Source organism: Sminthopsis crassicaudata, chromosome 4 (assembly GCF_048593235.1).
Source record: "Sminthopsis crassicaudata isolate SCR6 chromosome 4, ASM4859323v1, whole genome shotgun sequence".
Classification (NCBI taxonomy): Eukaryota; Metazoa; Chordata; class Mammalia; order Dasyuromorphia; family Dasyuridae; genus Sminthopsis; species Sminthopsis crassicaudata.
The window spans coordinates 170,391,939-171,535,184 of record NC_133620.1 but is presented as its reverse complement, the minus strand read 5'-3'; the positions used below and the strand labels follow the sequence as shown (position 1 = coordinate 171,535,184).

At 33.5% G+C, this 1,143,246-nt stretch overlaps 2 protein-coding genes and 2 long non-coding RNA genes across 16 annotated transcripts in view; 1 reads left to right on the top strand and 3 right to left on the bottom strand.

Annotated features, from left to right (window-relative positions):
* The window catches only part of THEMIS (thymocyte selection associated), a 251,001-nt gene extending 185,556 nt beyond the window's left edge, over nucleotides 1-65,445 (bottom strand). The window contains exons 1-2 of the mRNA XM_074265312.1: nucleotides 65,282-65,445; nucleotides 8,583-8,741 (exon numbers count right to left, since the gene is read on the bottom strand). Coding sequence (XP_074121413.1) covers nucleotides 8,583-8,741; nucleotides 65,282-65,372 — 250 coding nt within the window. The 5' untranslated portion in view covers nucleotides 65,373-65,445. The remainder of the gene's footprint in view (nucleotides 1-8,582; nucleotides 8,742-65,281) is intronic.
* Nucleotides 65,446-190,824: 125,379 nt separating this feature from the next.
* Nucleotides 190,825-932,842, bottom strand: PTPRK (protein tyrosine phosphatase receptor type K). 13 transcript variants are annotated; one of them, XM_074309877.1, is made up of 33 exons: nucleotides 932,492-932,841; nucleotides 741,535-741,657; nucleotides 640,924-641,195; nucleotides 556,160-556,241; nucleotides 553,784-553,899; nucleotides 525,423-525,597; nucleotides 469,998-470,291; nucleotides 342,326-342,628; nucleotides 334,832-334,941; nucleotides 332,569-332,770; nucleotides 330,985-331,090; nucleotides 314,957-315,230; nucleotides 310,542-310,578; nucleotides 247,728-247,866; nucleotides 240,218-240,378; nucleotides 238,444-238,479; nucleotides 237,216-237,227; nucleotides 235,877-236,061; nucleotides 232,973-233,060; nucleotides 230,517-230,593; nucleotides 230,301-230,318; nucleotides 227,766-227,802; nucleotides 225,859-225,956; nucleotides 224,097-224,213; nucleotides 213,478-213,632; nucleotides 208,835-208,970; nucleotides 208,435-208,589; nucleotides 207,140-207,308; nucleotides 204,052-204,183; nucleotides 203,784-203,909; nucleotides 201,922-202,085; nucleotides 200,993-201,128; nucleotides 190,825-192,319 (listed from the first exon to the last, which is right to left on the bottom strand). In XM_074309877.1, the coding sequence occupies exons 1-33, from the start codon at nucleotides 932,586-932,588 to the stop codon at nucleotides 192,266-192,268; spliced, it is 4,386 nt and encodes a 1,461-aa protein (XP_074165978.1). In that variant the 5' UTR covers nucleotides 932,589-932,841; the 3' UTR covers nucleotides 190,825-192,265. The 13 variants fall into 13 exon arrangements, 11 of the variants coding, with proteins under 11 accessions (XP_074165978.1, XP_074165979.1, XP_074165980.1 ...); XM_074309878.1 differs by lacking the exons at nucleotides 237,216-237,227; nucleotides 238,444-238,479; XR_012489194.1 differs by lacking the exons at nucleotides 230,301-230,318; nucleotides 237,216-237,227; nucleotides 238,444-238,479 and having other exon boundaries at nucleotides 207,140-207,314; nucleotides 208,440-208,589.
* Nucleotides 203,870-220,991, top strand: LOC141565987 (uncharacterized). The gene is made up of 3 exons (XR_012489196.1): nucleotides 203,870-203,944; nucleotides 219,320-219,381; nucleotides 220,917-220,991. It is a non-coding gene; the product is annotated as an uncharacterized LOC141565987 (long non-coding RNA).
* LOC141565985 (uncharacterized) lies at nucleotides 653,426-659,083 on the bottom strand. The gene is made up of 2 exons (XR_012489193.1): nucleotides 656,981-659,083; nucleotides 653,426-656,946 (listed from the first exon to the last, which is right to left on the bottom strand). It is a non-coding gene; the product is annotated as an uncharacterized LOC141565985 (long non-coding RNA).
* Nucleotides 932,843-1,143,246: the final 210,404 nt, after the last annotated feature.

Below are 1,143,246 nucleotides of genomic sequence, written 5' to 3'. Positions count from 1 at the left end.
AACTGCATGTCTTTTCTCAAAGGAAGGAAACAACTTCTCTATTCTGCCAACTCATTTTTTAATTAGACACAGTGTGGAGTCATTATTCTCTCCTCTAATTAGAAGAGTCTTATGCAGATGATCAAGACTTGAAAACCAGGTTACACTTAGCTTAGGCAATTTATATTCATTTTATATCCCAATGTTGACAACAAGTACTATCTTATTTGAGGGAGTAAGATAGATTCATGTACTCCAATCTTCATGTATATAGAGTAGCAAGGGGTTAACTTTTTCTGAGAAGGTGGTAGATTTGAGATTAGGAAGTCTGTAAATTTGTAAAAGGAAAAATATTTTTGCTAATAATTGGTAATATTATGTATTTTGTGAGTGTGTGTATATTTGAAAATATTCTGAGAAGGGCTACAAAGGTTTTATCAAATAACTACAGGGGGGTCTATGGCTCAAAAAAAAAAAGATTAAGAACTTGTAAGCTTGAATAAGGTAAAGAAGTTAACTTGGTGCATATTAGATTATCTGGCTAATGAATATCACTGCAAAAGATATGGAATGCAATTGGGAAATGGTGAAGAAAATTATATGTTTCCCTGATCAAAGTATCAAAAGGAATACTTGTGGTACTGAGACAGTAAGTAAATCTCTATTCATGATAAGCTTTCATTTCCAATGAGACTTTTCAAAGTGCTACATGACTACTAACCATTATTAGGGTTCTTCTGATTCCCCAAAATGATATTTTTCTCCCTTGTTTTTGTTTTCTACTTCTCTAATGCACTTCTCATGTATTTAATTGTGTATTGTGATAATCAGAGTATAGTTCTAACTTCTCTTTTTCTTTAATTGTGTCTGACTTTTTGTGACCTTATTTGGAGGTTTCTTGGCAAACATATTGGAGCAGTTTATCATTTCCTTCTCCACTTCATTTTACAGATGAGGGAATTGAGACAAACAGGATCATGTGATTTAAGCAGGGTGATACAGCTATAAGTGTCTGAGGTAAGATTTGAACTCATGAAGATGAATCATCCTGTTTCCAGGCCCAGCTCTCTATCTGTGTTCTCTTTCTTACTCGAGACTATAAGAGGATAGACACTACATATCTTATCTAAACTTTGTGTCTTCTCTAAACAGCAGGCACTAAATGATATATTCATATGTTGAATTGAATTGGAACTGAAATCTTTCAATTCCAAATAAAACACTTAGGGGAAATTTAAGTATGGTATTCAAGAATATGAGAGATTCTCATAGAAAGAAATGTGGTCAACTGAAACCCATCTTCACAAACAAAAAGAAAGTGAAAATGAATTGAAGTTGTACCATGAAAAATCTATCACAATTATATAGGATTGTCTTCCAGTGGGGAGAATTGTTAAAGATTGAAAGGACAGACTCAGGGAGGCTGTGCAGTTGTAAATCTATCTTCAAAAATAGGTTAGAATCATACCTGTTTGAAATAGTTTAAATTGAATCTGCATATAAGTAAAGAAATAGATTCTAAGCCTAAATCTTTGTGTGTCGTGTCTCTTCCTTCCTTCCTTCCTTCTTTCTTTCCCTACATATTTTGCAAAACCATGATTCAATAATCTCTGAAACCTACACCAAAACATTTTTTAAAATCTCATCTCCTTAATTTATGCATTCTTTAGAAAGTGCAATAACGTGTAGTGTCCGACATACCATGGATATTTAATAAACGGTTTTTATTCGTAAAGATAGCACAAGAAATCTTGCCTTTTCTGCCTAAGGGGCCTGCTTGAATGATAATTTGTCCATGAAACTGTTATATGCAGTAATTTATATTTAAATACCTTTCTCTTCAAAAAAGTAAAGATTAAAAATAAACATAATATTATATGCCTAAAAGTTACTGTAAACTGCAAATTCTAGTGAGGTCATTCTCATTCCCTGTGACTTTTCTCTATATTAAAGTAGAATAGCATTCTTTTACCAGTCTGAAAATTATATCCTTCCTCGTGAAGAAAGGAGGCTTCAAAAGGCTCTAGGGATCCAACAAAGCTGCCAAATGACTTAAATTCTGTAGAAAATGTATACTTTGTTTTCAGACTTTTGTGGTTACCTTCTATTATGAAAACCCAGAAATATCTTGCCAATAAATATTGGTAGAATTTTACATGAGCAGAGCACTTTGTAGCTATTTCATTTGCTTGTTCTTTGGGAATGAATGGAGACAATGTTCCCTTCCTCTTAAAGGTTGATTCAGTCTGTGGAAAGAAAAACACAAACAAACCCAAAGAGGTGGATGTAATTTATTAATTAATTGTGAAAATATTTATCAGTAAGTATCATACATATGTGTGTAGTGTATTTTGATAAAGTGAATCCTAAGTATTCTGTATTGATACTTGTAGAATGACATATATAGATACCATATTCTTTGGCTTAAACTGTACAATGATGAATTCAAGGAAAATATTCTTTTTTTAAGCTGATTTTTTCTTATTGTAAAATATTTTTAATAATGTAAAAGTGAGTCTTACAAATGTTCAATAAAAAGCATGCCTTACAAAAAAGGCTTTAGAGACCTCCTGATATTTTGTATCTCAAAGGAATATCAGAAACCCCCTTAATAGAAAGGGGAATATCTAATGCTGCCCCAAATTGACAATTGGTTTTGAGAATTCCTAAGAGAGAGCACATTAGAACAGCTAACTTCTCTACCTCCCAGCATGCAGAACTATTCCAGGGATCATATTGACAACAGAAGTCCCCTTGAATAATTCAGAATCCATGGAGGAATTTATGTTAGACCAAGCCTACATGACTACATGAATGAGATAAGCTTCCTAGATTCCCATCGCATGCCCCAAAATGAGAGGAGAGGGGGAATGACCCCACCTTTCACTTCTTCTAACCTCCTGCTCCAAGCATTGCTTAAAGTTCACTATTACAATTACATATTTATAAAAAGCAGATTATAGAGCAAAACAAAAAGGTGTCAGGATATTTAAAATGTGAATGTTGATTTACTCAAAGTCTCATTATACTCAGCTGCTACTATACCTTCAAAGAAAAGAAATCACAAAATGCAAAGACACTTCTCAGACCTTCTGTTATTCATGGCTCTGAAAAGGGTTTTTTTGAAACCAATTTAGGGAGGACTCCACACTCCTCTTTATTTAAATGGTCTTAATTTTGCTAATGGAATGTTAGCAGAAAGAGTTGGGGAGCCATGTGGAGCTGATTGCTTTGCTTCAATATGGATGCTGCCTGTGAATTAAACCTACCTAAGTAGCCACCTGTTTATGCTTACGATTATGGAAAGACCCATATGTTTCTCACTGTACACATGGGAGGTAAATATTGAAAAAATTATTCTGGTGTGAAGGGTGAACAGCAGCAATTCTTCTTTCGCTGTCAACATATGCTGTGGTGTTTCCCCCTAATGTGGTGCCTTGCCTGACATATTTGCTGATGTTTACCATGCAGCATTCCCCCCAAAATCTGTTACCCACGGTTATGCAAAACAATTAAAATCCATTCACATTAAATTCAAATTAGAAAACCATACCATTTTCCAACATAAGCAAAATATAGTTTCCCTTTTGAAGCTGAAGTTTTAAATAGATCTTGATTTGAATGCTAAACAAAGACAAACATCTCTACTATTACCATCATCATCAATACACAAAAGCTCCTCTCCATTTTCTTCCTAGGTCTTGAAGTAGTGCATTAAGTTTTACTTACACTTAGTTTGATAAGCCGTACAAGAGAATTGAAACCTAGTGTGATCAGAGTGCTGGGCTTGGAGTAAGGAAAACCTAAGTTCAAATCCTGCCTTTGACACTTATTATACAAGCCTAATTAAGACCTTTTAACTGCTCGGAGCCCCAGAAAATTGGTACTGATGTTCAGTCATTTCAGGTGTGTCTGGTTTTTCATGATCCTTTTTGGGTATTTTCTTAACAAAACTACTGAATGGTTTACCATTTTCTTCTCCAGTTCATTTCACAGAGAACTGAGGAAAACAGGGTAAATTGACTTGTCCAGGATCACACAGCTAGTAAATGTCTAAGGCTAGATTGGATTTCCAGAATCTTTCTTCCTGATTCCAGGTCCTCTATTCACTTCACCACCTAGCTGGTCTCAATTTTCAGTCAACATCAATGTTAAAATAAAACTATCTGCTTTACTGGGTCTAATCTGGAATTCAGGTTGGATAGCTCCCACAGAGCTTTTCAGGGAAGGTTGGACTTGGCAAGCAGACTGGCAGATGCAAAGTAGTTAGAAAGATGGAAAGGCAGAACAAAACAATTAGAGCAAAAGAGGGTACTAGTGGCAGGTTCTAAAAGTGCCACACAAATTGACATCATTTTTTCAGTTTGACTCATAGTGGGAGAATAGAAAGCTAAGAGAAGGAAACTTGCCACTCTCCTGAAAACATCATTTCGAGGGGGTTGATGAAGAGTTTCCCCATCAACTTGATACGTCACAAATTCTTGAGGGTATCTTTGGGACTTTTGATTGTACATAAATTACAAACACACTCATACACACACATACATACGTACACACACAATATGTATCTATACATATCTATGAATGTCTTGGGTTAACCTCTTAACTATAATGGAGAAAGACTTACACACCTATGTAGTCTATCCCAAAGAATGATTTCTCTCCCCCTCTCCTATTGTATAAGATGGGATGTCATAGGAAGAGCCACCCTTTTGTACTGACCTAAAAAAAGGAATTAACAGATCTAGGGTGATGCAACATTTTCTCATCTTTCTTTCTTCCAGGGAGACACAACAAAGATGAGTAAATCTAGCCAAATTCTGCTGGTGGCTGACTTGGCCCAAAAGCTTATTGAGGAATTGGAGGACTAACATGATAGGCCAAGCAGAGAGTTCCTCGATATTTACTTTCTGACCTCAGTCTTGAGGAATCAATGGGATAATCTATCAGTGATATGGTAACTATGAAGAAAGAAACTATATGACCAAGTGGTAAGGGTTCCTAAGGCTTGCTTCTCTATATGCTCTAAGTATGAGAGGACCTGAATTGATTTTCCTAAGCAGAGAAAAGGGATTTCAAAGGCAGTCAATCACAAAATCTAAACTAGGAGCCAAAAAAGGGAGATTTCATGGACCAGTACCAGCCTCAAGGATTGCCTCATTATTAACTCCAAATTTAAAACTTCTGGGATCTAGCTGAGAAAGAGGAATTTTGGTGAACAACAAGCTTCTCAGAGAAAAGAAAAAAAAAAAGGGCACCATGTGTGAGACTTCATATGTTGGGAGCAGCTGCTACGAGGATCCAAATTTACAGTTAAGATGAGCTTTTCAAATGTTGTGGGAAAAAGGTTATTTCTCTGGCATTCACAAAGGGTTTTCCTTCCAGGGGAGTCCAGACCATAGGATAATGCTTCACATTTGGAGAATGAACTACATCTCTGCCAGCCTTGAAATCAAGAAAACTCTAGGCTCCTGTCCTGGACACTTATTAGTTATGAGAGCATAGGCAAGAGATAGTTACCTCTCAAAGTCCCAGGCAACTTTCTAAGATGATAAATAAGTCACTTGCCAATTTGTATCTATTTAGAGTTTTCATAACCTGATGAAATCAAAAATTCAAATTAGAATGAAAAAAAAATCAATTAACAAATGATTGTCTAAATGAAAATATAAAAAAATCAATATTAACTGATTTGTTTTTATTGACTAATACTCTCCTGCCTTCCTCCCCCTCCTCATATGTGTGTGTGTGTGTGTGTGTATAATGCATATGTATATATTTGGATGTGTATTTATATGGAAAAATACACATACATATTTTATGTTATACGGAAGATTCCTTAGATGGCTGCTGTTACTATCAAATTTGGTGGAGAAAAAAACACAAAACAAAACAATAAAATCCCACAAAACAAAATATATATCTATATCTATCCTCAAATATTTATATTTGAGATATTATTTATATTAATTTATGTATGTGTCAAATACAGAAGTTTTATTTTAAGGAAATAAAAATATTTGCAAATTTCTTTTTAAAGTAAATTCAATATTGTTTTCTACATGCAGTTGAGATTCAAGCATTGAGAAGGAAGAGTCAGGCAAAAAAATATTAAGTTAGATTCCTTTTTAACAGTTTAAAGGTCTAACCATAAAGATTAGATTATAAGAGGTAGGTTATAATATAATTAACAATGTTTGAAAATAACATAGAGTGTGTTTTCCATTATTTTTGAAAATTGTAGTGTCATGAATATTATTTGTATAATATCAAAACAGGAAATGTATCTTTCATTTAAATAAATCAATGAGAAAATTCTTTTCTAATTTTTTTTATATTAAACATATACTTATTTTGTGAATGGAGAAAAAGAGTAATTTGTTTAATTGTTTTTTTTTTTTCTTTAGCCAATTCAATGCTTCTCTTAAGATAACAACTCTCTATATTAAAGAGAAAACATCTCTCTTCAATCAAAATAACTGAAATCTTTTAAGGCTTTGTAGAAAATTTATCTGGTAATCATGTAATTCATATAAGAAGTAAAATTTTTATATACATTAATTTCCATGAATCACCTGAAAACCTTATTTCTTGATAATATTAAAGAGTATTACTATTTTATATGGGTTTCTCCAGTGAGCCAAAGCCTGTTAACATTTTACAACCCCCTACTCCTATCAGATGTCTTCAAATGATCATAGGATCATGGATTTTAAAAGGTATAGGGATAAGTCATTTAGTCTAATATTCTGAAAGCTTCTAAGGTAAAGTGACTTGCCCAAAGTCACATAGTGACTAAGGTAAGATTCGACATGATCACATAGCAAAGGCATGCCAGAGACAGCTATTTTCAGGATGTACTTTTGGATCTCAGAAATGGTCAAAGGGCTTAAGCTCTTACTTTGCTATTTGTTAAACTTAATAACAGCAAAAATGTTGATAATGGAAATCATACTTGTAACTATATATGAGTAATTTTTTCCCTTGAAGAATTAGTTTTAAAACATTTACCAGCATGCCCCTGGCACATAAATGTCAGTGTCAGAATTTGAACTCAGGTCTTCTTAACTTCAAGTCCAACAGTCTTTGATTCAGTCTAATTAAATCTATAATATAATTTATTATTGCAAAGAAGAAGAAAAAAATGGCATAATTTCCATCCTCAAAGAGAGCTTTCTCAGTGTTTTTCCTAAAATGTGGTAAACAAAACTTACAATAATATTCCAAATGTGGTCTCATCAGAACAAAGTATCCAGACTAATATATTCTTATGTTCCTAGAACAAAAGACCTCTCTTAAAGCATTTCAAATTCTCTTTGTTGCTACAATATCCAGAACTTGTAGCTCACTAAAATCCCAAGATTTTTTTTCGGACACATTTAACTGTACATACCTATGTTGTACTTTTTACAGGTTGAAAACTTGTGCAAGAATTTACATTTATCCCTGCTGAATTTCATCTTATTAGAGTCAGTCTAACATTCTAGATAGTCAATGTCATTTTAGATCCCAACTCTATTAGCCATGGGATTAATTTTTCACACACACACACACACACACACACACACACACACACACCCTGCAAATTTGATGAGTTGTATCTTTCCAATACTCTTATGGGAAATGAGTCAGATGTAGGCTATAAGTGATTCTCCTCAGAGCCCTAAAGTGAGGAAATAATGATCCAGAGAATTTTAGAAAAGGATCATCATTCTCTTTAGGGGCCTCAGAATTAAACCCAGTATACATGTTCAATCCACAGCTAGAGGACCTTGGAGAGGGAGAGTATGTGCAGTTATATGTTGTTGATAACCATCTTAGTAGGAAGGCATTCTCTGATCCTATATTCATTATTAATATTTTTCTCCATTTAAGTCTGACTATCCCTAACTGCAAATATATCTCAAATAACTTCTCCAAGCCAGCAACCCAAATCATGCAATAATGTAAATAGGAAAACTCAAAGGGATGTCTTGAGCAACAACTGGCCTTATGAAAACATTGGCAAAAAGTTAGCTGCCTTAACTTTAACAGGAAACATCCCTTCTGGTGGGAGGGGAAAAATCTGCACATCTGTTTGAAAACATTGCTAGTTGAAAAGGAAATTGGCCTAAGGTAGAAAGACACAACATAAATCCAACCTCTTACTATTATCATTATCAAATAAAATAGCTTTCATTTGGAAAAATGTCTAACAACATAAATGTGAGCCTGGATGTAAAGGGGGGGGGGGTTGGAGGAGGAATGTTCCTTACAAAAGATAAATCACTCAGACTTTTGAGTAAAGGAAGTTTAAGAGGAAAAAAGAGAAAATTTAAAGCTTAAGAATTTCTATCATTCTTTTCAATTGCTTGAATTGTATGGATTCCAAATCAAAATAAGCCAAGTTAATATTACATTTTAAAATAAAGATTTCTCAAACATATATAAAACAAAGTTATGAATGAGGATGACAAATCATTTTCCCTAGAGTGATTACAATTGTTTCATTCCTGTTAGCTGTATAAATGCATTAAAAAACAACAACAAAAACAAAAACCCACATGTCTGCGTTTTCTCAAATGAAGAGACACAATTTATAATATGACCACAAAATACTGTACCTGGAAAATTTAGAGGCAGTTCAAATTTAGTAGAACATTGGCCATCTTCATTTTCTTTATAAGTATTAGCCATGATCTTCTTTATTTTGAAACTATTTACTTTGATCACTTCTCCTGTTGATAGACAGCATTCATTTCCAAACATTTCATAAACAGAACCTAAAGGAGAAGAAAAAAAACTTAATTGTAAAGTGATTCAGGTTCTACTATCTCTATGAATAAGATTAAGAAGTCAATATCTTGGGTACATAGGGTATCTCAAAAGATGTTATCTACATGAAAATATTTGGAATAACCTATGTCATCATGATAATCAATATCATTTTAGTTCCATTTAGCAATTGATAAAGATGAATTATTAAAGGTTTGTTGATGCTTTTAGTTTTTTATACCACAGTAATTTCTCCTTGGGATGGCCAGGTGGTACAGTGATTAGAGTACTAGGTTTGGAGTTAAGAAGGCTTATGTTCCTTGACTTTAAATCTGATCTCAGACACATTAGCTGGGTGACACTAGTTATTTAACCCTAGTTACTTCGGTCTCATCTATTTGAAATGGAAAAGGAAATAGCAAATATCTTTGCTAAGAAAACTCCAAATGGCATCAAAGGAGAGTCACCCAAGACTGAAAACAACTGAACAACAACAATTTCTCCTTATCTTCACCTCCCTGTAAAATAAACACTTGTACCAAAGGGAAACACTTAAACAAAACAACCTGATTCCATATCAATGATTGCCCACCTCTCTAGTAATAAGGAGAAGGTTTGTTTCATTATAAGTTCTTATGGGCCAGAGCTATTTATAATAAAGTAGACTTCAGCTGATTTATTGTTATTGCTCATATTATTGTATTTATGTATCAGTTGTTTTCTTGATTTTCTTTTCTTTATAATTTATCATTCATGCAACTTCTTTCATGTATATCATATCAACTTTCCATTATTAAAATGAATTTAATCACATTTAATACAAACACATTTATCTAAAACCTTAATTTATTGCTTAGTCTATTTTCCACAGCAGCTGCTTCAAATTTTCTCACCCTTCCTCAAATCTATCATAGCTCTTGACCCTGAATTCTTTTCACTGATGATGTTACTTCAAACTTCATGGGAAAAAAACTGAGACTGTTTTTTTTGTTTTTTTTTTTAATTTTCTCCTCTCATCATCATTTTATATAATTAAGACACCTTCTTCCTTTCCCCTCTTTGTCTTTGATCTCAGATGAAGAGGCAGGCCTCTTCCTTGTCTAAACCACCCTTTCTCTCTACATAGTAATTCCCATATCATCGTTTTATTTTCCCCTATCTCTTATCTTCAATCTTTCCCTATAATCTAGTTCCTTCTCAGTTCCTTACAAATATAATCATGTCTACTCCAAACTTTAAAAAATTCCCACTTGATGCCAGAAACCCTATTTGTTATCATCCTATGTCTTTTCTTCCCAAGGTAGCTGAACTACTTGAAAAAAACTATATACATTATTTATTTCCATTTCTTTTCCTCTCACTCTCTCCTAAACCATAAACAATCCGGCTTCTGACTCCACCATTCAACTGAAACTGTCCTCTCCAAAATCAACAATGATCTTTAAATTTAAAAATATAATTATTTCTTCTTGATCCTGTTCCTTTCCCAGCCTCTTTGTACAATTTAGCAAGTAAGCAGTTATATAGTCATTTAAGTTTTGCAAAGTACTTTTAAATTTAATCTCATTTTATCCTTAAAAACAAAACAAAACAAACCTTGGGGTATAGGTGCTATCGTTACTCCCTTTTTATAGATGAGAAAACTGGGGCAGATCAAAGTAAGGGGAGTTGCCTAATAGTGGCAAGATTTGAACTTGGGTCATCTCAAGTCCAGGTCTAGGACTCTATCTACTAAATCATCAAGCTGCCTAATGCAAACATTATAATACAAACAATAGCAAACTATTGTTGATTACCTTGTCTTTCTGGATACACTCTTAGATCTCCTATCTATCCAAACTGTTCTTTCTCAATCTCTTTTCAAGGTTTTTCATCAACTAGTCTCACTACTTCAAATCTCTTCCCAATTAAATACATCCTCCTTTCAATAGCCAAGGTAATTTTTCTAAAGTTTAGCTCTCATCATATGATCCCATACTCAAAGAACTCCAAAGGTTGCTTACTTCCTCCGTTCAGCATTTAAAGTTTTTTACAATCTTGCTTTTTCTCCAACTTCCTACTTTTCCAGTTTCTTATAATTTTGCTCTATAGGGGTTATATTAGGTACTCAATAAGGACTTGAACTCTTTTCAAGGCTTCTCATCCACCTTTAGTGTTCACCTTTGCCCAACTCTCACCAGTGGCTGCAAGAAGTTATAACATGTTCAGTGGTCACACTGTACTATACATGCTTTTGCCTTGCCAGACAGGCTAACCCAGGTTGAAGATAACCAACAGACCTCAAATCCATTGGTGAGTTGGGGGAATCTCTACCACCAAATATGAAGATTTCCCATGGAGAAAAGGCCTGGTGAGAAATTGTGTTCTTATGATTGTAGAGGGCCAGTATTGAATAAGTCCATAAATAGCAAGAGTCTGTTCCAGGAATGGCAGCTAGTCATTCAAACTGTGGGTTCATGATCTCCCTAACAAGGAATTATAAAGACACACTTGATAAATTTAGGGTAATCTTAATGGAGAATGCATGCCACAGGAACAAGACATTTTAACTATATTATTTACCCTTTAACAATGAATTAAAAGACATACTTGAGGTAGAATACATTAGTATGATAATTTCTGCTATTTACTACTCTGTTTTGACAAGTACTTTGGTATTGATAAAATCACAACTATTGTGTTGTATATTGATGAGCATTACAACTATGCTATTTGCAATTCTGTGTTGATAAGTACCTTACTATTGATAGTTAAAGTGGATACTGAAATGTCAAAGTATGAATTGTGCATTAACCCTGGAAGGTATATGATGTCATCTGAAGGTAGCTAATGATATTGTAACACTAGTCTAAAAGGTATATAAACACTGGCACTCAGATTAACAAATGGAAATTGCAAAGCCTATCTTCTGTTTGGTCTTGGATAATCATTCACACTCTCTGTATTCACTGGAGCTGGACTCCAACATATGATCATGAAGGCAGCTGAAGCAGGCACTGTGGAGAACTTAGAACTTAGTCAGACATTGAAGATACCAAGATCATCCACTGCATCCAAGGCCATTGGGTTTTACCTCTGGACTACACAGACTTCATAAGCTCTCATTTCTGCAGAAGATACTTCCCTTAGTAGAATGCCTCCTATCAACTCAATATCCTTTATCTATCTACCTGTTTACATATTTTTTCTGTCCTTAGGATGTATACTCCTTAAGGGCAAGGACTACCTTTTTTGCCTTTTTTAGGTATTTTGAATTTTTAATTTAGTGGTTTGCATATCTTATGTATTTAATACTATAAGTGCTTGTTGACTTAATTTGACTTGACTGGACCTAAAGGAATAAATCTAGTCAATAAGCAAAGTAAATGCTACTTTTCTACTAAAGCCTTTAGTTTGCTTTCTTCTCGGTACTTTAGCTTGTGATATTGAAATCTGAATAAAAACAAATCATAGATTGTTGGAATTTATGATGAATTTTTGCTACATCAGGCATAAACTAAAAACTAGGAAGGAGGAGAAATCTAAGGACAGAAAGAAAAACAGCAGTCATTTACTAAGAAAGGTAGTTTGATGCAAAATAAAACATACAAGGCTAGAGATCAGAAAACCTATGTACTCTTCTTGGCCTTAGCTATTTAGGATGACTTGGACAAAACCACACTCACTGAGCCTCAATTTCCAAAACTAGAAAACAGGCATAATTTAAAAAAAAATGTCTCATTTATTTATTTTGCTCAGTTTGTGCAATTTTTTGCAGTGATGATCTATCTACTTGCCAAATAAATACCATAGAAAATACCAGGCATAAGAAGAACCATAGAATAAACCAGTAACTCCTTAAACATATTTAAAAAGTGGTCATTATTAAAACTTACAATTTCAGGTGTACATTAAAAAATAACTGAAGTATGAGTGATGATAAGCAAAGTAAAGTAGAAATTCTAATCCACCTTTTTCTAGATTATTACACAAATTTGAAGGTTATGGGAAACATGTAACTCTTGACTGGAATATGGTACCTATAAGAGAGCAAATTTAAAAGAGATGGCAGAGTAGCACTGAATATTAACCAAATGTATTCATAAGTAAAAGACCAAGAGCCAAAGGAGAGGAAGCATCAAAGAGAGCATTTAAATGAGAATTACTGCAGGGGCAAGAGACATTATATTATTATGGAAGCCGACTATACACCACAAGGCAGAAAAAAGAATTATCTGTAGTTCATGAAACAAACATTAAAACTAGCATAAAGACAACTTACATTAACAAGCACTTCAATTATATGGATATTTCCTGGACCCGTGTATGTGTGTGTGTCTGTGTGTGTTTGTGTCTGTATCTATCTGTCTCTATTTGTCTCTGTCTCTTGCTTTCTCTCTGACAATAGCAAATGAGTTAACATATTGTTTACTTGTTTTAATGATAATTTCATTTGTGAAACTGAATAAAGCAAAGGTGAATTATTTTTCTGGAAATGATTCTAACAAGGAAGAATGGATTTCTATGGTAGAAAAGATGGAAATCCATCTTCAAATTCAAAAGAAGGAAAAATACTGGGAAGACATCTGACATGAATGCTAGATTTAAGGAGAAAGGTTTTCAAAAGGTTCAGAGAAAGAATAGATATTAATCCATGACTTAAATTTTTTATAAGGCAGTTTAGTAGAGGAAAGATGGAAAGTTCTTAATACTGAAAATATTATAATGCCCTGAATAAAGTTATTAAGCCTTCCCCCACTTCCTTGCCATTAGGACTGGGAGAATTGAGTCAGGAAAAACCTTGAGGCTCCTACTCCCCTTCACATACCATTGTGTCATAAACTCCAGGTGTATCATCTTGATCCTTGCTGGGATAATTCCCCCTCATCTTGAAGTCTCCTGTCCTCTACCTTCTTATCTTGGCTCCTATCCTGTCAGAATTAAGTTATGATCCTTTCCTGGAATTATGATGTGTCTGTCCTCCCAGAGTCCTGGCTCCCCTTTATCTGCCTTTGTTAAACCCTAGTCAGCAAAAACCCTATATAAGTTCCCGGCCTCAGTTCCTCAGGCAAAATGATTTTGAACATGAGTTCCATTCAGTTGGCTAGACTAAAATGCTCCACATTAAAAGATTAAAAACAATCTCTGTCTTGCCACAGTTTCTCTGGCATTGCAATATAAAGATACAAAGATGCTTTCAATAAAGGGGAAAAGGCCAACTTCTCAGAGATTAGTATAGGAAAACAACATCCTCAATAAACCAAGATTTTTAAAGAGAAAATATAGAAGCCAAGGTCAATCATAGAGATTGAATACAAAATTGTTAGAATACATGGGAGCTGTTGGAATACACGGGAGTCACCTGACAGTGGCTACTGAAAATCCAACCCAAAATGGATCTCCTCTTGTGAGAGGCAGTTGCTGTTCTCTGACCTCTCTGATTGAGAGGCGTTGTCTGACCTCTCTCCTCTTCCCTCTGCCTCCAATTTATCTCATTCCCAGTCCACAATACCTGTATCAGCAAAGGCTGCCTTGTAACTCCTTCAGATGTTATGATCCACAGCTGTGGAGATTCTCAGAGAATTAACCTGTCCCTTAACACAAAATGACCTATTATGAATTTAAATTAAAGTACACTGAGAAGGTTCTGAGTATGATCAATTTATTAGCCTATCAGTAATCCATAAATTGGGTCAATGGTCTCTTGCAATGACGAAAAACTTTCAGTGAGTGTTGTGACACAGTTCCTTTTTATTGTCCTGACTCCATTTCCCTAAATTGTCCTTCCTTGGTTTCCCTGAATTGTTCTGCCTCAGTTCCTAATTGTTCTGCTCAATCCTGCAACACTATCCCTCCTTCCTAATCTTCAGTTTGTTTGATAAGGAGAAAAATCTTCTATCTTATACATCATGACCCCAGCCCTTCCTACTTATCAGAATGTCAGGTGTCTCCCCCCATTCTGACATTGTTCTTCTTGATCCCAACTTATCAGAATGTTTGGTGCCTCCCCTCACCCTGTCAGAACCGGAATGATAGTCTATTCCCTCTCTCATTGCCCCTGCCTCGGTCTGCCCCCTGATAACTTGGAGCCACCTGCATATATATGTCATTGAGAACTCATCTTAGCTGCTGGAAGCTTTGGACATCAGCCCTGGGGGCAGCATGCTCCCAGCACACTTTCTCCCTTTCAAATAAAATATTAAAAACTCTCTTATCTCTATCTTGCCTCAGTTTCTCCAGCATCACATTTTAAACCTAGATGTGGATCCTGATTCCTTCTGATTGACCTAACAGTATATCACTTGGACCTCCCCCGACAAAGGTAAGACAATCCTGTTTGAAAAATAGTTTAATATGGAGGTAAGATGAGAATCACCTTAGCTTTTCCCTGTTCAGAAAAAAGGGAATAGTCCTCAGAAAGTAAGATTGGGTCTCAATTAATTGGAGTAATCTTCAGTAGCTATGAATAAATCAACTAGAATTTGGGTTGAATGGATGATGGGTGAGGGTGTTGTTATTGTAGTCCTTTCTCAAAGAGGACCAATAACATTAGAAGTGGTAAGATTACAAAGATGGACAATACCAGGATGGAGATACAAATTAAAAACCAAAAAGAGTCAAATTGACTACAGGCTCCCTGAGTACAAAGCACAGAACAGCTAGGTGATACAATGGATAGAATGCCAGTCCTGAATTCAGGAAAACTCATTTTCCTGAGTTCAAATCTGACACTTGCTAATTGTGAGACTCCGCAAATTACTTAATTCTGTTTGACTCAGTTACTTATCTATAAAAAAGGAAGTGATAAACCACTTCAGTATTTTTGCCAAGAAAACCCCAAATCGAGTTACAAAAAGTTGGATACCACTGAAATGACTGAACAACAAAAATGCATAGTATTTTAAAGTTTATAAAGTACTTTATTCATATCATCTCAGTGTTATGCCTACAGAGTAAAATAAGCAAAAACAAGAGAACCAATTATTTCTATAATAATAGTGGGAAAGATATACTTTGAAAGATTTAAGAAGTATAATTAGTGCAATGACTACCCACAAATGCAGAGAATCTATGATGAAACATTTTACCAAACTCCCAAAAAGGTGGTCATAGACTCAAGATGCAGAATAAAACCTGTTTTTGGAAATAGCTAATATGGGAATTCTCTTCATTTGACTATATGTATATTTGTTAGAGTGTTTTTTTTTTCTTTTTTTTCTTTTTTTAAAATAGGGAGCAAGAAATGGAAGAGAAAATAAATGCTTGTTAGCTGAAAAAACAAAGAAGAAAAAAAGATAGGGGCTAGATTAAATGGACTATAAAGTACTGTCAGATTTTAACAGTCAATAAAGTAACCCCATATTGGACCTGACTCAATCTATCATTAAAAATGCAAGATTCTTGGTTCACTTTGTTAAATAGAAATTTGTTTACTTGCATTTTGTTTTCTTCCTCATTTTTTTCCTTTCTAATCTGATTTTTCTTGTGCAGCACAATAATTGTGGAAATATGTATAGAATTGCATATGTTTGACATGTATTGAATTGCTTGCCGTCTGAGGGAGAGGTTGAGGAAAAGAAGAGGGAAATTTGGAACACAAGGTTTGGCAAAGGTCGCTGTTAAAAAATTATCCATGTATGTGTTTTGAAAATAAAAAGCTTTAATAAAATAAAATAAGCTTAATTTTGACAATGGAGGATTTTATTCACCCAAAATTAGTCAATCATTTTGTTGCTAAAAATTACTGCTAAAAATAGCTCAGGGAGTTATTAATGTGATCCAAAGCTAACCATACCTGAAATTAATTCAAAACTCTTATCATAAAACCCCTCCTTTAGTTATTAATCTACCTTTATTAACTTCTAGAGTCATTAAAAAAATTGGATCTGAAAGATAATAATAGAAGGCATCCAGTCCAACTCACTTCATTTTACAGATAAGGGGACTGAGGTTCAAGGAAGGTAAATCCTTGTTAAAGGTGGCAGCAAATGAATTCAACTTCTCTGACTCCAAAATCAATGATTGTTTTTAGTTTATTTAGTCATGCGTCATTTAAAAAGGTTTCTGAGTTTTCTTTTCACCAGGAGGCTTGATCCCAGACTGAAGGACATCATCTATTTTTATGATCCCTGAAAAGCCACATGCAATTTAATATGCACAACAGTATTATGGTAGCCAAAATGTGCCTGGAATACATATATATATACATAAACATAAGAATCTTTTTTTTAATGGTTTCCTCTTAACCCCAAGGAATACATCACAGACATGCAAAACCTAAATCTATTAAATCTTTACAGACTGATTCTTTCCAAAGCAAGACATATGTTTGCAGCACAATGCCAAACATCAGAGAAAGCTGGAATAAGGCTACCTATTTTCAGTGATCAAACAATGCCCCTGAAGGCTGTAATTAAAGAGCCATGTGCCTTTGAAATCACCTTTTTGGGATTGATATTTTGCTCAATAAAAACTACATTTGTATCCTTTTAAAAACCCATCTTTAGTTTGAAAATCCACATAAGTTGTACTGAGATCACATCAGAGCAACCAAAAGCCTTTTTATTAATATTTTTTTTTCCATCTCCCCTACCATGTTAAATATGTATGTGGGGACAAAAGCTACTACTGTTTTGATATTCTTCTCTCTGATTTTATTTTCAAACACTGGGAATAATTTTTACTTTACATAAAGAGAAGGGACCCTCAGTACCAATATAATATATAATGGTTATTCAAAGTCAATTAACACAATTAGGGCTTAGTAAATTAAAAGTTCCATTCATGGATTCCATCTCAGTTAAGTCAGTTAGTCTCAAAGAGACCATATTAGTGGTTATCATGAAAATGTATGTCATTGGTCAAGTGTGGATTGTGTAATAAGATAATAATAATAATGCCAAGAAGAACAAGTTCTATCATTTCAATGGCACCAGAATACCTGGGTGAAGAACTGTTACCCAGAAATTTCTTCATTTATAGTCATACAGATTTATTGTGATACGGAAGCCACCTGCCAATGGCTGCTGGAGATCTAACTCAGACCTATAGAATGGATCTCCTCATGAGAGAGGATGATGATGATACAAAGAGATTGAGAGGCAGTTGCTGTTCTCTGACTTCTCCACTGAGAGGCATTTGCGTTATCTGGACTCTCTCCTCTTCCCTCGTGCCTCCAATTTATTTCAATTCCAATCCACAGGAACATCTGTGTTAGTAAAGGCTATTTTGCAACTCCTTCAAATGTTAGGATTCACAGCTGTGGAGGCTCTCAGAGAATTGAACTGCCCCTTCACTTAGGCATGGTCCTTAACACAGATTAGAGCACTAAGACTACATGACTTGTTCATTGAGATGATAAGATTTGTTCGGTCTCATATAGCTGATATATATCAAAGATAGCACTTGAATTCAGTCTTCCCTACTTTGAGACCTCTCCTCTATTCATTCAGTCTTTAATAGTAATAAATAACAATGATAATGATAACTTACATTTATATAGTATTTTAAGCTTTGGAAAGCACTTTGTATATATGATCTCATTTGAATTCTACAACTCATTGAGGTTGTTACTAAATGTATTATGATCTCTGTTTTACACCATATTAAACTGAGACTTAGATTAATGACTTTCTTAGGATCACACAGTTCAAAATTGTCAGAAGCAGTGTTTGAACCCAAGTCCTCTAGATTTCATATTTAGCTCTGTCAATTATCTCATGCTGTTCCCCTTGTCTAATCACATTGTGTAATGATAATTACAAAAATATAAAATTGGCCATTATTTGCCATTCTCCTCTGTGCTCATCTTGAGTCACCACATAAGCTTTTTTAAGGTTAATGATGGCAAGACTTCAGTTTCTTAGGATCACAGACCTAGAGCTGGTAGGAATATGAGAGGTCATCTAGTCCAATCCCTTCATTTCACAGAAATAGCCCAGGAAAGTTAAATAGCTTTCCAAAGGCCATATAGACAATGAACATAAACTGAGATTTGAATTGAAGTCTGCTGTTTTAGAAGCAAAGCTCTTTGTTTCAAGCTGCCTTCACAACTACAATAGAGAGGATAGTTAGTGGGGACTCTTTAACTCTCCTACCCACTGATAGAACGAGACACTTGAATAGATGGGAGTACTTCCTACTTCACAATGGACAGACCCAATTACCAAGAAGGCTCACCTCTGGGCAGAAAGTTCATAAGTGTGAAATTAGATAATCAGTGATCATGTCTCCAGAATTGATGGTTGATAGGGCAGAGAAAAACTATTATAATGGCAATTTCAATTTTCCAGGTGAATTATTGAGAGAGCTTTCCAGGGGAATTGGACAGACCAGTTGAGTCTAATTATGTTGGACAGATTTTTACAGGTTTTTGACCAATCTGAATCTCCTATAGTATAGAATTATTCAGGAATCTGACTAAGGAGGAGATAAATTCCTTGCACATGTGTTTGAAGAATTTACTTAATGCACCTCTAATCTTTCATATTCAAATCTTCTTTCACCCTAGACTATACCTTCTTACCTATCATAGGGACCAGTTTGTAAGAGAATAAGCTTTTATATAGCAGCAACTATGGGCCAATCATTGTGCTAAGTATTTTTGCAAGTATCTTCACTTGATCTTCACAAAACCCCTATGAGTTAGTTAAGCAATCAATTAATTAAGTGCACAATATATGCTAGCCACATGCTAAATTATTGGGATACAAAAAGCAGCAAAAGACAGATCCCAAGAAGCTTACATATAATCAAGAAGACAACCTTCAAACAAATATACACAAAGCAAACTATATAAAGGATAAAAAGGTAGGTATTATTCTCTTCATTTTACACTTGAGGAAAACAGATTAAGTGACTTGCCCAAGATCACATAACTAGTGTGGAAGACCAGATTTGAACTCAGATCTTTCTGACTCTATGCATTCTGCCACTAGCATAGACAAACTGATTTTTCAGCAGTTCCCCTTTCCAGTCCATCCTCCACACAGCTGCCAAATTAATATTTCTACATCACAGATCTGAATATATCAATACTCAAAAGGCCATTGAATGGTGCCTGTTGAAATTAAGACAAAACATGAATACTTTTTCTTAGAAATTAGACTCTTTATAATCCAGTTCCAACCTACCTTTCCAAGATGACTACACATTATTTTTCTTCTATATTCCAAACTGCCTATTTGCTGTTCCCCATACATAAAATTCTATGTCTGGACTCTATAACTGACACATACCTAGAACGGCTTTTCCACATTATTTCTGATTCTTGGGATCCCTAGTTCACTTTAAGGATTAGCTAAAGGACTATTTCCAGATTCCTCTTGTTGTAAATGCCTCTCTCCCAAATCACTTTGTATCTATGTCACATGTATTCTGCATTTACTTATCTATGAACATTTTACATCCCTCATAATAGAATTCAAATTCCTTAAGGGCAGAGAATGAAATAAATATATAAAAAACATCATACCAAAAGTATATAGTATTCATTTTTGTATTTATATTCCCAGCAATCTGGCAGGGTGATTGACTTATAGCATTGTTCAGTGATTTCCATCATGTCCTACAATTTGTGACCTCATTTGAGGTTTTCTTGGCAAAGATGTTTTGCCCTTTCCTTCTACAGTTCATTTTACAGATGAGGAAACTAAGGCAAATAGGGATGTGACATGCCTGGGATCCCACAACTACTAAATGTCCAAAGCCAGATTTTGAACCCAGGAAGATTAATCCTCTATCCAATGGTCGATACGCACTTGATAAATATTCATGATTGAGAATAAATAGAAATGCATTTATGCATATGTATACATAGAAATTTATCTATATTTGTAATATAAGAGCATAGTTTTGGAGTAGAAAACAAAAACCTTAGGGTCTCCATTCATTGTATGGATGAGGAAGAAGGCTCAGTGAGGTAAAAAATGACCCAAGATCACAAATCTACTACCTAACAAACCCAAATCTTCCTGACTCCAAGTCCTACACAATTTATCATGCTGCCCCTTTTAAATTCCCAGTATTTTTCCCTAAGGCAATAGAAAAGGTCACTAAGAATTGTTCTATCATTGATGGCACCCATAAAGTTAAAGTCTTCCCCACTTCGCCCTGCCCAAAGTACATACCTAATAGATATTTGTTGACTTAATAAATATTGGTTGAATGGGCTATAAAATGTTCCTGGAATAATTGTCAAAATGTGGGCTTTTATAAAGCAAATCTTACTTTCTTACTAAAACAATGTTATATTTTAGGGTCATGTTCTGGATCAAATAATCACAGCATGAATGAAAAAGTAATTCTTTAAAAATTTAGCAACTGTAAGTATTTACATTCAAAATACTAAAATAATACAGACACATAAATATATAAAACTTCACTGGTTGTCTATCTAGTTAAATGTCAAATACAAATATCAGCATTCTTCATGGATAATTCATTATAATTAATATAGTAAGCACAGAATTATTTTAGAGACTTTTGTAAGACATATAATCAATTAAAAGATGCTGGATTAATCATCTATATAGGAAAAATGTATATGAAGAAGAATTTAAAGAATTATTTTTTCATTCATGCTGTGATTATTTGATTCAGAAGAAAAGTGGCCTGGATTACATTCAGGTCATTGAATTCATCACAAATTTCTCCAAGAAAGAAAGACCAATTTTCTGAATGACAACATTCTATCAGAGTTTTTATAGGGCTGAGTATCATGAATAGTCATTACAAAATTAAAAGTGAATATCAGAAGATAAAGGAAAAATATATGATAAGTATAAGCAGATAAAAACAAAACAAAAAAAAAAAATAAGGAACTTCATAGAACCAAAGAATGTTATTGGGAAAATTTAAGATTGAAAAGCAACATGGTTATGTGTCAAGAGTTGAGGTAACAGATAGATTGTCCAGGTCATCCACTAACATTCTCATAATATCCAAAAAAAAAAAAAATTGAAGACGGATCCCCTGTGGGAAAGTTATGGTTGAACATAGGCCAGAGTTGCATAGGAAAGGGAGATTTAGCTGGGCTGAGAGTTGTCTCACCAGAGGGAAGAGCCAAATAGATGGAATCATAAAGATGATGATGATGATAAGCCTTGTCATTCACATGGTACTTTAAGATTTGCAAAGCAATTTAGAAACTTTATATTATTTGATTTTCCCAGTAAAGTTGTTATGTAGTTCTAGTGTTGTGCCACAGATCCCTTTTATTGTTCTGCCTCAGTTTCCCTGGTTGCAACCCCCCTTTTCTATTCATTAGAATTGAGATAATTAGGGCTGTGGAGATCTGACATTCCAGAAGATAACACTCCAGATATCCTATCTCAGATACCTATTTGACATTGTTTATAACTCTAAATTTCAGACTTCTTATCTCTATCTGGACACCTCCTTAACTCCCAGTTTGTAAGAATTTATGGTCCTACCCCCAACCTGTCAGAAAACATGCCCCCAGCATGTCTCTCCCTCTCAGAAATCCAAAAAAAAAAAAAAAATTAAAAACTCTCTAATTTATATCTTGCCTCAGTTTCTCCAGCATTACACTAGTACTAACCTATTTTTCAGAAGAAGAAGCTGAGGCCAAGTGAGATTAAAAGAATTGCCATAGTCACATAGCTACTAAATGTCTGAGGCAGGCTTCCTGATTCTAAGTTCAGTGTTCTATGCACTGAGCCACCATGAATTCTTTTGAGGATTTTAATTATATAAAATGGACACCAGGTGATTCTTGTAGGCACAAATGACACTTTTAAAAAGAACATTAAAAATAGTATCACCAATTAGAAAATCTTGAGCTAGAAACTGAAGTTTATAAGGCCCAGTTATATTTTCCTCACTTTCGCCCATTGAACACAAGGGACACAAAAGAAAAATTGATGTGAGTAGTGAAAATAAGCTAAAATTGTGGCAGCTGAGAATGACAGCTAGATTTCTACATCATAGCTACCAATATAGGGTTAATAAATTCCTGGCCATTGATGATGTATACCTTTTTAAAAAGTAGGTAAAAATAGATTTGCCATTAGTTTTCTAAATTTCATCAAAAGGTCTTTAAGCTAAGAGAAAAGGGGAAGAAGACTTTATATATATATATATATATTTATCATCCTCCATCATTTTTTTATGTCTAGATAATAGGCAATAAATAAGTCTAGACAATGAATCAAGATCTTATTTATAGCATTTGGCAATTTCTGAAGTGTAATTTGTAATATTAAAAAATTAAAACAGGGCTTATAAATGATACATTTAAGCTGGCTCCAGCCCATCCTTGCATGGATAGATAGATATAGATATAGATATAGATATAGATATAGATATAGATATAGATATAGATATAGATATAGATATAGATATAGATATAGATAATAGATAGGTATCAATATAGATAGTTTTATACACATACACACATGCCCCCCCACACACACACATACCAAGTTAGATACTAAAGAATGAAATACCTAGAATATTTATGAAATCACAGGAGACAAATCCAAGACTGGAACTGATAATAAAACCCATGTCCTCAAATGTCTATATATAAATGCCTTAAAGTATAGGCAACAAAGAAGAGGAGACAATGGCAATGTCAATACAGTTTATCTAGGTTTTAGCCAGGGTTTTTTTTTTTGTTTTGTTTTGTTTTGTTTTGTTTTTTATGAAATGTTTCATATTATTTTTGTGGTGGAAAAAAAAAAGGATGTGCTTAGATCATCATATAGATGTTCAGAACTAATTAGGTGGACACACTAAAAGAGCAGTTACTAATGGTTCAATATCATGTGGTAGGTCTCTAGTGGGGAGAGTTCAGGAAAATATAGGAAGCCCTGTGCCATTTAGCATTTTTATCAGTGATTTGAATTAAAGCAGATATGATACATTCATTGGATTTTCGGATGACACAAAGCTAGGTATGATGATGAATGACAGAGTCAGTATTCAAAAGGATTCTGACAAGATAGAGTACTGGGCAGAATCTAATAGGATGAAATTCAATAAGGATAAATGGAAGGTCTTGCACTTGGGATCATAAGTATAAAATCCAGGAGATATGGTTAATGTAACAGTAGTTGTTCTGGAAAAAAAAGAAAGATGAGGAACTTATACTAGATTGAAAATTCCTTATGAGTCAGTAATATAATCTGGTAACCAGAAAAAATGTGATTTTTAGATTGCATTAAGCAGAGCCAGAGGGTTTCTGGAATAGGGAAGAAAATAAAGTCCCATTATAATCTATCTTCCTTAGACTCCATTTGGGAAATTGTGTTTCCTTCTGGATATTGCAGTCTAAAAAAGACAATGACAAGCTGCAAGAGTATCTAGGGGAGAGCAACCAGGATGATATAGGGCTTGAGTCCATGACTTATGAAAATCTTCAGAAGAAACTGGGCCTGATTAACCTAGAGAAGAAAAGTCAGAGGAGATATGATGGTTGTCTTCAAATATCTGAAGTACAATTATGTGGAGGACAGAAGAAACTTTTCTTTTTAATTTGACCCTGCTGCTATTGTTCAGTTCTGTCTGACCCATGAACACATTTTGGGGTTTATTTGGCAGATATTAAAAGGTTTTCCCATTTCCTTCTCTAGTTCATTTTTCAGATGAAAAACTTGAAACAAATAGGGTTAAGTGACTTGCACAGAGTTACAAAGCTAGTAAATGTCTGAGGTTAGATTTTAACTCAGGAAAATGAGTTTTCCTGACCCAAAGCTAGACCCCAGACTATTCAATACATCACCTAGTAGAAAGAACAGGAAGAAATGGATAGAAGCTGCATAGGAACAAATTGAATTGTTATCAGGAAATACATACACACACACACACACACACACACACACACACACACACACACACACACACAATTACTCACTCACCCCAATTTTCTAACATTTAGAGTTGTCCCAAAGTGAAATGAGCTACTTAGAAAGATAGCATAGCTTTTCCCTCCTTGGAGGCATTTAAACAGAAACTGGGTTTGTCAGGTTTGCTAGAGTAGGGAATATCTTTTGGGCAATAGATTGGATTAAATGAGTAATGATGTTCTTTCTAAATAATAGTAGTAAATGTTTAGCAATCAACTCTCCAAAAAAAAAGTTTAGCATGAAATATTAACATTTCTTCCATCATTTTCTTAACTCTAGATAATAAATAATAAATCAAAATTTAGCTACAGTATTTACCATTTTCTGTGTTTTTTTTTTAATGTCATGTATAAACCAAAAAAAAGCTGTTGTTACATGTAATTGGGAAAAATAAATTTTTTTTTAAATCCAGTTGGTATCATATCAGACAAATGTTAATCTGGTAAAAAAAAAAATAGCTGAGCAAAATGAGCAGACCAAGGAATACATTGTACACAGTAACAGCAAGATTGTGCAATGGTCCAATTATGAAAGATTTGTTTTTTCTCATTAGTTCAAGTGATCCATACAATCCTAATAAATTTTGGATGGAAAATGTCATCCATATCCAGAGAAGTGTATATGCTAATACAAGTTTGAGCTGGTTCTAGTCCATCCCTGCTTTGTTTTTTAGTGAGAAAATCAGTTATTATTGTCCTCTTATTCCTCCAGCACATTTTCCCTCTAAAATTTTATTTTTGAAACATAATCTTTTCTATTAAAGAAAACATTTGTGGATGGAATCCATACAGTATTATTATTATTTTTAAAAATTACATTAGGTAGCATTCTGGGAAGATGGCAGAATAAGTTTGAAAATTCCAAGCTCTTTAGATTACCCCCATGATGTGATACAGCCCTTAGAACAAATAAAACAAAATTGTACCTGAGGATAAACCTAATCCAGTGAAAAGCAAATAATATGGGAATAGAACAGAGGTTCTATTAGGGTCACCTGATAAATTTTGAAAAAAAACAACAACACAGGATTTGAGTTTAACCCGGGAGAAGTGTAAACGCCTCCAGGCTAGATCCACAGAAACAGCAGGGGGGCTATCCCTGGGGTTAGCTGAGTTTGGAAGGAACCTCAACACAAATCACAGAATCTTTCACTCCCTGGACAGCTATTGGAGTTGGGATTCTGTCCCTTAATTAGGGACACCAGGTCTAATCGTATTATCCAGACATGATCCTGGGTGAGAAAGAACCAGCATATCTGGTAAGTGCAGAAGCAATGAGGCAGGGATAAATGCTCAAAGGCTATAAACAGACCATTTTCAGATGAAGAAATGAAAGCATATTAAAAAATGCTCTAAATCATTTGAGAAATTTGAGAAATGCAAATTAAAACAATTCTTAGGTACTACTTCACACTTCTCAGATTGGCTAAGATGAAAGGAAAAGATGATAAATGTAGGAAATGTAGGGAAAAGGGGACATTAATGTAACATTGGAGGAATTATGAAATGATTTAATCATGCTAGAGGGCAATTTGGAACTATGCCCAAAGGGTTATAAAAGTATATATACCCTTTGATCCAGCACTGGAAATATTGGGTCTGTATCCCAAAAAGCCATGTACTCAATGTGCAAAGATATTTGTTGCAACTCTTTTTATGGTGGCAAAGAATTGGAAAATGAATAGATATCCATCAATTGGAGAATGACTGGATAAGTCATGGTATATAAAATAAAGAAATATTTTTGTTCTCTAAAAAATGATGAACTGATTTTAGAAAGGCCTAGAAAGATTTTCATAAACTGATACTGAGCAAAATGAGCAGAACCAAGAATACATTGTACACAGTAACAGCAAGATTGTGCAATGGTCTAATTATGAAATATTTGTTTTTTCTCATCAGTTCAAGTGATCCAAACAATCCTAATAAACTTTGGATGGAAAATGTCATCCACATCCAGAGAGAGAACTATGGAGACTGAATATAAATCAACACATGCTATGTTCACCGTTTTTTTTTTTTTTTTTTTTAATTCCTTTTAACCTGATTTTTCTCTCCCAACATAATTCATAAGGAAAAAAAAAAAAGCTATTGTTATATGTAATTGGGGAAAATATTTTTTTTAATCCAGTTGGTATATCAAACAAATGTTAATCTGGTAAAAAAAAAAAAAAAAAAAAAAAGTATTACCTAATTATAATATTTTTCATTGGAAAATCATTAAAAATAATTTATCAGATTATTAAAAGGCTCTAATAAAGCTTTTTCATTTTATTTATTTTTTTCATTTTTATGCTTCAACAACATTACATTACATTACATTTTTTATCACAATACATTTGGTTATTCCCCAACTACTAAACACATAAGTTACATATGAGTTTTGAAAACTCATTTAAAAAAATCCTTCCACAAATATTTTTGTACAAATGATTCTTTTTCTTTTCTTCCAATAATATCTTTAGGAAATTAGCATTATGGTTTTTTTTATTATAGTAAATTTATTTTTAATATACATTGCTTTATGAATCATGTTGGGAGATAAAAATCAAAACAAAAGGGAAAAATCATGGGGGAGATTAAAAAAAATTGCAAAAAAAAAAAGTGAACATAGAAGATATGATTTACATTCAGTATCCTTAGTTCTTTTTCTAGATGCAGATGACATTTTCTGTCCAAAAATCTATTGGTATTGCTTTAGATCATTGAACCACTGAGAAGAACAAAGCCTTTCATAGTTAATCATCATACATTCTTGTTGTATATGATGTATTCCTGGTTCTGCTTGTTTCACTCAGCATTAGTTTATATAAATCTTTACAGGCCTTTCTAAAAATCAGCTTGTTCATCATTTTTTATAGAACAATAATATTCTATTACTTTCATATACCAATTTTCCAATTCTTTGCTACAAACATTTTTGACCATGTGGGTCATTTTCCCTCCTTAATGATTTCTTTAGGCTACAGACCCAGTAATGGCACTGTTGGGTCAAAGGGTATGCACAGCTTATAGCACTTTGGACATAGTTCCAGAATGCTCTCCAGAATGGGTGGATCATTTCACAATTCCACCAACAATGCATTGGTGTCCTAGTTTCCCACATCCCCTCCAATATTCATCATTATCTTTTGCTGTCATCTTAGCCAATCTGACAAGTGTGAGATGGTACCTCAGGGTTGTTTTAATTTGCATTTCTCTAATCAATAGTAATTTAGAGCATTTTTTCATATAACTCTAAATGGCTTTAACTTAATCATTTGAAATCTGACTATTTATTAATTTTATATCCTGCAACTTTGCTAAAGCTGTGAATTGTTTCCAATAAGTTTTTGGATGATTTTCTAGGATTTTCTAATTCTTTGCACATCTGCAAAGAATGATAATTTTATTTCCTCACTATCTATTCTAATTTCTTTTTCTTTTCTTATTGCTAAAAATCAATATTTCTAATATAATGTTGAGTAATAGTGCTGATAATGGGCATCCTTATTTCACCCCTGATCTTATTGGAAATGCATCCAGCTTTTCTCCATTACAAATAATGCTTGCTGTAGATTTTAGATACTGCTTATTATTTTAAGGAAAGCTCTCTTTATTTCTTTGCTCTCTAATGTTTTTACTAAAAAAAGATGCTGTATTTTGACCAACAGTTTCAATATTTCTCTTACAATATTGGTAAGAATGATACAATACAACATCATGACTTTTCATTGACTATTTTCTTCTTATTCTTAGGCAACAGAATAGATGACATTAAATGATATTAGCAAGATTAGGAAGACACAGGTTGGAATTATGGACCAAAATTAATAAAGCTTTCCAGAAATATCATTAGATCTGTTGATTGCCTTATCATATTGTTGATTCTAAATACTCCAACATTCCAAAGGCACCAGATTTTTTTTTCAGACTAACTACTGTGTCACTACAGCCATTATCTTGTATTTAGAACAGTTTTTACCTGAGTTCATTTTATATAGAATATATTATGTAATTGATTTTGTGAAATGTGCCTGGTATCTAGTGCTAAATTTATAACAGTATAGTAACTATTTCATGATGAGGCAAATGCTCCCAGACATAGACATTAAAGTAGAAATAAAACTATTCTGGGAAAGCTGGGGTTTTGTTCTTCCTCGTTTCCTAACTAGGAGTATGACCTTGAATAAGTATTGGTATGCATTGTTTCTATAAGTAATGAGATTAAATGAAAGGCAATAAGGTATATTTCTAGTGTTATCTTAAAGATTAAGAACAATTATGGCTAGGTGTTGAATACATTTTTTATTTACCTTATTTATCAGGTCTTTCCTGATCTCCTTGACCATATTTCCCCCCCTTCCTAAAAAAATTAAATAGCTGGTATTTATGTATATGGTATGTTGTACATTTTACATGGTAAATGTTGTTTTAAATTTGTGATAGAGGGGTAATTTTGTGTACTTTAGATTTAGAGCTTGAAGTTCTTAAGTTTAAATCATGCCTCAAGTACAAGATACACATTCAATACCTTAGGGAAGTCATTTAATCTCCATGATGCTCAGTTTCTTTGTAATCATGTAAGTCTATGTCACATGTCCTTTTGAGCTTTAAGTCAATGATCCAATGATTAACAAAACCAGGAGGGATTATCTAAAGACCTTGACACAAAGTACATTAAAAGTGAATTAACTGAATGAAAAGAAAATTATGAGTTTCTGATCAGAGAGGGAAATTTCAGAGTTTTAGATCTTGGAAGTGAAATAATTTGTATCCTGAGTCTAAAATGTGACCAGCCCCTATAGGTAATATAGAATAGTAGTAATAAAGATCATCTAATTTGTTCAGTCACCTGTATTTAACAGTTCATGATCCCATTTAGAATTTTCTTAGCCAACCAACTGGAGTAGTTTTCCAGTTTCTTCTTCAGCTCATTTTACAGATGAGGAAACTGAGGCAAATAGAGCTAAGTTACTTTCTCAGGGCCACATAGTCTGTGGCCAAATTTGAACTCAAGAATATGAATCTTCTTGACTCCAGGCCCAAAACTCTAGCTACTGCACTACTTATCAGTCCATCTGATTTAGGAGATTGATTTAGAAGACAGAAGATTAGAAGGGACATCAAAAACTATATACCAAGTATTGGGGTGAGCCATATGCTAAATTCATCAATGAAGAGGGGAATCTGTGGACACAAATCAATTTCAAAGGTGAAGAATGATAAGTACTGCAAGCAATGAAAAAGGACAAAGCTTTTGAATTTTTTATTGGGGGACTAGGCAGGTTAATAGGAAGGCATGGCTAGAATTAGGGAGATATTCTGAGAAAAATGTTTGTACTTTATTGAGTATTTTTGTATTTCAATTGCTGAAAGGTGAATAGAGTAATAGAAAGTAAAGACCATGCTTGCTTTTGAACTACATTTCAGTGCACTAGAGTCCAAGTGGGCTTCAGGTTATTTATTTTCTTTGATGTGATTAGCAGGTCTATGCTGTTTGCTGTTACTTGCATAGACTTAAAACAAATATGTCCATAATACTATTTAGGGGACATAAAGTCTAAAAATAAACTGCAGTTAACAACATCATGTATTTATGTTACTTAATTCATTCATTTATTTTTCCCAAATCATATCATCTCTCTCAGTTGGGCTTTTTGCCACCACTGCACATCTGTTGTGGATGAGATTTCAATATCCCTCCAACCCCCAAAGTAATAGTCAGAAATGTTATTTTTTTATTATCATAAGATGGAGATTTAGGGAGGAAACATACAATAAAATTGTAAAGGGCTCTATAAATATTTTTCATTCCTGTAGAAATAGATTACTATCTTGATACTCAGATTTCTTCATCTATAGAATGAGAAAGTCCTTTTTCAAAACTGTGAGCCAGTAGGTACGCATCCTAGGAATAGTTTTGAAGGCATGGGATTTTCTCCTTTTGGGTCACTACTGAATGGTTCCTGAATATGGACACTAGAGAAAAGTTATAAGTGGACACAAAAGAGGGGAGAACTTCCTCTTCCAACTTCAATCTTTCAATCTAGTTCAGAAGAGATAGAAGTGAGCTCTGCAATGAAGATATAAATCAACTAAAGCACTAATACCATCTGATTATATGGGCAATGAAGAAAAGAGTGGGGGAGAGGGGAAGGAAGTGGTCAATTATGGAAGATTTCCACAAGGTAGCAAATTTTGACCTGAATTTTCAAAGAAGTAAATGATATTGAATATCCCTTTCCCCCTAAACTATTAGTCAGAAATGTTATGTTTATTATCATAAGATAGAGGTTTAGGGATGAAATATGTAATACAATTGTAAAGGGATGAGTAGAGAAGAAGGAAAAAGATCTTCTAGCTAAAAGAAATGTAACTGCAGAGGCTTAGAGATCAATATGGACAAATTCTGGAGGAAAAGGATGGAGCATTACATGGGCAGGGAAGATTATAAATTTAGAAGTAGAAGGAATCTTAGAGATCATCTCTAGTTTAATCCCTTCATTTTATATGTAGTCTGACTCATAAGCTTCTAGGAAGAAATCTAGTAAATTCCCTGGGGAAAAGGTAGGTTTATGCACTATCAGTAGTTTGAATTTAGAGAGTATGACATCAGATAGCTGGGAGGAATTTGTGGTCCCCATAAAAATAGAGCAGAAAAAGGAATCTGCTTTAAGTAGCTAAAACATACAGCACAAGTAGCTGGGTCACCATAGATCTGATGGCATAACCTAAGAAGTAGACTTACCCTGGCCCTACAGATCCCTCCCTTCCTGTCCCCTCCCTAGACTACCATGATGAATAAGTTCCTACTATTAAGAGCTATTGAAATCTTCTATGGAAGTATGTTAATGGGGATATTTTTGAAATAACTGAGACACTAAGAGGTAAGTTTGAATTGCTGAAGGTCAACATAATTAAGCAATATTGTTTAGTCTTGTCTGACTCTTTATGCCCCTGTGGACCAAAAAGCACATCGATATTGTCCTTAAGGTTTTTTTTTTTTTTTTTTTTTTGGCAAAGATTCAGGAATGGTTTGTCATTTTCCATTTAGGAAGACCTGAGTTCAAATTTGACCTCAGCCACTTAACACACTTTCTAGCTGTATGACTCTCACTTACTCCAAATTGCCTCAGAAAAAAATTTAAAAAGGAAAAAAAAAAGAAGAAAAAAAGAAAAACCCATGGACAATATTGCCATGGTATGATCCAAGGCATCACAAAAGTCAATGAATTCAAGCTTTCTACTGCAGGTAGGAAAGAATCAAATAAAAGTCATCCATCCAATAAATTTGTTTAGCCAGCACAGTGAAACAATATAGAATAAATGATGAAAAGTGGACAATATAGAAGAAAAAGGGATACTGTTGTAAAAGTCATTTGGTCAGTATGAATATAATAGGATTAGGAAGTACAAATAGGAAAACAGTTTTAGAAGATTAAATGTTGCTGTAATTTACCATGAGTATTAAGTCTGATAGCATTAAATAAGCAATTTAATGGAAATGAGTAAGTTAATGACATTAATTGCAGAAGGAATGGATATAACTCCATGATAAAATAGATTCTAGACAAGAAAAAAAAAAATTAAAGAGTACAAAGCTCCAAAACTGAAATTCTTGGGAATGAAAGATGAAAAAACAATGATGTCTCTTGCAATTATTGAGGAAATTATTTTATATTACTGTTATTTAACTCAACAAGTATTGTTTCTATTATGTATTAAGTGCTCTTTTAGACACTCTGAGAACAAAGTCAAAAATGAAATAGTTCTTTTCCTTGAGGGATTTATATTCTACTGGAGTAAAATTGAATGTACATAGAAAAGTAAATTTACAGTTTATTCTAAATGAATGAGGCAGCTAGATAATTCAGTGAATAGAATACTTGGCCTGATGTCAAGAAGACCTGACCTCAAATTGTGTCTCAAACACTCATTAGCTGTTTGAAAGGGTAAATTACTCCAGAATCTTTGCCAAGAAAATTCCTGGGGTGGCTAGATGGTATAGTGGGTAGAGTACAGGCCCTTGAGTGAGGAGAACCTCAAATATGAGGTCAAATCTAACCTCAGACACTTAACACTTACTGTGTGTCTCTGGGCAAGTCACTTAGCCCAAATTGCCTCAAAATATTTTAAAAAGGAGGGGAAAAAAGAAAACCCCATGGACAATATTGACATGATATTGTCTAAGGTATCACAAACAGCTAAACACAACTGAACAACTGAATGGCAACAACTAGATAAATAGAAAATAATGGGGTTAGGGGGAGTGTCACTAGCAGGTAGGGGTATCATAGGATTACACTTTACTGGAAGGACTCTTAGAGATCATCTAGTCCAGAAAAGATTTCTCATAGGAGGGCAGCACTTGTGCCAAACCTCAAAAGGAGCTACAGATTCCAAGATAAAGGATGAGAAGGTGTGAGGATAATCTGTACAAGGCACAAAGATAGAAAATTAAATGTTTTGTACAAGAAATAGCAAGAAGACTAGTTTATTTAGAATATAGTCTGTGAGAGATTTTATATATAGATACATATATATGTATCTATATATACACATGTATCATGTAATATGTAATCAACTTGAAAATCTGAATCATATACACACATGTATTATGTGACATGTAATCAATCTGAAAATATAGAACTACATTATAAAGTCTTTGAATTCCAAGAGGAAGCATTAGTATTTTATCCTAGAGTTAATAGGGAATCTATGAAGCTCCTAGAACAATGGTATAAAACATAGTTAGATCTGTGCATTAGGAATACTAATTAAAGAACTAAGTGGGAATGGGCTGAAAAGGAGAGACATAGATCAAGAAAGTGGTTTTTTCCAGGTGAGAGGTGATGAAGGTCTCAATTAAGATGGTAGACAAGTAAATGAAAAGGAAATTAATGTGAGAGATATTATGGAAATAGAAAGGACAAGACTTGGGAATTGATTTTAAATGCCTCCACATTCAGTGATACGGTATGAGTGAGCATGAAAAGCTACCAATGTAGTTGCGAAGAATGATGGTGTTCTCAGCAGAAAAAGGGAAGTTAAAGGAAGGTCGAGTTTAGGGGAAAAGATAATGAGTTCTGTTTTAGATAGGTTAAGTTTGCCAGACCTAGCAAGCAATTGGAAATATGTGAACTGGAACTCAAAAAAACTAGTAATATATATATATATATATATATTATACATATAACACATAATATGAATAGTACATAGCACAAAATAATATTCTATACACTTATATAGATGAATTAAAGATTCACTTTCTCCATAAATTTTGGCATGGTTTTTTAAGTTCTTGTTAATAACTAGGTGATGTTGCCAATTATTGAGTTTTACAGATCAGTGAGTATGTGATTTTTTAAAAGACAAGATAATGCTATGAATATTTCTACTTTGTTCTTTTGAAAGACATGCATCTGAAAAGCAACTAGAATGAAGTCTGACAGTACCAATACAATACTACATGCCACTTAGCAACTGGATGGTATCTATTAGTAGTTAATATTGCAATAATTTGCAATAACAACTTTTTTTGAATGAGAACTTATAGTTTAGTTATGGTTCATTGCCTCAAACAGGAAAAGAAGGATTTTGTTCTAGATTCAAAATTAATTTTTGCTTTCCTTCAATTAACTTTTATAATAAAAAAAGCTCTAAAGGCTGATATCTATTTTAAACTACTTTCATAGAACAAAGTAAAACTTTATACTGTTTGATAAGAATCAATTTAAAATACTATTTAAAAAAAAAAAAAACATCATTCTACTATGGATGACATAGTTTTTCCTAAGGCATAGATCAAACATTAGAAATTCATCAATATTGGACAGAGGTAGCTACACCCAGAGAAGAAACAATGGGAAGTGAATGTAAATTGTTAGCACTAATATCTGTCTGCCCAGGTTACATGTACCTACGGAATCTAATGCTTATTGTGCAACAAGAAAATGGTATTTACACACATGTATTGTATCTAGGTTATATTGTAACACATGTAAAATGTATGGGATTGCCTGTCATCGGGGGGAGGGAATAAAGGGAGGGGAGGATAATTTGGAAAAATGAATACAAGGGATAATATTATAAAAAAAATATAATAAATTAAAAAAAAGAAATTCATCAATAATATTTATTCATTTTCATAACAACAGCTCATATTTTTATAACATTTTAAGGTTTGCAGATCATTTCAAATTGCTTATATTGCAAGTCACTATTAACATCTGGTCTAACTTCCTTTATTTTATGGATAAGGAAACCAAGGCCCAGGAGAAGGCACATAACATGCCCAAGATCATATAGGCAATGTTGGCATCAGAAGTTAAACACAATCACATATTCCAGGGTATAAATGTTAGCCTTTTTTCCCTTTCTCTTTGGAAAACCTAAAGAACCTTTTGTTTAAACTAATGCAGACAAGATTAGAAGGGAAGCAAGAAATTGGGGGGAAATGTTTATATTTAAGAGTTCTCATAAAGCCCTCATTTCTAAAATATACAGCGAGTTGACTCAAATTTGTAAGAACTTAAGCCATTCTTCAAATGATAAATAGTCAAATGATATGAACAGACAATTTTCAGAAAAAAATCATTTTTAGTCATATGAAAAGGTGCTCTAAATCACTACTGATCAGAGAAATGCAAATTAATACAACTCTGAGATACTACTACATTTCTCAGATTGGTTTAAAAAAACAGGAAAAGATAATGATGATGTTGGAGGGGATGTAGGAAAGCTGGGATACTAATGCATTGTTGGTAGAACTGTGAGTAGATCCAACCATTCTGGAGAGCAATTTGGAACTATGCTCAAAAAGTTATCAAACTGTGCATACTCTTTGACCCAGCAGTGTTTCTACTGGGCCTGTATTCCAAAGAGATCTTAAAGGAGGGAAAGGAACCCACAGGTACAAAAATGTTTCTGGCAGTCCTTTTTGTAGTGGCCAGAAACTGGAAACTGAATGGATGCCCATCAATTGGAGAATGGCTGAATAAATTATGGAATATGAATTATTATGGAATATTATTGTTCTGTAAGAAATGATCAGCAGGATGATTTCAGAGAGGCCTGGAGAGACTTACATGAACTGGTGCTAAATGAATGAGCAGAACCAGGAGATCATTATACATGGCAACAGTAAGGTTAGCGATGATCAATTCTGATAGAAGTGACCCTTTCCAACAATGAGATGATTGAGGCCAGATCTGAGTGGGGATCACAACACATTTCACTCTTTTTGTTGTTGTTTGTTTTCTTTTTGTTTTCTTTTTCATTTTTTCCCTTTTTGATCTGATTTTTCTTATGCAACAAGATTATTGTACAAATATATATATATACATATATATACACATATATTGGATTTAACACGTATTTTAACATGTTTAGCATATATTGGATTATTTGCCAAATAGGGGAGGGGTGGAGGAAGGAAGGGAAAATTTGGAACACAGGGTTTTGCAAAGGTTAATTTTGAAAAGTTATCCATGCATATGTTTGAAAATAAAAAGCTTTATAGGATGATTTCAGGAAGACCTGGAGAGACTTACATGAACTGATGCTATGTGAAATGAGCAGGACCAATGTTATGGGCCAGAACTTGAAACAAGGTGCTAAGTGTTTATGTACTTAATACTTATTAGACTTCACACCTTTAGAGAGCATATATAAGGTGGAAATTCACAAGTCAAGGAGATTCACAAGTCAGGCAGAAATAAGGAAGAAGCTCTCAGGGACAAGCCCACAGAAGCCCACAATCCCACTTTCTGAGGCAGAGAAGATTCATTCCAACTTCCACCTTTGTACTCTTCACATTAGGAGAGAACTCTCGGAACCAAGGAGAGAAATAGACCTCTAAGAAAGCTAACCAGGCCCAGGAAAAGAGACAAGACTTTGAAGGAGAAAATAAAGGATCTGGACTTTAATCCCTGGCTGCATTTGGAGTGATTATTCTGAACTGAAATGAAGGCTGCCTCCAAAATCCCTCCAAGAAACCTGCTCCCAGAGAACATTATATCTTTAGAGAAGAGAACATTATATACCAGGAGATTATTATATACTTCAGCAACAATACTATATGATGATCAATTCTTATGGATGTGGCTCTCTTCAGCAATGAGATGAACCAAATCAGTTCCATTTGTTCAATAATGAATAGAACCAGCTACACCCAGTGAAAGAACTCTGGGAAATGTGTGAACCACTACATACCATTTACAATTCCTCTGTTTTTGTCTGCTTACATTTTTGATTTCCTTCACAGGTTAACTCTATATCATTTCAAAGTTCGATCCTAACTAACTAAAATAACTATGGACATATATACATATATTGTATTTAACATATATTTTAATATATTTAACATGTATTGGTCTACCTGCCATCTGGGGGAGAGGGTAAGGGGAAGGAGGGGAAAAATTGGAACAAAAGGTTTTGCAATTGTCAATACTGAAAAATTACCCATGCATATATCTTGCAAATAAAAAGGTATAATAATAATTTTAAAAAATAAAATAAAAAGCTTTAATAAAAATTTTTCAAAAAAAAAAAAAGGAACCTTTTGAGAAAACCTTGGGTTGTGGATAGGGAAGGTGAGGTACATCTTTTGAGAGCTTTGGCAGTTTGTTGAAAAGACAATGTTTATAAACTAGGCAGAGTTTGGTGAGCAGAATTTAAAGGTTTAGGGTTTGGTGAGGGAATTTAAAGGGATTTCTTTTTTTTTTTTTTAATAAAGCTTTTTATTTTCAAAACACATGAATAGTTTTCAACATTCATCCATGTAAAACCTTGTGTTGCAATTTTTTCTCACTCTCTTCCTCCTACCTCCTCTCCTAGAGGACAAGTAATTTAATATATGTTAAACATGTGCAATTCTTCTATTCATATTTCCACAATATCATATATACATATACATATATATTATTATATATATTTATATGTGTATATAAATATGTATCATGTATATATATTTATATATATGTATATAGAGAAATATACATATTTCCACAATTATCAATTACTGCACAAGAAAAATCCAATGAAAAAGGAAAAAAAATGAGAAAAAAACCCAAACGCAAATAAACAGAAGAACAAAAAATGACAATACTATGTTGTGATTCACATTCAGTCCCCACAATCCTCTCTTTGAGTGCAGACTCCATCACAAAATCACTAAAACTACCATGAATCATCTTGCTATTGAATTGATCATCACATAATCCTGTTGTTGCTGTATACAATGTTCTCTTGGTTCTACTCACTTCACTTAGCCTCAGTTCATGTAAATCTCTCTAGGCCTTTATGAAATCATCCTGCTGATCTTATAGAACAATATTCTATAACATTCATATACCATAAGTTATTCAGCCATTCTCCAATTGATGGGCATCTCCACAGTTTCCAGTTCCTTGACATTACAAAAAGGACTTCTACAAACATTTTTGCCCATGTGGATCCTTTTCCCTAAGGGAATTCTAATTGCAAATAAAACTGAAGTTTCTATAAGAGTCCCTACATTGCTAAGGAGGTTAAACAGGAAAAAGAGGTTTTAAAAGAACATCTTAAAGCCTACAGCTGGAGTTCTTATGACACTGAGTGTCATATGTATGCAATGTATAATATTAAAAAGTATCTTATGACACTTTTTTTACATTGAAAAAAAGTTAAGACCTGGTTTAAAATCCTACCCCAGATACTTAACAGCTGGGTGATCCTCCAGGCAAATAATTTAAAATCTCAGCCTCATTTTTCCTTAATAGTAAAAATAGGTATAATAATAGCATCTACCTATCAGGCTTGTTGTAAGGTTCAGATGGAATATTGTATGCAAACCTTGTACAAATGTCAACTATTGTTATCATAATTATGTTTGGCTCCTGGAATGAAGAACTTCCTTTTAGAGAGAAAATACAATAACCAAGTCCATGAAAACTAATAGGCTCCCCTCATGGGCCAATCAATCAATAAACATTTATTAATTTCCTTTGTAATAAATGTACCATACTTTACACTAAGCCTGGGAACAAGAGAAGTAACAAAAGACAGACCTTTTTGCTCAAAGAGTTTACAATATAATGGGAGGTACAAATTGCAAACAAACATATATAAGTATGTGTTAGATAAAAGATTAATAAGAAACAAAACAAATATGTACAAATGAATTGTATAAAAGATTAATAAGAAATAACATAGGGAAGTAGGATAAAAAGGAGCTGAAGAAGACTTCCATTAAAAGAAGGGATTTTAGTTGGGACTTAAAGGGAGCCAGAGAAGTCAGTAGGTAGAATTGTAGAGAGAGAATATTCCAGGCATGGGATATCCAGAGAAAACACCGGGAGACAAGAGATGAGGTGTCTTAATGGAATAACCCAAAAATCAATTTCACCAGATTAAAGAATATGTGGTGGGGAGTATGATGTAAGAAGAATAGAAAGGTAGGAGGTGGTTAGGTTCTGAAACAGAAAGAACAGAGCATTTTATATCTTGGAGGCAATAGAGAGCCGCTGCTGGGGTGACATGATCTGAAGTTCTGCCTTTTAAGAAAAATACTTTGGTGGCTGAATGAAGGATAAATTAGAATAGGGACAGACTTAAGGAAGGCAGACTCATCATACAGACAGATGATGAGGGCCACATATCTTATTTCTCCTTTGTTCTTCACAAATTAACCAGATGCAAGCTGTCTTCTTTAATTAGTACTTTATTAAAGCATTTTTTAAATTCCTTATCAAGTCTCAAGAGAATTGGGGGCAAAAGAGACTCCTAAGAACTAATATTCTTGAAGGCTCTGGAAGCAGGATGTGAGTTCCAGCAAGTTCTATCAAGTTGGAAAGACACTGAGGCATGGAATATATTACAAACCTTCTTTTAAATTCAGCTAAAAGTATTAAAAAAATAAATATTTCTTCCACTTGACATCTTTTTCAGGCTTTTCCCTTTAGGGAAGTACATAACAAGGCTAAGAACAAAAGCTCAGAAAAATGGATTAAAGGTGTTAACCAAACTTTGAAAGAGAAATACCTCTTATCAAGTTAAGATCATGGCCTTTCCCTTCTCCTGAAGTGAAGGGGGAGTTATGACTTACCTATGGGCAGTATCCAAGTTTTTTTGAACCCTTGAGAGGAGCAGTTAAAGAAAGACCTGAGGAGTTTTAGGAGATTAACTGACTTTTGTTCTATTAAATGGAGTAGTGTGTTAACTCAAAACTGTATTTTTTCATATTGTGACCTTTTCCTTGCTCAAGACACTTATAAACGTTACCACAACTTATCCTGAATTAGTAAGAATCTGAGGGCATGGGAGGGAATAGGGGAAGACAGTCATTGAACATTTGGACCCTTCTCAAACCCCCAAATACTTGGGTTTGGAATTATGTTAAATTAATAACTATCATTTTCAGCAGCAATGTCTAAAACACAGTGCATCATTAATATTTTTCTTTTTTCTTTTCTCAGAGGAAATTAGAGTTGTGTCTTGCCCAGAGTCATACAGCTAGTAGGTATCTGATACCACATTTGAACTTGGGTCCTCCTGACTTCAAGGCTATTTCTCTATCTTAGCTAACCCTAATATTTTTCTTCAAGAGAAGACAAATATATGTCTGATGATCAGCCTAAGTTGGGATAGTTTCAATTCCAAAAGGCTGAATTTTCTTTTTCAGTCAGGGCAGTTCTTGAAGTCTTTTAATAGGTTCAGAGGAATAATGACCTGTATATAGTTTGTATATTCTATGCATGATTACTCTTCCTAAAGAAAACAAGCTACTCCATGGCATGTACTATTTAATTTTTGTTTTTGTATTTTTGGCACCTAGAATAATGTCTGGCACATAACTGATAGTGAATGAATCTTTGTGAGTTTATTGGTGGATGAGTATTTATTTAGTAGATGCTTAATGAATATTAATTGATGAAAAAAATGTGGCTCCTTAAGTAAAACTTCATCAGTCATTTGTTAGAGAGAAGATGAAACTACTAAGGAATCTTTTCTTATCTTTCTCTATCTCTCCCTTTTAAAAAAAAATCACAAATATACTCTCATTGATTTTGAATGAGTGCAATCATTTTACAAATGTAGAAAACCTAGCAAATAAGCAGGTTGTGCCTTGAGCTTAGTATCACAACAATCCTTTGCACTAGATGATGTTAACCACAGAAAAATCCCAGAATTGTGTCTAATCATGAAGCCCTACTATGAATCAAATCTGTTACTTTATTGCTGTGATCTCTCATTGTCAGGGCTATAGCTCACTATGTACCTATTGGTATAAGTATTGAGATCTCCCCCATACTAAACTGGGTCCCCTTCCCCTCAACTAGGGGCAGTGCACCAACACATATACCTTTGTTTGCAATTTATTTCCCTCACTTTGAAATTAAGCTTCTGTTTGATTCTTGACTCTCCCATCTCTAGCCTGCTCTGTTCAGTTCCAGTTAACCACAGGTTAGAGGCAATCCCATGCAGGTGACAAAACAAAATGTTTCAACCTATCAAGATATTAGGAGGTAGTTTGATTTCATTAACTAAGACTAGTGGGCTTTGTCCTGAGCTTGACATAATAGCAATCCTTACCCACAAAAAAAATTCCAGAATTTTGCTGGGAAAGGACAATGTGCTGGGAATTGGGAAATCTAGGATCTAGCCCCCAATTCTGATTCCATTCTAGTTAAACAAGTTATTTCTATTCAACGAGCATCAGTTTTTTCAATATAATATCTATGGCCCTTTCCAGTTCTTACAATGCCTTAGGACAGTGCCTGGCACATTCTATTATTCTAATTAAGATGACTGTGGATTCTTGAGGTAAAGAAATAAAATGTTAAATAATATTAATTGGGCAGCTGAAAGTTGATATTTTTTGTCCCCTCATTGTAAATCATTTAAAAGACATGTGTTGGGGAATCATTTGCTTTGCTAGGATGAGAATGGTGCAGAATTATACACGGTTTGCCCTCAGGGAGTGTGGAATCCAGTAAAATTTGACTTTAGATTTTGTTGCCACATTTTATGGTTGCAAGATGCCTTCCCATCTTGAAGACTCAGTTCCAATAGTCCCTAGGAAGCCTATTTTGCAGCTAAGGAAGCTTCTTCACAGCTGGAGAGTTTTGCCTAAGGTTATACTGCAAATCAGAAGCAGATCAGTAGCAAGACATCTGAAGCTTCTATTGACTTCCATGGGGAAATCTGAACTTAGAAAGGAATGAAAATTTGGTCCATTAGCCATTCAAGAGCAGCAGCTTAATAACTGGCAAGGACCATTTTCATTTACATGTCTCTGTGAAAAGCAAAGCACTCCAAGGAGATAATGGGTGGAAAATACCACTGGGGGAACTGCCATAATTTGATGTGTGTTTTTTCTAAGTGCTCTATATCAACCAGAGTGGTCAGGGACCTGCTGGCATTTACAACTTCTCATTTCCTTCCTAAGAATCACCCCCAGCAGAAACAATATACTATATGCAGTGGATTTGCTCAGGGAATGCCCGTCATTTTAGAAATACCAAGGTTCACATGCCCTTCTTCAATCATTCAAATTTGTTTTTATGAACTTTTAAAACAAGTTTAATCCGATTTTATAATATCATTTGTTTTTATATCACCTTTATTTCTAAATGTGTCTCACTTCCAGTGAGCCTTCTTTTATTTAAAAAAAAAGAAAAAATTTTTTTCTTGTGAAAAAGGAAAAGTCATATCTGCTGAACGTCAACTGAATCTGATGATGCTTATTTAGAATGATTAGCAATTAGTAACTGCTTTTTTACTGACAGTATATGTAATATCCCATACCCATAGTCTATCATCTCTGCAAAGAAGGCAGAGAGCTCCTTTAATTTTATAGATGAGGAAACTGAGACTCTGGGAAGGCAAATGGATTAGTTATGGCAACACAGGTAGATTTAAACATAACACCTCAGACTAGAAATCTAGTACCCTCTTCACTGACTAAAAATCCCTTTCTCCACTAGAGAATGATGTGGCTTGCGCATCATAATAAGGTAATAGTATTAGAGACAATGATGTATGGGTAAATAAGAACTTTGGAGAACAAAAATTGCGACTTCTCTGACTGTGTTCCTTATTACAAGGGCTTCCAACCTAAGTTACAAATAATTCCCACTCCCCATTTACCCTTTTGAGAAATTTGTCAAGGAGGTACAGGGAGGATTAGTAAATATCTGTAATCATGCTACTGAAATTTTTTTTTCCCCCTGAGGCAATTGGGGTTAGATTGAGGGTCAAATTTGAACTCAGGTCTTCCTGAATCCACTGCACCACCTAGCTGCCCTTGCTATTGAAATTTTTAGAAGTTAGCAGCTTCATTGAAAAACAAATGGAAGATTGGATTAAGGCCAGTAAAAAAAATGGGGCACGATGGGACAGAGAGGGAGCATTGTAACGAATTAAGAAAAGTTAAAAGAGAGTCAAAGGAATAATTTAGAACTGACCAAAACACACAAATCAAGTTTGGATGTAAAATCTTTTTCATATGAATTAGAAAAACAATCAGTGACAATGACCCAGTGAAAGACCAACTTCACAATAAACAGAAAGTCATAGTTGATTTCTAATCAATGTGATGACAAAACTTTTGGTGTACTCTTGGAGAACCATTGTCCAATCTTACAGCATATGTTCATATGGCTTTAATTATCTTCATATCAACATGTTTCTGTGAATCAGAATTCTTAGTCCCGTTCTTGATCAAATCCAAAGCAAGAAACAAAATGGTGGCTGCATTATGGTTTATAGGTATCTCTTTCAAAAACTATAGGGAAAGAAAAACTACTAGTTGACTTAAAATATAATAAAGAGTCTCACTAATTTATTGCTTTATTTCTAATAAACATACCAATGTAAAGTTGACTTTATGAAGAACTAATCTATTTTATTTCTTCTAAAAACATATATCTTAAACTTTAGAATTCATTTTCTTCTGAATTCGATGGAAAAACCAACATATATAGAACACAAAAGCCTAGAAACCCCTAATATAATGTAAGCTCAATAAGTGGTTTTAGGAAGATAGACTGTGCTATAATACAAGAATTCATTTGTGGCTTTGTAATTACCACGCGTGTAACATATATCTAATATATACAGTGTGTCCCAAAAATCTTAGTGTAGTTTTCAGCTTCAATGGCTGTAATAGTTATTAAAGCTTAAAACTATACTAACAATTTTGGGACACCTTGTATTTTTTAGATTGAGTTGAAATAAATCTCACCAAAATGTTATCAGTAGACTTATATACTATATTATATGAATATAGTATTTAGATATGCTAATATGTATATGATACAACTAAAGTGTTCAGGGTATTTTATATGCTTTATTTCATTTGATCTTTATAACAATACTGAGGTTAGTACTATACAAATTATTATTGCTATTTTTTTAGAAGAGATACTACACTAACTCACCTGATAAATATATGTAACCCTAGAAATGCAGGGAAAGAAGTAATTTTTTTAAGATTTCAGGGTGAAGATTGGGAGCTGTAGCCTACCCATCAGCCTTCTTTACTAAAGCTCCTATGTAATTTACATCAACCCATTACTAGCAATCATAGTATGAAAAGATTCAAAAGGACATTTATTACTGCAAATAAAATAGAATGTCTGAAGGAGGTATAAATGGGAGAAAACAAAAACAGTTCAAAAGACAGGCTTTACCTAAGTATTTTGTTTGGTAGCTAGGTAAGGCTATAGGTTTGATTCACATTAGAGGAAAAAAAAAAATAACCTTGAGGCCATGGACCTTAAGAGCTGTGATCAATCCTTGAGTTGGGACAGGACAAAAAGCAGCTCCCCTTCAGCAGAAGTCACCAGTTGCTGGCTCAAAGGATATTTTCAATAAATCAAAATGTGGCAGTGCAGAGAAGCAGCAAACAATAGCTTCAGAGTCAAAGCTAGGTTGGAATCCTGAGAAGTTATCTTGGTTACCCGTATTTCCTATGCACGTTCCTTTTCCCAAATATGTCCCACCCATGGCATAAGAATCTTTGGGAATATATACTCCTGTGTTTATAAGGTGATTTTTCTTGGTTTTTACTTTCATTTATCTAATTTTGATTTAGCCTGGTAAAAGAAAGCTATAGTTTTAAGTAGATGCTGCTGAACCAAGTATGCTTCTTCAATCTAGAGTTGTTTTCAGGGGTTCATGAATCAAGGAAATCTAGATATCTAGTTATAGACATCAATCCTTACTTGAAATATAAATCCTTGTCTATAATTGACAAATTGCTGGCTAGCTTTTGCTTGAATACCTTCAGTTGCCAAAACCTCCTTACCTAGGAATAAATTATTCATTCCAATTTTTAAAAGCTCTTAAATTAAGAGAAAAAAAATTTTTTTCCCTTTGTACTTAATTTTAATCTGTCTCATAATTTAGCCCTAGTTCTGCTCACAAGAATCATATATTGTATTCCTTAGCCCTAATTCTGGCTACAGGAATCATACATATTCAGTCTAATTTCTCTTACAGACTCCTCATGCATCTGAAGAAGGGATTAGGTGTTCCCTGTCTTTTTTTCTCTGTTCTAGATATTCCTTATCCTTTCAAGTTTTCTTTAGTTGGAAATTCCATACCACCTTGATCATGCTTCTACAGGCATTCTCCAGTTTGCCAATGTCTCTCTTAATATGTGCCAAGCTAAACTGAACATAATATATTAAATTTGGTACAACCAAGAAAGAATACAATTGGATAATTACCTCCATCATTTTAGACAGTAAGCTTATATTAATAACCTAAAATGAAAACTATATCTTCCTATTGACTTATTTTCTCTCTATTTTTTTTTTTAGTTTAGAAGAAAAAAAGCTCAAGCTCTTTCTAAAATTAGTGGAGTGTCATGATAAAACTCCTATCTAGCTTTTGAAGAAAGAACCGACAGAGTCTGAGTGTACCTCGAAGCATATTTTTTACATTTTTTTTTTTGAGTGAGTGAAGTCTATGTTTTCTTTGACAACATGACTAATATGGAAATATGTTTTGTATGACCCAACACATATAACATATCAAATTGCTTGTCTTCTCAACGAGGGAAGAAGGTAAGAGATGATTTGGAGTTCAAATTTTAAAAATAAATGTTAAAAATTGTTGTTACATGTAATTATTAAAAACTGTCAAATCACTTATTCATGATATATAATAATATCAACAAATGGATTTAAAAAAAAAGAAAGCGTGAAGTTTGAATTCTTTCTTTATTTATTTTTTTTTTTTTTTTTTTTTTAATTTTAGTTATGCTTTTGAACATTATCTCTAGGATCCTGATGAATAGTCAAATATGATTTTAAACATTATTAAAGAGGTTATGTCACTTAGTAGATAGAGCCCTAGATTTGGGGTTAGAAGCATCTGATATAATTCAGACCTCTATTAATTGTAAGGTGCTTAAGTGGTAAATCACTTAACTTCCCTATCCCAACCCAAGATTTCAAGCAGACATGAATAACTACTAAAGGGATATTTTGTACCCTGTTTTCTTTTTGGTGGGAGTTATATGAGTTGGAATAAATGACTTTCTAAATCCATTCCAAGGCTAAGATTCTGTTTCTTTAAAAGTGTCATCTTTGCAGTATGGTCTATGTAACTTAGGACAGTTAAGTGGTGCAGTGGACAAAAATACCAAACCTAGAGTCAAAGACCTGAGTTCAAAATTTAGCCTCTGACATTTACTTACTATGTGATCCTAGGCAAATTGCTTCACTCAGTTTGCCTGTTTCCTCATCCATAAAATGAATTGAAGAAGGAAATGGTAAGCTGTTCCAGTATCATTATCAAGAAAATCTCAAATAGTCATAAAGAGTTGGACATTTTTGAAACAGCTGAACAACAAAAATATATAGGTCAAATGGCATATGTCTCTGACATAGCAATTATTCATTATTCTGAAACAGAAACTTGCTAGTAGAATTGAACAAGGGAAAGCATATAGATCACAGGTCTGAATATAAAGATTTTTCATCACACCAACATTTATATTTCAAGACACCAAAAAAAATATGCAAATTTGTTACTCTCAATACAAGTAGATAAAAGTAGATATATCAATTTCACTAATTAACATCTTTGAGGCACTGGGAAAATCATCAGTGACCAATGAAATTATGAATCATATTTTATTAATCCATATGAATTACTTAAGAGTTTTGCAAAGAGCATTTTGAAAAATAAAAGTAGACAATTATTAAAAATCTTGAATTATTCAAATCATTATGAATAGCTCAATAGGCCATCAATAGTAGAAATGAGCTAGTGTGACAACAATAAAAGTATTTTATTAACTTTTAAAAATCTTTTCCTCTATGGTCCTTATCAAGAAAACCTCACAGATAGTATGGTTCATGACTGATGCAAAAGATATGAGAAACTATTCTACCCTTGAAATCCTAATTAGGGAGAGGAAAACTGAGCCCTCAGTTACTTTTACTAGAAACATAAGAGAAGAAGCAATGGCCTTATAATTTTACTGAAATAAAGAAGTCTGGAAAGAAGGAATTCTCTACCATAATACTTTCTCTGGAGCTAACAATTTTAGAGAATTGCTTAGAGAAATAAAAGGTTAAATAACTTGCCCAACATCATACAGTCAGTATGTGTCAGAAGCAATGATTGAACACAGGCCTTTCTCATTTTGGATATATGATTAAACTTGCATGAAAAAAATAAAATGATCTTTCAGAACCTTTCTAATCTACTAATAAGTTATTTTTATAGAATTTTATACCAAGGCAAAATGAGAGCTAAATGTAATTACACAGGATTTTTTCAAATGCTTTTGCTTCAGTAATCAGCTATTCATTCAAGGAAGGCAGTTGATAACACAAAATATGTAACGGTGACCTATAGGAATTTATGATAGATGGTAAAAACTAGATACAGTTCTGACATGAGGTTGGATTGGAGGATGGATTAAATGACCTCTAAAGTCTTTCTCAGTTCCAAATCTATGATCCTCAGCATTTGAAGGTTGCTAGCTATAGAAAATATTGACTGATAAATTAAAAAAAAAATTCATTAAAAGAAGAGGGTAGGTATTGGGGTAGAGAATGAGATTAGGAATAGCTTCTTGGAAGAAGTTGACCTTAAATTGCAATTTCAAGGAAAATAAAGTTATGATGAATTGACTGAGTAAAAATCTTAAGGGCAAGAGAATGAGGACTATGTGAAAAACTATCTGCTTTAAAAAAAAAAAAAGTAGAAGAATTGAGAATTGAATTAGATAAGGAATCAAGGCTATGTAAAATTTCCATGAGTAAGGCATGAATCTACCATATCTTTATTTTTTTTTATTTCATTAATAGAATAGGAGAAAATAATCAATAGTTTGTGTGTGTGGTTTGAATTCATACTTAGTTAAGTGTGTTCTTTCTTCTACTTGCAAAAAAATACTGTGAATAAACCTAGTCCAGTTAAGGTTGAATTCCCTTTGCTCTAAGATTTTTCCTTAAAATAAGAAATTTGAGCCTTTAATCCAAATATATATATTAGTAGGTGTTACCCTTCCTTTTTCTGGGTAGAGTTTTCATTTCTTCAGGCAAAATCTCCTTGTCAAACAATAAATAATTCATTTCCATTTAAAACAATTTTTCACTTTAAAAAAACCATGATTCATTCAAATAGCTTTCTCAACTTGAAAGTTTATGCCAAAGCCTTGGTTGATAATGTGAATGTCAACCTCATTTTCAGGTTAAAACTTGACACAGAAAGACTTATTCTAAAAAAAAAAAAATTGAGGAGAAAGACACATTTGTATATGGAACAAGTCAGAATTTTAAATGTCAAGAGATGAGAATTTTTGAGCATATAAAAATGCTTCAAAGTTACTTATTTTGCTCTGATTTATTTTCTGGATTTGTTTGTTTTGCCCTATAATCTATTTTAAAGAATGATTTTAGTTATGGTATAGTATAAATTTCATTTATAACATATAACAAACATCAGTAATGGTCCAATTCAGCAATTCAATTTTTATATCATTAAAAACTATAGTGACGGCTGACAGAAATTATACTTACACATTTACTTTTTCTTTCTGTCTCTATTAGAAAGATTTACCATCACACCTTCCCCAGGATAGAGTTTATGAAAGAAAGAACAAGAAAAATTTGTTGTCTATGTTGGTGGAATCATTATGCTGAGGGGTGTGGGGGGAGAGAGCATATAAATTTAGAATTGTTTTAACTGATTCTTGATGTAAGTCCACACTAAACAGCAAATTATCCAGTATGAATGCCCTATAGCAGATCTGAATACTCTATTGTACTTAATTATCCACATCTTTGGCATATCCTCAATTAAGCAAATAATGTAGAAAGTGTATTCCTAGTTGATTTTGTTCTGCCATTGTTAAATATGATACAGCAGTAATTATTTTCATCTTTTCTTGCTTTATTACACACTTGTTTCCTATCACAGTTCTTCATAGCTTAGGAGAAAAAGCTTCTTTCACTTTTATATATAATCCAAGTTTAAAAAAAGTACTAAACTTTTCAGGTTCATTTACATATCTAAGTTTTAAGATTTTGGATCCTTATTTTCTCATTTTTCCCCAGTGACTTTAATTACAATGAAAAGGCAACTCTTTTGCTGACCCGTGTTTTAGTAACCAATATAGTTTTGTCAGCAAAATTATCCTAAAGCTAAAGCATGAGGACTAAGAAAATGAAAAATATTGAGGAAAAAAGTTAAACTTTGCTTAAAACAAGATGACATCTAAAAACATAGATTTGACCCAATGAAAAGAGTTTTGCATTTGGAATAAGATGGCCTGGATTAAATGCATATCTCTGTCATGAGAACGACCCAGAGGAAGGAAGGTAGTATAATAGAGCTGTGCCTTGGAGAAAGCAAAGCCTGATTCCCTAGTTTTGTAACCCTTAGAGACATAATCTCTTTTTGTTTCAGTTTCCTCAATGGTAAAAATGAAGGAAAAAATAGATCCTAACTTACAGGGTTGTGATAATCAAATGAGATATTTATAAAGTATTTAGCATAGTGCCCACTGCATAACAGGTATTTACTAAATGCTTCTTTTATTAATATTATCTATTTGGACAAATTATTCAACATTTCTGGGATTGTTTTCTCATGTATAAAATTATATATAATCTCCAAAGTCCCTTCAAATCCAATCTATGATATGATATAGCCAAATCTGTAGATGTCAAATATCACTAAGTCAGTGAAGACCAAATATGAATTTTTTTTTCAAAGAAATAGCTTTTCAGAATTGATCCTTGTCTGCCTTCTTGGAATCTTATCTCACACTGTTACCTCAGAGGAGTATTTATTAAATCATTACCTATTTCAAATGTGAACAACAAAGAACATTTTTCTTTTATTGAAATATTTAGACATAAATTACTTAAATTCATCATTGGTGGAGGTGAATAGAAGACAGACAAATGAACAAATAGATTCTGATGAAACACTATGACAGTTCCTTCCAACCAAAATCATCACCTAGAAGCATCAAAGAATCATGCTTTCTGCTTGAGAAAATTATTACAGAATAACTACAAATCACACAGAATTGTTTTAATAATTTTACTTCCATTTTCAATACTACTTTAGAGATATTACTTTCCATGAAAAACTACTGCTCTGCATTATTTCCTTTAACAGAAGCTCTTTCAATGAAATATCTTGTATCACTAGAGAGGGCACTATTCCAAAAGAGCTGCTATTTGATTTGGTTCTAGTTGATGTAGCTCAAATCATTGTGGACCATACAAAAGACACACACACACACAATGGTATGGAAGAAAAGTAAAAGTTTTTTTTTCTTTAGTGGAATGTTTTTCTGTGAAATGCTAAAATGAAAAAATAGAAAGCTAGGCTTTTTTTTTCAGAATTGGGATTTGGAACTTTTTGCTGGTCGTGCCTCCAATTAAATTAAACCTGCAAAAATAATCAAGTGCAATTAGCCATAAAATAATTATATTGGCATTAAAACAGAGAAAACATTTGCAATATAAACTCTCAAACCTGCATTAGATCCATAAATGCATGGCCAGTATATATAATATATAAGCCACTAAATATCAATATTTGCACAATTGTTTCAGAGTCTTTTGAGGCAAAGTTTTACTTTCATCTAGTTAATGGCTGCATGTCCCCAATTCAAATAGAGCAACTCTACCTAAAGATGAATATGTGTATCATCCTAATAATTTGTTTCTTTGACTCAGTTACTTTAATAGTTTGGTTTTAGTAAATCTCACAATAACTGCTAATAAATAATAATGAAATGTATTTAAGATTCACTGTTATAAGGATCATGGCAGTTATGGTGTGAAGTGGATAGAACACTGATTCTTGAACCAGGAAGACCTGAGTCCAAATGGATTCTCAGACCTTTAGCAATTGTATGACTCTGAGCAGGTCATTTAATCCTGTTTGCCTTGGTTTCCTGATCTGTAAAATAAACTAGAGAAGAAAATGGCAAACCACTCCAGTACTTTTGCCAAGAAAACCCCAAAAGTAGTTATGAAGAGTCAGACACAATTAATAGGAAAACCATCAGTATGGTTTAGGGGAAAGAACATTGGCTTTAGAATCAGACTTGGATTCAATTTCTGGCTCTAATGCTAACTACCTATGGGATCTTGGAATTAAGATTCTTCTCTAGACTTTCTAATTTTCTCATCTATATGCAAAATAAGATAGTTGGATTACAATAACTCTAAAGTTTTTTGAAACACTTAATTCCTTGCCTCTAAAATAACATTATCTTCAGAATGTCTGGAACAAGTCCTTTTTGAGCATCTGGAAAATATGGACTAAATTCATCATAATATTTGGCCATTGGAAAATATTGGGTGACAGTGGTTTAAATCAAGGATAAAGAGTAATGGAGAATTTTTAGACATAACACTATTCTTTAGATGTCTGTTGATTTTCCTGCAAAAAAAAATTTCACAGTTTTTTTTTTCTTCTTCTTCGGATTATGTAGTGATTTCATGCAGCTGAAATTTTCAGCAGATGGAGGCCCTGTTAGAATAACTGTTCTGGGAGTTTCCTCCCATTACAAAAAAGTACCCTCAATACTTCTAACAGGTGCAACAGTCATGGAAATAAAGATTTGCCCAGTCAAACCCAGGTATGTGGGTGATTTAAAAAGAAATTGTGGATGGGTAGTAAAAAGCTCTTATAGGATATTTCTAAGCCCCCTCACAAAAATCTAAGGTATGGAAAAACTCTTAAGTAATCTTTGGATTTTCTATACCATTCAATTAATGTTGTATTAACAGGAGCAAATTGTAGCAGAAATTATATTGCTATTTTAAGCTTTATCAGTAGAAACTTTATATAGAAACACATCAAATACAGGCAATGATATAGATATAGAAGAAGGCTTCTTTAAGACAGCAAGCCTCTCAATGATGAATTTAAGGTCTAAAACTATACCTATGTTTTTGTCCAAGTATAGATTTTTTTGATTGACTATGCTTGTTATAAAGATTGTGTTTTTCTTTTTATATTAGAAGGAAGATATTGGAGTAAGAGGATAAGGAGTGTTGCCAAAAAAAGAAAAAGAAGGTGAAAAGAAGGATAATTGAAGTACTTTTAAAGATGACATAAAGTTAATACAAACCAGCAAGAAAGCATTGGCATCAATATGTGGAATTTACCACATATTTTTTTTTTTAAAGTGAAGCTGTACTCACTAGAGATGTTTTTTCATATGTAACACTATTTCTATTCTACTTTGTATGTGGGAACATTCCTTCTTTGTGGTGTTTGTTAAAGTAAGAATTAAAGATTAAAAACTAATAGAAAGAGGGGGAAAGGAGAAAGCAACACCTTACTTTACTGAGCATGAAGGCATTTTTCATGCCCTAAAATGAGTAACTAGTTTCTATTTGCATTAGCTTTACAGATGGATTTATCTTGTATTTATTGCATCAATGCAGAAGTTTATCATTGTCTAGCTTGTGGTATCTTTTACTAGTCTTAAAACAAGAGCCAGGGTGGGAAGGGTTTTAAAGAACAAAGACAAAGAAGTATGTGTGAGTTCTCATTTTGAATGTAATGAAAGCCAGTTTCTAATATAGTGTTTATTACTCAAAACAAAAGAAGGAATATTCTAGGTATGACAATGATGAAAGCTAGTAGATCACTTGAGCTTGAAAATTCTGAGCTACAGTAGGACAAAAGCTGATTTGGTTCTCACCAACTAAATTTAGTACCAATATGATGAATCCTCAGGATCTGGGGACCACCATGCTACCTAGATGGGACAAACCAGCCTAGGTCAAAAAAAGGAACAGTTTAAAGTTTCCATGCTAATGAATAATGAGATCAGGTTTTATGAATAACTGCTGCAATTTTAGTTTGGGCAAGATTGTATTAAAAAAGGAAGGAAGGAAGGAAGGAAGGAAGGAAGGAAGGAAGGAAGGAAGGAAGGAAGGAAGGAAGGAAGGAAGGAAGGAAGGAAGGAAGGAAGGAAGGAAGGAAGGAAGGAAGGAAGGAAGGAAGGAGGGAAGGAAGGAAAGGAGGGAAGGAAGGAAAGGAGGGAAGGAAGGAGGGAAGGAAGGAAGGAGGGAAGGAAGGAAAGGAGGAAGAGAGAGGAGAACAAACAAATGAAAGAAGACACAGAGCCTTTCTCTCTTTGCCTCAACAATATTAACATACTAAATTGTAAATAAATAGTAGTTGTCATAAAATTACTAAGTAAAATTATTTAAAGTAAGGAAAGTTATTTAAGTAAAATTATTTAAAAGCCCCTCATGCCAAGGTTAGGCAATGATATTTTCAGGTCCAGCAATGAAAATCTACATTGTTAAAGAACAATTGGGAGATCTAAATGAGGTAAGAGCAAAAGAATAGACAACTCCAAGGAAGGCATTAAATGGCATGTTAAGCATGTTGTGCTTTCACTTGAGTGGGTAGAACTATGAATCAGACCAATATGATGACAGGAGGAAAGAAGTTGCTTCTATTAATAGAGAGAGGGGAATCTAAAAATGGAGAGTACAGAAATGTCTTTGTTGATGAGAGAGATCTTAAGGAAAGAACATGGCAATAATCCCTCATTAAAAGTGGATATATTATATGTGGTTACTAATGTCATAAATCATAAGTAGATATATGAAACAGCAAATGACTTGGGGAGTATGTAGATATTATGAGTATTCAAATACATATACACTAAATTATAGTAATGATACCTGTCATACTAAGGAATAATGTTTTTAAATTTCCTCATATTGTATGTGTATGTACATACGTATACATATATATAAAGACACATATTCTATACATATGTGTATATGTCCACACAAATTATAAAAGTTCTCACACATTCAGTGTAATATACTTTTTTTAAATTGAAGAATTTTATTTTCAAAATATGTACATGGATAATATTCAACCTTCACCCCTACAAAACCTTGTATTCCAATATTTTGCCCTCTTTCCCCCCTACTCCCTCCCCTAGATGACAAATGATCCAATATATGTTAAACATGTGTAATTCTTATACATGTGTAATACACTTCTGATCTTAGCCCCTAAGAGGGAAAGGAAGGAAAGAAGGAAGGAAGAGGGAAGGAAGAAAAGAAAGAAAGGAGGAATAAGGGAAGAAAGGATAGGAAATATGGAAGAAGGAAAGAAAGAAAGGAGGAATGGATATTTTCCTTCCCATCTCTTCTAACATTTCAGTTAAGCTCAGTAATAATGGAATTTTCTTATGGAGTCAGCCATCTACCTGAATGTCCTTTTTACCACAACAGTACTTGGGGAATGCCCAAATATCTACTCATCTTTAAGATTCAAAGTGTGGTTTATTTTATTTTCTCTCTTCCCAATGTGGCTATCTCTATAGCTACAACTCCTACCACTCTCCAACCCTTTCCCTGATGTGCTTTATAAATAAGCAGGCTGTTTCCTCAGCCTTCTAACACAGAAAGAAAAAACAAAAAACAAAACAAAATAAAACAAACAAACAAAAAAACAACTTTATATGACCCATTAGAACAATTCCTGCTAGAACAGGAGAAGCTTTCAGATGAGCAGATCAATATAGAAGGCAAAAAGAAAGTATGTTGGCAACCAGAATTAATTTTTTTTGTGCCAATAATTCGTGAGAGTTAAATCTTCTCAGGCTTTCTGACAGGATTTAACTCATGGAACCTTTTAGATACTCAAATCCATTTGATTTACATTATGAGTATAGGAAAAAAATGCCTTGAACTGAGATGAGAAGATGGAAATTTATCACCTTTTTTCCTAATTTTAAATCTGGTTGTCCTTAAAATTATTTTTAATGATTTTTAAAACTTCATTTTCATAAAATATGTTAGTAACCAGAAGAATCTATAATCTTCATGCCAAAAATGGAATGATAATACTGAGATTATTAACAGTTCTAAACATCTAGTTGTTATAATCAGAAATCATCTCCTGAAGAGCATAAAGGAGAAATAATATAATATAATGGAAAGAATGTTGGTCTGGGGAGTCACAACATCTAAATAATGGTTCTTATCTTGCCACTAACTTATTGTGTGACTCTGGCCAAGATCTAGTGTTTCCCTATGTAAAATGGGGACAGAATTACATGTTTCCTATAAAATAAAAGCATTCCACAAGACTTTGGAGGTCACACAGAAGCATTTTTACTCTTGTCATTCTCCTACAATAACATTCCTGGAAACTTGCCTTTTAACCAATTTAACTTCTAAATTGTTCTGAATCAGCAGAGGATTCAGTATGAAAAGGCAGCATAATGTAAGAGTCCTGGGCAGTGTTGCACATATCAAAAATGGAAGCAATCAACGTTGGAATAGCTATGATAAGACAATCAAACATACACTGTGGATAGAGCTGTGAATTGCCCCATAGTGCATTGTCTTTGACCAATAATCCCACTACTTGCCACATACTCCAAGAGTATGAGAAAGAGAGGCTCAATATATAATGGAAAATTCATAACAGCACCTTTTGTGGAAGCAAAGAAGTGACTGCCCCCTTGGGAATGGCTGAACAAAATGTGTTAATGAATGTAATTGAATATCATCATGCAAAAGGATATGAATAAATTCAAAGAAACAGGACAAGATTTTATGAACTGATAGAGAATAAAATAAGCAGACTCAGAATATGAGCAATACTTACAATAATATAAATGAAATGAATATGAAAAAGAACCAAACACTGCATAACTAAAGTAATATATCACTGCTCTCTTTAGCAGAAATATATGCTTTCAGACACGGTTAGCAATGTTCAGTTCTATTCTCGAGTAATGAGGGGTGGAGTTGGATATATCAAAAAAAATGACTGGTATATGAAAATGTATGATTAACAAAACAAAGAATGAAGCCTTACTTGCCATATAGGAAATCTATGTTTCAACATAGATGCAGTTTCACACAATGCAGTCTTGAATAGGTCATCTAACCCTTTGTGTCTCAGTTTATAAAAAGGAAAAGGAATGCTTACTCTCACAGACATATTCTGAGGAAGGTATTTTGTAAACCATAAGACACTATAAAGATGTGATTTTATTCTGGTAGAAAAAGAAGCAATTTAACATGCTGATGCTTCAAAACTGTTTCCTGTATAGCTTGTTCCTTCAAAAATCACCCTGTTGATATGCTCCATGGTTCTGCATAAGATTTCTTGCTCAGCCATGTCCTCCTAAGGGAACTGCATGACAGAATATGAGCAGGACCAAATCAGAGACACAAAGTTTTCATTCATGCCTAGATACATGGACACTCTATTGGGAATTTCTACCCTGTGAGATCAAACCATTTTGCTTTTATAGATGTGGTCAGATTATGTACTGTAAGGGTTAAAATAAAATCAATACATCCTCATCTTTTAGTTTTTACAAGGTCATATCAGGGGCTTCCCTTTTACCTTTAGCAACTATGTCAATTGTTATCATCTTGAAACAGAAAGAAAAAAAATGTATTTAGGGTTATATCTATATTTTGAAATTAAAAGTTTCTCCAAGAAATTAAATTCAACAAACATTATCAAGCACCTATGATATGTTGGGACCTATATTAGGCAAAATAAAATAAAATAAAATAAAATAAAATAGGTTTTCTTTTCAAAAAGCATGTGTTCAATGTGGAATAGGAATACTACATGAACACAAGTAAATATGAAAATATATAAATGTAATTTCATTAGGGAGAGAAGGCTAATTAATGTCTGTGAGGATCACACAATTAGAGAGTATGAGGTGGCAACTAGTCCATACTTCAAGAAAATTAGGAAACAAAAGGGAAGAAGTAAAATCTGACTCAAGGAATGGGGGAAGGATAACTTGCTCATTGACACAACGTGGAAACAGATACAAAAATGTCAACTTCTGTTGATCCTCTGAAATATGAAATTTAATTTGGGCTAAATAAGGATTTCAAAAACAGAGAATCTGTTAATAAAATAAATGTTCATTTAATATGTATTATATTTCTCAGTTTTCATTGATAAGGGCTATTTTTAATAGATCATAATGGGCTTAGTAACAATTAACTCAGAAATTCTCAAGTATTCTGTATCCATCAGTAGACATTCAATAAAAAATTTGACTTTACTAGTAGAGGAAAGGAAGAGAAGGAGGGAGGGAGGGAGGAGGATAGAGAGACAGAGACAGAGAGGCAGAAAAAGAGACAAAGAGATTCTGACACAGACAGAGGCAGAGAAAGACAGAAATAGCGAGATAGAGGCAGGGAGAGAGATGGGGAGAAGAAGAAAGAGGGAAAGACAGAGAGACAGAGACAGAGAAGGGAGAGGAAGAGAGGATAAGAGAATGAGAGAGAGAGTGTGTGTAAGAGAGAGATTGCTTTAAATCAACCCCCTTCATTTTAGAGTTAAAAGAATTAAAGATACATTTTGTTACAATTCTGTTAATTAAAATTCCCATTCATCACAGTGCCTTTGCTTGTCAATTTCTCATTCATTTCTAATGCGAATTTACTCTAATAAGATGTTTAAAAAAAAGTGTTATATGTGTCTGAGACTATTTTTGAATTCAGGTCTTCCTGATTCCAGCCCACTGTGTTATTCACTGTATCTTCTAGCTTCTCCTAGTACTTAGCCTCATGATCTGGAATTCAAGTTGTTTTAAGTTTATAGCATTCACATATTAGGGACAGGTAAATGACTCAGTAGATAAAGTATCCAGCCCAAAGTCAGAAAGACCTGAGTTCAAACCTATCTTCAGACATCTATTAACTGTGTACTCTGGGCAACTCATTTAACTCTGTTTGGCTCAATTTTTTCATCTATAAAATGAACTAGAAAAGGAAATGCCAAACAAATCCATAATCTTTGCTAAGAAAAGCCCAAATGGGATCATAAAGAATCAAATATGACTAAAAAATGATTGAACAACCACAATTGAATCTGGGTCTCCATTTTTCTTCTCGTAGTTACATGTTCCTTTTGTTCAAGAATTATATATTTTGCTTCTGAGGGCTATAAGTGACCCCATGTCATCCTGCATTTTTGCAAACTTAGCTCAAAAGAAAGAACATTATATTTGGTATTGTTGTCAGTATCAAGCTAGAAGAGACATCACAGACCTTCTGTCTAAAACTCATGTTTACAGATAAAGAAATTCAAGATCAGGAAAGCTAAGACATTTATTCAAGACCACCAAGGTATTAAGCTTTACAGAAAGGATTCAAAAGCAGATTCTCTAACTCTAGAGTTAGTACTCATTTACTGCACCATGCTGAGTAGAACTTGGATATGATCCCCAGCTTTATTGCTTCAAATTCTAGAGTTTTAGCCAAAATTTACTCTGAACCTCAATTTTTAAAATTTTTTTATTTTTATTTTTATTATTATTTTTTAACGAAGGCTAGATTTAAAATGAAGAATTAGATTGTTTTATTTGTATACATGTTATTTCCCCTATTAGAGAACAGGGACTATCTTTCCCTTTTTTTTTGTATCTCCAGAACTTAGCATAGTGTTTGTCACACAGTAGGTACCTAACAAATATTTTAAATTATAGATAGACTACCTCCAAAATTCTGCCCAATAATGTTTATGAACCTATGTGTTCCCCTGAATTAAGAGTATAGTCTGTGATCATGGAATCATCCATTAAAAAAAAATTAAACTCTAATCTAAGAATAAGAGTAAAGCCAATTGGCCCTTTTTGGAACTGGAACTAGGATCCCTCCAGTTACTTAGGGTTGTAGCCTAAAAGTTACTTTTGATCTTTTTTTTAATCAGTACCTTCTTCCTTCAAGCAGTCCTAATATAACTATGTATGTATTATTTTTTGTCTCTAACTTGTCTTCCTTCCCATTACAGTCATCTTAATTCATCCCCTTATTATTTCTCATTTAGATTATCAGAACTTTAATTTAGAATCCTTCTATCTGTGGCAAATTCAGTAGGTGGTGGGAGGAGTAAAAGAAATGCCAGCATGGAATTTAACCATTGGTAAAATCATATCAAGAAAGGGAATAGCCCATCTATTAGAGAATTTTACCTTTCTCCTCCAAGGAGGTTGATGGATGGAGTAGATCTTGGGAGAAGAATTCCATAATAATGAAATCTTGTTACTGATGGCTTGGGGATGCTTATGCCATGTAGCGGTACAGGCCAAAGAGGACCAAAAGTAAAATATGAGGACAGCAGTCTTTGAAGGAGAATATGTGCCTCTCTACCTTGGGGAAAAGCCCTATTGAACTATTATATTAATCTTATAAATGGTATTTCTGTTTTGAGTTGATCCCCACTCCATTTTATTTTCCACATCCAAGTAACTTTCCTATTATGCCAAAATGATTGATTATCAAATCACTTATCTTGAAAATTTTCAGTGATATTTCATTGTATATTAAATTTCTTGATCCTAATGATCAAGGATCTCCACGGGGCTTTGATTTTTTCATCATACTTTTTGTCCCTTATTCTCATAATATACATCTCTTTTTCATATCTTTGCTTATGCAAATTGCCACCTCTCTTGACCCAGCACAAATGTGATAAATTCTCCTTCTTTCTACCATCCCAAGTATTGAACTTCCTTTTTTCTTAAAGTCTGACTTCAATGCCATTTCCTCCAATAAGCCTTTCCTTACCCTTTCCTCTATTACACAAGGAAAGACCTCTTGTCCCTTTCTCTGGAACTTTTTTTTGGGTTCTGCTTTATACTTATCTCTTTCTACCATTCTACTATACCTAGTAGACTATGGGTTTATGTCTATGTATGTGCAAGTATATAAGTGTATGTATTTGTACTCATGCAGTTATACATACAATCTAAAACATTTTTCTTTTCCCCATTTCCTCATTTTCTCAGGCAATTATTTGACTTCAACTCTTTCTTAAAGTGGACCTCTGCTTCCAAATTGGAGAGTGAACTGTCTTAAACTTCAGGGATTTTATATAGCTGTTTTCAGAAATACTTCTAGGGACCTATAAATTTTCAGTTCTTTCAAGATAGTATGATCTACATTATATACTTCAACAACAAAACTATATGATGATCAATTCTGATGGCTCTCTTCCACAATGACAACCAAATCAGTTCCATTTGTTCAATAATGAAGAGAACCAGCTATACCCAGTAAAAGAACTCTGGGAAATGAGTGTGAACCACTACATAGCATTCCCAATCTCTCTAGTTTTGTCTGCCTGCCTTTTTGATTTCCTTCACAGGTTAATTGCACATTATTTCAAAGTCCAATTCTTCTTGTGCAGCAAAATAACTGTATGGATATGTATAAATATATTGTATTTAACATTGCTTTAACATATTTAACATGTATTGGTCTACCTACCATCTGGGGGAGAGGGTGGGGAGGAAGAGGGAAAAAAATTGGAATAAAAGGTTTTGCAATTGCCAATGCTGAAAAATTACCCATGAATATATCTTGTAAATAAAATGCTATAATGAAAAAAAATTTTTTAAAAAATAGTATGATCTAAGGAGAGGTGTTTACTCTGTGCTCTATTCTGTGGCGACAACAAGTACTCTCTTCTGATCTGGAACTGTGAAAAAAGTCCCCATTATATTGTGTTGCTAAGCTCTGGAATGTTAGTGCTCCCCCTCACCCTGGGACTGCCACCCAGGATCCACATGTGGTCAAAGTATCAGAGACCTGTCTCAGTGCTACCAAAGAGACCCCTTGTAATATCCTTGTGACCAATTGTTCAATCCCCTTACTGTTTGTGAGCTGAGAGGTCTGGAAACTATCACTGCTGCCACTGATTCAGTTGCCTTAAGGCTTGTTCCTGGTTTGCTAGGACCAGTCTGCACTGGCTCAGCTTGTGCTAGACTAAGCTCCTCTCTCACCCTGGCATAATAGGTCTTTTTTTTTTTTACTGACCTTCTAAGTTGTCCTGAGATGGGAATTTGTTTTACTCCATCTTTTTTTATGAGATGTCATCCTAAAATCTGTTTGGAGTCATTTTGTAAAAGGAAGAGTTTGGGAGACAGCTCAGACAAGTCCCTCCTCTGTCACCTTGGCTTCCCTTTTGATTATTTAGACTATCAAAAATGCTTTAAAAGCTTTGCTCCTTTCAGATTTTCTGGAATATATGGTTAATATATGTAGTCTTTTGTAAAAAAAAAAAAAAAAACTTAGGCTGTGTAACTTGTGGTTTGCCAATAAAGTTCATCTCACACACACACACACACACACACACACAATGAAGTCAAGATCATAAATTTAATTCAACAAAACATTTAATAAGTATGAGTATTTTGGGGGAAGCCATAGAAGAGCTTAAAAAGGATTTTGAAAACCAAGTGAGAGATGTAGAGGAAAAATTGAGAAAAGATAGTGATGCAAAAATTTTGCATCAACAGCTTGGTAAAAGAGACACATCCAAAATAATAATAATAATAATAATGAAGAAAATAACACTTAAAAAAACCAGAATAGGCTAAATGGTAAAAGAGGTATAAAAAAAGCCAATAAGGAGAAGAATGCTTGAAAAAAACAGAATTGGCCAAATGGAAAGAGAGGCACAAAAACTCATTGAAACAACAACAACAACAACAAAAAAAAAAATCTTCAAAAATAGAATTGGACAAATGAAAAAGGAGGCACAAAATCTCACTGAAAAAAATAATTAAAAATCAGAATTGAAAAAATGGAAGCTAATGACTGTGAGAAATTAAGAAACAATAAAACAAAATCATGAGGGAAAAAAAGACAATGTAAAATATCTCATTGGAAAAACAATTGATCTCCAGATCAATAGATCCAGGAGAGACAATTTTAAAATTATTGTACTACCTGAAATCCATTATAAAAAGAACCTAGATAACATCTCTCAAAATCAATTTGAAACTGTGCCCAAAGGGTTATAAAACTCTGCATATCCTTTAATTCCACAATGCTACTACTAGATCCCAAAGAAATCATTAAAAAAAGAGAAAAGAATCCATATGTATAAAAATGTTTCTAGAAGCTCTTTTGTGGTGGTTAAAAAAAAAAAACCTGAAAACTGAGGGGATGTCTATCAATTAGCTGAACAAGTTGTGTTATATGAATGAATTAGAATTCTATTGTTCTATAAAAAATGATGAGCAGGTAGATTGCAGAAAAATCTGGAAAGACTTACATGCTGAGTGAAGTGAGCAGAGCCAGAAAATATTGTATATAGTAATATTAACATTGTGTGGATGATCAATTTTGATAGACTTAGCTATTCTTAGCAACCCAATGATCTAAGACAATTCCAAAAGAATCATGATGGAAAATCCAGAGAAATAGCATTGGAGTCTGAATGCAGATGGAAGTGTAGTATTTTCTTTTTTTTGTTGTTTGTTTTTTCTTCTTCATAGTTTTTTTCCCTTTTGTTCTGATTCTTCTTTCACATCATGACTAATGTGGAAATAAGTGGAATATGACTGTACATGTATAACCTATAACAGCTTGATTGCTATCTTGGGGAGAGGGAAGGAGAGGAAAAAATTAGAAATCAAAATCTTATGAAAGTAAATGTTGAAAACTATTTTACATGTATACATATAAAATACTACGAGAGAGAAATTAGCAAGAAAAACTGCCCTAATATCCTAAAATCAGAGAGTAAAACATAAATTAAAAGAATTTACTGATCACCTCCTGAAAGAGATCCCAAAATGAAAACTTCCAGGACTTTATAAACAAATTCCATAGCTCCCAGGTTAAGGAGAAAATATTGCATGTAGCTAGAAGGAAGCAATTCAATTATTATGGAGTCACAATCACAATAACACAAGATTTAGCATCTCCTACATAATAGATAAGAGATCTTGGAATATGATATTCCAGAGGGCAAAGAAAATAAGATTACAATCAAGAATCACCTACCCAGCAAAATTAAGTATAATCCTTCATGAGAAAAAAAAAGCATTCAATGAAATAGAGGATTTTCAATCATTCCTGATGAAAATATCAAAATTGAATAGAAAAAAGGAAATCATAAGAGATTTAATAAGTTTAAACATTTTACATTCTTATATGGTGAAATGATACTTGTTACTTAAGAATTTCCTAATTATTAGGGCAGTTAGGAGGATACAGAGGGAGAACAGATAGATGTGAGGTGTAAGTAAAGGGTAATATCTTAAAAAAAAAAAAAAAGCTGTGAAAGAAATATATTGGGAGAAAGGGAAGATTAGAATGGAGTAAATTATCTCACATAAAAAAAAAAAACTTTTAAAGTGGAGAGGAAGATGAGGGAGGTGGAGGGGGGGGAGTAAGTGAACATTACTTTTATCAGAATTGGCTCAAAGGGGGAATAACATACACACTTAATTGGGTATAGGAATCTTCCCCTTTAGAAAAGTAGGAGGAGAAGAAGATGGGGAGGAGGTGGTAGAATGGAGGGCAGATTTTGGGATAGGTAATAAGAAGCAAAAACTTTTGAAGAAGAACAGGATAAAAAGGAGGGTAAAAGGGGGGAGAGAGACACACACAGAGAGAGACTGAGAGACACAGAGAGACAGAGACAGAGACACAAAGAGAAAGAATAAACAGTTTTAGGGGGGAGGGGAAAACAGTTTGCTAGTTTTGACGCAAGTTTCTCTGATAAAGGATTCCTTTCTCAAACATACAGAGAACTGAGTCAATTTAAAAAAAAAAATGAGAATCATGCCCTAATCGATAACTGATCAAAAGATACAGTTTTCATATGAAATAATCTAAGCTATCTATAGTTATCCATGAAAAAATGCTCCGATTGGAGAAATGCCATTTAAAGTAATTTTGAGGTACTACTTCAGATCTATTGAATTGGCTGATAGGACAAAAATGAAAAATGAAATGAAGGAATGTAGGGGAAATTAGACACTAATGTACTGTTGGTGGTATCATGAGCTGATCCAACCATTCTGGAGCAATTTGGAAATATGTCCAAGGGATAATAAAACTGTGCATATACTTTGATCTGGCATCACCACCATTAAGTCTGTATCCCAAAAGAGATAGAAAAAAAGGAAAAGGTCCTATAAAGGTAAAATTATTTATAATAGCTCTTTTCTGGAGGCAAAGAATTGGAAATTGAGGGGATGCCCATCAGTTGAGGAATAGCTGAACAAATTGTGACATGTGACTACAATTGAATATTATTCTGCCATAAGAAATTATGAGCAGAATGCTCTCAGGAAATCTTGGAAAGACTGATGCAAAATGAAATATATTTGTACAAAGTAAGGGTAATATTGTAAGATGATTAGTTGTGAACAACTTTGCTTTTGTCAGCAATACAATGATCTAAGACAACTCTGAAGGACTTAGGATAAAAAATGCTATTCATCATCAGAAAAAGAGCTGATGGTATCTGAATACAGATTGAAGCATACTTTTTTCACTTTATTTTTCTTGAGGGTTTTTCATCTATTTTTTTTGACATGACTATCATGGAAATTTTTGCATGACTACACATGTATAACCTATATCAAATTGCTCTCCTCAATGTGGGGGAATGGAGAGAGTTGAAGGGAGAGAACTGGAACTCAAAGTTTTAAAAGCAAATGTTAAAAATGTATATGGTGAAAAATAAAATTCTGATTTTTTAAAAGAATCTAATAATCTCTCTTGTTGACAATATTTCTAAGAACCCACAATGGAATTCATAATTATCCTTTTTCATTGTTTAAATCTAGATTCTGATTGTAAGAATTTTTTTCATTTTTTAATCATGATTCTGTAGAATGATACTCTGAAATAAAGTTAAGTAAACTTTAACAGAACATTTGCTTGGATGCACCTTTGAATCAAAAGTTTGTCATTATTCCAGATAGGAAGGTTTGGCTCTACATAATAAGACTGCAAATACATTTCAGAAAATGCCAAAGAAACAAAAGTCTTAATAACCTCCAATCACCTATCACAATCCACTAGAATGGGAGATCCTGGAAAGCAAAGAATGTCTTTTTTGCTTCTTTGTATTCCTTGTTTTTAGCAGGCACCTAGTAGACACTTTCTAACCACTTATTTATTGACTGATGACTAGACTTCTTATTCTAAAAATCAATTCTATTTCCTTGATATACTTCCATCACCAAGGTGTACTCCACACAAATTAATATTATCTGGTCCTTTCAGCAGGTACATGGCATCTTCTCTTCCAAGACTGTTGAAACTGTTACTTTAAAGAATTTTCATATGATCCTCTTAATCTTTCCCTTCTGATCCCTTTTTGTTCAAAGTGCAATAATGGTGGTTACATACCTTTTCTCCTTGATACTTTTTTTTTTGTTGTTAGAGGGAAAGTTCAGCTTACCTTGGAAATAGATGCCTGACTGGATCTGAAGGACTCTTGGGAGGGTTTTGGGATTCAGAGAGTGGATGAATTCTTGAAGAGTGGATGTCATTGCTGACCCAGGTTAGTCACTTGGTACCAAACAATCTAGAGCTGCCAAGAGTCACTTCATGGCAGTTAGAATCTGAGCCATCTCTTTACACACACTGAACTATGGGGGTGGGGAACCCATAAAGAAAGGTGCTAAAATTTCTTCATTGTTCTCATTGTGGTCTACATTTCCTTCCAACACTAAAGTAACACAGGATGGGGGCGGGGTGAGGGAGTCTAAACAGCTGCTGCAGAATGAGGATGCCAAGTATGGTTTTCATTGCCTACAGCTTCCCCAGGTGTCTTTTTGCAGCCTAGACAAAACTGTTTGTGGTCAAAGCTGCAGGTGAAAGGATACCTGAACAGAAGGAGAATGTGATCTCTGAACCTAAACTAAGATGTAAAACTGTTATTATGTGGGCCATTTTACAGAGACCTTCTAGCTGATTATTCACTTTGAATTTGAAGCCCTATTTGACTGCATTCTATATGTCTCACTGTATCAACTGATGGTATAAGTAAATAAGGAACTTAACTTCCTTGACCATATGTGAACATGCCATACTAGATGATCTCTAAATCTGTTCATTCTCAATCTTATTTGTGTAACCATTTTCACAAAGACTTTCTTCTGACATGAGACCGGGATAGACTTTAGATTTCTCAATTATTTGTCTCCTTTACTTTCTCACCAAATCACCTGTGAATTTCCTATTTCCTGTCATCTAGTGTGACAGAAACTAACTCACCTTGCAAGAACACAGCTCAAAAAATGAATGAGTTTATTTAAAAGCTAGAGATCACATCAGAGCTCTTTATTAAGTAAAAATGCCTAAGGGTGACAACTCTCACCAAGTAGCCTGGTTTCAGTTTGAAAGAATTACCCTGGATATATCACAAGAACTCCCCCCCCCCCTTAGCACTCTCTTTTACAGTTGCCACCAGCTAACAGCACCATGCCATCCTCCTTGTAGCCCCTTATCTCCTACTGCATCACTATGTACACAGATTATGCTTTCTACAGCTCCTAATATTGCTGCACATCACCACTTCCCACCACTAAATTCCATCATGGTCCTCTTAGTCATAGCACTTTATGAAAGCTTTATGAAATATTTAAAAAATGAGAATCAAAATAAAATGCAAGCAACAATAAAAAGAGTGAAAATGCTATGATGTGAACTACACTCAGTTCCCACTGTCCTCTCTCTGGGTGTAGATGGCTCTCTTCAATACTAAACAACTGGAACTGGTCTGAACTATCTCATTATTGAAGAGAGCCACATCCATCAGAATTGATCATCATATAATCTTGTTGTCGTGTATAATGATCTCCTGGTTCTGCTCATTTCACTTCGCATCAATTCATGTAAGTCTCTCCAGGTCTCTCTGAAATCGTTCTGTTGTTCATTTCTTATAGAATAATAATATTCCATAACTTATTAGCCATTCTTCACTTGATAGGCATCCATTCAGTTTCCAGTTTCTTGACACTACAAAAGGCAAATTCTATTTTTAAGGCAGATTTTCTTCAGTATTTTGTGTACCTTTTTTTTTTATATGTACCTTTTTAAAAATTAAGCTATTAGCTCCCTTTTCATAATTTTCTCATATCCTTATCATTTTCTCTTCTCAATGTTTCTTCTACTTCTTTTATTTGACTTTTAAACGAACTTTTTGAATTTTTCCAAGTATTTGGCATGGTCAGGATGAATCTTTGAATGTAGCCTTTTTGACTTTGTTGTCTTCTTCTGAATTTGTGTTCTGATTTTCCCTGTCACCACAGTAACTTTCTGTGTTCTGATTCTTTTTTTTTTTTTCTTTTGCTCATTTTTCCAGACTATTTCTTAATTATTAACTTTATGCTAAGTTAGGCACTGCTAATGGTTTGGAGAGGATAGTATAGCTCAAAACCAAAACAAAACAAAAAAAACAAAACAAAACAGTATTTTTGTGCAACTGTTTTCAGAGCTAGTTCTGAGTGTCTGTAAGTTTTCAATTATTTCAAGGTGACATAATTTATGTACAGGTTCATTTACTACCTTTACCTAAGATATTACTGGGAGTCACAAAGACTATGTAGGTTTCTAGATGACAAAAAGGGAACTCATAAGAAGAGAAAACAATAATTTTCCTAACTTTCTGGGATACAATTTGAAACCTTTTGTGTGTCTTTTGTTGTGAAGTAAAATTTGTTTTAAATGTTGATTTTGTAAATCAGTAAGAGTAATAAATATGGAAATTGGGTAGGGAGGACTGATGCTGCTTTTGAGGAGTTTAGGATATTAGCATTTCAGTTTTCACTGGAATGAGAGGAAAAGAACCAGAGAAGTTTAGGGGCCCCCAAATTTTATCCAGGATCTTTGTGTTAGGAGGAAGATTGTGTCACAAGGTCATATATTTTCTTCAATCTATGAACCATACATGATTTCAGTCAGTCAGAAAGCATTTATTTAGTGCCTACTATGTGCTATAGCTAAGCTATACCATGCTAAGCTCCAAGATACAAAGAAACAAAATATAGACAGTCTGCCCTCAGAAAACTCATACTCTACCTGGTAAACAATTATGAATAAACTTCTTATAAGAGCCATTTTGAAGATCAAATGAGATGGTATGTTTAAAGTGCCTAACAAAATGGGTACTTAATAAATATTTGCTCCCTTCTATCTGGAGATCTTCTGCCATGATTTTCATCCTTAATGATCTTTTCTTTCCAATAATGTATGGGTTTCATGCAGCTCAGTAACTAACTTCTTATGAGGGTTAAACTATTCATGTCTCCTCTCCAGTCTCATAGAATAGCAGGATCATTTTTGCAGTTCAATTGTTTTCCAGTTGTCTCTGATTGACCCCATTTGGAGTTTGTTTGTTTTTTGCTTATGCAATTGGGGTTAAATGACTTGCCCAGGTTCACACAGTTAGGAAGTATTAAGTGCCTGAGATCAAATTTGAACTCAGGTCCTTCTAACTTCAGGGCCAGTGCTCTATCCTCTGTATCACCTAGCTGCCCCATCTGAAGTTTTCTTGACAAAGAAATTGGATTGTATAAGAAATGATGACCAGGCTAATTTCAGAAAAGCCTTAAAAACTTACATTAACTGATGCCTAATGAGATGAGTAGAACAAAGAAAACATAATCTTGTTGTTGCTGTGCACAATGTTTTCTTGGTTCTTGGAAAGGGCCATATGCATCTAGAGAGAGAACTATGAAGACTGAATATGGATCAAAACATAGTATTTCCACCTTTTTGTTGTTGTAGTTGTTTGCTTTTTTTTTTCTTTCACCTTGCGTTTTTTTTTTTCTTTCACCTTTTGATCTGATTTTTCTTGTGCCCTATTGATGAATATGAAATGTGTTTAGAAAAATTACACATGTTTAGCCTACATTATAGATTAATTGCTGTCTATGGAAGATATTGAGGAGAAAGGAGGGAGAAAAATTTGGAACAAAAGGTTTTGCAAAGGTGAATATTGAAAACTATATTTGCACATATTTGGGAAAAATAAAAAAGTTATTTAAAATGAAATTGAATTGATTCAGTATTTCCATCTCTAATTCTCTTTACAGATAAGAAAACTGAGGCAAATAGGGTTAATGTGACTCACCCAGGGTCACATAGCTACTACATGTCTGAGGCCATATTTGAACTCTCAAGATGAGGCCTGGTGCTCTATTCATTACACCACTTATAGAATGGTAGCATCTCTCAAATATGTTCCCTTCTCTCCTAGGACACTGTCACCACTCCAGTGAATGCCCTCATTACCTAATGACTGGACTATTGCAATGGCCTGTTGGTGAATCTGTCTGTTTCACTGAGGATCATGAGTTCAATGGATTTAATTTGGAAAGGTATTTGAAAGATATCTCCTTTATCCTTCATGTTTTACAGATAAGGAAACTGAGACCAAAGAAGAATAAATGATTGACTACATGGATTATAGAAAGTGGCAATGACTGGATTAAGTCAAAGTTCCATGACTCCCAGCTCAGTAGCCTTTTTAATGTAACAAAATGCTTGTTTCCCTTTTTGAAAAAACAAACAAACAAACAAAAAACAACTGATGTTTTCTATAGACCCTTTTAGTCACAGTCAGGTTGGGATAGTAGAGACATTAGCTTAACATTTAGATTACTTTGGTAAACAGAGGCTTAACCAGACAACTCATAGTCTACTCAACTAAATAAACCAAGTCTGGTAAACACAATAGGAGTTAGTAGGAGATTAAGGGAGAATAGAAGCTTATCTTAGATGGGAAAATAAGAGTTTTTTGCTTTGCTATTTGGCTCTCACTTTTTTTCCCACACACACATCTGCAAGACCAATCTATCTTGCATAATGTTTCCAGAGCCAGCATGGTAGCTGGATACACACATCTTCTAATTCTTTAGTTTTTTTTTTTCTTTCTTTATTCCCTTATCTCTTTTTCTGTCTAGTCTCCTTTTCAGAGGCATAGACTTTTTTCAAAAATTACTAGGAAATTAGGTAAATGGGGAAAAAAAATTAAGATAATAAATGAAATAAAACTATGTACCGAAGCTGATGCCTTCCAATTCTTGTACACCTCCTCACTCTTTCCCCATACTCTCTCATTTTCTCTACTATTGGCTGGCAATAGGATGGTTCTTAGGTCCCCACCCTTCTTCCTACAGGAAGAAGGTGGTCTGTTTGTGGCTGCAATCATTCTTTTCCAGGTCTGGGTTCTTCTGCATGTAGCCTTAGTTACCAGTCCACACAGTGCTTTGTTCAAACCAATCTAGGCTTGCACCTATTCTGGGCCTATTTGACACTACTTATAACCAGCAGTTTATCTCTACCTAAGTTATTCAAGATTCTTCCAAAGATTACATAATGTTAAAATTATGCATTGGATAGTTCTACTTCAGCAAGTTGGGCTGAAAATTGCCCTGATAGAATGTTATTTTCCTTCCCATACATGTCTAATCTGAACAAGCTTCAGGGCTATTAGATTGCTTAGTTTTAGAAATCATTCTCAGTGACATTAGACTTCAATTTAGACCTTGAATGAACATAGAGTTCTATTTTAATACTTTCCTGAAATATGGAGATGACCTTGGGTTTTTCAAGGTTGTGCTAGGCTATGTTCTAGTAGGTGCTATCATAATATAAAGCTTTTAAGTATAGTTTAAGGGATTAAATTTATATCTTTGCAATGGTTGTCACTTATGGTTGGAATACCTTTCCCTTCACGTGTGCCTCCCCACTCCTCTGACCTCCTTCAAGATTTAGCTCAAATCCTACCTTCTGTAAGAAGACTTTCTAGACCTCCTCACCCCTAGTACTTTTACTCTGAGACTACCATTCACTTATGTTCTATACATCTTTTATTTACAATTGTCTTTATTGGCTCAATGAGGGAATGGATTGGAGGATAGCAAGTCATGAGGAAGGCACACTCTGCAACAGGCCATTGCAATAGTCCAGGCATAAGGTAATGAGAACCTTTATTAGTGGTTGAGTCAGAGAAAAAAAGGCAGCATATTTGAGATATGCTACAAAGGTGAAATAGGCAAGGCTTGGCAAAAGCTTGGATATATGGGGTAAGAGAAAGTGTGGAATCCAGGATAGAAGCTAGTACTCTTTTCAGAGCTAATAAAATTCAGCTAGATAACTCAATGAAAGGTAAAAGAACAAATGATCCAACTGTGCTTTGTGTTAATTGATTACAACCCCTCCCAAATATTTGACTCAGTAGAGCAAAACACAATCTTAAAGGTTCTCTTCAAATAACGGATATTTCATTCATAATTTAAGATTATAAAAGATTCCTTGATAAATACAGAGAACATTATTCAATGTTCCTGTGATTATTTAGACTACTGACTGCCTGGAACAAAAGTTAAAATTAGTATTGGGTGAAGATGAGAAAAATTTTATCATTTTCAATCTGGCTTAGTCAAATAAGCCTTGATTTGAAAAAAAAAATGTTAAATATGCAAGACATTGGTCATAATCAATAATGAGTGAGGGTCTTGACATAACTTGGATTTCCGCTTGGATTACCTTTGGAGATGGTACTAAGGAACTAAACTGATCTACATCATCTGAGCCTTCTTCCTGCTAGCCTAAAGGATTAATTTTTATCAACTCCTCTGCTAACTATACCTAACACTGAAGAGCACATCACTAGTGAAAGGTGAAAGAATACAAAGTCTGACTGTGTTTAGTGTTTGCTGATTACAAAAACAAAACAAAATGCCTGAATTGATGAAGTAAAATACAATCTCATAAATTCTCTTCTAACAAATAGTCTTTCATTTATATTTTAACATTAAACAAGATTCCTTGATCTATGTAAATATAGAGAACATCATTCAGTGCTTCTGTAATTGTTATTATTGTTAAGCAAATTATGAAATAGAGAGCTACCACCTGGTCAAAGATGTTTTCCAGTGTCCTAAAGGCTGCTTTGTAAATGGTACAAATAGACAAAAATTTTCCTATAGATGATATCTCCTAAATGTTTTCATTTGTGTATGATACTGCACATCACTTAAAAGAGATCTAACAATCCACCCAGAGTAAACTAAATGAATGAAAATCTTTTAAAATTCTTGGAAGCAGCATAGTATTGGGGAAAGAGATTAGCTAAATGATCCACATGAGAAAAACCAAATGGATGAAAAATGCCTATTGTCCTTGCTTTTGTATTTAGTTATAAGTGGGATAAATGAAGATTATCAGAGATTGTAAAGTAGATCAGATCCTAGGCCTAAGTCATGACCATTAATGAAATCTGCTCTACCACATCAGCACTGCTCCTGCCAAATAAGGAAGCATTGTTGTACATTGGTAAATAGTCTCTTCCATGTTCTTGCCCTTTCTTGCCATTAGGATTGGAAATTTGAGTCTATATAAAAGAGCCCAGGAAAAACTTTGAAATTCTGACCACCTTTATGTAACATTGTGTCATAAACTCCAGGTGCACTATTTCAATTCTTGTTAGTATAATTTCCTCTCCTTTTGAGTATTGCCCCTTGCCTTGTTGTTTCCTGCCTTCAACCTTCTCATCTTGACCCCTATCCTATCAGGATTAAGTTATGATCCTTTCCTGAAATTATGGCTTTTCCATCCTCCCAGCAACCTTGCCCTCCTCATCTGCTTTTGTTTCCCCTATATTGTATACTCGGGTTATATATTCTGTTTGTAAATCTTAGTTAGCTAAAACCCTATATAAGTTCCCTGCCTCAATTAATCTGAACCAAATGCCTTGGACAAGAATCTCATGTGGCTTAAACTCCACATTAAAGATTAAATAATAATCTCTGCTTACCACAGTTTCTCTGGTATTAAATTATACCCTACTAGACTGCCTAGTGAGTATGATAGCCTGCTTCTTGCAAGAACTAAATAAATGCTTTCTGTTTGCCTCTAAGTAGTCACTTTGAGTAAAGGGGGGGGGGGGTACTAGCACTTGTTCCCACACAGTTAAAAGGCCTGAAAAAATGTATGTAATTGGTTTAAGTACTCCAGGTTAACAACTAATTGGCTTCAGAATTGAAAGAGAAGAAAGTAGAATATATTGGATTTGAGAAAATGTGTAATTTTTAATAGTGATCCCAAGCCATTATTCCCTGGGACATGGACCTATTTTGTTAACAAAAAAATTTCTTCCTATAATGATGCATGGTTGCCAATTTTTGAATATCACATGCAAGTAGCGTAGAGATCAATGAAGAGATGTATGTTAGGTTGGGATAGACTACAGCACATTTCTTATGGGCAGCTAGGTGATTCAGTGGAAAGATGCCTTATCTTCATAAGTTCAAATCCAGCCTCGGACACTTATTAGCTAAATGACCATAGACAAGTCACTTAACCTTGTTTACTTCAATTTCCTCATCTGTCAAATGAGCTGTAGAAGGAAATGGCAAATTACTCCAGTACTTCACCACAAAAACCCTAAATGATCACAGAAAGTCACATACAACTAAAATAACTGAATAAATGCACAAGAAATGGCATGTGCTAAAATACACATATGAAAAAGTAGGTAATTAAAAAAAGAAATGAGTCAGTCTTGGTAGCAAAAATAAACAAGTGCATATAGATAACCCAAAGTGCTCCACTAACATCCATTGAATGTAAAACAAAATAAAACAAAAAAGTAGAGGAAAATCCTCTATTTTGTTGGATGTATGGATGCAATATAGTAGATTTTCAAAATTTCAAGGATCACTTGAAATGAACATCTGTTTATCTGTATGGGTTGTGATTCTCATCAACAGAGGAAATATCTATATTGACAGTGTTGAGGGCATAGCCCCCTTAAAGATTTCTTGTACCGACTTCCGACCAAGATGGCGGCGTGGAGGCAGACAGCTGCTTGAGCTCCTCGTTTTCTCTCAGAACTTACTTCATGACAAGCCTCTGACTTAATGCTTGACCCAGAAAGAAATCCACAAATTATCACCAAGAGAAGACATCCTTGAAAGTCGCCAGAAAAGGTCTGTGTTTGCTCGGGGGAGGGTCAATCAGACTGGGCACAGACTGAGGGCAGGCAGCCAGAGCAAGACAGGCAGCTCACACAGCTCAGACCTGAGGGGGAGGGGTACGATCTCTGCCGTTTATGTGAAAGGGCTTTTGCCCCAGTGTGGATGCTCCGTCTTGGCAGCAAGCCAGGAGTGGTGGAGAGGGTGTAAACACCGGAGGTGAAGATTAAAACCCCAGAAAGCCAGCGTCTCTCAGAGCCCGGCCACCCCCAACCCCCACCTGGACTGACTCGGTGCGTTCTCAGAGCCTCAGAGCGCAGACTCAGTACAGTCATTGCTGGTCTGTTAGTGGCTCTCTGCTGCCCTACCCCCAGTCTGTAGAGGAAGCCCATTAATACCATCCAGCCCCATCCCCCGCAAAACAGACCAATTGGTTCTCTTGTCAGTTTGTTTTCTTTGATTCCTACTCTGACAAAATGAACAAAAAATTCAAAAGGGCTCTAACCATTGACAGCTTCTGTGTGGAGAGGGAGCAGACTTCAAATGCTGAGGAGACTAGGAACAGACTGTCCCCAGATGTATCCCCTGGGAGGGATATAAGCTGCTCCTCAATACAAAAGAACCTCATAGACGAAATCAAAAAGGCTCTCACAAGAGAGCTGGAAGAGAAATGGGAAAAGGAAAGGGAAGCTTGGCAAGAGAGCCTGGAGAAGTCATCCCATGCATTCAAAGACAGAGTGGATAAAGAAATCAAATCATTGAGAAACAAGATTAGTGAGCTGGAAAAGGTAAACAACTCCAAGGAAAACAGGATTAGTGAGCTGGAAAAGGTAAACAACTCCAAGGAAAACAGGATTAGTGAGCTGGAAAAAGAAATCAGCTCTCTAAAAAATAAAATGGATAAAATGGAAAAAAATTCCATAGAAGATAAAAACTCAATTGGACAATTACAAAGAGATATAAAAAAAGTGAGTGAAGAAAATACATCATTGAAAATTAGACTGGAACAAGTAGAAATGAATGACTCAAGGAGAAACCAAGAGGGAGTCAAGCAAAACCAGAGAAATGAAACAATTGAAAAGACTGTCAAGTACCTTACCAGAAAGACAACAGACCTGGAAAACAGATCCAGGAGAGACAATTTGAGAATAATCGGACTCCCTGAAAAATGGGAGGAAAAAAAGAGCTTGGACACCATTTTCGAAGAAATTATCAAAGAGAACTGCCCAGACGTTTTGGAAACAGAGGGTAAAATAGACATTGAAAAAATTCATCGATCACCTACTGAAAGGGACCCTAAAATCAAAACGCCAAGAAATATAGTGGCCAAGTTCAAGAACCATCAGACAAAGGAAAAGATATTGGAAGCTGCTAGAAAAAAACAATTCAGATATGGAGGATCCACAATAAGGATAACCCAGGATCTAGCAGGGTCCACATTAAAAGAACGCAGGGCCTGGAACATGATATTCCGAAAGGCTAAGGAACTTGGTATGCAGCCAAGAATAACTTACCCAGCAAGAATGAGCATCGTTTTCCAGGGAAGAAGATGGACATTTAACGAAATAAATGAATTCCATCTATTTTTGATGAAAAAAACAGACCTACATAAAAGGTTTGATCTTCAAATACAGAACTCAAGAGATTTCTAAAAAGGTAAAAAGAAATCTTGAGAACTATACTTCTGTCAAAAAAATATGTAAAGAACATATGTACAATTTGTCTTAGAAACTAGAGGTGGAAAGGAAATTATATCATAAAAAAGGTAAAGTGGTGGTACTACATCTCATGAAGAGGCAAAGGTAACCTATTATATCTGAGAGAAAGAAAGGAGGGAGATGAACATAGCATGTATCAATAGACATATTTGATTTATGGTGAAACTTCTTCCACTTCATTGAAAAGTGAAAGGGAAGGAGTAAGCTAAGGGGAAGGGAATACAGTAATTTCGAGGAAAAGGGTAAAGTAAGGGGAGGATCTTTAAGGTGGGGGAGGGATCCTAAAAAGGGAGGGCTGTGAAAAGCAAGTGGTGTTTACCAGTTTAATACTGGATAGGAGGGTAAAAGGGAAGGAAAGGGGAAAAGCATAAGCAGGGTTAATAGGATGGCAAGCAATATAGAATTAGTCCTTCTAACCATAAATGTGAATGGGGAAAACTGCCTCATAAAGAGGAAGCAGTTAGCAGACTGGATTAAAAATCAGAATCCTACTATATGTTGTTTACAGGAAACACACCTGAAACAGGATGAGACATTCAAACTAAAAGTAAAAGGGTGGAGCAGAATCTATTATGCTTCAGGCAAAACCAAAAAAGCAGGAGTAGCCATCCTCATCTCAGATCAAGCAAAAACAAAAATTGATCTAATTAAAAGAGATAAGGAAGGGCATTATATCCTGCTAAAGGGAAGCATCAATAGTGAAGCAGTATCAATATTAAACATGTATGCACCAAGTGGTGCATCATCTAAATTCTTAAAAGAGAAATTAAGAGAGCTGCAAGAGGAAATAGATAGCAAAACTATAATAGCGGGAGATCTCAACCTTGTACTCTCAGAATTAGATAAATCAAACCACAAAATAAATAAGAAAGAAGTCAAAGAGGTAAATAGAATACTAGAAAAGTTTGATATGATAGATCTTTGGCGAAAGCTAAATGGAGACAGAAAGGAATATACTTTCTTCTCAGCAGTTCATGGAACCTATACAAAAATTGATCATATACTAGGGCATAAAAACCTCAAAATCAAATGCAGTAAGGCAGAAATAGTAAATGCATCCTTTTCAGACCATAATGCAATCAAAATAACATTTAATAAAAAGCCAGGGGAAAATAGACCAAAAAATAATTGGAAACTAAATAATCTTATACTAAAGAATGATTGGGTAAAACAGCAAATCATAGACATAATTAATAACTTCACCCAAGAAAATGACAATAATGAGACTTCATACCAAAATGTGTGGGATACAGCCAAAACAGTAATAAGGGGAAGTTTTATATCTCTACAGGCCTACTTGCATAAAATAGAGAAAGAGAGGGCCAACGAATTGGGCTTACAACTAAAATTGCTAGAAAAGGAACAAATTAAAACCCCCCAGACAAACACAAAACTTGAAATTCAAAAAATAAAAGGTGAGATTAATAAAATTGAAAGTAAAAAAACTATTGAATTAATTAATAAAACTAAGAGTTGGTTTTATGAAAAAACCAACAAAATAGACAAACCCTTAGTAAACCTGATTAAAAAAAGGAAAGAGAAAAAGCAAATTGATAGTCTTGAAAATGAAAAGGGTGAACTCACCACTAATGAAGAGGAAATTAGAACAATAGTTAGGAGCTACTTTGCTCAACTTTATGCCGATAAATTTGATAACTTAAATGAAATGGAAGAATACCTTCAAAAATATAGCTTGCTCAGATTAACAGAGGAAGAAGTAAGTAGTCTAAATAGTCCCAGCTCAGAAAAAGAAATAGACCAAGCTATTAACCAACTTCCTAAGAAAAAGTCCCCAGATCCAGATGGATTTACAGGTGAATTCTACCAAACATTTAAAGAACAACTAACTCCAATGCTATGTAAACTATTTGAAAAAATAGGGATTGAAGGAGTCCTACCAAATTCCTTCTATGACACAGACATGGTACTGATACCTAAACCAGGTAGATCGAAAACTGAGAAAGAAAACTATAGACCAATTTCCTTAATGAATATTGATGCTAAAATCTTAAATAAGATATTAGCAAATAGACTTCAGAAAATCAGCCCCAGGATAATACACTATGACCAAGTGGGATTTATACCAGGAATGCAGGGCTGGTTTAATATTAGGAAAATTATTAGTATAATTGACCATATTAATAATCAAATTAATAAAAACCATATGATCATCTCAATAGATGCAGAAAAGGCATTTGATAAAATCCAACATCCATTCCTACTAAAAACGCTTGAGAGTATAGGAATAAATGGACTATTCCTTAAAATAATAAGGAGCATATATTTAAAACCTTCAGTAAACATCATATGTAATGGTGATAAACTAGAACCTTTCCCTGTAAGATCAGGAGTGAAACAAGGTTGCCCACTATCACCATTACTATTCAATATAGTACTAGAAACTCTAGCCTTGGCAATAAGAGCCGAGAAAGAGATCCAAGGAATTAGAGTAGGAAATGAAGAAATCAAATTGTCACTTTTCGCAGATGACATGATGGTATACTTAGAGAACCCCAAAGACTCTGCTAAAAAGCTATTAGAAATAATTCAGAATTTTAGCAAAGTCGCAGGATACAAAATAAATCCACATAAATCCTCAGTATTTTTATACATTACCAACACAATCCAACAGCAAGAGATACAAAGAGAAATTCCATTCAAAATAACAGTCGATAGTATCAAATATTTGGGAATATATCTACCAAAGGAGAGTCAGGAATTATATGAGCAAAATTACAAAACACTTGCCACAAAAATAAAGTCAGATTTAAATAATTGGAAAGACATTCAGTGTTCTTGGATAGGCCGAGCAAATATAATAAAGATGACAATACTCCCCAAACTAATCTATTTATTTAGTGCTATGCCAATCAGACTCCCAAGAAACTATTTTAATGACCTAGAAAAAATAACAACAAAATTCATATGGAAGAATAAAAGGTTGAGAATTGCAAGGGAACTAATGAAAAAAAAAAGTCAGAGGAAGGTGGTCTAAGTGTACCTGATTTAAAGCTATATTATAAAGCAACAGTCACCAAAACCATTTGGTATTGGCTAAGAAGTAGACTAGTTGATCAGTGGCATAGGTTAGGTTCACAGGGCAAGATAGTGAATAAAAATAGCAATCTAATCTTTGACAAACCCAAAGATCCCAAATTTTGGGATAAGAATTCATTATTTGACAAAAACTGCTGGGAAAACTGGAAATTAGTATGGCAGAAACTAGGCATGGACCCACATTTAACACCACATACTAAGATTAGATCAAAATGGGTCCAAGATTTAGGCATAAAGAACGAAATCATAAATAAATTGGAGGAACATGGGATGGTTTACCTCTCAGACTTGTGGAGGAGGAAGGAGTTTGTGTCCAAGGGAGAACTAGAGACCATTATTGATCACAAAATAGAACATTTTGATTACACCAAATTAAAAAGTTTCTGCACAAACAAAACTAATGCAAACAAGATTAGAAGGGAAGTAACAAATTGGGAAAACATTTTTACAGTTAAAGGTTCTGATAAAGGCCTCATCTCCAAAATATACAGAGAATTGACTTTAATTGATAAGAAATCAAGCCATTCTCCAATTGATAAATGGTCAAAGGATATGAACAGACAATTTTCAGATGATGAAATTAAAACTATTTCCACTCATATGAAAGAGTGTTCCAAATCACTATTGATCAGAGAAATGCAAATTAAGACAACTCTGAGGTATCATTACACACCTGTCAGATTGGCTAAGATGACAGGAACAAATAACGATGAATGTTGGAGGGGCTGTGGGAAAACTGGGACACTGATGCATTGTTGGTGGAGTTGTGAAAGAATCCAACCATTCTGGAGAGCAATCTGGAATTATGCCCAAAAAGTTATCAAAATGTGCATACCCTTTGACCCAGCCATACTACTACTGGGCTTATACCCCAAGGAACTACTAGAGAAGGGAAAGGGTCCTGTATGTGCCAAAATGTTTGTGGCAGCCCTTTTCATAGTGGCTAGAAGCTGGAAGATGAATGGATGTCCATCAATTGGAGAATGGTTGGGTAAACTATGGTATATGAATGTTATGGAATATTATTGTTCTATAAGAAATGACCAACAGGAGAAATACAGAGAGGCTTGGAGAGACTTACATCAACTGATGCTAAGTGAAACGAGCAGAACCAGAAGATCATTATACACTTCAACAATGATACTGTACGAGGATGTATGCTGATGGAAGTGGATTTCTTCAACATAGAGAAGAGCTAATCCAATTCCAATTGATTAATGATGGACAGAACCAGCTACATCCAGAAAAGGAACACTGGGAAATGAATGTAAACTGTTATTTTTACCTTCTGAATCCAATTCTTCCTGTGCAACAAAAAATTCGGTTCTACACACATATATTGTATCTAGAATATACTGTAATATATTTAACATATATAAGACTGCTTGCCATCTGGGGGAGGGGGTTGGGGGAGGAAGGGAAAAAATCTGAATAGAAGTAAGTGCAAGGGATAATGTTGTAAAAAATTACCCATGCATATGTACTGTCAAAAAAATGTTATAATTATAAAATTAAAAAAAAATATTTACAAGATCTGGTTAAAACCCCAAGGGGGGAGATCAGTATCTGAGCCAATTTGGGCTTGTACCCAGCCCCCCACCAGATCTGAGCTGGAGATAAAAAGAGCAAAGCTAGAATCATCTTTGGTCAGAGATTTGAAAGATGCCAGCCAAGATGTTTGCATCAGAGATTCTCTGTCCCCTCCGCAGCTTTTGGCATATATCTTCCTCTATCTAATGCCTTTTACTAATCAGATCTTAACCTTGCTTCCAAACCTAGCAATAAACATCTTTTTACCCATCTAGGTTTTCGGCCTGTAAATTCATTTACAGGGGACTCTTGCCGCCATTAGACCTGATTTAACTTTGTATCCTTGCGCAGAATCCTAAGAAGGTTGCAGGGGAGCTCCATGTGACTCCCTGTAGCCTGAATACTGCCACTAGACCGTAATTAATCCTATTGAGGTATATACCTCATTACTAGGTATTTACTTCATCATGTTACCTCATTATTTGGTTCATAGTTACCTCATCATTTGGTTCCCATTAACCTCATCAATGGTACCACAGATTTACTGACATATTGAAGTTTATGACTTCCAAGTGATGTCATCTCTTCAAAATGCCAATTATTTCATTTTTTTATAAACTCATCTCATGCAGTCACACATCATGAGTGGTAAGAGCAATATTTTAACTCTCACTATAGGCAAGTTAGGTTATTTTTTTCCCCTTAAAAGCAACATAATTGTTCCTGGGACTTGATTAGCTCAGGAAGAAAAGATTCTGTTTGTATTGAAATGGCTTCCTGATCACCTAATGGCATAAGATTTATTCAGATGAAGTCAGGGTCTTTCAGACTCATCAAAAACTCTAAGAGCAAAAGTCCTCACACCTTGCCTTGCCAACAAGATGTGTTTCCACATGGAGGACTGAGGGCCATTTCTTCTCAAGTTAAATGCTAGAATACCCATTCTATGTTAATGAAAGCAATAAATTAATTCTATTAACTATTGAATGATTTTAAGGGTCTCTTTTGTTCCAACATTGAACCAGAACTAATAGGTTGCCAATTAGGGTCAGTGCATTTGACTTTGAGATAAATATATTTCTTTATAATGCTACTCCATTTAAAAAAAAAAAAAAGATTTTTGGACTAGTATTCAAAAAAATTGGATTTTGTTTTAAGTCTACCATATAATAATTGAATAATCTTGGGCAATTTACTCAACTTCAGATCTCAATTTCCTCATCTATAAAATGAGAATAACAACAACAATAACAATAATAAACAATACCATTATTTTCTCTAATCATAGGTTGTCTGTGAGGTTTACATAAAGTAATATATAAGAGTGATTTGTAAACTGAGAAGTATCATGTAAATATAAAATGGTGGGTTTATAATTTCCAACAATGTATATTTAACTAGAGATATTCCCATTATTATATTTTTTCTTTATTATTGTCAACTACTGAGTATTCACATGCAGTTTTTTTTTTTGTATTGCTTTTATTAGGAGACTCCAAGTTTATATGAGAAACATTTCATTTGTATGCTTTTCATAGGATCTTTAAACAACAGATTGTATGTCCAAGAAAACATAGTGACTTGAAATAAATTGAGTTGGTTACTACCACATGCAGAAATTGAGTCATTATGGGTAGGTTAAAAATAGCCACATAGGCTCTTTCCACAAGTATTTCAGAGTTACTACAGTAATATTCCCAAAGGGTGTATATTTCATAAATGTTTTCTTATGGTTTTGGTTTTTTTTGCTTAGAGTCAATTATCTTGGTTAAATCACTATCAATTCATTTTTAACCTATAGCAAAATTACTTTTAATCTTTCAGTGGCTACATGATTTTTTTTCTAATGCCCATTTGCACACTACCATTCCTTTTCCCTTTTGCTCTGATTTTTCTCTCCCAACATGATTCATAAAGCAATGTGTATTAAAAATAAACAAACTTACTACAATTTAAAAAAAAAAAAGAAAGAAAAGTGGGTAGGGAGTCCCTAAACAGAAGAGGATCTATCAGACCAATGCTGAAATTTCAAGGAAAAAATCGTGTACTTGTTAAGTAATATCCAAAAACTAGGAGTGAAATACAGTGGTCTATAAGATTGGAGTGTTACAGAGATAAAACTGAAGCCAAAGTTAGTGATATCACAAGGGTACAAAGTTAAAGTTAGCTAGCACCTTATTGGGGGCCCACTTAAACACTAGGTATTTTGCTAGGGTCCATTCACCCCAACAGTCAGTTTCCCTCCAAACAAATAAGGCTCAAAGTCCTTTGGCATGTAGGGCAATGATCTCATCTTCTGAAATTATTTCCTGGTGGGAATAGACATTCCTAGGTGGTGACTAAAATTAGTTAAACAGTGAATTTTTAGTCAGATCCCTGAAGCTAGTCAATATAGTTTTCAAGTGGTGGTCATTTGAAGGTGATCAAAACCTAGAACAAACCTAAGAAACAGAGGTTAGTAACATTGCAAATAGCAAAGAGGTAACTTGGGTGGCCAAGGTCACAAATGCCAAAATGTTCAAAAGGACTTAGACATAGGGTAGAGAGAATGACAGAGATCAGGCTTTGTCCTAGTCTGACCAAAAGTTCTCCTATCCCAAACTGACAGAAGACCACAGGGTGGGGCAGAGATAGCTGGAGGGAGCACTAAGAGCAGAGCTCTAGTCCCTGGGAAGTGTGTTTAAAAGGAATAGAATCTTCTTTTCTGCCAGACAGAGTGGAGATAATAAATCAATTTTAAGTGCCTTAGCCACAGTTTGGATAACCTGATGTCTAGTCACTCTGTAAAGAGCTGGGCAGGCCAAAACAAAGTGTGATCTCTTTTAGTAGAGAATTGGCTGTTTTTGTGCTGGCCTGGCTGTTTCTCCTGAGGAATTTCCTCTGCATCAGGAGTAGAAACAGGCTTAATTGGAGAAATATGACACCAGCAGAGAAATAAAACTTTGCAGTTTTGACACAACCTGACTTTCTGTTTGGATACAGTAAAGGTGGGGTTTCCAGATCTTCCCATTTAGGATGGGACTTTAATTGGACTTTAAGTTCATTGCTTGGAATACTGAAAAAATAAGAAGGCCGAAGAAGCTGCCTCTTTTGTGGCTGCATCAAGAAAGCAATTTCCAATGACTTAGTCTGTCCATGTCAAATAAGTTATGAAAAATCCTACTTGTGTCACAGACACAGCTATTATTCCCCCTTATTGTAGATAGAATTGACTTTTTACATGGATCTAACAAAAACATTACTTTTTTTTTTTTTTTTAATTGCACTTAAATTCTCTGTCACACTGCATGAGAATAGCAGCTGGGTCTCACAAAGTGTTGCATCAGTAGCTAAATGTTTTTACAATTTGAAAGATTTAAGACCTTATGCAAACATATTTCTAATAAGATATATTTTTATTAACAGGCAGATAACTAGGACAAATATTCACTTATCAATGATGGAAAACAGTCATTTACCTAATGACTACATATTTTCAAATAGAAAACAGGAAGATTTTTATGCCTGCAGTTTTGCTATGGCTTTTAATGGTCATGGTCTGAATATAGAGATTTGCTATAAAAGAAAAAAAAGCAGGGACAGGACAAACTAATCAGCCTTAGCTGTTTCATTTCAGGTATGAAAAACACATCTGAATTCTATCCTCTTGCTAGACTCAGAAATAGGTGGGAAACATTTCTATAGAAAAGGACAGGATTTGGGGGATCAAGTTAGAAGACCCTTCTAACCTCAACTAGAGCTCAAAAGGCCATTCTTTAAACTTCTTTTATTCAGATTAACAAACCTTCACTTACTGAAGTGCTGTGACATTTCTCCAGGATGGGGGGTTTTCTGATTTATTGGGCCTCATCTATATCTGGTTTCAAACTTGAAAAATAATATTAATTTATAGTTCAAAAAAATTCTCTCGTATAAACCAATCCCATATTAGAGCCTTCAGGTCTAAAATAAGACCTACATTAGGCATTCTCATAGCATGCTTTCTTTTTACAAGCAGATGAACTTGAAGATGGGGGATTTCTTTTCTCCAGCACTGTGCAAAGAAAATTTTAAGAAAGCTATAGATCATATTGATTAAACAACAAGACCATGATACACTAAATAAATGCTAAATTCCCTGAATTTATTTTGAAATAATCATTTTCAGACCAAGAATCTTACAAACTTCTCTTAGAAGTGCCTTGCCACATTAAGCAATAGAACCTTGATACAGCATCTTATCTAAGCGTTCTTTAACATTAGAGAAGTGATTTTGCTCTGAAAACAACCACAACAGACTTAAAAAATAAAAACGAATATTCAGTATTAACACTTTGTAAACATAAGCTGAAGAAGGATTCTAAAAGTGTGCCAAGGACCCTTTTCCCCAGGTGGATATCTTGTTAAAAGACTAGCACTAACTTCCACATAAAGGATTGAGAAATGAGCAGCTGTCCTATTGGAGAAATGTTTAAAGTTAAAGAAATTTCATCTAACCAGCAGAGTAGGGCCCAAAGAAAAGCTGAACAGAGTGAGATTCTTTCCACCTCCCCCAATAATCAGTGAAGTGGGATAAGGGTTCAGGCCAGGCTAGGAGCACCCACATCCAGTGAAAGAAGGGTGAACTATGCCTGTAGAGAAACACAGATAGTGGGGAACCCTGAATGAAGTATAAGACCCTTTAGTACAGCAAAAGGAATCCTGCTGACAATGTCTGGATCGGCTCCCCATCTCCCCTAAGGACTCTAGACCTTTCTGAGAAGTCAGGGAGAGGTGACAACCTGTGTGGTGATTGAAGCAGAGTGATACCAGGTGGCAAAAAGTCATCTACATACAATAGCAAGTTGTTTATGTGAGCCCACCTGCACAGTATATAGTTAGCGGCTATAAAGAGAGCTAGTCCGGAAATTACATTTGGTGCCCAATGTGGTGCCTTGGAAATCAGGGCACAAAGAAGCTCGACTGACAAGATCAGAGAATTTGGTTGAGGAATCCCCATGACCCACACAGGATAAGTATAAAGACAGGCAATTAGAAAGATTCAGTAAGGGCTAATCTAGTCACTTTTGTTTTTTAGCCAAAATGCTGCAAGTGGGAACAAAAGAGCCTCCCTCCTGAGGGAAATATGAAGAAGATTTAGGTTAATAAAGAAGCAAGGTTTATTTGTAACTCAGAAAAATAAAGTTTGAGAGGTGTGGTGCTTCTTCATTTCTCAGCCCTTTGCTCTGCCTAAGCCTGAGCATATGCTCTTAGATTTTTCTCAGTCTCTGGATCTTCCTCCCTCAACTCTGCCTTTGTGAAGTGGAGGGGCAGTGACAGTTTTGTCCTCCTGTGTCCTGAGGCAAGGCAAAGAGAAGAGACATTTTATAGCAGTTGGGATTACTATTGAGCACTTTGGCTTTTTAGGGAGGGCTGCTGTGGAAGACCTGCCTGCACTCTCACCTGTTCCAATTCAATGAAAAATTAATACACCAGTATGGATGGAGCAGTGGCCCTTAACCAATGAAAAAATTCAGGCCTTATTAGATATAGTACAGGAACAACTTGACCAAAGATACTTACAACCTTCTCTAAGTCTTTGGAATTCCCCGGTATTTGCTGTAAAAAAAAAAAAAAAAAAAAAAAAAAAAATCTGGAAAATGGAGAATGTTGACTGATTTGAGAAAAGTAAATGAATGGATGGAAACTATGGGAACTCTTCAGCCTGGACTTCCATCTCCTACTCAATTGCCTAGAGAATGGCTTCTTTGGGTTATAGATATTAAGGATTGTTTCTATTCTATCCCTCTAGATAAGGAGGACATGAAAAGATTTGCTTTTTCAGTGCCTAGATTTAACTTAGCTGAACCTTATAAAAGATTTGAAAGGACAGTTTTGCCACAGGGAATGAAAAACAGACCTACTATGTGTCAAATGTATGTTGCTACTGCTCTTACTCCAGTAAGAAAAGCTTTTCCAAAAGTTATGTTATTACATTACATGGATGATATATTGGGATGTGCACCTGAGAAACAAATGTTAGAAGCATGTCTACAAAAAAACCATAGAAACACTAAGGAATTATAAATTGCACATAGCTTCAGAAAAGATTCAAAGGTTGTTTATGTGAGCCCACCTGCACAGTATATAGTTAGCAGCTATAAAGAGAGCTAGTCCGGAAATTACATTTGGTGCCCAATGTGGTGCCTTGGAAATCAGGGCACAAAGCAGCTCGACTGACAAGATCAGAGAATTTGGTTGAGGAATCCCCCTGACCCACACAGGATAAGTATAAAGACAGGCAATTAGAAAGATTCAGTAAGGGCTAATCTAGTCACTTTTGTTTTTTAGCCAAAATGCTGCAAGTGGGAACAAAAGAGCTTTCTTTTCAATATTTAGGATATGAAGTATATTCTAAGGTACTTATAATACAAAACCTTTCTTTAAGAACAGAGAAGTTGAACACCTTAATTGATTTTTAGAAATTGATAGAAGATATCCAATGGATGCCTCCAGTGTTAGGCTTGACTACCTATCAATTGCAAACATTGTATGACATTTTAAGGGGAGACAATGCTTTAACCTCATCATGACAACTTACAAAAGAAGGTCAAGAGGCTCTGAGAGAAGCTGAACTGGTTTTATCCAATGTGGTTGAAAGAGTAACTCAAAAACCTTTGGAAATATCAGTTTTTGCCACAAAAGAGACACCCAGAGCAGTCCTTCATCAAGGAGAAAGTATGATAGAGTGGGTGAACCTCCCAGCACAACCAGAGCAAAGTCTTACTCCTTACCCATTGCTTGTGGCTAGAATTTTATTAAAGGCCATTAAGAGAGTAGTACAATTATCTGGGATAAGACCTGACAAGATATACATGTATTATACCAATGCACAAATTAATGTATGCTGTGAAACCCCCCCAGAGTGGCAAATTTTATTGGTTGCAGCTCCAAATATTACACAAGGGTTCCCCTTAAAGATAATCCGGCTATTACATAATTTGCCACAGATTTTTGAAGAAAAGGTTTCTAAGGTTCCTCTTAAAAGACCAACCATCTTTACAGATGTGTCTAAACATAATATTTGTTCTGTATATACTCTTGTCTTAGCTATAAAAAGAGTAGTCAGAACTTCCTTTCAGTCCCCTCGGCAGCATGAGTTGTATGGAATTATGTTAGCTCTTACTTATTATCCAGAAGATGTAAATATAATATCTGATTCAGCTTATTCAGTAGGTGTGGTACAAAGAATTGCCACAGCCCAACTACAATTTATAGCTTCTAATATATATCAGCTTTTTAAGGAACTTCAGGAGCAAGTGAGAAAACATCCAGGTAAGTATTACCTCTTTCATGTCTACTCTCATATGGGATTTCCAGGTCCTATTTTTTTATGCAAACTCAAAGGAAGATTGCCTTCTCACCATGTTAGCCAACACGCCTCTATTTCAGGCCACTCAAGAATGTCATTCTAAATATGAAATTTGGCAGAGGGATGTAACCTATTATAAATCTTTTGGTCATCTGTCTTTTATCCATGTTGTAGTAGACATCTTTTAAGGATTTACTTTTGCATTATCAGCAGTAAAAGGAACTGCCCAGGTGATCACTGAATTCCTTATACAAGATTTTTCAATTATGGCTGTGCCACAAGCAATAAAAAACAGATAATGGACCTGCATTTACTTCTAAACATTTTCATATTTTTGTGCACAATATCAGATTTCACACATCACTGGCGTACCCATTCAAACTTCAGGGACAGGCAATAGTAGAGAGGAGAAACAGACATCAAGATGCTCCTCCAAAAACAAAAGGGGGAACCACAGATAATCCTAGAAAATTTCTAAACTATTAATTTTTTTTATTTTTGATGAAAATGCATTGGCTCCAGCAGACAGGTTTCATAACCCGCTGGAAGGGAAGTGTCCAGTGCAAGCAACTCCAGTATCTTTAGATAATCACGAGGTAATGTGGAGAGATCTAGAGAGTGGTGAATGTAAGGGACCAGACAGACTAACAGCCTGGGGCAGAGAGGTTTTTTTGTGTCTCTACAGATGGAGAAAGAATTCCATGGATGCTGATGTCCATAGGAGAGAGACAGAAAAATAGAAGACCCTCAAAACAAAGGAGAAGACTCAAGAAACATCAGGGGGCTTCATCTCTGGTCTGCCACTGAAAGAGCATGGCAGTTAACCCTATATGTATGGCAATTGGCTAATGAACATCACCATGACCATAAAAATAATTGTTAATGAGACTAATGCAGGACTTCAAAACCTGTAGGAATCATTGGATTCTCTGAGACATGAAAGTGATGGACAATAGATTGGCTTTGGACTATCTCTCTTGGCTGCTGAAGGAAGTGTATGTGTGGTTGTGAATTGACAGTTATTTTCTACACCTTTCTTCTGGGATTCATAGAAGTCTTTTATAATATCTTGTTTATTCATATTGTTTGTTATATTACAACTTGCCTGTGTGACTCCTCCCATGCTGATGGATTTAACTTCAATTAAAACAAAAGAAAGGGAGGGATGTAAAGGACCACAGAGAGTGGGGAACCCTGGGTGAGGTATAAGATCCTTTAGTCCAGTACAAGGAACCCTGCTGACAGTGTTTGGTTCAACTCCCCATCTCCCCTAAGGGCTCTTGGCCTTCCTGAGAAGTTGGGGGCAGTGACAACCTGTGCTATAATTAAAGTGATACCAAATGGCAAAAAGTCACAGTAGTAAGTTGTGTATGTGGTCCTGCATGCGTAGTATATAATCAGTGCATGTGCAGTGTGCTATAGTTATGTAAGGGTATTAGGGTATATAAAGCTAGAGAATTTGGAATAAATGGACTCCATGTTTGATCATCTATGTGGGTCCCGCCTCTTCACTCCTCTTCTAAGATCAATGACTTAGGCTAATACCAAGATCCTCCAGAGAGTTAGTTTGGACATTACATATGCCTTCATATATAATTATACCAATTGATCTAAAATAAAACTCCAATACAAATTTCAATCCTAAATTTCAGATAACACCTGTATTTTCTTTCTCGTATGGGAATTTCACATTCCATACCAAGCTTATCTTCATTGGCTTATGAACTTGCTAGCTAGAATGGGCTAACAAACCCAAGAATAAAATCCATCTAGATAAAGTCTTCTCTGTATCCTTCTGTTCTAGGCACAATAGGAACTAGTTTTAGATTTTAAAATCATCAATTTTAGATAACTGAAGAGAATAATTTATCCCAGTACTAACTACAACCTCAGAAAGAACCCACAAACACAGTTAATATCTACTGAGAAGATTCAGCTAATAGTTGGTTTTTTGTTTTGTTTTCTGTTAAAGAAGCAAGACAATTCTAAAATTTAGAGCATAGGTGATAACTAAATAATTTTGAGTGAAAACATGTAGGCACATGTCCAGGAAGGCTGGAATTTTAAAACACAGCTCCAATACAATTTAGAAAGCAACATTACACCCTAAACACATTTTATCCAATTAGGAGAAACAAATAGGTGACTCAGTTTTTGCTTACAATCAAATCAAAAACAGATTTAAATTTCCAGTAGTAATTCTTCAGTGTTTGCACACAAATATCTAAACTCTTATACCTGAATAAATAAGTTCATAATTTTAGCAAGCACTAGTTAAAAGTAATTATTTCATACAATTTCAGAAGCAGAATTCCAATTTAAACACACACAGCCCCAAAATTTAAGGTGATAGAAAACTGCCCTTTCAAGTCCATCTATCCAATTCAACCCTTCTGCAGCTAATGTTGAAGAGGAAAAGGGTGCAAGATGACTGAGCCAATGAGCCTTTTAATTACTCAGGGTCCCGAGAGCAGAAAGTTGGGAACACAGGAAGTCCATCAGGTAGGCTCCTCTACATGGAGAAATGATATGTAAAATGGGGGGGATCCCCCTATATTTTGGCAAAGGAGAAGATCAATGAATTTCAAAGCACCAGGTATTTTCTGGGCTTCTGGTCACTCTTCACCTTAGGTGAGGAGCAGGAAAAAATATTGGGGTATTGTTTACCTTTTGTCAAGAAGAAGGCCAAGAGTTCTAGCACCAAATAATGTCATCTATGATATGGGGTTTGTTATGAAATGATGTCAGACACTAAAAGTTGGGGTTCAATTCATAATGGTCATTCTCATTGACAAAAAGTAAATTTATTTAGGGGAATAAGTTAGGGACAAAATGAAGGGATACAATAGACACTGGGAATGGTAAATATGAAATAGAGTTGGGAGAGCATATGAAAGATAAGTTCCTCAGTGAAACTCATGTATGGGACAAAGACCACTGATTCAAATAAATCAAATAAATTAAGGAGATTTCTCAAGTAAAAGCAGAAAGGAATTTTATTATGATCTGTTGAGAAAGCATCTTCTCTCCACAAGCAGTTAGACAAGGAGAGGAGAGGCTCAGTTAACAGACAAGAATTATATAGGGGCCTGGGGTAACACTCAGTCTATACTGAATCTTTGCCCTGATTAGTTAGGACAAATGACCTCACATTCTAAGTCATAAATGAGGGAAAACTTCTAACCTAGCCATATCTTTAGGATTATTAAATTATCTTATTTGGGAGTTTCAGCGCCAATGTGACCCTAACTTAGTCTCACAAAGCAAAGGGATGGTCCCATTCCTTGTAAACCATGTGATTTCTGGAGAAAGAAACCTGGCCCAGAGGCACAGCAGACCTTCCCTCAGTTTTTACAACACTCTCTCCATCTTGTGAGACAGCTTTCCCAGTTCATCCACTATACGGTAGAAAAGAAGCACTCTCTATGGTTGAGGTGTTCCATTAGCTGACAGGCTAAATCCTGAAATGAATTTAATATCCTAAAAGAGACAATTAACTGTAAGGAGGAGAAGGGGTTGAGAAGCATAGTGGAGTTAGGGCAGATACCATGTGGCATAGGGAAGGGAAAAGACAATCACAAGGCAGAGTGCTATGATGGGCTGACCCAAAAGAAGGTAGCAGCCATGGGATAGCCCACAAGTAGGTTTTATATGGAAAATTTAACCTCAAGGGCATGACTGGGGTTTCTACAGAGAGTGGGTTGACATAATTTGGATTTCAAACTGGATCACCTCCCCAGAGGATGGGATCGTGGAACTAAACTGATCTCCATTATCAGAGCCTTCTGCCTATTTGCTTCAAGGAGCAATTTTTACCAATTCCTCTGCTAACCACACCTAATATTGAAGACCTCATCATGAGAAGTAAGACCTCTTACTAAAATAGAAAACCATTATCCAAAAACAAATTTAGCTGTGGTGCATGACAGGTCCTATTCAGGGGCTATACCAGATGGCACATAATATAATGTTCCCAAAAGAGCATTAGAAGTAATAAATTAGAAAACCTGGTTTTGACTCATATGTCTGCCACTCAGTTTTCTATATGGCCCCGTGAAATCTATCTTGACCTCAGTTTCCTCATTTGTAAAATGAAAATACTGGATTAGGTGATCTCTGAAATCCCTTTCAGTTTTAATACTCTATGATTCCTTGAGAATCATGCCCATCTATATATTACCAAGTGACGATTTATATATTCATCACAAAGCATTCATTCAAGAGCTTGATTTTTTTTGTATGTACACAAGGAACAGAAGGCTTCAGCTCTCTTATGTCATAAAAAAGCCTCAGTTTTTGGCAGATAGCAAAGTAGAATTATGTTAGGTAAGAGGCAGGGAAAGGAAAAGGACTTAGGATAATGAGACAACAGAGAGAAAAAGGAGAAAGACAATTCTGTAACTGACTCTTCCCAAAATACGCAACACCTATTTGTCCATATGTCCTTGGGCATACTCACAATCCACAGTATCAACATGTGAGTATGAATGACAAATACAAAACATCTGTAACTCTGATCTGCTGTTTTCCCAGAATGACACTATTTGTGCATGATATTATTCAGAACTCCCTTTTATTCCGTTGGCATTTTGTTTCTTTTTTCCATTTTAAAGGCTCCCCAAATCCATGTAAGGATTAAATTTAATAACCACATGTAAGATGATCAAATAATTTGAACAAAGAAGTTAAAGGAGAGTAGACTCTTACTCCCTTACAGAAGCCCAAGGAATAGCTGGAAGGACAAGAAGTATGAGAAATTAAATCAGCCCACCTAAAATAATAATGAGCATAGATACTTCCATTTGGAAGTTAGATAGACAAAGCACTTATTAAGTGTATGTTTACAATGTTCCAGGCATTGTTCTAAGCACAGAAACTACACATACAAGGTATCAAGACAGTCCCTGAAGTCAGGAACATTGTGTTGTAAGAAAAGACAACACTTAAATATAAGCTGGAAAAGAGGGGTGGGGCAACACTTCTGGAAGAGGAGGAGAGAGTCCATTGCTGGTATCCTTATATGACATGTCAATCAATTTCACCATTTTTTATGGGCATAGGTTGGGATACCCCAAATGATTACAGTAGTACCATAGGAGATTCCCTGACACCAGATCAGTATAACAGAAATATAACTAATAAAAAAGTTTGAATTATTGCAAGGATTACTAAAATGTGACAGAGACACGATATGAGCACACACTGGTGAAAAAAATGGTGTCAGGAGCCTTGCTCAACATAAAGTGCCACAAATCTTCAATTTGTAAAAAACAAACACAAAACTTCAATATTTGTAAAGCACAATAAAATAAGGTGTACTTGTAATTTAATTCAACAAATATTTAATTGTGCAAGGTACCATGTCAGGAGTAGACAACAAAAATATAGTTCCTTCCCTCAAAGAGGTCAGTATGGAGGAAATATGGCATCAACACAAATAAGTATAGCACAACTATAGCACCATTCATCTACTTCATATACTATTTAGCTATAGGAAGCTTGGGCTTTTACGAGCAAATGAAAGTTCTGCATTTTAGATTCTTATATAATTAAACACACACACACACACACACACACACACACACACACACACACACACACACACATACACAGATTTGCTTTATATTTTTCCATGGTGGATGAAGTTTGTTGGCAATGTTTTAATTTTATCCTGTGAGAGACATCATGGATAGAAAACTGAGCTTGGAGCCAGGATATAATAAGTTCAAGTCAGCTTCTACTACCTATGGCTATGTGACCCTAGGCATAATCATTCAGTACTACAGGCAGTACTGATCTCCATTGATATAGGTGTGTTTCACGTTGAACATGGAATATTCCAGTTGATATATTCTACTATAATTCACCAATGAAATCATAGGTTTGATTCAAAGTTTTTAATCTTGTGACTAAATATAGGGAAGAACAACAATAGTTGGGATGAAGGTTATTTTCTGTTCATTTCTTTATGAATTGCATAGTTTTGAATTATTAAGGATTTATTTTGATCCTCATCTACTTCATTGTTTTGAACCTTAAAAAAAAAAAAAAAAAAAAAAAAAGAATCACCTGTAATATCCAAGGAGATAGCAACCTACTCTGCTAATTAGAGCACCAGAGTAGGTTGCTATCTCCTTGGATATTACAGGTGATTTTTTTATTTTAAGGTTGCAAAACTTTTTGTTCCAAATTTTTTCTTCCTTCCCTCCATATTCTCCCCTAGCTTGCAGGTAGTCCAATACATGTTAAATATATTAAAATACATGTTAAATTCAATATAGGTATACATATTTATACATTTACCTTGCTGAACAAGAAAAATCAGATCAAGAAGGAAGAAAAAGAAAAACTGAGAAAGAAAACAAAATGCAAGCAAATAACAACACAGAAAGTGAGAGTGCTATGTTGTGTTCGACACTCTGTTCCCATGGTTGCCTGTCTGGATGTAAATGTTCTCTTCATCACTGAACAAGTGGAACTAGCTTGAATCATCTCATTGTTGAAAAGAGCCATGTCCATCAGAATTGATCATCATACAGTCTTGTTGTTGCCATGTATAATGATCTTCTGGTTCTGCTCATTTCACTTAGCATCAATTCATGTAAGTCTCTCCAAGCCTTTCTGAAATCATCCTGCTGGTCATTTCTTACAGAACAATAATATTCCATAACATTAATAAACTATAATTTATTCAGCCATTCTCCAATTGATGGGTATCCACTCAGTTTCCAGTTTCTTGCCACTACAAAAAGAGCTGCCACAAACATTTCTGCACATGTAGGTACCTTGCCCTCCTTTAAGATCTCTTTGGGATATAAGCCCAGTAGAAACACTGTGGATTAAAGGGTATGTACAGTTTGATAACTTTTTGAGTATAGTTCCAAATTTCTCTCCAGAATGTTTGGATCTGTTCACTACTTCACTAATAATGTATCAGTGTCCCAGTTTTCCCCTCATCCCCTCCAACATTGCTCATTATCATTTCCTGTCATCTTAGCCAATCTGACAGGAGTGTAGTGGTATCTCAGAGTTGTCTTAATTTGCATTTCTCTGATCAATAGTGATTTGGAGCACATTTTCATGTGATTACAAATTGTTTCAATTTCTTCATCTAAAAATTGTCTGTTTATATTCTATTAGAGACTTTCCTTCTGAGAATTGCCATGTTAGCCATTTCAGCTAGTAGGTGGACCCAGGAGATAAAAGAGGGCTTGGCCTCTGAGGCAGGAGGTTGTGTCTTACAGGTGTTTCCTGGAGATGGCGAGGGGTGTGTCCTCTTGCTAGATCTTTTCTTAGGAGGCATCACTAACTCCAGGTGTCTCCCTTTTGTTGATCCACCTATGCAATGCTGAGTGGGCTAGGCACAAGGTAATCCAGAGGAGACTAAATATAATGGCCAGCTTTGCCATAGGCAAGCGAAGGATGCAGAGAGAAGTAGAGAGAGGCAGATATGTAGAAAGATTCAGGGATGGAGAAAGAGAGAGAGAGAGAGAGAGAGAGAGAGAGAGAGAGAGAGAGAGAGAGAGAGAGAGAGAGAATGAGAAGAGATAGAGAGAGTAGAGAGGAGAGAGTGATTTTGCTCTTGCTTCCTACTAACCCCTGCAGAGATTACAATAAAAAAAAAGTTGTCTGGCACTTTAAAATCATCTCATCTCCATGTCTATCAGGGAAGATTGGTATGTAAGGCCCTGGTAATCAGTAGCCTCGGAGTGGGAGAGGTTACAATATCCTTTGACCATTTATCAATTGGAGAATGGCTTGAACTATTATAAATTTGAGTCAATTCTCTTTATAAAATTAGTCCTTTTAATTACATCTTGTAAATAATAGGATTTTGTACCCATATCTTATCACTAGGTGACATTGTGTCTAGGTCCAATCAGGAAGACCTAAATTCAAATATGGCATCAGACACTTTCTACCTATGTGACTCTGGGCAAACCACTTAACTCTGTTTGCTTCAATTTCCTCATCTTCAAAATGAGCAGGAGAAGGAGATGACAAACCACTCCAGTATCTTTGCAAAGAAAACTCCAAATGAAGTCACAAAGGATTGTATGCAACTGAAACAGCTATATAGTTAGGTGTCCATCATGGCAAGTACAAGAGTGAGGAAGATATAAGTCCCTGCCCTCATGGCACCAACAGTTTGGTAATACTAATAATTCACATTCTCATAGAATTTAACCTCATAACAATCAGGCAAGGTACAAATAATATTATCCCTATTTTGTTGATGAAAAAAAAATATTTCAAAGAAATTAATTGATCAGGGTCACACCATTGGTAAATTTCCTATTCAAACACAGATTTCCTAGAAACCAAGGCTTGTATTCTTTCCCTGGACCCCCCAACCTTGAAAGGAGAAAAACACAAATGAATGTAACACACAAAAGAATGGGAAAGTATTCTGTAATCAAAGAGAATACTAAGTGCTAAGAGGTTCATAAAAAGGGGTGATTCCTTTTGGCTAAGATCAGGAAAGCCTTTTTTTGTAGGAAAATTCATGTTATTTAAAAAAGCTTTGAAGGAGATACTATAATGTAAAGAGCACTAGCTTTGATATCGGAAGACCTAACTGTCTTTGAATCTCAGTTTTGAAGATTACTGTCTGTGTAGTGATGAGCAAATCACTTTCCTTTTTTGTTCATTTCTATGAAGTCCAAGAGGTCCTATGACTCTAAGTCATTTCCAGGTTAAAATCACATGGTGAAACTCATTGTTATCATCAATGGTCAACACCATTGTTGACAGGCAGGAATTTGAGGTGTAGAAAATTCAGCAAAGCAAGAGTAACAAACTTTTACAAAGCTCTCCACATTTTGGAAAGCACTTTATTACTTTTGGTAATACACTGTATTACCCCTCTTTTAACAAAGGTATATATTGAATCACATAAGCAATAAGTAGCAAAAGTGTAACTCTAACCAGTTAAAAATTGTGGCAACTCTTCCTACTTTAAGAGCCAATAGAGGAAAAGCTAGGTAACACATTTCCTCTACTGTTTAAACAAACAAATAGCTATCTCCCCAACAGAAGTCAAAGTGCATTTGGCTCTCTTGGCCAACATTCTACCTCACCCTGACTCCATTTACCCACTCCCATTTCTACTCTGCTCTATTATCTTGATTTGTGATACCCATCTTTGTCTTTATCTCCATTTGTCTGTTCCCATCCCAGCCTACAGTGATTGTAGACTGGGATGCTGCCCAGCTGGGAGAGAACTAGAAACACAGGTGCTGCTGCCTAAGAGGGAAACTTCCCATTCTGTCTCTGACAATTTTTGTGAGGGCACCTGGGAAGCATGGTAATGGGAGAGGAAAAGGGGTGATGCTGGTATTTAGAGGGATCAAGAAGCAAGAAAATTCTTAGGGTCCACAGCAAGGGAATAGTTGGAAGCTAGCCTTAGTACTAAGAACACTCTCAGCAAAACCAGGGGTGCATTTTGGGGTGATAGCAATGCATGAGTGCAATCAAAATTAGAAAAGCTACAAGCTTCACACAAGTCACATGTGCCTTTGGGGGAAGGGCAAGCTGATGCATTCTTGACTTGTTTTAACAATGTTTTTATTCTTTAAAAATGCCATAAAGAGAATGCTGTTCTGGACTAGTTTCTCACTATCAAAAAGGAATTGGTGGCTGAGGTAGAAATAATGGAAGCACTGGGGTAGAACCACTCTATCACAGAGTTCATTATAGACAGGAGAGGAAATCCAGATATTGTGACAGAAACCCTAAATTTTGAGGGAAGGGAAAGGAAGGCTATCAAAGGACAGAGAGAAAATAAGTAGGATCTAATGGCCTAAATCTTTATGGGGGAAGTGAGCTTTCAAGAATTATATTCTGAAGTTATTAATAATTCCTTGATTCCAAGGAAGTTGTTTAAAGATTAATAAAATATTTATTAAGCATTATCTGCCATGCACTTTGTTGAGCATTGGGGATTCCAAAAAAAGGCAAGACAGTTCTTGCCCTCCAGGGGCTTATGTTCTAATGAATTAATTTTTAGTTAGAGTTATTAGAAGTAGAAGTGGGGAAGGTTGAGAGAGTGGAAGGAAGCAATATAAACCCAAGAGTAATAGGGCATATAAGCCCAGGGGTACGACAAGAAATCATAGGGAAGTGTTAGGGAAGTGGTATAGAGGCCTGCATAAAATATCTCAAATATAAAAATTTGGAGCCCAAGGAGCAAAATTCAAATCTCCTGTAGGAGTGTAATGCCAGAGAAACTGAGGCAAGATAGAGATTAAAGAGTTTTTAATATTTTATCTGGATTTCTGAGAAGGAGAGATTGTGCTAGGGGCGTATTGCCCTAGGGCTGATGTCTCAAAGCATCCAGCAGGAATGTGAGTTTTCAATGACATATTTATAGCTCTTAGCTCAGGTAGCTAAACAAAGGCAAGAGGTGGAGTCCAAACTCTGGTGAGCAGGAATCTACAGGCAGGGACCATCAATCAGGTTCTGAGGTTGGGGGGTAGGACCATAAATTCTTGATGAGTTATGATGAGTTAGGAGCCAGGAAGTCTGAACTCCCCCTTATCTTGAGTTTACACATTTACAATTTATAACCTTACAGTAACTAGTCCTGAGTTATATCAGTCCTAAGGAACCAGAGTGGGGTTGCATATGCATGGGTAATTTTTCAACATTGACCTTTGCAAAAACTTCTGTTCCAACTTTTCCCCTCCTTTACCTCCTCTCCTAGATGGCAGGTAGTTCCATACATGTTAAATATGTTAAAGCATATGTTAAATACAATATATGTATACATATGTATACAGTTATCTTGTTGCACAGGAAAGATCAGATTTAGAAAGAAGGTAAAAATAACCTGAGAAGAAAAAAAACAAAAATGCAAGCAAACAATAACAGAAAGAGTGAAAATGTTATGTTGTGGTCCATACTCATTTCCCAGTGTTTTTGCTCTGGTTCTGTTCATTACAGATCAATTGGAACTGATTTGGATCCTCTCACTGCTGAAGAGAGCTAAGTCCATCAGAATTTGATCAATAAACTTTGAAGAGTTCATAATTCAAACCTCTCTGCCTGGCCCCAGAATGTTTTCACACCCTTAATTCACTATAAGAGTTGGACCCCAAAAGATAGCTAGGTAAGAAGATATCTAAAAAAGTGAAGTGGGTGCCTCTGCTCTGGCAATATAAGATTAAAAAGCTCACCCAAAGGAGCTAGAGCATTTAGGGGTAAAATCCAAGGGTCAGATAAGAGGGACCTGTGGAAGAAGGCTCCACTCAAAGTATCTTAAATTTTTTTTTATATCATAACTCCATCATAGACAGATGAAGCTTATCTATCCCATCTTAGAATAATTCTAAATGAATAAAATGAAATATATAGAACTACAAAGAAAACCAGTTATATTGAAATAGTCACTAACATATATAAAATAAAACCAAGTTCTTAGACTAGTTTAAATACCCATATAGCTAAAAGAAATACACAGAGACTCTATATTCAGGATCTTAACTCATTCTTGGACATGGAACTGGGGATTTGGAAGTAACTGAAACTCATGAAAGCCAGTACTTTTCCTAATCTCTCTCCAAGTGTCCTGGCACTGGGAGGAACCTTTACTGTTAATGGCCTCAAAAATAGGTACAGGGCATACAGATTTTTGGTAGTCAGACTTGAGTCCTTTTTGGAACCTACCTTTTGATGAAGTTTAGGTTTTGGGGTTCCCTTTTGTCAGGGAACCAAATGATAAAGTCTAGATTTAGGGAACCAAAATGAGATTAGGGTTACTGGTGGTTAGGGAGTTAAATGATGAGGTCTAGTGTCAGGTTTGGGGTTCAGGGAACCAAATGGAAAGGTTTGGCTCCCCTGCACCCCCTTGGGATTTTGGCACAAGGGTAGGGAGTTTTGGGGAGCCCCTTTCTGGTGGTGGAGAGATTCTCTGTAAAGGAATTTACAGACCTGAAAACCTAGATTGATAAAAGAGGTTTATTATAGGCATTGAGAAGTCAAGTTTCTAGTAGAGAAATCCTGACAGAGAGGCATAGTGAAATCCTGATAGGCATAAAGTCTCATTAGGAAATAGGTGAGGATAAAGAGAGGATAGCACTGGAAGAGAATATCATCCCAGCGGGCAGAGGTTTCCTTGGCATAACATGGCATAGCCTAGCATGGTATGTCCGGTCCTCTGCAAAAAGTGAATTTAAAATTGGCCGTTTTATAATAGGAGCTTTGGCTACAAGCTAGGCCTGCTCTATGGGGGCTGGACTGGTGGGTGGAGTTCCAAGTTATCTCTTTTTATTGAGAAAATCTTAGAATTGAATGAGTCTCTTTAATTCAATAGGGGTGGAATTCTTTAGCTCAGGACTAATAGAACCCCACCTAGATAAACCACTTTATCTGATTCCTTGGGGCAGTCTCTCACTGAGGCAAGGTTGAAGGCAATTTTCTCCTTCAAAGAGCTTCAAGTGCTTTACCTCATGTCTCATTTCCAAAGTTAGAGAGAAAGAAAGAGTTTTGGGGTCCCTTCTTCACCTTGACACCTTCTTGGAGCAGTTATATCACTTACGTACTTCTCTTGCTTCTCCACACTCCCTTCCATTACTCACTTCAAGAAGAAGAGCAAACATTATGTGGAAGGCTATTGTAATAGAGATGGGGTTCCGGTGGCAGTCAGAGTTATGAAAATCCCTTTTGGATCAGAGGTACAGGTCCTTAATGAAAGAATTCACGAACCCGAAGAGTTTTAAGTGGCAAAAATGGAAGTTTATTGTTGGATGAGAAGTCAGCTTTGCTAGAAAAACTGACTTCTTCAAGTGGCAAAGTCCTATTAGGGAAATGGAGGCTGGCACTGATAAGAAAATGTCTTCTCAGCTGGCAAGGTCCTGGCAGCTATGCCAAAAGAGGCAAAGCATGCTACTTTGGATATTCTGCAAAGAAGTGAGTTTAGAAATATCCTTTATAGGAAATCTGAGGTTCAGGTTTCAGGTTGAAAAGAAAGCCAAAATCCCCAGGCCTAGATCTCCAATTGAATGGAAATCACCTTTTGAAGGTTTCTGGAATTTATAATTTCCTAAAAAAGGTCTCCATCATTGGGGTGATTTGCTTTAGAAAAGGCCCAGACAGGAAGATATGCTCTACTAGACTCTCTGGAGTCTGGGGGGATTAGGAATCAAAGGGGACAGAATTTCAGAGTGTTAATTTTACAGTTCGAAAGGGAACAAAGTTTCACACCCCCATCAATAGGAATATAGATTTAGGATTGTAAGGGACCTTCAAAGTAATTTAATCCAATAACTTCATTCTATAGTTAAGGAACTTTAATGAAGTGATTATCTCAGTCAATTGAAATAGTTAGGTGGTACAATGAAGAAAGTACAGGACTTGGCATCAGGAATTCATGAATTTGAATAGTGCTTCTATTGTTGTTTGGTCATATCTGACTGTAATATTTGGGGTTTTCTTGGCAAAGATACTGTAGGGGCAGCTAGGTGCCATAAGCAGATAGAGTGCCAAGACTAGATTCAGAAAAACTCAGCTTCCTGAGTTCACATCCTATCTTAAGATATTTTACTAACAGTGCAACTCTAAGCAAGTTACTTAATCCCATTTACCTCATTTTCCTCATTTGTAAAATGATCTAAAGAAGTAAATAAATGGTAAATAATTCCAGTACTTCAGACACTTTAGTGGAGGTCACTTAAGGCAAGGGAAAAAAGGGAATAAGCATTTATGTAATACCTATTATGTTCCAGGCAATATGATATGTGATTTAAAAAACAAAACAAAACAAAACAACTATTTCATTTGGTTCTCACAACAATTCTGTAAAGTAAGTGCTATTATCTTTTTTTTTCTCATTTCAGAAAATTGAGGCAAACAGAACTTAAGTTAAAGGATTTGCCCTGGGAGCATGCAATTACCTATTTGAACTCAGGCCTTGAACTCCAGGCCCAGCCCTCTATTCAGTGCACCATCAGCTGCTTCTAATTTAATCATTTCTTTGTGCCTGTTTCCTCATCCATAAATGGAAGTGATCACATCACTTTTCTCAGGAATTTGTTATGGGAATCAAAGGAGATAACATATGCAAAACCCTTTGAAAATCTTAAATGGTTATATAAACTCTACCTATCATTAGTATCCCAAAATCACTTAGATAGTAAGTTTCAAAGAAGATTGGAATGCAGTTCTTTTGATGACAAATACAATACTATTTCTACTGCATTATATTGTCTCTACAGTTTGGGGGAAAAGCAATTTGATTGCAATTCTACAGATAGAGAGTTATTCAGGAACGTCAGGAAGTTGGTGGATTGCAGGTGTGTATGGCAAGGTGGAAGACAGAAAACAGGTTGGATAATGAGATTATTAGAGTAGAAGCAGAGTAACTGTGCAATCACTTGGCAGGTGGCTCCCTTATGTGATTCTCAAATGCAGTGCCATATAAGGGAAACTCTACTCTCTAGCCTTCTCTTTCATTAGTGTTTAGAGCTTGAATAACTGGACTGGTCTGAGTTATACTTGGCCCAGAATAACATTCCTGGAAACCAGCCCCAACTGCAGGATAATTCTAAAGTGTTAAGATTAGTTCTCTTTTATGAAAAGGAACCTAAAACTTTTTTTATGAACAGATATTTCTGAAAAGAAGTTCAATCTTTCCCTCTCATTTTTAAGCAACATCTCTGTAGAGGCTGGAACAGGAGGATTCTAATCCCTAATATTTTCTTTCTCCCAAGAAATAAGTCAGTAAAAGTTTTCTGCAAACAAACACATCCAAGAGCCCAAAAGCTTGCCAAAATACCACTATCATATCTCAAACCCCAGAGTCTTCTTTAGGCAATGGAATAGGGTTATTCCTTATCATATCCAGGAAGAAGTGAATAATGGGGGGGGGGGGAGAGATGAACATTTTCATGACACTCCCATATGCTAGAAAAATAGAGAAAAGAAAAAAAATTGCTACAATATCATGGCAGAATTGGGATCTAAAATTATGTTGACATTGTGAAAAGTTACACAAACATTTAAATTATAAGAATGTGTATTTATAGCTGGAAAGAACTTCAGAAGAAATTTTTTCCCTCATTTTTCAGATAAAAAAAGTGAGGCCCAATAGTCTAAATGACTTGTCCAAAGTTATACAATTAGGAAGCATTAATTAGAGTGAAGATTTGAACCTAAATCCTTTGACTCCCAGAGCTAATACTTTTCCCATTATATTATGATAAAATTCAACAGGAATAAGTTTCAAGTTATATCTTACATTAAGTTATATCCTATTATATTTATATAAAAATAAATCATTTGAAAAAACCCAGTGATAGATTTAGCTATCCAACAGTTTACATATGAATGCCTGAGGGTTTGTTGGGCTATCAGTTCAGCATGAGTCAACAATGCAAAAATGTACTCAAAAAAGCAGATTCAAAATCTCTCTCTCCCTCTTTCATTTATTTTTATTTTTTTTTTTTATTTAATATCTGTGATTTCTAGGTTAGCCTGCAATAATGGAAATAGAAGGTCCAAAGTGAGGGACATGAGTGCTATGGTCCAGTCTAGCTCCTCTGAAGGGCTCAGAATAAGTCCTTGTTAGAATAAGGAAAGGTCCTGGCCCCACGTGTGGACGCCAATTGTAGCGAGCTGTCGTCTCCAGAAGCTGCTGGATCGCTCTCTGGGAAGAGATCTGCTGTGTCTACTCAAATCTCTCAGACAGATTCTTCTTCCTGTAGTGAACCGTTGTCTCCAGGCAGTTGCTGTTAACTCTTGTCCAGAGAAGTGACTTCCCTTCCTGCAGAGAGCCCCATCAGGCCTGATGTAATGCAGAGACTTCTCCTCTTCCTGGAGTGCTGTCCTCCAGCCCTTGTCCTTCCCCAGGCAGACTGCTTGTCCAAGCCCAATGTTGCCTCTTTTATCCTCCCAGAGAATGGGCATGGGATAATGCAAGGGCTTGTGGGAAGAACCACTTCAACCAATGAGCTTGCTCCTTCTAGGATTCCTAAGGTGTAAACTCCCTTTACAGGTCTGAGCCAGAGAACTGTCAAGTCAACCTGAGTTCTCACCTTGTAATTGTCCAGACAACCTGAGTTCTCACCTAGTAATCCTAACACATGAGAATCCCATTTTATTCACTGGACAGAGGTCTAGACTTGGAGTTAGGAAGACATCAATTCAAATACAGACTCAGATACTGTGACCCTGGGTAAATCATTTAGCACTGTTTGCCTAAATCTCTTCTTCATCTATAAAATGAGCTGGAAAAGGAAATGTCAAATTTCTCTAGTATTATTGCCAAGAAAACCTCAGAACTAGACTGAAGGAATTGAACAACAACAAAAAACAGATTACACCTTAGATAAAAAATCTGGAATTAGGTACTTAATTATCCAGATAAAGAACAAGCCTAGGAAAGAAAAGACTTGAGACAGAACTGAAATTCTGAAATTCAAATTTTTGGAAGTCTGTCATGCAGTTAGGGATGTGTTAACCCAAACCTCGTAAGAGTTGGTTGTTAAATTTTTAGCTTAAACATTTATATCCCATAAATCAAGCTTAATTTATAGGGTTTTGTGGCCTGTCTAGACTTTTAAAAAAGTGATAAAGTAAACTTTTTGTGAAGATCAGGTTGTTGAACATTTATTGACACACCAATGCTCATGTGAAAGATAGATTGATTTTTCTTGAAGGAAATGGGGTGGATGAAAAATGTCAATCACACCCAGAGAGAGAACTATGGAGACTGAATGTCATAGAACCATAAGACTTTCACCTTTTTATTTTTTTGTTGGTTTGTTTGTTTTTCTAGTATTGTTGTCTTTTTTCTTTTTGGTCTGATTTTTCTTGCACAACATGACAAATATGGAAATATATTTTAAAATACTGCACATATTTAATCTATATCAGATTGTTTGCTATCTTGGGGAGGGAGAAGATAAGGGAAGGAGAGAGAAAATTTAAAACACAAAGTTTTACAAAAATGAATGTTGAAAAATGTTTTTAATGTGTATTTGGAAAAGTAAAATATTATTGGAAAAAAAGAAATGGGATGATTGGTAAATATTGGAGAAGAGTAGATTTTGCCCAGATAAGTGAGGAATTACCCCAAGTATCCACTGTCCAAAAATAGAATGAGCTGCCTGAGTTTCCTGTCACTAGAGGCTTTCAGGTTGAAGTGTGATGAACATTTATTGAGGAAGTTGCAGAGGGAATTATTATTTGGGTACTGACTTTTGAGGTCCCTTCTGATTCTGAAATTCTGAGTTTCCTCCCAAAAAAAGGAATTAGGTCTCTCATTTCAAATTTCACTGAATCTTTGTGTTACATGCAATTTATTTATCATATATAAGTTTTCTTAAATCTTTACTTCATAGAATTATAGAAATTTTAGAATTGGAATGGAGCTCAAAGGGCATTAAGTTCACTTGGCACCTAGATAGGAATCATTTACAAATAGTCTTCCAGATTTTTCCTTTTTTTTTTTTTTTACTGCTTTAGTCCAAGTCAGCCTTTTTAAAAATCTTTGCTGAATCCAATAGACATTTATAGGATATTATTAATTGTCAGTCTTTGAAAAATTCATAAAAATCCACATGCCTCAATATATTAAAAAAAAAAATGCTGACCACCTCTAATGACACTTTTGCTGTGTAGTGTAGGAAATTAAAATGGAATAAAAAGTCAAGTCTGAGATGTAGAGGTCAATGATCTCAATGAACAATAGAAAGGTTCATTAAAAAGGAAGAACAAATTTATGACAACTTGAGAGGGAGCTCAGATTTGCCCTTGGGAGATACAAATAAGCATAGAGGTTTAAAGATCAGACAGTTGGCTTGGTAGCTTCACATGTAGTAGATTAGAGTTTCAAGTTATTGAATTCAATGTAGTCAGGAACACAAGATGTAATATATTTCATTTCCATATGACATTGACATATATAGCATAAAAATACATTCACTCAAATTAACATTTTTTCTTTTTTTTTAATTAAAGCTTTATATTTACAAAACATATGCATAGGTTATTTTTCAACATTGACCCTTGCAATACTTTCTGTTCCAAATTTTTCCCTCTTTCCCCCCACCCCCTCCCCTAGATGGCAGGTAGTCCAATACATGTTAAATATGTTAAAATATATCCAATATCCAATATATGTATACATATTTATACAATTATCTTGCTGTGCAAGAAAAATCCAATCTAGGAAGAACAAAAAAAAAAAAACAAAAAAACAAAACAAAACAAAAAAAACCTGAGAAGGAAAACAAAATGCAAGCAAACATCAATAGAAAGCATGAAAATACTATGTTGTGGTCCACACTCAGTTCCCACAGGCCTGTCTCTGGGTGTATATGGCTTTCTTCATCACTGAAAAATTGGAACTGGTTTGAATTATCTCATTGTTGAAGAGAGCTATGTCCATCAGAATTGAGCATTGTATAGTCTTCTTGTTGCCATGTATAATGAACTCCTGATTCTGCTCATTTCACTTAGCATCAGTTCATGTTAAGTCTCTTCAGGCTTCTCTGAAATCATCCTGCTGATTATTTCTTACAGAACAATAATGTTCCATAACATTTATATACCATTCAGCCATTCTCCAATTGATGAGCATCCATTCAGTTTCCAGTTTCTAACCACTACAAAAAAAAAAGTGCCACAAACATTTTTGCACATATGGGTCACTTTCCTTCCTTTAAGATCTCTTTGAAACACTGCTGGATCAAAGGGTATGCACAGTTTGATAACTTTTTGAGCATAGTTCCAAATTGCTCTCCAGAATGGTTAGATCCATTCCTAGGGCCACCAACAATGTATCAGTGTCCCAGCTTTCCCACATCCCTTCCAACATTTGTCATTATCTTTTCCTGTCATCTTAGCCAATCTGACAGGTATGTAGTGGTATCTCAGAGTTGTCTTAATTTGTATTTCTCTGATCAATAGTGATCTGTAACCTTTTCATATGATTAGAAATAATTTCAATTTCTTCATCTGAAAATTATCTGTTCATATCCTTTGACCATTTATCAACTGGAGAATAGCTTGATTTCTTATAAATTTGAGCTAATTCTCTATATATTTTAGAAGTGAGACCTTTATCAGAAGCTTTGAATGTAAAAATGTTTTCCCTGTTTATTGCTTCCCTTCTAATCTTCTCTGCATTAGTTTTGTTTGTACAAAAACTTTTTAACTTAATATAATCAAAATTATCTATTTTATGATCAACAAAGATTTCTAATTTTTCTTTGGTCACAAATTGCTTTCTTCTCCACAGATTTGAGAGGCAAACTGTCCTATATTCTTCTAATTTGTTTATAATATCATTCTTTATGTCTAGATTATGTATTCATTTTGGCCTTATCTTGGTATACAGTTAGGTGTGGGTTAATGCCTAGTTTCTGCCATACTAGTTTCTAATTTTCCCAGCAGTTTTTGTCAAACACTAGATTACTATAGTCATTGACTGTTTTGTCCTGTGAACCTAACCAATTCCACTGATCAACTATGTTTCTTAGCCAGTACCAAATAGTTTTGATGACCGCTGCTTCATAATACACTTTTATATACTTTTAGACCTGGTACAGCTAAGCCACCTTCATTTGCATTTTTTAATTAATTCCTTTGAAATTCTTGACCTTTTATCAAATAGTTTATATAGTATTGGAGTTAATTGTTCTTTAAATGTTTGGTAGAATCCATATGGTTCTGGTTATTTTTTCTTAGGGAGTTGATTAATAGCTTGTTCTATTTCTTTTTCTAAAATGGGATTATTTAAATAATTTATTTCCTCTTCTGTTAATCTGGGCAATCTTATATTTTTGTGGATATTCCTCCATTTCACTTAGGTCATCAAATTTATTGGCACAAAGTTGGGCAAAGTAATGCCTAATTATTGCTCTAATTTCCTCTTCATTGGTGGAGGAATTTTTGAGACTAATTTTGAGACTAAAAATTTTTGATTTTTGAGACTGATTTGATTTTCCTCTTTCCTTTTTCTAATCAAATTAACTAAAGGTTTATCTATTTTTTTTCATAAAACCAACTTTTAGTTTTAGTTATTAATTCACAGGTTGTTTTTGTTTGTTTGTTTGTTTTTTTACTTTCAATTTTATTAATCCTTTTATTTTTAGAATTTCAAGTTTGGTATTTGATTGGAGGTTTTTAATTTGTTCTTTTTCTAGTTTTTTTAGTTGGAAGCTCAACTCATTGATTTTTTTTCTTTCTCTATTTTATGCAGGTAAGCATCTAGAGATATAAAATTCCCCTTTATTACCACTTTGTCTGCATACCACAAATTTTGGTATGTGGTCTCATTATTGTCATTCTCTTGGACGAAATTATTGATTATGTCTATGATTTGAAATGAAATTTGTTTTCATTCTTTAGGATGAGATTATTTAGTTTACATTTATTTTTTGATCTATTTTCTCCTGGCCTTATATTGCATGTTATTTTTATTGTATCATGATCTGAAAAAAATGCATTTACTATTTCTGCCTTTCTACATTTGATTTTGAGATTTTTATGCCCTACCACATAGTTAATTTTTGTATTAGTTCCATGAACCACTGATAAAAAAGTAAACTCCTTTCTGTCTCTATTTAATTTTCTCCAAAAATCTATCATATCTTGTAAAGGGCAGGAACTTTGGAGAAATATACTTAAAGCTCAGTATGATTGATTTAAATAAAGTGTTAACTCAGTGGAATTGATAAGACAATAGTTATCTAATGTGGTTTCTCTAGTTCAGTATAAGTGATTTAATCTTACAACAAATAATGGTTCCCTAGTGATATAATGATTGGTTTATACTCAGTATACTGTAATGATATAAACTGGGGACAAACTCAGCCAGAAAGAGATTTCAAGGCAAAGACCATAGCCCTCTTGTATTTTCTTCACTGAAACAAAGACTTGTTCTGGAGGAGGTCCTCCAGAAAGCTAGCCCGAGTCCCAGGCAAGGAGATTGACCATGAAGGAGACAATAAAGACTTTTGGACTTTATCCCTGGCTATTCTTGTGGTGATTATTCTGCTGAAAGGAAGGCTGGTCCCAAGACCTCTAGAAAGCTAATCAGAACATTACAATATCTAAGTTTTTTACCATTTTGTTTACCTCCTTAACTTCTTTCTTACTTATTTTGTGGTTTGACTTATCTAGTTGTGAGAGAGGAAGGTTGAGATCCCCCACTAGCATAGTTTTGTTGTCTTTCTTCTTACATCTCTCTTAACTTCTCCTCTAAGAATTTCCATGCTATACCACTTGATAACACATATTTATTAATTTAATATTACATATATACAGAGCATGGTGCTAGGTGGTGAAGATTATGCAAGTTTAGCTAAAGTAAAGGTATGGCACCATATGAAACAAAATCTAGCAGGAAATGACATACATAGATATTATAAAATAGTATGTAACTAATTAGAAAATTACAAGGACAATGTTATTTGAGATATATAGAAAGGTACATAGATTTTCGGTGATTGTCAAATAAGAGGAAAACTTTTTTTTGTTTGTTTTAAAGGAGATAATTGATTTGTTTTTCATATTAAAGTTATATTTCTCCTAGGAAATTAGGGAGGACTTCTCTAAGATCACCAAGGTTTTAGAGGAACTTTTCAGGAAAATAAGAGAATTATTGCACTAGGTTTTCAGGAGAGTTCAATTTATTGTAGAAGTTCAGTAGCATTTAGAAAAGGACTTTCACCCAAGTCTCAGAGGACCATATAGAGAGGTGAGAGCAAAAAATCAGGCAAATGCTTATACAGTTTGCAGAGTTGGAGTGGGGAATGGTAGAGGAAAGATGGGGAAGGAAATGGACTGTTAGATATGGAAATTTGGACATTTGGTCACTTAGTGCTTACTTCTTTTTTATATTTTCCTCATACAAAGTTGTGACTATGGTTTCCAGTCTCATCACAGATTTTCATACTTTGTTACTTCATATTAAAAATAAACAATATGGACATTTTGGTGATTTTTGTCTAAGCCTACAAGTTTGTAAAAATATCTATTGAACCCTCAAATATTATTATGATCTCAGAGGAATTACTGGTTACTAACTATAGTATAAGTAATATCCTAAGTTAGGCTAGTTTTTCCATGAAAGGCAACAAAACAGTTTCTGGGACTTGATTGACTCAGGAATTTCTAAGACTCAAGCATTGTGTCCTACCGGGCTCTCAGTCAAGTACTGGCATAAAGCAGATCACTTACATGGAATTGTAGCCTTTTAGTCCTGCTAGATATCCCAGGACTGTGTAAGTTACCACACAATATCCCAATCACTAGACATATGGAGATGGAGATGGGGATTGAGGAAAGGAGAAACTTTATGTCTACACCAGTTAAGTTTTGACGTATTCTTGTTGAATATTTTTTCTATACTATAGTTAAGTAAATTTTTATTTATTTACTGTTGAATGACCCTATTAGTATTTCATTTTCCCTCAACATTGAACTTGAATTAACAGAGAACCAGCCTGGGTTAGACCAACTTCTAACATTTGGCATAGTTGTTAAATGGAGGGAGTAAGATGACAGCTGACTCTCATAATAGTTGAAGGGAAGGGCAATGCAAATATAGAGCATGGGGTAAGCAGATGGATAGTTATAGTACTCTGACATGCTGTGCCAAAGGTCCTTCTAGTGGTGTATAGACTGTCTTCTCAATAAAACGTAATAGGTCCCAACTTAGAAGGAGCACTCAAATGGGTGCTGGAGAAAGCTTCCAGGGAGAGTAAATAAACTTCCAGGTCCATTATTTCCTGGTTATTGTTAACATTCCTATAGAAAGTTGGATTGTCAGAATAATAGCTGAAAATAAATTGGCCCAGGATATCAGTAACTACAGACAGAGCTTTTAACTTTTAAGAGTTATGCAATGAAACCTAGAGTGTAAAATCACAAGGAATAAAAGCTCTACTGATGGAGTTGAACTTCAACAGGAACAGGTAGGGATTCAGTCAGGAAAGATTCACAGTGAATCTTGGAGGAAATTTTCCTCAGAGGAATTCTTCCCCTCAGGGAGCAAGGGTTGGGCAGTCTTTATCCACTAAGAAACTGAAGAGGTTTCAAGAAAAGTTCAAACAACCTGATGAGTCTTAGATTAGTGGCTGATGATGATAATAGAGAGCCTCTCTGAAAAGCAGAGTTTCATAGATTTGGGGAAATCTCAGAGAAGTTACTATTGCAAAACCACTTGAATTAGTTATCCACTCCACATGGAAGATGTCCTTTGTCTCTTTTTCTGTAGCTAAAATGTGGAATTTCATGTGTCTGATAATACAAAAATGAATTCCTCTTGTAGCTCATTCCCCATTGGAGGTCTCCAAGAAAGGAAGTGAAATTCCTAAAGGAAATAGATTTGAGAAATTAGATCTATGCCTATGAGCAGCCATCCTTGAAGCAGTAATCTATTAATTGCCTTCTGGATGGGGCCCTTTTGCATTGGCTTTAGACATTAACTGTGAGTTCCCATGTCACAGAACTACTCAGATGTGGGCTGATCAGTTAATAAAATTTGAACAGGATATTGGAACAGCTAGGGGAGGAGGGGAGAAGGCACAAAGATCACTGGCTGTGGCTTCTGAAATCTGGGATTAATAAAGCAACTGGTAATAATGAGGGAAAGGAAAGGGGGAACCCATTTCTTGGCACATAGATAATCCCATGAGGCACAATGTCCCCTGTAAATGAATTTACAGGACCAAAAACTTAGATTGATAAATAAAAGGTTTATTGTAGAAATTTGGAAGTAAATCTCAGTTAGAAAGACTCCAGGGCCAGAGGTGGCCACTGGGCGGGCAGGAACCATGTATTGGCTGGGAGGGCTCCTGCAAACAGAGCAAACAGATAAACCAACAGGTGTTAGAAATCAGTTTTGTTCTTACAGATCTCTATTAGTTGTCTAGTAGCAGACAGATGACCAGGCTAAATACTTATTTGGCCAAGCATTTAGGATACAATGATTACATATGATCAGGCTAGAAACAGCAAGATATGACATAATTGAATTGCATTAACAATTTCTATTGACTATTGCTCTGATCTTAAAATCAGTTTGTTTTTAAAATACCCAATGCAAATACAATCATATACAGAATGTCTAATTCCACATAAGGGAATTCAAGAAGTTAGCATTTAAACTTTTAGAAATAAATCCTATTGAACTGTGGATGACATTCACAGAAACTCAGGCTAAGTTTGAATATTGTTCTTTCCAAACCTTTTGGCTTCAAAGGAGTTAGCTTTGCTGGGTGTAGAAGCCCTGTCAAGGTGTGTGGAGATAGATTAGTTAATCTGTTCAGTGGAGTTTATTGAGAGGCAATAACCGGACCCCAACTCTATAGCTTTCATTCCTTTTAGGCATCCCTAAGAGAGAGAGATATGACAAAAACTTTTATTTCGCCAGAGCTGTGCCATGATGTCTCAACGAGCAATGCTTGGCTTGAGTGTAGAGCTCCAAACAGCATCAATCAAGTCCCAGGAAATTGAGCTATCCCCACTTTGCTGACAGAGGGTGGGGGTTTGTGTTATCTCATGAACAGGAAAACTGAAATAGAGGCAAGAGCAATAAGAGCAATATTGGAGTAGTTTCTAGAGAGATAACATAATCAGTGGAGACAGCATCTTGATAAGAGATTCCCATAGCTTGGGATGGGAGAGGCATTCTGCTATTCTGAAACATAAGATCTTATCAAGTATTCTGATAAAGAGGCAGGGGGAGGTTTTGCAGAACTAAGAGGCAGGGAAACTGAGGCAGGACTGAGTAAGGATAATTAGGGAAACTGAGTCAGGACAAATAAACAAATAAACCAGACTAAAACTAGACAATGCAAGGACTTGTGGCAAGGACCAGTTTCTCCCCGATAACCCCAGAATTATTAGCATAGAACAGCACTCCTTATTCAAAGAGACACAGGCCTCCCTGTTTGAATCTCTGCAGTTGCGGGGCATCTCAGCCAGAGATGGACAGTCTTTAGGTCTCTGCTCATTTGTGCATTTAACTCAGCCTCTGCTGTGTAGCAGTGCTCAAGGCAGTCCTACTGCCCTAAGAAGGCACCCCAAGTCAGGGGATCCAAGAGAGACAAAAAATGGAGTTTGAGAGCTTCATCTCTCTCTCTCTCTCTAGGGAGGACAGATTTCTGAGTAAATTATGAAATTAGACCAAGACAGGCCACCCCAAACCATTAGAGTCCTGATGTCAAAATGCTGAAATAATAATTAAGGAATTGGGGTAACAGATCAGAGAGGCTGCCAGCCCTTGGACAGGTGTCTGATTTTTGGTTGTTTCCAAAGAATAATCCCAAAGACTGAATAAGGGATTTCAAAGTTAAACAAAACTCGGCAAATCATAGTCTAGTAAAATTTAAGCAAAGAATAAAATAGTTTCCAATTCGGCCTGAACTGAAATAAGATATCAGTTTTTCCCAATTTCCTGACCAGCTGAAATCTGTTTCCTTCCTTCCTTGTTTATAGAAGTTATCAGATTATACATAACAGAGTAGTAAATTTCCTGAAACAGCAATAGTTACAGGTTTATACAGCAAGCTTTTCTCATCCAGAACAATAGTCAAACAGTTTAGTGAGTCCCCCAGTTTTAACAAGTCTTAAAAAAAAAAAAAAAAAAAAAAAAAAAAAGATTAATTTGAAAGCCGGCTTATCTCACTCAGAACCTTCTCTGAGGAAAGTGGGTGTGACGAAATTCCATGCGGCCCCTCCCTACTCTGTTAGAAGAGGCAGAGGGAAGGGAAGGCTGCTAGCATTTACCTTAGGCTAGAGGTACTTAATGCAGAATCAAAGACAAGAGACACTACCCCCCACCCATCTTTTAGTGAGTAGGGTGTGGGGGCGTTTGGAGCATTTAGAAAAGTCAGACTCTAATTGGAGATAAGTGGCTCCTGAAAAGAAAGTTGGGGGTTGGGCGAGTAAAGAGAGATTGGAACTCTACATAGAATTCAGGTGTTAATTTAGCCATTCTCTAAAAGTCAGCTTGAGGGAGAGTCTATTCCTATTCTATATCCCTGGACTTCCTGGACTGAAGCCAGAGAAATTGAGGAAAGAGAGAGACAGTTTAAGGAAACTGAGGCAGTAAACAAGAACTGTCAGAACAGAGAAAGATTCTAGAGGTGCCAAATTAAAAGTAGTTAAGGAGTGCTTTTCAAATAGTTTCAATCTCTTAATTCTCCTCCCACTGCAGTCAGGATGAGGGAAAGATAAAAGAAACTATTTAAACTCTCTTAATAATTAATTTGCCTGGATTCGTAATTTGTTCCCCAGACAAAATTACAAAGATGTCCTTTCTGAAGTGACAGCGTGGCCAAAGCTGCACTTCAGAAAAGAAGCTTTTAATTATTGGCGCAAATGCTTGAGAAATAGAGAGTGCGCTAGGAACTCCTGAGACAGAGAAAAGCTTGGACAGTTTAAATTCTCTGTCTAGGCTTTAGAGAGTAGGTAAGTATTCCCTGAAGCTTAGAAAAAAAATTGGAGGTTTTAAAATCCTATATCCATCCTAGAAAGCATGTTCTAATGCAGGATGACTAATTCAGGAAACTGAATCCCATTTTAAAATGTATGGGACAAGCTAGTTCTGAGAGGACTGGAAGCCTTGGCTCCTTTAAGAGCCAGATAGAAGCTATGGGAGGGGCATTCAGAGTTTCGGCAGAGCATCTTTTAAAAGTGAATGGGAGACTTTTCTAGAGATCTTGAAGAGTCCCCAAATTTCCCCACTGTACCCCAAGAAGAGGACAGGATGGGAGCATTTAAATGGCAGGTTAAGCCACATGGAGAGGTTGGAAAAGAGAGAGGATGGGGGAAGGGAGAGATATTATCTTACCCAGTGCTTCTCCAGTGTTAAAGATGAAGGCTCATGCCAAGGGGTAGAGACACATCTCCAAGTTTGCCCCGATCCATTGACAGTCTCCTTGTGGCTACAGCCTGACTACTTCGGTGGAGAGCGAGAGGAGCTTAAACACAGATTTCTCCCCCAGAAGAGATCAAGGACACTGCTGGCCGGGACCTGAGAGGGTTGGCCACATGGTGGGGGAGGGGTGAAGAAGAGACACTCTCCAGTGTGTCAGAGTTGCAGCCTGAGGGCAGGCTTTTCTGGTGAGATAAAAAGATTAGAAATGTTTTGGAAAAGCAGCCTCTAGAGACAGAGTGAGATGAAAAGGACTTTTGCCTGAAATGAAAGTAGTCTCCACGGGAGACTTTTGCACGCAGCCCAAACCTGGTCTGGGTGCCCTATGTTTTAGAGATAGAGTGAGTTGAGGGTAGGAACACAGATATTCTTCCTGGAAACTGCTCAAAATTGCTAAGGACAAAGATTGGTTCTGAGAGACCTGAAAAGTTTAAGGTTAATTTTCAGGGTAACTATTTTTGGGGTCCCCATACAAGCCACCAACTAATGAGGGAAAGGAAAGGGGGAACCCCATTTCTTGGCACATAGATAATCCCATGAGGCGCAATGTCCCCTGTAAATGAATTTACAGGCCCGAAAACCTAGATTGATAAATAAAAGGTTTATTGTAGAAATTTGGAAGTAAAGCTTAGTTAGAAAGATGCCAGGGCCAGAGGTGGCTGATGGGTGGGCAGGAATCCTTAGATGGTTGGTAGGATACCATGTGTTGGCTGGGAAGGCTCCTGCAAACAGAGCACTCTGGTTCGTTTCTTTTATACCTAGAAGATGATGGGCAGTACCCCTAAATTCTTGGCGGGCTTTTCAGTTAGCTCAGATCAGATGAGGGCTGGGGGAAGCTGAGCTGATGGTGGGGCTGGGCCTGGATATTCAAAGGGTGCCTTTGACCAGGATTTGTGAATCAAGGTCAGCCATGGGTTGGGAAATTAGAAAGGAATCTTAAAGGGACCTCAACCCCCATCAGTAATAGGCTGAGCTTCAGGTGTTGTGCCATGGTGCTCTTTTAAAGTCCTGACCCAGTTTCCTTAATTGTCCTACTCAGTTACTCTGCCTCAGGTTATAACCATTCTCTCTTAATGTTAGGATAAAGGTCATATCTTAGACCTTAGGCTATAGAAATTTCCTCTTAATGTTTGATGGGATAAAAGTCTTCATCCATTTTAGACATCATTACAATATCAGGAGCCTCTCCAGTACCTGCCTCCATTATGTCATCCTCATCCTGGGTTCCTCTCCCCATAGGTCATCCCCATCCAGGTACCTTCCCCCATTATGTCACTCTATAAAATAATGCTTTATCTGGTATTCAGGAATCTCATTCAGCCCTGAGACCAACCATGGATCCATTTGGTCCCAGGAAATCTCTCCATTTAAAAAATTCTGTATTGAATACTCTCTAATCTTTATCCTGCTCAGTTTCTTCGACATTACACTACCACTTAGCATAGTGTCTGAAACATATTAAGTGCTAGTTGCACTTAATTAATTAATTAAATCTTGTTGATTGCATTGTCTTGTATGATTTAGGATTCAAAGTAGGTTCTCAGTTTGTTGAACTAATTGGAAAAACAGAGCTAGAGCTAGTACAGAGTTTCCCCTCAATTCTTCAGCCTCCCTACTTCTTATTACTTTTCTGCTTCCCCCACTGACACCTTTTTTAGAATATAACTAGCTCCCAAATCAGTGTCAGGTTGACCTCTAAAATTAGGGCAGCAAAGGTGACATCACAACAATCACTTTATGGTATTATCTTACCTTGGTATGTCTAATCCTCTGTGAATAAAACAGCAAGTTCAGGTTAGTGCATCCCCAAAGCTTGCTTTTGCAGAATTTGAATCTCCTATCAACAAAACAGAAGCTCTAAATATTTCCCCAGGGCGTGATTTTATAGCTCACACTTTACAATTCAATACCAAATGCTTTATTTTTCACTTGCAAGTATTGAATCAAATAACAATCGAGACAAACCATTTCCTGAAAATTATAGAGTGTGTGTGTGTGTGTGTGTGTGTGTGTGTGTGTGTGTGTGTGTGTGTGTGTGTGTGTTGGGGGAGAGAAGAGTGTTGTGCCACAGTTTCCTTTGATTATTCTAACTCACTTTCCCTAATTGTTCTACCTCAATTTCCCTGCTTGGTTGCAACATCCCCCCCTCCCCCCCCTCCTAATCATCATGATCCAGATAAAGAGAAAGACTTTCTCTTAGATATCATGACCCCAGACCTTCCCTACTTATCAGAATATCCTGTGCCTCCCCCTATCCTGTCATTGTTCTTCTTGATCCCAATTTATCGGAATTTCTGGTGCCTCTCCCCACCCTCAGAACCGGACTGATAGATAGTTTGTTCCCACTCTCAGTGCTCTGACTCCTCCCCTGCTTTGATCTACCCTTTTGTAGCTTGGAGCCAAATGTGTATATATACTTCATAGAAAGCACACATTAGTCTCTGGATGCTTTGGACATCAGCCCTGGGGGTAACATGTCCCCAGCACAATCTCTCCCTTTCAAATAAAATATTAAAAACTCTCTAATCTCTATCTTGCCTCAATTTCTCTGGCATTACAGAGAAGATGGGAAGGGGAGGAATACCTAGATGGGAATGGTTTGATGGGGGTTCACTGAAGTTAGGCTACTTACCTTTGATAATTAAAAAATATTGAAGGTCAAAGTTTGAGTTAGTCTTATCAAAGAAGTTCTTTAAAATTGCTTTTAAAAACCATCAATGATAAAAATACCTTTCATATTCTTTTTGTCAGTCACTTCTGATGGAAAATGTATTTCTAGTCAATTTCTCTAGTCATATATTGCAAAAATTCTAGAATACAAGAGACAAAGATTTCTTAGAACCATCTTGTTTTTTGAAGAGTGGATTGAGGCTCAAACAGATTTAAGAACCTAAAGAACTGGCCTCAAAAAAAGGAACTAGTTTTGGGACCTTCCTGAAAGGACATTTTGCCTTTCAACACATCAACACTGAAGCAATCACTGAAAACATTGTATTTTTGAATGGGATGCAAACCCAATATTTCTAAAATAGAGTTACACTGTCAAAGACGAAAAGAAGTGGAAATTTTTCAGGTGTTCTTAAATTTTTTTTTTTTTGTTTGTTTCATGAACTTTATGGGCCCTGTCTCCAAATAATGCTTTTTTTTTTAAGTGCCTAAAATAAAATATATAGGATGACAAAGGAAAACAATTGAACCATATTGAAATAAGAATTATCAAAATATTATTAAAAAACAATTTCATGCTCCCAAAGGTAAGAATCTCTGATTAATATTCACCATTGGAAGGACTACAGAAAGGGAAACTGATATAGGTTATAGAAAGAATTAGAAATTGATTGGCTATTTAAACAAGAAATTTAAATGCCCTTTTTACTTAGAAATCCCACGGTTAAACATATTCCCCCAAAAGATCAAATGTAGCAAGAAAGTTTTCATACTTCCAAAATATTTATAGCAGCACTTTTATAGTAATAAAAATCTGATAGCAAAGTAGATATTCTTTCTGATTCTCTTCCTCCCTTTTCTCCCTTTCCCCCTTAGAAAGGATGGCTCTTTTAGTAGGGAAGAAGAGATATATTCAGAAATGAAAATAATGGGAATTGTATAGCATCTTAAAAAAAAAAAATTAAGTGACTCGAAAGTAGCACTTTTTGTATGTCCCTGATAAAAATGTACAAATGTGCAAAAATGAAGCAATAGATGCTTCATCTATACAATTATTAATAAACATTTATTAAGCACCTAATATATGCAGATGTTATATTAAATTTTGGTAGAAATGCAAACTTTAGATGATTCAGTCCCTATCTTTGTACACTTGGTGACCTAAAAGAAGATACAACTTCTAGAAACAACTGTGGTACAAAATATCACATGAAAAATATATTAGAGAATTTTTTAAAAGTATCACATGTGCTCCTAATAGAAAACTTGTTACCAGTTCAGGGGAATCAGAGATGGTTTCAAGATAAAGTAACATTGTATTTCAGCTCTAGAAAAAAAAAATAACAAAAATTAACAGGGCAAGAAGGGGAGGGAGGACTTTTCAGTTATAGGAAATCAGGATCCATGACCTATATAGATTGTGTTCAATGGAGAGAGTTGACAATTTCATAAAAAATAAAAAAGTACAGAGAGATTAGTTGCATGAGTATAGAAAAGTAATGAGGTACTTGATTGTGTAGAACCAAGAATGACAAGAAAAGGAATTAGAACTTTACTAGGTAACCAAAAGGGAGCCACGGAAATTTTTTTAAATAAAAGAGTAGTATGTCCAGTTCTCTATGTAACAAAAAAAATTCTAGCAGGAGTATAAAGAGATGATAGAGTGGAGACAGGAATACCTACAAGAGGCTATGACAATCATTTAGGCAGATATCAGTAAATATGATAGGGTGGAAACTATACAAGTAGATAAATGCTAGAGATGTTTCAAAGTTGGCATTTACAGGATTTAGAAATATTTTGCCATAGCAGTTCATCTGGTTATTCACTTATAAAAACCGCCAAAATGAGTGACAGGTGACTGAGGAACTTGCTTCCAAAAAGTATATAGCACAAGTGTATTTTCAGTGACCTGCAGGACATGTACCATGCTTGTGCTCTGCCAGTGATCAGTAACAGCTACATATATACAAAGTATAAGTTATTCTTTCTGCTGGAAAAGAAAATAAACATAGAGCCAAAATGAAGTGCTCCTCAAACAAATGGAAGAAGAACTTCAAGAAAATGTTGGGGAAAAAAGCAATCTGAAGCAGATGAGAGAGTAGTATCTTCTCTCAGAAGTTTGAAGAGCAAAGAATGTGATAGAGATGGAAGAGAAGAAAGACATTGACTATTTGGAGTTATGTAATAAGTATTTTTCTAAAGAGGGGAAAGTTGAACATTTTTAGAAAGATTCATCTTTCTGTGCTATAAGTAAAAATGATGTTTACCAAATACAACATGCAGATCTATTAGTCAACAAACATTTATTTATTAAGCCCCCTACTATGTATACCAGGTGGTGGGGATACAAGAACTAAATAGTCCTCACAAGGAGCTTACTTCCAAGCAGAGAAGACAGTAATGACACACACACACACATATATATATATATATATATATATATATATATATATATATATATATACACACACACACACATATATATATATATATATATACACACACACATATATATATACACACACACACATATATATATAATATAAAGATAATAAATACAAGTGAAAACAAAGTAGCTAAATACAAGTTATTTTAAAAATATTGTCCTCCCACGCTTCTCTGAATTCTTCATATTAATCATTTCTTACAGTGTGTCAATATTCCATTATACTCATTTAGCATTTTTTGTTTAGGTAGAGGAGGAAGTGCATCCCAGTCATGAGGCACAGCCAGTGCAAAGATAGAGGTCATCCAGTAATGGTATGAAGAAGAAAAGATGAATAATGGTGATTAGTGACTTCCTGTCGAGAGATTCCAAGGCAGCTATATATCAAGATGACATGAATAATAGAAAACTTTGCTATCTTCCTAGGGCATGTATCCTGGACGTGACAGAATGCCTCCTGAGACATGTCATAAATGATGACTGCTACTCACTCTTGGAGATTCATGTAGGGATAAATGATACCACCAGAAGGAACATAGAAAGCATTTTTAGAGGTTATGAAATCTTAAGCACAAAACCAAAGGTGGTATTTTCATCACATTTACTGATTGAAAATATAATTTTTAGAACATAAAAACATATTTTGGATATAAAAAGGCAGTTAAAAAGATGATGTCAGAAAATGAGATTTGGATTTTTGGATAATGTCCTAAAATTTTAAATATGGTGGGCTCTTGGCTATATACATGTAAGAAAATAAAAAGATGGAGTGTGAGTGTTCAAGGAGGACTAGCAGCACCTCTGGTGTGAGGGCTTGCAAAGTCCTTTTCAGGGCTATTCATCTACCTTTAGTGTCTATCTGTCATACAGGCTGTAAGAAGCTGTAGCAAGTGTAGCTACTACAACATGATAAGCTGTCTTTGTAGATGGGCTGAACCAGGTTAAGGGTAACCTGTGGGGCAGACACCTGTTTGTAAGTTAGGGGGATGTCTATCCCAAGCATGTGAAACCTTTCCCCTGTAGAAGGATAGATGAGAACAATTTGTTCCAATGGTCACTAAGACAGCCAAAGCAGGTGTTGTGGACCACTTAAAGTTTAGTCAGATGTTGAAAATGCCATAGTCATCCATTGCATCACAAGTTGTTCTGATTTTTGTCTTGTCGTTGCACTTTGATGATTTGGGAAGAGACTTTGTACAACTTTGCCTCACTTACATCCAATTCACTTGCAAGTTAAGACATCACCTTTTCCAAATCATTGGTCTTTTTCAAAAACAAAGGGCAAACAACAATAACAATAATATGTATGGTAGGTAGGTAGGTATGTGCATACATGCATACATGTTTATTTATATCTCAGTATACATACACACACACACACACACATACAGAGATATTTACCTTAAGTCTTGTAAATCTGAAGAGTTTTAAGTTGTAAATGCAAGGAAAGAGAAAACTTCCTACAAACATCTGTCAAGCCATTGCTACAAAGAATAGCAGGTATAAGAAAGAACACTGTGAGCAGAATGTAAATTCTTTGGAGGAAAAGGACTGTTTCATTTTTTTTGGCTATTTATCCCTAACAACAACTTTGCATAGGCACTTATAAATGTTTACTGAATGGAGTAAAGATTAATAATTCACATGAAACAATGTCCAAGAAGAAAACTAGTCACATTGTTCATTACCTTAGATATCTCACATAATTCACAAAGTTTTTAATAAATAAGGTGAATTAAATATGCTAATGCAAGGAAGTAAAAGTGACCTCAGGTATCAATGAAACCTGGTAGAATAATGAAACTCAACACTAGACTATATCTATGAAAAACTATACTTTATTCAAAATGAATTGATACATGATGGAGAACCTAGTATATTAAAATTTTATATTAATTTGTGTTAATAGTAACATTAAGATGAATATTAATGGAAGGAGGAACAGAGGAAATAGTATCAACATGGTATGTTATAGAACATCTGGAGAGAAGTAAAGAAAGATCTGGAGCAGGTGAAGGGACCAAGTATTTATTAAGCTCCTATTATATGCCAAACACTGTGCTTATCTCTTTACAAATATCTCATTTGATTCTCACAGCAACCTCAATAAATAGGTACTATTATTATTCAGATTTTATGGTTGAAGAAACTGAACCAGACAAGAGACTTGCCTAGGATCACCTATTTTATTTTATTTTATTTTTTATTTTGTTTATTTTTTTTAAGAGACAGAATTTTAAAATTAATTTTATATTTATAATTTTTTTTGACAGTACATATGCATGGGTAATTTTTTACAACATTATCCCTTGTACTCAATTCTATTCTGAAATTTTCCCTCTTTCCCTCCACCCCCTCCCCTAGCTGGCAGGCAGTCCCATATATGTTAAATGTGTTATAGTATATCCTAGATAAAATATATGTGAGCAGAACTGAATTTCTAGTTGCACAGGAAGAATTGGATTCAGAAGGTAAAAATAACCTGGGAAGAAAGACAAAAATGCAAACAGTTTACACTCATTTCCCAGTGTTCCTTCTCTGGGTGTAGCTGATTCTGTCCATCATTGATCAATTGAAACTGAATTAGATCTTCTTTTTGTTGAAGATATCCACTTCCATCAGAATACATCCTCATAGTGTATTGTTGTTGAAGTGTATAATGATCTCCTGGTTCTGCTCTTTCACTCAGCATCAGTTCATGTAGGTCTCTCCAACCCTCTCTGTATTTATCCTGCTGGTCATTTCTTACAAAACAATAATATTCCATAACATTCATATACCATAATTTACCCAACCATTCTCCAATTGATGGGCATCCATTCATTTTCCAGTTTCTAGCCACTACAAAAAGGGCTGCCACAAACATTTTGGCACATCCAGGTCCTTTCCCTTCTTAGTATTTCTTTGGGATATAACCCCAATAGTAGCACTGCTGGATTAAAGGGTATGCACAGTTTGATAATTTTTTGAGCATAGTTCCAAATCATTCTCCAGAATGGTAGATGCATTCACAATTCCACCAACAATGTAATAGTGTGGGATCACCTATTTAAAAAAAAAATTCTGAGGCTGGATTTGAACTCAGATTTTCCTTAAGGTTTAGTGCTCATGGCAAACAAAGGGTGGTAAAGAACATTGTACATGAAGAAGATATACTCAATTTTTATTTAGTAGAAGCATTTAGGTAAATATAAATAAAAGAAAAAACAATATTACAGTATAATACAAAGTATCTGGAGAGAAGAAAGCAGTTAATTTTCTTTCTTTTTTTTTTTTTTAATGATATATTTTGGCTTTACATCATCTTCATTTCTAATGATATCCCACCCCGAAAAGACATCCCTTTTTACAAAGAAAGAGATTGATTTGTTAATCAACAAGTAATTTATTAGCATCTATTATATATCTATCAAATATTGTGCCAAGTGCTGGACATACAAATATAATAAATGCCTCCACATGCAGGGAGCTCACTTGCCTTCTTTCCAACAGGGAAGAGTACAAGGACATAAATATAGAATAAATATGAAAAAAAAAAAAACTAAATTGTGAAATACAAGACAGTTTGAAGAGGACAGAATGAAAAAAAATTGAAAAGAAAAAAGGGGAAATGGAGAATCATCACATCAATTGAATGTGACAGTACACTCAATGTTAGACACCCATAATATGCCACCTCTGCAAAAACTTTATTATCATGATAAAATCTGTGGGATGGCCTAATCAAGTACACCATTACCAAGTACATGTTATCCTAAGGCTGACTAAAAATGTTTTAATGGTGATTTGAGTAGTCTTGTTAGCAGTTCTGATTAGGAACTCCAGGCCCTTTGAAAAATTAAGAACAGTAGCCAGAGAGCATAGTGGATAGAGTTGTCATTTGTACTCATCAGGAAGATGAGTACAAATCTAGCTTAACACTTACTAGCTATGTAATCTTGGGTAAGTCAGTTAACCTATAGTTACCTCAGCTTCCTCAACTAAAAGATGGGCATAGTAATCTATGTACCTATGGACACTCTATCTTCTAGGGTTGTTATTCTCAAGTGAGATAATATTTGTAAAATGCTTGGCACAGTACTTGGCACATAATAGGCAAGTATATAAATACTTATTCCCTTCCTTTTCCCTTTTAATAATACCAGTGGGGAATACCTCTGGACACCCTAGTCTACAGTCACCTTAAAGCAGAGCTGTTGAGGTAGGATAAAGAGGTGGTGGTGCTTTTAATTTTTTTTTTCCCCTGAGGCAGAGAGAGAAGGAAGGAAAGGAAGAGAGAGGGAGAAGAAAAGGGGGGGAGGGAAAGAGGGAAAGGGAGAAAGATAGATACAAAGAGGAAGATAGAGAGACAGAGAGGGAGAGGCAGAGAAAGAAATAGACTGAGACAAAGTAGGGTTGCTAGTTTTTGACAAGAAACTAGGGTGAATGGTCCAATTTTTCATTTACTTGTGACCTAATCCAAATGTCAAAGTCAGGCTTTCTAAATGAAAGGTCAGTATTTCCAGTCAGCTGCCAACCCCTTGACTTTCCATAGACACATCAGCAGCAAGCAAATTTATATGTAGCATTTAGTAAAGGTAGTCCCTCTCTGTGCAGAAAGAAGTTTCGCTTTCAGCTTTCTGAATAAGAGATAGGTAGGTGTCTATGAAACATTCACTGCTCTATTCCCACCTCCTCCAGATCTCTTCAGGTGACAGAAAGCATTCTGAGACATGCCTGGAATATCTCAACTGCATTTAAGACACCTGCAGTCCCATAGAACTTTCTGAATTATGATGTTAAACGCGCACACACACACACACACACACACACACACACACACACACACACACACAGCGTCCTCTTTGGCTTGTGGTTCGTTTTTTGTTTTTTTTTTTTCCCCAGCACCATAATTTATTTTTAAGGAGGCAATGTGACTTTTCAGGTGCCATCAAAGACAAGCAAAATAAATGTTTGTACCCAGATGCTATTAAAAGGGAAGGATACTGAATTCATTTTAATACATTTGCAAAAGATTGATTTTCCCAGTGGTGGGCACACATCCTCTTTCTTTAATTATTCTTGAGGTTTTGCCTATCAACTGACAATTTCTACAGGAGGAAAGCAAAATAGCTTGTCTCTCTTGACAGGCAAAGAGCTTTAATGATACCTGAATTAAATTGGGTTTGTCACTTTCCTTAACTTCTCTAATGTTTTAAGTTACAGGGATATCTAACTATTCTGACCCTTCTTCTATTGAATGTAACTCCAGAGTACTTTACAGTAAATAGCACACACACACACACACACACACACACACACACACACACACACACACACAATCCAAAATCCATGTCAGTTTTCTATGATGAGCCTTATAAAAAACCAAACTGATTATTATGATTGCCATTGTTTTAACTGTGACCAATTTACTACATGTTAAGTTATCCAGCAAATAGAATTGGCTTTTCTTTCTTCAATATGACCATTTTATTTAGTACAATTCCTTCACAAAAGGAAGAAATGTGAGACATTCTCCATACTCCTCCAAATCAAAGGCCATCCATTTTTGAATATCATTTCAATTGGGGGAGGGGTCACTTCTTACTGATACAAGTGTTAATTTTTTCAACAGTCAAACATTTATTGTCTACCTTATGTAAGGCTCCAGGCTAGAAACTTAGGGTACAAAAATAAAAAAAATGAATCAATTACTGTCTTCAAGAAGCTTTCATTCTATTTTTGGGAAACAATATAAAAATAGAAAAGTATAAAATATGGAAATATTAAATATAAGAAAGGCTAATATATATTTTGCTGTCTCAATGAGTAAAGGAGGGAGTGGAAGGAGCGATTGTGATGCCATTGGTGATAAGTTGTAGGATGAGTCATAAAACCAGTGAGGGGTGGAAGGCCCCCTAAGGAAAGAAGTGTAAGGAGGAGGATGATGGTTGTTGGCATTGCTTTATTTCATAGGCTGTCAAGGGATTTCACTTTGGTAGTGTTTGAAAGATTGAGGGTTAGCAATGTAGTTAGGGTTGGTATAATATAGATGATAAGGTTGAGGATTGTTACAGTAGTCTTAATGTGAACAATAATTGCTATTCAGCCTATATGGGCAATGGATGAGTAGGCTAGAATTTTTTGTAGATGGGTTTGCTTGAGTCCTCCTCATCCTCCTAAAATAGTTGATAGAATTGCAAAGGTGATGAGAATATTTATGTTTAGGCAGGGGGCGATTTGGTAGAGGATAGATGTTGGGGCAATTTTTTGTCATGTTAGAAGGATTATTCAGGATTATTCCTTGTGTTACTTCAGGCACTCAGAAGTGGAAGGGAGTGTGGCCTAGTTTTATGGAGAGGATTAGGGTTATTGAGATAGAGGCTCATTTGTCAGAGAGTTCAAAGAGTGTTCATTGTTTTGTTGATCATGCATTGTAGACGATAGTAAATATTATTATTATAGAGGTGGTGGCTTGTATGAGGAAATATTTTGTGGCAGCTTCTGTAGCACATGAGTTGTTTGAAAAGGTTATTATAGGGATGATTGCTAGTGTGTTGATTTCTAAGCCTATTCAAGCTGTAAACCAGGAATTACCCCAAGTATCCACTGTCCAAAAATAAAATGAGCTGCCTGAGTTTCCTGTCATTAGAGGCCTTCAGGCTGAGGTGTGATGAACATTTACTGAGGAAGTTGCAGAGGGAATTATTTGGGTACTGACTTTTGAGGTCCCTTCTGATGCTGAAATCCTGAATTTCCTCCCAAAAAAAAGGAATTAGGTCTCTCATTTCAAATTTCACTGAATCTTTGTGTTACATGCAATTTATTTATCATATATAATTTTGGGTGGAAGTTTTCTTAAATCTTTAGTTCATAGAATTATAGAATTTTAGAATTGGAATGGAGCTCAAAGGGCATTAAGTTCACTTGGCACCTAGATAGGAATCCTTTACAAATAGTCTTCCTTTTTTTTTTTTTTTTTTTTTTTTTTATTAACTGCTTTAGTCCAAGTCAGCCTTTTAAAAAATCAAGATCGAAGGCATAGGGAATGGAGATAAATGCCTTCTAGAGGGAAATAGAGACTACAAGTAACAGGCCCGTTGGCTGGATTGTAGAGTGATGTACTGAAAACCTCATAATGTATTATAGAGCTACCATATGAAGAATTTTAAATTCTAAACAGAGGAGTTTATATTTTGTCCTTGAATCAATTGGGAGAAACTGCAGATTCTTAAGAGAAAGAGAAGGGAAACAGAGGGAGCTGTACTTTGGGAATATCAGTTTGGCAGCTATATGAAGGATGGATTAGAGGAGAGACTAGAGGCAAGGATCTCAATTCAAAGAATATGACAACAGTCCAAGCTAGAGGTGATAAGGGTCTAAATATCCAAGTAAAATGAGAGAAAGGGAGGGACATGAGAGGTACTGTGAGGTGAAATCATAAGACTTGGCAAATGAATGGACACATATGGAGACGAAAGAGGGAAGAGTCAAGGATGACTCCAAGTTTGCAAACTTCAGGAACTAGAAGGAACAAAACAGGTTTAAAAAATTGTTGCAAAGCTTGGTTCCATTGCTTATTTGAATATATTAATAAAATAATACAAATTACACAAATCATGTTTATAAGCACATATATGTTATGTCACGGGAGCCATCTGATAGTGGCTGCTGGAGATCCAACCCAGACCTGCAGAATGGATTTCCTTGTGTGAGAGGATGATACAAGGAGACTGAGAGGCAGTTACTGTTCTCTGACCTCTCTGACTTAGAGGCTGTTGTGTTGTCTGACCTCTTTCCTCTTCTCTTTATCTCCAATTTATCTCATTCCCAGTCCTTGAGAGAGACCTGTGTCAGCAAAGGCTACCCTGCAACTCCTTCAGATGCTATGATCCACAGCTGTAGAGGCTCTTGGAGAATTGACCTGTCTCTTAACACACACATATATATGTTGCTCAGTTAGTTCAGTCATGTTGGACTCTTTATGACCCTATTTTTTTTTTTTTTTTTTTTGGCAAAGATACTGGAGTAGTTTGCCATTTCCTTCATCAGCTCCTTTTACAGATGAGGAAACTGAGGCAAACAGTGTTAAGGGCCTTGCCCAGGGTCACTAGTAAGTATCTGAGGTTGGATTTCAATTCAGGTCTTCCTGGCTCCAGGTATAGTGTTCTATTCACTAACAGGGGTTCTCAAACTGCAGCCCACTGAGGATGTTTATGCGGCCTACTGGGTTATAGCAAATGGGCTGAGGGGCGGAGACAGAGTGTGAGTTTTTGTTTTACTATAGTCCGGCTCTGAGGGACAGTGAACTAGCTCCCTGTTTAAAAAGTTTAAGGACCACTGCACTATACCATCGAAGTATCCTTTATGTGTGTGTATATATATATATATATATATATATATATATATATATATATATATATATATATATATATATATATATATATACATATATATATATGTAAACATACACACATACATACAGATGTAGATATAAATGTGTGTGTGGTATGTGTATGTATATTTGTGTATATGGGCATCCATTGATACATACCTATTGTATTGTAAGTCTAATTCAAAGTATTTTCCTCACAATGACAAGGTGAATTAGCTAGGTAGACGCTAAGGCAGATACAAAAAAAGATCCATGCTCCAGTCCCTGCCTCTTGGGATCTTAAAATCATTGCTTGTTTCTTAGTCTGTGTTTCTCCTTCATTCTATCCTATACCTCTGGTTCCTTGGGTGTCCTTCAGAAGCTGCTACCAATAGCTCATTTTATTCAGTCCCTAGTTTCAGTCACTTACACTTTCTGAACCTCTCCATGGCAACTAAACCTACTGGGATGTAGTGGGGGAGGGAGATGATGAAAGATTACAGAATCATAAAGCTAGAGCTACAAGGGACTTGAGAGATCATTTGGGGAAGAACCTCAGTGGACTAACCCAGGTCATATCTCAAAATGAATTTTCATTCCAATACAACTAATAAAGTGTCATCCCAACATGAGTGAACTCATTAGTTACTTCCTAAGCAATTCAATTCTACTTTTCCACAGCTCTAAATATTATTATATTTTTTCCTGATATAAAGCCTAAATTGACTTTCCTGTAAATTACCTCATTAGTCCTGATCCTTCTTTGAACAAGCCTGATCCCTCTTCTCTATAATAGTCCTTGAAACAGTTGATGACAATTATTATATTCTCTCTGAATCTTCTGTTTTTAGTGTTGTGCAGAACCAATTCCTGTGTCATTCATTCAAGAAGTAAGATAAATACAGAGGAGCATGGGAAAATTTAAATGAATTGATACAAAGTAAAGTAAGTAGAGCCAAGGAAATTCACAATGATAACACTGTAAATGGATAAAGCAAAATAAAATGATCAAAAATGAATGTTGCGAAATTGCAAGTTTGCTGGGCCCCCCAAAAGGACTTCTTAGAGGAGTTGGTTCTTAGCGGTAGCAGCTTCTGAAGAGTCATCCCAGGAACTGGAGTGGTATAGAGAAGGAGGCTTACACAGACTAAGAAGCAACCATTGTCTGATCAACTTGATTCTAAAGTCCAAGAGGGACGGGATTGGATCATGGATCTTTTTTTTTTGCATCTGCCTCAGCACTTATCAGCCCATTCACTTCTTGTTATGAGGAAAGAACTTTACAATCATTTAAGTGCTATGTGAATATGTATAATTCATATATTGTCAGATTTTTTCAGGGAATTGATCTATTTTATTGACCTTTTTCTTTCTTTTTTTCTTAAGAAAAGTATTTGTTATATGATATTACACTCTGAGAGTGGCATATGGGAGAGAAATTTAGTTCATGTAAAAAAAAAAGAAAATTTTAATTTAAAAATATTTTTAAAAAGAAATAGCATAGGGCTAAACACAGATCTCTGAGACCTTCTAAATGGGCATTGACTCATTAATTACTTCTCTTTGGGTCTAACCAACTATCTAACTGGACTCCAAAGTGAAATTTCATAAAAAGGCCTTGACTGAATGAACTTTTTGTGTGTCAGCTGTGGTATGGGTTTTTCTAGGGCCAGAAAGAGTGATGCAAATCCTTAAGCAAAGAAGCAGTCAGAGAAAAGAGTCACATCTTATAAGACTATGGAGTCAGAGATCAGATCTGAGGGAAAACAGAGACAACAAAGAGGTGGAACATAGATTGTTAGAGCTAGAAAGGACCTGAAAGCATTCAGTCCAATCTTATGTTAAATGACTTGCTTAAGGTTACAAAATTAGTGGGTGGCAGAGCTGCTTCTAACTCAGATCATTAAATGCCAAGTCTACTGCTCTTCCCATTGCCCCCACAAGAATCTTGAAGAGTTCAAAGATTAAAGAAGGTTACCAATGTCCTTTGTGCTCTTCTTTTACATATGACATATCCTGTCTCCCCCTGCTTTTAGCTTAGGTTAATCCCCTCACCTAGAGGGTACTTCCTCCTCACCCCTGCTTTCAAAGTTCAGCTCAAATTCTGCGTGCTGCATTTGGCCTTACCTCTTCCTCTCTCCCCCACTCTCTGCCCTTCATTAATGCTTCACCCAGGAAATTACCTTGGATTCATTTTACATCCTTAAATGTGTACATATTATCTTGTCTAATAGAATAAAGCCTTCTGAAAGCAGAGATGATTATTGTTGTTATCTATCACCAGCATTATCTATCATACTAGACTTTTAAAATCTTTTTCCAAGCCAAATGCCTTCCTATCTTCCCAGTTTTCTTACTTTTTATTCTCCTTTATGTACTATATAAACATCAGTAGTAACCTTCTTTCTGTTCCTTGTAAAAGACACTCCAATGCTTGTCTCCATGCTAGCATTGATTGTCCCTTCTCCCAGGAATGCTCTCCCTCCTCACTGCTGCCTCCTGGTTTCCCTGGCTTCCTTCAAGATTTGGCTTAAATCTACCAGTTTGACAATCCCTCTTGATGGCATCTTTCATTTGAGTTTATCTTCTTGTATTCTATATAACTTGTATAAAAAATGATTTTGCATGATGTCTTTCATCCATTACAGTGTGAACTCTTTGAGGGAAGCAACTATTTTCTGCTCTTCTCTATACCCCAAACTTAGCAAAGTGCCTGGCACATACATAATGAGCATTTATTAGATGCTTGGTGTTTGAGTGAAAAAACACAAGAAGCTCCTCCCCAATAGAAATGAATGCATTTGGAAGTCTTACATGTCTGATGGAGTCTCCTCCTTCACTTGGTCTTGCTTTTCAGGTTATTCTTTGTATATTAGTGCCCAAAGTCTTCTAAGCAGGGCCTTGATTAAATAGTCTGGAGAAGGTTAGACAGATAAAACCTTTGAACGAGAGGAAATTTTCTTTCCATGGTGCTAAGTTCAATGTCATATGTGGCAAAGAGCTTTTGATATTTTAGTTTTGCTTCAGTGTTGACATTTGCAGTATATATTTACTTTGTAGGTAGATCATGACATAGCAAAAGGAACATTGAATTTGGAATTAGAAGCTATCATCTATCATCCCAGCTCTTCTATTTAATACCTGAATGGTACCGATCCAGGTACTACATTACTTGGGTCTTAGTCTCCACATCTGTAAAATAAATTTCCTTCTAACTGTGAATTCCAAGATCTTATTAGCACTACACTCAGATTCAGAAATAGTTGAAAAACTTGGAAGGATACTTTTAATAGTATTTTTTTTTTTTTGCTTCACTATATGTAAATCTCAATCTTAAGCATTTCCATAGTATTTCATTTAAAATGTTGCAATGTGTATGTAGCTGCTCTGTAGGACCAGGCCTGCTTTTGGAATATAGTTGACATTCTTCTTCTGCACATCATTTACATTTCTTCTAGTAATTCCCTACCTTCTGTGAGGCCAAGATATTATATTGCTTTAGGTCATTTTGCATATTTTGTTGACTTTAACATTTACTAGTATAGTGGGTTTTATTCTCCCCATTAAAATCTAGTTTTATGTCCAAATTCTAAACCCCCTTCTCTACTATTTCTTTGGAAGCAGTAAGGGACTTTAAATAATTTGTGGAATTAATTTACATACATAAGAGAGACAGACTTCTTTGTATGTTGATAGCAAAGGGCAGGAAACAGAAAGAAATGAACATTCAAAGGTCTGGGAAAGGTTATTCTGGAATGATGCTGTCTACCTATGATAGCTGAGAAAGTATCTCTCTCACGATATTTTCTTTCCTGTACCTGTCCAGTTTTAAAAATGAAAGAGAAGGATAAAATTAAGATAACCTCTTGGGCACTTACAACAAAGCAACCTTTTTGACCTAACTTCTCAAGGTATAAGAAAATTGCTCTCCATTTAAAATTTTTTTTCATCTTCCCTGGGGGGAAAATCCTTTATGATAACAATTTGAATACTCAAGAAAAGAGAGCCAAAACATATGTAATAATGGTTAACATGTAAATATCCTCCAGCAGAGATGAACGATGCTATTATATATTTGGAACTCTTTAATCTACTCATAATTTTTGCCTGTGAAGAAGTGTCTATATATGTGTGATATGGAAAAATGGGAAGCATCTTAAATTAGGAAATGGTGAGTGCTGGAAAAGACAGTCAGAAAGGGTCAGGAAGGGTAAAGTAGTAGAACATTTCTACAATTTAAACTTTGTACTTTAATTCTATTTTTTATTAATTCCATAATAATTTTTTTAATCCTGATTAACTTTCTCTATCTAAATAAGAAAAATATTTTTCCATTTGCTAGACAGGGATCAACAGGAATGATAAAGATTTCTTAAGAAAAGGAAGGAATTTGCTTAAAACTAAATTGATGGGAGAGAAAGACAGGCAGACAGAAACAGAGTCAGAGACAGAGAGAGAGAGAGAGAGAGAGAGAGAGAGAGAGAGAGAGAGAGAGAGAGAGAGAGAGAGAGAGAGAGAGAGAGAGAGAGAGAATACAGACAGAGAGGAGAAGAAAAATGTTCAGTCAATATCTTTAGGGGATCAGTGAGGTTGTCATAGCTTTCCACAAGTGTTTCTTCCCCTGCAATGACAAACAATAGCAGAGATAGGATGAGAGATGGAAAAAGTTATAAACAAAACAAAACAAAAATCTCCCCTCATCAGATTGCCCCAAGAGACAATATTCTTCCTTGTGTTTCATAATAACTTAGGTTTATTTAGTTATCAGCTTATCTTAGGTTTTCCAGAAACATACCATTTTCAAATATTCACAGAATCTCAGCGCTAAAAAGAAGCCCAGTGATCACCCCATATTCTGTAATACTATCCCCATATATCACTGGAAAATTCCCAAAAATGAATAGCTAAATAAAGTATAGTTTGCAAATGTAAGAAAATATTACCATGGTGTAAGAAACAATGATTAGGGAGGCATGGGAAGACTCAAATGAACAGAATCAGGAAAATAATATATATGACAACAATATCAATAGAAAGAGAAGCAACAAAAATGGAAATTAAACACTAAGTAATTATAGTGACCAGGCTTTCCTCTGAAGAAGAAATATGAAATTCTACCTTTCTCCCTTCTTTACAGAAGTGCCAGGATTGCCATGGATATAGAAAACAGCATGTATATTAAAAATTGCTGTGTTGATTAGTTTATCTTTTATCTTTTTAATTTTTTAAACAAGAGATAATATTTAAAGGTTCATATTAGAAAATGAAATTGATAGAAAACCAAAAACATATCCATAAAATTATTATTTTTAAATGCCAAAATGACTCCATTTCAGTTAATAATCACTGAGTGAATCAAATCAGGAATCAGTATAACAAAAGGCAGAAATCAGAAAGGTTTGAATAACAAAAAATCCAAAGTTGACAAATGACTATTCCTCATGAAAATAGGCAAATATTACCTATATTATGTATGATATGTTATGAATAATGGTACATGTCTACATGTAGTATATATTGTTGTGTGGTGGAGGTGGTAGGTGGCAAGTAAGGACCAGATAATTCTAGCCTCTTTCCTTTGCTTCTTTTTCATTTTCCTCTTTCTTTTCCCATCTTCCTGCTTACCATCACAATTTGATTTTTGAAAACTAAAACCATTTCATTTTAAATTCATACTTTAACTTTGTAATGGTACTGTGTTTAGCACCTCTCAAATAAAGCTTAGTGATTTTTCATTGACAAGAGAATTGCAGAGTGTGATATATGGTATAAGTCGACACAGAATCTTTCCCTAGCCTTTCCTAAAACTATCATTTTAACAAACTTGTCTTTCAAAACCATTTGACTGAGGGGAAAAAAAGAAAATAACCAAATACTTTTGGAATAACTCTTCAGAGTTTGGGAGTTTTGTTTTTCCATATATTTCTGTTGCTTCCTCTCATATTCATTTGATTGACTTACCATTTCTTTGAACAACTGTGACCCTAAAGCAAAAAGCTCACTCAGTGGGATTCCAAACCTAACCTCCTGGATGAGGTCCAAATGGGAGAGGCTTTTTATTGTTGTCATTCCTCCAGCCAGATCTTGACAAAAATGCAGCTGTTACCATTGGTAAAATGACAGTCTGTGGTGTTCTTCACATTGCTTTCAGAAATAGATGGAGCAGCATGTTTGTGTGCAGCAAAGTGATGTCAACAAATTTTTCCAGATGCTTTTCTGCTGGAGGATGAAATTGTACATCAACCTCAGTGGCTCTCACGTCAAATTCTGTGTTATAGATTAGATGGGCCACCAATGACTGGCTTTGAATCTGCGTAATTGAAATCTATGAACATGAACATGTGAAATTTTTGTTGGGAAGGATGGAAAAATGATGATTTCAGATTGAATTGAACAAACCTTTAATAGTAAGCACCTATTATGAATAAACCACTGGGGATATAAAAGCCAAATCTAAACAGATCCTGAACCAAACTAATTGACATTATCCCATGCTTTATATTAGTAACTTCCTCCATCATAAATGGGTGCCCCAGAATAGCTAAACTAGAATCAGGATACTCCAAGATTGTTTCCATGTGAAACAATATGTCACAAGCCTTGACAAACATGTCTACTTTTTCTTGTCACAAAAGAAACAATTAGTTTACAGCAAAGGCATTTGATGAAATAGCATAAAGCAATTCTCAAAAAGCATTCTCCTTATGAATATAATATGTAGTATCCTACAAATAGGAGCAACTAGGTGGTGCAGTGGGTAGAGCAGGAGGCTTGGAATCAGGAAGATTCATTTTCACAAGTTCAAATCTAACATTAGACACTTACTAGCTATGTGATCCTGGGCAAGTCACTTAACCCTGTTTGTCTTAGTTCCTCACCTGTAAAATTAGGAAATGGAACCCATTCCATGTTTTCTTTGCCAAGAAAAATCCCAAATGTGGTTACACAGAATTAGATACAAATGAAAATGAATGAACAACAACAAAAATCCTACAGATATATACACCATGTATGGGGAGAGTGTGTATAAAATATGTGAGGAATTAAATTATACTTTCCCTGCCTTAGGACTAACCAATGAACTACTCTCATAAGCGTCATCCTTGAAGGGGCCTGGTCCCATCAGGGCTAGCTGCCTTGATGACCTTCAGTGTGCTAAGACAATGGTGTGAAATTCAATTAGAAATTTATCCTTATGAGCTACATATTGATTTAACCCTACTATACATATATACATATATGTACATATATATTATATATATAAACATATATAATTATATATTTAATTAATATATAATTAATTACACATTAATATATTTAAATATATATTATATATAGTGTTTTTATTTATGCTGTCAAACACTACCCAATTATATTTTAATGTGGTTCAGGCTTCATTAAGAAGATTTTACAGATTGTTTGCAACTAAGAACTACAAGTTTGACACCTCTGCTGGGATAGAGTATTTTGAATCATACTCCTGGTAGTATGTCTGAGAGTAATATTAGGTTTTTCCTTTTTGACTGGAGGCACAGAGAACATTAGGGATGTGACTACGCCCACCTAGCTCTTAAGTGTTGGAGGAAGAATTCTCATTTCTATCCAGTTTAGCTCTAACCTTCTCCAGAGGCTAATCTTTTTTATTAACTGTAGCAACTAGAAGCTATTAGGCTATGACAACTAGAAGTCCAGCTCTCCTGAATCTTAGTTCTTTTCTCACATTGTCCATCATTTTTCATTCATAAAAATCTGGCTTTTTGTGAATGGATCTTTATACTTAGCCACTCTTTTCAAGTGTTGATTGCTACTTCTCTCAGGTTACCAATAAATCAGGTGAGGAAGAGGAGTTAATACACTGGGATCCCATGAACAATGAATACAGCAGACCTGAATTCAGGAAAACTTAAATACAAATCTTGCCTCAGGCACTTAGTAAGTTATCATGCCAGGAAAATCACTTAACCTTTGTCAATTTCCTCTTCTGAAAAATGGGGATAATAATACTACTCACCTCTCAGATTTGTGGTGAGTTTCAAAAAGATAATAATTGTAACATTTAGCAGAATACCAGGCACATAGTAAGCACTATTTTAAAATGTTAGCTAACTTTATTATTATTATTATTATCATTTATCACTAAGTACTTTGTCTACCTTCAAATTTCACTCCATCCACCTATATCACCCTGTGCAGACATTTGTTCCCATCATCTATTGACTTCTAAATCCCTTTCTTCCTACTTTCTCAAAAAGTTCAACATCTAACTCATAGTCTTCCTTTCAAACCCACCTGACTCCTCTATCAGTTGATCACTGACATCCAAGTGCACTAACTGTCAAAATTTGCATCTCTTCCTCTCTATATCAGTTGCCCATGCTCTTCCATTTTCAATACTGTGAACTCAGATTTCTTTTTTATCATAAATCTCTGTTCTGTTTATTCTCCTTTTGTTAATCCTTTCAACCTATGTTTAATCATGGCAGCAGCTTCTTGTTTTTTTATATCTTTCTGCATACCTAGTCAATCTTTCCCATTCTGTCTTTACTTTACTTTCTTCACAGTCCTGAACCAGCCACTTCAACAATTTCCCATCTTCCAACCTGTACTGAATCCCTTTTTCCCTGTTCTTTCGTTATACACACCCTGCCAGTCCTTAACCCTGGACTTCCTCTGCCATCTACCTACTTTTTCTATTTTTATACTATTTAATGATGCTGGAAGAAATCATAAAACCAGGTCAACCAGGGAGCAAAACAAATTCATATTACTTAATCTCAACTGGGCCCTCACTGTTGCATAATAATCCTTTTTTTAATATTTCCTGATTAAGTCTCTATAACCCCTTCCAAATCTTCTCTTTCTTAGAGCCCCCAAATGCCACCTGACCCTTCTCTCTCAGCATATCACCTTGACTCCTACTTTAGCACAAAAATTTAAACCATTTCCTATTAGTTTCCTCATCTCCCCTTATTTCGTGCCCTCAACCCCCCTTCAACTTCAATTAAATTATTTTTCATTTACTTAATCTCGGATGAAGAAGTGGCTTTTTTCCTTATTAAAACTGGCTACTTGAATCTTTGGTCCCCCCTTCATTTTTTGAGGATTCTTTACCTTTATTTATTTCCACCTTCCCATGCCTCTCTTGTTCTCCATTTCTCTTTATTCACTGGTTCCTTTTCAACTATTTACAAATATGCTCAGAATTCCTTTTTTTTTTAAAATTGTTATCATCCTTTGTGTCTTATGCTTTAAATTTCTATACTTCTAAAAGATTCATCTGCAGTATAATGTCCTAGTTGCTTCCATTTCATCATCTACTTACTTCTCAATTCTGTGTATTTATCTAGTTTCCATTCGCACCACTCCACTGAAATAAATCCAAAGCTTACCAGTGATTTCTTTTTTTTTTGCTAAATTAAATAATCCTTTCCCCATTCTTCACTCTCATAGATCTTTCAATAACTGATTCCATTAATTTCCCCTTCTTTTTAGATATTACCTTCTCTATTGATGTTAGGGATACTATTCTATTTCTTCTACTTTCTGATTCTTGATGAGTTTTTTGTCTATCACCCATCACACTCTCCATAGACTAAACATGGGTATGTCCCAAGATTCTTTTCTTAGGCCTCTTCTAACTCTAATTACTCTTGCAGATTTTGTTGGGTTCCATGGATTCAATTATTTCCATGCAGCTATAACCTTTTTTCCTAAGGTCCTCATTCCATGCTGGAAATGTGGAATGCTGGAAATCCTACTGGTGTCTCAAATACAACATAAAGGAAATGGAACTTATGGAACTTCCATTTCCCCAAAACACATCCTTTCCAAAACTTTATTTCTCTTGAGAATACACTACTCTTCCAGTCATCTAGGTTCCTAACCTGAAATCATACTGCAATTTTTTTGCATTTTTTATTCTTCATGTACAAACAATTACCAAAGCTTATGCCCATCTATCCTTTCCTCTTTATTCATAGATCCTTAACTGAGCTATAGTTATACTCTCTTAAAAGTTTTATTGATACCTATTATTTTTATGTCATTATGTTTTTCACATATGTCTTCGCTCTTGGCCATCAAATTAGCCCTCCTTTGTAGCAAATAAGATAGGCAAATCCAACTGACAACTGGCCTAATCTGATAATATATGTAACATTACACAAAGTCCCCACTCCCCCTCCCCAATTCTCCCCACATGCCTAAAGGAGAGAGGTGATTCTTTACTGCCCCATTGTCATAGTATTTATCTTATATGTGCTATTATTTGCATGTTGTCTCTTCCTAGAATGTGAACTCTTTGAAGGCAGGGATCATATTCTTACTTTACATAGAATCATTAAGCACCCCTAGCAAATAGTAAATAATTAATAAAAGCTTGTTGATCTAATGAACAAACTGACTTTCTAGAGCTAAGATTAGTCAAAAAATAGTGTTTATTTGATTTTCCTTAGTTATTCTCCTCTCCAATCCATATATAGAGATATCAAAATGCTATTTGAGAGAGAGAGAGAGAGAAGAGAGAGAGAGAGAGAGAGAGAGAGAGAGAGAGAGAGAGAAACAGAGAGAGAGAGAGAGAGAGAGAGAGAGAGAGAGAGAGAGAGAGAGAGAGAGAGGAAAGAGAGAGAAAGAAAGAAAGATCTGACTATATAACTGCCTTACTCAAAAATCTTTAATGGCACGTAGTACATTTTGCATGAAATATCAGCACCTCTGCCTAGCACTTGAGCCATCACAATCTGTCTCCAGTTAACCTTACCATTCTTGTTTCTTCCCTTTGGAAACAGTGAGTTAGGCATCAAATTTGACTAAAAATAATTAGGAGTACTATGAACTTAACATTTGAACTCTGCTTTCTAATTAGCCAGAGCTGGCAAAGTAATAAAATATCAAACAGTGTGCCAAAATCAGGCCAGGTAAGGTTATAGAATACATAGTAATACAATGACTATGGGTAATTTGGGAGGCTGAACCTGACCAATGGGTGTTTATTGTTAAGATTAAGAGTTAGGCAGAGAAACAACATATATCTTATTACTATATTATATTGTACAATAATATAATAATCTTAGGAGTCAGCTAAATGGTTCAATAGGTAGAGGGCTGCATCTGGAATTAGGAAGACCTGAGTTCAAATCCAGCCTCAGATACTTAGCTAGCTGCATAACTCTGGAAAAGTAATTAAAGTGCTACTTTCCTTTTAATTTATCAGAAAAGGAAATAGCAAACCACTCTAATACCCTTACCAAGAAAACACAGACAATATGGTCCATGGGATCACAAAAAGTTGGAACCACTGAACAACTGAGCAAGAATAGGACAATCTTATTTCCATACTTAAAAGTGTGCTATTCAGTTATATAGAGTGGAAGATATATAAACTGAACACATCAGCGGAATAAAACAATGCCTGAAATTAATATATTTGAAGGAAGATATTTTCTTTTCTTTTTTTATTTTATAATTATAAATTTTTTTTTTGACAGTATATATGCATGAGTAATTTTTTTTTATAACATTATCCCTTGTATTCACAGCAAGGCCTTTGTCTGAAAATTCTGTTTAAACTCAGGCTCCCAGAGGCTCTGGGATTTTATCTAGAAGCTATATCTTACTGATCCACTAAGCCACAATCCAGCCTAATGTCTCATAGTACAGTGAGACTAAGGAAAACTTTGTGACTCTCTCCCTAACTAAATTGCCCATACTTTCTCCTGCTCCTCTTAGAGGCTGTGAATGTCAATACATCCTTCTAACTTCTCCTAGAGTTGCTGGGTGGCATTCAACAGAACAGAGCACTCAGTTTGTATGAAGACAGGCACTTAATAAATATCTTTTTAAATTCAATTAAGTTTAATTCATTTTCTTGGGAAAAGAAAGCACATCTAATTGTATAAACAAATAGAAGAATTTTCTCTTTTAAACTAATGATATCTTAGTTATAGGACCTGAATGTTTATGAAATGCTTTTTTTTCAGGACAATCCCATGAATCCAATGGTACAGATATTATTATTACCATTTACAGATGAGGAAATTGAGATTTAGACAGATTGCAACCTTGTACCATGAGCAAGCACTATATATAACTATGATATATAATAAGCAAGACTTACTGATTCCAAGTGTAACATTCTTCCCATTAACACAACTTGCTTCCAAGGAATTCCTAGGCTATTCACAATAGCAGGCACAGATTATGTCACCCAAATAAGACCTCCAAACTGACCTAGTATTTAGGCTGCAACTATGAGACAGTGGGAAAAGCCTAAATAGACAGTTTTTAAGGCCAAGGTATACCACTGTATAACACTGCATACGTTTCTTTACCTGTGACTTCCTGGACAAGTAGAAATATATATGGATTAAACCTGTAATCCTAGGTTTATTTATTTTTTTTTATTATAGCTTTTTATTGACAAAATATATGCATGGGTAATTTTTCAACATTGACCCTTGCACTTACTTCTATTTCAACTTTTCTCTTTCTTCCCTCCATTCCCTCCCCTAAATGGCAAGCTGTCTCATACATTTTAAACATGTTAAAGGATATCTTTTATACAATATATGTGTACATATTTATACAATTCGCTTGTTGCACAAGAAAAATTGGATTTAGAAAGGTAAAAATAATCTGGGAAGAAAAATAAAAATGCAAGCAGTTCACATTCATTTCTCAGTGTTCTTTCTCTGGGTGTAGCTGGTTCTGTTCATCACTGATCAATTAGAACTGATTTGGATCCTCTCATTGCTAAAGATATCCACTTCCAAGAGAATTGATCCTCATATAGTATTGTTGTTGAAGTGTATAATGCTCTCCTAGTTCTGCTCATTTCACTTAGCATCAGTTCATGTATGTCTCTCCAGGCCTTTCTGAAATCATTCTGCTGGTCATTTCTTACCAAACAATAATATTCCATAACATTCATATATCACAATTTACCCAACCATTTTCCAATTGATGGGCATCTATTCAATTTCCAGTTTCTAGTTAATTGGTCTTATTTGATTATTTTCTGTACAAAAATTTCTATTTCCTCCTATTTGGGGTCTAATGCTAAAGCTAAGGAAGGCTGTTGGGCAAGATTTGTTGGGCCTTTGGCATGCATTGTTTAATAAATTGATATGCTTAAAAACACAAACCTTTGTTTCTTCAGTCATTTCATCCTTCAACCATCACATCTCCAGGCATGTTGTCTCTAACTACTTTCTGATATGATACTTCCTTTGAATATAAGACCTTTTGCTTTATTTCTGGGAAATAGGGTTCCAATTTTTTTTGGAAACTGCAATTTGACACTTTTTCTATGAAAGTATTATATAGCACATATATTTATATTTGCATATGAAATATATATGTGTATATATATTATGTATAATCTAATAATATTAATGCCTATACTGGAAGTGTTCTACAGCCAGTTCTAAAGAGAAAACCAATGACTAAAATTTAAGTGTCAGCATTTAAACTTTGGCAATAAATGCTATAAATCAGGATTTTGGATTTTTTGTTGTTATTAATAAAAATGATGGGATAAAATGTCAAGGATTAAATTTTAAAATATGTCCTGAATCATTTTTCCCCCTTTCTGGAGATCCATTTGTTAAAAAAAATTTACTGGCCAATTATTGCCAGATACTTCCTTCCAGCTGCCCTACTGAGAGGTTTCTCTCAAAGGAGACAAAGCTGTTCCTAGGATTCAATTAGCCCAGCTTCCCTAATGCAGATCCACAGTATTAAAAAATCCCATCTAACATGGCTCTTTTCAACAATATGGTGATTCAGGCCAATTCCAATAGACACGTGATGAAGAAAGCCATCTGCATCCAGAAAGAGCACTGTGGGGACTGAATGTGGATCATAACATAGTATTTTTACCTTTTTTGTTGTTGTTTGCTTGCTTTTTTTTTCTTTCTCATTTTTGCCCTTTTTGATCTGATTTTTCTTTTGCAGCATGATAAACATGGAAATTTGTGTAATGTAAAATATTATATAATATACAATATGTTATCATATACAATCATTCTATATTGTATAATTAATATATAATGTGCATATTGCATATTATCATATATAATAAACTATATAAAATTATTTAAATGTGTATAGAAGAATTATACATGTTTAACTTATATTGGATTACTTGCTGTCAGTAGGGCTAGGGGAAGGGAGGAAAAAATTTGAAATGTAAGATTCTGCAAGGGTGAATGTTGAAAACCATTTTTGCATATATTTTGAAAATAAAAGGCTATCATTATAAAATAATAATTAATATTTATGCATTATATTAAAATTACACTGCCCTTTCTATACAATAGCCCTTTGAGGGAGGTAGTGTCATGCTATTATCATCCTCATTTTAAAGATTATGAAACTGAGGAATAGACCCAAGGTCATGCAACTAGTGAGAATTGGAATTGGATTTCAAAGCCATGTTTACTGACTTTAAATTCCAGTACTTTTCCCACTTTTCCCTAACCTCCTATACTAGAGGCAACTTAAGAACTGGAATTTAAAGTTTCATAATTTTCAAAATGAGGATGATAATAGCATGACACTACCTCCTTCAAAGGGCTATTGTATAGAAAGAGCAGTGTAAGTTTAATATTATACATAACTATTAGTTATTATTTTATAATATATTATCATATTTTATAATATAAAATCAATTGCCAGTTTTGGTTTGGTTTTTTCTAGAAAGTTTTTTGATATTCCTTAAGATTCCAGGAGATCTTGTGTAAGTTCATGAAGCTAATGTCAGCAGTGCTATCATATGATTAGAAACCAAACTCTTTTCTAAGACCTAAGAGTTTCTAGTCACTTCTTTTGACTGTGCCACCAACTAATAAATTAACAATTTTTTATTAAATCTTTATTATGGGTCATTGTGAGACTATGGGAATATGAAGATAAAACAGAACAATTCCTATCTTGGATTTCTTAACCTATTCTCAATTTATATTCTCAATCTATCTCCCTGGAAACTTTTTTTTTTTTTTTTGACTTTTTACATTCTTTAATCCTTCTTTGCACTAATATATCCTCAGGTCATAGATTGGGTCTCCTGATTCTATCACAACAACAAAACATTTAGGTAGAATGTCAGGATAGGATTTTGGACTTCATTTGGTGGGAAACGATGAAATAACTAAGGAACCAAAATTATAGCCATAATTTATTTTAAACATATTTTTTTGTGGCTGGGCTGAAATGGAAGCATCAGTTGTGACCAGATTCTGAGAGACAACACTGTTAAGTTTAGCCTGAGAACATTGTTGGTTTCAGATAAGGCTGCAGCTAACAGTTTAATTGATGGTGGGAAATCAAGAGTAAATGTTACAGGAAGCTGGTGGTATAGGGTAGAAGTCTTGGGGTTGGACTATTTGTAAAGAATCATGGGAACTTTCCAACGCAGAAGACAAAAAGAAATCTGAATTAGAAAGTTATACATATTGGTTATATAAAGGAATGATGTAATACCTAAAATATAATGTTCTGGATGTTTTGGATATACCGGTTTGATATATTCCTATGAACCACACATATATACACAAAGAGAGAAAAAGAGAAAGAGAGAGAGAGAGAGAGAGAGAGAGAGAGAGAGAGAGAGAGAGAGAGAGAGATCTATCCAACTCACTAAGTTGATGTACATAAGAATGGAAGTTGGCAGCATTACCCCCTTAATTCAGCTGTGGACAGGACCAGAAGGTGCCAGACATATAAAACTAGAGATGATATATTTCAGATTTGGAACTGGAAGAGAAAAAAATGGTCTGAGAAGAGCCATCCTGAAATGTTTTTATTTTGAGAAGCATTTTTTTTTTTCAGATAAAAGAAGAGATAGACTAAAACTATGGGATCTGTGTCCATGTTTGATGATTAATTTTTATTCTTCTAACCAAATTTGCCTTTAAAGGGTTTCCTCCTCTACATCTGAGGATAACAGCTCTGGAGCAGAAATGTGTTAAGGTTTAATAGCTGCTCCTTGTGTAGCCTCATTGGGAATGATGGTAAGGCCAACACCCCCAGTTCCTAAGAATTCTGGACTTTGAAGGGATCACTGGGCACAAATGTCAGGAAAAGGATTTTAACCCTTTTTACAATTTACTTTTTTTTTTAACAAAGTGAATTTTAAAAAATTATTAAAGCTTTTTATTTTCAAAACATATGCATAGATAATTTTCAACATTCACCCTTGCAAAACTTTATGCTTCAAATTTATCCTCCTTTCTCTCCACCCCCTTCCCTAGACAATAAGTAATCCAATATATGTTACACATGTGCAAAACTTCTGTACATATTTCTATAATTATCATGCTGTAAAAAAAAATTAGATCAAAAAGGAAAAAAATGAGAAAAAATGCAAGCAAACAACAAAAAATGAAAACACTATGTTGTGATCCACATTCAGTCATTACAGTCTTGAGTGCAGATGGCTCTCTTCATCACAAGCCCATTGGAACTGGACTGATTTATCTCATTGTTGAAAAGAGTCATTCATGTCCATTAGAAATTATCATTATATAATCTTGCTTTTGCCATGTACATTGATCTCCTGGTTCTACTCATTTCACTTAACATCAGTTCATTTAAGTCTCTCCAGGGTTCTCTAAAATCATCCTCCTGATCATTTCTTATAAAACAATAATATTATGTAACATTCGTATACCATAACTTACTCAGTCATTTTCCAACTGATGGACATCCACTCAGTTTTCTTTTAGTTCCTGTTTTGTGTACAAACTTGAATCCCTTAGTCATAATATCTGAAGATGATATTGTTCTGCTTTACTATAGGATTTTGGTATTCAGGGTCCAGTTGCAGATTCATTGCCCGTGGTAAGGGTGGTCTTAGTTACTTAGTTCCTTAGTGGGTATGATTTTTCACTTCTTTTACCTAATCCCTCATGGGCCTAATGGCACAGTCAAAATGACTGACTAGGTGCTCTTGGGCCTTAGAAAAGAGTTTGGTTTCTAATCATATCTGTTCACATTAGTTTCATGAACTTATATAAGGTTAATCTTAAGGAATATAAAAAAAAACTTTCTGAAAAAAAACAAACTGACAATTGATTTTAATATTATAAAAATATAATAATATATTATAAAATAATAATTAATATTTATGTAGAATATTAAACTGACACTGCCCTTTCCATACAATAGCCCTTTGAGGGAGTGATGCTATTATCATCCTCATTTTAAAAATTATGAAACTGAGGAATAGACATCTAATATATGGTCATACAACTAGTGAGAATTGGAATTGCTCTCTCTCTGTCTCTCTCTTTGTGTGTGTGTGTGTTTGTGTGTATATGTGTGAACATGGTACATCTTAAGCAGGTGAGTCGTGTAGTCAGCATACAAGGAGGAGTATGATATATAATATGGCTAGAAATGTATATTGGGATCAGGTGTTGAGGTAAAATTAATAAACTGGAAACTAAATGGCTATATGGAGATGTGGGAAAAAAGAGGGAGAAATTGAGCATAATACTAAGGCTGTGAACTTCAGTTTCTAGATGAATGATGTACTCTCAATAGAAATAGTAAAATCAACAAGCACAAAAGGTGAAATGAAAAAAAAATGAACACAGATACGGAACATGATATAGATTAAAAAATAGCAAACGATTCTAAGGAGCAAAAAGAAATCTGATGGGAGGGAAAAAGAGAACCAAAGAGAAACAATGTCATGAAACCCAGGGAGTATAGAATATCTAGGTAGAGTGATAAGTCACAATACTATATGCTGCAGAAAAGTTGAGAAAGATAAAGACTGTGGTAAAAACATTATATATATATATATATATATGTATATATATATATATATATGGCAATTAGTAGATCATTGGTAATTTTGGAGAAAGGAATTTCAATGGAATGATGAAGTTAAATTAAAAAGAGATTAAAAAGGAGTGAGTGGAAAAAGAGAAAATAGAGGTACCTAGTACACTATAGATGGCTTTGATTATTACCACTGACTTCAAAAGTTTAAGCAGTCTAAATTGAATAAGACTAAGACTGAGACTAAGAGAGAAAAAGACCCAGAAACTGGCAAATAGAGAACACACTTGATTTTATTGTTAAACAGATATAGCTAGCATCCAACAGCAACACCAGTTTAGGTAAAAAAAAAAAAAAAAATTAAAAAAAATCATTTGTAAAACACGACTGAAAAGAATGAGGGAAAATTACAAATAGAACTTCTTTCTTTTTGCTTTTTTATTTACAAGATATATGCATGGGTAATTTTTCAGCATTGACAATTGCAAAACTTTTTGTTCCAACTTTTCCCCTCCTTCCCCCCACTTCGTCCCCCAGATGTCAGGTTGACCAATGCTAAAGTATATGTATACATGTCCAAACAGTTGTTTTGCTGTACAAAAAGAATCAGACTTTGAAATAGTGTACAATTAACCTATGAAGGAAATAAAAAATGCAAGTGGACAAAAATAGAGAGATTGGGAATTCTACCTAGTGGTTCATAGTCATCTCCCAGAGTTCTTTCGCTGGGTGCAGCTGGTTCAGTTCATTACTGCTCTGTTGGAACTGATTTGGTTCATCTCATTGTTAAAGGGGGCCACGTCCATCAGAATTGATCATCATATAGTATTGTCGTTGAAGTATATAATGATTTCCTGCTCATTAGAACTGCCTTCTTGGAAAGGGACCTGTATGTGCCAAAATGCTTGTGGCAGCCCTTTTTGAAGTGGCTAGAAACTGGAAAATGAATGGATTGGAGAATGGTTGGGTAAATTATAGTATATGAATATTATTGTTCAGTAAGAGATGACCAGCAGGATGAATACAGAGAGGTTTGGAGAGACTTACATCAACTGATGCTGAGTAAAATGAGCAGAACCAAGAGATCATTATACACTTCAACAACGATACTGTATGAAGATGTATTCTTATGGAAGTGGATATCCTCAACATAGAGAAGATCTAATTCAGTTCCAGTTGATCAATGATGGACAGAATCAGCTACACCCAGAGAAGGAACACTGGGAAATGAGTGTAAACTGTTTGCATTTTTGTCTTTCTTCCCAGGTTATTTTTACCTTCTGAATCCAATTCTTCCTGTGCAACAAGAAATTCAGTTCTGCACACATATATTTTATCTAGGATATACTATAACACATTTAACATGTATGGGACTGCCTGCCATCTAGGGGAGGGGGTAGAGGGAAGGAGGGGAAAATTCGGACAGAAGTGAGTACAAGGGATAATGTTGTAAAAAATTACCCATGCATATGTACTGTCAAAAAATTAAAATTATAAAATTAATTTAAAAAATAAAAAAAGAACTGCCTTCTTAAAAAAAATAAAAAGTTACAAATAGTAAAAACAGAAGTACAGAAATCTTGGATGCAACATAACCTTCCATCATATTCTCACATCTATTTATACCATTCTAAGGTTATTCACAGATGAAATTGAACAAAGGACAAAAAAAGAAAAATTGAGATAGGAAATGAAACAAATTTTTTGGTATTTCTATAATGATCATCACATTGATCATCACAGAATTATAAAACTTTAGAATTGGAAGAGACCAGTACAACACATAATTTTTAAAAGAGCAATCTTCAATATAAAGTTTTGTTGTTCAGTCATATCCAACCATTTTCTTCCTCCATGAGGAAACTGAGATAAACAGTGTTAAGTCACTTGCTCAGTGTCTGAGTTCACATTTGAATTCACATTTTCTTGCATCTAGGCCTGGTGCTCTATGAACTACTATCTAGCTGCCCTCAATGTAATATATACATTAAGTAAATTAGATTGAACACTTTTATCCATTGTTCCTAGCTGTGTCTTTGGAGGAAAAGAAACTAACTTTGATGCTTTTTTTTTTTTTTTTGAAAAAGTTATCTTATCACTAAGTCCTCTTTTCTACAAGATTATCATCCTTACCTCCTTCAACTAATCATTATATAATATGGACTCAAGGCCTTTTAACATCCTTTAACAATAGATTGTATGTTTTTCTTAAAATTGGCATCCCAAAAATGAAAAAAAAAAAAAAACACATTCAAATTCTGGGCTGAAGAAGGCAAACTAGAAAGGGGAATCAACCTACTTATTTATGGAAGCTAAAAATTGCAATATGTTTTTATCTTCCATATATGCCCTCTCCACCAATTTTAACCAACCTATTGTCTAATTATTTCTCTAATCTTATACTTGCAGAATTGTTGTTTGTTTGTTTTTTGTACTCAAATATATGAATTTAGGTTTAACACCACTAACTTTCATTTTCTTAGATTTAGGCAAAAAACTATCAGTGTTTTTGAATCTCAATTTTATTACCTGGTGTGTTAGTTAAGGAATAGCTAAGTGGTTCAGTGGACAGAGCACTGGGCTTGGAATTAAGATTCATCTTCCAGAGTTCAAATCTAGCCTTAGACTTTATGTTACCCCGGACAAGTCATAACCCTCTTTTTCTCAGTTTCCTCATTTAAAAATGAGTTAGAGAAAGAAATGGTAAATCACTTCAATATATTTGCCAAGAAAATTCCAAATGGGGATCACAAAGAGTCAGAGATGACTAAACAATAGTGCTAGTAACTATGTCATCTAAAAATTTGCTAATCATACCAACAATTCATTTATCCAAATCATTGCTAAAAATATTAAACAGCAAAAGGCCAGGCACAGATCCCTGAGTACTCTCAATGAAAATTGCCTGCTATGTTGACATTGAACCATCAACTATTCTTTGAATCCAGCCATTTAACTACTTCTGAATAAATATAATTGTATTATCATTTCATCCATATTGCTTTGCCCTTTCCATAGGAATAATATCAGATAGTTTATAAAATGTATTGTCATAATCCTGGCAATGCTCAAAGGAACTCTGATATTATCTCCACACATGGAGAGGCTAAGCAATTTGCTTCCAAGGAAGTTGTGATAATGTTTTCATAAAAAGTGTCTTGGATAGAATTGAACATATAAAGATGTTTTAAAACTGGTTCAGTCTGATTATGATTAAGAAAAGCTCTCTTTTGTTTTCACTGCTGTAGTGATGGAATCCAGTGAGAAACAATGATGTAAAGGGTGAGACCTTGGAATTTTTGGCTCTCGAAGGCCCCAAGACTCTGTGAAAATGGCCCTAGTTTCTTTGCCTGCTCTGGCATTTCTTCTTTTTTATTTGAGGTGAAAGGATTATATATTTCAAGCTTTTGAATTTCAAAAAGTCAGGCAATTAAATATGTTGATCTCATGGCTTTTAGATGCCCTGGTATCCAGGTACCTCAAGAGTCTGGATTTTATAGCTAGCTTAGCACTGATGCTCTGAGGATCAAGAAGTGAGGCTCAAGAATGACCTGAAAATCTTTTCTGGATCAAATAGCAGAGTGCTTCCTTTAGTCTAGGATTCTTGCCCTGGAAATTCCAATGTTAGAACTGAGACACTTCTCTGTGCCTTAGGTCTAACTGTACACCACTGCTTCTGTTGACTCTTGAATTTTTTCCTTTCTAAAGATACTGTCCAAGGCCTTCCTATTAGGGAACATCTACTCCTCACTCCCACCCCACCATGCATGGGGTCTCTTTCATAGTCTGAACTGGGTTTGTGACTGGAGCTGGACAAGAGGCAACAAGATTACTAGCTGGCACTTGTCCCTATCAGGGTCCCTGAAAAGATTTAGTAGAGACCTGGCATGGGCTTGTGACCTCCTCTTGCACTAGTACTCTTCTAAGATGCTGGAGTGTACAGCATGCAGAGTACCTAGAAAGTACTACATGTTGCTGGCCCAACCTGTCTCCAGTGGCCACAGACCACTCTGTCTTTTTCCCTATGTCTAGTTGAATTGGACAAGTGACTTTGACTTTTCCTTTATTTCTCCATCAGGATTCAGTCAGGATTCAGGTGCAAATTTTAGATCTGTTTGAAGATGTTTTGTAAAGGAGAATTAATTTTTATTTCTTCTTAGCACTCTTCCATCTGAGCTCTGGTTCTCAAGGGGATTCTTTTTTCCCCACTTAATATTTTGAGTTTTCCAATTACATATAAAGATAATTTTCTCAAGGGCATTCTTAATAACAATCAAAGTAGAAAACAGTCTCTTGTTAATTCTTTTAGCAGATCACATCTTTACAGTCATACAATCAACTGAAAAGTGAAGAAAATATAAGCCTATGGTGTTTGTTGATTAACAAACAAAATGTTTAACTCAATTGAGAAAAATATTGTTTTAGATGTTCCACTACTAAAACAAACAAACAAACAAAGGAATCTTTCATGCATATGCTACAGTTATGTAGGAGTCTTTGAAATGAATAAACATAGAGATAATTCTGTTGGGCAACAGTTTAGCTAGGACACTGATTACCAAAAGAAGGCCACAGAGGAGAGCTATCAGGAAAATAATACTTTTAGATCAAGCATTCTGAGAATCATTTTGAAATGCTTACCAAAGAAAACTTGGAAGAAAGAGAAGGCCATGGTTTTTGTCCTTAAACATTTAAAAGGGCCATGTGAGTGAAGGATTAGATTTTTTTTTTCCGGATGGCCATACACATCATATCTAAGACCAATGGGTTGAAATTAAAGTGGTAAATTTAAGCTTAGTGTCAGAAAAAGCTTCCTAGCAACTAGAACTGCCCAAGTCAAATGAGCTGCTTTAGGAAGTGGCATATTCTCCATCTTCAAGAAGAAACTGGATACTTTGGAGAAAGAATACTAGATTTGAAATCAGAGAATCTGTTTTCCAATCATTTTGTCACATTACCTTTGTGGTATTGGGCAAGTTATTTCAATTCTTTTGGCCTCAGTTTCCTCATCTGATAAATTAAAGGATTGGTTGGACTAAATAACCTCTATAAAGGCTTTCTGCTTCTGAATTTATTACCCTATGACCATTTAGTAGAGAACTTCCTCTTTTTCTGTCTTATTTTGTAGTAGTAGAACCTTTAAAAAAGTGTTTTTTGTCAACTGAGTTAAATGTTTTGTTTTGTTAATTAATAAACATTGTAGGCTCATATTTTCTTCATTTTTCAGTTGGTTGTATGACTGTAAAGATGTAGCAATCTATTATCCTATAATCATGTAGTAAAGAAATACTTTTTAAAAAATTAAAGCTTTTTATTTTCCAAATATATATACATGATTAATTTTTGACATTCACCCCCTACAAAAACCTATGTTGTAATTTTTTTCCCTCCCTTCTCCCTCCTTTCTTCCTTCCCATCCCCCACTTGGCAAATGATCCTATATATGTTAAACATACGCAATTCCTCTATACATATTTCTACAAATATCATGCAGCACAAGAAAAACCAAATCAAAAAGAAACAAATGAGAAAGAAAATAAAATGCAAGTAAACAACAACAAAAAAAGTGAAAATACTATATTATAGTGCACATTCAGTTTCCACTGTCCTCTCTCTGAGTGCAGATGGCTTTCTTCATTACTAGATTATTGGAACTTGTCTGGAACACCTCATTGTTGATGAGAGTCATGACCATCAGAATTGATCATCATACAATTTTGCTGTTGCTGTGTATAATGATCTCCTGGTTCTGCTTATTTCACTTAGCATCAGTTCATGTAAGTCTAGCAGAGAAATTCTTAATCAGATATAGTTTAGTTTATGTAGTTCAGAAATTCTTTCTCAAACTGAGATTCTTTAAGTCTTTGTAAAATTGCTTACCATTATTATAGAGCTGTTGTGAGAATCAAATGAAAACCTTTAATGCTTTTTCAATATGCATGCAGCACTATGACCATAAAGAATTTTTATGTGGATTACAACAGAAGAATAGGAAAATAGATTGCAGAAGGGCAGAAAAGGAAGAGGGAGTCAGTTGCACAGAGTATGTCAATCCAGTTAGGAATGCTAGGATAGAGACAGAAAACTTTAGCCTTTGAGGGGGGCAGTACAGAACCTCATTTGATTGGTGTTCAAGAAAACAGCCTCCCTACCTCCAATCCCACTTTTCTAAAAAAAAAGTTTTGTTCTAACTTATTTAGCCTTTAAAAGATTATGGTGACAAAACAGTTATGACAGTGAATGCCTTTTGGCCCAGATATAACACTAGCAGGCCTATACCTCCCCAAGAAGAAGAAATAATAGATCCTTTATTACAAAATTATTTACAATAGTTCTTTTTGTAGTGGCAAAACCCTGAAAACTAAAAGTACATCCATGAATGAAGGCCATGTTGAATAAAATCTATAACATAAATATGATGGAATACAACTGTGTTGTAAAAATGAGCAAATAAGGAGAAAACATAAGCATTTTATAAGCACCTATTATGTGCCAAGCAGTATACTAAGCTTTTTATACAAGTATTATCTTATTTTGAACCTTAAAACAATCCTGCAAGATAGGTGTTATTATAGGATATGTGCTTTATTTAGTGTGCTAAATTTCTTGCATGTCAGCAGATCAACACCTAACAAACTCCTCTCTAATTTATAATATTGGAAAGCTGCCTGGAGTACTAAGAGGTAAAATGATGGAAAAAACAAAATCACAGAATCTGAGCATTGGAACAAATCTCAGCAGTCATTTATTCCAATTCTTTAAAAAAAGGATTTCTTAGTTCTAAAACACAGGAAATCATCTAGCCTCTACTTGACTTGGAGAACTCCAAGGAGAGGGAAATCCGTCACTTCCAGGGCATAGACCTTTCCATTTTTGGCCACCTCTAATGTGGTAGGACATGCCTTTTTAGGAGCTTCCACCTAGTATCCTGATTCTGCCTCTGCTGCCCCAAATCTTCTATTCCCCAGGCAAAACATCACCATTTTCTTAAACTAATCCTCATACAGCATGGACTCAAGTTCCTTTATTATGCTGGCTGCCTTCCTTTAAATACCCAACTTAGCCATGTCCTTCTTAAACTATAGTATCCAACAATGCAGACAGAATGTAGTGGAACTGTTTCTTTCCCATTCCTGGAAACTATGCTCCTTTTAATGCAGCTCAAGATTACATTAGTTTATTTTGCTGGCACTGCACAAGGCTGATTCATTGATCTTTCAGTAAAGCAAATACTGACAGACAAGGAATAGAGCCCACATAAAGCCATCATCCAAGGAAGCTTGGGCAGTGCATTCCTGATTCTGAAACTATTTCTCTTGCTTCTCCTCAAATGATTACAATGGAATAAATTACTACTCTGCCCCCTATTTACTTCATCGAGACTCATTACTTATTACTGCTGTGCTGGGGTTGGGTATAAAGCCCCACTTGTTGGACTCAATCAGTCAAGAATCTGAATCACACATTTCCAGGATTCAGCTTAGGACCAGAAGCTCAGCTATCAGATCTCTTGCCATCACAACCACCTCTTGTCTCAGCCACCTCCCTCTAAAATTTCCATCCATCTATCTTTCCCTTCTATCTGGACCTGGATTCTATTACTAACATATTTTCCTTTATTTTTACTCTTTTTTCCCCTATATTCTGTCATGCACAGAGACATGGCTCCCAATGTCCTTCCATTTACCAAAAGACACTACTCCTTGGTCCCTCTCTAACACTGGATTTACTTACTGGAACAAGAAGAGGAGCAAGTATACCCCTCTTCTATTTCTGGCCCTTCCTTCTAAAAGATCCATCATTTAACCAATTTTCTTCCTTTGAGATTTACAACATTCAGATACATCATTATAAACCAGATTCTGGTGATGGTTTCCCACTTGTTCTCAATTTATTCACTTTCTTTTCTCAAAGTTTGGCTAATGTCAACTTCATACCTTACAATCATACTTGGGGTCATCAGTTGTAGAGGGCCTCAGATAGTAGGGGAACTCTGGGTATAAAACCCTTCATCCCAGAGAGAACCTGCTGACAACATCTGGTTAGGCTCCCCATCTCTCTTTGGTGCCTCTCACCCTTCCTGAGAAGTCAAGGAGGACCACCTGTATTCTACTTGAAGCAAGGGATACTTACAGTAAAGGAAATTACATATCGATAGCAGGATGCTTTATTGTTAGTCCTTGCTGTGGTGAAATAATGTTACTATAGTAAACACTTGGGAAGAGTGCTCCGGTGATATGGTGATGTAATGGATCTATAGTTGGCACATGCTCAGTGTGCTGTAGTGATGTAATTGTACTAAGGTATTTAGGGGCTGAGAAGATTTGAAATAAATAGACTCCATCTTTGAACATCCTCGTGGATCTCCTGCCTCCTTCACTCCTCCACTAGGATCAAGAACTCGGGTTGGTCCAGAGATCCTCCAGAAAGCTAGTCCAGATAGTATATTTAGGCACCTCCATGTGGGGGGCTCTAGAAAGCATAGTACATTTTGGGACTCCAACTTGCGAGCTCTAAAAAGCACACTACATCAGCCACATACAAGGGTGGTCATACTTTTCTTATTACCATCACCCCTATATGTTCTACTTCCATTGTTAAGAACTTGGAAACTTTTGAATTTGATCATAAATTTCTATGCCTACAAGACTATACGATGATCAATTCTGATGGACATGGCTCTCTTCAATAATGAGAGGATTCAAGCCAGTTTCATTTGTTCAGTGATGAAGAGAACCATTTATACCCAGAGAGAGAATTGTGAGGAACAGAGTGTAGAACACAACATGACATTCTTACTCACTTATTATTTGCTTGCATTTTGTTTTCTTTCTCAGTTTTTCTTTTCTTTCTTTCTTGATCTGATTTTTTCTTGTGCAGCAAAATAACTATATAAATATGTGTACACATATTGGATTTAACATGTGTATTAACATATTTAACATGTATTGGACTACCTGCTAACTAGGGGAGAAGCTGAGGGGAAACAGGAAAAAATTTGGAACAGATGGTTTTGTAAAGGTCAGTGTTGGAAAAATCACCCATGCATATGCTTTGTAAATGAATAAATTAATTTTAAAAATTCTATGCCTTCCATATCTCTCTGGGCCTCATTCCTTTTAAAAAGTGTTTTTTTTTTAGACATAACCTTCTTCTGATAAAGGTCTTATTTCCAAAATATATAGAAAACTGACCCTAATTTATAAGAAATCAAACCATTCTCCAATTGATAAATACTCAAAGGATATGAACAGACAATTCTCAGATGATGAAATTGAAATTATATCCACTCATATGAAAGAGTGTTCCAAATCACTACTGATCAGAGAAATGCAAATTAATACAACTCTGAGATACCACTACACACCTGTCAGATTGGCTAAGATGACAGGAACAAATAATGATGAATGTTGGAGGGGATGTGGGAAAACTGGGACACTAATACATTGTTGGTGGAGTTGTGAAAGAATCCAACCATTCTGGAGAGCAATTTGGAACTATGCCCAAAAAGTTATCAAAATGTGCATACCCTTTGATCCCGCATTGCTGCTATTGGGCTTATATCCCAAAGAAATACTAAAGAGGGGAAAGGGACCTGTATGTGCCAAAATGTTTGGGGCAGCCCTTTTTGTAGTGACTAGAAACTGGAAGATGAATGGATGTCCATCAATTGGAGAATGGTTGGGTAAATTATGGTATATGAAGGTTGTGGAATATTATTGCTCTGTAAGAAATGACCAGCAGGATGAATACAGAGAGGCTTGGAGAAACTTACATCAACTGATGCTGAGTGAAATGAGCAGAACCGTTGTATGAAGATGTATTCTGATGGAAGTGGATATCTTCAACATAAAGAAGATCCAACTCACTTCCAGTTGATCAATGATGGACAGAAATAACTACACTCAGAGAAGGAACACTGGGAAGTGAATGTAAATTGTTAGCACTACTGTCTATCTACCCAGGTTACTTATACCTTCAGAATCTAATACTTAACGCACAACAAGAAAATTGGATTTACACACATATATTGTATCTAGGTTATACTGTAACACATGTAAAATGTATGGGATTGGCTGTCATCTAGGGGAGTGAGTGGAGGGAGAGGATAATTTGGAAAAATGAACACAAGGAATAATGTTATAAAAAATTACTCATGCATATATACTGTCAAAAATTTTTATAATTATAAAATAAAATTAAAAAAAATAAAAAAATATAACCTTCACTTTTGAATAATCTGTATACTTCAAAACCAACACTCTGACTCTGACTTCAATTACCATCTTTCCCAATCCAGGCTTTATAGTCAATCATCTTAACTCTACATCATGCTCTGCACTTGAGTTGCTTGTTCCTATGATCTACCACCATCATTTCTTATCCAGGCCATTTACTATTTCTTTATTATTATTATTATTATTATTTAATTATATCTTTTTTATTTACAAAACATATGCGTGTGAACTTTTTTCAACCCTTACAAAATCTTCTGTTCCAAATTTTCCCTTCTTTCCCTCCACTCCCTCCCCTAGAAGGCAGGTAGTCCAATACATGTTAAATATGTTAAATCTGGGGGCAGCTAGGTGGCGCAGTGGATAGAGCACCAGCCTTGAATTCAGGAGGACGTGAGTTCAAATCTGGTCTCAGACACGTAACACTTCCTAGCTGTGTGACTCTGGGCAAGTCACTTAACCCCAGCCTCAGGAAAAAAAAAATGTTAAATCCAATATATGTACACATATTTATACAGTTATCTTGCTGCACCAAATAAAATAAAATACAGTCTAGAAAGAAAAAAAAAGTCTGAGAAGGAAAATAAAAATGCAAGCAAACAATAACAGAAAGAGTGAAAATGTTATGTTGTGTTCCACATTCAATTTCCATAGTCCTCTCTCTGGGTGTAGATGGCTCTCTTCATTACTGGACAATTGATAGTAGTTTGAATCAGCTCATTGTTGAAGAGAGCCGCATCCATAAGAATTGATTTTTGTATAGTCTATTGTTGCTATATATAAGGACCTCCTGATTCTGCTCATTTCACTCAGCAAAAGTTCATGTAAGTCTCTCCTGGCCTCTTTGAGGTCATTTCTTACAGAACAATAATATTCCATAACAATTGACAAGCATCCACTCAGTTTCTAATTTCTTGTCACTACAAAAAAGGCTGCCTCAAACATTTTTGCACATGTGGGTCCCTTTCCCTTCTTTAAGATCTCTTAGGGATATAAGCCCAGGAGTAACACTGCTGGGTCAAAGAGTATACAGCTTGATAACTTTTTGAGCATAGTTCCCAAAGTGCTCTCCAGAATGTTTGGATCCATTCACAGTTCCACCAACAATGTGTCAGTGTCCCAGTTTTCCCATATCCCCTCCAACATTTGTCATTATCTTTTTCCTGTAATCTTAGCCAATCTGAGAAGTGTGTAGTGGTATCTGAGAGTTGTCTTAATTTGCATTTCTCTGATCAATAGTGATTTGGAGCACCTTTCCATATGACTAGAAATAGTTTCTAGAATTAAATACATATGCATTTGACATTTAAACAATATAACTCCAGTTTTTCACAAAACAAAACAAAACAAACACAATCTTTCTCTAGTCCACTTTTCTTTAAAAAAAAAAAAATTCATTTGTTGCTGATTCCTTTCTTTATATAATTATTGCCCTTCTCTTAACTAGGAAGATATTCTTTGTAACAAAGATGTTTAAAGCACAGAAAAACCAATCAACATATCAATCAAATATGACAGCATAAGAAACATTTCACAATAAAAGGAAGTATATTTTTCTCAGAATTAAATTTGGTCACTATAAGTATAGAATATTCAGTTTTTTTTCTTTCCATTTACTTTATTGTAATTATATGTTTTGCTTTCTTGGTTCTGCTTCAGATTATTTCATATATTGTTTGTCATGTGATTCTTATTCCTCATCTTTGTCATTTCTTATGGGTTAGTAATGTAGTATTACATTCCTACACCACAATCTCTTTAGCCCTTTCTCCTCCTTTGAGTACATTCCTAGCAGCCAGAACTGTGGATCAAATGTTATAGATATTTTTTTAAATTAACTCCAAATTTTCTTCCAAAATGGGTAGACAAATCCGTAACTTTGCTATCATTGAATTAACATATTTGTCTTCCCATAGGCCATTCAATATTAACTAGTCCCATCTTTATTTATCTTTGCCAATTTCCCAACTTATCTTTCCAGACTTAATTTGTTCTTTTTCACATATTTTATATTTCAACTAAACTGACATGTCTAATTCAGACTTTCCATCTCCAATGTTTCTGTTTTACACAGTCTGTCCTTTATCCCCATGATGAATCTCTCCTCTCCTTAATCTTCTTTCATGGGTCTGAGGTTCTGTTCTTGAGAGTCTCAATATGATTTTCTGCAACCATTAATATTCTCCTACTCTCCAAAATTGCTTTGTATGCACTTTGCTTATATTCATCTGTGTTAATATTGTTTCTTTCAAATACACTAGTATTTTGGACTAAGAACTATTTTTTTTCTGAATTTGTTCAATAAATTTCTATTGAATAAATATATAGTCACCTAGTTAGCATGGTTTGATTGTTAGACCTATACAGGACTCTAGCAAAGTTCTTTGTGAAGCTAAGGCCAACCCTTTACTTATGCTGTACTATTTTTCAAGAAGGTATTAGCAGAAAAGAACTTTTTATGACTTTTTTGTTTTTAACATTTATTTTATAATATTTAAATTTCCATTTTCCCTCCTTCACTCCTTCCTTTTCTCCCTCCCCAAAATGGCAATCAATCTGATTTATGTTATAATAGACAACCATATTAAACATATTTCCCTTTAGTCACGTTGGGAAAGTAGAATCAGAATAAAAGAGAAAAACCACAAGGAGAAAAAAACAACAAAAAAGTAAAAATAGTTTTCTTTGATCTACATTCAGACTCCATAGCTCTTTCTTTGGATTTTCCATCATGAGTCTTTTTGGAATTGTTTTAGATCATTGTATTGCTGAGAAGTACAACATCCATTAAAGCTGATCATCCATAGAAGATTGCTGTTACTCATACAATGTTCTTCTGGTTCTATTCACTTCACTCAGCACCAGTTGTTCATGAAAGTCTTTCCAGGTGTTTCTGAAATCCACCTAATCATCATTTCTTATAGAAAAAATAGAATTTCATTACATTCACATACCACAATTTGTTCAACCTTTCCCAGTGATGAGTATCCCCTCCATTTCAAAATCTTGAATTTGAAGAGAATTGCTAAAAAGATTTTCATGCATGTGGGTGCTTTAAAAGAGAACATTTAAGATAAAATTTTTGCAAGAATTCTTATGTGAAATTAATTGGTCAGTGATGTTTCTTCTTCATGATCAGATTTGAATTTGAGAAAAAAATTAAGCTTGATGATTAGAGAAGGGACTGCAGAATAATCATTTTCTTATTTTTGAATGCAACCTTGTGATTTAATTAGTCCAGTGAACCCTTCTCAAGGAGACTTGCTATCACTACAGATCAGCAACTATTCTGCAAAATACAAAGTCTTAGAGAGTTTCCTGTGGTCACATGGAAATGATGTGTACCTAATTCTTCCTAATGCCAAAGCCAGTTGTTTATCCATGATTTCATTCTTCCCTCATTTTAGGCTAGAACTATAATATGAAGGTGAAAATGAATCAATTCCACTCTGCTTACTATGCTATAAGTAATTAGATTTATGCACTAAGAGCTCCTCCTTCCATCCCTGGCTGGAGGTGAGGACTGGGAAGGAGAAAATTCATGCTGCTTTTCACCTGCTATAGAAATTACTTTTACATTATCAGTCTGGAGGTGGCCTGTTTTGGCAGGTGCTATTTTGTATCTGTTTTAAAACATCTCCAAGCTAGCCCAAAGCTTGCAAGAGGAGCACTTTCCTTTTGCAGTTCTTAAGTCTACTACCACCAGAAGTTAACTCCCCAGGATCACCTTTTCTGCTTACTAAATTAAGAGCATACCTGCCATATGGAATTCTGAATTTAACTAATCTTAATGTGGAACTATATTCCAATGTATGTAAGACACTCACAGAAAGACTTATACATACATATACACATATGTTGTCTCTGGTTTTTCATTGAAAAATCCATATCGCCCACAATATATCTATGGTAGAAGAATAATTCAAGAAAATATTAGAAGATGGAAATGTTGACAACCATACGAACATGTCAAAAGATGAATATAAGCTAGATGATGACCTTGTGTTCTAGATTTAGCTTTGTGCTTACTCAGATTCATTTACATATATGAGCTAAAACATTTGGAATCATCTCAATATTATAAGGGTCAGATCCATAGGCTTTATGAGGTTTCTTTTGAAAAGAATCTCCTGAAATGGGTCTGGCATTGTATAAGTATAAGCAACATATAAGCAATGAGGTAAATAGATTTTTTGAATTAAAAAAAAACCTTTGATAACGTATTAGGGTTTATTTTTTGTTTGTTTGCTTATTTATTTTGTTTTTGTTTTTGTTGTTGTTGTTGTTTTTTCATTTCTTTGGATGAGCTAGGAAAATATACTACTCACTTATGTGGGGATGTTTTATTGCTTCTTTTTCTGCCATGCTATTTCCTGCTATTTCATTAAATACCTTTGCTTTGGGCTAATTGGGTCCCCTGACTGATATGAAAAAAAAAACATAAACCCAGTGGTTGGGGCTTGTGAGATATTATTTTTGAGTGAATATGAAGCCACAAAAATAATGAACCTGGGGTATCTTTTTCTGGGGAAAGCTCACTATGAATGTGGTGGAGGGTGTCCCGGCTATAAAAGGAAAGATGAAAAGAAACAAAGAATAAATGTGAGATAGAATTCCCATACTTCAAAGGAAACTGTGATAAATATGTTGATTACTGAAATTCATATGTTTCTTAAAATGGATTCAAGATATGAAGATGTTTAAAGTGAAGGTCGTACAAAAGGATAAAATATCAAGTTGAGTGTCAAGGCTACCACATCTACTTTCTTTCCTCTTGTTTGTCTGATTTTGCCCATTAATCTAAGTAATATAGCTCAAAAGAGTAGTCATAGGAAAGCATTCACTGCCATTCCCACAGATTAAAACATATTGGTGAATCATCATTGTTTTACATCTAAAAGGGGAGGGAGCATTAAATTACGAAGTTTGGGTCTATTTCCTATGTTTCTTCAGGACTGTGCCAAACCCATCAACAATAAATCACTACTCTAGTTTCTCCATGAGATTAGGATCATTTAACTCAATACAGGTTATTTCATCCAGTTGGCAAGTACATCAGGAGAGGTGAATGTGTGGTTTTATTTTTTTGTCCCTCATAGGGCAGAATTTCACATTAAAGAAGCTTTTAGATATACTATGGGGAAAAAGAGTTTTCTTTTTCAACACTTAGAAATCTCTTCACTGCTCTCTTTAATGATCTGGCAAATATAATCTCTCTCCTGTGTTCCCTTTTTCTCATGTTAGTATTTCAGTTCACTATGTAGGAAACTAGAGGTGCATTCCTCTAATTTATCTACCACTCCATTTTCTTGATTTTTTTTTTGAGATGACAATTTATATTCTAAGGAGTTCCATGTAGATAAATTAAAATAGATCCCAGAACTTAACTCTTTCTTTTAATTTCAGAGAGATAACCTAATAGTATTTTTTTACCTAATAGTATTTTGCAGACTATATATTCCAGAGCTGTGAATAAATTTAGTGCTAATTTTCCCTTCTCACAAAATCTTTTAGTGCAACTAAGGGGGGTGATTCACAAAATCAAGTACGTAGAATTATTATTCAGGGAATTATGACCATATGTTCTCTATCTTCATTTAGGACAGAATAAAAGGATATGAACATAGAGTGAAACACAAATGGCTTATTCTATATAGCAATAAGACATTCATAATTTAAAAGGAACCCACTAGAGTGGGGTCAAGAAATTTGTATCATTTCTCTGGAAATTAGGAATTAAATTAACTTCAGAAAATATTTATCAATTCACTGACTATTGGACAAAGATCTTACATTTAGTGCATCTGCAATTGAATTGATGAATGTAGGAATCCTAAAACTTTTTTGAACCTTAATACTTATGTTCCCATGTCTACCAACTCATCCATCATAACCATGGCAAGAGAAGGGGATGCACTGGACTGTGGATCATGTTAAAATGGGGAAAAGTTTTTTTGGGGGGAATGTTGCCTTGATTCTCTTCCTTCTTAATTACCTAATGTGTGGTTTACTGTTGGTAAAGTTCTACACATTTACCTAAGTTGTATATTAGAGGGTCTGTGGAATGCAGCATATTGAAGTAGAAAGAATACTATCTTTTGCATTCAAAGGGCATAAATTCAAATCTTGTTTCTGTCACTTGCCATTGTATGAACTTAGATCAGTCAGTTAAGTAGTATAATTAATAGAGTTCTGAATGAGTTAAAATTTCAGTTAAAATCTGGCCTCATAGAAAATGGCTGAATAAGTTATGAATGGTATGGAATATTATTGTTCTATAAGAAATGATCAGCAGGATGATTTCAGAGATACCTGGAGAGATTTACATGAACTGATGCTAAGTGAAGTGAGCAAAACTAGAAGATGATTGTACATGGCAACAATATGATAATCAATTCCGATAGACATGGTTCTTCTTAACAATAAGTTGATTCAGGCCAGTTCCAATGATCTTAAGATAAGAGAGTCATTTGCACTGGGAGAAAGGACTGTGGGAACTGAATATGGAGCACAAACATAGTATTTTTGTTGTTGTTGTTGTTGTTTGCTTGCATTTTGGGTTTTTTCTCACTTTTTCCTTTATGATCTAATATTTATTGTGCAGCACAATAATTGGAAATATGTATAGAAGAATTGCACATATATTGAATTACTTGCCATCTAGGGGAAGAGTTGGGGGGGAGGGAAGGAAAAAGTTGGAACACATGGTTATGCAAGGATAAATGTTGAAAATTATCCATGCATATGTTTTGAAAATAAAAAAGCCTTAAAAAGACTTTAGAAATAAAATCAAATCTGGCCTTAGAAACTTATCAATTATGTGACTTTGAACAAATCATTTAACATCTCTTTGCCTCACCTTCTTCATCTATAAAATGAAGATAATAATAGCACCTACTTCCTAGGATTGTTGCAAGGATGATAACATTTGTAAATTTTTTCTCAACTTTGAAAGCTTTAAGGTGCATTATAAATGCCATTTATTATGAGTAGCCATTTTAATTGACCCCCCTAATTTCTGTTTATTTCATTTGCTAATGTATAACATGAAGGAACTAGACTAGATGACTTCTGAGGTCTCTTCTAGCTCTAAATCCTATGATTCTCCTCAATCCTTATGATTCCTCCTCAATCTTTTTCATTTTTTTTCCTAAAATCTGCTATTGTTTATGTTCTCTGAGCATGGCCTTTAAAGATCCAGGGTCATAAGTATGCACAAAGAAGTATTGGAAGAGGATATCATGATACATCTGTGGAAAAAAAATAACTGAGATTGTTGAAAATAAATCAGAAGCCATAAGAAAAATGAAGTTGAAGAGCAAAGTTCAAAGAGTTTGTTAGGGGTAGGTCTTACTCATATCAGTATTTTATTGGTTCAAGTTTGATGTAGGGATGGCATGAGACAGTCATTCAATCATTAACAAAAGGAGTTTTATTTAGCACATTTAATTGAAAACCAACAAGAATAAAGCCAGAACTTACCTTGAATATGGATGGTCCACCTCATCTCCTCTTCAAAACAAATATGGTAAGTTGGGCCTTGAAACATGTACCAAGTCTGAGGGACCCCAGATCCTCATGAATTGGTCTTTTTTTCTCTTAGGTGACAAGGAAGTCACACTAATATGGTCACAACTACTAGGAAGCTATGCCAGGAGGGAAGTACAGCCTTAGCCTTCTAACTATCAAATCTCTGCAGTAGCTTTGTTGCTTTTTAGGATAAAATCGAACTATCTCATGTTGTTGGGGAGACAAAGAGGTCAACCAGAGAAGACAATGATGATTCAAAGAATACAAAAAGTTTAGTTCATCATGTACTCAAAGAAAACAAGAAACATCATTTCATGGAATATTTGTCATATAACTTTAAGGATCATGATGAGCAGGAGAAAAAAATCATCATTAAAAACTACAACTTTCATGTCTACTGGAAAGAATAAAAGACTAGAAAAATTCCATGGGATATATATTTGGATACTCAGTGATTTCAATGTACAGGTGAGTATAAGGGATAGGGATAAGGACTGATCTGTGATTGCAAAGATATAAGTAGATCTATAACTTCATCCTTCCTGAATAAAGAATACTTCCTTTACCAATGCAGGCTGCCACCTACTATGCAACTTATAATCTTGAAGAATTTCCTAGAGCATTTATGCATGAAATTATTTGTCCAGGGACACAAAGCCAATATGTGTTATAGGTAGGATTTGAATCTAGATCTTCCTCATTTTGTGACTGACTTTCTAGAGTCTACTTCATTCTAATGATGTTAAATAGCATGATTAATGTTTAATAAAATAAAGAGGCTCATGGACTTAATCAAGAATAATTTTTTTTTTCAAGAAGAGAATTAGATCTTGGTAGACATGATGAACATTGAATGACATTACAAAAAGTGAAACTTCTTATGTTTTAATTTATAAGAGAAGCCTATTTGGATGCTATTTCAGAACCAGTCTTCTATGTGTAGTCAGATTATTGACTGATCAAATTAAAGGTCAAAATCAACAACAACAAAAAAAATTAGAAGAAAACATAAAGATCAGAAACAACTAAAATTTTTCTATTCTAATCTGACTTATAGAAACAGATGGTTGAATTTAAAAAGAAAAAAAAAGTAGAAATGAATACAATTAAAGTCATTGACTTTAGCACTATTTATGTAATTATGTTGATGCAAAAGTCACAACAATAAGGAGACCAAAAAAGGCTAGTGTTGCCTTTGCCAGAAAATACTTAATCTCCTTTCCAGGAGGAGAGATGTGTAAGAAAAAATACTACTTTATAGTATAAGCTAATTTGAAAAACATAAGACAGGAGAATAATAGAAATCATAATGAATAATACATACCTTTGATGAAAAATGAAATGAATAGAGAAAGGGGAAAATGACATAAACAATGACTACAGAAATGAATATATAAAGAACACCATACACACACACACACACACACACACATACACACACACACACACACACACACACACACACACACACACACACACAAAATGAAACTGAATATTGCAAAATAATAAAAAACAAGATGTCCAGGTCCACAACATATAAAGTCAGTTTTGTTTCAACCTGTTGATTTGGGGTTTTGTGCATTTTTTTCTTTTTTTCTTTTGTTTGTTTTTTTTTTTTTTTCTTTATTGAACTGAATACAAAATAAGAAAAAAATAGAAAAAGACAGACAGAAAAACAAAACAAAACAAAACATTGTCACGTGCCCACCAAAACATTAGGGAGGATTCAAAATATATAACAATAAATTTCCATTTCAAGAAAGTATATTTAATAATAGAAGAGATTACATTCCTGATTGTCCATTCCTGAGTATCCATCTTTCCTCTGTAGGCAATTCTTTTGTTCTCTCTGATGTTTTTTTCCCCTTTCATGTCCCCCACCTTCTCTAAGCAGGCTATATAGTTAAGTACATATATGGGCGCGCGCACGTGTGTGTGTGTGTGTGTGGTGTTTTTTATATATTCATTTCTGTAGTCATTGTTTATGTCATTTCCCCCATATCTATCCAGGTACCCTAAAACAATATTAGATATTGTCACATAATGTAGTTGTCTCAATTGAATCTTTAAGTTTGACTGTCTAACTAAGATCAATGATTACTAGCCCTACTTTTTTTTCCTAATAAATTCTACTCCTGATCCTTGCTATAGTGTTTGTGTATATATCTTGTTGTGTATATCTCTTATTCCCTATCTAACTCTTCTAGTTTAATTGTACTCCTTAACCTTTCTTAATATTACTTAACCTCTCCTTTATACTATGGATCCCTCCCTTATCTTCTCCTTCCATCCTTTACTCCATCTTCATCCCATTCCCATTAATTCACACACTTTGTTGTATGCCATCCTTACCCCAGTTTTTCTGTTTCCCACTAATTACTCATCTTATCTCACTACCATGATTCTACACACCCTTCTATACTCACTTCATCCTTTATCCCTTGCCCATTAATCTACATACCTTGTCCCACTACCATAAATTTACATATACTTTTATATCCCACTTTATCTTATTGCCACTTCCCTTATTTCTTTATAGATTTTGGAGAGTACTTTACCTTTTATATTTTATATGTAGTACTGTCTATTTAACTTATTCCCAATGTGAGTAGTTTTTCAGAATTAAGAGTCCTCCTCCTACTTTTAATGATTCTGTATCTATTCTTTCTTTGAAACTCATTTGTATAATATAATTACTATTTTTTACCTTTTCCTAGACAGTTTTGCTTTTTAAAATCAGATCATACTCAACTCTGCCCCATTTGATATACCCAATTACTAATGTCAATCTTAAATACATTGTCATAAACAATTTTCCATGTTGGGCTATAAAACTGCATACCCTTTGACCCAGCTGTGCCATTATTGGGTCTGTACCCCAAGGAAATCATAAAGGGGGAGAAAAGATCCACATGTACAAAAACGTTTGTAGCAGCTCTTTTTGTGGTAGCAGAGAATTGGAAAAGGAGTGAATGTCCATCAATTGGGGAATGCTGAAGAAGCTTTGTTTTGTGAAGGTAATGGAATATTTTTGTTCTATAAAAACGATGAACAATCTACTTATAGAAAGGCCTGGAAAGATTTACATGAACTGATGCTGAGCAAAATGAGCAGAAGCAGGAACACATTGTGCACAATAACAGCAAGAATGTGAGTAATCAACTATGAAAGGCTTAGTTCTTCTAAATAATTCAGTGATATAAAACAATCCCAATAGACTTTGGATGGAAAATGCCATCTGCATTCAGAAAAAAAGACCTAAGGAGACTGAATATATCAACCCATGCTTTGTTCACTTTTTTTTCCTGTTTTTTAATCTCTCCTATTGTTTTTCCCTTTTGCTTGATTTTCCCTCCCAACATGATTCATAAAGCAATGTGTAGTAAAAATAATTTATCCATGTTAAGTTCCTTGAAATTAATCTTTGATATTGGCTCTTAAATATTTGGATTTGATTGAGACAAAGTCCTGAAAATCTGAAAATATGCTCTTTTGTTTTTCATTAAGTATTATGGATAATTTTGCTGGATATATTTTTGTCCACAGGCCTATTTTTTTTTGATTGCCAATATATGTAATTCCAGATCCTGTAATCTTTTACAATGGCTGCTGGTGAATACTATTACAATTCTAACTATGACTCCATTATATTTGAATTTTTGTTTGGTTTATTTTGTTTCTTGCAAAACTTGATCTGGGTTTTTCAAAATTTGGCAATAATAGTCCTATATGTTTTCTATATAAGATCTTTTTGAGGTGGTGATACAGTGGATTTTTCCTATGTCTACTTTTCCCCACTTGTTCCACTGCTCCAGGACAATTTTCTTGGATTATTTCTTTCATTACTGTGTCAACATTCTTTTTTTCTTGGTCACAGCTTTTAGGTAGTCCAATTATTGTTTTTCCTGTAAGCTGTTTCCCACTCTGTTCTATTTTTTATTATATATATTAGATATATTTTTTAACTTCTTGATCTCATAACTTCACTTGCTTCCCTTTGCCCAATTCTGGTGTTTCTAATCAGCAGAGGCTCCCTCAGTCTTACTGGATTCAGACCCTGATTTCCACTCTGTTCAGGATGTGAAAGTTTCTATGATTCCAGCTGAGATTCCAGGCAAACCCAGATAGCACCAGGGGTTTTGCTGGCTGTTTCTTTGTAGCTAGTTTAGAGGTGTTTGCATTTCACACTGGTTAATCCCCATCTTGATATCTTTCTTCAGGTCTTCTCAGTAGTCCTGAGAGGACTCCTGTTCTGCCCTAAGTATTTTTTAAGCAGTATATTTTGCCCTGAGGCACATTTTACTGATCTATTCTGTCATCTTCCCAGAATCTTCACTTCTTTCTTTTTTGTTAAAACATCCTTTGCTATGATAAGCAATGGCTTTTTTGAAGGAAAAAGGGAATGAAATAAAGCATGAAAATTAGGTGATGTAAAAATAAAACAAAATGTTGCAAAAACCTTTTTGAGAAGCCAATTAAATCAAGTCTTGGTTTGGCTAGATAACATTTCATTTGGAAAGTTGTAACGTGCTCTCCTGGCAGTTACAATTACTAGTCTGTCCTAGACCCACCAGAGTACCTTTGTCCACTGTCCTTTGCAGTGTGAACTCTACCCGGCTCGCCTCCTCTGAGGCCTTCTAAGGTCTCTGGCCACAATCTCTTGAATCTATAGCTTAATAACCGGTAGCGCACTCAAGAACAACCACGTGTAATCTTAAAAGCCTTTATTATACCTACTCACATAATGCCCTAACTGATGCCCTGACTTGTTGGTTCCCGAGTGAACACCTGGTCAGAAGACCCATGTGTTCACTACCAAAACCCTTACCTCTTTTGGCTACCCATCTTGGCTTGGCCACCCAGGCTGGGGAGCCAGGGTGAACAGCACGAGGTTAAAGAGGGCGGTTGCTGCCTGCAGTGGGCTTACATAGGGCCTGTGAGGTCACACACACAGCCAATCAGCGAGAGAGTCACCCATTACAAAACTATCTCAATATGGCCAGGATCCCGCCCAAGGGCAGTCCTAATATCCACAGAAATTACTTCTGGGCCTCAACTCCCGATGCACTGTGTCCGCCCATTTAAAGGGCCCTTACAGAAAGTGATCTAGGAATTTTAATGGACTTCAAGCTCAATAAAATGAAATTATATTATAGTATATTTAAGTTGTTATTGATGAGTCATTTCACTTGTGTCTGATTCTCCATGTTCCCATTTTGGGTTTTCTTGATAAAGATATTGGAGTTGTTGGCAATTTCTTTCACCATCTCATTTTACAGATGAGGAAACTGAGGCAAACAGGGTTAAATGACTTGCCTAGGGTCATTATTAGTATGTGTCTGAGGACATATTGGAACTCAAGGCCTTTGGACTCCAGGTACCACCTAGCTGCTCCTGTGTAATTATGTTACATATCCTCAACAATTTGTCCTCAACAAAATAAGGAGCAATGAGCAGGTGAGGAAGAGAGTAGGAGCAAGACAGTGAATATTTTAAATAGAGATAAAATAATATGTGTGATTTTGCCTACCATTCTAATCAATAAGCATATTAATAAATAAGAATAAGTGTGAGATGGAAAGATAATAGTGATGTTCCCTCCATTGGTTTTTATTCTCATCTCTATTACTTCAAGAACAAACATCTCAGGACATAATATAATTTTATATGAATGCTTCATTGAATTCACAATCTATTCACTTTCCTTAAGATCCTCAGAACAAATGAGATAGCCAGCTTCATTAAGATTTCTTCATGTTTCTGGTCAGCTAAAAGACCATTGATGCTAGAAGTATGTAACAAATAACATGATCAAATAATCATAAATTGAGAATTTATAAATGTCCATAAGTTCATTGTCCATTAGTCTCATCTTGTGTTGTGTTAGGAAATCCAATGATTCCTGCTGGTTTTAAAGTTCTTTAACAGTCTTCTTATTAGCCATGCTCTTTCAGTGTCAGATGTTTCTTAGATTTTCTCCTTTGTTTTGAGGTCTTTCTCTTTTTCTGTCTCTCTCTGATGGACAAGGTGAATACAACTCGTAGGCACCCATCTGATTCCTTCTCCTTCTGAAGAAATGCAAGCAAACCCTTTCCCCCAGGCAGTTAACCTCTCTGGTTCCTTCCATTCACCACTTTCTGGCGATTATCTAAAGACAGTGGAGCTGCTCGCACTGGACACTGCCCTTCTGATGGGTTATAAAACCTGTCTGCTGGAGCCAGTGCATCTTTGTCAAAAATTAGAAAATTAATGGTATAGAGAACTAAATTTAGAAGTTCTCTAGGGTTATCTGTGGCTCCCCCTTTCTTTTGTTTTTGGAGGATTGTCTTAATGTCTCTATTTCTTCTCTCTATTATTGCCTGACCTTGCGGATTAAAAGGTATTCCAGTGGTGTATAAAATCTTATACTGCACACAAAAGTGTGCAAAATGTTGAGAAGAATATGCAGGTCCATTATCTGTTTTTATTTCTTCTGGCACACCCATAATTGCAAATGCTTGGATAAGGAATTCAGGGACCACTGGGGCTGTCTCTTTTGACGTTGGCACTGCAAAAGTGAATCCTGAAAAGGTATCTACTACCACGTGGATAAAAGACAGATGACCAAAAGATTTATAGTGGGTCACATCCATTTGTCAGATTTCATTGGGTCTCAAACTACAAGGATTCTTCCCTGGAAGAAGTGTTGGAGGATGGAAAGGAAGGCAAGCTGTGCAGCTTTTTACTATGCTCCTAGCTTCCTCTCTTGTTATTCCAAATTGTAAACGTAAAGCTCGAGCATCCTGATGATATTTAGAATGAGATTCTTCTGCTTCCTGAAATAAAGGTGTACTGGCTAACATAGTTAAAAGGATATCTGCCTTTGAATTTCCATCAAAATAGGACCTGGAAATCCACTATGTGAGTGGACATGCAAGATATAAATCTTGCCTGGATGCTTTCTCACTTGCTCTTGAAGTTCCTTAAAGAGCTGATAAATATTAGAGGCTGCAAATTTTATTTGGGCTGTGGCAATTCTTTGTACTACACCTACTGAATAGGCTGAATCAGTAATTATATTTACATCTCCTAGGTAATAAGTAAGAGCTAGCATGATAGCAAACAATTCATTCTGCTGAGTGGACTGAAAAGGAGTCCTGACTACTTTCTTTATGGTTAAATCATGAGAGTATATAGCACAAATATTTTCTTTGGAGGTGTCTGTAAAGATTTTTGGTCCTTTAAGAGGAACCTTAGAAAATTTTTCTTCAAAAATCCATTGTCAATTATGTAGTAGCCGGGTTATCTTTAATGGAGACCCATGTGCAAAATTTGGAGCTGTGGCCAATAAAATTTGCCATTCTGGGATGGTCTCACAGCATATATTAATTTGTGCATTAGTAGAGAATGTGTATATTTTTTCGGGACTTATCTCAGATAATTGTACTACTTTCTTAATGGCCTTTAATAAAATTCTAGCCACAAGCACTGGGTAAGGAGTAAGGCTTTGTTCTGGCTGTGCTGGGAGGTTCACCCACTCAATCACACTGTCTCCTTGATGAAGGACTGCTGTGGGTGCCTCTTTTGTAACAAAAACTGCTATTTCCAAGGTTTTTGAGTGACTCTTTCAACCACATTGGATAAAGCCAGTTCAACTTCTCTCAAAGCCTCTTGTGCTTCTTTTGTAAGCTGGCGTGGTGAATTTAAAGCACTATCTCCCCTTAAAATGTCATATAGAGGTTGCAGTTGATTGGTAGTTAAGCCTAACACTGGATGCATCCATTGTATATCTCCTATTAATTTTTTGAAACCATTTAAGGTGTTCAACTTCTCTGTTCTTAAAGAAAGCTTTTGTACTGTGAGTGTCTTAGGATATACTTCATATTCTAAATATTGAAAAGGAGAATGTCTTTGAATTTTTTTCTGTAGCTATAAGCAGTTTATAGTACTTTAGTGTTTCCATGGTCTTTTGTAGACATGCTTCTAATATTTGTTCCTCAGGTGCACATCCCAAAATATCATCCATATAATGTAACAATATTACTTTTGGAAATGCTTTTCTTACTGGAGCAGAGCAGCAGCAACATACATTTGGCACATAGTAGGGCTGTTTTTCATTCCCTGTGGCAAAACTGTCCATTCATATATTTTATAAGGCTCAGCCAAATTAACACTAGGCACAGAAAAAGCAAAACTTTTCATATCCTCCTTATCTAGAGGGATAGAATAGAAACAATCCTTAATGTCTATAACCCAAAGAGGCCATTCTCTTGGCAACTGAGTAGGAGATGGAAGTCCAGGCTGAAGAGTTCCCATAGTTTCCATCTGTTCATTTACTCTTCTTAGATCAGTTAACATCCTCCGTTTTCCAGATTTCTTTTTCACCACAAATACTGGGGAAGTCCAAGGACTTAGAGAAGGTCGCAAGTGTCCTTGGTCAAGTTGTTTTTGCAGTATGTCTAATAAGGCCTTAAGGGCCACTGTTCTACCCACACTGGTGAATCAGTCTTCCACTGAATAGGAACCGGTGAGAGTACAGGTAGGCCTTCAACAGCAGCCCTGCCTAAAAAGCCAAAGTGCTTATTTGTAATCCCATCTGCTTTAAATTATGTCTACCCCACAGTTTGATTGGGATTTTTTCAATCACAAAAGGAGTAAAAACTGCTGTTTCACCTTCAAATATCCATCTCATAGGCATAGCACTAACTTCTGATGCTATTGATCCTCCTACTCCAGACATGTAGGTGTCTGCCTTAATCTTTGGCCAGTGACTGGGCCTCTAATTGGCACCTCTAATAACTGTACAAACTGTACAATCTGCACCCGTGTCTACCAATCCTTCAAATGGTATTCCATTTATATAAATAGTAAGCATAGGTCGGTCAGCTGTCACAGCTGCTGTCCAATATATTCCTGGATTTTGTTCATTGGAGTCAGAATCTGGGCGACTATCACCAGGTTGCTTATTAGGGGTACATAACAATAAGCGTTATGCTACTACTTCTCCTGGTTGATAAATCACACATTGTCTACCTGTGTTAGTGACTGGGATATTAGCTATACGTTCTCCAGTTTCCCACATCAGTGTATGGATAGACACTGTTTTGTAAGCACTCTCAGAAGGTGAAATGGTCAAGCCTACTATGCCTGGAGGTAAAGGATCCATAGGCTGAATGGGAACAGATTTCACTTGTCTAGGGAGTATCTCAGTAGTCTCTACTACTACATACAACTCTATTTTTCCTAATTTCAATCCCTTTCTTTCATCTGATTGCCTTTTGGCTGATTGTTCATGTCTTAAATTTCTCTGGATGTAACCTCGGCTGCCATCATGCCCCACTTGGGGGGCTGAAGCTGGGCCCCATCTGTCATTTCCCTGGGTCAATCTACATTCGGAGGCCCAGTGGAGACCCTTATGGCATTTTGGACATGGCATTTTAGGTCTTCTCTCATCCTGTCTTCTCACTCTATCTCCATATCTACATTGAGCTCTTAGATGTCCAATTTTTCCACATTGGAAACATTGACAAATTTCTCTAGAAATCCCTTGCCAGGAGGGACCCTGTCTTTCCATGTTCATCATAGTCCGGGTGTAAAAAGCATTTGTTCCCACTGTAGCACATTGTCTTATGATCTCCTCTAAAGGAGCATCTTTGTCTAATCCCCATATAATTTTTTTTGCAAATCTCATTGGCATTTTCCTTAGCCAGATGTCTGATCATTATTTCTGTAGCTGCATTTTCTCCAATAGTTCTTTTGACAGCAGTTTGCAAACATCCCACAAAATCCGCAAAAGGTTCATTGGGACCTTGCTCTATTTTAGTGAAAGCCTTACCCTGATCTTTCTTTCTGGGGAGGGAACCCCAAGCTTTTATTGAAGCCTTAGCAATTTGCTCATACTGCCATGGGATATTTAACCTGTTCTGAATTCTCTCCATAGTGACCTTCACCAGCTAATTGCTCAAAAATGAATTGTGTGTTAACTCCTATTTCCAAATTGCATCTGACTTGGATTTTACATAATTCATGAAACTCCACAAGCCACAAGTTTTGTCCAGGTTCTAGACATGTACTTGCTATGGATTTCCAATCATTCGGAGTTAGGACTTCATAAGACAAACCATCTAGTAACATTTTAACATAAGCTGATGTAGCCCCATAAAGGGTACAACCTTTTTTCAAATCTTTAATTTTATTCAAATCTAAAGGTTTACATCTTCTCCTTTTTTGACCTACAGAGTCAATCTCTTCAATCACAGGATATGCATGTATAAAATCACTGATATCCTATCCTCTCTTAGCCTTAATCAATGCTTTTTCTAATCTTGTCAAAAGCTGATTCACAGGCGATTCTGTTTGTGTTTCTGCCTCTTCCCCTCCTCCTTCTTCCTCCACCCCTGAAGGTGGAGTTGATGTGGGCCCTGTCAATAATCTGCTCTCTAGGTGGGGTTGAAGCTTCTTCAAGAGAATCAGAGTGATCACACTCTAATTCCTCATTTAAATCCCCTTGCCCTTGGGAAGATCTTGATCTTTCTTTTTTTCCTCACACTTCTTCCTCTGTTCATTTTTAAAACTTTTCCTTCTCCTACAACTTTCTCGATAGTTTAAGGCTAATTGAACTAAGTTGTAGATATAAAATACCTCTGCAGAAATTGAATGAGGCCCATTTTTTTGCGTGAAATTCTTTCATTTCAAGTCCCACTAGCTTCTAGTTATCTACATTTAGTTTTTTTCCTCTAAGAACCAAGGGGATGTGCATCTTAATGCACCCAAGAGTTTAACAATCTGTACCCAGGTTACAAGTAAACTCTGCTCCTCAATTATCTTAATTATACTCTCTATAGTACCACTCCTGAGTGGGGCTGGAGCTGAGGCTGCTGCTGGGGCTGGGGCTGAGTTAGCTGAGGTTGAGGGAATGTCTTTAGCTAACATCTGCCCCATTTCAGCTGTAAGAGATTGCTGGTTTAGCCCTTAACAAGGTAAGTTCCTTATTTGTGTATTAGAACACTCACCTAATCTCTTTGTCACTGGAGGACTTCAGTGGAGGTAGGGTATCTGTCCCTGTTCAGGCACCAAATTGCAAAGGTCCCGGCTAGCTCCTCTGAAGGGCTCAGAATAATTCTTTAAATATCAAGGTCTGGGCTAGCTCCTCTGAAGGGCTCAGAATAAGTCCTTGTCAGGATAAGCAAAAGTCCTTGCCCCATGTTGGGCGCCAATTTGTAAAGTTCCTGTTGTCTCCAGAAACTGCCGATCACTCTCTGGGAGAAGATCTGCTGTCTCAACTCCATCTCCCAGCCAGTCTGTCCTATAGTAGACTCACTCCTTGCTCAATGGTGTCTTCTTTTATCTTCCCAGAGAATGGGCGTGTAAGAATGCAAGGGATTGTGGGAAAATTACTTCTACCAATGAACTTGCTCCTTTTAAAAATGTAAGCTCCTCCCCAGAAGTTCAAAGGGGTAAAACTCCCCTTAAAGGCCGGAACCAAAAGGTGTGGACTAGAGAATTGTTAAGTACCGACTTAGCACTTAGTAAGAACCTATCAATGAAGCAAGAATAATGAACAATTATATCTTTATGTATTCTTCCCCTTATATAATCAGAGTTTTGTTGTGAAGACATTTTAGAAATATTTTCCCCAAATCATCAGTTTTTCTGCAAGCTAAATATTTACCTTCTCTTTGAGTAGAATTCCTGGCTCTCTTTTCTCTCTTTATCAATAGCTTACCTGGGAGGAGTGAATAGGATTTTTGTTTAATCTTTTCCATTGAAATTTTTTCAGATTGATTTCCTTGCAGATATAAACTGCCTTCTTCTAAAGGTAACTTTACTTCTCTCTGGCTATAATCACATAAAGATACATTATCATACTTTTTGGAGAATTTAAGAGATTTTCAGGGATAATTTTAACTCTACACAATTTTCATTTTTCATGTTGATTTTAGGATCCAAGAAGTCATTTCAATATTAGATTTCTTTTAGAGGGGCATATAGTGTTTACAAGGGAGATAATAGTTTTATTTTATTCTGCTTAGTTCTGATCATGTCTGAAGTACTGTTCTTGGATGATAATGGAACATATCTTTCTAGACAAGGCATGAAGAGACAGAATGAAGGGTACATTTAGAGAAGTTTTGCCTTGCTGAAGAAATGGGTTACATATTCACTAGAGATGAGTGAAAGAAGAGATAGTTGGAAAGATAGATGATGTCAATGGATTTGAGATGAAGAGAAAGGAATGAGAAAAATCATTATAAATGGTTTTAGTTTGAGGAAACACTTTGGGTGAATCCTGCTTAAAAAGGAGAGGGAGAGGAACATAAAGAGAAGTTTGAGTAAAGAAGAGAAAGTTTAGAACAGTTGTGGGTAGTGAAGTAGAGAATTAATAACAGAAGAACAAAAGAGAATCTTTAAAATTTTTTTTCAACAGTATTTTATTTTTCCAAATACACGTAATGATAGCTTTCAACATTCATTTTTCTAAAATTTTGTGTTCCAAATTTTTCTTCCTCCCTCCATCACCTCCCCCCAAATAAACAAGTAATCTGTTATAGTCTAAATATGTGCAATTCTTTTAAACATATTTCCATTTTCATCATGTTGTGCAAGAAAAACTAGATCAAAAGGGAAAAAAAAAAAACTTGAGAAAGAAAAAAAAAGCAAACAAATAACAAAAAAGATGAAAACACTATACTTCAATCTATATTCAGTCTCCATAGTTCTCTCTCTCTGGATAAGAATGGTATTTTTTATTCCAAGTCTATTAGAATAGCCTTGAATCACTGCTTTGTTGAAAGGAGCCAAATCCACCATATTTAATCATCACATAATCTTGTTGCTGCTGTGTAGTGTTCCTTTGATTGTATTCACTTAATATCATTTCATGTAAATCTTTTCAGGTTTTTCTGAAATCAACCTACTTGTCATTTCTAATAGAGCAATAATATTAAATTACTAGCATAACCCACAATTTATTTAGCCATTCCCTAAATGATGAGCATCCACTCAATTTCCCATTCCCAAAAGGGCTGCCACACATATTTTTGCACATATGGGTCCTTTTCTCTCTTTTATGATCTCTTTGGGGTATAAACCCAGTAGAGACACTGCTTGGTCAAATGATGTGTACAGTTTTATATTTCTTTGGGTATAGTTCTAAATTGCACTCCAGAATGGTTGGATCATTTCACAATTCCACAAACAATGGATTAGTTTCCCAGTTTTCCCACAACCCCTCCAACATTTATCACTCTCTTTTCCTGACATCTTAGCCAATCTGAGAAGTGTGAAGTAGTATTTCAGAGTTGTTTTAATTTGGATTTTTCTAATCAATAGTGATTTAGAACTTTTTTTTTATTTGACTAGAGATGGCTTTAATTTCTTCAAAATAAAAGACAGCCTTGCTGTCTTGAGAGTCCAGTTGAGATTAGATAATAGTGAAACAGTGAATGAGATCGTGTGATTTCCTCCATCTCTATGCATCAATCACTGGTTTTGTTTTGTTTCTTATTGGTGAAAAAATAACATTTGATTTGTTAGAGTAAAATAATCTTTTAAATATTTTCCTTAAAAAAATATGCTTCTCATGAAAATGTTAAGATTGCTTGATAGATGATAAAATTGATCAAGCCTTGGAGTCAGAAGGACCTGAGTTTAAATCTGTCCTCAGACAATTGAAACCTACTATCTGTGACTCTCAGCAAGCCACTTAATCCCAAATGCCTTAAAACCAACAACAAAAGATTACTTAATAGACGCAACCATAGCAATAACTTTGGTTATACTTATCAATTAAACATAAAATAAGAAGCCTTCATTTATCAAAAGAGCATCCAGTTTTGTAGAATATTATTATTATATTACTATTGGTTATGAAGTATCTTCTATTAGGTGAACATTTCCAGATTTCCTGAAGATGGTATTTTGCTGGTTGTATCAAGCTGGTTGTATAGGGCCATCTACATGATACTCAAAAAAGATTGGCCTAGCAATGCACAAAGGAAACCTCAAGTGGATGAAAGATACCCTGCCCAGATTATGGCATTCATCTAAATGAGTAACACATTGGAGTGTCCATCAATATACATGAATTGGATAGGCACCACAGATACTAATGGACTGACCCAGAAATAAATAGGAAGAGCAGAGGGAATGAATTTTATTTTAAAAATTATGTAGAACTTTCAACAACCCCAAACTTCTTCATGAAAAGCCTGTCTTCTCTATATTTATATTATTTAGGTTATATAATATAATTTCAAATTAGAGAATATCATAATAATTGAAGAATCAAAACTAACAGTGATTCAAAGGACAAAGTAAACTGTTAGAAATAAGGTAGTTACTGTATAGTAACAAAAATATTTATATATAAGTAGTGCTATAAAAGATGTCATCTAAGACAAGTATAATCAGTAAAAGAGGTAGGCTGATCATATTGAAAGAGTAAGGTATAACAGACAAAAAGCTGATACTGCACTGGTTCTACAAGCTGTTGAAAGACCTAGGGGAAGACCACTATTGGACTGAATCAATCTTCTGTGTGTCTCTAGACTTCAGTTTTATTACTTATAAATTCAAGGAATTTGTAGTACTGGGAATGTGCCCCCAAGAATGTCAAACACTGAAAAAAAGTTTTAAAAAAGAGCTTATTTTTTGCAGTTGCAAATGATGTGAAACAAAGTGAGTGTCCATCAACTGGGCTCTGGTATGTAGCTATAATGTAACATTACTATACCATATAAAAATGATGAATATAAGGGAGACCAATATAAGGAATTCAGAAAAACATGGAATGTCTTTATGAACTGATGCTGAGTTAAATAAAACCAAGAGAACAACAGAAATATCTGCTATGATGCAAGAGAGAAGAAAAACTTTGAAAGAAAATGAATTCTGAATAATTGTAATAAACACTCATCTGAAGAAGAGACTATGAAATAGTTATACCTTTCTCCTCTTGTGTGATAGCAGGGAGTTAGAGGATGTAGAACACTGCACCTGTTGGCAGACATGATTAGACCATTGGCTATTTTTGTTAAACTATTTTTCTCATTACCAGAAACTGATCATTTATTTTGGAGTAAGGAACCTATATGTAAGAATGATGCAAAAACATCTGTGAGGTAAAAAAAATATGGGGAGGATTCTGGGAAGGTCGTGGAATAGGTCAGAAATTTTCAAACTCCAGATTTTCCCACAAAATTGCACCACAGGATAACATAGACCAGTGTAAAACAAATAAGATTTAAGATATAAAAGTGGTCCTCCTGGGACAATCTGGAAAGACCCAAAGAAAGAACACTGGATTGAGTGTCTGTTGTCACTTCACTGGTGTGAAGTGTAAACATCTCCAGGGTAGCTCCTCCAAAACAGCAAAGTGGGTGCCTAGCTAATTGGGTTCTAGAGGGAGCCTCAATATGAACTGTAGAAACTCATCTCCCAAAAAGTATAGGGAGTCAAGGTCTGAGTCCAGGAGTTCTGAGGGAACCTCTGCTAATTAGGAATGTCAGGCCCAATTGTGCTGTAGAGATACTGCCCTGGGTGAGAAGGTACCAGCACATTTGATGAATGCAGAAGCAGTGGGACAGAGACACTGCTGGCTATCAGTACTTTCAGGCGGATAGAGCTTTTGGTTTAGGGTTCCATGTTAGAGGAAAGAGCTAAAGTGAAGCTAGAGGCATTATTCACCCATCTGAATATTAGAGGTGCTTAAACTAATAATTTCATTTTTAAAAAAATGAACAAGGAAAGAAGAAAGAACCCAACCATAGAAATTTACTATGGGAATAGGAAAGACTGGGGTTAATCTTCAGAGGACAGTGAAGCTTAAAAAAAAGGCTCTTTTACCCTGAAGAATAATGTTAAATGACTATCTGCCCAGAAAAATTTATAGAATTCAAAAAAGACTTCAAAAGTTAAATGAGAGAGATTTAGAAAAAACTAAAAAAAATTAAGAGCCTTCCAAAAAACTCAAGAAGATTATGGGGGGGGGGGGAGTTAACCAACTAGAAAAAGGAGATAAAGTAACTTAAAAAAAGAGTATATTTCTTTAAAAATTAGAATTGAGCAAGGGGGAGCCAATGAAGTTATGAAACTAAAAAATAAGAAAACAAAATATAAAGAATGAACAAACAGAAAAGAATGTGAAACAGCTTAGAAGAAAAACAACAGATTTGGAATACAGATTAATAAGAGAAAATAAAAGAATAATTGAACTACCTAAAAGCTTTGACCAAAAAAAGGATGTTGACATAATAATTAAAGAAATAATCCAAGAAAATTGTCCTGGGGTGATAAAGCAAAAGGGGGAAAATAGAAATAGAAATATTATTGACAAATTTTGAAAAACCCAGATCAAATTTTGCAAGAAGCAAAATAAAAGAAATAGTCAAACAAAATTCAAATATGGTGGAGCTACAATTAGAATTGTACAGTAATTATCAGCAGCAACAGTAAAAGAGTGCAGTTCTTGGAATATATTGGCAATCCAAAGAAGTAGGCCTTTGGCCAAAAAAATCATATCCAGCAAAATCATCCATAATATTGAATGAAAAAAAAGGACATTCAATAAACTCGGATTTTCTGGACCATCAAATGTATAGAACCCGCCAAAATCTATAATAAGGGAATTGGGAATAGGTTAAAGTAGCATGTAGAAAGATGTTTAGATTAATGGGAGTGGAATAAGTTGTATAGATTAATAGGAATGGAATAAAGAGAGAGGCCAAGTATGGGGGAAGAAGATAAGGAAGAGATTTCTGGGTGAGGAGGGAGGTTAAATAATAGCAAAGTTAAGAAGTAAAATTAAAATAGAAGAATTAGCAGGAATGGAAAATAAAATATATATATATAAAACATCACAACAAAGATTAGATGTAGAATTTATTAGAAAAAAAAAAGTAAGCCTAGTAACCATTAATCTCAAATCAAACTTAATCTCAAAGTCAAACTTGATTAAGAGAGAAATCTACATTATATGTCAACCGTATTAACATTTTTTTAAGATGCAAATTTACATAAGTAATTGCCTATTTATATTTATGTATATGTACACATTTAGGCACATTTATATGTGTGTATGTACATGTAAATATGTATATGTATATTTAAATATAATATATATATACACACACAAATTAAAAAAAAAAACATAACTATGTTTAATTATAGCCTACTTGGTAGAAGTGAAGGAGTGATGGGGTGGGGAGAGTAAAGTAAAAATTGCACAGCAGGGAGAACAAAAGAATAACCTATAAGGAAGCAAAGAAAAAATGGACAGACATGAATATATTCTCTTCTATTATTATATATACTTTCTTGAAATTGAAATTTATTGTTACATATTTTGAATCCTTCCCGATGTTTTTTTCTGAACACATGTCAATATTTTGTTTTTTTTTTAATTTTTTAATTTTCCTTTTTTTATCTTTCTTAATTTAAAAAAATTGTATTTAGTTTAATTAAAAAGCCCCAAAATAAATTATATCAATAAAACTTATTAAAATAGACTAAAATAAAATGATATTGTCCAAACAACCAGTTTTCTTCCAAATATAAATCTATAAAACTATTATTTATTGAATGACATGGACAAGAATCACAGAAGAAGACTAACTGTATATGCATAGCAATGTGCACTACTGGAAGGAATAAAATTTATGTGACTGTAGACTGTAGACTGTAGACTCATTCAAGCATCAAGCCTTGCATGGCACCATGCTAAGCAATAGTGATTTGGAGGAAAATGAAAAGAAACAGATTAGTTAACTAACTATCCTTTAAATCTTGCTCTTTTGTATATCTAACTTTCCTTATTTTACCACCATGATCCAGCTTTTCCTCACCTTAGAACATCCCTCAGTGATTATATGTTGTCTCGTTTGCATTTATCATTGTTTGCATGATCTTTCCTTACTTGTCTTATCCCAACACACATCCTCAGAAAGAGAGGCAGATGGACATGGAACAAACATTTGTTGGCAGATACTTTTCATTTCTCCCATTGGTGAATTTCTTATGGGTCCTCTATTTTCTCTATCCCCTTCCCCAACATTTTCAGGTCTCTTTTGTGTAATCTTCTTCCATTTGAATTTAACTTCCTTGTTATTGTCTCTTTCCCCTTACATATGAATTCCCAGGGTTTAGCCCCATGCTTAGTACTGGGAAAGAACTTAAATAATTATTGTGGTCTGCCTGTATACTTTTCTTTTGAGCAGGTATAGAGGGTTAAGATAAGTATGCAATTATGATTTAAGATAGCATAAGGGAAAAGGACAAATCTAGATAACATGTTAAGAAATTTGAGAAAGAGGGGAGGTCACTTTCAGCTGAAGAGATCAGGGGATGATTCATGGAGGAGTTGGTATAGCCTTGGTTGTGAGGGGAAAAAAAGCATATCAACAAATACCAATGCAAAGGAAGTACTTTTCAGCCACAGGTGATGGATGACCTGTGCAAAAGCACTGAAGTATATAAAGGAGGGCAGGATGAGATTGAGTCACTGTTAGTATTCTGTTTTAGCTGAAACAACACAGGGAGGGAAAGTAGTGTATGATAAGACGGGAAAGCTTTTAAAAAAAAGATTTGTTAGATAATGGCAGAACTTAAACTTACAAAACTTGTATATCATGCTAGATTCCCCCAGCATCTTAAACTGTGGTTTGTGATTCCATATAGGGTCTCATAGCTAAATGTGGAGGTGTCTTGAAATTATGATTTATTATTAGTAAATATTTGATTTGTATGCCTATTTGATATACATCTGTTACTGGTGTTATGTAAAGATTTCTTGGGTGAAAAAGAGTCACAAGAGGAAAAAAGTTTAAGAAGTCCTGCTTAGGTAATGGGAAGTCACTCTTGTATTTTGAATAGGAGAGTTACATGGTACATTAGGAAAAATGTTTTTGTAGCTATATGAAACAATAAGAAGCAGAATGGCATATTCAATAGAGTTGACCCCAGATCCAAGAAGATATGGATTTGAACTCTACTTTCGATGCAATACAGACCTTGTGACTCAAGAATTTAAGCAACTCACTGAGACAATATGTTATAGGAAACTTGTTGGTAGCAGTTTCTCACTTAGGCAGTTTCTATGCCAGAGAAATGGAGATTCAGCATCTATCCTTAGTGGTTTAAAGTGGTTCAAGTCTTCAAATATTATATCACTTTTCTAGTCATTGGATAATCAACTGAATGATTCCCAGAATTCTCTGACACTGTCTTTCCACCCCTCTACTATTCAGTCTAGAAACAGAAGAGCTACATAAAATTGAGAGCAAATTTCCAAAGATACGTGTGTACATGAAGTGGTTTAAGGGAGGTTAGAGAGGAAGTTTATGTTCAAAAAAGGATGTGGGGTGGTGTGAGAAAATCTGAAAAGAGAGCCAGTGATAAATAACAATAGACAGTTTAAGTTCTCCAAGGATTAAGTGAAGCAAACCACAAAGCCTGAAGGATGGCTTTTTCCATATAGTATGCCTTCTGGAGGAACAATAGAAGGACATGACTATGAATTACATAGGATAAGAAGCTATGGATCAGTCACAATCTATATCAAAGTAGGTGCTGTAGATAGCTGTAATATTACAGATCCACTGAAGTATTCAAATATGATTTATAACCTGGAGAAGGAAAAGGGTAGAAGCAGGCAGACCAATTACAATTGTATTATAATTGACTATTATGACTATCCACTTAACAAGAGAATGAATGGGAACATACCCGATGTGGTAGGCTTTAAAAGGCTTGACAAATGACTGCATGTTTGGTGTGTGGGAAAGAAGAAAAGCTAATTCAGAATTTGAGTCTAGATGTGTCATCAACAGATAAAGAAATTCAATCAAATCTAACAACATTTATTAAGTACCTGTGACCTGCCAGACCCTGTCTTAAAAGCTGGAGATACAATTAATAGACAGTCTCTAGTCTCAAGATGCTTACAATGTAAAGTGGGAGACAACACACAAGAAGAAACAGGAAAGAAGGATTGATCATAAGGATGAACATGGGAACCAGGAAGCATCTTGTTCCATGAAGCTGAAAACAGAGAGGCCAGCAGAGACAGTGTGGAATGATCTGACAATCTAGTTTTTGCCCTCTATAAAAAAAGGAATTGGGACAAGCTTGATATTTCACCCTCCAATTACAAACAATAAGGGAGAGAGGGCTAAGGGAACTGGTCAGTAAAGGCTCCAGTTGGCAGCATGGTGAGTTTAAAAATGAAGTTATCCTGGGAGGGGCTTCTGTGGAGTTGAAACTAAGCAGGGCAGCAGGTGCAAGGTGGAGTGGTGAGATGATAGACAATCTTTTTTTGGTGGGGTATGAGTGTGGACAATGTGGGTAGGAATTAGGGAAGGGGTGAGATGATGTGTTTAACTTTTGACATTGAATTTGAGAAACAGGGAAGATATTTTGATATAGATGTCCAGTTGGCAATTTGAAATCTGGGACTAGAAATCAGAGGAAAAATTGGTAGCAGATATTTAGATTTTGCAGTTATCCATTAAGCTAAAAGTAGTATTTGACAGTATGGATTAAATGATACTGACAAAGGAGAAATGAGGGGCTAGGGGCCATAGTAAATAGAATGCCAGGCTGGAAAGCAGGAGAACTTATTTTCCTGAATTCAAATCTTACATTAGACATTTTCTGGCCATGTAAGCCTGGCCAATTTATTTAACCCTATTTGCTTCAGCTGCTCATCTGTAAAATGAACTGGGGAAGAAAATGGCAAATCACTCCAGGATCTTTGTCAAGAAAGAAAACCCCAAATCAGGTCATAAAGAGTCAATCATAATTGAAACAACTGAATAACAACATAAATAGAAAAAATGACTGAGGACAGAGCTTTGGTTAACATGGTTCTGAGAATTGGGAGGAGCATAAGGGTGTAGTAAAGAAGCTAGAAAAGAAACAATCAGAAGAAAGAAAGCCAAGATAGTTGTCTTGAAACTTAAGGTAAAGGGAATATAAAAAAGTTGGGGGAAAAGTTGGGTAGGGTCATCATTATTAAATGTGGCAAAAAGTCAACTACTGCATCTTCTTAGGGTCAGGCAACTATTTTATTAGTAAGACATATTTTGTTCATTTTTGAATGAAAAAACATTTAAGTACTTACCAATTGAAAAATAGTATTACTATAGCCAGGGAGTCTCTCTTTTCCCCTTCCCCCAATCAGTTATCAGGCATTCATATTTCTGTTCATTTTACCCTCATCCTAAGTTTTTTTTTTTTTTTTTTTTTTTTTTTTTTTTTTTTTTTTGAAGAGAAAGGGAAAGAACTGTAGAAATCCTTTTTGATGGAGGGCTGGACCCATAGTCAAGGAAGTTTATGTGAGCTCAAATTCATCCTTATACACTTCCTAATCATGTGACCCTATACAAGCCCTTTAACCTCTACCCCAGTTTCCTCATGTATAAAATAGGGATAATAATAATAATATCAACTCTTGAGGGTTATTGTGATAATGAAATGAGTATTTGTAGGATGCTTAATACCATGCTTGGCATATTGTAGGCACTTAACAAATGCTTATTACCTTCCCCTGATAATAGTGAAATAAAGCAAATTCCCATATTGTCCATGCTGAAAAAAAGTATCCTATTCTGCATATAAGTCTTTCTGTCAGGATGTAGGCAACATTCTTCATTATCAGTCCTCTGGAATTGTGTTTGCTAACTGTACTGATCAGAGTTATGTCTTTCAAAAGGATTTGTTTTTTTCAATATTGATGCTATAGTTTAATTTGTTCTCCTGGTCTTGCTGAAAGAATATTTATTTCTACATCCCCTCCCATATTCCACAGCCTTAATCTTAAGTGTGTATTTCAAAATCCAATTCAAATTTCACCTTCTTCAAGAAACTTTTCCTCACTCCCCTTGCATTCAAAGTGATCTCTCTCCTATGCATTCTCACAGCTCTATGTTTCTTATTTCTCTTGATATACTTTCCTTTTTGCACTTTTAATTAAAATTTCATAATAAAAAATTGCCTGTGTGTATCCCATTTATATACTATAAATGACCTCTGGACCAGTCCTGTTCATTTATCAATTTAACAACCTAACCTAATCTAATAAAAAAATTAAAGTGTTTATGAAGTACAAAGACACTATTTTAAGTGTGGGGTATACATAGAAACAAAGTATTGATGACATCAAAAAATTTCAAGTTGGGGAGAGTTAACAACTTTAAACAGATTAATAAAAATTTACGGAGGAAGCTGAGTGTGCCAACAACTATAGATCAGGAAAAGCTTTCTATAGGGGATGGCATGGAACTGAGCTAGAAAGCCTAGAAAGTGTAGTTGGGGAAGAAGGATGTGGCAGGGAGGGGATATAGATTGTGGAAAGGCATGGAGGTAGAATATGGAGTGTCAAGATCAGAGAACAGTTAAGTACATTAATTTGGTTAGAGTTTAGAATGCTGAAAAGGAAAAATGTGAAATAAATATGGAAACATTTTAGAGTCAGATTGTCAGGGGCTTTCAATAATAAGTCAATGCATTTAATTAGAGAGACCATAGAGAGGTGTTGAAGATTCCTGAAAAAGTGGAGCAACATATTCATATAAGGATATTTTGGCCCATAAGTGGAGAATGGATTGAAATGGAAGGAAATCTGAAATAATGAGACCAACTAAGATAAACTGGGCTGCAGAGATGATAGTTTGAATTAGTATAGTAGGATAAAATATATGAGTGGAGAGACATATGAGATGTTCTGGTGGTAGCATCTAAAAAAACTATCTTTGGAAAGGTTAAAAAAAAAACAGAAAAAAGAAATGAACATAGAATATATTGATTTACATTCAGTTACCATAGCTACTTTTTGGGATGCAAATGGCATTTTTTGTCCAAAGTCTATTTGGATTGCTTTGGATCACTGAACCTCTAAAAAGAACCACGCCTTTCATAGCTGATCACCACATATTCTTGCCATTATTGTGTATACTGTATTGCTGGTTTTGCTTGTTTCACTCAGTATCAGTTCATGTAAATCTTTCCAGGCTTTTCTGACATCAACTTGCTTATCATTTTTAATAGAACAATAATATTCTTTCATATTCCACAACTTGTTCAGCCATTCTTCAATTGATGGGCATCTACTCATTTTCCAATGTTTTGCTACCACAAAAAGAGCTGCTACAAACATTTTTGCACATATAGGTCCTCTTCCCTCCTTTGTGATTTCCTTGGGATACAGACCCAGTAATGGCACTTCTGGGTCAAAGGGTATGCACAGTTAGATAGCCCTTTGGGCACAGTTCCAAATTGCTCTCCAGAATAGTTGGATCATTTCACAACTCCATGAACAATACATTAGTATCCCAGTTTCCCACATCCCCTTTAACATTTAGCATTATTTCTTCTGTCATCTTAGTCAATCTGAGAAGTGTAAGGTGGTATACCTCAGAATTGTTCTAATATGCATTTCTCCAATCAATAATGTTTTCATGTAACTATAGATGATTTTAATTTTGTCACCTGAAAATTGTCTGTTCATATATTGTGACCATTTATCAATTGGGGAATGACTTGTATTCTTATAAGACATAGTTCTTTATATATTTTAGGACTGAGATCTTTATCAGAAACACTGGATGTAAAGATTTTTTTCTCAGTTTTATAGTTCCCTTTTAATCTTGTTTCTGTTGGTTTTGTTAATGCAAAAACCTTTTTAATTTAATGTAATCAAAGTTGTCTATTTTGCCTTTCATAATGTTATCCGGTTCTTCTTATTCTCCTAATTTGTTAATGGTATCCATAATGTAACAATTTTGACCTAATTTTGTTATAGGGTATAAGAAGTAGATATATGCAGAATTTCTGACATAATAATTTCTAGCTTTCCCAGCAATTTTTGTCATATAGTTTATTTTATATTCTGTAATTTTGCTAAAGCTGTGAATTGTTTCCAATAAGGTTCTTGGATTTTCTAGGATTCCCTATGTATATCATAATGTTATCTGCAAAGAGTGATAATTATATTTCCTCCTTGCCTATTCTAATTGCTTTAATTTCTTTTTCTTTTCTTTTTGCTAAAGCCAACATTTCTAGTACAATGGTGAATAATGTGGTGATAAGAGGCAATATTTTTCACCTCTGATCTTATTGGGACTGTGTCTATCTTTTTTTCATTACAAATAAGGCTTACTGTTCATTTAGATATATGCTACTTGTTATTTTAAGGAAAGCTCCTGTGTTTTGTGGCATCTAACTAACTATTTAATTATGGGGGAAGGAAAGGGAATAACAGAGGACTTTCCAACTTTGCAAATCTAGCTGACTATAAGAATAGTTGTGAAATTTATAGGGATATTTGCAGGAGAATTATTATTTTGAGAGGTTGGTAAATAGAAGGTGAGTTTTATATATAATGAATTTGAGATGTGCAATGTGTAACTGATGATATGGAACTGTAGCTAAGTAGAGAAGTTGAGCTAAATGTATAGAAATGGAAGTCATATATATAGAGATGACAAATGAATCTCTAAGATCTGGGAGATTACTGAGAGAGGGTACAGATAGAGGAGAACTAAGCAAAAAACAGTCTTGAGAGATGTGTCATGAAGATGCATGGAAAGGGTATCCAAGAGAAGGAAGTGGTCAATGATGTCAGATACTTCAGGGAGATCAAGAAGGATAAATTCTGTGGAAAATTCCTTTGGATTGACCAAAAAGATTATTCATGATCTTAAAGAAAATTGTTTCCAGCAAAAAAGGCTGAGAAGCAAAGATGAGATGGGTAGGAGAACCAGGAAAGTCAAGTTTCACAAAAATCTAGGCTTCCATTTGTAACCAGAGAACTATGAAGACTGAATCAAAGCATATTATTTTCACATTTTCCCTGTTCTTTTCTTTACTGTTACTCTTCCTTTTTTCTGATTTTTTTCTTTTCAACATGACTTATATGGAAATATATTTAAAATGACTACAAATTATATAACCTGTATCAGAATGCTTGTTGTCTTGGGGAGGGAGGAGGTAAGAAAGAGAAGAATAAAAGAAAAATTGGGACTCACAATTTTACAAAAACGAAAGTTGAAAACTATCTTTATATGTGATTGGAAATTTAAAAAAAAACCTACTATATTAAAAAAAAATAGAAAAGGCTTGAAAGGTAGGATGGTACCAGATTGTTGAGAAGCTTAAATGCCAGCCAGAGCAGTCTGACTTAACTCACTAGGCCTGAGGGAACTCATAAAGAATTTTTTGAAATGTGACAAAATTAGATTTATACATAAGTTTATTCTGACAACTACATAAAGTCTAGATTAGAGGATAGATAGAATGGAGGCATTCATCTTTTAGGAAGGCAGATTCAATTCAATAAGCATTAAATACCTACTGTATGCCAGGCATTGTAAAATAGTAGTTAAATAGTTAAATAGAACAAGGATAATAATAAAGGTATCTTCTAGGAAAAGAAAGAAAGGCAGATGGGAGGGGCACTGTGGAATCAAAAGATTTTGACAACTCAATTCAAGTGAGGGAAAGGGAAGAGTTAAAAATAATTCTAATAACAATTGCTAGTATTTATAGAGTGAAAAGATAGTTACATCTATTATTTTATTGATTCTCACAATTAGCCTGGGAGGTATATGGTCTTCTTATTCCCATTTTACAAATGAGAAAACTGAAATTAAGGGAGCTTAAATAATTTGCTTAGGGTTACAGAGCTTTCAAGTGTCAGAAGTAACATTTGAACTCATATTTTTCTCATCTTTTAAGTTCTATACTCCATCCACTGAACTACCTAGTGGTCTAACATATTGAACCCAGAAGGCTGGATTACTATTAATGTTTCTGTGGGAAACAGTGAAGTCAAGGAGAAGTCTTAAAGAGCAAGATTATATATTTTATTCAGAACAGATTTAATTTGGGGTACTAGCTAGGGGAAGTCAGATGAACCTCAGAAGGTCATCTAATCAACCCATACCTGCTTGAGAATCCCTTTTATGCCCTGTAGCTAGTTGGAGATTTAGGCTGGAGTTGTGCCACTGCTCCTGACACAGGATAGTTATTAAATATTATTGATTGAATATTGCAAAGGTAAATAAATGCTACTTATATGTAATATTCTAAAAGGTGACAAAATTTAGAAACACATTAAAGAGGTCCTTATAATCAAAATCCTAACTGACCTGTGACTTGGTTCTATGATTTTGTCAATATTCATTCTCATTCTGTTTTTTCTTTTTTTTATTTAAAGCTTGTTTCATATTCCAAGATTCTCTAACACCCCCTTACCATCTGAATCTAGCTAGAATCAAGGCAATCTCTGCACCTTGATCTCTAGCCTTACTCCCTGTGTGCAGTAGCATAAAGGTAATCAAAAATCATTTTTATTGCTTTCAAATGTTGAAGAATTATTTTATGACACCTCCATTAAAAGCTACTTTTGTTGTTCAGTCATTTCAAAAATCTCTCTGACCCCCTTTTTTGTGGGGGAGATAGTATGAGAGGCAAAGATATTGCTATTTTTTTCCCTTTTCCTGATCCAGCTCATTTATTAGATGAGGAAACTGAGGCAAATATAGTTAACTGACTTGATCTTTGTCACATAAATAGTATGTGATGAAAATGTCAGAGGCCAAATTTGAGCTCAGATCTTTCTAACTACAGGCCCCTGCATTTTTGACCTAGTTGCCTATAGCTTTTTATTAATTTTTTTTTTAAAGACATAGTATATCAGGAAAAGGTATGAACTTCAGCACAACAAGTTTCCACTACACATCTCTTAACCCTGTTTCCTCTTGTCTGGAATGAGAGCTTTAGACTATATAGTTTTAAAACTCAGTTTCCATCCTCTTTTAAAAACACTATGCAGTTTATCTTAGTTACTCTATGTAGAAAATATATTTTAATAGATTTTTACTAATATCTTTTGGTTTTATATTGCCTAGCTTTCCTCTTTTTATCTCTTCTCCTCTAATGCAGAATATCTTGAAATTTGAGTGAAAGGTTGCTCTTGGTCTGACAACGATTCTGGGATAATGTAAATGTCTCTCCTTTTTATGGAAATCATTCTTTCAAGATAAAAAGGGAATTACCAATTAGATTAAACTCTGATATCACAAATGTCCTAATCAACTAGGCAGAAAATGGAAGTTTGAAGATGCCCACTGAGGCAAATCGATTAATGAAGAATAGGAAAAAGAAAAATTAACTTTATCCTTGTTCTTTCATTAGCAAAGAAGCATATAAGTTTTGCACCAACACTGGTTTGCATTCTGTTTTTATAAATCTGCATTGGTGATGTGATAGAAGCAAATATATAAAAAGAAAATAACTACTTTTATGGAAACAAAACACTTGCCAACTTTCTCACTTGCTGTATTCAACTGAAAAAATAAAAAGCCCTAGTTGGACAACACTGCTTTTGAATTTGGATATTCACTTCACAGGTTAGTGGTGAAACAAGGAACTTTCTTTTTAGTGAAAATAATATCCAGATAACACATAAGAATCAAGAAGTGGCAAATAATGTGCAATTGGCAAAATGTTATTATAAAAAAATTTTAATTCACTCTTACTTTACATTAAAATTTTATAAGCACCATGTCATGTACTTCAATCTAAAAAGAGGAGACTGGAATGCTCAAGTCAACAACAAACAGCAGGCATATAATGAGAAGTTACAGCTGTGTGGAACATGTGAACAAGACCACATTTGGAAAAGTCCACTTGGAATCAAATGACAATGCACAAAACTGGAATCTGGCATTGATTTACTCAAACTCTGTTTAGTCAGAGCCCAAAGCTGACAGTTGTGTAAACATCAAAAGAAACACTGTGTTAACTTTACAGTTTGATAAAAACTTGTCTTACCCTGAAAGGATGAATGCTGCCATCTTATTGTCTTGACCTGTGCTTAGCTGGTGGCTCAACAAGACTGGCTGTGTTAAGATTGAAATGGTGCAAAGAGACTACGTTCAACATTGTGCAAGTCATTAGCAAGGCCATCAGAATGTGTACACTTCTATGTAATGATCTGACCAATATTCAACTACTTTAACTGGAAAACTATACATTTTTTAGCAAAATGCTTTAATTTGGTCCCATGTTAAAAGAACTGATAGCCAAGTTGGTTTTATTTTCACATGAAAATTCACAAGCATGTACACAACAAAACTACTACAACAATGTTTTCTGGTCTAGGCATAAAAAGTATGGCTCCTACTAACACTAAAACATACAAAAAATAAACTACAAAAATCGTTTACACTTGATTTCAGAAAAAAAAAAAAGCTTTGTTCAAGAAAAATGATTTTTTTTCCCTTAAGCCATCCAAAAAGGAATGCAAATAATCAATAAATACAGTGTGCTTTCTCCATATAGACATATATACACTTGAATCTTTGGCTTATGTTTATTTTTTTTAAAAAGAATTTTATGTGATCCAGCCATCATTGCACATTAAAACAAAATAAGCCAGTTAAATATATTTATATATTTATATAGATCTGCTACACTTGAAATGTATAAAGAATGGATGTTTTTTACTATCAATTTGCACAGCTTTTTTCTTCTTTTTAAATTTTTAACATCTTTTATCAAAAGAAGGAGAAAAAAATGCCATATAGGAAATATTGATTCATGCAACAGGTGAGCCCAGAGAGAGGCAGCTGCATATCATATCAACTGTACAAACACTGAAAAGTCCCTATTTGCCCCCTAGTTGGCTTAGTCTGGTTCTTATTAAATATAACTTTGTGGCACTAAATTTTGATATTGTTTACAGGCATAGAAATTGATTAAGTCCTCTTATTAACATACACAATTTCATAACAAAAATACTTTTGCATTTAAAATGTAAATGTTCCCCTCCCCCCAACACTTAAATCTCTTCACAGGTTCAACAGGTAAATTAACTGCTGGTTCAACAGCGCAATAGGTTTTAGTTGGATTCACTTTCCATATCCAGTCCAACTATGATGATTCAAGGTACTCCAAAGCCACATCATAGCAGAATCGGTACTGTTCCTAAAAGACACCAAGATAAAATAAAGAATTAGAAAAGAAAAAAATAAATAAAAAGGAATGTTGATAATAAATAACTTTAATTTTCAATTATAGTCCAAGCCACATTTATGATATATTTTAATGACTTTTTGTTTTTATATTTATATTTTGCTTTTATATTTAACTTGCAAACAGAAAATCATCACCTTTGTCTTGGAGTTAATCTAAAGAAACTTTGAAAAAAAAAAAAAAACCAAACTAAAAAAACCCCCCCAAAACCACCTGAACAAGAATTGCATAAATTTATCTTTCATGCGAACTTCATTGATGGCAATAGCTCTACAGTGATTAAAAAAAAAAAAAAAAAACAACTATGGTTTCCATCAAAATAATTTTTAGAAATGGGCAATCATACTTTGGCTCTTTGAGGTTAATCTCAAACCAACACTGCCTCAAAACCACAATAAATAAAAAAATCCTGCCTGCTCATCTCATCAAAGATTTCAAAGAACATTTTTGGACAGTAAAATTTATATTGACCTGCAGTCATTTTTTAAAAAATAGCATTTTCTTAAATTTTGTTCTTGGTCTCAGAACTTGTTCTTAATGGTAACATAATTTATATATTATTATTTATGAAAACCTCAATAAATTAGACTAGTTGAACTTTTCTAATTTTAATTAGAAAACTACCTAAATGAAATTATTTGTAATTTAAAATTTTAACATACATGCAAATAACCAGAAGGTAAGCTAAAAAAAATGTTAACTGATAAAGGATCTTAGGAAACTAAGGGAATAAGAAAAATATAAATCAGAAAGTACAAAGTTTAGTGGGGACATAGAAAGAAATGCTCTTGGGTTTAAGGAAAACTCCTATTCCTTTGGGGAAAAAATTGTTCAAAAATATCCATAAGAATAACCACAGAGCTAAAGAGTAAGATGAATTATTCAGAGGACAATATGAAAACTATAGACCTGGTTTAAAAGAATAAAACTGATGTTTGAAAAGAATTTAGCAGTGGAAAAATTGAACAAAGAGTCTATTGCTTAGAGATGGAAGCCAAGGAACATAGCCTAGTTTGCTTTCAAAGCCACTAGATTCAGATTAAAATTTTTAGATGTGGAGATATTTCTTAAATCTATCTTAAAGGATAGGTGACAACACAAAAGATTTTTAAAAGTTATATAATTATGTGAATTGAAAGATTTTTCATTAACAAAGCTAGTTCTGATGGGATAAGAAAGAGAACCAAGAGTTGGGAAACAAATATTTTCACCAAATATCTCTAATAAAGTCTTATACTGACATTATAAAGGAAATTAACAAAGATATAGAAGTCATTCAGTAACACATAAGAGGTCAAATGACATAGAAAATTTTCAAAAGAAGGATTGCAAGGTATTAAACCAATGTGAAATATTACTCCAAATCACCACAATAAGGGTAATACAAATTGAAACACTCTGAAGAGTAAATAAGGAAAGTTGGCAAAAGACCAAAATTGTTAATATTAGACATTATGGGAAGATAAACATCCTACATGGCTGGTGGAACTCTGAATTGATACGGCTATTTTGGAAACCAATTTGGAATTATGCTTTAAAAAAGGTGAAAAAAATGCCCACATCCTTAGAATCAGAGATTTCATTGCTAGGTATATACTCTAAAGAGATCAAAGAAATAAAGGACCCATTTTTTAAAGTAGCAGTGCTTCTTGAAAATTGTGGAAAAATGAATGTAATGGAATATTTCTGCACTGGAAGAATTCAGAGAAACACATAAAAACATTAAGTGATGTAAAGTGAAGTAACTACAAGCAGGAAAGCAAAACTGACTGCAAAATAAATCCTAAGAGAGATAATTTTAAAAAAAGAAACTGAAAATTATTTTATTACAAAGACCAAGCTTAGCCTGATGAAGAGCTGAAAAATACTCTCTATTCTCTTTGCAGAAGTAAGGGATTATTGATGTATGTATTGCATCACAGATTCTGATCTGGAAAGTGTTTTAGAAGACTACCATGTTCAAACAAATCAATTTGAGGCACCAGGATATTAAATGACTTACTCTGCATAAGTTCTAAAGTGCTTCAGGCACCATGCTGAACTGCTTCTGATATAAACACAATCTATATAAATAAAATTAAGATAAGAATAAAACACAAGAATTTTCTAAATATGGAGCTATGGATTTCATGCTCAAAAGAGCAAGATACCATTTATCTCAGATATAGACATATACATATAGCTCTTTAAAATCTTAAGGGACAGAGATTCTATACCCCTGAACATATAAGACTAATTGAGTAAATATTCTGAGTATGTATTCTACTTTGGCCTAAGAAATTCATTAAAACTGGACCATTAAAGGGAAATAGTTATTATAAGACCTTTACGTCTTGACACATTAAATTAAAAAGACTTCTAAATTTTCCAGAAAATCAGGGAAAGGTTCCTTATTTACCATATTATTTGTAAGTAAAGGATGCTAGTATAAAGCCAAATGCTGGCAAATGATGGCTAATTTACATAAATGGATTAATTATAACATTTTGAATTCACAGTGGGACTAAGTACAATGAACAACCCTATATGCATTTAAACAAAATGAAAGATTTAAATTTCTTGTCATATAGGCTATCCTAAAAGTCTTTGTGTAGCTTTAAGCTATTCAGTTTAATATCTGACAATGTCTGAAACATCATATTATTGTGCTCAATTTCAGGGTAGGGGGAAGGAGAAGGGAAAGGAAAAGAGGAGAGGAAGAGAGAGAGGATGTCAGCAGCCTTTAAAGTGAAAGAATACCAACCCAACACTTCAGATGGCTGTATAACCTCAGTATGCTCCATCCATAAGCAGGAAGTGGTAAGGATTTTTTTAAAGTATTTTTTAATTGAGTCGTTTTCTTTTAGTTATCTGATCATCTTGATATACAGGAGGCAAGAAAGAATGCTGCATTGGTTTTTCTAGTTTGTTTCCTTACTAACAGATGCTCCTGATCAAGCTATATAAAACATACATGCACTAACCACAGAAACAAGTCTTCTAGCAACAAGACAAATTAAAGCTGAAATGTGGTATAGAATGTATATATATATATATATATATACAGACAGACAGACAGACACAGAGAGACACAGATGTATATGTATGCATATTGATAGATTCAATAGAAAATATTAAGTGATTATGAGCAAATATTTGACATGCATTTTTAAAATGAATATAGTTAATTTACATAAACAGGTTTTGCACCCCCCCATGGTAAAATAGAGCATTGTCCTCTTATTATGAATATTAGTACACTCAAGCAGTAATATTTAGAATCTAAACTTCTCAAAAAACTGTGCTTTTGATGACATGAGAACATGCAAACTGATGTTCATGATGTTCAGAGAGTTGCTATAGACCTCAGAGTAAGAGGTAGACTTTATTAATTAGTAAGCTTCTATTAAATACTTACTACATATGGTTACAAAGTAAGAATCCCATATCTCTAGGAGTATACATTCTACTACTTGAATGTAACATTTTCACAGAGAAATAAAAACAGAATAAAAATAAAATATATATGAGTTATTTAATAGTATAGAAGCACTAATAGTAGGAAGAATCATGAAAGGCCTTTTGAAGATATGGCCTTTGAAATGGACCTTGAAGAGCTTCTAGGAGGTAGAGTTGAGCAAAGAGAGCATTCCAGGAATAGGGTAACAGTCTGTTACATGGAGGCAAGAGATGATATGTTATATATGAAGATCCATTAAGTGGTCCCCTTTTACTAAACTGTTATATGTGTCAGGGATAGTCCTGTATACTCAGCCTAGAAATATAGACTGGAGTAAGATGGGGAAGGACTCTAAAACTCTGACAGAGAAATATGTGCCATATTCTAAAAGCAAGGGGGTAAGAAAAATCTCTTGAAGAAAGAAAAGGTATGGTTAGACCCAAGCTAAAAATTAGAAGATCAATTTGACAATCGCATGGAGGATGGGTTAGCAATGAGAGAGACTGAAAGCAGGGAATATAATTAGGCTGTTAGAAGAGTTAGTGCAAAGAACTGGACTAGAATCATTGTGACATGAGTATTACAGGGTACAAATGTGACATATGCTGAGGAGGTAAAAGGAACAAGATGACAAGTGGGGAATATGATAGTAAAGGATTGAGGATACTTCCAAGTGGTTTACTTAGTCAAAAAGAAAAATGGTAAAATATTTGCAGTGGGTTGCTGGGTAGCAAAGTGAATATATTGTCCAACTTAGATTCAGGGAGACTCTTCTTCCTGAGTTTAAGCCTAGCCTGATGGTTACTATCTTTGTACCAGTGGTCAAGTTTCTTAATCCCAACTGCTTCAGTTTCCTCATCTATAAAATGAGCTGGAAATGAAATGGCAAATCATTCCAGTATCTTTGCCCAAAAAACTTCTAATAGAGTTCTGAAGACTTTAGTTCAAATGTGGCTTCAGCCATTTATTGGTTGTGTGACTCTGAGAAATTAACTGGCTCATTTTCCCCAACTGTAAACCCCCCAAGATTGTTATGACAATCAAAAAGAAATAATATTTAAAAAATACTTAGTAGAGTACTTGGTACATAGTAGATGCTATTGGGTTTGGAAGGAAAGATAAATGAACTCAGTTTTGGATATGTTGAATTTGAGATGTGTATGACAAATTCAGGTTGAAATGTCAGGGAAATAGTTGGAAATGCAATTCTGGACAAAGATGAATCCTGCATATGCAGAGTTAGGATTCATTTGCAAATTAATGACTGCTGAATCCATAGAAGCTTATTTGAAGCAGAGATGTGAGATATATATATATACACATATATATATTTAAAGATTGGGGATTCATTTTCAAATTGATTACCATAGCAGGTCATGAGATTAAGAAGAAAGGTAATAGAAAGGAAGAAGAGAAGAGACCACAGAGTAACTCCCTAGACTATATAGAGGAAATAATATGCATGATAACCCTGCAAAGGAAACCTGGAAGGAGCAAGCTGAAGGATAGGAAGGAAACAAAAGACAGTAGCATCATGAATCCCCTGGGAGGCAAAACACAGCAATGAAAATATACAACTTAGTAAAGACAGCATGGAACAATGAAAAGGCTTTGTAGTTAGAGGAATTGGGTTCAAATCCTGCCTTTAATAATCACTATTCATGAAGTCTTGGACAAATCTTGGTCCTTCAAGTTACTCAACTACAAAATAGGGAGACTGAAATATATGCCCTCAGATGTCACTTCCAGCTCTAGATGTATGATTCCAGGATGAGGATTAAAAAAAAAAAAAAAAAAAGAATAAACAATGAGGAGATCACTAGGGATATTAGAGAGAAGATTTTAAGGTCAGTGGAACTGTAAGCCAGATTGTATTGAAAGTGTCCAGGAGGTTACAAAGTGGAACCAATAAGTACAGATATATTTTCCTAAAAGACTAGTGAAAGAAAAGGCTTTTAGAATACCTAAAAAGGCATGGGAAGGGTCAAATCAAGGTTTCTTTAGGGATGAAGGAGATTTGCATTTGCTGATAGTAAGGAAGAAATCAATGGATAAGATGTTGAAAATTAGGCAAAAAAAGGAGAGTGATTAAAGGACAAACTGCTAAGGATGATGGTATAAGAAGTACAAGTAATGGAGCTGGACTTGATATAGAAAGCTCTCTCCCCAACAGAGACTGGAAAAAAGGAGAAAATGCAGAATGATGCAGAAATGATTTAAAATGTAAAAATAAAATGAAATATGTGGCAAAGTGAGGTACTCTGTTCAGAGGAGGAGGGAAATTTGTAGCTCAAACCAACAGAATTTTATGAGAAAGCAACTGCTTTGAGGCATAAAACAGAATTGATCAGAGTGAAAGGTTGGGCAAGCAGAAGTAAGGGTCCAACAGAGATTAAATAACATAAATTTCTAGACCCTTTCAGTCAGGTTGTGTGATCTTCTTCATTAGCATTCAGTTGCATGTAAGTAACAGCTGAGAAACTGTAGGAGTAATCCAGGGTTAGGGTTTGGAAAGGAATAAGCAGTGTTATGACAATAGGGTAAGAGATTCAAAGGATGAAGGCAGTATAAAGTTGAAAGTATAGATACTGAAAGACAGAAAGTGTGGCAGGGAAGGATGGAGTGATTGAAAGCTGTACTGAGGATCTAGCAACATAGCTGAATATCAATCCATTCTGAATACCTAGGGAATTATGATGTTAAGAGAAAAAAATGAGAGTAGGTGGCTAAAATGAAACACTTAACTACATTTCATGAGACAAGAAACTACTCTCAGTAGAAATCAGCATGAATTTTTCTTTCTCTAATTTAAAAAAATGCTAGTTCCTTTTACTATTAGATTCAGTTATCTGTTGACATCATAGTCCACATTTGTATGCTGAGAGACAGCAAAGGAATTTTAGCTAAGAAATGGGGAGAAACTATCTCCTTTCTTTCATTGCCACAGTCATAACAAACACTATCACTATCAACTCAGGTAAGAAAGTTGGATCTGGAGTCAGAAAATCTCAAATCCTACTTTTTGTTGTTCAGTAATTTTTCAATTGAGTCTCATAGTTGTGACCACTTTTGGGTGTTTTCTTTGACAAAGATACTGGACTGTTTTGCCATTCCTTCTCATTTTACAGATGAGAAAACTAAGGGAAATAGTTGGTAAAGTGAGCTAATGAGTATCCAAGGCAAGTTTGAACTAAAAAAAGATGTCTTCCAGCACTCTATCTACTGCATCTCCTAACTACCCCATTTATTATACATATATTCTTTACCTCTCTTGGAATCAGTTTCTAAATGTCTTTAATAAATGACCTCTAAAGCTCCTACCACGTCTAAGTCCATGATGCTATAGTCTCATGTTCCTACTGCTATGATTCTATTCTGTGAACCACATGTGGGCTGCTATCATCTGCATAACATGTTGCTTACATGAACATATTGGTTGTTGAATACTGAAGCCTAGCTCTTCTGGAAACTGAACTGTGTTAAGAAAATCAGTTTGGTGAGGGTGGGAACTTACTTTCTTTTTTTTTTTCTTTGTATATCCAAAGCCTACCACTGTGTTTTTCACTTAATAGCAGGTTCACAAATATTTATTCAATCCTATATATATCAGAGGAGAAACAGGATCAAAGTGGGTGACAAAGCCATGACAATAACCTGTTATAAATCTAAGTCAGTGGTCTCTCCAACCTTCCCTTCCCTAGTAATGGTATTGTTCATATGGACAATGTCTTTTTCAGAAAATTTCATCCACCTGTTTGAAGATAAAGTGCATAAAATGATGCAAGCTTGCTTACATCTAAGAGAACAAAGAGGATAAGAATCTATATAAATATACACACACATCATATATGTTTATGTGTATATATATATATATTCACTCACACACAAATGCAAATTATATAGATGTATGTATGTGTATATGTGTGCATGTATATACATTGATATGTAAAATAGTTTTTTCATAGTTATAAAGAATTAGAAACTAAGGGAGTAAGCAAAAATTGGGAAATGGCTGAACAATTAATATAAAATTTATTGGAATACTATAATGATTTCAGAGCAACTTGGAAAAATTTGTATGAACTGATGCAGAGGGAAATAAGTAGAAATAGAATGATTTATACAGCAATAACATTTTAAAGACAAACAACTTTGAAAATTTTGAGCAGCACTAATGATGATTGCAGAAGACTGATGAAGAAAATGTCATGGACTCAAAAGAGAAGGATGTACATTTGTGTACACGGTCAAGGTGGGGATTTGTTTGGTTTCATTATGTCTATTTGCCAATGGTTTTTCTTTTTCCTTTTTTTCCTCTAAAGATTTTTTCAGGGGGGTTGGGGGAGATGGATCATGGTAGGTGAGAGAGAAAATAAATTAACTGAAAAAAATTAAGAAATTTTAAATGGCAATACAGAGGAGATTAGTAGCTAAGTATGGCCAAAAACTGTCTCTTATGGACAGTTTCATTTGCAAATATTTTCTTTTTCCAACAATAATTTGATCCATTTAATCTGACAGTACTAATCTATATTAAATATTCAAAGAAACTTTCAATATTCTAATTATTAAATCCTAACCTTTCTCTTCAAAGTATTAAGTCATTATTAAAATGTGCTAAGAATGGTTTATGATCTCTACATTTATCTAGAGGTCAGAATGATGCTATCATTTTGCTAGATAGAGGGGAAAAGCTGATAGCTGCTAATTGGAAAGGTAGGATTTAATTTACAAATTAATTTTATAATAAAGATCATAGGTTCATTAATATAGTGAGAATAAGTAAAATAGGCTTCACTCTTCATTGAAAATATTTGTTATCAAAATATTACCAAAACAAAAGGATTTTGAGTTTAATGTTTTGCATTGAATTATGAAAGTTATTAGCACATATTTTGCTAATAAAACAGAATTAAGCCCTCTAATTCTCTCAGGTAAGAGAGAAATGACTCTCTTCATTACTAATGTATGAATAAAATAGATAAGTAAGGATTTTAAGTAGGCATACCATAGAAAATTAATAATAAACTAGGAATTCTTTCTTTGAAGTAAGGACAGTCCAGAGAGATTCATATTAACCCCACTGAAACATTTGGTGTCCCAGTATAATGGTGCAGGAGGTCAAATAAAAAGTCAGAATAGAACTGTTCCTCTAAGCTATAAGTTTCTATGATTTTATGACTCACCGGGGCTTCCACCATGTTTGGCTTGCTATTCCGTAATGTTTTGACCGCATGGAAAACATCAACAACATTCTGTCTTTTCACCATTTCCACAACAATGCCTATGGCACAGAACATTCCACTTCGGCCCCCACCATTCCTGAAAAGAGACAAAGAAGAAAAGACAGAGAAATTAAAACAGCATTAAAAATATTATTTTGGGGGGACCACAACTCAGGCTAACTTATGTATATTCAAAGAAGAAAGCACTAATCAAATCCCTCAGAAATCACTATTTTCTTATTATCTCTCTTCTCTTAAAATTTTTGGGGGATAGGGAGAAGCAATAGTGTTTGAAGGTAGTATGACAATGTAGAGGTACACTGAGATCCAAGAAGATCTGCATGAAAACCTATCTCTAACACCTACTGCCTACATGACTCTCTCTGGGAAAGCCAAAACATCTTTCAAAGTTCTAAGCACCAATCTGAGACTATCATTGCATATAAACTATTGAGCTGCCTAGCAAGAGAAAGTTCTCAGTATCGATAATATCCCTAAACCAACATTTCATGCCTATGATGCTTGAAGAATTGCCAGCTAAGAAAGGGAGAATTGCAATAGCTTTTTGGCATCAAATAAAAAGTGGTAGGTTTTTTAATCTCTTCTTTTCCTTTTTTAAAATAGGCAAAAGGAAATTACAAAGAGAAGAATCTGAGAAAACAACATATAATACAGTGAATGCAAGAGAACATATCTTGACACTCCAATTGGGGCCAGTAGAGAAATGAATTACAAGACTTTAAGAGTGTGTAGAAGGAAAAAAAGAATGAAAGACTGAAAATCAGTTTGTAAAAGAGGGTAGTTGCTAGTGAAAGGTCAAATAGGACTAATCATGAAATAAATGTAAAAGCTGCACAATTTGTTCCAATGTGACCAAAACTCATACTCACAGACAATGAATGATAGTCCGCCCTTCCCCTTCATCACATTCCTCCTGCCATTTTTCAACCTGCAGTATTAGTTTCAGGAATGATCGTTTGGATCCAGGGACTTCTCGATGAGAAGCCCACCCTAAGTATTGAAACTGCTGCACCATTAAATAGCCTTCCTGAGGCTGTGGGAAGAAAAATATTTGTAGAAAAATGAATGGTGAATGGAAATGCTATTAATAGGCAGAATATAAAACCCATTTGATATCATATTATAACTTATGTTTACTATAGGAAAAAATCTCTCTGCTTCAGATATCAATTTACACATGTAAGCAGAGAAATATGTCTAAAAAATATTAAAAATTCCCAAAGCAAGGATCAAGTAACACCATGCAAGAGATTCAAGTGATTGGAGTATGACCTAATCTTTATAAAAACCTATTGCCTAAACACAAAAATCTAAAAATTTTCTTAAACTTAAAAACTGCCATGAAAAAAAAAAAGTAGATTTCAGTTGCAGTTCTGAAAAATTTTCATGGTACACACTTTCTGAACTCTATATTGATAGTTTCTCAATGAAAGTATTTACAAAACAATTGTCCTGACATGTACAAACAAAATCATCTTCCATTTAAATAAGAATTTAAAATGTGTACAAATATTATTATTTTTTTTTTATAAAAGAGAGTACTTTAAAGTTTTCCTTTATGAAAAACAATAGAATTGGATATTTGTGATTATGGCACAGAATCTTTTTATTAGTACTTAAAAAATATTTCTCCACTAAAATCTTATCTCACTGTCTCATCTGGGTACAGAGATGATGGTGGGACCCAGAAAGCCATGGTAATTGAGGAAAAGCTAAGGCAGGCTTACCATGATAGAAAGGCTTTGAGGTATGGATCTAATGATGGACTGTGGGTCTTCTCAGGATCAGACTTATTAAGCTTAGACAACTTTATTACCAAAAAGTTGGATAGAGGTAATGAATGTTTCTGGTCATGGCAACTCAGAAAGCATTTTAAGGTATGTGGGAGGGCTGCAATTTATGTGGGTAGAAGCAGTATCCACATTGATAAAGTCATGAATTCTTTGAAGTAAAAAAAAAAAAAAAAGAAAGTTAACTATATTTAAATATAGCAGCTGCCATTTGTGGAGAATTTTGAAATGATAAATAAACTAAGAGCATTCCCAAGTGCTTTTTACCAATGTAGTTGGGAGAAAAAAAATCATGTTTTTCTTTAATATCTAACTGGAGGTAATATTTTTAATGCTCCTTTTTATGTATTGTTTTTTTGTTGGCTACATTTAAAGATGTAAACATTTTCATTGTGTATATTTGGTGGGAGGGAGAACGTGATAACTTAATTTATTATTTGGGGAAAGCTTAGGAGGAGTTCCAATATAGGCTGCTATGGAAAGTGATTTGAATGCTATTGTTCCAAACAAATCTCAGACATTCTTACTGTGCCTGTAATTCCATAGATGAACATTTCTGCTATTTTATCAAAATAACTTTTTTGAAATTAATGACAATCTTAATGAAATATACCTTTCCAATGTGGTAAACATATGCTCGTGGATCAGGATAAGATTAGTAACCACTAATGGGTTGTGTATTTGAATTGAGATTTCCAGAAGTAATAAGCTTCTGCAAAAATCCACTAAGAGAGCTAGCTTCCAACTGTCACATTTCTGATTATAGGTGCATATTTTACTCTGGCACTAAAGCATGGAATGACTGTTAGCCTTAGCACTGAATAAGTGAAGTTTATTAATTTTTTTCCCATTGTGTCTGAATAGAATTATACTCCACCATTATTATCTCAACTCATGATATCCTGAAGCAGTCCAGTTAGAATGACAGAACAATTGCTTACCCTTGTGAGATTGCATATCCGAAAAATTCTGTTGATTACATCACAATCCATTGCACAGGACATGCATTCTACTTGAATAGGTCCATATCGCAACATGCCCTCTTCAGGCCAGTACTGTGGGCAGCCCTAGAAGATGAGTGTTGTGAAAGGAAATGAAAATGGTGATTAGACTTTTAAATTTTCTTGGTGCCAAGAGAACTGTAGCATTACAGTATGATTTTAGAAAATTAAGTGCATATAATACAACAATCACATTATGGGCATCAACCTGGCTCAAGTCGACTTCATTTAACATCACAATCGAGGTACAGCCATAATCATATACTAATCTCCAGAAATCTTTCACAGTGTTTGGCAGGGGGTACTGTGTGACGATGAAAGCAGCAGGCTGTCTGTAACTCTGTGAAGAAACAGGATGGACAGAGAACATTAGAACTGTAAAATCATGAGCCAAAGCAATACATTTCACCGCTAACATAAATCGGCCAAAATGGTCTGATATCCAAAGCTGCTGCTTAATTAATGGTGTTTTCGTTATGGCTTCTCTAATTCAGTGTAACCATAAGCTTTTGTTTCCAAACAGTATCAGAATTTTCTACCCATGCAGTGAGTAGAGTGAAATTCAACTTTATCCTTTATCTTTATGTTCAGCATATATACTACAATGAGTGGAACACAGGTGCTCAATAAATGCTTATGGAGTGAGAATGAATGCAGAGGGGGAAAAAAGAGCTAAAGAGTTTCTTTAAGACTCCTCTTATGGTCTTCTAGGACCTCTTTAAATGACAGAAAACCATTAAGCATTCTTTTCTCTTTTTTAGGCAATGGTAGAAACATTTATGATTGTATGTTCACTAAGATAGTTGCACCATCTCCTGGAATGCTGACCTAGGTTACTACTGTGTTGCTAACTCATTTGTAACACAATATCTTGAATATTTCAAAATGTTTTAAAAGCACTATAGGAATTAATCTTGTGTTTGCTAAACATGCTTGCACTATAGGAATGTCATTAATTCACTTCCTTTTGAGCTTGATGCATTCCTTAGGATTACTTCTGGATGGTCTTTTGACTATGTAAGAAAGAAAGAGAAAGAACTTGAGAGGAGCAATAAATAGATGTGGCTTAGAGTTGGCCCATGTTTCCAATACTTTTATCATTTTCTATTGTTATTGCCATTTCTCTTTTGATTTGGGAATATACAAAATATTAACAGTGACACTTTTTTTTAGGATATAAATAGAAACAAACTTGGTGTTCAATGACTGGGGAATAAACAAACTGGTATGTAACAAAATGAAATATTATTGTGCAGTAATAGACTGTGAGGATGAGGAAAAAAATACATGATAATTTATTGAACTGGTACTGAATAAAATAAAAAAATCCATATGAATAATCTATGTGATTCATACCATGCAAATGAAAATATCATTAAAAATAGTTGAGCTCTGAGTAATAGAAACCCCATAATAGTTCCCAAGGTCATATCATGAAATATATTTTCCTCTTCTTCATGGCCCAGAATAGATTATAACATATAATGTGTAATGTTATTATTCACTTGGTTACTTTTACTTAATGTTTTCTTTGCTATAAGGGAAGGTTCAATTCCAATGTTGGGAGTAAGATGTTGGCAAGTAGTTTATACAAAAATAAATGAGGTATAAATCAGTACCTCAAGAGAAATTAAATGTGTTTTTAAAATGCTAATGTATTATTGCTACATCACTGCAACCAAAAACCCAAACAAGATGAAATAGTTGAAAATTTATAAAATTACAAACTTAAAATGCTCTTTTCCTCCCTTTTCTTCTTTTTATTTATGTGAAAAATAGAATGGAGGACTGAAAAAAGCCATTTAAATACTACAGTGTTGTCACTACAGAAAGAAAGAGAGAAATAAAAAAAGAAAGAGAGAAAGGAAGGAAGGAAGGAAGGAAGGAAGGAAGGAAGGAAGGAAGGAAGGAAGGAAGGAAGGAAGGAAGGAAGAAATAAAGAAAGGAAAAGAAGGAAGAAATAAAGAAAGAGAGGTAGATAGGTAGATTTAATTATCACTTCAATAATTCCCTATTGCTTTGTGAGTAAATCTTAATTTCTTGGTCTGAAAAACAAAATGCAACATGACAGATACTTTTCAGATTTCTGAAATAATTCTCTGTTCTAGGGTAACCATGTTATACTTGGACTCTAGTTAAATTTCTAGAATTTGGAGAGTTCCAAGTACTTATTTATTTATTTTTGGTTGTAGTGATGTATCAATAATACATTAACATTTTAATGTCAATTACTAACATTTTAATAACACATTTAATGTGTTCACCTGAGGGGATAAAGGAAAAGAGCTGGGAGGGTATAAATCCAAGGCTTAAAATATATTATGAAGAATGAAGAAATATATGAAGGAAATACTAGGCAAACAATTCTATGTGGGTGAGAATTTTCACTAATACTTTTCTTTCTTTCTTTCTTTCTTTCTTTCTTTCTTTCTTTCTTTCTTTCTTTCTTTCTTTCTTTCTTTCTTTCTTTCTCTCTCTCTCTCTTTCTCTCTCTCTCTCTCTCTCTCTCTCTCTCTCTCTCTCTCTCTCTCTCTCTCTCTCTCTCTCTCTCTCTCTCTCTCTCCCTCCCTCCCTCCCTCCCTCCCTCCCTCCCTCCCTCCCTCCCTCCCTCCCTCCCTTCCTCCCTCCCTCCCTTCCTATCTATCCATACACACACATACCACCCCCCCCACGCACACCCATACACTTCCCTCATTTCTTCCTGATCTAGTTTTGCTAATTAATTTGATTTTTAGACTGTATACTTAATCTGTAGTTGTTATGTAAGCACTTATCAAATAATTAGAGTCTAGGTATATGTAGAATTTTAAGTTCCTAATGGTTCAAATCTCTCTGCTATAGTAAACATCTGATCAATTAATAAATGATTTGAGATTATATAATCTTCCCTAATGTGAAGACCCAAAAAATACTTGTTAAATAAATTTTTAGGTCATAAAATATTAGAGATAGAAGATTCTTACTTAACATTAAATTTTTGATGATTTTAGTCAGTTATTTAGTGTATTCAAAAGAGATCTATGTAATGTTTTTTTTTTTTTTCTGGAAAAAAAAAAGAGATGAAAATCATTTCCAAGAAGATACTTAAAGCAGAGAATAGGAGAATTTCCTATTAAGTTATGAATATATTAGTTCCCCAAATACCTTTAAGTGAAAAGTTCCAAAATAATCTTAAGAAAAAGAAATAGTACTTCAAAAATGTTAGGATTAATTTGCTGAAGAAGAAAATGAATGTGTTCTTTCTCATTATGCAGGTTTTTAAGGAGCTCTACATGAACAAAGAAGTAGTTTCTTACATCCATAAGAGCAGCATTGATGTAGTTACTACTCTCCCCATCGATAGTAATTAAGAAAGGCAGACATCTGTCAGGTGGCAGCATATCCATGAAACGATTCTTGTCATGGTTCCTTGGCAGGCAGGCTATGCTGCAATCTTCTGCTTGTAGTCGAGGAGTTACAGAATTTTAAGGTCTAAAGAGAAAGGGTGAGCCAAAGTTACAACATAGTGACCTCCATGCAATGTGGTGCAGACTGCATATTTTAGGTAAAGAATGAAATTAAGATTTGTGTACAATTATGTCATCTACCAGAGTGGCAAGTTGATAGACATTCTAGGTAAGACTAATAAAGACTGAGAATGTGGAAAAATACAGCACATGATGTTAAATATCTGAATGTCCTTGCTATACCCTCACTGAAAAAAAGCAACATGGTAATGTTTAAAAAAAAAAAAAAAAAAAAACTTTTCTGCAAAAGAAAAGTCAAACCAACTAATTCAAGGTGATTAGAATACATTTAAATCAGCAGCTAAAGTATAAACAAAATGAGGAGTGCCATATTTTTAGGAGGCAGCATGCTCTAATTCAGGAGTTCTTAAACTTTTTGTGTTTTTTACAGACTTCTTTAGGAGGATGACAGCCTATGGATCCCTTTTTCAGAATCATGTTTTTGAATGTATAAAATATACAAGATTACAAAGGAACATAAATGTATTCAAATAATTTTTTCCACCACCCAAATTTACAGATCTTCTAAAATCTATCATTGGAATAGGGTCTATGAAACCAATGTTTTAAAAAAAAAAACAAACAAACAAACAAAAAAAACCCTAAATTTGTGGAAAAAAACACTGGATAGGGAGTGAGAATGCCAGGCCTCTGGAATCAGTTCTTCAATTTAGTAAAACCACATATGTTTAGGCATGCTATGATATTAATGAAGAAAAGGATATAACCCATTTTTTGCTATAATTAATGAGCTTGGATTCTACAATATGATGAAGGGCATATAAGGTCAACTTTGTAAAACTACAGGAGAAAGAAGAGGTTGTAAATACACATAAATCGCCAATGTGGTTGATTTTTTTTAATGTTCCTTATTTTACCCACAAATCCTTTGCATTTGAACTTACATGTCCTTCAAAATACAAGAGAGCAGAGCTCATTCATATTAAAATAACTTCATAACATAGATAATGAAAAGAATAAAGTTAAAGGTTGTGAATTTTATATAAAAGATCTCATTCAAAAAATTAAGAGTTTCCAGAACCAATGTTCTCAGTTGCTTACATGAAGAACCCTTAGTAATTGCAAATACCTGAAATTCATCTTTGAGATGTGATGAGTTAGTCTGGGAATCTATTCTAATCATATCAAAATATGCAGCTTTGAATTCACAGACAGGTATGGCAGTTTCTCCACATAAGCAGGCTTCCAGAATGGCATCATGAATAAAAATGTACTGCTCCTATCAAAGAAAGAAAAAAGAGGAAAATATTATGGAATTTTAATAAAACTTTCCTTTATCCAAGGGTAAAGAATATAATGAGCTTTCTTTATGTAACCTTTCTGAAGGACACTAATATTTTTCTATTAACATGGAAGATTGTGATTCCAGGAAAAAAAAAAAAACAAAAACAAAAAACAAAAAACTACCATCTTGATTGATGGATATTAGAAAGCAATATATCCACTAGAGATTCACCAATTTACCTCTGTTTGAACCATGTTGATACGACGTGAACGGAGAGCTTTTACACAGTTGTAAATGTCTACCACACCTTCTCTTTCAGCCATGTCCAGCATGATGTCAATTACTATATAACAACCGGTTCGTCCAGCACCAGCACTAAAAAAAGATCATGCAGTAAGTTTAGTTATCTCTGGTGACATTCAAGGCCTCTTTCATATCCACACTGGCAGGATCATTATAGTTTACCAAAATCCCATTTCTTTTTGAAATTAATCCATTTCTGTATATCATGGGAAAGTACAAATTTAATTGAAAGCACAGAATATCACAACAACTCAACCATACATATATACATACATAAAAATACCATCTGTTCTGGTTTAATAAGTGAAATTGCTATCTATGGAAAATCTCTACAAAATCCATTACAGCATTATTTCATGTATTTAGACAAACCATAGATGAAGCCAAATTATGTAAATTACAACTACATGAAGAAAGAGTGTGAATTAATAGTGATCCTTGGACCTGACTTTTAATCTTGTCCTGACACTAGCATTATCAAATGATGCCAATGTTTATATACTTGATTCCTCCTCTCTTCTCCTGCCAAAAAACAAACAAGAAATCATACAAACTATGGACACAGTGAGCTACAAAAAAAGGGAGGGAAAACTATTATCATGGGGAGAATTCTTTGTCTGATGCCAACACAATGGGATGATTTATTGAATTCAGTGATACAAACCAATCAATTCAGCTGAATGAATTAAAGACCAAATAGATTTAGTTGGATTAATTCAGATAAACACTCAGGTTCATGACTTCATCTTTCATATTCTAATGAGTTCCTGAGTCATAACTTTGGAAATAACTATGTTACAAATGAGTAACATTATGTAGAGCTTACAAATTAAATCAAACTTCTGGAATTTGAGGTAAAAAAAAAAGTAAATAACTTAGTCATCACTATGTTATATAGTGTGTGTATATATATATATATATATATATATATATATATATATATATACATATATATGTATGTATATATATATATATACATATATATGTATGTATGTATGTATATATATATAAAAATATATATATAATTCCTCATTCTGTGCAAAGTAAGGAATAGACTAGGAAAGGGTTTAAAGACTGCGATTGGCTGTAAGCAGAATTAAGTATTTTTGTCAAATTCTACATAAGAAAACATTACAATCTATATCATAAGCAGCTCTTATTTCATTTCAAAGGAACTCAATGTGCATTTTAAGAAAAGAAAAAGAACACAATATTTTAAAAATAAAACAAATCTTCAAAAGTAAGGAAAATTTCAATTTAAATAATGACAGCTATTGACAAATTGTGCATATTGTGATTTCCTTCTATTATGTGCTGAAAATTATAATAAACAAAAGGACCAAGTTCTTAGAGCTTAAAAATGTGAGTGCCTGGAAACCTAAACTGATGGAATTAGAATGTTCTTTGGAAGAGCTGAAGGTAGAAAAAGCATGAAAAGTGCCACAGAGAAGGAAAAAAATGTCATTGTTAGATGGTAACTCCATTTTCCAAAAGGCATGACTAAATGTGTATTGATAAATACTGCCCCTCACTCCCCAAGGGAGTGAGTAATGCATTTTCAGTTTTGTAACAGAAGCTGTTGGAGAAAAAGATAAGTCCCTTTACTTAAATTCACTTTGTCAGTTTGTTTTCTTATAATTCACCTTTTTCTAAAGTTAGACTTGAAAGCAGAACATGATACCTTGGAAAACAAGTTAAATGAGAATCTCAGAGCATTCTTTTGATCATGGAAATCCTAAGATGTGAAACTTTTGTGATAAATCAACATATCCTTCCACTGAAGGACTGTTTTATCTTAGGCTCTAAACTCTTATCTTCATCTCTTTTAACATCATTCCACTGATGCTTGGATTGAAAGAGCATTGTTTCTTCAAAAATTCAAGCAACAGGCTCTTCTTGCTATTGTGAGGTATCTTGTCTTTTTTCCCCCAAAGAGCCTATTTTTTAAAAAACATTTTTATTTAAAGTTTTGAGTTCTAAATTTCATTCTGCTCTCCCTCACTAAGATGGTAAACAATCAGAAATTACACATGTGTAATTACGTAAAACATTTCCATTTTAGTCATTTTGTAAAAAGAAGATTTAAGTAAAAGAAAAAATGAAAGAAAAAGTGAAAAAGAGCATGCTTCAGTTGGTATGTATGTATATAGTATACTTCCTCATAAGTCCTTTGGAACTGTTGTTGAGAATAGCTAAATTATTCATAGCTCTTCACCAAACAATACTGCTGTTTCTGGGTAGAAAGTGCTTCTGGTGCATCCAGTTCATGTAAGTCTTTCCAGGTTTTTTTTTGTTTTGTTTTGTTTTTTTTAAAATCATCTTGCCTGTCATTTCTCTTAGCTCAATAATATTCCATTACAATAACATACCTCAGATTATTTAGTCATTCCCCAATGGGATGGGCATCCATTTAATTACCAGTTCTTACTTACCACAAAAAGAGCTACATTGATATTAGAGTACAAATTGATTCTTTTCCCTATTGGAGGGCATATAGACCTAGTAGCTGTATCAGAGGGTATGTAGAATTTTCTGGCCCTATGGGCATAGTTCCAAATTGCTCTCCAGAATGATTAGATCTGTTCAATGCTCCACCAATAGTGTATTAGTAGCTCAGTTTTCCCACAAACCCTCTAAGAGCCCACATTTTCCTTTTTTGTTATATTTGTCAATCTGTTGCTACCTCAGATTTTTAAAAATGTTCAATTTTCTAATCAACAACAATTTAGAGTTTTTTTTCTCTACAGATAGCTTTGATATCTTTGTCTGAAAACTGCCTCTACATATTCTTTGAACAGTTATCAATTGAAGAATGATATTCCCCATTTGATTTAATTCTCTATATTTGAGAAATGAGACCTTAATCTAAGATACCTGTAAAGTTTTTCCACTTTCTGTTTTCCTTATAATTTTGGTTTGGTTTTATAAATTTAAAATTATTTATGTTACATTTTGTAATGCTTTCTATCTTTGATGTTGTTTTACCCTTATTCATAAATCTAACAAAGAAACTATTTCATGTTCTCTTAATGTACTTATGGTATCACACTTTAGACATAAATCATGTAACCATTTTGAACTTGTTTTGGTATACAGTGTGAAATATTGATCTTATACTTGTTTCTGCCATGCTACTTTTCAGTTTTTCCAGTAATTTTTGTTGCAAAAGTTTTGGATCTTTGTGTGTATCATATAATAGATTACTAGAATAATTTATTGTAATGTAATTTATATCTAATCTATTCCACTGATCCACCATTATATTTCTTAGCTACATCAGACTGTTTTGAAAATTACCACTTTATAATACAGTTTGAGATCTAGTATATCTAGACCATCTTTTTGCATTTTTTCTTTGATTTGCTTGATAACTTTAAGCTTTTGTCCTTCCAAATGAATTTTTATTATTTTTACCTTCTATAAAATAATTTTTGATAGTTTGATATAGCAAATTAATTTAATGTACATAGAATTGTCATTTTTATTCTACTGACTCAGCCTACCATGGGCGATCAATATTTATAGATTTTCACCTCTTTTCTTTTAGCTTGTCTAATTTATTGGCATATTGTTAGGAAAATACTTCCTAACAATTGTCTTAATTCATAATTCAGCTCTCTTAACAACTTAATAATAATTCTCTTTCTTTTTATTACCTGCCATCCTTAGGCTTTCCTTATCATCCATAATCTTTTCCCAGGGTTTGAGACAAGATATGAAATTGTAGCTTCCATCAGATTTCTTTAGGAGTTATTTGATTAATTTTTTAAAGTAGTACTGTTATATGATCTCTCTTCATTATCATTGTTTTATTTCCAGTTTTTACTTTTATTCACTTTTTCTGAGTCTCACTTGAATTCTTTCTAGTTTGCATATATAAGAAGGAAAACAGATAACCACCAAAAAGTTCCCCAGAGTACTTTATGGCATGTGGGAAAAGATCCGCAGAACTTGGGTTTATTTTCTGGCAACATCTCAAAATAAGGCCATGTGATATGTGCTCATGGCTCTTGATGCTTGTTTTAAGCTAAATTTCTAATCAGAAGAAAGTCTGAACATAATGTGCACATTACCCTGGTATATATTGATTGGAATTCATTGATGTTGTTTTCTGGTCCTCTGATGCATTTTTTAAAATAGTTGCTCTGTTGTGCAAATTCCTGCAATCTGTGCCTATTTAGTAACCTTGTGTGTCTCATATTGAGTTTTAAAAGCCTAGCTTCTACTGGGGATTTACTAGATTTTGGAGGAAAAAAACCCTATTACAACAAACCATTTCATCTAGTATGGGATTTGCAAAACTCACAGGAAAATAACACAGATGTTGCTACTGAAAAGCAGTTCCTATTGGCTTCTCTATGAAAAACATGCTCACACCCTGGGATGAATAAATTCACATATTTATCCTCTATCTTATATCTCATGTATAGCTAAGTTTCAAGTCATTACTTTTTAATCTTATCTATGACACCTTTTAAAGAAAATTCAAAAATTTTCTTGCATACTATGAGTTAAATCTTATGAACAATATATAAATATCACTCATTAAGCTGGTAGTGCATCTGTTACCTATACATACCTGCAGTGGACCACAATGGGCCCTGCACTGGGTGGATTAGATACCTTGACCCGGCGTATAAATGATAGCAGACCTGTGGCATGGTATGGCACACCATGATCTGGCCAGCCAGTAAAATGAAACTGTTTAACTTCACGAATTTCATTGTATCCTCTCTGTAAAAAAGATAAAAAGAAAGACTTCAAACATAAAACTATACCAATCTCAAACACAATCTAACATACTAGAATTAATTAAAAGTAACCAAAAATAAATACCATTTTACTAACAAGATTGTACTTAAATTTTGTACTTAAAAAAAGATAATGGCCATGAGGATGTGTCATAGCCTTAAAAGCTTATTCTACCCCCTCTGTGGCCAAAAGATCAGTGGAAGCAGAGATTTCAAAGAGAATAAGATTTAAAAGTTTGTTCTTAATATGGAACTAGCCAAATATTGCTAGATAAGTCATTTAACCTCTCCAAGTCTCAGCTAACTCACCTGAAAAATGGGGATAACAGCTTTGAAATATCTCTTTGTGAATTCTAAAAAGTGCTACATAAATGAGAGTGAGGATTATCATTGGCAGTATTCTTCTCTAACTTAGGTAGTTTGCAGATTGATTTGTGTTAAATATATGCATGCATCCTATTTGTTCCTTAATTTAAATAGCCTTATAAAAATCATTATGGAAAAAACAAATGAGAAAACCTAATACTTCCCTGACCTACCTATTTAGTATTTTGAAGATGAGTTTACAAAGATGATAACTGATGACTTAGAAAATTTTGTTACTTACCAGCTAGATGGTATAGTGGATAGAGTCCAAGTGACTCTATCCAAGGCAGAGATCCTGCAGTCAGGAGGACTTTAGTTCAAATTTGGCCTTATATACTTGACATTTACTATCCATGTGATCTTGAGCAAGTCACTTAACTGTGATTGCTTTGTCTCCCCCCCCCCCATAAAAAATCTGTTAGGCCTACCTACTTAAAATAGCTTTGAGAGACAGTATGAGGCTCGAAACTGATTCGATATGTAAAGAAAAATGAGAAATTGAGAGTTGCAATTGAAGTTGCAAACCTGAGTGGCTGAAAGTAAGGTAGTATCATAGGGAATTAGGACGAGTATTGATAAAATAATAATGAATTCTGTTTTGAACATTGTTGAGTTGTATCTATGAGATATGGGTGGAATTGTTGAATAGGTGAAATAGATGAGATAAAACTTGAACTCAAGAGAAAGACTGTACCTCCATATAGTTATCTGAGAAGAACAGACTCTCATAAAAAGCCTTGTGCTTAAGACAGAATCTTATCCTTTAGCAAATAAAAGGCATTGCTTTAACCAGTCAACAAGTATTTATTAAACGCTTTATCATATGCCAAACTTCATAGATACAGTTTACCCACAGTTAAGGGCTTGGATATAGGTGATCAATTCAAAAGTATTTCTAAGTGTCTACTAGGCACTAGGGATACAAAGGCAATAAATGAAACAATCGATATTCATAAAGAACTTATATTTTAACTGAGATGTTTAAAAAAATAAATCAAAAGTAAGAATAGGTCAAAAAAGATGTCAAGAGTACCAAGGGAGCAAAGTGTCAAGAAGATATAGTAAGGAAAGAAAATTCAGGATGAGTACTATGAAAAGGTGCTAATATCACTAGTAACTTTGGAGAGAATATTTTAATTAAGTGATGATATTAAAATTTAGATTGTAACAACCTGTGATGATACTTTATAACTAGATTACAACCCACCAAACCTAACTTGTTACATATTTTTCCACTTTCCACACTCTATGATTCAGTCAAACTGATCTTCTTGTTCCTTACAAATGAAATTTGATTTCCTATTCAGATTTTTAGGTTGATTTTTTTAAAGGCAGTCTGGGATCTTGAGCCAAGGAATATACTAGGTCTTGATGTGATTATCAAAATACCAACTCCAATACTCTCCATCTTTCATCATCTATAGCAGGAATGGAGAATGCCTATCCTGCAAGCCACATAAGGCTCTGGAAATCATTTGTTAAGGATACCATAGAAGATGATGAGCTGAAAGCTAGGCATAACAATCTCCTATTATTTGATTTCCATAAGTAGATAATTTTGTATGGCCCATGAATGATGTTATAAATATTCAAATAATTCTAAGCAGAAAAAAGGCTCCTAACTCCTAATCTATAGGGTATCCCTTTTCCATTTGAACTCTGAAGAATATATCCTCCAAAAATTAGGATATATATGTGGTAAGCAAATGTTTCCTTTTTAATGTCATACCAGATATTAGTAATCAAATTACTATTGAACAAAATTATATCTGGAGATAAATCTTTCAAGAAATCTTGTATAGTTTTACACCTTATTGGTAGATGACCTTTGTGGCTAAGCTTTTGCTTTATTTTTCATACTCTAACATTTTTCACACTACTCAATCAATGAGTAAACATTTATTAAGTACCTTCTATCTATTAGGCACTGTGCTAAGCACTGAGGATACAAAGAGGTAAAAGTTAAGTTCTGTACTCATGAAGATGAAAATCTATTGGGAAATAGCATGCAAACAACTACATACACAACAAAATGCATACATATAAATATATATATATATATATATATATATATATATATATATATATATATATATATATATATATATATATATATATATATATAGAGAGAGAGAGAGAGAGAGAGAGAGAGAGAGAGAGAGAGAGAGAGAGAGAGAGATACACACATATATAAAGCATAATACATATTTATGATGTATAGGAAATAATTGATGGAAGGCACTAGAACTTTAGGAGGGTTTGGAGATTTTCTGTAAAAGATAGAATTGTATTTATAACTTAAAGGCAACCAGAGAGGTCAGTAGTTGAGTGTGTTCTATGTATGGGGAAGAATCAGAGATTGCTCAGAGCTAAGCAGTCAGTTGGGTACCTGAATATATAGTCTGCTACAAAAACCTTCCTTTCACTGTCTTATATTTCAAGTAGGGATACCCATAATACATGCATGGATAAGTCACAAGAAGATTTTAAAGAGATGAAAAAGTTGGTATTTAAACTGTTGATTATAGGTAACCTCTTGATGACTTTTTAAACAAAATAATATTGCTAATCTTCCCCTAAATGTTATATATTTTCAGTTCTTAAAAACTGAGTTGCCTCCAGCGTGAATTTTTAGTCTATATACATGTTTTGACTTAGATGGCTTCAACTTTAGTGACATTTCCTTTTCCTCTAAAGTGTATCTGAGCTGCTAAGCTCTATTATCACTGATGAAAATTATTTGTTATAGACATATAAATATATCTGTTCTAATATTTTTATTTTTCTCCTTCCAGTTTCATTTGTTAATGCTCTTTGGATGATCTGGCTTGGCTGGACAAGCTTTCTGAAGGTTTTGCAGCAATTCCCTATTTTGTGAGCTTCTAACCTTCTACCATCCTTTTGCATTATGTTGTGCAGAAGAGCTTATGTTCTAAAACTTCTTTACATGAGGCTAATTTAATGCAATCTTTTCTGTACACATGGCTCCCTATTTTCTCTTCTCATTTGCTAAAGCAGCCTGTTGAGACGGTGGCGGCAAAATAGCTGCACAGCTTGCAGAACACAGATGAACCACAGAATCTATTTTTAAAAATTAACATTTGTGTCAAAAATATTATATTCCACTAAACTCCAACCCTACTGTGAACTATTTATAAGAACTCAATTACAACTGCTTGTTCGGAGAACAGCTGAGAATATATTTGCAAATTAATATTTAGTATTGTACATTAACAGTCTGATTAGGCACATATAACACTAATATGCAACATGGGTAACACTACTGAGCCACAACTCTTAGAGAGTAGTCTTTAAAAATAATATTTATTTTTTCATATTTCATAAATATCCCTATGATATTGCCTTTTCTACCTAAATTCCAGAAATCTAAATAATAAACTATTGAACATCATTATATGTACACAGCTGTTATATGAAAAATCTGAATCTCCCTTGTTACAATGGAACACCAGTAAACAGTGACAGCAACCCAAATATAATGACTCTCATAAAGGCCTTGTCTTTATGACGGATTCTTATGCTTTAATAAGTAAAAGGCATTGCTTTAACCAGTCAACAAGTATTTATTAAACACTTTATCATGTGCCAAACACTGTGCTAATAAGCACCAAGAACCTTCATAATATTAAATATAGGATACTAAGCAACAGAGCCAAAACATAACGGCCAAAGGAATACTGGTTGTTTGGAAATTCATACTAAGTCATATGGTGTCAGATTCACTGAAAAAAAAAAGAAGTGAGCTTCAACTCTTAAGTTTTTTGCTTATAAGGCACACTAAGGTTTTCTAATGTATGTTAGGATACAAATTTGGCACTCATCAACAAATTCAATTTCAAATATGGTTCATCTAATATATTGTTCTGATTTCTCAAGCACACCTAGTTGGTATATCAGATAAGGCAAGCACTTTGGCAAAAAAAGGAACAGCTGCGAACAATGACTCTATGGAGGACACTGGACTTCTTATCCAAATGAAGCTGCTTTCAGGGAGAGGTAGATACTCCCATTTTCAGCCTTGAGATGACTCTTTATTCACTATTTAAAGCTAGGAGAAGGAGATAAGGAAGGCCCTTTACCATAGCATGACCATAGAAGTCAGCTATTACTAGGTATTTGCCTTCCACCTTTGTTCCATTAGTAGGGGTAGAAGTAAGGAACTTGTGATTTGAGTGTGTGGTCAGGTTGCTGAGCTGCCTGAGGCAGAGGTTCTAATATTATTCTAGAAGACTTTTTTTGTGATTAAATCATGCTTTGCAGTCAACTCCACCAGTAGGTGAGGTATGTATGAAGAGGCTTAGAAGCCTAATTATCAGGAAGCAAAGTAAAGGATCTGATATTCAGAAACTATTATTCCAGTTATCACTACCGTTCCTGATTGAGGCCTTAAAAGTTTTCAATGAACACAAGATCCCATCTGGCATCTAAATAACAATAAACTTTGTCATACAGAGTAATAGAAATATACATATCTTCAGCAAGTCATTTTTTTCTATACTCCCAAACCAAGATGATTTTTCCCTCTTCCATTTTCGAATTTTAGACCTGTATCACCTGGGAAAGTCTCCACTTATATGGATTCAAATATTTTCTCATTTCAAGATAAGCAAATTATAGGAATTACAAAGTGATGGGGATATGACCAAATTTTTAATTTAAATCTAAAAGGTTGAAGGAAATCTGTTGAGTACAGCTGAAGTTGGAATGATGACTGATTAGATGGGGATGTAGAGATTAAGATTATTGAAGAAGCAAATGAATAATTTAACCTTCAAGGCTCCTTGTCTATTCAGATCTATTTACTACTTGGTATATGACATAGCAATTGGCATACAACAGGGTCGAAGATGTCGTGGGACTGTTTATTGCTAAATGTATATTTTCAATTTTTCTCCCCAGGGAAGGAAAGGTGAAAGAACAGATAAAACAAATGCTTGCTAATAGGGGAAAAAAAAAACTTAATAAAAAGTTGGAAAAAACATTGATAAAATTATTTTAAAAATACATGCATGGCCTAAGTATCTTCCTTTATTCTACTAGAAAAGCACAAAGCTGTCTGTTTTTCTCTCTCATGTAGTCCAGTTACAATATATATCCTGACCATAATAATGACCCTGGATTCTGGATCTTCATGTTAAAGTATTTTCCTCTTTTACTGAGCACATATGCCTTTTAGGAAGAAGGCAAAAGTTCATTTTTTTCTACATATATTACTGAAACTTATGATTTATCGGTCTTGGATAGTTTCTCTGCCAGTATACCTTTAATCATTTTCTTTTGCAGGTCTCAAGGGCATACTCTTATCCACAGGCTGTAAGGGAGATGAAACTGAAGCCACTGTACAGGTAAAATTGTGTGTGTTTCTCATTTTAGAGGCGCACACCCCAGTACTTTTTTTAGTCTTCATCTTCTTTAGCATTAGGAGCAATACAATCTTTCTATCAGAATTTTTGCTCTGCATCTATTCCAAATTCACCTACATTTAGAGTGAAAATACAGCATATACTTGGTATTTCTATTAAAAATAATTTTTCCTTTTTGATATAAAGGGGTGATACAAAGCACTGAAATTAGTTCAGAAAGAAGGTACAGTTCAATTATTTCATACTCTTATTACTGTAGTTTTATAATCTCCCTCATTCTGTTATTTCTTCCCTGGAAACTATTAAAAAATCTTCCTTTTGATAAAAAAAATATATTTTAATGAAAAATTATAATCTGGAGAAGCAGCAGGGTATAAGGATTAGAGTTATGGCCTTGGAGTCAGAACAACCTCAATACTCCTGCTCTAACCCATACTGGTAATGTGATACTGAGCAAATCTTTTAACCTTTTCATTGCTCTAAGCAACTCTCAGACTAAAAGTTGGAGAACAGTTACAGAGCTACACTGTTTTTTCCTACAGCAATGAAAATACATTTCTTATTTAAAAAAAATTTTAACTCTTCTTTCTATTGCAATAATATTTCCAAAGCACATGTTACGAGGTAGGCAACAATGATATTGTGCTGACCCTTTAAAGATGAGTGAAGTGAGCTTCAAAAGGGAAAGGGACTTTTAGCTAGTAAATATCAATGCTCTGATATAAACTCAAACCCCCTGATTTGAATTCTAGTGCTAGTTCCACCTTACAACATTGTCTCTCAAATCGGACTCTCCAATCCGACATAATTAAAAATAAAGCCAAAGAAAGTTATTTGCCTGGTGAATAATTCATAATACTACCACTTGTTTAAAGATAAAAAAAAAGAGTGGATAGAATATTCATATATTTACATAAGGAGTAATGTGTACATAAGAATGGACACATAATCTGGTCTTTATATGCACTCTCTTGCTCTTTCATCTTTGCCTATGCTCAGCAAAGAATATACTCCCTTTCTAACTTCACCACTTCCTTAGGACTCACTTCAATTTTTACCTACTCAATCAAGTATCATCTAATCCATCATTTATTATTTGTTTGAACCCAAAAAACTTTACTTTCCTGAGCCTCTATTTTCTGATCTATACTATGAGAACGCTGAAGTAGACAGCCTCTTAAGTATTTTCCAGTTCTTGATCTATGTAATCCTATAAACTCTTCATTAAAACAGAACAGAAGCTCTATGAGGATATGAGCTTTTCGTAATTATCTTTGTATTTTCCTCAAGGCTTAGTACAGTGTTTTGCATGGAGTAGGCATTTATAATATGGATATTTGCTGAACATAATTGCCAGAAACCAAAGTAGTTATGGAAGAAATCAGAGGAAGCAATATCAATAGAAATGGATTTTTTTTTCTTTACCTTGCCCAGTATCTTAGACATAAGAAGTGCTTTAAAATGTTTTCTAAATTAATTGCAATTGTTCCATCTTTCTGTCCTTGCTGGGAGTTCAGCAATTCAGTGGAAGAAGCACAGAAGTTTGAATCAGAAGACCTGAATTTTATTTCTCATTTTAGCATTTGCTAATGGTAAGACCTTTTCCTTTAAAAAGCTCACATTTTATTTAGCAAGAAAATAAAGACATATATAGATTAAAAGATAAGTAACAACAAAAAAGTGAAATAATAATAAAGTACCACAACATAAGAGATGTCATAAGGCAGTACACAACCTTCTGCCAAGTAAAAGTAGAGATAATGATTCTTGTGAATTCTCAGAAGAGAGAAATCACATTGTGACATGGTTACATGGGAAAGTTTCCTGGAAGAAGGATTTTATTCAATTCCAGGGTTTGGGTAGGAGTTAGATAAAACAAAGAGAAGGGAAGAAGATATTTCAGTTAGGGAAAGGGACCTGGAGCTAAGAAAGTAGGAAACATTTTCATAATAGCAGTTTTATTAGAAGAGACGTTTTCTATACTGAAGTAGTGGGACATAATTCCAGATAGGTAGACTGGAACTAAACAGTTCCTGGCCCTGAACATCATTTGAACTTTGTTCCGTATATAATGTAGAGTCATTGAATGTCTCTGAGTAAGAGATGAAAAGGGATTCTAAATACTACTTTAATTTCTGGCTTTTCATTTCTATTGGTGCTCAGTTTTATCAGGCTCTCTGCACACAACTTCACTTCTATTTTCTTGTTTCCCATTATCTAGCACATCTTAAAAATTATCTTGCTTTCTTTGCTATGCTAGGTCATATTTCTCCCCAACTTGAAAGAACATTTCATCTTTCAGATTTCTTTTTAGAATGTACTTCCTTAACTATGATTTTCCTTAAAGATAATCAGTGTAGTACTGTACAGTGATAAAAAAATCCAGATTTAATGTTTCCTTATTATTTATAACACCAATGTGAAAACTAAGTTCTGTGAGTGGTTTTGTGCATAAATATGTGCATTTTGAGAAACAGATCGAGAATTTTAAAAAACTGGTTTTATTTTAAAGCATATTTAGGCAATAATTCCACTAGGAAAAGAAATAGCTACCTTTTAAATTCTATAGTACTGTCATATATATTTATATCAGGAAGGAGTTCCATTTCTTTTATTTTTGTCTATTCCAGTTGCACAGTATAGTGCTGTAACATAGTATTACTTAATACAAATGTGTTTTAACGAACACAATGTTGAGGATTAATAGGTAGGTCAAACTTTACCATTTTATTCTGTAAGCAACTAGCAAGAAAAGTCATCAAAAAAATCCACAAGTGAAACAAAAATCTTTTTCAAGACAAATTACATAAATTTTACCTCTTGCCCTCATCAATCATTTGAGAAAATGCTATTTTTGTTTGGTTTTGCTTTTTGGTCCAGACCTCTGATTTGTTTGGAGTAAGGAACTCCCTTCCATCTAAAGACTATTAGCAGATCAGCTCTACTGAAGCGTGTTCCTTGGGAGGTTAAGTGCCTTGCCCATTGTCACATAGCTAGTATATGTTAGAAATAAAGATTTTAAATCAGGATATCCTTCTCTTCTTTAGGCTATTTAATGGAATTGTTTTAAAAAGAGAGAAATAGAGTGACTTGAGAGATGCTAATGATTGATGATTCAGGCAAAAATCAGATATTATAAGAGTCCAGACTTCTAGATATTTTCAATATACTTCAATAATCAAGTCAATAAAATTCATGTCATATCACTAAAATTCACATACAACTAAATTTTTTTTAAAAATAAAATTATGCAATTATAAATGAGTTTACAATTTGTCATTTCACAAGGCTTAGATTTCTAATCATCAGATTCTAGGAGATAATAATTTCCTCTTGGGTTCTTTAATTTTACTTAATGATATTTTGACATGTGCTAAATATTCTCATTCTGAACAGCTGAAATTTGTCATATGTCCCCATTCATTTATCCTTTTTATAACTAAGCAAAACTGTATATCCTATTCAGCCATCCCCAATTGATTAAGTTGAGTTTTATTTCCAAATATAAATAGAACCCTAAATATTTATGTGTAGTCATACCCTTAGCAGGATTGTCTTAGCCTTCAGGCCAGCATCTGAAACATTGTCCCTACTGTGCTTGCCTCTCTTAGGCACAAGCAGTCCAATTTATCTTACTTGGCAGTTAAGGCTATTTAAAGGGACATATTTGCTATTCCCTCTGGCTTTTCTGTTCTCATTTCTTGTTTTTTTTAGAGTCACTGAATTGGAAGGGGCCTTAGAGGCAATGTAATCTAACTTTTACCAGAGCCGGAATATTTTCCACAAAATACCCAATAAAACAGGATATTTTGTTTGAAATCCTTCATCTTCAAACACAATAGTCTCTTTGAAGACCTTCAATGATAGCAGTCTGTTACACTTTTGAACAGCTCTAATTGTAAAAATTATGCTAGTGCTTACTGAACTTTTTGGGAGTGAGGGTTTGAGCATGTGGAGAGTGAATTAACTTCTGTCTTATCACAACTTGCTCTTCGTTCTCCTAGTTCCACTTTTTGGAATCAAATCAAATCGAGTTAAGTCCAATATCTCTTTTAAATGTTGCATCTACAGGCTAAATATTGCTAGTAAATGTCACCACAACCTGGATTTTGAATGGCCATTCCATTATCACAAATGGCAGAACAGAATTACTGACGCCTATATTATAAGCTCCAAGAGCCCAGAGATGGAATCTTACATCAAATTTTTATCTTTCTTAATATCTGGCACAGTGTTTTATATGTAAGATGTAGTTAATGAATTTTTTTCTAAATAATTTTGCAAATGAAAGATAACATAATAAATTCTTGAAAAATGTTTTTTCTCTACATTTAAATTGGAAGAAAGCTCATGGAATACACAGTTCTATTTCTCAATTGGAAACTAGCTACAGTACAGCTGCTTAACTTAAATACAATGATCTCCTTAGCAAGGAAACACTAGCTTTTCATAATACACTAATGGTATGGCACTCATAGCAATTTCTGATTGTATATGGAAATATTTTTAAAGAGAACAGAAATAAATATTTTCTGCTACCATTTTAAATACAAAAATATTAACTTTGAGCTCTTAGATCAAGGACTAGTTTTTTGTTTTTCTTTTTATTCTCATTACTTTGTATATGTCTAGAACAAATGCTGGTTGACTGTGACAATGATTTTCCTACAATGATAAAAGGATTTTAAAATACTTACCCTTTCCAAGGTGAATGTCCTGACCACATATTCAGCAAGCGGTTCCATTTCTACACAGGTTACTTTGAAGTCACCATAAACTTCAGTATCATCAGGCCAATATTTATAACATTTAACCTAAATGGCAAATTGAGATAACATGTTAAAGAATGTTAAAAGTAAAGACGTGAAAGATAGTTTATATCAAGTAGGACACTTGAATACATTCTGGAACCTAGGATCTTTGATCTGAGGTTCCATTTCTGATTGTTTCAATAAAAGATGACTAATTAGAAGACTACAAGTCATCTCAAATTACTGTTATCATCACAAACATCAATGAGATTACAATGCCAGTTGTGTACAAGACTGGAAGAGTCGATAAAACAAATGTACGACATTCAACTATTGAAATGCATTACATGAAAATCTCAAAGGTCAAAGAAATGCCTTGGCCACTGGATTTTTAATATGAAGTACCAATTTTAAGAGCACTGCTTATTATTTACAGAACATAATAGCAAAACTTTCTATTATTTATAGCTTTTCTGTTTTTATTTTTAAATAAAATATCATATGGTAAAGATAACAAAATGGTAAATGTCCCAATTTTTCATGTTCCATTTCAAAATTTATCAATGAGTCTATGTTGAAAAATCCACTATCTTTCAGTCTATGCCCCTCTTCAGTTTTAGATACCACATTTTTCTATTTTAACTCCATCTCTCTAATTGTTCCTTTTCACTTTTCTATGATGGCTTTCCTGCCTCTCCCCTACTTCCAAAGCAGAGTATACTCCCCAAGTATCTGTGTGCCTTTCTCCTTTCCTTGTTTAGTCTTTTATTTAATCATATCAACTTCTGTATTCCAACTATTATATCTTAAACATATGACTTCCAGATTGATATTTCCAGACATATATTTCTAAACTGGATGTCCCTCTGAAAAACCTCACACTCAAGAGAGACAAAACAAGAGTTATTATCTTTATCCCTAAATTATCCTTTGACAACTGTTTATGATTATAGAAAATCATTACCTCCATCTCTCATATTTGAAATCTTTGACTTTTCCTTCTAAGGAAATTCCTAATTAAAAAAATATTAAATTTCACCTGACCAAAATCTCTTTCAATAATCTTTATTCTAGCTTCTAATACTATACTTATATAGGATCTTACTACCAAGGACAGAAGATATAACAATCGTCTTCTATTACCTACAGGTCATCCTTCTTTCAGGCCATTCTGTAACCCCTACAAACCATCCTTCATATCAGACTAATATCACTAGGCAATTTAGAGATCTGGAATGTTATTCCTCTTCTCAGAATCTTTTAATGGCTCCTACTTGCCTACTACGTAAATCTGAACACCTATTCCTGATACCTAAGGCTCTCTAATATGTAATTAATATAATAACCATGTAACACCATATAACATATAACTAATGACCATGAAAACTTGTCATCCCCTATACATCCCCCTCTGTGATTCCTGTCTCTTTACCTTTGCTTATACAATTCTATATCCTCTTACATACTCTCTGCCTGCTAAAAATGTTTTAAAGTTCAAATAAAAGGTGATCTACCATATGAAGTGTTTCTCCCTTTGGTCTTCACAAAGTACTTGATTTTGCTTCTTTTTATGTTCTTATATATTATTTTACATGTTATTTATTTATAGAATGCTCTACTAAGTTATAAGAACAATATATAAATATCAAATCTATATTGAATTGAATTGCTAATCAATTAAAAAACTTAAAAAAACCAAATTGCTTACTCGGCCAACTTCAACTAAATTTGTAACCATTACAATGCAGGCCGACTGCTCCTGCCAGATCATCCTCCAGAAATCATAAACTGTTTCGTGGACTGGACCTATAAAAGAAAGTAATCAATCAAATAGCATTTATTAAATATTTAGCATGTGTCAGTCATTATGCTAAGTGCTGAGAATAAATAGAAAAAGTAGACCTTCCTCTCAAAGAGTCTACATTGTAAAGGGGAAAAGAGCACAATATAAAATAGTATACAGAAGATAACAGATATGATGGAAGACAGAGTTAGAGGGAATAGCAGAAGTAGCTTAATGGACTAAAAAAAAAAAAAAAAAGAATTACTGAAAGAAGTTGTGTCTGACCTGATTGAAGGAAGTCAAGAATTCTAAAACGCAGAGATTATGAGTAAGAACACTTTAGGTATGGGAGATAATCAATACAAAGACCTAGAGATGGAAGATGGAGCAATATATGTGACTAATATGTCTGGGCCACAGAGTCCACAGAAGGAAGTAATGTGTCAAAAGTCCAAAAATATGGGAAGGTACAAATTGTGAAGAGTTAAATAGCAAATAAGAGTTTATGTTTCATGATAAAAATAATAAGGAACCATTCAGATTTATAGAGTTAGAATGGGAAAAGATGAGCATACCTATGAAAGATGAAGTAGGACAGAGAGCTAAATTTAAAAGTTACTGCAAGACTCCTGGCTTTGGAATAATTTCTATCCATTCAATATTTTTGCAGTTAATGAAGAGTTTAGATATGAAAAAAGCAGAAAAATACCACATCAAAAGCAATCAAATGTATGCAGCAAATTATAAAAAATGACATTTAAGTTCACTCTGGGTCAGCATCAACTATTAAAGAAAAAAAAAACTGCTACACAACATATTGATATGTATATCTGTTATATGGTAACATTTATAGGCATAGATATTGTTGCTTCCAATGATACTTCTATCATTTCTGCATTAGGTCCATGGGCATTTTCAAATCATCATGAAAAATGTATGGTTTCCACTCCCAATGAACAAAACAGCTCATAATGCTAATTGAATTAATGCCCATTATTCACAAACAATACCCATTTGGGGGCTAATGAAGATGCACTCTTGCTGATAAATGTTCACTCCCTGCAAACACATCGCTATGATGTAGTGCACTTAAAAGAGTAAAACTTGAATGCTTTCCAACTTTAAAATGATTCACAATTAAACTAAATTACTCCTGGAGATATATGGAAATACTTAGGATATGACCTCTGACAAAGCAGTAAACACTAAATTAAAGCCACCTGCTTCTATTTTCCATAAGACAAATGTGCAATTCTTCCATCCCTCCCCTTCAAATACTCAGTGATCAACTTGGATAGAAAATTTAGACTATTCCCTAATTACATTCCAGACATTGCTATTCTTCTTTGCGTGGTAGTAGCAAGATTTTCCTGCCTTTCCCCTTCTCCTCTAGGAACTTAAGTTGCCTTGCCTCTCCTAGGCTCTTTGTCTCCAGTCTTGCCCTGAATAGAAATGTCAAAAAGTTTAATAACTCATTAAAACAGTATTAGTCTTGGGCCACTAAGATTCCGTGCCAACAAACTATGCTTCAAGAAGTAGTAACCTTATTCAAGATGAAACCAGCTTCAGTTCCCTTTACTATTTTTTGCTATTTTTCTTGGCTAGGTCCTCTGTTATGCCAGAACACTGAAGACAATGAGGCAAGTTACTGAGCAACCCCTTGCTCTAATAAACTAATATAAGCTTTCACTTATATATATTCCCCATGGACAAAGGCTATAACATGGCAGCTGTACAAATGACTAAAGAGTAGGTGTTTCTCTGTTAGACTGAAAATGTGTTGCGTCTCTTTACTATCTTATTATAATTAAAGCACAAGGGTTTTAACTTACCTTGGGTTGCAATGTAGTGGCTTGGTCTCTGGTAGCCCTAAAACAGCAAAACAAAGAAGTTATCATTGTGTAATGTTACCAAAAATAAAAGAATGAAGGCATAAGAAGGTATAGAAAATCCCTCATTAAAGTTAAGTAATAAAATGCTCAGAAATGAGTAGTGAACTTGTATGGTTCACCTTTCAAACTACAGATATATTTTATCTGAAAAGCAAATATAAATATCTGATTAGAATAACAGAAAGTAATCACTATGTGCTATTTCATGACCCTAGTACACTTCATTTTATTTCATTAAAATAGTCCTACTGTGGACTTTATATTCCTTTAAGAGTTTTATGACTTCCCATTAGTCTGTGGTCACACATCCAACGATAATGGTGTACAAAGATCTAGGTTTTTATTTTATTAACTCAAAATACATCACAGTGAATTACAAATGGACAAAGACATATTAGAACCATAAAATAATAATTGAACATTTCAATGTTAGAGCTGGACAATGCATGTGTGCATAGAATTAACATTTTAATATATTTTGAAACAACAATTTTTTCTAGAAATGTGATGATAAAATTATACCAACTGTATTTATGCATGTTTATTAGCTTACTTTATACATACACACAATTATAAACATGCACACATATGGAATAAATTTTTTAAAAAACCAACAACCAGAACAAAAACTTTTTGATTGTGCATACACACATTCTCAGGTAAAACATTTGATTTTTCAAAAAAAACATATTGCAATGTTAAAAGATAGTTTGCTAGCTATTTTGACATCAGAGAAATCCTTAAAAACAAATTCAAAATTCATTTAATTATCACTAAGTGTGGTGGTGGTAAGGTTTGAATTTGTTGTGTTTGAAGGACAAACGCCACCTGAGTATGACTTTTTTATGTCTGGATGTGAGTAGCTCCATTTAACTGGCCAGAATGTGTAAACTGGCAAAGGATAAGTTTTCACTGGTCTCCAAATTTTAATAAATATCAATATAAAATATTTACAGAGGAACAATCAATATTTCTTACTTCTTAAAAGCTTTTTGTCCGGAGTGAACTTATCACCCAAATTCTGCCTGTTGTAGTGTACTTATTTTATTTGTAATAAATCAATAAAAAGCAAAATATAATAAAGATGTATGGTAATCACTAGAATTCCATAAGAAGATAACTGTACAGTTCATTATTTGGTACCAAATGTGCTTTTCATCTGGGAAGAATTCTGAATTCAAAGTCCTAGAATGCTCTCCTTAGGATATGTCTCACTTATAAGGTATTCTTAAAGGGTAACTGAAGAAAATGGTATAAAAAGGTTCCAGTATATAAGTTTTGACAAAAGATTAACCTGAAATTAAAATGCTAAATAGGGAAAAATATTAAAACTTTGATTAATTGGGGATATTTAAAATGGTTTATTATGAAAAAAAATCTTTTGTTTGCTAAATGGACTATGATGGGAATTGTAGTTATGTTACAACATTGAGTATCACTGGAACACTTCAAAGAAAGACAAATGTATAATTCATACCCACTATATTTATAAAATTCAATCTTATGATTATTTAGCAATAGGTAATAATAAATGTAATAAACTAAAGAAATTCCAGTTCAAGTAAGTAAAATGATTAGAAGTATAAATATAATTCTAACTAATGATTTTTTGAATCATTCTTTTATGGTTATTGACATTAGTATGGTCATCTTCAGTTGTGATATTTTATTTTAAAATGTATTATATACATATAAATGCACACATATTTAAAGAATATATATAATGTGTGAATCGGGCAAATATATTACTTTCAAAAAGATCATCAGTTATCCCACAATTTTTAGAGTAATATTTATAATCCTATTATCTTTGAAACCAGATTGCAATCATTCAGTTTTCATTTCCTTTCACATTAACTTAGCTACCAAATTTTAGAAAATATTATTTACATATATACTCACTTATAGCTAAAATCTGTAAAAACTAAAATACAGTAAGAAAATCTATGCTATAACTAATTGGTTTAAATACATTTTGAACATATGATCTAAATTTAACTTAATTTGATTGTCAGAAATGTTACAGAAAACCACCACCACACATAAACAATTTCCCCCACCCATATTGTAAAGCAGAAAATATGAAACATGAAGTTTCAGAATTACTACTACACATCATACCATCCAGCTTCTCACATAGAGTTTGGGGAAAGGGGTGGGGGAAAACTAGACACAAAAACCATCAAGAAATAAAACTTAAGTACTTGATCAATTGCAAAGGTGAAACATTTTTACCTTTTTTCACCCACTAGAAATAGCCAGGAAGGGGAAAGTGCTAAACTATCTTTTCTTAAACAAGGAACAGAAGTCACAGACAAAAAAAGAAAGAACAGATATATATTTTATCATAGGATGTTAATTGGGTGAAGCATGCAGAGATAAACTAGTAATAGGCATTAGTAAGAACTGTAATTAAGAGTAGATAAAGTCAATATTTAAAATAGGGTGCTGTTATTTACATATAGTGGTACTTACATCCCTGTACAGCCAAATCTACAGCCCAAACCAAAGTCAGGTGTGAAAGAAAGCACAACAACGTCAGTGAGTACTAGGACGTAGAACAAGGAAAAGTGTACAGTTTGTTCTTTATTTTTTAAAGCTATCAATAAATTTATAGGTAGAACATGCAAAAAAGAGATTCAAATATATAGAAGTCAATAAAGTTGAAATAAGCATCACATGAACACTTACATCGATATAGTTGGCATTAATATAATCAGAAGAAGGATCATCCTCAACAGGCTGCAAAATGACTCTGGAATGGTCATCTGCAAATATAAAATAATAATGGCAAGTGTTAAATTTTTATGATCTCCTAAGACCTTTCAGACTTAAGATTATCAATATGAAATAACAGGCAGAGGGGAATCACATATACTCTTTGGTAAATAAATGTTTTGATGAATGGAATCATAAATCTATGACTAATGTAGATTAGTGAACTGAGAAGTACACTGAACTTATGAATCAAATGACTTGGATCAATAACTTATTAGTGATGCAATCATGGGAAACTCAACCAGTATATATTTTAGTCTTTTCTTCTTGAAAATGAGAGAAATAATAGTTTACTCTCTTTAAAGGGCTGTAGTAAGGATTAAACGAGATAAAATTTTTGTCAAATGTAAAATGCCATATAAATATGAACTGTTGTTTTGGGGGTGTCCCAAAAGTCTTAGTGTCATTTTAAATTCTACATTTTAAAATCTTAAGATTAAGCTTAAAACCTTTGTGATCCAGCTACACCCAGTGAAGAACTCTGGGAGTTGACTATGAACCACTACATAGAATTCCTAATCCCTCTATTTTTTTCCACTTGCATTTTTTATTTCCTTCACAGGCTAATTGTACACTGTTTCAAAGTCCGATTCTTTTTGTACAGCAAAATAACTATTTGGACATGTATACATATGTTGTATTTAACATATTTAACGTATATTGGTCAACCTGTCATCTGGGGGAAGGGGTGGGGCTAAGGAGGGGAAAAGTTGAAACAAAAGGTTTTGCAATTGTCAATGCTGGAAAATTACCTATGCATAAAAATTTTGTAAAAATTAATTCATAAATTAATTTTAAAAATAAAAATAAAATGAGTCATACTTAAAAAAAAAAAAAAAACACATTACCAGTTAGGCTGCTAAGTGGTATAATAGATAAAGTGTTGTAATAGGAGTCAGGAATATTTGAGTTTGAATCCTGCCACAGAAATTTACTATCTAGGTATGTGATCCCAAAACAATTACTCAAGTCTTCTCAGCCTGTTTCATTATCTGTAAATAGGAATAAGATTATCACTGACCTCACAAGGTAGATAACTTGATTTTGTTTTGCAGTCTTAAAATTCAATATAAGTATTGGCAATGATTGTCATTATGAGAAGTCCATGAAAATATATGCAGACTTTAGTTATTTGCATCCTTTCATTATTCATTAGATACTTTTCAAATTTACCTGCAAGGCAGCTAAGTGCCCTAGTGGATAGAGTGTTGGGTCTAAAGTAAGGAATATTTGAGTAATATTCCTTTAGATTGCTAAAAATCTAGTTTAGACACTCACTAGTTATTTGCCTTTGGTAAGTCATTTAATCTCTGTTTGCCTTAATTTGTTGAAGTAAATGACAAATTAAATCAGTATCTTTGCCAAGAAAACCCTAACTGAAGTATTGGTCAACCATGACTGACTTACTGGACAACAAATTATGATGTAGTCTACTTTTAATCTGAATTTGGGGAGAATGTGATTCCAGACTGTCTACATTAATGTCAGTTTCCTGGTATAGTAAATGGAAACCTGTTATGTCATGAATTTATGTATTTTAGATGCAGTTAGCATCTAGGAAGTCACAACATTCATAAATCAGCAGTTGCATCAGTTCCTATGTGGCCACTATAGAAACTTGTAACAAATCTGAAACATGTGCTCTTCACCACAAATAAGCAACAGATCTGAAGAGAGAGCTTCTAATTCTGGCTCATAATCCCATACAAGCATTAAAATAATCTAAAATTCTGAAGTTTATTTTAGCAACATGTTTTGAATTGTTTTAAATTAGTACAGGGTGCTCTAGGTTAATTAACAACTTGTAACATCAATTACTTTTCCTGTAATAGGATTGGTTTCATATGATAATCACTGTATTCTTCCCAAGTTTAAATCCAAGAAATTGAAATTAAACTCAAGGCCTAAGATAAAAGAAAGTCCCTGATACTAACTCTAATCAAACAATTAGGAGTTCAGATACCCAGGCTCCAAGTAGATTGCTAAAGACATGTGGGAAGTACAATACTCTCACCTTTAATATGTTCACTGTATAGTACTATAATTTATGTAATCTATGAGTGTTTTTTAATTACCTTGATATTTCCAGTTGTTTAATAACACCTCTATGCATTTATGGACAAACATGAAATGAAACAGCAGGCTATCTCCACTGTGTAAGAAATTCGAGTTGATATAATTAAATAAGGATGATGACAATCATGGCAACATAGCCAATAGCTAATATTGTTTGAAATTAAATGTCTGACTTTCTAAACAGATGTGTTACTCTCTGGGAGCCTGTTAAACCATACACAGAGAAATGGCAATTAAGAAAATCTGACCTCCATATGAAATATATCTTCAGTGAAAATGGTATGGAAACTTACATGCTATGATGTTTCCATATCGGTTCTTTGTTCTATTTTGATCTTTTTTAGCCACATCCCAAGATGCTGACTGTCCCTCAAAGAAACTCTAGGAAAAAAACAAAACAAAACAAAAAAACAACAGTCAGGAACCAATTTCATTCAATTAAGATCATACATACTAATTAAAATCATAGTATAAGATCATATACATGGTATCAACAAGCAAGATTGATTTTAAAAATGACTAAAAATAGTAAATAGCTTTGAGTTCTCAGGTCTCAATTATTGCTTCCAGTAATAAAGATGATAATCTTTATGTGGATGAACTAAAAGAACTGTAGTGATTATAAACATCTATATAATTGAAACTTCATAATAGAGAAGGAAAGAAAGAACTAAATAAAAATATTTGGAAGAAAATAATATAAAGTCTGAAAATTAATGAAAGAGAAAAAAAAAACAACATCAGAAGCTATTAAAATAGTATGAAATCAACACACTTCATATAGGCTTCCAAAAGAAAAATTAGAAAAAAATAAATTTTTAGACTTTTCCATTTATTTTAAAAGAATTAATACATATAACAAGCCAACTAACACACACATTTTATGTATATACATACATCCATTCGAGTTTGTATAAAAACACACTATCTTCCCCCCCACAAAAAATCTTTGAAGATTATGAGCAATCTTTCACTGATAGTAATTATAATAATATAATAATAATTATTATTATTAATAACAATAATAACTAGCACTTGCATTACATCTACTCTATATCAGACTGCTAAGCACCTTACCAATTTGACTCACACGAAGAACCCTGGAACCTAGATCACACATCTGGTAATTGTCTGAGATAAGATCTGATCAGATCTTCCTAACTTCAGACCCAGAACTCTAATCACTATGTTTCTAATGGAAGGCATGCATGTGAGTTTTCACAACTGTTACCATAGTCAGATATATTGGAATTAGAAAGCTTTTAGATTAGTTTATTCACTATGTGTAGTAATTTAAAATGTGTGGATTTCTACTTGCAGAAAAAGCTAAGCTTCACTTAACATATCAAATGGGGTCTTTGAGGTCGGGTGAACACAAGAATTCATACAAAATGAGAAATATTTCTGGAGAGGCAGTTTACCTTTATACAGTTAGTTGGTTACCATAAGTTATTTCTAGCAGTATTAAACTGCCAATTGAAATACTTTAAAACAAAGACTTAGTTATCTAAGAAATATGTACAAAATGAAGGGTTTTTTTAAGATCTTGACAAAATGAGCTGTAATTTTTTTCATACTGACTTCAGTAGTAGATAGCTTAACTGAAATGTACAGACATTTTTCCTCTTTATTTTTAAATGGAAACTTATTAGACAATTGAGTGAAAAGGAAGATTTTTCTCAACCTCACTATGTGGAGATTACTTGGCTCTATCATTGAAATTAATCCTTAAGCATATACAGTTTTAATATTTTACTTAAGAAAGGAGAATTCCTATATGGAACAGAAGAATAAGAATCTCTCACAGCTCATTGTTGCAAAAATTCCCAAAAAACCAAAAACATAGATCTCCCCTTCAAAAAAACCCTCAAGAAAAAAAAAAAAGTACACATGCCATATAGATTAGTTTTTTAAAAAATCAAATAATATATAATAAAAATGTTTTAAAGTATTTTTAAAATTGTGCTCTTCGTTTAAATAACAATAATAACAATGATCTGGTTATGGGGAATACAGTAGCAATTGCAAATATTTTTCTTGACATTGCCTGTTGCATAGAAAAATGAGAAGAGGCCCTGGGGTAAGTAGAGACCTGATCCTGAATTTCAAGCTCTAACATATATTATCTACAGAACTCTGAGTAAGTCACTTAATTCTCAGTATCCTCTAAAGGGGGATAATCTTGTTTATGTTACTTATTACACAGGGATATAAAAGGAAAAGATCTTTTATATATAAAAAGGAAAAGTGCTAAGAAAGTGACAAATATGAGCTTATTCTGATATTCCAAGGAAAGGATGAAGAAAAGTAAACCTATTTATAAATTATTAACTCTGCAAGCACTTATTTAGTCCCTACTATGTACCAGGCACTGAAGATTAAAAAAAAGAAAAGATTGGTTCTGCAATCAAGGAATTCACATTTCAATGGGATCAGACAGCATGCAAACAATTCTGTACCTCATAGATATATGAAAGATAAATTGGAGGTAGTTTCAGAGGAAGGTACCAGTATTAAAGAGGACTGAGAAAAAAAAGGCTTCTTGTAGAAGGTTAAATTTTACTTTGAGACTTAATACTCTATCATCAAGAAGGCTCATCAGCAAGGAATGTTGTAGTAAAGCATTCTTGTTCACATGAGCTAGATTAAAAAGTTCTTGATATTATCTTTCAATTCTAAGCTTCTGTGTTCAAAGGTATTCCTTTTCCAGATGAGAATTTTGAAACTATACTGATAAACAGGACCCAGAGACCCAAATTAATATCCAAGTTGCTCAAGTAATTTTAGCATTTAAAAAAAAAATTACTGAAGATTTCAGATGTCCATGTTACTTCATACTCATGAGCAATTTCTGTCTCAGTTTTCAGTGCTATTTCAGCATTGTTTTTTTGTTTGTTTGTTTGTTTTGCTTTGTTTTGTTTTTCTTTTGGGGGGCAGGGGGAAGGATGAGAGATAAGAGTATGGAATTGGGGGGATTTTTTTGCAATCCTCGCAGTTGGAATAGCACCTGGCACATAGTGGCAGGTTCTTGATAAAATATTTGTTGACTTGATCTACTATTGATATTAATATTTTAATTTTTCTCTGTATATGGCATGCCTCTATCCTTGGCCTCTTTTGACATATTCTCCATACCTAACTCAGCAGTCTATATATACTAATAAGAATAACTTTGAAATTTACTCTTAGGTTTTCACCTCATATTCCTCTTTGAATCCATAGCTGTCCGATGTCTTCATGAGATTAATATGCTGTAATAAATCTGCCACCCTGATGGCTGGGTGCAACTGTCCCGTCTGATATGGAGACTCAGTTCCCTCACAAAGGTACCGAGGTACATCAAGGAGACGACTAGATTCTGCTGGAGCACTGTGGTTCTCATCTAGCATTTTCACAAGGTAGAGAATTTTAAAAAGAAAACATCATTTAGCAAACATTAAAAAGTGTGAATTCTGGACCCTTCAGATCCCATTAGGAAGTAACTATCTCATAATAGAGGAATGGGGTATCAACTCCACAAAGACAAAACTCTAGGCTTTTTGTTTTAGCTGCAAGTGTGAAGCAAATTCTAAGAAAATATTAGATCTATGTAAAATTTATTAAAATTAGATTTGTATAAGTTCTTAATTTTTTTCTTCTTTTCTGAAGTCATGCAAATGCTGATCATGATTAAGCTCAGCCTTCCCCCCCCCCCCCCCTTGGTAGGTAAGTTTCTATTGTCTTCACTCCTACTCTTCAAGCTTATACCATGCAACTTGAAAGTTACATGTTTCATTGTCTACATCATGTCCCAAGATTTGAGTTAACTGATCTTTTGGAGATGACTCCTGTCTTATCTAGAAATAAGCTTTTCCATGAAATATTTTCTTTGCTATTTTGCTGGTATGCACATAAATATAATTCAATTGTGTCAAAGTATACCAATTAATCCAAATGGTTTAAAAGAATAAATACCAGGATACTTCATACTCAAAACACTGAATGTAAAAAGTCACTTGATTGTACACAATCCCATAACATATAGTTTAGGTCAAAGAGGGGAAAGGAACAACTTCACAGTTCACAGTTGCTTCAAAAGAGCAAAATGGGAAAAAAAAAAAAAAAAAAAAAAAAAAAAAGTAATGGAGTCAGAGAACTATTGGATAGCCATACGTATATATTAACATTGTCTATTGCTGTTGAACATCTAAATATTTCTAATTTTATACAACCTCAAAAGTAATCTAGAATGTACAGTTCATATACTCATTATCACCAATCCTACCCATGGTTCTATCCAACAGGAAATAGACCAGGCTGTTTCTTTTGTAACTAATCTTATACAGTGCAATAAAACAAGCTGTACCAAAATTCCCTAAAACTGTCAACATGAATTCTTAATTTCAATATATTTCAATATGTTTACATTTCAATTAACCATGTAATGCTATAATTGATGTGTATCAACCTTTTTTTGTTACCCATACTTAAGAATACACATTTTAAATATTCTTAAATTTTATATAGTATTTCTGCAGTGCTTTGCAATACACTTACCAGTAATAGGGACTTTAACCCAATGAAGCAGTAAAACACATAAAAACACAAAAATATGAATATTAAAATTCCCATGTTGAATCATTAAATGATTGTCAGTCTTAAGAAATATTTAAAACATTCCTAAAATAACTTTTGAAATACAACATTAAGCATAATGCAACCCTCCCCCCATAAAAATCCCACACATATACACACTTCCAGAAGAAAATGAAATAAGGTCTTAGTGAATATCTATCAAAACAAATTGGTTTTAAAAAGTCACTATTTTAAAAAGCATTTTCAAATAGTATTTCTTTTTAAAATAATTGAAAAAATATGCATAAAAATATTGCTAATACATTCGGTCCTAGTATTAGCTCTTTCTTTAGTTTTGCTTTAGTCTATTCTTTAGGTGGCAATTTGATATACAGAATATTACTCTTATAATACTGACAAATCAGGTAACTAAGTTTTTTGAAAGATGTTTACTCAGTTTTATTTTCTGATTTTCTGATTTTTGACAATTGCAATTTTTTTATTTAAGCTCCTTACTTTTTGTGATTACAGATCTGTTACTAGGGTAATAGGGATAAAGAGGACATGTTCTGATGATACATGATTAAGTACCCAGATTCCTTAGTATTGCTCCTCTTGCCTCCACCTAATAATGTCACACTCACTTCTTTTTTCATTGTGATAATCATCATCACAGGAGTGAAAGAGCAAAAAGAATGGAGGTATGCAATTTCTGCTTATCAATCATTTGGTTAGAAGATATCTATTCTGTACACAGAGGAATAATTATATAAGAATTTCTATGTTGGAATATGGAAAGAAACTTTTTGTATAACCAGATTCAAGTTCAATTGAAATAAATAATGGTTTAGATATGACATGAACTATTCAAAGAATTTGATGTCATGATTAACTTGATCTGGATTAATTCTAGAGGTCTGGTGATGTAAATGTAACATGTATTAAAAACAGTTCGTGGCTTAGCTTCAGTTAAATTAAAATTCAGAATTAAAGAATGGACTGTTCTAACCACTTACTCTAATTTTATTGCCATCCGAGTTCATAAGCAGTGAGTTAACTTTCACTGCACTGTCTGATAAAAATATAGCTATCTATCATCAGAAACAAGTTGCTCCAGGCACTGCATTCAATTAATATGTGGACAGACTTCACAACCATGCAAAGAAGTACAATCCATGCAGGGGTGGGTAATAAGGGACTAGGTCCTCACCTAACACAGCAGTTGGCACAAGTGGATCATTGGGCACTGCAGGAAAACAAAGCTCATGAAAAAAATACATTATCCTCAATTTGTTTTTTTGTCTCTTGTCCCTTCCTTTTTTTCCTGTTCCCTCCCTCCTTTTCTCTTTCTTTTTTAAAGGGATTATAGTCAAAAGAAAAGATAGCTCAATTAAATCTATTTTAATTAACAAGGACTGCAAATTTAAAATTAAAATTTTCAGCTTAAGCATTTTCTAGTAAAAGGAAAGGGGTATCAGTTATTACCATGCATTACACTAGTCACTTAAGAAAAAAAAAAAAAAAAAAAAAAAAAAAAACTATGATTGCTAAGTAAAAGCCGAAAAGCTACAAATTACCATCATAAGGATGCTTTTATTTGCTAAAGAAGCTGGGGACTGAACATATGTAGTTTACAGAATAACTTTCTGATTGTTTTGGAGGAAAGAATTCTAGATTAGGAATCAGATGAACTGGGTGTGAATCTAGCTCTGTAAATTAGCTAACATGACTTTGGATAAATATAAATCTCTTAGACCTTAATTTCCTCATTTGTATAATGGGGAGGGGGGATTGGAGCAGATGACCTTTAAGGTCCATTGTAGTTATAAATTTCTGATTATATAATGAAGGAAAAAAAAAAAATCAAGCTTATAATTCGTGATCTTTTTTTTACTGCTATTGACCTCTCAAGCTGGCACAAGTCATGGGTATTCACATTAGACAATTATTAAATGTCAGTAATGTGCCATTTCCAATCTTTTATCAAGTTTCAAAGAGTTAGGGGGGAGGAGGAAAAAGAGGCTCAAACCGATCAAATTAACAATTATGATCTGCCTATCATTTCAACAAAAATTTTTTTTTAACAATAATAGCATTTTTTTTCTTTATTCTTACAATATAATGAAGAACTAAAGTGAAATGGATCAAAGTGGAATTCTTAAGTTTAACATTAAGTTCTGAAATGAATCATGTAATATTTCTAAGTAATAATTTCAGAGTAGGCGAACATAAGGGAATATAGCAGGGTACAGAAAGGTAAAGTCAGAACTGAAAAAAAATCTGCAAACTAAACATTTCAGAAATAATCTTCTTTCCTCTGAAAGATACAAAGATAAACCTTACAAATACTTTATGCTCACAATGCTACTCTTATGTCATCCTACAAAAGCAGATAAGAGAATTTTACAGTTTCTTTTCTCATATAGGGTGCAATTTCATAAGTAGAGAGAAAGACAAGAGTTTAAACAACAAAATTCCTAAATCACCCCAAATGACCATGCCTTTGGGCTCTGTGCCACACATTAAAGACAAAATATCTATGCTGATCCTGCAACTTAATTTTCTATTTTTGTGACTTTTTTCATAGATCCTTGGTAGGAAGGCATAAAGAAGAATTTACAGGAATGGTGATCCCTACATTGACTCATAAATTTCCCCTTCAATATGTGAAGGGAAGCAAGTCTGCAAAGGGAGTGTAAATGGTAAAATGTGACGATGTGTTTTGTCATTAAAAAACAAATCCTCAGTATGACTACATAATTAAAACTATCCTTCACAAGTTGATGATTTAGCCTGAAAAGATACAATACACCTTGAAACTAAATATTTCATTTTCAGTAAGACCCTAGTCTTGAGACTATGAGAAATATTTGAAAATGCCTTCATCTGTTCTGATAAGAACTACTCTTACCCTAAATATGTAGCACTCAGTGAGGTCAAAAATCATTTTTACAATTCAGTAAAGTTCTTAACCAGGTACTTACATCTTGGGCTAAAATTATGAGAATCCATGAATGTAATGGACAGTGGGTCCTCTGCGTGAAGAGTGCTCTGATCAGCATAGCTCCTATCCATTGCATTTACCATATGTGTCATCTCTTGGCGGGTGTTCCCCATGGCATCCTTGCGTTTTTTAGCAAGCTTGCTGCCAAATCAACATATTAAAAGGAACAAGTTAGTATACTATTTGAAGAGGAAACTGGCAATATGTAACTCAGGACAGCCCGGGAATAAAGAAACTTATAGGATATAAACACTAATGGCAGTGGAAATCACAAAAAAGTGAGGTTGAGATATACACATTAATACTTTTTAGATGTCACAAAAATATTCTATTTATGTTGTACTGAAATCCCAAACAATGTACTGAAATCTCAACATCCATGTCTTCAATGCCTTTAGTCTGTCACATTATTTTCCCTACTCACCCCATTTATGTAATTATAGTGCTAAAAGGATATAACTATATTTTACTAAAAAGAATCATAGAAACTCATGGGACTCCTCAAATTAAATTTAAATTTCACTGTTTTCCTGATGTGTAGTTTATTTCTCTGATCTACTTAAAGGTTTTCCTATAGGGAAGAACTTAATGATTGCTTCTTCAAAATTGTTTAGCAAGAACCCAAAAATATTCATGGAATCACATTTTGACTTTTCATATCAAGTACTTCTATTTTCAGTTAATAAATGTTTTATAAAACTCAACAATTAAATGCTTAGCAACAATTATCTAACAAATAGTCAAAAATTATTTGGGACCAGCAAATATTCAATGTAGTTTAAGTGAGCACCAATTCTTAGATTCAAAGACAATTTTTGCAAAAGTGGCTTCAAAAAGCTTAGGTGAATTCTATACATGTATGGCAAATTCAAAATTATCTATTATAATCTGAGTCCCAGAAATATTAAATAACATGTTTAAGATTATACAAGTTGTAAGTGGATTCAAATTAGGTACTATGAGTCCCCAAACAGTGAACACCCACCACTGCATGATTAAAATTTCCTTTTCAAAAACTATTGATTCAAATACTGGGATGTATTTCAATGGATTCAAACTAGCAGCATTAAAATTTTTAGTATTTGGAAAGTGATGCTTTTATTCTATGTAGCAAGCAAAACAACATAACTAGCCACCTTTGCACATAAGACAAAAATATAAAATGGCAGGGTCACCCTCCCCATCCTAATGATATGACATACTTAGACAAGGAGAAGAATATTTTATATATTTTCTGAATTGTTCAGTTTTGTGTACTTGTGGAAAGTTCTTCATGGGCAAGCCCATTTTACTATTCTGAAAGTAAGGATAAGAAATACTAGGTTTTTTTTTTTTTTATATAAAAGTTCTATGCAAAACATGTCCTAATAAAGATTTATTAAAAAGATTACAAAATATTCAAAAACTACAGATAATTCAAATGTGAGCAAAGGTAATCAAAGAGTCCATTGCTAGGAAGCACCAGATAGCAAAGACTTTGTTTTCTACTTCCTTTCTAAAACCAAGTATGATAATATTTGCAAACTGTAGGAATTTGATATTTGATATTGGTATTTGTTGAATGAATGCTAAATGTCTAAAGATCATTACTGATATCCAGCACTCTGAGGACCTCTATAATTACATGATCCAAAGGGCACTGTATCCTCCCAAAGTTATAACACCAAACCCCATAATCATGTCCTAGAGTGGCCACTACCAGAGCCCATGACATTCAGTGATTATTCTGGAGTTGTTAGCTGCCTAAACTACTTGTGATAGAGAACACCAAAGAAGTTTCTTAATAAGATTATATTACAGTAAATTAGATATGGCTCTTATATGACAGAATAATTGAAGTTGGGTAAATCATGATTTAATACAGTATAATTGCCTATTTTCTGCTTCAGATATAAATATTATTTGCATGATGAAAATATTTTTTATTATTATATCATATCATGGTATTGCTTCTCACTAAAATTCATTGACAGAGATGCAAGAGCAGCAGATTAAAGATATCATCAATGGAAGAGATGGATTATATATGTAAAGTTAGGTTAAAATAAAAAAAAATCTTAGTAATAATTTGAAACACCTCACACATGTAATTCAATTCTCATGTGCCCATTTTTTGTCTGAAAATTTCATGTCATCAAATTTCCAAATTTGTAATTTCAGAAAAAATAAACCTACTGATAAATGTATCACATAAAATAGTCCATGGCGAATGATAACATAGGCAAATAAATGATACAGAACATTAACTATGTCCTCTGAGACATTTATTAATATGTATAGCATAATGGGTTGGCCAAAAACCTATATGGGCTTGAAATCTGGGGTACTTATTTTCAAGAAAGCAATAAAGGACATAACCAGTACTGAATAAATCAAGGGCATAACATTAAAGGATGAAACTTTGCTTGGACACATGAATAATTTATTTGCATTTCTTTATTGATGGATAATAATAAATGATTGGGTCAGTGGGTGACAAAACAATCTGTTTATGGCACAGATCAACACTGATACTTTAGATTCACAAATATGGATTATTTAACAAGCTACATGTGTCACCATAACTTTGTTCTTACACCTTGTTCCTCACAACAACCCTGTGAGGTAGGTTTTTATTTGCCTTATCTTACAATTGGAAGTGGGGGGAAATGGCAGCAAGTTTTAAGTATTCTACTCTAGAAAACAAGTCCCCAAGGTATCTTTGATAACAGCTTGCTATTACATCATACTCCAATTTTCTCTCATTGCCTTTTCTAATTCAATACCAGAATTTTCAAAATACCCTCTCTGATTCATATTTGATTTGCAAGCTTTGTTGCTTTCCTCTGTATATTTGCAGCAGATTTTAACTTTTACTATGTCATCCTTTGCCTAAATTGATGGGGCTAGGAGAAGAAGGATGCCTATAATTGAGTCTTGGTCTCTCAGACTTTAAACACTCACCACTAATGATGATCAGCAACTCATGTATTACTTCTAATAGTAGAGAGTTCCTTGGGTCACTGAAGTTAATAGACTGGCTCATGGTCACATATTGAACCCAAGTATGCCTGACTCTAACTTTTGATATTCTCTCTAACTAAATATCAATAGGCTTAACATTAACCAATTATAGATTTTAGATACATTTAGAACATAGTTGATACTATAATATAATTGACTATTCACAATTATGGTAATATGTTAATAGGCTTTAAAAGTCTTGACACTTATCATAACTAGATGGCTTTCCCATAGAACTCTGCTACAAAATGTTGCTTAATGTAATTGAGCTTTAAATTCTTTTTTATCATTATCAAATTATATTAAATTAGAGGAATAGCTTTAGAGTCACTCTATAAATTTAAGCCATTAAAGCCCACCTAACTGCCTTTAACTTTCAGAAGATCCTTCCATCTAAAGATGACTCAAGCAGGCCTGTGAATCTCTTATAGTTTAAGACCCCATACCTAGAGCTAGAAAAACATAGTTGGCTTTAGAAGACATCTGAGTATAGTGCTTCAAGCCTTTGTTAAAAATATTTATACGAAGGCGTTTGGTACTTAGTTATATACTGCTCCAACCCCAAATTCACTTTATTATGAATTAGTTCACCCTACCCCAAATAACTCATACATTTTGCTGGTTTTTACAATACTATAATTCTGTGTATTTTTACATATACTTCCTGACCCATTCTGGGCCTAGACAAAATGATTACAGTTAATTACACACTTTAACCTCCCTAAATTGCAAAAAATCAGTTTAAATATTCCTACAGACTAAACTTAATTAATAGCATGTAGGTATCCTGAAGAATCAGGAATGATGACTTCATTTTTTAACCTGAAAGTATTAGACAAATATAGGAATTAATGTGCCATATCTATGTTCTCCACTTAATCTGTGAGTTATGCTATGATATTCTGAGGCTAAGGTATAGGTCTGGCATAGTGGATTCTATAAAGCTACTTATGAAAAACTGTAAATAAAAATTCAAAGAAGCTCAACATACGGTAATACAATATCCCTTTAAAAAAAATACTAACAATGTCCAGAAATTCAAAGGAAGGAAAAGATAAACTTTCTGATTTTAGAGTCCAAGAAAAGAGATCACTGTTTGAAACTTTACCAGAATTATAAAGCCCTTTCTTCATTTTTTTGAAAAGGGATACTGCATCTTACACACATGTAAAGAAGAACGTCACCCATTTTCTACTTACAGGTAGTAGGAGTAAGAATAGTAGCTCCTCCTGGCAAGCAAATCACAGACAGTGGAAAAAGAGAAGCAATGGTGAATGAAAAGCGTGACTCTGTCACATTCAATAAAGCAGAAAAATGTGCGTTAAAAAAATAAAATAAAACCAAACTCATGTTTCTTCAGTTAGCAGTTCTGCTTGCTCCATGCATTGATTAGACTTCCTTTGCCATGCAATTAAACACATACAAGCAATACAAAAATGAGTTCTGAAAAGAGATCACTTGAGAAAATAACATGCTGATATTTTATTTACTGCCCCTCCCCATGGAAGAATTAAATGGATTGTGTCTTCTCAACATGCAGTTAAGCATAATATGATCCATTACCATCTAGATGTTATGACAAATGGAACAGCTGTGTATAGAACTTGTGCACTATGGAAGTTTTTACTTTTTAGCTATAAAACCTAAACATCTAAAATTTTGTATTTTGTACACAGAATGAGACCTACATTTATAGAAATAGCTGCTGCTTAATTTTTTTTAATTCCCAAAGGTACACGGGTGTATACATATGTTATATGAACATACATATGCACACATATGTGTACGTATAAACCATACACTATATACACACACACACACACATCCACAAACATTTTTAGAGTAGATGCATGTGAACACATTCACACACACAAATGTTTACTGTATTGAAACATAATTTTAACATGTTGGTGTTTGGAAATGTTAATGTATTCATGCTGAGCATTTTAAAATATCATATATAGAGAGATATATGAACCAATGAAGAAATGGCATAAGTCTGGAAATATTTCAATGGAGATTAAATTAAAAAATGACACTGTTTTTTGAAAGATGCAATATCCCTTTCCTTAGCCTAGCCACTTACTTTATATAACTCCAATTGTACTTTTATTCAACTGAATCTCAATCCATTCTTTAACAAAACAGACAGAAAAACACAACCCCCACCCCTTTCAATATGTGAAGTAAATAAGAGAGAGAGCTGCTTACCCACTCATATTTTTCCCAACAAGGGACAGAGTCATATTTGAGAAAAATTGAGGATTCCATAACATTTCATATGCTAGGAAACTAAATAGATCCATTCTTTCATCATTTTCTTTGGAATGAGTTTTATGGTAAAAAGGGATACTACAATATGTATGAATTTACTGGCAACATATGTTGAAAATGATGAGAATTTTTTTTAAACATTCAATTTCCTTTAAAAAATGTATGATTCCATGTGTGTATGTATACATGTATGGAAGTCATATTTAGAACTATTTTTAAAGTGCCCAAAACAAATTAGCTAACCTTGGCATATACCATTCTATTTTCTGAAGTTTTTATATAATCATCATGAATGTACCTAAAAAACCCTTAAAAAAACACAACTAAATTATCTGGGAGAAGGGAAAAGAAAAGTAAACCCTATCTACCATTCTGCTGAGTAGAAAAACAAATAAATTATAATTATGAAAAATGGTCAAGCATTAGAGACTCATTAAATACGCCAACTCTTCTAACATATTTTAAATATGGACCACAAAAAAACTCATCTGTGGTCTGTGTCATTGGGTAACTGACAAAATATTATGCCTGACATATCACACTGCTTTGAAAGATTAGAGATTTGCCACAAAGAAAAATTGTTGTTATTGAAAGCATGTGTAGTGACAGCATTAACTTACTGCTGTAAGAAATTTTTATTTCAAATAAATTTTTTCTTAAGAGGGAGGGCCCAGGATAAAGAAGGCTAACAATCTAAAATATAAAGGAATATTAAGTGTTTTCAAATTCCACAAAATAGCTTAGTTTACTTAAATCTATCCCAGGTGGAAATGACTAATGATATGTAATTGGAAGCCACTCCAATATGCTCCTTTATCAGACATAAGGTGACTATATGGAGCTTAATGATGAAGCAAGGTTGTAATTAGCTGATGAGCTGGCAACAGTTAGCCTGAACTAGAAATAGCATGATAGTACAAGGGTATAGGTGAAAATCTTATTGGCCTTCATTTCCAAATTTGTGTCACTAAGAGACTAGCCAGTTTTGTTTCTTGTTTCATGTTGAATGTAATTCTCATATACAAAGGTAGACAACAGAGAAAAGGGAGAGCACTATTGGAGAAAGCACATATGTAGCTAACTAACACAAAACACTATAAGCATACCTAATGTTTCTAATGCAGACGCTTCTTCTCCAAGTTATATATCTCCAGGGTGTCATTGTAAAGAGGCAATAAATTAAAAAAACTAATGGAACCATCAAAAACATGTAGCATGACTCTTAGCTACAAACTTCAATGTTTTATTTCACTTATTTAATAATAAAAATACACTATTTTTCAAGTGAACATATGTAACATTTACAACTAGTAGATTTTTCCCACTAAGAAATTCATAAATCAGAAAACACTGCTGCACACAAACACTTTTAAGACAGACAGCTGTGCCTTTTGAAAGACAAACTGGTTGGTGCGGCATATCCCAAATATACAAACTTGGAGATATAGTAGTAGAGATTAATAGAGTACATCAGCTATATTAATTAGAGGATAGTATTGCTTTGAGGTACTGGTAAAATTATTATGGAATTTGACAAGAGATTAACAATTTTCAACCATGGAAAAGTGTGCATCTTGATATAGATATTTTAAAAAGCAGCATTTTTCAAATTAATTTCTTAAACAGTTGTTTAAATTTCAACAATATCTTTTTAAAATTCCAGAAGATGGCGATATTGGTTGATATCTTACAAAGAATCTTGAATGCTGAGAAAAATAGTAATCAAAAAAAGGCCCTGAGTTTCATTTTTTTTTTAATAATGAGGTTTGTACACAGTGAAGATATAATACAGAATTTGACTACATAATAACCAAATTTTCTCTGATCTAGATTTTTAGTCAACGTGAACATATAAAATGCAGTTGGTAAAATGTATTATGGTATAGCAGAAAGCATCAAGAACTTTAAACCAGCACATTAGAAGGTAAATTAAATACATTTTTTAAAATGGATAACATATTTATTGATATCCTAAGCATTCTTTTATTTTAATAACTTGAAAATTTAATTTGGAAAATTCAAAATATAGCAGAGAATATATGCATCTAACAATGAATTGAAGAGAAATAAAGTGAAGAGAGTTCAATAAATTTTGAAAAACTAAGTTATTCTTGATGATGGCCTATACTGAAACACCCTGTAAGGAAAGATGTGTAGAAATTATTGGCATATATAGTAAGATAGTGGGACAAGACACTATTAAAAGGTCTTACCTTTTTTTGACAATTAATATGACAACTAGGAGGAGTAGGATGAATACCAAAATCCCAGCACTGATTCCTGCTATTTTCACTACTCGATCTGTTTGCTTGGCTGGATCTGGAATCACCTCTGGCTCTTCTGTTGCTGCTGCTAAATAATTTTTTTAAGTAAGGAAGTTATTGAAAGCACATTATTATTATTGCAGAAATGAAAATCTTCAGAAACAATTCACCCTCCCCAAAGCAAACTATTTTGTTTACATAAAAATAGAGAAATATAAACATGAATGAGGTCAGAAAGTTGGAAAACTGACAATTCAGGTTACACATAAAGCCAATTATTCCAACAAGAATGATGCTAAACATCAGAAAGGATATCGAGATAAAGTGATAGAATTTATTTCTTGAAACTTTTTTTTTTTTTTCATCTGAAGCTGTTCTGTGATGTCTTGCTTGATTATAAAGGGAAAGGTATAATTTTTGTTTGACAATTTAATGGCAATAAAAGGTATGGTAAATAATTTGTTGGACAGAAGAGACAACAAAAATAAGAACACACTAACAACTGTGTGTAGATGTGATTTGAAAGTACCAATGAGAAACCAACCATACTTCTCATTCCACAAAGTATGAATTGGCTTCCTTTTTTGTGGCTTCAGCCACTTGACCTCAAGTATTTCCTTATGATGAAGTATGGATCATGTTTACTTCAGTGACATCTTCAGCTTGTTATGGTGGGCACAAAGGGAAGACTACTGGTTTGTCAATCAACTTGAATGATCTTAGGCATATCATATTTCCTTTCTGGGTCACAATTTTTTTTTACCTGTAAAAGATTCTTTAAGTCTAATAGTCTATGATTAGAAGGAAAGTTTCTGAGTGCAGAGTCTAAGTCTTATACATCTTGTAGTCCCTCTTAAAAATATGCTCAATATCTTGTTTATTGCAATTGCTCAATAAATACTGGTTGGGGGCAGCGAGGTGGGGCAGTGGATAGAGCACCTGCCCCGAATTCAGGAAGACCCGAGTTCAAATCTGGTCTCAGACACTTAACACTTCCTAGCTGTGTGACCCTGGGAAAGTCACTTAACCCCAGCCTCAAAATAAGAAATAAATAAATAAATAAATACTGGTTGAATGAATTTGTTGAGTTTTGCCAGCACTTCATACTTCTACCACACACACATATGTATACATAATATGCATATGTAGATATGTATATATACACAGACATGTATATAAACATATGTATATACACATTCATACACACACACACACATATATATATATATATATATATATATATATATATATATATATTTTTTTTTTTTTTTTTTTTTTTTTTTTACTTAAAAGTAATCCATCTTCTGAAAAAAAAGTTAAGGTAGCTTATGAAAATATAAAATTAAATAATAAAACAGAAATTAATATTTTTTAAAATTAAGAAGTACAGAAAAGCTCAGATGAATTTTTTTGGTAGTTAAATCCTAAATTTAAGCCCTTTTAGATTATATTAACTTCCTAATAACCATTACAAAAAGGGAAACCTTGTCTCAGAATAACCTAAAATCTGAGCATTTTGTTTTATTTAATTACTGAAGTATTAATTAAGTTCAATGAATTAAAAACTTTTTTTTTTCTTTTAAACTTCCCTATTAATTACTTTTTCCTCTCCTCTAAAACTGGAAACTAGGTCTGGTCTCCTATGTCTCTATCTTCTTGATAAAAATAGTCATCATTCTACTCCTGTATAAGGCACTTCCTTTACTTATTAACACATAAGTCTCAGGCAGAGATATACCTCTTAGCCTAAATATCTAAGGCACATTACAATTCAATGCATATATTATAATTCAATTAAAGATGAAATCGAGTAATTAGAATCATAGTATGTCACAGTTGGAAAGGATCTAAGAAATCACATCTAATTCAATTCTCTCATTAATATATGAATTAATATTTCTAAAACATCCCTAGCAAGTAATTGACCAAGGTGTTTGAAAACCCCCAATACTTGGGAACATATTCTTCATTAGTCCGTCTAATTCCTTTTTGGACAGGCTTGCTTAAGAAGTTTTTCTGTATTTCATGCCAAACTTTTTAACTTTTATTCAACTTTTCTAGTTCTTTCCTCTTCAGAAGAGTGTAGCATAGGGTCAACAATACTGAATGTAAAGTCAAGAGATCTGAATTTGAGTCTTAGCTCACTGTTGTTGTTGTTGTTATAAAGTTGTTTCAGTCATATTCAACTCTCTGAGACCCAATCTGGGGTTTTCTTGGCAAAAATACTGGATGCCCTTTTCTTCTCCAGCTCATGTTACAGATGAGAAAACTGAGGGAAACAGAGTAAAATCACTTGGCCAAGGTCATACAGCTAGTAAATCTCTAAGCCTGAATTTGAACTAAGGACTTCCTAATTTCTGGTTCATCACTCTATGCTGCTACTCAGATGCTAATTAAAATTATATATTCTTCAGTAATATTCACGATAAATCTTGTATTTTAGCATTAAACATTTGGGAAGTAATAGATATAATTTTTTTCTCCAAGGAGATCTCCTGTGGAGAATTATATATATATATATATATATATATATATATATATATATATACCTAGTGGCTCAAAATCTGAAGTTTAAGCAGAAGTAGATGGAATTTACTTTGACCTTTTATGCATGAAGGTAGATACCAAATATTTTCATATGTGTGTATGTACATACACATTATAAAATGTGATTAAATGAGAAGCAATGTACATTATGATTTGGGGGACATGTGGCAACTATAAAATGGGTAGTCAATAAGCCATATTTGTGTGAAATAATGGTAAATTATTTAAAATTCAAAGGAAGAAGAATATACATTTAGAATTTTGTTCAATATATTTAAGAAGCACTTATATCCAAGGCAAAGAAAACACAATTAAGAATAAAATCATAAACATAAGCTGGAATACCACATGGAGACCAGATTAGAGGACAAGACCTGTGAGTTTTCTTGGCACAAGGAAATCTTTAAGTACAATTCAGAAAAAGGGTCTTGGACCCAAGTTTTCTTGAATTGGAGGCTCTCTTTCTTTCTTTCTTTCTTTCTTTCTTTCTTTCTTTCTTTTTCCTTCCTTCCTTCCTTTTCCTTCCTTCCTTCCTTCCTTCCTTCCTTCCTTCCTTCCTTCCTTCCTTCCTTCCTTCCTTCCTTCCTTCCTTCCTTCCTTCCTTCCTTCCTTCCTTCCTTCCTTCCTTCCTTCCTTCCTCTTCTTCTTCTTCTTCTTCTTCTTCTTCTTCTTCTTCTTCTTCTTCTTCTTCTTCTTCTTCTTCTTCTTCTTTTTTTTTCTTCTTGCTGAGGCAATTGGGGTTAAGTGATTTGCCTAGGGTCACACAGCTAGGAAGGGTTAAGTGTCGGAGGCCAGATTTGAACTCAGGTTTTCCTGACTTCAGGGCACTGCACCACTTAGCTGCCCCAGAGGCTGGTTCTTTCTATCTACTCATCCACACTGTCTCTTTGCAGATATCTGATTAATATTGCTTTGAAAGATGTGACTGGCATAATGAGGATGCCTTTCATAAGTTCTGTGTGTGTGTGTTTCTGTGTGCATAAGTAAGAAAAACAGTTAAAGTCTGATTTTCAGTTAAGAGCTAATGTTAAGTGAAATAACAAGTGGATTAATATTATTCTGCATTACTTAACTTTCTGTTTACAAGATAGATTTTCATCTCAAACCCTCAGTCTTCAATTCAACTCTGTAACTTGCTGAGTTTTTCTGTCTGATCTTTCCTGAGTTTTCTCCCCCAGTATGTATTGTACTCATTTAAAGTACTCAGTCTATACCTTATTTACTTGTGTTCCTGTTGTATCTCAGCAGGAAGTAAATTCCTTTAGAAAAGAGACTATATTTTTTTCCCATCTTTGCAATTTAAACTTTGGTATATCTGGTATAATAGGAAATCTAGTACATTTAATGACCTTTTGTAATGTTCTTTGTTGGTTTTCCTGGGGTCTCTGGAAGCAGCCTTCTTTTCAGCTCAGTAATCACCACAAGAGTAGCCAGGGGTTAAAGTTCAAATCCTTTATTATCTCCTTCAAAGAACTGTCTCCTTGCCTGGGGCTTTAGCTAGCTTTCTTAGAAGCTTTCTGGAGTCTTGGTTTCAGTGGAGAAGCTAAGAGGGGGAGCCTGTCACCAAAGTGGTGTGAGATGGGATGAATGAATCTGAGTCCAAGGGCTTGTGCTTCAGCCTCCAGTCTGCTTGTCTCAGCTCTCTCTGAATGAACCTGGTTGAGGCTCCTAGCTTATATGGTTTACACTGAGTATAAACCAATCATTGTATCACTAGGAAACCACACTAGAGAACTATTAATCACCATGCTAAACTAGATAACCATTGTCTCACCAATTCCACTGAATTGTAAGAAACAATCTTTGTTTCAAGTTCAGAATTATGGCCCATAACAGACTTTGAAATGCTAAAATTTGTATTACTGGTTCTTAATATCTGAACAATTACCCTTGGCAATCATAGTATTAGCTTTTGTATTTGTTTCTCAGTCAAATGATCTTATCATTTAAAAATCAAATGATCACCAATCTTTTATTAGGACAAAAATGAAAGAGTCCCTTTGTTCAAGAAGTTTAAATTTCACTGGGAAGGATAACGATACACATATAAAATTACATAATATATGAGGCAATGTGTGTGTGTGTGTGTGTGTGTGTGTGTGTGTGTGTGTGTGTTTGTGTGTGTGTGTGTGGGGAGATGGTAAGTGAATTTAAGTATTAACTGCTGGATGGATGACGAAAATGAGGTCACATCAAGGAGAATGGATCATGTAGTAAAGTGGAAGAATAAATCTTAAGCCATAAGCTAAAAGATTTTAAATGCCTATCAAACAAGTTGGTATTTTATCTTAGAGACAATAGGGAGCCACTGTAGCTTTTTAAGCAGGGAGATAACATGGTAAGACCTATGCTTTACAAATATCACTTTAGGAGGATAGGATAAAAAGAGATTTGAAGCTGAAAGATCATTTAGAAGGATCTTGTGATAATCCAAATAAGAAGTGATAAGAGCTGAACTAAGGTAGTGCCCTTGATAATAGAGAGAAGGTAACACATGTAAGAAATGTTGTAGCAACTGAAGCCACAAGACTTGTGAATATTAGTTAAAGAGCAAATAAAAATATTCCTCAAAAATGCACCTAACACTTGAGGGACAAATGATAATTTTAGATCTTGACATATGTGTATAAATGCATTTTTTGAGTCTTTGTCCACAACAAATCTACTAAAGGGATTAAATTTCTTCCTTATAACATGCCACTTAAATATAGACTTATTAGTGGGAACAAAGGCAATAAGAACAAATATTACTTTTCAGTCTTTCTGATGGGCATAAAATTATTGACAGTGACTATACTCCAGAGCCTTGTACATAACTTATGCACATGTACTAAGACAATGTAGATCTCTCTTTCTACTAATATTTTTCTTTATGCTGTAAATCTTTACCTCCTTATCATCTAAAAAGTATTCTCAAATTCCCCAGTTCTCTAATTTTGCCAAGAGCCATCTCATTGGACAATGAGAAATATCTAAACTAGCATATCATTTTTATTGAGCAAACTTCTGAAAGTTATTTTAATAAAATATTTAAACTTACATCATACATTTTACAATATAGAGGCTTAGGTATATATTTAAAAATATAAATTTTAAATAATATCTAATGTTCTTTAAATTAATTTTATTTTTAGAAGAAATGCAGTACAATTTCATAAAAGTTAAAGCAATATTCAAGAATAATTCATTGAGATTCTTGTATAAATAATGTAATGATCACTTATGGTACCATACCTTTTATTTTTATATTGAAGTCCTATTTTAATGTACCACTGTAATATAAAGGTGACTCCAGCATCTTGAAGGTTTTATGAGGACATCAGAAAACTCTGACTAGTTATAAACATTGAACTAGGAAAGCTTTGCATGATTGTCTAAAAATGGATTCCAACTTTTTCATACAAGTACTAGCCTAAGTATGGGAAGACTTATCACTTAGGTAGTTTGTGTGTGTGTGTGTGTGTGTGTGTGTGTGTGTGTGTGTGTGTGTGTACACACTTTTAGTGTGTTTAACACATACATTTATGAGAAGCTCACTGAATCATCTATGTGAAGGAGTACCCATCTGAATTTACTTCAATTTAACAAGCACTTATTAAACTCCTATAACATTTCAGGATGAAATGAGAGCCGTGGAGAAATAGTAGGTCTGCTTCCAGCTTACCCCAGTAGCCATCTTTGAAAAAGAAAAATCAACAACAGCTATTTTACCATGAGAACTGATGGACAATGAGGCCTTTCTATCTGCTTGCAGTTGAAACCTTATATACATGTTGTGTCCACCATTAAAATAGGAACTTATGAGATCAAGGATTACTTTCTATTTGTATCCCCACTGACAGCTAAATACTATATTAGTAAAAACAAAAGGATTGGAAATCAGGAAGATCTGATCTTCAGATCTAGCCTTAGTAACTAGCTGTGTGATCCCAGGCAAGAAATCACCTAGCTCAGTTCCTTCAATTGTAAAATACCACCTAGCTGCCAGAATCTAGGGTGAGGATCAAATGAGACAACATCTGTAAAGCACTTAGCATAGGGCCTGAAACATAGCTGTTGTTCAATCATTTCAGTTTAGAGATACTGAACTACACAATGTCCTTTGGGGAAACAAAAAGGAATAACAACCCACAAGGAAAGCTCAAAGGAATTGGGAGAATATTATAGATACAAAATTTGCCATAATACAATGGAGAAAGTGGAGAGTCATAACTGTTACAAGGAAGAAGTTTGGGAATTCAAAAGATTTTTCTAGAACAAAGATGAACATGGAAAATATGATGTTCGAACGAGTCCAGGAAAGACTGGCATTATTACTTCACTAAGGAGAAATGGAGTGTCAATGTAGAAAACATCCCAGATAAAGGGAACAATGTGATTTAAAGAGGTGCTAGTTCTTTTCTTTTCAAAATAGATGTTCAAAATTTTTACTTTATATAAAATCCTAATTCATGATGCATCTTTTTATATCAAATGGCAGACACATGGTACAGTGGGTCGATTGTTGGACTTGGAATTAAGAAGATTTGAGTTCAAGTGTGGATCACAGCAATTCCACTCTTTGTTGTTGTTTAATTGAATTTTGTTTTCTTTTTTTTGTCATTCTCTACCAGGTCATTCCCTCTAATCAAGAGTTTCTTGGGGTTACTTTTCTTCTTCCTGTATACTACTTCACTTAGTGATCTCATCAACTTCCTTTGAAATTACCAATTCTATATTAATGTTTTTCAAATCTTCCTACCCCACCCTAGCCTTTCTACTGATCTCCAATCTCACATCTCCAAATGCCATTCATATACCTTGAAGTGGATGTCCAGTAGACATCTTAAATTCAGCATGTTCAAAACAGAACACTTATTTTCCCCTAAACCCTCCCCTATTCCAAACTTCCCTATTACTATAGAGAGTACTATTGTCTTCCTAGTCGCTCAGGCTTAAGACACAGGAGTCATCTTCAACTCTTTACTACCTCTCACCAACCATATCCAATCTGCTGTCACAGCCTGCAGATTTTACCTTTGCAAAATTTCTTGAATGCACCACATTCTACACTTTGACACTCTCTACTCCAGGACAAACCCTCATCACCTAATATCTGAACTGTATATACAATTGTATATAATAAAATATATTTTATTTAATTATTATAACAGCCTGCTGGTGAGAGCTGCTTGTCTCAAATCTCTCCCCAATCCAATCTTTCCTTCATTCATGCTCTAAATTGATTTTCCTAAAGTACAGGTCCAAGCAAATCAATTCTCTACTCAATAAATTCCAGTTGCTTGCTATTGTCTTCAGAATCAAATTCAAAGTGTAATTTGAATTCAAAGCCCTTCAAAATCTAGCTCTCTCCTAGTCTTCTAGTTATTTACATTTTACTTCTCAACATATGTTCTGATCCAGTGAAATGGTCTTCCCTGCTAGTCCACGGAAAAACATCATCTCTCTTGGCTCTTGGCATTTTCTCTCTCTACTTCCCATTCCTGGAATGCTCTTACTCTTCTGCTTTGTCTGTTGACCTTCTGGCTTCCTTAAAGTTCCAACTAAAATTCTACTTGTTATTGGAAGCCTTCCCAAATGCATGTTAATTCCAGTACTTTCCATCTGTTAATTATTTCCTAATTATCTTGTATATAGCTTGCTTTTTTATAAGATTATTTGCATGTTGTCTTCCATTAGATTGTAAGCTACTTGAAGACAAGGACTTTCTTTTGACTCTTTTTATATCCCTATTGCTTAGCACAAAACTTGGCACATAGCAGGCATCTAATAAGTATTGATTGATATATCCTCTTATGGTTTGCTTTGTACATATTTGTCGGAATGTTGTCTCTCCCCTTAGACTATAAGATTCTTGATGCCAGGGAAGGTCTTTTGCCTTTTTTTTTTTAAATCTCCAATACTTAAATATACTCAATAAATGTTTATTGTTTTACTATATGTAATGTTTTACTATATTCAATAAATGTTTCAACTCTGGGGCACATTCAGTGTAAAGTCATAGAGATTAGAGATGAAATGTTTATATGAGAAGTGCAAGTGGCCCAGTATTGCTAGACTGTGGAGTATTTAGAGAGAATAAAGTGTAGACATATTGAAAATGTAGGGAGAAGAAAAACTCCAAAAAACTTGAAAAGTCAGACAGAGGATTTTATATTTGATCCTTGAGGTAATAAAAATAAAAATAATATTATTTACATAGTGCTTAAACATTTGCAAAGTGCTTAATTTCAGTTTATTCTCACAAAATAAAATAAATAAATTAAAATAATAGTGCCTATTATTATTATATTTATTATTACCAGCATTTTACAGATGAGGAAATAGAGGCAGACAAATATTAACTAATCTGTCCTAAGTCATGCAACAAGCAAATACTGGAGTTGAATATGGACTCAATTCTTTTTGATTCTAGGTATAGCATTCTGTCCATCCATAGCGCTAATGAGCAACTTACTATTTCTAATAGGGAGCCACTGAAGTTTATTGAATAAGGAAGTGAAATGGCCAAACCTTTGCTTTAGGGGAAAAAAAAAAAAAACACTTTGGCAGCTAAGTGGATTGGAGTGGAAAGAGACTTGAAGGAGGGAGACCAGAAAGTTGGCTACTACAACAGTTTAAGAATAAGGTTATATATATTTTAACATATTTAACATATATTGTTCTACCTGCCATCTAGGGGAGGGAGTGGGGGAAAGAGGGGAAAAGTTGGAACAGAAGATTTTGCAAGGGTCACTGCTGAATATAACTTGTAAATAAAAAGCTATAATAAAAATATATTTTAAAAAATAAAGTTATGTGCTTATGCATCAAAGTATTAGCTATATGAGAGTAAATAAGGGATAAATATGAGAGATGTTGTAAAAACAGAAATGATTAGAATTAGCAATGGATTGGACATGTAGGATCAATGCCAGTGAAGAGCAGAATACAAATAATATCAGAGTTGCCAGTTTGGATTGCTGAAGGTAAGAATAAGAGAACATACCTACCAGAACTGCCTGCATTAACTACAGCTCATTAACCGGGTCCAGAAAGCATACAAACTCTATCCTATAATCAATTAATACTTTTATTTTACTACTTATATGAATTGTGTGGAATGTCAGGATTATAATCTGTTATAATGGCCACAGGTCTCTTTAGATTCCATTTTTTAGCCCTTCCTCGCCTGTCCCATCATATTATATTCCCATTCAGGTAACACTGCTGTCATCTCATTTTTGTGTATGATTTTTCTTTTGTTCTTTTAAATTGCTTTAAATTCTGCTTATCCTGTGAAAGTTTTCCATGAAAAATGAAAAATTTGAAGATAAGTCCTATACACAAAACACAGGGAAAGGGGAGAGGGAAAGAAGGAAGGAGACAGAGAAGAAGGGAAAGGGGTAGGGAGAGAGAGCAAAGGAAGGAAGAAGGGAAGGAGAGGAGAGAGGGAGGGAAATGTCAATTTCTAATCAAATTTTATCTAAATTGTTTGATCTGCATTTTAACCAGATCTGGGATGAGCTAACCAGACAATTCTCATAATTTAGTCTCTATCTACTCATGTCTCTTTAAAAAAAAAAAAAAAAAAAAAAAAAAAAAAAAAAAAAAAAGATTTAGCTTAATGCTTGAGGTTCAAAGCTACTTAATGATAAAAGTAAAACAAAAGTTGCCTAATCTTTTAATCATGTAATATTCTGACTCATCTGAACCCATTCAAATAATTCTTTAAAAGAATTGTGTAAACATTTGGGCAAATCTTATCCCAGCTCATCACCATGCTTTTTAGCCACCAAAGTCTATTCTAAGTTTAAGACCATACTGTCATTTTCATTTTAACAGATGATGGTACCAATATAGAATTAGTTGCCATGGCACCAGCAAGCCATGATCTTATGTATTTTCTTGTTTACCTGGCAATTTATCAAGAAGAAAATATGAAGAGTGGGCCTCCAATGTATTAAATGTTTTTAGGAAAAATGATTCAAGTTGTACTCTAAGTAAGAATAAATAACCAAATATCGTGATGGGTCCCAGGATTAGAATAAAAATTAAAACAATCTTTGATCTTTCTTATGCAAGCAAAATATTTTCTAATTCATTCACAGGGCTCAGTGAATAAAAAAGATAAAAAGAAGAAATGTAAATGCTGACTTTTCATGCTAAGATACCATATCATACTAATTTGATTTTGCAGTACAATGAGCATAATTCTTGAACACTATGGAATAAACTCAGCATTTCTATACGAATTTGTTAGACCTTTTAAACAACTGTAATTTGATTATCTCAAACTATTTTCCAAATCCCCATCAAATGACAGGAGTTATCATTCTTTGCCTTTTCTATATGCAAACTTGGCTGGCTATAATGATTTACATACAATGTCCTTTCCTTATGAGGCCAAGGTTTGCTTACATTCAGCATTTTTATATATATTCTTAATATATTCATATTCTGGTCTCTGATTTGGACAGACTCTTTGTTCTTAGTTTCAGTATTTCAAAGTTATTTATGCTGTATCTCAATTTTTAAAGAACTTTATTAGCTATGGAACTTGTACTTCCTCTTTGGAGGAAAAATAAATAAATACATTTAAATAAAGACAAAACCCATGAGCTTTGTAGGTGAGAAAATTCTATTACTATCCCTGCATAAAGAAGATAAATATTGTACAGTCAATTCTGTAGGAAAATATCATTAAGGAATCATTCTATTTATGTGCTTACCAACATTTACTTTTAATATTTTCCAAGATTTTACAATAAAAATACACATATACATTGAGACAGCAGGACCAAAAAAGAGGGAAAAGCCTCATATTGTTTTATTATCCTTACAATACAAATATTCCAATTCTACTTCTTTTACTTTATAGAGATTTATTTTTCTATATAATTCTCTTATAGCAATAACTCTTGTGAATCTCATCACCTGGTCACCAACACTATCTTCCATTTATCTAAATGCATAAAACTTTGTGGGTGAATCCTTGCAGCAAAATATTCAGTTATTAGACTACGTCACAGTATGGGACAGACACATAAAGGATGTAAGAGTAACAAAGGTAATGTATAGTACAGAGTCTTGTACTGAACATTGATTGGCTTATCCTCTTCAACAAAAGCAAGCCCCCAAGGCAAGATTGCTACAATAAGAATTAATGTCAACATATTAGATGGCTCCAAACAGGAAGAATTATTACTAAGTTGGAGGGAAAGCTGAGCCAACACATGGCTGGCCACAGTAGAACAGAAAAGGAGTAGAGAATTTTCAGAGATAGTGTAGAGCACTGCAATACTCGTGTGAACATGTAAAAATATCAAGATTGGCTTGATAAAAATGATGGGGAAAATTCAGAAGATACTAAGAAGAGAGAGACCAAGAGCAAGAGAAGGAAAGAGGAAAAGGAAGAATGAGGAAGGAGATAAGGGGAGCAGAGGAGGGAGGGAGAATGAATAATAGGGTTTATCAGCAGAATGGTTCATTTGTTTCTAAAAAGTGTTTAACTCAATTAGAAGAAAAGTGGAATCAAAACTTATTGAAATGCAGCATTCCTGGCTCAGTAAGAAGGCAGATGAAAATTCAGTTTTGTGCAATAGTCATAATTTGACATACTTTTATGATGCCTTGTTGGTTGTCTGCAACCAAAGACTTATAGTGCATTTCAATTGTTCAGTGCTGATGCAACTATATTGATTAGTGATAACGATTATATCCTAGAGACATGGGCTTAACAATTCCATTATATTCTCCTCAGACTGTCATCATTCAATGCTGAAGACTGACTATACACTTCAAATTGGAGTCAATTCCTCTCTACCAGAACCTCCAAATGATGAAGAAGAGGTTTTAAATGCCATTAGTTTCCTTTCACATGACAAAAAGCCTGGTGCTGATTCTATTCCACCTAAGATTTACAAGGCTGAAGGTCTACTGCTCATATGAATTGAAATTTTCCAGGTTAAATGGCAAAAGAAGGTTATCTCCTTCAAGGATGCCTCTAATGTTCATCTTTATAAATATAAAGAAAATAGATTGACCTTTGACAATCATAGGGGAAACATGTATGTGTGGTTCTCTCTCTCTCAGTCATTTCTGACAAAATTCTTGCCAGTCTTCTTTAATAGATTATTTCTTCATCTGGAACATGATCATCCTTCTGAGAGTCAGTGTGGCTTCAAAAAGGGCCGAGGAACAGTCAATATGGTATTTACTACCTGACATCTACAAGAGAAATGCCAGGAACAGAAGTCTAAACAAAAAGTTCATTAATATGTAGTTGGCGGTAAATTATGGCAATTTAGGTGCTTTGGGAAGTTTATCAGTCATTTCATGACAACATGCTTATATAGGCGCTGGATAATAGGCAGCAATGGAATGAAACAGGACTCTGCTTGCTCCCATGATTTTAAGCAAAATGTTTTCAGCAATATTGTCAGATGACTTCAATGAAGATGAAAATGGAATCAAGGTCAGCTACTGCACTGATGGTAAACAATGTAACTTGAAAAGGCTACAAGCCAAGACTAAAGTGGAAGGCTGTCAATAAACACCATACATATTTAGACCCATTCATTACAGCAAATGACCTTGATAATATATATTTTAGGGTAGTACACATAAATAATGTGGTGAACCTTTTTACTACCAGAGCTAGGTCACTGTGTGAGAGGCTCTGAATTAAAGTATGGGACAAAAGAGGGCTAAGACTGAAGAAGGGACCCAAATCTCCTTCCACTCTGCCTCAGTGAGGGACCCCACCAGAGGGAAACAAGACAGTTTCATTCTGTTATCTAGGTGGGGTTGGTTCAGCCTTGAGCTAAAAAGAATTCCAATCCTATTCAATTAAATAAACTCATTCAATTCTATTCAAATTCTGCTCAAGTTGAAACCTAGTTTACTCCTATTATAAAAGAGACGATCTAAAATCCTCTCTTTGCAGAGGTTCTAAACATGCCATGCTATGCCAAGGAGGCTCTGCCCACTGGAATAATATTCTTTTCCAGGGTTACCATCTCTTTTTCCTCACCTATTTCCCTAACGAGACTTTATGCCTCTCTGTTTGGATTTCTACCCTTACTTCCCAATGCCTTTAATAAACCTCTTTTATCAATCTAGGTTTTTGGGTTTGTAAGTTCCTTTACAGAGAATCCCTGCACCGCCAGAAGGGAGTTCCCCAAACTACCTACCCTTGTGCCGAATCCCAAGGAGGTGTAGGGGAGCTTAACCTCTCCATTTGGTTCCCTGAAACCCGAACCTGCCACTTGACTATATCATTTAACTCTGACCACCAGAAACCCTAATCTCATTTTGATTCCCTAAATCTAGACCTCATCATTTTGTTCCCTGAAAGGGATCCCCAAAACCTAAACCTCTTCAAGACTACCAACCAAAGATCTACAAGTTGTTGTGCTGACCTCATTATTATATGCCTGTGAAACTTGAATAGTATACCAGCAACATGACAGGAAATGGAATCTTTTGCATTTGAACTGGCTTAGGATGATTCTGACGATTCCCTGGTATTGTACATTGAAGTCCTTTCTCAAGCGAAAGTGCCAAACAATCACAGTGTACTGCAGAAAGTACAATTCCAATGGACTATCCATGTTGTTTAATTGCATATAGTTTTTTTATTTTTTTTTATTTTTCATGGACTATTCATGGAGAAAGATTATTTCATGGAGAACTCATGCAATTCAAGTGCTCATGTGGAGGTCAGAAGAAGTGATCCAAAGACTCAAAGTCTTTCTAAAGAACTTTGGAAAATATCACATGATGTAGGAGACATTGACAAAGGACTTCCTAGCGGTCTTTTTTTTTTTTTTTTTTTTTTTTTTTTTTTTTTTAGTAACAGCCTTTTCTTTTCAAAATACATGCAAAGATAGTTTTCAATATTTATCCTTGCAAAACCTTATGTTAAAAATTCTCTCTCCATCCCTTTCCCTCACTCCTTCTCCTAGTGTAATGCCAAAGAAACTGAGGCAAAATGATAAAGATTAGAGAGTATTTAATAATTTATTTTAAAAGGGGAGATTTACTGGGACCAAATGGATCCATGGTTTGGTCTCAGAGCTGAATGAGACTATCCTCTCCAAGAATCCAGCCAACAATCAGAGTTCTCAATGACATATACACACATGGCTCACATGCAGGGGATAATTGGAGGCTGGGGTGGAATCAGGGTGATAAGAGTGGGAACAGGATTCTGACAGGGTGGGGGGAAGACTGGAATGACATAATGGGGGGAGGCACTCTGATGATGGGGAGAATTAATCTTGATAAGATAATATCTAATATTCTAAAATATAAGATCTTTTATTCTTATAAAATATTCTGATGATTAAGAGGGAGGGGTGGTTTTGCAGAATTGAGGCAGAACAATTCAGGGACAATTTAGGGAAAGTGAGTCAGGACAATAAGAGAACTGTGGCACAACATTAATAGCAAGCAATGCATTATGTTCAAAATGTACAATTCTTTTACATATATATGTATGTATATATAACACACATATATATACATACATATATATATATGTATGTATTTCCACAATTGTCATGCTACATGAGAAAAATCAGATTAAAAAGGGAAAAAAAAGGAAAAAAGAAAAAAAAGTAAACAAATAACAACAAAAAAGATGAAAATACTATGCTGTGATCCACATTCAGACCCCACAGTCCTCTTTCTGCATGCAGATGACTCTCTCCATCACAAATCTATTGGAATTGACCTGAAACACTTCCTTATTGTTGAAAACAGCCATGTCTATCAGAATTGATCATCACATAATCTTATTGTAGCTGTGTACAATGTTCTCTTGGTTTACATACTTCAAGTACTCAGTTCATGTAAGTCTCTCTAGGCCTTTCTGAAATCACCCTGCTGATAATTTCTTATGGAACAATAATATTTCATAACATTTATATGCTATAACTTATTCAGCCATTTTCCAACTGATAGGCATCCTCTCAGTTTCCACTTCCTTGCCAAAAAGGCTCCAGCAGTCTTTTCACGCATCAAAGAAGACATAGGACTCTAACCAGCAGAAATTAGTGCTATATATATTCAAAGTAAGTCAATCAGGACACAAACAATGACCAAATGGGGCTTGGCCTAATGCCTATTAGTGGCCATTCAATGAGAATCAGAGTGGTTTAGTTTATTTTGATTTCTTTTTTTGACTAAGGGAAAGAAGAGGTCTTTCCCTCAATTACTAACATGCAAAGCTTCCTAAATGAGATTCACAATCACTTATAAGAGTTTGGCTCTAATTGCCTATTACTTGCCAGGAAGAATGTAAACAACCTCTTAATACCTGTTGAAATGAAATGAAAAAAATTAGGCAGACAAAACATTCTGTTCAAATTATGATAAGCAATTACTAGATTGATGATTTATAATTCTAGTTCACCAATCCACATATCTTAGGCAAACAGTAGAAGTGGAAAATGAGTTGGATCTAAAATTGAATAGAAATGTAGGCTGGATTGCCACTGTGGAACTGTATTGTGCATTTAATAAAGTCAAAGTTTTCTATGAAACAAGGCCTATCTTTTTAATATCAGTACTTTCCTGGTTGCTTCACTGAGGTTTCAAGGGAAAACAAACAAACAAACAAACAAACTTTAAGGAATTGAATTTGCTCAAAAATTAGAAGTCAATAAAGAGGCATGATAGAGATGAAATAGGTAGTAACACATTTCACTTGTACAGAAAAAAAAAAAGAACAAAAAAGTAATATCTTCTCAGATAATAAAAATGTTTGTCTCTATCTCCCATGTCTTCTATTCCTAATCCCCTGAAAATAGAGAAATAAATGGGAGGGTGAATAAAAACGCCATGTATTTAAAAGGAGAGAAAACAGAAGTTGCTCCATGTTCATTTATAAAAATGAATTCCATGCATTTTTTGCAGATGAGATATAAAATAAGATAAAGCACTTTGCAAAAACTACAAATTATAAATTTATGATATAATACTATATAAATATGTACTAAGATGATTATATGCAGAGGTGCTATGGAAAACACATTTAATTAAATTCTTTTTAATTTAAATTTTATTGCTGCATTGTTTTTATATTACATATACACATATGCATAAACATATGTTTATATACATATGAGAGAAAGAACAAACATTAATCAAACACTTATTATGAGTAAGACTATGTGTTGGGTACAGGAGATAGGGGAAAAAATGCCTGTCCTCAAGAAGCTTGCATTCTACTGGTGAATATAAGATATACCAAGTAATTAAATTAAGTGTTTGAATAAAGCAAATTCAAGAGGAAAATGTTAACAATTCAGATATAGTGGGGGAAGAAAAGAGAACTAAGAAAAGGATGTGTAGATATAACTTATTTTCTAAATGTTAAATTCATGTTTTGAGTCAGTAATTAAGAGTACCTTTACTGGTGGACACATCTCATATTATATCATGGAATCTTTTTGTTTTCAATTTAGATATTTATGCCATTCACCATTATGTTGCTGTTTATTGTTTCTTCATGACATCAGGGAAGTGATGTCATGACATGCAAGTGAATTGGATTAAAGTGAAGTGAAGAGGGCTATGCAAAGTCAACTCACTTTCTTCTCAAAGCCATTTGGGTCCAGTGGCAAGATGTTTATCAGGACAACTGGAAATAACCCTGGATGCAGTGGGAGATCTTGGATTTTCAAGCTAAAGTATTTCATGGGTCTCAATATTAACATTAGGTAAGAAATGAGACAGAGAATACCCTCTTTTACCTAGTCCAAAAAAAAAAAAAATCAATTTTGGAAGGAAAGATCCTAAGGACTTATAATTGTGTAACACATATAAGGAAGGAATAAGTCTATAGTGCTGCATGCAGTTTTGGCCAAGATGATTAGAAAAGAATGGTATTGAGAAATGAAAGAGAGAAATTATTGTTGAACTTAAATAGTTCTTCTCCCTAAACTGAAAAGCAAATCAGAGAACTTGTCCAGGGGTTGATAATTTCCTTACTTTGCTGAAAAAATATATTCTTTACATTATTATTCAAACTCTCCCCTGCCTCTGGAAAAAAGCAAAACAACAACAAAACCCAAACCAACCAACTCCTGCCTCCCCCCCAAAAAAACAAAACTTGCCTATATAAATCTATTCCCCAATTTCTTGAAAAAGTAATGTTGATTATAAAGCTAGTCCTATATTTTAATTTAGCTCTTTATAATTTAGCTCTTTAATATAGCTCCTACATTTTAATTTTTTAAAAGTATGATCAAAACACAACATTTGATTTACATGGGTACTCTGGGAATCCACTGCTTACTTTCTAGCCATAATGACTATCAAATCTCTAATTAGTTTGGGTAACTAATCTGTTACCATACTTAATTATGATTAATCAATGTATACTGCATATGAGAAAATGCCCCCCCTCCCAACATACACATGCACTCATGCCTGCATGCAAAAAACCCAACTGGAAGAATAATTGACACTTCAAAAAGAATATGAAATATCAAGACAGGAGCAATATTTTTAAAGACTAAAAATCCAGAAAACATAAAAATGTCTTCAACAATTTCCCAGCACAACCAGCTATTGCTCATATTTATCTGCACATCCTGACATTATCTTCAGAAGGTCCTTAAGAGTTTAGTCTTCCATTAGCTGAATATGTCATGTGAGACATGGATATTTCTTAGTTCTTGTTTCTAGCTGTGCTTCTTGAAATTGCTTCTTGGGATTATTTTAATCTTATCAAAGCCTTCATATGTTTTGACTCAAACTGAAAAAGAAGAGGCTCCTTCAACTCCCTAGCTTCCTCTAAGGGAAAAGTCCTACATGGCTGATCAGATAGTAGTTGAATTACTACTGAAAAAGCTGCTTATTCTGTTTATTGAGCACATGCACATCAAGTATTGGTCTTACTTCCTTCAGTCAGAACCAAAATTCAGGAAGAATTTCATACTTTAATATACAAAAATTTTAAAGAAATAGCCAAAAATAGTCTGAAAAGTCATTCAGCATCAGAAGCTGATTCACCCCTTTTTTATCTGAAAATTCTCAGAAGAGAGAGAGAAAGAGAGAGAGAGAGAATATTGTGTGTATGTAGATTCACATTGTATTCACATAACACTGTAATATTTGCAAAGGGACTTAAATATGGTAACTCATTTAAACTTCACAAAAATCTTTAAGGCAAGTACTACAGGGACTGCTAACTATTTTACAAATGAGTAAACAAAGATAGAGTTGATGTTAAGAGTAGTTGAAAATTATATATGGGGGCACAAAGAAATTAAAGGCTAGAGTATAAACTAAAAGACAGGAAGAGATAAAAACAAATACTTCACTCCTTAATGCCACTCCCCCAATTCCCAGATACATAAGAGGAAAAATATTCCAACTCACATTGGAGTGATAAACTAAGCATAACTGTCTATGTTTGAATTTCAACTATATTACACCCATTAGCCTACCCCTAAGAAACTAATTCTCCTTCTTCTGATTATCAGTCATTGGACATTTGCTACATTATCTCATCTTCTTCTTCTGGGACTTCTTATCAAATTATCACCACTTTTGTGAAGAGAAGATCACAGCTATCTTAGATAGCTCTCATTACCATGTTACCACTTAATCTCATTCACCATGTTCTCTGGAATTCTTGTTATATCTAAAAAACAAACAAACAAAAAACTACTCTTCATTGTAAAACCTATGTCTTGCCCATGGAAATAGAGTATATATTTTAATCTACTTACTAAACATGTAGTTTCACCCTTCACTCCAAACAGAATACAAACCCCTTGAGAATAGGGATTTATTTCACTTTTGTCTTTGTATTCTTACAACTTATCCCATGCTCAATAAATGTCAGTGAATTGAATTTAATATCTGGGAAATGGTGAATAAACAATTTTATACAGAATGGAGGGATCATATAGAGGAAAAGTATCAAGTCTGGTGAATTAAAGGCTAGACTGGGAAGGGCTTCAAATGTCAAATTAACAAGGTTATATATTGTCTGTAAGCAAAACTGATAGTTTTTCAGAGAGTCAACATGATAAAAATCATGTTTTAGAAAGATTAAGTTGGTGCTATGGTTTAGGAGTTGATTGGACAAAGGAGAGACTGAAAAGCAGGCAGGACATTTGGGAGATAACTGCAATAGTCTGACAGAAGATAATAAGTTCCTGAACTGGGATGCTTGGAGTGAAGGCATTGCTCTTCTTCATTGGCTAAGAGTGAAAACATAGATATGTGGGCATGCCCAGTAAACCTTTCAATACTGCAATAAATACAAAGATAATCTTTGGTTTATAGCTATAGCTATTCTTTGGTTCTTTTTTTCTCACTCTCTCAGGTTACCTGATAGATTTATAGCTATTATTTTCTGTTCATCCCACAGTTTTCTTCATTGTTCTGGATCCATACTTCACTGCATCCTCATTCTGCATTACTACTAAGTTCTTATTTTAAGCACTCCTACTTAAGTTCATTATGAAGTAGTTACCTGGGAATTCTGCCAATATTTTTTCTATATAGATTCAACCCAAATGAGTCAAGTTAAGTTTTCCCCCAGCAATGAAATTATAAAATCTCTGCTAATAACCCTTCCTTGCCACTTAAAGGAAAGATTATATGTAATGTTAATTAAAGAAATGAAGAATTTTGGAAAATGTCTAAAACATGGAGATAATACCTGTAGTACCTACCCAATAATTGATATAAGAATCAAATGAGATAACACATAGAAATAATTTTGAAAATCTTAAAGCATTCCATAAATATCAATTAGCATGTTTCCCTTAATTAAACAGTGTGAATAGTTGAAGAAAATAATATATGATTTAATGTTTAAGCCTTTTCATTACACAATGGGGAATAAATGTACTTAAAGTCCTAGAATCACAGACCTTATCAGTTAGAAGGAATCACAGTAGCAACCTAATCCCACCTATATCTTAAAAGAATATTTTCTATAATACTCAGTAAGTTGTCACCCAGCCTTTGCTGGAATGAATTTTAGCCCATTCTATTCTTATATAGCTCTAATTGTTAGCAAGTTTTTTGACATGAAAACTAAATTTTCTCTGCAACTTCTACCTACTGCCCCTTAATCTGCTCTCTGGAACCAAGAAGAATAAATCTAGTGCCTTTTCCAGATGGAAGCCCTTCATATATTTGAAGACAACTATAGCATTCCTCAAGGACCCTCTTCCCCTGGATAAATATTCTTAGTAAATTCACTGAATTCTCATATGACGTGTACTCAATGCTTTTCGCTATTCTGATTGCCCTTCCCTGACACTCTGCAACTTAGCAATATCTTTATTAATGGTAATATCTTTAATTATGTAGTAATGAGAAATGATTACCATGTACCAGTTAATATATGATTTAAAGAGGGTAAAGTAGAACTAAGATCTCTTTATTATTAGAAATTATTTATGCCTCTCTTCAAGGAATCTAAGACTGTATTAGCTATTTGAAACTACCATAAGACTCACACTGAGCCTTAAATCCTGTAAAAGCCCTGGTATTTTGCAAATTGTTGTTTAACCATGTTCCTCTATTTCCTTATTTGTGAAATTGATTTTTTTTTGTACTCATGTGTAAGAATTTATATTTTTCCCAGCTGAAATTTATCTTATTAAATTCATCTCAGGGCTCTAATGTCTTTTGGGATCATGTTTTTGTCATCCAAAATTTTAGCTATCATTTCTAGCTTTGTGACATCTGTAACTGTGAAAATTCCATGTATGCTTTTTCTTAAATCTTTGATAAACATGCCAAACAGCATTGTCCTTGACTCAATGGGAGCATGTTGGGTGTGATATAAGATAGGAATGCAATAGAGACAAAGGAAATAGTCCAATATTATTTAAGGAAACTTTAGAAATGAGACAGTACATGTGAAAGAATTAGCCATAAATATGGTTCTCTTCAATAATGACATGATTTAGACCAATTCCAATGATCTTCTGATGAAGAGAGACATCTACATCCAGAGAGAGGACTGTGGGGACTGAGTATGGTTTAAAACAGAATTTTCATTCTTTTTGTTGTAATTTGCATTTTATTTTCTTTCTCATTTTTTCCAGTTTGATTTGATTTTTCTTGTGCAGCAAGACAATCAAATATGTATGCCTACATTGGATTTAACATATATTTCTATCATATTTGACATATATTGGAAATTAGTATGGCAGAAATTAAATATGGACCCACCCTTAACACCATATACCAAGATAAAATATATAGAGAACTGACCCTAATTTATAAGAAATCAAACCATTCTCCAATTGATAAATGGTCAAAGGATATGAACAGACAATTCTCAGACAATGAAATTGAAATTATATCCACTCATATGAAAGTGTTCCAAATCACTACTGATCAGAAAAATGTAAATTAAGACAACTCTGAGATACCACTACACACCTGTCAGATTGGCTAAGATGACAGGAAAAAATAACAATGTATGTTGGAGAGACTGTGGGAAAACTGGGACACTAATGCATCGTTGGTGGAGTTGTGAAAGAATCCGGCTATTCTGGAGAGCAATTTGGAACTATGCCCCAAAAGTTATCAAACTGTGCATACCCTTTGATCCAGCAGTGCTACTACTCTGCTTATATCCCAAAGAAATACTAAAGATGAGAAAGGGACTTGTATGTGCCAAAATGTTTGTGGCAGCTCTTTTTGTAGTGTCTAGCAACTGGAAAATGAATGGATGCCCATCAATTGGAGAATGGTTGAGTAAATTATGGCATATGAATGTTATGGAATATTATTGCTCTGTAAGAAATAACCAGGAGGATGAATACAGATAGGTTTGGAGAGACTTACATGAACTGATGCTGAGTGAAATGAGCAGAACCAGAAGATCACTCTACACTTCAACAACAATACTGTATGAGGATATAATCTGATGGAAGTGGATATCTTCAACATAAAGAAGATCCAACTAACTTCCAGTTGATCAATGATGGACAGAAACAGCTACACCCAGAGAAGGAACACTGGGAATTGAATGTAAACTGTTTACACTACTATCTTTCTACCCAGGTTATTTATACCTTCGGAATCCAATTCTTAACGTGCAACAAGAAAATTGGATTTACACACATATATTGTACCTAGGTTATATTGTAACACATTTAATATTTATGGGATTGCCTGTTATCTAGGGGAGGGAGCAGACGGAGGGAGGGGAAATTTTGGAAAAATGAATACAAGGGATAATGTTATAAAAAAAATCACTCATGCATATGTACTATCAAAAATTTTATAATTATAAAATTAATTTTAAAAAAAGAAAAAAAAGACATATATTGAACTAGCCATTTAGAGGAGGGGATGGGGGAAGAAGAAGAAAATTGGAACATAAGGTTTTGCAAGGGTTAATGTTGAAGAATTATCCATGCATATGTTTTGAAAATAAAAAGCTTAAAAAAAAAAAAAAAAAGAAGAAGAACTAGCTATAAAAGAAAGTAGGATAAAATTTAGCACCAGTCTGCTATAGTATGGCTGGAATGCCAAGCTGTAAAGTTAGAGAAAGAGTTTTCTGCTAATTATTAAAAAAAATGGCAGAAACATGGTCAGATCTGTATATTTGAAAGATTATTTTTCATACTTTATAAAAGGTAGATTAGAGAGAGAAGGGATGAGACCAAGGAGAATTACAACAGCTTAAATAATAGATGATGAGAGTCTGGAAATGCAAATGGAAAAGAGGAAACAGACTCATGAGATAATGAGAGGATAGAATGACTAACTGATTCCACAGGAAAGAAAAGGGAAATGAAAGAGTCAAAGATGACACTGAAATTTAATACTTGATTGATGAAGATGAGATGACATAATTCATAAGAAGATATAAGTTGGAAAAAGGGAAAAGTTTGTATGGAGAATATATTGAGTTTAATTTAAAATGCATTGATTTTGAGGTGCCAATAAAGTATCCAATCAAATGAATGTGACTAAATACAATTCAGGGGAGAGTTTGAAAATATATGTGTAGATTTGGGCAAGCATTATATAGGGATAATGACTGAAATCATAAGAATTGATGGTCCTGCATAAGTATGTAGAGAAAGGAAAAAAAGAGACAGGAATTTGGGTGGAAGGATATTGGGAAATTGTAAAGAGCTGAAACTCTTGAGTTAATGCACTGAGGTGGGAAAACTGAACACTTAAGGCTAACTACCAGGACAATACTCTATTAGAATATGCTTGGAAAAAGGCCCTTCCTATTATTCTGTGCTGGTGTAATAGTTTGGTGTATACAGAGAATTATAGGAGGGATTAGGGGGTGGAGTAAGAGTAGCCAGAGTCACTTCTGGGGGGGAGGGGAGGGTGAAGAGGAGAGGTCACAGAGATCCTGTGTGTCTATTCCCTTCATTTTTATCGCTAAAGACCAAGAATAAAGACCAAGGACTTTATCCTGACTCTGGCTGATTCTAAGGTATCCAAGGTGCTAACACAATCATCACAAGAAATCATAGTGATGATAAACCACTGAAGAAATCAGGAGAAAGTAGTGTTAAAGTTTGGCCAGGAAATTTAGGATTGAATGAGTGATGATGAAGCACATTTGGTGGGCAGCAAGGGTAAATTATTCTTTCTAGAAGTTTAATGGAGAAATTAATTAATCGACAGCTTGTTGTAAGCAATGTGTGTGACAGGTACTGTGTTAAAAATACAAATAAAGAGAGAGAGAGAGAGAGAGAGAGAGAGAGAGAGAGAGAGAGAGAGAGAGAGAGAGAGAGAGAGAGAGAGAGAGAATCCCTGCCCAAAGGTTACAGTCTATTCGAAATTATGAGAAAGGAGAAAAGTGACAAGAAATATAGGATAACTTAATAAGATGGCAAAGTGAATGTGATGGGGGTTGGGGTCCTTTAAGATTCCTTTCTAATTGTCCAACCCATGGCTGACCTTGATTCACAAATCCTGGTCAAAGGCATCCTTTGAATATCCGGTCCCAGCTCCAACTATCAGCTCAGCTTCCACCCAGCCACTCACCTGATCTGAGCTTAACTGAAAAGCCTGCCGAGAACTTAGAGTACTTAACCACATCATTTTCTAGATATAAAAAGGGCCAAGCTGCAGCCCTCTTCACAGGAGCCCTCCCAGCCAACACATGGTATCCTTCCAGCCATGTAAGGGTTTCTGCCCGCCCAGAGGCCACCTCTGGCCCTGGCATCTTTCTAACTGAGCTTTACTTCCAAATTTCTACAATAAACCTTTTTTTTTTAATCAATCTAAGTTTTCAGGCCTGTAAATTCATTTTCCCTCATTAAATGAACCAGATTTTTAAGTCTAGATAGAATAAGTGACTTGTTAAAAAAAAAAAAATCCCAAAACACTGAATAATCTGCTTAATTACACTTCTTTGCTCAGATTAATAATTTGTCTAATCAAGTTTATTTCCAGCTTGCATTTTGTTTTCCTATTCCATAAAAATTGTTTTCTAATGTCAGGATCCATTAGGGATGGCAAACTTCTGAGTGATTCTCAGTAGATTATGCCCCAGAAAGCCACTCATTGTTTTCTTAGTACACATATTTTCTGTCTGGGAATGGCATTGCCTTAGTCATCACTAGTCACTTCTGTGTATTAGCTTCTACATTCTGTGTATTGTCTTCACATTTCCTATAGTCTTTGGCTCCTAAATAGTCATTTTTCTCTAATCTTCTAGTCTATCTACTCTGGGATTATGGATCTTCCTTAGTTTTGAACTATTTGCTGAGGTCAATATTATTCATTTTAGACCTCCATCTTTGATTCCTTGGTGTTAGCTTCTAACAACATATCAAGTGACAACTACCTTGACACTTGGTTTTAAAAATATATAACAAATTTAACATGAGGAAGGTAAGAGAAGGTGGGATTTATTTAATGCCTTGAAGGATTATTACTATAATTTTACAACTTCTTCATTTCATGATGAAATTGCAAGGAACTTCAGTTGAACTCTTCTATCCCTTTAATGATAAAGAACAATTCAAGTAATTTCCAACCAAATTGAAGTTATCATGTCTCATGATCAGAATCATCACTTGATTCTGAGTAAATTAAAAAGTTTTAAGTCCCCAAATAGGAATGGTCAGTTCATTTAAAAGATGAAAATACTCCCTTTCTTTAAGAGTAGTACAAACCAATAATTCTGATTCGCACTGGCTCAAAGTTCTCAGTCCTTGCAGTGACCTACATCTTTTCCTCTAGGCTTTTAAATCAATTCAGAGGAGACTAAACTGTTGTGGGAATTAGCCAACATATCTATCAGAGATCTGTCTATCTGTTCACTCAGAGAGTGCTATTATTGGTGTGAGCTACCATGTGTAAAAGAGAGAACACACTTGAGACAGCTCTGCTTGGACCTGATAACAGATCTTGTTTCTCTGGAATAATAAACTTTTTTTTTTATAAAAAAGATCAATTCTGATTGTCAAGAGATACACCCTAAAAAAGATTGAAGTTACATGATATTCCAAAGAATAAAATAATTTTTCCCTAAATAAATGATGGAAATGGTTGCTGAAGGCAAGAAGAAGAGGTAAAGGAAAATTGGTGAATAAGAGGATTTTTTTTTTTTTTAAGCAACTCTAAATTACTTCCAGTTGTTTTAAATGCCCTCGGGGATAATAAGTCTTAGAAAAACACTGCTGATTGTGGTACACAAGGATAGCACTTGGGGTTTGGCACAGATGTCTAAGTTATGCTTTCAATTTGAGAGTAAATTTGTTTTTAGGAAAATGACTTTGAGGTATTCATACATAATTGGATGAATTGTGGTCAAAGTTTTTGTTGTTGTCAGAGGTTTAGATCATTAAATCCAGCTGACAAATCTATCTTTAAAAAAGGACTTAAGCCTTCATGAGGACTTCAAGCTTCATGAGCCTAGAACTATCTTCTTAGGATTTTAGAATAGCACATACTGGCATTAATATGTCATGGATTTAAATATTAGCTTTAATATTAGAGATTATCAAAACCAACTATTGGGGGCAGCTAGGTGTCGCAGTGGATAGAGCACCAGCCTTGAATTCAGGAGGACCCGAGTTCAAATCTGCTCTCAGACACTTAACACTTCCTAACTGTGTGACCCTGGGCAAGTCACTTAACCCCAGCCTCAGGGAAAAAAGAGAAAAAAAAAAGGAAAAGGAAAAAAACCCTAACAAACAAACAAACAAACAAAAAAAAACAACTATTGGACATTTTCAAATGAATGTTTTACAGATTACTCAAACTCAACAAATCCAAAACAGAAGATGTTATGTCTCCTCTCTTCCTCACTTTACCTTTAATCCAACCACCCTTTGAAAGTTCTCTATTACTGTTGAAGTCAATGAAGTCACCCAAACTTATAAACTCAGTTTTATCCTCAGCTCCTGACTTTCCCTCCAGTGCATCCTCCATATAGCTGGCAAAAGTGATTTTTTACTAGAGTTAGGACTTATGACACATGTATGTGAATAATTGCATACACATACAATCTTTGTCCTGATAAAAGGAAGTCCAGTGCCTCCTAAACTCTGCTATTTGATGTATAAATTTCTTCAAAACCAAGATCTTCAGCTTTCTTACACATTACTCTTCTCCTTGAACTCTGAAATCTAACCAAATTGGTGGTTCAGCTCTTTCCATACAACACCATCTCAAATATTTGTGCCTTTGTTCTAGCTTCTTTGAGATGACAGTATTCTGCCTCCCCAAAGTACCTTATATTCACATTCTGTATGTTATATATATATATATATATATTTTTTTTTTATACATACATAATATTACATATAGATATGTACTTATATTGGTTTATACAGTCTCTCACTAACTGTAAGATTCTTGAGGGTAGGGACTTTTACACTTTTTTTTTTAATATATTCTTGATCCTTATTATAATATCAGGTGCATTGTAAACACTTACTGAATGCTTGTTAGTTGATGGATTAATTTGTTATAAAATGAACTTGATTGGTGGCTTTACATTTACTTAAAGATATAAATGAAATCCATCAAAGTTTTTTTTTTTAATCAAACTTATCAAAGTTGCATGAATAATTCACAAAGAAATATTCTTTAAATTTGCAATATCCAAATTACCTAAAGTAAATGTTACTCAGGTTGAAATAACAGTTTTGAATCTTTCAAGGATCACTTGGCTTTTGGGGTTTGTTTGTTTGTTTGTTTCATTAGAAACCATTCATTTAACTTTTCCCAATTTTTTTTTCAACTTTCTTTTTGGTTTTATCTTTCTCCACCAGAATATAACAATAAGGTCCTTGAAGTCAGGGGCTGTTTTACTTGCTTATATTTATTCCTAGTCCTTGATATAGTCAGGGCTGGCACAGAGTGAAGAGTAAATACATTAATTCCTTTCTTCCATCTTTCCTTATATTCTATGTCACAAATGTTGGTCATCTCTATGCTAATGTCACTACATCTCTAATTAGTTTCATTACCATTTTCTTTTGAAAATTCAAAAAATAATTTTGGAATTAGTAGGAATCATTTTGCTGAATAATAATAATAGACAGATATTAGGTACATGCCACTGGATTTGTTTAGTGTAATCGAAAGTGACTTACTTCCAGACAGAGGCTATGAAATGTTTAAGATTCAAGAATGGACTCAAAAATTTGGAACTATGCTCAAAAAGCTATCAAACTGTGCATATCCTTTGACCCAGCAGCATTACTACTGAACTAATATCCCAAAGAGATCTTAAAGGAGGGAAAGAGACCCATACGTGCAAAAATATTTGTGGCAACCTTTTTTCATAATGGCAAGAAACTGGAAACTGAATGGATGTCCATCAAATGGAGAATGGCTGAGTAAATTATGGTATATGAATGTTATGGAATGTGATTGTTCTGTAAGAAATGACCAACAGGATGATTTCAGAGAGGCCTGAAAGACTTACATGAACTGATGCTAAGTGAAGTGAGCAGAATCAAGAGATCTATGGCAACAATAGGATTATAGGATGATCAATTCTGATGGACATGGCTCTCTTCAACAATGAATTGATTCAGAGTAGTTCTAATTGTTCAGTAATGAAGAGAGCCATCTACACCCAGGAAGAGGACTGTGGAAACTGAGTGTGGACCACAACATAGCATTTTCACTCTTTCTGTTATTGTTTGCTTGCATTTTTGTTTTCCTTCTCAAGTTTTTTTTTTCTTTGTAGAGCTGATTTTTCTTGTGCAGCAAGATAAGTGTATGGATGTGTATACATATGTTGAATTTAACATATATTTTAGCATGTATTGGAATATGAGCTATCTTAGAGTTGGGGGGGAAGAGGGGAAAAGGTGGAACAGAAGGTTCTGTAGGGGTCAGTGTTGAAAAATTACCCATGCATATGTTTTGTAAATAAAAAACTATAATTAAAAAAAGGATAGACTCAAAAAAAAAAAGAAGAATTCAACAAATGGCTGAGTTATGCACATCTGTTTACAGAAATGTAAGTTTATGATGATGGCTTATTCAATTACAAATAGCTATTATTTTATTTGACTGTGTGCTAGTCCCCAGAATGTTTCACACATAATAATGAGAACACTGACTTGTTCTAGAATGATTTCCATCCAAACTCCATGAAAAATAGGAGACTTAGATCATCATTAATAATAGTTAACATTTATATGATCTTTTAAGGTTTACAAATGCTTTCTGTACATTTTCTCATTTAATATTCATAACTGACAATTAAGTATGATAGATAATATTATCTCTATTATCTAGGTAAAGAAACTAAGGATCAGAGTAACTTTTTCAAAATTAAAAGCTTTGTGTAAGAAGGTAGCATTTGATAGAAAAGAGAAATCCATAGAGTGGTAAATGTGGAGACAGAAGAATGATTTTTTTTTTTTTCCCGTGACCTTTACCTCAAAATGCTTTTAGGAAAAAAAAAAAAATGTTGTCCTTAGGAGATAAAAGAATAGTAAAGAAGGAAAACTTGATATTTAAAAATAAAATAAAATAAAATCCAACCAAACTTATAAAACCTTTGGATAAAAAAGTGAGATAATTATTTGTAAAAGGGCTTTGATATTTTAGAAATAGAGGGAGATGGGGGCAGCTAGGTGGCGCAGTGGATAGAGCACCTCAGGAGGACCCGAGTTCAAATCTCAGACACTTAACACTTCCTAGCTATGTGACCCTGGGCAAGTCACTTAACCCCAGCCTCAGAAAAAATTTAAAAAAAAATTTAAAAAAATTTTAAAAAAAGAAATAGAGGGAGATATAAAAAATGGCATAGGGATAAATCAATGATTATTTTTTGTTAACTTTTAATTTAGAGTTTAGGTTAATACAAAAGACAGGTACAATAAGCAAAACTAGAGAGAAGATTAACATGGGATGATATGTATTTCTCCACTTTTTAACACTAGACTAAACTATCACAGAATTAGCTAGAACCTGTTCTATTATGGGCCCTAATTTAAGCATTTTAAGATGTGACATTTAATAGCCTAATGAGCTGTCTCATTTGCTTTTCCAGAGTCCCATATAAGACACAGCGACCCTACATTAATTCTTTGTCAATAAAGAGATCCGTATCAACTCCTTCCATTACAAACAGACTCATAAAATACGAGCTTTATGTAACTCTTTAAGTAGATCAAATGGTGAGAGGCCAGTCTTCATTCATTCAGGGGGAAAAAAAACCCCACAAAAACAATCAATGGCTTTCTAACAACCACAGTCAGCATCATTTGGGAAAATAATTAATTTGCTAATTACATAAGGAGTCTATGAAGTTTACTGGTGCTAGTGGTGAAGATCTGTTCAATTTGGGACAGAAGTCTTTGGAGTCTAAAGAACAGAAACAATATAGAAACCACATGAAGATGGCTCACTAGTATTGCCTCAATTACATTACACTTTAGTAATCACCTCTTTAGATGTAATGTGTAAGTAAGATTTTTAAAACAATGATTGTGCTGCCAGGGAATTAAAAATTTTATTTAAAAAATGTAGTTTTAACACCTATCTCCAAAACCATATGCTCTTTATAAGAAAACAGGATATAAAGCTAGATGTTTCACAGCAAAGTGAAAAAGAGATATCACTAGAATGAATACTGAAAAAAGACTTCTATCAAAACAGCTGGTAAACACAAGTCAGCTTGAACTTAGCTTGTGATATGAACATCTTTGTAATTTTTTTCAACTGGGTTAAATAACTTTGGAGTCAAGTTGCTGTTTTTCCCCCAAGAAAAATACAAAGTACTAATGTGTACTTTTATGTTTGTTATGACATCCATTTTGTTGCCTTTATGCAATATACTGTATGAATTTTTCAAATATCAGCCACCTTCAGCAAGATGTTTTTGAAAACTTGTCATGGGATAACAGTTAAAAATATAATCCAGAGCAGTTTCTGTTATTGACTTAGTTAATAATTAGCAATAGACCAACCAAACACCAAAGAATCACAGAATAGCAGAATTTAAGCACTTGAAGGAACATCAGGAGATATCTGGCACAATGTACTTCAAAGGTTGAAGACTTCTATACATTATCTCCAGAGATATCTCTAATTGTCAAGAAGTTTTTCATAAAATCATAAAATGTCAGAGTTGGAAGGAAACTTGGGGACCATCTTGAACAGAAAGCTCCTCTATAATATAATGGACAAGTGCTCCTATAATCTTTTAAGACTTCCAATGAAGGGAAACCTTTTCCTTATAGTAAATCTCAAAATACCTCTTGACAACTATCCTCTGAAGTCAAACAGAATAAGTCTAGAGACAGGAGTTGCCATCCATCCTCTGACACTTTGTAACCTTGGGCAAGAGGTTTAAGCTGAATCTGTTTCTTCAGCAATAATACAGCAGTTGGGGGAGTGGGAGAAGCAGCATACCTTATTATATAAAGGGCTATAAAGAAAATCAACTGAAAAAAGGCCTATAAAGTAATCTGTAAATCTGAAGACATTAAACAAATGTCAACTATTATTACTATCAAAGAACATCTAGGGTTTGTTACTTTTGAAGTTTTTAAAGTCTGAATTACAGCTTAAAAATGATTTGAACTTTCAAATGCCAAAATGGCACAATGAGGAAAGAACCCTTTGAAACCCTCCCAAATTTGCCTCTAAATAATCAGAAAACCATTTCAGAATTGATCTAGGAGCAGGGAAGCAGGAAAGGTTTGTCTGATTGGGGTGGAAAAGGAATAAAGCCAAATAGCAGCAGCAGTAGCCAGCTTACATCAAGGCTCTAAGCATGGGGAAATCTAGCAGTGAGACCTCCCCCTCCTACAAATCAGTGGTCCCCTAGTAAACAATAATACCAGCAAGACCCCCACCTCAGCAACCCTACCCCCAGTATAAGCAACCAGAGAAGCCTTGACTCCATTGCTGATCAGTAGCAAAGCTCCATTTCAGGACTGACTAACAGTGAGAATATTAGTTGCTTATAAATAGGCTGAGTCAATACAATGTCAATGACAATTCTACCTAGATAAATCTATTTATTCATTGTCATACCAATCAAACTATCAAAATTATTTTATAGCTCTAAAAGAATATAACAAAATTAGCCTAGAGGAACAAAAGTTCAAAAAGGTGGGAATCAGTGAAAAAAAAAAATCAAAAGAAGGTAGTCTAGCCATAGCAGATTTAAAATTGTATTATAAAGCAGTAATTATCAAAACAATTTGATATTGTCTAAGAAACAGAATGGTTGATCAGTAGAAGAGATTTGATACAAATTATATTATAGTAAATGACCAAAGTAATCTAGTATATGATAAGCCCAAAGATTCAAGATTTTGGAATAAAAACTCATTATTTGACAAAAACTGCTGGGAAAACTGGAAAATAGTAATGCAGAAACTAGGTATAGACCAATATCTCACAGAGTATACTAAGATAAGGGCAAAATGTATACATGATTTACATATAAAAGGTGATATAACTAATAAAGCTTGGAATAGTTTACCTTTCAGATTTATAAATAAGGGGAAAATTTAGGACCCAAGGAAGATATAAGAGGATTACAAAGGGCAAAATAGAAAATTTTTATTACATAAATTTTAAAAAAATGCACAAATAAAACCAATGTAATTAAAACTATAAGAGAAGCAAAAAATAACGAAGGAAAAATTGAAAGCGTCATTTCTCAAACATTTTAAGTGCTTTTCTACACTGTATGAGGCAGAATGTAGGATTTAGGAGCAAAGATTTTTGTGCTGAGGGCAAGATGGGATGGCTGGGGCAGGAGAGATAATACAACAGAAATCAATGCAAGGTGTGTACAAAGCAAATACTAGAGAGAGAGAGCTAATAATTTCAGAATGAGGTGTGAGATGACTTTGAAGTTCAGGAAAAACACCTTTCCTGCCATCAGGAGATGACATTCCATAATGGACAATGCAGAAGCTAGTGCTCTCCCAACATGGGAAACCACCAATGAAAAGACATTGGAGGCAGAAGATGTATTGTGTGTGGGTTTTTTGTTGTTGTTGTTGTTTATTTGTTTTTTTTTTTTAAACTATTACACTTTTCCTGGGATACAGCTTTGTCTTTGCATCCCTAGAGACAAAAATCATGCTTGGTATATAGTATCCTTTAATAACTGTTTGTTCAACATAACTGAGACAGAATTGTTTGGGATAAGGTAGGCATGTGGGGAAGTAACTTTGAGGATTTCTATTTTCTTTGGCTATTTTTCATCTTCTTTCTCTTCTATCTTTTCAGTTATTTTATATCTATTCTTTATTTATGCTGCTCTCTTTATTGCTGTTCTCTATTCCTTCTTGTCCCATTTCCTTAACAAAGAAATTTGTAGACACCATCTACACTGCCATCAAAGCAAAGTCATTCTCATATCAATAATACTTTTACAGGTGGTACATACAATAAAAAGGAATAAGAATCTAATGTAACTATTTTTTGTTTGTTTGTTTTTAAAGACTACATAGAGATGATAGCCAGTCAGATGGAGTAAAGGCAACATTTAATTTTAATTTGAAATTGTCATTTTAATGACAAAATTTTCAAATTTTCTTTTTTCTTTTTTGAGGCGGGGGTTAAGTGACTTGCCCAGGGTCACACAGCTAGGAAGTCTTAAGTGTCCGTGACCACATTTGAACTTGGGTCCTCCTGAATTCAGGGCTGATGCTCTATCCACTGCGCCACCTAGCTGCCCCCAAAATTTTCAAATTTTCAATGACATAATATATTTCTGTTCACCACTAGGTAATAGCAGCAGACAAACCAACCAGGCATACAACATTAAAGCAAGTGGGTGATTTTTCACTTACTAATAGAAGAGGCTAAAATGCTATAAATAACAGTTGCAGCCAGAAATAAGGGGATAATTTCTGCATTTGTGCCCCAAGGAAGTCACCATGGGGCTTTCACTTATCAAACTATAGGGTATACTTGTACTAACAAATAGCAGCAATTTAAAGTGAAAATGTACATTTTTATGTTTTAAAAAAACATAAAGCTGTTGTTCCTAAGGAATGGCCTGATCTGGCTATGATTACTTCATTGCTGCCAGTATCATATGTGCAAACACCTGAATTATGTTAACCTTTCTGCTTTTGCATCAAACAATAAACATGAATATGAGCTATAAGTCAATTGATTCTGAAAGATATTTAACTTTTAAAGTAAAAATGATCACCTCTCCTATAATAATGGGACCCTTAAATGTAAAATTCTACTCTCTGGGCAAAGAAGTTTAATCATTCTAAAAAGAGTTAAAACAAAATTCCAAATCTTAAAGCATGGCTAAAGTCTATATCAAGAATTCGAAAAACAGTCTTTACAATATCTAGCTCAATGTCTCGATGAAAATTCAATTTATGTTCATATCATATTAAAGTGTCTCCAACTGCAATGCTGTCCTAACATAGACTTGGTTGTAAAACAAGGAGATACTATTTTGAAAAAGCTGTTAGGTTATTACTACTAGATATTAAACCAGAAGTTTTTCATTTCCTTCATCAGAAGTCCATGTATTAATAACTTTGCAAGTTGTTTAAAAATTACACACCACTCATCATAAATAATATCATTTTGTTGCTCAGTCATGTTCAACTTTTCATAACCCCATTAAGAGTTTTCTTTGCAAAGGTATTGGCATGGTTTGCCATTTTCTTCACCAGCTCATTTTATAGAGGAGGAAATTGAGATAAATAACTAGTAAGTGTTTGAGGCTGAACTTGAATTCTGTTATTTTCCTGACTCCAGACCTAGCTTCCTATCTTCTGCTCCATCCAGCTGCCTAAATAGTGCTACATATAACTTTAAACAAGCAGCCTTCTTTTTCCTTGATCTATTCCTTCTCCTATCCTCTCTCCTGTCTCCCTTTCAAGAAAGGTTACAACATGTTTAGGAAACACTTAACATTCTGGTTACAATGTTATTTACCAATAGAATAAATCAGAAGGATATTCTTTTAATTTCATTTTAAATTTAAAAAGAAATAATAATTCATAGATGAATGGTAAAAGGAAAAAATGACTTTTCTATCACAATGATATGCTAACCAAAAACTTTATAGCATTCAGAATATGTATTCAAGAAACACCAGGATGAGTTTTTATCTTTCCTCCCATAATACAAGACAATAAAAACAAAACATGAAAACAAAAGTGAGTCAGATAACACAATATTGTATAGATAATACAATGCTTTTGCTATGAGACATGATAAGAGAAGTTCATTGTTTTTTAATCACTAAGAACATGAAGTTGTCAATCACCAATCTAAAAATTAGGTATCACCTCATTTTTCAGAAATGATTAACAATATTCAGTACATTGTTCTGATTTCATTAAATTATATAAAATATACATAACATAAATATACATTATATTTTGAACATAATTTAATTATAGGGGGGAAATGCTCTTATCAGAATTACTGTCAGCAAACTAACTTCTCAATTTCAGGTTTCAGGAATTACTAAATTCATATGGATTTTATAGCACTGTAATGAAATACCTTGTTTGGGGAATTTGATTCTTAATATCATACTGAACTTTTTTTTTTTTTTTTTTTTTTTTGTCTCTGCAATGCTTCTCTATTTCAGAATACCAAATGTATTCAAGGTTTAAAGGATGTTAAGAGTATAAGCAATGTTCTAAAATGGAACTAATGTTTTATAAAGGCTAATATGACTGCAGTTTTCCCCATAACTATTTTTACAGGCAATTTTCTTCCATATAAAATACTTCACTTAAATAACAGTAAAATAAAGAGCTTTACTAAGAAGAGTCACAAGATGATATTAGCCTAAATTTTTAGTGCTGGACTTGGGAGCTAAAGGCCCATTATGTGAGGACTTGGTTCTGCTATATACTAACAGTGCAACGTTAAGCAAATTATTAAAACTACATAAGTTTGCGTTTCCATGCCTTTAAAATGAAGGAGCAACATTAGGTGATCCTGAAGAAAACTCACATATTCTGAAAGCAGACAGAATCATTTATCTATTAAATACAATTAAAATTCCCTAGGAAAGCTAAGTGACTCAATTTTCTTGATAAGGGAGACTTATAAAAAGGATTAGAGAGAAGGGCCAGCCTCGAAAGCTATGTCATCACTAGTGTATCTGGCAAAAAGTATTTGTCCTTAAATATCTGTGATAATGTGACATGTGCAACCAAGAATAATTTGAAATCCTTTACACATCAAACTTCATGCTCCTAGTACAGAACCAGTAAGTAATTTAGACTTTGATGTTCTTTGAAAGAAACCTGAATCTACAGAGGTAAAATGTTAAGCAGTTTGCTACATTCAGAATTATAGGAGCATCATAATCTCTGTGAATATACCTCTGTTCATTGTTTTATAAAGAAATAACAAAACACACTTAGTCTAATAATTTTTATCCTATTCTCTTACAACTCATAATGGAGCATGTCTCTACTCTCAAAGAAGTGAGTAAATATGATGGTAAGAATATTGATGAAGGCTGGAGCGAAAGTGAATATCTCTTTTTTTTTTTTCCCCCCCTGAGGCTGGGGTTAAGTGACTTGCCCAGGGTCACACAACTAAGAGAGTGAATATCTCTTGACTCCTTAAGAGTTTCTTTTTAAAAAAAAAATTCTAACAATATAAAGAATTTGCTGAGAACAGAGAAAGCAGTTCAGCAGAAATTAAACTTGGGTTAACATCTTTACTGGATTTGATTTCCATAACAATGCTATTTTTGTTTTCCTACGGTCCTACCAATTAAAATAAGAGCACTTTGAAGGCAGGAATGTTTTTGTCTAAATTTGTATCCCTAGAATCCAGCACAGTTCCTAGTACATAGTAATTATTCAGTAGATGCTTATTTGTGATGACAAAAATAGGATATTCTATGTTAAATAGAACTACTAATGGTTCATTCACATCTATCACATGGTTCCAAATTTACCTTTCCATTTTATTATCTTCTTACAGTCTACATTTCAGATATATTAGGTTAATCTGCTTTCTCCTATTCATTCTTCTTATCCCCCTGTGTTAAGGACCATATCTAAGTGAAGGGGCAGGTTAATTCTCTGAGAGCCTCAACAGCTGTGGATCATATATAACATCTGAAGGAGTTGCAAAGCAGCCTTTACTGATGCAGGTGTTGCTTGTGGACTGGGAATGAAATAAAATTGGAGACAGAGGGAAGAAAGGAGAGGTCAGAGAATATCAACTGCCTTTCATTCTCCTTGTATCACCATAATCCTCTCACATGAAGAGATCCATTCTACAGATCTGAGTTAGATCTCCAGCAGCCACTGGCAGATAGCTCCTGAATCACAACACCCCTGAAAGAGAATGTTACTTCCATCAGATGCTAGTATTCTCTTCACCTGAGAACAAACTCAGATGCCACTTAATCTATGAAGCTTTTCCTAGACACATTTCTCTACCTCATGCAAAACTAGCATGAAATTTATTTGGACTTGTCCTTTGCATTTATCTGTCACTGTCTCTCTTTCCCTTTCCACAAAAGTACATGTGTATCCTCCATTACACTGCCAACTTTTTGACATAAGGATACCTCTCAGCTCTTTCTGCAACTCCAGCACTTTGCACAAAGTAGTGTGCACCTTGAATACAGAAAGAATTTAATGAACTTTGGAACTAAATTCCTTATCTACTGCTTCATAATAGCACTGCATATAAATTTATATTCTTGTCCCACAAAAGGTTAAAGGGAAATACTTTTTCCCCACTAAAATATGCTCCAACCCATAAAGATTCAATGGGAGTGAGTTAATTTTTATTTCACTAAGAAATTGAATTTTAAAATTGGAGAAAACCCTAGAGATCACTTAATTTAATCAGAAAGCATCCTGTTTTTGTTGTTTAACTGGAAGGCCCAGGGAAGTGGTAAGACTCTGGAGAGCAAAAGAAATTACTGGAATCTTTTTTTTTAAACCGCAATGAGCTATGATGTTTACAAAGAAAAGCTAATTAATAGGCATAATTTTAGCTTTTCCCCTTACTAGTTGGTTAAATTGGACAAATCAATTAAAATCTGTTTTGCAGTTTCTTCTTTCATACCTCTTCAGGATCATAGGGAGGATCAAATGAACTAATGTATGTAAAGTGCTGCAGACACATCAGCATATATTAATATGAATTCTAGGAAATGATATCTGTTCTGATGAATGAAATGATGATTTGGTCATTGAAGTCCCTTCTAGCTCTTAAATTGCATGATTCTGGTTCATAATTATTTAGCCAGGTATATAGATTTTTTTTTTAAATCAGGAAAAAAAAAGGTTTTTTACTTGAGACCTTCATATTCAAATAGAAGTACAGTTAAATCTTTCAAAGAGAATAAGTAAACCCATGAATTTATTTATCTATTTTACCAAATCTTCTTTATTATTAAAAAAGAATAATTAGAAAGATTCGGTCAGAAGAGTATATCATTTAACTATGAGAGCACCAATAATAAGATAAACTTTTTTTCTAACATTTTTAATTTTTCAAAGATTGGTTTCTTTTAAGGATATCTTTATTCTTTGAAAGTTACAGGACTATACTAATTTCTTCTGCTGTGTCTTTGTTCCTTTGACTTATCTCTAGCATGCTATAGTGATATAGTAAAAAGATGATATTGCAGTTAGTCAAGATTTGAAGTGTGTTTTCAACCTCTGAAGCATATTGGCTGTGTAATGATGGGCTGTTCTGAGTCTTCTTTCTAAAAGTAAGGATAAAACTACATGTGGGTACTATCAGCCTCATGGGGTTGTTATTCTAATCAAATAAAATAATGTGTATAAAGAATTGTGTAAAACTCAAGGTGTAGGATAAATTTTGTATACTTCACAATGCAGATTACCACTAGTCCTTTGGTTAATTTTTCTATAGTTGCCTTAGTGTGATGGATCCTATATTTTATTAACATTATATGGTTTTTTCTTAGGATACTTTGCAAATAATCTTTTATGATGCATTTTACACTTCTAAAACATATCTTAAGACTGGTGGTGATTACATATTAATAGCTTTAAATGCATTCTTTCTACTCAACTTTGATTTCAGTATGTTAGTCTCTTAACATTTCCAGCTATAGCTTTTCCCTTGATAGTTTAATATAAAGTGTTGTTTGCTAAGAGGTAACCAAGGGATTTGTAGGTATTATCTTCATCTTTTGGTTCAATTTGCCCATACAATTCAAGCTTAGAATTTTCTGTTCTATATTTCCTTTGTCTATGTTAAGAATATTATGCTTATTAAGTCCAAATGAAATTCTTGATATTATTTTTTAAAAGCTTCACAAGTTGGAGAAATTATTTAATGTGTTTTCTGGCGGAGCCATTTAGCTTGACATCATTCTTGTAGGTTAATTGACTGAAACAGGTTCTGTTTCAACTCCCTCTTTGCCATACTAATTTTTATTTAGAAAAGATAACACATTTAATATGAGACAGAATTATAATGGGTCTAAACTACTTCCCTGAAAAATGACACACTATATATATCAATTGTGAAATTATTATGTTGGTGAAGTGTGAAATCTTCTAGATGGAACACTGGATAGAATGTTGAACTTGGGCTCGAAAATATATATGCCTTTATTCTGCTGCAGGTACTTGTTTCTTAGTGTAACATAAATCTCTCCTATCTCAATTCCCTCATTTGTAAAAACAGCTTAGAGTCAAAGGTCTTTAAGGCTCCCTCTAGCTCTAAATCTATAATCCTATGGACAGTTTTCCTCATAGACACCAAATATTTGAGGTTTTTTCAATATACTTAAATTTAGTACATGTATTTTTCCAGTATATGAAAAAAATTACAAAAGCAGATTGAGTCAAAGCCTTTGTGATAATCAATGATAATAAAATCAGGCCTTTCTTCTGTTAGGAATATGGTTTACAGGTGGAAAATTTCTCCCTCCATCAGCCCAATTTTTATTTCCAGAGAATCTGGATTTCTTTGGTAACTCCTTAAAAAGTCATTTAAACCTCTTCCTTGGAGTCTAGTCCTCTGTCTTTGACAAGTCTTAGATTCTGAAGTCCCTCATTCCCATCTATATCACAGGTCCCAAAAATGGAGAAGGGGAAGGAGGTAGATGAGCCAATGGTAAAAATGAAAAAAAATATTAGAATACATATTTCTATTTATTTTTATCTAAAAAAGCAACAAAGTTTAAATAATATATATAATATAAATATAATTATATATGTAATATAAAGCTAGATAACAGTATGTTCCACCATTCCATAATGTCTAATGGTCACAATGTCACATATATCATGTCAGGTATCCTGTGGGAAGTATGGGATTTCCACATGATGGAATGGTGACATTATGAATTTCATTTTCATATACTGTAATGTAATGCAGTTCATTGAGGCTAACTAAAATGGATTAGAAATAATATTGTCAGTTTAAGTTAATGCTTACAATAGGGACAATTGGTTTAACCCCAGATAGAAGATAACCCAGATACTCTAACCACAAGCACACAAATAAAAAAGTGTTTCCTGTTACAAGCTCTTTATCATCCACATCATGAGGTAAAAACCATGGTGTAACTGTAGTTACATATGTAGCTTTGTGACCTATCTTTTCAGTAAAGAGAACTATTAAAACCAAGTATCAATATAAATTGAATTCATATCTAGAGACTTTCAAAATTACTATATCAAAACATTTTAAAATAGAATTTCAAAAACTAATGAAGCATTCAATTATACTTGAACTATAAGTTCAAGTAATAGTACTATTTCAGTGAAAGTTTAAAAAAATCAGAGACTCATATAGGGAGTAATCTTCTGAAGCAAAATTTGAATTCAGGTCTTTTTGACTCCAAGCCCAGCCCTCTACTCATTGTATCACTTAAACATGTATAAAATTTATAAGTGAACATATGTGTGTATATATATGTATATATATGTATGTATACAAATAAACACATGTATAAGTCTATATCTAGATTAGTATTGTATAAATAGAAAATACATGCTTCAAATTTTTTATCAACAGGGAATTTATGGGGAAATATGATCTTGAAATTCATTATTCTACTGTATCCACTTAGGGGAAGAAGTATAGCCTGGGTATTTTATTACCTTCCTTCCCCTACTGTTTTTGCCCCAAGGGAAAATCAATCATTCTTATTAACACTGTTATCAAAATGAGATTCTAGGAAAGAGCACATTTAAATAGTTTGAAGAAACTGTGAATTTATTTTAACAAAAATGGTTATGGCAGCTAGATAAGTATTTGAAGGAGTAAAGAGTTCTAAAATGATAGGATTTAGAAATGAAGTGACCATCAAGGTCTCTCTCATTATTTGAATACTGAAGGGAAAAGAGATTGACTTACCCAAGATCACTCCGGTAATGAGAAATACCAGAAAATATGAGAACCCAAATACAAACTCCTATCATCTGACTCCAAATCTAGCATTCTTTCCAATAAAGAAAGAAAAGCTATCTCTGTCATAGCTCTCTAAAGATTTTTTTTTTTTGATACCTAATATTCAGATTAATTATGGGTAAAGTAGATAGAATCCTGAACCTAGAAGCAGGAAGGACTGAGTTCAAATCAAGCCACAATACTTTACTAGCTGTTTGATCCTGGGCAAGTCAATTTAATCTCTGTTTCAGTTTCATCAGCTATAAATATGAATATAATATAGCCCTTCTCAAGATTGTTGTGAAGATCAAATGACAGAAAATTTATAAAATGTTTAGCACAGAGCTTGGCACATAGTAAGTGCTATATAAATATTTATTTCCATTTCCCTTTTTCCTTTCCCTCCTCCCCATAATTTAAGAAGTCAAAGTCTTAATTGTCTACTGTAGTCTAATTGATATATATCATAATGGTGTGAAGATAATGGATATATGCATTCATAATATAAGCACTGATCAGTACTATCAAGTTAAAAAACATCTCAAGATAGAAGTGGCAACATCCTTTATGTTTAAAAATTTAGGACTAAGCTAATTCAACTCAACAAAAATTTAATAAATATTCTATATGTGTGAAGTATTGTACTAGACACTGGAGAAAATAACAAAATAATGGAATAACCCCTGATTGTATGGTATGATATTGTAATATGTAATAATTGAATGCTTAATATAGAAAAATAAGAATACATAGAAAATCTTAATAAAAATATAGACAAAAATACTGTTGGGACAACACTAGATTGAGGAAGGGGGGAGGCAGGTAGAGGGACAGTGAAGATTAGGCTGGATTTTCCATAGAAGGAGGCACTGAACTTTCAAGGAAACTAGGCATTCAGTAATGTAAAGTGAATTATATTCTACTCACGGAGGATAGATAGCCTGTGTAAAAGTACAGAGATGGTAGATGGCATGTTATGGAAAAAGAAAGTGGGATAGTTTGACTGAAACATAACATTTCTAAATAAAAATAGGGTGCATTAAGATTGGAAAGTGGGCTTGAATCTGGTTCTTAAGGATTCTGAATACCAAGAAGTTTATATTTAATCCTAAATCCTGGAATCTTTTTTGAGCAAAGGAATAACAAGGTCATATATGTGCTTTAGAAATATTATGTTGAAAGTTGTATGCAAGATGAACTAGAGAAAAGAGAGACTCTAGACAAAATAGATGAATTAGGAGGTGATTAATTTTGCAGTAAAAGGAGATGAAAGTCAGATGGACAACCATATTAAATTTACTGGAGAAAAAGAAAAAGAATGAAATTTATTTATATAACATAAACCTTACAATTTACTACATAGTAGAAAATTTAAATATGTAATTTTCTTTTTTTTTTTCTTCCTAGGAATCATTTGTTTTACATGATTAAATAATGTATTCATAAGATTTGGATGCAGAATCTTTAATGTATCACCATGAAAACACATTTTTATTACTTTGTATATGTATACTACTGATGAATTCTCTATTTTTCCAAGTCTAATCTTTACTATCCCCAACAAGTTTTACAAGGGGTTAAATTTAATAAGTATTCAGGTCACATTTCTGTTTACCTTCTAGTAAATTTCTTAATCTTTCATTACATGTGCCATGATACAAGAATATAATGCAGGGATGCATCTTCATTTGGGAATACTTGTAATTCTACATTATCTATGTTTCTTATATCAATATATTTCTCAGTTCCTTAATCATTTATTTTTTATTTATTTATTTTTTTTTTAGGTCAATATAATGGAGACTTTACTAACAGATAGATGCCCAACAACCAAATAAACTGCTTTATAAAGTAATGGCTTCTTTTAGTCTCTTTGGAAATATTTAACGAAGAGGAATGATGAACTGCTAAGAGGTTTGAGAGAAAGATTCTTTAATTGAATCAGAGATTGACCTGAATGAAATCTAAGGTACATTCCAAATTTAAGACCTGCCATTCTCATATGTAGAGGCAGGTGAGAGTTTGAACATTTTTCCTAGAGTCAACAAAACCTGAGTTCAAATCTGGCTTCAGATACTTACTAGTGTGTGATCCTAGACAAGTCATTTAATCTCTACTTGCCTCAGTTTTCTCAACTGGAAAGTGAGAATAATAATAACTACCACTTCAGGTGGTTTTGAAGATCAAAAGAGATATTTGTAAAGTATTTAGCACAATGTCTGGTAGCACATATTGGGTGCTATAATTCATTAATCATTTAATGGGGACAAACTGTCCAAGTTCATCACAAATAAAGATGCCTAAAATAATTCTTGGGGGATGGATATTTGACAGTTAGATATCTGGAACTTAGAGACTAATAGAGGCTTTTTTTGATAAAAGCTTGGTATAGCCTTATGTGTTTGTTACAGTAGCAAAAATTAAAATTTTCCAACCTTCATTTCTATAGTCTTTGTACAGTCTTCATCCCAGTAGGAGTTGAATTATTATTATTATTTTTTTCAAAGAAATGGAAGCTTTTTTGTTTGTTTCTTTAAACTGGTATTCTTAGTGTTCTTCCATTTTCTTTTCTTTTCTTGCTTTTTGCTGAGGCAATTGGGGTTGTGACTTGCCCAGAGTCACATAGCTAGAAAGTGTTAAATGTCTCAGGCCGGATTTGAACCCAGATTCTCCTGACTTCAGGGCTAGTGCTCTATTCACTGCGCCACCTAGCTGCCCCTGTTCTTCCATTTTCAAGATGCCAATGTCACACCATACAAGAATTAATAAAATAAATAAACTGCCACCATAGATTTCATTAAAGGTGTTTGTTCTGAGGATTAATTAGATTCTACAGCAAAATATATTCTTAAAAACTATTCTGTTGGAACACCTTTAGCACTATAGCGCTGGAGGGGCTTTAGAAATATATTGAAATAAACTTAGGAAGATCTGAGTTCAAATTCAGCTTTAGACATTTACCAGCTGTGTGACCATGGGCACTTAACCCCAGTTGCCTTTAACACCCTCCCAGAAAAAACAAAAACAAAAACAAAAACAAAAACAAAAAAACCCTATACTGTTAAAAACCCAATAAAAGAAATTAATATAATACATATATGATATAGAATCTAGTACTTAATTGAGAACTAATTAAAAGTAAGGAGACCACTCAAGGGCAAACCTGATTTGACCTAGTTATTAGAAATACACATACATAACTGAACAAAATGAAAACATATCAAAATTACTACCTGTCCCAAATAATTCTTACAATGCTATAGAGTGGCTAATAGAAAGTTATGGATGTGAAATATATTATGATGGTGGAATCAAGACTTGGCAACTGATTGAATATGGAGACCAGGGAAAATGAAGAGTAAAGGATGACTTTAGAAGTAAGAACCTAGGTGGAGAAGTTTGAAAGAAGAAAAGGGTTTTGTTATTTATTTGTTTATTTTTGGTTGAAGCATTTTCTCTCCCCCCCTTTTATTGTTGAGTAGGAAGATAATTTCTTTTTTGAATAAGCTAAGATAGAAACATATAAGGGACATCTAGTTAGAAATACATAATAAGTAGTGATGCAGCAATAGATTTCAGAAAAGAAATTATTTCTGACTATGTAGATCAAAGATACACCTTCATGAAAGTTGAACCTACAAGAGTTGATGAAATCACAAAGAGAATGTGAAGAGAGAAAGAAATGTACCAGGAGACAGTCTTAGAGAAGACCCCGTTTTATAATGGGATATAGTACAAAAAAGAGTGTGGAGTGTGCCTACACAGGAGAACCAAAAGAAAATCATATCATGAAAACACAGGGAGAAAGGCTGCCAGTGGAGAGAGAATTATCAACAAGAATTATCATAAATTGTAAAGAGGACAAAGAATAAATATAAAGACTGAGAAAAGGCCTCCAGACTTGATAAGTGCTAGTGGTAACCTTGGAGAGAACAATTTCAAATTAAGTGGTGAATTCAGAGCTAGACGAAAGAAGAAGGAACTAATATGTGAGAAAATGAAGGCAATTTTTACAGCTACTAAAAAAGACTCAATTGCTAGAGATTAACTACCAAGTGCTAATTTTCCTAAACTATAGCAATTTAAGACTGTATTTTATGGTTTGAACTGGTTGCAATCTATATCTGTAAAGGAAGAGGTTGTGCCAATATAATTCCTGATTCTTAAGTATTGAAGTAATTTTCTTATATGACACATAATAGCTCTTTAAATCCTCTTTCCCCCTGGATTCTGCTATATTCCCAAAATATACTTTTAAGTACTCATATTCCTAATAAAGAGTGACATGATAGCAGAATATAAGTACAGTTTAAATTTCTTTCAACTGTTGTTTTTTGAGACCATTGTATTGTACTGAGTAAGCTCCTAGAAGGCAGGTTAATTTTTCATTTTTTCTGGACTCTATTCTTAAAGCAAAGTATAGTCTTTTACACATAATAGAAAATTATGAAATCTATTGAATTAAACAATTAAAACATTGGGAATTCCTTTAAATGATGTATACACATGCAGCAAGCCCCAAATGCAGTTCAGATGTGGTTTTTTTCCCTACAGATTAAGAAATCTTTCTCCCTTATTTCTAATTTATTCTCAAATGTCTGTCACTTGAGATGGCATTTTCATCCATCTGCAAGCCCAAAGAAAAAGACAGCAATGAAAGATGTTGCCTAAAGTAGCACCACATATTGAAACTTCAAAAACAAATGTTTTTTAAAACATAGACTTTACCTAGTGACAAGAGCAGAAATGACAGAGAAGAGACAAAGAATGAAGGAGAAAACTGAATATCAAGTTTTTTGGTTATTATTTTGTTCCTCAGATAATTTCTATTAGAGAAAATGAATTTAAAAAAGAAAACCTGGCACTTATTTTTCCTCCTCCTAAACAATATATTTTCCTCAGTTCTGGAAAGGCTTTCTAGACTTCATGCTATTTCTCCAGTCAGGATTTTTTCTTTTGAAACAAACTAGCAAAATACCTCTTTTTTCTATATAAATAATAACCTGACTTACTTGTACTACAGTCTTACCGTTCCTACAGAATCATCATCCTGTTCCATACCTGCCTCAACACTCCACAGAGGATTGCTTAAGTCCTTAGGATATATCAATAGAGTGCAAGTGTTAGAAGAATAGGCCACACTAAGAAGGCTTAATTATAGACTACATGAAATAGTGGTGCACTAGAGAGAATGTGAGGCCTGGAGTCAGGAAAACTCTTCCTAAGTTTAAATCTGATATCAGATACTTACTAGCCATGTGACCCCAGACCAGTTTCCTCATCTATAAAATGAACTAAGGAAGAAAATGGCAAACCACTCCTTTATTACTGCCAAAAACAAACAAACCTAAAAAACCAAATGGAGATACAGAGTTAGATATAAATAAAACAATTCAACAACAATAAGGTGAATTAAGTTCAGTTTTCAGAGATACAACACTAGAAGAATGACCATCAAGCAATAAATTGTTTTTACCAAATCAAGTTCTCCTGAAAACTTGGAGTCCCTTTGGTCCTCTTCAGTATAGGAATAGCTTGTGCTAAAAGTATATTCTAAAGTATTAAAGTAAACCCTTACTTTTGGCTTATTTACAATTGAGATACTAAATCAGTGCTCCAAATCTATTTAAAGAATTCTAAGCACTGCCATGCTCCTAACACCTAAGTATTTCAATTTTCCACTAGGTAAAACTTTTTAATGGGTTAAAAAAAAAAAAAAAAAAACACACAGCTGTGTTTGATTATTCAGGGGAATTCTTGGACATTCGGAAATTTCAGGAGAATAGGGCTTTGGGCTCTTATTTCTCTTAGAGACAAGACTACCCTGACCATTAATAATATACCCCTCTCTTTTTTCACTCACCTCTATTGAAGAGATCCAGATTTCTGTTCACATAACCCTGTTTCTGGTACTCTCATTCTCTTCCCACTACCTTCTCTTCTACCAAGGAAGTAGTGAAAACCCTAGTCCTGCTACTACGGAAGCAATAAGGAGAGAGATATAGACCAAAGGAAGTGAGCTCACTCTATTTCAAATGAAAATTTAAAATCTGTTTTCACATAAAATTATGCCACATTATAGTCAGGTTCTTTTTCACTATTGTAAGTAATAAATTTTGGCTATATTATGAGTTAGTTAAGATTTTATGTTCTGTTCTGAGAACTTAACCATTATTAATCGTGAAGTGAGGAAAAATTGAATTTGTAAGTGAACTTTTGGAACAAAAATAACTAGGATTGACATTTTTATCCATTTTTCAGTTCAGAAATCCTAAATTTGATTAAATCTCTTTTGTTCTAGAAATGTTTGTCATCCATAAACTTTCCCTAAAGAAATACTTGTCTCTTCTGAGAAAATGGTAGAATTTATTGAAAAATGTCTTCTCTACCAACATAACTGAACAAAACACTAATTTTATTTAGGAAGTTACTAACAATGAAGGCAGGGGAAATCAGGTATGTCAAAATTTGTAGTATCTGTAGGAATAGTTTATCATATATTTTCCAATTTCACACACTATTGATTTTGCCTTTCAGGCTTATACTAAGAGCATTATTCAACACCTGAATTTCACATTATTTTTTTGCTTTTCTCTATCAGTAATTTGCTCAGATGAGTTATTATTTTAACCTTTGTAATTTTTATATTTAGGAAATATATTATGGTGCCATAAGTATTTACAAAGTAGTATCCAATCAAAGTTTCAATTTAAAGAGTGACCCTTGTAGGTTTAATATTGATAAAGGATTAATCATTATTTGTAGTAAATACTATTTTTTAAAAAAATCCATTACAGTATGTGGGACAAACAGGAATGCAAAAAGTTGTTCTCTTAAGAAAATTAAATTAGCATATATTAAAAATTCCCCAAAGGATGGTGATACAAGACTATTAATTGTTAAGTTATAATGAAAATATTTTATATCCTGAACTAGACGCAGGCAATATGTTAGTAACATGACAGCAATGTGTATAAAGGGATATTAGCCATATGAAACATAGTTTATGAAGCAGTTCTCCTTTTAGTATGTTTTATAGATAAAGAGATTCAACTCTGGATTATTTGTGCTAACCAAGGGCAATGCTGTCACAGAAAAACTGCCTATCTAGTCTAAGCTATGATTTTACATCTACTGAGATAGACACCAGGAAATCTGGATCCTAAAAATTGGGGATAGACTCTTAATAATATATAATGATTTTAAAATGTTACAGACAGTTTTCAAACACACACAACATTAAAAGCATTCAATGTTTATTGAATTTATGTTCATTAGCAAATATGGACTAGTGAAGAAAAGGGCAACATGGATCTTATTTCCTACTGACAAGCTCTTAGTTTCAGAAAGCAGTATTACTTGCTGGTATCAGCTTTCTTATCTAAGTGGTCTGTGGTGGGGATAAAAGAGGTCTTGTATGTAAAGTGCTTTGTAAATAATCAAATGGTACATAAATGTCAGCTATTATCATTAAAATTATTATCTATAAAGTAGACAATGTCTATCTCTAAACTCTTATTGCTTTTAGTACAGGTCACTTTACCTGGAAGATATCTTGATCTGAATGCCTTGTTGCCAAATCAAAAGGATAAAAAAAAAAAAAAAAAAAAACCTATCTTCCTCCATTCCACAAAATCACACTCACAAATATGTGTGACATTTAGCAGGACCAAATGATTTTGGAGGTCTCATCCTGCACGTAGATAAATGAGCATGAAATTTAAAGGAAATTTTTAAAAAGTTTTTTTTTAATTTAATTTTTTTCTTAATTGTATTTAAAAACAATTTTACATTGATTTTTTTGAAAAATTTGAGTTCAAAATTCTTTTCTGTCCCCCCTTAAAAGTGTTTTTCAACTGGTGACTGTATTTATAATTTATTTTCAAGTCTTGCCACTTTTTTTGTCTTGAGATAGCCTATTTATAGTACTTCCTCTCTCTTCTTTAAGTTACAGTCATAAATCCCTAAACTGTCACCTTTAACATATACTTTTACAACACCCATCACTAATCATAAAATAGCAATGGAAAAGTAGTGGAATGGGTTCTAGTTGTAGTTATGCTAGCAAGGTTACCTAGAGAAGACACTAAACAAAATTTTATGTACCTCAGTTTTATTAAAAGCTTTCCAGCTTATAAAGTGCCAATATTTGGAACATAGTAATGATTATTTCACTGCATTCTAGAGAAAGTATGGCATTGGTGGAATAGTATGAGTTCCCTCTTTATCCTCATATTCTCCAGAGCAAATGAATTCAGAAATGGGGTGACCCCGGGAAATATGATCAGATATGAATAAATTTATGTGAAATCAGAGAGTTAATTCTTTCTGATATCTCATCCTTCTTTTAGTCACCTCCCAAATATGGGGAGAAAAAAGTGGTATGTTGAGTTTAAAATGCAAAGGCTAGTTATTCCAACTTGGCCTGGATAACAGGACTAGTGAAGAAGACCAAAAAAGAAACTAACATATCAAACTAGGGTGTATACCTTCCAAAGGAACAACGTAATTACAAATGCTAAGAAGAGAAAATGAGAAAAAAGGGCATATATTTTCACTCCTTCCCCTCCCCAATAGCTCTATTACAAGTATCATTTCTTTCCCTTTCTTCTTTTTTTCTCCTTGTCAAGAGGCTATATCAAGGCTTCTCTGTCATCACATATATCAATTCTCCTCTTAGTGTCTGAATTTTGGAGTATGGCAAAATACAGTCTAAATCTTTATTTGTTTTGTGCTTTCAAACACACAGAGACATGTATGATTAAATATTTGGGATTTAGTAATGAAAAGATACATGCCCAATTCAGAGATGCTATTTTATTATATTTGTATTGTATTATAATCTCCTTAATATGTATAAAAGATTTTTGGGGGGACTAGAGACTAGGCTAACCACTGAAATTTCCTATTTCCAATAGTCTAAAAGGTCTAGAATACTGAGTACAAGGGATTATGTAGGTAAAAATCTTGTTTACAGACTGAGTACCTTTGAAATCCAGAGTATTTTAGCTAGTGTCTTCATCCATAAAATGTGAAAGATATCTGACTTCTAAGAACCTTTCCAACAAACGTTTTGGTAGATTATAATTGTATCTGTTCAGGGTTTGATACAGACTTCCCCCCATCTTTTACTGTTAGCTTTTCATTTTCCTTTGCCATCTGGCTCAGAGACGATAGTGTAGAGGAATTACTCTTTCGGCTCCAGATTCCTCATTCCAACAGTCCCTTATTGTCCTGTGACTTTCTAAACCTCTCTGGCCTACTATCTTTCTCTAATAGAATTTAAGCTTTGAGATCAGGGACTGTTTCCACCTTTGTATTTGAATCCTCAGCACTTTTAGCAAAGCCTCTGACACGTAACCTATGATTTTTCTTCCATTCATGTATGCATTTACTTCTATAATTTGTAACAGGAAAGGAAAGAAGAGGAAAGGAAAAGAATAAGCATTTATATAGTGCCAAGACTGTGCTAAGCATTTTCAAAAATATTCTATTAATAGAGGAAGCTAGGTGTTGTATACTTATTTACTCCCATAATTTTTAATGGTACTTTCCCACAATACTTGGACTCATTCTCATAGTCTATTTCAAAGCTTTTTATGAGTCATTCTCCTTCTAAAAAACTTCTATTTTGGTGTTCATCATAAACATTATTGCTCAGTTCTCCTTTATCAGTTTATATAACTCCTACCTGTAAGTGGTTTCCTAATATATGCACTAGAATGACTTTTCCCTTATTAGATTCTAATTTAAGTATACCATCTCCTTTCCCCAAATAAGTAATTCCTCAAATTAGGCCTCCTCAATAAAGACCTATCTGTCTGAAAAGAAGAGACTACAAACTCTTTTTGGTGTCAGACCTACAGGTAACTGCCACGATTCCACCTCGTTTGCTATCTTACCATAAATACTACGTCTATCTGACATTTAAAACACCATTTACTATTTAACTTGTTAATATTTATTCAGCTGTCTATCATACCAGTATTAGTAATATAACTACTTCAGGAATTATTTCAATTTTAGATGTGAGGAAATTAAAGCTTAGATAGGTTAGGTAACTTAAGATGACCTCACAATTAGTCAGTAAATGTACTCCATGTGTCATATGCTTATCAGGTGGGAAGGACTCTCTTAATAAACTTTAGTTTCCCAAATGGGAACTAAATAGAAGTACAGTGATTCTTGACCATAAAAGAAGGATAGGCACACTGCACACTATATAGGGTCAGAATTAAACCCTTAAAATCCTGGGAATATCTACCTCTTCCTAATATGAAGAGGAGATGTTTTAATATTCTGTATCCAGAATAAACATTACTTCAAAGGATTACCCACATTGTTCCAGTATTTGTAATGACAAAAAATAAAAATAGAAAAATAGAAGTAGAATGAACATTTTTTTTTAACTTCAAGTTAATTTTCAATTAAACTGGCAAAAATACATACTTAGAATTGTCATGTTCTTATAATTTATGTCTGGGTTAAAATGTTTAATTTTTTAAAAAAAATTTTACTTGGACTGCTTTCTTTGATTATTTCTAAGTTCTTCTTTATTTGTTACCAAGGTCTCCTTTTCACCTGACTACTCGCCCCAATTTTACTTTGTTTTCTTAGTTCTCTTTGGTCTTACTTGGCAAGTACCTTAAAGAGTAACTCTATCCTTTAACAAATTCATGAAAGTGTTATTCTCATGAAGCAAGATTCCAATAAAACTGGAATGAGCTGGGGATAGATACTATACCAGTTCTTCTTAATAGGTTTCTATATTTATTTTACTAAATGAAAACGGCCCTCAGTTGCTTTCCAAAGTTTGCCTACCCACCTCCTAACTGCTTTGTCTTTCTTTTCACTTTCTGGCTTAGCTTCACAAAAGAGCAATTTTTAGATGAAATGTTAATCTAGCAAGTTGTGCAGTCATGACGATAAAGGGGCAGGTCTGAGGAAGAATCAAATCATTCCAGCTTCTTTTACCCACAATCTTACCTCTAAAATGGTCTCAATTATAGCTCTCTCCTCAAACTTTGGCTACTCTTACTTTTCAATTCTGCTTTCCCTATTCATCACTTTTCTTTATTTGTCATCTCTTTATATCTTGGTACTTTTTTTATTTTCCTCTCTGTCTTCAAGATGCATATTCAACTAAATACCTCTCCTTTCATGTTTTTCAGGGAACACCCAAGGATGGATTAAAGGACATGATATGTACATGGAGTAGGTGTGGAAAAGATGGACAAGTGAGAATGGGTTTCAGGAGAGTTATAATAATTACTTCATCAAAGACCACAGATCAAAGCCTAAGCAAATAAAAAATTGAAAGGCTAATACATCCAATAATGGGTGATTTTCTTTTTTTTTTTTCTTTCAAAAATTATTTTGCTGAAGTTTTATTGAACTAGTTAAAATATCAATATGATCTGTTTTGTTCTAATTTTATTTTTAGTAGAGATGAATAGCAGTTAGTCACTTTCTTTCCTAATTTTGTTGTTATAACTATAGTTTTAACAGTTAAGGGAAATCCCTGTGAGGAAACCCTTTCTACCAATAGTCTGCCAAATGCTCCATGAAAGTGATGACTATCTCTTTGCCTCCTTTCCTTCTTTGCTAATAGTTAAAGTATCTATAGTTCATTTTTCATAGAAATAATATTTTACGGTTTTCTGCCTTTTCTTTCTATTCCCAGATTTTATCACAGTGCATGGAACATTGTTAAGTGTTTAATAAATACTTGTTCACTTGACTTGGGCTATTTGTATTCCTCTATGAATCCTTTCCAAGTTAAGTGTAAAATTTTACAAAGCTTCTGAACAATCTAGGAAAAAAAGGATTAATTTTATACCTCTGCATTTTGTAATCCTGGACTTTCTATCTCAGGGGTTCTCAAACTATGGCCCGTGGGCCAGATGTGGCCCACTGAGGACATTTATGCGGCCTGCAGGGTTATGGCAAATGGGCTGAGAGGTGGAGACAGAGTGTGAGTTTTTGTTTTTACTATAGTAGTGAACTGGCCTCGTATTTAAAAAGTTTGAGGACCACTGCCTTATCCAGATTTTTTTTTTTTTACCCATCTTTAGCAAACACTCTGTTGTTTAATAGAATGAACAAAAATAAGGCCTTCTGGAAGCACAGTATGCCTATCCCAGGAAAATGTTCTGCCACAATTGAAGTAAGGCTTGCTCACACTCTTTTCCTGAAGGATTCAATTAATACATAGTAAAAGAAACTTCCAGGAAATATTAGACTGTCCTCATAAGAGTGCCAAACTCTCCATAAGGCAGTACCTGTTGATTTGGGTAGTTGGATTAAGGGAATCATAAAGCTCAGTCATGTTCCATTTTCTTCATAGGAATCTAACTCAGGAATGTTAGGAATCTAAAATACTTTTAACTCTCTGCCTATACAATTCCAGGCATTAACAACCTAGCTAGATATTCCCAAAGTCACTTTAACTTAAAATCAGGATCATAATATTAGTGGGTTGTATATTTCTCAGTTATGAGAGGGACCTAGTTGTCTATCTGGGCTGAGTAAGTCATATAACTAAGTAATCACTGCTCTTTGTCAGCAATCTTTTGTAAAGATCTGTCAGGTAAAAGGAACTAATACTTCAACATCACTTATTTGTGATAACCTTTTTATCTAGCTTCTGTTTCTTTAATTCCCATAGATGACTTAGAGTTGACTGAATGTTATAATGTGAAAAAAAAAAATGTTGACTCAAGTGTAACTCTGCACTTACAATATGCTACCTAGACCAATTTCTACCAGACATGTGTATTTTCTCATGGTATTATTATGTTCTTTGTAGTCCTCCCTTCCCCTATAAGGGTACTACCTTACACCTGTCTTTAATTTTTTTTTTTCCCTTTTTGGTTCTGATCACTTCTCCAATTTCTTTGTGATGTTAGCCTGAAGGCACAAACATGTCATAAATTTTACAATAAAGTCTCCTGATGTCTTTTGGGGACAGATACTTGGATAGTATGTAGCCTGTGTCATCTCCCTCTATTATAATAAATTCAATTCACTTAAAATTTATTAATTGTCTTCTAAATAAAAAAATCACATAGGATACAAAACAAAAAAATTCACAGTTTTTAGTTTCTATTTTATTGGTGTGGGGGGAATGGAGTAAGAGACAGACATACAGCCAAGTGAATATAAACCAATTTTAAGAGAGAAATAGCACTAAAAACTAAAACACATAGAGAGATGGGCAAAAATAAAGAAAAATGATCATTAAAGAAAGCAGAATTGAAAAGTCAATGTGGTCAAAGTTTGAGGAAATAAAGAGCCAGAATTGAGGGCCATTTTGAAAAGAAGACTATGAGTCAAAGATCCCAGTTTTCCCACACCCCCTCCAATATTCATCATTATTTTTTCCTGTCATCTTAGCCAATCTGACAGGTGTGTAGTGGTATCTCAGAGTTGTCTTAATTTGCATTTCTTTGATCAATAGTGATTTGGAACACCCTTTCATATGAGTGGAAATAGTTTCAATTTCATCATCTGAAAATTGTCTGTTCATATCCTTTGACCATTAATCAATTGGAGAATGGCTTGATTTCTTATAAATTAGAGTCAATTCTCTATATATTTTGGAAATGAGGTCTTTATCAGAACCTTTAACTGTAAAAATGTTTTCCCAGTTTGTTGCTTCTCTTCTAATTTTGTTTGCATTAGTTTTGTTTGTACAAAGGCAATAATCCCTATTTTCAATGGAAAGATATATACCTTTAGCTATAGCTATAGATACAGATATAAATATCTCCCCATTCGGTGTTAAATTTTTTTCCATATCTGCTGCAATTAAGAGAGGGGTAGAGTCTACATGTATACTATACATCACAAAAGCAGAAAAGGGAGCCACTTGTGCTAATGTGAAGCCAGCCTTGCATATACAGGCATTTTAGGACTCAGCTTCAACTTCAATTATCTTGTAACATAATCAACAACATACTGTAAAAGCTGAAAATGAAATGTCTTCAATATTTCTTGTCCCTAAAGTACTTTAAGACCCTGGAAGGAAAGGCATCATGTCAAGGTGCTTATTCCTTGAAAAATCAATTTGACCAAATTCAATATAAGGTTAAATTATAACTTGCTTACCAAATAACAGTTCAAGTAATTGTCATTCCTCTTATATTTAATAATACTTTTCATCATTAAATATAAGATTCCAACAACTGAGATTTAAGTAATGAAAAAAGGTAATAGTTATTAACCTTTTCTTTGGAGCTTGTGATCTAATCTATCACCATATTCCTTAATTTGGATTAAATCCCAAGAACAGGAACTTCAAATTCCAAAGTCTCAAAAGAGCTATAGAAGGAAGTTATAACAGTAACAATAATTAAGGTGTTGAAAGAGAATCTTCTAAATTGTTTCAATTTAAGATAGCACATAGTTAGATTGGGTGACTCCAAACACAAGAGATAAAAACAAAAAATATGCCAGTGACAGAGGGGAGGGGAGGATTCTCTGATCCAAATAAAGCTACACATTAGCAAAGCAAAAATATGTTTTAGTTTGTGGTCACCTACATGGCACAACAAATACTGCACAGGGCCTCAACAAGACCTGAATGCAAATTCGTCCTTAGACATTTACTTGCTGTATGACCCATAGAAAGTTACTTACTCTGTTTTCCTCAGTTTCCTATCTGCAAAATGGGTGTAATAATAGCACCTATATGCCAGGGCTATTGTGTAGATCAATTGAAAAAAATTAAAGCACTTGGCATATAATAAACACTATGTAAATATTAGTTATTATTAGTTACTAGAACAATAATTAAATGAGTTACAATTAGAAATGATATGATTTACCTATCTGGGTGAGGGAGAGTTTATACCATATGATAAGTCTATATAGAAAAAAATGCCACAATAAATTTGAACTTTATAAACTTTAGTAATAGTTGCAACTATATCACCTGTACAAAGTTTTTATTCAGGAAATTTATTTAGAGATATCTTCAGTTTTATATAACATAGTTATGTTAGATGTAATTAATAACGTAAGATTTATTGAATTTTTCTATTAATGTATTTAAAAAGAAAAAAAAAAACTTTTTTGTGGTGGGACAACAATAACATAATGGTAAAGGTGGCTAAGAAATCCTTTTAGGTACAAAAAAGGGATCAGGAATCATTGATTTTAATCCTGTGATCTATTCTCCAATGGTTCAATCTCAAAGTTAATATAGTTTTACAATTCTCACAGGTAGAGATAGGGGGTATTAGGAAAAATGAAAATGAGGAAGAAGTCCTATGGAACGTGATGCTATTTATGCTATCATGAGGTCCTGGTTTATTTCTCTCCTTTCTCTCAATATGTAACAACAACAACAACAACAATAATAATAATAATAATAATAGCTACTATGTATTTTGGGCAGCTAGATGAAACAGTGGATAGAATGCCAGCTCTGGAATCAGAAATATTTATCTTCCTTAGTTGACTAACTGTGTGACCCCAAGCAAGTCACAACCCTATTTGCCTCAATTTCTTCATTTGTAAAAAACTGGAGAAGAAATAGCAAAACACAGCAGTATTTTCCAAGAAAATTCCAAATGAGGACATAAAGAGTAAGACATGAATGAAAAATGACTGAACAACAATAAATCCAAGACCAAGAAATTTGGACAAGACTAGACTTTTACCTCAATTCTTCACTGTGGCAGAGTATACCATACAAATAACTTTAGATTCTTGAAAGTTGTGCCAATGAAATGCAAAGAAACTCTGGCAGGTACTACCATAGCAAAATACAATAAAGCAGCAAAGTTTTAAGCACACATTACATGCCAGGCACTGTGCTAAGCACAAGGGTTATAAAAATGAAGCAAAAAGACTGTCCTTGCCCCCAAGGAGTTTACATTCTAATGAAGAAAGACTAAACACAAAAAGGAGCTGGAAAGGAGAGCAGTTGTAGAGTATGGGGAGTGAGAGAATGGTGTCCAAGTCTAGAAAGTCAAAGCAGAGGTGGCGAATGAATGAGACTGAACTGAGTCTCTCCTTAAAGTGAAGACTAAGTTGATTATAAAAGTATTTCTGTAAGCAAGGTCTCATATGATTGCTACTTGACTAGAGGAAAGGTGATGATGCAGAGGAGGCAAAGGAAGAATGCAACTTTCTTCAATGATAGTATCCCTTGGTTATAAACTTTTTGTAACACTGAGTTTTGGATTCATAGGAGGGCAATACAAATGCAGGTTCAAGGCATTTACCCAGTTGTAATTAATATAAAAACATAAAAAATATAAAAACAAAGGCTACAGTTAGAATACACTAAAAATATAACTACTTAGGCATCCTAGCTCATTTTGATCCAGGACTATACTTGCTGCACACAATCCATCATGACTTAGCCCATTCTTTTAATACTACCAACTGACCCTAAGCAGCACACTATCCTCAATCTTAAAAATGGGGATAATTGGGATAGCTATGTGGGTGCAGTGGATAGAGCACCAGCTCTTAAGTCAGGAGGACTTGAGTTCAAATCTGGTCTCAGACACAACACTTACTGGCTATATGATCATGGGCAACTCACTTAAACACAACTGCCTCACCAAAAAAAAAAAAAAAAAAAAAAAAAAAAAAAAAAGGTGGGGGGATAATAATATCACCTACCTCACAGAGTTGCTTTGGAGATGAAAAGAGATAATATTTGTAAAAAGCCCTTAATACCATGTCTGGTACACAGTAGGTGCTATATAAATGCTTATTCCTTTTCCTTCCTTCTTAGTATCTTCCTAAGAAAATGTGGAGTGAAGTGAAAAGCCATGATGCCAAACATCACAGAGGGAAATAAAAAAAAAATAAAAAAAATAAAAAAACACACATCTATTTTTTAAAAGATACAGAAAAAATATTATTTAAAAAAATTATCAGAAATTCAGCCTTAATCATTTCCTGAGTTTGGTAGTTCTATGCTGCTGTGAAATAAGGTGACAGGATATCTTGTTCATATGGTGATATCAACCTTTCTCCCTGAAAAATATCTATTGGAAGATTCCAAAGATCTGTCCTTGGGGCTGTGTTGTTCAATATTTTTTAAAAGACTTTAATGCAGCCATGGGTAGAACATTTACTGAATTTGCTGATAACATAAAGAAAGGAAAGAAGGCTGACATATTGGATGACATAATTGGAAGTCTCTGCCTCCCCCAAAAATTCTTGACAGACTAGATCAGTGGATGAAGCCTCATAATACATTTAATAGGGATAAATTAATATTTTATACAAATCAAATAATATTTTATTATTTTGTCAGCCAGGGAACTCGGATTGTGGGAATTATTTTCATTGGCAAACCATATAACTTTTTCATAGTTTACTTACAGAGATCAAAAAAATATTAACATAAAGACCTACATGAGTTAAAAATGGCTTTTAAATTTTAAAACAAAATTTGATTTTAAAATATAAAGATCATTCTCAACTAATGGGGTAGTACAGTCAACTGCTAGATATCTGTGTTGACAAAGTCCTATTCTTCAATTCAAAAAGTCAACTGCATATATACAAGATGGAAGAGTCATTATTAGAAAGCAGGTCATGGGGGAAAAGATCCAAATTATCAAGCTTAGTTTAAGTCAGGAGTGTACTGTGACAATTTAAAAAGTTATGCTTTTTTAGTAATAGAACCATACTATAGAGTAGTGGGAAGATGCTGATGTGCTTGCCTCTGTTCAAACCACAATGTCTTTAGTTCCAAACACAGCACATTTTAGGAAGGACACCAACAAACTAGAAATTTAAAATAAGGGAACTGAAAAACTGTGCCATATAATAGTGAATCAGTCAATATATATTTAAGTGTCTACTATGTGCCAGGCAAGGGGCTAAGCACAAGGGCTACAAAGAAAGGCAAGCATGCTTCCTGCCCTCAAAGAGCTCAATCTTGTAAGGAAGACAATGTAATAATAGAAATAAAAGTTGATATAGATATACATACACGTAATAAATTCCTGAGAAACACTTTCTGACTATTGGTTGACTGGAAGAAGGATTAGAATTTCTGCTTGATATCTGAGACTGGAATTAGTTGAAATAAATGAAAGGTCTAGAAAAGTAGAATTCAGGTTAAGAGAAGGAGAAACTTTCTAACAATCAAGAGTTGTACGAGAATAGAATAAGTAGCCTTGTGGCACAGTGAGCTCTCAATCACTAGAAGTCATCATTCTGAAGCAATATAATCACTGATGAGGATACTGTTCAACTAAAAGGTGAACCAACTAATCTTGAAGGGCCTTTTCAATTGAGATTCTCTGATATGCATGGCATTATGCATATATAATATTCACACAGCTCAGATCCTGCCCTCGAGGAGCTCACAACTTAGTAAAATGTAAATGATATATGTAAAACATAATAAGACCACCAATTAAAATAAAAAAAAAATCAGAGTATTGGTTCAACAAAAGGTCTAGATAAAAGAGAATGAATTTGAGGACAGGCCATTTTAATTCACTGGATTCAGGGAAAGCTTCATGGAGGTTAAAAGAGAAAGGGGAGAAGGCCATTATTTAAATTGAAGATATCATAAGCAAAAATTCAAAATCAGGAGAGAAAAAGGGAAAGAAGTATGTTTAGAGTATATGTAACGAAATGAGAATAATGTGTGAAAAAGTTGGAAAGATAATTTGGAAGCAACACAGTAGATCTTTTGAAGGCTCCACTATTTAAAAACAATCTTTACATGTTACTCAATAATCAATGGGATTGCTTCATTGATTGTATTGGGGATATTACCTTGGCAAATCTGGGAAGAATGGAGTGCAGAGGAGAGAAATTAGAGATTAAGAGGGAATTCTTATAATATTTCAGACAAAAGATAATTAAAGGAACATTGATTTCTAAGTCTCAGATAGACCTAAAAAAACCCTAATTGAAACATCTCATTTTGTGGATCAGAAAACTGAGGCTCAGCCAGCTTAACTGCAGGAAGGAAGTGTAAGGAATGGTATGTGGATTGAGGTCTTCATGACTTAAAACCCAAAGCCCTATCCCTTTGAGTTTGAATAGTCAAACAACATCCTGAAACACATTAAAATGCAACTGGAAAAAGTTTAGCAAAATAAATGAAAATAAACTATAAATGGATAATGCTAACATGGTTTTCTAAGAGGTTATGCCATCTTTAGGGATCTTTATGTAGAATGGCATATATTTTTATTTATTTGATACCAAATGAAGTACTACATTCTATCTTTCACCGTAAGAGAACATAAAAGTTAAAAGGGCTGAGCCTTGAAACAGGAAATTCTGAATTCAAATTTGGTTGCAGACACTCACTAATTGGGTGACACCCTAGGCAAGTTATATAACCTTTGTCTGCTTCAGTTTCTTCAACTGCAAAATGGGAATGATAATAGACCTTACTTCCCAGGGTTGCAGTGAGGATCAAATGAGATTTGTAAAGGGCTTAACAAAGCACCTAGTACACAGTAGGAACTTGTGAATATCTTCTTTCTTCCTTTCTTCTTTCCTTCCTCTTAAAGAATTGATGACTTAGGTTTGTCCATAAATATTCTGAGTTGGGTTGGCTTGACTCCATCACTTTTTGGTTAAAAATCAAATTGCTGACTGAAGAGGAAAGTATAGATTTCTTTAAATTCTTTAAAATGGATGTCCTTCCAGAGCTTCCAATCCAACAAATATAAAATAGAGCTTTAGATTTCCCTCAGAAATGTCCCTCTCCCCTGACTTCTTGATCTTTGTTAATAACACCATTGCCAGAATGACACTCCATAGTTTTGTCTTTATGCACTCTCTATTGAGAACTACATACATGTCTTTTAATACCATCTTCCAGCCCATGTTGCTTTCTATCAAATACTTAAACTAGATTTCTATGACATGAAATATGCTAGACTCCAAAAAATGTGTTATAGAAAATATTTTGTGAAAGAATACCACACACACACACACCACACCACACAAAAAACAAACAAAAACACACCACAATATTCCTTAAGGTAATACAAAAATTTAGTGATAATTAAAATATTTGAGGCATTTGAAGTTTTTACTTGTGAAAGCAAAGTAGCTAGCTACATCTAAAAAAAACTCTTTAAAACTTCAACAAATGTTAATTTTGGCAATGCTTTTGATCAAAACTGATTTCTCTCCCCTAAAGCATAGGAAAACAATACAAGTAGAAACCCAAAATATCTGCTTCCTTTAAGCTACTTCCTAAGAAAACTCAACTTAAGATATACTGGAATGTAAATTAAACTAGCTAAAAGTAAATAATTATATATTTCCTTTCTATCTTTCTCTCCTTTAAGATTTCTCCTTTTTTCATTCTCTTTGAACAATTAAAATAATCTTAGGTCTTTTCCCCAAAAAACTTATTTTATTTTCCTTTGAAATGTGCACACATTATTCTATATAAGTCAAGCGGAAATTGTATAAATTGCTATCACAAATCAAGAATTAAACACAAGGGCTTATTGAGTAGATTGATGAGTAGACTTTAAAGAAATGATGGAAAAAAAAGATTGCAAACACCAACAGAATGTGGCTATTCATTTTTGTCTTAAACTTATTTATTATAGCTCAAAAATATGAGTACAATTCTAATTGTACTCTAATTGTACAGCAGCCAATACATAACTACAATACCAATTCTCTTAGGATTATCATGCTATCATCAATATAGTCTTTTCTTGTTTCTGGTGCAAAAATCTATCAAATGATTCTCATTGTTGAAAAAGTTACTTAACTTTGCAATGAGAAGCAATAAATGTGGTAGCAAAAGGAAAATCTCATCCAATCTGAATCTTAGATCTTTATCCTAAGACAAAATTACTTTTTATTACTAAATGACTGAATACTGCATCACTAAACCCAGGCAGATCTACTCCATTGAAGTTTTATTCTATGGTCTCCCTTGAAACTTTAAGAAAAAGAAAAAGAAAAAGAAAAAGAAAAAGAAAAAGAAAAAGAAAGAAAGAAAAGAAACCAAAAGAGAGAAAGACAGGAAAGGAGAAAAGTATCACCTAGGAAATCACTTACATAATAAAGATAACAACCTATCTCCATGCTCTGAACTATGCCTAAATTTTCATTAAGAAGGATGACTCTTTTATGCTTCTGACCTGTCCTTGTTGGCTTCATTTGCTGAGTACAAATGACAAAAATGAGTTTTTCATATTTTGGCTAAATCGTGTCTATTGCAAAAAAAAATTCTACTAGCCAAGTACAAAGGAGGAGAAAGTAGCCCACCATTATGTGTTCAAGATACTCAAGTGAGTCATAGTACTTTGCTAGCACTATAACGGGAGCTGTACTACAAAGCCTTTGCAATAGAAATGGCAAATTTAATTAGTCCTGAAGCAAAAAATAAAGTACCTTACTCTTAGTGCAAGGGAGAAAGGGAGTGAAAAAAAGTCAGGCTCTTACCTTTTGTAGCTATTCGTACACACTGGGTTTTAGTTTCCTGTTGAAGATATAAAAAAATGAAAGAAAATATAATTAATATGCATTTCAAGCTATTCTACTTATCAAGTAAGAAAAAGCTTTAAGACCAGTATAGAATAGCAAGAATTGGATTTTGGACACTAGATGGTTAAATTTTTCCAAGATTGAAAAGGGAGATATTAAAAAACAAAAACAAAAAAACACTTTAAATAGGACTTTACAAGGTATTTGTAAGTATAGGGAGAATTCTGCTTTCAATCTTTGCAATCCAGTGGTAACACAAAAATCAAAGTTCTGTACATGGTCTGGGTAAAAAAATAACACAACAAACCACTTATGCTTAATTGTAAAGCTGGTACCAAATTCCACAGATCATGTCCACTAAAGTTATGTGTCCCCTAGAGTCCCCTGTGACTTTTTCTTTTCTCCTTATATACTATTTCATACAATGATCTCTTTGGTTTCCATGAACTATTACTATTATCTCTATAATGACTCTGAGATCTCTGTACCTAGCCCTAGCCTCCAAACAAGCAATTATAATATGGCCCATAACATCTTAAACTCATCATATCTAAAATTGAAGTCATTATATTTCCTCCCAAATCTTCCCTTCCTCCAAACTTCCCTTCTACTTTAAAGGGTAGAACCTTCCTCCCATTTACATAAGCTCATAATCTAGGTGTAATCATCAATTCCTCACTCTTAATCACTCTCAATATACAAGCTGTTGCCAAGTTTTGTGGATATTTTTATTGTAATATCTATCACATATACATCCTTTTTCTTCTTGGCCACTTTTATTAATCCTGAGCCAGGCCCTCACTACTTTATAACTGGCCAATTGCAATAGTCTTCTAGTTGGACTCCAGTGTCTTCCTAGTCAGCTGTTAAATTAATATTTCTAAAGTTTAGAAAGGATAGCATAATACCCTTATATTCAGTAAATTTTAGCAGTTTCCTATCATCTCATATGAGAATTATGTGTTTTCAAGCTGCTTTCTAGATTTATTTTGAATGGAGATGCCATAATGCAGAGATGCAGAGGCCATAAGCTGGATAACCTGACAGACTTTTAAAATTCTTCTTCTTTCCATTCATCCAGTAGGGGGAAAATTAAGACTAACAAAAAGAAGGAATACATGATGTATCTCATGTTTTTTTAATATTTTTATGGAGAAGGCATGGATTTCCCTTTTCCAGATTTGTTTTCTTTTATCCACAGTTTGGGCCTCAATCTGTAAAAAAATATGAGATTTAATTAAAGTAGATAACAAATAAATTCTTCACTTATCAACAAGCATTTATTAAGCTCCTAGTATGTGCCAGGCTCTACAAAACAATGCACCAAATGGAACAGTCCTTGTCCTCTATTGCAGTAAATCAAACATACATATATTATATGTTTATGTGGACATGTATGTATATTTATATCTGTAAAGTACAGGATTGCAATTCTCACTTCCCCATCTCAGCTGAGAATTATCATAGAACATAATTACATATGATAAAAAATTTTGATGTATAAACAGTAGACATTTTTACTCTATGATCCTTTTATGAAGCATAAATCTTTTAATTAAGCTTGGAAGATATACACAGAATTGGCTGAGTAAACAATTTAACCATATCACTGGGGACTTTAAATATCTGGAGAATATTAGTACCACAGCAATTATATACAGAAGATCTCCACAGAGGGGAAGAGGGAGGGATGGTTCTTTCCTTGCCCTTGTCCTTCAATCATGTCTTATGAGCTCTAGACTAGAAGGAAACTGCATCCAGTTAGGAACAATGATATATGCAAGGACACATATTGATATGGGAAGATAGTTACCCAAGGAAGGATGTTAGCATCAAAGAACATAACACTTGTCTCAGAGAAGGTTTCTGGGTATGGATTCAAGAAAGAAACAGATCTCAAAAGTTTAGTTGAGCATTTTTCTCAGTAGAGAGGCTATACTTAATAGTAGCTACAGAGGGATGCTCCCTAGAAAGAAAGGACCAGGCCAGGCAATATCAGGAGCTGGGAGTTACTCTTTGTCAAACATGTTTTCTTACATCTATGCCTCACTTCTAATTAATTTTAACTTTAAGGTCACTCTTTCCAAAGAGTCTGTGTATATATAAAGAAAAATGAACCCCGAACTTTTGAAAAGGAATAATCTATACCTTTAAAAACAAAACAATATCAACAAAAACTGTATCATTTAAACAAATACCTTTGGTAAAAAAATAATTATCTCTACTGGCTGATTTTAAAGCATACTACTAGGGGCTTATCAACTACAAAAGTAGGAAGAATCACTCTTCCACTTACAACTGAAGGCAGTAGCCATACTCTGGTAATCTGAAGGTAAGGAAACAAGATACTAGATATGTGCGATTAGGGAAAGCCTTTAAAAAAAAAAAAAAGTTTATTTTCATTTTCTAATATACCTTATACTCAAGGATTTTTGAGGTGATATTAAATCTTAAAATATAACAAAGAATACATTTTTCCTACAAGTATTTTACCTTAAGTAAAACATTTTATCATTCAAAATCAACCTTAGATTGTTGGTTGATATCAAAAATCATCCAGAAAAATTTCATCAGCAAGTAATAATTAAAAGTATACTACTCTTATTTAGTTCTGACCTGAGGCCTTCATAGCAAACTGAAAACAAGAGATTATTTCTGGCTCTAGTAAAAACCTAAAGGGATTTTGCTTTCCTAAAAGCAATCACTTTTAACTACATCAGTATTCTTTGACCCTGTTGCTGATGTGAACCACATCAATTTTAAAACTCTGCCAAGATAACTGTGAAGTACATTGTCACAACTTTACACTTTAGATGTACAACAGTATGGTCACACTAGCAATTAAAAAGGAAAATTTCCTCACAAAGCTTTTAAGTAGTACTATAGAAAACCCTTTCCCAGAAAGGGGCATTCATTAACACCCCTTCTCATATCACAGATTAAGTCACTAAAGTTAATTTGCTGTCTCTCACCTCTTAAAAATTAAAAAAAAAAAAAGAACTATTTTTTTTGTGCTAGTATGTCTTTACATTCTAAATGGAATACAAATTTTTATACTTACTGCTTTATCAGTGCAACCAACTACCTTCGATGCAGTAAGAAGTCTTTAGGTAAGAGGGGGACATTTTGTTTTCTTTTTCAGTATTACCAAGCCCACATAGATGTAGAGAATAATTTCATAATACCTTTGGGTATATTCCCTTTGTTTCTTCTCTGTATACTCTGAGCTAAATATTTCAATAATTGGAAAGATAAAGATTTTATTTAAAAACTATTCAATAACTATCCAGAAGGTTTGGTTTCTCACAGGGGCTATAGAAATCTAAATGGAAGAACATGACTTCCTCTAATTAAAAGACTACAGCTAAGATCAAATTCCTTCAATCCAGTGATTCATCATTTAATTTCACAGATAATCCTTTAGGATTTTTACAACCTGAAGGCACTCTCCATAGAGCTATACATATCTAAAAATATAATCCTTAAATGGATTTTAAAACTTGGCAGCTGCCCTCTTGTGCAACACTCTGTGTGTGTGTGTGTGTGTGTGTCTTTCTCCCTCCCCTTTTTCTGTCTGTCTGTCTCTGTTTCTCTCTCTCTCATATACACACTTTCTGCCACTATCTCTCCCAAAATATATTTCCATTTTAAGAAAGAAAACCATTCAAAAAATAACATGGGGTAAAATAGACCTTTCTCCCCACAGAACCACAGTGGTATTTAACTTCTTGTGTTTTTCTTTTCAATATTCATACAAGACTAGTAACAGTATTCAAAAACAACTGTGTCCAAAATGGATAAAGGGAGGAGGTAACCAGGGAGATGTAAAGGCCTACTTTTCTAGCTACACAGCAGTTGGGCAATCTAGAGGCAGCTTTCTTCATGGACTCTGTCAAATGTACCACAGGCAGCACATTACTTTGTAATCAGTAGATTTTTACTTTGTTATTTTCTATTTGTTCAATACTGCCTGAAAAGTTTGCAACATTTTATTAGCCTGCTGAGGAGTACGCATTTTGTTTATCCTACAGTAAATTTAATCTTTTGAAGTGTGCCACCACAGAGAAAGGGGGCAAGAACAATGGTGCATATTTACAGAGGGTGCAGAAACACACTGCTTAAATCATTTTACTCAAAACGGCTACTGTGGGCTTTTATTAAAGCCTCAACTAGAAACAGTTACTAGGAAACGGGAGTTGGGTGAGATATGACTGGCGTGAAGCCATGGTCTCACAGTACAGAAATATGCCCAGTGGTAAAGGCAACAGCACCGCCATACACTATAACTTTTGACTAATGCTGTCTGGAATCTCTAAAAAGCCACTGGGCATTTCCTTGAAGCACTGACAAAGAAAATGTGGCTAGGTGCTTACCTTCTCCACACTGCTCATAGCCTGAAAATAGATGTTGTAACCTTTCCGAGGTGCTAGAGGAGGGTTCCAAAATCCTTGGTATGTCCTATTGTCACCAACAGTAAAAGGGGCAGGTTCAGGTAGATTCCCAGGGGGTAATTCGGCAGCAAAGTAATATGGTGAACCTCCACTCATGGCACTCTGGTAGGTGATGGGGACCTGGTAGCATTCCATTGCTCCTGTTTCTCGCTTGGTTCGGTGGGGATGTAATTCTTCCACCACAATTTGATAGGCACTTTTAGGTCACAAAAGAAAAAAGAAATGGCAATATTGCCAGTTAGTTATGCTAAAAGTTATAAGGCATCTACAGATATTTTAAATACAATTTAACAATTCTAAAGAAGGGAAATGGGACATTCTCTAATCCCATATCCCAAATATGTGGAACAGGAAACAAATGACACATTTTTATATTAATCTTTACATTAATGTAATTTTTATTGTCTCAAAGCTGTTTATTTTTTTTGAACAATTATTCTCAGTGCAAGCAACTTTATTAGCATTGCTATAGAATGCTAAATAGGCTTCTACTTTCTTTCCACATGATCCATGTGATACAAAACAAAAAGAAAAAACATATTAAAGAATCCTCTCCACATTTTGGAAATTTTCTTTAATGATGCACTCTAAAAAAGAATTTGACACTAACCACAGCCATGCAATAGATTAGGTTCCTTGTCTGATAGTTTAAAATATTTAAAGTTAACATTTCTCTCTGAAATGATATTATAGAAAGCTCAGCTTCAAGGCCTGACATAATGACTGCCTTTGGGCTGTGCTTGAAGCACCGATTTGCAGTTGTCATATCATTAAAGACAGAATGTGCTGACAGGCTTCTCCACCTCTTGACCTTGCTATGGCATCTCTCTTGGCTCAGAGCTATAGAGATCTAAAGTACAAGTGACATGTTGTAATATGGGCACAGATGGACAGAAATCTGTCCACTCTACCAAAATAGACTGCCTCATTTTCTTACAGTTGTCAATGATAAAATACCACAAATTGTAGAAACAGATGGCATTTGGCCTATTAAAATGCCAACTTAAACCTTCCAATACCTTTCTGAAAAGGCTGGATAGTTTTCTACTAATGTTTATTATCTATAGGGTCTGGGAGAAGGATAACTCTGAAATAAAAAAAAAAGTATACTCTAGAACTAAAATTTTTGTTAGCTGTTTATTACTGAACTCACTCTATTATTGTATATAACAAATTTTTTAGGTAAAGGTGCTGTTAAGAAAGATATATGCCACTATTTTAGACTCAATTAAAAGAACATAAGCTTTAAAATGACTGAAAAATTGAAATAATAAATATGATTTAACTTTAAACTTTAGATTCTATAAAAATATGAAAGTATCCTCTTTATTATTTTTATGTCCCCTCTAATTGATTAAAATAATCTAGAACTCTAAGAAAGAAAGTTGGCTCTTTGAATAAAGGGTCAACTTATGACGAAAATGTTATTCAGAAATAGAGAATATCAAAAGTCCTTTTTACAAAAACCTGGTCTGTATAAACTGTATAAAGAGAAATGAGAGAACTAATTAGACCTAAGACAGACCTTAAAGGAAATGATTATCTTTTACCCTAAATATTTAGAAATAATTATTTCTCTCAAAACATAGCAACAAAATATGTGATTGCTACATACCCCATACTTCCTTTTCCTTAGAAATATAATGAAAGCATTAGTAAATCACAGTTGCAAATTTGGGAAACCAACCAAAAGCAAAGTCTACACAAATTGATATTGTGTGCATTGCATCTTTCTTTTCCCTTCTCCCTGCCAGCTTGGTTCCTCTAAGATTCTAAGATTGGCACTGACAAGAATTCTGCTCTGAGAGGTGCCCAGAGAGCAGGAATTTTTCAATTCAAAATGCTTTAAGTCTTAAGCATAGACTCAGCAGGGGAAGTGGAATTCATAGCATTGCAGACATATGCCCAACAACAAGAAGACACTCCAGGGGCTTTTTCATTTTATTTTTCATCTGTATTTGCATTGTACATTCATATAATCAAGAAATTTCTGAAGGGAAGAGGATCTGAAGGATTATTTCATCCATATTTCTCATTCTATATTTGATAAAATGAAAGCCTAGAGAAATTAGATGACATAAGTCATGGTCATAGAAGAAGTCCATGACAGAGCCAGGATTAGAACCTAGTAAAGTGATTGCAGGATTAGTATAATGTGATTAATTTTACTTTCATAAAAGTAAATGTTTGTTTTATATGTTTTTGTACAAGTCACTGGATTACTGGAAAGATGCAGATGAAAATGATATAACCAATAATCTTAAAGAGTTTATAATCTAATAGAAAAAAATAAATTGTAAAAATAAATAATTATAATGCAACTTAAGACTGTTGTATGTGCCTAGGAGAGTAAGAGATAGCAGTTGATTAGCTTGGCATATCAATCCCTCCACAATCTGCCACTATCCCATGTTGACAAGCTTATAGCACACATTCTATGTTCCAGTCACAAAGATCTATTGGCTATTTCCCAAACACATCAGTCAATCTCCTCTTTCTGGGCCTTTGTACAAATTGTCCCCAATAAGGGAATGAACTCTCTTCTCACTCCTTGCTTGAATCCCCCTAATTTTTGTCAAGGCTCAGCTCATGTATTTCCTCCAAAGGGAAATCTATCTTAGATCCCTAATTTTTCCATGTTCATAAATTATCACACATCATCTTCTTCTCCCCCCTCCCCCAGTATAATGTAAGATTCTTGAGGGCAGACATTGGTGTGTGTGTGTGTATGTGTGTGCATCTTATTTTTGTGTTCCCTAGGACCAAAGTAGACTTAATTTAAAATAAACAAACACAAACTTTTAGCTGAGTGTGTGTTTGTGGGGAGAGGGGAGATATGGATGTGTTTGAGACATAGAGATAAAGAAATACAGGGAGAGAGACAGAGAAATTGAGAATTCAAAAGTAAAGATACTTGTGAGAATCAAAGGACATGAGTCATTTCTGGATAGAGGGTGCTGAGAAAATTTAATGAGGTGGTATTTGAGCAAAAAATAAAATAAGCAAGTGAACAAGTAGACAAATTGGCCAACTTTCTTTCTTAGAGTTCTAGATTATTTTAATCAATTAGAGGGGACATACAAATAATAAAGAGGATACTTTCATATTTTTATAGAATCTAAAGTTTAAAGTTAAATTTATATACTATACAAGGTATAGTAGGCAAAAAAAAAAAAAGACGTTGGTTGAAATTGAGTCTAGTATTGTTGAGATATATTGTACATTGTGGGGAACAGTATTAAATAAAGTTAGAAATGTAGGCTGTAGGCTAGTTATGAAAGGCTCAAGTACTGTACAAAGAAGTATCAACTTTTTCTAATAGGAAATAAAGACACCAAAGAAGGTTCTTTCTACCATACTCATATTTCTCCCTTATTGAATCTCTGGGTTCATGAAAAAATTAAGCAAAAGACTAAGTATAAATATTTTCACTAGCAGATGATATCTAATCATCAAAACTCATATAAACAGTCAGGTAACAGTTGTGTTCAGTTAAACTGAAAGGAGCCTATTAATTAAGGATACTCAACTGAACACAGTCTGTGGCTCCAACCTCCCAGAATAAAGCCAAAGAACTTATTAGAAATATTTTATGTCATCACTAGGGTTGAGGTGGAACTTTGAGGAAAAGGAATTAACTCTTGGATGAAAGACCCAAAGCAGTGATCAAATTAACTCACTGAGGTGTGTTTTTTGATGTGTCAGTGTTCCTGGTTACCTAAAAGATATTGGGGCAGTTTACCATTTCCTTCTCCAGCTCATTTCACCTGGTTACCTATGGCATAGATAGTAACTCTGTTCAGTAGGGAACTTTTGTGGAGCTATAAATTAATAAATGAAATTATTTCCAACTATGTAATCATGATAATTCATATTCATATGATACTTTTATGACTTACAAAGTACTTGATATATATTAGCTCATTTGACCATTACACTTCTTCTGTGATATAGCTAATATAGCTATTGTTTTCTCCCATTTACAGATGAGGGTACTTGAACTTCAAAGTGGTACAGCAAAAAGTGGGCTGAATTTGTAAAGGCATATGGGTTCAAATTTGACTGAACTTAATGACTTTTGACTCTATGTCTAGAATTTATGACTCATTAAAAGATGATAGTGATCCCATGATTCAACAGTGAATGCATTAGCAGCACAGGAAAAATCCTATGATATAATAGTGAATGTGACAACAGCACACACAAACATAATGGGACCAAATCCAATGTTCTTTTTTTAAAATGTCACATTACAGCAATAAATAATATCATATGATTGGGGTCTGTAAGGTCTCTTGAACATTTTTATAAATCATCATTTGACAGATGAGGCAATTAAAATCTAAAGAAGTTATAAGTAATAATAATAATAATATCCATAATAACATTTAATATTTAGATATAATCTATTATGTAACAGGCATTATGCCAAACATTTTATAATTATCTCATTTGATCCTCACAACAAACCCAAAAGGCAGGTGCTATTATTATCCCTGTTTCATAGATGAAGAAACTAAAGAAAGCAGATGTTGAATAACTTAGACAGGGTTCCATATCTCATGTCTAAGTCAAAATTTGAACTGAAATCTTTCAGACTCCAGGCTTGCTACTTTATCTCCTGGGCTATCTAGTTGTCCTTGGCTGTTGCTCAGTCATTTTTCAGTCTTGTCTGACTCTTTGTGACCCTGTGTAAGGTTTTCTTGGCAAAGATACTGGAGTGGTTTGCTATTTTCTTCTTCTACTCATTTTATAATGAAGAAATTTACAATGAATAAACAGTAAGTTTCTGAGGTTGGATTTGAACTTTTGCAGGAGTCTGTCTGATTCCAGACTTAGCACTCTATCCACTATGCTACCTAGTAGTCTTAAGTAGAACTGGTATTTAAATCTAGATTTTTTTTTGCCATAATAGAAAACTTTATTGTGAACAAACCACACAATCATGTGTAGTGCTTTAATGCTCAATGATTCTTCACTGAACCTCTCACAGTTTTCCCCCCTAATTTATTTACTTGGGGAAAAAAGAATCAAAATATCTGAAAGTATAGATCTGAGACCTTTAAAATATGTTAAATCAAAGTCATATATAAAATAAAAATCCTCGAATAAGAAGTGTTAATAGAATTCCTTTTAGTCACGCTAATTTTTATCCCAATTGATGACCCTGGCATTTTAAATTTTATATTATATTTTATATTTATATTTATATTATAGCTATAAAGGTTCAATAATGCAATTCAAAGTAGCAATCATCCTTACCATATCTACTTATTCTTTTGTTAGAAAGAAATTTTACATTAACTAGCAGTTAAGCATTTACAATTTACATTGTTAATTTACATTTACAAAAATTTTATACATGTCACTTTGTCTTAACAATTAACATTTTACAAATATAAAACTGATGTTTACATCTAAGGAAAGGTCTTTCCAAAGTCACCTAAGAAGTAGCTGTATCATGACTATATATCAAGGTTGCCTTACTTTCTCACTTTGAACATCAACATTCATTCTAAGTCGTTCTGCACTTGGAATTTTCAATATGAGCTTCATGAGTATGGCTCATTGAATGATAATTCCCCCAAAAAAGAAGAAAGATGCATCACAGACTTCATATGGACAGAAAGCAAATATTTTCTTCAAAATCTTTTCCAATAGAAAATCATAGAATACTAATCAAAAGTATCCTTAATAATAAAATTATCCACAAAAATTCAAAATTTTATCTTTCCTTATATCTACTTATTTTGCTTTTCTACTCAAATATACATCTGATCCACTTATATATATATTATATATGAAATCCTCTATCTTTTATAAATATATGTATTACATGAAATCCTGTGGCATCCCATAAGTCTATCTCATCTTATCTTTCTCCCCAAATAAACATGTAGTCTTGATTGTGATTTCCCCAAACTTGTACTCTTAAAAACCTACTACATATTTCATATTTAAACTCAGGCCTTTCTAACTCCAGGTCTGGTATTATATCCACTGTGCTACATTGCTGTCTTTCTATTAATTTATCTATTTATACATTATCTATAGCCAATCTACTTAGATATTATATATATATATATCCTCACCACTAATACACGATTCAAAAGTCCTCCATAAACATCTTGAAGATTGTATAATTAATTGTGGCTATTGCAAAAACATAATCATCACTTTAAGGTCAATATTCAGATTATAGAATCCTCTGAACATATCCATATATTACAGGACTTATAATTAGGTACTTTTCCAGAACATGGAACTGTCACATTCACGTTGGATTGGCATAATCTTCTAAGAATTCAAAATCATTTGTATGTCTTGATGATTTCTTAATTGAAGGCTTTCCTTTGCAAATTGGAACTTTTCTCTTGTTTCTCTTAGTCTTCCAATGGCTCTTTATTTTTCTCAGATTGATCACACATTAAATTTTGGTTTTCAGTCAGTCTACCATAATAATAATTTGCCTCATCTACTCCTATACTTGTATAAATATCTGCTACTGCACTTTTAAAAAAAGCAATTATGTGCCTGTATGGATTTATGCATTTAATACTCTCTAGTGATTATTGTGGCAATTTCTTAAAATGATGTAAATCATAATATATCCATGCTTACCCAAAATCAGTGTGACTGTTATTACTATTTTAGGTTCTCTAATGGACTGTATACATTCTCCTTAATATACTAGGAACTTTCCTGAGTTTTTCTTGATAAAAACTAATTTATTAGATTCTAATGGAGTACATGGGCTATAAAACAATGATTGCACTTTCTCAACATGCCCATCACATTTTTAATTATACTCATAAATGTTTCTCGTGACATACATTATACATTGCTTATTCTTCAACAATTAAATGGAGCGATGACTAGTGAACTGTACCCGGAGTCAGGAAAATCTGAGTTCAAACTGATCTCAGACATTTATTAGCTGTATGATACTGGACAAGTCCTCAGCCTCTTTGCCTCAGTTTCCTCTACTGCAAATGAGAATAATAGTATAGAGTTGATATGAGGATCAAAGATTATTAGATAATATTTGTAAAGCATTCAGAACAGTTTCTACAATATTATAAGAACTTAATAAATGCTTAATTTCTTCTTCTTCTTGATAACTTCTTGTAATGGATGTGTTAAGGATAACACATCTATCATGTGGCTCCTCCACTACCTTTTAAGTGATCTTAATTCTTCAGCAACTGTAGTATTTGATAACTTACCACTGCAATACAATGAAAGAGTGTTGATTTGAAAAAGATGAAATTTCATGTCAAGGAGAAGATCAAGGCTATTAAAAAAAAACATGATTTCCCAAAAATGATAGATCTAGCTCTCTTCCTCAATCCTGGATCTAATTCCCTGTTCATTTGCAGTTATTATCTGATCAAGGCACAAATGTGATTATGCTGATAGACAAGCTGTATAGTTTAATCATTTAACTACATATCAGGTCTGAACCAAAAGCATTCTTCATCCACTTCATTTTTCCAATGTCATAGCCTTTAGCATGGTTATGTATATCACTTAGGAGATTGTAAAATATTTCAGGATATAGTGTAAACAGCACAGTGTTTTATGCAAACAGAAACATCTGAAGGCTCTCACTATCTATATGCCATATCTACCTGAACTATACTTACTGAATCTTCCAGAGATGGAGTTCAGATGGAGAAATAAAGGAAGTTGCTGCACTCCTGCAATATTCCCTGACAAACAACTTTAAAATTAATAGCTCAAATCATCTTACACTCATCATACTAGCTAAAATGAAAGATGACGTTCAATTGGTCCATAAGTTGTGACATATAGTTGTAATGATATACTACTGTGCTATAAGAAATGATGAGCTGGTTGATTTTAGAAGAAAAAAAAACATGGAAAGATTTGAGCCAATGAAGAAAGGCACTATTTACCTCCAGAAAATGAACTGACAAATAGAAATATTCATAGTGTGGTCTTACATATATGTACGTATATGTCTGTAAACATATACATAAATAAATATATATATATATATATTTGTGTTTAAAGGTAGTATTCTCTAGGATGGGATGGCTCTAGAAGGAGGGAGAAAAAAGTGTACAGCAAAGAAAACTTAAAAGAAGGCACTGAAAAATTAGAAAGCTATAAAAATGTGTAGTATGTAATATTTTTAAAAATATTGTCAGAAATGAAAATCTATGGTTTTTTATTGAATCCTTTATATTTTGCTGTGTATATGGAATTGGTATCTTCTCCCCCATCCCCGTTTTGTGTTTACATTTTAAATGAAGAAAAAGTTGAAAAAAATAATCTTCAATCAAATTCTGAAATGACAGAACCAAAAAAAAATTTCTAGCCCAAAACAACTTAGGAAGGAGAATTTTGTGACACTGGGCTATGGGCCCAAGCCAAGGCTGACTATAGCACCAGTGGTGAGCCTGAGAGGAGGTAACAGAATCAGCGTCACCTTTAGCAGCTCTCAAAACTGATATGATAAGGGGGATCCAACAATTTGTCAAAAAGAAACTATAGGGAAGGTCGGTGCTAGGACTGGCTGCAAAACAGGACTGTGTTTGGAAACTCCATTATCTATAACCAGTTCCCAGTAACATTTCCAGAAAAGAAAAGAGCTCTTTAGATCACAAGATCATACCACCTTGGTATGTGCACTGGAAAAACTTCTAAATCCACAAAATTAGCTCTGAAAAAAGCAGAATAAATATAACTGAAACTTATGACAGTGTGTACCCCATTCCCTCTTTTACTTGCAGAACATAAACGGATTTTAATATAAAAGTCAAGAAATAGGCTGGGGATCTAAGCAAACAACTAACAACAAATGTAATAACAAGAATAAAAAAATACTGTGGTGACAGGAACAAACTCAGAAGAAAACAATCGAATCAAAATAACCACAAGTTTGAAACATAAGCCCGAAACACAAGCCCAATAAGAATTCCTTAATATTTTAGATTTGTGTATTTTCAAAATCAAATAAGAATAAGAGAAAAACATTAGGAAAAGAAATGAGCAAAAATTATGAAAAGATAATTAACATTACATTTGGTAAAAGAGGCACAACAATACTGAAGAAAATAACACCTTAAAAAAAAAATAACAGACCAAATGGAAAGAGGTATAACAATATACTGAATAAAATAATCCCTTAAATAGCAAAACTGTCCAAATAAAAAAAGAGGCTTTAAAAAAACTCTAAAGAAAAATAATTACTTAAAAAGACAAAGTGAACCAAGTAGAAGTAATGACTCCATAAAACTTCAAGAAAAAATAAAACAAAATGCCAAAAATGGGGGAAAATAGAAGAAAATGTGAGATATTTCATTGGAAAAATAGTTCACCTAGAAAATAGATTCAGGAGTTTAAGAATTCAAGAATTATTATACCACCTGGGCATTATCAAATTACTTTGGACATAGTTTCAAATTGCTCTCCAGAATAATTGGATCATTTTACAACACTTCATAAATAAAATTGATATTATATTCCTTGCCTTCTCAAGGGGATAAAGAAAATCTAGAAGGGGATAAAATGTGGAAATACAAATTTTGAAAATATGAATATTAAGGATAAATAAGAAATTAAATAATAAGTGCTAATAGTTAATAAGTATTAATTGCAAAATCAACAAAATTTCCAATGCAGTAGGAGAGATAGCTTTTCATTTAGGAATAGAAATCCAAATGTTTAGAAAGGGATTCTTTTTTTTTTTTTTTGAAATACAGCCCTAAATCATTAGTGAATTGATTAGTGAAATGCAAATTAAAACAGCTTTAAGGTACCACATCACACCTGTCAGACTGCCTAAGATGACAGGAAAAGATAGTAATAAATGTTGGAGTGGATATGGGAAAACTGGAACACTAATGTGTTGTTTGTGGAGTTGTAAAATAATCTAATCATTCTGGAGAGCAATTTAGAACTATGCTAAAAGGGTTATAAAATCTGCATACCCTTTGAACCAACAGTCCCATTACTGGGACTGTATCCCAAGAAAATCATAAACAAAGGGAAAGGACACATGTGCAAAAATGTTTCTAGCAGCTCTTTTTATGGGAGCAAAGAATTGGAAAATTCATAAATGCCCATCAATTGAGGAATGGCTGAACAAGTTGTGGTATATTAAAACAATGAAATATTGTTGTTTTATTAAAAAATAAATAAATAAATAAATAATGAACATACTGATTTTAGAAAGGCCTGGAAAGATTTACACAAATTGATGCTGAGCAAAATAAGCAAAACCAGGAATATACTGTATATAATAACAGCAAGAATGTGCAAAGATCAACTATGAAAGGCTTGGTTCTTCTCAGTAATTCAGTGATCCAAAGCAATCCCAATAGACTTTGGACAGAAAATGCCATCTGCATCAAGAAAAAGAACACTTCCTAGTTGTGTGACCCTGTGCAAGTCACTTAGTCCCAATTGCTCAAGCAAAAATAAACAAAAAGCCCAAGTCATTTATGTTACCTTGTATCATTATCCACAAGAATTGTGCATATGCACATAGATAAAATTCATCTTTTAAAAAAAACCCATTGATTTCAAGAGATATACATAAAATTGTGGGAATTTAGGGAGCATAACTATCAAATGTAAAACAACTTAACAAAGTTGTTTCACTTTCTCAGATGTGCATGAAACCATTAAATAATTTAGGTAGAGTATGCTGTTATAAGTACATACTTTGAAGTCTTAGAATACTAACACTGGAAGGAACTATAGAGCTCACTTAGTACATCTTGTTTCTTTTACAATAAATAAAATGAATCCCAAAGAGATTAAATTATTTGTCCAGAGTCACATTACAAACAAATGTGAAAAAAATAAAATGACCACAAAGAGAGCATTGTGAATATTTGTTACCTCCACAGAGGTGAAGATATCATGCTTATAGCAGAACCTGCTAAGATAAAAATTTGTATTTTTTTTAAACAAAATAAGATAATAATCTCTCTTGAGAGATTGCTACTTTTCTCCTGGCAGGAGAGTTGGAGTTAAATTGTGACCCTTCAGAAATATAATTTCAATGGATCAAAAAATTTAATACATTTTCCCAGAGGTAGACTCCCCCATATATTATAATTCACAATTAAAACTATCTAGATCATAATCTGAACAAATCCAGGAAGAACAGCTAATTTTTTTGAAATATGAATAAAAAATCTTAAAGCCTATGGGATTGATGTTTAAATCATAAAATTGCATTCATTTTGAATGATAATCTGGAGTTATCAAACTATGATGAATTAAAGGGATTTTTTTTTTTAAGTTGTAGATGAGATCTGAAGGTCTAGATGAAACATGCAATGAACACAGAACATTTTTAAGTGCCTTACAGGTCTACACAACATTTTTTATACTGTGTAGCTAGGAATTCTTTCTAGCTAACTGAAAGATTAAATTGATAATACTCCTTTGCAATTTTATCAGGTACCATAATGATCAGTGTGGTGCATATTTTTTTTTGTTCTGAAAACAGCATGAAATATTGAGATTAAAATAGGTAACTAGATCAGAAACAGTAGAAATAGAAGAAATATATGAAGTGAAATCTCCCCCTAGAAGATGATCAATTCCAATTTCACTTTGTATAAAGATAAAGTCACATGTTCAGCAATAATATTACATTACATAGTTACATTTAGGTAACATATGAATCTATTGGAAAAGAAAGTTTTTCAAATGTAAGGTATAGATCAAAAGCTGGTGCTGGGTAAAAAATGAAGGAAAAATATGGTTTAATAGGGTGCAATTATTTAAGAAACATAATCAGTGTGGATAAGATATGGAGAGACTTTCATCCAATTCTTAAGTGAACAAATGAGAAGAACTAGTTAATTTGGAAAGTCCAAGGTAGCCTGTAATGTAATTACTGAATTAGTAAATGAAACCAAATAATTTTAGATCATAAGGAAGTAGATATAAGTCCTCTCTTCAAGTATGATAACTTTATTCATTCATAACAAATAATCAAAGTTGTTTATGGGTTCTTTCCAGAAGAACCCAATTCCTTAGGTGTCCTGAATGAGGTAGAATTACATAATAATGAATATGAGAGTGAATTAATTAATTAAAATTCTAAGTGTTTGCTATGTGTCAGGCACTATGTAAAGTGTAAGGCAAACAAATATTTTAAAATGTCACTGTATTGGGGCATTGTATTCTAAACTGTAAGAAAACGATACAGACTCAGAAAACTAATGCAAGATGATTTGGACAAAAATATATCTATGATGGTGAATGGATTCATCAAGTAGTCAAATGATATGTTCTTTCGAGACATAATATTATTATTGATTTGATAATTGTGTACTTTAAGTGCATTCTAAAATTAAAAATCTTTCTCTCTTCCTTATGAGTGAAAAATGATCAACAGTAGAATCATTTAGTCTGGGAACTATTGAGTTCCAGAGACCTGAAATCTTTGATTTTATCAATTTACCTACTTACCCTAAAGAACAAATAATAACTTTTTAAAAGTTTATTTTGTAAAGAAACCATACCTGGAATTTGAAACATTCAAGTTTAATAGAAAGTCCATTACAGTGTATGTTATAGGAAGAGTAATAGCATTTGCTGGATGTAAAAGACTTGCATTTGAATATCTGGCTGTTTGCTCTCTATTCCATTAAATTTAAGCAGAAACTTTTTGTTGTTGTTGTTGTTTGTTTGTTTTTTTGCCTATTTTTGTATGCCCAAGATTTTGCACTTGTCCAGTCATTTCAGTCATGTTTGACTCTTTGTAATCTCTTTTGGGATTTTCTGGGCAAAGATATTGGAATGGTTTGCCATTTCCTTCTCTACCTCATTTTAGGAATTTGAGGAAACTGAAACAAAATTAAGCGGGTTTCCCAGGGCACACAGCTTGTGTGGGTGGTGGATTTTAACTTGGAAAGGTGAGTCTTCTGAATCCAGCCCTGGTGCTTTATCCAATGTACCAACTAGGTACACTTGGGCTTAATACTTAGACTTTCAATAAATATCAATTGCTTCCTTGGAGTTTCCCCATCTAGAGTAAACAAGAACAGATGATTTTAATGTTCTAAATTTTATCCAGCCAAGAGCTGGACTGCTACTTACTATACACATGACTTTGGATAACATATAATCTTGTTGAATTTCAGTTTAGACAATGGCAAAGCAAGAATATCACCTTTTGTATAAAACAAATTGATTTCCATGTAAGCAAAGGTTCCCTTGTTGACTTCAGCTGCTAAAAAGTTGATATCTGAAGTAAGTAGATGAAAAGGAACCAAGAGCAATACCTTAAATTAGGCTATGGTTGACTGCCCAAGATAATTCAAGACCAGAACAAAACAAAGTTGCAAAGTAGGTTAGATAATCCAAAGTCCAAAGCAGTTAGTTATAGCTATTAGTATATCCTCTCTCAATTAAAATTTTCAAATAATTTCATCAATATAGTTGGAATAAGCTGAAATCTTCCACATTATAATTTATAAGTAGATAACACCAAAGTTTTATGTCAAGTAAAACATGCTGCAAACTATCATATAAAAAGGTGGCATAAGAAAGAGCATGACTATCTGAAGAGGTATAAGCTGAAGTGACTAGACATCTCCCAAAAGTAACTGTCAATCTAAGAAGCTCTAGTTAAGATCATAGGGCACAATATTCTGATTATAAGGTATACTAGAATCTTTAAATTTAGTTCATAGGCATGATTTTGGTCCTATGTTGAATATTTGACTCAACATTTCATATAGAGCAAAATCATAGAGGACCTGGGAAAGTTTTAATCATATCTTAAAATGAAAACAACACAATTTAATAAAAACCTATAGAAATATTAGTGGTTACTTTTGTTTTAATGGGGGGAAAAAAAGGTAATTTTCCCCATATAATTCAATTTAAAGAATAAATGATTTGGATTCCAATGCTATCTTACAACCTTGCTATCCTGATTTGTTAGTCAAACAAATGTGCTTGACTCACTATGTAAAAAGTCCCACATTCCAGACAATGCTTTACAGGTTCAGAAACACAACTCTTTATTATCTTATTTGCCATTAGGCAGGAACCACCCAGAGCTCTAGGATAAGGACCAAAACAATATAATCATTACTTTGGGATGATGTGTCAAATAAATTAATTGAAATTTTTAAAATGTTTAATATATTTTAGACACTGTGCTATTCTTTATCCTGCTCTATTGTTATACTCTGTTTAGTATAGAAAGGACAAAATATAATTCCTGCACTTGATGTTTACAACAGAGGAGGCAAGTTATATTCAGGAAATAATTAACAGAAAGAAAGTATTAGAATTGAGACTTGACAACATGTTTTCCAAAGACCATACTCAGTATTCCTGTGACTTCTCACCATTTCCTTTACCTGAATTATCTCACCAGGTTTCAATGTCAATTGCTGGAATTGTCTTGCTTTTGTGTTTATAACCTGATTTTTTTTTTTAAAAACATGATTCACAAACACAAAAAAAAGGCTTTTCATCAGTTCATTAGTTAATTGCACTGAGTCTAGCTAGCTAGAGATGTATAAAGTAGTTGAAGGATCTTTTTCTCATAAAAGTAATATTATATTGTAAAATATTCTATCATTTGCTCATATTTTAGTAATTTTTTTATCTTTTTGTTAAGTAGATATTTAAAATTTTATTCTCATTGATAGCTACTATTAGTTGCTCTGTGCTTAAAAGACAGTTTGTGATACTGAACTTGGCAAAGTCTTCTAATACTAAAAATAGGAAGTATTATGAACTTTCAGTTGTTACTCCTCTCTTTTTAAAGCTGCCAATAACAAACTGTTTTTAAAAGGAGCTTTAAATTATTATCTATATTCACTGTGTATACCTCAGAAATGACTAAATATTAAAAGTAAAAAATTAATTTTAGTCCACAAAGAAGCAATAAACATTTAACAACAAATAAAACAGGGATACACAAAGAGAAAATCAGACTCCATTAGTAGTTTAAAAAAAGCTTTATAGTAATGTTAGATGACTTGAACAGAATCATGATGCCCAGTGAAAGACAATATGTATTTGAATTATTTTGTGTCCTTAAGTATTACTTTTATGTCAGTAAAGGAATAGCTTTTTCAAATAACAAGGAAGCAACATGTTGCAATAAACAATACAAAAATCATCTTGGTATCCGATTTCTATAGTAGAGATGTTATAATTTTGATAACTCTATATGTATATCACTATATAAAATTAGATTTTATTACAAATTTGAAAATGATCACTAACCATGTACATTTAGACAGTACAAATAAATCTTTCTTGTGTTGAGGAGGAAAAGGCTAGGAGATTGGGAGAGAAAAGACAAAAACTATTTCCTGAAATTAACCAGACTCATTTTTTTAATCATTGGGTTGAAGTGAGAGAAAATGTTTCTGAATGGTAAAGTAAAAATAGGGTACTTTATATTGGTACATGGGGCAAACTAAATAAAATTTAATAGCTCCAATACAATTTCCAATAACAGGTGCTTCAGGAAAAAAAAGGTCAGATAGTTTGTATTCAATGCTGTTATTCTGCTTCTATTTCCTCAGGTTCCAATTTTTCTATCATACATATGAAATTCGCTATATAATAGTTGATTTACTGCATTGGAAAAGAGTTATTTTCCAATCTTCTTTCTGACAAATATCTTCAAACTTCATATTCCACAGATACCAAGAGAGGGAAAAAAAAACCCGATATGGTACTAAGAGAAAAAAAAAATCAAGAATCTAAATCAAATAAAAAAGAGGGGGCTAAGAATATGAAAGGATCTCCTCATAATTTACTTCTAAATTACAGGTCTATATGTAGGCTTTGTACAGGCAAATAAAAAATTGACAATAATGCCAAATGAATAAATATTACTTAGAAATAAATTATATTATTAGCTTTTAGGCAATGAAAGCATAAACTGTTCTGTTGGCTGCTTCTTCTGTTACCCTTCCTCTTACCTGATGGGTGCACCTTTAGCTTGTGCAGGTCTCAATAAAACTGTTATAGTGGTGGCAGTTTCATTAAGGGATGCATCAATTCCTTCATAGTCAGGTAAGGTGGGAGCTGATTAAAGGGAAAGGGAGAAAAAGAGGGTTTGATAAAGTAACACAGTTTTGTCAGAGTTTAAATTATGCTGAATTCCAAAGGAAATGAAAATCTATGCAACATTTAATTGCCAAATATGTTCATTGGGGGAAAAAAGCACATAACACTAATTACTACAAATCTTTAGATATTTGTGTTGAACAATTTTGGCAATAAACATTTTGTTGATTTTTACATGAAAAAAATTAAAGAGAAACCATGAAATGGTGGAGCAAAAGTATGGGGAAGAAGAATTGAGGAAAGTTAGCTAATAAAAATGAGACTCAATAGAGGCATTTAATATACAATCATGAAATATTATCATGGAAGGTCACTGAGTTATTGACTTGAAAGGAACCCTTAGGGATTATAAAATGGGACTTTTCATTTTGTGGCTCTAGAGCCTAAGGCTCCAAAATAATCAAATGTTTTACTCAAGGTAATACCAGTAATTAGTTACAGAACCAGGACTAGTATTTAACTGCTAGGTTCCCAGTGCTATCTTCTTCCATCATATTATAGCTGTGTGTAAAAAAAACTTTCTTATCTCAGGCATTTATATTATTGACTGCTTCTAGGCACATGAACAATTTTGATTAGGTTTGGGTAAAAAAAAAAAAAAACTGAAAAAAAAACAGAATATAATACAAAATCAGAAATGCCCATCACTTTTATGAGGAAATTTTTCATTATCTAAAGTCAATGAAGTTGGTTGGAAGAGGATAAGAAATTCAGTTAGTGAATAAAAGATGAATAGGAAGGAAAAAACATGGTCCAATGTGCTCTTCTATGCAATAGGTAATTTACTGAGGGAGAAGTGAGTGCTGGGTAGTATGTTATGTGCTGCTGCAGTAATAACTGCCTTAGATATGGCTAGTCAATGGTGATTAATAATTGAGGTCAAAGGTCTCAACCAATGGCTTGTGACATTATTCAGGGCAGAACTAAATTAAAATATAATTGGAAATATTTAACAAAATACATGGAGATGCAAAAGAACATAATGTTAATACATGGCTTTCTCAGTTATCATGCACTTCATGTTCTCTTAAGCGAGAAACTAAATAGAAAAAAAAACTTTAACAGTATATGGTTCTTTTTTTGATGTGAAGTTAGGTAAATATAATTATGTAATGCTTTTTTCTTATAGCTTTTTATTTATAAAACATATCGCATGGGTAATTTTTTAACATTTACCCTTGCAAAACCTTCTGTTCCAACTTTTCCCCTCCTTCCTCCCTACCCCTTCCCCTAGATGGCAGGTAGTCCAATATATGTTAAATATGTTAAAGTATAGTATGTAATAATTTGAATTGAATGTATTTTAAGTGATTTTAAACCATACTAAATTTATTAAGATATATTCTCAAAAGCTATCTTTTTAAAAATGTATCACTGTTTCTCTAGAACTCAATAGTATAAAACAAAACACATTTCCATATCATTTATTTGAATACCTGAAATATTGGTTGTAACGTTGATTGCTGTAGCTGGCCCAAAGCCTTTGACAGTACTGGCTCTTATAAAGAACTGGTAGGTTGTTCCAGGGTGGAGATGCAAAAATACATGATGTGTACTGTTCCATAAATTTGTCACAGTCTGGGGAGGCCCAGCCACAGGAACGGCAGGATCAAATGATCTGATGCTGTTATAGCTTACCTATTTGTTAAAAAAATAAAAAAAAAAAAAAATTAAAAAAATGTCTTATTAGGCACTTTCCTACATCATGGTTAACTGCTCCTAACTTGTTTCCCAGTATCCATTGCATCCCTTCTCTTTCTTCTCCAATCTATCCTTAATACAAACTGCCTAAATGATATTCTAAATGTTGAAGTCTGACCATATCAATCCACTACTCAACAAACTTCAGTGGCTTCCCATTGTTTCCAGGATAAAATGTAAACTTCATTGGGTATTTAAGGCTCATAATCAATCACCTGGCTCAAGTTTGTCTTTCATACCTGTATTTTTTGCATAGGCTGTGGTCCTCACCTCTTTACTTTGGAACTGAAGTTTCTTCAGTCCTCAGTTCATGTATCATCTTTTTGAAGAGGTCTTTCCCCATTCCCTGAGTCTTTATGATGCCCATTGTATACTTCTGAGATGTACATACAAAAACATACATGTGTGTGTATATATATATGCACACACATATGCATCTGTGTACATGTACACATATATACTTTTATAACTCTCTAGAATGCAAACTCCCTGATGGTAAGCAAGAACTCTTTCATTTCTGTTTTTGTATCCTCAGAAGCTAATACAAGGCCTAGCATATGACAGCCATTTGGGAAATGCTTGCTGGCTTTCATTGAATGAATGAATGCTACATAACCTGTTTCTAAATAAAACCATCTACTTGCTAGAATTATTTTTTTTTTTCATTTACTTCACTTAACTTCCTTTTCTTCTCTTTTGTGGCATGCACATAGATTCATGTTTAGAATTTTGTGGCTATAGAAATACAAGTTTCCTTTGTTATAGCATTTTTTTCTAAATCAACACATTTTTATGTAAATAATATTCAAGATATGATAATATGATCACAACTTGCTGGAAGTTCATGATTCCCCCTTCAATGATTCACTTGCTTCATTTTGTAGCCACTGGAAATTTAAGCATTTATAAGCTTTAATCAAATCTAAGTAAGCACAGATACTTTTTGACTTGATTCTTTTGTAACTACTTTTTTTAAGAAAAGGAAGAAATAGACAAAATTCTGAAATGTGTGTATTTTTATAGCCTGTTTATCCCATTTTTGGACTCATGAGGAGAGAGTCTCAAAGAAACAGCCAAAGTCAATTTAAAACTCCAAGAGCCAGATTTGCAGGGACCTTTCCCTATTTTTGTATTATTTGAAATTCCCAGGTCTCTATTAAATCAGAAATTTTGACAGTTCTCCATTAATATTATAAGACTATATATTTGTTAATGTCATGATTTATTACACATAAACATGAAGAAGTCTGACTGACACTGCCAATACCTACCCTAGCAAGTAAAAAGAAAAGTTGCACATTTAGATTAACATAGAAATTTACAGATCCTGTTTCAGGATACTATAACTACTCAATATCAGAGAAACATCACTTAGAGGATCAAATACATTAAAATGCAAAGAGATTTATAGTTCATCTACTCCATTATCTCCATATGTTGATGAATAACATCAATATATGAGGGTTACAGAATGAAAATGGCATGCCTACAAGGTAGTTAAGAGGCATGAATAATAGAGCAATGAGCCTGGAGTCAGATTCATCTGAATTCAAAACCAGTCTCAAATATTTACTTGCAATGTGATCTTGAGCAAGGGACTTAACCTCTACTTGAACTGTAAAATGGGGATAAAAAGAAGATTCAAATGAGATAATATGTGTAAGAGTACTTGGCACAGTGCAGGGCATATAGAAATCATCATATATATATATAAATGCTTATGGACTTTCCTCCTTACTCTCCTTATACTCCCTCTCCTTCATGATCACATAAATAGCAAGAAGTAGAACAAGGATTAAAATTCAGGAAATCTGATTCAAAACCTAGCAACCTTTCCAGTATTCCCACAATTAGAAAATATTTAGAAACCACACTGAAGTGAACTAATAATGACCTGAATATTGTTGTTTCCTAAATTTTACTTCCCTTTTCTCCAATTCTGTTTTATCTCCCCTCCAATATGTTTATGCACATAAAAATGATTTTTTTTCATCATACCTCATATTGAGTGATGATTCCATTTGGATCTAAAGGTTCTTTCCAATTCAGGAAGATTTTGTTTTCAAATGAGGTTCCTTTCAGAGACTTGACAGGAACTGGACCAGGCACTACAAAGAAGAGGGGTTTGGTTAGAAATGTGTCTATATATGTGGGGAGGGGAAGGGATAAAGGGAGAGAGAAAGAAGCACAAAGAGGAACAGAGGGGGAGGGGGGAATGAGGAGGAAAGAGAGAGAAAAAAAGAGGGGGAGAGAGAGAAAGAGAGGGACAAAGGGAGGGAGGTAGAAATCAGATGTTTGAGATCAATTAATTATAGGTATAAATGTTTATGGCATACATACATACATACACACACATCTATATCTATATACTTTCTATTTATATCTAATATATATACACACACTGGAGACTAGGTCTCTCTACCTAGCCTGACCTGAAAGTATATAGCAACAACCTCTCATAGACAGGATTCTATTGTTGATTGGCAGCAAAGTTTTAATGTGAGTTGGTTTGCCTCACCTTAGGTAGCCTGGTAGCCTACTGATCCAGGGATTCACCTAACTGGTGCTGAACTATGGCAGACATATAATAGGCTTTAGCCCATTGGAGATTAGAACTCTTCTGCTAAAATAATTCAACAGCTTCTGCCTTTCCACTAGCAGAGATTACATGGAAATACTACCATGCCCAGTTTGGACACTTATTAAAATGCTATATATGCATATAATGACACTGGATTCAAGATGACAAATAAAATCATAGTACATTCATTTCAAGTACATTCTTGCAAAATAAAAGGAATGATATTCCTTAGCGTTAAGAACAGATTAAATAAACTTTTGAGCAGAGAACATTATACACTATGATACTCAATAATATGTACTGAATGAAATGAATTGCTTGAAGATGAGAGCATATAATCTGATTTGATTTCATTAAGCCTCTTAGTTAATATATTTGTTTTAAGAACATGACTGTAATTTCTGGATAGAATTTTTAAAGACAATGACAGATCAACAAACCTTAGCAAACACAGTTCAAAAAATAATTAACTACTATTAACAAACAGAAAATGAAAACCAAACCAGTGGAATTAGACTATGCCATCCATTACCACTCAGTTTGATACTGTCTCAAATACTTTTGTATGAACCAATATAGTACCCATAAGCATAAATTCATAAAAGTGATTTGTTAATGGTGAAGAAGTTCAACTAGTGCTGAATTTTCAAATGAAAAACATTTTTCAAAGCTAATAGCCAAGGGAAGTTAAAACAGCAGGAGTTGGGGGCTTTCTTTTTTGTTGTTGTTATTTTTTTTTAATCAGCATAATCAATTATGAAGTATTCCCAGGTGTAAGAGGGTTTGAAGCTTCACCCAAACCTTGCTTATGCTGAAAATAGTTCACAGTAACTGATAATTACAACAGCAGCAATTTGGAAAGCTTAAAAATCTTCTAAAGTATATTCCACCATCAGTCCCTTTTTTTGTTCACTTGTACTTTTAACTTTTAAACATAAATTCACCTAGAGTGTTGAGTATGGCTTTTGAAAAGTTAAGGAAGAAATAAGTAGAAGGAATATGATACTTTTAAAATATATGCATAATACTTCAGTTTTCATTGAAGTGTTTTTTGTTATCCCTCTTAAAGCCAGCCTAAATATCTGCTTGCATATTTTAATTAATATTTTTTCCTTAATCTAATGTTCTAATGAACTTCACACATGACATTTTCAGGGAATGCATTTTCAAAGTATACTGCAATTTTTTTGAGGAGTGAAATAAATTAAAAATCACTAGATCAAAGAAAATGCTTTACACCAGGGCTAGCAGTATTAAGGCAAAGCAAATGGTCTGTCACAACAGTGAGATTCAATTCAATCTACAAGGAGACCATGAATGATGACATGACCTCTGGGACAGGCAACATAATTTGGCACATTAATAATAAATTCAGGAAGGCAAAGAATCCCACAGTAAACAGTTGAGATGCCAACACTAAACTTCACAAGAACTGTTCATCCATCTGTCAGTGGAAGACTTGGGGAGAAGTTAACTAAGGCATCCAGGGCTGTTTTACTTCACTGTATTGACACAGATTACGTAATATACAGAGGCTGATAGGCCAAGACAACTCCTCTGTGTGTTTTGTGGCATTTGTTGATACTCTTGTAGGCAGGGCTTTGTTTTCCAAAGGAGTATCTGTTGTTCTTCCTCTTGTCAAGTTAAGCATATTTACTAATTTAATTAAAGGAGAAAAAAGATTCCACCATTTAAACTATCTTGCAAAGAGTGACTACAGGGAGGACAGAAACCCCAATCAAGGAGGAAACAGCTATTCAAAGAACTGCAGTTATTAAGTTTAGTCAACAAAAATTTTGCTAACAACTTTAAAAAGGCAATGGGCACATTAGGAATATTTAGGGGTATTTTAAAGTCAGTATGCAGCACTTTGCATTTAAGAATAGGCAGGCAGCAGTACTTAAAATGGGATGTGTCTTTTCCATCCGTTCTCTTAAGTTTTCATATTCAGCAAATAAAGATTTGTTGCAAAAAATTCCATGTATTGTTCTAGTTCTCAATGGTCACCTTGCATTTATCTCAGGGTTATTAATGAGATGGACATATAGAGGAGAAAACAAGATGCTTCTAGAAGATGAGCTAATTCTCTTGAGGAATTTGGAATGAAGATAATGGTTTACACAACTTGCAACTAGACCATGGAAGTAAATAAGCTGGAGGGTAAACTATATAAATGGAGTTTGGCAGCTCTAAGAGAGATGCTGTTTGGCAGTTTTCTCCCTTTGACGAGGGGATCATCTTAAGAAGGCTGCCAATTTCTGTATATACCTGTGGTTTGGCTATATGTAGCATGAAGTTGGTAAATGGCCATCACCATGGCAATAAATAGGTTGTCATGGACATCACTGTGTATCTGACATCATCTCTTCCTTTTAATAGAGAGCCAGAAGTTTGACTTATTACTTTGTGGGAATGTGTTAATATGACTTTAATAATTCTCTTTAATATTCTTTCAATTAATTTAGGCAAATAGAGAAATCTCCTGAAAATGAATACACTACAGACTTGGAGGAAAACTGAAGATACATAAAGACCAATGAGACAGAGGGCAGCAGCAATAAGAGAGCATAATAGAATCTTTATTATATAATCATAATAAATTGTTTTCACAACATATATATAACCACCCTCTGCCCAAGTCCCCCATAACAGGTTTTTTTTCCCTCAGCCAACTCATATTATTGATTTTTATGACTTATAGAATAAAAAATGATACCAAAACCTTCATACAAAAAAGTTCTAGCCTTGAACTAGGGGGAAAAAAGTATCCAATAAATTAAATATAAATTTTACCTTAGGGTTCTGGTGGGAAATCATTCTAGTATGGCTTGTCTGATTTATGAATGTCCCCAGAACTCTTTTTTGTGAAATTATATCTTTTTTATTATATGGCTGATAATTTATTCTTCCTCTATGTATGTAAGGTGGCAATAATTTAATACAGTGGGTTAATCAGATTGACATCATCCACTGATCTTTAAACAACAAATTATGATTTAAGTTTTCTTTTCCCACCTACTCCCATTCCCCAAAAAATACTTTAAAAAAGATCTTACACTATATATTAAAAATGCAGCTACATGGGAACAACTGAATATCATCTTATATAATAAAATTGTGTTAGAAATTTGAATTTAGGTTAAATCCTATAATACAAAAAGAGAATAGTATGTTTTAAGTTGTTGCTACAACAAATTCATGTAGCAATAATTGTACAATAAATATAGCAAAAGCAAACTCTAAAGGATTACGAATGAAAATAATAACATAGTTAATTTCAATTTATAAATGAATTTCCTAGAATGGGAGGGGAAATAGCAAAGCCATAGCTTTGCCTACTTTAGAACCTACTTTAAAGATCCACCATAATTAATTTTTATTATTAACCTATCTATATATAGGTACCAGAAAAGTTAGTGTAGTATGCATAAATGAATATGAATATTATTCATATATGTTGGGGGATGTGTGGAAAAGGTTTATTAGGAGGAATGGTGTTAAAAGAAAAACAGATTGAAAAATGAAAATTGGTCATATAATGGCTCCAATGGTGATCAACCAACAAATCATAAAACTCACAATTGACTACAAAATTAGAGATTTTAAGTAATCTTTTTTTTTCTTTCTGACAAAGACTACACTAAACACTTGTAAATAAATAATGCAAGAACTAGTGTAAAAAATAGCTATTGGGCCTGAGGGTAATTCAGTGTCTCCTTTGGGTATTGATAGAATTCAAACAGATTCAAGTAAAAGTCCAATTAGGAGCAGATGAGTGCTAACTCTTAAATAGTTGCATTCCTGTATTTGAATTCACTATTCAAAGTTCTAATTCTGTAAACAAGATCATTAGTTCTAGGCAGTGAGAATTCAAATATTACAACTACTAGGGGGCAGCAGGGAGAAGATGCATTCTCTTCAATCTCAACACTTTGTTGTATTAACAATTCTCACAAGGTCCCAAACCTCATCTTACCTCATTCTCTGATTACTAAACATTTTTTCTTTTTCATCACACAGGAGAATTTTCAAGGCAATTAGTTCTAAATATATCATGAATGTGGTAGACAACAAAAATATTTTCATTGCTTTCAAGAATTAGATTAAAAAAAAAAAAAAAGATGAATCAATTCATTTGAATGGCTCGAACTGCATTTACCTTTAACATCTTCCTATGGCACAACTGCTCAATTTTAGTAATAGCTTGACAAATTTTCATTTGGACATCAAAAGATATGGGAAACTTTGATCAGTATTTATACTCTCAGAGTACAGGCAATCAACCTGTGCAACCAGAAGACGACCTATATATATATATTTTTTTTTACTTTGGCTTTTCTGTAGAAGCCTAGGCCAAAATGACAAGGTCATGAAATTGGCACTCATTTCTGATATAGCTAGAGCATTTAAAAGTCAATACAGACCTCAAAAGATATCTAGCTCAGAATGGGTAAAATAAGGTCAGAGAGATTAAGTGAATTACCTAAAATCACAAAGTTAGTTTGTTACAAATCCAAGACAAACACTCAGGCCTTCTAATTCCCAATCCAGTTTACATAATGGGATTCAAAGAGAATATACTTTTTTCTATTCTTTATAAGCTTCCAACCTATATCTGCTTTGATTTCTTTTGCATAACAAAACAAAACTAAATAACAACAACAAAAGGTAAATTTCTCATAGTTCCAATGTTATCATGTTTGGGTAGTATTATGAGATTTATTTTCAATTAAAACTGACAATAATTAATGTTTCATGACTATGTCAGAATATTTCACGTGTTTTCCTGTGCACATGAAAATGCTCTTTCATTATTTGCTATGCCTCATTAGCTGACTTCCCGCTAAATTAAAAGAAGGGAAGGCCCAGTCCCATTGGATCTCATTGTGTTTGCAAAGATTTTAAGTTTAAGGTTGTGTAGATGCTATGTATAGCAAAAAAGGGAAGGTGTCTGATATATCCTTCCTTTATTATTAATTAGCATTCACGTGGACTCCAAAACAGTCAAGATAGGTCTTCAAAGACAGAAAGAGTTAAACAGCTAAAAACAAAAATATGGTCATTTCCACTTCTAGTCATATACTTTTCATTAGATCAAATGATGAACAACAGCCAAAAAGGAAATAAAAAATAGCAAACAATAGGATAAATTCTAGATTTTGAATTTTAAGAAGTGTGTTTGAGCTCTAAATCCAAAGTATAATCTGAGACAAATCATTCAACACCTTGGGGCTTAGTGTCTTTGCTTAAGCAAAAAAGAATGGTCTATGATAGCAGTTTTCAAACATACAATCCAATGCAGGTGGCAAAACTTCTGAATGTAGTCTGAACCAGATTAAAATGTAATTGGGAAATATTTAACAAAATAAATAAAAATATAATAGAACATGTCAATATGTTCATGTGTAGTTTTTCTAAGTAAAAATGTGGCCTTTCAGTATGATAATGCATGCATGTTTAGTGGCTCCCATTTCTATATTCATTTGTTGCTAATGTACTAGACTTAAATTTAGGATACTTTGATCTGTGCATACACAGACATATCACCATTGTGTGCATAGGAGACACATGAAAAGTAGTGTGATGTAATAGAGTACTGGATCTGAAGTCAAAAAGATTAGGGTTTGTATCCTATTCTTGACATTTACTGATGTATAATCCTGGCTTATCCACTTAGCCTATCTGAGCTTATTTCTTAAATTCAAAAATAGAGATAATTACATGTATATTAGCTACTTCAAAGAGTCCAGTGAAATACTTTATTTAATGGAATTTATAAACTTTAAAGTATTTCAAGGTTTGGAGCTAGTTTAAATTCATATTTTATGCTGCTGTATCTACATACTAAAATTGCTAGATATAGCTCTGCTTCCTAGAGCTAATGCTGAATGGAACCCAAACTAGTATCAAGATCAGTTTAAAGCAGTAAAACACTTTTAGCACACTGAAATGTTATTTATTTCTTTAAATTATGTCTGTAAGCTTCAATATCACGCATGAAGATGCTTTATCTTTGACATACACATTAATGTGCTTTAAAACTTTAGAATTATTTGCACCTAACAGTGCTATTATAGATATTGTTATTTTAATTGCTAGGCACTGTGCAAGTATTTTACAATTGTTATCTTATTTAAACATCATAGAAACTTTGTAAGTTAGATGCTGTGATTATTCTCATTTTACGGATAAGGAAACTGAGGCCAAAAAAGGCTAAATGATTTGCATGGGGTAAAACAGTTAATAAATGTCTGAGGTCAGATTTGAATTTAGATCTTCTAGATAGACTCCAGATCTAGTAAATATACAAACTAGCTAATGGGAAGTATAGCTCAATTATTTAGAAGTCTTCAATTAATTCTTTTTAGTAAGATGTCTATTAAGATTATTAAAAGATGATAAGATATAGTTCTATTAACATCTAATGCTTTCCCCCCTTTCCACTTCTATCAAGTGATGAAAAGTTTTCACCTTACTGGATTTAAATGTCAGAGACATTTTAAACTGAGATTTGAGAATGTCATGATGTTGCTCTTCTTTGCTAGAAAAACCTGAAACCACTAATATTGGATTTATCAGTTATAAAAATGTAATAAACAATTAAATAATTTAGCAAGTACTTTGACATATGACCATAATACTTAAAACTTTTTAGCTTTTTAAAATCTTCCTGTTTAAATCTTTAATCCAAGCTTTATTTTTAGCATGGTTAGAACATCTAACTGTATTTGAAATGGCATTTGGTGACTTATTTGGAGAGAAATGGTCATTCTAATTAAAGATAACAGCGTTAATTTTAATTTCATAAACAGAATTCATCGAGTTTTCAGTCAATTTTAGTCTAAATTAACTTAAGAATAATATGAAATTCTTAAATATTCCTCTTTTTTGGTAACATGGTATAAACCTACCATCTTCGTCAGTTTGAATAATTGTTTCCTCGCTTTCCTTCCTCCCTTCAGGATTGGTTAGGATCATCTTGAGGCTGACATTTGTGTAAGGTGGCAGATGGCTCACAACATGCTGCGGTGCTTTGGGGTCCATGTCCAAGCAGTCAGCCTTGCTCTCATTGTGACCACGGAAGTAATGGTAGCAGATAGTGACATTGAAAGTGTGGCAACGTGTAATATTGTAGCCTAAAGACTCCCAGTCCACTGCGATGTGTCTTGCTTGAATTTCAGCAATTTTTAGTGTTTTTGGTGTTCTCATTGGTTCTAGAAAACAAAACAAAAATGCAGATAGGTCCATGAGCACTATAACCACAAATGCAAGGTTGGAAATGACTTAGAAACCTTTCATTTAGTCTCCCACCTTAGATTACAGATATCCCAATCTGTTTTTCTTTATGGGAAGATTTACCCATTGTATAAAGGAATGGTAATTAAAAGCATCAGCAATTCACAATATTTAGAACCATAATAAAAAATGCTACAGAAGTAAATACAATACTACTACAGCTGTCACTGCTAACTTTTCCCCTCTCTTTTATTCTGTTGTTAATAAGTGAGTAAATTAGCTAATATATCATAACTGAAAAGAGTCAACATGTTCTGCACTATGATTTATCATGCCACTAAAATATGTTGTATACTAATTACACTAATTGTGGTACTAAACTACCACTTATGAAAGTGATGCAGATATTAATTAACATTTATTATTTCAGTAATGATGTTGTTCATTAAGGCAGCAAAGCTGAGAAAAATGACAAGAATATATTTGGGTATTCACACTATCATCCTTTTCCTTTGGTCTCCTTCCAACTTAGTCCTAGGAGAAGCTCAAAGTTGGACATTAGAGCACTGTCACCCAAATCAAAGTACCATGTAAATTTCCATTCATTTGGAAAACAGCAGAACAGTGGGAAGATCCTGGAATGATAGCAATTCATCATTGCTTTCCCAGGGTATTATTTAGCCCTAATAGCAAAAAAAGTTTGATAGTTTAACTTAATACATTGAAAGTCATGACCATGACTATGCATATATACCTGGAAGAAAGTAACATAACAGCATGACCTCCATAGATTAGTTCTTCAAAGGAGAGAAGAATAAAATCTTACATGGAGTCTTAACTTACAACTCTCAATTCAATGTTGGTAGATTCTTGGAGTTAAATTAAAATGAAAAAAAAACAAACCCATTTCCTTCTGAAAAAGCCATTCTAGGCTTATGTTTAGAGAATTACATTTTTAAAATTTAAATCTCAATTCTGCAAAGATAATAAGCAGGGTGCACATATGGTAAGTCCAATTTGGAATTTCAGTTCAATGTATTTATTATGCAACTTGAAAGATGCTGGTAGCCTTTTAATTTAAATAACAACATATTTTTAATAAGACACACAAATATAAGTCTCACACTATCTGATGCTTTGGTTTCAATGATGCTATTCCATATTTTGAAAAGGACACAGTCTCTCTCTTTAAATTTTATATTTTCATTGGGCGATGAGGCACAGAAAGATAGAATAAAAAATTCTCTACTCACTCCCAGATTCAATTCAGCTAGAGTTTTCTAAGCATATAATATATCCGCAAACCTGAGATAAGAGTTCAAATAGAAGGGAGGCTTGCAACTAGATAATATTTAAATAACTGTTTATTACATTGGCTTAATCAAAGTGCATAGCATGACTAAAAATCAACAACTACACTATACATATAATAAGACAAATGAACTAGAATGTTTCATAATCAAAAGATATGTTACCTCATTGTGCAAAAACAACATATCAAAACCTGTACATTCAATGAAAATGGCAATAATTCAATTCTGAAAATAGAAATGCCATTTATAGTACTCTGCACAGAACAGAATCATATATTGATGAAATTTCATAACAATATTATCATTATTAATAATAATAATAGCAACAACAACAACAATAGCATTTGTATTATATTTATTATGTGCCAGGCAGCATGCTAAGCACTTTACAAATATTATTTTATTTGACCCTTACAACAATTCTGGGAGACCAGCGCTGTTATTATCCCATTTAACAATTGAGGAAACTGAAGGAAACAGGGGTTAAGTAATTTGTCCAAGGTCATCCAGCTCCTGTTTGAAGCTGAATTTACTCTCAAATCATCCTTAATCTAGGCCTACTCCTCTGTCAACTGGAGCATCTCAGTGTCTGTATATTAGACAAATAGGAGAGTACAAAAAAAAGAAATTCATTAAAGGCTGATTTTATTTTGATTTAGCTAAACAGATGTCTATTTGAGGGATAATTATATAGGTAATTATGTTACTTGAATATCGTATAAAGAAACTAGTTTTACTTTCTTTATTATTAAAAAGAAAAAGAAAAAGTTTTATTAGTTCCTTTTATTTTTACAATTACTCTCATACAGATGGCATATAAAATGTGTGTGTATAGAGTTATAAAATTTTATTTGTAAACATTATATATGTATTTATATATACTATCCTACACACCCACAAATATCTTCCCTTTCAAAGAAAAATAGTTAAATTGAAAAAACCCATAAATATTTTGATTGTATCTAACAATTTATGTAACAATTCTGTATTCAGTCCTCTCCTCATCTAAAAGAAGAATATGATTCCTTATTCTTTCACTTAAGCTATTTATCTTTTTTATTTTTTAATTTCCTAATTACTTATGAGCTTAACTTTCATTTTGAGGTCTTTTGTTAACTTTGGAATAGTCATTGTTTATATTGTTCTGGTTCTGTATCAATTCATACAAACCATACCTCATTTCTTTTAATTCCTTATAAACATCATTTTTAAAAGAATAATGATATTCCATTACATTAATTTACTACAATTTGTTTAGCCATCCCCTAAAGAGCAGCTATAGTATCACATATTTCTGAATTTTATTTCTATCTAATTTTCTGATTTATATAACCAATAGAAAAATCACTACATCAAATAGGACTAAGATAAACATTTTTCTTCATAATATCAGTTGTTATCCAGAATGATAAAACTAAATCACAGATTTATAAACATTTTATTAATGTGCATATATATGTGTATATATATATGTATATATATACACATATGTATATAGTTTACAAAGCATTTATCTCACAATACAGAAAGTAAGACTATAAGAATTATGTCCAGTTTATATTTGAGGAAAATAAAGAGTCAAAACCCCTAACTTGTCCAGGTCATAAAAATATCAAGACTTAAGAATTCTACTAAAATATTAAGTTCTTTCCAATATATCATTTTGGGGCATGAGGTGGCTTGCCTTTTTAGTATTGCTATACAAGAGATTCTATTTACATGTAGATTGGATTAGATGGCAGCCGAAGACCTTTCCAATTCTCAAACTTCTGGGATTCTGTTTAGCAACAAAACAATTCATTGTTATTTGTGATAATGTAGAAATGATTAGAGAAATTCTCACCATGCTTATGACGTTTAGAATAAAGCTATAGAAATTCTCAATATTATTCATATTAAAAGGACAAAGTTGGGAGTAAGGAATACTAGTTCATAAAAAGGAGATAGGGAAAATTTATTATTAACATTTAAAGGGCTTTGAAGTACAGAGATTTTATACCTGTTTTAGTACAAACTCTTAAAATAAATGTCACTTTCCTTTTGGAAAGTGAACAGCCAATTCATTTCTCTTTTCTCTTCTCCCTGGTATAAGTTATATATTCATTTTCCTAGTCATGTTATCATCATTCCAGTTATAATCTTCTCTAGGAGTACCTTGCATGAGACTTTTCTGCACAGTTAAGACATGTATTCTTAAGTATCAACAAGAGATTATCTAGTTACATATAAAATGAAGACAGAGAAACCATTGAGTATATATTTTGATTTAAAATGTTAAAAGCTCTACTTTTAATTTAAATCACAATGAATTCTATACAAGTATATCAATAAAGGTCCTTTTTATATATGGAAAATTTTCTTTATAAATCTTATGTCAGTTAGTGATCTTTAAAGGGCTTACTATGTGCTAACCATTAGGAATACAAAAAGAAAAATAAGGTGCATGTCCTCAAGAAGTTCATATTTTGATTCAGGAGACAATATGGAAATAGCTGTGTACATAAAAGATTTACACACACAAACATATGGATATATATGTATGTGTACACATATATAAAGATATATGTATATATGTATTCTGTACATATATATGTGTGAATATATTGTAAATGGAAAGTAATCTGAGCAACCATACTAACAGGCAGTGAAGTTACAGAGAACAAGAAATGATTCCTGCAGATGGTAGGATTTAAATTGAATCTTGAAGGAAAGGAGCTAAGTTAGGAGTTAGAAATGAGAAGGGAAAACATATGCATATGGGATATGTAAAAAGACATAGAAAAGGGAAAAAGAATGACATGTATAAAAAATAAGAAGTAATACAGTAAAGGTGTATCTATCTGCTTTTGTTCACTTGACTTGTCTGTCTGGAGGATTTGTAAAGAGGTGGTCCAAAGACAAAGTGCAGAACCTGCATTTAGGAAGACTCATCTTCCTGATTTCAAATCTGGCTTCAGACACTTAAACCTGTGTGACCCTAGACTTAACCCTTTTAACTCTAGTTCAACATTTTTAAAATGAGCTGGAAAAGAAAATGACAAAGCCTTCCAGTATCTTTTTCAGAAAAGCCCCAAATTGGGTCACAAAGAATTGAAGACTGAAAAAAAAAATAGGAAAGGATTATAAATATCAGAGGACTTCATATTTGATGCTAAAGAGGAATACACTAAAATCTCTTTAAGTGGTAGGATGCAGATGGCATGCTTAGACCTATATTTTAGGAGATCATTTTGGCAATTGTATGGAGGAAGTGGAGAGTGATAGATTTGAAGAAACCCAATTAGAAGGCTATTTCAAAGATTAAGCCCTATGTCAGAGGGACAGATGTGTGAGTGGAGGTAAAGGAACATGTATAAAGGTTAGTCTATGAAGTTAGAGATAACAAAATTTTATACAATACTGTTTATATGAGTTGAGTGCAAAGGGGAACTTGAGAATATCATCACAGTTTGTGAACTACATTGATGGGGAAGATTGTGTTGTCTAGAACAGTAATATTTTTTTTAAACAACTGCCAAAGGAGTTATAAAAGTTGAAATGGGAAGAAAAATTGGGAAAAGAAATAAGAATAATGTAAGGGAAAAAAACCCTAAGAAAAGAAAGTCATCTTTTGGGCAAATATCCAAAAACTTACTGGAAAAAAAAAAACTCCTTAAAAATGAGAATTAGGCAACAGGAAGTCAAAGACTTAATGAAACATCAAGAAATAATAAAATCAAAAGAATGAAAAAAACCCCACAAAGACAACATGAAACATTTCGTTGGAAAACAATTAACTCGGTAAACATATTGAAAATCAAATTTACAAATTGTCAGGCTACCTGGAAGTTATGATTTGTTTAAAGAAAAATAAAGGAAGACTTCCCTGAAATTCTAGAATTAGAGGGTAAAATAGAAATGGAAATCAATCCAGTGATCACCAAAGGAAAGACACTCCAAAACGAAAATTCACAAAAACATTATAACCAAGTTTCAAAGCTCTCACATAAAGGAAAAAAAATGTTACAAGCAACTAGAAACAGTTTAAGTACTGTTGAGCTATACTCATAATAATAAAACATTTAGCAACATTCTGTGTTGTTCAGCAACATTAAATTGCCACAAAATTACATTTAATTAAAAAATAGGAAAATAGATTAAAATTTTAATTAGAGACTAAATAGCCTAATCTGAAAGAATTAGTGGGTTAAAGAACAAATCAGAAAAACAATTTTGTTAAATAAAATGATAATAGAGATAATACATCAAAACATATCATACAGAAAAAATAGCACTCAAGAAGAAAACTAATATCATTAAAGGCTTACATCAATAAAACAGAGGAAGTAATAGTCAATGAATTGGGTATGAAATAAAAAAAAAATCACCAATTAAAGATTAAATTAGAAATCCTAAAAATTATAAAGTTAGATTAATAAAATTGAGTGTAGGGGACAGCTAGGTGGTACAGTGGATAGAGTATCAGCCATGAATTCAGGAGGACCTGAGTTCAAATCTGGTCTCAGACACTTAACACTTCCTGGCTGTGTGACCCTAGGCAAATCACTTAACCCCAGCCTCAGAATAAGAAAATAAATAAATAAATAAATAAATAAATAAATAAACAAACAAATAAATAAATAAATAAATAAATAGATAAATAGATAAATAAATAAATAAATAAATAAATAAATAAATAAGTAAATAATAATTTGAATGTAAGAAAACTATTGAACTATAAATAAAATAAGTTCATTTTATGAAACAAACTAATGAAACAGATAAACCATTGGTTAATGATTAAAAAAAATCACTAGTAAAACAATTTTAAAAATGAGTACAGAACTAATAAATATAACAATAATTAGGAGTTATTTTGCCCAATTATGTGCTGATAAATTTAACAATTTCAGTAAATGGAAGAACACTTACAAAGACATAAATTGCCCAGATCGATAGAAGAGAAAATAGAATATCTAAACAAATCTATTTTTTGAAAAGTAATTGAACAAGCCATACATGAGCTTCCTAAGGGGGGAAAAAGCATCAGGAATAGGTGGATTTACAAATAAATTCTACCCAAACATTCAAAGATCAACTAATTCAAATATTAGCTAAATCATTTGGAATAACAGACAAAGAAGGAATCCTACAAAACTCATTTTGTGAAATAAACATGATGATAAGACCTAAGCCAAGAAAAACAAAAAGATAAAATTATAAACCAATTTCACTAATGAATACTGATGCAAACAAGAGTACAGCAATAAATTGCAGAGATTATACATTATAATGAAGTAAGATTTATACAGCAATGAATAGTGTTCAATATAAGAAAATTTGTTAGCATAATTGATTATCTTTAAAAGAAAAAATTTTTTTTAAATCACAATTGTATCATTAGATGCAGAAAGGTTGTTTTTCTTACAAAATTCAATATTTATTCTTGTTAAAATCAACTGAAAGTGTAGAAGAAATGGATTTTTCTTGAAATACTAAGAAGCTTCTATCTAAAACCATGTGCAAGTATTATCTATAATAGGAATAAGCTAAAAATCTTCATCTTCTCTAAGATAAAGTATGGGAAAAAATGCCCATAATCACAGGTATTATTCAGGATTGTATTAGAAACCCAAAAACTCCAGATTCTGGAATAAGAACTCACACTATTTTGATAAAATATTTGAGAAAAAAACTGGAAAATAATGTGGCAGAAACTAGGAAGCATTTCACAGACTATACAAAGATGAGGTTGAAATGCATTCATGATTTATATATAAAGGGTGATATTATAAGTAAATTAAAAGAACAAGGGATAGTTTCCTGTCTGATCTTTGGAAAAGAAGAAATTTATGGTCAAAGAAGAATCAGAGAACATCATGAAATGCAAAATGACTAACTTTTATTACACTAAATTTAAAAGGTTTTGCAGAAACAAAACTACCAGAACCAAGATTAAAAGGGAAGTATAAATCTGGGAGGAAAATTTATAGCCAAAGTTTCTGATAAAGGTCTCATTTCTAAAATATATAAGTATCAAATTTATAAGAAAAAAAGTCATTCCCCAAATGATAAAAGATCAAACAATATGAACACACAATTTTCAGATGAAGAAATTAAAGCCACTTTGAGTCACATGAAAAAATGTTCTAAATCACCATTAATTAGAGAAATGCAAATTAAGATAATTCTCAGGTACCACTTCACACTTCTAAAATTGACTAAGATGACAGGAAAAAAATAATGATAATTGTTGGAGAAGATGTAGGAAAACTGGGGCACTAATGCATCATTGGTAGAGTTGTGAAATGATTCAACCATGCTGGAGAACAATTTACTAGGTCTGTATTTCAAAGAGATCATAAAAATGAGAAAAGCACCCACATGTGCAACAATGTTTGTAGCAGCTCTTTTTGTAGTGGCAAGGAACTGAAAATTGAGTGGATCTCCATCATTTGGGGAATGGCTAAATAAGTTATAGTATATAAATATAATAGAACATTGTTATTCTATAGGAAATGATGACCAAGCTGATTTTACCAAAGTCTGAAAGAATTACATGAACTGCTGCTGAATGAAGTGAGCAGAACCTGGAGAACATTGTACATGGTAACAGAATCTTATGATTAACTCTGATAGACTTGGCTCTCCTCAACAATACAGTGATTCAAGACAATTCCAATTAAACTTGGGATGGAAAATGTCATCTGTATCCAGAGAATAAAATATGAAGACTAAATGTGATAGAAGCATGGTATTTTCACTTTTTTTTGTTTGTTTTCTTGCTTTTTCTTTTTTTTTAATGTTTTTTTTTTTTTTTTCTTCCTTTGGCCTGATTTTTTCTGGCATAACATGACAAATGTGGAAATGTGTTTAAAAGGATAGTACATATTCCACTTATATCATACTGCTTGCTGTCTTGGGAAGGGGAGGAAGAGAAAGGATGGAAAGAGAAACATCTGAAGCACAAAATCTTACAAAAATGAAGACGGTAAACTATATTTACATGTGTCTGGAAAAAAATACTATTAAGAAAATAAATTCAATAAACCACCAAATTTTAATCATTCCACTACCAAATTTCTCAAATACCTCTCACTACTATGTATTTCAGGTATTAATCCTCTTTTGAATGGAAAACTTCAAATTGATCACCCTGCCAAAAGCCTCTCTTTACTCCAAGACATTCTTTTATTATTTTTTTAAATAGCTTTTTATTTACAAGATATATACATGGGTAATTTTACTGCACTGACAATTGCCAAGCCTTTTGTTTCAACTTTTCCCCTCCTTCCCCCCACTCCCCTCCCTCAGATGGCAGGTTGACCAATACATGTTACATATGCTAAAGTATAAATTAAATACAATATAGGTATACATGTCCAAACAGTTATTTGGCTGTACAAAAAGAATCAGACTTTGAAATAGTGTACAATCAGCCTGTAAAGGAAATCAGAAATGCAAGCAGACAAAAATGGAGGGATCAAATCCATTCTTATACCAGCTAACAAATTGGTGTTCATAAAGTGCAGAAGTCACTGCTTCACTCCTCTGTTCCCTGTTACCTCCAGGATAAAATGAAAAATCTGCCATTTAAAGCTATTTCAGATTTATTTTGCATTACTACAATTTATACCCTGTGGAGTTCAGAGAAAGTGGTTTTCTTGTTATTTCCTCTAAATGACTCTCTCCCATCAAGATGTCTTGACACTAGTGTCCCTTAATCCTGGTATGTCCACTCTGATGATTTTTGTCTCTTTGAGTCAGGTGACCTTATATATCTGTCAGGGAATCCTCTGGCAGTAACTCTTCATACGTAAGAACCAAAAGCTCCTTTTTGTTTTGAGTAGGACAGGTTGACTCACACAAAATGAGAAGATATGAATGGACTATGACCTATATCATAAATATCATGGTATTATCTTTTCCCAAAAAATTACTCCTCCTCCTAACTTCAATTTCTGCCAAGATCCAAATGTAATAATCATTGTGATTCAAGACGTCATCATCCCTCACCTGAATAATTACAACAGACTCCTTAATTGGTCTCTCTGACTGAAGTTATTTGCTATTCCAAATCATCCTCAAAAAAGCTGTCAAATAATTAATAAAATTTACTATCTACAGTTCATATCTGACTATAGTATATCCTATTCACTAAAGTTTAGATGGGTATTTTTAAATTTTTATTTCATTGTCTAAAAAACTTGTATTATTTTAAATTTATAATATACTGAATTATTCATACAGTATAAAATATATGCTTTATAAACAAGTAACTGCATAAATAGAGTGTTGTTAAAAGGTGTAAGAACAAAAAAAAAATTTGGAGACAATGATTCTCAAGTTCCAGATCTATACTTTTAATTTTCTATAGGGCAAGTATTTCAAAGAAACAATCATGTAAAAGCAGCTTCTGAATTAGGAGGGAGCTAGAATGATATTTTATTTTTTGCATGTTATTAGTAATATAAATATGAAGTACTCTGATAATCAGTTTTCTAATTCATAAAATGGGGATAAAATTACTTGCAGTTACCTAAACAATAGTGTTTTCAATTAAAATGAAATAAAATTATACATGTAAAATTTAATATAAATATTAAAGTACTATATTAATTGTCTGATCACCTAAAATCTCATCATCATGCTGATTAGCTCAGCTTTGGATTCTCAGTATCTTCCCAACTCCCTTAGCCTTCACTCTATTCACATTGGAAGATTAAACTCCTCCCAAATTTTTCCTTGAGAGAGCTAGGTGGCACCCAGCTGGGAAATAGGAAGATCTGAGTTCAAATCTGACCAAAAACACTTAATAGCCCTATAACCCTGGATAAGTCACTTAATCCTATTTGCCTCAATTTCTTATCTATAATATGCTTGGAGAAGGAAATGCCAACTCTTTACAGTAACTGTCAAGAAAACCCCAAATGGAAGGACAAAAAATCACACTCATCTGACTTTTTTCTTTTTCCTTTAAAGAGGCTTGGACTTGAGATTGTCCCAGCTCACTTTTCATTTTCTACTTGTAGTTCTGCCTGGTTTGAACTCCAAGAAACATGATATCCACTCCAAGATAGGTTGATCATTTAAAATCTCATAATCATGCTTTTTAACTAATCTTTGGACACTCAAAACTCTCATAAATTTCCTATCTCCTCTCCCCTCTGATTGAAAGGCTTGAACATCTAGCACCAAACTCTGGCCAAGACTTTCCTTTATGGGTGGCTGGATATGAGCTATCCAGCCGACTCTTCATTTTCTATCTGTAACTCTGTGTGGTTTGAATCCTAAGGAACACAAAGCCCTTTTATCTCTATCCTATCCCTCCATTCCTACTTTCCAGTTTCCTTTTGTGCATTGTCTCCCTCCATTAGATTATAAATTCCTTGAAGATAGGGGTTATGTTTCTTTTTCTTTTTTTTAATTTGTATCCCTATTCTGTATCACAATGCTTAGTGCATAGCAAGTATTTAATGTTTCCTTAGAAATGTAATATTTTATTCTTCTCCCCATTTTACAATGAAAAAGAAGATTCAAAGTGCTATGCCACAGTTCTCTTTTATTGTCCTGACTCAGTTTCTCTAATTATCCTGACCCAGTCCTGGCTCAGTTTCTCTAATTGTTCTGCTTCAGTTTATAATTATCAGCTCAAACCTCAGTCCTACAAAACCTCTCCTCCCTCTTTATCAGAATATTTGATAAGGATAAAAGATCTTATGTTTTAGAATATCAGAATGCCTCTCCCCATTCCAAACTAACAGAATATCAGATATCATCTTATCAAGATGCCTCTTCCCATCTCCAGTAGCTCACCCCAACCTGCCAGAGTCCTGTTCCCACTCTCAGCACTCAGACTCCACCCCTGCCTCAATCTACCCCCTGAGTCTGAGCCATGTGTATATAGGTCATTGAGAACTCACATTGTTTGCTGGATTCTTGGAGATGATAGTCTCATTCAGCCCTGGGACCAAATCATGAATCCATTTGGTCCCAGTAAATCTTTTCCATTAAATAAATTATTAAATACTCTATAATCTCTATCTTGCCTCAGTTTCTCTGGTATTACATTTTGGAAGCTTCCCACCAAGATGTTAGAAAATGAGCAGGATTAGAGATTAGAAGACATTCGGGTCTCCCCCTTGGGCTTCAGGGTGTCTGGGGATTTAGGTTCTTTGCTTGGAGAGGTCGGCCCTTTAGATTTTTTTCCAGAACCTCTGGAAAAGAGCAGTTTCCAGTCACAACTGTGCCTGAAGCCTTTTGGTGGACCCTCCATTTTGCCACAGGAGAGTAACTCTGGATGTCTTAAGACATGTTCTGTCTGTCTGTGCTAGCTTCTGGATTCCCAGAATAATGAAATGTTGACAAGCATAAATTCTGGGAGTAGGATCCTCTGCATACAGGGAGCACTACCTGGTATCTAAAGACACATCTGGTTCGGTGTGCCAGTTGGCACAACTCTGGGCATTCCAGAGTATAAATCTGGGTGTCTTTTTTAAGACACCATTTGGCTAAAAAAAAAAAAAAAAAATCTCTGTTTGGATTCTGGGAGGGAAGACTCTGGAGCTGACAACTTCTTTCAGGGCTATTCTAAGATTTCCATATAGCCCCTGATCTGTGTGTTATGTGTTTTTGATTGCAGTCATGTCCATCTGTTTTGTGTGACTTGTTTGTCACTTGTTTGTGACTTATTCGGTTTAGAGCTCTGCTAAATTAAGAAAGTTGAGAATTATTTAGTAAAACTTAGTTAAACTTTTTGACTTGTACTAATTTGTGAGTAAAAGGAACAAAAAGGCGGATGTTTTTTCCTTGAAGCAGGTTTTCAGAGCCTGCTAGAGTAAAGGGCAATAAAACTGTATCTGATTGAAACTCAGGATGGAGAAATCATCTGATTAGGAATTTTAGGTTGATTCTGAAATTATGGGAATTAATTTTACTGTTGCCTTTGCATGCCACATTTGTTCTGAGTATTCTTTGGGACAGTTTTAAATTGTGGGAAATAATTTTACTGTTGCCTATGCAGGTTATATTTAATTATCTTTGAATGTAAGATCTTATGAACTTGTTGGAGTAAAGTTCTGTTAACTTACCTGAAAGGGGTTACTTGCCTCTAATTAGGTAAAGAAAGATCTGGCTTTTCTAAAGACTTTAATTCTGGTCAAAGTTGGGGCTTAGGAAAAGTCACTGGAATAATGGCCAATTGGGACCAGAGAGAAATTCATTATTTGAAATATGGTAGGAAAAGGAGTTTTATATTACTGGGAATTTAAAGCTGTATTTTATTGTATTTTAAGTTAAAATATAGATTATTAAAACAAAATGTCAGTAGCTTACCTTGGGAGGTCATGTTTGTATCTTCCTACTTAGATGATATATTGCTTTGTAGAAATATAGGGTAATTTGTAAATTATGCTTTGTTGGGTATATGTATTAAGTATGTATTAAGGTTTATGAAATTTGATTTCTTAAGTTTAAAAAAAGTGATTTAAAGACAAAAGACAAGAAAGATTGATTTGCAAAAGCAATTAATAGTTTAAATGGAGCATCTAGTATTGGTTTGGAAGAGTTTAAAGCATGTCAGAGAAGTTTTGGGCAAATAAGCATTGGGAGGAGAGAGATAGAGATGGGATAGCAAAGAGATGATTTGAGAGAAGGAAGAAGAGAGGAAAATAACTTTCCAGAAATGGGGACAAAAAGGCACAAACCCTTAGTGAATTTGCCATTTGTCATGGGAAAGGAGATACCTCATGAGGTTGAGGCCTATCTTTAGCTGGCAGATTAGAACCTGGGGAATTGGTACCCTAAAAAAAAGGTTAGCTGTAAGAAGTTGGAACTGGGAAGCATGGTGGAATGGGGGAAGGGTGTGGGGGAAGGGTGACCACCTGGAAAAGGGACAATCTAATCTCCCTCCCCCCATTAAGATGGTGTTTTGTTTTGTTTTGTTTTTTGGACAAACTGCAGCTCCTTGCTGGTTCAAATATTAATTGCTTCTACTGTTTAATTGATATTTTAAATAATATTTCAGATTCTTTTCTGTAGAATTGGGTATTCTGTATAAGTTTAATTGATTGTATCCTAAGATTATGCCCATCATTTAAAGGGCTTCTGAAAATAATAGTTTTTCCTTGTCCTTTTGAAAATGTTCTGTTAAATAGGAAAGATAACTTGTGAACTTACAGAAAGAAATTTATTACTGTTATCAATATGAGGTTATGGTATTTCTAAAAGTTTAATATTTTTAAGAACCTCTTGGATTCCTTTATGTGTTAGTAGGATATTCTGTATAGGATATTCTAAGTTTTAATTGATTCTATTGGGCCATCTTGAGGTTATTTGAAGAGCCTCTGAAAATAATATTTTTTTTGTCCTTTTGAAAATGTTTCTGTTATGGACAATATGTAATTTGGAATATTTGTCTATGTATTGAGTATTTTTAAAACAAACTGATTTGTATATATAATGTTCATTATGGAAACATTTACTTAGATATGAAAGAAGTAAACATACAGAGACAAATTCTTACTATTATAGATATATGGTTATGGTAAATATCTTTTTAGGATTTGTCTGAAACTTGGTTAATAGAATTTGTTATTAGAAGTAAAATTCTTTGGGCTTATAATTAATGCTATTTGGGAGTTTTAAAGCTCTACTCTCTGACAGTTAGTGGGACAATTAACTAGACTAAAAATGAATTAAAGCTATTTTATCCTGTTTTGCTGAAAGTTAAGTTTTAACTACTTATGTAATGCTTATGTCCCTGCATTTTTTTCCCTCCTGTAACTAATTTCTATGATCAGAGCAATGGTCAATAAGAAACTGTTAATCCAATTCAATTATGTCATACCTTGCTATTTCTAATCTAGTTATATGTAACCATTATATCCTGAATACTTAGCAAATTACTATATATCCTGGTCATCTATCTTATACTGAATATGTGTGTCTGTGGATATTACGGTTTTTAAAGGTTTCTAAATAATGAGAGAACAAAAGCCTAGCTGCTGTTTTATGTATTGGGAAATTGCTGGCCACTTTATACTGGCTTCTTCACACTTTGTATCAGTCTATTCTAACCTTTATTTGTTAGATTTGTGTTTTTTTTTGTTTTAGGTTTTAGTCAAATTATAGTATTGACTTGCTTCTGGGACCTAGATCAGCTTTGATTGTCGGCATAGTGGGCCACACCACATGTATCCTCTGCATGGACTGAGAGTCTCCTGCAAGTGCCCAGCCTAAAGCAGTTTTCATTCCTTACCCCTGATGGACTGATATGGGGAATTTAGGAACCCTGATTGGGTCATCTATTACTGTGTTTAAGATTTGTTAAAACTGTTTAACTATTGCTGTATGTTTGAGGGATTTTTAGGAAACTTACTGTACTAGTCTATTATGTATAGGAATTTTGGTTCACTCTTGTGATTTATATGTGGAATGGTCATTTGATAATTCTTTTCCATGAAAAAAAAAAAAAAAAAAAAAAGGAGAAAGGAAACTGGATGAAACTGGTCATGAAATTGGGAACTGATGTATTTTTCTTAGGCATTTCTGCCCTGCCCCCTATCTCATTAGTTTAGATTGAGTTGGATATCATGCTTTAACTTTGAAATACCTTATTCTGTTGGAATTGCCCTGGCAGACTCAGTTTGGGGGATTATTTTTTAGAAACAACCAGAAATCAGACACCTCTCCTGGGACTGGCAGTCTCTCTGATCTGTTTCTCCATAGCTGTTACCCCAGTCCCTTAATTAGTATTTCAGCATTTTGATATCTGGCCTCTAATAGTTTGGGGTTGCCTGCCTTGGTCTAATTGCATAATTTGCTCACAAATCTGTTTCCTAGTAGCAGCTCTTGTTCTATTGAGAGGGGACAGGTGGAACTACTCCAGGCCCCACTTTTTCCTTCTTTTGGAGTCCCTGACAGACTTGAGGTGCCCTCTTAGGCAGTAGGACTATCTTGAGCACTGCTACACCTTGTATAAGCAGAGACTGTTAAATGCACAAATGACCACAGACCTATCTTACAGTGAACTGTCCATCTCAAACTGGATTCTCTGGCTGAGATGCTCTCCAACAGAAAAGGACCTACTATTTCTGCAACAGGGAAGCCTGTTTGTCTCCCTAAATGACTATTGCTGGTTTTATGCTAATAACTTTGGGATTATCAGGGAGAGACTTGTTCTTGCCATAAGTCCTTGGATTTTTCTAGTTTTAGTTTGGTTTATTTGCTTTACATAGAGTTGGTCAAAATTATGATGCTAAGATCTTCTAGAGGAAGGTAATTCAATGATTTGAATATTCAGAAGAGAGAGAGTGTGTGGAATGTTATGCCACAATTGTCTTTTATTGTCCTGACTCAGTTTCCCTAATTATCCTGACCCAGCTCAAACATCAGTCCTACAAAACCTCTCCTCCCTCTTTATCAGAATATTTGATAAGGATAAAAGATCTTATGTTTTAGAATATCAGAATGCCTCTCCCCATTCCAAACTATCAGAATATCAGATACCATCTTATCAAGATGCCTCTCCCCATCTCTAGGGTGCCTCCCCTCTGATGGCTTACCTCAACCTGTCAGAGTCCAGTTCCCGCTCTCAGCACTCAGACTCCACCCCTGCTTCAATCTACTCCCTGAATCTGAGCCATGTGTATATAGGTCATTGAGAACTTACATTGTTTGCTGGATTCTTGGAGACAATAGTCTCATTTAGCCCTGGGACCAAATCATGGATCCATTTGGTCCCAGTAAATCTTTCCCATTAAATAAATTATTAAATACTCTTTAATCTCTATTTTGCCTCAGTTTCTCTGGGATTACAAAAGGAGCACTCACTCTGATGTCATAGGACCCAGCTAGATTTTAGGCTATCCAGGTTATATCATCTCCTTAAGTTTTAGTCTCCTAATCTTTAAAACAAGGGGGTTAGATTTGGTGTCCTATCTTGTAAAACTATATTTATGTTTTATAATACGATAGGAAAAGTAGAAGTCAAAGATACTGGATTTTATCACCATTTTAGAAAGCAAATTTTATCCCCAAATGACTAACAATAAAAGAACATGAAATTTGTTAAATATTTGGTTAATTTATCATTCTGAAATTGTTGGACATAAGGAATGAGATCAAATTTAAGTGATATGTACAGAGGTAACAGTACCCAATGTGTAAGCTGAGATTAAAAATCCAGATCCCCTACATATTTAAGTCAATTAAATCCTTTCTACTACCTAGTGAATTGGTATTTTTAATTTAGATTTGAACCTCTCCTTTAAACCTAGCACATTCTATTCTGCATTATATTAAGCTATGTATATCTATATTTATTTGATGGTCTATATATCCTTATTAGTAAATGAAAGTTCCTTGAACATATATATCACATTTTGTCTTTGTATTCCCAGATCTTCTGATAATGCCTTATGTATTTTCACATTTTTCATCTTGTTCTATGATGTCAACCTGGGGGAGAGAGGGGACAACTCTCCATATAAGAACTTTCAACCCAAATCACACTGTATGAGTAATTTGTTTGAAAATCTGGGAGATTAAATAGCTTTTCCTGACTTGAACCCTATACTCCTCAGAAACCAATCATCTATCTACATGCATAATGACTCTAATAATAGGTGACACTATGCTCTAGGTGCTTAATTAGATTGGGGGGGGGGGTTAGTATTTTTTTCAGTCATTTTCCAATCGCATTGGATGATTTGTGACTATTCAAAGTTGTTGGAGTCATTTGTCATTTTGTTTTCCAGCTTATTTTACAAATGAGGAAACAGGGTGAAGTGAATTGCCCAGAATCACACAGCTTGTAAGAGTCTGAAGCCACTTTTGAATATAGGAAGATAAGACTTTTGTGGCACTCTACCCACTGTGCCACATAGTTGCCTGTTTGGGTGCATATATGTACATATACATTGATACCTAAACTAGCAGTGTCTACATTTAATTCTTCCTCCAAGCTCAATAAAACACCCATGTGACATAGAAAAACACAACACCTCCACAAAAACATGCATAAACCCAAACAAATACATAGACATATACATACATTATATGTTTATATGCTAAAGCCAAAATGAATGTATATTCAACTCAGACTTTACTTCCAATTTGAAACAATGTCAAGAAAAAAGATTTCATTCTTAAGATGTTCACTTGAAGTACAAGAATCAGAAGATTTCACCCAACTTTGTAAAATAAAATGAAGAGCCACTTTTGTAATTCTTTGAGGTTAATAGAGGAATGGATGAGGGGAAGAGACAGAATCTGTTGACCTCTAGCTACCTCTCAACAGCAGGAAGATTCAATAAGCAGACTAGAGAACAGATAAAGTAGGATTCAATTTCTCTGGCACTTGTTAAGCAACACGTGACAGGACAGGTCAATATCAGCACCTCTTTTGGAGAGATAATCTCTAGTTATTCTGAAAGAGTTGTGAAAACAAAAGCTTTGCTATCCACAGGGGAACTGAAGGCAAAGCTTGTATTTCTCTAGAACTGTTTTTTAATGATAAAACTTATTATCCAACTGTCAGTCAGAGAAAAAATAGAAAATGTCCCAAAGCTAGTGACAAAAAAAAAAAAAAAAAAATAGAGCAAAGATTTTGTCCAAGATGTACACAAACACTGGAGCATGACAAGAGCTTTGTACAGGGGCTTCTGCTTCCTTACAAATGGAGAGCCAGACTCCAAACTACAATTTCCATTCTGTTTACTAAATAAATAGAAGGTGAAGCTTCAGAAAGTCAGATAAAGCATTTAAAACAATGGGAAAAATTTCGGTACCAAACATAATCTGGGTGGGGGGGAGAGACAAAGAATACAGCAATACACATAAGGAGAAAGGAAAAAACATATTATTTCTTTTATTAAAGGCATAGATTTATTTTTTTTTTCTTTTAAATGCTCCTTTTTTTTTTTTTTTTTTCCAATTAACAAAAGTCTTTTTTCTCCTCCTACCACCAACCTTCCAATGAAAAATTGTAAGCATGGTTAGGCAAAACATATTCCCCACTCTGGCAATAATGACATTAATTTATCTATGTATTTTCTAATCTATCTATACAGAACCTAAATCTATCATCTCTATCAAGAAATAGTTACATCCTTTGTGATTCCCTTAAGAATGATTTGATGTGAGTTTTTCACCAATCTACCTTCCTTTTACAATCACAAGATGTTGTAATTCTTGCCAGATATGAATTCATCTTTGATTTCACTGGTCAAACTGAGTTAACTGTAACTTTCTGAGATTCCTTTAATAGGCCTGGAAAATGAAGGCGCTTTAAGCTTTACAAGTTATCATAAGACATACATTTGCTTCTTTGGTAGGTGACAAACTACATTATTGATGTGAAATGCTTGGATTACAGGGTCATGAAAAGAACCACACAGGTCAAAGTTCTACTGTCTTTCTGGAAGAAGCATTCAACCTCATTAAACAAAAAAATAGAACAGCATCCTTTCACTCTAGCATCTTATTATCTAAAGTGTAAGATAATACGAAAATAATAGACACAGACCATGCGTAATGATGAGAAAACTGCTAATTTGGTTACTTGGGTAAAAGGATTTCTTGAATAATAAACAATAATCAAGTAATGGCAGAGAATAAACTATTGATGGATAACCTGGCACAATGTCATAGTACCAGAAATTAAGTTCCAAAAAAGGTATTTGGGATGTTTTTAAAGTGATCTATTTTAAACCCAATTTTTAAACCAACAAGAAATAAGCAACAACTCACACTGAATGAGTGTGAAAATAAATGTGCTCAGGAATGATACAATCTGAATGGTCCTAAAATTCATCCTTGATACTTGTGTATATTGTTTGTTTATAACAAAGATTCCTGACAAATGTTCAAAAGTAAAATTGTGTGGGAAGAACCAATACAGAGGAATTAGATGGGGTTGGGAAATATACATAACCACATCCCCCCATTCCACTCCTCCACAACCACACTTGGAAAAGTCTTCAAAATTTATGATGAAATAAGAGGAGAGAATAGGATAAATGGGAAGGATATAGAAGGGTATATAGATTAATGGGAATGGGACAAGAAGGGAGGGAAAAGGTGGAGAAAGAGGATAAGGGAGGGATTCTGAATAGGGTAAGATAAATAATTGCAAGGGGCAAGGTAATGTGTAGACTTAAAGCACAAGAGAGATCAAGGATAGGAAATAAGAGACACACTAACATAATGATCAGAATAGAATTTATTAGGGAATTAAGGGGTAGTAATCATTGATCTCAGACAAAATTAAAGGTAAAACATTTAATCAAAAGAGAAAAATAGGGAAACTATACTATGCGTCAATCTGTCTCTGTGTGGGTGTGTCTAATAATGTTAAAAACTTTACATGTAATTGGAAAAACAAAATCCTATTAAGGAAAGAAAAGAATCACCTAATTATAAGACTAAATAACATAACAAAATCCTGCCTTATATTCCTCTATTTTCCTACATTAACTCTATATTAAGCCAAATGAGATGATTGTCTCTTGATCATACCTCTCGAATTTTTCAATCTTTAAAAATTTCTTATGAACTTCAAAGATTTAGGCAAAAAGCAAAACTCGAATATGTACCTCCTTTTATATTCCAGTACTTTAGTACATCTGAGATCTGCTTGATGTGTTTAAGCTTCAACAATACAAATCATAATCAAGTCCATGTTTGCCTTACCTAATTAAATCCTACAACTATCTTATAAATTCACCACTTTTCTTATATTATTATTTTATTCTTAAATTTACACATGATTTTACTTTCTTCAACTAGACTATAAGCGCTATTAAGACAGGGTTCATTTTTATAAATCTTTATAATCCACAGATAAGTTAGCATTATACTTCTTCAGTACTGGGTGTTAAATTAATATGTCTTGATTGACTAGTGGGTGCTATACAGTTATGAGCTTTCTCAGACATGAACTGATTGGGACACTAGTTTTGAAAAATATAGCAAAGAACAAAAGAAAAAATATAACATCTCTTATTATAGGATTTTAATTTTATACCTGTTAAACTGAGAATTATATTATTAGATGATTTTAGGAGATCTGTTTTAAGATGTTGAAAGACTTCCTTATAGTGATAGTTACTCCCTCTATCAATGGAGGTTCTATATTACTTAATGTCTTAGACAAATGAATTGAGCTCTGAGAGGGTAAGTAAATTGCCCAATGACACAGCCAATATATGTCAGAGATAGAACTTGGACCTAGTTCTTCATGGCTTTGGAGCTAACTTTCTATATCATATACCATGTTACTACTCCCCACTTCAAAATAATGGAAGATGTGCAAAATACTCATCATAATAGAAGTATTTTTTTTTCTAACCTAGGGTAAAATTTCCTTTCTTTCTTCCTTCCTTTTTTTTTTCTTTCTATACATACAACATATTTTTAATCTCATGTATATATTACTTTAAGGTTTCCAAAGAATTTCATAACAACAATGTCCCCATTTTATAGATGAATTTAACTGATTTATACAGGCTCACATAACTAGAAATTGGCTGTCCCTGATTTACTCAAGGGTTTTATTAAACAGCTCCAATGGAGCTATCAAAGATATATTTTTATCTTGAATGTCACCAGGATGGAGATATAGTGAGTATTGAAAAATATCAATCCATCAGTCAAAAATCAGTAATAACTAATGTGAATTTTTTCTCAAATACTACCTTATGTAATTTAGCATCAAGACCAATTAAATATTGGCTCCAATGACCATAAGCCATAGTGGGGTTTCCACCTCTAAAGCCATGATTCAACTTTTTCATCTTCTGATAATCTATTAACTTATCAATATACTAATTACCAATTTATCCATTTCTAATGGATTCAATGTTTTAGAAAATGACAAACACAACAAAATTATTTATAAAACAAAAAAACAAAAAACATCCAAAGTCAACTACACTTAAACTTTACTATGGTAACTTGGGGAAAGAATTCTCAATTTAAAACTTTTGTTTTAATATGCAAAATATAACTGTCAAATATACTGAAGTAGATGCTTGGGGAGAATAGTAAAGAGACAAATAATAACTACAGGACTGACAATTATTTGTCCATTCCCTCCTGACACAATGTTTATTCTACTGCCTTCATGCATGATTAACAGCTTGTGTATCCTTCACATGTAATCAATAGCTGTGAATTCTTGTATAAGCTTTGGAGATTAGACATCCCTTGATTATAAATTTCATTGATTTGTACAGCTAAGCTACAAAAATCCCAGTGTATTTTTCAGAGTTAAAATTAAAAGGAAATATATGGCTTACATGCAGTAAAAACTGCAGTATGATTGTGAAGTATGACCTCTTTATATTCATTTCTCTAAATGAATAAAACCTATTTGGCACAATCAAGCATGAATCAGCATGCCTATCAGCATCAAGCTGTGGCAGTCAGCACAGTACAAATGTGACAAAAAGAATTACCAAATGACAAAGAACCTTGCCTAAGACTGTAATTAATACAGGCATCTTGTAAGGATTAATTAACTGAGCTCATTTATAAATTTTTAAATGACACATATAGAAAAAAAAAGTTACTTTTACCTGATAAGTATGTGGTTATATTAAAACTGTTTTTTCCTATCATATATTTTCCTTGTAGTCATTTCCAAACTTTATAACTTACTCAAAATATATAATAACTATAACATTATTTCAATTCTGAAAAGGAAAATCATTTAAAACAGGGTATCCTTTTTTCCACTCAATTTCTACTCCCATACTTTGTTCTTTTATGTTAAGTAAGATACTTTAGTTCATTTACTATGAAGCCCAACTTGAGAAGTAGGCCTCTAAGTGTTTGAGCAGGTGAGTACTTAACAATTTATTTCCTTAAAACTCACATAATGCTTTCTTTTATAATCTCCAATGTGCCTATCAAATAATATTGTGTATTATTATTAGTGTTGGTGTCCTCTTCCCCTACCTCAATGTGAGCTTCTTGACAGTAGAGACTGTCTAATCTGAATTTAGTATATTTTCCAATGACCAGAACTCTATTCTAAACAATTAAGCTCTTAACTATTCTTAATAAATAATAAAATCTTAAATATTAATCATAAATTAATTTAAATTATTAATATTATTAATTAAAATCATATCAATGGTTGTAACGTGCTCTCCTGGCAGTTACAATTACTAGTCTGTCCTAGACCCACCAGAGTACCTTTGACCACTGTCCTTTGCAGTGTGAGCTCTACCCGGCTCGCCTCCTCTGAGGCCTTCAAAGGTCTCTGGCCACAATCTCTTGAATCTATAGCTTAGTAACCGGTAGCGCACTCAAGAACAACCACATGTAATCTTAAAAGCCTTTATTATACCTACTCACTGATGCCCTGACTTGTTGGTTCCCTGGTGAACACCTGGTCAGAAGACCCATGTGTTCACTACCAAAATCCTTACCTCTTTCGGCTATCCATCTTGGCTTGGCCACCCAGGCTAGGAGCCAGGGTGAACAGCACGAGGTTAAAGAGGGCGGTTGCTGCCTGCAGTGGGCTTATATAGGGCCTGTGAGGTCACACACACAGCCAATCAGCGAGAGAGTCACCCATTACAAAACTATCTCAATATGGCCAGGATCCCGCCCAAGGGCAGTCCTAATATCCACAGAAATTACTTCTGGGCCTCAATCCCGATGCACTGTGTCCGCCCATTTAAAGGGCCCTTACAATTCCCTTTCTCTTGTTTTGCGGGAACCGCACATCTCACCAAGCTAAACTTTTAGCACCAGCTATAGTTCACTTGATCCATGAGATGACAGTGTTATGCCCAAGGAGGTACAAAGCAGCAGATCAGTAAACAGAAGTATGACAATGAGAACCAGGCTCAACAGTGGCCCAAATGTTCAACCCATTCATCAAAGTCATACTCGAGATAATATGCCAAAGAGGTAGGATGTCAACACTGAGGTGGGAAGTCAACAAGGTAAAACATCACAATTCTAGTTAACAAATATTAGTAGGTAGGTTGTCACAATTCTAGTTACATTTATCACAGTTCTAGACCAATTCTAGTTTCTTACAATTTTCTGTTGCACTTTTCACACTCCTAGAACAATTCTAGCTTATCACAATTCTCAATTGCACTTGTCACAATCCTAGAACAATTCTAGTTTATCACAATTCTCAATTGCACTTTTCACAATTCTAGAACAATTCTAGCTTATCACAATTCTCTATTGCACTTTTCACAATCCTAGAACAATTCTAGTTTATCACAATTCTCTATTGCACTTTTCACAATCCTAGAGCAATTCTAGTTTATCACAATTCTCAATTGCACTTGTCACAATCCTAGAGCAATTCTAGCTTATCACAATTCTCAATTGCACTTGTCACAATCCTAGAACAATTCTAGTTTATCACAATTCTCTATTGCACTTTTCACAATTCTAGAACAATTCTAGATTCACAGGTGCACATAAGCAAAGTCATGTCCAGTAACATTGTCTCAATAACAATGGCAGGTGGGTGTGTTGGTTTTTCACCCACTAATTTAAAAGCATAGTCCTTCAATAGAAAGCATAGGGCAAAGCCTCTTCCCAGGCCACCATATGGCAAGTGGCCACGGGAGAAGCAAACAGGCCCATTGTCCATTTACAGTCTTTATATTGCATATCACCCAAAACAGTCCATTTCAGCTGCAACACTGGAACTGTGTCTGGTGTCTCTGGTCACGGTCAGGAGGGGCATCGCTGCCATCAGCGTCTGAAGGGCTGCGGACATCTGGCTGGTCTCTCTGGACTGTTGTCTGGTCCTTCTCTTGGATCCCCAGGTTACAAATGTCTCTGGTGGGGATGAACTCTGCTGCTGGATCTGCACCTAGGAAGGAATGTCCCCGGGGCCCAACTTGGGCCTTTCCAAATGCCATCCAGGCCTTTCCACATCACAGTGGAAACAAAGTTGTTGTCAAAAAGATCAAAAGTCAGACAAAAGTTAGTCTGTCACTTAGCTGCACTTTCTGTGTATGCCCGAAGTGCATTGCTAAGGTAAAAGGCAAAGAATTTAAAAATGTAAAACCAAAATAGATTAAAAATATAAAACCAAAATAACTTTAAAATGTAAAATCAAAATACTTTGAAGATGTAAAATCAAAAATGTTTAAAAATGTAAAATCAAAATTTAAAAATTGTAAGCAATCACATATCCCAAAATTCCCTTCTCTTGTTTAGAAGAGAAGATCTTGGGGATAGTCTGTGCAGTAATGACTTTACTAGAACACTCGGCTATATCCCTGAATTCTTTTGCCTAAAAATCAAAGTTTGAGTTTCTGATACCGAATTGTACTTCAGGAGTGTGAATCAATAAATCTGATATTACTTTTCCTCCTGGGTCAAAGATCACACACTGTCTATTTATTCTAGTGATTAAAACAACAATTTTCCAACCCATTCTAGACATAAACACTGTTTTATAAGTACCCGTAGGGGGTTGGGAAATCAAGCTCACCTGTGGAAGTGGAAAATCCACGAGGTAATAAAAGAGGAGTTCCAACTCTCCAAAGACGATCCTAGCAGTTTTACAAGTATAAAACTCCACTCTCTCTAACTGCAAGGTCTTGTCCCTGTAAGGTTTCTTAGAAATTAACTGAACTGTATTTTTAAAACTTTTCTGATTATACTCAATAACCCACAATTCCTTTTTGCCTTGGGGCATAAAGCCTACTCCTGTCCTTTGAAAAGACACAGGAGTTTTGAATGGATTAATGGGCAGTGCTGATGATATTATCGCCCTTCCTTTTCCTCCTCCCCCTACTCCCTTGGCCCAAGAAGGTGAGGCAGAGGGAAGAAGAATTGGAAAATTCCCCAAAGGCTGATTTAAAATCAAACCTGAGCTTTGCACATAAAAAGAACTAAACTTCTTCTCAATGAAAGAGTAATCAATAAATTCCTTAAAACAACAATGCACAAGGTAAACCAACAAAATGCTAAGAATTTCTACAACTGAAGTCCATGTGGTTCCTTTATTTCCTTCCTTAGTTTCTGCCACTGGTTTGAACTCTTCCTGTTCTATCTGTAGTAACCTAGCTTTTTCTTCTTTCTCTATCTCCATCTGTAGTTTAACCTGCAATTCCAGCAGCTCTTGCTGTGGCATTTTATACTCTCTACTGTCATACAATCGCATTAGCTCTAGGTTGCTCCCTCTCCTAGCTCTATTTACTGGGTGTGGGGATAGCCTTTGTGGAGCTTGATTACAAGCTTCCTGCTGTTCTTCAGTGGTGATCTTTGTTAAAAGATCTTCCATCTGGCTCTTTAACCTCTTTATATAATAAGCATTATGTTCAGCTGTGTCCTTGAGCCTGATCCCAGAGTTACCTGGGTCCATATTGCTTCTCTGTCTTCCCTCTTAAGTGGCGTTTCTACCGGATCTTTCAGAATCTTAATTCTGAATATTAAATATTTTCAAAACCTGATAATTCCTGATGCGTCCACCACGTTGAGCGCCATTTGTAACGTGCTCTCCTGGCAGTTACAATTACTAGTCTGTCCTAGACCCACCAGAGTACCTTTGACCACTGTCCTTTGCAGTGTGAGCTCTACCCGGCTCGCCTCCTCTGAGGCCTTCAAAGGTCTCTGGCCACAATCTCTTGAATCTATAGCTTAGTAACCGGTAGCGCACTCAAGAACAACCACATGTAATCTTAAAAGCCTTTATTATACCTACTCACTGATGCCCTGACTTGTTGGTTCCCTGGTGAACACCTGGTCAGAAGACCCATGTGTTCACTACCAAAATCCTTACCTCTTTCGGCTATCCATCTTGGCTTGGCCACCCAGGCTAGGAGCCAGGGTGAACAGCACGAGGTTAAAGAGGGCGGTTGCTGCCTGCAGTGGGCTTATATAGGGCCTGTGAGGTCACACACACAGCCAATCAGCGAGAGAGTCACCCATTACAAAACTATCTCAATATGGCCAGGATCCCGCCCAAGGGCAGTCCTAATATCCACAGAAATTACTTCTGGGCCTCAATCCCGATGCACTGTGTCCGCCCATTTAAAGGGCCCTTACAAATGGTGAAACTCAAATCTTCTAATTACTCCCTGCTCTCAGTGGCTCTGTATCCTTCTGATGAGAGAAGGTGAAAAATAGACCTAAGAGAACTTCCCCCAAATTTTCTATTCAAGAAGGAGTTCCAGGGCAGCCATCTCATCATTTCCCCATCAGTTGTAGAACTTCATCATGCCTCTCAAACTGGACATTCTTTCTCTACATTGCTTTTTAACTTCTATTTATGTGTTATCTTTACTGTGAGATTGTGAATTCCCTAAGAACAGTGATTGTCTTTTGTCATAGAACATAACATGACATGTAGTAAGTGCCTAATAAACATTGATTGACTAACTGACGTAATTGGTTTCCTTGATTCTAATGTTTCTCTCCACTTCAATTTATTGTCCATACACTTGACAAAACAATCTTCCTATGGAATAATTTGACTGTATCATTCCCCCACTCAAAACTCTTAAGTGTCTTGATGCTAGGATAAAATTCAAACTGCTCAGTCTGACATTAAAGGTCCTAGAAACATGTTGCCTTTTCATACTTACTTACATACTTACATACTTCCAAAACTACTTTACATTCTATGTAATGTTATTCTTATAAGTGGAACTTATATACCATTCTCCACTTTCAGAATTACTATCTTGGAGATTTAATTTAGGTCTGACATCAAGTTCTCTAGGAAGTTACTCTTGATGACTATGTAGTAAGTGTTCTTTACCTCCACAAATAACCTTAAAATTACTTATCTATGTATATACCATATCTCTCAGTAGAATATAAGCTACTTGGAGACAAAAAAGATTTATTATCTCATCTTTATCCTCTATCTATAAGATATAGTGACTTTAAATTAGATATTATAAATAAATGCTTATTGAATTGTGATTAAATTACAACTAATTCCAACCAGTAATCTGAATTAATATTATTAATCTTAGTTTATAAACAACTAGCTTTGATATTGTATAAGAACTGACTTTCTTAAACATACTAACCAAAACAAACAAACTAAAATAAGGCAAATCTTTCAATGAGAATAACAAAAATATCTAAATGCTTTGTGAAATTAAATAGAAGCAGCAAATAAAAATTTACATTCTAGAATCCTAGGCAAGATTTTTTAAGTGTGTATACAGATTATAAAGACTTTACCCTCCCCCATTCATCATCCCCTAAAAAAAGAATTTCCATTCATTTTCATAAATGTGCAAATTAGCTTTTCCTCCACAATATTGGAGCTTATAAAACATCATTAAATTCCATTTTTCATGTTAGTAGAAATATTATTCTGTGGTAACATTCCCAGAGGAAAGTATTTTGAAGGGTTTGTTGATATTTCTTATACATGAACAGTTGCTCAAAAATAGTGCTGGTGTCCAAATATCTTGATCAAACTGTACTTAATTATATAATTTCAAGGGACTACAAGAAGTGTAATGCTTTAATGGATTATTTTAATGGCTTTTTAGTATATACACAAGTTAGCTAATTACAAATTACCTGAGTAAACTCCCAAGAGATAGTTTACTAAGGATCCTACGAAACTGGACTTTAATTAAAGAAATTAAATCATTTTGAGAATGATTTGAACTTGTACAAAAATTCTGGTGCTTATCCTGTTAACATACCTGTTTTGGATCCACATATAAAATATCCTGGCATACAATATACCTTATGAATGTTTGCATAAGCTAAGCAATCAAGCCATGATTATTATAAGAAATTTATACTGATTAAAAACATACACAATTACTTGATAAAACTTTAACAAATAACTTTCTTTTGAAATTATTTTCTAATATAAAGTCATTGCAAACCTAAAGAATGTTTAGAAAATCTAACTACCTAAAATATTATTGACTGCTGAATATTTTTGATTGTTACCTCTAAAAAATTCGAGCATATAAAAAATAGAAAAATAATGGCTATTTAAAAAAACCTCTTATTTAAGATAAACAGTAATATTGTACTCCAAATTAATTTCCAAGATAGCTGAAATATTCCTCTTTAAAGTGACATTTTTAGACATTTTGCATGAAAATAATTTTAAAATTAAACACAATTTTTCTCATTTCTTAAGTAGTAAGTATGATAATCACTTGATCATTTAGAGTAATCAACTATCTGATTGCATAGCTGTCAATTAATGTTACTGATGTATAGATAGATGTTTACTCACACACTAAATGTCCTTATAAGATTTATTTATTTTTAAATAGTTTTTTCCATTTTCTTGCTCCAATCAGTTAGGTATTTACTCTGCTTATGCTCTCCCCTCCTAATTTACAGTGAGTTAAAAATAATTAAAATGTGTTTGAACATTCTACCCATGTCAATTTTTCTTATGAATGAAAGGCATGAACTCTATGTTATCTAGAGTCAATACTCAGAAGTTTTTTTGTTCTTCCAGGTTGAGTCTTTACTGATTGAGACTTTGGGAAAAAAATACATCACTCTATTTTATATAATTTAGTGCTGAACCAAGGTGCATGGTCAAAAGTTAAATCAAGACAACAAACATCTCTTGGCAAAATTAATACGTGAAAAACACATACTTTGTATGTGTAATATTTTGATTGTTACAATCAAAAGTGTTGATACACATCTCATTCAAGATTGAGAGATGCTTTCTATTTTATGCTAGCTTAAAATTTTTATGTAATTGATTAAAAAAAGATTACTGTAGCACAAATCAAATGTTTTTAACAATAAAGATGGAAAAATGAATCTGTAATGGAGGAAAAAAATTATTTTTTTGTCATTGTTCCTATAATTTGAAATTCTTGAAGAATACAGAAACACATATAAATTCTATATGCAATGCCATAAAAATACAATGGGGGCAAGGGGAAGAGTTTTATTTATGTTTTTCCAAAAGAATGTGAATGTGTAAACACATGACATAACTGATTTTAGTTAAAAGAATGACATTGTTCCTCATAAAGCAGAACTGTTAGCAAAAGAGTTAAGTCTTCTTAACTAACACATAATCTAACATGTGTGCACATTTCCTTTGGTTATTATAGAACTTTCTGTTTAATTATAAAATTTTGACAATTTAGAAAACTAGACATTTGCAAAGCTTTCCAAATGAGAAAGATAATTTCTTCATTGTTGATCTGCTTCACTGAGTAAGCCCTCCTGTAGAGAAGTATAATTGAGAGAGCAATTCTTGCTGTTTAAGACAGCAGTCTTTTTCATCAACATACTCTTATAACTATATTTCTACAGTAATTTGGTATTTTCCTTTAAAAAAATATTTCTTTTCTGCATTCAATCATTAGAATAATTTTTAAATCATATGGGTTTAAGAGTACTCTCTAAGTCCAGTTTTGTCATGAATCCATTAAAAAAAAGTATTTAAATATCGAATGATAGACATTTTGCTCAATTTGAAATCAGTTATTCTCAAAGTAAAGTTTAATTTGCTTAGGTACTTATTATCTCAATCACTCTATGACTATTGAGATTTAATACCAGAATGATTCAATTTGATAGTGGAAAGTAACTATATTATTCACTTTTCAGTATGTTTGATTAATTCAACACATTTGTTGACTGCAATTTGTAACTTAGATAATGTCAAACAAAGAATCAACAAACAAAATCCAGTGCCTGCCCTCAAAGACTTTTTCTTTCACTTTTTTTCCTTCTAATAGACAACTCACATGAACCAGTGACAAAATATAAGACAATTTAAATAGAAGAGAACATTAATAAACTAGAGGGATCAGAAAGGTTTTCTGTAGGTGGTGTAACTTGTACCATGTATCAAAAGAAACTGAGAATCCTAAGAGACAGAGCAAAGGAGGATTTAGTTGAAGCACAGAAGACAGGGAAGTAAGTGGCTGAGAGAAATGAACAGTGAAAGAAAGAATGCCCAGTTAAAGAAACAGAAAAGTGGCCAATTTGGTTGGAATATACAGTACCATGTGAAGGACAGAAAAAAAGGAAATAATCAAAATTCAGAAGAGATTCAAATTTGTTCGAGGATGCTTATAAATGCTGAATTGAATTTAAAGTATTTTCAAAATAAAGGCAACTGAATGTCCCATTCAGGGAAACAATCATGTATTCATTTTAATTTAAAATGGGCCAATAATTTAATATCTTTAAAATAAATAGATATCTGATCACTACATGTTAAGAACAATTAGGAAAACTGAGTTTATATATACTTGATTCAACCTACTTCTGTGTGACTTGCTAAACTCCTGTCAAATAAGATTTATGATAACCAGAGTATCTGGGGTGTTATGAGATGTAGGTCTTCAAAAAAGTAGATTGGAGTTAAAAATTATTTACATATTTTTATTGTTAGTAATAGTTTGTTATTGTTATTAAGGATGATAATAACCTCTCTGCTCTGAACTGAGAAATTCATAGAATTTTGAGGCAGAGAACAAAAAAACTTGCTTTTCATTTCACTGAGAGTTCTCTTTGATTTCTTACTGGATTCTATGAATAGGATGTAATCTGGACAGTTTGCCATTCCACTTACTTTTATTTATTTATTTTTATCACTACATGAATCTTTGCTTACAACCTTTGAATCTCTTTTCATAAGCATCATGGACATTCTTGTCCATGGACATCATGGACATAATTGTCATTATATTTCACAGTTCAAAGATATTTAAGGGAAATGTGATACTTTCATTTCTTCTTCTACAATTGGCTCTGGGGAAATGATTTATATGATCTAACAAGTCTTCTGTATCTGTAATATCTGTAAATTAAGTGAGACTGTGATGAAATTAACAGGCTGACAGAACAAAAATTTCAAATTCAGCCTCTGTCAAACAGTCCCAGATCCAAAATTATTCAAAGTCTTTAAACTTATCTGTTGATCTAGTTTCTTTCTTCTTCTAAATCACCTAACGGAGATATATGTCCATAGATATATTCCTGCACTCACACAGAAACATATTTGTTATCAGTCTATATATACATACATATGCTGAGCATAATATAGTGTGTGTAACTAAATACATATATGAACTAAATATCTGAATTATGATCCTTAACTAAAAAAAACAAAAAAAAAAAAAAAAAAAAAACCAGACATTCGGTTTACCTATAGAGAAAATAGTGCACATACATTAACAAAGTGATAAAATGTGCAACTGAAAAGAAGTTGGATTCCTCATTTACAATAACTACCAAAAGCAAGTTATTGTGTTGCCTACTCTAAAGAAGCAACATAAGGAATTGAAAGGGGAATGCTTAAATTATCTTTTCTAATATCCAAAAAGAAATTAAATAACCTATGTTGGTGGTCTATTCCTTATATCTATGTTAAAAAGGTACTTGCAATAGCAATTGGAAGAAAAATGTCAGTGCACATACGTTATTGCAACTGAGACTTAGAAAAGTCCATTATTACCAAAGACATGGGTCAATACAGAGATAAATTGAACATTATTTCCAGTAATGTCATAACAAAGTGTTTAAGTAAAACAATCTGTTATTATTATTATTTTTTAATGCATTCAGGAGTCCCTTCTTATTTCATTTAATATTCCTGATTACTACAGCAAGGGTAAGGAGGCAAACAGTTTATCAAAGATGACAATGTATAACATGCTATTTTAATAGCCTTCTTGCCTTCTGTATTTTAACTTCTCAAGTTAGTTATTTTTAAATGTTTTATATCATTCTATAATATACATTATAAACAACTTACTAAATTCTCCCCTGCACCCTTTCCTCTACTTCACTTCTCTAATACTTTTAAGGACAACTCCATTCTCCTAGCATATCAGGATCCCAGAATATATGTTATCATTAACTCCTCACTAGCTCTCACTCTCCATATCTCTTCTATGATGCTAGGAACACAGTACAGGCTCTCTTTACCTGATGGTATTCACAAGTTTTATACTGGGGAGGGGGGTAAGAGGGAAGAAAAGGAGAAAAGTATAAACAGAAGTTAACAAGATGGGAAGCAATATAGAATTAGTCATTCTAACCATAAATGTGAATGGGGTAAATTCCCTCACAAAGAGGAAGCAGTTAGCAAGACTGGATTAAAAGCCAGAATCCTACTATATGTTGTTTACAGGAAACACACCTGAAACAGGGTGATACATTCAGAATAAAAGTAAAAGGGCAGGGTAGAATCTACTATGCTTCAGGTGAAGCCAAAAAAGCAGGGGTAGCCATCCTCATCTCAGATCAAGTAAAAAGAAAAATTGATCTAATTAAAAGAGATAAGGAAGGGCATTATATCCTGCTAAAGGGTAGCATAGATAATGAAGCAGTATCAATATTAAACATATATGCACCAAGTGGTGCAGCATCTAAATTCTTAAAAGAGAAATTAAGAGAGCTGCAAAAATATATAAACTATATATAGTGGGAGATCTCAACCTTGCACCCTCAGAATTAGATAAATCAAACCACAAAATAAATAAGAAAGAAGTCAAAGAGATAAATAGAATACTAGAAAAGTTTGATATGATAGATGTTTGGTGAAAGCTAAATGGAGACAGAAAGGAGTACTCTTTCTTCTTAGTAGTTCATGGAACCTATACAAAAATTGATCATATACTAGGGCATAAAAACCTCAAAATCAAATGCGGTAAGGCAGAAATAGTAAATGCATCCTTTTCAGACCATAATGCAATTAAAATTACATTTAATAAAAAGCCAGGGGAAAATAGACGAAAAAATAATTGGAAACTAAATAATCTTATACTAAACAATGATTGGGTAAAACAGCAAATCATAGACATAATTAATAACTTCATCCAAGAAAATGACAATAATGAGACATCATAACACAATGTGTGGGATACAGCCAAAGCAATAATAAGGGAAAATTTTATATCTCTAGAGACCTATTTGCATAAAATTAAGAAAGAAAAGATCAACAAATTGGGCTTACAACTAAAAATGCTAGAAAAGGAACAAATTAAAAACCGTCAGACAAACACAAAACTTGAAATTCTAAAAATAAAAGGTGAGATTAATAAAATTGAAAGTAAAAAAATTATTGAATTAATTAATAAAACTAAGAGTTGGTTCTATGAAAAAACCAACAAAATAGATAAATCCTTAATAAATCTTTTTAAAATAAGGAAAGACGAAAAGCAAATTGTTAGTCTTAAAAATGAAAAGGGAGAACTCACCACTAACGAAAAGGAAATTAGAACAATAGTTAGAAGCTACTTTGCTCAACTTTATGCCAATAAATTCGATAATTTAAATGAAATGGAAGAATACATTCAAAAATATAGCTTGCACAGATTAACAGAGGAAGAAGTAAATAGTCTAAATAGTCCCATTTCAGAAAAAGAAATAGAACAAGCTAATAACCAACTCCCTAAGAAAAAATCCCCAGGACCAGATGGATTTACATGTGAATTCTACCAAACATTTAAAGAACAACTACTCCAATGCTATATAAACTATTTGAAAAAATAGGTATTGAAGGAGTCCTACCAAATTCCTTTTATAACACAGACATGGTACTGATACCTAATAGGCTGAAAACAGAGAATGAAAATTATAGACCAATCGCCCTAATGAATATTGATGCTAAAATCTTAAATAAAATATTATCAAAAAGACTACAGAAAATCATCCCCAGAATAATACACTATGACCAAGTGGGATTTATACCAGGAATGCAGGGCTGGTTCAATATTAGGAAAACTATTAGCATAATCGACCATATCAATTAACAAAAACCATATGATAATCTCAATAGATGCAAAAAAAGCATTTGATAAAATCCAACATTCATTCCTACTAAAACATTTGAGAGTATAGGAATAAATGTACTATTCCTTAAAATAATGAGCATATATTTAAACATCATATGTAATGGCAATAAACTGGAACCTTTCCCAGTAAGATCAGAACTTATAACAAGGTTGCCCACTATCACCATTACTATTCAATATTGTATTAGAAACCCTAGCCTCGGCAATAAGAGCCAAGAAAGAGATTCAAGGAGTTAAAGTAGGAAATGAGGAAATCAAACTATCACTCTTTGCAGATGACATGATGGTATACTTAGAGAACCCCAAAGACTCTGCTAAAAAGCTATTAGAAATAATTCAGAACTTTAATAAAGTTGCAAGATACAAAATAAATCCACATAAATCCTCAGCATTTTTATACATTACCAACACAATCCAACAGCAAGAGATACAAAGAGAAATACCATTCAAAATAATTGTCGATAGTATAAAGTAATTGGGAATATATCTACCAAAGCAAAGTCAGGAATTATATGAGCAAAATTATAAAACACTTGCCCCAAAAATAAAGTCAAATTTAAATAATTGGAAAGACATTAAGTGCTTGTGGATAGGCCAAGGGAATATAATCAAGATGACAATACTCCCTAAACTAATCTATTTATTTAGTGCTATACCAATCAGATGCCCAAGAAACTATTTTAATGAAAAACAAAATTCATATGGAAGAACAAAAGATAGAGAATTTCAAGGGAAGTAATGAAAAAAAAAAAATCAAATGAAGGTCGCCTAGTTGTACCTGATCTAGAACTATATTATAAAGCAGCAGTCACCAAAACTATTTGGTATTGGCTAAGAAATAGACTAGTTGAACAGTGGAATAGGCTAGGTTCATAGGACAAGATAGTAAATAAAAAAAGCAAACTAGTGTTTGACAAACCCAAAGATCCCAACTTTTGGGATAAGAATTCACTATTTGACAAAAACTGCTGGGAAAACTGGAAATTAATATGGCAGAAATTAGGCATGGACCCACACTTAACACCACATACTAAGACAAGATCAAAATGGGTCCATGATTTAGGTATAAAGAATGAGATCATAAATAAATTAGAGGAACATAGAATAGTTTACCTCTCAGACTTGTGGAGGAGAAAGGAATTTGTAACCAAAGGAGAACTAGAGATCATTATTGATCACAAAATAGAATATTTTGTTTACATCAAATTAAGAAGCTTTTGTACAAACAAAATGAATGCAAACAAGATTAGAAGGGAAGTAACAAATTAGGAAAACATTTTTACAGTTAAAAGTTCTGGTAAAGGCCTCATCTCCAAAATATACAGAAAATTGACTCTAATTTATAAGAAATTAAGCCATTCTCCAATTGATAAATGGTCAAAGGATATGAACAGACAATTTTCAGATGATGAAATTGAAACTATTTCCACTCATATGAAAGAATGTTCCAAATCACTATTGATCAGAGAAATGCAAATTGAGAAAAATCTGAGATACTATTACACACCTGTCAGATTGGCTAATATGACAAGAACAAATAATGATGAATGTTGCAGGGGATGTGGGAAAACTGGGACACTGATGCATTGTTGGTGGAGTTGTGAAAGAATCCAATCATTCTGGAGAGCAATCTGGAATTATGCCCAAAAAGTTATCAAACTGTGCATATCTTTTGATCCAATAGTGCCACTACTGGGCTAATATCCCAAAGAAATACTAAAGAAGGGAAAGGGACCTGTATGTGCCAAAATGTTTGTGGCAGCCCTTTTTGTAGTGGCTAGAAACTGGAAAATGAATGGATGCCCATCAATTGGAGAATGGTTGGGTAAATTATGGTATATGAATGTTATGAAATATTATTGTTCTGTAAGAAATGACCAACAGGAGAAATACAGAGAGGCTTGAAGAGTCTTACATCAACTGATGTTGAGTGAAACAAGCAGAACTAGGAGATCATTATACACTTCAACAATGATACTGTATGAGGATATATTCTGATGGAAATGAATATCTTCAACATAGAGAAGAGCTAATCCAATTCCAATTGATCAATGATGGACAGAATCTGCTGTACCCAGAGAAGGAACATTGGGAAATTAGTGTAAACTGTCAGCATTTTTTAATTTTTCTCCCCAGGTTATTTTTCCCTTCAGAATCCAATTCTTCCTTTGCAACAAAAACAACAACAAAATTTGGCTCTGCACATATATATTGTACCTAGGATATACTATAACATATTTAGTATGTATGGGAATGTCTGCCATCTAGGGGAGGGGGTGGAGGGAAGGAGGGAGGAAAAATGATCTTTTCCAAAAAAAAAAACAAAAAAAAACAAAAACAAAAACTAACAAACAAACAAACAAACAAACAAATGAAGGAAAATCCCTGGAAATAGAGGATTATTCTAAGGGGGCCTGAGTTATATTGGAGTCCTAAGTCTGAAGAGAGGCTGAAGTTTTAGAAGAAGCAAAGACATTAAAGAACAACAAAGGGGAATGCAGGAGGAATGAAGGGATTCTAGCTGCAGCTGAAAGAGGAAAACTCCCCAGAAAACAGCCATAGGCAGAAGCACACAAACCTGGCAAGGACAGGCACTGGGCCTTCTTTCTACCAGTGCCAGCTTCCCTCTTTTAGTCAGGCTTGTACAAAATTCTGGCTAACTTTTTGGATAGTCCTTCCCTGGATGGAGTAGTTTATAGCTGTTTCTCTTGGGTAATCTTAATAAATGTTGTATTCTGATGCAAAAACAAACAAACAAACAAAAAGCATTCTCACTCCTTTTCCCTGACTACTTACCTGACTTCCATTAAGTTAAAAAGAAAATTTCAATTTCATCATCTACACAAGCCTTCCCAACCTCCTCTTAATTCCTGTGGCTTCTGCCTGTTAATTACTTCCTATTTATCCAGCATATAGTTTGTTGGCTCCCCCATTAGATTATAAACCCCTTGATGCCAAGGATTATCTTTTGCCTCCTTCTGTATTACTAGACTTTAGCAAAGTGCCTAGGAAAGAGTAGGTGCTTAATAAATGATTGACTTAATGTAAGTTTCAGATTTACATAGATGTTTTTCTATTTAATACAGCTTTCTAGATTTTGGCACTCAATCTAAGGTTGAGGCCTCTACTATTCTCATAACTAAATGATCTGTTAAGCTATATTTAAGCCAATCGTAACTCAAAGAGGCAAGTAGAAAGTATACCAAACTCTGCAAACAGGAGATATGGTAGCAGGCAATGTGTGAAGAATATGTGTTTTAGATATCTTCTTCTTTTGTCACAAGCATATTCTAACTAAATACCAATGTCAATGACATCAACAGGAATGAAAGTAGCTTCAATCCATCAGATTTATTAAATTCAGCAGCCCCATATTTTCCTCCTCTATCAGGTAGGTATGCAAATTGAGATCCTAAAGGAAATGCTGGTTGGCAGAATAAAGTATCATCAATATTTCTGATTCCATTCTGAGGGACTTTTACTCTCCAATCTATTTCAGAATCCAGAGGAACAGATGAGCACCTATAAGTAACAGAGAATTCCACTCCTAATCCCTCTCAAAAGTAGAACTATTGGAAAAACAGAGGTCACTGTGAAGTAAATAAAGAAGTCAGGAAACACGAAACCAAGAAATAGGAGTTCTCTCACATAAGATAAAAATGGAATCTGGTGTTTTCCCAGATATTAACAGGTTCTATTAATAAGGATAAATGAAGCAAATCAAACATAATCATTAACCACTTGCTGAGAGGACCTATTTAGATTAAGAAAATCTATTTGCATTTGTTTCTTTCAGAATCCTACTTAGGCATTTACTAAGCTAAATAATTTGGTGACATCAGCAAAACCCAAAATCACTATTCACTTCACTTTCTAAATCATTAATGTACAATATCAGTAGTACTAGGATTGATCTTTGGGATACTCTGCCAATTAACTTTTTTCCATTTGAGGAACCAATCATTTACTTCTGGTTTTCTACCTCCTCAATGGTTTTAAAAGTGTTGCAAATTTTCCTTTTAATGTCACAGTCATCAAGTTCCTTAATGGCTTCTAATAAGAGATTTTAGCTAAAATTATAGTTGCATCAAGCATTCTTTACACATGTTAAAAATTTTAATAATTCCCTCCTCTCTTGCACATTTTAGGAAAGCTCCTACTTTAAATTTCAACAAAGAAGCTAGATCCAGTGTTTAAACACTGGTGGAATAACAACTCTTTTTTTTCCTAATTGAGGTGAACAAATTAAGTGAAATTAGTAAATTTACAACATACTTATTCATAGACTAATATAGTATTTAGCCACTAAATAAAATCTAATACTATTCTTCTAAATATATTTACATGACCCACAGATGCAGTGCTATGCCACAAAATGAGATCATTTTTAACTGGGGTATTAAAACAAAATAAACAAAGGGAGTGGGGATTGCAGATGATTTCATTTATTCCTACTTCTCCTGTGTAGACTTATTTTATTTGGATACTGATTGTTTCTATGCAAATTTCTAAAATCAAAGCAGACAAATCTTGAATGCATATTCTACTTCAGAAAAGCCATTTTTGTTCCTATTTATTTATTAAATAGATGCTTAATACATGGAAGATATTCATCTTTTAGAAGTATTTTTAAGAGCAGAATACAGAGATTTAAGGAGAATAGAAAAGGACCTTCGGTTTGGGAATTAATTTTGACTATCCCAAATTAAATGATGTCCCAATTTATATAATTCAGCATATGACATAAATCTCAAACATTTTTACATGTGCTTCCAAATCTATATCATGGGTAAAGGTAGATCAGTACCTAAAAAGTGCCCTTAAGAATAGTTTTAAAACAGTTCATTACATACATCTTTTTTTTCAAATACATATTCAAATACATACTTCAATGTTAAAAAAAAAAATTTTCCCCTAATTTCACCTTACAGTGGATGAGACAAAAGGGAAATTTAGCTCAGTTTTGAAAAATAGTCTAGTCATTGATGCAGTTTGAATATCTGCACAGTCTTTTAACTTGTATCCTAGATATATCAAGATGTGAAAAAAATATATAAATGAGACAATGCAACTATATTCACTCATATCCAATAGCGAATTTCATTTAGTTTAATTTTTGCTTATAAAAAACCCACTGAATGATACTATATAGTTTAATTGTAATGCAATAAAAAGATAGGTGGGCTTTTGGCAATCAGCAAAAATGCTGCAAACTTATTATTATTCAATATTCATGTATAACAAAGACATATAGATAGATATTACTGATCACATTATAAGTACAGCATGCCTATGAAATATGAAATTTTACCTTGCTTATTGACTCCTTCTCAAAGGTATGCCGGAAGGGTTTAGATGAAAATGAAAGTGATTAATAAAAACTTTGAAATATTTAGGGATACCTGATTACATACCAAAAAAGAAAAATTTCTAAAAGAAACAGATTTATTGAAAAACATATAAAATAAATGTTATGTGATAAAACCATAGATATGTTTTCAGAATAAATAAATTGGTATTATTTCATCATATGCATGGTTTCAATTACAATTAACACGAAACTTGAAACATAATAATCAATACTAAAATTTTAAGTTAGTTTTTTATTTGAAATTAACTTTTACTAAAAGTAAACAACTATATCAGCTCAAATGAGACCTTCGTTTATATTCAAAAGTTGAAGTCCAGATTTCCTAGAAATAAACCACCTACCTGCTTTACTAAGATTTAAACCTTTATATGATCCAATAAACTACTATCTTCTATTCCTCAACATCATTACTATCCTTTCCTCTTTCCAAGCTGTCTTAGAAAAAGAGGCACTCCAATCCCTTCCTAATCCCGTTAGATATCATTTTGATCCTATTCCCTATTGCTTCTTTAAGAACTTGTTCCAGGTATGATTGCACATAGTTATTTGTATATTGTCTCTCCTTTTAGACTGTGTACTCCTTCATAATAAGCACTGGGTTTTCCAATTATATTCTTTGCTTCCTAAGGACTTATCATAGTGCCTGGCAATATGGTGGGGGCTTAAAATTTATTTTATTATTTTTTAAATTAACACTTTACAATATGCATATAATTTCATTCAAAGCTTTTCAAAGCCAGATCCTACTCCAGTAATATTGGTCTTCTTGTACTTTCACAACACACACACACACACACACACACACACACACACACACATACACACACAGCAGGCCTTTCACTGGCTGTCCCTCATAACTGTAATACCATTCCTCTTTATAGTTATCTCTTAAAATATGAGGTTTCTTTCAAAACTAATATTGTGCACTACTTTTTACTAATGTCTTTTCCTATTATTTTCCTATTATTTTGTAACCCTCTCCCTTTCTTTAATAGCTTTTGGTACAATTCTCCCTTCATGAAACTACTCTCTTTTACTAGCATGGGGATTGACAAACTCTATTTGCAACAGTTTCCTCACCTATAAAACTAAGAGCATAATTGTGCTACTTCTGAGACTAAAATGAAGTAATATTTGAAAAGGATTTAGTGTAGTACTTGGCATATAGTAGGTGCTATATAAATGCTATTCATCATCATTATTATTAACTTTTATTAGTTGTTCATTGGCTATGGCTATAGTAATATATTTTTGTGAGGAATTAAATTCACATTATGTCCTTTTTATTGGATGAAAATCAGAACATTGGATTTTCTGTGAGCCTTCCAAGTTATTCATTCATCATAATCTTGCCATATTCACTGACACTAGCTCAGTAATTCCATTCTTTCAGTAGCTGAGTTTATAGGACATTTAATAAGAGGTGATTTGGATTCATTAAGGAAAGGTAGATACTTGTTGAATCTCTCTTTACCTATTATGAGTAACAATTTCCTATTAGTCATATTTTTCTTTCTTTTTAAGTATACATATCCATTGTTTCCAACTAGAGAATATGGAAACAAAATTAGAATTTGAACTTCCACTATTGAGAGAGTTTAAAAATCCACACAATAACTTTGTATCTTCATTTCCTTTAGTGCCATTCATTTTTCTTAGTTTTGCACATTAGAGCTGGAATATTAGACAACTAATCTAGTGGCTTGGCTACTTTTTTAGAGAGAAAAAAAAAGTTATAATAGGCCAAGTTATGTTACTATCATTTATTCAGTCAGTAACGATTTATAAAGCACCTATATGCCAGGTAGTCTACTAAGCATTGGGGATACAAAACACAGTTCCTGTCTTAAGATGTTCATAATTTAATGTGGGACAGAGATGGGTGGTAAAGACAACAAGCAATAAATACATACAAACAAGATGAATAAAAATAATTATCAGAGATAAGACACACTAGAATTTGGAGGAGTTGAAAAAAGCTTTCTATAGATGGTAGGATTTTAGTAGCGGTGAAGGAAGTCAAGGGAAGCAAAAAGGAAGAGATGAGGAGGAAGAATATTACAGGCATAAAGAAACATTCAGAAAAACTGTCTAGAGCCAAGAGATGAAGTGTCTTGTTTGTGGATCATTATAGAAGCCAATATCACTAGATCAAAGAGAATTTGGAAGGGATTAAGGTATAAAAAGATTTGGAGAGCTGGGGAAAGGAACTCATTTATGAAAAGATTTGAACATCCAAAGAGAAGAATTTGTATTTGAACCTAAAGTGTTAAAGTCAATGGATTTAATGCCAACTTCACTGAATTATCTAGGCAAAATTATTGTTGTTGCTTTTTCTTGGTTTATAGGCTGTGGGCATTTATTTGCACTGGTCAAACTTCTTAGGGAATAGTGATAATCTATAGCAGTGGTCCTCAAACTCTTTAAATACAGGGCCAGTTCACTGTCCCTCAGACTGTTGGAGGGCTGGACTACAGTAAAAACAAAAACTCACACTCTGTCTCCACCCCTCAGCCCATTTGCCATAACTCGGTGGGCTGCATAAACGTCCTCAGCCCTCCGCATCTGACCCATAGACTGTAGTTTGAGAACCCCTGGATAGTGATATCTGTTCTTTATCCATTTCCTATTTTTAGTTCCACCAGCTTATTTAAAGATCAAATTGAAAAAAGACTCTTATCTTTTTCTTTCTTTTTTTCTTCTCCTAATATAACATTGTTTTTGTTTTAAGGTCTACCAAGTTATTTCTGATTGCTCACAAATGAGTTGTCTTACTTCAGCATTATGCCTTTTAAAAAATAACAGGTTTTAATTTTTTTCTTATTCTAGGGTAGCTAATATTCAATATATAAAATGATAAAGTTATTTCTTAAAATTAAAAGCAAAAAAAGAAACCCCTAAAATTTTGGATCTATTTCTTTTTTTTTTTTTTTTTATTCCTTATTTCTTAATCTAGCTATGGATCTTACCAACACAAAACCCTAAAACTGTTCCCTTGACTATTTTACATATGAAACCCAGGTAATTTTGAAAAAGTCAGAGGAATACTTCATACCAGCTGCTGCCTTCTCCCTAAATGACTGCCTATTTGGACTTGGTACCTTTCAAACATGTAGTGAATTTTAAACACTTTTTAATGTTTAGGCTCCCCCACCCTTCCCCAGCAATCAGTCTGGATATTATGCAACACCTGCTCTCCTGGTTAGTTTCACTTTTTCTGAACTTGGTATCAGACCCCATGAGCTGAATTTAGCTTTCCAGCCTCATATGTTTTTTGGGTTTTTTTTTTTTTTTAAAAGAGCCAATGGTATCCTAACCAATTTGCAGCCATCAGTCATTTAGCTATGAACCTCCAATGCTCAGAGATGTCTCATTTCATGATAGAAGGGCAGTTAACACCTGTAAAGTAATTATATCTACCAAATGTTGTTGGCCAGAAATATGAATATATAATCATTCCTGCCATCTGTTAATTATGCTATTTGAATCACTTATTTAATCATATACATTTACTTGACATCTACAAACTTTTTAATAGCTTCCACAAATGCTACACTTGAATTCAGGCAAAAATAATTAGCAGCTTATAAGTCATCTAGGGAAATAACATAGTTGTGAAGAAGCTCAACTAGAGAAATAAATGGAATAAAAGAGGTAAAAAGAATAGGATTGAGCATTCTTTTTAACTTTGAGATTTAAGCAAAAGTAGCAAATTATTTCTAAGGTGAAATAAATTATTAACATTATTTAAAAAGGGAATAGAAATATTTCTCTGGTTTCTGTTCCTTCTTTTTAAAAAGTGACAGTCTAAGTTATCTTATGTGAAAATGTACTTATTAAGTGTACAAATAATGAATTTCTGTGCTAGGAGTCAGAGAGCCTGGGTTCTGCTCCCAAGACAAGCTGATTGACTTTAACAGAGTTGTCAAAGTTCTAAGGCTACAGCTTAATCTATAAAATTAAGAGACTGACTGGGAGATGATTTATAAAGCCAATTTCCACTGCCAAAGTCTTTGATTAGAGCTAAAAATCCAGCTAAAACTAACAGAATGTTTCTTCAATTTAAGATTGCCAAAGATTAAAAAAAAAAAATTAACCTAGGGGATTTTTTTCTATACAAAAGATCCTGTTATTTGTTAATGTGCCTTAAAAGACCTGTTCAATCACTTTAGGCCTTTTTCTTTAACTTAGATCTGAAAACATTATTTGAAAGGCCAGAAATGTTTAAAAATAGCAGGTAGTTTGCATAAAAATGAATTCACTGTCATTGGGCATCTCTTTATTTGATTCTGATACTTTGGTGTGATTTAATTGTTTATAAAATCAATTATTCACTCTAAATCAAATTATTTTACTTCTAAATGATTGCATTATCCTTATTTCCCGATCTATATTAGTCCTTTTGGCTTAGTTGTTAGACACCTTCCCTTTCTTCTGAGTTCAAAGAACATACTTATAAAGAGTGATAAATACATAGCATAGATACTGTTCAAGCCAATTCAGTAAATATTTACCAAGTCTCTTCTGTGTTACAGGTAATGAATTGTAGTCTCTGTCTTAAAAGATTTCAGAATTTGTTTAATTTTATACAAATTATTGTACAAGGATAATGAAGTAAGAATATAGTAAATACTAATCAGAGAAAGAAAGAAGTAACCAATTCAGTATTTTTGCTAAGAAAACTCTAAATGGGGCCATAAGGGGTCATTCAGTTCAGATAACACAAATATATCAATTAAACATAAGGTAAAAATATAATGAATCATGAAGCCATTTAATAGAAATATTAATCAGGGTCCTCTTGAAGATATTCCATGATAGAGACCCATTATTCCTTTAGACAATTCTTAAATGTTAGGAAGATTTCCCTCAAATCTACTTCCTTATATAAGTTACTCATTGGTTGTGATTCTGTTATACTGTGGTAAGAAAAAATAATTCTACCTTTTTACAAATTAGCTTATAAATATTCCAAATAAGCAGTAACACTCCCTTAAGTTCTCCTTTGTACATAATGAACATTCTCATTTCTTTCCCTTGAACAATAAACATTTATTCAATGTTTAGTCATACAGAAATGTAATTTTAATGGTGAAAGCACTGACATTTGGTATGGGGGGACACAGCAGTCAGGAAAGGTTTCCTGTAAATGTTCCCTCAGCTTTTAAAGGAAACTAAGGATAGGAGAGCTCAACTGCTGGTATATGAATAATCTATGCAAAAACATATGAGTGGAGGAGCTAGGTGGTGCAGTGGATAGAGCACAAGCCCTGAAGTCAGGAAGACCTGAGTTCAAATCTGGCCTCAGATACTTAACACTCCCTAGTTGTGTGAGACACTTAACACTTTCTAGTTGTGTGACCCTGGACAAGTCACTTAACCCAACATTGTCTCACCAGGAAAAAAAAAGCACATAAGAAGGCAAAAATAAGTATCATGCATGAGGATCAATAAGAAGGCCAATTAAGCTGGTATTATGGAGCCACTTATATTATTTTTTAGTAAAGTTAGCATGTTTAGATGTGCACCTTTGAAAAATCACTTTGGTATTCATGGGAATGAAGAAGGGAGATAGCTAGGGCAGGAGAATCAACTGGAAATCTATAGCAGCAGTGGAGGTAAAAGATGATAAGGATTTAAAACATAGGTGGGACTGCGGAGGTTGGAGAAAAAGCAAAAAAATGGAAACAGCAAGATCTTACATGATGTGTAGGGTAAGGGAAAACTGAGTAGTTAAAATGGAATAGATTCTAAATTTGTTGCCCACTCCATTAAACTGTAAGTAAATTGAGTGTAGATATTGTTTCCTTGTATTTACATTCCTAGCACTTACATGTCTTGCACATAATAGACAATAAATCATTACTGGTTAACTGATTTGAGGTATCTATGTTCACTCAGCTTGAACTGTTCATCAGAAAATGGTGCGATAGAACCGGAGTTCAAGCAAGGTACTTAGGCTTTATAAAGAAATCTAAGGGCCTTTATGTAGAATGGAAATTAAACATGGTAGCTGACTAGGATAACAATTTACAAAGAAAGGAAGGGGGAAAGGTTGAACCTTAGGGTATACCCGCTGTTGAGGCACAGGATGAAAGCAATGAATAATCAGCAAAAGAATCTGAGAAGGGTTACTCAGCAAAATAATAGAAAACAGTTCCATGGAAGCACATGAAAACAGAAGATTCAGAAGGTCATAGTGATCAACAGTGTCAAAGGCTTCATGGTGATCAAGAAAGAGAAGTTTGATAGGAAGGGAAAGCTACATTAGGTTTAGCAATTAAGAGGTCAGTGGTAGTTTTAGAAATGGAAGCTCAGTTGAGAAAGAATGAAATTGCAAAAACTTGAGAGATGCTAAGAAATAGAAGACAATGAGTACATTTTAGGAGTATAGACATGAAAGACAGGAAACAACCTAAAGGACAGTTTTAACAAATATAGGGAATATTTTTTTAAGGGTAGAGAGAGAAAGATATGTAAATAGTGTAAGCAACACTACAGAGGTGAAGACTGAAAATTATGGAGGGGTAGAGCAAAATTTCTAGTGACATTTTGAAATTTTGTTCAACCATAATTCTGGTCATTTCTACTTTCTGAGACCTTATTCTAAAATCTATAGAAGCAGTTATGTCAATGAAAAAGAAAAGATAACAAAACTCCCAAGTGGAAAACTATACTCAACTGCCAGAATTTTTGTTTCATGTTTTTTCCTCAATACAAGTTCTTTAGTTATTTCTTGTTGCATTTTCATTCTGAAAGAAGGCAATTTATCTATTAGAATATGAAATAGCTATGTTGTTATATTTGTGTATTTGAATCAATGGTGTGATAATCTATCAACAGCTACCACTTATTACTATTAGTAGAGGCAACAAATGCACATAAATGCAAAATAATGATAGTGTTATGCATTCCAAAGGTAAATGTCATTGACTTTAGTAGAATCTCAAACCAAATGTATTTAGAAAAAGTTAAGGCAATGATTTTTATTAGGTATTTTCCTGCCCCAATCAATATGCTTTACGGTCGTTTTGCTATCTGGTGTATGTATAAGTCATTTGAGTACATTAATCTTGCTAAGGTTCAAAAAGAAAGAAATGCTATCTATAAAAGCAATGAAGAATTTCTCCACATTTTTTTTTTATTTTATGTTTAACGCTTTCTGCGTGATCAGATAATGTCACATCCCAACAAACATTTTGTTAGTCCTGAATATACAGCTTGGAAACTAGTGCACTGAAAAGAAGAATAATAATATACAGCCACAACACTGATACGGTGCAGTTTCTTCCATTCAGAATAGATATTTAAATGCCACCAAACAGAAATGAAGTATCTGCTGGCTCAAAAGATTTAGATATTTTAATGTGAAACATAATATGCTCCACTAATTACACTGATTGTGGATTTTCCATCTCTTTTCATATTTAATTTCCTCATACAGTCAGAGTTATAAAAGTTTGTTTTTTGGTAGACATGAATCTTTTTAAAATGATTTATTTCTAATAATAAAAATGTACAAAAGACAGTTTAGCTTGATTTTCCATAAAGGAAAACTTTTCAACTCCAAGCTCACCCTCTATCCATTATACTATGGTCCACTCCTGAATTTATTTCCTTCCTTTCCTCTCTTCCTCTGTCCCCTCCCTCCCTCTCTCCTTCCCTTCCTCCTTCCCTCTCTCTCTCCCTCTTTCTTTCCCTCTCTCCCTCCCTCTTTCCTTCCCTCCCTCCCTCCCTTTCTTCCTCCCTTTCTTCTTTTCTCTCTCATTCTTTCTTCCTTCCTTCATCTCTCTCTCTCTCTTCTCTCTCTCTCTCTCTCTCTCTCTCTCTCTCTCACACACACACACACACACACACACACACACATAAACACAAACCTCTTTCCTTTACAGATTTGGCATGAATCAATAACTGATGATGGGGGAAGATACTATATTGATAAAGTTGTATGAATAGAATGATTTACTAAAAAGAGAAGGTAAATGGATTTAAGACACAATACAAAGAGATAGCTATTTATCACAAATAATGAAATATGATGATATTGTTTTTTGAAAATATTTGAGACAAATGCCAATTGATACTAACATTACATTTAACCTTTAAACAAACTCCCAGTTTCCTTGCACATCAACTGATTTTATGAACAATAGTAAAGAAGTTCATATGTATCCTGATTTTTTGAGGACCTTATCTTCATAATCTCTATACAAGTATTTCTGAAAATATTCAGGGAACCTTTCAAATTGTGTGAGAGGTCAGAATTATTTTCAAAAAATAATGCTAACATACTTTATTTTCTAACTTGGCAAATATCAGAGCATATAACTCATATAAACAAAAGTCCTTTGGGGGGTCTTAATATATAAGAATATAATATACAGAGACAAAAAAAGTTTAAGACTATACACACATACACACATGTATAAATGAAATGGTCTCACAATTTATGTATACTAATATCTTACATTTATTTTTTAATAGGTCAATAAACATTACAACCTATTACTGAAATTGAAATGGTAATACAAATGAAAATGTTTCAAAGTGTGCTGAGGGTTATAAACAACTATGCACTCAAATAATTTCAAAAGAATATTTGCATTGTGCACAAAGTGAACTTAACCTTTCTTATCTTGTCACCAATCTGTACTCCATCTACTATTGAAACCGTAAACTCTTATCAGATAGATGGTTCAGTGTAGTAGATAGAGAATTTGACCTGGAGTAAGAAATACTGCCTTAAACACTTACTAAATAACACTTGATTTGTGTTTGCTTCAGTTTCCTCAACTACAAATAGAATAATAATAATACTTACTTCTTATTATTGTAATGAAGATTAAATGAGATATTTATAAAATGTTTGTAAACTATATAAATTCTAGTTATTATTATTGTTATTATTATCTAACTATAGTTACTTAAGTACTCAAATGGATCTAGAATATGAATCTGGATGTTCCCTACAATGACACAGATAGTTGCCCCTCCTCATATGATCATATTCCCATGAGAATGCCACCAGAGATCCACCCACTATTGTAAGAGGCACCTCATCTCCTGGCAATGGAAGAATATAAGTATACCATATATCAATCTATTATTACTAATCATTTTCAAATAACAAGTATATCTTCTTATTTGTACATACATTTCCTTAGTGAAATCTATTTCTGCAAAAGTCTTTAATGTTATATGTTTCAGCCTGCTAATGCCTCAATTAGCCTCTCTGTTCAATAAGAATACTAATTTGTCTATAACAAAATTACTTAATTTACTTACAAAATGGTAAAGACAAAACAGCCTTTAGATTTTAATGCTGTCACATATTTATATATCACTTCATAGGTTACCTAAAAAGCCACAGAACAGACTCGGATATAATTTTTCCCCATTTTATCACTTTGTCTATGTTTTATAAGAGAAAAACTGAAACTCATAGTCTTTGAATTTTTTAAAGTTCATAACCTAATGAAGATGATAGCGTCATCCCTTTCTTTCACTAGAAAAATATTTTCCTATTCCATTATTGACTTTATGCCTCTGGAGGAAAAAAAAAAATTATGGTACCTTTATTTCCAAATGTCCCTCCCTCTCCTTTCCTCTATCCATGACTCCTTTTAACAAAGATATTAACAAACTTTGAAAAGATAAATCAATCTCTGTCCCCAATAGTTATTTTAGTCAGAAAACAGGGATTATAATAGGGCCCACATCCCAAAGTTATTGTAAGGAGTAAATAAGATAATAGTTATAAAATGGTTAGGGCAATAACTGACACATAGTAGGAGCTTAATAAATTCTTATCTTCTTCCTTTCCCTGAGAATGCATAAAGACTACTATCAACTTATTCTCTGATGGAAGGTATTACTAGGACTTTCTATTGGACCTAGAAAACTTCCATAATCACCAGCACCAAAGGAATCCTGCCATCTCTAAATAGAAACACATTCCTGTAGTTTCTTAACAGCCCCCCACCCCGCAAAAAAAACAAAAAAACAAAAAAAAAAAAAAACACACCACTGCAGTTTAAAAAAGCAGGGTAGAGAAGAAGTAATTTCTATTTTGAGTAATCAACAATCATTCCATAAATTGTATTGTTATGTGGCTCTGACTACTTTTAGATATTCTGAGATGCTCTTCTCAGTTTAATTCATTCATTGTTCAAAGAGATTTTATTTAAGGCCTACTATGTTCTAGGCACTTGTAAGTTGCTGATAATATAAAGATTAAAAAAAAAAAAACCTTCTCTATGCTTAAGGAGAATACATTTTATAAGGAAAGAATATATAATGTTGTTAAGTCTGTACAAATTAAATGTGTAAAATACATACAAAATAAAGACAAAATAAGATAGGGAGAGAAGGAAGAAGGGAACTAGTATTACAGAAAAGCATCAAAGTCTTTGTGTCTAGCTTGAATCCCAAAAAGACATACCTGAATATTTGCTTCAGTGTTTTTTTTCCTCCCATCTTACATCTCAATACAAAGAATCCTAATCTGCAATCTCTATGAATAGATGATATGCCATGAAGACAATTCTATCTGTATCTTCATTCTTAGTTAAAGTTCATATTCCCTACCTATGTACACTATGTACCCCAGTTGGGCCTATTGTCTTAGACTGAGACTTATACAACACTTAAAACTCCCATATTTTAGTGACATATCTTGTGTAGCTGCTGTCTTAAGCTCTACCAAATTTAACTATTTCACCTGCTGAGCCGAAAGAGATGAATTTCTGAATTCCCAAATTCCATGCCTTATTGTCCATGACTCAGCAGAGATGGCTAGACAGATCTATTGATGGGACAGTATGAAATTTTTTCTAAGTAAAATGAGAATGAAGAAAGCTGTAAAAATTGGACTGGAGATTTAGAATAAGCATTAAAGAAAAATTATCCTTTAATATTCACTAAGCTAAATATAAATCTATTATATGCATATTCTACTGATGGTTTTCATTTTTTTTTGACATGGTTATAACTAGGACTAGATTATCTTAGTTGAAAACAACAGGATGAAACTCAAATTCTGACACATGCTGGTTTGAAGCAATCATGCTCTTACAATGAAGCATTAAAATATTCTTTTAATGTCTTTGATTCAAATACTAAACATGAGAAAAGAAATATGATTTTCATATTTAAACAAAAGTATAAAGAGAAGATGAGCTGTATCTTCACAGATTCTTTTAAATCCAAGCTCTTATTAGGATAAATCAGTAAGGAATGAACACATTTTTCTATTAAATGCTAAGCTTAAGGAGCAAAACTCATACCTCTAATATTAAGAAATTTTAGCATTTAAAATTTTTTACATTAACTATTAAAAGCAAAAGTTTCAGTACCTTTTAGGGAATAGCAAACCGAATATTTTTTCTACTATTGACACTATCTAGAGAATTATTTGTAAAACATTAGATTGTAAACTTCAATGGGACATAAAAAATTGAAAATATTTAATGCACAGGTTTTGGAGCTCCTGTTATTGCTGTTATTGTTTGTCCTTCATTCTTAAAGAGATCCATGATATCAGGGAGATGATGCCATGACATGCAAGTAAGAAAAAGCTATGCAGCTGGCACAGTGGCAAGACATAGACCAAAAAGACTATGGACAGTCTTGGATGAAGTGGAAGACCTTGGCCTCTTCAATTTTTTAACAAGTCTCAGTTTGACTGAGTCAATACCTATTCACTGATTAGGCTAGGTGAGAAGTGAGGCAAAGAAAGTAAAAAAAAAAAAAAATCAATCTGGGAGGTAAAGACCTTTAGGATTTCTGGTCAAGACAAAAACAAATGCTATTTATATTCATTCTAAGTCAATCATGGTTTCTAAAAGGGCCTACTGGCCAATCAATGACAGGCAGAGTGATTTGGGCTTAAGGTATGGTATTAAGAAAGAAATGTGACCTGTAAGTTGCAAGGTAATACCTTATATGGATGAAAGGGTGAGAAAGAAACAAAAGGAAGGAGGGAAAAAACAGAGAGACAGAAAGAGGAAAAGAAGGAAGGGAGAAAGGGAGAGAGGGAGGGAAGAGAGGAAGCAAGAGAAGGGAAGGAAGGAGGAAGGGAAGGGAAAGGAGAAAAAGGAAAGCAAGGGAAGGGAAAGGAAAGGAAGGGAAGAGAAGAAAAGGGAAAGGAAGGAGAGGGGAAAGAAGGAAAGAATGGAAAAGGGAAAGGGAAGGAGAAGAAGAGAGGAAGGAGAAAGATGGGGAAGGATGGGGAGGGCAAGGAAGGAAGAGTAGAAGAACTCAACTGACTAGATATAGTTGTGTCCCCAGAGAAGCAGCTCTACTCCCAGAGACTGCTGATTAACCTTAGTTCTCAAAGAGTATCATGACTTGAGGGAGGTGATACTGATGTGGGGGTGTGGGTTGAGGTCCCTTTAAGATTCCTTTCTGATTCCCAATCTCCCCCCCCCACCCAAGAAGCTAGAGCCTTTGATTCACAAATCCTGGTCAAAAGCACCCTTTTGAATTCCGATGATATCTGGGCTTTCCCAGCCACCCGGGCTCTAAGCTAACTTGCTCTAAGCTAACTTGCACTTTCCCAGCCCTCACCAGATCTGAGCTAACTTGGGCTTTCCCAGTCCTCACTATCTGCTCAGGTTTCCCCAACACCCACAAACAGTTTCTTCCTTATCTAAAAACCCATTGAATACTATTCAATTCTAACCCTGGGCAAAACCCCCCAGGAGCCTGGGACTCAACCCACCTTCAAGATCACCAAGAGCCCCCATTATAAAAAGGGGAAACCTGGAGCCCACTCTTACAGGTGCCCCAAACATGGCATCCTTATGTCGGCCATGCTAAGGGTTCCTGTCCACCTGGTGCCAGCTCTGGCCCTGGTGTCTTTCTACCTTTACCCTTATTTCCAAACCCCAAATAAACCTGTTTTATTAATCTAGGTTTTTGAGTCTGTAAATTTCTTTACAGGGGGCTCTGTGCCGTCACTAGATTGGATTTAACTATGTATCCTTGTGCTGAACCAAAAGAGGTTACCCCTTACCTAACTCTCATTAATACCAAGGCATTCAACTGAACTGGATTTAAGTAAGGGAGGGCTGTGCAAAATCACCCGCCTTATTTTCTCCTCTAGAGCCCACTGAGTTCAGTGGCAAGATATAGATCAAGATGAATGAAGATGGCATTCTTTGGAGCTCTTATTAATCTATTCAAAGAAGAGCACTTTCACAAAATATCAACAAAAAGAAAATAAATAATATAATCTCTTTAATTTGTATCTCTATTGTGCTGTTATTTATTTTGCCCATCCTAAAGTAAAAGAAACCATAAAGCAATGAGGACTCATTTTCAGGATGAAGAGTGTTTCTATCCAGAACTACTTTGCTAAAAGATAACATCATATGGAACTATGCTAAACGATGCTTCTTAAAGATAGCTACCATACATTCAATCTTCATAATCAGAATAAAAATCATGAAGACTCCTCTCGGGCTTGTTTCCTTTAGGTAATAAGAAATGCAAAGGCTTCCCAGGTATTCCTAAAACTTCTTTTCATCATTTTGGAACTTTTCCCCTAAGACTTATTGAACTTATTGCTCAGGATTACAATCAAGGTGCCAGTCACTGAAATTGCAACTTCATTTTTATTTTGACATTTCATTTGAACTGACCCAATATAGCCAATATGTTTCCAAGTCTTTTAATTCCTATTTTCACAATATCAATTATTCATCTCCTTATCACCATTCACAGAATCACCAAGCTGGTACAAGTCCTCATTACCTCATACTTTTACTACAGCAACAGCCAGTTGATCACCCTGCCTTAAAGATCTCTCCCATTCAATCCATCCTCTACTTTTTTGTCAAAGAATTTATTCTAAAGAATGGTTAAGACCATATTACCCTACCTCAAGTTAAGCTCCAGTAGTTTCCTATTACCAATTCAATAAAATATAAAATTTTGATTCACATTAAAGTTCTTTACAATCTGGTTCCGGTATTCTATATTTATACTATATTTATACTTTTCATTTCTTGTACCCTACAATCCAACAATACTGGCTTCTTGCTCTTTCTTAAATATAACATTACATCTCCTAATTCTCCTTTTTCAGTTGTTGTTCTCTATGGCTAAACTTTTGTGTCCATTCACTATCAACTTTTGAATTCCATCAAGGCAGCTTAATTCCATATTCTGCAGATTTTTTTCCCCAGTATCTCATTACTATTGCCTTTCCTCTTAAGATTATTTTTCCCCAACTAATGAAAAAAAAGTCAGAGGAAGGTGGTCTAAGTGTACTTGATTTAAAGCTATATTATAAAGCAACATCACCAAAACCATTTGGTATTGGCTAAGAAATAGACTAGTTGATCAATGGCATAGGTTAGGTTCACAGGGCAAGATAGTGAATAAAAATAGCAATCTAATCTCTGACAAACCCAAAGATCCCAAATTTTGGGATAAGAATTCATTATTTGACAAAAACTGCTGGGAAAACTGGAAATTAGTATTGCAGAAACTAGGCATGGACCCACATTTAACACCACATACTAAGATTAGATCAAAATGGGTCCAAGATTTAGGCATAAAGAATGAAATCATAAATAAATTGGAGGAACATGGGATGGTTTACCTCTCAGACTTGTGGAGGAGGAAGGAGTTTGTGTCCAAGGGAGAACTAGAGACCATTATTGATCACAAAAGAGAAAATTTTGATTACACCAAATTAAAAAGTTTCTGCACAAACAAAACTAATGCAAACAAGATTAGAAGGGAAGTAACAAATTGGGAAAACATTTTTACAGTTAAAGGTTCTGATAAAGGCCTCATCTCCAAAATATACAGAGAATTGACTTTAATTTATAAGAAATCAAGCCATTCTCCAATTGATAAATGGTCAAAGGATATGAACAGACAATTTTCAGATGATGAAATTAAAACTATTTCCACTCATAAGAGTGTTCCAAATCAGAAGAAATCAGAGAAATGCAAATTAAGACAACTCTGAGATATCATTACACACCTGTCAGATTGGCTAAGATGACAGGAACAAATAACGATGAATGTTGGAGGGGCTGTGGGAAAACTGGGACACTGATGCATTGTTGGTGGAGTTGTGAAAGAATCCAACCATTCTGGAGAGCAATCTGGAATTATGCCCAAAAAGTTATCAAAATGTGCATACCCTTTGACCCAGCCATACTACTACTGGGCTTATATCCCAAGGAAATACTAAAGAAGGGAAAGGGACCTGGATGTGCCAAAATGTTTGTGGCAGCCCTTTTCATAGTGGCTAGAAGCTGGAAGATGAATGGATGTCCATCAATTGGAGAATGGTTGGGTAAATTATGGTATATGAATGTTATGGAATATTATTGTTCTGTAAGAAATGACCAACAGGAGAAATACAGAGAGGCTTGGAGAGACTTACATCAACTGATGCTGAGTGAAATGAGCAGAACCAGAAGATCATTATACACTTCAACAATGATACTGTACGAGGATGTATGCTGATGGAAGTGGATATCTTCAACATAGAGAAGAGCTAATCCAATTCCAATTGATTAATGATGGACAGAATCAGCTACATCCAGAAAAGGAACACTGGGAAATGAGTGTAACCTGTTATTTTTACCTTCTGAATCCAATTCTTCCTGTGCAACAAAAAATTCGGTTCTACACACATATATAGTATCTAGAATATACTGTAATATATTTAACATGTATAAGACTGCCTGCCATCTGGGGGAGGGGGTTGGGGGAGGAAGGGAAAAAATCTGAATAGAAGTAAGTGCAAGGGATAATGTTGTAAAAAATTACCCATGCATATGTACTGTCAAAAAAAAAGTTATAATTATAAAATAAAATAAAAATTAAATTATATTTAAAAAAAAGATTATTTTTCCCCTACCCTATATGTACATAGTAGTTTGTATGATGTCTCCCTTACTAGAATTTGAACTCCTTTAAATTAGAGTTCATGTGTTTGTGATTCTTTGCATCCTATATATGTAGTATAGTATTTAACACATTGTAAGTGCTTAACAAAAGACTGTTGCCTGATATGTCAAGTAGGGAGAAAGACTAAATGCTTTTAATAATAAGGCAAGTGTGACCTGTTAAACTGAGAAATCTGGTCTTGTACCATTAATATTAATGAGTACTCCATGTTCTCAAGGCAGGTGGCAGGGAGAGGGGGGGTTTCCAGCAGAATATAAACTCATTGTACCCAGGGACTCTCTCACTTCTATATTTCTAATTCCACTGCTTTGCAGTCCCAATTATATGATAGGTACTTAATAAATGCCTATTGATTGACTGATACAGAATGTGTCTTCCCTAGATTTTGTGGTCATTTGGTGTCAGATTTTGGTAGTAAGAATTTAATTCTGTACTGTAATCAATTATAATTTTGTTTCTATCCCACCAGAAAGAAAATTTCACCCAAAAAATTTGGTATCAATTAATTTTTAAAAAAATACAATAGTAAAGGAGATATCAGGAAATGGCAATTTGGACTGTTCACAAATAATCTCCCATTCTTCCTCGCTCCAATTTAAAAGGAATTGTCTTATTCAATGTCAAAAATTATTAACACATTAGACTTGCTTCCAGATGCACATGTTCTAATATTGCTTGCCCTTTTCTTAACACAGAAACCATATTTGAGAAAAATTATCTTTTAAGAAAGTGATGAAAATTTAGGGGAACATGATAATTAAACAAATTATTTGATTCTCCCCTGCAGATGTCCCTAGAACATGACATCATTAAAATGAAATATTTAAACTGCAAAATATATTTAGATGCTATGGGGTTAGGAATTTTAAAATGGCCTATAGTTCTCTGAAAATAAATGCATTCAAATAATTGTTTCTCTTTCTCCCCTCATTTACCACACTCCTCTTAAAAAACAAAACAAAACAAAAAAAAAACTTTAAGAATTTTCTAAACCCTAATTAAAATACTTCCAAAAAACGACAAAAACCTGCCTAAATGATGACTGTTTTAGCTTACGCAGACCATGTGCCATGTCCCTACATTATATTCCCCAGGTCCTATCACTTCATGGCAAGTCCCAGCCTGAGCACATTAACATTGTTATCACAAACAAAAAAGTACCAAATTAAAAAATAATAATAATCCTTTATGGGGAAAAATAATATTACCTCATTTAACTATATTGGTAATTTCAATAAAAACCAAACTTTCAACTAGAGCAAGTCTAAAATGCAGTTTGTCCCCTCTTGCATTTTGCACAGAAAGCATATGATGAAAGAGGAATAAACTGTGTATGCTCAGGAGGCAGTTTTGCATTTTAAAAGATTACACATAGAAGAATATTATTATAAACAGTTTCTCTAGTCTATAGGTTTCATTATTTCTCTGAGAAAAACACACATTCCATATTCATTGTGATATATGTAGGTTTATATTAAACAATAGGAATCATAGAAAGTCTCTTCTCCTGACACTAGAATTTTAATGAGACCCTACTCCAGTCTGCAGTATTTTGACAAAGTTTATTGTCAAATCAGTAAAAGCCTCACTGTGGGAGAATTACAAATTAATAATATCTGTTTTATTTTCTTTCTCATAAACATGTCGTTATTGGTTTAAAATTTAAAATATATTTAGTTCCATACAAGCCTAAGTAAGATCATCTGATTTTGTCAGGAAATACCCATTCTGTCTGAAGGGGTATGACTATCAAATAGTTTAATGAGAGCATTTCTGCTTCCCTTGGTTAGTGGGATGTCCTATCCTAATATCTCTAAAAGCTGGTAAATTTCTAAGATTCCAGACTGACTTCACATGCTTTCAGGAGCCATCAGATTAGAAACACCCAGGTACAAAGAAATTCAGTGGCTTGTTCATATTCCTAAAGTGAAAGTCGATTTTCATTCAGAATAGAGAAAAAAAAAATTACAATTTAAACAGCATTATTAAGCACCTAATAAGTATATAATACTTTGGTACAAGATTCTTAGGGAGATAAAAGGACTAAATAAGCCAATGTGCCATTCACGTAGGATTCCATAATCTAGTAGAGAAATACACAGACAAATAATAATAAAGAATAGCACAGGAATAAGTAATTTACCATTGTTACAGACAGTGAAAGAGATCACTGAAGATCTTTAACTGAAAAAGAGACTTTTCACAGACAGAGATTAGAAGATGCCAAAAATTTAAGATTGTTTTAGTGATGGAAGCCTCCAAAACACTTTTTTGTAATTGATGGAACAGGATTGCTGCACCTAAAATGCACCGTCTCAAGTATTCCCTTACTACTTAAATATCCTCTAACCATAGTTTACTGATTTGTCTCAGAACATATAGTATCTTTCCTTCTACTCATAATCTCCACACAACTAACCCCAAGTGAAAGAGATAAAAGGTCTTTTAGGGACTGTTTTGAATATTTGTTGTGATTAAGACAAAAATATAATAATAGATACTTAATTCCTACTGAATAGAAGTATAATGTTTTCTCCCACAATCTCTCTCAAACATTCCTGTATTTAGACATATTTTACATGATTATAAGCTATTAGACAATAAAGAATGTAGGTAACTCATTTGCAGTGGGATGGCAAGGATATATGGAAAAGTTTTATAAATGTCAACTGAAGTCTTCTAATACCTAAACACTGTAAAACAAGAAGCTTCATTTAGAGGAGAACTTGGAAGATTTTGTCTTTAGGCAACTTTGTAAACTGCTTTACTATATCCTAAAGCAATTGTTTTCAACAGCTTATAGTGTGCACTAATTCAATTTTAGCTGGGAAAAGCATTTTATCTTTATTTGTTCTGACTCTGAAACTGATGCATCTCCTCAAGGCTTCAGGCCTCTCAAAGACTTGTCTTTATTTATGCAAATATTTGTACCAAAAGATGAAATCTCAGTGGTATTTAACAATCTATTTAACATCTCCATGCAATGAAATCCTCATACTAATAATTTAACTTAGGCTTAGGAATCGAGATGCTGGAGTTATTTATTAATAGCTATGTGCTATGTATAAAATAACATAAACAATCTAAAATTCAAAGCATTTCCTAATGCTGATCCTTTAAATCTTTCTGTCCTCCCATTAATCAATTCATTCCCTTTATCCCTAAAAAAGTCAGAATAATAATAGTAATAACAATAAGTATGAGTAGACCACATGAAAATTCTTTTTATCCTTTGTGAATGACAATTCACAAACTTGCTCTCCAGTCTCCAGTTATCAAACTAGTACCAGGGGGCAGAAGCAGTTCAGAACATGAGCTCAACAAGCAACACAAATTCATTCATTTTCACTTTTAAAATTCAAATTGAACAGCCTGCAGAGAAGCTGATAAGCTCTCTAGTAGAGTATAAAGTCTACACAGGCCTTCAGATCTAGTACAGGTGGATTATGTATAATGAAGTAAAAGGAATAAATATCATCTAGGGTGAATAAATCCATCAAGACACTCACCCATGCAAGCCATATAAAGCACAAAACACAGTGAGAATCATGCATATAAATATCTCAGAATATATAAATATTACCTTCTCAGGAATATGTCTTCCAAGTCCAAATACAATGCATTATTTCTTTAAACTGATATTAGATTAGTGATGTTTGCATACAGTGTAATTTTTAGAAGAGAAGATAAATCTTGAGAAAATTCAAATGCATTTATTTAAAGAAAAAAGAATGTCAAACATTCTGAAATTTCAATAAAAATAAAAGCAATAGAAGAGTGTATGCTATTCTACTTCTAGAAATGGTATTTTCTCTAACCATTCCAGTATGAAACATTTGAATGACTTTTTTTTCAAACTATAACCATTATTAGACTATTGAAACATAAGATACAACATTTAGAGATACAAAAATAAGCTCTTCATTATATTTCAAGACAAGATAATTTGGATTTTTTTTTTTACATTGTCTTTTTATATTTCAAGGGACATGTTAAAGTCATTCAACTTAGTAGTTAAAAAGAGAAACTATCAGCTGAATCACAGGACAAAAGAACAAAAAGTTTAAGATTAGAGAAAATTCATGAAAAGTTTTCAATTAATAATGAAGATTCAATACTTCCTGTCATGAGATTTTTGTATATTCTTTCATTTTTCAATGAATTCTCAGAAGTAAACCAAAATGTTTCACATAATATTACAATCCTTTGAAGGAGCATTATTAGTTTCCCAGTTTCCCTCAAAAACCACATGAAACCAAGCCTCTGAACAGAGTCTGATGGAATGAAATCATTCTCCAGTTCAAGATAGATTGGAAAAATTTCAAGGAAGGTCAGTCTCACTGGGATGAAAAGGGTGTTTAGCCCAGGTCAGACAGACTCTGGGAAAGCTGGTAAGAGAGTCTTAATCACACAAATCAGCAAATGATACCTTCAGTCCTAGCTCAGTAGAGGAACAGATTGGTCAGACAGCCTCCAATCCTAGCTCAGAAGGTAAACTCTGGAAAACCAGACTATTATCTTAAAAGAGCGGGCAAAGATCCCCACTTTGACCATAAGGGACCCCTGTTCTTTGAGCCAAGGCTCAGAGTTGCACTGTAAGGTAAGGACAGCACCCTCTTTACTTCAAAAGCAGAGGTCAACCAAAAAAGTTAAAGGAAGGAAGGAAGGAAAGGAAAGAAGGAAGGGAGGGAGGCAGGGAGGGAGGGAGGGAAGAAGGAAGGAAGGAAGGGAAGAAGGAAGGAAGGAAGGGAAGAAGGAAGGAAGGAAGGAAGGAAGGAAGGAAGAAAGGAAGGAAGGAAGAAAGGAAGGAAGGAAGGAAGGAAGGAAGGAAGGAAGGAAGGAAGGAAGGAAGGAAGGAAGGAAGGAAGGAAGGAAGGAAGGAAGGAAGGAAGAAAGGAAGGAAGGAAGGAAGGAAGGAAGGAAGGAAGGAAGGAAGGAAGGAAGAAAGGAAGGGAGGGAGGGAGGGAGGGAGGGAGGGAGGAAGGAAGGAAGGAAGGAAGGAAGGGAGGGAGGGAGGGAGGGAGGGAGGGAGGGAGGAAGGAAGGAAGGAAGGGAGGGAGGGAGGGAGGGAGGGAGGGAGGGAGGAAAAGAGGAGGAAATAAACAGCTGACCTGGAAAATAGATCCAGAAGAGACAATTTAAAAATTATTCATCTACTTGAAGGCCATGAACAAAAAAAGAGCATGAAAAGCATTCTTTAAGAGATGATCAAGAAAAACTGCCCCAATATTTTAGAAGCAGAGGGAACTCTTTGGAAAGAGATCCCACAAGGAAAACCCCATGGAACATTGTTGCAAAACTCCAGAACTACAACCTCAAGTTAAAATACTCCAAGTTACCCGACAAAAACAATTCAAACATCAAGGAGTAACAATCAGGATTGCCCAGGATTTGCAGCTTTTACAATAAAGGATCAGAAGGTCTGGAATAACTGCGATTACAACCAAGAATTAACTAGCCAGCAAGACTGAGTGTGTGTGTGTGTGTGTGTGTGTGTGTGTGTGTGTGTGTGTGTGTGTGTGTGTGTAGATAAACAGATAAATAAACAGATGTAGATATAGGTATGAAAAGAAGTACTCAAGTAGAAAAAAACATGCAAACTGAAAAAAGAGAGAGATACAGAGACAGAGATCTACCTATTCTTCTCTAATTTCAGCTGATCTCCAATTTACATTTCTGATGTCCTTTCAGAAATCTACAACTAGATTTCTGGTAGATAACAAATAAAACCTGTCATTATTTTTTCTCATTATCTTTTCTCCCACTCTCGTTACTCCTAACTTCCCTATTATTTTAGTCCCTCAATGTTGAAAATTAGGAGTCATCCTCAACTCATTATCTCTCACTAAACCCCCATTAAAACTGCTGCCAAAGCTTGTTGGTTTCACCTTTGAAACATCTCTCAATTATGTCCCATTCTCTTTTTTGACACTGCTACCAATCTGGTACAAGACCTCCTCATGTCATACTTGAATTATAACAACAGCCTCCTGGTAGGTCTGTCTGCTTTAAGTCTGTCTCCACTCCAATCTATTTTCCATTCAACCACCAAAGTGATTTTCCTAAAGTTCAGGTCTGACCATGTCATTTACTATTCATTTAACTTGAGGAACTCTCTATCAATCAAATATAAATAAATAACATATACAATGTAATAAGATAAGGTATCATATATATAATAAATACAATGTAAATAAAATATAAAATTCTCTTCTTGGCATCCAAAGTTCTTCATAACCTATCCCCCTTCTATCTTTCCAGTCTTCTTAGACCTTGCTCTACACCAACTATTCAGATCCAGGGATAAAAATTTAACTGCTATTCCACGAATAATATACTCCATCTTTCAGTTCCAAGTTTTGGATCTGATTCTCCTCTATGCCTGGAATATATACTCTTTCCTTATCTTCACCTAACAACTTTCTTAACTTTCTTCATGTATCAACTAAAATCTCATTTTCTTCAGAAAACATTTTACAAAGCTTCTTAATTCTAGTACTTTTAGTCTTTTGATTATTTCAGATTTTTCCTTTGTATAACTTGCTTGGATATATTAACTTAGTTCTTGTCTTCTAAATTAGCTTGTGACCTACTTGAGGGAAGGGACTGTTTTTTGCTTCTTGTTTTCTGGTGTTTATCACAGTGCCTGTCACAGAGTAAGTAGTCAATAGATGCTTACTGACTGATTGGATGGGATTAAAAATAATAGTGTGTGTGTGTGTATGTATGTATGTATGTATGTATGCATGTATGTATGTATACATATATATGTGTATATATATGTAATTATCAATCTTAAAAACTACCTACATAAATGTCTAATAAAGCTATGATGACTAACCCTTCTTCAAAGTTCTATTTCCCTTTTTCTAAAAAAAAATTATCTAAATTTGAATATTAAGCATTTTCAAAATTCACTCTCTCTCTACTTGTTTATAATTGCCTAACTGATGTTGATTATATTTATATATATATATATATATGTATATATATATATATATACATATATATATATATATATATATATATATGTTGAAAATTTTTGAATAATTGTCAAGGTTCTCCCCTCCTTTGTCCCTTGGATATCATCAGTTCTCAGTTTCTACAGAATTTAACTGTGCCAACTCTGCATTTGTGAATTCTTTTCATTCCCATTGTCAAAACATTGATCCAACTTATCATTTCTTTGTGCCCAAGCTATAATAACAAATAATAGTCCAGACTATCATTTCCTACAAATCAACCTTTACACTATTTTACAAAATTAAAAAAAAAAAATCCTAACACACAGTTCTCGATAGATCACTGTCCTTACCCCAAAACTTTCAGACTCCTTACTTATAGAAAATAAATTATTCCAGGCTACATTTTTTTATTTTGTTTTATTTTTGCTGAGTTAATTGAGGTTAAGTGACTTGTCCAAGGTACACAGCTAAAAAGTATTAAGTGTCTGAGACTAGATTTGAACTCAGGTCCTTCTAACTTCAGGACTAGTACTCTATCCACTGTGCTATCTAGCTACCTCCAGGTTATATTTCAAAGTACTCCACAACTTAACTTCAGGCTAGTAAGGCTGGATTTAGGCTAACATTCATGTTAATCTGGATTTCTCAGTAAAGCTCCAATTTTATTGTGTCTACTCTTAACTATATGTTTTTGTTCATGTCATTTTCTGACTCCAACTTCCTATAGCTTCTCTTGTTTGAAATTACTTCACCTATCATTCTCATACAGTCCAGACCTTCATTGTTGATATAATCTATTAGATTTCTGAAGGAATTCAATATCTGTTATACAGTTTTCTCTCTGCTCCAGACCCTGCTCTCAAATGTAAAGCAGTCAATATAGACATTTGTATCCTCTCAGACTTTTGGCTTTCTCATTCATCTTGCATGAACTCATCCAGATTGAGGAATGATAGACTACCTTTAAGTCTTTTCCTCAATAAATTACTTAGCTGGGAGATGAATAGAATGCCAGAATTGCTTAATAACTGGTAAACTTCACATTGCATAGTTTGTTTCCCTCAGAAGATGCTTAATAATTGCTTATTGACTGACTGCCTGAGAAAATCTTATCTTTACTAAAGAATAGCAATAGGACTCTGACCCTTATGACAGCCTATTAATAATTCCCAGCAATAACCTACAAAAGAGTATGTGTGTGTGCATATGTGTGTGTTTGTTTCAAATGTGGAATAACACATGCAATTTCAGATGAGGTAACTATATTATTTGTTTTATTTAACTGTTGTACTTTATTATAAAAGAACTCTCAAGAAAAAGCAAAATTTATCAAGAAGATAAAAAAAGAAAAAAGTCACAAAGGAAGAACTCCCTCAAAGCTAATCTTCTTCCAAACTTTTTTATTTCTGTCAAAGTTACTGTCATTCATCTAGTCACCCAAATTTTTAACTCAAAGTAATCCTTGTTATTTGATGATCTAAAACCTCACTTACCAAATAATTTGCCAAATATTTTTTATTCTACCTTGGCAATATCTTTGGCATCTCTTCCAATTCTCTTCACTAGCAGCCCCCTAATTCAGGATATACCCTTATAACTTTTATTTTCCCATAACTCACATTATCACCAAGGAAATTAAAATTTGCATGAAAACTCACTGGGACTTATGAAACAACTTCTTAATTTCTCTCGCTACCTTAGGTGTCTCCCCTCTCCTGGACATCCTCCACAAAGATGTTAAAGTGATATTACTAAATTTCCTTTCTGACAATGTCACTCCACTATACAACAAATTCCAGTTTTCTTCTATACAATATAATATATATAATAAAAAATTCCATTGGCAATCATATTTATTGTCAATACATGAATACTTCAGTATGGTTTATGAAAAGGCATATGGTCATCCTGTACAGTACAATCATTTGGTTATGATAATCAGTCATAATTTTCCACTGTGTTTGGTTACCAGACATATAAAATAAATTTTAAAACATACATAGGGTTATAGTATATACGTACATTAAAATTCAGAACATTCTTCCTCATGTCAAATCCTTCCCTTATAGACACATTACATACTGTATGGCAGAGCTCAGCAAACTAGAATAATGGGTGAAATGTTATAAGATTCAACTTTATAGGGATCAATGCAAAAGCCTAGACTCAGGTTTTTAGGTCTAAAACAAAACAACAACAAAATAAATAAACAAATAAAAGAAAGAAAGCAGAGAGGGGAAGGAAGGGAAAGGAGATAAATACCACAGCCTTAAAATACAAAAAGATGGCATGTTGAAAGAAAATTAATTTGTTTTATTTGTCAAACTCCAGAGGAGAGATCTGAGAGTAGAGAGACAAATATTAATGTGATGTTAAAGAAAAAGTTCCTAAAAAATATTACTGTCCAAATATGGAATACATTTTCTTCAAAGGTAGTAATTTTCTCATTAATGTAGATTTTCACATACAACTTAGGTGATCGAGTATAAGAGAAGTTACTATGAATATTCCTCTTCAATTGCTATGTAGCACTGGACTATCATTACATCCCATTCTACAGTAAACCTCTAGCATTACACAATAATTCCCAATAAAACATTCAAAACTATTATTAAAATTTTATGATTACAGTCTAATGATTGAAGGTTTCTTTGTATCAGTTTTTATAATTTCTAAATTGAAACATTATGATCTTGTTATAAACAAGTTAACAACCAGAATATGAAGAATTCCATATATGAACTATGCTATCATAAGAAATAGGTAAATACCGAGGAAGTGGCAAATACAAAGGAAGAAAGAAATTAGTATTCAACTGAAACCTATATCATGCAGATGATAAGTATTAAAAGGCATTGATTTACATGCATTTGAAATAGGTATTATTAAATTTATACAGTTATTTTATGTGATTTTTTAAAAAATTGTCCAATTTGTTAATGTATTTTTTTCCCTTAAAAAGGCATATAGTAGAATTTATAGAAAAGATTAGAAGATCAGAACAGGAAAGGCAAGAAAAGTAGTAAACATGAAAGAATAGCTAGGAAGGGAAAGAAAGGAATGAAAGGCAATAGAGCTTATAAGATAAAGTGGTCATGGGGAAAAATAGTAATAAATATCAAGAAAACACTAAGTCTTATAGAGATTGTATTTCCTGACATTTAAAACAATCCTTAGTAAAACCAAGATTAGCAAAGAAAATTATTAAGATTTTCCAGGGTTTTTCTATTGTATAATCATGAACCTAAAATAACTAGTGAAAGAAAAAAAATGTAAAAAAATTTGGAGCAAAAGGAAGAAAGAATGAAAGGGAAAATAGAGAAAAGAGGAACAAATAAAGAGAGAGGGAGAGAGAAAAGGTAAGAGAGAGAGAGAGAAAGAAAGAGAGTAGGGGCAGAGAAACAAAGGCAAAGAAAGATAGGAAAAAAAAAAAGAAATACTGAAACAAAGAGAAGACAAACTTTTCTAAACAGGGTATTTCTGATTTGGAGACTGATCCAAGAAGTCTGTTCTGCATATTATGATCTATGATATTTTTATTTTATTATACTCTTCAACCACAGCAGAGGCCACAATCCATGTTGCACATACCTGGGCAAATGAAATATAATCACAGAATATTAAGGAGATCAAAGTCACTAAGAGCAAAAGTCTCACTTGATAGAAGAAACTGAGGTTGAAACTCAGAGAGACTAAGTGATCATATGCTATTCTAAGTAAAATGGAAGTAGTATCAATGTTTTCTGACTCAATTTAAGCTACTGCTCTTTTATGTCCAGTGAGAGATAGATGTTAATACATAATACATACATATACATATATATATGTGTGTGTTTGTGTATGTGTGTACATATTTTATTAACAAAATTTTAACAAGATAATGTCCAGAAGTAGAACAAGCACATTTTTAAAACTTGTATTTATAATGAATGATTATGTTAATCATATCTTACAGAAACAATATATGCAACAAAAATCTAACATGCTATGTTATGTAATTGATATTTGTTAGCTCTAAATTCTATGATCTCATAGCTTAATATATACTTAGATATGGTGAAAGCAGTTATAATGTTTGTAAATTGTGAAAAAACTAGAAGTTAATAACATTAACTGCTGAGAAGCAATGACAAGTAAAATTAATATTTTAATATTGTACTGTGTATAAGGGTATGTTATTTGCCGATTTCATGTGTTGTCTTCAAAACCCTTACGAATCACATAATTGCCCCCAAAGACACATTTTTCAATACAAATGAATAGCCTGGAAAATATCCTCTTGAGGAATGAAAGCAGGACATTTTTTCTTGTGTTACTCTAATTAGCATTTATTTCTATCTCAGCTTCCTCCTTTGTTATCTCTTGAGATATAGTTTGTTTTTTCCTACCATAAAGAGACTGCTGCATCCATTTTTAACTGGGTAGTTGCATAATTAGTAAATCTACTGTGCATAACTAGATATATAACTTTAGAGAATATACAACAAAGCAAAATTTAAACATGTATTTAGGTATTCATGAATGATATTTTTGAATAAGTGTTATGGTATTTAGAACTGCCAGGAAGGCTTTTGGAAAGCCTTTCAAAAAGAATATTTAGTTGAGGAGTAAATACCTTTATAATAGTTCTATATTTCTTTAAAAGGACAAACCTTCATTTTCACATATGAATAAATTTTTAAGAATGACTTAATTGGAATGGATATAAAAAGAACACCCCCTCAAAACACTTTAGCACAGACTATGGTTAAGATAACTTATTAAAGATTTTTCAAATGAAACTAGAAACATTTCTCAATGACTTACTTTCTCTATTTTTATATGTAGGTAACAAGGGAAGAGCCTCATCTAACTAGACATGAAATCACCAAATGAACTATTAAGGTGATAATGGGAAGAAAAGCAAATGGCTTAAATAAAAAGAAAAGCAAGGGGCTTATTTAATGTGGTATTCATCACATCCTGAAAAATTTTATTGGTGTTACTGTTTAGAAAGGTTACAGATATATTATAACTATTTGTTCAATATGCCAGCAAATCAGAACAGCAACAACTAGCTAGTTGTGCAAGAGAAGACATCACATTAAGAAATCCTTTTTTCTTCTTACCCTCTCATTTGCATTGCTTTTTAATAAAAGTTTTTGTTTTCAAAACATAAGCACAATTTTCAACATTCACCCTTGCAAAACCTTGTGTTCCAAGTTATTTTTTTTCCCCCTCCCTCCCTTTCCTCCATCCCTTCCCCTAGATGGCAAGTAACTCATGTTAAACATGTACATTCTTCTATACATAAGGTAATACTTTTTCAAAAATTCTCATCTGTTTTAACATTTTCCCTAAAAGTGCTGTTTAGAAATAAGGTATTTAGTTATGTTGATTTACCTAGTAAAGAATCATGAGAGTAATAAAATTGTATGTAATCTTTAATGTGAAAATAACAGTAACAGTTATGCTTCCCAAGATGATCAGGAGAAAAAAAATTTAAAAAAAAGTTCTGAAATATTTATAGTAATAGTATAGTATGTAATAAATTATATATATGTATATATATAATATAATAAATGAAGTAAAATATAGTAATATATAACAAAATATTTAAAATATTCTAAAATATTATTACATACTCTTTGTGATAGCAAAAAGACTGGAAATTGATGGGAAGTTCATCAACTGGGAAATGGTTAAACAAATTGGGTATGTTATTATAATGTAATATTACTACATTATGAGCTGATTGATTTTAGAAAAAAACATGAAAAGATTTGAATGAAATAATGAAAAGTTCAGTGAGCAGGACCAAGAGAACATTAAGAGCAAAATTGTTACAAAATAATTGTGAACAAACTACTTATTCTGAGTATTATAAATACTTTTATCAACTATAAAGGAGTTATAAAGGAAGATGATATCCATTTCCAGAGAAAGAAATAATAAAAACAAGTCCACACAGTATGGTTTCACATTTTTTAAAATAAATCTTTGTCAAATTGTGGCTTTCTCCAGTGCCAAGGAGGGAGGGAATTATGAAGAAAGAATTTAGAATGTAAAATGTCACCCCCCAAAAAAAGGAAAGGAAAAGGACCATATGTCTTTTGTCTGAAAGAAATGTTTTCATGCTCATTGACATGGGGCAAGAATATGTGAAAAGGGCAGATTAGTCTGAATAAAAGATTGTGTAATTTCTTAAACAAAATATCCAAAGCAATATATTAAATGATTGTAAAAATCTAATTACTTGTTTTTATTATTTCAAGGAAAATTCACTAATATTACCCAGATTTTTAAAAAATCAAAAAAAGACAAAACCTGGTGCATTTCAAATAAAAGGAAGGCTGAAGTGAATCAACTTTAGTGATAATTAAATATAAATTGTCATTAAGAATCAATTAGCACCATTACACTTTAATAAACTAGATGTACTACCACTCATCAAATCTAAAGCTCAGTATCTCAGCTTGCTTTATTGATGTTTGTAGTATTATGATCATATTTCAATAACTTCAGTTGGTATATAAAATTTTATACTGAAAATTTTCATATATAGATCTAACAATATTTTGTTAATAAAAATAACAATAATAATAACAGGAAGATTGTTCTGGCTCTGCAATTAAGTAGTTGTTACTTTAAGACAAGTTAATTACCCTTTTTGGGCCATCTTTATATATGGATATCTTTATGGATATCAATTATTTGGGCCAGATGAACACAGAAACCTAAGATGGATAAACAGATATAAATCTAAAAAAGACTTTAATACTTTGCATATATTTGTTTTAGTGCTTTCTCCCTTATTAGATTATGAAATTGTTGAAGACAGGGATTATCTTTTGACTCCTTTTGCATCTCCAGAGCTAAACAACTTAGCATGATGCCTGGCACATAATAGGAGCGTAATAAATGTTTTCTGATTGAATTCAAGAGATCATAGATGGTTTCATGGAGAAGATGGCACTTGAATCAAACCCTGAATTAAGAAAAAAATCTAAGAAGTATACATTTTTCTATAAGATACACTATCACTGAATGTCCTCTTAACAGAAGGACTTTATAATAAAAGTAAAAATTATGATTTTTATATTTAAAGAAGAGCTTACAGTTAAAAAGAGGTCCTGATACATTCATGAGCCACAGAATGCATACATGTGTATGTATACACATTCTTGGGTACATCCATTAAAATGAAATTTGAAATTAGGAATATTTCTTTCTTTGTACATGTAAATCCAATGCTTATAATGGTACTTGATACAGACTAATTGTTTAATAAATTTGTTGATAGGATGATCATCCTAATAAAAATTCCATTAAGTAACCAGGGTAGGTTATATGAAATTACCATTTCATAGATTTCTATTTTATAAAAAGATATTTAGAAATTTTAAGTAACTCAACAACATGCAATAATTGGATGAAGCAAGACTTGAACTTATGTATTCTAATTTGAACTCTTGTATACTTTATATGTAAAAAAGGAGTTTAGAAAGAAAAAAAAAATAAAAATGAATTTGTTTAAGCTAATCACTAATTACTCTCCAAATTCTCCATTATGAGTGATAGATATGGCAGAATGTAGTATTTGAAGGATTTCCTTACTCCAAGAATGATTAAAACAGTTCACCAAATCCTACTACAACACAGATTTTTTTTTTTTTTTTTAAGGGAAGGGGAAGCAAATGATAAAAAAAGGAAGCAGTGAGACAATTTTGGAAAATGAGATATTTTAAGTTTGGGACAGTGACGAAGCCAACATAAGGACATAATGACACTTGTTTTCCAGACTAGGAGGATAGACTTTTAAAGAAGCATTAAGGTTAGATGCTATTAAAGTTAAACTCAGATTCAGAGATATGCCTAGAGCTTTCCAGTTCTCAAAATGAACTAACTAAAAATAATTTAATTGCTGAAACTTATACTTTATCTCAGTCTGAAATTCAGTGAGAAATTTAATGAGCTAGTAAAAGAAAAGACCTAGGAAAAATAGAGGTCATGGCTAAGTGGTGCAGTGAATATAAATATCAGACCAGAAGACAAGAAACCTGAGTTCAAATCTAGGTGCAGATATTACCTATGTGACCCTGCTTTAGTTTACCCATCTATAAAATGAGCTGGAAAAGAAAATGGGAAACTACTCCAGTATTTTTGCTAAGAAAGCCCAAAAAGAGATCACAAAGAATACCATGTGACTGAAAAACAACTGAACAAGAAGAAAGAATAAGAAGGTAAAAAACAAAAGATAGAAATCTGTCATTCATACCTGATCACAAATATTTTCAACCAGAATGTTATAATTTACTAGTGAAATAGATATTTTAATTAAGGAAAGAGATTGTCTTCTCTTTACCCTTATATTTAACAAAAGCTCTGAAAATGGAGAGAAAACACCTATATTATTAATCATGGGATTTGCAGAGAAACACTAAAGGAACAAAAGAAAAAGAAAACAATTCATAATCATCAGATATTCCATTTTTTCATCTGCCCAATCAGATGGACAGAAAAACCTGGAAAAGGATAAGTGTCTGAAAAATAATAGTAATTTTAAACTTATTATTAATATGCATATTATTATCAGAGTGACATTATTCTAAGTTTTATTTTGTGTGTACATGTATATGTGCATGAGAATAGATATAAATATAATCTAAAAATATACAAGTATATGTATAGACACATGTTATCCTATCATCACTTAAAAAATTCATGAATGTATCTAATGTTTTAAAGACTTTTTGTTTAATAGTTTAAAACTGAACTAAGATGTTTGAAATAACTTTTACACAAGCATCTAAATTACAGAAAGCTCTTTAAATTTTGACAGTAAAAATTCATATGAAGAAATTAGATGGGACATCTAGAGGGATGGATCAAAATATTAGTAAGGTGAAGAACAGGGTCATGAAATACAGAATGAAATTTTGACAGGAAAAGAAAAATGAAAAATAAGGCATGCTGACAGCAAAAGAAATGAGTGTGTAATATTTAGCTCCTCTAGTATAATATATATAAGACATCAGAATGTCAATCAAGCTGAATTGAAGAAGCAAATGGCATTTATAGCATGAGCTATATAGTGAGTTTCAAGAAAGAAAACAGCATTATTTTGTGAATAATATGAAAAAAAGGTTAATACATTTATAGTGATGATTAAAAAAAAAAAGGGGGAGATAACAAAAATAACTGAAGAGTCACTGAACAGAGAATCTTCCAACAGAATCCAATAGCTATGTGAAAAGTGGGAAGAACACTAATGATGACACTGCCAAGTAAAAATGGAAAGCCAAGGAGACTGCCAACATTTTAGCCATTCAGAATCATTAAACAAAATGGCATGTAATTAAAGACAGCAAAATAAATGTCTTAAGTTGCAAGAAACAGATGTGCTCATTGAAAAGTAAATAGAAAATTAATCTGAATACATATGTATGAAATACTTTTCTTTGTTTCTAGTACAAATAGCTATGTTAAATCTGTGATTTTATATAGGACTAAAAGTTTTGCTTTTAATGAACATGGAACCTCCATGGTAAAATACGATCCATATACATTAAATTAGGTGACAACTCAAGTCAATAAGTGTTTAACAGCATTAGGATCTGAAAAAAAAAAAAAAAAAAAAAAAAAAGATTTCAATAATATAAAAAATGTAATGGAAAACATAAATCTCTGGCTGAAGGGATCAGCCAATTTGCTCAATAAAGAAGAAAAAGATGATGGGGAAAGTACTTAAACATAGATTAAAAAAAAAAAAAGTTTCAGGGTAACTATTAATACAAAATTTTGGAAAAAGTAATTAAACTCATTTAATCAATTTGCTCTCTTTACCCTATGTATTTTAATATTTGTAAAAGTCTATTAAGAGATTTGCAACTTGAGAAAGAAATTATTTCCAAAATTTAATTGAAATTACTTGGACATAGAACTAAATGGATGGTGAGGAAGGGAGGACCATACAGATAAAATTTATGACCATTTTTTCATTGTTATTGTACAAGTTGAAATTCATCTTTCAAGCTAGATGAATATCAATAGATTTACAGTCATCCCTTTCAAGAAGCAGTTAGTAATTTACAAACAGCTGAAGATAAAGTGCAACAATGCAGATATGGCAGACAATGCCTGTTTTTTAGACACCTGTCTGCTGAATGAAACATACTGTGAAATTCAGCAACACCATGTTAATCATTCAACCAGAACTTTTCAATCTATGAACAATAATTCATTCAGTAAACTTATAACTAAATGCAACCCTTTCCTCTGAAATTTTAAAATAGCCATGAGGGGATTGTGTCAGAAAAGTGACAAATGGAGAAGGGTTAGCACTGATTAAAAGGGGCTCCACTTTGCAGCACAGAGCCTTGCCAACAGCACCTTCCCTAATGTAGTAGTGGCAATGAGAATGGGAGTGATGAAAAACTCTAAAATCAGTAAATATTTATTCTATTCTGGGAGCTTGCATATGTGTAATTACATTAGGGCAACTGTATTCAATACTAAGTAAATATAAAATTGGTTCATGATGACTAGCAAAGATTAAACACTTCATTTATTTTGAATGAATTAGGGGCCTTAAATAAAGGTCATGTATTATGTCTGGCAAGTTAAGACTTTGTCATATTATAGAAGTACTATACCCAGCATCCAAATTTAGATCAAAGAATAAAGATATAAAGTTCATAATTTATGAACCTTAGTTTTCTAAAGAAGGCTAAATCAGTATATCTTTTCACACTATTGCAAGTATTTGTGTATATATTCACACACACAAATACACACACACACACACACACACACACACACACACACACACATATATATATATATATGCAAAAAATCCCATCATTAGAAAATAAGGATAAAATGTTAGTCATAAGGATGATAGTACTGTCTTTTATGAGTCATTCAGACATCTAGATATTGCTTTTGGCTATCATCTAAGCTCTGTGGCAATATCTAAGAAAAGGTCTTTATTACTATCTAATAGAATTACCTCGATAGTTTTCTAATATATGATCTACCACTAAATCAGTTATGCTACTGATCCTACAATGGGGAAATGGGCTATAAAATGAGTTTTCAGGGGCAGCTCCTTTGATGATAAAAGTATGTATGATCTAAAAACTCCAGTTTGTGGGATAAGAACTCACTATTTGACAAAATTTGCTGGGAAAATTGAAAAATAGATCAACACCTAACCTTAGACCAAGATAAGGTTGAAATAAGTTCGTGATTTAGACATAAAGGTTGACACTATAAACCAACCAGGATAATCTACCTCTCCGATCTGTGGAGAAGGAAGGAATTTATGTCCAAAAAGAATTAGAAAATGTTATGAAATGCAAAATGGATAATTTTGATTATATTAAATTAAAAAACTTACAAACCACTGCAGTCTAAATAAGAAATGAAGCAAATAACTGTGGGGAAAAAAATTACATCCAAGGATTCTGGTAAAGGCCTTATTTCTAAAATTATATAGACAATTGACTCAAATGTATAAGATTGCAAGCCATTCTCCAATTGTTAAATGGTCAAAGGATATGAACTGACATTTCAGATGAAGAAATTAAAACCATTTCTAGTTATATGAAAAAATGCTCTAAATTACTATTGATTAGAGAAATGTAAATTAAAACAACTCTGAGGTACTACTATACACATCTCAGATTGGTTAAAATGAAGTGAAAAGATAATGACAAATGTTGGAGGGAATATGGGAATACTGGGACACAAATACTTTGTTGGTGGAGCTGTGACCTGATCCAATCATTTTGGAAAGCAATTTGGAACTATGTCCATAGAGCAATCAAAACGTGCATATCCTTTGATCTCTCAGTGACTCTACTGGGCCAGTATCCCAAAAAAAATCATAAGGGAGGGAAAGGGACCCATGTGTGAAAAAATGTTTGTAGCAGCCCTTTTTGTAGTAGTAAAAATAGATGCCCATCAGTTGGAGAATGGTTAAATAAGTTACAGTATATTAATATTATGGAATATTATTGTTCTGTAAGAAATAATCAGCAGAATGATTTCAGAGAGGCCTGGAGAGATTTACATGACATGACACTAAGTGAAGTGACTATAATCAGGAGAATACTGAACACAACAGCAATGATCAATTCTGACACACATGGCTCTTTTCAACAGTGAGGTGATTCAGGCCAGTTCCAATGGTCTTGTGATGAAGAAAGCCATCAACACCCAAAGAAAAGACTATAAAAAGTGAATGTGGATCACAATATACTATTTTCATTATTTTTGTTATTGTTTGCTTAAATTTTGTTTTAACATTTTTTTCCTTCTTGATCTTGATCAGCATGATAATTGTGGAAATAAGCATGGAAGAATTGCACATTTAACATGTATTGGGGATAAATAAATTGGGGATAACATATATTGACATTTAGGGAATTAGGTAGGGGGAAGGGAAGGGGAAAAAAATTTGGAACACAAAATTTTGCAAGGGTGAATAGTGAAAACTATCCATGCATGTGTTTTGAAAGTAAAAAGTTTTATTTAAAAAAATTAATTTAAAAAATATGATCAGCAGAATGATTCAGGATGATGGAAAGATAATAATCAAAAGAACATTGTACACAGCAAATAAGATTATATGATGATCAACTCTGATAGATATGGCTTTTTCAGAAGTGAGGTGATTCAGGACTATTCCAATAGACTTATGATAGTGAAAACCATCTCCAACCAGAAAAAGGACAGTGGGAACTGAATGTGGATCACAACATAACATTTTTACTTTTTTGTTGTTGTTTGGTTGGGTTTTTTTCCTTATTTTTTCCCTTTTTATCTAATTTTTCTTGTACATCATGATAAATGTGGAAATACGTATAGAAGAATCAAACATCTTTAACATATATTGGATTAGTTGCTGTCTAGGGGAGGAGATAGGGGAAATGAGGGAGAAAAAATTGGAATACAAGGTTTTGCAATGGTAAATGTTCAATATTTTTACATGTATTTCAAAAACAAAAAGCTACAAAAAGAAAAAAAAATAGGGGAAAAAGAAAGGTTTTTGAAGAGTAGAAACTAAAAGATGCCACACGAGACATTCATACTAATATTTCCACTCTTTTGGCACCTTGTACTCTTTCAAATGGTTCTTTATGAATCGATGTCTCTTTCTGGGTTGGTTCTTTTTGATCTGGCACAGGGTAATTAGTGTTCACTAACAATAATCAGTGAATTCATTTTGCTATGGTGGATAGGTTGCTGTTTTCTTAACTAAAAATGTGATGCTTGGAGCTTTGCCTATCTCTATTGTCAAGGGGAGAAATCCAAAAATGAAATAATGGTATAATTACAAATAAATGCATGGTATAATTAACAGAATAATGTATTGAAAAATAAAATAATCTAGATTGTAGTTTTGTGTTCATGAAAGATTTTTAAAATATTAAAACTATTACTACCAAAAAATATGTATGATCATGTAATGGAGGGAAGTGAAAGATGGTTCACATCCCCTCCTCTATCACAGCTGATAATAGGCTTTTGTACATCACAACTATTTGTTCTACCCTCAAAATTCACCCAATTTATTCTCTCCTATCAAACTGGTGCTATAACTAAAATGTAGGTATCTATAGCAACTTTACAGGTAAAATTTCATGTTGCTCTTCACTTCCAAGACTTCTACAGAACCTGTAAAAAAATAGATTCTGTAATCTGGGGCAATAGTAGATAAATCCCACAACACAAATTCACATTTATGATTTTTTTGGGGGAAAGGGTAATAACCAAAAGATGAACATTTAGGAATACCTTGTGATTGCATTAACAGTTTCACCAAATGCATCCCATTTTGGAACTTTCCTATCTCCCACAGAGGTGTCACCATTCCTACAGACTCCAAGGTTTCTAGTTCTTCATTATTCCTGAATGCTCACTAAACTGGGTCAGATAACATGCCAACAACCACAAAAAATAAGAAACAGAATAAATGGAGATAATCCTCAGAGGGAAAGGATAGCATTAAGGTTTCTCATGGAAAATGGAATTTTGACTTAGACTTAAGAAAGCCAGGGAAATTAAGAGGCAATGTTCAAGAGGGTGAGAATTCTAGCCATAATGGAAAAACAAGGACAATTCAGAGTTAGAAGATTTCCTGGTGGAAGAATAGCAAGGCTGATGTGAGTGAATTACAGAAATAGAAGCCATATGAACGGCATGACAGTGGAGCTCTTAACAACAATAGAAAAATTCAGAAGAACAGGGCTTTGGGGGCGAGGGGGAAATAAAGATTTCAGTAGTGAACACGTTGAGTATAACAAGTCAACAGGACAAACAGATTGAGAGGTCTTATGCATAGTTGGAGAAAAGATTACAAAAGTTAGCAAAGAGTTTAGGGTAGTAGATCTAAGAATCGTCAGCATAGATATTATAAAGAGGAGATGATGCAGTTGACCCAAAGTATTAGAAATACATATTAGGCTGCCAATAACCACAAAAGCATAAGTAATGCTGAGGTTCTCAGTAGGCAGAACATAAAAGCAAAATAGTGAAATTTTAAACCGAAACTTAAATCACATTGATCCCCCCTCCAGCTGGATGATGCAGTAAATAGAATGCTGGGCCTGAAATCAGGAAGATTCCTAAATAGAAATCTGGCCTCAGATTTGTAATCCCACTATGTGATCCTAAGCAAGTGATTTGACCCTATTTTCTTCAGTTCTTCATCTATAAAATGAGCTTGAGAATGAAATGGCAAATCACTGTCTTTGCCAAGAACACCCAAAATAGTCATGAAGAGTCCAAAAAAATTCTCCAACAAAGGGCAATACTGACACAAACTACCACCATCAAAAACAAAATAGTAATTTCTCTTTCACTCATAAGATTGTAAATTATTTGATTTTATATTGCTGCTGCCAACCTATAGTCTTATTCCTTATCTAGCATGTAAAAAGAACTTAGAGATTACTTGCTGAATTTGGTAAAAATACAAAGTAAGAATGAAGAAATATGTGAAGTAGGAAGGAATCAGTTTACTAGTTGTTAGTATTGTGCATACCCTTTGATCCAGCAGTTTTATATCCCAACAAGATCTTAAAGAAGGGAAAAGAACCCACATATGCAAAAATGTTTGTGGCAGCCCTTTTTGAAGTTGCTACAAACTAGAAATTGAATGTATGCCCATCAATTGGAGAATGGCTGAATAAATTGTGGTATGTGAATGTTAATGGAATATTATTGTTCTGTAAGAAATAACCAGCAGAATTATTTCAGAGAGGCCTGGAGAGACTTATGTGAATTGATGCTAAGTGAAATGAGCAGATCATTATATATGGCAACAAGAAGATTATTGTATGATCAAATCTAAAGGATGTGGCTCTCTTCAACAATGAGAGGATTCAAACCAGTTTCAATTGTTCACTAATGAAGAGGATCAGCTACAGCCAGAGAGAGAACTATGGGAAATGAGTGTGGACTGCAACATAGTATTTCTATTCTGTCTGTTATTGTCTGCTTGCATTTTTGTTTTCCCTCTCAGGGTTTTTTTCTTTTTTTCTAGATCCAATTTTTCTTGTGCAGCAAGATAACTGTATAAATATGAATACATATATTGGATTTAACATATACTTTAACATACTTAACATGTATTGGACTACCTGCCATGTAGGAGAGTGGTTAGGAGGATGGAGGGGAAAAACTGGAACACAAGTTTTTGCAAAGGTCAATGTTGAAAAATTACCCATGTATATGTTTTGTAAATAAAAAGCTATAATAAAAAAGACTAATTATTGGTGTGATTTAAATTTGATGAACATTTAAGAAACTACTTAGAATACAGAAAAGTCAGAGTTGAAATAGTATCCTACCTCACTGTAAGAAAGAAATTAGAAACTAAGGAAATGCATGGCTAAACAGAATACTACTGCTCTGGAGTTAATAATTCCAATCCTTTATCACAATGTTAAAAAAAGTTCAACATTTGGCAGCTGTGATTCTTTTATAATATAACCTACCCTATTATAATTTTTACTATGCTGTGAATTTTCTCAGTAATCCTGGGATTTGTGTCATATAGTTTATATGCAAAAAAAATAAATTATTTGGTTGGTTTAGTTTGATACAATCATTAAAGAATGGATTTGAATTTAACAGCGTCATTTTAGGTTAGTCACAAGATAAAGTGTAACCTTGGCTTTTTACCAAATTTAGGCATATATAGGATAAGAGAAGAAATACTAGAAACAAATAGATGAATAAAAGTGAGAATATTTAACAAATTTTTATTTTATTTGGGGAGCAATGTATTAAATTTGGAAGCAGAAAACCTGGGTTCAAATACTAGTCTTCCCACTAACTACCTGAATGACCTTCAGCAAGTTCCTTGACCACCTGGCCTAAATTTCCACATTTCTTAAATTAGACAGGTAGACTAAATGATCTCTAATATTTTTATCTGCACCAAACCACTGGTTATAAAGTTCTTTAAGCTTTGTAGGGAGCATGTTGAAGAAATGCACTGATATCAGAAAAAAGGGAAGATTTGTGAAGATCAGATAATTGTCTAATTTGAATGAAATGTTTTAAAAGAGGCTAAGAAAATGCCTAGAAATATATGCTAAAACAGTTTTCTGGAGAACCCTGAATGTTATGCTTTGTAATTCATATTTCAGTCTGAAGGCAATCAGGAGATACTGAAGCAATGATAAAGGAAGGCTAAGTTATAGGAGGAAATGATTTGGTGTTTTGTTTATATTTAGTTTGAAGATTAGCATAGAAATAGGGAAGAAACCTGATAAGCCTTTGAAACCATGGGAAGGGGAGGAGAACAAACAAACAAACAAAAAAATCAGTACAGGAAATATATATAAATATGATTTATCAATCTCCATCTATATATTAGGAATTAGTTTTCAAATTTGCATTAGACATCCTATGAAATCTAAAAACGATGGATGACTTTTACTTCACTCTTCTCCCAATTATATTTTATTTGAACACAGAAACATACTACTTTCAATATTGACTCTAGTTTTTGTATAATAAGAATAAGAGACCAATCAATAAAACACACCAAAATTCTCTAATAAATTTCATTTATGAAAAAGTCCATGGGAAGGAACATTCATGCATCCACAGAAACATTAATATAAATGTCATTTCATTGTTTGCTTTCATAATTTCTGTCTGTGGTTTGTTTTAGAGGTTGTATGTATAAAATAGCAACAACTTATTTGGTTATTGCACACATTTGCATATCTATTTTTTTTCCTAATTCTAAAAGCAGTAACAAACATATTGAGGAGGAAATTTTAGATCATTCATGACAAAATGTCCATTTTTAAACTTAATTGGTGCTTTGCCTAATTCATGCAGAATTGCACTTACTCTTAAAAGAGAATAATGCACATATATTGGAGATGTTGGACAAAGAAATGTAAAAGCAAATATTGTTAGACATTTTCATTCAAACAATCAAATATGAAATCAGTTCTTAGAGATTTTTTAAAAGGTGCCTGCAATATCTTTAATTTCTTTTACTTCTTTCTTGCTTTTTTTCCCCAGACACCACATTGAAAACACCGATGCCTCAAACATTTTATTTGTCTTTGTAAAATTTATCAGTTTTCTTTCTATTTCTTCAGTGACACTTCTATCTTCACAAATTGTTTTCCAAACTCCCTTCTACTGAAAATATCATTCAGTGTGTGGGTGTGGGTGTGTGTGGGGGAATCCTGTATTATACTAATTTGTTCTACACTCTTTCCCCCCGCCCCCCAAACATACTTACCTTTATTTGGTTACTATCTGCACTCTAATCATTAAGATCCTGTAAAAAGACACAAGGAGCTGATTCAATATCCTATAATTCTCCTTAAGTTTGAATTGCTATTCACTACAATTTACTTCTTTGCTTTCCCAAAATCTTGGGGAGAGTGTGAGGGTTGGTGAATGGGGAGAAAAAAAGTATTTCTGACAAGATAAATAGACAATCAAAAACTTCCCTTATGTTTCCAGGGCAACTAAATTGTTCATATCATTGTTTACTTCTTTTCTTTTTTCTCCCTCCTTCCCTCACTTCCTCTCTCCCTTCCTTCCTTTCTTCCTTCCTTCTCCACAATTTTCATCAGAAGAGACACCATAAAGGATAAAGGAAGCATAACAATGGAAAAGGATGCTTCAAACTAGGTAAATATCAAAGAACTTGAACATTTGTGTTTAAAATAATAAATATTTTAGAAAGGATAAAATTCTTTCCAAGATTTCAGTCACAAGATATTTATCAAAAGTAAATTATATGAACCAGTTATAGAATTTTATCTTAATTGCTGGGCATTGTTGGGTCAAGGCAGGAGAGAGAGATAGACTATCTTGGAATCTTAAGGAAAGCACAGTTTTGGAAAGTATTCCCAATCTCATTTAGGAAAGTTCTCATCTGATGAATATTTTCAGCCATGAAAACTCAACAAAACTGCCTATCAATAAACAGATCAGGAAGTGATATGAACCACTGCTCACAGCAATGAAAGCACATATTCTAGAAATGTTGAGTAGTTATTGAACACAGGAAAAGAGGATAAAAAATTAGAGCTAAAAGTCTGTAAATGCAACAGTAAAATTTCCCAACACACAATTTTTCAAATATATTGATACAATGTATTTTTAATTAAAATAGCCAATTTTACTCTTTTCTCTTTTCTAACTCTTGACATATTTTGCTTTCCCTACAGATGTTCTACTACAGCAAATAGCTACACATTTGAGGGTATGTTTACTTGGGCTATAAAAAAGAAAAAATAAAGTAAATGTCCTCATCCTATATTTCTTCTTTGAAAAGAATTACAGACCAAAGCCCTTGAAAAATTAGAATAGAAAACAACGTGAATTTTCAGAAATGCCAATTAATGCCCACTGTATTTAAAGAAGAAATATAATTTAACATAAGAAGGAAAATAATGTCTTTAAAAAGCAGTGGTGCTTACCAATTTTTTTCCCTGGTAATCTTATGAACCTCATTCTGAAGATATAAAGATAAATGCAGAGTATCAATCATTTCCATGGTAACAGATGTTGATGTCAAAATATAAATTTATGAATTCAAGGTAGAAATAGCATATCCATGCTCAGAGGTTAATGTTGTCATTAGGTACAAGCAAAGGATGAGACCAGGTGATATAATTTATTTAAACAAAATAAATGAATACATTTTTTCTAAGAATACATTTTTTCATGTAGTATTCATTACTAAATATGTAATATGAGTCAGTATGGCACAATTTATAGAGAACTACCCTTGACATTGAAGAAAACTTGAAATGAAATCCCTCTGACACATGGCTAGTTGGGTGGCCATGCGATAGTTATGTAATCTCTCAGTGTCTGACCAATTAGCTAAAATTAAGAGTTAGTTAGAAAGGGCTAATTTGCCTTGGTAGTGTAAGTTGATCACCTAAAAGACCAATAAAATCATAGATTACATAAAACAAAAACAAAAAATCATAGCAACAAGCAATTGCATAACTTTATAATTTGAATTGTATTTACATGTTATTTCAATAAATCCTTAAAAAAATTTTTTACAGATTATAAAAAAATACATAAAAATATACAAAAAATACACAACAAAATGTACATTCAATTTAGTTGATGAAATGCATGGTATTTCTACAAAATTATATTAGAACATCTTTAAAAACTAATTTTAAGCAAAACTGTTTTTAAAACTATTAAGCTATTTAGGCTTAGGTTCTATAAAATGCATTTTGCACATTTATTGGTAATTTGAAGTAAACACCTTTTTTTTTTGCTACAAAATTGACACTCTGACCAGCATGCCATGTCAAGTTCTGATCTTCCTTTAGCCAAAATTGACTATGCCAAATTGGCAGAATAAGATTATTGGATCAAAATTTGTTAAAACCTAAGTATTAGATTGTGGATAAAGTATAATGACAGTTTTGTTTTTGGAAATAATAGCATAAAAAAACAAAAAAGAATTAAATATTGAGATTTAAGGATATAGTCAGACATTACTGGTTTTCTTTTAGAAAAGCCACAGAGGCCTGATGACAGAGGAGAGATCTTTAAGGAGAAAAGTCATGAAATATATGAAATGTTCTATAATTTTAAAATGTAACATAGTGCCACTGAATATATATACAGTGAAGTAGAAGAAACTTCTGCAAATCTGAAACTGGAGTGAAAATACTAGCCCTCTTTAGGGGCAATGACATTTTAATTACCTTTTCTTTTTAAAAAAGAAAAATTATTTAACTTATTCTGAACTTAAGAAGTAGAAGTTCTGGGGGTGGAGCCAAGATGGCAGAGTAAAGTCAGGAAGCTGCTCAAGCTCTGCCAATTTCCCTGGAAAACCACATGAAAAAAGCCTCTGAAAAAAGTGTGATGGAACGAAATCGCTCTCCAGTACAAGATAAACTGGAAAAATGTTAAGAAAATTCAATGAAATAAGAGACTTTCTATCCTTTCTATTGAAAAAAAAAAAAAAAAAAACAGAATTAAACAGAAAATTTAATATACAAACACAGGACTCAAGAGCACCATACAAAGGTAAACAGGAGGAAAATACATATTTAAAATTTAAACTAATTACATCCCTATATAGGAAAACAATATCTAAGGCTTGGAAACTGTATCTGTCACTGGGGCAGACAAGGAGGTTAAGGGAGGGAAAGGGGGAGAGGTACCACATGGACTGAGGGTGTAGTTGTGAATGGTTCCAGATGTGATGACATCGAGCCATTGTCTGAAGCTTGATTCATTTAATGAGGGAACAATTTAATCACTCAATAGGATATAGAAATGTATCTAACTCTAAAAAGAAGTAGGAGGAGAGAAAGGAAAAGAAAAGGGAAGGACAGAATAGAAAAGAAGGCATAAACATTAGGGAAAAAAGAGGGGGGAAAGATTGACAGAAGATAAGGTGTGGATGGGATAGGTAAAAAAAAGTGGGGCTCAAAAAATAAAACAAAATGAGAGAAAGGTGAATTATTTTTGAAAATTCAAAGTTCTTTTAATAATCCCAGAAACAAAGAACTATTAATTCAATAAAAATACTGTGGAGGTTCTATAACAGTATGCCACAGAATATTAGTATTTCCCAACAACAAAAAACCATAGCAGTAGTTATGAGAATTCTCAGCCCAAAGATGGTAAAGAGATCTGACAACTAGTCAGAAAGATATTACAAGGTATCCTTTGTTAGCACAACATGCAACTAGCACTGGATGATAATTGTATTGCCTATATGAAGTAATGGGTTGCAGCTACAGAATTGGCCAAATGGAAAAAGATGGTACAAATGCTCATAGAAGAAAATAATTTCTTAAAATTAGAATTAGGCAAGTGCAAGTTAATGACTTCATGAGACATCAAAAAATAATGCTGTTTGTCCTTCATTCTCAAAGAAGACTATGCCATGACATCCAAGTGAATTAGACTTAAGCCATTAGATGTATATTCTTATTTGGTTTTCTGGAGGTCTTGGGAGCAGCCTTCTTTTCAGCCAAGTAATCACCACAAGAATAGCCAGATGTTAAAGTCCAAATCTTTTATTATCTTCTTCACCTGGTGCTCAGCTAGCTTTCTCATGGCCTTCAGAGGGGACTTGGTTTCAGTGGAGAAAATGCAGGAGGATAGGCCAGCCACTATAAGGCTGATGAAGATGGAATGAATCTGTCTCCTTGGCTCCTAGAGTTTGAGCTCCCACCTCCAGTCCTCTGTCTTCTCTGGCTCTGACTGACTCTGGCTGAGTTTGTCGGAGCTTATATGCTCTCTTATAATTACATTATCATAGGTATGAATCTTGTGGAGCTATATGAAGTACTAAGTACATATACTGAACTAGAGAATTATTAAGTATCATGCTAAATTAGATAATCATTGTCTTATCAATTCCACTGAGTTGTCAATTTGTAAGAATCCTTGTTTCCATGTTCAGAGTTCTGGCCCATAACGATTAGCCTCTGAAGCCATTTGGATGTAATGGCAAGATATAGATCAGGGTGTCTAGAGATGGCCATGGATGCCATGGAAGACATTGGCCTTTCTAAGCTAAAGTCTTTAACAGATCTCAGTTTGATTGAGACAATGCTTAATCAGTGTTTAAGGCAAAGTAAAAAGCAAGGCAACTAGTCAGTTCAGCAACAAAGCTCTTCTCTTTATTTTTCTTTCTTCTTCCTTTCCTTTTCTTCTGTCCACATTAGGTATCATACATACAGACACCTGTAAGTGCTCTGCCCAAAAAGAATGTAAATTTTGATCTCAGAAATCTTGGAAGAAATTTGGGGTTAAGACCAAGCCATAAACCCAAATCACTCTAGCTTTCATAGATTGATTAACAATAGGACACAGGATAAAAACCAGTTGGTCATTATTTATTCTCTGATTGACTCAGAATAAATAGAAATTAGTTCTGTTTTGGCCAGAGACAAGGAAGGTTTCCTCCATTCTCTGTCTTATTTCTTACCTGGCCTTAATCACTGATTAGGCACTGCCTGAAGTCAAATTGAGACCACCTGAAGACCTTGGCTTAAAAAGGCCAAAATCTCTCACAGCATCCAGGGCCATCTCTAGTCAGCCTGATTTATATCTTGCAATTGGACCCAGATAGCTCTGAAAGAGGAACTGAAATTGGTGACTTTACACAGCCCTCCCTCAATTAAATCCAATTCACATGCACATCATGGAATCGCCTGCTTGATTTCATGGTCATGTGGGCTTTTTTAAGAAATATCAAAACAAAGCCAAAAGAAAGGGGAAAAATAGAAGAAAATGTAAAATATCTTAAGAAAAATGACCTAGAAAACAGATCAAGGAGAGACAATGGATTATTGTACTACCTGAAAATCATGATTAAAGAAAAGGCTTAGATATTACATTTCAAAAAAATTATCACATAAAACTACCATAATATCTTAGATCCAAAGGTAAAACAGAAATTGAAGGGAATCCACTGATTATCTCTTGAAATTTCTTGCCAAAATTTAATCTCCCAGAAATGTTATAACCAAATCCTAGAGCTCCCAAGTAGAAGAGGAAATATTGCAAGTAACTAAAAAGAAGTGATTAAAAATATCATGGAGCTATAGTCAGGATCACATGAGATCTAGCCACTTGCATATTAAAGAAGTAGAAGGGTAGAATATGCTATTTTAAAAGGCAAAAAGACTAGGATTATAATCAAGAATCACCTGTCCAGCAAACCAGAATGCAATTCTTCAGGGAGAAAATTTATATTTTCTGAAATTGATGAGTTTACAAGAATTCCTGATAAAAAAACTAGAACTGAATAAAAAATCTGACATTCTAATATAAAACTCAAGAGAAACATAAAAAGCTAAACATAAAAAAGCAATCATGATTTATAATAGACGAGGAAATAAGGAATGTGAGTGGGATAGACTCACCCATAACATGAAAGCTGAAAGCAAAGTAGGTTAGAAACTCAAATCCAACAATATATTGCTTACAAGAGACAGCTGAAACAAAAAATTGCATACTGAGATAAACTAAAGAACTGGAGAATGTTTCATTTGAAGTAAAAAAGACAGGGGTAGTCATCAGGATCTCAGACAAAACAAAAGTGAATTTAATTAAAAGAAATAATCAGTTTTCTTGTGTAGCACAATAATTGTGGAAATATATATAGAAGAATTGCATATGTTTAACCTATACTGGATTACTTGCCATGTAGAGGAGTGGGGAGGAGGAAGGAAGGGAGAAAAAAAATTGGAATATAAGGTTTTGCAAGAGTGAATGCTGAAAACTATTTATGCATATGTATTGAAAATAAAAAGCTTAAAAAAGAAAGAATCAGATAAATTATATTTTGCTCAAAGGTACCTCAGAAAATCAAGTAATATCAAAAAAGTTATAGCAAGTTTCTCTAATAACAGCCTTGCATCTCAAATATATATTGGCTGTAGAATTGAGTGGAATTTGTAAAACAAAACAAAACAAAGCAAAAAAAAAAAAAAAAAAAGAGCAATTGATAAATTGGCAATTTTCAGAAACAGAAATTAAAGGTATTCCTATTCATATGCAATACTATTAAGACAAATGCAAATTAAAACTGCCGTAGCATTTCATATCTGTAAGAAGTAACAAATGCTTGAGGGGATGAGGTGGAAAATAGGCATAATTAATAAATTTCTAGTGGAGTAGGGAATTCTGTAAAATAGTTTGGAACTATAACCAAAAAGCTAAACAACTGCCTAGTAATATAGTAAAACTAGTATTATGTCTGAAACCCAAAGAGATTTTTTAACAAAGGAAAAAGACCTATTGTACAAAATTATTTATAGCAGCTCTCTTTGAGGTAGCAAAGAATTGGAGATCAAAGGAATACTCAACAATTGGGGAACAGCTGAACAAGCTGTAGAGTATGATTGTGATGGAGAACTATTCTATAAGAAACAAACAAACAAAAAAAAAAAACATGGCAAGACCTACAGAACTGATGCAAAGTAAAATAAGAACTGAGTGATCGTTGTACATAGTAAGAACAAAGTTATAATGGTAATTAATTATTAAAAGACTTGGCTTCTCAAAGTAATATAATGATCCAAATTAATTCCAAAAGATTCATGATTAAAAAAAAAAAAAAAAAAAAAAAAGCTCTCTATATCCACAAAAGAACTGATGAGCTTGCTTTAAGGGCAAAGTAAAGTATGATGTTTTCACTTTATTTAAAATATATATATAGTCACATGTTTAATATGGAAATGTTTTAATTACTTCATATGTATATGTATAACTGATCTATATTACTTGGCTTCTCAGTGGGCAGAAAAGGCAGGGGAGCAATGGAGACAATTTAGAACTCTCAATTTATAAAGGTGATAGATAGATAGATAGATAGATAGATAGATAGATAGATAGATAGATAGATAGATAGATAGATAGATGGATAAATTAATGAATAAGTAAATAAATAGATAAATAAATGAATAAATAAATAGATAGATAGATAAATAAATGGCTGTTTTGAAAATCTTAAAAAAGAACACCACTTTGTCTTAAGTACCACAGTTCCTACACACACACACACACACACACACACACACACACACACACACATATATATATACATATACACACAAACACACATATACACACGTAGAAGTACACTGCACTTTTTCAGGTAGAAGGTAAGGAAATGGTATTCAGGGAACTTATCAGGTTGTCAGTAGGTTTCTAGAATATATACAAAGCTATATAATACAAACATAGTGAAACAACTTTAAATCTCTAAGAAGCTTGTCAAAGTTTTTTGTCATCTTAAATCTGAGAAAAAATCCTTCCCTTATCCTTCGATTAGTCCAGCTTTTCATCTGAATATATATATGTGTGTGTGTGTGTGTGTGTGTGTGTGTGTATTTATATACATTTATTTATATGTTTTTAGTTTTGCTACAGAGGACATAATACTCAAAAGTACAGAGAAGAAAATAGAGGATACTATAAAAATTTAAAAGGATGATCAGATATGGAAATTGCCTCTTTGAAGAGGTTCTATGTAGAAAGTTAAATTACAGTACATTATAATGAACAATCCCTATTTATCAATTTATTCAACTGATACTGATGAATTCAGAAAAGTATATATCCCTATACAAATATGAAGATACAGATTCATACACTCTATGTCCAAAGGAAACAAAACAGGGAAAAAATGACTTGAATAAAGGGAAAGATCTAGTTTACATAAGAGAGTTTATTAACTTAATAAATGACAGAATTCTGAAATGTTTGGTAGAGATTTTGCCATTCTCATTCCTAAAGATTTAGAGGAAAGGAGCAACTGTCCAAGATAGCAAAATTGTTATGAATTTAAAGGGTGATATAAATTATGCTGAAGTCTCTTCCTCTGTTTCATTGATATGTTACAAAGAAATTATTTTGTAAGAATCATTTGTAAAGAATATTTAAAAATTATTATTTGAGTACAAAGAATAACCCATATAATAGGAAGTACAAACTTTTGAGTCATGGTCAAAAAATTAAAGATGTTTCAAATTCTGAGGCAATTTGATAAGCACCTGAAACCTGTTCAAAAATAAGAAATGATTGTTACCTTCATAATTTGAAGTGTCACAATTTCTCACAAATATGAATCTCAGAAAGAAACAAAATTTGAATAATGCATTAGTGTTCTAGTAGCCTTATGTGGACTGTCAGTGTATATTCCAATAGCTCATTATGATTTATCTTCATCAGCCATAGGCCAAAATTACTAGACTCCAATTACTTTGCTTCCTGTGTTCAAGGAAAAAAGAAATTATGTCAGGCCTACCACAGGAGATGGCTTATAATGCCTGAGGTAAAGAAAGTAATCTACTGTTCTCTGACATTCACTGCCTGAAAGTCATTCACATTAACAACCATTCAAACTTGTTTAGTGCAAGCCAATTGCTTCTATTTCCCTCTTGTCAGTAACATTAGCTTCAATTCAAATTTAACTCTTATAAAATTAAAAAATAAAATAAAATCCAGTGAGGCTTGACAAGGGCATATATGACTTCTGACAGAACATAATGCTCTTGAATTTATCAGCGTTAATATACTAAACTTGAAATTTCAATTTTCAAGAGGAAAACTCTGACCTTTGCTAGTCAACAGTTATATTAATTTTCTTATTCATTCTTTGCCCCAGAATGGGGTAAGAAAATATATTTAAATTTATCCGATTTAAAAATAAAATGGCAACAGCATCAAGAGAAAAAAAAAAAACAACCAATACTCTTAATTTCAAAAAAGATTGTATCATTATTTATGATTATGAGCTAGATATAATTATATAGCAAACAGCATAAAATATCCGATTAGACTTGTATAACAGGCCATTAATTTTCAGACAGCTGAGAGATTACTAGGTTAATATCAATAATAATAAAAGGAAGTGGGGTGATATTTAATAGCAGTATCAATATTTCATCATATACAATAATGAAAATTTGAAATTTTATTTTGAATAATTATCAGCTTTTGAAATTTATCCTTTGCTGCTTTTAAGTACTTTGCAATATCAGATATTTCTCAAGCATCAGGTACTAGTAATACCATAACTAGTATTATAATACTACAATATTACAATACTACAATATTATATTACTAGTACAATAAACAGCATAAGTTTGTCACAACTACCTCTTAAATCCCCCCCCAAAAAAAAAACACCTTACAAGTTTTCATTATTTTAAAAAACTTCCCCTAATGGCTATTCCTTATTCTTCCAGATGTTGTATGATAAGGACAGTCAAAATCATTATCAATGCCTCTATGTGGGAGAAACTAGAACACAACACAGCTGATCCATTTATCAAGGTTGTCTTCAAGACACATTCCATGGATATAGATAGAGTCTATAATGATGAAACTGATGTATCCAATTACATTTACTTAGAAAGTAATTGTTAAATTCTAGGTGATAGCTGCAGTTCAAACCCAAGGAGAAGACAAATCACCTTTTCATGGGCTCCATTAATGAAAGTAATACAAGTTGGATATACACAATTAATTCTAACTGGCCAATACACATTTATTGTTTACAATTCAGCAACAAAACAAAGTGCCAGAAGCTATTAATGTTAATGAGCTCTGAACAGAAGCTAGTTCAAAAGTTAAAATTCATTTTAGAGTAGTAGTGGTGATCAAAACAATATTAAAAAATTCAGAGGCAGATTTTGACATTTTTTTTCTTTTTTTTAATTCCTCCATATCACTTTATAAAAAAAAAATCTCCAATTTCATTTTCATGTCTTTAAGATATTTCCATATCTTAATCACTGCATCAGAATCACAATTTTAACTAATATCTGAGAACATTATGGAAGATTAAAATCGTAAGATAATAGCAACCACCATAGTTCATTCTTAATTATTTCTTTAAACTTTTATAAATAACTTTTCTAAAAATAAGTCTAGAGTTTGTAATATAAATATTGTTAATCAAATTATAGAAAGGGGGAAAATGCAGCAGAGACATATCACATACATAGAGAGAGAGAGCAGCAAGCCAAACTGGAAACCAAGGATTATTGTTCATAAGTACATCCCTACTTTCTAACCCATTGGAAGATTCTCCACTAAACGGAGTCATTTGTTTATGGCTTTTAGGTGTATCATTTATCAGCACTCTATGAGTAAAAATGATGAACATGTATATGAGTTTTACATATATTATATTGTAGTCATATCCATCAAGATACAAACATGTATATATTAATACCTTTAACATGTACATGTATGTATATTTGTGGTGATAAATATTAACAATTATTCATAGATATGTATGTATGTTGTAAGTGGTTTTCTTTCCTCAATTATAACTTTCATTTTTTCACAGAATATTTGAGCAAGAAGAAACTCAAATAATTCACCAAGATCTCACTCAATTCTATATTAAATCCCCTTTCTTAAGGAAAGATTTCACAATCACATCTTCTTGTCCATTCTCAGTGCCAGAGAAAAAGAAGAAAATGTATATTTGCTAAGTTTTTTAAATATAGAAAATTGAAAGAAAAAGTAGTAAAAAACTAAAGTATTTGTGCTACAGTCATAAATGACATGAAAACATCAAGCAAATATCAAGTAAACTGAATGCTTAAAACTGATCAAACACAATCTGAAAGCAAAGCTTCTTAAATTATGGATTGCAATTCACTAAAGAGTCATGAAACTGAATGTGGGGATTGCAAAATTATGATTAGCAATCAATGTTTGATTTGTATACCTATTTTACATATCTATACCCAGGATCATGTAAAATTTCTCAGGTGAAAAGAGGTCATGAGTGAGAAAAGTTTTTAAAGTCCTACTTTAAAGTATAATTGACTGTCTTTTCTAACATCAACATGTAAAATTTTAAATCACACAGAATTATGTCAATCACAGGTATAATTACATAGTGCAGCTCAGGGGTGTAACAACTAGAGCACTAAAGGATGACCTGAGTTGAAATGGAACCTTAAAAATTTACTAGCTGTGTAACCCTGACCAAGTCATTTAATTCTGTTTGCCTCAGTTTCCTCATTAATAAAATGAATTGGAGAAGGAAATGATAAATCACTCCAGTATCTTTACCGAGAAAACCACAAATATAATCACAAAAATCAGGCCTCAACTGAAATGACTCAACAACATAATTATTTTTGAAACATTGAAAGGACTGAGTTACTCCCCTAAGACCAAAAAAAAAAAAAAAAGTGCCCCTTTATAAATATATTTCCTCACTAAACATAAAATGGATAGAGACTAAAAGTAATGAACTATTATAGCTCCATTAGAAATCTCTAATTTAAGGTTATTCACCCATTTAGAAAGCTTACCTCTAATGTTAGCTACCTAGGATGTGAATCTCAACATTCATATTACTTTTGTTCCACATTATCCATCAATCATCAAACATTTATTATACATTTCCAATCATTGGCCAGGAACTATTCTAAGTACTGGAAAATATAGTATTCCTGTCCTAAAGAATCTTATACTTTAATGACAAAGAAAAAAAGTACACAGAGAACTTTTATGTGAGACACAGAGAACTTTTATGTGAGAAACAGAAAAGATAAAAAGGAAGCACAGAAGGGGGAAAAAAAAAACAGTAGCAAGTGAGAAAAGTTGGAAATGTCTGACACAGAAGATGCCAGTTCAGCTGAATTTTGAAGGAAGTCAGGGTTTTCAGAGACAGAATTATTATGGAAAAGAACATGCTGGATACAGGTATCATATGGAACAAAGGCACTTAAATGGGAGAAATGTCTTGTGAAAGCAGAAGAGCAAGCAGAGCAAAATAGATAGATGTTGGCTTTTTAGTTGCCTTAAAGTTTCAGCTAAAATCCTATTATCAATCCCTTAATTTTTTCTCTAAAACATTCTTCTGAGATTACAATGAATTTATACTATATAAATCTGTTTTATACAGAGTCGTTTATATATTATTTCCCCCATTAAACTCTAAGTTCCTTGAGGGCAGGAACTATGTTCCTTTGTAACCAGGGCTTAACACAGTGACTAACACATGGACGGAGACACTGATAACTTGCATAAATAGGATACCTCAAATTTGTCATCTCTTATTCTTCCCCTTACAATCTTTCAAATTCAATGTATTGCTTTATCAATGCACCTACTATCTGACCCAAAGTAGAAAACCTTGATCCTTGAAGTAAATCCGATGAAGAACCTTTACAGTGCAGAATAGTTGAATGTTTAGTTCTCTAGCAGTTTGTATTTTATGACAAGATTTATCCCTATTAAGTGGAAATCTTCAACATAAAGAAGATCCAACTCACTTCCAGTTGATCAATGATGGACAGAGGTAGATACACCCAGAGAAGAAACACTGGGAGGGGAATGTAAATTGTTAGCACTAATATCTGTCTGCCCAGGTTGCATGTACCTTCGGATTCTAATGTTTATTGTGCAACAAGAAAATGATATTCACACACATGTATTGTACTTAGACTATATTGTAACACATGTAAAATGTATGGTATTGCCTGTCGTCGGGGGGAGGGAATAAGGGAGGGGGGGTAATTTGGAAAAATGAATACAAGGGATAATATTATAAAATATATATATATATAATAAAAAAAAATTTAAAAAAAAAAAAAAAAAAAAAAAGATTTATCCCTATTTACTATATTAGAGGGGGGAGGGGGGAACCATCTCATGATAGTTTTAAATATATCATGATTAAAAAAACCAAAACAACAGAAGAGACACTCAAAATTGCTTTTGATCTAGAAAATAAAATAAAATGTAGTATAATTTTTAAAAGAAATATGGCATATGGTCTTTTAAAATGAGAATGACCTTTAGTAAATAAAATCAAACAAGCTTCAATATCTTTAAAGTAAACATTCTGATAAATATAGGAATTATTATTTGTGTATTCCACTTAAAACAGATACATTTATTTTTCTAATAAAATATGAAAATCAACTTTCAGAGAGTAAGATACTGTTTCCAAGAAATTACTGGTATTGATTTATTGACTATGTTATCTAAAGAATTTACCTAAATATTCTTTGATAACTATCTCACACATTGAATGCTTGAACCTATCAGGTTTCCAAATTTCTGCTTATATATGTTTCAAAAAAAAAACAAAAAAAAAAAAAAAAAAACTTCTTGGGGCAGCTAGTTGGTATAGTGGATAGAGCACAAGTCCTTAAGTCAGGAGAACCTGAATTCAAATCTAACCTCAGACACTTAACACTTCCTGGCTGTGTGACCCTTGTCCCAATTGCCTTAGCAACAAACAAACAAACAAACAAACAAAAAACAAACAAACCAAAAAAAAAAAACCAAAAAAAAAAAAAAAAAACACCTTATTTATCCATTAGAAAAATTAAAAAAAAAATTTTGTAGCTCCTTTATGTTTGTGAAAATGCTTAATGATATATCTTTTTCCTAAGTGAAATGAAAGGTTAATTTAAGAATTGAAGAAAAATTAAGTTTCAATGAGTAACAATTTATACCTAGAAAATGTGGGGCCTTTACGAATTAGTTTTTATTAAATAAATGACAGTAAAATATAATTTGTGATTATGCAAAAACTGTTGAACATATAATAACACGGGAAATGATAGCACACTATCCTTTCTGAGAATATGTGTGTTTAGAGAACATTTTTAAAACAAGTTTAACATTTTTGAGGCAACACTTGAAATCCTATGTACAACATTTGTACAGCGAAAGGAAAAGAATGCCCAGCATAAATAATTCAGTAGCTAAGATGAATTGATTACTGTTTAAGTCTAAACAATAATAATAAAGTATACTAAAGAAGACAAAAGATTTCCAGACTCCATGCAAGGAGTTAATTTTAATCCTCTGAAAACCATTAAACTGACATTCTTGTTAGTGTGTCCTTGGTGATAAACACTGTGTATTAGGTGTTTAGTAAGTGATGAATTCAAAATCACAGTTAACAAGCACTTGTCAGGTATACTATAAAAAGGATCTCTGGACAAGAAACAGCCAACTAATTACTTGTTTCTGTGAAATTCATGGTTCTGACCACTAATGATTACACTCTAAATATGGATTGACTCTAATAAAACAATGAATTCAAAATTTCTTCAAGTTATTGAATGCACTGGAGAGCAAAAAGAGGAAGGGGTAGGGAAGTCCTGGTTTTGATTTGGCTATTCTATAAATTGAGATTCAGGATCTCCAACTGATTTGCTGAGAAGCTTCCTGATGACTTGCTGGGATACTTCCTCTCATGGACTGCATTTGCCTTTTAACTGAGACAATCCTTTATTAATCTTTCAAGTTTCTTGGGTTAAAAGCTTGTTTTAGTCACATTTTTTAGACAGTTCTATTGTTGCAGGATTTATTTTATGGTTGTTTGGAGATGAATATGAAAGAGTTACATTGACTAATTGCTTACTCCATCATTTTGATTCCAGGAGGTTTCTGCTAGTTCTTGTAGAATGGACTCATACTTTTCATTGGTGTGTTTAGCAAAAATACAGAAGCCCTGTACATAGCCCATGATATATATAATGAGCACTAAGAAAGGAGATCTATCTATTATGTTAACCATCTTTATTTTTCCTTCTTGTTCTACTTTGAACAAAGTCTATCAACTTCAACAACAATGTGTCATGTAACTTGCTTTATATCCCAGAAAGCCTGTGAAGCTTAGTAGGGCAACCTTTGGTCAGGCTCTTCTTCTTACACCAGTGTCTGCTATTTTGCTTTTGAGGCAGGATGCCTAAAAATACACTTCTAGGTGTATGGTGGGAACTTGTGGTAGGACATCCTACTGCTGTGGCTTCTGCCAATACAAGATGGTAATATCAATAACTCTTAATGTTAAACATTTACTAAAATAATCAAAGCAATAAGAGTCATGACATCACATGCATAATAGAAGGCCAAAGAATAATTAAATAAATAATTCCACTAACAAACCTGTGTTGAATTCATTCAATTTAAACATTTTTGTAAATGTTTATGTAAATGTAAATGAGCCATGAGTCACATAAGGGAAATATGCCTGGGGTGACTCACAATTATATTACAGGCCTGGGTGTTGGTGATCTTTTTGAGAAAATCCTATACAGCCCACCAACTGTTCCTCCTCTGATTCTATCTGCCCTCATGCTGAGCAAAAATCTCTGCTGTTCTTGAGACATAAAAGCAGCATGAAGTTCTTTTAGTAACTTTGCAATATTATGTCAGCAGCAAAACAGCAGTTCCCTTAAATCTGCAACTTACAAAGTTAATCAGAACTGTTTTCCCCCTTCAGAAATATTACAAGCCAGTAAAAGTAACCCAGGGAAGCTGCAGGTGGAGTTCCCCCACTTTATCTGTAGCTACCAGTTGGGCAAGGCAACTTTCCCCTAAATTGTTCCAATTGTGGAAAATCCCACTTTCTGTTTTCAACTCTGAAACATTACTTCTTTACTATCAGAAAAGTTAACAGCAAAGCAAATTCAGAGCTTATCTTTCCCTTTCTGTCTCTCCTGCACAAAGTTCATAGGAAAGTAAAGGACAATATATCTCAACTAATGCAGATAGCATCATGTCTGCCACCTTTAGTCAAAGAGTGCCTAAGGTGCAGGCAGTTAAAATGACTGAAAGGGTCAAATGGCCAGGAAAAATACAAGTGTCCAGAATTTGAAACAAGGGGTTCCTGGATCAAAGGCAAATTCTATATTACTAAGCCATGCTGCTAGAACATAGTATGAATATTAGCCTGAAGAAGATATGGAAAGGGGCCTCATAGAACTAAGGGTAAATTTTATAATTTTCTTTCAGAAGTTTCCATCATCAGTGTCCAACACACCAATGCTGAATCACTCCATACTAACAAAAACAGTCTATAGCCAGCACCATACTTGAAATCTTTTTGAGCTTGAGACAAATTAATAGATTTTGAGCTCAAAAGCCTTTGAGAATGCACAGACCACTCACTGTCAATGACTAGGATAACAGAGGTAGAAGAGACTACAGAAAAAAAAAATGCAGTCTAACATCTTGAAGGAGGAAATTGAGGTCTTGGGATATTAGGTAATTGGTTCAATGTTACTGCAGTGGAAGGTAGTATAATCAAGTTAAACCCAGATACTGACTCTAAAATCAGAATTAATTCCAATGTATCATATCCAGTCTAAACACTTAATGAAAATTCTTTTCTTTTATTTGAAACAACTAAATTTAAAACTGCTATATAATTTGCTAGTATTTCACAAAATCCAGGAAGAAAAAAAAATAATTATCAAGAAATAAAGGGAGAATTTTTCATTGGAGTAAAAGGCTTAGGGTGCCATATAAACACATAAACAATTTACCATCTAACACAAATGGCAACTGGAGGAAGGTCAGGAAAAAAATAAAAATATACAGAAATTTGCAGAACCCCCAGAAATGTCTACTTATAAAAGTAAAGTAAAAAAAAAAAAATAGTAATTCTTTTCTGATAAATATTCTAACAAGTGATATAAATCCTACATGCAGAATTTTAAAAGTAATGTCATACAAGTATAAAAATGAGCTCATTACATTCGTTTATGCTATAAAATTACATGTTTTAATTAGGATAAAATTATTTCACTTTTTATTTTACATTATTTCTATTACTGTGAATTATTTTTGGCATTAGTTTTTTAATCTATGAAGTGTATTAAAGTTTTTACAAAAATCTTACCTATAAATATTTCAAATACAAATCAAATGTCATAAAAATAGTTTCAACAATAAGAAAGAACAACATATAATAGTAAGTAATCCTTCCAAAAGAATGCTTCTATGTATGTATTTGGAAAAGTAAAATACTACTGAAAGGGAAAAAAAAGAGAATGTAACTAGAAATTAAAAAAAAAAAAAAAAGACTATCTATTCCATGTCATTCACTTAGAATTTTAGTTAAAATTTGTGTTTGAATGTTCATCAACAAATTACATAAAATATTTGATTATACTTCCTTTGAAATTTGATTTTCTATGATGAAGAAATCTTGAAACTAAATGCTTTACTTTTTCTTCCCTATTCCATTGCCTTGTGATCACATACAGAGATATAGACACATAGACATATAAACACACACACACACACACACACACACACACATAAGGAATCTGCCCTTCTTTGTGATTCTGTTTCTATTAATGGTATATACATTTTCCCAGTCACCTAGGATTTTAAACTTTGGAATATTCTTTGACTCCTTCCTCCTTTTCATCTCCTGTCCCAACATTCAATTAATAACCACATATTAATGATTTTACTCCCAATAAATCTCTTCTATCTCTACTCTCCCCATTCTATTTTCATAGCTAGAGTCCTAGTTTAGGTCATCTTACCTATCATCTCAGAAGATTTCCAATAGTTTGCTTCCAGGATCAGTCTGTGCTCCTCTAACACATCTTTATATACTCTTTGCAGGATTAACTTTCTTAATGGACAGTTCTATTCACATCACTCTTCTTTCTGGTCAAACATGTTCAATAGCTACCAATTTTGAACAAATAAAGTTAAGATTATCTTACTATTTGATCTCAAAGCATTAATGTCCATCATTTGGGTTTGATCACACTTTTGAAACCATCTAACTCTACTGCCATCTAATAAAGATTTCATTACCTTGTCCATAAAAATAACTCATAAAGTGTGAAATGATACACTAAAATCTTGACAAACCATACTACTGCTCCTCTGATCAATAATATTACTCTGATTAGCTCTAATAATCATTCTTAAAAAGAAATTTAAGTTGACTTGGTAGGTAAACTAGTATTAAAACATTTAGTTTATACTTTACAAGAACTATAATATTCTCCTTAAAAATGGGACAAATTCTCTCCAGCTCTTCAGCAAGTCTTCCATTTTTCAGGATATTTAAAAGAGATTTGATAGTAGGCATATAACAATGTTCTTTTAGTACTATGCCTGATGTAAATTCATCAAGAGAAGCTTGGTATTATCTTACCATCCATCCATTTGTCTTCATTTTCAACTTTTTATAAGCCATTTTTGTTTTATCTCCCTAGTCCCGATGTTACCCCCCCAAAAAAAAAAAATTGGAATTTTAGTAATCTAACAATCCATTCCTATTATCAATTCATTCTTAGGACTTTTGACTTCATCATTTGTACTATATAATGCAGCTGTACCAATCTACATAGGCTTCCTTTCCTTGATGGATGACTTTGGGAATCATTCATTCAGCAGGCATTTGAGCACCAATATATGCAAGCCAAGGGATAAGGTACTGTCAAAGTTTAACAGATAAAATATTTTTTTAAAAAATCAAACAGATATTAAATTGGACTATTTATTAATGAAAGCTAATATACTTTTATATTAAAAGCAACAAATAGTTAACTGTCTTTGGAATAGATTTGAAGGAAGAATTAAAACTCAGACATGGTTTAATTGAAAACTTTTAAAGTTTTTTTTTTTTTTTAAGGGAAATAGCACTTTGTATATTTTGTTTTACTATTTCCCCCTAAATCCACAAAAATTTTATCTTTGATTGGGTGAGGAGGGAGTGCTTTCAAGTTCACTGAACTTTCAGAACACTAAATAATACATATTATTTTTAAGTGAATGAACTTTCTTTATACTCTAGATTAATTTAAGATAGATCAAGCAGTAATTTGGGAGGAAGTTGATTAAAGGTATGGATCCTTCAGAAGAAAATCCTTTAAATAAAAGACACATTTTCTCAACATAAGTATACTACTATTTAACCAGTGAGAGAAACTTTCATTTTCCATCAGTAAAAACATATGAATAATGTGAGAGAGTAAACAGAGCCACTTTTTTATAGACAGTTTCAGAAATAGTCTTCCAGTGAAGCAAACAAAAAAATTAATAAAATTTTGAGATATAAAATATATACAGTATACTGGAAAATTAGAAACCAAAGCGCAAACAGTAGAAACCCCCTCAAGTAAGGTATATATGTGTTAATTAGACTTCCTCTATGATGTTCTATCATGACAAATAATGGTTATGCATCCATGTATGTAACTTTGAGTTGGGGAGACTCTATAAGATTCTCTAGCATTTTAGGAGTAAGATGAGATAGGGGGCAGAAGAGAGACACTTCACACCTAATATGTTTTAGCCAAGAAAAATTTGCTTTCCACATGGTGATATTTTTAACTCATTTTAGCCAGGACACTACAGCCTAGTCATATTTTAACAAAGTTTCAACAAAGAAAAGTTACCAAGCCAGAAACTAAAGCAATATGTGTCAAAGAGATTGAATTCCACTTTCATATTAGTACAGAAGAAGACAGTGTACGATAATAGCTGGGAACAAATGGTTGTTTAGGGGATAATGCCTGCACCTTAACATTGGACAGTAATGGAAAATGTCTACCTCATTCTCATGCCTTTCAAGACAGTTACTTATAATATGTCTTGTTACTCTGCCAGGCCATTTTTCACTTCAAACTTCCTTAAAGCCATCTGTCCAATGAAGAATATAATTTTTAAAAATAATATTATGTTATGTTCTTTGCTAAATACCTCAATATGGTATGGATTTTCCAAATCATATAGGAGCCTCCATTCAAATTAAAATCTTATACACTGTTTATAACATAGAAGCCACTCTGGTTGCTCTGCATGCATGCATTCATTCTCTATTATTCAAACACAATGACAATGAGTACTATCTTAAAAGCATATAATTATATTTAATTGTTTCTTCAAAGGATATTTCTATTTTTGGAAGAATTTCCATGTGGAAGACTGATTCCTGATCTTCAATAAAAAATGTTAAAAACTTTAATTTTCATATTTTCATTTCTACATTATATGCAATATGCACATATTGTGAGCTTGCAAATTTCATATCAGGTACTGAACTGGTTTCAACATTTGATCTGACCAAGATTAGCTTCACAAGAGCTTTTCCTATTGAAGCAGTCATAGTTACTCACAAATACCTAGTAATAAATATGGTTTCATAATTAATAAAGAGATCAAAGGATTCTGAATAACTTCAACACAAGTTAATAGCACACTTAAAACATTAAGAGATAGTGATTTTAGGAAGGAATTAATGTAAACTAATTGTTACATCCATCCTTTCACCAGCATACATGATTAGCTAAGTTATTTTATCTCCTTTTACTTAAAAAGGAACTTACATTGTTGATATCATGAAAAGCTAATAATCAGCTCTATTCTTCTGTTTCAGCTTGTAGTACATACAAATCTCAAAAGATAGTAAACTCTACATTAACTATTTCCAATTTGGGGAAAGAAAGGGAATAATCTAGACAGAGGCTAGAAAAATTCTTGGACATACTAATATACAGATTTATGCAATCCCCACCTTGATTTCTATCCCAGAAATCAGGTTAATTAACTCAAAGCCCAACCCTGGGTCATATCAACCTTCTGGCTCCTTTGCTGCTATTTAGGAGCTACTGAACAGAATTTGAGCAAATCTGGAAATGATGTTGACTAGACAGAGTATTATTTTGTTATCCAATCTCAACTTAGTTGTAATTAGAATGAAGCAATCCCTCTATCCCTTCCTTCCTGATTGTCCTGTTCTTCACCTTGACCATTCTAGACCTTCACTTCATCTAAAATTCATCAGCTTCATCTAAAAACAACAAAAAAACAAAAAACAAACAAAAAAAAAACCTGATCAATTAATTGAAAACTGTGTCCCTATCACAATATCCACATGACATTATTCTCCACTATCTCCATCTTCATCCTAGCCTCTGAAGAAATGGTTCTTCTCTTTGAATACACCGCTTTCTTTTTACAACTATTCTTGATTCTCTTTCCTCTTGTCTTCTTCAGCACAGTGTGTCTCTCTTCCCACAATCTCTCTTATTTTAGGTTTCTTTACTGCTACCTTTATTCCTTTCCATGTCTCTCCCATCCTTACAAATGTATAAATGAAATGGAATATTATTGTCGTATAAGAAATGATCAGCAGGATGATTTCAGAAAGGCTTCAAGAGACTTACATAAACTGATGCCTAGTGAAGTGAGTAAAACCAGGAGAATATTATACACAGCAAAACTAAAATTATGTAATGATCAACTGTAATGGACTTGGCTCTTTTCAACAATGAGGAGAATGAGACCTATTACAATAGACTTAAGATGGAGAGAGGTATCTGTATCCAGAAAGAGGACAATAGAGACTGAATATAAATCACAACATAGTATTTCTATCCATTTTGTTGTTGACTTGCTTTTTTTTTTCCCCATTCTCATTTTTTCTTTTTCTTTTTTTTTTTTGCTTTTTGATCTGATTTTTATTGTGCAACATGATAAATGTGCAAATATATTTGGGAAAATAGCACATGTTTAACCTATATTGGATTACTTGCTGCCTAAGGAAGTGGGTGGGAGAGAAGGGACAAAATTTTGGAACACAAGATTTTGCCAGGGTGAATGCTGAAACTATCTTTGCATGTATTTTGAAAATTAAAAAGCTAATATTATTTTGTTAAAAATGTTTTTAATAACAATCAAGTCTCATTAAGTCCTGCCATCCACTTTTCCTCTTCTTCCAGTATGATTGTTATTCCAGCTCTAGGTTTTTTGTTTTTTTTTTCATATTGTCTCACCTTATAGGAAAGGGGGAGGGAAATGGGGGAAAAAATGGGAAAGAATAATAGAAGGAAAAAGAGAAGAATTAGGGGAAAGGTATAAAAAAGGGGGAGGGGCTATAAAGGGAGAGAACTGTTTGAGGGCAGTGGTCATCAAAAGAAAAATACTGGGGAGGATAGAAGGAGAATAGGAAAGAGAAAAGCATAACTTAGGGAAAATAAGATGACAGGAAATACAGAATTAGTTATTTTAATTGTGATTTTGAATGGGATGAACTATCCCATAAAATGGAAGCAGATAGCAGACTGGATTGAAAAACAGATTCCTACAATATGTTATTTACAAGAAACACATTTAAAGCATAGTGATACATACAGAGTGAAGGTAAAGGGCTGGAGCAGAATATATTACGCTTCAGGAGAAGAAAAAAAAAAAAAGCAGGGGTAGCAATCCTGATCTCAGATCAAGTAAAAACAAAGATAGATCTAATTAAAATAGATAAGGAAAGAAACTATATCTTACTAAAGGGTACCATAGATAAGGAAGCAATATCAATACTAAACATATATTCAGCAAGTGGTATAGTATGGAAATTCCTAAAGGAGAAGTTAAGAAAGATGTAAGATGAAATAGACAGCAAAACTATACTAGTGAGGAATCTTAACTTTGCTCTTTCAGAACTAGATAAATTGAACCACAAAATAATTAAGAAAGAAGTTAAGGAGGTAAACAAAAGGTTAGAAAAGTTAGGTATAATAGATCTTTGGAGAAAATTAAATGGAGACAGAAAGGCATGTACTTTTTTTCTCAGTGGTTTATGGAACTTATACAAAAATTGACCATGTGTGAGGGAGGGCATAAAAACCTCAAAATCAAATGCAGAAAGGCAGAAATAATAAATGCATTTTTTCAGATCATGATGCAATAAAAATCACATGTAATATAAGGCCAAGAAAAAAAATAGTTATTGAAAACTAAATAATCTTATGCTAAAGAATGAATTGGTGAAACAGCAAATCATGGACACAATTAATAATTTCATCTAAAAGAATGACAATAATGATACAACATACCAAAATTAGTGGGATGAACCAAAGTGGTAATAAGGAGAAATTTTATGTCTTTAGATGTGTACTTGCATAAAATAGAGAAGTCAATGAATTGGGCTTGAAACTAAAAAAAAAAAAAAAAAAAAAAAAAAAAAATCTAGAAAAAGACCGATTTAAAAACCTCAAATCAAATACCAAACTTGAAATTCTAAAAATAAAAGGAGAGATTAATAAAATTGAAAGCCAGAAACTACTGCATTAATAATAAAACTAAAGTTGGTTTTATGAAAAAATGAACAAAATAAACTTTTAGTTAATTTGATTAGAAAAAGGAAAGAGGAAAATCAAATTGTTAGTCTCAAAAATGAAAAGGGAGAACTTTCCATCAATGAAGAGGAAATTAGAGCAATAAGTAGGAGTTATGCCCAACTTTATGCCAGTAAATTTCATAACCTAAGTGAAATGGAGGAATATGTACAAAATATAGATTGCCCAGATTAACAGAAGAGGGAATAAATTACATAAATTATCCTTTTTTAAAAAAAGAAATAGGGCAAGCTATTAATCAACTCCCTTAAAAAAAAAAAAATCACCAGGACCAGATGGATTTACATGTGAATTCTACCAAACATTTAAAAACAATTAATTCCGATACTACATAAACTATGTGAAAAAAAAAAAAAAAAAAAAAAGGAATGAAGGACTCCTACTAAATTTCTTTTATGATAAAGACATGGTACTGATATCTAAACCAGGTAGGATGAAAACAGAGAAAGAAAATTATAGACCAATTCTCCCTAATGAATATTGATGGAAAAATCTTAAATAAAATATTAGCAAAGAGATTACAGAAAATGATCCCCAGCATAATATATCATGACCAAGTAGGATTTGTACCAGGGATGCAGGGCTGGTTCAATATTAGTAAAACTATTGAGATAATCGACTATATCAACAATCAAATTAACAAAAAACATATGATTATCTCAATAGATACCAAAAAAAAAAAGCATTTGACAAAACCCAACATCCATTCCTATTAAAAATATTAGGAGTATAGGAATAATTGAACTTTTCCTTAAAATAGTCAGTAGTATCTATTTAAAACCATCAACAAGCATCATATGTAATGGGGATAAACTTCTCAATTTCCCAGTAAGATCAGAGGTGAAACAAAGTTGCCCACTATGATCATTAATATTCAATATTGTATTAGAAATGCTAGCTTTGGCAATCAGAGAAGAAAGAGATTAAAGGAATTAGAGTAGGTAATGAGAAAACCAAATTATCACTCTTTGCAGATGATATAATGGTATACTTAGAGACCTCAAGAGAATCAACTAAAAAACTATTAGAAATAATTCAGAACTTTAGCAAAGTTGCAGGATACAAAAGAAATCCACATAAATCATCAGCATTTTTATACATCACTAACAAAATCCAACAGCAAGAGATAAAAAGAGAAATCTCATTTCAAATAACTGTCAATAGTATATACTATTTGAGAATCTCTCTATCAAGGGAAAATCAGGAACTATATAAGCAAAACTACAAAACACTTTCCATCCAAATAAAGTCAGATCTAAACAATTGGAAAAACATCAAATACTCTTGGATAGGTTGAGCAAATATAATAAAGATGACAATACTACCTAAACTAATCTATTCATTTAGTGTTACACCAATCAAACTCCCAAGAAACTATTTTACTGACCTAGAAAAAAATAACAATAAAATTCATCTGGAAGAACAAAAGATCAGGGATTTCAAGGGAATTAATGAAAAAAAAAAAAAAAAAGAAAAAAAAAAAAGCAAATGAAGGTAGCCTAGCTATACCAGATGTAAAATTATATTATAAAGCAGTGGTCATCAAAACCATTTGGTATTGGCTAAGAAACAGAGTAGTAGATCAGTGGAATAGGTTAGGTTCACATAACAAAATAGTCAATGACTATAGTAATCTAGTCTTTGACAAACTCAAACACCACAGCTTTTGGGATAAGAATTCACTATTTGACAAAAACTGCTGGGAAATTTGGATGGAACCTAGTATGGTAGAAATTAGGCACTGATCCATACACTGTACAACAAGATAAAGTTGAAATGGCTTCATGATGTAGACATAAAGAATGGTATTATAAACAAATTAGAAGAACATAGGATAGTTTACCTCTCAGATCTGTGGAGGAAGGAATTTGTGACCAAAGAAGAACTAGAGCTCATTATTGATCACAAAATAGAGGATATTGATTACATCAAATTAAAAAGCTTTTGTACAAACAAAACTAATGCAAACAAGATTAGAAGGGAAGCAATAAAATGGGAAAATATTTTTACAAAAAGGTTCTGATTCCTAATATATAATTAACTGAAATTGATAATAGTTCAAGTCTTTCTCCAATTGATAAATGGTCAAAGGATATGAACAGGCAATTTTCAGATGAGCAAATTGAAATTATTTCTAGTCATATAAAAAGGTGCTCCAAGTCACTATTAGTCAGAGAAATGCAAACTAAGACAACTCTGAGATACCACTACACACATGTCAGATTGGCTAAGATGATAGGAAAAGATAATGATGAATGTTGGAGGGGATGTGGGAAAACTGGGACACTGATACATTTTTGGTGGACCTGTGAATGGATCCAACCATTCTGGAGATCAATTTGGAACTATACTTAAGAAGTTATCAAACTGTGCATACCCTTTGATCCAGCAGTGTGTCAACTGGGCTTAAATCCCAAAGAGATATTAAAGGAGGGAAAGGGACTCACATATGCAAAAATGTTTGTGACAGCTCTTTCCTAGTGGCAAGAAACTGGAAACTGAATGGATGCCCATCAATTGGAGAATGACTGAATAAATGCAATAGGATATTATTGTTCTGTAAGAAATGATCAACAGGATGATTTCAGAGAAGCTTAGAGAGACTTATATGAACTGATGCTAAGTGAAATGAGCAGAACCAGGACATCATTATACATAGCAACAAGAACACTATATGATGATCAATTCTGATGGATAAGGCTCTCTTCAACAATGGGATGACTCAAACCAATTCTAATTGTGCAGTGAAGAAGAAAATCATATATACCCAGAGAGAGGCCTGTGGGAAGTGAGTGTGAGCCACAACATAGCAGTTTCATGCTTTCTATTGATGTTTGCTTGCATTTTGTTTTCCTTCTCAGGTTTTTTTCCCCCTAGATCCGAATTTTCTTGTGCAACAAGATAACTGTATAAATAAGTGTACATATATTGGATTTAATGTATATTTTAACATATTTAACATGTATTGGACTACCTGCCATCTAGGACAGGGGTGGAGGGGAGGAGGGAAAAATTTGGAACAGAATGTTTTGCAACGGTCAATGTTGAAAAATTGACTATTCATATGTTTTGTAAATAAAAAAAGTTTTAATCTAAAAAAAAAAAAAGCCATTGGATATGGCAACTAAAAAACTATTGCTAAATATAGAAAGAACCATTTTGTAATAATGACAACATCAGAAGCCAAATTGGATGCAGTTAAGGAGTGAGGAGAGAAAAAGTGAAGAAACCTATTATATAGATGACCTATTTGAAAAATTTAGTGACATAAAGGCAGAAGAGATATGGGTCAATAAATGGAAGAATCAAGTAAGGGTTTTTTCGGAATAAAAAAGACATGAATTTAATTTTACTATAATAGGATGAGCCATGAGAGAGAGAAAGATTGAAAACAAGCAAAAGTGGGGGCAGCTAGGTGGCTCAGTGGATAGAGCACCAGCCCTGAATTCAGGAGGACCCGAGTTCAAATCTCGTCTCAGACACTTAACACTTCCTAGCTGTGTGTCCTGGGCAAGTCACTTAACCCCAGCCCCAGAAAAATAAATAGATAGATAGATAGATAGATGAATTAATAAATAAATAAATGAATAGATAGATAGATAAGTGAATAAATAAATAGATGAATAAATGGATAAGTACATACATAAATGAATGAATGAGTGAGTGAATAAATGAATAAATAAATAAATAGATGAATGAATGAATGAATAAATAAATGAGTAAATAAGTAAATAAATGAGTAAATAAGTAAATAAATAGATGGATAGCTAAATAAATAGATAAATAGATAAATAAATAAATGAATGAATAGATAGAAAGATGAATTAAAATAAATAAATAAAAAAGCAAAAGTGTGTTGTAGACAATACAGTGGGCAATCTATTGGAGATGGGATGGAATGGTGGGAGTCACCTAAGGCTTTCGTAGAAATAATCTGTAACATGACAAGGATTCTAGACTCCTTATTCAACAATTCTTTATTCAGGGTAGTTGAGCAATTCAAGGGAGGAGAACAGCACAAATATGAATTGGTTCACCATGAAATTGTGGTTAGAGGAGAGAGTTTTTAGTTCACAGGAAATAAGAGATCAAGAGATTAGAGGTTATAGTGTGGATGAAAAATATGGTTATTTGGGAGGAAAGGGGGAGGGAAGGAGAGAAGAAAAGAAGGAGAGAGAGAGAGAGAGAGAGAGAGAGAGAAAGAGAGAGAGAGAGAGAGAGAGAGAGAGAGAGAGAGAGAGAGAGAGAGAGAGAGAGAGAAAGAGAGAGAGAGAGAAAGAGAGAGAGAGAGAGAGAGAGAGATGAAAACCAATAAATTAAACATAAGATACTAATTTGTGGGTAATGACTGGCTCAAGAGTATGATCATCTTTGTGTGTAACTCAAGTAAACTAGAAGAATAGCACACAGAGAGGGGTGAAGAGGTTGAGGAACAGTGTTTAGGGTGTTTGAAGGAGAATCAATATGTGTGTTGAAGTTCTCCAGTGGTTGGGGAGGAAAGAAAAATATTAAGCCAACTATTGAAGTCACTGAGGAAAGAAGAGGAATAACCTAGGGATTTGTAGTAATGGCAACCAAAATTTGAATAAGGTAATAGATAATATTAGGATGAAAGTCAAAAGAAAGAAAGGTTAGTTACGGAGTAATGGAGAAAATTCCTTAATTTGTAATTGCCTAGCTCATGGTGTTATGATTACTCTACTAAAAATTGTGAAATGTTGTTGCTGTTATTTTATTATTATTATTATTATTATTAAAGAAGCATAATTGTGTACTTAATGCAATACTAGGTTTAGAAAGACCAAGCTCAAAATCCTATGATATTTATTAGATGATTCATTATAATTATGTATTAATATAATGACTCTTCTATTGTCAGCTCAAATATACTCACACATTTCTAAACATTCAAACTCAAACAGAGAAAAGGAAGGTAGTATATATAACTTACATGAAACTGATTTAATTTAAATAAATAATTAATTAAATTCAATCTTCTATTATTCTTAACCCTTCCCTCAGTCCCTCCCTCAAAAAAGAAAAAAAAAAAAAAGAAAAAGAAAAAAGAAGAAAGAAAAAGAAAAAGGAAACCTGGTTCTTTGATTGAATTTAACTTTATGGGATGGGGTAAAAGATAAGAATAAAATTGCTTTACGTATATAAGTAAGGTTTATATATACGTAGGCAAGAAAAAGATGCCTATAATTAGTAATTAAAATGGGTACATTTTAAGCACAAGAAATCCTGCAAAAAGAGGCTTTCTCCCACATACTGACACTTCTAAAAGAATGATAATACATTCTCTTCAACCAGAAAGAGCATATTTGTAGAGAGGAGGAAATATTAAATAAACTAATAGAAAGTTTTAAAAAGAATAAAATAATCTTATGTCAGGGTTACCATGGGAACACGTTTTAGAATTACATGGTACATGTTTTTGTTCCTTAAATGTTCAACTTGAATGGATTCATCAACATAACTTTTACATCTAAATTCTTTGTTTAATTTTTATCTCAAGGCAAAAAAAAAAAAAAAAAAAAAAAAGCAAAAATTACTTTAGTTGAGATTCAGCATGGTAGCTGTCAGGCTTATCAATATGGTCTAAAAGTGGGGTAAATAATCAAAACAGAAAATAAAATGTAATGCAATTTAATACCTTCATATTTTATAGAAATTTATCTTAATAATTTTCATTATTAAATATCTAGTGAGAATCAAAGGTATGATCTTCCTCCTCCAAAGAGAATAAGCATTTCTTTGAGAAATAAATACTGGGAGTAAAAAGTAATACAGAGTAAGAGCTCCAGAGGCCAACCATGGAAAGAATCCCCTGGATGCAACAAAGATGAAAAGGACGTATTGGATTTGTTACATAGAGATCTATATGTACTTTAAAATTTTGTCAGTCATCATTGTGTGGCATGCAATGAAATAATAAATGAATTGATAGAAATATATGCAAAAATTAAGACTCAGATTTTTCCCATTAAATGACCCCACATAATTTAAAGATAAATCTAAAGCTAAAAGAGAGGTAGAATCTTCTTTTAAAGAATAATATTTCATTTTACACAATAAAGCTATTTCTATATATCTGGAGGAAGACCAAATGATATTGTTCTATGCATCAGTCAACAATAAAGTTTGTTAAGTTTAAAAAAAAAAATTGCACAAGGAGTTTTACTATAGGTGATAGTGGTGAGATCTGATTTCAGATGAGGTGTCTGAAATAAAAGACAGATGGGATGACTATTATTAAAACTAGAAAGGAGAAGATAGAGTACGAGCCAAATCAAAACAACCATCACCAACATCATCATCAATAAACATTTATTAAATATCTACTGCATGCCAAGCACTATTTTAAATATTGGAGAAAAAATACAAGATAAAGCCTGCCTCAAGGAACTTAAAATCTAACAGAAATATAACATACAAAAAAAAAAAAAAAAAAAAAAAAAAGAGGTGAAAACTAGGAGAGGGAGAAAGGTACCCACATAACCATATGAAGAAACCAAAGAAGTACAAAATGAGTGTTGCTACAGAACTTAAAAAGTGGTACCAAATTAGTGCAGTGGAGAGAGAAATAAGATGTTTGATATAAACGTGTTCTGTTCCTTTATGGATATGATTTATCCTTGTAATCAGAGGAACAGAGGATATTTGAAGTGAGAAGATATACAGTAACTTCACGTTTTAACCAGGGACTTGTTGAAGATTTCATAATGAAATAATAATAGTACAAAGGCATATTTGATTAATCTGTGATTTCCTTCATTTAATTTTTTTAAATTTTTACTTGAATAAATATCATCAATGTAAAATAAAAACAAAAAAGGTGATGAAATATGAAACTATAAAGATTTATTTTTTCTCTTACCAAAAAATGTAGCTTTTTGCTGTTTTTAATCATCCATATTTAATATTGCAGTTCCAAATCTATCCTATAATGTCCTCTTTTTAAATTTGATAGTGTTAATTTTATTTTACTTGATTTGATTTCATTTAGCATTTATTTCGTTTATTGATTTTTTTTTCCATTTTCTTCAAGTAAAATATTGCAATATTACTGCTTCATTCCTCCCCAAAACCACTATGCCCCATAAAGAAAAAGAAAAAAAAAATCATCTGGAGTTGATTTGCCTTTAGGAACTTCAGGATTTAAGATCTGTTTATATATATATATATATATATATATATATATATATATATAAAATAAGCTATCTATGGTGAGAGTTCTTTTTGTTTTATTGCTCATTTTTTTAAGACTTGAGGTCTGCTTAATGCAAGGGAGTAACAGCTGCTTTAGTTTGCCCTGGGGTAGGTCCCATGTTCTTCTTAGGCTCAGGCGTTTACAATTTGCCTTCTGTAGCAAATCTGCCAAATCACTCACTTGCAGCCAAGATACAGTAACTTAAAAGGCTCACAGAAAATTCCCAGGTGCATGGAAGTTGCACTGCTCTGATTCCCCACTTCAGCTCCTTGCCCTGGTCTCCCTGTGGTGCAATCTGGGCTCAGCAGACTATCCCCCTGCCCATTTGAAACAGACTTGTTCTGAAGTTCTTCTAAGATATCTTCTTCTGGAAATGTGTTGTACTCCAAATAATTGTGGGTTCTTTGACTCCAAAATAAGTTTAGAAGTTTAATCTATTTTTGGTCTGAGAGAAGGTCAGAAGAGGTCACAGAAGGTCAGTTTCTGCTCGACACCATCTTGGCTTTAGCCCCCCACCACTTCAATTTTAAAAAATTCTTTCTAACTCGTTAGCTAAGATACAGAACCTCGGTATTATGCTTACAGGAAATCAATTTTGAACCCCAACACTAAAATTGTCTAGCTGTGTTGAGATGGGCATATGGTAATATCTCTGAGTCTCAGTTTTCTCATTTGTAAAAAGGGGATAGAATATATATTATACATTATTGGGAGGTACTGTGGCTTAAATATGTTAAGGCATGTTAAGTGCTTAGGAAAACTTAAGATGAAATATAAATGTCAGTTCTTATTATGACAGGCCCATGTTAGAGAGAAGAGATGCTCTGAATTCATCTCAGAAAAGCACAGAATTCAAACTAGTTAGAAGAATAAGTAAGTGTAAGATTTCTAGGAAAACATTTCATAAATCTTCTACTAGACCTGATTAAAAGGTGAAAGTGAAATATTGGTCAACATGGATCTCCTCATCACTGGATTAGGGACAAAGATGAGTAAAAAAAACAAAAGGCTGTCATTTCTTATTGAAACACTTGAGGTGAAAATCTTTTCAAGAACTTCAAAAATATCTATGGAAGATGTCAATGATACCAGCTCAAAAGGATAATTCAAAGTAATCTTTGAAGAAAAAATATAAAAAAATCTACCATATTGAGGATCATAATATAATATAATGTAATGTAATATAATGGATGGATAATGAATTACATTGTAGGTAAAATCTAGAAGAAATTGCAGGCTAAATTTTTTCACTCAGAGAAAGAAACATGGGAATACATTTTTGAAGTATAAGAATATTAGCATAACATCTATTTATTAAATGATAAGAGAGGAAGCACAAAGTCAGGGAAAGTCCTTCAAAGTAAAACTTGTCTTTAACTTTATACTTTGAAAAGAATAACTCGACACTGAATCTGATTCTTAGTATTTCCATTTCAAAAATGGAAGTCTACTCCTTTAAGATACATCTTAGAGATAAAAAATTTGTGGAACAGCAGTATATTATTTTAATGACGCAGGAGTTTGTTTTCAAATAGTTGAACTAGAGTTTTGCCTTGAATCTGTGTAAACCATCTGCAGGTGGCTATTTACTTTAAAAAATACAAATAGAATCCTTCACTCAAAAATTTTACTTTCAAATACTTCATCTTCCTTTCCTAATTAATGTCAAGAAAAAAAGCTCACATTTGGAGAAAAAATTCTAATATGAGATTACAGAATTATGGAATTATACTTGGCATTAATGCCAAAAATGATATTTGAATTATTGGTTTGTGTAACAGCATAATCAGGCAATAAAACATTATTATTTTTTAAGTTCTCTGACAGGAGATATACTTCAAACTTTCTTCACTCCTACCCCATATTTCACCATTTTAATTTATATTGGGTATTCTTTGCAAGAAGGGAGGGTCAATGTACTATCGCTGAGAGATCAGGATAAGAAAATAGGGAAGAAAAAAAAAAAGGAAGAAGAGAGGGAGGGAGAGACACAGGGGAAAAAAAGGAGAGGAGAGACAGATAGAAAAAAAAGACAGAGATGGATAGAAATAGACAAAGAAAGAGACAACTAGGGGAAAAAATGAGGAAGTGGAAAGAGTAAAGTTAAGAGAGGAGAAAAAAAGAAAGGTAGGGAAAGGAAAGATATTAAAATAAAGATATACAAGCCATTCTCCAATTGATAAATGGTCAAAGGATATGAACAGCCAATTTTCAGATGATGAAATTGAAACTATTTCCACTCATATGAAAGTGTTCTAAATCACTACTGATCAGAGAAATGGAAATTAAGGCAACTCTGAGATAGCACTACATAACTGTCAGATTGGCTAAGACGACAGGAAAAAATAATGATGAATGTTGGAGGATCTCTGGGAAAACTGGGACACTGATACATTGTTGGTGGAGTTGTGAAAGAATCCAACCATTCTGGAGAGCAATCTGGAATTATGCCCAAAAAGTTATCAAACTGTGCATACCCTTTGATCCAGCAGTGCTACTACTGGGCTTATATCCCAAAGAAATACTAAAGAAGGGAAAGGGACCTGTATGTGCCAAAATGTTTATGGCAGCCCTTTTTGTAGTGGCTAGAAAATGGAAAATGAATGGATGCCCATCAATTGGAGAATGGTTGGGTAAATTATGGTATATGAATGTTATGGAATATTATTGTTCGGTAAGAAATGACCAGCAGGATGAATACAGAGAGGCTTGGAGAGACTTACATGAACTGATGCTGAGTGAAATGAGCAGAACCAGGAGATCATTATCCACTTCAACAATGATATTGCAGAAGATGTATTCTGATGGAAGTGGATATCTTCAACAAAGAGAAAATCTAATTCTGTTCAAATTGATGGACAGACTCAGCTACACCCAGAGAAGGAACATTGGGAAATGAGTGTAAACTGTATGCATTTTTGTTTTTCTTCCCAGGTTATTTTTACCTTCTGAATCCAATTCTTCCTGTGCAACAAAAAATTCGGTTCTACACACATATATTGTATCTAGGATATACTATAACACATTTAACATGTATGAGACTGCCTGACATCTAGGGGAGGGAGTGGAGGGAAGGAGGGAAAATTCAGAATATATGTGAGTGCAAAGGTTAATGTTGTAAAAAATTACCTATGCATATGTACTGTCAAAAAAATTATAAAATTAATTTAAATAATAAAAATTTTTAAAAATAGAATAAAGATATAGGGGTCTTAGAGCTCAAATTTTATCCAAATATTCAGAAAAGATGAAAATCTAAATGGACATCATTCAATGACATTTCTAGGACGTATCATTTGGAGTGACAGCTAAAGTTGCACAGACTTTGCCTTTGGGAATATGGAGGGCATGAATATATCCCCATTGAAATTTCTTTCTCATTTAATGAATTAACTATGGTTCAATTTGGAACATTTCAGAACAGAATTGTGTCATTATGTTTTTATTAGACTATTCCAGCTGTCTGTTTAGGTTTAAGAGGGGGAAAGAAGAAACAGAGAGAGTTACTCATTGCCATGGTCACAAAAAGATTATAAACACAAATAAAGAAAACAACATGCATCATATATTGTATATATACTAACTACAGCTAAGTAGCAACCAATAAGACTGCAATTTGGCAAGTAAAGATGGAGATTTAAATAAGAATCAAGAAGAATCAATCCTTTGAATAAATTTTCTTGTTATTAAAAGATCACTAGAGTTTCTCCAATTGGTTCCTAATTATAACTGTTTTTTATCCTTCACATATAGCTTAAAAACATAGTTTTCAATTTTTAAATCTTTAAAACAAAATAAAAAATAGTAAGAAATCATTAGGTTTTCTTATGATCTAAATGGTCTTTTATGCAAGCTGCTCTCACTCCTATCCCCTACTCCACATACACAGTTATACATACAAATCATATACATGACGTATGAGATAGAATTGTTATGCGATTTCCCAAGATAGGTCATTTTTTCCTATTAGCAAAGCCTATCAGAGGATAAAAGACAGGATAATTGTGTTAATGTCATTTTGGAGTAGGACAGGGATAGCTAGATAGATGAAAGGGAAGCTAGATAGATGGTAAAGAGGAGAAAATCAGTGAAGAAGTAAAGCTGTATCTACTTGTAAGAGTTCTTTGGCTCTAGGTTATTCTTATTCTGGGGCTATATAGTAATTTTTTATAAATTTCTGATGACTGCATTTCAATCTAAATGTTTTTCTTTATAATAATAATCTTTCATATTTTATTTTATACATTTAAAAATGTTATTGTGAGAAGTTCTTAACAGACTTCAAAATACTAAGGAGTGTAGCGTACAAAAATGAACTCAGAACCTCTGCTTTTAGTTTCTTTTAAGCCACTAAAGTCACAAGTCATGATATGAGAATTAAAGGCTTGTGACCTAAAACCTATCACCTGGAGAAAGATTCAGCACCTTTATAGTACACTCATCCTGGGATTTATATTGTCAATAGAATCATTCCACCTGTCAGCCACACAGTCTTTTCCAAAATTCAACGTAACCTAATGGAGCAAATTAAAAATTGCTTTATATTATTACTACCAGATTCAAAATGGTTTCAAGTCTTAAAGATAATTAAACATGCTATCAGTTTCAATGGTAATAAACTAAATGAATAGGAATAAAACATGCAAAATTAATCTACTAAAAAAAAAAAAACCTGAATTGAGTAAAAATCAGTCAGAGATTAAGAATATAAAAATATTAATCAAGTTCATCAACAATTTTGAATTGTCAGAATCCCAATTACAGAAACTACTAATGGATTATTGTTAACTGTTAAAAGATTGTGACAACTCTGTCCACTCCTAAGACCCTCTCTGTTTGCTTATAATCGCAAGCTATTTGCCATAGATCATGAGTCCAGAGAGAATTTAAAGAGGGATATCATTTATAACTACTTAAACTTAGATTTGACATCTACATTGGAAATAACATCTTGACGACTTCAAACATTATCCAAAAAAAACCAATTCATAATGAGGTTTATGACTACAGAACTCCTATTTCCAGGGAACAAAGAACAGACTTTTTTTTTTTTTTAAATATGGTTCATTAATATTTTCCTTGGTATTCTCCCATCTAACTATGGACAATAATTACTTAGTTGGTGATATTATTCATTTCCATTTCGTGATGCTTCAAATTTCCCTCCAAATTTCATTTCCAATTCTTCAAGAATAATTCCTGAAAACAATAATATAAATAACTATGCTTGTGAGAGTGTTTTTTAAAAGCACTCACATACAAAAAAATGGAAACATAATGGTTTGTACTACTTGCCAAAAAGTGCTAGAAAGCAATGAGTCATACACATAAAGATACTTTCTTGTTTCCTGAATTGATTGGAAAATCTTTCAATGAATTCATTTTCTCCAACCTAAAATTCAAAGTAGCAGTATGCAAGATGATGCTCAAGATATTTTCATTCATTGAAAGCACAATGTATGTTCATCTGATAATTTGAAACTGTATACTCTTTGCATTACGTGAGAAGTCAAGAAGCTTCCAAAATTAATGAAAAACTCCTGGGAATTTGGGAAATTATTCCAAAAGACAAAGGAAGAATTATAAAAGAAAATAAGTTTGGGGGTATTTGATTTTCTTCTTTATATTCCAAATCTGATTATTTTTACCCCTGTGTGCCATTTTCTTCTTGATATTTCAATCATTATTATTCTCTGAAACTGAAGTTATTTTTCCAACATAAATAAGAAAGAAATCACATTGAGGAAACATTATAATAACAATAGTAATAATTCACACACTTTAATGAGAGACAGAGAAAGACAGAGAGAGAATATAATAAAACAACCTTGAGGAAAACCTTTAAGTAAAATCAAATCATAAGTCAACTCATAGTGCTGAAAAAATGCTTGCCACAGCTTTTTGGCCTCAAGGCTGATTGTCATTGATAACTAGTCTTTGTGATTGATAACTATCTTGAACACCAGTTAAAAAAAAAAAAAAATCAATATATATGGTTCCATTTTCACTGATAAAGTTGTAGCCAGAAGGCTAAAACTAATTCCTCACCTTTTAAAGTAGAGACAGGGAGGGAAGAGAGTCAAAAAAAAAAAAAAAAAAAAAAAAAAAAAGGCAAAAAAATAACCTTCCCCTCTTTGCTTCAGAGATCTACATGTTTCATTGAAAAGTCCCAACAGCACTGAACTTCAATAAAATAACAGAAAGGAACTCTCTCATCTGTGTAAATATATTACGTTCTGGATGCACTGAACTATTGACCTTATCAAGCAGGGAGACACTGCCAAAATATCAACTAATCATAACACCAGGCTACAACTGGTGAGGTCCAAATAAAAATCAATGTAAGAGAGCAACTGTAACTTACAATTGTTCTAGCTCTCCTATTCGGATGGTCTTTGATTAGGATACAGTTTATTTCCAATTAATAAGAAAAAGTGTTTTCTCCCTGTCTCTATACCAGATGGCATACCCAAAGAAAACAGGTTCACAGAAATGCATACCTTCCTCAATTGTTTATAGAATTTTTGAATGATTTCCCATTAAGATAGTGTCACACTTTTGCCTCTTTTAAAATATATGTTAAAAAAAAAAAAGCTGTAAAAATTTTTATGAACAACAACATAGGGCAGGCTGTATGTTTTAAGGAAAATAAATTATTTTTGCATAAAGGATCTTAAAAACAGAAAAATGGATAAATGAAATGAGATCATCTCAAGAAGAAATGAAAAAGGCATATAATACCCTACAAAAGAGATAAGAAAAAGGATTATTCTTTGGAAAACATAATTTTCATATAATAAAATATCTTCTATAAGAAACCTGGTCATCTATTCAGGCAAATTAAAACATAGCCAACACTACAGACAAGAGTTTAGTTGCTCCACTCTTCACACATCTTTGTTCTTCTACTGTAAAAAGTATGTGCTGAAGACATATTAAAAGGCAGATCACACAAGCTATGACAATCTAATAATATCTGGTTAACTGGCAAGATGATTGCTGTTTTCAGTCTTTCAGTTATGCCTGACCTTCTGTGATCACATCTGAAGTTTTCTTGGCAAAAATAATTGGAGTGCTTTGTAAATTCGTTCACCAGATCATTTTACACAGTTAAGTGACTCACCTAGAATCATACAACTAGTATCTGAGACTAGACTTGAAGACAGGAAGGTGAGCCTTTCTTGTTCCCAGCCCAATGTATTAACCACTGAACAATTTAGTGGCCACAAAGTTTATTACTGTTAAATAAGCTTGTCACTAACTAGCCTTAAAACCTTGGAGAATTTTATCTTTTAGTTCTACCAAGTCTTAGTTTTTTAGATAGGGGTAGTAAAAGTAAAATACTAGTGATATGTGACCTCTAAATAGCTAAATCTGAATTTTATTTGACTTAAGTCTAAATAGAGCTTATTTAAATCTGTTGTAGGCTTTATGACTATGTAAATTATATTGCTATTTTTAAAATATATTTTAAGCTCTAGCAAAATATTTCACTTACCCTTTTGGGCCAATAGTAAAATTAGTTGTTACTCACAAAACTGTTAACGTGCATGCCAAATTTTAGCCAATCTATAATTTTTAACCAGTGCAACTCATGCTCAACAAAATAATGTCCAATAAGTATAAGCAATCTCTTCTCAGCAATCTTGGAATTGTACTCAATCCTAAAATTCTCCCCTGAAAGTCAATCTCTTATTTTGCCACATTCCCTTGGACTTACTCTTCATAGCTAAGTAGGAAATAGCTATGTGGTTCAGTGTTTAGAAGCTTACATCAAGATTGCTGAGAGAGGCACTGGTAGGTCTCAAACTTTTTTTTTTTATTTTACTAGGACAGGGGTCTAGACTAATAAATTTATGGTTGCAGACAAGCTAATTAGAAATTTGGGGTGTCCTTTTTGTTTCTTTTTCTTAATTTATAAAATAAGCAGATTAGACAAAAAGAAAACAAAAAAAACAAAAAACAAAACCAAAAACTATTAAATTCCCTTCTGGTTCTAACACAATTAGATGTTATAGCCTTTTAACAAGATGGTCTTATACTTCTTGGTATTATTACTGATGTTAGCTGATATTATACTGGGCAGAGTACAAGGTCTCAAGTCAGAAAGATTCATCTTTTGGGGGCAGCTAAGTGGCACAGTGGATAGAGCACCAGCCCTGAACTAAGGAGGACCCGAGTTCAAATTTGATCTCAGACACTTAACACTTAGCTGTATGACCCTGGGCAAGTCACTTAACCCCAGCCTCAGAAAAAAAAAAAAAAAAGGAAGGAAGGAAGGAAGGAAGGAAGGAAGGAAGGAAGGAAGGAAGGAAGGAAGGAAGGAAGGAAGGAAGGAAGGAAGGAAGGAAGGAAGGAAGGAAGGAAGGAAGGAAGGAAGGAAGGAAGGAAGGAAGGAAGGAAGGAAGGAAGGAAAAAGAAAGAAAGAGAAAGAAAGAAAGGAAGAAAGAAAGAAAGAAAGAAAGAAAGAAAGAAAGAAAGAAAGAAAGAAAGAAAGAAAGAAAGAAAGAAAGAAAGAAAGAAAGAAAGAAAGAAAGAAAGAAAGAAAGAAAGAAAGAAAGAAAGAAAGAAAGAAAGAAAGAAAGAAAGAAAGAAAGAAAGAAAGAAAGAAAGATTCATTTTTTGAATTAAAATTTGGTCTTAGACCTTGTGACTCTGGGCAAGTCACTTAATCTTTTTTGCCTCCGTTTCCTCATCTTTTAAAATAGACTGGAGGAAAAAATGGAAAACTGCTCTAGTATCTTTGCAAAGAAAACCCCACATGAAGGGCAGCTAGGTGGTGCAGTAGATAGAGTACCAGCCCTGAAGTCCGGAGATCCTAAGTTCCAATCTGGCCTCAGACACTTAATACTTCGTAGCTGTGTGACCCTGGGCAAGTCATTTAACCCCAATTGCCTCAAAAATAAACAAACAAAAAAACAAAACAAACAAACAAACAAAAAAACAAACACGTGATCATGAAGAGTTAGACATGAATGAAACAACTAAACAACACAAACCTTATACTTGTTTTTTAAAGCATAAAAATAGAAAATCATTATTTCTTTCTTCCCTTTATCCATTAGCATTCCATATCTTTTTAGCACTTGAATAGCATATTTTTATTGAGAGTGATTCCTTCCTTAGTTATCATTTCTTTCCCACTTTTATTACTCCATATATCAGATCATTCACCAAATTTTATCATTTATTCTGCTCAACATCTTGCTCGAGTCTTTCTCTATTCAGATAGCTTGCATAATTCAGACTCCTGTCATATTTTTCGTATACTATTACAATAACCTCCTATGAGTTTTCCAACCTGCAATCCATTGTTCATATAGTCACCAAAGTGATTTTCCTAAAGCACAAATCTGACAATATTACTTGCTCTTTCCATTACTAATAAGCTCCAGTGACTCCCCTGATTACTTCTAGGACCAAATATAAACTTTGCTGTTTGGAATGTGAAGCGCTCTATAATCTTACACTTTACTACTTTCTGATCTTCACATACCTTAGTCCTTTCTGGGTACTCTCTGTCCCAGCTATATAGGCCTACTTGCAATTCCATTTCACTGTCTTGGTTCCCTTCAAAACTCCAATCAAGAGCCTCTCCTACATAAAGTCTTTCCTGGGTCTACCAGCTTTCTGTGTGACCTTCCTTCCAAAACTGCCTATACTCATTTTGTATCATTTCAATATATACATATGTAAGTAATTGTTATTTTAACCATTTTTGAAGACAGGCGACTGATTCATTTTTGTTACTGTATTCCTAATACATATAGCAGAACTTCACTCAGAATAGAAAATATTTTAAAATTTATTCTATTTGAAAAAAACAGTGTAAAAAAAAAATAGAAAATGCTCTTTATTTACTTTATTCTTCCCCCCCCCCCCATTTGCTTCCCCTTAATGTCCAAGCAAACTCTAGGTAAGAAAAAAAAAATAAATAAATATACGTATACACACACACACACACACACACACACACACACACACATACATACATACATACATACGCATTCACACTCCCCACATACATACATACTTTCTTGTCCCTGCTGACACTTTAATCAAATTCTGCTGCATAAAACTTAATCTCCTCCCATCCAAGGATTCCCCCCCACTGTTTTCTTCCCTTACCCTTGGTTTTCCATCTTCTCATCCTTCCCCTGTTATTTCTTTATAGATTGGGAATGTGCTTTACCCTTTATGGTATATATGGTATGGTATGATGTAAACATACATCCATCATATGCATGCACCCACATACATTCTATATGCACACACATACATCATATACATATAGATACATACATACATTGTATATGCATACACACACACATACAGTACTGCCTACTGAACCCATTCCCAATGTGGGTAGGTTTTCAGAACTATGAGCCCTTCTTTCCCTTCTAATGCCTGTGTTTATTCTTCCTCTGCACCTCATTTGTACAACATGATTACTATTTTTACCTTAGCTATACACTATTTTGATGTGAATCTTAAACATATAATACACATTTCCCATAAAAAAAAAAAAAAAAAAAAAAAAACCTATGTCAGTGATTAAACAGTTTGTTCATATTGAGTTCCTTAAAACTGATCTTTGATATTGGATCTTATATCTTAAATTTTCTGTTCAGTTTTGGTTGATAGAAAGTCGTAAAAATCTTCAAATTCATCAAATGTTTATTTTTCCTTATTCAATATTATAGGTATTTAATTTTCCTGGATATGCTATTTTTGGTCATATATCTAATTCTTTTGATTGTTGGGGAAATATGATTCCAGGATTGGCAGTCTTTTATTGAAGCTGGTAATGTCTTATACAATTCTAATTGTAATTCCAATGTATTTCAATTTTTTTTTCTTGTTCTTGTAAAATTTTCTCTTTTATCTGGGGATTTTGAAATTTGGAAATAATATTGCTGTGTGTTTTCCACAAAGTAACTTTGAGATGACGATCAGTGGACCTTTTTTTTTTTTTTTTTTTTTTTTTTTTTTTTTTTTTTTTTCCTATTTCTACTTTCTCCTCATGTTCTATCACTCCAGGGCAATTTTCTTGGATTTTTTTTCTGCATTATGTCAAGGTTCTCTTTCTGGTCACAACTTTCTGGCAGTCCAATTATTCTTATATTTTTTCTTCTTAATCTGTTTGTCATTTTTCTTATGTTTCACATTATGTTCTATTTTCATTCTTTATAATCTATTCTTATTTCTTGGTCTCACAGCTTCATTGGCTTCCCTTTGCCTGATTCTAATTTTCAAAATATTATTTTCACCTTAGACACTGTACCTTCTTTTCTGGCTGGTTAACTTTTTTTCTATAATCCTCTTGTTTTTCTTTCTTTTTTTTTTTTTTTTTTAGTTCTATAAATTAGCTCTGGGAGGGGGAGGCATTCATGTTGGGGTAGAAGGTTTAAAGTGTCCTTCTCTAAAGATGAATCCCAATCTTCCCTGTTCTCATATGTTTCAATAGTGGAGTTCTTATTTACTGGTTCTTTTTTTTTTTTTTTTTTTTTTTTTTTTTTTTTAAATAGTAGGCATTAGTGTAAGCTTACTTTCAGCTCTCCACTCTGACCTTCTGACCATGAACCACAAACCATTAGATCCACCCTCCTGCAAGTACCTACAGCCAGTAGCATTCTTGACCCACTGCATCTGCACTCACAGAGTTGCTGGTTCCTTCTCAACCAAGCCCACATCCCTACAGCACAATTGGGCATGGCATTCCCAGTCAGCCAAGGTTCACTCAGTCTTCCTGGACTCAAACCCTGAACTGACAAACAGCGGGGAGGTGAAAGTTTCTGTGATTCTTGCAGCAGCTCCAGCCACATCTCACTAACCCAGGGGATCTTCACTTGACTTCAGTGGAGCTAGCCTGGAGGTGTTTTGCACTTCAAACAGGGATCTTTCTTCAGACCTTTTCAGGTTGTATAGAGGACCCCTGTTATGTCCTAAGTCTTTTTGATATTTTTCACCAGTCTATGTTCACCCTGAAGCAAAAATTGCTCTATTGTGTTTCTATTTATCTGGAAGGTTTGAAATTTACCAACTTATTCTGCCATCTTCCCAGAATGCTCCCTCAGAATAGAAATTAATATATGCTTATAAATTGATTAATCAAAAAACAGAAGTTAGCAGCTATGTGGCAACAGGTACTAGACTTGTATTCTGAAAGCCCTAAGTTTGAATTCTGCCCAAGCACTTCTTTACTTGAATAACCCTGGGCAAATAATTTAACTTGTCTGTCTCAGTTTCCTCATAGGTCAAATAATAATAAAAATAGTGTCTGACTCCCAGTTTGTTAGAAAGGAAAAAAAAATGTATTTGCAATATTTTGAAAAGTTTTAAAATGTTCAAAAAATGTTAACTATTATTTTTAGCTAAATAACAGATTTAGGTAGCTTAAAATATTGCATAAATGATCTGTTATTATTGAAGAAATAAAATATTTTCTAAGGGATTCATGAATCTAAATATTTACATCAAACTCTTCATGTTTAATTAAAAATCAACAAATGTCTGTATTTAAGCAAAAATAATAGAGAAATATTCAAAGTAGAAAAGATCATTAAAAACAATAACAACAACATAAACTTTTGCCCTTTTTCAAAGGGTTATTTTCATTTTAATGCCTCAAAACAACATACTAATATGACTCAAATGAAAAGCAGTATAAAAAGATCAATACAATATTATTCTGAAATGTCAAGACATTTGTGAATTTGAAAGCAACTATGGACATAAATTAGTTTTGCTTTCTTCCCCAAAATAAATGTTTATTCCTAGGATAAAATATCTCATAGAATTGTATAATCATTCTTACCAAAGATAATACAAAACATACTTTGGATATAAAAATTCAAAGAGGATTTTCATCTTCATAATAAAATATAACTATCAGTATGGTATAATTTCATTTACTTCAAATGTTGTCATTATCAGACATTATACAACTGGCCAACCACAATTGATTTCTGAGTAGAACCAAAAACTTCATTTATATAAATAAAAAGGTGGCAAATGTCCATTAAGCATGCATTATCAAAAAAGTAACCATCTGTAAATAAATTACCATTTAAAATAAAATAAATAAATATATATATGTATTCTGCTCACTTTTGATGAAAACAAAGATAATAAAAAGCAAAAGGAGCTAGTATAAATAAAAGGAAGAATTTGGAATAGAAGAGGAATTCAGGTTCTATAGTATCTGAGCATCATAGAGTAAAACAATTTTTAGTGTTGCAGCACTGTACCTTTATTAGTCCCAAATATTCAAAAGAAAGAATATATTTAAACTTAATCTAAATTTCCTTTCTCATGAAGGCAACAACCCTTCCACCTGCCCTCCCTGTGTTCCCTCAGATCGTTCTGTCTTCTTTAGCATACATGAATAACTGAATTTTAATAGAGTTCATTTTGTATTTAGAAGGCATTTATTAAATTCTTACTGTTTGAAGAATATCATACTATATATGATATTCAACAAATTTTGGTGAAAGTGAACATTATGAGGGAGACAGCATGGAAGAGTAGAAAAATGCCCAATAGTCATGTCAAGTTTGAATGAAGGTTCTGCTTTGATCTTGGATAAATGACAAATTCTTTGATCCTCAGTTTCTCTTTTGCAAAATGAAATGGTAGACTAGTAACCACTCTGGGTCCATTTCATCATTAAATTTATGATTTTATAAGTTCTTGCCTTTTCTACATATCTAATACATATGTCTTCTTAAGTGTATTACCTATAAAGGGGACATTTTTCAACCTTTTATCCATTAACTTCTTTTTTTCTATGATTTCCCTATAATTAATTCCAACCAATGCCAAAGCTTCAATTCTCATTCTAGTCTTGTCCTTTCTCCTATGCTCTAGACTCATATTTCCAATGACTAATAGATTTCCATCAAAATCAAAGCTCCACTTTTTAAAAAATACTCTCAACATTTCCCCCAAAAAATCTGTTCATCCTCATGACTCCTCTCTTTCTCTCATTGGCACTACTATCCTCTCAATCACTCAAACTCAAATTCAGAAATGATGACTTTTCTCCTCAGTTACAAACTTCCAATCACCAAATCCTATGGATAATCTTTCTATATCCTTGTTCATGTTTATCCTTCCAAAATAATTTTCACCACTACCCACCTGAGTTCAGGTCTTTATTTTCACTTGCCTGCATTACTACTGTGCTTTCTTAAGTGGCTTTTAGGCTACTAAATTGTTCCTCTGGAATCTATCCTAACCACCAGTTATAACGTTAATCTTCCTACTGCACTGCCATTGCATATGTCTATAATACTTAAAATTTACAACAGCAGCCCGAGCTTACTAGATAAGATGATAAAAAAAAAAAAGAAAAATATCCTTCAATAAGTATTTATGATATAAACAATTCCATTCCAGCTTAATTCATAATATCCTCTATCCTGAATATAACTTAGACCTTCCCAATACTGTATCTCTGCTTGTGACGGTAAACGTCAACATAGATTGCTTACTCCTTAATATAATTTTAATTATATGCACCTTATTCATCTTTCACATACTTCCATGAAGCATTCCCTATTCCCTATTTTATCCTTCCAGCTGGACAGAAAATCTCCTTCATCTGAACTCAGAACACTTTATACTTCTTTTTACTTATCACATTCCAATTTCACCAGTATTCTACTTCAAGTGTATCTTATTATCCCTATTGGTAAGTAAAGATGGAAAACAAGGGACATATATTAGTTTTGCATTTTCTCTTCCACTTAGCACAAAGAGCCACATAGTTATCACTTATATTGTTTTTTTCTTGAATGCTTAAATACCGAGTTTATAAAATGCCTTTTAGAATTCCTTATCAGTATTCTCAACATAGTACATTGTTTTTATAATACCAAAAATTTTTTATTTTGGAGTAAAGAATGGAGGACACAGAGATGCCTCACAGCTTTAGATGCTATTGATAGCAAAACTTCGACATGAGGAAGGAACATTCATTTGACTCCTTCTAGACATCTTTCTCCCTTCTATTACAAGTACAGTTTGTAACAGTATCCTATAAAGGATATTAACAGTAGCAAAATCCTAAAAAGAAAAGTCTAAAATGCTCAATTCTTCTAATAGCAATTTGTTCCAATACATATGATGTTAAATAACTGCCTGGCAACTGACCCATGGCAAATTATCAGCCATTTAATAAAACTGAATTGTTATCCTTGATTTATTGGTAATTTAACTGATGACTGGTGAACTCCATAAGTTTTACCAAAGAAATAAAAAATAGTATTGTTGAGTAAAAGATAGTCATTGATTACTAGATAACATCAGCTGGCACTAGAATTAAGCTTCTGTAACACACATGCATCACTCTTATTTAACCTAGAATATGAAATCCTAAGTATCTAATGCAGTCTGTGTATTAAAAATATTTTTAAAAAAAACAGTCTTACTCAGACATCATGAAATTTGCAAGATATGATAATAAGAATAGCTATTAAAATATTCAATACAAATAAAATTTGGAGTACTTGTCAAAATGATAAATAAATTTCTTAATTCATCCCTTTTCAAAACTTAAATGATTAAATGACTTAAAAAAAGATTTGCAACTAAATTGTGTAATTAAGCAATATTTTGACCTGATGATGGATGTCATAGGGATTCTGCTTTGACAATCTAGGAATCAGAGTACCTATTTAAAATTTTATAATAAATAGTTTCAAAATAATACTAAACAAATAATTTGCTGAGAAAACTTTTTCCTCTATATCAAATAGATGTCAAGGAATTAAATATCACCCTTCCTTTAACACTGAGTCCTGGGGCAGCTAGGTGATGCAGTGGATAGAGCACCAGCCCTGAATTCAGGAGGACCCGAGTTCAAATGTGGTCTCAGACACTTAACACTTCCTAGCTGTGTGACCCTGGGCAAGTCACTTAACCCCAGCCTCAGGGAAAAAAAACAAAAACAAAAACAAAAACACTGAGTCCTATTATATCAGGCAAAAAAAATTCCATCCCCAATACTTTCATCCCTCTTAAGAATTCCTAAATTTTTCTGTCTTCCCTTCTTTCTTTCTGCATTGTCTCAATGTATTTCTCCACTGTCTATTATCAAAGTTATTTAAGTGTAAAGGTGCTATGGTGATTTTTGGAATTACAACCATGAACGTCAAATAGTCTCATTTGGACTGAAGAATAATACTATCCTGTGCCAATCAGGAATGATTAATAACAGTTTTCTAATGAGCATTATCCACAGAATTTGGGCTCCATTGTAACTCCTTCATTCTATAATAGCAAATGTGGATTTTGCACCAGAGCAAGCTATTTATGACACAAGAGATCTTCCAGAGATATAAAGATTCAGTATTTTGTTGAACATCCACAATGTCTTCTCTCTTGATGGCACATATATAATATGCAGGGGAAGCAAAATTCCACAGAAAAAGACTAGCTAATGATGTGACTTAACAATGCACAATATAGAAAAGGTCATAAAGAGATAGTCATTGCAATAAAAATGGATGTATCATAACAAAACCAAGATGAATTTCTGGTGTATTCTTTTTAGGTCTGAGGAGTTGAATGTAATTCCTGAAATCATGTTATATGAACTAAAGAAGTTCTACCTTATAAAAGATCTCAAAGACAAACAATCTCAAAGGAAAACAATTTTTGAAAAGCTAAAATCACCAAGCTCCTTAAATCTGCTAAATTTCTAAGCTCATACTTTACTTCAGGTAAAAAACATCTGTCAAAAACTTTAAGTTTTCACCTGTTTAGATAATGCTAAAATAAGAATGAGGAATGGAATAAATAAATTAAAACTCATCACATTTGGTAAAATGGCTACTTTACCATTCAAATAACAAACAATAGCTATTCAATCTTACCAGCACATTTAGTTCTGGTGATAAGTGGTGGTCCTGGCAACCCTGTCCCTCCTTCTCCAGGTCTTGTGAGTAAAACACGAATCTCATATTCAGTATCTGGGTCCAAGTGCCATAGTTTATAGGTAGGTGCATTGACAGCATGAGTTTCTGTCCAGGATCCTGATGTCATTCGATATTCCACTTCTTTCAAGATAATGGGCCCATCACCAATAATGGAATTGGCATTTAGTTGAATCAACAAATATGTAGGCCCAACACCAAGCAGCTGTGGAGGAGCTATGGGTCGAGGTGGTTCTAAGAGAAAAGAATATGCAAGGCAATTAGATGAAAATCAAATACACATAAGACAATTTTGAAATATTCAAAAGCTTTTTATAACTCTATATGTCTAAATTATACATGTAAAAGAAAAGCAAAAAAAATAAATAAAATGATAATGATTTATAGAATGATCTTACAATTATAAATGGCATATTTTATTAGATCAAAACCGTTTTTCTTTAGAGATGAACATTCAAAGGTTTTGACCACAAAAAAAAAAAAAAAAAGAAAGAAAAGAAAAGATTCTGAAAAGAATATCTCTGATTAATAACAGTTATAATAGTAAAACTCATCATTTGGAAATGTGAACTCACAGAAATAATGAACTAAAAACCAGTTCTTTTATATAAGTAAAATCTAACAATTTATTGTAAAATTTTAAATGTTGTTCAAATGAGGCTATCAAGAAATAATTAGCATGCTTTGGTGAGATAAGTTTTTATTGAAGTTCTGATCTGTTTCCTTTTTATGTAAGGTCCATTCTTTAAAAAGAATATTATAACTCTCCACTTCTCTATCTCTCCGTGCTACCAAGGCAAAAATGATACAGTATAACTGGATGAGTGTTTTCTGAAATTCTAATCTATATCTTCACTCTTGGAACTGTTCTTGAGCACTCTTAAAAATCCACAATTATGAATTTGTTCAAGTTCATATTTTCAAATGAGAATATTTATTTAAATTTCAAGTTAAATTTAATGGAGAAATAGGAATGTAGTTATACTAACATGGTAGTAGGTACAAGTGCATAAATAAATAGACGTGGAGCGTTATTTACTACATGTTATCTTGTGTAATTTTTTTTATCCTTTAAGAGTCTCTAGTTTAAGAGGTGAGGTGATAGAGACAATGGGAGTAGATATAAAGGACAATCAATATGTTTTTGATACATCTATCTATCTCAAAGTAAGATGGCTAGGGAAAATGAATGTAGAAGAAAAAAAATGCAAATTGCTTCCAAGACTAACTAAACATTACATATATTTCAAGAAGAAATCAGTACTTTACTAATAAAGTGAGTTCTCTCATACATGCAAAGTTTTTCATATCAGATGGTTCATGTATTAACTAATTTAACTAGGAAAAAATTCTAAATTCATAGCACATTAGATCTCCATCAGCTATCAGAAATGCTATAATTACAGCTCAACAACAACCTGAAAATATCACCGATAATCATGATCAATGAATAATGAATTTTTCAATAAAGCCTTATTAAGTAATAAACCTTTATTGACTTAAAACTCTAGTTATCAAGGGCCTTGAGCAAATACTAATATAAGGGATCCATCAAACTTATATTTATTGTCATCTCAAACATAAAAGTCAAACAAATGATATGCAATGAAACTGTAAAGTCACTTTCTTCTTAACCATTTTAAATTGTTACAATATTCATTCCAAGTCAGAAAATTAGACAATCATAATTTTAGCTGGAAGGGACCTAAGCGAAACAGCATTTATTTAGCACTTATATTGAGCCACACGAAGTAAGAGTCTATTTCCTTCACTTGACAAATAAAAACCTAAAGCCAATGAGGTTAATGTCCATAATGTTTTATTATGATAACTACCTCTAAAAATATACTTGTGAAATTTATGTAGATCCTATATTGTAGCCATTCTTTCTAAAGATAGTTGGCTTGCAAAATTCAGCATATGAATTCACATATTAAATGGTTAGTCAAACTTCAAGGGAACACCAAAAAAATCAAAGAAGCAGCTCCAAATCTGAACTATGAGAATTATGAATGTCACTAAGAATCATACACTTTGATTAACCACATTATTAAAATGAGTGAAATTTAGTACTAATGATACTAATATACCACTACATATTTAATTTTTTATGTTGGAGGTAAAGAGAAGTCATAGATTAGCATATATATTTTGTTTTTAGGCCCTGAAGGATAAGGCATCTTATTTATAAAATCTCTATTCATTTCAATAAATTATGCATGCATTTTAATCAGCTAGCAAATGAACAAGTAATTGTTCTGCAGCATTATTAATATTCTTCATAACATAATACACTAGCAAACCCAGAGGTGGGGTGTAGCCAAAATCCCAATAGTACACCCAGTGTCAAGTGAAGCATACAATCCCAACATATCAGACAAAATACTCTGACGGTGCTCAATTAACTTTCAATAAATGATTGAAAGTTATTCTATAACCGTTATATAATTTCTAATAATAATAACCTTAAATTGTATTTGTTTTGAAATTTCAAAGTACTAAGAATGTACCTTAAAGTGAAAAAAAAAATGTAAATATATATATATATATACATATATACATAACTATTTACATTTTAATGGTTTTTCCCACTTCATATTTCATTTCAACTCAGAAAATATAAATGAATAACAGAAGGGGAAAAATCAGAGATAGCAGCCTCAAATCCAAAAAGAAGTTGTAGACAAAACCAGAAATATATTTTATGGTATCTATAATAACTAAAGTCTCCTAACCCTCTCAGAAGCTAATGATCTATCCAACAAACTTGTCTTTCCTTCTTTATCTGCCACCAAACCATATCATTGTATATATGTATGTCAATATATATATACATATGAAAGTTGTCAATTGAACCCCAAGAACAAAGCATTCCCAAAATAATCCTTGCACTATAGGAGAAACAATACATACTATGAATTCAGAGGGTAGTTAGGTAGTCCAGTGATAGAAAACGGGGCTTTACTCCTAATGACCGTGTCCCTTAATGATACTGCAAAACAATAGTCCTGGGCAAGTCAATGAATCTCAGTTCTTCTTCAGTTTCCTCTAATATTTGGTGATAAAAATTAGTTAATAATATTTCACAAGGTTGTGAGGATTAAATAAACTAATATTTAAAAAGTGCCACAGATGGTAGGCATTTAAGTATTTTTCTATCCTTCTTTCATCCTAGATCCTATATACAAATTCATTTACTTCTATTCCCAGTTTCTAAGAATTGAATTCCTTAAGATTCAATTCAATTAAACTTATTAAGCACCTACTACATTCAAAGCAATATGCTAGGATTTGCAAAAATATAAATATAAGTAAGAAGAAGCCCTTATGAAACTTATATGAAGTCTGGAGTTAGGAAGGGTTCTATAAGGGTTCTAAGAGAACCTCTATAAGAGTTTCTGTAAGAAAGTAAGCATAATAGGAAATATCATCTAATACACCTAGAAGACAAGAAGGAGTTTTCAAGGTTTGAGGAAGACAATTATTTATCAAAGTATTTAGAATGGCTCGTTGGAAGGAGTTTGCATTGGAATTTAAAATATGTGGAAGATAGCAATATACATAAAGTTGCAAAGATAGGAAGGTCCCAAGTTAGGAGAGTTATGAATACTAAGTTGAATTTAAATATTGTTTTCCAGCTACTAGGATGTTATTGAAAGGTCCTGAGAAAAGGAATGATATATAAATAAAGAAAATTGATGTGACAATGTGAAGTGTGAACAGAACAGGTCAAAGGTGGAAGAGAGACAATTTTGAAATTGCTATTATACAGTCAGGTAGTAATGAAGAACTGTATTACAGTAGGAGAAGTAGAATCTGAAAGAATAAAACAGATATTAGGATACTGTCAAAGTATAATTAACAGGACTTGGGAACTGAGAATGATTATTGAAAGGATGCTGATAATAAGTCATTAAATAAATTTGGAAAAGAATATATTATGTTGATTATTTTTATAATTAGTTTTTATTTGATCAAATAACATAATGAACAAAAAGGTAAACTGAAAATGCAGTTTTAGAATTAAAATGAGTGAAATTTAGTATTAATGATACTAATATACCACCACATATTTAATTTTTTATGTTGGAGGTAAAGAGTAGTCATAGATTAGCATATATATTTTGTTTTTAGGCCCTGAGGACAAGGTATCTTATTTATAAAATATTTTATTATCATCCTTGATGACCATTACAGTTTAGGTTACCAATTCATAAATGTAGTAAAAAAGAAATTTAAATAGGGAAAATAATAAAAATATTATTCAAACGAGCTATAGATTTTATCCTATACAAATTTTATGTGGGGCCATTTTTCATAATTATACAATTCTAATATATACAAGGCTTTGATTTGGTATTTTAAACTTAGTTTATTACAAAGGTCTGCTAATAAGATTTAAGGTGGAATTTAATGATAAAGTTAATGTCAACTCATTAAAAAGCATTCAGATTCTTCTTTTTTTTTTTTTGGGGGGGGGGGGCCTCATTATTGTGATTTCCTGCTTTTCCCATCAATGTTGTAGTCATTCTTATGTTGTTCTACCAGGGTCTCAGTTCATTCTGAATCAATTCATTGAAATTTTCTAAGAGCTTACTTCATTCTTAATATTTTTATTTCTTACTAGGCATGGACCCACATTTAACACCACATACTAAGATTAGATCAAAATGGGTCCAAGATTTAGGCATAAAGAACGAAATCATAAATAAATTGGAGGAACATGGGATGGTTTACCTCTCAGACTTGTGGAGGAGGAAGGAGTTTGTGTCCAAGGGAGAACTAGAGACCATTATTGATCACAAAATAGAACATTTTGATTACACCAAATTAAAAAGTTTCTGCACAAACAAAACTAATGCAAACAAGATTAGAAGGGAAGTAACAAATTGGGAAAAAATTTTTACAGTTAAAGGTTCTGATAAAGGCCTCATCTCCAAAATATACAGAGAATTGACTTTAATTGATAAGAAATCAAGCCATTCTCCAATTGATAAATGGTCAAAGGATATGAACAGACAATTTTCAGATGATGAAATTAAAACTATTTCCACTCATATGAAAGAGTGTTCCAAATCACTATTGATCAGAGAAATGCAAATTAAGACAACTCTGAGGTATCATTACACACCTGTCAGATTGGCTAAGATGACAGGAACAAAAAAACGATGAATGTTGGAGGGGCTGTGGGAAAACTGGGACACTGATGCATTGTTGGTGGAGTTGTGAAAGAATCCAACCATTCTGGAGAACAATCTGGAATTATGCCCAAAAAGTTATCAAAATGTGCATACCCTTTGACCCAGCCATACTACTACTGGGCTTATACCCCAAGGAACTACTAGAGAAGGGAAAGGGTCCTGTATGTGCCAAAATGTTTGTGGCAGCCCTTTTCATAGTGGCTAGAAGCTGGAAGATGAATGGATGTCCATCAATTGGAGAATGGTTGGGTAAACTATGGTATATGAATGTTATGGAATATTATTGTTCTATAAGAAATGACCAACAGGAGAAATACAGAGAGGCTTGGAGAGACTTACATCAACTGATGCTGAGTGAAACGAGCAGAACCAGAAGATCATTATACACTTCAACAATGATACTGTACGAGGATGTATGCTGATGGAAGTGGATTTCTTCAACATAGAAAAGAGCTAATCCAATTCCAATTGATTAATGATGGACAGAACCAGCTACATCCAGAAAAGGAACACTGGGAAATGAATGTAAACTGTTATTTTTACCTTCTGAATCCAATTCTTCCTGTGCAACAAAAAATTCGGTTCTACACACATATATTGTATCTAAATTATACTGTAATATATTTAACATATATAAGACTGCTTGCCATCTGGGGGAGGGGGTTGGGGGAGGAAGGGAAAAAATCTGAATAGAAGTAAGTGCAAGGGATAATGTTGTAAAAAATTACCCATGCATATGTACTGTCAAAAAATGTTATAATTATAAAATAAAATAAAAAAAATATTTTTATTTCTTATTGTACAAAATAGTACAGCACATTCATGTAAGTACCTTACTGTATTCAGACATTCACAAATTGAAAGGAGTTTTACTTTTGCTACAAAAAAAAATACTGCTATAAATACATGTTTTCATTGTATAGATGACCTGATTTCTATCTTTGATCATTTTGGAGATATACCTGGCAATGTGATTTTGGAATAAAAGGTTATAGTCATTTTAGTAATTTTCCAAATGGTCTAATAACTAATTGGTCTAATTATTAATTGATTAAAAAAAAAAGGTCTTGAGAAAATAAATATATTGTCCCTTAGAGCAGAACAAAATGTGTATTATTTCTTGTCCTTTTACAGAAATAAATGATTATGAAAGGCCATCATCTCACTTCTTACTCCTATCCCATCCTCACAAATAAATAAATTAAATAAATAAATAAATAGGTAGGTAGGTAGGTAGGTAGGTAGGTAGATAGATAGATAGATAGATAGATAGATAGATAGATAGATAGATAGATAGATAGATAGATAGATAAAAAATACATTCTCCTATTTAGGTTAGATCTAGTTTGTCAATGTTGTTCTTCAAACATGGCTCTTAGAATTAAACATTGTATCTCAGATATGAGTGGATAAATACAAAATACCATGAAAATAACATCTCCTTTGAGAGGTCATGACAATTATATTAACACAACTTTGAATGTTAGCTTAGGCAAACAACACACTTTTGCCTCACTGTATTCTTATACTGAACAAATATCCCTTGGTATGGGCCTATGATATCTCCCTATGAACTATTTTTCAGCAGATCTCACTAAAATTATTTCATATTGATGATTTTTTTTTCATTTTAAGCCTGAATATTGCAGTCATATTTTGGAAAAGTTTGTTTTGACCTAATAATACTATTATTTTAAAAAGCCTTTATAGTCATTTTTTTCACACCTGTAAGTTATTCTCTAATGAATTAACAAAGTGCAATTCTGTTAATTCATGGGATATAGAAATACTTATAATAAATGGAAAACAACAACAACAACAACACTGATATTCTAAAGGATACACTGAAACGCAGAAAACTAGAGAGTGTATGTATATATTTGCTGAGGTAATTGAGATTAAGTGACTTGCCCAGCCCAGGGTCACTTAGTTAGGAAGTGTTAAGTGTCTGAGATCAGATTTGAACTCAGATCCACCCAGCTTCAGGGCTGGTGCATCACTTAACTGCCCCTAGAGGATATTAGTAATAATGAAGACAAGAATTACATATGAATCTCAAATAATATAATTATTGCATAATTGAATACTTTACATGATGTATGTGTACATATATATATATATGTGTGTTTGTGTGTGTGTGTGAGATATACATATATACATGTATAAATACTTGATTCTTTGGACTTAATACATCTATGCAAAATATAAATTAAAATTTCATTGTTATTTATATGATTTATATTAAGTGAATATGGAGGCAAAGATGATCACTGGAGATTCATAGACCCAGATATTTTAAACAATGTGTATAGAACACATTTCCAGGCAAAATTAAAGGATTCAAAATTTAAAGATTTCATTCTTTGGTCCTGAGAAATATATCACTGATTTTGAGTAACATCATAAAATGTCAAGGGATCAACTCTCAAGCATGAGGCAAATATTCCACCTTGTAATTATGAGCATTGGGTATTGTTCTTTCAAGAAGTTTTCTTAGACATGATGGTTAAAGATTACAGCATAATATTAACTATGCTATTCCTTGGCACTTATATTTAACTTCAATAGCAAAACACTAGAGGAATCCATTAATCAGAGAAACAAGAAAAATCTGAAGATAGAAGAAATTATTACATGTTGTTATCAATTATACTTAAGATGTATATAACACTGTGGATATGAATTCTCTACAGAAAAGTATTAGTGAGTGTCAGAAAAGCTGTGACTTAAATTTGACAAATCTGGGAACATGAAATACAGATTCAAATCTATATCATGGATTTGATGAAATGAAATGATGACAAATGAAATGAAAACAAAAAATATATACATATATAGCTATATTTGACAACAATCTCTATCTCTGTGAGTTCAAACTTGATTTTGTTATATTTCCACTGAAGTATAGAGTTCCTTCTTCACTGTTCTATATTTTCTTTCCACTTAGCCAAAATCAAATTATTTACCTTTCCATTTGTCAAAAAATTTAGAACTGTTAGTAGAAATATAACTTCACTTCAGTGGTTATCTCTATAAAGATATAATTATGGCCATAATAACAATGGACATTATATTTGGTCTGTAACCAAGGAGCAGTTTAAACTGTTTTTGCAACACCAGAACTCCAAAGAGAAGATACTATTTAGAATAGATTGATGAAATATTTGGCCTTTAAGAAATTGTGACTGAAATTGTCTTCAAAAATAAGATATATCCTCCTGCATTCTGAACCTTGTAATTAATGGCTCCTTCTGACATTGATACATAGCATCTACAAAATGTTACTATTTAATTAAAGAAGTTAGTTGACTGAAACAAAAGAATACTTTCTGAGCAATTGCTTAGTGACCAAGTTGCATCAAATGATTTATCCATCTCATATTAAAAGACACATCTGCAAACATAGCAATAACTCATTCTGGTCTTTTATTACAGAGTACATTTCTGATCAATGGGCATGCATATTTGTACATATATATTCAGCATTCTTGTCTATAAAAAGTATATCTGTGTTATATTTTAAATTTTCATTTATTTTAGTGATGTCCATCTCTTTGTGACTTTTACCAAGTTTTCTTGATAAAGATATGATTGTGGTTTGCCATCTCTCTCCTGCATATTTTGCAGTCAACTGAGGCAAACAAGTTTAAGAGACTTGCCCATAGTCACATAATTAGGAAGGTATCTGAGTATAGATCTGAATTCAAGGAGATGCCTTCTTGACTCTAGGCATAATAGTGTACCATCTAGTTGCCCTGCATTTTAAATATATCTAGCAATATATTGAAATGGTCAAGAATATGAGTGAAAAAATACTATTCCAAAAGGGTAAAAGGTACTAAGCACAGAATATTAAAAAGATATATCTTTGATCTTAACTCAATTTTATTTTATGGTACATAAAGCTAGTGACATTAAATATGCCACTGTTTATTATAGACAGTGATTTTATCTTTCAAGTAGAATACTTTCTATATCTGTATAAAGGATAAAATGATATGAAGCAAATTATGTGAAACTTTGAGTGTTTCATCTTTGTGACACAGACTTTACCAGTCAAAGTGATGAAACAGGAAAAAACTTATTTCAGTAAAGATATTGGCAAATTCTGCATTTAGAACTTCATGTCCTATGCGTTATCACATCAGTTTATTAACATTAATTTGGAATCTCCCCGCAATGGCCTCATCACCTTTTGTTTAAAAAAAAAAAAAAAAAAGAGGCACCATAACAGGTCCTTTTTGTCAGCAATGACAAAGCTTAGTCCAAAATTTGGATAATATTTGAAAAGAAAATTCTCTGAGATCAAAGTAGTTGGATTGCACTTTAGTTCATATGTATTGAATGCAGAATACTTATGCACACTATCACAGGAAGCAATTAAACATAAGATGTTCCCCCTTTGATCAAAAAATAGATAGTCTTATCACCAGGCTTCTATAATGAACTGATTCAGGAAACAACAAATAATGCATGACTTTATATAAGACTTCAATGATATCACAATGCACAAAGCAGAGAGACCAGGATAATTAATGAATTATGTATCTTTATGAATGAAACAGGAGCTAATGGAAAGAAACAATTTGAAACATGGAAATCCTCATATGAACTCTCTAAAAGGTTGCAATATATATACACATGTAACAAAATGACATCTACTTGACTGATTTATAATTAATCATAAAAGAAGCGAGAAAAAAATGGATACAAGGAGTATACATCTATTATTTGTGTGGGCTCCCTCCTCCCATTTTCCTAGGAGTCTGATATTGATCAGTTATCTTTAATGGATAATAAAATAAGGCTGCAGAAAAGGTACTAAAATATTATTTAACAATATCTGTCATGATACTTTCTTTGATTGAAACATGTTAATTTGTGCCTTTTCCACTAAATCAGCTAGTTATACAATTATATATAAAAGTAGATAATAAGTTCTGCTTTAGCATGTATTTCAAAAATGTGAATTTGTTCCAGTGAAATATATTAGGGAACATTCTGAGCCTAACTTGAATTTTAAGTTTGCTTCTTATAATTTCTTCTGTGAGACAGTAATAGAACTCAGAAAACTGCTTCACATCACAATAACTCACATTTTACAATCCTTCTAATACCCACTTCCACCCACTTCAAGCAAACTTCAGGTCTTTATCAAGGTAAAATGCCATATTTATTGTATAACTTCTGATTATAGTTGGAAATATAAGAGCAGAAGGGCTGGTCTCCAGCTTGATTTACCACCTTCCATCATGACCCTGAGTTGTAGCTGTCCAAGCCACCTAAGATACAGACTCATACATGCTGCTATTAATTGTTGCAATATTTTTATATTTTTAATATGTATAAAAATGTGAGGAAAAATTTTTTTAAATGTGCTCCCATTTTTTATTGGATGCTTATCTTTTTTTTTTTTTTTTAATGTGGTACTGATAGCATTTTGAGAATTATTTGAGTTCCGAGCCTCAACTTCACATTATATTTTGTAGTTTTATTAAAAGATTTTCTGGATAGATCCTTTTTGTGATTACATATATCAAATGATAGCAGAATTTCCAGTACTTCATCTTCAAAACAAAATAAGTAATTTATGGTAATATTCCTGATAATCTAAATGAAACTAAAGTAGATAAAAAAAAGATTAGATAGAAAAGTAAATCCAATAAGAGTAGTTATTGTTTTACAAATCAGTCTAAAAATGCCAGAAATTAAAAAAAAAAAAAAAAAAAAAAAAAACACATGACTAAGAATAGCAATAGCAACAAGAATTAACATTGGCACTTTCAAAAATATCTGCAATTATGTCATTCTATCTTCATAACTCTGGGAGGTAAATACTGCTTTTATTACACTTTTATAAACTTGCAAAAAAAAAAAAAAAAAAGATAGAGGTTAAGTGACATATTTCCAGGGTCACAAAGCTAGTTAATATCAGAGAAGCAAGATTTGAATTTTGGTGTTTCTGACTTCAGGTTCAGCACTCTATTCACAGTACTACTTTCTTCTTTTAGTTTTTATATTAAGAATTCTTAGACTATGGCAAAAAAAAAAAAAAAAAAATGCTAGCAAATGTTTTATATCCAAATGGAATATAAATTTGAACTTCAAATTTTAACCAAACAAATCACTGCCAAAGTTATCTTTTAATTCCTATTTTTGTCAACAGGTCACAACTTCACAGCACTTATATAAAAATTAGGTTTGTCAAAAGAAAAATGGACATACATGTACAACCCAAAAAGTTTGCAATCTATATAAAGGTTTGCATTTTTATAACTGTTGTTTATCCTTTGCTCTTGTTTGTTTGTTTGCTTTAAGTAAAACAGTTGGGGTTAAGTGACTTTCCCAGGTTCACAAATTTAATAAATATTAAGTATTTGAGGCTGTATTTGAACTTATATTCTATTCAGTATACCTTCTAGTTGTCCTTGTCTTTTGTTCTTGAAAAGGACAATGACATCAGAAAGGTGAGTCCATAACCTGCAAGTGAATTTGGATTTAAATGAGGGTGGGCTGTGCAAAATTACCAACCTCACTTTCTCCTCCAGAGCTATATGAGTCCAGAGGTAAGATATAGATTAAGATGACTGGAGATGGCCCTGAACAATTACACTGCTGCTGTTGGCACTTACAGGAGGGCAGAGTCCTTGATTTCCATTCCAGGCCAAAGGAGAGACCTCAGGGAAGACCTAAAGCCAGAGGTACCATCCTCCATAACCGGGACTAAAGATGATTATACCAACAATTTATTTATTTATTTATTTAGAGAGAGAGAGAGAGAGAGAGAGAGAGAGAGAGAGAGAGAGAGAGAGAGAGAGAGAGTATAAAGGAGAATATTTGAATAGAAAAGACCAGGGTTCACCTTTAGACTATTAAAGAAAAAAAAAACCCTCTCTCTACCCCAAAAAGTAACATCAAATGGTCACCTGCACAAAAATAATTCAAAGAACTCAAAAAAGCCTTTAAAAACCAAATGAGAGAAATTGAGAAAAAAATTTAAAATAATTAAGAACAATCCAAGAAAAACAAGATTATGGAAAGAAAAGTCAGCCAACTGGAAAAGGAGATCCAGAATATTAAGGAAGAAAACAATTTGAAAAATTAGAATAGGGCTAGCAGAAACAAACAAAGTTATGAGTCTAAGATATAATAAAACAAAATATATAAAATGAAACAAGGAAGAAAATGTTAAACATCCCTTAAGAAAACCCACAGATCTGGAGAACAGATCAAGAAACAAATAAAGAAAATTGTCCTGAAGTTTTAGAACAGAAAGGAAAGGTAGCAATAGGGGAAAAAACAAACAAACAAACAAAAACCACTGATCATACCTGAAAGAGATCCTAGAAGGAAAATCTACAGGAATATCATAAGCAAATTCCAAAAATCAAAGATCAAAAGGTAATCAAAGAGGTAATATTATGAGCAACAAGAAAAATACAGTTCAAATATGGTTGGAGCCACACTTAGAATCACCTAGAAGACCATAGATCTTAAAATACTATATGTTGAAGAACAAAGTTAACTGGCATTGAGGCCAAAAATTCTATCCCTAGCAAAGTATAATTCTGAATAGCAACAACAACAAAGGCATTTAGTGAACTGCCAGACAGAGGATTTTGTGGCAAAAAGACCTGAAATTACTAGAAAATGTGATATAGAAGATCCAAGATAAATATAAGATAATCATCAAAGACTAATCACAAGGTACTCAAAAACAACAACTAGTTTGTTTTACATATATTTATATTGTATTTACAAATAATCAGATAGTTTGAAAGATTGAGGTAGAAATAAGTATTGTGTGATTCTAAACAGCAAAATCATGGAAGAGACAGAAAAGTTAGATAGGGAGGAAGGCTGGTAGTTTTGAAACCCTACTCCCATCAAGAATTGTTAAAGAGAAAACAATGCAAACACATCTAGAAGGAGAAAAAGTCCTAAATTCAGAAATAAATAAAAAAATTAAGGGGATGGGGAAGAGGAAAGAGAATAAGGAAAATATTTTTAGAGAGAAACCTAGAGAAACCTATGTATGTCAGATCTGGGTTGAAGAGCAAACAACATACATTTACCAGGAAATAAAAATCTCCAAAATTTATAAAGAAATAAGCAAGTAAAAGAATAGGAAGAGAGGGTATATAGAAGAGCGTGTAGATTAATGAGAGTGGGATAAAAAAGAACTATATACATATATATATACATATATATATATATAGATGTTCATACATATATACATATTATAAAGACTCTAAAAGTCTACCAAATTGAGATAGAAACAGGAAGATAAGGGAAATGGGGGCAGAGGACAAGGGAGAGATGTTTGGAGAGAGGGATAAGTTGAATAGTAGGAGGGCAAAGTAGGATTAAAACAAGAGTCAGGAGGTATAGGAAATAAAAGATATACACAAACATAAAATAAAGATCAGGAGTAGAAGATATTAAAAAGTAGTGGTAGTAATCATGATTTCAGACCAAGTTAAAGTTAAATTAGATTTAATGAAAAGAAAAAATGGGAAAACTACATTATATGTCAACCAGATTAATCAATATTGTTTTAGACTATTTAAAATAACCAGAGAGTACAAGGTTGGAATAATTCTGTGGTGTAGGAAATGATGAGCTCACAGATTTAGAAAACTATGGAAAAACCTGGACTTATAAAGGAAGAGGTTATCTACCTTTAGAAAAATAGAGAATAAACAATTTTAGTATAGTCTTACATAAAAACATATGAATGCTTATATGTATATGTGTGAATGATTATAGATATTTCTCTGTGCGTGTGTGTGTGTGTGTGTGTGTGTGTGTGTGTATGTGTGTGTGTATCTGTGCTTAATTGTAACCTTCTTGGGGAAGGAGGGAGAGGAAGATAGAAAAAATAAAGTAAAAACTGCATAGCAGTGAACAAAAGAAAATAGGCAAGGAAGCAAAAGATGGACACATCTTTTCTGAACACAATGTGAAATATTTACTATATAGGCTTTCTTGACATGGAAAATTTTTGTTTCATATTTTGAATCCTTTCTCATATGTGCACATGGCATTTTTTTTCCTTTTTCCTCTTTTGTATTTATATTTAAAATAAAAAAGTAAATAAAATTTAAAGAAGGTATTTCACAGTAGTATATCAAAGATGTGCCTATTACAAATAAGGTAAATTTTCAATTTACTTTGGATTACCTATAGGCAGCCCAAAAGATTATATAATTTTTATATTTCCCAACCAAGTTCAGCAATAATAATAGCAAATGTCCAGGATCCAAAAAGCAACCCCCTCTTTTAAATTATTGTAGCTACACTATGCCAAACACACACACACACACACACACACACACACACACACACACACACACACACACACACACACACCCAAAATCCTCTGCTAAATAGGGAGAACAGGAATCTACTGATCTTATTATTCACAGTGCTAATTACTTCCTTTTGTTATCAACAGTTAAAAGAGTTAACTCTCTTTACTCTTGAAACTTCCTTCTAAATTTCAAGTAAAATACTTCTGAAACTTTTATGAATTATTTTTGTGTATACCTTGTTAGGCCAATATATTACAATTTGAAACTCTGTATTATGCATCTTAAAGATAATTTTTAAAAAGCTTATTTCCAACATGGAAAACATCTCAAAATGCTAACAAAAATAACTCAGACATATTTTCATTAGCCTGTCCATTCTATAGACTTAATTTGGTACAATAATCTTGAAACACTTGTTCCAAACTGACAAAGCTATATGTGAGCTTATATAGTTGTCTGCAATTATAAAACAAATATCTTCAATTACTAAAGGAAAAGAGTTAATAATTCCAATAAGTACCTATCACAATTTGTTATGAGACTAATAGGTCTGGAAAACTTTGTCAGAAATTATCATGGGAGATCTCAATTTGGATGAATTATTTCAAAATGCATATCTGCTATGAAAAAATAAGTGCAAGATTCACAAAAATAGCACACAGAGGAACCATGGAACAGTTCAAACTCCTTAGAGAGGCATCTAAAACTCTCTACAGTGTGTTTAACAAAAGAAATTGGTTTTGCTATTGTTAATTGACTTAGTTTAGCATTGGGACCACTGGAAATGACATTAAGAAAGCATGTTGTCCTTCCAGGTTACTAAGCAACCCTAATTCTCAATTCCTTTGAGTCTCATAGTATCATAGATTTGTAGATAGAAGGGGGGTTATTGACCATCTGTTTAAACCCCTAATTTTGTCACATAAGAAAAAGTCAAAGAGGTACTATTTTGTCCAATACCACACATCTAAGTACAGAGATAGGATATTAACTCAGACATTATGACAGCAAAATCAGTGTGCTTGCTCCATCTTCCCCAAATCCTAGGCTGCAGCAGTTGTCTTTTGCTTTGTCCCAAATACATCCTTATTAAATATAACTTTGTTAACTAAAAACAACTCACCTATTTTCTTTAATATATATATATATATATATATATATATATATATATATATATATATATATATATATATATATATATATATATATAAAACATTCTATTCCCATGTCACTTCTGGATTTAGTGAAACCTAGTTCTCCAAACAAAAGGATTTAAGGAGAACCTTCCCATCTCAGATTTTTAAGTTTTCTTTCATATTCTCCTGCTACATACTATATATATTGGACTGATTACCTACCATTTTTCTATGAAAATCCACTATTCCAGCATGGGAACCTTTGTCTTCTCCATTCTTTTCCTACCACTGTCCCACCTCAATGACTTGCCATCTCATCTTTTAATAAAAAACTTAAATGTTTATTCCATGAAACCTTGTGATCATACCAATCCATAATGATCTTTCCTCTCCATATCTCACATAGCAGGCTATACTCTCTAATGCATTTATCAAACAGTATTTTGCAAGATGGTTAGTGCCCAATGTTAGGAACTTCGCTCATTTTCAGAAAAAAAATGTAGCTCCGTGTACCTATCACTTTCAATGGTAGATTATAAAGTCCACAGAAGCAGGGAGATTATACGGTATCTGATCTCTAAAACTGTATCTGCTACCACTGGTCACTGGAAGCCCTAATAAAGATCTCTGCTTGTAGTAGAAACTCATTGAAAGTTTACCCAATTGAACAGACAGAAGTGTGTGTGTGTGTGTGTGTGTGTGTGTGTGTGTGTGTGTGTGTGTGTGTGTGTAATTTCTATTTAATCCTCAGCACTCAGGAAAAACAGAGCCTTGAATATTTTTCTTTGGCTTATATAAAAATAAACTATATCTTAAAACAGAAACATATAATGTCCATTGGAGCAAATTCATTACAAATTATCAAGTGACCACTGTAAAAGTCTACCCTATTTAGATATCCCACCAACATTCAAACTCAATATATCCAAAAAATAATTATCTTTCTTCTGATTTGATCCTTTTTCCAAACTAATATATTTCAACATGCAACCAAAGAAAACATTTATTTTCATGTACTTCACATATTTCACTATATGTCTATTATAAATTCACCTAACATTATTGTGAAACAATTGAGTATTACCATTCCTTCTTAATGACTGGTGTGACAAATGGTAAAGTAAAGCAAGTCACCAAAGTGAGTTAGAATACATTTGACTCATCATTTGACTTTCATGTAGCGAGAACAGTTACTAAACAGATTAAATTGTTGTCACTTATTATAAAAGGCAGATAGGTGGTGCAGTGTATAAAGAGCCAGGCCTAGGGTTAGGAGCACTCAACTTCCTAAGTTCATATCCAGTCTCAAATACTTATTAGCTGTGTGACTCAGGAAAAAGTTCCTTCACCTGATTTGCTTCAGTTTCCTCAACTATAAAATTATCTGGAGAAGGAAATGTCAAATTAATTCAATATCTTTGACAAGAAAACTAGAAATGGGTTCAAGAAGTGTCAGATTCAACTGAAAAAGACAACTCCCTCAAATATAGAAAGTCACCTTAAGTGTTCAATTAAAATTTCCTAATCATACTAATAATGATATTAAAACATGAATGGAAAACATATACTAGTAGACTCAGAACCAAAAATGACTATGTCAAGAAAAGTTAGTCTTATGAAAAGCTATCTTGAGGAAAAGATAGGAAGTAGATTAATTAAAAAAAAAAAAAAAAAAAAAAAAGGCCAAGCTATCCAAATTTTCCCTCCAGCTTAAAAAAAAAAAAAAAAAAAAGACAATATGAAATATCTTATTAGGAAAAAAAAAACTAATTTGGGGGAACAGGTAAATGAGAGATGCTATAAGCATTTTGGGGCTACTTATAAGTAATAACAAAAAAATCTTTATACTTTAAGAAATTATAAGGAAACATTGCTCTGAAGTTCTAGAAGAAGGCAAAGCAGAAATAGAAAAAGTCTGCTGATTATTAACTGAAATACTATAGCTAACTTTCAAAGTTCCCAGATTAAAGAAAAAATATTACAAGTAACAGAAAAAAATAATTCAAATTTTGTGGAGCTAGTGTGGATCTCACAAGACCTAGTAGCTTCTACATTAAAAGACCATAGATTGTGACTGAAAATTATGCAGCAAAGTTGAGTATAATCTTGATTGGAAAAAAAAAAAAAAAAAAAGAAAATTGATATTTACCAAAATGAAAGAGTAAGATATTTGTAACAAAAAAGAAAAGTACTTAACGAGAAAATTTGACATTCAAGATCCAAGAGAAATCATAAGGTAAACATTAAAGAACAATTATATTGGATTCAATAAGATCAAATTGTTTACTTTTTATAAGCAAAAATGTTATCATTAACATTATCTTACTGACATATCATTATCTTTATTGAGTAGTTTAAAAGAAAGGCTTGGGCTGAACTGAGTATGATGGGATAATTATAAAAACTAAAACTGGGTTGGAAGAGCTAAAAAGAAAAAAATGTATATATATACAAATGAGGCATGAAAAGAAGAACTGATATAGAAGAAGCAAGTAAGGATGAAGAGCTGGTACTGCTGGAATCTTATTTTCATCAGAAACAGATTAGAGGGAACAACATATACATCAGAGAGATATAAGTCTTCTAAATTTAGAAAGAAATAAGAGGGCTAGAAAATAGAAAAAGAGAAGATTGTGTAATTCAAAAAACAGGAAGGTGGGGGAATGGCTAAATAAGTTGGGATATGTGAAAGTGAAGAAACACTATGAAAACAAGGTCTAATAAGGTGAATGATTTTAGAAAAATATGAAAAGATTCTGACCCATGAATTTATTTATTTTAAAAGGGGGTGAACTGACAATGAGAAATATGTAGAGTATGATATTACATATATGTATATGTATGTACATGAATAAATGTACATATTCATGTTTAACTATAGCCTTGTCTAGAGTGCAATGGAGAAGGGAGCAGGAAGAAAAAAAACACAGAGAACAAAAGAAAATTCAGAAGAAAGCCCAGAAAAGTTGGGTAACTAAAAACAAAATCTTTTTTTTTTTTTTTAAAGTAAAACAGTCAGAAATGGAAATTTATAGTTTTAAATTGAATCCTCTCATTATGTTTCTGTTGCACACATGGAAATGTTCTCTTTTTTAAAATTCTGTATTTAAGTTCAAAATGAATTTTTAAAAAAGATTTATTTTCCTGGGTCTTTCAATAAATAATTTCAACTTAGGAAAAAAGCTAATTTAGTTTTGGTTATTTTCTATGAATTACACCTTTAGACTTATATTGGTCACTAAGTAGTTAAAAGTGACTGATATAATACAATCCTATTCTATGAAATTTACAGTCTACTAGAAGTGTATGTAACACAAAAATAACTACCATACAAAATGATATATATAGCTGTCAATCAGATATTTATTAAATAACAAACATGTCCAAAACTTTGCTAAGTATTTAGAATACCAAATACATACATACATATATATATATATATATATATATATATATATATATATATATATATATATATATATATATATATATATATTTATTTATTTATATATATATATATATATATATATATAGTTATTTCCCTCAAAGTAATTACATTTCAAGTGGAAAAACAAATTAAGTACATACAAAATGCAAAAATATTAATAAAACATATACAAAATAAATTCAAATATTGCAAAGAAGGTGGGAAAGACTCATATGTACAAAAATCTGCAGAGCAGCTCAGAAAAGCAGAAAATATTTAACTAAAGGGACTTTCAACTATCAAGGAATAGCTAAACAAATTATGGCATACAAATATGATGAATTAATATTTTGCTATGAAAAATAGTGAAATGGGCAGTTTCAGAGAAGACAGAGAATTGAGTGAACCAAGGAAAACAATTTATATAATGTGAACAACATATACTATTTTCCATTATGCAAAAATAATTTGAAAAAAATAGGGCTGTTCAATAAAAACATAATTGAAAAATTTAAACAAAACATTTCGGATGGACTTAAAATGCAAAGATGACATATCTTTGGAGGAGGTCTACGCAGACATTTGTTTTTCTGGATTACACATATGGGATGAGGATTTTCCTTTTCTTTTCTTTTAAATTGCCTAGTGATATAGGCAATGAGGAGAGATAACAAAGGCATGTATAAATAAATCAAATAAATTAATAAGAATAAAACTAAAATGGGAGGGTCAGTTAGAACATCAAGCAGCTAGAGGTATATAAGAAAGACTTTAATAGAAAGTAGCTTCTGAGTAGAATTCTTTAGAAAACTAGAGATTCTAAAGAGGCAGAAGAGAATGAAGAAACACATTCTAGAAAGACTAGACAAGAGAAGAACAATAAAAACCCTAACAAAATAAATATATGTCATCTGAGTACAAAAGTAATAGTTCACTTGTGTGATCAGGGAAATTTTCATGGAGGAATAGGATAAAAAGCAATTAAATATGAAAAAAAAATTGATAAGGAGGTAGAGAGGGAATAATGGACAGAGGTTGGAACTTAAGGAAAGGGTTGGGTATGTACAGGATATAGAAAATCACTCATTTTGCTTGATCTTAAAGTATACTGAAAGGTTGTATAGTTTAATGAGAGCTAGATACAAAGTTAGGAAATATAAATTCAAATCAAAGATCTGATCTTTATCAGTTGTTTGATCCTTGGCAATTCTAGAAAATAATAACATTTGAAATACGATCTCACAAGGTTGCTGTGAAGAAAGTGGTTTGGAAAAGCTACTTAAATAAGTTCTATTATCATTATCATGTGAAAAAAATGTTATAAAAGAATAGAAATATAATAATGCTAGCCTTGAAGGGAACTGAATGAATTTGAGCTTGTTAATAATTTGGAATTGTGCTCAGTAGACAATAGATATCTGTTTCAGGGTCTGGAAAACAGGACTGACATATTAAGACCCATGCATAAATTAGAAGTTTAGCAGGAAGGAAAATATTATGAGGCTATTGGAATAGTCTAAATTAATTATAATAAAGTCCAAGACTAGAACAATTATAGTGGGAAAAGGAATGGAAAGATATGATAATGACAATGAGGCACTGCATTAACTATATAGAAGCTAAATCAATTTTATGCAGTTCTAAGCAGCTGGGATATTGGGAAACTGTACCTTCCTATTTTTTTATTTGTGCTATTACGACATAAGAGATATTAAGTCAACACTTAAATAATAGTACAACTAGATTGCCCATAGGCATTTTTTTTGATGAAGAAAAACTATGCCGAACACTATTTTGTTCTGTGCAAAATATGTTTAAAACAATGAAAAAGAGGGAAGAAAGAAAAAAGTCATTTCTCAAAAAGATAATTAGAAGGAATTGAAAATGGATTAGTCAAGAAATAACCTGCAGGTAATTTTCTAACACATATACACACACCCGTGATGAAGGCAAGCTGGATGACTCTTGAGGTAGCCAAAAGTAATACAAGTTGTCTTTTATATTTATTTGTCCCGGAAAAACCAAAGGGAAGAAGAATCCTGTTGTCTATATTATAATATGCAGTTGGACAGATAAGTAATACACACACATATTTGTGTGTATGTATGTATACATTCATAAGTACATACATATGTATTGGACCACAACTTCAAGTTTAGACACACACATATACATTGAAATGACACAGTAAACATATAGTATGTACATATTCCTCTGTTTTGGAGGTAGTTTTAATAAGAAAAGAGAAAATGATTGGTTTGAAATGATGATCTGTGTGAAGTACACAGGATTCTTTTTGTGACAGAAGAGCCTGGAAATAAAGAAAAACAGAATCCTCATTTAAAATGAGGAGTATAGGATGACAATATAGCAATGCCTCCTAATGAAACTTCAAACAAAGATACAAACACATAATAAAAACATATGTATGTGTTTAAATAGATATATTTTGTGTGTATACATATGAGTCTATGTATATATTTTGATATATATATATACACATATTCTGAAGTCTGAATATATAGATATACATATAGATATACACATATATGTACATATACAGATATATATATATATATATACATACACATATATTCAGACTTCAGAAATACACATATACATATATACATACACATCTCTGAAGTATAGGCATGTACACACACACACTTCATTTTGAACATGAATGATAGAAAGATAAGTGAAAACAAAGAGGGAGGATCAGCCTTATGGGAGGTTAATAAGGTAAATATGTATCTGAAAGCATGAAGGAAAATTATAGTGATTCTAATAAGTGACAAGGAATATATACAAATTAGAGAAGGCAATTGTTTATGCCTTATTGGAGCAATTCTTGATGGAATCCTCATGAAAATCATTCTCTATTACTGTCAATAAAAGTCAATTTTTTAAAAAAAGCTTTGTAGAGAACAAAAGTTGCTTCCTACTTACTTCTATATTTATAATCAGAATGAAATATGTGATTAAAATCAATTCAATTTTTAACAGCTTTTATGGAATATTTCCTATGTATAAAATATTGTGCTACACACTGCAGATAAGGGTAGAAAGAAGAATAGATAAGACTTGACAATTCATTGCTTAAAGAGGGTGAGGGGAAGGAAAACTTGAATGCCAATTCTACATATACAATCCCGAGTAATTGGAAGAATAATAGTAGCAGAAATAAAGAAATCTGGAGTTGTGCTGTGTTTAGAAGGAAAGAAGGTAAATTCCTGAGTATTTTAGAATCTTTGGGTCAATTAATAAAGAATGGATTACCTGATTAGTAATGGAAGGACTGAATCTAAGTTACATACTTCAAGCTTTCAGAGCTTATGGCCCACTGATTCTGAATAAAGCAAAATTAAATTTTAATTATCTATTCTTCAATGGCAATATTTGACCAAAGAACAATAAGAAAAAAAATCTGCAAAAATTCCCCCCTTACTCAGCAGTATGACATATTCCATCAGTGATAATTTATTTTAAGTACTTTTACTACCTTTTGCATTGTCTCCTGAGTGGGTCCATTATGATTTTTAATAGCACATTCCTTTCTATCATCCCTAGTTGGAGATATTATAACTATCAATTAGTATAAATCAATTGTAAGTGAACAAGGCATTTAATATGCAAGTGATGAGGGGGTGGGGGTATTTAAGAGAGGTGAAAGCATTTCTAGTAACACAAGTCTTGCCACCTCTTTAAAAACTGTTCTCAAATAATACCACAACCAACATTATTAAAGGTCAGCAATACAGTGCAAAGCACATTTTTAATGAGATAAATTCAATTATAATTGCAGTAACTTTTTCAGCCACAATTTAGACATAGAATCCAATTATCCATTTCATTTTCATTTGCACCTCATGGGTGAGATCATTTATCATGTTTCATGATAATGATCAGAAGACACATGGAAAGTGATTTCTGGAGGTAACAAATTACCTACCATATTAGCATAGCTTACAAGAACCTGTCAACAACTACTATGCATAAATATAAGGTAATTAAATTTACAATGTGCAGGAGTGTTTGATATGCTACTTGCTTCTTTTAGCAGCTGCCAAAAATCTGAGTTGCTAAATTCAGTGTACCAGTTTGTCTGCTTAAGTATAGTAATTTAGCTCTTCATGACAAATCAGGAATCATTATGCCACTAGAGCACCAATAGGTAGACGGTGTACCATGGTTCAAGATCTGGAGATGAATCTTTCATCATCTCACAGTATTACTTCTTGCCACCAAATCATCCATCACACTGCTCAGACAGCTTGGAATGATAGTGCTGGACCGTCACATTACTGCTCCTTGAACTCTGTCTCATCCATCTTTTGCATCATTCCTGAATCACAGCTAAGCACCATTTCCTGGCTACAAGACTGAGTGTGAACCTGTAATGCCTTTAACCTACAGTGCCACTCTAATAGTAATTGATTTCTCTTTATTACAAAGCCACTGTTCAGAAAGACCATCTCTGGGTGCTGAAGCAGAAAGATGATAAAACAACAGCAATAACAACAACAACTCTAACGTTGCCATTCAGAATTTTGTTTTAGAAAGTCATCTGTTTTTTTGACTAAGCTAGTTGAAAGCATTTCATGATGAGTGTTTATGTCATAGTATATATTTAACAAATAGAATAGAGATATAAGTAAATTATGATAAGTTCTAATTCCATCATAGGCATAATACAAATGAAAATTAGCATCCACATATTTAACAAACTTTTATGTAAAAGTGCAAAATGCTATAGTTAGCCTGAACAAAATGACACAAAATAATGACTCAAATCTGCATGTAAAATCCATGTGAACAATGCTCTTAAAAATAAGCCCTGTTTCAGTGCTCATATTGCTAAAAAACAACCTTCACAGAATAACACTGGTAACAAGCTGGTCTGTGTACCATAAACTACCTCAGACTAAAGTGTTTTAATTCAGTTCCATCTGAATGCTGTTATAAAAGTTTAATAAATCAAAATGATCAAAATGCTCCCAGTGGCAGATTAGAATTCAGTTTCCAATTCAAATTCTCTTTAATATACGGCTTCTCTGACATCTTGCATTTTCTGCCATGTATTGTGAATTCCAAATACTTCCCTTTTCATGATTACCAAGCATCAGAACAGTTTTCTAACATTCCTATACAACACACAAAATACCAAATCTAGTGAGGGTTTTGCAGAAAAGATATGATGACAGGTTGGAGTTCTTTGTCTACCTTTAAGTAAATATTTTTAAACCACCCTCTGAAGTAAATGGCATTCAGACAGAATTGAAAAAAAACAAAAAACTATTAGCTGTAGTTCTAAAGAGAAAAGACCCTTCTTTTCAATGCAGAGAAGAAAACATGTCTTTAAAAACAGACCTGGAGGCATAATTATCAGGAGCAATAAGCTTAAGGATACAGAGGAGAATTATGCTGAGAAATCACTCTACTACTATGGAGTATAAAAGTTTTCACAAAGACTAGGAAAAGATTTTCATTTCATATAGACTATGACTACCAGATAAACAGAGATAAAGCAAAATACTTTTTCTGTATATCTCCTACATGTATTATTACTACCCATGGAGTTTCAGTTTGGCCAGCAAAAATGAACTATTAGTAAATTCGTTTTTAAATTCATGTCTTGTGTTAACAAGTATTCTGAAGCCCAATCATCAATTTAATTGTTACCTTTGATTTTAATCAGTTGCATAACCATATAAACATATAGTACTTTGCATAACCATATAAACATATAGTACTGAGTATAAAATAGAAACTTGTGTAATAAAAGTAATTTTTATTTATTTTCACATTTCTGAATTCTGTAATTTAAGTTTCATTTTCCTCTCAATCCTACTCCCTTTTGGTGGAAAAGAGCTTAGATTTTTAGAATCACACTGAGTTCTCTAGCAAGATACCCACACAAAAATATCTGTGCTTCAACCTGAACATTTGCCAGTTGTGGCCAGATTATTTCTCCAAATTCTAGTAACAGCAGAACATCATCTTTTCTTTCTTCAGAGATCACAAGGGGGCACTTTGATTTGATGTAACTCAAAACTTCTGCACCACAACTGACTTAAAAATATTTTATAAATAGGAAACAACTTTCAAATAGCTGGCCAAAGAGGCATTATAGTTAAAAAAGAGGTAATAGACTTTGAAGATATGAGTTTGAGTTCTACTCCCTCATATCTATTAGATTTAGGACAACTCAATTCTTATTTTCTTCACCTCATCTATAAAATAAAAAGTTGAACTAGATAACCTCTGAGGTTCCTTCCATATTAAACATTCTGTAATGCTGCCCTTTGCTGTTGGCATTCTGATTGTTCTTGGGGGGAAAAGGAGCAGTCAGGAGGGGATCAGTGAAATGTATAGTATATCTAGCACCTGGGAGTTTACAAATCATATTCACAGCTGGATTTGATCTAGATAACAATCTTATGAAGGAATAAAAGTAAATATTTCTTCAATCATTACTTTACACATAAGGAAATCAAGTCACAGAAAAGATAAATAGCATTCTTAAAGTCATTGTTAGGAATTGATAGAACTACAGTTCAAACACATGTTTTATGATTCTAAGTCTATTTAATAATCATGTGTCCATGGGAAATTCACTTTCTGAATATTTTTTCTCTATAAATGGGTATAAAAATACTTATTTTCTTACCCAAGAGTCAGAGCTGTTTAGAAGATCAAATGACATAGTGAATATTTCAAGAGTTTTGTAATCTTAAATTATAAATGCTAGCCCCATTACAATTTACCAAGTTCTCCCATTTTCATCATTCACTTAGATCTCAACTTTTTTTTTTAAAGGAAATAAACAAGCATTTATTGAAAGTCTTCTCTGAACATTATTCCAAAAAGTGCACCTCCATCTATTTCAGAGTTATTCCTTTTCCTAGTTTTGTTTTTTGTAAGACTGAATAAAAGAATACAATAGAATGAGTGACAAATTTGACATATTTTCAACTTTTTAAATAAGTTTTGCTAGCTATAGACTATAACTATATACATGTATATATAACTATATATATACATTAGCTATAGTTGCTTTTATAGCTAACTAAATTGGCTTTATTTTTATTCAAACATGTCTAATTCTCCAGGATCCTGTAGAATATACCTTCAATGAGCCTTTCTTGGCAAAGATACTAGAATAATTTGTCATGTGAGAAATGGATAGGCATTTTGATTGCCACAGTTATAAAATTAAATTGGAGAAATCAAACAAATTAGAAAACTGAAATTCACAAGGGCATCAAAAAATAATCAAGGCTGAAGGTTATCTTTTCCCAAAAGAATGGAAGCTCCTTTGAGGCAGGGACTAGATATGTAATAAGAGGTGAAGATTCATGTTGTGTAATTTCTATAACATCCAATTAATGGGAAATCAGGGGAGGGACTTGTGCTTCTGAATAGGAAATAAAATGCTGTCTTTGGAGTTTCAAAGATATGTTTACTCACGTAGGCATCCATTCTCATAAGAATGTAAGATAAATCTTTCCTGTATTCATCAGTGAATCTGTGGAGTTCTTGGTAAGATATTTTGTTTCTTACAAATGGGGACTCTTTCTGGGATCCACACATTATGAGTTCAGGGTGGCCCCTGTGAAAGCACGACAAAATGTAATCCATTGATTTCAATGGCCTTATGCTGGATTCAAGCTTCCCCCCTTGAGAGACTGTCCAAGATCCCAGGACCCTGTTGGTAAATAAGGTCACTGATGAATCCAAGAAACAAGAAGAGAAAAAGAGCAGGTTCTGCAGAGCCAGGCAAACTCTGTGCACAGACCAAAGATAAGAACGTGGACTATCCCATCTTGTGAGCTCTGAGGTATCAGAGCGGTTAGTAAGATGGGGAGTTTAATGGTGCCAAGAAGTGGGAACTTCTGAGACATATCTCTCATATAGTTCGGGAAGGGAGAAGATGTTAGGAAATCTAGATTTGAGTAAATATTAGTGATGTGGGATCCCTGGAGTGTGGAGATCTCTACCCTGGGATGCAGGAAATATTTGCACAAGAGATATATTTACAAGAAACTCTAGTAAAGAAGGAAAGGGGTTTTGGAAGAGAAGAGGTTCTTTTCCAAGAAATAGGGAAAGAACAACTCTGTATTAGACAAAAAGAAAATTAGACAAAAGGAATTTAAAAACAGTATGTGTTGTGTGTGAGTATGTTTTCCCTTCTGTGTTTCTCTCAATCAGCTGAGTTACAAAGGGGAAAAAAAAAAAATGTGGCCATTTTAGAATTTAAAAGTGCTTGTAAGGCATCTTGATACAAATTAACTTGAATTTTTCTTAAGCTTTTAAGCTTCTTTCCCTAGAGAGGACTGGGAATGACCAGGATTGCTGCAAGTAGACTTCTGTCCAGTCCAGCCTCTCCAAAGAACAACAGGCTTCCCCCCAACCCCATGCTTTGGAGTTAGCTTCAGTTTCTCTCTAGATGGGTTCCTATGTTCCCCAACCCCCTAGAGTCCCCAAACTCTTCTTGGGAGACTTTGAATTCTGTAAAAAGGTGTGGTCTATCACTAAATAGCTTGGGGAAATCTAAGGAAACCCATGTTATAGTTTAAAATCTTTCCCCTGCCCAAAACAGCAGTCTACATAGGGAAGAGTACAAAATTTAGAAGGGAAAAGTAAACAGTTTAGGTGGGAAGAGACAGGATCCATTGCCATTTTACTCCCAGGGGCCTGTGTTTTCATTTCAGTTCTCAAAAAGTTTACTGCCATTTCAAAGATTTTGGGGAGTCTAGGAGAATGGAGTTTTTGAGGTGAAAAAAGAGTTTCCTTCCAAAAATGTGAACTAAATTAGTGTGTTTAAATTTAAATGATACATGATAAAATTATTTTCAATTGACATACTTGGGAATAAGATTTTAGAAAGATGTGTGCATTAATACTGAAGTATTTTTACTAGAAGTTTAAACCTATATTTGATTTGAGATTTTTAAAAAGGTTATTAAAACAAAGTTTTCTGGTAACTTATCTAAAGAGCTCACATATTTGTATCTCCTCTAAGATGAAATATATTACTTTCTAAATAGTCTATTGAGCAATTTGTAAAAATTCTGAGGTATGTTTTAAAATTTTGTCAGCTCTGCAGACATACGTATAAGTTTTATGAAATTTGGTCAAAAGTAATTTAGATATTACCTATCTTGTGAATCTTAAAAGTGTAAAAAAGGTGGTTTTAAAAACAGGAACAAGAAAGATTGATTCACAAAAGCAACTCAGTTTGAATAAAACATCTAGTTAAATCTCACATGCTAAAGTATTGATTTTTAAAATAATGTTTTTTCTTAAACTAGTGTGTATGTTAGAATTGGAAAACAACTATAAACTACATGAGATTACTGTCCATTTTTGTGATAGGCTATGTTATGTCTATATGGCTATCTCTTAAGAAAATTGTAAGATTGCTATTTAAGTTATTTACTGTTACTGTCAAAATATTGAAACCTAAAATTGATAAGTATTATGATGTTGGGCACAGAGAAAGGAGTATGGTTTTGGGCACAGAGAGAGGAGCAGGATATTAGGCTGGCACCAAATTATGTGATTCAAGGACCCAAAAAAGCTGTGGGTTATATAGACACCAGATGATGACCCCACAAAAAAGTGGGTTTTGGTCATGTGAATAATCCACAGTGGCCATTCTCTTTGGCAAAAGATAAATTTATTTAAGGAAAAGGTTGCAGGCAAAATAGAGTGATTACAACAGATACCATATTTGGTAACTATGAAATAGAATGGGACAGCAAAGAAAGGGGTTTTAATAAGCATTGATGGAAAGGGCAAGTTTTTTATTGGAACTTGCCATTTGCTGAGAGTTAGCTGGCAGGCTAAATCCTGAAAGGGACTTAGCACCCCAAAAGAGTTAACTAGCTATAATGAGGAGAAGTGGGGTTGGGAAACAGTGGAGTTGGGGAAAATATTGCGTGACATGAGGAAAGGGGAAAGAGAAAGACACCACATAGTAGAGTGCCTTGACAGGGTTGATTCAAAGGAAAGCAGCAGCCATGGTATGGCCCATAAGTAGATTTTATAGGGAAAATTTAACTTCAAGGACATGACTAGGATATGTGACAGTTCATAGCAAGGTTTAACTGTTTAACAGCTCTATATAGAGTAGATCTCAGAAGTTTGATATAACTTGGATTTCAGACAAAATTCTCCAAATTGTGGAACTATGGAACTAACGTGATTTTTATCAGTGACTTCTCCCTGTCTAAGATGGAGCTGGATACACAAGGGAGGTAGACTCAGGGCCTCCCTGCTCTGGGGTCCATTGTCCTGGTTTGTGAACTTGCTGGGTTTGGAAAAAGCTTTGTTCTGGGTGTAGAATTCCAGTCTCTTCGCTTTTTAGGTTTCTCAAGGTATTTAATTGGACTTTTTGGTAATTATATATTAATAATTTACATGATCTGTTGGCTTGGGAAGGTGAAGGCTTAGTCCACCCTTCCCTCACTGTGTATGGCTGTTTTTCAGAAGTGAAAAAAGCAAACCCACTCCCTGAAGCTCACCTCCCATCCCTCTCACCTACCCCAATTTAAATAAAATTCCTTTAACATTAATTACTTCTATTTTTTAAAGAAATAGCTTGCATTTACAGGGTATTAATAACTGAATATTTGTTTTTGTTTTTCTAGTCTGTACTTTAAATCAAAGTCATTTGTCATGCTATTAATAAAGGTTCTAGTCTTCACAATGCAAGTAACTTCTAAAAGATGTTTGTTAAATTTCTGGTAAACTGCAAATTCTCTGAAAATGGTTATGTCAAAATCCATTTAACAAATTATCTAATATTTATTAAGTGCATCATGGTCTCACTGTTTAGTGAATATGATAGCAAATGTTCTTTCTTAAAGCACCTAGAGCAGGATTTCAACCTAAAGCATCTAGTTTTGGCTGTGCTCTGCAGACACATAGGATTAGGATCTAAAATCTCTGATTAATGAAACTTGGTAAAGAGATGAAATCTCTTGGAATTTTAACTAATACTGTTTTAAGTTTTGAATTTGGAAATAATTACCTGAATTAAGTTAGTATCCACTATTTCACAGCTAAGTTGGCTATAAGGTGGGACTATTACTACATGACTGATGATCAGTTGTGATTTATGTGCCGTCAGATTGAAGCACTGAAGGATCAGTTTTGATTCTATTTTAATCAGACCCTTGCTTTTTCCTCTTATAGAAAATTTCTATAATCAGAATAAGTAGTCAATAGAAATCATAAGTACAGTTCAGGTACTTAATATCTTGCTGTTTCCTGAAACTATGTAGTCATTATATTTTATAATTAAGTACATGACTAAGCAAAATTACTCATATGTCTGTATGAAATAAGTATAAGGACATCAAGTAAATGTAAAAATGATACAACTGTCTGTGGGACTGTTATTTTATTGATTATTGAAACTAAAGCTGAAATATCTTTTTATGGTTTAGAGAAGAGGATTTTAATGTGCTCAAGTTTTCTTAGAGGTATGTAACTTGTAAAATATTTTATTACATCAATGAGAAAGTCACTTTTATTTAAATTTATTACTAATATGGGAATAATTTGTTTGTACAGTATGTATAGTGTTTTCTTTTTAATAATTTATATTGAAAAGCTGCTGGCCAATCTATATTGCCCTTTCTCAGTCCATCCTACCACAAGCAAAAGAGGGAGAATATCTTAAATAATAATAATAATACTGGCAGAAGCCTTTCACTTATACCTCATGCAGAAGTCTGGGTTAATCTCTACCACTATTCTGCTTTTGACAGGTAAAGAGACCTGTTAATAAAAGATTCTGTGAATACCTCTGTTATTTTGATGAGATTCCCCCTCTATGAAAATTGCTTTTGGGGTATCATGTAATCTCTTTTAAAAGAATTGATACCTAATTAGCTAGAATCTTCAGGGAAGGTATAAGCATACCTCCCCAAAATGAGGGGTCTACTCTTAGTGCTTTCTCACCCTTTCTCTCTAATTCTTTTAGATTTATTTTCCTCTAGATTTTGAGCAATTCACTTTCAAATGACCAGCACTAGATAGCTGTATCGAATACCTTCAGGGGTCTGACAACCTACTGGATCTTCAATCAGCTCAAGCCCCTTCAAATGAGACCCTGTAGGATGACTCAGATCAACATCCACTCTCAGCAGTAAGTAGTTTCAAAAGATGAGATCATTGTCCCATATCCCAAAGAGGCCACATTTGTTTGGGAAAGAACTGGAACTGGTTGGTAAATGGACCCCAAATTACACAGTGTCTGAGTGTAAGGAGTCCATTAATCCTGTGAAGATAGTAGATTTTATTTCTTATAATCACTTCTTTCTCCAGTGGAGTAAGGCAGAGGTTACATAGCTAGAAAGAGTCTGAGGTCAATTTTGAGTTCAGATCTTCCTGACTCCAAAACCAGCACTCTATCCATTGAAAGCGCTCTCTAGCTAGTTCAACTACTGGCACACAAGTGAATATTTATCAATGCTATTATATGACCATATATCAATGCTATTATAAAAGCTTTTGTGGTCCCTATTACCTAAAGGATAAAACATAAATCCCTCAAGCTAAAATGCTTAATGTTTTTTTTCTGAAACTCCTATTATTTCATACCTTGTATTACATTTATGTGTATATTTTGAAAGGCAGCAAGGCAAAGTAGATAATTAGGATAAAGAGTCAAGAAGATCTGGATTCATATCTCTGCTCTGATACTATTTATACTTTTGTTGCTGTTGCTATTGTTTTTATACCATACTTTGACTAGTAGAATATGCCTTCTTGTAATGTTCTGTTCTCTAAATTGTAATCCTTCTCTTGGGGGCAGGTTTCTCGGGGAACTTCAGGAGGCAGCCTTCCTTTCAGTTCAGTTCAATAATCCCAAAATGAACCCAGGAGTTTATATTGTGCCCTTCAAAATCCTGAATCTACTATTTCCCTGGTACAATATTTTTATTTGGGGCTTAGGATGGGGACATAGGTTAAGACAATTACATGGGTAAATATTCCTGGGAATGATACCTCACAAACAATTCAGTTTGATGCCTCTCAAATTATAGATTTATAGAGGTTTGACTAGTCGAAGAAAATTTAGAAAATGCACATCAAAGAGTAAGTTGATTATACATGTAATAGGTATAGATCTCTTAGGAAGATTTAGAATCAAGTTAAGGACTTTAGAAAAGTGATAGACACCAGTGCCTGGTAAAATTGGTAAAGTACTCTGTAAACAATCTGAACAAAACAATTTTTATGTCTGTGCATCAGGTTGCCCCATGCCTAGATAATACCATTCCTTTTGGTTATGAAAAACCATGAAAATGAATTCCTCCTGTTCCCAAAATAACATTTCTGGGGAGATTTTCAGCGCATTTATTCTCCTTTCCCTTTTGTGAGGGAATAAACCAAGCTATAACTAGCCTCTTAGCTCTGAAGATCTATCAGCTTACCTCTCATGGCACAGTAAAAAAAATTCCAAACTCTAGAGACTATAGTGGCCACATACCCGAGTCCAGAATTTAGCTGAGGGTAGCTCTGGCCATCTCTCAGGGATAGCATATTCAAAGAAAACCTTAGAGTTACTGTGAAGGCAGCACTCTCAAACCTCCTTTGCTGGTGAACTCAGTGGGCACCTATGAACTGACCCAATTGGCTATTTCTTTTGCCTTAGAATTAAATGAAGAAAGTAAGATTGAATTAGGAAGAATTAAGTCAAGGATAGTAACTAATGAATTCAAGGCTAAGAATCTAGCTCTGGATTGGGGTCATTACTACTGTGGTTGAGTAAATATTATTGGATAAGTTACACCAGAGAAGCAGTGAAGGGAATAGCAGAGTAATTAGATGCCACTAGGCAGAATGACAGGGGAAAATAGAATGACCCTAGAAAGGTTGTTGGAAGGAAGAGGAGGAACACGTTATAATTGGAAGTAGTTTCACTCCTAACACAGCCATATCAGAAGAATTAGCAGGGAATTCAAGGATTAATTATTTATCCTGTGTAAGGAGAACTGTGCAGGGGTCAATAGACTTTTATGAAAAGGGACGTAAAAAGTATTAGCCAAATCTGAGAAGTTAGAAAAGCATGTGAAAAATTATTAAAAAGGAAAAGGGGGGCAGGGGATTGTGAGAAATGGATGGCCATCTTGATTTCCATAGTTATGAAAATTAAATTGGAGAAATGAAACAAATCAGAAAACTGAAATCCACAAGGACATCAAGAAATAATCAAGGATGGAGGTTATCTTCCTTCAAAAAAATGTAAGATCTTTGGGGTGAGGGATTAATTTTTATAATCAAGAGTGGCCTGAGATTTGAAAAGAATATTTTGTTCTTTGTCATGAGTCCTCCCCTTTTCCCTCTTTTAGAATGGAAGCTCCTTCTGGGCAGGACTAGCTATGTGTGTAACTTCTGTAACATCAAATTAATGCAGAATTAGGGGAGAGACTTGCGCTTCAGGATAGAGGGAAAAAAAAAAACTGCCTTTAGAATTTCAAAGGTGTGTCTATTCACATAGGCACCCATTCTTGCAAGAATATAAAATAAAATAAATCTTTCTAGCATTTATCAGTAAGTCAGCAGAGTTCTTGGTAAGATATTTTATTTCTTATAATCACTTCCTTCTCCAGTGGAGTAAGGCAGAGGTTACATAGCTAGAAAGAGTCTGAGGTCAATTTTGAGTTCAGATCTTCCTGACTCCAAAACCAGCACTCTATCCATTGAAAGAGCTCTCTAGCTAGTTCAACTACTGGCACACAAGTGAATATTTATCAATGCTATTATATGACCATATATCAATGCTATTATAAAAGCTTTTGTGGTCCCTATTACCTAAAGGATAAAACATAAATCCCTCAAGCTAAAATGCTTAATGTTTTTTTCTGAAATACTTAAGTTTCCTATTATTTCATACCTTGTATTACATTTATGTGTATATTTTGAAAGGCAGCAAGGCAAAGTAGATAATTAGGATAAAGAGTCAAGAAGATCTGGATTCATATCTCTGCTCTGATACTATTTATACTTTTGTTGCTGTTGCTATTGTTTTTATACCATACTTTGACTAGTAGAATATGCCTTCTTGTAATGTTCTGTTCTCTAACTTGTAATCCTTCTCTTGGGGGCAGGTTTCTCGGGGAACTTCAGGAGGCAGCCTTCCTTTCAGTTCAGTTCAATAATCCCAAAATGAACCCAGGAGTTTATATTGTGCCCTTCAAAATCCTGAATCTTTTCCTGGGGCCCAGTTAGCTTTAGTAGAGGCCTATCTCTCTTCTTGATTCCCAAGAGCTCTTGTCCAAATGTCTCCAAATCCAAAGGTTAGTCCTTCAGCCTCCAGCATCTCATCCTCCGTAATGTCTCCAGCCAGCACGAAGGTAGACATGGGAATGAATCAAATTCCTCCTCCCAGAGAGTGGGCTTGTGGGTATTCCCTGGGCTTATGGGAGCTCCTTCAAAGTATGCTCTTAAAGGTGTGAATCTTATGGAATTCTGGTAAATATATTACTGAACTAGAAAATTGTTAAATACCATGCTAAATTAGATAATTATATCCATTCCAGTGACTTAGCACCTTGTAAGAATCCTAATACCTTCTATAAGGGTTTTATTTCAGAATAGTATTTAAGTAGCCTTATGATTTAGTCAATAAAAAAATGACATAATTTCAATAGACTTGGATAGAAAAGCCATCTGCAATCAGAGAAGACTATGTGGACTAAATATGGATCACAGAATACTATTTTCACCTTTTTGGTTGTTGTTTGTTAATTTTTTTCTCCCCCTTCCCCCTTTCTAATCTGATTTTTCTTATGCAGCATGATAAATGTTGAAATATGTTTAGAAGAATTGCACATATATAAATAACCGATATTGGATTACTTGCTGTCCAGGGGAGGGAGGAGACAGGGAGGGAGGGAGAAACACAAGGTTTTGCAATGATGAATGTTGAAAACTATCTTTGCATGTATTTTTCCCCCCTGAGGCAATAGGGGTTAAATGACTTGGCCAGGGTCTCATAGCTAGTGTCTGAGGCCAAATTTGAACTCAGGTCCTCCTGGCTTCAGGGCTGGTGTTCTATCTATGCACCACCTAGCTGCCCACTTTGCATATATTTTGAAAAATAAAAAGCTATTAGTATAAAAAAAGAAATGGCCTTCAAGTCAGAAAAATCTGAGTTCAAGTCTTAAAGCACATATATAATAGCTATGTAACCATGAAAAAGTCATATATCTTCCTATGATAATTAAGATAACTTTAATACAATTCATTAAAGAAGAATTACCTATTTACATCAGTAGAGGGAGTTCTATACAGTATAAAAAAAAACAAATTACAATTTTAAAAAAGGAAATTCCCAAGTGGCTAGCTAGCATGATACCTTACAAATAGAAAGCACTAATAAATTCAGCATACCATTTGGTGCATTTATCTCTAAATCTATATAGCTCATACTAAATACTTACACCCACATTAAGGTGTGCTTTACAATCTAAGTGCCTAGTAATAAGAAAACACTTCTGCTTAATACCTACATAGCACAAAGTAGTTAAATGCCGAAATGCTGTAATAAAGTCTTTTGGCTTTAGAATAAGCGATCCTTGAGGCTCCCTGTTCCTTCACCCTCAACCTTACCCCACCCCCGCCTTAGAGTATTATTGTTCTAACAATCTGTCCATCAATGATTATAAAAATCTTCTGGTCTAGGAATGTAATAATATTTCTTTCTTAGACTTTAGGGAAGTTATATTAGGGATCCTGAGGACCTCTGACCTTACAGTGTTATTGTTCTAACAATGTGTCTGTCAATGATTCTAAAGTCTTCTGGCCTAAGAATAGTTCTATAAATATTACTAGCTGTCAGATAGATAATCTCTTGTTCAGTGATAACCAAATTTCTGAAACAATAGTGAACACACCACCAATTTAACCTACCAGTAAGCCATAAAATTAGCATACCAGTGGCATGAACTGGATAAATTTGCCTTCTTTTGGTTCTTTGCTAAAATTTTTTGGAACTTAGTCTCCTTCAATTGACCTTACAATTACAGAAAACTTTGTCCCTTAACTTGCATATGGACTCAAGACTTTTGAGATATCTCACAACACCAGTATGAGACTCCCAACCTTTTGGGGTCCCTTAACAATAGGAGGTTGCTTTGCTACTCTCTGCTATTAAAAGATGTTAAAAATCCAGGAAGTCAAATCCAGAAAGATAAAGTAATATGCATTGCTATATTTTCTTGGCATGAACCATCAACTAAATTAAAAATTCCTTGCGGACAGGTGTTATGTCCTCTATTTCTCTAGTGTCTTACAGTGTCTGGAACAGTGTAGATTCTCAATTAATGCTGCTGCCTTATCCAGTGGAGCTGCACAGAAACCAACTGAGGCTGGCATTCTCCCTTTCGCTTACCCAGGCTGTTTTTTGATTAGTCCTTACAATAGGGAAAATAGGGTGATGAGAGAAAAGTAATAAAATTAAAAAAAAAAAATGTAAATAGCCCCTACTAGCTACCACATTACAAATAAAAAGAATCCCCTTTGGTTTAGTGGGATCAATTTCACCTGTTAATACAACAATAAAGGGATCAGATCCAGCTAGAATAGGCAGTTAGCTCATAGACACTCAGCAGCAGGCCATAGAGGCAATGATTCTATTACCTCCATGATCTATCTGAAATCCTCAATGAAGATTCTAACTAAAGCCAAACTCATTCCAAGATTTACTCAGTGAGAAACTAATATCAGCTTTACTACTGAAATCCCTTTGATCCATTATTAATTAATGGATTTAATTTAGAATTAAATTTAGAAACATTCAAAATTCTTCAGGGAAAATGGCAACCCTTTACTATTGTAATGCCGGAGAAACTGAGGCAAGATAGAGATTAGAGAATATTTAATAATTTATTTAAAAGGGAGAGATTTACTGGGATCAAATGGATCCATGGTTTGGGCCCAGAGATGAATGAGACTATCATCTCCAAGAATCCAGCAAAAAATGTGAGTTCTCAATGACCCATATACATATGCCTCAGACTCAGGAGGTAGACTGAGACAGGGGTAGAGTCCGAGTGCTGAGAGCGAGAACAGGACTCTGACAGGTTGGGGTGAGCCACCAGAGATGGGGGGAGGCATCTTGATAAGATGGTATCTGATATCCTGATAGAATAACCACAACTGAAAAAAATAAATAAATAAATAGATAAACAAACACCTATCTAAAATTGAATGTAGTCTCAACATTGCTAAAGTAATATTATAGGTAGGGGAAGGCATGAATGTGGACAAATCTTATATATTTATTTTAATATAAGTAAAGCCAATTTGGAATTGGCAAGACAAACATTTTTTCTTATGTTGCATTCAATGGGTACAAAAGAGGCAAACATAAGAGTTTAAAATAAAGCCTAAATATGGGGGGGAGGGGAGGGAAATGATCAAGAGTCTCTTCTGACATCCCAATTGTAATTGTAATGCACTTAAGTAAACAGAATTTAAAACACTCACATTTCAAAATTAAACTGAATACCACCAGCCAAACAGACTTTTTTGGGGGAGTCTGCAGAAATGTAAGCAAACTATGAATTTAAAAAAAAAAAAAAAATTGCAAATTGTTTGAAATCACTGGTCTTTCCCAATTAGATAATCCAAATTTTCATATGACTTTGAAAGCCTAAAGGCTATGCTAGAGAAACCAACTTAAAATCAATACTATATAATAATTAAACTGAATATTGAAAGATTCTTTCAGGAATTGATGATTCAGTAGTATGATCCTTGTTTGGGTTTCAAGGGCTCAGAGCAAATGTAAATAGCAATTCTTTCCATTAAGTCGAGAAACCTTGAGGATCTTCCTCTCCCACTAGTATTTTTTGAAAGAGGCTTTCATTTGCCTCATTTCTAACCAAATTTTATTTGCTGAATAGGTGTTGCCTCACACAAATTAAAACCTAAGAAAGGCCTTTGCTTAAAAACACCAAAGTCTCTGGAAATTGAATGGATGCCCAGCAGTTGGAGAATGGCTGAGTGAATTATGGTGTATTGTTATGCCACAGTTCTCTTTTATTGTCCTGACTCAATTTCCCTAATTATCCTCAGTCTCCCTAATTGTTCTGCTCAGTTCTTCTAAACTACTCCTTCCTCTTAATCAGAATATTTGATAAGGATAAAAGATCTTATGTTTTAGAATATCAGAATGCTTCTCCCCATCCCAAGCTACCAGAATATCAGATACCATCTTATGAAGATGCCTCTCCCCATCTCTGGGGTACCTCCCCCTATTATGTCATCCCCCTCTCTGGAGGCTCACCCCATCCTATCAGAGTCCCATTCCTGATCTCAGCATCCTGCCTCAGAGTCTGAGCCATGTGTATATAGGTCATTGAGAACTCATATCGTTTGCTAGATTCTTGGAGACGATAATCTCATTCAGCCCTGGGACCAAACCATGGATCTTTCTCTTTTAAATAAGTTATTAAATACTCTCTGATTTCTATCTTGCCTCAGTTTCTTCAGCATTACAATATGAATGTTATGGAATATTATTGTTCTGTAAGAAATGACCAGCAGAATGAATACAGAGAGGCTTGGAGAGACTTACATGAACTGATGCTAAGTAAAATGAGCAGAACCAGGAGATCATTATATACTTCAACAACAATACTATATGAGTATCAATTCTGATGAAAGTGGCTAGCTTCAGCAATGAGAGGATCCAAATCAGTTCCAATTGATCATTGATAAACAGAACCAGCTATATTCAGTGAAAAAAACACTGGGAAATGAGTGTGGACCACACCATAGCATTTACACACTTTCTGTTATTGTTTGCTTGCATTTTTGTTTTTCTTTCCAGGCTATTTTTGCCTTTTTTCCCAATCTGATTTTTCTTATGCAACAAGAGAACTGTATAAATATGTACAATATATTATATTTAAGATATATTTTAACATGTTAAGCATGTATGAGACTGCCTGTCATCTAGGGGAGGGGATAGAGGGAAGAAAGGGAAAAGTTGGAACAGAAGTGTTTGTAAGGGTCAATGTTGAAAAATTACCTATTCATATGTTCTGTCAATAAAAAGCTAAAATAATTAAAACACATACCCCCCCCCCCCGAATTCTCATATAGGTTTCTGGGATAACTTCAGATCTATATAGTCTACGTAATCCTGATTTATGTACTGCCCAAATGGGTCCATTCAACTCAGTAGAAGAAAGTGAGGCTGGTGATTTCCTTTAGTTCTGCCTCACTTAAATTCACTACATTTGCAAATCAAGACACCACATTCCAGATATCTTCCAGTTCTTCAGGAGCAAAGGACAGACTAGAATAAACAATCATAAACCTTACCTTATTAAGAAAACTGACTCCCTACCTTCTGAATCCAATTCTTCCTGTGCAACAAAAAATTCGGTTCTACACACATATATTGTATCTAAATTATACTGTAATATATTTAACATATATAAGACTGCTTGCCATCAGGGGGAGGGGGTTGGGGGAGGAAGGGAAAAAATCTGAATAGAAGTAAGTGCAAGGGATAATGTTGTAAAAAATTACCTATGCATATGTACTGTCAAAAAATGTTATAATTATAAAATAAAATAAAAAATTAAAAAAAAAAAAAAAAAAAAAAGAAATTTGGAAGTAAAGCTCAGTTAGAAAGACGCCGGGGCCAGAGGTGGCCACTGGCGGGCAGGAACCCTTACATGGCTGGAAGGATACCATGTGTTGGCGGCGAGGGCTCCTGCAAGGAGAGAGCTCCAAGTCGGCTCTTTTATACCTAGAAGGGGATTGTGGGCAGTACCCCCAAGTACTTTGACTTTTATAAACAATTTACTCCTATTCTTAATGTTGATCACATATTGTTAATAGCCTGTCCTTGAACTTAAAAAATAAAATACTGATTTATAAAAAAAAAAAAAAAAAAAAAAAAAAAAAAGAAAACTGACTCCCCATATCCTGCAACATAGATTAGCTTTCCCTAAAAAAGGTACAATGTTTCCAGGATTTAATTTTCCCAGAACTTAAGTGATTCCCAAAATGGAACTTTCTATTTACTCAAGAATATGCAGTCTTATCATAGTGTGAAAGAGGCTTCCTTAACCTTGGGAGATTTCTGAGGCCTAGAAGAATCCAGAATATCTAAGTATCACTGCATCCCAGAAGCTTATTCTTGCCCTGAGAGGGCAAAGTAAACTTCCTTTTGTTAACTGTTCAGTGACTAGTAAGCATCCCATTTGGTTCCAATATTGTACCTGAATAGGAAGCAAGTGTTAAGGTTGCTACAAATAACAGCCACTAAGTAGAAACCTCATTAGTAAAACACAGTCACTTAGTTCTGCCTTGTAGATTGCTCTGCACTTCAGAGCAGAGGGAAAGGATGATTATTTAAAATGATTTTTTTTAATATACTGAATCAAATTAAATTTTGATAAATCTTAGTTTTAAGTAAAGCATCTTCCTCATTTCAAAGACTAAACCTAAATTTCTAGAATTCTCCCCAACCTTTTCTCTTGGTTCTATCAGCCATTTCTATTTCAATCAAAAATTCAGTGTGAAGTCCTTCCTCTATTATATTTTTAGGATGACCCATCTCATATAGCTTATAATATCTACTAGCAAGAGCAAAATCCCTGAAAATAGTGAATAGAAAAATAGAGGGAAGACTGCAAATATGGTCCAAAGTACCACAAGTGAGGAAGAGTCCAAAGAGCTGTGGTGGTTCCTGTTTGGAAATGGACCTTATGTACATGAGAAAAGAAAGCAGAGAGTTCCATCCATTTTTACAGTTAGGAAATTCTAAAATCAAGAGCCACATGAAAGGGGCAAAGACCTTCTTCCAAGGGACTTTCCATGATTTAGCAAACATAAGTGTGCCTCCATAGTACTAAGGGAGAGGGCTTAATTAGAAGAAGGGGTTAGTCAAGGGAGGATTATAGGAACAGATCTTCAAAGGAAGGTTATGAAAGTAAGGATAAATAAAAGGATAAGAAACGGTCCACACATTTTACTGGTATACATAACTCCAGGACAGAAGTCCTTAGGCCTGTACAATCTTGGTAACTTATATCCATTGTATCAGAGAGTTTCCAGTGATTTGCCCAGGGCCAAACTGCCAATATGTGTTAGAGGCAGAAATTGAATCAAAGTCTCAATAGTTTCAAAAGTGGCTCCATATTCATTATGCCATGCTGAGAGAAATGTGAGATAATTATCAAAGACAAAAATATACCATTCCAAAACAAGGCTATTAAGCCAAGTGATATTCAAAAAAATTAGAAAAATTATAGTTAAAGGTTCCAAAAAATGTTATATTATGTGCCAAATATATTTTTGATGAGTCTGTGTTATTTATAATAAATCCAAAAAAAAAAAAAAAATTCTTAGAAGCAATATGGAGTAGTAGATAGAAATTTGGATTTGAAGCCAGGTAGAGTTGGGTTCAAATTCAAGCCCAACTTGAGGCATTGAGGAACTGGATAAGATACTTATAATATTTTAGTGTTATGCCACAGTTCTCTTTTATTGTCCTGCCTCAGTTTTTCCTCATCAGTTCCCCAGAAAACCATAAAATATTACAAGCTCACCTTAAAGTTCGTTAAATTAATAAAATCCCAACTCCAACACCTATCCCAATGAGGATTTATCAAGCATCTAATATTTTCAAGGCCCCTGAATATAGAATGATATGCTCAAGTTGCCAAACGATAGGAAAAAGAGAAGAATATTTGTCCTTAAGATGTTTGCAATATAGTCTGAGACAGAAGATAAATACATATACAAAGTTAACTGGCAATATATGATTGGAAATGCTAAGTGCCAAATAAGTAACAATGACAACCAAAGATGAGCCACATATTTAGAGGAACACAAATATCCTAATGTTCAAATAAGCAAAGAGATTAGAATTTGCAGACTCTAGGGCAATAAAGTTGATTTCAATTCCTGAAAAAAAAAAAAAAAATTAATTCTACAAAATACAAAAATTTTAAAAGGGATATTTAATAAAGATATAGAAGTGAAAAGAACCAACATGAATTCATTGAGAATGAGTCATGCTAGACCACACACATTTGTTGTGGGGTTGTTGGGATGGGTTTTTTGTTTGTTTGTTTTGAGGAGGAGAGGACATATAAAAACAGCTGTTGAATCAAAGGAATGATGTAAATAGTCTGTACTTTATCAATTCATAAGAGAAAAAAAAGTCTCATTATTTTTATGGAGGATATAGAGTTCTGAGCTAGACAACAGCATGTATTTAAGTACATCTAAACCTGTACAAATGTCTGGATCCAGAGTATTGTCCTTAAGAGTTCAATGTCAAAGTAGAAGGCAATCTGTAGTGGATTATTCTACGGGTCTGTGCTTAGATCATGAGTTTAGGACTGAAAGGACATTAGACATCATCAAGTCAATTTTTTCTATATGTATGAAAACTGAGGCCCAAAAAAGTTAAATGGCTTGCCTTTCATCACACTTGTAGGAAGAAAAATCAGATTTCTTTCCTCCTGATCTAGTTCTTTTAGCACTAAATTGTACTACTAAAATCTGATGGTGATACTCAACCTTGTGATGACTAGGACCAAAGCAGGGAAGGTAGATATCATTAAATGTGCTGGTGACACAATCAAAACTCAGAGAATAAAAGAAAAAAAAAATATATATATATATATATATATATATATTTTTTTTAGTAGGGCCTTAGACACTCTCTGTGCCAACCCCTTCATTTTATAGATGAAAATACAGAGGCCCACTGAAATCAGTAACTTGCTAAAGATCACATAGGTATGTTCCATACCTATGTGATGAAACAGCAAAGATAAAAATTTGAACGGAGTTTCTCTGATCTCAGAAACAGTATTTCCTCCTCTCCTCTCCCCTCCACCTCATGACCATGGAAACTCAGAGGGCAGCTAACACACTGCATGGCAAAGTCCTTATGTGGTGGTGAATGCTTTATAAATATTATCTCATTTACTCATCATACCTACTACACCTGGGAACCTTGCTATTATTATTCCCATTTTCCTCAGTTGAAGAAGCTGAGGTAGACATGTAGACAAAAAAAAAAAAAAGGGGGAAAAAATAAGGAAAAGAGTTTTGACTTGGACCAAAGAGGCAGAACCAAGAAAAAATATATGAAATTAAAAAGGAAGAAATTTAGGTTGGAAATAAAGAGCTTCTTAACAATTACAGCTCACCATAAGTGAATGATCACTTGTCCAGAGCATAACAGGAATTGTTATTCAAATATAATAAATTAGTGGGCCTTGTCCTAAATTTGAGATTATATAATTATCTGAAATGGTACCATGGGACTTTTAGAGAAGGAATGGATAAAAACAAAGTATTCAGGGATTGGTTTCAAAGAAATAGACCTCAGCTTGAAAAATTTTTAGTTACACCAGCCCTGAATTCAGGAGGACCTGAGTTCAAATTTGATCTCAGACACTTAACACTTCCTAGCTGTGTGACCCTGGGTAAGTCATTTAACCCCAGCCTCAAAAAAAAAAAAAATGAAAAAAAGAAAAGAAAAAATTTTAGTTAGTGAAAAAAAGCATAGGCATTCGAGGCAGGCTGGATATCAGAACTAAACAGCAACACAATTTAAATCATAAAGTCAGAGTTTGAAAGTGAGCTTTGTCATTGGTTGACAAATCATTGGAAAATTAAGAGCATACAAACATAGGGCATTTCAGCCAAGATTACATACTTTGCACATTGTGATTTTTAGATACATTGAACAAAAGCTTCCCTTTATCTCATACTCTGTAATAACCACTAATGTCAATAAAGTTTGACTTCCACAAGCTAAAAACATTATCATTACTCAAAATGATCTGGAAACAATACTAAAGTCATGACAAAGTAAATTGTGTATTTTTTTCTTTCCTTTCCTTGACTGTGAGAACACATAGATCAATACTTTTCAGCATGAGAATCTGGCGGTGAAATTTCCATTTGTTACAAACAGCAACAAAAATGCCTTAAGCATGCCCTGTCACTTTCAGTTTAAGTGGAAATGCACAAATAAACTCTTACCCTAGGGTCATCTTTGACAAGAGGCAATACTATGCCAGTTTATATTAAAGACAATTCATATCAGTGGCCCCAAAATTTCCTTTAAAATTATCATCTTTTGTATCCATGTAACAGGATGTCAGTTCTAAAGTGCCACTGAGATATAGGACCTGTCATTATGGTTAATTTTCAGCAAAGTTTTAACACCAAGATAGCTGATCCCTGAGGAGATGTTTTTGGTTAGCAATATGTGATTGGTAGTTATCAAGACAAAGGTACTTGCCCATACTGTCAAATAAAACTGGAAACAAGTTCTCATATACATTTATTCAGGTGTACAATGGCTAGTGAGATGTTTTTGTTAAAAATCGACATGTATGTAAATATATAGTTATACAATGCCCATGCACACATGCTTCTGTGTGCTAGAACCAACTAAACTCAGTTTTGGGGAGCCACCGGTCTCATTTTCAATGTATTTGCACATCAAAAATCAATAACAGTTACAAACCAAGGCATAAATTATTGCTTAAAGGTCCTGAGTAAAACAGGAAACTGAGGACTTCTCAGAATAATAACTGCAGGCAAGTACCAAAGGTCTGTTGATCTTTAAGGCTTTGGGAAGAAGAGCAAAAGACTTGCTCTTTTAGCAGAAATATCTCAGATAACCTCCGGGACCTTTATTTAACTGCTTAGAGAAGAATCTGACTAACTATTTAATGGCCTGGAGATATTTGATAAGTCTGAAAACTGGTTAATCTCTATATTTATTGATTGAGAAAAGCCTGAGGTAAAACCAAATCACCTTAAACTATTTTAATTGATTATTAATCTTAGAAGCAGAAAACTTTTTTTGAAACAAGTCTTACATAACCAAGACCACAAAAGCCCACCTATTTTCCAGAGACAAATGAAGGAATAAAGAAAGGTCTAGTTTGCCAATGATTTTGGGAGGATTAACAGTAGTAGGTAAGTAAATAGTTTCTGTATTTTTTTTTCTCACTGACCATTTAAATTATCTCACAACCTTTGCAAAAATGATCTTCCTCCCTCTGGGACTCCAGGGAGAGGACTATCTGGTTTTCAGAGATCCTAATAAAGCTTCAGTTTTTTACTTTGAGGTATCTCTGAGTAATTTTAATTGGAGTTTGCCATCCCACACAGTCCCCATTTAGGAGAGTGACATAAAAAATATTAATAATACAAATTCAACTGAAAAGTGTGTCCTGAGAGTGTGTGTATTTTAATCACTTGATAATCATTTTCCAATACTCCATTGTGTGTGGGTACATGAACATGTAAAATGGTCATCCAAGTTTTAGGCTTTAATAAATAGCTTAAAATTGTACAGAATGAAGAGCCCTGGCCTTGGAATTAGAAGGCCTAGGTTCTACAACTGTTCCACTGACTGACTGTGTAGCTATGGTTCTCAATGGCCCATGGGCCTCATTTTCTTCACCTATAAAATGGAAGAGTTAATTAAATTATTTCTAAAATTCCTTTCATGAAAAATTCATGAATCTATAGACAATGCATTCTCTGCTAGAATCCAAGTACATTAATTTGTAAAATATGTAGTTTAAATACTCAGTCAACATTGTCTTTAAAAGTCAGAGAACCAACTCTTGCCTTATAATTATTCAATTTTAGATAATTAAATATTTAATGGGTTCTCTCTCTTGCAATTTTTAGGATGCATTAGTTATAGACTCTCACACCCCTGAACAAGGAAGATGACAGATTTTATTGATTAAAATGTATTTGCATTGTGCATCAATATCCACTTGGACAAAAAATAGGAATAGCATAAGTGATTTCAAGTGATTTTAAAATTTCATATTATAAATGTCACATATTGGCTAGGAGTCTTATCTTCCTTGGCTAGACTGTCAGCTCCTCCATGACAAGTCACCTGTTCCATTTCTTAGTACCCTTCACTGTTAGATGGTGTCTTTTATTCTTTGCAATTCTCTGACTGCATAATGACTTAAGGATTACAATAAAGGGTAGTGTTTTAAAAAACAACAAAAATGTCACAATTTTTCATTACAGCACATACATCTGATGAATAGCTGAATAGGCACAGTAATGTTTAACCAATAAAAGCATTGTTTCCATAAAGTAGCTTAAACTTTTTAAAAAGGGATATCTGAAATAAAGATTTCAATAATATTCCAGATCTTATCAATAACACATTCTCCACCAAATTTCTTTCCTAAGTCTAATTCATATGGAGGCATTTCCATCTCTTCATTACAGCCAATTTTCCCTATTAAAATATTCATCACTAGACCCTTAAAACAATTATTGCTCTTTCAAACAGCCTTTGTCCCAGCAGCCATGTGATCATCAAGGGAATTTACACACATCCACAGGGCACACTGAAGATACAGTGAACATGACAACTTTACAACATAATCACCATATTTACATTGGGGATTATCCACAGTCATCTTTAGTTCAGCTAGCAACATATGGCTAAAAGTAGTAGCAAGCTGGGAAGAAACTGGTCAAACACTGAAAGGGTATAATTGAAGAATCATTATTATGTGTATATTAAAAAGAAAGAGAATACAATTCTGTCCAAGTACGTGCTTGACTTAACATGATGTCATCAATAATAAAATAAACAGTATTTCTAGAATACTTTTTATTTTGCAAAGGGCTATGCATCCATTATTTCATTTAAACGTCACAATGACCCATTTATGTGTACCCTTTCCATTTTGCAAAGAACAAGACCAAAACACAAAGATATTTCAATGGTCACAGTTAGCATTATGGATAAGATTAGAACCCAAAGATTTCACATTTATTTAAACATCTGTGTCAAATGGCAGCTTTCTCTAGCATAGGATGGAAAGGAAAAGAGACAATTCAGAACTTAAATTGGAAAAAAAAAAATTAATTTAAGAAAAAATTTAATTCAAATCTTTTCAACACCAAATCTAGCACTTTACCCACTATGCAATGGTCGCTCACTCTAATGTTTTGGTTTTTACTATTATTTTATGTAAGGAAAGCTATTCTCTTCCACTAATGTTTGTGATAAAGTTAACTGTACAGATATGAAAGCAAAAGGTTCATTTGAAGTAGAGTTACAACCAAGCAGAAAAGTAGGTTTATCTAAGAATGCAGGAATTTCTAAGAAACATTCCATGAAAAAACCAATGTAGCATATCTAGATTAGCATATGCAGGCTATGTTACTGTATTATAGTAGTAGTGATGGATGTGCATTGACCAATCCCCATTGTTTCACTTGATTTTTCCCTAAATTTTTTGCTTCTTTTTCCACCAATTGGATGAAATAGTATAACAGATGAAACCTGGTAAAAAGAATGACTCACATGAGGAGAGAGTCCAGGGACTTGACTTTGCTCACTTAGTAGAGCTTTCAATAATACAAGAATAAGTATTTTCATCTTAAAAAAAGGTTTAAATATTTATTTGTATTAATTTTGTTTTCACATGAATGGGACAAGTGATGGTTTTTTGTTGTTGTTGAGGCAATTGGGGTTAAGTGACTTGCCCAGGGTCACATAGCTAGAAAGTGTTAAATGTCTGATTCTAGATTTTAACTCAGGTTCTCCTGACTTCAGGGCTGGTGCTGTCTACTGTGCCACCTAGCTGCCCAACAAATGAAGATGTATTAGATACTGTAGGGTAGAGTAGACCCTGGGTGTTTAAGCTTCAGGAAATCATGTGATCCTCAGGAAAAAGAAAGCATTGTCCATTAGTCAATAGCTACTTCCTTGTTCCAAATCCAGTGAATTTAAAAGTCAATAGGAAGAGGGAGGATCTGCCTCTTTTCTGCTATATAACCCAGTTTCCACTTCTATGCTATGCTACACACCATACTGCATTGCCCAGTCAGTTGGTATGCTGGCACATTTCTTGCAAGAACTAAATATTTGTATCTGGAGATGCTTCTGAGTAGTCAATAAGGGGGTCTAGCACCCTGACCAACATAGTTTATGGGAGCTTATCCAGTATCACATGACTTTCCAGAGAGATGGGTGGGAGTTTTGATAAAGAGGCAGGCATCCACTGAAAGTTTTCTTCAATGGTTCTAGAGATTAGACTTCCAGCCTCCCTGTCTGTGAAGTATGGGCCCAAGGCAGAGGTATTCAATAAAAATAGAAAACAAAAGTAAAGTCTCTGGAAGAAGTTGGAGAGCAAGAGGACTGTCAAGTAATTTATGCATACATAATCCAGGGGTAAGCACTTTGTGTGAGCACAGCCTATGTGCTTGGGCTCTCCTTAAACTGAACCAGAATCATATGGAAGTGATCCAAGGAAATGGAAGGCATCTAGTAAGCTAGAAGGAAGTCCTGATAAATGGCACAGAGGGGGGCATTCTGGGTGAATGCTTGGTAGATGCAGATTTGGGTAGTAGAGAAGTCAGCTCTGTAAAACAGGATCACAAGTCATTAGATTGTATCTGCTCTTCCCAGTCCAAACCCAAACTTTCGCAGCAAAAATCTAAAATATGAATTACCAGAATATAAAGAGAAAGAGAAAAAGAAAATGATAAGGTATTGCTGGGTTTAGTGCAGAATGGGAAAGTCCGCTTCCATGTCATTTTTGTCTGTTCTATGGGAAATATTTATTAATACGCTTTACTCCCACCTTAAAAGGAGAAAAAGCCTGCCTTTTTCCTCTGGACCTCAGCTCTGACAAAGATGGGAGTTACAAAAATAAAGTTAGCTAAATAAAATTATAGAACTGCTAACATAACATTTTAGAAGATTCTCAAAGTTTTGAAAACAATAATTAAGGAGTCTGGCAATTAGTCATTTTAAGATTGTAAAATCTAAGATTGGGGATAGTTCCATGAATTTACTGCATCCTGAAAGAAAGGAGTGGGGGGGAAAAAAAAAAAAAAGACACGTAAATAGAACCTTTTTAAACTTTTCTTTGACTCCTATCTTGTCTGGAGTCACCTTCTATTCCTTTGGGAAAGCACCCCAGAAGGTATTAAGGGACCCTCTCCACAACCCTAATCCCTTAGCTTGCTACAAAACCCTGATCACTCATAACACTCCACTTACCAGAGAGCTGAGTGTATCTTAGTAGTGCGGATTGCTAGCAAGATCAATATAGCCCAAGTCCTCCTCTTTGCTAAACCCTGTTATCTCAGATCAGATGAAGAAAAGATAAGGCTAAAGAAATGTAGGGAAACTCACTGCCTTACCTGTAGAAACAGAGAAACAGCAACAGCTTTGAGGACCCCATACAACCGTGCCCAAATAGCTCCCTGGTAAAAGGAGATCTTGGCACTAGTCACTCCAGCTTCAGCAGGTTCTGTTCAGCTACTGCCTGGGAAGAATCCAGGTGCAGCTGGCAGCACCCAGCACAGCAATGTGAGATGAGAAAGCCAGGCAGCCTTTGCATTTGGTAAGCCCATCATTCTCTGTTTCATTTTTAGATATGTATTAGCCATGTAATTTGTGGTAAATTATTTTATCTCTGTTCAGTTTTTTTTTTTATTTGTAAAGAGAACTAATAATGATTGTAGTTGTGCAGATCACATGATAGCAAAAGTACTTAGCATAAAATACATATTATATAAATATTAACTGCTTTATTGGATATGATTGCTTCATATTTGATAAATTTACATGGGTTTTGAGGTGTGACAAACATATAATGTCAATGTTGAGATAAATGTGTGTGTGTGTGTGTGTGTGTGTGTAAATTAAGTAATTTGGAAGCAGATTCAAATAAATTAAAGCCTCCTCAGGATAAGGGGGATAGTGCATAAAGGAGAGTCTCTTTCTTTTTCTTCTCCCTTCCCTGATTACACCAGGATACTTGGATAAAGGGGTGAGAGGGAGAGAAAGAGAATATGCTCATTCAGGTCAATGAAATTTGTTATTTGAGATATGATAGTAAAAACAGTTTTAAAAGAGCTCTAATCAAAGCCTGTCATGGGCCAGAACTCTGTACTTAAAATAAGGGTTCTTACAAAGTGTTAAGTCAGTGGAATTAATAAGACAATAGTTATCTAGTTTAGCATGGTGATTAATTGTTCTCTAGTTCAGGACATGTACTTAGTACTTAATATAATTCTACAAGATTCTGAAAATGTAATTATAAAAGAGCATATAAACTGGGACAAACTCAGCCAGAGTCAGAGCTCAAGCTCTCAGAGCCCATGAGAGACAGATTCATTCCATCATCCACCTTTGTGATGGGTGGAGGCTGAAGCACAGGCCCTGGGACTCAGAGCCAGATTCATTCATGCCATCTCACACCACTGGCCTCCCGTACTTCCCCCATTGAGACCAAGGCTGGTCTGAAAAGGCTCTCCAGAAAGCTACCCAGCCCCAGGAAGGAGATAATAAAAAATCTGGACTGTAAGAAAGCTAACCAGGTCCCAGAAAAGGAGACAAGACAAAATAAAGGATTTGGACTTTATCCCCTGGTTACTCTTGTGGTGATTACTGAACTGAAACGAAGGCAGCTCCCAGAGAGCTTCAAGAAAATCCAATTGAGAACATTACATTCACCTTTGTTAGAAAATCAAGAAGAAATTACAACTAAGACTATTTGGCTATTATTTAGGAAAATTCTAACATTGATAACTAAGTTATTTGGAGTTATTGTCATCATTTTAACCCAAAAATTGGTAATTACTGTGTGTGGAACAAGAGTGGTGAGGTGAAAACCTTATCAGTTCACCTTCAAGTATAAGGGTGTGCAACACCTTCTTCCCCCTTCACAGAGTAGGAGGGAGGTATCAAACAGCACAGCCCATGAAAACAATAAGAATAGTTAGGTTGGGCAACAACAAGCTACCAACCTTCTCTGAAGTTTCAGTCAATTCCCCTTGATTTCTAAATTTGCCAGTTTTCTTAAAACCATCAGAGTAAGCAAGGTCATCAGCCCTGAGAAATGAGCCTGTTTAGGATGTGTAGTTCTTAAACATTGAATGTGTTTAAGAATCTATGAGGTTGTTTAATGATTAATCCTTTGTACTAAGATGACTTTAAACTCAAAAAAAAATAAAAGAAAAACCATGTTATATTTTAACATGTATTGGTCAACCTGCCATCAGGGAGGGGGGAGGGGAGAGATTGGAACAAAAGGTTTGGCAACTGTCAATGTTGTAAAATTAGCCATGCAAATATCTGGTAAATAAAAACTATTTATAAAAAAAAAAAAAAAAAAAAAAAAAAAAAAAAAAAAAGAAAAGAAAAACCATGTTAAACAAAATCTCTTATGTGTGTACTGAAAAATAATGTATCTAGCCATAAACTGTGATTAATAAAATTTGCTACTAGAAGTAAAATCTCTTGGGATGGTAGCTAAGATTCTTTTGAGTTTTGAATTTTACTTTGATTACCTGATGGACCATTGTCATTAACTCACTATTTGAGAGAAATGCCATACTCAGAGGGATGCCTTCCGGTAATGTAATGGCTGTCTTATCTAAACAAGATCTGGGAGGACAACTTTAATCTCTGCTTAGGGTGGGATCCTTCTGACTCAGTTTCCTAGTTCTGTTTCTTTGTTTCCATCCTGATTATTCCAATGAGGTGGAATTGTTACTGCATGATTAATTGTCAAACAGAGCTAAGGATGGCTTTATACCTGTTTTGATGCTATTATAATCATAGTCCCTGTTTTTTCCTCTTATAGCAAATTTCTATAATCAGAGCAAGTGGTCAGTAGATGTGGCATAGTACAAGTATGTAGATGATATCTTGCATTGCAGCCAGACCCTAGAGGCTTCTCTGGCTGCTGCCATAAAAACCTTTAACTTTCTGGTTTCAAGAGGCAATAGGAAACTGTCAAAAAGCCCACGTTGCCTATCAATCTATTAAGTATTTGGACCATGAATTAATTCCCACTTCCCTTTTGCTCACTGTAGGTAGGAAGCAACCTTACTATTCCCTGAACCTTCCTCTAAGAAACAGCTGTGTATTTTCCTGGGACTAGCTGCATTTTGTAGAATCTGGATACCTAAATTTATTTATTACCAAGTGCCTCTATGTTTTATTCAATGCCCTGACACAATTCTCTGTAAATGGGGCCCTGATCAGGCCACGGCTTTTTAATTCCCTGAAAACAAAACTGACCTCTTCCCAGGCCTGAGCCCTACCTAAAGTCTTTTACTACTTCTCAAATAAACTTGATTTCTTTGGAGTGACTCTCTTGCCTTAAAGCAGTGGCTATCACAGCCTAGCTAATTGAGGAAGCCTCTAAGCTCACTCTCAGCCAACCACTGGAGGTTCTAACTCCCTATCAGGTTCAGAGCATTTTTACCCTTACTAGAGCTTTAACATTGGGGAAAGGAATGAGAAGTGAACATCTATCTGAATCTAAATATGCCTTCCATGTTTTGCATGCTCATGGGACTAGATAAAAAGAAAGGGATTTTTTTTTTTTTTTTGACAGCCAAACATTCCCCCATTAAATATTCAGGGGAACAGTTACTGCAAACTAACCCTGAACTTAGAGAGGTGTCTGTTATGTTTTGTAATGGACAACAGAAAAGCAATTAATTTTAGGCCAAGGAAAACAGACTTGCAGATTCAGCTGCTCATGCTGCTGCCTGTTTGTCCCTGACCATGGCATCTTTAATTCCTCAATTCCCAATATCTATACTCTCTCATAGAGGCTCCAGTAACAAGTCCTTGCTAAAAAAAGAGGTTGTACCTTTTCTCCTTCTGGGTGGTTTCAAACACGTTCAAATGAACTTCTAATCCCAAAGCCCAGACAGTGAAAATTTCTCTTTGTTCTATACCAAACTACTCATTTGGAAATTAAATACTCTCCAATCCTTTGAGAAACCTATTTTCACTAGTCACAAGCTAGCAGAAACAATTAAACAGATCTATCAGATCTGCCCAGTTTGTGCCCAAGTAAATTCTGAAAGAGCTGTTAAACCCTCAATCCTGAAGTCTATCTGGAAAAGGGGTATTCACATAGGGGAGGACTGGCAAATAGATTTTATACATAAGCCCTTAGATTGCTTTTGTTTTTTGTTGACAACTTTACAAATTGGGAAAAAGCCTTCCCTTGTAAGACTGAAAAGGCTCAGAATTTTTGCTAAAAGATGTTATAACCACTTAAGATTATTATATCCACTTTTCATGCTATCCTCTCTACCCAATGGTTGATGCCTTTAAAACATTATGGTTTTTGCATCCTAGACTACCTAAGCAATCCTTTCACTGTGAATAAGGCCACACTGTTCTCTACCCATTGTCTCTACTCCTTTGAGGAAACAAAAGCAGGAATTTCAGGAAAATGTTCTTTGGTATTTATTATAAAAAAAGCTATCTGGATGTGAGACATTCATAATAGCCTCATCTCTCAACCTACCCATCTTTCTCCAGATGGGGTTGCTAGTTACTTTATCTAGTAACCCCCATATTGACTCTGTTGTGCCAGTTCTCTTTTAATGTCCTGACCCAGTTTCCCTAATTGTCCTATTCAGTTACTCTGCCTCAGGTTATAGGATAAAGGTCTTATCTTAGACCTTAGGCTATACTTATTCCCTCTTAATATTTGATGGGATAGACATCATTAGAATATCAGAAGCCTCTCCAGTACCTCCCTCCATTATGTCATCCTAGGTGCCTGTCTCCATTATGTCAGTCATCCTCATCCTAGGTTCTTCCCCCATTAAATCATCCCCATCAAGGTACCTCCCCCAGGCTAAGGTAACCTTATTAAAAAAATCTTGTATCTGACTTTCAGGTGCTGGATTCTTTGAGATGATAATCTCATTCAGCCCTGGGACCAAACCATGGATCCATTTCGTCCCAGTAAATCTCCCATTTAATAAATTATTGAATTGTTCTGTAATCTCTATCTTGCTCAGTTTCTCTAACATTACAACTCCACTTCTGTTTATTTATTTATTTATTGCTCATATTTGGTCCCTACATTTTTAATCTGGTTGTGAGAGTTTTTTCTTCCAGACTCCAAGCCATAAAATTCCAACTACTTGAACAATTGGAAATCACCTGATATCCAGTTCTAACATTCAGCACAGATACTGTTATTGTCACCCACAAGTCACATATCTCCCCTTCTTAGTCTAGACTCCCTAGGCAAGGTCAGTGCTATTCCCCTAAAGCAACTCCAGAAGATGGGACCTTTATCCCTTTGTCCCAAATGAATTTGGTTTTAGACTACTTGAATGTGGGAATGATGGGATAATAGTTCTGAGGCCACATAGGATAGAGAGTGCTGTAGTTCCACAGATAATACCACCTGCTAGACATCAATCTATTGATTTGTAATAACAAGGTTTCCTAGACAAATAGTGGGAATTGATAGAAGCAGTGTCTCTGGTTTCTGCTCATTGCTTTAAGCAGCATTATTCTATTATTCACTTGCTTAAATTACATGATACATTTAATCATTAGAATAGTTCAAGATTCCCTAGCTAAAATGATCTCAGTAAAAGCTTCCATTGATATGCGAGTGTTGGTTCTGAATGGTAGAGGATAGGTTATAGTTGATACTGAAGAGAGGGACAAACCTGAAGGCCTAGATAACAAGGGTGTCCTAGTAGAAGAAATGTATCAGGATTGGTGTGATGAATCTTCAAAGGTATAAAATAAAGAGGAGGAACTGAATGGGACAAGTGAAGATTTCTTAGAAAACTAAAGGGTAAAGTATATCAGACTTTAGACCTAAATTTCAAGAAGTTACATGATACCCAAGAAGTAGACAGAAATTTAGTTTTATTTAGTCAATAGCCACTTCCTTATTCAAGAACCAATGAATTTAAAAATCAACAGGGAGAGGACTCTCATCTTTTCTTCTATATAACCCAGTTTCCACTTCTGTACTGTGCTAGACTGCCACGCTAGACTCCATGCTAGACTGCCCAGTTAGTATGCTTGCTCACTTCTTGCAAAAACTGAAAAAAGGCTTTCTGTTTATATTTGGAGACACCTCTGAGTAGTCAATTTGGTTAATGGGGGTCTAGCATCCCATCCCTTACACATATAATAATTTCATGATAAAACCTGGTAATGCATTTAATGTGCTTAGTACAGTGTAAAAATTAGTCTTTTTTTTTTTTTTTTTTTAATAGAGTCCTTCATCTTCAGGATTTCATCCTTGATTTTCACCTATGAAAATTTCTGTACATTTGTAATGCTCTTTTAATAATGTTTTGGAGTGAAATCAGAAGATTTGAAAAAAAAAATCTAACCTTTGCTATAAATTAATGAATCTCAAAAGATATTACTTTTATAAATAAAAAAAAAAAGTTTTTAATCATACCTCTCACAATTAGCTGAGCAAAATTGGAAACTCCAGATCCTCTTTCAGACTGAGTTACACAGCGGTACAAATCCTGGTCAGTTTTTGTCACTTCTTGCAATCTAAAGGAAGCAGCAAATCTTCTATGATTGATATTTTTGGTCTGGGCCACTGGTATATCTTCCCCATTTCGTCTCTGCAAATAAAAATCAAATTGCCAAATTAAAGCAGGAAGTATTTAAGATATTATTTTTTAAAGTAAGTTAAATAAAATCAAAATTTTTCTACTTTTAATGCACATTTACTATATACCAAGCAACATGTGTGGCATAAACAAACAAAAAACAACAAATATACAAACAACAACAAAAAAAGGAGTTTAGTGTCTAATGGAAGAAATAATGTGGGAAAAAAAGCATGTAGAAATAAGATAAATTAAAGAAAAAGGAGATAAACACAGCAGTAAAGGCACTACCATTAAAAGGGACAGAGGAAAAAAAAATATTGTAGAAGGTAAGACTTTGACACCAAAAGGAAACCAGGAAAGCAGAAATAATGCCAGAAGACAGAGATGAAAGAGTTCTAGACATGGCAGTTAGTGAACATATTTAAGAATCAAGAAACTTGTATCAGTAGATCACAGAGTAAATAGGAAGATGTAATTTTGAGTAGAAAAGAAGGAAACAAGAATTTATTTATATAAGCTCTCTAACTGTGGGCCAGACACTGTATTTCACAAATACTAATACATCTCATCCTTATAATAATCCTAAGAGATAGATACTTTATTATCCCTCCATTCTATAGCTGAGAAAATTGAGATAGATGTTAAGTAACTGGATCACACAGTTATTAAGTAGATAAAGACACATTTGAACTTAAGTCTGATCAAGTCTAGGCCAAATATTTTATCTACTGTATAACCTAGCAGACATTAAGGGGCAGAAGAGTGGAAAGATAGGAAAGGAGCAAGTTATGGAAAACTTTTCAAAGCCTGAGTATTTTCTCTTTATTATAAGAGATAATAATAATGAACTGCTGGAGTTAATGAACTAGGGGAGAGGGTGTGTGATGTGATCAGAACTGCACTTTAAGCAAATTGACCAATTTAGTAAAGATAAGACAAATTTGAATGAGAAAAAACTTGAAGCAGGGAGTCCAATCAGAAAGCTATTGCAATAGCTCAAAAGGAAGAGGTCCACATCAAGAGGGAAGCAATGTCAGAGAAGAGCAAAGGATGTTATGCTACAGATGTTATGAAGATACATCTATAGAACTTGGTAAGTGATTAACTGTGGGGAATGAAAAAAGAATGAATTGATAATGATGCCAAAGTTGCAAAACTGGGTAACTAGGAGAATGCTGTTACTTCAAAAGTAACAAGAAAGTTGAAAAGTTGAAAAAACCTTGCTGAAAAGATAATGAGCTTAATTTTGGACACACTGAATTTATGATGTCTATGAGACATCCAGTTTGCTATATCTCCCAGGGACCTGCAGATGCAAAACTGAAGATCAACTTGGATAAGCAGAACTAAGAATCATTTGCTCAGAGAATCTACAAAACCTAAAAAGTATAGCAGACAAAAAGGAGAAGAGTAAGTGAGCCTAGGATAGAGACTGGATGTTCATCTAAAGGGTGTGACCTGGATGAATATACAAAGACATATACAATAATAAACTGGAAGAGGAGGAGGAGAATGAGGGGGAAGAGAGGGAGGAGGAAAAAAGGAAGATGAGAGAGAGAAAGAACTGGAAGAGGAGGAGACACACAAGAGAAAAAGATAGAAACAGAGATAGAGATTATGAGAACAACAAAATGATGGCAAATTGGCAATGTCAAAGGCTACAGAGAGTTCTATAGTTGAGTAATGAAAAAGCTAATTACATTAAGTAATTAAAAGATAACAGGTTACTAGGAAGAGAGTCATTTCAGTAGAATGATGAAATCAGAAGCCAGAATGCAGAAAGCTGAGAATAAGAGAAAAGAAAGTGAAGACATTGATTGTAGAAGGACTTCACTTTGTAAGAGAGACATCACGAAAAGTAGAGGGGATGAATGGACCAAGTGAGAGGTTTATTTGTTTATTGTAGCAATGCTTTTAGGAAGTAGGGAGGCATACAGTAAATAAGGAAAGAATGATGATTAGCCAAAGAGTGGACTATCTACTGGAGAAGAGTGTTGAAATTGAGTAATCTGTGCATGTAGAGAAGTTGTTTTTCTATAGAGAGATTCTCTCTCTAATTTTGAAAGGTGTCACTTTTTTTTTTTCTCATGCTTCAACATTATATGCAAAAACTTTCTTCCTGATATCTATTCTTTCCCTCTCACAGATTTTATTCTCTAACTGAAGTGAATAACTTCAGAGGGCTCATCATCAGAGTAGAAAAGCAGGCAATAATCCCCCACACACACCCTGAGGCTGGGGTTAAGTGACTTGCCCAGAGTCACACAGCTAGGAAGTGTTAAGTATCTGAGACCAAATTTGAACTCGGGTCCTCCTGAATTCAGGGCTGGTGCTCTATCCACTGCGCCACCTAGCCATCCAGCAGGCAACAATTTAACATCATCATTTATCATCATCTTCCTCCTCCTCATCTTCACTACCATACTCATCAACAACCACTACCACCATCACCATCATTATCATCCTCCGTTGGATGGGAAACTATTAAAGAGAGGTGTCAGTTGAGGAAGTATCTTTCAATCAATGAAACAACAGATCTTTGGAAACAATTAAATTATAGGATAACTATTTTTGATAATACAATTTCTTTTTCCCAATGTGATTACCTTTAGATTCACACAAAAACAAACAAAAATATGACAGAAAATTTAGTAAAGGAGGTAGAAGGGTAGACTTGGAGCCTACAGATAAGGAATCTAATCCTGTATCAGATGTCTAGAAGCTCAATCAGATGTTAAATCTCAATGACTAGGTATATTAATGATTAAGATACACCAAGAAGCTTATTTGCTCTGGTGCAGTTAATTTGTGCAAGGATCATTCCATACTTCAATGAAATAGCATATATATACATACACATACATACACACACACACACACACACACACACACACACACACACACACAACACACACATTAAAGCTTTGCAAGCCAGAATGATGCTAGCATGTACCATGACTGACAAAGCAAAATCACTCAAGAATCCCTATATACTTTCTTCACTCAGAAAAATTAATTCCTTTGTGCAGTAACTATATTTATAGTTCATTTTTCATAATATCCTAAAGACACAGGTTTCTTCTAAATATATATTAAATGATCATTGAATACAATGGCACTGTTCATTTACGTAAAAAGGAAAATAGTGACCTTTCACATGACACAAAGGAATCAATCCTGTGAAAACTAAAATCATCCAAAAGTAAACGAAGTGATTGCAGGTAGTTTTTACCAAGTCATAGCATACTCTTCCTATTTTACATCAGTCATTCTGATTCTTAGTTCAACTTAAAAACAAGGCATACTCTATTAAGTTCTGTTCCTGTGTCTTAACTCTGTCATGGTTTGCAGCAGAATATAGTGTTCTTGTGAACAAGGGATCCTGTCATTTTGTACTTTGATTCTCAGAGTCCAGCTCAATGCATGGCACATGGGAAATGCTTAATAAATACTGATAAATCAATTTTTATCCTAAAATAATTTGTTGATGATCTTCACACATACACTGAGCTTTAAGTTGCTTATACTTAATTTTTTTTAAATCAATTATTTTCTTTTTGACTTATTTATTTTAAGATTCTAAAATAAAATGCATGCTAAAAGAGTTATATTAACCTTATTTGGTAAAGGCTGTTGTTATAAACCCATTATGAATGTGTGCATTTCATGTTTAAGTGATAGTGTTCTACTTTTAGGATTAAAGAAACTTAACATAAATACCTAGTTTACCCCACCCTCATTTTAGAATTGGACAGTGAAACACAGAGACTAGTGACTAGAATAGGTGATACAATAGTAAAGTTAGCTTTGAAAGAATTAGATAGACTGGTATTGTTGCTCAGTATCTTCAGTCAAAGAATTACATAACTCCAATTGGGGTTTTCTTGACAAACAGTGAATCAGTTTGCCATTTCCTTCTCCAAATTATTTTACAAATGAGGAAACTGAGGTAAACAGAATTATTTCAGGGTCACATAGATAGTAAGTGTTTGAGGCCTAAGTTTGAACTCAGGAAGATGAGTCTTCCTGACTCTGGGACTAGCCACCCACTGTGCCACTTACTTGCTCAGGCTTTTCTTGGAAATTAGGAAATCCCTAATAAAGAAACTCCCTCTAAAATGATTTCCTGATATCCAATCTCACATCTCCAAATGCTTAAGGGAGATCTTGACTTAGATACCCAACACATAGTTTAAACTTCCTATATCCAAAAATGAATTCCTTTTCTTTTCCTGAATATCCTCCCCCACTTTTAAACTTCCCTATTACAGATAACAGCACCAACAAGCCACCCAAACTAAATTTCATTCTTTAATTCTCACTTTTACAAAAATCACATGAAAATAGTTGCCAAATCTTGTCAATTCTACATTTTAGATATATTTCTAATATATCTCCTTTTCTCTATTCACATAGCCACATCTGGATTATTACAATAGCCTATACACTGTTCTTATTGTCTCAAGTCTTGCCATGACAATCCATCTTGTACTAAACTGCCAAACTGTCCTTCCTAAAAGATAATTCTGATCATGTCACAAATTTATGTACTCCCAATTTACCTTCAAGATCAAATAAAAATTCTGTTTGGTTTTTATAACCCTTCTCAACCTGGGCCACTTATTTCCATTCTTCTTAAATGTTAATTAAATTTACTTACATTTAAAAATGTATACATTCCAGTAACACTGGCTACCTATTACATTGTCATATATTGTATCACATTTTCCAAATTCCAACTCCTTACCTCTTCACTGACTGTACTCCATGTTCTGAATACTTTCCCTCCTTGTCTCAGTTTCCCAGCTTCCCTGGCATCTGAAGGAATTGAGGGATTAGAACAGCAAGTGGTAGTAGAAATTGAGTAAACCATGCTGACTCCATCTTGTGACTCAATTCTGGATCTAGCTCAGTTCCCTTTGTATCCAATTATGGGTCTATTCCAATTTCTGTCTTGTAAGAAAACTTTATTCAGTTGTGAAAATTGGGTTAAAAAAAAAAATAGACAACTTTATTGCATTGTTTGAATCTAGTCCTGTGTAGCTGGACCACCTCTAGTTGATGATTGTAACCAAGAGACGACTTACAATGCTTACTAAAAACCCAATAAGATCCAAAAATTAATGGAAAGAGTTTTCTCACAATTTATACATCTCAAAAAAATCATATATTTTATCTGGAAACTAGATTTGAACTGATCAATCAGTTATTGTTTCCATGTTCCTTTAACTGTTCACAAGACAATAGGAGGGACACATTTATTTTCTGATTTCAGGGAATTTCACCTGTTCATGTTCCCCTTTCCAACTTCAAAAGCTCTTAATCTCAATCATTTCATTTTTCACCCACCATATCTACAGGCATTTTGACTCTATTTCTGATATCAGATTTCCTTTGAATGTAAGCCAGTTTTAAATTAAGACAAATTTTGATTTTTCCAAAAATGAAGAAGCAACAAAATCTAACACAGTTAAATATGTTATAGCTCTGTATCCATGGCATAGATAGCTCTCTATGAATATAAATTATAAATCTATATATATGGAGTTGCAATATCTGAAGTTCCTCATCTTATCAATTTAGAAGTCTTGATTCTATCTTCCTCTTTCCTTTACAAAAATTATAAACTATTTCTCTACATGATATACAGGGGAAAAATAAAAAACTTCAATGTTTTATTCATTTATTGAAAACTGAAAACTACCTTTCCACTGCAAAGCAATGATTTATTATTCTTCATGTCTCAAGGTTTATAGCACCAGGAGAAAGATTATTTTCTCTATACTCCATATTTAGGTCCCTAATGAATGATATCAAGTGTACCTAAAGTCAGTTCTGCCAATTTCCACTCTTATTCCAAGAACTATTCAAAAATGAACTCTGACAATTCTAAAAGTACTAGAATTGAATTAAACAACAATTCTACTGAGCTATTCTCAAAGCCCAATGACAGCTTCACCACAGGCCAATTAGCCAATTAGCCTCCTCAAATTGGTGGTTATTCATAATTGTTTTTAAGACAATTGGAATTTCATTATTTATAAATCACAGATTCAAAGAATTAAAAAGGTGTAACACTAATTCGTACAAAATTTCCTCCATATATTATTGAAGAAAGTACATGACAAAAATTATAATTCTGAAATGTTATTCCTAAAGCTAGAATCTTAAAAATAAATATTCACAGACCATTTGGCATTATCTCAGTAATTTAAAAGATATAATGATATATTCACATAATTCATCCATATGTGACTTAAAATTATCTCCCTTATAATAGGGCCCATCGATTTCAGAAACTATTCTAATCTCATTTAACTGAGACTAAAAACAAGTAAAATACAACACAAAAAAAGAGATATGATGAATGTTTGATAACTAAATGTTTATAATGGCTTGGGGTTAGACATTTGGGAATATGTAAGATTAAATCCCTGAAATCCAGGATTTTTAGCTTAATGAAATAATTTGCAATCGAGTGTGAAAGCTGGAACTTGAATAGAGAATTTTGATTCTCCATTAATAAACACTACAAAAGAAAACAATAATTTAGAAAAAAAAAAAAAAAACTTACACAGAAATAACTCCAATAGTCTTATGAAACATTTATCCATGCTTAAAGTCATTAACCTGATTGCAAATACACTAGCATCCTCTTTTAATTAAACTCTTCTTTCTAATGTCAGTTGTTTGTTAAAAACAAAAAGTCTCATTATAAGTATAAATTTGATCTACTGTATTAATTTGTCTACTTCCTCCAAAAATCAACCACAAACTGAAAAATTAGATTTTAAAAATTAAATAAAAAATTAATGTGAATTTGTCAATAAGTAATAAAAATAACTAATTCCTTTAAAGCTGTACTGTATGGTTTCATCAATTAAACAATTAAGTTACAGTAGAAAGTCTTAGAAATAATGCCATGTATCAACTATTTTTTTTCTTTTCTAATAGCAAAGAAATATGAAATGTACAAATTTAGAGAAATTTCCACACTAAATGTTCATAAGGATTATTTGTGCCCAAACTATGGTAGAACTTTCCAAAATCACATAAGTCTGATTCTTGACACCAACATAGTGATGTCATGTATGTTAATCCTCAGAAAAAAAGATAATAATCAGTAACAAGTCTCAGGAATGTATCTGGGTTTAAACATGTGGATACTTGAGAAAATAAAGATCAACGATTTAAAAAATAGTATGTTAAAGACTAGCAAGCACTTATGAAATATTTAAATGATATATAAATTTTGATTGCACTTATAGTTTCCTCATGTATTACATGAATTGGAGTAAGAATATTAATCTGACTTAGAAATGGCTTTTAAATTTTCATTCTGAAGAGTACTTGTTAGCTTTTGTTAAAAAAAAATCTTTTGATGTATAATCTCTTTAAAGACTGGAATTATTTTTTTTTAATAACATTTAATAAAATCATTTTTTAAGAAACAAGGTTAGCAGGTAATGTTTTCCAGGAATCTAGCACTCCCTTTTTTGCAAAAAGATTTAACCTAAAATAAAGCTTTCTGAAGTCAATTGAAAGTATACTCCTTTTTGGGGGGGAGTGGTGGTGGTGGTTTAACAGCTTATTTATTTATTTTTTGAAAAGCAAGTGGCATTAAGAGACTTGCCTGAGGCCACATTTAAACTCAGGTCCTCCTAATTCTAGGACTAGTACTCTATCCATTCCTCCACATAGCTGACCCTAAGAGTTTATTTAGAACTATACTTTTTTTCTTTTTTCCAAAGCTTTTTATTTATAAAACATATACAAGGGTAATTTTTCAACATTGACTCCTGAAAAACTTTTTGTTCCAAATTTTCCCCTCTTTCCCTTAAACCCCTCGTCTAGCTGCCAGATATGTTAAAATATATGTTAAATCCAATATATGTATACATATTTATACAGTTATCTTGCTGCACAAGAAAAATCAGATGAAGAAGTAATAAAAAAAAAAAAAACTGAGAAAGGAAACAAAATGCAAGCAAACAACAACAGAAAAAGTGAGAATGCTATGTTGAGGTCCACACTCAGTGCTCACAGTCCTCTCTCTGAGTGTAAACGGTTCTCTTCATCATTGAACAAGTGGAACTGGTTTGAATAATCTCATTGTTGAAAAGAGACAGGTCCATCAGAATGGATCATTGTATAGTTTTCTTGTTGCCATGTATAATGATCTCCTGGTTCTGCTCATTTCACTTAGCATAAGTTCATGTAAGTCTCTCCAAGCCTCTCTGAAAATATCCTGTTGGTCATTTCCTACAGAACAATAACATTCCATAACATTCAATACCACAATTTATTCAGTCATTCTCCAGTTGATGGGCATCCACTGAATTTCCAGTTTCTTGCCACTATAAAAAGGGCTGCCACAAACATTTTTGCACATGTGGGTCCCTTTTCTTCCTTCAAGATCTCTTTGGGATATAACCCCAGTAGAAACACTGCTGGATCAAAGGGTATGCACAGTTTGATAACTTTTTGGACATAATTCCAAACTGCTCTCCAGAATGGTTGAATCTGTTCACAGTTCTACCAACGATGTATCAGTGTCCCAGTTTTCCCACAACCCCTCCAACATTGGTTATCATTTCCTGTCATTTTAATAAATTTGACAGTTGCGTAGTGGTATATCAGAGTTGTCTTAATTTTCATTTCTCTGATCAATAGTAATTTGGAGCACCTTTTCATATGACTATAAATAGTTTCCTCTTCACCTGAAAATTGTTCATATCCTTAGGCCATTTATAAACTGGAGAATGGCTGTAACTATCATAAATTTGAGTCAATTCCCTATACATTTAGAAATGAGGCCTTTATCAGAACCTTTGAATATAAAAATCTTTTCCCAGTTTATTGCTTCCCTTCTAATCTTGTATGCATGTTTTGTCTATACATTTTTTAAACTTAATATAATAAAAATGATCTATTTTGTGATCAACAATGATCTCCAGTTCTTCTTTGATCACACATCCCTTCTTCCTCCACAGATGTGAGAGATAAACTATCCTATGTTCTTTGAATTTGTTTATAATATCATTCTTTATGCCTAGATAATGTACCCATTCCAACCTTATCTTGGTATATGATGTTAGGTGTGGGTCAATACCTAGTTTCTGCAGTTTTTGTTAAATAGTGAATTCTTATCCCAAAAGCTGGGGTCTTTAAGTTTGTCAAATACTAGATTGCTATAGTCATTGATTCCACTGATCAACTACTCTGTTTCTTAGCCAGTACCAAATGGTTTTGATGACTGGCAGCTTCTGGAGACAACAGCACGTTACAGATGACCACTGCTTTATAATATAGTTTTAGATCTGGTATAGCTGAGCCACCTCCATTTACTTTTCTTTTTATTAAATCCCTTGAAATTCTTGATTTTTTGTTTTTCCAGATGAATTTTGTTATTTTTTCTAGGCCAGTAAAATAGCTTCTTGGGAGTTTGATAGGTATAGCACTAAATAAATACATTAATTTAGGTAGTATTGTCATCTTTATTATATTTGCTCGACCTATCTAAGAGTATTTGATACTTTTCCAATTGTTTAGATATGACTTTATTTATGTGGAAAGTGTTTTGTAGTTTTGTTCACATAGTCCTGACCCTCCCTTGCAAGATATGTTCCCAAATATTTTATGCTATCAACAGCTGTTTTGTATGGGATTTCTCTTTGTATCTCTTGCTGTTGCATTTTGTTAGTGTTGTATAAAAATGTTGATGATTTATGTGGATTTCTTTTGTATCCTATAATTTTGCTAAAGTTGTGGATTACTTCTAATTGTTTTTTAGTTGATTCTCTAGGGTTCTCAAAGTATATCATCATATCATCTGCAAAGAGTGATAATTTGGTTTCCTCATTACCTAATCTAATTCCTTTAATCTCTTTTTCTTCTCTTATTGCCAGAGCTAGCATGTCTAATACAATATTGAATAGTAATGGTGATAGTGAGCAACCTTGTTTTACCCTTGATTTTAATGGGAATGGTTCCAGTTTATCCCCATTACATATGCTATTTGCTGATAATTTTAAATAGATGCTATTGACTGTTTTAAAGAAAAGTCCATTTATTCCTATATTCTCTAGTATTTTTAATAGCAATGGGCATTGAGTTTTATAAAATGCTATTTCTGCATGTATTGAGATAATCATAAGTTTGATTATTGATATAGTCAATTATGCTAATAGTTTTCCTAATGTTGAACCAGTCATGCATTCCTGGTATAAATACTATTTGGTCGTGGTATATTATACTGGGGATGATTTTCTGTAATCTTTTTGCTAATATTTTATTTAAGATTTTTGCATCAATATTCATTAGGGAGATTTGTCTATATTTTTCTTTTTCTCTTTTCTTCCTATCCGGTTGAGATTTCAGTACCATGTAGGACTACATTCTTCTTATAATCACTTAATTCAGTACTCCTCCTGGTGCACAGTTAATCATCTCTACTTAAAGGGAAAAGTAGTAAGTGGGAAAATTACCATATTTAGAATCAGAAGATGAATTTGCATCTATGTCATTGTTCAGTTGTTTCAGTTGTGCCTGACTCTCTTGGTGACTCCATTTGGGGTTTTCTTGGCATAGACACTGAGTGGTTTGTCATTTCCTTCTCTAGCTAATTTTATAAATGAGGAAACTGAGGCAAGATATTTAAATGATTTTCCCAGAGTTATATAACTAATAAGTGTCAGAAGTCACAAGTGAACTCAGGTCTTCCTATCTAATGTAGATGAGGTGTGAGAAAACAGTAATTTCTGACAAACCTCAAGGCTATCTGGCCTTGGGAGCAGAACAAACGATGGCCACAAAATTTAATATTGATTTTGTTAGTAAGCTGTAGAATTCAATAATGGGAACTACCCCACCCCTACTATTCCTCAATTATACCACTAAACCATAATTTTAATATATCAACCTAATCTTTTTGGAAAAAAAAAAAATATATATATATATATATATATATATATATATATATATGTATGTATGTATGTATGTATTTCCTTGATTCTGCCTCTTTGCTAGATTCCCCAGGAATTAGCCATTTCTTCTTCCTGTCTCTTCTTTGCTAAAAACTCCTTTGTAGCACCAAATTATCTCCTTAATTGACTCTTGCTAAACTCCTTTTGAAATTAACCCTTAAACTTGGAGACAAACTGAGTATACAGATTCTTTCACCAAACCCATGACATCAACTTGGGGCTCCTAATCTTGTTGGATTACCTTTCTTCTCAACATTGATAATCACTTAGATGTGCTACCTTGCTGGTACTTTACTACTGAGCATTTTGGGACCTATTGCTCTACATTTTTTTTTTCCTCTGTAAAATGAGGTCAACAAAAGACCTACATACCCTTTGATCCACTTTGATCCAGCAGTCTTATTACTGGGTCTGTGCTGCCAAGAAATAATTTTTAAAAAGAAAAAAATCTGCATGTGCAAAAAAAAATTTTTTTTTTAATTTTTTTTTTTTTTTTAAATAGTAGCAGGGAACAGGAAATTGAGTGGATTCCCATCAGTTAAGCAATTTCTGATTAAGTTATGGCATATGAATGTTATGAAATATTACTGTTTTTTAAGAGATGATGAACCTTTTTAGATTTTAGAAAAGCCGAGAGAGACATACATGAGTGAAGTGAGCAGAACCAGCAGAATATTGTAATCAGTAACAACAAGATTATGTTTTGATCAACTGTGATGGACTAGGCTTTTCTCAACAATGCAGTGATGCAAGGAAATTTCAGTAGACTTGGGATGGAAAACTTCAATCACATTCAGAGAGGGAATTATGAAGACTGAATGTGGATCAAAGTATGGTATTTTCTTCTTTTTTGTTTCTTTGTTGTTTTCTTTCTCATTTATTCCCCTTTTGGGTCTGATTTTTCTTGTACAACATGACAAATATGAAAATATGTTCAAAAGGATTACACATGTTTAATCTATGTCAGACTACTTGCTGTCTTGGGGAAAGGGGAGGTAAGAGAAAATGGGAAAAAAAAAACAACAAAACATTTTTACATGTATTTGGAAATAAAATACTATTGGAAAAAATGAATGGGTCAGACTAGAAGTTCCCTGGCCTTAGTAATAATTACTGAGTTAAAATCCTAATCTTAAGCTTTTCAGCTAACTATACTTGGGTTAGTCTCCTAATACCTCTGGTTATCACTTTCCCAAGTATAAAATGAATGGATTCAACTAAAGACTTTCAATTCCCTTTCAATTCCAGAGCTATGATCCTATAATTCTATGAACATATTGCCTACCAGACTTTAATATTTCCAAACCCATTTCAAAAGAGTAAAGGAAGGTGGAAAAGCAAAAGTGGTAGGGACAGAGGTCCATTATAGTAGCATATAGGAGTTGTATACAATATTGAAGGGAATATAGGTTCTAGGGGAAATATAGCAATGATCCTGATGTGCTCTGACTTTAGAATGCCATTACTCTAACAATATATGTCACAATGATTCTAAAGTCTCAGCCTGAGGATAGTCCTACATTATTGATTGTCAAACAGATAATCTGCTGGTCAGTAACCAAGTTCCAGTGAATAGACCACTCCTCAAACCTACCTGAAAGCCATAAAATTAGCAAATAAGTAACATGAAGTTCTGGTCTCTCTAACTTTATCTTCTTTCTCTTGGTTCTTTGCTAAATCTGTTTGGAATTTAGCCCAGTTTAATTGGCAATACAATTAGAATAAACTTTGCCCCTTTGACTTAGAGATGGGGTCAAGCCTGCAAATTTTTTGAGATGCCTCAAGACACCCATGTGCAACCCCAACCTTTTGGGGGTCTCCTTTTGAATCTCAACAGTATAATTTCACAAAACACAAAAATATCTGTGGGAGTGTGGGTAAGAATGCTAATCTATAGAGAACTATTTTAAGGAAAATTAGAAAAGAGGTTGATATTTAAAATTTTTTTCTGAAAAAAAAAAAAAAAAAAGTGAAGGAATGATTTAACAAAGAATAACTCTGTGCCTGAAGAGAATTTTTCAAAGTAGTGGATTAAATAATTTGCTTAGCTAAAAATTAAGAATCAGGTATTAAAAAAAAAAAAACAAACCCTGGAAAATCTGAGAAAGATCTTTAAGATGACGTCATGTTTAGGTCATGTGCTTAAAAGACCACTGAACTAAGGGAAAAAAAAAAAAAGGAACTAGTTCCAAATCCTTAGTAGCCACTTACTAGACTTTAGGCAATGATGTGGTTTATTATGTGGACTTTGATAGAAAATATGATCTATGTAGACAGATGATGGAAGGCACCAAAAGTGAGTTTCAGTCACGTGAAGAATTCACAATGGCCATTCTTTTTGGCAGATATGATATATTTACGGGAATAAGTTCATGTAATATTCTGTTCTCTAAATTATAATTGTTCTCTGGGAGCAGATTTCTTGGGGAACTTCTAGAGGCAGCCTTGGCTTCAGTTCAGTTTCAATAATCACCTCAATGTAGCCAGGAGTTAAAGTCCAATCCTTTATTGTCTCTTCCAAAATCTTATCTCCTTCATTTGGGGCTTGGATAGTTTTCTCTCTCCTTGGGTCCCAAGAGCTCTTGTCCAAATGTCTCCAACCAGCACAAAGATAGAAGTGGGAATGAATCTTGACTCTGAATCTTCTCCCAGAGAGTGGGCTTGTGAATCTCCCAGAAGTCAATCCTAGTTATGAATCTCCCAAAGTCCCCTGAAGTTCTTCCGAAGTTCTAAGAGCTTCTCACTTATATATTACACACTGAGTATACACCAATCATTATATCATGAGGAAACCATTATTTGTTGTAGGATTAAATCAATGTTAAATTAGATTTAACCATTGTTTCCTCAATTCCACTCAGTACCTTATTTCAAGTTCTGGCCCATAACATCTCCTTGTAAGGTCAGATCAATCATACTGAACCATGCTAAATTAGATAATTATTGTCTCTATTCATTCCAGTGACTTAACACCTTGTAAGAATCCTAACGTCTCCCCCTTTCTTTTGATTTAGAACATAGGGTGGTCATGACCTCCCTGATTTTTCGAGGAGGTGAGAACCCCAAAAAAGACTGAAGGGGCTCACTCGAAACAGGTATACATAAATCCATCAATATGGGAGGTACTACAGATAATTATATTACATAAGCACATAGTAACATAACACATAAGGAACATATCCATAAGTCCTTTTGTGACATTTTGGACATGGGGTTTTAGTTCTTCTCTCAGCCTGTCTTCTCACTCTATCTCCATATCTACACTGAACTCTTAGGTGTCCAACTTTTCCACATTGAAAATATCTACGAGTTTCTCTAGAAGTCCCTTGCCAAGAGGGACCCTGTCTTCCCATGTTCAGCATAGTCTGGGTGTAATAAACATTTGTGCCCACTGTAGCACAGCATCTTATGATCTCCTCTAAAGAAGCATGGTTATGTAGTCCCAATATAATTCTTTTGCAAACCTCATTGACATTTTCCTTAGCCAAATGTCTGGTCATTATTTCTGTAGCTGCATTTTCTCCAATGGTTCTTATGACAGCAGTTTGCAAACGTCCCACAAAATGTAAAAAAGGTTCATTGGGACCTTGCTCTATTTTTGTGAAGACTTCCCCTCAATCTCTTTGGGGAGGGAATTCTAAGCTTTTGTTGCAGCCATGGCGATCTGCTCATAAACTGTTGTGGGGCAATTAATCTGTTCTGAATTCTCTCCATAGTGATGGTTACCTGCTAGTTGGTCAAAAGTGATTTGCATGCTAACTCCTGTTTGCCTATTGCATCTGACTTGAATCCTACATAATTCATGATACTCCAAAAGCCACAACAAGTTTTGTCCAGGTTCTAAACATGTCCTTGCTATGGATTTCCAATCATTCGGGGTTAGGATTTCATAAGCCAAACTATCTAGTAACATCTTAACATAAGATGATGTAGCCCCAAAAAGAGTGCAACCTTTTTTAAACTCCTTACTTTTATCCAAATCAAAAGGAGTGTATCTTCTCCTTTTTTGACCTGAAGAGTCAAGCTCTTCAATTACAGGGTATGCATCTATAAAATCACCTACATCCTGTCCTTCATTTTTTTGCCTCAACCAATCCTTTTCCTAATCTTGTCATAGCCTGTTTTTGTCACTGCCTCTTCCCCTCCTTCTCCTTCCTCTACCCGTGAAGGATTGAAGGAGGAGGAGATGGGAAATGCTCCTGTTGTGAAGCGCCATAACTCAGAATTATACTTAACTCCATTGTTATCTGATTCATCCTTTTCACTTAGTATAGTTAGATCTGCCTCCTCTTGTTCTTTCTTCTTTTTCCTTAGTTTAATACTTATATAATTTCTTAAAGCCACTTGTATTAAATTGTATGTATGAAGTGTATCTTTGGAAATTGAGTTTGGATTGGAATTGTAGTATTCACCTAGTTGCTCTCCTACTAATTTCCACTCATCTGGATTTAATTCTTTTTCCTTAGAGAAGCAAGGAGATGTTTATTCTACAATTTTTAAAAATTCAGTGATCTCCTTCCAGGTTATAATTAAACCTTGATTTTTTTATTAGTCTGACCAAGTTTTCAACACATCTTCCTTGAATTGGAAAAGCAAGCTGTTTTCTAAACATCTGCTCCATTTTAGCTGAAATATTACTTTAGCTCTTTAACAAAGTTTCCTTGTTGTACTCACCCTAATTTCTGGGTCAGAGAGACTTTTCCACTGAAATCAGGATCCTATCTGCCCCATGTTCGGCCACTAAAATGCAATGTTCTGTTCTCTAAATTATAATCATTCTCTGGGAGCAGATTTCTTGGGGAACTTCTGGAGGCAGCCTTGGCTTCCGTTCAATAACTACCTCAAATGTAGCCAGGAGTTAAGTCCAAATCCTTTATTGTCTCTTACAAAATCTTATCTCCTTCACTTGGGGCTTGGCTAGTTTTCTGGAGGCCTTTCTCTCTCCTTGGGTCCCGAGAGCTCTTATCAGAATGTCTCCAGCCAGCACAAAGGTAGAAGTGACTCTGCATCTTCTTCCAGAGTGTGGTCTTGTGAATCTCCCAGAAGTCAATCCTAGTTATGAATCTCCCAAAGTCCCCTGAAGTTCTCCTGAATTTCTAAGAGCTTCTCACTTATATGTTCCACACTGAGTATATACCAATCATTATATCATGAGGAAACCATTATTTGTTGTAGGATTAAATCAATGCAAAATTAGATTTAACGATTGTTTCCTCAATTCCACTCAGAACCTTGTTTCAAGTTCTGGCCCATAACATCTCCTTGTAGGGTCAGAGCAATCATACTGAACCATGCTAAATTGGATAATTATTGTCTCTATTCATTCCAGTGACTTAGCACCTTGTAAGAATCCTAACAGGTTACAGACAAAATGAGTGATACAAAAAATATGAAAGATAAATTCTTCAGTGGAAAAGGAGGATCCCATGAGTTTGGAGCATGCTCTTAGCTGGCAGGTTAAATTCTGAAAGGGACTTACCAACCTAAAAGACTATTAACTGTAAGGGAGAAAAGTGGGGCTGGGGAGCATATGGTCTTAGGAAAGATACTACAAGGTAGAGTGCCATGGTAACTGACCCAAAGGAAGGTAATCACTAGGACATGGACTATAAATTAATTACTAGGGAGAATTTAGCTTCAGCAATTGGACATAATTTGGATTTCTGACTGGATTACCTTTAGTAGGTAGAACCAGGGAACTAAACTGATCTCTATTATCAGAACCTTCTTCCTGCTGGCCCCAGGGAATATTTTTTATCAATCCTTCAGATTCTCTCAGCCCACCACATTCTCTATTCAGGACTTTATCAGCAAGTCATTTTTTTTTCTATGCCTCACTTAATCTAAAATATAAGCCTTTCATTATCAATGTCATAAAAGCACTGTGATAATCAATTGACAAATTTTATGGAAAGTGTTTTAAAATTTGAATTAGTGTCATGAAGATAATTATTTGCATAAAAAAGTATTTTAGTAATTAATAAACAAGATTTAAATAAACTTAGTTTTTCAGACAAGAAACCCATAGTTCTTTTACTTCTTTAGCTCAAAGTTAGAAATGAAAGGAAAATTATTTTTTTCTTTTTTATGAGAATAAGTTTTAACAGGTGATGAAAGGTGACAGAAGCATAGTGCAAATGAAGTTAAAGTAGTGATTTGCAGAATGTTCCCACTGGGCAGTTAGATGGCACAGTTGATAGAGGACTGGGACTAGAGCCAGGAAGACTTTATCTTCCTGAGTTCAAATCTTGCCTGAAACACTCACTGTGTAACCCTGGACAAGTTACTTAACCTTGTTTGCCTCAGTTTCCTCATCTGTAAAATGAGGTAGAAAAGGAAATAATAAACCAGTCCAATATCTTTGCAATGAAAACACCAAATGGGCCCATGAAGAATCAGACACAAGTGAAAAACCAAAAAGGCAATGTGCATAGAAAAAAACACCTACAGTCACAGAAGAGATATTTAATCAATAGCAGCCGTCTATCAAATCAAGATTATTGATGAGAGAAAGCAAATAGGCAAAAAAAAGGAATGCTCAATGAATTTGAATTTGGAAACCTAAGTCTAAGAGCAAGTACTCTTACAATGGAAGAGTCCATCATCTTTACTCATGAAGGGCAGAACATTATTATATATAAATTTCAATACTGAGAAATTCATGAGTTTTGACAATAGCTCAGATTTTATATGCATTTTTTGAGGATAAACTGGGCCAAAATATCTTTCTACATTATTCTTTTACAATCAATTAGGAAGGCTATAGTTATGTGGCTCAGAATAGTGAGTGATCACCATTTAATTAAAAAAAAAAAAAAGCTGGAGATATCGCTAAGAGCAAAATGAAAGATTATCATATGTTTTCGTGAGAAGCAGGTGTCCCTTCAGTGGAACAAGCAACTATTATTATAAAAGTAATTCTTTTTCAGGTAGAGTTTATATTTGATGGGGTTCCTTGAAATTCTAAAATTGTGGGATTCTACATTTTTTTTAAACTGGGAAGAATTCTGGGTCAACTCAAATATTAATTTTCATGGGGAAAAAATGAATCTTACACTTGGATTAGAATATGAGAAAAATATCACTTTGTATAGGAAAGAATTAAGAGTTTAAGTGGAGTAAAAGTTCAGTATAAGTCAATGCCAAAATTACTCAAAAAAGGTTCAGCAAATTTAATCTATACTAAGTATATATAATGGTATTTATGAAAAAGGGATAAATCCAGAAATATCAGAATTACATTATAAGATCTGCTAATGATTGAATATATATGAGTAATGGAGTATAGTTAAATTAGCTAGAAAAAGGTCAAAATAAGAACAATGATGCCATCAATTATTTACCAAAAAACGTTCAAAACAAACTTAGGTTTTTGAAGAAAGATCATGAGTTATTTCAAACACAGTGAATTTGAGATATTTATTTGTGAGACATCTAGTTCAAATGTCCAATATGCAATTAAGTGATATGGAATTGGAGTTCAGGAAAAAGACTAGAATTATAGATAAATCAATAAACTGACATGGGAATAATCTGCACAAAGATAATAACTGAACTCATTAGAAAAAGTTCAAGAAATTGGAAAAAAAAAAAAAAAAGGGGCAGCTAGGTGGCACAGTGGATAGAGCACCAGCCCTGAATTTAGGAGGACCTGAGTTCAAATCTGGCCTCAAACACTCAACACTGCCTAGCTGTGTTACCCTGGGCAAGTCACTTAACCCCAACTGCCTCAGGGAAAAAAAAAAAAAAAAAAGAAATTGGGGGGGGAAAAAAAAAACTGAAACATGATAGCTACCTGCAAATATGTGAAGAAATGGCATACAGAATAAGGATTAAAGTTGTTCTGCTTGACTACAAAGGTCAAATTAAGAACAAAACTATGATGAATATGGAAGAATAAAAAATTTAAACTTAACCCAGCAATTCAGGCTACTATCTAAAGCCAGAATGAGGAAATAGAGGAAATGATGGAAAGGCTGAATGTTTATTCTTCCAAGATATTATTTAGAATCCATCTTCTTAAACTGGTTTGCAATCCCATAGGAGTCTTATAACTCAACATGAAGGTCCCTACATTATGATTTACCATCAGTAAATGTTTGGTTTATATATCTATTATATATCTATTTTATATCCCTATATATACCTTGGGGTCACATAAAATTTTCTCAGGGGAAAAAGGGTTCATGGAATGGAAAAAAGTTTCAGAAGTCTTGATTTAGAAGATTTAGTTATAAGATATAAGTTTCATTTTCAGGTATGGATTGGGCTAGATTGTTCTCTGAGGTTACTGTCAACTGTGAGACTATATAATTACAAAAGCACTCCTCAAACTGCTAAACATTTATCATATTCAGAAATTATAAAATGGTTCATTTTTACCACTCTGAAGACAATATCCCAACTATACTGCCTATTTGTGGAGCTTTCCATATATTCAGCCCTCTATTTGAAGATTCTACTTTAACTGGGTAAGAATCTTCATTCTCTTTCTTATACATGATTCCTGCATCCCATTTTCTGATCATGCTTTCTTCTCTACTTACCTTTACTCAACAAGATTCTCATTTACCTATTCAAATTCTTCCCATCCTTTAAGATTCAAATAAATAATAATATGATAGCATTTATAGGATTTTAAAATATATATATATATATATATATATATATATATATATATATATATATATATAAATAACATTCTTTCACTTCTCTAGACTGAAGACATTGCTTATCTGAAAGACTCAGAATTACATGGATTATACATTACTTTATATTATTATAACTTATCTTTTCATGTAGAAAGTAAACTCCTTGAAGTCAGAAATAACTCCTTTTATGTAATCTGGATCCACCATAATACATAAGAAAAGGCTCGCTATAGAGTAGGCACTTAGTAAAGATTTGTTAGCTTAACGATATGTCTTGAGATAGTGATAGCACACTAATTTTGCATATTTTAAAACATAATTAAAATTTAATGCTTTAGTCCACTTTTATACAAATAACTAGTTAACAAAATGTACTTGAAAAAATCAAAATTAAGAAAATAAAAAAAATTATTTAAGATATTGGCAAATGAATATATAGTAATCTCAATCTGAGACTCAACATGCTGTTATAAATGTGCTTTTTAGGACTACAGTGTTAAATGTGAGAGTCAGGAATAATGTTGTAAATAATTATTATGCATCACTGAAAAAATGCTGGAATTCTACTGTGTTCATAGAAACTTCTGTATTCTCTGCGCAAACATGAGCTCCATTGCACTATTTTCTCCTGGTCTATAGTGGTATTTAAGATCAATTGTGAGCATAAAGATAAGAAATTTCCCTAGTAAGAGAAAACAACACATAATCAAAAGTTTTAGATCAAGTATATAAACTAGCCTAAGAGCAGGTTTTACTTGAAGGTCTATTCTTGTTAATGGATTTCTGTCTAGTGGTGTGCTTTATATTTGAGTGATTCACATTACATTTACCTAATTTTATTTTTCCAATTTTTACTCTAAGGCAATTGTTTAAATTATCTGTTACTCCATGAGACTGATATTTCCTCTGGCTGGGAGACTGGCTGCATCACACTCCATTAGCACTGATGAGTCTTACCAAGGGCAGCATGGTGGCTGACTTCCCTGTTTTGGCAGACCAACTGAAGAGGCATTGAGCCAACCCCCCCACCCCACCCTACTTCCACACAGCATCTGCTGACAGATTGGCCCAACTATATAGTTCCAATGGCAATCTACATAGGATTACCAGTCACACAATAAATAGCCTCATTTCAGAATCACCAAAGCAAATGGTGCTAACCAAAGACTACTCCCCATCCCAATATTCTACTCTCACTACATCTGCAATCAAGCTTCTCTGCCTGATCCAATGATATATCCTTGCCAAGCTCCAAAATGATGGATGAAGTCATTAGTGTTTTAGTTAGCTACACTAAACCTGAAGCCAAGGCATATGGTCTGACAGATGTTTTGGCAATGGGACCTTTATGGAATTGTTATGTAGGTGTCCATTTATTCTGGACCCTTTTAAAAATAGAACAGAATCTAAAGAATGATCCTTGACTCTTCCTGCATCCCCTCCCCCAACAAAGAAAATGAATATAAGAAATTCTAAGACTTAAAATGTAACAATTTTGTTTGATTGATATTATTCAAGTATTCACTTTGAATTAAAGATAACAATGTGTCTAACATGTTACTGCTTATGGAGGGCATTTAGAGGTCAACAGTCATTCCCTTTATTTCACAGGTAAGTATACTGAGGATCAGAGAGGCTTGGCAATTTGTCTACAGTCACATAAGCAATAAAACAGAAATAAGATATAAACTAAGAGCCTTTGGCAATTCCAGCATTGCATGGAACCATATTACCATTGTTTTACTATCAATTTTGTCCATATTTTTATAAGCAAGAATAAATACACATATCAAATGTTATTGTATTTTTATTATTGAAAGGAGCTAAGATTTCATTAATATTTCATCTAGTGGATGAAATATTAATCTGTTGTAGGCCATAATCTGTTAAGGGACAGGTCAATTCCCTGAGAGACTGCATAGCTGTGGATCATAATATTGGAAAGTTTTGCAAGGCAGCCTTTGCTGACACAGGTGTTGGGGACTAGGAACGAGATAAATTGGAGGCAGAGGGAAGAGGAGAGAGGTCAGAGAACAGCAACTGCCTCTCAGTGAGAGAGGTCAGAGAACAGCAACTGCCTCTCAGTCTCCTTGTATTATCCTCTCACAAGAGGAGACCCATTCTGGTTGGATCTACAAGCAGTCACTGTCAGATGGCTCCTGTGTATTTCAGCAGCTCTCCCATGTATTCCAACAACATTCAGCTCATATATAAATAGGTGGTTTCATGATTTGCTGTGGCCAAGGAAATTTGTCACATGGTATCCAAACTTCTTGTGGTTACATTCTCTAAACTTAGGAAGGCATGGAGTTACAATGAATCCAAATAACTGCGATCCTCCTCCTCCATTTCCTTCTTCATTCTCCTCCTCCTTCTTATCCTCCTTACTCTCATTTGAAGTAGAACTTGAAAGAGTGCTTTTCTAGGAGAGGCTTAAAGAATTTGGAGTTATGTCTAAACTGTGATTGTATTTTAATGGAGTGGTCTTCTTTGTAAGAAATAAAATGAGTAAAAATAGCTTGTATCTGTTTTTTTCCTATAAAAAAGTTTAACCAGAATTATCCAGTAATACTCCTTCTATCTATGCTGGATAAGGGCCTATCTGTATCTGAAAAGGAATAGTCCCTTTTGAAAGATTAGACAAAAGACAACATACCAACTGATCCCCACAAAGCCTCAAAAGCAGTCCACTAATTTTGTTCTAAGATTAGTATCTCAATACCTCTGGGTTGTTTAGAAGTATCCACAAGACCAATCCTTGAAAGAAATGAGAACCCTGTTGTAAGCTCATTATCATGACCACTGAAATCATCAGGTGACATGATAGAATGCTACTGTGCTACAAGAAATGATGAACTAGTTGATTTTAGAAAAACATGAAAAAAATTTTTTTTAAATGGAAAGATTTGCAAGAAAAAATGAAGAGTAAAATTAGAAACACCAAGAGAATGTTGTACTACAATAACAGAAATGTTCTTAAGAACTATTTTAAACAAGTTATTTTGAATATTATAAATATTCAAAGCAACTACAAAGGACCTATGAAGGAAGATATTTTCCATAGTTAGAAAAAGGACAGATAAACCTAAGTATGTAGCATGGTTTTACATGTACACCCATATACGCAAATATGCACACACATATGCATATTTATACTTAAAGATGGCTTTCTCTAGGGTAAGCTGGGGAGGGAGGGAAAAAAGTTAAAAGGATACCACAGAAAACAAAACAAAACAAAAAACTTAGAAGCAGAGAAAAGAAGAATAGCTTTGAAAATGTGCAGTATTTATCACATAGTCTTTTTTTCTTTTTTTCTTTTTTTTAAGTGAATGTGAAATGGAAATTTATGGTTTTATATTGAATCGCTTTTTATGTTGTGTTATATGTATATGGAAATGTTCTCCCTTTAGTCTTTTTTATTTGTTTAAAATGAATGCAAATCAATGAGGAGATTATTAAAATGAGTGAGGTTTATTTTTATACCTTTATAGAAACCCAATACTCTCTTAAGTCAAATAGAAGAGAAGAGTGTTCTACTGAGATCTAGATTACTTCTCTTAAGTCTTTAATCTAAGATTTATTGATCTCAGTATCAACAGGGAGATAAACTTTTGAAAGAACACATCTAAGAAATACGAAAATAAATATTCTAAATTGGCAAACACCAAAGCTTCTTGACTTCATAAACTTATTTATTAACATATTTCTCATTAAAAGCTTACTACATTTTAATTAGTATAAGTAGGTGTATTATATATCTCTATATTATATAAAAACAATAAATAAGCAGTACTTTATGTGTCTTCTATGCAATTTTAAAATACATGTATTATTGTGTACCTTAATTTAAATAAACTACTAGGCTCAACACTTTTGAGTTCTTACATCACAATTGATATTTTAAATTCTATAGAAAAAGAACTTTAACTATTAAGTACATAATCTTCTTACTCTTTCCATTACTGAAAACAATTTTAACTGGGCACTTTTTTAAAAATGATACCTTTTTATTTTCAAAATATATGCAAAGATATTTTCCAATATTCATCCGTGCAAAACCTTGTGTTCCAAATTTTTTCTCTCTTTTTCCCCACTCTCTTCCCTAAACAGCAAATAATCCAACAGATGTTAAACATGTGCAATTCTTCTACACATTTTCACAATTATCATGCTGCACAAGAAAAATGAAATCAAAAAGAAAAAATTGGAAAAGAAAACAAAAAGCAAGCAAAACACCAATAAAAAAAGATGATAACACTGTTGTGATCCACATTCAGTCCTCACAATCCTCTTTCTGGATATAAATGGCTTTCTCCATCAGAAATCTATTGGAATTGGCCTGAATCTCCTAATTGTTGAAAAGAATCACGTCCATTAGAATTGATCCTTATATAATCTTGTTGCTGCTGTATACAATGTTCTTTTGGTTCTAAGTGAAGTTCACTTCACTTAGCATCAGTTCATGTAAAACTCTATAGGCCTCTATAAAATTTTCCTGCTGATAGTTTCACAACTATTCTAACTGGGCACATTTTAAGATACTAAGAAACTCAGAGAAACTGAAAATTGCAAAGATGGAAATAATGTTTTTTTCTGACTTCTGATACATGAGGATCAATATAAAGCCATTTTACCATGTGGATAAAATGCCTTTTCAAGTTGTTTCTAATGCACAATTTTCCACAGTCTCAGTTTGATATCTCAAGTACCTATTCTCACAATGAAGTCTTGAAAATCTCATTAGGAAAAAGTCTATTGAGTCTTTTTTAAAAATTGAAGAAAAAGTAAAGTCAACAGTCTCATGGAAGAAACTATTCTGTAATATAGAAAGAGATGATTTGGAGCTGAAGAACATGGGTCCTAATCCTGGCTCAAATTCTTATATGTGAAACCCTAGTTTATCTCGAGTGTGTGGAACTCTTCCTCATCTATATAACCATGAGTTAAAACTAGTTGACCTCTGAGATCATGACCAATTCTTATATTATGGTAAATGATCCTATGATTCTAGTGGAAAGAAAACTAATTTTGAAGTCAAACACCCTTGGAGAAAGGGTATTTGAGAAATGAAATCTATTGAGACATAATTTTATCAATTTTGCACTACATATCAACATCTACTTCACTAATTATAAATGAGCAATTTTGTTTTTTAAATTGGGAATTGAGATTCCCTCCCCCAACAAATTCTTATGCAAAAAAAGCAATAGTTTCACTATTCTATACAATGAAAAAATATTTAAATAAGCAAGTAAATAATTGATATACTTTGGTTGAATGTAAATTAACAGACGTTTGACTTCTTTTAAAAGGGTGATTATGTGTGTGTGATGCATAAAATGCTCAAGAAATGGAAAATTTATGTGCCAGAGGTTAAGAAAAATATTAAGATGCACTATAATCTTAAAATATTAGTGAACTGGAATATAGAAAAAGGAGAAATCCATATTATCTTCTCACAGGGAAGTTATGAAAATCCATCATGTTTGCAAAAAAAAAAAAAAAAAAAAAAGAAAAAAGAAAAAAAATGAGAGCTTATTTAAATAATATGTTCATTAGGAGAGCAGGAAAAAAATTACAGAAGATCTAGTGTAGTTCACTAAAAAAGAACAGGATCTAAGGAAGTATTTGCTGCTAGAAGGAAATTGAGATATGGAGATAAAAAAAATGAATTTAACTCCAGCATATTATTAAGTTTTAGAACCTAAAATAAAGCAAGAACTACAAAATATAAGTTCCTCTAGAAAGGATCTTATGATAATAGAAAACCTACATCAAGAAAATAAATTTAGCAAATCAATTGTTTATATTCAGACATATTATCCATGTTAGCTTAACAGCTTAAAGAAATATTCTCTTCACCATTAGTAAATAAAGGAATCAGAGAATGAGTGAAATGGAAGGGTGCTTATATTCCACTTAACACAAACTGTAAGTGAATCAGCTCAAGAATCAGCTTTTTCCTGAAAAAAGCGTTCATCCAGTGTTTTGTCTCTGAAACAAATGAAGAAATATAACTGAAAAATCTGCCACAGTTACTATTATGTCAGTCAATCTATACAAAGTAGGATTAGCGTCTGTGGAAACCATTTATTGGACACTTCAGCTTCCAAAGGATAGATGAGAATTTAAGGAGTCATTTTGAGAAATAGAACATGCTTGCAGAAGTCTGCAATTTGTAACAGTTCAGAGGCTATTGTTACACTACCTATTGTACAATTCAAGATATACACAAATATAGAAACTCATATAAATAATGGTAGGAATGTTGATCCAAAAAAGGGCTATTTTTAGGGAGAATTTTCAATGAATGAATAACCATTCAATGTAAAAAAAAAACCTTTGAGGCTAGTTTCAAGGAAGACACTGAGTAATAAGAATTAAGAGCTAATTGTGAACAGAATGGAAAGACTAAAGTGATTGTAATAATAACCATTGACCAAAAAGTGTTAAAGAGAGATGGATTGGTTTTGCTTTTGTGATGTTTGATGATGGTAACTCATTCAAAAATAGCAAATTAGAACAGTTTTTTGTTTGTTTGTTTGTTTGTTTTTGTGATGACAAAGAACAAGAAAAGGGTGGGGTTGCCTAAAGGGAGGATGGATAAACAATGATGATACTGACACACACATACTCTCACTCATATATGCATGTATGTTATTGAGATACTGCCTAAGAAATTATTGGAGATTTTTTTTTTTTAGAAAATTGTAGAAAGACATACATGAACTAAAGCAGGGTGATATGAGTAGAACCAGGAGAACAACATGGATGATATTTAAAGGGCAAAATGATTTTAATGTTACCCTACTGAAAGGGTAATAATAAACAAATTATTTTAGAGGCCTTTATTTAGATAGTTCTAACTAATACTCAAGTATTTGCTTATGCTGTCTATGTCTCTTTAAAGATTTGACAAGTTTGCTTCAAATATAAGAATTGCAAAAAATCTATACTTATCCAATTCTTCTTTTCCATGACAAATTTTCAGATATGAGAAGATAGGGATCATGCCCTTTCACAAGTATATTGGAAAAGCCAATCTGAAGGATTCATTTATATTTTAACATATAAAGAAAAATACATTTCCAGAAGTTTCTTTGAAGCATAAACTCAATTACAATTTTATATAAGTTCTAAAGGTAAAGAGACTCTTCAGGGGAAAAAAAAAAAGGGTTAAAAGTTTCCTAATCCACTAACTATAAATTGAGAATTACTGCTCATAGTAATTCTGCAGAGAACCAAAAGATAAGCAACAATAAATATGAACACACTCACCAACAGACTAAGTAGTAATCTATACAAATATCCATTTATTTACTTCTCACCATCTCCACATTTATTTTGTTCACCCTAGGGTTCTCTATTTTATTTTGAGCTAGTTAGGATAAAATAGTTCTCAGACCACTTTACTACATATAGCCTCATCCTGACAATTTGCAGGCAGATTAGGCTTGATAAACTTCCTAATAATTAAAGCTATCCAAAAGTGGGTAATAAGCTCTTTATCACCAAAGGTCTTTAAGAAAAGACCTTTGTCATTTATATCTTAAAGAAAAAGTAAGATGACCACATAGTATACAAGTTGTAGAAAAAATATTCTATCAGCTATGGATTGGACTATATGTCCTGTAAAGTCACTTATAAATTTAAGATTTTATGACTTAAAGAACTGAGGAAACATACTCATATTTAGAGCTGTAAGGAACCTTAAAAGACATGTAATCTAACAGTCTCATTTTTATAAATGAAGAACTGAGTTCCACAAAGATTATATGACTCATCTAGGAACACCCAACTGATAAGTGTCTATGAATTTCAAATTAACCTCATTAATGTTATTTCTCCCTGCACAGGTTCAATCTCTAAGACTTTCAAGACATAATCTCCTCATCCTATTCCCATCTTCTCCAAACTTACTTGCACATTTGTTTTCTGATTTGCACTGTGTCCTCCTTTGGTCAGATTTGATTTTTCAGATTTCATTTTACATATATTATTTTCTTCTGCATAATTTTTATACTGATCCTTCAGTTAACCTAGCCTTGACCCTGAGATCTGAATTTATCCATCATGCACCTAAAAGTATGAACAATTTAATTTTCTTTTGTTGGACTACACATTGCTTGAAATATTGCCCCAAAGGTTTCTCAAAATGTAATTTATCAAACTGACAGTTCTCCATCTTATGAACCATGCTCTAGTAAATCTAGTTTGTGAAGCACTTTAAAAAGAAAAAAAAAATCTTTTTTATTCTTTTTACTTCTAGCTATTCTAAGGAACTATTTTTTAAGTGGAACACAGATAAATTGGAAGAACAATGACATTTAACTGAGAGCTGATAGAAGACACAGTATTTAAATAACTTCATAAATTAATTCACATCTTCAAGTGGAGAATAAGAAAAAGGATGAATCTTCACAAGATCACTTCAATCTAAGGAGAAAAAAGTTGCATGACAAAATAAGTGAATTAAAATATAATCTGTCCTCAAGTGGTTTTGGTACTTTTTCATTGACAAATTTATCCACATTAGTTCAACAGTCTAGTTAGCCTTACCTGCAGCCATAACTTGTTATTCACAGCATCTCTCCCAGTAGCAATACATTGAAATGTAGCATTCTGCCCTGCATTGACCTCTACATCACCCAGCCTCAAGAAATGAGGGGATTTATCTATAGAGAGAGGGGAGGAGGGGGAAATGATAAACACAATTCACATAGATCTTACATTACATATTTTTACTTCCAAAAGATTAACAAAATAGGTAATTCTAGAATTGCCCAACACACATTCCATGAAAACAAAGATATTCTATTTTCCTTTAAAAAAAAAAGTTAATTATATTCTTTCCACAAGGAAAAGAGATTTCCTTTTGCCTCACCAACAATTTCCTTTTCTTTCCTTTCAATAGCTTTGTTTCCTTAGAATATTTATGCCACAGTAAAAATAACGTTCTACATGCAATGACATTCAATAATTGTGGATAACAAGTATTGTAAGTAGTAAGTGAAAAATAATAAAACCATTACAAATGGTAATAAGGAAAAGCAGACAACACAGAAACATCCGGCAAAATAATGCAAACTTTCCAAAACATGCTCAATTGTATCTGATGTACAAAAATTATACCAGTGCCAAAGAAAGACGAAACACCCCATTTAATTAGTCATACCTTCATTCTTTCCTACCAATCAGCCTGACACAATACAATTTCTATTGCTTTTTCTATCTAGTGCTTCCCAGAAAATAGCATTTCAGGTGCCACCAAATATTGTAACAGTTTGTATGACTAAATCTTCATGTCTGTACTGCCTCAGGAAAGCCACCCAAGTGAAATATTATACTGACAAAAGTGATGACTACAGTTGATGGATATATGAGTTATAAATCCCTCAGATATATTTTCTTCAGAATTACCTGTTAAAACTAAAGCTTTTCTAATGCTTTCTTTTGAAAAAAAAAATAATAAAGACAAAACTATTAAAAGGATTGAGGGCTCATTTGAATCACATATTATTGGTAAATTTTAGTTAAAGTCAGAGAATTTTTGTTCAGCCTTTTGTTATTCACCATATATTTTATAAGGTCCAAATGATCACTCGATTAGCATACTACTTATTTTCTCACCTTAACATTGTAAAAGAATATATGATGCTTATTAATCCTTACAGTGAATAAATTTTCCCCTTCTTTATTCTTAGAGGAGACAATTAAAACTCTGCTGCCTGTATTTGATTCTAGGAAGATGGTAGCTGCTCCCTAGAAAACACTAGAAGAAGTAATTAGGTGCCACTGCATTAAAAATAGAGCAATGACACCTATTTTTAATAATATTTCTTCCACATCAATGACAGTGTATATGTAAACACACACACACATAAACCTAAAATGGAAGATCACTGAATACTTAAAGCAGTAATATAAGGCCTTTTATATTCAGATGTTGGGGTCAGGATTATGACTGACTGGACAATTGTCCTAAATCGGGGTTTAGCAATTCTATGTAACTCTTATACTCTAGTGGATACTATTTGACCAAGAGATAAGTAAGAATGCCTATCTGAAAATAGGCCAGATTTTGACACAAACCAAAACATGTAAAACAACTGTTAACAAAGTATGTTAAAATAGATTAATCAGCAATCCAATTTGACATAAGAATCTATTTGAATATTTAGACTAGAATAGGCAAAACTAATTCCTATACTTAGCTTTTTTTTTTTCCCCTAAAGAACATCTTAAGAATATTTCTAGATATCATGGCACTGTACACACTGTACAAACACTGTACATACATATGTATGTATGTGTATTTCTTCCAATGCTTTCAATTGTGAACTTAAAAAAAAGTTCAGATAAAGTCTGTCCTATGTAACAGTCAGTAATTGTATCTGCTGCTAGAATTCTTATCACCCTTTTCTATTTAATAGAAAAAAAAATCTCAAGTCAATGTTCTTTGTACACAGAAGATATAACAATTATCTAGACAAATTGATGAAAAAGGAGAAAATACTAAGGGAAGTTTGAAAAAGGTTATGTGATCTGCACAATATTACAATGAGACTGAGATAAATTCAAAAAATGACTTTTCCTTATAGTAAACCTAATGTTCTATTGGATAATGGATAAAAACTTCAGAATAAAACTTAATCTGTAATTTATATACTTTTTAAATTCTGTAGTTATATATATATGGCCTTGCATTTAATAAGAATCTATTTAGTTTTTACAATTGAACTGATTAATAGGGATGGAATATTTTCTTCACACAATCTATAATATAAAAATGGTTTCTCTATAGGCAGTAAAGAGAAACTCTAGAGACAGGGGGGGAAAAAAGAGAAGTGATCAAGTGATGAAAACTCAAGTCAATGCCAATATCAAATAGGTCTTGAAAAGCCTCAGGAAAACATAACTTTTAATCACACTTACCACAAGGATAGCTCAGAACTTGGATGTCATCAATGGCAATGTAGCCATTTCTCCCATCTGAGACTTCAGCTTCAAATATTACCTGTCAGAATGAAAGGAAAAATGTTTACAACACTTATTTCTGTACATTTCCCACTGTGGAAGGAGAGAAGATGATGTGACTTTTATTTTCACTGAATTTTCCATAAGGATTAAAAGGTATTTATTGTATTGCATTTTTGATTTTACTCACATTCTAAATGTTAATCACAGATGGATCACAGGAATATGAGAACAATAATTATTTTTTCTGAGATGAAGTTGTCAGTTAAAAAAACTCAACTAAAAATTGCTGTTTTATCTCTGTAAGCAATATGTGGTCTCCAAAAATAAATTATGTTGCATAAATATACATGAACACAAACATACACATACATGCACATCATTGAAAATGGAGATAAATATGGAAAAAGGATGGGGCAAGCTTGTTTCATCACATTTCATTAATAAATCTCACTTGATCCTCACAAAAATTCTGGAGGAAAGACAGAGAAATATCATTACACAAAATTAAACTATTTATTGAATGGCTTATATGTGTTAACCATAGAAGACAGAAAGACAAAAGAATATAGATTCTTGTTAGAAAGGAAGTGATTCTGTACTAGAAGAGACAATATATTCACAGTTAAGTATAGAGATATGTGCAAAAAAAAAAAAAAAAAAAAAAGCATGTTGGAGGGTTAGAAGTGAACATTTAAGTAAGGTCTCTTTTAGGAGATGGGACCTGAGCAATATATAAAGTGGAGTTGAGAACATTGGCTGGAAGAAGTAAAATTTACCCCAGATCATTGGGTGAAGACATGAGCAATTGGCTTGGGATAAGATCGCTGATCTTCTGGCTCCTATCTAAGTACTCTTTGCACTAACTCTTCCTTATATATGTAGGAAATAAGAAAGCAAGCCTTAGCTTCCTGATATAAGAGAAAGGGAGGAAAGGGGGTTATATGATCTGCACAATATTACATCAAGAACTGGGAAAAATTCAAATAAATGATCTTCTTTTCCTTAGTGTCATAAGTGATTATAACTATTTACTGGACCGGATTGGATTGAAATGAGGTCAGTGATAGCAATAACAGCAGACTGAAGCCTGTATGTAAGGAAGTGACAAGGATCTACTTCCAAGGAGTAGGAGCATAATTTGAGCTAAGTATGATGAGAAAGAATCTTTTTAGAGAGGAAAAAAATGAATCCATTATGTCATTCCAAAGGAACTATTATGGGAGAAGGGGGAATGGAACTGTCAACTTTTTGGAGAAATACAATGTAGATAGATTATTCCCTACCAAAGATAAGCAGAGAGAAATCTTAATGTGGGATAGTAAAGATGGATTCAGATCTAAGGATACAAACCTACCTCATTTGTAATTCTGATAATGAAATCTGAGATCATGAATTCTGAGATCATTGTTATGTTAGCATTATTATAGGATAATATAGAGCATGAATAAAGGCAAGGAGCTATATAGAACATGAATAAAGTCTGTCTATAGAATAATTTTCACCTTGAGCACTTGGGATATTATGAAAGGATCAGAAGGATGCACAGCTACCTTCTTACTTATCTTTTTACTTATTCTGTTCTTTATCAACATAATTACTTTCTTCTTAATTTATTTTTACTATAATTATAAATATTAAATTAAACAAATAATTTTATTTACAGAACAAAGCTAAAAAAAGGGAAATGATTGTATATGAAATTTCAAGTTTCCATTATATACAGCTTGTTTGTTTTTAAAGTATACAATAATTTCAACATACACTTTCTTAAATTATCTTGTTTGTCTTTATTTCCTTCTAGTCTTCTTTCTAGTTTCTTCTCATATGCCTGCAATTACTATTTTTAAAAAACACCATTATTCTAAATCATTTAACTTTTATACCTTTGACATCTAACCTATGTTTTAAAGTTTACTCCAAAATCATCTTCCTTCAGAACTTCCTTTATCCTCCCAGTGTTTTCTTTCTCTTACTTCACTTATCACTTTGTGTATCGCTTAAGCAATTAAATACAAAAATAAATAAATAAATAAATGAAAAGACAAAAAAAAAAAAAAAAAAAAAAAAAAAGAAGGGGGTATGTCTTCCCATAGAAGACTCATCTAAGACACTGAAGACCTCTTCACATATTTAAGGGCACCAATATAGATAATTATTCTGCTATTTCCTATAATGTATAAACAGAATACCTCCTATTTAGTCATATGTATCATCAGTAACTTTGTCTTATTTTATGTGCCCAAGTAAAAGCTGGTAAGGGTAACTTGGTTGGGTCTACTCTGAATTATAATTATAATAAATTTGTCATATAGTATGATAAATTTGGTAGGCTACATATAAATACTGCATCCATCAGGACAAAAGGGAGTAAATGACAATTCTCTGAACAATGAGTAGTTACTTATTAAAAGTCACAGTATGGCAAAGGCTCTTAGAAACAAATAGCTATCTCTACTTTCCAAGGAAACATAGACCTTCTCATATCTCTTACCAGCCTAAATTCCTATTCTAGTGACTCTGAGTGCTCTTTGTAAGTAATAAATTCAGTCTCCTACTTCATTTTCAACAAGTCACTCCATTTTCATTCAATAAATTGAACAAACATATTAATTAAGTCATGATTACATACAGATACTTTGCTAAAAGTTAGTGTTAAAAGGTGAAAATAATCTATTCCTTGCACCTAAGAAATGAATTCTTACCATTAAAAACCACATGTTCAGATCTTATTTCATATATACACAGCATGATGAGAAGTATTCAGAGCTTAACCAGTGTGAAACGAGAGAAAAATAAGCAATAAAAATTTTATCATCATGTCTTACGGTGTGATGAGAATATGTAATAATCACAATAATGATACTAGCCCTGTATACTCAAAGAGATCAAAGAATGAAGAACAGAACTCATCTGTATAAAAATGTAGTAACTTTTTATGGTGGCAAAGAAATAAAAAGTAAGAGGACATCCATTTTTTTAAGAGAATGACTAAACAATTTAAAAGTATATGCATGTAATAAGATATTGTGCCTAAAGAATTATGATTAATAATTTCAGAAAAACTGTGATTACTTATATAAATTGTTAGAGAATAAAATGAGTAGAACTAGATGTAGAATTTGTAAAGTAGGGGCAGCTAGGTGGAGCAGTGGATAGAGCACCAGTCTTGAATTCAGGAGGAACTCAAGTTCAAATATGGTCTCAGACACTTAACACTTCCTAGGTGTGTGACCCTAGACAAATCACTTAATCCCAGCCTCAGGGAGAAAAAAAAAAAAAAAAGAATTTGTAAAGTAACAACAAAACAACTTTAAAAATCTAGGAATTCTTATCAATGCAATGATCAACAAGTTCCCAATGATTTGTTCAGTGCTAAAAGATTTGTAAAGTACTTTAAAAATAATATCACATACTCTTATTTATTCTCACACAATCAATACTTGTTGAATGAAACAAATGGATGTTAATAAAGAGAAGACAGAGACAGAAAGGTTTTTATGGCAAGGAAAAGCAGTAAATAAAACATTGAATACTACTGCTCAATAATATAGCATTCTTAAGTAACATATTTCATTTACGGCCTAATAAATATGTTTCATTATGACATGGATGTTACAGTAGGTTTCTGAAGGTTATTGAAGCAATATAAAATTTATGTTTATATTCTACCAAATTAGGAAAGATTAGTACAGGCCTGAAAGCATATTCTTTCAGCCACATGTGTATCAGTCTACTTTGGTAAGAGAGAACTATATCACCTTATGGTTCACAATTATGTGTTTGTTTTTTTTTTGTTTTTTTTTTATTACAGCAATCAATAAAAGTATTTTTTTTTTAAATGAAGGCTTCAATCTTGTATAGACACCTTGATTTTCCTAACACAAGTGGCAGAATTAAGGAGAAGAGGGAGACTATTCAAAATATCAAACTTATTAGATGACAAATATCTTAATTTAATCAATGGTACTGAGATCGTGGCAAATTGCCATCAAACTAACATCAAAATGTACAAAACTGAGTTACTCAAGAGAGCTCAAAAACTTCCTAACCTTACCAAATTCTTGATAGCCTTGTAAAGAGGAAAGACATGAAAGCTTTGTAAAACATTATGAAGAAAGATAAAAACCACTGGACTATTGTATCTTACAGAGCAGTGAAAATAAGTGAGAATAATATATGCAGAGAAAGTTTGATGAAAGAAAATATTTATGATGAGAAAATAATGGATAGCAATAGAAGGAGGGTCGAAGATAACATGAAATGGAAATGACCAGGTAGTAATTCCACTGAAATCAATTTTCATGAGCAACCATACTGAAACCCTTATATATGGCCTTTTCAACTTCAATATTTTGTGTGCCCCTGTTGGAAGTGCCAATGAGGAATGAAAATAAACATATTAAAAAGTTGAATTGTGAAGTTACACTTTACATCCTTAAAAAAGAAAGAAAAATATAGCCAATACTGGAGGGGTTGCAGGTACACTAATATACCACAGGAGTAAATATTAATTGGTCTAATTAAATTATTCTCCAAAATGATTTGAAATCATAACAAGAAAGATATTAAATTACACATATGTATTAAAGCAGTGATATTATTAATCATGTATCCCAAAAATTCAAAGTTAGAAAGAAAAGACTCCTAAATAAAAATATATATAGATATTTATAGCAGCACCTTTTTTTTTTTTTTTTTTTTTTTTTTTGAAGCAAACACCTGGGAAGAAAATCAATTCTCATAAATTGGGAATGTCTAAACAGGTTATGGCATATAAACAAAATGAATTATACTATACAATTAAAAATTATAAACATGCTGTATTCAGACATACAGAGAATCATAAGAATTAATATTCAGTGAAATAAGTAGAAAAAGTAGAATAATTTGATCAATAATTTTAACAATCTGAGGGAAAATGACCAGTAAAATTTCAGAAATCTAACAAAAACAGCAACCAATCATGATTTTAAAAGACCAGTGAAGAAATATACCTTCTTCTTCATAGAAATGGCTAAAAATGTTTAGAACCAGATACTCATTCTCAGGCATGTGCAAAGCTTTGATTTGTTTTGCAGGATGATTCACATTTATTAAAAGTGATTTTTCTCATGGGGGTAGTCATATGCGGGAATGTTGATACACTGATGCCTGTGTTTCTAGATAAATACAACAACAAAAACAACTGTGGCCAATAATCCTCTAACTATGAATGACGACCCTTAGGTTCTTATGTCTTTCTGGAGAATGTTTTCTGCAAGCTTTAGAATATTTTAGGGCCTTCTAAATGGTATCCAAAAATATTCAATAATATTGGCCTAATATTTCATATAGAAAAAAAAATAGAAAAGATATGCTCTTACTAAAAACTATGACTTATAATTTGGAAAGTCAGCCCATTAATCCATATACATACATAAACACACAGACACATACACATACACACACCTACCTACCTACCTAGTTACAGAAAGGCATTAATTAAGTCAGGAATTGAATAGATGGAAGAGAGGGGAGCCGGTGCATATTTAGAAATTTTTATTATATTTTTAATGATTATAATTTACTTTTTACAATAAATGCCCAGTTTTTCCAAAAATATAATTCTAGTGATACCAATATGAAGGAGAATCTTCAAACACCATGGTTTCTATTAAATTAGAATTTTTGAATAATCCAAAAAGCAATGGAGTGATATACACTGGGAATGGTTTTATATGGAAGATGGGGTGGGGGAGAAAGTAAGTGTTATACTTGGAATCCAAGAAACTAAGTTAAAAGTCCAGCTCTGTAAATTATACTCTGTATGACCCTAGATAACTCAATTAACAATGTTGATGCTCACATATGAAATAAGAAAATCGGCTAGGAAACACTAGAGGTTGTTTCTAATTCTACATTTTTTTTTTTTTAATTTTCAAAACAGGGGGGCAGCTAGGTGGCTCAGTGGATAGAGCACCAGCCTTGAATTCAGGAGGACCTGAGTTCAAATCTGGTCTCAGACACTTAATACTTCCTAGCTGTGTGACCCTGGGCAAGCCACTTAACCCCAGCCTCAGGGGGGAATTTTTTTTTTCAAAACATACATATAAATGGTTTTCAACATTCATTCTTGTATTCCAAATTTTTTCTCCCTCCTTTCCCTTCACCCTTCCCTAGATGGCAAACATGTGCAATTTTTACCAAAATTATCATGCTGCACAAGAAAAATCAATCAAAAAGGAAAAAAATATGTAACTCTAAATTTATAATCCTATTAAGTATATCATATATCTCTATTGAAATAATATATAATGTCTGATTTAAAGGAAATATTTCAGGAGAAAAGAGAAATGGTCTGGTCAGGTACATGTTCCAGTGCCTCCCATGATCTGTAGGAATGCCTTCAGCACATTGGACAGATCCTCTGAAAGATCTATGAAAGAATAAGACAGAAAAGGGAAAAGGGGAAGAAAGGGGGGGAGGAGAGAAAAAAGAGAATCTAATGCAAGTCTTGTGGGGCATCTATTATTCACCAAATATTTTACAATATTTCCTCATTTGGTCTTCCAAAATCCTGTAGGATAGGTGTTCTTATAACTTATTTTGTTATTGACAAAAGTGAGGCAGATCAAGATTAAATAAATTGACCAAAATTACACAGTTAATGAGCTATCTTAAGATCATATATGGACTCAGGACTCTTAAGTTAAGTGTTCTATCCCATATGCCACTTAGCTTCCTAATATGTGATTTCATATCAGATAACAAACATATAAGATGAAAAACATGACTATAGCATGAATGGAATGAGGATACCTGGGCAATAAAAGACATCAGTGGATCACAAATCAGTGACATATTGAAAAATGTGGTTTTCTGTATTATATTAATGATTTATTTAAAAGTAATATTATGTATCTTACCATTCAAATGCAAGCTATTTTAACTTATTGACTGGCTCTACTTTTACTTTTCCAAATTGTTAAAATTCCTTTGTTTCAGAAACTGTTTTAGGAACTGGGATTACTGCACCCCTGAGAAAAGTATTTTATTTGCTCATTTAAATTCAACTTCATTCAAGAGGGTATAATAAATCTAGGCCTTTGTTTAAAAGGAAACTAAAGAAATGTTTCTTGATTGTAAGAAAATAATTAGTTTCTCTTTTTACTGACCTTTTTCTCTCTATTAGGTGTTGGCTTTGCATCATTAACAAAGGCCAGGGAAAATTTCTGAGTCTATTTCTTGACTGGTAAAGATCTAATCATCTTTTTCACTTCAACAGAGCGCACAACTCATAAAAGTTTTTTTTCTGACCAGTCCCTCAAAAAAGTGGGAGAAGTAGAAAGAGTTCCACTTTGTAAATTAAACAAATCTTGTGCTAATGGGTCAGTTCTAATAGAATAGTCATTCTCATGAGGGGGCTTTTTAGGATTTGTCATTATGACAAAAATAAACTTAAGGAAAAAAAAACAGAATCTAATCACTCTGCTGAGGTGTTGAATGCGCTCTACTTTGTTCACAAACTGCCTTTCCCTCTCCTTCACTCTATTACCTGAAATCATGAAGATGGATCTTTTCATTTAATTTTTTCATCTGTAGCAACATTTCTGGACAACTGATTGAAAATAGGAGTAGAGTAAAATAGTGTAAAGGAGACAAATAATGAGAATAAGGACAACTTTATTGCGGTTAACAATTATTTGCGAAATATATGAACACCAATGACATTTTTGTTTTAAAATTTGGATGAATAGAGGATATTTTAATAATCTTCCTATACTCCAAAAGTGAAATTTATCATAAAGGGGGAAAAAAAGCACCTTTTTTCTTTTTAAAAAATAGTTTTCATTTTACATCATTTTTTCCAAATGTATATTTCACTCTAAACCTATCAAGAAAATTATCTATTATAATAAAATCAAATGAAAAATAGATAATTAAAGCAGTTCAGCAAAAATGAACCAACACACAAACTAAGACTGATTGCAACTGAAATTCTCACATTTACAGTCACCTACCTCTAAAAAGAAGAGGTACAAGATAAATATAATCTTACTAAGAAATTAAAAATTTTAAATATTTCAAGGAAATAAAATATTTAGACAAATTAAAATATGTACATATAAACTGAAATATAGAACTACATTCATAGATAGAGAAAAGCCAGGAAGTTGTTTAAGCTCTCTAGTTTCCTATGGAAACAATAGGAAATCAAGCATCTGAACAGATACAGATATGAAAGAAACTACAAAGAGACTGAATGACACAATTTTTCCAGTTTGAGATTGGACTTTGGATAAGGTCTATCTTACTTGGGTGAGGGGGCAGCAGTCCATCATCACAAACAATGACCCAGAAAGCCAATGAGAGCATATTTCAGCAAACAAGATCACCACCACCACCTCCACCACTCCTGGCTCAAATACAACAGTAGCACAGTATATATAGTGAAACCTCCAATTCCAGTGCAAAAGGCAAATTGCCAACCTGGAAAACTAGGCAACAAAAGGCCAGACTAGATCAGGTTATCCTCAGTGCTGCGAGCAAATTACTAAATATGGCAGGACCTGCAATCAAAGCAAAAGCCAAAGTGTCCCAAAACTCAAAGCCACACAATAAGCTCGGAACAGTGTCCCCTATGCCCCAGAACTTGACTTTAGAAATCTGGAAAAAGAGAAATAGGGAAGGAAGGGGAAGGGGAAAAAAAGAAGGAGAGGGAAAGAAAGAAGGGGAAGGAGGGAAGTAAGGAAGATAGAGCAAGAAACAAAAAAGATCCTTGACCACAGAAAGCTGCTATGGTGACAAAAAATCAAAACCCCAAGACAACATGCCTATATGCAAAATCTCAAAGAGGCATACAAATTGGTCTCAAATCCAAGAGCATTTTTTGGAAGAGCTCATAAAGCTCATAAATGAGTTTAAAAGAAAAATAAAAGATGTAGAAGGAAAATCTGACAAAGAAATGATGAGTGGGCAAGAGAGAGTCAACAGCTGGGAAAAGAAAAGTCAAAAATTGACATATGAAAACAACCCAAATGGAAAAGGAGGTACAAGTGGTAAATGAGGAAAAACTTATGTTAAAAATTAGAATGGACAGGAAGGGGAGAGTTAGGTGAGGTAGTTTCCGGAACTTCAAGATCAAAAGGAAAATATTATAAGTAAACAGAAAGAAATAATTCAAGTCTGGAGAAATTACTAGGACTCAGCAGCTTCTGCAATAAAGAATTGGAAGGCCTGGGATACCATATTACGCAGGACAAAGGAATTTGAATTACAACCAAGAATCAACAATCCACCAAGATTTAGCATAATTTTTCAGCAGCGGAGATGGGCCTTCAATGAAATAGGGGACTTTCAATTATTTCCAATAGAAAAACCAGAACTAGGGGGCAGCTAGGTAGCACAGTGGATAGAGCACCAGCTTGAATTCAGGAGGACCCAAGTTCAAATCTGGTCTTAGATACTTAACACTTCCTAGCTGTGTGACCCTAGGCAAATTACTTAACCCCAGCCTCAGGGAGAAAAAAAAAAAAAAAGAAAAACCAGAACTAAATAGAAAATTGAATCTTCAAATACGATTAAAGAGAAACATAAAAAGGTAAACAGAACTGAATTTATATAAGTAATAATCTTACATATTTTCAATTATTTTGTTTTTAAATTTTTAGTTTATGAGGCACCTAGATGGGGCAGTAAATAGAATACTGGCCCTGAATTCAGATTTGGCCTCAGACAATTAACACTTCCTAGCTGTGTGACCTTGCGCAAGTCACATAACCCCAACTGCCTCAAGAACAACAACAACAAAAAAGAATAAAAAAGAAAAGCACTCAGGTCTCTGGTAACATAAATTAAATATAACTGCGTTTATAAACGTATCTATTTTTAATACTGATTTCTATTATATACAATTGAAATTTCTGCTATAGATTATTACAATTAGCACATAAAAAAAAGTATAATGGTTAATTCACAATTGACCTCCATTCATTAGAGTTTCTATACCAATAAAGATCCTAAAAATTTAACAAAGACACTGAAGATTCCTGGCTTCAAAAGACTCTAAAATTTTGGCTAAAACATCACTGTAGTGTAAGGTATCCCAAATGCCCTTTTATAAATGTGATTTCTATATAAAGGTAATTTCACCAAGAAGGGAAAAAAAGGACAAAGGTATTTAATACATTTTACCTAATTCATAAAATTTTGTTGACATAATAAAGTTACTTTCCCTGGAGAAAGTCCTGAATACTTTTGCTGAGCTAATTTAGAAACCACAAAAACATAATTACTTTCATTTCCATGCTAAATGATGCTGTGAGGCAGTTTTCTGCTGACAGGGCCCCAGAGGATCTTAAATACCGCAAGTCAAACTCTTGTAAGAAAACTTTTTAAATCTAGGGTGGTTTTTTTTTTTTTTTTTTTTTTTTTAATGAAAAGAATCTCCTTTGTGAAGGCACTGTTCCTATGCATAGGTTAAAGATTTGAGCTGGAATGGGCCCTTATGCATCATCTATCCCAATTTTGACAGAGAAAACTGAGGAAATTTGGCATGGAGAGAAGTCTCAAAAAGATAAATAGATGCCTAGGTGCATTATTATTCAAGGAATGGTAAACTCTGTATACTGGGCTGTAAAATACATCAGATTTTTAACCTGGTCAAATTTGCAATTGAACAAGGCAACAAGTAACAGCTAACAATGAGACAATATGTTCTTAATAAATTTTTTTTCTATTAAATTCCTTTGTAAATTGGTTGTCTGACATTTTCCCATCTTTTCTAGCCCCAAAATAATTGTCATATAACTGATTTGATGCATAAGAAATCCCCAGAGTCATGAATTTGCAATATAATCTCAGAATGTAAGTCATCTAACAAAAAAATGAATTAAAGACACAAAATTAGTTTATCGAAATAGTTTAACATGTGAAAAAGAATCTGCACAGTAATTTATTTGACAATTTTCTGCTCAAAGACCTTTAATAAATAAGAGGGAACTGGCTACTTCCCTAACTAGCCTACTGAATTTTGGAAAAAAAAACTGTAATTGATAAGAAATATTCTTACCAAAGCATCATGCCAAAATCTAGCTCTCTATAAAAATGCCATCTACGGTTCCTACTTTAGTGCTCTTTTAGATAAACAAAACAATTCTAATTTCTCTTCACTTGCCGATGCTTCAAATATTAGAAGATGGCTATGTTTTTCTTGCACATATGCCCTGGACTTCACTCCTGAAGCCCAGAAAGAGGAAGAATATCTCCCCCCCCCCCCAAAGAGCCCAATACTAAAATATCAAAACACAATGTATCTTGGGACCAAAGATATCCCAGAAGCAGATCCTGATCATAACATTCTATTTCTGAAAAGTAACATAAATTCCCTGATGCTTTAAAAAAGACTAAAAGTATATATCAACAACTTGACATCCTTACACTCAAAAAAAGAAAACAGACCAATTATTTGCCTTAAATCCTACAGGGAAGGGAGGGAGGATACAAGGTTTTATTTACATGGAGATACCCAATTACATTAAGTGCACAGAACTAATGCCAACTGATAAGCATATCATTGCATTTTTTTTTTTTTTTGTCTTTAAGTTAAATTGAGTTAAATGAGGAAAAATGTTACCTCAAAGAATTTTGACCTTTTTACTAAATTTTGTCCACTTCTAAATATTTTCTTAGCCTAGTTAACAGGTATTAACCATCAGTCAAAATTCAGAGATGTACCCATATATTTGGAGTTATATATTTCAAGCTTTAGGTCTATTTTATATTCTACCTACTATGTCTAGGTAATAGATAAGAGCCATGAAACAACAAAGGTTTCCTTTTCACTTTTATAGTAACTTAATTAATTAAGATATTTCAAATTTTTTAAATTGCTTTTTTTTCTTTTTTTTAATCTCAGTAAAAGTAACAGAAAAGTCAGTTTGGGGATATGGACGATGGTATTAGATATCTAGTTGATGAAATATTACTCTTAAGATGTTTAACATGAAGTTGGAAAGATAAGTATTTCATTGTATTGTCTACTAAACATTGAAAAAGAGATTCAATAAGATGACAAGAGAGAGAATTGGGAGAGAAACATTCTTAAGGACAAAGGATGCAACTAAAATCAAAGAAACCAAAAATCACCTAAAAAAAAAAATCTACTCTTTTTGGGGAGAGGGATTCCTAAAACCTCACAAGATATCTGAAAAATCTTTACTTAAAGCCTCAACCAAAGTGAGTTGGCAAATCAGTCAACAAGCATTTATTAAGCATTTTCTATATGAAGGCACTGGTCTTAAGTATTTCCCCAAGAAATAAAGAACCTGAATATCCCATTTAAATGTGAAGAAAATGCATCACTAAAATGTTACTTTTATAACTATGTAATCGTGGCTCCACCATCTGTGTTAAATTTACAGGTAATTTCCTTAGACAAAAATAAAAGACCATTGGTAAAGGTTTCTATTTCTTTTACTCATTTATCAACATGGCATTGCATTATAGTACTATTTTTTCCTGATTCTTAGAGATATATCATTTGTCTTCTCACAGTCGACAAGCAGAATCTTTTGAATTTTAGCACAACAGTCCACCCTTGCACATGGGAGAATTGATCAACTCAGTCATACAGCTATATTTGCAAAAATGTCTTTGAACTAAAGCAAGTTGGTCTACTGGTTGGTAAAAGAATTCTGTTTATAATCAAAGCACTGAATTAAGGAAATTCAAACCATCCCAGTTTATTGTTGTTGTTGTTTTGAAATGTATGTAATCCTGGTTAGGATTAACCTAAGATAATAAAATGAAATTTAAATAAATAATTGGATTTCAATTTAATAGCAAAGAATGGTTGAGATTTGAATAGATGTTAAAGCTTAGGCATTACCCCTTCCCAAACCCAGGCAATTAAACCAAAAAGAGTAACAATTACACTATAATTGGTAACAACAATAATTGGCAGCAACTAGATTACATCATGTTGATCTAACAATTTTGTATAAAATCTCTTCAGTTCCAATCAGAAAGACATGATTTCAAAACTTAGACAATGGAGGAACCTAGACAAGTTCTTAACCTTTCTGATCTTCAGATTCCTCATCTATAAAACCAAGATGAAAACACCTACCTTTCAAGATTCTTGTGAGGAGTAAAAGAATAAATGTATCTAAAATATTTTTAAATCCTTAAAGCTCCATAAAAATTCTAAGTATCATTATTAGTTTTCATTCTAACTTCTTCTTATAATGCAAGATATAGAAAATAGATCAGTGAATCTATTGATTCTTATTCTGTTTCTCCAAAATTGAGAAAATAGCAGAAGGTAAATATGAATCACAGTTTCTATAGTTTCTTATCTTTAAGTAACTGTTGAGACAAAAAATAGAAATTGAAGAGATGCCCATCAATTGGGGAATGGCACAATAAACTGTGGTATGTGTTTGTGATGGAATATTATTGTTCTCTGGGAAATGATGAGCAGTATGCTCTCAGAGGAAAAAAAAAAAAAACAAAAAAACAAAAACCTAGAAAATCCTCCATGAACAACATGAAATATACTTTATACAAAGTAATAGCAATGTTCTAGAATGACTAGCTGTAAATGACTTTGTTATTCTCAGTTATTCTCAATCATCTATAACTGCTGTGAAAAATTCTATCCATACACAGAGAAGGAACTGATTGTGTCTGAGTACAGATTTAAATAATCTGATAGTCTAAAACTGTGAAATGCAAAGACATCCAAAAATTGAGGAGTTGAAATCTTTCTAGAGACATGGAACATATCAATATTGACATTGTCAATATAAATGAAACCAGAACACAAAAAGAAGTGGCACCAAATTAGGACAATTTGCCAATCCTTCACCTTGGGTGCACAAATACATTAACAAAATGTCAATTCAATAATTCACTATTATGTTTACTATTATATTAATTTTATCATATTGTGTGATTCAATTCAATATGAATTTATTAAGCATATACTAAGCAATACTATGCATTGGGGGTGGGGGAGAGGAAGAAATAGAACATCTCCAGAAGTAATAAGGTCTGAACTAAAGTGAATGTGGAAAAAATAAATGTGGTGAAAATAAGAGATTTGAACTCAGATCTTCACAACTCTAAGCTCATCACCTGAAATCTCCTTTTGGAAAGAATTCATTAAATAGTCAAAATTGATCAATTCCCTGATTTAAATTGTGTTATCTATCTAGATGAGATGAATCATTTTATTTATCTTACTTTCATATACTTTAACACACTAAGTTGAGTTTTATTTTCTGCTTCCCAAAATCTATTAATTTTTCTATTTGACTTTACTAACACCTAGCAACTAATAAGTTCAGTATTTGAAAAACTGGAGGGGATCATGTACTCAAAAATTCCTTCTGAAGCAAGAATACCTAGCACAGTATCTCTGAAAGATAGTCAACAACCACTGCATAAATAGCTCCTTTCTTTCACAAGGACTTCATTATTAGATAAACTGTTCCATTTTTAGAGAAAGTTAATTGTCAGGAAATTCTGTCCTATACTGACAAAATCTAAAACTAGATTTCAAAAAGTTAAAAGAGAACAGAGCTTTGATGTTCAGGATAAAGATTCTAAAACAGGATTCTAAATACAAAATCCATGAATTTGTTTATTAAAAAATGATTACTGTACTTCAGTATAACTGCTTTCTTTTATAATCCTATACATGTAATTTTATCACTTAAAATATTTTGAGAAAAGGTTATTAGGCTTCATCATATCTCTTTTTTTATTTAATTTTTTTTTAATTTTGTAATTATAAAATTTTTATGATAGTATATATGCATGAGTAATTTTTTTATAATATTATCCTTTGTATTCATTTTTCCAAATTTTTCCCTCCCTCCCTTTACTCCCTCCCCTAGATGACAGGCAATCCCATACATTTTACATGTGTTACAGTATAACCTAGATATAATATATGTGTGTAAATCCAATTTCCTTGTTGCACGTTAAGTATTAGATTCTGACAATATAAGTAACCTGGGTAGATAGACAGTAGTGCTAACAATTTACATTCACTTCCCAGTGTTCCTTCTCTGGATGTAATTGTTTCTGTCCATCATTGATCAACTGGAAGTGAGTTGGATCTTCTTAATGTTGAAGATATCCACTTCCATCAGAATACATATTCATACAGCATTGTTGCTGAAGTGTACAGTGATCTGGTTCTGTTCATTTCACTCAGCATCAGTTCATGTAAGTCTCTCCAAACCTTTCTGAATTCATCCTGCTGGTCATTTCTTTCAGAGCAATAATATTCCATAACCTTCATATATCACAATTTACCCAACCATTCTCCAATTGATGGACATCCATTCAACTTCTAGTTTCTAGTTACAACAAAAAGAGCTGCCACAAACATTTTGGCACATACAGGTCCCTTTCCGCTCTTTAGTATTTCTTTGGGATATAATCCCAGTAGTAGCGCTGCTGGGTCAAAGGGTATGCACAGTTTGACAACTTTTTGGGCATAGTTCCAAATTGCTCTCCAGCATGGCTGGATTCTTTCACAACTCCACCAACAATGTATCAGTGTCCCAGTTTTCCCACATCCCCTCCAACATTCATCATTATTTGTTCCTGTCATCTTAGCCAATCTGACAGGTGTGTAATGGTATCTCAGAGTTGTCTTAATTTGCATTTCTCTGATCAGTAGTGATTTGGAACACTCTTTCATAGGAGTGGATATAATTTCAATTTCATCATCTGAGAATTGTCTGTTCATATCCTTTGACCATTTATCAATTGGAGAATGGTTTGATTTCTTATAAATTAGGGTCAGTTCTCTATATATTCTGGAAATGAGACCTTTATCAGAACCTTTAACTGTAAAAAAATTTTCCCAATTTGTTACTTCCCTTCTAATCTTGTTTGCATTAGTATTGTTTGTACAGAAACTTTTTAGTTTGATATAATCAAAATTTTCTATTTTGTGATCGATAATGATCTCTAGTTCTCTTCTGGTCATAAATTCCTTCCTCCTCCACAGGTCTGAGAGATAGACTATTCTCTGTTCCTCTAAGCTATTTATGATCTCATTCTTTATGCCTAAATCATGGACCCATTTTGATCTTATCTTGGTATATGGTGTTAAGTGTGGATCCATATCTAATTTCTGCCGTGGCTTCATCATATCTCAAAAAAAGTTCATGACAATAAGAAATTAAGAATCCCTCCTCTAGGAAAAAGGACCCATATGTGTAAAAATATTGGTAGTGGTTCTTTTTATGATAACAAAGAATTGGAAAATGAGTATACACCCATCAGTTGGGACTATGGTATAGGAAGGTAATGAAATATTACTGTTCTACAAAAAAAAAAAAAAAAAATGATGAGCTTACTGATTTTAGAAAGGCCTGTAAAGATTATAAATTTATGCTGAGCAAAAGAAGCAGAATTAGGAACACATTGTCCACAATAACAGCAAGAATTTGCAATGATCAACTATGGAAGACTTAGTTCTTCTCAGTAGTTCTCTGATCCAAACTTTGGACAGAAAATGCCATTTGCATCCAGAAAAAGAACTATGGAGACTGAATGTAAAATCAACACATGCTATGTTCACTTCTTTTTTCTTTTTCTTTTTTTCCCTCTCCCATGGTTTTTTCCCTTTTGTTCTGATTTTTCTCTCCCAACCTGATTCATAAAGCAATGTGTATTAAAATAAATAGTTAAAAAAAGAATCTCTCCTCTCCAAAAAGAAAATGATGTTAATATAATTCACTGATAACTCTCAAAGTTGTGCTTGGGAACACAACTAGGTATCCATTAGTAAAAATAATGAATTTCCTGAAATGGTAGTATTATTCAAATTTATATTATATATTTTCACTCATCTGGAACCAATTAATATGTTTTACTTAATTATAACTTCAAAAAGTCCAAATTTAAATGCATATAACCATTACAGGGAGACTTAATTAGACTTATGCTAATTGGGACCTGATTTGAAATGTTTTATCTGCAGCAATTTCCATTGTCTCTCCAGTCCTAGTTTGTTACATAATCACAATTATAACTGTAACTATAATCCTCTAGTAAAACTCAGGTCTCTATTGACAAGATCAATGAGTGAAGACTGCATTACTATAAATGAATATGTATTGTCCATGTATTTCCCAGAAGATGAAAGACCATAGTCAGCAGGATACTGCATTTTAATTTGAGGGATATCTACCTACATAATATGTATTTATACACATACACTTATATAGTACCACAATAAACTATTATTAATCAAAGAACCATCAACTGTCAAGAAAAGATGTTATAGCTAAAATACCAACATTGAACCCTTAAAATTATAATTCAACTTTGGTTTTAACATATAAGCAAGATGTTCAATCACCATTAATCATCTGAAAATAGTGGCCCATCACCAAACTAACATAATATGCTTAACTAATTTATAACTTTCTTTATTACATTCCACCAGGACCATTCATTTGGAAAAAGAATGAACTTTTATTTGTCATAAACTTTATAAAGAATTAAAGCAAGAAATTGAGAAAACTTAACTTTTTAAAAAATCCATAAAATAATCTGGCAGGATTTATTTGTAAGGATTCTTAAGTATGAAATATATTTTGGTAAAGAACCTCACAAAAGAAATTAAGGTACATATTTGATTTCTGTCATATTAAGTTTAGCCAAATTCATACTGAAATAGTTTTATTCGCTATTTCTTCTATTACATAGGAAAGTCAAGGACCTGTGTACACCTTTTAGAGAAAAAAAAAAAAAAGACCACCCATTGATTTTAAAGGACAGATAATGAAAAAGTATAATTTGTTTCAAAAGGGCAAAAAAATATCTCAAGGGATCATTTAACACAATTCAGATATGAAGAGTTGGGAAATGTTATTTATATTAAAGAATGTTCTTCGTTCTTGTAAAGTTGATGTAAAGTGTCATATAAAGCTTTTGAAATTAAAGTTTATTAATAATAGCTAATATTTATGTTACATGTTAAAGCTTGCAAAGCACTTTTCAAACACTTCATTTTATCCATGTGTACACTCTAGTAGGCAGATGTTATTATTATCCTCATAATAGAAATTAAGAAAATGAAACAGATAGAGCTAATTACTTGCCCAGGGTGTCACAAAGCTGAGACTGTATCTAACTCGTTTTCACATCAAATGTTCTATATCTACACAGAAACCAATTTTGCTATTTGCATCACAACACATCATATATGTTGCTAAGCTAATTTTTATGGTAGAAATATAGGACTGTGAGCTAACATTTCCCCTATTTGGTACAGAGCTGATTTCAATAACAAAATTAGGCAGCCTCAGCTCAGTTCTTTGGAGAAGCAAAGCATCATTTTTCAAAGTTTCTCCATCGATCCCTTTCTGTTCTCTGTACTTCCCTTTGGCTTTGGACAATTGTCAGATTAAGACTATCCTCAAGAGTATCATTTTAACCTCTGAAGCCTTACTCGAGCAATTGAATGAGACTAATGTTATAACATGATAATGATTATCACTCTCCTCCTTGTGAAATCATGAGCAAACGCTTGTACACATACATGCAACTTATAGCTATTAATCATTCACTAATCTCTTCCCCTAGCTCTCAGAATAGTGTCTGGCACATCAAAAAGACTTAACAAATGCTTGCTGATTGACACAATGAATCTTCAACTCCCAGGGAGAAAAGAGATGATAATACAAAAGTCTCTAGTATGCAGAGCCTAGGTTGGGTCACTCAAGGCAGGGGTACCAACAATGTGGGGGATGGGGGGGAGGGGAAGAGAGAGGAACCAGTGATTCTCAAATCTATAGCACAGGATATATGCCTTATTCTGTACTTTCTGCTTGGGTCGGGCAGTCCTAGCTACTTTAGTGTATAATTGCAGCAAGATGCCAAATCAGAAGTTTTACTCTAAGGATTACTGAGAGATTTTTCAATTGAATTATATTTATGTCTAAAACACACAAGTCACTGGATGATTATCAGCTACCATCTCCATTTCTAAGTCCTGGTTGCTAATGTCACATTCCATAAAGGTAGGCACAGATTTCTTTTACTGCTCCAACTCAACTATCAAAACAGCTTCAATGTCTGAGGGCTCAAGTATGCCAGAAAATGTTACAAACGTAAAAATCATTGTGAATGATTCCAAATAAATCTAAGAGATGCTGCTTTGATGTTTAAATATTTCATAGTGCATTTATTTTCATTAAATATATGCAAATATTTACATATAAATGTAAAACAATAGCATTCTTCTCACTGTATTTAATGGAAGAGTAACATTGGTTTATATATAATTTTTTTTCTTTTTTGCAAATGTCTCAGGTTTGACTTTTACAAAGACAGCTGGAATTTCATATCTGCTTCTGTACTCAATATGTTGTGATACATTATTTGAATTGGAGAAAATCCATCTTCACACAGATTTTGAAATAAAAACCAGTTTATTTTAATAGGCAAATAGCACCAGAATATTATTATGAAAGTAGTCTTGAATGTGCAATTTGATAATACAAAAGACATAAAGTTGATTCTGGAGTCAGTATATTAGTTAAAATCTGACCATAAATATTTACTAGTGACTCAGGTCTGCCATTAGTTTCCACAATTACAAATGGAGATAATAATAGATCCTAGCTCACAGGGTTGTTTTAGAAATGAAGGAGGCAATACTGATGATGCATTTAGCACAGAGGAGGCATGTCATATGTGTTTTTTCACTTCCTCCTTATGGACTTCTTGGAAAGGTCTTATGGACTGCAGGAAAGTCATTAGAGCACATTTTAGAACCTCTGAACTAGATAGATGATATGAGACTTCTTTGAAATTCAAATACTCAAATGAATGATCTGTGATTTCATAAATATATAAACACCATCCAATAGCAAAGTCTGTCATTTATAATGCTCGCACATTTCCTTCAAATATGCATTACAGGGGACCCCCAAACATGTTGGGAGTCTTTCCTCAAAGTCTCTTCACTTAATGAAAATAAACATGAAGTACAAAAGCTTCCTTTTAGTTATGACCCTTCATTCTTGACAGATAATCAGTCCTTAATTTTCATTGTCATTCATTTCTTTGATGACTATCTTTCTGAGGCCAATACTTCAGTGAGTCTCAGACATACATTGCTTTACTCCTTATCACTTCACCACTACTTTGACAATCTTCTTCAATATTAGGTGTACTTCCTTCTCTCACTAGTTCTGGAACCCACAACCATGATCAAGTCAATTTACCTTCGTTTTAACTTTTCTGGAAATAAGCCCACTCTCACTGGCCACCATTCACTTCCCAATGTTATTATTTTCTTTATTCAAACATATGATCTGAGCAAAGTCTTGCTATTATATTTTCAATCCTAGAACTAGCAAAGTGCATGATACATAGAAAGTGCTATTTTTTTTCATTCATTACCCTTCATTCCACATTTCCTTCTTAACTTCTTATTAGCAATGTTTTGTACCTACCCACAGCATGCATCCACTCATTACCTTCTAAGTGACACAAACTTTCAATTCTTCCCAGACACTAAAGGTGTTTTATACCTCACAAGCATGTAAAACTAAAAGGATATTAATATTAAAATGATGGCTCCTAATTTGGTGAGAAGATTGTGAAATAAACTTTACAATTTCCCAAAGAAAATGCAAAATGCTTTCCTCTTGCTACTCAATTGTGGATCCATATCAGAGTTCATCTCTAATGTATATCCAAGATACAGAAAGACACATACATGAGTAATTGATAACTACTATAAATTTTCCATTCAATTAACTGTACAGCATAGCATAAAAACTATAATTTCTTCTCTGTGATTGTGTCTTACAGGTAAAGTGACAATTTTGAATTATGACATTATGACAAAGTACTAGATTCCTGTTATAAATAAACACACTCACTAAGACTAATTCTTATACCATATCTAGTAGTTTTCAGTATTATAAAAGGAAAAGAAAAAATCTCTCCAAAAGTTTAACAAATATACTGGATCATTGAATACTTTTTATATGCAGTGACTGGATATCCAAATATTAGATACTTTATACTATAACCAAGGACTGTTCCTTTCCTGGGTCAGCTATTCACCTCAATTTTATGGCTAAGAAATTCAGCAGCTGAAAGTTATACTTCAATTAAAAGTTGTTGATAAACCTGTTTTTTGTCAAATTCACTAAAATATACTGCATCTGCCTCTATGCAAATTGGAATTAAAAAACTGATTACCACATTAAAATTGTTTACCATGATGAAACAATTTTGAAAACCAATTTTTTAAAAGCCATTTAACTATGCCTAGTATTTGAACGAATGATACCAGTAATCTGGCATCTCTTCCAAGCAGATCCTAGGCAAAGGAAAGGTTTCAGATACATACATAATGTGTGTATATATATATATATATATATATATAATCTTCTTGGAATTTTTTTTTGGCAAAAAAAAATTAATTAAGAAAGGAGTTGAATAAAATAATAGTATGTTAGTGCAATGGAATATTATTGTGATACAACTTATCTATAAAAGATAAAAAGATCTATAAAAATAGATGGAAAGCCTAGAAAGAAGAGAAATGTACACAATGACCACCAATAATGAGTAAAGAAGACAACGTAGAACAATATTAAATTTTAATCCATGCAATGAACAATTTTGTCTCCAAAAGAAAGACATTCAACATTAGTGTCCTCTTCTTAGAACAAAGAAGATAAATACCACATGCTATCGGAAATATATTTGTCTGTTATGACCAACACCCTGATTTGCTTTAATTGTACTATTTTACTACAATGCAGAGTCCTTTCCTAAGCAGTTATTGTGGAATTAAAACAATTTTTTTTCTTAGGGTTTTAAGGATCAATAAAGAATTTTATAAAAAATGAGAAGACACATTCATGAAATTTTTCAAATGTGATGCATAATATTATTATAACATATTGAAGGCTGTCATAAATTAGTCCCAAAACATTATTAAATGAACCACTGTATAGTAAAATGTTCTGTACAAGTTAATGCAGTGTCACATGAATGTAAAATGAACAGATATCCACATAACTCTCAGAATCCAATTTAAATCAATAAGCAATCTATCAAATATAGAGATACTAAAATTGCATTTAAAAAAGATATCCTTCCGATCCATGAAACAGTAGTTTGGAATAGTAGAGTTATTAAGCATGTCATTAAATCTGTTCCCCAACCACATCACACCCAGTCTTCCTTTGGAATGTTAGCTCAAATGGAGTCAAAAGTTCCCCCAAAGTGATCAACTCATCTAATTTCTTAAATGAGTGAAAAGGATAGAAACACTTATCCTCTTAGCTCTGTTGAAGAGTATGAATAATCAGAATATATGCATTCATGATACCAGAAAAACTACCACTGAAAAATGTTCATGATAACCAGTGATAACCAGAAAAATTACATTACACTAAAAGGAACCAGAAAAAATGAAAGAATATAATTATTAAATTTATATTCACCTGATTTCATAGCACGTAAATTCATTTAATAATTGCTCAAGATTTGACAAGGCCTTCTCCAATGCAACACTGCCTGTGTCCAATTATACCTATGCAAAATTTCCAGCTCGCAACTTCTATGTAATTTCCTCTGGACTATACTTGTCACTTGCTCCTTCTTATTATGAGAGGCCTCCTCAATCTCACAGGATACATTATCATCTGCAATGAAACTATTACCTTAAAGAAAGACCTTGAACAATTTGATCTTCTACTTCCCTCAAAGGACTTCTCTCTAACCAGGAATAATTTGCCTACATTCATTTCTTAATATTCTCACCTTGTTATATTCCCATCTAAGAAAGGGTAAACTGACCCAGGTTGGAAATGGAGTGGCATAAAGCTTCCATAAAAATCCACAGTGGAGGGGAAGCTAGATGGATAGAGTAACAGCCCTGAAGTCAGGAGGAGATCAAATCTGATCTCAGACACTTAACACTTCCTAGCTATGTGTCCCATGTGCAAACCACTTAACCCCAACTGCTTTAGCAAAACAAACAAGGGGCAGCTAGGTGGCGCAGTGGATAGAGCACCAGCTTTGAATTCAGGAGGACCTAAATTTAAATCTGGTCTCAGACACTTAACACTTCCTAGCAGTGTGACCCTGGGCAAGTCACTTAACCCCAGCCTCAAAAAACAAACAAACAAATAAATAAACAAACAAAGGAACCAAGGAACAAACAAATGAATGAATATATAAATGAATAAATCCACAGTGGGATAAGGCCTTTGAATGACTACTGTACTTTGAGTCTAGGCAACATAAGGTGATCAAATTGATTCCAAAAAAAAAAAAAAAGAATGAAAAAACAAAGAGAAAGAGAGATAAATGGAATGACAGTTTATCACATTCTAATCAATATAGAATTTCACATTATGTTTTTAAAAGAAAAAAAAAACAAAACACTATTCCCATCAGAAAATTAATATCAACTGCCACTAAAAGTAAATAAAACCTAAATTGTATCCTAATGCTCTAGTTGTCTACTAAGATCAAAAAAAAAATTATTGTGAAAAGAAGAGATGATACTGTAGTATGTGGGACTCATAACAATTTGCCAAACTGAGAAGGAGGGCTATGAAGAATTATATACATATATTTACAACCAAAAGAAGTTAGTACATATAATACACAAAAGACTTTTTTTGGTGTGACATAATACTCAAAAGTGAGAAAATAGAGGATGTGTGGTCTCTATAACAAAAAGAAAAACACAAAACAAAACAAAACAACAACAACAACACTTAGATAAGAATCTGAAGGGTTCAGTTCATGCTAAACTAGGATATACAAAAACAGGTGAAGGATAGGAAACAAAAACATGGATCACTAACTAGAAAGGGAACAGGTCAATATTGCAACCTACATTATCGATCCTCCCTCTGGTTAGATAGCTCACCCCAGAACTTTTGCTTAAGGAGGAACCCTAACCCAGCCATATCTTCATTTTTCACCAGGATGGAATCCAGATTTCTTCATCACATATTTTCTCCAGATTCCTTCCTTCTTCCTTATCTCACTTTTGGGCTTCCTTTAAGTATCCTCTTCCCCCAGCATAAAATAAGCTTCTCAAGGGCAGGAACAGAGAATGGGAGCTTGAGTTTGTATTCACAACTCTTAGCATAGTATCTGACATATAAAAAGTCCTTCTTGTTGACAAAAAGGAGCATAAGCAATAGGTAAAGGGCACTACTAGCAAAATGTAATTAGGTCATACTTTCTTTCTAATTCAAGAGATTTTATATGCTTCCTCTTGGGGGAAAGAACTAATTTCCAAATGTGGCTAGCTTGGAACCTATAGCTGGAGTTAATTATGTAGAGAAGGAAATAAGAAAGTGAAAAGAAGACAATTCATAACAAACAATAATTTCATATTTATTTGATGCTTTCCTTATTAAAAATATTTTTTACCTGGCCCCAGTGAGGAAGTATTATTCTCATCTGTCCAGGGTCACACTGCAACTAAGGATCAAATCTTGAAAAAAGACTGAAATATCCTAAGACTATATCCAGCTATCCATCCATTGTATTAAGCTAAGTTTATATGAAGAAATCAAACAGAAAAGAAAAAGGATTGGGGAGGGGGGGGCAGAGAATTTTTGCTTTATTAAGTAAACTATTCATTGAGTACAATAATATATCATTGTTTACTTAGCTATATATCTATTATCAAATTTTGCTATAATACCTATAAATTCCTATCAGCAGTATCATAGCTAATAAAAATATAATTCACTTTATAGCAAATGGCAACCTTGATACCTGGAATTATTTGGAAAGCATTAGTAAATATTCTTGTATAGTAATTACATAAGTTAGTGCTGGTGCAAGATAAGCATAACATAAATCACAAATTCCTTTTTAATTTCACTGATATAAATGAACCATAGGGGAACAAAATATAAGATATCTTTTCAACAATAAATTTTCTAAGAATAATATTAACCAGAAAAGTAAGATGTAATGTTTTGTTTGAAAAGCATGTTAAACAATCCCATACCAAGATCCATGATTTTCCTCTTTCCTTTCCCAATTTAGTTCTCATTTACTATCTTCCTATACCTTTCTATCACTTATTGTATAGTTCACATGTATTTTATATTGAAAAATGCATGCTTTATTTGGAATGATTCCTAAAGGGGTAAGAAATTGTGCATAACCACGGATCCCGCAATACTACTACTAGATTTGTAACTCAAAGAGATTTTAAAATAAGTGAGGGGGGGAAAGAGAGGGCATCTATGTATAAGAGTATTTGGAGTAGCTCCTTTTGTGGTGTCTAAAATTGGAAATTGATGAGATGCCATGAATTAGATAAAGGCTGAATAAATTGTGGTATATGATTGTAACAGAATATTACTGTGCTATGAGAAATTGACAAGCAGAATGATTTCAGAAAAGTCAGTAAAGACTCACATGAAGACATAAATTCATACGTGAAGTGAGCAGAACCAGGTACCCATTAATTGCAATAAGGTATAAGGAATAATTTATGAATGGCTTAGCTATTTCAAGCAATTCAATGACTGAAGATAATCCTAAAGTACTCATGAGGCAATATCCTATCTACCTGGAAACAAAGAACTAATAGAACCTGAATACAAATAGAAGCTTTCTTCTTTCTTTCTTTCTTTCTTTCTTTCTTTCTTTCTTTCTTTCTTTCTTTCTTTCTTTCTTTCTTTCTTTCTTTCTTTCTTTCTTTCTTTCTTTCTTTCTTTCTTTCTTTCTTTCTTTCTTTCTTTCTTTCTTTCTTTCTTTCTTTCTTTCTTTCTTTCTTTCTTTCTTTCTTTCTTTCTTTCTTTCTTTCTTTCTTTCTTTCTTTCTTTCTTTCTTTCTTTCTTTCTTTCTTTCTTTCTTTCTTTCTTTCTTTCTTTCTTTCTTTCTTTCTTTCTTTCTTTCTTCTTTCTTTCTTTCTTTCTTTCTTTCTTGACTTCCTTTCTTTCTTGACTTCCTGTCTCTCCTTCTTTCTTTATTTTTTCTTTCTTTTTGTCTGGTTCAAGTTTTTTTTTTTTTTTTCCCCACAAAATGACTGATATGGAAATATATTTTATATGACTGTATATGTACAATCTATATCAAATTGTTTATCATCTAAGGGAGAAGGGAAAAAGGAGAATTTGGAATGTGAGTTTTTTTAAATTAATATTAAAGATTCTTTAAAGGGATTGTTTTACATATAATTGGGATAAATAAAATTTTACTTAAGAAAAACAATGCTTTCTTTGTGATCATAGATTAGTAGCTATAAGAACAATATATGTACATATATGTAAGAGTAAAAGTGTATGGATTATTAAACTAAACAGTTTCCTCAAATTAAGTAGTTTAAGCAGCATTAATTACAACATTGACTCTAAAAAGAAGTAGTTAGATATTTTAACTGAAAAGAGAAACATTTAGTATTAAGGATACCCTTGTGTTTATATGATGCTGTCTTTCTGAGTACTAACTCTGTCAAGACCAGAAGAAAACTATTTTTAAAATGTTGGTTCTAATGCCCTAGTTTCAATAAAAGAACTAAATTCAAAATGATATTTACAAAATAGTATATAAGCATCTCAAAAGTATAGAATGGGCAAGCAGGTATGGGAAGAAGAAAATAGCCAATTCCTATTAAGCCTTCAAAAAATAAATATGGTAAAAGAGAAGACAAGGTACTGTTGCAAACTGGATCAAAGTAGCAATTGATTTCTGCTACTTTAATACATCTCCCATACTAAAATGTTCTGGGATGAGAGAGGCATTAGGAAGTACTAGCTCTGAGGGTCAGATCTCTCAGATTTCCACAGTGCAAACATAGTTCTCTGTGTGAATGGACTCATTTATTTTTGTTTATACATACAATTGCTTATTTAGTAGATGTTTGCTAAATTGGATTAAATTTGTCATTTATATTTTGTAAACTAAACTATGAGCCTGTTTTGTGAAATTACCATATTAAAGTACATTTGCACTGTGTTGGTAGGTCACAATTATTTAATATTCCTTGGAAGTTTCTTTACAATTTGGGAGTACAAAACTCTGGGATTGAGAAAAAAATGGACATTTAACAGATGAGGAACCTGAGATTTAAAGACTTGACCAAATAAATACAAGATAAAATAGGCAATGTGCCAATTACAGAAGGCTGGTTGTAAGTCAGAAGGAGTTGAGTTCAAGTTCTGTTTCAGATTTATACTGCCTCTGGATTTTGGTCAAGTAACTTCTGTTCTTAAGTTCCTGGAGCTCCTCTCTAAGATTTCAAGGGAAAAGAAAGAAGAAAAGGAAGAAGTAGGGAGGAAGAGAGAGAAAGAGGGAGGAAAAGAAAGAGTAAAGTAGGGAGAGAGAGGGAAGGGAGGAAGGAAGGGAGAAAAAAAGAGGGAGGAAAAGAAGGAGGGAGGAAAAGAGGGAGGGAGGGAAAGAGGGAGGGAGTAATGGAAGGAAAGAGGAAGGAAGAAAGGGGGGAAGGAAGGGAGAGAGGGAGGGAAGGAAGAAGGAAGGAAGGAAGGAAGGCAGAAGTCAGTTTATCCTCTCAGACTACAGTAAAAAGAAGAGTGAGACTGTGAGAAGACACCCAAAAATAAATAAATAAAAACAACAGTTTCTTCTTGACAACAATCTCACTCAGTCAGAATTTTTATAAAGAGAGGCAGCATCAAGTTGTAGGAAGAAATATGACATCAATCAAGAAGAAATGAGTTCAATGTCTAGTCCGATACTGACCTTTTGTAACTTTAGATAAGCACTCATTTTCTCCATGTTCCAAGTAATTTTTCAAAGACCATAAACTGCAGAAGACATCTATGTGCCTATGTACATTAGCTGCAAAAGTTATTAAGCAGAAACTCCCTTATGCCAATAAAATTACAGGTTTAATAAAACACACAAACGCACATGCACATGCACATGAACACACACATGTACGCATACAAGCACATGTACACACATACACCATAAACTAAGGTCAATAATCATTCATAGATAGATAGTCACTTTTCCCAGCAATTTTTAACTCAGAATATTAAGTGACAGGGCAATCTGCTATGGCCAAGAACAGTCACAATATTTAGACACTAAAATCCAAGACACCAAAACAAACTGGCTGCTGAAGACTAGTCTAGTGAGTTCAATGCTACTTTATGCCTCAAAATTCTGAGAAGCATAAAGTCTGGAACAGAAGGTTATATTTATTAAAAATATCAGCACCTGCAGAAGTCAAATTAGTATATGTGATTTAATCATAGAAGCTTAGAAGGACAAACTGGAAAAGAAAAGGAAAAGGAAAGCTCAGGAAGATGTCCCGTCTTAATTATGACAACTGCTTGGATTAATGGGCCATTAAGGTTTTGGATTAGAAAATGAAGCACAAGCAAAATAACAGCATAAATATGTAAACATATATCGGATTTAACATGCATTTCAACATATGTAACACGTATTAGACTATCTGCCAGCTTGGGAAGGGTATAGGAGGAAAGTTGGGAACAAAAGGTCTTACAAGGTCAATGTTGGAAAAATTACTCATGCATATGCTTTGTAAACAAATAAATATTAAAAAAAAAAAAAGATGAAGCCCAACTCAGCAGAAATCTACATTGAACCATATGATAAAGTTATCAGCATCATACTTTAATACATATAGAAAGTTATGTTCTCCATTTCAGTATCAAATGCAAATAAATATGATGACATCAATAAAGATGAAATGGTGAAACCAGTTATGAAGTTATCATTTTGTCAAAGAAACATCCATATTTTTCTTCATCTTTCACACATTTTAATCTCTCATGATTAAATGTTATTTCTTTGAGAATTATGATTTTTAAAACAATAAAAATTAAAATAGGGAAGGTGATTGATAAAGCAAAATTAACAATTTAAACTAATCTATATTTTCATTCAATTTTATGAGTTTCATTAAGTGTAGAAACATATTTACTACTATGGTGAATTTTTTTTAAATTTAAAGAATAACTCCATAATCATTTTAAATTTATAACACAAAAAAGTAAATGCTGATCCTAGTTTGTATTTCCCTCAACAATAAAAGCCTAATTCAGAAATACAGTGTATTGAAGATAAAAAGAAAAGGTGAAAGTTTTCTTATTTTTATATCTCTGCAGGAATAATATAAAAAGTATTATTCTGCAGTAATCATTATTCCTCAGTGAGCAATAAAACAATTAGACAATTCTCCAAAATGCAAAGACTAGTTAAACTTATATATTGCAACGTGAGCATCTAATTTTAATAATTATGAAATATCTATGAAGATATTTTTCTACTAAGATATGTCATCTAATTAAAGTATTTAAAATACAATATACCCCTTTATATTTATGACCTGTCTGTTTTGTATATTTTCTACTATACCCTAACACAATTTTAAGATCAATAATAAATTTCTAAAAATCATTTTAAAGTGTTTTATCCAAACTTTTTTTTCAAATTTCAGTTTCATAAACTGGTAAGTTGGGGGGAAAGATCACACATTTAACATGCCAAAAATCAATATCATGGGCCATATTATCAAAAATCTAATCATATCTCTGAAATATTGGGTTTAAAATGCCCACACTTTAAAAGCTGAGTTTCAGATCAACTCTTTTATTCAGCATTTATTCAGCCTATTTATTAAATAGGCTTTATAAGCACCTCACTTTACTAGGTTCTGGAAGAACCAAGTGATTGTCCTAAGTATCAAAGAGTCAGCAGTCTAATTGGAAAAAATTAAACATAAATATCCATAAATATAACACAAATCAATTAATGAATACTTATATTTAGTGCTACTATATACCAGGCAATGTGTTAAGCACTCAGGATACAAAAAGAGGCAAAAGATAGTTGCTGCCCTCAAGAAGCTTACTATCTAATGAGGGCACTAACATCTAAACAGTTATATAAAAGCAAGCTGTGTACAGTATATCTAAGACAAATATTACAGGAAAGATACTATAAGTAAAAGAGGCTGGGGAAGATTTCCAATCAAAATTTTGATTTTAGTTAAAATTTAGATAAGGTTTTAGTTACAATAAGAGATGATACTTTTAAACTCTAATCTATTCGTAATGCCACATTAAAATGTGGAGGTGATCCTTTACTGTCAAAGGGTATGTCAAAAGAACACAGATTTTGTAGTGATAGTACTATATACCAAACTGTAAAAACTTAAATACAGAGCCGGTCAATCATCCAAGGACCAGTATACAGCCAAATCTGGATGTAATTATCACAGGTTGGGCTCAAGGTGATGAGATTTTTCTGTTAAAGCAACTCACAAGGACTATCTCTGAAGTTTTGAAGAAGTCATATTTATTGCTGAGGGAACACTCATGTCACTACTGTCATGGATCACTGAAGCTTTTAATAAGATAATATGTACATGAGAGTAGTAAAAAGCAGGAAGAATCCATAGAAAGAGAATAACACTTAAAACCACAAAATCATCAGGTTAAGCTTCAATGGGGTTGACATTTGAGTCAGGCTTTATGGGATGTACAAGGAGTATCGGGCCAGAAAATTAATGGACTATTCAGGTTTTGGATAGCAAAAGCTACAAGAGACAAGGACAAACTTGCTTGAGCATACATCCTCGTATCTTCAGCAATTAACACAGTGTCTGAGACATGATATATGCTTAAGTAATGATCACTCTCTCATGAACTCTAAGTCTAAATAAAAGTTTTTTGGTTTTCACAATGCATTCAATTGACTGCATGTATCACTGCACAATTTAATTTCTATTTTCTATTTACTTTATTTAGGCTAAAAAAGCCAAATGATGTTAAAAACAACAACTACAGCACCCTGAGAGGAATAGTAGATAGAAAAGTATCACCAGCTCACAGTCCCCTCCAAAAGGAGATAACAAAATATTGTCATGATTTCTAATTTTTTAAAAACTATACATTTGTTAATATCTAGATGTCTGAGAGAGAGGCAATCTAACAAATTAGAAAACATCAGCTGGAAATCAAACTCAGCTCTCTAACACACAACCAATGTGACACTAAAGAAAAGATTCAACTTCTCCAGAAATCAGTTCCCTGACTAATAGAATGAAGGAGTTCAACTAAATGATCTGTACAGTGTTTCTAAATCCTATGAAATAGAAGTTATTCTGAAAAAAATAAGGTCCAGATAAATATTCATTCCTGTTTCTCTAGATTGTAATCGTTCTCTTGGGGCAGATTTCTTAGGGAGGCTTCTGGAGTCAGCCTTAATTTTAGTTCATTTCAATAATCCCAAATCCATCCAGGAGTTAAAAGCCAGACCCTTTATTGTTTCCTTCAAAGTCTTGAATCTTTTCCTGGGGTCCGGCCAGCTTTAATAGCTCTTGTCAGAATGTCTCCAGCCACCTTCAGTGTCTAGCTCCCTCTGAATCCAAAGCCTCCAGCCAGCACAAAAGTTGAAATGGGAATGAAATTTGACTCAGAATCTCCTAGAGTGTGGGAATCAGACTCCGCATCCAAGAGTGTGGGATTGTGGGTTTCCCAGAAGTCAATCCTAGTTGTGAATCTCTCAGAAGTCCATGAACAGGCTTTTCCTTTAGACTTGTGAATCTCCTGGATTTGTGGATCCACTGAATCCTGGCTCTCTGAATCTTCTCAAGCTTCCCTGAAGTTCTCTCAGGAAGTCCTTTCCTTGACTCAATCCAGACTGACTCTCCTCACTGAATCTTGGCTCCTTATATCCCCCCAAGAAGGTCTTATGGGTACTCCCTGAGCTTGTGGGAGCTCTTTAAAAGTATGCTCTCTTAAAGGCGTAAAGTCTAACGTGTGAACTAATGAGCGAACTCCTTTAAAGGTTTGAACTCCTTTAAAGGTATGAACTTAGTGCATAAGTACCTTGTAAGAATCCTAATATCCATATATTTAAATATTTTTAAAATTTCATTTATATGGAAATCAATGAGAATAGAAATGATTATTTATACTGGATAATTAGTTAACTTACTAGTCCTCCATGTATCTATAATAAAAAATATAGTTTATAGGATTTTCCATCTAGAAGAAAAAAAAAATCCTAAGTTCAATATTTCCAAAAAATTTTTGGGTGTGACATAGATTCCAGTGGTGAAATCACTGAATGCCTTTTAAGAAACCTGCTTTAAAACCCACAAAATACTTATGATTACAAAGGAACAAATTATATTGAAAAATAGTTATCAAAATATTTTTTAAAGTCAAGAACCTCTGTTCTAAAACAATTCTCCTTCACTTTATAGATGAAGTGAAATTTCTCTTCTAACAAGACTAATGGCAATCAAAAACAAACAAACAAACAAACAAACAAAAAGAAATTTCCCATACTGGATCCACATTCCTAGAATTTACTTTAAACCTTTAAAGCTGAAAAAAAAAAAAAGCTTGCATATTCTGAGTTTACAAATTTAGATATTAAGATATGAATGTTGTTTCTTTTGTCTTGGTAAAATTGGGTGATGAGGAATTGACCTGGGCCTCAGAAAAGATGGTGGCTCTTGGGATACAAAAGCAAAGTGTATACTTATGATTCTTCGATAATATCATTTCCACTAATAAAATTTTATCAGTTACTGATATTGAACTATCTGACAAGGTTAAGAACTATGATAGCAAGAACATTCTTTTTCGAGTCTTTGGAAAGCTGTTAAACCTACAGAAGCAGCTACTAGGCTTTCTGTACAAAAGATGCTTTCCCGAGTAAGGACTGGGAGAAAAGATGTTCCTCAGGATCTTGGCATATATAAAACACAGTTTGAGGAGAGATGGTGATGATAGTTTGACTTGCCTGATATATGGTGCCTTCACTCTTTCCTTTCACATGCCTTGATGTTTCAGGTAGACTGGCATTCATACTTACATGAAGTAGTTGGTTGACAATGAAATCAAGTTAGACCCTTTTCTAGTAGAGTCATTTCCCTTGATTACAGATATGAAGCACAGGGTAAGACTTATGGTCTAGGGATGCTGCCATTTTCAGAGGTCTTGTGCTTTCACATATGTGTTGATAACAGTAACCAATCACTAGCTAATGATGAGAAGAGGAAGCACAGTTCTACAATGATTTCTCTCCTCAAAATGTCTGTGTAGGCTAGTCTAATTTCTGAATTTATAACTTTCTGTTCTCTCAGCATTATTTCCTACATCAGCTGGAAGATCAGTCAAATCTTATACTCCATTTGCATAACAGAATAAAGCATAATAATAAATGTTAGGGAAAATCTCAAAATTCACATTATAATCATCATCTTTATTACCACTGTTATTGTTTGTTCTTCCCACTCCAAGAAGAACAGTGATATCATGATGCTGGGATCAAGGTACAGTATGTCCAAATTTAGCTGATCAGTTCAATATGAGCTTGAGATGAAGATGCCTAGATGTGCACAGATCACATTCCCATGGTGCTAATGTGATTCTGTTTTGCTCATACAGCATACTACCTTATTTGAAAGGCCATGCTGAGCAGTCCAGTATCAGCATCAATCATATCTCACAATTGATACTGAAGTTCTTCAGAGAGCCTTTAAGAGTGTTCTCATATGAACAGCTGCCTTGGGTGCATTCACTATAAAATAACCTTTAGGTAATATCTATATGGTATTTGGGCTACTTTGCCAGTCCATCAGATTTGTATTTCTTGCATTAGAATCTAAATGCTTGCCAATTCATTTCAAAAGATGAACTCCTAACACTGGGAAATAATGTCAGAAACTCAGCATAAACCTACATCTCATACCCCCTATCAAAATAAGGTCAAAATGGGTCATGTTTTAGTCATAAAGGGTGATAGCACAAGAAAATTAGGATAGCAAGAAATAATTTATTCATCAGATCTTTGGAGAATGAAAGAATTTATAACCAAAGAAGAACTAGAGAACATTATGAAAAATGGACAACATTCATTACATTAAATAGATTTTGAAAAAATCTTAAAACCAACACAAACAAGATTAAAAGAGAAGTACAAAGCTGGGGTGGGGGGGATTTTTACACTCAACGTTTCTGATAAAGATCTCATTTCTAAAATATATAAGGAATTCTGTCAATTTTATAAGAATACAAGTCATTCCCCAATTGATAAATGGTCAAACGATATGAACAAATAATTTTCTGATGATGAAATTAAAACTATAATCATAACAAAAAATGCTTTAAATAACTATTGATTAGAGAAATGCAAATTAAAACACTCTAAGGTGCTACCTCACACCTCTTAGATTGGCTAAACTGACAGGAAAAGATAATCATAAATGTTGGAGGGGATGTGGGAAAACTGGGACACTAATACATTGTTGGTGGACTGTGAATGAAACCAACCATTCTGGAGACCAATTTGGAACTGTGCTTGAAAAGTTATCAAACTGTTCATATCCTTTGTTCCAGCAGTGTTTCTACTGGACCTATATCCCAAAGAGATCTTAAAGGAGGGAAAGGGACCCACATGTGCAAAAATGTTTGTGGCAGGCCTTTTTTGTAATGGCAAGAAACTAGAAATTAGATGCTCATTAGTTGGAGAATGGCTGAATTAGTTATGGTATGTGAATATTTTGGAATATTATTGTCTTATAAAAAACGATTATTAGAATGTTTTCAGAGAAGCCTGGAGAGACTTACATGAATTGATGGTAAGTGAAGTATAATGTTGCCATCATTATACCTGGCAACAACAAGATTATTCGATAATCAATATGATTCTTTCTAACAATGAGATGATTAAGGCCAGTTCCAATGATTTTGTGACAAAGAGCCATCTGCACACAGAGAGAGGACTGTGGGAATTGAGTGTGGATCAAAACATAACATTCTCACTCTTCTTGTTGTTGTTCACTTGCATTTTGCTTTCTTATTCATTTTCTTTCCTTTTTGATTCTTGTGCAGAAAGATAATTATATAAACATATTTACATCTGTTGAATTTAACAAATATTTTAACATGTATAACATCTACTAGATTGCTTGCCATCTAGAGGAAGGGGTGAAGGAAAGGAGGGGAAAATTTGGAACACAAGGCTATATTTGAACTTTGAAAAATTATCTGTCATATGTTTTGAAAATAAAAAGATTAAATGAATGAATGAAGAAACAAATGAATGAATGAATGAATAAACAAACAAACAAAAGAAAACACTAGCTGCATCCAGAAAGAGAACTATGGAGACTGAATGAAGATCAATACAAGCTATTTTCACTCCTTTTTCTGTTTTTCTTCTCTACCAGTTTTTTTTCCTTTTGTTCTGATTTTTCTCTCTCAATGTAATTCATAAAGAAATGTGTATTTTAAAAGCAAATATACATGCATAATCAAAAAATAAAACAAAAACAATAAAAATTTAAAGAAAAGAGAGGTCCTCATGTCTGCTATACTTTCTTGTCAGGTTTCTTTCCTCTAAAGGAAAATGAAAAAAGTTATCCTGTAATAATCACAGGGATGGTCTCTTTTAGTCATTATTGGCAAGATTCTTTCCAGAGTCCTTCTTAATATACTTCATCTAGAAGATGTACTTCTACCTGAGATCAAGTATATCTTCAGAAAATGTAGTGGAATAGTCAGTATGATGTCTGCTGCCCAACAACTCCAGGAGAAATGCTAGGAGCAGAATAGAGTTCTGTGTACAACATTTATCAATTTAGAGGACAATGGAGGCATCCTTAATCTTCCAAGGAAATAAGATACACTTGCCATAAAACTCAGAAAACTTCAATCAACTCTAGTTTCTCTATTAACAGGGAAGCCTTGGCCTTATAGATTTTTACTAGGATAGAATCAGCCTGAGGCCCTTAACCACACAAAAGAAGCCTAATGGCATTCAATAACTCTTCTTCAATTATAAGTTTGCAGAAAGGAATTAACTTCAACCTAGGGTATATGGCCAGTGACTTCAGCACCACTTGATAGTGGCCTATTGAGAACACTCTGGAAACGTTCGACCCATTTCTCCTGAATTCTGTCCTTATCACTGAATAAAGTGGCTCCATCAGTATGGAGTAGTTGAAATATACTAGATGTCTTTGGACCATAAATGGTCTTCCAGGCATTATAGAAGCATTTTGGTTTGCTGACATGAAATTGAATCTCGTCTGCCTTCTTATTGAGCCAAGAATCCTGCATCTGTCTAAGCTTCACTTGTTGGGAGAGAACTCAGCAAGTATCACATCCAAATAGCAGTGCTGATGGACACAAGACTTGCAAAGGAAGGAAGACTTCATTTGCTTGTCAGAGATGTTTTTTTGTTTTGTTTTGTTTTGTTTTTTAACAGGATGTGGTCACTGCCACAGCTTCTTGGAGCCATAGGTGAGAACTGGAAGTTGGGTAGACAACAAAAGGTAGAGAAGGAGTCATAAAAAAAGGCTCAGCAAGCTCTGACACCAAAGGTGTTGGTCTTCCCTGAATATCCCATAAACCCCATTAAATCTGGCAGTGAGTTGGGGAGAGGGATGAAGAGGCATCTGCTGGCATATGAAGTCTGCCCCTGGCATAATGAGTAGAAGAACACAAATTGTTTCAAGAGTCATAAAGCAGTCATAGTGGAATGTTTAGAGCTTGGTCTTTTCTCCTTACAATGATGTTGTCTATTAAATGCCAGTGCTCAATGCAATGGCACATCCAAAATATTTTGTTGCATTTAAAGAAATGAAAGACTGCATTGGTGATGAAGCACAAGTCTTTAATAATAAATTACTGTTGCTGTTTCTGATTCCATTCTTCCTAAATACTCCCTGCCATGTCTGATGTCTGGGACTTTTATGGGGTTAAAGTCACCCAGAATTACAAGCTTTTCTTCTTTTACCATATTGATGACAAAGGTTTTAAAGTCTTCATAATTTTTTTCTTTGATTAGATCAGGATGTGTCATTGAGGGAGCACACACATAGATGATTGCTATATGGCACTTATTTTCAAGTGAAAGTTGAATTATCACAAATTGTAATTTTTTTTTGTTTGTTTTGTTTTCTAAGAGGCATGCAAGCTTGTTGACTTGATTAGATTTGGTTTCAAAATCTCATCATTGTAAGACAAAAAGACAGGCAAAACGTGAGAATGATGTAGGCAATGTGTGGTACAAAGGAGTGGACAGATTATATACTTATTCTTTCCAAGTTAAACATTCATATTCAGTGGTGGCTCCAAGGTAAGAAGAATGTCAGAAATCTCAACGTGAATAGAAAAGAGTGTTTCTCTATGAACAAACAATATGTGGCTATTCTGAGGGACAAGTTAAGTTAGGACACAGCAACACTGGGGCCAAAAAGGAGTACTCAGCTTTAAGAGACAGTATACAGTACAACATTTGCTCATCTGGGCCAGAGTATTTGTAAACATCAGGATTGGTTTGACATAAATTATGGGGAAATTCAGAAGCTGCTAAATGAAAGACAAGAAATCCATAGAGTTGACCTACAGGATAGTTTATCCATCTCTAAGGCAACATTTAACAATATCATTGTTGTTATTGCTGTTGTTGTTGTCGTCGTCGTCATCATCATCATCATCAGTAAGTACCAGAAGTGAATCTTGCCTTCGAATACTCAAATTATAGTTCTCTTGGGGTTTATTTTAAAGTTTAAAATTAGTGGCAGAAAACCAGACACTGCCAAATGAAACACAGAAATTATCAAATCAAAAGAAAAGCAGGCAGGTCATAGTGCCAAGGGAACAGACGATACCATTATCAAGTTAATATTTCCAGCTCTTTGAGAGAAGAACAAAAACAGAGGAGGTTCTCTTTACTTTACAAACAATTCTCCTGACTTTTATTGCTCAAATTTGCAGCCCAGCAGAGAACTTGAGAGATAATTTTACAGGATTCACTGAAGATATGATTGATAGGAAAGTAATACTAATCTACAGGCTGTACTCAGGTCTTGCTGGAAGTACGGGGATGGGTAGGAGGATAAAAGATGAACAAAAAAGGAAGAATAATTCAAATCAATAAATATTAAATATTAGGTTATTAGCTACATTTGTGTCTTAGATCATTTTCTAATTGGTTCTACTGAAAAACTCCTCTATTCTTTAACCAGTACCATATTGTTTCATAAGTACTTTTTTTTTTTTCCCTTTTACTATAATTTGGGATTAGGGATTGATAGGTACCTTTCATGTCCATTTCTTTCATTATCTCTTTTAAACCATTTGTATATCCAAAGAATCAATGACAAAACATTCTATCCATTTCAGAAAAGCAATATATTTAGGATAAAGAATGAATCATATAATATATAAATATTAAGGGAATTAACTGGCTATATTTGCTGAAAAGAAACTTGTTTTTCTTTTTTTTAATAAGAATTTAATAAATTCTAGGGGGGAGTGTAGAGACCGTAAAATGTTATATGATTTTTTCAGATAAGATCACAGTACTATTAGTTTTTCCTAAATGTTTTATTTTATTATAAGAGATCTTTCATAAAGCAAGAGCAATATGTAAATAACTATGATTAATAACAAAATAGATCAAGAAAACAAATCAGTTTTAAAATATTTATTAAATGTCAAACATATATACTATGCTATGCTAGAAACTAAGTCAAAAGAAGGTGGGAAGATACTTGATGTACTCAAAAGGAATACAACTCATATCAAGTATATTTTCAGTTCAGTTCCAAAAGCTTAAAATTATCACAGGACATTTTAGTAGAAAGGACATGCAGGCTTTGCAACTATCTGTCTTTTAAAAATTCTCAAAGACTATGGCAACAGTACTCTACCTAGCATCACTCCTCTAGAGAGAGAGCTTAACTATTAACATTGAGATAGACAGCTCCTGTTCAAATCTATAGAGAAGGGGATGGGATGACAATCTAAAACAGCAAAATTCTAGAATCTGGACAAATATACACATGAACAATACAATTCCTCAAAATAAAAAATAAAAAAAAGTAAGAGGATAAAGAAATAGACAAATAAAAACCTTGGGCACTTCACAAGTATTCAAAATAAACTGCTTAACAAGACTCCACCATATTCATGTTTTCATGTCACCACAGCCTGAAGTTATCATCATAAATAATCTGCTTTGAGTCAAGATATATATAAATATTTGGCTCTTTGAATCACTCTCGTGGAAGTAACCATTCACTCAGGACTTGACTTCCTTCAGTTTGTAGGTGATTAGATCACAGATCTAGAATTAGAAAGGGCATGAAGAGACATTGAGTCCAGTACTCTTTCTTTTCTAAATGGGGAATTCTTCAAAGAAAAAGATTAGGAGACTTCACTTTCCACTGTCCCACACTGTCTACATATGTGACGAATTTCTAGTCTACTGTCCAATGCAGAGTATCCTCTACAGAATCCTGGCTCCATAACTGTACCACTTGCCCTAGTATTTGAACAAGCTCTTTCATGAATTCCCTACCAAAAGTTTATATTAGCAAGGCTATATTATATTCTTATATATTAGCAAGGCTAGGCCACAAGTTTATGTAATTCCTAATCAAGCATGTATTAAGCATCTATCATATATACAAAAGAGGACAAGAAAAAGGAAAAGAGGAAATAAGTATACTATATGCCAGACACTGTGCTCAATGCTTTACAAATTTCTCATTTAATCATCACAACAATCCTGTTAGGTAGATGCTATGATTTATTCCCATTTTACAGGTAAAGAAATTAAGGCAAACAGAGGTGAGGAGTCTTGTTCAAGATCATATAACTAGTATGAGTTCAAGGCCAGATTTAAATTCTCATATTATATATTCCAAGCACAGAGCTATACACTGCACCACTAAATATTTTTTTACCACCAGGTATTGGTGACACAAAGCTGAAAAATAAAATAACACTTGCTTTGAATAACTTAAACAACAACAACAACAACAACTAAAACCTGCCTATAAATATGTAAGATCCAGGGGATAATTTGATAAAGGCAGTAAGGTCAAGAAAAATTATAATGGATTATAATAATAATGGAGGGCAGGTATAGCTAGATGATATAGATAGATAATAAAAGAGAAGAGAGAATTGGGAGTAGAAAGGATAAGGAGTTTGATTATAGAAGTGCTATATTTGGAGCAAAGGTAAAGATCCTCAATTAGGAACTAGAGATCCAGGTCTAGAATTTCAAGCAAAAGTATTTAGGTATGAAAATCACTGGCCCAATAATAATTTCATTCTCCAATCAAAACTACAGAAGATGGAAGGAGAGATGGAAGGATAGAAAAAGAGAAGAAGGGAAGGACTTTTGAAAACCTCAGGCAGAAAATTAACTGATTAACATTTAAAATGGAGAACAAGAGCTTGTGGCAAATATAAGAGAAAATAAGGGTCACACATTAAAAAGAATATCTGTTATTCTTATTTGTACTATGAGTGCTACAACCACCACAATTATGGCAATTAAGCTTTTATATAGAACTGACATGCTTTAGGCATTGTGCTCAGTACTATATAATTATTATCCCCATAAATCCTCACAAAAATTCTGGGATGTAAATGCTATTATCCCCATTTTACATTTAAAGATATGGGGATAAACTGAAGTGACTTGGTCAATGTCACAGAAATAGTGTGTGGGGTCATATCTAACCTTCTATCCGGTGTGGCACCTACTCACCTCTAACTAAGCCTGCTCTCTCTCTTCTGTAAAAGAAAAGAGAACATTCCTGATAAGTAGGTTTTTGAATAGAAAAGTGTCCAGGAAAAGTAAAAAGAGCACTCAGAAAACTTAAACATAAGCTGTTATTACTAACAGAAAGAGTGGAAATGTTATGTTGTAGACCATACTCATCTCCCAGAGTTCTTTTGCTGGGTGTAGCTGGTTCAATTCATTACTGTTCTATTGGAGCTGATTTGGTTCATCTCATTATCATTGAAGAGGGCCACTCCATCAGAATTGATCATCATATAGTATTGTTGTTGAAGTATACAACGATCTCCTGGTCCTGGTCATTTTGCTCAACATCAGTTCATATAAGTTTCTCAAGGCCTTTCTGAAATCATCCTGTTGGTCATTTCTTACAGAACATTAATGTTCTATAACATTCATATACTATAACTTATTCAGCCATTCTTTAGTTGATGGACATCCACTCAGTTTCCAGTTTCTGGCCACTGCAAAGAGGACTGCCACAACCATTCTTGTACATACAGGTCCCTTCCCTTCTTTAAGATCTCTTTGGGATATAAGCTTAGTAGTAATACTGCTGAATCAAAGGGTATTATGCACTTACTGATTAGTTCTTGAAGAGAAAGATTTTTTAAAGAACTAGGCATGTGGCAAGTATAAGATACTAACATAGTCTTCTTCTTCTTCTTTTTTTTTTTTTTTTTTGCTGAGGCAATTGGAATTAAGTGACTTGCCCAGGAAGGCGCTGTTAAGTGTCTGAGGTCATATTTCAACTCAGGCCCTCTTGACTTCAGGGCTGATACTCCATTCACTGCACCTCCTAGCTGCCCTAACATAGTCTTCTAAGGAAGGTTTCATTATTACTTCCCCACCACCTAATTTTTTTTGAGACATTGATACTGAAATTTGGAGATGCAATCAAATTAGAAAGTATCAAAGAAAAGATCTGAATAGAAGATTTTCCCAACTCCAAATCCAGGATTCTATAGAATCAGATGGATAGAAGAGTGGAGAGATTATTAAACTTGTCATACAAAGACCTAACATTTATGTTCTCCCTCAAACACGTCCTTGCTGTGATCCTGGGTCAAGGCTTTTAACCATTCTCAATTTCAGGTTCTTCATCTGTATGACTGAAAAAATAACAGCACATACCTCATAATTTTGTTATTAAACTTCTGTGAAATAATGTATTTAAACTTCTTTAAAAACTTAAAGTACTATATAAATAACAGCAAAGAAGCTATTAATACACACACACACTCCTTAGAACTTTGAAATAAAAAATACCATGAAAATAAAAAAAAAAAATTTTTTAATCTCTCAAGAACTTTTGCTGAGAAGAAGATTGTTGGATTAATTTTTCAGTATTTAAATGCAAGCATACTATTTTGTATGTTGCCTTCTATAATTAACAGGAGGAAAAATTACAGGTCAGCTTTGGAAAAATCAGGAAAAATGAAATGGTATTTTATAAAATAGTAAAACTACCAGTTTTCCAAAGTCATGGATTCCCTTCTTACTGAAATATTTTCTTGAGGAGGATGGGTATGAAACAGTTTTCCAAATGAATTAATCAAAACTACAGCTTATTTTTTTTTTCAATTAAAGCTTTTTAAGTTTTTGTACAAACAAAACTAATGCAGGGAAGATTAGAAAGGAAGCAATAAACTGAGAAAACATTTTTACAGGCAAAGGTTCTGATAAAGGCCTCATTTCCAAAATATATAGAGAATTGACTCTAATTTATAAGAAATCAAGCCATTCTCCAATTGATATATGGTCAAAGGATATGAACAGACAATTCTCAGACGAAGAAATTGAAACTATATCTAGCCACATGAAAAGATGCTCCAAGTCATTATTAATCAGAGAAATGCAAATTAAGACAATTCTGAGATACTACTACACACCACAATGTTGGAGGGGATGTGGGAAAACAGGGAACTGATACATTGTTGGTGGAATTGTGAATACAACCAGCCATTCTGGAGAGCAATTTGGAACTATGCTCAAAAAGTTTCCAAAATGTGCATACCCTTTGATCCAGCAATGCTACTACTGGGCTTATATCCCAAACAGATTTTAAAGAAGGGAAAGGGATCTGTATGTGCAAGAATGTTTGTGGCAGCCCTCTTTGTAGTGACCAAAAACTGGAAATTGAGTGGATGCCCCTCAACTGGAGAATGGCTGAATAAATTGTGATATATGAATACTGTGGAATATTATTGTTCTGTAAGAAATGACCAACAGGATGATTTCAGAAAGGTCTGGAGAGACTTACATGAACTAATGCTGAGTGAAATGAGCAGGACCAGGAGATCATTATATACTTCAACAACAATACTATATGATGATCAACTTTGATGGACGTGGCCCTCTTCAGCAATGAGATGAACCAAATCAGTTCCAATAGAGCAGTAACGAACTAAACCAGTTATGCCCAGTGAAAGAACTCTGGGAGATGACTATAAACCACTACATAGAATTCCCAATACCCCTATTTTTGTCCACCTGCATTTTGGATTTCCTTCACAGGCTAATTGTACACTATTTCAAAATCCGATTCTTTTTGTACAACAAAATAACTGTTTGGACATGTATACAACATATATTTTATTTAATTTATACTTTAACATATGTAACATGTATTGGTCAACCTGCCATCTGGGGGAGGGGAGTGGGGGGGAAGGAGAGGGAAAATTGGAATAAAATGCTTGGCAATTGTCAGTGCTATAAAAGTTACCCATGCATATATCTTGTAAATAAAAAGCTATAACAATAAATTTAATTAATTAATTAAAGTTTTTTGTTTTCAAAACATATGTACAGATAATTTTCAAAATTCATCCTTGCAAAACCTTTTGTTCTAAAATTTTCTCTTCTCTTCCCCCCATTCCTTCCCCTAATTGGCAAGTATTCCAATATATGTTAAACATGTGCAATTCTTCTATACATATTTCCACATTTACCATGCTGCACAAAAAAAGAAAAAATGAGGAAAAGAAAAACAAAAACAAAAACAAACAAAAAAAAAAACAAAACGAAATGCAAGCAAACAACAACAACAAAAGTGAAAATATTATGTTGTGATCCACAATCAGTCCCCACAATCCTCCAGGTGCAGATAGCTTTCTTCATCACAAGATCATTGGAACTGGCCTAAATCACCTCGCTGTTGAAAAGAGCCCCATCCATTAGAATTGATCATCATATAATTTTGCTGTTGCTGTGTACAGTATTCTTATGGTTCTACTCATTATTTCCAGTTCCTTGCCACTACAAAAAGGCTGCTATGAATGTGGGTCCTGTTCCTTTTTTATGATCTCTTTGAGATATAGGCTCAGAACAGACACTGCTGGATCAAAGAGTATGCACAAAAACTACAATTTTTCAATAAAAATTAATGTAAATAGATAGCTAATGGGAATGGGCCCTAGGAATTCATGCCCTTCCCCCATATCACCCCCCAAAAAATTCCTAATTTAAAAAATACTTCTTAGAAAGTCATTTTTGCAATAGTATTTCAGAAGGCTTGATTTGTCCAAAAATTTGTGTAAATAATTCAGATAAATTAAACATTTTAAAATACCATTAATCCTAATTTTCATGAAAGATCAGTAATATATAATGTCAATTTAGAAAATATTAGTTTAGGAGAGAAAATGTATTTATAGATCACAATTAAGGGTTTTATTTTCATCCTATTTATAATAATATTTTATACTTCATGAAAAAGCATTTCACAATAAATTCACCTTGTATATAAGTAGCATGACAGCATATAAACAAAACATTACGTGATAAGTATCATCAATTTCTTTGTGGAAATAGGCAACCTCATGTTTCACATAAATTTTCCTCAGTATACATGTCAGAAAGCTATATTCTTTCATCTAGAATCTTAAAATCTCTTGCTTACTGAATACACACTAAGTGGAAATAAATTATTCTGCTACAGCTCTAACTAATATTAAGTGGTCTCTTGAAAATATGACATTAAGCAAAATAATATCACTGGGCATTAATAGTAACATACAGTTATACATGAGACACAGTTCTATGAGAAAAGTTGGAACTAAAGATAAAAGAAGTGACTGGTAAAGTTTCAGAGTAACTAGAATTTTCATAGAAGAGTTGACCATGCAACAGTTGTGTCTATGGGGGAAGGGAAAAAAGCCACGGATAATGGGACTGGATATCAGCTATCAAGGAAATAATCTGGAACATAACAAAATCCTGAGGTAAAGAGGAAACAGAAAATGGTTGGTAGGTAGGCATTTCTGCTCAGATAAATTGAGTTGTCCCAGGCAAAATAGGAAAGACTTAGTTTTTGTCAGTGTCCATATAAGGAAATTTAATAATTACATATTAAACTAGGCTACAGTAAAACCATGTTAAATGAACAAAATTATGTGGTGACACCTGTTTTGCATGACATTAAGAAAGATGCTTCATCTGTCTAAGCTTCATTTTTCTTTTATAAATTAAGAAGTTAGAATTATATGATTTTTAAGGTTCCTTCCACTTTTAATTTTTTTTTTTGCTTTTATTCCCAAGATTCTCATTAGTGAGCTGTTTCCTGCAACTTTTAAAAAATTATGCTATTGCTTTCTTCTTTGTGAATGAATAGCAAGGATATAATAAATGTTTAAAAAAAATAAAAAGGTAGGATAGTTGAGGGAAGACTGAAAATTAAACCTATCAGACCTTGAATAATTTTATAGAGAAGAGTAATTTCATATAATATTTTAGTTGAAAAGTGGTATAGGAACTCCTAGGGTTCCCTTTCCAAAATTATTTTGTAGGAAGAGCAAAATAGACAGATTTACAAAATAATTTTGGAAAGGGAATTACAAAATTTACAAAGGATGCAAAATTCTTTTCATTTTGTTTTTATACTTTACAATTCATAAATATCATTTGATCAATAGTGAGTAGTTCAAAAATGTTTGTTGATTGACAGAGTATCCAAAATATGAAATTTACAAAGCATTTAAATAATATATGACCCAATATCAAGTACTTATCCTACATTTATGTTAGCATCTTAATACCATATTGACCAAGTAGTTAGATCTAACTGAAATTCTGTGAGATTAAAAAAAAAAAAAATCATTGCAACGCTTAAGCTTATTTAAGGTCAGAGTAGATAAAATGAAGCAGATTAATGGAAAATGTAAGTGATATGGATAGAGATACATGTAAATAAATCATGAGCACAGGGATATTGTAAATAGATTTTTAGATTCTAATGCCTAAAGAAGTTTTTAGGTTGTTTTTTTTTTTTTTATTAATAGCTTTTTATTTTCAAAAAAATGAAAGATAATTTTCAAATTCAACCTTCCAAAACCTTGTGTTCCAAATTTTTCTTCCTCTTCCCCATCCCTCATCTCCTATACAGCAAAAAATCCAACATATGTTAAATGTGCAATTCTTCTATACATATTTCCACATTTATCATGCTGGGCAAGAAAAACCAGATCAAAAAGAAAAAAAAAAAAATGAGAAAGAAAAAAAGGAAGCAAACAACAAAAGAGAAAGTGAAAATTCTGTGTTGTGATCTACATTCAGTCTCCATAGTCCTCTCTCTGCATGCAGATGCCTCTCCATCACAAATCTATTAGAATTGGCCTGAATCACCTCATTGTTGAAAAGAGCTATGCCCATCAGAGTTGATCATCATGTAACCTTGTTGTTATTATGTGCAATGTTATCTTAACTGTACTCATTTCATTTAGTATCAGTTCATGTAAGTCTTTACAGGACTCTCTGAAATCATCTGGTGGGTCACTTCTTATAGAATAATAATATTCCATAATATTCATATATCATAACTTTTTCAGCAATTCCCCAACCGGTGGGCATCCACTCAATTTCCAGTTTCTTTCTACTACAAATTGGCTGCTACAAAAAATTTTGCACATGTGGGTCCTTTTTCCTTTTTTATCATCTTTTTGATCCAGCAGAAATACTGCTGGATCAAAGTGTTTGCATAATTTTTCGTTTGCTTATCAATAAGTATTTTGCTAGTATAAGTAATAAGAGAATTATAGTTCAAAATATTACCTCCAGATAAAGAGAGAAAAGTACAGGATTCTGTCTTGGAGCAAGGATGAGCTTGTCAGCTATGAGGTATAAGATTAAATTATACTGAGGAGCCAAGAAAGTTGAAGGGATTGTAGATGGATCGAATGACAGGCTGAAATGAGAATATGCATAGCAAGATTTTCTAAGGCAGCCCTTTTTACCTCCCTCAGAAATGAACTAATGATTTAAAATCCAGGAGACCTCTCTTCCTGGGACCCAAACACTACAATGCCTTCTTCACATGTAAAAATTCAGAATCATAGAATATTACAATTAGAAAAATACCTTAAAGGCTATGAGTGCAACTGTCCCATTAGGCACTGGATGATGGTCAAAGCTGGCATTTAGCTGGGTTAATGCTCTCAGCTTTGAAACTTTCTTGAGCCTCAGCTATACATATCATCAAATAAGTGAAAATTCACCTAATCTATTATACTAGCTAGCTGAAGTCCAAGCTTCACGTTCCTTTCAAATTCCTACCAGAAAACCAGGGCCTATTGAGTATTTTGCTATCTGCTCAGACACTATAGTGGGTCATTGAGATACCTTTGTTAAAGATCAGGATGGGGGATAGAGGTCATGGAGTTGCAGATGGAAACTAAGCAATGGTATACAATACTTTTTGGGTTGGGGAAGATATCTCTCTATGGCATCTAGTTTTATTGGTTCTTATACTAATGAGTAAGATGGAAAAAAGCTGCCACTACTGAACTGAATCATAATAATACTTTACTTAGGTCCAGGTTGTAAATAGAACCAAAGGCTGCCAACCAAAATTCTATTGATTAGGCTAAGCAATTTAAGCATGGGGATACTACAGCAATTAATACATAATATCTATGGTCTTTTGAGTCTTAGAAGACTGTTTCCATAAGTGGCTAATTCCTCCTATTATAAATCATATCTTAACTTTAATGGCTAACTTTAAAATCTTAAAAAGTTTATTTCCCATTGACATGGGATAAAGTCTAAACCCTTAAATTAGTGTTCCAGGAGCTTTAGAATTGTATTGCCAATATAACAATTTATAATATATAGTTTACAAAGCATGTCTCTTGAAACAATTAAGTGAAATAGGCAGTGGCTGTATCATCCTGATTTCACAGATGAAGAAACTAAGGCACAGAGGGTGGCATAATTTGCCCAATATCACCCAGAAAATGGAATGTATAGCACTTGAATGCAAATATTCTGATTCTGACACTGGTGCTCTTTCTCATGATACTTTCTACTATCCTACAATCAATTGATCACATCTTAATAAATTAAGCCTTTATATCTTTGCATTGAGCTAAGGAAATACAGAGTTAAGGAAGAAGTGGAAAAACTTCTAGGGCAGGCAATACTTGAACAACAGCAAAACCTTCTATAATACACCTAAAAACAAGTGGGGGGTTGACAACCTACCTTTAGCTTCAAGACCATTAGGGAAAAGAGAAATTACATTATCCCCAGGTCATTCAATTTGTAGGTGGCATTAATTATATAAAAGAGGAAAAATTGAAATCAATCTCAACTATGTCATCAAGTCCAACAATGCTACCCATTGTTCCTAGAACTACATTCTGAGACCAAGTTAAAAAAAAAAAAAAAAATTCTCCAGGTCTTCTATTTTTAGGGAAATTCATCTTCTTTTTCTTGAATTTATCTTGAGGACCTTTGCTATTTTGAATTCCTACTGACACTGTTTAGTTTATTAATGCCATTTTTTTCCTGAGGCAATTGGGGTTAAGTGGTCACACAACTAGGAAGTGCTAAGTGTCTGAGACTAGATTTGAACTCAGATTCTCCTTACTTCAGAGCTGGTGCTCTATCTACTGTGCCACCTAGCTGCCCTCTATTAATGCTATTCTTAAAATATCACTCCAAAGCCTGAATATGATGCTCCAGAAAAGATCTAGTCAGGAGAGAAGACAGTTGGCCTAGTTCTTCTCAGCTCTTGAACTTCTCTTTATCTTAATGAACACAATTCTGTTTCACATTGCACTTTAGGTTTGTGGAAGTTCACATATTGTTTTCCCTCATAAACTGCTTCCTAGCCATACTTCTAATATTTGTTTTGGGGAAGAGAGGTTTGGGTAGGTGGGGGAGTAATTCAAAGATCTAAGGTTTATTCCTCTTAAAGTTTTCCCATTAGATTCAGTCCAATAATGCAGTCTGTCAATAAGTTTTTGAATTCTCAGTCTGTCATGCAGCATGTTACTAGTACTCCTAATTAGGTATAAACAGCATGCCTCTTCTTTTATACATGTCATTGATAAAAGATGCCAAGTAACATAAAGACAAAAATAAGCAGTGTTTAAATTGACATAAAATGTCTGAAGACTATTCTTTGTGTCTAGTCATTCAAACATTTCTGGATCCATCTAATTATAATTATCTAGTCTGTATTTAATTCAATACAATTCAAAAAATTTTACATCACTGGGTAAGAAAGTACTATGTTAAACAGCGGGAATATTAAAAAAAAAAAAAATTAAAGAGACTTTGCCCTTAAAAAGATTACATTCTACTGGGAATTTGGAAGTTGTGGAGAAGATATTATACATATTCGGATAAGTAAATTGAATTCATATTAAGTAAATAAAACTGAAAATAATGAGGGAAAGGGGGAACCCCATTTGTCAGCGCATAGATCCCATGAGGCGCAGTGTCCCCTATAAAATGAATTTACAGGCCCAAAAACCTAGATTGATAAATAAAAGGTTTGTTGTAGGAATTTGGAAATAAAGCTCAGTTAGAAAGACGCCAGGGCCAAAGGTGGCCGTTGACAGGCAGGGACCCTTACATTGCCGGAAGGATAACATGCATTGGCTGGGAGGGCTCCTGCAATGAGGGCGTTCCAGCTTGTTTCTTTTATACCCAAAAGATGATGGGCAGTACCCAGTTCTGGTGGGCTTTTCAGTTAGCCCAGATCAGGTGAGGGCTGGGAGAAGCTGAGCTGAGAGTTGGGGGCTGGGCCCGGATATTCAAAGGGTGCCTTTGACCAGAATTTGTGAATCAAGGTCAGTCATGGGTTGGGCAATTAGGAATCTTAAAGGGACCCCAACCCTCATCAAAAACATGCTACCATTTTGAGAGGCTCAGGAGAGAGCTAATATAAAAGGTAACACTTAAGCTATGCTTTGAAGAAAGCAAGTCAGAATGGAAATTTCTTCTGGAGTTGGTTTCAGACAATGGGACTTCTCAGGGGTTGTTGTCCATAAGAATGTCCACAAAAATATGTTTTGAAAAATGCTTTGATAAAATCCAAATAATCTATGTCGATAGCACTTCTCTTTCTGTGTTGTTCAGTCATATTTTAGTAGTCAGACTTTTTGTGAGAGCAAGGAGTTTTCTTGGTAAAGATACTGGAATTGTTTGAGCAATCATTTTTACAGATGATGAAACTGAGGTAAATAGGAACAAGTGACTTATCTAGGGTCACACAGGTAGTCTGATAGCAGACTTGAACTTAAGAAAAAGAGTCTTCCTGAATCTAGGTCTGACACTCTATCTACTATGCCGCCTAGCTTTCCCTTCCCTCTCCTACTAGAATAGTATTTTATAGAATAGTAATTTTATTTTAAGATAAATCTACACTGCCTCTAACATTGGCCAAAATAACACTGAATCATTCAAAGAGAAGTAGAAGAGACCTAAAATGAGTTTGATTCTGTAATTTTGTAGATGAGGAAACTGAGGCTAAAAGTTTGTGTCTTCCCTAAATCAAATAAAAAATAACTATTTGAAGCCAAATTTTAACTCAGATATTCTTAACTTTACATATTATCTGTCATGACATACCATCTTAGAGATAACTGCAATCGATTTTTTAAAAAAATTATTAAGCCCCCCAACCAAAAATTAAACTCGAAATACAAAAATTAAAAGGAGAAATCAATAAAATTGAAAGTAAAAAAACTATTGAATTAATAAATAAAACCAAGAGTTGGTTTTATGAAAAAGCCAATAAAATAGATAAACCTTTGGTAAATTTGATCAAAAAAAAGAAAGAGGAAAATCAAATTGATAGTCTTACAAATGAAAAGGGGGATCTTTCCACCAATGAAGAGGAAATTAGAGAAATAATAAGGAGTTACTTTGCCCAACTTTATGCCAATAAATTTGATAACTTAAGTGAAATGGATGACTTCCTCCAAAAATATAGGCTCCCTAGATTAACAGAGGAGGAGATAAATTGCTTAAATAGTCCCATTTCAGAAAAAGAAATAGAACAAGCTATTAATCAACTCCCCAGGAAAAAATCCCCAGGGCCAGATGGATTCACATGTGAATTCTACCAAACATTTAAAGAACAATTAGCCCCAATGTTATATAAATTATTTGAAAAAATAGGGGATGAAGGAGTCCTACCAAACTCCTTTTATGACACAGACATGGTACTGATACCTAAACCTGGTAGATCGAAAACTGAGAAAGAAAATTATAGACCAATCTCCTTAATGAATATTGATGCTAAAATCTTAAATAAGATATTAGCAAAAAGACTTCAGAAAATCATCTCCAAGATAATACACTATGATCAAGTAGGATTTATTCCAGGAATGCAGGGCTGGTTTAATATTAGGAAAACTATTAATATAATTGACCATATTAATAATCAAATTAATAAGAACCATATGATCATCTCAATCGATGCAGAAAAAGCATTTGACAAAATCCAACATCCATTCCTACTAAAAACTCTTGAGAGTATAGGAATAAATGGATTATTCCTTAGAATAATCAGGAGTATATATTTAAGACCGTCAGTAAGCATAATATGCAATAGAAATAAACTGCAACCTTTCCCAGTAAGATCAGGAGTGAAACAAGGTTGCCCACTATCACCATTACTATTCAATATAGTACTAGAAACGCTAGCCTCGGCAATAAGAGCCGAGAAAGAGATTCAAGGAATTAGAGTAGGAAATGAGGAAATTAAACTATCACTTTTTGCAGATGACATGATGGTATACTTAGAGAACCCCAAAGACTCTGCTAAAAAGCTACTAGAAATAATTCAAAATTTCAGCAAAGTGGCAGGATACAAAATAAATCCACATAAATCCTCGGCATTTTTATATATCACTAACAAAATGCAACAGCAAGAGATACAAAGAGAAATTCCATTCCAAACAAATGTTGATAGTATAAAATATTTGGGAATCCATCTACCAAAGAAAAGTCAGGAATTATATGAGAAAAATTACAAAACACTTGCCACAAAAATAAAATCAGATTTAAATAATTGGAAAGACATTCAGTGCTCTTGGATAGGCCGAGCGAATATAATAAAGATGACAATACTCCCCAAACTAATCTATTTATTTAGTGCTATACCAATCAGACTCCCAAGAAACTATTTTAATGACCTAGAAAAAATAACAACAAAATTCATATGGAAGAATAAAAGGTCAAGAATTGCAAGGGAACTAATGAAAAAAAAACTCAGAGGAAGGTGGTCTAAGTGTACCTGATCTAAAGCTATATTATATAGCAGCAGTCACCAAAACCATTTGGTATTGGCTAAGAAATAGACCGGTAGATCAGTGGAACAGATTAGATACAAAGGACAAAAAAGGGTACATCTATAGCAATCTAATCTTTGACAAACCCAAAGATTCCAACATTAGGGATAAAAATTCATTATTCGGAAAAAACTGTTGGGAAAACTGGAAATTAGTATGGCAGAAATTAGATATGGATCCACACTTAACACCATATACCAAGATAAGATCAAAATGGGTCCATGATTTAGGCATAAAGAGGGAGATAATAAATAGATTAGAGGAACAGAGGATAATCTACCTCTCAGACTTGTGGAGGAGGAAGGAATTTATGACCAGAGGAGAACTAGAGATCATTATTGATCACAAAATAGAAGATTTTGATTACATCAAACTAAAAAGTTTCTGTACAAATAATACTAATGCAAACAAGATTAGAAGGGAAGTAACAAATTGGGAAAATATTTTTAAAAACAAAGGTTCTGACAAAGGTCTCATTTCCAAAATATATAGAGAACTGACCATAATTTATAAGAAACCAAACCATTCTCCAATTGATAAATGGTCAAAGGATATGAACAGACAATTCTCAGAGGAAGAAATTGAAACTATATCCACTCACATGAAAGAGTGTTCCAAATCACTACTGATCAGAGAAATGCAAATTAAGACCACTCTGAGATACCACTACACACCTGTCAGATTGGCTAAGATGACAGGAACAAATAATGACAAATGTTGGAGGGGATGTGGGGAAATTGGGACACTAATACATTGCTAGTGGAGTTGTGAAAGAATCCAGCCATTCTGGAGAGCAATCTGGAATTATGCCCAAAAAGTTATCAAACTGTGCATACCCTTTGACCCAGCAGCGCTACTACTGGGATTATATCCCAAAGAAATACTAAAGAGCGGAAAGAGACATATATGTGCCAAAATGTTTGTGGCAGCTCTTTTTGTTGTAGCTAGAAACTGGAAGATGAATGGATGTCCATCAGTTGGAGAATGGTTGGGTAAATTGTGGTATATGAAAGTTATGGAATATTATTGCTCAGTAAGAAATGACCAGCAGGAGGAATACAGAGAGGGTTGGAGAGACTTAAATCAACTGATGCTGAGTGAAATGAGCAGAACCAGAAGATCACTGTATACTTCAACAACGATACTGTATGAGGATGTATTCTGATGGAAGTGGAAATCTTCAACATAAAGAAGATCCAACTCACTTCCAGTTGATTAATGATGGACAGAGGTAGATACACCCAGAGAAGAAACACTGGGAGGGGAATGCAAATTGTTAGCACTAATATCTGTCTGCCCAGGTTGCATGTACCTTCGGATTCTAATGTTTATTGTGCAACAAGAAAATGATATTCACACACATGTATTGTACTTAGACTATATTGTAACACATGTAAAATGTATGGTATTGCCTGTCGTCGGGGGGAGGGAATAGGGGAGGGGGGGTAATTTGGAAAAATGAATACAAGGGATAATATTATAGAATATATATATATATATATATAATAAAAAAAATTAAAAAAAAAATTATTAAGCACCTATCATATACCAGCTTTTGTGCTATCTGCTGGGGATATGAAAACAAAAAATAAAATAGTCTTGCTTCCAAGGAATCTTTTCTATTAGGGAGACAACAATATGCAAGATAACTGCAAGAATTTTATGGGCGGTCAAAAGCACTTGGGCAGAGCTGTGGAAAAAAAAAAAATCAGAACTAAAAGAAAAGTGTTAAGAAGGAATACGTTGTTAGCATGGAGAACAACCATCTTAAAGGCCAAGAAATATAAAAACTGAGTGTCCTTTATGAAGAATAGCAAGAATGTAATTTTAGCTGAACCACAATGCTGGAAGGGAAGTAACATAAAATAAGATTAGAAAGTTAGTTTTGTCAACAAATTATGAAGGACTTTATATAGTTTATATATTAAAATATATGTAATATATATTAATATATATAATGATTATTATATATATTAATATATATTATTAAGGAGTTTATATAGAAAAAGTCTTCACTAAATAGAATGAGAAGATCAGTTTTAGTATACTTTAAGAATCACTTTGGCATCCACGCATTTAATAGATCAGAAAGGGGAGAAACTGAGGCAAGGAAGCTAATTACGAGGCTATTGTAATAATCCAGGCAAAAATGTGTTAAGGATCTTAATTAAGATCAGAACTAATCAGAGAAAAGGAGATGAATACATAAGTGATATAATGATGGTATATGCAATAGTATTTGGCAAGTGATTGGTTATCTGAAATGAGAGAGCATGAGCAGACACAAGTGGCCAAGGTTGTGAACTTTTATGACAGAAACAAGGAAGGTTAGAAGGAGAGTGAATTTAAGGATAAAAAAGATGAGTTTCATTATGGGCATTCTTAGTTCTAACATCTCATTCAACACATGATGAAAATGAGGAATATTAAGGTGAAGTCATCTGTCCAACACTGGAGCCTGAAAGAAAGCTTGGCTTATGGAAGGGGGTTTGTGTAATCCATCTGAAATACCTTATGGACTGAAGGATGTCTGGTGATCATTGGACTTCCTGATACCAGAATATAGCACTTTCAAGTTTGCAAAGAGGTTTTTTTTGTTTGTTTGTTTGTTTTTAAGTTGTCTTTTTAAAATCACCAAAATTTTGCAAAATGCTTTACATGTGTTAACATCTTTTGAGCTTTAATATCCTACAAGCTCAGTGCTATTGTGTAACGAGCTGTCGTCTCCAGAAGCTGCTGGATCGTTCCCTGGGAAGAGATCTGCTGTGTCTACTCAAATCTCTCCAACAGATTCTTCTTCCTGTAACGAACCGTTGTCTCCAGGCAGTTGCTGTTAACTCTTGTCCAAAGAAGTGACTTCCCTTCCTGCAGAGAGCCCCGTCAAGCCTGATGCAATGCAGAGTCTCTTTTTCTTGAATCCTGGCTCTGAATCTCCTCCAGCTCTTATCCTTCTCCAGGCCGATCTGCTCTCTGCGCCCAGTGCTGTCTCTTTTATCCTCCCAAAGAATGGGCGTGGGATAATGCAAGGGCTTCTGGGAAGAACCACCCAGCCAATGAGCTTGCCCCCTCTATCAAGTCAACCTGAGTTCTCACCTTGTAATTGTCCAGAAAACCTGAATTCTCACCTTGTCACTGTCCAGACAACCTGAGTTCTCACTTAGTAATCCTAACACTATTGTTATTTTCAGTTTACAGATAATGAAAATAAGGATAAGGGTTAAATGACTTGACCAGGGTCAAAAAGATCCCATCTTTCAGGTTTCAATATCCAGCACTCAATGCATTCTGCCATCTAGCGGCCACCAGTGTAATAGGAACACCTTTGTATGCAGAGTTCATAAATATGCATATTAATGAAAAATGGTCATTCAAGTAATCATCTGCACATTTTTCTCCTAATGTTCAATATAAATGCCTCATCATATAATGCAGAATTTCCAAGATTTTATCAGCTTTCTACAAATTCTAAAAAGCCTTACTAAAGGAGAAGACACCCAAATACTATGTAGGATAAAAAGTGAAGAAATTGTGGATCACAGTATCTCAAGAAGTTATCTACTAAATTGTGAAAGGACTTTGATCTGTTACCAGTCAGGGAAGAAATCATACCAGTGAAATCACAAAACTTAAAGATACTTAATATCTGTACACAATGCTTCTCATAGCATACTCATATGGCATAAAATAGAAACAGTTGCTCAGGAAGGTTTCCAGTTTTTATTGAATAGAACAGAAAGAAAAGTTAACCACAGGCAGAGTTGATAATTACTTAACTAAATAATTAAATACTAGTTGGTCTGATAAGTATGGTGAATAAATATGGAAGAAAACTGTCTAGACACTAAGTGGTAAATCAGCAGCGGCATATTGTTGTCTCAAGAGAACTGTGTGCCTTGTTGCACAGATTTTTTTTCCCCTGAGAAAATTGGGGTTAAGTGACTTGCCCAGGGTCCCACAGCTAAAAAGTGTTAAGTATCTGAGACCAGATTTGAACTCAGGTCCTCCTGGCTTCAGGGCTGATGCTCTATCCAAAACTATCTAGCTGCTACATGTTGCATAGATTCTTAATAAGAATCTTTATCACAGGGGCAACTAAATGGGGCAGTAGACAGAATACTGGTCCTGGAGGCAGGAGGACCTGAATTCAAATGTGACCTCAGAAACTTAATACTTACTAGCTATGTGACCCTGGGCAAGTCCATTTAACACAATTGCCTCCCCCATCCCCCCAAAAAAATCTCCATCCTAGGAGAGAAGAGAATAGCTGTTATCTTAAAGGTAAAAAATTGTAAAGAGGGTTATATTATTCATTATAATACTTAGGATAATATTTTTAGAAATAAGCTATCTGGTTTAAAGAAGCAATAAAACACAATGGATAGAGTGCTGGACAATGAAGAACTGGGGCTCAAATCTAGCCTTATATTTACACAGCCACATGACTCTTGGGAAGCCATTTCATTTCTCAAAGCTTAATTTTCTCATCTATCCAATACGAGCACTGGATATAAGATCCTTTTCGACTCTAAATCTATGATCCTATGAAATCTCTCATCTTACAGATGGTAAAATGGAAGGTAACATGATGGGCCCAAGCACCTTTTGCCAAATGGAACTCAATCCTTGTCCATTTAGAATAAGAATGTGGGAAACAACAGCTCAATTTATCTTGTTCTGGAAGGAAGAGAAAGATAAGTAGGAGGAGGAGGAAGATATTCATATTATATTATTATTACTCTTATTATTTTCAAGGTGTAGATCAAGTGTTAGAGGAGAGGGAGAAAAGAGAATAGAAGAAGAAATAACCTCTATGATTTCTTGGCCCAACTAAAAACTGGGAAGGCATCTGCTTCTTCTACCACAACAAACATATTTGCTATTTATGAATAATGCTAAACTTCGGATGGATCAAATGCTGGAAATAAGAAAAGCCTCTTCAGAAGCTCTGCATATCAACAGAAAGATGATCCTTGATCTGAAGATGTAAAAGTGATTTCTTTGTGGGATAGAAGTGATGAGAACACAGAAGAGCTGCTATTTAAGGACTCAATAGAAAGATATGCTGATTAAAAATAACTTTATGATTTTATAGCAGCAAAATATATGTGTATCTTTTATTCTGTCCTCTAAAATTATTAGTATTTAACATGGAGCCTTGTACAAAGAAAGAGATACTATTTAACAGCAGTTGGATAGCATACTAGATAGACTGCCAGACCTAAAATAAGAAAAATTATTTACACTAGAGTTAGTTAGGGACCATGTCTTTGATATTGACATATTTTATATAGAAAAAATTCTGGTGAGGAAATTCCCACCAATGCAAGTGGGAACATTCTCTGCAATTAATCATTCTAAAGAGTTTCCTAGAGTGCTGAGAGATAAAGTAATTTGGCTTAAAATCACATAAGTATTTCAGAAGCAGGACTGAACCCAGATCTTCCATGCTTCAAAGTACTACCATACGCTACCAAAATCAAATCAAAGTATCAGATGCCACTGTAATTGGGAAGGAAGGGAAGGAGGGAGGAAGGGAGAAAGGGAGAGAGAAAGAAAAGAAGGAAGGAAGGAAGGAAGGAAGGAAGGAAGGAAGGAAGGAAGGAAGGAAGGAAGGAAGGAAGGAAGGAAGGAAGGAAGGAAGGAAGGAAGGAAGGAAGGAAGGAAGGAAGGAAGGAAGGAAGGAAGGAAGGAAGGAAGGAAGGAAGGAAGGAAGGAAGGAAGGAAGGAAGAGAGGAAGGAAGAGAGGAAGGAAGAGAGGGAGGGAGGAAGGAAGGAAAAAAGATAAAGTTAAATATTCACACATTTCTCCTCCAGTCTTCTAATTGAAAGGAGAGAACATTTTTTTTCTTTAAAAACAAGTAGTATTAATCCACAAGCCAATAAACTGTAATTCTAGTTTTTCTCCATTTTTTTTCTTTTTCTTTCTTCCTTTTTTTTTTTTTTTTTTTTTTTTTTTAAATAAATGATTACTTTTTACTTTTGGAAATTTTTAAAGACAAGTCAGATTAACACATGAATGTACCTCAGTACTAAAAGAAACAGACACACACATGTGTGCACATAAGCACAAAGCAACATGGCATAAGGAGTAGTAGGCTAGCCTTGGCATCAATGCCATCTAAATTTCATCTAAATTCCAGAAGTTTCACCTCTGACATAGTGGTAGTGTGACCCTGGTGAAGTCCTTTGATCTCTCATTACTCAGACAATTCTCCAAAACTATAAATTATAAACCAAGTGCAATGATTGGGGAAAACTGAGCCTAGTTATATTAAACTCTTTTCAAATCACTTTGTGTCTTTGCACTCTTTTGGTTATCATTTGCTTGCATTTTTGTTTTTTCTTCTCAGGTTATTTTTACCTTCTTTATAAATCTGATCTTTCTTATGCAATAAGATAACTATATAAATACGTATATACATATATTGTATTTAAGATATACTTTAACATATTTAACATGTATGGGACTACCTATCATCTAGGGGAGAGGATGGAAGAAGGAGGGGAAAAGTTGAAAGAGAAGTTTTTGCAAGGGTCAATGTTGAAAAATTACCCATGAATATGTTTTGTATATAAAAAGCTATTAAAAAAAATTAGTCTGTCTTTCCAGAAAGACTTTCCCTATTATTCTTCCCCTTTGACCACAAAAGCACTGGCCTTTCCTGATTTCCTCTCAGAATATCTCCGCTGTGACTCTACTCACTTCCCCTAAGTCAGCTTAGTCCACTTTTCTCTGGGGTCAGATTCCTAAAGTTGCCTGTAAGGAACACTATAGTTATGATCTCCATAGGTTATTCCAATCAGACTTTTCTTTTAAAAAAGGAACTTCATTATCTATCTTTAATTCATTAGCTGTTTTTACATTATCCTTCCTGCAAGTGGGTCACACAAATCTACTTTTAAACGACAAAGTTCAATGTCAGTTCAAAACTGCTGAAAAAGAACACCTGACTTAGCAATACTTAAGGAACCAGTGGTTCAAAGTAGTTCACCAATGAACAAAATTCTTCCAATTTCCAGTTAGTACAATAATATTAAACTTCTTTAAAAATCATTCTCCAAAGAGCAGCAATTATTCTTGCAGGAGTTTGGTGTTTTAAATGTGAACTTGAATGTTTTAATGAGATTTTTTCCATCTTTATTTTGCATCTAAAATGTCTGCCTTTTACAACCAAGATAAACAATTATAATTTGACCTATGCCTTCTTAAGTTAGCTTAAGAAGATTTAAAACTTTCAGCAACTTGTTCCTTTGGTAATGTATTACAGCAAATTTGAATTCAAATTTAGTTTAGTGCAAATTGTTTGATATTTCATAGTATCATAACTCAAGGGCAACTTCAAGGATGTATCAAAGTACATTATTAATTTAACATTTCATCCTTCATGCATTATAACAAGAAAATATTTTTTTCTGAATTGTAAAAAAGTCATGTTACAAAATAATGCACTGTATTTAGTACCTTCAAGACAACATTATTAAAACACACTTGATTTGCAAAGCAGTAATGGAATCAAAAGGTAAAATATACATTTTATGGTTATATTTTTGAAAAAATAATTGTCAAGGGGCAGCTACTTAGTATAGTGGATAGAGGATCAGCCCTGAAGTCAGGAGGACCTGAATTCAAATGTGACCTCAGACACTTTCATACTTCCTAGCTATGTGACCCTGGGCAAGTCACTTAACCCCAACTGCCTCAGTTAAAAAAAGAAAAAGAAAAAAAAAAAAAAAAAAGAACTGTTGGTCTGCTAAATTGACTCCCTCCAACTCCCCCCCCCCAAAAAAAAATCTACATATTTACTATATGAATTCTGCCTGGTTCTACTTTCTGTTTTCTTTTTGGCTAAATGACATGCCTCTTCCCAACTCCCACTGATGAAGGGAGATTCATTGAGAAGTAAAGAAAGCATGGAAAATGAAAAAAATGTTTCAACAAAAAAAACTGCTATTTTACAAGGTCTTTAATTCTTAGCATTTCAAAACTTTTGTCCCCAAAATATGTATATTGTCAAGTAACATACTGGAATCACATCCAAAGAATATTCTATACATTTAAAATTTTTTTTACAATTATTTATCATTTAACAAATCTTAATTTGAACTTATTCTGTGGAGAAAATTCTGGGGTCAACAAAAGGATAAAAAAGAGTCCTGAGTCACAAAAAATTTACAATTAATCTAGAGAAGGCCAGATATCTATTGTCAGTTATCAATTAAATGTGAGACAGTGAGAGAAGTTTTTCTTAAATGGGAAAGAATTATCTCTGCTTGTCTTGTTAGCAGATTTATGAAATCTCCCTCTGTTACCTTATTTCTTGCATGTACAGTGAAGTAGAAAATCACTCAGTTTACATTTCTCTTCCGTCACCCAGACTATCAAATATATTTTCTTTCCAATTCTCATGGGCCTTAGCATCCCTGACTTCTAGCCCTTCAATTGTGACCAGCAAGTATGAATTTGGCAAATGTCTGCATTTTTTACATTTGATTTTTTAAAGTAATTTGTTAGTCAATGCTGTAGGGCAAGGAACAAAGCTTGCATTTGATCTTCCTTTTCTATTAGGCAGGCAGTATGCTTTTAAAATAACTTCAGGTAGAACAACCATAAGCAGAGAAATTTTATTTGAACTTTAGTTAAATATCTACTTTGCTAGAAAACCAATTTTTTGTTTGCCCCCTGTGTGGATGTTTGAAAATAACTTCAGGGCTAAGATAATAAAACACATTCTGATGCATATATATGTATATATAAAATATGTATATATACATATATATGTATATCTATATATGTATATATATATATATGCATCAGAATTATTGATATATGAATTTTTCAAATATATTGTCATTTAGGGTTTATAAAATCAAGTTGTGACAAGAAGAATTAGTTTTATTTTACAAATTTAAGTTAATGACAGAGGGAAAAAAAACAAACTAGAAACAACAGAACAAAGTTTAAATGGGCAAAGTGAGAGCAAAGAGAAAACAACAAAATAGCTTATGCTATTATTCAGTTCATTTTAGAGCTTCAAAATTTCTATTGATAGAAATTTGTTTCCAAATTAAATTTTAATTATATAGTTAGATTTGAGGCACTATTTTGACACAACCACAAAAATACTCAAGCCTGAATTCATTTAATTATTCAGGGCAAATAAGCTCTACAACTTTAGAAGAATATTTTGAAATCTTTAGTTCTTATCTTCAGGTTTTCAAAATCTTTATTTCTCTATAATTCTGTAGTACTGTCAGCTAGCACTTATTATAGAAGTTTCATTCTCCCTTCACTACCTTCCCCCTTAATCCCTCTTACCTAAGAAAGGTAGGAGAAAGTGGGAAATATTCCATTTAGCCAAAGAAATAGAACTAGGCAGGAAACCTATAGAGAGCATGTTGCTACATTTGGAGTCAGTTTAGCAGACTGACAGTTCTTTTTTCAACAACTTTCAAAAAACCAAAACAAAATCCAGAGTGAAATCTAAGTCATTTACTTTCTTTTCCATTCATCAAAACTAGAATTGTCCTTGGAAAATAAAAAAAGGTTATTTGTCCTAATATTTATAAGGAAATATAAAACTCATCATAGATGAGAGTATATGATTAAGACATAAGTCTTTTGAAGATATGTCTTCAAACACTGCCCTAACGATTTTCCCGTATAACAGGAAAAATCTCATGTAGTGTTTTAAGTCCAGATATCTCATTTTTGATCTGTTTCTGTTACTATTGATTAATAATATAAAACAATCTGCTCTAGAAAAATAGAAAACTTTTAGAAATTTCCATCCTTAAAATGTTATTCAGCACTTGAGAGGAATTGCCAATTATTATTTTTTTTTTATTATCTCCTTCTTCATCTTGTGAGAAATACCAAAAAGCTGGATTTCCACAGAATGTTGTAAGGTGCCACTGACCAAGAGGTTTTCAGAATGTGAGAAGTTAGGGAGGGTTAAGATGCCACACGGAACAATTAAGTGATCAATAGAAACCTTGAGCAAAAAACTGGGGAGCTAGGAGAGCACAAGTGTTTTCTGCCGATCAGAAAGTCTTGTAATTTTGAGAAAACCACAAACTTAAAATAATAACTAATACAGCCGAAACTAGTTGGGGGTCAATGACCTCATTTGATCAAATCACTATTGCTTCTACTTAGTAACATAAATGAATATTAAACATTCCTCTTAGGAGGAGTTTTCTGCCATTTTTGAATATAGGATGTATGATGAGGGAGGGGGAACATGTTTATACATATTTAGTAGGGAAACACAGAGTGGGCATATCAGAATGGGTCAATCTAGTCACTGAATGGAAGAACTGCATCAAACTAGCAGATATATAAAGCTTCTCCCTCTTCTGTGCTCAGGATTCTCTCTTCCTGAAGAGAAACAGAGCTGGCTTTTGGCCAGAAATATTACGGCGATTCCTTAAGATTATTCTTTAATAAATTTTCTTCGATATCTGATTTTCAATGTCAAGAATACATTTCTAACAATCTCAAACCCAGAAAGTCTAAAACCAAATAACTGTATTCCCTCATAACTAGCTCTTGCTTCTGAACTCTTGATTTCTGCCAATGTCATCATCATTCACCTGGATTCTTGTGACTGAAAGATTAGGGAAATCTTTGATTTTTTCCACTCCTACATTTCCCACATCTTACCAAGTCTCATGGATTCAACCTCAACAAACTCCCTTATCAACCTCTGCTGAAAAGAAAGGACAAAATAGATTTCATTTTTTAATAATCAAACTTGATGCAACAAGCACTTTCTACAAAATCACACACATGATATAAAATATTTTACAATGTAAAACAGATATTACAGAATTAAAATTAAAAGCAATATATTATTTTCATTTTACCACTGCTTTCTACTCAAAGAAAATAGAAACTAGAAAACATTCAAAGAAATGGAAAGTGGTGCTAAGAAGTAGTACAGTCTTCAAAACAACTGACTGTTTCCCCCTATCTGACAAGTAATATGTACAGACTTAAGTGACTTCTAGGAGAGCTGATTTTTTTTTTTCTGATGCCACTATTCTATCCTCTCTAATACAAGCCCTCCTTTACAACTGAACAATACCAATGCAATAATTATTCAATTACTTTTCCAACTCCTACTCTTTCCTCATGTCAACTTATCATTTGTGTCAAGAACCTCCAATTCATGACATTTCCAATTTTCTGAATCTATGAGTAGATAGAAAGAAATATGATAATCATCTTCCAGTATCTGTAGCATAATTATATAGAAGAAGAGTACTAACTCTGCTCGTTCCCAGAAGACAGTAGTTTGAGTAACAGAAGCTATAGGAGCCAAGTTTATACCTGATATTAGTAAATATTTCTTGATATTAATACAAGAGCCCTCTTAGAGAACTTGAATTTCTAGAGAGGTATATCAAGTTCTCTTTTCATTAGGGGTCTTCAAGTAAAAGTCAAAAGATTATTTGTTCCTTTAAGTTGTAGAAGAAAATCTTATTCAAAATGGCCTTGATAGCCCTGATATCTCCTTCCAACTCACATGCTGAATCCAATAATGTTAAATTGTTCTTCCATGAATAGCCAGTAGGCCACACTATAACATCTTATAATACATTATTATACCAACAGTAGTCTATTTCAAAAAATTATAACTACATCATTTTAAAGCATTCTGATGAACTGGAATAAATGAATGCCATCAACATTTTCTTCTCTCAATTTTACCACAGAGTAAGAATAAAACTCATAAAAAGCATAGCAGATATTTCTGACTAGAGATAATCAAATGTCCTGATTAATAAGAGGATTTTCTCCATTAGTCGTTTCCACTCACCCTTTCCATCCCTCATCTATGATAAATTATATTACTAATACAATCTATTACTTTTTCCCTTAATTTTCATCTCAAAGTAGTAAATTTTCCAATTTACCGAAAGAGAAGTATGTTTAGTGGTATAAAATTTGAACACATTAATATATATCATTATATTTTCCTTTTTATGATAATGAACATATAATTACAATATCAAATTACAATAACTGAATTTTGAGTGTCTAGCTATTACTTTTTCTAAGAATAATAGTATGAAATATAATAGTAATAAACTATAGTTCTTCAACATAATTTTAGTCAGATACTCTCAAAAAATATATCATCAAGAAAATCTGTGGTACTAATTTAAATCCCAATGGCTAAGAAAGGAGAAATGTTCAATAAAATTGGATCAAGAATTGAAAGGGACTTTATAGATCCTCAAGTCCAACTTCTTTACTTTACAGCAAAGTAACCTGAGGGCCAGAAAGATCATATAACTTTCCAAAAGTTACATAAAGAGTAAATAGCAGAAAAAAGATTTGAATCCAGGTCCCTTGACTCCAGATTGATTGTTCCATAATTCATTTTATCTCAAAAAATATAACGAATCATTGCTTTCCTTTTAAAGGAAAGTCATAATTTTATATACAGGAGAAGAAAAAAAAAATAGAATTTTGTCTTAATGTACACACTACTCTGGTGTAACAGATTTAAAACTAATTTCTGTGTCTTACATATTTTACGATTAAGGATCATTTTAAAAGCCTCAAATAATGAGAACTGCCCAATTTTCCCCTTTTTTCCAGTTGGCCAGAAAAGTTTGTTCTTTTTTAAAGGTAAGTATATATTTACAATAATTTATGTGTAGTCATGGCCAAACTAAACTAAAGCAAGATACTTTTAAGTACAATCTGTCTAGATTGGCCCATGTCAATTACCTTAAGGCTGATACTTTCAACAAGTATTATTTCTACTCAGTAAAATAACACACTTAAGATTTCACCATCCCAAAAGTCTGACCGGAAATCTGATTAAAAGCCCTGAATTATGCCATTCATATATCCCAAACAATGCATTAGTTTTGAAGTGTTTTTTTTTTTTTTTATAACTTTTTGATGTTGTTTTGAAAGAATTTTTACCCCTTGAATTTTTTTTTCTATGTTAGATTTGCCATTCCCACCCCTTCTAAGAATGGCAACTGTTAGGATTATTACTATGTGGTAAGTCTGTACTTAACAATTCTCTAGCTCAGAATTCACACCTTTAGTTCACTCCTTTAAAAGGAGTTTACACTTTTAGACTTCTGAAAGGAGTTTACATCTTTAAAGGAGTTAATACCTTTAAAAGAGCCAGCTCATTGGTTATGTAAGGAGTTCTCACAAGCCTATGGAGTACCCACAAGCCCATTCTCTGGGAGAATAAAAGGAGCCAAGACTCAGTAGGGAGAGGCAGAATGGAAGAAGTTAGAGTCTGGAAGGAGTCTGGATTGGGTCAAGGAGAAGACTTCCCATGGATTCCCAAGTCCAGCAGATTCACAAGTCTAAAGGAAAAGCCTGTTCATGGATTTCCGGGAGAGTCATATCTAGGATTGAATTCTGGGAAACCCACAATCCCACACTCTTGGAGGCAGAGTATGATTCATTCCCACATCTACCTTCATGCTGACTGGAGACTTTGGCTTTAGAGGGAGCTAGAGGCTGAAGCTGGCTGGAGACATTCTGACAGGATCTGGACTTTAATTCCTGGCTGCATTTTGGGGATTATAAGAACAGAACTAAAACTAAGGTTGCCTCCCCAGAAGCTCCCCAAGAGATCTCTTCCCAGAGAAGGATTACAATCTAGAGACAACAGAATACTACATTTTGGCGCCCAACATGGGGCGAAGACTTTTGCTTATCCTGACTCTGGCTGATTCTGAGCCTTTCAGGGAGCTAGCCCATACTTTACATTTTGGCACCTGAACAGGGACTTAAAACTTGGACCCTCAGACAACACTAAAACACTACAAACAACAATTTAGACACTATGACAGAGAAGTGTTTTCTCTAAAAAAAAAAAAAAAAAAAAAAAATGACTCACAGAGACAGGATATATTCAATACTTTCATATCTGTGAGAACAGCAATATGTAACAGGAGCTCCAACTTTTGTACCCTAATATAGGTTTTTTTATAAATAAAAGCCTTAACTTTTTAAAAAATACATTCTATGTACTGATGTAAAATCATCAATGCTCTCAAGAGAAGTTTTTTAAATCATTACTCCCTTTACTTAATAAAAATTACATACCTCATGAAGTCATAAACAATTAGCTCCTTTAAAACAAGCACAAGCCATTCTGCAAATAATAAAAAGTTACTTTTGTTTTTTTAACCAGACACATACACACACACACACACATACACACACACACAATATATATATATATATATATATATATATATATATATATATATATATATATATATATTTCACAAGTTGGCAGTCAACATAGGTATAAATGCTATGTGCTATTTTGTTAAGAACTTCATTACCACAAACCCAAAATTTCACTACCTGTAAAAAATGTAAATTATCTCTTTAAAGAACTTAAAAAATTCCAAAAACAGAGGATAACATTTTAACTAGATTTATAACACTATTTATTTAAATTTAGGGAAGACATGCATAAAGATAAAAAGAAAATATAGAAGAATCAGGTTTTATTTTTCTTTAAACAAATATACATAGAAAAGGAAGCAAAATAATTTGTGTAAGATGAATATATTTTTTTAAATTTACTGAATTAATTACATAACCTCTACCTAGATAACCAAAGGCATTTTCCCCAGGTATGTAAGTATTGTCTATCTCTGACCAATTACCATATAGTTCTAGTTCTTGTTTTAAAAGCCATGACAAAGTCGTGATTTCCTTTTTATATATTATTTTATTACTTTAGTAAATTGACTTTTATGATTTTATGATTCCTGAGAAGTCTTATGAAACTTATGTATCAGATAATTTTAGCTAAAGTGCATATTTGGAATGAAAGGAAAACTTCTATTTTCTATAAATTAATCACAAATAGCCATGAAGTTACCATGCAAGGATTTACAGCAGCATTTCTTCTTCATCCAATTAAATGTGTTATTCACATTGGGAAAGATGAATTGTATATTCCTAGGAGCCTATAAAGAGTAAGCAGTTAGCTCTGCAAAGATCAGCTAGAACTGTTACAAGATTAAAATTCTATGATTCAAAGAGGAAATATAACTTGAGAGGGTCATTCTACTCAAGGAGAGATAAAGGATTTAGTTAACTGCTCTTGAAGTCCAAAGCCTCATAAAATGGATATAATCCAGAGAACTTTCAAAGACAATGTCACTGGGGAGTGAAAACTCTGACACATCTTATAGATCAAAACTACTTAAACTGTGGGTCATGTAACTTAATGTGGGAGGGTCATGATATTATGATTTATTATCAGTAAATATTTGATTTAAATATAAAATAAGTGAACTATTATATATACCTATATACCCAAGATCTTATAAAAATGTATCTAGTAAAAGAAGTCCTACTATAGGATTATAGTCCTAATTCTATGAATTACATTTGTAGTTGAAATTGACTTCTGGAATCATCTAGTCCAACCCATGGATTTTACAGATGAAGAAATTGAGGCCCAAAAGAGTAAAGTACAAAGTATATAGGGAGTAAGAATCAGAATCAACACTTGAACACAAGGCTGACTTGAAATCCAAATATATATAGCATTACTTTACCAAGCTTGAAGACCTTTGATTAAAAGTCCACCCACATAACTCCTATTTCACTGAAAGATTTTTGATGACCAACTTAAGATAATTTCAAACAGATACATCACCAGAAGACTGATGTAATTATTTTTCTTTTGTCACAGCAAAACAGAAAGAACATCTATTATTGTGAGATTATTGTGATTCTTGTTGAGAGAGTACATGCTCATACTGATGTAATAATATACAATTATTTTTGTGACCTACAAGACATAGTAGCACTAGTTAATTACTACATTATTTTCTTTACTTTTAAAACCATTTGTTCTGATATGTTTTTGAATTTTCTCTGGTGTAATGATCAATGACAATAAAAAAAATTATTAAAAAAAAAGAAAGAAAGAAAACCATTTTCTTGACATAAAGAATACAAATATTTCTTAAAATCATTGTTATTAATAGTTACATTGCTACTAATATTAATGTCTGATACACATAAAATAGTCAAAGTTTTTTAACCTGGTTTATAGAAAATCACATTTGAAACTTGTTAATAGCATTATGAGGGAGGTAGCATGGGTTTTATTGTCTCTATTTTATATATGGGAAAAAAACACATAAGGCTTAGAATGTTCTGTGGTCATAGTGACCAGAAGTGGAACATGAACATAGGTCTTCCTGATTCCAAGACCTATACTTTACTCACTAGGTTGTGCTGTCTCTCATACCCATATAATTATAGCACAATTTTTCCAAGGACTTGAACAATTTCTATATAGTGAATATCTATTATTTTTTGTCAAGGTATAGATGGGGGGGAAAGGCAAAGGCAAATTTATTGTGGGTATATGTGAGAGAAAAATAATATTACACCTAGAACAGAAATTCTTACTTTTTGTTTTCTTTATCATGAACTTCTTTGGCAATGTAGTGAAACCTACAGATCTTTCCCCAAAATGCATTTTTAAATCATAATAAAATGGATATCAATTACAATGAAAGACAAATATCAAAATTTTCATACTAAGTAGACAATACTAAGAACTCTTTATCTAGAAAGATATTATTTCTTCCAGTATATTTTTTCAGGGCTAATGTCTCTTACTTGCCAAGGTAGCTGAAAGGGGGAAAACAGAGAGTTAAAATTGCATAGCATTTTAAGTTTTAAGTTCATATATATTATATCTCCTTTGATCAAAGAAAAAGAAGGTTGGTTTTCTATGAAAAGATTTAATGTACTGAATAGAACTCAGAATTAATATGCATTCATTTGCTGTAAATCATTTATTCCCTAAGTAGAAATGACTCTATTTCAAGATGTTACCCTAATATCTCTTATACAAAACATCTAAAACTCATAGATTTGAAGTGAAAGTATGACATGCAAAGAAATATATTATCTCATTTTATTCATTATATATACAAACACACATCTATACATCTGTGTGTGTGTATGTGTGTATGTATATCTCACATTCTTTCCAAGAACTAGGACTATGCAAGAGAAATGTATGAGGCCACAATATCAGGCTCCCAACAGAGATCTTTCCATCATAATTGTAACTTCCAAGCCAAAGTCTGATTACCTCAGCTTCAACACCTTTATTGTGAAACCCTTTGAAGTCAGGTTAGAAGAACAAAGGTTTCCTTTCAGAAGACAAAAGCTTCACTGTATGTAGAAGCACATGTATAACAGATAAGGTCAGAGTCCAACCACTTGCACAATCCGTAACCATGCAAACCCATGTGGAATTTGGCTTCTTCACGAAGGCCACAGGGAAGGCCAGAGACTTATTCACCAAGGCTAGCTGAATACAGGAAGCATTTTGGACCTTGCTATGTTTGCATTTCTCTGAATGCCAGAGGAGATAAAAAACAAGAGCACATATTACTCAATCCAGCTGAGTTTGCCATTGAAGATGGAAAATTACCTCCTTTGGGGAGAAAAAATATAGACTCTAGAGGAAACAAGCAAAAAAAAGGGGGGTGGGGAGAAAGGGGGGGAGGTAGGGAGAGAGGAAGGGAGGAAGGAAGGGAGGAAGGAAGGGAAGGAGGAAGGGAAGAAGGAAGGCAGGCAGGAAGGGGAGGAGAGGGGAGGGGAGGGAAAAGGAAAGGAGGAGAGGGGAGGGGAGCAGAGGGGAGGCGAAGGAAGGGAAGAAGAGGGGAGGGGAGGGGAAGGGAGGGACAGAGGAAGGGAGGTGTTTTGATATCCCTCCCCATAGTTACAAATATATAGATCAATAATCCACTGGGCAGTGCTAATAAGATCCTTTCAAGAAAATCAAAGTAGTTTGCAGAAATTCCTCAAATAATTGGAAAACAGGTGATCATGATAAGTTGAAGAAAAACTTCCACAAAGGTCATTTTAATGAGAAAAAGCATAAGACCCCATGTCCTAGAAATAATAGAAATAGAATAGTAGAAAAATCTGAAGAAAAAAATGGGAAAAGACATTAGAAAGAACAATGGATTCTGAATTAGGAATGGGGGTTTAAAACCCTTTGCTATTTATACTACCTGTGTGATCTCAAACAAGTCATTCCATCTGTCTGGCTCTACAAACTAGATGACCTGAAAACTACTTTCCAGTTTTAAATGTTACGATCTTATATTTGCAGCACGTGGGCAAAAGAAAAATTTAAGATGTCCAAGTTTCTCTGATGGCAAAACACCCACATAGTTTTGATAAATAAATAGAAAGTTCTACTTGCAAGTGTGTTACTATGACCCCATCCTCCTTTACTTCTCTGATTTCTGCAAATTTTCTTTTCATAGTCTTCAAAAAATAGAGCTCTTTATTGCACTTAACCTTGTATTTTTTGCTTTAAACAGTAAGTGTGAAAAGGAAGCAACCAATGTCCCTAAGCTTTGTGAGAGATTTATGAAGAATTTCAGTCTCTGATATTTATTTATTCTTGGTCAATTTATAAATGTTAACTTGGAGTATAAATTATACTAATTGCTATTTGGAATGGTGTGAGCTAAATAACAGCTTGATATTAGAAAATCACTTCATTTTTTTCACTATAAAAGAGTCTAATATCAAAATGCTTAATAGTTTAGAGGATTTAAAATATTACTTACCCTACAAAAATGTTATAAGACTATTAAAGAATTCACCAAAAAAAAAAATTCTCCCTTACAAAAGAAAAATTTCTCATGCTTGACTACAGATTTTAGAAACTCTACTACAATTTAGAAAGGAAAGGAAAACAAATACCAAGGGCCTTCAGGGGACATAAAGATTGTAATTAATGCACTAAAGGGAGAAGGTAGGTTTCAGGAGAATATACTATCATTTAAGTCTGAAATTTGAGAAAGATTGAATGAGAAAGAGGGAGGGAACAAAGAAGGAAGAATAGAAATGCACTTTACAATAAAAATTACATTCAATAATTTTTGATTTTTAAAAATGCCTTCAAGAAAGAAGATAACCAAAATACTTTATTCAGGAGGAATCACCTATAAAATTGTAAAAATGTAAACAAGTTTTTGAGATTATGTGATCTTCTAATCAGTATAATTAATTAACAAATGATTGACTTCTTGATAGAAGGCATGGGGATGGATTGTGATGGATAGTAAATGAGAAGATAGGAGTAATAAGAAGATTCAATGGTACTTACTTCAAGGAGTTTATAGTCAGGTTAGTGACCTTAAATACAAGAAAAGTGAATAAAAAATGCAAGAGATAAGGAATTTCAATATAATATGAAAGATATGTCCCAAGACATGAACAATCGCCCAATGACTAACATCATCCAATAAAGACTACAGCATCATTCTTAGCTTAGCTAGGGAAAAGCACTGAGAAGAGATTTGAGCTAAGTCTTAAAAGATGGGCAAGGTTTGGTTAGACAGAGAAGGAATATGACTATTCTGAACAAAAATAATATGAACATTTCAGGCAGTGGTAACAACCTAAGCAAAAATTCGGTAATAAGGGGAAAAAAAATGAGTAAAATAATATTTGTAAAGGAGAGGGGCCAAAAGAAATGGAAATGGCAAAGTTTTGAATTCTGGGGTTAAGTTTTATCCTGTAGGCAACAGATTCAATAAAATGATGAGATGAAGAGTGATTTACTTCCTTACTGATTGAAGAGATATATTTAGAAAATTAATCTGATAATGATATATGATTTGCTTAGAGAAGAGAAAATAAGACTGATCAGGAGAAAATAGCAGAAGGCCTGAGGTGATAAAGGCCTAGGAAATAAAAGGTAAAATATTAGAAATATTTAGAAAAGATTTAAAATCCTTAAATGAGATAAGAGGATGTGAAAGTAAAGAGCTGAAGGTAAGTCAATGCTAGTCTAAAAATTGGAACACTAGAGATTGCAAATAGAACAGTACATTAATAAAAAACAGTAAATCAAGAAGTGGAGTAATGATCAGGCAAAGATGAGTAGTACTGTATATTAGACAATGATTAGTAATTCAACTAAAAACATGTAGCAGGCATTTGTTAAAAAAAAAAAAACCTCAAACTTATAGAAATAGCAAAAGATTAAAAGGGCACAGTATTAAAGTTTGAACTATCAAAATTGCTTTGCATAAAAAGGAAAAGGAACAAGAAAAAGGAAAAAGAATTGCATAGCTATCACAAATGTTGGAGAACCACATTAGTATGACATCATGAAAGTCAGAGGAAATACAGTTCCACAACATGAAGAGGGAGTAAGATACAATGGAAAATGCTGGATTAAGCTATAGGGCCTAGGTTCACAATCCAGCTATTCAATTCATGATTTTGGACAAGGCATTTCTTTATCTCTAAAATTAAGGTGTTGGACTAGATTCTGTAAGTTCCCTTCAAACTCTAAATATTTTTTTCTAGACCACAAGCTTTCAATTGGAGCAGGACCCAAGACTAGAGCACAATCTAGGATATAACCACTCAAGAAAATATATTGAACCAGAACCAGACAAGAAGCTCTTGATAATTGGACCATTCCTCATTTCCAAAATCTATAGAAAATTGACTAATTTATAAGAAATCAAGCCATTCTCCAATTGATAAATGGTCAAAGGATATGAACAGATAATTCTCAGACGAAGAAATTGAAACTATTTCTAGCCATATGAAAAGATGCTCCAAGTCATTATTAATCAGAGAAATGCAAAGACAACTCTGAGATAACACTACACACTTGTCAGATTGGCTAGAATGACAGGGAAAGATAATGCTGAATGTCGGAGGGGGATGAGCGAAAACTGGGACACTGATACATTGTTTGTGGAATTGTGAACACATTAAGCAATTCTGGAGAGCGATTCGGAACTATGCTCAAAAAGTTATCAAACTATGCATACTCTTTGACCCAGCAGTGTTACTACTGGGCTTATATCCCAAAGAGATCTTAAAGAAGGGAAAGGGACCTGTATGTGCCAAAATATTTGTGGCAGCCCTCTTTGTAGTGGCCACAAACTGGAAATTGAGTGGATGCTCATCAACTGGAGAATGGCTGAATAAATTGTAGTATATTAATGTCATGGAATATTATTGTTCTTTAAGAAATGACCAGCAGGATGATTTCAGAAAGGCCTGGAGGGACTTACATGAACTGATATTGAGAGAAATGAGCAGAACCAGGATTATATACTTCAACAACAACATTATATGATAATCAATTCTGATGGACATGGGCATCTTCAACAATGAGAAGAAACAAATCAGCTCCAATAGAACAGTAATGCTACACCCAGTGAAAGAACTCAGGGAAATGAGTGTGAACCTCTACATAGAATTCCCAATCCCTCTATTTTTGTCTGCCTGCATTTTTTATTTCCTTCACAGGTTAATTGTACACTATTTCAAAGTCCAATTCTTTTTGTACAGTAAAATAACTGTATGGACACGAATACATATATTGTATTTAACATATTTAACATGTATTGATCCATTTGCCATCTGGGGAGGGGGTGGGGGAAAGGAGGGGGAAAGGTGGAACAAAAAGTTTTGCAACTGTCAATGCTGAAAATTACCCATGCATGTATCTTGTAAATAAAAAGTTATAATAATAATAATAATAATAATAATAATAATGATAATTGGGCCATTCCTATTCTCTTCTTGATGTTTTTCTTAACTCTTTAAAAATAATACTTACAGAATGTCCACAAATAAAACTAATTTTAAATTTCTACAGCTTACAGTGCAGGCAGATTACTTAACTGGCTACAAACTGGGAATCAAATGGCAGTCAGAAAAAGGGGAGGGACCTTTAACTCCACAGTAAAGGAAACATACTGACAATTCAGAGGTTAGGAGATTGGTACAGAGGAGCTCTCAATGTGAATAAGTAACTTCCTGCTGTCAATCAATAAGGCACTCCTGATTGTAAAGGCAGTAAATGCAATTTGTTAACCTGGTTACATTAAAACTGTCTGGTCCATTTGTGAATAGCAGTTACTTGATTTTCTCAGAGATTGCAAGGAGTATCCCTTTTCTGATGCAGGAAAATTTATTTGGCATATTCTGCAGGGAGTTTGTAGAACTTGGAGTCATCAGTATTTAAAGCAAATAGAATATTAGAGGCTACCCAGGTGTAGGAGATTAAGGATTTAACAAACAGATGGAGCAGAAGAGCATCATCTGGACATAATTCATGCTTTATAATAAGGGAAAGTTTCCCAAAGACTAAAGCAGAAGGAACAATAATTCAGTATTAATGGGGGGCAGGGGAGAAGGGGGAGAGGGAGAGAGAGAGAGGAGAGAGGAGAGAGAGAGAGAAAGAGAGGAGAGAGAGAGGAGAGGGGAGGGAGAGGAGAGGGAGAGGAGAGGAGAGGGAGAGGAGAGGGAGAGGAGAGGGAGAGGAGAGGGAGAGGAGAGGGAGAGGAGAGGAGAGGGAGAGGAGAGGAAGAGGAGAGGGAGAGGAGAGGGAGAGGAGAGGGAGAGGAGAGGAGAGGGAGAGGAGAGGGAGAGGAGAGGGAGAGGAGAGGGAGAGGAGAGGGAGAGGGAGAGGGAGAGGGAGAGGGAGAGGGAGGGTTAGGGTTAGGGTTACACCTTCCATTACTTCCTACTCTGCCAAAATTATCCAAGGATTGCCATTTTGGAAGGTGACTTAAGGGAAGTCATGATAATAACTAAAGTTAATCAGCAAATGCTACCTATAAAAATAGATTGGATTTTTTTTTTTAATCACTATTTTCATCATGTGATCTCTCTCTCACACACACATACACACACACACACACACACACACACACACACACTCTTCTGAGAAACTTCGGAGGGCTCCTGAGAGCTAATCTTCCCCACACATTCAAGGTTCTCTATATTGTAGTCTTAATTGATCTAACTTCATCTGCCAACTGTTTTCCAACGTATGTTCGACTTGAGCTAAATCATTCTCATCATCCTTCCATAAGGATATATATTTCCACCTCTAAGACTGTCCTCATACTGTGCATCCTACTTGAGATGGTAAACTCCTCTCACTCAATCTGGTCCATCTCCCTATTATTCTAAGTTCAATTCAAGTTTTACATTACCCCATGAGGCTTCTTTCCAATTGCCCCAATAGACATCAATCTGTTTTTAATCTCAACAGGACCAATCTGTCCTTGTTGCTGTTTCTGACAGTTTATTACATTCCCATTTATTTCATGTGTAGATATAGAATCATGTATCATGTTTCTTCTATGTAATTGAGTTATCACACTGCAAATAATGTAGTTGGTGTTTCTCAATAAATACCTGTTGACCAAAATAAAATGAAATAGCCCACTAAAACATTTAATTTTGAGAGTGTGCAGTGTTACAATATTTAATTCCCAGGATGATATATGAATGTGAGACAATGCTGTAATATATTCTTTGTGAAAGATGTTTTGGAAAACACTATTACAAAAAATAAACTTTGCCCATGTACAAACATATACACACACACACACACACACACACACACACACACATCTAGATAGATAGATAGATAGATATAGACATATACACACACACAGAGGAAATCCTATGGAATCAATTAAGGTTAACAATATTTTTACCTTATCCTTGAAAAATAAATAGCTGCCTAGTCATTTTTCCCCCCTTCCATGGGTGGAAATGTTGAATGAATTATATCTAGAGAATAATACCAACGATACAAACAGATTTAAAGCATAGTCCCTGCAGCAAGTAATTTATAATCAGATTAAAGAAATATGACATAAATATTAAAGATACACCACAAAGATTGCTTGTTAAAATCCAAATAAATTCCACAGAAGTTAAAAGGGTATTGTAATATCTGGAGACTGAAGCAATTTCATCAAGATGGGGATAAATAAAGGAGTTCCTAAAAGAAGAGTAAGAATGTAACAGAAGAACAAATATTCCTGGAAAGAAGGGAAATGTCTTTTTGAAAATTATTCTTCCATAATGATCTTTTTTTTTTTTTTTAATCAATGTAGAAGGGATTTCAGAGCCTACCTCATCCATATACTCTAAATTCTAGTGAAAATGAACAAGTCACAGCCAAGAATCAACTACCCAGAAAAATTAAGCATTATTTTTTCAGGGAAAAATAGTCATTTAATTAAATAGGGGGTTTTCAATTACTTTTGATGGACAGATCAGAACTGAACAGAAAATTTGATCTTGAAATACATAACTCAAGAACATAAGAAGGTAAAAAAGAAAGGGGAAAAAAGAAAGAGTTAAAATATTTATATTCCTACATGTAATTCTTGAGAAGTGTAACTTTGTTAGGAATATATTTAGAGGGTAGAGGTATTAATTGACTTTAATGTGATGATTAAAAAAAAAAAAAAAGAAGAAGAAGCAACTAGGTGGTAAAGTGGATAGAACATCAGCTCTGAAGTTAGGAGAACCTTAGTTCAAAAATCTGACCTCAGACATTTTAACACTTCCTGGCTATGTGACTCTGAGCAAATCACTTAATCCCAATTATGTCAGAAAAAAACAGGAGTACAAAGGCAGTGTACTGAAAAAAAAGGAAAGGGGTAATAAAAGGGATAAATTATATCACATGAAGAGGCAAAAAAAGAACTATTACAATAAGGGAAAGAAGAGAGGGAAATGAGCATTGTTTGAATCTTAATCAGATTTGCTTCAAATAGGGAATATCATAGCTATTTATAGAAACTTGATATAGAAACTTCTCACCCTATATAAAAGTAAAAGGAGAGGAAAAAGGGAAATAATAGAAGGGAAGGCAGAAGTAGAAGGGGAAAGGAAAAAGAAAGGGGATAATGACTGAAAAGGAGAAGGGCAAAATGAGGTAGATAATTGTCAGAGGCAAAACAATGCTAAAGAGGGAAAGGGGGGAAAGGAAAGAAAAAAGTATAACTTGGAAAATTAAACAAATCCCAATACCTTCTACCCAATATAAATATATATATATATGCATGCAAAACAATTACAAAAGAATTTCTGGGGCAGGGGGGAGTACGCAAAGGACACAAAGGGAGTATACATTGATGTATGAAATACTGAAGATTAGTCATGATAAAATGGTAAGAGCAAACAATAGTGACCATAGGCTCAAATCCCACATTTACTACTTTTTACTTATGTAACACTGAGATAAATTATTTAATTTCTCTAGATTTTGGCTCCCTCTTCTGTTGTAAGGGGTACCTAGGCAAAGAAAATGAAAGATGAGAAACGGCCACCTGTTGGGTTGAAGGGAATAATTTTAATCCTGATATAAACAGAAACTACATCAGAAGGAATCAATGAATGGGCAGGTAATAATCAAATACTGATCTATTTATATATAAAACCCTTTAGTAGGAAAAAAAAATAGAAGTTATAAGCTAAGTAGATAGCAGATGAAAAATTATTTAAAGAATGTCTCCAAGTATCAGATTAATTTGTAGTTCTGAAGGCTCTCAGAGAGCTATATATGTAGTTTATCCCCTGACATCATATGTGGTTCATACAAAGTTGCTAAAGGTTGTGAGCCAATCTCATGTTGTGACATATGTAACAGCAATAATATTTTAAATATGTAGATTTTTAGAATTTTTATAGTTAATAAAAATTTCATCCATCATACATCTTTGGTGAGTAGATATGATAATTATGAGGAAAGAGGATTAGGTCAACATGGTTAGTAAAAATAAAACAGAAACTAGGTCCTATTCTCTTTCTCTAACACTTGTTCCTTTTATCATATAAATATTAATCATTCCCCAATATGTCTTCATTTTCTTTTTTATCATCCCTAAATGTAACAGACATTCAAAAATAGTTGACATTCACAAGTTGTTTCTGTTTTAAAATCTAGCAGTAGTATTTATGTAATAATACTCCTTCCTGTGGGAACCTATATGCTGCTTAGGTCCACAATAGAATGTGATTTGTATCACTTTTGGAGTATGAAAAGTTTTTAGTAAAACTTATCACAGCCAAATATTACAACTGTTTTTAGGAACAATAATACTATTACAAAACTCTGAAAAATATTTTCAAAAAAAAAAAAAAAAAGTTTTCATTTCCTATTCCTTATTCCTTTTACTCACTGAAATACAACTAAGTAAAAATTTATGACTACAGACATTTCCCTTTTTTCATTTCAAACTAAAAATGAGAATTGATCTAGTACTTCTAAAAAGCAATGGAGAATGTTATCTTTTTTTTAAAAGAATTATTCAAAAATATTAAAAATCTAATTCTCATCTGGGAATTTAAGTAGTGGTATGAAATGATTATTTATACTGATACATGAAAAATAACACAGAATGGGGCAGCTAGTGGCACAGTGGATAGAATACCAGCCCTGAAGTCAGGAAGTTCAAATCTGGTCTCAGACACTTAACACTTCCTAGCTGTGTGATCCTGAACAAGTCACATAATCCCAACCCTCAGCAAAAAAAAATAAATAAAAATTACAAAGAAAAGCAAGTTTTATGCTGATAAATTTAAGGCCACACTTAAAGAAGTCCTGAATGGACTTAAAAATCCAATTAAAATTTTTTATTCCATGTTTGTGCCTTCCTCACAGTTAGTGCACTATTTGTTTATATCTAGAAAGACAGCTTAGTTGGTTTAGTGGATAAAGCACTGGAGTCAGGATAACCTGAATTCAAATCCAATCTCCAAAATCCAATTTACTAAATGTGTGACCCAGGGCAAGTCATTCAAACTCTGTTTGCCTTAATCCACTCAAGAAGGAAATAGCAAACCATTCCATTATCTTTGCAAAGAAAACCCCACAGACAGTATAGTCCATAGAATCACAAAGTATTAAGCACAACTAAATGACTGAAGAACATCTTCAGAAAGGATAAAACTGAAATCCATCAAGTATGTGAGCTGTCCTATTTGGGGTTTTTTTTCTTCTACAATCTCTTGTAATTGCACATCTAGCAGAAATTCATAATGATTTTGATTTCACAGTCTTTCACTTGTCCACTAAGGCCTCAAAATTAATGCCACAGATTACCATAAGACCCAACAAATGTATAAAAATAAATGTAACTTTTTCTGGGTCTTCCCCTCACCTCAAATTTATGATTTTGTTTCACTACTGTATACAATCTGGTGAAAAATTAAAAATAAAAACCCAGTATTTTAAAATAGAGTTCACATAGAAGCTAAAACCATACAAAAATTCTAACTACTAAGAACTGTTTTTTGTTTAAAAAACTAACCAACTATCAAAGATAGCAGTCAACATAACACTGGAAGAATGTGATTTAAAATGGTGCTTATGTACATTTTTATTATGTAGTGCTTCATTATTAGATGCCAAGGCAATGTTAGAAGGCTTTAAATGGCTCAGAATGATGTGATTGAGCTTTGCTGGGACTCTCAAACCAGTAAGACATTTCCCTTTTCCTTTCTTGATATAGGGAGACAAGTAAATCAAATATATGCTAAATAATTGATGCAATGGTACAGTAAGCTAAAGAATCAAAATACACTAATTCAGCAAGGCAGGTTGCTCCAACTGAATCCAAATGGATTGTAATGCAAACAAGCATCATCTCATCTATTTTCCTTTGAATTATTTATTCCCCCCTCCCTCTGGACCAACACAAATTTTGAACTACCCCAAAGTCATCACTAGTTTGTCTTAACTTGCTGATGTTTTAATCTCCATATTTTCGAGGTGACTGACAAGATGATGATGAAAAAAAATCGTCCCCCCCAAAAAATAAAAATCTGTATTACTGCTTTTGCTTTCTGAAATTAAACTAGTTAAAAAAAAAAAAAACAAAACTAACAGGATACTGACTGTGATAGTTTTGATAAACATCATGAAGTTACTGTTGGTTTTTTGTTTGTTTTTTTTTTTTTAGTCTTATGTTTATGATATTTGTCTGAGGACAAGACTATATCAGTCAATGCAAACAAAGTTTTAAAGTATACATTTTTCATAATAAATCCAAATCATGGTCACTAATAGACACCAGAGCATTGACATAAGCAAATCATAACAGTATTCCAGAGTTTAAGAAAACCACTAAAATAGCTTTAGAGTTTTGCAACCTTGTTGGCATCAACAACAACAACAACAACAAAAAAAAAAACAGATAAGAGGAACATTTTAATATACATGTAGATGAAGTGGCAGCAGAAAAACACCAAAATCCAAAATATAGAATATAAAGCAATTAATTGAACAGAACTGATAAGAAACCTGGAAGACAACCTCATACATAACTACACAGCACAATAAACTGCAAATGGACACAAAAGTGAATTCTAAAGGTCATACCATGAAAAAAAATTTCATACTGTGATCAAATACTTTAAAGTGATATATTTATTAGTTCAATAGTTTTCTTACTTTAAATTTTTATTAATCATCCCTTTGATTTTCAGAATTTCTAATTTGGTATTTAATTGGTGGCTTTTAATTTGTTCTTTTTCTAGATCCTCTCTCTTTTATTTTACTCATATAAGCATCTAGAGAGATAAAATTTCTCCTAATAATTGCTTTGGCTATTTTCACATAAAGTTTGTATATTGTCTCATTATTATTATTCTCTTAGATGAAATTAATAGATTGTTTCTATGGTTTGTTGTTTGATCCACTCAATCTTTGAGATTAGATCATTTAATTTCCAATTAATTTGTGGTCTATTTGTCCACAGTTCTTTATAATTTTATTGCATTATGATCTCAAAAAGATGAATTTAATATTTCTGCCTTCATGCATTTAATTGTGAGATTTTATCACTTAAAACATGGTCAAATTTTGTATAGGTGCCATGTACCATTGAGAAAAAGATATATTCTTTTTTATACCCATTCACTTTTCTCCAAAGGTTTACCTTGGAGACTCTAACTTTTCTAATAATCTATTCACCTTCTTAACTTCTTTCTTGTTTACTTTATGGTTAAATTTCTCTAGTTATAAGAGAGGGAGATAGATATAACCCACTAGTTTTGCTATTTCTTCTTGCAACTCAAATAACTTCTCTAAGAATTTGGAAGCTTTACCATTTAGTGAATATCTTTATATGGTACTAACAAAATGTAGTTTCCTTCTTTATCTCTTTTAATTAGATCTATTTTGCTTAGTCTGTTTACAGTTATATCTAAAGTGCTATTCCTAGCCAAACAAGGGATAGAGAAAAATAATAAAAGATTTTTTTTAAGTTGGCTACATAAAATTAAAATTATAAAACAAACAAACAAACAAAACCTGCCTTATAGTTAACTGGACAAAGGATATGAACTGTTCTAAAAATAACTGAAAATTATAAATGATCACATGAAAACTTGTTCCAAATCAATGAAAAGGTAAATGCACATTAAAACAATTCTAAAATTTCATCATACTTCCTGCAAAGTAGTAAAGATGAGAAGAAAAAAAGGTGATTCTCTATAGGTAGAGGTATAAGGTAGTTCAACCATTATGTATTTCAATTGGATGTGATTCAAGAAAAATAACTGAACTGTACCAAGTGTTAACACTCTTAGTTAGATAACCAAAGAAGAAACAATACTCTAATATCTTTCAAAGGTATTGATAGTAGCCCTCTTTTTGGAAGCAAAGAATAAAAATAAAGTATTATCTACTGATAGAAGAGTGATAAAAACAACAACAACAAAAAATCTTAATACATGAATTAGTTGAATAATACTACATTGTGAGAAATGATAAGTAAGAGAAATCCATTCAGAGAATTATCAGCAGACTTAAAATAATGCAGAGACAAATAATCAAAACCAGGAAAACAATGTAGAACAATACTTAAAATGATTTATAATAATATAAAAGTACAGACTACTAAAAGGGAGTTGAACTCTAAAAGCTATCTACTAAGCTCTAAGGCTGCTAGATGGTCCAGCATAATCTGTAGTTAAGTATCAGAAAGAACTGACATCAATTCAGCCATCAGCATTTAGCTCTGTGATCATGGACAAGTCACTTGGCCTTTCTCTGCTTTAGTTTTTAATTTGTAAAATAAAGATTATAATAGCACCAACCCCAGGTTTGTTGTTAATATCAATTGAGATAATACATATATAAACAGTCTTACAACATTAAAGCACTAAATAAATACTAATAAGATGTAACAATAGCCTTCTCATCTTTCCCCAATTCATAGAGATAGGGAAATTCTAAAATACAACATTGAAGGTCTCTGTAACAAAGTTTTTGTTCACTTGTTTTGTTTTTTTGGTTTTTTTGTTTGTTTTTTTGCTGTTGTTTTTTCTTTTTGCCAGGCAGGGTTCAGTAAGGAAATAAGAAAACAAGAATAGATCATGATAACAAAATTCAGCAACAACATACATTTTATTATAAAAAAAGAAATCAATTAGATGAAAATATAATTTCAGAAATTACTACTAAAGTCAAAAATCCCAATGTAAACACTTTCTTGATTTATTTCAAGTTTTTATTTTTTTTTTTTTTACTGTTTTTATTTATTTATTTTGATTGGCTAACTGGTTTAAGAGAAACAAAGGCAGGGGGAGAGGGGAGAAATTTAAATGTCAAGTTTAGTGGAAAATAGGGATTATGTCATCCAGCTGTATAAGTAACACATTATTATTGTTCTTTATAATGTTTAATAAAAACAAGTTATGGGTTTACTATATATATATAACACACCTATCCTCAAATTCTTCCATTTCAGATAAGATTCCACTAGAAAGATTTTATCTAAAATCCTCATTTTTTGGAAAAATCTGTCTTGCCGTAGTACTTTGATGAATTAAAACTCTCTGGTTCAAATCATGCCCAATCTTCCCCAGAGCTAAAGTTAGAGAGAATCTCTATTTTGAATTCTACCAACCCTTTTTGTGGCAAAAATATTCATTGAAGACATGAAAGTTGGATAAAAACAAAATGTCTTTAAAAAGAAAAAAGATGATGGGTAAACAGGGAGTGGGATGTAATAGACTTTACCCTTCATGTATTTGTTATTTTTCCGAAGAAAAATCATAAAAAAACAAATTAGGTGGCAAGAGCTTATGGTTTATTTCTCAGAGAAAAAAAAAAATCAACTATTATTTCACACCAATTTCTGGCCACCCCTGTAGTTTTTATCATGCATCATTGTACTGATTAATGATGTGCTCCCAGTTAATGAAAACAGCAGATTAGGTTTCCACTAATAGATTTGAGAGTTATATCTTTGTGGCTCATTTGGTAACAACCTCACTGCCCAGTAAAGAAGTAATGGATTTAATCCTAGACCAGAACTTAATTTTTGCATCCAAGATGAGTCAGGCTATTAAAAATGAGAAAACTACAACTTTCAGAGTGGTCTGATAATTAGCAAGATAAAAAAAACAATTAGATTACACAAATGTGGCCCTAAAAATATGATTTTTACCTCAAAAGACTGAGTCAACAATATCATAATATTTTTTTAAGTAGCCAAAAAATTATAAGGTAAAACGTAATATATCAACTATGTAGTACAATTTTACAGCCACCAGAAAAGAAGCAGTCAATATATAAATAGGTTTTATTTCCAAATTTGATTAAAAGGAATTGTTAGCAGGAAAATAAAGAAAATAAATATTAATATGGCAATTATTAAGTGCTATTAGTATGCCAAGGACTTTATAAATATTATCTCATTTGATCTTCACAAGAACCATAAAAAGTGGGTGCTGCTTTTACCCTCATTTTACAATTGAGGAAACTGAAGCAAAGAGAATTTATGTGATTTGTCCAAGGTCACCAAGATAGTAAATGTTTCTGGCACCATTTGAAATGAGATATTTATGGAAGGAAAGAGGGAAAGGATAAAAAGAGGAAAAAAAGGAAAGGAGAAAGCAAAGAAGGAAAAAGGAGAGGGAGGGAAAGAAGGGAAGAAGGGAGGGAAAGAAGGGAGGAAGAGAGGAAGGGAGGAAGAGAGGAAGAGAGGAAGGGAGGAAGAGAGGGAGGGAGGGAGAGAGGGAGGAAGGAGGGAAGGAAGGGAGGGAGGGAGGGAGGAAGGAGGGAAGGAAGGGAGGGAGGGAGGGAGGAACAGATTTCTACTAGAAAGGAAAGAAAATCATATGGCAACTAAGTGGTACAAATGAAACACTCTTCATTGTTGGAATAAGGAAGATGTGAGTTCAAATCCAATCTCAGACACTGTGTGATCTTAGGTAAGTCACTTAACTGATGCTTCCCTCCATTTCCTCCTCATAAAATATAAATTTATATAAAATTACAAATAAAACATACAATTAAAATATTATTAAGATAGAGATAATAACACTGCCTTCCTCACAGGGTTATTGTAAGGATCAAGTAAGATAATTTTCTGTAAGCACTTAATGCAGTTTCTGATACCTAGTGGGTGCTATGAATCTGCTTATTCCCTTCCCCATCCCTTAATGGCCCTTACAGATCAGTGATTACTAGAACAAATACATATAAAGCTGAATTTTGTCCTAGCATGAGTTTGGATTTAATCTCATTTTTTCTGAGAGATCTAGCCACTTATTTAATAATTTAGTAGAACTAAGAATTAACATCCAAAAAGATTTTATTTCAATCATTCTAGTCACAAAAGAGATTCATTAATACTAATAAAGGATATTAAAAACAACAACAATAACAGAAATCACAGGTTTTTTACCTGATATTCATTGGGCCAAAAGGTGCTCACTGCCAGCTCAGCCCGAAGCCAATCTTTACCAGTGAAACCAGTCACATTCCAAATGGGATTAGCCAGAGGTCCTTTATTCACCCTAACTAATATGTTTAAAGTGCCAGGATTCATCCTTTTCTGGCTATATAACAGATAGCTGAAATCAATACAATGTGTATCATTCTCCTTCATTGTGGGAAGTTGAAGTCTGGCTTTTTCTCCAGGGTCATGATTGGAGGAATCTACCACCATGTAGGATCCTGAAAAGACATACAATAAAAACAAAAGTAAGCGGAAAAAAAAGAAAATCAAAAGGAATTTGAGGAAAGTTAAAGATTCTACAGATATTTAATTATTAAAACTCAGTCCTCTAAAAGGGAGCCTCCCAGTGTATAGATTACGTACAATTTAAGTTGATGTTTTATAAGAAATATGATTTCATACACACAATACATAAACATATGTATACAGATTCAATGTATACCTTGATGGTAAAAATATTCATTATCATAACAAATCATAATTAAATTTATGAAAAATTATTATTTTAAATAAATACTCAAACCCCTACTTCATTCAAATTGAGCAAGGATGATCTCAGATGATTAAACAATTATTACAATTGATAATTTTTTCCAGGATTTTAAAGTTTTGCATGCTTATTTTTTTTTGTTATTAAAGCTTTTTATTTTCAAAACATATGCATGAATAATTTTTCAACATTAACCCTTGCAAAACTTTGTGTTGCAATTTTCCCTCTTCTTCCCCCACCCCCTCCCCTAGATGGCAAGTAATCCAATATACGCTAAACATGGTAGAAATACATTAAATCCAATATATGCATACATATTTATACAATTATCTTGTTGCACATGAAAAATCAAACTAAATAGGAAAAAAGAAATGAGGAAGAAAATAAAATGCAAAGCAAACAACAACAAAAAGAGTGAAAATGCTATATTGTGAACCACACTCAGTTCTTACACTCCTCTCTCTGGTTGCCGATGGCTCTCTTCATCATAAGGTCATTGGAAATGGTTTGAATCATCTCATTGTTGAAGAGGCAAGTCCATCAGAATTGATCATCACATAACCTTATTGTTTCTGTGTACAATGATCTCCTGGTTGCGATCATTTCACTTTGCTTCAGATCATAAAAGTCTCTCCAAGACTCTCTGAAATTATCTTGTGGATTGTTTCTTATAGAATGATAATATTTCATAACATTCATATACCATAATTTATTCAGCCATTCTCCAACTGATGGGCATCCACTCTTTTCCAGTTTCTTGCCATTACAAAAAGTGCTGCCACAAACATTTTTGCATGTGTGGATTCCTTTCCCTCCTTTAAGATTTCTTAAGCCCAGTAGAAATACTGCTGGATCAGAGGATATGGATAGTTTGATAACTTTTTGAGCATAGCTTCAAATTATTCTCTAGAATGGCTAGATCCATTCATAATTCCACCAACAATGTATTAATATCCCAGTTTTCCCACATCCCCTCCAGCATTCATTATTATCTTTTCCTATCATCTTAGCCAATCTGAGAGGTATATAGTGGTATCTCAGAACTGTCTTAATTTGCATTTCTCTGATCAATAGTGATTTAGAGCATCTTTTCATATGACTAGAAATGGTTTTAAGTTCATCTGAAAATTGTTCATATCCTTTAAATATTTATCAATCGGAGAATGGCTTGAATTCTTATAAATGAGTCAATTCTCTATGTATTTTAGAATTGGGGCCTTTATCAGAAGTCTTAAATGTAAAAATGTTTTCCCAGTTTATTGCTTCCCTTCTAATCTTGTCTGCATTAATTTTCTTTCTATGAAAACTTAATATAATCAAAATTATTTATTTAATACAACTGAATAATTTGGACAAAATTGTCACATCCTATTACTTTTAAGTCTGTTATTACAAATAAAGCTCCACAGGGTTCAGTTAAAAGTTTGTAACCTATGTTTTTACTTTTTATTGCATGTAATAAATTAACTGTTTATGTTTTCAAAATAATCATTTTTTTTTTTTGCTATGAGGTCATTGGCAGCCAATATCTTTTCTAAGGAAGTTGAATGCAATGTCTTTTTAAAACATAGTTTTGATATTGTAAAACAGATTGTTGAGTGTTAAGTTATTGCTCAATAAAAACAACACTCAAATGCTTTTTAAAATTTCAAACTATATATTAAATCAAGAAACACCCCTTATGAAACACAGACCATATTAATGAGGAGGGGCTTTTTTTTTGAAGGGGCATGTTGTTTTTTTAATGTACTAGAGAAAATGTGATGACATGGCAACACAGAGGTCATTTAATAATAACTCGAGCATAATAAGTGAGTTACAAATGTTTGTTAATTGACTGAAAAAATAGAGGCTACAAAATAATATCAATGATTTCTTAAAGTGCTATACAATCAGTTTGCTCTACACAAGTTTATTTGTCCAGCAACTTATCTACAGCTCCAAATCTGTTATTTAACACACAAAATGAGTGAAAAATCAATTTAAACACACATAAAAAAACACACCTCAACTCACATTATACAGTATTTTAGAAAACTGTCTTGATGTAGCATATGATTAAAAAATTCATTCATAAATCCTTCCAGTCTATTATTTTCAAATCCATGCCATGCCATGTAACATTCTCATTTTATGACAGGTGGGTTTATTTAGGTTTTTTGCTTTGTTTTTATTTGGGGGCTAGGACAATTGGAATTCCTTTGGTTCCTGGCTCATTCTACCAAAAGAGAAATATGGGATTTGGGGTTGGGTTGGGTTTTTTTAATTAAATGACTTTGTTCATGACCCATTCCACAGAAATGGGATTTTGCTCTACTTGGTTATCCTTAGAGAAACAACCATTGTGATCACCATACACAATTTAACAAGATGTCCTTGGAATATGGCCAATTCCATCACTGATAGATTTTCATTAAAAAAGGAAAAGATGGAAGTAGGCTTTTTAAATTAGTTTTAAAAGCCTCCAATAATTATAGCTTCCTAATCAATTCACAATTAGACACTAGTGGTCATTGCAATTGATACTTGAAGGAGTATTGAATTAGCTCTAGCTGTTACCTATGCTTTATTGCTGAAATGAACACTGGATAAATTATTACCCTTTTTGTATTCATTATCTTAAAATTTCCACCATTCTTGGGTAAGTTTCAATTACTGATATGTTAAGAAATTCTAATATATTTCTGTTGCTTGACTTTGATTTTAAGGGGAAAAACAAGCGAATTTCCCATTTAAATATTAACATTTCAATCAAACTCAATATTAAATAATTAAAGTAATTAGTAATCTTCTCTAGAAAATTATTACTTCACTGATTCCTTTGCAAAGTTCTATCAAATTGCTGCAATTGGATCTTCTAGGTGACTTATGGAGATAATCTGTAGTTATTGCATCATTTTAGAACAAGAAATAAGAAAAAGGAACATAAAATCTCTGCCTTCTGAGTCTGATTTCCCCCACATGAAGTGACTCTATAACAGACTTTTTAAGAACTTTAGTGGATAGAAAGCTGGACAGAGTTCAGAAGACATATTTAAATACACCTTCAGATATTTACTATCTATGTGACCTGACAAATCACTTAACTTTTGTTTACTTCAATTTCTTCAACTACAAAAGATAAATAGCATTAGCACCTACTTATAAGGGTTTTCATGAGGATCAAATTAAATAACATTTGAAAATCATTTAACCCAGTGCTCAGCACACTGTAGGTATTCAACAGATGCTTGTTTCTCCCCTCCTACTTAAAATTTAACCTCATTTAAGCTTCTTGTTCCCCTAGTACCACTGAGAGAAAACTGAACAATAATCAATTAATCACTAAACACAATTCTTTGCCAAGTACTTTGTAGAGCTCTGTCTGAGGTTACTAAGACAGGGTTAGAAAAACAAAAGTCAAGCAGTAGCTCTTGCTTTTTAAGATTTAACATTCTTGATATGAAGGTGAAACATATATGAAGTCAAAATAAAGTAATTTGGAGGTGGCTTAGGGAAAAGACACAGGAAAGGCCTTATTAAGGAAGTATCACTTTAAAAGGATTTTGTTGTGGACTAAGGATTCTAATGAGAGGTAAGAGGAAGTATATGCAAAATGAATAGAAATTAATATTATAAACATGGAATAGGAAACAGGCCTACATGGATGACCATGGAAGACCAGAGTTATGTTTTGAAAAAGATGGGCTGGAGGCAGATTTGCAAGAACTTTGAATTTCAAAAACATTAGTTTTTATTAAATTCTAAATGCAAAACAGAAAAATTAGATCTTCTAAAACAGGAGAGTAATATGGTCTTGCCTGTGCTTTAAAAATATCACTTTCAGTGGTGTGAAAAAACAGTTCAGTGAGAAGAATGCAACTTGTGGTAAGAAGCCCAATTAGGAATACATTACATTCTTCATTACCTATTTCTACTTCTGAACATCTAATTAACGAACATCTAATTAAAGTTTTTCCTTCTCGTAACACAGTAAACTTGTATGGATATACAGTGAAGTAAAAAATAATGTAGTTCATTTAAGTTTTCAAAACACTGTGCATAATTACTTCATTTAATCCCTACAATAAACCTGTGATAGGTAAATCATAAATATTTTTATTTTTAATTTTAAAAGTAAGGAACCCTGGATAGAAAGAAGTTATGAGACTTGACCAACCATAAGTTTTTAGGCAGAATTCAAACCCTAACTAAATTCCTATGTCAAATTAAAAATAATCCTTCCATGAAATATTAAATAATGTAGAAGAGGATTCTTTACCACTAAAATAGGCTACCCAAATTTTTGAATTATCACTGAGAAATGCAAGAATCTCCATTACTAAAAACCTATGCTTAAATAATAATAGTTTTTGTTGATTTTTTTATGTTATCCCACAAATCAACAATGTATTGATAATCAAGAGCCTACTATAAAAAGCTAGGTATTTTAAAAAAAATTTTTTTAAATAGAGAGAAAGTAGGTCATATTATAAAGAATGGTCAAAGAAAAAAGATAATAATAATAATAAGCACAAGAGTTTTGAAGACATCTAAGGTATCATAATACTAATCATAATATTAATGCTATGTAATAAAAACTTTCTTGAGTATTTCTCCTCAATTTACTCTTCAAAGAAATTTAGAATTAATTTAATTAACCCTAAAGGTGATGATTAATGTATAGTATCATGAAGTAATATAAGAATGAAAAAAAATAAATTAAAGTCTAAAGCACTATCTCTACTTCCACACTAACCATTCACTGTTTAACCTTAGTAATGCTTTCTCTTCTTATCTTCTATTTAGACTCTTCCCAAAATCATTAATAACTTCCATGTCATCAAATTCAGTGGGCTTTTTCCAGCCCTCATTTTCTTTGACCTCTTAATTACATTTGACACTGTCCTCTAGTCACTCTAATTTTTTTCTTCTTCTAAATACTTTTCCTCATACAAACTTCTCTATGATTGTCCTCATACAAACTTCTTTCTGTTTCTCTTTACACTCTCTTATTTATCCTCTCATGGTCTCAATTATCACCTCTAAGCAGAGGCAACCTGGTGTAGTTGGTAGAAAAACTCAGAGAATCATAGAAAAAAAGATGGAAAGAGTTAATGTGAAAAAACAATGGGACATTAATTGTTGAATTATTGAAAGAGCTGTGAATCCATCCAACTCTTCTGAAAAATGATTTTGAATTATAGAAGGAAAGTCAATAACCTATTCATTCCTTTTGACTTAGATATACTACCCCTGAATATGTACTTCAAGGAAAGCAAACAAAGAGAGAAAAGCCCCATGTTATACTAAATATTTATAACACTTTTTCTATAGTATAAAAAACATGAAAACATGGGGTGTGTCCATAATTTAAGAAATAGTTATACAAGTGCTGTATTAATGCATGTATTTCTACCTTATCAAATATAATAAATTTAAGGGGAGAAACCCTTGGGAAGATGTATATAAATTTACATAGAGCACAGAGGAAAAAAAGCAGAGCAGCAGATAAAATGACCACAATTACATAAATGAAATAAACATTAAAAGACAGCTTAATAGAAATTAACACAAGGTCAAATCTTAGTCCTAGAGAATGATGAAAAAAATACATTCTTAGAATTTGGTGATGATGGAAATGAAATAATACATATGCTATCCGATGCTGTCTTCTGTTAGTTTTATTTACTATTTCCCCCTCCATTATAGGGGAAAGATTCACTGAGGTTACCTGGATATATCAGAAAATCACTGCTTTTTCTTTTTAAGTCACCAATAAAACTTAGGAAAGAAAATCAGAAGATGAAGTTAGGAGACATTCAACTCTTATTTCAGACTGATTCATTTTACAAATATACAAGTCACTTGGTTCTAGTCTCAGTTTCCTCAATTATGAAATAGGTTTAATAATATTTTTTCATTTTTTCATTACCTCACTAAACTATTGAAGAGCTTTCTGAAGTTTCACATGTTACATAAGTATGAGTTATTATTATGACTCTAAAATCCCTGTCTTCACCACTGACCTCTCATAAGCTTTAATCAAACATTTCTAACCATTACTATTATGTCTCCACCTGGATTTCCAGTGAACCATTACCATAAACTGAGTAATGACAAAAACTGAACTCATTACATTCCACTTACATCTTACATTTTATTTTCAGATCTAGATTCTCTTTCTCCTACCTACCCCCCCCCCAAAAAAAAAAAAAAATCTGTTATAAACATGTATAGTCAAGAAAAACAAATTTCTCATCAGGCACATACCACCACCCTTACAACCCCCCCTCAAAAAAAATAATTTAAATGTATCAAGAGGCTGGTAGTACATTTCATTTTGAGTTCTATGGAATTTTATGGTATCCTTTGGGAAAGTAGTTGTATTCATCAGAGTCTTTTGAAGTTGTCTTCATAATACTGCTGTTACTATTTAAACTGATTCTTGTGGTTTTGATCACTTTACTCTGCATTAGTTCATACAAATTTTCCCAAGTTTCTGGAAATCATCCCCTTCATGTCTGTCTGTCTCTGTCTCTGTTTCTTTGTTTCTCTCTCTCTCTCTCTCTCTCTCTCTCTCTCTCTCTCTCTCTCTCTCTCTCTCTCACACACACACACACACACACACACACATCTTGTTCAACTATTCTCCAACTGATGGGCATCCTGATAATTTCCAATTCTTTTCCGCCACAAAAAGAGCTGTTAAAAATATTCAAGCATAAATGAGTCTTTTTCCTCTTCATTTGATCTCCTTGGGGCATAGGAGTAGCAGTGTTATCATTAGAACAAAGTTGCATGCACAAATTGATTTTCAGAATCTATCTTTTTTTTCCCTTAATTTTGATACTGTATAGATGATGCATTTGGGGTTCAGGTACCCCAAATGTGATTTATGTGATTGAATCACAAGAAGAATTTACAATGGCCATTCTCTTTGGCAGAAGGTAAGAGAAGAAGTTACAAACAAGATGAAGAGATACAATAGACACCAGGAATAGTAAATATGAAATAAAATTGGAAGAAAAATAGGGTTACCAAGGATAGGAATTTAAAAGAATCTATTAAAGAAATATAATATGAGCTATGAGTATACCATTGAATAGTAGACTAAATCAATGGAGGAAAGAAGAAAGATGCCATGAAACAGTGAGGCGTGGGAAGTGGGGTGGGGAATGAGAGGAAAGATACCATGAGGCATTGGAAAAACATGAGGAGAAAAACAATGAGGCAAAATGCCGCCACAAGCTAATGCAAAAGGGTTTCGACAAAGATGATGTGGGCCGTGGACAGATTTATAGGGGAAATTTAACCTTGGTGGTTTGACACAACTTGGATTTCTGACTGAACACAGCAAAGGGTAGCAATCTACAACCTCCACAGAAGATGGAAGGTTGAACTGATTCTCTTTAGTACCCTTTCCTCCTTATCTCAGCAAATAATTTTATCAGTATTTCAGGGTTTCTCTACCAACTCCAGTGACCTAGAACCTTATCATAGGGCCATTAAACACAGATTTAGAAAAGTCTGTGTATTTTATTTAAACCACTGTCTCCTCTTATCCCCAGTTTTACAAGGGAGGAAATTGAGAGGAAGTGACTTTCTCCAGATTAAAAAAAAAAAAAAAAAAAGTAGCATGAAATCTGGGATTCAACCCCACTAGCTGAGGCCATACACAATAAAATATTCCTATTACTACACCATAATCACTCTTTGATGAATACTTATGACACTACCATACTTCTAGTCACCCAAATTCAAAAACTCAGTCTTCTTTAATTCCTCTCTACTAATGACAATGCCAAATTCCACTTTGTAAGATCTTGGATCTATCCTGTCAAACAACCAAATAGTGCAGTAGAGTACTGAATCACAAGTGAGGAAGATTTAAGCTTAAATCTGGCCTTAGATAGTTACAATCTATGTAAATTTGGACAACTCACTTAAGCTTTGCTTGCCTCAGTTTCTTCATCTATAAAAAGAGATAATAGTATCACCTATCTTTCTGAGTTATTATGAGAAGCAAATGAGATAAAATTTGTATTGTAAAGTGTCTGGCACATAGCAAATACTTAAATGATTATTTCTTTCCTTTTCAATGATTATGGATCTTACTACAGTAACAGCTGCCTTGCCTCAATTCAATTCAATATTAAGAAGCTACTAAGTACAAGGAATATAAAGCTGTCCTCACCTCAAGACTTCTGCATTCTCTTTCTTCAACTCACATCTGTCTCACTATCTTCAAAATATATTAATTGTTTCCCTAGGCTTAGTAAATAATTATTTAGTCAAGATTTAAAGCTCCCACCTTACTCTAACTTGTCAATTTTATCCAATATTGCCATTTCAAAATCTTCAAATGAACCATTCCCTTTATTCCTCAATGATATAACATTTCCTGCCTCTGAACCTTTGACCACAACCCTCTTATTCTGAAAATCTTTACATTCTTTCTCAAATCATTTTTTAGTCTGACTTCTATGAATTCTCACAAAATTCTCTCCAAATTCAAAGGATCAGTCTTTTCATGAATCATTCAGTTCTTTCCTTGGATCCCCCCTAAGCATTTACTTTACTATGACTTAGAATTACCTCTGCATTTGTTTTATCTTCACTAAACCCTCAAGTAAGACTACAAACTTTTGAGATGAAGGACAGTATCTCATTTTAGTCTTGCATTGCCAGGGCTGACATGTTTGTAAAAATGAACTGAACTGGTCCACATGTCTGAATTTTATGAAATTTTAATCCATATTATTCTCTGATATTTTTCTCCTCTATACTACTCATTTTGGCTTGATATTCAAAATTCTCTGCAATCTGAGATCATCCTTCCTTTCCAGTGTCACCTCCTACTAATCCCTTCAAAATAAAACTATACTCCAGCTAAACTGGATTACTTGGATATTTTCTGTATACATACTGCAATTCTTCAGTTTTGTGCCTTGAAAACAGCTCCTGTGAATTACACCATTCCATTCCATTGCCTTCATGAATTCACCACCACTCTTAAATGATACAATCTTTTTTTTTTCTTAAAATTGAAAATATTTCAAAGACAAAAGTTAGCATTAATATTTCCTCCTCTTTTTCCATATTCATTGCCTGAATATTTTTATATATATTTGTGAATTTTTTTTATTTTACTATTCTGTGCTATATATAATATAAACTAAATTCCACAGAAGCAGAAATCATGGATTATCTAAACTTTGTATCCTAATAGAAGCATCCAGAATGGTGCTTTGCATACGATTGTTATTAAATAATGAATTCAATTATACTATGTTTGTATTTTTTTAACACATTTCATTAACTGGTACCTATTAATTAAATTAAAGAATATTTAAAATTTTCTAAAGGAAAGTTTTAGGTCTTATCTTTTCCAAAATCATACGTTGGGTCCCACCATAATCACTTATTGGGTACCTTAATTGTTCTGGAAAAATACTTGGTTGGTGAATGGATAAATTAATGAAAAATGTAAGCTACAAAGAAATATCAATTATATGTATAATAACAACCTAATACAAAACATAATGGATTTTCAGGTCCTTCACAAACAACCTTAGGAATAGATCAAAAACCGTGGGGTTTTTAAGCCATTGTAAAGTATAGTAAATTTTTATAAAATGAGCAATAAAGAAAAAGGCAGTAAAAGAATGAGGGAAGAGAACATTCAAGCCACTGTATTTGTGTTACCTCAATACATACAAGTAATATTCTATTTATATTATTTATTCCTTAATAATTTCATAGGAATATTATTGCTGTTATTAATATTGAATAAAAATTCTACCATTCTACTACTACAGGGTACACTCTGAAAGGTTAATCAAAGAAATAACCAAATAATCATCTCAATTAAAAAATATAGGAAGAAAGTGAAGGGAAATTATCTCCCTCTTCCTATTAAATCTATTGAGTGTCCTAGAGTAAATGTTGACTTTTTCCTGTGTCAGGACTTTCTGGGCAATCTGGTGAAGCCTTTGTACTCCTTTCAGAATAATGTTTTTAAATGCACTAAATAGAATACATAGAATAATAAAGAAAACCACTTTATTTTACTAATCTTTGGTTTTCTTTATTATCCTATGTATTTTGTACTCCCTCCAAAAGCAACTCCTAAGCCTATCCATAGATCCCCGATTGAAAACTACAATTCTAGAATGCAGTATCAAAGCTAAAATTTTAAGAATCTGACTCACTCTACCATGTTCAATATTTCAATGCAACAATAAATGTAACAAACAATACTATTTTATTGTAAAAGAAGTGGGGGTTGTGTGTTTAATCTTCCATAAAAATAAGATTATTTTCAGTACTTCTTTGGAGCACTACCATATAGTAGAAAAGCAGTTAGCTCTTGGCATCAAGTGACATTATCCAGAAGAAAAAAATGAACATGCCAGAAACTGTTGACTGAAAGAACTAAAGATGTGGTAATACATTTTCATGCCCAAACAGTTTAAGAAGCAGTAATCAGGAGAACTGGGTGAGAGGAAGAGAGACAAACTGAAATCATAATTTGAGGCACAGCCAACATAGAATAATTTTTTCTTCTTTGTTCCAAAAATAATGCCCTCAAGCCTTTCTACTCTTATGACCTTCAAAATGAATACAGTGATTTGGGAGGGTCATTTTTCTGTATTTTTAATCTACATTCCCAAGTAGATTTTTTCCCACCTTACTTCCTCTCAAAATTAATTTTGAATTTGGATATGAGGCCTTCTACTAAGCTCAGAGAAACTTCAATATTTTAATATTGTTTTAAAATTTACAATGTATTTCACATACATTATTTCCTTTGAATATCTCAACAACCCTGTGAATAAGATACTAATTAATTTTCCCATTTTTAAGCAAAGTCAGGCTAAGAAAAATTAAATGATTTGCTCAGGATTTTAGCATATAGTTGGAATTTCTGGCAGGATTCAAATTCCAGTAGTCTGGATTTCAGAACTGATGTTTCATTTATAATTATATTGACAAGATGAAAATCATTCAAGGTCCTCCATTTATCCTGAATGAATCTTAGATTGAGGTAGGTTGCCTGTTCATCATCCAAGATTGTAGTATGGTAGTGTGAAATGAACAATGGCTATGTTGTAAAGAAAACTGAATTCAAATGCTACTTTTGACACATTCTGCCTATGTGAATTCAGGGAAATCACATAATCTCTTTGGGATTAATTCACTTTATTTATTTTATTTTTTTATTTTTATTTTTTTCTGAGGCTGGGGTTAAGTGACTTGTCCAAGGTCACACAGCTAGGACGTGTTAAGTGTCTGAGACCAGATTTGAACTAGGGTCCTCCTGAATTTAGGGCTGGTGCTCTATCCACTGTGCCACCTAGCTGCCCCCAATTCACTTTATTTATGAAAGGATGGCTGGCATATTAGATCACATGTGGCTTTGAATCCATGTGCTAAAACTCCCTCTAATCTTTCACAACTAGAGAATCTTCTACAAGTAGTGCCTATGTTCCCAAGTTTTAGAAGTGATATAGCAGGCATTTGTTATTGGTTATTTTTCATTGAAATCCAGTTCATATCCTCTAATAAAATTTCAATCTAGTGAACTTTAATTTCTTATTCTACTCTACTCCATCTTCAACTATCCACTTAAAGGGGGAAAAAAAAAAAAAAAAAAAGAAATCCTATCTACTTTTCCCCACAGAAAACTCCTTAGATGCAATATGTTAAAAGCTTTCGAACAAAGGTATTACATCAGCATAAAGAAGTCTCTTTTTTTTTCCCCATGAGTAAAGACAAGGACTAAGAGGAAAATAAAAGGTATAAAAAATAAAAAAAAAGAAAAAGAAAACAAAGGAGTACCACAAAGAATAAAGAACATTGATAGAGGCTCAAGAGAGGAAGGTGAATTATCGCTGTCTAAGGAGGTGATGCTAAATTGTTCATAGCAGGATTTGAAAATTGCTTATTTCAAAACCACAGGTATATCAAGAACTGATGGAGTCAAACAAAGTGAGAGGTTTTTTTTTTGTTTTTTGGTTTGTTTTTTTTTAAAGGAAAAGGAAAAACAACATCTCTATTATAAGGAAAGGAGAAAGAAAACTCAGGAACGACAATTACTTTTATTTATATTTCCATTCAAAACAGATTCAAGCTGGCTTCTTTCTTTAAATTATGCATCAATATTCTTTAAGCTCTACTAACCTAGAATTTTCTGTATGTTTCCCTATGGTGTATGACTGAGCCAATCACTTTCTCTAAGAATCCTGAACAAAGTTCTATCTCTAAAACTTGCAGAGAAGGTAACTTTGCATAAGTAAAGGAAGTAATTGTTTTAAGAGTGTTCTGTGATATTCTGTTTCTCTAGATAGTGATAGTTCTCTTAGTACCTAATAAAATCCTAACAGTGTTCTACATCTTTAACATAATCAGCCTAGTACAAAATGAAAAGGATGGAAAAACACCTCAAGCCTATGCCAAAATGCCTAATTATACCACAAGATAAGGTCTCATAGCCTGAAAAGAAAGTGGCTGAATTTGAACTTTTAGAGAATTTCCAAAAGCTTCTGTCCAAGAAAAAAAAAAAGTACCTCCCTTTGACTTGCCAAAATATATGCCTCTTTCAGGCACATTCCTCATGAATGAAATATTTTCTGATCCCTCTATAAGGGCTTTAAGCCAATTTTGTATAACCAATTTTACATTTTAAAAAATGGAACAAAAACATTTTGATAACAGAGAACAGCCTCAATAATCTTTCAGAAGGCAGATAACTCTAGAAAGAAGCCTTTTATTGAACATGTACAATAATTTTCCTTCCTATTCTAACACAATACTGGGAGAAGGAATTAGAGAGGATTTATCTATGTTAAAATTTAGAAATTAGGATTAATAGTTCCTGATATATACAGTTTAAGCTTTACCCACACACAATACTGAAAATACTAAATATCTCTTTTACATAGCCTGTTTTTGATTTCCAGATTTTCCCACTTAAACTTTGATGACTTTTGAAAATGTTTTACCATGTGATTAAAGTAAGATTGTATTTCCCTTTACTTATCTCCAGAAGCATATTAAATTCTAATCTCTTTTGCCTCTTTTTAAACAAACAAACAAACAAAAAAAAAAAACCACTTTTTTTTCTTCCCCCTATAGTGTATCATTTATGCTAGACAACAGTAATTCAAAAGCAATGGACACAGCCTTGAAAACCAAAATAAAAATAGGTTGGAGAGGTGTAAAGAAAAGGGATGGACAAAAAGGGGGAAAGAAGTGAAACAAGAAAGGAAGGAAGAAATTGGAGTATGTGTGATAGATAGATATTAATCTAGACAAGTCAAACAAAAAAAGCAGGTAGATGTGTTTAGAGTTACCAAAAGTCACTCTCAGTGATATACTTTCCTTTTTGGAAGTATAGTCTTTAGTTCTAAGGTCAAACAAGCAAACAAACAAATAAAAAATACCTAGCATTTATTATAGTGTTTTGAAGTTTGCAAAACACTTTACAATTATATCACATTTTTATAATTTTTTATTCTCACACTAACTCTGTGAAATTATTCCCATTACTATCCCCATCTTACAGATTAAAAAAAACAAAAAACAAAAAACAAAAACTGAGAAAAAAAGCATTAAATGAATTGTCCAGAATCACACACCTAATAAATGGTGCAGAATTTGAACTCGGATCTTCTAGATTCTAAATCTAGTGCTATACTCACTATGCCACTATCTAGGTCCCCATGAGTTTCAGATTGAACCAAATAACACTAAAAGTGTGTGTTTGGAAGATCCCTGTTGGTCTTATACCAACATTGTAAATAACATACGGACACATCTACATTTTATCATATTTTTATTTATTTTGTTCAATATTTTCCAATAACATTTTAATTGGGCTCAGCATACTTAGAGGTGCTGTAATCTCTGGACTGTGTATTTGACACTTCTGGCCTATCTTTCTATATGTGTGGTTATGGTGACATGATACACTTTGTGTCTATCTTAGTTATTGCAAGGACTATCCTATAGCATAACATATTAGGAGTTTGAGGGCAGGAGAAAAAAAAAATAAACAAACTCAAAAATCATTCAAGCAAGGGCTTTAATCAGCAAAATAAAACTTTTTGAGCCTTTAGGCTTCAAAAATCTCATATTATTGTTCCCACATACAGAACCAGCTAATGTGCAAAACTGACTTTTTTATTGTTGCCCAGCATCAGATATTTTGCCTGTTACAAGATAAATAGCAGATGCTTAAAAAAAAAAAAAAAATTACAACATACCAGCAGAATGCACCTGGTCAATTATAAAATGCCATATTCAGCAACCTTATGCCAGAGAGAAGTCTGAGCAGCAAGAGAAGTTTTCCTCTCCGACTGGTGTTAATAAAATAACAGCCAATTAAGTTCTCTATATAACAAACATATTTTGGCATGGGCAGGCTGCCATTCAAGCACTTTTCTCCAAGAAGCTAAACAAGACATAGGGATAGGAACTGAACCTACCAAATCAAAGGTAGTAGCAACTCCTCTGACCAACAGGGAGGGAGCAAGTCTGCACTTTCCACGTACCAACTTAAAAAGTCACAAGGAATTAAAGTGATTGGCTAGGGTCCAATAGAAATCTATCTGAGAAGGACTTGACACTAGTCTTCCCTGCCTTTAAAAGCAAGTTTCTTGTGTCATTAGGTCATAGTGCAAATGTTCCCAATTCCAAACAAGTATATTTTTTACTGGTGAGGGAAAATTGGATAATTTTCTACAGAAGTTGCTTCTTTTGGAATCGGGAAAGTCTGAATTAAAACTTATCCTAAATTTTTACTAGCTATTTGACCCTGTGGCAAATCATTTAATGCTGCCTGACTCAATTTATTTATCTATAAAATAAGATAAAAGCATGCACATACCAGGAGTGTTATGAAAATCAAATGAAAAAAGAAATTATAAGATAAGAAACATCTTAATAATAATAATAAAAGATAAGAAATTTAAAACTTTAAAGCATTAAATAAACACTATTTCTTTTTTGGGGGGAAGCAGTTAGTGACAGAGTGTTAGACTTGGAGTAAGAAAGGACTGTTTGAATCTTAACTACTCTGGGCACATAACCTCTCAGCCTCAGTTTTTTCATATGTTAAACGGGGTTGCTGTTAGGATCAAATGAGATAATTTATGTAAAGCACTTATAAAAAATAATATAAATGCAATTTTGCAACTTTCATATATTGCTAAAATGAAGTTCAAAAGTAACACAACATTGAAAAATTTCAGTTTGAGTTAACATATTTAAAGTGTCCCTGTTTTGCAGACTCTAGGTATCAAAATGTAGATAGGATAAATTGATTCAGCAAAAAACTAAAATGTTATAGAAACCAAAATAATTAAGATTATCAAGGAGAAGTGATTAATCATCATTGCCAAATACTGCAAAAAAAATCAAAGATGATGTATAAACCTGAGGATGGGTGTAAATTGCATTTGCCAAAGACAGATTTCATCATAATCCTTGTGACCCTTTATTCATCTATAAAACGGAAATCCTTGTGACCTTTACTTTATTCATCTATAAAATGGAGACATTACTTCTTGATGTATTTTGGCAAAAGTGCTATATAATCATGAGATGCTAATATTTTGATTGTAACTCTACAATCTGCTTTTTTTGTAATATGACTAAGTATACTAATGAAATTATGATAACAATCTCTTAATTATGTTTCCTTCATTTAGTGTCTGATTCCCTCCAATCTACCTTCTGGCAGATACCAAAATAATCCTAGAAAAATACAAATCTGGTCATGATATTCAAGAGAGGCAGTCCAACATATCACCTTCTCCTCCCTCTTAATCTTTTCTATTCTTTGTAACAAAGAATGGTTCAGTGTTCAAAGCTGGGTGGAGAGATAGATATACTTAGGAATGAAGGTAAAATAAAAAATGATGTAATTAAACTTCTTAAATCTCCTTAAATTGAAATTTAATAATAATAACTTTAACATATTCATTATTCCTTAAGGTTTACAAGGAAATTTAATAGGACCACCATGTGAGGTCAGAAGAACAAGTACAGAAGGTTCTATACTCTAAATAGTGGTTAGCACACTAGAAACATTCAATAAATATTTGATGAATGGAACTGCCATAACTTACCATGACAACTTTAATCTGTCTAATCAGTGTTTCCCAGCAAATATTCAACCTTCCATTAAAACAAACAAACAACAACAACTGAAGCTCTATAATATATTCAGATTATGGCCTAAAAACTGTCACTTATGTCTATTCTTTAAATGGGGCACACCTAATTTGGAATATTGATTGGAATAAAAGCCATACTTTCCCCCAAAACCCTAGCATATCCTAAAATTTTGTTTTTACTCATAATAAATTTGAAAAGAGTTCTTAGGCAACAACTGAAGCCTTGGTGCACTACAGTGGTTTTTTGATAAAGATCACAGTTTAAGTGTTACTATATACTCATGGAGCATATCCAGAGATCTGCATTTTTTGTAAGATTGTATAAATAAGTAGCTATGTCCAAATTAAAAAAAAAAAAAAAGATACAATTTAAATGTTAAAATCACACTTCATTACTATACTGTTTCTTGTGAAGATAAAGGACATTGTTAGCCTATTGGTAGCCATCTCATATAAATAAGAACTTGGTAGAATATCAAAAACATTTCTTTATCTTTGGAAAAAACACAGTTATCAAAATAGTCCAATTGTAAATGTTTATGAATCCCTCACATTCTTTTGACATTCTGAACAAATTCAATCCATCCTATAAAAGACCTAAAGGAATTGAAAGGGGAGGGAAAGTTTATAAACATGGTTGACTGTTCCAGCTGATACTGCATTATGGGATAGGGACAACAATAATAATTTTAGTGGTATAGGGAACTAACTCTTCGGTGAAGAAATTACATTTATCAATGCAGGTTAGTATTTTGCCTTAACTTTCTCTTAGAGAGTTGCTTGGGAATCTGAGAGTTAAGGGAATTGCTCAGGGTCCTATAATAAGGTTTTTGGAAACAGAACTTGAACCAATGTCTTCCTGGTTTCAAGACTGGATTTCTATCAGCTCAACTATATAGGACTCTGCCTCTTTAATATGATATCTACTGAGATGAAAAATGCTTACAAAAGAACACTCTCCAGTAAAATAACTCTAAGATGCCAAGAAAGGGGCTGGATGACAACTAAATTAATGGCTGGTTATCAAATGTATGAAATAGTAGGGTTAGTGCTTCAACTTCAAAAGGGGGCAAAGATAAGTAAGGTCCCATGCATTTAGAGGGCATCTGATTCATCAAGTTAAAAAGAAAGCAATGTTAAAATAAGAGCTAGTTGCAAGTAGAATGACATTAAAACCAAAAGTCTGTCATTTAATTAAGAATTTGTCCTTGAAAGACATACTCCAAAGGTGGTATTCCAAGAGGTTTGTCCAGAGATCATGACTATCATAGCAACTAGGCAAAAAGCATCCTTCAATCTGTTCAACTGAATTTTATGTACTCATATCTATCCTTTAGGACTTTAAAAATACTATGTTTCAAATGTAATGAACAATAGCAAAGGTGCTTTCTTTTTTCATGGAAAAGTTTATGAGAAAGACAACAGAAAACAAAAAAGATAAAAATTAATTAAATATTTTTGCTTTACTTTATTAACATTTTTATACAACTATATCACAAAAACACCTCTCCATACTATCTTCTGTCTAAAAAACAGAACAATAGTTAACTAAAACTATCTGACAAATATATGAGCAAAATTTTATTTAAAAAATAAAAAAATTTCAATTTAATAATATCTATTTTACTATATAAACATCTTATAACCACAAAATGATGGTTCTATGTAATCAATTTTCAATGTATATCTATTTTTTTTTCTTTTCAAAGAGGTCTCATTTTATAAATACTGAACAGTATTTATATGAACATATCTCTCCACAAAATTGTACTTTAACCTCCTATCATCAAACAACAGTAAATAGAATCATCAGTTACCTACAATATATCCTAAACTTTGAGAAAAGAGAAAAAATCCACAAATATCAACTTAATTGAAGTGGGATTTCTAAAAATGCTGCACAATTTTTCAAATGCTCTGTAATACATTATTAGAAATAAGACTATACCATGGAACTAATATTACAGGTTCTGCCATCAAAGAACCTGACTTCAGTTCTAGACTGAAACTCTCTGTCAACTTAGATAAGTCACTTAACCTCACTAGACCTCAGTTTCCTCCTCTATAAAATTAAGGAGACTCAATGGCCTCTTTGATACCTCTCAGGTCCAAATATATCATCCTATGAGTATATGAATATGGAACCACCTCTTTGTCTATCTGCAGTGCTTGTTTCTGGAAAAAAATCCACTTGTATTTTTATACCACATCTACAAATCAAGGCATATCATAGTCTCAAAGAATCAGAATCACAGTTAATTCACAGAGCCAAAAAGTAAAAGTTGCAATATATTAACAATAAAAATAGACTTTAAAAATTATTTCAAAAGATAATAAAAAGCTCTATAATATACCTGCCTCCAAAAAACAAAACAAAACAAAACAAACAAACAAACAAACAAAACCAACAATAAACATACAGACCAATCAAGGAGAAGATTTAGGGATAGCAAACGGATGCTGCATCTTGCTGCACTGCCACCTATATAATACTAAAAGAAAGCTGCCAGACCAGTCGACAGAACCCCTTTGAAAGAAAGAGAAGATATGGAAACAATTCCAAAGCAAGAGGGCTGGGGAGTTGTTATACTCTACATTATCAGAGAAAATGCCCACATCAATGAGATCTGTGATCTCAAGAACTAAAGTATAAGATAAATCTTTGAAATTGAACAGCATTCTTCCATTTACCTTTTTTTCTTCATTATGTTTCATTTTTATCCTGATCATATATATCCTGATATATATCTTTGGAGAGGCAAGATTGGAATTAATTGTGACTAAAATACCATTCTCATTATTCCATCTGCAACAGAGTTGGCAGAGCCAACTCTTTTCTTAACAGAAAAAGCTCTCAAATATGAAAAACAGGCACTATCTTTTAATATTTTTAAATTAACTGAATAAATAAAAGTTAATAAGTCCTAAGATAGATAAGCATTTTAAAAAGAAATGTATCTTAGTGTCCAACAGATGAGTTCATAGGCTTCCAAAATAAATCTGGACCAATGGGATCCCTGGAAACAGGCAAATTAATAGTTAGTGGGACATAAATAGTAAATTTGATAATATTCAACTATCCAGAAACAGGTTCATCAATAAACATTTATTGTTGTTCAGTAATTTCAATGACTTGGCCAGGTCACACAGCTAGTAAGTGCCTCAGGCCAAATTTTAATTCAGAAAGAGAAGTCTTCCTGACTCCAGGCCCAGTACTTTATCCACCTTTTAAACATTTATTAAGCACCTGCTATATGACAAACAGGCACTATACTAATGGAGATAGAGATGGAGGAGATGGCGATGATGGAAATGGTGGAAATGATAGGAGATGGAGATGCAAAGAAAAAGGATAAGACAATTTCTGGCTGCAAGGAGTTCACAATCTAATAGGAGAAGACAACATAGTTAATTTAAAAAAAAAAAAAAAAAAGTTAAGGCCTGGGGGGAAAAGTATGATGGACTAGAAAAATGAAGCCAGGTGGGAAATAATGAGGTGGCTACCTTGGGTGCCTACATATATGAAGAATCTGAGAGGAGCTCTCTATGATGTCAACTCTCCATTTTGAGGGAGAAAAAGATCCAAAGAACATGGAAGATGTATGAGTTTAAAAGATTATGTGAAGTTGCAGAATGATGAAAATCTGGTGAGTCAGACTAAATTAAAAAATAATAATAATAATTTCAGCAGGGATTCCACTGTAAGGTGCAGTCAAAAGAGCACCATCTTTGGAATCCTTATAAAACAGGAGTTCGAGTCCTCTAATTTCAATTTTCTCCAGCTATACCAATTACTCATCTATACTGGAGTACCTCCACATGTCTGTCTTTGGCACTAGGCCTAAATACATAGAGAGCATGTTTATAAAATTTGTAGATGACTAGACTTTGTAATTTTCTTGCTATTTCTACATGTCAAATTCATCTACTATTAGTCCTATTGATACCTGAAAATGGAAAACTGAAGGTCATGACACAAATTAGCTCTGCACAAATAGACTGGATAATCATCTGAACATAAATGATCACTAACTCCATGGGGGAAGGTAAGATCACCAAGTTAAACAGAAGAGGGAGAGGGGGCGAAAAAAGAGACCTTAATCTGAGCCTTGTGGGACACATTTTATTAGCAGTCAGGGCACAGAAGATCCAGTTAAGGAATGGCCTAACAGATAGGAGGAGAAAATGGTGTCAGAAAAAACTAGAAAGAAGAGTATGTCAAGAAAATAGTCATTATGAGCAGCAAAGGTGATAGAGATAAAAAATGATCAAGATTAAGAAAAGGTCATTATATTTAGAAATTAGGAGAATATTGGCATCTTTTGATAGAATAGTTTTAATTAAACAATAAAGTAGGAAGCCAGCATGATGAGTTAAGAAGAGAGAAAGAAAGGAAAGGAAAGGGAGATATTATAGACAGCTTTCTCAGGGAGTTTAGTGACAACAAAGGGAAGAGAAATATTATTGATATTCATACATGATTTTAAGACTTACAAAGTGCTTTTTACTTCTACTATCAAGATAAATTAAATGAAGCAAGAAGAATTAAATACACACCCCAAGGTCACACAACTTATAAATAAAAGATACCTTCTCTCCCAGCTCCATTCCTGAATCCAGACTTTTCTACCTCTTTGCCAGAAACATTCTCAAACTAGCAGTAATTCCTCCCCAGCAGCCCTCTCTACCAACTAGTCAATCTCCGTTTGGGACCACCATTTCCTAAAATAATCAGGCTACATCCATACTGACTTCTTTTCTAGCTCTGCTCTTGCCTTTTTTCATTCCTCTGGTAGCAGCTTTGTCACTGTGTGGTTACCATTTCCTTCTCCTCTACCTTTCAAGTTTCCTTAAGAGATATGATGTGAGACATAATGAAGATTCAAGAACAAATACAAAGGTTCAGAACTTTGGAGATTGTTGTCTTCAAGTTTTTGAAGTTAGGGACTGCCTTTTTTGCTTCAATGTTCAATGTTTGACACAACGGCTGGCATACAGTAAGTAACTACTTAAATGCCTTTTCAATTTATCTGCCTATTTATCTGCAAAGCATATATATATATATATATATATATTAATTACCAGCTCCCTTCCAGAGACCTATATGCACCCTCAAAATGACAATTCGATTTTCAGCTTGTCAAAACAAAAGGGTAAACATGGGAATTATTTCCTTATAATAAAACACAGAATATGCTGGTCAGTATGTCTTTATCCCACTGACAAAATAAATTCATATTACTGACTAGAGGAAGAAACCTACTTATTCTCCTAAAAGACAGAAATAATGCTTAATATTTCTATACCTCTTAATGCCTAATGTTTTATTTGATAAATATCATTTGATAAATGTGCTTTTGTAAGATAGTATTCACTGCTTTCCTTTTGAGGGCAAGCAGGGTAAATTGAGTTTTTACCTCCACTAAAATCCAATTCATTTTGCACTGGAATGGCTATAAGTATAGCATGAGAAAGAACTGAATGTCTGTCTCCTGAGGACCAAGCACAACTACACATACTGAAGCTTATCACCAGATTGTTAACCAGTAGACAGAGATTTTTTTTTTTTTCCAACCTTTTATACTAACAGATCAAGGGATTTGGAACTGTATAGGTGGAGAGAATGTCTACATTGTCAAAATTAGGGATCCTTAAAATGCTGAAGTAATTGAGCAATCTACTTAAATTGCATGAATGGAGCAGCTGGTTAATTTTGACTGCCTGCTGGATGATATCCAAAATGGGATTAGAACAATCTACTGGGTATTTATGTCAGTATTAAATGCTGGGATCAGTTTTGCCAAGTCACTCTTTTCCTTTTCCTTTTCCTCCAAACTAAATCAATCCTTTATGCTAACATGCACTACCCACAAAATAGGATGCAACCTATAGTCAAAGCTAGACTCTCCCTTAGAAAATTTAACACTAAGTTGAATACCTTTCTCCATGCACCCCCCAAAAATAGTTGCAATCAAAGATAAAAGTTCAAAAACAAAGAAAAAAAGTAGCCTTTAACATGATAAGGCTTAAAATGCTCAGTTGAAATATTATTTGATTGATAAATCAGAATGAATTAGTGGCTAGCAGATATTTCTTGATATTTAACGAATAGAGGAAATCAGGAAGATAAGACATTCTGAAATAATCAATCAAGTATTTATTAATCAACTTCTATATGCCAAGTACTGTTCTTGACAATGAGAATAAAAATAAAAAAAATGAAACTATCCTTACTAGCAAGAAGTCTACAAAGTATATTTATACAACATAAATATAAAGTTAAATACAAATTCATAAAAAATAAAAACTAAATAACCTAGAAGGAATGATACAAGAAATTGAGATTTTAAAAAATGCTTCATTAAGAACATAGTGTTGGGATTATGTATTAAAAATTTTTAAAAAGGAATTTTATTTAGTGAAGAAAAGAAAGGGATGTATTACAAGCCTGTTGGGATAATCAGGGAAGAAGTACAGAGATGGAATGTTGAGAGGGAGGGAAGAAGAGAGGAAGAGAGGGAAAGGGGGAGGGAGAGATGGAAAGATGAAATGTCTTTTGTGATAAAAAGGAAAACCAAGTTTTCCTAAATTGAAGAGTCCAGTAAAGGGAGTAGTTTCCAGTAATTCAGGAAAATACATTGGAGGCACATTGTTTAGCACTTTAAAAGCTAAACAGAAGAGTTTTATATTTTATCCTAGAAGCTCATCATTTGGTTCCTGACGGAAGGAAACCCTAAAACCTAAACCTCATCAATATGGTTATAGAAATAGCATTAATTTATTTGTCTGAAAAATGCCTGTTCATATTCTTTGACCATTTATCATTTGGGGAATGACTTACATATTTTAAATAAATTTGATTCATATTTCTTTGACTTGTTCATATTTCTTAACCAATAAGATTCCTAATGATTAAACATTTGTTTCTTTCAACTATTTCTTTACAAATATAATTCCTAAAAATCCCCTTTTGGATAAAGAAAGACTTTTTCATCCCATAAGAAAAATACTTTAATGACTCAAGAAGTTTCAGATATCAGTAACTAGGGATAGCTTTTTAAATTAAATCAAAAGCTACATACACATTTTGGTCTAGATATCAATACATCAGCACTCATTAAGGACACCTATGCTAAGGCTTACAGCTTCTCCTTTTCCCATTAGTGAGTTTCTTTTGAGACTTCCATATATAGAAGGGGTACAGGTAATCCAGCTTCATTTCCCTTCCAGTCATGCTTCTGGACTTTCCAGCTTTCAACTCCATGCACGTACACAAGTATTTCACCCTATTAGACTGTAAGCTCTTACAAGTAGAACTGTCTTACTTTTTCTTTTTTTTTTTTTTTTTTTTTTTTTTTTTTTTTTTTTTTTGGAGAGGGGGAGTGGAGATAACTCCAAAAGCTTATCATAATGCCACCAAGTATTAAGGGCTGATATACTATTTACCTATTACCTATACTATTTACTGGATACCAGTAACTACAGCCTCTTGTCATCCCCTGCCCTTACCCTCTGCCCAGCTTCCTTCTTTTCCACCTCCTTACTGCCACCAACCCACTATCATCACCACTACCAGGGGCAGCAGCCTCCACCACCACTCTTCCCTCTTTGCATTCCCCTTCTCGACTCCACCTCCTGGACTGTGTATTTATTTACTGTACTATTAGCTTTTAGGGATTTGTGTCTCTAATCTTTGTGCCTTTACAAAGAATAATTTCAGTTTCCTAAATGCACTCCCCTCCTTACCTTTGCCAGATAGAATTCAACTTTACAGGAATTAAATGGAGGGAGGGAGAAAGGGAGAGGGAGAATAGCCATATCAAATGCTCAAGCACTTAAAATTTCATTGATAAAGACAATTATAATAAAACAAAATAACTAGCAGCTGGAGATTCACAATCATGACTACTTTTAACTTGTTTTAAACAGTTCGGTTTCCTAATATTAATAAGTCCCTTTACTTGCATAGACATACAATTTTAAAATCAAAGTATCAGAATTATAAATATATTATTCAACTAATTAGTGAAGTTAATGGATTTTCTTGTTCTGTCAAAAAGCTTTAGCCTAAACATGTTAGAGCTCTCAGGATAACTGCTTTGCTGGATGTGTAAAATATTCACCTAGTACCCACAAGAATTAGATTGTGTTAACATCATCAAGGATATTCTCCAGAGAAAGTGGAGTCTCTAAAACAGAATGATATTATGGCTTTTGAAAAGTGACATTTAACAGAATGAAGAGCTAGTGCATTTATGTTATTTTGATATAAGATTGAGGAAATAATAAAATTTTTGTACTTGAACATCTCAAAGTCAAAATGGTGTTTTTGTACTTATTTTAATTGAGTTCTGAAATGAGGTCATTTTATTCCCAAATATGTATTCTTAATTAGACAATTTGCAAACACAATTTGCAGTGGATTAAATCAATGTGCCAATGAACAAGTAATATTAACCGCTAACTGACTATACCATGTTCAAAATCACAAGACAATAGTGAGGAAATACTGTTATAGAATACTTTAGCAAAATCTTTCTAAGGTACCCAGTAAAGGTCAGGACTTTCTACCTCAAAAGAAACAATTGGTAGTTTAATTTAAAAAAAAATTATATATATATATATATATATATATATATATATATATATATATATATATATATATATATATATATATATATATATATATATATTTAAATTAAACTACCAACACACACACACACACATATATGAACATATTGACGTGTATAAACAAAGAGAGAGCCCTTAAGCAAAAGTAATTAATGTTTGTTCACTTCATTTGATTTTCTGAAGTACAGAATTTGCCATGTCACAAACACCTCTTTGCCTCCTCATTTTTCTGTTCCTGGATACTCAAAAATGCACCCAACTTATTTGTATCCTTGGGGGAGGGGGGAAAATTTTAAACTATGCTCCAAATATACCTTTATAAAATGAAATGGAATCTTTTTTCTTTCTTTTGTTTGACAAAGGGCACCTTTTCATCTTGGAGTTTGTTTATTTATTTTTTAAATTAAATTAATTTTTTTTTTTTTTGAGGCTGGGGTTAAGTGACTTGCCCAGGGTCACACAGCTAGGAAGTGTTAAGTATCTGAGACCACATTGGAACTCTGGTCCTCCTGAATTCAAGACTGATGCTCTATCCACTGCACCACCTAGCCGCCCCTTGGAGTTTGTTTTTAAAAAGAAAAATCTCACCTGAAGTTCCCATGAATATCCAACTACCAATAGTTTCTAATGAGCAGTCACTCAACAAGTTAATTCTTTTTACCTTTCCACAGCCCCTCCAACATTTGAAGATATGTCTAAATAGGCCATCAAGGGAACCAGAAGAACAACCTTTTTTGTTTAAATTCTACAAAGGAATGGAGTAATCAAAGTTTCTGTGAAGATAGATAAGAAAAATCATAGCTAACTGAGTGACTAATGAATAAAAAACTTGTGGAATCTACATCATAGGATAGACAGAACTCTTCTTAAATGAGAAAGAATATGAAAATTTACCTTGATGTTGAAGTGTGTTAGTAATTATTGGCCACTGAAAACAGAAAATTCTATATCCATTCTCTCTTACACAAAAAGGTAATTGAAAATTAAGAAAGGAAGAGAAAGTGAAACTTTCTGAACAAAGAATAGTAAAAATTCTCCCAAGGTTTTCTGAGTATTCAAGCAGTAGAGGGATTGAGGCAAAAAAAAAAAGGGTACATAAACCCATCAAAAGGTCAAGGACAATGTGGTAGAATTATAATTTAACTAACCTATAAATATACAGTGTTACTATTCTCTATACCTCTCTCCTGCCTCATTCATTTCATCAAATGTAAGCACAAAGCAAAGAGCAGAAATGAATTTGCCCATAAATATTCCCTTGTGGTTTTCTATTTAAGAATTAAATCCCTCAGATACTGGTCTATAATTGAATGTATCATCTGATAGATGAGAGATTGCATCAATGAGAAAATGTAGAAATTTGTTCTGGTTTCATGCCTTTCTGAGCTCCATGTTCTTCATACCTTCCTATTATTGTATCAAATATAAATAAATGAATAAATGAAAACTTGAGGTGAGAGGCCCAGTGGGACAATTTAACTGTAGAGTATGCAGTTATCTTGCCTCAGCTGACAGAACAAGTCTAGATTGTTTTCAGCAAGTACATATTAAAAAAAAAAATTTCTCATTCTCTCTTCCTTCCTCCTCTTCTTCCCTTTTCCTTTCCCCTTCTCTTTCCTCTTCCCTCCTTCCTTCCTTTCCTTTCCTCTTTATCGTCTCTCTTTTAAAAACAAAGAGAATTTTTAAAAATATATAGGATTTTTTTTGGGGGAAGAAATGAGAAGAATTTTTGTGAAAGTTAGCAATGGCATTATATAGAACGATGTATTTCATAATTTGTAAAAATTTAATATAATAATGGTTTTGTACTTTCATCAAAAAGGCAAATTGTCATTAAAAACTCTGTGGAGTACATTGAAAAATCTTAAATTTGTTATAAAGACTAAACTAGTTTATTTTTTTTTTTCTCCCTGAGATTTTTATGTGGGAAGAGAAGAAGAGACTGGAGAAGATTAAGTGAAGGAGAGATCTTTTTTAAGATTATGAATAAATAAATGTATTGACCGAATACCTTAAGTATATAAAAAACAAAAAGAAAGATTTTATGCACATTAAAATACCCATACCAAAGTTTGCTGCAGCCAAACAAAACAAAAAAAAAAACATTATGAAATAACAGTGCTTTATTGTTTGCAAAGTGCTTTAAAAATACTATCTCATTTTAACATCACAACAATCCTAGGATATTATTATTATAATATATTGATATTATCAATTTTTTTTTTTTTTTTTTTGCTATAAAGTCACTTCAGTGGTATCTGACTCTTTAAACCCTATTTGGAGTTTTCTTGCCAAATATATTGGAGTGGTTTGCTGTTTCTGTCTCCAGTTCATTTTATAGATGAGGAACTGAGACCAACAGGCTTAAGCCCAAGGTCATATAGCTATTATGTTGTAGAGGCAGAATTTGAACACAGGTCTTCCTGACTCCAAGTCCCATTCTCTAATCATTCTGTCAAATGTTCATCAATTCTGGAATTTCTAAACTACTGTAGTGCATGGATATATTGGAATATCATTGTGTTTTCAGAAATGATAAATGTAAAAAAAAAAAAAAGCATGTAATGATTAATATAACAATCAAAGAAGTAGAGACTACAAGAGAATATACTTAATGACTGACATTGTTAAAGTTCTAAAACTAAACAAAGAAAAAAAGTACATGAATCTGAATACTGTGTAATTGTAATGATCAAGTCTGGCCCCTAATATGAGCTGAGGAAATGCACTCCTTCCTTATTTGCAGAGGGTAGGGACTATATGTGGAATATGCATATTCTGTCAAACTTGACAGCTTTAAGGTTTGTTTTCTAAACTTTTTTTTTTAATTTTTTGTAATATAGCATAACAATAATATCCTAACACCTTGTCCCTGAGGAAGTTAGATTTTTTCAAAGCACTGAAACCATTTCCAGACCTTGGATGACCCATGGAACTAAAGGCTCAGACTGCTGAGGTTGCTATTTCATTGCCTAAGAGAAGACATAAAAAGCTCCAGGGACTTTTTCATTAAAAAAAAAAAAAGCAGTCTGAAGCCAAACTATGAAGGCCTTTGACCAAAAGATGAGTTTGTTTAATCCCACAGATTAAAGAAAATAGATGTAGATCATCTGAAAAACAAAATGAGAGAAATAATTACCCAATCAACTTCATACTTTTATGGTGGTCAGCCCTTTCACTTCAACCTATAGAATCTGCACCTGCACTGACTCAGATTTGAATCAAAGAAATTGTTAATGGCATTTTACTAATCATGGATATCTCTTCCACAACAAAAACTCTGATACATTTTTAGTTGTTTCTTGGGCTAAGAGACTCAAAAAAAGGGCACTGAAACAGCAGATATATAATTAGAACACAAATAAATGTTAGGGTAACATTTTCAGCTACTTTCCTGAATTATTCCTGTTCTTTCCTCTCCAAAGTACCATGAAATGCTATTCAGCCTACTTGCTCTTGGTTACACAAGATGCTACCCCCATCCTTCAATTCAGGGCCCTTCTAAGTATCTGTACTTCATGAGCATCCTTTTCCCTTCTCTCTGCTTCCAGCTTGCCGTAGCTTGCAATAAAATTTACCTCAAATCATACCTCTTGCAAGACGGCCTACCAATCCCACCTACCATTAGTGACTCCCACATAGAATTATCTCTAGTTTATACTGCATATATTTGATATAGATAGTTGTTTGAATGTGGTCTCCTCAATGAGAATGTGAGTTCAGTAAGGGCATGGGCTCACAGTCCTTGCCTTTCTTTGTATAATCACCATTTAGCACAATGTCTACTAAACAATGTCTTTTCTTTGGCTAAAAAGCACAGGTTCAGCTTCTCCCTATAGCTGGAATGCCTGAATTATACTAATGCTGAAGGAAATTCAAGAAAATTTTGAATAAGCTACTTCTCCAGCTTAGTCCCATGTAACCAGTCCTTCCATTTACACATAAGGAAATTCATATTCTCTCTATCTGGTTCTGGATTACTATGTCTCTGTGCAAATCTCCAGCTCATATTACTACTTTACTCTATAATCCCAAACAAAGCAAACTTCTTCCTCCTGAGCAAAAAGATAAATAAGAGGATCTATATACATGTTGGCCCATGCTCCAAGAATTACTAGGTACACAAGAATTAAAACAATCACATTTTCACAAGAAGAGGTACAAGTGTATCTTGTATGATTGAAAGGGACCACTATATCTGGAAGCGACAATACAAAGGATTTTTTTATCACCATTATGCCTTAAGTACCCAGAAAAAAGCTGATACATGTATCATACATATACATGTATACATGGAAAAGGACTTTCACTGGTTTCTCATTTTAGAGATGAGGAACTTGATATACAGAAATATTTTCTCTCCAAGACAGCAATTATCTGATATAGGTTTTACAGGTTTTACATGTACAATCATGTTAAGCATAATTCCACATTAGTCAGGCTGTGAAAGAAGAAAAAGAACAAAAGGAAAAATCACAAGAAAAACAAAAACAAAAACAAAAAACCCTAAAATTAGTATGCTTCCATCTGCATGCAGATTCTATAGTTCTTTCTCTGGATGTGGATAGTATTTTACATTATGAGTCTTCTGGATTTGTCTTAGACTACTGTATTGGTAAGAAGATTTAAGTCTATTATAGTTGATCATAGTCCAAGGTTGTTACTATATAAAATGTTCTACTGGTTCTTCTCATTTCACTCTACATCAGTTCATTCATGTTTCTCCATGATTTTCTGAAATTTGCCTGCTCATCATTTCTTATATAATAATATTATTACATTATATTATATACCACAACTTGTTCAGGCATTCATCAAATGATAAGTACCCCTCAATTTCCAATTCTTTGCCAACACAAAAAGAGTAGCTATTGTTAAGAACCACTCCTAAGTGTGAAAACTAGAAAGCTTGTAAAGGGCTAAAGGAGACCATACCATTAAAGGGTACTGGTTCCCCACTGCTGTGAATCATAACACACTTCAAGCAACTGCAATCAGCCTTTCTTGATTCAGATGTTTCTTGTGAATTGGGAATGAAATAAATCTGAGACAAAAGGGAAGAGGAGAGAAGTCAGAGAATGCAACTGTTTCTCAGTCTTCTTGTATTGTTATCATCCTCTCACAAAAAGAGATCTATTCTGCTGGTCAAAATTAGATCCCTAGCAACTAGCAGGTTGCTCTCATAACAGGCTATAAATATTTTTGTACATATAGATACTTTTTTTTCATAATTCCTGTTACTTTTCTTATTGATATAGTAAATTGTGCTGATAAGATTTCCTAATATTGACCCAGACTTGTATTTCTGGTACAAATATCAATTGCTTATAATGTATTATCCAGATGATAAACTGCTTTCATCTCTTTGCTAATATTTTAATTTAATATTTATTTATTTAATTTTTAAAATATTTTAATTTATTTAATATTTAATTTAAATTTCTTGCATCAATATTCATCAGATAAATTGGTCTCTTTAGCACTGTTTTTGTATAATAAAAAGAATTTGGTAAGACACCTTCTTTGCCTAGTTTTCCAAAGAATTTTTATAGTATTGGAATTAATTGTTCTTTAAATGAAAGGTAGAATTCATTTATAAATCCATCTGGTCTGAAGATTTTTTTTCAGGGAGTTCATTGATGGCTTCTTCAATTTCTTTTTCTAAAATGTGGTTGTTCAAGTATTTTGTTTCTTCTTCTATTAATCTGGGTAATTAATATTTTCATCAACATTCATCTCTTTCACTTAAATATGTTATTTTTCTAGTCTTTTTTTAGTTGCATGCTCAATTCCTTGATCTCCTATTTCTCTATTTTATTCTCTATTCATTATATAAAACTTCCCCCTAAGAACCGCTTTGACTGCATCTCAGAAGTATTGGTATGTTGTCTCATTATTGTTATTCTCTTCTCTTTGTTTCTATGATTTTTTATTTGATCAACTCATTCTTTCAGATTAGATTAATTTTTAGTCTATATTTCCATGGCCTTAACACATAACTTTTATTGCCTCATGTCTTAAAAGGATGCATTTAACATTTCTGCCTTACTGCCTTTGAATGTGAGGGTTTTGTGCCCTAATACAAGGTCAATTTTTGTGCAGGCACCCCATAAGAAAAAAAATATATTTCTTTCTATCCCCATTCAATTTTTTCCAAAGGTCTATCACACTTAACTTTTCTTTCTTATTTATTTTGTGGTTAGATGTATATAGTTCTGAAAGGGAGAGATCTCCAACTAGTATAGTTTCACTGTATATTTCTTTCAATAAATCACTTATTCTTTTCTCTTAGAATTTGGGTGCTTTACTACTTGATGGATATTTGATTGATATTACTTCATTGCTATGGGACCTTTCAGTAAGATGTAATTTACTTCCTTTATCACTTTTAATTAGATATCCTTTTGCTTCTGCTTTGTCTGAGTTCATGATTACTATCTGTGCTTTTTAAAAAAAATGCTTCAGCTAAAGTATAATATATTCTGTTCTAGGTTTTTAATTTTGCTCTCTATATATCATTCTGCTTCAAATGTGTTTTCTAAAAACAACAGTGCAGAATTTTGATTTTATAGGAGAATTCATCCCATTCACAACTATGATTACTAATTGTATATTTCCTTCAATCATATTTTCTCCCATTTATGATTTTCTCTATCCTTTCACCCTTCTCACCAATGTCTTCCTCTGATCACAACCTTCTTCAATCTGCCTTCCTTTCTATCACCCCTCCCCTCTTTCCTTTCCCCTTTTTTCTCCTATTTCTGCTTTCCCTTGTATCAGCAGCCCTTTCCTTTTTCTATCCAACTTCCCTTGATAAGATAAATGTCTATACTCTACTAAGTTTATATGTTATTGCCTCTCTGAGCCAATTCTGAGAAGAATAAAGTTCAAATAATGCTCATCCCATCTATTCTTTCTCTCTAATGTAATAGATCTTTTGCACCTCTTCATGTGATGTAGTTTACTCAATTCTGTCTTCCACCTCTCTTGGTTGATTTTTAAAATTCTTTTTTTGCTCTACCAAAAAGACTTTTTGGGCTTGATTCTAATTTATATTCCCCTTTGAGGCTTTACATGTAGTAATTGTGACAGTGTTCTGTTCTGGGTTTGCATTTTGATCTTCCCTATCACCATACTAGCTTTCTATGACCAGAGCTCTTTTTAGGCTTTTTGCTCATTTTTGAGATCTGCTCCTGAGGCACAGAGGGAATTGTCTCAGGTTTCTTTTACTGGGGGGCCAGGGTTACTAGCTTTCTATCGCAGGGTCTTAGTTGGTACAAGTTTGCCCACTATGCTGGGTAGCTTGACATTGTTGTGCATGTTGTATTGGGGTTCCAAGGCTGACAATTTGTCTTCTGCACCAGGGCAAGAGGTCTATAGTTGGCTTGCCATACAAGATTTCAGTGACAGGATCTGAACCTTGACTGGCTTTCTCATTCCTTTCTGTGTTTATACCATAACTGGCTATCTGCCTCTAAAACTGAAGAGGGGAAGGTAGATGAAAAGAAACTTCCAGTCATAAAAGGGGATTAAAGGATTAACTCAAAGGATAGCTCTTCTTCTTGGATAATTTTCACAAATTAAATCATTACATAATTCTCTTCCCCATAGGTAATTTTATACCCAGTTTATATTAAAACCACAACTCAAAACATTGACTTCTTTTCTCTAAAGGAATTCTATTGGGAGAAAAAAATATATATATCAGTAATTATCAAACTTAGCTAATGCTTTCGTATTTGTCATTTTCAAATAAAAGCAGTTTTGATAAAAGTCATTATATCACATGATTCATTAAGTTACCATGGAAAGCATTATTATAGGGAAGAGATTCCTTAAATTATGTATTTGATCTCTCCAGACTAGCTTATTTTACATTTCAGAATTGTGGTTTGGGAAAGATGCCCATTGGGCATATTTTTTTTTCATTCAAAATCACAGTCTTTGCCAAGTAAACAAGTGTTTTGTCAAATAATTTTTAAAAGTGAATCATGTCTTTCTGTTCAATGTACTTCCACTGAAGAAACAATTATGCACAATAGAAACACTGAAAATCTAAGATCATTTAAAGTTCAGAATTTTGAATGTAAAAAGGATATTTTAGAAGAAAAACAACTCTTATTTGCATAAAATTTAAATTAATTTTCTTCTGGTCAAGCAATTTTTTCAAATGTTAATATAAAAACATTAGGAATTATATTCAATCCCAAATGAAATAAAAATTAAAATAATTAAATATTAACATTTTTCTCTAACAAAGAGTTTTCTCTTTCTTTTACTTCTTGTAAATGTGGTCAAAGAAGCTACCCTGTGAGTTTTCCAGTCATTTTGGTTTCTCAGATCTAAATATTTAATTCTCTAAGTACTTAAGATAAAATAGTCAAGAGACTCTGCTAGAGACTTAATATACAAAGAAAAAAATTCCTTTCTCTTAAGAACTTTACATCTGTTTACAACACAAAAAAATATAAAAAAATACAATGTATATATAAGATCAATTTCAAGAGAAAGAAAACATTAATTCTGAGGAGTGGATGGACCAAGATAGGTCTGTAAGAGATAATATGTTTTGAAAGAAGCTAAAAGGCTGAGGGGAGAACACAGTAGCACTCAAAGCAGAGGAGTAAGGATAGGGGAGGTTTCCAGTTAAGTACAGGAACATTTTATTTTATTTTTTTTTTAATTAGTTGTGTAATTATAACATTTTTTTGACAGTACATATGCATAGGTAATTTTTTTTTTTAAACATTATCCCTTGTACTCCCTTCTATTCCCAATTTTCCCCCTCCTTCCCTCCACCCCCTCCCCTAGATGGCAGGCATTCCCATACATATTAAATATCTTATAGTATATCCTAGGTACAATATATATGTGCAGAACCAAACTTTTGTTGTTGTTGTTGTTGTTGCAAAGGAAGAATTGTATTCGGAAGGTAAAAATAATCTGGGAAGAAAAACAAAAACAAAAACAAAATGCTCACAGTTTACACTCATTTCCCAGTGTTCCTTTTCTGGGTGTAGCTGATTCTGTCCATCATTGATCAATTGGAATTGGATTAGAGTACAGGAACATTTTAATATCTTACTTGGCCGGGAATGGAGAGTTTGTAAAAGGAAATAACATAAAGGAAGATGGGGGGAGGGGGAGGAAGTAGGTGGGAGTTATATTTTGAGAAATTTTGAATGTCATGCTGAGGATTTGGAATTTTATTCACATATGAAAATACTTGGTCAGGAAAAAATAACTGATAGCTCTGAGAAACCATAAAGGGGAGATGATTTTTTAAAAAAATGCCAGGAAATGTTATAATAATCAATCAGCTAACATTTATGAAATCAACAACAGTTCCCATACTGAGGTGCTTATAATCTATTGAGAAAGATTAAATAGAATAAAAAACTCTTGAACCATGAAAACTATATTTATATATAGGCAAAATAATCAAAAATCTAGGCCCTATCTACAAGATGTGTGGGTAGAATAACTGATCTCAAAGTCTCAGCTTTGAATATCTAAAATATTTTACTACTCAGTTTGTGCAAAGAGAAAAGGCTTTCTCTTCATAAGAGCCAGGGGAAAGAAGGTGATAGTTTAAGAAAGCATCTGAATAATATGAAATGAGAAGGAAGAGAGGAAAGAGCTATCTTGAATATGAAACTGAAATAGCTGCCTAGTGCTTTAAAATTTTTAAATTCTATCTATATGTATTTGCTATTGTTATTATTATTATTACACAGAAGAATAGTATGTAATTATCATACCAAACTGAATGAAATATCAAGTTTAAACTTCTGAGAGGATTCTGGGAAGATGGTAGAGTAGACTGGTAAATTTCAAGCTCTCCAAATTTCCCCCACAAAAAGAAGAAATGTGTGCCTCAAGGAGAACACAGCCTAGTGAAAAATCAAGAAGACTTGGGGCAGAACAGGGGTCATCCAGGTACAACCTAAGAAGATCTGAAGAAAGACCCTGAGCCCTGGGAAGTGCAAACACTTCCAGGCTAGTTTCTGCAGAAACATCAAGTGGGAAGCCTGGGAGCCATTTGAATTTGGCTGGAACTTCAGCAAGAATCATAGAAACTTTCACCTCTGCGACATCTTGAGGAGCTGAGGGTCTGAGTCTGGGAAGATAGAGGGAGTCTTGGCTAATTAGGAACACCAGACCCAGCAGTGCTGCAGAACCAATAGCCAGGTAAGAAGAAATCAGCACACCAGTGAGTGCAGAGGCAGTGGGGCAGGGACTCTACAAACTGTGAGCACTTACAGGAAGGGGGAAGTTTAGTTTGGGCTTCCTAGTTGGAAGGGAAAGCCGAGGTAAAGCTAGAGGTACCATCTTTCAGCCCAGGATTATAGGATTTTTACATATTCCACTCATTAAAAACAAATGAACCTGCTAAAAAGAAAGAACCCCACCATAAAAACATACTGTGGGAACAAGGAAGACCTTGGTTCACTTTCCGAGGATGACACTGAAGCAAAAAAGCTTCTACCCCAAAAAGTAATGTAAAATGGTTCCCTGCCTAGATAGAATTTATGAAAGCACTTTAAAAGGATTAAAAAATCAAATGAGAGACATTGAAGAAAAACTAAAAAATAAATAAATAAAATCAAGAAAAACAATTATGAAAAAAAGTTAACCAATTAGAAAGAGTAGTGATGTGTGTGTATATTTACACATATAAAAAATTTACATATATATATATAAAATTCTTACCTATAGCCTGCTTGGAAATGGGGTAGGGGTTGGGGTAAAAGGGGGAAATGAATAAAGTATAAAAGATGCACAGCAGACAACAAAAGAACAATTTACAAGTGAGTGGGACAGATGAAGACTTCTCAGAGTTACTAGGAAATGTGTGTGAACCCTGGGCTTCATTTACCAAAAATCATGTGACCTAGAAACAGGAACTCCAAGACCCCCTCCCTGAATGCTATTGTGATGAATTTATATCAGCAGGAGTTATACCAAATAAGATTATGAATGATTTTATGACTATGTATTGGTTAATTTCTGTTCCTTTATTCTTTATATCTAAAGTAGTTTATATTGTGAGTCTACTTCCAGGTCACTGGGATTGGAGGCCAGTGGTGGGTAAGGGATCTCCAAGTTAGGCATATGTAATTTGGTGTTCTTCTGTAACTTGCCTCTCCTTGCCTGACTGCTTGTTGGGAGAGAGAATCCCTTTCTTGCAAGATCATAATTAAAAAGCTTTCTGCTTTTGTCTTGAGAAGTCTTTTTGATTATTTGAGCCAGTAGTTGTAATGACAGAAAAACTGAGGCAAGATAGAAATTAGAGAGTATTTAATAATTTCTTTAAAAGGGGGAGATTTACTGGGACCAAATGGATCCATGGTTTAGTCACAGGGACTATCTTCTCCAAGAATACAGCCAACAATGTGAGTTTTCAATGACATATATACACGTGGCTCAGATACCGGGGGTAGACAGAGGCAAGGGCAGAGTGCTCAGAGTGCTAAGAGCTGGAACTGGACTCTGACAGGATGGGGGGAGACAGACACAGGACATTCTGGGATTGGGAGAGGCATTCTGATAAGAAGGGAAGGGATGGGGTCACGACATCTAAGATAGAAGATCTTCTATCTTTATCAAATATTCTGATTAGAAGGAAGGGCTGGTGTTACAAGATTGAGCAGAAAAATTAGAAACTGAGGCAGAACAATTCAGGTAAACCCAGGCAAGGCAATTTAGAGAAACTGAGTCAGCACAATAAAAGAGAATTGTGGCATAACATTTTACTTTACAAGTAAGTAAAGAAAAGATAGACATTCACGAATATAATTTTTTCTATATCGATATATTTATATCTATATGCTTTCTTGAACTGATATTGTTATATAATTTGAATCCTCCCTGATGTTCTGCTCTTCATGAGACATTCTCTTGTTTTGTTTCATTTTATTTTGTATTCTTTTTCTATTTTTTCTTATTTTTAAAAATAAAATAATATTTAAAAAAAAGAAAAGAAAAGAAAGAGAAATAAAGGGGGAGGGGTGGGTGTTTGGGGAAGCACAGAGCAAGGAAAGAAAACAAGGGAGGGATCTTTGGGGGGGGGAAATAAATAATAACAAGGCAGGATAAGGAGCAGAATTAAAGCAGAAAGTCAGCAGAATAGGAAAGATATTGGGGGTGGGGAGAGGGAGAAGAAGAGGGAAGAGAGAGACTCTGTGTGTGTGTGTGCGTGTGTGTGCTTGAGCATGTATATATCTACGTATGTAAAACAAAAAGAAAATGCTGTTAGTAAAAATTTTTTAATGAAATAAAAAATCTTAAAAATTAAATTTTAAAAGAAATCAAAATTTATCTTAATACTGCATTATAATTATATTACTAATGGACTGAAATGGGGATAGAAAAAATTATCTCTACTCCCAAGTAGAACAATAAATGAAGAATTTTATGAGTGAGTAGACTTGGAGACTTCACTTGCAATATTCTGTGGAAGATTTAATGAAAAAACAGGACTGAAGCTGTTTAGCAAAACTTTTCCTTACAGAAAAAGCAAACTTTATGAAAAAATACACTTCAATTTAACTTCTTTCTCAATTATAATAAATACTGAAAAGAAAGAACCCACAAGACTTAACTACATATTTTTTCTTTTCTTTGTTCCACTACTATCTTAACTTCAACAATTTTAACTGTTTTAGAAAAGCAAATATGAAATTCTCTCCAGAACTGTATTTATTAACAGCAACTGGGGATCAAAATGAAATACACTAAATAAGCTAAAAATATTAATTTTAAGCAAATGGCTTACACCTTTGTCACACAAAAAAATTCTTTCATAGCTAATAATTAATAAAACTTATCGATTTGTTTATTTCCTAAGTCTTTTTCCTGCAAATCTTTTTGGAAAATATTCAGAAATATTGAGATGTCCATTAGGCAAAGCATGCAACTATAAAAAAACTAGGAAAAGTAACTTACAGGGAAAATTATATCCAAAATATTTTAAATTGAATATTTCCAGGGAAACCTTGGAATTTTTTAAAATGGAGAATCACCAGGAACAGAGCCCACCTGTTTTACAGATGAAAAACTTGAAGCCCAAAGTACTTTAAGACACAGTTGAAGAGAAACTAGAACTAAGGTCTTTGACTTAGTCATATGCTGTTTTCACTATACCTAGCATAGCCACAAATATAGAAATAAAAATTTGAGACATTGTCCTCTCAGACTTTAAATAAATGCCTTGATTTGCCATATTTCATGTTGAATTCAAGGAAATCCTTAAGGAAGCCCAAGATCATTGTGATTTCTGGATTAATGGATTTGAAATTTGCATATTCCCCTAAGGACACTGAAAAAAATAAAAGTTTAATATTTCTAAGTTAAAAATGTTCTTTCATCTGCTATTCTCTGCACTTCTTCCTACCCCAATTTGCTTAATAGGAACACTGGGAAAAGCTATTTGGTCCCAGGGACTATCTTCTCCAAGAGTACAGCCAACAATGTAAGTTTTCAATGACATATACACGTGGCTCAGATACTGGGGGTAGACAGAGGCAAGGGCAGAGATTATACTAGATGCCATATCATGACAAATATATAGTACATCATGGTACTGAAATGGGTTCTAAAAATAGTCTAATATAGTAATAAACTACAGCTCACAAAGTTACTATTGAATAAAATCTGATGCCTAAGATTAAACTAATAGTTGCCTTGCTTACTTATTTGTAGAGAAAGATCAACTACATCCAATTAACAGCTAAATTCAGTTAACATCTCTTAATACAATATTAGGCACCCAATATGCACAGAAATATTAAGATGACAGAAAAGGCCTTTATTTTAGAGATATTTTTTCAACATCATGTTTTTGTTCCCCTACTAAATCAGCTCTTTCCTTAACCTTCTCTCAGGCTAATCCAACATTTGATTGCTAATGATCTGAAATGACTTGACTGAATGTGTACTTTGTTTCATATATAACAACCATATAATACATAATACTGACATGCTATCAATTAAAAACAGTTAAATGGAAGATCTTACAGAGCAACTAATGATAACTGAGCTGTGAAATCAGTGTGATTTGGTTCAAAATTTAATATTCTATTCATAATTGCTCTAAACTTATACAATAAAAGCATGATATTAAATGATTCACTTCTTAGTGAGGCTAACATTGAGGAGATTGATTTCAATGAAGTTCAGGCTCCCAGGGATGAATCCAAAGAGATATGATTGGATCAAAGAGACAAGTGCAATTTTGGAAGTTCTTGACTGCCAAGCAAAAAACTGCAGGCTTGAAGTCTGAAGAAACAGAGGGAGGCAGAAAAGGGTATGGGAAGCAAGGAAATGGAACCACAGACTCAAAACTATAAGGCACCTTAGAGAACCTCTCATCCAAACTCTTCATTTTACAGATGATGCAATTAAGGCCCTGGGAAGTTAGATAAGGGTAGGAAAGAAGAAGAACCAGAATAGGAGCCTATCTTCTTTCATGCCAAATCTAACACTTCCCACTGCATTATACTGCCCCTTATGACATCAGAAAGCTTAAGTTAGAATTCCCATCTGGGCAACTTACTGTACGCAAATATCACCTATATTTAAAGTATTTAGGATCATGGAAATGTGAACTTTGAGCTGGAAAGATGTCACAGCTGAATTCACCTCACGAAAGGTTATTAGAGATCACAGAATCAGACAGAGTAGATCATAATCCACTAGTCCATCAACATCATTGAAAAGATTAGGAAACCTGAAGTCTAGGGACAGTGACATGATGTGCCAACAATCTCTCAGTAAGAGTACCGGATGAGGCAGCTAGTTGGTACAGTGAATAAAGTACCACTACTGGAGTCAGAAGGATCTGACTTCCAAAGCAATCTTAGACACTTAGCTAGTTATATGTCCCTGTTTGCTTCAAAAAGTGAGAGAGAACCACAATTTTAACTTAAGTCCTCTTATAATATCAACTCCAGTGCATACTATCTTCTCTAGTGAACTTTGTGTTCTTTGAAAGTAGGGACAATTTTTAATTTGATTTGGTTTTATATCTCCAATGCTTACTATAGTACCTGGTACTTGAGGAAAACTACTTGAATAATTCATATCTTGCAACCCCCCCCCCAATTCCAAGAGATTTTTGGACCCAAAACTTTATAGCTAAAGCCTTTTCCTTGACATAGCTAAAAACTATCCTTTGATGATTTCAGGAAATATCGATCAGATGGATTTTTTTTGAGCTACCTCAGAACTGAGAAAATCATAATATACTGCATCATTACCATAAAGATTAATGTAACAATCTTTTGGACAGCGTCTTGAAGTTATTAGAATGAGGGATTTCAGAGATGAAGAGACACAATGGCCTAGAAGAAACAACATAGAGCCCAACCTTAACTTAAAAACCTGCCTTTAGATACTTTTCATTAAAATGAAGGTGAGAAGAGGGAGTTGGGGAGAAAGGAGAAAGGAAGGGAGAGAGAAAGGGTTAGAATAGGAGAGAGGGAAGAAGAGGTAAAGGAAGAGAGAATTAGATGATATAGATTTTTATGCATTTTACATTACTAAAGATTTGATTACTTTTTTATTCCATAACTCTACTTATGTTGCATTCTCTAATGATACCCCTGTGCTCTATTTCAAATATAAAAAAATAAGAGGCTGATATAATATATGCAATGCTAGGCTTAAGGACAGGAAAAACTGGGCTAAATCCTTGCTCTGATCCTTTTTTTAAATAAAAATTTATTTTATTTTGAACTTAAGAAAAAAAAAAAGAAGCATTTCCATAAATAGCAGAATAGAAAAAAAAAAAAAAAGTTGACCATTTCTGAAACTGCAAATCCACTGTGTACAACTTGCTATTCATTTTATACGTATAAAATAAAATTGTTTGCACTCTCAGAATTAGATAAATCAAACCACAAAATAAATAAGAAAGAAGTCAAAGAGGTAAATAGAATACTAGAAAAGTTTGATATGATAGATCTTTGGCGAAAGCTAAATGGAGACAGAAAGGAATATACTTTCTTCTCAGCAGTTCATGGAACCTATACAAAAATTGATCATATACTAGGGCATAAAAACCTCAAAATCAAATGCAGTAAGGCAGAAATAGTAAATGCATCCTTTTCAGACCATAATGCAATCAAAATAACATTTAATAAAAAGCCAGGGGAAAATAGACCAAAAAATAATTGGAAACTAAATAATCTTATACTAAAGAATGATTGGGTAAAACAGCAAATCATAGACATCATTAATAACTTCACCCAAGAAAATGACAATAATGAGACATCATACCAAAATGTGTGGGATACAGCCAAAGCAGTAATAAGGGGAAGTTTTATATCTCTACAGGCCTACTTGCATAAAATAGAGAAAGAGAGGGCCAACGAATTGGGCTTACAACTAAAATTGCTAGAAAAGGAACAAATTAAAAACCCCCAGACAAACACAAAACTTGAAATTCAAAAAATAAAAGGTGAGATTAATAAAATTGAAAGTAAAAAAACTATTGAATTAATTAATGAAACTAAGAGTTGGTTTTATGAAAAAAGCCAACAAAATAGACAAACCCTTAGTAAACCTGATTAAAAAAAGGAAAGAGAAAAAGCAAATTGATAGTCTTGAAAATGAAAAGGGTGAACTCACCACTAATGAAGAGGAAATTAGAACAATAGTTAGGAGCTACTTTGCTCAACTTTATGCTGATAAATTCGATAACTTAAATGAAATGGAAGAATACCTTCAAAAATATAGCTTGCCCAGATTAAAAGAGGAAGAAGTAAGTAGTCTAAATAGTCCCATCTCAGAAAAAGAAATAGACCAAGCTATTAACCAACTTCCTAAGAAAAAGTCCCCAGGACCAGATGGATTTACAGATGAATTCTACCAAACATTTAAAGAACAACTAACTCCAATGCTATGTAAACTATTTGAAAAAATAGGGATTGAAGGAGTCCTACCAAATTCCTTCTATGACACAGACATGGTACTGATACCTAAACCAGGTAGATCGAAAACTGAGAAAGAAAACTATAGACCAATTTCCTTAATGAATATTGATGCTAAAATCTTAAATAAGATATTAGCAAATAGACTTCAGAAAATCATCCCCAGGATAATACACTATGACCAAGTGGGATTTATACCAGGAATGCAGGGCTGGTTTAATATTAGGAAAACTATTAGTATAATTGACCATATTAATAATCAAATTAATAAAAACCATATGATCATCTCAATAGATGCAGAAAAGGCATTTGATAAAATCCAACATCCATTCCAACGCTTGAGAGTATAGGAATAAATGGACTATTCCTTAAAATAATAAGGAGCATATATTTAAAACCTTCAGTAAACATCATATGTAATGGTGATAAACTAGAACCTTTCCCTGTAAGATCAGGAGTGAAACAAGGTTGCCCACTATCACCATTACTATTCAATATAGTACTAGAAACTCTAGCCATGGCAATAAGAGCCGAGAAAGAGATCCAAGGAATTAGAGTAGGAAATGAAGAAATCAAATTGTCACTTTTTGCAGATGACATGATGGTATACTTAGAGAACCCCAAAGACTCTGCTAAAAAGCTATTAGAAATAATTCAGAATTTTAGCAAAGTCGCAGGATACAAAATAAATCCACATAAATCCTCAGGATTTTTATACATTACCAACACAATCCAACAGCAAGAGATACAAAGAGAAATTCCATTCAAAATAACAGTCGATAGTATAAAATATTTGGGAATATATCTACCAAAGGAGAGTCAGGAATTATATGAGCAAAATTACAAAACACTTGCCACAAAAATAAAGTCAGATTTAAATAATTGGAAAGACATTCAGTGTTCTTGGATAGGCCGAGCGAATATAATAAAGATGACAATAGTCCCCAAACTAATCTATTTATTTAGTGCTATACCAATCAGACTCCCAAGAAACTATTTTAATGACCTAGAAAAAATAACAACAAAATTCATATGGAAGAATAAAAGGTCGAGAATTGCAAGGGAACTAATGAAAAAAAAGTCAGAGGAAGGTGGTCTAAGTGTACCTGATTTAAAGCTATATTATAAAGCAACAGTCACCAAAACCATTTGGTATTGGCTAAGAAATAGACTAGTTGATCAGTGGCATAGATTAGGTTCACAGGGCAAGATAGTGAATAAAAATAGCAATCTAATCTTTGACAAACCCAAAGATCCCAAATTTTGGGATAAGAATTCATTATTTGACAAAAACTGCTGGGAAAACTGGAAATTAGTATGGCAGAAACTAGGCATGGACCCACATTTAACGCCACATACTAAGATTAGATCAAAATGGGTCCAAGATTTAGGCATAAAGAACGAAATCATAAATAAATTGGAGGAACGTGGGATGGTTTACCTCTCAGACTTGTGGAGGAGGAAGGAGTTTGTGTCCAAGGGAGAACTAGAGACCATTATTGATCACAAAATAGAAAATTTTGATTACACCAAATTAAAAAGTTTCTGCACAAACAAAACTAATGCAAACAAGATTAGAAGGGAAGTAACAAATTGGGAAAAATTTTTTACAGTTAAAGGTTCTGATAAAGGCCTCATCTCCAAAATATACAGAGAATTGACTTTAATTGATAAGAAATCAAGCCATTCTCCAATTGATAAATGGTCAAAGGATATGAACAGACAATTTTCAGATGATGAAATTAAAACTATTTCCACTCATATGAAAGTGTTCCAAATCACTATTGATCAGAGAAATGCAAATTAAGACAACTCTGAGGTATCATTACACACCTGTCAGATTGGCTAAGATGACAGGAACAAATAACGATGAATGTTGGAGGGGCTGTGGGAAAACTGGGACACTGATGCATTGTTGGTGGAGTTGTGAAAGAATCCAACCATTCTGGAGAGCAATCTGGAATTATGCCCAAAAAGTTATCAAAATGTGCATACCCTTTGACCCAGCCATACTACTACTGGGCTTATACCCCAAGGAACTACTAAAGAAGGGAAAGGGTCCTGTATGTGCCAAAATGTTTGTGGCAGCCCTTTTCATAGTGGCTAGAAGCTGGAAGATGAATGGATGTCCATCAATTGGAGAATGGTTGGGTAAACTATGGTATATGAATGTTATGGAATATTATTGTTCTATAAGAAATGACCAACAGGAGAAATACAGAGAGGCTTGGAGAGACTTACATCAACTGATGCTGAGTGAAACGAGCAGAACCAGAAGATCATTATACACTTCAACAATGATACTGTACGAGGATGTATACTGATGGAAGTGGATTTCTTCAACATAGAGAAGAGCTAATCCAATTCCAATTGATTAATGATGGACAGAACCAGCTACATCCAGAAAAGGAATACTGGGAAATGAATGTAAACTGTTATTTTTACCTTCTGAATCCAATTCTTCCTGTGCAACAAAAAATTCAGTTCTACACACATATATTGTATCTAGAATATACTGTAATATATTTAACATATATAAGACTGCTTGCCATCTGGGGGAGGGGGTTGGGGGAGGAAGGGAAAAAATCTGAATAGAAGTAAGTGCAAGGGATAATGTTGTAAAAAATTACCCATGCATATGTACTGTCAAAAAAATGTTATAATTATAAAATAAAATAAAAATTAAAAAAATAAAAATAAATAAATAAAAATTAAAAAAAAACTAAAAAATAAATAAATAAATAAAATAAATAAATAAATAAAATAAAATAAAATTGTTGCAAAACTATTTTTCTTCCTTCTCCCCTCCCTGTCCTAGAATGGCTACCATTGGACACAAATATATAAATCATCATTGTATAAATATTTCTATTAAACATTCCTTTTTCTTCCTTCGTATGTCCTTTGGAGTCCATTTGGGTACTTATAGAAGTCAAAATGACTTATTCACTCAAAGTTGTTCTTAAAACAATATTGTGTTACTGTATTCAATTTACTCTTGTTTCTACTCATTTTGTTCTTGATTATTTCATGCAAGTCTATTCTGAGTTAATCAATCAGAGACAAGTAACATGTCTTTTATAATATCAATTTCCTCTTCTGTAAAAACAGATATATCTGCAGCACTTACTTTAGAATTTTGATAAAGATCAAATAAAATAGACCTGGAAGTAAGGAAGATATGCACTTGAATCCTACCTCAAATATTTTGTACGTTAGTTACTTAACCTCTCAGCCTCAGTTTCCTCATTTCCAAAATGAAGATAGTTACAGTACCTATCTCAAAGTGTTTTAATTGGGATCAAATGAAAAATTACATGCAAAGCATTATAAAGTATTCTGTGAATGCCAACTAAAGGAACTATAAAAGTGTCAGCTATTTTTACCTCAATTTTATAGTAGGACAAGAAGTTATCCTGCTGTAAGCTTTCTATATTTTACCTCTGTGTGAAATAAAATGAAAAATAAATAACCTATAAATGTAATTGAATAAATGCACTGGAATGTAAATCTGGTAGAATATAAACTACTTTAAGGAAAGGGAATCTATTATTTGGCTTTTCTACCCCTTAGCACAATGTCTGGTGCATAAAAAATACTAATTAATATGTTTGCTGATCATCTGATTTATCTTTGACAGGCTCACTAAAGGTCGCTTCAGGATATTTCAGAAACAGAATGGAAGGACAAGGATGAACATTCTATTCACATATAACTGAGATTTTTATCTTTTTAATTCTCTTATTCCATATAATTTGAAAAAAAAATGAGTACTACATTCAACATGACAATATCAAAAAATGTTCTTAACTTTTAAATCAATATTAAATTTGAGTGATTTGGCTACCAGTTTTATCTGTCATGAGGATCTGGTACAATTAATTTGTTGAATTCTCAAACATACTTTGGCATCTGTATTTGCGATATGGAGATCTATCATGTGTTAGTTGAATGGTATGAATGGTAATAAGTTTCTGGTTTATAAATCTTACCACCCAATCATGCCTTTCTGGACACTGCTGGCAGATCATTTTTTGTGATCATTTAAAGTGACATATTATGTGATGATTATTTTTTCTATATTTTATAGTATACATTTCTATATTTTTTTAATGAAGTTTCTCTCAAAAAAGCACATGATGGAAAGAATAGAAAGAATACACTTTATTGAAATATTGCTTTACTCACATAATAATGAAGGGAAAAAAAAACTGTCATGAAGGGGACAAAGACCTACCTGGATTTGGAATCAAAGAACCTGTGCCAGTTTACTACATGATGGTCTTAAGGAAATCATTTAACCTCCCCTGGACCTCAGTCCTTTCATCTGCAGCAATACATCTCTAAATCTTTTATTCCCTAGGGAATCTAGGGAAAACCATCATCTTGTTTTCCCCTTCTATGCCTCTCTCTTTCTGAACAAAAAAAATTCATTCTGTCCATATGAACTTTTCTGAAATTAATTTAAGCAAAGAGCTATTTATAAGGCAATGATTTTTTGGATGTTTAAACACTTTACACCAATGTGCCTCAGGATCTAGCCTAGAAGCAAGAATGATACCATGTCTATATTCTTTAGAAATAAGGTTTCAGGCAAAACTCTCAGGCATAGAAAAATGATCTACAGAGTATAAGCCACATTCTTTAGGGACACTTCACCATATCAAATGTGAAATTATTTCCCCAGTACCCCTGTAAAGCAGCTATAAATAAATCAAAATATACTGCATAAAATAAAAGTAATCATATGTGTTATTAAAAAATTAGGTAATTAGAAAGGAAATTTGGGAATATGTGATAAGAAATTTACATTTACATAGGAGTCCTTGAAATAATATGTGATGTGTAAGTTTAAAAAAAAAGACACACTTGGGGGCAACTAGATGGCGCAGTGGATAGAGCACCAGCCTTGAATTCAGGAGGACCTGAGTTCAAATCTGATCTCAGACACTTAACACCTCCTAGCTGTGTGACCCTGGGCAAGTCACTTATCCCCAGCCTCAGGGGGGAAAAAAAAAAAAAAAAAGACACGCTTTAAATTTTATCCCAAAGAGATCATAATAAAGAGAAAAAAAAACCCACATGTACAAACAAGTTTATAGCAGTCCTTTTTTGTAGTGACAAAGAACTGGAAACTGAATGGATGCCCATCAGTTGGAGAATAGCTAAGTAAGTTATGGTATATTAATGCTATGAAATATTATTCTTCTATAAGAAATGATCAACAGGATGATTTCAGAAAGACCTAGAAAGACTTGCATCAAGTGATGCTAAGTGAAGTGAACAGAACTAGGAGAAGAATGTACACAGTAACAAGATGATGTGATGACTATTTTTGAAGAATGTGGCTCTTTTCAACAATGAAGTGATTCAGGCCAATTCCAACAGACTTGAGATGGAAAGAGCTATCTGCATCCAAAAAGAGAATTGTGGTGACTGAATGTAGATCACAACATAATATTTTAAACTTTTTTTGTTGTTACTGTTTGCTTGTTTTTTCTCTAATTTTTTTTTCCTTTTTTGATCTGACTTTTCTTGTGCAGCAAGATAAATGTGGAAATATATATAAAAGAGTTGTTTATGTTTAATATACATTGGATAACTTGCTGTCTAGGAGGGGGTGAATGGAAGGAAGGGAAAAAAATTGTAATATAAGGTTTTGCAAGGATGAATGTTGAAAACTATCTGCATATATTTAGGGGGAAAAGATTTATATTTTTTATTATTTTATTATTTTTATTTTTATTTTTTATTATTTTTTTTAATTATTTTTATTTTTTTATTATTTTTATTATTTTATTATTTTTATTATTTTGCATGGGTAGTTTTACAACATTGACAATTGCCAAACCTTTTGTTCTAAGAAAAGATATTATTTGAAAAATAACTTTCCTAAAATTTACATCATACCATGTCATTCCCTTACTCAAAAGCAAAAATTCCAATGGCTTCTCATTGTCTCTGGGTTCAAAATTAAGCTCTTCACAATCTGAGCACATGCTAGAACTCTGTTTTCCCAGAAATCAGCTGGAGTCAGGATAATCAAAAGTCTTTATTCTTGGTCTTTTAAGGTCTCGGTCAGGGGATTAGATCTAGTAATCTCCATACCTCCTTCTTTTCTTTCCAAGGCCAGGAGAATGCCTCACTTTCCTCCTCCTACTCCATCCACACATCTCACTCCTTTTCCACACCCCCAATCCAGCCAGCACTGAATAGTTGGGGAAGGTCATCCTTCAAACATGTTAATAGAGAATTGTCCAATTGGCAAGTAGTCTCATGTGCTCCATTATCCAAGTGCATTTGCTCAGTTCTAGTCCTTTACAAGCACAAGTTACTTTTCCAATCTTATACATTAGTACTCTCACCAAACTCTACAGTCCCAGGTAAACTGGCCTTTTTTATAGTCTTCACACAAGACATTTAATTGGTATCTTTCTACCTTTACACAGATTGTCCTCCTGACATATTCTCTCCTCTCTACTTTTAGTACCTTTTAGTGTTTTCAAACATCTCCTTAAGTGCTACTTTCTATATATAGCCTTTCTTGATTCTCCCCATCTTTGTAATGATCTTTGCAAGAAATGTTGACTTCCTTCTTAATTATTTCCTATTTATCCTGGACAGCTTGTTTTATTTGTATTTGTTTACATGCTGTCTAGATTGCAAGGTCTGTGGGAACTCGGAATATCCTTTGCCATTTTTGGTATCCCCAGCACTAGGCACTGAAAGCAAGAAATGTTTGCTTAAATTCATTTAGCTTTTATACTACCAATTAAAATCCCAACTTCTCCCCAATCCCCCAAAATTCTAGTGACTTCCTTCTTAATTATTTCCTATTTATCCTGGACAGCTTGTTTTATTTGTATTTGTTTACATGCTGTCTAGATTGCAAGGTCTGTGGGAATTCGGAATATCCTTTGCCATTTTTGGTATCCCCAGCACTAGGCACTGTAAGCAATACATAACAGTAAATATTTATTAACTGATTAATTAACATACATGTATTCCTCAACAGGACATAAATTTCTAAGGATAATGGAAGCTTCATTTATTTATTTATTTATTTTTAAATTCTAGTGCCTATCAGAATGTCTGTCATATAAACAATTAACAAATGACTGGTGATCAATTGTGGGAAAAGGTAAATTGTGGCTGAAAAAAATAATGAATTTTGGTTAAAGAATATAAAAAATAAAGAGAACCCTGGGAAGATGTATATGAAATTATTCAAAGTATGGCAAGATTAGAACCAGAAAAACAAAATAAACTATTATAAATAATGAAAATAAAAAAAAAAATAAAAAAATTTCAAAACTGAGAGTAAATATAATAATCAATGTTGGCTCTGAAGAAGAAATATAAAAATGTAATTCTTCCCTTTCATTGCAGTGGTGGACTGGGGTATAAACACACACACACACACACACACACACACACACACACACACACACACACACACTAAGGGTTCTCAAGCCCATTTCATGGGTTGCCATTAAAAAAAAAAAGGGACAAAATACTTACTTTCATGGATACCATGAAATCAAAATAATTTTCACAATATTATTAAAACATCTTAATTTCTAATTCAATATATATTCATAGACAGAACCCACAGGAATAAAGGTTCTTTGGAGTCTTCAATAATTTTTAAAAAGATAAAAGAATCCTAAGACCAAAAAGTTTGAGAACCACTACTAAATGATTTGGTTTTGCTGAATGGCTTTTTTATTTCTCTTTTGTTGTTGTTGTTTATAAGGAGTGTCTTTTTGAGGATGATATGGGGAATTGAAAGTAATGTAATAACAAAACATTAAAAAAAAAAAAAAAAAAAAAAAAGAACAAAATATGCCAGAGGCATACTCTTCTCAGAAAGCAATGATAGTCATTCATCTCTCTATAAAATGTCTTCAATAAACACACAGTCTCTTGTAGATATAAATCTGTAAAAATCACATCAAAAAATTAAACCATCAAATGAGAAAAATAGTAAATCACTTAGAACCTTCACTACAATCAGTATACTACTCTATTTGTGGACATTGCTAAAAGGTGTTCATCATTATAGTAGAATGAACTCTTATCTCCTTGTGGTTCCATAAAGCTGGGCAATGCTATGTTATTCAATCTATCTTGGTACCTTGCATTTATGAAAACTCCTGTATATGCTCCCCTATGTGGGACCATAATGTTGATGTTAAGATTAGTACCTTTTTTGAAGTATCTTTACCTGATAACATTTCTTAAGATCTATGTGAATAATATTTCTTTCCTTAAAAACAAAAAACAAACAAAAAAACTTTCTTTAATTTTTAAGTTAAGCAAGGGACCATCACTAAAGGATTTTCTTTCTCTTTTACAAGATCACTGTTATAAAAAATCTGTAAATGGACTCGTCTTTTTAAGGTACTCACCTCTTATTTGCCTAGACATTCAAGCATTCATTCAACAAACATTTATTTGATCTAAAGCTGGAGAAAGTTGAATTAATGGGAAGCATTCAAACAAAGGCTGCTTAATGGAGACCTAAGAAAATTCTGAGTGATTTGCGTCAGACTTAAGAGGTAGGAAAAATACTGTTTCTTTTCTTAAATGGGGAAGGCACATGAAAATGGCAAGTGAAGATGACTTAGGAGAAAAGAAAAATTTATGTTATGCAAAAAGCATGAAATTAATGGAAGAATATATTAAGCAATTATTGTGTATCAAACAGTAGGGTAGGTCCTGGGTATGAAAATAAGTAAGAAGCCAAATGATTCCTATCTTCTAGAAGTTAATATTCAACTGGGAGAGACTATACATGGAACACATTTGGCATTTTTTAGAAAGAACTAGATGTGAAGTCAGAGAATCCACATATAAATCCTGGATCTTTTGCTTATTTCCTGTTTGTATTTAGACAATAATTTCATCTCACTGTCTTTAGACTTTATCTTTATGTCTTTAGACTTTATGTCTTTAGATTTCATCTTAATTACCATATGCCTTACTGCTGCCATCTACAGTCTTGAGTGTTACTTCCCATCCCAAGAACCAGTAGGCCTTTTCCATATATCCAGAAGCTGATCCTTCCTTATGTCTTGTCTCTTTCCTGATTAGAATCTTAGCTCCTCCATAACAAGAATCTGCCAAGTTTTTCTATGTTGTTCTCAAGTACTTAGCACAGTGCTTTACATAAATTAAGCACTTAATAAATACTTTGTCATTCTTTCTTTGTTTTGACACAGACCATCACAGTGGCAGTGATAAGTTGACTATTTGGTTATTGTTATCAATGTAGTCAAAATTCATCATTAAGGATAGCTGATTTTTCCCTAATCATTTATCCTTACATTACCTCTGCTAACACATACACATACCTTTTTTGTTCTTTAATAGTGGCAAATTAGGAGTTTGTTTTATCTGAATTATATGGATAATAAAGCATTACCTAAACCTCTTCACTTTTCTCATCAGGCATTTCCTAATGATGTAGTCACATTTCTGTTCTTCATAAAACAACTTTCATATTCTATGAACCACATATTCATAATGCCTTCCGTTTACTTAGAATCAATACACACATTCTCACTTTCACTTTTGGATCATCTCACTATAGCTAAAGTAGTGGATAAAGGTCCAAAGTCCACAACAAATTTCTGTAGAAAAGTAATGACTTTACTTATTCATGATACAACATTTCTTGCCACTATGTATAGAGTTCATACATTGTATTCCATGATTGATGGTGGAGAAAAAAAAGGCTGTTTTATTTAAAATCAAAATCAAAATCAGCTTTTCAGAGATCAATTTTATCTTGTACTTTTGAAAATCAATTCCAAAAGTGACCCTAATATAAGCTATGTTTTCCAAAGGCACTAAATGACAATAGTTAGGGACCAATTGCATTCTATATAAAGAAAAAAAAAATCTCTAAGGTTCAAATTTTGGGGCAGAAAAATCTTTACTATGTTATGCCAGTGCTGTATAATAAACTAGTCATTATTGAGTTTTTATGCTTCAAAAATTGAATTAAAAATTTCAGGTTTGGTTTTATTGTTGTTGTTGCTTGTTTATTTTATGGGACAAGGAAAGGAAAATGGTAAAAAATAGGGAAATTAAAGGAACAACTAGAAGTCAATTTATTGGCCAATTCTAAAAGAGAAAAAATATAAGTGATGACTTTAAGCATGGCCATTCCCCATTGATCTATCCACACCCAAATTCTTCATCATAAGCATCTTGTATAACAGATGATATAAATATGTATTTAGCCATGTTTGTGATTCTTGCTATTGATTATTTATTAGTTCAAATACCCTTTCTTAATGTCCTTATTACAACATTTATTGTCTACAGGACACAGGTTTGTTGTACGGATCAAATAAGATATACCTGTGAAGTGCTTAACATAATGCCTGACATATAATAGGCATTATACAAATATTGGTTATTATAATTATGGGAGAAAGGAAAAAGGAGGAGGAGAAGGTGGAAGGAAAAGAAGACAATGACAAAAATGAAGACAACAACATGGTGTTATATATACAAGTATGTATACTTGTTGGTGTCCCTTCAGTTTATAAGCTCCTCAAGGATAAATATTATTTTTGTTTGCTTATTCATTTTTTAATTATGTCTTTGTATCCCAAGTTTAACACATAGTAAACACCTGATACATGCTTGATGGTAATAGGTTTATCCATCTAAATAAAGTTTATATACTTTACACTTCAGAAAACAAGACACTACTTCTAATTTCTCAGAGGACACTTTAGGAATATTATCAGGTTATAATATTGTGGTTACTCTTAGATTCAGAAAACACTATGTTCAAATTTACCTCACTCAACTAGCTATATAAGCATGGGCAATTCACTTTATCTTCAGTTTCAGTTTTCTCATCTATAAAATGAGAGGGTTAGACCCAATAGCATCTAAAACTCCTTCCAACCATAAAACTATGACTCTATGATGTGATGCTATTTCCCAAAATATAATACTGATATAACTTTAAACAAAGAATCTGGAAATATCTGAGTAGGTTTAAAACATCTTTATCAAGAATGATTCAAAAAATGTCAAACAAAATTTTGTCTCCCTTAGCACAGACACCCAGTAACAGTAGTTGTGATATTTTCATACTAGTCTCAAACAGATGACTGTGTTTTACCAGGTCTGGACCTTTTCTCAAAACTCAATAAGATCTGAGTCAGGTCACAAACTTCAAATCAGTCACAGAAATTAGCTACTTGAGATGAAGAAAGATAAGTCTTTCCATAGAGATGGACAGCATCCCAACCTTAGGAAAAACTTGTTAACCTAGAGGGTCAAACAAAGAAGGCCCAAAGAAAGCAAAGGAATAAAATAGTCGATCCTGATGAAGGCAGTTCATCATTTTGGCCAGCTTTCTGGATTATGAATTGTAGGGTGCTAGATATTTTTGTAAATGCCTTCTAAAATAGATACTCAGAACACTTAGGAAAAAAAGCAAAGCAAATTTTCTGGGAAATTCTCAGAAAATACACTGAATTTTTTTTTTTTTTTTTTTTGTTTGGGGTCCTATGGAGAGAAAATCTCAAGGTAAATAATCCTACTATTTGGGAGAGTATAATAATATCCACTGGGAGATTTTCTTGGATATTAAATAAGGTTCTTAATTTTTAAATTTAGTCAATCATCCATTCTTTTTGATTCGTATCTCTAAAGATGCATTGTCAATGACATCTGTTCCATTAAGTTATTCACTGGATCAATCTATGAAGATGTACTGTATCCATTATTTCCAATGACATTATTTGCCTGCTATAAGAGATGCTATTTGAATTGTTTCTCAAAGGAAGATACATTAAACATTTGATATAGTCACTCCCTAGTAAATGTTTAAAAAAAAAAAAAAAAAGAATTTAGGAGTTATAGAAATGAATTTTTTCTCATAAAAATATCAAACCTTTGATGGTGATCAGTCTCTTTAGTATCTTAGATGACATACTTATATGAGGAAATAAAATGTTTGTTTTTATACTACATATGGCACAATAAAGTATCTCAAAACACATTAATATTCCTAAAATTTAAATTCTATAAATTTTAAATACTAGATAGATGCTTTAACTGGAAGTCTGAAAGAGCCTTGGAAAAAGTTGTTTTAAGAGCTCATCCAGTTTTAATTAACAAGATAAAGAGTTAAAAAGATATAGCATTAAGAATTCTAGGCATCAGAAAAGGTGTTGTAAGAGCTAGTACAGTTTTAACTAACTAAAGAGTTAAAAAGACATAGAACTAAGAATTCTAGGCATCAAAAAGTCTGGGTCACCCAGTAAATAAATTCTATTAAACAACTATAGTATTCAAGTCCAAGATTTTTATTAGCTGTGTCCTCAAGCACTTAACTTCTTTTCTGTATATCATTCCAATCCTTATATTGGGCAAATCCAGAACACAATTTTTGAGATTTCACTTTTTGATGACAATAAATAGCAAATTTAAGACTTCAAAGTAGATTATAGTTGTTAGACTTCCAAAAGTCATTAAAGGTATTTTTGTTCTTGTTTTTAATAATTGGATTTAAATTATAGAAGAAATAGAGAAAAAGATTGATGGTTATTTTCTTTTTCATATCCATAAAAATAAAAGTTACTTGTCGATAAACTACTTTCAACAAAAATGAATTAAGGACATATAAAAGCTAACATTTATATAGTAACTTTTAGTTTTGCAAAGTACTTTATACATTATCTCATTGATCTTACAAACAATCCTGTGAATTAGGTATTATTATTTATTTATCAAAAACATGAAACTGATAGCTAATAAGCATCTAATAAGCCAATAAATATCTAAAAAACAATGATGACTAAAACAAACACTACATTAGGATGACAGGGAAACAATGATTCATGTTTTATTTAGTTATATAAATCACGTCCTACTCCTTGTGACCCCACTGGGATTTTTTTTTTAGCAAAGATACTGGAATAGTATGCTATTTTCTTCTCCAACACATTTTGAAGAAGAGGAAACAACTAAAGTGTCTGAGGGTAGATTTGAACTCACGAAAATAAGTCTTCTTGACGCTAGGCACAGTGCCACTGTCCCACCTAGCTACCCAGGAAACAGAGATAACATCCTTTTCTGCTACTAATATGCTCTCAGTTTAAGAGAAATGAAAACAATAGGTACAAAAACATCCTACTGGGCCAGATTCTGATTGCATGATGATATTCTCTCTACTATGTAAAGTACAATTCCCAATTTCTTATTCTGTACAGATCATATCAACAAGTCTTCTATCAAAAAATTCTCCAAAATGGCACCACTCAGGGTAATACAGGCTTTCCTCTCATTCAAAGCACATATTACTCTCAATGTCCTTTGGCTCTTTCTCAATTTCACTAAATATATTACTCATCTCCCTTTCTGGTTATACATATAATTTTTGTTTGTAATACTATAATTTCCTTATGTCCTCCATATATTTTATTACCTGTTTTGGGGTTATTTGTTTTTATATTTTTGTTCTTAAATCAGGTTTCCTATTTTAACCTTTTTGAACATCTAAAAACCACTGACTTGATACCTGTCCCCCCCTTAAAACTCACAGGAAAATAACTGTAAATGTTCAATTTAAAAGACATGGATTTTTTTTTCATTTTCCCTCAAAGGTTTTTACAAAATACATTCATTATTAAAGGAGAATTATTTGACTACTTCACTAGTTAGAAAACATTTTAAGTGAAATAAGCACAGATTCCATTTCCTCCCTAGCCCAATTATCTCCCCTTATTTTGGAAGCCTCCCAATGACTCTTAAATTCTAGCACTTTCTCTTTGCAGATTATTCCCCAATTTATCCTAATTTACATTTAGTTGTAAAGAGTTGTTTGCTTGTTTTCTCCCCCATTCAACTGTGATTTCCTCGAGAGTAGAAAGGTCTCTTGGTTTTCTCTTTGTAGTACCACTGCTCAGTATATTTCCTGACCTATAACAGGCACTTAATAAATATTTGTTATTTAACCAGATGCATAGAAAATTCCCTTTTCAAATACTCAGAACTGAAACTAGACTAGAAGAAGATGGACTTGATTAAAAAATCTCTTATGTTCCTTCTAACCCTAAATTTTCTAGGATGCCCCAAATACTTTGTTTCCAGTGATAGCACAAAAAAGAATAAGTGCAAATTAGTTTTTTCCATCTTGTCTTTTGTTAGTATTATCAGTAATAACTTTAATATGCCTTGTGATTATGACTGAATCCTAAGATTATTTTCTTGGAAAAGTTTCTGGTGAATCTTATAAACAATTGAATTGAAATCAGAGGATAAAATGAATTGGAACCAAACAAACAGCATCCCTAAGACTGATACAAAAACTGAAGAAATAACACAATCTTTGCCCAGGTCCCTTCGCCTCACAAAAAGCATTATGCCTTTTCAATTTATAAGCAGCATTTATTTTTTAAAGAAATATTGTGGGGGCAGCTAGGTGGCGCAGTGGATAGAGCACCAGCCTTGAATTCAGGAGGACCAGAATTCAAATCTGGTCTCAGACACTTAAGACTTCCTAGGTGTGTGACCCTGGGCAAGTCACTTAACCCCAGCCTCAAAAAAAAAAGGAAAAAAAAAAGAAAAAAATATTGTGGACATGTATACATATATTGTATTTAATTTACACTTTAACATATTGTACATGTATTGCTCAACCTGCCCCAAGGGGTGGGGTGGGGGAGAAGGAGGGGAAAAATTAGAACAAAAGATTTGGCAATTGTCAATGTTGTAAAATTACGCGTGCATATATATCTGGTAAATAAATGAAAATTATTAAAATAAATAAATAAATGAATGAAATTTAAAAAGAAAAAGATAAATATTGTGGACTCCAACTGCAACTCAGTGATTACTTATAGTTAGCAAAAAATAAATGGCTATTACAAGATAATATGAATAATATTTTCTATTTCTAAGCTAACTAAAAAAGCTTATTAGCATAATTTCATATATCCCTATGAAAAATATTTTTAATAAAATCTATTTAGAATTTTCACTACAGTGATAACATTTTCATTATATAATTATGGGTCTAAAATCTAAGTTGCTATAACAACTTGGAACACTTCTATGCCTGTTACAATCTGTTACTCTTCCTTGTTCCCCACACCCTTCATGTGGCAGGATCTTGCAACTTTAATTGATTTTTCTTCATATTCTTTTAGTTAAGAATCTTTAACTTTGTTTAAGTTTTCAACCTATTGTGGCAGTTGGAAAGGTTCAACTCTAGGACTCTAGTCCACACTCCTATCAAATAAACCAAGGGGGGGAAGAGAGAGGAGGGGGAAGCAGAGAAAAACGGGCTGGGGAGAGAGGAAAGGGAGGAAAAGATAACCAGCCAGCAAGAGAGAGACAGCCAGCCAGAGGAGGGGGGGGGGGGGCGGAGAAGAGCAAAGCAGGGAAGGGAAAGAGGGAAAACGAGGAAGAGCGATAGATGTTGCCCATGCTAGAAGTTAAAGGACTCTTCACAGACCAGACACCATACTGATTGGTACTAGAGATTTACAATTAAATGGCTACCTGCCCAGAAAAAATTTTGAACTATTTCGGATCTTTATTAGTTCAGACATCCTCTCTCCCTACCTAGCCAACCCAGCTCTGATCCTGATGGCTTACTAAACTGTTACCAAACTTAGTACAGACATCAGATCAACTTAGCATACTACAAATCTGAGATCTACTGATCTATACTTCCCAAGACCCAGGGAATGCCTGGCAAAGTACATAAAAGCTTTCTTTTTAGCTTTTAAACTTTCTGGCTTAAAACTTTTTTGATTTTCAGAGTGATTTAATAAAACCAATTCTCCTATGCAAAGGCATCCCAAACACTAAAAGGTAAGTCTTTCATAGAGTGACATGGAAAGATGATTGTTCTATCCAAAAAAAGGAAAAAAAAAAAAAAAAAAAAAAAAAAGCAGTCAATATAATAATATCCATCCATTCATTCATTTCCTCTCACTTCCTTTCCCTCTCTTTCAACTTTGTAAACACAATAATATTACTCCTTCAAGGCTAAAATTAGAAAAGCAGATTAAATATGTATAGATTGTGCCTTTAGCTTTCTGGAATCAGTATGTAGTAAGCACAGGAAAGCAGTAATAAATCCAGTATACTTTGTACCACCTTATGCTACCTGGACCTGATTAACTAAGATATCACCTCTATCTAAAATCATTCAATGACAGCATAGAAAGGACTTTAGAGATCATCTGGTCACTTTGACAGATGAGTGACAAATGAATTCATTTACTTAAGGCCATATAGTTAAGTCACTAACTTACTTACAAATGAAATCAGGTCTTATATAGACCAGGATTCTTTCTACCATAACTGTGTTCAGTGACTGAGTCTACTTATTAACATGAAAAGAAATTTCTTTACTACTTTATCAATAAAAATATATCTGTACTTAATCTTCAGAGGAGGATAGTGAAGAAAAATGAGTCTCTTCTATCCCAAGAGTAATGTTAAATGGCTATCTGCTTAGAAATAATTTATAAAAGAACTCAAAGAATGATTTAAAAATCAAATGAGAGAGATGGGGGGGGGGGGCTAAATAAATAAATAAGATCCATCCAAGAAAAACAAGAAGATTATGAAAAACAATGTTAACCAACTAGAAAAGAAGATAAAGATTAAAGAAAAAAAAAATGATTAGAGAAAGGAAAGCTATGACCCCCCCCAAAAAAAAAACAACAACAAAAAATCTATTTATTACCAATTCAAAGAGATCCAACATAGAAAACACAAAGGGATATTACTGCTAAATTTTGAAACCTCCAGATTAAAGAAAAAATTCTACAAAAAAGCAAACACAAATTGAAATATGCTGGAGCTAAAATTTGAATTGTATAGAATTTATCAGCAACTATAATAAATGACCACAGGTCCTAAAGAACATATATCAACAATCTAAAGAACTAAATCCATAGCCAAAAATATCATATCCAGCAAAACTAACCATAATATTAAATGAGAAACTTGCTTTGAAAAAAATCTTATACTTACTATTGCTAATTATATTTTCCCTCAGTTATTTTCTCTTTCACCCCATAGGTCCTCAAGTTTTTTGCTACTAACCATTCCCTCCCTCAATATGCCCTCTCTTTTATCATCCTCACCCCCTTCTCATATTCCATTTCCGTCCTATTTTCCTGCAGGGTAAGATAGATTTCAATACCTCTATTGAGTATGTCTGCTATTTCCTACTTGAAACTCACAGATTTTCAGGACTTTAAGTCAACCAAGCCTGAACCCAATGGAAAATCTAACATGTAAAAAGCAACATCAGAGATTAATTTCAAGGACAAACTCTCTCATGTTTTTTACATAAAAATGTAAACCATATGTATAAGATTGGCATCAGTAATTAGGTAGTTCAAAAGAAGGATTGGGGAAGAACTGAGTATGATCTGACTCCAAAAATCAAAACTATGTAGGAAAAGGTTAAAATAGTAATTATGCTATATGAATGAGGTGCAAAGGAAGTGACAGAGAGATTAGAAGTGGGATGTTGGTAGTTCTTAAAACCTACTCACATCTGGAGTGGATTAAATAGGGAAACAAACAAATAAATATACCAGACATGTACCATGAAGGATATAGCTCCCTCCAAAATCTATAAAGAAATAAGAGGCAATGAATGGGATAAGGTTGCATATAGAAAGATGTGTAGATTTATGGCAGTGAGACAACATTTGTAGATTAATGAAAAAGGGATACAGAGGAAGGGAAAGGGTGACATAGGATAAGGTGGGGTACAGAAGGATGTTTAGATTAAAGGGAATGGGATGAGGGGTGTAGATGAATGAGAATGGAATAAAGAGGGAGGGGAAAGGTAAGAGAGAGAAGATAAGAGAAGGATCCATGGGTGAAGAGAGGTTTAGTAATAGTAAGGCAAGTGAAGGAGTAGTATTAAAGTAGAAGAGTTAGAAGGAATAGAAAATAAGAGATATTCGCAAACACTATAAAAGGATCAGGAGTAGAACATAATAGAAAAAAAAAAAAAAAAAAAAAAAAACTAGGGATACTTCTGGGTATAGAGCCAACATGGCAGAGTGAAACCAGGAAGCTGCTTAAGGTCTCCTGGTTTCCATTGAAAACCACATGAAACCAAGCCTCTGGATAGAATCTGATGGAATGAAACCACTCTCTAGCTCAAGATAGACTGGAAAAAACTTTAAGAAAGGTTATTCTCACTGGGTGAAAAGGATGTTTAGCCCAGCTCAGACAGACTCTGGGAGAGTCAGTGAAAGGGCCTTGGGCCTTAATCACAGCAAATCAGCAACTAAGATCCTCAGTCCTGGCTCAGGAGAGGGGTACAGCAACGGTTCCAGTACCAGGTCAAAAGGCAAATACTGAGAAACCAGGCTGTTTCCTAAAAAGAGAAGACAAAGCTACTTTCTACCAACACAAGGGACCCCTGTGCTCAAAACCAAAGCTCAGAGCTATACAGGAATTTTGGGACAGTGACACCTTTAACCCAGGAGCAGAGCATAATCATAAAAGTAAAAAAAGAAGAAATACCAAAAGAAAAGGAAAGAAAATGAGCAAGAAGCAGAAAAAAATTTTGACCATAAAAAGCTACTATGTTAACAGGGTAGATCAAAACACAAGCTCAGACATGGACAAAATGTGCACAGAAGAAATCTCAAAGAGTGATATGAATTGATCTCAGGCCCAAAGAGTTTTCTTGGAAGTGCTCATAAAAGACTTTAAAAGACAAATAAGAGACATAGAAGAAAAAATGAGAAAGGAAACAAGAGGTATTCATGAGAGAGTCAACAGCTTGGAAAAGAAAGGGAAAAAAAAAATGAAGAATCCTTAAACAGTAGAATAAGACAAATAGAAAAAAAGATACAAAAGATAACTGAAGAAAATTGTACATTAAAAACTAGAACAGGGAAATGGAAGCTAAAGATTTTGTGAGACAGCAAGAATTAGTCAAAAAGCTAAAAAAATCAAAAAAAAAAAAAATCAAAAAAAAAAAAAAAAAAAAAAAAGGAAGAAAATGTGAAATACTTCATTGGAAAAACAGCACACCTGGAAAATAGATCTCGAAATTATTGGTCTGGAGGGCATGACCAAAAACAGAGTCTGGATAGCATTCCTCAAGAGATCATAAAGGAAAATTGCCCCATATAGAATCCACAGAGCACATCCGGAAAAAGATCTCAAAAGGAAAACCTTAAGGAACATTGTTATGAAACTCCAGAACTATAATCTCAAGGAAAAAATACTGCAAGCTGCCAGACAAAAACAATTCAAATAACAAGGAGCAATATTATGCTTCAGGTAAAGTTAAAAAAATAAAATAAAAACAGGGGTAGAAATTCTGATCTAAGATAAAGCAAAAGTAAAATTAGATCTTATTAAAAGAGATAAAGAAAGAAAATACATCTTGATAAAGGGTACTAAACAATGAAGTAGTAAGGATACTAAATATGTATGCAACAAGTGGTAAAGTAGCCAAATTTCTAGAGAAGATTTTTAAACCAGTTACAATAAGAAATAGCAAGATTATAGAAGTGGGGACCCCAATCTTCTCCTCTAAAAATCAGACAAATCTCACCACAAAATAAACAAGAAAGAAACTAGACAGGTTAATAGAATCCTATAAAATGTAGACATGAAGACCTCTGGAGAAAACTGAATAAAGACAGAAAGGAATACATCTTTTTTTCTTGGCAGTACATGGCATCTTCACAAAAACTGACCATATATTAGGGCATGAAAACTTCACAATCAAATGGGGAAATACAAAAATAGTAAATGCTTCCTTCTTAGATCACAATGCAATAAAAATTATTATCAATAAGGAGCCAGGAAAAGATAGACTAAAAATTAATTGGAAATTAAATAATCTAATTCTAAAATACGAGTGGGTCAAACAACAAATCATAGAAACAATTCATAGTTTCATACACAAGAATGACAATAATGAAAAAAACCTAGAGGATGCAGTCAAAGCAGTTTTTAGGGGACATTTTATCTCTCTAAATAGCTACATGAATAAAATAGATAAAGAGGAGATCAATGAATTGAGAATGCAACTAAAAAAGCTAGAGTAAGAACAAATTTAAAACCCCCAATTAAATACCAAATTAGAAATTCTGAAACTCAAAGGAAAAATTAATAAAATTGAAACTAAGAAAACTATTGAACTAAAATAAAACTAAGAGTTGGTTTTATGAAAAAAAAACAACAAAATAGGTAAATTCTGGTTAATTTGATAAGAAAAAAGGAAAATAAAAAACTAAATCACCAGTATCAAAAATGAAAAAACTGAACTTAACATATAAATGAAAAAAGGAATTAAAGCAATAATTAGCAGCTATTTGCCCAACTGTATTGTATCAAGTCTGATAATCTAACTGAAATGGATGAATATTTATAAAAATATAAATTGTCCAGATTAACAGAAGAGGAAATAAATTACTTAAATAGTCCCATTTTAGAAAAAAGGAAATATAACAAGCCATTAATGAACTCCCTAAGAAAAAATCCCTGGGGCCAGATGGATTCACAAGTGAATTCTTCCAAACATTTAAAGTCCAATTAATTCCGATATTACAGAAAATATTTGAAAACTTAGGTAAAGAACTAGTGCCAAATTCGTTCTATGATACAAATATGGTACTGATATCTTAAACTGGTTAGAGCCAAAACACAGAAAGAAAATTACAGATCAATCTCCTTAATGGATATTGATATAAAAAATTTAAATAAAATATTAGCAAAAAGATTACAGCAACATATTAGCAGGATAATACACTATGACCAAATGGGATTTATACTAGGAATGCAGGACTGATTCAAAATCAGGAAAACTATTATTATAATTGACCTCACCAATAACAAAACCAACAGAATTCATATGATAATCTCAATGAAAGCAGAAAAGGCTTTTGCAAAAATATAGTACCCATTCTTAGTAAAAACACTAGAGAGCATAGGGATAAAGATAATTTTCCTTAAAATAATAAGCAGTATCTATCTAAGCAAATTGTATTTGTAATGAAGAGAAGTTGGAATCATTCCCAATAAGATCAGGGGTAAAAACAAAGATGCCCATTATAATCACAATTACACAACATTGTACTAGAAAGGGTGGCTTTAGCAATTAAGAAAAAGTAATTATTGTAATTAGATTACTGACAAAGCCCATGAACAAGAGATAGAGAAATTTCATTTAAAATTAATGTAGACAAAATAAAATACTTGGGGTTCTACCTTCTAAGATTAGATCAAGAATTACATGAACACAATTTCAAAATAATTTTCATATAAATAAAGTCAGATTTAAATTACTGGGAAAATACCAATTGCTATGGGTAGACCAAACTAATATAACAAATATGACAATTCTACCTAAATGTATCTACTTTTTCAGTGTCATATCAATCTGTCAAAACATTATTTTACAGAACTAGAAAAAATAATAACAAAAATCATCTGGAAGAACAAAAAAATCAAGAATATCAAGGGAATTAAATGAAAAACAAAACAAAACAAAAGAACAAACAAACCAAAAAAACAAAAACAAAACAAAACAAAAAAAAAAAAAAAAAACACCCACACACGCAATACCAAACCTAAAACTCTATAAAGCAGAAGTTATCAAAACTATTTGGCATTGGCTAAGAAATAGAGTGGTGTATCAGCGGAATAGATTAGATACACACCACATAATAATTAAGGACAATAGGAATCCAGTATTTGATAAATCCTCAAAGTCCAGCTTCTGAAATAAGAACTCTGTATTTGACAAAAATTGCTGGAAAAAGTGGAAAATATGTCAAAAATCCAGACCTACATCTCAACCCCCATACCACAATAAGGTCAAAATGGGTACATAATTTGAACATAAAGGGTGAAATCATAAGTCAATAAGGAGAACAAGTATAATTTACCTATCAGATCTTTGGAGAAGGGATGAATTTATGACCAAAGAGTAGAGAACATTTTTGAAAGGTAAAATGGACAACTTTGATTACATTAAATTAAAAAAATTTTGCAGAAATAAGCAAAATACAAAGCCGGGGGGGGGGGGTGGAATCCTTATAATCAATGTTTCTGATAAAGGTCTCATTTCTAAAATATATAAAGAACTGTGTGAAATTTATAAGAATACAAGCTATTCCCCAAATAATAGAGTCAAAGGATACGAACAATTTTCAGATGAAGAAATTAAAGCCATCTATAGTTATATGAAAAAAAAAAATGCTCTAAATCACTACTAATTGGAGATATGCCAATTAAATAATTCTGAAGTACCACCTTACACCTCTGAAATTGGCTAAATGACAGGAAAAGAGAATTTGGATAAATGACAGGAAAAAAATGACAGGAGGATTTGCGGGGAAAACTGGGACAGTAATACATTGTTGGTGGATTTGTGAAATGATCCATTCTGGAAAGCAATTTGGAACTATACCCAAAGGGCTATAAAGCTGTGCATATCCTTGACCCAGCAGTGCCATTACTGGGCTTACATCACAAGGAAATCATGAAGGAGGGATAAGGACCCATATGTGAAAAAATGTTTGGAGTAGCTCTTTTTGTGGTAGCAAAGAATTGGAAGGTTAGTAGATGCCCATCTATTGGGGAATGGCTCAACAAATTGTGATATATGAAGATAATAGAATATTATTATTCTATATAAAAAAAAAGATTAACAAACTGATTTTAGAAAGGCTTGGAAGGATTTATATAAACTGATGCCAAGCAAAGCAAGCAGAACCAGGAATACATTGTACACCATAACAGCAATAATGTGCAATGATCAATTATGAAAGGCTTGCTTCTTCTCAGCAGTTCAATGATCCAAAGTAAACCCCATAGACTTTGGGGGTTTGTCATCTGCATCCATAAAAAGATATAAAGAAAGTGAATGTAAATCAACACATGCTATGTTCACTTCTTTATTTTTTTTAATATCTCCCATGATTTTTCCCTTTTGCTCTGATTTTTCTCTCCCAATGTTATTCATAAAGTAATGTGTATTTAAAATAAATACATTTACTCAAAAAATAAAAGAGGTCAGTTTAGAATTCCCCCCCAAAAAAATAAATAAATAAATAAACAAATAAACAAATAAACAAATAAACAAATAAATAAATAAATAAATAAATGACCTAAGGGTAGTAATCCTACCGGCTATTCCTTAGATAACACTCTCTTACTTCTGTGCCTGGACCCTGACAGTCTTCTATGTCTAGAACATTCTCCTTAACTTATGTCTCTTGGAATTGGTAAGTTCCTTAAAAGTTCAAATCAAGTGCAACCTTCTGTTTCTGCTTGAGGCCTTTTTTGACTACTGCCCTCCCCCACAACCCACCATATGCTAATGTATTCCACCAAAAAAAAAAAAAAAAAACACCTTTGTTTCCTACATTGATACATACATATAAACACAAATAGCAACATACATACATGATAGAATATAAGAGTAGGTATAGGCTTCAAATGTTTGCATAGGCTTTCCAAGGGTAAAGCCAAAATGATGGAGTAGGGAAGGACTCTGCAAAACTCTCCCAATATTCCCTTCCAAACAACTTTAAAAAGCACCTCAAATTCAATTCTAGAGTGGCAGGTGGGAAAAAAAAAAAGTAGAGTGGGAAATTCTTCTAAGCCAAGACAACATGTGTTACAAGCTGTTTTCTATGAAATTCCAAGGAGGCACTCCATGTGATGACAGACACATGTCTGAAACTCCAGTGGTGACAAAAACAAGAACAGCCTTTGGAAGCTCTCAAGGCAGAAATGGGAAGGAGAACTACAAAGATCCCATGTGCTAGGACTAGATCCAGGACCAAATGTTCTTTGGCATCATTGCCTATATATTCATTTCTAGATCATACTTCAAGAGTGGAGAGGAACACTTTAACACAAGAGAGAATGTAGCCTTAAGGAGCAGTATCGTTTTGTGGACCCAAAGGATCAGGGATCATGAAAGGCAATATCATTTCTGATTCCAAAAGTGGAAGAGCACTAAGGAGCAGTAATGATTAAAAGGCTTTTTTTCTTTAAATTATCAATAGTGTCAAAAATGTAAAGATATTATTCAACATCCATTTTTGTAATAATAAAGTTTTTTGTGTTCCAAATTTTTCTCCTTCCTTCCCCAATACAACAAGAAGTCTGACATAGATTAAATATTTGCAATCCTTTTAACCATGTTTCCATATTTGTCATATTGTGCTAGAAAAATCAGAGCAAAAGGGGGAAAAATAAACAATGACAAAGGAATAAACAAAAGTGAAAATATGATGCTGCAACCCATATTCAATGTCCATAGTTCTCTTTCTGGATACAGATGGCATTTTCTATCCCAAGGCTATTAGAATTACCTTGAATCATGACATTATTAAAAAGAGGCAAGTCCATCTCAGTTGATCATCACATAATCTTGTTAGTACTATACAAAATGTCCTCCAGTTCTGCTTTTTCACTCAGCATCAGTTCATGAAAGTCTTTCCAAGCTTTTCTAAAATCAACCTTATTATCATTTTTTAGAGAAAAACAGGATTCCATTATTTTCCTATACTATAACTTAATCAGCTATTCCCCAAATGACAGGCAACCACTCACAGTTTGCTTGACACAACAAAAAGACCTGCTACAAACATTTTTATACAGGTGGATCCTTTTCCCTTTTTAATTCTCTTCAGAATAAAGACCCAGCACTTAGTTCCAAATTGCTCTCCAGAATGGTTGGATTATTCCACAACTCCACCAACAATGCCTTAGTTTTCCAGTTTTCCCATATCCCCTCCAATATTTCCATCATCTCTTCCATCATCTTAGCCAATCTGAGAGGTATAAGGTAACACAAAAGAGTTGTCTTAATTTACATTTCTCTAATCAACAGCAATTTAGAGCATTTTTTTTTTTTGTGACTAGAAACAGTTTTCATTTCTTCATCTGCAAATTGCCTGTTCATATTTTTTGATCATTTAATGACTACAACTCCCAAAGATCAGGGAATCTTACTCGGTAAGGCCAGAGTATAGACTAAGAATGCAGGGATCAGCTCTTTCCTTAGATCACATCACTGTGGAAACACCAAAACCATGGAAAACTCCAAGATTAGCTCTGGAAATAGTGTGAAAAAGCAGTGGGGGGGGGGGGGGGGAAGTATAGAGTTTAAGACAGTTACTACCCTATCTCCCAAACCACAGAGTCCAACATTAAAATAAAGTTCCAAATCAAGAGAGAGAAAGAAAAAACAAGCAAATAATAACAGAAAGAATCAAACAATAGCATACTACAATGGTAACAAGAAAGCTCAAAAGACAAATGAAGAAGACGATAAAGTTAAAATAGCTACAAGCAAAATCTCCAAAGGGAGGAAAATAAGAATCCAAAAAGAATTCTTAGAAGAGCTAAAAAAAAATAAATAAATAAATAAAATAATTTTGCAAATCAATGAGTGGTAGGGAAAAAAAAAAAAAGAAATGAAAGCAAAGGAAGAAAGTTATGAAAAGACAGACTTACTAAAAGAGACGCACCACACACACACAACAGAATAACTGTGAAAAACTGAAATAGCCAAGTGAAAGAAGAGGCACAAAAAGGTCATTAAAGAAAATAAATATTTAAAAATTAGAAATAGGAAAGTGGAGGCCAATAACTTCATAAAACATAAGGAAAAGAACAAAGCCAAAAGGAGAAAAAAAAATAGAAGAAAATGTGAACTATCTCACCAAACAAACAAACAAACAAACAAAAAAAACAAACAAACAAACAAACAAAAAAAAAAACAGCTAACCTGGAAAACAGATCTAGAAGCAATATTATTAGATTATCCAAAATCCATGATCAAAGAAAGAGCTTAGAGATGAATGAAACAAGAATTAGCATAAGGCACAAAATCAGATGATAAGTCCCAATTCCACATTTAAGAGCATTCAAAAATTAAAAAGTAACATGTGAGATCCTAAGATAAAAATTTTATAGAAGATGAATGCCTATCAACTGGAAAATGGCAGAATAAGTTATTTGACATGAATGTAATGGAATATCATTGTTTAAGAAGCAATGTTGAGCAGACTGATATCAGGAAAGCCTGGAAAGACTTAAATGAACTGATGCCATAGAACAAGAGTGTTAAATAGAAATGGAAAAACTCCATTGAGTACCATCTGAATGAAATACAAAGATGAAAACTCCCAGAATTACTGGAGCTAAATTCCAGAACTTCCAGATCAAAGAGAAACTACTTCAAGCAGCAAGAAAGAAACACCATGGAGCCACCAGAATTACATAAAATTTAGCAGCTACAACATTAAAGGACTGAAGGTTTTGGAATATGTTTTTCCGAAAGGCAGAAGAACTGGGATTACAATATAAAAAAAACTGAGCATAATCCTTCAAGGGAAAAATAGATAACGTAACACAGGATATTCAAGCATTTCTGAAGAAAAGACAGAGATGATTACAAAATTTGAATTTCACATATAGTAATCAAGAGAAATATTTTTTTTAAATGAAAGAGAAATGAAAAGGGGCTCTGTAAGATTAAATTGTTTAACTTTCCATATAGGAAGATGATATATGCACAATTGAATAATTCTGTCATTATTAGAGCAGTCAGAATGATTCTACGTAGGAAAAGGATGCTGGAGTAAATTGATTATGTTTGGATAATATCAAACAGGGAGATAAAGAATGGGGGAATTATATTACATAAAAGAGGCAAGGAAAAACTTTTACAGAAGAGAGTTAAATGGTGGGAAGTGACTAATATTTGAAACTTACTCATATTTAAATTTGTTTTAAAAGGGAAGGGATATATACATACTCAATTGGTAATAGAAATCTATGTTACTCAGTAGTGAAGTAGGAAAGAAAAAGGATGAGGGAAAGGGAGAAAAGATGATTTCAAAAAAGCAGATTAAAGAAGACAGTAGTCAGAAGCAAAACAGAATTTAGAGGAGGGACAGGATAGAAAAGACAGAGAAGGTTATATGGAAGAAAACCTGGAATTTGGTTTTTTAAAGATTGTTAATATTTTTACATGTAATTTGGAAATGTTTAATAAATTAATAAAAATATTTTAAATTAAATTAATTAATTAATTAAAATTAAATTAATTAAATTAATAAAAATAATTTTTACAATATCTGCTCTTGCTCACATGACAAAAGATGTTTCTGTCAACAAGATGGCATATATCTACAAGTAAAAACTAAAAAAATAAAATAAAAGAAACAAACATTTGCATAGGCATCAAAAAACATTACTGGCACTGAAATTATGGCTGCATTGACATACAGACCATCAAACAGGCTAGATGAAATTAGAATGTACCTATTTGTCAAGACTAAAATGTTTAAAAAAACTGGGTTAGATCAATTAATTCTAGAAAATTGATTCATTTTAATAAAAAATACATCACTAGTTATCATCTAGATAAAATATTGTACAGTAATATGCACTCAAGATTCTTAGGTAACGTCTCTTCAGTACTTAGAGCTAAATAATTTCCAATCTAAATGTTGGATTAATTTACTAATGAAATAATTAAATATTACTACTAATAAGATAGTAAAATAAGTAGTTTCTGCATTTTCCTTTAGTTCTTCCTGATAAAACCCAATCAATTCCTACTCATCATCAAAAAGAAAAAAAAAAAAAAACATTTTATAATCTATCATGATACTATATTAAGAACTATTTTCAAGATTATTTTTAACAAGAATTATTGGTGAATTCATTACTTTCGAAGGTCAATCATGCACTTGACAAATGGTTGATAAGTAATCAAAATAAGAAATTAAGCTTGAATCATTAATTGTATAATTATATGTATATATATGTATAATATATCTATGTTTGTGTATAGGTATTCAAAAAATTATATGCTCTGCTGAAGCCAATTTTATTGCTCTGTTTCATTAAGCATATATGATTGAAAAGTTGTAGGTACATTATTTTAAATAAATGCAATAGAGATGAAGGTGAATATACACATAATGAGTAGATATCAAGAATGACAGCCAGGTTACGCTATTGCTATATGAACATAAAAGTTTGTACATAGAACAGAAAGAAATATCTCAGGATGTTCTATTACATTTAAGAAAGAAAAAATTTAAAAATAATTGAAGTGACTATCAGACAAAATATTATACTCAGCCCTTAGATAAACAAAAATGTTCTAATTAAGATGGAAGGTCATTTACAAAGATTACAACATGCAATTTTTCCTTGTTAGAGATTTTAATCAAATCCAAAGGAATCTGAAAATATGAAAATGCAGCTTTGAAAATTTGTATTTCAGATATTTAATTTTTCAAGGCATTAAAAAATTATTTCTTCACATATTCTAAACTCAAATATGGCATTCCAAATCCATGTTTCCAATGTGAAACTAAAAACTGCAAAGTTTAACTTTTGTGCACATTGTTTTATAGATATTACCTTAAAATTAACAAATCACTTTCATATATTAAATTGAAAACTTTCTTGTAATAAACAAGAATGAGAAATAATATTACTTAATATTAAAAAGAAATTATTTCTCTAATATTCTAAGTAAAAAAAAAAGAGCAGTAGGCAATCAGTGCCAATTAAGGATATACATACATATTTTATGGTTTGAATAACTTAAACTTTTTTTCTTTTAAGTTTTTATTCTGAATTCATTTAAAACACACAAAACATAGTGTTAATATAATATTTGATCTATGAGTTATTTTTAATTAATTCTTTTCAAAATAAATTAAAGTACATCTTATGAAAAAGGATAGGGGGCAGTTAGGTGGCGCAGTGAATAGAGCATCAGCCCTGAATTCAGGAGGACCTGAGTTCAAATCTGGTCTCAGACACTTAACAGGTCCTAGCTGTGTGACCCTGGGTAAGTCACTTAACCCTAGCCTCAAAAAGAAAAAAAGAAAAAGAAAAAAAAAAAAGGATAGAGAAGGACATGACAAAATACTTCAGTATCTTTACAAACAAATCAGATCACAGAGTTGAACACAACTGAAAAGACCAAACTACAAAAGAAAAGAACTTTAACTTTATTCTTTATAACTTGTATTCTAGAATGCTCTTCTATTCTACCATTTTACAAAGGGAAGAAGGGACTGGATTTTTTTTTTTCAATATCTTCAATACCAGTTACATTAAAGGGCATATAAATAGTAAATATGATTATAATTACAATGATTACTGTTAATTTCCACGTAGAACATTTCAATGTCAATTTTTGTTTCTTATACATTAGTTTCATTTTTTTCCCCCGAGGCAATTGGTGTCAAGTGACTGGCCCAGAGTCCCACAGCTAAGAAGTTTTGAATATCAGAGGCCAGATTTGAACTTAGACCCTCTTGAGTTCAGGGATGGTGCTCTATCCACTGCACCACTTAGCTGTTCCTCAGACATCAGTTTCAAAGGAATAAACAGCCTAAGGGGATTCTCTCTACCCTTTTACCACTTGACTCAGGCTTAACTTTCTAGATCCTCTTCATACTTTTGTCCAATATAAAATTTCACTAATTTTTTTCTTCTCTAGTATAACTGATATCCTCTGTAAATCTTGTATGTGGAAGGGGAAGGAAGAGAAAAGGAAGAATGAAGGTAAAGAAAGGAGGAAGGACTCCAGTGACAAGTAACTCACCATGTCTTCAATCTATTTAATTTTTGGATAATTATTAAAAGTCTCTTCATATATTAAACAAAAATCTACATCATTGAAACTTCTACCCCTAATTGCTGCTTCTATCCTTTAGAAGAATGAAAAAGATGGAGTGGTATCTCTCAAGATAGCTGTGAAAATTGAGTAAGGCTTCATCTATCCCAGAGTTGGAGTGGGCCTGAAGGTAATCCTTGGGCATTGACTCAAGGACTAAGAGCCCTTTCTACTATTCTCCCATGACATCATTTTCTTCCTACCTTGATCAAATATGGGCAGCTATGTATCTATTAGGCAAAATACAATTTCCTGGGTAGTTCCCACATCTAGAAGGAAAGATCCTCAGCCAATGAGAATGAGGGTCAGAGATAGAAGGGGTATTTGCACCTGCTTCAAAGATGTCTCCTTTCTATTGTTTATTTAGCTGGAGGGACACCTGATTCTTGAAAGAACATATAATAAAATTCGCTTTATCCTAGAGATATCTCCAGCTTTTTTGCTAATGGTGATCAATCATCATTTTGAGCCACTCAAGAGGATTTTTTAATCTGGGACCTGGTTCTTTAAAAAAGATTGTCTAATAACTGTTGATTCTTTATAATTGGTTTTCTTTAAAATTCTGTTATATATTTTGTGCTTCTAAAACATTCTAATAATTAGTCCCAGGGGCTTAGTCCCAGATTGTTAAAGCAGTCCATGACACATAGAACTGAGTACTTCTTTCTACTCATTTATCCTCCAGTGGATCTATGATTTCATAAAAGTGAGTTCTCTACTTCTCCCAAATGTTTAAATCATAATTTATAAAAACTTCCTTCTTATGCTGTGAAATTATTTTCTAAATAATACTCCAAATAGTCAGTATGGGAGTTCATTCAAAATTCATTCAATATTATGAAGGACTTGGGACAGCTAGGTGGCACAGTAAATAGAGCACCAACCCTGAAGTCAGGAAGATATGTGTTCAAATCTGGTCTCAGCCACTTAACACCTCCTAGCTGTGTGACCCTGGGCAAGTCACTTAATTGCCTAGGGGGGAGGAAGAATAAATATATCTATTATGAAGGCCTTCTTCAAGATCTTTTAATAATGGGTAATGAATGGGACAAGTAAAGATTTCTCAAAGACTGTAGGGTGAAGTAGATGAGACATTAGGCCTAAGTTTCAGGAAGCCATATGACCCCCAGGAAGTAGACAGCGTTATTGACCATTGGTCAATGGTTTCTTCCTTTTCAGTCCATTCAATGAATTTAAAAATCAACAGGAAGGGGCGGAGTGTACCCATGTCTTTTCTACTATATAATCGGTTCCACTTCTGTACTGGATCATACACCATGCTAGACTGTTCAGTTGGCATTCTTGGCCTACTTCTTGCAAGAACCAAATAAATGCTTTCTGTTTGTATCTGTAGATGCCTCTGAATAGTCAATTTGGGTAAGATGGGTCTAGCACCCTGTCCCACACAATAACAAAATTCTTAGTGCATTTTAAGTTATTAATAGCTTTAAAACTATTTTAACAGCAGCCAGTGAAAAAAAGGAAAACACCTTTTCTATTGATCCATCTCCTGGCAATATATTTTGCATTAATTTTTATGCAAAAATCTTTGCTAGTAATATGCCACAGCCTCCTTAAATTCTATTCATCTCTCTCATGCTCTTTGAGAACACAACTTTCATGGTTTTGTTATCACATAAAAATCTAAGATCTTTTCTGAGTCTCAGTAAGTCTGAGGTAGTACCATTTCAGAGATTAAGACTAGGTAAGAAATGCCTCTTTTCCCTACTCAAAAAAACAAACAAACAAAAGAAAAAACAAAACAAAACGCCACAATCAGGAAGCAGAAGACCCTCAGAGTTTCTGGCTAGAACAGAATTTATAATTGTTATAATATTCACACCCAGAGCCTTCAAAACCTCAACAAAGGGAGAGGATGTGGGAAAACAGGGATACTGATACATTGTTGGTGGAATTGTGAATACATCCAGTCATTCTGGAGAGCAATTTGGAATTATGCTCAAAAAAGTTATCAAACTGTGCATACCCTTTGACCCAGCAGTGTTGCTACTGGGCTTGTATCCCAAAGAGATTTTAAAGAAGGGAAAGGGGCCTGTATGTGCAAGAATGTTTGTGGCAGTCCTCTTTGTGGTGGCCAGAAACTGGAAACTATGTGGATGCCCATCAAATAGAGATTGGCTGAATAAATTGCAGCATATGAATATTATGGAATATTTTTGTTCTATAAGAAATGGCCAACAGGATGATTTCAGAAAGGCCTAGAGAGACTTAAATGAACTGATGCTGAGTGAAATGAGCAGGATCAAGATAACATTATATACTTCATATATACTTCAACAACAATACTGTATGATAATCAATTCTGATGGACTTGGCCCTCTTCAACAATGAGATGAACCAAATCAGTTTCAATAGAGCAGTAATGAACTGAACCAGCTAGACTCAGCAAAAGAACTCTAGAAGATAATTATGAACCATTACATAGAATTCCCAATCCCTATAATTTTGTCTGCCTGAATTTTGGATTTCCTTCACAGGACAATTGTACACTATTTCAAAGTCCGATTCTTTTTGTACAGCAAAACAACTGTTTGGACATATATACAATAATTCTCTTTTATCTTCAAAATTTAGGAACTTTTTTTTAGGAATTTCAGGAATTTTTTTCCCCAATAATTTCTCCCCCATTTTTTGCAGTTGCCAAGAATCCTCTTGTTTATGTTTATGTTCCTCCTTTGCCTTTAAGAGAGGACAGATTAATGGAAACTGCTGGAAACATGAAATTAAACTCCAATAATAACAATGTATTTCACAACCACCTTTTTCAGGGTAAGAATGATCATCACATAATAAATAATTTAATAAATTAAGACTGCTTTAAAAAAAAACACAAAACCTTAAGTAAAATAAAAGGTACCAAAAAAAAAAAAAAAAAGTTAGTCCTGCTAAAACAGTCTCTACACATTTCATCTATCATGTCTTTTATTAAAAAACAAATGTATGGCAGAAATTTTTTGGAATGAAGAGTTTATAAATTGTTTACAACTTCACTATATCCCATTAGCAATGAGCTTGTATGAAATAGCTATCCTGCAAAAAATTATGGTTTTTCCAATGTAACTATTTCAATGGACTATTAGGGGAAAAACTCTTTGTAATCTTTAAAGTGCTACATAAAGAATAAGATGGTATTATTAGATGAGTGACAATATACAGAAAAACCAAAAGAAAGATAATTCTCATTAAGATGTTTGAAATATTAAACTAGAAAAATAAAAGAATAGGGATAAGGATAAAGCCTGTGATTTCACTGTTAAAGACAATCCTACATAAAAAGAAAGTTTGGCACCTTCTTGTAGAGGGCTGGAACTCTGAAAAGGCATACTTAAGACTCAGTATAGTTGATGAAATAATGATTCTCTAACTATTGATGTATTCACTCTAGTAAAGTACATATACTTAAGGTAATAAGATGATGTAACGGCTCTCCTGACAAGTTGGGCATGCTCTGTGTGATGTAATCATACTGGAGTATTTAAGGGAGACACAAACACAGAGGACTCTCTCTCAGCCATATATCTCTGCAGCAGCTCTAAGCCACAGAGAAAACATCAAGCTCTGATTCCATCTTGGATAAGTCACATGGTAGCTCTCCTTCACTTCTCCATCTAAAGACCAAGGACTCAGGCTAATCCTGAGGCCCTCCAGAGAGCTAACATAGACATTAAGGCCTCTCTTCAATTTATAATCTTAAGAGAGCATCACAGAGTGCTGAGATAGTAAATAATTATCTAGGGGTCCAAAGCCAGGAGGGATCAGATTTAGGACTAAAGCAGAAATCTTTGTGTCTTTAAGGCTGGTCCTTTTTCCATCATGTCATACACTCCCTAAGGGAATTAAAATAATCAACAAAAATCTTAAGAGTGTCCAAAGAAATTTATGATAAAATTTCAAAACTATTAATGAGATGCAGATAAATATTCTATTTTTGCATTGTTATTAAGTTATGTTACATATTCATTGGTTCTGGAGGCATCTACCAAAAAATAATTCTCATATTACATGATTTTCACATAAGACTGCACAAAACCAATTGGGGAATTCTATCTTTTAAATCATCATTATCATCATGATCTATCTATATAAAATGGAAACCTTTGGAAGCATAGCAGGAGCTATAGAAGATAAAGGAAAGAAAAAACTAAAAGTGAAATTGACAAATTCTCTTTATTAGGTCAACTTGCTACTTTCAAAAATAGATGAAACTTAAAGGGTTAATATGAACATTCTTTTCCTATAAATAAACCTTTGATGTTTGTGGGATAGAAGATACATAGACAGATAGATAGAAAAGCCAAGTCCATTCTGAGCAAAATAGCATAGAATAATGAAAGACAATGACACCTGTTTTAATTTGAAGAGCTCGAGTCTTTTAAGACTGGGCTTATATGACTATAATGTAAGTCATTTAATCTTTTTGATTCTCTGTTTTTGTTTTTGTTTTTTTTTAATGGATTTTATTTTTCTAAATACATGTAAAGATAGTTTTTCAGATTCACCTTTTGCAAAACCTTTGTGTTCGAAATTTTTCTCCCTTTTTCCCCCCTTCCCCCCCATACACAGAAAACAATCTGATATTCTTTAAACATGGCATTCTTCTAAACATATTTCCATATTTATCTGCTAAGCAAATGGGACCATTTGGGAATCAGACCAAAAATCAGACCAAATGGGAAAAATCACACACAAAAAAACCAAGTAAACATATAACAAAAAGATGAAATACTATACTCTGATTTACATTCCGTCTCCATAGTTGTCTCTCTGGTATGAATGTCTCTTTCCATCACAAGTCTACTGGAATTTCCTTGAATCCCTTTATCACTGAAACAAGCCAAGTCCATCACACTTGATCATCCACATAATCTTATTGCTGTATACATCATTCTCTTGATTCTGCTCACTTCACTTAGCTTCAGTTCATGTAATTCTTTCCAGGCTTTTCAGAAATCAGGCTGCTCATCATTTCTTATAGAACAATAATATTCCACTATATTCATATGTCATAATTTATTCAGCCACTCCCCCAACTGATGGACATCCACTCAATTTCTACTTCCTTGCGACTACCAAAAAATGTCTGACCCTCTGTTTTTGCATTTGTAGCCTTAAGAGAATATTTACCCAACTGTTATTTTGACGGTTAACGAAATAATAATGATATAGTGATTTGAATACCTTGAAAAACTATATTGTCATATATTACTTCTACTCTGTTTCAGTGGGTACAGTATTCACATCAGAAAAAAAGTAATATTTTAAAAGTTGTACTGTATTTTCTTTCTCTTGTACAATAACTATTATATAGAAATAATGGATATGATGTTGCCTAAGATTTTAGATTTGAAAGAAACCTTGGAATTCATCTTGTCCAAAGACTTTATAAGTCTTTAATTTTATACCTAATAAAAAAGAGGTTTAAAAGAAGTTAAGGAACTTGCTCCAAATAACAGGACTGGGGGATTATATATCCTACGTTCTTGGACTATTCGACATTGTCAGGTTCAGGCTAAATGGAAAGGAAACTGAAATCAACAGAATCAGGGTTCAAATCTCAACTCTATCACAGATTACCAGTTTGATTTTGGGCAATTTTCTTACCTTCCTTCAGCCTCAGTTTGTCTATAAAAATAAGAGCATTAGACAATATGACTTCTAAAGTCTCAGCTGTAGATCTAAGAGAATACTGCCCTATGAACACTTGCCATTGGTAATGCTGAGTAGTTGCTACTAGTTAAGATGAAAATATTTCAGTAATTTATGCCCATTTGTGGATTTATTCCATGATAGTGAATATCTATATTTTTTTACTTTGTGGTATAGAAATTTCCTCCTTCCACTTATAAGTGCACGAACATTTAGAGATGTGATTTTGTGGGAGCTTTATGTCTTTATGTCTGGATGTGGCTGAAAAAAATTTAGGATTCTAATATAAGCATCTGCTTTTGAGGCCAAACACTGATTTTGATGACTGGTTGAATTATACTGGACAGGCAAAATGATAACTAAACCAAGAGAAAAATTCCTTAAGCTCCATGATCTGGAAAAAGCTGACAAATGATATGAAATCTCCAGTTCTGGGCAAAATATGATATAGATATAAGTTAACCTATCATAACCAAGGAGTCCCAAGGGATGATGTAGGATCTTCTGATTAGGTGAAGCTGGACATCTCACTCAAAATACACCTTGATTGGTGCCCTACGAGCTGTAGCCCAGACAATTTGAGGAAGCGTGAAGATAGCATGGTTTAGCAATGACAAGACATAACTAGAAGCAATAAGAAACTACGGAGGTTTTTGAGCAGAGAATAAATCAATAAGATATGTATGTTTTTAGCACCTAAGGTTCTCAAGCTTTTTAGTTATAGGACTACTTTTCATTGTTAATAAATTAAGAGCTATTTTTTATTTGGTTTATATCTATCAACATTCAAGAAATTTAAATTTTAAGCTGATAAATTTTATATATTTATTAATGTAGTTAAAATAGCAATAAACCAATTACATATAAATATAAATTTTAAATAAAAACTATTATTGAAAACAAAAATTTAATTAGAAGAGTTTCATTGTTTTATACATTTTTGAAATTTTCTTTAATTTTTGACTTTAAAAATATGTGGATTCTCATATCTACTTTTGAATGCAATGTTTCAATATGTTGCATTGGTTGATATATACAAAGAATATCTGGCCAAACAGATATGTAGTTGGAAAAAGATGTAGTATTTTAATAAGTAAGCAGTGTATTTAGGGGGAAAGTCTTGACCTTACACCCACCTAAAAGGGTTTCAGGGATATCCATGAGTGATCACACCATATTTTGAGAGCCACTACTTTAGATAATCTATATTGGATTGACTACAAAATCATAGTCCAGGAAAGAAGTAAAAATGACCTGAAGTAGGTCATTTTGAAATAAGAGAAATGTGTAGATAGAATCAATAAGAATCATTGTGTGTGTGTGTGTATGTGTGTGTGTGTGTGTGTGTGTGTGCGTGTGCGAGCACACACAGCAAAAAATGCATGTATTTCTTTAGCTGACAATAATCAAGCCCTATGCATTCTGTCATTGTGTAATTGTGTTACCTAACAAAAAGGCCAGTTAAGCAGCAGTACAAGAGCATATCCAGTATGTTAAATTCAAACCATTTCCCAAAACATTCTTTTTTTTTCCCCCCATTTATTAGCATAGAAGTAGGAAAATAAGGTGAGGGGGTTTTCATTGATAGCCACTGAAATAATCAAAATTTGTTCCTTTCTTCTTATAACATTAAATATTTAACATTTATCAATTGATAAGTTAATAGATAATACACCAAAACATAAAAAGAAAATGTAAATTATATGCTAAAAAGCAAAATGGCAAAACTAACTTCTGCGTATGAATAAAAATATACAAACACATTAAACAGCTGGGGAAAATATCTGCTTCCACAACTCTGACTACATATTTCTAGACTCATATTTAAAGAGCTGGACTATTTTGTAAAGACTAGCACATTCTTTCCAATTATTTTAATTACTTCTCTAGGCTATAAAATCAAACATTCTGCCCCAAGTCAACATTAGTAATGAATTAAGTTAATTATCTTTAATTTTTCTGCCTAGTTAAGTCATATCTTGAATTAGCCTTAGATATCAACATTTAGTTCATCACAAAGTTACAAACTGCTTTAAATCTAATAAAAAACATTCCATATCAACCAACAAAGGGTGCTGTTTAGTAGAGAAAATTCATGATGGCCTTTTAACAGATCAAGCTGACAAGCTTTCATTTTCTACATAGGAAGGTCTGGATTATATTGGCACTTGGCCCCAAGTGCAGTACAGCAAACCAGCAACTCTATGAGACAAATGATTGCAATATCCAAACGGTTTGAATAGTATGCTGCTCAGTTTCTTTCTTTAGCTTTTTGTAGCTTTACTGGGGAAGAATGATCTGTTTGTCTCAGAATCTAAATTGGGAAGTGCATTCTTGCAATTTTAGATATTTTTATTGCCTCCAATGAAATCCACTGGTGATTTATCGCAATATATTTTCAAACAGACATTTTGCTTATTTACTTCTTTCATCCTATTATAGAATAACTTTACTCTCATATAATGGGATACTGGTCAACTCTACAGCAAGATTCAGCAGAAAAACTAGTGTCAACATTTCAATTTTTAGCTGACCAAGCGGTTTATGTCTTTAATTTCCATCTGAACTTTTAAAAGTTCCATGAAGTACATTGCTATTCTTTCTCCTAACACCCAGTAGAAGATATAGTATGCCAAAAGAAGGACTGCCACTTTTTTTCTTTTTTCTTTTCTTTTTTTTTTTTTTTAGGACTACCACTTCTTAAGGATAGTAAAGAGATTGGAAATTAGAATAAGACAAAGTGAATCTAGTATTGCTTGAGAAAGAAATATGTGGAATAATGATCCCCAATGACAACCTGAGTTCACAACATTTAAAACTGTGAGACATATTAGTCCAAATCCATTTTATTTTTAATTTTTTTAAATCTATGTTTTTCTCTCTTACATCCCTACATTTATCATTAGAAGTCAAAAGAAAGAAACAGAACCTCTGTAACAAATAAAGCTTAGTCAAGCAAAACCTATTCCCCTACTGGCCATATCATTTATATATGTCCATGTATGTATGTTCCTGTCAATAAGTGAGCAGAATGTAATATCATGAATATCATGAATCCTCTGAAATCATAGCAATTCCTTCATTTATCACATGATGAAACATCTATATTCTCATAATTCCCTTTTATATTTGTATTGCCCCCAATGCTTCAGTCTGTGAGTAGATATCAAATCAAGTAAGGAAAAGACAAAGCAAGAGTTCAGCAACAGAGGAACTTGGAATACAGAAAAAGCTACCAGGAGGATATGGTTATTCTTGTCCCATCCATTCAAAACTGCTCATTGCATTATCTACCTTTACTATCTCCACATTCTACTTTCACATATAATTTTTCATGAAATTCTTCTGCAATTTCCCAGAGCCACCTCTGGATCATTACTTTCTACTCACTAAGAAAGCAGCTCTGTTAAATTTCTAGAATTACAGCTTCATTTCTTGACAAATATATAATTACTGAAGATGTTTAGTGGGGAAAAAAATGTTATTCCTTCTAGAAGCAGCATAATTCAATGAAAAGAACGTTGAACCTGGAGTCATTAAACTAAGCTTATTAGAACAAGTTGCTACAATAAAGTTTCAAACACTTATAAAACTTGAATAAATCAATGAATTTTTCTTGGATTTTCATTTTTTCATGTGGGAAATGGAGCTTATGATACTGGTACATTATCTACCTTACAGGATTTCGGTGAGAATCAAATGAAGTTATGTATGTAAAAGCTATTTGGGTGAAAAGTAATCTCAGACAAATTAGACTACAGGAAAGTGGGAAAAGTTTCTTTCAGAAAGAATCTTGAAGAAAGCCAGGGAAGCCAGGAAATAAGGGTGAGGAGACAAAGCACTTCCTGAAATCCAATGACAAGCACTGAGATGGGAAATGGACAGGGAGGAGGCCATGCAGCAGGACTGAAGAAGACTCAGAGAGGAATAAAGTGTAACATAAATGGAAGGATAAGCAGAGGTCAGCTTGTAAATGATACTAAATTCAAATCAGAACATTTTATAATTTTTATGGAGGTAATAGAAAGCCACTGGATTTTACTGAATAGCAGGATGACGTGTTCAGACCTATATTTCAGTATAAGGACTTTTCAACTCAGGAGAAGATAAAATGGAGTTCAGAGAGACTATAGATGGGAAAGCTATTTCATTAGTCTAAGTGTGAAGTCATAAGACCCTATTCTTAAGAGATGACATTGTGAGTAGAGAAAAAGTTATATAAATAATATATGATAAATGTAAAAATAAAATAATAGTACTTAATAATAGACTGGATATAGGGAGTAAGAGTGAGCAGTAGAATATGACCACAACTATTACAAGAGCTAAAAAAGATGGGGAGAAAAAAAAACTATACACCCATTTTGACTGAACATTAATTCTAATTTCATTGGATATAAAAAAACACGTTACTGTATTGCTGCTAAATATTGATGATGAATCTAAAATCCCAGATAACACTTTTTAATGTTGCTAGTATCTATTACCTTTCATGTGTTCTAAGTACCTAATACTCATTTTTGTTGTTAAATTCTTATTTCTCAGTCAATTATTTCTTAATGTGAATATGTTGTATTATTACTGTTGCTCATTCATGTCTGATTCTTTGTGAATCCATTTGGGGGTTTTCTTGGCAAAGATAATGGAATGGTTTGCCATTTTTCCCCCCAGGTCATTTTATACATGAGGAAATTGAGACAAACAGGATTAAGCATCTTGCCCAAGGTCACAAAGTTGGTAAATGTCTGAGGTCAGGTTTGAGCTCAGATCTTCCTGAATGCAGACCACATGCTCTACCTACGGCACCACTGTGTTATATGTGAAACTCGTTGATTCTTACATTTCTAAAATGTTCCAGATACATTATCACTCAATGACTATTCAATTATATAATGTCTATGGATAGCACTTTTTCTTTCAACAACTATTTATTAAGCAGAATACCTGTTGCAAGGTATTCACTAGGATACAAAGGTAATTAAAAAGTGATCTTTGCTCAGTATCTATTCTAATTAGTCTCAAGGATTATTGTTCTTTTTTTTGGAAGAAGGAACAAGTGGGATAATGGAATGACCAAGTATTTGTTACTGTGAAAAATCACAGCTCAGTAAATGTTGAAGTAAGAGGCAAAAAAATGTTGCAGGACAATCCAGCATTCAGATTCATCATTCCAGACCTTGGGATTCTTTCATAACTCTAAGTTATTCACAGTCATCTTTTTACTATTTCCTCAGGAGTTTCGTAGAAATGGAGGCTGCTGGAAAGTGGAATGGATGGGAATGTGGACATATCAGATGGACAGAAGTTTCCTGGCATATCCATTTCAATAATACTGCAACCCCAAAGCTTATTTCTGTCACCGTTGAGTATGTTCCCCTTACATTCATCAAGTACTTCAGAGTAAAGGGTCTTTTAACTTAAAAATGTGGTAGACATTAGTCATACCGTCATAAACAAAGTTTATTTGTAAAGGGGGAAGGTACAAGGTCATAACTGCAATTTCTATAGTACTCTAAAATAATGTAATTTTGTTTCTGGGGAATCACATATTGATTTTTTAAAGATACATGTAAAAGGTTATTGTACCATTTTTTAAAATCACTTCATTATCTTATCCCTAATACATTATAGGGTGGAGTCAGGGAATGTCTGATGGCACTGGCATTAATATTTTTTCCTCTTCTGTTTCTATGCTTTCCTCTTGATGAAACATTAGTACATCTACAACTCAAATACATTATGTACCTGAAACATCAGGAAGAAAATGCCTGCCTCAGCATGCCACTTCTGTCCACTATAATTTAGACATTGTTCATGCTGCATTTGTGTCCAGGAGGGTAATGGTTCCTACATTTAAAAACCAGCCTTCATTAAGTGGCTCCCCCTCAAGTAGTCCATTATAGGCTTTCTTTCACTCACTGACCCGGATTCATGGCCAACCCCCCCACTGCTACCCAAATGTAGTAAATAAACTCTCTTCCTGGAGTTGAAGTTAAATATACCAATAGGTATATGAGAACATAGATGGAAAGAACACCATGAAACTGCCCATAATTCTATTCCTGAAAGGCTCCATTGTGCATAAAGTCATGCATTGAAAAATATTTTTAAACTTTCACTCACAAATTAACTAGGAAAGCATTTGCTTCTCAGCAACAAATGGTCTTTGTACCAAGATTTCTTTTCCCTTATCCCATATGTTTAAGGAGGGTATAATATTTATTTTCCAAAAAGTTTGCTTGTTCAAAGAAGCAGAAAACACTGTGCCAGAGGGCAACACCCACACCCATTCACCTACCCACCCACTGAAGGGGGGAAGAAGAAAGGAAGAGAGGTGTTAAATTAAAGAAAAGCAGAAGCACATTATATGTAAATGCAACATCACACAAAAAGTCTTAAGTTCCACAACTCTTCAAAACAACTAATTTTCTCAAAGAATATTTTGTATTTTATTACAAAGATGTGGAGGGGGAAGATACATTCATTTGAAACTTTCTAATCTTAGCAAGAAGTAGCATTTTACTAAGGAGAATGGAATATGAGATTATAAAAAGCTAATACTTCATTTTAAAGAATATTGTAAAGGATAAAGAATAATAATCCTATTGTAATAAATGATGGCTTCCCCAAGATCATGGAAGTAGAGCACAATGTTTAAAATTAGAATTCTTAAACTGAGGTCAGGGGACCCTCGCTCCCATTCCTTCACCTCATATTATCCTTCTTCTCTTCCCACCATGGGACAAAAAAAAAAAAAAAGAAAAAAAAGAAAAGAAAAGAAAAAAAATCCAAAAGATATAGATAGATTTTAGAGGAATCTGTGAACTTTGAGAGGAAATCAAGAAATTAAGAATCATTATTTTCACTAACCTTGGTGTTTTCTGTAATCCTAAGATTTTATTTTATGCATTTAAGAATAACATTTGGAGCCATGCTTTACAAGTTTAATCAGAAAGCCAAAGAAAACCACGAGGAAAAAAAAAAAGAAGTCTAAAAGTCTAAAAGACAAAAAGGAATATTTTTGCTTGACTATACATGTATATAGAGCAGAAGGTTTGCTTTTTATTTTTTCTTTCTTTTTTCTCAATCGGGAAGAAAAAGGAGGGAGGAAGAAAGGCAGATTTTAGTTGATTAAAAAATTAAAGTTTAACTTAAAAACAAAAAAGAATTCCTACTAGAGGTTTCTACATCAAGCTGGACTTATGAGGTCCTATCCAATTCTTAATTCTAGCCTTCGGAGATACACTAGGAAAATAGACAAAAAGGGGACTTAGTTATTTGTACTTTGAGTTAGTTTCCCAATAGAGGTAATATATTTATACAAAGATGTAAAGGGCTAGAACTGAGCAATGCACTTTGATAATGAAGCACGTGAGACTAATTGCCAATTGTACAGTTCCCGGTTAACTTGTTTGAAGTTCCCCAGATGTTCTGTGCTGACTTGATTGGTGGGACAAAGAGGGGGAAGTGTCCTGTGTGGGAGGAGTAGGAGGAGGAAGAGGAATTGAGACGCAGAGGCAGGGGCAGTCTCTCTGGTGGTTTGAGGGAGAAGGTGTGTGTGAGGTTGCTAGGCCTAAGCCCCTGACCTTGACCGTAAAAGATCAAAAATAAAGACGTTTAGTGATCCTGACTCCAGCTGATTTCTGGGAAGACAGAGTTCCAGCACAAAGTCTCTTAGAAGTGTTTTTTTTTGTTGTTTTATTTTTTTAAACTCACTCCACCCACCAGTGTTTCTGCCCTCCCTTATATTCTGTCCCTTCCCACTTCTTTATAGGGTTAGATAAATTTCTATACACAACTGAATGATTAAACTACTCTCTCTTAAAGCCAAAACTGATGAGATCAATCTTCAGACAATGCTCATCCCCCTCCTTTCTTTCCTTAGATTGTAATAGTTCTTTTGCACCTCTTCATGTGAACTAATTGTCCCATTATATCTTCCCCTTTTCTCTTTTTTCAGTACAGACTTTTCTCCATCCCTTAATGTCCTTTTCTTTGATGTCATCACATCAGGGACCATTCAAAACTATTAGTCCATGTGATGGCCCCCTTTGTCTGCCCCAGTGACAGATAGAATTCCTAGGAGTTACAAATATCATTTTCCTATTTAGGAATGTAAAATATTTAAATATATTAAATATATTTTTTCCCCTTGTTTACCTTTTTATGGTTCTCTTATATCCTGAATTTATAGATTAAATTTTCTGTTTAGTTCTATTTTTTTTAATAGAAATCATTGAAAATATCTTACTTCATTGAAGCTCCATCACCTCCTCTGAAAGATGATGCTGAGCTTCACTGGACAATTAATTCTTGGTTGTAATCCCAGGTTCTTTGCCTTCTGGAATATGGTATTGCTGGAGGCCCTCTGATCCTTTCTTGTAGAAACTGCCAGATCTTGGGTAATCCTGCTTGTTTCTCCTTGATATCTTAATTGTTTTTGTCTAGCAGCTTGTGGTATTTTTTTTTTTTCTTTGACACTATAATTTTGGAGTTTTGCAACAATGTTCCTTGGAATTTTCCTTGTAAGATCTCTTTCCAAAGGTGATCCATGAATTTTTTCAATCACTAATTTCCCCTCTGTTTCTAGAATATTGGGAAATTTTCCTTAATGACCTCTTAAAGAATGCTATCCAGGATCTTTTTTTTTTTTTTTTTTGGTCTTGGCTTCAGGTAGGCCAATATTTTTTTTTTTTTAATTATCTTTTCAGATCTATTTCCTAGGTTGGCTGTTGTGCCAGTCATATTTCACATTTTCTTCTATTTTTTAATTCTATTTAGTTTGTTTGACTAATTCTTGCTGTCTTAAAAAGTCATTAGCTTCCATTTACCCTGTTCTAGTTTTTGATGTGCAATGTTCTTCAGTTATCTTTTGTATCTCATTTTCCATTTAATTTATTCTACTGTTTAAGGATTTGTTTTCTTCAAATAATTTTTTCTCTTCCTTTTCCAAATAAAGGAATGCACATCTCTCATTTCTTTTCTCATTTTTTTTCTTCTACCTTTCTTATTATCTTTTGAAGTCTTTTATGAGCATTTCCAAGAAGTTTCTTTGGGCTTGAGACCAATTTACCTCACTCTTTGAGATTTCCTCTGTGGACATTCTGTCTTCTTCTGAATTTATATTTTCTTCTGCTCTATCACCATAGTAGCTGTCTATGATCAAGGTTACTTTTTTATTTCTTGCTCATTTTCTTTCCTTTTCTTCTTTTCTTTACTTTTAAGGTGGAGCTCAGCTCCTGAGATAAAGGGGAAGCAGTCCCAAGCTTCCTATGCAGCTCTGAACCTTGACTTTCAGCACAGGAGCTCCTTTTGTTTGGAAACACTCTGGTTTCCCAGAGTTTGTCTTCTGATTGGGGACTGAAAACGGTCCCCTTAATTTGTTTCTCTACTGAACCAGGACTGAGGATCTTAGTTACTGATTTGCTGTAATTAAGATCCTCAGGTTTCCCAGAGCCTATCTGATTTGGGCTGAAGACACCTTTTTACCCCAAGGAGACTGACCTTTGTTGAAGCTTTTTCAGTCTTCAGCTGGAGAGTGGTTTCATTCCATTAGATTCTGTTCAGAGCTTAGTTTCATGTGATTTTTGAGGAAAATTGGGAGAGCTCAAGCAGCTTTCTGACTTTATTCCACCATCTTGGCTCCCTTTCTATGTTCTCTATAAAGTCTTTTATTCAATGCACTCCAGATGACAAGCAAACATAAAGCAGAACAGATGAGATAGAAATTAGTGAAAGGTCATCAAAGCTAACTAGATATGAAACATCAGATTTAGATCTCATCAACACCAATCTTTAAGTAACATTAATTATTACTGAATGCCAGCAATTCAACTATATAATATCAGTATTATAATGCCCACATTTTCATTCCACCATCTTAAAGCCTCCCTATGGTTCCAAGATCTCATAGGTTTATGGTCAAGTAACTATCAACAAGAGAGTGCAGAGATTTCAGCAGTTATAACCATATAAAAATTTTGTTAGTTTCCCCCCAGTTTAAATGGACAAATCAGGTTCTAAGAGGCAGATGACATACTAGAAATGATAAGTCAACATCTGAAACCTTCTTTTATAGTAAAAAGTCAATATATTCACTATACTACATACATAATATTGTCTTAAATGATAGCTGTTTTCCCTGAAGAAAAGTAACATTGGGGTAAATATAAGGGAAAATAAAATAAAATTTAATAAATGTATCTCCAGAAGAATCCAAGAAGAGTTTCTGATTTTTGATCACTATGATTACCTTTCATCAAAGTGGATCATGGCTTAATACTTAAATCCAAAAAATATTATATGAGAAGCAAAGAGAAAAGGGAACACGTATATTAAGTGCCAAGCACTGTGTTAAATACTTTAAAAATAACTCATTCAATCCTCATAATGATGGGTCAGGTATTATTATTATCCACATTTTATAGTTGAATAAACTGAGACAAAAGATAAGTGACTTGTACAGGGTCACACGGTTAGTATCTGGGCAAGGACATATTTGAATTCAGATCTACCTGACCCCCAGATATAACAATCTATCCACTGTGCCACCTCAAAGGCTAAATTATTTGTATGGAGGTCATACACAACTAACAAGTGTCAGAGCTTAAATCTAAACCTAGATACTTTCTTCTTCACTATAAGCCTAGACACCAAGATGCCTAAATATTCCAATTCAAAAGGTTCTATAACTGTAATGTAACTCTAGTTTCTTTTTTTTTTTTTTTCTTAGTAAATTTATTTTTATCACACATTACTTTATGAATCATGTTGGGAGAGAAAAATCAGAGCAAAAGGGAAAAATCATGGGAGACATTTAAAAACACACACACACACACACACACACACGGAAGTGAATACAGCATGTATTGATTTACATTCAGTATCCTTACTTCTTTTTCTGGATGCAGATGGCATATTCTGTCTGAAGTCTATTGGGATTGCTTGACTCACTGAACCAGTGAGAATAACCAAATCTTTCGTAGTTAATCATCACACACGCTTACTGTTATTGTGTACAATGTATTCCTATCCCTCTTGTTTTGTTCAGCATCAGTTCATGTAAATCTTGCCAGGCCTTTCTAAAATCATCTTGTTCATCATTTTTTATAAAATAATAATAATAACACGTGAGTCCTTTTTCCTCCTTTACGATTTCATTGGGATACAGACTTAGTAATGGCACTACTGGGTCAATAGGTATTTGTACTTCTAATTTCAAATGCTATTGGTAATTCTTTGCTCTTCACTACTTAACACCATCTGACATGTTATGTGAACAATATATACTCCCAAACAATACACGAAGGTTTTATAAATAAAAGGTAAGTATTATTGAAGGATAGCTTTATTATGTTTCTCAGAAACAAAAATCAACTATGCCCAGTTTGGCCCTTAGCAACTTTACCTCAGGGAGACACTGTGAACAGATGAAAGAAACAAAATCTGATATCTCACCAAGGGAGGTTGGCAATGAGGAAATTGAATGAAGTAGTAGACACTCAGCTTGGCACCCAGCAGCCTTTCCTACTGTGTCCAGTAGGACACAATGCTTTGTTTGGCACCTTTGGGCCCTTCAGAACCTAGCCCCTTCTTACCTTAGTAGTAGTGTTCTTATACTGTATCTACTGCTCAATAAATACTCTTCAATCCAATAACATTGGCCTTTGTGACTGCCCCACAAAGAAGACACTCCATTTCTCAGCTAACACTTTTTCTAGCTGTACTTCATGCCTAGAATGGTATTTTACTTTGCTTGACTACTTGACATACTCTACTGGCTTCCTTCAAGTCCCAGCAAAAATCCCACCTACCACAGAAAATCTTCCTAAGTATCTCAATACAAGCCTTCTCAAAACAGCCTTTTCTCTGTTAATTATTTTCTACTTATTCTGCATAGTAATTATTTTGTATATATATATATATATATATATTTGCATTTTGTTTCTTTTATCAAATTCCAAGCTCCTAAAGTATTTGCACTGGAGTATTTTGCCTCTTTTTTTCCTTTTTTTTTTTTTTTTAAATCCCCAGCACTTAGCATGGTGTCTGGCAAACAGTAGGTGCTTAATGAATATTTACTGATTGCCTAAAAAGTCACAATGCTTACTAGTATCTCTTGTTCATGACATTTTTTTTTAATCTCATGTATGTTTTCTAACTTATTTTTCAAAGAGGACCATGAAATCAGGGAGGTGATGCCATGACATGCAAGTGAATTGGATTTAAGTGAGGTAGGACTGTGCAAGGTCATCTGCCTTACCTTCCCCAAGAGCAGACTGGGAAACTAATAGGCCTTTACTTAATAACAATATATCTCAGTAAATTTTATAACCCAGAAGATGAATCATTCATTTTAACAATGCTCAAATGATGATAATTATAGTCCTTGTATTTGCTTACTTTAAGAAAAAAAAATTTGAAAGAGAATTATATTAGCAAATATATATAAAGTGCTAGACTAAAGCTAAATTTTAATGTCTTTATAATTTGAAAAATATCATCTAAAAGGTATGTCAGAGAATATTGCTCAAAATCTAATAAGGCATTGAAAAGATTGAAAGGAAAAAACAGCAATAGTAACTTCAGTGGGACAAAGATATACATATATTTTGGGGAATTTCAATCACCAGCCATCCTTCCAGTAACTCAGAAGCATTTTGGCAAAATACCCAAAAGCCTAAAAGTTTTCATCTCTGTGTGTAAAAATATTCTCCATATTAGTCAAGGATCAACTGTAGCCTAGGGGGCTGCTTTCAGCCAAGAAGTCTGGGTTATGTTCTTCTTCTTTCCCATACTCATTCCTCCCTAGGCTGAATATTTCCCCTACTGTCTTCCATATGTTTCAGGTGTAAAAAAAAAAGATGGGAATTAATAGTCATGACCAGCAAGAGAGAATAAAGTATTGTTTTTTAACTGTAAAGAACCATATAAATATCATAGTTGCTATTATCAATAACATAAACAACTCTGGAAGTAATATAATTTTAAAAATGAAATAGTGCCTAAAAATAAATTGCCTAATACATGTAAGAAAAGGAAAACTTGAAGAACCTGGCTAGGTTCAAATTACAATAAATTCTCAGCTATCAGAATGCTTACAGCATTTCCTAATTAAGATAAATCAAAATTTTTTAAAAGGTGCCACTACTGTAGAAAATCTTTCCAAATCACATTGTATATGTGTGACTGGAAATTGCATAGTTCTTCTGTGAATCAGTGATGGGCATCAGTTATCAGTATAGACCTTTAGACGCTAAACTGGAAGAGGTTTAGGGTTCCTGGAGGTCAGGGAATCAAAGGAAGAGGTTTGGGGTTGTGTCCCCAATTAATGAGGTTTGGCATAGAATTCAGCACAGGGCAGGGAGTTGTGGGAACCCCTTTGATGGGCACAGAGGTCCTTTGTAAAGGAATTTACAAACCCAAAAACTAGATTGGCAGAAAGAAGTTTACTATTGACATTGAAAGTCAGTCTTTGCTATGCGTGAAGAGAAAGATTGAATTCCTTGGTGGCAAGGTCCCGACAGAGGGATATAAAGTTCTAGTGGAGGAGTCCTGGCAGAGAAAGTTTCTAGCAGAGAAATCTTGTAGCAGAGAAAAGGAATAAGGTCTTATTAGAGAAACAGAGAGATAAAGATAAAGAGGGAGTAACACTGAAAGAGAATATCATTTTGGCGGGCAGAGGATTGCAGCATATGCCAAGGGGAGAGAAAGTAGTTCCTTGGCATGATATATTCAGCCTCTGCAAAGAGTGAGCCCCAAGTTGCTTCTTTTTATAATTGAAACCTTGGCTAGAAGCAGCTCTTGATGGGGGCTGGGAGCAGTTTGAGCTGAAATCAGAATAGAAAATCTTGGAATTGAATGAGTGTCTTTGGGCTAATCTCCAACTCAATAGTTAGGAGTGGTCCTAGACTCAAGTAGTCCCACCTAGATAACAGAATGAAACCACTTTATCTTGATTCCCTGGGGCAGGTGTGGCACAGAGGCAGGGTTTAAGGAGAAGCTCTCCTTCAAGGAACTTTTCAAGTACTTTACCTCATGGCTCACCCCCAAACTCATAGAAAGAGAAAGAGAGAGAGTTACGAGGCTCCCTTTGGCATAGCCACACACAAGATTAGTTATTATTGTCCCAATGAAATGTGGAAAGCAATTTCTAGGACTGTTTTGAGAACTGTGCTTGACTTTTAGATGTTCAACATACTTATTGATAAGCAATTTATGCACTAAGAACAACATTGTACAGAAAAACAACATGGAAAGCTTTAAGAACTAGCTGGTTCGATGTTGAGTGAAATGAGCAGGACCAAGAGATTATTATATACTTCAACAACAATACTGTATGATGATCAATTCTGATGGACGTGGCCCTCTTCAACAATGAGATGAACCAAATCAGTTCCAATAGAGCAGTAACGAACTGAATCAGCTACACTCAGCGAAAGAACTCTGGGAGATGACTATGAACCACTACATAGAATTCCCAATCCCTCTGTTTTTGTCCACCTGCATTTTTTATTTCCTCCACAGGCTAATTGTGCACTATTTCAAAGTCCAATTCTTTTTGTACAGCAAAACAACTGTTTGGACATGTATACATATATTGTAATTTAATTTATACTTTAATATATTTAATATGGATTGGTCAACCTGCCATCTGGGGGAGGGGAGTGGGGGGAGGAGGGGAAAAATTGGAACAAAAGATTTGGCAATTGTCAATGTTGTAAAATTACCCATGCATATATCTGGTAAATAAAAACTATTTAAAAAAAAAAAAAAAAAAACTAGCCAGTTCAATGATCTACCATGACTCCAAAGGATGGATAAAGAAGGATACCATTCATCTATCCACTTCCCAACAGAAAAGTGATGGATTCATGGTACATAGACAGTCCCTTCTGGACATGATAAAGTCATGGTTTGTTTTATTGGATTATGCTTATTTGTTACAGTTACTGAATTTTTCTTTTTTATGAGCCTTGAGAAGATTTAATGATAGGGTTGCCTATCTAAGAAGAAAATAAGAAAAAATTATTTTGGGGGGCAGCTAGGTGGCGCAGTAGATAAAGCGCCAGCCTTGAATTCAGAAGGACCTGAGTTCAAATCTGGTCTCAGACACTTAACACTTCCTAGCTGTGTGACCCTGGGCAAGTCACTTAACCCCAGCCTCAAGGAAAAAAAAAAAAGAATGATTTTTAAAGGTAAAGAACAGAAAGATGTTCAAAAGAAAAGACAAACAAAAAAGCTTTCAAAGTAATGTCTTGAATTCATTATATGATTTACAAATCTGCAGATTATGTAAATCTGAGAGGACTGCAACAGGGTCAGGATCAACAAGATCTCTACAATCTCTTAAGAATATGGGAGTCAATTTAGTAGATTCAGTTTAGTCAGAGAAAAATTCATTTGGATTTTAAAATGAGAAATATAAGATGGAGGAGTCATAGTAAGACAGAAGTCTGGCAATCATTATAAGATCTTAATATAGAGCTACAAAAAATCTAAATTATAATCTTTATATTTTAGAAGGAAAGTGAGAAGAAAAGGATTATGATATTTGTTCAAGATCATATAAGTAACACAGCACCTAAAACATAAATGCTTAATAAATGTATCAGTAAACATCCAAGTTGAATTTCTTAACCTGCTCCTCTGACTCCAGAGCTAGGATCATTCTCCACTGTAGTATACAATCAATGAGTTTTAGAGGATTGCAAGCCTAACATGAGCAAATGGTGCAAAAGGGCAAATAAGAATCTAATTCCACTATGGTGTTTATTGAGAGAGAGATCTCTGAGGGATAAGGTGGCAAGAGTCCAAATATATTCTGTCTACTTTAGAACATATCTGGAATGTTGTGTCTAGTTTGAGGGACTACAAGATAAGAATGATCAAGTGGACAAAGTCAAAAAGAGGATAAACAAGGAGTAAAGAATTTGAGTTAATATCATAAAACAATCAGTTGAAGAAACCAGGATGTTTCACTTTGAGAAGGTATGTCAGCTAAACATTAGAGAAGGTATGTCAGCTAAAGTATCTGAAAGACAATTATGTGGAAAAAAGTACTGGATTATATTTCTTTAACCAAAGAGTTTTACCTAAGATCTAAAATTAATATGAAGAAGTGATGGATATAGCTTTGTAGAGTTTAATATTGGGGAAACTTTTCCTATAATTAGAACTATTTAAAAGTGCAAAAGACTGCTTAGAGATAGTGTATTTCTCTTTCGTTGGCTTTCTAAAACCAAAACCTAGTTGTGACATATGGTAGTAAAAAAAAAAATTTAAAAAAAAAAAAAATAGGTCTGAACTGAGCTAAGACATCCACAGATGAACTTGCTAATTTTGAGATGCTGTGAAAAAAGGTTTATCTAGATAAAAGGAACAACTCATGTAAATTCAAGAAACTAGAACACATAAAAGTATTGTATAACTATAGTATGACAGCAAGGATTCCAGCTAGAAATGTCAGCTAGAACCACACTATGGAGATCTTCAAGGATATCCAGCAAAGCAATTATATTTTATTATAAAGATAATAGAACTTTGATTGGGCAAATGGCAAATTCATTTATGTATTGCAAAGATAGTCTTGAAAGCTCCTTTAAGGTCAGAATGGAGAAGAGAGATAGCAGCTCAAACAAATGAAAGTTTGAATGACAATGGTAGTAGCATGACTAGAGAAAATTGCAGAAATGTAAGAAATACAATTGAGACTTGGAAACTAAAACAAAAAGGGAGACTGTAAAAAGGAGAGTCAAAGATAAATGAAGTTTTAAGACTAAGTGAATGGGAAATGAAATTAATAGAAATGTTTAAAAATAAAAGGATAGAAAAAAAATAAAAGAATAGTTTTTTATCCTCAACATGAAGTTAAAAAGTATTTTATTAAGTGCTTACCATAAGCAAAGCACTGTGCTAAACACTAAGGATAGAAAGAAAGATAAAAACAAGGTCCTTGCCCTCATGGACCTTACTTTCTAATGTAGAAAATAAATTTAAAAAAAAATACATATATAGATGATATAATGGGGAAAAAGGAGATAATTTCAGGGGGAAACATGAGCATTGAGAGTATAAGACAATTGATAATGTAATTATGTTGCCATTTTATATGGGTTTTTTTTTTGGTTTAAAAAGTAAAATTATATATTATAAGATCATAGACTAGGATATGGAAAGAACTGGGATATGGAATAAAACTTTAAAGTTAAAAACTTGAGAACTACAAAATGTTAAATAAATATACCAAGGATCTCTCAGTATCTTAAATAGGATATGAACCCATATCTTTCTGACTCCAAATTCAGTTCGCTATCCTATTTTATTCTAGATTGACCACAATATAATAAGGTAAGAAAACTACATAATCTTTCAAATCTAGAAGACAACTTAAAGATTAAACTGATCATCTAATGTTTCATGCTATGTTTAATTTACAATGCAATTCAAATGATAAACTAGAACACGGATGCTAAATACTAGCAACAAATATGAGTATAAATATATCTTATAGCATTAACTTTCCCCAACATGCAGATATATGGCTCTATGGATCCCACTAGGCTCTCCCTGAAGTCAAGGACCCTAGTCTTTATTACTAATTAGAGATCTGATGGATGGGGGAAAAGATTAGATAGAACCAAAAAGTTACCCAATAAAAGAAGTTAGGGCAGGGAGATGGATAGATTCACCATTCAATATGCAAATTAGATCAGAAAATAAAGACACCTATTCATTTCAGTATATACTACTTCCAGACTCAGGAATTCTTGTAAATTTTAAGAGTAAAGACTGAAGTATAGTCATAGCTCAATCTCAGTCCAAGAATGACAAGGAAAACTAGCCTCATCTTACTGGAGAAGATAGCAAGAGAATCAGCAAAAACCACACAGAATAATGAGCTCAGAAACTTGTTCCTCTACTCCTGTGCAGATGTTAAGAAAAGAGTACAATGAACAGATACTCTCCATAATATAATAATAAGGGAAATAATAATATAAATAATGATAAGGGAAAAAATAGGAGTAGGAAACTGATCAGTTCTGTAGATGTTAATAAAGACAAGAAATAAAGGTCTTGGGTCTTGGGTAGGGGTAAAGGGGTACACTCTCTGAGTTAAGAAGGGCTCTAAACTCTTAAGATTTATGTAGGGCTTTGTGGGGGACAATGCAAAAAGTTTAAGGGAAAAAAAAATACTATATCTGTCTAACCCAAAAGTACTATATACTATTTTCTATCTAAGGCATCCCATCTTGGCTCCTATTCAAATTCTTCAATTTCACTTCCACCTCAGCTCAATTTCACCTCCTAAGGGAGGCTTTCCCAGATTACCAAGTTATTAGCAACTTTTCCTTAGAAATAGACATTATTAAGTTTGAATTATCTATAAGTAGAGTTTACTTCTAAGAGAGAACAAGCTGCTGGAGGAAAAAGGCAATTTTTTCATTTTTCCTTTTTTTCTTTGAGTCAGCTCTCAGGATAACATCTGATACGTAGTAAACATTTAATAAATGTGATTAAAGGAAATCATATGTCACAATTTCATATGTGTAGCTCATTCTTGCTATCCCATTAATTATCTAGCATACAACAATTTATTGAATCAAAACCAATGGATTCTGCTTTATAACAAATGGTAATTATTTTAAGTTATCTATCCCATAGCAAGAATTACATCTAAACATCTACCTTCCAGAGTTAACATTAAATGACAGTGTTCAATTAATATAATAAAGATATGAGGACAGAAATGGAATGGCAGATGTGAAGGAATGATTGTTTGGTTTTTTTTTAGTTAAAATTTTTCTCCACCTTATTTTTTTGAACTAACAGAAGTTATGTTGGGTAAAAATAAAATGGTCATGGCCTTTTATCTTTCTCTGCATGATTAATTACTTAATATCCTATTAATTGGAAGATGTAGCAGAATTTCAAGCCCTTTCATTTTCTCTGTATATCATCCTATCTAGGAACCACAAATTAAGTTGTTCATCAAAGGTGAGTCATCAAGGTCATCTAAGCCAGTCAGGATCTCGAGTTATTCATTACCTAACTTCAGTAGTAATTAACAATGGTAAGATTTCCATAAATCAAAAGCTTTCTAATTATTCTCTTATGATGACCAGTCAAAACTGTGTATGTTCCAATCCTCTCCCTTTTTAAATTTGTCCTAAAACGTCAAGTTAAATATGCCAGAGAATAGTGATGCTAAAAAAAAATTGCACAGGTTTTTCTAATTAAAATACACCAACAAAACATCATCAAAGGAGAGTAATAAACCTATGTACAAAAATGAAATATATCTATTGACAATATAGGAATAAAATCTAGAAAACAAATGATCTTAGCATCACAGTGAATTTTTTTTCTTTTGCAGACAGCTCAATTTAGCTTCAACAACCACAACTTGCCTATTCATCCATGACAAACAGCAGTTAGAAAAGAACATAGATTTCATTCATTTTATTATCAGCTTTATCACTGCAAGACAGAATTGGTAACATAATTCTATGGCAATTGACCTCTTTTCTGTGGTGGGATTAAAGAGTATAAATTTTAACTTTTCTATAGCAGGTTTTACTTCTTAGGTTTGTATTTTTCATTGGCCTTGTTTGCTTTGATTTGGGCTTTTTGGGGAAAGAAGTTGTTTTTTGGTTTGTTTGTGTGTTTGGTTAAGCTAATTCTATTTTGTTTTTAACTAAATCTGTCATTTCATCAGTTTTAAGAAATCCAGAGAGAAATGCATTTGTTTGATGAAGATCAGGACCTTATTCGAAACTTATAGTTTTAAAGAGATTTCAGAGGCACTGAAATATTACAAACAAGTTTATATTCCAAGCCAGTGTTGCCAATGGCTGCCATCTCTCCCCATTTTCAAAGATCTCAAGAGTCTATTGATTAAAGTCTTTTCTAAGCTCTCTGGCTCTGTTCCTTGTGAGAACTGATAGAAGAGCTTCCTTAGAAAATAAAAATTAATCAGCAAAACAGAAAGTACCTAGTACAGTGCTGGATGCTGGGTATAAAAAAAAATAAAAATGAAACTGTCCTTGTCCTCAAAGAATTAAGTGTTCGGTGTCTATTTTTTGGTCGCTTCCTTTTTCTTGGCATTAAGAGCTTAGATCATAATATAACTAGTTTATTATATTACACATCATCAATACAATTGTTATTTTTTCTTACTTTGATATTTCACTTTTTTTTTTGCCTCATTAAGTCTATGATCTACCTAAACACACACAAAAATTGAGGTAGAAATAACTCCAACATTGGTAAGCAATTATTTCTTATATAAGCAGATGTAGTTAACTTTATTTTTTGTGCTGTTATTAGATATTTGCCGTTTCCAAAGCTTTCTTACTCTTTTCTTAAAAAAAAAAAAAAAAAAAAAAAAAAAAAAAAAAAAAAAACTTTTTTTGATAAATACAGATGTGGTTTCTATGTGGTCAACAGCCTTAAGTTGTTTTTCTATCTTATTCTTCTGACATAGTTTCCAATATTTTCCATTATCTTCCTCTATGGCCACTTTTATATTTGTTTAGGTCACTAATAAAAATAGTGGTTTCATTTAGAGGCTTTTGTTGAATTCAATAGAATATTTATCCTGCAACACATTTGAGACATATACTACAGTAATCTTGAATGTGATCTTTGTTGATATGTTTCTCTTGAGCCTTACAATCTGAGAATTGTCATGTTATAATGACAGTTTCACATGTAGTATTTTTTGTTGGCTTTGGATGAAAGATAAAACTAATTCTGCCAAATCCTTTGCTTTCCAAAAAAAAAAGAAACCACACACACACACACACACACACATACCATATACCATCTTTCTTCTTATTTCTCAACTTCCTGGCTTCATTCATAATGAGAATATCAAGATTTATGTGATTTACTTCTTATAATAGCATTTCAATAGTTCAATAATTAGGATATCATATGTAGTCTAAAATCTGCATGATTGTTAGTCCATTTTTCTGCTATTCTACCACTACCACTACAGAAGCAGAAAGGAGTATATGATAGAGTGGACTTGTGTTTTATTTTATTTCATGAACCATCATGGCCAAAGAATTCATCAAGTAGTCAGCCTACTGGTAATGAATCTTTCCACATTCAGCCTAGGTCATAATAATAATAATCTCTAACTGAGCACATATACAAAAAGCCTTTCTAACAGAATACAAACTCCCAGAGTTTACATTTAACTGGCACACATCAGGGTCATCACAACACAATGAGGCATGGAAGTAGGAATATGGGTAGAATATGGAACAGAAGTGAATAAAGGATATTTTTATGTCATTTTCTCAATGTCACACAGCTAGTGAATGCCAGAGCAAGGACCAAAAAAAAAAAAAAAATCAGGTGGTGCTCTGACTCTAGGAACAGTATATTTCTTACTATATCATAAAAAGCTTTTTTTTTTTTTCTTTTAACCAAAATATACCAGCAAAGTAAGAATAAAGAGGCAAAAGGGATTTCTGTCAAAAATGTTCTCCCCCTCCCCCTTTGCCTAAATTCCTTCTGGATTTACATTGATATGTAACTGGCAAAAAGATGCATAATATAGTAAGAAAATGCACTAAATGTAATGACAGAGAAACTGAGGCATAGTAGAGATTAGAGAGTATTTAATAATTTATTTAAAATAGAGAGATTTACTGGGACCAAATGGATCCATTGTTTGGTCCTAGGACTGAATGAGACTATGGTCTCCAAGAATCCAGAAAACAATGTGATTCAGAGGTGGCTCAAACACAAGGGGTAGACTGAGGTGGGGTGGAGTCAGAGTGCTAAGAGCACAATGAGCCTCTGACAGGGCGGGGCTAGCCACTAGGAGATGGGGATGACATAATGGGGGGAGACACCCTGGAGATGGGGAGAAGCATCTGGATAAGACAGTATCTGACTTTCTAATAGCAGGGGATGGGGAGAGGCATTCTGATATTCTAAAATATGAGATCTTTTATCCTTATCAAATATTCTGATTAAGAGGGAAGGGTGGTTTTGCAGGATTGAGCAGCACAATTATAAAGTGAGGCAGAACAATTAGGGAAACTGAGGCAGGACAATTTAGGGAAACTGAGTCAGTTTCAGAGAACTGTGGCACAACAGAAGAAGCTAACTTTTAAGCCTGGTCAACTCAGTATTATTACTAGTTCTGCCAAAGTCAATGTTTTCTTTATTTAAATATAATACATATAATGTTATCTCTTACATTTTCCTCCAGAGACAGTGCCAGTTAGCAAGCATTTATTGGCTACTCTACTATTATAATACTTGTGAAGATAAGGCAAAGGTTTAAATCAAAACATTAAAGCTTCCAAGGGAATAACAAATTTAAATCACATTATCCCTGGTAATATATGAGTGTGGCAGTTAAAATAAGGAAGAGCAAAGAACATACCAAACAATGTATTTTGGTTTGTGATATATTTAAAAGTTTGAGAGATGTATATTCTAGGCTAATTAATCATCTTATTAATAATCTTTGTATGTTATTAATAAAATGCCATAGACTCTCATGTTCTGTGAGAACACAGCTTAAATGACTAAGGAAGAGTCGATGTTTTAGAGGATAGCAATGAACTCTAAGTGGTTAAATAATTAAGAAAGAATGAGTATCTAGAGATAGGTGACAGGAAATAACCCAAATCACAGTGAAAAAGACTGGTCAATTTTCCTATTCCCCAGTCAGACAAAAGGGTGAATCTACATTTTTCCAGACCTGTATAGGTAAACACAAAGACCAAGAATCCAGCCATTCCCTTAAACTCAGAATTTCTTTACAATCTTTGCTTAGACTTTTGACCTGACACATTTTTGCCAAGGATTTTGTATATTCATTATATGAGGAAGTAAAAAAGGGAAAAAAAATCTTGGCCCTAATTCAATAATCAGTTATTAATACAAAAAGAAAGAAATAAAACACAATATTACCACAATGCTTCTTACCTTGAGGCATTTCAGGAGGCAAATAATGAGGCTCTTGAGAACTGACATGAATCCATTCAAAATCATCATATAGGTCTTGATGGTAATCACAAGCTCCAGGACCATCATCAAAAGTACAACCACCTAAAGGAAACCAAAGAGAAGCCTTTTATTAATTTCCAGAAAAATTAAAATTTCAAAGTATTGTATATAAATATTTTCAAAGTGGCTTGTTATAACAGTTTAGAACTTCAATTCTTTACTTTCCTCCTAAGCATCCCAACTATCAACAAGCTCTTTAAATTTCTCTACTCTATTCAAGAGAATTCTCCACAGTAGGACATTCCCTTTGTGGAAGTAACTAGATTGAGCTACTAAACTGAAGATATAAGTGGGTCCTGAATGAGAGACCCAAAATGCTAGCATTTTAATTAGTAAAGGCAATATTATGTTAGTGTACACTTCAAAATCCCTGATATGCAAATTACCTATAGCAAGACCAACTAAAAGAACAGAAAATGAGTCCAATGGCATAATTAGTTCCGTTCAAGTGAAATAGTATTTCAATTACTACAAAATAGATTTAATGTTCCTGACCTTAACTCAGTCCAAATACAAATTAATTCAGGGTCACAAGATACCATGTAAGAAAAGGATGGTTCATTTTATTTCACTTTGTATTATTAGTTTGGAGGGCAAAATAATCTTGTAATTAAGATTAACTTTCATATGATTTTATAATTATGTATACTCTGGCCTTTTGAAAACAAGAATAATTTTCCTCCATAATATAAGTCAACTGTACATTTGATTCTAATTTGTGAGAATTTTTGAGGAACTCAAAGAGGATAAGATTTTGCTTGGTGATTTTTTTTTAATGGCTTTAAAAATAATATCATGTTCTATAATTATTTTAATCATGCTATGCAAATAATGGCCCATGCCTCTAAGTATTTATTTTAGGAAGCAGGTAGAACTGACACAATTAATCAATGGACCCAATGAAAAAAATACATATCGTAGTTCCTTTCAAACAATCTGTTTGCATATTCTTTTTTCAGAGGAATAAGGAATAAGTGAATTCTCTTAGCTTACTTTTTGGAAAACAAAAGGATATGGAAATAGTTGATTTTTATGAACTCCATTAATTTCACAACCTAAAAAGAAAAAAATATTCCCTTTTGACTCACAAGCTGAAAATTAATTCCATTCAGCATCATTCTGACAATTATGATTAAAATGTAAATATAGTACGCTATGTCATGGGCAGAAATGTCCCTGTCTGTCTATGTCCAAGAGTTTCTCAGTGAGATGTGAAGGGATGTTTGACAGCAAATAATTTGTTTTGTTTTGTTTTGTTTTCTATAAATAATTGTGTATCTAAAAGAACTTTATCCTAAAGATTTGCTCTTAAAATCCTTCTCTATCATTTCCTGCAGGGAGGAGGGAAAGTCACATGAAATTTATAACAGATAATCTTTTTTTTTTTTTTTTTTTAAAGTATGGTACTCATATTTTTGTACCATGGAAAAGAAAAGTCTTCCACCAAATTTAGTTTGTTGTCAGAGTGCTAAAATGACTTACAGCATTGCAAAATATGCCTTCTGGGCATCCATTACCATTTTTAATGGCTTAAGTGCTCTCAGTATATAAATTTAAACTACTAGTGGTACCTACATTGACTCATTTGGAAGACAAATGACTTTAATTGCCTTCTTTCAGACTCTATGTTAATTTTAGACTTGAGGCATCTGATTAGCAGGAACAACAACCAAGAGAATAAGTGAACAATAAATGGGTCAGCCCAGGCTATTAGTTGAACTAGGCAACACAGCAAACCTGTGAAATTTACTCATGAAAATAAGACAACTACAACTTTCTAGAATAATTTATCCCAGGTAGAAATAAATCCACCTCTTTTTCTACCTGAGTAAAGAATTCCAGTTAATCAAACATCATGCTTAATAAACAATTAATTTTGGCTATTATAGAAAGATCAGTAATTTCCAAACACTTAAAATACAATAAAGTATAATTAAGACAAATTGTACTGAAGTTAATTTTCATTTATTTTATATCTCCCTTTTTTCTTCTAATAATACAGTAAACACATTGAGATTCCACAATGCTTCCCAGTCTAATCTTAACTTACAGTATCCATCTGTGAAATTCAGGGACTTATAGGTAATACAGTATTCCAGCTGGTGAAATGTTCAATAACTATTCATTCTGGCTTTCTTATTTATATCCTCTAAGCAACAAGAGGCTGGCAAACAGCAAGTATAGAAAACTGATATTTTTGTGTCTATCTACAAGGTATACACCTTAAACTTAGGGGTACAGTTTTTAAGCTAACAAAAAAGATTATGAACCTATTCTAATTTCTATAATGGTGGCATTTCCTTGCTCAAGAGGAATTAACTAGGACTGTTTTGCTTTTTATGTTTCTTAGGACACCTAAAATGTTTCAAAACTAAAGAAAATAATACATTCACATTATTACACTACTACTGAATATGAGCATTAACTGTGACAGAGTTATGACATAATGATGATGAGAACTGAAATTGTTCATTCCAAGGTTACAAATAATCTCTTAACTGCTAAAACATAAGGCCTTTTCTCATTCTTCATCCTTTTGACTTCTCTGCCACATCTGACATGTCTGACCATTCCTTCGCTCAAATAAACACATCTTTCCTCATATTCTTTCCAGGTTCTCTTACTGCATAAGATAAGAGATTGAAAGCCAGAAGAGTCCCTTAGAAGCTAGTTAGTCCAACCTGCTCATTTTTAAGAAATCCCAGAAAGATTATCACAAGTTGCAAGTGGCAGGCATGGAACTTAAATTCACACCTTTAACTGCAATAACAATACTTTTCCCTCTGCAATACCCTTTCTCTGGCTGAACTCTTCAGTCTCTTTTGTTGGATCATCATCCCATCTAATCTCCTAAACTTGTATGACTCACTTCATGTATTCTGGTGATCTCATCATTCTCATTTTAGTCATTTTAAATGACTCCCACAAATAACTTATAAGCTTCTATATATCCATTATATTTATCCTGAACTTCAATATTGCACCATGAACTACTTTTTGGTTGGAGGTATCCAACAGAAGATTTATAAGATTGTTAAAGCAGATATTGCTATAAGCTGAGATCTTTTTGGGAAAAATGAGGTAACCTTTAGGCCTCCCACCCCATCCCTACTCCCAACCCCTGGCAAAAGCCTACCTTCCCAGACAAAGCCCTTCCCAAGTTAAGTGGCTTCATTCAATTGGAGATCTTGGTCAAATCACCTTCCATTGAAACTTGAGATCTTTTAGGGTAGCCCAGATCCCCTTCAAGAAATTCCCAGACTCTGGGAAGAAGCCTTCAAACTCCCAGTTAAGTGATTTTTTTCAACTGGAAATCTCTGTCTGATGGTCCTTTACTGAATAGCCCAAACAGCTCCCAGCCCCAGGACAACATTTGCCCATATAACTAGGGGGTCTATTAACACATTTTTGCCAAATTCCTAATTAGAAATTTTGCTTGCTAAAAAGGTCTACTTCTAAGTGAACTTCCTTTTTGCCATATAGACTTTTCACAGGTTTTCGAATTCTTCTTTCCCATTGGACCTGTACGGACCAGAGGGGATTCCCACTCCAATTCTCAAACCTCCCACTACCACTAACACCACCACCTCTGTATGACTGAAACAGAACTCATTACCTTTCCTGCTTCCCTGTAAACTGATCTCTCCTTGGGAATTTCCTTTTCTTATTGAATATACACTGTGTGGGGCAGGGCTAGAACCCCTTACCCAAATTGACTACTCAGAGGCATCTTCAGATACAAAGAAGAAGCATTTATTTGGTCCTTACAAGGAGAGACCCAAGCACACCTTAGCAGACATAGAGCTTCTCAGCTTTCCAGCACTGTACCTGGCCTACCGAGCTGGAAGTAGTGAATTTGGTTAAATAGTAAAAGACCCAAGTCTTTTCATTGGATGGACTTGAAAAACTATTGACCAATGATCAACAATGCTGTCTACTTCCTGGAGCTTAGACTTAGGGGCTGACCTTTCCTGCTCTACAGACCTCTGAGGATAGGGATAAGGTAACTTCCCCCAGGCCTAGGTTCTGACCTACTCCACCTCATAGACTTTTTTGCAAAATCTTCACCTGTCGCAATTTATACACCTTACCCTTCCAGTTACCCAAAATCAAAACATTAGTGTCTTCCTAGATCATCTTCTCTCAATACAATCAGTTACCATATCCTGTCAATTCTGGCTCCATAAAATCTCTCACTTTTATTCCATTTTCTTTACTTGGTTACCACAATATTTCAGGTCTTTATCACTTTTCACCTGGACTACCTGAACAACCTTCTATTGATTTCACTACCTTGAGTCTCTCACCTGTCCAATCCATTTGTCACGCAGCTATCAAAATAATCTTCCAAAATATAAGTATGACCCTGTTGGCCCCCTTAGCAAAAAGCTTCTATAATTCCCTATTTATTATATGCTAAAATGAAGATTATACAAATGAGGGTGACCTTAATGAAAATTCAAGTTTCATATTCATCTAAAACTAAAAATAAAGCATTATGGAGTATCTGGAAATACCTAACAAAGTGAATTCACTTTATAAGATTCACATAACTTATCTGGAATTGCATTCAAAAATCACAAAATCATAAATTTAGGACTGGAGCAACTGAGAAATCAAACCTTCTCATTCTAAAAATAAAGAAACAGAAACTGAAGACAGAAAGTTGAGTGGTACAGGGACCAAACCCCCAAAATATATTTAGGGTTTTGGCTGGTTTCTAGAAGTGTTTCAAAATAATGTGTAGGTATAGATCATCTCCAAATCAAGAGGCAAAAATTTTATTATTGCACCATTGACTTGTGTGCTAAGTTAAAAAAAGGGAGTTAGTGATTAACAAGGGAAAAGTTCCTAGTAGAATGTACTACAAATATATTGGGGGGTGGGGGAAAGGGGATTTGTTAAATTCCTAATGAATTAGCAACTAAAAAGAGGAAGGGGAAGGTCTTAGTTAGTAGAGACATAACTTTGGGGATTGATATCTATAGCTTGGCCTCCAGATTGGTACAGTGAGGTCAAGATTATCTAGTCAATGTCTTTCCCACCTTGCCCCAGAGAGTAGGTAGGCCTCCAGATTGTTTACAATAACTGTGGAAATTTAACTTTAACCCACTGCAATAAAGGCTCACTTCCCTCCCACTTAAATTCAACAAAGGCCTTTTGTCAATGCTCCTCTTCATGGCTCATCTATCTACCAAAGACCTAATCTTTTGCTGCTGTCCTATTCACCCATCAAAGTGACTTTAAAGTCATATAACTAATAAATATCTAAGTCAAGATTCAAACTTAAGTTTGAAAAGTTTTTCTAAATTCAGATTTTTTTTCCTCTGAGTTACTTTATTTGTCTCTATAATGGCCACTTTTGTATAATTAATAGAACCTGGAAGTAAGGAGACAAGGGCTCTGTATCCAACTCTCTGAATCATCATGTGTGGTTATCAGACTAGATGATAAATTCCCTCTAAGTTCTAAGATATTATGGATTGATCTTTAGTTTTACAACAATGGTCTACTCAACAACAATAAAATTGTGACTCATTAAATTAAGAAAATAGGTAATAATGGAAATGTTTTGCTTGATTTCAAATGGATAATTGATATATTGCTTGCCCTCTCCATGGGTAAGAAGATATGAGATAATTTGAATGCAAAAAATAAATGCAAAAAATAAATAAATGGAAAGGGTTTGAAGGGGAAAAATGCTTCTGGAAAGGTATTTCAAAGATTGTTAATTCCTTGGTGTCAATTGATCAGCTGAAAAAACAAATCCAACACACTGGTGATGTTTGCCCTCCACTATGATGAAGTATTAAAACACACGCAAACTCTTCATCTAAAAATCAAATGCTAATCTTGCTTGTATGATCAGCTCTCACTAAGTTCCTAAACTGCTTGCTCAAAAGGACAGGCGCACAGGAGGAGATGCTGTGGGCCTGAGATGTGGCCTGCCAAAGCATCTGGCACTTTGAAAAATAGAGCCTTGGGAATTTAGTTACAGAGCTGACAGTAGTTCTCTGTGTGAACATGGGAATGGCGCCTATTTCTCTATAGTCATCAGAGATGAATACTCAACTCTGAACCTTTCTGAAGGCACATAATTTGACAAAATGCTGGGGCAAGTCAAAGTAAAATGAAGTAAACCTGTGGCTCCAAAATTAAATCAATATTCCCTAAACCAGTACAGGGCAGGAAGCTAGGAAGAGGCCCTAGGTGCTTTGAATGGCTCAGAAGTTAGTGGGGAACAGTCATACTGTGTTATATTTTAATTGCAGTGTCCTCCAGAAAGTCCTTCCCCTGACCCTCCCCCATCTCCAGGGCAGCTGTGTAGTTCTTAATTATCTTACTGAATATGAGGACCATGAGCACACAAAGTTATCTTTCATGGTTTTCTTTTCTATATGCTTAGAACAAGCTTCCATTTAACTAAAGATACTGACCATTTTCAGTTCTTTTGTTCAAATTAAATTTCCCTTGGCATAAATAAAGTTTTAAAAGTTAAGAGAGAAGTATGGGGCAAAACATATGGGGGGAAGTATTATGTTAAACCAAATGTACTTGGAATAAATGACTGATTCAGATGTTTGATAACTTTCAAGCATAATCACAAACATAATCATTTCCCTTATGAGTTCAAGTCAGAAACCTAAATTTGCTCATTTAAATTCCCAACTATCCATTAAATTTGGAATGATCTTCCCATCAAAAAGCACAGAACTACTATCTCATGGGGCATTGGGACATAGAACTACTAACACATGGGACATTAATTTAAACTAACTTTAAACCTACTATTTTTATATGACTTAATGGGAAAGCATAATACAAATGTCTATCAAAAATAAACCTTTTAACAAAGGATATAATCAACTGCTTTAAAAAATCTTAATAGACCAAAATTAAAATTCAAACGAAATTCACAAAAATTAAAGATCCTCTAAAGTTTTACATTTAGTTTATCAAGTTTCACAGCTGCATTAGGAGAAATGTGAAATTGTAATCAATGAAAAATTATTTTATTTAAAATTAATAAAGACATATTAATTTCACATATTTTCAATGAATTCTTAGTTTTGCAACCAAAGTAATGCCATGCCTGTAACATGGGCACAGAAAAAAACAACATGTAATCATATGTCAGGGATAATTTGAGATCAACTGGAGGGAGAAATACTCCTAACAATTGAATTTTATATATCAAAGTTTAGGTACAATACCAAAGAGTGTGATTTTACTTTTTAAACCAGTTTACCCAATGAAATACAGTATGTGCGCACACACACACACACACACACACACACACACACACACACACACACACACACACAAATGGAATTAACAGATATCTTCCCAGCTTCAGCTAATAGCAAGTGGCCAAATACATATGGCTGGGTAAAAGTCATTTATAATCTACTGACAGTAAAACCGAATGATAATCAGTAAATAATGGTTTGATCATTTTTTTAGAGTTCCAATATAGACTGACATCTTATCACATTAAATAAGTTTATATAGATTACATTTCACTAGGCAAAGAATTTTTGTCCCTCATATATAAAATAGGGAGTAGAGACAGTAGATCATTTATAAAATCCCTTCCAGGTCAAAACTCTATGACCTACATAAGCATTGGAAAATAAATCCTGAATCCACGGAACTTGAACAATACAAATATGCTTGTAGAATTTTTGACAAAATATACAGATAAATTAAAAAACTCTAAGGAAAATGAGATAATTCCAAAGTCAACCCTAACTATCCTAACTGTTCATCCCATGTTCATCCCAATTATAGTTATCACTGCCAAATCATGATTTTCCCCATCAGGTTTCAACATATTGTTCAGTGTAAGAAATTAAAAGAGAATTTGAGGACAGTTTTGTGGAAATCACAGACTACATGCAAAGGTCAGCAGACAACAAAGAACCTCTGACCAGATACCTAAACCAAATTTTACAATAATTTACTGTATGCACCCCCTAAAATGGAAGAAAAAAAATCAGACTTCTCTGGTATGAAAGGACAGCCAAAAAAATTTTACATATATTTTTCAAATCTTGGGGCATACTCCTAGCCCCCATGCTGTGAAAGGATATATTTCATTACAGATAGACTCCCTTTCACACCTACATATGAGACAGGCAGAAGTAACCAATGTCATGCAGATAGTGAGACTTTCAGTCTAAAAGAGACAGACAGACTGTTAGAAACTGAGACAGAAAGAAAGACTGTCAGAGACAGAGACAGACAGGCAGGCAGGCAGGAGAAATTTCAAGTGGCTCTTCCACATCACTGACTAATGAGGGTAGGTAGAACAAGTCAAGCTGGTCCAATGGTATTTCTATCGAAATCTAAAATACTGACATTTAAAAGTAAAGATATATGAATTTTCAAAGCAGGTGCATCTTCAGACAAATGTGGTAGCTACAATTCTATTGATTTTCAGGAACCGTGTGTGAAGAAAGATACAGAAAAAAATCAGGTAAGATTTTAGACTGTGTCAAGGTGTCTGTCAAATTGATGACAGTCTGGGCCCTGGGATATTCTTCATGTTTAATCTGCTTATATTCCCTCTTAATTCTTCTTCCCTGGAGAAAATGGTCAAAGATGAGGGAGTTATTCATGGCCCTAAGGTTTGGGCTTGCTCTCATACTCTCCAATGAATAAGAAGCAGATACACTGCACCAAGACACAGGTAAGTAATGAAAGAGTTTTCCAAGTTCAGCAAAAGCTGTATCCCTAGGAACAAGCAGTTTCAGAAAAACCTGGTATTATGGGAGGGGCAGGATCCTAAAAACATAATACAAGCTTATTAAATGAATAGTATTTCTATTCAGGTGATGTATAATCTGAAGCAAAGACTTTTTCTCAGCTGACTGAGTACCTTATTCTTCAATAAGAATAGTGTACAGCACAAAGTGGTTGTCAGAATCTTTTGTCCATTTTCTGTATTTTATATTAATAAAATAAAGAAATTAGGCTTTCCATTTTTTTAGTATACTCCCTTCCTAGGCATCCACTGAGCTAATGATTGCAAAAGCAGATACCTAACCAGGGCCATTCTTTAAATGATACTTTACCCTGTGACTAGCATATGGTTATATTCACATACCTAAGTTTCTGAATGAAGTGAACATAACTGCTTTAGGGGAAAGAAAATGTTTCTCATCATTTTTGTAAAATAATTTCATCAGCAGCTTCCCTAAAAGTGTGTGGGATGGGTGCTAGAACCCTCACCCCTTTCCCAAATTAACCAATTAAAGACATCTTTAGATACATAGAAAAAGCATTTATTTAGTCCCTGCAGGGAGAGGTCCAGGCAAGCACACCTGGGAGCCATCCAGATCTCACCATGTGCTAGAAACCTGACAAGTTTCAGGCTTGTGGGGATTTAAATAGCAAAAGATCCAAGCCTTTTTATTGGATAAACTACAAAGAAATAACCATCCTTGGTCACCAATGTTGTCTGCTTCCTATGGGTCACTTCACTTTCTGTAATTTCACTAACTTCATATGACTTCCTGCACCCCAGGGTTCAAGGCCTGATCCTCTGGCTCTGGGAAGAGGGATCATGTGACTTAGGCCTGGTCTCAAAATGAGAAAACTTCATCCATTCAAAAGCAACATGATCATCTCTAATTTTACCCGTTTCTCTCAATACAAAGCGAATCTGACCAAGTAAATTTCAGAAATGCCTAACATCTTGTCAAGACTGACTCAACCTCAAAGGAGGTGAAATTACATACAGGACACCGTCTGGTGGGGAAAAATACACTACTTTCACAGTATATACAAGCCCCGAGTGGTAAATTGAGATTGTGTAGCACAATCAGGAATCAATGTAGAATGGTTATCAGCATCCTACATTTGACTCTGCACTTAATTAACATTTGTGTGACCATCTCCCACCTCTTTTGCCTTTGCACAGTTGGTCCTCTGGGCCTAGAATGCATTCTTTCTTCATCTTATTATGCCGCAGTCTCCTTGAGCTGTTCTACCTCAGTTTCCCTGCACTAGTTTTCCCTTATTGTCCTGACTGAGTTTCCCTGAATTGTTTTATCTCAGTTTCCTTTACTGTTCTACTTCAATCCCCTTAGTTGTAAAACCCACTTTGATTTATTAAGACTGAGGACCATTTATTCTAAGGTTATAAATTGTCAATGGGAGATAAGGAGCAGATCAGACATCCTGGCTCCTAGCTTCTTCTGCCTTCAAAGAATTTGTGACACTGCCCCTCTAAAATATTCCAAGAGATAAGACCATCCAGTATACTTCAATTGACATCCTTACTTCTGTGTATTCAAACATCCTGACTCTGGCTTTTCAATAAGACTTGATTGCCTTTCCCCATCCTGACAGAACCTGTAAGAACTTTTCCCACTCTTCTTTTCTTTGAAAGATATAAAAAGTTTGGCATTCTCCCATTCATCACTGGATACTTTGAGACGAGAGTCCTGTCCAGTCAATTAAACTCTCCAATTAATAAAATATTAAAAACTCTCTAATCTCTATCTTGCCTCAGTTTCTCCAGCATTGCAATCTTTACTTTATAGAAGACGACTTCCTTCTAAGCTAAGATGCTGCCTCCTAAAGGAATCAGAACTTTTCTGATCTAATTAATTAGCAATTTTTGAAATTAATGTCTATTATTTTAAAATATATCTACACATGTTCATCTTGTTTTAGATTGCAAGGTTCTTGAGAGCAAGATTTTTTTTTTTTTTTAATGTTCAATGCTCAGTACAAATAAAGTTCTGTATAATTAAACATATCACAGGAAAGTCCATAAAATAGGCCTGACAAAATTTGTAATACTGACCTCAGGGAATTGTCTTATGGAACAAATGAGGATACAAAAAGTTTTAACTGGAAGTTAAAACACAGGCCATTTAACCTCTCCAGATTTATTTCTTCATTTCTAAAATAAGGGAATTGGACAAGACAGTTTTCAAAGTAACTCCTGGATCTGAGATTCTAAGCTTCAATCAGCAGCAGAATTTGTTTTTCAAGAACAAGGCAACACCAAGGCTGTAAGATACCACAAACAAGAGTTACAATCTGAAACCCAGGAAGGCCAGGCCAACATTTAATATCAGGGAGTAAAAATACAGCCAAGATTATCCGCCAAGAGCAAAACAAAAGTCTAATAAACACTATCCAAGGACACAAGATAAGAAGCAGAGGAGGAAGCTGAGAGAAATCCAAAGAGAATGCATTTTTAAGTACCACTGTGCCAACTACTAAGTCACAGCAACAAGAATGCTATGACAACAGAGATGACCAATATGGTGGAATGAATAATCAGAAAGAAATGTAAATTTCAATTCTACTACAGCCACGTGGGTAGCTAGGTGGCACAGTGGATAGAGTGCTGGATCTGAAATCAGAAAAATCTGTCTTCTTGAGTTCAAATGGCCTGGGACTCTAGATAACCTTATTTACCTCAATTTCCTCATATGCAAAATGATTTGGAGCCTTCCAGTATCTCTGACAAGAAAACTCTAAACAAGGTCACAAAACATTTCACACAACTCAACAACACTACTTAGTATTTGGATAACTAATAACAGGTCATTAAAAGCCACTGAACCTTAAGTCTCATCCTTCTTCCCTATAACTGAACTTCAAATACTTCAACACAGCAATTAATCCCCACTAGCTTCTGTTCTTCAGATTCTTTCAACCAATCTTCAAATGAATGTACTTAAGGGTCTTTGCTATCCTGATTGCCTTCCTCCAGGCATTTTTTAGCTCCTAAGGATCATTATTAACTCATGGGGCTCAGAATAGAATCAAAATTTAAAGTCCACTAAAATACAAGATCTTTTTCAGAGAAATTATTCTCTAACTATAACTCTTATCCAATACTTGTAAAAGTTATTTTGTGACCTGGGAGAATATAAGCTCCTTAAAAATAGGAATTGTCTCACTTTTTTAACCGTTCCCCTCATGAATGAGTAGTTATATCCGGCACATAGTAAGAACTTAACAAATCTTTGCTTATGGATTGATGAAATATATTTTTAGCTAAATCCTTTGATATTCACATAAGATATTCCATTTCCCCCAGTCAAAGTATCTTCACTAATTGTCTCTCATCTTATAATGTTCTCTGTCTCTTCTTAGCTTCACCTAGTCTTTCCTCTTTTCCTTCAAGTCTCAGTTAAAATCTTGCCTGCTGCAAAACTGTGTTCTCAATACTTCTGAAGGCTATAGCTTTCCTTCTGAGATTATCTCTAATTTATCATTTATCCAATAAATCTTGTTTCTACATAGTTATTTTTATGTTGTCTTGCTCATCATATTGAGACTTGTAAAGCAAAGAATGGTTTTACTTTTGATGTCTCCAACACTTAGCACAGTTCCTCACACATAGTATGTACTTAAATGTTTATTGACTTGAGTAAAATGTAGTCTGCAGCATTCGCTTGAATGGGCTAAGCCTATTTTTAATAGTATTTTATTTTTCCAAATACATGCAATGATCGTTTTCAACATTCACTTTTGTGAAACCTTGTATTTCAAATTTTTTCTCAAGCTATCCTATATAGGCTAAACATATGCAGTTCTTCTTAACATATTTCCATATTCTTCATCTGAACAAAAATAATAAGATCTAAGGAGAAAAAAAACAAGAGAAAAGAAAAAAAAACCCAAACAAACAATAAAATAACCTCCAAAAAGATGAAAATACCATGCTTTGATCCACATTCATTTCCCACAGTTTTCTCTCTGGATGCAGATGGCACTTTCCATCATAAGTCTATTAGAATTGTCTGGAATCACCTCAGTTTTAGAAAGAGGCAATTCCATCACAGTTGATCATATAATCTTGCTGTTACCTTGTACAATGTTCTCCTGATTCTGCTCACTTCACTTAGCATCAGTTCTTATAAGTCCTTCCAGACTTTTCTGAAATCATCCTGCTCATCATTTCTTATGGAATAATAATAACCCATTACATTTAGATTTCATAACTTATTTAGCCATTTGCCAACTGTTGGACATCCATTCAATTTCCAGTTCTTTGCCACTACGAAAAAAGGCTACTTCAAACATTTTTGCACATGTAGGTCCTTTTCCCTCTTTTATAATATAGTATATATCTGAATACATAAGCCTATTTTTTAAAAAAGAAATAACATAATCTAGTATCACCCATCTAAATGAAGTCATGCTTCTTTGTATATAAAATGCTCTGCAAATCTTGAAGTATCATGTAAACATTAACACTAATTATTTATTATTATTACTGCTAATAAAAGCACAAAGCTTTTCCTTTTCAATCAGAAACCTACATCTCAGTTGAGAAAGAAGTTATAGGAGAAAGGAAGGTTAAGAGTCTATAAAGTGAATGAGAAATATCCAACGCTCTGCTTCTGGCCCCTTTGGCTCAGAGGTAAGTGGAGTCAAACCAGATTGTGAAGCTCTTTAAAGGTCAAACAGGATTTTATATTTTATTCTGGTAGTAACCATTAGACAGCAGAGTTTATTGAGTTGGAGTGGTAAAGCTAAGTTAGGAGCATCACTTTGGCCAATGGTTGGAGATGGAAGTCACATAATTTTAAAATAGCTAAATAAAGTAGAAGTGAAGAGTTGAAGATAACATGGAGAACATCAGCAGACAAACACAGGATGAAAGATGGGGAAAAGGTATTAGGTGGAAAGAAATGGCATCTTACCACTTCCACTGTGGCATTGACATCCCTGAATTCCCCTGACAATTTCTAAATTATAGAAATGTCATAGACTGGAAAGGACATTCAACTCCAATTATGTGGAAACAGAAAATTGTAGTCTATTGCTCATTCTGTCCAGCCCTCTTGTAATGTGTTTCAGATTTTTGTATGTAACTCAACTGTTTAGAAACCATGTTACTAGAAACTGCAAACTCCTCTCAGTCCTCAATTCAGTACTTTTAATCTATTTTCATAGATACCTAGGAAAAGTTGAGGAAAGGAAGAAAAATAATCAGTTATTCACTATCTATATAGAAGGTAGTTTCATGAAGTGTATTACACCTTCCACCAAAAAAGCTCTTTCAATAGAGACTTCTACTCTCTCCCTCACTTGAACTACCATGTCTGTTCCAGGCAAAATTCCAAGAAAGCAAGATGTTTATAAATCTCCCCTCCCTTCCTAACTTATAAATTTCATCCCAAAGTGAATTTCATTTTTGGAATGAAACCCATTTCTACTACAACTGTAAAACTCTCAAATGGAACACCCCTTTTCTGATATTTCATCTCTCTGCGACAGCCTAGTATAATCACTACTTCCACTGCTGATTAAAAAAAAAAAAAAAAAAAAAAAAAAAAGACCTCACTTTTTTTGTAGAAACAGAAACCTTGAGAGTTCAATCAGATCAATCTCAGATCAATCACTGTCTCCAGAAAGACTATACTTAGTTTTTCTTTTTAAAGAAGTACAAAGAAGATGCTTCCTTCCAGAATTTCTTTAGTATCAAATAATAAATATATAATTCATTTCAAAAAACATTTAAATGATTGTCAGAAATTGTGCTAGATGCTGGGTATGCAAAGAAAAAAAAATTAAGATAGTTTTGACCTTCAAATATAGTCTACTGAGGTGAAATAACATGTACATAAAGAAATATATCACACACACACATCAAGAGAGATGAGACAGAGATAGACATTAAGGAAGGATGAAATGGAGGGACATAAAAGGGGAGAGAAAAAGAGAGAGACAGACAAGCAGGCAGTCAGAGAGAGATGGAGAGAGGGACAGAAACAGAGACAGAGAGATTTATTTCAGGAGCAGAGCACTAATAACTGAAGAAATAAAGACTTAGGAAGGCAGAGAGATTAGAAAAGCCTTCCCATAAGAACTCTGAGGAAAATTAGGGATTCTATTAGGAAGTAGTTCGGAGGGAACACATTCCAGGCATGGGAATAAACTCATAAATAGTCACAGAGTGTCATGGCAAGCAGGCCAGTTTGGCTGAACACAGAGTATATACATTGAAGTAAAATGAGAAAGAAGTCTGGGAAAACCAACAGGAACCAAACAAAAAGAGATGCCCTTTGATCCCAGAGGCAATAGGGAGTTATTGGAGTTTCTTGCACAGAGTGAAATTTTCAGACCTATATTTCAGAAAATTTATGTTGCCTGTTAGTGGAAAAGAGATTAAAGTATGTAGAGAGAGACTTGAACTGGGCAAACAATTCAGACATGAGAAAAGGTGAGAGCCTGATCTGAGGCAGTAGTTCTATAAATACAAAGAAAAGGAATGAGAGAGAGAAGTAAATACAATCGACATAGATATTGATCTCCAGTTGGTCTCCAATATGGAAATTTTTCCCATGCATATCTACAGTTTTCATATCATAACTTAATGTTCATTTTATTTGGTTAGTTTTGCCCTCATCTACAGCAGCTTCATTAGATAACAAACTTAAATAATAAAATATAATAAAAATTATATTTAATAGCTAATATTCACAGAGCAAATGGCATTAGATGGCTGGTCTCCTCCCCAGAAAAAATAAATTAACTATTGCAAAGTAAACCTTGATATATGAATTTGTCACATAAGAGCTGTAATTTATCTATTTCCTGGCATGGAAACTACTTCTACCAATAAAGAATACAACCTTTCTGTCAATAAATACTTGTTAACACTATTTAACTGATTTAGTCCTTGGGGATTCCTGAGGCACAGGAATTAGCTGATTTGTCCAGAGTCACACAACTAATAAGTAATAAATATGAGACTTGAAAAAAAAAGTCTGCTTGAATCTAATACCAGCAATCTATGTCACCATGCTTTTAAGAAAAAGTATTAAAATATTTCAAATTAAACATTTATTAATAATAAAGTGTTAGTAGAAGATTCCTAGAATTCCAGAGTTAGAAAGAACCTAAGATGTCAAGTCATACAATGTGTTAGAATAATTTAACACTTCTTTCACCCCCTCTGTTTCATACTTCATTTTAAGGTTTACAAAACATCGAGGCAGCTAGGTGGCACCAGCCCTAAAGTTAGGAGGACCAGAGTTCAAATGTGGTCTCATACAATTAATACACTTTCTAGCTGTATGACCCTGGCCAAGTCACTTAACCTCAATTGCCTTAACCAAAAAAAAAAAAGATAACAAAACATAACTACCCTCTGAGGAAGGTACCATAAAACCAGATATCATACTGATGAAAGCAGAGCCATATGGAAACTAAGCAACAAACACATATGCCCAAGTAGCTAAATGGATAAAGTAGATAAAGTGTGTGGTTGGTGAAAATAAGGGGAAAAACAAAACAAAACAAAACCAGAATGGGCAAAAGATATTGCTTAAGAGCAAGTTCAACTTCACTAAACCATTTATTTCCAACCAAGTAATACAAAGTCTGCAACCCATAAACTTGGCTTTTTAAAAAATATATTTTCATTAGTGACTGACTCTTCATGACCCCATTTTGGGGGCTTTTGAGCAAAGATACTGTAATGTTTTAACATTTCCAGATCATTTTTACAGATGAAAAAACTGAGGCAAACAGGGTTAAGTGTTTTGCCTAGAGTCACATAGCTAGTGTCAGCGGTTTAGACTCATGAAGATGAGAATTCCTGATTCAAAATCTGTTTCTTTATCCACCTGGATTTTGATTTTAAATCCATTATATTGTAATCCTATGCATTGGCTTTTATCCTTTAAATAACACAGACATCATTTGAAGCAGGGATCCACAGACTTTCCCAGAGAATCTCCATGATGCAAAAATGTTTACAGACTCAGTTTGAGAAAGGATTAGTAGAGGGGGAGTTATGTGGGACTCTAGTTTGTAAAGTAAAATGAGATTTGTCTTTGAAGCTGAAGCATCCAGAAGAATCTAAGGCTTCTGATACAAAAGAAAAACCATTGAATTTTGAACATGAGAACCTGGGTTCAGATTATTATATTGGCACTTATTACCTTACCCGAGTCACTTAATTTCAATTTTCTCAACTGTAAATTGGTTGGACTAGATGACCTATATGGTCAATTTCATCTTTAAATATACGGTTATTGTGAAATTAAATAGGAAACAGAATTACAAAGAACACCAAGGCTTAGCAATTAAGGACAAGGGCAGACTGCTAGTTACAAACTTGTCATTCTGATAAACCAAAAAGCTAATGACCCATATAGATTGTCATTTTTAAATATTAAGAGTGACAATATAATAGCGGAACCATTCATCCCATATACTTTATTACAAATTATTGTCTCTCCCTCCACTAGCTGATGTGGCAGAAACCACTGGAAATAAGGGTATTTTAATAAGCACAGATATGAAGATTTTGAGAGGGGAGCCATGATAAGTTAGTACAAGCTGGGGAAAAAATAATGAGGACGTGGTCAGAATATCACTACATATCAGTATCAACAGTGCAAATCTGCTTAAAAAAACTAGCACATAGCCAGGATCAATTACATGTCTGACATGTAAGAATCACCAAGTAATTCTTTTTTTATGCTCAACTGTGGTGTGATCCTTATTATATGGAGTACTATTCAATATTTTATTTTAGACTGGCTATTTCAGAAGGGCAAAAAAACTTTATTAGGCCCATAATCCAATACATTGAAATTATTTTAAGATAGGAAAACACTTACATTAATACTAATAATAGTAGTAATAATAACTAATATCTTCAAAGTCCTTTATAAGGGACAAGGTGTTTAATATATCAATTAATTTGATCCTTAACATTCTAGCAGGTAGGTGCTATTATCTAATTTTACAGATAAGGGATCATGTAGAAATTAAGTGAGTTGACAAGGCTGACGTGTGTCTGGTCTGAGACTCGAATTCCAAGTTCTGCATTGTACCCACTTAACCAGTTAAATAGCCCATTGAATCAGCTAGCCTCTATTAAGAAAGGGCAAAATAGTTGAAACTATTTAACTTGGAACATGGAAAACTAGAAGATTTTTTCACTTAGTCCCAAAGATGGTCAGTAATCAACCATTCATCAATCCAAAAAGAAAATGACTATAAAGAGATTTATGTTATCAGTGGAAAATCAGACTACAAAAACAGGTGGAAGAATGTATCACAACAAACAATACTTAAAACAATAACAGAGATTTACATTTTTGTTTTAAATTTGCTACACTGAAAACTTCTTGAGAATCTGAACTACTAATCTTCAGTGAGATAAAGCTATAATATAGATTTAGAGGAATAGACTGAAAACAAATAAGGAAAACATCCCAAATTAACAAATCAAGTTGAAATAAAAATTCACAAGAAAGCATGGATATAAAATGAGTAAGAACAGCTAGTAGTAAAAGTAAAATTAATATGGTTTGTAAATGAAAACAAGGTATTCTCCCAAATTAATTCAAGGTAGCTTTGGTAAAATCTCAGAGGAATTAAATGGTCTCCCATCAAAGAGACACAAATCTAAGTATTGAAAAGAGAGAGACAAAAATCTATTTGGTTATATTGTCATGAGGCCAAAGTAATCTCTCCATCTTTCCCTTCCCACTTTCTCTCCTAATTGGAATATAATAAAGGAACTAAAATAATATAAATTTGTGTTAACCAAAAATCCTTGAAATTATCTAATTAAGAGTGTTGAGAGGTGTGTCAAAAACCACTTCATTCTAAGAGGACTGAATATATACATAACTATACCAACTACACATGCTGAAATTCTTGGGACAATGAAAATTTCAAGAGAAAAAAAATATTTTAAATGAAGTTTTACAAGAGGAATATTCTTTTTTCAAGTCAGTTGCCAACCTTTTTAGCAGAAAATATAATTGCTGTCATACCCTAAATTATCTAGATATGCAAATTTGACATCAGAGGAACCTAGGGACATGTTATTCAACATCTCTATGTCTTAGCTTATTAACTGTAAAAATAAGACAGATACTCTTATATGGCCTCTGAGGTCCTCCTTACTTATATACATTTATAATCTATATGACCTCACTTCTATGTTATATATTCTTACTGACCTGCATTAAAGAATCAAGACCGTCCTCACAGATCTGGTATTATTCATCTTTATAAACTTTCTTAAACTGAGGCAAGATAAGGAGTTTTCTGATCATCCCAAAATAGTATAATTCTACCAGTACAACATACAAACCTCTAAAATTATCTTCCCTTCTATCTATTCCATTACAGAAAGTTGTTTAGGGGCAAAGATGGCAGTATGCCTCAAAACAACATAAATCAATAAAAAACAAGGCGAAAATCTTTCCCCTTGAGGTTTCCCTTTGGTGGAGCAAAGTCTCTGAGACAAGCTCCTTAGGCCATATCCACTAACAATTGACTACAGTAAAGAAGTTACTCTAAATAACAAGATTTAACAAATTACTTGTCCTGTTTTCCATATTAAGATCATGAAAATACTCTTACAATATCTTAGCAACCTTCCTTCTCATTTCAATTCCCTGAAACAGCTACACACAAGTATTCACTTGCTCTGATTTTTAATTTTAACCAAGAACCCACTAAAATTCTAAACCAATGGTCCTCCAACTTCTTAAATAGGGGGCCAGTTCACTGTCCCTCAGACTGTTGGAGGGCCAAAATATAGTAAAAACTAAACCTCACACTCTGTCTCCGCCCCTCAGCCCATTTGCTATAACTTAGTGGGCTGCATAAATGTACTCAGCAGGCCACATCTGGCCCATGGCCAATAATTTGAGAACCCCTGTAATCTAAACACATGAATAGTTGTGAGGGATATGGTATTAGCTATGCAGCACTCCCAAATTCAGTGGTCCTCGATTCAGTGATTTCAACATACATAAACACAACACACAATACTTATTTTTTCATGGCACCATTTGAAATAAACTATGGCATTAACTCATCTCAAAAATGCAGTTAGAAATCAATGATTTATAGATGAAAAAATTATTTTCTAGATGATAAAAGTATTTAGCTTTATTATCATTATCTTATTATCCCTTATCTATTTGAATACTATTATAACTTTTCACTTAGTTTTTGGGATTGTGGGGCTATCTTTTCACTTAGTTTTAGATACCATAACTTAGTTTTAGATATGCTAACCCAAAAGGACCCAGTGATCCAAACAGCATAGAATAAGTGCAGTTGCAAAAAAATCAATTCCTGTTTGGGGTAATATTTACATTTTGACAAAACTGGAAACTATCTAAGTTCACATATAAATTTTTAAAATATATAACACAGGTTGAGATTACTGGTGGGCCCTGCCTCATTCACATTTGAATTAGTCTGGCATATTTCAGAATTCCCCTCACCTGAGCTCTGCTCTACAGGGAACCCTGTTAAAGAGAGAAATTATAGAAAACAGATCTCTAAAATCCAACACCTCTCTAAAAAAAGCAAGGTAATAATCTATCTTACTTAGGATTATGAATTATAAATTGTATCCAGGTGAGGGAATATTTCTTAAACATATTCTTTGTACAAATGTATTTTACCTAGTATTAAACTTTTAAAATCCCTAAGCAAATAACTTTAGAAAGCACTAATCTATAAGACAGAGAAAACTATAGGTACAATTAGTTCAGCTACCAATGTATGCAACCTTAACATCTCATAAGATCAGCATAACAGCTACTAACGAATGTGATCTTAACATCTCTAAAGAGTTTACAGGAAATTATTTTTGTGTTTTATTCCTACAAAAACAAGATCTATAAAAGGAGTCTATGTGGTTAAAAAAAAGTAGATCTGGAAAAAACAAATCATGATTTTTTTCTAATATTAATCATAGGAGACAAAAAAAGAATTAAAGCCACATATTTATAAATTTGTTCCTAGTTACCACCTTCCAAAGAATCATAACTGAATCAATAAATCTTTTAGGACTTTAAGGACTGCTGATACAGGATATACTTTGTAAATCCTATTTCTATGGCATTCCTAAACTTGGGTTTTCAAAAGGTTCATATTAACATTGTAGAACTTCTTAAGAGTTTAGAAATCACCACTAACTGGGGCTCTATTCCCAGTAACTGAAGCTTCCCTGTGCCCTGATCTTTTCATCCATAAAATTAAGAACCTATTAACTAGTCCTTCCTTCCTCCCAAGAAATATTTCAAGCAATACACTAAAACTATTGCATCTTCACTCTAATAATCTAAGGACTAGACAATATTCAAATTTTTAAAAATCACAGCATTTGGTCAAGAAAATGATGTGGCAATAATCTTATTTCATATTTGATTCTAATTTCTAAATGCCATTATCTTGGAATTTGGAGAAAAGTACATAATGTATGCCACACATGCTTTAAATCTTAAATCACCTGATAAAATCCTTTTCAAGTATAAAGAATATACATTTTCAATTACAACTAATTTTCAGTTTTTAAAATGTCTGCCTGTTGTGACCAGCATAGCTATTTAAATGTAACTTACAATAATTAGTCCATTAATTGCACGCTGCTCAGGATTTCTAAGGAACACTATTTACTCACATGTCTTTTGTCAGAAGAGACAGAATACCTGAAATAAAGTAACTGTGTGCCCCTGGAAAGAAGCAATTATTCTACTATCATATCTGCAAATGTATAGATCATATGCCCATGATTTCTAACATAGTTGGATTTTATGTACTCCAAATCATTGGAGTGCAAGGAAGACCCTAAAATCCTCATTAGTCTCAGAAACTCTGTTATCACTGACCAATAGGCTGTTACCTGACAGCTAGCATTATCTGTAGCCATAGCATTCTGGTCATACAGAGTAAACTGGGGCAGGATAACCTAAGAGAAGAAATACATTACTTCCAACTACATCACTCCCCAGGCCAGATAGTCTTATTGTTGTATCCTGCCTAATGGCTGCACCACACCAAGATGACTAGTTGAAGTAATCTATACAATCTAGTTCCTACTCCAAAAACATAATAATCAGACTTAAATCTACAAATAGGAAGATTTAGTGATAAAAGGAAATGTCTTTATAATAACACTTAAAATGTGGTAAAAGTTTATTACGTGCAAAAATGTTTATAGCAGCTCTTTTTGTGATGGCAAGGAACTGGAAATTGAGTGGATGCCTATCAGTTGGGGAATAGCTTAACAAGTCGTGGTATATGAATAATGGGATACTATTGGTCTATAAAGAAATGATGAGCAGGCATATTTCAAAAAATCTGGAAAGCCTTACATGGACTGATGCTAAGTAAAGTAAAGTAAAGAGGACATAGTAACAGCAATATGATCTGTAGCATGATCAACTGTTTGGAACAGCAATAAAACCCCAGACTCAAAATCCTCAGAGACTTCTCAAAGTGAAGATCAGAAGCTTTATTAGAATCTGAGAAGCAGGCAGTCCTCTCACTTGCTTTTTAGAGAGAGGAGGCCAATTTTACAAGGACTAAGAGATAATTTAAATAATTAGCAGTCCTCAAACTTTTTAAATAGGGGGCCTATTCACTGTCCCTCAGACTGTTGGAGGGCCAGACTGTAGTAAAAACAAAACCTCATACTCTGTCTATATCCACTGCCTGCTCAAATGGAAGTAGCAAAGGTTTGCTAAATTCTAGTCAGACCAATATAGTTGAAGTATTACAGGTATGCTTGCCTAAATTTATGGTGGTCAGTTTGTTACAATGTTTGCAAATGCTTGCTTGAGCTGTTATGAGCACTCTTTTATAAGGTTTGTACAAAGAATTTCATTTTCCCCAAACCCATCAGACCTTCATATACTAAAATTTAGGTTATAGGTTCAATCTATCTTAGTTGATTTTATGAGAAACCTCACTATAAGGAGATTTATTTAAAGGTAAGTAATCAATTAAGCCAGAGGGGTTAAAGATTTCGAAAATAACTAAGGAGACTTGGTTTACCTCAGGCTTTCTCAATCAACAAATAGAGATAGTCAATTTGGAGGCTCCAGGCCATTAAATAATTAGGTTCTCTAAGCAGTTGAGTGAAGGTCAAGGGGTTATCTCTTACATGTTTTCTGCTGTAAAAGTGAAGTCTTTTGCTCTTCTTCCAAGTCTTAATGATTAAAAGATCCTTGATGCTGAGTCTTAAATTACTCAAAGTTATTATTCTGAGAAGTCCTCAGTTTCCCATTTCACTCATCAACTATGACTGATTAAACTTTTGTCAGCAACAAAGTGAGCTAAGATAAAACCAATAGACTTGTGATAGAAAATTATATCTACATACAGGAAAAAAGAAAAAGAAAAAAAAAAAAACTATGGGGAATGAATGCAAAAACATACTATTTTCACTTTTATCCTGGTTTGTTTTTTTTCCTTTATCATGGTTCTTCCCTTTTATTCTGATTTTTCTTTCACAACATGACTAATATGGAAATATGTTTAAAATGATTATATATGTATATCTAAAATTTGGAACTAGTACCTTTTAAAAATGAATGTTGAAAACTATCTTTACATGTAATTTTAAAAATAAAATGCTAGTTTTTTGTTTGTTTTTTAAGACTGGAAAGAGGAGGATTCTGGGAAGATGGCAGAGGATTGGTAAATTTCAAGCTTTCACTGGTGAAAAATCAAGATGACTAGGGACAAAACAGGGGTTTCCCAGAGACAACCAAAATCTGAAGAAAGACCTCAGGCTAGGATTAACCTGTCTGAAGTGCAAATACCTCCAGACTAGCTCCTCAGAAACATCAAGTGGAAATCACTTGGGGTAGCTGATTGTGTCAGGAGCCTCAATTGGAACTGCAGTCCTGTACCTCCCAGACAATTGAGTGGGGATTTGAATCCAGGAAGACAGAGGGAACTTGATTGGGAATACCAAGTCCAGTTGTGCTGTTGAGACATGGTTCTGAGTGAGAAGGAACCAGCATCTGTTGGGTACAAAAGCAGCAGGGCAGGGACACTGCCAGCAGTGGGCAAGTACAGGATAGTAGAGCTCTTAGTTTGGAATTCCTGGCCAAAGTGAAGGGGAAGTTTGAGACACCATTCTCCCCCCCACACACCTCAGAATTCAAGGTACTTACATTAAGAAAAGCAACATATCTGGAGTGTTGATCAAGAAGAGAAAATACAAGGATAATTGGACTGCCAGAAAGTTGTGATTAAAAAAAAGAAGACCTTGAGTCAATAATGCAGGAAATAATCCTAGAAAATTGTACTGAAGTGATAGAACATGAGGGAAAAGTAAAAATAGAAAAATTCCACCAATCACCATCTCAAAGAGATCCTTTGTGGAAAACACATAGGAATATTATTGCCAAATTTCAAATTCTCAGATCAAAAAGAAAAATTTACAAGAAACAAGGAAAAAAAATTCAAATACATTGGAGCCACAATTAAAATTGCACAAGACTTAGATGCAGCTAAAATAAAAGACCACAAGTCTTGGAATCATATCTATAGACAAGCAAAAAAACCCAAGCCTGTGGCCAAAGATATCCAATCCAGAAAATTATCTATGATTTTTGAAAAGGAAAAAAATGGACATTCAATGAACTTGAAGATTTTCAGGACTTTCTATCAACCAAATCCTAATGTAACAGAAAAAATATGCTGATATGTTCAGTGATTAGGAGGGAAAAACAAGATGGCAGCTGCTACATAGTGAGAATTACTACTACCAGGAAAGCTGGTCGTTACTATAGGCCTTACTTGACTTGAGATTTGAGCTTCTCTAGTGATTAAGTGGAAGGGAGTGGTTCTCAAGCTCCTTCAAATGGTATCATCAATACAAATAATAAAGGTAAGAGGAGGGACTTGTTTTTTTTTTGTTGTTGTTTTTTTTATTAATTTTATAATTATACATTTTTTGACAGTATATGAGTAATTTTTTTATAACATTATCCCTTGGATTCATTTTTCTAGATTTTCCCCTCCCTCCTTCCCTCTACTCCCTCCCCTAGATGACAGGAAATCTCATACATTTTACATGTGTTACAGCTTAACCTAGATATAATATATGTGTGTAAATCCAATTTTCTTGTTGCACGTTAAGTATTGGATTCCGAAGGTATAAGTAACCTGAGTAGATAGACAGTAGTGTTAATATTTTACATTCACTTCCCAGTGTTCCTTCTCTGGGTGTAGTTGTTTCTGTCCATCAATGATCAGCTGGAAATGAGTTGGATCTTCTTTATGTTGAAGATATCCACTTCCATCAGAATATATCTTCATACAACATTGAAGTATACAGCGATCTTCTGGTTCTGCTCATTTCACTCAGCATCAGTTCATGCAAGTCTCTCCAAGCCTTTCTGAATTCCTCCTGCTGGTCATTTCTTACTGAGCAATAATATTCCATAACCTTCATATACCATAATTTACCCAACCATTCTCCAATTGATGGATATCCATTCATCTTCCAATTTCTAGCCACTACGAAAAGAACTGCTACAAACATTTTGGCACACACAGGTCCCTTTCCCCTCTTTAGTATTTCTTTGGGATATAAGCCCAGTAGTAGCACTGCTGGATCAAAGGGTATGCACACTTTGATAACTTTTTGGGCATAGTTCCAGATTGCTCTCCAAAATGGCTGGATTCTTTCACAACTCCACCAACAATGTATTAGTGTCCCAGTTTTCCCACATCCCCTCCAACATTCATCATTATTTGTTTCTGTCATCTTAGCCAATCTGACAGGGGTATAGTGATATCTCAGAGTTGGGATGGACTTGTTTTAAAAGAAAAATGCTGAATTCATTTTTACTATTGGTGGTTTTCAGAAAATACCTTTTAAAATTCATAATCACTTAAAAATCTTGGTATTTATTTTTTTTAAATCCTGCCAATTCTATCAGTAGCATCAACTCCCATAATAATGACATTTCCCTGGAAATAGAGAAATATAAAAAGGCTGACAGCATATGCTGAGTTTGGGTGTGAATCACATTATCTGTATGAACTTCAGCATGATCTGACTTTTCTAGACCTCACAAACTTATTTGCATGGCCCTTCTATCTCTAAATCTATGATCAATCCTGTGACCCATTTCTCTGCAACTTCAGCCATGGTAAGACATGAAAAAAATTATATCCTCACTACTTCTATTTCAGGATGCGGCTAAATTTCAGAATCAGCTGGTCCTCTCTTTAGAAGAGCTAATGCTATGGCCTCCTAACATTTCTTCTTCACACTGGCATCAGCAAAACAGAAACAAGATTTAGAATTACATTTTCAAAGTTATAGTGAAAGGTCTTTTAGAGAAAGAAATCTGCTTCCCAACCAACTTTTTAAAAACATATCAGCTCCATAAAGTGAGCTAACATCAGCATAAATAAATGAAACAAACCTAATAAGGCATATGAATTCTGAAATGGCTTTATCACATCAGTGATGAATTATACTAACACCAATATGATTTCCATCAGAAACTTTCTGGATTACAGATTTTTCTATGAGCACTGACAGTCATTCCATTCAGATTTGCTTAGGCAAATCTGGGAGTCAAATGGATTTAGCACTTCATTAAATCAGAATATAATTTTGGATTAAAAGCCAGAATAGTAGGGAGAAAAGCTCTGACCTCATGGATATCTGTATTCAAACTCTATCTCTGGACATACTGGCTCTGGGACTTTGGGCAAATGATGTAAACTTAATGATTTTTAAAGAAATCATTAAGACCATGCTTTCTCTTCACCAGGTTGAATTCTGAACTTCTCCACAGAACTCTCACTTAGGCCAAGACTTCACACATTTACAGTGACCTGACTAAATGATGACTCCTCTCAAAAGGAATTCTCATTTATAAGTAGCCACTCTGTGCCTAACTGGAAGGCTCCTTTCAAACCTCCAAAATGGCACTAAGGGCACTCATTGCTTCCTTTCTCACCAAGATGCACATAAGACTTCTCTTTCAAGCCCTTCTCTACTGTGGCCTAAATTACATACATGTATCATTGTGCAGTTTTTTAGTTTCCTTTTCTGTATTATCTTGATTCATTATAATTAAAACTTGACAGAAGGAATTGTTTTTCTTATGCTTGTATTAATATTCTCAACAGTTATCAGAGCATCTAGTACATTGTAATCATTTTAAATTTCTTGTTAACAGACTGAATCCCAACTTTCTAACATAAATTGAAAAGTAGTTTCTGATTTACATTAGCAAAAATGAATTTCCTCATTAAGAGTTCCTTACACTAGCAATCACAGATTTGGGAGCTTCCTTCCCACCAAACTATCTCTGTCTACAGAAGACTATTTACTAATTACTTTGTATATCTGAGTGTTTGACCATCCCCCTCCCCCAATTAGAGTATAAGTTTCTTATGGACAAGACCATCTTCTTCTTCTTCTTCTTTTTTTTTTTTTTAATAGTTTTTATTTACCAGATATTTGCATGGGTAATTTTACAACATTGACAATTGCCAAACCATTGTTCCAATTTTTCCCTCCTCCCCCCCCCAGATGGCAGGTTGACCAATATGTTAGAATGTTAGAATATAAATTAAATACAATATATGTATACATGACCAAACAGTTGTTTTGCTGGACAAAAAGAATCAGACTTTGAAATAGTGTACATTTAGCTTGTAAAGGAAATCCAAATTGCAAGTGGACAAAATTAGAGGGATTGGAAATTCTATGTAGTGGTTCATAGTCATCTCCCAGAGTTCTTTTGCTGAGTGTAGCTGGTTCAGTTCATTACTGCCCTATTGGAACTGATTTGGTTCATCTCATTGTTGAAGATAGCCACGTCCATCAGAATTGATCATCATACAGTATTATTGTTGAAATATATAATGATCTCCTGGTCCTGTTCATTTCACTCAGCATCAGTTCATGTAAGTCTCTCCAGGCCTTTCTGAAATCATCCTGTTGGTCATTTCTTACAGAACAATAATATTCCACAATATTCATATACCCCAAATTATTCAGCCATTCTCCAATTGATGGGCATCCACGCAGTTTTCAGTTTCTGGCCATCACAAAGAAGACTGCCACAAACATTCTTGCACATACAGGTCCCTTTCCCTTCTTTAAAATCTCTTTGGGATACAAGCCCAGTAGCAACGCTGCTGGATCAAAGGGTATGCACAGTTTGATAACTTTTTGAGCATAGTTCCAAATTGCTCTCCAGAATGGCTGGATGTATTCACAATTCCACCAACAATGTATCAGTGTCCCTGTTTTCCCACATCCCCTCCAACATTCTGAATTACCTTTCCCTGTCATTCTAGCCAATCTGACAGGTGGGTAGTGGTGTCTCAGAGTTGTCTTAATTTGCATTTATCTGATTATTACCTCTTTCCTTCAGGACACTCACATAAAACCTAAAGCAGTATTCAACATACAGTAGGGGGCACAATTAATATTTACCAACTGTTTGAAAAATGATAGGTACAAGAGACCAAATTCCAAAGAAATGTTAGACTGTAGTCCTGCAGTTAGTTGTATGGAGCATGCATCTAGTTTTAGTAGAACATTATACTGTACATGACTAACAGTCCAAAAGTAAAGCTGAAATAACAATTTCTCAGCAAATTTTTCATTTAGTTCACAAAGCAGAAACAATCACAGGCCCTAAAAGGCTAATTTCTTATTTCAAATAATAAGGAGGGACAGAGAGTAGAACTATGATTTAAATGGTACAGGGATTGCTTGAACAAGAAAAATACCTTTATGGAAGTAAGTTGGCACCTTTTCTGCTAATTATAGTCTTAGTGAATTAAGGAAAGAGTAGATAGAACATTGCTTCTCAATTAAGTGACTTGTCCAGAGCTGCATAGCTAATATGTGCCAGAAAAAGAACCTGAATCCAGGTCTTCATGGATCTTGGCTAGTTCTCTATTCACTATTCCAAGCTTAAATAAAATAAAACACTAAGAAACAAGTCCAATTCTGGATCTCAAGGCATAAAAAATTGCACAATGTAAGTCAGTTTCTCTCTCTCTCTCTCTCTCTCTCTCTCTCTCTCTCTCTCTCTCTCTCTCTCTCTCTCTCTCACTACAAATAAGAAGGAAGCCTGGGAATCTAATTGATTTTGACCCCAATATATATATATATGTATGTATACTATTGGTTCTATATGCTAATCAATAAGCAAAATTTTAAAACTAGGAACCTAAACCCCCTAAACACAGAAACCTATGACCCACAGAATCTTACCATCAGAAATCTTATATCAGTTTTAGTTCCCAGACAGAATTTAACAGAAGTTAGAAGAAAAAGGCAAAGATTCTTATGGATCAAAGAAGAGATAAAGGGGGACAGTTAGTTTCAGATTAAAATTATAAACATTTTATAAATTATAAATTATAAAAAAATTATAAATTCATCTTTATTCTTTAGAAAATCTCTTAACACTACTAACCAGTTAATCACCTGAACAAAAATTTGCTTTCTCAGTTAAATTCTACAACTTTTAACTAGTGATGTGACTAAAACAAATGCTGGCAATACTAAATTTTTTTCCTGACATTTTCATCAGTATACACAACTACTAGGAGAGGAAAACTCCCTCTACTAATGAAATGCAGTACCTTCTCTTGTACTTGTTATACTTTTGGTAAGTTACCTAGAGTACTGAGAGTTTACTGATTTTCTTCTTTTTAAGATTCTTAAAGGTGAGAATTATTTCATTGTTTCCTTTGTAGCCTTAGTATCTAGTTGAATGAATTACACACACACACACACACACACACACACACACACACACACACACACACACACACACACAAATTAAATATTTACTAACTCAGCTGTATTGGAGTGTGGTGCAATGATGAAGAGTATCATCAAAGGGATAAGCAGTAGAGAGTACTTTGGCTGATAAGTTAGTGGGTGGGGAGGAGGGAGTGATGGCACAGCTTCTTTTGGGGCATGATATAAAAGCAAAGAAATTTTTAGAAATGGATCAATTTCTTTTTTAGTGAAACATTGGGGCTATAGCATTAGATTGGATAGTAAAGCATTTCCCCCACAATTCAGTGAGGCAGAATGGGTTGTTTGGCATTATCTTAGTAGATTACCAAAATGAACATGGGCAAATCATTTTGGAAAAATATAATCTATATGATTCACCACCCAAAATAAGATAAATTACACTTAATAGCTTTAAAAGCCAAGCAGAAATACAATTATCTTTTTAAATGGTTTTTTTATATGAGCTTCTGCTATTATGCAGTCCTCTCCCTTCTTCCAATAAACATTTTCTTATCTCCTTTTTTACTTATCAGTTCAGTAACTTCAGAACTAGTCTGAAAATACAGACAGAATGCAAAATAGATTAGGCAGAATAAAGACCCAGGCATGTCACAAAACATTTCTGATATTCCTGCAACTGCAAGGCATGGCTCATAATTTTTGTGAGAGAAACTAAAAATAATCCAAATTTCCATAAAAAATAAAATCATCTAAAGCATTTCTGGAACCTGATAGAGAATATTCAGCTACTACAGGTTTGAACAAATTCAAGTCAGCTTGGCTATGATGGAATTTTATAAGAGAGTGTCAATAACTAAGATACATCTACATTTTTCACAGACATATATACTGACTTGATACTCATTACTAGAGAATCTTATTGTTACATGTCTGAACAAGCAGCATTCAGAGTTTCCACATAAAGTGGACAATATCATCACTGACAGATTTCAAAATGGTGCTCATCTGATTATAAGCACCATAGTTGAATGAGGAGGCATTGACTTACTATCAAAAGAGAAATGCAGCATAAAATGTGATCACACCATAGAGACTTTTGTCTAATCACAATAACAACAAAAAACTCATTATATCATTATTATATCCCTGAGACAATAGCTAAAGTGTTAAAATGGAAGGACAATACATAAACCAGTACTGCTTGATCATATAGTGTGTAAAAGACAACAGTGTGTCAGAAATCTAGAAAGAAAATAAGCCAGATTGAGAAAAGATTCAAATGTCAAACAGAGGACTTAATATTTAACACAGGAAATAAAGAGGTAGTGGTCATGGTAGTGGTTGTCCTTCATAATCAAAGATGATCTTTTGATCATGAGTTTAAAAGGCTCTTCCACAGATCAGATACAAATAGTCTTATGCAGACTATTTGGAGACTTTTGTAAATCTGCAATCTTGTGGGTTTTTTTGTTTGTTTGTTTTTGTTTTTTTCTGAGGCTGGGGTTAAATGACTTCCCCAGGGTCACACAGCTAGGAAGTGTTAAGTTCTGAGATTAGATTTGAACTCGGGTCCTCCTGAATTCAGGGCTGATGCTCTATCCACTGTGCCACCTAGCTGCCCCAATCTTGCAATATTATAGGACACAGTACCTACTTTGATATGGGGATACCATGCTAGACAATGCTCTTCTAGTGTCCCGCCACAAAATTCCATAAGTTCTTCAAAAATATTCCCAAAGTTTTTAAGAGAAACTTTAAAAGTGGCTTTATAACACTTTTCCCTCACCTCTGTATGAGCACTTGCCTTATAAAATAAATTTTAGATTATATTTGTCATTCAAACAACACAACCAACCAATTGGAATTGCGCTCTCTACATTAGAGTTCAGGAGTCAGGCAAATGGGAAAATCACTTTGGGAGCCATCTGTAAGAATTGAAGCAGGAAGACCAATTAGTAAGTTATTATGTCATTAGAGACAAAAGGAGATAAAGACCCAAACTAACTTAGTGGCAACATGGGTGAAAAAGAACATATATATGAGATTTTATGGTGGTAAAAACCTGAGATTTTAAAACCACTAGATTTTAAAATTTGAAATGTAATGTGGCAGTGAGGTATCAAGGAAAGCACTAAAGTCACCAAAAATCTTATTGGCTATATATCATCATATCTAACTCCCTAATAGACAGCTACTATCTTCATTTCTCCCCTAATAGTATCAAAAAGTTTGTCAAACATAATAATAAATGTATCAAAATAGTGATTACACTAAAAAATACTAAGTATTATTTTTTATGTAATACATAAATCGGCTTATTGGCTCCCTTTCTTATTGAAGGTAACATAACTGATGTCTATTTTTAATCTTCAAAATTAAAGATAAACAGTAGAATTAGAAAATCAAACAATACTTTGAACTCAGTGTAGAAAGCACAATTAGCACACCATTCCTATCAACATTTCCTTCACTGTTGTTCAGTGATTTCATTCAGGGTTTTCTTGGCAAATATGTATTTCCTTCTTTAGCTTATTTTGCAGATGAGAAAACTGAGGCTAATAGAGTTATGTGACTGGTACAGGCCCCATATCCTATCCATTTGCTATCTAAATGCCCATAAAGATACAAGTATGGTTAGTCATTTCCTTCCCTAGTGGATTAAGGAAAACAGAGATTAAGTAATTTGCCCAGGATCATATAGATATACTAAGTACTTGAAAGCCAAATCCCAAATCTTTCTGACCCTAGGCATAGCACTGTATCCAATGAGCCATCTGGCTGCCCTTCCTTCTCTGAATTGTGAGATTTTGTGGGAAGTTGCAAGGTTTGGGACATGGTTGATGTGGATAAAAAACTCTCAACAGTAGGTCAAAAGGAAGCATACTGAACTATCTATCATTAAAGTCAATAATAGCTCATTACACTTTTCTGACCTACCTCTTTAACCAATCTTTTTCATGATAAAAATAGCACATAATCAAATCTTTCCTAACATAAAGCAGTTGATACATTTACAGAAATCGGGGAGAATACTTCTTATCAGAAATTATTTGTTGCACAGAATTTGTTGCTGCAGATTGTCATAATAATATTGCTTTGTTTTAACCACCAACATGTAAAAATAACTTTCTTAAACAGAATTTTTTTCTGTAAATTATTTTGTTGTAAAGGGATTTTCCCATAATAATAAGCTCAACAATTTAATGTTTGATTTCTCTTTATTAAAAAAAAAAAACAAAAAAAAACTAGCTACAGTCATTTTGACTATAGAAAGTACTCAAATTAACTATAAAGAGCCCATAAAGGGTGATGCTATCTGCATTCAGAGAAAGAACTAATATGCAAGTATATATAACATGATTTTAAACACACACACACACACACACACACATTTACATCTAATAGTAGCCATTTCTGAGAGAAAGATAAAAGAAAAAGATATTTACATGATTAACTTACATATTTAAAAGGAATAGCAAACTGTACACAATGCATTTGCAGCTTCAATATGTAACATCTTTTTTATTAATCTAAAAAAAAGACAAAAATTGAGGAGAGCAAAACTTAAGCTTTAGTCAATGTATAATTGTAGGGAAATTACTAATTAGTTATGTGATACTGAATGAGTCCTTTTACCTCCTAATTCCCAGCGTCTCTCATCAATAAAATGAGAAGGGAGGAAAAGGATTCTTTTGATAAACTAATCTTTTTATGACTATGAGACACAAGTTAAAAGATAAGGAAATTCCCCTAGTGAGAGACTCTTAGCCAAAATTCAGCAGTGTTGGCTACTCTATCCTGGTTCAAAAGTCAGTGGATGAGCAGAGTAGATATGAGACCCCAACAAATTACAGAAGACAAATAGTGAGCCCCTGAATTCCAGAATAAGAAGCGGGACTTCCTGTGCTGCCCACTCAGCATGGGAAGGAAGCTAGCAGCACCAGTTCCAGGGCAGCATAAAACCCTTATTGGCCTAGAAAGGAAGGTCAAGATAATCTCCCCTTTGTCCTAGGAGCAGACCTCAATCTTTAAAAATGAACAAAAAAAGCAAAAAAGGGCTCTAACTATAGTTAGCTGTTATGGAGACAGAGAAGAACAGATCTCAAACCCTGAGGTCATTAAAGGCAAAATACTTCTAGATGAATGGTGATGAGTTGATCTCCCAACTTATAAGGCTCTCTTGAAAGAATTCAAAAAGGATCTTAAAAGAGAGTTAGAATAAAAATGGGGAAAGGAAATGAGAGCTTTGCAGGAGAGTTTGGAAAAGGAAACAGAAATCATCTGGAGGGAAAAAAAAAAACCAATTCATTGAAAAAACAGATTTGGTGAAAAAGAAAAAAGAAAGCAAATTCTTGAAAAAACAGAATTGGTAAAATGGAAAAAACAAACAAACAACTGCCTTAAAAATAGAATTGGTGGAATGAAAAAAAATTCAATGAATAAAGGGACTCATTTAACAGTTCAACTGGTCAAATGAAAAGGTTGTTAAAAAGCTAATGGAAAAAAATAATTCACTAAAAATTAGAATTGGACAAATGGAAGGGGAAGACAATATCAAAAATCAGTCAAACTAAATCAAAAAATGAAAAAAAAAAAAAAAGAAGAAAATGTAAAATACCTCATTGGAAAAAACAACTGATCTGGAAAATAGATCCAGGAGAAACAATATAAGAATTATTGTTCTACCTGAAAATCATGATGAAAAAAGCCTAGTCTTTCAAGAAATCATCAAGGAAAAACTGCCCTGATTTCCTAGAATGAGAGAGTAAAATAGTCATTTGGGAGAATCCATCAATCACCTCCTGAAAGAGGTGATCAAAATAAAAACTCCAAATTCTACAATGTGATAAAATACTTTAAATAGCCAGAAAGGAACCATTTAATATCAAGGAGCAACAATCAGGATTACCCATGACCTAGCAGGTTCTACTTTAAAAGATTTAAAAGAGCCTGGAATATGATATTCTGGAGGGCAAAGGAGCTTGGGGTACAGCCAAGAATCAACTACCCAGCAAAAATAAGCATTATCTTTAGGGAGAAAAGATGGATATTCAATGAAACAGGGGATTTTCAACTATTTTTGATGAAAAGATCAGGGCCAAACAGAAAATCTGATCTTCAAATACAAAACTCAAGAGAAGCATAAGAAGGTAAAAAAGGGAAGGAAAAAACTATGTTTTTTGAAGGTTAAGGTGTTTACATCCTTACATAGGAAAATGATATATGTAATTCTTGAGAACTGTATTTTTTTAAGGGTATATTTAGAGCATGTAGGTATAATCTGACTTATTTTATAAAAAAGAAACGGAGTGGAAAAGGGATTGTACTGGAAAAATAAAAGGAAATCCCCTTCAAAATCTGTATTTATTTTACTATCAGATTAGCCAGTCTCACAATAGTTTTTCAAAAAGGTACAATGAATGGCTTATTATGCAACCTCCAAACTTTCCAATAATTTGTAAATTCATATGATGTAAGTCATATTATATGTTGTATTTTATGTTGTAATAGGACTTTACAATTTGAACCAAGAAATTGATGCCTAACTTTTTCTAAAAGTCACAATAAATACCATATTTAATTAACAATAGATGATATATGCCTATACTTTAGATAATATAAAGTGTTTAAAGTATACATAAATGAAATAAATAAGAAATCATAGTAAGAATTCACAGAGCATTTTATTTCATAGAACCATAAATTTCTACAGCTCAAAGAGGCATCATATTTAATGGGTAAAGTGCCAAAGGAACAAAAGGAAACTAAAAGTGAAGCTCTAACTTAATCAAGTCAAACTCAAGAAGATTAGGCTGGTATGGTATATTAAGAAGTGATAAGAAAGACTCCTTGAAGATGCCTAAACCATCACTCCTTTGTCTTCTCATCCTGGAGGAGCACTTCAGTACTCTAAAAAGTCATTTCCTACTTTAATCTTTTTAAGAATGAAACCTGGCAGAGCAATGATCATGATTTTATTCTTCTTTGGAAACCTTCTTTTTAAATCCTTCTCTTCCCTACTCCAAATGACTACTGTTTCCTGCTTCTTTCTCCTGCTTTTCCACATTCTTATGTGTTAACTTATTTCTTTTACTTCTTTAGAATTTGAATTCCTTAGGAGTTAAACAATATCTAATATCTGGGAATTATTTCTTCTAACAAGATTTTTTTTATGCAGCAGCCAAACAAAACAATTTTCTTTTATCATGCCTAGAGTAGAGAGTGCCAAAAGAGAAAGCTATGTTTCCAGCACTTTTGAGCCATAATGCTATGGTGTCCAAGCATGTTTACTCTCAAAATTAAAGACTAGTGAGTTACTGTGTCATTTTAGTTGTGTGCAGACATTTTCATGTACAGAAGATATGCCCTAACTTATAATTTATGCAATCTCTCCTCTCAACACAATTTGAATTCTTTAAAGATCCTAGAAACTTTATGGGTAAAAGGTTATGAATTTGGTTAAGTTTTATTAATTAGGGGGCAGCTAGTTAGTACAGTGGAGACAGCACCAGTTCAAAGGTCAGAAGCATCTAAGTTCAAAACTGGCCTCAGACACTTAACACTTTCTAGCTATGTGACCTTGAGCAAATCACTTAATCCTAATAGCCTCCGTTTAAAAAAAAATAAGTCATACTAATTATATTGCCAGAGGTGAAAGTGAGGCTTATAAAGATTCATAGATTAAAAAACAAACAAACAAAAAAACTTCATAGTACCATAAAAAAGGAAAAGTCACATGAAAGTAATCAATCTCAAAAAATTTGAGTCATTGTTCAAGTCATAAAACTTTTTTGAACAAATTCTTTCAATTTTATCCCCCACCAAAAAGAAAAGAAAAGAAAAAGAAAAAGAAAAATCTGCCTCTCTTTCATTTTGTAACCACAGCAAGCAAAGCAAGGGTTAAAAAAAAAAAAAAAAAAAAAGGCAGCTTATAGAAATGATGATACAAAGGTACATACAATTCCTTTTCTCAAAAGGTTTTTTTTTTCCTCTTTTCACAAATTGCTTTTCTCAAAATAGTCTTCCTATTGATCTGTGTCAGAAGATCAGTGATTAATCATTATAATAGAAATTACACACTAATAAGAATGTGGTATACTTTTCCTTGCAAGAAGAGAATTGAGAAATTATCTCAGGGCAGCTAGGTGGTTTAGTGGATAGAGCACCAGCCCTGAAGTTAGGAAGACCTGAGTTCAAATGTGACCTTAGATACATAACATTTCCTAAATGTATAATCCTGGGCAAATCATTTAACCTCAATTGCCTCGGCAAAAAAAAGAGAGAGAGAGAGAGAGAGAAAGACAGAGAGAGAGAGAGAGAGAGAGACAGAGAGAGAGAGAGAGAGAGAGAGAGAGAGAGAGAGAGAGAGAGAGAGAGACAGAGAGACAGAGACAGACAGAGAGACAGAGAGACAGAGACACAGAGACAGAGAGACAGAGAGACAGAGAGACAGAGAGACAGAGAGACAGAGAGAGAGAGAGACAGAGAGACAGAGAGAGAGAGAGAATTATCTCAATATATCAGTGCAGATAAAGAAGAGAAAATAAAAGTTACCACTCATACCTTGCAAAAAGTTTTAGTTAAATTCTCTAATCAAATCTCATCTCAGGTTGCCAATTTCCAACAGCGGCAGCAAATCCTATTGTGTGCCAGTCAGGAAAGCAGGACTGAGATGGCAATATTTTAGTTGCATGGTAACTTATAAACAAAACTCAAGAAGTTTTGATGGGCCTCAAGAGATGTTAATGAAAATCTTTTGACAGAAACAAACCATAAATTTTAAATATAAACCATTACTTTATAACCTTAATCTGAATTTGAGTTTATAGTGAATGATTGTTACCCAAATATAGAAACATATCTTTATAATATTCACACTTCTTTTTGAAACTAAGGCAGTATACTCTTTACCATTTAATTTCTTCCACTGTTAGCACTCTAGGAGACATTCATTAGAATAGGAGTAATACCTTAAACATAGAATATATAGTCTGAAAATAAAGAAACATCTTAAATTTAAAAACATATAGTCAAGGAAGGAAGTGAAACAAGCATTTACTGACTGTCCAGTGCACATGTGGCATGGTTCTAAGTGCTTGATAAATATTCTTATTTGATCCTCACAACAGCCTAGAGAAGAGGGTAATATTATCCCCATTTTACAGTTGAGGAAAAGAAGAGATTAAGTAACTTGCCCAGGGTCTGGACTAGTAAATGTTCTCTCTCCTAATTCCAAGCCCCTTGCTCTTCACCTAGTATTTAGCATAGCATTGGTACACTGAAATGTTCTTGTTGATTTTTTTATAAAGCCAATGATTATATCATTAGGAAACCATTATTGTAAGATTAAATCAATCATACTGAACTTAAAGAACTATGAATCACCATGCTAAACTAGATAACCATTGTATCATCAATTCCACTGACTTAAAACCTTGTAAGAATCCTTGTTTCGGAGTTCTGGCCCATAACAGTACATAGTAGACAATTAATAAATGGTTGTTGACTTTACTTTCCAGTACAGCAGGGAACAAATAACATCTAAGCTTCAGGACAAGATCAAAAACAAAGATATTGCCAAATCCTGAGTATTATTTGATTACAAAATGTAATGTTATATAAAATATTTTTCTGGATGTTTCTGGCATAAGAGAACCATGCTTATTCTGTAACTGATGCAAAGAGGAGTTATAGCCCAAGTCAAAGAGCTCCTTTACACAAATGGCCAAACAATGGTGTGGTGTAAAGTACCAGCTTCCTCTTGACTAAAAACCTTCATCCTCTTCTCAGTCCAATGCATTAAAATACTTTGCTGGCATCATTTCTCATTCTTTCTTTTCTTCCCAGAGTTCCTCTCAGAAAGGAAAATGAGGCAGGGTCTTTATTTTAGCAATTGTGATTCAACTGCCTAAGCCACATGTCTCCAGTAAGAAATTTAAAGTCTTGTTTGGTACCATTTGCCTTCAAATAACTGATACGAGATTAAGGATGCATGACCCTTCCAACACACTTTCAACTTAGCATCTCTTTTGTGAAATAAATATTTTTAACTCCTGTTTATTTCAGCATCTACAACCCATACATTTTCCTCAGAACAAAGGGCCACTTAGTGTAGAAGAACTAGTCATTTGAAGGATGGTGACTATATTTAAGCCGCCCACATGTCAGCTTATTTTATGTCAAATGACATGACATTTTAATATGACTTCTGCCAAAGTTCTAAGCTGTTTTGTTTTTGTTTTGTTTTGTTTGGGGGTAGGGGAGAGAAGGTGTAAAGATAAGAGAAAATAAACCAGAACTGAAAGTAGTTATCAGACATCTGTTTGTCCTATTCTAATCACTTTACAATGTGCATTACTAGTCATGGTTCTGGTCTTCAAAGAATCCCATTTTATCTTATTTTTTTTTGCACTTTGGGTATCATGGCTATATATCCTGAATTCTAATACATTCTAAATCTTACTCTTATCTTTGTAAAAGGCAAGATACCTATGGTACCAACAAGTATTCTAGACAGATATCTTTAAAATTACATGCCTCTTCAAATGGAAAACTAGTCATCTCCCCTCCCCCAGGGCCATATCCAACCAAATTGAATAAAATCATACAATCCTTATGTTAAAATTAGAAAAGGTGAATTTGTCTAGCAAATGTTCTTTTTACAAGAGCTTCTGCGACTTTATTATCAGAGTTGGTAGCAAAATTGGGACCAAAAGACAGGCCTATTAAGAAAGTTTAAACCCTCACCTACAAAATAACAGAGTCAACTTCCGATGGTCTCTGGGTCTTTTTGACTTCTAATTTTATGACACTATGCATGTATTTTACCCATAATGGTGTCCTATGGAGAACACACTATCTATTCTTGGGAATTTTTTGTCACTCTTATTCAAAGAGGTTAAGTGAATTGTCCAAGGACATAAAGGCATAGAATTATAAGGCAATTTGTATCCTGGTCATGAGACTCCAAATTGATTGCTTTTTTTATGGTATCATGTTAAGTCTCCAATACTCTTTCTATTATCTCTCACCAAATTCTCAACCTCAATAAGTTGTCATATAACAACCAACCCATTCTCCTTTATTTTATACAGGCAAATAAAATCTCATCAGAGGAAAAAAGAAATAGATAGCAGCTTTCACATTTCATTATCTTAATGAAATAAAAGTAAATTATTCCAGTCTTCAATGAGAACATTGAAGCAGCTTATTCTTGTCTCTACCTGTTTAAAAAAAATAAATGTTCCACTGATATAGACTGGCTTTTGTTTTTCTTTTAAGTCTAATGCTATAAAACGTCTAAACTTCAAAAATATCATTATGGAATCTAAAGAACTATGGTTTCATTAAAAAAAAAATCTTAAATTAAATGGAAAAAAAAAGTCCAAGTTCTCAATCTAAAAAATACTTTTATTAACTAGTATAATAGTTAACAAATAAAATCATAAAATGCAAGCAAGCATTTTGCTTAACATAAATAAAAACAAAATGAGCTCTTGTTCATAAGAGCCTTTTGCTTTTATAAAGTGAAAAAGTTAAAAATAAATCTGAAAACTGGCTTCTGTCAAAAATGTGATCTATAGATTGACTACTAATTAACTTTGAGACTTTGGTCAAATTACTTCACCTCTCTAGATCTCAGTTATTTCGTGGATAAAGCAACAAGGCTGTGTGACATCATTTCTAGAGGTCCCTTCTCCATCCATAAGTCAAAATTAATCTTTTCTACAACATATAGATCATAAAAAATGAGAATATCCTCACCTTAATAGGTTGATGAGTTGTACTGGAAAAGTTCATTAATATGTTGGTTGTGTGACATTTATAATATGCTTTCTTTAATCTGTTTTGAAGGATAATTAAGTGTCCTAGCAAGTCCACAAAAAAATCATTTACTTATTTTGTGGCTGAAATATGAAGAATCTATTACACAAGAACAGAGAGATATAATGGCCAAGGCAACACCAACTCAGAAAAATTAATGCATTTATAATTTTTAGAAGATAGTACAATACTATAAGTAATATTACTTCATAAATTAATAAGAATCAGTGGATAGAAAGGAAAAAAAAAACTAAGTTTACATAAAGCTTGTCATCATTAAGTAATATCATCCTTACAATACTCAGGGAAGAAATTGGAAGATAAAAGCTCTATCAGCATTTCTTTTTTTTAAATAGCTTTTTATTTACAAAACATATGCTTGGGTAACATTGACCCTTGCAAAACCTTCTGTTTCAACTTTTTCCAACTTTTCCCCTCCTTTCCCCCACTCCCTCCCTCAAATGGCAGGTAGACCAATAATTATATTAAAGTATATGTTAAATAAAATATATGCATATATATATTTATACAGTTATCTTGCTGCTCAAGAAAGATTGGATCTAGAAAGTAAAAAAAAAAAAAAATCTGAGAAGGAAAACGAATTATTTTTCCATTAATGACAGGAGTACTATCATACTTAAGACTCTAATTTCAAAGTTCCGAATGTATTTCATAAAAGAGTAGAAATAGTGCTTAAAAAAAAAAAAAATCAGAAATTAAGTTGACCAGGATCAAGTATACATATAAGAGATTTGTCCCAGAGATGATAATACTGAGAGACTAATCTTAATTATTAAGTGGATCCATAATATCATAGCTGAAGGTATGCTCCTGAACAGTACAGATTTCAATCTAGCCACAACCATTATTAAATATAAACTATTAGATTTACCTAATGTTCTAGAGAACAGTTTCTTAATAACTTGTAGGTACCAGCATAGTGTCCATTTGTTATTCCCTACCCTCATTACAAGATGAGTTTGACTTAATTTCTGATCATAAGCATATTTGCATGATATCTTTCATACTAATTCTTGGGTACTAGTCATCATTGGTAAGGTGCTACAATCCATTTATGACTAGTACATGTCCTTCTGTTGCCTTGTGGCTAACTGACAAATTTTGAATTGTTTACATCAAATTTACATATAAGTAAAATACTTATTATGTATAGCAACTTTTCAGCACGAAAATATAGTCTGATTTTCTTCCATTCTTGCTCAATTATTTCCCTGATCTTACTCTCACCGTCATTACCCTGAGGAATTCCAGTTCTAAATTCCATCAATTTATTTTAAGGTCCACAGGTTTAAATAAAGTAAAGGAAATACTGATTTAGAGTAAAAGATTAGAAGTTATATACGGAAATGTAATACTGTTACAGATTTCACATCACAAGTACAAATAATGTTCCAAAGATTTTCAATTATAACAAATTGATATTTCAGCAAAATAAAATACATTTGATATTTATTTTCTTCATAAGTTATCAATTATTTTGTTTTTACTATTTAAGCAAGGATTCTATGATGGGAATCAGGAAGATAAAGCAAGACTATTCAAAAACATGATAGTTGCCCTCATTAAATCCTAGTACTGTGGGGACTAAGTAAAGTTTAATTTATTTCCATCATCCATGCTGATAGTGAGAAGAAAAGCAAAGAAAGACAATACAAAGCTAATTTCAAATTATTTATTATGATTCCTATTCACATTTTAAGAGAAGTATTGTTAAAAAGAGAGAGAGAGAATGAGAGAGAGAGAGAGAGAGAAAGAGAGAGAGAGAGAGAGAGAGAAAGAGAGAGAGAGAGAGAGAGAGAGAGAGAAAGATTCTCTTTGGCCCTAAGGCAAAACTGGAATCAATGAGTGGGAGGTGCAAAAGAAAAATTTAGGCTTAACATCAAGAAAAAAAAGTTCTAACAATAGGAGCTATTCAAAAGTAGAAGAGACTGTATCATGAGATTTTAATCAAGTTTCTGCTCTCTGGAAGCATCCAAGAAGATGGATGACCACTTATTGCATATGTTGTAATGGAGATATAGAACTTTTGGGGCATATATGCTTTAGACTAGATTTAGACTAAATCATTTGGGGGCTATGAATCCAGGATTACAGTGATTTATTGCCTATATTCATAATTGAAGTGAATAATCAATTTCAGTTAGAGGTTAGTGAAAATAAAGATATATTTTCTTCTCATGCAAGTTCACGGATCCTCTGAAAAATATCTATGAGTCCTAAGGGGTCTAGGAACCTCAGGTTAAAAATTTCTGAAAGGTGCTTTCTAATTGTGAGATGCTGTAGAGTTTTATTTTGTTTTGTTTTTTCCCTTGAAAAGGGATTATTCTTCTAATTCTACTTTGCTTAGGGTAGTTCCTGCATTATTGAAACATATCCTAATTGGATGGATGGTGGAGAGATGTCCAGGATTTTAAATTAGGACTAAATGCCAGGAAAAGAGGATAAACAATCAGTAATAACAACAACAAAAAGCCACAAGTAATAAATCACAAGTGGATTATGTCAAAAGTTAATGTCTAGCAATTTTAAAATCACATTATGAACTCTTAGTAACATTGAGATTAATAACTCCTTCTCCATATCCACTCTGCAAATGGAGAGTATTTTAGGCACCAATGACAATATTAGACAGTAGTGTGGAGCTTCTGATTAGAGCAAATTTGAAGTCTTATTTACAAATCCAGAAAAAAATGCAATGGGTCTAATGGAAAACTGAGGAGATATTTAAAACTGTTTATAGGCGCAGATCACTTTAATACAATAAAACAATTTAATTTGTTGGCATATCATTACAGATTCTTTCAGTATTCATCACTATAATAAATCATTCAGGCTTCTTATCCAAACATTTAACGCAGTGGTCCTCAATTTTTTTAAATAGAGGGCCAATTCACTGTCTCTCAAACTGTTGGAGAGCCTGATTATAGTAAAAACAAAAACTCACACTCTGTCTCCGCCCTCAGCCCATTTGCCATAATCCAGCGGGCAGGCATAAACATCCTCAGCAGCCCGCATATGGCCCATTGGCTGTAGTTTGAGAACCCCTGATTTAACGGATAAGCATAATGAGGGAAAGGAAAGGGGGAACCCCATTTCTCGGCGCATAGATAATCCCATGAGGTGCAGTGTCCCCTGTAAAATGAATTTACAGGCCTGAAAACCTAGATTGATAAATAAAAGGTTTATTGTAGAAATTCGGAAGTGAAGCTCAGTTAGAAAGACACCAGGGCCAAAGGTGGCCATTGGTGGGCAGGAACCCTTACATGGCTGGAAGGATACCATGTGTTGGCTGGGAGGGCTCCTGCAATGAGGGCGTTCCAGCTCACCTCTTTTATACCCAAAAGATGATGGGCAGTACCCCTAAGTTCTCGGCGGGCTTTTCAGTTAGCTCAGATCAGGTGAGGGCTGGGGGAAGCTGAGCTAAGGGTGGGGGCTGGGCCCAGATATTCAAAGGGTGCCTTTGACCAGGATTTGTGAATCAAGGTCAGTCATGGAGGGACCCCAACCCTTATCAAGCAGAGATCAGAGATTTCCAACTTAATTTGCTAAATGGATCAAATGAAACTATCCTTAATGCTATCATCTCTCCCTTCTCACGTTGATCTCTTGGAATACCTGGTTTCTTTCAGTACTCAGATCAAGTACCACCTTCTCAACATGAAACCTTTCCTGAAGTCCTTTAACTCTCAGCAGTTAACATACTCCCTTCCAAAATTACTTTTTATTTATTTTGAACATATGGCATATATCCTTATATAACAAAATATAAGGGAGTCCATAACCTAACTTACAGGTCACCCAAACCCAGGCTGCCACTTAACTAAATGCTATATTAATTTTATCTTTGAGAACTGTATAGCAATCTAAAGGATTTAACATTAATCAACTTGGAACTTTTTTCTTTCATTTATTAATTATCTCAAGTCCCCATCCTAATTCATTAAATACTATTTATAAATAAATTGAAGAAATCCCCTTTTCTAATAGTAGTTACTTAAATACAAGGATTTAATAAATCAATCTATAATAAAGCTGAGGTAAGAGACCATTTACAATATATTGACCGTAAAGAAAATCATAGTCAGCTATCTCAAACTTTCAATAATATAACAATACAGTATATGATTCCCCTGCACTGTTAAACAAATTAGTTCTATGTATGCATATGTTGTATTTAATTTATACTTTAACATATTTAACATGTATTGGTCAATCTGCCATGGGGGGGGTGAAGGAGGGGGAAAATTAGAACAAAAGGTCTGGCAACCCATGCATATATCTGGTGAATAAAAACTATTTTTAAAAATTAGTTCTTTTCCTTTCACTTCATTCTAAAAGATCAATTAAATAAAATAATATTATCTTTAATTGTTACTCATAAGGATTTAATTCAGTCTCTCAGAAAATGTTAGTCTTACATTAGTTTTGTGCTCCTTTGTAAACAAAAGAAATCTATCCTATAAAAGTTGTCTTTCTCTTCTTCAGCATTCACAAAAAAGGGACTTTCCAAAACCATTATAATTACCAGCTCTTCAAAGACTCATAGAATTTTCTTCTTCCTTACAACAACCAAGATAACACTTAATTCTGACAAGGTATTACTCCAGATTCACCTTCTGCCACTCCAAGAGTTCATCTCACAGACTGATATTAACTCACACATTCTCCTGACTTCAAGTGATTCTCTAAACTCAAGAGAAGGGAGACTCAGCAGCATTAAGAGATAGTTTCATTAGTTCTGTTTTAAACAGAAAAATTGAGACAAAGTTTCTTTCATTTGATCCATGATTAGATAAAACCTATGTTTTTAACCAACATTTCATTTGTCTTTTAAGGTACAGTAACTTTATGTACTGTTTCTGTGAGAAAAGTATTTGAAACAAGGGTTACATTAATATAAGTACCTGTATTCTTCTTATTAAAATATAAACTGCTTCATTTTCATCTTTGTAAGCCCTTTAGTACAGCACGTAACAATTAGTCAGGGGTAATACACATTAATTAATAATGTATTCTGAGGCTCAAAGCATTTCCCAAATTTCATTTTCTTACATACTTTCCAAGATGTAAATTAACAGATTGACTTCATTGTATTCTCTTACTCAATCCTATATAGTAGCAGTCAACAATAAGAAATTTCATTTATACATAGTTTGAAAGATGAGTAAAAAGTTTTAGCTCTTTATTATAAAATATATTTACAAATGTATTATTCATAATTGAACACTAGTTACTGTGACTGCCAAAAAAAGTCAAAAAATATTTTTAATTGGTTGAATGACAATGACTAAGTTACTTTACCTCTGAGCCTCATCAGTTTCCTCAATTATGAAACAAGTAACTTGGACTAGATCATTTCAAAATCTCTTCCAATTGTAATAATAATGAATCAATAGTAATAATATTCATATAAGCACATTGCAACTCTGAAAATATTATTATCTTCCCATTTTATGTATCAAAAAAGTACATCTTACAAAAGGGAAGGTTTTTTTTTTTCTTTTTAACATTTATCAATTTGGGAATAATTCTTATTCTCATAAATTTAATTAACTTCCACTTCATGTCAGAAATGAGATCATTATCAGAGGAAATTTGCTTCAAATAATTTTCCCCCGTTAACCTGTTTCTCTCCTAACTTTAACTACATTGGTTTTGGTTATGCAAAGTTTTCAATTTTGTGTAATCAAAATTGTTCATTTTACTTTCTGTGATGCTCTCTATCTCTCTTTGGTCATGAACTCTCTCCCTATTCTAAAATCTGAGAGACAATTTCTTCCTTATTCCCCCAATTTGTTTATGATGTTACCTATTTTAATAAGGACAAATCTGACAGGCAAAATTAGAGAAAAGGAAACATCCTAAGTGGCTGAAACAGGAGTTGGGAGGAGGTAAAGACACAGGACTAAGAAGATTATGTTAGAAGCAAGTAAGCAAGAGTTACTCTACTTAATAATGTATTTTAAATAAAGCATTCCTTGAAAGAATATATAGCTCACATTTTTTTAATAAGTAGGATGGCCCCCCTTCAATTTTTATAGGAACTAAACATGATTTAATAAAGCTTTTATTTAAAGAAAAAAAATAAAAAATTGAAAAATTATAAATTAGTTCTTTCCATTTAAATGTTGGTGTTGATTTTGTTTTGGCTGTCTTCAAAGCTGTTTTAGACATAAGAAAATGTTTGAGAAGAAAGAAATAATGTAAGGGGAGATATATTACCAGAAAGAGATTAATAAGAGAATCACTATAGCTGAACAAAAATATTTGAAAAGCACATCTGTTGTTATTGGTCAAAAATGCTAATGGATCTCCAACATGGAGATAGGAAAATCACTAAGATTGTTGGAATGTGATTATAGTGACAAAGATTCAAAAGGATTCAAGGATTGAAGAGGAAAATACTCAGATCTTAAATCTGGGATTTGAGATCAACATCTAAAAAATGTCTTTCTTTAAGGTATCTAAAATTTTTATTCTAAAAAAAAGAAAGAAAGAATTTAAGGCATTTCCTCAAATGATGGTACTGAGAAAGTTTTATCTTTCTTTCCTAATACAATTAACAGTTGGTGTTATTATAGCATTGTAAGGTTTGCAAACCATTTCCAAGTATTATCTTGTTTAATCTTCACAATAATATTGTGAGGTTGGTGTTGCTATTATCCCAATTTTATAGTGGGGGAACTGAAGCTAAGAGAAAGGTTAAGTGCAGTGATTGGTTCAGGTAAAATTTGAACTTAGGTCTTCCTGACTGATGAAAATGATGAAACAAAGGATTTAAACAAAAATTGATTTGAGAGTCTAAAAGCTGATTGTAAGCAGAACATTTTCATGAGTATTTACAAAGGCATTACACATAGCAAATTTGGGAAAACAGCAAATACTAAAATCTGTTCTTCAGACCACTCTGGTTTTTAGGTGGTCTGAATCTGATTATGTTTTTGGCTGAGTGTATAAAAAAAGCACCTTACTCATGTAAACTAATAGTTCATGACTCAGTCTCTAAGCTCATTCAAATAAGGAATGTATATTGCTAAGCAACACACAAAAATTTACCAGCTAAAGGCTTGCCCTGTGAAATCTATTGAAAACTAATGGCTGCTTTAACAGATATGCAAAACACATACACATACACATACATACACACACAGTTTTCCCACTGAAGCAGGCCATAAGTTTAAATAATCATACATTTCAACTGAATCTATTAAATTGATTTAGCATTTATGTATGTAATAATTTCATCTTTATTTTGAATAACTATTTTGACACTTTGTCATTCAAGACACTGCCAATAAATTTGCAACTCAATATCTCTATTTTTTTTTTTAAAGAATAAAATCATCATACCGCTTGAGTTTCCTGACCATTTTTTTTTTCTAAATCACTCATATCACTTCAGTAAACAGCTTGTTTTTGTTGAATTGGAGTGAAACTATGAGATTCTATAACAAAAACAGAGCACAAAAGATACTTCTAAAGTTTGCATACTTTCTTTCCTCTTTTCATAACAGAAATTCGCCCAAATTCATGAAGAAATGTTCAGGAGGGCCATTTTGCAAAGAAAAAAACCAAAGCTCAAACAGTTCAGGAAGCAACTACATAACTTTGGTGGTGGTCAATTTTTAATATCAGGTTGTCTTTCAATTGAGAAGGCCCAACTAAAACCACAGAATTGGTGATTTTCCTCCCCAAATCTCATATAGCTTTATTGCTATGAATATACTATAGCTATCTTAAAATACATGTTGTACTTTGGCACTTTCAAACTTTTTAGCATCATATTGAATATGGACTTTCATAACATGTCTGGCAAAGAAGCCTTGGGAAAACAGCTGATCAAATTAAATGGAGAAAATTCTTAGGCATTTTTCTCTTGCTCTTTATACAGGATAAGGTTATGGGTCAGCAATACAGCTGTGATTAACAATAAGCATATTTATTTTCAGATTTTTCTCATGAACTAAGGATAAGATCTGCTTTGAAAAGGAAAGGAAAAAACAAAACAGGATCCAACCAACAATTATTCTATATTTGAATTCCAAAATCCCCCATGTTAGAAGGAATCTTGGAATCAATTAGTTCAGTTCAATAGAAAAATAACTCCATCTACTATATACATGACATAAAATCTATACAGCCTTCTTTTGAAGACCTTTAGTTCAAGTTTTTTTTTTTAAACAATAATTATACCATCTCAACCCATACATGAATACATGAACATAATGTGGAAACAAAAAGAAAGGGAGGGGAGGAATAGGAGAAGGAGGAGATTTGGTTGGGGGGGGGGGAGTGAAGAGGAAATATTTGGAACATCAATGTTTGTCCAAGTATTGAAGGACTAAATAAGTGTAACATTGATTTTCTTCTACTAGTGAAATTTCTTTTCTGAAAATTTGCAGAATCACAAAAATGACTTTGGTTTCTACCAGGACCTATTAGAAGAACAATGCTTTTTGAGAGAATCCAGAAAGTTTGAATATTTCAAGTAAAGATTTGGTGACATATCCTAAACCCTAATCTAGCTAAGTTCAATAAGGCTTATGATATGTCTATAGTACATTTGGATCCTAATATAGACTATTTTTTGCTAGGGAATATAAGCATTTTGAAAATAGAGTAAATATAGTCAGAGGAAATCAGGGATGTAAGAATTAAATTTTAAGGAATTTAAGGTCAAGAAACCAGAATTTATAGAGAACTTATGAATAATAATAGCAAACATTTATATACAACTTGAAGTCTTGCAAAGTATGTTACATACATTATCTCATATCTCATAAGAATCTTAAGTGACATTATCAGGCCCACTTTTTTTTTTTTTTTCCCCAAAAGAGGAAACAGGTTTTTACAAATGGGTTAAATGGTATGAAAAGTTTTGTGGTTTAGTTGTTTTCAGTCATGTCTGACTCTGTTATACTATCTGGGGTTTTCTTGGCAAAGATAATGGAGTGATTTGTCATTTCATTCTCTAGCTCATTTTATAAATGGGAAATCTGAGACAAAAAGGATTAAGGGATTTATCCAGGATCACACAGATAATAAGTGTTGCCAGATACTGAATCCACTGTGCCACCTAATTAACCTGTGGTCAGTTTTACCAAGGCAGGAAATAGCAAGAACAGAATCAAACTCCACTCTAGGTAAATCGGAATCCGGTGCCCTTTCCACTATCATAGAATCTTAGATTCTTCCATATAGAAGAAACCTCAAGTTATCTAATCTGAATAGTCCCTAAACAAAATCTCTTTTACAACATGTTCAACAAATATGCACAGTCTTTGCTTGAAGACTAATAAAATTTTCTCTTTGAGAACACTAATGACCTCCTCTTACCCCAAACCAAACATCTTTTTCTTCACTACCACCCTGACCGTTGATCCCTTATCTGTATCTATTATTACAATTTCCTAAAACTCTTATTTTCCCTGAACTTTCATGACACATATAATCTCTTTGCTGTGAACATCTAAAGAGATACTATAATTAATGCAAGTGCTTTACCATCTTTAAAAAGCTACAAATTTGCAATAAAAATTTTTAATTTTAATTTTTTTTTTTTTTGGAGGCAATTGGGATTAAGTGATTTGCCCAGAATCACATAGCTAGGAAAGGCTTAGTGTTTGAAACCAAATTTGAACTCAGGTCCTCCCGACTTCAAGGCTGGTGCTCTATCCACTGTACCATCCAGCTACCTCCTATCAAAATCTTTTCCTCAGAATATGTTCATTCGCTGTTACAGACTTCATTTGTAAGTGGATGTCTCTTAAGTGACATCTTCAAATCTGTTGTTTTCTTGTAACTATGAATATCCAGAGGATATAGCACAGTGCTCTACTCAGTTATGTTCAAGGTATCATGGAAGAACATACAGATGGGGGGGATGGGAGGCCCTATCTTAAGGGACTTACAATTTAGATAGAGCAAATTAAATGTGAGCACATCAGAGGGTGCTAAGTTCCATAAAGGAGGCATAAAATAAATAAATAAATAAACAAATAAACAAGCAAACAAACAAACAAACAAATAAATAAATAAATAGCCATAAATCATCTTATGTGCTATGAGTTCAAAAAAAGCAATCTTATACATATGGTAACATCAATGAAGGATTTAAACATGATTTATGAAGGTGGCTGTCATTTGATAGGAGTTTTGAAAGATAATTACTTTGTTAGCAAGCAGTTATAGAAAAAGAGTATTCGAGGAGTGAAAGAGAAAGAGAAAAAAAGGTAGGATGAGAGCAAGTACAAGATAAATTCAGGTACTGTTACGAAACTTACAGTAATTGGAGCTTAGCAATTCATAAGACATGTAAAGGACAAGAAGAAGATAAGACCTTAAAAATAGGTTGGTACCATTACATGGACAGCCCTGAGGAGCAGGCTGAAGACCCTGAAATTAACTTTATAACCAATGAGGAACCATCCAAATTTTGGATCTAGGAAATAAACTTATCATTCCCATTTTTATGCATTTTTATATAAAATTAGTGTTTGTGACTCCATTATTTGATGATACTCTTAGTGCTTGGCAAATTAGTCTGCCTAGTAGTCAGTGTTAGTAAATGTGAGCAAATGGGGACATTTTAAATGCTGTGGATAAGTTCATTTACCTTGCCAGTACTTTCTCCAAGAAAGTCTATATTGATAATAAGGTTGACACACACATTATTAGAGCTAGTTCAATGTTTGGAAGACTTCAAAGCAAAGTGTGGGAGATAAGAGGAATTAGACTGACTACTAAACTGTAGGTCTATTGAGTTATTAATCCAATTTCATTATTATGTACCTATGAAACTGTACAGTATACCACTGCCATGCCAGGAAAAAGAATTGCTTCCATTTGAATTGTCTTAGGAAGATTCTGAAGATTATTTGGCAGGATAAGATACCAGACAATAAGGTCCTTCCTTAAACTAATCTGTCAAGTATTCAAACTCTACTGCAGAGAGTATAATTCTGTTGGGCTGGCCACATTGAAAAATATATGCTTACCAAAAAGAATTACTTTATGGAGAACTCATACAGGGCAAACATTTACAAAATAGTCAGAAAAAGTGATACAAGGGCATTCCCAAACTTTGTATGACAAGGGAGACACTGATACAGAGCCACCCAACATGACATGCCTTCATCAGAAAAGGTGCTCTGGAATAAAGCAGAACTGAATTAGCTCAGAAGAAATGAAAAATGCACAAAGTTAGATAATCTGCCCCAAATGTTTATAGGGATTGTGTCTTTGCTATGGCAGAGCATTAGGAACTTGTATTGATCTGATCAACCACAGTTGGAAAACTAACTTGACTCTAATACAGTGATGTCATTTTGATTTTTTTTTTTTGAGAATAAAAGCAACCAACCAACCAATGAGAAACAAAAGTTAACTCCTGTTCTGTCCAATGCCTTTCCTACTATACTACATGCTTCATTCAAATAATTCAACCAAGGTTTAGCTCATACTTTGAAGTTCAAGTAACTTTTAAGCTTAATAGATCCATAATAATGCTTTTTTAAAAATGCATAGATTCTGCCTTAAAAGACCTTTACATAACTAAGATAATGTCATTTCCCTGCTTAAAATTCTGTTGATACAGCTTTCTAATGTATTTTGCTTTTTTTGCACATAAATTTATTTGAAAAATTTATTGATATGCAGAGTTGTTCCAACTCTAACAAGGGGAACAGAACAATTGATACAAATCTGGATTGTCACTTCTACTGCCAAGCAAGCTTGTATCATTCCATTTTGTAAATCAATGCTTCTGTTTAGCCTCACTAGAAAGGATGGTTTTCTTTATTTCTCAGTTCCTTTCACCAAATGATTTGTCCTGATAACAAAAAGTAAACAAAACTATTCTTGCTTGATCTGATGGTACTCATTGTAGTATGAAAGATGCTCTAAAACAGAGGCAATAAATACACGCCAAGTATAAAATAATTAAAATCCTCTCATTTCTTAAGCTCAAATAACTATAAGACAGAAAAAATGAAAATTAACCTGGGAAAATAGGTGACCAAGTAGCCCATATAAGATATGAGCTAACAATTTAATGAGTTGAAAATAAGAAGACACCTTTACAAAAATGCACAGGGAATGAAAAACAGCCCTACTATGTGTCAAATGTATGTTGCTGCTGCTCTTAGTCCAGTAAGAAAAGCATTTCCAAAAGTAATGTTATTACATTACATGGATGATATATTGGGATGTGCACCTGAGGAACAAATGTTAGAAGCATGTCTACAAAAAACCATAGAAACACTAAGGAATTATAAATTGCACATAGCTCCAGAAAAGATTCAAAGACATGCTCCTTTTCAATATTTAGGATATGAAGTATATCCTAAGGTGCTTACAGTACAAAAACTCTCCTTAAGAACAGAGAAGCTAAACACCTTAAATGACTTCCAGAAATTGATAGGAGATATCCAATGGATGCGTCCCGTGCTAGGCTTGACTACCTGTCAATTGCAACCATTATATGACATTTTAAGGGGAGACAGTGCTTTAAATTCACCACGCCAGCTTACAAAAGAAGCTCAAGAGGCTTTGAGACAAGTTGAACTGGCTTTATCCAATGTGGTTGAAAGAGTCACTCAAAAACCCTTGGAAATATCAGTTTTTGCTACACAAGAGGCCCCCACAGCAGTCCTTCATCAAGGAGACAGTGTGATAGAGTGGGTGAACCTCCCAGCACAACCAGAACAAAGCCTTATTCCTTACCCAGTGCTTGTGGCTAGAATTTTATTAAAGGCCATTAAACGAGCAGTACAATTATCTGGGACAAGACCTGACAAGATATATACCTTTTATACTAATGCACAAGTTAATGTGTGCTGCGAAACCATCCCAGAGTGGCAAATTTTATTAACCATGGCTCCAAATTTTGCACACGGGTCTCCATTAAAGATAACCAGACTGCTACATAATTGGCAATGGATTCTTGAAGAAAAGGTTTCTAAAGTTCCTCTTAAAGGACCAACTATCTTTACAGATGCATCCAAACATAATATTTGTGCTGTGTATTCTTGTGACTTAACCATAAAGAGAGTTATCAGAACTCCTTTTCAGTCCACTCAGCAGAATGAATTGTATGCAATCATTCTAGCTCTTGCTTATTATCCGGGAGACATAAATATAATATCTGATTCAGCCTATTCAGTAGGTGTGGTACAAAGAATTGCCACAGCCCAAATAAAATTTGTAGCCTCCAATATATATCAGCTCTTTAAAGAGCTTCAAGAGCAAGTGAGAAAGCATCCGGGTAAGATTTATATTTTGCATGTCCACTCCCATAGTGGACTTCCAGGTCCTATTTTTGATGGTAATTCAAAGGCAGATAGCCTTCTAACCATGCTGGCCAGTACTCCTTTATTTCAAGAAGCACAAGAGTCTCATTCTAAATATCATCAGGCTGCCCGAGCTTTACGTTTGCAGTTTGGAATAACAAGAGAAGAAGCTAGGAGCATAGTAAAAGCCTGTACAGCTTGCCTTCCTTTCCATGCTCCTACACTCCCTCCAGGGAAGAACCCTCGTGGTTTGAGACCTAATGAAATTTGGCAAATGGATGTGACCCATTATAAATCTTTTGGTCGTCTATCTTTTATCCATGTCGTGGTAGACACCTTTTCAGGATTCACATTTGCAATACCAGCAGCAAAAGAGACAGCCCGAGTGGTCACTGAATTCCTTATACAAGCATTTGCAATTATGGGCGTGCCACAAGCAATAAAAACAGACAATGGACCTGCATATACATCTAAACATTTTACACACTTTTGTGCACAGTATAAGATTTTACACACCACGGGCATACCCTTTAATCCTCAAGGGCAGGCAATAGTAGAGAGAAGAAACAGAGATATTAAGACACTCCTCCAAAAACAAAAGAAAGGGGGAGCCACGGGTAACCCTAGAGAACTTCTAAATTTAGTTCTCTATACCATTAATTTTTTAATTTTTGACAAAGATGCACTGGCTCCAGCAGACAGGTTTTATAACTCACCGGAAGGGCAGTGTCCAGTGCGAGCAGCTCCACTGTCTTTAGATAATCGCCAAGTGATATGGAGAGACCCAGAAAGTGGTGAATGGAAGGGACCAGATAGGTTAACTGCTTGGGGGAGAGGGTTTGCTTGTATCTCTACAGATGGAGAAGGAATCAGATGGGTGCCAACGAGCCGTATTCGCCTTGTCCATCGGAGAGAGACAGAGCAGACCCTTGAAACGAAGGAGAAGGCCCAAGAAACATCGGGTGGTTCCGTTGCTGACTGTGCCCACCACTGAAAGAACCTGGCAGTTATGGCGTTTGACCCATGGACATCAAAAACTGTTGGACTTGAAAATCCTCAGAAATCATTGGATTCTCTGAGACATCATAAGACTATTGTAGGACTTGAAAGTCTGAGGAATCATTGGATTCTCTGAGACATCATAAGACTATTGTAGGACTGAAATCCTCAGGAATCATTGGATTCTCTGAGACATCATAAGACTATTGTAGGACTGAAAGTCCTCAGGAATCATTGGATTCTCTGAGGCATCATAAGACTATTGTAGGACTGAAAGTCCTCAGGAATCATTGGATTCTCTGAGGCATCATAAGACTGTTGTAGGACTGAAAGTCCTCAGGAATCATTGGATTCTCTGAGGCATCATAAGACTGTTGCTGGACTTCAAAATCTTGTGGGGATCATTGGATTCCCTAACATATAAAAAGACTGATGTGGGATTTCAAAAACTTGTGGGGGTCATTGGATTCCCTAACAGTGAAGCAATGGACAATAGATTGGTTTTGGACTATTTCTTGGTTGCTGAAGAAGGGGTATGTGTGTCTGGTGTCTACATACCCTCCTTCTAGGACTTCTGGAAATCTCTTACAATACCATGTTGATTTATATTGTTTGTTATATCACTATTTGCATGTACAATTCCTGTTTGTTACACCACATCGAGTCTGCACTGATTGTGGGGAGAGTCACCACTAATAGCCTCTGCGTTATTGCTATGTGCTTGTGTAATAACTCCCATGCTGATGGGTTTGTGCATACTTGTCTCTAATAAGGCCCTTCAATCCAGAAACCCGCTAGCAAATCCCCACTTCTCTTTGGTGCTTCTCATCTCCCTTCCTGAGATGTCAGGGAGGGCGTGATTATCTCCTTTTTAGTGCTTTCATCTCCCCTCCTGAGAAGTCAGGGGGGGCGTGATCACCTCCTTTTTGGGGTTCTCATCTCCCTGAAAGGTCAGGGATGGCGCGACCTCCTGTGGTCTAAAACAAAAGAAAGCGGGAGATGTAAAGGGCTAGAACTGAGCAATGCACTTGGATGATGAAGCACGTGAGACTAATTGCCAATTGGATGGTTCCCTATTAACTTGTTTAAGGTTGACCCTCCCCAGCTGTTCTGTGCTGACTTGATTGGTGAGACAAAGAGAGGGAAGTGACTTGTGTGGGAGGAGCAAGAGAAACTTGGGTGGTGGAACTCAAGCTCACTTGCACTCGTGACCTGGCGTTGGAGGCGACGGTAAAGATCTAGAATAAAGACGTTTAGTGATCCTGACTCTTGCTGATTTCTGGAAAGATAGAGTTCCAGCAATGCCTATTATTCTGTAAAAATTAAATGAAAACATCAAGAAGAGTACAGATTTATGAAATAAAACAATCTAATATTGTGGTTTTAGTGCTTTTGTGGGGGAGGAGATAGATTATACAACCTCTAAAACACAGGGGTACAGCATTAAATCTATGAACTTGGAATTTTACCTCCCACATGAAAGGAAAAGGCTATCCACTCTCCCAATTTTTTTTTTTTTTATTTACTCTTGTCCCACAAAAATTGGGATGAGTATCTGTATATTGGTAGGCTTTTAACTAATGAGAGTTTATGATCTTGTTATTTTGAACAAACTGACATTTTACTCAATGAGATTATATTTATAACAGGTTAATATCTAGTAAGAGATTACACTTATAATTGGTTAACATTAGGAAGAAGTAAACAGGAGTGAAAGGAAAAAAATTGAATTTGCTCTCCATTCTCTACACGGGTTGTACACTGGTAGAAGAGGCACCAACCTCCCCTCCCCTCCCTTAAGTCTAATCAATATTATTCTCATTACAAAATGTTATATAAGCCATCATACTAAACAATTCCTTTTCAAGAGTAAGTTCTCCTGAAATGGAATTTGGGCCATCAACCTATATATAGAAAAACTAATATGCACTGAGGATTACCATGCCTTTTACTCTCCCTCTGTATAACTCAGAATCATCCTTGAATCTTTCCTTTCTCCCAACAATCAATTCCTTATTTCTCAGTCTCAAAATTCATATTTTCCTAATCCTCCATCATTCCAAGAACATCTTAATTGGTTTCACAGCTACCAATTTTTTTTTTTTTTTTTTTTTATCTCTGGTTTCCTTTCTCTGATTTGACTCTATCATCTCCCAACTCTGCTTCTAATGTCCTTGACTCTGTCCCCATGCCTCCACTGCAGTCTTACCCTAGTGCTTCCCATGGTGTTTGTGATCTTCTCATCCTGGAACACTCTTCTCCCATGCTAGTCTCTTCTCCCATTGGTGACTTCCTCCCAGAGCCTCCATTTTTTTTTAATTTTTATTTTATTTTATAATTATAACCTTTTTTTTTTTTTTTGACAGTACATATGCATGGGTAATTTTTTACAACATTATCCCTTGCACTTACTTCTGTTCAGATTTTTTCCCTTTCTCCCCAACCCCCTCCCCCAGATGGCAGGCATCTTATACATGCTAAATATATTACACTATATTCTAGATACAATATATGTGTGTAGAACCGAATTTCTTGTTGCACAGGAAGATTTGGATTCAGAAGGTAAAAATAACAGTTTACACTCATTTCCCAGTATTCCTTTTCTGGATGTAGCTGATTCTGTCCATCATTAATCAATTGGAATTGGATTAGCTCTTCTCTATGTTGAAGATATCCACTTCCATCAGAATACATCCTCATACAGTATCATTGTTGAAGTGTATAATGATCTTCTGGTTCTGCTCATTTCACTCAGCATCAGTTGATTTAAGTCTCTTCAAGCCTCTCTGTATTTCTCCTGTTGGTCATTTCTTACAGAACAATAATATTCCATAACATTCATATACCATAATTTACCCAACCACTCTCCAATTGATGGACATCCATTCATCTTCCAGCTTCTAGCCACTATGAAAAGGGCTGCCACAAACATTTTGGCACATACAGGTCCCTTTCCCTTCTTTAGTATTTCCTTGGGATATAAGCCCAGTAGTAGTATGGCTGGGTCAAAGGGTATGCACATTTTGATAACTTTTTGGGCATAATTCCAGACTGCTCTCCAGAATGGTTGGATTCTTTCACAATTCCACCAACAATGCATCAGTGTCCCAGTTTTCCCACAGTCCCTCCAACATTCATCATTATTTGTTGCTGTCATCTTAGCCAATCTGACAGGTGTGTAATGATATCTCAGAGTTGTCTTAATTTGCATTTCTCTGATCAATAGTGATTTGGAACACTCTTTCATATGAGTGGAAATAGTTTTAATTTCATCATCTGAAAATTGTCTGTTCATATCCTTTGACCATTTATCAATTGGAGAATGGCTTGATTTCTTATCAATTAAAGTCAATTCTCTGTATATTTTGGAGATGAGGCCTTTATCAGAACCTTTAACTGTAAAAATGTTTTCCCAATTTGTTACTTCCCTTCTAATCTTATTTGCATTAGTTTTGTTTGTGCAGAAACTTTTTAATTTGGTGTAATCAAAATTTTCTATTTTGTGATCAATAATGGTCTCTAGTTCTCCCTTGGACACAAACTCCTTCCTCCTCCACAAGTCTGAGAGGTAAACCATCCCATGTTCCTCCAATTTATTTATGATTTCGTTCTTTATGCCTAAATCTTGGACCCATTTTGATCTAATCTTAGTATGTGGTGTTAAATGTGGGTCCATGCCTAGTTTCTGCCATACTAATTTCCAGTTTTCCCAGCAGTTTTTGTCAAATAATGAATTCTTATCCCAAAATTTGGGATCTTTGGGTTTGTCAAACACTAGATTGCTATTTTTATTCACTATCTTGTCCTGTGAACCTAACCTATGCCACTGATCAACTAGTCTATTTCTTAGCTAATACCAAATGGTTTTGGTGACTGTTGCTTTATAATATAGCTTTAAATCAGGTACACTTAGACCACCTTCTTCTGACTTTTTTTTCATTAGTTCCCTTGCAATTCTCGACCTTTTATTCTTCCATATGAATTTTGTTGTTATTTTTTCTAGGTCATTAAAATAGTTTCTTGGGAGTCTGATTGGTATAGCACTAAATAAATAGATTAGTTTAGGGAGTATTGTCATCTTGATTATATTCGCTTGGCCTATCCAAGAGCACTTAATGTCTTTCCAATTATTTAAATCTGACTTTATTTTTGTGGCAAGTGTTTTGTAATTTTGCTCATATAATTCCTGATTCTCCTTTGGTAGATATATTCCCAAATATTTTATACTATCAACCGTTATTTTGAATGGAATTTCTCTTTGTATCTCTTGCTGTTGAATTGTGTTGGTAATGTATAAAAATGCTGAGGATTTATGTGGATTTATTTTGTATCCTGCAACTTTGCTAAAATTCTGAATTATTTCTAACAGAGCCTCCATTTTTGAAGAAATCCCAAGGGGACCAATGGTCATTGAATTTTTTATTTTGAAATTGCTTTAGTGCTTAAGAAAACTAAGAAGTTAAACTTACTTGTCAAAATGGCAAGGAAAGAAGCCTTTATTAAACATTTACTATGTGCCAGACATTTTGGTAACTGCTAGCATAGTGCCTAGCACATAAGGAAATTTTCTTAAAGAGAGCAGATAAAGTGCTAGACTTTGGATTAGGAATTTTAAGCTGTACATTTGATCCTCACTAGCTATAAAGCAATTCACTTAATTTCTCTGCAATACCTATCTCACAGCATTATTATAAGATTCAAATGAGATTTTTTTTTTAAATGTTAAGTGCTTTACAAATCTAAAATTACCACATTTAATCTTCTATCATCATTTAAGGTTTATTGTTTTTGTTTTGTATTGTTCATTGGACTTCAGTGCTTGAGAAAGGACCTTATACATGCAGTAAGTAGCTTATCACTTCTAAAACACTATACTGATTGGCTAAATTTTAGGGAATGTCTATTAGAGTTGGATGTCAAAAGGGCCTGAATTCAAATCCATTTACTTAACTGTAAGTGCACACCCAAAGTAATTCTAAAGGACCAAATTATCTGTTTGCTAATCACACCTTTAAAATAAAGTTTATTGAATAGAGTTAAATATAAGAAAACAACTGCAGGAATTTGAAAATTCTCAAGAACAGTATCCAATTTTATCCCACATAATCATTTGGTCAAAATTATGCAATTTTGGGGGAAAACTATCAAGATCTGAGAAATGAATAACACTTAAACTATTTACTTTATAATTAAAAGAAAATATTACACCAATAAAGATTAGTTACATAATTAAGATCTTCCCATACTTTTGATGTGTGTGTATGTATGTCTGCATATATATATTTCAGTTCAGCTTCAAGTACAGATTATTAATAATTAGCCAAATCTGACACAGTGCCAGATGTTTCATCGGGTGCAAAAAATGCATATGATATAGGACATGATCCCTGACTTCACAAAAACTGCATTTCTTCAAATTATTACAGGTGCTCTTTCATAAACGAAATCTTTCCTTAAAAAAGATGCCTGTAAAATGCATTTCTATATATATCAAATCTTATTTTACCATTGACTTCAATATAAAAATTAAAGTAGTATTCCTAGGGGAAAAGAACTCAGCTCTAAGATTTAATAAAATCACACTTAGGAATGCAGCAGAGCTTTTGTAGAAATATATTAAGAGAACAATGATCATGTTAGATAAAATATTAATATACAAAATAAATTACAAATATTGAAACTGAAAGTGTCAAGCACTGTAACGATTGCTGCATGAGAAATAAGGCAGCATGGGTTGAAAAAAGGAGATCTGGCATTTTTTTGAATTAAGTTTTTCACCTAGACCAAAGTCCTTAATTTTTTTCATTTCATATGGTATATTCTGAACTCATTTTCAACCTTTTCCTTCCTTCTTTAGCTCTTGAATATTTGCTAAACTAAATTTAGGTTTTTGTTAAGTTCCCTTGAATGGCCAGTGACCATAACAAAGGACGGTTTGGGTGCATATGGGTAGATAGTCATTTCATTAGTTTCTCTGACACCCACTCCTCAGATTTTGTATCCTCACTGGAAAAGGAGGGCCAATACTGAGAAGTTCCCTCTAAAAGAGGGAACCTTTCCTATGTGTATCATAGAACCATTTTGTGTGAGAGTGCTAGACCTCCTTTCCCAATTAATTAATCAGAGACATCTTCAGGTACAAAAAGAATGCATGTATTTAGTCCCTGCAGGGAGAGATCCAGCACACCCAGAAAGCACCTCAGTTCCCAACATTTGCCTGACATGAAAAGCTAGAAACAGTAAAGTTGGTTAAATAGCAAAAGACCCAAGTCTTTTCCTTGGATACACTAACAGGAAGTATCCATCATTGAACAATGGTCACCAATGTTGGCTGCTTCCTATAGGTCCCAACACTTCCGGTAGCTGACCTAGGGTTTGACCTTTAGAGACCTCTAGGCCTTGAGATTTCTTGTATCTTGGGCCCAAGACCTGATCTTCCAACTCTGCAGATCTCTGGGAATAGGGATCACATGACTTAGGCCTAAGGTCTGATCTACTCTTATCTCATAAACTTTTTTGAGAAAGATTTCACTATGACATCTAAGGACTCATTCTCAAAATAGTATTTTTAAATGAATAAAATAAAATGTAGAGCGTTACCAGAGAATTTAATTAAGTTGAAATTCAACCACCAAAATACAAAAATAGCTTAAGAACTTCTGCTATAAAGAGGAGCATAGGCCAAAAGAAAGCTTGAAAATACATTTAGTACAACTTCATCCTTTCAACAAATAAACAAACTGAAGCTTCTGGTAATTAGCAGATCTGGGATTTAGCCTAAAGCCCTAACAACAAATCTAGCACTCATTCAATTATGTTCTAGATGAATCAGAAGTTTAGTTTGGGAGGACAATTATACTCTCTCTTCTCGGATTGTTTTTGGCTTGCTGCTGTCTATAGCAGATCAGGCCAGCACAAGAGCAAAGATCCCAATTAGAAGCTCTAAAAATGGCTGTGAGACTCTGGTTCCTATTTCAAGAAGCTATCCTTACTGGTTTTTTGTTTTTGTTTTTGTTTTTGTTTTTGTTTTTTTCCCCCTACATAATACGGTGTGGGAAATATTGAGATAAAATAAAATGGTAAAAAAGCAGATTATTCTCCAACTCACCACTTGGGGTAGATATCCATAAAAGCAAAGCCCAAATTTAGTAAGTTATATTACCAGCACATTTTCTCACTGAGATATTGTTATGAATGGTTGCTTGGATTCCCAAGCCAGCCCCACCCACCAATTTTACTTAGTCTATATAATGCTTTTGAATAATAATGCTAATAATAATATAATCTAACCATGACTTATGACAATGAACACATTTTCTGGATGGTAACAATATTAGATATTAGGAACTGTTGTGTCACAGTTCCCTTTTATTGTCCTGATTCAGTTTCCCTAAATTGTCCTGCCTCGGTTTTCCTGAATTGTTCTACCTCAGTTCCTAATTGTTCTCCTCAATCCTGCAATACCACCCCTTTCTCCTAATCATCATTATCCAGATAAGGAGAAAAACCTTCTATCTTAGACATCATGACCCCAGCCCTTCCCTACTTATCAGAATGTCCATGCCTCCCCTTACCCTGTCAGAACTGGATTGACAATCCATTCCCATTGACTCTGCTCCTGCCTTGGTCTACCTCCTGATAGCTTAGAACTGGGGTTCTCAAACTACGGCCTACGGGGCAGATGTGGCCCGCTGAGGACATTTATGCGGCCAGCCGGGTTATGGAAAATGGGCTGAGGGGCGGAGACAGAGTGTGAGGTTTTGTTTTTACTATAGGCTGGCCCTCCAACAGTCTCAGGAACAGTGAACTGGCCCCCTATTTTAAAAGTTTGAGGACCACTGGCTTACAGCCATGTGTGTATATATACTTCATGGGAAGCACATATTAGTGGCTGGATGCTTTGGACATCAGCCCTGGGGGCAGCACGCCCCCATAACAATCCCTCCCTTTCAAATAAAATATTAAAAAAAATCTCTAAAATCTCTAATCTCTAACTTGCCACAGTTTCTCCAGCATTACATTTTGGAGGTTCCACCGAGATATTAGAAACTGAGAATAGGATTAGAGATTAGAGACTTTTGGGTCTCCACTTTGGGCCTCGGAGTTTTAGCCCTCTGGAATTTTTTGTACAGTCACCAGCTAAGAGAGCAGTTTTCAGCCAAGTCACAACCGATGGTGGACACCTTCCTTTCAGCCACAGGAGAATAAATCTGGATGTCTTAGGACATAATCTGATCTGTTTACCTGTTTTGTTGTCTGTCTTTGCTAGTATCTGGATTCTCAGAATAAAAAAATGCCAATGGGCATTAAATTATGAGAAAAGTATCATTCTAGGGGAAAAGAGAAAGTTGAGTAGAGGGTCAGGAAACATGGTGGAGTTAGGAGAAAGGCCATATGGAATAAGATAGGTGAAAGGGAGGTCATGTGAAATTTCCTTCTCTCAATTAAGCCTGATATAAAAGGGCAGCAGTATGAAATCCTTTCTTCTTCTCCCTTCCCCTTTCCTCCCCCCCATCCCCCAAGTATGTTCCAGCAATTTTCTGCTGAGGCTTGGCTTTGGCAAGTGATTTTAAGAGATAGGCCTGCTTTTAAGTTAATTGACTGAATATTTGTTTCTTTTGATACATAATGGCTTCCTTGGTTAAAGAATATGGTCATAAATTTGATCTATAACTTGGTAGGGTTATTTCTAAAAGTTTAATGAATACTTTTAAGAACTTGGATTCTTTTATGTGGTATTAGGATATTCTATATAAGTTTTAATTGATTGTATTGGGTCATCTTGATGTTATTTAAAGGGCCTCTGAAAATATAGTTTTTCTTTGTCCTTTTGAAAATGTTTCTGTTAAGGACAATGTGCAATTTGGAATTTTTCTATGTATTGGGTGTTCTTAAAAGCAAACAGGTTTGTATATAAAGTTTACTTATGAAACATCCATGAAAGATAATTGTTCTAAGTTGTGAACTTACTAAGACAAATTTCTTACTGTTACCAATATAAAGTTATGGTAATTACCTGGTTGGGATTTATCTAAAATTTTGGTTAATGGGACTTGTTATTGGAGGTAAAATTTCTTAGACTTATAATTAATATTATTTGGGAGTTTTAAAGCTCCATTGAGACAATTATCTGGAGTAAAACTGAGTTAAAGTTGCTATTTATCATGTATGAGCTTAGGGATCAGTTTTGATTGCTTATATTATTATAGTCGTATCTCTGCATTTTTTCCTCCTATAACTGATTCTATAATCAGAGCAATAGTCATAAGAAATTGTTAATGCAATTTAATTATACCATACCTTGCTGTTTCCAATCTGGTTATATGTACTCATTATATCCTAAATACTCGGCTAATAGCTATTTAGCCTGGTTATCTATCTGTTACTGAATATTGTGCGTATGATATTCAAGTGTTTTTTAAAAGTTTCTAAATAATGATATGACAATTAGCACTCTGGTCTATGAGACCTAACTACTGTTTTTTGGGGATAGAAATTGTTAAAATTGTGTAACTATTGCTGTTATGGAGGAATTTTTAGGAAAGCCTACTGTACTAGTCTGTTATGTATAGGAATTTTGATTCACTCTTAGGATTCATATGTGGAATGGTTATTTGATAATTCCTTTCCATGAGAAAAAAAAGGGAGGAAGAGATAGGAAATTGGGGAAACTGGTGGATTTTTCTCAAAATACCTGAAAGAATGGGAACTCCTAGTTCCTATTCACTTTGCCTTAGGTACATCTGTCCCACCCCCTATCTCACTAGTTCCAATTGAATTGGAAGTCCTTTAAGCAGTCCTTTTCATTTTTACTCCTTGTTTAACTTTACAGGACTATGATTTTCCGGTTATGTTTTAACATTGAAACCCCTTATTCTGTTGGAATTGCCCTGGCAGACTCAGTTTGGGGGATTATTTTTTAGAATCAATTAGAAATCATAATACCTGTCTTGAGACTGGCACTCTCTGATCTGTTTCTTCATTCCTGTAACCCCAGTTCCTTAATTAGTATTTCAGCATTCTCAAAGGACTTTGCATTTGGTATCAGACCTCTAAAAGTTCAGAGTTTGCCTGCCTTGATGGTCTAACTGCATACTCTGATAGCTCTGCTCAGAAGTCTGGATCCTTTCTGTATCCTAGTAGCAGCCCTGTCTGTTCCTCTGGGTGGGGACAGGTGGAACTACTCCAAGACTCACCCTTCTCCCCTGGAGTGGGTTGCTCCTCTGAATGGGCAGCACGACTGTCTTGAGCCCTGCTGTTCTATAAGCAGAGGCTGAGTTAAATGCACAAATGACCACAGACTTAACTCACAGTGAACTGTTCATCTCAAACTGAATTCTCTGGCTGAGATGGTGCCCCAACTGCAGAGGAACTGATATGCTTGCAACAGGAAGCCTTTGTACTGCTGTTAAGTCTGGGATTATCAGGGAGAGACTTGCCCTTGCCATCTTTGCATTTTTCTAGTTTTATTTTGGTTTATTTGCCTCACATAGGGCTGGTCAAAATTATGGTGCTAAAACAGTCCAGGTATCTAGAGGAAGGTAATTTAATTTGAATATTCAGAAGAGAGAATGTGCAATGTTGTGCCACAGTTCCCTTTTATTATCCTGATTCAGTTTTCCTAAATTGTCCTCCTTCAGTTTCCCTGAATTGTTCTGCCTCAATTTCTAATGGTTCTGCTCAATCCTGTAACACCACTCCTCCCTCCTAATCACCATGATCCAGATAAGGAGAAAGACCTTCTATCTTACACGTCATGACCCCAGCCCTTCCCTACTTAGCAGAATGTCTGGTGCCTCCCCTCACCCAGTCAGAACTGGATTGATAGTCCATTCCCACTCTCAGTGCTCTGACTCCGCCCCTGCCTCAGTCTACCCCCTGGTAGCTTAGACCCAAGTGTATATATATATATATATATATTTCATGGAAAGCACACATTAGTGGTTGGATGCTTTGGACATCAGCCTTGGGGGCAGCATGCCCCCAGCACAATCCCTCCTTTTCAAATAAAATATTTTTAAAAATCTCTAATCTCTATCTTGCCACAGTTACTCCAGCATTACAGAACATATGCTGCCCCACTGCTATCCTGGGAATAAGAATAGGGTCCATCATCCCACTCATCCACTCTTCTGTAAAAGAATAATAAGAATAATGATTCTCCAAGGTCCAGATAGTCCTAAAATTTAGAGCAAGGACTCAATGGTAGAGAAGAGGTATTAAAAGAGGAGTGGGAAATAACCAAGAACAAACAAACAAACAACAAAACAAACCCAAGGTACTGAACAAAAAAGGAGCCTGTGGTTTACAGGTAAGGCAGCATGGAAAGATCTGGTGTTCCAGATTCTTTTATCCCCTCCCCTTAATTTCATTATTTTTTATAACCAGTGGAAAGGAACAGAAAGAAAAGGAATGCCACTGGGCCTCTATTATATATTGGGGGTAGAGCAAACAGAGTTGGGGCTCTCTAGCTATATCACATTGCAGCTCTCACTTTTCAGCACAAGATGGCACTTCAGCACAGGTGAGGCTAAATGCTGATTAGGTTACTGTTTGTCTAGGTTTGGAGTGTTTTTTTTTGTTTTTTGTTTGTTTTTTTTTTAAGATCATGAACTGATAATCATCTAAGAGAATGAAATGTAAACCTTTATTAGGTATTACTGGATAAATGAACTATAAATTGCAAATGTATAATAAAATAACTTCAAATTATTCATATTCAGGAAATATTTTAGTTATGTTTCTTAAAATCAAAAATACCTGTCCAGTTTTGTTTTGTTTTGTTTTGTTTTGGTTTGGTTTGGTTTGTTTTTTTTTTAATGGAACTTCATTCAGCTCCTATTTAATGAAATGACTTTAAAAGTAGCAATTCATCTTGCCACTCTATCCTAAATATACTGACAGAAAATGAGATTTCCTTATGTTCAGCATTCAGGGTTTCAAATCCATTAATCAACAATTATCAAGTACTTACTATGAATCAGGTATTATGGATGGTATGTTAGAGACTCAGAGGCAAAAAGCAACAGTTCTTGACCTCAAAGAACTTACAGATCTCTTTTCATTCATTCATCAAACATTTACTTACAAAATGAGCAAAATATGATGAGATAACAAAAATATGTTCTAGTCTAAATACCTTTCTACATATTACATTAAATTCCAACAATAGTCACTGTTTACTACATACAAAACACGTTGAGTGACACAAAGAAATACAGTGTAGCAGAGAGTTTAGTTGACCAGTAAGATGTGGGTTTCTTAAATAAGCATTTAATGTACACAGCACTCTGATGATATTATATTATCATATAATAAAGGAAATATAATATAATAAAGGAAACAGTAACTGTATTCATGTTACATTCTATAGAAAAGTTACATTTACAAAAATGAGTCAATAAAAGATCATTTAAGGAAAGAAAAAGCACTAAGTATCTACAGGGATCAGCTCATGCATACAAATACCTACCACAGACAAAGCAGAATGTTTAGAAGGACACAAAGTAGCTCGATTTTTCAAAGACAATCTAGTTACTCTACAAATAGAAGGGGATGTAGGTACCAGAAAGAAAAAAATGGGTTTTGTTTATTAAAAAAGCTTTAACAAAAAAGAGTCAAAGAAAGAAAACTCCTTAAAAATAATTTCTAGCATTCCCAGTATTATGGCATAAAGATTAGACTCATTCCTAACTTAAAAATTCAAATGTGACCTAAACATTTTTTCTGCCCATAAACAATGCCTTAGAACACATATAATTTCAAATGTTCTTTGGTTTTGCAAAGAGCAACACTTGCAACATTCACAAAAGTTCTTATAAGCATCCAGGGAAATCTTAAGAATTCCAAATGAAAAGATTGAAATATAGACTGAAACCAATAGGAAACAACAGCAACAACACCTCTCAGTATTTGGGAAGTTCTGTAGCATATTATGACTGGACTATGAATGTCCTAACTTTGGATGACTCTGTTTCACTTGAGCTTTCAGAAAGGAAGTGAGTTAGAGGTGATTTTTTTCTAAATAAGATACCAACATTTCAAAAGAGTAAGTTCAATTGCAATGCACAAAATTGAAGATGTATTCCTTTTTTAAAGTAAAAAACATTCAGGAAACATTTTTAAAGTAAACACTGTGATAAAAAGTTTATAGAGCTATTGCTTTTTCTGGAATTCATTTAATTTAACATTTTATACATTGAGGCTCAAAACCCAGACAATTTTTGGGTAATGAATTTTTTGGCCTTGACAGTTCTTGGACATCATCTACTAAGTTATATAGAAAAGTTGCAATCTGCTTTATTGGAGAAGATAGGGGAGGAAAAATATAGTGGATATATAGGAGAAACATACACAATCAGAAAGATTGTAACCCAGAAGAAATAGACCAATCCATTCTCTACACACTAGCAAGTATAAAGGTTCTCCCACTTCTGTGCTCAGTGCTCCCTCTTCCCAAAGAGGAGTGGGGCCCACTTCTGGCCAGAAATATTGAGATGATTCCTTAATATTCTTCTTTAATAAATTTTCTTCAATAACTGAGTTTTAGTGTCAAGAGTGTATTTCTAACAATATCACTTAACACAGCCCCCGTTTTACCATCAGCAAAATGAAAACAGCAATACTAATATTATTTACCAAAGAGTTATTGTGAAGATGAGAATTTATAAATGCTACTATATACACATTAGTTTTTAAAAGAAGAGCTTTTTTTTTTTTTTTTTTAAACTAGGAAAAGCCTGATATCTTGCAAGAATAATACAAAAGACTACGGTTCTCTTCTCAATAAGAACATTTTTTAAAAATCTATTCTACTTTACATTAAAGGACCATTTAAAAAAAAAAGTACACTTGCTTATGGATATCTTCCAAGTTACTAACTTTTTAGACAAGTAAGGAACAATTATTGCTTGAATTTTACTATTGGTTAATGCCTTAGAAGGTAGAGAATCTGCTTAATTGTATGTCTTTATTTTCAAGATTTATGTAAAGCTATCCAGATGGTTATCAATTCTATATGTCAAAAAGAGAAAAAAAACTTACTCTGGAGAGCTGCCCTTGTCACAACCAAAGGAATATACAACAAAGCTGATTACCACATCTTTCTTCCTGTTCTAGAGTATAAAATAAATCTGATAACACTCTAATAGCTTCAATTTCAGAAAAGGAACAAACAAGTGTCCTAAAAACCTGGATTTATTCCCTTACTAGATTCTATCTCTTCAACAATGTTATGTCCCAAAAGATTTGTTTAGTGAATGCCTGTTGCTGAACTGAATTATGAAAAAATAAGTTATTTGTAAAATGGCCAAGTCAAAATTTGAACTCAGAATGTTTGTTTCAAGTTATGTACTCTTTCCATTACACCATGTTCTTCTACCTACTTAGTTTCTGTCACTCCTCCTAAACTAATTCTTCTCTTTTCAAATGTACCATAAACTTTATTTGATACTTCAAGGAAATGAGAGGCAATATTCAGAAATTCAACAGGAATCACTCAAAACTCATATTTCAGGCTCCACCTGCACCCCCAGCTTTAAGTTGGAAAAGGTAAGGCTCCTCTACCACTGAATAACAAGCTGTTCACCTCTTCTCCTCCAGCTGGTAGAGGAAAAGGAGATAAATATGGAAGGATTGGCTAGTCTGCTAATCACTCTAGACCAGTACTCTTCTGTTCAGAAGTAACAAATAAAAACCATATTAAGAATAAGAAATTCTCCCCACCTGCTTGTCTAACCAAGAATAAGGAAACAGACAAGTGAAAGGAAAAGTGTCTTTTAATGCTTAGCTTTTAAAAACATGAGGGAAAAAAAAAAAAACTTTCTCATCAACTAAAAGTCAATTAATAAATATTTATAAAGGACTTACTATGTGCCAGGCCTTTTTAACTTAATGGCAAAGACACTGATATCTGAAACAAAAAGAAGTCAAAACAACTTTTAGTTCTTCCCCAGATCTGAGATGGACATTTGGACATGGGAAGGGAGGACCCATTTTTATTAACCGCCTATATTTTAATTTCTCCTGTTTAAACAGACTCCTTTTAGTTTTCAGACTGATCAAATCAATTCTATAATGAAGGGCAACAATAAAAGAATATATATATATATATATATATATATATATATATATATATATATATATATATATATATATATATATATATATATATATATATATATATGAAAATTCTCTTCAATTGAAAAATGGTTTTTATTGTTTTAAATTTATTTTTTTGGCCCAAGTAAATTTTGATCAAAGCTGAGAAACTAGGTACGTACTCTGTATATAATTCCGCAGATTTTTTTTTTTTTTAAACAAGCTGTATGATCTAAGATAAGTTGTCAAGGATGAAAAAACCTAACAAAAGGCTCATAAACCAAATGAAAAATAATCAATTGCTAGGTGAAGTTCTAGAAATGTGCAGCTTAAGAATTTCTTCTTCTCACTGAACTCTGAAAATTCCCTTTCTCTTTTATGTCTTACAGCCTTCACTGGCTTTCAGCACATTTTAAACCTACCATTCTCCCAACAACAAAACAAGAATATTTTCATTCTTTTCTTTTTCTTTTTTTATTCTTTCTCCACTCTGGCCAAGTACCTGACTTTACAAGCAATTCATAGAAAGATTATGAGTGGAAACTCCAGCATTTCCAGGCAGTTTAAAACAAAACAAAACAAAACAAAAAAACTAATCTAAAGGCTTCTGCAGCATGACCTGTAAATAATTCATGTTAATCAAACAGAAGCCCTGAATAAAACTATGGAGAAAATGTTTTGATAAGTTTAACTCATGTCAGCTACCTCAAACTAAACTAACATTATAAAAAAAAATTAAAGGGAATGATTCTACTTTCCTCTTAAACTGTAAATGATAAAAAACATATATATATGCTTCATGGCTGTTCTTGTGTAAGTAATAATTTAATTTCTCCAGATCTCAGTTTTTAAATTTGTAAAACAAAACCACTCATCTACCATCAATGATCACTAACTTCCCTCCCAACTATAAAATTCTATACCACTGTAAACAGATGACAGGAGATACCTTTTGAGTTAATTTTCCTAGAAGGAACAGCCATTTTGTCATTGCAGTCAATTAAAAAATGGGGATAAATCCCAAATTCCCATACTACTTGTACATGTGACCATGAAATGACATTTTACCACTAAGCCTATGTTTGTTCATTTGAAAAATGAAGAAACAATTCTTAGACTTTTATCTCATAAGGTTATGATAGGGAACGTACTTAGCATAATTTTAAATTCTTGTCTAACCATGAATTATATTTACTAAGCTCTCCATATACTATTGGAAATGAGGCACTTCTGCAAAAGCACATTAAATCTGTGGCCATGGAAGGGAGTACCAAAAAAAAAAAAAAAATTCAAGCAACAGAGGAATCAAATACGTGACCTAAAGAATTAGAGCTGAAAAAGATATTGGATCATCAAATCTAAATCCTTTACCTAACTGTGAAGAAATAATTCCAGAGTGATTTTTCCAAGTTAGATAAGTCAGCTTCAATATAGAAATTTAATCAATCTCATCTAGCTGCCTATAAACAAAATTTTAATGACTATACATTTTTCACTCTAACTTAAGGAAATTACATATCATGTCATATATTACATAAATTTACCATCTGGAATCAGGGGTAGCAGTGTTATATTATTTTTCTCAAAAAACAATGCAAGATACGCAAATCTGTAGGTTGCCTTATGAGAAAAAAAGCACTACTTAACTGTCAGTACTGTTTAGTTTCTAGCATAGCTTCTTAAAATACCTACTTATTGATTTTATTTTAAGTAACTTAGCCAATTGAGTAAGTTTCATAGAATAATTGTGATGGAGGAGACTGGCTGGGCACAAATGTATTAAAAAAAAAAATACCTGGAAATAAAAAAAGACAGGCTTTTTGATTAAAATGACAGTAGGTGGGGCAGCTAAAGGTATGGTGGATAGAGCCCTATTCCTGAAGTCAAGAGAACCTGAGTTCAAATTCATCATCAGACACTTACTAGCAGTGTGACCCAGGGCAAGTCATTTAAGTTAACTCAATTGCCCTGCTCCAAAAAAAAAAAAAAAAAATCAAATTAAATTAAATTTAAGAATTCTTCTCTAAATTAGTAGTAGGAAAAGAATGCAAAGGAATCTAACTTTTTCATGTATATTCCAGCAATTATCCTTTAAAAAAATAAGTTATCAGGTTAAATAAAAGTTACCAATGTGAAGAAAAATGAATCAAGAGACGTCAAAAGGATAAACCCAAAAAAAGAATAAAATAAAAATAGAATTACAAAGATAAGGGGGAAATAATTGGGCTACACTGGATGGAATGAAAACAAAGATTTTTTTTTTTTTTTTTTGAGGCAATCAAGGTTAAGTGACTTGCCCAGGGTCACACAGCTAGGCAGTGTTATGTGTCTGAGATCAAATTTAAACTCAGGTCCCCCTGACTTCAAGGCCCGTGCTCTATCCACTGCACCACCTAGCTGCCCTCGAAAACAAAGATTTTTTTAAAGTGAAATTGGAAACCATAACAAAAAAACTGGAAGAATAACAAACAGTTTGGGAGAGGGGGTAAGGAAAGGAAAAACTTACTCAAATAATAGACTCCACTTCACAGTGTTTGGTAACTTTCTTTGTTTACTCCTTTTCTCTAACCATAGTTCCTAATTTGTATTTTCATATCAGGACTGTATACTTCACTTACTCCTATATAGTCAAATGAGGATAAATTACCCTTTTTGCTTCCCATCTTTATTTCTGGAGTTTTTGCCACTGTGTCTGCATCTTCTTCTTGTGTTTGTACCCAGAGTTCTGAGAATTTTCAATGTCTTTTTTTTCCAAAGTTCAATTATCTTATAATCTCTCTATACTTTCTTAGTCAGGGAGCTAATCTGGATTGGCATTTCCTGAGGTATCACACTAGGTCATACAGGCTTCCCTCTTCAGATGCTTCTATGTCCATAGCCCAGTTGTCTTTTATTGCAATCATAAGTTGGTGAATGACTTTATAGATTATTTTGCCTTTAAATTCTTTAACTTGTATTTGACCTGATTACTTTTTTAAAAAGGATAGTTGTTGGAATATACATGAAAAAGTTGGATTTCTTTCTATTCTTTTCCTACTAATAATTTAGAGAAGAATTATTTAATTTTTTGGGGGGGAGGGGCAGGGCAATTGAGTTAACTTAAATGACTTGCCCTGGGTCACACAGCTAGTAAGTGTCTGATGCTGAATTTGAACTCAGGTCCTATTGACTTCAGGGCTAGCTAGGGCTTTATACACCGTACCATTTATTTAGCTGCCTCAACTTCTGCCATTTTAATCAAAAGGCCTTTCCTTTTTTATTACCAGGTATTTTTTAAAAATACATTTGTGCCCAGACAGTCTCCTTCATTGTAATTATTCTATGAAACTAATAACATTAAAAAATATTTTGCAATTATGAGGCATTCCTCCACATCAACAACCGGTTAAGAAATATGCACTAAAGCAAAACAAATCCCCCCACTTTGGTACTATGCAAAAATATGTCTCCTCAATCTTTAATTCAGAACCTCTCTATGAGAAGGTAGTTCTATTGAGATAGTTGGTGAGCAATGGATAGAGCACTGCGTCTGAAATCAAGAATTATCTGAGTTCAAATCTAGTTTCAATTAAGTTATGTAGGTTAATCATTTAGCTCCATTTGCTTCAGTATTCTCAACTATAACACAAAGATGATAACAGCACCTACTTTGCTGTATTTGTAAAATATGCTTAGCACAGTAAATACCATACAAATGTGTGTTCCTTTCCCCCCCTCATCAAGAGGTGGACAGCTTTCTTCATCTTCATTCCCCTGGAATCATGGTTTGTCATTAAATTGATCAGGGTTTACAATATTCTTTCCATATTGTTTGTTTTTATAATTTTAAAAATAGGATATAAATCACTTTCCTAGTTCTGCTTACTTTACATAACCTCAAAACCCAAATACTGGAGTAGTTCAATCTCAATTACTAAAAAAGTATAAAACTCTGTAAGAAATTAGTTTTAAATCAGTATCACATCATAAAAAAGGGAAAGGACCCATATGTGCAAAAATGTTTGTAGCAGCCCTCTTAATAGTGTCAAGAAACTTGAAATTGAGTCAATGTGGATCATTTGGAAAATGGCTAAATAAATTATGGTATATGAAATGTTATGGAATATTACTGTTCTATAAGAAATGATGAATAGGCTGATTTCAGAAAAGTCAGGAAAGACTTACACGAATTCATGCTAAGTAAAATGAGAACACAGTAAACAACAACAAATTTATGTGATGATCAACTGTGATAAATTTAACTCTTTTTAACAAAGAGAAGATTCAAGGTAATTCCAATAGCTTTGTGATGGAAAGAGCCAGAGAAAGAACAGAGGAGACTGAATGTGGATCAAAGCACAGTATTTTCATCTTTTTTCATTGTTTTTGTTGTTGTTGTTACTGTTTTTTTCTTTCTCATGTTTTTCCTTTCTGGTTTTATTTTTCTTGCACAGCATGACAAATATGGAAATGTTTGGAATTTCACTTATTTAATGTATATCAGGTTTCTTGCAGTCTGAGGAAGGGAAGAGGGGAAGAAGGGAGAAAAAATTTGGAATACAAGGTTTTGCTCAAGTGAATATTAAAAACTATCTCCTGGGAGATAAAAAAGAAGCAGTATCACAAAAGCTTACACCATAAACAAAGTAAAGAAGCAGATTGAAAGACATTTCACAATGGTAAGGGAAGTGTTCTTAGTCAAACAAGAGATAAAATAGAACTCAATCAATCACAATTATGCTTTTAGGTAAACTGAAAAGATCATAAACAAATAAAATTGATGTTATTAGAATTAAGAAAGAAAAAAGCTAACTGTGGGAAATTTTGCAACAAGTTTCTCTGATAAAGGTTTGTTATACAAAAATTACAGGGAACTCACTGAAATATGTGGAACAGCTAGATGGTATAATAGACAAGGTACACGTTCTGGAGTCAGAAACAATTGTCTTTCTGAGATCAAATTTAGAATCAGACACTTAGTAGCTTTGTGACCCACCTAGATTGTCACTTATCCTTATCTGCCTCAGTTTCTTCATCTGTAAAATGAGCTGGGAAAGGAAATGGCAACCCATTTCAGTAGCTTTGTCAAGAAAATTCCAAGGGCATCATGAAGAGTCAGACATAACTGAAAAGTGACAGAGCAACAACATTGAAATATATTAAAAAAAAAAAAAAAAAAAAAAAAAAAAACAATTGCCCAATAGAGGAATGGTCAAAGCAATTCTCTACAGAATATATCTAAGTTGTAAGTAGAAATATGGGTTTGAGGAGGAGAGAAACCTTCTATATCAGTTTTAATTAGAGAAATGAAAGCTAAAAGAGCTCTGGAATTCTACTCATACCCAGCATATTAACAAAGATATATATATTTTTAAATGATAATTGTTGGAGAGTAACTTGTTATAGGAAGAAAGGTACACTATTACTCTATTGGTTGTGCTATAAAATGGTCCAGCACTTTTGAAAAACAATTTCTAATTAAAGCCCTAAAACCACCAGGTATAAGTCAGTAATAAATACTACTAGACATATAAGCATTTGCCCATGCATTAAGAAATGGCTGGAGAAAGTCTATTATATAATAGCTAATATTTATATAACACTTTATAAAGTATACAAAGCATTTTGCATATGTTGTATCATTTGATCCTCACAATAATCCCATGAGGAAGGTGTTCTATTTTGTAGATGAATATAACGGAATATTATTATGCCATAAGAAATTAAGTCACCACATGGTGACCACAACATTCTATGAAGTGCAAATTGAAAGAAATACAGATTATGAAGAATGCAATGATTAACCAAAAATACTCAACACCAAAGATAAAGAATGCTTCTTTATTCTTGATAGAGATAATCATATTAAAAGTGAAGTATGAAACAATTTTTAGGACATGGATAATTTATGGATTTGTTTTGTTAACTACAGTGAAATCTGTTAAATGGAGAGTTCTTCATTGGGAATGGGTAGTATATTGATTAAAATGAAGAAATAAAGAGTATTAAGGAAATACTTTTTTAAAAGGTACAAAATTTGAAGGAAATCTATTCATAAATAAGCAGAACAGCTTGGGCACTCATAAGTTGAAAACAAACACATGAACAAACATATATGGACACTACAGTACTAAAAATGAAGTGTAAATGAAGAAAATAACATGTTTCCTCTTTTAATTAATAGTTATAACCTACCAAAAACTAAATTAGCTCCAGTCTAAACCATAAATAAATGCTATAATCCCATATATAGATCTGTCTTAGATGCTTGAAAAATCAGCATAACTATTTGTTTGTGTGTGTGTATTTGTTTGTTATTTAATATGAAGAAAGGACCATGAAAAGAGAAGGTATCCCTATTCTAGCATTTCATAAAGTGTAAAATATCACCAGAAAAACTTGGGTCTGAAAATGAAAAGTCCTATCAAGCACTTTGGAGAATAACTTTAAATAAAACATATCTTGCATAAATTAAAATTTCTCTCTAAACTGTGTTGTATTCTGCTTCCAAAACTTCCCACCACTACCATAAGAGAAAAATATCATGTTTTACATCACTCAACATGTACTTACATGTACTTAATTTTTTTTCCTACAGTATAAGAAAAAAATTTTCTGTAGAGTAAGAAATTTATTTTCTTAAAAATTGAAAACCTCAGAAACTGCCCATTACTTAAACCTTCAAAATTGGGGTTATTATAGGAATGTGTGAAGCCACTGAAAACTCATGGAGAATATTTTGAGAAAGATGGAATCAGGTATTTCAGACTAAAAGGAACCTTGGAATTTTAAAAAATTATTTTAGGAAGGAAAGATTTTTCCTCTTTCCTTCTTTTCTTCTTCCATCCCTTCTTTCCTTCCTTCCTTCTTTTCAAAAGAACTGAGGAGTTAGATATCTATCTCTTCTAACTAATTCTTGATCACATCCATTGGTTTTGTAGTTGTTTTTTTAATGGATGAAACCAATATGTCAATAATTTAGCCACTCAAACTAAATACTAGTGGGAATACTGCTAAAGATTTAGCAATAACATCATGAGCCTTCAGCCTGCTGGCTCCAAAACTGAATCAGTACAGAATCAACTATTTATTATTTTTAGTGCATTTTTAAAAATGTTATTTATTTAAAACTTAAACACAATATAGAAAAAAGCAATTGCCACGTGCGCAACAAGACACAAAGAGGATTCAAAATATAAAACAATAAATCTCTTTCAAGAAAGTCTATATGATAAATACTATACACTGTATTCAGGACTGTCCATCTTTGCTTCCTTATAGGTTTTCTTTTGTTCTCTGCTATGTACTTTGTACTTCATTCTTTTCCCTCTCTCTTCTTTCATCTCTTTCCCTAAGAAAGCTACAATTAAGTATGGATATATTTATGTATACATACATACATTTTTAAAAAATTATCAGCTTTCTAATATAAAATTCACCTTAGCAAACCCAACATACAAAATCTCATAATAGGAAACTCATTTAAACCTAGGCAATCTAACAAAACAATTCAGTGAAGAGCTCATTGAGAGATCCAAGTTTGAGTGGGACTTGGCCTCAAGACAAGGTTAAATTTAATTTTCATAATTGTGTGAATGGGACCAGGTGAAAATTTCTCAGAGGGCTATGGGGCAGAAAAGGTCAAACCCTAGATCTAAGCTTCAGAAAGTTACACATCCCATAGGAAGTACACAGCATTGCTGACCACTGGCAAATGTTTACTTCCTTTTCAATCCACCCAAAGAACCCAAGTCTTTTGTATATAATTCACTCCCTGTTTCTAGCCCAGGGTCATACACTATGCTGAGCTGCTCAGTAGTTGTGCTTGGACCTCTCCTTGCAAGGACCAAACAAATGTTTTCTGTTTGTATCTGAAGATGCCTTTGAGTAGTCATTTTGGGTAAGGGGTTGGGGGGGATGTAGGTCTAACACCCCTTCCCATATAGGTAGAAAATAAATGTCCAGCCATTTCTCACAGTGGGTAACCGCTCCTGAAAATATGAAGGCATTGAGGGAAGCATTAAATTATCTCCTGAATGAAATAAGATAAAAAACCATGGGAAGAAGCTTTACTCTTACTCCCTAATAATAGAAAGGCCTTTCATGTGTCCCATATTTAGCAAGTAAAGAAGTATAAAAATTAAACCAATTTAAACATTCTTGAACAAATAAATATATGCACTGGCACTAAGGCTAGAATTAGTAATGAATTCAAAGTACTCCAATGACATACTATTGTCACCAGGATAAAAAATATAAATTCCTCCCTTTGACATTTAAAGCTCTTCTCAAGTTGCCACCTTACTACCTGTCAAGTCTTCTTACACTTCACTCCCTCCACACACTCTGATTCAACACCATCTGCCTACCTAAAGTCCTCAAATACAACCTGTCAGCTTCCATCTTTGGGACTTTGCACTATCTCCCCCATACCTGGAAAGTTCTACTATCTAATTTCTATCCTACAATTTCTCTGCCTTTCAAGACTGAGCCCAAATCTCACCTTCTGAAAGGCGTTCTTTCTTCATAGATTATCTTCCATTTTTCTTTCTCCTCTCCCGTTTGTTTGTGTGTGTGTATCTATGTCTCTCTCTTTGCACTTCCTTAGCTCACTTCCCTTCATCTCTGTCAATCTCTGTCTCTACCTGCCTTCTGTATATGTGCACATATGTATGTGCATATACACACATATGTATGTGCACATATGCATGTGCTTAGTTATTTACCTATTTAAAACGTAAGCTCTCTGATCACATGACCTGTTTTGTTTTTTCTATTACTAGTAACTAAGCACAGAGCAAAGCTTTAATATTCATCAGAGAAGATCTCACATTTATAAAATAAGTGATCTGACTTATAGATGACCAATTTGTTGGCACAGTTTCATGGGGACTTCCAGTTGAATATAATTGAACAATTCCCTTCCTTAGGGTAAAAATATGAAAGAAACTTACAAAAGTAAGAACTAGCTGGTGCAAAGGCTTTTGATAGCCATAAGAAATGTTAAAGCTATATGGAGGAAATTTCCAAAGTATGAGTTTTGCAAATTCTAAATCATCCATTTAAAACTTTACACATTTTCTGTTATATACCAATTGGTATATTGATTTTTCTTTCATAACATGACTAATATTGTGAAACTACTTGCTGTCTTGGGAAGGGGAAAGGAAAGGGAGAGAGGAAGAAAAAAATAAAAATTCAAAATTTTACAAAAGTGAATATTGAAAATTATTAATGTAATGGGGAGGGGTGTGAATTAAAGCAGACATTAAGTGGTAGAGAAGGGGAGAAGAGATTTTCTTCAATCAAGTAGGTAAAAAAAAGACTTAAGAAGAAGGAAGGTCCTTAAAGAAGATGAGCACCCAGAAGAAGAGCATGTCTGGGGCAACATTAAATTCAGGATTTTGTATTCTGCCTGCCTTATTCCCTCTGGAGGAAAGTCTGGGCTACAGACCAAGCTAGGTTTCACATATAATTAAGAAGGTACTCTATTGGTCTACCAAGTCAAAAAAAAAAAAAAAAACAAAAACTGAGTTTAGTCAGCCCTACAAAAGGCTAGCAAGAAGGCTTTCATTAAAATTTACTATGTTCAGCTAGTATGCCTAAGTGAAGCAATTGCTTTACCTTAAATTCTAAATGAAATTTATATAACCAATTTTAGCCTGAGTAAAGAGAATGTCCATTAACAGCAAACTGATAAAATTATCTCAATTCCAAAGTGTAGAAACAAGAAAAAAGGTTGGACAACTCCCATCTGAAAAGACAATCAGAAGGAAAGCTAGAGACATAAAACAAAAAAGGAAGCATAGGATACTTCTATCTTATACTAGCTACATGAACTTTAAAAAACTCACTGTTTAGCAGGTGCATATTGGCATAATAGAAAATTATACCTTCTTCATCCATATCCAAGTGGCCATAGCAATAGGTAAGCAAAGATTAATATGGACAAACATGTTTCAGTAGGGATAGTTCTAATCTTTGATGATTAAGAATGGAAGAAGGTCTTTATACTCTAGTACTAGAAACAGAATCATTTTAAGAAAAGTGGTAGCACTATGTAGGAAATAAAATCAACGGTCAACAAGCTTTTGTTTTAATTTTAATTTTTTGTTATTCTAAACTTGATAAATATGTCCCTATTTAAAAAAAACATAAAATTTTATATGAAAACAAGAATCGCTAATATATCTGGCTTAAACAAGCATCTGTGAAGTAACTACTACATCTCAAACAGCATACTAAGCACAGAGGATAAAAAGAAAGGTAAAAACAGGGTTACTTTCCTCAAGAAGCTCTAGATTTTAGTGTATATTTGTAGTATAACTGCTTCTATGTCCTATGTATACCATATAAGCAACATATACATATATACAAAATATATAGAATCTAGGTGATATGGTGGATAGAACCTTAGATCTGGAGTTAATTGAATTTATAGTCATTTACTAGCTGTGACCCTCAGCAAGTCATTTATCCTTTTTCATTCTTCCAAAAATGGGCACAATAAAAGCACCAACCTCTCTGGGCTATTGTGAGGAATAGAATGAGTTAATACGGTAAAGCACACTGAACTGCATGCAAAGCTCTAAATTTGCACAAGCTTTATCAGCTAGGGGAGAAGAGTCTCTTGCATGTAAGAGTTGACAAGAGTATTCAAGAAAAATTTAGCATCAGAAACACCTGTGTTCAAATTTCATGCCTGACTTACTGGTCATAAGTCCACAGACAAGACACTTAACCACTTTAGTTCCAAGTTTCCTCAAGTAAAACAGAGAAGAATTATTTACAATATTGTACTGAACTCAAAGACTGTGAGGCTCAAATGACTCTTGAGTGTTAAGTTCTTTGCTGATTTAAAGGACTATTGTTGGGATTATTACTATATAGTACTCATTCTTGTCTCGGCCCTCTGTCCTTGTCCTATATTTTTTATTTGCTCTTTTTAATAACTTTTTAAAAAATATTACTGTGACTATTCAATGATTTTCTTGCTCACATCGATTCCTTGTTTGTAAAAAGACATAATTTTTAGCAAAATAGAACACATTGACCATATCTCACAATATATATTTCCATCCATATTTAGAGTTGAACAATTCCAGCTTCATGTGTACTTCAAAACAAGCCTTATTACTATAGCAAGCACAGGACTGATGTCTTTCAGTCTTGCATCTTCTGCGAGAGGCCTTTCATAATCTATCTAGCAATTCTTAATCCTTTTCCCTCCAAACTACCTCATACTTAACTATTTTGTATTTATTTCTATTTATATTTTACACTAATACAGTATATACTTTTATATATATGCTTGATGTATCCCCTATAAGAATGAAAGAAAAACCATTAGAAAGCCCTTAGTATTAACAAAGTACTCTGTGAATCACTAAGGAAATAGAAGATACATTCTGCTCCCCAAGAACTCACATTCTTAGGGGAGAGAGAACACATATGTAAGATTTCAGCAGCAAATCAGATACTAAGGTCCCATGGTCCTTTACAGATAGCAACAAAGCATATGGTAATGCTTTTTCCACTGATGAAATCAATACATTTCAGAAAATGAAAATGAAAATAAAATAAAATAAAATGTACTCCTCAGAAGCACGAATTATTAATACATGCTGTTGTTCCATTGTTTTAATCCCAGTTGAGGTTTTCTCTGGAAAAAAAAAAAAAAAAAAGTGAAATGAAGTGGCCAGGGTCACAGGGCTAGTAAGTATCTGAGCCTACATCTGAACACAAGAAGAATATTCCTGACTCCAGGTCCAGCACTCTATCCATCATGCCATCTACCTGCCCTGCCTGACACCTCAGAGTTACTTAATAAATATTTGTGAATTGTTTTCCTTTATGCTATTTTGGTTCCTCTGACCCATCTGCAACAGTTCATTAGAGTCTTTTCAAGTTTCTTTAAATTATTTTTAAAATAGTCACCATTTTTAAAAAACAATTCCTTGCCCTGTGTTCTCATATCAATTAAATATCAAGTCAATATCAACTAGGCTAACCAACACACACATGTACTGCATTGTTCTTATTTGTATGATTCTAAACTACATGCCCAGCACAATTTTTTCTTTAGAACCAAATTATCTTTATGTCCTTTCCTCTGATTTTCCATTTATGTGACCACAAATCTCCATTTTTAGGAACCCAAAATTAAAAAACAAAACAAAACAAAAACAAACAAAAAAAAACCCCCCACCAGACTATGAACTATCACATCTAATCACAAGATGAATAAGAATAAATATTCATAAGGCAGAAAACATTATTTTTAAATTTGAATGTTTATGAAAATGAAAGAGTAAGCAGTCATTCTATTATAAGACTCCTCCATACATACTAAAAATCACATAAGAAAGAGGTTTCACAAAAGTGCATGTTACTATGATGATTTTGTATTTAAAATCAAACTTACTTAGGCTTAGAGGAAAAACAGATTAAGATCCACTCTAATTCATTCATTGATCTATTGCTGCATTTTCAGGACACCTAATGAGTGTGGCAAGTCCATTAATATACCATCAGTTAAGTAATAATCAGTAATCTTAATGGCTAATTGAGGAAAAAAGATTTATTACAGGAAACATTCAAATTCAAAGAAACATCAGTACATAGCACATTTGCAATTTTAACACATAAATAAATTTCAGAGTTTATGTTTTGTACCACTTTTTAAAGTAGGTTTATAACAAAGTTATAACATCCAATAAGAAAAATTTGATTGGGGAAAAATGAACTATTAATTAGGGAAAAGATTCAAGTCAACCTAGGAGTTTTAAGTGACTGACAGATTCCTCTTTAAAATAAATTTCATTTATTTATTTATTTATTTTAATTATAGCTTTTTATTTACAGGATATATATGCATGGGTAATTTTTCAGCACTGACCCTTTCAAAACTTTCTGTTCCAAGCTTTCCCCTCCTTCTCCCCACCTCCTCCCCTAGATGTTAAATATTTTAAAGTATATGTTAAATACATGTATATATATATCCATACAATTATTTCGCTGCACAAGAAAAATCTGACTTAGAAAGAAGGTAAAAATAACCTGAGAAGGACATCAAAAATGCAAGTGGACAAAAACAGAGGGAGTGGAAATGCTATGTTGTAGTTCATACTCATTTCCCATAGTTCTGGATGTAGCTGGTTCTGTACACTACTGATCATTGCCGAAGATAGTCACTTCCATCAGAATTGATCTTCATACAGTATTGTTGTTGAAGTATATAATGATCTCCTGGTTCTGCTCATTTCACTCAGCATCAGTTCATGTAAGTCTCTTCAGGCCCCTCTGTATTCATCCTGCTGGCCATTTCTTACAGAACAATAATATTCCATAACATTCATATACCGCAATTTACCCAGTCTTTCTCCAATTGATGAGCATCCATTCAATTTCCAGTTTCTAGTCACTACAAAAAGGGCTGCCACAAACATTTTTGGCATATCCAGGTCCCTTTTTCTTCTTTAATATCTCTTTGGGATATAAACCCAGTAGTAACACTCCTGGATCAACTTTTTGAGCATAGTTCCAAATTGCTCTCCAGAATGGTTGGATTCGTTCACAATGCCACCAGTGTCCCAGTTCTCCTGCATTCCCTCTAACATTCATCATTTTCTTTTCCTGTTATCTTAGGTGTGTAGTGGTATCTCAGAGTTGTCTTAATATGCATTTCTCTGATCAAGAGTGATTTGGAACACCCTTTCATATGAATAAAAATAGTTTCAATTTCATCATCTGAAAATTGTTCATATCCTTTGACCATTTATCAATGGATAATGGCTTGATTTTTTTTTTACAAATTAGAGTCGATTCTCTATATATTTTGGAAATGAGGCCTTTATCAGAACTTTTAACTGTAAAAATGTTTTTCCAGTTTAAGCAATTAATGATTTTGTTATATAGTTATTGAGCATAAATACAATTATCAAAATTATAGAATAAGTCTCTGTGAGCTCTAAATCTAAGATGCTCACACATTAATTTCCAAAAAAAACTTGTATCATTTAGATGATCTTGGCTTGAAAGGGTCAACACATAAAGAATACTAATCTAGCAAAGTATGGTGATTGGTCATATACTGATCAGGAATCTTAAGGATTTTTAAGGAGGTGGGTGATGAGTATGTCTGTCTCAAGTCATTTATTAACCTTTACCTATCAATTAAAACAGGTAAAAGTGGGAACAGCTACATGGTACAATAGAGATCCAGAACTAGAGTCATGAAGACATCTTCCTAAATTCAAATCTGGGCTCAAACACTTATTCTGGGCAAGTCATTTAATCCTTTTTTTCTTAGTTTCCACCTTTGTAAAATAAGATACAGAAGGAAATGGCAAACCACTCCAATATCTTTGCCATGAAAACCCCAAATAGGGTCACAGTCAGAAATAACTGAACAACAACAAAAAACATAGTGTACTAACATCAGCTTAGAGAGTGATTGCTAAATTCTAACCTTGAGAATTTATACCTTAAAAATTAGCAATGGCTACAAATCAGGGTCTGATTTATTGTTCAGTTGGTTGTCTTTTGCCTTTAAAAAGAAATGAAGAGAGGCAGCTAGGTGGTGCAGTGGATAGAGCACTAGACCTGAAGTCAGGAGGACCCCAGTTCAAATCTGGCCCCACACACTTAACACTTTCTAGTTGTGAGACCCTGGGCAAGTCACTTAACCCTAATTGCCTCAGAGAAAAAAAAAAAAAAAGAAATGAAGAGAAATACAAATTAAGTAAACCATATTAAACTTCAAAAGACTGTGGATTATTTTTGTCTTACTTCCTCCTGAGCTGGTTATTAAATACTCACCAACACATCCTCAAAAAAATGAGTAAATTAAATTTAAGTCCAAGACTTAAGTTAATGCTTTTTATGATTCAAATGCTCCCTGAAGATAGATGGATTTATATTTTGTGCAAGATATGAAAGGAAAAGGGAGTACTTCAGAAAACAAAGAATTTAAAGTATAGTGTGAACTTTGAATATAGCTTAAACATCAAGCCTGCAACTCTTTAACAGCCAATTAAATGATAGTAGAAACCAATAGGATAATTACACAAAAGCATTAAATGTCAACATGAAAAATAGTTTTTTCTTAATTCTTAATTAATTTAACTTAGAATTTAAAAAACAAATACCCAGTGGTACTTTTGACAGTTCCAAATGAACAAATATCTATTAAACATCTTCGTAAGTAAAGCTTTGAATTGAGTAATATACAAAGATAAAGGTGGTCTCCAGCTAAAGCCATTCCCTAAAAGATAAGAGATCAAAGTGTAAGAACAAATAGTTTTCAAAAAAATACAAATTATTAACAACCACATGAAAGAATTGTTCCAAATCACTAATAATAGGCCAAATGCAAATTATAACAGCCTTAATATTTTAATTCAACCATAAAATTGGGAAAGATAACAAAAGAAAGAAACAGTCAATGTTGTAAGGACTGTGGGAAAATGGACATAGTAGTGTATTATTGATGGAGCTGGGAGTAAGTATAACCATTTTGGAAATCAATTGGAAATTATACAAATAAAGTGACTGAAATCTCCATGCGCTCTGACCCATAGATTCCACTGTTATGCATATACTCCAAGGATGACACTGATAAGAAAAAAGTCCCCTTTTATACCAAAGTATTTATAGAAACACTTTGTTATTAGCAAAAGACCTGTTTAAAAAAAAAAAAAAAAAAAGACATGTTCATTAATTGGGGGAAGACCTAAACAAAATTTAATACATGCTCTAAAATATGACAAATATGAAGAACCTTGAAAAGATTTATATATATATGTAAGAAGAGGCAAGAAAATTATAAGTGATGGAAATAGTCATTCTGTAAGAATGGAGGTTTGCCTCAAGAGTAAACATGTTTAAATAAGGCTTAGCTGAACAATAGCATTTTGAAAATGACTGTGTTTTCTCTCACCTCAAGAATTTATATCTGTATTTACATTATTTTTAAGCCTGTATATCTCAACACCAAAGTAATTAAAATTGCTAGACTTTGTTTATTTTGACATTATTCCATGGAACCATGCAAAAATAACAGGGCTCTCCTTCTCCTTTTTTGCTTTCAGAAATTCAGCAGACATTAACCTGGTCACAGTTGCCAGAAACCTTTATATGCCTGACAGAGCATAGCTTGCTCCATCTTGTCTAGGTTAGTTCTGAGCCAGCTTTCTTTGCTTCAGGCCCTAATACTGGAAACATTACACTAGAAAGATGGGGTTGGGAAGGGGGGGGGAGAGGAGGGAAATAATGCTTGATCATGGCAATGAACTAACCATGGCTGCCTAACCTGTGACATCTCACTAGTGTTCTAAACTTCCTGGCTGGTTAAGTAATATCCAGATAAACAGGGAAGAGTAAAGCCTCTTACAGTAACATCCCTCAATTAGCAATCACCTTCATTCAGTAGCAGCACCTCTACCATGCCAGCTGCAGGGGAAATTAATTAAATTTAATAGAAGCCATGGGGGAAGTAATTAAATTTAATAGAAGCCATGGATTTCAAATGAAGATAAACTGTATTTGTAATCATACCTACTATGACACTTATTCACACTCAGGTTATTAAAAGCATGTTTTTAATGCATACCATCCAAGTGCAAAGCATCTACGGAAACATCTAGTCATTTGCAATCACTCACTCTCCTTTCAGAATATAAAATGATGGGAGAAGAAACCACTTTTTTTTTTTTTAAATAGGAGCTTTCTCTTTTTTAATTAAAAAAATCATTGCAATGTCAATTTTGGGTAAACTAATATATCTGAACAGTACAGTATAGAAACAGTAGCACAGACAAGTAGTAATGAAAGGTTGGCATGTTTGTATTGGAAAACAAAACTAGCAGCCCATTCATCTAAATGCAGTTATGTTTCAATTTAACTAAATTACAAGGTTTGAAATTAGCAATACTTCAAGCACTCCAGGCTACTATTCCCACCAGAGCACTTCATCTTTAATACCTGCTCCAGCTTGCAAATAAAACCAAGGAAAACAGTGGGGGAAAATGTTCAGAACAGCTTTCTAACAAAGACCATCACTAAAAGGAATTTTAGTCTTACACATTCATCCCTCAGTATGTCCAAAGTCAAAACAGAAAGCAACTAAACAGAATGGTTTTCTACATTCTGCTGCAGTCGGGTAAGACAGTCTTCCACAAAAAGGCTTCTCTATGAAATCCTTATTGTAATGAAACTTTGTCCGAGAATGTGGGTGAGTGGCTAAAGCCAAGGGATAATGTTGATCCTTTTGCACTGTCTATATTTAGGAAGAGGAACCTGAGAGGCAAGTAGGTTCTTAGAGAGACAACTTTCAGTGATGGAAAAGGAACTAGATTTGGACCCAAATACTGGACTTGCAGGAAATGCATGACTCAGCCTAAGTCAATTGATAGCTCCCATCCCTCCACTTTGTAAAATGGGAATAATAATTATTGCAGTACCCACTTGGCAGAGTTTGTATTTTGCTTGAAAAATGCATTGTTTCTTAATTTTCCTAATTCATGATTTCCCTCTACTTTCATAACATCTATCACACAAACCCAGTCTCTCTTCTTTAATGCCATCTTTCCATCATGGCACTATGACAATGATGGCCAGTTAGTATCTCTATCTCTCTTTTCTCTAGTCCATCCATCCTCCACTCAAGTGCTACAATGATCTTTGTAAAGCACAGGTCTATTCATGTGACTCCCCTTGAACAAAAACTTTGGGATCAAATAAAAAAATCCTGCGTGGCTTTGAAAGCCCTTTATATCTTTATTTTTCTTCCATCTCAGTGTTTTTACACATTCTAGCCTTCCTCTACTCTTCCATGTACTCTGTGCTCCTGTGACATAGACCTCCTCCTTATCTGGGCATTTTCATAGGCTGCCCCTAAACATTATTAAATTCTCTGTCCTAATACCAGTCAAAATCCCTTCTGCAAAAAAACCTTTCCCTATTCCCTCCATATATATCTTCTTTGTATATAGTCCCCATTAGACTATGAACTCCAAGGCAGGCACTACTTTTGCCTTTTCTTTGTATGCACAGTATTTGCCACATAGGAAGTACACAACATGTTTACTGACTTGACTCTCTGCTATTTTTGACAATAACTAGTCTTTACCTTTAACTTCCACCATTTTTTAAAAACTGTTCTTTCCTTCTGATTGGTTCTTACTCTGTAGAATCATTATCTATACTTGCCTCCCACTACTTCCCCAACAATTCAATTAGACTGCAGTCAATAACCATAACTTTAAACAGTTCAAACCTGAATACATGCACCTACTTCATGCTATTCATTATTCATACTAATTGGGACTTGGCTATAGTACACAAATGCTTGTGGTATGTGCATTATTTAATTTGAAATTCACAAATGCTTTGTAAATCACTAAGTGCTATATAAATGTCAACCATTATATTTTTGTTATATAGTAAATCTGTTTCAGTATTTTGTTTTCCCCAGTTATAGAGAAAACTTTTTTATCTTTTTTTAAAAATTTTGAGTTCTAGATTCTCCCCATTCCTCCTTTCCCCCCTCCACCCCTGCATTGAGAAGGCCCATCTGAAGTTGTGTTATACATTTCCATAAAAGGCATATTGCAAAAGAAAACAAAGATCTTCTTCCACTTCACCCCCCCAAAAAAAAAACCCTCAAAAAAAAAAAAAGTAAAATAAAAGCATATTTCATTCTGTATTCAGAGATAATCAGTTCTTTCTCTGGATATTAGATAGGAATTCTATCAAGTATTCTAAAGGCAAAGATTAAGATGATGACAATAATAATAGCATTTATGTAGCTCTTTAAGGTTTGCATCATGTTATACATATGTTCTCTCATTTAGACATAAAAAAAGACTTTAAAAAATGAGTTTTAGCAAGTCATTATAAACCAATTTATTTTAAAACAATAATGAAACTTGTTTTTTGTTTTTTATATATATCTCATTCTGCTTTTATAGAAAATTATAATCCCCTTTAAAACAAAAGACACTTATTTTCAGTTGTGTGCAGGATACAGAGGGGGATAAAAAGAAATCAAAGAAGCCCTGGAAATGATTTTTTAAATCACCATTTAGGATGTCATTAACAATAGCTTGTTTTTATACTTGGCAAAATAAAACTCATTTCATTAGACAAATATTAAAAACTTGTTGGGTTGGTAAAAATCAGATTATGTAAAACAGACTGTGTTTCCCCCCCTACCCCACCTCCTTCAGTTTATTAAACAAGTTTAAAATGTTTAAATTCTTTTGTTTTTAAACATACAGCCATCTTGAATGTCATTAAGTATTTGCAAAACCTGTGAGTAGCTGTAATTTTGTAAAAAAAAAAAAAAATCACACCAATCTGGTTTAAAACCAGGCAGATCCTAATTCAAAGCATGCTTCTTAAGATGTCTCACTTTCTGCAATTTTGTGCCACACACAGTTGCTTAAAGTCAAAGCTGATGCTTGTTTTACTCTCACTCACCTTTTTTATCAGAAATTGTTAACTTAATTTCCCAAGCTATGATGTCAACCTGCAACCTGTTTCAAGTTTTGTCCATGCCTGCCGTTGAAGATTCATGGCAAGGGAAAAAAAAAAAAAAAAAAAAAAAAAAAAAAAAAAAAAGATGGGATGGGCTTGGGGTCTTTTATTACTTAAAAGGAAAAGGATACTTTTTCTAAGGCAGGATCTTATGCACTTTCTTTTACATATCCATCCCCCTTTTCTCTCCCCAAAGGAAGAACTAAAAGGAAGTGGGAGTATGAAGACAAGAGAAATTTATTTGATTCTGATCTCTCTTACTTGACAAAGTCATTTTTTCTAGGGTATTTTTTTTTCCCATTCTTATCTATAGCCAAGAATAGAAGAGAGGTGAGGGTGGGGACATAGGGGGATCAATAATTATATCTAAAATGGACACAATGTGAATTCAGTAGTTGAGAAAGCAAAACAAACACTATCACCACTACCTTTCAAGCTGGGCAGAATCCTATGGAAGCACAGGAGAAAGAAAATTAAAAAAAAAAAAAATTCAACTAAAAATACAAACAGAATCCACAGAATTTGAAATCTGGAGAAATAAACTATCTTTGTAAGTACTGTTGAAGTTTTTCCTTATTACTTATATTTTGGAGCAAGCAACTCTAAAGAAAATGGATCAAGAAACCTTTCAAGGGACAGCACTCCAAATTTAATTTTAAAATATTCAAGAATATATGGTGAAGATTAAAGAAAACACAGTCCTGGCCCTTGAAGACATTTCTAACTAAGGGAGGGTTGGAAGAATATAGTTGTTATTCAAATAGTGTTAATAAAAGATATAGCATGCCAAGGACAAGAATCAGAGGATGGGGTAGATAGTTAATCCAAATGAGAGGAAGAGGAGAGGAAATAGGGGAAAAGGGAGAGGGGCTTAAAGGGGCATAGTTTATTAAGAAGATGAAATAAAGAAGAGAAGGGTAAAGTGGATGTTAATTAGGAAGAGTCTAAAATGTCAGGCTAAAAAGTTTTATTTTTTTCCAAAAAGATAAAAGCAATTCAATTAAAAGTTTTTGAGCAAGAGGCTTTACATAGTTTTACTTGGATGTTAGGAAGTATTAAGATGAATTTAAAAGAGAAAAGGATTTAGAAGTAATGCAAACTGGAATTAAGGTGCTAATAATGTGAAAGGAGAAGAATAGATTCAAGAGATATTGTGAAAGTATAACAAATATGACGTGGCTGCTTTACTATATATATAAGAAAGGTCAAACATGATCCAAAGTATAGGTACTTGAGTGACTGTACAGTAATTAACATCATATATCTAAATCAAAATAAAATGAAATAAAAGTAAAAGTCTTAGAAGGGAATAAATGAGATCACTAAGGAAGAGAGGGAAGCTAGTCAAAGAAGAAACTTTAGGAGACCCTCACACTTGAGGGCAGGGAGAGAAGAAACAACAGTGGAGCAAATTACAAATGTTTTTAGTCAAGTAGAAAAACCAAAAGAAAACTGAAAAATTGTTAAAGGAATAGAAAAGCAACTTTTTTTGAAAGATGAAAGAGGGAATAACAGCAAAGATAAATGGCATTTATAAAGCACTTTACATATATTAAGTAACATTAGATCCACATCTACCTTTTAAGATAGGTATCACAGATATTAACATTCCCCATTTTATAGAAAATTGAAGCTCAGATATATTGTGTGTTTTGCCCTTAGTGAAAATACTAATAAATACCTCAGGTGAGATTTTAATTTAGACTTTCCTCATTCCAAGCCCAGCACTTTATTGTAACTACTCAGAATGCCTTTTGCTAGAAAAGGGACAGAGGAGTTTCAACCATCACCTATAATATGTAAGTAATTGCTATAGTTCTTTTCTTCTCCATTTCCTCCCTCTCAATTCTCTTCCTTGGTGATCTCACTTACTTCTATGTATGATTTTGAAATGTATACACATAAATGTGTATTCCAATTATCTGTACAAAGATAACTGAATGGAAGTTTACATTGTGGGATGATATATAGAAAGAAAATAAAAGGGCTCTGAACAGTGGATTGAAGGCAAACAAGAAATGATAACAATTCCATCTATTACTTATATCAACATTTGAAACTTTTAAGTATATTTATATGCTGACTTTTGTATGACATACACGTTCTGACAACAATAATACACTTTCCAATCTAAAACACTGAGAATTTCTAAGATCCTTGGATTAAATGATCACTAACAATCACTTCTCCAGTTATAGTCTCCTATTATAACACTGAGTTAGTGAATACTTTTGATCAGCAAAGAACTAGGAAGCATTAAAAAGAATATATATATATATATATATATACATATATATATACACAAACACACATAGTTTTAAAAATATATAAAGATAATTTTCAAATTAAAATACATATCTTTTAAAAGAGGTAATAGGGTATAATATTTATAGTTTATGGAAACATATGAGGTGTTTGACTATGAATCTCTTACAGTACCCAGGACAAAACTTCTGAGCATGAAAGTTATAGACCAGCTTTGGATGTTTTTTTTTTTTTTCATTAATAGATGGAACCATGAATTTCCCATAATGATGGATGGAATCTATTCCATCTATTATCTATTAAAAGTCCTACATCCCTAATTCTAAAGCAATTCTTCTATCCATTTTAATATACTACTTCTTCCTCTGAAATACAAAAAGACAAAGAGGAAAGGCTGGAAAAAGCCTAAGTCAGGCTCAGTTGTCTGATTATTCATGTGTTAGAGGCAGCCCTAACATCCACTCTTCTTTTAGTTCTAGTTCAATGCTTGGACAAAAATAAGGTACTTACAATTCATTGAACAGTTAAAAGGATGTTTATTTTGATCTAACTTAGCAATACAATATGCAAATGATCGGCAACACATTTTAAAATTTCAGTTTAGCGAATTTTAACTTTAAATTACCTCTCCTCTTTGGCCAATATTTGTAGTCTTAAGGATAAGAGGGTAATTCCGATATTGGCTTGAGCAAACTTAAGGAAGAAATACATGAATACTGACTTACAGCTGATCATATAATTCCATCTAAAATAATTTAGTGATTTAAAGTATCCACTGCTTCACATCATCCCTATATTACACTAGGTAAGTTCAGGGTAACAAGAAGTATAGAAAAATACAAACCAATTTATCTCCCCTCAGGCACACAAGGAAAGAGGAAGTGAGGGAGAAAGGGGGGGGGGGAGAGAGAATGGAAGAAGATGATAGAGGAGGAAAAAGAAGAGGAGTTTGAGAGAAGGGGAGAGAGAGGGAAGGAGGAAGAGAGAGATGGCTTATATGCCTAGAAAAAAGCTCATCGAATTTGAAAGGTTGGATAAAATCTACTCTCAACAATTATTTTACAGATGAGAAACTTTAGGTTATGATAGCTGAAAAGAGTTGCTAAAACTTCCTAGTAAGCAAGTCCATTACCTTGGTATCAGGTTCCTCTCAGTAAATTAGCAGGCATACTGCATTTTGGATTTTCTTCACAAGCTAAATGTACACTATTTCAAAGTCCGATTCTTTTTGTTCAGCAAAACAACTGTTTGGTCATGTATACATATATTGTATTTAATTTATACTCTAACATATATATATTTTTTTTCTTTTTCTGAGGTTAAGTGGGGTTAAGTGACTTGCCCAGGATCATACAGCTAGGAAGTGTTAAGTGTCTGAGACCACATTTGAACTCGGGTCCTCCTGAGTTCAGGGCTGGTGCTCTATCCACTGGGCCACCTAGCTGCCCCCTATACTCTAACATATTTAACATGTATTGGCCGACCTGCCATCTGGGGTGGGGGGAAGGAGGGGAAAAATTGGAACAAATGGTTTGGCAATTGTCAATGTTGTAAAATTACCCATGCAAATATCTGGTAAATAAAAACTATTAAAAATAAATAAACAAACAAACAAACAAACAAATAAATAAATGAATGAATAAAGAAAGAAAGAGGGGGAAAAAATTAGCAGGCATATTTAGAATGATCTTAGAAAAATCAAGTGCAGTATTCAAAATCTCTCTGACATTTACTGAGGAATCATTGCAAAATCATCTGATTTCAATCTCTCACTCCCCTCTCCAGCCATCTCAATACTCTCACTATTTGCTTGATTGCCCATGCTTCATTTCACTTTTTACTCTCTAGCTACTATCTCAAGAGCCTAACCAACCACCTGGCAGCCTGCCACAAACTGATCTTCCACATCAATTCCTGTCCCAATTTGAGGACCATTATCAAATCAATTTTGCCACTGTTCTTTAAATGAGAAACAATTAATCCCCCACTCACTAAAAGTGTCCCCTCCCTGCTAAGACCTCCCCTATGTGAATTGGTTTTGCAGATTAGAATGAATAAAATTTTCTTGAAAATAGGAATTTGTTTGACTTTGCTTTTATGTATGTAATCTCAAAGTTTAGCACAGTCTGAGTGCTTAAAAATGAAAGTTTTTTTAAATTCATTCATTTATTCTATATCTCAATTTCTTCCTTTGTAAAATGAGGTTGGATTATCTTAAATTCATTTTGGCTTTAAATTTATGATGCTGTGATTCCTTTGTACTTATGTCAATGATCAGATGCTAACAAAAGAAGCATTAAATTCACCAGGGATTATTCCAAAATAAATTTTCCTAGGCTCCTCTTTAATAATTCTTGGCACATTGCTAATCCTCAACTCTACTCCCAATAATAAGATCTTACTGTAGTTACATCTCTGTAGGCAAGAACATTTTAAAATAGCACTAATCAACCTGGATCAAACACCAATTACAAAGACAAATAAATTTTTCCTTTAAATGGAGCTAGGAAACCAAGGTGGACAAAGGAGAGTAGAGATCATTAAAGCATTGTAGAAATCTTAATTTGTAATAATTCTGTTAACATTGTACTGATTTATTTTATGAAAATGTTAGAAAACTCTTTCAGATGGAAAGTAAAAATAAAATTTCCCATTACTGCAAAAATAAAGTACTTTGTTTTAAAGTGTATATACATTTTTGCAGTTCTGAATTTAAAAAATAAATAAATAAAGTTTTCTTGCCAACAGTAATATTATATAATTCTGTGGTTTATTCTAGTTTTGTAAGAGTAGTATTCTTTACTGGGTGACCACTAAGTCAAATCATTATAAAGATTTGGTTTTCTCTTTGAAACATTCCATGCTTAAATCACCTCTCTGCACCAAGTCTGTCTGTTGACTATTTATCTAAGTGCTTTCATAGAGCACTTAGCATAGTGCCTAACATTTATAAAAAAGCTGCTTCTGCACAAGGACTATTCTCTGTGTTCATCAAATATTGGTAGCATTTTAAGATACTGTTCTTCCAAGTATCTTTGTTGGCATTTCTTTTTTTTTCTTTTTGTTGTTGTTGTTGCCCTACATCATTTCATAGTTTAATATCTTCATAAAAATCCATAACACTTACTCCACTTAAAAAGTCCTTTGGAAAAAAGTTCAGGTATTGTGATGTCTCAGTTAAAAATACATGAGATTGTCCAAAGACAACTTGCTATATGAATTTATCTTAGCAATTTTCAGTAAACTTTTGAATCATGGCATTGTCTCTAAGCTTCATAAGAATGACACAGATTAGTAAATGTGAACCAAGATTAGAATCTGTAAGAAGGAATGCAAACTATAAGGGGAGAGGGGAATCTATACTTAAAGTTTAGTTTAAAACAATATAATGGCCAACTTTCAAAGATCATTTGACTGGACTGACTGTTCAAATAAGAACACAAGATGAATGACAGGAGTTCATAGAATCTCAGAGTTAGAAAGGCCTCAAGGTTTAACCCTAATTAATGCAAACATACATTTCAGCAAAAAACTAAGTAACCTGATAATAGTAACCTGATAATATATTTAAAAGAATTACCGATTTTAAAAATTCACAATTGATATAAATTTGACTAAAGATCCATACATTTAAAGGCTCCAGAATGTTCAGAATTATAAACTAGATGAAGCTGTAATGTTTCCAAAGTTTCATTACTTTGAACTCCAATCATTTAAGAAAACTCTTTAAACACTGATCTGTATAGCATATTATACTTGAAAGCAGAGTAGCATGTCATGAAAATATACTGAATTTGAAGTTAAAAGACTTGTATTTAGATTTCTACTTTACTACTTACTATCTGTGTGACTTTGGACAGATCACTTCTTTCAAGATCTGTAATATTATACCAATTACTTACCTACTAGACATTTCAAACTGGATGTCTGTTAGTCAGCTCACACTCAATATATCCAAAGAACAACTCATTTATCTTTCCCTCCTTCCAAACCCCTGATAACTACAGAACAAAGATGTCAAATTCCAAAGCCCCACACAGACTATAACAGCCAGAATCAAATTAACATAAATTAACAAGATAATTGAGAAATGTTTTTAAAAGTGTTTAAAAAACACAATAAAATATATAATATTAATTTGTGCTTTTATAACTTAATATATAACCCCATAGAAATCTTTTTCAGTTAAAGTTTGACAACACTACTATAGAGGGCACTATTTATCCATTCAGTCCCCAAGCTCACACCAGGCTCACACTAGGCTTACATATTCAGCTCCTCACTCTCCCTCACATCCATTTCTTTGTCAAATCTTGTTATTTCTACCTTCACAACATCTGTCCCCTTCTCTCTACTCACAGAGTTATCACCCTGATTTAGATACTCATCACCTCTCATTTGGATTATTATAACAGCCTCTCTCTTCCAATTCCAATTCACTTTACTTCTGATAAAAAGCTTAAGTTTGCCATGTCACTTGCTTCCTCAATAAACCAGTGGTTCCTGATTATGTTCAGAATCAAAAATACAAAGTTCTCTATTTAGTATTTAAAGCTTTTCATGTACTAGCCTTTTTTTTTTTTAACCTTTTCAGTCTTCTTAAGCTTTATTATTATTATCCTCCCCACAAAACTACAATTCTGTTATCCTAAACTACTTAATGTTCCTCCCACAGATTACTTCATCTCTTATTTTGGTACCATTATACTGGCTGTCCCTTATCTAGATAGAATACTCTCCCTCCTCACTTCTACCACATAGATTCCTTCAAGACTCAACTCAAAACCTACCTTCTAGAAGAGGGCTTTTCTAATCCCTCTATATCCTATCTGATACCCTCCCCCCTCTCAATTTACCTTCCATTTACTCTCTCTATATATATTATTTCTATTTAGTTATTTTGTTGCAGTTCCATTAGAATGTGATTTCCAGAAATCACAGACAAAGGACAGAGGATATTTTTTCTATTGCACAGAGCTTAGTCCAGGGCCTGGAATACAGTAAGAACTTAATAAATGTTTGCTGGCTGATTATATTTCTGAGTTTAGAGAGCTCTATAAAATTAAGAGACTGGACTGATTGAGTTCTAAGTATCAAACCTTGCATTCTTTTATCCTTATTTATTTGCTTATTCTGTGTTTAGTACCTTAACTTTCCCTTTCACTGCCCCCTTCCAATTGAACCATGAAACAAATTTGAAGCCCACAAAACAAATAGTCCCAGGTCAGCAAAACAAATCCCCATATCTTTCATGTTTTAAAAATATGTGTATTAGCATTTAAGTTCATCACAACCTGTTAATAAGTTGAGTGACATGTTTCATCTTCATTCTTTTCAAAGTGTGGATTATCATTGAGTTAGAGTTTTTACATCTTTCAAAGTTGTTTTTCCACTGTAACAATATTATCATTGCATAAATTGCATAACTTCATAAAGATCTTACAATTTTCTCTGAGGCTGATCATTTCATCATTTCTTATTGAACAACAATATGATGTACTCATATAAACAATCCCCAATCGATTTATAACTCCTTAAATCCCAGTTTGTAACTATGAAAAGAGCGACTATAAATATTTCTATACATGTTGGTCCTTTCCATCATTTCTTTATGGTATGGATAGTAGCAGTATAGTTAATGTCTTTCCAAGTTATATTATATATTATAGTTAATATTATATAATATAGCTATATTATAACATAATATAGTTATGTTATATAACTATATTATCATATAACTATATATTATATATTATTATATAACTATATTATATATCATGTGATATATAATATAGTTATAGTCTTTCCAAAATGACTATACAACTTAATAACTTCAATAACAATGTCCTACAAACCCTCCAATAGTTGTCACTTTCCTCTTTTGTCATTATTTCTGAACTGAGGAATATAAAAGCAAAACCTGAGATTTCTTATATTTTACATTTTTTTAATTATTTCTGGCTTGGAGCATTTATTCTTATGCTATTGGTATCTTAGATTGCTTCCTCTGAAAACTCTTTTCACATATTTTGACCATTTATCTATTAGTTGTTATTTTTTATACATTTCACTCAATTCCTTACATATCTTGGATATGAGACCTTGATCAAGAGAAACTTACTACAGAAATCCTTCCCCTGAGTTAATTCTTTTAATTGCATTTGACTTGTTTACATAAACACTTTACAATTTCATATAATCAAAATTACCTGTGTTCTAAAGAGCACTGGATTACAAATCTATTAACTTAGATCCTAGCTTTAGTTCTTTCTCTACTTACTTATGTGACCATGAGCAAGTGATTTAAATCTCAGAATGGAATTTCCCCCCCTTATAAAGTGAAGATATGGATCTTTTTGTGAGACTTATGTAGATAATATATGACTTCAAGTGAATGCATATTAAATAAGGCAAATTTTGCTAGACAATCAAATAGTACATACTACTTATAGTGACTAATTTCTTGCAAAAATTAATGATCCAAAGGGTCCTTATCATTTATACAGAAGAACATGAAGTATTTCTTAAAATATTATTTAAAAACAATGATTAATAGATTAATCACAACTTGCCTGCATGAATTCTTCAAGGCTAAAAAAAATTGAGGGTTTCTATCAGCCAACCACTTGAGTTTTGTTTTTGTTTTAGTGTTAATGATTAGATTTACCTTAAAGGAAAATAATCCATTCCTTCAAAAATTATTCTTCAATTAAGATTTTCAAATGATTTGCACCAGTTCATTGCTTCTAAGTTCTTCTTCCCCTGCCTCCTCCACTCACACAACAAACCAAGAAAGGATTAAAAAAAAAAAAATCATTTGATATCTCATTTTATTATAACTACATTTCCAGAAATAATGTTATAACAAATATATAACTCAATATGGTGTTTAAGATTTTAAAAGCTTGTATAAAGATTTAAAAATATATGAATTTTGTCTTTATTATATAGAAATTATAAGACTCTAGGCATAATTCTAGAGTACATGGTGAAAAAAACACAGGTGAATAGTGAAAAACTAAATGAATTAAGCATCTTTGTTCTCAATAGAAATGTAAGCATTAAATAAATAATAATTCTTTTTTATCTTTGGTTCTCAGCAGTTTTTTTAATTCTAAGATCTTTAAATAAGAAATACTAGGAATAGATGAAAAATTAGTTAATAGGATAATAATTTAAATTGAACTAAAATTCTTTTCAACTGGTCTTCCTGAGATTTATCCAGGACAGATTAATAATCCAAGTCAAATCTGAAATGGCTAAAGAGACATGCAATATAATGAAAAATGACTGAAGAGGGCAAATAGAATGCCAAACAACTACAAGGGTATGTCATCAATTATAGCAAGAGGGAACCTAGTAATTAAAATCTAGACATTCCTTTCTCAGACACTTTACAGATATAAACTATTATCTTTTCACCAAAAATTAAAATAGTACCTTTCCTGGCCATTGGAATGATGACACAAGAAAGCCACAGCAAGGAGATACAACTATTAAAAGTTTGATATTGCATGCTGATGACTTGTATTGACTATACAGTTAGAAGAATGAAGTATCTTGACTTTTGCTCTTAGATAATATTGATGTTTGGCTGATCCTTAAATCGTCTAGGATTTAAAAAGAGCATTAAGTCCACTTCCATGAAACAGACCAAACTGTTATTTGGAATAAATGTGAATATTTGGGGAAGAGGGAGAAGAGAAACGCAAGGGAAGAAATGTATTACTCTTAAAAAAAATAAAAGGAGACATTAATAGTACAGAACTCTTTAGAAGTGTCCTCTCTTGCATACTAGGGGTGGGGGTAAGGGTAGTTTAAAATCCAAATGTATTTAATTAAGTTTATATTCAGAAGAGTTTTCTATTTCTCTTCATCATTTGAATAAGAAACTTTACAATCCAAAGTCTATTTGGTCTTGCAGAAAAATCAAATAGGGATTGTGACATCAATTTGTTGCCATGGAAATAATTGAGATGTCACAATTTCAGCATTATGACTTCACCATAAGAGCAGATGGACTGCAAAAGGGAATATCTTTACCAACAGTTCTCTCTGATAATTCACCAAAGTGTCAGATGGTATTACTTAATATAGGCAAGGGAAAAACACTTTGGTCTGAACTTAGGAGTAAGATCTATTAGAGCACTTATATGTAAAAAAAAAAAAAAAAAAAAAAAACTATTTTAAAATTATCTCCTTTATTGAGAAATTTCTTTCAAATCCCACAGGCACAAAACTCTTCAGTTTATTTTCTCCTGTCTTTCAGCCTTCTAAACTGTTTTTGTTCTTCATAAAAATGTCTCACAGAGTTCAGAATAAATCAGATGAGATAGGGGTGTGTGGGGGGAAGCCACCACGAAAACAGTGAAATAGGTAATAACCTTGCTTTCCAAGTCTTTGACTGAATTATATGAAATTGGGTGTGGAAGATGCTGAACAGGAAGGCTTGTAACTCAGGACTTTATCATATGATTACAACACAATTAAATTCATATTAACTCAGAACCCAAGATCATAGAATCACAGATTTAGAATTGCAAATGACCAGTCACTTAGTCGATATTACTTATTTTAAAAATGAATCTTGAGACCCAAAGTGGCTAAATGACTTGCCCAAAGTCACAGTGTTAGTTACAGAGCCCAGATTTGTTATTTTGCCAATGCTGTCTGTACCATTCTTCTTTGCATCTGCTACTGAAATTTATTTAGTAACACATTTTGCTCATTTATGCCATAGTTTATTTCTTCTGAAAATAAGAAGTTTGAATATTTAGCATGTTAAAATATGTAGATAATGCATCAATGCATCTAATACACAGATAGGTATATTGTATAATATAACAGAGTTCATAACTATTGCCCTCACAATATTTATAAATACATGTAAGGTACTGGTATTTTAGAGCTTCTTATTTTACTACCTACACTCAGTCCTTTCTATCAAAACATAAAAATATAGCTCTTCACCACTGTAGACTAATTATACCATCTGTTTAGCCACAGCACAGTAACACTACGAAATACCCACATTAACTCCTTAACATTCCCACATAGCACTGCCTTGTGCTGCTCCCAAACTCCTTCAGATTGCCAAAGACACAGACTGTATAGAAGGCAAAGAAGTCAGTTTCCTAGGATTTGTATTCCCAGCTTTCTCCCATGCAGTAGATCTTCTAAAACTCTGGGGATTTGAGTAATCTGACAATTTCCCTCCATCTCACCATAATACCCTGGTGCCATTGTCAAGATTAGCAATAAAAAACATCAATCAACTCCCTCCCTATTTCCCTCTAGCCCCTGTGAATAAAACTAGGTAAAGGTATAATAAAAGCAAAGGGGAAGAGGCTTAGTTGGAGGCAAGAAGGAAGATCTGATAAATTGGTAAATATTACTTAATCTTAAAATTAGGTGAACAATTTTTTTCTACATACACCCACAATGCTTCCATGAAAATTACAGGTGATATCTTTATCAAAGTTTTAAATCAACAGTGATCAAGAGGATCAGCATCCCAGTATTCCATCTCTACTCCTACATCATCTGAATTAGCAGATTCAGTTTATATGGACCTTTCTTTTCTTTTCCTACAACTTAAACATTCATATGTTCTTTTGGATTTCACAGTGAGGAAGAAAAAAAACAAGATGACTAAGATCAGGAGTGATCATTTGGTCATGGATAACATCAAAGTTTCACTTTGATACGAAAAGTAACAGTTTCTAAATCTCCATCTGGTCATAACTCTATTAAGTTTCTTAGAGAAGTTCAAGGAACAGACTTGGACTCAAAGGACCACAAAATTCCCAAGTGAGAAATAAAACATAATTGCAATAATGCACCCTTGTACTGCCTATGTTGTTGGAAAGCTAGCAAAAACTGTACTCCTCAAAGGAAAAAAAAGAAAAACTTCAGTGAAAGGAGTTCTAATTCCAAGTCACTTCTACAAGCATTCCACCTGCAATCAAGAATCACCTTCATTTATCATTCCCACAAAAATCTTGAACTTGGCCCCTAAAATACCAGCTCTGGGTTTTTGCCTTACCTTACCCAAAAACTAGGCCTCTCCTTATTTCCAGACCATCCCAAAGCATAACATTGCATGCCACTTTCCCCACCCAAATTCCCTCTACTTCCAATTCCCTCTGAAATGTTGTATCCCATGTAAGGATGTGTCTAGCTATGTAAAGCTCTTTAAGGTCTGGAACTGTATTGCCAGTGTGGAATTGTATCCCAGGGACTTAGCACACAGTCTGGTAAACAGTATGTCCTTAATAAATGTTTTATCCAGGATGATTTCCTCTTTCACAATGTAAGGAATCAATGTGTAGGAGGTCTAGAGGAAGAATCACTTTTCAGATTATGGTTACCTGTTATTATAATAGTTCTGTATATATTGATAAAGATAGCTCAATCAAAAAACCAGATGAGAATGCCAATAATTAAACTCTAAAACACCACAGTAAAATATTTTTCTTGTAAAGTTACAGCATATTTTGTGTAAAGTTATTTAAGAAGAAAATGAGGATGGATATAAAATATATTTTTATATAAATCGTTTTTTTTTTACAATGCAGCAATTTAATCAAAACACTTTTCTTAAATACATAAATTTAAAGAAAAAAATAGATATATGTACAACTTATGCAGAATAAAGGATTTTTGTCCCAGATGTCCTAATGAAAAACCACAATTCTTCAGATGTTGGAACATCATTTAAATAAAAAGAGAACCAGTAAATGCTACAAAAATACATCAAATTGCTTCCACAGTACATTTGCTTAAAAAGAGGTTTCAATGGACTAATATATATAAATTATTTCTTTGTTCATAACTTTTTCAAGATGGAATACTATTTGGTTCAAGATAACATTTTCTACACATTGGTTCTTTTTTGCTACTATATTCATTCATATATACTAGGTGATCAACTTTCAATAATCAACATATACTTAATAGGCATCAAGAACACATAGGTTAACCAAAGATAATATTAAATGACAAAAAGACAGAACAGTAAATGGGAAACATTAAGTGTAAAAGCATTCCACCAATTGTTGATGTTTAGTCATTTTTTTTTCCCACTCAAAGGATTCTTCATGACCCTTTTTTCAGGTTTTCTTGACAAAGATGCTAGAGTAGTTTGCCAATTCCTTCTTTAGCACATTTTACAGACTGAGGTAAACAGGGTTAATTGACTTGCCCAAGTTCACACAGAGCATAAATATCTGAGGCCAAGTTTGAAGTCGCTAAAAAGAGTGTTCCTGACTTTGAACCTGGCAATGTATCCACCTACTTGCCCACTCCAAATAGTATTTAAAAGCAAATTTCACCTGATACTTACTTTTAAATACTAACCTGACTCTTCTTTTTTGCTACTTATAATGAAAAAAGAAAAGGAAATTTTTACAAATGAAGAGCAATAGAGACTATAAAAAATTAAATCTATTATATGCAGCTTTAGTTTTTTTTAAAGTATATAATATTTCAACACATTACTTTTGAAAATTTTCTTTTTTATATTTCCTTCAGTTCTATTCTGTGTATTTAAATATGCTTCAAGAAACTCCTTTTCTTTCTTTTCTTTATTTTAGTGACCTTTAAAAATCTCTAATTCTATTAATCCCCTCAAATCCTCCTCAAAAAAAAAAAAAAAAAAAATACACGGTCCTTATAAACAATAAGCATGGTCAGTTAAAACTAATCCACATATTGGACAAGTCAAAAAAAAAAAAAAAAGCCTCATTCTTTACATGGAGCATATTAACCCTATGTCATGAAGTGGACAGAATGTGGCCACAAAACTTCCCTGGAATAATGATTTGACCAGGAAGTTTTCAAAAAGGAAGTGAAGAAAGACAAATTAACCTATTTAGATGATAAAATTGGACAAAAATGGCAAACAAGAAATAGAGAAAATCAAATGAGAACAAACTGGGAAAAAAAAAAAAAAAACAGAATCTCTAAGTTGTAGGAAAATAAGGTAATCAAGTAAGTACATACTATCACTATTCAAATAATGAATCTACCTAAGATTTTTTTCCAAGTCCCTTTGTTCTCCCAGTCACAAGAGCATTTTTATCACATATTGCACAGAATCACTATGGTTCCAGGGTTTTGCCTCTCACTACACTTAAAATTTAAAGCCATAATCTGCACATGAGTTCAGGAAGGAGGAATTCTGTATATCTGAAATATAGATAGATAGATAGATAGATAGATAGATAGATAGATAGATAGATAGATATAGATATAAATATATAAATACCTTCATACCTTTATAGCTTACTATATTTTAATCATGGCCTAAATTAGTCACATTTCCAGGCCAGACTATGATAAAAAATACATGTATATAATCCTCCCTTTAAACCATAAATTCCACTTTAAAATTCATGGTGTGTTGTTATAATAGACTAGTAATATTCCAGTTATATAATTTTAACATTTACTTACTCTAGTGAGTCTATTAGTATTTAAGTAATCTCTGCTATTTTATTTTATGACTATTTATTCAGACACAAACTCAATGCCCTGCAGAAAAACATGTACTCTTTGAATAGAAAAATATCATAACTCTGGATACTTCTTAAGAAGCATAGGATTTGCACACTTCTATGATGGATGGATTATATGCTCCAACAAGGGAAAACAGATGAGCATAAAATGAACCAGAGTGGAGAGGAAGAGTAGGGCGAGGGGGGAGAGAGAGTGTGCGAGAGGGAGGGAGCAAAAGAGTAAGAAAGAAAGGAAGGATGGCAGAGAGGAAAAGAGGGAGGAGGAAGAGGAGGAGGAGGAGGAGGAAAAAGAGAGGGAGAAGGAAAAGAAGAGAGGAGAGAGAGGGGGTGAAGGAAGGGAGCAAGAAAAGGGAGAGGGAAAGTGTGGAGGAGAGAGACAGAGAGAGGAGAGGGATTCTTTGGCCTACAAATCCCATGCTGAAGATAATATCACATTAAATAAAGCATTTCTGAAAATTGGACATACCTATTTATTTAAGCATAATGGTATTTGGCAAAAAGTCCATTGTAATATATGCAAAAGCTTAAATAACAAATTGCAACCTTAAGAAAATGACAAGTGTCAAAAATACAATATTAAATATTGGTGTCCACTATCCGATGGAAGTAGACAAGTGTCTATGTTACTTAGCGGAGCAAATAAAGGCATGATTACCCAGGGAGTTTTCTTAAAGAAAGAGGCCATTTGAAGAGAAAAAACTAAAGAGGTACATTAATAATTAATAATGTTAAAGAACCTCTATTTGATTTGCAAACATAAAATCCAAAGTAAAGTTGTAAGTTATCATTGAGTGAATCAATAATGCAGAAATCTTAAAAGTTGCGATTTCATTTCCACAACTTAAAAAAAAAAAAAAACCACAAACACCTGAACAAATTCAACTTTAAAATCAAAAGGAATCACTAGTTATCAACATCCCATTACCATGTTCTTCAAATGGAGTCTTTGAAAGCTTTTAACTTAGTAAAGTCTGTTGATAAAGTAACAGATGGCAAACACTATGGTGCTAACAAATTGCCCTATGGGCACCTGTAGCACCAGAAATATAAACTCCATTTTGTATACAACCCCATGTCTTGACAGAAAGGAAAATTCAAGCAGAGACAAGAATATTACAAAGAAAAAACTGAGTTAACTGGTTTTTTTTTTGTTTGGTTTGGTTTTGTTTTTTTTCTAGAAAGCGAAAACAAAACACATACACACACACAAATGATTGCAAGTTTATAGGTTTGGGAATAACATAGGTCACAAAGGTTATGAACTGAAAGATTAAATCCAATTTGTTCTCTCTCTCCTGGGTTTGATTTTTGAAGTGAGAAAAGTTCAATTTTTTGCCATAGGCAGCCTTACTTTACTCTTATGTATTAAAAGGCCTTATGAAAAACAAATGTGACCTTTAGTAAAGCAATCTAGGAATTTTTTTCCTAACTAAAGATTTGGTTCCTTCAATTCCTCAATAAGTGAGGAATGAGAAGGGACAAAATAAGGAAAAGAGAGGAGTCTTCAAATAGTACACTATTAAAAAAAAAAAAAATAAACTATCATTAACATTTTAAGAAGAAAATTAATTTACCAAGAATGGCTACTGAGTCAACAGATTATCCGTGAATAATTTAGAATTGAAAAAACAATTGCATAGAATTGAGGATTTAATATCACAAATACTCATTTTTCATCCAAAAAGCTTTCAAAGAAATGAAAATCAACATCGAGCAACTTGGTCTATGGAAAAATTGTTTAAGAATAACCATCTATTATACTCTTACTACTACACATTCATCAGTGCCTGAAAATTCTAATGGCCAAAAAGAAAAAAAAAATCCTTCTGAATGCTTAAAAGAAAAAAAAAAAAAAAACCCAACAACAACAGCTACTACTGTGCAGCAAATCCTACTGTTTTCCTAATAAAGTAATCAATAATTTGCAAAGGTAAAAGAATAAAGAATTTCCAGATACTGGTTGGTTGTTGCCAAGAAGTTTCAAGATATCTAAGTGATTGCTAGGCATGGTAAAAGGAACATGATATGTATTTTAGAATGACAGATTTCAAGAACTTCAGAGGAAACAAACAGGTATAAATAATGGTTAGAGAATTCCCAAAAGAACATACACTTCATTTAGATGGAAGAATCTGAAAAGTGAAATTCTAATTATATGATCACAAAAAAGCAAATGAAAATATACCCTCTGAAGAGCTCTTTTTTTTTTTTTTTTTTAATAAAAAATGTAGACCTTCAAGTCAAGAGGGCCTAAATTCAAATACAGCACCTTACAAATAATCTGTGATCTTGGGTAAGTCAATTAACCTCTTAACAGGTATTCTGAACCTTTTTATTTTTATTTTTTCTGTCTTTTTTATTTTTTATTAATTTTTATAATTATAACATTTCCTTTGACAGTACATATGCATAGATATATTTTTTTTTAAACAACATTATCCCTTGCACTCTCTTCTGTTTTGAATTTCCCCCTCCTTCCCTCCACCCCCTCCCCTAGATGGCAGGCATTCCCATACATATTAAATATCTTATAGTATATCCTAGGTACAATATATATGTGCAGAATCGAATTGTTGTTGTCTGAACCTTTTTATTATCATAGACCCCTTTTTCTCAGTCTGGTGAAACCTACAGACTTCTCAGATTAATATTTTTAAATGCATAAAACAAAACATAGGAAATCAATTATATTGAAATATAGAGAGACATATATACACACATATTATGGGCCAGAATTTTGAACTTGAAACAAAGGATTCTTACAAGGTGTTAAGTCAGTGGAATTGATAAAGACAATGGTTATCTAGTTTAGCATGGTGCTTCTCTAGTTCAATACTTGTACTTAGTACTTAATATAGTTCTACAAGATTCATACCTATGTTAAGAGAGCATATAAGCTTGGACAAACTCAGCCAGATTCAGAGGCAGAGAAGACAAGAGAACTGGAGGCAGGAGCTTAAGCTCTCAAAGGGAAGGAGAGAGAAATTCATTTCCACCTTCAGTCAGGCTCCTGGTGGCAGGGTCTCCTCCTGCATTTCTCTCACTGAAACCAATAATCCAGGAGACCTTTAAGAAAGCTAACCCTGTCCCAGGAAAGGAGACAAGACTTTGAAAGAGACAATAAAGGATTTGGACTTTAACACCTGGCTGTTCTTACGGAGATTACTGAACTGAAAGGAAAGTTGCTCCTAGAGATCCCAGAAAACTGAACCAGAGAACATTAAATACACATACATAAACATAAACATAAACAAAAGTTCATGCCAAATCAATAGCTCCATTCAGATAAAGGACAGACCTACATTATTATATACTGTGAGTTTCCTCACCTGTTTCCCAATAAAATCACAAATAAAGATATCAAATCCCTATCACTATATAAAAGAGTGAGAAGGAAAGATATAACTAGTAACTAAGGATGATGCAGAATGTAGAATCACCATATTATAAGAGGAATGAATCAATAATTGTTGTTTACCTAGAAGAAATGGGATTAAAGAATCATGCTAGTGGGGGCAGCTAAGTGGTGCAGTCAATAGAGCACCAGGCCTGAAGTCATGAGGACCTGAGTTCAAATCTGGCCTCAGACACTTAACACTTCCTAGCTGTGTAACCCTGAGCAAGTCACTTAATCCCAAATGCCTCAGCTAAAAAAAAAAAAAAAAAAAAAAAAAAAAAAAAAGAATCATGAGTCATTTAATCCCAAATGCCTCAGCTAAAAAAAAAAAAAAAAAAAAAAAAAAAAGAATCATGATAGTTACTTCAAATATCTAACCAACTTTGAAGCATATGAAAAGTATACATTTTGTGTTCTCTAGGGCAAAAACCAAGACCCAGTAGGTAGAAATTAAGAGGATGAAAAAATGTGGCTCAGTAATCAGGAAGAATTTTCTGGCAGTAAACAAAATGTCTTTTTGAAATATAATAAAAAGAAATATTGATTGGATGAATGAATCAAGAAATGATAGAACAGTTGAGGCATCCTCTTAAATTAGAGTTCCTTTTCATTTTCAAGTATTTCTGCAAAGGATGGGAACACCTTGCCTAAGATGCAGTAGAAAAGACTTTTCTATCACAACTTTTTATAAATTAAATGCTGTCTTATTTAGTTGCAATGCATATTAGGACTATTTCTTTGGGCTCCTCCCACAGGAAAAAATATCTTGTATTTTTGATTCATATATGTATATTTAATTCATATATATAATTCTAAATCAGGAACATATAGACATATGTCTCTGAACCATATACACATATAGACGTACAGTCTCTGAAATTGAATGCACGATGGTTGAGGGCAGAAAATATTTCATTTGTCTTTGTATCCTAAGAATTAACATAGTGCTTTACATGCATATGAATTATACATTACCAATAAAAATCATTATATTTAAGATTTCCATTATATATAAGCATATCTACATATTAGAAATTAAGGAATTTAAGACAATCCTAAACAAAATGCCAATTTATATTCATTATAATGGAATATGCTAGACAAATATGGAGGCCTGAGAAAAATGTTTGAAAATGCAAGTGTTCATGTATCTATGTGGCTTATCCTACTCTGAAGCAAATACATCCAAATTTATACCACTCAAGCATGTTTATATTGGGTCTTGTTTTATCTATCTATATTCTAAAAATAAGAAGCTAAATAGTCTAAAATAATTTCAATTCCATGAGGATACACTGTTTAAACAGAACCCATGCAATTTCCCTTAGGAGGACATAACCCGCATCCCTTCTCCAAATTTGGAAACTGCTATATATATATATATATATATATATATATATATATATATTTTTTTTTAGTCTGAAGAACATTTCTTTAAAGCCAAGTTTCATTACAATCCCTAGTGATGAAACTTGGAAATGTTAGTCAATTTATAACTAAATAGCCTGACTATATTTAGTTCGTCCAGTGGGGTAGAGGGCTGATATGCTCTTGCCTTGCTAATGTATCTCCTTAGCGCAATGGAGAAGTCTTCTTAACAATACATTCCAAAGAAATAAAAATCTTTTTAAAATGTATCTCCAAGGATATATATACCAAAAATATATCACCATAGTTTAGAATTAATTTCTGCCATGACATCAAAAGTTACATGAAGACAAGACATAAGGCATGTCCATCTAATCAAAGTAACACTTAAAAGTTAATGACTTGGAAAGAGTTTGAAGAGTAAAGTCATCTTAACAATCAAGTCACATAAACCTATATGTCCCAAGTCACATCATCTACTTGTTAAAGATAATATTTGAAAGGTAGAAATAGTGAGAATAGAGAAGAAATTGCTCCTTTGATATGCTAAAAGACTTTGAGCTAATTAAAATTTCAATTTAGCTCTAATGATACTTAACTGTATTTTTATATATCTTGTTTATAGATATAGAATCAAAGATGTAGAATGATTTAGCCTATTTTAAAGATGAGGAAATTGAGTCCAAGGAGATTAAATGACTTGCCATAGGGCACACAACAAGCTGGAGGATTTGAATCCAGATTTTCTTCATTCCAAATTACATTCCCTGTCTATTATTCTTTTTAATCAAACCACATATTAAATACATGATAAAAGACTTCTGTCTAAAGAAATTCATAGTCAGTCTTCCTAAAAACTAAATAATAACCATCTGTTTTTAAATACTTCTTTTCCATATTATCATACCCATATACCCTTGCCCAGGGTCAAGTCACTTAACCCCAGCCTCAGGAAAAAGAAGAAAAAAAAATGAAAAAAAAAATTGCATAGCAATAAAATATACCAAATGTATATGCAATCATGTATCTAAGGATCCCTGAAAAGGAATTTCAGAGTTTTTAAGTCAACTATTTGATAGCGACTGTTTGATACTTGGAACTTTCTAGTTCAGTATTAATTAGAAGCAGTTATACAATAGTATTGTGACAAAAACAATCAATTCCTCCATTTTTTTTTTTTTTTTGAGCATTCAACCACAGGAGAGTAGGATCATTTAAAAAAAAAAAAAAAAAAGGAGAGGAGAGGAGAAGAGAGGAGAGGAGAGGAGAGGAGAGGAGAGAGGCCTAATGGCTAAGTTCACAGGGGATACAGAATCACAAGCTGAAAAAAGTTAAAGGAAAAGGATGCCATTAAATGACTCTACCTCAATCTGCTTTGTAATTTCAATTCATTCAATTTTTAAAATCATTAATATATGTCAAAGAATTTATGGGTTATAGAAAGAACATGTTCTAGTAGCCCTACAAAGCTAAAAATACCCATTGAATTAGGGACAGAGGAATGTCTTGAGTCTGAGCACATGCCTAAACTTAGAGATGTCTGTTAGAAGAAAGATGGTAGGGGCAGCTAGGTGGCGAAGTGGATAGAGCACCAGCCCTGAATTCAGGAAGACCTGAGTTCAAATCTGGTCTCAGACACTTAACACTTCCTAGCTGTGTGACCCTGGGCAAGTCACTTAACTCCAGCCTCAGGGGGAAAAAAAAAAATAGGAAGAAAAGAAAGGTGGCTACTAGGCAAAATTATCTAGCCATAGCAAAAACAAACAAACAAACTACCCCCCACTGAGATAGACATTGGCTTATACTTGCATCAAGAAGTTCCTATCCCACTTAAATCAAAAATCTTTAAAATATGTGCACCAATAATTAAAAAGATAGTGAACAAAAAGGGTTGCCATAAATTTTACATAGCCAAATCAGATTATACTTGTCAGAAACATTTTAAATCCCTCACTGGAAAGAAACCAATTAAAGTTATGGCAGTATGGTATAATGGGGATAAGGGTGGGGATGAGAGATGCTGGCTTTGGAGAAAGCTGACTTTTATTTTAGGTGAAATTGCTGACATATACTGCCTGGATCATGGGCAAGGCACCTCTTAAGTGTTCCTAGATAATGTTAGAAGACCTTTGACTATAAATTAGAAAAATTCCTCACAGTAAACTCCCTGACAAAACCACAGGTTCAATTTTTTTTAAATTACATTTTAGCAAGGAAGATAATTTATAAGCTCTGGCTTCCTTTTATTTCCAAAATGAAGTTATTTCTTTGATGATTTCTCTAAAGTCCATCTACTATCTGATCAGGACAGTTAAAAAAAAAAAATAATAATAATAATAATAATGAAGGACATAAGAATACACAAAGCCCAAGCTCTTTTGTTTTCTAAAGACTATTCTGATGAATAATCCAGTTTTATATCAATGTATTTAATTGATAACAATGATAAATGTCTTCTTCACTTTTGGAGAAAAATGAGATCTCAATATCAGTTGTATGATTAACTAGCATCTAACCTTGGGGGGGAAAACCAACAAAATGATGACTACCAATTTGTACCTTTCTCCAATTGTCTTATCTACCTAGTAGGCATATATTAAGTCATCTATCAGAAAACAAAAGGTTATCTTCAGTACTCAGCTGTCACTGTATGTCAAGGGGGATGAGAGGGCTATTGAAATGTAACAAAAAAGGAATGTATACTTGAAGAGTATGCCTGATTCACTCAACTCTATGTGAAATAGCTACATAATAATTTATATTTTAATGACTTGGAAAAACACTGAAATTTCAATGGAACAAAATTTAGGCAACTATTAATAATGTAACTTACTAGGTAAGACTGGATGTAGGAGAATAAAAAGTTCAAGAAAGGAGTAAAACATTTCTGTATTTTTAAGTAAATAATGATCATGATACCATAAAATAATTTTAATATTAATAAGAACTTAGGTTACTATTTAACTAATGTTAATAAAAACTATTTATATTTATATTATATTAAAATATTTGTTAAAACCTTAAATTTTGATCTTACATGACATACATAACTGACATTTAGTAGATGATAACAATTTTAGAGAAAAATCTAAAGTTCAAATATTTCAATGTATTTGTGTACACCCACCATGATCTCTCACATACATATGTAGCTGTATATATGTACACACACACACACACACACATACACATGCAATACAGAATATATATATGTGTATGCACACTCTCATGCAAGTGAGGTGATGAACTTGAAATGTAGAAAGATTTATTTTCAGGCATGACTAATATAGAAGTTTATTTTGTCAGTTTATACAAGTATACATTGAGAATTGTTTGTCTTCAATAGAGTAAAGATATAGTAATAAAAAAAGGGAAAAAAAGATCAACACATTATGATAATGGGATGGTACTAGATTTTTATGTTAAAAATATGGTATTTTGAGGGGCAGGTAGGTGACACAGTAGATAGAGCACTGTCCTGAAGTCAAAAGGATCTGAGTTCAAATGTAATCTAAGACATTTAACACTTCCCAGCTGTGGAACCCTGGGCAAGTCACTAAACTTCAATTGCTCCAGCAAAACACATAAATAAACAAACAAACAAACAAATAAATAAATATGGTATTGTGTGGTGCTTTATGTTTAAGATTGGTTTATACATTAATTGAGACAAATTCAATAAACTAGGAAAACTTGTTGTTCAGTTGTTTTAGTAATTTCCAACTCTTTATAATACCACATGGGGTTTTCTTGGTAGAGATACTAGAGTGGTTTGTCATTTCCTTCTCCAGGTCATTTTTTGGAAATGAAGAAAGAGGCAAGCTTGGTTAAGTAGTTTGCCCAGGAATATACAGTTCTTAAGTATATGAGGCTGCATTTGAATTTGATATTCCTGACTCTAAGCCAGACATTCACTGGAAAGAAAGAAGTCTATATGCTGTCTTTCTTAAATATATGTTTCATTACATTAATAAAAGTAAATTAACGAAAGAATGAAAACCCCTCAATATAGAATGTTTCTTTCTTTATATTTGTATTCCTAGCACAGTGTCTGGCAAATAACAGTTATTTAAGTGTTCCTTGATTGTAAAGTATTGTACCAAGGATTTTTTTTTTTAAAATAAGATCCATGCATTCATATATACTTTGTGATGTGTACAACTTTAATCAAAAACAATTTCTAATAAAATAGAGATATAGGTATATATTTATATTTGTAGTGTTCTAGTAAGTTTTCTGGAGGTCTCTGTACCAGCCTTGTTTCAGCAGAGTAATCACCAGAGAATAGCCAGAGATCCAAGTCCAAAAATCTTTATTGTCTCCTTCACAGTCTTGTCTCCTTGCCTGGGGCCCAGGCTAGCTTTCTGAAGGTTCTCCAGAATGTGTCTTGGTTTCTGTGAGGGAGGTAGGAGGACTACCACAATGGTCTCTGTCTTGAAGTCTCCCTGAGTTCAGGAGTTTGGGCTCCTGCCTCCAGTCCTTTGTCTTCCCCGACATTCTAGTCCCTCCAGGTCTGACTCCGACCTCTTAAATACTCTATATTATAATTAAATCCATTCATCATACTGGGTATAAGCCAATCATTATATCACTAAGGAACCATTATTTGTTGTAACAGTAATTCAATCATACTGAACCAGAGAACTATTAATCACTCACCATGCTAAAGGAGATAACCATTGCCTTATCAATTCCACTGAGTTAACACCTTATTTAAATCAATCATATAGAGTTTCAGCCTTCTACATATATTCATCATAGAATTTCAGAATTGGAGATCAGGGACTTCAGATGCCATCTAGTGCAATCTATACAGTAAACTCAAATGAACAGGAATTTCATAGATCACTTTGTAGAGAGCTATATCATTTAGTAAATGAGTATATCAAGGCTGGAAAAGTGCCTCTAAGGTCAGCTAGTCAATTAATGTTCAAGTCTCTTTTGATTCAAATTTTTAAATCTTTCATTAAAAAAATTGCTTATCAATAACTCTTCCTCACATAAGAGAATTCTTCTTGCAACAAAGAAGTAAAGTTAAGCAAAACAATCAACACAGTAATCACAACTAAAATTTTTCTCCTCATTCTTGAACCTGAGTTAGGAAAACCTGAGTCAAATCTGACCTCAGATAGTTATTAGCTAGACAACCTAGACAAGTTACTTAACCTCTCTGCCTCAGTTTTCCTCAACAGTAAAATAGGAGCAATACTAGCATCCACTTCCCATGGTTGTTTTGAAGATCAAATAATTTAATATCTGTGAAGCACTTTAACATAGTGCCTGTACCTTAGAAGTGCTTAATAGCATTTTCTCTCTCACCCCATATCGAACCTCTAATCCATTATCACCCTCCTCTCTGCCTTGAAATGAAAAACATGCTTCATGATCAAGCTTTTGAAGTCACTGCATTGCTGAAAATTCTAAAGTCTCTCAATGATTTTCTTTACATTGAGCATCATTGTTCTGATTTTACTTACTTTGTCCTATAGCAGTTTTTACATATGTGAATTTTTCTTGGTCATTTCTTACAGTAACAAAATTTCATTATGTTCATATAGCACAGTCTGTTAAGCCATTCTTTAATCAATGAGCACTCATTAACTCTCAACCTTGTTTGCTCCTACTACCATCAATTTTTTATTGCTATATTTTTGTATATATGGGACTTATGCATTTGATCTCCCTGGAGTATATGCCCAATAATGGTTTCATTTAGTCAAAATGGATAGAATATACACTTTTTTTTCTATTACAATTCCGTATACTATTTTTTTTTCAGAATGATTGGAACAATTAGCAATTCAATTAATAAATCTATGACTATATCCTAATTGATATATTCTCTATGCATTATATATAAATTATCATCATGATCTTATTCCCCACCCCCATACTATCAATTATTACATTTTCTTACCTTTTGTGTCCTCTTAACCAATCTGATGAATATAAGATAAAACCTAAAGTTATTTTAGATTACCTTTCTATTATTCATGATTTATATCATTCTTTCATATAATTGTTGACAACTTGCCTTTCTTCTTTTGGAAAATGCAATGTTTTTCCATTATATCCTATGGTTTCTCGCTCACCTCAACAATAGCAATTTCACTGTGTTCTTTAGTATATGAGTAGTGATATCTTAGAATATTAAAAAAAAAAAAAAAAAAGTAGATGAAAAATAAGTATGACCTAAATTAAATATATCAGCTTCTCATAACCTAGATTTTTGGCTTTGAGTCCCTCAACAGTTTCTTTGACCTGTCCATTCTTATTTCAAAAGGGCAAAGAACAAATAAAAGAATGCTTCACTTAGCATGTATTTTTTGGCTCAGTAACAACTTTATTATCTGAAAAGAGGAAAAAGAAAAGCTGCATATCCCTCAAAAAAAAAAAAAAAAAAACACATGTAGTTTAAGACTCATGCTTTTAGATTTGTGTGCGCACACACACGTATGTACATGCATGTGCACACATATAAGCACAGGTGAGATAGCAATACTTAGAAAAAGAAAATGATAAATTATTTTTGTTTCCTTTTTATATTAGGGCGAAGAAAGTAGAAGATGCAACAGGGGTAGAGAGAGACTGGGAAAAAAATAGGACTATAATTATTTTTCCCCTTCTGGTCACCCATTACATAAACTCAGAAAGATCTTACAAAATCAGCACTGAAAGCTATTTTTTATAGTCACTGCACACAAAAAGGGTTCTTTTTCTTTTGTGTTAATAGTAGAAAGATACCAAATTTATTTTCTTTCTTCTTATAGGAACTTTCTGAAAAGAAATCACACTATGATATTTTAGCTAAATTAGGGACTAGAGCAGAGTTTAATCCTTTTTTTTTTTTTTTTTAGTTTTTAGAATTAAAACAATATATTGTAAGAATACAAGTTTATACTTTCCATTTACATTAGCCAATTGTTTTATTTTAAAATATTTTAATGTTACATTATACTAATTTGACATGAATTCAATATTTCTTAATATTGCGGTGCTATTAATTGACCCAGAAACTAAATAAAATAATTTTATATTTATAAAGCCCTTTGCATTTTATGAAAATTTCCTTCCAAAAAATCTTTGAGATAGAAAAATTACCATACTCCTAATATAGCTAAAAGTTTCAGAGGAGAAAAGTAACTAGTTTAAAGTTGCAAAACCAGTGTCTGGACAATTTATGAGACTCAGTTGTCCTAAGATCCAATTCCCCATTATCTTGACGCCAAATCCAAACCACAATATGATATGCAACAGATGCAATAGAGAGGAGATTCCTCTCTCTTAAAATGTCAATCATTTATGAAAAATATATTCCTATCAAGCTCATGAATGTGATTTTACCTACTAGCTATATAAGAAACTGGGCAAATCCTTTAATATCTCTCAACTTCAATTTTCCTCATCTGTAATATGGGGATAATAAGAGTACCTACCTCAAAAGGTTATTGCGAAAAGCAAAAGAGATATGGAGAGTGCTTTAAAAAAAAAAAACAAGAAAAAAGCATGTGCTTGAACTGATGTGATGTGATGGAGTTGGCTTTTTTCAACAATGAAATGATTCAAGACAATTCCAATAGACTTGTGATGGAGAGAGCCATCTACATCCTGAGAGAGAACTATGGGCACTGAATGTAAATCAAAGCATAGTATTTTCATGGTTTTTGTTGTTGTTGTTTGCTTGATTGATTTTCTTTCTCTCATTTTTTTCCCTCTTTGATCCAATTTTTTCTTGTAAAGCATGGTAAATGCAGAAATATGTTTGGAGGAATTGTACATACTTAACCTATATTGGATTACTTGTATCTAGTGGAAGAGGAAGATGGAGGGAGGGGAGAAAAATATGGAACACATTTTCTTATTTTTTTTTTTCCCCTGAGGCTGGGGTTAAGTGACTTGCCCAGGGTCACACAGCTAGGACGGGTCTGAGACCAGATTTGAACTTGGGTCCTCCTGAATTCAAGGCTGGTGCTCTATCCACTGCACCACCTAGCTGCCCCTATAGGACACATTTTCAAAAGTGACTGTTGAAAACTATCTTTTCATGTATTTTGAAAAATAAAAGTCTATTATAAAAAAAGAAAAAGAAAGGAAAAAATATATGCTGATTATTGTTGTTGATATTCATAATAAGTTATGAGAAAGACTGCCAATAGAACTAGAAAATTATGTTTCAAATTTTAGTAAATTCTATTGTGCTACAATTTTAAGGAGTAGAGGAAAGGGTAAGGTAATCTAGATATTATAACAAGTGCTGGGAAATATTGGGCTAAGTCTAAATCTAATAGTGAATGGGAGAAAGGTACAAGTGAATGAGTAATGAAAATAAGTTCTTCTGTTGGGAGTGACATATAGAAGGGAAGAGGAACTAGATGGCCTGATTAATGATAAAGGAGATTTGGGAGAAGAGAAACAATTGTGATTAGCTCAGTGTGATCTGGAGAAGAAAGAAAGAGTCAATGAAAGAAATTTCTAAAAAGGAAACACAAATCAATCAACAGAGAAATAATTTATATGATGAAAGATGTCTAGTCAATCAACTTAGCCAAGATGGACAGATCCCCATTATCTCACTGCTTCATTTATTTAAACACACCATAGGGACAAGGAATACAAGTCTGAATGCAACCTGGCTTTTATGCTATAGTTTGGGGAGGTGGGGAGGGAGAAGTACACAGCTATGTTCTGTATGTTGGATACAGATATGATGTATTCAAATCATATTTTTTTCCCCAAGACTGATTTTCAGCCCTGATCTTGTTTGTTTATCAGAGCCCAACAGAAGATTATGATACATAATCTCACAGGAGGGAGATAAAGGGGTATAGGATTCTTGAGGTTAAGAAAGGTAAAGAAAGAAAAGAGAAAAAGATTACACTCTATTACAAAGAAGAAACCCTCAAAGAAGTGAGAAGAGATAAGAAGCTGAACAAAGGACATAACCTCAAACTCTTACAACTTCAGAATTCACCTTAAACCATCCACTGAATGTATTGTTTTGGATATCCTCAAGATCGCAAATTCATCATCTAAAACAGAATTCATTTTCCCCTTCAAAATTAGACTTTCTTTATATTACTATTTACTTTCAAGGTATTTTCATTTTTCTAGTGATCCAGAGCCTAATGCCCAGCATATTTTATACTTCCATTTTCTTCATACTCATTGAAATCCTGCTGATTCTTTCTCATCTGAAATCTCTTAGATCAATTCCTTCTTTTTCTATTGAAAATGGGAGAAAAAGAGAGTGGGAAAGAAAAAGTGTTTACTAAGTGTGCCAAAAATGCTATGTGACCAAAAAGAAGCAAGAGATTCCCTGCCTTCAATATGGAAAGACAAGCTTTCTCCTATTTAACATTATTCTCTAGAAAGAAGGAGTCCCTTCTATCAAAGTAATCATAGTCCAAAAAGAAAATCCACTTTATTTTTTTCAGTATTCCTCAATAAGAATTCTCAGTTCTAGCCTGTACCATTCTGCATCTTTCCCAGAAAAGACAAAATTCACAGCCTTTTCTTAGTTCTCTGGCAGAGAATGTCATTCTTCCAGAATCTCTCACTTCACTTTCACATGATTAAGTGCTGAAATGAGTGGTCCATATTATAAAGTACTATTACTTAACTTTTAATCCTTTCCCCACCTATTTCTTGTTTCTCCCAAACTGAAAGCACTTTCCCTGAAAAACCCATGCTTTTCTGCATCACCCTCCCCCCCTTAATTCTGCCACACATTCAAAGCCTTTATCAGATTTTGTACAAAGAAGACAATGAATAGATATTTACAGAAGAAAAAAGTTGTTAGGTATGTGAATTATTGATTAAATGTGAAAAAATTCACAAGTCAATAGACAAGCCTTATGAATGGTTCTTCCTCTAGAATAAGAGAAATTTCAAATACAGAGCCTGACAGTGAGTTTTACATTATATATTCAATGACCTTACTTCTTTAGTTAGATAACATTCTATTTCTCTGTCCATCATAATTTAAGTGTTTTCACATATATTGTATCTAGGTTATATTGTAACACATGTAAAATGTATGGGATTGCCTGTCATCAAGGGGAGGGAGTAGAGGGAGGGAGGGAGGGAATAATTTGGAAAAATGAATACAAGGGATAATGTTATTTTAAAAAATTACTCATGCATATATACTGTCAAAAATTATAAATAAAATTTTTTTAAAATTTGGAAAAAAATATATAATTTAAGTGTCTTCCTAGCATCTGCAAAACAGAAAATTCATCTCATAAGAGCCTCACTGCTAGAGGAACAACCATGAAGGGAAATATCTTCATACCCAGGCGAAGCTTCATTATATTCTCCTTAGCAGCTAGATGTGTACACCAATTTACCAGTGATAACAGAGACAAGAGGTACTTATTCACATGTAGTTTCCCTATCACCACCACCACCAATACCTAGAAAAAGTATCCTTTTATTAATTCTTAACAACTCAATTTAGTTAGACCACATGAGTTGCTTTATAAATTTCAATATTAAATTTTGAAAATTTCAATTCCATGAAAATATCTGGCCAAAATTAATTTTTTTTCTTTTAATACCAACACCAATTAGAAGCAGAGTGGTATAATTCAGTGATGTTAAATTAAAACAGAAATAGGAGTTATTAAATTTTACATAAGGATCCTTAGGTTACATGGTGACTTAGTTTTAAAATGTGTTCTATATGTTTGGTTGTATTTTTATTTTTGTTAAATATTTCTTAATTAATTTTTAATATGCTTAATATTGGGGAGTGTTGCTGGTGGTAAATTTGATACCTCTGTAATGTCAAACACCAAGGAATAGAGAGATGGCCTTTGAGGCAAGATTTAGATTTATCACACCAGTTGTGTGATCCCAGAATAATTACTTAAATCCTTAGTTCTCTAAGAGATTATCTACTGGGTAGTTCTTCCATTGTGCCAGGCATTGAGCTAGATTCTGGGTATAAATTCAAAAAATGAAACAATACTCAAAAAAGAGTTTAGATTCTGATTGAAGGAGGGAAATAACAAGTACATGAAGATGGTGTATAAGCTGCATCTAAAAGTAAGGGGCTTTCAGCAGAAGAAAGCAGATAAGTATTCCAGAGATGATGGATAGCCCCAGAAAAAGTAGAGAGCTAGGAAATGTAGCATCATTAACCAGGCTGCAACTTAGTATCCCCCATCATGCTCCAGACAACTCTTTAACTTGGCAGATTACTTCAGCCCTAAAATGTACACTTAAGTAGTACCTTCAGATCCTAAGATCCCACCCTCAGAGTGGATGGCTGTTTCCAGAACCTCAATTCTAATTAGGCGGAAGTTCCAATTCCTACATTTTGTCCTGGCTGAGTATTTTCCTCACTCCTTCAACTTTCAGCTTCCTTTTATGTATTTTTTTTCCCCTGTTATAATCTTAACTCCTTTGAGAGAAGGAACTATTTTCCTTGTTGCTTGTCTTTGTACTCCCAGTACTCAGCACAGTGCATGGCTCATAGTAAGCATTTCATAAAATGCTTGCTGATTGTGAGGAATAATCTGGTTAAATCACAGAGGGGGGAAGGTAGGGGATATCCAATGACTAAGAAGAGAGAAAATATCTGTATTCTGGTGCTCCCTGTAATCAATAAAATCACAGGCATAGTTCCAATCTCTAATAACAGTTGTTAAAATGAAGATAATTCCTTTAAAATTTGGGTCATTATTGTGGAGTAAACAAGTTTTTAAGTAAGTAAAAAGACTTCAAATGCATCACTGGATTATAAGGCAAAATGTTGCCACTTTCTTGTTACAGGGGGGGGGGGGGGAGAGCGTGCAATTAATTGCTGGCTCCTAGGGAATAAAAATTTCACATTTCTATAGTACTTTATTATTTACAAAATATTTTCTTCACAATAACCCTGGGATGTAGTTAGTATAAGTATTATGCTTCTTATAGGTGAGGAAGTTAACACTTAGGTGACATGATCTAATTTAATTTATATTTAATTATCATGAACTATTTTTTCCAGATCTGAGGGATCTCCTATTATTACTTCTGTTGATTTTTCCATTGCAACAATCTCAACTTGGAAATAGCCTCAGCATTTTTTAAAAGTTCCTTTTTATTATTATTAACTTGACCAACATCAACAAACAAAAACATTTTAAAGAACTGAGAAAAAAAGATTTCCAGGGGAACCATAAACATCTACTTTAAAGTGTCTATTTTTGGGGGGGTAGGGGGTAAGAGGCATATTACAAATCCTACTCCTAATTGTTCCCTTGTGAACTTCCTTCTATTATTTTTAAATAATTTATTTTCTTTCTTCTTACAATTGCTATTCTTATCACTTGTCACTTCTTCACATCAAAAAAAGAAAAAAAAAAAAAAAAAAAAGAAAGAAAACAAATCCTAAATCTTTCAACACTTAAGTATAGCCATGAAAAATAGAGCCACATATTAAATCTAAAAAGAAATGTGTCATCCTAAACATTTAGGCCATCATCTTTCCATCAAGAGATAGAAAATAAATATCTTCATCCATGTTCTAGAAAAATGATCGTTCATTTAATTGATAATCTTAATACTGCATTGTCTCCTGCCCCATTGCTTCCTTTCACAACCAAATTTTTAATTCTCTATTCATACACCTCCTCCCTCTTCCTTTCTCCTAAATTATCTATAAATCCACAGGTAATGATAGTCAGAATTAGCAAAAATTACTCTCATAGCTCCCAGTGACTAGCAATCCACTGACCTTGTCCATCCTCATCCTCCTTGATTTCTCTGAAGCTCTGCTTTTCATATATACCCTCCTTCTTGAAATTTTCTTTTCCACTGAAATATTGATTTGATTCAATAACAGTAATAATAACATCTATATAGCATTTTAAGGTTTACAAATTCACATATACTATATCTCACTGTACCCTTACACACAACAGCCCTGGGAAATAGTTAATTTTATTGCTCCCATTTGACAAATGAGGAATGTGAGGGATAGAAAACCCTATCTAAAAATGACTCAGAGATCACTCATAGAAAAACAGAATTATTTATTAGAATCTCGAGAAGCGGACCCCATCCTGGTCTGTGAGCCAGATTCACAGCAGGAGAGAGACACTCTCTTGAAGATGTTTACAACTTTTATACATTTCAGACAAAGAACCTTCAAAATCCCACCCTCTATAGGTTGTGATTGGTCATATTTGGTCAGTGGGAATGAAGCTGACAATGTGATTTATAGCTTCTTCGGCCATGTATAGGTTAATCCCTATTTGGGCAAAGGAATGCAGCCTAGGCCCTTCATGTGACTGGGGCCTATAGGCCTGATTTTATGTTAGCTAGCAGTCTCTGATCAATATGTGCTTAATCTGTAAGTTCTTCACCATACCTTACTCCACACAGGAAATTGAGAGAAACAGTGATTATGTGACTTGACTAGAGCACACAACTAATGTCTAATACCAGATTTTAATAAAGATCTTAACTGGCTCCAAGTGCAAGCTTCTATTCACTCTACCACCTGGCCGGTTATGATACTGGATTCTCTTAGATTTTCTCCAATTTTTCTCACCGTCCTTTGGAAACACTCTTCCTTATGTGAGTTTGCCATATTCAACTTGTTTTCTCCCCTCACTCTGGCACCAATTGTGGCTGCCCATTTCCTAATATCAAGTAAGTCTTAAAAGACTCTCATGGAGAATGTGCCAATCTACATGGGTAAAAGAAATGTCTGCATTCAGGAGTTGCTTTTAACAATGAAAGCATGTATCTCTATATTTAGCCCTAGTAACATTAATAAAAATTAATATAAAATTTTTCATTAAAAAAAGGAAAACACTGCTACCACATTCTCTCCCACTTAGATCCACATAGGTGGCAGTGGAAAGAGACAACTTTTCATTTTGCCCTCTTTTCTACTGCCTCAGAAAACGTGGATATCATACAATTACATATCAAGATGAAGCAACTTTTATGTTTTAACAGCCAATAACTATAAATAACCAAATTTAAAATAAACCAAAAAGTTTAATTTATAATTTAAAATAAATAAATAGTTTAAAATAACCAAAAGGGTTAATCAAAAGTTAATAACAAATCTTAAAAGTTTAAGGAGTTAGGGTAAAAGAATTATGGGTAAAGTCTCACCCAGATCTTTTCCTTGTTCATGCAGGAAGTTGTTATTAAATAAGTATGTCAACACTATGACAGTTAATGAAAGAAGTTTACTTAGCATCATGGGAAGTATAGAGAGCAAAGACACAGTTAGGCATATTTCATATCACTTTGGTATTTGCCACAGTGGTAATTAAGTTTAGAAGGGGATGTTGATTTCATCAACTATAGGATCTCAGTGATGCTTGCAGAGATTAACTTCTCCAGGGATGGAATACACAAAAAAGCAGAAAACAATCTTTGCTCACAAGGTCCTCACAGTCTAATGGGGTAGAGGTGAGGAAACATACTAACAACCATGCATAAACAAGATTAGAGAGATAATGAATTTAGGGTAGTTTAGTAGGACTAAGATAAGGTTAAGAAAAATTAGGAAAGGCTTCTTTAAAAAGGGGGGGGCATTACCTAAGAATTGAAAGAAGTAAGAAAAGTCAGAAAGAGCAGACAACCAGAGAAAATGTTCAAAGTCAAGAGATGGGAGTTTTGAGCACAAAGAGGCCAGGATCACTGCATTACTGAATGTGAATGGGAGTAAGGTGTAAGAAAATGGAATGCTAGAAGAAGTCATCATTTTTTATGACAGCAAAAAATTATAAACAAAGTGTCCATAGATTATGGAATGGATAATCATATTGCCAGCTGTATCCTAAGGAATAACAAGTAATTCAGAGAAAGAATAAACTGCATACTAAAAACAAAAATATAAGGTTTACAACAACTTAAATGAAAAAGGGAAAAAAAATTAAATACTTTGCTTTTATAATAACCAATTTCAATGAGAATTCGTGAAGAAAGTCATCTTTTATTAGAGAGGTAGGGCTTTGAGGAAGGAATTTTGCAGGTGCTTTAAGATATACTAGAAATATTTACTATTTTTACTTAACTATGTCTTCCCCACTCCCATGCACCAGCCATTCCCCCAATATTAAAGGGAAAGTCTATGGAATGTGAACAGCTTTCATATATGGAAATGTACAATGGGGAAAAATGCAATTTAAAAATAAAAGACATTCAATCAACAGCAATTGGTGGTTGTTACAGAATGAAATTCTGACAACAGTATGAGCCATTTCATTGAGAAATAAAGGAGAGAAGCGCCTGAAGCTCTTTAATGAGCACAGATATTTAATAGGACATGAAAAATAATAAAGGCTAAATTGAAAAAAATATATAATTAATATAATTGCTTAATTATTAACTGAATGGATAAAAGGAGAGAATTTATAATCCAACTTTTTAAAAATATGTGAACATAAGTAAATAATACTTTTTTTTTTTTTTTTTTTTTTTTTTTTTTTTAATGAGGCTGTCTCAGATCTGTGGAGAAGGAAGGAATTTATGGCCAAAGAATAACTAGAGAACATTATGAAATGCAAAATGTATACTTTTGATTATATTAAATTAAAGGATATAGAGAAGTTACTCAAATTTTAAGAATACAAGCCATTTTTCAATTGGTCAAAGAATATGAACAGACAATTTTCAGATTAAGAAATTAAAGCAATTTCTAGTCATATGAAAAAAATGCTCTAAATCACTATTGATTATAGAAATGGAAATTAAGACAACTCTGAGGTACCACTTTTTACTTCTCAGCTTGGCTAAAATGACAGGAAAAGATAATGATACATGTTGGAAGGTATATGGGAAAACCGGGACACTAATACTTCGTTGGTGAAGTTGTGAACTTGTCTTACCATTCTGGAGAGCAATTTGGAACTATATCCAAAGGACTATCAAATTGTTCATATCCTTTGATCCAACAGTGTCTCTATTAGGTCTATATTCCAAAGAAATCATAGAAAAGGGAAAAGGACCCATATGTACAAAAATGTTTGTAGCAATTATTTTTGTAGTTGCAAGAAACTGGAAAATGAGTAGATGTCATAAGATATGGCATATAAATATAATGGAATATTATTGTTTGACAAGAAATGAGTAGCAGTATGATTTCAGAAAGGCCAGAAGATATTACATGAACTAATGTTAAGTGAAATGAGAAAAAAAAAAAAAAAAAAAAAGAGAACACTGTACACAGCAACAAGATTATGTGATGAAGCTGGCTCTTTTCAACAGTAAGGTGATTAAAGCCAATTCAAATAGACTTGTGATGGAAAGAGCCTTCTGCATTCAGAAAGAGGACTAGGAGACTGAAGGTGGAACACAACAAAATATTCTCACCTTTTTTTGTTGTTTTTGTTACTTAACTTGCCTATTTTTCCCCCTTTTGAACTGATTTTTCTTGAGCAGCATGATAAATATTGAAATGTTTCGAATTTGCACATATTTAACCTATATTGGATTACTTGCTGCCTAGGGGAAGGGGGGAAGTGGGTGGGGAAGGAGAAAAATATGTAACATAAGGTTTTGAAATAGTGAATGCTGAAAAACTATCTTTGCATATATTTTGAAAAATAAAGAACTATTATTTAAAAAAAAAAATTAAAATGAGAATAAAAAGGGATGTCTACAATCAAATTGTACCTGGCCTTGAAAGCCAAAATAAGCACATTGGGTAAATAGACTTGTTTGGGACACTCAGCAAACAAACAGCAAAAATGTATTCCTTTTAATAATTTATTATATAATATATATATATGTATGTATATGTATAGTATTTAATTCATGCCAGGCACTCGACTTTTAATTTATACACATATTTTTTTCATAATTCAGAAGACCTGAGCCAACAATATAGCAGGCCACCAAAAAAACTAATATTGTCTTCAGTTTTAATAGCAGTCAGATATCTAGAACACAAGAACCACTGTACCCTGCCAAGATCTCATTTTAAGAAAATCCAAAGCAAGCTATTTCTAGAAGAGGTCTACTAGGATGGAAAATAGTTATCAAATATTATTATTTAGAAATTGTTGAAGAAACAAGAGTTGTTTTCTTAAGACACAGGAAAGCATATCTTCAAAAATATTAAAGTATTTTATAAAGAGAGCTTTATAGTCTATTGTTGTCATTTAAGATGGAATAGGACAAAGAACATGAGATCTAGAGAAGTTAATTGACTGAACTATAACACATAGGCAGTTAATGTGAATCAGAATTTGAACTCAGTTCCTATGACTCTAGATATAGCTTTTTTCCTGTTTCACAGTACCTCTTAATTTTTTTGTAGTCACAGATTTTCTCAGATAACATTCTTCAAACATTCCTGTTATGCTACAGTTCACATGGTGAATCCCATGATTTTTTGTTTCCACAAATTTTAACTTTAGAGTATTTTTACATCATACTGCTACTTAGAGGTAGCAATATACTTTGATATATGACACCTGGACTGTGAGTCAAAAGAACTGGATTCCATTACCAGGTGTGCCATAATATGAGAGACCTTGAAAAAGTCCCAATCTCTCTCTGCCTCACTTTCTTCAATTATAAAAAGAAGTTGACCTAGAAAATATTAAATGTCTTTTGAGTTCAAAAAACTAATAGGAAAAAAACCATCCCATTGCATTCTCTGTGCTACAGAAATGGATTCAAAATATTATTCATGAAATATGATGAAAATAACAAAAATATGTAATCCTCTACTTAATAATGTCACAAACCTAACATACTAACAAAACTAATACTTGAAAAATATGTGAACTGGAAATCAGCAGGTCTGGGTTTCCAGTACCACCAACTCTTTATCTGATCTTGAGCAAACCTCTTCACATCCCTCGAGTTTTCTTAGAGAATGATTTCTGCCATTACTTCCAGCTCTAAAAGTTTACATTCTATTTTCATATCAGTAAAAATAAGGAAGTTGGAATAAATTATCTTCTCAGCTCTAAATCTCTAAGACTTTATTCTTGCTATTTCAAAACCATCTTTCCTGGAGTGAACACATAAAACTGGTGAAGCTCCTTAGTATAGGGGTAATAGGAGAGTCATTTATCACAGCACAGAAAAAAAATCATGAAACTTTCTTTTTGAATTTTTATTTTGAAAACAGAGAAGTTTAGATCCTAAATTTTTCAAAATGGGGATCATAGCATTTGCCACACTCAACAATATTTTTCTATTATTTTGTAGATGATAAGCCTAAATAAAATAATGAAAGTAAATGTCCTACAAGAACATGTAATTTTAAACTATCATTGTAACTAGAAGTAAATTAAAAGCTGTGTATTTTCTGAAAATTTATTGTTGCTGCTGTTTTTTTAACCAATCATTTTGCTATATACCATACCTCTTCTCTCTCTCTCTCTCTCTCTCTCTCTCTCTCTCTCTCTCTCTCTCTCTCTCTCTCTCTCTCTCTCTCTCTCTCTCTCTCTCTCTCTCTCTCTCTCTCTCCCCCCCCTCTCTCTCTCTCTCTCTCTCTCTCTCTCTCTCTCTCTCTCTCTCTCTCTCTCTCTCTCTCTCTCCCTCTCTCTCTCTCTCTCTCTCTCTCTCTCTCACACACACACACACACACACACACACACAAAACACATCCCTTTCTTATTTGTAAATATGGAAAATAGACAAAAATAAGCAACATAGAACAAACCAAGAGACAGATAAAGCATTCCATACTCAGATAATCCTTTCTTTTTTTCCCCAAAACAGGGAGGCATGCTTCTTCACCTGTTCTTGGATAAATAAATTAAGCAAAGTTTTGTTAACTTTTAGTATTATTTTCATTTACTTTATTATGGCCATTTAGGGTATACAAGATGTCCTAAGACTTAATGTTGTTTTATGCTATTAAAATTAAAGCTCGATTTTAAATGCTTAAAATTACACCAAGCTTTAATAATTTAAAGCAGCACTAAGACTTGAGAAAACGCCATGTATATTGCTTCCATGTTTCTGCTTACTTCATTCAACATTCCATGTTTCTCTGAATTCCTCTCATTTATAATGTATTATTTGTTTGTTTGTTTATACATTATATACATATATACTATATATTATTTGTTCATATTATTTTTTTATTTAGTATAATTCAATAGAGCAGCTTTTGTCCAATCATTTCCTAATCTGTTCATTCTATTTCCAGTTTTTTGTTACTACAAAGAAAGTGTTGCTATGCTGCACACATGAGATCTTACTTGAGTTATATATCCAATACTGTGGTCCCTATTTTATATCTTTGGAAAATGATGTTTGGGCAATTGAAAAGAATTGCTCCCAAGCTGTACAACTACTATGGCTGAGTGTCTAAACGTCAACCCAAGTCCACATGGTTCAGAGGTCCTTGTAGTATACCAGACTAACTAGTAATATCACCAAACATGACACATGTATAAAGATAAATGTGAATCCCATATTTTGTTTAGGAGTAGTAACAATAAGAAAGCTAAGGGACAAAAAATATTTTTTCAAAATTAAAAAACATAAAACTACCCTTAGACAAGCTTTTTTTTTCTTTTTTTCTTTTTTTTTTTTTTTTTTTTTGGCTGAGGCAGTTGGAGTTAAATGACTTGCACAGGGTCACACAGATAGGAAGTGTTAAATGTCAGAGAGCACATTTGAACTCAGATCCTCCTTACTTCAGGACTGGTGCTCTATCTACTGTGCCACCTAGCTGTCCCTGGACAAGCTTTTTTAATGCATATGGCAAATCAGCCAATTTCCTTGCAGAAATTAATGATCTATATGAAAAAAAAAATGAATGTTTTCTTAGAATCATAATAACAAAGGTTTTGTAGGAATAAAAAGTACATTGTTCTTTGCATGAATGTCCTTAGCCTTTCCAAAATGTCACATCTCTTTTCTTTAATTACGAACTAAAGTTTTATTGATTAGTGGCTGTGCTAATTTTCATGGAGCTTACCTACTACAATTTATCCCCTAAATAAATAAATAAACAAACAAATAAATAAATAAATAAATAAATAAATAAATAAATGAATGAATGAATGAATGAATGAATGAATGAATGAATGAATAAATAAATAAAATAAATAAAATAAATAAATAAATACAAAAAAACCCCCAAGAAATAAAGGAAAAGAAGGAATTGGTTTTCTAACATTTCTTATATTATTATATATATACTATATATACATATATATACAATATACAATGCAATGCAGATATTCTCTTGTACAAAAATAGCACCTGAATACATGATGTATAACATTGAAAAGTACAGAAAAGTTCAAAGACCATCATTAGTCATTTCTTCTTCATTTATGGTTTGTCTAAAAGGTTTTTTTCCATTAATGCTAATAGGCCAACCTAAGCCATGATTAATATTAATTTTTATTAACAATTAATATTAATATTATTTTTGAAGATATGGTTTAGAGAAAAAAATGATCATTCAATTCTCAGGGAATTTACCATCCTTTATATCCTCATGCTCACATCTCAAAGATCAACAAGTAATTGAAAAGGAATATAATAATGTATTATCAAAAGGAATTTATTTCTCAATATGCTATTATTACAGAATAAAGTAAGCCTAACACAGTTATGCACATGTCATTTAGCGGTATAGTTTGGAAAAACAAATTTAAAAGACGTATTTCCTTTTTTAAGCTATAATTTCAATTACTGTAGACATTTATTTCTGGATCAATTTTAATCATTAATTATAAAGATGAAAAAGGGAACAAAATCAGAATATACAATTTTTCCATGTCCACTGTCCATTTGTCTTTTATTTTTGCCCAAATAATTATTACAAATTGTTAAATGTACCATTATTTTTGTGAAAGAATCTGTGTCTAGCCCTTGGATTTTATTGTCTCTTGAGTAGATCATAATGGGTTTGGTTTGCCAGAGTTCTGATGAATAATCTGTATTCCCTGAAGAGAGAGAGAGAGAGAGAGAGAGAGACACCAATGTCAGTCTTGTTATCTGGTCTGGGTTGGTCTGATCTGGTGTAGAATTTTGTTTTCAAGATTCATATATGGGTATGTAACCTATTCCTATTCTACTGATTCAAGTTTAAAAACTATGTGTAATAGTTCCTGATCCTGACTTGTGAAGTGGTCCCAGATTCTGCCAGGATGTTGGTAATCTATCCAAAAGAAGAGAAAAGGATTTGGTATTTGTAAAGACTAATAGTATTTCTCTGTTTAGGTGGTAGGTAGTGGATACAGTCTGGAGTGAGGAAGACATGACTTCAAATCTAGCTTCAGATATTTATGAATTATATGATGGGCAAATCACTTAACTCTGTTTGCCTCATTTATTCATCTGTTAAAAATGAACTGAAGGAGGAAAGGGCTAATCATTCCAGTATTTCTGCCAAAAACAACAACAAAAAATAAAACAAAAATCGTCACAAAGACTCAGACATGACTAAAACAACTTAACTACAAAAAAACCCAAAACTCTATATTTTCTTGATAGAATTTAAAGGCTGATTTTGTAGACTATCCTAAATGTGCAGCAATCAGACTGAATAAGTATTTTTCATTCACTTGATTCATATGAATAGTTAAACTGAACTTTTTTGTAATAATAGATTTCAATATTCCAAGATTTACATCTTCTGAAAGAAGGTATTAACAATAGCAGAGAGTTCTTCCATTCTCTGCACTAAACATCACTCATGGCAAAGTAAAAACCTTTGGTGAAAATATGCCTTTCTGTTTCATGTTCTACTTAACATTAATACAAATTTTTCTCATTTGTTGCATTTTCTAGGACTCTTAAATGATTATATCGCATTCAGAGAAGCCATAACTCTGTTGAAAAGCTCTCTTAATATAACATTTTTCTCTACTGAATAATCTTTTTTTTAAGTCAACAGGGCAATAAGTAATGTGAGAATCATTGTGAGAACATATCTTTCAATTGTGTGATATTCTAAAACAAGGATTCTTAACCTTTTGGGGGGGAAGGGACAACAGGATATCTTGGACATTTTTGGTAGTTTGATGATACCCATGGACCACTTGGCAAAACAATGTTTTTAAATCAATTAAAACAAATACATAGGATTACACAAACACAAGAAATAAAATGTGAAAATCAACAAGTGATTTTTTTTCATATGCAAATTCAAATATCCTCTGAAAATACAAACCCCCAAACAGTATGTGAACCTCAGATTAAGAACTTTTATCAAGGATATTATTTATCAAATTCTTAAGTTTTCTTCTTGTATCTTCATCCAGAGTGCCCTCTATATGTGTGTGGGTAATTTTCCAAAATATGTGGGAGACTTGGGAAAATAAGGCATATAATGAATCAGTAGTATACTGATATTTTCTTAAGCATCTTTTTTTAAACAATAGTAACATCATTGATATTTTCTGAGAATATTATCTTCCCTTCCTTTAGATAGTTTAAGGATCCATCTTTTAATGGATCCTAATAGATCTTAACCTAACAATTATGTTGCTACTGGCATGTATATACTTGGCCTGGTCAAGCTCCAAATGCAGTGGTTCCACTGTTATTGATAGAGAAAATACAGCCTGCTATGGAAATCCTTTTTTTTTTTTTTTTTAATTCTTCTTCCAAAATTTTTTTGGGAGGGTCTGTGGGCTATCTCAGTTTTATCCATAAAATGCCTTGATAATGCAGCTTAATTGGATCTCACCACTTTACTTTGAATTTCTTTTTTTCCCCATCCCTATATACCTTTCATGAGGTCATGAGGGTATGGTGTGTGTTTGTGTGTGTGTGTGTGTGTGTGTGTGTGTGTGTGTGTATGTATATATAAAATTGTTTTCATAGTCTTCTTTTGTAAGATTTTTTAAACAAGTATACATTCTAAACTTATGCTGCAAAATGCCATCTGTATTCAGGAGAAATTATGGTACTGAATGTGAATTGAAACATAGTACTTTCACCTTTTTTGTTGTTATTTGCTTTTTCTTTCTCATGGTTTTTCCCTTTTGGTCTGATTTTTCTTGCACAGTGTGACAAATATGGAAATGATGTATATGTATAGCTCATGTCAGATTACTTCCTGCTTTGGGGAAGGGGAGATAAGGGAACAAAGATCTTACAAAAATGAATGTTGAAAACTTACTTGATGAGTATTTGAATAAATAAAATACTATTGAGAAAAAAAGTGAAAAAATAAAGGAAATCTATCAATGCCTCTGCTATTATCTCTTGGGGAACCCATTTTGTGGATTCTGTCAGGGACAGAATCCCTGGAATGTCAAAGGATTAATCTGGTGACAACCCCAAATTCATCTCCTTTTAAAGTCAGCAATCAAGGAAGTTATTAAGCACCTAAAATGAGCTGAGTATTATGCTAAGTGTCTGGGATAAAAAGGCAAAATAAACAACCTCCCCCACACACACACACAACAAATCCCCAGACAAACAACACTATAGTTCCAGCTCTCAAAGAACTGGCAGTCTAATGGAATTGAGACTGTGTACGACACTTAACTTCTGTTTCCCTCAGTTCCCTCATCTAGTAAAATATTCCTGGTCTCACATCAACTTCCAAATGATCTAGGCCTCTCCTCCACTTGTAAGCTTGAAGTCACTCTTCATTGACAAGTAACAGAATTTTTACTTAGAAATTCTTTTACCTGGGGCAAGAAAGTGGCCTCTGAGTGAGAAGCACTAGGGAAATTTGTAAGTGGCAATTTATAGAGGCAGATGCTTGCTCTCCCTGTAATAAAGCATACTCCACCCTACCCTGGCTTTTGGCTTAAGACAAAGTCCCATTCACCCTATGCTAGTTATAGCTTTTTCTAATAATAATGTTTAAGTTCCTGAATCACTATTGTTTTTTGTCCTTTATTCTCCCAGAAGACCAATGATACCAGGAAAGTAATTTCTTGAATTGAAAGTGAGTTGGATTTAAATGAGGGAGAGTTATGCAAAGTCATCAGTCCCACTTTCCTCTTCCTTGCCATTGGGTCCACTAGCAAGATGTAGATCAGAATGATTAGAGATGGCCCTGGATACAGTATAAGAAGTTGGTCTTTTGAAGTTAATGTCTTTCCCAGGTCTCAGTTTGTTGGAAGCAACGTTCAAATAGTGATTAATGCCAGGTAAGAAATGAGGCCAGAAATGTCCTCTGTTACCTACTTTAAAAAAAAAAAAGAGGCACCTTTCCCAAGCCCATCTTGACAAAGCAAGTAACATGCTAATTATATATGTGGTCAGACTATACATATTTTCATATTAACCATATTGCAAAAAAATGGCAAAAAAAATGCTTCAAATGGCACTTAGAATTCTTTATTTTCTTTGTAGAAGTGGATAGCTTTTTTTTTTTTTCTTAAGAAAACCAAACCAGGTGTTCTTTGGAATTTTTCATAGCTGATCAACATTATATGAAGTTTTTATATGATCAACATTATATGAAGTTTTTCATAGCTGATCAACATTATAAAATTGCTGCAGCTGAGAGTATAATAGTCTCCTTGTTCTGTTTCTTTAACTTGCATTAATTCATATATCTTTCTAGTTCTTTTCTGAAACCACCCTGCTTTGCTTTTCTTTTTTTAAAAAAATATTTTCCCAGCTACACATAAAATTTTTAACATTTAAAAATTTTTTGATTTCCAAATGTTTTCCATCTTGCTTCTATATTCCTCTTCTCTCCCTCACAGAGAATTTTTTTAGAGATGATTATACATATAGAGAGATGCAAAACATTTCCATATTAGTCATATGGGGAAAAATATAGATTAAAAAAAAACTCACGCAAAAAAAAGTTTGTTTCAATCTAAATTCAGACTCTATCAGTTCTTTCTCTAGAGATGGATAGCAGTTTTCATCATAGGTCCTTTTAAATTGTTTTAGATCAGTGCTGAGAACAGCTGAATCATTCAGAGCTGTTCATCATACAATACTGCTGTTACTGTGTACAATGTTCTAGTTCTGTTCACTTCATTTTGTATCAGTTCATGTGAGTCTTTCCAAGTTTTTCAAAAACATGCTGCCATTCCTCAATTCATGGGCATTCCCTTAATCTCCAATTCTTTGTTGTCACAAAAAGAGCTGCTACAAATATTTTGATATATAGGGATTCTTTTCCTTTTATAATTTATTTTTATTTTTAAAATCACTGTGGCTAATGCTGCATTGACTTAGTGGTAGTTACTGGTAGGCTTGGTGAGTAGACATGGTCTTCTATTGCAAGGTTTTTACCCTTTGGACAAAGATCCAATTTGCTCTCCAGAATGGCTGGATCAATTCACAATTCCACCAACAGTGTTTTACTGTCTGTGTTTCCCCAGATCTTTTCCAACACTTGTCATTTCCCCTTTCTGTCATATTAATCATTCTGATAGATGTGATGAGATACCTTTTTTCTTGGCTTAGCAGAGCTGCTGATTCCTTCAGGAAGTTTGGTCCACCTCCTGTGTGTATAAAAATCATTAAAATGACATTGCTTGTGTTAGAGACTGTCTGAGCTCAAATTCTTTCATGTGTTGAATGTTTTACCATGATTTTCTTGGCGCGTCACTGGCGTGTCAATAATGTGCTGGGTTTTTGACATGTATCACTGGCGTGTCATTGTCATGCTTAATTTTGACATGACTTTGGGTGTGGCATTAGCATGTTGGATTTTACTGTAGTTTTCATGGCATGACTTTGGTGTGTCGAATTTTTGATGTGGTTTTCTTGGTATGTCATTGATACGAATTAAGCCTACTGCAATAGTCCAGATGAGTAGTGATGAAAGCATAGTGGTGTTGTGTGAGTAGACATAAGAATATTTGAAGGGAAAGAACAACAAAATTTGACAACTTTTTGGCAATATACATACATGTATATGTCAGATTTATGGCCAAGGAAAGAGTTTATAAATGGACAGAGAAAATTATGGGAAGTAAAATATATAGTTCTAAAACACATGAAATTTAAAAAGCTTACACAAACAAAACTAAATGCAGCCAAAATTAGAAGGAACACAGGAAACTGGGAAAATTTTTTATAAGTTTCTGTGATTAAAGGCTTCAGATCTCAAATTATATATGTAACTGAGTCAAATTTATAAAAATTAGAACCATTCCCAAATATTAAATGGCCAAAAGATATGAAGAGGAAGTTTTCAGAAGAAAACAAAAAAACTGAAAGCTACCAATAGTAACATGAAAAAGTGCTCTAAATCACTACTGATTAGAGAAATGCAAATTAAAATAACTTTGAGATACCATCTCCCATCTATCAGATTAGCTAACATAAAGGAAAAGGAAAGTGACAAATGCTGGAGGGGATGTGGAAAAATTGAGACACTAATGTATTGCTGATAGAGTTATGAACTAGTCCAACCATTCTTTCCTGGCTCCAAGCCTAGTAACCTAGCACTTTGCTAACCATAAAGTGCTATGAAAATGTCATCTATTATTATTATGATTGCTGCATTGAAATGATACGTCATGTTGTCTTTAGATCAAGAATAAAAAAAATTATCAATTTTTTTTTTTTATTTGTCTCTTTAAGGAGAACTTTTGTGCCTTGCCTTCTCGTTTCAGTTAGAGTTACGTGAAAAGCAATATAGTTTAGTTACTTCAAGAATAAGACTGCTGGACATATACATTTAGAGAATCACTATTACTTTATTATTTTTTTTTTAATGGAGGGAAATCTATTTTTGCTCCCTCTAACACTCCATCTAAGAAGATAGAGCTTAATACTGGAAAAAAGGCACAAGTAATTATGCGATGTGGTATCAAATGATAATTAGAATTCCAAAAAGGGAGAGCAATCAAATAAAATTTAAAACTGAAATATGAGATTTCTTTCTCTAGTAATATATATTTGAGTAAAAGAATCTCAAAGAAGGAAAACTTTGGAAAGACAGTTTGAAAATACAAGAGATTAGGACGATACATAAAGGTAAGAAAAATACTTTTTCTAATGTGTTTTTTTCCCATAGGATCCTGAGACTGAAATCCAGTTGCACCATTATTTACAATCCAATACTAATCTGACCAAAGCCATTTCCAAAAATGTGAAAGTTTTCATACACTTATTCTTTCCCAGAATGAGGAAGGGACAAGTCATTCAGATTGAGATAAGTACCCATTCTCTGATAAGAACAACACCTACTTCCGCCCTTATCTGTTCTAGTAATGTAAGATATTTAATATAGGTATCAGCATTGAAGGCAGTCCCCAGTTCAAAAGTCAGTTTTCATGTTGGAGGAAGTTGTCAGCAAACATTTACTGTACACTTTAATACATGGCACTGAATTGGGTGTTTTAAAGACACTTTAAATCAAATCCAAGAATAAGAAAGCCCAGATTAGAAACACTACCTTCTATTTTCCTCCAAAGCATCAAACCCTCAAAATACTATAAATAGATGTTTGCACTTTCATGAAAAAATAATTATCTGTATATCTCTATTAAAATGACTGTAATATATAGTTACTGAATCAGAACAAGTAACTATGGAGTCTACCTTATCTGGATAATACAAAATGTAAAATTTGCATTCAGAATCTACTTTATTAAGCATCATAATGAAGTCCTGTTTTGACAATTTACTATCAAATTCTATTAGGACAATCTCTGGAAATGTGTGTGTGTGTTTGTTTTTTTTTTTTAATTGTGGCTCTCAACAATGGAAATCATAATGTAGCGATGCTGATCTACAATCTGAGAAGAAAATTAGCAAATGTCCTACATTCAAAAGAAAAAAAAAAAAAAAAATGAGTTTTCTTGCACATTTTACCTGCTCTAAACTTTTTTGTTTTTATTTTTGTTTTTTCAGTAATCTGACCTTTAGGTAGGAGAGAAATTTGGAGTGCTCAGTTTTCTTCTCCTTAGCATAACATCAAAATAAATTTAAAAGAATGATTAATTGTTGTTTGGACAAGGATCAGAGAATAAACTGGCTATCAAACAGTAAACATTATAGAAAATTCACAGTCAATAGGGCAGCAAAGCATTGCAATTGTGGGAAAGTCACCAAAACATGAAATAACATCTTTATGTTGAGTCCACAGTAGAATTTTTACCTGAATATCCTTTTCCTTTTATTCTTCCACTGTAGAGATACACAACAAGGAAAATTTTTTCTAACAAAATAATAACTTCAAGCCTGGGGAAAGAATGATTCAATATAAAGAGAAAAGAGGTGGTCCAGGTAGAGTGGTGCTCTGTATCAATCTGAACACTTTTGGGAAATTATATAATAAGTAACCTCTACATAGCACTTGGGGATCTGCAATGCACTTTATGTATAAAAAATTCATGAGAAAAGGTAGATGGAACATTGGATAGAGAACCAGCCCTGAAGTCAGGAGAACCTGAGTTCAAATGTGACCTCAGACACTTAACACTTCCTAGCTGTATGACCCTGGGCAAATCACTTAACCTCAATTGCCTCAGAGAAAAAAAAATCACTAAAGTTTTCACATCAATACTGCAAGCTATTCATGTCTGTGATTCTGTGACTACTGTTAACAAAATCATTTATAATTTCTAAATTGGACAGTTAAGTGGTCGAATCAACATCCAAATAAAGAACCCCAATTTTAACACACTGGACAAGAAATCATCTAGCTTTTTTGCCTGAGGACTACTAGTCAGAGGATGCACATCATTTCCTAAGGCATCTTAATTCATCTTTGGATAATTCTAATTGTTATCAAGTTTTTCCTGACATCATGCTTAAATTAAACTCATTCTGTTTTCTGGGTCTCAACAATGCAAATTTCTTTTCCAGGAGACAAGAGAATTAAGCACAAGGACCAAATCAATCTGGATCATATTTAGAATACTAATGATAACCTAATTGTTGCTATAAAAAAATCTACTTCAGAAACATTAACTTTCTTCCAAAGATATAATATAGTTCAGTCTCAGAAGAGCTGAATTGTGAGTAAACCACAGTACTATATTCTAAGTAAGATCAGAGATAAGAGATCATTACAGGCAGGAAACTTCTAATCCAATCACCTCATTTTTAAAGATAAGTATACTGAGACACAGAAAAGTTAATGACTTGCCCAAAGTCATTCTAGCAGTGAGTGGGATTGGAATTGGGATTGGAACTCAAATCTATTCTTTTAACTTTACCACATTGGGTAAAGTTGCAGCATATTTTATTTAAACAATGCCATATTTTCCCCCTTAATTCTCCACTAAATTATTAGTTCCCAGAAAATAGGAACAGTGCCTACCTGAAAACCCCATGCTGGATCAGTTTACTAAGGGTAACAACAGTAAGTGGTCAGCACTAATACTTGCTTAAAATGAACTGTTTGGTTACTTTTTGAACTTATACTATTCCTTGAATCCTCAATCCATAGAAATTTTCATGCTGAAATGTAAAAGAATCTTACAAGGTAGTTTTACAAATAAATTATGGCTTAAGAATAGTATTGAAATGTAGCTATTTTTTATGTCTCTGATCTTTATAAAAAAAAGTAATTATTTTTCTTCTTTAAAAGGCACTACTATTTTTCTCCCCAGTTTCTCAAGTTCAGAGCTTTTCATTATCCTTAACTCCTTGCTTTTCTTCATCTCCTGTAATCTATCAATTGCCAAATTATCCCATTTCCACCTTTCCAACCTCTAGAGAATGACTCCTTCTTTCTCTAATCAAGGAGTCAATACCTCAATCCTAAATCATTTCTCCTTTAACTCATACAAAGACTTCCTAATTGATTTTCCTGCCTCAAGTTTCTCTCCATTTCAATCAGTCTTCTACAAAACTGCCAGAATGACTTCTTTTAGATGTAGATCTGACTATGATATTCCCCCTATTCAACATACTTTAGTGTAAGGGTTCTTAATTTGGGTCTGCAAATTTGCATGTTTCCTTAAAAGAATTTTTTTGAGAATTGTATTTCCATGAGTTCTTTTGTAATACTTTTTACTTTATTTTATTCATCTGGAAGCATTTTTCTTTTTAAGAGCCTTTAAAAATTTTTTTTTCAGTTTTAATTTCTAACCCTCCTCTCAAACTTTCTCCAGTCATTGAAAATTCAAGAAAAACAAAACCCATATGTATATGTTTATGTAGCCATGCAAAATACATCTCCTGAATAGTTATGTTCAAAAAAAGGCAAGAAAAAGAAAGAGGAAAAATTATGCTTTAATCTGTACTTTGTGTCCATCAATTTTCTATTCAGAGATGTTGAGTATGTTTCATCATAAGTCTTTGCCTTTTATTTACCTCCTCCCTCTACAGTAATAACTTTCTTGACTCTTTTTTTGTGAGATGGTTTATCCCATTCTAAGAAACTCTTCCCTTTCTCTCAGTATACTTTTCTCTCATTCCTTAATTTTACATTTTTAGATATCATCCCACCATATTCAACTCATATCTGGTCCTTCTGTCTATATATACTTCTTGTAACTGACCATAATGGAAAAATTCTTATAAATTAGAAGTATCATCTTCCCATGTAGGAATGTAAACAGTTTAACCATATTAAGTTCCTTATGATTTCCCTTTCTAGTCTTCATTTAAATCTTCTATGTGAAGTCAAATTTTCTCTTCAGTTCTGGCCTTCTCATCAGGAATGCTTGATAGTCCTCTTCTTCATTGAATATCCATTTTTCCCCCTGAAGGATTATACTCAGTTTTGCTGGGTAGGTGATTTTTTGTTGTGATCCTAGCTTTTTTTTTTGCTGAGATAATTGGGGTTAAGTGACTTGCCCAATGTCACACAATTAAGAAGTGTTGAGTGTCCAGTGTTGAGACCAGATTTGAACTCAGATCCTCCTAACTTCAGGGCTGGTGCCCTATCCATTATGCCACCTACCTACCCCAATCCTAGCTCCTTTGCCTTTTAGAATGTCATATTCCAAGCCCACCAGTCCTTTAATATAGAGACTGCTAAATCTTGTATTATCCTGCCTATAGCTCCATGATACTTTCTGGCTGCTTACAATATTTCCTATTTGACCTGCAAGCTCTGGAATTTGATTGTAACATTCCTGGGAGTTTTTTATTTACCAATGGCTTCCAAAAGCTCCAGGCTTCTTCCCCCATTATGTTTTATAAACCCAAGCTATCCTTTGATCCAATATAAATCTCAGAAAGGATAATAAGAAGCTAATTAAAGACACTTCCCTTTTGTTGAAAGCACCACCAACCTTCAGTCACTTGGGTTTTCAAGCTTGGCATTATTACTAACTTTTCTCTCTCCCTCAATCTCTACATCTTATTACTGTGCCAAAGTATAAATGATAGCTCTACATTTCTCTCATTTATCTCCTTATCTCCACTCCCTGACTCAGGTCCTTATCACCTCTCACATAAACTTTTATAAGAATTACCTGATTGGTCCTCTTTTCTTTTATTTCCTCCACTCTCTAAACCATCTTTTGCACTGCTGCCAAAATGGGTAATTCCATAACAGATATGACCATGTTACCCCTATGGAGACTATTCAATCTCTACTGTCTCAAGGGTATCAAACAAACTCCTCAACCTGTCATTTGAAGCCCTATAGAATCTAGATTTTTCCCACTTTTAGAGTTTTACTTAGTAACATTCTTCTTCCCCTTTCTATATTCTAGTGTAGCTGCATCACATTTCCTCACTTTTGCTCGTGTCCCCTGTGTTTGGCAAAAAACAGTCCCTAACCTTGAAGAGCTTACAATTTCATGAGAGAGATAATAACACACAAACAACTATGTATAGACATGCTGTACAAAGGATATCTAGGTAAATAAAAATCACCAGAGGGAAGGTACTAGAATTTTGAGAAACTGGAGCTTATTTTGGAAGATGAGACTTTAGGTTGGACTTGAAGGAATCCAGGAAAGCCAACAAAGATAAAGAGGGAGAATATTACACTACAAGCTAGTGAAAAGACCCCATCGGGAAATGTTAAGAATAGCACGAAGATCAGTGTCACTGAACTGAAGAGTACTTAGCAGAGTCTAAGGTGTAAGAAGAATGGAAAAATACAGGAGGAAATGATTATGAAGTATTTTGCTCTCCAAATGGAGAATTCTGTATTTAATCCTATAGATAACAATTCAGAATGGAAGGTGATATACAAGTCTGACTACATCAGACCTGTAAGGTATGGCAGCTGAATGAAGAAATGATTTAGGTTATGGAAAGAGCTGTGGTAACCTGAATCTGATTTTTACTCTTCATTTCAATAGTTGGTCTTCATTATTCCCTCTCTGGACTACAGATAATATTCAGTTTCTATCCCAGGGATTTTATTTTTAATATATCATATGATATTTACATATCATATGAAAAAGACCTATGGTAACTTGAAATATATTCAAAGAAGGTCATGGTTTGAAAGGGAAATCAGAAGTCAACTGGTTCAACCCACTGATTTTACAAAAAAGGAAACTGAAACTTGGTAAGATCAGTTGACCTATCCAAAGTTACAAGCTAAGTGACCCATTCCTTTTATTTTCTGCCTGACATCTATAATATTTAAAAAAAAAAAAAATGGGGCTATAACAAAGCCATATTGTGCTAACTAAAATAAAGATATGAAAATTTTCAGATGCTCTCAAATGTATTCACATAAGAACGTAATACAGTTGTAAAGTTTGTATTATTGGTATGTCCTAATAGTTTGATTTGTTCTATGAGGTGAATTACAAGACAGTTACCCCCACAGAAATAAAGTTATAAGCACAATCATTGAATGATTAAATGCAATGAACAGGGAGGTAATTTTTATGAATAGACATTAGGGTTAGATTATAATGTGTTAATGATTTTATTATGAAATGCTCATTCAGAGCAATTTTTTGAGAGACAATCCTGAATGTCTTTGAAACCAAAACTAGATCCATTTTTAATACAAAAAAATACTAGAACAGCAAAAGTTGGGATCAACAAAGCTTAGTGCCAAGTGTCAGAAATTAGTTGAAAGATAATTCCAACTACTGTATCAAAGAGAGAAGACACATAAATAAATAAGCAACAAGTTAGAGTACCAGGCCATAGGTCCAAAGTGGTATAATATATTCAAGGACAGATATGATTTTTAGCTGAGGGGATTAAAAGGTATTTTCACATAGGTAGTAATACCTAAACTGGACCTTGATAAGGTTAATTTAAATAGGAAGAGATGATAAGAAAATGTTACATGAATACAGGACTAGAGAACTAGCTAATAGTTACTCCTGTGTTCAGTAACAACATCCAAACATGTTCATACATACAAATAATCTTGGATATTTTGATTACATCTTATCATCCACTGTCTTTATTTTGTAAAATACCATTTTTGCATTCATTATTATTCCAAATCATGGAATTACAGAAGCAGAAATTTCAAGCATAAACAGAACATAGTGGACAGCAAATGTCCAAAGCCCTCATTTTGGATGAGGAAACTAAAGCACAGAGTGGTTAAAGGATTTGCCAGTTAGATAACTAATCAAGAGTTTAAGGTAGGAGCTGAATTGAATTCCAATTCCAGCGCTCCATTCTTTCATTTGTGTATGTTTTGAATGCACATTCTAGCAAATCTGATTCTAGGCTGTTCAAGAAAAAGAACCGTATTTTTTACTTCCCTTGAATTTTGCCATTAAGAACATTAACTTTAATACATTAACATAGTGCTTTAAAATTTGCAAAATACTTTATAAATATGATCTGATTTTCTCTTCACAACAACCTTGAGACATAAGTAATATATTATCACCCTCATTTTACAGTTGAAGCCAGAAACAAACAAAGGTAACTGACTTATACAAGCATACCCAATGAGAAGTGGATTTGAATCCAGGTTTCCCTGACCCCGGGTCCAGCACTCTATGCACTTTGCCATTTAGCTGCATCTCTCCACAAGATGCTGGGTATAGGATGCCACTCACATGCTTGTTAATTTGTTAATAATCGATTCCTGAGAGCTTGATATACCTTTTTGTTCTTGATGATTTCCTCTTGGGTGCTAGAAACATTTTGGGGCAGATGAAGTGTAAGACGACAGCAAGAATGACATGAATGTTCTGAATTTGAAGCACTCTGTTAAGATCATTATTTCAGTGACCTATAACAGGAGAATTCTTTCATTTTTCAAACAACTATTGAGGCTCAGGAGTCCTAATGAGCCTGGGTTTTTTTAAACATTGTCCCTGTCTTTTATTTGAAGGGTCTGTTTAGTGAAAGCAGATTTTAAATAGTAATGAAGGCAGCAGGGAAAAACAAAATTACAAAGTTCTCCTCCAAAAAAGTGACCAGGAACAAAGCAGATAGACTGAAGTTTACTTCTTTACCTCCTATGTTAAATAAGGTGTCCATTTTTAAAGGAATAAAATGTGAATTTTCAAGTAGATATAGATAGCCTAGAAAAGCCATGAAAAGTCTATACAATGGATAATAGAGCTGTATCTTTGTAAATGGAGATAGTCACAAAATTTGTTTAGAAATATGTAAAAACAGAAGGTTTAGTTCATTTCTGAAATGATGGCAACAAAAATTTTTATCAAGAGATAAGAGACTGAAATAACTACAGATCCAGAATGTAGAAAGACTTTTGTTATCTGTCTAGCTATTAAAATAAGCATCTTAGCATCAAGGACTTATAATGTACAAGAATGTACATTTTAACTAGAGTTTTTCCAAAGTAAAAAGAAATTATACACTAGATGAGATATTTTCTAAGACTGATAACCACAAGCCTTTTACTAGATTTCACTGTTTGGAAGCAACATTTGAACCCAAATCCTGCTGGTCAGCTTTCAATCTGCTAAACCAGGCTTCTTCCTCTCACAGCACATTATCATGCATAATAATTATCAATAGAGAGTAATGATGTGAAAATTTTTATGGATTATTTTAGCAGAAAATGCCAGCCCTCCCCCCAAAAAAGAAGTACAATTTTAGAACAACCAATCTTACTTTCCTAAATACCCACACTCCTTGCTAGTGATGGATCAGTCTATATCCTGGGATAGAAAAAGCAAGGTGCTAAAGATTACAAAGAATTCCCTCTTTGGTTGTTTGCATTCAACAAACCACCAATTGTTCTTGGCTGAATGGCTTATTCTGGGAATTCCTCTGACAGGGAGGAATCAGATAGCATCTGTCTCTTACAAACCAAGGCACCAGGCCAATGAACAGTACTCATTATTTCAGACAAAAACAAATGAAGTCAGTGCAAGGAGGAACCAGGTGGTTTCCTGCACATAAAGCCACTTAATGCATTAACCTAACACTTGTTTGCCTACTTGTTATCTACTAAGAGTTTTTCTTCTTCATTTCTCTGGAAATATGATGATTATAATAAAATCTCACTATCTCAAGTTCTCTCCCCTGATATTTTTTGTCATGATTCAGGCACCAAAGAGCTTCTGTGCTGTTTTCATTTAGTAGAAAGTGCCAGCAAATAATTTGTACTACAAGGCTTAAATTTATGATGCATTTTACTATCAGGATCTACTGTGAATTGTAACTTTTTCTAACAATCTGCCTCATTTAACTTATCAGCACTCATTTAAATTTTAGCTTATACTATTTATCATATTTGAAAATAAAAGAATACTTTTCTTAAAATCTATAATTCAGTAATTTCCTCTAATTCAGAGGGCTCCTTTCCCCCCCTCCTTCCTTTTCCAAATTTTGGGCTATCAAAAGAGCTGAATTCATGTTCCAGCTCTGTCACTTAAAAGTTGAGTATCAATTTCCTCAATTGGATTCAAGTGAAAAATGAGATAACATACACAAAAAGTGCCATGTGAACCCCTTCTCTATCAGTTATTTTAACTGCTTCAGAATCAAATTTTTTGAATTGTGATACTCAAGAAGACTTTTGAGAGTCCCTTGGAAAGAAAGATCAAATCAGTAACATTTAAAGAAATTAATTCTGACAATTTATTGGAAAGACAAACACTGAAGCTAAAACTCAAATAATTTGGCTAAATAAGAAGATGGGTTCAATGGAAAAACCCATTGGAAAAGACTGAAGAGATAGATAGGTAATGTCGTAAAAGGAGCTTGGCCAGACTTCAAGAGATAGTGACAAATTGAAGGACCTAGCATGGTATGGTCCATGGGGTCACAACTAAACAAATGAACAACTAGGATGGAACAACTTGTCCTGGACAGTAACAGGAAAGTTAGGAAGAAAGTTAAGTTTTGGGGGAAATATTAAATTCATTTTGGAGCATGCTGAGTTAAAGATATCTATGAGACATCTTTCCAATTGTCCAACAGGCAGGTGTCGTCTTACACTTCATCTGCCCCAAAATGTTTCTAGCACCCAAGAGGAAATCATCAAGAACAAAAAGGTATATCAAGCTCTCAGGAATCGATTATTAACAAATTAACAAGCATGTGAGTGGCATCCTATACCCAGCATCTTGTGGAGAGATGCAGCTAAATGGCAAAGTGCATAGAGTGCTGGACCCGGGGTCAGGGAAACCTGGATTCAAATCCACTTCTCATTGGGTATGCTTGTATAAGTCAGTTACCTTGTTTGTTTCTGGCTTCAACTGTAAAATGAGGGTGATAATATATTACTTATGTTTTCACCACCTGCAAGTCATGAGAGTATTAGGGATAGCTAAGTATATCTAAGAATCATATTATAGAAATGATTATCAAATCTGATGTGGTGTAGCTTCTAGGGGAAATGTAGCAATAATCCTAAGGGCACCTGACCTTGGGAATGATGTAGTTAAAATGATTTATTTCTTTCCCTAGCTTCTAGGGAAGATCTAGCAATAACCATAGGGTCCCCCAGTCTTGGGATTTAGTTCCACAAACATAGCAAGATGTCAGATAACAATCTATTGGTCAGTGATAACAATGTTTCTGAGACAATAATGAGGTTTAGTATGCACACTAAACCACTTCTCAACTTTACTTCTAAACCATACAATTAACATATCTCAACTTTTTCCTGTAAATTTAACTTCTTACTTCTGGTTCTTTGCTAACTTCTTTTGTAATTTAGACCACTATTAGTGATGTAATAAATCTTTACCCCTGAACTTGGAGACAATAAATCATGGTAATTAAAAAGATCACGAAGTAAAATAATATAGAGGGAGAAGATAACAATTTAAATTTACGTAACAATCTTGTTAGACAACATTCTTTTGAGGAAGAGGAAGACAATATGCACTCACACAAAGTTCAAATATAAATATATAATGTAGATAAAGAAAAATATAGAAATAGATATAGATGCAGAATAATCTTTAGAGAATGGTACAAGACTTATTATGAATGATAAGGTTTTTATAAAACAGGGGGTCTAGAAGGAAAGTCATAAGGATAGAACTGGCAGAGTTGAGGGTAACATGAATGAGAATAGAGGAGTAGGAATTGGAAAGCCAAGAAATGGAAGCCAACAACTGGATAATAAAGCAGTGAGAATTGGAGGTGAAAAGTTTCTACCTATACAACTTAAAACTCATAATAAAATTCAAGTAGAGGCTTAAAGTGGAAGGTTGTTAAAGTCTTCACAAGAGCAATGGCAAAGAATATCTGATTAGCAATCCCACAGTAAAGGTGGAGAAGGGTTAGAGGAGCTAGATGGTTGACTGCTGATCAACCAAGGAAAGGTTGATGAGCCTGGCATCTGGCTGGTTATAGAATATAGGTCAAATTTAGGTTGTCTATGCATTGTAATTGTGCACATTATGAAAGATTCCATGACTCAAATCTACCTTAATTTTCAATCATTATATAATGAACTACAATATAACTGTAATTAAACTATAATCATAATTAAAATTACCAAATTTATCTGCTTTAATTTGCCTTACCCTTCCACAGTAATTATAACTGAGGATGTAACAGTCTTCTAGCTATATATAGATTTTTATTCTTTTAAAAATATGAAACTGGAAATAACATCCAGAGGATATCTATATCTCTCTACTGGTAATTTTCATATTTGGTCATCTCCCTTCCAATTCCATTTTCTCCCTTAACCCTAATATTCTGAGTATAGCTCCCTAGGATTCCTCAGAACTAAAATACTCCTACTAACCACCTCCTTAAAATTTCTCCACTCAATACTCAAAAGTATTTGGAGGACCTTATTTAAAATCTCAACAAATTTTAAATAACTTCATCAAGACCCATACATTTTGCCACTATTATCAAAATGCCACCATTGACTAGGGATTTTTTCATTAATTCATGATTAGGTAATCTGAACAAAGTTCTTAACAAATCAATTTTTTTCTTATTCCATTAAATTTTCTTACATGTGGAGAAAAAAAATTTTTAGAGAGTCGCACACACCAAAATAATAATAATAATAATAATAATAATAATAATAATAAGCTTGATATCATTAGCCTAGAATTGGCAACCTAGATTTTCACTTCAGCTCTGCAACTTTGGCAAGTAATTTCTTCCCTTTTTTCTAATAAATTTATTTATTTTTTAATACACATTGTTTTATGAATCATGTTGGGAGAGAAAAATCAGAACAAAAGGGAAAAAACAATGGAGAGATAAAACAACAGAAAAAAAGTGAACAAGGGATATGCTGATTTACACTGTTGCCTTAATTTTTTTTTTTTTTCCTGAATGCAGATGGCATTTTCCATCCAAAGTCTATTGGAATTGGGATCACTGAATCATTAAGAACAAATTTTTTCATAGTTGATCATCACACATTCTTGCTATTATTGTGTACAATGTATTCCTGGTTCTGCTTGTTTCACTCAGCATCAGTTCATGTAAATTTTTCCAGACCATTCTAAAATCAGCTTATTCATCATTTGTTATAGGATGATATTCCATTACCTTCATATAACACAGCTTGTTCATCTATTCCTCAATTGATGGGCATCTACTCATTTCCCAATTCTTTGCTACCACAAAAAGAGCTGCTACAAACATTTTTGCACATGTAGGTCCTTTTCCCTCCTATATAATTTCCTTGGAATACAAACCTATTAATGGCACTGCTGAGTCAAAGGGTAAGCAATTTGACACCCCTTTGGACATAGTTTCAAATTGCTCTCAAGAATGGTTGCATCATTTCAAAACTCCACTAACAAGGCATCAGTATCCCAATTTTCTCATAACCCCTCCAATATCAACCATTATCTTTTCCTGTTATTTTAGCCAATCTGAAGGTGTGAGTTAGTACCTAAGAGTTGTTTTAATGGCAAGTCACTTCTGATCAACGGGTCTCAGTATCCATAGTTGTAAAGTAAAAAGGGTATAGTACTACATGGCTGCTCATAGCTCTAAAATTTAGCTTTGTGTTGTCCAGTATGAGTGGACTTCATTTTTATGAATCCTTTTACTCTGCTCTAAAGTCCTAATATAAAATTTAGGAACATTATCACTTTTTTTTTGTTCCAACTTTTCCCCTCCTTGCCCCCACTCCTTCCCCCAGATGGCAGATTGACCAATACATGTTAAATATGTTAAAGTATAAATTAAATACAACATTAGTATACATGTCCAAACAGTTATTTTGCTGTACAAAAAGAATCGGACTTTGAAATAGTGTATAAGTAGCCTGTGAAGGAAATCCAAAATGCAGGCAGACAAAAATAGAGGAATTGGGAATTCTATGTAGTGGTTCACAGTCCTCTCTCAGAGTTCTTTCACTGCTCTATTGGAACTGATTGGGTTCCTCTCATTGTTGAAGATGGCCATGTCCATAAGAATTGATCATATAGTATTGTTGTTGAAGTATATAATGACCTTCTGGTCCTGCTCATTTCTCTTAGCATCAGTTCATGTAAGTCTCTCCAGGCCTTTCTGAAATCATCCTGCTGGTCATTTCTTATAGAACAAAAATATTCCATAATATTCATATAACACAATTTATTCAGCTATTCTCCAATTGATGGTATTCATATACCACAATTTATTCATCCATTCTCCAATTGAGGGCCACCCACTCAGTTTCCAGTTTCTGGCCACTACAAAGAGGGTTGCCACAAACATTCTTGCAACTACAGGTCATTATCACTCTTAAAATAAAGATGATTCCTTAAAGAACACTATCTATGGTTGATTTGTTTATATCTCCAAACATATAGTTCGATTTTAAAAGTAAGTCCTGACATTTGGCAAAGTAAATGTCAATCACAAGATTTTAACTAATTCTAACAGATATGAGTGAAAAGACAAAGTCTGAAAAAATTTCAAGTGCTGGAGAGATTATCAAAGAAAATATTAATACACATTTTTCCCCCCAAGGTCAACTGTGAATTGGTAAATGAAGCTGCTTCCAGACTAATCTTCTGTGAAGTAAACTTTAAAGGCCAAAGTAGTCACTAATGGTAAATGACTTTTCTAAAAGAGTCTAGGAAACACAAATGTAGTGGGATAGTAATGGAAGAAATGTCTTTTGATAACAATGAAAAGCAAGCAGTATCAAACTATCCCCATGCACCTATTTCTGTTAATAGGCTCTCCAAATTATTCTATCCAGTTCCAAATGGTATATCATCAAAAATGTCAAAGGAAATATTCCTGATACCATTCAATATTTCTGTCTCTTCTCACATGAAAAGAAAATTTAAATTGATAAATACAAGAACACATTAATAACAATTTTTTTTTATTCTGGCTAGAAATTGTTTCCAAATATACATAAACCTCATAAAATTAGAGTGCAATTAAAAATAAGCAATCTGACTCAATAGGATGCTGACAGGATCAAGAATTTAAATATTAAGGGGATCCCTGAACTACAGTAAAAAAGAGAAAATGGTCTCTTTTTTAAGATCATAAATGTTGATCATTTAGCACTGTAATGATATCTAATAACAAATAGGAGCTCTATAATTACAACAAAAGCATATAATTAGGAAAACTGCCAGAAATAGCAGCTCTTTCAGTGGTCTATGAAAATGGCAACTTGTAGTTTCCTCAAAATCTGTCCATCATCACACTTAAGAATCAGGTAAGCAATGGCCTTTTTATTAGACACATGTAGTTTGTTTCAGCAAACATTTTAAGTTAATCATCAGGTCCTAAGCAATTAAGTGGTTATTATTTTACTTAACTATGACAAGACTGTGGCTATCAAACTTATTCTTTATAATTATAATTAATAATGAAAAAAAAGAATTTGGAAAGAGGGTAAGTGGTCAAACTCAAATTATATTAATCAACATCTTCAACATCAACATCTTCAAGTTTCTCATTTTTCTATATTTAATCATTTTCATATCAACCACTACAGGATTTTAAGGAAGTCACCAATCTGATTATTAGTATTTAAGTTGTGAATGGAGGGTTGTTTATTTTTGAAACTGATTTAAAAGGATCACCAAATGGCTACAATATTGGTTCATCAAATCAATAGTTATTATCAACCTGCAAGGCTTATTGCTTGGTACTCTGGGGAACAAGAGAGGTCTCTGAGCACAAGAAAGCTAAAATCCAGGGTAGATATGTCCTTAAAAATAGTAATTTTTTATTATTGTTCTATAAGAAACAATCAGCAGGATGATTTCAGATGAAATCTGAGACTTACATTTAACATCGAGGTGATTCAGGCCAGTTCTAATTGTTTTGTGATGGACAGAGGGATCTGCACCAAGGACAGGACTGTGGGGACAGAGTGTAAATCACAACATAGTATTTTCGGCTTTTGTTATTGTTTGCTTGCATTTTGTTTTCTCGTTTTTTCCTTTTTGATCTTACTTTTCTTGTGCAACATGATAATTGTGGAAATATGTATAGAAGAATTTCACCTGTTAAACATATATTAGATTGCTAGCCATCTAGGGGAAGGGATGCAAGGAACAGAGGGGAAAAGATATTTGGAACACAAGGTTTTGCAAAGGTGAATGTTGAAAACTATCTGCATATATTTTGAAAATTTAAAAAAAAAAATTGGTGCCCAAATGAGAAGTAAAGGGAACTTGCAGTAAATCAATCTAGATAGAGCTTGACTTTTCTTTAGAAACATGAGGAGAGGGGGGAGAGTAGGACAAAAAGTAGGGATTGGAGTAAAATAAAAGCTTAAAATAATGAAGTTAAACCAAATTGTAAAGGATTTTGAAGGCTAGACACAAGAATCTAGACTTCCTATAAGAACTGTGAGGTTTAAAGGTCTCTGTGCAATGTGATCAACATTTTAGTTTAGGGAAAAAAAAAATCAGTCTGGCAAGAGTTTGCAAGATTGAACTGGAGGAAAGCCTGGGATACTGTTTAGGAGGTTATGACAATAAATGAGGAAGGAAGGAAAACAGAGAATAATTAACAGTACGAATGGAAAGAGATGATACAGAAAAAAAGAAAGGAGACACTGTAAGAGAGAAACAAACTAGGACTTTGCGACTGGTAAATACTAAATATTTTTCATATTAAGTAGTAGCTCATTTGTTTTTGAAAATCCTACAGAGACAATAAGCAGCACACAGACAGTGAATTTTAACTTTGTTCACTGAAGATAGCAATGCTTTGTCCTGTAAGTGTTACACAATGAGAACTGCTGCTGTGTTAGAATTGCTTGCAAACATCAAAGTGTATCAAGTTCAGGTTTGCCCATACATATACATGGATGTATATTCTATAACTAGCTCTGGGTAAGGCATTGGATAAGCTATATTTATTAATTTTTTACTCTGAAGAAAATAAATCAGGTTCAGTGCCAAATGGTTCTTCAAAAGCTGATGAAGCCATTTCTGAAATATATGTGAATTGCTAATATCTCCACCATTATCCCTTCTACATCACTACTTTCTCCATTTCAGTTTCAATACATCAAAAGTCAGAATAAGAAATTAAGTGGGATTTTGGGAGAGTTTTGTGAAAGCAAAACTGGATGATCAAGGGGATCATCCTCTAACCCCTTCCATGTGGAAGGCATAGCTTTATGTCAAAAAAAAAAAAAAAAACCCAAATCTTGTTATCTCTATGCAATAGCATAAGCTTAGAATTAGATTACTCCTAAAAGCATTTTCTTCTAAAATACAAAGTCATTGACAATTAATTTAAAAAAAAAACAACTTTTTTTGAAAAGCACATAATTTTATCTATTCTTATTTTATTTTAAAATTTTATATTCTTTGCTCATTTAATTTTTATTAGAGACATATGCAAGAGGACTTATACAAGGTGACAAAAAACCCATTCCTTTTATTCTGTAACATTTTCCTCACAACTCATAATCCTGGGGTTTTAAAGCATCATCAGAGCAATCAAATGCAGAGTTATAAATAAGAGGATTTTGCCTTTAGGTAGTAAATAAGCTGATTAAAAAAGACAAAAAAGTCAGGAATTCATGGTGGAATACACTTTATATAGGAAGTATACATACAAACTATATATTAATAATGCATATATAGAGAAATAAAAATTTTCATAAAAAATCTATAAATCATTTTAAATGCATAACATGGGTACTCTTAAGAGTGTTCAATTCAATCAAATTAAGATGGTTTTGTTAGTTTCTTGTTATCTTAATAAAATTGCATATTACAGATAGATAATAAACAGCTGAAACATTGAACTATAAAATCAAAATTTCCTCAAAGAAAATGAAAACTCTAAGACCTCTTCTTCAAAACAATACAATTCATATTAACCTGGTTCAAAAAATTTATTATTACCACATAGCCTTAAAAATGTAATTCACCCCTTCAATTTATTTAATCTATTTTTTCTGGTATATTCAATAATCCAAATAATAACAACATATTTACATCTGTATTTAGAGGTAGTATGGCATAAACAGATTGGAAGAATACTTGAATTTAAGACCTGCCCCAGAAAATGCTAGCTATTCAGCCTTGAAGACTTGACCTCTCACTGCTCCAGAGTAGAGGGACTCAAACTTATTAATATCAGGAAACCTTTACACTCTTAAAAATTAGCGAGGACTAGAGCAACTAGTTAAGTGGAGCAGTGGATAGAGCACCAACCACGAAGTCAGGAGGACTTGAGTTCAAATCTGGTCTCAGATACTTAACACTTCCTAACTGTGTGACCCTGGGCAAGGTCATTTAACCCCAATTACCTCATGGGGGGAAAAAATTAGTGAGAATCTCAAAGAATTTTTTAATGTGGATTATAGTTATAGATACTGGCTGTATTTGAAAATAAAACTTTAATGTTGTTATGAAAATTGTTTCACTCCAAAGAACTCCTGAAACAGGATCCACTCTTTAAAAACCACTATTATGTGAAATTGCATAAATGGTACCAGCTTACATTAGTAATGGGAGTTTTTTCATCATACACCAGTAAAATTACAGTTTCCTTTAATCTGTATGTACAGACACATCAATATTACCTATAAAGTACATGAGATTTTCATTTTTCTAAATTACAAGAGTATTCATGAAGACCATTCAGTTATACACTAGAAATTTCTTTTTACCCACACACTGAATTTAAAATCTTTTTATAAATGTGTATGAAGCACATTTTTATAGTAAGCTTGAAAACAAATTTCTTTATGGGACTGCTACAAGAAATAAATCATTTGCCACAAAATCAAAGTCTTATCAAAATTCATTAAAATGATATGGTTTTTAGCTATTTGAATATATATCAACAGTATTTCAAGCACAATTTTAAATATCATTTTAAATACATAAAATCACTCTCAACTTTAACTTATTTCAAATACACTGAATAAGATGTTGTCAGGGGGAAAAAGTTCAATTTCTTTATCTCACAATCATTTTTTCAGCTCATTCACCTTATGCTGACTGCCCAAGATATCAGCTAGCAAAATTAGAAGGGTTTTTGTTGCAAACTTTAAAATCTGTATCAGAAAATAAGATAACAAAGACAATCTAAAACTTCTTGACTAAAATAATGAATTAAACTGTTAGTTCAGGCTAAGACCTATACATCATTATGTTCATACTTTTTAATATAAAACTGTGAGCTTATTATATAATTTGCTTTTTTTAAAGGCATATGATAAAAATAATATGTAATTTTCAAAGCTATACTTCTTGTCTGTGATTTCCTCTAGCTGTCTTTCACTCCTCTACTTTTAAAAACATATATATTTTAATGCATCTTTTTTTTTCTCTTCTTTTTTTTTCTTTATTTTTTTGATTACCAATCCTATTCTTAGCTCTCTTTTTCATCCCAATGTATCTCCCCCCCCCCCAAGTCAAGAAAGATTTTTGTTTAAAAAAAAAAAATCATAATCAAGTAAAACAAATTTCCACCTTGGCTGCATCCAAAAACGTTTCATTCTGTATCTTATTTGAGTTCATCACCTCTTTGTCAGCAGGTATGTAATGTGCAGGGGTGAATATTTAATTTAAAAACTCTCTTAAAAATTCTTTAAAAACATGAAAACAAAACAAAATAAAATCCTACAAACATAACATACATATAACAAACTTTTAAGTTTAATGTGAACTATTTAACATTTTCTCCATCACTTTGTCTAGAAAAAAAATTTATATTCATTGCCCATTTCCACAGTATAAAACTTCACACTAAAATTTTAAGGATCAACTCAACCACATTAGCTTAAATCATATGTCATTAATAGTTTTAAGAATCATGGTTGGTTATTGCATTGATTAGAGTTCAAGTTATTTGTCTTTTCAGCATTATTGTTGTATAACTAGTTCTCTGATTTGGCTCACTTTACTTTGCACTGATTCATACAAGTTTTCTAGGTTTCATATTCATTCATATACCATACAGTTAACTATTAATCAATTGAAGTTGGAACCCCATTAGTTTTCAGTTGAATACAACAAAAATATTTGCTGTAATTATATTTGTACATATAGGTTCTTTCCCCTATTTTTTTTTTTTTTATCTTTTTGGGTTATGGTCCTAATAGTTTTATTGCTAGACTGAAGGTTATGCATTGTTTATTATCTTTTCCAATGGCAAAGCCAATTTACAAATTAACCAACAGTGTATGATTGTCCTCCTATTGATTCTTCTACAACTGTCTTTTTCCTCTTTTGAGATCTACCAACAGTAGGTATATAAGGTGAAATCTCAAAAATGTTCTAATTTGTATTTTTCTAATTATTAGTGATTTGAAACATTTTTTAATAGAGCAGTTAATGTCTTGGATTTTCTCTCTTTAAAACTGACTGTTCATATCCTTTGACCACTTATATATTGGAGAATTTCTCTCGTTCTCATACATTTGAATCCATTCTTTACAAATCATGAATATAAAACCTTTGTCAGAGAAATGGTCTACAAAAATAAAATTTTTCACTGACTGTCTTCATTCTAATTTGATATGATTTGTATAAAATTTATTTGATATGATCTGTATAAAATCTTTTCAGTTTTATGTGAGCAAAATTGTCCATTTTATTTTCTGTCATCCTCTCTATCCCTAGCCATAGTTCTAAAAAGTATTTTCTTCCTTCTTCCTTAATTATGTTTATGATATGATCTTTTATAATTAAATCATGTATCCTTAGATCTTATCTTATTATATGATGTGATATGCTAGCCTACACTATTTAAAAAAAATTATTATAGCTTTTTATTTACAAGTTATATGCATGGGTAATTTTACAGCATTGACAATTGCCAAACTTTTGTTCCAATTTTTCCCCTCCTTCCCCCCCACTCTCTCCCCGAGATGGCAGGTTGACCAATACATGTTAAATATGTTAAAGTATAAATTAAACACAATATTAGTATATATGTCCAAATAGTTGTTTTGCTGTACAAAAAGAATCAGACTTTGAAATAGTGTACCATTAGCCCATGAAGGAAATCCAAAATACAGGCAGACAAAAATAGAGGGATTGAGAATTCTATGTAGTGGTTCATAGTCATCTCCCAGAGTTCTTTCACTGGGTGTAACAGTTTATTATTGCTCTATTGGAATTGATTTGGTTCATCTCATTGTTGAAAATAGCCATATCCATCAGAATTGATCATTATATAGTATTGTTGTTGAAATATACAACGATCTCCTGGTCCTGCTCATTTCACTCAGCATCAGTTGTTTTTTTTTTTTTAATGCTAAGTCCTAACCCCAAAAATTCCAATGATCAGATTTAATCCAAACTTTTATAGCATAACTTCGAATTATGCTAAATATGATGAAATAAATTATATTTTATGTTTTAGAATAGTTAGTCCTTCAAAAACAGTACAGTCATTCTCCACATATACTGCTAAGGATGAACAATAAGTTTTACACTGGGAATAAAACAGTTAAATTTTACTATTGTTTGAAATATAATCACAAGAAAATTTTAATAGTCTTTTGTGATTCTTTCTACTATGTATCATGAAACTACTTGAATCTGAGTAAATTATCACCTATAATCCAAACAGAAGGTGTCTTAAGAAGATATAAAAGCAAAAATGACAAAAAACCAAAACCAAAAAATAAAAACAATAATATATTTAATGACAGGATAAGGAGAGGTGAGCAACTGACAGAACTTTATGCATGGTTATTCCAAATGACTAGAATGTGTATCAATCTGGTTTCTATGAATTTCATCTTTCCAGCATTTTCAAATGCTTCCAGTAAGGTTGGGGCACGCATGAAAGAGAGACATCAAAAGATATACAGAGACAAACACAGATAGTATATTTGTAAAGCAGTGAAAAGCATATAACTATAAAATGTCATATTTAAAAGGAAATGTACTCAACAGTCATCCAGTCAAACCTCTTAATTTTACAGAATATCAAAATAGTAAAGAGGCTTACTCAAAATTCCACAGCCAGGAAAAGAGATGGGATTCAAATCCAGATCTCCCAGATGGCTCATAATGTTTCTACATCTGGTAATTGTAACAGTGAAGCTTCTTCTCATTGTTACAAGGTTGCCAATTATTTTTTTCACCCAATGAAGACCCAAGTTTATACACACTGTTCTAATATACACTGGAAAAATCACCACCTACTGATGATAATGTCCAAGTTTACTTTAACTATTACTCTACTTTCTTCAAGTTTCTCTGCCTTATATGATTGATGTCTGTTATTGGTTCTAGGAAAAAACGCATTAAAGAAATTTTGGAAGAAGAGAGTAACTAATTTTATAGGAAGGTTATAAATGAATCATTGCCAGGATTTGGAAATGTAAATTGGGATTTAGCTATGATACAATAACAAAGTTAGGTTGCTAGATAATGTAGTGCATAGAGAACTTAACCTGGAGTTGAGAAGACTCATCTTTCTGAATTCAAATCTGTCTCAGGCATTTAGTAGTTCCATGACTCTATGCAAATCACTTAATCCTGTTTGACTCAGTTTCTTCATCTGTAAAATGAACTGCAGCAGGAAATGGTAAAATGCTCCAGTTTATTTGCCAAGAAAACCCCAAATGGGGTCATGAAATTGGACACAACTAAAAATGAATGAACAAAAATAAAAATAATTAAGCTAAATTATCAAGCCTTGGTCAGGACAACTTTGTGTGTTTATATTTCTCTCCAATCAATGGACTAGAATCTATATAATAGAAAAATTGAGAAGTATAAAGGAATCTTGAGGTAGGGAAAAGTACCAAGGCAAATGTGTAAGAAGAATAAAATTTTGACTACTAAAATTGAGGTTTAGTAGTAGTCATAGTAGTCATGGCAGTAGTGGTGATGGTGGTGATGGTAAAAGTAATGATTGTTTGCAAAATGTTTTACATACATCCTACCCTTTGAGTGTTACAATAACACTATGATGTTACCTTCAGGGTCATCACTAGTCATCTTTACTTTTGTTTTGCCACATTATTTTGATGACTCTGAAGATACTTTGTCTCACTTAAACATCTGGTGTTGATGTGGGGGGTCAAGAATATGGAATAGCCCTCTTTTCCCAGCTAGTTGATTTTTTAAAGTCCTATATTGCTCCAAATCTATGATCCTAAAAAGTAAAGGAAATTTTGGAAGAAAATAGCATCTATTTTTCACAATTACAAAAAAAAATTATATAGGTCAAAAGAGTTATAGATTGCTCTAGTACACTGTAAGCCAATACTATTGCTCTTCAAACAGCAGGTTTTATAAGGGAAGGAGATGCTTTTTTGTGTTTTCTGAACTCCAAAATGGTTTAAGGATGTACATTCATTTCCTTCCACCTGAGAACTATCAGTTCTTTCCTTCAGTTTTTAGCATATCCCACATAACTTCACCTGCCTGTGCACTGTACTCTCCTCAAGTTTGGGCAAAGCCTAGACTTGTTCCTTTAACCTCTGTCATTAACTTTTATGTCTCAGTCCCATTTAAATGTGTTTACTGCTAAATCTTATTTTTCCTATTCCCTTAGCTATAGCCAAAGACAAAACCCCTCTGCTTCCACTTCCTTTAATAAATACTGCAATACATCATCTTCCTTCTCATTCTGAATTAAGGCAACTCATGTTTGGTCAGCTTTCAGCTGCAATTTGTATGAAGTTAGGATGATATAGCCGTTGAAATAATTTCCAGTTCCAGCTTTATGTTTCTCTTATGCCTGGTCCTAGTCTTATAAATATAGTAGCTCTTGGAACTCCTTACCATGAACCAAATATAAGTGAAGAGACCTACATTCATTTCTGGAAACACATTATTTCCTATCCTGATTCAATGTTCCTGCAAGTCTAGTAATATGCAGCTCCCTAGCTGATGGGCTTATGCTACATCTGATTTATCTTATAAATAACAACTACAAATATGTCAGGCTCTCTTAGGAGTTCTCTTCCAACCCAGAAATTTTATGATTTGCTCATGAATACTTAACTAATTAATGGTCAAACTTCCTTACCTTGTTGCCAAAACATCTGAGAAGAATGAACAGAAGTACCTCTTTACAGAATATAGCTTCTATATGTAAGTACATCCCAGAAGTCATACTTGGATCATTAGAATTAGCCCTTCAACTTATTCCATTAAAATTTTAACTCACTTCACATGTTTTCAATTCTCTGGACCAAAAATAAATGAATGAATGAATAAAATAAAAAAAATTCTCTGGACCTCTTTGCATTCCATTCCTGCTTCTTTCCCTCCCTCCCTCCCACCCCACCCCTGGCCCCTTTATTTTTGATAGGAACTCTAGAAATACCTGGATTTGGTATGGTATGAATTGGAATTCTCAATGCTAACCCTCACAAGGAGAAACCCATGTTTTATGGGTTTATGGGTTATGTATACACTTTGTGTGTACAATGCTATTTCAACCCAAAGGTAATGTTTACTACAATATTCCATTAGAAAAACTACAAAAGATTGGATCTATTATACTTCAAAATACAAGAAGTTTCAAGGAGAGGTATCATGGTATAATCTATAGCATAGGGTACAAAGGCAAAAAGACTTGGGTCTGAATTCCACCTTGGACGTTTACCAACTGTGTGACCCTACCCAAATAATTACCCTCACTGAGCTTGATTCTCACCTGAAAAATGGGGGTGATAGTCACAGCACCTATTACCTATCACAGTACTAGTGAGGTTTGAATGAGAAAATGTGTATAAAAAACTTTGTGATCCTTACAATGCTATAAATGTGAGCTACATTCCATTATTTTTGTGACAAGCCCTTCCCTTTAGCATTTACATCTTACAATCTTCAGATAAATCATTGCAAACACTTTTCATCAAGACTGAATTGACTGTGTAAATAAAGCATAGTGTAGCTTTGATGATGCTGGACACTAGGCTGACTACACAGCAGGAGCGCTGATGTGGAAAAAAAAGACTTTTGTTTCCCTGGGGTAAAAGGTTAGAGCAAAACACAATAGGACAAAAGCAACAACAAAACAAGAGAAAATGTTTACAAGATTTATCTTGACTGCTTGAAAAGAAAAGAAAACCTTACAAGTCTTTTCTATAGAAATGGCACCACACCGTCCTGCAATCTAAAAAAAAGAAAAATTTATAACTGCCCGTGATGTTTTCCAGAAACATTTCCAAAAGGGACTGCAACTTGATTTGTATGTGAAAAAGAATTATCCCACATCTTCTAAATGTTATGACTTTCTTTCAAAAGTCTCCTGCCAATCTATAAGTATTTTGCAAGAATAAGGCCCAATTTGCTGTTTTTTTGGATTTCATTACACATCCAAAGATGGTCAATTACAATTTCTCATAAGACAAAGGATATTTAGATCTCAGTCTTCTACCAATTCTCCAAGACATCTTTGTTTACAAGAAACTTGATAAACTTGTAAAGGTGAATTACCAGTTCTTAATAATTCAAATTTCATACTGTACTAACTTTGTAAAGCTATTAAATACAAAGGAAACTGAGTTTATATATCTCAAAGAAAAGAATTATACATAGTAACAAGATGCATTATTGTAAGAATAAAGTACAATACTGAGTATAGTACTTTACAAATTTTAAAGTAATTTTTTAAAGATTAGTTATTATTATTAACTATCAATCTCCAATCTGTTAAATCTAAATTCAAAAGCAATTTACCTTTCATTCTTGTTTATATAAGATATTGTATTTATCTGTGTACATGTTTTCTTTCCCCTTAGAATATAAGGCACTCACAAGTAGAGGTTTTTATTTTATTTTATTTTTTTTACTTTGTATACTTAGAGTCCAACAGTTCCTGGCATATTGTAGTTGTTTAATAAATGCTTAGTGATTGGTATACATTAGGACACAGACTAAATGACTAGAAAACAAATTTTCTTACAATCACATGATGACTAATATATATAAAGTGCTACTAATTATCAGAGCTTGAAAAATGACTTTGTGAACCAATGAAAAGACTGAATTACAATATGTTTTTTAAATACATGGACAATACATAAAATTAAATAAATAAAAAAGTGTTTTTATGATAGTACCACCTACGGATTTTTTATTTAAGGGAACTCACAAAGGAAACTGTATAAAAATACATATTAGTTTTCCACATAAACCCTCTTTTCATAAAGGTACTTTCTTTTAGTCTTTATATTGGACTTGTGATTGGGGGGTGGAGGGGAAGAAGTCTGTCCAGATAGCTACTACGGAGATGTGGACCATTTCTGTCAGGTAGAAAGATTCTAGATTCCTGAAAAAGAGAATGACTTAGTTAAACTGTCTGTAATGGGTTATCCCCAATACAAATTAGCATCAATCATGCCTTTTCCCCATCCATCCCCCTTCCCTAATCACAAGCATATATTTTGCCTTATTTATAAATGAAGAAATGAATAAAAGTGTACTTATTACTATACAAATACAGGCAAGAAAGATAGTCCCTCCCCTAAAGCAGCTGACATTCTATTATAGTAACACAACACATAAAAGTGAGCTAGATGGCAATAGAGTGAGAAAAGACCAAAAATTGGCAAGGTTGTGTATTTTGAGGCGAGAAAAGATAAAATCACATTTCTCATAACACATATTAGAGTCTGCTATCTGGTGGGACACAACTGAAGAGGACAGAGTTCAGGTGGTAAAGAGAGCCAGACACCCCCATTTCTGAATCTTCTTGGCCCTCTTTAGTCATACATAAGAGCTCTACACAAGTCAACATTCACAGCATGCTTTTAAATCCATATTTTATCATAGTAACAGATGGTGCAAAACATTCAACAATTACATATATTTATTTAATTCCCCCCCCCCTGAGGCTGGAGTTAAGTGACTTGCTCAGGGTCACACAGCTAGGAAGTGTTAAGTGTCTGAGACCAGATTTGAACTCGGGTCCTTCTGAATTCAAGGCTGGTGCTCTATCTACTGTGCCACCTAGCTGCCCCAACAATTACATATATAAATGCTAATAACTTTTATACACATTTTGAACTTCAGGTACTCAATATAGTCATGAAATCTAAAAAATATACATACATACACACACATATATATATCTTGACAACTATATTTAATGAATAATTAAAGCATATCACTGATGAAAAAAAGGAAAAGGCTATTTGAGGTAATCACAATATCTGGAAATATAGTTTTCTGAATTTAGTTGAGTTTTCTTCTGAAATATATGGAATAAATAAATCACAGAACTTAAGTTTTCCATAATATTCATATACCAGTAGAAACACTGGGCTTGTATCCCAAAGAGATCTTAAAGGAGGGAAAGGGATTCACATATACAAAAATGTTTGTGGCAACCCTCTTTTTAGTGGCCAGAAACTGGAAACTAAGTGGATGCCCATCAATTGGAGAATGGCTAACTAAATCATGGTATATGAATATTATGGAATATTATTGTCCTGTAAGAAATGACCAACAAGATGATTTCAGAAAGGCCTAGAGAGACTTACACAAACTGATGCTGAGTGAAATGAGCAGGACCAGGAGATCATTATATACTTCAACAACAATACTATATCATGATCAATTCTGATGGATGTGGCTATTTTCAACAATGAGATCAACCAAATCAATTCCAATAGAGCAATAATGAACTGCTACACCCAGTGAAAGAACTCTGGGAGATGACTATGAACCACTACATAGAATTCTCAATCCCTCTATTTTTGTCTGCCTGTATTTTGGATTTCCTTCAAGGGCTAATTGTACACTATTTCAAAGTCTGATTCTTTTTGTACAGCAAAACAACTGTTTGGACATGTTTAGAAGCCTAGAGAGGCTTACATGAACTAATGCTAAGTGAAGTAAGCAGGACCAGAAGATCATTGTACACAGCAACAACAAGATGATCAATATGATCAATAACAATATGATAATCAATTCTGAAAGATGTGGCTCTGTTCAACAATGAGATGATTCAGGCCTGTTCCAATGATCTTGTGATGATGAGAGCCATATACAGCCTGAGAGAGGACACTGGGAACTGAGGGTGGATTACAACATAGCATTTGTTGTGGTTTGCTTGAATTTTATTTTCTTTATCATTTTTTATTTATTATCTGATTTTTCTTGTGCAGCAAGATAATTGTATAAATATGTATGCCTATTTTGGATTTAACATATATTTTTACCATATTTATCATATATTGGATTATATGACATCTAGGGAAGGAGGTAGAGAGAAGGGGGAAAATTGGAACACAAGATTTTTCAAGGATCAATGTTGAACAAATTATCTTTGCATATGCTTTGAAAATAAAAAAACTTGGAAAAAAAAGGTTATTTTATAAAATAAACAAATAAAAGTCTTGATAGATTACAAAATGTAATAGACAACAGAGAAAAATATAGTGAATAATATGTGTTGAGAAATGCACACATAGAAATTTTTTTAACTGAATTTGCATCATGCACAATTCCATATATGTATCAAATGTTGAGTGTTCCTATTTTTCATCAGTGAAGTAAGCAACTTGAAGTACATAGTAATTTGTTGGCCATATTTCCTGGGTATATGCTACCTACTGTGCAATATTCAGGAGTCAATGATACTTAACATAAAAATACATTCATGATTCAAAGAGACAAATCATTTCTCTTACCAGGCTTAGCACAGGACCTACTGAGGTTAAAACTCTTTAAAGAGGTCTAAGTAAATCTTAAAACCAAAAAGAAAAAGGCATTTAGAAGATTATTATTTAACTGCAGAGAATAGAAAAAAGAAGTGTTGGGACATAAGAAAAGATCTAATAACCTTCTCCAGGGCTTTAACACACAGACATATCTAATTCTATCCATCAAGGGAGAGTGAAAGTTTTATGCTTTATACTGTCTATGAAACTAAATGTATTTTGGTCAAATTCTATGTGATGAGATCAAAAAGAGATTCATTATCTTTCCAATGTAGTTTTCTCTATTTGACATCATAGCGAGATTCCACATAGTAACAACAACAACAACAACAAAAATCCATAACTAAAAAAAGATCTCTGAAAGAAGGCACTAAAATTGGGGGAGAGAAAGGCTGGGAAAGGCCTTTTGCAACAGTTGAGGTTTTAGCTTGAGTCTTGAGGGAAGTTAGGAAGGGGAGATAAGAAAAGATTTATAGCTAAGGAAGAACAAGTCTGTGTTGCTGGATCACAGAGTACATGAATACAGCTACAATAAAGTATGGAAGACTGGACAAGTAGGGAAAGACCAGTATGTAAAAACAAAGCAAAGCAAAACAAAACAAAACAAAAAACTTAAATAAAGGAAATTTATATATGATTGGAAGCAAACAAGAATTACTAGAGTTTATTACTTAGGGAGATATGGTAAAATTCTAAATAAAATTAACTTAGTTTTTATTTTTCCTTTAAAATCATTGGTGATTTGTAAGCACTATAGTTGAGGGGTAAGGGAAGGGGAAAACCAAAGTCCTTTTAAAACACCTGAAATTATAAATATTTGATATCCTGAGATAATAATATATGTGGAGTTCCCAAATATTTCTGGGAGGTGTGTGTGTGTGGTGTGTGTGTGTGTGTGTGTGTGTGTGTGTGTTTAAGCTAAGTTAACTGATGATAAAATGGGTCCCAAGGTAGTATAGCACTTTGGTATATAAAACCATTTTAGCAAAGTTCACTCTCCAATCCTTGTAATTCTAAGAATATTTGTACTGCAACAAAATAACTGTTTGGACATATATACATATATTGTATTTAATTTATACTTTAACATATTTAACATGTATTGGTCAACCTGCCATCTGAGAGAGGGGGTGGGGAGAAGGAGGGGAAAAAATTGGAACAAAAGGTTTGGCAATTGTCAATGCTGTAAAATTACATGCGTATAAGAGCCAAGTTCCTAACTAAGAGTATGAAGAGAGATGATTTTTAAAGATTCCATCTATCTCTAAATCCTGAGTCTATGAAAAACTCACCTGCCCAATCATAAACAAGCAAACAAACTACTCTCTAGCTACATCTTGATTCCCCAACACCAACTTTCTTAGGACTGGTAATAAAACACCAAAATTGACTCAATCGAGCCAAGACATCTTGGTCATCTCAGCCTTAGGCCTTTGCTATTTCTTCTCAACTTTATCCCTACTCCTGAAAAGTAATTCAATATGCTTCACAAAACTATATTATCACACTTTAGAATATGGGGAGAAGGAATGTTCAATTTTATTAATAATTTTTAAATGTGAGCAAGTGATTAAATATCATACCAAATGAAACCCCACCAAAAAAAAAAAAAAAAAAAAAAAAGCCTAATAGAAATATTTAAAGTAATACAGAACATTTTATATCTTTCTTTAAGGTTTGCAGAGAGCTTTACAAGCTCTCACAAAAACTTGGAAAATAAGTACTATTTTTAGAACCACTTCACAAATGAAGAAACTAAGGCAGAGAGCATTTAAATGACGTGCCTAAAGTCACATAGCTAACAATCTGAACTCAAATCTTTTAGACTTCAGATCCAGCTCTCTAACTACCACATTATCATTAGCAGAGACTTTGTGAAAGTATCTCACAACCAGATCAGCAAAAACAGTTTTTGCTCATTTGAGCTATTCCTTAAACATCAAATTACCTTTTTACATGGGACAAGAAATGCAATAGTTTTTTGCTTCTTTGTTTTTTAAAAATATCTTCTTTGATTAGAAGTTTACCATCATGGTTATTTGTTTAGTTTTGAAGTAAAAAAAAGCATAACATGTGAAAAACACTAGAGTTTGGGGGACTAAAACCAAAAAACACAGTGGGAAAACTGAAGGAAGGAGGGTGAAAAACTAAAGCTTTACCTATACCAGAGCAAACTATAAAAAAAAAAAAAAAAAGAGTACAGATTAGACCACTGAGTGATAAAGAGCATGTTCACAAGTGAGATTAGGCAATTGTCACAAAGTTCACATAAATTCTAAAGTACACTTAAGCTGTATACTAAGAAAAACTGCTCCCTGTACTCATTAAGTGCTTAATAAATGTTATATTTGTATCTCCTGTCTATCTAAAAATGGCTTGACCCTAGCTAAAAAGATTTAGAAAACAAAATGAAATTTAAATTTATTTTCAAATATATCATCTAGGTTCTAAAAACGATAACTAGCTAAAAAATTACTGACATGGTGTACCAAAAATCCATCCACAAAATTCATCTTTAAATGCAAACCACTTATTTCCTTAGCAAATATGTCAAATACAAAAAGGTAACACGTCCTCAAAGACTCCCTCTGATTTAGGGACCTGGAAGAAACAAAATCATTTTGCTGTCCTTGGCCTGACATCTCTTCTAGCTGTTTCTTAATTGTCTTATTTCCAAATCACATTGCCATTCTTTGGTGTGCTATTAGTCTCCACAGGAGTAGACACTTATGCCAGAAGTATGACCTATTCTCCTGTTCTGGCCAATTTTAGTTTTTATCTCATTTTCAAACTAGTTTTCATACATTGTGTAAGATTAAATCTCCACGAAGGTGGGCAACTTCATCTAGACAAATTTGCTGGCCAATTTTATTTCAATTTTATCAAGATTTATGAGTTTTAGTTTTTGCTTTTTCTTAATCGGTTGAATGCCCCACCTTTCACTTTTAAGCCAGCTTTAAGGATTTGATGATTTGGGACTTTTTGGGGAGGGATGAAAGGCCTCCACATTTCGTATTGTATTCCTGTATATTTTACTGGATGCTTTTGCAAATCTCCAAGCACTATACAAATGAAGGTTATAGTTATTTCTTTTTCTTCTCTTTTGCAACAATATTCTGCTATATTCGAAGCAATATCTGGTCTGTCAAGAAAGTTCTGAGTTCTGAGTTGAATCACTTCTTTGCAATTTTTGCTACCTACAGTTTTTTTTTTTTTATGCTGTTCTATTTATTGATTCACTTTTGTTTCTATACACACTTTTCAGCAAAGACCCAAACAAACCTTCTAAAAGTACATTCTCTGAAAATTGTTAAATTGGTTGTATGTTAAAAAGAAAAATAACAAAGTGAATATAGATTTTTTTTTAATGGAACATCTAGATAGTGAATTACAAAGAGTAATTTATTTTACTACCTGTGAGATAAATGCCTACATATTTGCTTCTGTTCCCTCATCTATAAAATCTCAAGAGAAAGATCAGTATTTGAAGTGCTTCAACCAAAAAAAAAAAAAAAAAAAAAAAAAAAAAGTGTCAATTTCAGGGCCTCTCTCCATCCTGTGCCTAAACCACATGACATTCTCATACATTCACCCAAATTCTCAAATTTTCTGGGAAAATTTATGGAAACTGAGCTTATCCCTACTTTTTTCAACAAAAGAATATGCCAATACCTTTATCTCATGCACTTTCAATTATTTATATCAACCCAGAATTTTGAAAAGGGTTTTGAGCTATCATAATTCCTGGAAAACCAGTAGTTTTTAACCTGGGGTTTGTAAATCTTTTTTTAATATTTTGACAAATTGTATTTTAAAGTTACTGGTTTCACTTGTAATTCTGGGTGTTTTATTTTATTCATTTAAAAGAATTATTTTGAGAAAGGATGCAAAGAATTCACCAGATTGCTAAAGAAGTCCATGACACAGAAAAGTATAAATGGTATAAATAATCTTCACAGTCAAGATCTGTCAGTCATGAGATATTTGCTTTAAGAGGTCTCAACCTTCAGCAGGGAATAGATAGGCATATGTAGTGTGGTTGCCAGTAGAGAGGCCCTATTCCTACTTTCTCATCAACACCCCATTCCTGATGCTTCTCTTTATCCATAGTTTCTTCTGGTCCTCCTTTATTGACCTCTTTGTTGCTTTCTGCTGCTAAGCTCCTAAAGGGCAAAGGCACTAAAATGAAAATTGATGAGTCTCGTGGTGATCTGAACTAACTCTGAGAAACAGTGACTGAATCCCAGTTTGTCCTGACATTGGTTTCCAGAGCAACAAGGGAAGTTCCAGGAAATAATACTATTAATACACTTAATAAAACCTTAATGTAAGAAACTCAGAAAGGGGTTCCTCCCATCATCGGAGTATTGATATAGTTGGTTTTGGGGTTTTTTGCTGAGGCAACTGGGGTTAAGTGACTTGCCCAGGGTCACATAGCTAGGAAGTGTTAAGTGTCTGAGGTCAAATTTGAACTCAGGTCTTGCTGATTTCAGGGCTGGTGCTCTATCCTCTGTATCACCTAACTTTCCCCCCCTGAGTATTAGTAATATAGTTTTGAAAAAAGAAGTTAACTCAGAGGATCATCTGTCCTCTACAAGCACTGAATATCCACCAACCACTTTTAAAACAATTCACATATTACATATATAGCTGGCATTTTAAGCTAGCCTCTGTCTTGCATCCCATACAGGAACAGAAAATGCATATTCTACTTTATTTTTTTTTTTAAGCTTTCTAGGGAAAAAAAAAAAGTATTTCCAAAAGCACAAGAGTCATTGGCAAAATACATTCTAGAAGTCTCTGAACTTGTCTTTGAGTACATATTCAGGACAGACTAAAGGAGGTTCAACTTTGGAAAGTGCATTCTAATCTTTCCTCATACAAACTAGGAAAGATATGAACTAATTACTGCTACTCAATTCCGATTAAAAAGCACTTACTCAGCATGAATTGAAGTTGGAGTCGATCAGGATCCAGAACAAAAAGCAAATTAAATACATCTGAGATGAACCCTCTAAAAGCTTGCAATCTATTGAAGATAATTAAAAGGAGCTGTTTTTCCTATAAGGAGGAGATAATAGAGAATATTTTTTTCCCCTAGTTATGGTGAGTATCCACTGAACTGAGTACTGCTAAGATCCACAGAATTTAGTAAATACTTCTCATTTATGGGACACTTTATGTAGCTATGACCACAAAAGAAAAAATTTCCCTTCCACAAAAAAAAAGTTATGTTTTGATAGAAGTTCAAGCTGTGAAAACCTCACCATGTTAAGGATTCAAGCAAACAGTTTCTTATTATGATTTCTCAGTAATGGATTTTTTAAAGGTCTCTTTATGGAAGCTAAAGGGAAAAAAATCTTAAAGTACCAAAAAGCATAATAGGCATTGCCTACTTGTGTTTTGCCATGTTAATTTCAAATTTGAAACACACACATATATTTTCAGTCCTGTTCAATATTAAGATGATTATAGTTAACATATGAATGGTACTATTGTTTGCTGACACCTATTAATCAATATGCTATAGTATGCCAGTTTACTAGAATCAGATTTCTGATACACCCTTTACATCACCAATATCACTGATACTAAGTATAAATTCAATACATGTGTGTAGACAAATTTCTCTTCTATTTGAGCTTTTAAATTCCCAACAGTATACCCAAAAATTCTGGCTCCTAAAAAGACTTATTTTATTCTCAATGACATACATAAAACTTGCCTGAAAGAAAACTTTGTCCTCTTGTTATTCGCCTCTCAATTTGTTCTCAGTTAAATAAGTAGAGATTAAAACTCTCATTTCTCAATATAGTTAACCTCAAAGGCTAGTTAGAAAAATTTACAACCAATCATGTATTTTTATGCTATTTAAGACAGCATAGCCAAATAGAATCCACAATCTACTTCACTATATTCCCCAGCCCAATTAGAATAAGGAAGAAGGGAAGGAGGGAAAAAAAGAAGGAAAGGGAAAAGGAAGTAAAATGGGAGAATGTGAAGAAGGAAGAAAAGGACAAGAGGAGCAAGGGAAAAGAAGGATAAGGGAGGAGAAAAAAAAATGAAATTTGAACTGGATTGATTTTCATCCAACTCATGAAGTCAAATTCAGAAATCTGGAAAATCAAAAAGCTTCCTAGAATAATCACAAGTTGAGTATATTTTAATCCATGTATTTAATATCTTTTAAATTAGCTAGAATGATTCAAGGAGCAAAACATAACCCTAATGAGGGAACAAACAAAAGCAGGATAGTAAGCCAGGTGTCACTGGACTTCAAGATATAGGAGCTGCAGGGTAAGAGTAGTTAAGATGTAAGAAAACTGAAAAAGTAGGTGAAAAAGCAGATTATCAGAGAATGTGAATGCCAAATAGGATTTTGTGTCTGTGGAGGTAAAAGGGAGCAACCACATTTATTAAGTAGGAATGTGATATGGTGATAACTTCATTTTTAGGAATGGAAAAAAAAAAGAAATGGACAAATAGAAAGAGCACTGGATATGAACTAGACATGAATCCTTGCCCCTGTGTTCATCATTGAGCAAGTGACTTAACCTCCCTGGGCATCAGTTTCTTCATCTGTAAAGTAAGGAACTAGGACTAGATGTCTTCTGAGGATTCTTTCAACTTTAGATCAGTAATGCTATGATCTTCCTATGGGCGGTAACAAGATGGGGTAGCTAAGTGATGCAGTGGATAGAGCACCAGTCCTGAAGTCAGGAGGACCTGAGTTCAAATATGGCTTCATACACTTAACACTTCCTAGTTGTGTGACCCTGGGCAAGTCACTTTGTAATGTTCTTTTTTCTAAATTGTAATCGTTCTCTGTGAGCAGGTTTCTTGGGGAGGCTTCTGGAGGCAGCCTTCCTTTCAGTTCAGTTCAATAATACCAAAATACAGCCAGAAGTTAAAGTCCAGCTCCTAATCCAATTCCAATTGATCAATGATGGACAGAATCAGCTATACCCAGAAAAGGAACACTAGGAAATGAGTATAAACTGAGCATTTTTTTTGTTTTACTTCCCAGATTATTTTTATCTTCTGAATCCAATTCTTCCTTTGCAACAACAACAACAAAATTCGGTTCTGCACATATATATTGTACCTAGGATATACTATAAGATATTTAATATGTATGAGAATACCTGCCACCTAGGGGAAGGGGTGGAGGGAAGGAGGGGAAAAACTCGGAACAGAAGGGAGTACAAGGGATAATGTCAAAAAAATTACCTATGCATATGTACTGTCAAAAAAAAAAAAAGTTATAATTATAAAATTAAATAAATAAATAGAGTCCAGCTCCTTTATTGTCTCTACCAAAATCTTATCTCCTTCACTTGGGGCTTGGCTAGTTTTCTGGAGGCCTTCCTCTCTCCTTGGTTCCCCAGAGCTCTTGTCCGAATGTCTCCAGCCAGCACAAACGTGGACATGGGAATGAATCTTCACTCAATCTTCTGGAGCTTCTTCTTGGCCCTCTCCCAAATTTCTCCCAAAATTCTGAGAGCTTCTCGCTTATATGTTCCACACTGAGTATACACTAAACGTTATATCATGAGGAAACCATTATTTGTTGTAGGATTAAATAAATGCTAAATTAGATTTAACTATTGTCTTCTCAATTCCACTCAGTACCTTGTTTCAAGTTCTGGCTTATAACATCTCCTTGTAGGATCAGATCAATCATATTGAACCATGCTAAATTAGATAATTATTGTCTCTATTCATTCCAATGACTTAGCACCTTGTAAGAATCCTAACATCACTTCACCCCAATTGCCTCAGGGAAAAAAAAAAAACAAGAAGATTAAAAAATTTGTTCTCAACTTAAATGCCTATATGGCCATGTGACTGAAGACCCTTAACTTTAATCACCTCATGTTTAATACTACATTAAGACCAATGGAATGAGACAATTTTCTTGTGCTCCTCTTTCAAACTTTCAATAAAGCAACCAACTTAAACTTTACAAAAAAAAAAAAAGAATCCTGAAAAAATAGAAATTTTGTCACCTCAATTTCTAAAAGAAAGCTAAAACAATCCAAGATGATTACAAAGAAACCATGATGAAAAAATGCTATACACTTTTAGAAAAAGAACTGATTAACTCAGTGCAGATTGAAGAATACTTTTTAACTTTATTTTTTAACTTTTTAAACTTTATTTTTCTTGTTTTTGTTTTTTTGCAAGATGGCTTATATGGAAAACTAGTTTACATGACTTCATATATATCCTTTTGGCCTTCCCAATGGATATGGGAGGGGTTAAGGGAAGAAAAAAAAAATTGGAATGCAAAACTTTTTAAATGAATGTTAAAATATATTATAAAAATAAATTTAAAGAATGCAAAAAAATTAAAAATAAAAGCTAAAAAATAAAGACTTCAGCTCTCATTTTCTGTATCATTATTAAATTGATCTAACTTATTTTCTACTTCAAGCCTTTTAAACTAACCTAAGTCAGTCAATGAGGAAAACAGTAAAAATGTTGCCAAATACCACACATTTACATAGAGTTTCAAAGGGTTTGCTTTTATCAAACTGAGATGTTCTGCATTATCATTATTAATCCCCACTTTACAGATAGGAAAACTGAGGCTCAAGGAAGTTATGTGATTTGCCTAAGATCATACAGCTAGTTTCCAGGGTGGGATTTCAATTCAAATCCCCTGACTTGCATCCGGAACTCTTTTTTTTTTTTTTTTTTTTTTAATTAAAGCTTTTTATTTTCAAAACATATGCATAGATAATTTTCTTTTTTTTTTTTTTTTTGATGATCAATTCTGATGGATGTGATTTTTTTTTAATTTTTATTTTATTTTATAATTATAACTTTTTTTTGACAGTACATATGCATGGGTAACTTTTTACATTATCCCTTGCACTTACTTCTATTCAGATTTTTTCCCTTCCTCCCCCAACCCCTCCCCCAGATGGCAAGCAGTCTTATATATGTTAAATATATTACAGTATATTCTAGATACAATATATGTGTGTAGAACCGAATTTTTTGTTGCACAGGAAGAATTGGATTCAGAAGGTAAAAATAACAGTTTACGTTCATTTCCCAGTGTTCCTTTTCTGGATGTCGCTGGTTCTGTCCATCATTAATCAATTGGAATTGGATTAGCTCTTCTCTATGTTGAAGAAATCCACTTCCATCAGCATACATCCTCGTACAGTATCATTGTTGAAGTGTATAATGATCTTCTGGTTCTGCTCGTTTCACTCAGCATCAGTTGATGTAAGTCTCTCCAAGCCTCTCTGTATTTCTCCTGTTGGTCATTTCTTATAGAACAATAATATTCCATAACATTTATATACCATAGTTTACCCAACCATTCTCCAATTGATGGACATCCAGTCATCTTCCAGCTTCTAGCCACTATGAAAAGGGCTGCCACAAACATTTTGGCACATATAGGTCCCTTTCCCTTCTTTAGTAGTTCCTTGGGGTATAAGCCCAGTAGTAGTATGGCTGGGTCAAAGGGTATGCACATTTTGATAACTTTTTGGGCATAATTCCAGATTGCTCTCCAGAATGGTTGGATTCTTTCACAACTCCACCAACAATGCATCAGTGTCCTAGTTTTCCCACAGCCCCTCCAACATTCATCGTTATTTGTTCCTGTCATCTTAGCCAATCTGACAGGTGTGTAATGATACCTCAGAGTTGTCTTAATTTGCATTTCTCTGATCAATAGTGATTTGGAAGCATCCGGAAATCTTATCTACTCCATTCCACATCTCATGCTCACTCCAAATCCCAATTTGACTTAAATCTTAAAATATGTGTAAGGTATTTATATTCTCAACCAGCCAACAGTATATGACTTATCACTTCCTCTACTTATCCCAAAGCTAATTTATTCACTCTGAATAATAACCAAAGGATCACAGCCCTTTTTACCCACAGCAAATAAAATTTAATCATCTTTTCCTATTTAGAGAGATCCTAGGGAGGAAGACCCCAGACCCAGAGGAGCTATCTTTCCTTCTTAACTTGGCTCCAACTTGAACTCTGGGAGACAAACATCTTCTCTTTGGAGATGAAAATCTGAGAAATTTGAAAGACTTCTGAAGTTAGGTGTCAGAAGACCTGTGTTCCATTCCTGGCTCTATGACATAGAGCAAGTTATTATTGTACAGCCCTGATTGTGGCTCTTTAACTTATTCCTCCATGGAACCATTTGAGGGATCAAATGGTCATGTTTAGCTCTTTGTGATTCCATTTGGGATTTTCTTGGCAAAGATACTGCAGTAGTATGCTATTTCCTTCTCCAGCTTGTTTTGTAAATGAGGAAAATGAGGCAAATAGAATTAAGTGACTTGCCCAGGGTCATACAACTAGTAATTGTCTGAGGTCAAATGTGAACTAAGTCCTCCTGATTACAGGGCCAATATTCTTTCTAATGTGCTATCTATGTACATTAAAGCCCTTAATAAATCACAAACTGCTGTACAAATGTAAAGCTGCATCATTATTTCAATTCCATTGTATCTCTTACAATTTTTACAATTATACTCTGAAAATATTTTCTGCCTGCCTTTATTTCGCATGAGAGCCAATGAAGAAACATAAAAGGCATTGGGTACTGTGGCAAGTACTTGACTGGCACCAGAAAAAACTAGATTCAAATTCCATGTCTGCCACTTATTCTGAGTCTGACCATAGGTGAACCACGGTTTTTCTGAGCCTCAATTTCTTCATCTGGAAAACCAAGAAATTAGATAATAGAAATTGCCAATTCTAGGGCTGAAGATAAAAGCAATAGCAGGAATATACTCCTACCAAGAAAAAGGAAATTGAATGAAATGAAATTAGTACCACTGCCTTCAATCTCTAAATCTCTTCAAAGTACTGCAAAGATCCCTTTCAGAATTTCCACAAAGGATTTGATCTATTCTCCCACATTCTTGTGTAAATTAAACTCACTTTTACTCCAGCAACAGCACTGAAATGTTATGTTTATTGCTTCCTATCTTAAATACTAATATCACAACAGCACTAATAATGAGGATCACAGATTTAAAGCTGGAAGGGACCTTAGATATCATCACATAAAATCCCCTCATTTTGTAGCTAAAGAAAAGAAAGCCTGGGAAGATTGGTGACTTTAAATTATTTTAAATTAATTATTATTTTATTTTTGTTATTATTTAGCATATTATATTATAATTGTAATAATTATTAATTAATTATTAATTGAATTAAATTAAAGAAAGGATTTCAGTTATATTACAGACTGACTGCACAGGTTCCTCTGAATTAGCTTATAAATGTAATCCTATAATAAACCTTTAAAATTAAATCCACTGACCTCCCAAACAAACCAAAGACAAAGAAAAAGACCCTCATATACAAAAAAACATTTATCATGGTGTTAGGATTACTAAGTGAGAACTGAGGTTGTCTGGACAGTGACAAGGTGAGAATTCAGGTTTTCTGGACAATTACAAGGTGAGAACTCAGGTTGACTTGATAGAAGGAGCAAGCCCATTGGCTGAAGTGGTTCTTCCCAGAAGCCCTTGCATTATCCCACGCCCATTCTCTGGGAGGATAAAGAGGACAGCACTCCAAGAAAAAAAAAAAGACTCTGAATTGCATCAGGCTTGACGGGGCTCTCTGCAGGAAGGGAAGTCACTTCTCTGGACAAGAGTTAACAGCAACTGCCTGGAGACAACGGTTCACTACAGGAAGAAGAATCTGTCGGAGAGATTTGAGTAGAAGACACAGCAGATCTCTTCCCAGAGAGTGATCCGGCAGCTTCTAGAGACAACAGCTCGTTACAATTGGCGCCCAACGTGGGGCAAGGACTTTTGCTTATCCTGACAAGAGGAGCTAGACCAGACCTTCGCAATAGCACTAAATAAATAGATTAATTTGGGGAGTATTGTCATCTTTATTATATTCGCTCGGCCTATCCAAGAGCACTGAATGTCTTTCCAATTATTTAAATCTGACTTTATTTTTGTGGCAAGTGTTTTGTAATTTTGCTCATATAATTCCTGACTCTCCTTTGGTAGATATATTCCCAAATATTTTATACTATCGACTGTTATTTTGAATGGAATTTCTCTTTGTATCTCTTGTTGTAGATTCAGAGCCAGGATTCAAGAAGAAAGACTCTGCATTGCATCAGGCTTGACGGGGCTCTCTGCAGGAAGGGAAGTCACTTCTAAGGACAAGAGTTAACAGCAACTGCCTGGAGACAACGGTTCACTACAGGAAGAAGAATCTGTCTGAAAGATTTGAGTAGACACAGCAGATCTCTTCCCAGAGAGCGATCCGGCAGCTTCTGGAGACGACAGCTCGCTACATGGCCCTTTAAAAAAAGTTTTTTTCAAGGATACCCATGGAAATAGTGGAAATAACCTCATAATTATCAAACTGTAGATGAAATTAATGGTTTGAGATGATTAGCATCTTTTCCATAAAGGGTTAAGCACAGAAAAAAAAAAAAAAAAAATATATATATATATATATATATATATATATATATATATATATATATATATATATATATATATATATATATAGCATAAGATATTAAGGGGACGTGTATATCTGAAAAAGAAGTGGATCAGTCATAGAATAAGAGAGAAAAACAACAGAGCACTGATACACCCCAAATATTAAATACAACAAAAGTAGACCTAGGTGTATCTTCTATAGATGCTTTATGGAAATATATGTACAAAAATTTCAAAGGAAAAAAATAAGCAGGTGGATTGAAAATGAGATGAGCTGAAGGAATGCCCACAACTATGAGATCACTGAGACATGGAAGAAGGTTCTCTTTACTCCCCCATAGAGAGTCAGACTCTGATGCCATGTTGTGTCACAAAGGTTAACACTGGATTCTTCAGGGCAATATCCAATAAAGTACAACTCTTGTCATCAAATCCCATAATGAAAAAAAAAAAGTCTTCTGGGGATTCAGTTGTCATACTAGTGGCATTATGAGAGGTTAGTCTCTAGGTTTTGAAATTTGAGGGAATAGAAATTTGTTAAAAAATGTCTACTAATGCATGGAAAGGATTTGCAATCTGTATCAGTCAATTAAACATCCTCTATCAATGAAATCCAGCTGAAATTTTCTAACATTCTTCTCAAAATTATTTTTAAAGCCAGCAGAAGTAGACAAAAAATTATCAGTCATCTTTAATTGTATAATTTTGCATAACAGTTGCTAAAATGATAAATTGTTCTGTAGTTGATTAAAGAACTTCCAGTTTACATTAATAGTTCATCAGATTTTCTTTCAAATGGAAGAAAAAAATGCTTAAAAAAAACAAAAAAAATATTTTTACACAAAATAAGCCTAATTCACAAATAAGTAGACTAGTTGAAAGTATTATATCACAAGTGATAATGATTGTGTATTAAATGGATACACAAGGCATCAAGAAGACTCTAATTCAAATCCAGCAGCAGACACTTAATAGGTATGTAGCCCTAGGCACAACCATTATTGCCTTTTCATCCACAAAATGATGGTTGTATTTATGAAGTACACAGCAAAACAAAGTTGGCTATCATTATTAAACAAATTAATGAACTAAAATGTTGCCCTCCTCGTTTGTAATTCAACTATATTCTTTTTTTTTTTTTAATAGCTTTTTATTTTCAAGATATATGCATGGGAAATTTTTCAGCATTGACCTTTGTAAACCCTTCTGTTCCAACTTTTCCCCTCCTTCCCGCCACTCCCTCCCCTAGATGGCAGGTAGACCAATATATGTTAAATATGTTAAAGTATGTGTTACGTACAATATATGTATACATATCTGTACAGTTATTTTGCTGCACAAGAAAAACTGGACTTAGAAATAAGGTAAAAATAACCTGAGAAGGGCATTAAAAATGCAAGCGGACAAAAACAAAGGGAGTAGAAATGCTATGTTGTGGTTCATACTCATTTCCCATAGTTCTTTCACTGGGTGTAGCTGGTTCTCTTTATTATTGAACAAATGGAACTGATTTGGTTCATCTCATTGTTGAAAAGAGCCATGTCCATCAGAATTGATCATCATATAGTACTGTTGTTGAAGTATATAATGATCTCCTGGTCCTTCTCATTTCACTCAGCATCAGTTCATGTAAGTCTCTCCAGGCCTTTCTGAAATCATCCTGCTGACCGTTTCTTACAGAACAATAATATTCCATAACATTCGTATACCACAACTTATTCAGCCATTCTCCAATTGATGGGCATCTATTCAATTTCCAATTTCTAACCACTACAAAAAGGGCCACCACAAACATTTTTGCACATACAGGTCCCTTTCCCTTCTTTAAGATGTCTTTAAGATATAAGCCCAGTAGTAACACTGCTGGATCAAAGGGTATATACAGTTTGATAACTTTTTTAGCATAGTTCCAAATTGCTGTCCAGAATGGTTGGATGCATTCACAATTCCACCAACAATGCATCAGTATCCCAGTTTTCCCACATCTCCAACATTCAGCATTATCTTTTCCTGTCATCCTAGCAATCTGATAGGTATGTAGTGGTATCTGAGTTGTCTTAATTTGCATTTCTCTGATTAATAATGATTTGGAGCATCTTTTCATATGGCTAGAAATAGTTTCTATTTCTTCATCTGAAAATTGTCTGACCATTTATCAATTGGAGAATGACTTGATTTCTTTAAATTAGAGTCAGTTCTTTATATATTTTGGAAATGAGGCTTTATCAGAACCTTTGACTGTAAAAATGTTTTCCCAAATTGTATTCAAAACAATCTACCTAGTAAGGCAATAGTCTAGAAAGCATTTTGTAAATTTTCAAATTTTATCTAAATATAAGGCACCGATATAAATTAGGGAAGAATAATTTAGAGATTACATAAACTATTTCCCTAATATGTAAAAGACTTTTAACTAAAATATTTTTATCACCTAAAATATTGATATCCAAGATATTCCAGGATATAGGAGTCCTCCAGGACAATAATAAGGAAGTACGGTTATTTAGTTTAAGAAAGCATTCATGCTTCAATGAAATTCATGATGAAAGCCAGTCAAAAAACCCTTTTTTACACAAACTATGATGCAAACTTTTCAAGTTCCTGGCATATGGTAAACAGTTTATTGACTATATTAAGAACTAAAAAGCAGACGTAATAAAAGCTGACTCAATTGGTTTTAACACCTGCAAAGTTCTTTTTCCTATATCACTTCATTTGATCCCACAATAACCTTATAGCATAGGTATTGGAGATTGATATCCTGAGTTTACAAATAAAGAATGGAAGCAAAGTTTAACTATTTTGCCTGGTCGTTACAAAGTTAACAAGTATCAAGAAATAACATATGGACCTAGTCCTTACTGACTCCAAATACTTCTCCATGTTGCTTCAACATATCCCCACCATGCAAATCCTATCTTCACATTCACTTTGAACAAAGAAACAAAATGTCCTCCAAAACTTTGAGAGATACTTTATTACTCTACTTCTATGGGGAGGAAGGGGGAACGGATAAATGAAATTAAGAAAAGTCCAGGCCTAAATACCTCAAAGACCTGGCTATGGAGCTCTTCTGTCTTCCTTTTATTCCTCAGGATAATTAAACTTTATCAGCTGATCTAAGGTCTTTGATAGTTAGGTGATACATTGCATAGAGTTCAGAGATGGGAGTCAGGAAGGCCTGAGTTCAAATCCTACCTCAGACAAGCATTCCAAACCATATGAGCCACATAAAAGACTTGAACCCAGGTCTTTCAGATTACCTATTATATTAGGCTAAATACACAAAATTACAGGATTTTTAAAAATACATAGTAATTTTCTTATTCATTTTCACCATCAATTCCTTTTTTGTTTTCATTTTTTGATTACTGTTTACTAAAAATATCAGTTGTCCCATCATTTTCAGTCATGTCCAATCCTACATGACCCCATTTGATGTTTTTTTTTTTTTTTTCAGACACCAGACTGTTTGCCATTTCCTTCTCTAGCTCATTTTATAGAAGAGAAAAATGAAACAACCAGTTAAAAAACTTGACCAGGGAATCATAGTTAATGTCTGAGGCCACATTTGAACTAAAGAAATAAGTACCTAACTTCAGGCTCTACCTATTCCTCAACCTAGCCTGACCTCCTTCCCCCACAAAAATACCAATTCAGATTTTGTCTTTTTTATATCCATATTAATTGAGAACATTCTTCTGAGCTAAATATAAAGTAACTCTGGATTATAAAAACAAATGTTAGAGGGAAAGAAGAAATAAAATAAAAAGTGGCTTGGGCGAACTCCAGCCCTTTAAGAAGAAATGAACAGAATTATCACTTCTGAAAAATGTGGCTTTCTGAAATTTTCATTTTAAAGGTGACAATGAAAGTGGACTAAAATATATGCAAAGAATATTTCCATAATGACACTGAGCCTGCCCCCTTCAGTTCCTACCATAGTTTATACAAAATATTTCTCATACTCATGTAAGCCACCAAGTTATGCCTGAGCACTCGAGATTAACATTAATTTACCCTTCTTGTTTTTCATTAGCCTCTGTCACAACCTTATCATTCTTTCGATATTTTCTGAATTGCTGGTGGGCAGCAAAAAACAAATACAGCAGTCATGATTTAATCAGAGACTTCACTGCAGAAACAGTCAGGAAAAGTAGACACACTTAGAATAGTAAATGAATCAAGAAAAACACTTACAGGCTCATTAATAAGATGACAATTAGGTCTTCTGGGAAAATCCATTTCTTTTAGAATGCCAAGCTAAGCTATTTAATTCAAGTAAAATTATGTTTTGACACCAATACTATACACTATATATGGCATCATAATTTCTCTTTTGAGAAAACTGACAAGAATCTCAGAGCTTGGGGTTTTTTTTTAGCTTTTTTTTTTTTTTTAATATGGAGTACAGACAACAAAAAGATACTAGTAATATTTAATAAATTTTACTTACGAACTTTCATTCATTAAATATTACTGCCCCCTTAAGAAAGTATTCTTATTACAAACACTCTTAAAATGTATTCAGAAGAGAAAAACATCATCTAGGACAGTGTAGCAGGAATTTTAAAGAGGGTGGATGGTAAAGGTGTGTAAGATGATTCAAAATTTTCATCTAAGACTAAGAATCTATTAAGAAAATATGTCATTAGCAACATTTAAAGAAATAGAAATTATTTCATTTTAGCTTCCAAAATCAATTTTACTAGCAAAAGTGAACTTAAGTACAATTCAATCTTATATTGCTTTGGTTCTTAGGAATCAGATATAATCCTTTATTTTTAATTGATGCCTTTTGTTCTTATGTCACATCAAATTTGATACACATCTCCCCTTCTCTCCTCCTTACTTTCATCTCTCCTACCCTTCACTCCCTCTCCACTACTCTTCTCTCTTCCCTCATTTTATTTTCACACTTCTTTCTCCCCTCTATATCTCCTTCTCTTTCTCTCTTCTCCCCTACTCTCCTTTTCTTTCTTTTTTCTCCCTCCTTTCCCTCCTCTCCCCTTTTCTCTTCTCCTTCACTTTTTTCTGTCCCTTCTTCCCCTCCCTTTCTCTTCTCTCCTTTCCCCTCCATCATCCCCTACTACATTCCTTTTTTCTCTCTCCTCTGCTCACCTTTTCCTCTAACTCTTCTATTTCCTCCCTTCCTATTATTTCCTCTCCTCTTTTTTCTCTCTCTTCTCCTACTTCCTCCTCCCCATTTTTCTCCTCCCTCTATTCTTTTCCCCTCAACTCTTCTTCCCTTCTTTCTCCTCTTCACTTACTTCTTTTTGCCTCTTTTCTTCCTTTCTCCTCTTTTTACTATCTCTTCTCCTTTCTCTTTCCCATGTCTCCCCTCCCTTTCCTTCCTCTCTTCTTTCCACTCCTCTTCTCTCCCAGGAACTTTACCTTCCTAGACTTAATGCAATAACAGTGAAATACAGTTGTGTCCCCCCCCCCATTCTTTTCATTCCCATTAAAAGCAGCTTTCTTCTTTCTGACTCTTAAATCTCTACTTGCTTTAATATAGCTGAGTGTAAGCTGTCCATAGACAAAAATTTTCTGCTAAAGCAATAATCACCTTCATGATGCAGTCATCAATTTATTCATCATGAAAAAATTTTCTCTTTACACGTAAGTCCACATAGCAAATCTTTTCAAGCAGACTCTTCATGTATAACCTCTATCCTGGAACACTGCAGTTTTGGTAAGGCAATGGGATAGTATGAGGAAATCACCTGGTGATTCAAGAGGTGGATTTGAGAGAATGACAGCATCTAAAGTTGTTGTTTGTTCAGTGAGTCAGTTTGTTCAAACTGAGTCAAGGAATGTCATTCACTCAGACTTCTGTTTAAACTGTTGTACATTATTCTGTTGCTCAATTCTGACTGAGGGGAATTTCTGGGGCCAGTCAGCTGCTTCTCTTGCAAAGCAACACAAGAATGGGCTTTAGGAAAGCAAAGCCCATTAATAGCTGCTTTTTAGCAGAATGACAGGTTAGAGAAAGGTTGAGCATATATTTATGTTTAGTCCCCAAAGATTCTTTTAACTTCAAAAGGTTAAATTATAAATCACAATGCATATACAGAGCTCTCTATACAATTCAGTTTTTCCATCCACAAAATGGGGGAAAGAATTACTTTCCCTTCAAATAAGCTGTGCAGAGATATTAGGGGATAACCCAAAACTGTAATTTTATTTGTTTAGGACACTCCACGACAGTAAATTCTCCCAACCAATGCAGATTCAGCAACTGCCCAACAATTTAAAATCTTAGGGAGCTACTTGAAGAAAATAAGTGATTTGCTAGCATCTCATCATCTAGTCACATAGAGGATCTATGGATCTGAGGTGGATATGAAACTCAAGCTTTTCTAGCTCTGCTCTATCCACTATACTATCTGGCCTCTCTATCAGGATGCACTGATATGAATCAAGTTATCATCCATAGAAAATAAGTGTTATTTGACATCTTCCTGGCAAAGCCTCTATCTTTCTGAGCCTCAACTTCCTCACCTATAAAATGAAAGGGTTAGGTTAGGTAATCTCTAAGGTTCTTTCCAGCTGGTTGATGTTCTTTGTTCTCAAAGTCATCACTATGTTAGAATCAAATTAGTGTGCCTAATTCTGGCTGATCAGACCAGTATGATCTCGGAGTGCTCTGCCACAAGTTAGACACAATTAATCCCTAGAAACATTTGGGGTGGCTTCTCTAACTTTGTGCATCTAATGTTTCTTCTGAACTAATTCAATTCTGTTTTGCTCACAGAGCACAGCACCTTCTCTGATGAGGATATATTATGCCAGGTGTTTCTGTACCAGTGTCTCCCTTATAAAACAATCAATTTTAAAATTCAAGAGAGACGTTGAGAGTGTCCTTATATTGCTTTTTTCTTACCACCACAAGAGCCCTGTGTGAGTACTCTCTCAAATACTCTTTGGCAAACATACATTTTTTTCATTCAAACAATGTGGTTGGTCCAACACAGTATGAATGCTTGACAGTTCCATTCACTGAATGGGATCTTTTTCTCCCAGGTGATCTTCAGAATCATCCTAAAATATTTCATATAGAAGGAATTCAGTTTCTTGGCTTGACTCTGATATACTATCCAGGTTTCACAGGCATATATCAAGAAAGTCAGCATAACAGCTCTGTAAACCTTCAATTTGGTAGTGAGTGTAATACTACTTTTCTCCCACACTTTCCTTTGGAGCCTCCCAAACACCAGGCTAGCTCTGGCAGTGCACATGTCAACTTCATCATCAATAAGGACATTGCTGAAAAGTATACTGCCAAAACAAATGAACTTATCCACAGCATTCAAAACTTCTCCATTTTCTATAGGCAATGGTTTCACATATGCATGGTACAATACTGGCTGATGTAGAACCTGTATATCTAGTGTTGTTAGGCCAAAATTTGCACAAGCAGCAGAAAATCAACCCATATTTTGTTGCATCTTAGCTTCAGAGGCTGCAATGAGTGCACTATCATCTGGAAACAAAAAAAAAAATCATGTACCAGCACTCCCTCTACTTTAGTTTTGACTTGTGGCTTTTTCAAGATGAAGAATTTACCATCGGTACAGTTGCTGGCTTTGATACCATGTTTGTCCTCATTGAAAGAGTTTGACAACATGGCTGAAAACATCATGCTAAAAGGCATGGGAGCAAGCACACAGCTTTCTTTCATTCTATTGGTGACTGGGAAAACTCAAGAGCAATGTCCAGAACCTGGAGCAAGCATGCCATCATGAAACTGATATATTATAACTTCTCTGAGCAACAAAATTTTGACATGATTTTCTATAAACCCTCTCAGCTGACCAAGGGGTCAGTACTACAAATGTTATATACAGAACTCTGTTCTTCTCCTGGCATTTCTCCCAGAGTTGTCATACAGCAAATGCCTTATCAATTGTTCCTCAGCCCCTGGTGAAGCCATGCTGACTCTCAAGTAAATGACCTTCTTCCAAGTGTAGGATCAGCTTATTAAGGAAGACTGGAAAGAATCTTGTCAGCAATGACTAAGAGAAAGATCTCTCCCTGTAATTGTTACAGGCCAATCTATTCCCTTTACCTTTATAGAGATGCACAATGGAGGCATCCTTGAATTCTAATGGGTCAAAGAAAGACCTATGGTGTATCTCAACTACTCAGTGCTGATGGAGCCATATTTATTAGTGATAAGGACATGATCCTTGAGAGATGGACTGAATACTTACTTACATAATGTCCTCAACAGACCATTATCAATTAATGCTGAAGTCACTGACTTTACTTCAGGTTGAAATCAATCACTCCCTAGCTAAAGTTCCAACTGAAAAAAAGGTTTTTAATGTTATTGGCTACTTTCATGTGGCAAAGCACGGGATGCTTTTTCTATTTTAGCTCATATTTACAAGACTGGGGATCCATTGTTCATACAAAAGCTAAGTGAAGTTTTCCAGATTACATGGCAAGAAAAAGTTTTCCCCTCTCCAGCTATGAATCCTATGATCCCATATTATCCCTCAAGTAAAATCATTTATATGGCAACAAGTGGCACAATGGATAGTACTGAGTCTGAAGTCAGAAACGCCCATCTTCCTGAGTTGAAATCTGTCCTTAAACCCTTACCAGCTATCTTCCTTTAGGCAAATCACTTAACCCTGTTGTCTTCAATTTCCTCATTTATAAAAGAAGTTGAAGAAGGAAGTGGCAAAGAAATCAGGTACCTTTGCCAAAAAAAAAAAGCCCAAATGAGGTCACAAAGATTAGGCCTGAAAAACAACAGCAACAAAAACTTGCACACCTAATTAATTTAGCTAATACATTTTCCACAGAATAGAATAATGACTACTGATAAAAATAAATTCTCATATTAAGAAAATGTGTTGCAATGACACTCTTATTAGAATCCAAGAGCTGTAAGGGCTCCTCACTTAAGAAATCAGCAAAGGCTTATAGAGATGAATTCACTAGACTATGGTCATTCAGGCAGTAGGTGGGTTTATCAAGTCATCTGCTCCTGGATCCAGGAATCATTCTACCACACTAAGATGCCTCCAGTTTATGGTACTCCTTTAACAGTTCTGAAGTAGTATCAAGCAAAAACATGGATTTCATTCAGAACTGCTAAATTTGTTCCTAAAACAATTGCAAGTGATAAAATAAGACATGTGTGGGTTTTTTCTTTCTTTCTGGATTACCAAGTTGGCAATGAAGAATTAAAAAAAAAAAAAAATCGCTCAGTGTTAAATGCATTAATGATAATGTTCTATAATTCAGGCCCTATGGTGCTTACATTCCAAAGCTTATTTCTCCCCTCTTTCATTCCCCAGAATCTCAACATTTGAAAAGGAAGGAAAGTGACATTTAAAAAAAAAAAAAAACAATTCATCAAATTTTGTTTTCAATATTGGAAAAAATTATTATAAATCAAAATTCCTCAAGCACTTTACTAAAATGTTAAAAGAGCATAAAGATGCCACACCCTCCAACATAGTCAGCATGGTAGTAGAAAAGCTATTTACAAAGCTTTTCCTGCCAAAAAATAGTCAGGAAATTAATTTTGGGTCTCTAAATATCTTCAGAATCAGATTTTTTAAAGACTATTTAATGAACATAACGAATATTCAAACATAGCAATATTTCCTGAAAAATATTTTAAAATTTATTTTGCTTCAACAAATAGAATTATTTTCAAATTACCTATTTATTTTAAAAAATATTTTAATAACTGACTCCATGTTTTTCACCTTGCATGAAAGATAAAGATAAATAGCTAATCTGTGAAAGGCAAAAGATCAGACAGCATAAAGTTCAAAAGTCAATGGTACAAATGCTAATCTATGTCAATTTATGTTTCAATATGAAATAAAGAACACCATGAATTTATGAATAGAATATTTGTAACAATGACATCTAGCATGTGCTTTAATGAAGAAAAGCAGTACTAAAAGCATTACAAGATTTTTAGACAAAAGGAAAAGTAATATAGAGTTAAGTATATGGAGTGAAGCAAGAAAGAATCTTACAAAAGAAAACTGACCAGATAAATCTAACCTTAAAGACAATGTCTAGCTGGAACACACCAAGAGGAAATTGTTGATCAACTTAATGGATGAAGTATAGCTTTAAAGAAAGGTTGCTAACAATGAAATAAACATAGAATTTTTCCTTCTTTAGGGGAAAAAAAAGTAAAAGAACATTAAACATGCCTTCTTAAAGAATTCCACTTTTTTCTTATGTGTACTTTATAAACAACAAAATAGAAGAATCTATAAATTCTCTAGGCTGTTTCCTGTCTGTCAGTCTTCCTGCATTCCTTTCTAGTCATCCCCTGAAGAGCAGCAAGCAAGGGGAATAGGAAGAGGAAAACAAAACAACACCCCAAACATGAAAAATCTTTAAAGTCCTTTTCAGCTCAAATTCATGTTTTTATAAACATACTCAAGGCTTTCCTATGACTTCAAAACCACACTAAATATTATTTCTTATGCTTTTACTAATACTTTCAATAACCCAAGAAGATACTGGGACTAAAAATATTACTAAGCAACAAAGCAGGTTTCCCTAAATATAACTACCACATGATGGCTATGCATGTAAAAGTTGATAAACCAACAGTAATGTGATAGAGACAGAGATATAAAGTTCAATAAGAAAATGATTGGTATTTGTAGTGGGTATGAGTCTCATTTTCTGTTTTTAAAAAATGTGTCCAAAACCAGAAGTTTTCTTGGTCACAACATAGGGTAAAAAAATTTATTTTTTTTTTTTTTGTCATCTTAATGTACATTTAATAACAGAAAAGGAAGAGCTGTCAGCACCATACAAGCTAATGCCAGCCAGATCTGTTTTTCCCCATCTGGTTAGACCAGGCACAAAATGAGGTCTTACATGAACTAAGAAAAATCAACAAACTAAATTTTTATCATAAAGTATGTAAGAGATTAAAAGTTAGCGTATGAGCCATTCCCAAGAAACACCCTGTGACAGATCTTTGGTGACATTTGTTTTGATTTTACAAAATTAATGTACTGAAGAGTGTTAATAGATGTACAGAAAATTAAAACAAAGGCATACTCTAAAATAAGGACTTTTATCTTTGTTTCTGCATATAAAACAGGGTAAGATAACTAAACACAAAAAATACAACACTTAGAAGCAGACTGCTAAATGAGATGCAAGAACTAGAAGAGAGCAACTGAATACATATCTGCCTTGTAATATGACATGAAACTATATTCAAAGTAGTATCTAGAGCTGCATGCAAAGACATACATCATGCTAGAGAGACAATAGTCCCTCTCTAGGACACTGATAAGATTGCATCTAAAATACTGCATATTATTCTGGACACTAATATTGCAAAGTGAACCAACAAGAATTCAAAATAAAATCAATTACCAAAAAAATTGACTTGTAAAATATAATCAGTTCTAGTAGAATATTTAAAATGCCAATAAAACACTCACCCACTTGTTGAACACAAGTAATGATTTACGCAAGGCTATTAATTACAAAAGAATATTAATCTCTTTTTTCTTAGAAATGATAAGAATTGAGAGTGTTTATGGGTAATGCTGATTAAAAGGAACTAGATGAAGGTGAAAGACAGAAAAATTTTATTGTCCATGCCAGGTGACAACTTGTGACATTTAGGATTCAATACTGGGACAGTATATAGCATTTTATTAATTTGGATTCATTGAACAGATGAAGAAAGTAAGGTATAGAGAGGGCAAGTGACTTGCCTAGAATCAGTAAGTGGCCAAATGTGATTAACTCCTAAGCTCTTAATGACTGCCTAAGCTTTTGATCTTCCAAGATACTGCTGCTTCTGTCCACAAAAATCACTATACTACAGAACTTAATATGAGATTTGTTTTCTATGTACAGTTTCATCCTTGATTCACAGAATAATCTAAACAAACCACTTAACTTTACTACACATTAATCTCCCTAGCTATGAAACAGGTGTTGCTGTTTTAAGTGAAATATAGAAAAATGAGAGCATGTGTTCATTTGAGTTTGACATGAAGGTCTATTTAAAATGAACTTCATTTATAACATATCACCACTTCAACCTATCACACAATTCTTCAATACTGAAATAACTATACTTACATCTAGTACATTTTAAAATGGTAACAGAATGGTCTGCTACTAAAGCAATAATGCAGAATATCAAACCTTCCAAAGGCCTTCAGGGTATCCTGCATAAAACAAGAATATTTTGAAATGGCCCACACACTATAATTTCTGGAAGTGGCAAGCTGACCCTTGTGTATATAATTTAAAATGCATACAATAGTGAGGAATCTTTATAACACTAATACCACCTAACATCTGTACAGCACTTCAAAAACTATAAAATGCTTTTCCAAAGGGCTTCCCAAAAGAATTGGCTGCTTTACCATTTACAAATCTAGTAAAAAAAAAAAAAACACCACAGGGAAAAATTCCACATTGGCATAAGGACCTCACAAACTAATATGCTTACTATGTTTCTAATACCTGTATTTTTGTATCAAGCTTGTCACAGGACTTGTAATTAATATTAGCAATAACCCATATTAGTGTTTTGATAATCTCAGCTAAAATTATTCTTAAGAAAACAAGTTTTTAATTTCTACAACTGGATAGTTCCAAGACTGACACTAAATATCAGATTATATGTAAATCAATCTCATATCAGACATGACACAATTGTCTTTATTTATAAAACCTATGTTGCACATTGTCCAGTGAAGATTACACCCAGTAAGGAAGCATATTACTTTACTTTAGTTCAATATAAATACAAACTTTTTTTTTTTTCTTAATCAGAAAAGAACATCTGGGAATATCCTATTATTAACTATTCTACTAATTGGAGTTCACTGTATAAGACAACTTATTCCACCTTTTATTCATAAAGACTTGACATGCAAAAACATACAAAGGGTAAAGAGAATATTAGAAAAGAAAAGAAAATCTATTCAGGTCAGATGGGGTCAGTTAAATGTTTATTATTACACTAGCTAGATAATTATCCAGTCATACCCAGACTCCACTCAGTCTACATATCGATGGAAAACATCTATTGAGTTTCACTGTCTTTTACCTCCTAGACAAACTAGCCTTTAACTGGTCTTTCACCATTTATTTGCCCCCCAGCACAGCAATATATAGAGCATTATTAGGAATGTATTATTTTTGGAAACAGGCCAGATGTAAATCACAAATGAATAAGTAATTATTTGGAACAAAAGACACCACAGAGAAAACTAGGATAACATTGGGGTTGGTTTATTAATCTCAAAACTTTTATAGGAAGCTCTCTGGTAAATCATGTGAGACACCAAAACTACATACAGTAGACAATCTCCTCCCTTGATCTAAAAGCATTCTTCTGATGAAAAAGTATTTACATGCTGGGAGAAATGTGTGATGGAATGGAAGGTTCATTTTCTTTACTACTGACTATATCCTGAGCTGCTGTAACAATAGTAGTTACAAGTCTTGACTACATGTAGTTTAATCACTCTACTAGCCAGGAGTTCAAACTTTCAATTAACAAACTCCTTGTCTTTTTCAGCTCAGGCACTCAATGCAGTGACAAACACTGGCAGAAATCAATATTCCCTCCAACTTGCCTGCATAGAATGCCTTGCAAATCAAGAACAACTCCAATACCAATAGTCATACCAAGTCAGAGTTGCATGCAGTAATGTTTACTATAAGGAAAATTAAATTCTATTATCAGAGCATTCATCACAAGCAGCAAATGCATTCCGCATATATCACCTACATGGCTAACATTCAGAACAGCTTTTATTGCAAGTGTTGTATTTCATAATTTCTGCCTGACTGCACTGAATACACAGCACAGGGAACTACCTGAATTTTTCTAGCCTGATTCCCTTTATAGATCCTGGGAAGGGAAGGGGGCGGAGGAGAAGAAGGGGACAATAAAGCCATACTCGAGAAACCTGCAGGCAGATGATTTTTTGCCCTCCAGAAAATTGAACAATCACAACCACGTGAGGAAGCCACCAATTATAAACTAAGTTAATTATCCATCTCCAGAATAGACATGCTGATAACCTAGATAGCTAAGATAGCTATGAAGCTTCTTCCCCGCTCTATCTTCTCCATAATAACTTGGCCACCTCTGTGTCTCCATCTGCACAACCAACCAAAGCAGCAGATGCAGTTCCCAGCGAAGTGGAGCTGTGGGAGCCTGGCCAGCCAAGTTGCTGGGACTGGCGGGTAGGAGATACAGAGCCCCACTGCACGCCGCCATTCACCAGGTGAAACTCACAAAGCTTCAGAGGAGACACGGGAGGCAACCGACAAAAAGTTACTTTATTTGGGAAGGCGCCAGTCGCGAGGGAAAGGGAACAGAGACCAGATTCTCTGGAAGGGACCGAGTTCAAGGGCTTTTCTTGGCTTGAATTACGAGCCAATATGTTTGTTTTCCTGGCGAGAGGAGTTTCGTTCCATTTCCTCCCCCCTCCTCCCCAACCCCATCACCTTGATCCTCCTTCCACCTAGTTCCAGTTGACTTTAGCATAGCTGTAGCCTGGTTTCTAAAGCCTACTCCGAGGTCCCCATTTCTGCAATGCCTCAACCTTGTCCAAACCTGGCTTCCAAGGAACATGAATATAGTTTCCTCAAGTTATGGTTTGCTCACACGATAAGTCTAGATGAGCAAATCAACAATACAAGTAAGAGGAATAGCTTAATATTAGTAAGCAGGCTGGTGAGGAGAACGGGGGAGGGAGCAGGAAGAAAAAAAAAAATAAGTTAGACAATGTGGCAGGTTTGATTATTCCTGGGACAAACACTACCTGGCCAAGAAGGAAGCTCGACATTTCTCCATCCACAACAATTAGGAGGCCAGCTTTTTTTCTTTTTTCTTTTTTAAAGAAAAAAATGAACTAGAACTAATTATCAACAAGAGCTGCAGAATATCCTTTGAAGAAGTCCTGTGTACTTTTGCTCCCCCTTAACCTAACTAACCCAGAGCGAGCCGGACTCGGCTGCTAACAATCCCTGCAGGAAAGAGTAGGCAATCGCAATACTTCAGCACGAGTACACCGAGACGCCGCCATCCAGGAGTGACCCAAAGCCTGGGCTAGGAAACCGTCCGAAATGAAACAATAGGTTTTCACAAAGAAAGTGACCAGAACGAAGAGTAGCCTACCAGATTCATCTCTCCTGTCCCACGGTTCCCAACAACTAGAAACTCGAGCACAGTCCAGCGCTCCCCAGCACCTTTCCCCAACCTGGGGGCTTCTTTCTTCTCCCCTCCCTTAACCTTCCAAGCAAACCCCTCTAGCCAGAGGAAAGGAGTGGAGGGAAGGTGTAAGAGGGCGAGAGGAAGATGAGACACTCGCGCCGCCACTAAGCAACTTACCTGCAGAGAACTGGGCTCGGGCAGCTCCCGGGAAAGGCCATGGGGCAAGGAGCACAAGAGCCACGAAGGGAGGTAGCGCCCACGCTGCTGTATCCATGTTGAGTTGGGGAGAAGTTTTCCAACCGCTTCGCAAATTACACCCTCTCGTTCCCCCGGTGGAACCCAGGCGAGGCGAGACCTTACGGGCCGAAATCCAACCTCCGACAGCCCCACCGCGATCACTTTCTTTGTGCTTATTCTCAGATTCCCAACTAGCTCCGGGGAGCAGGGACGAACATAGTCCCGGTGCAACCCGGGTTGCACTCCATGCTCCGCGGCGGCGGCAGCGACTCTTGTTAGTCCAGAGTTACTTTGGACGAAGGAGGAGGGAGGGATTGAGGGGAGAGGGGAGGAGCCCCACGGGGTGACGTCTCCTCCTCCGTTTTCAAACCCTTCGCTGGAATGTGGGACTCACTAGCCTAAGCTGCCCGGCCGCCCGCGCCTCCTGCCGGAGAGACCAAAGCCCAGCATGCCGGCGGAGTGGCGCGGTCCTGGAGCGTCGCTCCTCGACTCCGTCTAGGTCTGTCTGCCGATTTGATTGAGCCGCGGCTGCTGTTTTGGCTCCTAGGCGCTTTTGTTCGGTTTCCTGGATCTATGCTTGTGTTTGTGGGGCGCGGTTAGATTAGAGACAGAAGGGAGAAGAAATGGCAGCCTTTTCTAACCTCTAACAACGGTAGCTGGACTAAAAAAAAGTAGTCCTTGAATGAATATCTGCACCCCTGATTCTAAAAGCCGAGAAGTAGCCCTGCTCCAGCAGTCAGTCAGCAATTTCTTAAAGGCCTACTATGTGCCAGACACTGTGAGAAGCGCCAAGGCAAAAAGTCCCTGCCCTCAAGGAGTTTCCATTCTAATGAAGGGAGAGAAATGGACAAACTATTATGTACAAACAAACTATATAATTGCGTAAAGTGGAGATAAGCACAGAGGGGAAAAAGTTGAATTGAAGAAGACTGAGAAAGACTTCGCGCAGAAGGTGGGCATTTAACAGAGATTGTATGGAGCCAGGAGACGGAGATGAGAAAGGAGAGAGCAGGGATTGGAAGCAGTTTGTGAAAGAAAGGAGGGAGACAAAGAAATGCTCCACTTTCCTAACTCATCACTCCCCTTCAATTCTTTGTTCATTATTCATGTCATCTTATAAATGCATAATAAATAAATGAATGGTGCTGTGACAAGCCAACATTCAACTTTTCTAGCATGGAAGGCTGACTCGTCTCCTTTCTGTTCTGCTAGCTTTTGGCACTTGCCAGATATGATGTGACATTATTTACTTTGCACAGAAGTTTTGAAATCTTCCTTCTGTTACTATTTCTTCCCTATCCAAAGAAGACAAAGTATCATCTTTCATGTCGATCTCGGCTTGTAGAAGTTTAAAAGGAAGTAGCAGGAGTGTAGATTTGGTCTATAGAAGTGACCCAGTCCAACTACATCGTTATTGGTAGAGGAAATTGAAGCCGAGATACATTGTGCTTTTCTCAAGATAAAAAAGATAATAAGTGGCAGAAGCCAGAATTTGAAACCAGGACCTCCGACCCCCAAACCGGGGTTCTTTGGAAATAACTGGGTCAGTGACAATATAGGAGAGTTTGTAACACAAGAAAGACAACAGAAAGATTTTTTCTTCTCTTTAAAAAAAAAAGATTCTTTTATTTAAATGGAGACGAATGATAATAAGAATTCTTGAATGTTTACTTTTCTTCAGCAGCCTCAACTTAAGCGTTTCAGTAAATACTATAATCACTTGTTTTCATGATAAACCTGTATAATGGGGAGTTAACTCAGTATTGCAGTGTAAGGAAAGAAATTGCAAAAAAAATATGCTGAAGAGAATTTTAAGTGATTTCTTTTACATTTTGATGGGTTTAAATAGATTTAATATAACTCTAGGAGAATAAGGTAATATGTATTGACTTCTCACATATTCAGATACACATGGCATTTAGAAGTAAAAAAAAAACTTGAAATTCTATTAATTCTATTATTATTTCCTAATATTTTATACCCTTGACCTTTCCTTTAACTAAATTAAATAGTATCAGAGAGTAAATGACAAAACCTATAGACCAAAATAACAGTGATACAAAAGAAAAGTCAGAAGAAAAAGATATTTTAAATAAAATTTTGATAGGAAAATACATAATCTGGAGCTGTATAGACAGACCACTTATTAACATACTGATTAACCTAACACACTTCAGTTTAGCTTAATTTTTTCCCCAGAATGCAATACAATATTTTGGTGGTGGTGGTTGATTCAACTCAATGACTCCACAATACTACTAATACCAAGCACAAGGTCAGTTTTGACATTATTTAAAATCAAATTTTGCACCAGTTAGAGCATCCCCATATTAATTGAGAATGCTACCTGGTAGCATCAATGGGCTCATTTTCCTGTAAGTTTTAGTTGAGATTTCTAAAGGAAAAAAAAAAAAATATATATATATATATATATATATATATATATATATACATATATATATATATATATATATGTGTGTGTGTGTGTGTGTGTGTTTTAATGACAAACACACAAGTCACATACACATAGTAGAGAGATTTTTTAAATTCTGAACTCAAATACCCAATAAAATGATTATTTCTACATGTATAGGACCAAAAAAAAAAAAAAAAAAAAAAAGAATGTGCATGAAATTACGAATCTCTATTGTGTACAGCCTTGTTTTTCTTTTTTAAGTATATAATAAATTCAGCATGTAACTGTCAAAGCTATCTTGTTTATCTGCGTTCCTTCTTATGTTCTTTCTGCTCTCTTAAATATATCTTTCTTAAATACATCAGCAATGATCTTATTCATGTTTTTGTTTTCTACATTTTTCTTTCTCTTTTCTTCTTTCTTTCTTTCTTTTTGACAACCCCTTCCTTATTTTCCCTCTTATATAGGGGGAGAAATCTTGCAACAAATATGTTTAATCAAGCAAAATAAATTCCAACATTGGCCATGTCCAAAAATATAATCTTATTCTGCACCTTTACTCAATCAGGTTTCTCTACCAGAAGATAGGTGGCATGCTCCATGATCAGTTTTCCTATTCTTTGGAATCATTGTTGGTCACTGCATTTATTAAAATTAAATCTTTCAAAGTTGTTGGTATTTACAATGTTGTGGTAAAATTGTTCTCCTGGTTCTACTTACTTCATTTTGCACAAGTTCCTACAAGCCTTCTCAGGCTTTTCTGAAACTGCCCCTTTCATCATTTCTTATGATGCAATAATATTCTTTTATAGTCATATGCCATAATTTGTTCAACCATTTCCCAATTAATATTGTTCATAAGTTTTAATTTATAAAGTCACCTTGCTGCCAGGGGAAAAGAACAGCTAAAGTGAGGAAAAAATATTTGTGACTTAGTATGTTTATTTTAATTTTTATTCATATCTTTTATTTTTAAATCACCTTTATTTCTAAATAGTTCTCTCCCCAGTCCACAAATCAGTGAATCATTATAACAACAGAAATAAATAAAGGGAGGAGAAAAAGCAATTCAACAAAACAAATCAATATATCATCAGAAGCTAATAGTTTATACATTGTTCCAGACCTTGATTACCCACTTCTACAAGGAAAAAAAGGAGTTATATTTTCTCATCTCTTTACTGGAAGCAAACTCCAACATGATTTTTTTTAAACATGTTATTTAGATGCAAACATAAATTAATATAGGATTCTTAGCATTCTCCTTCCTTGGTTCAATAGGTAAGAAATTGATCCTAGCAGCATGTTGGTACTTTAACCTCTCTGACAAACAAGCACCCTTTAAATATAAAAGTAAATACAGTGCTCATCTATAATGAATTCTGAGAAATATATCAAGAGAAAAAAGACAGAAAGTACAACATCCTAGTTTTCTCTTACAAATTGAAAGTGAAAAAGAGTGAATTTGACCAAAGAAGGGGGAAAAAAAAGGACATCAAAGGAAACATTATCAATTTTACAACTGCCATTCATGCAAAATTCCATTTATAGGTTTATATAACCTATTGGTTCCTCATTGGCCAATCTTAAATTATATTTCTGTAACTAGCAGTGAGATTTTTTTTGTCCAGGCACTAAAAATGAACCTTACTTCACAGTGAACATAGGTAAATAGAATATGACTCCAATTAGTCATCCTAGACATTTCCTCAATTCCCATTTCTCTTTTTTTCATAATCTCCTTCCTTTTTCCCTTCCTTTTTTTTCACTTCCCCTCCCTCAAAAAAAAAAAAAAAAAAAAAACTTGTCACCATAATCAAATAACAAAATCTATAATGTCAAGTTAGTAGGTAAAGCCTACAGGGTTGGTTGATGAAAAAGAGCTCTCTTTAAAAAGAGAAGAAAAAAATTATCCTCTTTGCTACTGAAAATTTACTCATGGGCTGCCGTGACAATAGTCCTTTAATTTGAACTCTCTTGAATATAAAGTGTATTTTCAAAAATGTCAGTGCAGGTTACAGTAAGCCAGAGTCCCCTCTACCATTATGAGAGGAAGAGTTGCTTTGTAAGCCTTTAGATATGTGTCTGGCATGGAACTAAAGAGGAAAGAAGGTGCTAAAAGTAAATTCCCATGTGGGTCTGAGGGAAAATCCTTGGGGATGTATGGCATAAACCAGGCCTTTCCTAATGTTACTCCACAGTAACTATTTTCTATTTTCTCCACCTCCTATTATAATCTGGGCTTTTTTTTTTTTTTTTTTTTTCTTTTTCTTCAGGTTTAATCCTTCTCAATCTATCAAGCTGTCAATGCTTTTTACCTATACCTTCTCCTTCATCTTTTTTTCATTCTGTCCCTTCTCCACTGTTTGGAATTATCTGTTCCAATCTAAAAACTTCTAGTTTCCTAGATGATCAGTTCCTCCTTATTATGATTTCAGATATAAAAAATCAATTAGACTTATTTTCTCCCTAAAAAACACATGAATGCCCTAACTCAAGAACTACCCTGATATATGAAACCAGGAATCCTGCTGAGAATTTTTTGATTTATAATGGGAGCAACCATTTGAAAACCATTCTGGACTCTGTTTACCATCTATGGACTGAAAACTAGGTTATCCAAGACTGATTACATTTCTGATTGTCTTCCAATCCTTCCCTTTCTTTTAATGTGAGTTCCACCTGTATCAACAGGGAAAGGTTGGCAGTATTGGCCTTACCATTCCCTCTAATTCAACAAGACCTTACATTTATTAAGCCAAAAGAAAGAATCTATTGATTTTAGTCTTTTATAACTCATGTGATTCCTCCATGAACTACCTTGAGTCCTAGCAATAGACCCTAACAAATCATTAACTAGTATTTATTATTTTGCTTAATGCATCAGAGGCTTTTGGTGGCACAGTGGATAGAATTCCTGAGGACCTGAGTTTGAATATGCTCTAAGACATTAACTACCTGTGTGATACTGAGCAAGACACTTTAATCTCTATTGATCTCAATTTTCTAAACTGTAAAATAATAGCATTTAACTCCCACTGTTGTTGGGAGAATCAATGAGATATTTTTTTGTTTGTTTGTTTGTTTTAAATTCTTAGCACCATCTCTGAAGTCAGGAGGACCTGAGTTCAAATCTGCCTTTAGACACTTAATACTTCCTAGCTGTGTGACCCCAAACAAGTCACATAACCCCAATTGCCTCAACCACCACAACAAAAAAAATTCTTAGTATAATAGTCAGAACTATATAATGCTCATTTTTTTTTTTTTTTGTTTGTGTGTCCCATAAGTTCCACGTATACAGGAAATGTGTCAACTTTTTATCTTCTCTGGTATCTCCTTTGTTTTCTGCACACAATAATTACTCAATGAATATTTATTGAATTTGAAATACCCAATCCAATGATACAAAAACTTTAACAAAATTAAAAAAAAATGAGAACACTCTAAGATTAAAGTTGCTAACAAGGAAGAGTGATTTGCTTACAGCTTGATGTAATTAAAAAGTTTGGTTAAAAAGAAAGCTAATCGTACAAGTGCACATTGCATTGAGGTAGAAAGAAAGAATCATATCATTGATATTTCAATCTTGTCTAATCTGCCCCTGTTGAAATGCCTACCCATTTTCAATGAGTCTAGTCTGACAACAATCTGATACAATATTAAAAACTCTTTCTTCTGGATTTCAGTATCTTCTCTGGCACCCAGTTAAATGTTCTTCAGCAGGTCAACCTCTGATTTTTTTTTGCCTTACCTGCAAATATAATTATAATATTTGCATTAGTTAGCTACCTCACAGAGTTGTAAGGGGTTTGCAGGTCTCAAAATGCAATAAAAATGTAAGGTATTTTGATGGCTGAGAAAAGTATCTTTTTAAAAAGTTTGGAATCCATAGTACCTTAGTATGGATTTAATAAATTACTTCCTCCAGGCAATTAAAAGATATCTTAATACTGCTTTTACTGGTGAGTTATTTCCACACCAAAAAAGGGGATGGGGTATAATATTTATTCTGAATCACCATACCAACTATTCTGAGATGTAAATAAGATTATATAATATTCCTATTGTTTTGTATTATCATTCCTTTAGCACAAAAGGGAAGTTTATAATTTAGTTATCTTTTTTTTTTGTTGTTTAGTAATTTAAAATAGTTGTTTAGGAAAAGGGACACCTTAAAATTAAGGATTTCAAGTCTCCTAAAAAGATTCTTCTAAGTTAAGAACTCATTTTATTCAAGTTATAGCGGGAGCATAATTTAAAGACTTGAGATAAACTCCTAAATATTTACACTCCTTCCCGTCTCCATTTATTTCTGAAGAGTATAAGGGCATTGACCCCACATTTGGACTCTTGTAGATCCAGTTATCTTTCATTATTATTTTTTTGTTTTGTTTTTCAGTTACAAACATTTATCCATTATCCTTACTCCTCTAGAAATTTCTTGGAACAAAGTAAACATTTAAATAAATTAAATAATCAATGACCCCCTCTGAAAATGCAGCAATGTTTCTCATTTGTAGTGTTCCCTCTTTAATTTTAATGTGATTTTTACTAAAAAAAAATCTATTTTCTTTCCCATCCAACTTCATCTCAATGTAAAAAAGAAAGAAAACTGCATTCCTTATAATAATATGTATTATCAAGCAGAAGGGGAAAAAAACACCTCATTGGCTTTATACAAAAATATTAATATCTTATTCTACATCCAAAATCTATCACTTTTATGTCAACAAATACATAGTTATTTTGTTATGTATCCTGTGGAATCATAGATCTTTATTATATTGATGTTTTTGTGCATAATTCCAAATTCTTTTCCAGAATGGTTGTATCCATTCACACATTTACTAACATTTCATCACAGTGCCATAGTCCTTCCAACATTTATCATTTTTTTATTGTTTGGTCATTTTTGACAATTTGCTGGGTGTAAGATATAATCTCATAGTTACTATAATTTTTTTCTCTAATAAATCAGGATTTGGAGCATTTTTTTCCCCCAAAAGGCTATTGATAGACTACATTTCTTTCCTTACAATTGTCTTTGCATATCCTTAATCCATTTATCAACTGGGAAATGACTGTCATTCTTCTGAATGTGAAGCAGATCTTTAAATAGCCTGAAGATAAGGCCCTTAAATAAATTTGCTAAAAATATTTTTTGTAATTATTTAACTTTTAATTTTAGATCTATTTAATTTCTTTGTGTAAAAACTTTTATATTTTATATAATCAAAATTATTCATTATATCTTCTCTAATCCCTATCCCTCTTTTGGTCATGAATTTTCTATCCCCTCATTCTTTTAAATATTTTTATATGACCTGTTATGTCTATATACTCATTTGAAATTTATCTGTATTTATTTCATTTATTTTTTAATTTTTTTTTTTTTTTTGGTTAGGTAATTGGGGTTAAGTGATTTACCCAGGATCAGATAGCTAAAAAGTGTTAAATGTCTGAGGTCGAATTTGAACCCAGATCCTCCTGACTTCAGGGTCAGTACTCTATCCACTGCTCCATCTAGCTGCCCTGTATTTAATCTTTTTTTTTCAATATGTTGTCCAATTTACCCAATCATTTGTTTTCTTTTCTTTTCTTCTTCTTTTTTTAACCAAATAGTAAGCTTTTTATCTCAGTAACTGGGATTTTTTTGGGTTTTTTTGTTTTGTTTTGTTTTGTTTTTTATCATATGCATTTGTGCCATTATGTTATATACCTAACCTATTTAATTGATTGATGTCTATTTTCTAATCAGTATAAATTTGTTTTGAGAATTACTGCTTTTTACTAATGTTTGAAATCTAATTCAGCTAGATGCTTTTTCTTCTCATTCATTTTCATTATTTCCCTTGGGATTTTTGAAACTTTTTGCTTCTATATGAATTCTGTTTTGTTTTTTTTTTTCCTTCTTCTGGTTTTAAGAAGTAATACTTGGGGTTTGATTAATATTACATTGAATTAGTAAATTAACATAGGAAGTATTGTTTTTATTACATCGATTTGTCCTATCCATAAACCATGAACATTTCGCCCATTATCTAGATATTTTTATTTCTGAAAACAGTAAGTTCTTTCTATTTTTACAATTTTCTCTTTTTCTAATATGACTGGACAATTTTTCTTTAATGATTTCTTGAAATATGATATTCAGAGTATTTTTTTGGGGGGGGTAAGGTAAGGTAATTATGCTTTTTAAGTTTTCTCTCCTTGATCTGTTTTCTAAGTAAGTGGTTCTTCATCTTAAATATCCTCCATTTTCTCATTCTTTTGGATTTGTTTTAAATATTCATTTAGTATTATTAAGCCATTCATTTCTATTTGATCCATTTTGATTTTTAGTGATTTTTGTTACAAGAGTAAAATTTTATATCTCACATGTTGTTGCCTTTCCTCCACAGATCTCATTTATTTTTTAATATTTTAAAAATGTGCATCATTTGTTTTTCATTTTTTCTGAATGAAATAGAAGAAGAACTTTTACAAATTTGTCCCTTTATATTAAAATGCTTTTTGTTCCACAACCAGCCAAGGTGTACTCAACCCCTCTACTTTTTCTCTCCAATTTTTTTCCATACTTACTTCAGTTTTCAAATGGTAGAAAAGAGATGTCTAAACACATAAAACAAATGCACTAAAACACAGGAGACTTTTCTAATCCCATAATTGTTCTCCAGCAAAGTATTTCTTTTATAAAGTTCAGTGTTACTATACCATTCAGTAACCTTGGAGATTTTGGAAAGAAATTTAATAGTTCAGAAATCTCACATCCAGATGAAAAATTATTTTATATCTTAAGACTTTACTCAAAACTGAAAATTCCCTAATTCATATACATGCATTTATTAAACATCTATTGTGTATATAATATTGTACTGAGCATAATGATGTGTATGAAGGATAATGGGCTTGGAACAAGTTTACAATCTTTGATATTTTTATAAACAACTCTTTCCTACCCCATCTCACCCCCTAAAAAAGAAAAGGATATCAGCTAAGAAAGAAAGGCAAAAAAGCATGTAGTATATTTAGAGATATAGAACAGGAGAGTGATGGATGGGGGAGAGGGGGGAGGGAGAGTGTAGATTATAGTCATGGGAGGCTTTTCTTTCAGTAGAGATGACCTTTGAAATGAATCTTGAAGGGGAAAAAATATATTGACAGAAGATTTTTAAAGATATTCCAAGCAGAGGGAACAATACTGCAAAGCTCAGATGTTGAAATAAATAGAGGGAACAAATTAGTCAAATAATATAGTTTAAGGAAAGGGAGGGGGAAGATATCTCTTTTGACCTACATATCTTCTTTGAAATATGTAATTCAACTAAAAGCAAGTTTTTGCTTGAACTACCTAAGATAGATAACTCTAATTCTCCCCTTACCTTTGGTTATAGATTTTGTGTGTTAGCATTGATTTGTTTGAAAGCACCTAAAAAGCCTTGATGGAAGATGAAAAAAGTTTTGCTTGTATTATTGTATTATTCATTTATATGACTTCCATAGTTGTTCAACTGCCCAAGTTAAATAAATCTAGAGATGAGTTCATTAAATCTCTACATGAGCACAGTGGAAATCTTCAATATGAAAATCACATGAAATTTCTTTGGGGACATAATAGAATAGTCAATTAGCTCTTTGACTCGTTGGCAAGTACTGCTGATATATATTAATGGTTCACTGATCTCAGAAGAATGTCAAAAACATGGAATCACAACAGTTAGAGAAGAGATTCAACAAGAGCTAAATATGAAAACAATCAAAACAATCACAAAGCTTACAAGTTTTATCTAACATATCTTTGTTATTACCATCTGAGAGACATATACTTTGAGGAAGCCTAATAACCAAAGCAAACACATATTAAGAATAGAAAGTTATTTTAAGAGATAATGAATTATTATACAAAATATCTTGAAGTAGATTAATGAACCTTGTTTTAACATTTTATTGAATAGATTTGTGAATGATTCCTGCATTTGCTTTAGGTGAATGTGTCAACAGATTATGGTATATGAAATTCTTAGTGTCTATCAAAACATTGATAATTTTCTATTTTACATTAAAATTCTAGGCTGATAAAGCCAATTTATTTGGGCAGAGGATCACAAAAACCAGGAGGTGGTCTTTTGTTAAAACTTGTTGTACATGTATTGTTTATAGATTGTAAGTTCCTTGAGGGGAAAATATGTTAATTTCTCTATGTTTTGTTACCAGGAATTCTATTTCATTCAAAGCAGTTCAATTTACCTTATCCAGTTTTCATTAAATATTGGAGACTAATGGGAAGGTTGATTTCTTCTTTGCACTTTAGATTTCATATGAAAATGGATCATCCAATCCACAAAGGAAAGTCATTCTCATTTCCTTAATAGTTTATAAGTAGAAGAATTTGGAAGAATCACAATTTTAGGGCTAGAGGTACTTTAGAGATAATTGAATTCTTTAATTTATCTGTTAAAAAAAATTGATAGTGTTTGATAAACCCAAAGATCCCAAATTTTGGGATAAGAATTCATTATTTGACAAAAACTGCTGGGAAAACTGGAAATTAGTATGACAGAAACTAGGCATGGACCCACATTTAACACCACATACTAAGATATCAAAATGGGTCAAGATTTAGGCATAAAGAACAAAATCATAAATAAATTGGAGGAACATGGGATGGTTTACCTCTCAGACTTGTGGAGGAGGAAGGAGTTTGTGTCCAAGGGAAAACTAGAGACCATTACTGATCACAAAATAGAAAATTTTGATTACACCAAATTAAAAAGTTTCTGCACAAACAAAACTAATGCAAACAAGATTAGAAGGGAAGTAAAAAAATTGGGAAAACATTTTTACAGTTAAAGGTTCTGATAAAGGCCTCATCTCCAAAATATACAGAGAATTGACTTTAATTTATAAGAAATCAAGCCATTCTCCAATTGATAAATGGATATGAACAGACAATTTTCAGATGATGAAATTAAAACTATTTCCACTCATATGAAAGAGTGTTCCAAATCACTATTGATCAGAGAAATGCAAATTAAGATAACTCTGAGATATCATTACACACCTGTCAGATTGCTAAGATGATAGGAACAAATAACGATGAATGTTGGAGGGGCTGTGGGAAAACTGGGACACTGATGCATTGTTGGTGGAGTTGTGAAAGAATCCAACCATTCTGGAGAGCAATCTGAAATTATGCCCCAAAAGTTATCAAAATGTGCATAACTCTTTGACCCAGCCATACTACTACTGGGCTTATATCCCAAGGAAATACTAAAGAAGGGAAAGGGACCTGTATGTGCCAAAATGTTTGTGGCAGCCCTTTTCATAGTGGCCAGAAACTGGAAAATGAATGGATGTCCATCAATTGGAGAATGGTAGGGCAAATTATGGTATATGAATGTTATGGAATATTATTGTTCCATAAGAAATGACCAACAGGAGGAATACAGAGAGTCTTGGAGAGACTTATATCAACTGATGCTGAGTGAAATGAGTAGAACTAGGGGATCATTATACACTTCAACAATTATACTGTATGAGGATGTATTCTGATGGAAGTGGATATCTTCAACATAGAGAAGAGGTAATCCAATTCCAGTTGATCAATGATGGACAGAATCAGCTACATCCAGAAAAGGAATACTGGGAAATGAGGGTAAACTGAGAGCATTGTTTTGTTTTGTTTTGTTTTGTTTTGTTTCTCTTCCCAGATTATTTTTACCTTGTGAATACAATCCTTCCTTTGCAACAACAACAACAAAATTCGGTTCTGCACATATATATTGTACCTAGGATATACTATAAGATATTTAATATGTATGGGAATGCCTGCCATCTAGGGGAGGGGGTGGAGGGAAGGAGGGGAAAAACTCGGAACAAAAGGGAGTACAAGGGATAATGTTGTAAAAAAAAAAAAAAAAATTACCTATGCACATGTACTGTCAAAGAAAATGTTATAATTATATAAATAAATAAACAAATAAATAAAGTAATTAATTTTTAAAAATTGAGGCATAAAGTTCAAGTGCTTGCCCAAGTCCAAACCTTTAAAAAAGAGCAGAGCAAGGGCTTTCTATTTCAGTATCTAACTTCCCATCAGGAATACCAGAAATAAGAAAGATTGTAATGGTAATGTGAATAATGACTGTGTTGTGTTGGTATGTTAATTTCACATACACACATATACATATACACATACTCCTATAGTACCTACCATTAAGCATTCAACAAGTGTTTGTAGAATGAGCAAATACATTTACTAACTTTTTTTTAAATCCCCATTTTCTATACTTTTAATGTTTTTTTTTTGAAATAAGTAAGTAACACTGATCATGGTGTTGGATGGGCTTTGTTTTTCATTTTTTGTATTCATTCTGCTGTTTACTAAATTGTTTACTTTTGAGCATAATTGACCAGCATCCTTGACATCACTTTTTTTCTCAAGAAAAGACTAACTTTAAAAATGAAAAACTGTAGTCTCACCTCATTTAATAGAGCTTCAATATACTTCAAAGTTGCTCTAGTTGGTTAAATCAGATTATAAAGCAACAATTTACCCTTTGGCAGTTTAATCTAGTAGTTGGAGTGATTAGAGATTTCCTCTTTTCAGTTTTGCTCATTTAGGGAAACCTTATCTCTGATTTCTGATTCAAATGATTGCCTTTCAACTGTAAAATACATTAGCAAATAGGTGAGTCAGGATGACTCCTTCCGGACTCTGGGATTGACTGTTCCAACTAAGGTGAATTTAAGTGAGAAGATAAAGGAGGAGGGGTCTTAGAGGAAGAAAGTTTGGAAATGTCGAGAGCAAAAAAGAAACTGACTGATTTTGGAGGGTGGAAATAATGCAGCATTTCTTAGAAGTATAAAGAAAAAGGTAGTGCTGAAAAAACTTGCATTCTAGTTATAGTCAGAATTGAATTTATATGTAGGTAATATAAACTGATTTATCTGCAATAATGTGTTATGTTTTTGTTTGTTTGATTTGTTTTGTTTCGTTTTGTTTTGTTTTGTTTTTGAGGGGGAGTCAGTCAGTAAAATCTTCTCTAACCAAAAAATTTCTCTCATCAGCCTGCCATGAAGTCTGAAAATAATGTTGTTTTTTGGTTTTATTTATGCTTTGAGAGTATTTTGAATGGGTAAAATATTTTGTCACAAGGGATAGTGTCTATGAGAGGTGCCTTCATTTCCTTTTCTTTCACTCTCTTCTTAACTCTTTATAAATCTATATCATAATTTTTTCTCAGTCTCCATCCTTCTAGACTCCTCAGAAGCCTTGACAATGTTAATTGCTCTCTTCCCCTTGATAATCTCTTGTTCCTAGGTTTTCATTATTCATCCTGCTTCCTAACTCACCAGTCTGACCACTTTTTTTTAACCTCTTTGCTAGGTTTTCATTCAGGCCAAGCCTATTAAAGGAGGATGCTTCAGAGGGTTCTTTGTTTTAGGATCTCTTTTCTTCTGCTTCTGTATTATTTCACTTGGTCATCTCATCAGCTCCTATGGATTCAATTATCATCTCTGTATAGATGATTCTCTTATCTATTTATCCAATCCTACCCTCTCTGCTGATCTCCAATATCATTATTTCAAAATGTCAATTGGACAATTCAAACTCTATGTCTTGTAGTCATGTTAAATTTTACATGTCTAAACCCCTCCTTTCTTCATAACTTCCATATTATTGTTAAGAGTATCACCATCCTCCTAGTCACTCATTTCAACTTCAGCATCTTGCTCAATTTCTTACTCTCAGCATCTATAGCCAATTTGTTTTCAAAGCCTGTTGACTTTGCCTTTGTAATATTTCTCTGCTCCCCTCAGAAACTGCTACCACCTTGAGGACTATCACAATGTCTACCCTTGCTCTCTCTGCCAAAACTATCTACCCACTCCTTTCCATCCCTCACTCAGATGTCAATGTGATCTTCCTAAAGAACAAGTCTGCCACCTCCCTACTAATTAAATTCCAGTGAATCCTGGTATCAAATATAAAATCCTCTGTTTAGCATTCAAAGCCCTTCATAAATTGACTTCCTCATCCTGTCTTTCTGTTTCCCATAACTTAATATCACTTTCCACATATACAAGTGATACTGGTCTCCTTGGAGATAAATGGGATTTTTCCTTATTGGTGGAGATGAAGGCCTTGTCCAATATGACAGGAGGCAGAGTTGGTAATAGTCAACAAGATGAGGTAAGATCTTTCAAGACAGTTGTGAAAATTGAGTAAGGCTTCATCTCCTTGAGAGTTTGACTAGTCCTGAAGGACTTTTAAGATTGAGTCAAGGGCATATACTCCTTGCTATACTCCCATGACATCATTTTCTCCCTATTTCTGTCAAATATAGGCAACTATGTACTTATTGGTCAAGTTAAATTTCTTAGGTAGTTCTTATCTTTAATTGACCTTCAGCCAATGAGGATGAGGGTCTGTGGTGGAAGAGGGTATTTGCATTAGGAATTAAAAGTGTAAACCTTACCCCAGAAGGTGCTTCCTCCCTTTGATTGCCTGCAGGAGGGGTGGGACCCTCTTCTCTAGAGAATGTATAATAAACTTTGCTTTGCTTCTAGAGATCTCATCTGCTTTTTTTTTTTTTTTTTTTTTTTTCCCCATTAAATAATGACCCCTCACCATTTCTGAACCACACAATAGTATAGAACTTTAGGCCCCAGCTAATGTTTCTCTGGTGACTGTTCAAGTGCAACTCCTTCCAGACTTTTCCAGTGAGTCTTCTTTAAACTTAGCATTAAGTTGGTTTTTAGCTTCAAGAGAAAAGATAGAAGAGGCCAAGCCCATTTCAGGTTGCTGAAAGAAAAGACTCTGAGAAGACATGAGAGGATTGGGTGGTCATGTCTTTATAGCCAGTTTGCTTCTCTAGAGACTTTAGGGAGTTTCCCCCTTAGGTGAGATCCAAGAAACCCTCTCTTGGTTAAGCTGTTATCTTGCTTCTAAGGGGAGAGCCCTTTCATTTTGTTATGTCTGGCATATATTCCATGCATACTTTCTGTGATTTCTCTTTTCTTTCTTTCTTTCTTTTTTTTTTTTTCATTTAATAGTTTTTATTTACCAGATATATGCATGGGTAATTTTATAACATTGACAATTGCCAGACCTTTTGTTCTAATTTTTCCCCTTCTTCCCCCTTCCCCCCCCCCCCAGATGGCAGGTTGACCAATATGTTAAAGTATAAATTAACAGTTGTTTTGATGTACAAAAAGAATCAGACTTTGAAATAGTGTACAATTAGCCTGTGAAGGAAATAAAAAGTGCAGGCAGACAAAAATAGAGGGATTGGGAATTCCATGTAGTGGTTCATAGTCATCTCCCAGAGTTCTTTCGCTGGGTGTAGCTGGTTCAGTTCATTACTGCTCAATTGGAACTGGTTTGGTTCATCTCATTGTTGAAGATGGCCATATCCATCAGAATTGATCATCATATAGTATTGTTGTTGAAGTATATAATGATCTCCTGGTCCTGCTCATTTCACTCAGCATCAGATCATATAAGTCTCTCCAGGCCTTTCTAAAATCATCGTGTTGGTCATTTCTTACAGAACAATAATATTCCATAATATTCATATACCCCAATTTATTCAGCCATTCTCCAATTGATGGGCATCCACTTAGTTTCCAGTTTTTGGCCACTACAAAGAGGGCTATCACAAACATTTTTGCACATACAGGTCTCTTTCCCTTCTTTAAAATCTCTTTGGGATATAAGCCCAGTAGTAACACTTCTGGGTTAAAGGGTATGCACAGTTTGATAACTTTTTGAGCATAATTCCCTCCAGCATAGTGCTCTCCAGAATGGCTGGATGTATTCACAATTCCACTAACAATGTATCTGATTTTTCTTTTCTTATAATTTGGATGAATGAGTTTCTCTGCTATTCTCTATATGTATTTGTTATTGAACTGATATTAGGAGAGAAAGGAATCAAGAGGTCAAGACTTGAATATAGAAATTATTATCTCCTTTTCCCTGAGTCTCCTGTGCCCCTTCTTATATTCCCCTGGAACTCAATCATAATCCCCTGGCTGGCTAACATTTAAGGAAGCAGTAAATATACCTCTATCTGATTCCCCCTTACTTTGAGTAGAGCACAGTAATGACCACAGTTCCAACTTCCTACTTCCCATCCTAGAAGGAATGAAAGTCCCTTTGGAGAAGGATGTGGAGAGAAGGGGCTAAAGATGCCTATTTTGTTTCCTTTAAATCCACATACAATAATAGGTCCACACATGAGCCTATCAACATCTATGAGGCCCACTTCTGTCACTACATAGGTATACTAATATGAAATAACTGCAGGAGAAATGGAGCTTGGAGGAACAGTTAATACATCAGTTGACAAAGCTAGAATCCAAATAACCTCAAAAAGTCAGACCTAACTTAATTGGAATAAATACAAAGCACTGCTATTGGATGAAAAAAATTATTTCATAAGTACTATTTGGGAGGGAGAAATAGAAAACAGTTTACTGAGAATTAGATTTTGAAGTTTTGATGATATATTGATGTTAGGTCAGGAAAAAAATAATTTATATACTTTCACTTCCAGTATTGCTAAATTCCTATTTGAGACTAAGTAAAACTGTGAAATATGTATAAAACTCTGCCAATACAGAACATGATTAAGTTGAAAAGAATCCATTCACTAACTACTAACCTACATTCTCAAAGAGCACCAGAAGGCTTCTAGTTGAAGGTGGTGAGGATGATGGTTGAAGAAGACCTAGAGAACTACCTATGAGTGCCTTTTATGTGTTTGCCAGGTGTGGTTGTGGTCATTGGAAGAGGGGAACCAAAACATGTGATTATCCCTCAGGTATTTTGGACAGAATAGTTCCAATGTGGGAGAAATGCAGAAAAACACTCTCTTTGAAGAGGAAGCAGTTCATTAGAAGAGAAGCAGTGCTGGAGTTCTGAAATGCTAATAAATCTCTGACTTTATTAATGAGGCCTTTTTTCCCCAACAATGTAGATCAATATCCACACTTAACCTTGTCCTTAATAGTACTATTCATGCCCTCTCAAGGACTCACCACAGGGAGTATGACCCAGTTTAGAAGGGGACATTCTTACATGCTCTTCACATTGTATGGATATTAAGGGATCGTATAGATCCATAGGTTGAACTTTTCTTTTGCTTTGTGGCAAGCCTTTGATTTTTTTATAATATATTTCTTTAACATCTTTAACAGCATTTTTTCTGCTAAATTACTCATTAGTAATGTGCTCCTCCATTTCCATCTGGAGAATTCTTAATTTCATTTTTTTCAGACTATAGCATTATATAAATTTGAGTCATTTAATATCACCAAATACTCCTTCCTAGCTATTTTTGACTCTTTTAAATTAGTAGAGAAAAAAAGCAAAATTAAAGTAGATTTATAATATCTTGTATTCTCTCTTGTTGTCATTCTATTCACCCTATCCAGTGGCCATATTGTTTCTTTTTTTATTTATTTTATTTTATTTTTCTTATCTTCTCAGTATAGCTCAACAATTAATTTTGTTGCCCTTGTTTTTTGTCATTCTTCACTCATTATGATTTTTGGTGCTTTGGATACTGCTTTCAACAACAAAGAAGTTATGGATATGATTCTTGTATTTTGTTTGCTATTGAACTAAAGTATTTTCCTATTCTCAACTTAGGATGTTGATTTCTTTCTTTCTTTGATTTCCTCATATATTTGCATTGAGCATGTAATTCTATCCTTTTCAAGATGCCAACAAATATGAGGAAAATACATTTTCTTTTCCAGGAAAGATTTGTCATGGTGACTCACTAATACCTTATTAAAGAGCCAAAAGCAGCCTTATATCATTCCCATATGATAAATTTTTAAAATGTCCCATCTTTTTAGGCTATCACTTTAGGATATGATTGGAGAACTAATCTTTATAGGCCTCCTTAACCATTACTAATGCTTTGTGAAGAAATCCTGTTAAAAAGAAATCTGAAATGAATCTTTAGAGATTATTAAATTTTAAGCAGAAAAGCAAAGCCATTTCAGGTATGGTGATGTTCTCATCACTAATTCCATTTGAAGTTAGGGACTTTAAAAGAGGGGGAAAAAACAAAAACAAAAACCAAAAACAGATATACCTTAATAAACCTGTTTTGTTGACCAGGAACTAAGTGTCCCTAAAAGGACCAGAAAAGTAATATTTGCCTAGAGATTTACTAATATGATCAAGATTGACTGAAACTGAAAATGGAAGGGGGAGGGAAGAACCATTATAAAAGAAAAAAAAGAAAAACATAGAAGTAATCTATTAAGCCAAAAAGGACAATAACTTGAAAAAGAAGCAAAACTGTCACATGGCATTTGGAATCTTTATACAAATGCATCTAATATTTGTAATAATGCATACTTGAGAACTTGACAAAAGGGAGTAAACATGATTTCAAAGGCTCAGCCTTGGAAATGAACATTACATGAAATCAGCACCTCTTCTCACAGACCAGGTAAAATGAAATTAGGCCTTGTCCAAAATAAATAGCAAAAAGGAGAAAATATTCCTGTTTTTCTATGGAAATTCTAAAATATAGCAGTGAAACTAAGATGGCAGAGCAAAACTAACCTGAGATCCCCCAAATTCCCCTTCATACAGCTTTAAATAAAATCTCAAAGTGAACTCTTTAGTGGTAAAACTCAAAAGAAAAAGTAATTTTCCAATTCAAGTCAATTTAGAAGTAGTCATGGAAAGATTTTTCACACCAAGGTGAGAGTAGAGTTCAGTCTATTGCATGATTGCTTAGTATAGGCTAGACCCCAGCAAACAAGTAGCAGATCATGGTGGTAAGTGAAACAAAAGTGATATCAGTGGCTTTTAGAGCTCCTAGCCCACAGGTAGTAAGAGGATTGGACAACTATTCAGAAGGGACCCCTGTGCTGGTGCTGTGCAGGACTGTTGCATTGGCTGTACATAAATTTGGGTTGCAATTCTGCCTCTCATTTCTGGGGTATAGAAGAGCACTAGCACAGCAGAGTTTGAAACCATAGGGGAACAGGAACTATGGTCACAATTCCAGAGCATAAAAGAGTATTTGTGATCATTCACAAACCAAACCATAGGCCAGGAGAGTAGTAAACACACTTCTCCTTAGATCAAACCATCTTGGAAAAAGGGAAAATTTTGAAATTTCCAGAATTAGCTTTGAAAACAGCTACATAAAATCTCTGGAAATTTGAACAGTGCTCCCTCCAACCAGGAAACAGAACCCAACTTTAGAATAAAATCACAAATCAGGAAATAGACTAGCAAAAAAAGAACCTGAGTATAGAAAATTACTATGGTGACAAACTAAGAAGATATCTACTACATCCAAAGACCTCCTCACTCCAAGAAAAGAGAATTTCTGGAAGAGCTCAAATAGATATTAAAAATAAAATAAGAGAGGTAGAGGAAAAATTGAGAAAAGAGGGTGTTGCAAGAAAATAATAATAATAAAGAAAATAGTCAACAACATGGTAAAAGAATCTTCTAAAGAAAATAACACTTAAAAAAAAAAGTACAGACCAAATGGTAAAAGGGGCAAAAAAAAAAAAAAAAAAAAGAAACAAACAAACAAAAAAAAACACCCCACTCCAATGAAAAGAACTCCTTAAAAATCAGCACTGGCTAAATGAAAAGAGAGGTACAAAAATTCACTGAAAAAAAAAAAAACCCTTAAAATAGAATTGGTTGAATGGAAAAGGTATTACAAAAGCTCACTCACGAAAGTAATTCTTTAAAAATTAGAACTGGGTACAAACAAAACTAATGCAGATAAGATTACATGGGGAGCAATAAACTAAGAAAACAATTTTACATTCAAGTGTTCTGAATAAGGCTTCATTTTTAAAACATTTTAAAGCTTTTTATTTTCAAAATATATGCATGGATAATTTTTCAACATTGACGCTTTTATAGTCTCGTGTTTCAGATTTTCTCCTCCTTTCCCTCATCTTCTCCCCTAAATGGCAAGCACTCCAATATATGTTATACATATTAAAATATATGTTAAATCTAATATGTGTAAACACATTTATACAATTCTCTTGTTACACAAGAAAAATGAGATCAAAAAGGAAAGAAACTGAGTAAGAAAACAAAATGCAAGTGAATAACATCAAAAGAAGTGAGAATGTTATGTTGTGATCCACATTCAGTTCCCATTGTTCCCTCTCTCTGTGTAGCTGGCTCTCTTCATCACAAGATCATTGGAACAGGCATCAATCATCTCATTGTTGGAAAGAATCACATTCAACAGAATTGATTGTGATACAATATTGATGTTACTATGTACAATGATTCTGCTCATTTCACTTCGCATCAGTTTATGTAAGTCTTTCCAGGCCTCTCTAAAATCATCTTCCTAATCATTTCTTATAGAACAATAATATTCCATAACATTCATATGCTATAACTTATTCAGCCATTTTCCAACAGATGGGCATCCATTCAGCTTCCAGTTTCTTGGTACTGCAAAAAGGGCTTCCACAAACATTTTTTCACATGTGGGTCCCTTTCCTGTAGAGGACTGAAACTCTGAAAAGGTGTACTTGAATCAAACAGCAGAGCATTTAAAGCTAATTACCAATTAGATGTGAGATAATGGCTCTATAAACATATACTTAGATGATGTGATGACTCTCCTCATGATTAGCGCTTGCTGAATATGTGGTGGTGAGGTAATCTTAGGCAAAGATTAGAGGGCTGAGGAAGAGAGGTCAGGGTCACGTGGTTGCAGGATAAAGAGGAGAAAGGCTGGAGACTCCAGACTCCAGAATCCAGGATACATCTTTGGCAAATCATGGGGCAGCTTGCCTGCCTCCTTCACTTCTCCCCCTAAAGATTGATCTGGACTCTGATCCTGAGGCCCTCCAGAGAGTTAGCCCAGACCTTGTACTTTCCCTCCTTTAAGATCTCTTTGGGATATAAGCTCAGTAGAAATACTTCTGGGTTAAAGGGTATGCACAGTTTGATAACTTTTTGAGTGTAGTTTCAAATTGTTCTCCAGAATGGCTGGCTCCATTCACAATTCCACCAACAATGTCTTAGTGTTCCAATTTTCCCATATCCCCTCCAATAGTCATGATTATCTTTTCCTGTCATCTTAGCCAATCTCAGAGGTGTGTAATGGTGTCTCAGGGTTGTGTTAATTTCCATTTCTCTGATCAATAATGATTTAGAACACCTTTTCATATGACTAGAAACGGTTTCAATTTCATCTGAAAATTGTCTGTTCATATCCTTTGACCATTTATCAGAGAGTGTCTTGAATCCTTAGAAATTTGAGACAATTCTCAATATATTTTAGAAATAAGGCCTTTATAAGAACTCTTGGATATAAAGATTTCCCCCCTAGTTTTCTGCTTCTCTTCTAATCCTGTCTGCATTGGTTTTGTTTGTACAAAACTTTTTTTTTTTTAAATTTATCTTTTTATTGTAGTTTGTTTGAATTTTATTTTCTTTCTCACTTTTTTTTTTTTTTTTTTTTTTTTTTTTTTTACTTTTTGACCTGATTTTTCTTGCGCAGCAAAATAATTGTATTAATATGTATACTTATTTTGGATTTAACATATATTTTTTACCATGTTTAACATTTATTGGATTATATGTCATCAAGGGGAAGGGGTCAGGGGAAGGTGGGGAAAAATTGGAACACAAACTTTTTCAGGGGTCAATGATAAAAAGTTATTCTTGCATATGTTTTGAATATAAAACTTCAATAAAAAATAGAAAAAAAAAATTAGAATTGGGCAAGTGGAAGCTAATAACTCCATGAGACATCAAGAAATAATAATACAAAATCAAAGAATGAAGAAAAAAAGAAGAAAATGTGAAACATCATACTGGAAAAACAAGTAACCAGGAGAATAGATTTCAAGAGAGATACTATGAGAATTATTGGAGTACCTAAATGCCAGGATAAAAAAAAAATATATATACATTATCTTTCAATAAATTCTCAAGGAAAATTGCCCTGATGTTCTAAAAACAGAAAGTAACATAGAACTGGTCGTTTTTGAAAAGTGATCCCAAATGATAACTTTCAGGAATATCATAAGATAATTCTGAAGCTTCCAGTCCAAGGAGAATATACTGCATGCTACCAGGGAAAAAAAAATGAAAACATCATGGAGTCATAGTCAAGATAACATATGATTTAGCAACATACTATATGAGAGAACCAAGATGTCTTGGAATATGATATTCTAGAAAGAGTCAGATTTATAATCAAGAATCACCTAACCAGGAAAACTCAGTATAATCCTTCAGGAGATAGAGTGGATTTAAGGGGGATTGGGATTAGACATTCAGGGAAATAAAGGATTTTCAAACATTTCTCATAAAAAGACCAGAGCTGAATAGAAAATCTGACTTTCAAATACAAGATTCAGGAAAAGCATAAAAAGGTAAAAATGAAAGAAAAATTATAAGTGATTCAATCAGTTTCAACTATTTACATTCCTAAAAGGCAAGATGATATTTGTAACTTATAAAAATCTTCTCATTATTAGGGGAGTTAGGAGTATGCATATATATGTATGTATATATATATAGAAAGAGAGAGAGAGAGAGAGAGAGAGAGAGAGAGAGAGAGAGAGAGAGAGAGAGAAGAGAGAGAAGGGGAGAGAGAAGAAGAGATAGACAGACAAATAAGGAGATAGAAACACACTGAGAGTGTGTGTGTGTCTGAGAGAGAGAGAGTAAGACAGACAGAAAGAGAGACAGAGAGGAAGGGAGAGGAAGAGGAAGGGGGAAGGGAGCGAGAGCTCTGTGTGAATGGTAGGGATAAGATGGAAGAAAATATCATAACTGGAAAAAATGTTTACAACAAATTTCTCTGATAAAGGCCTCATTTCTAAAATACATGGAGAGCTGAGTAAAATTTATAAAAAATAAGAATCTTTTCCCAGTTGATAAATGGTCACAGGATATGAAAAAGGAGTTTTCAGATTGAGGCATCAAAGCTATTATAGTCAGGTGAATAAATGGTATAAATCACTATTTATTAAAGAAATACAAATTAAAACAACTCTGAGATGCCACCCATACTTATCAGGTTGGCTAATATGGCAGAAAAGGAGAATGAAAAACATTCAAGGGCATATGTGAAAAATATGACATTAATGTCCTGTCAATGTAGTTGTGAACTGATTCAACCTTTCTGAAAAGCAGCTTGAAACCATATCCAAAAGGCGATAAAACCTGAAATACCTTTTGACCCAGCAATATCATTACTAGGTTTCTATTTCAAAGAGATTAAAAAAAAAAAAAAAAAAAAAGGAAAAGAACTTACACATTAAAAATATTTGTGGCAGCTCTTTTTTAGATGGCAAAGAACTGGAAATTGAGAAGATGCCCATCACCTGGGGAATGGCTAAACAAATTGTGCATATGATTGTGATGCAATACTATTGCATGTTCTCAGAAAAACTTGGAAAGACAGATGAACTGATGCAAATTGAAATGAGCAGAAAAAGAACATTGTACTCAATAACCAAAATATTGTATAATAATCAACTGTGAATGACTTAGCTATTCTTAGGAATAAAATTATCTAAGACAATTCCTGAGGACTTATGATGAAAAATGATATTTATTTCCAGAGAAATAACTGCTGTAGTCTGAATACAGAATGCAGAATCCTTTTAAAAAAATATTTTTCTTATTGGTTTATTTTTCAGGAGTGGGGAGGTTGATCTATTTTATAATGTGACAAATATGGAAATATATTTTTCATAACAGGTATATCAAATTGCTTGCCTTCTCAATGAAAAAAGGGCTAGAATTTAGAGCTCAAATTTTTATTTTATTTTATTTTATTTGTTATAGCTTTTTATTTACAAGATATATCCATGGATAATTTTTCAGCATTGACAATTGCAAAACTTTTTGTTCCAATTTTTCCCCTCCTTCCTCCCACCCCTTTCCCCAGATGGCAGGTAGACCAATACATGTTAAATATGTTAAAGTACAATATATGTATACATGTCCATACAGTTGTTTTGCTGCACAAGAAGAATCGGACTTTAAAATAGTGTACAATTAACCTGTGAAGGAAATAAAAAATGCAGGTGGACAAAAACAGAGGGATTGGAAATGCTATGTACACTCATTTCCCAGAGTTCTTTTGCTGGGTGTAGCTGGTTCTGTTCATTACTGCACTATTGGAACTGATTTGGTTCATCTCATTGTTGAAGAGAGCCACATCCATCAGAATTGATTATCATATAGTATTGTTGTTGAAGTATATAATGATCTCTTTGTCTTGCTCATTTCACTCAGCATCAGTTCATGTAAATCTCTCCAGGCTTTTCTGAAATCATTCTGCTGGTCATTTCTTACAGAACAATAATATTCCATAACATTCACATACCCCCATTTATTCAGCCATTCTCCAATTGATGGGCATCCACTTAGTTTCCAGTTTCTGGCCACTACAAAGAGGGCTGCCACAAACATTCTTGCACATATATATCTCCCTTTCCCTTCTTTAAGATCTCTTTGGGATATAAGCCCAGTAGTAACACTGCTGGATAAAAGAGTATGCAGTTTGATAACTTTTTGAGCATAAGAACTCAAAAAAAAAAAAAAAAGAATGCTAAATATTGTTTTTACATGTAATTAGGGAAAATTTGTGTTGGTCTTTTGTCAGGGGATTAGATCTAGCAATCTCCACACCTCTTTCCTCTCTCTTCAGGTTAATGAATCAATTTCCTCCTCCTACTCCACGAACTCAGGTCACTTCTCCTTCTTTGTCCACACCCACCAATCCAGCCTGCACAGAATAGTTAAGTAGATTCATCCTCTAAAGGTGTCAATAGAGAATTGTACAATTGGTGTTTAGCCTCAAGTGCTCAATTATCCAAGTGCATTTGCTCAGTTCTAGACCTCTACAAACTTGAATATATATTAAAATAAATTCTGATATAGGAGGGATGTGGGGAAAAGCATGGCAGAAGGTATCTGAAAGGCAGTGTAATGTTGTGGCTAAAACACTGGACTTTGAGTCAATAAGACCTGAATTCAAATTAGGCTCTTAATAATGTCATGCCCTAGGCAAGTCACCTAATTAATCTCTTTACAAACCCCATCTACAAAATGAGCAGATTAGGTTTATTGGCATCTAAAATCCCTTCTAGCTCTAAATCTATTATACCATTTGTTTAGAAATTAAAGAAATTAGAAACAGATTGTGATGTTGTCATGAGATTATGTCACAGATTTAATTGAAAAATGGATGATGAATTCCTGATTATATACCAGAAAACTAGGAGAAGATGACTGTCTGAAGATTTTCTAGAGATCTTTCTCAGCTTAAAGCAAAGAAAGATTTCACTTGTTTTTTTTTTTTTTTTTAATCAACTCTACACATATGAGATGGGAGAAATGTGATCAGATAGTCATTAAATTGCTGATTCCCTTTGACCCAGCAATGTATTACTAGATATGTTTCCAAAAATAATTGGTGAAAAAGAAAAAAAACCTATATGTTCTAAAATATTTATAGCATCTTTCTTTGTGGTGACAAAGAACTGCAAATTGCAAGGACGCCTATCAATTGGGGAATGGTTGAACAAGCTGTATATGATATGATGGAATACAACTGTTCTATAAGAAATGATGATCTTGATAATTGTAAAAAAACATAGATAAGCTTGCACAAAATGAGAAAGAATGAAATGGAACAGGATAATGTTATATACAGTAACAGCAATATTATTTGAAGAATAATTGAGTAACTAAGCCATTTTGACTATTATAAATATCCAAATTATAAAGGACCTATGGAACAAGTAACTATCTGCATCCAGAGAAAGGTGATAAATAGAAGTGTGTATAGAATGATTTTACATACATAAACATTTGTGCCTAATGGTAGTTATTTTTAGTGAGGGGAGAAAAAAGAAAAAAAAGGTGTAGGATAACTTTATTATATATTTAAAGGAATAACAAGTTGTGCACAATAGGTTTGCAGTTTCATGTGCAATCATATGTTTTTCTATTCTACTTTGTTATATTAATGCTTAAAGTTCAGAATAAAGTAAATAAATAAAAAAAACATTAAGTTTGTGGCTCCTATGGGATTTATTGGACTGCAAGCTTAGTATATAAGGTTAGTATAAACACTCTCATACAGTAGCCAAAGTAGCTAATGTTCTTTCCTTAGTGGATCTGTGACACTATCAATGTGACTATTTATTCTATTGGTATATATTGTAAAATATCCATGTCTCATTTTCCTGAATAATTATGGTCTATTTCCTCCCTTAAATCTTCCATAGAAGTTCTTCTCAGTCCATGAAAAACTTTCCTTGGTAGTGTTTTTTCAATATTTTATGTATATTAATAATATTATTCCTTGTTCTTTTGATGTGATTCATTTACCTCTTTTTTAAAAGTTTTACATAACCTTGATGATATCTTTTACAACATTTATCATGTGAAAATCATCTTATTACTATACTGTAATTTACATATATTCAGAATGCACATTTCCATTTTCTTGTGCCACACTGACAATCTTTGTTCTCCCAAAAACATGGTCTTCCATAATTCACAGTGAAATAGTATTATAAAGAGAAAATAATTGTCAAAAAGTTATGGGTTTTGTTGGTGTGTATCTTTTGAGGTCATCAATAATGTTGAATCATTTCTCTACAAATACCAGTTTTCGGTTATTCAGTTCAGAGCCCAGATCATTATATCTCTACATCACAAAACCAATATAGATTAACTTGATAGACTTCCCACACAGTACATGTAAAAATCTGGGAAATATGTGCTCTTCATTGTAACATGCCCTCCTGGCAGTTACAATTACTAGTCTGTCCTAGGCCCAACAAAGTACCTTTGACCACTGATCTTTGCAGTGTCAACTCTACCCGGCTCGCCTCCTCTGAGGCCTTCAAAGGTCTCTGGCCATGATTTCTTGAATCTATAGTTTAATAACCGGTAGCACACTCAAGAACAGCCACGTGTAATCTTAAAAGACTTATATTATTATACCTACTCACGTAATGCCCTGACTTGATGCTCTGACTTGTTAGTTCCCTACTGAACACCTGGTCTGAAGACCCACGTGCTCACTACCAAACTCCTTACCTCTCGGCTATCCATCAGCTTGGCTTGGCTTGGCTACCCCAGGCTAGGGAGCCAAGTTAAAGAGTGCCAGGTTAAAGAGAGCGATTGCTGTGTTCAGTAGGCTTAAAGGGCCTGTGAGGTCACACACACAGCAAACCAGCCAGAGAGCTGTCACCCATTACGAAGTTATCTCAATGCAAACAGGATCCCACCCACAGGGCAGTCCTATATCCACAGAGATTATTTCTGGGCCACTCAAACTCTCCTGTTGTGCTGTGGCGCCGCCCATTTAAAGGGCCCTTACACTTCATTTACTTGGTTTTTCTTTTCTAGATGTCTAGGCTTGATTTAATTGTTGAAGCTCTGTTGTGTCCTATGACTTAATATATTCAGCATGATGTTACTGACAAATATTGTCAGCAGAATTGTACTGTTGATAAGGCATATACTCCCCAATCTACCCCCCAACTCCTTCATTTGAACTTTGTTCAGATCCCCTGCATAATAGTGATAAATGTCTTTGATGAGTGTACATCTCCCCATTTCATGCTTCCCAGCATTTTAAATAAATTGGTTAATTGTTCAATAAAGTGATCTTTGTGGTTGTATCAGGAAATCTTCTATAAGTGTTATATACAGTATATCAGTATCTATCAGGGTATCTTTGTGAGGTAGTTTGTTGAACTTTGCTTTTTAGTGAACTTTTTATTTTCCCCCTCTCTCAGAACATACAGATAATATGTATTTGCAAACAATGAACAATGCAAACATTTTGTATACTTTACTATTCAGATCAATTGTATGAGTGCAACTAGTTGGGGTGCTGGATAAACTGACTGAAGTCAGGAAAACTCTTCCTGATTAAAATGTGACTTTAAACACTTACTAGCTGTGTGAAGTCACTTAAACTTGTTGACCTCAGTTTCCTCATCTGTAAAATTAACTGGAAATGAAAAATGGCAAACAATTTTAGTATCTTTGCCAAGAAAACCTTAAATGAGGGCATGAAGAGTTGGGCTTGACTGAACAACAACAATTATATAGTGAGATAGGCCAAGTAATAAAGATGTTTGTAATTTAGAGAGTGTTTATTTACTGGCCTGGAAGGACTCTCAGTAGAGTAGCACCCTGAACAGAAGCAGAAAAAGGCTTATAAGCATCCTTGTTCAGCCTTGTGGTTACAGTGACTCGACTTTCCGCTTACAAGGGGAAAAATAGGGGGCTTACAGGATGACATTGTTAGGCAAGTATTCCGTCTGAACATAGTTGAGCAAACACTTCCCTTAATTTAGTTTAAGCAACATTTTCCTATAAGCTTGAGGCCCCTTGACCCAGGGATGCTGGGGCCAGTCTTTTGTCCATTTCACTCCCCCCTTTTTATGTTCATAGTTGTGACTCATCTGAGGCAAGTTTGAGATGGATAGTTCACTGTGAGTTAGGTGGTCTGCAGTCTTTTGTGCACTTAGTTCAGTCTCTGCATACAGAGCAGCAGGGCTCAAGGGCTCAAGGCCCATTCAGAGGGGCAACCTCTCTATGGGAGAAGAGTGAGGCTTGGAGTAGCTTCACCTGTCCCCACCCAGAGGAAGAGACAGGGCTTCAGAAAGGATCAAATTGCAGAGCAGATTATGCACAGTTAGACCATCAAGGCAGAGAAGCCCCAAACTTTTTAGATGTCTGATATCAAAATACAAGGTCCTTTGAGATTGCTGAAATACTAATTAATGAATTGGGGTTACAAGACTAGAAAAATAGATCAGAGAGACTGCCAGTCCCAAGACTAGTGTCTGATTTCTGGTTGTTTCTAAAAAATAATCCCCAAAACTGATTCTGCCAGGGCAATTCCAACAGAATAAAGGGTTAAAAGATTTCCAAATTCAATATGAGCTAGTGAGATAGGGAGTGGAAATGTTCTCTCTCAAATTATTCATCACCTAATCCTTACTATAGAATGAAAGCATTTTTGTATTAGGAAGTTAAGTTTGGCAGGAGGGCTGCAGAGGAAAAGGAAAGGGAGAATAAAAATAGTGGTGATAGATCACAGTGCCAATGCTACTTTCAAATTCAGTAGTTTTCACTCCTACCCTTGTTAAAGTTTTGCAGTGTCTCAATTTATATTGAAGTAGTTAGGTCCAACTTTTCAATTTATTCCATTGATAAATAATTAATCTGCCCCGTAGGCTCCTTAGTCAACTGATCAGCCAAGGTATTATTGCTGGACAAAATAGCACAGCAAATAGTCTTGTCACTCATCAACTTAAGAATGATTATTCTTCCTTGAATTCTTTTGAATATGAATAAAGAAATTTCTTTTTAATAATGGGTTAATGTTGCAATCACTTAAAGGCATTTCTAATGACTGCTCTGGTCATAATGTCTGTAAACATGTTCATTTGTGTCAAAAAATTTATTCAATTTAATTCAGTTCAACCTATTTATTTGTTTTTAATTGTTTTATTGAAATTTAAAGAATCTCACTGTTACTTTCAAATAATCCTCACTCCAGCAGAACACTGCTTTATAACAAAGAATTATAGTTAAGAAAAAATTGACATGTTGACTATACACTGTTAGGTACAGTGTATACAGTTTAGTATACACTAACAGTGTATCTCATTCTGCTTCTATTGTCTAATGCCACTTCTGCCAATTGATGAGAGGAGGCTTTGGATTCAAATTTGTCACTGCATTTATATAAGTTTAATATTTTTCTTCTATCATGTTGTTATTGTTTTACTGTCTTCTTGTTCCTGGTTCCCCACACTCTGAATTATTTCATTTGTCTTCCCAGGTGTCCTCAAATTGCTTATATTTGTCATTTCTCGTGCTCATGCTGTTCATGTAATTTGTTCAGTCATCTAATTATCACTAGGCAGGTACATTGTTTCTAGTTTTTCTCTACCAGAAAAATTCCTGATATGGATATTTTGAAATATATGAGACCTTACTTTCCATACTTTTCCTCCTTTGGGATATGCCAAGCAAAGGGACAGCAAAGCAAAAAGGTGTGAACAGGCAAGTAGGTGGTGCAGTGGATAGAGTTCCAGAGCTGAAATCAAGAAAAACTAAGTCCAAATCTCAGAGAATTACTGTGTAACCCTAGGTGAGACACTCTTATCTGCCTCAATTTCTACATAAGTAAAAATGAGGTTATTAATAGCATTTATCTCCCAAAGTTGTTCAGGGAATAAAATGAGACAATATTTATAAATTGTTTTGCAAATCTTAAAGTGCTATATGTATACCTTTATATCATCATTTCCTAATATAGTTCCATATTATTTTCCAGAATTAGATCATTCCCTTCTCCAAAGCTATTAAGAATATAATGTGTTTGTCATCCTATAGATTCTTCAAATCATAATTAATATGATTTCAAAAGATAAAATTGAGGAAATGCCTTTATTCCATCATCTTTAGGTCACTTAAGAGTTTTAGAAATTCTTGTCTTGAGGAATTTAAAGATGGGAAGACAAGAATATGGCATATTCAGAGAAATCCAGGAAAATTTGGATTGGAAAACTGTTCTTTGATGAATCTCCTAATATAGAAAGCTAAAAATGTAATTCCAGGGTGTTAAATAAATATAAAGTTATTATTTTATTTATTTATCATATCTCATATCTTTAGGAGTTTTTCTTTTTCTTTTTCTTTTTCTTTTTTTTTTTTTAGTTATTTCTTTCAGTACCTCTGCTGATTATTTTCCCATGGAGCAGACTTTTCTTTGCTACTCTTTTAGTTGTCTTTGCTTTTATTGTTAGTGTTCTCAATGTTCTATGCTAATTGGGAAAATAGGTATATGTATATATACATACATACAAAGTCTCAAACTGTCACAAGAAATCTTCCATAAAACCTCTCATAAAAGATCTATTCACTTATTGGCTATATGTTTTATCTTTAATGATTGCATGAGTAAGTAATAGGCAGGTTTTTAGAGAAAAAAAAAATTACAGCTATTGAAATGGACAAAAGACTGGCCCTCTCATCCCTGGTCAAGGGGCCTCAGGCTTATAGGAAAATGTTGCTTAAACTAAATTAAGGGAAGTGTTTGCTCAACTATGTTCAGACAGAATGTTAAGCCCCCTATTTTTCCCCTTGTAAGTGAAAAGTCGAGTCACTGTAACCACAAGGCTGAACAAGGATGCTTATAAGCCTGCTTCTACTTCTGTTTGGGATGATTCTCTACTGAGAGTCCATCACAGCCAGTAAATAAATGCTCTCTAAATTACAAACACCTTGGCTGTCTTGAATTTTATTGCCTGGGCTATCTCACTTGGAGGTTCCACCGAGACAAGCCTTTGACTCAGTCTGACTGCCAGTCTCTCTCCCTGGAGGGCGAAAGAGGTTATGGATCCTAGGAGGTAGTCACCTAGAGACATTCCTTGGCCCCAGTTTCCAGAAATCTCTTTCTGCAGACCAGGTGAGTGAAACCCAAATTTTTGAATTCAGTTCAAAATTGGCACAGAGCATCTTAAAAGTCAGTTCTGATTAATAAGATTTTGAGGGTCCCTTGCAGCTGCCTAACTATATTGCAGCCACCTGTCTGGTCTGGTGAGTACTCTTGTATCTGTAGCAAGTGGCTAAACTAGACGCAGCCCTAAACGCCCTTGCTGACCTCCACAGGACTCAGTGTGATGGTCCTAGATGTCTAAATCTGGACATATCTGGTCTGATCTGATTCTGAGTGCATTTTGAGGGCACTCTTCTAGTTATATGTATTCTGTGTTCTGTGTGATTTGTCTGTCTTGTTAGTTGAAGAGCTCTGTTAAGTTTTAAGAACAATGATTAAGAAATTTGGGAATTGTTTATTTGAAAATTTGTTTGTAATTTAAAATTTTTTAACCTGATGTACTAATTTGTGAGTAAAAGGAACAAAAAGGCAGTCGGTTGTTCCCCGAAGCAGTTTTCAGAGCCTGCTAGAGTAAAGGGCAATAAAACTTTATCTGATCAAAATTCAGGCAGGAGATTTTTAAGATGATTTTAAGATGATTCTAAAATTGTGGGCAATAATTTTGCTATTGCCTTTGCATGCTAGATTTGTTTACTTTGAGTAAAAGATCTTGGAATTTGAATATTGAAACATTTATTACTAAAGAGGAAAAAAAAATTTGTCTATTTTAGTAATGGAAGAAAAAAAAGCAGGCTTCTAATAGGATTAAAGGAAAAGAGCAATAAAATTCAAGCTCTGCCTGGACAAATAAGATAGATGCTAATTGCTATCCGACAACACTCTGGCAGAAAAAAACAAACAAACAAAAACAAACAAACAAATAAAAAAACACTTCTGTAAAAAAAAAAAAAACAACTGTTTGGTTTGATTCAGTTTTTTTTGTTAACATTAGTTATGTTTTATGGAGTTATCTAGCTATTCACTATATTATGAATCTTAAAAGTTTTGAAGAGAACTGGAAAGAATGAAGGTGATTTGTGAAGGATTGATTTATAGGAACAATTAAAGGTTTGCATGGTTTTAGGAAGTAAGAGAAAGGTTTTTGGCAGTAGAAAGAAGAGGTGGGGGAGAGAGAAATGGGAAAAGGATCCTTTGTCTTCAAAGTTAAAGATTCAACTCATTCACCCACCCCCACTGCTTTCTGCTACTTTAGCAGTGGAGCGTCTAGTTAGTAAAGTTATTGGAGATTGTTTAAGTATGTAGCATGAGAGAAGGAGAAGGTTAGGAAACTGGTAGACTTAGGAAGAAACTTGATATTGGGAGAAAGTAAATAAACTGATGGACTAAATCTTGAGAAGGATTCCCGTGTAAGAAATTGAGTGGGGAACCTGAGGGAATTTTTGTCCAGGGATTTTGTCCAGGGGGAAGGGTGGCCACATGGAATCCTCTCTTCCTCTCACCCCTCTAAGTGTGTTCCTGACATTTTTTTTAACTCAGGTTACTGCCAGTGCAGCAAACGGTGATTTAAAGGGGCAGGCTTACTTTTAGGTTAATTGACAGAATATTTGTTTCTTGATAAATAATGGTTTTCTTGTTTGAGGAATATGGTCATAAATATTATCCATACTTTGATAGGATTATTTCTAAAAGTTTAAAGAATCTTTCAGATTCTCTTATGAGGTATTTGGACATTCTGTATAAGTTTTCAATTGTTTGTATTGGGTCATCCTGAGGTTATTTAAAGGGACTCTGAAAATAATAGTTTTTCTTTGTCCTTTTGAAAATGTTTCTGTTATGGACAATATGCAATTTGGATTTTTTTTTTTTTTCTGTGTATTGGGTGTTTTAAAAGCAAACTGATTTGTATGTATAATGTCCACTTATGAAACATCTACTTCGATATGATAATTGTTTAAGTTGTGAACTTATTGGGATAGATTTCTTACTGTTATCACTATAAATCTATGGTAAATATCTTTTTAGGATTTATCAGAAATTTGATTAATGGAATCTGTTATTGGAGGTAAAATTTCTTGGGTTTATAGTTAATCGGTTAATGATATTTGGGAATTTTAAGGCTCCACCCTCTGACAGTTAGTGGGACAATTGGTTGAAATGAAACTAGGTTAAAGCTATTTTATCTTGTATGTGCTGAAGATTGAGTTTTGACTGCTTATGTTATGTTATAATTCTGTTCTTGCAATTTTTCCTCCTGTATCTGATCTCTATGATCAGAGCAATGGTCAATAGAATTGTCGATGCAATTAAATTATGTCATACCTTGCTATTTTCAGCCTGATTATATGTAATCATTGCATCCTAAATGCTTAGGCAAATTTAGCCTGGTCATCTGTCTGTTATTGGGTATTTGTATTTTTTTTTTTTTAAGGTTTCTAAATGATAAGAGGACAATTGACAGTAGTCTGTGAGACTTAACTGCTATTAAAACTTGAGACTACAGCTGTTTGCCTGTCCTGTGAAGCAAACTCATCTCTTCATATAGGAAGCTGCTGGCTCTTCACATTTTGCAGCAGTCTGGTGCACCAGTCTTTCTATCTCAGGCTTTCTAATCTTTATTTGTTAGATTTGTGTCAAAGATATTGACTTGCTTCTGAGACCTAGATCAGGTTGATCAGCTTTGATAGTCAACACAGCAGACCCACCCTCTGCATGGATTGAGAGCCTCCAGCCATTTCTCAGCAGGAAGCAGTTTGAATGAGAAGCTTCATCCCCTTACACCTGATGGACTGATATGAGGGACTTTGGGAATGGTTGAAAACTTACTGTTAAACCTTGCCTGGGTCATCTGTTACTGTGTGTTTGAGATTTGGGATGGGAGTTGTTAAAACTATGTAACTGTTGCTGTTATGTTTGAGGGATTTTTAGGAAATGCTAGTGTACTAGTCTGTTATGTATAGGGATTTTGATTCACTCTTGGGATTTATATATGGAATGGTCAATTGATAAAAAGGAGGATGAGATAGAACATTGGGGAAACTGGCATATTTTTCTCAAAATACCTGAAAGAATGGGCACCCCTAGCTCCTATTCACTTTGACTTAGGCACTTTTGCTCCACTCCCTATCTCACTAGCTCATATTGAATTTGGAAATCTTTTAACCCTTTATTCTGTTGGAATTGCCCTGGCAGAATCAGTTTTGGGGATTATTTTTTAGAAACAACCAGAAATCAGACACTAGTCTTGGGACTGGCAGTCTCTCTGATCTATTTTTCTAGTCTTGTAACCCCAATTCATTAATTAGTATTTCAGCAATCTCAAAGGACCTTGTATTTTGATATCAGACATCTAAAAAGTTTGGGGCTTCTCTGCCTTGATGGTCTAACTGTGCATAATCTGCTCTGCAATTTGATCCTTTCTGAAGCCCTGTCTCTTCCTCTGGGTGGGGACAGGTGAAGCTACTCCAAGCCTCACTCTTCTCCCATAGAGAGGTTGCCCCTCTGAATGGGCCTTGAGCCCTTGAGCCCTGCTGCTCTGTGTGCAGAGACTGAACTAAGTGCACAAAAGACTGCAGACCACCTAACTCACAGTGAACTATCCATCTCAAACTTGCCTCAGATGAGTCACAACTATGAACATAAAAAGGGGGGAGTGAAATGGACAAAAGACTGGCCCCAGCATCCCCGGGTCAAGGGGCCTCAAGCTTATAGGAAAACAAAAGAAAGGGACAGAATTAGAAGTAAAAAGGTAATAACATCATATTAGCCAATTTTAATGTTTTGCTTCAAATCAGTGCTGTTAGTTGTTGGAGGCATGATATAGATAGGAAGAGAAAAACTTGAAATGGACTGTATGAGCTAGTCAACTTCTCTTTAATTGGGCTTTTCTAGTCAACAAAGAAAAATTTTCTTTGTCATATAAAGATGCATTTATTATATAGTAGAACTCTTCTGTTATATGATTTTTTAACTTAAGAACTTTTATTCATATATATTTTACATCCTTCCATTCATTTCTAAGTATATCTTGCCCATCCCATTACCAGAATAGCTTCCACTGTAAGAAAGAATAGAAGAAAAAAGAAAACAGAGCAGCAAAACTAGCAAACAGCAGATAATACATGCAATGATTCACATCCAAATTCCAGTACTTCTCTAGGAAAAGAGGGAGGTACATTTTCTTTTACTTGTTGTGTTAGATGCTGATCAATGCCTAGTTTCTGCCATACATAGTCATTACGATTACAGTTTCTTTTTAAAAACTAGTTCTTTCCATTTACAAAACTGAAGTCATTGTGTATGTTGTCTTCCTAATTATGCTTACTTCATTCTCTATTTATAAAAGCACTCTCATGCTCCTCTGTATTCATAACTATCATAATTTCCTATAATACAGAAATATTATATTCATTTATCATAATTTGTTCAGCTATTCTCTGATTGATAAAACTTTACTTTGTTTCCAATTCTTTCCTATTACAAAAAAGTGTTCCTATGAGTAGTTGTGATATTTTGTCACTTGTTTTGGATCTCTTTTGTATATATGATCAATGGTTGGTTTCTGGGTCAAAGGGCATGGATTTTAATCACTTTCTCATCATGCTCCTTGATTTCTTTTAAAAATAGTTGTATTAATTCATGTAACAACATAATTTAAATAGACAAACCTTTGCACATAATGAGCTTCTTGCTAACCTATTGGAATAATCAGAGTTCTTGGTGGTATTATGAATCGTTTAAAATTACTTCTTTTTCATTAGGGGAAATCACATACACACATACAAAATTAATGATGAATCCTCAACTGGAGAAAGGAATTTGCCTTCTTTAAATCCCATCTCTAATTTTGATTTCAATTTCAAAAACCTAAGAGTAATATGGTAACTCAATGGACTAGCCTTCCAATTGCATGTCAGAATATGGACAGGAGAAACATTTAAATTCATTTACTTTTTCTTATATAGATTTATTAGGTTGAGCTCCTTTAAGTTTCTGTGCATGTTTCTGAGGAGATACTGAAAAGATCTGGATTTAATTTAATCAGCACAATATTCAGAGATTAGAGCATTTGAAAGACCTCACAATTTTGATGTATTTCCTCTTCCCTTTGTTTCCTGAGCAAAACATCAGACAAGAAAGTATTGAATACTTTGGAAATCCTTTCCCCCAGTGCTTTACTTGATATTAAAAATAAGAGAATTGTGAAAGAGGCTTATCTCTATGTTTGCATTTGTATATCACCCCAAGTAGTACATTGATTAACCCAATTTAAATAGATGGAATTTCTCCCTGGTTGGTGCTAATCATCTATTTTGGAGATATTTTCAGATAATTAGTTATATTCTTGAAGGTATCCCTTATGCATATGCATGCTTTTAAGAATAATAAAAAAAAATCCTAAACAATTTCTTCTTGTCCCATATTTTCTATGGGATTCACTACGATAGCTATGCCAAAAAAAATTTTTTTTCTCTTGTGCTGTTGTCTTTCTAGTACTGAAATATTCTCTTCTCTTGCCATGTTTGTATTTCTTTCCATGCCAACAAATTTTATTGAAATTGGTAGTGAAATTAATAAAACTAACCCAAAAAGAAGTAAAATGAACAGTGTGTGTGTGTGTGTGTGTGTGTGTGGGTGGGTGGGTGTGTATATGTGTGTGTGTGTGTGTGTGTGTGTGTGTGTGTGTGTGTGTGTGTGTGTGTATAGCATATACTCTATATAGATAACAACCTCACTGTACTGGCAGCCAGATAATAATGTGATATTGTTGAGTCACAGATTGAAATTGAACAAGTTAGAATATGTACAAAATATCTTATTTTTATTTTAAAAAAAATCATTCTGGTAATTACTAAAATATTTTTTTTCTTTTTTTTCTTCAAAGTAAAATTTTCTATGATCTATAACAAAACAGTGCTCAGAAATCAGTCTGAAGAGAAAAATGTACATATCGTTTTGTCTTGTGATTCACGGTTCTAGGTCTTCAAGATTTAGAGACAACATGACAAACTATCCATGGTAAGGTTAAAATTACTAGTCAGGGCTAACATTATGAGACTGTAAGTAAAAGTGACTTTAAAAGTGATACGAGTACATTGAATTGGTTGAAACATAAAATCCCACAGAGAAGGATTTGTGGAATGCTGCGGGAAATCTACATTAAAGTACATTATTTCATGCAGAGAGGATCTCACAAAAATTATAAAGTACTCCTGTGACAGAAAGGAAAGAACAACCCGCAGCTTTATAGCAGCAACCACTGTAATCGCATACATCTCAAAATAAATCCCTCACTCTTTCAGGGGAATGACTCCCACTTATCAAGTGCTACAAAACATCTGGACAGTTCTTGTTTACAATTGTATTTGTTGGTCACGGGCACAGGAGTTTTATAATATAGTAGCCACCAATGGTAATTTGAGTTTGTAGGGATGCTGTCTTGTAGAGTCCAAAATTTTTCTAATACATGTTTTCATTCATCTTTGTTGTATCCCTTTATAATAGGGAAATTAAGATGTCAGGAATTTTGGTCAAAGTTTTACAGATGAGGCTTTGTTAAAGGATGAAAAAGTGAACTTAATTATGTTAGCTGATGTAGAATTAGAACCCATAAATATGTAAAATTCTTCACAAGCCTCAACTTGGCATATAAATGCCTGCTATTATCATTATTGCAATAGGTTCTTTTGGAGTTTATGTGCAATCTTCCACTTCCTGTCTCTTCTGAAACTGCTTAGAGATTCAATATATTTTATGTTGCCTTAGCCCTAATTTCTTGGGAAACTGCCTCCTCTTAGTTTCTGTGACTGTTGACAAATTTAGATCAAAACAGTTTAAATGGATTAGTTAAAGCCTGATAATATCATATAGAAGAAGGCAGAGTTAGTGTAAATCTGAGAAGACACTATGCTCTCCCAGGGTCTAAGTTTCTCTTCTTTCCTAATCTAAGTTAACATTAGCTCAAGGTAATTCTCTTAACTCTCCTTTCCTCTTCTCCACTCTTCTTTTTTTCAGTGTCCATTAAAAAAGAAAAACAAAAAAACAAAAAAAAAATGTTGCTGTGACTCATCCTTGCTGAAGTTCCTCCCAAGAAACACAGGAATCATCATAGACAGCTCTTCCTTGAGAACTTCTGAGGTAAAGCTATAAATCAGCAATATTCCATTTGATCTCTCACACATGACATATACCAATTTTGAATCTCCACATTTTCATTTAAGCTCTAACTCAACTATCAACAAGTATGATTAAAGTCTAAGGAAATATTTTAAAAACATTTTTGGTTATTTAGAACTTGACAAATATCACTATTTCCATATACACAGAAAATAAGAAAAAGAGGATTGTAAATGAAACCATGAATCTCTTTTATATATAGTTTTGTGCAAAAGCCTATCAGTTTCAAAGCTGCCTAATTATATGCATCTTCCCTTAAATAGCCTTTATGTGTATTTTTTTAAAATAGATTTTTATTGATCACTTTTATTTTTACATCACCTAGATTTCCCTTCTAAGTAATTATCTCTCTGCTCCCAGAGATAATGTCATATAATAATGAAGTAAATCAGAGTTGTATCACTTATTCATAGTTTGCTTAATTTCAGGTTACGTATTATAATTCTAAAGGAATGCATGCTCATGCTTTTTTTTCCCCTTAAAGTTCAAAATGAACAAATATCTCCTCAAAAATCACCAATTATTGTCTTAATTATGCTTTCCAGGAGTTCAAGCCTCAGGAATTGGGAATAGAAATCATGTTACTATCCTCTGGGACACCTAGAACATAAAAATTTTCAATAAACACTACTAAATATTTTAAGAGACATGGGACTTTCAAAGTTTTCTCTTTCAGTGAGACCTCTCTAGAATCTGAATGAGATTATAGTTCTCTTTCAAATCAACTTAAATAAAGAGGATTCTAATGAACCTGGTAGAAAATGCTAATCAAACACTATAATAGCAGTAAATGTCCAATAATCATTGTTGAACCTCAGTTTCTTCACTTTTTCCTAAAAAAAAGTTTTACTGATGCCTTTTATTTTTATATCACAATCATCTCTCTCCAGATTAAATGCCTCTTATAATAAAACCATATAACTAAGCAAAAATTATCCAATACAGTAAGAGCTTGACATACTCTGTTATAGTAAAGGTAGTAGAGGTTCCATCTCACTGCCATGCAGGAGGAGCTGTTTCATCTGCTGTTTTCTCAACCAACTTGGAATTCATTTGTATTTGTGAGTTCTCACTTATGCTGTTGTAGTCATTGCTTATGTTATTCACTTGGTTCTGCTTATTTCACTCATTTCATATAGATCATATGTTTCTCTGAATTCCTTATATCCTTATTTGTTATTGCACATTAATATCCCATTACATTCACATGGTATAGTTTTTTCCAGCTGTTTTACTATTAATAAGCATCCATTTTATTTCCATTTCTTTGCTACTATTTAATGGTACTACTCTGAATACTTTGGTTATAATGTTGGAACATATCTTTTGTTGTTGACTTCTTTGAGATATGTGCAGATACAGACAGGTTGGTCACTTTTTTATGTAAGTTGGAACTTTACATAGTTCCAAAATGAAATCCAGAATGGTTGGACCAGTCAACAGCTCTGTCAACAATTCATCAATGTGCCTATCTTCCTAGTGCTCTTCAAATACCACCATTGACTTTTTTTCATCTTTTCCAGTTTTCATGATACAAAGTGTCAGTATTGTATGTTCATTTGTTTTTTCAAATCTTCAGTTCTTTTAATATTAATGCATTGGAATATGTTTTCATGTTTTCTTTTGTAGTTGGAATTTTTTTTTATTGTTCCCATTCTTTGATCACTTATTTATCTTGATGTGACATACTAATATAATTTACTGCAATTCTGTCAGCAGTAGGTAAAATGGAACAGAACTGCCCCCAATGTACCAAGAAATGACTCAGACCATACAAGCACCTGATACTCAGAAAAATTGGAAAGACTGGGGATTGATTTACATATACAGTGAAGTCTTATATTTTTTTCCTCTGTGCCTAAATACTTTAGATTTCCAGGTCACTGACCCTGGTTATAAGAGTTGGTTAATCAGTTTCCTTCCTGGGGTTGTGGCAGAGCTCCTATGCCCACTGGGCCGATTCAAGAAAGTGGGGGAATCCACTAAAACCTAAACTCAGAGTTATTGAGCTGGTAATGTCCTTTTGAGAAGCAAGAACATATGGTATAACATTACATATTGGTAGGAGAGCAAAAATAGGAGGAACTTTTTCGGGTAGAGAGCCCCTCTCTATGGAACTTAATTTTTTTTTTTTTCTCTCTTAGATCATTGTTAAGAAGTACAAGATTATTACATAAGAATTGTTTGTTTGTTCATTTAGGTAAGTCAGTTCAACATGGGCCTTTCTGAAGTTAATGGACTCTAGATCAAGTATCAGAGCCTATGTGGTTTGAAGGATAAAGGGGATCTAAGGTTTCATTGAAGCATTCTTGATTCAGTTGCATAATTTGATAAGAATGTATAGGATATTAATTGTCTATATATTTGTTAAGACCACAGATAAAACTGATACATTAAGGCTGGCTAGATTCACAAGAGGGCTTGGATCAGCATGTAGAGAGTGTAGACATACTATACAAGGAGCCCCTCTCCTTTAATAAGTACTGAATCAGTTCTAGTGATGATCAGATTCAGTACTAAATAGATCTAGTGAAAGTCACAAATATATATATATATATATATATATATATATATATATATATATATATATTTCCTGGAAACATTCCAAATCCACTTACAAATAAAGAGAACAACAATAGACAGCCTACACAATCAGTTCTGAGAGAGGTAAACTACTGCATTTTTGTAATGGAATTCCCAGGGTTAAAAACAAACAAAAAATAACCACTTCCATGGAGCAGTAATTTCCCTAAGTTATTTACAATACAATCAGAAAACTACTTAGAAATGGTCCCTACATACCAAGCTCTTTCTTTATAGGCTAGCAGCTAGGCATTTGGGGGGTGGGGTTCAGACTAGCCAGATACCCTGAAATGAAGCATTGTTTGCCACTGCATGATTCAGCACCTGCTGAAATGTATATAGTGTTCCATGCCTATGTTTTCAAAGGTTACTCCTTGAGGGCACTCATCATGGCTGCTTCCATATCTATGAAAGAATGGAAAGTTGGATAGACTTTCCAAAAATATGGCAAGGTTGTATTGTTCTTCATCATAGGGGTCAGTTGGGAGGATTTTATTTCCCTGATGTATGTTGTCCCAGTTTGGAGAACCTAGTGGCAAGGTAATGAGGAAGGTTATAGTTCAAAACTTCCTGACAGGGAAAGTCAGAAATGCCATGTAAAAAGAACAAAACCAATTAAAAAGACTATGGATAATTGAATGGAAGAATCAGAGGTATTAAACAGTATCTAAGATGATTCAGTATCTAACTAATGTAAACCCAGCAATATCACAATGTACTCTGAAAGGAAATTAATGAGTTTCGCAAATATTTCTTTCAATTGATTTCAATTATTTTAATGCATGTGTGTGTGTGTGTGTGTGTGTGTGTGTTTGTGCTGTTTAGTGTTTGCCATTTGCTATATGATCAGGGTTACTTTCAAACTTCCACCAAATATTCTTTAGTTGGGAATTCTCCCTGAACTACTGACTTCATTGTTCTCATTGATAATAGCTGTGACTAATGGTGAACAGGTAGGAAGCAAGAGTTTGTTTATTTTTAATTCATGCTGCCAAGAAGACTCTATAGAAAAAATATTATTTTCAAATGAATTTACACGAAGAAGTTGGTTACCTAAGTATCCAAATTTACACTGAATTTAACCATTAGAGCTAGAATTTAATCCAATTTACGCTTTTTATACATGAGGAGACTGAAACCCAAAGAGGTGTATGAGCTTAAGATAGCAAAGCTAATTGGATGACATAGGTCTGGAGCCCATGATCCCCTTATCTTTTCACTATGATTTAACCAAAGAAATTTGACCACTCCCATCCTTTTTTATCTAGCCATTTTAGCCTACAGATACACTAAGATGATATAATCTAATTATCCATGACCTTCAAATTAATATTTTAATAGAATTTTGAACTTTAAAAAATTTCAGTTGTATTCATTATTATTTCCTCTTTTAACTGATTTCCACTAAGACCATTTTCTCCCATTTTTAATAACACAAACACATATTCTTAGTTGTCTTTCTTTTTTTTTTCCTATTCTCTTATATTTACTGACCTTTGGTTGCATTGAAATCAGCTGTAATTAGCACTTGGTCAGGGACAAACTAGTTAGAGCCAATTTCATGGATCACTATGATTTGGCCAGGTCACATTTCTTTGAGACTTCATTATCTTTTCTGCAAAATGATTATGGACTTGGACTAGATTTTTTTCTAAGGGTTCTTTCCCACTCTGGGATTCTGTGGTCCTCTATAGGGGTAGCTAAGGGGTACATACTATATGTAGGATTTAAGCTACATCATCTAGAAAAGAAATGAAGGCATATGTTATATTTCATTATAAATCAAGATGTCAATATGTCTGTCCATTTGAAAATAAGAATGTGACTACAACTATTGGAAGGAAATAGACTTTTTAAAAATAATATAAAAACAGTTTAAATTAGCTACCTGTTAATTAGCAAGTAGCTAATCTTTCCTTCCCAATATTCCCATTTATTTATCAAATTTTTTAAAAGTAAAGAAACTGAAAAATCAAGACATAGTTGCATAATTTGGCCAAAAAAATCCCCATATTAACCATTTCTGAATGGCTAACATATGTACCTTTATCCATTTTAAGTCCATCTCCCTTCTATTAAGAAGGGAGAGGCCTGTTTCATATTTATTATTTTTGACTTTTGATTTATTTCGTTAATCAGAGTTCTAGAGTCTTTCATTTTTGTATTTCTCTATCATGTTATCGTTATATAAATTGTTCTATTTTTTTGCACCTCACTTTGTATCAGTTTGAAAGTCTTCCTAGTTTCATCTGAAACTGTTACTTTCATCATTTCTTACCTTACAATAATATTTCACTACATTCATATACCACAATTTACCTACCCATTCTCCAATAGGGGAATTCTCCTTTAATTTCTAATATTTGGCTACTACATCCACTACAAATATTTTTGTATGGATTATGACTCTTTTAATGTATATATACATATACATGTATATACATATATACATACATATATGTATGTATTTATTTATATATACACATACATATATGTATTTATTTATATATATACATATATACATACATATATATGTGTATATATATATATATATATATATATATATATATATATATATACACATATATATATATATATTTCTTTATGCTCAACTGAATGTAGAGTTCTCAACACTTAAAGCAAAGTACCTGGCAATGTGTATTAACTTCAACAAGACTTATGATCTCCTAACATGATCCTGCTGTGTTCAGAGTTCTTGGGATTGTCTAGAAGCAGGCACTTGATAGATGGCATTCAGCACTTTACCAGCCTGCTCTGTGAATCATATAATTGTTTACTGTGCCAGTCCATTTAACTCACATTAACTCTCATATCTCATACAGACTGTGAATATTTTTTTTTTCCTTCCTTGAATGCTAAGGAAACTTATTTTATGTTCTATATTTCTAGGGCTTTAGAAATCAAATAAGATCTTAATATGATGTATCTTCACCTCTTTGCCTTAGGTTAGGGATATGAGTGTGTATGCATACTCAGGTGTATGTGTTTGCATATGAATATATGAGTGTGTGGTTTTCTTGGAGATTTCAACACACAAGCTGTGTTTGGAAAAATAGTTATTTTTCTATGAAGAAATATTAATACTTGCTTAATTATTAACTTATTTTAAATGGTAGGGGATGATTTTGCATATTTATCAGAATAAAGGTACTAGGAAACCTGAATTTAAAAAGCTTTTTCTAGACCAAATTGCCATACCTTTCTGGACTTTGAATGGATAGTATGGCTTAGTGAAATGAATACTGGTCTGGGTGGGAGTCAGGAAATCTAGGTTCAGTTTTAATGTTTATTCCTACTGGATACATGAACATGGACAAATAAATTCATCTTTTTATTATATAACTTATTTATAATTTATACAACTTATTTTCTCACCTAAAAATGGGAAAAGTGATACTTGTATATCTACAGGGATGTTTTAAGGAAAGCACTTTGTAGACATTTAATGCTATAGAAATGTAAGTTATGCTTAATAGTATTTAAAGGATTTAATTTTGAAGAATAATTTGGTCTAAGTAAGAATAACAACAATAAATATTTATACATGGCTTTAAGGTTTGAAAAGTATTTTATATTAACTCTCTCATTTGATTCCCAAACAATCCTCGAAATATATGTTTTCATTATCTTCATCCACTTAGGCCAAGAGAGAATAGATTAGGTTAGGGAGCACAGAGCTACTAAGTGTCTCAGAAAGAATTTGAACTAAGGTCTTCCAATCTTTAAGTTGACTATGCCCATCTGTTTTTCCTGATAGTTCTAAAAAGAATTTCCACACATCCAAAGAAATTTTATCTTGACATCTTATCTTGATCTGGATAATTGACTTACCATTAAGATTTTCTAATTTGGTGAGTATTGAAAAATTATGCATATACACATATGATTAAATTCTACATGGGCCTCAAATATTTTATACATACATGTATATATTTATATAACTAAAAATGTTATATGTGCATATAACATAATATGTGAACATATTGGTATGGATCTCAAATATTAAAATTTTTATTTCCCCCATTATGTTTTCTATCATCTATAATAAATGCCCATAAAATTCTAAGTGGAATGTGAAAAATTCTATGCTTTTTAACACATTTACATATTTTCTATCACAGTGATGTTCTTTTATAGTCCATGCTTAAATTCCCAGATAAAAAATATATATATATTTCTATTTCAGTATCCATGTATACCTATGAACTTTCGCAATAGCCAGAAAAAGCTAATAGCGGAAAATAATTTATTTATACTAATTCATATTTATTTGTGCTAATTTATTTATTTTATTTATACCAATATTTATTTATTTATATTTATACTGATAATTGTGACAATAGAATAATCACTAATTATGAACATTCATTTCTTTTTGATGTGGAAGAAGGAAAGACTTGTCTTTTAGAGATAAAGAAAAAGAATTGAATTGGGCAACAAGAAGAAGATATAGATTTGTTCTGTGTTATTTTTGTTTGTTTGTTTTTGAAAACATAATCTGAGCATTTTCATATTAAAATAAAGGCATAGTGAGTAGTTGGAAATGAAAGCTAAAATATTATGGAGAAGTTCAGTGGGTTTGGGTCACTGGAGAAGGCATGTAATATTACTTTCAATTTTTGGAAAATGTAAATTATGATAATAGTGAAAAGGTATTGTATTGTACGTGAAGGAAAAATAGCACCATAAACCCTTGGCCAATACTCACTTTAGGAATACTTAAGGATTCCTATATAGGCTATTGTTGAGTTTTTAGCCCTTCCTTCAGAGATGGTTCCCTTCTCTATACCAACCCCAAGGAAAGAATGGCTACACAAAATGTGAATAAATATTTAAAACTTAAGTTTTTAGAGATGCATCCTGGTCTAATGTCCATATTAACTGAGAAAGGAATTCTCATAGCTTACTACTTGATCAGGCTGTAAGAAAAATGAAATGAAAAATTCAGAAAAATCCATTTCTTAAAGTTGCAATAATGCAAAAAAAAAAAAAAAAAAGACTTTATACTATATTTAGAAGAAAAGTAGTAACATGTAATAATAATTCTCTTGATTTCTCTGAATTTTCAGAGAAGTTCCCTACAAAAGTTAAGAGAAATTAAGTTTAACTAGTGGCATCTGATGTGTAAATACTTCATTTTTACAGATATTGTGGCAGTTTATATGTCTTCATAGAGTGTGGCACAATGCTCTAGATGAGAAGCTAAATCTTTTCTACACTATAATTGTTTTCATTTCCATTAAAAGAGAAAGGCACATATAATAGATGGAATGTGAAGGCTTGCAATCTATGTTATGTCAGTAAATCCTTGATGTCTATTAAAACCCCACCTAAACTTGCAATTCCCTTGACAGATCACGTAGAAAGGCCTTTCTCCATCTGCTGCTTTTGCTGATGAGATGCCAAATGTCTTTATGGGTACATCATGGAAAAGTGATGGAAACGCAATTACAGGAATCATGCTTTTAAAAACAGCATTTCAGAAAAGGTGAGTAGTTTTATAAGAGCTAGATCACCACACAAGGATGATTTCAAATGATGTTCATTAACAATAAAAGAAAACTTTATTTGTATTTTTTTTTAATTTAGGTTTATGCCAAGAGATGATATATGAAACATCCATCATCTGCCACTCAATTCTGAGTTGAGTTTTATCTTGTTATTATTTTTGTATTTTTAAAATTTTAATAGTATGTCAGCTTTTAAACAGTGAATATTCATATGGAATGGAAATTATTTGTATGTAAATTTTCATAAATTAAGTCCTATTTTACCTTGCAGAGTTGAATACAGAAGTGTTTAGTACAGAAATAACAACTCCAGGTTTAGATATATCTTCATATTCATGGAAACTCAATAAAGCAATGATATTGATGCTAAAAATTGGAATTCCAGGTTCTAGGCAAAAATTTCAGGAATTCTCTTTTATTGTCTTTATCCTATTCCTCACTTTAAGGAAACTAATCTCTAGCTGGAATTATTATCTTCATTAGTGTGAAAGCAATGTGGGCAATACTTTTTTCCCCTGGAAACATAGTATTGTCATTAATATTGGTGATATTAGCTCTAATACCAGGATATTATTAAGACTTTCAATTTCATAGTTCTGTGTTTTTTGTTTTTGAAATCTCACTGTTATAGCACTGAATTAATACATTGTCTTAGAGACTGGAAATCATAATCATAATCTGTTACCTTTTAAAACTTATGAGATTGAAGTCATCAAACATTATTATTTTACATTTGAAAAAATATTTCTCTTGCCTGTTTTCTTTCTTTTTTTTATGATAGTCATTGTGATAAATTAAATTCAAGGTAGTTTCAGCTTCCTTATTTACTATAACTTCTTAAGTAATCAAACCCATCTGTTCTTAAAAGCATCAAACTGCTAAAAAAAATGTAGTAAAATAAAATTGTCTTTGAGGCTGTGGGTGATACATTTTCAATGTTCTGGAATATAGGTGTAAATTGAAACAGAATAAAACTTGCAAGAGCAAACAGGGTAAGAATTAAAACATTCTGTCTTTGTTCTTTCATTTCCTTTACTACAGAGTGCAATCAATCCTTTACAACGGGGTTAATACGCTCTCTTCAAACATGCTATTATTCTTTCAAAAGAGCACAATAACTTTATTAGTTATGCTGTCTGCAATCTTTCCAAAGTGACAAGACTATGTGGGTGTGTGGATCATGAGTAATTCTTGGTGCCCTCTGTTGGAGTATTTTCATCGTGCACCAACAATAGTATTGAACAGCACACAGCTGCAGGTAATTTTAATGGTGGAAGTTCTAATTTTAATTAGTATAATTAACGGAAACAAAAAACAGAGATTTACTCTTTCTGCTCAGTAGTTATTGAATATTCAGATTTCACATCTGCTAACCCACTTCAATTCGAGTGGAGTTTGAGTTGCCTTACAACTTTTGAAAGTGGCGGCAGTTCTCTTTCAGGATATTGATTTTTTTTTTTAAAAAGCACTCCAGTACTGACAAAAGTCCCAATAACATTAATGTATGACTTTAAAAAAGAAATGAAATGAAAATAACAGGAAATAATTGTTTGTTCTTATAGGGGGAAATGATAAAAGACTAAAGATTTTGAACTTATATTTTGAGTATGGCAACTTTGAAAAATGCAATGTTTACCTTTTCTCTGCTATTTTCTACTCTTTCTCTAATAATTAAATCCCTATTCCCAAAAGTCTGACATAAATATATATCTTAAACATAAAAATTATGATGAAATACTATTCCCTGATCAACACCCCCCTCAGCCCCCCATGTATATGGAACAATGCCAGATACTAAAATATTGTAATCTCCAAAGGAACATTCTATCCTCTAACCAAGTGAAACTGTTGAAAGGGAGTGGTCCTTGAAAGACTAGGATATGATAAAAGAAGAGGGAGGACCAAGAGGAATTAATCTAACCATAAAATATATGGTCTGGATAAGTGATCTCTTTATGAGGTGCAAATTTGCCACATTAATGAATTAGAAAGGAAACAGTAAGATATGATAAAGAGTTCTTGTCTAGCCAAGTTGTGAAAGCAATTTTAAAAGACATATTGGAAGATGTACCTAGTTTTCAATAAGAGAAGTATGCAACTAGAGAAAGGAAAGATGTACCATGAGAGAGTCAAAACAGAAACAAAAACAACCACTGAAAAGACTGGGACCAAGATTCTGGTAGTACTTCTTGGGACAATTAGGCACAAAGTATAACTATTATAGTAGGAGCCAAGATGCTCAAGGCAGCAATACCATATCATATTCTCCCTGCCCAACCCCCTCCTCCCTTAATCTCCTTCATGGGTATGTTAAGAGTGGTTGTTGATATTTCTCTGTTTTATATATTTCACTTAAATATTTTGCCAGAATGGAGAAGGAGCATTTATATTTGAAAACTTATTTAGGAAAGAAGTTTGTGAGGGGAAAATGGGGGTTGGGGAGAAGGTTAAACAACACTGTTTAGCCCTCTTTGGCTTTAATTTCTAGCTATTACATTATGAATTGAGGAAACCCTTTGAATAATTCAGGGTCTAACATTCTGCAGTTCTTCCCTGAATTGACAGTGAATTTCTAACAATAATACAATATGGATATATTGAAAAGAATGTGTGATTCTGATCCATAGTAAAGCTGCATTGCTTAACTACGTGCATGACCTTGGGCTAAGTTATTTTAAACTTCCTGGATCTCAGTTTCCTTCTTGGTAAAAAGAGAATGATTTAGATGAGGTATTCTCCAAAGTCCTTTCTGGCTGTAAATTACATACAACCAGAGGTTATTCTGAGATAGTTAAGAAGGGACGACATAGTAATAAATTGGCCTTGAAATTCAATTGCTGAGTTTGAAAAATGGAATATAAATTCTCCCATACTAGATAAATGATTCAACAGGTAAGAGGGAATATAAATCATGCACTAATAATTTTAAGGAAGATAGATCACTTAACATATATAGTTAGGGAAGATCTAAGACATCCTCAATTAATACATATTTCTTTAAAAAGCACTTTAAAATAATTAAGAACAAGAATGAGCATTTTATTATTGTTGTTATTTACTTGTTTCAGTGTGTTCCATTCTTCATGACCCCATTTAAGGTTTCCTTGCCAATGATACCTTAATTTTGCCATTTTCTTCTCTAACTTATTTTACAGATGAGGAAACTGGGGCAGAGTTAAGTGACTAGATCAGGATCACACAGATAGTATTTGAGGCCAGATTTGAACTCAGGAAAATGAGCCTTTCTTACTCCAAGCCTGGTACTCTACCCACTGTACCACCTAGCTGCTTCATTTTATCATTGAAGAAATTGAGACAAGCAGGGGTTAAGTGACTTGCTCAGGTTTACACAGCTAGTAAATGTTTGAGGCTAGATTTAAATTTGATCTTCTAACTCCAAGTCCCAAAGGACTATCCATTGTGTTACATTATCTGCCCTAACTAGTGAAACTTTAATCACTATTTATAAAAAAAAAACCCCAACCCCCCCCAAAAAAACCCAACCCAACCACCATTTCTATTAACTGTTTTGGAAGTTGATGCTTATCCCACCCAAATCAAAATAAACATTCTGGATATATCCCAAGATTTAAGAAATTTGGGCTTCAAAGCTTCAGAAAGGAGGGACTGCTTCTTTGCTGGAAGAGTTCCCAATTGGCTTGTAGCTTAACTGTCATGTGGCCCATATCCTGGGAGGTTCTGGTGTTCCAAGAGCAAATGCTGAACAGTCACAGTGCCAATGGCAAGACTAGGATTATCCAAAGATTGAAGGAAGGAAAAGAAGAGTCCTTGGAAACAAAACAGTAGATTGAAAGATGAGGGGAAGTAAATGAGAACAGAACATTAACAGATGGACTAGATTGAAAAAAAATCATGGCACATTCTGTCAATGAATATACAAGGAGTGGAAATACATTTTGTAGAAGAGAGCAAAAACCAGGAAAAAATAGATACAAGAAGTATCTTAATGAGAAATAAGAAGAAGGGCTACACAGACCCCATTTCTTTTAACTTAAAAACAGAGATCAAAAGTAATAGAATACATGAAATACCTAAGGGGTATATATAGCCATTAAGTACATATAGTGCCAATTAAAAATAAATTTTTCCTGTCTTGGCAATTTAGCCAAAATAAATCAAAAACCTAGTCAAAGCATACAATCTATTTTTCATTGAAACTTATTTGGAATGGGGCAGCTAGGGGGTGAAGTGGATAGAGCACCAACCTTGAATTCAGGAGGACCCGAGTTCAAATTTGATCTCAGACACTTAACACTTCCTAGCTGTGTAAGTCACTTAACCCCAGCCTCAGAAAAAAAAAAAAAAAGAAAGAAACTTATTTGGAATGAATACAAGTGGTTTGGAAGATTGGCTTAGATCCAGAAGGAACCTCTAACACCAACCAGTATAATGCCCTCATTTTTTTCAGACGAGGAAACAGGTATGGAAAGGTGAAGACTCTTTATCAAGGATATGCAAGTAGTAAGTAGTGAATCCAAAATTTAAATAGGTCTCCCGACTTTAAATTCAGCAGTTTTTTTGGTCCAATATTATACTATCAGTGCACAGCCAGTTGATTTGAGTATTTAAAAGCCATGTATTTCAAGCATCTGAACATTATTTGCAATATAATCCCAGAAATTGTGAGTTCTTTGATTTCTAAAACTTGGTTTCTCTTGTGATATAAAAATATTTGAAAATTCTTCATAAAAGTGCTTCCCCAATGCAATAGCTATTGTTAATTCATTCCTACCCTTATTTTCTTTTTCAATGATTGTGTCTTTTTCCCATTTTTGTTGATTTTTTGTTCCATTCTCTAAACCTTTGCTCTTAATTCAGCTTTCTAAGTTTTTTTTTTCCTCACAAAATTGTTAGATCGTATATTTTATTAAAGCTAAGCTTAAGGTATGTGCATTGCTACTGTCTACACTTGTGAAAGGTATAATGCCTTTCACCATTTTAGCCTCCTTCTGATCTCCATAACTTTTCCTTAGAGAAATTAACTCCTGCTATAGGAGTCAATAGTTCATTTCTTCTACCTCCCCTCCTATAAATTATAACATGAAAAATGAAGGGAGAAGACATTGAACACAGTGTTTCAGGCATGCTGCTTAATTTTCTTTTGTCCTTGGGCTCATGGAACCATTTCTATTTAACATTTATTTTGATCTCTTTATAATAGTAAAATAATTTTTACCAGTAGGATAATTTTTATGCATAGGGAGAGGTATAAACTTGGGATAGGGTGCTAAAAAAGGAGGAAACTCTACCAATGTAAATATCTACATTTTTTTTTCTTTTTGATAATTTTATAGAATAATTAAGTTAAATACAAAACTAAAAGATGAAATAATTTTCTCAGAATCATACAACCAGACAGGGTCAGAGGCAGGACATAAAGACATGCCTTTCTGGCTTTGAGGCTGCTTCTCTATTTCCGTTGTAATCTATTTTTCTGGATTTTTTTTTTTTCTGAGGCTGGCGTTAAGCGACTTGCCCAGGGTCACACAGATAGGAAGTGTTAAGTGTCTGAAATCATATTTGAACTGAGGTCCTCCTGAATTCAAGGCTGGTGCTCTATCCACTGCGCCACCTAGCTGCCCCTATTTTTCTGGATTGAGGCATTGACAGAGAATATTTGAGAGAAATCAGGAAAGTCCTTGCCTCTGCATGAGAAAGACATTGTTTCCTCCCAATATTGCTTTCACTTTGGTCTGCGATAGCTCTTAAAACAGGAAGATTAGAGATTCATTCCTTTTGAATTTGAAGTCCTTTTTTAGTCTATTAAAATGTCAACAATTCTAGAAAGGGTAAAACCTTAAGGTATTTTAAATTAATATCTTAATGGACATTAACTTTTCATTTGTGACAGCTAGTTCAGAAAGTAAGTTTTTGGAGTAAGGAATGAGATATCAGATAATAAACAGTAGATATTACTATTAGATAGATACTTGTAATTGGCAATGGAGTTCAGAGAAGGAGGAAGAGTTGAGTGGGGAATTAACTGAGGAAGAACTCAAGTAGTTTTTCTGCCCTGCTTAATAAGTCAGTACAAACTTTCCCTTGGACATAACTACATTGGTTCATCTTTCCTTCAATATTTCAAATAATTATTCAAACTCAGCTTTAAAAAAAGTATTTATAAAAAAATTATTAAATTTGAAATTTTCAAACTAGTTTTTTTTAAAGTCTTTCTTGAAGGTGAAATCTTTCTCACCTTGTCACTGTCCAGACAATCTGAGTTCTCACCTGGTAATCCTAACAGATTTCATTTTCTTACCTAAACATTTACCTCATTTTTCTTCTTTTAAAAAGATAAATTGTATTAATATCTTTTATTTTTACATCTCTACATTTTATAACGATCCCACTATCTCCCCATTTGAAAGAGTAATTCCTTGTAACAAGGAATTTTAAAAAGAGAGAAAAGTTGGTTCAAGAGAACTTATGTACATATCAAATATGTTGAAAATATAAGCAGTGTTCCATGTCCATAGTTGCCCACCTCTGAAAAGAAGCAGGAAAGCTTCCTATTCATTTTACTTTGGGGCAGCCAATCTCAGTCACTGATATTCAAGACTTTCAATTTTGGGTGCTTTGTTCTTATTTTTTTCATTTTCATTGTTTTAATTGTTGCACAATTTATTTCTCTGGTTCTCTATATAAGTTTCACATCTATTTAAATTTACTCTAAGTTTTCTCAGATTTCTCTGTAGTCATAAAATTCATTGTTTCTTTTTTTATATAATATTTGATTAAATTTATTTACTACAACTTCTTGATCATTCTTCAGTTGGACTTCTCCTTTGTTTATAGTTCTTCATGACTTCAAAAATGCTTTTATAAATATCTTATTATATCTAGGGCCTATCTCTTTGTGACTGGCTTTTTGGGTCAAAGGTGACCAATTTTCTTTTTCTGAGAGCTATCATTTCTATATTGATAAAACTTGATTCTATTTTCATTCTCATGACTTTTCAATCAGTCTACTTTTGACCTAAAGATGGCCACTCTCTAGGACAGATATTTGACATTTCTATCTTAGTTGGTCTCTATAGTTGGAATAGATGGTCTCTGAAGTTCTCCCAAATCTCAAATTCTATAATTCATTATAAAGGATCATGGAAAAAAAACATATATAGTAGCTCTCCAAATATAAATATATCTTGGCTCATGCAGTAACATAGGAGAGATTTGATCTTCAGTGAAAATTGATAATTGCTTTTGTGGAGAGGAGTAAAAGAGTCTGTTTGAGTATTTACTCCTTCAATTGCCTAAAAGTTGCTTTCTCTACTTACTCTCCATAGGAGGATAATTATTAACTTAATATCACCAGCTTACTCCATATCATAAAACACTAGTTATATAAAAGACCATCTTGAAAAACAAATAAACTCATTTTCCCAAGCAAAATATTAAACAAAAGTTGATAAAGTTACAGAGGTTAGGCTAGAATAGTAAGAAAGCTCTTAATTTGGAAGATACAAAATAGTTCAACAAAGAAGAGAGAACAATTTCACCAAAGGAAAAAAAAAAAAAACATCTATTCTTAGTAATTTATGTAATTGCAAGCAATAGTAGTCAAGGGACATATTGGGGGTGAGCAATGTGACAGAGTTTCCCAACCTAGGTAGTTGTAGATATTTCAACAAGATATTTCAAATGAATTTCTCTTTTCTTCATTAAATCTCTGTCCTTCATTTTCTTCTGTATCATTTTCATTAGCATTCTCACTCTGTGACTTGCCATTTTATTTCCTTAACATGTCATTCTATTTTTCTCTTCAAGAACCCTCTATTCCTTTTCCTTCTATAACTTCAAATTCTAACTCTTAAATTTATATTTTCTCACATTTCCTCAAATCCAACTAAGTTTTCATCTAAGTATTTTCCTCCCCACTGTAAACATTTTTGCATTAACTTATTATTTGTATACTTTTTAAAATCATCTTTATTTCCAAGAACCCTTACTTTCATATTTGTTTGGTTAAATTATAAGTCTTATCAAATTGAATTTAATGATATTCTTAAAAGCCTAAGTTTCAGAACTGGTATAACTCCTATTGATGATCTAGTTTCTTGGCCAAGGTTACAATAATACATAGCATAAATATGGTTTGAGCTCAGGATTAAAACCAGGAAAATGATAATCCTGTTATATACTGCTTTTGTCAAACTATATTTGAAGGACTGTGTTTATTTATGGCCAATGTATTTTAGGAAGGAAATTAATAGACTATTGAGATTATTTAGATTATCCAGAAGATGGTGAACAAGTTCTGCTGGATCATGCCATATGAGAACAATTGGAGAAGACGAGTTCTTATTTATCCTGGATAAGAGAAAATTTCATGGGAGGGTGTGATGTGGAGTGAATAAGCAAACTAACTAATAAGTAATAAATAAGCTCTTATTTTGAGCCAAGAACTGTATCTACAAAGACAGAAATGAAACAGCTCTCATGGAACTTACATTCTATTGTGTATGTGTGTGTGTGTGTGTATGTGTGTATATTGTGTATATTGAGATGGGGGGGGTACTGTGATTTCACTAATATATGAAACTCCCAAGTGAAGAAATTCCATGCAATCTATAATCTAAAAGAGTTACCCAATGCCTTAATAGGTTCAGCAATTTGAAAAGGTTTGTGCAGCCAATATGGAAGTTTAAGGACTGAAATCAAGTTCTGCTCGGCTCTGAGGCCCTGAATCCTTAAATCTGCATTCTGCATAGCTGTTCGCTATGCCCCCACTGTAATACATCATCTACATCTATACCTATATAGCTATAGCTATATCATTTACATCCATTTATAAAGACAAATAAATATATTGCATCAGAGTGAGGATGATCTGGATCCATCTTCTCTTCTGCACTGACATACTAGAAGTGTGGATCCCCAGCTATAATAGATAACAAGAGCTTCGAGGGGAAAGGCAGTATCACTTAGGTATATTGGAAAAATTTCATGTGGAAGATGGTGATTGAACTAAATTTTGAAGGTAACCAAGGATATCAAGGAATGAAAGTCTTCTTCCTGGTATGTTTTAAGAGTCAAGTCAAGTCAAGAAGTACTTATTAAGGGTCTACTATCTATATGAAGCTCATATTAAGCACTTTTGGTACAAAGGAAGGCAAAAATAGTCACTGCCTTCAAGAATTTTACAACCTAATAGAAAAGAAAAAAAAATATAAAACAAGGTATATATATATTACAAATAAGAGATACTCTCTGAGAGAAGGCACTGGCATTGAAAGGGATCAGGAAGTATTCTTGCAGATTTTCACAAAGATTCCAAGGAAGCCAGAGAAGTTAAGAGGCAACGACAAAAATGGAGAGAATTTCAGGCTTGGAAGACAGCAAGTGAAAATGCACAATTGAGAAGTATAGAAACTTGTGAAAAACATTAGTAAAGAGACCACTGCTGCTGGATCATTAAATGTATACAGGAGAATAGAGATTCTGTCTAGAAAAGGATTAGACTAGATAGTCTGAAGTTTCTTCTAACTGTTTTGATTCTATAATTAAGCAGGAAGGGTGCTGGATGAAATGGCAAAGTCAAATATAGATTAATTACTTTATAGTTCAGGAGAATAATTGAAGATGTGAAAGGGAAATATCCTCTCAGTCATGGTATTTTCATGTAAAATAGAGATGGAAATTTAAGAAGCTCTAGGAAATAAGAAAATCAACTTAAAAAGTACTAGAAACAATGAACAACTTGAGCAAAGTTGCAGAATACAAAATAAATCCACATGAATCATTAGCATTTCTATAAGTCACCCACAAAGAGCAGCAAGTGATACAAAGAGAAATTCCATTTAAAATATCTGAAGATAAAATATTTGGGAGTCTACCGGTCAAGAAAAAGCCAGTAATTAAGTGAACACAATTACAAAACACTTTCCATACAAATAAAACTAGATCTGAACAATTGGAAGAATATTGAAAGGAAAGAATTTATGGCCAAAGAACTAGAGAACATTATGAAATGCAAAATTGATAATTTTGATCATATTAAATTAAAAAGGTTTTACATGAAAAAAAGCAGTGCAGCCAAGATTAGAAAGGAAACAGAAAACTGGGAAAGAAATCTTTATATTCAAGGGTTCTGATAAAGGCATTAAAATATATAGAAAATTGACTCAAATTTATACGAATATAAGCTATTCTCTATTGGTATATGGTCAAAGGATATGAACAGACAATTTTTAGGTGAAGAAAACCACTTCTAGTCATATGAAAAAATGCTCTTTATCATTATTGATTAGAGAAATGCAAATTAAGACAACTCTGAGGTACTACCACACAACTCTCAGATTAGGTAAAAGGACAAGAAAAGATAATAATAAATGTTGGAGGGAATCTGGAAAAACTAAGACACTAATGTATTGTTGGTGGAGTTGTGAAATAATCCAATCATTCTGAAGAGCAATTTGGAACTATACCCAAAGGGCAATCAAACTGTTCCATATACTTTGACCCAGCAATGCCATTACTAGGCATATTTAATCTATATTGGATTTCTTGCTGTCTAGGAAAGGGGAGTGGGGGAAAGAGGAGAAAAATCTGGAACACAAAATTTTGCAAGGGTGAATGTTGAAAACTCTCTTTGGATATATTTTGAAAATAAGAAGCTATTATTAAAAAAAAAAAAAAAGAAACTCTAGGAAATAAATGAGATAAAGTCTAACTTTAGATAAAGCTGTGAGTACTGATTGAACAACTGACCTCAAGTGATTGTTTGAAGACAAATCATTAGCAAGAATGATCAGCAGACAGAAAAGACCTTCATTTGGAGTAACCCATTTGTCTCACAATTTGACCTGATTTTATTGTTTAATTTATAGTCAGAGACAGAAGAATTATCATTGAAGACTATACTGCTGTTAGAATAATGGGGATAGATAGGAAGTATATTCTAGTGGATAGAGTACTTGAGTATTTTGGAGAACTAGGTTTAGTCACAATTGCTGTGAGCCTCAGTTTTCTCATCTGTAAGACAGGAATAATGATAACATGTATATAACAGTGATTACCTTAGTCTCTCCTGCTGGGAAACCAGTGTACTATATTTTACCCCTCCTGCAGGGTTCTCTACTGAACTTAAGAAGTTGAGAATTGTCATTGACTACAATTTTGTCCCCCTCAATTTTAAAGGTCTTTTATATCCTAGTTATATTTAACCATTTACCAATCAAATAAGCTTTTACAAAAGAATTTTTATTTCAAATTTAGCAAAAACAAACAAACATTCAGTCCAACACTTAGAGGATGCAGTCCCCTTCTTATGCTATCTCAGTCTCTGGGGAAGAAAAAGGATTAAGTTTGTAATTCAACTCAGTTCTGCATAGCATGGTCCTATATGTTCTGTCTAAAACCTCCTTGGTCTTGCTTGCTTGCTTCCTATCACACTGGTTTTTTAGAGATTCCCCACTGACCTGTCAGGAACATTCTAACGCCAAGATTGCCATGGTTTATACTATATGCCTAGAAAAATTACCAATGAAACAGAAAAATATTATCAAAACCTTATTTGTAGGGACAAAGGGGGTTAAAAGGAAGGTACCATTTGTCATGTGTCTAGCTCAGTGTATGCTGTCTAAGCTTTGAGTGAACAAGACCTTCAACCCCTTAGATATTAATGGAAAGAGAACCAGTGTCCCATTCTGATGGTATTACAGAAGCATTTTTTCTTATTAATAGAAATTATCATTGCTTTTGAAAGTAGTGTTGTTTTAGAGCACTAGACTCAGCCTTAAGAAAACTAGTTATGAATCTCTAGAAATATCTCTGATATTTCTAGCTGTGTGAATCTGAGTAAGTTACTTAATTTCTCTATACATCAAAATTTTTATATCCAAAATGCAGCTAGTATTACTTCACTATCTACCTCATAGAGTTGCTGTGTGGAAAATATTTTGTAAATCTTAATGCTATACATAAGGACATTATGATCATTATTGTAATCCAAAGAACGTGTATTTCAGTTACCAACTGTAGTGAGAATAAAGGTATAATAATGTGGTTTTGGTAGAATTGTAAACTAGCCATTGTAAACTAGTCATTCTGAAAACTGCCGGTCAAATTACTAAACTGTTAGTATCCTTTTATCCTATTGCTATCTATTAGCAAGCAACTAGCAAGCAACAATCCTCAAAGAGATCAAGAGGAAAAGGATTCAGGTGTACAAAAAATTTTAATAGCAATGCTTTTTTTGGGGGGGAGGCAAAAAATTAGAAATAAAGGGAGTGTCAATCAGGAAATAGTTTAAAATTTTGCATATTAATATAATTGAATATTATTGTACAGTAAGATATGATAAAGGGGATGGTTTTAGAGAAAATTGTGAAAACTCATATGAGCTGATGTAGGCTGAAATGAACCAAGCCAGAAGAACAATTTAAATATATAACATTATGACATATATATATATATATGTATATATATAAAACAAACAGTAACATTGTAAAGACAAATAATTATAAATGATGTGAAAACTCTGATCAACATAAAGATGGACTAGGAATCCAGAGGACTAGTAATGAAGCTTGCTTCCCAAAAGCTTCCAGAAATGTGATGAACTCAGAATACATATTATGATATTATCAATGTAGGAATTTGTTTAGTTTATATCTATACACACATACACATAAAACACATATAACAAATATATATACACATATATGTATATTTATATTAAAATAAAAAATCCCTTATTTGCAAAATATAATTACATATATGAATCAAGTCTTATTCAATTCAAGTAGATAAAGTTTTTTTTTTTTTTTTTTTTTTTTTTTCCTGAGGCTGGGGTTAAGTGACTTGCCCAGGGTCACACAGCTAGGAAGTGTTAAGTGTCTGAAATCAGATTTGAACTCAGGTCCTCCTGAATTCAGGGCTGGTGCTCTATCCACTTTGCCACCTAGCTGCCCCAAGATAAAGTCTTTAAGGGAAAAAAATGAAGAAACAAATTCAAGAAATTTTCTAAATAACAGGCTACAAGTTAGTGCTAGTTTGTTTTATATTCTAGATTCAAGCTCTTTATGAATCTCATTTTACCTATCTATAAAATGATAGATTAAAAAATATCTTAAAACTATTACCCAGTGCTAAATTCTGATAATTTTTCTATCTTCATATTAGCCATTGAGTAAATTTACAAGTGTTTTGTATTTTTATTTATATATGATTATGGAGGACCACAAAGGGCATACACAGTCACATGGTAATAATGAAGGCTAAAAAGTAAGTTTAGAAAATTGTACTCAATTTTTTTTTACCTGTTTGTTACTCTATATTATGTTGCCTTATTTTGATGTATTAAAATATAATTGTAGGAGCAGCTAGATGGGAAATGCATAGAGTGTCAGTCCTGAAATCAGGAGGACCTGAGTTCAAATTCAACCTCAGACACTTAACACTTTTTGGCACTGTGACCCTGGGCAAGTCACTTATCACTTAACCCCAATTGCCTCAGCAATATATATATACATATAGTAGATTCATACAACGGCAGAACTTTTTTCCTCTGGATGCTAATAGGAAAGCAATGCATTCATAAAACTGGTACATTACATCCTATGTTCTACTAAAGGTACAAATACATCTTTGAATAAAGTCTTTGCAAAATGGTGCAACCATCTAGCTGTCATCATAGTTGTCTTGGAGAAATTTCCCTTGGAAATGAAGTGGGGTGTGTGTGTGTGTGTGTGTGCGCGCGTTAGTTCTTTCAAGCAAAATGCCTGAGGGTAGTCTGGCCTCATATTTGGCTCTGTGAACATTTCTACAAAATGCTAATAATATGGGAAATCTACTCGCATAACCGGCTTTGTAGGACTGCACTAGGCTCAATTTTTATTTGTACTTTTGTTTTCCTGTAAGTCAGTTTTGAGTTTCTGTTTTTTAAGTCTAGAAGGAGGAGGCATATAATTTTGGCAGAACTCTCTTCAGCAAGTTTCTAGTTGTTTTATTGTTCATCTGGAGTGTGGGGGTGAGCACTAATGAATTGAAATAAACTGCACTGTAGGTCAGTGCTGGGCAAGTTTCCAGTTAATGCTCTGCCAGGTCTTTAGAGTCAAGGAAAAGTAGAGGTTTAAAGCAATTATTTAGATAATCTAAAAAGTAAGAGAAAAAAGAGGAGTGTTTAGCATTTTTGTCTGTTTTTACTGAGGTAACAACTTCAGTTTGCTGTTTCAGTTTGACTACAGTAGTCTGATCATCCTGAAGCTAGAAGTGACCTAGCCTTAGATTACAAGTTCTGATCAGCACACGTGGCTATGACTTGTGAATATGGCAGAGCCTTGTGGCTACGACCCAGAATTATAGAATCATAGAAGTGCAAAACCTCAGTTTTGGGAAGGAGCTCAGAAATTTATTTCAACCCTCACTTGAAGAATACAGCCCTCCTCCAAATGATTATTATGTTTCTTCCTCCATATTTAAGCAATTAAAATTGCTAGGAATTTTCCTTTTGTTTAGTTGAAATATGTACATCTGAAACTTTAATTTATTCACTGCTTAAGCATGTCTTAAACTCCTGCTGTTTTTTAGATACAATACTAGGTTTTGGGCATAGGATGAAAAATGGAACACTTTCTGCATTCAAGGAGTTTATATTCTATTGGGAGGGATTTTATACACAGAAAAGTAAATAAAAACATATGCAACATAAATATGAAATAATTGGGAATGTGGAAATCAGGGTAACCCTGTATAAGGAATACTACTCAAATTGGATCTTGAAGGGAGCTTGGGATTCCAAGAAGTAGAAGGGAGGGAGAGAGTATATTCTAACTATCAGCAACATTCAGTGAAAAGACATGAGATAGATGGAATATCATAGCTATCGTTTTGCTTTTTTGAGGAAAAGAAGAACATGGGTAATCTCTTTTCCACATGAAAACCTTTCAGACATTTAAAAATATTGTGCATATGTCCTCTACTGTGCTTTCTCTTTTCTGAGCTAAGCATCCCTAGTTTAACTAATTGGTTAGTATAAGCCATCTATGAAAGGCATAGACATTTTAAAATTTGATTTCTCTCCTCTGGATGCTCTCCAATTTGTTAATGTCTTTCCTAAAATATGACAGATAGAATTCAATGTAGTATTTTCTATTTGGTCCGAAAAGATCATATTAAAAGAAATTTCAAATACTTTGTTCATTCTGGATTTTTAATTTTTATTAATATAATCTAAATTTGCATTATATGCATTATAATTTTTAACTGTCTTATCATTCTGTTTGAGTAAAAGGTCAGTTAAAATCTTTTCCATATAAACTGCATTACAACGTTTTTATACTTAGGTAGTATACATTATATGAGTGAAATTTTGTATAAGGGGTACATGTTGACCTTTTAAAGTTATATCTTAAATTTATCCCTTTGTAATAACCTGTAAATGACTGTTTAGATTCTGATTCTGTCTTCTGGTTTTTCTTCTGGAATCCCCTCCAGATTCATATTTTTTATCAAATCATTGACAAAAATGTTGAACAAAAGAATACTAATACCTATGATCTACAATACTATAGAGTCCTTCCTTCAGTATTAGCTTGGTAATTCAATCCACTGAAAACACATGTGATTGTAATATTTAGTCCAAATATTTCCATTGTATCTATAAGTCTATCATGAGATATTTTGCCAAATATTTTCTTTTTATCAATTTCTTAGACTTGTTAGTTCAATAGAACTGACAAAGAAATAAGGCTAGTATGAAATGACTTGTTATTGATAGACTCATGATTGCCCATAGTTATCATCTCTTCCTTTTCTACATCCTATCACAAATTCTTCCCCCCTTTAATGCTTTGCTCTAGAAATTTCACAGGAACCAAAGTTACATTCATCAAGTGACAAATTGGAAAATCTATCTACTATTCCTTTGGAAAATTGACACAATGCTTGCCAATCATGAGTAATACTGTACTTTTTTTCTTTCTCTATGATTTTTCAAAGATCAGACAGAGATTCAGCAACATTATATAAAACCTTTTTCAGTACTTTAAGATGGATTTATCTGATTGAGACAAATTAATCAATTTCAATGAGTATAATTAGGTGCTCACTTGAAATCTCCTCATACTGGAGGAAGGAGTTTGTGTCCAAGGGAGAACTAGAGACCATTATTGATCACAAAATATAACATTTTGATTACACAAAATTAAAAAGTTTCTGCACAAACAAAACTAATGCAAACAAGATTAGAAGGGAAGTAACAAATTGGGAAAAAATTTTTACAGTTAAAGGTTCTGATAAAGGCCTCATCTCCAAAATATACAGAGAATTGACTTTAATTTATAAGAAATCAAGCCATTCTCCAATTGATAAATGGTCAAAGGATATGAACAGACAATTTTCAGATGATGAAATTAAAACTATTTCCACTCATATGAAAGAGTGTTCCAAATCACTATTGATCAGAGAAATGCAAATTAAGACAACTCTGAGGTATCATTACACACCTGTCAGATTGGCTAAGATGACAGGAACAAATAACGATGAATGTTGGAGGGGCTGTGGGAAAACTGTCTGGAATTATGCCCAAAAAGTTATCAAAATGTGCATACCCTTTGACCCAGCCATACTACTACTGGGCTTATACCCCAAGGAACTACTAGAGAAGGGAAAGGGTCCTGTATGTGCCAAAATGTTTGTAGCAGCCCTTTTCATAGTGGCTAGAAGCTGGAAGATGAATGGATGTCCATCACTTGGAGAATGGTTGGGTAAACTATGGTATATGAATGTTATGGAATATTATTGTTCTATAAGAAATGACCAACAGGAGAAATACAGAGAGGCTTGGAGAGACTTACATCAACTGATGCTGAGTGAAACGAGCAGAACCAGAAGATCATTATACACTTCAACAATGATACTGTATGAGGATGTATGCTGATGGAAGTGGATTTCTTCAACATAGAGAAGAGCTAATCCAATTCCAATTGATTAATGATGGACAGAACCAGCTACATCCAGAAAAGGAACACTGGGAAATGAATGTAAACTGTTATTTTTACCTTCTGAATCCAATTCTTCCTGTGCAACAAAAAATTCGGTTCTACACACATATATTGTATCTAGAATATACTGTAATATATTTAGCAGAGTTTGTTTCAGTGAATAGCACTTAGTTTATCCTGTTCTAAAAATGCAACTTTTTATTATAATATTTAATTGCTATTTTCTTTTTTTTTTTCCCCAATTATGCCACAAGGATTGTTGAAATAATAGAGGTCTTAGTTTATTCCTACATTGAATGCTCTCAGATTACTGTCTTTTCCATCATGACTGCCTTTGCTCTTTACATCCTTTCTTTTTGTTATCTTTGCATTTACCTGGTTCTACTTCTGCTTCTAATTTTGGGGGCCATATTGACAGTGTGTCACATTTTTCTGTTAGTTTTCTTTTTTACCCCAATTTTCTTGTTTCTTCTTTTCCTAACACATCTGCATCCCTTGCTTTTTTGGTGCTGTTTCTTGACTGCATAGTTTTATTCCTATAGTGTGATTTAGTCAATCGCATATCATCTTTGAGTTATAGGTTCTTATTCACTGTGATCTTTGATGTTTGAATATGGACACTTTTAGTCTTCCTCAGGTTTAGCTGATATTCTGGATGGTTGAGGAGATGAGATGTTTCAGTGCCAGATAAGTGAGGATGTTATAATGTTACTGGGCAAGAGCAAATATGTGGTTTGTCATTTCTTTTGAAGTTAAATGGCAGTATATTTATTTATAACAGTTTTTGTCCTTCATTTTCAACTTAAAAAAAACCATTCACAAGTCTTAAAAAAGTATCACACTATTTCTTTCTTCCTAGCAAATTTAGATTATAGATTTACAATGCCCATGATTGACTGACAGCTTTTAAAATATTTAGTATTCTTTGTAGTTATGTATTTTTGTGTCTAACAGTGTAGACTATAGGTACTGAAAGAAAAGTATTGGACTAAATGTAGAACATAGAGAGAAAAATAAAAATCTTCCCTTAATTTTCTTTCTTTCTTTTTTTTTATTTAATTTTTATTTTATTTTATAATTATAACTTTTTTTTTTTGACAGTACATATGCATGGGTAATTTTTTACAACATTATCCATTGCATTTACTTCTATTCAGATTTTTTCCCTTCCTCCCCCAACCCCCTCCCCCAGATGGCAGGCAGTCTTATACATGTTAAATATATTACAGTATATTCTAGATACAATATATTTGTGTAGAACCGAATTTTTTTGTTGCACAGGAAGAATTGGATTCAGAAGGTAAAAATAACAGTTCTATAATAATATAAGTGTTCTGGATGTAGCTGATTCTGTCCATCATTAATCAATTGGAATTGGATTAGCTCTTCTCTATGTTGAAGATATCCACTTCCATCAGCATACATCCTCGCACAGTATCATTGTTGAAGTGTATAATGATCTTCTGGTTCTGCTCGTTTCATTTAGCGTCAGTTGATGTAAGTCTCTCCAAGCCTCTCTGTATTTCTCCTGTTGGTCATTTCTTATGGAACAATAATATTCCATAACATTCATATACCATAATTTACCCAACCATTCTCCAAGTGATGGACATCCATTCATCTTCGAGCTTCTAGCCACTATGAAAAGGGCTGCCACAAACATTTTGGCACATACAGGTCCCTTTCCCTTCTTTAGTATTTCCTTGGGATATAAGCCCAGTAGTAGCACTGCTGGATCAAAGGGTATGCACATTTTGATAACTTTTTGGGCATAATTCCAGATTACTCTCCAGAATAGTTGGATTCTTTCACAACTCCACCAACAATGCATCAGTGTCCCAGTTTTTCCACAACCCCTCCATCGTTATTTGTTCCTGTCATCTTAGCCAATCTGACAGGTGTGTAGTGGTATCTCAGAGTTGTCTTAATTTGCATTTCTCTGATCAATAGTGATTTGGAACACTCTTTCATATGAGCGGAAATAATTTTAATTTCATCATCTGAAAATTGTCTGTTCATATCCTTTGACCATTTATCAATTGGAGAATGGCTTGATTTCTTATAAATTAAAGTCAATTCTCTGTATATTTTGGAGATGAGGCCTTCATCAGAACCTTTAACTGTAAAAATGTTTTCCCAATTTGTTACTTCCCTTCTAATCTTGTTTGCATTAGTTTTGTTTGTGCAGAAACTTTTTAATTTTGTGTAATCAAAATTTTCTATTTTGTGATCAATAATGGTCTCTAGTTCTCCCTTGGACACAAACTCCTTCCTCCTCCACAAGTCTGAGAGGTAAACCATCCCATGTTCCTCCAATTTATTTATGATTTCGTTCTTTATGCCTAAATCTTGGACCCATTTTGATCTAATCTTAGTATGTGGCGTTAAATGTGGGTCCATGCCTAGGTTCTGCCATACTAATTTCCAGTTTTCCCAGCAGTTTTTGTCAAATAATGAATTCTTATCCCAAAATTTGGGATCTTTGGGTTTGTCAAACACTAGATTGCTATTTTTATTCGCTATCTTGCCCTGTGAACCTAACCTATGCCACTGATCAACTAGTCTATTTCTTAGCCAATACCAAATGGTTTTGGTGACTGTTGCTTTATAATATAGCTTTAAATCAGGTACACTTAGACCACCTTCTTCTGACTTTTTTTTCATTAGTTCCCTTGCAATTCTCGACCTTTTATTCTTCCATATGAATTTTGTTGTTATTTTTTCTAGGTCATTAAAATAGTTTCTTGGGAGTCTGATTGGTATAGCACTAAATAAATACATTAGTTTGGGGAGTATTGTCATCTTGATAATATTCGCTCGGCCTATCCAAGAGCACAGAATGTCTTTCCAATTATTTAAATCTGACTTTATTTTTGTGGCAAGTGTTTTGTAATTTTGCTCATATAATTCCTGACTCTCCTTTGGTAGATATATTCCCAAATATTTTATACTATCGACTGTTATTTTGAATGGAATTTCTCTTTGTATCTCTTGCTGTTGGATTGTGTTGGTAATGTATAAAAATCCTGAGGATTTATGTGGATTTATTTTGTATCCTGCAACTTTGCTAAAATTCTGAATTATTTCTAATAGTTTTTTAGCAGAGTCTTTGGGGTTCTCTAAGTATACCATCATGTCATCTGTGAAAAGTAATAATTTGATTTCCTCATTTCCTACTCTAATTCCTTGAATCTCTTTCTTGGCTCTTATTGCCAAGGCTAGAGTTTCTAGTACTATATTGAATAGTAATGGTGATAGTGGGCAACCTTGTTTCACTCCTGATCTTACAGGGAAAGGTTCTAGTTTATCACCATTACATATGATGTTTACTGAAGGTTTTAAATATATGCTTGTTATTATGTTAAGGAATAGTCCATTTATTCCTATCCTCTCAAGCGTTTTTAGTAGGAATGGATGTTGGATTTTATCAAATGCTTTTTCTGCATCTATTGAGATGATCATATGGTTTTTATTAATTTGATTATTAATATGGTCAATTATACTAATAGTTTTCCTAATATTAAACCAGCCCTGCATTCCTGGTATAAATCCCACTTGGTCATAGTGTATTATCCTGGGGATGATTTTCTGAAGTCTATTTGCTAATATCTTATTTAAGATTTTAGCATCAATATTCATTAAGGCAATTGGTCTATAGTTTTCTTTCTCAGTTTTCGATCTACCTGGTTTAGGTATCAGTATCATGTCTGTGTGATAGAAGGAATTTGGTAGGACTCCTTCAATCCCTATTTTTTCAAATAGTTTACATAGCATTGGAGTTAGTTGTTCTTTAAATGTTTGGTAGAATTCACCTGTAAATCCATCTGGTCCTGGGGACTTTTTCTTAGGAAGTTGGTTAATAGCTTGGTCTATTTCTTTTTCTGAGATGGGACTATTTAGACTACTTACTTCTTCCTCTGTTAATCTGGGCAAGCTATATTTTTGAAGGTATTCTTCCATTTCATTTAAGTTATCGAATTTATCGGCATAAAGTTGAGCAAAGTAGCTCCTAACTATTGTTCTAATTTCCTCTTCATTAGTGGTGAGTTCACCCTTTTCATTTTCAAGACTAACAATTTGCTTTTTCTCTTTCCTTTTTTTAATCAGGTTTACTAAGGGTTTGTCTATTTTGTTGGTTTTTTCGCAAAACCAACTCTTAGTTTTATTAATTAATTCAATAGTTTTTTTTTTACTTTCAATTTTATTAATCTCACCTTTTATTTTTTGAATTTCAAGTTTTGTGTTTGTCTGGGGGTTTTTAATTTGTTCCTTTTCTAGCAATTTTAGTTGTAAGCCCAATTCGTTGGCCCTCTCTTTCTCTGTTTTATGCAAGTAGGCCTGTAGAGATATAAAACTTCCCCTTATTACTGCTTTGGCTGTATCCCACACATTTTGGTATGATGTCTCATTATTGTCATTTTCTTGGGAGAAGTCATTAATTATGTCTATAATTTGCTGTTTTACCCAATCATTCTTTAGTATAAGATTATTTAGTTTCCAATTATTTTTTGGTCTATTTTCCCCTGGCTTTTTATTAAATGTAATTTTGATTGCATTATTGTCTGAAAAGGATGCATTTACTATTTCTGCCTTACTGCATTTGATTTTGAGGTTTTTATGCCCTAGTATATGATCAATTTTTGTATAGGTTCCATGAACTGCTGAGAAGAAAGTATATTCCTTTCTGTCTCCATTTAGCTTTCGCCAAAGATCTATCATATCAAACTTTTTTAGTATTCTATTTACCTCTTTGACTTCTTTCTTATTTATTTTGTGGTTTGATTTATCTAATTCTGAGAGTGCAAGGTTGTGATCTCCCACTATTATAGTTTTGCTATCTATTTCCTCTTGCAGTTCTCTTAATTTCTCTTTTAAGAATTTAGATGCTGCACCACTTGGTGCATATATGTTTAATATTGATACTGCTTCATTATTGATGCTGCCCTTTAGCAGGATATAATGCCCTTCCTTACCTCTTTTAATTAGATCAATTTTTGTTTTTGCTTGATCTGAGATGAGGATGGCTACTCCTGCTTTTTTGGTTTTGCCTGAAGCATAATAGATTCTGCTCCACCCTTTTACTTTTAGTTTGAATGTTTCACCCTGTTTCAGGTGTGTTTCCTGTAAACAACATATAGTAGGATTCTGACTTTTAATCCAGTCTACTAACTGCTTCCTCTTTATGAGGCAGTTTGCCCCATTCACATTTATGGTTAGAAGGACTAATTCTATATTGTTTGCAATCCTATTAACCTCTGCTTATGCTTTTCCACTTTCCTTCCCTTTTACCCCCCTACCCAGTATTAAACTGGTGAACACCACTTGCTTTTCACAGCCCTCCCTTTTTAGGATCCCTCCCCCACCTTAAAGATCCTCCCCTTATTTTACCCCTTTTCTTCGAAATTTCTGTATTCCCTTCCCCTTAGCTTACTCCTTCCCTTTTCACTTTTCAATGAAGTGGAAGAAGTTTCACCATAAATCGAATATGTCTATTGATACACGCTCTGCTCATCTCCCTCCATTTCTTTCTCTCAGATATAATAGGTTACCTTTGCCTCTTCATGAGATGTAGTACCACCACTTTACACTTTTTTATGATATAATGTCCTTTCCACCTCTAGTTTCTAAGACAAATTGTACATATGTTCTTTATATATTTTTTTGAAAGAAGTATAGTTCTCAAGATTTCTTTTTACCTTTTTAGAAATCTCTTGAGTTCTGTATTTGAAGATGAAACCTTTTATGTAGGTCTGGTTTTTTCATCAAGAATAGATGGAATTCATTTATTTTGTTAAATGTCCATCTTCTTCCGTGGAAAATGATGCTCATTCTTGCTGGGTAAGTTATTCTTGGCTGCATACCAAGTTCCTTAGCCTTTCGGAATTTCATGTTCCAGGCCCTGCATTCTTTTAATGTGGATGCTGCTAGATCCTGGGTTATCCTTATTGTGGATCCTCCATATCTGAATTGCTTTTTTCTAGCAGCTTCCAATATCTTTTCCTTTGTCTGATGGTTCTTGAACTTGGCCACTATATTTCTTGGCGTTTTGATTTTAGGGTCCCTTTCAGTAGGTGATTGATGAATTTTTTCAATGTCTATTTTACCCTCTGTTTCCAGAACGTCTGGGCAGTTCTCTTTGATAATCTCCTCGAAAATAGTGTCCAAGCTCTTTTTTTCCTCACATTTTTCAGGGAGTCCGATTATTCTCAAATTGTCTCTCCTGGATCTGTTTTCCAGGTCTGTTATGTTTCTGATAAGGTACTTGACATTCTTTTCAATTGTTTCATTTCTCTGGTTTTGCTTGACTACCTCTTGGTTTCTCCTTGAGTCATTCATTTCTACTTTTTCCAGTGTAATTTTCAATGATGTATTTTCTTCACTCACTTTTTTTATATCTCTTTGTAATTGTCCAATTGAGTTTTTATCTTCTATGGAATTTCTTTCCATTTTATCCATTTTATTTTTTAGAGAGCTGTTTTCTTTTTCCAGCTCACTAATCCTGTTTTCCTTGGAGTTGTTTACCTTTTCCAGCTCACTAATCTTGTTTCTCAATGATTTGATTTCTTTATCCACTCTGTCTTTGAATGCATGGGATGACTTCTCCATGCTCTCTTGCCAAGCTTCCCTTTCCTTTTCCCATTTCTCTTCCAGCTCTCTTGTGAGAGCCTTTTTGATTTCCTCTATGAGGTTCTTTTGTATTGAGGAGCAGCTTATATCCCTCCCAGGTGATACATCTGGGGACAGTCTGTTCCTAGTCTCCTCAGCATTTGAAGTCTGCTCCCTCTCCACACAGAAGCTGTCAATGGTTAGAGTCCTTTTGAATTTTTTGTTCATTTTGTCAGAGTAGGAATCAAAGAAAACAAACTGACAAGAGAAACAATTGGTCTGTTTTGTGGGGGATGGGGCTGGATGGTATTAATGGGCTTCCTCTACAGACTGGGGGTAGGGCAGCAGAGAGCCACTAACAGAACAGCAATAACTGTACTGAGTCTGTGCTCTGAGGCTCTGAGAACGCCCTGAGTCAGTCCAGGTGGGGGTTGGGGGTGGCCGGGTTCTGAGAGACGCTGGCTTTCTGGGGTTTTAATCTTCACCTCCGGTGTTTACACCCTCTTCACTGCTCCTGGCTTGCTGCCAAGACGGAGTATCCACACTGGGGTAAAAGCCTTTTCACAGAAACGGCAGAGATCGTACCCCTCCCCCTCCGGTCTGAGCTGTGTGAGGTGCCTGTCTCGCTCTGGCTTGCCTGCCCTCAGTCTGTGCCCAGTCTGATTGACCCTACCCCGAGCAAACACAGACCTTTTCTGGCGACTTTCAAGGATGTCTTCTCTTGGTGATTATTTGTGGATTTCTTTCTGGGTCAAGCATTAAGTCTGAGGCTTTTCATGAAGTAAGTTCTGAGAGAAAATGAGGAGCTCAAACAGCTGTCTGCCTCCACGCCACCATCTTGGCCGGAAGTCCCCCTTAATTTTCTTTCTCCATGGGAGTGATATTTTTGGTTTATTTACATAAATATCTGAGAATTGTTCAAATCATCTGTGAATGAGAAGTTTCTCTTCTTGAAATATAGGCAACTGATAGTAGCCAGAAGACATTTGAAAAACATTCAGAACTAATCATATACAGAAGTTTAAATACCAAAGGTCATGTTGCATTTGAATACATTTTCCCTCAGTTTGTGCCTTTATTAACCTTTTTCAAAAACACCTCCTATCTGAGAGTATTTATTGAACTCCCTGAAGGAATGGAAAATTCCTTGTCTGTTTCAGGTACCTTATGAATACATGTTATAATTAAATTTCATCAAATTGCAGCATAAGCAAAACCTACAATATTCTATACTTAAAATATGCTTGTATTTCATAGCCATTTATGGTAAAAGGACAAAGAAAAGTGTTCTGAGAATATCTGAAGAATCAACATATTGCAAAAACAGCTGGCTAAAATTATGTTTTTCTAGGATTGGCTTGTGGAATTTGATTAGTTATTTTGATTGAGAGGCAGTGGGGGAGAAGAGAGAATACTTTACCTTGAGTCAAGTGAGATTGGGTTTAAATGCCACATCTTCCTCAAGGTCAGTGTTTTGATCTTGGACAAATCATTTAATCTCTAAATCTCACTTTCCTCGATTTAGAAAGTGGAGACTTTCCACTACATTCAACTACTCACTTCACAAGGTTTTTATAAGGATCAAATGAATAACATATTTAGACTGCTTTTCAAACTTTAAAGTTCTATAGTAAATATCAGAAATTTTAATTTTTATTCTGTACTGGGTAAACATAGTAAAGAAACAGGCTGAAATGGTGAAGTTTATTTTGTATGACAGATGGTCCAAAATACTTATTGTAAATAAACACTTTGATGGTTCTATGAGTTCATTAATGTAGGCATTTCCTTCAATAATATAGATAACACAACTCTTTATAGCCTTTCATTTTTCATAACCTTTCTCCTTACTCTTCAATAAATTCTCTATTGGAGTTAACCCAACATTTTGGAGTTCTTCTAGCTTACTAGACATTGGATTAATATTGGAATACATATGCTATTCGCTAGTTATTACTTGCAGGCATCATATGACAGGCCCATCCTTTTTCTAGTCATACATGCCTATGATGACATCTTTTATATAATTGTACAATTCTTTGTTGGCAATGTATTATAGCTTATACAGTCACCCACTCCATTGTTTTTTGGGCAGTATTTAATTTCAATTTTTCACAGACCATTTTTCTTCATGACTCAGAGTCAATCAGCTTCACTAGAAAATTATTATTATTTAAAATATAGGATTTTGTAAAGGAATATATATGTGTGTGTGTATGCATATACATGTGTATGTAAATATATATACATATATATGTGTGTATATACATATATTCCCAAAGACAATCTAGCCTCTTTTTCCAATTCAGTTCTGGACAGCATTGACTCAGGTCATATGGGCTGAAGGAACAACTTTATGGGCTGTCCATTTACTTGCATATCACAGTCTATACAATAGACATTTTCAATTAGTTGGTTTTTTTCAGTGAACTTGTCAGGATCACCTCTTATGAAAGTGATTATGGATCATTGATAAGATCCTACCATTCTCTGGGGCTTGATACAACCAGTATAATGATATTTGCAAGTAGTATCTAGAAATTATTGTTGTCAAGTTTTTTGGCAAAGAAACTGGAGTGGATTTTTCATTTCCTTAGAAGTGAAGAAACTGAGATAAATAAAGTTAAGTAACTTATCTGGGGTCACTTACACACACACACACACACACACACACACACACACACACAGAAGTCTTCCTGACTCCAGGCCCTGTAGTACTTTATCCACTGTGTCATGCTTCTGCGGATAACAAGAAAAATTATTTCATGAGACATTCAGTTATCTTGTTCTACAATGCTCATTAATATGCACTCATGAGAAGATCACCACAAAAATTGCTATTTATATGCTATCTTCTGTTTCAAGGAAAAGGTAAGAAAATTTGAATACCTCCACATTGGCATAGCTAACAAAAGACATTTACTTTCCTATAGCATGGAAATTGTACTCCTAAAGGGAACAGAAATAAGCCTGGGCATACATAATTCCTCCTCCTTCCAAAGAAAAAAAAAATCTATCTGGTAAGCAGGGCATGGTGTAGTGAATTAGAAGGCCTTGGGACTTCCACCCAATCTGAAGGTTGATCAGTAGACCAGAAAGCCATGTCAACTCTGTTTAAGGTTATCAGGAAACAGTTTCAATGGTGAATGAGGAGGTAACACTGGTCCAATCACATCTCAGGCCTTAGTGTTAAATGTCTAAAGGACTTCCCACCATTTAAATGAATTCAGAGATGGTCATGGACTATCTTAATATTGGAGATGTGAGGAACATAGGAAGAAATGGAGAAAAGGAAGAGATTTAAAAAACAAAACAAAACAAAACTATAAACAATAACAAAAAGAAAACAAACAAAACATTTTAATGTTTTTCTTCGTCCCTCTCCCCTCCAAATAACCAAATTTGGAAGTAAAAAAAGACTAGAATCCCAACTTCACTTTTCTGCCTTAGAAAGATCATACCCTGGATTTCAACAATCTGGTCAATATGGTGTGTGATACTGATTATTTGCAGTTCGTGGTGGGTATTCTGATTAAAAGTAGTCAGTACCAGGAATCCCAGAATATCTGGTCAATAGCTGCTGACATTTTGGGCATAACCACTGAATCTCATCACAGATCAGAGTCACCTGTGGTAAGATAACAAAGAGGTCTTTCTTTACTTTTTTGCATCTAGCCTATACTGATGCTAATGTTGATTTAGAACCACCACTTCCATAATATTCCCTATCCCATCAAACAGGATATCTTCCTACTTGGGAGGCCCCAGTAGGAAGTTAAAACCATATATCTGCCCCTTTAATGACCTTTGCTGAGGATACTTCCCTTCTTTTGTAAGAAGAACATGCAGACTTTCATTCATCTTCATCTAGAAACACTATCTAGGATAGCATATTTATTTCAGTATTAAACATACTTTCATCATCATCATTATCATGTGGTAGAAGTTTCACCTCTCCAATGCTATTAGAAAGCAAGGCATCTCTCAATAATACCCTGCTTTGATCTCCCAAATCTTTTCTGGGAAAAAATTCTTCCAACCATCTACTGAGGAGGAACACTTGACAATTCATGGGAACTTGAGTTTTTTTCCTAGAGCATATCAAAACTTCTGGAGGTATAGAGATTAGGCTACTCATGGCCAAGAGAATAATCAATCAATCAATCAATCAACATTTATCAGGTGCCTACTATTTCCCAGCCATTGTGCTAAATACTGGGGATACAAAAAGAGATAAAAATTAATTCCTGTACTCCAGGAGCTTGTAATCTAAAGCTGGAGACAACACAGATATACAAAACAAACTATGTCCAGGATAAGTAGGAAAAAATCAAAAGGGGGAAAGCATTGGAATTAAGTGGGCTTGGGGAAGGCTTCCTGTAAAAATTAGAATTTTAGTTGGAATTTAAAGGAAGCCATAGAGTTCAGTTATCAGAAGAGTAGGCCAAATATGTACCTGGAGTCAAGATGAAGTGTCTTGTTTGGTTAACTAGGATTATATCTCATAGAAGTTAATCTTTTTGTAGTAATTCTTCTTGGAAAATGAATACAAGAAACTGCTTGATTGGAGAACTACCCCCCTTCCTAAGATGACATTCATTTGAAATAAACAAAGTTCTTAGAAGGCTGAACATTGGACCATGATCTATAGGAAGATAATGTTAAAGCTGTTAATTAGCATAGGGGAACTTTCTTTTTTGGCAGGGAAAAGACAGTCAATTTCTGAGTTGGGAATAGGTTGGGGGTCATGTAAGATGAATATGTGCCCAGATTGACAAAAGGAATTCAACTGCCATCTTCCACATAGATGCCAAAGTGATTTTCCAAAAGTGTAGATCTGACCAAGTCATTCCCCTAATCAATAAACTTCAGTATCTTCTTACTTTAGGATCAAATACTTTCAACTTCATCTCATTCTTTAAAAATTTCTATTTATTATGCATGTTTTTTAATATATAACATTTTTAGTATAATAGTAAATGTATGTCATTTATTATATACATTATGTATGTTCCATAATTAAAATATATATTCCACATATATATTTATGTGCATACTTTCAATATACACTTTTTTTTTTTTTTTTTTTGCTAATGTGGTATACATGTGAAAATATGGCTGGGACCACTGAAAGAAATGATCTTTAATGCCTTTTTCAGATCTAAAAATCCAGTTTTCTTATGAATATAAAATATTGTTACTAGTAATAGAGATAATATTTGTAGCCAAGAAGACCAATTAGCAAATGTGTTAATCAGAGTCTTGTTTGCATTTCTATTATTAACTCTAATCATTCATGTTTTAAACTCAAATTTTCCTGCCTTCATTACAGTTATTAGCACTTTTCAGTGAATGCTAATATGTTAAATTTCTACAAGTCCTTTAAACTTTTACTCCTTGCATTTTATAGTAAGGACTATATCTTGGTCAATATTTTCAATTGAATTAAATAAGTATGTATTTAGTGCCTACAACTGATATTGATCAAATCATAAGGACTTACTAAAGCAAACTATTATCCTTTATAAGAAAATTACAAATAAAAATATGCTTAAGTTTTTGTCCTGCTATAGACATCATCCTCTTCATCTGCATTTATTCATAATTTCCCACCAAATATACCACTAAAATTGGAGGATATAAAATGGAGTAACTGTGGTGACATTATTTTAGCAGTCATAGTAGTGCAGCTTTAAAGCGTAATGTTTTCTCTATGGGCTATGGTACCTATATTAGATAAGAACGATTGAGATTGTATGAAAAGTATTTAACTCTGCTGTTTGTTTTTTTTTTCCTACCTGGTATGTGTGTGTGTGTGTGTGTGTGTGTGTGTGTGTGTGTGTGTCCCTGGGTACATGCATGCTTCTTTTTGTTTCCCATTAAGAACACACAAGATTTCGCTTATGAAAGGAAACTTCCCCATTCCCTCCCAGAACAATAAAATAAATGCTAATTCTAAATATAAAGCTTAGCCACTGTGAAATAATGTACCTTTCTTTTTTTTTTTTCTGTATTTTATTGTTAATTTTTAAAATATTCTCATTTTCCAATGGACTTCTATATAGAACTTTCCCTTGTAACAAAACATAACTAAACAAAACCAATATACTCATTGGTCATGCTTATCAGTGTATAACTTGTTCTGTACCTATTGTCTGCCAGTGATCTTTTCAGAGAAAGGGAATATGCTTCACTTCTAGTCTTTTGGAGTCAAAATTGCTTTGGTCAGAATTCTGGTGTTTTTCAGTTTTGTTTTCCATTCTATTATGTATAAATTATCTTCATGTTTTTGCTTATTATTTTATTCTGCATCAGTTCAAATAATTTTTTTCCCATTTTACTAAATTCTTCAAAATTGTTATTTCTTATAGAGAAATAATATTCTATTGAAAACTCTTGTTTCAAGTTCTGGCCCATAATATTGAAACAAGTTACTAAATGGAATTGAGGAGACAATGGTTAAATCTAGTTTAGCATTGATTTAATCCTACAACAAATAATGGTTTCCTAGTGATAAAATAATTGGTTTGTACTCAGTGTGGAACATATAAGCTAGTAGCCTCAGCCAGAGAGATTCAGAGACATTTGGAGAGAAGGCAAAGGACTGGAGGTAGGAGCTTAAGCTCTCAGAACCAAAGGGAGAAATTCAGTTCGATCTTCAATCTTTCTGGTGGCTAGCCTGGACTCCTGCACTTCCCCTACTAAGACCAAGGCCAGACTGAAAGGCTTTCCAGAAAGCTGCCCAGCTCTAGGAAGGAGATAATAAAGGATCTGGGCTATAAAAAAGCTAACTAGGCCTTAGGAAAAGAGACAAGATTTTGAAAGCAATAATAAAGGATTTGGACTTCAACCCCTGGCTGTACTCGTGCAGTGATTACTGAACTGAAACGAAGGCTGCTCTCAAAGACCCCAAGAAAACCTCAGCAGAGAACATTACATTTTAGAGAGAACATTACAATAACACTCTATGCATATGTGTGTATATACATAGATAGAATAGATGTGAGTAATATGTAAACATGAACTATTAATTGCAGTTTGTTGTATTGAATATAATATTCTTAAGTGATCAGCAAATTTTATTTGAAGAATGAATGTGTGTTTACTGGTCAACTCAAGTATAGGTTATTTATAATATTGAAAAACTTTGATGATCATCAATAAAAAATTGGAAGTTATAAGAAGAGCATTTAATTCAAATCCATCTTTTTATAGATGTAAAGATCAGGAGCAAAAAGATTAAGTGCTTTGGCCAAGGTTACTAGTAAACATCAGGAGTATGATTTGAACCAAGATTTGCTGTCTGCAAACCCAGGACACTTTCCATTGCAATATGGTTTCTTTTTCTTTTCTTTTCTTTCTTTCTTTCTTTCCTTCCTTCCTTCCTTCCTTCCTTCCTCTCTCTCTCTCTCTTTTTCTTCCTTCCTTCCTTCCTTCCTTCCTTCCTTCCTTCCTTCCTTCCTTTCCTTCCTTCCTTCCTTCCTTCCTTCCTTCCTTCCTTCCTTCTTCCTTCCTTCCTTCCTTCCTTCCTTTCTTTCTTTCTTTCTTTCTTCTTCCTTCTTTCTTTCTTTCTTTCTTCTTCTTTCTTTCTTTCTTTCTTTCTTTCTTTCTTTCTTTCTTCTTTCTTTTCTTTCTTTCTTTCTTTCTTTCTTTCTTTCTTTTCTTTCTTTCTTTCTTTCTTTCTTTCTTTCTTTCTTTCTTTCTTTCTTTCTTTCTTTCTTTCTTTCTTTCTGTTAGAGAGTTCAAGTGAAAGACTCTTAATCAGAAAATGCACACCAGTTAAAAACCCTGGAGTTATCCCAAATCCAGGTTAAGCTTTTAAATGTCAAAGAGTGGGAAATAAAAAAATCTAAGAAAGATATTTTTCATAGTAATTTTATGCTATAGATGTTGGTCTAGAAAGTCATTAGCTGAATGAAAAACAAATTGCAGGTGCATATCTTACTTGGTCATTTTCATGCAGCCTTGACAACCAAAAGCAAAAGAATGCACTTGTAGAAGTCTGTAATCTTTCTGTTTCTGACTTCCACAGACCAAAAATAATTGGTACCATGAATCTGAAATGCACATATAGAAAGTAATCCCTTTATTTGATGTTCTTTCTACTTTTCATGTATTTATTTGTGTATATTTTTTATCTCATCAAATATTATCTAGGTGATAAAAATCAAAAAGGAGAAGAAAAAAATGAGAAAAGTAATGTGAACAATTGATTCATTACCACTGTGCTGTCTGCCTGATTGGATATGTATCATTGGCTCATTAGACTGTAGAGTGTTGTTGCATTTACCCATAGACATCAAAATAAAATGTGAAACAACAACCACAAAAGAATGTATAGGAAAACATTATTTATATATGCAAACAGAAACAAAGTTTTTGAGAATTTCTGGCTATTTATCTTAAGGTAAATATTAAAGTGAATTTAAATGTCCAGGATATGTGATGGGTTGTTTCTTATAACACTTGCCATTGGTGAAAGAAAACAGGAGGAATATAAAGGTTAGATCATATCCCTGGTACATTTTTTTTTTTATCTCCATCTCCCTTCCTACAACAATATATATAGAATAGAGCAGAAACTTACATTGATTTTAAATATTTTCCCTAAAATTTTGCTTTCTTTTTCCTTGAGAATTGATGTGAGCCCAAAAAGCAAAGATAAGAACAAAAATCATAGTCCCTCCATTGGTTCCAACAGTGTTATTTGTTTTGGAATTCTTTTTACATAGTGGCAAGGCTATGAAAATTCCAATGACTTTGTAGACACATAAGACTCTATAACTCTGTGATTTTGTAATCTAGGCTCTTCCAGGTACTTCCCACTTGATCACGGAATTACTATAATATTGGATCAAAGTTTCATCCAGACTGTTACTGCAGGAGAAGACTTTTCCCTCCTAAAGATTTATTAAAATATATGACATAATTAAAAGATTTCTAATGGAAATTGCTTCTTCCTCTCCTTTTATTATGTACTATAGTAAAAAACCAATTCCTATATTAAGATATGTCTGCCTAAGCCAAAATGAAGGGTGAAAGCAGTTGATTTCTTTGAAATACACTTTTAAAAAAGACTCAAAGTTGCAAGTAATCAAATTTGCATATTATGTTTATTTATTTATTCATTATTTATTTATTAAACATCTTCCTGTGCACAACATGGTGCCATACTCAATAACTCAATTAGTTTGTTTATTTTCCAGAGAAATCATACCAAATAATCCACATTTAATAAATATCATCATAGTGCAGTTTTGTAAAATAAAAAAAAAAATGAGCAGATGAAGCTTTTTTAAACTTAAAAACACTAAATCCTTCCTTGTCTTATGCTTAATCACTCTTGGTTTTTCTTTTTGGTCAAGACAGTGAATACATTCTCTTACCTGAATTATCTCAGGCTGCCCTTTCTTTTGCTTTGTCAGATGGCTGTTAGGCTTCAGTCCCTATCAGTTGGACTAATTACATGCACATAAACCCACCATTTCCTTGGGAAAATTGGGTAATTTGTGCTCAGTGAACCAATTTGCATGTAGAAATGTAGGTTTGGTTTTTTTAGTCTGAATTTTCCCATCTCTTTAGGAGAATTTTCTTTTCATGCCAAACTAACTTAACTTTCTTTAAGTCAGGCATCTCAATCAAATAAAGCTTGGGGAACAATGAAAGTTCCTTACCACTTAAAAAAAAAAGAAACTCCCAAACTCCCTCACAATTTAATATTCATTGAGTTCTGAATTTACTGGTGTAGAGCTGGTTGAGGCCCACATTGGAAGTTAACATCTGAAATATTTTAATTCAGCAAAGGACAATGTAGAAAGATAGAGACTTGAGCATAGACCTCATTCCTGATGACTTGGGAGGCTCACTGTATAAAAATAGGAAGTTGTTAGAGAATTGAAGAATGTTATATTAATTAAAAGGAAAATGTTATCATCATACATGCAAGTTCAATTCAATTCAGTGGTACACTGAATTATGCTATGAGGATACCATAAAAAAAAAATGAAAAATATCAGCCCAGAAGGAGCTTATATTCTCTTTTAGGGAAATCATATCTGACTAGATCACCAAATACAAAATAAATAATAACTAATTTCCCTAGGGATTTCAAGAGCCAGGGATGAGGAAGAAAAGAATTCCAGGCATAGAATACAAGTTTTGCAAAAGTTCAGAGTTGGAGACTAAAATGTCATGTGCAAACAACAAGTAGTACAGTTTGGCTGGAATTTAGAAACTATGCAAGAGAGTAATGTAAAATAAGTCTGAAAAGATAGATTGGATTTTAAGTTGAGGATTTTAAATGCCAAAGAGAAAAAGATCTAGAGTGATAAGAATCCCTAATGTGTGGCTCAGAATAGTGAGTGACTAACATATAATAAAAAAAAGTTGGAGATATCTCTAGGAGCAAAACAAAAATTTATTATATGTTCTCTCAAGAAGCCCGAATCTCTCCAGGTGAACAAACAATTGAAAGGAGGAGGCACTTCTGGAGACTAGTCAGCACTTTAAATAGCCCTAGAGCAAATACCCCTCCCACTACTGACCCTCATCCTCATTGGCTGAGGATCTTACATTCTTAATTACCTAGGAAGTTGAACTTTGGCCAATAAGTACATAGCTGCCCGTATTTGATTGAGGTAGGAAGAAAATGTCATGGAAGAATAGCAGGAAGAGGAAGTATGTATGTCCTTGGGTCAATGCCCAAGGACTACTTTCAGGCCTACTCCAACTCTGGGGTAGATGAAACCTTACTAAATGTTCACAACTGTTTTTTAGAGACTCACTTCATCTTGTTTACCTTTACTAAATAATGCAAGAGCTTTGTCCCCCAATCCAACCTTAAATTAATTTTGCTAACAAGATGTTTTATGCATAGGTACCTTTATCAGAGAAGAGTGCCTCTTTGAGTCACAATATCATTCAATTAATCAAAGGTATAACGGAAGAACGAAGGAGGAGTGAAAATCTTTGAGTCAGTAGATGATGCTAAAGAGAAACTATATTTGGATGGGTTGAAAGAATTATATACATATATATCAGAGAAAGGATTCCATCAGACTGTGAGTCATGTTTTAAGAGTGCTTTTAAGAGGCAGACCTTTGTACATATAGCCAGAGGGCAGCAAATATATTCCATTCACCCCTCAACAATTGACCAGGAAAGTTTGTGAACTTTGAAATTTAGATTTCCCCTCAATGTCAAGTGTGTAGTAGCTCTGAAAAAAAGTGACTGATGGGAGAATTTTCACAGGCATATAAGAGAAATGTCGAAGACTAAATAGATACATGGAAGAAAGGAAACATCAGGACTTTATAAGAGCATTGATTCTTGGAGCTCATCAGGGAGTTCTAAGAGAAATTTCATGAGGACTCCACAAAAGAACTTGTAGGAAACAAGAATTATGAATTACACTTTGCCACGTATGCTCTGTAAGTTTGATCCCACTTTCCCCAGGGACCTTGTGGTTACTGACTGAATTAGCATTAGTAAATGCCTGCTAAATTCCAGTACTATGCTAATCACTGGGGATACAAAGGCAGGCAAAAAGATAGTCTCTGCTCCCAAGGAACTGAGTTTGTTAAGTTTAAAAAAAATTACACAAGGAGTTTTACTATAGGTGATAGTGGTGAGATCTGATTTCAGATGAGGTGTCTGAAATAAAAGACAGATGGGATGACTATTATTAAAACTAGAAAGGAAAAGATAGAGTAAGAGCTAAATCAAAGCAATCATCACCAACATCATCATCAATAAACATTTATTAAATACCTACTGCATGCCAAGCACTATTTTAAATATTGGAGAAAAAATACAAGATAAAGTCTGCCTCAAGGAACTTAAATTTTTTTTTAATGATATTAGCCAATTTTGAATATTTAAAAATTTATTTATAATTTTTTGACAGTATATATGCATGAGTAATTTTTTTATAACATTATCCCTTGCATTCATTTTTCCAAATTATCCCCTCCCTCCCTCCCTCTACTCTCTCCTCTTGATGACAGGCAATCTCATACATTTTACATGTGTTACAATATAACCTAGATACAATATATGTGTGTAAATACCATTTTCTTGTTGCACATTAAGTATTAGATTCTGAAGGTATAAGTAACCTGGGTAGATAGACAGTAGTGCTAACAATTTATATTCACTTTCCAGTGTTCCTTCTCTGGGTGTAGTTGTTTCTGTCCATCATTGATCAACTGGAAGTGAGTTGGATCTTCTTTATGTTGAAGATATCCACTTCCATCAGAATACATCTTCATACAGCATTGAAGTGTACAGCTATCTTCTGGTTCTATTCATTTCACTCAGCATTAGTTGATGTCTTTCCAAACCTCTCTGTATTCATCCTGCTGGTCATTTCTTACAGAGCAATAATATTCCATAACCTTCATATACCATAATTTACCCAACCATTCTCCAATTGATGGACATCCATTCATCTTCCAGTTTCTAGCCACTATGAAAAGAGCTGCCACAAACATTTTGGCACATACAGGTTCCTTTCCCTCTTTAGTATTTCTTTGGGATATAAGCCCAATAGCAGCAATGCTGGATCAAAGGGTATGCACAGTTTGATAACTTTTGGGGCATAGTTCCAAGTTTCTCTCCACAATGGCTGGATTCTTTCACAACTCCACCAACAATGTATTAGTGTTCCAATTTTCCCACATCCCCTCCAACATTCATCATTATTTGTTCCTGTCATCTTAGCCAATCTGATAGGTGTGTAGTGGTATCTCAAAGTTGTCTTAATTTGTATTTCTCTGATTTGGAATACTCTTTCATATGAGTGGATATAATTTCAATTTCATCATCTGAGAATTATCTATTCATTTCCTTTGACCATTTATCAATTGGAGAATGGTTTGATTTCTTATAAATTAGGGTCAGTTCTCTATATATTTATCAGGACCTTTAACTGTACAAATATTTTCCCAATTTGTTACTTCCTTTCTAATCTTGTTTGTATTAGTATTGTTCTTTCACCATTTATTAATTGGGGAATAGCCTGTAGTCTTATAAATTTGATTCAGTTCTCTCTAAATTTGAGAAATGAACCATTTATCAAAAAGACTTGCTGTAAAGATTGTTTCTCAGCTTTCTGTTTTCTAAGTAATCTTGATTGCATTGGTTTGCTTGTACAAAAGCTTTTTATTTTAATATAATTAAAATTTATACTTTATTTTTTAATGCTTTTTGTTTCTTACTTAGTCACGAATTCTTCCCTTCCCCATAGATCTAACAAGTAAACTAATTTTTGAAGTATTAATTTGTTTTATTATGTCACCCTTTCTTTATATTTAAATCATGTACACATTTTGACTTTTTTAATGTTGCAGCTTCCAAGTCTTGTGTAGTTCCTCAATGTGACTCCTCAATACTTGAATTTTTTTTTCTTGGCTACTTGCTGCATTATTTCCTTGAATTTATATTTTTGAAATTTGAATATAATGTTCCTTGGAGTTTTTATTTTGGGATTTCTTTCCTGAGGGATCTGTAGATTCTTTTTTTCTCCCAGTAGATTCTTTCAATGCCTATTTTAACCTTCTGGTTCCAGGATATCAGGGTAGCTTTCCTTGCTAATTTTTAAAAGATGCTGTCCAAGTCTTCATGTGTATATGGATTTCAGATAGTTCAAAGATTCTGATTTTGGCTCTCCTGTATCAATTTTATAAGTCAGTTAATTTTCCTATGAAGTATTTTACAGTTTATTCCATTTTTTCATTCTTTTGAATTTTATTCATTCCTGATGTCTCAGAGACAATAGCTTCCACTTGTGCAATTCTAAATTTGGAGAATATGTTTTCTTCAAGTAGCTTTTGTACTTTCTTTTCTGTTTGGCCAATTGTACTCTAAGGATTTGTTTCTTCTCTGGATTTTTGTATTTCCTTTTCCATTTGGCCAATTCTACTTTTTAAATGTTTTATTTTGTCAATATTTTGTCAAAATATTGGAAATTAAAGGAATGCCCATCAATTGGAGAATAGCTGTTGACTCTCCCTCTAACCCTTCCCATAATTCTTTTGTGTCACTCTCATTTTTTCTCCAAAATTTTCTTTGACCTCTTTTACATTATTTTTAAACTCCTTTTTAAGCTTTTCCATATGATTTTTTTTTCTGGGCTTGAGACCACTTCCAATTTTTCTTTGAGGGTTTTGTGCATAGATATTTTGTCATTGTTGTCCTTTTCTGAGTTTGTGTCTTTATCTTCCCTCTCACTATAATAACTCTATGGTCAGATTTTTTGTTGTTGTCATCTCATTTTTTTTTTTTTTGGCCTTTTTTCTTTCTTTTAAGTTTGACCTCTGTTTCCAGTATAAAAAGGGCACCTCAGCCTTTTTGTACCAGGGGCAGTTTACCTGCTATTGCACTAATGTTTCCTTGTGGCTCATGGGGGACCATCATATCTAGTTTTGTGTTGAGGAGGTATACTGGGGGGAGGGAAGGCTGGCACTGCTGGAATCCTTAAAGGTTTGGTCACTGATCTGGTGTTGATCTGGGCTTCTAATGTGTGTGTCTGGCATGTGCTTAGGCTAGTGGGGTGCACAGAACTTGGTGGTATGGCCGCTAATGACTGCTTGTTTGCTTGAGGCTATGCTGAAGTACTAGGACATTCTCTGAGCTGGAATCTGCATATTTTCCTGGCTATGTTGATCTACAAGGTGGGTCTATATGTTGGTGTCTGCCTACTCCACTGCTTTTGGCTATCAGTTTACTAAGATGTGGATTGCTGCTGGCTTTCTGGGATGCTTTCTGTGCTGAACTATGCTCACCTATTACCTGAGTAAAACAGACTTTTATTGCTAATCTTCCAAGTTTCTTGGGTTCAAAAATTGTTTCACCCTATCTTTTTGCTGGTTATGCTATTCCAGATTTGATTTGGATGCTATTTTGTGATTATTTGGAGATGAATATAGGAAAATTAGGGTCATTTATTGCTCACTTTACTATCTTGGTTCCCAGCAGTTCCTGACTATGCATATTTTAATGAAGGTTTTATTTACCTTTTTTTTTTTTAAATTATGGAAAGGAGCAGGCAAGACTTAAAATAGTTTTTTTTCCCCCAACTTGAAAAGAATAAAATTTAATATAAAAATGCTTAATGTTTATATGAATTCCAAGACCTCTGAAAATTATGCTGAGGTTCCTGATATATCCATGATCCATAAATTGTAAATCACTCATATAGTTTCTTTGCATCCTTTGTGTATACATTTTTCTGTTGGCAATGATACTATCTGGGAGATAAATCATCTCTAAGCTTTAGTGTATTGTAAACTACCTGAAATGAAATTGGTCTCAGCTAGAATTTTGCTTTCTTTGGTATCAATTTTTATTTTGTTTTTCTCCATCCTAGCTAGGTTTTTCTTTTATACATGTTTTCTATTTCTTCTGTGTTTCAATGATAACTGCCTGTAAGCTCAGTCTCACCTGAAGGTTCTGCTGCAGACAGTTTTTATTTTTAGGTTTCCTCTCTTTAGAAAGAGTAGTCCCCGTTTAGGGAATTCACTGTCATCTTCCGCCCTTCGACTGAGCTACAATCCCACAGCCTTCTTTAAACTCAAATCACTAGGGAGGCCTCTTAAAATGCTGAAAAGACAAGACAACATTCTATACAAAGAGAGAAAAAAAGAAATGAAAAGAGATTCCCGAATCAAGTAGGAGTAACATGAAGGGGAAAGCAAGTGGAGACAGTGACAGCAGCCAAATGAACAAAAGCAAAGACTTCAAGTTGTTATTAAAGCTAGCCAGAAGCAATGGGACCTTGGGAGGGCAACTTGTGGTTAGAGGTTTATATGCTGGGAGGCAGCTGTTTGCTTCCCCAGTTCCTACTATTCCCAGCAGTTCTGTCTTGATAGCTGTGCATTAAAGAATAACAATGAGATGTTAGGGATATGCTTCCTGAAGTCAAAATAAGAGGAGTTACTTTCTGGTCCAGGATATCCTTATGGAGGTTAGTCATCATGGCTCATTCAGATATAGATTTTTCCAAGGGGGCAAGCATTATTAATTGTAAAAGGAAAATGATGTTTTCAGATTGGAATCTGCATTTTGAAAATGGGGCTGGGCTGCATACATATACATATACATATACATATACATATACAGATATAGATATAGATATAGATATGGGTTTAGTTATGAGATTATTCTCTCAGAAAGGGGGAACCCTGCAGTAGAATGAGGGGTGAATGCATTCAGTATATTCTGTCAGATGTGACAACCATCAGTGTCAAACAATTTCTGATGAAATCAATTGGCTCAAAAACAACTTTGGGATTTTTCTAATTCTACTGGCAAAAAAGTTTTCATAGAACTTCTATCTTCTCAGGAGATGTCAAAGACCAGATTGTATACTTTGGACCAGCATAGACCAGTGTAAGAAATGCTGTGATACTGGGCAAGTCACTTAAATTTTCTGTGCCTTTGTCATCTTTAAAATAATGGGAAGGGTGGTCTAGATGATTTCTAAGATCACTTTCAGCTCTAAATCTATGATGTTAGGAATTCAAAGATTCAAATGAGAAAAGATATACAAAGAGTTTCAATATGGTGATGGAAGAGCTAGCCACCAAGTGCTGAAGTGTGGAATTCCAAAGAGTCTTATCTAACTAGAAGCTATCCTAAATCTTTTCTCACCCTACCCTGTGAAATGTTTCTCTACATTGCCCAGAAAAAGATGAAATAGGGCTAGTTTTTTTCTTTCTTTCTTTCTTTTTTTTTTTTTTTTTTGATAATGAGTATAAAAATACAACCTTTGTTGTTTCTAATATTTTGTTGTCATAGATTTGGGGTATGCCCTGTGTGTAGATAATTTGGCAATGATTTGACACTACGATCACTTTTTAGTAAGGAAAACGAGCATTTATGTTGAATTTTATTTCATTCTACAACTGATTTTGTCCTGTAACTGCCCAAATCATAGTTCTCTAAGCTTGAATCCGAAATTCAGCTGGTTTGTAAGGAATAAACTTTGGAAACCCAGTTCTCTTATTAATTACTATTCTATTTTTGCTTCAAGGAAATCTGTTGTTATGAGTTAACACAGGTGGATACTAGAAAGTCTGGTCTTGTATCTTTATACCACTAAGCTGTCCTTCAGAGATATATGATTTCCTAAGCAAACAAATCTGGCCTAATATCTTTTGATCTTGTAGGTATACTGAAACAATGAAGCCTTCTTTCAAGTATACTTCTCCAGAGTGCTGCCCTTTACATCTCCTGTTTTCTTTTGTTTTAGAACACAGGTGGTCACACACTCCCTGACTTCTCAGAGAGGTAAGTACCCCAAAAAAGAGGTGATCATGCCCCACTGACTTTTCAGAAAGGGGGGTGAAAACACCAAAAAAGGAGGTGATCATGCCCTCCCTGACATCTCACAAAGGGAGATGAAAACACCAAAGGGAAATGGGGAGTCAAACCAGATTTTGTTAGTAGGTTTCTGAAGGGTCTTGCTTGAAACAGGTATACAAAAATTCATCAGCATGGGAGGTATTACACAAGGACACAGTAATATAGCACAGCTAGCAGTGATGTAGCAAACAACATGCATCAACATGAGGAATTATACATGTCCCTAAGTCCTAGAAATAGTCCAAAAACAATCTGTTGTCCATTACTTCATGTGTCAGGGTATCCAATAATTTTTGCAAGTTTTGAAGTCCTGCAATAGTCTCATCACATGTTAGGGAATCCAATGATTCTTGAAGATTTTGAAATCCTGCAACAATATTATTATTATGTATTAGGGAATCCAATGATTCCTGATAGTTTTCAAGTCCTGCCACAATCTTATCATGTCTCAAAAAATCCAGTGATTCTGTACACTTCAACAACAATACTGTATGAGGATGTATTCTGATGGAAGTGGAAATCTTCAACATAAAGAAGATCCAACTCACTTCCAGTTGATCAATGATGGACAGAGGTAGCTACACCCAGAGAAGAAACACTGGGAGGGGAATGAAAATTGTTAGCACTAATATCTGTCTGCCCAGGTTGCATGTACCTTCGGATTCTAATGTTTATTGTGCAACAAGAAAATGATATTCACACACATGTATTGTACCTGGACTATATTGTAACACATGTAAAATGTATGGTATTGCCTGTCGTCGGGGGGAGGGAATAGAGGGAGGGGGGGTAATTTGGAAAAATGAATACAAGGGATAATATTATAAAATATATATATATATATATATATATATATATATATATATATATATATATATATATATATATATATAATAATAAAAAAAATCCAGTGATTCCTGTGAGTTTTGAAGTTCTGCAACACTTTTGTCAACAATTTTTCATCTCAGGCAATCCAATGATTCCTGTGGGTGTTGAAGTTCTGTAACAGTCTTATTATCAGCCATGCCCTTTCAGTGTAAGATGTTTCTTAGGTCTTCTCCTTTGTTTCAAGGTTTTTCTCTTTTTTCTGTCTCTCTCTGATGGACAAGCTGAATAAGGCTCGTTGGCACCCATCTGATTCCTCCATTTGTAGAGATACAAGCAAATCCTCTCCCCTAAGCAGTTAACCTATCTGGTCCCTTCCAGTCACTACTTTCTGAATCTCTCTATATCACCAGACAATGATCTAAAGATAGTGGAGTTATTCACACTGGACACTGTTCTTCAGGTGGGTTATAAAACCTGTCTGCTGGAGCTAATGCATCTTTATCAAAAATTTAAAAAATAATGGTAGAGAGAGCTAAATTTATAAGTTCTCTAGGGTTATCTGTGGCTCCCCATTCTTTTGTTTTTGGAGGAGTGTCTTGATGTCTCTGTTTCTCCTTTCTGCTATTGCCTGTCCTTGAGGATTAAAAAGGTATGCCAGTGGTGTGTAAAATCTGATACTGTGCACAAAAATGTGCAAAATGTTTAGAAGTATATGCAGGTCCATTATCTGTTTTTATTGCTTGTGGCACACCCATAATTGTAAAAGCTTGTATAAGGAATTCAGTGACCACTCGGGCTGTCTCTTTTGCTGCTGGTATTGCAAAAGTAAATCCTGAAAAAGTGTCTACTACAACATGAATAAAAGACAAATGGCCAAAAGATTTATAATGAGTCACATCCATTTGCCAAATTTCATTGGGTCTCAAACCACGAGGTTTTTTTTTCCTGGAGGGAGTGTAGGAGTGTGGAAAGGAAGGCAAGCTGTACAGGCTTTTACTATGCTCCTAGCTTCCACTTTTGTTATCCCAAATTGCAAATGTAAAGCTCGAGCAGCCTGATGATATTTAGAATGAGATTCTTGGGCTGCCTGAAATAAAGGAGTATTGGCTAACTTGGCTAAAAGGTGATCTGCCTTTGAATTTCCATGAAAAATAGGACTTTGAAGTCCACTATGAGAGTGGACATGCAAGATGTAAATCTTACCTGGATGCTTTCTCACTTGCTCTTGAAGTTCCTTAAACAGCTGATATATATTAGAAGCTACAAATTTTATTTGGGCTGTAGCAATTCTTTGTACCACACCTACTGAATAGGCTGAATCAGATATTATATTATCATCTCCTGCATAATAATTAAGAGCTAGCATGATTGCATACATTTCATTTTGCTGAGTAGACTGAAAAGGAGTTCTGAGAACTCTCCTTATAGTTAAGTCATAAGAATATACAGCACAAATGTTATGTTAGGATGCATCTGTAAAGATAGTTGGTCCTTTAAGAGGAACCTTAGAAATCTTTTCTTCAAAAATCCATTGCCAATTATGTAATAGCTGGGTTATCTTTAATAGAAACCCTTGTGTAAAATTTGGAGCTGTGGCCAATAAAATTTGCCACTCTGAGATGATTTCACAGCAAACATTAATTTGTACATTGATATATAAGGTGTATATCTTGTCAGGTCTTATCCCAGATAATTGTACTGCTTGCTTAATGACCTTTAATAAAATCCTAGCCGCCTGCACTGGGTAAGGAGTAAGGATTTGTTCTGGTTGTGCTGGGAGGTTCACCCACTCTATCACACTGTTTTCTTGATGAAGGACTGTTCTAAGTGCCTTTTTTGTAGCAAAAACTGACATTTCCAAGGGTTTTTGAGTGACTCAACCACTTTGGATAAAGCCAGGTTCAACTTCTCACAAAGCCTCTTGAGCTTCTTTTGTAAGCTGGCATGGTGAGTTTAAAGCACTGTCTCCCCTTAAAATGTCATATAGTGGTTGCAATTTATAGGACACATACATTGAATATCTCCTATTAATTTTTGAAAGTCATTTAAAGTGTTTAACTTCTCTGTTCTTAAAGAAAGCTATTGTACTGTAAGCATCTTAGGAAGTACTTCATAGCCTAAATATTGAAAAAGAGCTTGCCTTTGAATTTTTTCTGGAGCTATATGCAAATGCTTCTAACATTTACACCCCACAATATTATCCATGTAATGTAACAACATTACTTTTGGAAATGCTTTTCTTACTGGAGTAGAGCAGCAACAACATACATTTGACATATAGTAAGGCTATTTTTCATTCCCTGTGGCAAAGCTGTCCATTCATAGCTTTTATAAGGCTCAGCTAAGTTAACACTGGGTACTGAAAAGGCAAATCTTTTCATATCCTCCTTATCTAGAGGGATAGAATAGAAACAATCCTTAATGTCTTTAACCAAAAGAGGCCCTTATCTAGGCAATTGAGTAGGAGATGGAAGTCCAGGCTGAAGAGTTCCCATAGTTTCCATCTGTTCATTTACTTTTCTTAAATCAACATCCTCCATTTTCCAGATTTCTTTCTTACAACAAAAAATGGGGAAATTCCAAGGACTTAGAGAAGGTTGTAAATGTTCTTGATCAAGTTGCTCTTGTATTATATCTAATAAGGTTTGAATTTTATCACTTGTTAAGGGCCACTGTTCTATGCACTGGGTGTATCAGTCCACTGTTCTATGCACTGGGTGTATCAGTTTTCCATTGAATAGGAATAGGTGAGAGTGCGGGCAGGACTTCAACAGCAATCTGAATTGGGTCTTAGAATTAGCTCTGGGCCTCTTGGAGCCAGGAAGACTTGAGTTCAAATCTGGAATCAGACACTAGCTGTGACTCAGGGCAAGTCACTTAACCTATGTTTGTTTTACTTCACTGGAGAAAGGAATGGCAACCATTCCTGTAACTTTGCTAAGAAAAACCCATTGATAGTATGGCTCACCATGAGTTGGCAACAAAGTGTAATTTTATACTGACCATTCAATCAATTTTGTGCTACTGCATTGTGTAACTAATGTAGTCTAAATAGCTAAATAACTAAAATAGCCATAGAATTGTATGGCTATTTTCATTTATTATCATTTACTGTCTTCCAGAACAGGGTTAATTGGGATTTACTACCATGAAATTGACAACTGAAGTTGGGAGAGTATTGTGGGTCAGTACTAGGCTTTTTACTTCTTCTTTATCTCAGTTTTTCTGGGTCTTTGGGCTGCTGATCATTTGTGGGACCCTTTATTTGCTCCACTCTGGATGTTCTTTCAGCATCTATAAATTCCCTAGCTGTTTTTTATTTCCATGGAATTCAGACCTCCTACCTTGTTGTGCCCTCCAATATCTGGGTCCTTTTAATTTTTATTTGCTTATTTCGCTTGTGACTCTACTGTTGCCATAACCCTTCCATTTTGTATGTTATGTGACAATCTCAGCTTCTCATCATTTTTATTGCTGAGGTTTTGCTTCATTCTAGGCAGAAAAAAAAAAAACCTGCTGCTAAGATGGTAACTATGGGATGGTAATATTAGTAACTGGATCTTGGGGAGAGGGTGGAATTACACTCACCACATTTTTACTTTATATTGTCATTTTAGTATTTTCTCTATCATTTTCTAAAATCTAGACAAACAAGTTGAGATTTTTAGGTTTGCTGGTTTCAGAGGTGGCGATATCCACAGTGAAAATTTGAGCCATAAAAAATGGCACCAACATATTCGAGGGTGATAGTCAATTATATTTACCTAGTTCCTGGTATCTTGCTCTGATCCCTGATTGTGCACAGAATTATTGGGGAAAATCAATTTTCATTCTGTAGAAGATTGTGAGCATTTTAATTTCTGCTATTTACTTTCTTACAGTTCTAACACACACACAAATTCCACATATCTAGACACCCCTGACTTATTCAGCTTTAAAAAATTTAGTCCTGACCTTTTTATGAATTACCTCAAAGCATGGCCAATGAATGTAGAGCTTCTCTATTCTATTATAGATAAACTCTACTTGTCAAACCTAGATGAAAACTTCAAATTTTTATTTTTTAAAAAAATGCAGTGCTCTATTTCTACACATGCACCCATGGTGAAGTCTGAATTAGATTGCATATTCCAAGTATCAGGGGATGTTTGATTTTTTTTTTTTTTTTACTTAGTATCGTGTACTTGTGAAAATATAGCTAATCATATTTAATATAGTTCATACTGTTTTCCTGAAAACAGACAGGGTCTACTATTAATTTAAAGAGAAAGGTAAGGTTTCATTAGGGGAATGAGCTCATGGAAAGAGCTTTGTAAGGGGTGATTTAATCAAGCTTTAAAAATAATTGGGTAAAGATTAATCATTGGAATCTAGAACCAATGATGATGTGCTGGAAAAAAAGGAGTGAAAATCTAATAGTCTTTCCATATTCTTTGCTTCTTTTTCTTTTGACTTGTAGTTAATAACCTTCACAGACTGTCTATTAAATGTTTATTTATTTGCTTTTTGTTGTTGTAGTTTTGCCATCAGAAACTTTAGGCATTGCACTTTAAAGGTCGGTTTGCAGCACGGCCAATGGAATAAGGAAATACATTATTCTGTTAAATCCAGGAAATGAAGAGAGAATGGGTTTCCTTCCCCCCCTGCAGTTTAATTTCCCCCCTCTCTTCCATGTTGGCTAAATTCCTTTATCCTGTTCCCTTACAAATGTCAGGGTTGGGTTGCACCAGTCTAAGACAGCTCACTTCATTATGATTATCAGTGTTAATGCCATGTCATTAATCCTCATGGGAATACTACAGTCCTTACACTGAATGAATTGGGAAGGTCACCATGGAAACATTTGTCTCCATATTTGACTCACAGCAAAATCCCTCCAAAACTGCTGAACGACATCCTGTCTGCCATCAGATTTATACTGAATGGAGCCACAAACTCTGCATCTCTAATAGGACCAGGATCTTTTTCAAGTTATTTATAAGTTGTTCCAGGAAATTGTCTCTGGATTCTCAGACACATGCAGGTATATATATGGAGTAAGAGCATTATTTATGAGGAGTTTAGGCAGGAGTTGTCAACCTATTATTGCTCTTAACACTTTTTAAAATAAATGCACACATAAACACTACCTGTAACTTCACAGTTCCCTTTCTTTACACAATGTTGTGGTCTCTGGTGAAATGTACTGGTAAGGCAAAAAGTAGCCATGTAGAAAATAGGCAAAACACTTGGTAAGTCTCACATTTCAGAAAACATGCTCCTTAGGGGTTAGTATAATTTCTCAGCCTTTATCAGGAGTGAAATAGCAGAGAATAAAAATACTTTTTCTCTCCTACCCTCTGCCCTGATTTGCATCAATGAAGAAAGCAAACAAGATAGCCCATGAAGAAAAAGAATATCTGTGAAATGCATACTTCTCCTTCAGCCTTATCATAAAGAGGCAGGTTATCAGTGCCCCAAATGAGAATTTAAGTCCACATAAGAAGGTGTAAAAGGCATTGAAAGCAAATCTGCTCTGTGCTCCAGAGTACAACACAGTTTCTGGGTTCCTGCAATGCTGAACTGAGAACTCTGGCTGCTCTTGGTAAATCTCATGAACCTCTTAGGTATGTGAATGCGTCTAAGACTGCAAGAGTAGGTGTAAAAGGAAGTAAGCAGATGGAAAATACCACAGACAACTCCTCAGGTTCTACGTCTTTATCAGTTACTCAGGGAGGCAGGGGAGGAATTGCATTTTTTTTTTTTTTTTCTTTTTGGGCAATTGGACCGCAGATGTGTAAACCTTCCCACTTCCTTGTGAGGCATGGCTATATTGTCAATGACTTTGTATTTTTATTTTCTTTTAAGAAGGAAATAAACATGTTCTGTCTTGGGTTGTAGCTACTTGGCAGAAATTGATTTGTCTATACAAAAGGACATATCAGATGCCCTGTTGAATTGCTTACCTTATATTCAGGTCTAGAGGAAGTATGGTACAGTGGAGTGTTAGCCTTAGAGGCAAGATGCTCTGAGTTTACAACCTTCCTCTATTTGATTCTGGATATGACACTTAACCTCCCTTTGCCTCAGACAACTTACTAGGGCTTATGAATAAAGCTATACATGGGGGAATCTGCTGTAGTGGGAAGAATGATGAAAATAGGAAATATTTTATAAAATAGGAGAAGAAAGCTTCTCCATTCCATACTAGAAATCTCTTCTTTTCCCCATCCTTCCTCCCTTTTGAAAAAAAAAGGGAAAAGAAAAAAAAAATCAAATTGTTAAGCAATTTTTTTTTCAGGATAAGTCCTAAATAAAAGAGTAGTATTGTCTTTGTGTCCTCACGCCTTGTCTTACTGCATTATTTCTTATTCCATTTCTCATCAATTAGCTCATTCCTTTGCCTCTTCATGTTTTCAATTAGTCAAAATTGAACTAATGCCCTTGTCCCCCATCAAGATATGCCATCAGAAAAAGTTCTGCCATCAGCTATTTACATAATAGCTTGAATAAGGAATTTGAAAGACTTTTTTGTTTTATATATATTTCAGGTATGAGAAGGAGGAATGTGTATGAATGAAGTAATTGAGATTTATGTGAAGAGCAGCATGTGCAGTTATCTTATTGGAAAACACTAACTGTGGGTAGATAAGTATTCTTCCAAGTTGGCATTATAATATTCAGACCTTCAAAGTCGGTAGAGGGAATTATTGCTGGAGGTGGTCATTACTTAACATGTAACTTTCCAAGTGCCTCTTAGGTATCTGCATTCTTGGCAAGCTTTAGTCAGAGTAAATGATGCAATTCCAAACCTCTTGGGAGAAAAAGAGAAACAGATATGCATAGTAGTTGGATATTTAGTATCAGTATCAGGAAGGCTTGAATTCACAAGTCACAACCTCTTGGTGCTCAGGGAAACTCTAATACTATAGTTTTAGAGAAGATGTAGAAAAGCATTAATAGAGGAAATATCCTTACCTGTGAATTCCTAATATTGAGAAAATTATGTCAAGTCTATAATCTAGTTCACATTAGAAAAAACAAAAACAAACAAACAAAAAACCTAAGTCCAAAAACAAATGCGTCCTTTAAAAGACATAGGTAAAATTCCATGATAATGAGCTTCTCATAATGGAATACCTATGTATCATCCCTAGAAATAACATTCTCAGATTATATTATTAAAGAGGAAATCCAGCTTCTTCATAAGTCAAAAAAAAAAAAAATAAGTATTCTAAGCACAGAAAGGGAAAGTGAGAGATCTCAAAATTCATCCCATCAATAAATATGTATTAAGTGTTTAATATGTGTTGTGTTGTGGAGACAAGATGAAAATTTAGCACTCCCAGATCTTATATTCTAATGGTGGAGACAACATGTAAATATATAAGCATATGCATGATATATTCAAAATGCACATAAGATTTGGGGGATATAATCATAGCTGGAAAAAGTAGAAAAGACTTCATATAGAAGGTGAGACACAACCCCATATTTTAATATATAAGGATAACAAGGGAGTATATTTCTGGCATGGGAGCAGCAAATACAAAGGCATGGAGACAGGAAATGAAGTGTCATTTATACAGGAAGTAAGTAAGCCTGAATTGAAGCACTGGAGGGTATGATGACAAAGCAATTCAATTAAACATTTATTAATTACACATTTTTACTTAGGAATTTTAGCCCCATGAAGATAGAAGTAAGAGGTTTAAGTTTTGACCATTACTATGCATCATTTGTATGAAATGGAGATAGACATGAGGGATAGATAACCAGGATGTTATGTAGAAGAAGACTGTGAACTGGCTCTTGAACTTACTGGTTAGGAGGCACAGTGACCTGAGTGGGTACTTAGGTGGCAATAACAAAGATTTAGCTGACATTCTAAGTAGTGTTTTGAAAATCAAACTGATTTGCCAAAATTAGTGTTGATCTCTTCTCTGACTTATTCCATCATTCCTTGATACTTTGGCTAATGGATCTATTTATACATTCTAGAACTGTCATAAGGTAGGATTAGGTGGCATAATAGATAGAGTGTTGGGCCTAGAGTCGGAAAGACATCTTTTTGGGGTAAAGTCTGGTCTCAGACTGTGTGACCCTGGACAATCATTTAACTTTGCTCCATTTTCTGCATCTGTAAAATGAGCTGGAGAAGGAAATGGTCAAAACCCCAGAAAAACCCAAGTGGTATTATGAAGAGTTGGACATGACTAGAAATGCCTGAAAAACAATAAGATCCTTCGTATCAGTCACCTTGATTCAGTCAGAGACTTCAAGTTGTAACTTGGTTTTCTTATAAAATTCAATAGGAAAGTTGACTTTCATTGTTATGCAGCATAGTTTCTAGACTGGAAGGATTACTTAATATTAAGTGAAGCTGGGAAGGGAAATCAGACTCCTTGAAAGTAGTGATATAGGAGTTGGATCCTGAAGGATGGCATAGATTTCAGTAGATGTAAATGCATTGCATTCTAGGCACAGGAAAGAATGGGAGCATAAGCAGAAAGGTAAAAAGGAGAGGTATTGTGTATACTTTTAGCCTGGTTTCTCTTGATTTTTGACATTCCCATATCCAGTTTCTGAATGATGAAAAAAAAATTTTTTGTTTTATTATGAAGCTATAATCTTGTATATCCTTGCTCCTTGTATACTGTTTCCAGATGTGTTATTTTGTAGTTTTGAATAACTCCAAATGTGGAAACTCTTCTCTTGGTACAAATTTACAACTTTTCTGTAACATACTTTTAGAGTATAGAGTACTTGTCTACAATAATAGTTAATATGTACATGACTTGGGACTCTCTGACTCCATGACTTTCCATTCTCTAAGATTGGACTTCTATTCCCTATGCCATTCTGCCTTACAATAAATAGAAGCCTAAATCACATTGAATAAAGTTGAATTGACTTAGGTAGTATTAATATGGTAAAGATTAGATGAATAGAGTTGAAAGGAATTTTGAAGAACTTCCCTTTCCCCTCATTACTTTCTTGGTTGTTAGAGGAAATATCATGCATTATTCTCTCTCTTGCCACTTATTTATTTATTTAGTTTTCATCATTTACTTTTATAAGATTTTGATTTCATTTTTTCCCTCCTGCCCTCCCCCTTTTCTCCCCAAGATGGCAAGCAATCTGATATAGGTTATGCATTTACAATCATATAGTCATGTTGTAAAAGAAGAATCAGAACAAAAGGGAAAAACCACGAGAAAGAAAAAAAAATAGTGAAAATAATTTGCTTCAATCTGCATTCAGATTTCATAGCACTTCATTCTTTCCGTAAGGCAATTGAGGTTAAAGTGACTTGCTCATTCACATAGCTACTAAGTGTTAAGTATCTAAGGATGGATTTGTACTTAGGTTCTCCTGACTTCAGGGCTGGTGGTCTATCCACTTTCATCTCGCTGCCCCGATAGTTCTTTTTTTCATCACAAGTCTTTTGATATCATCATAGATCACTGTATTGCTGAGAAGAGCTTGGTCTATCAAAGCTGCTGATCCTCACAATGTTGCTGTTACTGTGTATAATGTTCTGTTGGTTCTGCTCACTTCACTCAGCATCAGTTCATCTAAGTCTTTCCAGGTTTTTCTGAAATCTGCCTGCTCACCATTTCTTATAGAACAATAGTATCCATTACATTTATATACTACAATTTGTTCAGCCATTCCCCAATTGATGGACATTCCCTTGATATCCATTTTTTAGCCATTAGAAAGAAAGCTGCCATAAACATTCTTGTAGATGTGGGTCCTTTTTCTTGTTTTTTTTATGATCTCTTTGGGATACTGACCTCATAGTGGTATTGTTGGATCAAAGGGTATAATGCATTATTCTTGATTTTTTTTTTTTTACAATTACATCAATGAAACACTGTTAATATGAACCCTCTATGAGAATATGTAATAAAGGACTACATTAACAGTTTGAATTTGCCATGGTGTGATTTTATATGTATTGTAGCATTTCAGTAACTTGAGTCCATTGGTAAGGGAATAAAGACAGAGAAATAAAGGGATTGGTACAAAAAAAAAGAATCATATTAAAGAAAGTACAGAAATATGTGGGGAAAGAGACATTGTAGGAGATAAGAAAGATATAATTGTAAAAGAGGTATGATTCAAAAATAATTTGCTAAAAATAAGGTTCCAGTCTAGGTTGCAGTAATTAGCTATGTGACCTTTAGCAAGACATCTATCCTCTTGGCCTCAGTTTTATCATCCATAATCTCAGGGAATTAAATTATATCAGGTTATCTTAACCTTTAGAATTCTGGTAAAGTCTATGGGTTCTTTCCTAGAATAATATTTTAAAGATAAAGTAAAATATGCAGGGTTACAAAGAAAACATTATTTTGAAATATAATTATTGAAATATTTTTAAAAACCAGATTCATGGATTCCAGGTTAAGAGTATTTGAACTAGAGGTATGATATCTAACCGTCCTTTCCCTCTCTGAAGGTCTTTAACAATTTTAAAAAAATTACCCTTTCCAGAATACTGCAGAATCAATTTTCACCTACCTCCTTACTCTCCCTACCTGACTTTCAAAGAAAGAAGCCCATAGATTAAAATAAATAGCCCTGACGCGGTGGTTCTGGTAAGATACTTGAAAGAAGTACTGAGATTCTTCTTGGCCTTTAGAACCAGATTGACATATAAGGGCTGTACCCTGCTTAGGTGCTAGAGGTGATGGAATATTAGTGTATGGAACTCACTTTGACCCAATTGTTATTGATGATGGAGATCCTTTGGAAGATAAGATTTTTTCTAAGTAAGCTTTTCCAAGACTAAAAGTCATCTGGGAATGTAGTCCATGGGAGAAATTCAGAGCAGGGTCTCTCCTTTGGCACTGTTAGAGCTATATACTGGGAGGCCAACTGTTTCTAAGATCTGTGGAAAGATATAGGAGGAGTGTCAGTAGATAATGCTTACTAGAAACTGAAGAAGAGAGTATCTGGTACAGAGAACCACAAATGGTAATGATAAGTAATCCTGAACATACCTATGTAGAGAGCCTCAGCATAAGGCCAGAAAAATCCATGCTTTTAACCAATAATTTATTAGCAATTTGACAGAACTCAATTTAATAAAGTTGTTTAGTAACTATTTGCATTTATTTTTATTTTGACTTGTAAAATACTAGAAGCAACCATGTGGTACAATGACAGACTATGGGGCATTGAGTCAGGAAGATTGACTGACAAACTGAGCCACACTTATTAACTTGACCTTTGGGCAAATCATCTAATCTTTATTTGCCTCAGTTTTCTCATCTGTAAATTGGGGCTAATAATAACCTATACCTTCCAGGATTGTACAGAAAATCAAATAAGGCAATAATTATAAAAGTGTTTAGCATGATTTCTGGCACACAAAAAGTGCTGTTTAAATTTCAGCTGTTAATATTTTCATCAGTCCTTCTAAGTTTCCATAAGAATTCTTCATCCATTCATTTATATTCACAGTCTTTTTTATATGGCAATAATGAGCATGTCCTCTTGTCTTTTTTGGTTTTCCTTTTTAAAACTTTGCTTAATTTTATAAAGCAAAGGCCTGCAGATATTTGTGTTCACCTTTATTTGCCTTAACTGTCTTATGGTACTTAAGGAAATACATATATCTTAATTTATTTAGCTGCTCTATTAGTGTTGAACATTTAGTTTGCTTCTCAGTTTGTTTTTAATCATACACAATACTGCTCCGAAAAACTTTGAAATTGCTTTTTTGTTGCTGCTAATGCTTTGAGGGTATAGGCTCAACACAGTGGAATTGCTGGGTCAAAGGGCATGATTATTTTTGCAACTTTGGTTGCGACTGCCAGATAGCTCTCCAAAAATATTCTACTAGTTGAAGCAACATGTTCTAGAAGCCCTACCCAGGACATGACTGTGTGCCTGAGTGCCTCTGGGGAAGCTGATATGGTTATTTTCCATGAGCTCTTCTTGCTTTCTTTGACCTCTAATAAACCTCTTCATTCTTTGAGCTTTGTGAAGCATATGATTACAAGGTAAGTTGTGGACAACATTTTAGATGGCTTCGGATAGTTAAATTCTTCAATGATTTGGGTGAACTCATTTAGTAAAACAATTGAAAAAATCCCTTATATCTCTTTTCCCAGGACTTTTGGTTCATGCAAGAGCCTCTGAAATAAAGGTTATTTATGGTGTTTCTGATCTAGAATTCATGACAGTCAATTAAAATGCAAAAATCAAGACTGCATATCTTATATTATTTAATAGTACCAAGTCACTTACCTCCCTGCCTCAATTGCCTTATCTGTCAAAAGGAGATAATAATTGTACCTCCCTTATAGGGTTGTGTAAAGGTCAAGTGAAATAACATATATAAAGCACTTTGTAACTCTTAAAATGCTATATAAACAGTATTTTTCCCTTAAACTTAAAGTGAAGGGAAATAAAGGATGATGGCAGGAAGCAAGATAAAGTTCCTAGACAAATGTGAGGCAAAAGGTTTGGGGCAAATTAACTTTTTTTCCTAATGCTAATTCATCAGATTTCTGATTAATGTGTTAGGTAAAATTATTAGAAAAACACCCAACATTCTGGTTTCTGACTGATTTTTTCTATACCTTATATAGAAAAAAAGTCTCTCACACTTGAATGAGAAATTAAGGTCTGTCTAATCTTACCCAGTATCTGATTGAGAACCTCTTCTATATTAATATTGACAAAAAATCATCTAGCCTTAAAGACTTTCAGTGAGACAGGATCCTGCTACCTTCTGAGGCAGACCCTTTTATTTCTGGATAGCTCCAATTGTTAGGAATTATTTCATAATCTTGAGCTTAAATTTACATCTCTAAAAATTTCCACCTATTGTTCTTTTTATCCTTCTGGACTAAAGCTGAATAAAGATAATACTTCTTAGATATAACATCTCTTCAAACATTTCAATAAAACTAGTATATCCCCATAAAATCTTCTTTTCTCCATATTAAACAATTTTTATTCACTTGATCTTTGTATGGCATTACGTCAATGCTCTTCACCATTGCAATTACCCCATTTCTGAGTATTCTCTAGAAATATTCTTTGTAATATTTGGTACACACTGTTGAACAGAGACATGATTTGACTGGAGCCTAATGCAACTGTTCAGGACTCCCTTGTTTTGTACTCTATGTTTCACTTAATATAGACTGAGATTTCAATGATTTTGCTGTCTGACAAAATATTTTTCAATCCAAAGACCCCTGAAGAGCTCAGGTAATTTTTCAGAAGGAATTGTGATTTAGGCATACTTTTCCCTTGTAATACTTGTGAATTTGTTAGTGTTTTTTTTTTTTTTTGAAACCGAAGGTTGTCATACTTCACATTTATTGCTCTTAAATTTCATCTTACTAAACTCATTCACATTGGAAATGGTACCATTCTTTTTGAATCCTATTATCCAATATGATAGCTATCTCTTTCACCTTTCTGTCATCTGGAAATTTGGTAAACATTCATTCTATGATGTTTTCTAACATTTCACTAGAGACCTACTTCTGAATTGATATTGAACTGTTAATGTCAATTTTAGGTGTAACCATTTTACCTCCTGAGTCCATGTAATTATGCTACAAATTATAGATTAATACATATATTTCCATCTAGTCCATGAAGATTATATGAGAGATTTCATCAAATCCTTTGTAATATCAACCTAACAATGTACCAACTTAATATTTTTTTAAGGAAAGGAGAAGTTAGGCTGACATGAAGTCATGTTGAATTTTTGTGACAACTACTTCCTTTTATAGATGTTCAATTCATATGCCATTAATAAAGTCAAGAAAGTGAAGTTCACTTTAGTAGTTTGAAGATTCCATTCTCTATTAAAACAAAGATTTCATCTGTTTTGTTGCGTATGAGGTGATATTGTTCATTTCTCCCCCCCCCCTTTTTTTTTTAAATTAGGATAACAGTTTCCTTTCCTAGTTATGCCAGAATTTCCCCAGAGGCAAAACTCTGGTGGAGCAAATAGTGTTTTGGAATTTAAAGCGTTGCTTTTTTATTCACCATCTTATGATAGCAGATCATTTAACTGCTGGTATTGACTAAAAATAGAGCATCAAAGACATTGTCCTATTTGAAAAAAACCTGAGACTTTCTCTTGAATCTCCCTGCTATCTTCTCCACTACCCTGTTCTGTAGATTAAAAAACAAACAAACAAACAAACAAACAAACAAAAAAACTCATTTATACATAAACTCCATAGCAAAACTTTTTGAGGCTGTTGAACAGAAAACTTAAGTTACAATAGCTTTTTACATTTACAATCCTCTTAGCTCCTATAAAGATTCTCTTCCAAAGTTCAGAGCCCCATTAATTTTTTAAATTAAGTTTTTTCAATTAATAAGTATTTATTTTTTTTCTCTTTCTCTTCCACCTCCACCCAACAACTGGTGTGTGTGTGTGTGTGTGTGTGTGTATGTGTGTGTTGTATGAAGCAAAATAAACAAAACAACAACAAAAAAAACCCTTTCTAACAAATATGCATAGTCATGCAAAACAAATTCACATATTGTATTCACTTACTGGCTGGGTCCAAAAATATATCTCACTCTCCATACTTAATACCAAATCACATTTTCAGGAGGCAGGTAACATTTTTTTGTCATCATTCGTACATTTTGAAGAACCCATGCTGATTATCTCTCTTTCTGCTCCATTTTTTGCTTCTACTTCTCTGAATTTCATCACCTTCTCCCCCCCCATACTTCTTTTTCCTTTTCAGTTATGCTTAATAAATGATTATTTATGTGACTTATATGTCCTTTAGAATCATGGTTGATGAGTTCATAAGTTTTTCAAAATTGTTTCCTCTTATACTCTTGTTATTGAATAATTTTTTTGCTTGGTTCTATTATTTTACTTTGCTTGGTTCATCCAAGTCTTTCCAGATTTGTTATGAAATTTTTTCTTTATGATTTCTTATAAGCCACATTCATTATAATAGCTCAACCTTGTAGGGTGGGTTTAATATTAGGGTTTAATTGAGCATGAAAGTGTGAGAAATGGATGGGCATTTGTTTTCTGTTATGAAAATTAAATTGGAGAAATGAAATTTAAATTAGAAAACTAAAACCCACAAGGACATCAAGGAATAATCAAGGGTGGATGTTATCTTTTCTCCTTGGGAACAGCAACTGAATTTTGTAATGAAGGGTGGTGGCCTAAGGTTGGAAGAGAATCTTTTGTTCTTTGCCTTTAGTCCTCCCCTTCTCCCCTAGAATAGAATAGAATAGAAGCTCCTTTGGGGAAAGAACTGACTATGTAATGAGGGGTGGAGATTCATGTCATGTAACTTCTGCCCCTGGAGTTCTTGATAAGATATTTTGTTTTTTAAAAATGGGGGTTTGGGACAGCTTGGTGGCTTAGTGGATAGAGCACCAACTCTGAAGTCAGGAGGATCTAAATTCAAATCTGGCCTCAGACACTTAACACTTCCTAGCTGTGTGACCCTGGGCAAGTTGTTTAACTCCAATTGCCTCAGGAAAAAAAAAAATTGGGGGGAGGCTTGTCCGGGATCTAGACATTATGAGTTTGAAGGTGGCCCTGTTAAAGCACAAGGAGATACATTCCATTGATTTCAGAAGCCTCATGGCTCAACTCATGCTTTCCCTCCTCTATAGACTGTCCAAGATCCCAGGACCATGTTGGTATGTAAGGTTACTGATGAGTCCAGGAATCAGCAAGGGAACTAGAGTAGTTCTGCAGCAGTCAGGCAAACTGTTTACACAGACTGAAGGTAAAAATGTGGACTATCTAGTCTTACCTTTGGTAACTGAGGCCATCTTACAGGGTATAAGGTGTCAGACAGGTTAGTAAGATGAGGAATTTAATGCTACCAAGAAGTGGGCACTCCCGAGATATACCTTTCATATAGTGCTGGAAAAGAAGGGATGTCAGGAAATCTAGGGTTGAGTAAATATTAATGATCTGGGATTGCTGGAGTGTGAAGACCTTCATGCTGGGCTGCAGGAAGGATATGTACAAAAGAGATTTATGAGAAACTATAGTAAAATGCTTGTAAGGCATCTTGATGCAAACTAACCTGAATTTTTCTTAAACTTTCAAGCTTCTTTCTCTAGAGGGATCTAGGAATGACCAGAGTCACCGTGTGTGTGTGTGTGTGTGTGTGTGTGTGTGTGTGGACTTATGTCCAATCCAACCTTTCCAAAGAACAGTAGGTTCCAGACAATTCTCAGATGATGAAATTGAAACTATTTCCACTCATATGAAAGAGTGTTCCAAATCACTACTGATCAGAGAAATGCAAATTAAGACAACTCTGAGATACCACTGCACACCTGTCAGATTGGCTAAGATGACAGGAACAAATAATGATGAATGTTGGAGGGGATGTGGGAAAACTGGGACACTGATACATTGTTGGTGGAGTTGTGAAAGAATCCAGCCATTCTGGAGAGCAATTTGGAACTATGCCCCAAAAGTTATCAAACTGTGCATACCCTTTGACCCAGCATTGCTGTTATTGGGATTATATCCCAAAGAAATACTAAAGAGCGGAAAGGGACCTGTATGTGCCAAAATGTTTGTGGCAGCTCTTTTTGTTGTAGCTAGAAACTGGAAGATGAATGGATGTCCATCAGTTGGAGAATGGTTGGGTAAATTGTGGTATATGAAGGTTATGGAATATTATTGCTCTGTAAGAAATGACCAGCAGGAGGAATACAGAGAGGCTTGGAGAGACTTAAATCAACTGTTGCTGAGTGAAATGAGCAGAACCAGAAGATCACTATGCACTTCAACAACAATACTGTATGAGGATGTATTCTGATGGAAGTGGAAATCTTCTACATAAAGAAGATCCAACTCACTTCCAGTTGATCAATGATGGACAGAAATAACCACACCCAGAGAAGGAACACTGGGAAGTGAATGTAAATTGTTAGCACTACTGTCTATCTACCCAGGTTACTTATACCTTCGGAAGCTAATAATTAATGTGCAACAAGAAAATGGTATTTACACACATATATTGTATCTAGGTTATATTGTAACACATGTAAAATGTATGGGATTACCTGTCATGGGGGGAGGGAATGGAGAGAGGGAGGGGATAATTTGGAAAAATGAATAAAAAAAAAAAAAGAACAGTAGGTTCCCTTAAAACCCCATGCTCTGCAATCAGCCTCAGTTTTGCTCTAAATGATCGCTGTATTCCTCAATACCTCACCTCTCAGTCCCAAAACTTTTCTCATCTGACTCTGGATTCGGTAAAAGGGTGTGGTCTCTTTCCACATGGCTTGGGGAAATCTAGGGAAGTCCATTTTACATTTTAAAATTTCCCCGGGTTCCCAAGAGAGCATTCACATAGATAAAATTTAGTGAAGGTGTGTGTGTGTGTGGGGGGGTGATGCCATTTTACTCCCAGGGGCCTGTGTCTCTATTTTAGGTCTCAAAAAGTTTACTGTCATTTCAAAGATTTTGGGAAGTCGATAATGGAGTTTTTAAGGAAGAAAATGATTTTTCTCTCCAAAAAAAATGTGCCCTAAATTACTGTATTTAAATTTAAATGGCATATGATGGAATTACTTTTAATTGATGCATTTGGGAATAAGATTTTAAAAGTATGTGTTTTTTTAATATTGTAATATTGCTATTAGAAATTTAAAACTGTATTTGATTAGATTTTAAGGTAAAAATTGGTTATTAAAACAAAGTTCTCTGGCCATTTACCTAAAGAGGTCATATGTTTTTATTCCTAATTTGATGAATATGTTGCTATCTAAATTGTATGTTGAGTAATTTGCAAAAATTGTGAGCTATGCTTCAAAATTTTATTACTTCTGCTAGACATATGTTTAAGTTTATGAAATTTGGTTCAAATATATTTAGATATTAGTTATATTGTAAATCTTAAAGGTTAAAAAAGGTGGTTTTAAAAACAAGATACAAGAAAGATTGATTTACAAATGCAATTGATAGGTTTAATGGAACATCTTGTTAGATTATCACAAGCTAAAATATTGATTTTTAAAATAAAATTTTCAATTGGTGTGTGGGTTAAAATTGAAAATGACTGTAAATTACATTAAATTCCTATTCATTTTTGTGATAGTCTATGTTATTTCTATTTGGCTATGAAAATTGTGAAATTGCTAATTAACTAATTTGAAGTTATTGTCATAATATTGAAACCTAAAATTGTTAAGGAGAGAAAGAGAGAAAGAGAGAGAGAGAGAGAGAGAGAGAGAGAGAGAGAGAGAGAGAGAGAGAGAGAGAGAGAGAGAGAGAGAGAGAAAGAGAGGAAGTTGGAAAGAGAAAAGAACAAGATCATGAGCACAGGGAGTAATAGGATGTTTTGACTGACATCAAAAGATGTGGTTTGAGGACCCAAAATATTGTAGGTTCTGTAGACACCAGCTGATGACAAGCACCAAAAGTTGGGGTTTTGCCATGTGAAGAATTCACATTGGTCATTCTCTTTGGCAAAAAGTAAATTTATTTAGAGAAGAGGTTACAGACAAAGCGTAGGGGAGACAATAGACATCAGGAATGGTAAATATGAAATAGAGTGAGAGAGCATAGAAAGGGTTTTTTAAGAATTAATGAAGTTCCCTACTGGAACTTGCCATTTGCCAGGAGAAAGGAAAAACCCCATGAATTTGGTGCATACCTTTAGCTGTCTGGATAAATCTTAAAAAAGAGTTAGCACCCTAAAAGTGTTAGTTATAAGGAGAAGTGGGGTCAGGAAGCATAGAGGAGTTAGGCATGGGGGAAGGGGAAAGGGAAAGACATGGGGTGGAGTGCCTTGAACTGATCTAAAGGAAGGAGGTAGCCATACAGTGCCACTTAGGTAGATTTTATGGGGAGGATTTGACCTCAGGGACATAACTGGGATTTCTGGCAGGGCATGTCAGGATGAAACTATTCAAGGTCTCTATAGAAGGCAGATCTCAAGAGTTTGACATAACTTGGATATTGTACTGGATCATCTCCCCAAATTATGGGATTGATTTCTATCTGTGCCATTTCCTTGCTTGTCTCTGGTACTCTAAATTGGGCTTGGATAGGAAGGGGAGGTAGACTTCAGCCCCTGTTCTGGGGGCCATTCCCCTGGTTTGGAAAAAGTTTGATTCTGGTGGTAGAGTTCCAGTCTCTTCACTTTTAGGTTCCTGGAAGTTTATAATTGGGATTTTTGGAGGATTGAAACCTATATACTAGTTATTTGCATGATCTGTTGGCTTGTGAAGATGAAGGCTTAGTCTACCCTTCCCTCACTGGGTGTGGGTGCTCCTTAAAAATGAAAAAAATAAAAACCCAACCCACTCATTGGAGTTGACCTCCCTTACTTCCCACCCCCCCAACTTCTGCCATCCCTTTACTAATTAAATGAAATTACTTTAACATTAATTTATTGCTTAAATGAATAGTTTATATTTACACAGTAAATTTGCCTTTATTTTTCAAATCTGTGGTTGTTTTAAGGCAAAATCATTTGTGATGCTGTATCAGAGGCTTAGTAATACAAGGAACTTTGAAGAGATGTTTCTTAGATTCCTGATTAACTGCAAATTCTTGAAAGTGGTTATTTCAAAACTCATTCAGCAAATCATCTAATATTTATTTGGTGCATCATGATCTCATTGTTAAATGAATGTAATCTATAACTTTCTTGCTCTACAGGCACATGCTACAGATAGTTTAGGATTTAAAATCTGATTAGTGAAACTTGCTATTGAGATGAAATTTATTGGGCTTATAACTGTTATTATTTTGAGTTTGAATTTGGGGATGATTATCTGATGAATTATCAAATTAGTAACCCACCATTTGTGAGCTGAGTTGGCTAAAGTGGGATTATTACTACACAAATGGTTGTCAACGATGCCCTCAGGTTGGAATCCTGAAGGATCAGTTTTGATACTATTCTGCTTTTTCCTCTTATAGAAAATTTCTATAATCAGAGTAAGTGGTCATTAGAAACCATAAGAACAATCATGTTTGTAATATCTTACTGTTTTCAATCTGAAAATATGTAGTCATTATATCTTATAATTAGGCAAATGAATAATTTGGTTTAGTCATTGTAGTGTTCCAGTTGGTTTTCCGAAGGTCTTGGGATTAGCCTTTGTTTCAGTAGAGTAATCACAACAAGAATAGCCAGGTGTTAAAGTCCAAATCCTTTATTATCTCCTTTACAATCTAGTTTCCTTGCCTGGGATCCTGTCTAGCTTTTTTGAAGACTTCCAGAGGCTTGGTTTCAGTGGAGAAGCAAAGGAGGATAGCCCTGCCACCACAACGGTGTGAGATGGAATGAATCTCTCTTCTTGGCTCTGAGAGCTTGAGCTCCCACTTCCAGATTTCTGTCTTCTCTGAGTGTGAACCTGGCTGAGTTTGTCCCAGTTTATATGCTCTATTATAAATAGATCATTTGCAGTATACTGAGTATAAACCAATCATTATATCACCAGGGAACCATTATTTGTTGTAAGATTAAATCAATCATTTTGAACTAGAGAACTATCAATCACCATGCTAAACTATATAACCATTGTCTGAGTTAGCATCTTGTAAGAATCCTTGTTTTCAAATACAGAGTTCTGGCCCATAACAATCATCTTTCTGTTGCTAGATGTATATGTCTGTGTAAAATAAGGTCCTTAAAGAACCTTTGTAAATGTAAACATAATTGATACAACTGTCTATAGGACCTGTTATTTTATCGATTATTGAAACTAAAGCTGAACTATCTTTCTTATGGTTTAGAGAAGATTTTAGTGTACTCAAGTTTTCTTAGAGGGATATAACTTAAGGAATATTTTGTTACATCAATGAGAAAGTCACTTTAATTTAAGTTTGTTGCTCATGTGGGAATAACATTTGTTTGTATAGTGTTGTATAGTGTGTAAAGTGTTTTCTTTTGAATAATTTATATTGAAAGCTACTGGCCAATCTATAATGACCTTTCCCAGTACATCCTACAACAGACCTTGGCAAAAGAGGATAAATGTCTTAAAAAAAAATATTGGCAGAGAGGCTTTACACATGCAGAAGTTACCTTCTTTTGATAGGTAAATGAGATCTGTTAATGAAGGATTTTGTGAATACTTCTATTAATCTGATTGGGATTTCTTTTTTCTCAAAAATTTTGAGTTATAATGTAATCTCTATTAAAAGAGATAATGCTTAACTAGTTATTTGTAGAATCTTCAGGGCAAATATAAGCATACCTCCCAAGAATTAGGGTTCTGCTCTTTGTACTTGTATTCTCTCTTTAGTTCTCTTAAGTTTGTTTTCCTTTAGGCTTTGGACAATTCACCTTCAAATGACCAACACTAGACAGCTGTATTGGCCAGCTTCAGGGGTTTGACAACATACTGGATCTTCAATCAACTCAAGCCCCTCCAAATGGGACCATGTAGGATAACCCAACTTAACATCCATTCTCAGCAGAAAATAGTTTCAGAAGATGAGCTCATCACCTCATATCCAAAGGGACTTTGGGTCCCATTTGTTTGGGAAGGATCTGGAACTGATTGGTGAATACACCCCAAATTATACAGTACTGAGTGTAAAGTATCTGTTAATCCTGTAAAGGGGTGAGGCTATTAATGCTACTCCCCTGCTACAATAGAATTGGGGGCTTAGTATAAGACCATTCATTTAAGATTTGGGTTAGTATTACTAAGAAAGATACCCCACAAAAAATTCAGTTTCATGCTTGTCAAATTATAGATTATAGAAGCTTGACTAGTTAAAGAAAAGTAGGTACAATAAGTGTTTCTATTCTTCTAGAGAAAAAGAAGCTGTCCATTTGGAATAATGTTTGATTTGCTATAAGGGTTAGACATTTAGAAAATGCAGATCAAAGAGTAATTTGGTAATAGGTGTAGATTTTAGGAAGACTTGGAATCAAGTTAAGGGATTAAGGCAAGTGATAGACACCAACCAATGCCTGGGTAGAATTGATAAAATACTCTGAAAAAAGTCTGAATAAAAATCAATTTCAATGTCTGTGCTACAGGTTGCCTCATGGCCAGATAGTACCATTCCCTTTGGGTATGGAAAAACACAAGAGTGAATTCCTCTTGTTCCTAAAATACCATTACTGGGGAGAATTGCAATGCTTTACATTAGTCCCTTACCTCTGAAAATTAATCAGTTTGCTTCTCATGGCAGAGTGAAAGATTCCAAGTTCTAGAGATTGTAGTGGCATGTACTCAAGTGTGGAATGTAACTGAGGGTAGCTCTGTCAATTTCTCAGGGATGAACATATCCCAAGCAAACCTTGGGTATATTGTGGAGGCAGCACTCTCAAATCTGCTTTGCCTGGGAATTGAGTGGGCACCTATGCACTGATCCAATTGGCTATTCTTTTTACCTTAGTCTTCATGAAGAAATTAAGACTGAATCAGGAAGAATTAAGTCAAGGATAATAATTAATGAATTCAAGGCTAGAAATCTGGTTCTGGATTTGGGTCATTCCTACTCTGGTGAGTAAATATTATTGGATAAGTTATACCAGAGAAGCAGTGAAGAGAGAGAAGTATAGTTAGATGCTACTAGCAGAATGGCATAGGAAGATAGAATGACCGTAGAAAGGTTATTGCAAGGAAGAGAAGGAATTGTGTTACATTTGGAAGCAGTTTCACTCCTAGTACAGATGTATCAGAAAATTTAGCAGAGAATTCAGGGATTAATTTTCCATGCTATATAAGGAGATCTGTGCAGGGATTTATAGATTTTTATGAGATGAGATGTAAAAATTAGCCAAATCTGGGGGGATTTTAAAATTATTAAATTATTAAAGAGAAATTATTAAATTATTATTATTAAAATTATTAAAAAGAAAAAAGGGCAAAATTATGAGAAATGGATGGGTTTTCCACAGTTATGAAAATTAAATTGGGGAAATGAAACAAATTAGAAAATTGAAAATAATAAGGAGATCAAAGAATAATCAAGGATAGACATTATCTTTGCCCAAAAGAACGTAAGCTCCTTGGGGTCAGGGACTGATTTTTATAATCGGGGTCATGGCCTGATATTTGCAAAAAACTTTTGTTCTTTGACATTAATCTTCTCTTTCTTCCCCTTCTAGAGTGGAAGCTCTTTTGGGGCAAGCACTGGCTATGTAATGAAGGGGTAGATACTCATCTCTCTATCTTTGTCTCTGTCTCTCTGTCTCTGTCTCTCTGTCTCTCCCTCTCTCTCTCCCTCTCTCCCCCCTTCTTTTCTCTCATGTTCAAAGGTAATGTGTTGAATTAAGGCAAAACTAAGACAGGAAAAGAAAATTTTGATATCCACAGTGACAGAAAAAAACAGAATTGGAATCCTAAGTCTAGGAAAGAGAGAGTCTAGCCTAAAGGTACACTTGCCCAGGTTCTCAACTTGATTTTTTCTCCGGGAAGAGAAAAACTCAACTGATGCATCAGTAACAAAAGTGAGTTTTAAGAAAGACTTCTATGAAGATGATAAAGATTACCAAGAACCAAACTTAAAAGTGGAGAAAAATATAAAAACCATATCACAATCAAAGTCTCAAGAAAAAAAAAAATCTTACTCACAAGAGCAATTGAAAATTTTTGAAGAAATGATACAACATTTTAAAAAGATATTAATGAAAAAATGAAAAAACTGGGGCAAAAGATTTGGGAAAAAAAAGATTTTCAGTTCAACAGGAAAGATTTAAAACCTTACTGTATTAACAAAGTCCTTAAAAATCAGGTGGTCCCTTGGGGAGCTAGGCTCTACTGCATCAGCCCTGAAATCAGGGGGACCTGAGTTCAAATCTGGTTTCAGATACTTAACACTTCCTAGCTGTGTGACCTTGGACAAGTCATTTAGCCCCAATTATCTCAGGGGAAAAAATCATGTGGTCCTAAATGAATGACTCTAAAACAAAAAAATTCTAAAAGTCAAAACGAGTGGGACAAGACCATTGGCTCAAATAAATCAAATAAATTAAGGAGATTTCTCAAGGCAAAGGCAGAAATAAATTTTATTACAATCTTGGGAGAAAGGGCATCTTCGTCCCCACAAACAGTTAGGCAAGGAGAGACAAAGCCCAGTTAACATACAATAATTATATAGGGCCCTGGGGTAACACTCCCTATAGGTTGGATCTTTGCCCTGATTAGCTAGAACAAATGACCTCACATTCTAAGTCATAAATGAGGAAAAACTTTCAATCCTATCACATCTTTAGGATTACTAAATTACTTTATATGGAAGTTTCAATGCCAAGGTGGCCCCAACTTAGTCTCACAAAGAAAAGATCCCACTCGTTGTAAACTATGTGATTTCTGGAGAAAGAAACCTGGCTCTCGTATGGCACAATTGGCCTTTACTCAATCTTTAGAATAGTGTCTCCATCTTGGCTTTTTTTTCCCTGAGGCAAATGGAGTTAAGTGACTTGCCCAGGATCACACAACTAAGAAGTGTTAAGTATCTGAGACCAGATTTGAACTCAGATCCTCCTGACTTCAGGGCTGGTGCTCTATCCACTTCACTACCTACCTGCCCCAACTGTCTCCATCTAGTGAGACAGCTTTCACAGTTCATTTCATTCAAAAAAGAGTGACAAAATAAAGGAAAATATACATATCTTATATGAAAAACAATATAGAATTTAGCAGCAGTAATTAACAATGATAATAATAGCATTTATATAACACCAATATATACATACATACATATATATATATATATATATATATATATATATATATACATATATATATATATATACATACATACATATATATATATATATCATTCTATAGCACTATGTGCCAGATCCTGTGCTAAGTGCTTTAAAAATATTATCTTGATTAATTCTCACAACAACTTTAGGAGGAATTCTATAGTTATTTCTATTTGTAGATGAAGAAAATGAGACAGAGATTAAATGACATCCAAAGTCACATAGTTAAGAAGTGTTTGAAGGTGGATTAGAAGTCAGAATTTCCTGGCTCCAGGTCTAGTGCTCTATTTTCTGCATCATCCAGCTGCAAATCATTTAGCTACATACCTAGAAAATAATTTTAGTAGACAAAGTTCAAGAATCAAAGGATTACTGGAAATCCAGAACCACCCCCCCCCTCAAATTAAACCAAAATAAACTCCTCTCTCCAGCAATATTGTATTTCAATAGATCATTAAAGAAAATTGCTCAAACATATTAGAACAGTAGAATAATATAAAAATAAAATCCTCAATGAAAGTCCAAATGAAGATTACAAGGAATATCAGAGTCTAAATCTAAATCTTTCTAGTCAAAGAAAAATACTGCGACCACAAGAAAGAAACAAAGTATTGAGTAATCTCTGTAAAGGGCTGAAACACTTGAGTTGATGCACTAGAATCAGACAACCAAACACTTAAGGCTAATTACCTAAGGACAATAACTCTATTAGCATATGCCTGGAAAATAGCCCTTCCCACTATTCTGTGCTGGTTCAATCTTTTGGTGTATACAGATAATTGTAGGAGGGATTAGGGGGTGGAGTAAGATAAGCCAGAGTCACTTTGATGGTAGATGAGGAAAAAGGAGGTCCTGGAGAGCTTTCATCCATTCCCTTCACTTCTACCCCTAAAGACCAAGAATAAAGATCAAGGATTTTTGCTTATCCTGACTCTGGCTGATTCTAAGGCATCCAGGGTGGTAACTCAGGCTTCACATTTGGTGCCCAACATGTAGACCAAGGACCCTAATTTCACTGAAGAAGTCCCTGGTGACCAGGAAATGGGGTGAGTATTTTAATAGACAAACAGGGAACTTACTTTGTTAAGGGCTAACCTAGTAACCTTTTCAAGCTGAAATGGGGCAGATATTAGGCAAATGTATCACCAGCCCCACCCTCATCCCTGGCCCAGGGAGCGCTATAGAAAGCATACTTAAGTTGGTCAAGGGGCAAGGCTTATTTTTAACTTGGGAGCAGATTGCTGGACTCTTGGGTACATTAGAAAGCATGTTCCCTTGGTTCTTAAAGGAAGAAGATATTGGGGCAGATAATTGGAAAGTAGTAAGAGATCAACTATGGGAATACTACAATGATAAAGGTCCTTATTCAATTTCCAAGGAAACATTCTATATATACAACACAATACAATTGGCCTTAAAGAATCCTGCAAGTTATAGAAAAAAGAAAAGTTTTAAGAACAGCCAGATAAGGAAGTGTGAGGAAAAAGAGGAAGACAAAGGACAGATCAGTAGCAATATCACCAGAGGGCATGAGGAGTTAAGTGACATTGAAGGGCATAATGATTCTCCCTATCATAAAGCAGCTTCAACACCCAATATGGAACAGGTCATGGACAATCCCCAATCAACTTTACCTTCCCGGATGGAGGGAGGAGGAGTAGTAGGATAGGCAGTGATATCACTTGCACCTCCTCCCCAGCAATCACCCCATCCTATGACTAGATTACAAAAGTAACTACTTAAAGACACAGAAGGACAGGATATAGCTGATTTGAGAACAGAAATGTATCCTGTTATTCAACAGTTTAATTCTTCAGGTCAAAAAAGTAGAAGATACACTCCTTTTGATATAGAAATGCTCAAAGACCTAAAAAAGGCTTGCACTCTTTATGGGGCTACATCACCTTATGTTAAGATGTTATTACAGAATTTGGCTTATGAAGTCTTAACCCCTAGGGACTGGAAATCTATAACAAGGACATGCTTAGCACCTGGACAAAACTTGTTGTGGCTTTCTGAATATAGTGAGCTCTGTAGGATACAACCCCAACAAAATAGTTATAGTGGAGTTAATACTCCAATCACCTATGACCAACTAACAGGTGTAGGTTCTTTAGCAGACATTTCAGTATGGATTCATTACCCTATAGCAGCATAAAAGCAAATTGCTGCTGCTGCTATCAAAGCTTGGGGTTTTCTCCCCAGTAAATATGACAAGGATGAAGCTTTCACAAAAATTGCACAAAGGCCAAATGAACCCTTTGCTGATTTTGTGGGACATTTGCAGATAGCAGTCATATGAACTACTGGTGAAAATGCAGTAACAGACATTATGATAAGGCAACTTGCTAAAGAAAATGCTAATGAGGTTTGTAGAAGAATTATACTAGGACGACGCAAGGATGCTCCTTTAGAGGAATCATAAGACGCTGTGCCTCAGTGGGCACAAATACCTTTTTTTTTTTTTTTTTTTTTTTAATTTTTTATTTTATTTTATAATTATAACATTTTTGACAGTACATATGCATGGGTAATTTTTTACAACATTATCCCTTGCACTTACTTCTATTCAGATTTTTTCCCTTCCTCCCCCAACCCCCTCCCCCAGATGGCAAGCAGTCTTATATATGTTAAATATATTACAGTATAATTTAGAGACAATATATGTGTGTAGAACCGAATTTTTTGTTGCACAGGAAGAATTGGATTCAGAAGGTAAAAATAACAGTTTACATTCATTTCCCAGTGTTCCTTTTCTGGGTGTAGCTGGTTCTGTCCATCATTAATCAATTGGAATTGGATTAGCTCTTCTCTATGTTGAAGAAATCCACTTCCATCAGCATACATCCTCGTACAGTATCATTGTTGAAGTGTATAATGATCTTCTGGTTCTGCTCGTTTCACTCAGCATCAGTTGATGTAAGTCTCTCCAAGCCTCTCTGTATTTCTCCTGTTGGTCATTTCTTATAGAACAATAATATTCCATAACATTCATATACCATAGTTTACCCAACCATTCTCCAATTGATGGACATCCATTCATCTTCCAGCTTCTAGCCACTATGAAAAGGGCTGCCACAAACATTTTGGCACATACAGGACCCTTTCCGCTCTTTAGTATTTCTTTGGGATATAAGCCCAATAGCAACAATGCTGGGTTAAAGGGTATGCACATTTTGATAACTTTTTGGGCATAATTCCAGATTGCTCTCCAGAATGGTTGGATTCTTTCACAACTCCACCAACAATGCATCAGTGTCCCAGTTTTCCCACAGCCCCTCCAACATTCATCGTTATTTGTTCCTGTCATCTTAGCCAATCTGACAGGTGTGTAATGATACCTCAGAGTTGTCTTAATTTGCATTTCTCTGATCAATAGTGATTTGGAACACTCTTTCATATGAGTGGAAATAGTTTTAATTTCATCATCTGAAAATTGTCTGTTCATATCCTTTGACCATTTATCAATTGGAGAATGGCTTGATTTCTTATAAATTAAAGTCAATTCTCTGTATATTTTGGAGATGAGGCCTTTATCAGAACCTTTAACTGTAAAAATTTTTTCCCAATTTGTTACTTCCCTTCTAATCTTGTTTGCATTAGTTTTGTTTGTGCAGAAACTTTTTAATTTGGTGTAATCAAAATGTTCTATTTTGTATTCAATAATGGTCTCTAGTTCTCCCTTGGACACAAACTCCTTCCTCCTCCACAAGTCTGAGAAGTAAACCATCCCATGTTCCTCCAATTTATTTATGATTTCGTTCTTTATGCCTAAATCTTGGACCCATTTTGATCTAATCTTAGTATGTGGTGTTAAATGTGGGTCCATGCCTAGTTTCTGCCATACTAATTTCCAGTTTTCCCAGCAGTTTTTGTCAAATAATGAATTCTTATCCCAAAATTTGGGATCTTTGGGTTTGTCAAAGATTAGATTGCTATTTTTATTCACTATCTTGTCCTGTGAACCTAACCTATGCCACTGATCAACTAGTCTATTTCTTAGCCAATACCAAATGGTTTTGGTGACTGTTGCTTTATAATATAGCTTTAAATCAGGTACACTTAGACCACCTTCCTCTGACTTTTTTTTCATTAGTTCCCTTGCAATTCTCGACCTTTTATTCTTCCATATGAATTTTGTTGTTATTTTTTCTACGTCATTAAAATAGTTTCTTGGAAGTCTGATTGGTATAGCACTAAATAAATAGATTAGTTTGGGGAGTATTGTCATCTTTATTATATTCGCTCGGCCTATCCAAGAACATTGAATGTCTTTCCAATTATTTAAATCTGACTTTATTTTTGTGGCAAGTGTTTTGTAATTTTGCTCATATAATTCCTGACTCTCCTTTGGTAGATATATTCCCAAATATTTGATACTATCGACTGTTATTTTGAATGGAATTTCTCTTTGTATCTCTTGCTGTTGGATTGTGTTGGTAATGTATAAAAATCCTGAGGATTTATGTGGATTTATTTTGTATCCTGCGACTTTGCTAAAATTCTGAATTATTTCTAATAGCTTTTTAGCAGAGTCTTTGGGGTTCTCTAAATATACCATCATGTCATCTGCGAAAAGTGACAATTTGATTTCTTCATTTCCTACTCTAATTCCTTGGATCTCTTTCTCGGCTCTTATTGCCAAGGCTAGAGTTTCTAGTACTATATTGAATAGTAATGGTGATAGTGGGCAACCTTGTTTCACTCCTGATCTTACAGGGAAAGGTTCTAGTTTATCACCATTACATATGATGTTTACTGAAGGTTTTAAATATATGCTCCTTATTATTTTAAGGAATAGTCCATTTATTCCTATACTCTCAAGCGTTTTTAGTAGGAATGGATGTTGGATTTTATCAAATGCCTTTTCTGCATCTATTGAGATGATCATATGGTTTTTATTAATTTGATTATTAATATGGTCAATTATACTAATAGTTTTCCTAATATTAAACCAGCCCTGCATTCCTGGTATAAATCCCACTTGGTCATAGTGTATTATCCTGGGGATGATTTTCTGAAGTCTATTTGCTAATATCTTATTTAATATTTTAGCATCAATATTCATTAAGGAAATTGGTCTATAGTTTTCTTTCTCAGTTTTCGATCTACCTGGTTTAGGTATCAGTACCATGTCTGTGTCATAGAAGGAATTTGGTAGGACTCCTTCAATCCCTATTTTTTCAAATAGTTTACATAGCATTGGAGTTAGTTGTTCTTTAAATGTTTGGTAGAATTCACCTGTAAATCCATCTGGTCCTGGGGACTTTTTCTTAGGAAGTTGGTTAATAGCTTGGTCTATTTCTTTTTCTGAGATGGGACTATTTAGACTACTTACTTCTTCCTCTGTTAATCTGGGCAAGCTATATTTTTGAAGGTATTCTTCCATTTCATTTAAGTTATCGAATTTATCGGCATAAAGTTGAGCAAAGTAGCTCCTAACAATTGTTCTAATTTCCTCTTCATTAGTGGTGAGTTCACCCTTTTCATTTTCAAGACTATCAATTTGCTTTTTCTCTTTCCTTTTTTTAATCAGGTTTACTAAGGGTTTGTCTATTTTGTTGGTTTTTTCATAAAACCAACTCTTAGTTTTATTAATTAATTCAATAGTTTTTTTACTTTCAATTTTATTAATCTCACCTTTTATTTTTTGAATTTCAAGTTTTGTGTTTGTCTGGGGGTTTTTAATTTGTTCCTTTTCTAGCAATTTTAGTTGTAAACCCAATTCGTTGGCCCTCTCTTTCTCTACTTTATGCAAGTAGGCCTGTAGAGATATAAAACTTCCCCTAATTACTGCTTTGGCTGTATCCCACACATTTTGGTATGATGTCTCATTATTGTCATTTTCTTGGGTGAAGTTATTAATTATGTCTATGATTTGCTGTTTTACCCAATCATTCTTTAGTATAAGATTATTTAGTTTCCAATTATTTTTTGGTCTATTTTCCCCTGGCTTTTTATTAAATGTTATTTTGATTGCATTATGGTCTGAAAAGGATGCATTTACTATTTCTGCCTTACTGCATTTGATTTTGAGGTTTTTATGCCCTAGTATATGATCAATTTTTGTATAGGTTCCATGAACTGCTGAGAAGAAAGTATATTCCTTTCTGTCTCCATTTAGCTTTCGCCAAAGATCTATCATATCAAACTTTTCTAGTATTCTATTTACCTCTTTGACTTCTTTCTTATTTATTTTGTGGTTTGATTTATCTAATTCTGATAGTGCAAGGTACAAATACCTTTTATAGCCAGGCTATGATGCAGACTTCCCAAGATCTCAACATGGGAAGACAGGGTCCCTTTTGGCAAGGGACTTCCAGAGAGACTTGTCAATGCTTTCAATGTGGTAAAGTAGGGCATCTGAAAGCTTCATGTTGGCATAGAGACACGGTGAGAAAATATGGTGGGAGAACAAGACCTAATACCCCATGTCTAAGATACATCAGAGGCTTCCATTGGGCATCATAATGTAGAATGATTCAGGGAAACGGGATGAGGGGCCCAGACCCAGGGCCCAAGGTAAAAAATACTTGGGGAATGATGGCAGCCAATGCTATATCCAGAGAGTGCCTAGAAGTTCAGTACCCAGACATGAGCAATCAGCCAGGAAGCAATCTGATGAGAGAAAGGGATTTCAATTGGGGGGAATAGAGTTGTATGCAGCTGGAACAACTGAGATACCCCCTGGAAAGGTGAAATCTTTTCCTCTCCAGCCTACTGATCCCTTGCCTCCAGGCATAGTAGGCTTGACCATTTCACCTCCTGAGAGTACTTACAAAAACAGTGTCCATCTATACACTGATGTGGGAAACTGTGGAATGTGTAGATAATATCCCAGTCACTAATACAGGTAGACAATGTGTGACTTATCAACCAGGAGAAGTAGTAGCATCAGGTTTACTGATATAGACTCCTAATAAGCAATCTGGTGATAGTTGCTCAGATTCTGACTCCAAGCAACAAAATCCAGGAATATAGTAGACAGCAGCTGTGACAGCTGACCGACCTATGTTCACTATCTATATAAATGGCCTACCATTGGTAGACACTGGTGCAGATTGTACAGTCATTAGAAGTGCCAACTGGCCCAGTCACTGGCCAAAGATTAAGGCAGACATCTACATGTCTGGCGTAGGAGAATCAATAGCAGCTGAAGTTAGTGCTATTCCTCTGAGATGGATATTTGAAGGTGAAACAGAAGTTTTTACTCCTTTTATAGTTGAAAATATCCCCATCAATCTGTGGGGAAGAGACATTTTACAACAATTAGGATTACAAATGAGTATTTTGGTTTTTTAGGCAGGGCTGCTGTTGAAGGCCTGTCTACACTTTCATCTGTTCCTATCCAATGGAAAACTGATACACTAGTATGGATAGAACAGTGGGCCTTAGCCAAAGATAAAATTCAGGCCTTATTAGATATAGTACAGGAGCAACTTGATCCAAGGACACTTATAATCTTCTCTAAGTCCTTGGAATTTCTCAGTATTTGTTGTAAGAAAGAAATCTGGAAAATGAAGGATGGTGACTGATTTAAGAAAGGTAAATGAACAGATGAAAATGATGGGAACTCTTTAGCTTGGACTTCCATCTCCTGCTCAGTTGCCTAGAGAATGGCCTCTTTAGGTTAGAGACATTAAGGATTGTTTCTATTCTATCCCTCTAAATAAGAAGGATATGATAAGATTTGCCTTTTCTGTGCCAGTGTTAACTTAGCTGAGCCTTATAAAAGATATGAAAAATAGCCCTACTATGTGTCAAATGTATGTTGCTGCTGCTGTTACTCCAGTTTAAAAAAAAAAAAAAAAAAGCATTTCCAAAGTAATGTTATTACATTACATGGATGATATATTGGGATGTGCACCTGAGGAACAAATGTTAGAAGCATGTCTACCAAAGACCATAGAAACACTAAAGAACAACAAATTATACATAGCTCCAGAAAAAATTCAAAGACATGCTCCTTTTCAGTATTTAGGATAAGAGGTATACCCTAAGGTGCTTACAGTACAAAAACTTTCCTTAAGAACTCCTTAAGAACAGAGAAGCTAAACACTTTAAATGACTTTCAGAAATTGCTAGGAAACATCCAATGAATGCATCCAGTATTAGGCTTAACTACCCATCATATGCATATATCATATGTATATATGACATTTTAAGGAGAGGCAATGTTTTAAACTAACAACGCCAGCTTATAAAAGATGTTCAAGTGGCTTTGAGAGAAGTTGAACTGGCTTTATCTAATGTGGTTGAAAGAGTCACCCAAAAACCCTTGGAAACATCAGTTTTTGCTACACAAGAGGCACCCACAGCTGTCCTTCATCAAGGAGACAGTGCGATAGAGTGGGTTAACCTCCAGCACAACCAGAACAAAACTTTACTCATTACCCAGTGCTTGTGGCTAGGATTTTATTAAAGGCCATTAAGCAAGCAGGATAAGACCTGTCAAGATATACACCTTTTATACTAATGCACAAATTAATGTATGCTGTGAAACTATCCCAGAGTGGCAAATTTTATTGACCACAGCTCCAAATTTTACACATGAGTCTTCATTAAAAATAACCAGACTATTACATAATTGGCCATGGATTCTTGAAGAAAAAGTTTCTAAAGTTCCTCTTAAAGGACCAACTATATTTACAGATGCAGCAAAACATAATATTTGTGCTGTGTACTCTCATGACTTAACTATAAAGAGAGTAGTCAGAACTCTTTTTCAGTCCACTCAGCAGAATGAATTATATGCAATCATTCTAGCTCTTATTATCCAGGAGATATAAATATAATATCTGACTTGGCCCATTTGGTAGGTGTGGTACAAAGAATTGCTACAGCCCAAATAAAATTTGTAACCTCTGATATATATCAGCTGTTTAAGGAACTTCAAGAGCAAGTAAGAAGGCATACAGGTAAGATTTACATCTTGCATGTCCACTCTCATAGTGGACTTCCAGGTCTTATTTTAGATAGTAATTTAAAGGCAGATAGCTTTCTAACCATGTTGGCCAATACTCTTTTATTTCAGGAAGCCCAGGAATCTCATTTGGAATATCACCAGGCTGCTCAAACTTTACATTTACAATTTGGAATAACAAGAGAGGAAGCTAGGAGCATAGTAAAAGCCTGTACAGCTTGCCTTCCTTTCCATGCTCTTACACTCCCTCCAGGGGAGAACCCTCGTTGTTTGAGACCTAATGAAATTTGGCAAATGGATGTGGCCCATTATAAATCTTTTAGTTGTCTGTCTTTTATCCATGTTGTGATAGACACCTTTTCAGGATTCATTTTTTCCAATACCAGCAGCAAAAGAGACAGCCCAAGTGGTCACTGAATTTCTTATACAAGCATTTGCAATTATGGGTGTGCCACAAGAAATAAAAACAGATAATGGACCTCCATATACTTCTTCTTCTTTTTTTTTTTATTTTATAATTATAACATTTTTTGACAGTACATATGCAGACCTCCATATACTTCTAAACACTTTGTATACTTTTGAGCACAGTATCAGATTTTACATACTATTAGCATACCCTTTAATCCTCAAGGACAGGCAATAGTAGAGAGGGGAAACAGAGACATTAAGACACTTCTCCAAATACAAAAGAAGTGGGGAGCCATAGGTAATCCTAGAGAACTTCTAAATCTAGCTTTTTATACTATTTTATACTATTGACTAATTGATTTTTTGACAAAGATGCACTGGCTCTGGCAGACAAGTTTTATAACCTACTGGAAGGGCAGTGTCCAGTGGGAATCCACTATCTTTAGATAATAGCCAGATGATGAAGAGAGACCAGGAAAGTATTGAATGGAAGGGACCAGATATGTTTTTTTTTCTTCTTTTTACTATTTTAATAATATTTGTTTCTGTTTATTTTATAAATTTTATAATTATAATTTTTTTTGACAGTACATATGCATGGGTAATTTTTTTTTTTTTTACATTATCCCTTGTATTCACTTTTGCAAATTTTCCCTTCCCTCCCTCTACTTCCTCCCCTAGATGACAGGCAATCCCATATATAGTAAATGTGTTACAGTATATCCTAGATACAATATATGTGTGTAAAACCAAATTTTTTGTTGCACGGTAAAAATTGGATTCCAAAGGTATAAGTAACCTGGGTAGAAAGACAATAGTGAAAACATTTTACACTTCTTTCTCAGTGTTTCTTCTCTGGGTGTAGCTGTTCTGTCTATCATTGATCAACTGGAACTGAATTGGATCTTCTTTATGTTGAAGATATCCACTTCAATTAGAATATATCTTCATACAATATCATTGTTGAAGTGTATAATGATCTCCTGGTTCTGTTCATTTCACTCAGCATCAGATCATGTAAGTCTCTCCAATCCTCTCTGTATTCATCCTGCTGGTAATTTCTTATAGAGCAATAATATTCATAACATTCATATACCATAATTTACCCAACCATTCTCCAATTGATGAGTATCCATTCATTTTCCAATTTCTAGCCACTACAAAAAGAGCTGCCACAAACATTTTGGCACATACAGGTCCCTTTCTCATCTTTAGTATTTCCTTTGGGGTATAAGCCCAGTAGTAGCACTGCTGGATCAAAGGGCATGCACAAATTTGATAACTTTTTGGGTATAGTTCCAAATTGCTCTCCAGAATGGCTGGATTCTTTCACAACTCCACAAACAATGCATCAATGAGAAGGGACCAGATAGATTAACCACTTGGGGGAGAGGGTTTGCTTATATCTCCACAGATTGAGAAGGAATCAGATGGGTGCCAACAAGCTGTATTTGCCTTGTCCATTGGAGAGAAATGGAGCAGACCCTTGAAATGAAGGAGAAGACCCAAGAAACATTGGGTGACTGTGTCCACCACTGAAAGAGCATGGCAGTTAAGGCATTTGACTCATGTACATCAAAAATTGTTGGACTTGAAAACCCTCAGGAATCATTGGAATCCCCAAGATATGAAAAGATTATTGTAGGACTTGAAAACCCTCAGGAATCATTGGAATCCCCAAGACATGAAAAGATTGTTGTAGGACTTGAAAACCCTCAGGAATCATTGGATTCTCTGAGAAATGAAAAGACTGTTGCAGGACTTCAAAATATGCAGGAATCATTGGATTCCCTAACACATAAAAAAACTGTTTAGGACTTCAAAAACTTGTGGTGATCATTGGATTACCTGACACCTGAAGCAATGGACAATAGATTTGTTTTAGACTATCTCTTGACTACTGAAGAAGGCATATGTGTGATTGTTGTTTACATACTCTCCTTCTAGGACTTCTGGAAATCTTTTACAACACCATGTTGATTTATATTGTTTGTTATATCACTACTTGCATGTACAATTCATGTTACACAGCATTGAGCCTGAACTGGCTGTGGAGAGAGATATCACTAATAGCCTGTGCATTATTGCTAAGTGTTTGTGTAAAACCTCCCATGCTGATGGGTTTGTGCATATTTGTTTCTAGGAAGACCCTTCAGTCCAAAAACCCACTAGCAATATCTGTCTTGACTCCCCACTTCCCTTTGGTGTTTTTTATCTCCCTTTCTGAGAAGTCAGGGAGGGCATGCTCACCTCCTTTTCAGTGTTTTCACTTCCTTTCCTGAGAAGTCAGGGAGGGCATGATCACCTCCTTTTTGGGGTTCTCACCTTCCTGAAAAGTGACCATCTGTGTTCTTAAACAAAAGAAAGTGGGAGATATAAAGGGCTGAAACTCTGAGTTGGTGCACTGGAATCAGACAACCAAGCACTTAAGGCTAATTACTTAAGGACAACAACTCTATTGGCATATCCTTGGAAAATGGCCCTTCCCACTATCCTGTGCTGGCTCTATCTTTTGGTGTATACAGATAATTGTAGGAGGGATTAGGGGGTGGAATAAGACAATCCAGAGTCACTTTGGTGATAAAGGAAGAGAAGGGAGGTCCTGGAGAGCTTGCATCCATTCCCTTCACTTCTATCCCTAAAGACCAAGAATAAAGACCAAGGACTTTTGCTTATCCTGACTCTGGCTGATTCTAAGGCATCCAGGGTGCTAATTCGGTCTTCACAAATCTCAATCTGATTAACACAAGATTTAGCAACTATCACTATAAAGAAATGGAAAATATGGAGTGAAATATTTCAAAAAGCAAAAGATAAAGTTTTATAATAAAGAATCTCTTGTCCAGAAAAACTGAGTATAATCCTACAAAGGAAAAAAAAAATTCAATGAAACTGGTGACTTTAATTCTTGCTTAAAAAAAAAAAAAACAGCTGAGAAGGAACTTTAAAATAGAAATACAGCAGTTAAGACAAAAGTGAAAATGTAAATACAAGTGATCAAACGTAAAAAATTTCATAATGAACTATTTGCATTCTAATGGAAGGGGTGAGGATATTGAAGAGTTCTTTCAGGATCCTAATATCTCAGTTAATCATAGATAGATGTGAGGCAAATAGTTTTATTATGCTTTGAAGATACCGTTATAAAAATGAAAAAGAAAAGAGGTAAGGATATATTTTGTCAAAACGGGAAGAAAGATAGGAGAACTTGTTATCATATGGAGTTGTATAATTAGAACCATATGCAAGCATGGAATGAGTGTGAGGCGTTGGTGTCATGAGCTTCATTTTCACCTAAACTTATCAAAAGAGAGCAGTACATGCACACACACAGAATGTGGTATATGTACACATTTGATAAAAATAATATATAGAAAAACAGGAGCAATGAAAATGGAAATTTCAAAAGTATAGATAATCCAGGTAGGAATTAGTCATGAGAAAAAAAAATGTAGAGATAAGGTTAAAAGGGGGAAAACAGGTAACATTTTGGACTAAATAATGAGTGAGATGTCTAAAGAAGAAAAAGTATAAGAGAATAGGATAGAAGGAAATAATTTGCTATCACAAATGTGGTTATTGATGAGATGAACTCACCCATAAAACAATAGGTTAGTAGAATGATTTGGAAACAAAATTCAACAATATGATGGTTATAACAAATAGACTTTAAACACAAATACTGCAGCAAAATATCTCATATCTGAGTTTTAAAAAATGGAGGAAGCAACTTCTATTTCAGAAAAAGGAAAAGGCAAAAAACAAAACCCAAAGAGGTAGAGAAAATATATTTGTTTATTGAAAGGACAGAATTGATGAATTGATTTCAAAACCTAACATTTGTGAACCTAATTGCATACCTTCTACATAAAGGGAAAAACTAAATTCACTACAAGGAAAAAAAGACAGTAAAACTCTAATGATACAGGCTGCTGATAAATTTTACTTTATTAGTACTAGATAATTTAACCAAAAATTAATATGAAATAATCTGAATAGATAATTAGATATGATAAACTTAGGAAATATAAGCAAATGCAGAAAAGCATATATTTAGATTTATATGTATGTATGTGTATACACACTTTTACTCAGAAAAATGCAATATATATATTTTTTAATTTAAAAAAAGGGCTTATGAAAAGAATATTAAAACTTAACTGGAGATCACATAATTTGATACTCAAGAATTGTTGAGTCAGAGCAGATGATAGAAACAATTGATGATTTTATTAAGAATAATAACATCAATGAGAAATATATTAAAAATTTTGATGTTAAACCAAAGCATTCCTTAGGGAAAAATGTCTATCTCTAAAAACTTCCATTACCAAAAAAGCAAAAGAATAGGTCAATGAATTGAGTACAACTAAAAACACATTAAAAATCACTCAATTAAACAAAAATTAGAAATTATAAAAATCAATGAAGAGATTAGGAAGATTTGGAAACATGGAGATAATAAACAATATTAGGAGTCACTTTAAATAAATAAAATTAACACCCATCAATTGAGGAATTGCTGAAAAAGTTGTGATATAGAAATGTAAGGGAATACCAGGGTACAAGAACTGAGGAAACAGATTATTATAAAGATACATGGAAAGACCTATATGGACTGATATAGATTAATATTTTATTTGAACCAGGAGAAAAATTTATAACATCAATATTATATAAATGAACAATTTTGAGCACTTTTGGAAATTGATGAAGAAAATATATACACAATCATAATGTAAAGACAAACAACTTTAAAAGCTGTAAGAATATAATCAATACAATAACTATCTATGTTCCCAGATAATGAAATGTACTTTGTACTTCCTGACAATGAGGTGAAAGATTTGGTGCAAATGGTACAAAATGAGATAGCTATTTCTCATCCAGTCAATGAAAATAATTAGTTTTGCTTAACTATGTATATTTGTCACAAAGAAAATAAAAGAAAACCATTATCAATATAAAGCCCTTTTTCCTTTATTTTTCTTTAAAGCACAAGTTTCTATGTAATGTTTCCACCCTCTAGCCACTCAATTCTCAGCATCCAAAGATGGTCAGAATTGTGCAAAGATTTTCATAATAGTACTGGAAGCTTGATGTCTGAGCAATCAGGATTTACTCTGGTGACTTGGAATTAGTCAGGGTTGTATAAAGACTAGCTACTTAAACTAATGTGAGGGCTGTGGAATTACATCTCATTATTAGCAAATGTTTGATTTGTATACCTATTTTATAGGTCACATAAAATGTCTCAGATGAAAAATGTTTGCTAGTGGAAAAAAGTTTAAGAAGTCCTGGTATAAAGTATAGGAATGTCGAGATAAGAGACTGATGTCTTGAGACACAATTTAATGGACTTGCCAACTGACAGTGGTTGTGCACCCATCCCTCACTGTCACTGGCATTGTGATCATATCAACTGTCACTGGTTGCATGTCTAGAGCAAATCACTGTCCTGAATGCCTAAGTCCCTTTTTTTTTTAGTGTCTGAAGCTTCTGTCCCCCTGTATTTTTCTTGTTCATGCTGTATCCTACATTTGATGGAGATGACTAACACTTTCTACCTCTTCCCCTACCAATTTGAATCTCCTTTGTTAATGTCAAGTGGGAAAAGAAGCTTATCAAATGTCATTGAGCATTATTTTGAGGGGCAAAAGTTGAACTCCCTGGTATATGGGTTAATCAAAATAACTGCACACAATCACACATGGCTCACAGGAAAGCCACATATGGCATAATGAAGATAAAAAATTATATTCAGAACTGGGACCCTAAGAACTATTATGTATCAGATTAATGCCTTCCCAGTGTGCTTTTCATTTGGAAGATCTTTTGATTTCTTTTGACTAATGTATTTGGCATTTATATCAGGTGTCAGAATTTCTAGCTATGGTTCTGAATCTTTTCTTTCCCCTCATCTTATAAATATTACTGAAAATGACTCATCCATCCCAACTAGTTCTCTTTTTTAAAATTAAAATTTTCTGTTCTGAACTGGATTAACATGAAAAAAGAGAGTGCTTCCTTAAAGAAAGAAGAGTGCATGTAGACCTTAAATCTCTTTTAAAATAGAGCATTTTGGAGGATTCTGGGAAGATGGCAAAGTAGGTCAGTAAATTTCAAGCCATCTAGATTTCCTCCACAAATGGAATACATTTCCACTTCAGGGCGAATTTAAGCTGAAGAAAAATCAAGAATACTGGACAGAACAGGGATCCTGTAGTTATAATCCCCGAAGATCTGAAGAAAGATGGGGGACAGGGATTAACCCCTCTGAAGTGTAAACACCTCCAGACTGGAGGCCTGGGGCTAGTTGGTATGTCTGGAATTTAAGCAGGAACCACAAAAACTTTCATCATCTGGATAATCTGTGGAGTTAGGGTCAGAATCTGAAAGGATTGAATGAATCTTGGCTGAATGGGAATGCCAGGCCTAGACGTGCTGCTGAAACATGGCCCAGGGAGAAAAGAAACCAACACCTGGTGAGTGCAGAAGCAGTTGAGCAGAGGCACTGCTGGCTGTGAGCATTTGCAAGAGGGTAGAGATCTTAATTTTGGGGTTCTAGGTCAGACTGGAAAGCTCAATTAAAGCTAGAGGCACCCTCCCCCCCACTCTATGTTTAGAGGTACATATACTAATACTTCTTATACAAAACATGAACAAGCAAAGAAGAAAGAACCTCACTATAAAAATTTACTATGAGAACTTCTTCATCTTCATCTTCAGAGGAGGACACTGAAGTAAAAAAAGCTTCTTCTACCCCAAACAGTAATGTCAATAGCTCCCTGCCCAGAGAGAATTTATAGAAGAAGTAAAAAAATTTCAAAAGTCAAATTGGAAAAACTGAGGAAAAACTAAAACTAAAAATTAAAAACCATGCAAGAAAAACAAGATTATAAAAAGTTAACCAACTAGAAAAGGAGATGCAGAGACTCAAAGATGAAAACAAATTTTTGAAAATTAGAATTAGGAAAAGGGAAGCCAGTGAAGGTATGAGAAATCAAGAACCAACAAACCAGATTATAAAGAATTTAAAAATAGAGCATAATGTGAAATATCTTATAAGAAAAACAACAGTTCTGGAAAATAGATCAAGAAGAGAAAAAATATAAGAATAATTGGACTGCAAGCAAGTTGTGACCAAAAAAAAGTATCTTTTTTAAAATTAATTTTATAATTATAACATTTTTTTGACATTACATATGCATAGGTGATTTTTTACAACATTATCCCTTGTACTCCCTTCTGTTCTGAATTTTTCCCCTCCTTCCTTCCACCCCTTCCCCTAGATGGCAGGCATTCACATACATATTAAATCTGTTATAGTATATCGTAGGTACAATATATATGTGCAGAACGGAATTTTGTTGTTGTTGTTGTTGCAAAGGAAGAATTGGATTCGGAAGGTAAAAATAATCCGGGGAGAAAAACAAAAAAATGCTAACAGTTTATACTCATTTCCCAGTGTTCCTTTTCTGGGTGTAGCTGATTCTGTCCATCATTGATCAATTGGAAATGGATTAACTCTTCTCTATGTTGAAGATATACACTTCCATCAGAATACATCCTCATTCAGTATCATTGTTGAAGTGTATAATGATCTCCTAGTTCTGCTCGTTTCACTAAGCATCAGTTGATGCAAGTCTCTCCAAGCCTCTCTGTATTCATCCTGTTGGTCATTTCTTATAGAACAATAATATTCCATAACATTTATATACCATAATTTACCCAACCATTCTCCAATTGATGGGCATCCATTCATTTTCCAGTTTCTAGCCACTATGAAAAGGGCTGCCACAAACATTTTGGCACATACAGGTCCCTTTCTCGTCTTTAGTATTTCCTTGGGATATAAGCCCAGTAGTAGCACTGCTGGATCAAAGGGTATGCATATTTTGATAACTTTTTGGGCATAATTCCAGATTGCTCTCCAGAATGGTTGGATTCTTTCACAACTCCACTAACAATGCATCAGTTCCCAGTTTTTCCACAGCCCCTCCAACATTCATCATTATTTGTTCCTGTCATCTTGGCCAATCTGACAGGTGTGTAGTGGTATCTCAGGGTTGTGTTAATTTGCATTTCTCTGATCAATAGTGATTTGGAACACTCTTTCATATGAGTGGAAATAGTTGCAATTTCATCATCTGAAAATTGTCTGTTCATATCCTTTGACCATTTATCAATTGGAGAATGGCTTGATTTCTCATAAATTAGAGTCAATTCTCTGTATATTTTGGAAATGAGGCCTTTATCAGAACCTTTAACTGTAAAAATGTTTTCCCAATTGTTACTTCCCTTCTAGTCTTGTTTGCATTAGTTTTGTTTGTACAAAAGCTTTTTAATTTGGTATAACCAAAATTTTCTATTTTGTGATCAATAATGATCTTTAGTTCTCCTTTGATCACAAATTCCTTCCTCCTCCACAAGTCTGAGAGGTAAACTATCCTATGTTCCTCTAATTTATTTATGATTTCATTCTTTATGCCTAAATCATGGACCCATTTTGATCTTATCTTAGTATATGGTGTTAAATGTGAGTACATGCCTAGTTTCTGCCTTACTAATTTCCAGTTTTCCCACCAGTTTTTGTCAAATAATGAATTCTTATCCCAGAAGATGGGATCTTTGGGTTTGTCAAACATTAGATTGCTATTTTTACTCACTATCTTGCCCTGTGAACCTAACCTATTCCACTGATCAACTAGTCTATTTCTTAGCCAATATCAAATGGTTTTTGGTGACTGCTGCTTTATAATATAGTTTTAGATCAGGTACAGCTAGGCCACCTTCATTTGATTTTTTTTTTTCATTACTTCCCTTGCAATTCTCAACCTTTTGTTCTTCCATATGAATTTTGTTGTTATTTTTTCTAGGTCATTAAAATAGTTTCTTGAGAGTCTGATTGGTATAGCACTAAATAAATAAATTAGTTTAGGGAGTATTGCCATCTTGATTATATTCGCTCGCCCTATCCAAGAGCACTTAATGTCTTTCCAATTATTTAAATCTGAATTTTTTTTTTGTGGCAAATATTTTGTAATTTTGCTCATACAATTCCTGACTTTCCTTTGGTAGATATATTCTCAAATATTTTATACTATCAATTGTTATTTTGAATGGAATTTCTTTTTGTATCTCTTGCTGTTGGATTGTGTTGGTAATGTATAAAAATGCTGAGGATTTATGTGGATTTATTTTGTATCCTGCAACTTTGCTAAAGTTCTGATTTATTTCTAATAGCTTTTTAGCAGAGTCTTTTGGGTTCTTTAAGTTTACTATCATGTCATCTGCAAAGAGTGATAGTTTGATTTCCTCATTACCTACTCTAATTCCTTGAAGCTCTTTCTTGGCTCTTATTGCCTTCTAGTACAATACTGAATAGTAATGGTGATAGTGGGCAACAGAATCAAGAAAGAGCTATCAATCTGTCAATCCTTTCCGTGTCCGGGCCGGGTGAGGTTTCCCGTGTTCACTCCTGATCTTCTTACTGGGAAAGGTTCCAGTTTATTGCCATTACATGTTTACTGATGGTTTTAAATATATGCTCCTTATTTTTTTTAAGGAATAGCCCATTTATTCCTATACTCTCAAGTTTTTTTTTTTTTTTTCATAGGAATGGATGTTGGATTTTATGAAATACTTTTTCTGTATCTATTGAGATGATCATATGGTTTTTGTTAATTTGGTTATTTATATAGTCAATTATGCTAATAGTTTTCCTAATATTGAACCAGCCCTGCATTCCTGGCATAAATCCCACTTGGTCATAGTGTATTATCCTGGGGATAATTTTCTGTAGTCTATTTGCTAATATCTTATTTAAGATTTTAGCATCAATATTCATTAGGGAGATTGATCTATAATTTTCTTTCTCTGTTTTCAGCCTACCTGGTTTAGGTATCAGTACCATGTCTGTGTCATAAAAGGAATTTGGTAGGACTCCTTCAATCCCTATTTTTTTCAAATAGTTTATATAGCATTGCAGTTAGTTGTTCTTTAAATGTTTGGTAGAATTCACATGTAAATCCTTCTGGTCCTGAGGATTTTTTCTTAGGGAGTTGGTTAATAGCTTGTTCTATTTCTTTTTCTGAAATGGGACTATTTAGACTATTTACTTCTTCTTCTGTTAATCTGGGCATGCTATATTTTTGAAGGTATTCTTCATATCATTTAAGTTATCGAATTTATCGGCATAAAGTTGAGGAAAGTAGCTCCTAACTATTGTTCTAATTTCCTCTTCATTAGTGTTGAGTTCTCCCTTTTCATTTTTAAGACTAACAATTTGCTTTTCCTCTTTCCTTTTTAAAATCAGATTTACTAAGGGTTTGTCTATTTTGTTGGTTTTTTTCATAGAACCAACTCTTAGTTTTATTAATTAATTCAATAGGACTTCTGGCCAAGATGGCGGCGTGGAGGCAGATAGCTGCTTGAGCTCCGCATTTTTCTCTCAGAATTTACTTCATGATCAGCCTCAGAATTAATGCTTGATCAGAAAGAAACCCACAAATAATCACCAACAGAAGACATCATTGAAATTCACCAGAGAAGGTCTGTGTTTGCTTGGGGGAGGGGATGAACAGACTGGGCGCAGACTGAGGGCAGGCAAGTGAGAGAGAGAGAGAGAGAGAAGAGAGTGAGAGAGAGAGAGAGAGAGAGAGAGAGAGAGAGAGAGAGAGAGAGAGAGAGATGAGAGAGAGAAGATGCGAGAGAGAGGCAGAGGCAGGCAAGGTCACACAGCTCAGACCAGATGGGGGAGGGGTGCAATCTCTTCTGTTTCTGCAAAAAGACTTTTACCCCAGTGTGGATGTTCCATCTTGGCAGCAAGGAAGGAGCAGTGGAGAGGGTGTAAACACTGGAGGTAAAGAATAAAACCCTGAAAAGCTTGCATGTCTTGGGACTGGGTCACCCCCACCCCCACCCAGAGTGACTCAGTGCATTCTTAGAACCTCAGAGAGCAGATGCAGCACAGCCATTGCTCTCCTGTTAGTGCCTCACTGCTGTCTCCCACAGTCTGTAGAGAAAGCCTGGTAACACCATCCAGCCCTATTCCCCACCCCCCCCCAAAAAAAAACAGATCAATTGTTTCTCTTGTCAATTTGTTTTCTTCAATTCCCACTGACAAAATGAACAAAAAATTTAAAAGGGCTCTAACCATTGACAGCTTCTGTATGGAGAGAGAGCAGACTTCAAACAATGAGGAGACTAAAAGCAGATTGTCTCTAGAGGAATCCCCTAAGGGGGATATGATCTGCTCCTCAATACATAAGAATCTCATAGAGGAAATCAAAAAGGCTTTCACAAGAGAGCTAGAAGAGAAATGGGAAAAGGAAAGGGAAGCTTGGTAAGAGAGTCTGGAGAAGTCATCCCACACATTTAAAGACAGAATGGATAAAGAGATCAAATCATTGAGAAATAAAATTAGTGAGCTGGAAAAAGAAAATAGCTGTCTAAAAAATAAAATTGATGAAATGGAAAAAAATTCCATAGAAGATAAAAACTAATTGGATAATTACAAAAAGATATAAAAAAAGCGAGTGAAGAAAATACATTATTGAAAATTAGAATGGAACAAGTAGAAATGAATGACTCGAGGAGAAACCAAGAAGTAGTCAAGCAAAGCCAGAAAAACAAAACAATTGAAAAGAATGTAAAGTACCGTATTGGAAAGACAACAGACCTGGAAAACAGATCCAGGAGAGACAATGTGAGAATAATCAGACTCCCTGAAAAATGTGAGGAAAAAAAGAGCCTGGACATTATTTTCCAGGAAATTATCAAAGAGAACTGCCCAGACATTTTGGAAACAGAGGGTAAAATAGACATTGAAAAAATTCATCAATCACCTACTGAAAGGGACCTTAAAATCAAAATGCCAAGACATATAATGACCAAGTTCAAGAACCATCAGATGAGGGAAAAAATATCGGAAGCTGCTAGAAAAAAGCAATTCAGATATGGAGGAGCCACAATAAGGATAACCCAGGATCTAGCAGCATCCACATTAAAAGAATGCAGGGCCTGGAACATGATATTCTCCTCTGGTCATAAATTCCTTCCTCCTCCACAAGTCTGAGAGGTAGATTATCCTCTGTTCCTCTAATCTATTTATTATCTCCCTCTTTATGCCTAAATCATGGACCCATTTTGATCTTATCTTGGTATATGGTGTTAAGTGTGGATCCATATCTAATTTCTGCCATACTAATTTCCAGTTTTCCCAACAGTTTTTTCCGAATAATGAATTTTTATCCCTAATGTTGGAATCTTTGGGTTTGTCAAAGATTAGATTGCTATAGATGTACCCTTTTTAGTCCTTTGTATCTAATCTGTTCCACTGATCTACCGGTCTATTTCGTAGCCAATACCAAATGGTTTTGGTGACTGCTGCTATATAATATAGCTTTAGATCAGGTACACTTAGACCACCTTCCTCTGAGTTTTTTTTCATTAGTTCCCTTGCAATTCTTGACCTTTTATTCTTCCATATGAATTTTGTTGTTATTTTTTCTAGGTCATTAAAATAGTTTCTTGGGAGTCTGATTGGTATAGCACTAAATAAATAGATTAGTTTGGGGAGTATTGTCATCTTTATTATATTCGCTCGGCCTATCCAAGAGCACTGAATGTCTTTCCAATTATTTAAATCTGATTTTATTTTTGTGGCAAGTGTTTTGTAATTTTTCTCATATAATTCCTGACTTTTCTTTGGTAGATGGATTCCCAAATATTTTATACTCTCAACATTTGTTTGGAATGGAATTTCTCTTTGTATCTCTTGCTGTTGCATTTTGTTAGTGATATATAAAAATGCCGAGGATTTATGTGGATTTATTTTGTATCCTGCCACTTTGCTGAAATTTTGAATTATTTCTAGTAGCTTTTTAGCAGAGTCTTTGGGGTTCTCTAAGTATACCATCATGTCATCTGCAAAAAGTGATAGTTTGATTTCCTCATTTCCTACTCTAATTCCTTGAATCTCTTTCTCGGCTCTTATTGCCAAGGCTAGCGTTTCTAGTACTATATTGAATAGTAATGGTGATAGTGGGCAACCTTGTTTCACTCCTGATCTTACTGGGAAAGGTTGCAGTTTATTTCTATTGCATATTATGCTTACTGAAGGTCTTAAATATATGCTCCTGATTATTCTGAGGAATAGTCCATTTATTCCTATACTCTCAAGAGTTTTTAGTAGGAATGGATGTTGGATTTTGTCAAATGCTTTTTCTGCATCTATTGAGATGATCATATGGTTCTTATTAATTTGATTATTAATATGGTCAATTATATTAATAGTTTTCCTAATATTAAACCAGCCCTGCATTCCTGGAATAAATCCTACTTGATCATAGTGTATTATCTTGGAGATGATTTTCTGAAGTCTTTTTGCTAATATCTTATTTAAGATTTTAGCATCAATATTCATTAAGGAGATTGGTCTATAATTTTCTTTCTCAGTTTTCGATCTACCAGGTTTAGGTATCAGTACCATGTCTGTGTCATAAAAGGAGTTTGGTAGGACTCCTTCATCCCCTATTTTTTCAAATAATTTATATAACATTGGGGCTAATTGTTCTTTAAATGTTTGGTAGAATTCACATGTGAATCCATCTGGCCCTGGGGATTTTTTCCTGGGGAGTTGATTAATAGCTTGTTCTATTTCTTTTTCTGAAATGGGACTATTTAAGCAATTTATCTCCTCCTCTGTTAATCTAGGGAGCCTATATTTTTGAAGGAAGTCATCCATTTCACCTAAGTTATCAAATTTATTGGCATAAAGTTGGGCAAAGTAACTCTTTCTCTATTATTATTTCTCTATTATTTCTCTAATTTCCTCTTCATTGGTGGAAAGATCCCCCTTTTCATTTGTAAGACTATCAATTTGATTTTCCTCTTTCTTTTTTTTGATCAAATTTACCAAAGGTTTATCTATTTTATTGGCTTTTTCATAAAACCAACTCTTGGTTTTATTTATTAATTCAATAGTTTTTTTACTTTCAATTTTATTGATTTCTCCTTTTAATTTTTGTATTTCGAGTTTAATTTTTGGTTGGGGGTTTATAATTTGGTCTTTTTCTAGCCTTTTAAGTTGTAAGCCCAATTCGTTAATCTTCTCTTTCTCAATTTTCTTCAAATAAGCCTCTAAAGATATAAAATTTCCCCTTATTACTGCTTTAGCTGCATCCCAAAGATTTTGATATGATGTCTCATCATTATCATTATCTTGGGTGAAATTGTTAATTGTTTCTATAATTTGCTCTTTCACCCAGTCATTCTTTAAGATGAGATTATTCAGTTTCCAATTACTTTTTGGTCTATTTACCCCTAACTTTTTACTGAATGTAGCTTTTATTGCATTGTGATCTGAGAAGAAGGCATTTATTATTTCTGCCTTCCTACATTTAATTTTGAGATCTTTATGTCCTAATATATGGTCAATTTTTGTATAGGATCCATGAACTGCTGAGAAGAAAGTATATTCCTTCCTATTGCCATTCAGTTTTCTCCAAAGGTCTATCATACCTAGTTTTTCTAATGTTCTATTTACTTTTTTAATTTCTTTCTTGTTTGTTTTGTGGTTTGATTTGTCTAAATCTGAGAGTGCAAGGTTGAGATCTCCCACTATTATAGTTTTACTGTCTATTTCTTCTTGCAGTTCTCTTAACTTTTCCTTTAGAAAGTTAGATGCTATACCACTTGGTGCATATATGTTTAGTATTGATATGGCTTCATTATTTATGCTACCTTTCAGCAGGATATAGTTTCCTTCCTTATCTTTTTTAACGAGATCTACTTCTGCTTTTGCTTGATCTGAGATAAGGATAGCTACCCCTGCTTTTTTGGCTTTACCTGAAGCATAATAGGCTCTGTTCCAACCTTTTACCTTTACTCTGTATGTATCTCCCTGCTTTAAGTGTGTTTCCTGTAGGCAACATATTGTAGGGTTCTGCTTTTTGATCCAATCTGCTATCCGTCTCCATTTGATGGGATCGTTCATCCCATTTACATTTACAGTTAAAATTACTAATTCTGTATTTCCTGCCATCGTATTATCCCCAGATTATGCTTTTTTCCCTTGACCCCCCTGATCCCCCTCCCCGATATTTAATTTACAGACCCCCCTTGTGACGCGCAACCCTCCCTCTTTTTTTTTTTTTTTTTTAGGATCCCTCCCCCCTCCCTCCAAGTCCCTTCACTTATTCTCCTTTTCCTTTTCCCTTTTCCTCTCCCCCCTTTTAATGAGGTGAGAGAAAATTCTCTGAAAAACAAATATGTTAATTATTTACTCTTTGAGCCTCTCCTGATGCGAGTAAGATTAACACAATGATTCTCCCCCTCACTAAGTTCCCTCAGATATGGTGTATTTTCTATGTCTCTTCCTGGGATGTAGTTTCCCTCTTTTTATCACTCCTTCCCCTTTTTCTGAACCGACCTCCTTCCCTTTACTACACCCCCCTTTTTTTCTTTTATATCAGTAAAATCAAATTATCCTTGAGTATTTTTTATATACCCACAACAGAGTTACAGTTCTCAAGGGTTCTGTGTACCTTTTTCTGTTTCTCTTCAGTCTTGTGGATGTAGATCAAATTTTTTGTTTAAGTCTGGTTTTTTTCTTAGAAACATATAGAATTCCTCTGTTTCATTGAATGACCATCTTCTTCCATGGAAAAAGATGCTAAACTTAGCTGGGTAGTTCATTCTTGGTTGCAGTCCTTGATCTTTTGCCTTACGGAATATCAGGTTCCAGGCCCTTCTATCTTTTAATGTGGAGGCAGCCAGATCTTGGGTGACCCTTATTGTGGCACCTTGGTATTTAAATTGTTTTTTTCTAGCTGCTTGCAGGATTTTCTCCTTTGTGTGGTAATTCTGCAGCTTAGCCACAATATTCCGTGGTGTTCTTTTTTTAGGGTCTATTTCAGAAGGAGTTCGATGAATTCTTTCCACATCTACTTTCCCTTCTGTTTCTATTATCTCTGGACAGTTCTCTTTGATAATTTCTTGTAAAATAGAATCTAGGCTCTTTTTTTGGTCATAGTTTTCTGGAAGTCCAATAATCCGCAGATTATCTCTCCTAGATCTATTTTCCAGGTCTATAGATTTTCCCAGTAAGTATTTGACGTTGTTCTCCAGCTTCTCATTTTTTTTTGTTTTGTTTGACTGATTCTTGGGTTCTCTGTGAATCATTCATTTCTATTTGTTCCATCCTGACTTTTAAGGAGTTATTTTCTTCTTTCACAGTTTTTAGTTCTTTTTGTAAATGCCCAATTTCATTTTTAAATGAATTATTTTGCTCTATTGAATTTTTTTCCATTTCCCTAATTTTTTTTTTTTGAGAATTATTTTCTTTTTCCAATTCAGAAATTCTATTTTCTTGAGACTTTTTTATCTTTTCCAATTCAGAAATCCTACTTTCCTGTGTTTTTTTAACCTTTTCTAATTCACTAATTTTGTTTCCCTGCATCTCCTGTGAATTCTTTATTTTTTCCAACTCCAATTTCAGGACGCTGTTATTCTCTATCATAGCTTCCCTTTCCTTTCCCCATTTTTCTTCAAACTCCCTTAATTTTTTAAGAGCTTCTTCTAGGAGAGAGTTATGTGATGGGGGGCAGGAATCGTTCCCCTTTAGGTTGTTATCTGCTGACTCTCTGCTGTTAACTTCCTCGGGGTTGGATACCTGCTCTTTCTCTGTATAGAAGGAATCGATGGTTTTTCTAGCTTTTTTGCTCATATTTAAAAAAAAATCTTTTGGGGTCTGTCCCTGGGGTAGGAAATTATTTACTTCTTTACCAGCTTCCTCCCAGACCGGATGGATGCAGTGGCCCCGCGCCTGAGCTAAGATAGAGCTCTGGGAGAGAGTTCCCCACCCCCTCCCTGAAAGTGCCTCAGAGGTGATTAGCACTACTGTGCTTCGAGGGCGTAGAATAGTAAAGACAGCACGAAGCCCAGCCTATGTGTCCGGGTGGGGAGTGGATGTCTGCAGCAGGTGACGTGAGAAGCCCCTGTGCTCAAACTGGAAGTGTCTGCCAGAAACCGCGGTCCCTAGTTCAAAGGTTCCGCTTCTCTGGGACTTTCTGGAGCTGAGTTCCACTCCCTCCAGCTAAGCTAGGCAGGGTGTGTTGCCTTGGGCCGTAACCACCCACTTGTCAATCTCTTAACTATTCTCAGGTGGTAGCTGAGGCCACACCCCCTGGTGCCGAGTCTGCTGAGTCACCCCCAGGATCCGGGGAAAATCTAGTCTGAGTTTTAAAATATTTTGGCTTTCTCTTCTGAACTGCTAAATAATTAGCAGAGAAGAGCTAACAGCCTTTGCCAGATTCCTTTACCTCAGTGGCTTCTCTGATCCCAGAGCCCTTCCCAGCGCAATGGGCGCAGTGTGCCCCTACCCCACCGTCTGTGCTGGTCTCTCTTATTCCTCCCCTGAGAACTGACCTTTCCTGTTGAAACTCCAGATTCTCTTCAGCTGGTAAGTTGTGCTTCCAGTCCTTGTGGTATCTGTCAGTCCTGAGCTAATTCTGAGACTTAATTTATCTAATTGGTTGCGAGGGAGTGAGGACGTTCACTGAGTCGTGTGCTTCTTCTCCGCCATCTTCAAAACTTGAAATTCTAAAAATAAAAGGTGAGATTAGTAAAATTCAAAGTAAAAAAACCTATTGAATTAATTAAAAAAAAAGTATGTTTACAAAATAATCTGAGAAAATTGTTGTGGAGTGATAGAACATGAGGGGAACATAGAAATAAAAAAAATCCACCAATCACCACTTCAATGAGATCCTTTATGGAAAACACATAGGGTTATTATTGCCAAATTTCAGAGGTCCCCAGATCTAGAATAAAAATTTTCAAGAATCAAGAAAAAACAATTCAAATACATAGGAGCTACAATTAAAATTGTATGTGGCTTATCAGCAACCACAGTAAAAGATTGCAGGTCCTGGAAGTATATTTATTGACAAATCAAAAGAAAATACCTTATCCAACAAAATTACCTATAATTTTGAGTGAGAAAAATGGACATTCAATGAACTTGCAGATTTTCAAATTGTATCAACGAACCCTGAACTTAATAGAAAGTTTAACATACAAGAGTCAGTTCCAAAGATAAATTTCAAGGAACTCAACTTGGATAAATTGTTTATTTATTTATTTATTTTTTACAAGGGAAATATGTTACATATGTTTAAGATTGACATTAACAATAGTATAGCTCAAAAGAAAGATTAAGGTAGAGTTAAAGTAAAAATAGCAATTATATTATACAGATGAGGTGCAGAAGAAGAATAGACACAGACATTAGAAGGAAGAGAACTTGTAGTTCTGAAAACCTACTCACATTGGGAATGAATTAAATAGGCAACACTATACATATATCACAAAAGGCATACAATCATTTGATTTGTTGTTTGATGCACAAATTCTTTAGGATTAATTTTGCTTAATATTTAATTCATTTTTAAAATCCCAGCACTGCATGTAATTTTTAATTGAGAAGGAAAGAAAATGAGCAAGAAAAAGAAAAAAAGAAACATAGAAAGCTACTAAGTGACTGGGAAGACCAAAACACCAACTTAAATGAGGAGAAAATGTCCACAGGTAAATCTCAGAGTGATATGAATTGGTCTCAAGCCCAAACAGGCTTCCTGGAATTGTTCATAAGATTTTAAAAAGCAAATGAGAGGGGTAGAAGAAAAAAATGAGAAAAGAAATAAGGGGTATGCAAGAGAGAGTCAATAGCTTGGAAAAGGAAGGAAAAAAAATTAGCTGAAAAAATATTCCTTAAAAATAAAATTGTCATATAATTTTTTTGCATCATAGTCTCTAAAGAAGGCATTTATAATTTCTGCCTTTAAGTACTTGATTGTGAAGTTTTTATGACCTAACAAGTAGTCAACTTTTGTGTAGGTGCCATATACCTTTCTAACATCATTCAATTTCTCTAGAGATTTGTCATACTCAAGTTTTCTTTTCTTTTTTCTTTTTTTTTTATAATTTAATTTTTATTTTATTTTATAATTATAACTTTTTTTTTTGACAGTACATATGCATGGGTAATTTTTTACAACATTATCCCTTGCACTTACTTCTATTCCGATTTTTTTCCTTCCTCCCCCATCCCCCTCCCCCAGATGGCAAGCAGTCTTATATATGTTAAATATATTACAGTATATTATAGATACAATATATGTGTAGAACCGAATTTTTTGTTGCACAGGAAGAATTGGATTCAGAAGGTAAAAATAACAGTTTACACTCATTTCCCAGTGTTCCTTTTCTGGATGTAGCTGATTCTGTCCATCATTAATCAATTGGAATTGGATTAGCTCTTCTCTATGTTGAAGATATCCACTTCCATCAGCATACATCCTCATACAGTATCATTGTTGAAGTGTATAATGATCTTCTGATTCTGCTCGTTTCACTCAGCATCAGTTGATGTAAGTCTCTCCAAGCCTCTCTGTATTTCTCCTGTTGGTCATTTCTTATAGAACAATAATATTCCATAACATTCATATACCATAATTTACCCAACCATTCTCCAATTGATGGACATCCATTCATCTTCCAGCTTCTAGCCACTATGAAAAGGGCTGCCACAAACATTTTGGCACATACAGGTCCCTTTCCCTTCTTTAGTATTTCCTTGGGATATAAGCCCAGTAGTAGCACTGCTGGATCAAAGGGTATGCACATTTTGATAACTTTTTGGGCATAATTCCAGATTGCTCTCCAGAATGGTTGGATTCTTTCACAACTCCACCAACAATGCATCAGTGTCCCAGTTTTTCCACAGCCCCTCCAACATTCATCGTTATTTGTTCCTGTCATCTTAGCCAATCTGACAGGTGTGTAATGATACCTCAGAGTTGTCTTAATTTGCATTTCTCTGATCAATAGTGATTTGGAACACTCTTTCATATGAGTGGAAATAGTTTTAATTTCATCATCTGAAAATTGTCTGTTCATATCCTTTGACCATTTATCAATTGGAGAATGGCTTGATTTCTTATAAATTAAAGTCAATTCTCTGTATATTTTGGAGATGAGGCCTTCATCAGAACCTTTAACTGTAAAAATGTTTTCCCAATTTGTTACTTCCCTTCTAATCTTGTTTGCATTAGTTTTGTTTGTGCAGAAACTTTTTAATTTGGTGTAATCAAAATTTTCTATTTTGTGATCAATAATGGTCTCTAGTTCTCCCTTGGACACAAACTCCTTCCTCCTCCACAAGTCTGAGAGTTAAACCATCCCATGTTCCTCCAATTTATTTATGATTTCGTTCTTTATGCCTAAATCTTGGACCCATTTTGATCTAATCTTAGTATGTGGCATTAAATGTGGGTCCATGCCTAGTTTCTGCCATACTAATTTCCAGTTTTCCCAGCAGTTTTTGTCAAATAATGAATTCTTATCCCCAAATTTGGGATCTTTGGGTTTGTCAAATACTAGATTGCTATTTTTATTCACTATCTTGCCCTGTGAACCTAACCTATGCCACTGATCAACTAGTCTATTTCTTAGCCAATACCAAATGGTTTTGGTGACTGTTGCTTTATAATATAGCTTTAAATCAGGTACACTTAGACCACCTTCCTCTGACTTTTTTTTTCCATTAGTTCCCTTGCAATTCTCGACCTTTTATTCTTCCATATGAATTTTGTTGTTATTTTTTCTACGTCATTAAAATAGTTTCTTGGGAGTCTGATTGGTATAGCACTAAATAAATAGATTAGTTTGGGGAGTATTGTCATCTTGATAATATTCGCTCGGCCTATCCAAGAGCACTGAATGTCTTTCCAATTATTTAAATCTGACTTTATTTTTGTGGCAAGTGTTTTGTAATTTTTCTCATATAATTCCTGACTCTCCTTTGGTAGATATATTACCAAATATTTTATACTATCGACTGTTATTTTGAATGGAATTTCTCTTTGTATCTCTTGCTCTTGGATTGTGTTGGTAATGTATAAAAATGCTGAGGATTTATGTGGATTTATTTTGTACCCTGCAACTTTGCTAAAATTCTGAATTATTTCTAATAGCTTTTTAGCAGAGTCTTTGGGGTTCTCTAGGTATACCATCATGTCATCTGTGAAAAGTGATAATTTGATTTCCTCATTTCCTACTCTAATTCCTTGGATCTCTTTCTTGGCTCTTATTGCCGAGGCTAGAGTTTCTAGTACTATATTGAATAGTAATGGTGATAGTGGGCAACCTTGTTTCACTCCTGATCTTACAGGGAAAGGTTCTAGTTTATCACCATTACATATGATGTTTACTGAAGGTTTTAAATATATGCTTGTTATTATTTTAAGGAATAGTCCATTTATTCCTATACTCTCAAGAGTTTTTAGTAGGAATGGATGTTGGATTTTATCAAATGCTTTTTCTGCATCTATTGAGATGATCATATGGTTTTTATTAATTTGATTATTAATATGGTCAATTATACTAATAGTTTTCCTAATATTAAACCAGCCCTGCATTCCTGGTATAAATCCCACTTGGTCATAGTGTATTATCCTGGGGATGATTTTCTGAAGTCTATTTGCTTATATCTTATTTAAGATTTTAGCATCAATATTCATTAAGGCAATTGGTCTCTAGTTTTCTTTCTCAGTTTTTGATCTACCTGGTTTAGGTATCAGTATCATGTCTGTGTGATAGAAGGAATTTGGTAGGACTCCTTCAATCCCTATTTTTTCAAATAGTTTACATAGCATTGGAGTTAGTTGTTCTTTAAATGTTTGGTAGAATTCACCTGTAAATCCATCTGGTCCTGGGGACTTTTTCTTAGGAAGTTGGTTAATAACTTGATCTATTTCTTTTTCTGAGATGGGACTATTTAGACTACTTACTTCTTCCTCTGTTAATCTGGGCAAGCTATATTTTTGAAAGTATTCTTCCATTTCATTTAAGTTATCGAATTTATCGGCATAAAGTTGAGCAAAGTAGCTCCTAACTATTGTTCTAATTTCCTCTTCATTAGTGGTAAGTTCACCCTTTTCATTTTCAAGACTAACAATTTGCTTTTTCTATTTCCTTTTTTTAATCAGGTTTACTAAGGGTTTGTCTATTTTGTTGGTTTTTTCATAAAACCAACTCTTAGTTTTATTAATTAATTCAATAGTTTTTTTACTTTCAATTTTATTAATCTCACCTTTTATTTTTTGAATTTCAAGTTTTGTGTTTGTCTGGAGTTTTTTAATTTGTTCCTTTTCTGGCTTTAGTTGTAAGCCCAATTCGTTGGCCCTCTCTTTCTCTATTTTATGCAAGTAGGCCTGTAGAGATATAAAACTTCCCCTATTACTGATTTAGCTGTATCCCACACATTTTGGTATGATGTCTCATTATTGTCATTTTCTTGGGTGAAGTTATTAATTATGTCTATAATTTGCTGTTTTACCCAATCATTCTTTAGTATAAGATTATTTAGTTTCCAATTATTTTTTGGTCTATTTTCCCCTGGCTTTTTATTAAATGTAATTTTGATTGCATTATGGTCTGAAAAGGATGCATTTACTATTTCTGCCTTACTGCAGTTGATTTTGAGGTTTTTATGCCCTAGTATATGATCAATTTTTGTATAGGTTCCATGAACTGCTGAGTAGAAAGTATATTCCTTTCTGTCTCCATTTAGCTTTCGCCAAAGATCTATCATATCAAACTTTTCTAGTATTCTATTTACCTCTTTGACTTCTTTCTTATTTATTTTGTGGTTTGATTTATCTTATTCTGAGAGTGCAAGGTTGAGATCTCCCACTATTATAGTTTTGCTATCTATTTCCTCTTGCAGTTCTCTTAATTTCTCTTTTAAGAATTTAGATGCTGCACCACTTGGTGCATATATGTTTAATATTGATACTGCTTCATTATTGATGCTGCCCTTTAGCAGGATATAATGCCCTTCCTTACCTCTTTTAATTAGATCAATTTTTGTTTTTGCTTGATCTGAGATGAGGATGGCTACTCCTGCTTTTTTGGTTTTGCCTGAAGCATAATAGATTCTGCTCCACCCTTTTACTTTTAGTTTGAATGTCTCACCCTGTTTCAGGTGTGTTTCCTGTAAACAACATATAGTAGGATTCTGACTTTTAATCCAGTCTACTAACTGCTTCCTCTTTATGAGGCAGTTTGCCCCATTCACATTTATGGTTAGAAGGACTAATTCTATATTGCTTGCCATCCTATTAACCCCTGCTTATGCTTTTCCCCTTTCCTTCCCTTTTACCCCCCTACCCAGTATTAAACTGGTGAACACCACTTGCTTTTCACAGCCCTCCCTTTTTAGGATCCCTCCCCCACCTTAAAAGATCCTCCCCTTATTTTACCCCTTTTCTTCGAAATTTCTGTATTCCCTTCCCCTTAGCTTACTCCTTCCCTTTCACTTTTCAATGAAGTGGAAGAAGTTTCACCATAAATCGAATATGTCTATTGATACACGCTCTGCTCATCTCCCTCCTTTCTTTCTCTCAGATATAATAGGTTACCTTTGCCTCTTCATGAGATGTAGTACCACCACTTTACACTTTTTTATGATATAATGTCCTTTCCACCTCTAGTTTCTAAGACAAATTGTACATATGTTCTTTATATATTTTTTTGACAGAAGTAAAGTTCTCAAGATTTCTTTTTACCTTTTTAGAAATCTCTTGAGTTCTGTATTTGAAGATGAAACCTTTTATGTAGGTCTGGTTTTTTCATCAAGAATAGATGGAATTCATTCATTTCGTTAAATGTCCATCTTCTTCCGTGAAAAATTGTAACGTGCTCTCCTGGCAGTTACAATTACTAGTCTGTCCTAGACCCACCAGAGTACCTTTGACCACTGTCCTTTGCAGTGTGAACTCTACCCGGCTCGCCTCCTCTGAGGCCTTCTAAGGTCTCTGGCCACAATCTCTTGAATCTATAGCTTAATAACCGGTAGCGCACTCAAGAACAACCACGTGTAATCTTAAAAGCCTTTATTATACCTACTCACATAATGCCCTAACTGATGCCCTGACTTGTTGGTTCCCGAGTGAACACCTGGTCAGAAGACCCATGTGTTCACTACCAAAACCCTTACCTCTTTTGGCTACCCATCTTGGCTTGGCCACCCAGGCTGGGGAGCCAGGGTGAACAGCACGAGGTTAAAGAGGGCGGTTGCTGCCTGCAGTGGGCTTACATAGGGCCTGTGAGGTCACACACACAGCCAATCAGCGAGAGAGTCACCCATTACGAAACTATCTCAATATGGCCAGGATCCCGCCCAAGGGCAGTCCTAATATCCACAGAAATTACTTCTGGGCCTCAATCTCCCGATGCACTGTGGCACCCATTTAAAGGGCCCTTACAAAAAATGATGCTCATTCTTGCTGGGTAAGTTATTCTTGGCTGCATACCAAGTTCCTTAGCCTTTCGGAATTTCATGTTCCAGGCCCTGCATTCTTTTAATGTGGATGCTGCTAGATCCTGGGTTATCCTTATTGTGGATCCTCCATATCTGAATTGCTTTTTTCTAGCAGCTTCCAATATCTTTTCCTTTGTCTGATGGTTCTTGAAATTGGCCACTATATTTCTTGGCGTTTTGATTTTAGGGTCCCTTTCAGTAGGTGATTGATGAATCTTTTCAATATCTATTTTACCCTCTGTTTCCAGAATGTCTGGGGAGTTCTCTTTGATAATTGCCTCGAAAATGGTGTCCAAGTTCTTTTTTCCTCACATTTTTCAGGGAGTCTGATTATTCTCAAATTGTCTCTCCTGGATCTGTTTTCCAGGTCTGTTGTGTTTCTGGTAAGATATTTGACATTCTTTTCAATTGTTTCATTTCTCTGGTTTTGCTTGACTACCTCTTGGTTTCTCCTTGCGTCATTCATTTCTACTTGTTCCAGTCTAATTTTCAATGATGTATTTTCTTCACTCACTTTTTTAATATCTCTTTGTAATTGTCCAATTGAGTTTTTATCTTCTATGGGATTTTTTTCTATTTTATCCATTTTATTTTTTAGAGAGCTGTTTTCTTTTTCCAGCTCACTAATCCTATTTTCCTTGGAGTTGTTTACCTTTTCCAGCTCACTAATCTTGTTTCTCAATGATTTGATTTCTTCATCCACTCTGTCTTTGAATGCATGGATTACTTCTCCAGGCTCTCTTGCCAAGCTTCCCTTTCCTTTTCCCATTTCTCTTCCAGCTCTCTTGTGAGAGCCTTTTTGATTTCCTCTATGAGATTCTTTTGTATTGAGGAGCAGCTCATATCCCTCCCAGGGGATACATCTGGGGACAGTCTGTTCCTAGTCTCCTCAGCATTTGAAATCTGCTCCCTCTCCACACAGAAGCTGTCAATGGGTAGAGCCCTTTTTAATTTTTTGTTCTTTTTGTCAGAGTAGGAATCAAAGAAAACAAACTGACAAGAGAAACAATTGGTCTGTTTTGTGGGGGATGGGGCTGGATGGTATTAATGTGTTTCCTCTACAAACTGGGGGTAGGGCAGCAGAGAGCCACTAACAGAACAGCAATGACTGTACTGAGTCTGCGCTCTGAGGTTCTGAGAACGCACCGAGTCAGTCCAGGTGGGGGTTGGGGGTGGCCGGGCTTTGAGAGACGCTGGCTTTCTGAGGTTTTTATCTTCACCTCCGGTGTTTACACCCTCTCTGCTGCTCCTGGCTTGCTGCCAAGACAGAGTATCCACACTGGGCTAAAAGCCTTTTCACAGAAACGGCAGAGATCGCACCCCTCCCCCTCTGGTCTGAGCTGTGTGAGCTGCCTGTCTGGCTCTGGCTTGCCTGCCCTCAGTCTGTGCCCAGTCTGATTGACCCTCCCCCAAGCAAACACAGACTTTTTCTGGTGACTTTCAAGGATGTCTTCTCTTGGTGATTATTTGTGGATTTCTTTCTGGGTCAAGCATTAAGTCTGAGGCTTGTCATGAAGTAAGTTCCCATACTCAAGTTTTCAAAGACTCTATTGACCTCCTTAATTTCTTTCTCAGTAATTTTGTGGTTAGATTGATCTAATTCTGAGAGGGGAAGATTGAGGTTCCCAACTAGTGTAGTTCTTTAAATCCCTTTAACAATATAGCTTCTTTCCTTTTCTCATTCAATCAAATTTATTTTTACCTTTGTTTAATCTGAGATCAGGCTTGCTACACCTGCTTTTTATTTATTTATTTATATATATATATACATTTATTTATTTATTTATTTATTTATTTTTTGCTTCAACTGAAGCATAATATATTCTTTCCAGCCTTTTACACTTTGTGTGTATCCCAGTGTTGCAAATGTGTTTCTTATAAGCAATATATTGTATAATTCAGTTGTCTAATTCAACCTACTATTCATTTCCATTTTTTTGGAAAGTTCATCCCATTTGCATCACAATTATGATAATCAACTGTGTAATTTTATCCATCCTATTTTCTCCCCTATTTAGACTTTTTCTTTCTTTCCACTGCTTCTCCTCACATGTATTTTGTTTCTGACCACTTCCTTCAACCAGCCTTCCCTTCTATCATTTTTCCTCCTTTATTCCTTTCTGTGACTGCTTCTGCCCTTTCTTCTATCCAGCTTCTCCCTTTTCTTTCCCCTTCTCCTTCTATTTCCCAATAGAATAATGTCATTTTGTATACCAAACAGTATGCTATTCTCTATTTGAGCCAATTCTGATAAGGGCAATTTGGAAGTATGCCAAAAGGGCTATAAACCAACATATCCTTTGATACAGCAGTGCCACTACTGGGTCTATTTCCCATAAGAGAGGGAAAAGGACCATATATGCAAAAATATTTGTAGCAGCTATTTTTGTGGTGGCAAAGAATTGGAAAATGAATGGATACACATCAACTGGGGAATGGCTGGATAAATTGTGTCATATGAAAGCAATGGAATATTATTGCTCTATAAGAAATGATGAGCAGACTGATTTCAGAAAAGCCTTGAAAGACTTATATGAACTGATGATGAGTGAAGCAAACAGAATCAGAAAAAACATTGTGCATATCCATAGCAAGATTGTTTGATGATCATTTATGATAGACTTACCTTTTCTGGGTAATTCAGTGATGCAACGCAATTCTAATAAACTTTAGATGGAAAATGCCATCTATCTCCAAAGAGAACTATGGAGACTGAATGTGGATCAAAGCATTCTGTTTTCATCTTTTTCTTTTTGTTTTTCTTATGATTTTTACTTTTTTTTCTGATTTTTTTCTCCCAACATGACTCATATGGAAATATATGAAAAAAAATAAATGTACATATATAACATAAGAAATAAAATTTAAAAATTAAAAAATAATGGGATTTGCAGTTTTGGCTGGACTTCTCTAAGAAGATATTTTAATTTCTACTCTTTTAGAGGTGAAAGGTTTGATTTCAACAAAGACATGTAGAGTAATGATTTCAAAGATATATAAAGAATAACTTTAAATGATTTGGCATAATGATTACTGCTTAAGAAATAACATTGATTGATCAACTAATTGACTGACTTTTATATAGCAAAAATAGGTGCTGATTAAAGCTAAAAGACAGAATGAAATATCATATGGCTTCTGAGATCCCTTCTAACTTTGAGATTCTGCATTCTGTGACTGATGCAGCAGAAGAGCTTCATTGGCATCACAAGTTAGTCAATTAAGATTTTTAAAAATAATTACTCTGCCCAGGTCACTGTATATAATGATGTTGGAAATAGAAATTAGGTTAAAATAATAGAAAGCATATGTGTGGAAAATTGTGTGTGCTCTTTACTGTATTCTTAAAAAGTTCACAGAACAGATGAAGTTCAAGAGAACATAAGAGAGTGTCATTTTAAATGTAAATTTTCTTTTTTTTTATGATAAACTTGACAGAAAGCTATAGATATGAACATATCAATATGTAGAAAAGGAATGTAAAAGAGAATTTTATATGAATCATTTCAATTATAATGCTTGTGTTTTGAAAAATATAGTTAATAATATATGACCACAACTATCTTGATTGCTTGTGTCCCTTTATGAATTTTCTTTTATTTGTATTGTTTTAGACCTTCAATGTTGCCCTTTCTATTCTTTCTTTTTTATATAACAACTAACAACCCATCTAATCCCTGACCCCTCTACTGTTTGGAAGCCCTCACTTGTAACAAATAAGTGTGGTCATACAAAACAAATTTACACACTGAAGAGGTCTGAAAATGTTTCATTTTCTAAATTTTTACCTCTTTAATGTTATGGAAACATTCTTATTGATCTTTTGAAGTCATGAAGTCTTTATTACATTAATCAGAATTCTTAATCTTTGTTTTCCCATGGAAATATGTAGTAGTTATATAAATTGTTTTCATTCTGCTCACCTCTCTCCTCCTGAGTTTTATGTGAGTCTAGGAATCCATCCCTTTTGTAATTTCTTTCTTTCTTTCTTTTTTTTCTTTTTTTTTTTTTTTCCTGAGGCTGGGGTTAAGTGACTTGCCCAGGGTCACACAGCTAGGAAGTGTTAAGTGTCTGAGATCACATTTGAACTCGGGTCCTCCTGAATTCAGGACTGGTGCTCTATCCACTGCGCCATCTAGCTGCCCCCCCCTTTTGTAATTTCTTAAGGCATAATATATTCTGTTACTTTCATATGACATAATTTGTTCAATCTTTCCCCAACTGATAGAGATACTTATTTTCTACAGTTCTTTGTTATAATTGATATAAATATTTTTCATTTATTTAGATATTTCTGATTTGTTTTGATCTCTTCAGGATATATGCCCATTAGTCATATTATGTTTCACAGGGTATATATTCATTAGGGAATTTGGATATTTGGGGCATGAAAAAAATAGAAAAAAAACCCAACCAACTCTCTTAAGTCATTCTTTTGAGACTAGGTAAAAAAGAAAGGATAGATAAAGTAAATCATTTTTCTTTTACTCTTTTAAGTTCATAACAACCACATTGTGGAGGAACTGAAATTTTCATCCTTTGAATGAAGTAAATGAAATCAATAGAAGGTAGCAGCAGAAAAAAGAGCTATTGGTTCATTTTTACCAGGATTCAAGACCTAGGCAGCCAAATAAGAGGAGATACCCCTAATTAATAGGAGGGAGTGCAGATGCTTCCAATCTAAACATTCTAAAGGTCTCTTAGGGCACCTCCATGTTCCATAAACTGGACATGACTTGCCCAGATAAGTCTAGGTATTTTGTATGTATGTGCATGCATAGACACACATATACATGCATACCTATGTACATTCATATATTTACTTGTTTCGTTCAGTTGTTTTGGTCATGTTCAACTTTTCATTATCCCATTTTTTCCCCCTGCAAAGTATTAGAGTGGTTTGTTGGCTTTTTCTTCTCCAGTTCATCTTACATATGAGGAAACTGAAGTAAAGAGAGTTAAGTTATTTGTTCATGATTAGATAGCTACTAGGTGTTTGAGGACAGATTTGAACTCAGTACCAAGCTTGGTATTTGACCTACTATTCCACCTAGCTGCCCATAGCACACATTTATGTGTATATTCATGTGAATGTGCATACACATTTGTACATCTATATAAACATGTGTGTTTATAGAAACATATATAGAAGTATGCATATACATGCTCTGTGTGTGTGTTAGGTAATATGTGTAGTATGTGTCAAGGATGAAACATGAACCTAGAGGGCTTCAAGGCCATCTCTCTATCCATTTTCTTCCTTCTTCCCTCTCTCCCTCCTTCCTTCCCTCCCTTCTTCCTTTTCTTCCTTCCTTTCTCTCCCCCTCCCCTCCTTCTTACCTTGCTTCCTCTCTTCCTTTCTTCTTCCCTCCCTCCTCCCCTCCTTCTTCCCTTCCTCCCTTCTTTCTCCATCATTCCCTCCTCCCCCTCCCCTCCTCCCCCTCCCTCTTCCCCTCTCTCCTCCCCTTCCTCTCTTTCCCTCCCTCTCTCCTGCCTCTCTCTTTCCTCTCCTTTCCCTCCCTCTCCCTGCCTCTCCTCCTTCCTTCCTTCCTTCCTTCCTTCCTTCCTTCCTTCCTTCCTTCCTTCCTTCCTTCCTTCCTTCCTTCCTTCCTTCCTTCCTTCCTTCCTTCCTTCCTTCCTTTCTTTCTTTCTTTCTTTCTTTCTTTCTTTCTTTCTTTCTTTCTTTCTTTCTTTCTTTCTTTCTTTCTTTCTTTCTTTCTTTCTTTCTTTCTTTCTTTCTTTCTTTCTTTCTTTCTTTCTTTCTTTCTTTCTTTCTTTCTTTTCTTTCCTTCCTTCCTTCCTTCCTTCCTCTTTCCTTCCTTCCTTCCTTCCTTCCTTCCTTCCTTCCTTCCTTCCTTCCTTCCTTCCTTCCTTCCTTCCTTCCTCCCTCCCTCCCTTCTTCCTCTCTCCATCCCTCCCTCCCTTCCTTCCTTCCTTCCTTCCTACAATCGGGAATAAGTGACTTGCCCAGGGTCACACTGCTTGTAAATGTGAAGTGTTTGAGGCTGAATTTGAACATAGGCCCTCATAACACCAGTACCAGTTCTCTATCCACAGTGTCAGCTGGCTCCTCTCTATCCTTTTTCTTTCAACAAATTTCAGAGATAGGACAAACAATTGCGATTCCTCAATTCTGGTCACCAAGCTACAGTACTTGGGCTTGATTCTGAACTATTACAAATTGATTCTGTGATCCTAAGCAATTCACTTCATTTTTCTGAGCTCCAATTTCCAAATTTCTAAAAATTATTGTTAGATCCAATAGTCCTCCCAGGTGTAAATCACATGATTTTGAGTCAGCAAAATATAATAAAAATAACATTATTATTGAGATGAATTCATATCTTAGCCACTTACTATCTCTGGGAGCCAGGACAAATTACTTAAACACTAGAGGTCTCAGTTTCTCATATATAAATCTTGAGATTGGACTTGATGGCCCCCAAATCTTTTCCAGCTTAAAATCTGCAAAAGAAGAAAATCAAGGCAGATGAGCCAGTCAAAAAAAAAAAAAAAATCTGGCAGCAGTTAGCAAGCAGAAGTCTACACAAAACAGGAAAACATAGCCTAGGGCTTATTCTCACATATTATCTTTTTCCTTTAAAAGGATTTCAGCTTCTTAGAATTATAAATTGAGAACTAGAAAGGACCTTAGAAGGGTACAGTCCTAGCCTCTTCATTTTCAGGTAATCAACCTACCAACTAACATTTAATAAGTGCCTACTATGTACCAAGCATGAAAATGAGGAAAATGAGGTTTAGGGATGTTATTTTCGTTTAGAACCTTTCTCTTTTCTGAGAGATTATTGCTTCAGTTTCCTAATTGTTCTTCCACAATCTTGATTGGTTTTTCATCACTTCAATACATTCACATATTGTTGCCACAGTATTTTATTTAAGCACTCTCCTCCCATTTCTATGATGTGATTTAGTCAAATTTGCCTTCTCTATGTTTCTCACTGATGAGACTCCATTGCCCATCTCTATATTTTTTTTGTCTTTCCTCCTTTCCTTTAATGGGCTTCCTTACTTTTGCTCATGATTACTTTATTTTTGCATTCTACAATTGCAAAACTGAAAGGGTCTCATTTTATGATATTAAATAGACATAATAATAAGGAAATACAGGGTCCATTTAGGACTTTGCCATTGATGAGTACTTTGATTTGGGGAATTAATTAATCTCACATTTTCCCTTCATTTGCTTATATTAAAACAGGGATAAGGAAAAAATTCCCTCATTTAATCCCCTGAATCATGCTTTATCATAAAAGCAATTTTCATTTTCAAAAATATTCAATTTTTTGCCTTCTTCAGCAGATTTCTCTTTCTATTATACCTACCTTTCTCCATTTCTTATTTCCTTTCCTACTGACTTCATACTGACATTCTACAATCTACCCCACATTATGTTTTTCATGAGATTCATCATCCTCTCAAATACTCTGGCTCTCACATTTTTCTCAATCAAACCCTAGTAGTGCCTCAGTGTCTCCACTTCTTCTCCTTTCACTCTTAAATTTTTTGCAATCTGGTTTAAGGTCTAATGACTCAACTGAAGCTGTTCTCTCCAAAGCTACAAGTGATCCCTTAATTGCCAAAACTGATGGTCTTTATTCATTTTCATGTTTCTTGACCCAGTATGTTGCATTTGAATTTCCATTATCCTCTCCTTCTGGATGTTTTTTTGTTTTGTTTTGTTTTGTTTGTTTGTTTCTATCTTTCTGTCTCTATCTCTCTCTGTGTGTTTCCTGCCATTATACTTGTCTCCTAATTCTCCATTTGAACACATCAAATGTTCATATGGGTTCTTTATGCCTGACTCTGTTGTAGAGCCTTTCAAGCTCATATTGTTCTGATTAGCCACAATCAGATACACTGTACCTTGACCCCAACACAGTGATGTCATTTTGGTCATCCTTCCAAGAACTAAACAACCATATGATTGTTCTTCCACCTCTTTGCTGGTTCATTAAAGAAATCCTCTTAAATTCATCTCAGTGTTTCTTTTCTTTTTAATATGCAATATAAGGACTTTTATATGAAACCATTTCAAAACTTCCTAACTTATTTTTTTCTTTTCAAACTACATTATATTTAACTATTTTATGTATTGTATATTTATGTATTTACTTTTTATAGTTATACCACATTTTTATATGTATTTAAGTATCTCCCTTATTAGAAAGCAAGCTTATTGTAAATAGGGATTGTTTCATCCTTTGTTTCATTCCCAGTGCCTGGAAACATAGTAGGTGCTCCATAAATGCTTGTTAATTGATTAAGTGAAATGTCATATAGTTAAGTATCAGAGGTAAGATTTTAAATTAAATTTTCTTTGACCTAAAGTCAACTCTTTTCCATTGTACACTTCTGAAATAGTTCCTTTTGTCCTATGTGGCCTATCTTGGCCCTTCTTCTTTGATTGTTTCTTTTGTAAACTTGTTTTAGTTTCTGTAACTAAACTTGACTCACAATACCTTTTCACCTGCTTTTATTTCTGAGTATATTTGTCTTCCTGTGTTCACTCTAACACTTCACTTAACATTTTGGTCCTCTTCAAGAATGAAGGACAAACCAAACCAATTAGAGATCTACCACATTTGGTCCCTAATTATATATTCTTATTATAATATCTACCATTATAACAAGATCCTTGGTTGTAGTTTCTATTCTCTCATTCCTATTAATCCCTAATTTCTGCATACTCTGGTCCATAAGAGTGCATGCTTTGGGGTTTCTTTATAAATGAGAGAAAGGTATATGAATTCAGAAATAGTAAATCAAGATAGAGTCACAGCTAGGAAATCATAAATACAGGGCAAATGAAGTTGATCTGTGTATGAAATGCTGAGAACAATCATCTCCAGTTGGATGCAGTTATACTTCATAAATATATTTTGAGGCCTCATTAGTACAGGGCCATCTACAATCTTGACAAATCTATATATCTCTATATCTCTATATATATCTCTATATCTCTATATATCTCTATATTTATCTTTATATATCAGAACGTTTAAACGTTCTGAAATTCAGATCTAAAAGCATTCTAGAAGCAGGTGATTTCTCTCTTTTAAGATATAGGGATTAGCTTTCCCAGTAAATTTATCACCTGATGATCAATGACGCCCTAAGGTTTAGTGAGTGTTTTGGCAATAGACAAACTACCATCTTTCTTAATACCAAAGCTTTTCCATTTCTTAGGTACTTTGATCTGAAGTTCAGCTGGCACTGCCTTAGAAAAGCCAAGGTTACTTTTAAAACAAGAGCAATCAGATGTGCTCAAATATACTGCAGTCAATACAACAAATGATGTAGATAAACTTTCTATTCTCAGTAGAGAAGACTTTAGCCTAGAAGCAGAATCCTTTTGGTACTTTTCAGCAAAGTACTGCAATTCCTGGGGTGGGAGCCAGAGACATATATTAAGGAGGAAATCCTGGAGAGAAGTTTTTGTCCCATGCTATTCACCCTAATGGTTTATTGTCTTATTAAAGCAGAGATAATTAATAGAAATAAAGCTAGCTAGTTTCCAACTACCAGGTGATAATAAGAACTTACACAGAACTTACACATTTATAGTTCTGTGATGTTTACAAAACACTTTCCTTGAAAATTCTTTGTAAAATGGATGGTATAAATAGATTTTTCTTTTGTTATAAGAAGAACACTATAGCTCAGATATATTAGATGCCTTCAAAGATCACTATTTTAAGAGATAGAGCTTAGATTTAACTCAATTGTCCACCTTCCCAAAATGCTCTTTTAGTATATCATACATGCATTACTGAATTCTCCTATTTAATTATAGATCTCCACTTCTTGTTTACCTTATTTGGACCATATTTTATTTTGACTAGAGTCCTTGCTCTCTCATAATAAAAATGAGAATACTATCTTCTTTTGCTGTTGAGTTTTTCAGTTGTGTCTGATTCTTCAGGGTACCATTTTGGGACTGTTTTGCAACAATACTAGATCAGTTTGATTATTTCTCTTTTAGCATTTTATAGATGAAGGAAACTTATGCAAACAGGGGTAAAATATTAATGTTCAGGGGCACACAGCTAATAAATGTCTGAGATTGATTTGCATTCAGCCATTCTATTGTACGGTGGGTGCTTCATTTACAACTGCACTACTCTAAAATATATCACAGATTTATTTACAAAAGCACTCTAAATGTTTCACTCAGTTTATAGTTCCAGGTTCATTATCAGGACATCTTCTGATTCATAACAGTTTGGGTTACTTTGTCCATATTCCTGCATAACTTTGCTTTCAGATACCTTTTACTTCCCATTTTCTAAACCAAAAATATCCCCATTACCTCAAATAGCAAACTAATGTAATTTCTCCAAAGACAAACTCTTGTCTTATATATTGTGTATTTTTCAATTGAATTATCTTAATTATCTAAAAATTGAAAACTATCTCAGAAACAGTGGTAGTATAATATATAACTGACTAAACATCCCCTCTACAATTGTGCTAGTAAGTCCTTATCCTCTTTCTGTTTAAATATTCCCAGAGGTTTTACATACCATGCCATCCATTCCATCTTTGGACAACCCTCAAAAATTTTCCTTTTATTAAACTTATATCCATCTCACTATACTGCTTTCCATTGTTTTTGATACCTGTGTGGAGCAAGTCTAATCCTTGCCTTAATATATTGCTTTCATCTTCTTGAAGATTACTTTTATTTTTTTTTCATATCTCATTTCCCACTTCCAAGACACTTTAGTACATATTTCATGACTTCCAGGATTCTCTGTCCTAGTACATCTGATTCAAAGATCACAACTGTTTTACAATCTTGTGATGTCACCACAGAGGAGTTAAGTTGGACTATATTTCTACATATATGGCAACTCAGTTGTATTTCCATTAACTATGAAGTTCTTCCTTCCTTCCTTCCTTCCTTCCTTCCTTCCTTCCTTCCTTCCTTCCTTCCTTCCTTCCTTTCTTTCTTTCTTTCTTTCTCCTTCCTTCCTTTCTTCCTTCCTTTCTTTCTTTCTTCCTTTCCTTCCTTCCTTCCTTCCTTCCTTCCTTCCTTCCTTCCTTCCTTCCTTTCTTTCTTTCTTTCTTTCTTTCTTTCTTTCTTTCTTTCTTTCTTTCTTTCTTTCTTTCTTTCTTTCTTTCTTTCTTTCTTTCTTTCTTTCTTTCTTTCTTTCTTTCTTTCTTTCTTTCTTTCTTTCTTTCTTTCTTTCTTTCTTTCTTCCTTCTTTCCTTCCTTTCTTCCTTTCTTTCTTCCTTTCTCTTTCCTTTCCTTCTTTCCTTCTTTCCTTCCTTTCTTCCTTTCTTTCCTTTCTTCCTTTCTTCCTTTCTTCCTTTCTTCCTTTCTCTTTCTTTCTTTCTTTCTTTCTTTCTTTCTTTCTTTCTTTCTTTCTTTCTTTCTTTCTTTCTTTCTTTCTTTCTTTCTTTCTTTCTTTCTTTCTTTCTTTCTTTCTTTCTTTCTTTCTTTCTTTCTTTCTTTCTTTCTTTCTTTCTTTCTTTCTTTCTTTCTTTCTTTCTTTCTTTCTTTCTAGCTCTTCCTTTAGCTTGCAACTGAGTATACAGCCTTGGTTCATTTCAGAACAGCATTTTCTGGAGAAGGTTTGTTTTTATTTTCTTATTTTCTAGAAGACCTAGCATATTCAGTTGGGAAAGACAGTAGAACAAACCAATAAGTAAATAAACAAACAAAAAGAATGAATGATGAAGTGAATGAATAAATAAACAAAGAAACTATCTAGTCAGTAAATAAGTAAATACAACAGAAGGAGAAAAATAAAATAAGCAAAGGAAATATTTATGATTGTTTCAACTAAACAACAGTAGGGAGGCAGTAGGGTATAGTGATGACACATTGAAACTGAGAACATCTGAACTTCAAAAACAAGTTGAGCAAGTCACTTCATTCATTTTCTTAGGCTACTCTCTAAGACTGTATAGGTAATAGAACAGTTGTTGAAATGAATTATTGGTAGAGGACTAAGGTGAGAGTTTATTATCAAGAACTCTTTATATCTGTAACAGTTTAAACAAATATTTATTGAAAGTTCAGTTTAGGTTCATGTAATGTTCTTTTCTCTAAATTATAATTGTTCTCTGGGAGCAGATTCTTGGGGAGCTTCTAGAGGCAGCCTTAGTTTCAGTTCAGTTCAATAATCCCAAATGCAGCCAGGAGTTAAAGTCCAAATCCTTTATTGTCTCTTCTAAAATCTTATCTCCTTCACTTGAGGCTCAGCTAGTTTTCTGGAGATCTTCCTCTCTCCTTGGTTCCCAAGAGCTCTTGCTGCTAGTCCTTTGTCTCAGCCAGCTTCAGCCTCTTGTCTTTCCAATGTCTCCAGACAGCACAAAGGTGGAATGAATCTGACTTCGCCTCTGAGAGTGGGCTTGTGGGTTACAGTGGGCTTGTGGGAGCTCCTTGCTTATATGCTGTACACTGAGCATACACCAATCATTTCATCACTAGGAAACCATTATTTATTGTAGATTAAATCAATGCTAAATTAGATTTAACCATTGTCTCCTCAATTCCACTTAGTACCTTGTTCAAGTTCTGGTCCATAACATCTCCTTGTAGGGTCAAATCAATCATACTGAACTATGCTAAATTAGATAATTATTGTCTCTTATCCATTCCAGTGACTTAGCACCTTGTAAGAATCCTAACAGGTTCACATTTATATTAGATGCAGTGTATACAAGATATATCATGTATAGCACATCAGCCCTGAAGTCAGGAGGGTCTGAGTTCAAATCTGGCCTCAGACACTTACATTTCCTAGCTGTATGACCTTGGGCAAGTTACTTAACCCCAATTGCCTCAGGAAAAAAAGGTATATTATGTATACCATATATATAAGGTTTAGGTTATATATCTGTATGTGTATATATACATACACCTGTGCATACACATTTATATGTGTGTATGTGTCTATATTTCCTGCTCATTTGGGTAAAAGGGTATATAAGCAAAAATATATTATTATTAAAATAGAGAAAAATAGAAAAATGGTATATAAACAAAAGGGTATATAAACAATCAAGATGGGTACTAGTATAAAAAGCATGTCATTAAATATTAAAATGAGTGATGCAGACAGCAAGTACCACAGGTGGCTAAAACAGGGAGATTATTGTGGTTTATTATAGCTAAGGAAACTTTCAGGAAAAAAATAGAAATCATCATAGGTCTTGAAGATTGGTTCAAATTTAAATGGGTCAAAAGGCTTCATGGCCAGGTGCTTAGGAAACTGTACTTGGAGTCAGGAAGATGTGAATTTATTAAATCATTATCAGACATTTATTAGTAGTAACTTTCTAGCTACTAGCTGTAACTAGTTGCATAACACTGGGCAAGTCCCTTAACCTCTCCCTCTGTGCCCAGTGAAATCTGTAAAATGAAGATGAATTCATTGGCCCATAGTCCTTTCCATTTATAAATCTATTGTCTTAATGAATGAGAATGACAAGACAAGAACAGTGACATTAACAAAATTTTGGTGAAATCACAGTGAGGATGGCATGGAATAAACATTTCATTGTTAATACTTTGAAAGATAAAATATAAGTCAAATGAACAAGAATTTGAGTGCTAGCTAAATAGTAGGCACCATGCTAAGCAATGGCAATATAAAAGTATGTGAAAAATATCCCTCTCCTCAAGAAGCTCTAAATCTAATATGGAAGACAAATCTGGGAGTTATAGGGGCCCTTTGTGTTGAAGAAATATAACCATGTGGTGATGCAAAAATCTGAAAGTGAAACATTTGGATGGGCTTAAGAGATAAGGAGGCATGATATTGTTTTTTGGATGTATTACAAAATGTCTAAACATATGGAAGAAATAGATGATGACTTTCTGATTAAGATCAGAAATTGGACAGTGGCAAGATATATTAGTGATGAGGGATTTCAATTACACAGACATTTCCTGCATATTTAATTTCACTAACCAGACTTGACTTAATGACAATTTCATCTCTCAGAAGGTATAGGAACTGATGAAAATTAGTTCTGACCATCAAGGAGGAACTGAGTAATGAAGTAAGAATAACTGAAATCTTGGATGAAAGCAATCTTGTCTTTTTAGTAGCTGTGTTAATTAAGCAGGAACATGCTTATAATGGCCAGAAAGAATAAAAAACAAAAAAAAATTAGATTTCAAAAAAAAAAAAAAAAACAAAAAAAATTGGAACAACCTCATGCCTAAATATTTTAAAAAGGAAAACAAAATAAGAGGTATAGAACAGGTTATATCAAACCTAGCTCCAGTAGGCTTTTAAGAAGTGATTGTGAAATAATCAAGGTAAGAAATTAAACAAATCAGAGAAATGATTATTTTGTTGATTGTTTAGAATTAAGAAAGTGATGGGACAAAATGTTAATAATTCAAACTGTTATGAAAGTGTATCACATATACATATATGTTTATACAAGATGGAAACACATGTATATATGTTTATGTCTACACATATACATATATACATACATCTATTCCATTGTTAAACATTTACTAGTATTCACTGGATGGGAGGCTATAGAAAATGTAAATCTGATAATATTTTGTTAACTAGCTTTAATGAGGAAGAAAAGAGGGAAGCATTTAAATAAGTCAATGTGACTACATAAGAAGCTCTCTGTCAGAGTCAGAATTTAAAAGAACAGACATAAAAGATGAGAACAGGTGTCATCAAATGTAATTATATAGGCATTCAGGAACCCCAAAAATAATACTAAAGAATTAAAACACTGATTGTGGTGAAACTTGTGAAGAAATACTTAGGACACAGAAAATAAACTTTTAAAGGAATATTTCAGGCAAGAATAAGAAAGAATATAGGAGAGACCTTACTGTTTGGTGTGTATGTTAAATAATATTCATTAGGACAGAAAGAAAGAGATAATGGAACACTCAACTGCTATTTTGCTTATGTCTTCTTTGTCAAAGAGAATGATTTTCAGGCCGGAAAAGGTAGAACAAACATTATAGAGAGGTAATTTAAGTAGAAGAAAGATGAGGAGATAATAAACAAGCATCTAACAGATTTCAATGAGTTCATGTCTTCTAGTATGGGCAAATTATACCCCATAGCACTGACAGAAATCACAGACATGATAGTTGTAGCTAATCTTGGAGGAATTATGGGGAACAGACAATGCACTAAAAGACTAGAGATGGTCAAATATTGTTACAGTTTTCAAAACATGAAGGAAAGTAGGTTCTGAAAATTTTAGGTCAGGATGTTTAATTTTTTTTTTTTTTTTTGGACTTGACATAGGAAACTCCTATTGAGAAAATTCCCTCCACTGATGAAAATCTATCTGAACTATTTTTTTCAACTCATGGTTTTAGAGAATTTCCTGGGGCATTGAGGGGTTAAAAAGTTGCCAAGGGTGATATAGACAATATATTTCAGAGGGAAGACTAGTATCCTGCTCAGTGACTTTATATTCCAAGCTGCCTCAAAAATTAAAAGTAAATCCTATTCAGAATTTCATGAAGTTTTTTTTTTTTTTAAGGAAAAACTATCCAGCAATGGCATCACAATATAGTGAATATTTTAAATAATGATACATCTACTTATGATTGAAGGAATTGGGGAGGATTAGTCTAAAAAAGAGAAGTCAGTAGCAGCATTACTATTTTCCTAAAGTATTTGAAAATCAATTATGTAGGGGGCAGCCAGGTGGCCCAGTGGATAGAGCACCAGCCCTGAAGTCAGGAGGACCTGAGTTCAAATCAAACACTTCCTGGCTGTGTGACCCTGGGCAAGTCACTTAACCCCAATTGCCTAAAAAAAAAAAGAAAAAGAAAATCAATTATGTGGAAGGAGACTAAGATGTAAGTCTTTTGAGAATAACTAAAATTTAGGGGGAAGAAGTGACCATGAGATAGATTTGGACTTAACATAAGGAAAGACTTTCTGCCAATTGGAATAATATGTAATGGAATGAGCTCACTATTTAATAGCAATTTCAATAGAGTTCATTATTAGAGATTGGAATTAGGAAGACTGGTTCAAATTCTGTTTTTGACACTTGATGGATACCTATGTTACTATAGGGAAGTTCCAAGTTCCAATCTCTCTATCAGTCTTCTTATATATAAGATGAGGATAATAATAAATATAATATCTTTATTGGCTTGTTGAGGTCTCATATTTTAGATGGAAGTAGATTAGATAACCATTTAAAATTTCTTCCTTCTCTAAGATTTTTGGTTTCATATCTGGAGAGCAATGAACATAGTAGAGGTTTTATTTGAGGGAGTAGTGGAAAATTAGATCTAAAAGTTAGGTTGGATTATAGAGAACTTTAAAAATCAAAATGTGTAAACCATTGACTTCATATAAGAAAGAAAGTTATAAGGCTGGTTAAGAAGAGCAATGGCTAGAAGTCTAGCTAAATAGGTGGATTACAGCAGAGCTTCTTAAACTTTTTCCATTCACAATTCCTTTTTACATGAGAAATTTTTATATGACTCCAGATATATAAGTATATAAAATAGTTATACAAATCAAATAGTAAGTGGTAATAAAGCATGATTTCATGACCCCATTACATTTACAAATGGGGTTGTAATCATCCATAGTTTAAGAAACTGGGGAATATAGAGCCAAGCACATATTGTGTTGAACTTTTCTTGTCAAGTCCATGGAAGGTCCCACTTCCATGAGAACTTCCTAGAAGAAATACTAATTATATTCCCTAACTTATATTGTCCCATTAGGTGTGGGTGGCTGTAGATTCACAGGTGTGCATTATACAATTGCCAGAAGAAAGTGAGAGGCCCAGAGGTAACTTTTTACTTTGAATGAAGCTGAACTTGAAAAAAGTTACCTCACAGAAAGTTAATGTTGAACAACTTTTATCCCAATTATTTTACTTCTTTGGCATAAGGGAAGGTGATAAACAATGACAGCATCCTGGCAAATGTTTGATATTTGTTTTCAATGTCTCCATTAATCCATCATTATTGCATTTCTTTCAATTTGTGTTGCATAGCCAGTTTCTACCCAATAGAAACTAATGCATGCAAACTTGTCTAACAAGTTGGTTGAGAAAGCTTCCATATGTGATGTAGCCCAGAGTAAATTCACAAAAGATAATTCATTAGTGCACCTTATGGTATTCAGTTTATTTCATTCAAAGGGACACATTTTGAAAATAATATGCATTGTTGCTTGTTTTTATCAACATATTCTTCCTAATTCCTCTTAGACTGTGGCTACCCTGATCATAGAACTACTAAACCAGGATAGAGAAGACTACTCAGCACAAACTCCAGTGTTGAAATCAGAAAACATATTTGAAGCTCAATTCTACTGCTTACTAGTCCTAGTATGACATTATTCCATGTGAGGAAAAATTTCTTAAGAGGTAGAGATGTTTGAAAATTGACCAGACTTCTTTGGAAGTAACACAATGCTCATTCCTGAAGAGCTTCAATAGAAGGGTGCATTCTATAATTACAACCTTATACAAATCAATAAATTTCTTTGAGACTCAGTTTCTCATCTGTAAAATGGAGATAATAACACTTCTACTAGCTACCCAACAAGGTTATATGAAGATCAAATGGCATAATGCACATAAAACATTTTGTGAACCTAAAAAGCATTACATAAATTTAAACAATTATATTGTTATCTAGTCCAACCTACTCATTTGACAAATGAGGAAACTGAGGCCTAAAGAAGTTTGGTGGCTTAACTAATCACAGAGGTAATAAGCAGTAGAAAAGAGAATTGTTCTTAGTACTTATACTGCATATTCCTGTACTCCTCCCCCCATATTCTTGATATACTTCTTTTATTGACTTGTTCATTTAGATTCCTTAAACAGTTAAATTTTGTAAACTTAAGACTCATTATTTTAATAGCAAATTATCACATTTGCTGGAGTGAGAAATTATTCTTTTTCTGAAAATTCATTTTTCCCTTCTCTATCCATTTCCCCATTTATTATTATTTATTTATTTTTAACATCCATGAAAATCAGTTCTAAGTTCTCTTCCTCTTTCTACCCTTTTGCCACCCACTGAAAAGGTAAGTAATGTGATATATTAATTTGAACCCACATACATCTCCATATTATCTATGTTACAAAAAAGAAAAACAAAAACAAAATTATGTTTCATTATGCACTTAGACTTCATCATTTCTCTTGCAGGAGTTGTAGTGTAGTTTTCATTATGAAATGAAGTCTTGGAACATTGTATTAATCAGAGTAGCTAAATCTTTATCAATCATTGTTACAATATTGCTTTACTATATTAATGTTTTTTCTGGTTCTTCTTGTTTGATTTTGCATCCTTTCATATGCCTTCTTAGTTTTTTTCTGAAATCATCCCTCTCATCAGGAAATATAATATCTGTTTTTTTTTTTAAGTTAACATTCATTGTAATATGTTAGATATGTACTGGTGAATGCCTCAATTTCTTTATCAATAAAATTAGGTTGCTTGTTCTTATGCTGATCATGTGACTATTAAATGAGATGTCTACAGTGCTTCTGAAAACAGTACCATGTGAATTGAATACAATTTATCATAGAAACTTGCAATGTACTTCTTTGCTGTTAATAAAGTGAACATTTTGCTTCCTTAGTCTCTATCTTTTAAATAACATCAAATTTTTACATTGAAGGAAAACTATAAATCAGTTGAAGATTTATTTTCTCTGTTTTTCAAAGTTTTAGGTAAGCTAAGGAGATTCTATTGGAATGAAATAACTTGATATTATAGGAGGAATATTAGCATTATATCACCTGGTTGTCAATGTCACAAGTTCCTTTAGTCATTTGGTAAAAAAGAAATATGATGTATCAAAATATGGCATTATAAAAATATTAAAAAATATGGCATTAAATCATCATCATCATTGTTTTTGGTACTCTTTCTGTGGGAAAATTCTCTATCAAAGAAGAAATGGTTTTAGAGTAATGAAATAGGCCCTTCTGATTTTCTGTCTTTCATTCCTGATCAAGATATGCCATACATATTGCTATCATTGAGGTTGGAAAAAGAAAAGAGCACTAGACTTGAAATCATATCAGACAGGAATGAATTCTAGCTTTACTACTTGAGAGTGAGGTGAATCTGAACTTGCCTAAGTTTTTTTTTTTTTTTTTTTCTCTGTGACTTGATTTCCTGATTAGCAAAAAGAAAGAAAGAAACAAGAAAAAGATTGGACTAGATTATAGAAATTATTTTGAAAAAGAACACCATAGAAATTTCAGTTATTATTATCTATAGATGTATAGCACTAATTATCTGTAAGTCTGGGTATTCTAGTTAGAAATATAATGAGATCAACATTAGTATTGACTTTGTGCCCTCAAATTGTAATTTATTACAATTTGTGTAAAATTTAGTATAAAATGATGCTTAGTCCTGTGTGGCTCCTTTGAACTTCTGAAGTAATCATGGTGTGAGTATCAGATAATGAGGCTAAGAATTACATGTTTTTTAGGTATCAATAAACATTAATTTAGATATTGTTTTTTTAAATGTGAGATCATTGTCCAGGGATTAAGCAGTAGATATATGATTGGAAATATTAAATCATATATTGACAATTTTTGTTTGTTTGTTTGTTTTTTCCTGAGGCAATTGGGTTTAAGTGATTTGCCCAGGATCACACAGCTAGGAAGTGTTGAGTGTCTGAGAACAGATTTGAACTCAGGTCCTCCTGATTTTAGGACTGGTGCTCTATCCACTGCACCACCTAGCTGCCCTGATATTTTCTTTATAAATGGAATCAGATACCACTACATACCTGTCAGATTGGCTAAGATGACAGGAAAAGATAATGAATGATGAATGTTGCAGTATATATGGGAAAACTGGGACACTAATACATTGTTGGTGGAATTGTGAATGAATCCAGCCATTTTGGAGAACATTTTGGAACTATGCTCAAAAGATTATCAAACTGTGCATACCCTTTGATCCAGCAGTGTACCTACTGGGCTTATATTCCAAAGAGATCTTAAAGGAGAGAAAGGGACCCACATGTGCAAAAATGTTTGTGGCAAACCTTTTGGTAGTGTCAAGAAACTAGAAAGTGAGTGTATGCCCATTTAGTTGGAGAATGGCTGAATAAGTTATGGTATATGAAATGTTGTGAAATATTATTGTTCTATAATAAACCATCAGCAGGATGATTTTAGAGAGGCCTGGAAAGAGTTACATGAACTGATGTTAAGTGAAATGAGCAGAACCAGGATTTCATTGTACATGACTACGGCAAGATTACACAATGATCAATTCTGATGGATGTGGCTCTTTTCAATGTTGAGACTATTCATGCCAGTTCCAATAATCTTGTAATGATGAGAACCATCACACTCAGAGAGAGGACTGTGGGAAATGAATGTGGATCACAACATAGCATTTTCACTTTTTTATTGTTGTTTGCTTGAATTTTATTTTTTTCCATTTTTTTCCTTTTTGATCTAATTCTTCTTGTGCAGCAAGATAGTTGTATAAAATACATATGCCTATATTGGAAAAAAATAAATAAATGAAATCAAAAAACAAGAGGAAGTTACAGTTATGTAAAAGAATGACTTATATGTTCTTCTTGGAGAGGCAAATCAACAAATTGGCAGAGTTGATTTTATTATGCATCCAAAGGCAACAAAAAACACCATGTCATGTAACATTTGGTTACCTCTGTTTCAAATTTGGTATGTATGTATAATAATACCTCCAAGAAAATAACTGAAGCTGATCTACTGACATGTTATAGAGAATAAAGACGTAGAGACATTTAAAAGCAGAAAATTAGATCTCTAAAATAAAATCAATGTATCATTGGATTCTTAGTGACTTTAATACAATGGGCAAAAATGAGGTCAGGAGAGGGGAATAAGTATTTACCTAATGCCTACTATGTACCAAATGCTTTTTACAAATATTTCATTCAATCCTCACAAAAACTCTGGGAAACAAATAGTATTATTTCCAATTTTACAGTGGAGGAAACAAATTAAAAATGCTAAATGATTTGCTCATCATCACATACCAAGTAAGTTAAGATTTAAAGTCAAGTCTTCTGATTCTAGGTCCCTAATCTACTGTGTTCTTTTAATCCAAAAGCCTGTAGACAGCAAAAAACAATTTGGAAAATATGTTTCAGTGAAAGAAATAATAAATCCATTAAACAGAAGCCTTGTTTTTATATTTCAAGAATACTTTTTTTTTTTTTTTTAAAGAACTGGAAGATGGAAGCATAGCAAGCATCAAATATTATTGAAAATAAAACTGATAGTTTTTTTCTTTAACAAACAAAAATTACTGATTACTGATGTGAGGAGTTATTTCTGAATCTGATATGGGAGTTCCTGAATAGATCTGTACAATCAAATCACAGGTTTGTGAGATCAAAGGTAAAGGTTAATACAAATACCAGAAGGGAAAAAATAATAAAAACAAAACTATATAAAATGAAATTGAAAACGAGTCCTGACTAACTTTATCAGATGAGTTATTGATCTACTAAAAACGGGAAATAGAAGAAAGCCTATCACCATTTAATAGAATTATAAAATTAATCAATGTAAAAAAGCTAATTACTACAGAAAAAGAACAAAAAGAGCCCTCAAATTAGCCAGTTTAAAAACTTTCCTGCTATGTTTGCCAAAGAGATCCAGCAACTAAAGGCAATTGATTTAGAAATGAAACTTATTTTATAATATATTACAAGGAAGGAGGTGGATGATTATAGTTATCAACCTAAAAGAATTCAGGGCTAATAGAATGGAAACTCAGGTTAAATAAAGTTTAGAGAGTTGACCAAGAATTCAAATAATCCTGAGAGCATTTAAGAATAAAATGGAAGTCAGACAATGAACAGATAAAAGAAGGAAATATGCCAAGAGTTTTATAAATCAGAGAGAGGGAGGAGCACCAGACATACTAAGGAGAAAATAGAAATGGTAATTGAAGAAAATAAAAAATGGGAGTAACTTCTTAATTGGGCTAAGTAGGTACAGGAAGAGTACCTAGTGAAGGAAACACAATTTTGAGGGTATTGATGGATCAATTTCAGGTCTTTAATGGAGATCTTCTTTTTCTTCTCTTTCTCCTCTTTCTTTCTCTCCTTCTCTTCTCCTCCTCCCTTCTTTTTCCTCCTCTTCTTCTGCTTCTCTCTCTCTCTCTCTCTCTCTCTCTCTCTCTCTCTCTGTATATATATATATATATATATATATATATATATATATTATATACATTTTAGTGATAATATGCATACATACAAAGGCTATCATATTGCTTATATCTGAAGGGAACAGATGTCTTCAAATAATTCCACAGTTTACCATAACTTCACTATCATGCAATTGACAGGAAGAGGTAGGAAATTCAAGAATTCATTGTAATTATTGTTGGTTTAAAAGTGATTCTTTCATGTATATTGAAAACTTGTATATGTGTTGTTTTCCACAGGATGTGAGCTTCTGGGAGGAGGCACTATCTCATTTTTTCTATTTGTTTACCTAGAGCTTAGCACAATGCTTTGCAAACAATAAGTAATAGTTCCTTTCGTTCCCCCAACATACATTTCATTCTTTCTCCTTTTTCTTGTTCATTCATCTTTCTTTCCTTTAGTTCTTCTCTTCCTCCTTCCCTCCCTTCCATTCTTCTTCCTTCTTTCCCCCTTTCTTCCTCTTTCTTCCCTTTCATTTAGTAAAGTTCCTTTCATAGTTATTTGATGATTCCCTGATTTTTATCACTAGGTATAATATAGGAATGTGTATACTCATGGTACTCGCTACTGTTATACAAGGTGTACAGTTTGGAGTCCAAATAAATGGGGGATTCTCTATATATGTCAAGGGCCCCTGGATGTTTTTCTTTTCAGATAATATTTTGCTAATTGTATCAAGTCTTAGATCATAGCAGAGTCTTTTTAATGAAGGCTAATGAAAGCAATTTGTTATGAGTTATTCAGGAAAAACCTTGCAGATGAAGTATAACTTTTGTTTCATCTACAATCTATAGTTGAGTGAACAATCTATAGATTGTATCTGTATGTCTATCTCTCACCTATCTATCTATTCACTTAGATCTATATATATTAGCCAAACACTATCAATTTAAAATGGGTTGGGTCCAGAGTTGAATAGATAAAAGGCTTGATTGCCTTTGAAATATTGTAGATATTTTAAAAACATGACCCTAATCACTCCCTGAAACAAAGTTCATCCTTTTAATCCTAATATTACTTCAATAGCATCGTATGATTGATGGTAATGAAGTGACATTGAAAGTCATCTAAAGAGTAACCTAGAGATGCATAGTGGAAAATGTAAATTGTATCAAATTACAAACAAGTAATTATTCACAAGTGTGGTAAAGGATGCACTCAAATAAATATGAATTTATTTATTTATTTAGAAAACAAGTTGGTTACTTTATGAGAACAAAAAATATTGAATGGGTAACTCATATGAGAACTTGAGGAAAGCCTGAACAAGTTGAATGGATTCCTTGTGTAGGATTCATTGAAAGACATTGGTAAAAGTTATAAAGGACAGAGAGTCATGAAAAGTCTGTGATCCATATCACCAGATGAAAATACTGGAGTAGAAACTCTGGGGAAGTAAGGAGAGAGGTATTTAAGTTGACTTCTTATACTTTCCTCTGGGGATTATAAAATATCTGGGGATATATAAAATATATAGGGTGGCAACAAGATCACCTAACTTAACCATCTGGTTCATAACATGAAAGCAAGTTTTTACTTTTTATTACCATGAGAACACTACTTTATTTCTAGCTGCTTTCCAGCTTGTATAATCTAGCCTTATAATTTATGACTGGAGTTAATTCTAAATAAATTTTATGTTATGATTTCAGTAGAGACAGATGGTGGATAAGGATAATACAAAGAGGTAGGAAATATGTTATTATTATTTTTTAATTTGAGGTTTACCTAAGCAGCCTTGTTATATTTGATTTTTATTGATAGCTTTTATTTCTACATGACCTTCATTTCTCAATATATCTTTCTCCCAGAGAATCCTACCTCATAACAAAAAATAAATGGGAGGAGTTAAAAAAAAAGGTTAAGCAAAACTGGTCAATAAATCAAGTAAATAAAACAGTAAATATTTATTATTATAAATGGTGAGCTGATTGTTATTTCAAAGTAGTGAAATGCTTGAAATACATTGTAACCAAAAAGGAAGGCAGTAAGGTAGAAAGTAGGGATAAAAAAAAAATTGAAAAATTTACAAACAGGAAAGGCATTGATAGCAAATTGCATCCAGTAGTATAAATAGAATATAGAAGCAGTGGAAAACCATCCAACTCTTAGAAAAAATTGTGTGAATTTTTTTATATCTATATTAGACAAAATAAGACAATATTTGATGTTAACAGGAGTTTGGGGGAAGTGAAATACATTTAATAATATATTCTTGGAGGTTATAGTTGGAAGATTATATTTTTGATCAAGTTTAGAATAATAATAATAGTGATACATGTTTTACCCTTATCAGATTGCTCACTGTCTTGGGAAGGGGGAAGAAGAGAAAAGAGAGAAATATTTAGAATACAAGGTTTTGCAAAGGTAAATGTTGAAAATTATCTTCAAGTGTGTTTGGTAAAATAAAATACTATTAAAATAATAATAGTGCTTAATATTCAATGTGCTGGGATTAATGAATAATTGCTTCATTTGGTTTTCATAATTTAATCTTTTGATAGATGATAGAGATAATGACTCCCTTATCTGGATGAAGAGACTGAGGCTCAGAGACATTGCATTATTTGGCCATGGTCCTGAGTTCTGGAGATAATAGAATCAAAGAATTAGGTCCAGGTTTTCTGTTTCCAAGTTTTATTTTCTTTCCATTTCACCCCAGTTTTCTCCTATAGAAGTACCATTTAACATAATATCAGCATTAGATATTCCTATCTAATATAACAAAAAATATTAAACAAAATGTTTAATAAACAAACAAATAATAAACATATGAATAATACAATACATTATATAAACACAAACAATAAAACAAAACAATAAAAAATAAAACATTAAAATTTTTATGAATCCCTTCAAAGAGGAAACTGAAATTGTAAGGAGATATAGAGAAAATGAGGTATAGGAAGCAAGTTAAAAGATCAGAGGTAATATAGTTGTTTAAATTAAACAATTAAGATTTAATGAAGCACTTTACATGTAGCTGACCTAAGTATGTATTCTATCCTACTGAAGGAACATAACAAAATTTCCTTTTTTTCTTCTAAGGAAAGGCATAATATTTCATGATATAGCAATCTAGAAGATGAAAAGAAATCCTATCAGGCAGAAGATCCAAAAGGAAACACTAATTTGACCTCCTAAGTAAAAACTTTGGAGATTAGGGATGGTGTTCAGTCAATGGGCTTCATTTAGTGTTCCTTGATTATTTCTGTGTTCCCTATAACATTAGAACAATTCCAGTAAAATGTCATTTGTCACCTGAATGCTGGTGCTAAGAAAGAAGTAGGGATATGATTTATCAGAAAAAAGCTAAAGGAACTAACTAGATAAACAGTGACTACAGAAAAATAGATTCTTTCCTGTAAGTATTTATATATTGAAGGCACTAAATAGGGATGAAAAGTGCTTTTAGTGGTTTGATCCCTATAACTAATAATATGTTCTACTTATAGAAATCTTTTTATCTCTGATTCACTTTAGAGGATTAATTAGCTAATGCTTGTAATTTCTTTTGTACAAACATTAGCAAATCAATCTAAGTAATTTGTTCTATCCTGAGCTTGGTTAGCAGAACTGATACCAGAAAAGAAAATATTCTATTTGAATGAAGGATCAAAAAAAATTGTCACCCATTAATAATAACTAAGGAGTTAGATAATGGGAAAGTAATAATTGGCATTCTATATTTAAATTCTCCTCATGATTGGTTATAATTCTTCTCAATGTATTTTAAATAGCAGTATTATACATATAAGCAATCTATCTTAAAGAGGCCACTCAAAGAAAATTCCAGGAGTCTCCTTGGTAAACAGATAAACCCATTTCTGTTTGACTAGATCAAAGGTTTTTTAATAGTGTGTCTTTGTGTGCATGTGTGCATGTGTGTGTGTGTGTGTGTGTGTGTGTGTGTGTGTGTGTGTGTTTATGTGACGTGCTATTCTAGCAGTCTGGTGAATTATATGGTTCCACAGAATAATGCTTTTAAAAGCATAAAATAGAATGCATAGAATTATTAAGGAAATCAATGATATTAAATAATTATGAAAAAATTAACATTCACAGCACCTAGGTTAAGAACATTTAGATTATATGATCTCTAGTTTCCTTTCCAGTGGTAACAATCCATAATTCTATATGGCAGACATAAGATCAGGGGAAGGTTGCTCATTACCTCTTCACTCTTTTCTTCCCTTTAGACACCTTCTAGCTATTAGAATTCAGAGCCCTTAACTTTTGCTGAAGGAATGCTATCTTTCCAATTTAATAAGAGACACATTCCCAGTTGGTGATTTAAAAAGAAATAGAAATTATTGGACTATTTCTGATGCACTGAAGGGAGATCTGGAAGCAGAGATTTTTTTTTCCTTCCAACCTTCCACATGCTTTGTAGATACTCATCTTAGGAAACAAGATTTTCAACTAAATGGTCTTGGAATGCAACACCTGTCTTGAAAAATTTAAAAAGAATCATCTTTCTCCCTCTACACATCTTGCTTCCCTCTTGAATTTTGCATTTTGTAATTTGATTCAGGGCACAAATTCTAGGAAGAATGAAATGAAACTAATCAAAAGTTTTCTTAATCGTGAAATCCATTTCTGTAGTTTCTCCTTTTTGTATAGATGTTGTCAGATAATTTAAAAAATGAACTGAAGAACACATAAAAAAGAGAAATAATTTAGGACTGAGGTTATGAACCAAATGACTCAAGGGATATGTTCAATTATTTAATTTCAGTTATCTTATAAAAACCATGGAGACAGTCATTATTTCTTAAAGTTTATTTCTTATTACAAATAAATATTTAGTTTCTGCTGAAAAAAAAAAACAAGTCCAATGTCTTTGGCAAAAGATGCTCCTTTGGAAAGGCTAAACTTCTCAAAAGATATAGCTTGTATTAATTTTTTAATCTGAAAAATTCAATTATATAAACTCAACATGCTTTATCAGGGGTACTGAATACTCAAAAGTGTTATGTTATTGGTGAATATGGAGGAGAACAGAGTTAAGAGGGAATTTTCTATCACACAACAGGTGAGAGTAATGATCTCAATCTATTGGCATCAACTAAGGGTAAGAACTCATTCATTTTGCAATAGTACTCATCAATGAATGTATCTTGAATAAATAAGAAGTGAATATTAAAAGATTTGGTTTTTATCCTCTTCCTTTCCAAATCATTCACTTACAATGATATTAAATTAAGTTGAGAAGACTTTGTAGATACAGCAATAATCATTCACATTTGTGTAATAATTTAAGCTTTGTAAAATTCTTTTCCTCATAACCACTGTTATGAGGTTGGTAGTGATAGAATTATCACACACATTTTGTAGGGGAGGAAATTGAGTCTCTGGGCAATTAAGTTACTTTCTAAGTCTGAACTAGCCTGAAGTGGCATTTCAACCCAGGTTTTAGCTTTATCCTATGCCTTATCAAGCCTTATCATAGGAATCACAAAAGACTTATCAGAGTCCATATATCACATACTCTGACAAGTTTTCTGTAAGTATATTATATATATATGTATTTACATATTTTGTATATATATGTATACATGTATGTATGTATATATTGATGCCCTTAGACATACTGATGAAACCCATAGCCCCCTCTCAGATTGTTTTTAAATGGATAAAATAAAATAGAAAAAATTACCAAAAAATAAGTTATAGTGAATTAACAATTATAAAGATGTTCTTATTTTTTAAAGTTCACAGATCTTGGGTTAAGATCTTATTTGTAGGATAAAAGAATTCCAAGCTAAGTAATAGAACAAAAGGAGTAATATGAACCAGTGATAATACTAAGATTTTTCATTTTTATTTATTGACAGACCTGCATTTTCACTGGTGAAGGGAGTTAACTAGGGAACAATTTCTGTTCCCTCTCTGTAAGTTATAGTGTTAGTTCCCTGGGGCACTGAGAAATGAAGTGATTTGTCCAAGACAGACACAATAGGGTGGAAATAGACCTTGAATCTATTCAATTCTTCATGATTCTGTGGTCAGTTCTCATATCAGCTATCTGTTTACTATATTATATTAAGCCTCAACTGAAATTTTTGTAGCATCTTCAATTTTTCAAAATACTCTACATATATTATCTCACCTGATCTTCCCAGTAACTCTTTGAAGTAAATAGAATAGGCAGCCATATAAATCTTTAACAAACAACTCTCCAAAAAAATGCATGCATGACAAATTTTCATGTTTAATCTGAATTAATAACATTTTCCCTATCACTTTTCCAAGTCTAGACAGTCAACAAAATGATGATTTATCAACGAATGATAAATCAAACCATAATTTATAGTGTTTGCCAATTTGGTGAAATGATCACACTGAATATTTAACAATTGGCTCCTAGCCAATAGGAGATGGCTCTAGTACACCCCGACAGGTATTGTCCTCATTTTAAAGATGAGGAAACTGAAAAGAAGAGGGCTTAAATTACTTGCCAGTGGACACAATAACTAAATATTATATGTTAAGATTCAAATTTACAGTTCTTCTCACTCCAAGGTCAACACACTTTTGACTATTCCACACTGTTCTAATCAGTGTAGGTCATAAATATTTCCAAGGAGATTTGGGGTAAAGCAGAAGCAACAACCAGTGGTAAGAATAGAGTTAAAATTAAGTTTCTGAAAAGAAGTCAGGAACACAAGTGGATATAATCAAGTTGTTTAGCCAAGACCAGGAGCATAAAAGTCAGAAGGAAAACTAGTGGAAGAAATGCTGTGGGTCACATTCTTGGAGTGGAAGTAGATAATTAAGGGTTGGTGTGGAATTCCAAGCAGTGTCTATGAAAATGATCCAATGATAGGTAAGGCCTCTCTAGGAGACAGAGACAGATTTCAGGGGAAATACTAAGCACTGAGAGGATCTGTTATCAGAGGTCTCAGCACATCAAAAGGCTTAAAGAAGGCATCAGGATATAAGAAAGTCTATAAGTTTAGATCTGGTACAGCTAGGCCACCTTCATTTGATTTTTTTTTTTTTCCATTAATTCCCTTGAAATTCTTGACCTTTTGTTTTTCCATATGAACTTTATTGTTATTTTTTCTAGGTCATTAAAATAGTTTTTTGGGGAGTCTGATTGGTATAGCGCTAAATAAATAGATTAGTTATGTAGTATTGTCATTTTATTGTATTTGCTCGCCCTATCCAAGAGCATTTAATATTTTTCCAATTGGTTAGATCAGACTTAATTTGTGTAGAAAGTGTTTTGTAGTTTTGCTCACATAGTTTCTGATTTTCCCTTGGCAGATAGATTCCTAAATATTTTATACCATCGGTAGTTACTTTAATTGGAATTTCTCTTTGTAACTCTAATTGTTGGATTTTATTAGTGACATATAAGAATGCTGATGATTTATGTGGGTTTATTTTGTATCCTGCAACTTTGCTAAAGGTGTGGATTATTTCCAATAGCTTTTTAATAGAATCTTTGGGGTTCTCTAAGTATATCATCATATCATCAGCAAAGAGTGATAATTTGGTTTCCTCATTACCTACTCTAATTCCTTTAATCTCTTTCTCCACTCTTATTGCCAAAGCTAACATTTCTAATAAAATATTGAATAGTAATGGTGATAGTGGGCAACCTTGTTTCACCCCTGATCTTAATGGGAATGGTTGCAGTCTTTCCCCATTACATATGATGTTTACTGATGGTTTTAAATAAATACTACCAATTATTTTAAGGAAAAATCCATTTATTCCCATACTCTCAAGTGTTTTTTAATAGAAATGGATGTTGGATTTTATCAAATGCTTTTTATGCATCTATTGAAATGATCATATGATTTTTGTTAATTTGGTTATTAATATGGCCAATTATACTGATAGTTTTCCTAATATTGAACCATCCCTGCATTCCTGGTATAAATCCTACTTGATCATGATTGAGGTATTATCCTGGGGATGATTTTCTGTAATCTTTTTGCTAATATCTTATTTAATATTTTAGCATCAATATTCATTAGGGAGATTGGTCTACAGTTTTCTTTTTCTGTTTTCAACTTACCTGGTTTGGGTATCAGTATCATGTTTGTGTCATAAAAAGAATTTGGTAGGACTCCTTCATTCCCTATTTTTTCAAATAGTTGATATAACATTGGAGCTAATTGTTCTTTGAATGTTTGGTAGAACTTACATGTAAATCCATCTGGTCCTGGAGATTTTTTCTTAGGGAGTTGATTAATAGCTTGTTCTATTTCTTTTTCTTAAATGAGACTATTTAATCAATTTTACTTCCTCCTCTGTTAATCTGAAAAGCCTATATTTTTGGAGGTAGTCATCCATTTCACTTAGGTTATCAAATTTATTGTCATAAAATTGGGCAAAGTAACTCATTATTTCTCTAATTTCCTCTTCATTGGTGGAAAGTTCCCCCTTTTCATTTTTAAGACTAATAATTTGATTTTCTTCTCTCCTTTTTTTCTAATCAGATTTACCAAAGGTTTATCTATTTTATTGGTTTTTTCATAAAACCAACTCTTAGTTTTATTTATTAGTTCAATATATATATATTTATTTTCAATATTATTATTTTCTCCTTTTAATTTTAGAATTTCAAGTTTAGTATTTGATTGGGGATTTTTAATTTGGTCTTTTTCTAGCTTTTTAAGTTGCAAGCCCAATTCATTGATCTTCTCTTTCTCTATTTTCTTCAAGTAAGCCTCAAAAGATATAAAATTTCCCCTTATTATCACTTTAGCTGCATCCCACAAATTTTGGTATGATGTCTCATCATTGTCATTATCTTGAGTGAAATTATTAATTGTGTCTATAATTTGCTGTTTCATCCAATCATTCTTTAAGATGAGATTATTTAGTTTCCAATTACTTTTTAATCTATTTACCCCTAACTTTTTGTTGAATGTAGTTTTTATTGCATTGTGATCTGAAAAGATTTCTGCCTTCCTGCATTTAATTTTGAGATCTTTATGCCCTAATATATGGTCAATTTTTGTATGGGTTCCATGAACTGCCGAGAAGAAAGTGTATTCCTTTCTGTTACCATTCAGTTTTCTCCAAAGATCTATCATACCTAATTGTCCTAATATTCTATTTACCTCTTTAATTTCTTTCTTATTTGTTTTGTGGTTTGATTTATCTAATTCTGAGAGTGCAAAGTTGAGATCTCCCACTATTATCGTTTTGTTGTCTATTTCTTCTTGCAATTCTCTTAACTCCTCCTTTAGGAAGTTAGATGCTATACCACTTGGTGCATACATATTTAGTATTGATATTGCTTCATTGTCTATGCTACCCTTTAGCAGGATATAGTTTCTTTCCTTATCTCTTTTGATTAGATCAATTTTTGCTTTTGCTTGATCTGAGATAAGGAGGGCTATTCCTGCTTTTTTGACTTCACCTGAACCATAATAGATTCTGCTCCAGCCTTTTACCTTTACTCTGTATGTATCTCCCTGCTTTAAATATGTTTCCTATAAACAACATATTGTAGAGTTTTGACTTTTGATCCAGTCTGCTATCCATCTTTGCTTAGTGGGAGAGTTCATCCCATTCACATTTACAGTTAAAATCACTAATTCTGTATTTCCTGCCATCATATTATCCCCAGATTATGCTTTTTTCCCTTGCTCCCCCCTGAAACCTTTCTTCAGTATTAAACTTATGAGCCCCACTTGTGTCATGCAGCCCTCCCTCTTTAGTATCCCTCCCTCCTCCTTTTAAGTGCCTTTCCCTTTCTTGTACCCTTTCCTTATTACTCTTTTCATTTTCCTTTTTCCTCTCCCCCTTTTTAATGAGGTGAGAGTGAATTTTCTGTAAAACCAATAGTCAATTATTTTCTCTTTGAGCCAATTCTGATGAGAGTAAGATTCATACAATGTTCCTCCCCCTCTCTAACTTCCCTCAGATATGATAAGTTTTCTTTCCCTCTTTGTGGGATGCAATTTCCCTGTTTTTATTTCCCCTTTTCCTTTTTTCTAACACTATCCCCTTTCTATTTCTTCTCCCCCCCTTTTTTTTGTTATATCAGTAAAATCAAATTACACATGTAGTCTTGGTGTATATCCACAATAGAAATAGAGTTCTCAAGAGTTCCTTTTACCTTTTTCTGCTTCTCTTGAGTCCTATGATTGGAGATCAAATTTTTTTGTTTAGATCTCTTTTTTTTTTCCTTAGAAACAAATGGAATTCATCTGTTTCATTAAATATCCATCTTCTTCCATGGAAGAAAATGCTAAACTTATCTAGGTAATTTATTCTTGGCTGCATTCCATATTCTTTTGCATTTCAGAATATCAGATTCCAGGCCCTTCGATCCTTTAATGCAGAGGCAGTCAGATCTTGAGTGACCCTTATTGTGGCATCTTGGTATTTGAATTGTTTTTTTCCTGGCTGCTTGTAATATTTTTTCCTTCGTCTGATAGTTCTGAAATTTGGCCACAATGTTTTGTGGAACTTTTTTTTTTTTTTTTTTAAGGGTCTTTTTCAGAAGGTATTCAATGAATTCTTTCAATGCCTATTTTATCTTCTGGTTCTATTACCTCTGGGCAGTTCTCTTTGATGATTTCCTGTAAAATCTAGGCTCTTTTTTTTCATCATAATTTTTAGGAAGTCCAACAATCTTTAGATTATGTCTCCTAGATATATTTTCCAGGTCTATCATTTTTCCAAGTAGATTTTTGACATTTTTCTCCAGATTTTCTTTTTTTTTTTTTTTTTTTTTTTGCTTAACTGATTCTTGGTGTTTCAATGAATCATTCATTTCTATTTGTTCAGTTCTGATTTTTAATGAGTTATTTTCTTCATTAGCTTTTTTTTTTTTTACTTCTTTTTGTATATGTCCAATTGAGTTTTTAAATGAGTTGTTTTACAATATGGAAATTTTTTCCATTTCACTAAATTTGTTTTTTAGTGAGTTATTTTCTTTTTCCAATTTACAAATCCTACTTTCTTGGGAATTCTTTATCTTTTTCAATTCACAGATCCTACTTTCCTATGATTTCTTTACCTTTTCCAATTTAATTCTGTTTCCCTGCACTTCCTGTGAATTCTTTACCTTTTCCAAATCACATTTCAGGAGGTTGTTACTCCCTTGCATAGCTTCTCTTTCCTTTCCCCATTTTTCTTGTAACTCTCTTTTGAGATTTTTAATAGTCTCTTCTAGGAGAGTTTTATTTGGGGTATTGTCTGGAGGCTGTTTGCTATTAGTCTCCTTGGGATTGGAAACCTGCTCTCTTTCTGTATAGAAGCTATCAATCATTTTCTTCATTTTTTACTCATTTTTAAAAAAGCCTTTAGGGTCTGCCTTCAGGGCAAGGAGGTTACCAGCTTCCTCTGCAGAGCAAGGATGTGTATATGGACAGTAACTGTCCTCTCAATGGGCTGCAAAGAATGGCCCAGCTGGGGGAAGGATCTGGGAAGAGTTCCCAGGGAAATGAGTAGGTCTGTGTAACAAGGGTGGAGCTGCGTAAGTGCTCTGCCAGGAGTTCTGCTGTGAAGATTAGCAACTGCCTTGGGGATAGAGGTTAATCAGCAAAAGTATCACTGCCCCCTCCCCAAATGCCCACTTTGAGTATTAGCAGTCACCCTATACCTCACTGCACTGGGAGTGTCTCTACCGGGGCAGCATAGTCAAGCTGGGGAAATTCCACTACCCCAGGCTGAGTCCCCCACTGTGCAGATGAGAGGCTGCCCTTGGCCATGCCCCTGCTGTGTGTGACTGTCCCCCAACAAGAGCCCTTAGTTGCAGAATGCCACGAAGAGCTGTGTTATGGTCTGTGCTGAGTCACTTCCGGTCCTGGGTGGGTCCTGGGATTGTCTCAGGCTCTGGCATCCCTCAGTGTACCCTCTACACTAGGCTCCAACTTCTCTGCTGGTCCACTATTCTGTGACCAAAGCAAAGCAGTCAGGCTATGGCAGAGAGCTCTATGTAAACCTTCCAAGCACAGAGGCTGCCCAGCTCCTGATTCTATCCCTACCCTGCCCCGCTCTGCTCCTGCCACTCAGGACCAACCTTTTCTGGCGATATTCCTGATTATCTTCGGCTGGTGAGTTGTACTTCCAATCTTCGTGAATCTTACCAGTCTAGTGCTATTTTTTGAGGGTGATTTTAAAAATTGGTAATGAGTGTGAGAGGAGCTCAGATTCTCATGTGTGCCTTCTCCACCATCTTGGCCTCCTCCCCCCCCCCCCATATCAGACATTTAAGAAACAATACTTAATAATTTTAATACAGTTAAAGAAAGAGTCCTAGCAAATTATTTTTATGTTGTAAATGTGATTTTTATAACTAAATAAAAAAAAGCAAAAAAATAAAGAAAATAGACCAATTTCCTTTTTGAACATCATTCAACTGAAACTAATCTCTCTAAAATCAGCAACAATCCCTTAATTACCAAGTATGAATGTTTATTTCCCTTCATTATTTATCTTGACTTCTCAGCAGTATTTTACACTGGTGACTATCCTATTTGCCTTGGTTTTCATGACAGTGTTTTGTTTTTTTTTTTTTAAATTCTTCCCTTGTCTGAGCACTCTTAATTTTACTTTTATGATTCTTTTTTCATATCATAATTTATCATTGTTTCTATCCCAAGGCTTTAATTTGGGTCCACTTTTGTTCTATCTCTGTAGTCTTTTACTTAATGACATCATCAGGTCCTATGAGCTTAATTATCATCTCTATGCACTAATTTCTTTTTTTGAGCTTCACTTCTGAATCATCAATAGTCTTTTGCATGTATTCAATTGAGAGATCACATAGTCAACTCAAACTTAAACACAAACTGTTCAAAAGAGAATTCATCATGTGTTTCTCAAAACTTATACCTCTTCCAAGCTTCCTTAATTCTATAAGGAAGTCAATCGCTCATTCTGCTGGGTTTATAACCTTAGTAGTATACTTAGACTCACACTACATAGTAAATCAGTTGTCAAATCTAATCATTTCTATCATTGTCCTATTCCTTAGTCATGTCCTTTTCTATCCATCCACATAGCAATTTAATTTAGTTTCTCATCACTTCTTACCAGGATTATTGCTCCCTACCTCAAGTAGTCTTTACCTTTAGCTTATTCATATCCCAGTCTATCTTCCACATAGCTACTAAAGTAATTTTTCTAAAATCTCTCTCTCCCCCTCTCCCCCTTTCTCTCTCTCTCTTTCTCTCCCTCTCCTTCTCTCCTTCTCTTTTCTTTTTCCCCTTTCTCCCTCTCTCCCTCTCTTTCTCTCTCTCCCCCTATATATTCATTTATATGTAGAGACATATACATATATATCAAATTTTATGTATAAAATTATTTACCTATATATATATATATATATATATGTATATATATATATATATATATATATATATATATATATATATATATATATATATTGCATTTAATTTTCTCCATTAGAATTTAAGTTCCTTCAAGACAAAGACTGTCTCTCTTTTGATTTTGTATCCTAGACAGCACAGTTCCTGATTATATGAAAATCTTAATAAAATGCTTGTTCATTGATTATTGTTCCACCAATTCTTCAAACAACATGGTCGAAAGTGAGCTTATTCTGTTACTTCTTTAAATTTACTCCTTCTGGAAAGGGACCTGGATGTGCCAAAATGTTTGTGGCAGCCCTTTTTGTAGTGGCTAGAAACTGGAAAATGAATGGATGCCCATCAATTGGAGAATGGTTGGGTAAATTATGGTATATGAATGTTATGGAATATTATTGTTCGGTAAGAAATGACCAGCAGGATGAATACAGAGAGGCTTGGAGAGACTTACATGAACTGATGCTGAGTGAAATGAGCAGAACCAGATCATTATACACTTTAACAACAATTCTGTATGAGGATATATTCTATGGAAGTGGATATCTTCAACAAAGAGAAGATCTAACTCAGATCCAATTGATCAATGATGGACAGAATCAGCTATACCCAGAGAAGGAACATTGGGAAATGAGTGTAAACTGTATGCATTTTTGTTTTTCTTTCCAGGTTATTTTTACTTTCTGAATCCAATTCTTCCTTTGCAACAACAACAAAAAAATTCAGTTCTGCACACATATTTTATAACTAGGATATACTATAACATATTTAATATGTATGGGAATGCCTGCCATCTAGGGGAGGGAGTGGAGGGAAGGAGGAGAAAAGTTGGAACAGAAGTGAGTGCAAGGGATAATGTTGTAAAAAATTACCCATGCATATGTATTGTCAAAAAATGTTATAATTATAAAATTAATAAAAAAATAAAATAAATTTACTCCTGTCTGAATGAAGATCAAAGCATACTATTTTTCACATTTTCTTTTCTTTTTCATGGGTTTTTCCTTTGTCCTGATTTTTTTTTTTTTTTTTTTTTTTTTTTTTTTTTTTACAACATGACCACTATGGAAATGTTTGACATGACATGTGTAACCTCTATCAGATTGCTTGACATCTTGGGAAGAAGGGAGGGAAGAAAGGAAAAAAGAAAAATTTGGAACTCAATCTTATGAAAATAAATGTTGAAAACTTTATTTATGCATAATTATTATAAAAATAAATTACTATTAAGTAATAAATAAAAGTATTCCTTCTGAGGAGGAAAGTTTACCATTTCTCCCATGTTTTTAATCATGAGCTTCTCTTTCTTTTTCTTTTTTTTTTTTTTTTCCCTTCCTTACTTCTCACATTTATTTGTCAACTGGTGGAAATTCTACTTCTAGGATATATCTTGAATATGTCACTTTTGTAGTTTCACCATGAAAGTCTAATGCAGAAATTGATACACTGACATTTATGCTTAATATATTTCTCTCTCTCTCTCTCTTTCTGTCTGTCTCTTTGTGTGTGTGTGTGTGTGTGTTTAAATACAATTTGGTTATGCCTCTTATTTACTCAAAAATCTTCAGTAGTTACTATTTATGAATAAAGTTCAAACTCTGCTTTTAATTTCATGTTGTTGTTTACTCATTTCAGTCATGTCCAACTTCTCATGACCCTATTTAAGATTTTCTTGTCAAAGGTGCTGGAGTAGTTTGCCATTTCTTTCTCCAGCTCATTTTAAAGATGGCAGGATTAAGTGATAAGTATCTGAGAACTATTTTGAATCCAGGGAAATGAGACTTCCTGACTCCAGGTCTTGCCTAAGTATGCACTGTGCATCTATAATTTTCTCTCCCTCTGGCTATCTCAATCTTAACTTATGACTTTCCTCCATGTTTCCTTAATTTAATCAATGTGAAAAATTCTCTGCTCTATAAATAGATATTGTACTCTGAAGAATGTCTCTGTAGTTGCTCTTTATACCTGGAATAAACATCTTTTGTCTCTAAACTTTATGAATTATGACCTATCCTTTGAATTTCAACTTAAAGGTCACCTTTTCTATAAAATTGTGTTACTTTCTTTTAAGAAAATTATTAAATTTTGGAAAAATATTTCTAAAAAGAATGGATTGATTCCCACATAGTAGCAGTGCAGAGAATCCATCACTGATTTTTCTTCATTGTTTGGGGATAAATAGGGGTGGGTTGGTGGGAGGGATATGCCACTTTCTTGGAAACCAAAGCCACAATCCTAGCAGTTCAAAATAATTCTCTGATGTCATTGTTAACATGCCACTCTTCTTCTGCCTATGTCAACACCCTTGACATCATTAAGGAGATAGTCACTTTTCATAGTCAGCCCCTCAGCCCCCTCTCTGCAGAAGTGGACTTTAATGGATTCTTAAAGAGCACTTTCTTTTACATTGGGTAGAGAAGTGTCTTCAGCATCAGGGATGACTGTGCAAGTCCCACCAGACCTTAGGAAATATGTTTAACTTCTCTAATACTCATACAACTCTCAAAAAGAGTAGCAGAAAAAAAAAACTGACTTTATTAGTGTTTCTTTATGATGAGGTTTCTACACATATGAAATCACACCCAGAGATAAAATTTTATCATTATGTTTATATTTCTTGTGAAGGAAAAATCAGAACTAATAATTCTAATTATTTTATTACTTTTAGCAATCTATTCCAGTGTTTTAACACTTCAAGAAAATAAACTATTTGAGGGCAGAGATTATTTTATCGCAATCTTATATGCCTCAATGCCTACGGTAGAGCTCTGCACACAATGGGTGCTTCATAAATGTTTGTATGTTTCATTAGGCTATTTCTCAATTTAGATGAATTTTCTTACTACTTGGTAATCACCTGCAGGATCATACCCAGAAGTTAGCTCTTAGGGATTTGCAGTAACAACTAAACTTTGTTTTCCTTAACTAAATTTCCCTAACCAATGAAATGGTCTGAAACTGGCATTAGCAATTTTGAGGGATACTTTTGTATTCTTGTATTGAAGAAATGTATCCTTAACTAACAGAGGGAAAAATTAGACCTTTTCCAAAAAAAAAAAAAAAAACAAAAAAAAAAACAAAAAAACCAAAAAAAACATTCTTTTGATGAAACTACTTTTGTTGATGCCAGCACCAGAAAATTTACATTTTATAGACAAAGAGGAAACCTTTCACTCCAAACAAAGACAACATTATAATCGCACGGTCAAGCCTCAGCTACATTGTTGCCTAGAGATGTGGGCCAGATGAATATAATTCAGGGAAACCAGCTGCAGCAACAATCTCAGGGAAACCTCCTTCAGTCTGTTGAAACCCCAATCCCTTATCACAGACACAAAAGTAACTTGATAAGAAGCTGGGGAGCTCAACCAGCTCCACTCTTGCCAAGGCAAGAAAGAGATACTTACAGATGGACACACTTAACAATCAAAAGGAAGAATGTAAAAGTTTTATTTTCAGATGTTCAAGTCACTTCAATCTCAGTCTGATTGGACTTTTGGCCTATTCAAATCCCTTGTTTCAGTAAGTATAATAACTGAAAGAAAGAATGGGAAAGACAGAGAAGAATACAGTTTTTGTTTACTTGAAAGTCCAATGAAACCAATTCTCTCATGGGGTAAGAGTAGGATAGGTGAATATATTTCTATGATTTCATAATTCGTTTAGTTAGACAGCCCTTTTTCTAGAAGGCTCCTAGTGGAAATTTGGTAGTAAACATAAGCAAGATGATTATTTCATCTGCTGTTTTTATCAACAGGGAAAATAGAAACCTTGAGCAGGAAGAACCATAGAAATTAGACCTCCTCATATTAAATTATTGATGGTTACAGATGGCAGATTCGCTAAGGAAAATACTCCATAGGCCATGGACCCTTGAACTTTAAATTCCTAGCAATCAGTTTATTTTCTAAATGGAGCTCAGAAACTTTGGCCCTTTGGTTTGGGGTTAGATAGTATATGTACCTCCAAATACCAAAAGATTCTCCTCAAAACTTTTTTTTTTAAATCATAGCAATTGTAGAACTAATCTAACTCCTTTATTTTACAGTGAAAAAAGGCTCAAAGAGGGTAGATGATTTGCTTGAGATCACATGCCTAATTACTGACATCTAGATTAAAATACAGATTGTTTAGCTCTGAGAGAATGATTATTAAATAACCACTTTATTATTTTGGAAAGATCCAGTGTTTTTTGTTTTCTTCTTCATTTGGAGTTTGGGCCAAAACTTAGTTCTCTAAATGACCTAGTGGATAATGAGATGAAATCTTGGAGTTGCTGTGTTGGAATACACAGGAGAACTTTTGGAATACACGGGAGTGACCTGCCTTGAAACTCCTTCATATGTTATGATCCACAGCTGTGGAGGCTCTCGGAGAATTGCCTTGTTCCTTAACAGTGCTGCCCTGCCCAACTAGAGAATCTTACTAAGATTTCTTGGTTCAGTTTGGTGGTTGAACTTCATTCTGGACTAGGACCAAAATGACATCATTATGTGAGAATCAAGTTACAATGTGTCTGATTACAGATAATCAGACCAATATAAACCCGGAATGCTGTACACACACAGGTTGGACACAAATAGTCCATATGAACATTTGGGGGAGATTCTCTAATTTTGTGAATCTTGCATATCTTTTGAGCTCTTCAATTCTGCTTTGCTCATAGAGCACAGCACCTTCTCTGATGATGGCATCCCATGCTGATTGGTCCTGTGCCAGTAATTGTGCCAGTTTTTCCATATCATGCAAACAATTCTAAAGTTCTTAAGAGAGATCTTGAGAGTGTTCTTATATCATTTTTTCCTAACTACCATGTGAGTGCTTGCCCTGTTTGAGTTCTCCATTAAACACACTTTTTGGCAAGTGTATGTTTGGCATTCTAATGTAGCTAGTCCAAGGGAATTGTGTTCTCAGCAGTAGAGTTTAGTTCAAGAAAGGACTTCACTCTCTGGTATCTTATCCTGCCAAATGATCCCCCAAATCTTCCTAAGACAATTCAAATGGAAGTGATTTGGTTTGCTGGCATGGCACTGGTATACTGTCTAAACCTGGACAGTATATCACTGCCATATTTGAATTCTGTGGACCTTGGCAATACACTTTTCAGGGATGTACATGTTACATAATTAGATTGACACATGGATTTCCAGAAGTACTTCAGTATTTGGGAGGCTTCAGAGGAAAGTACGGGAGAGAACAGGTGTTAGACTAATTAAAAAGCTGAAACTCTACTGAGCCCTCATGCTGACCTTATTGTTGAATACAAATAATTGAATCTAAGAAGAATTCTAAACAATTGTGTTGTCTTCATGTTTGTGTGTGGGTAGATCTTTTGTCTGGTTTGACCAAGATTAAGAATAGTCTGGAAGAAAATGACAAAACAAGGTCTCATCCCTAAGTTCCTCATTAGAATATGTCTACATCTCATTATAATATTCATTTTTTCATTAATTGTTAATGACTCAGAATTGATTGCCATCCTTAGGAATATCCACTTTTCCAAAGACACTTAAGCCTTGAGTGGATTGATTTCATGAGGAGTCTTGGACATCAAGAGTACCACTGATCCCTTTTATTAATTATCTGCTAGCATTTTTAATAAAATGATTAATTATCTGGGAACCACATTTCTTAAACTTTTTATGTGTCACAGCTAACAGTTTAGTGTAGTTTCACAAAAAAAAATGGCCTTTCTTTTAGGTTAAGAGACTTGTTCAAGGTTACCAAGCTAATTAGTGGCAGGTCTGAGTTTATTCTTAGATCATCAGAAAGATATATTCTATTTCCCTTCAACTTTTCTTCTGAACTATCCAAGGAAATGCATTGTACCTGAGTCATTCTGAATTCCCTCCTGAGTTAAGCTGTTCATGGCAAAAGTTAACTGTCTTGGATTATCATATCAGGATAGAAACAACATTTGAAAGAAAAGTTTGACAGCAACTAAAAAGTTCTGTCAAGGTATTTAAGTAGAAATATAGGGAAGATCTGGTTTGATTGATTACAATATAAATATAATGAAGATAGTTTTATTTCTTTAATCTTTATCCTTGGTGAAAATAAGATGACAATAAAATTTCATTCTAGTCCCCAATTGTCCTCTTGCTTGCAAATTTGTAATTATGCCTCTGTACCTATTTTTTGGTTTTCTTTGTTTAGCAAATCAGCTTCCTGATTCTGTCATTTTTGACCTGAATTCCTTTGCCATTTCAGTCTCTTCCAAAATGCCATTTATCTCAGAGCAAAGTTATATGACTTAATAAATTACACATATTAATGACTCTATTCTGTCCTTTCATATCCAAACATTCACTGAATGTTGATGCTTTGTCCTCTAAAAGATTCCCCACACACCAAAAAAGTGTGTCTTCTTCATTTCTCTACTTCATAAAATCTTCTTCAATATTTATTTTTTTCCTGGAAAATTTTTTCACACCATTAGGAACCTGGAAAAATGACTAGAATCAACTTATCATTTCTATACACTCTTGACTTATAGTGACATTCATTTTACCCTTGAGCACATTTCTACCCTTTCCAAATGTTTATGTCTTGTCAGTATGTCAAATTTAGATTTTTAAGTACCTTTTGCAGGGAAAAATGTTTTCTTCTATTTCTTTCATAGTGTATAAGACTGTGTGGTTTGAACACTTAATGTCCTTAAATATATGGGCTTCAACTTTTGAAATGACACATATAGGCACACAAAGACAAATTAAAAAGATATTTATTTGGATGAGTATGATAATATAGAAGCAAAACAATTCTCAACAGTAATGCCACATACATGTATTTCATATATGTATTTACACATGTATATGCATATGTACATGTGCATATATATATATATATATATATGAGAATACATGTATATTCTATATTTAACTTAGAGCAAAAGGCCTTACTATGTCATTTTCTACGTATAAAAATTTGTCCCCAAATATTATTGGTTAGTCCTTTCCACTCCACTTGCTTATCTTATTTGACTTTTAGACAATGATTGTAGCTGGGGTTTGTTTGTTTTTTTTTAATTTTTTTTTTTTTTTGGCGGGGTGGCTTTTATCAGCTACTTCCAAATCTACTTTACCCCCCTACTTCTTTGCCTCTGATGAATACAGTTTACCAACCATTTTAATTTACATGTTATTGAACTTGATATTACCTTCTGTTACAATAGGGCCTTGAATCATTTCAGGTATATTATCTTTGGTGTAATTGCCCTGGAATATAATTCTTTTGCAATGCATTGTCATCAATTTTATTTAGTCACCTGACTAATGTATTTTTTTTTTTTTTTGTATTTTATGTATTTTGGATTTATGTATTTTGAGTGTAAATCTCTTGTAATGTTTATGAAGTGCCACTGGTATAAACTCTTTTTATGAAGACCGTCTCCTGCCTCTTAGTATTAAGAGGAACAGGATACCACTAAAATATTTTAAATGCTGAGTATGATGTTCTTGGAGGGAAGAGAGCAGACATTACTGGGAACTTTTCTGCATGTGAGAAAAGAAGTACAAAATACAATCTTTTAGAGATCAATTCAGATCAGAGAAATGATTAGGTCATTCATCTTGGTGAGAAGTGATAATCTTCTATGTTCAAATTTTAACGAATTATTTTTTAAACTATTTGCCCATTGTTTTTATCTGTGGAAGGAGTATAAATATTTTCAGTATTCTCTAAATTAAAGCACTCTAGGACAAAGTCTAGATGGCCTGTCTTTAAATAACTATGAAATAGATGATATTTGTGTTTTGGGGACCATTATTTGATAATAATGGTAATAATTAACATTTGTTAGCCCTTACTATGTGCTAGGCAACCCTAAAAAGTAGATGCTATTGTGTTCCTCATTTTATAGATGTAGAAACCAAGGCAAACAGAGGTTAAGTGACTTTCCTGGAGGTCACACAGCTAGTAAGTATCTGAGGATGGTTCTGAATTCAAATTCAGCCTGATACTGGCTTTGGCACTCTATCCACTGTATCACATAGTTTCCCTGACACTCTTAAGACATGATTATACTTATCAAAAGAAAGAGATTCTGAGAGTTTCCTATCTCTTTACATAGCAGTATATCATTTAATATAAATGAATCATATTATTAGCTTTTTAACTTTTGCAGATTGTAAGCTCTTTTAAGGCAGAAACTGGTTTCATTTTTTTTTTCTTTATAACTCCACTTTCTAGAAAAGTGCTTGGTATATCGACAGTGGAAAAAAAAAACAAATGTTAATTTAGTTGTATTGGATTAGATGTGAAAGTTTGGCTCACTTATAATTCAAACTAGGAAACTTTTATTAAATGCCTACTATGTGAAAGCTACTATTTACTTATATAAAGTGAAAAATTAGTTATGCCTTGTCTTCAAGAAATACTTAATTGAGAATTATAATGGAGGTGGTGGGAAAAAGGCCAGCACATAAATAAGTACAAATTAAAAAATGATTAGATGAATAATAAAGATCAAATAAGGAGATAAGATAAAATCTAGATAGGAGGGATTGTTAGCTATTTTTATTTGTGGAAGCAATGTAAAATAATATTCAGAATGTTTTTAGAGTGGGAAGACTAAATTTTAATTTCAATCTCTGACTAATGCTAGCTGTATGACTTTTAAAAACTCCTGTGACATCTATCTCGTTTTCCTAATCTAAAAAAAATATAGGCAGCTAGATGGCAGAATGGTTAGAATGTTAAACCCATGTCTTCCTGACATGACTTTAAATCCAGCCTCAGATACTAGCTATGTGACACTGGACAAGTCACTTAATTTCTAGTTGCCTATTTTCTCAACTGTAAAATGATGATAATAATCACACAACTTGAAAGGTTTTTGTGAGGATTAAATGGTATAATATTTTATAAAAATTGCTTAGCACAGTGTTACATAGTGGAAAATTGCTTATCCCCTTCACTCCTTGTCTTCTCCTCTGTAAAAATAGGAATATTAACATTGTTGTTCAATGTTTTTGTATATGAGTCTTTATGACACCATTTGGGATTTTCTTGAAAAAGATATTGGGGTGATTTGCCATTTCCTCCTCCAGCTCACTTTTCAGATGAAGAAATTGAAACAAATAGGGTTAAGTGATTTGTCCAGGATCACACAGACAGTATCTGAGGCTATATTTGAACTCAGGAAGATGAGTCTTCCTCACCCAGAACTTTATCCACCTAGAGGCCTACAAATTATAATACTTTTTTTTTTAAATGAGAAAAGTCCTTTGTAATATTTGAAGTGTTATATAAATGTGCATTATTATTTGAGGTGGGGAATCAGGGGTTAAGGAAATCATTATGAAGTATGTGGCACCTGAACTTGATTTTGAAGAAGAGGAGGATATTAGTAAAATAAGTAGTGGTAAGAGAGCAGAGATTCCTTCAGGTTTTTAAGATGATAGAAGATTTTAACAGAATCTGCACCATCTAGCTACCCAGATTCCAATAGAAGTTGAGCTCTTCCTGTAGAACATAAATCACAGAGGGCAGGAACAATTTTCAGTTTTGTCTTGGCATCCCCAGAATTCAGTACAGTGCCTGGCATTTAGGAGAAATTACATAATAATTACTTATTGAATGGAATGATATTTCATTGATTGAAATAAGCAAATTTATGAAGGCAGAAAAAGGAAACATGAAGCCAGGGAGTTGTCCAATACAGCTGGAGTATAGTATGATGCAATAAAGGAAGCAAAATGAAGCATTTTTGAAAAGGTAAGCTGGAGCCAGATTATGGAGGACCTGCTATATCAGATGAATTATATAATTTAATTAATCAGAAACAGAGAACTATAACAAATTTCTGAGTGGAACAAAGTTGTATATTTAAAAGATTGCTTTGGCAACCACCAAAAGCATAATTTGGAGAAGGAAGAGATTGAAGGCAATGAGAATAGTTTGGAATATATTGCAAAACTGAATTAGAGACAACAGCACTGGGAAATATAAAGAAGATATAGTTTTCATATATGATTTTAATAGGTAGCCTCTAAAATGAATTCTTGTGTTTTACTATATAACATGATTTGAAAAATTAACAGTGTAGTCCTTTCAGATTTGGACAATTTTATTAGTAGAAAAGAACAAACCTTCATAACTTTCAAACAGAACATCCTTGTATTTTGTAGAACCATTAAGAAAGCAGCTTTTCTAAGACAAAATATTTAGTAGAAAGTGGACTTTTATCTATTTTATAGCTGCTGTGTTGTTTCCCAGCATCAAATGTGCATGACTGACAACAATCCTTTGAAAACTGAATCCTAGCACTAATTTGTGAATATTGAACAAATGGAAATTTTTGGCTTATAATTTAATCAGCAGAAAAAGGACTTTGCTAATCACTGAACTACAGGTGAGATTTTACAAGGAAAGGGTTCTTCTTTGACACAGAATGCTGTAAGAAAAGTCCATAGAATTGACTGGTGGAAGAATATTCCTTCTTTCTGCAGTCTGCTGTATGAAAGCTGACTGGCAACAGAAAAGTTGCACCACTTTTCTTTGCAATGCCATCTTTTGCCTACAAGAATTAACTAGTGGTAGAAATACTATTAATTAGCTTTCAGCTATTACTACTGCCTACTTCTTGGGAAAGAGAAATATCCCAGTGCCTTAGCCAAAGAAAAAGTGAGAAAACTCTGCAAATTTCACCTTAAGGGTCCCTGACCTTTCTGAAAGAGCACTTTGACCAGTCCAGCTGAACTCAACTCAAGAGAAAAATTGGTCGGCCTATGCCCCAACATAGACCAACTAGGCAATGGGACAGACCATCATAGAGCCTCTCTACTTAGTAGCTGTGACCTATTTGTTAATGATGCTATGCATATCAATATACTTTTGTGTTGACTGTTCCTGAGGAAAAGACTCTGGGTCTGCATTTTTAGAATTATTTGCTTTGAACCCATGGAGTTCCTATTCATGTGCTTGATTACATTGGCACATTAAATTTAAGACAGCTCTATCACATGGGCACTTACTGCATTCACTAATGGGAGAGTGCACCTCAGGTTTATGGATGAAATATGTTAAAATGATTCTTGCTTGATTTCTGTATAATAAAGGAGTTTGTTGTTGTTTTTGAATTAATGGAGTCAGCTGGCTGATTTGTTAAATAGTAACCATATCAATAGGAACTACTCCTGTGCGAAGTAAATAATAAAAGAGTTGCTGCTTTCCAGTATTACCTCTAGGACCCTGTGAAAACTTAGTTTTAACACTTGCTACAACTCTTTTATCTACTAACCTGACTGCACGACTCAAATTGGATAAGTGAGGCAAACCAGAGAGAAGAAGAGCCATAGAGAAGAAACTAGTGGTCAATATGCTTACCTATGAAAATAAACTATTGCAAGAGTAGTTCATAAACTAAGATGAAGGGTTTGCTATAGAACAAAAACCACTTTGCTCTCCTTCAAATTAACTTTTTGAATTTCATGAATTTGGAACATTGTATGCTTTCATCTTGATAGGAACATAGATTTACTAGAAAATTATTTGCTACAATCTTATAAATGATCTAATCTTTAAGGTAAACAGTATCTCTCCAATGTAGAGATTTTTTTTTTCTTTTTGTTGGTACTAAGGAAAAGCATATTGCCTTTCAGGTTTCTGTGAAGTATTTTTTTTTTGGTTGTTATAGACTTTAAAGGCTAAGGGTGACCAATTCATCACAGTCTCTGTTTGGACGTTCATTTTAGGATGGAAAACTTAGTACCAATGTCAAATAATCTTTGGTTAGCAGGGAGTTTGCATTCCTTCAACTGATGCTAACTGGGAAGTCATTTAATGACATCTAATATAAAATGGCCATGTTTACATCAGCTTAAAATGCTGCAATGTTTGAAAAACATTTCAAGTTTATCATTTTTCTGTGTAGCCTGATGTTAAATAGAGTAGACGGGACATGACAATACTTGTCCCCGAGTATTGAATGTACTTAACTTTGATTCTTGGGAAAGAGTTCAGCCTTGGATTATTGTCCTGCCCTGAAGGAGAGAATCATGAAGGAGATTTATCTTTTTTGACTTAAGCTTTGAATGTTTTTTTTCTTTTTGCCTTGTTAACCATTTTGCTTCTCTTTCCTATTAAGAGATAGAAGAAAGTTCTAAGTATCCATACAGAAATAAATCATTGATTTAACCCCAATGTATTTCCAGATACGCTTCATGGTAAAGTTATATTCCTTCCTTAAAATGGTGCTCTTTATGGTTCTTGGAAGGAAAAACATGGGATCTAAGAGCTGGCTTATATTCCCTTGCCAAGCTCCAAGCCCTTGAAGTACTTTAGGCAGAATTCTTTCCAATTTCTAATCCAAGGAAACGGAAAACAAAGAATCCTGAGAAAGTATTGCTGTACACATTTCTAAGCTCCCACACATCTCTATAACTTCCCTTTCTCTTTTCACTTTTCTTTTGTTCTGGAAATCTTAGAAATCATTTTTTCTTTAGGGAAACACTGTGACATAGTTGATTTAATAATGGATTTAAAGTCAGGAAGACTTGGGTTCAAATCTTGTCCATTTTACTTTTTTTGGCTATGTGATCACAAACAAGTTATTTAAGCAAGGCCTCATCTATACAGTTGGAATTATAATACCTGTAATTTCTAACTCACGGAATGGCTATCATGCTTAAATAGGATGAAATGAAGTTTGAGGCATTATATTAACATCAATCAACAATCTTCTTATCTGATTGCTGACCCAGATAAATAGTTTTGCTTTTTTTTTTTTTTTTGTTGTTGTTGTTGTTGTTGTTTTCCTTACTGTAGGAACTTATGAAAAAGACTTTTCTTTCCTTCTCGTGTCCATCTCTCAATCCATTCAAACCATTCTGCTATCTTTTCTTGCTCATAAACACTTATGAATAAATTTCTAACAGTGGGCTATGGTGAAACAATAACAAGAGAACACATTGGTCACACAGAGCATTCAGGAATCATATGATACACTTTGGGTAAAGTATTTATAGTCACTAGTGAGTCTGAGATACATAATTCTAAACTTATGGGTTCTATAAATAGACATGACTGGAAATCAAAAACTAATCTTCAGATGTGTAGAATCTGAAAACAATAGATGTTCATACATTGTTCTTTTGGGTTATAGGTAACAATCTCTCTCAATATTACATTATAATATACACACATGCATTTATATAGATATGTAATATGTGTATATATGTATATTATGTGTGTATTTGTAAATTCAGATATATGTGTATACATATATATTATATGTATATATAATGTGTGTATATGTATGCCTATATCTTCATCTACTTATCTTTCTGTTTATATATCTGTCTATATCATCAGGTGGTTCAGCATCACTTTAAGCTATATTATTCTTTGCTATATTATTCTTTCTGAGGGAGAGAGATGTGTAATGAGGTGATCAAGTTTACTCTAGGGAGAATGTAGCCTTTGGAAAACTATCAGTCAGAGACTTGATACTTTCCTGGCCTTGTGACAAAATTAGTGGCAAGTAATAGGCCAGTATGACTCTAGCATCAGAGCTTTCCAAGCTTTATGGATGGGATAATATTATAGGTCAAGCTCTATTATAGAGCCTGCCAAGCACTGTTCAAATATGCTTTACTGAATTTTGGTATATTGGACATTACTTGACATAAATGGGCCATCACCTTGTACTTTGTTATACTGAATTTTTTTTTCTGCAATAATATTGGACTTCTAGTTTTAAAAGGATTGTTTTCCTGAAAAAAAAATTGTTTTAATCCTTGATGTCTTAAACGTAGTACTTGCTTATGTCCAAGAGGAAGAGAAAGAGAATCATATACTAAAAGGAATGGACATCATTCTATCCAAGGATCTGTTGAAGGACCTACTAATGATTAGATTAAAAGAGAAGATTTAGGCAACACAATATCTTTCTTCAATCATGTGAAAGTGTGTCACATAAAAGAGAGAAATAGTGTTATTTTGATTAACCCAACTCCTAAGCCCATTTCAGAGTTATGGAGATGCAGAGCCTGGCCCCAAAAGCTTCCTTACCAGGGACTACAGCCAGTTATTTACAGACTACAAAGGGGTAGGTCCTAAGCCTAATACTTTTTCATCCCATTCTGGTACTACAGAAAGAATTAAGGCCAAGATCTAGCCAGTGAAATAGGAGAAAGGTCTTAGCTTTGGTCCAAATCCCTAATCCAAAACTCAAGTTGTAGTCACAAACAAAAAGACGAAAACTCCTACTTCAATCAAGAAATATGGGTCTAAAGAATCCCAAGATAAATCTGAAAAGAAAGAAATAATCTCTAAATTTCTGAAATAGCAAAACACACTCATGTGGAAACAGGAGGTTCAAATTACTTTACTACCACTTCCATCTCTTCCTTCTCATGGAGACAACCTAGAAGCCAATCTCTTCTTATCCCCTCATTCATCAACTTCTTCCTGGTTCTTATTTCCAGCATGGCCTAGCAGATATTATCAAGGGAAACAACCTTTATGGAGAAGGAGCCTGACAGTCATAATACCTCTACCATTAACCATAGACTAATTGCCAGTAATAGGCAGGTAAGCCAGCCTAACTGAAGAAACCAGGAACTCCAAAGGAAATATAGAAGACAGCAACTATGAAGGGGGTTCAATCATCTTGACTGCCATCTCCCTAAAACATGATGGACACAGTCTAGCACCTTGACCCTAAGGAGTTTAGGAATAACATTACTTCCTGTCCCTAGACCACTGTCCCTTAAAACCAACAAAAAGGAGAGTAACTTATGTAGAGGAGAAACTTTCCATCTCTGCCACCACTACTATCAACTGCTGACTAGCAATGGTCAGCTAAGTTCAAGAGACCTGTTAATAATACCTGATTTGCAAGGAAGTAACCATTATGGAGATTCAATGTAGCAAATATCTTTGCAGGAAATATAGTCTTTGCATTCTCAGAAGCCAAAGCTAGATACTTAGTACTCAGAAAAGAAAGTTCTTGGCATTGTCAATTGTTCTAACATCATGAATGGATATAGTTTTATCAAACAAAATTTTTTAAAGATGTATCCCCTTAAGATTAAAGGGTATTTTCATGTAACTGGACTCTGAAAAACTCTTGTAAGTGTTGTCTCTTCCTACTGGAATATGAGTTCCTTAAGAACAGGATCTTTCCTATTCCAATGTGCATGAAGTAGCACATTGCTTTGTATATAGTAAGTGATTAATTAATGCTTTTTTATTCATTCAAAATATTCACAAGTAGAACTTTAGGGGCAAAGATTTGACTTCAAGCACTCTAAATAATGGATGAAACAAATCAAAGAAGATCTGAAACGATTTTAAAATGAAATTAGATCACTTGGAAAAAGAATGAACAGCTTAAAGCAGAAAGTGGACACTTTAAGTGGTTGAAACCCTGAAAAATAATAAGAATCAATAGAACTTAAGGAGTTAACAAAAATTAGAATAGTCAAAAGAGTGACAAATTAAGAGAAAGTTATAATCTATGACCTGGTTTGTACCTTTTCGACAACAGACTACAAAGAGAAATGTACTTCAAAACATGTGGAGAAAGTTAGACTTTGATTTTCAACATATTTGAATTGACTTTTGTTTAGAAAGTTTTCTTGAGTTATGTTGTTAGTATTCACTTCAAATGTGATGTGGATTTATTATTTACTTAGTTGTTACTTATTTGAAACTATAATAGTAGTAAAAATATTTTAACCTGGTTCCAAATAATTAAAAAAAAATCTCAATGATATGAGAACCTGAGAACTCTTGAGTTAATCCTTATATTTTTATATTCAATTCAAAGATTACTATTATCCTATCTCTGGCTAAAACACCTAGATTATGGGGTAAGTTTGGTTTATCATTCCACAAAACAATTCAAATATCCTAAAATTGCAATGACTAGATCAATCTGCTTCTGATATTGAAGATCTTTTTAATTGACTGAATGGAGCAGATCTTCTAGTCCCTAGTGCATTAATTTTGGGTATATGTATTTATAAAGTCTTTACAAAAAATTTAATTAAAAGATGAGAATCTTCATATACTTTTCAGGACATGAAAAGACCTAATTATGAATTTGTTTCTCCCCAATAAAGTAAAACATAAAGAGGCAATTGTTTTCATGATTTTGAATAAATATTGTTTTAGACTGTGTCAAGGAATAATGCCATAAAATGATAGATTATGGATGAAAGTGAGATAAAAAATTTTCCTTGAATTGCTAGTGGGATAACAGCAGAGGTATAATAACTAATCATAAAATAATTATTATTTAGCTTTGGCCATTGTTAGAAGTAGATTGTCTCTTAATCTCTTTATCTCTCATATATATATATACAACACACACACATATACACACACACACACATACATACACACACACACACACACACACACACACTCAATTTTAATGACAGATACGGAATTCTCCCTAGTTTGTCTCTCTAGTTGACAGCCCAGGTTTGGCTGGCTGATGGAGGAAGAGAGCAAGTTGGTATCCAGTTTGCAAATAGTCCACTTAGATAGTTGAAAGTTGGCTATGTTACAGGAATTTAAAGCCAATAAAAAGAAAAATAAAAGCCTGTAGAGTTAGAAATTCTGGTTTAATTTTTTTTTTAATCCCTGGCACTGATTTTCTTCATGGAATAAGTTTTAGTTATACTGCATAAAATTATACAAATAAGACTTATTAGCCTTCCTTTGTTAGATTTAAATTATTAATGCAATGGCTAACATTGTTTAAATATCTGGATATGCCAAAGGGGATAAATAGATTCCAAGTATCATATATATTGATTGAATATTTTTCATAAGGAGAATATATGAGTCCTGCTGGACAAAAAGATATGAATGGGTTGTTATCTTCAATGGTGAGAAGAGTCCTCAAATTGATTAGTTCAAGAATTCATTTATGTGTTTATTTTTAACATGAATCTCCTGCTTCTGCTAGTCTGGCATCCACATTGTTCCTATGTCACCATGAATGTTTGGCACTGCTATGTCTTTTGTCTATGTCTATTCTTTCATGATCTTAGGTGAATGAGTATTAGAGATAAACCAAACCATGTTATGACTTTGTGAGATTTGAAAAGTGTGAAGAGCCATCAGGATTCCAGAAATTAGAGTACATAGCAGACTTGGTTAGTAGATGGAGCAGCCAAATATTTTGAGCAGCTACTGAGGAATGATATTATAACTTAGCTCAGTGATGAATTGACCTATTAATGAAGACACCATATCTGCAAGCAAGGTAGTTACAAGGTTCATCAACTATGCTAGAAGTGAATTTGATAGGAAGAATGTTTTGTTGATTAGTGTACTCTCTCAGGGATTGAATGGCTGTATAGGGTGGAGAATACACCTTTAATTTATGAGTAGGTTTTATATTTTTCTTCCTATTATACTTTCTATTAAATATCTCTTTATAAATGCTAATTGACATTATTTGGTTGATTGATATTGTGGAGAGAATAGCTAACTAGCCAGTTGATATTGGAGTGAACATAGTAGATTGAGGCTCATGGATGAGGGTATTAGAAAGCAACTGATTTAGAAGAAACAATTTAGAACAACATGTCATGCCATTTAGGAACATAAGCTCCAAATGGAAACATGACTTCCCTAATAAAAAGGTCTATCAAAAACAGAGTAAAGGAGTAAAGAAGGAATTATTTTTCAGAGCTTTGAACAGGGAAAGAGTTCATAACCAAATGACAATTATAGAGAATTAATCAGGTAATTTTGATTTTACACACACCACACACATACACACACACACACACACACACACACACACACACACACATATATTTAAAAGTTTTTGCACAAACAGCAAAACTAGCTAAAATCAGAAGAAAAAATAACGGGGAATTAAAAAATTCTTACAGCAATTTTTTCAGATAAATGTCTTAATTTTCAAAATTTTTAAGAAACTGCTCATTTCAGTTAGCATTAGTTCATACAAGTCTCTCCAGGCCTCTTTGAAATTATCCTGCTGATCATTTCTTATAGAATAATAATAATATTCCATAACATCCACATAGCATAACTTATTCAGCCATTCTCCAATTGATAGGCATCCACTCAATTTCCATTTTCTTGTCACCACAAAAAGGGCTGCTACAAATATTTTTGCATATGTGGCTCCTTTTCCCTTCTTTATGATCTCTTTGGGATACAACCCCAGTAGAAACACTGCTGGATCAAAGAGAATGCACAGAAACTGATAAAAATGTACAAAAAACACGAGGCATTCTTTAATTCATAAATTTTCAAAGATTATAAACTAACAGTTTTTTAATGGAAGAAATTTAACCTTTCAATAGCTACCTGAAAAAGTTCTCCAAATCACTAAAAATTAGAGAAATGTAAATAATAGCAATTCTGGGCATCCACCTTATAGCTTTTTGATTGACAATGTGGAATAATAAAGAAAAAATGATAAACATTGGAGGGGTTGTGAGAAAATAGGCACCTTAATTTGACCTGAGTGGAGCTATCAATTCTCCTGTACTTCTGGAGAGCAGTGTATAACTATGCGCCAAATGTTCTAAATTGTATGTACTCTTTGACCCAACTGTAGCACTGTATACAGAAGAGGTCAAAAAAAAGAGGAAAAGGATACATTTACATAAAAATTTCTAGCAGCTTTTTAAGTAGAGTGTAAAATATCTAGAGGATAATGAGGGGGCCACAAATTAAAGAATTAATCAAATTATGGTATATAACTACAATGAATACTATCATGCCACTAAATATGATGAAAGGATGTATGAACTGATGTAGAGTGAAGTGAACAGAATCAAGAGAATAATTTTTATAACTACATTGTAAAAGCAACTTTTATTGATGCAAGTATCATCCAAAATTTCAAATGATCAAAGATGAATGGGCTTCCTATATCCTGACAGAGTTATGGTAAACTTGAGATACTGAATATGATATACATTTTTGGACATAGGGAATTATTTTGCTTGATGTGTATTTGCCATGAGTATTTTCTTTTTATTTCTTTCTCATTAGGAAGATGAAAGGGAAAGAAAATAAATGCTGTCATTGAAAACAATATTACATTTTAAAAAATGAAAACGACTTCAGCTTTATGGAAAGAATTTACCTGAGTTTTGAGAACTCAGCACCCTAGTTTAAATAGGGTTGGGATATTGTAAGAGAGTGAGTATCAGGACCTGAAGCTACATTTAAAATTCACACACACACACACACACACACACCCTATTTCCTCAATAGAATATGGACTTCTTGAGAGCAAAGATTGTTTTATTTTTGCATTTGTATCTCTAACACCCTAGTCAAGTGGTTGTCTCACAGTGTGCCTACTAAATATATATTGATTATATTTTTAAAAATTAAAAAGGAATTTTAAAATTTAAATTTATGGAATAAAATGTTTTCCATACCATAGTAAAATAAAAAAAGGTGATAATATAAGAATTTGCAAATCTACTATGTACAACTTTCTGTTCCTTTCAAATATACAACAATATCATGTAAATTTCTTTTTTTTCTTTTTTTTTCTTTCTTCACTCTCTACCCACCTCCCCCCCCATCCCCTTGGCCACCATTAATCCTGATAAATAGGGTTTACTCAAATAGGTAGATTTTTATTCAAATTTACTCAAAGTTGTTCTTAAAACAATATTGCTGCTACTTTGTTCTTTTGGTTTTGTTTATTTTGCTCTTTATTATTTTGTGTTTTTCTAAAACATCATTGAGTTCATGGTTTTTTACAGCACAATAGTATTATATCACAATCATATATCATAACTTGTTCAGTCACTCCCCAATTGATGGGCATCCCTAAAATTTCCATTTAAATATTAAATTTTCCAGTCACTACTCAATTGCAAAATATTTATTATAATTGTTATCATTATTCTTAAGGAAGGATAAGACTCAAAGTGGATTTTGAATAAGCACTTTTTTCCTTAAGAAGTGAAAAAATGTGCTTAAGTTGATCAGTAATATGCAGAGATACAGTTCATTGAATTTGGGTGGTTCAGAAGATAATGTTGGAATTGGAGTCTGGAAATCCTCAGTTTGAATTTGCCTGGAGTACTTAATAGCTATGTGACCTAAGGCAAGTAATTTAACTTCTCTCAATTGTAGTTTTCTCATCTATAAAACAGATATAGTTGTAGAATCACAGGGTGGTTGTGAATCTCAAAAGAAGTCTTATGTATATGCTTAAACATGCACACATATATACATATATAATGATGAATTATTATCTATATAATAGCTATCACCAACAGCAATGATGATGGTAATGATAATGATGATGGGGATGAAAGTTTCTTCAATATAATGCTAATACAGAGTTCTTGGAAAAGAAATGCATGAGATGGTATTATATGAAGGTAGAAATCAAACAAAATTAATATTTCTGTCAAGAAGATGATTTGAGAGCAAAGGAATTATCAATTTTTGTGGATGCTGTAGAGGGGGAGTATAAGCCAGGGGCAATCCCAAGTTCAACTTTTCTCTCTCTGCCTTCCATCTGTTCTTTCCATCTATCATTGTAGAGACATTCAAGCTTGTGAGAGTTTGTTTCTTAAGACTCTTTGAAAAGAAAGATATATGGATCTTCTCATGTATACCAGTGAATCATCTTAATCTGAATGTTTCCCTCAAGGTACTCTAAATAGACATTTTTTTTTTTTTTTTATCATATCAGAAAGTGAAAACATATCGAACCTAAAGTCTAGTTATGGATCTTCTAAAGTTAAGCATTGTATAAAACAAGTGATCCATTTTTCTCCAACTTTTCAATCTTGTTTTTATCCATTAACTTGAAATGTTTTCTTTCTTGCTTGCTAAGTATGCTATCTGTAGTGCCTGATAGTCCCCAAGGTATTTTCTTTCCATTAACTTTCTATTGATTTTCAGTTATGTGTATGGAGTACAGCACACACATAATTTGCAAACATCAGTTCAGAGAAGTTCTGAGGTATGACAGTTTCATTTTGGTGACAGAGCACTGTAGGAATATTTACCAAAACCTTAAGTTCTTTTTTCCCCATAAATATTTGAAGATAGCTGTGATAAATAGGATCAGTTCAAACCAGGAACTTGAGGGAATAAAGCCTATAGACAGAAGGGGGGAGGTTAGAAGAAATGTGGATTTGGCTAGTAGACTATAAAATAGCCAAGAATTTGAATAGGTTAAAACCAGGTTTGGAAAACAGAACATGACATGCCCTTTTATTACCTGTGTGAGCTTGGGCAAAATACTTAATCCTTTGAGCTTCAGTTTCCTCAGCTATAAAATGAGGCAGTTAGACTAGATGACCTCTAATAGCCTTTCCAGTTTTAAATCTATGATCTTATGTGTGATCTCAGAAAGCTAAGAAGTCCATCAATCATTATTAAAAGGACCAGGTATTAACAGATTAAGAGGAAGAAAGAATGAGCTAAGTAAAAAAAATATATATATAGCAGTTCAGAAGTACACTATTACATAGCTTAAGCTTCAATGTTGAGTTTTTTATTTTAATATAACCTAGCAGGAATAAAAATGTATCTTCAGCATTGAAAAGGACAGAAACCAATTTAAAAGGAAACATTTACATTATTTTGTAAGAAACTCATAAGAAGTAGAGTTTTATAAAATTGCGAAAATCCCTATATGGGAATAATATCAATATCTTTGCTAAAGCTAACTAAAATGTCAAATAATAAATTCATTGGAATGGGAGAAAAATCTGAATGTAAAATGAATTTTTAAAAGTCAAACTGAATATGTGAATATTGAGTAGAAGCTTCAGTGAAATATAAAGAATAACAGAGTTGATATCATTTTAGGTTTTAATTGTGGCCATGTCAATTACTACTTTTGTGTTCTTAGACAAGTCTCCTCAGTTTCCTCACCTATAAAAATGAGGTAATTGGATTAAGGGTTCTTCTGTGTGATCTATTGGCCTTTTATTTTATCTCTCCTCTTGTGACAGATGGTTATATGACATAGAATTTCTTCTTTGAAGAATTAAATGGGTTGGTCATATGGACAAATGCAGAGTAGGTATTAATAAGCTACAGAATTTTGCTAATATGCACTGAAGAAATGAGGTTAGGTGGATTCATTATAAAGGATGGATGGGGGAGGAAAGATAAGAGAAGCATAAAATAGTACCTATGGACATGATTTTTGTGTTCTATACACCAGAGAATATAAATCCAGAAAAGTGACCAAGTACCTAAAGCATAATTGTCCCTAATAACTATTTATTTAATGGTTATTTCCTCTAAGAAACTTTTCTTAATCTCCCCCCAAAAAATGTTTTCTTCTCTTTTAAAGTTTACTTGGGAACTTTCTACTCTCTCATGTATTATACTTATTTTTTATGAAAGTCATACCATCCAAGTAGAATGTAAGCATCTTGATGACAGGGATTGTGCCATTTTCCCTCTCTCTCTGGGCATCTCCAATACCTAGCATAGCATCTTGAAACATATCATTTAAAAATAAATGTTTATCAAATTGAAAATCATGTCTTTCATCAATGCTGAAGATTGAATTAGAAATGTCAGAGAGCAAGGGAATTGATAATATTTGGCAATATTGATGTGAGAAGAAGGAGGGGAAGGGATTTGTAATATAATTTTTACTGCTTATTATGATATTTGTGCAATATATCTATGCCAATCTCTGATAGCAGAGAGCCAAGATTATTAGCAAGGATTATGTTTTCTATATTCTGTGATTCAATTTAGTGACAAGTAGCTTTCTAGTGCTTTAAGATTATATACTCCTAATTTAAAATATTATCTAAAACTTAGATAAGTTATTTACAAGAGAACTTATTAAAGCAATTAGGATTTTACATGACATATTAAAATGTATTTATTTATATAGAATATCTTTTGTTCTATTACCTAGTTACTTCTAGAAGGGCACATTTTTAGAAAATAGGGAATTTTACTATTTTTTTTTCTGGCCTCTTTTCAAAAAATTCCTCCTTTTTTGGTCTGTTTGAGTATTTGTTGTGTACTTCCCCCCATATTTGTTTTATTTATTTGTTTGATTTCTTTGCTTTTTCTCTGAAGAATTCATGACATTAAAGATCCCCAAAATTAAACAGGACATGTTTATTTACATTGTTGTTTGTATTCTTTGAATTCTGAAAAATGTTAGAAAAAACCTTATCAAATGTAGATAATGAATTCTTTTTTGCAAATAATATTTATATTTTCTAATTAGCATTCATTTTTATAAGATTTTGAGTTCAAAAATTTTCTCCCTCCCTTCTCCCTTCTCTATGAACTCAAGATGGCAAGAAATCTGATAGAAATTATACATATGGAATCATGTTAAACATATTTCCACATTTGTTATATCACAAAAGAAGAAACAGGACATGAGGGAAAAACCTTTTTTAAAAAAATAAAAAAACAAAAAAAGTGAAAATAATATGCTTTGATCAGAAAGATTACTAGTTTGGGGCCCTGAACTCACCAATAATAGAAGAGGATTAAAAAGCAGAGAGTTGTTATAAAGAACGAACCAAGTACAACGGGAAGTTCCAAGGTAAGAAGGAATTAAAGGACAAATGAGACAATATCTGATAGAAGACCACTAATCCATACCCTGTCGTGCTGGATTGTTCCCTAAGCCACTTGACTCTAGAACTAGAGGGCGGAAAATGGGTAATGCTCTCTAAGCAGACCTGTTTATTTAGCCTTGAGTATGTAAAGCCCTTCATGATCAGACCCAACCTATCTTTCCAACCTAGAAGGATATTACTTCCCCTCTTTTATTCTTTGATCCAGTTAAACTGATTTTGTCTCTATTTCTCACAAACAATAACTATCTCTAGTCTTTGTGTCTTCGCTCTGATCGTTGTTTCTACCTGAAATGTATTTCTTCCTTTTCCTTAATTTCATATAATCCTTCTCTTCATTCCTTAAATACATAACTTAAGTGCTTTTTATATGAAATTTTCCCTGTTCTTCCTAGCTGCTGCAACTACCTTCTTCTTGTATGTCTTTTTCTTTTAATTTCATATCAAATAATCTCAATATAATTTGAAAATAGTATGGAAATGGGGGAAGCTCATAAAAGTATCACAAACTAAGAAAAATGGCATGAATTGTAAGAGGTTGTAGTGGAAAAGTATAAGAAAAGAACAACCAGCACTTTCATCATTGATGCACAGGCACATTGCTGATAGCTTCAAAATAGAGCATGAGAATTCCTCTTTTGAAGGCCAATATATTTAATTCTTCAAAGACTGAGTAATTTTATGACTTTTCAGCCTATAGCATCAATAGTATGCTTTTGTCATTATTGTTGTGACCTTTAATTTCAACTTATGTAGGAGATACCCTGTGACAAAATGTTGTCAATTAATTCATATTACCAGTTTTTCCATAACAAGCAATTTTAGAGTCACCTGGGGATCCTGAAAAATAAAACAACTTCTCCACGGTCAGAAAGCCATACATTTCTTGTAAAGGTTTTAGAGAAATGTGAAAGTAGCCATTGTTTAGTAGCTTTTTGATATTTTCTTGATTACTTTTTTTTTTTTCTTCATGATGAAATCCATATTTTGTTTCTGAGTGTTGGGTATCCTCTCCTTATTCAGATAACTGAAAGTTGAGTGAGAACCTCAACTTATTATCTATAACATGATTTATATATTATATCCATATATAAATACTTAATGCCACTTCTACTTCCTAATGAAGCACATTGGAATCTGTGATATTAAAATCCAAATTTTATGCACAACCACTGACCAATTCACTGGCATTGATGAGAAAATAATTTGGAATCTTTATAGATCCCTGCCATATGGATTAGGCTAGTTTTCTGCCCCAAAGCTACAAAGCTATTTCCTGTAACTCCCTTGATGTAGTTTCCTGTGACTTCCTTAATGCTGTTTCCTGGTAGTCTGCCCATATTTACATAGTTTCTTCGTCATCTGGAAGCTTAAAAGATTCACCCCTTTATACTTGGGGCCTTTTATATGTGATGGATGTTATGAGACCATGGAAATCAGTACATTCTGCTTAGCTGATCAGACACATTTTCATAAGAAGGTAAAAGACAAGGAGTTGTGATTATTTGAGCTATTTAACATGGTAAATTTATTGAATATGCTTTCTATAGTAAGGCTAAATAAACTTACATTTATTAAATTTTAAGTGAACTTAGTGTCTTACTTCATCCCCACACCAAACTTAAGCTAATAGGTCACAGTTCAGTAGTGCATGTAACTTAAATGGACTTCATAAAAGGTTGAATATTAAGCCAGGACAGCAATACTTATCATTTTGAAGTGATTCCCATATTGGTCGGCAATTGTTTGTATCTTTTTTGCTTGTTTTGGTTCTGATTTGGACCTTTAGTTTTATCAATATAGGAAATTCTCTGTGTGGAAACTTTATACCAATATAGATTAGTCATTGCTCTATAGAGAGCTCCCTAGGGGTTGTTGTTATTGTCCAGTCATCCAGTAATTATTGACTCTTTGTGATCCTCTTTCAGTTTTTTTTCTTGGTAGAGATCCTGGAGTCATTTTCCTGTTCATTTTACAGATGAACATGTGAGATGAACAGAGTTTTTAGCATTCAGTCCAGTTCCTTGTCAACATAAAAAAAAGAATAGCATTCATTTATAGCACTTTTAGTTTTGTGAAGCATTTTACAAATAACTTATTTTATACATTTTAACATCCTTGGGATTATTTTTTTTTTACATTTTACAGATGAAAAAACTGATATAGATAAAAATCAAGTGACTTAACCAGGGTCATAATACATATATCTGAGGTTTATTTGAACTTAAGTTTTGAGCCTTCAGATCCACTGCTTTATCTATTGTGTGCCACCTAACTACCATCATGTTCCAATTTCTAAATCATCCTTTCTTTTGTCAGAGAATGATAATTGGTTCACATACCTTCTTTCCATCCATGAAATCTTACTTGATAACTTTACTTGATGTACTCTTAAAGGCCCTGGGCTCAGTGCTCATCAACTTTCTAAGTGCCAATGACTTCTATTTTTTTTACTTTAAGGGATGGGAATACCTTAGATCAGTGGTGTTAAACTCAAGTAGGAATGTGGGTCTGTACATTTTTAGAAACCCACAAATTAACAGTATGTTGTTTTATATTTTTATTTAATTAAACATTTAGCAATTACATTTTAATCTGATTCCTGGCATTCATAAGTTTTGTAAGCCACATGCTGTCTACAAGTTTGACATCTCTGCCTTTAATGATTGTTACTAATACCACCATGACCTAGAACTATAAAATTCTTCTCAACAACCATCACTTTGTATCTTTTAATCTCTTTTTCTGATTCTCTCTTCTTAAACCTATTCACCCTCCAGTTGCTTTATGCCTTCTCTGTTCCTTAATCCATCATGCTTGCTTTGAACTCACTTCCTTCTGCTTATTGCACTGACCCTATATTTGATCAGTTCAACTACAGACTATCATATACTTGACTTTTTTTCCTTTTCTTCTTGCTAGCCACTGGCAAACACTATCCCTGGGTGAACTCTACTATTTTCCTTTTCAGTTACTACTTATATATTGCTGAACACTTCTGGAAAAATACCATCTAAGTTTGCTGACTAGGTTCTCTACACATTTAAATGATCTAATCAAATCCGAGGTCTCACTGCTACATGGAAATCCTATATTTTTCCTTAATTACCTTTCTACAACATTTTAAAAATAGCTAGTTGAAAAATTTTCCTATAAGCTGAAACCTACCATCTCTTCCATATTTCCTCTCAGCAAAGGACATTGCTTTTTATGTTACAGAGAAAACTGAAGCTATCAACTGCAAGAACTCTCCTATTTCAAATTTTATAATGTCTCTTTATCATATTTATTCTTTTTCCCCTTTGATGAAGATATTGTAGGTTTAGGTAAATGATACAGTGGATAGAGAGCAGGACTTGGAGTCAGCAAGACAAATTCAAATTCTGTATCAGATATCTATTAGTTGTGTGGCTCTGGGAAAATCGTTTAACTTCTGCCTACCTCAGTTTCTTCATCTGTAAAATAGAGATATCATTAATCTTAAAGTTTTTCCTGAGCATCAAATGAGATAAAATATGTAAATCAGTTTATAAATCTTTAAATGATATATAAAGAGTAATTATTTGCATAATGAAGAGAGGTTTCTTTCTCATAAGGTCAAATCCACCCATATTTTTTAGGAGATTGTCTCTTCAATAATTTTCTTTCATTCTACTTGTGTTCTTAATCCATCCTCTCCCAAATCCTTCAACCATTCCTATGCTCTAGTCTTCCTTTTCTTTTTATCTACAACCAATAAATATGCTTTTGCTTTTTTCTATCCTGTAGTATTGGAAAGAGTATATAAGAAACTTCAGAAGGAGTTATAGACAAGCAGGACACCTTTAAAACTAACACACTGAATTCTTGGATTCTTTTTACTTAATTCAAAGCACATATAATAGAGGGCTTTTTTTTGTATGACCTTTTTTTTTTTTCTATTTTGTTCATATGGAAATGCTCATATTTGGTGATATTTATCAAGTTCATAATAATAAAGAAATAAAATAAAATTATGAAAAATAGGTAGAAGATAAATTATGGAGGAACTTAAATTTCTAGCTGAGGATTTTGTACTTTAGCTTAGGGACAATATCTTAGGGTTTTCTTTTCAGAAAACCATTGAAAGAATTTTTAAGGGGGAAGTGACCTGGTGATTTCTGCTTTATGAATACTAATTTTGTAGGTATGTGGAGAATGGATTAGAAAAAGGGAGATTATAGGAAATATGATGGATCATTTGAGGTTGAACTAAACATTCCTACTAAATGAAGACCCCATGGAAGATTTTCTAGAGAAATGGATAAAAAGGACAAAATGGTCTTCTTTTCTTTGTTTTTTAGC

Bases quoted from the DNA above. Each gene is read 5' to 3' on its own strand.
- PTPRK (XM_074309877.1), bottom strand. From the start codon at position 932,588: ATGGATACAGCAGCGTGGGCGCTACCTCCCTTCGTGGCTCTTGTGCTC. The intron at 342,629-469,997 runs GTAAGATTGAAT...TTTGTTTTCTAG, and splicing joins CACCAGAACTAAATGTGCTG to AACCAATGAGAACACCAAAA. The intron at 331,091-332,568 runs GTATTCAAATAA...CCCTTTAATCAG, and splicing joins CGTTACAACCAATATTTCAG to CTCCCACCTTACCTGACTAT.